This window comes from Podarcis pityusensis (genome assembly GCF_964106645.2).
Source record: "Podarcis pityusensis genome assembly, chromosome: 6".
Lineage (NCBI taxonomy): Eukaryota > Metazoa > Chordata > Lepidosauria > Squamata > Lacertidae > Podarcis > Podarcis pityusensis.
In genome coordinates this window covers 32,332,619-33,441,697 of record NC_138030.1, presented here as the reverse complement: position 1 = coordinate 33,441,697, position 1,109,079 = coordinate 32,332,619, and the positions used below count along the sequence as shown (strand labels likewise).

Below are 1,109,079 nucleotides of genomic sequence, written 5' to 3'. Positions count from 1 at the left end.
GTGCTGAAAATGTATCAGAATCCTTGGAAATTAGGGGTGTAGTATCCAAAATCTAGCAATCCTCTACAGTTATGATTTGGGTAAGCAGGTAGGCAGCAGTTGTGGGGCAGTGAGTTTTATTTTAAACTCCTGCACCTGGAATGCTTGTGTACTATATATGTCATGACTAGAAAGTGCCACCTAGTTCTGCTTTTTATATTCTAATTTTAAACACACATGTAAACTGATTAAATGGTCAACATTCCAGACTTGACTTACATTTTGACTGTATTTTTTCTTTTTCTTTTTACTGTCTATTCACTGGTACAGTGCAAATTTCAGCACATGCATTTCAGTTTCTTTGGAAAAGAGCAAAGCACCTGCCTAACCGCAGTGCTGAAATCAATGGGACTCAAATGTTATATAGAAAGAAATTATTTTGGAAATATGCTTTATGACACACTGGGATCCATTCTAGACCCTGTTATGCTGAACACTCTGTGAAGCAGTAATTCTGATCGCTTTGTGCTCCTGATTATTGTGGTTTATGTTTTAATTGCCTTATTGTTCTTACTGTGAGACAAACAGTGCACGCAATCCACCTGTCTTATCACATAATAATAATAATAATAATAATAATAATAATAACAACAACAATAATTTATTATTTATACCCCGCCCATCTGGCTGGGTTTCCCCAGCCACTCTGGGTGGCTTCCAACAAAACACTAAAATACAATAACCTATTAAACATTAAAAGCTTCCCTAAACAGGGCTGCCTTTAGATGTCTTCTAAAAGTTTGGTAGTTATTTTTCTCTTTGACATCTGGTGGGAGGGCATTCCACAGGGCGAAGAACCACTTAGGAGATGTTTTATATCTTTCACCTCCCATTTCTCCTTCTTGCTCCCAGACCAGGAGGTGTCTGGAGTTGTGGAGGGGGGGAGTAGTACTCTTAGCAAGCCCCAACAGAGCAAGACAGGGACCCAATCTGCACTTTCCTTTCATCTTTTCTTAGTGTGGACTTAGTGCAGTTGAATTGGGTAGGCAATGTGAATAGGCCAGGTCCTGTGGCTAGGCAAAAAACTTAACCAACTCAACAGAGTTCAAATTAAAACAACAAATCAATTATCCAGCATTCATAACTACATCTTGACATTTATTACCATTCACTAGAGTTAATAGGAACTCCACCATGCAGGACTGCTAAGGAGACTTGCAGAGAAATGTAAGAAGGAAGTTTGTTCTAAAAGCCTGATCACTGATTCTTCAAGCACACCCAGCAAGTTCTTCACTTTACATTGATTTCCTCTAATATTATGTTGATTTCCTCTTTGCCTAATTTTGATTTAAGATGGTCTAAAATTCTGATTGGGAAAGTAATTATTTGATGCTTGTGTTTGCTCTTGTTAACTTGACAAATCATCCAAGCCTATATTATGCTCATTCCGAGATGCTCTTTATTCAGCTGCATAAATAGAACTGAATATTAAATGTAAATAACTACATTTTTTTTATTTTATGTGTTGTAGCCCCTCTGTTTTTACTATTTTTGATTACTACTGTTACAGTGTCCAACTGCTGTTGCCATTCTGCTGTGAGTTCACACAATATATCCAATGTTCAACCTACAAGCATGCCTTTTATACTGGGCACCAACTTCTGAGAAGTCTTTACCTCAGGGTCTCTCTGGGGACTGAAAGGAGGGATATAAATATTTCAATATGTAGGTATGCCACTCTTTACTACATCAGCACTTGTCCGCCATTACACTGAAAACCAAGTTTACATTCACAAGCAAAGCCAGGCCTTCCCACACTTCTCCTGTTGTTGTTGTTGCTGCTGTGGCTGGAGGGGGGAGGATGACTTTCTTCCCTTCCCCCCCCCCACTGCTTTGACTGAGAGAAGGAAGCCCGGGGGATGAGTGAGCTGTGAGGGGAAGGGGTTTGGGGGGGGGATCAGTAAAGGGAGGGGGAGGGAGTTTGGCCAGTTGCAAAGGGAGGGCAGTTGGCAACAGAGTTGGGAGTTTGGCAGGGGTTGATTAGCCCTATGTTAAGTAACATTCAGCGCCCCATCATTTCCTATTTTAGGTAAAGGTAAAGGTACCCCCGCCCGTATGGGCCAGTCTTGACAGACTCTAGGGTTATGCGCTCATCTCACTCTAGAGGCCGGGAGCCAGCGCTGTCCGCAGACACTTCCGGGTCACGTGGCCAGAGTGACGAAGCTGCTCTGGCGAACCGGCACCAGAGCAGCACACGGAAACGCCATTTACCTTCCCGCCAGTAAGCGGTCCCTATTTATCTACTTGCACCCGGGGGTGCTTTCGAACTGCTAGGTTGGCAGGCGCTGGGACCGAGCGACGGGAGCGCACCCCGCCGTGGGGATTCGAACCGCCGACCTTTCAATCGGCAAGTCCTAGGCGCTGAGGCTTTTACCCACAGCGCCACCCGCGTCCCTATTTCCTATTTTAGTAGATACCAAATTCAAACATTCATCACATTTAAGAAAAACAAAAACAAAACTTGCAACAGTGATTTATTTCGTTATTAAATTTATATCCCACTTGAATGGGATGGCAGAAAATACACATTGATCACAGGATTGTTAAGGCTGTTGCACACATTGCAAAGCAGAAAACCCAAGTTTGCCACCGTGAGTATACTTGAGACAGAGCTCAAGTCAAAGCTGGCTCTCCAATGTCAGAGTCTGCAGATAATGTGTGTTTCCTTTCCAAACATGTGTTTGCCTCTTCTGCATTCTACATTTTAAGATGGACACTTCCCAAATGTAACAAATTAAATGACCCTACGATAGCGTACCTCAGTGATCTTCTAAGCAATTCAGCTTTAGGTATCTACTAGCTTGTAAATTAATGAGAGCAATGGAGTACCGGTATTTGCCTGTTTTGCCAGCTTTTTGCAGCTGAGCAAGGCTGTACTCAATACCGCTGCTAAGTAGAAAAATGCTAATATAATCTTCTGATTAACATCTTGTATCAATTTGTTCATGGCTGCAATGTACATAACATACTCCCCAATACTGAAATACTACTGAGACTTAACTTTAATCGACCCTGATAATTTACAGCATTGCATCTGCTCGAATAAAAGGGCTGTGTTACATTGACAGTGCAACCCTGTGCACATCTACTTAGGAGTAAGCAATGCTTTTTCTCTGACATTTGTCACTAGTACAAAGTACTGTCACATATTTTTTGTTGCCCATTGCAGCCATTCTGTGCTGGTACCCATGGTGTACACACACACACACACACACACACACACGAAAGCATGGGAGTAAATACTGGGAGTTCAATGAGAGGTTTTCCAAGGTAAGTGTATATAGAGTTGCAGCCTTAATTTGTTTATTATGCATTGAATTTGTTTCCATTTGTTCTGTTCCATGGTTAAGACGGATAACTGAACAGCTGAGTGAAAAACAGGCTATAAAATAGTCTATATAAATTTGCTCCAGTGAGCATGTGTTTGGTGAAACACACCAAGAGGAATGTAAATTTAAAATGTACTTAAAAGAAGTGACAAATGGTGAAAAGTTGCAAATATTCATTTTTTAAATTAATCAGTAGATGATATAGAAGTGATAAAACAGTAAATTATATTTAAAAGATTGCATTGATAAATGAAACAATTGCAACCAGACTACTGTATTATTAAGGCATTCTAAAACAATACAAGAAAAGTCATTTCACATTTTCAAAGAAGAGGTAGACAGGGGCTTTCTGGAATGACGAGTCAAAGGCTCATATGTACCAGACTTGCTATGGTGAGGTTTCCAGTGGAAGACTCCTGAGTGAAAATAATTCATGAAGATTGGGACAAAAAAAAAAAAAAAATAGAATGGAAAAGGAAAAGCTCTCCTCCACAAAAAACAAAACAAAACAGTTTTAGTTCCTTGTGTTTCCCTAATATAAAACCCTTTCATTTATTATCTTTTCCCACACTATGATTGATTCTTTTTGGTAACACCTCTGAATAAATTTACTCCCTATTAAAATTAAGCTTTCTTTAATTTATGGCTTGCACCAAGATTCTGTGCCTTCGTTGTTCTCCTTTTCATTGCAACTCAGTTTTCCTTATCAAATGTAAGCCATAAATTCCTAAACCTGGAAGAACTTTGAAATCACCTGGTTTCTAGCTGAGATCATACATCACTTTCACAAATAATTATCTCATCCACGAATCCCTTTGGTGAACTGTCAACCATCCAAGCACTCATCTTCAAAGGACTCATCACTGTGTTTATCTCAAAATTTGTATGGTGGGGAAAAATGATCTGTGTATTCAGGGATGATTAGCTGCTATCTTTTCTGCTCCTCCAGCCTTGGCGTATAATCATCATGACTTCCAAAAGCAAACTATGGTTCATACAATCCATGGATCTGCTCCTTCTGTGCAACCCTCCACACCAAGAACCCAGAAAATAAGTCCAAAGAGGACCTAGTTAACAGTGAGTATTAACTTTCACATTGCAGATAAATGGGTCATAGAGTCCACCTAATTAGATTGCTATATAATGCAGTCTCCTGTTTCTGCCATATGAATCTACACTGTAATCAGTATGTGCATGTTGATCTGGGGCACAATCAGAAAATCGATTCCCCACTTGATTTCCTCTATAATAGATTGTAATCCAGACATAGCCATGGTGGGAATACCCAAAGGTCATTGTAGGAATACCCAGTATGGATGAACCAGACACCTCGATTTGGACTGTAATGAAGTGTAGAGTACAGATGTACCAGTTGTTATTGCCCATAGGGTAATATATCTCCCATAAAGGACTTCAATTGAATCAATGTTATAACGGGTGTCATTTGTATTTATGGGGATCATAAAGAAAAGCAACAGATATTAATAGTATTCAAGATGAATTGTGTCAGGGGTGGGCTTGGCTGCTCTTAATTGGAATGTCTCGAAATAATTAGCGGGCAAAGTATCCACTGACCCGGAGGTAAGGTAATTGTACTTCCGAAACATACAAAAGGCCTGGAGTCCTATAGGTCCTTTTCAGCAACAATAGTTTATCACTCAGCTGCTGGCTATTAGCAAGTTGTTGCCAGCTCAGAGTAGAGTACATAATCTATTTAAAACATGAGCCCTGCTGTGAAACTGGAAACAAAGCAGCGTGATGCTGGCAAGGAGAGACAGATGACCCTGTGATTTCACTGTTTGATTATATTTCAAAGTGGCTGTTACATCCCAGGGGCAGTCAAGGTGTTTAAATACAGGGCATGTAACCATCTGAAGATAGGATCATCTGAGCTAAAAATTGAGCATTTTAAAACTTCCTGTTCATGATTTAGACCACTATTCATCTCCTGTCCCATAACCTATTTTCTCACTTCAGGCATTGGTGTAGGTTGTAGGGGTCCCGGGCCCTGAATGATGATTATTTGAAAGCAAAATAGCTACAGTGACCAATTTAACAAGGCAGAATTGGTAATAAGACATTGGCCAGCTAATTAACACAAATACTTTTTTGAAATGTTAATAATGTTCCTTATTTTGAGGCTGGCCACCTTAAGGACAGTTCTCTACCTGATTTTAAGGTGGCCATACCTGATCAAAGGGATGTCAAAGGGCAACTGCAGCAGAAAACCTCTGAATTACAGTTTATCAGGCAACTCCATTCTGTTACCTGTGCCTTCAATAGAGATTACAGCTTAAAAAAACATACTTTACCAATGTGAGGATGTTTGTGCTATCACCAGTGTTGCCTTGTTGATTGGTCACTGTAGTTATTTTGTTTCAGGTAATAATCATTATCCTTTCTGCATTTTGTTTCCCTCTGAACTCACTTCTCTGCAGTGCTCTGCCCATTTTCCAGTTCAGGAATATTCTTCATGCATCTGATGAAATGGACTATGGTTCATGAAAGCTTATATGCTATAATAAATGTGCTAGTCACAAGACTTTGTTGTTTTTGCTACAACAGACTAATACAGCTACCCTTCTGGAAATTGTACCAAGAGTTTAGTTCATCTGATTAGCATTCCATTATGCAAGCCTCTGGCAGGCTAATCATGACAGCTGTTGTTCAGCTGTTTATTCTCAGTGCACAGCAATTTCATTATCAACTTGTTATTTTAATTAAAGTAGGAAATCCACAAGAAGGAGGAGTGAGGACTATTCTTCCAAGCCAGGGAGGTGGGCTCAGCTCAGAGATTAAATTCATAGGAAAGTAGGTTCACCGTTCCTGCTACAGTACATTAAAGATGCTAAATAATTTTCTTTATGACAACTCTTAGTGAGTTTGTTATCACAATGTTACAAGTGGGACCTGCAACAAAATGTTGCAACATGTCATCACCCCTAACAGGAAGTTCAAGGTTCAGGATTCCAGACAGCCAGTCAGTCTTGTCTTCTTCCAGATATCCCCTATCATTGGCCATGCTAGGTTGATGAGACCTGGAATTCAACAAACCTATGGAAGGCAATGGGATTACCCTCCCTGCTAGAATGATACAGGAACACGGCATTACATTTCCACTCCCTCCATCTTCTGTTTTTCTTTTCCTACTACACTCAACATGCAGTATCTAGTGAGTTTGTTCAGTCTCACTTTGGCTGCCTCTGGCATGTTCCCTCCCACAAAAAACCCCTCTAGCTTTCTTTCTAAATGTGTTTTTCGTACTTTTGCGAACACTGAGGTTTGCTCAGTCATGCTGATGCCATCCTCAGATTGCTCTGTGGTCACACTTTGGCTTCAACCCTGTCAGCCCTCATCAGTTGAGCTTGGTACAAGAGGGAGCGACTGAATGTGCCTGATTCCCACAGGTCAACAATAGGTATGTGGATGTATGAAATGCAACCATGGGGAGGCTGCCCCCAATATCAAGCTGTTCATCTAAAGCAGTTCCAACACATTTGGGCAATTATGTGATTTCAGAGAACCTCTGTGTAAGCTTTGTGCAGGCAAATCAGAATGAAAGTTCAATAGGTCACCTGAAGGAGTTTTTGTATTATTAGTTCAAAGATGCTCTATTGGTTAACATATTGTCATTACTGTATGTTCAGTAACTTGTTCCACACTTTCATTATTATGTTACTATCTACGTCCAAAAGAGTATTGTTGAAGTCTGATATCTAGAACACTACCCATATCCCATCATTAGTAATTTATAGTTCCCGGCTGATTTTGCAGCTGGACTCTGGCATAGTGAGCCTAATGATTTAACACCATCAGGAAACAACAACTTAAAGAACCCAGTGCCAAACATAAATTGACTTTTATATTTAATCCAAGATCTCAAACAGTTTCTGATTACTGTATTTATAGGAATAGGTAGATATATGTTTGGCGTAAGCAACACATATGTATTTAAAACTTAGAAGTTCAGGCGAGAGGAATAGTTGTGGCCAATGAAATCGAGGATTTTCTTTAATATGACAGTGGAAGAATATGTTTCAGCTCAGACTTAATGCTGGCCAGCAGGGATTTGGTGGTTGTGAAAATTTAAGGCAATTCAACTCTAGCTTCCAATCCAATCCAACCCAATCTCATGCAACACTCTCCAATCACAGTACTTAGTAAATCGGGTGGTGGGTGGTAAAAAAACTAAAACTAGCTCCTTACCTCCATTGCCTTTTACTCTTTTGTAAGTTCTCTGAACATTAGAAAGCATTTCATGAGTTGCGTGACATTTTTTTCAGCTTGTCGTTTGTTTAACCTTCAGTTTTGTTTAACCTAACCATTCTTCTCTCTCTCTCTCTCTCTCTCTCACACACCCCCACACCCACACCCACACCCCCACACCCCTGTTTGTTTTCCATCATTTCACAACCAATTCCAGTCCAAACCTCATTCTCAGTCCCATCTTCATTCCCAGTCCCATCCTAATTCATTTGTTCAGCTTGTATTTTGGAATAAGCTTTCATGGAGAGTCCATGAAAGCTTATGTCATAACAAAAATGGGACTCTAAGTCACCACAGCATAGGACTTGTGTGTTGTTGTTTTCACTTCAGTTTTTGTAACAGACTAAGATGGCTACTCTTCTAGAAGTTGTCAGTTGTAGTGTACTCATATGAACACAGTAAGCTGCCTTACACTGAGTCAAACCATTGGTCCATCTTGTGCAGTATTGTCTGCCCTGCCTTTCCATTACTATGCATAATACTGGAGGCGTCAAGAGTGTGTTTGATAGAGGAGCAAATTGGCAGAAACAGGCTGTGGTAAACATTCCATGTACACTGTGCCATACCTACTAGGTGGTCGTAAGGCAGACATTTAAAGAACAATACAAATAAAAGCCTAGGTTAACTGCACGTAGCTGTAGTAATCTTTCCAAAATGTTCTCTGCATGCTCTGGACAAATACAAACCAATTTGGTTTCGTGGGGAGCAGGGTTTACTCCAGGACATGTTTTGCAGGGCTTGCAAATCATTGGGCACTGCTGTGTAATACAGATCATGCCTTTTTATGGGGACATTCATATTCCAAAGAAAACAAATTCCTTTGAAACACATTGTCTTAGTTAAAGGTTTTAACGTGCTTTGAGATTTCTAGAAGGCACAACTTTACATAATACAGCCATGTCATGGGAAGCCAGCAGTAATGAATTCTCTATGCATCTGTGCTCTGTATGGATAACTAGGCATGGCACTATATTTCTAAGGTTAATCAAGGTAGATTGAATTAAAAGATTATTTGATTCATAAAAGATGGAGCTATACATGTCTGCTGCTGCTGCGGTTTGCTTACTAGAACATACTGTGAGTTCTTTCAAGCACGGCTGCCTTGGCTGGTTTATGAAAGCACTGAGTGGACACAATTTAATAAATAATGTTCATAACCAGGGAAATAAATTCAAACGTCTGAATAATGCCTTTTCAATGTATATCTCATTGTATCTTCTTACAAAAATCTGGGGCTGTCTGAGGCTTCCTTTGTACACTTAGTTAAGGAGAAATCACTTTGTTGTGGTATTATCCATTTATTTATTTATCTATCTCAAAGCATTTTTTAAACTGCTTGATAGTGTAGAAATCTCTAAGTGGTGTACACTATGTACAGTACAAAAACAATATTCAGTAAAACAAAATTATAGCCTAAATAAAAGAAACCATATAAATGTATCTAGAAGCAAATAGAACAAATTCAGGGAGTTCATTCTAATAAATCAGAGTCTAATCTTATGGGTCAAGGAAAGCCTCAGGAAAAAGACACAGAGAGCACTACAGTAGTCCAGTTGTGAGGCTTTGCGGCTGTGTTGTGCAAAATTCAATGGGCTGAATCCAGGCTTAGATGTTTTTAGTGCAGACACACTGAAATCTATTGAACTTTAATGAGTCATGACTAAGTCAAGGGGACTAACAAGTCCCATTGATTTCAATAGGATCTACTCTAAGGATGGTGAGTTCTGGATTCAACCCAACCACAATTTCATGTCAATCTGCCCTCTCCTGGATAGCTGAATACTTATACAGCTAGGGTGTTCAAAGCTCTTTGCTCTTATTTAGGCTCAGAACAGGTTCATATAGTACAAACATGTACTCTATTATGTGGGGGGGGCATGAAAGAAAGGAGATATATAAATATGGCACACACATAGCTGAAATCAAATGGGCCTGATGTTCTGAGGAGAGCTGCATCATGGAGCCCTTTCCACAGAGTCTTGTGTGGTATCACAATCCTAGTAAGCTTGGCCCAGCTTGTGACTGGACCATGGAAACTCCCTCAATATTTTAAGTATGGCTTGCTAATGTAAACACCAGAACCACTGCAAACCAATAAATAAAAATTAATATTAACACCAAGGTACATTGATTTGGGCTCTCCATTAGGTTCATTCTGCTAACCTCTCATTCATTTAAATCCTTCGTTCATTTAGACCCTTTGGTTTGTCTTCTGCCTTACCAGGCTTGGTGACAATCTTGAAGCCCCCCCCCCCCCACCCCGACTAGAACTGCAAAGTTCATTTCACTACCTAGAGGTGGACAGGGAAAACTTCCTCACATTCCTCTCCTCCATGTGTGTGGCTGGCTTTGGCTAAACTCCATTGAAAATAGAGGAGTGGTTCAGAAGGTGAAGAAAAGATGGCTGTTCCAGTCAGGTTGCTATTGAATTTAGGAGCAGTGGGAAAGAAAAGGTCATGGAACATAAGCATGACCTTAGAAGGAGCAGTACCATAATTAATATTATTATTATTGCTTTATTACTCTGGGGCAGCTGAAGGAATGCGCTGTCAAGCCCACAGCAAGGATGGAGGTAGAAGCAAACACAGATCAGGATGCTGAACTTAAAAAGAATCTTGTAAGTGATAAGCTGCTCTTATTGCTAAAGGAGCTTACTTGCCTTTCAGACTTTTTCTATGTTGTTCTTTCAGGCTGCAGAAATTAAGGCAGAAATTAAGTAGCAGAGAAAAGAATCCGCTGAGAACAACATTGTTTCCTATAGAGGAGAGTGAAGACCGTCAAGGGGATAGTCCATTGTTGGGAAGGCTGTCCCATCCAAGTTCTGATTGAAGATCAATAAGTCTATGAAGGGGAAGCAGGAAGCTTGAAGTTGCCCAACAACAACTAGCACCTAAACAGCAGACTGATCAGGCATATAGGTTACCGGGCCATGCTATTCCCCACTATGGTGAGATGTATTGTATTTCTATTTAAATTGCTGCAATTATTTTTAAATGTGCATCTATAGATAAATGATCATGTGCAAATTTTATGCAACCTTCCCCCTTTTTGATGATGCATAAGTGACCACCGTCAATCATCAGAAGGCATAGAATGGGCGGTATGCAACTAAGTTTTACTCAAGAGTAGAAACATTGCAATGAATAGACTTCACTTAGTCATGAAGTCATAGTTGGAAGTGACTCAAAGGGTCATCTACAACCCCCTGCAATGCAGGAATCATTCCTGACAGAATGGTCATTCAACCTCTGCTTAAAAACCTCCGATTAAGGACAGCCCACCTCCTTCTGCAGTAGTCCATTACACTGTGGAACAGCTCTCACCACCAGAAAGTTCTTCCTACTGTTTTGTCAGAATCTCCTTTCTTATAATTTGAATCCATTGGTTCAGGTCCTACCCTTTGAAGCAGCAGAAAACAAGCTTGCTCCATCTTCCATTTTTATTCATTTCAATCAGTCTACTCTGAGTAACTGTCACTGCAGGCAAATGAATTCTGAGACACCATCTTTTTTTTACCACAAATCCAGATACAGTTTTGTTTTTTAAATGCTTTTCAATGTTTTCAGTTCTTCTTTGTTATGAGTAAGATAATTCAGTTATATGAATATTTCACAGACTATTTTTGCAAGTACATTTGTACTTTCCTTTCTAGAATATGTGAACGGGATCTCTGGGCAATAGGGTTCAATTTCTGCTCTTTTTTCCATAGACAAACAACTCAAGAGCTAAAACTGCGTCATAACATTGCAACTCCAACTTGAGGTTAGACCCTCCGCAGTGAAATGTCCTCTCTTAATTTATTTACAGCTTTTGCCAAAAGCCAGCTGGAAGTGGAAGCCCTGCAAATTCACACTCAATGGTGGCAAACTGTGGTTTAAGAGTACGAAGCGGTCAATCAGATATCTTTGGATGAAATTTCTGCTGCTGAAAATTGAGAGGAGAATGCTAGAGGCAACCTAGAAGCAACTTGCTGATGGCCATGCAATTCCACCTTTCAACAAGAGCATCAATGGGACAAGCTGTCAGTCCCATCCCCAGGGAAATCTGTAATCCAATTGGGTTTGTGAATGAGTAATATATGATATTTAATGTGTGGCTTGCAGCCTATCTGGCCAGTTATTTTCTGGGCTATGTCCTTTCTTGTCATAAGAGATGGTCTATCAAGCTAGACCTGACAAATTGACTTCATCATGTATATTGAAGCTACAGTAAGTTTGGGAGGCATCAGAATCAACAGAATCTTCAAGATTAACTTAAGCTATTTCTATCAAAGTGGTTTTCAGACACAAACAGGAACTCCAGGTTGCCCCCAGTGTTTTAGTGTTAGGAAGGTATATTCCATGAAAGATAAACAGGGACCCTACAACAGGCTCATGCTTCATTACAAGTTGTTTAAGAACTGTGCAAACCAAAATTTATTAAATATATGTATCTTGTAATTTCCCAGCCCAAATGGCAGATGCTGGGAATTGAACCTGTGTCTCATCACATCTCAGGTGCTCCCCCCTGCATTTTATTGCATCTTCCAATGCCTACTTCTTGCAAACTTCATGCCAATTATGCTGATCTCCATGCTCATTGTTGCTAACCTGCAGAGTATGCCTGGGCAATTTGGGGTTCACTAAGGTACCACTGTTCTCATGGAAGTATATTGTACAAACAGTCTAGTACCTCCTATTTATGGTACTGTTTCCCAAAATTAGAGTTTAGCAAAGAATTGCCTCTCAGTAAGCTCCCAAGTGGGCAGAGCCCTAGATGGAGCTAGCTTAGATCAGAAACTGTACTAGACAGTTTGTTTAAATTGGCAAGGAGATATCTGGGAAATTAATCCAAGCAGAGCACTTGTTTTATACTGTGACCTCGTTTATGGCATTTGCTGTCAGGAGAGCAAAGGAAGCTGGGCAGAGGGAATAAGAAATAGACATAAATGTGTGAACATCTGTGTCCTTCATTGATAAGCTAGAATCAGAGCAACAGGGGGCACATAATATTCTGCACAGGTCAGCCACAGAGCACAGGATGCACTTAGTGTGGTGACAATAAGTCAAGCATTGGGCTTAATGAAATCTGATACTGCACATATTCCAGCCAAATGGAGTCGCTTGCAGATTGGAAGTCTGGACCTTGTGTAGTGCCCTTTTGAATTGAATCAAAATGTGTTGTGCTTGGACAGAATGACTGAAAATATCTTTTCCAACTCTCTGATCTATTATTGAGACATCACTTTGGCTTGTGAAGTGAAATAACTTTGTTACCAAAGAATCAGTTCATAATTGTTTCTGTCTTAGTAAATTGAATATCAGCCTGATCCACTATTCCGTGGTGTTTGTGGAAAAAAATGACCCATCCATGGTGCTTCTACATCAGCATTGCCTCCAAGGAGCTATGTGGCTAAAGTCTGATTTGCACATGGGGCAAACTTGGTGACCACTTGCAGTGTGGTCATGTGGTTCAATGGGTACTTGTGGGCATTGATGGAAGGAGGGGTGTGTGGTGGGTGCAGCCCGCCCCGGGTGTCATCGGGGGGGGGGGGTTTGACATCACTGCCCTACCCCCCGGGACACTTGCCTGAGCTGCATGCATGTGCACCACTCCAGGTGCCAGAGCAGCTAGCTCCACCTCTGCCTGTGTGGTTCAAATAATTGCAACAGGCCATGGGATGGGGAGAAATTCTCCAGAAAAACAAGGTCTGGAATGTCTGTATTGAAATGCCTACTTCTGCGCAGACATGAATGCTCCATACACTATTCACACAGCTGTTTTGCTAGCAAGCAGTAAAACAATTTGGGTAGTCATCAGAACCCTTTGAGCTTCTCTTGAGATTCCTTCGCATTTCACTTTAGATGAAGTTTCAGCTGCAACCTTGGAAGGGATAAATTATTTAATTTATTATTGTTGTATTTTTACTGCCAAGGAGGGAGAGAGGAAGAGGTCCTTGTGAGATCTCCTGCCTTGGGACTACATAAAATTAAACTCCAATCCAATCCCCTGGCTAACAGCAGCAAGGTTCCATGGAGTGGCTTAGCCACTACAGCATCTACAACCCTGATGCTCACAGCAGCCAGCTGGAGGGTATGGGGTACATTTCAGCTATGTTGCCTCCCAGGGTGCAGTAGTGAAGATGCCTGGATTGGGGGCTGTCATGTGACAGTAGCAGGGCTGTCTCAGTATCCAGCTGATCCTTTGCTCATGTACCTCTAACCCACCCCATCCCTTGACCACCCCATATTGGGGGTTCATACAGTCTACTGCCAGTATGGATACCATTGGCTTGCAGCCTGCACCTGGCCACAGTCTAGGCAAGGACACCGAATCACTCCTTGGTGGTCTCCACTATCAGGAGAGGCTGGCAAAGACAAACAGTGCTGGCAGAGAAACCCTCTCCAGCACAGAATTTGGAAGTTTGGATTGCTCCAGCCAAGGCCCTAAGATCACAAAAGCAACACAAAAACCAGCAAGTTTAACACTGTGGACTCAGCTACTTTAGTAAAGAAAAACCACTTTATATGTGTTATAAAACCAGATGGTGTTGTGCAGTCCCATCTTTCGCCAAGTTGATTTCCCTTGATGAAGTTTTCCTGAAACACTTTTTTTTAAAATATGTCTAGATCCAGCCTGCATCTAAAAATCATGAGGTGAGGGTAACATTAAGGCCACTGGTTCCCAGAAGACAAAGATGCCTGGTGAATCTTTTTGGGGAGGTCATTCCCCAATTGTGGGACCACTCTTGACACACCCCTCTCTGGTAACAACCCACCTCACCTCCGGTGGTAGCTGCAGCGACTGGGTGCATGGGAAAATACACATGGAACAAGAGATCCTTCATGTACTCCAAAACTAAACCATGAAGGGCTGTAAAAGCCAAGTCTCAGTTAACAGTCTTATTCTGCAGTTTCAAATCAGTCTTCAAGGCAGCGCCTTGTGTCACACCTAACAGAATTCTACCCTGGAGGTACCCAGAGCATGGGCAATGCATGCTTCTCTGCACTGTCCAGCTCCCCTACTGGGTGTCCTCAAGCATGCAGTAAGGATATGTGACTACTCTGTGCTCAGTTAGTACATCAGGCCTCTCCAAGTAGTGATATCTCCTTCATGTACTTCTTTTTCTTTTCATACACACAAAACTTTATGAGGATATTTTCATTGCATTTTTGGTGTTATAATTTAGTCTGGACTCCGCATTCAAGCTGTCAGATGGGTAGCCATCCGGCATGGCACTTAACCTGAGAATAACGATAGTGGCTATATTAAGAGAAGAGTTCAGGCTTATAAATCGCACATCCTGTAAACAGGCTTCAGTTTTCCCTATAAAGGGCACACACAAGACTTTTGGTTCTGCTATAAATGTGGCAACAGTTGTCTACGTTTTTTTAAAAAACACAATTAAATCAGCTATAGTTTGTTTCACAAAACAGAGTTATGAAGTTTTAGTGTGCTTAGATTTCTGAGAAATGTACTATTATCTCTTTTAATAGGAAAAGGGAAAGTCCCCCCCCCCCCATAGTCTGTGACTTTGAAGTAAACCAGGAATGGATAGCATACTGAGACTCCCACTCTACATAGCACAGGGTGACGTTGCCATATTACTAGTTTGGGGTGGGGTGGAAATGCCTTACTAGAATGCCGCCTCTACACACATAAAACATTAGGCTCTTGTTCTGATCTATGGGACACGTTGTTGTGATGTGACAGCCACACATGTAGCTTTGATAATTTGTACAGTGCGAATGGTTTCTAGGAGGACGGAGGATGCCGCCAGAAGCAAGACTTTTACAGGGTGCAATAAAGTGTGGAAGGAAGGCCAGGCTCGCCTGCCTGCTGGACAGAATCATCCTTCTGAAAGTCTTCTTTAAAAGAAAAGAGCCATGGATGTGCAACCACTCCAGCCAAATTGGGCTGATCTGGGCCAATCTGAGATGCAGCCCCGAATCGCCCAAATTCAGGTCCACCCGGAGATATCTGGGGCTGTCAAAAGGGGGGCTTTCAGGCAATAAACCTAACTGGGAGCCTTGAATGGTGTTTTAAACCATGGGTAGACAAACTAAGGCCCAGGGGCTGGATCCGGCCCAATTGCCTTCTAAATGTGGCCCGTGGATGGTCCAAGAATCAGCATGTTTTTACATGAGTAGAATGTGTCCTTTTATTTAAAATGCATCTCTGGGTTATTTGTGGGGCATAGGAATTTGTTCATCCCCCTCCAAAAAATATAGTCCAGTCCCCCACAAGGTCTGAGGGACAGTGGACCGCCCCCTGCTGAAAAAGTTTGCTGTCCCCTGTTTTAAACCCTAACTGAACATGCAGCCTGCAGCTCCCCACCTCCCAGGACATGCTCAGTTATGTTTTAAAATCATGGGACCTTGCAGTGTTTAACTAATATTTTAGTTTAATGAGTAATTTAATTTAATTAAACACTGCAAGGTCCCATGATTGGGTTCAGGGCCCAGATCCAGGTCAAATCGGGACCATTCCAGATTCCCAGATTAGGCCCCCGCCCCAAGAAATATATATCAGGGCGTGCGTGCAGAGCCCCAGTGTATACTATTTAAATGGGCCCTGGGATTCCACAAGCCAACATGTTCTGTTGAAGTGAATGTTGAAAATATGGTTAGTGTCAGCACTCACGCTTTGAAAATCCCAAGCAGCTTTTTGTGAGTGTCAATCATGCCATACCTTGCTGTAAAGACACTTTTCTCACTGTGGTACTTTGCATTTTTGATTGTCAGAATTATCTTATGCATGATTAGATATAGATATAAACCTAGGGAATGGCATTCACAAAATTCATCTTGGATTGTTAACATTTGTGCATGAATGTTGACATTCAAACGCATTTCAGACACCACCAAAATCATTATCCATGTTGTGTATATACACATGGTATAGTGCATCCATTACAGCTACTGATCAGGAGTATGTTCTGGGTCTTATGCTTTCCAGAAGTGAGAAAAGTCTACTTTTGACCTATATGCTAATTTTCATCTCACCAGCCATCCATGATTGTTCTGTCTGTGAACTAGTATGTGCGTTTCACTGTAATACGCATATATGCTTCCAAAGCACCCACAGCTAAAAGTGTGTACCTACAACAACTCACCTGGTGCCCCAGATACACATACTTCTAGCCTCTGGGCAGCTGTTCCCAGGTCTGTGCCATATGGAGAATGTGATGGGACGATGAGCTGCTTGTGTGTAAAATCCAAGTCCCTCAGAGTTTGGTCAAGTTTGCAAACCTCTGTCTGTAACGGAGCCCCTTAAACATGGCTCCGTCAGTCGCTGGCAGATTCCGACAGTGGTTGCTTTCGGAATCGCTTCCAACATAAAAGCTCCTTAACGGAAACACGTCTTCTGGACTCTCTGCGTGACAGTTTCCGGCGAGGAGTGGGTGTCCCTACAGGAGGTCCTGAAACCTCCCCACTGTTTTCGCTGGAAGTGTCTCTGAGCCATCCCTCCAGCTCACTTTCCCTCAGCTCACCTCCTCTCCCCCTACTGGTTCCCTCTTCAGCTGCTGAGTCTCTCCCAACCTGTGCGAGCCCTTTCACCTCCCTTCCTTCCGATGGCAGTTCCCTGACATCCACCTCCCCTCCAGGGCCCCCTTCACCCCCTCCCGCCCCCTCCTCTACGGGCGGTGAGGAGGCAAAACCCCGGAATGAACTTCCTTCATCTTCCGATGTCTCGAACACTTCTCTCCACCTGTTGCGGTTCCTGGTCTCGAAGTACTCCTCTGACTCCGGTTCTCCTTCCCACGCTACCAAATACTCCACCTGATCCCCCTTCCACCTGGCGTCGAGGATTTCTGCCACATGGCTGCTGCATTCCCTTTCTTCTATGACCGGTCCCCGAGTGTCCCCCCTCATACGGTGACAGTAACGACCTGTGAAATACTGGGTGCAGTTTCATGTGGTTGGGTAACCGGAGCCTGAAAGCCACTGGGTTGACCTGTTGAATGACCTCAAAGGGACCCAATCTCCTGGGTCTTAATTTCTTACAACCTCCTTTGAACGGCAACCCTTGGGTTGACAGCCACACCCTATCTCCCACCCTTATGGTTTCACCTTCCCTTCGGTTCTTGTCTGCCTGCCTCTTGTATTCTTCCTTCGCCCTTTCTAAGTTGAGTTGGAGCTGACGATGGATTGCTTCCATTTCTTCTACAAAATGCTCGGCTGCCGGGACGCTCCATCTCTCCCCTTCTCCCCCTGGGAAAGCCCTGGGATGACACCCATAATTAGCCAAGAAGGGGCTCATCCCTGTGGACACATTCTCGGCATTGTTGTAGGCAAATTCCGCCAGCGCCAACTTTTCTACCCAGTCATTCTCTCTGTCATTGACATAACACCTCAGGTATTGCTGGAGGACACCGTTTGCTCTTTCCGCCTGCCCGTTGGTTTCAGGGTGCCGGGCAGTCGAAAAGTTGACCTCCACCTGCAGTAAGCTCATGAGCTTCCTCCAGAACCTGGAAGTAAATTGTTTTCCTCGGTCTGAGACCACCCTCAATGGCACTCCGTGCAACCTAAAAATGTGTTCTACAAATAACTTCGCTGTCTCTTCCGCCGTGACTGCATGCGAGCAGGCTACAAAGTGGCACATCTTTGTTAGTAGGTCTACCACCACCATGATGGCTGTTTTCCCCTTGGACTTCGGCAGATCAGTCATAAAATCTATCGACACTGCCTCCCAAGGTCGTTCTGGGGTTGGTAAGGGTTCTAATAGCCCCGCCGGCGCCCGCCTCTCCCCTTTGGCTCGCTGGCATTGCTCGCACCCTCTTACATACTCCCGTACATCTTCCCTCACCTTAGGCCACCAAAATTCCCTGGTGACCAACCACATGGTTTTGTGTTGTCCAAAATGCCCCGCCGTGGGGCTGTCGTGCAACTGCTTGAGTACCCTCCCCCTTAAGTCTCCTTCAGGGATATACAGTGCCCCTTTGTAATACAAAGCTCCATTTCTTTCCTCGAAACCCCCTGGTTCCTCTCCCTCACCCCTAAGACCTCTGAGCTTATTCTGGGCGTATTCATCATTCTCTGTTTCCTCTACCAGTTCTCTTTGCCCCACCAATGCCGCCCCACACACCCAGCGGTCCTCTGGGATGACATGTCTCTCTTCGGGTGCCCCCTCCCCTTCCAAATATTCAGGTTTGCGTGAGAGAGCGTCCGCCCTAACATTTTCTGGACCTGGCACATAACAAATTTCAAAGTGGAATTTGGAGAACTCCTGGGCCCATCTCACTTGCCGTTGGTTGAGCACTCGTGCCGTTCTCCAATACTCTAAGTTCTTGTGGTCCGTGCACACTTGCACCTTATGTTGTGCCCCAATTAATAAATGCCTCCATCTCCTGAACGCTTCATGAATGGCTAGTAGTTCTCGGTCATACACCGTGTAGTTCCTCTCAGATTTGTTCAGCTTTCGCGAAAAAAGGCACACGGTCTCCACTCCGACTCCTCCTTGCCAGGCTGCAGAAGCACCGCCCCCACAGCCCGGTCTGATGCGTCCGTTTCCACTCGCATCGGTTTTTGTAAATCCACATGCAGGAGCTGTTCTTCCGAAGCGAACGCCCTTTTCAGCTCCTCAAAAGCTCGCTCCGCCTCCGCCGTCCAAACGAATTTCCTCTTACTGCTGAGACAGTCCGTAATGGGCGCCGTCAAGTGGGCAAAATTTCTGATGAACTTCCGATAGAAGTTTCCAAATCCAAGGAATCTTTGCACATCCTTCCTTGTTTTCGGTGTTTTCCATTCCAGTACCGCTTGGACCTTGCCAGGATCCATGGCCAATCCCTTGTCCGACAAGCGGTACCCCAGGAATTCCACCTCCTTGGCATGAAACTGACACTTCTCTAGCTTCACCCACAGCTGATTGGCTTGCAGTCTGCCCAACACTTCCCTGACGTCTTTTACATGCTGCTCCTCATTCTCTGAATATACTAACACGTCATCTAAGAAGGCCACACAATTCTTGTAAAGCAAAGGCCCCAGGACGTGGTTCATAAACGATTGAAAGCACGCGGAGCCTGCTTGTAAGCCGAAGGGCGTAACTAAATATTCAAATGCCCCCAAAGGGGTGAACATGGTGGTTTTCCATTCATCCCCCTTCCTTATTCGTATCAGGTTGTACGCCCCCCTCAGGTCCAGTTTAGTAAAAATCTTTCCCTTCCTGACCCTTGTCAAAATGTCATCAATTCTGGGCATCGGGAAAGTCACTGGTTCTGACACTGCATTTAAGGCCCTGAAGTCCACTACAAGTCTAGGTTTGTCCGTGTTTTTTTTATCCACAAAAAACACTGGGCTGCCCCCCACCGCCCTGAACTCTCTGATGAACCCTCTCTTCAGGTTCTTGTCAATGAACTCCCTTAGCTCCTGCATCTCTCTGTCTGACATGGCGTACAGCTTGCCTACAGGGAGCTGTGCCCCAGGGAGTAAATTGATTTGACAGTCAAAGGGTCTATGTGGGGGTAGTTTGTCTGCCTCCCTCTCACTGAAGACGTTGCTCAGGTCGGCGTATTGTTGGGGAACCTTCCCCTTCTCCGTTACTTCCGTCCCTGCTAGAGTGGCTCTGGCCCCTCCTTGAGCCTCCCGCTCTTTGCAGTGTTCTAGACAATGTGCTGACCCAAAGGAGACCACTCTCTGATGCCAGCCCACTAGCGGATCATGTAACGCTAGCCAGCTCATCCCCAAAATAATGGGAGCTCCTCCCAAGGTAGCCACATTAAACGCTATTAGCTCAGTGTGTCTTGCTACCCTCATTATCATTGGGACGGTCTGCTGGCTGACTTCTCCTCCCAGCAGCTCCCTTCCATCGATCGTGGTCACCTGCAAAGGGTTACTTAAAGGGATAGTCTGTATCTGGTGCTCAGCAGCAAACTCCTTACTCATGAAATTGCAGGAGCTGCCTGAGTCCAATAGCGCCTTTATCTTTAGTGGGTGTCCGTTAGGCAGCTCTAGTAACACCTCTATCACTAGGGCGGGTTTAGGAGGTTCCGGCGTGGGCACTTTCACTGCTCTTTGGCCTGGCTGCTGTGCCCTGACGGTGGCAGCCAGGCGTTGGCTTTTACTTGCTGCGGTACCTTTTCCTCCCTCTCCCCAACAGTTCCCGCCATTCCTTGCCATTCCTTTCTTTGGGGGCAGACTCTGGCAAAATGACCTGGCTGTTGGCAGAGATAACATTTCTTGGCGCCCTTCCCCTCCTTCTTCCGCTCTTCACTGGGCTTTGAAACTGCGCGCGCGCGCGCTGTTCCAATTTCCATCGGCTCTCCCGGCGGGAACGGTGGCTCTGGAATCTCTGGAATGCGAAGCTCCCTCCAACGTTCCCCCTTCCCTTCCCGCCTCTCCAAGGCTCTCGCCTCTTGGCGCGCTCCTATGGTCAGCGCTGATTTGGTCAGCTGGTCCATAGACTCCGCCCTGGGCGCCCGGGAAAGTTCGTCTTTCACAGCCGAAGAAAGCCCTTCTTCAAAGAGCATTTGAATGGGTTCCACCGATAGATCCCACCCCAATTTATGGATCAACATGGTAAACTCAGTCCAGTACTCACGAACAGATCGGCTCCCCTGTTTGCACGCCATTAACTGTCTGCGTACCACTCCCTGCTCAATATCGCTGGAAAACATCAGATCCATGGCACGAAAAAACTTCCTCGTGTCCTTCAGGATGTCATTATTCGTTGCCATCAGGGGCCTCACCCAGTCTTTCGCCCCCTTTTCGAGATGCCCAATCACAAAAGCCACCCGCGATTCCTCGTCGGGAAAGTCATCAAACTGCAGATTAAGGGCATATTGCATCTCTGTCCTAAAGGCATGATAGTCCTTGGGCTCCCCCCCAAACTTCTGTACCAATCCTGGCAACTTTCTGGCGAGCGGGGTGGTTTTCCCCTTCTCTGCATCTTGAGCCCTCCTCTCCTCGAGCCTCGCCGTCTGCAGCGCTAGCTGGACCTCCAACGCCCGGTACCTTTCTTCCAGGCTTGGACCCGCTCCAGCTCCTGCTTCTCCGGTTCCGGCTGGGTTGCTCATGATGCCTTCTCCTGCACAAGCTGCTCACGGAGACTGTCGGAATGCTGTGATGGGACGATGAGCTGCTTGTGTGTAAAATCCAAGTCCCTCAGAGTTTGGTCAAGTTTGCAAACCTCTGTCTGTAACGGAGCCCCTTAAACATGGCTCCGTCAGTCGCTGGCAGATTCCGACAGTGGTTGCTTTCGGAATCGCTTCCAACATAAAAGCTCCTTAACGGAAACACGTCTTCTGGACTCTCTGCGTGACAGTTTCCGGCGAGGAGTGGGTGTCCCTACAGGAGGTCCTGAAACCTCCCCACTGTTTTCGCTGGAAGTGTCTCTGAGCCATCCCTCCAGCTCACTTTCCCTCAGCTCACCTCCTCTCCCCCTACTGGTTCCCTCTTCAGCTGCTGAGTCTCTCCCAACCTGTGTGAGCCCTTTCACCTCCCTTCCTTCCGATGGCAGTTCCCTGACAGAGAAGTTGCAGCAACACTGGCATCATGCCCCTCCAGTTTATGCCCTTTCATTTGACAAGGTACACACACACTACCTGACCACAAATGGATCTTATACATTCAAGTAATGAAAGAAGGTTGGAAGATGTTACATGACATTTAGATAATTGCCCTTATCCTTAAACAGAAGCATAGAACAAAGTTATGTGTAGATTTTATCATATCCCAAAGATTTGTTAGCAAGATTATATATATATAATGTGTATACAGACACACACACACACACACACACACACACACACGTATATTTGATTCAGTGGTGGAAATACCATCTTAATTATGTCTTGGGTTTGCCCTTATGTTAGGAATTTTTGAAGAAATTTCATAGCAGGGGCTGTTGAACTGGAACCCTCTTACAACATTGCTCCAGTGATTTAAGTGTATAATCAAAAACAAATTGGCTGCATATCTATTAGTTGTGGTTAAGATTATAATTGTACTAATCAGGAAATCTAGAGATCCTTTGTGTACGCTGGATTATTTGTCACTGAAACAGATAACAACAGAACTGATAGATTTATATAATGGAATTGGCAATGGGAAGAACTTATTGAGTATCTCTTGTGGTATACTGGATGTTTTGTAATAAGTGCTTTTGTAGTACTGAATAATGTTGTTTCTTAAATTGCATGGGAATATCTTCTGGGAATCATACATATACATTAAGCGATGAAAATCAATTCCAGGTGAAGAGTCAAAGACTAAGGTGTATGATTGCTTAATGGGTTGGTTTTTTTTTAAATCTTATCACCAGTTCTGGATGAAGTCCAACAATGCTGAGGACTGGATTATGAAAAATGGCTAGCATCAGTATAGAGACAAGCACAAGACGACAAGCTGCACCACACCTTGTTCTTTGATCCTTATCTTGGTGTCACAGTTTCACTACATTCATGGGTCCTGGTTGCTCTCATTTTCAGGTGCTTGGCTTTCAAAGTGAAAGCAGGTTTTGTCACCTTGTAAAATACATTTGTGGTGGTCTGTTCTTGGGGTTGAGGATGATTCCCACAGGCATTTGGGGAAATTTTTCAATGCACAGGGTTTTTTTTTTTTGGGTTTTTTTTGTCTTCAAGAAATAAGAAAAGCAAAGTTATCATATAAATTAGGGCTGAGCTAAAATGGACTTCCAAAATTCTCCATTCTATTTGTGGGCAACAAAATTGGTGGCGTGTGTGTGTGTGTGTGTGTGTGTGAGGGGGATTTGTTTGAAGTCAGAAAATTTTAATCAGCCCTAATTTAAATATTACACCACAAGGTCTGTTGTTAATTAGGCACAACACAGCAACCTATGGATTTGTGGCATTTATAGGAGTTAGTAAAGTAGGAGCTAATTCTCTAGAGAACTTTCAGATTTTACCACCTTAGTTTTCAATCGGGGTGATAAAAAGATCTCCCCCTGCATTTTCTCAGCCCCTGAGCTACAGTAAACAAAGGATCCTCAAGGTAAAATAAAAATGATATAGAAGATTCCCAAAGAAGCTGAACACATCCACACAGAGATTAAAGACTAATATTAATTGCTGATTATTTGGAGTGAACAATATTGGTGCCTTTCTAAATATTTGAACTGTGATGTCCTGGCTGTTCTCAGAGACTGGATACTGGGAGTTACCATTATCAGAAGCTGGATACCAGTAATATACTGAGATCTGGTAACAAGTCCTTGATTGACAGGAAGTTATTGGTTTTTTGATTGATAGCTTGATGGATATTGTTGATGGCAATTTGACCCATCCTGCCAAGTTATTATGGGGTTCTGTCAAGAGTCAACTGCTGTGTGTTGTTCTATACCAACCACTCACTTTTAGGCCCTAACCTCATGGCTGGGAACAAGAAAATCTCTCTTTCCCAGTAGTTACTCTTCCACATCCCCCTTTCTACTGAGAGGACTTTAGTGAAGACATGAAAAAACAAGTCCTTCATTCCAGTGGCAAATTTGCAGTGAGAATCTTTCTGTCTATTTTTGTCCAATTCCAGCTGGACACTACTCAAGAATCTGATATTTCCCACTACTTTAACTTTTTTTTTTGTTCTTCGTACTTTAGCTGACTCTGTGAGAGCAAAGATTCTAAAAGGTAGAGCCACAAATTCAATTAAAGCAGGAGGAATAGAGGATATAGTTTTGCCTAGGGGTTATATTCTATCAATGCCCTGTTCTCCGCAAGTTCCCACCCCTGCCCCCTCACAAGCCATATTTGGTAGCATCAGGCAGATACAAATGACCAAGGCATGGATGCTTTAAACCAGGAACAGGGCAAATGCACAGTTTCATTCATCTTGTCATCTTCCCCCACCATCTCAAAAAATGGTCCTACTGTAGCTACTTTTCATTTATTGGTAATTGTGGAACTAGCCATATCTTGCTGTAAATACACCTTTCTCACTAGAATCTGTATAATTGTCGTACTTTGCATTTTTGCCTCTGAATGCCTGTTGCTGGGAATCGCAGGAGGGTAAAGTGCTGTTAAACTCATGTATTGCTTGCAGGCTTTTCCCACAGGTATTTGATCAGCAATGGTCAGAACAGGATGCTGGACAAGATGGGTCATGGGCCTGATAAAGCAGGCTCGTCTTAAGTTCTTAATTTTAATATTATTGTTTGTTTATTGGTTGCCTATTACCACAAAGGTCTCAGGGCAACATACAACAAATACAAAGAAGATAGAAAAATTACATAAATAAATGTAATAAAAAGTGATCATGTGCTAATTTCCAATGATTAACTCCTGCTTCCCTAACTACATCTGTATAACAATTAAAACAGCAAACCAACAATACAATGGTGGTTTGTTGTTTAGTCATTTAGTCATCTCAGACTCTTTGTGACCCCATGGACCAGAGCACGCCAGGCACTGCTGTCTTCCACTGCCTCCCGCAGCTTGGTCAAACTCATGTTCATAGCTTCGAGAACACTGTCCAACCATCTCGTTGTCTGTCATCCCCTTCTCCTTTTGCCCTCAATCTTTCCCAGCATCAGGGTCTTTTCCAGGGAGTCTTCTCTACTCATGAGGTGGCCAAAGTATTGGAGCCTCAGCTTCAAAATCTGTCCTTCCAGTGAGCACTCAGGGCTGATTTCCTTCAAAATGGAGAGGTTTGATCTTCTTGCAGTGCATGGGACTCTCAAGAGTCTCCTCCAGCACCATAATTCAAAAGCATCAATTCTTTGGCAATCAGCCTTTATGGTCCATCTCTCACTTCCATACATTACTACTGGGAAAACCATAGCTTTAACTGTACGTACCTTTGTCGGCAAGTTCATGTCTCTGCTTTTTAAGTGGTATTAAGTTAACGTTATATGTGTAACCTCCTTCCTACAAGGAAAGTGTCTTTGAATTTGTCTTTAAATTTGGAGTGCACATGTGTGTGCATGTGTTTGGCACAATTAATTGCATGTATTTCTAATGCTCTTGCATGACCTTTCATATGTCTGAGCACACAACACAGATCCTGGCAACTGTGGGCTCAGAGCAGGTGCCAGTGCCCAGGGAGGAATGTGTTGGGTGGTGGGGAGCAAGTTCCCATCTGTACGCATGCCCTGTAAGACTCCTGAAATGGGGAGTAACCCATGCAGCATTGCAAAGGAGCGCCTCATTCATTTTTGTGAAGCATTCGCCTCAAATTAGTGCCATGCCAATTCTGCCCTCAACATTTCTAGATAATTTTCTTCCCATGCAAAAGAGGCTGTCCCCACCCACCTACTCTACCTCTTTTGCAGGTAGGAATATAGCTAGATATAGAGTTTTATAATGTTGTTTTATCAGAGCTTGCACCATGAGCAGCCAGAAAGGGGGGGGGGGAGTGCACCCCTGGCAGTTGCATAACTACAGCTTACTGAGGAGGGCAAGGTGGCAGGAAGATCAGTGCTGTGGAGATGCACCAATGGAGCCAATCTAGCACTCTGGTGCCAACCTCCCTGCTGCCTGACCCCTCTTCCTCTTGGTCAGCAGTGGTGACACTGTTGCCTGGAAGGCAGGTGCATACCACCACCTCCCACCAGCCATTCCTGGTCTGCACTTACCTTACTTACAAAGTGGCTGAGGGGTATGTGCGAGTGAGTACAACAATCTGTTGTCAGCCTGCAGCCTTCCCATCCTGCATGTTCTCACAAACTCATGACATCCATGGTTGGGCTTCCCTCTAAGCATGAGCACCCAGGAAGGCTGCAGAACACAGACCTTCAGAGAGATGATTTGTAGAATGAAAGAAAGGACACACACACAAACACCTCTCAGTTCCCTCAAAATGAAGGGAAGCACAAGAAAAAGCCCCACAAATTACTGATGGGCAATGCCTTCCCCCATGTTAATTTCCAAATGCATTTTTCCCTCATTGACTGAAGGACAGTGGTTGGGAAAATGCAGGAGAACATTTTAGCATCATGCAAAATTTCAAAGCAGGTAGAGAGAAGTTAATCCAGTGGCTCATCTGCCCATCCATAGACCCATCTTTTGGTCCAAACACTGGGCACTCACTGCTTTCTTGCTTGCTTTTTACTATATATTTACATGGAGGTTGCTGTTGTGACCCACCTTAGGTCATGTCCCAACCCACCAGCTGAAGACCAATGCCACAGAGGACCAGCACATGCGATAGGCATAATAAACAAGGCAGCAAGCCTTCTAGAACCTTGCTCTGAACATGGCACATTTACTTCTTCACTCATTATGGCAGAGCAAATGACAAGTATAGGAAAGCCTGGACAGGGAGGCATCAAGTAAATTTGACACGTCAAGTAATCTGTCTTTTTTCCCTGAGATTTCTGAGAATAAATCTTGCCTGTGGCTGTCATCCAGAATTGCTCATAAACACATCTCCCTCTCTTTACGTCTTGGGGTAAGTTTGTTTTTGTACAAGAGGAAGGGAATGCAGAAAATCTTCCGAGCTGTCACCACAGAAGCTGATCCACCACCGAGCAGGCAGAAGTCCAAGAAAGCACATGGGCACAAGTGCAGGCAGCCAAGAGGACAGATGTATCAAGTCAGGTTTATGAGGGCAGCTTTCCCAGCCAATGAAATCCAGATTGCTGTCTGTGCTGTCACAACCCCAGTATGGTAAATGGATGTGAAAACGGATAATCCACACTTTGGCAGGAGCAACACAGATAAAACCCCAAAACATAACTTCTAGGCCACATCAGATGAATTTTCCAATTCAGCAGAAAGTTTTGGCTTATGGAGAGCTACAGAGGCCACATTATTCATAAATTGGTCGTACGTGAATAAATGATTATCCAGTCCCAGAACAGGGAGGAACATTTTTGAGGATGGCAGACTGCAAATCTATAGTTTGATTTCAAGTGATAGAATTTCAGTTACATTGCTTGTGAGTAAATGCTGTTACAAGTGTCTTTTACTCCACTGTTCCAGTTTAATTGCAGGTTGACATATTTGTAATTCTTCACAGTGATCCCTCTAAAGAAACAATGATGTAGTGTACTTTAAAGTATGTTGGGCACTGAGGTCCAGTGCTGAGGGCCTTCTGGCAGTTCCCTCACTGAAAGCAGCAAAGTTGCAGAGGGCCTTCTCGGTAGTGGCGCCCGCCCTGTGGATCGCCCTCCCATCAGAACTCAAAGGAAAAAACAACTATCAGACTTTTAGAAGACATCTGAAGGTAGTCCTGTTTAGGGAAGCTTTTAATATCTGAAGGACTATTGTATTTTAATATTTTGTTGGAAGCTGCCCAGAGTGGCTGGGGAAACCCAGCCAGATGGGTGGGGTATAAATAATAAATTATTATCATTATTTATTATTATAGTGGACTGTACAATTTGTGTTTAGTTTTACTGCTGTAGCTATTGTGTATATGTTTATTTCTTAATGGTTGTTTTTGTGAGTTGCTGAGCAATAGTTATAACGATCCCATAGTTGAGGAACCACCACTTTATAAAGGGAAAAAGTTGAGTCAGCATGGAGGTTGGTGCTGTGTAGTTGTATGCCGCTTAATACTAGTCGTTGTAAAATCATAGTTGGGGAGAGTGCTGTTGCACTCAGGGGCTGCTTGTGGGCTCCTCACGAGCATCTGGCTGGCTATTGTGAGAACAGGATGCAGGACTAGATGGGCCTTTGGTCTGATCCAGCATGGCTCTTGTGTTCTTGGCCTCTACTGCCAGTGATAAACTGCCGGTGGTACCAATAACTCATCTGGGGGAGTAAGTGCTGATCTACCAGAACAGCTCCTCCCTGTCATTGAAGTGGCACTGATGCCACATCAAGCTCCCATCAGTCAGCCTTCGGGTGGCTTTAGAATGATAGCATTCTTCATCGTGTTAGCCATTTTGCATGTCTTTGAATAGAAAAGTGGGAAGGGAAGGAGAAATGTGATCCACACTATGAAAAAAAACAAAACCCACCTGATCTTCAGGTAGGAACTTTTTGGGTCTTTAACAAAGCCACATATGCTGGGAGTATTTTGCAATAACTTGGTTAGTGTTATATAACATAGGGGGAGCGCAAAAAGGATATAGCAGCTGGGATGCATGAATGGGAAGATATGGAAACGGACAGGTAGTTAATGCAGGAGATGCAAATCTTCTGCCTTTTGAGCACCTGATGCCATACTCAGCCCCTTCACTGGCTTTATTTCTAACCCTTCATATTGTCCAGAAGGTCTGATTTCTTGCTAGGATTGGATCCTTTGCTGTGGCAGCCCCTATTATCTGGATCTTCTTGATTATTAAGTTTAGGCAGGTACCTTGGTTGTACAGTTACTGATGAATGCAAAAATGTAGGAGGCTGTACAAGGTGGGGATAGAGAGTGGGGAAACTGCAGATGGTGGAAGGTTGAAGCACTCTCACTTTTCATGACATCTCTGCCCCCAAATTCTGCTGAGTGTTGCATTTCTCTGTTAGAGTGTTATCCCCCTAAATCAGTTGTAATGAAGTTGGCAGGAGGCTGTTGGATGAATCCGAGACTCAGCAGCAACAAAGTACATATTTCTGCTAGCTTTCAAATCTATAGGGCTAGTTCAGTAAATAAAATTGCTCTGAGAAATTCTGAGCTTTTTTGGTGTGCTCCAGGATGATTTGTCATGCCCCAATGTCCAGGCTTCCCTATGCCATCCTGAGGATACATCAAAGAAATGACATAGAGAGAGGATAATGAGGCACAAGCGTTTCATTTCCTGCCTTTTGTTTCTTTGTTTAACATGAAAGTTTCCCATGTGACACTTCATCCTTCACTCAACACACCCTTTCAGTTTGCCACAACACCATTCTTAAAAGAGGCAGGAGATAGTACGCTACAGGGCTAAGGTGGATATTGATGAATAGCACGCTTATTTGATTGCATTAGGAACACGGGACGCTGTCTTATACTGGGCAAGATCATTGGTTCATCTAGTCCAGATTGTCAACATTGATTGGTAGCAGCTCTCCAGGGTTTGGGGCAGGTGTCTCTCTCAGCCCTACATGGAAATGCTGGGGATTGAACCTGGGTCCTTCTGCCTTCAGAGCAGATGATCGGCCCCTGAGCTATGGCCCTTCCCCCAAACATTGTACCAGGACATCTCCTGCTTTCTATTAACAGGATTTCCTACCTTACAGCCTGGACACTGGAAAGAGCCCTTTAAGTATCCTGTCATGTAGAAGAGAAGGCAGCCAAGGTTCCTTCTGCTCATTTTGTCTATAGTCCTGTCATGATTTTAAATGAGGTCCCCCCCCTCAACCCATCATCATGTTAAAGCCTACGCTGATAGACTACACAGTGGAAATCACAGATCCGGTGCTTGTCAGTGCCACAGAAAGAATTAATTCAAGGCAGAGTTCCTCATGGAACTTCACGGTTTTTAGACAGGATAAAAAAACGACAACCAACAATCACAGAACATGTCAGTGGATATAGAGGTAAGTGGTGGTTTTGAAGGGATCGCTTATAAAATTTATGAGGATCCATACAAATCTCAGATCCATGGTTTGCACCATGGTAGCACTGGAAAGCACTGACTTTTTTGTTTTTTGTTTTACTCAGGCAATGGAGGCAGATGTGATCTGAGATTTGATGCTAGCTATAAGCTTTTTTGCGGGGGGGGGGGGAGTGGTTTCAGCTCTATGATTTACCAATAGGCCTCAGCTTCTTTATTTGTTATACAAATATCTGTCAAAGAGAATTAAAGGTGAAAGCTTCCCAGTCTCAAGGAAATGTTTATGCCATGAAAATATATTGTCATTTTTTGGGGGGGGGGGACTCTTCCCTAACCCCCAAATAGTAGGCTTGCTTATAGGATTTATTTAGTTCATTTAAAAAATCTAAGGAATACAGAATACTAGGGTGCAGGTGTTCTGACATTTCTGAACAGCAATTTTATCACAAGGATTTAAAAATACTTCATTAAGTCTTGTGGTAACAAGCTAAACTATGTGAAGCTTGCTCAGAGCTGTTGATGCCGTCACTAAGACAAGAGGCTCGTCTTCACAACCTACCCCCCACCCCTGAAATTGTCATGCTTCCCAGAGTCTCACAGTGACCCTTTATGGGTCACACAACCTGTGAGATTCCTTCTGGTTTGCAAATAAGAAATCCTATTCAGACCCTTTATTTTAGGACTGATGACATACGTTGATTTATTAATGGAATTTTCTGATGCGTTCATTACTTGTACAGGTGAAATGTGATTTTAGAAGTTATCTTCAAACCTGCAGTGCCTCCTGTGATAGAGTGTTAGTGGTAATGGGACTCTCATAGAATTAAGTTGGTGTGTGTGTGTCTCTTGGCCACACAATACATTCATGATGATATTATATGCGTTGCTTGTGTTATTTAATAAGGCAGATGATTGTCTTCATTAAATGGTGTCAAAACATCACCTGCGGTGAGATACTCTATTATTTATTTTAATTAGTTAATTATACACTTGGTTAAAGTAAGACAGGGTGTATCTGTGCTACAATTTCACCACTGTATGTATAATATAATTATCAGTATTATGTCCTCATTTCCCCACAGTAATTACTTCTCAGTTTATGTTTAGTCACTGTCAGATTACCCATCACTGTTTAATTTATATCCCCCAGTATGAGCACAGAGTAGCACTTGAAGGTCCTTAACTTTTCCTTCCATTTTTATCCATCTGTCACTCAAGCAAAGGATTGTGGGATAATCATTAGACTGCTGACTCGAAATGATGAATACGGACTATGTATGTAGCAGTTGCTATAGCACAGCTAGGTGAAAAAGCGAACATGGCTTGTGCACCTTTAAAAGTTGTGTAAAAGAGGGGATTTCAGCAGGTGACATACAAACCTCTCCCACAAACAACTTGGGTCGGTCAGAGACTGACTAATAAGTCCACAGACACAAAGCAAAATCACAATGTTTTGTTGCAGACCTTACAGATGTATCAATGTGGCATTACAGGCCCCTTGATGCAGAGAATCTGAATTCCTTTACCCACCAGTTCCTTATTTTTACAATGCTCCTTATGGAGAAATGCAAATCACTATGTGAATTTTGTATGCAAGAAGAAACAGAAAGAAACAATAAAAATAGTATGCTGATGGGAATACACTACCCATAAAGGTTGGCAGGCAATGTCAGTTGCTGCCAGCTGCAAAAACATGTGGAACTGGGATGGGAAACATTCATAGACAAGGCACTTGGGAGAACAGATTAGCAAGGCGTCACCATTTTGTTTTGAAAGGATAGCCAATGAAAAGTGTTTGAGAAGCGCAGCTCATCATTGGAGAACCTACCTTCTGTCATGATGGTCCCAGGTTCTTAAGCACAGCTGTGAAAGGCTTCTGCTTGGCACAGAGAGAGCTGCTGTCAGTCACAGTAGAGTCTGCTTTTCTTGGCCATGTCTACCACTGACATGTGGCCCCCCCAGAGGGTCAGCCAAGAGGGAATGTGGCCGCAGGCCTAAAAAGATTCCTTACCCCTGCAACAGACAGTACTGGGCTAGACAGACAAATGATCTTATACTTATCTGAAGTATGAGTGTCACAATAATGAGAGCTACATTCAGTATGTGGCTCTGGGGCCCAACTAGAAGAATGAATGGGCAGGAGGCTGGGTTATGGGGTGGGAGAGGACTCTGCAGTGGCTTCTGGACTTCATTCCAATTGGATATAAAAGAAATTTTAATGCTTTTTTAAAAAAGAAGTTTGTTTTTCGTTAATAAGACAATTGGTAAATACTGATTTTAACAACAACAAAAAGGAGGACCAACATTCTGCCTGAAGTATGGAGGAAAGAGCTTGAATTCACCGATGTGCAGTTGGCACTGGTAGGGTTGGGTTGGGTTACAAAACAAAAAAACTTGTTTTGATTAATAGGAAGAGCCGCAAAAAGATTCCATTGAGCACATGGATTGATAACATGGACAGATTAGCTACATATGAACGAATTGCATGTTGATGCAAATTAAGAATGGATAAATATGAAGAAATCTGGAATGAATATTTAAGCGATAAGGCAGATAGTGGTGGGAAGTGGGGGGAGGAGAGAGAGGTGGGGAAATATTGTTAAAAAGGTGCAGTCATAGGTATATCAGTGTATTTAAATATGAATTGTCAAATTGTGTTATTATTGTTATTATGGTTTTTGTTGTAGTGTCTTTTGCGGTTGTTGTTTGTATCGAAAAAATGATTAATTTTTTTTTTTTTAAAAAAAACACACTAGGTGCAGGTCTGGGACCTTGGGCACCTCAGATGTTCCCCAGGTGACCCCAGTGATGGCCTAGCAGTGCCCTGACAACAGTGTGAAATGAAGAAAAAGCTGTATCAGCAACAGGATGCTGGACTAGATGGGTCATTGGCCTGATCCAGCAGACTGCTTTTTTGTTTTACCCTATACATCAGTGCAAGATAATCAGAAGCCCTTAAACACTTCAGCATAAGCATCACCTCTCAGCAGCAGCTTAGCAAAATCAGCATTAAAAAGCCATGCCTTGACCTGGTGTTTAAATGTCAAAAGCATATGCACTAGAAAAATTAATAATAATAATAATAATAATAATAATAATAATAATGTGACAAGGAGTGTTAAAGCTGTGGTAGTAGTGCAGAGAAGACTTTTCTGTTCATTTATGGGTTTTTGTTTTTTACTTTTTTCAGAAGCTAGCTTTCTAATTGCTTCTAAAGCCATGTAAACATTCTCCTCACATGCTCATTTTGGTTTTAATCCAAGCTGGTTCTGCAGGCAGGATTAACTGTTACTTTTTTTTCCCTTTTAAGCCAGAGGTAGGAGTTTCTGTCTAATGATTCTAAAACAATTACTGCATCTTTCTGAGCGGGTGTGTGTGTGTATGTGTGGAAATCAAGAGAAGTTATGGTAATCCAACACTTGCATAATCTACCAAGAATTACCGTATTTTTTGCTATATAAGACTCACTTTTTCCATCCTAAAAAGTAAGGGGAAATGTGTGTGTGTCTTATGGAGCGAATGCAGGCTGCGCAGCTATCCCAGAAGCCAAAACAGCAAGAGGGATCGCTGCTTTCGCTGTGCAGTGATCCCACTTGTTGTTCTGGCTTCTGAGATTCAGAATATTTTTTTTTCTTGCTTTCCTCCTCCAAAAACTAGGTGCGTCTTATGGTCTGGTGCGTCTTATAGAGCGAAAAATACGGTAGATGCACATATGAAAATCTCTGTTAGAAATCTGGTAGGAATTAGCCTACTCACCAATAAGGAACCAGTCTGAACAGCCCTGGCAAGATGATAGAGCATTTTGCCCTATGTGAATGAAGACATAAGTAGCCTCAGCAATTGCTGTGCCCCATTAAGACAGGGAAGAGTCCACGATCATCAATTTAGGAGTAAGGTAGGGAAAAATAACAGGTGAACAATGGCAAATTCATGAAGGTTAAAGCTTCCCAAGACTGCTAACCATGATGGTTATGTTCTACATCCACTGTCTGAGGCTATGGACCTCTAAAACCAGTGGAATGGAAACCTCAGAATGGGAGATTGCTGTTGCCCGCATGTCCTGCTTCCCTCGGGCATCTGGCTGGCCACTGCGACAACAGGACGCTGGACCAGATGGGGCACTGGCTTGATGCAGCAGGATTGTCTTATGTTGTTCTGAAATGTTTTAAATTAAAATAGGGGGCAGCTAGAGCCTCAGAGGAACTGGCCCGTGCATCACTTCATTTTGCCGTGGAAGTTGGCTAGCAGTCTTGCCTTTGCCAACTAGCCAGAAAGGAAAAGATAGCAGGAGAAGATAACTGTCATCCATGAGACTCCAAAAGGTAAGAGAAGAAAGGAAGAAGCAGGCAGTGGTGGCAGAGAGGGAGAAGGGTGGTGGTCTCAAAGCTAGCAGCAGATCTGCTGATTTGATTAATTTGTAACCCAAGTTTCCAAGACAGGAATAAACTCTGGGGTTGATCGATCCACTGTGCATGTTCTGTTAATATGACTGTCATCAACCCCCAACTTTTCAAAATGGAACCCATAATCAGACTTAAAACACCCTGAAGGAGATAGCTCATGGGGAATGGTATGTTCAAATGATAAGTACATTCTGCCTGTGTCATCTTCATTGCGTAAGTATCTGACAGATCCAGAAAGTATTTAGAAGGATGCAGTTATTTTAAAATCTCAGTACTGAGCCCTTAAAAACCAGGAAATTGGAGGCAAGAGTCCAGTCTTGCCCTTACATGTGCATGATGCATTGCACAAGATTTCTTCATCGCATAATTCTAGACTATATATTGCAGTTCTAGACATGAACTTCTGAATAAAAGATTGTGCTGATACCTAACATGCATAGTAAGGTGGAGTTAAGCTTGATGTGGGATTCATAAAGTTCCCTGACTTTGGTGCAATTAGCTATCAGTTTTGTTTTTTACTAGTGTTCCTAGATTAATACAAAACAAAACACAACCCACAATTCACAGCTTCTATCTCCTCTGCCCAGCAGCTGCAGAGTGATCTTCCCCTGGAGGACAGTGTATTTTATTGTAAATACTGTCCTATTGAAATACTCAGTTTTACAGCAAGCTTTAAGCATGCACAGTTGCCCTGAAACTTCACAGGAAGACTGAATAACAGTGTTGAACTTCTCCACATTTTCTAAGCAACAATCTCTGTGTTTCAAGGTCTCTTTGTCTGCTCTTCAGCTTGACATTACTTTTTAACTCAGCTTGGACGTATGGCGTAGTTTTCCTGAACTGTTGTGAGATGTTTATGTTGGACTCCATAAATCCACTGGCTCTTACATCTTGTTGATAGAAATGTTAACTCTGACAGAGGAAGGGCTGTGTCCAATAAAAGCATCCCCCCCCCCATGGAACCCCTGCCTTTAGCAGTTCCTCTGGATAGCTTTTCGTGTTACAGTGCTGTAAAACAACAATGCTAACGGTTCCAAAATGGCAATGGTGCCACTATGTGCCAAGGGGCACTCACAATTTGGGGGAGAATGCACTAGTTGACTTCTGGCTCTGCCACAGGCTCAAAGAGTTTGAGCTGCAGGTTTTTCACATGGCTCCACCGAGCAAACAAAGACCAGTATTTTTTTAAATAAAAAAACAGCAAATAAACGCATTCAAGGGCTAAATAAATGCAACCACAAACAGTCCACTTCTTCCACAAAAATGTCTGCCTTGCTATTTTCAAAGCCTTGTTACCCTACAGAGCAAATTTAGCAGCAACATATGTGACAAATTATAACAGACGAGACATTAAACACTATGCCTCTTTAGCCACTGAAACTCCAGGTGGAAATAGCCCTTCCTCTTGTTGCCCACCATCCAAAAGAAGGTCACAAATTCATCCAAGTTCACCCATGCAGGTTGTTTGCAGAGAAAAAAGCGCATGCAGCACACTCACATACAAGATATGCTGGCACATAGCACTCTCTCTCTCTCTCTCTCTCTCTCTCACACACACACCCACACACACACACCCATACATACATTTCCACACACATGGCCAGCATTTCTGGCCCTCCCCACCCCAGTGTCTGTAAATGCTATCTTTTCCTTCTCAGTTAGAGCAAGCAGAGGGCTTTATTTCCCATCTTGTCATTGTAGCACTTAGAATTAAGATGGGAGATAGAAGATCCCTTTGCCGGATCTACCAGTGGTAGCCAATCAAGAAGTCATCAAACAATGAAGTCAGGATATGGGGTAATTTGAAGGAGATATTGCAGAGTAGATGGACATACGATATGCATTGTCAACTAAATATACAGCTTCTTTAAGAGTAACAGCTAGGACCCAGGAAACCAGTTCCTAGGGGGCTGACTCAGAGGTGGTTGGGAGAGTTAGTTAATAGTCTGTGCAGGCTCCCAGGCCTGATTCAGAATAAAGTTTGGTTTGTCCTTAACTCAGTTCGTAGTGAGTTTGTAAGGTAAAAGTAAAGTAAACAGCAGAAGACAATACATGGGGGAGGAAGAAACACAGGACTCTTGCCTCTAATTTCCTGGTTTCCTAATTTTCCTAATTTTCTTCCTCAGCATTTGTAATGGAACAGGATTCAGTATTGAATTAAATGTATTTGCAGGCGCTGTTGAGAATTTAGATACAAATTAGACCCTTGATAAAATAGAAATCATGGTGGATTGGTGTGGGTTGCTGTCACTGCCATTTTATTTTTATGGCACTTCAGTATATATATTGGCATAAGCCAGTTTTGTAGCAACAGCTACTATGGAAATGACTTTGCTCAATGGCAGATGTGGATTATATGGTCCCCTCACACACAGATGTCAGAAAGGGCACAGCTTTAGCAAGAGTTTGTTGGAATTCCCGCTATGTTCATCTGTTGCATGTTAAGATTAGTAGTCAATCAGCTAGTGGTTTCATACGGCAAAGAGCTTATATAAATGGTAATGATTTTGCAAGAGGGTGGCCAGATGCAAACGAGGGTAGCAGGACTCCTGCATCTGTAAAATTTGAGCAGAAGGAATTTCAGCAGGTGTAGCTGGCACAACCAACAAAACAGAAGCCCTCTTTTGCATCTGGCTACTCTGTTTTACAGAAGTGCCAGGAACTTGTGTGCTACCTAGATCTTACAAGCTGGGAGGTACAAAATGTGGTCTGTAAGTGTAGGATGCTGCAACAGTTTAGAATGCTGCAATGTCAGGCCCTAAGGGGCTATTTGTACTCTTAGCTGTACCGACCGTTTCACATCCATTGACTTCACAACCATTAGTATCTATCAAGAAGACAAGCTAACTGTGCAGTTATAAGATGTGAAGTGCAATCCTATACATGTCTATTCAAAAGCAAGCCCTATTTGGTTCTGTTGGACTTGCCCCCAGGTAAATGAATGTCAAATTGAAGCCTTAATAATGTGTGAAGTGGTACCTGATGGTGCATTTCCCTTGATGTGCCAAAGAAGTGTCGCAAATGCTTCTACTTCAGAGGTGCAGAGCTTGTGGCCCTCCAAATGCTGTTGTACTCAAAATTCCATCAGCCTCAGCCAGCATAGCCAATGGTCAGGAATGATGGGAGTTGTAGTCCAGCAACATCTGGATGGCCACAGATCCCCAAGTTTTGTTCTACTTTCTACAGGGCAGGGCCAGCCCACTCATGAGACAAGGTGAAGCAACTGCCTCAGCTGGCAAGATCTACACAGGCAGCAATGTAGTTCTTTATCCTACAGGGATCCACAGGGATCTCAATGTAGATCTTTATCCCACCCCCACTCCCGTTCCTGATTTAGATAGTTACTCATCCACTTTTCCCCAGTGGGAAGGGGGTGCCATTTTGTGGTTTGCCTCAGGTGACAAAATGTCTTGGGCTGGCCCTGCTACAGGGGCTGTGAACTCCACCTGGAGATGGGTCACTTGCTCTTGTTAACGATTCTGTTAAAATTATAGTGCAAGCTATAGCCTGGAAGAGTAAGAATGATAGCATAATTTGGATGCTTCTACTGAGTCTCTGACTCAGGCAGCAGAGGTTGCACATGTAAACCATCTGGGCATTGCCAGTGTGCCAAATCCACTTGAGCTTTTTGCTCTTTTGCTGCCCCAGCTATTTTGGCTGGTGTGAGTAGCATGAGGATCACTGCAACACAACTGCGTAAAAGAAAAAAAATTAAAATCTGTGAGGTGATGCTGAGAAGCACAGATCCTGGACTTGGAGAAGCATGAGATTGGTAGGGTCTACCTGACCAAAGGTGTTTGCAAAACACCCTAAGAGTTTTTCCTCCAGTGTGTTTTGCTACAGAGCTAATCCGCTCACATCCTAACCTAAATGTTAAGCACATGCTGAGGATTGTTTCAAAGATCTGACCTTTTAGCAGAGTGGGGATGGCCATTAATGAAAGTGCCAAAAATAATAATCCCCTGAACTAGAAGATAACATAATGAGGTGATAACATAGAGATGTGGGCTTTCAACAAATTCATGCTGGAACAATCACCCAGATGTGTTTATACCAAATAAATCTAAACACCAAAATAACATTTTAATCTGCATAATAGTGCATGAGTAACAAATGCCAGATACTTGACCCCTCTTTCCCCAGAGTTTTAAAGTCGCAGAATCAGCCTTTATTGAAAACTGAACAATAATAGAAAACATACACCATGAAAGACTTAGCTATTTCTATCAGTGCACTGTGGTCAGTCCTGAATGGGAGAGAGAGAGAGAGAAGGAAAGAACACATAAGCTTTAAAATTTGGCATGTGAAATACAATAGTGGAGAGAGTGGTGGTGTGTTTTGAACCCCCAGCCTACCTGGCAGCATGTCAAGTCCCCAGTCTGGAGTCATTCCAAGTGTCCAAAGTCAAAATCAAAGGACAGTCACATAGAGATCCTGGTGCATCCAAACTGAGGTCCATCAGCATGGGCAGTTGAGTAGACACAGCACCTTGGCTCTGCTGCCTTTTGCATGCGGATTGCAGCATCTGGGCTTGATGAGGCAGGTGACCTTCACCTGTTCCAAGCCTACTCCAGCTGAGGAATCACACACCTCCTCCTAAAGCTAGTGAACCTCACTTGCCAACTACTGAGCTGGGCTGTGGGCCTGCCTCAGCCTCCTAGAGTGTACCTCCTGCTGTTCTCTACACCTCAGAGCCTACCATGATTGTGGATACAGAGGCCCTTCTGGCTCGGGTGATGGGTCCGGTTGCTCTGGTTCCTGTACATTGACCCCCTATCCCCTTGCCATCCTCCATCATCCTGTGAGTACTTCCTACATCAACCTCTTCTTTTCCATTCCCAGCTTGCCCCGATGTGTCCCATTCCCAACTGCATCCCTTGACAGGATCCTCTTCCTTCTCCCCATTGTCCTGTCAGTTCATGGCAGTATCTGACTTTTAATCCTAAAATCAGGAACGAATAAGAGCAGAATAGTTTGCACTCACTCTCTTAATCACTATTGGTTGTGTTCCCAGCAAAGTAATGAATTACAATAGGCATAAACGTAGCTGATTTATGTTATAGACATGCATGCTACGTTGCTCCTAATTTTTTTTCTGTGACATAAATGTAAACAGTACATAGAGAGTCAAAAGGTAAGTGTTTCCTACCGTAAACAAAATATAAAATATATTGGAGAATACAGTTTGATCCTCAGTTGAGTTAAAATATTTTTCTCCACCAATGACATTGAATCTATTTCCCTTTCAGTTTGATGTGTTCAGCAGTGGGACTGTGAAAATGTGGGGAAGAGTCAATTACCATAGAATACTCTATTTATTGCCTGTTTATAGGAAATGATTGAATCGCTACTCTTTGCTCATCTAGAAACAAGCCAGTCTTTTTGAAACCATACTGATAATAGCAAGGTTACTTTTCACAATGTAGTGGTCCATGTGGTAGAGGACAGCATCCAAGCTGCCCTGAAACCGACTCCACCACAACTTACTTGGACAGAGCAGGAGCAGATCTACTATGAAACTGATGAAGCTTAAGCTTTTTTGCCCCTAATCCTGGAGGGGCCCCTGAAGTAAATTTAGTCCACATTACTTTAAATTTTGGGGTCTAGTAGACCCAATTTGAGTTGCACCACTCAAATTGATTAATTTTTTGTTGTGTATATTTCAACAGTCCTATAGTTTGAGAGTCAGTAGAACAGATGTTGTAAAGGTGTGGCGATTTGCCATGGAAGAATGCCATGGAAGAAGATAACAGTGGTTGCCCAGACCTCATTAACAGCAAAGAAAGCATCAAAACACCGTAAACAAGCCATTAATTACATATCGTTTTCAGACTTTGAAAGCAACAACAAGGATGTGAACAAATACCAGTTTTATTTGCTTGAATGATTTCTGTTCCCAACCACAGAGGAACATGCAAACAGCAGCAATTTCCATTGTGAAAAAGGAAATGAGGGGTGTTTCTTGTCATTGTTTCAAATCTGCTTCATGTATGTGTGCTATCCTTACTAGAGATAAGTAAAACTGGCCTTAGGGATGCTGAGCTGGAAAACACACCTTCTGGGGTAGAGTCAGGTATGCTTTACAGCTGCCCTGGCTTGGCTGTTTTGGCATTCAGCTTATCACAGATTTCTCTCTCTCCCCTTTAGCCTATGACAACTCCCTGTTAAAAACAAACAGATCATAAGATTTGTTTGCTTGAGTTAAATTTCCCAGTTGTGGGTACCCATGCAATGCAAGTCAAGCTAAACACACACACAAATTGGCATCCACCATCCCAGGATTTCTCCCTTGAGAAAACCCTCTGGTGAATGTATTGTGAATGAATTTATTATTTGAATGAAGCTCCAGTTATCATACCCATTCCCCCCTCACTTTTCATTACTCCCTGAGCAGGCATTTGAATGGAGAATGTCTGTTGTGAATGAACCAGCATCTCTACTGGTACATCTTTCACAACTCAGGGGAAATCTCTGTGACTTCATTGGCTGAAAAATGTGCTGCTCTATTTCATGGGAATCAACTCTGTGAAGTGTTGGCTGTGTCCATGGAGACCCTGGCTCATTCCTGATGTTCAGAGATACTTGAGGAACATCATGTTGGGATTAAATTGAGCATATGATCTGGCACTAAGTTGTACTTTGAGTGAATGGACAATGAATTCGATTAGCAGACAATTGACTTGCTAGTGCTTTGAAGTTACGCCAAACTTATTTGTAATGCCATTCTGCCATGTTTGCCTTTCTGTTAAGTCAAGCCAGGTTCTCTCTACATAGACATGTGATTTAACAGCTTCTGTAGTTTTGTTTTTTTACATGAAAACAAGTTGCCATGGAAAAATTAAATCTTCTAATTAAAATACAATGAGGTCGCAAGTTTCCCAGAACCACTCATGCACAGATCCTTAAGAGGCAAGAATCACAAACAGAAACAGCTCCCCTACGTCATATTGTAGTTTTCCAGGTCTAAATGAAGCATTTTGGGGGAAATTATCAACCAAAAGCTTTGATCTAGGGTGAATCATTCTGGCATATACAGATTCTGGAAACCAAGCAGCCACAAAAGCAGATGGGAGACCATTCATTGATGATTACAGAAATTCACTATGGAAAATGCTGATTAGATTAAACTATTTTCCCATTCAAAAAGGCAGTTGCTATATCTGGAAAATTCTTTGTCAAATACTTTGCCTAGAAGGTTCCCCATTTCCATTTGTTTGAGAATTATTGTAAAACCAGGCAGACCGTACTTATAAATTGACTTAGCTGAATCTGTCTCCTAACCCCAGCATCTTTTCCTCTCACGAAACAGTACTTTTCCCTGTGCTCCCTCTCCTCTTAGAGAAATCCCAGTGCTGGATCTTCATAGTATCGGGTCACCAGGTTTGCCTTTCAACAGTATTATTGCTTAGCTATCAAGGCCAATATACTCTATAAGCCTAATTAGTGCATTTGACTGCATCCCTTTCAAAAACCTGCACATGAAAATGAGAGCAAGCTTTTTCTTACAAAAAGAAACAAAGTACTGGCTGCAATCAACAATAATCTTATGTCGTCTCAACCCACCACTAGTTGCCTGCACCCAGTAGCCTCAGAGAATGATGCAAACCCCCATATACATCAAAAGACCACCTGGGCTTGGATGACCACTGATGTGGATGGAGATGGGCCTCGAGATCAACATCTAAATCAGCATTGACCATGAATGTGGAAAGCTGCTTCCACTACTGCTGACTGGGGAAATTGACCAGAGCATATATATCCTTTAAAAAAATGCTAGTTTCACGTTTGCTGACTTACAAGTATTCTAACAGGTTTGTGACAGTGTGCCCCCCACTCCCAGATTACAACCAGATGTCCCTTTGTCATACCCTCCTTCTCTCCAAGTGGGGAGGGGGATATTGTGCGCTGGATATCGCTGGATACGAAGAAAAATGAAGTGACGTTTTGTTAGCGAGCTCTTCAGCCAACAAGTACATATACATAAGAATATGAAGCCAACAGCCAAAACTCAAAGTAGATGATGATTTGTTTCATTTATGAATCACTTCCCCCGAGGCATCCTGCTGTGATTTACAATATAATAAAAACATATCTAAAATAGTTACATATATATAAACTATTGGCAACAAAATGGACATAAAAACAGCTTCAAGTAACAGCAACATAGACATGAAACCAATTCAAATCCAATATGCATTGCAACTGGGATAAAAATATCCATTTAGAGGGCTTTTTGAACGAGGAGCATGGGGCAGAACTAATCTCCTGCAGGATACCCTCTCATGCAGAATGCTATGTTTTGGGCATGTGTGTAGGGGGGTGAGGCAGTGAGATGAGATTTTTATACAGCAGTAGCTATACCTTGAGCAGAGCCTGGTAGGTAATTGGCAGCCAGTGCAATTTTTTCAGCAGTGGCTTGATGTGATGGTGGTATTCCATCCCAGTGAGCAGTGGGTAGGGTTGCCAGGTTGCCATACATCCAGTATTCCCGGATATACCTGGAATACTGCAGTTGGAAGCAGTGTCAGGGCAGAAAAAGTCTGGGAAAATCTGGCCATATGGCAACCTGTGTCGGCAGTGTCAATTTTGCCATTTTTCCTGAAAAATAGCTCAAAACATCTGATTTTGCAAAAAAAAAAAAAAGAAAGAAAAGAAAAACACGAAAAGAAAAAAGAAAAGCTCCAGAACTTTGCAAAAAGCTCTACAAGCACATTTGCAACCCGCAGCAGCCGCAACCTGCAGCGCCGCATCTGTGCACGCGCAGGTTGCGTTTTGGCGCATGCGCAAGTGCCAAAACCTGGAAGTAACCCATTCCAGTACTTCCGGGTTTGGCGTGGTGCGCAACCCGAAATCGTGCAGCCCGAAGCGTCTGTAACCCGAGGAATGACTGTATGGCAACCCTAGCAGTTGCATTAGCTGCTTTTCCAGGACAGTCTCAAGGGCAGCCCCACACAGAATGCATTGCACTAACCTGCCTGGAGGTTACTAGTGCAGAGACATCAGTGGTCATCTTATGTCTCCAAGATGTTGGCTGTACTAAATGTGCCATTATGTACGTCTCATGCACTATTCTGAATAAGGCAATTGCAAAACTCCCAGCTACTCAAAGAGAGTATGTTAACACTCCAGATCTTAACATTTGGAAGAGGATCTATAGAAAGCTTCAGGCAGCAAGTGTTCTAAGTGAATCAAACAGAATGAATTGAACTGGTATAAATATTGTTTTTCTATATGCAATTGTTTCAGTTTTCTTACACGTGCAATTATTTTACATATGTTTTTCTTATATTGCGGAATTGCTGTGAGTTGCTTCATAGGAAATGATTCATACATGAATCAACAACAACAAAAATATAGTAAGGGGCAATTAAGGAGAAAACCAATGAGCAAATCTAGAAGATTTGCTCCATATTTTCAAAAAAATAATTATACCCAATTTATCAAAATAATGGTCAACTGTAATAAGATGCTAGTTAAGATGTCAGTCTTGATTATGTCATTACCAGCCCAGCATTTTATAAGGCTTATGCTCAAAACGATGAATTTGCCAGTGATTTAAGTGACAAGTTATTTCCAGTTACCTGTAGGTAGCTGTGTTGGTCTGCCATAGTCGAAACAAAATAAAAAAATTCCTTCCAGTAGCACCTTAGAGACCAACTAAGTTTGTTATTGGAAGGAATTTTTTAAAAGTTATTTCCACACTCCCTCTCCCCACCCCCAAACCATGGAGTTATGGAGAAATCTAATAGGAAGAACAAAGAAATAAATTAATCAAATTACATCTGGAATGGTTTATATTTAACTTCAGATGCACTTACTAGTTTCAAAGTTGTAATAAATGTCCGCAGAAGATTAACAAGTGGGGCCTGCAACAAAATGTTGCAGTGTGGAATACAGTGAATTCCAGTACGCCATCTCATTATATTCCTTACCATCTCCCATCTTCCTCTTGTTTTCCAGCCCCCCCCCCCAGTCAGCATTCCATGAGCACACTCATTCCTCATTGCACAGTATTTGAGGTCCCTGTTGCTCCCTTAGGGATTTTCCTAAAGAGGGAGGGAGGGAGGGAGGGAGGAAAAAATAGAGAGAGATGCAATCTGAGTTAGCTGTGTGTAGCGGATACCATTTTGGCTTCATAAGCAATGACACTTATACCTGAACATCAGAAGTGGCATGTGCAACACAATATGCTCCTTTTCAGGATTGCAGCCAACCAGCTATGCCCTTTTCTAGAACACTCCATTACATTGCACCTTTCTCCCCACCAACTGGTGCCTTGATTCCCCTCCTCCATCCAACAGTCAGTCAGCACTCTGTGCCCACTGAGATACTTTGGAGGGAGGTTACCTCATGAGGGTCCCCACTCCAAAATAGTTTTTGTACTTCTGCAAAGCTTGAGGGTCTCCTAAGCCTGCTCATACTCCCCTGTTGTGAATGGATGATGCCATTTTGACTACATAAAGATCCACATGGAGAATGAGTTCACTATTAGTATATAGGATGATAGCATAAAAGTCCACAATGGATTCTTGTTTGTTATACTTGTTTGAAAGTACCGTGGCTAATTAGCTGCGTCTGACTGAAATCTCACAGAATGCTGACCTGTGTTAAATATGAATGTAGAAAATCCCATTCATCCTTGGTTAATAAATGTCCTCTTTTTTATGTCTAAGTACGGCATGCTGTCATAAAGAAAAATCTAGCCTTCAAACATCAACCCTGATTATTTTCTTACATCACTTTGCTTTTTGAGAAGTCAAAAGATGTCTCAAGAGTAATTAGAAATTGTCCCGGAATTAAGCTTCAGGGCTCTGAAGATGTTATATTTCTTTTGTGGAGTGAAAATATCTCAGTTTGAAATTTCATCCAGTTGTGAGTTCAAACATTATTCCCTTCTGTCAGGTATTTGATGCTGGACTGCTCATCACAGTTCAAATTAATTAGGTTAGGTCAAGGTTGAGCCATCATTAATTGGTTTTGGTTCTATCTCTATTTTCAATAAGTTATTTTGTACAATTGTAATACTTGTGGTTTCAAAAACAGTAATTTAGAAGTATGTTTTCTTCATATGGGAATCTCAGCGGATTTATAAAGGTTTAATGCATGTGTTAGGAGAATCAGCTAGATGTTTAGTGTTTTCCCAGGGTCTTACTAATAGTCTCCAGGGAAAACGCAGGGAAAGAGACAGGATACCTATGGTGAACAGTCAACAAGGCTAATGGTCTCTCTTCAGCAAGAAAGCAGATTTTGGCTAAACACTAGGAGACACCTAATGGTCAGAGCTTTTTGACAGTGGCCGCGGGAAGTAGTGGGCTCCTCTACCGGGCTCCTCTACTCGGGAAGTAGTGGGCTTCACTGGAGGTATTTAAGCAGAGGGACAGTGAAGTTGCATTCTGAATGGCAGGTACTGCATTGAACAGGGGGCTTGAAGATCCCTTTCATCTCTAAAATTCTGATATTCTATCTCTTCATGATCACCTTGCCTGTGTCCATGTTATCTCCTAATACTTTTTCAGTCATGCCAAGGTCACCACTGCCATGGTGGCAGCTCGTTTGCACTCAGAAGGTCAGTGTGACGGACCCTTTGGCTAGCTTTCCCTGCAGACAGTACCTCAAACTGCATTGCAATTTACCATGCTATTACCATCTCCGGAGCAGGTGCAGATTGTTGTGCTTTTACATGCATTTTCCACCTGATCCATCCCCCGCCCCCGCCCCTCGCATCATTAAGTGTGAATAATATTCACTTGTATTGTACTTCACAGCCAGCCGTTCGTTGTGTAATAAATCGTCTGGGATGAATGCCTTCCTTGTCATAGTAAATGGAGTGAAAAGGAACACAATAGTTTCTCTCTCAACAGTCATTTCTTTTTGATTGCTCAGCTTAGGTCATCTCTGTAAAGATTTCCTGATGACAAAACATTCTTTCCTTCCAACATTAGCCAAACAGATGAATGAACCTCCACTGTTTTCTCCTGTGAATCTGAAGGTGTCTCTTCCATGTCTACAACAGCCACAGTTCTTCCTAAGCATGTGAGGAGACAATTTCCATCCCCAACTACACAAGAAGTGTATGCCTGGTTGTATAACACATCAACAGTAACAAAGCAGTGGGAAGGACCTTTTCAGTGGTGTGCGATCGCTAATGTGTTACACAACCAAACATTCCTGCAATAGGCAAAGGACAGAGTTGGGGGTCCTGCTGTTTGCTTGTGGGTTTCCCATAGGCATTGGGTTGGGCACTGTGAGAAGAAGATGCTGGACTAGATGACCAGGCCTGATCCAGCAGGCGCTTCCTAAGTTCTTACATTGGACCACAACTCCCACTATTCCTGACCATTTGCCAAGCTGCCTGAGGCTGATGTATGACTTCCTATAAGAAGAGCCCTGTTGGATCAGACCAATGGCCCATCTAGTCCAGCAGTGGCCAACCAGAAGGCCAGAAGCAGGACAAAAACAACTGGAGAACCTCAGGTTCCCCATCACTGGCAGAGAGCAAAATGTCAGTATCGTAATGCACCTGTGTCAATGGTCTCAATGGTTTCAAGCAAAAATGAGTCAGATCAGAAGAGAGCACTTCAGATAGGGTTACAATATGTCCTCTTTTTCCAGGACATGTCCTCTTTTTCAGGTGTAAAGTTGTCATCTTGAAAGTTGTATAATTTCAGAGAATATCCATGTGAACAGCATGCCTGCAATATTCCTCCAGAACAGCTAAACTCGGTCAATTAAAGAGATTACATGAAATACAATGACATGTTATGTCAGTGAAGAATACAAGAAACCTACAAGACCAGTTATAATGAACACCCCAGTTTAGAACTGCTGAGCAAGTTGTGTGTGGTGTGCAGAGAAATGCAGTCTACAAGGCCTTTTTATTAAGACAACTACATGTTCAATAACCAAGTTTGACTAGAAAATCTTTCTGGGGACTGTTAGATCTTAATTTGGGGGACTTTATATTTTAAGTATGCAGTTATTTATAAATATTATCTGCCCTGGACCCTCAGCAACAGAGGAGTTTTTTTAAAAAAAAAACCACACAAACAAACAAACAAACAAACAAACCATAAAGATAAGTCAATTGCCAAATACGCACATGCTTTGCAATTTCGACACCTGAAAAGACCTCTCTCATCCTGTCAGTGCAAGGATTTTTGCTTGCACAACAGTAGTCCCCACCTCTAATGATAGACATGGAAGTCAATCTTCAGTGGGACTGCAGTGCTCATAGATAGGGTTTTATCAGTGTTCTATCAGAAGTAATCCTGATAAGAATCCCTACACACCTCCCCAAAGGGTGCCAAAGGGATCCCCCACCCACCCCACCCTAAGGCTAATAGAAGTGTGGGAAGAGGAATCCTGTTTTATCACATTTGTTTCCCTTGTCTGCTGGCTTGATGCCATTTTATTCCAGCTTCTTTCTCCAATCAGGGTTTATGAAATGAACCCAACGACATTGCACAGCCAAATGTCACTGATGGCAAACAATGCCCATTCCGCGTGAAGGCAATGGTTCTTGGATTAAATTGGTCAATACCAGCCAATTAGAAAACAATTAGACTGTGTGATGACACTGCAGCATAAAACAGCCAATCAAATTACTTACATCACTGAGGGCAGTGATTATTCAGAGGGATAATGAGACTTTATTTACTAGATTTCTAAAGGGACCCACCCATGTCTTCTTGGATTCAATTCCTAGGAAGGGAGGAACTGTTTAAACATGCTTTAGAGGACATGATAAGTACTTCATAAGTACTTGTAGCTCCCAAAGCTATAAGTGCTTCTCAAATGAAGGGTATGGACACACTTTTATTACCATATGATTTCCATATGAAAAAAACAACAACATACTGGTGAGAATAAAGCTCATTTTAAGTGATGGGCTGGAAGGAACAACCTGAAGAAATACATTACAGGGAGTGGGAAGGGGAAAATAGGATGGTTAACTAAGAACAAGCACAACAGTTTAACAATGGCACCGGCAAGCTGGTGCTTGTTCAAGAGGCTGCATCCTATGGGAAAGGGCCATAGCTCAGTGGCAAAGAATCTGCTTTGCAAGCAGAAAGTACCAGGTTCAATACCTGGCATCTCCAGGTAGGGCCAGGAAGCATTCCATCTCTGAAACCCTGGAGAACCACTGCTGGTCATTGCTGGTAATAGTGCTGAACTAGATGGTCCAGCTTAGTATAAGGCAGCTTTCTGAGTTCCTATGAAAATAGGATGAAGGTGCTGGATATTAGGGCTGTACAACCAATCCAACTAAATCCTGACTCTCTAACTGAATTGGGGCTCTTCTGGATTGGGTCAAGGCAGCCCTGAACTGGGTCAGGTCCCCCCAGAGTGATCTGGAGCTATTAAAATGAGGAACAGGGCATACCATGACGCCAAGGAGAGAGAGAGAGTTGCCTGCATAATCCCTTTCTCCCCACTGCCCTTGCCCCTTTATCTCATACTTTAAAAGATGCTGATTTTAATTTATTACCTCCTCCTTCACCCTTAGGCCCCTGGTAGGTCACTTCATATAAGAATAGAACACTAAAAGCTGTTGAAAAGAAATTATAATTAGAGGAATAGGGTGGATCCTGAAAACGTATAAGAAGTTCTTTGTTCTGGGATGTAGGATCTGAACTAACAGGTTCAAATTACAAGAAAGTGGATTTCAACTCAACATCAGTAAGAGCTTGCGGTCAGTATCAGGTGTTTGAACAGACTGCTTTGGAAGGAGGCAAGTTCTCCTTCATTAGAGCTTTGCAAGCAAAGGCTCGAGAGCCACTTATCAAGGATCCTGTAGCAGTGGGTTTTATGCATCAGCAGCGGATTGGGCTAGATGCCCTTTAAAATCACTTACAGCCCTAAGATTATATGAATAAAGCATTTGTTGTTATCATACAACAGTGTCCAGTATGGCTTCATTATTTTAATGTAAAAGCAATTCGTAATAATTTAGAAATCTCTAAGTGGCATGCAATCCAAAAAACAAAACAAAAAACATACATACATAGAACAACACTGTTGTTATTGACTAACTTGTACAGTGGTACCTTGGTTCTCGAATGGCTTAGTTGTCAAACAAATTGGCTCCTGAATGCTTCAAACCCGGAAGTAAGTGTTCCGCTTTGAGAATGTTTTTTGGAAGCCAAACGTCCAACGTGGCTTCTGCTTCAGTGCAGGAAGCTCCTGCAGCCAACTGGAAGCCACACATTGGTTTTTGAACGGTTTTGGGAGTGGAACGGACTCCAGGAATGGATTAAGTTTGAAAACCAAGGTACCACTGTACTTCAAGTAGACCCACTAAAATTAATGGCCACTTATTTCAATGGTCTCCTCTGAGTAAAAATTAGTTGAATGGAACCCAATATATGCTGAATATCTATATTTCATTATGGTTGTTGTTGTTTAGTCATTTAGTCGTGTCTGACTCTTCGTGACCCCATGGACCAGAGCACGCCAGGCACTCCTGTCTTCCACTGCCTCCCGCAGTTTGGTCAAACTCATGCTGGTAGCTTCAAGAACACTATCCAACCATCTCGTCCTCTGTCGTCCCCTTCTCCTTGTGCCCTCAATGTTTCCCAGCAACAGGGTCTTTTCCAGGGAGTCTTCTCTTCTCATGAGGTGGCCAAAGTATTGGAGCCTCAGTTTCACGATCTGTCCTTCCAGTGAGCACTCAGGGCTGATTTCCTTCAGAATGGAGAGGTTTGATCTTCTTGCAGTCCACAGGACTCTCACGCTGTGCTTGTCTTCTGACAGTTCTCTCCAACACCATAATTCAAAAGCATCAATTCTTCGGTGATCAGCCTTCTTTATGGTCCAGCTCTCACTTCCATACATCACTATTCATTATGGTAGTGATCCATTAATCCATTTCTTGACACATTTGTGAAAAAGTGAGTATGTACCCCTCACCCCTTGGAAACTACCCAGTCAAATGTAGCTTGTAATCTGTAAGGAGTTTGACCTGGGCAAAGAAATAGAGCAGAATGGCTTGGCTCACGCTGTGCCCCACACGCTGCTGCTACCTGTCAGTTTGCCTCATAGACTTTGGTCAAGAAATATATCTGTTTGCATGCTTCATTGGAAGGCAATAAATCACATATAAAATAGCAAAACATCACATCACATTTGGAACAATATAAATAGCAAAAATACAGAAGTGTATAAAACTGAATAATCAGCCTGAGAAAACAAATCAGCACGGATGTCCGCTGTGCTTGTCTTCTGACAGTTCTCTTTCGGATGCATCTGACTCTTGCCACAACAAACACAGAACTCTGTGGGTGACATACTTACTTGAGTCTCCCACTAGATAACAAATTTTGTTCAGGTCATTCCCAAGGCCAGTGGAATCTGAAAAGTGAGCCAATTTGTTATTTACTTCCTTTTTGTTGAATGCCTAAATATCCCACTGCTACAGATAACTGAGGCTGTTACATTTTAGAAGGGGAAAAGGAGGCATTTATCCTATAACATGCAGTGCTGCTAAAGAACAAAAATCACTTCCTTTGTCTTCACTTCCTTTGTTCAAAGTAGATGAGTTATTTGGATCGGGTGCTGCAATGCATCTGCCTCGAGCAACTGGGGGACTATCCTGTTCTCCTGCACAAAGTGGCCTTTTGTCCTTGTTTTATTTCCTAAACTAAGTGCAAGAATGACACCTCCCCTCTGATGGTACCATGCAATGAAGCTCAAGTGGCTGAGTGGCAAATTCAGAAGAGGCAAAATTAGAGCTGTATTGGGGTCAGGAATATGCTTTCTATAAATAAAGGGTGCAGGATGCACCTTCCTCTGAAAAGATCATCACTATGCTGTGTTTCGAAAACGAGAGGTGACAGGGTGTTAGCCTGTTGAAAAGTCATTGCCTTTGCCCCAGAAACCGTCGCTCCTAATATTTGTGTGGGCTGGTTTTGGTTAGTCAATGAGGAAGGTAAACAATAAGATGCATGTGCCTGGAACACTATTTTTCAGCCATACGTTCCAGGCTTCAGGCCTGTGACTGATGATTGGTTTCAAGAATCCGCCCTGGTGAATGCCGATTCAAATTCAGCCCTGGTTCATTGCCAGGGCTAAATGGCCTAGCCCCAGGATGACTTAGGGTAGGGACAGACAAACCTGTCATTTCTCATTTGTTTTCAGTCGTACGTTCAGCTTCCCCCTTTTCACATCCGTTTTTAAAATATTCATTGCATTTCACCTCATATACTCATTTCGTACACAATTTTGCTGAAAATACAAATTTGTGAGCAGTTTCCCTCAAAAAATACAATGCAATGTAATGCATTTTTGTTCTTATTCTTTTCACCAAAATATAATTTTTGATGCATAATTTGATGCACGGAATTTGAAAAAACACAAATTTTGAAGGACCTCTCTGCGTTGGGGTTGGCAATGGTTCAGGAAGTGCAGATTTGGTAAGTTCAGGGTCGATGTTACCATTAGCCCAGTTAGTCAGCAGAGGGGTGCAGAACTGATCTTTGAGGGGCACGGTTTTATACAGATTAGTTTTTGATCTATTTTATAATTTTCTGGTAATATTTTACTATTATTTTCTATTTTGATAGCGTTGCCATTATTTCACAAAGTGAAAATCCAGTCACAAAAGTTGTTGAGCTTTTTTTAGTTTTGCCCACTTCCAACATGGGTTGCTATATATATTTATAAATGAAATAAATAGAACATAGAGTTTGTTTCAGGTTAGGTGATACTCACACACACAAACATAAAAAGTGAAAATGACATTTTAAAGGGGGGGGGGGGGAAATGGCGTGCAAAAAGTCCTGGATGTAAACCCACACGCCCTTTTTGTGCCCTGCAATACACACTCTTTAAACTTGGTAGTTAATGATGCCACTAAGTGTTGTCTGGAAGCAACAATTCTTCCCCCTCCCCAGTTTTGTTCAACAGATCTATAATTCTCTGCATAGACTTAACATTGGCAAATTTTAACTAGCCATGTATCAGACTTAGGCATAACTGTTAAGCCACTGAGCAAAACAAGATGGGTTAGTTGGATTGATGCTTTGAAACCACTGAGATATCACCTTGGTAGTATATACTATACCTTAATAGAGATATTTGATGACACAAGCCTAAAAGGTTTATCTGGAAACACTTCTTGAATTGAAGCTAAGACCCTTGCTGGTACAATTTGTAAGTTCAGGTTTGCAGCATCCCTTGTTACAGCATCCTTTTTTGAATTCAATCTTACAAGCAAGCTACTACAAAATAAGGAAGCTAATTTAAATTAAGCCACCAGCCAATTGCAAGTGACCAAGAATTACCTTGCGGACTGCAGGCGTGATGAGGATTTGCAACATCTTTTGATAGATGCTACTGAGATTGCAAAGGACATAGAAATATTACCAAACTTTGAGACAGAACAAGTTCGTAAATGGAGAAAGAACAGCAGTTTGAAGTATGAAGACCAAGAAGAGGCACCCCAGGATCCAAAGCAGAAATTCAAAGTAGGTTTCTTCTGTGCTCTTCTGTTGAAGAGAGATCCCAACAGCTATAACAACATAATTCCCTATTTGGCTTCCTGTATATCATATGTACTGTACCATACAGGTCTTCCAGAATTCATCCTTAGTTAGGAAGCCCCTTCATCCAAATAGCTCCCCACATAGAACTCCTATATGGTTGCATTTCAACTGTGACAACCAAACATCTATGTGTATGCATGAACTGGGCAGAGATATCCCAGATACCACTGTATTCACACCACAAGTTAAGCTGACCTTGGAATCTAATCCTAAAACAGTTTTCTGGTGCAGCAGTTCATGCTGCTAGATTGTAAACTGATTTGCAAAACATTGTAAACACATTAAAAATATTGGAAAGTACGAGGTTAGTGAAAAGCTAGGGGCTTGTAACTGAAACAAGTCACTAGATAGAACAAGTTCGGGCATTTCTCATTTTATTAGCACTGATAAAATGAAACCTAGCAATTACAAAGCCTATTGCTAAGGAAGGATTCTTTGATGAGTTTTCTTTAAACCTGGCCCAACCATTTACTACAACTGCAAGTTAGAGGGGGAAATGGAAGATCGGCATCTATAAACAGCTGAAACGTTCATGGACACAGTGAATCCTTCCAAAATGGGAGCTGCTGTTTAATGTCTTGTGTGTTTCTTTATAACTGAAGCCCTGCCAATAATTCCTCACCATATCTCAGTATTTTAAAAACATTTTAAAAGAGGCACTGGTCTTTCACTTGTGAAAAATGTATCATGCATTATCAGAGTCTTAATATAAAATCGACTGAAAAATAATGTCTAAAGCCATAAATCAACCATAGTTCTAGGACTTGTGGCTGGTTCTTTTATTTAAGGAACTCTTAAGACAGAAGCCATCTGCCTGGTGCTTAAACTCCCTCCACATTCGCATATGTAACCAGGCAAAATTTTCTCCTCACTTTCAACCGTTCAATGAAGACCTATGGGATCTTATTCTGCAAAACTTTAAAAAAGATTTTTGTTATTCTTATGTTTATTGTGTTTATATCCTACCCTTCCTCCAAGACAGATTCAGGAGCACATAGAGCTTACAGTCATGGACTTGAGGGACCAAGTGAGGGAGAACAGTATCTACAATTGTTGTTTCTGTTCTTCACTTTCCTGTCACCCAGCAGCCATTGTTGTCTCAACTTTGCCTGGAATGGGTTCAGCTTCAGTTGGCTCACCATGTTCAATCTCCAGTCATGGTGAGAAACTGGACTGGTTTGTGCAACATCGTGAGACAAACAATACCTTACTGGAACCACAAGAACATGCAGATTCCCAAAGAGGAGTCCACAGCTGCTGTGATCCTCTCCAGTCCTTTGTGTATTGAGCTAAGCCAAGGTTTAGCTTAGCGTGTCATCTGAACCTGGACTCTCTCCTCACTAACCAGCTGTAGCCAAAGTTTGCCTGATCCTAATAAGCTATTGTTTGGCTTAGTGTGCTGTGTGAACTAGTGAGTAAGCATCAATCCCTCAGGGTCTGAGGTAAATGAGAGGTACAGGGTGATACGTTTCTTTCCTTCCTATTTTTTCTTTTGCTTAGCATAGCAACTGATGGAACAGGACATATTTTTTGCTGTGTCTTATATAGACTGGTATATATGAGTATTAACCTATTATGTTTTGTTCATTATGCTATGTTATGGGACTCTCACAGTGTCAACTAATCCACTATTACTGGGAAGTAGGCCCCATTGAATCCTGTCAGATTCACTTGCATGAGTAAACATGCATAGGTTTGCACTACCAGACACTTTCTAGGTTCCTGCGTTATAGGGGATCAGTGAAACTTCCCCTTTGTGCTTCATTCTCTAAGTATTTATGTGCATGCTGTTTTCCCTTTTCACAAAACCAAAACAAAATCCCAACCCTGGGAGAATTCAAGAGTTCATTTGGACTCGGCCAACGGCCGTTTGGAAGGTAGCCATGGAACCCACTTGACAGTGCGCAGCGAAGCATTTCCCGTGTTCCTTCCCTTGAGAATTTCTGTGCTGATATTTATCAAAATACAGTTTTTCGACCATTTCTTTTTTAGAAATAACTGACACTTTTAAACGTTTTGCATAGTATATCATCAACAATCTCTCCCATTTTGTTGTTAGAAAGCAAGACCGTGGCTGGGAGTGGACCTCTGCCCATCCCAAGGGGCTTTCTCAACAAATTCTCATGGCATGTTGGAAATAACTTCTTGATAGTAAATTTCCCTTCTTTCATAAACATCATGAAAAATGAAAGGATCAAGCATGATTTTTTCTTTCTTTATGAAACAGTGTATAATTTGAGAATCTAAGCCTCCTCTTAACCCATTCATATCCCCACTCCAGCCAGTCCTTGGGATTCTGGCTTCCCAGGAAATAAGGTTCCAGTGATGATCTCAACCTGTAAAACATAGTTTGGGGAAAATGTTTTGCTGGCACACATCAAAACAATATTAGATCATTATAGAATAGTTAAAAGGTGCAGGCTGTTCCACTTCAGAAGCATTTTCATTACAAGGATAGGGGAGGAATTTTGTTTGTGTTTTAATGTGAACCTACCTAATCAACACTTCTTAGTGAACTGCCCTGTATATATATATAGGGCCGTGTATAAATTCAACAAATAATATTACTACTAATAATAAAATAGCATAAGAGACAAAACAAAGCTATCCTTTGAAATTCACACATCTCTGGATTTTGTGATGCAGTTCTCCCTCTAAAAATGCATGCAACCATGCATATAAGAAGGGAAAGTGTGCATAAAATGCATACGTATTAGTGAAAACAACATACAAAAATATGTTAGGCAAAATTGCATACAAAAAGGTGTACATTAGGAGAAACACGTAGTAGAATGCTGATGAATTTTCATGAAGGTCTTCTAAAAAGAAAATTCACAAACTGATACAAAAAAGTGGTGAATTGAAATTAATGCTGGAAAAAAGAAACCGAGATAAACTGAAATCTACAGATTTGTTCTTTCAGTAATCCCTGCACATAGAATACAAGCATGTCATCGAGAAAGCTGGGCAAAAACTCACCTCCCAAGATTTAGTTTCCATGTGGAAGGGATTTTGGGGCACGGAAGTGGGTATGGACTGTGTTCTCAGACAGACGTTTTTCTCAGCTTTATTCCAAGAGATCATTTAACTGGCGATAAGAAGGGTCAAGCCTCAGACCTCATACATATAAAACATATCAGTAAGTGCTCCCTGCTTAGTGCAGAGCAAATATCATGGTATCAGGCCACTGCTGTCTTTAACCTGTACTAGGATAAAGCAGTTTACATCCCATCAGTGGGGTTATAGTTCTGTCTGAAGCCATGATCAGCAGCCCATGTTATGAAGCTCTTTGTAGGTCCATCCCATTTCACTCCAAGAGGAGAGAATCAAGAAACCAATAGTCTTGCTATTTCTAAAAGGCTTGCAACAACTGTTTTCATAGCACCCTTATAAGAACTGACATGCCGGATTAGACCAGCATGGACCTTGTAGTCTTGTTAACCACACTCCTTTAAATCTTGCTGTTTAAAATGGCAGGTGTTTGGATTATATGTGGTATCAAAATGCAGTCTTTACCCTATTTGCAAAGACGTGGCCAGGGAATAGCGGAAAGCACAGAAGTCAGTTGAAATAAATCTTATCCACTTTACAGTAATATCGCTGGCATATTAACTACTATTACTACTCTTCCCTGTGGGCTCTTTTCCTGTTGGAAAATTTATTGCAAAAAACCAAAACAAAAACTTTTTCCTGTTCAGAGTCTGACATCTAATTGCAAGGTGTTGACAGATAACGTGACTTAATCCGCTATTGGTCTGGCACATAAGTGGTCATGTTCCTCTATATCTACTGAGCTTAGTTTGAGCATAGGTTTCACTCTATCTCACTAAAAGATCACACCTCTGCAATAACTGCTTTGATTTTATTCAGCTCTTTTAAAATGCATAATATTGAAAAATCTCCAAGCAGTGTACAAAAACACCACACAAAGCAACACAATAAAATCAGAGGTACAAACATAAAGAACTCTAAAACAGAAACTCTGCAATAACAGGGTCCAATCTGTGGGTCAGAGAAAGCCTACACAAAAATATGCCTTTACAAAATGCTTGAAACATGTATGGCTGAAATGAATGTTAGAATGATGTTGGATAGAAATTAAGTGGTTTCCAGCTGTAATGCTTTAAGGGTATATGAAAAATGCGTTGTTAATAGGTAAAAATCTAACGTTACTAATTTAAGACCAAAGATTAGGATAAACAAAGAGGGTAAGGATTTGCTGAACCAACAAATTGAACTGGAATACAAAAAAGGGAGGTATGAGGAGGTCCGGGAAACAAGCTAAGGAAAAGCAAGTAATGGAAAAATTGAGTGGTTTTTAATCATTTTTATTTTGTATTTTTTCTTTTTTTCTTTTTTTCCCCATTTTTATATTGTAACATTTGGAAAATCTCAATAAATATCTTATAAAAAAAAGAAAGAAACATGTATGGCTGAGAGAAGGTCATTTCTAGAGTGCATGGGCAATGGCAGAAAATGCCAGTTATTGGGTCACCATTGGGTGCAATTCCAGAAACTGTACGTATTTTATATGCCAATTTAATGGTTTTGTTTTCTATGTTTTAATTGCCATCTTTTGTTATAATTGTTCTCTCTGTTTTATATGCATTATAAAACAAAATCAAAAAATATCAACAACAAAATAAAACAAAACATAGCAAGAAAAATGCATAAAATTTCATTCCAAACAAAATATCAGAAGGTTGTTAAGAAATATTCTTACAAGTCACATTCTTCTCTCTAAAGAAAGGTCTTATGACAAGGGGCATTGGAGAGGGAGTGAGGCACCCCCTCCCCAGGCCAGGAGCTGCAGAGCTGCAATGAAAGCTGTCTCCCTGGTCTCCAACAAATGTGCCTATTTTATGGTTTTGTTTTCTATGTTTTAATTGTCACCTTTTGTTATAATGCACTGCAGACATTGGTGAGACACATAAGAGAGCCTCCAGTGAGCATCTTAATAAATGGGCAGATTCAAATGGGAGAAGCTGGCCCATCAGGTGTCCCAGGTCCCCAATTGGCTTTAACCAGGACTTTGAATTGGGCTTGGAAGCAAACTGAAGTTTTCCCCCGGATTGACATGTTTCCACTGTCCAGCTCTCATTGATAACCTGGACCTGATGAAGGGTCCATCTTGCCCACTTTGCTCAGTTCCTAGAGCAGCAGCAACGATAAATAAATAAAATAAAGGTGTGTATTCATTTTGTAATAAATTTAAAAATGTAATGAATGTGGCCCGTTATTATTTAAGAAACAAATGCTAGAATTCTGAAATGACTCCAAATGCCACATATTAATTCACTGCTCATTCAGAACAGCATTCGAAAACATTTTAGCTTTCATTTCTCCCTTGTAGCCAAAAGGGGTCAAATGGAGGTTATGGGACGTGGGGAGGAAGGGGAAAGAGAAATTGGCACAGTAAACTGTCCGATCTATTTTACTGAAAGGACCTAACATTATACTAGGTCCCATTTTCACACAAAACTGGCCACAGTGGCAAGGGAAATGTCTTGCAGAAGTCTATAGAAGAAGGAGACAAAGACTTGGATTTTGCCTCTGAGAGTTCTTTCTCCTAAGAAACTATTTTCAACTTCCTCAGCTGATCTGTCCTCTGTGAAAAGCAGTCCTCACTCTGTCACCTCACCGTTTAAGCCTTTTCAAGACATTTCACGCTGCTTTTTCCACCTGCCTTTCCTATTATCTAATGCTTCCTTACTTGTGGTTTGTTGTGGGGCCTGTGGGACAACAGTAGCAATAACAGCAATAGTGACATCCTTTTTGAAACCATCTCATTGCTGTCCCAGTCCCAGTGTCACACTCCCAGTGGCTATAGCTAAGGTGTAATAAACAAACTCAAGCAGACAACATTTGGGGTTAGAAATGGCCACAACTTTATTGTTTCCAGATGTACTGTAGGTGGATTTTGGCTCAGGCATTGAGTGTGTATCTGTTTTAGCCTCCTGCTGGAGGGCTGAAACTTTTTACAGAGGGCCCATCTGCCCCATGCTTGGCTTCTGGACAGTGGCTTCCACCTAGACCCCTCTAACTGGGTACCCTGCTTATGCTGCTGGTCCAGGTCCTGGTGATGCACCAATTAACTCAAAATCTTGATGATGAGGATTCCACCCAATGCCTTAACTGCCAAAAGTTGCGATGTTTTGCTATGGGGGACTGGCCAATCTGTCTGCAGGCAAATTCCTTTAAGGCTCTGAATACAGCAACCACTGGCAACCATAGCCAAGGTCAGATCATATAAGGAAGCAAAACATGGTTAAACAAGCAACCTAGGGAAGAAATTGGTTAAAACTCATGATGAAACAAGTGACCTAGAATGCGAAGGCAAGATTAAATAAAACAAATTATAAGAGCATGAAATGGAAGTAGGGAGGGCCTGCTCTTTGGCTGACTGCACTGAAGGTGACCAGGCAGTAGGCTTTTAAGCATCGCTGTTGGACCGGAGTGGAAGTATTCAATCCACATCCACTAGTGAGGCTCTGCCCCCCTAGAGGGCCCCTGATTGGCCAGTTTGAATTAGTGTTTATGGCCGTGAATTCAGCCCTGCAATGTGGCCTGCCAGATAGAGTCTCAATGGCTGGCTGTATCTTGGCTGCTGGGGATTGTGGCCATTCTGTGAGGGGCTGTAACTGCTACTCACCTGGAATAAAGTAAGCAGCCATTTTGCTTCAGTTGCTTCTGGGGCATTTGCTTGTTTGCTTGCTTTGAGCATTTGTACCCTGCTCTTCAGCCAAAAGGGTTCTCAGAATGGCTTACATATACGAACAAAACAAGACAGTCCCTACCTGCAGGCTTACAGTCTAAAACAACAAAACAAAACACACAAGAGAGAAAGAGAGAAAAGAGGATTGCTTTCTTTGATAAGCAAAACTTTGTTTGCATTTCCTTGATTTCATAATGATGTTGAACTCTGACATTTTTTAAAGAGGAATTGGATGAAATTTGCAGGGGTGCCAAATTATAGACAAGTAGATGCAAGTGTTATCAGAGATGCTAAATTTCAGGCAAACGTGCCTGGGGCATACATGTTAGGACATATAAGTATCTCAGACATTATTCCACCTATGAGTTACAGCACTGACTCCCCCTTCATTTTATCCCTCCATCAGCTCACCTCCCTCCTTTCATTTTCCAGTTCCTCTGCTGCCAACAACTTTGGTTCCCTCTTGCTGAACCACTCCTGCTGAGTTTCAGATCCATACTGGACCTGAAATTATTGCCCAACCCTCATTTGTATTGTATGCTTAGTCTGATATCTCTGGGACTGTGTGCTATTTAAGAATTCCCCTTATCATATCTGCCTAACATTTGGCAAGTGCTTCCTTCGAGAGAGTGGTAGAATGCCTGGAAAAATCGCGCCAGTTGCTCAGAAGACAAAAATTAAAGGCAGCAGAACGGCTGGGTATCCTAATGAAAACAATGCGAAACAAATATGAAACGGGATAACAAAAACAAATGAAATAATAATTGACTGAGGTTTTAATGAAGGAATAAATAAGTTTATAACAACAAAAATAACGTGTGTTTTTCTTGAACACTTTAAACATCAAACTATCTGAAGAAGTGTGCATGCACACGAAAGCTGATACCAATAGCAAACTTAGTTGGTCTCTAAGGTGCTACTGGAAGTTCAATCAAACTATCAGTGACTACTAGTCATGATCACCTTTAGCATTAGAAGCAATATGACTCACAATATCAGTTGCTGAGAATTGCAAGTGAGAAGAGTGATGTTGCACTCCTTCCGCTCCTGCATGTGGACTTCCATAGATATCTGAGTGGGCATTGTGAAAACAGTATGCTGGACTAGATAGTATTTGGAATGATCCAGCATAGCTCTTATATTTTCAAGAAAGACAAAAAACTCTCCATTAGAAGAAGAAGAAGAAGAAGAAGAAGAAGAAGAAGAAGAAGAAATCAGCTTTAGTGGAGTTGATTCACATGAGCGTTCTGTACGCTACCATCAGTCTTTTTGTAAGTACTGTCTCTTCTGAGAACAGTAAAGTGCGTCTTAAAGATCAGGATGTTTTGACCAACTGTTCTGAAATCTGTGCTCATAGCCAAAAATGAATTCAAGCCTGACAAGACTGTTGGCCTTTCTAACCTGTGCAATGATAAATCTCATTCTCTATCATTAATTATCACTAGGGAAGATATAGTAAAGGAACACTAAATTTCACAATTAGAGCATCTGGAGTATTCAAATGGGGAGAGTTTCCATGTTGCGTTTCCATGACTAAGGTTCTTTGTTTCCAAGTCGACTATGTCACATGTTGTCTCGCTACCAGTATTTATTCTGGCCATTTTCAGAGATTTTAGATAATTCCATGTCCCATGAATCAAAATGTTACCCAACTCCCTTTTAATGATTACTCGCAGTATTGGACAGTGAAGAAGGCCTAGCTCATGTGGAACTGGCTAGATCATCTCTGCTGCTAATGATCTGCATGTATATGGCTCTAGGGTCAATCTCTGGTATTGACCGTTTGCTGGATCATATGGAGTAAAGATGGGATGGTTTCCATAGCATCAATAACTCTGGCTTCAAGTTCAGAGACAGAAGAGAATGAGACAGCTGAGTTTGGGACTGGCGTACCATTGGGCTGGTCAGCTAGACTGAGCTCCTGATACCAAGCTTGTGGCTAGTGGTCAGGAGCTTTGCAGAACCCAAATCAAAACCTTAGTAGATGCCTTCTCCCAAGGTCCATTGGCCTGAGAAATCACTCCACTACATTTGCCCAGCATGGTAGAGAATATGTCAGGTGGGAGGCCAGAGGAAAGACTCACCTTCAGGCCATGAGGTGGCTTTTTAAAGATTCACACTCTTCAGGTTGAAAATGAAGCTTGGGTGGGGTAGAATGGATGAAGGGCACTCACAATACCTCAGTTCACCTCAAGCCTTCACTTGGAGCTTTCCATGGTGCTGCCCTATCTTGCGGGTTCCAGCTATAGATGGATCATTACACTCCTGAGACCTTGAAGAGCTGTTGCCATTCGGAGTAGACTGTATTGGGCAAGATGGACTCCATATGAGGAATGGTCAGGTGGATATCTCAAATTTACCATGCTTCTATTTCTAGAACATAGAGGTCATACTGCAGATACAGTGGTGAACCTTGACTCCCAGTTTTAGCTTTATGTGGATATTTAGTCCCAGCTTTTGGAAGACAATAAGGAATGCTAGCTTTAGATTTGCCAGATTCCAGCCATTATGGGTCACAGAGTGGCATAAATCCAGGCATGACAACTCTGAAAGGCAAGTGGTGGGGATGTCACTGTTGGGAGTGGGTGGCCCATCACTGCATACAGCAGCAGATACTCACATTGGAACTATCTCTTGTTTACAGGGCAGAAGCCATGCTTTCAGCCACATGAAGCAGAGATGCTACAGATAGTTGTGCCTGCCACCTTCAACTCCAAGAGTGTCTCTCAGGGTTGAAACGCCCCCTAGAGGCAGAGCACTTTGAGAAATGAAGGTAGTGGATGTGGCTGTTTGGAATCCCATCGCTCCGCAACAGCATCCATTGTGTAAAAGTAAAGAAAAGGTCACATAGAATAGAATCATAGAATCATAGAGTTGGAAGAGACCACAAGGGCCATCGAGTCCAACCCCCTGCCAAGCAGGAAACACCATGTCCTTCATTAATCATCTTTGTCATATCCAGTGGCACCAACCTTCCCTAAAACATCTGCTGAACATTTCCTCAGTGTTGTAGCTTTTCTGTGAATTTTTTCATGATTGTAGATTAGATCTACAGCAGTTTCAAAATGTTGTTCCAATAAGACATAGAAAGCTGCCATACCCTAGTCCAGATTATACTGTGTCCCTCTAGTTCAGTGTTCTTCCATTGTGCACTACCCATCTATCCACCTCCCCACAAACACATACACATTCAGGGTAAAGGGAATAAAAATCATACTTGCCGTTAAATATTACTGAAGCAAATGCGAATAATCATGTCACAAGCTTACTATAGTTTATAGTAGAGCTATTTTTGCAAAGCAATTTTAGGGCAGCTATATAACACGCTTTGAACTGTAGACAAATCAAAGGGCTTAAAGAACATTTCTACATGAACTTAGGAACTTTTTATTATTATAATGTCTCATACATTATTTTATTGCATTTATTCCTTTAGTTATTTCTTTTTGCATGGAGCACAGCCCAATTTGAACACAAGAGATGCAAGCTGCAATGGAATAAGACTCCATTAGAAATGGGCTTTTGAATTCAATTTCTATACATTACATTAAATGCTCCCAGGAGACTTGGGCACACTTTGGCAAGACATCAAAGAAATGTTGCTCTGACTTCCACAAATGCAAGTAGGATTTCCCCTGTATTTATATGACTGTAAGTTGTTCCAAATTTATGAGGTCTGACTTGTGGTAGATTCACTGAACAACACAATCCTATATTTACCATTTCAACTGTAATCATTTAATAAACTTAATGGCTTCCTGTTCCAATAAATATTAGAATAATTGTTTTCTCTCATCCGTACCTGCATGCAAAAGGAAAATGCTAGAAAAAAATGTTCATTTTATAAAATAAGCCAAACACAATAAGCTTGAATTCAAATATTAGATCTGCCTCGAATGGTCCAAATAGACATTATCAATAGAACTAAGATTATCTGGAAATTAAATTATATGTAAGAAACATTGACAGATAACTGAGAATGTAATCTGATTAATCTTCTGAACAAATAATAATTGAAGGCTCACAAACTATAACCAAGGACATATTTGCACATTCATCCTGATTCATGTGGTGTTATAAGCTTGCCAAATCATCATACAGAATCAAATGATAGAACTATGCTTACTGGTGCTATTACATTATTGTGCCATTTTCTTTATTTTGTCATTTATTTAAATATGGCTTAAATATGGTTTGCCCAGGCTCAAATCCTGGGTGTCCATCAAGATAACCAGGTGGACAAATTGCTGGCTCTCGGTGTGTAGTCTCATTGAATGGAGGGAAGGAGAAGAATATATAGTCTAATCCTTGGGGTAGGGTAGGATAGAAAAGAAACCCAAAGAAAGGGGAGGTGGTTATAGCTTGTTGGTGGTGTAGCACACAGTACTTCCTGTTTAGAAGTTCCAATGCCAATATTTGCTTAACAGATCTCTGGTATCTGGAATAGGGAAGGTATCTACAGAGACCTTGAAGAGTTGCTGTCAATCAAAACACTTGGCCGAAGTATGTTGATGAAGGAATACATATACATATAAACACACCCACACACAGCAAGCGGATGAATAGATGGGAAGAAACTAGCTAATCCACAAATGAACTGTAGGTTGACAGTATAATCCACTTTATGAAATGGTATGCCAACAGCAAGCAAACTTTGACAATTCTTAAAGCAACAAGCTGCACGCTACATTTAGGGAATCAACCCATCTCATCTTCTTTAGCAACAGCAGCAATGGCGTGACTCTGTGAAAGTTTTGTACAGGAACTAGCATCTTTGGTGTTGAACAATATAGCAGAAACAAATATTCCTCAGACAATCTATTGAGAATAAGACATGACACGTTAAGGCCAAATAAAACTTTTCCACTTGCCATCTTATATTCAAGTTTGTTGTTTTATAGTGTGAAATTCTTGGTTAAGCGTAAAATGAATACATTTGGAATACATGTGCAAGTAATGTCTCTGCTGTACCAAATGATCATTTGTGCTTAGTAACTGAATGGAGGATGTTCCTTAATGGCAGCTATATTTTCAATGCATAAACTATCATACTAGCCTAGCTGGTTTAAACACATAGAAAAAGGATTTTGCTTTTTCTTATTAGATAAAGAAGCAAAACATTTGCACCTTGAACAGTCCCTTAAAGTTGGACTGCTGTATTGTCTTTGTTGCCCCACATATATGTACAAATTCTAAGCCAGTATCTTATTTCTCTAGGTTGCTGCGGATGAGGAATTAGATTTCATTTTCCTTGGAGGGGATAATGAATGATTCCCTATACAACTATTTCCCATGTGGTTTAACATTACAAGCGAACATAGACATTGTGGTGATTAGCTTCAACCACATGATTTCCGGAGCTTTGATATCATTTAGTTTTCTGCATTTACCTATTTTGCAAATGTTAGGGTTATCCAGTCATCAAAATATTTCCTCAGTTATTCATGCTTTGTATCTTGAACATAATCCCTTCCCTGCCAAATATGTTCATGTCATAAAATCTTCCTAAGAAATGGCCTGACCACACAGCTACCAGGGCTTATTTCTGTGATATGTAAAAGCTGTGAGGATTGAAGACAAAGAAAGAAGATGATCAGTTTGTAGAGAGATGAGGAATGCAGTCAATTGCTTTTGCAGAAAAGTCGCCTTATTAAAACTTCACATGCAAAACATTATAGGACCCTGATTATGGCCAGTTGTTTTTTCATTATACAGCAGCAACTCAGGTATGTAATGGTAGCTTGGTGCACATCAACTTCCTGTCTGTGACCAGGAGGTCACATACAGGCACTGTCACACATGAGGAAGAGTGAGGTTTTCCATACTTGATTTAGAAATTTGTGAGCAGCTGACTGCAGGTAAGAAGCTGGCATGTAACATAGGAAATGTGTCCTTTCAAACTGCTTTAGAGACCTTTAAGGAAAATGCAGGTACAAAACACTGTAGTCTTCTAATACTCTTGCTCAGCACACTCAATGGTGTAACAGCTATTGTGATATTGTACCTTTGGTTTTAAACCTCTTCACATTCTTAAACAATGGATTTTGGGCTTGAAGTTTGGCCTTGAAGTTTCCAGTTTCTGAGCTTTGGTTTTTCCCCAAAAGCAAGAATTTTGGTCTTCTGATAGAAAGAAAAAGGTAGGCCAAGCAGCTTCTGTTTTAATTGCAGAGATGCTGCTAGAGATGTTGCTAAAGGCTCAGATGATGATGTTGGTGGTGGTGGTGGTGGTGATGATGATGACCTTAAATTATCCTGTCGTTCCACCCAAAGGAGCCCAGGGTGGCAAACACAAAACTGCAAAAACAATACCATTATTTTTTTAAAAGGGGATTTAAAAAAAAGAAACGTAAACACTGGTTCCTTGTGTAGTCATTCATTGTAGGAAACTGGCATCTTCACTTGTCAGAAACATTTTTTAAAAAATTCTATTGGGTTAAACAGTTCATTGACTTTTGCAGGATTGCACAGCAAATTGAGAGACGCAATGTTTGTTCAAATTCTTTGAATTGAGGATTATTATGTAGCAACAGAGCATGGGAGTCAGTCCCAGATGTGTCAAAGGTTCAAACTTTACTTAATTAAGCATGAGTGGAATGTGTTGTGGAGAAAAATTGCTGTGGGTTGATCCTTAATGTTGTAACAAGCGCCAGTTCTTTGTATTCACATTTTGCCTTTCTTTCATGTCAAATTGAATCACCAGATTGGTTGTTAATGCTGTCTTATGTACAGGGAAAGCCTGGTGCATATAAAAGCTGAAATGTCTGTAGCAGAGCAATAGTAAAGTATATGAATCCTTTGGACTTTTATGCTCTTACATTTGTGTTTTTGGTTCAACAGCAAATTAACTGCTCCAATTTCTCATTCCATTCTCACTTCTCATTCCATTCTCACCTCTCATTCCATTCTCACCTCCCTCACCAGTTTGTTGCTTATGCTGCATTGGGAAATCAAATATAGATGCATGCATTTCTGTTGTGGCAAAATAAACTTCTATTTATACTACCATTGTTGTTTAATTCTTCTGAACAACTACAAATGCATTCATGTCACACACAAAAAAGAGCGTAATGCATTCATGTCTATTCAGAAGTACAGTAAGTCCCATTGAATTCAATGGAGCTCACACCCAAGTAGGTGAATATAGGGTTGCCATCTCAATTTTTAAGAAATAATTTCTTAAATTTTACAATTTTATATTCATCACAATGATATTATCTCAAAAAGAAAAAAAATGCAATTCCCCAACCCCTCCCCCCAACTTCCCTCAATTACCCCTTCTGGTTCTTTATATATTTATTTTTCCTGCTTATTTAGTTATACCTTAATATTGCATTCTTATACCATTTTTTTTTCCAAATTACCTCTTACACTTTGTTATTTTCCCATTCTTACATCTTAATTTCTATGTTTATTTTGTTGGTTGTGTTTACTCAAACCCTGCTAGTGAGTCCATTTCTTTACAATATTTTTGTAAATACAACATGAATGGTTCCCAGTCTTTTTTTAAGTCTCTCTTGTCCTTGTCTCTATGTTTTCCAGTTAGCTTCGCCATTTTAGCATATTCCATCAGTTTTTCTTGCCTTTCTTCTTTAGTTGGTATCCAGCTGTCTCTCCATTTTGGGGCTAGTAATATCCTAGCCACTGTTGTAGCATACATAAATAGTTTCTTCTGCTCTTTTGGCAAGTCTTGACCTGTAATGCCTAGCAAAAAGGCTTCTGGTCTTTTAACAAAGGCTATCTTAAACATTCTTTTCATTTCATTGGAAATCATTTCCCCAAAACTTTTGATTATTTTACAATCCCACCACGTATGAAAAAATGTGCCTTCACCATTTCAATTCTTAAAACAGTTATCAGATACAATACTTTCTGATCCATGACTATGCTGCAGGAGTGGGTGGGGAAAGTACGGTAACTGGAAGGCCTTACCAAGTAAGGTAACTGGAAAGCCTTACCAAAACTGGTTTGCATCAGTTTGCTAGTATGGGATGGTAAATGTTGGCCCTGCAAATAAGACCAGTGTCTGATGCTCATGAGATGTACAATGCCTGTATCTTTTGGTGTGTTTATTCATTTCAATTTTTGCCTACAAAATATTCTGCTGGAACCAGCCCCTTCCATTTTGATGGCTCCTTTTCTAGCAGAACTCTTTGAGCATATTTCTAAGCTATCATCACTAGTTTAATAGGCATTCTCTTTTTCCAGAGAAAGATGGGGAGGTTGGTGTTCTCTGGTGGGGATCTCTAAGCCTCCATTTTCACATTGCACTTGCATTGATGGGGAGACTCGCCTGGCACCTTCATTACGCTTATTTAGAGGCTGGGCAAAAGCACTCCTCTTCTCCCAGACCTTTAGCCAATTAAACAATCTATGGCCTTTTATGCAGAATTCATCATGCGAAAGGCTGGGCTGGATGAATCCCTAGCCGGAATTAAGATTGCCAGAAGAAATATCAACAACCTCAGATATGCAGATGACACAACCTTGATGGCAGAAAGTGAGGAGGAATTAAAGAACCTTTTAATGAGGGTGAAAGAGGAGAGCGCAAAATATGGCCTGAAGCTCAACATCAAAAAAACGAAGATCATGGCCACTGGTCCCATCACCTCCTGGCAAATAGAAGGGGAAGAAATGGAGGCAGTGAGAGATTTAACTTTCTTGGGCTCCATGATCACTGAAGATGGCCACAAAATTAAAAGACGCCTGCTTCTTGGGAGAAAAGCAATGACAAACCTAGACAGCATCTTAAAAAGCAGAGACATCACCTTGCCAACAAAGGTCCGTAGAGTAAAAGCTATGGTTTTCCCAGTAGTGATGTACGGAAGTGAGAGCTGGACCATAAAGAAGGCTGATCGCCGAAGAATGGATGCTTTTGAATTATGGTGTTGGAGGAGACTCTTGAGAGTCCCATGGACTGCAAGAAGATCAAACGTGTCCATTCTTAAGGAAACCAGCCCTGAGTGGTGATATAGAAATTTAACAAATAATAAAAGCAATTGTACTAGTAATTCAGTACAATTGGGAATTTTAGTAGGGTGAGGTGGTGAGAACTCCTGTCTTTCATATAGTGCTACTGGTAATGAAGGTCTGGGAATGGGAGGGAAAACCTCATAGAATGACTCTGTTGAAATACAGTTCCTTTTCCTGCTGCAGAGGTGAGAAGCAAAGGTAGGGTGATCAGAAGCAAAAAAATAATAACCCAGCAACAACGAATAAAGAAAATAAAGGCAAATTCAAATAGCATTAACCATAAAAATTGGGGAAAAAAATCTAAAATAAACAAAAAGTCTTCACTAAGCATCTGGCTCCCTACCAGAGTCATTCTATGAGGTTTTTCCTCCCATTCCCAGACCTTCATTACCAGTAGCACTATATGAAAGACAGGAGTTCTCACCACCTCACCCTACTAAAATTCCCAAGGTTTTCTTGGGAGAAAAAACAACAGCAAATGTTATAAGAAACTGACACAAGTTTGTGGTCTAGCCTTGACCTTTAAGGATCAGGCTAGCAGCCCATTCCATAGTGAACCACTAATGTGATCCAAGCTGCAGTTCATATACCAGTGACATTTGACAGGAGGATAATCATTTGCGGAGGGAAAACACCCACCCACCGTGATTTCTTCATTAGAAAGTTGGAACCGGTAATCTCATCTGAAGAATTTATTTGTGGGCTGCATTAAAAGAACTGTTAAATTTTTTAAAAAGCATTTTCTGTGTTTTTACCCTTTAGCTAGGTTTCCCTACTGCCAGATTAAACTCTTCCTCGCTCCAAGTTCTTAATTATAGAGTAAACACATTTCGTTTTATTACTTGACATAATTGAAAAAAGGAAAGGAAAGAAGTCTAGTGAAGAAATACTTTGGAAAGGATACAGCAGACAGGAACATATCGAGCTAAGAGAGAGCACATGTAGGAAATAAAAAGGCAAGTACAATGTGTTGCCAACTAACCCAAAATTAAAAGGCCAGGCCTGCTCTTATGCTCTTAACAGTAGCTTGATCCGCAGACATCTGTAGGCGAAGCTTTTCACAGCATGCAATAAACATTTTTTAATGCCTGCACTTGTAACCAAGCTTCTGCTAAATACGCAGCTACAATTGCAGTCAAAAATGCTGGTAATGCTATTTCAAATAATTTGGGAGAAAAAAACCTTTTATTTGCAAGTTGGTAAACCTATTTTGCTTCCTTCCCCGTTAAATATCTTTCAAAATGTAAAATTTGCAAGAAAAAGAACAAAAGAAGAAGAGAAGAGAAGAGAGACAAGCCTAAATTAGTCCTCAATGCTTGGGTCACATTTACATGTCTTCTTCTAGGTGATTTTGTTTCTATAGGTATACTTATTGCTTTCATTCTTATTTATTTATTAAATGTTTATCTACTGCTGTATCATGGAACTATATCACAGTGCTTTACCATAATATAAGAACATAAAGTCATACACAAAAGCATAAGAAAGTAAAACAAGTTAAAAGCAAAAGAATTACAAAAAACAGCAGTAGACCATTCTGAGTAATGCACTCTTAATTTCCTGCATAGGCCTGGCATAATAAAAAAAGTTTTCAGAAGTTGGCACAGAAGGTTAAACTTGGATCTGACCCAGGACACAGATATGAGAAAATGGGTGTGAGATTTGAATTCAAAGAATAACTAGGAAACAATGGAACTGGATTTGGGACAACTTCTATTCTAATATAATTTCTGCAGACCTGAAAAAAACTATTTTAAATGGTATTTAACACCTTATAAATTGAAGTTGATGAATAAGTTAGGATTGACTAAATGTTGGAGATGTGGATTAAATAAAACAGATTGCATACATATCTTCTGGCATTGTCCTCAAATAGAAATATTCTGGATATCCATTCAGGATAATATCTCTGCTATGTTAGGATATCAAATACCCTTGGAACCTAAAACATTTCTGCTTGGTTATCTAGAGGATGTTATTCTGGAAAACGATCAAGTGTTATAGCTGCTGCTAAGATTATAATAGCTAAAAACTGAGACGAAAGCATATCTCCTACTATATCTAAATGGACTGAGAAATTTATTCCATAGTAATTATGATTAAACTAATGTATTATAAAATAATACATGTAACCCAGCACAACAGGTTTATGGGGGAAATGGGTGGAGTTTTTTGTAATGTTTTGGAACAGATTCAGTGATAATGTCCACTGAATGCTTTCAATCTGTATTTTTTTGCTCTTTATCTTTGGTTTATTTTGCTTGTTAATATATATCTTTTTTAAAAATTAAGTTGGCACAGAAGGCGTCTGCTGAATCTCTGTTGACAGGGTGTTCCACAGGATTGGGCCAAAGGCACTAAAGGGTTAGTCACTTGTAAACAAACAAATTATTTCGTATTAAAGCCATCTCTTTATTTGTGGACAGATAGCCTTTAAGTTTAATTTGTTAGATGGATCAAATCCAGCGCAGTCTGTAAACAATTTTTCCATTTTTGTGGTAGACCACAATGATGGCTTGCTGTGACAATGTAACCACATAAGAAAGTAACTCATTTTGACTTGTTCTTTTTTGGGGGGGGGGGGTGAAGTGTTAGATCAGTGCATACTGTACATCTGTCTCTGGAACTTGGAGATTTGTAATTTGGCAATTGATAATTTGGCACCTTTTCATTGGCTTCTTTCCACCAAGATATGTAGATGAAGAAAATAATAAGAAACGAAGATTAAGAGAAACTGAGGAACTCAATGAGTAGCAAATTGCCACAATCCCTTGAATTGCCTACATATCTTGAAACATATATAGAAACACACACACAGTTTGACAAACTTCCAATTGGATTGTGTCACAAAGTTTGGGTTTTTTGGTGTCTCTTTTAGAGCAGAAAGCGTTGAGGTTCTCTTCAAAGGTTTTGCACAAAACATTCTAATCAGAGACAGACTATGTACTCATGTTTTTATATATAAAATACACTCATTTAATTGCTAATGGAGGTGGGAGACCATCTTATGGCAAAGTCTGCAAAAGGGGAAACGAAAGCAGCTCCATAAAACGCAAATGCCTGAATTTAAAAGAGTAACCAACTGGGTTGCATTCAATTGATTGCAAACATGACTGAAGACTGCACAAGTTTCCAAACCCAAATGCTTAAAAAAATGTAACCTCACTTAAATGGAAAGCCTTCATCAGCCTGTTTTGGAATATTTGCCTGCACTCAACATTAATTTAAAAAGCTTCCAGAGGTCCCAAAGGTTATTCTCTCTAATTATTTTTATCCTGTCTGTGAGAAAGATGGTGAGCACTCTCTGATGTGATATTTATTCACTACACTCGAAAAACTTTGTTTGCTGTGCAGGATTGCTAAAGTTTGAAGTCACAGGAAATACATTTGGGGGGGGGGGTGATGGGGATTTACCACATTCTGCCCACAGGGATTATAGTCCACACAGGGTTTGGCTATCCTTTCCTGGCATTTTCTATTCCCAGGCTTCCATAAGAGCAGGCACTTTGCTTGATTTCAACTTTAAAATGATTGTAGTTAAGCTATGGAACTTGTTCCAACAGGAGACAGCGATGGCCACCAACTTGGATGGGTTTAAAAGATGATTGTCTAGATTGGACAAATTCCTGGAGCATAAGGGCTACTAGCCACGACGGCTATGCTCTTTCCTCATAGTTGGAGGCTGTAGGTCAGGCATAGGCAAACTTGGCCCTCCAGATGTTTTGGGACTACAACTCCCACCACCCCTAGCTAACAGGACCAGTGGTCAGGGATGATGGGAATTGTAGTCTCAAAACATCTGGAGGGCCAAGTTTGCCTATGCCTGCTGTAGGTTTCTGAATACCAGTTGCTGGAAACCACAGGAGAGCAGATTCTTGTGCTTGGGTCTTGCTTGCAGATTTCCCACAGGCACTTGACTGACCACCGTGAAAACAAGATGGTGGACTAAATGGGACTTTGGCCTCATCCAACAAGCTCTTCTTAGGTTCTTGTTGTGAGTAATAATAATAATATATTATTTATACCCCACCCATCTGGTTGGGTTTCCCCAGCCACTCTAGGCAGCTCCCAATGAAATATTAAAAACAGGATAAAACATCAAACGTTAAAAACTTCCCTAAAAAGGGCTGCCTTCAGATGTCTTCTAAACGTCAGATAGTTGTTTATTTCTTTGACATCTGATGGGAGGGCATTCCACAGGGTGGAAGTCCCTCTGCCTGGTTCCCTGTAGCCTCACTTCTTGCAGTGAGGGAACCACCAGAAGGCCCTCAGCGCCGGACCTCAGTGTCTGGGCTGAATGATGGTGGTGGAGACACTCCTGCAGGTATACTGGGCCAAGGCTGTTTAGGGCTTTAAAGGTCAGCACCAACACTTTGAATTGTGCTTGGAAATGTACTGGGAGCCAATGCAGGTCTTTCAGGACTGGTGCTATATGGTCTCAGCAGCCACTCCTAGTCACCAGTCTAGCTGCCACATTCTGGATTAGTTGTAGTTTCTGGGTCACCTTCAAAGGTAGCCCCACATAGATTGCAGTAGTCCAAGCGAGAGATAACTAGAGCACACACCACTCTGGCAAGACAGTCTGTAGGAGCCAGGGAGAGGTTAGTGGCAGGAGCCCTTTGCAGAGGTCACCCTGGTGGGAGCTTCTTGGTCACATCACCCCTCATTGCATATGATCGAAGGAAGCTTCTCATATTACCAACAGGCTCAAAGAATATACGAACAACTTGGAGACCGTTCAGTTTAAACACGATGCTTGAGAACAGCCTCAGATACAACAATGCTTATATTTATGTATGTTTATGTACACTGGCAAAGAAATCTTTATGTCCTTTGCACAGTTCATAGGAAGCATATACGCCACAGACTAAGCAGCTAACGGTGAGAAACAACGTGGGTTAAATATACTGCCTGAAACAGGATGCTAAAATCACAGACCCATGTAAACTTTTGAAAAAGATGTCAGGAACTATTTGCAATTTTTCCCCCTCTAAATTTCTGGCTGCAGAGCACCATCTAGAGGCAAGGGAGGATTTAGCAATTTTATAACATCTGCAGATACTCAATTTATGGGGAGGGAGGAGAGAGAGCGAGCGAGGGAGAGAGCTCATCCCCACTTTGCTTGTCCCGTGCCTAGAAAGCATGGGTCTGAGTGGTTTTTCATTCCTATCACTGCTTTTCCCAGGAAAAACCACTGTTTACCAATGAATCCGAGCAAACTACAATCTGTTTTTTCCAATGCAGCGCTAAACCTCAGGTTTTCCCAGGGGTGCGTGGGGAGACAAGCAGAAGTGTGGATAAGCCCCCCCCCCCGTTAATATTATTTATGTTATTATCCTATTTATGGGCTCTGGAAATGCGCGTTACTGAAATAATAGCACTTGAAGCAAACAGACAGAAGACTCCCATGCAAGTCTGTTTTTATTCAGGCTGTTTGCTTTAGTCCCTCAGCCCTTCTGGTTTATATCTATTCATCTATTGATATCCATTCTTACTGTATAAACAAAAGCCTCACTACAAAAGAGGTGTATCAGCAACTTCCTTTCACCTGCGCTCTCAGTGTACACCTGTAGTTTGCTTAGCAATAGAAGGGGGCTGAAGTGTAGGAGATGCTCTCAGAATTGTACAAAACGTATTTGCCCTTGACAAGTTTGAATATGTCTTTGACAGGCAGCTCAGGTCCTATTTTCCTGTGAAGATGGATTTATCATGCCTGCATGATAAATCGATAGGCAGAGTGAGGCAGCTGCCCAGGCAGCCTGTGTTAAGTGGCCAATAATAAAAGTGAAGTGTTGGAAAACAGACCTATGTGCTTATTGCGTGGCCTGCACTATGCCTCCAAAGCAAGCTTCCATTGCATGGTGCTATCCCACTGCCAGTTTCGAATCATAGAACTGTGGAGTTGGAAAAGACCCCAAAGGCCGTCTAGTCTAATGCAGGAATCTCAGCTAAAGCATCCATGACAGATAAGCATCCAACCTCTGCTTAAAAACTTCCATAGAGCAGAGTCCACAACCTCCTGAGAGAGTCCATTCCAATGTCGAACAACTCCTACCATCAGAAAGTTCTTCCTAATGTTTAGTTGGAATCTCCTTTCTTGTAACTTGATTGGTTCAGGTCCGACCCTCTGGAGAAAGAAAAAACCAAGCTTGCTCCATCTTCCATGTGACAGCCCTTGAGATACTTGAACATGGCTATCAAATCTCCTTTCAATTGCCTCTTTTCCAGGCTAAACATACCCAATTCCCTCCGCTGTTCCTCCTTAGGCTTGGTTTCCAGACCCTTGTTTGTCTTGGTTGCCTTCCTCTGCACATGTTCCAGCTTGTCAACATCTTTCTTAAATTGTGGTGCCCAGAACTTGACACAGTACTCCTGGTGTGGTCTGACCAAGGCAGAATAGAGTGGGACTATTACTTTCCTTGATTGGGACACTATACTTCTTTTGATGCAGCCTAGAATAGCATTAGCTTTTTTGGTGCTACATCACACTGTTGATTCATGTTAAGCTTTTGGTCCACCAAGAGCCCTAGATTCTTTTCCCATGTACTGCTGGCAATACAGGTGTCTCATCTTATATATGTGCAGCTGGTTCTTCCTGCCTAAGTGTAAAACCTTACATTTGTCCCTGTTCAAATTCATTTTGTTTAGTTCTGGCCCAGTTCTCCAGTCCGTTAAAGTTCTCTTGAATACTGTTTCTGTCTTCTGTGGCATTGGTTTGGTGTCATTTGCTGCAGTTTGGTGTCATTTGCTGCAAACTTGATGAGCATTCCTTCATCCAAATTGTTTATAAAAACATTGAACAACAATGTGCCCAGGACAGAACCCTGCAGCACCTCACTTGTCACCCCCCCCCCCCCAGATGATGATCCATTACCCATTATTTGGGTTCAGTCAGCCAACCAGCTACAAATCCACCTAACAGATACCTCTTCCAGCCTAGATTTTACCAGTGTCTTGGGCCTACATGCACTGAGAAAGCCAGATTGTGAAGCATGATTTAAATATGATTATGTTAGCTATGATCAAAATGTGAGACACATATTTTAAATAAATAATATTTGGCTGGTATCCATGGAGACCAAAAGCGGCTTCAGGGAGACAATTTTTGGGACTGTGGCTGAGACAGTTTTAATTGTCTTCTCACCCACCTCCCCAATCTCCCCTGAGATTGCTGAGGTATCCCCTTGGCTGTTATATATACACACAAACACTTAACATCATGTCTAGTTTAGCTCTTATCTTCTGTCCACAGCAAGTTTCTTGACGTACCGCCCATTCCTGTGCACAATTTCTTAGAAGTAAGTTCCACTGAGTTCAATGGTATATTTTGCAATTACGCCCAGGATTTCAACCCTAGAAGTTTGACACTAATGTTCCAACCTGTGCTGTCAGTTACAAGACAGAAGCAGTTGCTTCAGGGGGGCAATATTACCTGTCATATAGGAATTTTTGGAATGTAATGTCTAAATATAGTTTGGGGCTTGTTATTTCAATGGTTGTGTGTTAAACTTCATGGATTTCAAAGAAAGCTTGATTTTGCAAGGAATGTCAGAGTAGTACATCTTCTGCCCAGATATCAGTTTACCCTGACTATTGTTAAAAAGTTAACACATCTGCATGGCAATGTGATACTCTTTTTTATGAGGTTGCATTGAAGCCAACTCCAAACCTGAAGCACACAAATACCAAGGTCTTTTTACTGCACTAGACCAATCCTTTTTTCTAAAAAAGAAGAAGAAGCAAAAAGCAGCAAACTCAAGGAATCAGTTTCTTGCATCTGTGTTTTTCACTTGACAATGGAAGTCCATTTAATTAGGCCCTTCCCCTACCCACCCAAAGTTATACTTGCTTCCTGAGCAGTATCACAGGAGTTGTAAATGCTGCAGGGTATTATAATCTATGCAGAAATGCTTAAGACATTGGCAGGCTCCAATTTGGGGGATCAGGCCCACTGATGTCTGAAGTCCAGAGCCCAGACCTGGCTACCCATTGGTCAAGCAGGGCCAGCTGGAACACCTGACATGCCTAGGCAGTTGCCAAAGACCCACCAGGGCTCAGATTGGACCATCTGCCCATTAGGAGACCTTGCAGCTTGGGTGAATTAGTTTGGAATAATCACTTATAGCTACTGAAGTTTAAAGGCTTTATTCATTCAGGAACTATTTACAGTGTGTGTGGAGATGAGAGAGAGAGAGAATAACAGACATACTGCCTGGAGAGAACAACAAACAAAATGGCTCATGTTTTAGTGGTGGAGTTAACTTGGACAAAGCAAAGACTACAAGCAAGGGCTGGCTAGATTGCTAGACAAACAGTGTCCTTGTGTCATTTAACTAGAAGTTCGGGTGAAGGACATGTATTTGCTTTTCTCCAACATTCCTTGGCTCAGATTATAAAGCAGCAGCAGTGGGAGAGCAGGAGGCCACCATTTTGATTATCCCACAGTGCCCCTGAACGTCACTGTCAATAAATTGTGGGGACATAAAAATGGCAGGTGGCTTGCAGATGCCCACCCAAGATGGCAACACAATGGTAATTCCACTAGTGGAGGGCCCAAGGCTGGAAGGGGGTTTGTCAGGGAGGTAGAGCTAATCAATAACACTTTGCCAGGGCTCCCTTAACAAATAGCGCCAGCCTTGGCATCAAAGAAGGGGAGGACTCATGTGGAGTGGGCGGTGTGAATGGCAGACTTCCTGCTATGTCTGCCTGGAGGCTTGGGTGGAAAATATAATTTCCCTTTTCTCTTTTCACAGGCACTACTGATCTCTTGCCTAAGGTATGAGGAGCCAATGATGACTTGAGTGCTAAACTTGGATGTGAAAGCCAGCTTCAAATCCTGTGACACCTCCTGCTGGCCTTTGGTACCCGCCCCCTCTTCCTGCAACGTCAGGAAGAGAAAGACCTTGTTATATATTATCACTGTGAAATGTACACTTTGAGATGTCTCTGCTAAAGCCCTGGTTGTTGTCTCCCATCAACAGCTATCCTGCCTGATCATGACATACTGCAATAGTAACACCCTGCCATCTGGCAGCAATAGGAACCATCTATTAATAGATTTACAAAGTGCAAAAATGCATTTTAAAAGCTCTTTGTTTTAATTTAAAATGGCCTGAGAGAATCCTGTGAAATCATTGCCACAGAGAAAGTTCTGGTTTGCATTCAGCATTTTTGATGACATGGTTCTTATGGTTCTATCTAGACATTAAAATTTTTGTTAGTCTACATCACTAGCATTCTTCTGAAATACAATGTATGGAGTGAATGGAAGCTGGAGCTATTCAAAGCTGCTCTTTGATTAAAAGGTTCCTGAGAACAGGAAATGGAGGCTCTTTTAAAAAATTGTGATTTAATTGATACATGTTATATGAGTTTGTGTTTTTCTATTATAAACCACCCTGTGATCCTTAGTTGAAGGGTGGCATAGAAATTTAGTAAACAGTAACAATAAATGATTTAAATAAATACTTTTTTTTGCATAGGATAAGTTAGAGCTGGAAATTCCAAGGACAACATTTTACTGTAACCATCATCGTATTAAGTTAGGTTAAGCAAACCACTATTATTTTTTCTATAGAGGTGATTTCATTGACCTAAGTACCTTATAGGCCAATTGTAATACTTACTAAGATAATGTACATGATGCACTTTGAACTCTCAAAATGTGCTATTTAGGTGCTAAGGGTAATTTATTACTACTTTTTCTATTATACTTTGGTAAATGCATCAATGCACATGTTTTGCATATTGCTAATTTTATTATTTTTAATATTAGATTCTAAGTTGGAATCCACTCATTTTTTATTTATCTATTTCTTTTAAAACCAACATTGTTAAATAAAATTAGAAACTGAATTTTCAATGTTTTCATGATGTTTTGACTTAATTGTTGAATCTTCAGAGATATATAGGTTATGTGCATATGTGTTTGTCCGTATGTGCCCCATTGCCTAAATGATATTTTCTTTTAGAGGCATGAGCCCCAATAAATTACCTTTCTACAACTTAGCCAAAGGTATGCTGTTGTTTTGGCATTGTATCATCAAAGCAAGCAGCTCTAGGTCCAAGGTGTTCACATAACACTGCGTCAAGGATTTTGAAGTGTAAGGTCCTGAAAAGAATATCTTGAGGGACATCCATCTTACAGCCCATTTCTATCAAACTGTTCCTGAAAGAAAGAAAAAAACCCGACCAATGTAGATGTAGAACAGAACAAATATTCCTAAGAACAAGTTAGCACCATAGCAGTTACCTAGCTGGTTGCCTGTTGATAGATTGATACATAACACTAAGTCATAGTTTAGCACTGCATGGACTTGAATGAGTCTGAGTGAAGCAGTGAGGAGTTCAGAAGTATTTAATTTCACTCATATTAAACATTGGCCTAGCAGTTATGTTTGAACCCTAGATCAAACTCGGGTTAGTTTAACAAGCTACCTTTATAGCCAGGGCCGTCTTAAGCATATCCGGCGCCATGGTGCAAAGATCCCTCCAGCGTTCCCCCCCCCCCGGCAACTCCAAAACAAGGGAGGGGGCGGTGAAAATGTCCTCTGCCTCCCCTACCACCCTGATCCCCGACATGGTAGCAGCGATCAAGCAGGAAAATGTGCTGGTGGACATGCTCTCTGGTGTCAGGGCGCCCAAGAAGGCAGCCCGGGAAGGCTGCGTGCTGCCTTTCACCAGGAAGCAGGAGGAGAACAACAACCGGGAGCAGGGCCGGGAGCATGGCTGGCGGGCATGCAGATCTCTGGGGATCGCTCTCCTCCTGCGGAGACTTGGGAAGGAAGCTGCATGCCCGCCAGCCATATAGTTGCCGGGGTGCAGCTGGCGGGCGTGCAGGGAAAGGGGAGGCTGCTGGCAAAACCGTGCAGCTCCCCCACTCACTAGGGCGCCCAAGAGGCCAGCACCCTGGTGCAACAAACCGCTAAGACCAATGGGAAAGACGGCTCCATTTATAGCCATAGTTTAAAGCTGGCTCGATATGAAACAGAATGTTTTTTTAAACCAAGATCCCTTGTTCAAATGTAACACTAAACTGGGCTACAATAAAACTCTGCTTAGGTCCTGCTCCTGGATGGATAGGAGGAGGAGAACACACCTAGCAGGAAAGAAGCAGGGGGCGACAGAAGTCCAACACTTTGTGCAGGTTCATTCAAGGTCACTCAAATAGTTCTAAGACATGGTTTTAGGGTTACATGTGAATGTGGCCAATGCAGCATATTACAGTGGTACCTTGGGTTAAGAACTTAGTTCATTCTGGAGAACCGTTCTTAACCTGAAACTGTTCTTAACCTGAAGAACCACTTTAGCTAATGGGGCCTTTCGCTGCTGCCGCACCGCCGGAGCACGATTTCTGTTCTCATCCTGAAGCAAAGTTCTTAACCAGAGGTACTATTTCTGGGTTAGCGGAGTGTGTAACCTGAAGCGTATGTAACCTGAAGCTTATGTAACCCGAGAAACCACTGTACTGGGAAAAGAACCCAAAGAGTTTTGTTGCAACTTAATGGCTAACATTTAGGATGGCATCAGCTTTTGTGGATTAGAGTCCATTGCAGAGCAACAATACCAAGTTACTGTTCCCTATTACAGTTTCTATCAAAGGATCTGTCCCCTATCAAAACTCAAAAGAGTCAAATTTCAGTGGTAAAATGTTATTTGGTCATGTTTAGACTGCTTTAGGTTACATAGTGCTTTAAAATTAGTTTTCAGTTGCGGGGCACGGTAACTAATTTTGGTTTTTATAGGGAGTGAGTCTTGCGAGTTTTAAATCAATTGTTTGAATCACCCTTGGCTCTGTGATCAGGAACCAAATGAAAACTGTATGCTTTATTACCTAGATAGGAGAAGGAAATGCTTTCTATTATTTATATCATATTACATTATTGTGGAGTGACCTATTAAATGGTAAGTCCATTTGTTTAAACTAAGAACAATGCATGCTGTGCTTATTTCTGACCTTTTCTGGACATGTTGCACTAACACAGAGGTTTTATACATTTAATGTTATTATATTACAGGTCACTGTGGTTGTGTTGTTTTTGTCTACAGAAACAGTATTTAAATCTTGAAAGTAAAATAAACCTGACTATCCCAAAGGTAATAATGGCACTTTTGTTCATTATTCTCATTTATCAAGCTGAGCTGTGTTGCTGATGTCTGGTAATAACTACTAAAAGCAAAAGCAAAACAGTATCAAACTCTTTCAAAGAAACCCAAAACGTCCCCAAACAAATATATAAAGAGTTCATTAAAATAAGAAAAGAAACTGGGTCCCCCCTCCATCACTTTCTACTAATTTCCAGGGAGCTAACAATAAACACGGCATTGTGCCTAAACATGAAATTCTCACCTCGTAAATTTCCTATGGCAGCTATTGGGAAATAGCACCCAAAATTTTTATTTCTTTGACTTTCGCAGTATTTAATTGCCTTGGGGGCACACAAAATGCCTTTATAAGAGCATTAACCTCCACATGAATTACATCGGCTTTGCTCAAGCATGTTTGGACCTAACTCTTCAGTGCAGCAAGAGGCATTTCAATGGAGAAAATAAGTGGTTAGTGCAATGGTATACCAATTACTCAGAAGTAATCCTACTGGGACACAATGGGACTTACTTCTAAGTAGGCATGTATTGCGCTGTTAATTGACTGTGGCTGCTGCCTGATGGATTAGTCGGTTTGTTAACTTGAAATACATTCACGTTATCAGAATCGCTGGACAAGACTCTACTAACAGACTCCACTAGTGGAAGCCCACATGACGGCTTCTGTTAGTACAGTGGGGTGGGGTTCCCCCTCTTCTCCCCGTGCCCCCTCACTCCCACCCCAATTGGCCCTGGGAGTGGGTAGGATAACTCTCAGAGAATTATATAGGGGAAAGAGAGGGAAGAGTGTTCCCCCAGGCAAGCAAAAATGTTTGCTCAGATGGAGCAATATCCTCATTGCTACCTTGAATTCCTTCCACAGAGTTTCCTCATTGTCAACCTATTAATCAGGAGCCAAATTTTAATCTACAAACCATTACTCAAAATTATTATAATTATTAATTGCTTTCCCCCAAAAAAGGTGAACTCAAAGGTAAACCTTTTTGAGTCCTCTGGGGTCTCATCTAACAACCACTTCATTGGCTACTGCATCAGGTCTTTTGATTACCACCCCACCCCCCAGATTTGAGAGAATTTCAAGGAAGCTGCTATAAAGTTTAGCATTTTTGAGGGAGAGGAGGGATAGAGGGAGAGGGGGAGAAGGGGTAGGGAGAATCTGTTTATTTGCAAATTGGATAGGAGAGTCTATTGGAAGCAAGCAGACTCCTCAAAACAGGCTTCAAAAGTACTGATCCTGAATAAGTTGCCCAAAGCAACTACTCCTGTAGTTCTACAAGCTGCTTCCTGTTAGCTCGATTCACAGTACTGTCTGTTTCCAAATTCAGAAACTGCCAACTCTTTTATTTTCCACTGCCCTGAAGATCTCTGGTATCAGATCCCACTGTTACAGATGCTGCTGCTTCTCATTTGGAAGAAGATATCCAACTTGACTATTGGCAAGCAACCAGCTAGACAAAAAGTAGTTTCACCTGGCCTATCTGAAACAATTTGCTCTGAACAGCAAGCTGGCTTAATCTAAATAGCTGAACAAGTACCGAATATACAAATTTAATAACTAATAAATAAAAATACCTATACCACACAATATAGTTGCCATTAATTAAATATGATCCTCATTAAGAGTAAGTCTCTGAAAGTTGGAACGTTCCGTTTCATAGCAACAATGAGCGTTGTCTAATATTCAAACTCAGAATACATGCATCTATGGGACATTATCTCAGTCTTATAAAAATATGCTGATTGCTAAAATTTTGAATGAAGTGATTTACTAAAATCTAAAATGTCAGATTAAGCTTGGAGTCAGCCAGGTTTTCCCCACCCTGAAATTAACAAGGCCAAATATTTTGGACATAAGTTTCATGCATACTCCCAAAGTCTATCCAAGCCAAGATATGAGTGTCTGTTTTTGCAATATTTTAAGTATGCTTTATTATAAATATGTTCTTTGTTGGACTGAATCCATCATGCCTCAAATTAGTTGTACACACAGAACTTTTTGAGAATTTCCATGGTGCCAAAGGACAATGGGTCACATTAAATGAAACTTGCTCCTTCAATATCTCTTAAATATATCCACCCTTTTTCCAAACTTGGCAGGTGTCAAGAATTTGGGATTTGAAATAACCACATTTGTAATTGTTCAGAAGGCAGATTATATTTTTTTTTAAGGTCCATAATGTTCAGCTACATTATGAGTCAAGCTGTATCTCCTCTCCAAAGTTCTCCTCTAGCTTGAAATGTAAAACAGGATATTGGGGGAAGGAGTTGAGGGGGGGGGGGAGCAACCACAGCTGAATTATAGAGCATAAGCAAAAGGTTCCAAGTTCAACCCCCAGGAATTTCAGGTAAGGCCAGCCTGAAACCTTGAAGAGTCACTGCCAGTCAGTGTAAACAACACTGAAGCAGATGGACTATTAGTCTGACCCAGTATATGGCAGCCTTCCGAGTTTCATGACATTCTGCCCATATTGTGCATTTGCCAGAAGTGTTTCAAACTGATAGATTGCCTCCTCTTGCAGCAAAACTCTCAACAGTCTCTGTGTGACAGACCACCTTAACCAAGCATTTTTATTCGGTAAATATCTTCTGTTTGGGTCAATGATTTAAATTTAATTTTGTTTCTTGCAAACTTTCTGTGTGGCTGTTGTCTCTCATCCTTCTTTTGTTTCCAGGTGTCTTTGTTTTTTTGGGGGGGTGTGGGGTTGATTTTCCCATCACAATTTGAATCCTTTTCTCTTCTGTGTCTATTTTTATATTGCCTAGCCTGCTCTGTTTATTGGACACCAAATAAAATCACTTGTCTTAATTTCTTTTATACCTACCCTGATAATCCAATAAGAAGTCATTGCAAATTAAACTCTTTTTATGATAAAAAAATTCCTTCCTGTAGCACCTTAAAGACCAACTAAGTTAGTTCTTGGTATAAGCTTTCGTGTGCATGCACACTTCTTCAGATACACAGGACCCATATGCATAGCATATTATGATATACAGGATATTTTATGATATACAGGACCCATATGCATAGCTTTTCAATTACTTTTCACTGACTTTCTACATATTGGCTCATGACTATGTCCCCCCCCCCCCAAAAAAAAAAAATATATTCAATAGTGTGGCACTTTCCACCTCAGTATACAGCCTCTTATAAACATACACAGTCACACTCAGTTCACCCATTTATTATTTTCACTCATTCTCTGACCATTTTCATGCCACAGACACTTTGTCCTAGAACTTTTTTGAGAAAGAGAAAATCAAAGGTGGTATATAAAAATAGCAGAACTATATTGGAGTAAAGACCTTCTCTCTCCCTCTTCAAGGTCTCTCTGAGTAAGAAGTGGTTTGGCAGGCAAATTGTTGATTCTGTATTGTAGCCTTTTTCCATTGTACGGAGCAGGTGTTTTTCTTACTCTAATCAAGCCTCTTTACTTTCTCCATTAGAGCAATTTCCTGTTTGTTTTCTGCAACTCAGCCATCAAAGCTTGTGGTACTTTATGTAACCCTCACAATGCAACAAAATAAAATAAAAACCATTTTATTGCCATTTGTTTAAGATTTGCCTTTCCTAAGCTTCTCAAAATGTTCCTGAAACATCAGGAATGTATCTTCCTACTAAAAAAAATCCCTGGTTCTCATGTGTCTCCTCCTTTTGATTTAAAATATGCCATTGATGGTGGATCTAAACCTTCTGACAAAACATTTAATTCCAATTCCTTCATCGTAATATGGCTGATTCTGTGTAGTTTAGCACTATTTGCAGCAAAACAGATCTACAAAAACAGCAACATTTTAACACAAGGCTAGGAATCAAGTGTATGATGATGACCACTAGTTTAGCTTGAATCATAATGATAGAGTGGTCTAGGCATTGCTGCATCCAACACCCTGTTGCTTACACTATCTGAGGTGGATGACAAGGTGGCGGCCAAACCCTTCTTTGTGTTGCACTAGTCATAGAATCATAGAATCATAGAGTTGGAATCATAGAATCATAGAGTTGGAAGAGACCACAAGGGCCATCGAGTCCAACCCCCTATTGGCTGTCTGGATGACAGCCAATGCCATCAAGTGATCTAGTGGGTCCTGAGCTAGCTCATACCCTCTCCATCACTGGAATGCCCCATTTTGCAGCTTTTTGCGGGCTACTGCTGCCAAGAATCCAGCTGTGGTTCCATGCCAGTGGATGTTGCTCAAAGGCAGCCTCCAGCTGATCTATTTTGGGATGGTTGGAGGGGAGACCCTAGTAAGGTGAAACAGAGGTTTGGATTGCAGTGATAGACAAATAATGAAGGATTGAGCTAACATTCTCTATTAGCCATGATTGCATCTACTGGAATCCCATGCTCAGAGGCAGACACCATACACCTAAATTGTTTTTTAACACAAAATTCATGTAAATAACCAATTGGTTTCTTTTGATTCTGGCCCTCTGTTGATCACAGACCTTAGGCATATTGCCCATCACCAATCCATCTGAGGCAGCAAAGTGCTTAGAACATTCTTGGGGATTTAAAGCCAGTTAAATCCCTGTACTCTGGACTAAGTTTACAACATACAATTGATCTCAAATCAGCTTAACTATCTTAAATCCAATTGTTTCACGTTGAAGTTGCAAGGCGTGCCACTGTTCAACCCTAAAGTGAGAATCAAGACGTATTTGTAAATGAAAGTTCGACTCTGAACTCATTTCTAAATCAAACTGATTCCAACCTTGAGTTTGAAAAACCCAGAGTAAACTACTCCTCAGCTATTTAAATTAAAAGTGAAATGTTTTTCATCTTGTAACTTAAGTTGCTGTCTGGATCTGAAGCAATATCTCTACAAATGGGGACCAGATGCTCTCCAGTGGTGGGTCAATTTCTATGAGAGGGATCCAGGAGCTTAACTGGTACATGGCTTGGGACAATTTGGCACATGTAGCAGATGGGGAATGATATGGCCGTTTCCCGCAAGAGATGCCCACTAAATGAGGCTTTGGTAGAAAAATAATTCCTTTCAAGCCCAAAGGTTTACAGTTTACACCAACATTCCATTCTGTAGCCGTTTCCCAGAAATGGGTTTAAATACTCTTTTTCATTTGAGCTCTTATTCCCCTGTTTGGAATTCCATTTGGAAAGTACACACATGCCGCTGGTAGTAGCTCTCATGACAACATTCTTATCAATTCATCTTATGTAGCTCATCATTCTTCAAATACTTTGTCTCTTAACTTAATAAAGACAGGAAGCAAATCGTTCCAACTCTCTACTTGGAGTCACGCATTTTGGTATTTGTTTATGCACCCACGGAGATAAAAAATATAGCATGGTTTTGTTTTTTTAAAATAAAAATGAAGAAGAATATGTCCTTAAACTTCCCAAGTATCCTGATTGTCCCTTGTCAGTGTCTTTTTTAAAGAAAAAACTATGATCCAGAGCAGACACCAGGCATCAACATTGGGGGGCATTTGCTGAGACACATAGCCCAGTAGAAAGCAGCAGTACTTAGGACAGAGGTAGTCAACACTGGGCCCTCCATATTTTTTGAACTACAGATCTCATCATCCTTGACCATTGGCCATCCTGATGGGAGTCGGTGTTGCCCAACAATATCCAGAGAGCATTCCAGTCTGCTGGCCTTGCACTTTCTCCTTCCTGCTGTTGCTGCCTGCTGTTCACCTGCTTCTGTAAGTGAGTGAGCAGTGAAAAGAATGAAGATGTGCAGTTGTCTCCACACACCTTGTCCAGTCCTTCTGGGAAGTGGTGTGGAGCTGGCTTAGAAAGAGAAAGAATCAAATGGGCACTGATAACACAAGCAAGGAGGGTAAGATAGACACACTCAGGAGCGGGGGGGACACATTGAGAGCATCTTGTCTGAGCATCCCCCATGGAACTGGCAGTACTGTAGCTATTGTTGTTTAGTCATTTAGTCATGTCCGACTCTTCGTGACCCCATGGATCAGAGCACGCCAGGCACTCCTGTCTTCCACTGCCTCCCACAGTTCGGTCAAACTCATGTTAGTAGCTTTGAGAACACTGTCCAACCATCTCATCTTCTGTCATCCCCTTCTCCTTGTACTGTAGCTATTTTGTACCATTTTAAATTTTTTTAAGTGTATCGTCCCAACTCTAAGCTGCCAAGGCTAAATAGAACTGAATTCTGTCCTGTGTGCCTTCTCTTGCCAATGATTCTCCCCGCCTTACTCTTGAATGCTCCAAATTCTTTCTGTTCACCTTGCTTGTGGAAAATTATTTATTTACATTGAAACAGTATTATTGTTCTGCTGCAGTGAAATTTCCTGACAAGGTTACCAACCATGAAGATGTTCAAGATTATCTAGATCAATGTACAGCTGCTTACCAGTGCTCCTGTGCATTTAATTATGATCTTTGTTTATGTTAAAAATCTATGGCATGGAGATTTCTGATCCCAGCCCCCTTATACCAACTCTACAGTCTCTAATTATTCACAGCCAAGTTTAATGTGAAAAACAAATGTGCAATTCTAACTAGAATTTGTACTTCATGTTACCTAGCATTCTTATGGCTGTTTTTTAAATATAAATCGCAAGCTATATTGTATTCTGAATTTGGGGTGTATCAGAAATATCCTCTAACAAAAGTTGGTTTTGTCATCTTTTGGTGGTGGAATATCCCTGGAAATCTGGAGAACAGGATGAATTTATGCAATGCTGAATATTTTGATGTACGTGTTAACAATTAATAACTCCTAAATGGATGTTATTTGAAGCATCTTGGTCTGATTATCAGTGATGAGTGGCTGTTTGTTTCAAAACACGTCTCAAAGAGTTGTGGACTCCAGCAGGGCTGACACCTATAGCCGTGCAAAGAGCACCAGCTGATTTGTGGGGAAACGCTGTGAAGGCATTTCTGTTTGGGGGCTGATCTCAAACAAATTCTTCCACCAGCTATTAAATGGGAGCTGCATGCTTGTTAAAGGTCATGAAAGCTTCCTGCCTCCTTCCTTCATGAATGGAAACCTCTCTCTCACTTTCACTTCAATGTACGCATTGTTTGGACTGTGATAGCTCAGCCCAAACAACTTTTTAGTGGAAGTGGGATATTGTTTGCCCAAGACATTTGTCTTGAATACGTCTATCTGCCTGGTATAATCCTAGAATTTTCAAACAGTTCCTTTTTGCTCTTTTCCAGATGTAAAGTGGCATGCAACCTGGATCTACTGAAGCTTGAAATTTAAACCCAAAGTCTTTCCTGCTATTTCGTCTTATGTACGGAGAAACCAACTGAACCCTGTGACTGAATGTGCTTGTATCATCAATTTGCCATTTTTGTATAGAGGAGCATCCAAATTCTTACTCTTAAGCTTTTAAAAGTCTTGTTTTCAAACCTTTCTAGAAACTGACAAATTAAAAAGAGACAAATTACACATCTAGATGGCATCCACAATATTAAAAGTTATCAAAGGCAGCAAATGTGAAACTGCTGATCAAGAAAAATGTGTAATTTGTCTCTGAGATCAGCCCTTCTACCTTACTTTCTATCTTTTTATCTTACATATACACCCTATTTCCACACCTCTCCTCCACCTCCTTAATCCTTCCCTCCATTGCCCCAGTACCCCTTGATGAGATGCTATCCTTATCTAATGCCTCCACATGCCCCCCTTTAATCTAATCTCACATATTTTCCAGTCTTAAATTTTAGATGTTCTCGCAACTTTAAAGTGAGGTCACCGTGGCATTCGCATTCGCCACATCCAATCTGCTAGAATTATAGGCAGAGTAATGGGATGGACAAACAGTAATTCTCCTACTGCTGACAGGATTGCAGAGTCAATGATTCAGAAAGAAGGGACCTGATAGGATGATAAATAGGTGATGAAAGCTTCTACCATCTGGGATTCATTTATGCACCATATCGTCATACAAAGTGCAGAACTGCATAATAGCGGCTATGTTAGACAGTGTTTTTTAAGAGGACCAACTAAACAAGAGTTTTGCAAACACCCAGTTATTCTATCTTTTTAAAGAAAACCAGAGCAACAATCCCATTTCATTCAGTGATCTCTCTTATGAAAGGCATAAATGTTCACATCAAAGTTACTTGTTATTGTCATCTCTAGTGTATGAAAGTAGTGGTATAGAAGACACTTTGGACATAATACACAGGGGACATCTCCTGTTCTTACCCAACAATTTCAATGTGATGAGTTGAGTGGCCAAACATCAGTTAGTAGCACATCTGTCTTTGCATCCAGAAGATCTCTGGCATCTGGGAAGATGGATTGACTATTAAACCACTCTGAGAATTGTAACTCTGAGGAAAAAGCAGGTCTCCTAACCCTTAACATCATCATCATCATCATCTTATTATTATTATTATTATTTATACCCCACCCATCTGGCTGGGTTTCCCCAGCCACTCGGGGCAGCTTCCAACAAACATCAAATATTAAAAACTTCCCTAAACAGGGCTGCCTTCAGATGCCTTCTAAAAGTCAGTTGTTTATTTCCTTGACATCTGATGGGAGGACGTTCCACAGGGCGGGCGCCACTACCGAGAAGGCCCTCTGCCTGGTTCTCTGTAACTTCACTTCTCGCAGTGAGGGAACCGCCAGAAGGCCCTCAGAGCTGGACCTCAGTGTCCAGGCTGAACAATGGGGGTGGAGACGCTCCTTCAAGTATACTGGGTTTAGGGCTTTAAAGGTCAGCACCAATACTATGAATTGTGCTTGGAAATGTACTGGGAGGCAATGTCTTTCAGGACTGGTGTTATGTGGTTTCGGCGGCCACTCCCAAACTGCACACTTAACAAACTACAGCTCCCAGAATTTTTTGAGGAAACCATGACTGTTAAAAGTAGTATCATAATGCTTTAAATGTAAGGTGTGATTATGGCCAGTGATTGTGTGGAGGAGTCTTCCCGGTTGTTGTTGTTTTTTTTTAATATAAGATATTTATTAAAGTTTAAACATTCCAAAGAAAAGAAAAGAGAAACAAAAGAAAAATACAAGCAATAAACAATTACAAAACCTCAAAAACAAAAATAAATACAGTAATACAAAACATCAACAATACAAAAAAGGCAAAAAAGAAAAAAAAAAGCATTTAAAACCCCCAAAAAAGAACAAACAAAAATAAAAAGGACCCCGTATTTTCATATCCTTATCTTTCATTTGCTTATTTCCTCGACTTCCTCACACCTCCTTTTTTGTATTCTAGTTCAATTAATTATTCCAGCAAGTTCTTTCCCTCTTTCTCAAATTTAGTTCCATAATTTATCTTAACGCAATTTAGCTTTAAATTTACACCTTTACCCAATGTCAATCTATTCATACTTAATTCTTTATAGTATTTCTACTAAAGTCATGTAGCTTCTTTCCAGCATCCTTCTAACATTCATTAATTTTAGAATATTTCTGTAAATATACTTTAAATTTTTTCCAATCTTCTTCCACCGACTCTTCTCCCTGGTCTCGGATTCTGCCAGTCATTTCCGCCAATTCCATGTAATCCATCAGGTTCATCTGCCATTCTTCTCTGGTAGGTAGGTCTTGTGTCTTCCAGTGCTTAGCAATGAGTATTCTTGCTGCTGTTGTGGCATACATGAAAAAAACTCTGTCCTTCTTTGGCACCAATTGGCCCACCATGCCCAGGAGAAAGGCCTCTGGTTTCTTTAAGAAGGTATATTTAAATACCTTTTTCATTTCATTATAGATCATCTCCCAGAATGCCTTAATCTTTGGGCATGTCCACCAAAGGTTCAATTCAATGCTTCAATTTCATTACATTTCCAGCATTTATTATCGGGCAAATGATAAATTTTTGCAAGCTTGACTGGTGTTATGTACCACCTGTAGATCATTTTCATTAAATTCTCTTTTAAGGCATTGCATGCCATAAACTTCATACCAGTGGTCCATAACTGTTCCCAGTCAGCCATCATAATATTATGTCCAACATCCTGTGCCCATTTAAGCATAGCAGATTTCACCATTTCATCCTGAGTATTCCATTTCAACAGCAAGTTATACATTCTTGACAAATTCTTAACTTTAGGGTCTAACAATTCTGTTTCCAGCTTTGATTTTTCCACCTGAAAACCTAGTTTTTTATCCTGATTATATGCCTCCATTATTTGATAATAATGGAGCCAATCTCGCACTCTGTTTTTTAATTTTTCAAAGCTCTGTAATTTTAATCTGTCACCCTCTTGTTCCAAAATTTCCCAATACTTCGGCCATTTGGCCTCCATACTGAGTTTTTTCTGGGCCTTTGCCTCCATAGGTGACAGCCATCTTGGGGTTTTATTTTCTAACAAATCCTTATATCTTATCCAGACATTAAACAGTGCTTTTCTTACAATATGGTTTTTGAACGCTTTGTGTGCTTTGACCTTATCATACCACAAATATGCATGCCAACCAAATACATTATTGAAACCTTCCAAATCCAAAACATCCATATTTTCAAGAAGCATCCATTCTCTCAGCCAACAAAAAGTGGCTGATTCATAGTAAAGTTTTAAGTCTGGCAGGGCAAATCCACCTCTTTCTTTAGCATCAGTTAAAATCTTAAATTTTATATGAGGCTTCTTGCCCTGCCAGACAAATCTGGAAATATCTCTCTGCCACTTCTTCAAACAGTTCATTTTGTCCAAAATTTGCAGTGATTGAAACAGAAACAACATTCTTGGCAATACATTCATTTTTATCACAGCAATTCGGCCTAGCAACGATAGCTTCAAATTTGACCATATTTCTAAGTCTTTTTTCACTTCAGTCCAACATTTTTCATAGTTATCCTTAAATAAATTCACATTCTTAGCAGTCATATTGACCCCTAAATATTTCACTTTCTTAACCAATGTCAGACCTGTCTCCTTCTGAAACTTCTCTCTCTCAATCACATTTAGATTTTTCTCCATAACTTTAGTTTTCGTCTTATTCAGCTTAAAACCTGCTACCTGACCAAATTCTTGAATCAGTTCTAATACACTTTTCGTACTTGATTCTGGCTCCTGTAAAGTCAATACTAAGTCATCTGCAAATGCTTTCAGTTTGTACTGTTTAGCTCCCACTTGTATACCTTTAACCAATTGGTCCCTTCTAATCATATTTAACAGAACCTCCAGGACTGAAATAAAAAGCAATGGAGAGATTGGGCAGCCCTGTCGTGTTCCTTTCTCAATCTTGAATTCTTCTGTCACTACATTATTCACAATTAATTTAGCCTTTTGTTCTGAGTAAATTGCACCTATGCCATTTCCAAAACCTTTACCAACCCCCATCCCCAATAAATTCTTCTTCATAAAACTCCAAGAAATATTGTCAAAGGCTTTCTCCGCGTCCACAAAAATCAGAACTGCTTTAGTGTTAATCTTCACTTGTAGCTTTTCTAGAATATTAATTATATTCCTCGTATTATCAGACAAATGCCTGCCCGGGAGAAAGCCCGCTTGGTCTTTATGAATTTCTTCTGCTAGCACCTTTTTTAATCTTCTAGCCAAAATGTCTGCAAAAATTTTATAATCCACATTAAGCAGTGATATGGGACGGTAGTTTTTAAGTTGCGTCTTTTCAGACTCTGATTTTGGTATAAGTGTAATGTATGCTTCTTTCCACGACTCAGGTGCCCTTTTCCCTTCCAGTATTTCATTACAGACTTCCTTTAATGGTTGTATTAACCATTCTTTCAAAGTTCTGCAGTATCTAGAAGTCAGTCCATCCGGTCCTGGAGATTTACCTAATTGCATATTCTGAATGGCCCCTTCTACTTCCTGATCCGTTATTTTGTAATCAAGCATTAATTTATTTTCTTGGGAAATTTTTTGTAGTCCATTTGTTTCCAGAAATTTATCAATGTCCATTTCATTCTGCTTTTCTTGTGTATATAATTGTTTGAAATACCTCTGGAAGCACCTTCTAATTTCAACTGAATTCTGTATATTCTTTCCTTCCACTTCCAGATTCGTGATAGTATTTAATTTTTGTCTTTTTTTCAATTGCCAAGCCAGCAGTTTCCCACACTTGTTTGCCGATTCAAATGTCTTTTGTCTCATCTGTTTAATCTTCCATTCTATTTCCTGGTTCATCATTTTCATATATTGTACTTGGTAAAGCTTTATTTCTTTTAAAATTTCCTGGGACTTTGGTTTCGCCCTCAGTTTCTTCTCTCCTTCCTTTATTTTTTCCAAAATTTTATCTTTTGTCTCATTTTGCATTCTCTTCTTAATTGCATTCCGTTTTGATATACCCACAATGCTGCCCCTAGAACACTCTTCCCTATGTCCTTCCTACAGAGGTTTCTGTCATATTTTTGCATTTAAAATCAAGCACTCTAGCTCTCCCATCTCAGCTCAGCTCAGAGGCTTCAAGCATTGGCACATAAATGTCTCTGGCAAATGTGTTTTCCCATATACCCACTACAACCCTTTAGTAGGGATCTAGAAATATATAACATATATAACATATTGCCATATTGACATCTAAGGGCGCACATATACCATCTGTATCTGCCCTTTTGGCAGGGAGATGTGAGCGGCGATGAGTTTTGGATACACATTTGCACTGTGTCCTCTCACTGGCTAACCACATTTGAGGTATAAAATGTGCTTTGCTTGGCCTGTGTAACTGAGAAGTATCTTCTCCAAAAATGGGAGTTAGTCTGATTGTACATGCCTGCTATCTATTACAAATGTAACCGTTTCCTGCTCCTTGTGCTGAAAGACGACAGCCAAGAGGCCTGAAATTAACAATAAAAGGCTTTTTGGACTGGCTGCATATTGAGATTTTTTCGTAATCTCCTCTGTTGTTAACCAGTTGAGTGTTTAATCAATTCTACAAGGCTCAGCCTTTTTGCTTTCTTTCTCATTTCAGAAAGGATTTACAGTGTTTAGTGTCTTAGCTATAGATATGTTAATGTGATTGCCAAGTATTCCCTTTAATTCTTACTTATTCTATGCCTCTTATATGAAACTTTGCGGACTAACCAACTGTTAATAGTATGTTGCTTCCAATAAAATCTGAAGACATTTGGCTGCAACGCTTTGCCAAGCTGGTACATATACAGCTCCATTTTACCATATTAGGTCACAGATAAAAGAATGATAACTACAGAACTGCATGGCCTAGTTTTTTTCTACTCGTAGGTCATGCATCGTGTAGAATATTCCCTGTGGGGATAAATGTTCTTACTTCAATTTATGGGATTTTGATCATGCTTTTCAAAGTATATTTTCATTCAGCTCAGCCTTGTTCAGTGAACAACCTTAGTGGCTCACTAAGAGAGCACAGAACAGGATGGTAGACATAAGCTTTCACTTCCTATTTGGGGCATGCATATGATGCAGAGAAATATATTTGATGTATGCTATTCTAAACATCCATTTTAAAAGTTACCAGAAATGCTCTGACAGTGCATTTTCAGACTTTTATTCACCAATGGAGAAAATACAAGTTTTTAGAATGAACCATATTTTTAAGACGATGGTGTGTATAGTCTTGACAGCTTCTGAGAGACAAAACAGAACTGATATATCTGCTTTTACTATAACAGATGGGGACATTTTTCTATGTTGCTGATGTCATATTGAACGGGAGGGGGAGCAAAGGGAAGGACGGAATTATTTCACTGCCTTTGTAGATTTGGCCCCTTTGACAGACACAGATAAAACAAATAATCCCTGTTTTTTAATTTCACATTTTATTTCCTTAGCACTTAGATAATGTCTCATTTACTTTGAGCCAGAAGTGCATTAGCATCCTTGTTCGTGGATTTGCTAAGGCAGGGCTAGACTTGAAGTCACCCATGCCTTGATAAAATAAGCAACACACCAACACCTTGCATCTGGGGAAAAGAAGGGAGGCACTGCAAGGCTGAAAGGAAAACCCCTTTGGAAAAATTAGCACTAAATTGAAATGGAGGGCACTGCTTGATGAATGCTTTCATCTCCTGCTTAATTAGCTCCCTCTTTTTCAGTCCTGGCTGCACTACTTTGAAAAAGGTATAAATCTGCTCATGGTGGGGCAGGTGTTGGGAGGATGTGACAATGTAAGTAAATTTTTATTTATACCCCGCCCAAGACCGGGCTCAGGGCAGCTAACATCAAATATCAAATACATTAAAACACAATGAAACAATTAATTAAAATACAGGTTAAAAATTAGAATCAGGATAAAATTAAATGATTGACCACGAATTACAACCATACGGGTTGGGAACCTCAAGTATTCATCAGGGCCAGCTATCCATGTTGGTCCCACATGAGCTGAGAAAAAGGCCAAAGAGGTAACTTACAGGGTCCCATAGAGGGGGGTCAAACTGGGCCTGGACTGAAGGCCAGGCGGAACAGCTCCGTCTTGCAGGCCCTGCAGAAGGATGTCAAGTCCCGCAGGGCCCTGGTCTCCTGTGATAGAGCGTTCCACCAGGCTTGGGCCAAAGCCAAAAAGGCCAAGGCAACTAGGCCATTACACTTTCATGTTGGAATGTGCATACAGAAATGCATCTCCTGAAATTCATGCAGTTCTGAGAATGATTGTTCATCTATACCCAGAGAACCTACAACAGCAGAACTACTGCAAACCATGCCCCCAACTTCAATTCTGCACAGCTGGTCCAGTAAGCTACCATGGTCAATGGTGTTTTTTAAAAAAAACATCCACTGAGAGATCCAACAGAACTAGCAGGTTCACACATTTTCATTACCATCCTAATCTGTCTCATGGAACAGGTCAACCAACCATTAAGGTACCCAAAACTGCTTCAGTCCCAAACCCTGGCCTAAACCCAGAGTTCAGAATCACTCTAGATAATCTGTTTCCTCTAAGAATACACAAAGCTTGCCCAAGAAGATATTAGTAACTGTTGTGGTAGCTCTAATATTCTTCCAGATCTGGGAAGGTTCTCTTCCAACAAAACAGGGTATTCAGCACCCTCTGGATAGGCCTAATCAAGAGTAAAGGCTACATGTGGTTAGATAGATTGATTCAAGCATCTTCTTGTCCACTTCCTCAGACAGTGACAACTGAAAATAATCCCACAAAATCTAACTAGGTGGTGCTCTAGGTGCCTCAATTGTGGCATCAGGCTCAGAGCCGATACTTGCAAATTCCCCTTCAAAATGCTTTGTGAATTCACCACAGCAGGTGACCAAGGGTTCTATTCCACTTCTCCCCAGGCCAGACCCCACAACAAGCTCTTCACTCAGGCCGGCCTATTTCAGTGACTACAAATCTTCTGGAAACAGTTCTATGGCTTTCATGGCAGCCATGAGGTTCAAGCAGGTCTACTTAAGGTGTTCCGCACATGGATATCGAAACCCTCCAAGTGACATGCAGATTCCATTGATCACCACAATTGGACTCAGTTTGTGTGGGATGGTTTTGAACTGTTTGACTTATTTACACTATTTCTATACATATTAGGGGACGTGGGTGGGGCTGTGGGTTAAACCACAGAGCCTAGGACTTGCCGATCAGAAGGTCAGCGGTTTGAATCCCCATGACAGGGTGAGCTCCCGTTGCTCAGTCCCTGTTCCTGCCAATCTAGCAGTTCGAAAGCACGTCAAAGTACAAGTAGATAAGTAGGTACCGCTCTGGCGGGAAGGTAAACGGCGTTTCCATGCGCTGCTCTGGTTCACCAGAAGCGGCTTAGTCATGCTGGGCACATGACCAGGAAGCTGTACGCCAGCTCCCTCGGCCAGTAAAGCGAGATGAGCGCCACAACCCCAGTGTCAGACATGACTGGACCTAATGGTCAGGGGTCACCTTTACTATACATAGTGTGTGTGTGTGTGTGTGTGTGTGTGTACACACACATCTATAGAAAACTAAAGCAACAACAGACAACTTAAACAACAAATTTAAAAATATGCAGTTAACATATGAAAATAGTATTAACACAAAATTACTAATGAATATGAACCAGCCTAAATGATCTCAACTTTGGACACACCCTCCCTCTCAGCCTCCTGGCTCTCACCAAGGGTTGAAACAAACTCCCAGCACACCTGCAAAAGCCTCACAAAGAGAAGGGTTGATGCTGACATCATTCTGGTCTCCCACTTTAGGCTTGCTTTTTATGGACAGGCACTAAGGTGGATGGAGCTTCCTCAGGCTGCCTCCAGCTGTGTCCCATTAAGCAGTCAGCTGCATTCTCTGCATGCACTTCCAGGTACAGCAGGTTTGGTGAGTTTCCCAGGGAGTCCCAAGGGAAAGGCATCCCTCCATTCTCAGTTCTTTCTCCACCCTCTTCCCCTTTCTTCTCCAGCTGCTTTAATTTATTTAATTTCTCTTTTTATAGAATGGTGCGTTTTTTTGTTTGTCTTTTTACTATTACAGATAAATATGCCATGGCCAAGTTTTAAATCCTAATTTTACTTTTTCAGGGGTTCCTGTATTCCTCCCATCTCTTAATGCAAAACAAAAGCCAAGAAAGAATGTGAGTGTGTGTGTGTGTTGCTATTTTGAATAGTTCATGTCTTGACACATCTTCCAATTGTGTCATTTGGCAGAAACCTGGACTGGTTTAAAAAAAGAATTTTTATTAAAGGAAGGGACGGAAGGAATAGACTGAACATCTTTAAAAGTGTTCTTTTTCAAAGTTGTTGAAAAACTCTATAAAAGGCTGTTGAATGAGAGGTGCATCTGTTTCTATAGCACCTAAGAGTTACAGAGGGTTGTACTCAACAATGTCTTCGTGCAAGCAGAACAACTTCTGCTATTTCCTGCCATCTCTTTCCCTCTCCAGAAAAAACCTGTTGTCCAAAGTATTATATAATCTAAGCAAGAAATATGGGAAAAAAACTGCAGGGCGGGGGGGGGGGGGACACACACACACAAGAATATTCAATTAAATGGTAGACTCCAAGTTAGTATAGCGAAATTAATACTAACGGTTGATTGCATGTACTATACTGCATATATTTTACAATCATGGTTAATCTGCAGGTAGTTATGCTTTACGGGGTTAAGAGACTGGGCCAGGTCGTTATCTCCCCCAGTTTCCATGGGGGCACATTTAACCTGATGTCACCTGATGTCATCATTATGTCAAGTGACCTGATTTTGCCTGCATTGTTTGAAATCCAACCTTGTATAGCACTCTGCAAGCACTCTGGATCTTCTGGAATGCTATGCATGGGGCTTCTCAAAACCCAGCCAGATCAGCTGATTTCTGGAGCTTATGCAGCCAGGTACACTGGGCTTTGCAGATGCTGATTGATGGTTCCTGCACACCTCCTTTGGACTCAGCTGTGTCCTTACCTGCTCAGCACATGACATCAGGTGCTCGTGGCTTGGCCAAAATGGTAAGGCCTGCTTAGGCTAAAAGACCTGCTTAGGCTCGCAGCCTGGAGGTTCCTCACTTCTGCCACGGTAGTGTTGCTGTGTCTCTGAAAGCACTGCTGAATATTTTGGTAGTGGGAGCAAAAGGGTGGTGTGGTGGGTGGGTGGGGGGAGTACTTTCAGGCCCTAATGAAATACTTGCCTATGTAGCATATTCCTCCATCAGATTACAACACATTGAATAGATTCTGCATTGTTAGTTATAAACCAGCAGGTGGCATTAAAAATTGGTCCTGAATCCAGTTCTGCAACTCCTCTGTGCTGGACGGTGGACATTTTGTTGTTGCAGCTGCTATCCAATGGATTTGAGGATGGCAGTGCATGGAATATGAAAAGGAAGCCTTTTTAAGCACATGAATCTCATAGCTAGAGTGAAATCGGAATTAAACTATAGATGCTGTTTTCATTATTCTGGCAGCTTCATAAAGGCAGAGGTGATCCTTAAGATAATTTGGCCCTGGGTTTTTTTCTCTCATTTTAACCCTATTCAGAAATTATTTTCTCTCTGGAATTCAGTTCGCAATCAGAAAGAAGCCCTGGACTTCTTGATTTTTGGGAAATCCAGATGCCAGGCTGCACTCCTAGGGACCTGAAACCTTCTGACTGGCCCTTCTGGGCCATGGCAATTCTTGACGGAATCTTCATACATTACATTGCTTAGGTGATTGCATTAAGTTTTTAAGCATTTCTTAACTACGTTACAAACAGGTGTTTGAAAATATGTACAGTGGTACCTCGTGTTAAGTACTTAATTTGTTCCGGAGGTCTGTTCTTAACCTGAAACTGTTCTTAACCTGAGCTACCACTTTAGCTAATGGGGTCTCCTGCTGGTGCCGTGCCGCCGGAGCACGATTTCTGTTCTCATCCTGAAGCAAAGTTCTTAACCTGAAGTACTATTTCTGGGTTAGTGGAGTCTGTAAACTGAAGCGTATGTAACCTGAAGCGTATGTAACCCGAGGTACCACTGTACATCATATACAGATACTAATCAGAGAGCCAAGATTGGCCACACTTCTTTTTTGAGGGTACAGTTGGTGGCAAGCTTAGCTTTCTTACTGGGCAATGTGTGAAACTGTCCGTGCTTTGCAACAAACAGCTATCATCAAGGCTGCAACAGGACCCTTTCCAGACTGATTTTATTCTGCTCAGGCTTGCCATCCAGATAGCAACCACTGAATGATATCATTCTACTCATTGTCTTCTAATTGTTGGAACTAATTTCTTCAAATTAAATTGCAGTGCATGGATCGAACAGTGAGCATTAATCTCCTAACACTGCGAGCTTTATCAACATCCATGAAATAGCCCCCTAAAAGCCCTAACAGGCAAAAAAACAAAAATTTTTCAAAAAAATACTTGTCAAGTCTTGCTATTAGGGATTGATGTCAGGGCTTGATAAAAATGAAGTAATTGTATTTGCGGTGAGGGGAGGGGGTCCTTTAGAAAATTACTGGTTCTGTCTTTATTCTTTGTCTTTCATTAGACACATTAGCCAGTCATAATTTGGCTTTTACTTTCACGTCTATCACAATGTCCTTTTTGTGTTGTTAGCAAAGTGGAAGATAAAAAAATAGAGAGCAGAAATTTCCCTATATTTTTGTTGTTGTTCAAGTTACTTTAGCAAGCCAGGGCTTTGCTGGGGTTCATGTACAGTGTTAATCACCAGTGCATAAATTTGTGTGTTATGACTTGTAGAAGTAGATCTTCCCATGCACATTCTTAGCACACACCCCAATGTTTCAAATTAATAACAAATTAAGGATGTTGTAAGTGGATTAATCCTATGATATGCATTCCAATGCCTCTTTATTTTTTTCAGGAATCATCATGTCCTTTTAGTGCTTTTGCATTCCATCTCTTCAGATGTAAGGCCACTGAAGGATATCCACATTTATGGAGCATAGTTAGTGGGACGTGGGTGGCGCTGTAGTCTAAACCACTGAGCCTCTGGGGCTTGCTGATCCGAAGGCCGGTGGTTTGAATCCCCGCGACAGGGTGGGCTCCCGTTGTTCTGTCCCAGCTCCTGCCAACCTAGCACTTTGAAAGCATGCCAGTGCAAGTAGATAAATAGGTAGTGCTGCGGCAGGAAGGTAAACGGTGTTTCCGTGCGCTCTGGTTTCCGTCACAGTGATCTGTTGTGCCAGAAGCGGCTTAGTCATGCTGGCCACATGACCCGGAAAGCTGTCAATGGACAAACGTTAGCTCCCTCAGCCTGAAAGCGAGATGAACGCCACAATCCCAGTCAGCTTTGACTGGACTTAACTGTCAAGGGGTCCTTTACCTCTACCTTGACCTTTGCATGCGTTCCTGGTGGAGAGAATGAGGAACTTAGAATTCCTCAATTGTAGACTTGGAAGGGATCCCAAGGGAACTAGTTTATTTTATTTTATTTTAGCATTTTTTTATTGAAAGTTTTCCTCATACGAGATAATTAAAAAAAACACTAATCTAAGTAAAAGGGGGGAAAAGGAAAAGGAAAAGAGGAGGAGAGGATAAAAATACAAAGCCCTCTCTCAAAGGTAAATCTTAACTCTTGTCTGACACAAAAGGGGGTGGACGCTCCCAGCTCTCACCTGGGAGCTTCCCATTCTTTCCCTAGCCTTCCACCCTAGGAGAGCTTCCTTTCCCTGGGAGAATGAGGAGCATGTTCACATGGCCAGTTACATTGATCAAGGATAATAATTCTGTGGCTGACCTTGTTGTTGCTCTTGTTTTGCTTGTTCAAAGTGAGCTTGACAGAAGCTGACAAAGAGCCATGTAACACCTGCCAGTAAAAATCCAGGGTTCTTGACTTATATTAGACTTTTTGGTCCTAGAATAAGGGTAAATCAGACCATCACTCAATCAGTGTGGAGATCGACATGTCTGTAAGACCTGGATGTGAGGAAAGGAAAGCATTGCCAGACATGGAAGCATCCTTTTAAGATCTGGAGATTAAGTTGCAGGTTCATCCCAAGCCCGCAGATGGGGGCTTTTCCATGCTTTGAGATCAACCAGACACAAACATTTTAAGCATGAGTGTGCTGGATAATGATATACTTCAAAAGAAGCATATTCATTGCCGCTAAACAAATTGCCACTGGAAGGTGGAGGGAGCCCTTTAGCAGTCATTTGTATTCTTTGTGGTGCAGCCCATGGAGTAGGATAGAGATGTAGAGTTGCTGGAGCTCATTTCAGTGGGGCTGGGGTGGTAAGGGTGGGGCTGCAAAATCCAGTGCTCTTGCCAATGCACTCATGAAACCCCATCTCGCTCCCACCTACCCCTGCCCCGTCCCCATCCAGGTAAGCTGCATTTACCCTGACATCAGGACAAAGGCTCTGCTCAGCACACAGTGAGTATTCTTCTGCTAGTTATACTACGACATACTTATGGGTGCACATGGATGTCGGGAGATGGCACATAGATGCTGTGAGTCAAGAGCATGCTGAGAGCATTCTGGAGCTGGTGGGTGCTTTGAGGTACCTTTGGAGTCATTACTTTTGCTTGATACACAAATTGCCTTGGTGACATGGAGATTCGGCTGCTGGCCTCTGCATGGAAAGGGGTAGCTTAACTCCTATAGCCTATGCTCTGGCTATATCTAGGTTAGAATACTGCCTTTGAAGATGCTTTGGAAACTGCATAGAGAAATGGGAAGAATTGAGTAAATAGGAAGGAAACTGGCAGAAGCAGTAAATCAGGGATTCTGTTCCACCAGTCAGATCCTTATCAGGACTGGCCTCAGAGGCCAAATTTGGCTGGTGGGCGAGGCTGTGCAGCTGTCAATCACAAGACATCACAATGACATCATGAGCAGGTGATCATTTTTTTTACAGATGGAATACAAACAAAGCAAGTTATTTAATCTGAGTTTTAGTTTTAAGCAGCCATGTTGCAATAAATTGTCATCTGATTCCACCCTAATGATCATATTGGCAATAGCTAAGTTTGCCAAGGAGAATGAAATTCAAAATTCCACTGAGATGCACAGTGACCTGGGAGTAACAGTGATCCAAGATAGTCAGCAAGATGATGCAGCCAGCATTTCTTGATGTATAGAAAGAGTTGTCTCCAGATAATACTTATCTGCGAAGTTTTTTCTCCTGAACATGTTCTCACTGAGATGGCTTGTTGTACACATCATCATCATTTACAAATGGCATTTTTTCACATTTCCAGATGTGCTTATTGACTCGCAGAAATATGCATTTGCCTTTAAATTTTTAGGTGAAATGTGACCTTTTTGTTTTTGGAGGAAGCTGGCACCTTTTAGGACCTTCCATGAAGAAACTCAAAGCAATAATGAACAGTAGCTGTAAAGTAAGTATTTCCATTTAGGAGAGCAAATTTAATAATGTGCTGGCAATTTACTCTTGCCCTATAGAGACCTGATTATGGACCTCCTCTATGTTCTTTGGACTGCATTATCCTGGATATGCCAAATAAATTTACTTGACCTACATGGAATCTAAGGCATTTGAGGATGTGATTGAGTGCATTCAGTGAGAGCCTGTGGGAAGTGGGTGGATTACTACATATTTAATTGAATGTAAAGTCTTGCCAGCTTCCTCACTGGGGTGAACAATGGCCAAAAGTTGTTATATATTAGCTGAATCCATTAATGAAATTTTAGGTCAAAATCGACAATATATTTTGAAAAGCTGTTTGTCCGTTCACTATGTTTACATTATGCCTGTGTTTACTATTTGAAGAGCAATTGCATTTTCATGTGTCTTAATCACATTGGCTAGTGGAAAATAAGAGGAGTACAAGGATAATAGAACTGTAGAGTTGGAAGGGACCACATGGGTAATCTAGCCCAACCCTCTGCAATGCAGGAATTGTTGGCCCAAGGTGGGGCTCAAACGCACAACCCTTAGATTAAGAGTCTCATGCTCTACCATCTGAGCTATTGCTTATGAGATAGTCTGATCAAGATCTACTAGTCTGATGAATAGACTAGTCTGTACTAGATCTACTAGTCTGATCAATGCCAATCTATTGAGTTACTGATGTTCTCATCTTGACAATGACATGTTTTTTTATAATCACTTGTAGCTGAGTAAGATTGTCTTCCATGAGTCCCTAAGTGACTGTGGAGGCCAATTCTGAATCCACATGTCCTTCCACAGTGGGGATATGGTTTCTGGGCAGGAGTTGATCAAGGTGAGGGTTTGCCAAGCGTGCCTTCCTCTTAGCACATTTCTCCCTTTCATCCTGAGTTTGAGCGTCTTCAAAGTCCATGACACCTTTGGTAACGGCTGTTCTCCAATTGGAGCGCTTGCAGGCCTGTGTTTCCCAATTGTTGGTGTTTATACTACATTTTTTTTAGATTTGCCCTGAGAGGGTCTTTAAACCTCTTTCGTTGACCACCAGCATTATGCTTTCCATTTTTAAGTTCAGAATAGAGTATTTGCTTAGGAAGATGATAATCAGGCATCCAAACAACATGACCAGTCCAACGAAGTCGATGTTGAAGAATCATTGCTTCGACACTGGGGATCTTTGCTTCTTCCAGTACACTGGCATTAGTTCACCTGTCTTCCCAAGTGATGTGTAAAATTTTCAAGAGACACCGTTGATGGAATCTTTTGAGGAGTTGAAGATGGCATTTATAAGTGGCTCATGTTTCACAAGCATACAGAAAGGTTGGTAGTACAATAGCTTTGTAAACAAGCATTTTGGTTTCCCTGAGAATGTCCCAGTCCTCAAACACTCTGCACTTCAAATGGGAGAAAGATGCACTCACAGAGCTCAGGCAATGCTGGATTTTGGCATCAACGTCAGCCTGATTGCCATGTTATATACAATTAGTGGTACCTAAATCAAAGCAAAGGGCACTGCATCTGTTGCAACTTTTTTAGTGGCAAATGACATGAGACTGAAGCTTGACGGGACAGCTATGAAAAACAGGTTTCGAGGCTGAGGTTGAGGAAACCTCTCTTATAATGACAATGGCTCCCACCTATGAGGTGTCAGAACTGAGTTCCAGTGAGTTCCAGCTGGGAAAAAAGACCTAAATAGAGCTAATGCTTTAAATGTAAAGGTCAGTGCCTGTAGTCCATCCCATAATTCCACCACCTTGGATTCACACAGATTTCATTTGGGCCTCATGCATAACTGTGGTCTGGACTTCAGCCACTGACTTCCACTTTGTGCACATAAACATGTTTACTTGTAAGGGACAACATCTCTATTGTTCCTATTTAATTGCTACTGGCTTATATGAAATTTTCCATTTTTGAAAGATTCAGGAACATGCTACTCTAGGGCATTCTTATGCCAGTATTTTTTAGAAAATGTACCGTATTTTTCGCACCATTGGACGCACCAGACCATAGGACGCACCGGATCATAGGAGGGGGAGAACAGGGAAAATTTTTTTTTTCTTGTTCTCTCCCTCTAAAACAAGGTGCGTTCAAGGTACCTATTTTTTTTGGGGGGGGGGGAGTAAAGAAAAAAAAATTCCCTCCCCAGGCACGGGGCAGGCGCGGGGGAAGCCCGAGCTTCCCCCGACCCCAGCCCCCAGAACAGCCTGCTATCCGCAAGCCTAGGGAACCGAGCCGGTCTCCCCAGGCTTGTGGAGAGGTGCGCGAAGCCCGGGCGCGCTCTTCAGTGCGCACCAGGCTTCGGAATGCAGGCAGCTCCGCGCCACCCTCCCGAGCCCCGCGCGGCTTCACGCCGGGATCGGGAGGGTGGCGCGGAGCTGCAAGAAGCCCTGGAGCGCAGGCAGCTCCGCGCCACCCTCCGGAGCCCCGCGCAGCTTCGCGCCGGGATCGGGAAGGTGGCGCGGAGCTGCAGGAAGCCCTGGGGCGCAGGCAGCTCCGCGCCACCCTCCGGATCCCCGCGCAGCTTCGCGCCGGGATCGGGAGGGTGGCGCGGAGCTGCAGGAAGCCCTGGGGCGCAGGCAGCTCCGCGCCACCCTCCGGAGCCCCGCGCGGCTTCGCGCCGGGATCGGGAGGGTGGCGCGGAGCTGCAGGAAGCCCTGGGGCGCAGGCAGCTCCGCGCCACCCTCCGGATCCCCGCGCGGCTTCGCGCCGGGATCGGGAGGGTGGCGCGGAGCTGCAGGAAGCCCTGGGGCGCAGGCAGCTCCGCGCCACCCTCCGGATCCCCGCGCGGCTTCGCGCCGGGATCGGGAGGGTGGCGCGGAGCTGCAGGAAGCCCTGGGGCGCAGGCAGCTCCGCGCCACCCTCCGGATCCCCGCGCGGCTTCGCGCCGGGATCGGGAGGGTGGCGCGGAGCTGCAGGAAGCCCTGGGGCGCAGGCAGCTCCGCGCCACCCTCCGGAGCCCCGCGCGGCTTCGCGCCGGGATCGGGAGGGTGGCGCGGAGCTGCAGGAAGCCCTGGGGCGCAGGCAGCTCCGCGCCACCCTCCGGAGCCCCGCGCGGCTTCGCGCCGGGATCGGGAGGGTGGCGCGGAGCTGCAGGAAGCCCTGGGGCGCAGGCAGCTCCGTGCCACCCTCCGGAGCCCCGCGCGGCTTCGCGCAGGGGTCTGGAGGGTGGCGCGGAGCTGCAAGAAGCCCTGGAGCGCAGGCAGCTCCGTGCCACCCTCCGGAGCCCCGCGCGGCTTCGCGCCGGGATCGGGAGGGTGGCGCGGAGCTGCAAGAAGCCCTGGAGCTCAGGCAGCTCCGCGCTACCCTCCGGAGCCCCGCGCGGCTTCGCGCCGGGATCCGGAGGGTGGCGCGGAGCTGCAGGAAGCCCGGGAAAGCCTGCATTCGCTCCATAGGACGCACACACATTTCCCCTTCATTTTTGGAGGGGAAAAAGTGCGTCCTATAGAGCGAAAAATACGGTATTCTGGCTACCATAGTACTTTTAAAATATAATGGTGGCCATAATATATTATCTTGAGCGATTGGGATCGGAACCAACTGCAGAAACAATATTTTTCAAGAAGCTACCCTTAAAAAAGCATCTGGCCTATATATCTTATGGGAATCTGCTAATATGCATTAATAATAATAATGACAACGTTGATGATGTTTGAAAGCTTTTAGGAGAAAGATGGGAACCAAATGATACCACCTCTAGGAGAGATCTCTTTCCTGATGGAAGAACCTTGTCCCCCAGCAGATCCCGATGGTAATCTTGTCTCGTAATTTATAATGTGCATCCTGGTATGGAGTCGATCCCAAGGAGACAAAACAGCACAATGAGCAAACCAATAGTTAAAACGGTAGATGGATGCTTATAGACCTCTTCACATTGTCTCATTCTGTGTAATAAGGCTATGCCCTTGCTGAGGCCCTGAGATTGACTTCCCAAGTTGGATATCTTGACATTTAACAGGGGGGAAATATACAAGAGAAAGCAGAACTCGCAGTGCAGTACCATGCACATCTGTTCAGAAGTCCCACTGAGTTTGGCTGCGCTTACCCTCAGACAGAGTCTGTGTATGATTGTAACCTAGATGATTTCTTCCCCTCATCTATATATATCACAGTTTCAACACTGAACTCTGTTCCCAGTTTATCACTTAAAATTTATTTTCGTTTATGTGCATTGAAGTATTTAATGGGTTTATTTTAGATGTAGAGAGAAAAAAACATAATAAATCATAAGCAACATTGTAGGAAATAATCTTGAACTCTGAGACACCGCCCCCCCCCGCCTCCACTGGATCTTGGCAGGATCCTTTGACAGCTGCAATAATAAATGCATGGTTTCCTTTGCATAAAACGAAATTGGATGGATTCAAAATATCTTGTGCCCTGAAGCAGTTTTGGACAGTTAGCATCTGCCCACACCTTTCAATATTTCAATAGTTGCTAGCAAAACGTGAAGGTGTCAATCTGGGCATTCTTTCTCTTTCCTCCCTGGCAAATTCTAGAAAGTTCCCCCAAACACTAGGAAATGAGCCAGAAACATCAGGAAGTGAGAGGAATGTGGGAAGTAGGATCCTAGATGGTGGCCTTTCCAAACCTCCTACATATTTAGTTATATGCTTCCTGTTTGGCCAATGAATAAGCGGTGGAGGCTGGTTCATATGGGCAAATGGGGCACTGCTCAACCATCCTTAGTCTGTCCTCAGTGTGCTTCCACAGGCCTGTCTTCTTACAACCAGTTCAGAGAGTGGCATTTCCTGTCAGCTTCCTCCTCTTAGTCTCAGTTTTGTGCCTTGTATGATTCAGCAGGGAGGAGGAGGTTGGAAACAAAACTAGAATTAGTTGACTCTGCCAGCCATTGACTCTGGCTCCACCTTCTGTTGAACTCCTTGTCTTCTTCCCCATCAGTTATTGTTGTTTAGTCGTTTAGTTGCGTCTGACACTTTGTGACCCCATGGACCAGAGCATGCCAGGCACTCCTGTCTTCCACTGCCTCCCGCAGTTTGGTCAAACTCATGCTAGTAGCTTCAAGAACACTGTCCAACCATCTCGTCCTCTGTCGTCCCCTTCTCCTTGTGCCCTCAATCTTTCCCAGCATCAGGGTCTTTTCCAGGGAGTCTTCTCTTCTCATGAGGTGGCCAAAGCACTGGAGCCTCAGCTTCAGGATCCCATCAGTAGCAATGGCCATAAGACAGGATGCATGCATGACACAAACTCAAGCCGCATGGGAAGGGACAGCTCCAGTAGCTACCAGTCTGTTTCTAGGCACAATTCAAAGGGATGGCTATGACCTATAAAGACGTATAAAGCCCTTCTGTCATGGAATGGTGGGATGCAGAGGAATGGTGGGAAGAACCAGTTGGGGAACTCCCAGAGGAAGATGCCTCAGAGCCAGGGGACTAGTGGTGGGATTACAATAAGTGGTCAGAGGCAGAAGAGGGAGAAGACTGGGAGGAGGTGTCAGAGGCTGAAAAGTTAACAGACTTATTCTGACAGGTTTCTGTTATATGTGGCGGATAAACGCTTTCATGCTTGGACCTGTTCCTGTCTCCATGGTTGGTTGTTGTATATATTACTGGTGTGTTTGTTTTTTATTCATTTTTTGAATGTAGTAAGCTGCCCTGAGTGGTGCTTTTACCCCTGAAGGGTGGAATATGAAAGTATTATTAATATAAAACAAAACAATGCCAAATATAGACCAACAAAATAAAAAATGTCTTCAAAAATGGCTACCCACACTCCCCCCCCCCCATTTCCCCAGCCATAGGAAGCTGCCTTATACCAATTCACACCACTGGTCCATGCAGCTCAGTGCTGCCAACACAGACTGGCAGCGGCTGTCCAGGGTTTCAGGCAAGAGTCTCTCTCAGTCCTGCCTGGAGATGCTGGGGATCAAAGCTGGGATCTTCTGCCGGCAAAATCTCTCTCCACTTCTTGAAGAATGATAAGAATTTCAGCATGGCCTCTCTCTCCAGAGGCAGCCTCAGGACACCTTTGTTCACAGTTACACACAGGTGCCTGACAGATGCTCCCCTACAGTCAATAGCAGATGGTGCGGTGGGGCGGCAGTGTTCACCTGACCTCCTGACAGCTGAGTCACTGCTGCTTACTGGGAAGGAGAGGGGCAAGGTGGTGGGGAGGCCAGCACAGTGCAAACACAGCGACAGAGCCAATATGGTATTCCTGGTGGTGTGTTTGCACCACGCTAAGCTCCCTGCCACTTTGGCCCTCTCCATCCTTGGAAAGCAGCGGTGACTCAGCTGTCAGGAGACCAAGTAAGTGCCACCATGACATTCACTACTGCCTGTTGCCCTATACCATTTAGTTACAGTGTATGAGTCCTTCTCACAAGATTGTCACTCTCTCTTCCAGTGTGGTGGCAGATGGTTGAAGTTTACCACTGAAGAACCATTCCATTTCTCTCTGTGTGTTTATGTGTGTGTGCCTAGGACCTCACAATGAAAGCATCTTAAAATTGATGCGGCCATTATCTAATCGAAATGCAATAGATATCTGGCATCCACATGGGAATTTTATTTCTCAAGCTTTTAAAAAATCATTTTAAACAAAACAATGCCAAGCTTGTCTTATAAACATCTGTGGTAATTTTCGGGTGTGTGCAAAAAGGTCTTTCTACATAACTTTTTTTAGGAGCTTAAGGACTGAATTACTAGGGTTGTGTGAAACATTAGGACAGAATCCAGCTATGCCTCAAAGAGAAACTTTAGGAGCACATGCCAAGACACGCTTGAAGAGCAACATCTGGAAACTTTTCCGAAGGAGAGGTGAGCCTGCTAGGATCTCCCTACTCTCTTGCAATTTCCATTCCCCTTTATCCCTTCTGCATCTCAAGATGTCTGATTAACATCTTTACCACCCATTAGGACAATAAAGGCTTATTGTGAAACAGAGGGAGGAGGTTTAATTATCTGGGTATTTACAAACCACCAACTCACAAGAAAAATATTGTGGCAGTGCACAGCAAAAAGGCAATAGAAACTTAAAACGCAAGCCCAAATTAACAGCAATGAATGCTATAAAAAGGCTTGACAAAACAAAATTTTTTTCAGCAGATGAAACATCAGAATTGAAGGTACCTGTCTGGTTTCAATAGGAACAGCGTTCCAAAATACTGGTGCCGCTATGCTGAAAGCCATGGTTCTAATAGAAACTAAATGAATCTGATGAATGAAACTAGGTGTGTGATTTTGCTTTGGATGAAGTCCAGATCCAGAACTGAAGTGATTTGGGCTATGTCCAAGGTGAAGCAAGGTGTCTCAGGAGTGGCTTAAAATGAACTGGCCCCTTCCTGAAGCCTTGCGTACACCTTGGAGGCTTGGAGAGTACAGTCTTAGAATGTCTGTTAAAATGGGTCAGATTTGGCAGCCACAATGCTCTGAAATCTTATGTGACAGTAAGTGCAATGGAAGTCTGAGGGATCTTCTTTGATGTAGCCATGCGTAGGATCAAAGCTCATATATTCTTTGAATGCATTGTTTCTCAGTTTAATTACTCAGAGGACTCATAGAATCAGCAGCTAAAATAACTTTGCCTTGCACTGCCACATTTTCTATTGGAAAAGTGTTGCATTTTCAGGGACAAAAAATAAAGGGGTGCTCTCTAAATATCACTTTGATTTGTTAAATATTTGTCTGAGAAAATGGGCTGGCCTAAAATGACAAAAGGCCTTCAAGATTTCAAGAGATCTGAACAGAATCCACACGAGGGAGCACTTGAGTCAGATCAGTGCAGTATAGTTGCAGAAAGGTACTATACAGAGGCCATCATTGAGAAAATACAAGAGGATAGACTATAGGCAGATCCTATTGCTTAGCAGAAGTGCAATGGGTACATGGATCACAAAAGACACAGGTTACACACCAGTTTCTTTGTTTAATGAAAAGATGCTGCATAGTAACAAGGATTTCCCAATCTGCCAGAGATTCCTTAAGGGGAATGAACAGAACAGGTCACTTAATACATAAACATCTCTTTCATGCAGCAGGAAAAAGGTCATCCTTAAACACCTTTTGCTGTTGACTTTTTCATTGGAGAAACCATTATTACTACATGACATTACAGGAATGCACTAGGTTTAAACTACGCCCCCTTCACCAGTGGTACCATGCTGACAGGACAACCTGCTGTGGGTACCATGAAAACGGAAGTGTATCTCAATCTCCTCCAGCCTCCAGACGCTTGTACTACCAGCTCATGTGAACTGAAGTCCAAAACAATGGGAGACCACCAATTTGGGGAAGGCTGGTATATGTGATATTACATATGCAGCAGCCATATTGCACATAGCTAGGCTGTCAACTGTGGACCAAGTAAAACAAAACTGATTACTGAGGACTGGAACGTCACTATGAACAACTGCCCATATTTGAATTGGCACCTTGTAAAGCCAAATTGAAATCCAAAGGGTAGTATTCAACTAAATCTTACTTAGAGTAGACCCAATGAAATTAATGGACTTGACTAAGGCAGGCCTATTAATTTCAGTGGGTGTACTCAGAGTAAAACTTGACTGACTACACCCAATATTTTTATAAGCAACATTTCACACTGGGATCGAGAGTCCAGTTTCTACGTACTGAAACAGACTCCCACAAGCCGAATGACAATTCTCCTTGCACAAGACACACATGAAAGCAAATGCAAAGATATTGTTTTATTATGAAAATTGTTATATTTTTGAACTACCTCAAGGGGACTTTTTCATCACGGTATAAAATAAATAAACAGATAAATAAAAGCAGGGTCCATTTTGTATGCAGATGCACAATTCTTGGAGGGTATACATCAAATCAAGCTCGTTAACGTGCGGAAAACTGTGTGTTTGCAACTAGAAATGTGTATTTCTAGTTTGTGTATTTCTAAAAGTATTTATTCTCCCCACTCATGCTTCCATGGAACCCAGTTTAAAATCTTAGACCTACTCCAACAAGCAATACAGACAACTCTCAACTTATGCAGGAGTTTTGGGAAGAGCACATGAAGCCAAAATTGTGTATAGTCAAAACACATTGGCTGCAATGACAGGTGGCATTGCCAAAGTCTCTCCCCCCCCCCCCAGATGTGTGCCCCCTTTTCATTTTTTTAATTCAAAATTTGCCAAGTGCATAAAGCTAAATGTGCACAAGTTAAATACACGTAAGTTGCAAGTTACCTGCATCTTGTACCTCTGGATCAAATGAAGAGTTTACAAGCATCTCCTTCCTGGCTTAGATTAACCACAGTTTCTTTTGACCAGGAACTTGGGTTATCTTTAACAATGGTTTATTGTAACAAACCCTACTTTAAACAAAGTTTGTTACTGTTGACATAACAAAACTTTTATTACTTGCTTGGTGCAAAGTTAAGCAGTCTTAAAGTCTCCAAAGGAAGTGCTTCTGAGAGTTCATGATGTAATAGCTAAATGCATTTCATTTATGATCTCTTTTAATGATCAGAGCCAGAGCCTTCTCTTTGAAAGATTAGAATACTTCTCTGTCAGCTGCTTCTTCCTCTTTTGCAATAGTGAAAGTTCAACAACAATATAATGCCTCGTTCTTCAGTTAAAACTAGACGTTTGCCTGGCAGATTACAAGACACAGCACAATTTGCTGCTATTTTTAGCTTCTCGAAAGATACAAAGAAGCTAAAGGTTGTTGTTTTCTGGACTTCCCACAGCTCACATTTAAATTAAGGGGCAATGCTCACTGCTTGGTGAGTGAAATATAGTTTGAGACTGAGGGTGGAGAACCTGTCTGTGGCTGTCCAGGTATCACTGGACTCCAACTCCCATCAGCTCCAACCAACATGGCCAATGCCCAAGGATGATGGGAGACCGAGCCAAGCAGCATCTTGGGGGTCACAAGTTCACACCTGTTTCAGATGATGGGGAAGACAAAGGGCTTCCACCTTATGGGCTAGAATAAGATTGGGATGCACAGCCAGTGGCTTCTTTCAACTGAGCTTGCTTTCTAAGAGGGGAAAACAAGCAAAACAAACTAGAAAGGGCAAGTGCAACAAATTTTAAGCTACAGGTCTCGGGGTTTGCACTGGCTAACAGAAATTACCTGCCCAGCTAACCAGCAGCTGCTGCTCCCTCCCGGACTGCAAACCTTCCATGAGATCTAGCTGAGCATCTTGTGTCGATCAAACACCGTCTTCCGCTGCTCCTGCACCTGACGCTTCCACCGTTGCTGGGCTCCCTCCACTCTCTCCAACACTGTGTTTGCCCGGGTGGCGGCCGAAGGGCGTATTGCTGCCAGTGAATGGGCATCCTGCAACACCGAAAGAATGAACGCCTCAAGGATCTACAAAGGGGCAATGCATCTCAGAAGCATAGCAACAATGCTCAACAGTGACACATCAAAGGAAACCTGAAACAGGCTCCCCCAACTTCCAGTCCCCAGCTGTTGTTGGACTACAGCTCCCATCATTGCTGACTGTGCTAGCTGGGGCCACCAGGGCTTGTAGTTCAATAACATCTGGAGGCCCAAAATTGGGGAAGTCTGATTGGATTCCTTTTAAGTGTTGACACCTTTTGGCAAGCCTTCATGGAGAAAAACCACCTGGAGGATCTCTGCGGCCAGAAAGATAAAATTTCAATGAAACTTTTCCAGTTTTGCACAGTTGGGATTGTACGGACCGTGTGCCTGCAGTTTCAGCATTCATCATGCGAAGCAGTTATCTGGCACATCATGGAAGTTAAAAAGGTCTGGCCAATGTCTGGGAAAGGATTGCAAGCCACAGTAAGGTGAAGAAGGCCTCTGAGTGTCAGGGAGCAAAGCACTTTTATCTTTGGGGTTTTCAAAGGATTGGATAGAATATTGTCTGTCCTTTGGCGGGTGAGTCATAAATGTGATGGAATATTCCCCTCTATTCTGTTGCCCCTTTAGAATGCTGATTAAGTTAGCAGATGCTGAGGTTAGGACTCACGCCTCATGCAGTCTACTTTCGCCCCAGTCTGCTCATTATCAAGAGGAAGGCATCATGCTCACCTCGCTTTCCTCTTCATTGTGCAGGGGCTGGGTGTAGGCATCAGGCTTGCGGATGAGGGGGTCGACCACCATCAGAAAGACCATGTAGAGCAGAAGGGCTCCAATCACTGAGAGGTAAATGATGATGATGACCTGCCAAAGTTCAGCAAGGAAACTGGATGAAGCAATTCTTAAGCCATCGGGTTCTGCAAGTCACACAGCCTATATTGCAACATACGTCTCTTCAGAATGATTTAGGAAGCATGATGTGACAGTTCCAAGTTAACCTTCAAGTTAGCAGGAATTAAACAATCCAGAAGCAAACTCCCAACTAGTGGAAAAAAACCCCAGCTCATTTCGCTGCAACCCCCTTAATGTCAACAGGGTTCATCTAAGCTACAATTTCCAGAGAACCAGGGACTTTTGATGTGGCCACTGAGGCACAAGCTTGCCCCATGGACTTGTGCAGGACACACTACTCCTGCTTTAAACCCATGCATGTACCTCCAGCTATAAATTATTCAAGTTGTGGAGAAAGTGGATAGAGTTTTTTCCCTCTCTCATAATACAAGAACTCAGGGACATCCAATGATGCTGGAAGATTGGGGGCAAAGTATTAACCTTGCAGTTAAACTATGGAATTTGCTGCCACCAGAGCCAGTGATGGCCACCAACTTGGACGGCTTCAAAAGAGGATAAGATATATTTGTGGAGGATAAGGCTAGCAATGCAGCCATGATGGTTATGTTCTACTTCCACTGTCAGAGGCTGTGTAACTCGAAATACCAATTGCTGGGAATCACAGATAGGGAGTTGCACTCCGGTCCTGCTTACAGGCTTCCCATGGGCATCTGGTGGGCTGCTGCCTGATTCGAGTGCTGGAGAAAAAGGGGCGCTTGGCCTCATCCAGCCGGGATCCTCCTATGTTTGTAAAAGCCACATGAGAACCAGTGGACTAAATCTTCAGAAATTCAGAAATGGTTGGGACAACCATTAGCGCTATGTCCTTCATGGGTAGACCCTCAACCCTACTCATCCAAAATTCCCAATGGCCACAATTCTGTTCTATACAGTGAGAAGGAGAGGCAGTGCAAAGGCTCGTCTTGTCTTGTACCTTGATGGTGGTGGTGCTTCGCTCTTCATACTTGCACTCACACAGCAGGCAATATGCCTCGACATCGTTCCCCGGCACAGGCATCGGCTCCACCACATGCAGGCAGTTGCTGCAATGATGGCAAGAAATGAGCATCAACAGTGGGAATCGAAGCTCTCCTCTGTCACGGAATGCAGCAGGAATGGCTGTCACCTGTGACTCTTCCATTCCCATCAGCCCCAGCTGATTATCAGGGTTAGTTTATTATTTATTTTATTTAGCAAGCGTTATATATGTCGCCGAATGACAGGCCAACCAGCTCTAAAGCATAAAGTAACGTAACATATTCCTTAGAAAATACTGATAAAACCGACAGACTTTAAAAGGAAGTAAACGTTAACGGGTCGCATCCCGTGCTAGTCATGCACAAAACAGATCCACTGAAATGGATGGACCGGAGTAATTTAGGTAATTCCAGTAGATCTACTCGGAATACAACTTGGTTGGATGCAACCTAATACAATGAGCAAAATACCGATAAAACGATCAGTTTTAAAAACAAATATACATAATAAAATTGCATGTCTGTAGGTTTGCCAAAACAACAACAACAAAAGTTTTTGCACGCATTGGGGGGGGGGATACTATGAAGGCACTGTCCTAGTATGAATAGGTGGGGAGTTCCAGAGAATAGACTGATTGCCACAGTAAAAGACTGATTTCTCACAAATGCACAGCAAACGTCATGTGATACTAGTGCTGCAGTTGAAAGTGGGTGCCTATGGGGTAAGGCGATGGGAGTTCAGGTGGACTTGGACAGTGCCGCAGGTGGCCATTGGGGATCCTTGTTCACGGCAGTGGGGAACCAAGGTAGTGTTTTCTGAGGCGGCACAGGACATTCTGAACTTGAGCTCACTGCTTCCAACAAACCTTCCCATCAACATCAGGAAGGGATTGGAAAATGGTTGCAGATGTAAGATAACAGCCATTTCTTCATTGCTTCCCTACCTTATGACTTTAAAAGATGAATGGGGAATTGTAGCACTTTGGGAGGCCCTGATTCACAGTAAGAAGCAGCTATTTACAAATCCTGACTATTTGCAGTAGCTGGTTTTGAGCCAGAGAATCTTCTGGAACAGTCCCCTGAGGAACTATGTTGTAAAGTTTTTGCAAAGGTCATTTGCTATGCCGTTAGAGGATGTAAAATTTCAGTTGAAGATTGACTCACCAGTCCTTCTGTGACACATTCTTCTTGTAAATCTGTCCACTGATATTCCTATATGGGGGGCAGACACACTTGCAGCGGATGTCCTCAAAGCTCTAAAGAAGCAAAGTAAGATAGGAATGGAATAAAGAGTATTTGGCAAAACATCCCACCACACCAGAGAATGAGATTTTCAGCAGGGTCAACACTTGACTTCACTAGTGAGCTTTCTCTCCTATCTAGTAACTGCAATATCCATTTGCATTGATATCCTGCCGGATCTTGAAGACATGCCTGTTTCATTCCCCTGAATTTGAACTTCTTAATCCAATTGTTTTAATTGTTTTTTATAGTTCAGTGTTTAACTCTCATACTATTTAATGGGCTTGTTTTATTGTATATTTTTAATATGAGTGTTTTTAATATTTTGATGGAATAGTTTTATTGTGCATTTTAATTATGTATGAATTTTATAATTGATTTTATGCTTATAAACCACTTAGAAGCAATTATGGAATATAAGCAGTATTCAAATCCAATAATAATCATAATTAATGCAAATTACCTTTTTGTAAAAAAACCTGGATGGAAGTGGTTTGCAATCCATGTGTCAAAAATTCTGATAGGAAGCAGTTCTTAGTTAACTTAGTTAACCAAAATACAACTAGACAGCAGCCAACAAAAATCCAAGTATTACTGCATGGTTATATGGATGTTTGTTCAAAAGTACCGTTGAGCTCAAAAGTACTGTTGAGCTTTATTTACTCCCAAATAAAAATGTCCTGAACCTCAGCCTCACATATAATATTATCAGCAATCAAGTTAACCTAACCTTGCACATACAAAATAAGTAAGACAACATTTTTGGGAGGATGAACTCAGTGTAAGAGATGCACATGCAAAGTCTCTACTACCAAAGCCAATGGGAATCTCAACTTAGCCTGGAAGGCTTTCCAATTACTTCCCTGTACAATGTCTCTTTCATTTCTCACTTGCATTGAGTGCTTTCACCACTGCCACCCCCTTTACCTTGCTGGTCTCTGATGGTGGTATTACAATACACCAAACCACAGCTGCAAGTAACACGAATTTCATGATTTCCTCAGAAATGCCACATAAGCATTGCAGGAACCTGAAACAAAAAAGAAGAAATTCAGTCAGCAAACTCTTTCTGAAGTTCCACATGTAACTCCTAGAAGAGGCTGCGTCTCATTGACACAGAGTGCCAGAAGGTAGAATGTCAGAGATGGGAGAGTCCCCTTCCTCGAACCCTAGAGAGACACTGCCTGTCAGTGTAGAAAGTACTGGGCAAGATGGACCAGTGGTTTGATTCAGTACAAGGCCTCTTCCTTTGTCCCTGCTTTTCTGCTTAATTGTCAGTGTACCATGGACCATAGAGATGCCTCCTCCTTATATTTTGGCTCCAACCACCTCAGGCTAGGTGCATATGTGGGGACCAGGCCTATAAACACAAAGTAGCATAAAACGCAGCAATAGGAAAGTCAACTTGGGTTTGCTCCCAGGTGAGAGACTGGGGCAGCTACAGGCAGGGGAGGGAAATGTCAGTTAAATTGACATCAAAATGACAGGTGGACAGCCTGGGAGCATCTCCAGTGAAAGCACGAATGAATTTAAAAACACAGATCCATTTTGTGACTTTGCTCATTCATATTGTTTTGCTGATTTATATTGTTTTCCTTGTATTTATTGTACAATGGGAGTCGTAGTTCAAAACATTTGGAGGGCACAAGGTTGGTAAAGCATGGATTAAAGTATATGAAGCTCATTTGTTTAGCAAAAAAACAATCTTAAGTAATTTTTTTGAAGTACAGCAAGCCCACAACTTATGTGGGGGTTACGTTGTGGAGATCAGGCCTAAAACCAAAACTGGATATAGTCAGAACATATTGTATTCAATAGCAGGTGGGATTGCCAAAGTCATTTTTCCCAGAACCTTTGCACCCCTTTTAAATTATGTTTTGGTTTGGTTTTGCCATGCATGTAAAGCTGAATGTGCACGATTTTGTAAAAAAAAATTGCATAACCTGCAGGCTTACTGTATATGAAACTATGAATGCAGAAAGTGAGAAATTCTTATGCCACTCATAACAGTATAAAAATGAGTCATCTGGGGCAGTTCTTTACCTGTAATGCCAAACCATGGTTGAGATGAGTCCTAGGCTTCTAGGAACCCAGTTTGCAGGGCAAATGTAAATGACAGGTTGCAGGTTTAGCATATTCTGTGGCAAACGGGTTTGTTACAAATCAGATTTCCCACTATTTAAACTGGTTTAGGGAAAGTTATGTGTAAGGCCAAGGTTCACTCAAATCACATTGAAACATAGAGTCACAGAATTGTAGCGTCGGAAGGGACCCTGAAGATAATCTAGTTCAACGTCTGCAATGCAGGGAATTGTTTGCCAAAATGGGGTTCGAACCCATGACCCTCAGATTAAGAGTCTCATGCTCCTGAATTGGACCCTGCTTGAAAATTCATCAGTACAGTATGTGATGATCGCTACCACTGACTCAGGTGGCTTAAAAAAAGCTTCGCAGAGGATTGTGCTGTCAAGGGCTATTGCAGATGACAGCTGAATAGAACCTCCACCTTCAGACATCGTTTACCTCTGGTGCGGAGGTCAAACAAAAGGAAACGTATGTCCAAGCAGGGATACATTTCCATATGCCCTCCCGAAGGAATGCAATGAAAAGCGATCAATCGGCAGCATCCTGCGTGCAGATAATATTCTCTCCGGCAATTAAAACCCCTTCATTGAGCATGTCCGCACATTCATTCTCAGCATAGAGAAAGCCGACCAGTTTGCAGAAATTTGGCGGCCCCCAAATTTAGCGACTGGAGGATGCAAACGAAGCCACGAAGCTCTCCCCCCATCCCGCTTGCCCCCCATAACTGGGGCGAGGAATTATTCGCTATGCAATATAATACCCACCGAAGCTGCAGCAGCTCCTAGAAGCAGAAGAATCCACGCTAATCTCCACTGGTATTTTTCCCCCTGCTGACATCATCAAAACAGACACTGCTCGCAACCAACCAAAAGCCTTGTCCCAGAGGACGCGTTGAGGGATCGTTCATAATTTCCTACCCTTGGATTCACAAGAAAAAGAAAAGAAAAAAAAGCGGCGCTCTTGTGGATTAAAAGATTCGACAGCTAACATACACGCAAGGCGACTGCACGTTTGTATGCATTTGCCTACGAATTCCAAAGGCAGGGGAAGGTGGTCAGGCTCGCTCCTGTTTCAACTTTGCAGATTGCAGATTGACCCTGCAGTTTTGGAAAACCATGTCAGTCTACTCCGCCTCAGTTGCTGTTAACAACGACACAGTATCAATATGCATGGTAATTGACAGAGTAGTTTTAGCATTCCAAAAAAGCCCCAGGTCCTGGCAATTTATAGTCTAGGTTTCGACTGAAGGGGAAAACAGGAGGGCAGAAGAAGGAAAGAGAGTCACAGCACAAAGAGATTAAGTAGCCTACGCAAACACAGTTCCATAATTCAGTTCCATAATTTCCCGCAGCCTAAGGAAACAGTGCCTTTGAACATGTACAGAGCTCACTGCACTTGTGTAACGGGAATCACCACCCCCTCTGCTTTTAACGATATGAAGGAATCGCCGTCTAGCCGAGGATATACGGAGAGTAGAAAAACGGGCTATTTACGGGCTATTTTCTACAAATTAGAAAAGTCTAATGCGATGGTATTTTTTCAAAGTGCTGGGTTCCTTTCGCCCCACGGGAATCGAAACTTTGCTCTGCTTTTATCAAGCCCCGTTCCTCCTACTTTTGAAGCAGCCTCTTAGACCTGTGGTTAGCCCAGTTTGGTAAGAGCGCACAAGACTCTTTAATTTCAGCGTTGTTGGTTCGAGCCTCACGCTGGGCAAAAGATTTCTGCATTACATGGAGATCGACTAGATGACACTCGTGCTCCCTTCCGACTCTGCAATTCTATGGTTCTAGTCTAGAACGCGACAGGGAACCTGTGGTCCTCCATGTGTTGCTGGATACCAACGCTCCCATCAGCACCGGCCAGCATAGCCAGTGGTCCGGGATGATGGGAGTCCCACAGGTCAAAGTGGCGCATTGAAGGCAACGCACCACACCAGGGGGCGCAAACTTACGCACCCTTCCATGGACTGGTAGGTCTTCCTTCTGAGTACAGTAAGCAGCGGCACTTGGCTCCGCGAGTTCTGCAGCGGGCCAGGGAGCTCACCTTGCTCGAGGAGCAAAGTGTTAAGGAAATAAATAGGAAGTGGCGTAGCCGAAGAAGGCGGGCTCCAGGGGTGGGAAGTGTGCCCTGCTGGTGGGCATGAGGTTGTGCCAGCGCAATGGCTGCGGTGGACTGTGTCCTGAAGCTAGGAGGCAGCGCACTGACGCACAAAAGCCAGCTGGAGACCCTGAGAGCGGAGTCCTTGCGCGGGGCGGCTGCTCTTGTGCACAAGCTCCGCGAGGCGGGACAGAGGCGGTGCATAATCGTGCACGGCGCAGGGTAGGAACATAGCAGCGCAGAACTGGCGGGGGTGTGTGTGTGTGTGACTGGGCAGGGCTTCTCCCGCGGTTGCGTGGCGAGGAGACCCTCCCCTCCAAAGCCGCGCGCCGCCACCAGGGAAGCGCAGCGCTGCAGTGCCCCCACGTGCTGAGCCGAAAGCAAGCGCCGCCTAAACCGGGCAAATCTGTGCACGATTATCAATGGCATTTCCTAGGAAGCTTCACATCTAATACGGTCTTCATGCCTAGAGACGATGAAACCGATCGCAAACTGCAAAGGAACTTGATTTCAATAAGATAAATATTTCCGCATTTCCCCCTTCCGCTGTCAACAATTGCCCCGCCTCTCTCTCCATTGCCCACTATTTTATTTACAGTTGATGAATGGCAGATTTTCGAGCAGTGGAAACAGGAGAGAACACCCGTCATCTCACTTTGTCTACTGACAAGACCAGCCCTGCTTGCTATTGTATTTATTGATGCTAGGATTAAATCATGGGTTGCCCATGGGTGCTCCAGTCATTTCGAGTTACATTAAAGCATGTCATATGTTTGTTGCTTCTTGTGTTTCATCCCAATGGAAATTTCTTCTAGTATGTATTGCATAATGTAGGGTGAAGTTCGGAGAACCTGACTGTTCTGTTATGCTGTACATTGCTGTATAGAATAGATGACCCGTAGAGATCCTATAACAAAAGAAAAACAGTTTTATGATATATTTTTTACTATAAACAGTCATTTACTGCACTCTGTCTTGCATGGAACATGAAAATAAAAACTCTGGTGGCAGCAGCACAACCAGTAATTTCTAGGCTTTGAGCCCACTGGGATTATCGCAATGGTATTCTTATAGGGCTAAAGAATTTTCTAAATCTGTGGCCCTCTTAAGTGTGAACAGCGAGTTCTGAGCAGGAGCCCATGGAACAAGCCCTGTACATTCTCCATTCCTCTCTTAGAAATGTTTTGCTCCTTGGAGTTGTCAACTCATGGAACTGAAAACATAAATGCTCCTGACTTTCTCCATCTCTTTTTCTTTTAATCTGCCTATTATGTCTACCCAGGGATGCAGGAAAGATTTGCCGGCTGACTCACCCTTTGTATTTTGTCTTGTGTTCAGGGGATCTGTATTCTTTTCTCGAATAGAGGAAGATTACGAAGTCTGTGTGTGGAAATTTCTGTTTTAAAGCGTTCTCTGTGGTGATCTTGCTCTCTACCTACTCAGGTTTACTGGAAAAAAAGTATCTATAAGTGTGCATTTAAAATTTCCAGCAGGTGGCAGTAGTTCTCATTTGCAAAATATATTGATCTTATTTGTTCAGTTCATTCCATTGGTTCCAAACAAGCGAGAAAGAGATCTGACTTACAACTTCAGTTGCGGGGTAAGAATCTGTGGCATATACATGAAATGTTGAAAGGTCAAGACCAAGGTGGATCTGTTAAGTTGGAATGGCAGTATTTGAGCTCAGGGAGGGAAATTAAACTTGATGAAAGTGTTGTTGTGTAGGATTGGCTTCAATAGGCTGTGTTTGCTCTCTTTCCGGATATTAATGCAGTAGCATTAATAAAGTTTTAATTCAAAATCCTAATATATCAGGTATTTTCTGCAGACAGCCAAGATCCAAGGGCAGTGTTTGCATATCACAGTAAACCATAGTTAATGGTCTACTGTGAATGTGCAGTTGGGTCCCACTTCGCTCCTTCCCTAAAATTAAGCAGTTCGCACATTGCAGTAAACTTAGTGGGAATGGGAGCAACAAGCCATCAATGTGCTCTTCATAATTGTTGCTGTAACAGTCTGGGGTGAAGAGGTATATATAAATGTGCAAAATAAATAATGTTTTGTAATTACATTTACAAAATTGGACCTAGTTTTATCTTTAAAATGTTGCATTAGATGATAGGTGTGATTGGGGATGGAGAAGCACCCAACCCGTATGCAGTGCCCACAGTCCCCACCTGCCTGTGACTCCATCGCTGTGCCAGTCTTTCGCTTATATCAATTCATAGTGTCCGCAGCGTCAGGAGTAGGTAGACAGCAATGGTGGATGAGCTCAGAATTGCCTGCTTTATTCACCTCACGTGATTCTCGTTTAGTAAACATGCACACAGATTGCTAGTAGGACTGGCACTAATACTATAAAGCAGGAGTGGCTAATCTGTGGCTCCCCAGGAGCTGTTTGACTGACCCAGGATGACTGTGGATGATGGGAGTTGTAGTCCAATAACATCTAGAGGACCATAGCTTAGCCACCGTAGTTTTACAGGTTGGGGTATCAGCTAAGACTGTGTGTGATATCATTAAAGCAGGAACTTGTAGCTCTCCGGATTTTGTTGGTCTCCTCCTCCCATCAGTCCCAGCCAAAGTGGTCAGTGATCAGAGATGATGGAAAGCCATAGATGCCTTGTCCCAGCATTAAAGGGCATCGAGTTGTCAATTAGCTGATTTTCATGTTTACATCCCAGAACAGTGGCATTTGGCTTTTCTTCCCTTGGCGCCGTCTCAAATGTTTGGTAACACAGGACGTGCTGAAGCTGACTAAACTCCCTTTCCCAGCGAGTCTCCCATGCCAATCTTATTTTTACACCCTCTCTCCAGCTTTTCGTCCTCAGCTTGCCATTTCTCATTTGCTGCTGATAAGTGTGGATTAGCTCTAGAAAGAGCCTAGCCAGACTCCAAGGCCTGCAATGACTGGCATGCTGTTGGTATGGGGACCAGCGGGGCATTGTCTGGTGCGATTGGATTACTCTGAGGGTTAGTATGCAGAGGGTGGATCTGCATAGGAATAGAAGCATCTGTGGCATTATTGGAGCCAGCTAGAGGATCTGTAACATGCAGTGCTTGAGAGAAATGTGCTTTGATGCTCAGGGGCTTAGCCCAAATCTTTGAACATGTCTCATGAACAGGTGTGAAGATCTTTCAATTACCACCCGCCCTGTAAAACCTTTCAAAGGTTTTGAGAGCCAAAAAGGGCTCTCTAACTGCGACTCACACAGGCATAGTGTGCATCTGCCACAAGTGAGGCTTTGCCTATTTTGACTATCCAGCGTATCTCTGCCAGCAGTATGGTGTGATCTGTTGGCAAGAAACCACTCAGGCTAGATCAGCCTTCACCAGCCTGGTAGAGATGTTTTTGACTCCAGACACTTCGGACTCCAACTCCCATCAGCCCCAAACAGCACTGCGTCTACGATGACAGGAGCTGTAGTAGAAAATATTTTGGGGGCACCAGGTTGCTGAAGGCTGGGATAGACAGCAAGCTTACCTTATTCATTACAGCACTAGGAAGGATGCTCTTTTCTTCCTGCCATCTTCCAGTAATAGGCTTACACCAAGGTAACGGCTGGATTTAAGTGGAGTTACTGGCAATGCTCAGTAAGGCTAGTGAAGGAGAACAATGGCTGACTGGTCTTATTTCAAGGATACAGTCTGCTGTCAGTGACTGGCTTTGCATCGGTTGTTGTTGTTGTTTAGTCGTTTAGTCGTGTCCGACTTTTCGTGACCCCCTGGACCAGAGCACGCCAGGCACTCCTGTCTTCCACTGCCTCCCGCAGTTTGGTCAAACTCATGCTAGTAGCTTCGAGAACACTGTCCAACCATCTCGTCCTCTGTCGTCCCCTTCTCCTTGTGCCCTCCATCTTTCCCTAGGAGTCCATCTTTTCCAGGGAGTCTTCTCTTCTCATGAGGTGGCCAAAGTATTGGAGCCTCAGCTTCAGGATCTGTCCTTCCAGTGAGCACTCAGGGCTGATTTCCTTAAGAATGGATAGGTTTGATCTTCTTGCAGTCCACGGGACTCTCAAGAGCCTCCTCCAGCACCATAATTCAAAAGCATCAATTCTTTGGCGATCAGCCTTCTTTATGGTCCAGCTCTCACTTCCATACATCACTACTGGGAAAACCATAGCTTTAACTTTCATTGGTATGCAATGTTAAAATGCCATTGAAAACATGATGATTGTGGGACTGGAAAGTGGGACTGGAAATATAGGATCTAGCAATTGCTAGCAATAGCTCCCTCCCCAATTTTTGTGAAGAAGCGGGGATTGTGCAGTACTCCAACAGCTGGGATTCTGCTCTAGGTTATTTCCTCCACTTACTGCTAGGGAAGCACCCTGCCTTGATTTTAACATTTCCCTTCAATGTCGTCTTCAGGATTGAACAGAGATTATGTGTAGGAACTGCTGAATTCACTTTTTTGCATCATGCAAGTTATTGAAGGATCTTTTCCCTCTCCCGCTTAGTCATTAAAAGAATACTTTTCAAGAAGTGTGACGGGGCCCATCAGTGGTCCATAGGTAATCTTGTTGCCCATCACCAGCCCAACTGGGTGCTAAAAAACAACATGGTACCAAGATACCTTCTGGAATGGGTGTATCGGATCAACATCTAAGTCAGGTGTGGGAAGGAGTTACTGAACTACAACTCCCATCTTGCCTGGCCTTTGGCCATGCTTGCTGGGACTGATGGGAGCTGTAGTTCAGCAGCATCTAGAGGGTCAAAGGTTCCCCACTCCTGAGCAAAGTCCTGAGCAAAGATGAGTCTATTTGCTCTAAATTTGAGACCAACCATCTTTACAACCAAGTGAAAGTCCCATTGTAAGTAAAGGTAAAGGACCCCTGACAGTTAAATTCAGTTGTGAACAACTCTGGGGTTAAGGCTCTCTTCTTGCTTTACTGACCGAGGGAGCCGACGTTCATCCGCAGACAGTTTTTCCAGGTCATGTGGCCAACATGACTAAGCCTCTTCTGGCAAAGCCAGAGCAGCGCACGGAAACGCCGTTTACCTTCCCGCCGGAGCGGTACCTATTTATCTACTTGCACTTTGATGTGCTTTCGAACTGCTAGGTTGGCAGGAGCTGGGACCGAGCAACAGGAGCTCAACCCGTCGCAGGGATTCAAACCGCCGACCTTCCGACCGGCAAGCCCAAGGCTCAGTGGTTTACACCACAGTGCCACCCGCGTCCCAAATAAATCTCATGCCCACTGTAGAGCCGTGGTCAACTCACTGGAATTTTTCCATAGAATTGCCTCCAGCTGAACATTGTTTTTAGGGCTACCAAGAGGCTTACTTACTTAATAGCTGCTTGTTAAGGCATTTTGTGTTTCTGTGGCACAAGGCCCTGGAGATATTCAAAGCCCATTATTCTGTCAGAGGCTGCCTGGAAACTCTTAACGCTTAATTGCCATTAATCAAGGTCAGGAGCAGGTGGTTTGCTCATGAAGTGGGAGGGGGAAAGTGGCTTTCCCAGTATGCAGCATAGAGGGCAGCTATGGTATCCGTGACTGGCCTTTAGTTACATGCAGACAGACAGGCGATGTGAAGGGCCCTGTGTCGGGAGACAGCTCCCACAGGAGCAGCACTAGGCTGTGAACAGCCATTAACTTAATTGCCATGACCAAATAAATCTTAAGCACTGGAACTCAGCATTGACTCTCAAGAATTGCAGCTGCAGCGCTTGCCAGTTCTTTAAAGCTTTTTGGAGCAGAGGGGAGGGGCAAAGATGGCACAGATGAGTAATGTTCTCAGGGCTGGGGAGAAAGATCTGAGGCAAGGTGAAGACCTTCTTGTCCACCTGCGACTCCTTCTAGGGATTGATTCTTCTCTCGCGTCCACTTCACCACCTCTGGGCCTAACTAGCCGTTACAGGGACACGTGACTACTGCCAACCCACACCTCCCTGGCTCCATCCAATAAGAGAAACGTGTGCAGTGTTATTCCTTGCTCTCACTCCACTTAATGGCTGCCACTTGTAGGGGGAAAGGAACAGCTGAGTAGGATGTCATGTCGCTGGAGAATAGAGAGCAGTGTGAGAGTTTGCCTAGAAAGTAAGTTGGTGGGAGACTGAAAGCCAAGATGGTGATGTGAGGAACAGCCTCTATTTTTCACTTTCTTGGATTTATTTTTTTTAAAAAAAAAACTTGGGCTGCTGGCCCACATTACTTGCTTTTGGTGTAGAAACTAGCCTATTGCACAAAGCTAAAAATTGCATTAATTACTCTCTATCCATTTTTGCTTCTTCTCTGCTCAGCAGTAACATGTGGCTCTCAGAAGGGGGAATGTGAACTTCTGGCTGAAAGAAAGTTCCCCACTCTCTTTGTCTTTGTTTCTCACTCACACACACACCCTCTTTCTGGCTGATAGTGTTGTATAAAAAGGGATTGGACAGGAGATCCATTACCTCTGACCAAGCTAAAGCTTACGAAGAAGAAATTGAGCTGTGAGCAAAATGTGGTTGTTTCATGCGTTGATTGTCTCGAGTGGCCCTTAGGCATGGTATTCCTGGAACACTTCTTTGCTGTCAGCACCGCCTTCTAGACATGCTCCCCATCTTCGAGTTCTTGTGGTTATCAGAAGGCATTTTGCAGGAGAAGGGGGAATTAGCTAGCTCATGCGATCTGGCTGAATTCCAGCTCGGCCAGTTGCATTTGGCACCTCTGAAATCCCCACTTGTTCTTCGGTGGGTTATGGGACACATTTAGGCAGAGCTGTCGCACACTGCAAAACAGCTGCCCCTTTTCAGTTGAGAAGGGAAGCAAATTATGCAAGCTCCTGCCATGCATTATGGGAAGTAAATATTGGCAGCATTTTAACAGGAGGCTTCAGCAGTTTTTGTAAAAAAAATAATTTAAAATCCCTTGAGCCACTGTAAACTCCCAAGATTAGAGATGGTGTGAGAATGTGAGTAATTTCATTTATTTTCCTATTTAAGCAGACAGTTTCCCAAGGGAGAGGCTGCCAGTTGCCAAATTGTTTGGAATAAGTTACTCCTGTGGAGGGGGGGAAAGAACGCTAAAATGCTCGCATTTCACCTTAGTCCTAAAAACACCCGTGCCATGATGTTGCTCATGGTCACTCTCCTGCAGCTGTGGGGGCAGCTGAAAACACCCCTCCCATCATAAGACACATTGTGCAAACCTGTGATAGGGAACCTGTGGCCACTGTCAGATGTTGCTGGACTACAACCCCATCATCCCTGGCCATTGGTCGTAATAGCTGGGGCTGATGGGACTTGCAATCCAAAAAAACATCTGGAAGGCCACAGGTTCTATTATTATAAAGGTAAAGGGACCCCTGACCATTAGGTCCAGTCGTGACCAACTCTGGGGTTGCGACGCTCATCTCACTTTATTGGCCGAGGGAGCCAGCGTACAGCTTCCGGGTCATGTGGCCAGCATGACTAAGCTGCTTCTGGCGAACCGTTTGCCTTCCCGCTGGAGCGGTACCTATTTATCTACTTGCACTTTGTGTCAGCATCGCCCTTGAGCCAGTGTCACGGACTGGACTCATCCACTTCAGCCCTGACTGGGCTAGGCGAGCTGGGTAGCACTTCCAGAGACCACCTTCTGCACAGGAACAGGTCAAAGTGCTGTGGACTCACAGCTTAGAGTTGTGAGCACTGGATTCACTCCAACAAGAAGACAGTCATTGCACAGCAGAGTATAGCAGAGTATAGCAGAGCATAAACGACTCGGAGAGCAGCTCTGTAGAATATCTTCTTTATTCTATCTACAGCTATAGTACACAACTATATACAGAGCTAAATGAAAATGCTGAACTGCACTGAGTGTCTGCAGCTGCTCTTAGCAGCAACCTTATCTATACACATGATCTCTCTCTAACACTCAGTCTCTCTCTCTCTCCTTGATGTGAGGCTGGAGCGGAATAAGTAGAGAGCAGAAACCGCCCCTCCTCTCTGGAGAATCAGCAGAGAACATCAGCAGATTCTTGGATATGGGAGGGGTGAAATCTACTACTTGCACTTTGACGTGCTTTTGAACTGCTAGGTTGGTAGGAGCAGGGACTGAGCAACGGGAGCTCACCCCATCGTGGGGATTCAAACCGCCAACCTTCTGATCAGCAAGCCCAAGGCTCTGTGGTTTAACCCACAGCGCCACCTATTATATTATTATATTTATGGCTTTTTTCCAGAAAGGTGAACTGAAAGCAACTTACAAACATTTAAAAAATAAATGTATGTGTTATATTTCATGTTAGTTTTGGGGGTGTGGGGACTGTTAGCAATGGAAAACGGTCTTAAGGTTGCTTTCCTGAATCATATTATGAATTAGATAGGCAAGGATGCTTCCTGTTGCAAAGTACAAACAGGTTCCGCCCCCCCTGCCCCCCCCAAATTTACGGTCTCAACTAGTTTGAATGTTTCTGACTTTATGGCAAAACGAGAAGGTCATACTGAACATTAGGAGTTGCCAGCATGAAACTCACTCTCTGGAAAAGCAAGAGAACCAAATGCAGATCATAATGTGCAATTAATGTGTGGGGAAGATGCCACCAATGGCTCTCCTGCGCATGTGCACAGAGGGAAATAGACACCTGTGCGTTGGCCGCTCATGTTCTACACTCAATGCATGTTCATGCGCACAAGGAAAAGTCATGACATCTGAAGCTGTCCTTCGTGCACTGATGCTTAACCAATTTGTAGATTAGGTTGATGACTAAACTTGCAAAACATGGATATGATGTTTCATATATACTATATATGCTATAAACGGACACGCATTCAGGTTCTTGTCAAGTGTTCCTACATTTGTCAAAATTATGTGACCAGAAATGTGGGAGAAGAGCATAGCAGCTTCTAGAGACAAGAGAAAATTTTAAAGTGATAATTCCAAGGTTGTAATCCTACGTGGGTTTAACTGGAAGAAAGCACCACTGAATGCAAGAGATCTTCTTTCTGAGTAAACACATATTACAGTTGTACCTTGGGTTACATACGCTTCAGGTTACATACACTTCAGGTTATAGACTCCGCTAATCCAGAAATAGTACCTTGGGTTAAGAACTTTACTTCAGGATAAGAACAGAAATCGGGCTCTGGCAGCAGCGGGAGGCCCCATTAGCTAAAGTGGTGCTTCAGGTTAAGAACAGTTTCAGGTTAAGAACGGACCTCCAGAACGAATTAAGTACTTAACCCGAGGTACCACTGTACAGTCTTTTATTTGTGCAGCTCAAAGAGGCCAGTGTACCTCGTGCTTCTGATTCCTTGCAATTAACATAACATTTGAACTAGGTCTCATAAATCTCACGCATACTAAGACCTGTGACCTTGCTGCCAGTGAGATACATATGTTCCACTTCGAATGATAACTTATTTCAGGAAATCAGAGGCATAATTTGCACTTAACAAATGTGTAAACTGACGCTCTTACTTTTTTGCTAGGTTGAGGGGGAGGAATGGAATTTTATTATGTGACCATAGGCCATAACAACATAAAAAAGCAAAATAGTTATATTAAACAAGTCACAGATATCTGGTAAAATAGATCAAATTTCAAATTGGATCAAATTGTTAAAACTCGCCATTCAAATAATATCAACCAAGAAATTTTATTTAAAGACAATTTTAAGGTAAAAATTAAAGGTTAAAATTGATGAGTATTTGTAATGGTTAACATTAATCTGCATTAATATAAATTACCATGGCAAATTTGCATTGACTTGGCAATCCAAAATCCACGATCCTTTAAAATCTTTTTTGTACAAAGTGCATCTATAAAAGCTGCCATGTTGTAAATTTTCAAGCTTCAATCAGAACTTAATAACAAATAAATGAGCTTCTGAGAACCTGACGACTGAGGTTTTTTTTCATCTTAGACAGGGAGTCAAGTATCTGTCAGAAATTTCTTTAGTTGATTGTTGCTTTACCCAGACAACCGGACATTACCCAGAGAGGGCTTTATCCATGATGAAAGGTTAAAAGAGCTAAATATTTGTAGCTTGCTTAAGTGATGAGACAGGGAGATATGAGAGCAGTCTAGGAATACTTGGAGGGTGCTAATTATTTTTCCTTCCTGATAGTTATTTAGCAAGGTTCACAGCGTTAGCGTATGTGAGATAAAATTAAGAGGTAATATATTAAGATGTAATATCAAGGTGCTACCATCTTTGCAGTATCCATGGGATATAGTATTCAGGATGAAAGCAAGAGTTTCCAGTGTGAGACAGCTAACCCTAAACATTTAGGAAAGTCAAGTAAAGGCTTCTGGCCCAGAGGATTGGAGGAAACCACAGCTCTCAGGCTTCCCTATAGCACCATATAATGCACCTTGCTTAGGAGAATGAGTGGCTCTACCAGTTGCAGCATTCAGGAGATACATCAGGTGCATCTGTAATATTGTTCCGAAGACAGATTTTCAGCACAGTCTCATCAAAGCAAACTGGTTTGAGGTATTGCAAAGCTAGATTTATTCCTAGAGATATGCTTTCAGTTTCTTTCCTGTATCAACAAAAGCACCTTCGGGCTCCCACCATCCTCATTTTGGAAAGGGGAGAGCCCTCTTCATGTGTGCAGCATAATCATGTAGATCAGGAGCAGCAACCGCAAGCCTGGGGACCAAATGCATCCCTCTGAGCCTTACCGTCTTGCCTTTGAGACCCTTCCCAGGCTGCTCCATACCCTCCTTGAGTGCATTTGCCAGGCTGAAATCCTTGGATTCTGATTTGCTTGCCTGGGTGGAGGATAGAGAAGATTGTGTGTGGACTTACTGTACAAAGGTAACATTTACATCCGTTCTGTCCACCTCTGGCATGGAACCTTCAGAAGGTGGCCACTCTATGTGAGCAGGGCTGAAGCCCATGGATTGTTTCTGAGGCTCCAAACCATGGTCATGACTTCAGCAATGAAAGACTTTATCTACAAATGTGAGGCAAACAACATTTGTACACTAGCTGAGACAGTATTTTAAATAAGCAATGAGTTGTCAGAAATTGAAGGCACTGGCACAATCTCATTGTGTGCCATAACCTTTCCTCGGCCAGTTGGAACATCTGGGGTGCCATGTTTTCGTTTGGGAATAACAGCTTTGGAGGCCCTTTTCACACTGAGGCAGATACCGATTGCCATTCATTTTCCTGCTCCATAAGAAATATGAGCCTGTTATTTAGTAAATCTTTCAGAGTCTCTCCACTGGGTTCCACTCTAATAGAGTCGCCTTTCTGAAAAGCTTCTCAGTATGGTGCCCCAGCTGAGAAGCATCTTTCTGTGGCAAGTGTCTTCACTTACATGCCAGCGGGCAATGCCAGAGAGGGTTTGTGAGTCTGGAAACACTTCGGTCTCTGTCCTTGTCTCACGTGTGTCCTCTCTGCTCTGGTTGCTAATGTATCTTGTTGCTGGTGGGGATGCCATCTGGATTATGCTCTGTGCTTTGATTCTCCCCACCCTGCCAAAGTGTTTTGCCACCCGGTGATGTTAGTAGTAAATAGTGATATGGAGAAGCTTGATGAGAAAGACTGATGTTTGCAAGAAAACAATAAGAGAGAGAGAGAGAGAAATCCCAATTGGGAGCCACCCCTAAACCAAACATAATGTTGGCTTGATCCTCTGATCAGAAGAAGAAGAGTTTGGATTTGATATCCCACCTTTCACTCCCCTTCAGGAGTCTCAAAGCGGCTAACATTCTCCTTTCCCTTCCTCCCCCACAACAAACACTCTGTGAGGTGAGTGGGGCTGAGAGACTTCAAAGAAGTGTGACCGGCCCAAGGTCACCCAGCAGCTGCATGTGGAGGAGCGGAGACGCGAACCCGGTTCCCCAGATTACAAGACTACCGCTCTTAACCACTACACCACACTGGCTCTCCAATGTGGTGTAGCATCTCCAGAAGGAGATGCTAGGGCATGTGGCTTGACGACAGATGCTCCATGGAGAGCATTATGGGGCTTCTAAACTAGTATGATATATGAAGTTCTCACTCCTGCAGGGCTCAGGAGCAAGGGACCCTCAGCCCTGTCATTGATAGCCATCGTGCAGTCACTGACTCCACGGTGCAATAAAAATAGACTAACCACTTGACTAAGGTTGCTGACTTCATGGAATAGTTGACAATAGCAAATAACATTTGTTCAATTGATCTACCAGTTAGACTAGTCAGTTGACCCAAACCTGGCTCCTGGATATGAACTTAATCCCAAATAAATTCTGGTGCTGATCTGCTGAGTAGCATCATGGAAGTCAGCCTTCCTGCCTCCCCCACCCCCCTATATTGCAAACTGGACAGAATGACCTAGTAGTGGAATGTTGTGCTTAGGAATAGCTAGACGGAATGCACTCCGAGAGATGATATATAGGATGCTGCTTATTGCCGACTTGGTGTCAGGGTCGCAATGTTGTCACTGGACATGCCTGTATATGGTTGCACAAGCCTATGGAGCAGGCTACAAATATCCCCTCCTCTTGGTTTCAGCTCTTTGTGCCTTTCCTATGCTAACCTTTCAGGAGAGAATGCAACAGCCGCTCTGCCAGTCTTTGGGGAGATTGTGGCGATCTCATCCCATCTCTATGCTACATTAAAAATAGTTTTCAAACAAACATCTCCACCCTTTTCAAAATGATCCCCAAGCCATGGATGTGAAATCGCTGCTTCATCCCCCTTGCAGCCACCCAGACTTTTCCACCGTTGCATATACATTCCTCTCTCTCTCCCTTTTTGGCATCTACCTTGCGTTCGGCCTCATTTTCTAAAGGCCTCTGCCGGGCATTTTTGTCCCACTTTGAAAATGTTTAATTACCTGTCCTGCTTTATGTTAAATGCAAACTTTTCCTGGCTGGGAATGTGCCTTGAACACACACTTGTTCCTTCGTTCACCAAACAACTTTCAGACCAGTTGTCAACCTGGTCTCTCCCATGAAAATGCTGGGCTCTTATAAGTTGCTCATTACAATCTTCCTTCATTAGGATCATCGGAGGGATGTTGTGTGTCTTTAAATCAAATCTCTAACAGTGAGACTTTGTACCTTGGAAAAATGTCTTTCACCCTGAAGATTACCCCTTGCTTTTGTGATTGTGATGGGGTTCCACAAGAGTTGTAGGCATCTGTTTGGGATTGCAAGCTCACAACCCAGTCATGTTGCAAGTCTCCTGATGAAGATGGAGGGCCCTTGGAGGAGGGTCTTGGATAACTGATGCTGATGTGGAGGCAGGTGTGTCTTTTAAGTATCCTGACCTTGTTGGCAGTTCTGGAATGGGAAATATTGAATCCCCATACCCATACAGTATTCATTTTAACTAACTAACAGAACAATCTTGTACAGTGGTACCTCAGGTTACATACGCTTCAGGTTACATACGCTTCAGGTTACAGACTCCGTTAACCCAGAAATAGTGCTTCAGGTTAAGAACTTTGCTTCAGGATGAGAACAGAAATCGTGCTCCAGTGGCATGGTAGCAGCAGAAGGCCCCATTAGCCAAAGTGGTGCTCCAGGTTAAGAACAGTTTCAGGTTAAGTACGGACCTCGGGAACGAATTAAGTACTTAACCCGAGGTACCACTGTATTCAAGTTATACTGGCTGAGCAGCTGTAGAGTTTGGCAGAAGCCTTACTATGTTGACAGAACTCAAAAAACATATTAGGCTGGAACAGGATTGAACCAGGAATGAGGAGGGGACAGAGCACACTCCATGAAGATATGAAGCAGGGGTGGGCTTTGGTAATCTTTCATAATATGGTGCCCTGCATGAGGACAAAATCTGACGTCCCCAAATAGATCTTCATAATTATCGATTTTCTCAATATTGTGCCCCCTTGGCTCAGCACCCTGTGATGGGGAACCACCCCTGTGATGGGGAACCACCCCTGTGATGGGGAACCATCCAGTGCTGTATCCAGGGGTGAAATGGAAAAACGGAGCTGCTGTGTTGTTTTCCCCAATTTTCCCAGCTTTAAAAAAATTGTTTCTGGAAAATAGGGCGAAAAGAGAAAAAACGGGTGAAATTTTTCTAGGTTTCCCCTCCACCCCCGGCCTTCATGTCTTTACTCAAGACCATGCTCCTGTTGAGGGGTCAACTTTCCACCAGCCCTGGACCCTGGTGCAAAGAGTTCCTATCCTAGGGGATGGGGATTTTAAATAGCACCTTAATACTGATGAGCAATCTGCTGACGTCGCCACAACAAAGCGTAGAATGTGGTGTAACCCAGCAGCCAATCACAGCACACCACAACTAGTCTATATAATCCCACAGAGGAAGGCCACAACCCAGATTATATGGTACATGGAATAGGAATATATTTCTCTGGCCTGATATTGAGGCTCACAGGGGGAACTTTGGTGACGTGAATGATGAAGAAAGATAGCTTGCAAAAAAGGAAGCACTTAGCACAAACAGCCTGTCCCCAACACACTCCTAGCAACTTCAGCATATTCTCTTCCTAGAACTGTAATAGGTCCCTCACCCTGGGACTCTGCCATTGCCATTCACCCCACTCCAACAGCTGGGTATGTCAGAACAGAGCAGCCCACCGCAACTCAGCAAGGGAAGAGGATTACCATGCTGCAAAGTATTCACCACCATCACTACTTTTTCTATACAGTGGTACCTCAGGTTATAGACGCTTCAGGTTACAGACGCTTCAGGTTACAGACTCCACTAACCCAGAAATAGTGCTTCAGGTTAAAAACTTTGCTTCAGGATGAGAACAGAAATCGTGCTCCAGCGGCGTGGCAGCAGCGGGAGGCCCCATTAGCTAAAGTGGTGCTTCAGGTTAAGAACAGTTTCAGGTTAAGAACGGACCTCCGGAACGAATTAAGTTCTTAACCCGAGATACCACTGTATGTGAATGCTGTGTCTTCCCAGAACTGTATTGCTGGAACACTCTTCCCCCTCAATAGTGGGAAGAAATGTTCCCTACACAGGGAAGACCCTCATCCCCACATGCAGGTAAGTTTGCAGCAGTTTCTGTTCTGACCAGTCTTCCTCACAATCAGCACTGATTCTGTTCCTCTGCAGTTCAGTTTCCTCTAAATGATACCGTATTCATCTTTTCTTCTGTTTAATGCAAATTACAAAATTATTTATGTAATTTACGGATTTAACATAATTAATGACATAATTTCCACACTATTCGTTTCAACGTAAAGGAAACGGCAAAACAGGTCATAATCACGTATCAGTTGTTTAATTAAATCAGAAAGTTGGGACCAAATACCAGTCATATTCACTGGATGGAGACTTTTCATATTGACTAGATTGATTTCCATTCCAAACCATTCCAAACACAAACACTGGCAATTTGCACAACAACACACGTTGTTTCCACACACATAGGGTTATACAGTAACCCTCCATGGGGAAATGTTAGGTATAACTATAGTCACAGTCACTTCAGTCATTCCCTTCCCTGCCCCCAGGGGTGGGGAGGCTGAGGCACAAGCACTAGCTGTCACTCAAGTGGCACCACTCACCCTTCTTTCTTGCTCTCTATCATGCTTTCAGGCTGCTTTGCTCTCCACAGGCTGCTGTTCCACAGACTAGGGACCCCCACCCTCACACATTCTGTGTAGACCAAGTGGGAAACCTCCCCCATGACCATCCACAGGGACCAGGATGCTCTCAGTTATTCCTCCAGGCTGTTGACAACCTACCTGTTCCAGGCAAGCTTCTACATGACAAACAGTTATGCAGCAGGTGAAAGTGCTCCTACAATGGTGCTGGACCCATAAAGGACTCCACTAACTTCACTGCTGTCTGACAAGGCCCTGCCCGACATGCGTCTTTCCCTTTCAGGATGGCCTTCATCCCAGATGCTATTCAATATGGAATGATGAGTTTGCTACATGCATTGTTTCTTTGTCACTAAAGAGTGGTAGATCAGGACCATGTTCTCATCAACCTGGTATGATCTGGTTTGAGCTGGCCTCAGGATGAGGTTCTGAGGAGGGCAGGCAAAGTGTTGGGCTCAAAGGCTAGTGGCTCCTCCACTCTGCTCTCTCAGATCCCCTGGATCTTACAGGGTTGTTGGAAGGATTTCAAGATAATTCTGTGAAGTCCTTTGAACATTCCAAAGCACTCCATATAGAACTGAAGAACTGTAGAGATGGAAGAAACCCTCAGGATCATCTAGTCCAACCCCCTGCAAGGCAGGAATATGCAGCTGTCCCTTACAGGAATCAAACCTGCAACCTTGGCATTATCAGCACCCCATTCTAACCAACTGAACTATGTGCTAGGTATTACTACTGCTGCAAGTAATAATTATCAGTGCTCCCAAATCATCAAGACAGTCTCCTGCTCTCAATTACTGCTCAGTCATCCTAAGAACTTTAAATTGAATTTTTACTTACTTGATTTTTTTTACTGTAAGGAACATTTACTTGATGGGGTGGAAATCCTTAGGAGAAAAAAGAAGTTGGAAATAACAGTGTGGCTGTCCTTGCCCCCTGCACCCCCACCAAGGGGGGTGGTGGAATGGGGAATCCCACTTCTGGCACAGGGTCATTGTGGCTAGTGCTACGGTTAAAATTCAGATTGTCTGATTGTGTGGAAGACCAATCAGGGCAGGGGTGTGGTTGGGGAGAATGGGGAACGTGCACCTTTTCAGCAACCTCCTCCCCTAGCAAAGGTGTTTATCCCATTGACAAGCAGTCAAGCAAGCCCCCATGGTCCTTTTGTAATTGCTGCATTAGCAGAGGATCAAGTAGCACTTAATGGTTGCACGCTGTCATAAAACATGCTTGAAAAGGTCAGGCCCCTCGTGAAGGGAGAATATTTGTGGCACTCTGACATAAGCCTTGGCCGCTCACTCGCAACAGGTGCATTCTTGTAGCCCCTCGTCCAAGAACCAACGTCTGCCATGAACCTCCTCTCCTTACCACACGTCAGGCTGGTTTGCATGACTCCTGCTTGCTGAAGCTCTCACAAATCATTGCTGAGATTAGCAGGGAAGAATGTGGAAAAGGCATTCAAACGCAGAAATGGTGGGCAAAGGCAGAAGGCAAACAGGAGCATCCATTCCATCCAGCATAGGCTTTATAGCATAGAATCTTAGAATTGTAGAGTGGGGAGGGACCCCAAGAGTCATCTATTCCTACCCCCTGCAATGCAGGAATCCCAGCTAAAGCATCCATGACAGATGACCAGCCAACCTCTGCTTAAAAAGCTCCAATGAATGAGAGTCCACAGCCACCCAAGGGAGTTTGTTCCACTGTCAAACAGCTCCTACTGTCATTAAAAAAAAAAGTTATATCCTTCCTTCTCCCCCCCCCCAAGAAATTCAACATTGCTTGCAACAATAAAACAGGCATTGTCAAAGACCGAAACAACCAAAGTTCAAATCCACAAAAAACAATAACCATCGAAAAAGCCCACTCATTAAAACACACACAACACACATACACCTCAGAATCAACAGAAACAGCAGTTCATAAAACCAAAGTAGAGAAACAGAAATGAAAACAGCATTGACAGTGAGAAGGCAAAAGGGTCTTGGCTGAAGGCCTTCCTAAACAACAACACCTAAAACCATAACATATTGTGGCTTGGTGAATCTCAGTCAGGAGGACATTCCACAGGATGGGCATCTCTACTGGAAATGTCCTTCACATTGATGCCTCAGATAGCCAAGGAATCTGAAGCAAGGTCTCAGATGATTACTGGAGCATGAGGGGAGGAATATATGGAAGAAACGGGAGAATTACAGCTTCCCATTGCTGAGTGGCCCACAGGAAACGCCTCTTGGTCACTTTGAATGGTTCTAGTAGCTACTCAAGCTGTTATGGCTTTCCTTGTATTTCTATGAAATGAAAATACAGAAAGGACAAAGGCTCCCTAAAGGCCTATGCACCAGAGTATACTGCAAAGAAGGTTTCTGAATTGGGACTTTCAGAACTTCATGGGATTGCACACAAGAAACTAAAAAGCGACTAGCTTGGGATTGGTTCGCAGATAATTGTGTTGCTGATGTGAGGAAATCAGGAGGCAACAAAAGCTAAAGGTGAATATGTACAGTAATGCTAATGTATGTGCTAAGCACAATATTATGTACAACCACCATTAGGAGCATAGGACTCTGACTTATACCTGGTCAGAGTATTTCTCCATCTAGCCCAGTACTGACTCTGTTCTGGTTCTCATAAGCTCTCTGGGGTCTTGGGAACAGATGGTTCCCATTACCTGCTACCTGAGATCTTTTTAAATGTAGATGCCAGGGGTGGAACCAGCCTGCGACTTCCTGAAGCATGAGCTCAGCCACTGAGATGTGATCTCTCCCCATAACTTCATAATGATGCGCCATCAGTATTGCCAGACATAATGAAAATTAACCACCTGAAGGCTCATCATCTCTGGTTTTTGCCATCTGTTTTTCTCTCTCCTTCCCTTCCTGTGATTTGGGAAAACTTGAAGGCCGCAGTGGAAATAGAATCCTCCCTTAATGACCGAGGCTGAAAAGAGTGGTCAGTGCAGGAACACTTGAAGTTTCCCCCGACACTGTCAGTGTGGGACTTTTTTATGGGGGACATTCACTGTCCTGCAGCATAAATCACTGCCACAGCTGAACCTTGAGATGGCACAGTCTGTGTGGTCCCAGGAAGGGAAAAGATTATCTGCATTTGAATAGCTACGTTGTCTTAGTAATTGATTGAAAAGAAAATCCCTGGCAACGTGAGAATCAGTTGTCTGGAGCTATCTGAAGGCCTCTTTGTGGAAGCCTTCTCAAGGGAAAGAGTTGGCACAGATGTACTCTTGGATTGGCTGCAGTTGGTTGGATAGAGGGGTCTGGAGATTAGCAGCTGAATTGGAGATGTCCTTGCAGGATGAAGCAATCAGTTCTTCTGTGACTGTTTATTCGGAAAGAAACTATTAAGCTGAATGTTGGTTTGTTACAGTCAATAGAATCTGCACAGGGTCCCCCCCCCCCCAGTCAAGTAGACAAAAACAGTAGGACATCAGCCACAAGAGTTGAGACTCTCTAGTCCAGGGGTAGGCAACCTAACGCCCATGGGCTGGATGCGGCCCAATCGCCTTCTCAATCTGGCCCGCAGACAGTCCAGGAATCAGCATGTTTTTACATGAGTAGAATGTGTCCTTTTATTTAAAATGCACCTCTGGGTTATTTGTGGGGGCTGCCTGGTGTTTTTACATGAGTAGAATGTGTGCTTTTATTTAAAATGCATCTTTGGGTTATTTGTGGGGCATAGGAATTTGTTGTTTATTATTATTATTATTATTATTATTATTATTATTATTATTATTTTCAAAATATAGTCCAGCTCACCACATGGTCTGAGGGACGGTGGACCAGCCCACAGCAGAAAAAGGTTGTTGACCCCTGCTCTAGTCCTTATCTTAGATTGGTCAAAAATTTCCTTACCAGCAATCCAGTGAAACTGCAGGCATTCCAGATATAACTTCCCTACTTGCATAGAACTCTATGTTTTCTGTGGAATGGGAGTCTTGCGTTCATAATTGAATAAACTCTATGTGTAGGGCAGTGTGCACATGAATTTTTGCATGCGGTGAAGGGGATGTGGAGCTCTGGAGTGGTGGCACTATTTTTCTCCTTGCTGAAGCCACCAAATTCTGGATCTTTTCCAACTTCAGGTGAATTCAAGTGTTTGGTTCAACACATGAACTCTGTATCCAGAGCTCCCCTCCGTGTCTTGGTGCAGATTACACACTCACCCACAGTACCTTCCCTTCCCCACACTGTACAGGGAAGATTTGCAAGGGGGTTTCTACTCATGTGGCTTGAGCTTATCCGGATCCCTCATCCAGTAGGTTCTACTTGTGTTCACGCAAACATGAGTAGAAATCCCCTGCAGACATTTCCAACTCAATGTAGAGAAGATTGGGGACTAAGTGCACAGGGTGATGTGCATAGGCATGGTGGGGGTGGAATTTGTGTGCACACTCCTGCTCCCAACCACGAGTACTGCATTTGCATGTTCAGGCAAACATAGGAACGCAACTTCAATATTAGTGCTTAAGGATCAATTATCCTGTGCAGCAGGGAGCAGATGTGTTGTCTCTGTTGTCTTTACGGTGGCTACTGAAGTCCTTCCTGTTTCAATAAGCCTTTTAAGATGAGATCTTTCTCAGTCTGTATCTGCACTGGAATGGTTTTTAATACGCTTTTATCATTTTATCACTTGTTATTTTATATCCTGGGCTTCTTTGAGAGGAAGGGAGGGGGTGTACATTTAATTAATAAATGCAATAAACTTGTGGCCCTCCAGATGTTGCCAACATGGCCAATGGTTAGAGATTATGTAAATTGTGTTTTACATAAGTGGTTTGACTCCAGATATGGTTCATCTAGATATTTATCTATGTTATAATATTTTCAGTATATGCACTCACATCACCTGAGCACCAGAATTCAGACCTTTTATGCTGTTCTGATGCATGATTGTAAAACAGAGGACTGTGGGGACAAACATGCTACTAGCTCCATGCCTTGTCACTATTCTGGTTGCCCTACACAAGTTGGAGTCTGGCCCTGTACCTGTGGAGGCTCCTTGTACGTTTTGAACTCTGGAAAATCAGGGCTCTGAGACGTGCCTTCACACTCATGGAAAGTAACTGGAATGGCAGTGGGGGTGGAGATAGCATTTGCTTCATGTATTTACTCAACCCAGATAGTGAATGCCTGAAGAGGACTAGTGTACCCAATAATGATGCTATTACATCAGTTCAACTGCCTGGGGAAAAAATACGCTGTCTCTAATCACTCATGTAATTTAGGTTTGCAGATTTCCATGGTAATACTGTGAAGGGGAGAGGAAAATACAAAAGGTGCTGGTAAAATTCTTCATTTTTATCCCATATATCAGACAACAAGACATTTTGAGAAATAGCTCAGTGATGCTTGACAATGTACTGCTATAGAAATAGTAAAATCCCGGTTACTGCTATAGAAATAATAGAAGCAGGAGTTCAGTTTGGAGATGTACCCTTATCATTTTTCCTCAGTGTTGTTTGGAGGTCTGTCAGTGACATCCTCTAACCCATTTTGTTACCTTCTCTCTGAAGAATGAGAGAACATATCTGAGTCTGAATGACAAATTCCAGATATATTATTATTCCTGACGTTTCCTTTCTAGGAAAGGAAGCCTCCCAAGACTATGTACCAAGCAGTTATTAACCAGAAGCTACAGGGCCTGAAGACTCTTTTATAAATAACTATGTAAAGAGGTGAGAAACATTCATTGGGGTAATTTACACTGTTCACCCAATTCACCCTTCAAAAGTGCCATTGCACAGAAACTAGCACCTCCGATGTTGGCAATGTCAAACACACGCACCCTTGGCTTCTCCACTTCTGTTTATGTACGGTGGGTCGTGGGCCTGATCTCACAGGTCACGGTATGTTTCCCAATAAAAATTGTTCATATACCCAAAGCCTGAAGTGAAAGAATTTTTACTAGAGCTGGCACCATGGAAAGGGTATGGATGTTGACGGTAAACAAATACTACTGCTGGCAGTGTGAAAGGGCAGCTTCTGTGGGATTGCTCCCTCAGGAATGCCAAGTGCTGTGTGGATTATCTATACCAGCAGGGGTTAGGAATTGAGTTGAGCATTTTGCTGACGAATTGCTTCAGCGCCTCCCCTATTCTGAGCTCACTTTTCCCTTTGCAGCCTTTACACTATGGGACTTCTGTCTCTTAAGTTGATGTGGCTCCATGTTATCATCAAGTCTAAACCAAATTTGAGAATCTGTTTTACAGAGGGTTTAAAAAAACAACAACACAAAAAAAGCAAAAACAAGCAGGACCTTATTTTGTCCCCTTTCTGCCGTAGTGTGGTTTGGAATCTACAATTGTCTAATCTTGCATTAAAAAACTATGGCCTTGTTGGCAGCTCTGCAGAGCTGGAGTCTGCTTCGTTAGCTGTATGTAGGAGTTGTGTGACAGATGGGAAAGGGCTAGGACAGCCTACTTGCTTTTATTATTATCATTATTTATTAAATTTGTATACTGCCCTATACCCTCAGTGGCCATCACAGCATCCCTAGGAGTGACCTGAAAGCTGTGTAGGAAAGCCTGATCTATTACAATTGCAGTCTCTTCTTGCTATGTTCTACCTTTGTTGTTGTTTAGTCATTTAGTCGTGTCCGACTCTTCGTGACCCCATGGACCAGAGCACGCCAGGCACTCGTGTCTTCCACTGCCTCCTGCAGTTTGGTCAAACTCATGCTGGTAGCTTCGAAAACACTATCCAACCATCTCGTCGTCTGTCGTCCCCTTCTCCTTGTGCCCTCCATCTTTCCCATCAGGTTCTTTTCCAGGGAGTCTTCTCTTCTCATGAGGTGGCCAAAGTATTGGAGCCTTAGCCTCAGGACCTGTCCTTCCAGTGAGCACTCAGGACTGATTTCCTTAAGAGTGGAGAGGTTTGAGCTTCTTGCAGTCCATGGGACTCTCAAGAGTCTCCTCCAGCACCATAATTAAAAAGCATCAATTCTCTGGCGATCAGCCTTCTTTATGGTCCAGCTCTCACTTCCATACATCACTACTGAGAAAACCATAGCTTTAACTATACGGACCTTTGTCGGCAAGGTGATGTCTCTGCTTTTTAAGATGCTGTCTAGGTTTGTCTAGGTTTGTTCTACCTTAAGAACACCTTAAAAACCAGTGCAAAATTTATGGTTTTAAAAGAAAACCATAAACAGCTGAGGAAAAAAGCCCTGGGGATACATCTGGCTATTTTAGGTATGCCCATGATTTAGGCTTCCCTTAGTGTTGCCTCAGTTTCAAAAGCATAAGCACAAAATCCTGTTGAGGGTGAGGAGCTAAGTTGGTAGGGATGGAGACAAAATTTGATTGCACTTAAAGGTGAACTTATCTAATTCCCACTTTCTGAAACAATGTGCAAATTGAAATACACTCATTTTTTTGAAATTTGCACTTCTCCGAATTTTGCAATGCAGTTCTCTAGCCAAGTGTACAAAAATGCATTCACCAAACTGTGCATATAAGTGCATATATTAATGAGAGTAACAAACAATATGCTTTATATTTTGGAAAATTGCTTTGCAAAATTGTGTGCATTAAGCAAAACTACATACCCAAAAGTGTCTGTTAGAAGAAATCCACACTAAAATGCTGCTGAGTTCTCATGAGGACTTTTTTTAAAGTGCACACTGATATGGAAATGTGGAGGACTGAGTTTAAAACTGGGAGTGGGGGAATGAGAATTGCTGCCTCTTGTCAATTTTTATCTCTTCCTGTAGCTAATGACATCATCCAAATGAAGCACCTTTTTAATGTGGCAGGGGATTCATTTCATGAAGAGCGAGCTGAACCTTTTTTTTTGAGACCCCTCAGGGACTGAAGGGCGCTGTCCAAGATTTCCATGGACTCTCTGGATACAGGATAGGCCTCGCTTGAACATAAATGTGTCATCAGCCGTACCTCCTTCTGCAATTCTTGCACCGTTTCCTTTCCTGGTCCCATCAGGAATAGGCGACTGGGCTGCAAATTGGGCATGTTCCCCTCAAAGTAGAAAACAGTTGCTAGATGGAAAGATGGAAGTTCAAGGTTGCAGAGTGTAAAATGAGATATGCCTGGGAAAAATTATGCTGAATGAATCTAAAAAGCACATGACTTGGCCTAAGGAATGGGAGATTATCCATTCACTGTCATGAAGATAAACATGTCACAGACGGTCCTTTGGACCATCTGGGGACACCTGATCTGCCAATAAAAGAGATTGACAGGAGCCTGCTGGGGTTCATTAATGCCCAAGGCGGAAAACTGTTTGCTGCCCATTATCTTCGCTTCAAAGGCGTGGATTTGCACCAGTCAAAAATGGACAACAAAAAGGAGACCAACATTATTCCCCTGTTTTGTCTTTCTCATGGGTTGATTTATACCTCCTGGCCTATTAATCAACTTCGACATCTTAAGCATCCACCACAGCCTCCACACATTTACTGAAGCCACCTGTACTTTGTAGCCTGCCAAACAAATAATTACTTTTATAGTACCTGTTCCATCCTAATTTCTACTCTGCTTCATATCTATACTGCTGTCAGATCCCTGCACACTACTTAATTTTCTGTCTTTTTCTGTGTCCCTAGGGATTAATCTTGCGGTCAGGATGTTGTTCAGGCCAACAGAGTAGGTTGCAAATTAGTTCATCCAGGTTGTGTTTAAGATTGGTTTTCTTTATTTTATTATTATTAAATTGGACAGGCCTGAGTCAATTGCTTCCACTGGCAAAAGGCCAAGCTACATGTACATACCAGATAGCCTTTACTCTTAATCGCTGTCTCCTGGCAAGCTCCAAAAGGTGAAGCAGCTTCTCTTCCTATCAGTCTAAGATTTCTTAGACCACAGTAGTAGGGAAAGTGTTTCTTTACATTCACACATGGGAGCGGATTCTGCAGTCAGGTTTGGGCTAGATTAGAATAAAATGCTTCCTGGAAGAATCCCAGTAGACAATCATTTCCTGTTACGTTGTGGTCTTTCTTTCTCCCTCCCAGATATAAACAGCCATACATAACATGTTGTGTAAGGAATACTGCATTTTTTATTTTTGACAACCGGAGCAGTTAAGAAATCATTTGTTTATTTATTACTTGGGGGGGAGGAGAAGAGAATAAATATGAAATAGAATGTAATACTGTGTTGCCTGAACGTAGTTTTCTAAGGACTTCAGCTCATACTTGATCTACATATAGAGAAGAATGAAAGTGGTCCAGTAATTAAAAGGTGGCAGACTGGACTGAACTATTCTAGGTTGCAAGAGGAGTCACAATTTTTATAATGTTTTCCCATGTTGTTGTTGTTTTAAAATCCTTACAAATAAAATACAACAGGGAGATACTAGCCCATTTTACTTCTTTTTTTAAAAAAATAATATTGCTTTTTATACCTTACAAAAAGAAAAAAAGAAAAGAAAAAAGAAAAGAAGAAGAAAAGCAAAAGAGAAAACAATACAATACAATATATAAACAATACAGAACGCAACATTAACATTAACACATTAAACAAAACAAAAGCAAAAACAATTCAAAAAACACACATCATACCATCTCAATATCCTCTCTTTCATTCCCTTGTTTCATCGACCTCCTCTCACCTCCCTTTTTGTATTCCATTTCTATTAATTGTTTCAGCAAATACTTTCCATCTTTCTCTATTTTCTGTCATGTAATTATCTTAACATATTTTAACCTTATTTTCCATTAATACTATAATACTTATTTATACTTAATTCCTTAAAATATTTCTACTAAAGCCGTATAATTCCCTTCCAACATTTTTCTAACACTCATTAATTTTACATTATTTCATTTCCATATATAGATTTTAAACTTTTTCCAATATTCTTCCACCGTCTCTTCTCCCTGGTCTCGGGTTCTGCCAGTCATTTCCGTCAATTCCATGTAGCCCATCAACCTGGTGATCTTCTGTCCGAGGCTCTTAACTCTTTTCCAGGTCCCTTCTGCAAGTCTTCTTCATGTTTATACATGCACTTTACTTTGTCTTCTCCTGATCTTGTTCTTATTTTCCTTCCTTTGATGCTGAAAAGTAGATCTCCGGGAAATTCCCATCTAGCAATGTTTTTATTCCTTCTCGACAAATCAGCCAAATCTCCATAGTTAGAACTGAAATTCAAAAGATATTTCCAGTCGTGTTTCAAAGTTCCTCCAAGTCTGGCAGTCCCCACAACTCCAGTCTCCTTCTGACCCAAGTCCAGGTCCCAAAGGTCAATCTCCAGTCCAAGCGGGGCTCCAATCCTAAAAGTCTGACTTTCTCTAAATTCAGTCTTGGAAGGCATCAACTTATAATCATCAAATTGCAACTGTAAGGCTGGAGCTCTCTCCCTCACCACTTGTGCCACTTTAGGTTCCACAGCAAAAACTTTCTCCCCCGCCTTCTCCTCAATTTGCCATGTCAAAATTGATCCCTGTATCGATTCCTGAATAATTTCTGTATTAATATTGACTTTTTGTGCCAAATTAGTCACTTTTTGTTCCAAGTTATCAATTTTTATAGTCCTCGCATCCGTCTTCTTATAAAGCTGTTCCAGTGACTCATTAATCTTACAAAATGCAACCACTAAGGCTTCTTTTGTCAACATTCTTAACGATTCAAGGTCAATCCCCGATTCTCACAGTTTTATCTTGCCGGTGGAAAATTTCCCCAGCTCAGCTCTTGTAACAATTTCAAAGGCTTCCTCTAGGGGGAAACAATTTCTATTTGTATCAATCCTTTTAAGCACAGTTCAAACAATAAAGTTAGTTTCAATTTTCAGTTACTTTTACTCCTTTTTAAACGCAGAAGAAGACAATGGAAACAATGTATTTCTCTTCTTTAACTTACTGTCAGCAGACGATCTATTCACAGTCAATGAGCATATCCGAAACTTCAATCTTTACTAGCAGCCCGTTTCCAGGTTCAGAGCAGTGGTAATTTGACTTTCTTCACTCTCTCCTGCAGGCTTACGCGATCTTAAATTTCCCCCCTCTTCTCCTGCTTCCAAGGGGGGTTTGATGGTTTAACTGATGGAAGTTTAATCCTTTATGTGAGACTTTCCAAGGCTTTAGCTTGCAGCCTCTTTGCTTCAATCTATTTACAAAAGGGGGAGGCGGACTTCCTGTTTGAAACCTCCCCTTTTCAGTGCCAAATTAAGACGTTTAAAAATTCAATTTTCCGTTCTACTCACGGGTAGTTGTTTTAAGATCAAATTGTCTACAGGAAAAAGTCAGCGCTCTCCTGCAACAGCAATGAGGCTTCACTCCATGAAAGAGGCAGTCGATTCGAAGCACCGCGCCATTCACCCCACGTCGCTCCGGATCCCCGAAACCGGGTTTCCCCGCGAGTAGGGGAGGCGCAAAAGGTGCCAGCCGAATCCCACGTCCACAAGCTTCTCCCGCCTGTGGTTTTTAGTGGGGCCAGACCCTGATTTCCACGGAGCGGATTCCTCCCGATCAGAGGAATTCCTCCATTGCCGGAGGCGCTAACCCAGAAGTCTAGCCCATTTTACTTCTTGCTCTGCTAGTTTATTCGTTGTGGGGAGGCTTTTATATTTAAAAGGTTGAATTCACCAGCAGTCTGAAATGATATATCAGCTCAGGATTCTTAGACCACTGGTTGTCTTCCAGTGGTCAGTTCAGAGTACCTGTTTAGCTATACAGGTGACTCCCCACTTACCGCATTTTTCGCTCCATAAGATGCACTTGACCATAAGACGCACCTAATTTTTAGAGGGGGAATGCAAGAAAAAAATATTCTTTAAAGGGAGCGCTGAACAGAGCCTGTATGCATCCCAGGCTCTGCTCAGCGCTCCCTTTCACGAGCTGCGTGGAACGTGTGTGCGGTGCTTGCAGGCTTTTCCCCGAGGAGGGAGAAGAGCAGCCCGTCACTGACAGGCTGCCCTTTTCCCTCCTGGGGAAAAGCCCCCAAGAGCCGCACACACACTCCGCGCGGCTCTTTAAAAGAAGTACGGCTCTTGGGGGCTTTTCCAGGAGGTGGGGGAAGGGACAGAGGGGCTAAGCCAGAAGCTAGAACAGCAAGAAGGAGCGCTGCGCAGCGATCCCTCTCACTGTTCTGGCTTCTGGGATAGCCGCGCAGCCAGCATTCACTCCATAAGACGCACACACATTTCCCCTGACTTTTTAGGAGGGAAAAAGTGCATCTTATAGAGCGAAAAATACGTTCCAGGCCCCCATGCACTTAAGTAAAATGTGGAAGTGGGGAGCCCGCTGCAGTACATTCAGCTTCCCGCCCAACAGCTGTTGAGCAGGGTAGCATGGCAGCAGCGAGAGCTCTCATGCCCTTTAAATGTGAACTAAATCGTATTTCTCACCCATCCCTAGTCATGGCCGCCTTTCTCTCTCTCTGGAATTTGTATTGTTGTACTGTGATGACTGCTTACATAGTTATGACAATGCCTGTTGGGACAAATAATAGTAAACTATGCCAAGTGTAAAAGATTAAGAGCCAATTCATACAGCCATTAGACATGAGATTACAAAATACTGGTTTTGCCTGTGGCTCAGATGCTGCCTGGTATACATGATTAAGCTTTCACATCACCATTTTAGATATCTTTTGAGGGTTTGCTGTGGTGTTCAAGACATTTAAGTGGGATGTGGGTGGCACTGTGGTCTAAACCACTGAGCCCCTTGGGCTTGCTGATCATAAGGTTGGCGGTTCGAATCCCCGCCACGGGGTGAGCTCCCATTGTTCTGTCCCAGCTTCTGCCAACCTAGCAGTTCGAAAGCATGCCAGTGCAAGTAGATAAATAGGTACCGCTGCAACTGGAAGGTAAACGGTGTTTCCGTGTGCTCTGGTTTCCGTCACGGTGTTCCGAAAGCTGTTTGCAGACAAACACCGGCTCCCTCAGCCTGAAAGCAAGATGAGCGCCACAACCCCATAGTCACTTTTGACTGGACTTAACTATCCAGGGGTCCTTTACCTTTACCTATCTTTCAAGACATTTAATCCTACATATAGATGGGTCACACACTTCAGCTACATTTCATAGTTTCTGACAGAAGCGGATGAGAAAGAGATTGCAGATGCCTCAGATCAGTAGAGACTTGTCATAAACAACGAGTGTGAGCATGCCTTTCATTAATTCAGTTTCTTCCCTCATGGGGCAAGACCTTTCCTTATTCTCTGAGTGCCTTAGAGGAGCAGATTATACATTTAGCTTTCCAGTAGCCTCATAGATGAAAAGAGACAACATCGTTCTCCAACTTTTTCTTTTTTATTCCAGCTCCTTTGGCCATTTCCAAGCAAAGGAACACGGCATTGCCTCGGGGACATCAGCAAGATCAGCTGATGATGACAATTTGAGATGTGGGCTGTGTCTGACCAGGCTTTCTGTCACCAAGGTAATCTGCAACCGGTATCCAACGGCTTCATTCAGCAGCCTTGTAAATGTTCTCAGATCGCCTGTCCACCCCTGTGCTATGCTGCAGCTCCTGCTGGGGCCCTGAGGCAAATGGACGAGACGAGAGATCGTGTGGTAGTCAAGTTGTAAAACAAGATAAGATTTCACAAAGCAAATGAAATCAGTTACTGTCAAATGTGCTGCTAGGAGTATGTTTCAACATTCGGTGCACATAGCTGAGTGCGATCTGAAGAGAAACCAGAGTATCATGCACATGGCTGATAGCTAGTTTCTTTAATGCAGAACAGATCTTCTCATTCATGGTGGTTTATAGAGATAAACAGCTCTTGCTCTCTTCTCCCAAACTTTTCTGCTAATCTCTTACAAGGAACAACAGAGGGTGAAATCTGCCTGTTCTCCCACTGTTCCGTTAATAGCCCAGTGCTCTCTGGATCAACATGTACTTGAACTAAGAGAGAGAAATCTGAATCTGAAGCTCTGTGCTAATGGGGAGTCTATGACTTTACAGCAAAGTTGATCTGTTGTTCCCTTCTTGGGCCAATTTGAGCTCAGCTCTATGACCTGTGGATTGCAAATTCAAGCCAGCCTCTTATTCAGAAGTAATTCCTACCCTACTACGCCTTTGTGGTGCAAGTCCATCCCTTCCAGTATGTTTCTGCCTTTCAAATGCATGGAGAGTAATAATGATACCAAGCCACTTCTCTGAGGGTGCCTCCTGTATTTTTCAGGTGGGATTCACACACATCTTGGTACTTTAGGTTTGTGCAGTTAAAGGAGATTAATGTTCAATAAACCAATAGTAGTGTTGTACAACTCACTGTCCAGGACTTACAAAGATCACTTTAATAATACATACGAATGATGATGGGGATTCAGTTTACATTTAACAGTGAACCTATCCAATTCACACTTTCCAAATCAATATGAAAATAAAAACACAGCCATCCTTCAAAATTTGCACTTTTTCAAATTTTGCACTACAATTCTGGAATGAAAAGATGCTTACAAAATTGCATCTGTTAGGGTAAAATGTGCATAAAATGCATTCATTAGTGAAAATGGCATACAAAAATGCATTATATTAGCGGAAATTGCTCTGCAAAAAATGTGTTTGGGGCAAAACTGCATACAAAAATGTGTATATTGTGAGAAATTTATACCACAATGCTAATGAATTTTCATGAAGACTTAAAAAAATAATAATCACAAATTGATGTGAAAATGTGGGGAACTGAACTTAAGACCGAAAAACTGAGAAATGGAAAGAAACTAAAATGGATAGAATTCCCCTTGCCTGCTTGCCAAGTACTTTGTCCCTTACCCTCAAATAATAGAGAAGGATCACTGAAATTTAACAGATTCCAGAAATCCTGGTTCTGTGCAGAGTTTCAGCATTGTCCTTTTTTGGACTGCAAAAACAAACACATTTCCAGCTCCAACAAGCAGGAAAAGATGTCAAGGGTGGTGCTGAATGATAACTCCATTCGGAACCATTGCATCATATCATAGCAGTGATGCTACTTTGACTGGAGTCCAAGGTGTCTGCAGCCTGGAGCAATTGCTCACTGTCCAGCCTCAGACAAACATTCCAGGGGAATCTAATGCCTGTACCTGGCATGGCTCCTCCCGTGCCATAAATGGTTACATTACATTCAAGCTGGCATTAAAGAGCAGGGCTGAAACCTCATCCATCCAAGACCCAAATTGGCTTAGCATGTGTGCAGGATATCAGAGATCGCTAAGCCATCTTGAAGTCTATTTACTTTCAGACAAAGGCTAGAGAACAAGCTCCCTGCTTCCTTGAAACTTGCCTGTAGGCATTCTGTGGTTTCTTTGATATGTAATGTAACAAAAGGCAATTCTAATTGTGTTGGAAACGAGAGCATCCAAACATAGGTCCTGAAGCATGGGTCATTCTGGCACTAACTGTGGTTGTTGGTGCCACTTCTGGACAGGGGCAGGGGATCCCATAGACCTGGCATAGAATCAGATCAATGCTGTGGTGCGCCCCTCCAGCTCAGAAATTTAGAGGCAACCCCCTCTCCCCAGTGCATTGTGAATGTGTGCCTAAGTACTGTAGTGTTTTTGCCTTTTGGCACACTTAGAAAAAGCATGTGATGTCATTGGTGCCAAAAAACATCCTTTGTGCTCAAAGAAAAGAAAATGCTAAATTAAAACCAGGATATCCGCAGTTATTGGATATCCCTGCTATTGGCTATTAGAACAATCTCCTGCATGTCCAGGTGTGAGAACAGTTTAAGAACAGCACTGCATACCAGGTAAGGTGATATGCTGTTCTGTGTGAAGGATCTGAAGCAAGACCTAAGAAACATACTTTTTGCTTTCCTGCTTCCCACCGCTGCCACCACCTCTTTAGCCGGCCCAGCCTTTGTTATCCAAGAATACTGTTACAGAACTCATTTTGTAAACTGAGTACAGGAAACTGAGATAGGAAAGCTTTTGGGGTTTCAAAGTCACTCTTTTGCTTCTCACAGTTAAACCATCTGGTGACGGAAGAACTGGTAAGCCATGGAATTCCAGCTGTGGGCATTTCGGTAAGGGCACCTGTTGTTTCTCCTTTCTTAGGTTATTCTGTTTTTCTAGGGCAAGAGTGGGCAAAAAATAATAATAAAATGGTCCAGAGGGGAATTCTCCCAGTCTAACCTGTTGAGAGGTGCATCTCCTTTTGGAGCCAGAGATAAAAGTGTTTGAAATTAATTAATCTGGAATAAACACTGCCCTGCTTCAGTTTTAACAATAGCTACCTCCTATTAGAATTCCCAACCCTATGCATGTCTACATTTTTGTGTTTGGTGAGGTTTCTCTTGAGTAGGTATGCAGATATATTTAGTACAATAGACAAATGCAGCTACTATTCTGAAAAAGAAGCGGAAGCAATTCCTTTCTGACTTTCGTGTGCCACACACACGACAGAAGTCTACCAATTTGTTCTTGAACAACAGGGCAAAGAACATACTGGGTGCTATCCAACGAACTCATTCTGTCAGTGTAAGTATTTCCATTTGTGCAATGGAACTTCCTGCCTCACCCCCTCCCCTGGTACTCCCTGACTCTTTTCCAGAGGGTTCCCCAAACCTCTGGAGCTGATTTGGTGGGGGTGCACAAGGGGGGGGGGAGAGGGGAAAGTTGTGTTGTGCAAGTGGAAACCCTTGTGCAGACGGAACAAGTTCATTGGATACAGCCCAGCTTCCCCAAGCCATACAGTCAAGAAAAAAGTAACAAAAATCAAATCATTTTTATCCAATAAAATACTGTTACTTAGAACCTGGGAGGGAATATTTCTAAAAGACGAGAGAGAGAGAGAGAGAGAGAGAGAGAGAGAGAGAGAGAGGGGAAATGATTAAAAAGGGATTGAACTCCAATGAGATGGCAGCTTTAGGCGGCTCCAGTTCCCGGGACCTCATAAAATGAGGTTGAGGTTGAGTAGAAGAAAAGAATGGCAAGGACATTTGAGTGGATGGGAGGAATTGGGAAGTTGTCCTAGACTGAGGAGTGTTTATGGTCATGTACAGGTCTGCTGTACATCAACTGTTGACTTTTCACAATGCATGTTGAACCTATTAAAGAACTTAATTGAATGTAATCATTTTTAACTCATTAATTAATTAAATTTAAATATATTTGTATCTTACTGATATCTATATACTTGTCTTTTGAGATATCCATGTGTTAAGACAATTTACAATTTAATAAACAAGTGGTACCAGTCAGGAACGTGGCCCCCCAGAGCACAGCTCTGGTCAGCCTCAGTAATTGAGCTAAGCAAGCAAGGGGCCGACTCTGCAGAGGAAAGCTGTTTTTCAGAGTTTAGAGAGGACAGCCCAGCTCCCCTCATTCCCAGGGAAGAAGCTGTTAGCTCCCAAGGAGAGGAAGAGTTGGAAGTTGGCCCGAGCATTGCCAGGCAACTAGCAGATAAACCAGAGTCTGAGGCTGTGTCTTCTGGGAGTGGGGAGGAGACGGGCCAGTCGTTCAGTCCCCGTACTAGGAGGCTGGAGCAGCTCAGAGAAGAAAGGAGAGGAAAGGCGGGATTTTGGCATTCTTCCTGTTGTGGGAGGGACAATGAGTCAGACTGAGCAACTACTGTTAATGAGAGCACACGGGAGGCTGTGCTCTGGATGTGTTTTTTCTTGTAAATAAACTTGCATAAAACTGACAGAGAGTTGTTACTGCTTATCAGACTGCTTGCCTGCCAGAGATCATTACAGCATCATTCAGTGTTAGAAAGTAAGGGAATTTATTTTAAAAAATCCCTTTTCATGCCCTGTTATGGAAACATACAGGAATCAAAGCAGCCCCAAAAGCAAAGAGTAAGATATAACGTACCATGAGCTGGTGTCAGTTAATGCCTGCAGCCAGCTGCCCCCCTACCCTCCATTCCAAATTCTCTGGAAAGTTGAAGAACCTATGGAGCAAATTTCAAGGACTTGGGGACAGGAGGAGAAAAGAGAAACCAGAATTTCTGTGGCATAAGCCAATGTCTGTTACACAAGCCATTGCGTACCACCCCAAAAGTGCATGTAGCCTTAATTAGCAACTTTTCATATTCCTTGATTCATTAGTAGTCAGCAGTATTGGCATTGCAAAATGACTTTTCCATTACATTTGTAACAGTTTGATGGAAGTCTTATTGTTAGATGCAGTTAATCTAATTGTTGTATTATATATTGATTGGCACCTGAAGTGCTGGATCATAGGAAACAGCTTGGGGGAAAATGGCTGTCTTGAATGACAGAGACAAGCAGCATTGTTTGCCTTTGTTGTCTTTCTCCCACAGCCTTTTGGAACCTGGAAAACATCATGCAAGAATGTCATCCAGGCTGGTTTCGATACAGTGAAGGATGTTTTAGACTCGGGCTATGTCCCCGTTTTACATGGTGATTGTGCTCTGGACTCGGAGCAGCACTGCTGCATCTTATCTGGAGATAAAATCATTGAGGTGAGAGATGAGTTCAATTTCATGCATACCAATATGTAAATAGCACTGTGTTTATCCTTAATAGGTCATTCCCATCTTTGTCAGGTAGTTCAGCTGGCAGCTAGGGATGGGGAAGACATTTGATTCAATGTGCTTCTAATGGTGAACCTATCACTTTCCAAAACCATATGCAAACTGAAACACAGCCATCCTCTGAAATTTGTACTTCTCTGAATTTTGCAATGCAGTTCTCCAGCCAAGGAATGTGTACAAAAATGCATTGCTAAGGCAACATATGCCCAAAAGCCCATATTTGTGAAAATAACATACAAATGCATTGCCTTGGGGGAATAAAAATGTGCATAGTATGCAAAATTACTGTCAGGGAACTGCCATCGGAAGGAAGGGAAGTGAAAGGGCTCACACAGGTTGGGAGAGACTCAGCAGCTGAAGAGGGAACCAGTAGGGGGAGAGGAGCTGAGCTGAGGGAAAGTGAGCTGGAGGGATGGCTCAGAGACACTTCCAGCGAAAACAGTGGGGAGGTTTCAGGACCTCCTGTAGGGACACCCACTCCTCGCCGGAAACTGTCACGCAGAGAGTCCAGAAGACGTGTTTCCGTTAAGGAGCTTTTATGTTGGAAGCGATTTCGAAAGCAACCACTGTCGGAATCTGCCAGCGACTGACGGAGCCATGTTTAAGGGGCTCCGTTACAGACAGAGGTTTGCAAACTTGACCAAACTCTGAGGGACTTGGATTTTACACACAAGCAGCTCATCGTCCCATCACAGCATTCCGACAGTCTCCGTGAGCAGCTTGTGCAGGAGAAGGCATCATGAGCAACCCAGCCGGAACCGGAGAAGCAGGAGCTGGAGCGGGTCCAAGCCTGGAAGAAAGGTACCGGGTGTTGGAGGTCCAGCTAGCGCTGCAGACGGCGAGGCTTGAGGAGAGGAGGGCTCAGGATGCAGACAAAAAGGGGAAAGACACCCAGCTCGTCAGAAAGGTACCAGGATTGGTGCAGAAGTTTGGGGGGGAGCCCAAAGACTATCATGGCTTTCGGACAGAGATGCAATATGCCCTCAATCTGCAGTTTGATGAATTCCCTGACGAGGAATCACGAGTGGCTTTCGTGATTGGGCATCTTGAAAAGGGGGCGAGAGACTGGGTTAGACCCCTGATGGCAGCGAATAGTGACGTCCTAAAGGACACGATGAAGTTCTTTCGCGCCATGGATCTGATGTTTTCCAGCGATATTGAACAGGGAGTGGTGCGCAGACAGTTAATGGCTTGCAAACAGGGGAGCCGATCTGTCCGTGAGTACTGGACTGAGTTCACCATGTTGATCCATAAATTGGGGTGGGATCTATCGGCGGAACCCATTCAAATGCTCTTTGAAGAAGGGCTTTCTTCGGCTGTGAAAGACGAACTTTCCCGGGCGCCCAGGGCGGAGTCTATGGACCAGCTGACCAAATCAGCGCTGACCATAGGAGCGCGCCAGGAGGCGAGAGCATTGGAGAGGCGGGAAGGGAAGGGGGAACGTTGGAAGGAGTTCCGCATTCCAGACATTCCAGAGCCAACTTTCCCGCCGGCAGAGCCGATGGAAATCGGAACAGCGCGCGCGCGCGCAGTTTCAAAGCCCAGTGAGGGGGGAAAGAAGGAGGGAAAAGGCGCCCGGAAATGCTATCTCTGCCAACAGCCAGGTCACTTTGCCAGAGTCTGCCCCCAGAGGAAGGAATGGCAAGGGATGGTAGGAGCTGTGGAGGGAAGAGAGGAAGAAATACCGGAGCAAGTAAAAGCCAACGCCTGGCTGCCACCGTCGGGGCACAGCAGCCAGGCCAAAGAGCAGTGAAAGTGCCCACGCCAGAACCTCCTAAACCCGCCCTAGTGATAGAAGTGGCGCTAGAGCTGCCAAACGGACACCCTCTAAAGATAAAGGCGCTGTTGGACTCAGGCAGCTCCTGCAATTTCATGAGCAAAGAGTTTGCAGCTGAACACCAGATACAGACGATCCCTTTAAGCAACCCCCTGCAGGTGACCACGATCGATGGCAGGGAGCTGTTGGGAGGAGAAGTCAGCTTGCAGACCGTCCCAATGATAATGAAGGTGGCAAGGCACACCGAACTGATAGCGTTTAATGTGGCCACCTTGGGAGGAGCTCCCATTATATTGGGGATGAGCTGGCTAGCGTTACATGATCTGCTGGTGGGCTGGCATCAGAGAGTGGTTTCTTTTGGTTCAGCACATTGCTTAGAACACTGCAAAGAGGGAAAGGGTTTGGCAGGGGCCCAAGCCACCCTAGCAGGGACTGAAGTAACGGAGAACGTGAAGGTACCACGACAATACGCAGATCTCCGCGACGTCTTCAGCGAAAGGGAAGCTGACCAACTACCTCCGCATAGACCCTTTGACTGTCAAATCAATTTACTCCCTGGGGCACAGCTCCCTGTAGGCAAGCTGTACGCCATGTCAGACAGAGAGATGCAGGAGCTAAGAGAGTTCATTGACAAGAACCTGAAGAGAGGGTTCATCAGAGAGTCCAGGGCGGTGGGGGGCAGCCCAGTGTTTTTTGTGGATAAAAAAAACACGAACAAGCCGAGGCTGGTGTGTGACTTCAGGGCCTTAAATGCAGTGTCAGAACCAGTGGCTTTCCCTATGCCCAGGATTGACGACATTTTGACAAGGGTGCGGAAGGGAAAGATTTTCACAAAGCTGGACCTAAGGGGGGCGTACAACCTGATACGAATAAGGAAGGGGGATGAATGGAAAACCACCATGTTCACCCCTTTAGGGGCATTTGAATATTTAGTTATGCCCTTCGGCCTACAAGCAGGCTCCGCATGCTTTCAATCGTTTATGAACCACGTCCTGGGGCCTTTGCTTTACAAGAATTGTGTGGCCTTCTTAGACGACGTGTTGGTGTATTCTGAGAATGAGGAGCAGCATGTGAGAGACGTCAGAGAAGTGTTGAGCAGGCTGCAAGCCAACCAGCTGTGGGTGAAACTGGAGAAGTGTCAGTTTCATACCAAGGAGGTGGAATTCCTGGGGTATCGCCTGTCAGACAAGGGATTGGCCATGGATCCCGGCAAGGTCCAGGCGGTGCTGGAATGGAAAACACCCAAAACAAGGAAGGATGTGCAGAGGTTCCTAGGATTTGGGAACTTCTATCGTAAGTTCATCCGAAACTTTGCCCACCTGACGGCGCCCATTACGGACTGTCTCAGCAGTAAGAAGAAGTTCGTTTGGACTGAGGAGGCGGAGCGAGCATTTGAGGAACTAAAAAGGGCCTTCGCCTCGGAACAACAACTCCTGCATGTGGATTTACAAAAACCGATGAGAGTGGAAACTGACGCATCAGACAGAGCGATTGGGGCGGTGCTTCTGCAGCCAGGGAAGGAGGAGTCAGAGTGGAGACCGTGTGCCTTTTTTTCGCGAAAGCTGAACAAATCCGAGAGGAACTACACGGTGTATGACCGAGAACTACTAGCCATTCATGAGGCGTTCCGGAGATGGAGGCACCTGCTAATTGGCGCACAACATAAGGTGCAAGTGTGCACTGACCACAAGAACCTAGAGTATTGGAGGACGGCACGAGTGCTCAACCAACGGCAAGTGAGATGGGCCCAGGAGTTCTCCAAATTTAACTTTGAGATTTGTTACGTGCCAGGCCCAGAGAACATTAGGGCGGACGCTCTCTCACGCAAACCTGAATATTTGGAGGGGGAGGGAGCACCCGAAGAGAGACATGTCATTCCAGAGGACCGCTGGGTGTGTGGGGCGGCATTGGTGGGACAAAGAGAACTGGTAGAGGAAACAGAGAATGATGAATACGCCCAGAATAAGCTCAGAGGTCTTAGGGGTGAGGGAGAGGAACCAGGGGGTTTCGAGGAAAGAAATGGAGCTTTGTATTACAAAGGGGCACTGTATATCCCTGAAGGAGACTTAAGGGGGAGGGTACTCAAGCAGTTGCACGACAGCCCCACGGCGGGGCATTTTGGACAACACAAAACCATGTGGTTGGTCACCAGGGAATTTTGGTGGCCTAAGGTGAGGGAAGATGTACGGGAGTATGTAAGAGGGTGTGAGCAATGCCAGCGAGCCAAAGGGGAGAGGCGGGCACCGGCGGGGCTATTAGAACCCTTACCAACCCCAGAACGACCTTGGGAGGCAGTGTCGATAGATTTTATGACTGATCTGCCGAAGTCCAAGGGGAAAACAGCCATCATGGTGGTGGTAGACCTACTAACAAAGATGTGCCACTTTGTAGCCTGCTCGCATGCAGTCACGGCGGAAGAAACAGCGAAGTTATTTGTAGAACACATTTTTAGGTTGCACGGGGTGCCATTGAGGGTGGTCTCAGACCGAGGAAAACAATTTACTTCCAGGTTCTGGAGGAAGCTCATGAGCTTACTGCAGGTGGAGGTCAACTTTTCGACTGCCCGGCACCCTGAAACCAACGGGCAGGCGGAAAGAGCAAATGGTGTCCTCCAGCAATACCTGAGGTGTTATGTCAATGACAGAGAGAATGACTGGGTAGAAAAGTTGGCGCTGGCGGAATTTGCCTACAACAATGCCGAGAATGTGTCCACAGGGATGAGCCCCTTCTTGGCTAATTATTGGTGTCATCCCAGGGGTTTCCCAGGGGGAGAAGGGGAGAGATGGAGCGTCCCGGCAGCCGAGCATTTTGTAGAAGAAATGGAAGCAATCCATCGTCAGCTCCAACTCAACTTAGAAAGGGCGAAGGAAGAATACAAGAGGCAGGCAGACAAGAACCGAAGGGAAGGTGAAACCATAAGGGTGGGAGATAGGGTGTGGCTGTCAACCCAAGGGTTGCCGTTCAAAGGAGGTTGTAAGAAATTAAGACCCAGGAGATTGGGTCCCTTTGAGGTCATTCAACAGGTCAACCCAGTGGCTTTCAGGCTCCGGTTACCCAACCACATGAAACTGCACCCAGTATTTCACAGGTCGTTACTGTCACCGTATGAGGGGGGACGAGAAGGGATGGCCACTCGGGGACCGGTCATAGAAGAAAGGGAATGCAGCAGCCATGTGGCAGAAATCCTCGACGCCAGGTGGAAGGGGGATCAGGTGGAGTATTTGGTAGCGTGGGAAGGAGAACCGGAGTCAGAAAACACTTGGGTAATGGCAGAAGATATCAATGACGAGGTATTGATAGAAACGTTCCATCAAAGGTTCCCAAGGAAACCTCAGCCTGTGGAGAGGTTCCGGAGGGAATACTTTGGGACCACCGATGAGGAGGAGGAGTTGGAAGGATTCTCGGACTCGGAAGGGGAAGGGGAGATGGACTCTGAGGAGGAGGAGTACTTCGAGACCAGGAACCGCAACAGGTGGAGAGAAGTGTTCGAGACATCGGAAGATGAAGGAAGTTCATTCCGGGGTTTTGCCTCCTCACCGCCCGTAGAGGAGGGGGCGAGAGGGGATGAAGGGGGCCCTGGAGGGGAGGTGGATGTCAGGGAACTGCCATCGGAAGGAAGGGAAGTGAAAGGGCTCACACAGGTTGGGAGAGACTCAGCAGCTGAAGAGGGAACCAGTAGGGGGAGAGGAGCTGAGCTGAGGGAAAGTGAGCTGGAGGGATGGCTCAGAGACACTTCCAGCGAAAACAGTGGGGAGGTTTCAGGACCTCCTGTAGGGACACCCACTCCTCGCCGGAAACTGTCACGCAGAGAGTCCAGAAGACGTGTTTCCGTTAAGGAGCTTTTATGTTGGAAGCGATTTCGAAAGCAACCACTGTCGGAATCTGCCAGCGACTGACGGAGCCATGTTTAAGGGGCTCCGTTACAGACAGAGGTTTGCAAACTTGACCAAACTCTGAGGGACTTGGATTTTACACACAAGCAGCTCATCGTCCCATCACAATTACATATAAATTTATTATGGCATAAGCTTCTGTGGACTATGGTCCACTGCACTAAATGCAGCAAACTGTGGTCCTCCAAAACCTATGCCACAATACATTTGTTAGTCTTTAATGTGCTATAAGTCTCTTTCTTGTTTTCATTAACAAGCACCCCTAAACTGATCATTTACATTCTACAAGTTGTATATAATTTTCCATGTCACTTTTGTAACTGTGCATAAATATTTTGTATGAACATCAGGAAATAGTTTTAAAGAAATTATTGCCTAAGCTGCAGGGAGGTTTTGCTGTTATTATTCTCTCTCTTCCTCTGAAGTAAACAAATTCTCATAGTACGTTTTCTGCATTTTCAGATACAAGGTTAATATAAGAGGTGGCCCTCAGATTTTAAGTTGCACAATTAGAACAGAACCATAGTTCCATGGTAGATCACATGCTTTGAATACAGAAGGTCCCTGGTTTCCTTTCTGTCATCTGAGGACTGAGAAAGGCTACTTTTTGAGTTACTGAGAGATGCTGCCCAGTGAGAGCAGAATCCAACTCAGCTAGATAGACCTGACTCAACATAAGGCAGATTTACATGGTCCTGTTCAATTTTTCCTCTTGCAGGTTCTCGCTAAGAAATTCTCTCCTAGGCGAGTTGTGTTTCTCACAGATGTCAGTGGAATTTACAGCTGTCCACCTGATACCCCAGGTACAGAATATACATGTATAAAATAGGACAATTTATTTTGCACAGGTGTGAAGTATTGGCAGGAGGGGTAAATCTAGCCAGTATCCAGACCAGCATGAAGAACTAGTGATTGAACTATGCAATTTGTAATAAGCATAACCATAATTATTCATGCCATCTTGTCTTGAAGTATTTATGTTCTACATATATCTTTCAGCAGATTTGACATGCTCTTTCTGAGCATAGGCATCTAGAAGGGTTGTGAGAAAGAGAGTATTTTCTGTGGTGTTTTGAAAGGGCAGTGGGAGTATTAAAGAGAATCCAGGAAACATATATAATAGGCACCATATTTGCACATGTCTTTAGACAGATGTGTGACTTGAGAGAGTACAATCATGCCCTTATAGAGTAACAAGATGGTACCTTAAGTGATTTGCAGAGTCATTAAAGAAAGCGGGGGGCAGTTTGGACCTCCAAATTTCTGTGTGATCTTCCTAACCATTATGTCATCCAGGCTTCCTCCTTTGGCACAGGGAAATGACACATGGATTAAACTAACTGTTTCCATGTTGCAGTGTCTTTATGCTTTGGGGTCGACTTTTTCATGTTGTGTTTTGAAACATATATCCTTCTGGTAGCAATTTTGAACCATGTGTTTATTTTGGAAAAGGTGCTAGGCTTCTGGATTCCATTGTCGTCGGCCCTGATGGAAATATGCAGCCACCTGTGATCAGTTCTGTGCTGCCACATGATACTACTGGAGGTGTGTCCTTGAAGCTGCAAACTGCTGTAAATATCGTTTCCCAGAGTCACGGAACCATTCCAGTTCTGATCTGCAAACTGGACAGTGAAGCAGCTGAAAGGGCTTGTTTGACTGGGGAGCTGAAGCAAGGCGAAGGCACAACATTTTCCTTCGCAAAATCATGAAGACATCTCTGCATGAGCCTTAAATGAGGTGGAAGCAGAATTTAACAGAGGTGTTACCATTGGACTTCAGGATCTATTTGTTGTACTTGTCATAGTCGATGTCAGATATCTCAAATTAAATCTGTGATCCACTGATAATGTATTAGCATTGAATGATGGCACATCTTCTACTGTGGCTAAATATTGTTTTCCGTGTCAGTGACCTCAGTGTTCAAAATGGTTTACAATTATGTGACTGCACAAGCCTCGGTGGACTTAGGTTGCACTCAGAAATTGTATTCACTGTTTTAGTTTTAGCCATTTCTGACATTCCTTTCACACTTCAGTACCTATATACTGCTGGGTTGCACTCACTCTTGTTCATAGCAGAAGGTACTACAGTGTGAAAGGAATGTTAGAAATTGGGATTGCTGCCTCCCCTCAACAGCTGTTGAGGGGAGGGGGCAATCCTGAGGGGTGTGATGCTCCACAAGCGACTTTCCGAAAGGATCCAATGCACAGCCCTACACAAAACTCCCACGATTTTCTGGATTTCCGGGACAGCAAGCGGATTTTTTTAAATAGCAAATATCACAGAAACAAGTGCTGAACTTGCTCTAGATTTTCCTGGATTTCTGGAAGTGGCTTTTACATCATGCGAAAGTTCAGATATAATGTGGAAAGTAACAGGGGGATGTCAGGTGAACAGAATGAACTGGCCTGTGAATGCAGCCTTAGAGATGGAGATCCCTTGTTGATTTGTTATCCCATATCCAAATAAACTCTCCTTTCTACTCTCCATTCTGGATTGATATATATATAGCATACTATAATAAAGCATACTATAATAAAGATAAAAATTGGCAGCATAATAACAGTTCCAGATAGCCAAAATAGGAATAAAAAGCATATTAACATTGAAAACAGATTAAGATAATGATGGTGTTTAGTCACAACAATAATAATTAGTAGTCACATTTATATTCCACCCTTCCTTCAAGGATGCAAGATAGCATTCACGGCAATTATCCTGTTTTCACCTCATGAGTATCGTGTGAAGTAGTTTAGGCTGAGAAGGAAAGGAAGAATGTCTTTGTCTTGGCCAGGATCACCCAGTGAGGTTCCTGGCCATGCAAGGATTCAAGCACAAGTTTCTCTGGTCCGTGTCCAACACTCTTGTTTCCACTACACCATACTGCCTCTCCATTTAGTACTGGAAGGACCTTAGCTGTGTGAAGAGCCTGAACTCAGATTACGGTTTCTACCAAAAGCATTAATGCTCTAATCAGCACAATACATAAGCAAAGCAAGAGTCAAAGGCACAACAGGGGCAAGGCTGAGACATTGATCTAACAGTTGATATGCCCCTGGAACCCTGTTATATAAATTATTATTATTAGGGAAGTTTTTAATGTCTGATGCTGTATTGTTTTTAATATTTGGTTGGAAGCCACCCAGAGTGGCTGGGGAAACCCAGCCAGATGGGCGGGGTATAAATAAATTATTATTATAAATTATTATTATCATTATTATTATTATGGAATGGAGCAGGTATAGCATTAGCACAGCCAGCAGGGTGCATATTCGGTCTGAGGAAGCAAACAGGAACTCCTTCTTATGTGTCTGTGTTGTCTGTTCATGCCAGCAGTGGTTTCTCCCATGTCCTAGATGGCAGAGGAGGAGAGAGGACCAGCTTGGAATTGGCCTTGATAGCTGATGTTTCCTTTAGAGTTGGAGGCTTACCTGTGGGAGCTGAATGGAACGAGATTCCAGCTACACAGGAGGCAGTGTTGTGGCTAGGGGTTGGACTGGTATGGGTTGATGAAATAACAGCCCACTAGGTTCCACCCTGGGGTCAGAGTCCTCACCTGCCTCATTCTCCCCGGTTCCTGAGATCAAGAAGCAGTTTTTCATCTAAGTTTGAATAAAAATGGTTCAAGACAGCAGACTGCATCTATCAAAATTATACTGATTTTTAACCCCCCCCCCCAATTCACGATGGTGCCTGAGATCAAGCAGCAGATTTTCATGTACTTTTGGATAAACCTGGACAGTCTTTTGCATCAAGATGGTGGATTGTAACTTTCAGGACTGCATTGATTAACCACTGGTTTCAAAATTGCACTGACCCATTTGTTTCTTAGAATTCCTGAGCAATGCGGTCAAGGCTGCTAATACAATATATGTATATAGGGTTCTGCTTTAATAAATAAAATAAAAAATACTGTAAACCTTTTGGTTCAAAAATGTGGGATATCAATATTTTAACAGACAAATAGAATAATAAGTTGTAAGTGAAGTTGGGCATATTTTCAGTCTGAAAGGTGGGACTTGGGTTTGCAACCAGAAAGTATGGGCTGGTGAACAGCCCTGAGATATTTAATGAAGGGCAGTATATAAATCTTATATCTATATCTATATCTACACACACACACACACACACACACACACACACACACACTTTGAGGAAGTGCTACAGTTTAGCAGGGATTTATACTGTTCTGTACCTCAGGCAAAATGCCATTTCTACATAGTGCTGCTTCTGCCGCAGTCCCACTGGCAGTAGAATGCAGAGAAGCTGAGACAGTCAGGACAGATCAGCTGAAGGAACTACAGGCCTCAGAACAGAATCTCTGAGAAGTGGATGAGGAAGGAGGGATTGAGTGACTGACCTGCCAAGTTGCTTTTCCGTGTACTCTTATTGCAGCACCCTGTTGACATTTGATATGTGTTGACCCGCCCTAAGCCAGAATCAAATCTCTGTGTGGTTCCTTTTCCTAGATATTGCAGGCTAGCACAGAATTTCCCCCACGCCTGAATAAATACTGAATTCACTTTTGAAATATAAACATAGAAAAGGATTCTAAGAAAGAAAGAAGAACAAGGCAAGGCTAAGGGGAGGGACAGTAGAAAACAACTCTATAGATTAGGTTTGTATCTCTAAATGGGGGGTGCTAAATGGGGGCAGACCTGACCATGTGGTGAGACCTGCATTGCCCCCGTCATACAATTTCACACACCAGATTGTGTGAAATGCTGTTGGCCTAGACACACCCTAGGAGAGCTTGCACAAGATCTGGATTTGGTTGTGTGAGAATTGCGGGTGTCTTGGCCAGTCAGCAGCCAAGAGGATGCTGGTGCAAGCAAGAGTTATCTCAGACAGCTCTGGCTCTACTATTTATAGCTGATCACAGAAGGTGACAAAATTAAACTTAAGTGCTAGCAGGTTTTGCATTTAAAGATCACACAAGTACTTTCTTGTGGGAAATGGTATTTGATGGTGAAATCCTACTTTCCGGTCAATAACATTCTCTTTGGATACATTTCTGGCAAAATTAATTTCTGTGCAAAGAAATGCTCTGTGGCCATTCTGAGAGATGCCAACTCTAGATTGAGACAGATTTGCATTGTACTATACCAATAAGGCAAAACGGCACAGGAAAAGTAAAGGATATGGTTTCAAATTGCTTTTATGAAGCATGTTACTACTTCCAGATGTTGTCATGTTTCCTTTTGAAACCGGTAGTGCCACTGTTTCCCCAAATCCAGAACAAACAGAAATAGCCATGTACAATTAGTTCTTCAAAACACGTGTGATGTCAAGCACCACGTGCACTATAGTACAGTTACTGTGGAGTCATCAGCCCATTAAGATGCACAACCCAGAGAGGGGCAATTTCAAGTTAGTTGGGCAATAAGGCTTGTGTTGGTTAGATTGAAGATGTGGTGTTAAACCACTGTGCAGAAGCAGTGTAGAAGAAGAAGAAGAGTTTGGATTTGATATCCCGCTTTATCACTACCCAAAGGAGTCTCAAAGCGGCTAACATTCTCCTTTCCCTTCCTCCCCCACAACAAACACTCTGTGAGGTGAGTGAGGCTGAGAGACTTTAGAGAAGTGTGACTAGCCCAAGGTCACCCAGCAGCTGCATGTGGAGGAGCGGGGAAGCGAACCCGGTTCACCAGATTACGAGTCCACCGCTCTTAGCCACTACACCACACTGGTGTAGCCCCTCCAAGGAGCCCAAAATGAACCACTGTACCATTTTTAGTCAACAGTTAGATCATTCACACTTGTGTGCTTTGAACATTCTGATTTTTGGAGAGGTTTGTAGATTTATGATATAGAAACATGATAAGATGCCATCAGGTTCCAGTTGCTTGGTATGCTTCTAACATGACAGAGGCTATGGACACATTGATGTAAATTGTGCCACATGGAGAAATTTGATGTTCTAAGCTGAAGGACCAAATTACCCATCTAAATAGTGGACTTTCAACTTCACACAATTAAGGGTTTTTGTGTCCTCTTCAACTATTACTGCTAGCAACACATTTCAAAGAGAAGAAAGACAGGACCCAAACCAAGGATGAGTGGGTCTTCCCCACTCCTTGCTCAGTGGTGAGAGCCAAGCAGCAGATACACTGAGTAACTTGTGGCATTGCTATTTGGGAAACAGCCAAGTGCAGCTCTGGGGGTGTTTTAGTCTCACGGGAAACCCACCACTAGGTAAGCCCCTAGAGGAGAGGGGGGAGATTGGTGAAGTTTTGTTTCGCAGTGCTAATGTGGGAGTAGTGGGCAGAGTATGCCTCAGCATTGATGGCTCCTGCCAAGGCACTTGGGCCCCAGCTGCTGCAGGGTTGCCAGGTGCTGATTGTGGCCCCAAAGAAAGGCTATGGAACTAGCCAAGGGCTGCCAACGTCTGGGATTCCCTGGACATATCTGGGATTTGTCCATCAGAAATGGCATCTGAGCGGAATTTCCAAAAGTCAATAAAAAAATATCTGGGGAAACCCATGTTGGAAGTGTTGCTTTTTTTGGCGAATTTCCTTAAAAATAGCTCAACAACTTTTGTGTCCGGATTTTCACTTTTTGAAATATGGCAACCCTAAACTAGCCTGGAGTTCGGGTAGTGGAGTAGGCAATTTGATTTGCCTTCATTTACACAGTTGCTAATGCTTAAAGAAAGAAAAGCAATAAGTAGTGTTTATATGGGGTAATGGGGAGTAATTGCTATACCTTTGAGGCAGATGTTTCGATAACAGAAATTCTATGGTAGTTAGCTAAATGTTCATAAAAGTTGTATGTGTATTCTATAACAACCTGGCTGCTATGAACCAGTAAGGAGTACATATATGCCTGCTTTGCTGTGTATTGTCCTTTCCCTAGTGATTTGTTACAAGGGATGTTTGAAATTTTGTAACAGCGTTTCACAGATAACAATCTCAGCAAAGTTTTATGAATGTCTGAAAACTCAGAGATGTGGTGAATAATGCCAACAGTCACCTGCATGTGATTACCTGCACTTACTTGTTTATGTTTTTGGAAAGCAGGGAGACAGATAATCTATTTTAAGGTGTTCGCAAAACTTTTTTGGGATTGTCAACATTTGTGTGTTAATGTTGGCAATCAGCAGGGGTTTTGTTGTTGTTTCGTTTACACTCACTATAACATTTATAGAGAACATCTTGGAGCAAACACATTTTATTTCCAGTTAATATCACATCCTTATCCTATAGATCCAGGGCAGATGATATCTGAAAGACTAAAAATAAACTTTGGCACTTCGGTGTTGAGATGCACATACAGAGAGATCTACTGCAAATACAGGCTGCTCCATTCATGTCAGTTGCCTTTTGCATATGCTAATACAGTCACTTTATTCAAGTGACCGGGAAAGCCATAAGAGAGTTCTATGTTATTGTTTTTTGTATTATATTCCACCTTATCCTTCCAGGAACTTAAGATGGCATCTATGGCTCTCCCCATCCTCATTCAACCCTCACAACAACCCTGTGAGGTGGGTTAGGCTGAGAGACAGTGACTGGCCCAAGGTCACCCAGTGAACTTCATGTCTGAGTGGGGATATGAACCCTGGTCTCCCAGGTCCTATTCTGAGACTCTAACCACTATACCACCCTGGCACAGAAGGATCGAGGCAAAGCATAGAATTATACAAATCACAAGAAGCTGCTTTTCTCTTGATTTCAGTGGGTCTACTAACACTGGATTTCAACAATTGGCTTTTAAAAGTGCCCCCTCTAATGTATGTAATAAGAACATTAATTGCTCTAACTAATCTTCGAAGATTAGTTAGAACAATTAAGGTTTTAAAAAAGAAAAAAATCGGAAAGTGCTTAGCTATTGGTTCAGAAAAAATTGTGAGTGCTCACCACTTCTGAAAATGTGGAAGTCTCGCCGCTGTATACAAACATTGTTGTGCCCCTCATGGAAATATTTAAAGGTTTTACCAGAAGGGGGGAGCGTTGAAGGTTTCAGTTTGAAGAGGAAATCAGATCTGCAGAAAATTAACACTTCAGAATTGATTTATGAAATGCCAAAGAATTAGAGTTAATCTCAAATTTGTGCAGCGCCGTCTCTGGCATGTACTGGAATAGTATAGTGGCTACAAGGCAGATGCCATAAGTTTCCAATAAAAAAAATCATTTGGATTTATTACAGGCTAACAGCTCTCTGACAAGCTTTCACCTTATGAAAGGGAGAGGGCAAGAGAGAGATTAAGAGAGCGAGAGGGGGAAAGCGAGACGGACTGAGGGAGAGGAGCAGAGGGCTCTCAATGACCTAATTCTAAGTTAGCTGTTCAGTTGCAAGAGTATTGACTACAACGTAGACCCTTGTGGGAAGCAGCAAAGAGGAAGCCGTGACAAGGGCAGAGAACGCAGGGAGTATCCTCACGGACAGGTGAGTCACAAATTCATGAAGCTCAGGAGCATCTCGTGTTAGATTGTACTTGCATGACAAAGGCGTCCTTTAGCCGATACTCTTCATTTGACAGCTGGGTAGGCAGCCTGTGTGATACTTCTCGAAGGACTAGAAAGGGGAAATGCATGAGTTCCAAAATAGCCTCTTTAAAGCTACCGAAACCACCACATGGTTATGAAGTGTTATGGGGTAACAGAGGTGTGCAGAGAGGGATGAGGGAGCTCCCTTCTGGCTGGTTTCTTGGTATAATTTTTAATGTATTAGAAGCATTTAGGGCAGCTCTATGGGTTCACCTAGGGTTCCCTCCTCCCCCACCCCCTCAGGACTGCTGATTAAAGAGAAGTTTATCTGAGAAAGTACAAACCAAGACGTGGATTCTAATCGGCTGTATTCTTTTGATATGCAATTGTTCTTATCAGATATTGGCTCTTCATAGCTGAGGCTATAAAACTGGCCAATGCAGCTACTTGAATTAAATTGAAAATAACATTTGGTCAGACATCGTAGCATACCCAACATTAACCCAAAACGCAAGATAAATTATAGGAGATATTCTCTATTTATATGGAATTCTAGAATATGGGTGGAATTCAACACTCGGCCTACTCAGAGTAGACCCATTGAAATTAATGAACATGAGTAACTTAGCTCAATTAATTCCAACAGGCATACTCTGAGTAATGTTTAGTTGACTTCTACCCATTATTTCAAGTGCAGAAGGCTAACAAGTTAAGGACAAGAAGCTGTAAACTGGAGATTTCTCTCCTTCAAAAAAATAAAATAAATGAACCAGACTGCGAACATGGCGATAATCTTGCATGCAATTATGTGCCTTTAAATTCCATTGAACTGAAGCACATAAAAACAGAGTACGCTTACAACTTTCTCAATAGTATTGATAAGACCACCACTACCCTCAGATTCCAGGGAATATGAAAAATATTAGTCTTCAAACCCGAATATTTTCTGCTATATTTACATTTTTTAAAACAATGTGATTATTTGATTAACCCCTTATGTGCCAGACGGCACCACACACGAAACTTTTGGAACACCCGCTGTTAATTTTAGCCGGAGCGAGAAACCATCTGATGAGACGCGCCAGCCATATAAGGCTATATGGAGCTGTAGCGCAGAGCATACTTTCTGCGCCTGTTAATATTCAGGCACAGAAAAGCATTTTGGCACATTCTAGCAAAGGAAGATAGGATGATGCGTCTAGCAGGCCTTCTGACTTCCTGCCTAGGTAGCAGGGCCAAACAGCACTTCTACCTCTGTTGTTTTCTCCGGAACAGGAGTGCCGGGAGACTGGAAGCTATAAGAGCAGGACGGTCAGGGAAGAAGTGTGAGTGTCAGATTTAAAAGCAAGCAATGCCTCATCTAAATCAGACGTCAAGTTGACAAACAGCACTGGACAGTCATTTAAATCAGTTTTAAGTGAGGGAATAGCAAAGATTCTGTACGTCAGGGGGAAGGAAGGGTCTAATTTATAGCTTGGAGGCTGCATGTTGACGCATTCTACATTTGTGAGGTTAGATTTTAATCCTTACCTCCCGCTGACCGGCACACAGGCACACTTATATACCACTTAAGTGTGCAAAGACATCAGAATGACAGCCATTGCTTGCTGGAGGAAAGGTCTCGCCGTGTAAGAGGCATGCTACAGTTTTAGAACTCTTCAGATATGCAGCCCATGTCTGACATAGAAGCTGCAAGTTGGCCACCTGTTTGTTTATTCAGAAGCGCTTCTGAAAGCCTGCGAACTGCAGTGTCAAATGCATTTAAACTGTTATTTAGAAGACCCAACATGGACCATCTAAATATGAAGGTCTAATTTAAAGCTATTACATTTGACAGATGTCCACCTGTGAACTTGTTCTCTTTGTGCAAACAATGTACAGAATGAATGCCGGTTTGTTATTCACAGCTCATTTTGGCCAATGGGTTTGGGGTCAGACCTATGAGGACATTTCATCTCAAAAGCTTATGCTTTAGAGAGTTATACATTAATTGGTAGCTTCCTTTACCACCAAACTGGAAGTGGCTGGGGGTGGGGAAGCCTACCAAGTATTCTTACTTCAGTCAAAATGTGGCCACAAATTTGGTCAGGGCTTTCTGTTGCTGCCAGGAGTTGATTAACATGTACATTTCGGCAGTGGTAAAACCTGTGCAACAGGGCTGCACCATACGGTTTTCTTAACCGAATGATTCCTGTAAGAAAACTGAAAACATGCCCTGTCAGAAGAAAAGCTAGCTGTCCTCATATAAACAGCTCCCCGTATAAAAATTAAAGGGAGCATGGGAACACAGGAAGCTGCCTAACACTGAGTCAGACCGTTGGTCTATTTGGCTCAGAGCTGTTTACACTGAGTGGCTGTGATTCTCCTGGGTTTCAGGCAGGGGCCCTTCCCAGGCTTTCCTTGAGAAACCCAGCACTGAACCTGGGACCTTCTTCATGCAAAGCAGAAGCTCTACCACTGAGCTACGTCCTTCTCGCCGACTCCAGAACTAAAAGCACTGTAGTATCGTGTTACCGTATTTTTTGCTCTATAAGACTCACCTTTTCCCTCCTAAAAAGTAAGGGGAAATGTGTGTGCATCTTATGGAGTGAATGCAGGCTGCGCAGCTATCCCAGAAGCCAGAACAGCAAGAGGGATGGCTGCTTTCGCTGCGCAGCGATCCCTCTTGTTGTTCTGGCTTCTGAGATTCAGAATATTTTTTTTCTTGTTTTCCTCCTCCAAAAATTAGGTGCGTCTTATGGTCTGGTGCATCTTATAGAGCGAAAAATACGGTAATTCATTGCTTATATTAATAAACTAAAAACTTTTGATCCATTATATGTTACACCTATGTAGGTGTAAGGAATCAGATGTAATTGCTCAATTAAAAACTAGTATACAGTGGTACCTCGGGTTACATACGCTTCAGGTTACAGACGCTTCAGGTTACAGACTCCGTTAACCCAGAAATATTACCTCAGGTTAAGAACTTTGCTTCAGGATGAGAACAGAAATCGTGCTCTGGCGGCGCGGCAGCAGCGGGAGGCCCCATTAGCTAAAGTGGTGCTTCGGGTTAAGAACAGTTTCAGGTTAAGAACGGACCTCCGGAACGAATTAAGTACTTAACCTGAGGTACCACTGTAATTAATTGACTATGGCTATAGCCCTATGCATGCATGCTTGGGAATAGGGCATGCTGAAGAAAATGGGGCTCGCTTTCAAGTAAGTGTGCATTGGAATGTGTTACAGGATGTCTGTAATCATATGGTGGCCATAGTGTGACTTAAAGGGCAGGATATAACAATCCTTCTTGGATAATCACTACTCATGCTACTTGTAAAAGACAAATGTGCATTTTTCAGTGACATCTCTTAAAGTACATGAACTGGTACGATGCTGGTAGGCTATCACATAAATCTGTTTCATAGGAAGATATGCAACCTACAGATCTATTTTAGGTGTTTTCTGTCTAAGAGGTGGGGAATAATAATTAATCTATAGGCCTTCAGTTATTGTTTTGTTGCAACTCTGACCACTGATCATCCTCACAGGAATTGATGGGAATCCAGCAACGTTTGGAGGTCCACAAGTTCTGCAACCTTGGTCTATCTGAAATCCACTCAGTGCCATGCACAGAAAACCATGAATCTTAAGGAACAATGCATGAGACAACACTTCTGTGTTTTAAAAGTAACTTGAGTAATAGTCATCAAACCGTACAGCCAAAGACCTTCACTAAAATTGAAGGATTTATATTTCTCAATCCCTTAGGGTTGATTCTCAGAAAAACTCACAGTTCAGAAACTGTTGCAACAAAGGTAATTACATCCAAGCACATCCAAGCACATACATGCAGAATTTTGAGTTCATCCACCAAGTCAATATATATAGAACTCTGAGGGTCTTGCTGGCTCCCAGACATAACTGCATCTGTTCACAGCACTAATGATTGCAAGTCATAGTGAGCTGCCACTCCCACCCCCACAGAGAATCAATTTTAAGTGGCAATGTACTCTCAGGAAAATACCCATCTGCCCCTAAAAATGTCTAATATAAATCCTGTGCTCGTTCAAATGATGTGTGTATTGCTGCAGTAAAAATGTAATGTATAGAATTCGCCAGAAGACTTTGTAAAGCTGGTTGTGGTTTCAGAACCCTTTTAAGTCCCATTGATGGCCTCGTGAATGTTTTTAATGATCCTTTTTCCGTTCTGAATAGTTTATGCTGAAATGTTCCAAGCTGTCATTTCCCACTAGAGCTCTATCGGGCATGGAGTTTGGTCATATCTGACACTTTTGCCAAAGCACATGCCTATGAGGCAGTTGACTGAAAAAAGTTTAGACTTTGACCCTGAATTTATATTCTTCAGACTAAGAGGGGACAAAGACCCTTTGAGATGCATCATTAATTATAATATAATATAATATAATATAATATAATATAATATAATATAATATAAATCAGTTTCTAAACAACCATCTCAAGACAATTTACATGTAAGATAATTAAAAAACATTAAAAATACAAAAACAGCAAATACCTTTTTAAAAAAAGACTAAAACCCTAATGCAGTAAACACTTAATGTAAATACCTATTTATCCAGCTAGGAAAGCCTATTGGAACAAAAATGACTCCAGATGTTTCCATAAGTTGCAGATAGTTGTTGCCTGTTGCATCTTAGCAGGAATGCTATTCCACAGAACAGGGGAAGCCACACTAAAAGCCTTCTCTGTGTTATAGTGGAGAGGGCTTCTGAGGCCTTTGAAACATGTAGGAGAAACTCTTCTACAAACCGCAGCAATTTAGGGGGTGTATAAGAAATAACAGTAGCCTGAGTTGCTTCAGGCCAGCGGTACTTGAACAACCTGGGAAGATTCCTACCCATTTCTTGCCACAGAGATGTTTTGAGCACACAATGAAGGACTGTGTTTATTACTCTCAAAGTCTGTGAGTCAGAGAAAATGGAGGATGCGGAGAAGCTTACCTCCTCACCAAGAGCGCAGTTAAATTTAATCCTGAGATGATGGAGGACGATAGGACCGCTCTTTGCGGCAGTTGTTTCCCCCGATCCTTTTACACTGACTCTGGCAGAGTACGTTTGGTCACATGAAAGAAACGCGCTGAAATCCATGACCGCTGCTAAATGTGTACAACACCATCCAGATATTCCATTGCTTTTCGGGTTTCAGTGGCGCACGAGTTAATGGCACTTGGTTGGGAGGAGCAAGACAGACAAGCAGTGAAATGGAAGAAGGTCAGTCTCTCAGAGAGTTTGGCTTCCTCACAGATGGTTTTAATTTATCAGACCATTTGTAGGAGATGCTAGTTCCATTTTGTGTCTCAGGGCTGAAATGGGATGGACCTGTTTTCTGGTGCCTAATGTGAATCACTGTAAAAAGAAAAGAAAAATTTAAGCGTTCCCAACTGGTTGCGACTTTCACGACAGTAACGCTACCAATGCCATGGGCAACAATATCCCCCTCCCAACTTCGTGAAAATGGGCAAGGCTAAGCCTTGCTGCCCAATGATAGTATTGTTAGGGTGGGAAGGGTTTTGTTTTGTTTTTTTGAAAAATTGGTTTTATTGCAACTTTTCATTATTGTATTTTCTGTATGGCTCAATTTTACGTACACCACTCAGCTAAGGATCAAAGGGCACATAAATGTCCTTAAAAACAAACAAACAAAGCAAACAAATAACTCTAGGAGTGATGTACCCCATCGTTGTCAGTGGCTGAGTGTGTGTGGCTTCTGCAGAGGCAAAAATACAGGAAAAGTAAGCAAGAATAATAATAAAAAACCCCGTAGTTACACTATGGGAATGGGAAATGTTAAAAGACATGATAAGGGACTTGTCACATCATGCGTGACATGTTATGGCATCATGAACTAAGTGCAGCAATGCTGCTTGCTGGGGATAATAATAATTGTTTTCCAGGAACTTCTGTCAAGGGTTTCACGACTGTTTAACAGTGTTTAATGTCACATGTGTGACTTAAATCAGGGAAACCGTGATAGAATTAACCCATCCTCCTCTAGCGCCACTACTCTGATAAAAATCGGAGCCCTCTGCCCTGTCCTCCATAGCTGCTTAAAGTAAAAATGAAATCACTGGGAGAAGTGTGGTCAGATTTCCTGCATCAGACATAACTTGGCTCTTGCTTAGGAGTACACAAGTTCTGCTGCTTGTGTAAACCAGTCGTGGTTTCAATAGGATATTTGTATGTCACTGAGAGGCAGTATAATATTCTGCTTGTAAAGAAAGATCCAAACAACATTGTCGTTAGGCTGCCTATGTTCCTACGGCCAAGGGAATTGCCAGAAGAGTATATTTCATTGTTTTCCCCCCAAAGGGTTATCTGATTTATTAAATTTATATTTATTTGTTGAATACAGTATATACAAAATGGCCATAGGATTAGCATCTGGAACACAATACTCAAGAATTTATGGTAGAGCATTAGTAAGGATGTCTAGTCTAGCTTTTCACATGGACCAGCTGAGCTCCATTAATTCAGGTGGACTGACTATTGATTTAAACAGTCTGGTCCTGAAAGATCAGAAAACTGAGAGATTTCCCCTTTGACAACTATTCCAATAGGCTTCTTGTTAATTCCTGTTCTCCGTACCCCCTACCTCTTTTTATAAACAAGGGGATGTAACCGGACTCCGGTCTTCTACAAATGTTTATGCCACAATAAATTTGTTAGTATTTAAGGCACCATAAGAATCTTCATTGTTTTTGGACCTAGAGGAAGGCTTACTGGCTGATGCATAGAAAAAGAATATTATACAGTATCTGGATTTTAGCACCATGCGCGCACACCCCAAACACACATTTTGTTGTTTAACATATTAAAGCTATTTGGTAGTCGAAATTGGAAGGTATGGTGAGCTCATAGTCCCAGACAATTATTCCGTCTCTGCATTCTCAAATATGTATACAAATCAGGCAAATGTAAGAACAAAAAGTATGAGGCTGAGATGATATGATGTGATGATAGTAATTAGCTTTCTTGATATCAGGTGTTGTGTCTATTAGGCTTTTATTTGAGTCAGGAACCAAAGATTACCTGTTTTGATAACCCTGCTCTGTTTGTTTTTATGTGATTTTAGACTGAGTCTTGCCGTTGCACATTTCTCCTAATATACCTATTTTTGCATACAATTTTGCCTGATACTGTACCGCATTTTTGCAAAGCAAATTCCCATAATAGAAAACATTTTTGCATGTTTACTGATTTCTACTATTTTTATTCACACTTTCCCCTAATACACCCCCTCCCCCATTATTTGGTTGAAGAACTGCATCACAAAATTTGGAGAAGTGCGAATTTCAAAGGATAGCCTCATTTTGGCTTGCATATTGTTTCGGGAAGTGCGAGTTAGGTCAGCTCACACTTAAGAGAAAAGCAAACCGAACCAAATGTAGTTATGTGGTCCTTCGCTAGACCATTCAGCATCTATTCGTGGATTCAGGTCACCACAGATAATCAGTAAACCAAAGGAAGCAGAAAAGCTGGACCCAGGATTCTTCTGATAACGACGAAAACTCAGATCTGTATTGCATGAGAGCCTGGATTACTAATGCTCATCACTTCATAGTTCTTAGTGGCAGTTGTGAGGCACAATATTTTCTAATACTATTATGGCTCTGGATCTGTGTGAGGATCAGCTCAGATCTGCATGCAGAGCTCACATTCATGCAAGCAGATCATGGAAATGACAAGTTTTAAGGCATGGGTAGGCAAACTAAGGCCCAGGGGCCGGATGCGGCCCAATCGCCTTCTCAATCCGGCCCGTGGACAGACTGGGAATCAGCATGTTTTTATATGAGCAGAATGTGTCCTTTTATTTAAAATGCATCTCTGGGTTATTTGTGGGGCCTGCCTGGTGTTTTTACATGTGTAAAATGTGTGCTTTTATTTAAAATGCATCTCTGGGTTATTTGTGGGGCATTTGTGGGCCCCCCCAAAAAAGTCTGAGGGACAGTTGACCGGCCCCCTGCTGAAAAAGTTTGCTGACCCCTGTTTTAAGGGTTGCCGAATAGTAAATCCTCTCTGGGTGAAGGATAAAGAGCAAGTCTAAAGTGAGAGACTAGGGTGATGCCTGCCGTTTCTCTTCTCGTTGTGAGACTTTTGTGGATGAGAGTTTGTTTAGACCCTGGGTGAGAACCCAGAGGCTGAGAAGGAGGGTTTGTCAGAAGGAAAATGAATTGATATTGATTTATAGATATTAGTAACTTTGCATTAATGTAACATTTTGTATGTGACTATTTTATAACACATGTTATAAAATACAAAGTATCATTAAGAACAAATCATACATGAGCTAGTTATAGTCAGCTTTTACTATAGCAATAAAGATTTGCTCTTTCAAACCAAGCCTCATATTTGGCTAAGCTATCCAGGCTGTGAGAAAGCTGTAGATATTCGTGTTCATATGGTGACAGCAAAATATCAGTGTTTAGGAGGTATTGGAATCCCAGAGCTGTATTTCCTATATGGCAAATGGAAACTGGGTGTGAGAGAGAAAGAGAACGTTTAACAAGCAAAAGGGGATTTATGATTTGAATTAAAGTATCTTCTTGCTCCTAAGTGGTGGGCTTGGGCAGGTGAGGGTACAACAAAGTCCTCTTGTGAACCAGGATTTGTTTAAGTAGCAGGAAACAGAGAATAGGAAGAAATTGATGGTTCTCCAAATGGAGGGATGTAGAAAGTGGAATCACCCAAAGATTGGTATTGGGAACTGTGCTTTTTTAACTTGAAAAGTAATGCTGTAGAGTTAGGAGTGAGCAGTGAGGTGACCAATTTTGCTGATTATACTAACGAAAAGAGATTGTGAAGAGCTCTAAAAGGACCTATCCAAACTGAGTGAATGGGTGGTAAAATGCCAAATGCAATTTAGTGTAAACAAGTGCAAAGTAATGCATAGTGGGTAGGGGGGGTAGAATCTTAATTTCACCTATACTAAATAATCTCTCCTCCTCATCCATTAGCAGAGGTGTCCGCTGTATGAAAAGTCCTTCCACAAATATAATTCAACCCAAATGGCTCACTTAAAAGCAGTAGATTCTAGATAAAGTTTAATAATAATAATAATAATAATAATAATAATAATAATAAACAACTATTCACAACTACACACACCCCTGAAAAACAAAATGATGGTGAGTTTCATAATGCAGGGGGAAGGAGTTTTTATCTACTAATTGCTACAAATTCACAAATTATTTCCACTCTTTAATGAGTAATTCCAATTTCCTTAAAAAAATTACTGGTTGTTATTTCCTGTTGGCACACTCACACCAAATGATTTAGCTTTGTAATTTTATTCGCATTTTTTTTTTTTTTTGCAACAACCTTGAGCGTTTATGTATTTGGTGAATTTTCCATATTGTTACCAAGACCACGAAGGTCATGAAAGGCACCCCACTCCTCTACTGTTAGCTCCCACAACCTCTGAGATTGGAGGGTCCATTTAACTCTCTGGGCTAATACCTTGTGAAAGACTTGTTGAAATAGTCATCATCAAATCCAGGATTCTATCTTTCAGTAAGTCGTTCTACCAGCTAATAGAGAGATAAGGACAGATAAGGACAAGGAATAGGACATAGCAGGAATATCATCTGCTCTGTTTGGCCAATTGGTTCATGTTATCTTGGCAGGTGTTGGCACTGACCAGTTTAGATGGAACTATAGAAATATACAGGCAGCTATCTTTGTCTATCATATTATTCAATAGGCATAGTCATATGGGTCTAAAATGCATGTGTAACCCTGTGAACATATTCCTGGGTGTTAGACAAAATGGAAATCATAGAAAGTACTTCAGGAATGGGGAGATAGTGGCCCTCCAGTGTGGTGTAGTGGTTAAGAGTGGTAGCCTCGTAATCTGGGGATCCAGGTTCGCGTCTCCGCTCCTCCACATGCAGCTGCTGGGTGACCTTGGGCTAGTCACACTTCTTTGAAGTCTCTCAGCCCCACTCACCTCACAGAGTGTTTGTTGTGGGGGAGGAAAGGAAAGGAGAATGTTAGCTGCTTTGAGACTCCTTTGGGTAGTGATAAAGCGGGATATCAAATCCAAACTCTTCTTCTTCTTCTTCTTCTTCTTCTTCTTCTTCTTCTTCTTCTTCTTCTATGGTCAGGGATGTTGGGCGTTGCAGTCCAGCACGTCTGCAGGAGACATAGGTTCCCCATCCCTGACTTAGGGCCATTCACACCATTTAAAGCAGTATCATAGCTTCCCCAAAGAATCCTGGGAACTCTAATTTGTTAAGCATCCTCAGAGTTGTTAGGAGAGCTCTATTCCCCTCACAGAGCAATAATTTCCAGAGTGGTTTAACAATCAATCCCTCTTCCTACTGAACTCGGGGAACCCTAGTTCTGCAGGGGGAATGTGGTCTCCTAACACCTCTCAAAACACCCTTATACCAAGCTTTACTTTCCAAGATTCTTTGGGGAAGCCATGAGTGTTTGTAGCACAAATGGGGCATTGGTTCTTCTGACTAAAAATAAAACTGGGCTTCATTTCAAGTTGCTGATTTTATTTTATTTTTAATTTTTTTTTATTAATTTATTTATTTGTTACAAAGAAAAAAGAAAAGAAAACATAACACTGCAGACAAACTTATAGACATATTTTCCACAATAAAAGCCAGAAAAGAAAGGAAAAAAAGAAGAGAGAAAAAGGGAAGAGAGAGGAATATAAAAGGGGGGGGAAAGAAGGACGAAGAAGAAAAGAAAGAAAGAAAAAAGTTATTTTTCATAACAAAAGATTTTACCAAATTCATACTTCAAACACTTCAATATATGGATCTTATTTAAAATATTAATAAAAGATTTCCACCGCATTCACCACACATCCCTTAATTATCATGATCGAAATTACATCTGTCATTCAATAATTTTCCTTCCTTAAGTTCTTTCAAATTTCAAATCAAATCTTTAGGTTCTCTGTACTCTTCACCAGGTTAATCTAAACACAACCAAACATTTGCACCATTTACATAGATAATCATTTAGACATTCCCATTGTTTTTGGATTATAATCTTTGGTTTTTGCCTTATTAAATCAGTCAGTTTTGCTAACTCCATGTACTCACATAGTTTACTCAACCATTCCCCCTTTGTTGGGATATGATTTCCTTTCCAATGACTGACTACTAACATTCTCACTGCCATTGTTGCATACAGAAAGATGTTGATTTTGTCTCTGGGGATATCATTATTCAAAATTCCTAATATATATGCTTCTGCCCTTTTAATATATTATATTTTTGTCAATTTTTTAATCTCTTCATGAATCATGTCCCAGAATTTTTTAATCTCTGGGTATGTCCACCACATATGATATAGGGTACCAATCATTCTATTACATCTCCAGCATTTATTGCTACTTGATTTATTCATTTTTGCCAATCTGTCTGGTGCCAGGTACTACCTGTGATGCATCTTCATATAGTTCTCTCTTAATGAGTAGCAGGCCGTGAAATTTATATTTTTTGTCCACCCCCCCCAATCTTTATATTCAATTGTATAGCCTAAATCTCGTTCCCACTTTTGCATATTCTTTTCTTTGGTTTCTTGATCTGGATGAACGTTGTCTAACCTATACATTTTGGCGAGTATTTTTTGGTTATTCTGTAAATTCCCAAATCCTCTGGTCTTTATATCTTTCTCATATGTAGCCTTAAATTGGAAATATTCCAGCCAATTTATTCTCAATTTTTTAAGTTCTCCATATTCCTTTAATTTGGTATTTTCATTCGTTCCTTCTACCAGATCTTTATAAGTTGGCCAAGCATTTTTTGTATTTTTTTTAACGTAGAGGTTTCCTCTATTGGAGAGGTCCACCATGGGGTTCTTTCTATAATTCTCTCTTTTGTTCTCTCCCATACCTCGAATAGGGCCTTTCTCACTAAAGGATTCGTGAATCCTTTATGCATTTGTATTTTCCTGTAGATTAAATAGCCATGCCAACCATAAATTTTATCCCAGCCCTCTAGTTCCAAGATTTCAGTATTTTTTAATAGCATCTACTCTTTCAACCAGCTCCAGCACACAGCTTCAAAGTATCTTCTTAAATCTGGAACTGCAAATCCCCCAAATTCTTTTGGTCCCGTCATTGATTTTATTCTGTCTTTTTTCCCCTTGCCTCAAGTTGCTGATTTTATGATGCTGGTCAGTTGGGGTACATGAAACATTTCCAGCAATGTGTCTTTCTAATAATCAATTAGTGTAACATAAAAAAGGACAAAGCACACTTGTTCTTTCAGTGACTTTCATTTGATTTCTTCCCCCTTAACTCCATTATCATTGAATTTCATAGGAATTAAATCTGGGCTGGATCTAGACACATCAAAGAAACATTTCAGTTAAATGTGTTGTGAACTTTGTATGTGAAATCGGGTTGGCAAAAAACGGAACTCCACAGTGCCATCTGGTGTCACAGTGTTATAATGCATAAACAATGCATATAAACAGCTTTTTCTTTGACAATGTAGCAATGTAGCTAAGTCCCAAGTTTACAGTTGAAATGACATTAGAGAATCAAGGGTTTTTTTGCAAGATCTGCTCTCTGAAACCCATTTACAGAGCGGTATATGGTGTGACCAAAGCAGTTATTTCAAACTAGCAAGATGCCCATCCAGTGACGGATGGCATGTAAAGAACCCTGTGGAGGTATAGTGGATTTTGGCTTATAGAGTCTGAGAGTACACCCTATGGCTTCAATGTCCAATAAGGGCTGGGCCACCTGGAATAAAGAGGAATGCAGTCAGATACACTGTTAGGAGAGAGGCTATACTTGCTGCTTGCTGCTAGTGATCTTAGCAATTAAGAAGCAGTCATACTGGTAACTGTGCCCCTGAAGGACCAGGTGTGCAGCCTAGGAGTCATTTTGGACTCTCAGCTGTTCATGGAGGCGCAGGTCAATTCTGTGTCCAGGGCAGCTGTTTATCAGCTCCATCTGGTACACAGGCTGAGACCCTATCCGCAGACTGTCTCATCAGAGTGGTGCATGCTCTAGTTATCTCCTGCTTGGACTACTGCAATGCGCTCTATGTGGGGCTACCTTTGAAGGTGACCTGGAAACTGCAATTAATCCAGAATGCAGCAGCTAGACTGGTGACTGGGAGTGGCTGCCGGGACCACATAACACCAGTCTCGAAAAACCTATATTGGCTCCCAGTATGTTTCCGGGCAGAATTCAAAGTGTTGGTGCTGACCTTTAAAGCTCTAAACGGCCTTGGCCCAGTATACCTGAAGGAGCATCTCCATCCCCATCGTTCCGCCCGGACACTGAGGTCCAGTGCCCTTACTGTGAAAAGCAAAGTTACAGGGAACCAGGCAGAGGGCCTTCTCAGTAGTGGCACCCACCCTGTGAAACGCCCTCCCACCAGATGTCAAAGAGAATAACAACTACCAGACTTTTAGAAGGCATCTGAAGGCAGCCCTGTTTACAGAAGCTTTTAATGTTTTACGGACTATTGTATTTTAACATTTTGTTGGAAGTTGCCCAGAGTGGCTGGGGAAACCCAGTCAGATGGGAGGGGTATAAATAATAAATTATTATTATTATTATTATTATTATTATTACTACTACTACTACTACTATTGGTCCCGCAATAAGTGGCATTTTGGGTACACTTTTCCATAGAGAGTCAGCAAGATACTCTCTTTCTTAGGATATGCAAGTTATTGCTTAGAAGTCCCTCAATTTCTGATTGAGTACATTACTTTCTAAAAACTTTTTGAAAAAGTGGCGTGATGACTTTGGAATGTCAGCAGATTGGTGAAATATAAATATTTTGATGATTTCCTCTGAAATGTCAGCATCTGTCTCTCTTTTTTCTCAGATAGAAATTTGTAAATCTATTTCTGTGATCCTTAATTTGTAAGGCAAACTATGTGAACAACATCGGAAGGATACGCAAACATGTGCCATGCACCCTCATTTTGAGATGGTGTTGGCACAACAAACAACTTTCCGTCATTTTCTGATTCTGAACGATCTCTCTAGCACCACCTAGTGCTGTTATTTCCAAGCAGCGATAAGCATTTCTTCAGTTAATAATCTGCCTGGAACAGCAGGCAGCCAACAGCAGGCAGCCCTAGGCAGCCAAAGCCAAACATTCAAAGAGCCTATTCCTTTGTTCCTGGTTTATTTTATTGTGTTTCATCCAAAGGAGTAAAATGATCCTCATTTGTCCATTTGGGAGCTATATGAGTTTCTCTGAGACCAGCCTACTAGTCTCAAATAGCACAGTACTAATTTCTCCTGTGGTTCCTACGGCCCCAGCAATTATTCTCCATCTAGGGAGAAACAAAATTGGATCTAAAAACTATCATAGAGGAGAATTTGTATGTGTGTGAAATTCTCATGCGTGGGGTGCAGAGGTTTTGAGGCACTAGACCCACGTTATCACAAGTGCCCTTTTATTACATGAATGGTCTGCATTCTGCAGCCTTCCTGGGTGCACACACTTCGAGAACAACATCATATAAATAATAAAATTATTGCTGTTATTGTTATTGCTAGTGTGTCCCCCAGCCATCTATACTAATAGGTGATTGCCATTTATCTGCAGGAGGAATTCATCAGGTTTTCCTGCTGAGCTCCAGTTGCTGCCAGAAGAGGAATGGCAGGCCGGAGGGGAGGTGAGAGAGGCAAGCAACATGGCAGACCAGAGCCTCAACTACACAGACATTCTACAACGTAGCTGTCAACGTTTCCCTTTTTTAAAGGGAAATTCCCTTATTCCGAATAGGATTCCTCACAAGAAAAGGGAGAAGTTGACAGCTATGTTCTAGAATGGGAGTAATGTTTGTAATTTACGATACCCAAAATTACTTCCAAGGGATCTCTTTTTGGCCTTGGAATGGAAGATACAAAGTGTGTTTCCAGAATGGGACTTAATTTGCAAATGGGTCACAGGCAGCATTTTTTTTCTTTTCTTAATGGATTTCTCCTCAAAAGAATAAATCTGGATTAAAGGGTGAGAAGATGATGGGTTGGCATGTTGAAGCCAACAATATTGTGTAAACAGTGCAGCAACAATCAACAGCAACATCTTGCATGGAAGAGGAGCAGCAGTCTCATAATAAACAGGCATCTGGAAACACCTAAAGTTGGCTAGATTTTTATTTCTCTCAGGTGCTCAGTAAATGTTTTCTCAAAAAGGGTTCAGAACAAAAAACCCACATTTTTTGGTGGGGGGACATTTACAGTCTAATTATATTTCAAGCTTGCTGCCTTGTGGTAATTAGCATAATGGGATTTGAGCTATTAGAGAAGTTTCAGTTAATAAATGTCCTCTTGCCCCACCTCCAGTCAATATTTATTACTTTGCAGTTAAAACTCTGAAGAGATCGGCCGTCCCTGGAGTGACTATCACACAGTTTGTGGAGGACATTCCGAAAGGGTGCAGCACACCTGACTTTGAGCGGAAGCCAATTACCTTAACATTACAGGAAGGTGAGGCATTGCCTAAGAACTGATTATTACAATTCTTGAATAGCTGAGCAAATTCCTCCTCTTTCAGAGGAAGAGAGGAGAACTAGCCCCGTTGTATATCGGGGGGGGGGGGGACTGTGTGGAGAGAGTCTCTTCCTTTAAATTCCTGGGATTTTTATGTGAGCAAATGCAAATGAAAGTACAATGCAAGCAAAGTAAACAGTTTGTTGTTGTTTAGTCATTTAGTCGTGTCCGACTCTTCGTGACGCCATGGACCAGAGCACACCAGGCACTCCTGTCTTCCACTGCCTCCCGCAGTTTGGTCAAACTCATGCTGGTAGCTTCGAGAACACTATCCAACCATCTCGTCCTCTGTCGTCCCCTTCTCCTTGTGCCCTCAATCTTTCCCAACATCAGGGTCTTTCCCAGGGAGTCTTCTCTTCTCATGAGGTGGCCAAAGTATTGGAGCCTCAGCTTAATTACCAACTATTTTTGGCGTTTCTAAGGCATCTGCTGGAACACTTTATTTCTTATTAGGAGGGAACTAGAAAACACATGGCAAATATTTCAAAGGGGAATTCCTTTACATCATCCGTTTTTATTGTGGATTTCCGCTTCCAACTGAAACATTTCCCTTCTTTTTTCCTCCAAGGTAAAAATGCCATTTTCAGAGCTGTGGTCAAGGGTGAACCAAAACCAGAGGTGTTCTGGAAACGCAATAATGAGGCAGTGGATGATCCTCAGAAATACCAGATATCATTCAGTCCAGCCACAAATGAGTTTATCCTGCAGGTGAGGATTAACTGCTATCTAATGGCTATGTACACACTATACATTTAGACTGCATCAACAGAAGTATAGTGTCCAGGTCAAGGGAAGTAATAGTCCCACTCTATTCTGCCTTGGTGAGACCTCACCTGGAATACTGTGTCCAATTCTGGGCACCACAATTTAAGAAGGATGTTGACAAGCTGGAACGTGTGCAGAGAAGGGTGACCAAGAGCCACAAGAGTCTGGAAACTAAGCCTTATAAGGAACAGCTGAGGAAGTTGGGTATGTTTAGGCTGGATAAGAGGAGACTGAGAGGAGATATGATAGCCATCTTCAAATAACTTAAGGGCTGTCACATGAAAGAGGGAGCAAGCTTGTTTTCTCCTGTTCTGGAGGGTAGGACTCAAACCAATGGCTTCGAATTGCAAGAAAAATCAGGAAGAACTTTCTGACAGTAAGAGCTGTTTGACAGTGGAATGGACTCCCACGAGAGGTGGTGGGCTCTCCTTCTTTGGAGGTTTTTAAGCAGAGGTTGGATGGCTGTCTCTCATGGATGCTTCAGTTGAGATTCCTGCATTGCAGGGGGTTGGACTAGATGACCCTTTGGCCCCATTCCAACTCAATGATTCTATGATTTAAATGATTTAAATCAAAGAATTCTGGGAACTGCAGTTTGTTGAGCATGCTGGGAATTTTAGCTCTGCGATGGGTAAACTGAAGTTCCCAGGATGCTTTGGTGGAGGGGGGGAGTCGTGTGCTTTAATGTATGGTATATACATAGCTTCCTGTGAATATACTGTTTAATCTTTAACGCAGTAAAATGTCAAGGACTGGTGAATCTTCTCCCTAAAAAATGGAGCATCTTAGAAGAAGAAGAAGAGCCTGCTGGATCAAACCAATAGCCCACCTCATCCAGCATCCTGTTCTTATAGTGGCCAACCAGACACCTGTGGGAAACCAGCAAGCAGGACCTGAGCGCACACAACAATAATAAATTTTCTGCACTGATTTCCATTTCTCTTTTCTCTTTAAAGGTAAACAAAATCACTGCGGATGATGCTGACTTGTACCGTTGCACCGCTGTGAATGAGTATGGGGAAGCCACCTGCACTGCTGGTCTCAAGATCATACAGGGTAGGCTAGTCAAGGTAGCATGCTGCATTCAGCCTAAACAATAATGCTTTGGCACTGAGGACCAACTATTACTTAAGTTGCAGTCCTAAACATGCTTACCAGGGGTGAAAGCACTGCTGAGTACAGTGAGACTTACTTCTGAGTATGTATGCATAAAAAGGTAAAAGGACCCCTGACCATTAGGTCCAGTCGCGGACGACTCTGGGGTTGCGGCGCTCATCTTGCTTTACTGGCCAAGGGAGCCGGTGTACAGCTTCCGGGTCATGTGGCCAGCATGACTAAGCCGCTTCTGGCAAACCAGAGCAGCGCATGGAAACACCGTTTACCTTCCCGCCGGAGCAGTACCTATTTATCTACTTGCCCTTTTGATGTGCTTTCAGACTGCTAGGTTGGCAGGAGCAGGGACCAAGCAACAGGAGCTCACCCCGTCACGGGGATTCAAACCGCCGACCTTCTGATCGGCAAGCCCTAGGCTCTGTGGTATGCATAGGATGGCATTATTAATGCAAATAATAAGTACGGGAGGGACAGTAACTTAGTGGTAGAGCACATAACTTTGCATGGAGAAGTTTCCCGGTTCAACCTCTGGCATCTCTAGTTTAAAGCATCAGGAAGCAAATGATGTGAGTGACCTGAGACCCTGGAGAACTGCTGTCATTCAGAAAGAAAAAAAATATCCAGTATGATATGTATAATGCAACTATAGGTATTCTTATTCATGAAAGATACCCATTAAAATCTACAGGCCAACAAAGGGCTTTCTCTATGACTGTAATTGCCATTAGGCATTTGAATGTCATGTTTTAATAGAATATTTAAATGAGAAACATAGATGATGCATTTCCCAGTTTGACTAATACAAAGCGAACCATGCTTGTCTCACTGAATTCGGTATAAGTATGGACTGTACACTTAAGCCCTAAGAATTCTGTGAGGCTTGAGTGTGCTTAACTTCTAAATTGTAACAACTGTCAATGCTTAGAGGAGGCATTCCTGCAACTACATTGCTAATTAAGGAATTCTCCTTCCCTCTTGATTTCTCTCCCTCCTCACCTTTCTTCTCTTGCCGTAACTGATCAGTTGGCTTCAAGAAGAAAGCGAAGCAGACTTCTTCTGCACCACAGACAGGTAAGCTGCATTGGTCTGGAGGCTCACAAGCCAAGACTTTGCCACTTGATAATACATCGACCACATCAACACTCTTATTAAGCTCTGGGTTAAGGAAGCCCCATTTTCATTGCATGCCAATTCTTTTTTTTAAAAATCTTGCAGACCTGAAAAAGGAGCTCCAGGACTTCAGAAAAACATTAAAGAAACGGTGAGTGTTTCCAAGAACAGGTTGTTTTATAAAGTAGGGGGAAGGGGGTCCCTGTCTTCCAAAAAATATGATATGGCTGACAAAGTCCCAATTCCCACTTGCAAAGGGCATTATATAAATGGTTATTCAGCAGAAAATGTTCATGAACATCAGTATATAATAAGCAGATATCTTGCTTCTGACAGTAATAGGGATCAGTCCCCAGTAAATGTTGCTGTCAGTAGTGTATGATTCCTTATACAATTGGGTCTTGCTTTGCAGTTTTTTTGTATCTCTTTCTCCTGAAGTTATAACCTTTTTGCTTAAGTAAATTCGGGGTGGGAGGGTGGGACATCAATGTGGTCTTCTGGTTTTACCATTTGTTTAAGATTGTAAAATTAATATTAAGGGGAGAGCCAGTGGGGTACATTGGTTAGTGTGCTGGACTAGGACCTAGGAGACCAGAGATTGAATCTCCAGTCAGCCATGGAGCTCATGGGGTGACCTTCGGCCAGTGGCAATCTCTCATCTTAACCTACCTCACAGGGTTGTGTGAGGATAAAATGAGGAAGGGGTAAACTGTGTATACCACGGTGAGCTCCATGGAAGAAAAGGAAACTATAAATGTAATAAGTGAATAATAAATACTGTGTGTACAGATAGGCTTAAAACATCTTCTTGATAAATTACTGTTTCATGATTCCAAATGGTGGGAGGCCCAACATCTCCCCAGGTAAGATGTTCCAATGCAGAGGTATTTTAGCTTGCAGAAATAATGTAGTGTACTTAATAATGCCACCCGCTGAGTGCAATTCTTGTTGGGTTTGGAACTTAACTGGTTAAGAAGTTCCCATGATGCCTCAACATTCTGACGTCAGCTTTAGAAGCTGGGAGGAGTCTGGGAGGAGTTTCGTTTCTCTTCCTCTCTGGTTCTCTGAGGGAAGAGGTCGCAGTTGGTCATGGCTGCGGTGAGCCCAGGGATTTCCTGGGGAATGTCGGAATAAAGAACTGTAAATAGACAAACCGGGCTCTGTGTGTTTGTCGGAAGCTAAGTGGAAGCTACGTGACAGCTTTGACGCTGTGCTAACTCTGCTGAGGCGTGACTGGAGCTACTGGAGACGGAGCAGAGTCTTCGCAGGGAAGTGTGCCGGACCGGCCATAAAGAGCTAATTGGGGACCGTAAATCAATTAGCGGGGTCACGCAAAATCAACAATTCCACAATTCTGCCATTAGCTGCAAACATCCCCATCATAAACAGAGGAGGCTATATATGGTGTCATTAAAGAAAACAAATGGAGTCCTACTAGTATGTTCCTAGTGGATTTGCCTCAGATTCTGAAGAGGGTTTGGAATGAAAAGCAACCCCTCCACCCCAAAAAACACCCCACCACATATACATATTGAGAAAGATGTCTCCTGCTATTCACATATAATCAGGGTTTCTCTTCCTGGTACTTAACTCTCTCAGAACGCCTTCAAGTGCTCCAAAGAAGGAAATTGATATGGAACAGATCTGGCAGTTATTGCTGAATGCAGATAAGAAAGATTATGAAAGGATCTGCCTAAAGTATGGCATTGTTGACTTCCGTGGGATGCTGAGGAAGCTTCAAGAGATGAAGAAGGAGAGAGAGGACAAGCAGGCACAAGTAAGGCTATCTCTTTAACGCCAGAATCTAGGGAGGCAAATCCTCATCTTGTTGCATTTCATAGAAAGAAGAAGAAGAAGCTGTCTTATACTGAGTCAGGCCATTGGTTCACCAGGCTCAGTATTTTCTACCCTGGCTGCCAGCAGCTCCTCAAGATTGAAGGCAGGGATCTCTCACAGTCCTATCTAGAGATGCCTGAGGACTGTTGTTGGGAAATTCTGCCTGCAAAGTAGATGCTTTACGCTGAATTATGACGTTATCTGTGTCACAAATTCAGAATTGAGTAAGTTTTTCTGAAGGTCCCATACAGATTAAATGATCCAATCACAGATCTCCAGGTGAAATTTAAAACTTTATTGCCAAGGCTCTGAGTATTATAGTGAACTTGCCACAAGGCTTGGGCTTGTTTTCCACAGCACATTCTCCTTAGAAAGGAGAGCACCCAGATTTATCTAAAAAGCATTGAAACGGTAATCTTGCTTACTGCTGTTGAAATAATTGCCTTGGTTGTCCCCAGAACAGGCAGTACCCCGTTTAAGCAGTGTTAATAGTCCTTGAAATCCCCTATTATATCTCGTCTTTGCTCTTTACAGTATCTGCTCAACCTCAGGAACCTGAGGCATGTCAGAGTCAATGAGGTGCAAGGAAATGCTTCATTTGACCTAGAGATGGAACTGAAAAATCCAGAAAGTAGAATTTACCTATACAAGGTAAGGAAGGTTAAGTCAAGTCACGAAGTTGTACCATATCAGACATCTGGGCTGAACTGGAGCTAAGTAGCTCAGGAGAGAAACCGAGAAATGCATAGCAGCACTGCTTGACTCCATGGTATACTATACATGTTTACAGTGGTACCTCGGGTTAAGTACTTAATTCGTTCCAGAGGTCCGTACTTAACCTGAAACTGTTCTTAACCTGAAGCACCACTTTAGCTAATGGGGCCTCCTGCTGCCGCCGTGCCACCGGAGCTCGATTTCTGCTCTCATCCTGAAGCAAAGTTCTTAACCTGAAGCACTATTTCTGGGTTAGCGGAGTCTGTAACCTGAAGCGTAGGTAACCTGAAGCGTAGGTAACCTGAAGCGTAGGTAACCTGAGGTACCACTGGAAACAAATTTCAGAAGGGAATGTGTTAAAGTGAAAGCACGGCTTCTACACCTCTTTAGGAGGAGTAACAATGACACAATAATCTTCCAAAAGGATACTGTAGAGTTGGAAAAGGTTCAGAAAGGGGCAGTCAAAAGGAACAGGGGATGGAACAACTCTCCTATGGTGACAGGTAGTGTTTGGGCCTTTTAGTTTAGAGCAAAGTTAAGAGGTGACATGACAGAAGTTACTCCTGGTATGTTGAAACTGGATAGTGAAAAGTTTTTCTCCCCCTCTCATAATACCAGTCCTCATTGGACATCCAGTGAACTTGAATATTGGAAGATTCAGGACAGATAAAAGAAAGTACTTTTTCATGTAGCACATAGCCACCCAGAGTGGCTGGGGCAACTCAGTCAGATGGATGGGGTACAAATAGTTAAACAATGAGACTCTCAGTGATGGCACCCAACTGGGGTGGTTTTAAAAGAGGATTAGATAAATTGATGGAGGATCTATCAATGGGCTTGCTCTACTTCCATGGTCAGAGGCAATAATAGCAGTTCTCAAAACTCAATATTTACGAATATTTACATATCCGTGTTCATTTTAAATCCCTGGTTAGCTTGTTTTTTTGGTGGGGCCACCAATGTTTCCCAATTATAGAGGCTTCATGGAATCTTTGTCACCTGTCAATTTGTTGCAAATGGACATTTGCAAGGATCATTTTGCTTGGACTTTGGTTTATATCGTTTCCAAGATGATTCTGACCTTCCTGTGAATTTATTCTCTTTCCTTCCTCCCTTCAGGATGGCCAGATGATAAATTTTGGATTTGACAGTGAAAACACAAAGCACTGCCTGCGACAGGTTGGCAAAAAGTACAATTTTATCATCAACGATCTGCAGCCAGAAGATGCTGGCGTGTACCAGATCAAAGTAGAAGATGTAGATGTTTTCTCAACTGAGCTGGAAGCAGAATGTAAGGCTTCGTGACCATGGGGTTGTGCACAGAACCTAGAGGGGGTGTGCATTTGTTTCATAACATATGGAAAAAAATTGAAATGAATGGGGGCCACTCATTTCATTTGATATTACTGGTAAAGAAACAAATGCCAGAGTTCTGGATGAATTCCAAATGTCATATATTCGTTCATTGCTCATTTATGACTTGTTTGGAACCATTCATCTCCTACTAACAGCAGGTATAGATCAGATGAAGATTACTGGTTGAGCTGCGGTAGTTTTCCTAACTTCCACATTTCCAAAGGGCTCATCCAGACTTGCTTTCCCCTGGAAAAACACATCTTTATTGCTAAATTGGAGCAAATGCCAATCATGTTTTCTCCGATTTATCGCTAAAGAATGGACAAGGGCAAAACCGCTCAGACCCATGCTTAGAAAGTGCAAGAGAAGCAGAAAACCACCCAGACCCATGGTTTCCGGGCATGGGAGAAGTAAACGTGAGGATGAGTTAATGATTTGTACAGTGATACCTTGGTTCCTGAATGGCTTAGCTGTTGAACAAATGAGCTCCCAAACACCGCAAACCCAGAAGTAAGTGTTCTGGTTTGCAAACGTTTTTCAGAAGCTGAATGTCTGATGTGGCTTCCGATTAAGTGCAAGAAGCTCCTGCATCCAACTGGAAGCCGTGCCTTAGTTTTCAAATGGTTTTCAAATGGAGTTTTCAAATGGTTTTCAAATGGAGTTGAATGGACTACCGGAATGGATTAAGTTCAAGAACCAAGCTACCACTGTAGTTTGAAAGAGAGATTAGTTGATACATAGTCTGATCATGAAACAGGGGCCCTTTTCCCTATCTGTCTGAATTGTAGCAGGTCTGATTCTAAGGTCTGATTCCTTAGAAAGGGAATGAAATCCTTGATATTTTCATACCAACTGGAAAACACAGAGTAACAAGGAGAAGAAGTGCCACTGGATGTCCCATAGAAGGCAGGGGGAAACCAAGAACAAATGAGAATAATGACAATGAATTAAATAGTAATGAAAATGAATGTGAATATCAATTAATGAATCACTAAATGAGTGAGGGTTTAATAACAAAAACAAAATAACTACTGGGGGGATTCTTGCACACCCCTAGTCTCAGCTGTAATTAAATATCAAAGTTACAGCTCAATCCTATGCATGGTCTCTCAGAAGCAAGTCCTGTGTTTACCAGCAGGGTTGCAGGATGCATAGGATTGCCACCTGACTAGTGTCAAAAATTAACAACAAAAATTAACAATGAAAACAAATGTTCAAACTAAGGCCTCAGGGCTTCTTCATGCGTTATTCTTTTTAAGGCTGTAACTGTAACCTCATGCATCAGTTGTGTCTTTTTGATGCACATAGTACATAAACACACACGCCAGGGATTTATACCCATGTTGGATCAAATGTCTCATAAGATGTGAAGCAGCTCTCACTTTTGTGACTGAGCTCAGCTTTAATAGAAAGATGCTGTGTAGGCTGAGAACTTGATTAGAAGGCAGAAGGGGCTGGTTTCTAATTGCATAATGGTGCATATTTTACCAAACATGAGGTTTTAAGACCTCATTTTACCAAAAAACAAAAACATGATAGCACCTAGCTACAGTCTAGATATGGAGCCCCAGCTGACATTAGAGCATCTCACAAGCTTTAATGTATAATCTGAGAGTTAAAAATTGCTGCATAAAATAAGGGCAGATAAATTTCTTGGAGGTTTTCACATGCAGTCCATATCAGGCTATCAGGGTGCTTTGTTGCCAAATCGGGGCTGGAAGTTCTGTTCAGGTTTTAGCATTTGTTTGGGTAATTTTGGAAGGCAGATACTAAGCCCTCACTCGCTGCTGAATGGAACTGGGTTTCCCCACGTTCCATCCATCTCACTGCTCTTCCAAAGCTGCCCTGCGGTCAGAATCTGTTGCATGTCTGTTTAACATCAATTTGGTATTGCAGCCATCCCAGTAAGTTTTCGCTATCCTCTTGGTGAGGTGAGATGCCACGAGCAAGGAAATGCTGTCTTTCAGTGCACTCTCTATGAACCCTGCTCCAACGCTACGTGGCTGCACAGAGACCGTATTCTAGAGTCCAATGACAAGTATGAAATTTCGGTCTCGGAAGATGGCCTCACTCATCGCCTAATCATCAAAAACACCCAGGCCTCTGACAAGGGGACTTACACCATTGATGTTGGAGACCGCTCTTCAAGTGCCTGGCTTGAGGTTGAATGTGAGTGGTGATCTAATCTCGATTTCTCACACTATAATCTATTGTGAAGTGGGGTGCCCCATTCCCTCATAGCAGCACTTCAGGGTTCTACATCCAAGGACTGATTATTAAGCGCCCAATTATGGAGTACAGGCTGATTTAAACGGGATAGATATTGGAAGAAACCTTAGGGCCTATTGTCATTATTTCTTACACCAGTAACTTTAAATAGCAATCCTTTAATTGTGCTTGTGCTTTCCTGTCTGGCATGTTTAACATGTATTAGAAATGTCATTGATTTAAAGGAAAGGAGTTCTATAGAAAACTTTGTTAAATTGTAAAAACACCAACAATTCATCTATACCAGCACACTGTTTCCAACACTAGCAGAAAGAGATATAAAGGACCCATTTTAGTTGCCATAGCCAATATTTGTTGACAGTCCCTAACCTTTATTCACTTGTCCATACCATTGTTAAAGATATGAGTCAATCTAGTGGGCGTGACTTTAATTTGTGGCCTATAATGCCATTTTGGTTGTTTTTGTTAATGCCAGTAACTACGGTATTTGGAAATAAGAGGTGATTTCCTTCACTAAAAACTAACTAACTAAATTCATGTATAATATTGATCATGATGTAGAATAAAATGCCACACACACAGTGGGTGGCATCACATCTATTTCCTTAATATGGTTCTGATTAAAACAGAATTATTTTGCACTACATTAGTTTCCCCCTTGTTTTCCCATTTATTTCTTGTACATGGCTGTGAACTAGTTTAAGCTGACTAGCAATATGTTTACAATGCAGCTAAAGGAAAGAGAAAACAGACTGAAGGAGATAGTGATGATATAACTGGATGGCGGAAGAAACAGCCAGATGAAGACCGTGCAAAGAAACTTCGTCAAGGACAAGGCCGTGATGAGCAGGATGACCAGTATAAGAATGGCCAAGCTGGCGAAGGAGAATCTTATGGTTCCTTAGGAAAAGATGGATCTTTGGGAAGAGGAGGAGCCAACAGAGATGGGAAGATGGGACAGTTTTCTGGGGTGGGGACAGACATGGGAGAAGGGCATGAGTTCTCTGGATTTGCTGGTGGTAGTAGTGAACATATGGGACATACTGGATATGGTGTTAGTGGAGGAATGGGTGGTTTGGGTGGCATGGGTTCACTGCATGGTAAAGATGCTATGTTAGGTGGCACAGGAACTGGATCTGGAGGTGCAGGTGGATGGCAAACTTCAGATGGTTCCACATTTAATGGAGCAGGTGGGCCAGGAGCTGGGTTTGGTGGTGCTGGTGGAGTAGGTGGACTCTATGGCAAGGATGGTAAGGTAGGTGGAGCTGGTGCTGGTGGAGTAGGTGGACTCTACGGCAAGGATGGGATGGTAGGTGGAGCTGGTGCTGGTGGAGTAGGTGGACTCTATGGCAAGGATGGGATGTTAGGTGGAGCTGGTGCTGGGGGAGCTGGCAGTGCTGGCAGAGAAGGTGGACTTTATGGTAAGGATGGCATGCTTGGTGGAGGTGGTGGTGCTGGTGGAGCAGGTGGACTCTACGGCAAGGATGGGATGCTAGGTGGAGCTGGAGCTGGAGGAGCTGGTGGTGCTGGTGTAGGTGGACTTTATGGTAAGGATGGGATGCTAGGTGGAGCTGGTGCTGGGGGAGCTGGTGGTGCTGGTGGAGTAGGTGGAGTTTATGGGAAGGATGGTATGTTAGGTGGAGCTGGTGGTGCTGGTGGAGCAGGTGGACTCTACGGCAAGGATGGGATGCTAGGTGGAGCTGGAGCTGGGGGAGCTGGTGGTGCTGGTGTAGGTGGACTTTATGGTAAGGATGGGATGCTAGGTGGAGCTGGTGCTGGGGGAGCTGGTGGTGCTGGTGGAGTAGGTGGACTTTATGGGAAGGATGGTATGTTAGGTGGAGCTGGTGGTGCTGGTGGAGCAGGTGGACTCTATGGCAAGGATGGGATGCTAGGTGGAGCTGGAGCTGGGGGAGCTGGTGGTGCTGGTGTAGGTGGACTTTATGGTAAGGATGGGATGCTAGGTGGAGCTGGTATTGGCGGACCTGGTGGTACTGGTGGACTTCATGGCAAGGATGGGATGCTAGGTGGAGCTGGGGCTGGTGGAGCTGGTGGTCCTGGTGGATTTGGGGGACTTTATGGCCAGGATGGTATGTTAGGTGGTGCTGGTGGACCTGGCAGTGCTGGTGGAGTAGGTGGACTTTATGGTAAGGATGGTATGTTAGGTGGAGCTGGTGGTGCTGGTGGATTTGGGGGACTTTATGGCAAGGATGGTATGTTAGGTGGAGCTGGTGCTGGTGGAGCCGCCGGTGCTGGTGGAGTAGGGGGACTTTATGGCAAGGATGGGATGCTAGGTGGAGCTGGCACTGAGGGTGCTGGTGGAGTGGGTGGACTTTATGGCAAAGATGGTTTTCTAGGTGGAGCTGGTGGACTTGATGGTGCTGGTGGAGTAGGTGGACTTTGTGGCAAAGACGGTCTGCCAATTGGAGCTGGTCAACTTGGTGGTGCTGGTGGATTTGGGGGACTTTATGGCAAGGATGGTATGTTAGGTGGAGCTGGTGATGCTGGTGGTGTAGGAGGACCTTATGGTAAGGATGGTATGCTAGGCGGAGTTGGTGCTGGTGGACCTGGCATTGGTGATGGAGTGGGTGGGCCTTATGGCAAGGATGGCAAGCTAGGCAGAACTGGACCTGACGGACCTGGTGGTGCTGGTGGAGTAGGTGGACTCTACAGCAAGGATGGGATGCTAGGTGGAGCTGGAGCTGGCGGACCTGGTGGTGTTGGTGGAGGAGGTGGAGTAGGTGGTGCTGGTGGAGTAGGTGGACTTTATGGCAAGGATGGTATGTTAGCTGGAGCTGGTGCTGGTGGACCTGGTGGTGCTGGTGGAGTAGGAGGACTTTATGGGAAGGATGGAATGCTAGGTGGAGCTGGTGCTGGCGGGCCTGGTGGTGCTGGCGGAGTAGGTGGTGCTGGTGGAGTAGGAGGACTTTATGGCAAGGATGGGATGCTAGGTGGAGTTGGTATTGGCGGACCTGGTGGTACTGGTGGAGTAGGTGGACTTTATGGCAAGGATGGAATGCTAGGTGGAGCTGGTGCTGGTGGACCTGGTGGTGCTGGTGGAGTAGGGGGACTTTATGGCAAGGATGGTGTGTTAGGTGGAGCTGGTGCTGGTGGACCTGGTGGTGCTGGTGGAGTAGGGGGACTTTATGGTCAGGATGGTATGTTAGCCGGAGCTGGAGCTGGTGCTGGTGGACTTGGCGGTGCTGGTGGAGTAGGTGGACTTTATGGCAAGGATGAAATGCTAGGTGGAGCTGGTGCTGGTGGACCTGGTGGTGCTGGTGGAGTAGGGGGACTTTATGGCAAGGATGGTGTATTAGGTGGAGCTGGTGCTGGTGGAGCTGGCGGTGCTGGTGGAGTAAGTGGACTTTATGGTCAGGATGGTATGTTAGCTGGAGCTGGAGCTGGAGCTGGTGCTGGCGGACTTGGCGGTGCTGGTGGAGTAGGTGGTGCTGGTGGAGTAGGGGGACTTTATGGCAAGGATGGGATGCTAGGTGGAGCTGGTGCTGGTGCTGGTGCTGGTGCTGGCGGACCTGGTGGTACTGGTGGAGTAGGTGGACTTTATGGTAAGGATGGTGTTTTAGGTGGAGCTGGTGCTGGTGGACCTGGTGGTGCTGGTGGAGTAGGTGGACTTTATGGCAAGGATGGTATGTTAGCTGGAACTGGTGCTGGCGGACCTGGTGGTGCTGGTGGAGCTGGCGGTGCTGGTGGAGTAGGTGGACTCTATGGCAAGGATGGGATGCTAGGTGGAGCTGGTGCTGGGGGAGCTGGCGGTGCTGGGGGAGTAGGTGGATTTTATGGTCAGGATGGTGTGTTAGGTGGAGCTGGTGGTGCTGGTGGAGTAGGTGGACTCTATGGCCAGGATGGGATGCTAGGTGGAGCTGGTGCTGGGGGAGCTGGCAGTGCTGGGGGAGTAGGTGGACTTTATGGTAAGGATGGTATGTTAGCTGGAGCTGGAGCAGGTGCTGGCGGACCTGGCGGTGCTGGTGGAGTAGGTGGTGCTGGTGGAGTAGGGGGACTTTATGGGAAGGATGGGATGCTAGGTGGAGCTGGTGCTGGCGGACTTGGTGGTGCTGGTGGAGTAGGTGGAGTAGGTGGTGCTGGTGGAGTAGGTGGACTTTATGGCAAGGATGGTATGTTAGGTGGAGCTGGTGCTGGCGGACCTGGTGGTGTTGGCGGCATTGGTGGGCTCTATGGTAAGGATGGCATGCCAAGTAGACCAGGCATTGGTGGACTTGGTGGTGCTGGTGGCACAGACAGTCTGCTTGACAGTACTGGTGTTTCTGGTGCAGAAGGTATGAGAGGTCATCATGGTAAGGATGGTGTGCTTCCTGGGGTTGGTGGTGTTGGGTTAAGAGGTGTAGGGAGCACCGGTGACCTTTATGGTCAGGCAGGTACTTTACATGGAACTGAGGCTGGTGGTGCTGGCACTGGATTAGGAGGCATGGGTAGCATGATGGATCGAACTGGAGGAGCTGGCACCAAGTATGGTGTATCAGGTGAGGGTTATGGTGAAGGAGGGATAGGTAAGGATGGCAGGGTTAGTGGAACTGGTGCTGGTGGTCTTAGTGGTGAGGGATGGTTGGATGGTAGGGATGGTAGGCTAGGTGGATTTGGTGTTGGTCCAGGAGTTAGAGGTGCTGATGGATCCCTGTATGAGAATATGTCAGGCATTCCTGGTGAAGAGTTCCTAGGCTATGGACAGTCTTCTGGCCTTTCTGACGCTGGAACCCATGCTGGTGACAGAAGAAGACAGCTGTCTGACTTAGATGCCAGTCAACTTACTTCATCTGATATTTCAAGAACCAGGGACAGGAAAGGGAGAGGAGGAAGTCTTCTTGAAGAGGATGTGAGAGGTATTTATATATTTATGAACATAGTAAGCCCACAACTTATGCTCACTGTTTTTTTTAATGCGACCACAACCTTATGCAGGAGATCAAAAATATATATGTAAATTGGAAAAATGTGGGGGAAATTCAAATACGCTTTTAAAAAAATGTCAGAAAGAAAGCAGGGGAGCAGGAAACAATAGTTGGCAATCCCATCAGCCTTTGTACTCACCCTGGGAGAGTGTTCAAGCGTCTTTAGAGAGTTGGAGTCAGAGAACCAGATAATGAGATAGGGCCTAGCAAGGGCACAGAGAGCAAGCAAAGGTGGTCTGAGAGTTAGGGACAGGTCATCTGAGAATTCCTGGCTTTACATGTTTTTGCATTTGCATTCGGTTCCCGGTAACCGAACCCTCATGTAAGTTGCGGGCTTACTGTAATTTATTGTCTCCCTGTTTCATTTATTTGTGTTTATAACATCTCTCATGTTTTTAAAGATGTTTTCTAAAAATAGTCCCTTCTATCTCTTTTGTTTGCACAGAATCACATCCCCGTTTCAACCAAGGTTTATTTGACCTCCATGCACCAAAAGGAAAACCAGCTGTGTTAACTTGCAGCCTCAACAATGACCAGCTTGAGGGAACTTGGTTTAAAGATGGGTTCAAGGTAACTTGAAAGCAGTAAACATCTCAAGAATGTCTTTTTAGTCTTATACTCATCTTTTTCACTTTAATTTTTTATCTTGAAATAAAGCTTCCATAATGCAGACAACAAGCAGGAGGAACACAATGCCTAACTTTGCCTCTTGTTGTTATCAACCAAAGATGGGACATGTCTAAAACCGGTTTAGAGAAAATAGATGACTTTTTGACTCTCTCTATCTGTTTGCTGTAATGTTCCATGTAATTTCTGAGAGAGAATATTTCTTTACCTTCTGTCTACCTCCCCACAAGATAACAGGTCAGGATGGAATCTCCATTGAGAAGGAGGGCCCAGTCCACAAACTATTAATAGATGAAGTACAAGATAGTCATGCTGGAAAATACAAATTCGAAGCTGGAGGAGTCCGAACAGAGGCATCTATTTTTGTTGAAGGCAAGTCTAGTCCAGCCTAGTAGAGAAAATGGTGCTAAAATTGCTACTGGTTGAATTATGCTCTTAGTATTATATGATTTTGTGGGACACATAGTGCTGGAAAGCATGATGAAGTCACTGAATAATCCACATAAACCAGATCTCATTCTCTCAAAAGCAGAGAGTAGGGATCACCTGGGAGACATTTCATCATGAGAACCTTGGCCATTTCAGAACGGCTCTGCCAAACTAATCTTCCTCCCCAGTTGCTTTGATTATGAATTACCCTTCCTCCTTACTTCTCTACAGTGGCTCTCTATCACATCTAGTTCTTGCCCTTAAAGTTTTCTCCCATGACTTTGCCATCATTTCTATGGCACCTCTTCCCATGCCACCTGCTGTCCAAATGTTTACTTTCCCTTCCTTTTTTATTTCTCTTTCCCTCATTGACCTCTGTCCCTTCTTCCACATTGTTGTACAGCGCTTGTAGCAGCTCTGTAATCTTGACTCACTTAGATACCTTCTGAGAATTCGCATTTTTAACACTTAAAAATAATCATCATACTAGGCTCATTGCTTGCTATCAGTGGCGTAGCGTGGGGGGTGCAGGGGGGCCGGCCGCACCGGGCGCAACATCTGGGGGGGGTGCTCGCACTCGCAGCTCTCTGCCCCTACCTGGCTCACTCACTCTCTCTCACTGCAGTGCTGGCTGTGCGAATCCGATCCGAGCCGCTGGGTCGCCGCCCACTGTGGAGGGGGTGGGTGCCAGGCGTGCGGTGCGGAGAGAGAGCGAGGGACTATCTGGGGGAGGGACAGTGCAGCGGCCGCCCAGCGCAGCGCTGAGCGCGGGAGAGAACCACACCAGACCAGCCCAGGCAGCAGCAAGAAGAAGCTGGCAGCGGCGGCAGGTTAGGGGTTGGGGGCGCAAATTACTTGCCTTGCCCCGGGTGCTGACAACCCACGCTACGCCGCTGCTTGCTATTCCTCTGTTTCTTTACTCCCTACATTACAGTTGCAGTGCTTCCTGCTACCTTAGCTACCACTTAGCTTCTGACCCTGTTCCCCATCCCTGGGATCTATTACAGTTTGTTTGTATGTCCTCTGAGTGAAGACTGCATCACTTGTACTAAGCACACTATCAGCAGTAAAAAAACATCAAATACTTGGATTAGTGACAAAGGACTTTCGTTGTCAGTGGGTTTTCAGTGAGGTGCACTTTGAAAGAGTTTAAGAATTCTGTGAATTCTGAGGTTCTGGCAACCATTGGCAAAATATTAGGCGTCACTATTTCCTGTGGGCTCGTGGGTTATTTAAAAGAATAATAAGCGTAGAGCATCCATATATTAGGGCTAATTCATGTACCTCTTATTTCTATGTGCAGACCCTCCAAATGTTGACTCTGCTCTTCTGGAAAAACTGAAGAAGGAACCTATAGTAGTAAAGGCAGGAAAGAATGCCATAGTGAAGATCCCATTTGAAGGCCGGAAGCCAGTCAGATCAACTTGGCTAAAGGATGAAGGGGAACTTCTGGATGATGCCAGGATCAGCACTGACTATTCAGACAACTTCACCCGGCTCTCCATATCCAGTGCTAATCGGAAGGACTGTGGTGATTATAAAGTGAAACTGAAGAATGAGAGTGGAAGCACTGAAGCTACTCTCAAACTGGTAGTTATAGGTGAGAGACCCCAAGTATTTTAGCGATAAGGCATAAGACAACTTTATGGGGGCCTTTAAGGCCTGCATGTGGTGTCACACATTTGGAAGCTGAAGCATAGAGAGCATATTTATTGGTACATGGTGCCTATAAGCAGGTAGTTGCAGCGTAGAGCATGCACCAATTCTGATTAATGTTGAAGACAGGCAGGCAGGCAGGCAGGCAGACACACACACACACACACACACAGAGAGAGAGAGAGAGAGAGAGAGAGAGAGAGGTTGTTCATAGCACAGAAAGTGCTTTTTGATTATAATGCCTGTCTCTAGCATATCAGAAAATAAAACATTTTTGCCCCTCCCTGCTTGCTCTCTTGCTTGATCATTACTGCTGCCTCCTCCTGTTGGAAATCACAGTGCCTACTGCAGGATCGTTAAGATGGAAGCAGCCCAGCATCCTCCCATTCAAGCACCTTGGCTGCAGAGCACTCCATTTCCCATGTGAAACCAGAAGCAGTAGCAGCAGTAGTGTGTGGACAGGGACAAGAACGATATATTAACATTAGTATGCTACTGATAAATAGTCTAAGAAAAAGTGCTGACAGATCATTTTTCCAGCACTGGATAAGAAGAGCCTTGCTGGATCCGATTTGTTATCCCACTTCCCACAGTGGCCAACTAGCTTCAGGTACCTCTGGGAAGCTCAAAAGATATCGCAACCATTCCAATACCAAGCAGACACAAAAGACCTTTTTCCATCAGCTCTGTTTTGCTCCTCCATGCAGATAAGCCTCAACCACCAATGGGACCCATCGAAGTTGTGGACTGCTCCACAAACAGTATAACTATCCAGTGGAAGCCCCCCAAAGACGATGGTGGCAAACCAATCCAGAGTTATATTATCGAGAGGCAGCAGGTTGGCAGAAAGACCTGGGTGACCTTGGGGAAGAGCGATGGAAGCAGCACTGTCTTCACCACCAACAAAGTGGAACATGACAAAAGTTACTACTTCAAAGTGAGAGCAGTGAATGCCGAAGGTACCAGTGAGGCACTGGAGTCTGATGAAGTGATGGCTGCTACCAAAGGTAACAGGGACCCTTCTGCATGTTTGTTTGTCAGCTTGCCATGCCAACATTCAACATCCCATCAGACCCCCAATGATGTGTGTCAGGGAACTGCCATCGGAAGGAAGGGAGGTGGAAGGGCTCACACAGGTTGGGAGAGACTCAGCAGCTGAAGAGGGAACCAGTAGGGGGAGAAGAGCTGAGCTGAGGGAAAGTGAGCAGGAGGGATGGCTCCGAGACACTTCCAGCGAAAACAGTGGGGAGGTTTCAGGACCTCCTGTAGGGACACCCACTCCTCGCCGGAAACTGTCACTCAGAGAGTCCAGAAGACGTGTTTCCGTTAAGGAGCTTTTATGTTGGAAGCGATTCCGAAAGCAACCACTGTCGGAATCTGCAAGCGACTGACAGAGCCATGTTTAAGGGGCTCCGTTACAGACAGAGATTTGCAAACTTGACCAAACTCTGAGGGACTTGGATTTTACGCACAAGCAGCTCATCGTCCCATCACAATGTGTAACTAAATTGCATGGACGTCTGCTAGTGGTACTTGTTAGCTGAATTAGAAATTATGATTAGAAATTATTCTTGTTTTAACAGGCAGTATAGATGTTTAAATAATGAGCAACTGCATTCCCCCCCCCCCCAGCATTTCCTGGTCCTCCTGCTCCTCCCAAAATTGTCAGTACCAGCAAGGGTGCCGTCACACTCTCATGGGCAGCACCACATAAGACCGGCAACTCCCGCATCTTGGGCTACAGGATTGAGAAGTGCAAGAAGGGCAGCAACAGCTGGACACCTGTCACTGATGTGCCCATTACAGGTAAGCAGTCATAGAGCAAAGTGGCTAAAGGGCATTACAATAGGAACTGGAATATTGAGAGGTATTCTTAGGTTGCCAATTTAGCTCTGGTAAAGTATAATGACGACTTATAAAAGTGATGAATAAGTAAAAATGAGTTATGGAAAATATGGCACTGGTCTTCATGCTTTTAGGATGATGCGGTAGAAACTATTTAAAAATATATTTGCAGGGTTATAATAAGCCCTTTTCTGCTGACAATTTATGGTGTCTCAAATAGCTGCTTGGTTTTATTCTAATTTTATGAACTGTTTTGCATTTTAAATGTTTTGTTTACTGCCTTGTGAAGGCTTTTAACCTCCTGCCTAAAATACGTTACTAAATTAAGTAACCTTGCTCACCGGATAGTTTTGTTGATTAGACTTCCCTTCTGAACTTAACCACAAATGTTCTCATCAATCCCTATACCTATTTTCTTTTTCTATAGTAGGGGAAATAATTAGGTAAATTAGTTAGAAGAATGTACTATAGGTTAAAGTCTCTTTATTATCCTTGCTCTCAGTAATGCAAACACGAAGCCAAGGTTGACTGACTCCATATTGTGGCATCACCATGCTCACTATATGATTTCCTGAATGGATTTGGGATCATTATTTATTTTTTTAAATTTCTATGTCTCCATCCAAGGATCACAGGGCAGTTTACAATATAAAAACACAAGAATGCATACCATAGTAACAAACAAAAACAATCCCACCCTCTCAACACACAGTTAAAAAAAAAACCCATAGATGACTGTTGTTGGCAGCTTCATTGTCCCCTAAGTGCAGGACAGCTCAGTCAGTACATAATGCGACTTTATTTCAGGATTGTGGGTTCGAGCCCCACATAGGGGGAAAGATCCCTGCATCCTAGGCAGTTGGACTAGATGACCTTTGTAGTTCCTTCCAATTCTATGACCTCTCTTCTTTATCTTAAGTGGGACTTAGAGCAGACAGCCCTTTAAACAGAAGTCTCTTTCTAATAGAGGACTACATTCTGTAAAAAAAGAAAAAGAAGAGTGCATGACAACGCTCATTGGGATATAGTCAACTTTGTTTTTCTCACACGCTGAAATTAATGGCTTGAAGTTAGTCGTGGCCATTAATTTCAGTGGGACCACTTTGAGTAGGAATAACATTCAGTTTCATTTTTCTCCTGTATCTGTTGACTACAAAACTCAAAGCAGGATAATTATTTCTCATTATGTTATTAAATTCCACAGACAGGAAGTACACAGTGACTGACCTGAAGGAGGGTCTGCTGTATGAATTCCGTGTGGCTGCCATTAATGCTGCAGGGGCGGGTGACGTTAGTGCACCATCGGAAGCTGCTTTTGCTTGGGATCCCATGAGTAAGTGATTCAGTCTATCCTACTGGGCATGGCACAGGAAAACCAGAGGTGGGGAAGGTGGGGAGAGAGAGAGAAGTTGCACAAAATGTTTCAATGCATTCATCCACTCAACAAATCATTTGCCGAGTGCCATCATTCATGTTTAAATTGGGATATGGGTTTCAGGCAGCGGTACTCAATTACCCCTCTCAGTAATGGAAAATGTGCCCCTTTGCTTGAGAAAAGCCCAAATGACAGCAGTAATCACTAGCTCCACATTCACTAGGGAATGGCCATGAGTAAATGCACAACAGGCCAAATAATGACATTTCTAATTGTTATTCTATAAAAACTGTATGGGTTCCAATCAGGCATGGCCAGCAGGGTGAGGTAGTCGCCTGACAGTGATGTCACTGTTTCTCCCTATGATGGGGCCAGGACAGCAACAATGCAGCCAAGACCTAGCATTTCTGCTGGTGCACTTGCCCCAATCTTGCCACCACCCTGCCCCTTCACTGTACTCTCAAGATAAGCAGCAGTACCGCTGCAGAGAGAACAAGCCACTCTTGATGCCGGTATATAAATATATATTTGATACACAAATTCTACTGTCTGTTACAGAGTGCATGGTATAGAATTTCCAGTGAACTGGGTACAGGGTAGGGAATGATTGCCAGAGTTACCAGAAAGAGGGCTGGGGTTTGTCATGACATTATGCTTCTGCACTAACACATTACAAAAAGTAAGGGAGCAAAGATAAACCAAGGGAGGCTGAACTGAACAACAAGGAAAAAATAAACTGATTGGAATTTTGAATCATCCCCTGTCCAGAACCACCAGGTGCAGTGAGAGATCTTAAAGTGATCAGTACTGACTACTGCAGCATCTCTTTGTCATGGACGAAGCCAGAAGCAGAGGAAGAAAGTCATGCCAAAGGCTACATTATAGAGATGCGGCACACTGACACTCTGAAGTGGACCCAGTGTAATTCCCTCCCAATCCCAATGACTACATACACAGTTAGAGGGCTAAAAGCCAGGGAGATGTACTTCCTACGAGTGAGAGCAGTCAATGATGGTGGTTTTGGTGAGCCCGTCGAACTGGACACTTGTGTCCAAGCTGTACCTCCCACAGGTGAGTCATAATGTGCAGCTTTTGCTTTGGTAATTGATGGTATACAGAGACTAAAATCTGTGGGACTTCCCCAAGGAGTAGAAGACTAGGAACAGGGAAAAGGAGTAGAGAATGAACCATAGGGAATAGATGGCAGATCGAGAAAGAGTTGCATGGTGAAATACTAGGGGGATGGCCAGGGAAGCGATAAAAGGCGATGAATGGAATTCAGAAACAAACAAAAATGAAAGGGTGAGGGGAGAGAAATACATAATTGAATTGTGCTATTCACTATTGTGATTGCTGGTTGATTTGTGTTTGTAATCTCTCAGGGAGTGTGAATTTGAAGAAATGACCCTAGCAGCAACTTGAGAGGGTATACAGTGGTACCTCAGTTTTCGAATGTCTCGGAAGTCGAACATTTCGGCTTTTGAATGCCAAAAACCTAGAAGTAACTGCTTTGGTTTTTGAACCATTATCAGAAGCCAAACGTGCCACATGGCTTCCATATTGAGTTTTCTGGATGTAAATGCTTCTGGAAATGCATGCTTCAGTTTCTGAACGTTTCGGAAGCCGAATGGTCTTCCGGAATGGATTATGTTCAAAAACCGAGGTACCACTGTACTTTAAACAGAAACCAAAAGCTGGGGACATGCTGAGGAACTGCTGAGATTATAAGAATGAACACGAAGCCCAAAGAAAAAAGAAAGCCAAGTACCAGAAGATGTTATTGCATCCAACCTGATGTGGTGAGGACTGGGGAGTGACAGTTCATAGGGACACAGGAAGCTACTTTATACTGTCTCAGACCATGGATCTATCTAGCTCAGTATTGTCTCCATTGATTGGCAGTTTGGGACGGGTTTCTCTCCCTGCACTATCTGGAGATGCTGGGGACTGAACCTGGGACCTTCTGTATGCAAAGCAGAAGCTCTGCTCCTGAACTGCAGCTCTTCCTGCATTTCATGAAAAGAGAAACTGAAGGAGACTCCCTGAGAAAGCCTGGATCGAGCTTCGTGCCTAAGGAGGCCATTGCAGATGGCTGAATCAAATTGTGGCGAAAAGACACAACCCTCCAATAATTGGCAGGTGCAAAAGTGCCATCTATTTAGTTGCAGTTCTTCCACAATAAATCATACCTTTAAAGTAACTCAAGAATCAGTTATTAAATCACTTGTAGAAGCTGATCCTGCTGTCACAGAAACAAAATTCTCAGGCTGAGTAGGGCTTCTCGAAAGTACTTGCAGTGGATGGTGTTATTAGGCATTCAATATTTTTGCAAAGTGCCAAACATATTTCATAATCCAAGGTGAAGTCTTTAACTTATGTATTTTCCCCCCATTTTAGTTCCTCCCAAACTCTTGGTAAAGGACACCACCAAAAGCTTCATGATTGTAAAAGCAGGGGATGCCATTCGTGTGCGCATTCCCTTTGAAGTAAGTATAGCCTTTCTGAGAAGTGCAGCATTCACAAAATCCATTCCCATGCTTTTTTCTTTTTTTTTTTTGGTCAAAAACCTAAGAGCACAAGATGCATTCTAGATTTTGCTAAACAAACGTGGACCATTGTGTGTGTTTGTGTGTCACTTTACATTCATCTTTTCATAAATATATAGCTTACAGATTCATTCAAGGGGGTAGTGTTCAAGTTGTAAGAAACAAGAGATACAGTTTAATATTGCATCTTTATTTTTTATTTTTTTGTGCCAGAAATATGTAATATAGCACTGTATAATATATTCTATGTCTATGTGTTGTCCACTGCTTTGAGATTCTTACTACTGGATGGACAGTAGCTTCATTATGAAATGATGAGTTTGTGTAGCCCTCAGATCTTTGTATGGCAAATAAAGTAGTCTCTGGAAATACAGAAGTTGTCCATCGCTGTCCTATGTATACAGTATTTTGTTACTCAGTGCTTCTTTTTTCAGCTGGAGCGCAGTTCCGGCACTTTTCATTTCCCCCACCCAAGCGCTTCTTTCCTTTACATACTTCTGAGAAGCCCAAAATGAATATTTCAAGTCAAAACAAAAGCTGAAAAATAGGGATAATGGCTCAGGCTGTTTCTCATCTATGTCATGTTTGCATGTGTTTGTTCATAAATCTGTTTCCTGCCATTCTTCCATTGATTTGTTGTTTTTTTAATCTACATGAAAATTCACACCTTAAATACATATTTAAATTTGTATATTCGAATGCATTTTCTAACACAATACACATTTCTAGATGTATTTTATCTCAAAATATCCATTTCAAATGGATCTTGATACATTTTTGAGTCAAAAAGTGCATTGCAAAATTCAGTTTAGCACAAAATCTGAAAAAGAACTATGTTCTGACCTGCACATTAGTCCAGAAGGTTTGTGTCTGGCCAGTTTATACCAGAATTTACAGAAACTGAATTCTTCCACAGCCCAGTTATAAAAGGTTTACTGTCTCTTTTCTATTCACCAGGCCTCCCCACCTCTTGAAGTGGTTTGGCTAAAGGATGGTCTTACTCTGCCTGCAAAAGCCACAACAGCTACAAGAGATGGCCTGAGCCAACTCATCATCCCAGGAGCTGACTTTTCTGACAGTGGCCATTATAGCATCACCCTCCAAAATGAGCGTGGAAATAAAGAGACTTTCAGCTTCCTAGTCCAAGTTCTAGGTAAAGACCATGAAAGGCGTTTCCAACTGCGCAATCTGCATTCGAATTCCCTTTTTTTGGAAAATTTGTTCAATACCATACTCTCTATAATCCTTCAGCTAGACAGGTGTCTATTGTCCATGAGGGGAAATACAGCCCATGGGGGCATTGAAAGGTCACAAGTCAGCATATTTAGCAATGCCAAAAAAGGACCATGGATCACATGTCATATGAGTCCTTTATGGGCAACTGTCAGCAATGGAATAAGACACCGGCTGCAAGCATCACAGTCTGTCAGCCCCTCCATTTACAGTTTACAAAAATGGCTGTACCAACTGTCAACGGGCATTTCTGTCTGGGAGACAAAGCGGGCGAAAGCTGGCTTCCTTCCACAAGCAAGCTCCAGGCTAGTGTTGCCTGGCTTTTATTCCTTTTAAATGAAATGCTGAGCCCTCCTTACCTCTGCAGCTCAAGGTGGGCAGTATATTAAGACTAACAATAGCATTGTGAAAACTTTGAGGTAATTGGTTCCAGTTACAGATAGGTAGCCGTGTTGGTCTGCCATAGTCAAAATAAAAAAAAATCCTTCCAGTAGCACCTTTAAGACCAACTAAGTTAGTTCTTGGTATGAGCTTTCGTGTGCAAGCACACTTCTTCAGATACACTGAAACAGAAGTTGCCAGATCCTTCTATATAGTGAGAAGGTGGGGAGGGGTATTACTCAGAAGGGTGGTGGGAATGGGAGATTGGCAGAGTCGTCAGCAGGCTCATCTCAGCTATCTGCCAATCTCCCATTCCCACCACCCTTCTGAGTAATACCCCTCCCCACCTTCTCACTATATAGAAGGATCTGGCAACTTCTGTTTCAGTGTATCTGAAGAAGTGTGCTTGCACACGAAAGCTCATACCAAGAACTAACTTAGTTGGTCTTAAAGGTGCTACTGGAAGGATTTTTTTACTTTGAGGTAATTATATGCCTCACTTTTAACAAGGCTGACCATTAACTAACTAACTAACAACAACAACAAGATGACAGTAGCTGGTTGTAGCCAATAGTTTAGGTCATCTGAAAGTAGTTTGTCAGCTAGACTACATAGGCAAACTGGCCTGGAAAAAACTAGGGTAGATTTGGACAGACTTCAGGATTGCGGGATCTCCTTTCGGTTTTCTTACTAGAATCCAAACTAGAGTCTGGTGTAAAAGACATGCAATACTTCAAGGAAAGAATTTTAAGCTCAGGAATTTGTTTTGAGCACCAGAACTGAATGGACTTTATAGTCCATCTATACAAAAATGAGCTCTTGGTTACCCACCTCAGTCCACTTTATCCATTTCAGCAGTATAATTGCAGCAGACATCAAGCCTTAAAATGAGGTTTGCAATACACATTTTTCTTCACTTAACTGTATCAGGGACAGCCATCAGCATGAGTGACTAAATTCTATGGACATAATTTCCTATTTTCAATACTCTCGTACCTTATTATATCGCACCATCTTAAAATTCTGGCTCTGCCTTCTGATTTTATTTATTTTCACTTTGCAGATGTCCCAGAATCTCCTGGTCCTATACAGCTAATTGAGAAGGTCCCTGACACGGTGACTCTGATTTGGGAGCCCTCACCAACAGAGAAGAGAGAGGGCACCCTGAATTATATGGTCATGAGACGTGACTCCTACAAAGGATCTTGGCAATTGGTGTCTGACCTGATTTACACCAACAAGTGCACTGTCTCAAATTTTGTTCCAGGCCGGGAATACTACTTCAGAGTTCAGGCAAAGAATTGCATGGGAATCAGTGAGCCCTCTGAAACAGTGCAGCCCTGGATCATTCACAGGGAAAAGGGTAAACAGGCTTTGAAAGTAAATCAGTACTTGTTGGTTCACTCTCTGTGTATTCACTGTATCATATAAATAAATAAAATGATGCTTTGAAGCATTTGAAGCTTTTTCTAGAAAAAGAGGGGCCAGAACTCACCTTGTTCTCTTATAATGGCAATGGCACTCACCTGAGAGGTGCCAGAAATTGGTTCCAGTGAGTTTCCGATGAAAAAAAAAGCCCTGCTTTGAAGGCAGATGCTCTCAGCTTCAATCTCTGACATATTAGGGCTGGTAAAGACTCTTGCCTGAAACTCTAGAACCCATTAGCCAGCATTTTTCACTCCAGATGTTTCAGACTCTCAGTCCCATCAGCCCCATCCAGCATGTCCATTGGCCAGGAATAATGGCAGTTGTAGACCACAATATCTGGAGGGCACCAAGTTGGCTATTCCTGTCCTAGAGAGCTATTGAAAGGCAATGGAGACAATATGGAACTAGATGGAACAATGACCTGTCTCAGTATTAGGCAGCTTTCTAAGTTGCTATACACTAAAGCCAAATGGAAACGTGAAGACCTGAACTGTAGGCATGGTCAAATAATGGCATCTCCATGTGTCTGAGGTCATTTGGGGGAGTTCCTGGTCATTGTGTTCTGCGTACCATGCAGAAAGTGTCAACAAACCTATTGACTTTTTATTGGTAGAACCTCAGAACTTTGCCAAAGAAACTACTGCATCCTCACCGTTTTTAGCCAATATTGCCAGTTGCATATGAGACATGAATGTTAAGTATACTGTGTGATGGTCATTCCCTTAACTCTACATTTTGTGCATCTTACAGGTAAATTTGCAGTCAGAAGCCCAAAATACAAGGGGATCAACCAAAGTCAGCCTCCAAGATTCCTTGTCCCATTGAAACCTCATGTGGTAACTCTAGGATTTGACTGTCACATGAGTTGTGCTGTGACTGGATATCCAGTCCCTCAAGTAATGTGGTATAAAGATGGCAAGAATATCTCTCAGGATCCTACCTTCTTCAGCAAAAATGACTTTGGGGTCTGCTCTCTTGTGATCCTAGGAGTCACAGCATCAGATGGAGGCCAGTACAAGGTGGTGGCCATCAATGAACTAGGCCAAGCAGTCAGCAAAGCTGAAGTCACCATAAAAGGTAAAGACTAAAGAGTGGGTGGGGTGTGGCACGGTTAGCCCATATCCCAGTCACTCGGTATACCTCCATGAAGCAAATAAGCATTTAATGTCTGGCCTTAGGGCATTTTGCCACCCTATATATTGGTACTGTATATTATTGGTCCAAACTAAAGCCCTTCCCTGATTTCAGCTATTAATTCTATGGTGGCAATACTTTTTAAGGTGTGGACAGGGTGTTTAAAAGCACCCTGGTAAATCCTGACCCAACAACAGGAAACTATCCAGCTTCAGCAATTAGTTTTGTTCAATTGCTGTTCTGTCTCTGCTTGGTTGATTGCCTCACAGTGAAACTTCCCATGAGACAAAAGGTCCTTTGATGACAGCCTGTGACCTTCCCTCATCATGAGTCTTTCTGAGAATTGTGCCACAGTCCTGCAGAAATTAGATTTCACCCAATAATAGCAGAAGACGGGGAGTGGATGACAGCTGAGACTAGAACATAAGTAGGAAATTGGAAGATTTTTCAAACCAAGACATGAAGGTCACAATGGGCACCATTCCAATGAAGCCATTGTGTGAGCAGAACAACCTCCACTTAGGCAACAGCACTTCCCCTCCCTCTCCTCCCCCATATGCCCCCATTACCCCCTAAATTTGCTCAAGGGCTACCCCAACTCTCCAAAGCATTTAAGGTGAGGTTGCATTCAGGAAGGGGAAGTGACTTCATTGGATTCAATGCAGTGTTTTCTTTCTTCATTCTGTGCCTTCGTAGTTCCTTTTGACTTCCCCCAATAATGCAGACTGTTCTTTTGGTTGCTTACAGCTGCAAAATACAAGTTAAATTTCCTGCACCTGCTAGTCCATAATGCATGGAATAGTCTTTGTATACGTGTGCCCCTCCCCTACCCCATACATACCAAACATATTTGCTTGTGTATGTGTCCTAATTCCTAGGATGATCAGTGTACATGTCTTATGTTAAGGCAATTTATAGGCTACTTCCAATTTTTTAAAAAACAAATCAGTGAACTTTAACTAATCTATGCAATTCTTTTCTGTGCACTTTCCACTTTTAATCATATAAAATCTAGAAATGTCAAGTGATATGTCTCTTTCTCTCTCCTCTTTTTTCCTGTGGAAGAACCTGCTTTTTAGAATGGCCTGCATGGAACCAGCTTTGCACAGTCTGTGGCGTGACAACGTTTTCCTGTAAGACAGACACCGTTACTGAAAAATACGTATTTACTGTTCTGTTAAGCAGCCTGAAGATTCTATCTGGTGAGGCAAGTGAGGTCAAATCAGCAACTGTTCTTATCTTTACAGTTTTCCGTAACAGGAAAGCCCTTTGAAAACATGTATGCAATTCTGTCCAATGGTCCTTCAAAGAGCAGAATCCCAGTATACTTATCTGAGACTTTAATGGAAATATGATAACTTTAATGGAAGTAAAGTTGTTGTGAGCCACCACAGTCATCATCCTCACAACGAATTTATTGGTCTTTAAGGTACCACAGGACTTTCTGTTTTGTTTCTGCTGCATCTGGCTAACATTGCTACCCCTCTGAAAGTCATGACAAGGAAAGATAGTCCTGCAACAATAATGGATTTTATATTCATATCCACTGGACTGTAACTGAGATTGTTTATTTGTAGGATTAAGATATTGTGAGAGAAAATACTTGGAACCAGCCCCTTGGCAAATGAATTTCAAATAGCTTGGCTGTGCCCACAATGGCTGTATTAGAACATGAGCTTTATTAATGTATTGGGAGTAGAAGAGTTTATAACTAGTTGGGATCCTTCTGTCAAGAACACCAAATTTTATGTATGAGATGTCTTACTAATTTCAAGCATCATTTGGGCTTTAACCAACTCTAATTTTAGAAAGCTTAACAAAGAATTGAAGTGGGACAATGCCACCTATTCAGTATTCCTAGGATTGAAGATGGATGCTTGAACAAGATTAGTTTAACCTTGAAACAGAAAAGTTTGTTTTAAGATAAGTTTTTTTTCTGGGCCTACAGCAATTGCCTCATCAACAAGAATCAAAGCAAGACTATACTTTTGTGTTTGCTCAACACTGAGTTTCAGCCTCATACTTTTCAAAATGTCTCAATGAAATGAGGCCCTCTGCCAAAGATATCTGCCCTCTGTGTTTTTCACTTACACTATGAAAAATAGCTTGCTATTATTATTTTTTAAAAAGTATTCAGTTAGCAGTTTCCTAATCGATAACAGCAAAAGATGTTTAGTAAGGCAATATAAGAAAAGTCCAGAAAAAGTCAAATGCAAATATAAGTCAAATGCAAATTCAGTAGCAGATGGACGCTTTAGCAAAAGTATTGTAGTGACAGATTTAACTGACATGTCACAAGGCATCTCTAGGGAATAATATCCAAATCTTTGTCTGCACTCAGAATTAACCAAGGACATATCTGTTGCTGAATTTCTCCAAGACAGAATTTCCATTATTTTAGTGGATTTTCTATGAGATGTCAGAATCCACCAAAGTCTAGTGAAAGCACACTAAATGATTGATGTTTGAGAAGCAGATATGAGGTGATGAATATACACAGGTATCACATTGGATCCTTAACGCTAATTGTATTGCTAAGTGATAATATTGGATCGCCTGGGTGGGGGCAGGGAGAAGGCGGGGGGGGGGGCTATTGTGGCCTTAGACTATTGCCGTCTTGTGTGCAAGAGTCTGTGTGCAAGGTTTTCATTTGTTTCAGCATTTTCCCTACCAAGGAATTGCACTTTATGGGCCAAAGGCAAGTGAAAACTTAATATTGAACCTAAATAAACACGACCTAAATAAACGACCAGCATCTTCAGGAACCTTTGAAGCTGAATCAAACTGCTGGATCATCTTTTCTAGCCCTGTGCTTGGACTGGCAGCAGCCCTCATGGAGGGAGGGATCTTTCCCAACACAACTACCTAAAGCCCTTTAACTGGAGATCTCAAGGAGTGAACTTGGGACCCTATAAACCTCTGAGCTATGGTCCTTCTTAATAATAGTTACCATATTGATGCAAATATAAGCTGCACACATATTTCATACAAGCCAGGTTTTTTTTGGGGGGGGGGGAGCAGTGTGGGCTATATATGGGTCAATATGGTATTGCACAAAGCCTGAGTGTCTCAGTGCTGCTTCTCTGCCCACTATACCCATTCAGGGTATTAGTACATTAGTTTATCAACTCATCGTTGTTGTACCTGAGCACTTCAGTTTCACTAACAGAACAAAAACATGCAGACTCCCAAGTGTTTTTTTAGAAAAGGTAGGACTGATTATAAATCTTCCTGCTTCAAAACGTAACCCAGGCTGTGTTATTATTTTGACTCCTTACACCACAAGGGTCTCAAGGTGTCACATCAGTACCACAAAAGTATGCAAAATACATACAGTAAATTCAAACTGACTAAAAGGCAGTCATGTATCTGAAAAGTTAAAACATCCAACCTTTGGCATCCCTAGCAGAGATGTAACCAGGAAGGAAAAGAATCCAAATTTCCCCACTAGGGGGACTCATTCAGTGCAGTAATACTGGCTATATGCAGCAGCCAGAAACTGGCGTTTCTGATGTTAGTTGTTTCTCTCACTGAAAAAATGAGTAAGGCATGACAGTGGTTTGCTTCTCCTGTTCATTTTTTTTTAAGTGGGAAGGGAAAGCCTGTTCCTGGATGCATAATCAGATGAAAAACTTCAGCTAAGGCACCAATTTATTTATTTTTTAAAAATCAGATGTGCACTGTAACCAACTTTAGATGGTCATAATAAAGTTTTTGTAAGACTGGAATCAACATGAAATGTCAAAACTGACTTCAATAAACTTGGTGTGGGGAAGAAAAAGTATATGGTTGAGATCATAAGCAAATGTCTTTTCTCGTGGAGGCTTTCTTGTCTTTAAATTATTAACCAGTGGATGTGAACGAGAAAAATGCAAGGACGCTGGTGCGGGTGTTAGCAAAAACAGGAAGGGATGAACTCAGGCTACATCTGCACATCTACTACATTAAAGCCTGTGGTTTTTCATGTTCAGTGTTTCTACAACATAACACAGGCACACACGTGTAGAAGTCATTTCCACCCATTTTGTTTCATAAAAATACCACAATTATGCTTCTGGAGCAGCTGCAGGTGTTCTTTTTGTTGTGATAGTATTGGTGAGCATGCTATCAGAAATTAATACCCCTTAACAAGCAAATTTGCATTATATCATGTCTGTCTTGGTGGGTTTGGTGTAGCAGAAGTACATGCAAATTGGTCACATTGCTGGCAGCAGTATCCACACAGTTCCACAGGGAGCGGTCATTTTTGCTAAAAGTGTGGTGGCTATGTACTAGGACTACTGTCTTTCTCAGAGATGAAAAATTAAAATTCCTTAGCTGTTGATTATACACTGGCTAACTTGTTGCCTGTTGTTTGCATGTCAATTCATTTAATTAAATGACAATTTACCCATTTTAACTTGACCAGCAATGAGCCACAGCAATAAAAATCAACCAAATGTGTTTGTGCTTATTACTTACCCTGCTCTGACAGAACTTGGTACTTCTCATCTTTCAAGGAGGAAGGGAAAAGCTCCCTTTTTATCACTCATCCAAACTGGCCAGTGCAGTAGTGTTAAATTCTAAAGTGCAGGAGCTGCTCCCATAGCCAAAAAAGGAGTCCAAAATGCAGATACCTTTGTGGATTCCACACATAGAGTGGAGGGGGAGTACAGAGCATAATACCCAATTTAAAAGGGTCAGTAAAACTATAACCCTGTGCAAAGTTTCCCGAGAGAGTAAGCTCCGTTAAACTCAGTGGTGCTTACTTCTGACTGCATAGGCTCAATTTGCAAAATACACTGAATATATCCAGCCAATTAAACTGCAACTTTTAACATTTAGTTAGAAAGGCAAATAGTTTTGTAAAAATAGCCTTGCTGGAGTGAAGTAGGAACCCTGACTAAGAAATCCATGTATTTTATGCATTCTCCCTTATGCATGCAGTTGGGTTTCACCACAGATTCCCAATAACTGAGCCTTTAGGAGGCAAAGACAGGTTTGCCACCATGGAATATGCAAAATGGTTCTTTACACCAGCTTCAGTCTATATAAGCTGGATCAAATGTAACATTTGCTATGTTGTACAAAATTTTCAGTAAATGATCTTAATATTCCCATTTACAAATCTGTAAAGTTATGGTTTAAAGAGAGAACATACCTGCTCCAGATCTATGTCAGGTCATTTCCCTTTATACTGGAGAGCCTCCACACAACCATATGACCATTTCAGCTTCTTAAAAGCCATGAAAGGTAGCAGCTGCTTTGGTCTGGGGTTGCCTGCATATTCAAGTTAATCTTTCCAAAAGTCTTAATTCAGGATATACTACTAGATCTCCCGCAAGCGAGTCATGCAGTCAGCTTGCTTTCTGTTCTACTTTTACTCTCGTTTGTATAACATGAAACCAGTGCACTAATTTTTCATCTCTGTGATGTTGATGGGCAAGTGAGGACTGCGAGGAAATGATGTGCTAAACCCAGTGTTTGGACTACGGCAGCTATCCCCATCCTGGTGCCCTCCAGATGGTGTGGACTACTACAACACCCATCATCCTTGATCATTAGCCATGCTGCCCCATGCAGGTGGGAACCATAGTACAAAACACCTAAAAGGCACCAGGTTGGGGTTAGTGCTTTTATTTGAGAAAAGAGAGGGTTTTCAAGAAATCTAGAGATAGAACTAGGCAGTTGCTAGCTAGTTATCCAGCATAGCCACCTTGGACTGCTTAATTTCCTCATTCTTCCTAATTAATTCTCCACCCAAGATGCATCTATGAGTCCTCTTGTTTCTTCCATCCATGCAACACTTCAAGACAAAAGCCTGCTTCAGGAGCAACTCCCTTCTGACACCACTTTCCTTCTCATCTTTGATCTCATCAGCCAAAATGCTCTGCTTGATGGATACAGAACACTGCCTTTTCATCTGGCCATTCCCAAGCACTTTGCAAACAGCTAATTAAAGTTCTAATGCCAATCCTATAAAATCGGCAAGAGGTTGTGTCACAAGGCAGCCACGTGAGTTCTGTTTCACCCTGAATCAGGACATGCTCAGCCAGGCAAGAGGAAGCCAGCAGAGGAGAAAAGCAAGGAGAGAAGCAGCAGAACTCTTCCCTACAAACACTTTGGTTTGGGCGGAGAGGAAAACAATCGTTGCAGCAGTTCTCGGAACAATTCTCGCACTCAGCTTCCACCCTAAACGGTTGGGTCTCTGAGGCTAGTTACAGAAAGCAGATGAACACATTCTGGGAATTTCCCCAGTTCCTTTTGAAAAGGAGCACATCCCGAAAGCGAGACCAATATGTTATTCCTATGGGAGAGGGGAAAATATTGCTCTGGGCATTCATGCCAACATTCCAGCTCAGAAGCTGGGCGTTGGCTCTCATTATTGCAAACCCAGCCTTGTTTCTCTGCCCCTCCCCACACCTTTCAGCCTGTCACTACCTTGACTTGGAAGACTAGTGTGGAGAAAAGCCTGGGAATAAAGCACCTTCTTCTTCATAATCTTCTTCAAAAAAATAAAATTAAAAAATTAAAAAACTCAATTTCCTACCTGCCACATATTCTTCATGCTCCCAGACAGAACACACCCCCTTCTCTCTACCAGGAGTAGATTGGAAACCTCTCCCAGTTCTGACCTTTTGCTTACAACATCTTGGATTGTTGAAAGGAGCCGGTAGCCTTCTGCTCACGTACTGACCTGCCATGGGGCTGGGGTCAAAACTCTTCCTCTAGAAGTGTGCCCAGCCCCAGGTGGCCATGCCTGATTGGAGGATCCAGCTCCCCTGTTTCCACCAATGTGAGACTCAAGATGCTGCTTTAGAATACTAAGGACCAAAGCTATACATGAAGGGTCCACCCTGCCTGCTTGTTTTTCATTCAAATATTTTCAACACTCAGTGATATTATATGCCATAAGAATATATGGTGTGATATATTATCAAGTTAGCATAATGTTAAAGTCTGATAGTCTTCCTGCAAGATACGAGTGGTGATTATATAAAAGCATGGGGTGGGGCATCTCATGCATTCCTTGCTGCAATGGGAGTTGCCTCGTTTGGTTGCTTTCTACTGGGAACATTTGCAGATGCCACTCTAAACCAAGGAGCCTAGGCTGGTAAAATGTCTTCCTGGCATCTGCTTAAAATATTTGCTGACATCAGAAAAGACTCTTCCAAACCTCTGGCTTTGACTTAGGCCTTGTTATAGAGAAATGTGTGCCGTGCTTAATCGCAGGTTGTCTCAAAGCTCCCCCAAAGTCATTCTTCTCTTGGTGCTCTTGGTCATTAGTTCCCGAGAAAGGGTTCTGAATTGCAAATAAGGTGATACATTCCAGACATGGTGTAATATCTTGCAGCACCAGCTTAAAAAGAAACATCACTGTCAGTAACAGTAACTGTCAGTGCAAGGATTGCTACCTAAATCAAGAGCAAAAGCCAGTCCAGCTCCTAGTCCTTTCTTTAGCCCTATATGTGTGGCTCTTGGTTTCCTACTTTAAAATGACACATTTTGGGGGGGGGGGGGAGCCTAACTTGCCCAACTGCAAGTCATTTCACAGTTCCAGTTTGGAATAAGCACTGTGTATGCAATTTAGGCAAAATGATTGTGCTGTCCCCTACTTGGGTAGTTCATGTAAACAACCATCACAACCACCAGAATACTGATATTGCTCTGCGTAATAATTAATATTGGTTTGTTGTCTTCCACAAGCTAGAAGAAAGGGGTATACATTTTTGAATTTACTGATTTTTTAAGGAATTAAATACATCCTACAACTGAGTCCTCAAAGTTGTGCGGGTTTTGGACAATAAAGATAGGGCCCTAATGTTGCCAGCTCCAAGGTATCACCTGTCTTGCACAGTGGTATGAAGTCAGAGTGCCATAAAAGTGTGAGCTGGTGTGGAACCAACTTGAACCGAAGCAGCATGGCCTCATCTGGACTGTGCATTTAAAGCAGTATCATACCGCTTTAAATAGCCATGATTTCCACCAAACAAATCCTGGACACCATAGTTTACTAATGGGGTTGAGAGTTGTTAGGAAGCCCCCTATTCCCCTTACAGAGCCACAATTCCCAGAGTTCCCTGGGAAGAGGGATTGGCTGTTAACCACTCTGACAACTGAAGCTCTGTGAGGGGGATAGGGGTCTCCTAACAACTCTTAGTACCCTTTACAAATTATAAACTGTTAAAAGTGGTGTGATATTGCTTTAAATGTATGGTGCAGATGGGGCCCATATTGGCCTTCTACCAAAATCCTATTTCCTTGCTCTCTCTGCTCCTACCAAGCTCATGACAAATTGGGTGGATGTCACAGCCACTCCTAAGTCTGACGAAAGTTTTCCTCTCATGTTGCTTAGTGTGGCATTGAGTGGCTTTCGCTGTCATTGACTGCCTGCACGGCAAAGAGAACAAAGCCATTAGCAAAGCCTAATTTACAGGCAGCTGAGCTCAGAACATGGATGGGGCAGAATATAACATGCCAGCACAGATGTGGCAATTCCCGAGGAGCTGCTTTCACATGACTCGTCTAATAAATACCTGAAAGCCACAGAGATTTCCCAGGAGGACTGTATTGCTCAATTGCAGCGAGCAGAGGACAAGCTGCCTTTAATTTGAGAGCAGAATGCTGTGGGCAAGGAAGTGAGGAGATTCCCCATAAATGTAACATAAAACAATCAAGTAACAGACCTGAACGCCTTGGTTCCAGTAGAATAAAGGAAGTGACTGAGCAAGGCCTTAGATTCCCTGGGGAATGTATCAAGTAGTCTCACTGCAAGAATTCCAGCGTAGGGTATCTTTCATGGCAATGACTGCTGCTCACATTGTTGCAAGATTATGCAAGGCAGAACCAGACATGCAGGCACTTGCTTGGCAGCAAGCAGAGAAACTGGGTTATAACCAAACGAGAAAACAGTAACATAGGGTTGTAGTCTACTAACTTTTACTTAGAGTAAAAAGGTAAAGGTACCCCTGCCCATACGGGCCAGTCTTGACAGACTCTAGGGTTGTGCGCTCATCTCACTCTATAGGCCGGGAGCCAGCGCTGTCTGGAGACACTTCCGGGTCACGTGGCCAGTGTGACAAGCTGCATCTGGCGAGCCAGCGCAGCACACGGAACACCGTTTACCTTTCCGCTGGTAAGCGGTCCCTATTTATCTACTTGCACCCGGGGGTGCTTTCGAACTGCTAGGTTGGCAGGCGCTGGGACCGAATGATGGGAGCGCACCCCGCCGTGGGGATTCGAACCACCGACCATGCGATCGGCAGGTCCTAGGTGCTGAGGTTTTACCCACAGCGCCACCCGCGTCCCTTTTACTTAGAGTAGACACATTGAAATGATTAACTTAGGTCCATTCATTTCAATGGGTCCTCTCTGAATAGAGCTTAGCTCAATACAATTCATAATATTGCGGTTCATAGCTATTATCAAGGGGGAAATGTGGTTCTAGAATGTCAATACTATAACTTTCAGGGACCCCTAGATGTGGATCAAACACTTCCAGAATCAATGACAAGAGATTATTATGAATGTCATTAGTTAAATAAGCCTCTCAGCTAGAATGTTTTATTATAAACATTTAAGAGGAGGGTTTTGAGTTCCCAAACATCACCTGGTATTATCATGTACCAGTGAAATTGGATTTTCTTTATGATTGGCATAAAGCTGACCAAACAGTAGAAGAAGAACAAGAATACAGTATATTGGTAAGGTATTGTTTGGCCTGCTACAGAGCGAGATTTAAACATTCGTTTGTCAAATAAATATCTATTATTGTTATCATTGGAAAATTTCACAAATCATTCCGATTTCTAATGACTTTAAAAATAAGGGTGATAGCTTACTGACAATATTATGCAAGGAGTTACTGAAAGTCTCAGGTAAGTTTACAGGAAAATGTTTTTTGTTGATAAACTTCTGAAATAATATCCTGATGCTATGAACCATGTTGTTTTCTGTGTTGCTGTTGCTGTTGTTGTTGTGCCTTTTCTCATTTATATTTTAAGTATTAATTGTATTAAGTGAATATAGATTATTGTTATTTCTTTTCTGTTCATGTTACATTACCTTTATTCTGTATAGCAGACTATCAGTCTATTCATCTATCCATCCATTTCCCCCCAGATTATTCCCAGATTCAGCATATTTGGGTAGCTGAAAAAGAAAATCTGTGTAGTTCCCCCTGCTCCTCAGAAAGAACCTGATAAATTCTCCAGAAAATTCAAAATTTCATCAAAATGAACTGAAACTTGTGCAAAATCCCATTAATTGCAGTAGGGGGCATGCATAAGAGATATTTCCTGTAAATTGGTCCTTTAGGTCAAAATTATTGTCTCCTAATGTGCCTTCCTTAAATGGACCAAATTCTCTCCCTACATAACACTTGTTTCATGGCATAGTGCCATATGCCCACCATCTCTTGCTTGGGGACATTGGGCTACCCCATTCACCAAACTGGCAACCACATTCTGCACTAGCGGCAGTTTCTGGACCATTTTCAAGAGAAGCCTCACACAGAGCACACTGCAGCCATCCAGATGGGAAGTCACTAGACTACTGAAGCCAGGCAATTCTGACCCAGGAATGGTAGTAGCTGGTGAAGCAGTCTAAGCTGAGCATAAGCCACGGAGGCCATTTCTGACTGCAATTTCTGATTCGAATCTAGGAGTACTCCCATATGTCAACCTTTTCATTCAGGGATAGTGGAACCCCTCCCAGAGAAGGTTGTCTGAGAACTGGCCACCCATGGCACCTTCTTTTTATGAGGATTCAGTTTAAATTTATTGGCCACCATCACTGCTTCCATTCAGATGCAATGGAGAGATAGAGCTGTTTGTCATCAGCATAGTAATGACATCATGCTCCGTGTCCTCTAATTACAGCCCCCAACAGTTTCATGTAGATGTTGGATAGCAAGGAAGACAGAATAGACTCCTAAGGGACCTCATAGCTCAAAAAGCCATGGGACTGAACAGCGGTTTGCAAGTGCTACCCTGCAGGTAATAATACAGTGCTTTCAGCTCCCAAACCCAAGATTCTGTGGCCAATTGTGAAAGCCACTAAGAAATTAAGAAGAACCAGCTGAGCTGCATTACCCCTGTCTCCCTCCTGATAAAGGTTATTGGTCAGGGTGACCAAAGCTGTTTCAGTGCCCAAAACTAGCCAGAAACCAAACTGGAATGGGGCTAGATGCACCTGCAGCAGCTTGGCCACCACCCTCTCAATCACATTATCCATTTATAGAGATTTATAGAAATTGGATGATAGTTTTCTAAAACCTTTGAGTCCAGGGAGGGCTGCCTCAGGAGGGCTTGTACCACTGCCTATTTCAAGGTGATGGGCATAACTTGCTCATTTAGTGAGGCGTTAACCACTCCCTGGACTCGTGATGCTATCTAAGCCAGGCTTCCTCAACCTCGGCCCTCCAGATGTTTTGAGACTACAATTCCCATCATCCCCGACCACTGGTCCTGCTAGTTGGGATCATGGGAGTTGTAGGCCAAAAACACCTGGAGGGCCAAGGTTGAGGAAGCCTGATATGAGCCTTAGACACTTGCTGAAGCTGCTAGTGCCATGGAAACTCGGTTCTTGTGCATTCTATCCCTTACTGATCCATAATTAGAAAGGAAGATACAATTTCCATCATGTGCTAAATGTTTGTGCTGAATGGACACCTTGAGGGCAAATGTGCTGTGACAGATGTGGAGCAAAAACAAAGAGCTTTACAAATACTTGTTTATCTTTCAAGACACTTTAAATGCTGGCTGACAATGGGAAGAATGAAGATGATTAAGGATTGGAGCTATATAATTTGGGGCATGTTTTATGCAAGGGGATGGGGGAATCTTACCATATATAATGCACTGGTGCATGAAAGCTGCCCAGCATGGCTGGGGCAACCCAGCCAGATGGGTGGCATATAGACAATAAAATTATTATTATTATTATTATTATTATTATTATTATTATTAAAGTATACATAAGCATATACAAGTGCATGACTACATAAACTGAACAGTGAATGGCACTGTGGTGTGGTTTATAATCTTTTCAAGGAGGGGCTTGAATGACAAAGGGATGCATGTTCTTAGGATGGAAAGAAGTGAGCCGGTTTCTTCTCAGAGAGGCAGGGCACACTAGCAATAAAAACAGTGGACCTTTTTTGTTCTTATGTACTTTGCAATGTTGTTTTGGTTGGCAGAAAGCAAGTCCTAGTTGAAATGGTTTTTTTCTGTTAATGGTCTAAGAAAAACAAAAACAAAGGCAGATCAGTGATGTGCTCCACAGGCTGCAGCAGGCGGACCACACACAAGACTTGTACATTCGTGGATTAGCCTGGACAAAATAAATAGGGAATGGATCAGAGTGAGGATATGCTAAGATTGCTGGAGCTGAAGAACACAAGAACAGAAGAAGAGTTTTGCTGGGTCAGACCAGTGGCTCATCTAGTCCAGCATCTTGTTCTCACTGTGATCAACCAGAGACCTATGGGAAGCCCCCAGCAGGACAGGAACACAGGAGCACTCTCCTGCCTTGTGTCTCCAGCAACTTGTATTCAGAGAAATACTATTTCTGATAATAATTGGAGAACACAGCCCTAATGGTTAGTGGCTAGTAGTTATTGTTCCCTTATTCTCCAGGAATTTATCAAATCCACTTTTAAAGCAGTCCAAGTTGGTGGCCATCACTACATCTTGCAGAAGAAAATTCAATGGTTCAACTACATACTATGTAAAGAAGTACTCTTTTTTGTCCCTGATTGTCCAACATTCAGCATCACTGGCTGGCTCCTAATATTATGTAAGGTGGGGGGGGGGGGAGAGAGAAATGTCTCTCCATCCACTTTCTCAATACTGTGAATAATCTTAATCACCTCTGCCATGTCCTGCTCCCTTAATCACCTTTTAAAAACCCCAAATAAATCTTTTCTCATAGGGGAGTTGCTCCAGCCCCATAATCATTTTTGTTTCCCTATTCTGAACCTTTTCCATCTCTACAAAGTTGTTTTTGAAGTGTAGAAACCAGAAATTCACACAATATTCCAACTGTAGCTGTAGATTTGTATAACACCACGATGGTGGCAATTTGGTTTTCAATTCCTGTCCTAACGATCCCTTAATATGGAAGCTGATTTTTCCCCACAGTTGCTGCACACTTGAACTAACCAACATGGCTCATAAAATCCCTTTCCTTGTATATACACTATACAGTGGTACCTCGGGTTACAAACACTTCAGGTTACAACCTGAAGTAGTACCTCGGGTTACAAACTTTGCCCCAGGATGAGAATGGAAATTGCATGCTGGCGGTGCAGCGGTAGCGGGAGGCCCCATCAGCGAAAGGGCACCTCAGGTTAAGAATGGTTTCAGGTTAAGAACAGACCTCGGGAACGAATTAAGTTCATAACCTGAGGTAACACTGTATTAGCCATGCACAGAAGGCATAGTTAATACATGGTGATAGTTGATGAAGGAAGCTAACGAAATCCACCCTGCCTACACATTGAGATATGCCTTAGATCATGGTGCCTCCCATTTCACCAGATCCCAGGCACAAGGTAGAGGAGGGCAGCAATAAATACCTGCAGCCACAAGGTCCGGCCCTCCCTGGACAGAAATTTGATATGCCAGGCAGCCCAGTCCAAGGACTAGCAGCCTTTTGCTAGACAAACAGGCAGAGCTAGGCAGTGTTCCTGGAAAAACTGATGTTTCCAAAAGGCAGTTCTGACTGCGCTTTGTTTGAACAGTTGATCCCTGGAAAATTGTTCAGATTGCTCCTTTGGGGTGTCAAAGTGCCCTTTGCGTTACTGTAGTTCCCATCTAAGGTTTTTATTTTATATATCACATTTATATCCCTCCTTTTCTCCAAGTAGCTCAAGGTGGGGTACATGACTCCTTCCCATTTTATCGCCACATCAACTGTGTGATCTAGGTAAAGCTGAGATACAGTGACTTGCCCAAAGTAACTTTAATGGATTGAGCAGGGATTCAAACTCTGGTCTCCCAGGTCCTAGTCCAACAGTCTAACCATGGTGTGTTTGCTAGCTGGAACTTTTATACTTCTAGGGATAGCATCATGGTCGGTTCGGCCACAAAGTTAATTGGACTATCCTTTGCTGCTGCTCTGGGGGGCAGGATGGGAAAGGATGAGGAGAGGAGGGGTTGTATGGAGCTCTCCCTTTATTTCATTGTGAGTTGAAGTTAAAGGTAAAGGTAAAGGTACCCCTGCCCATACGGGCCAGTCTTGACAGACTCTAGGGTTGTGCGCTCATCTCACTCTAGAGGCCGGGGGCCAGCGCTGTCTGGAGACACTTCCGGGTCACGTGGCCAGCGTGACGAAGCTGCTCTGGCGAACCGGCACCAGAGCAGCACACGGAAACGCCGTTTACCTTCCCGCTATAAAGCGGTACCTATTTATCTACTTGCACTTAAGGGTGCTTTCGAACTGCTAGGTGGGCAGGAGCTGGGACCAAACGATGGGAGCTCACCCCGCCGCGGGGATTTGAACCGCCAACCATACGATCGGCAAGTCCTAGGCGCTGAGGTTTTACCCACAGCGCCACCCGCGTCCCATGAGTTGAAGTTACACCACTCCTTTTGCAAACCTTCCTTGCATCTTAACTAGATATTAGCAGCTCATAATAATAATTAACTTTGGTGTTTTGCCTTCTTATAGGGTACAATTTCAGTATTCTGGCCACAATCTCCAATTTATTATTTGGTTGGTAGGAATTGGTTGGTAGGTGTGTTTATTTCATGTTTTGTGGGTGCATCTGAATTGCCACTTGGTTTCCTGGGTTTCTAAAGTTTATTTATTTTCTTCATTTGTATGCCACCCTTTTACATAAAGTTCCCTTTTACATAAAGTTCTCTGGGCAGCTTACAATAAATAATAATAATAATAGATTTAAAAAAACCAACACTATTGACAGGACCAAATAACGAGATAAAGCACCCGGATAAGCACAAAAGTAAATTGGGTAGATCTGGCACTGAAAAGATCACAAAGATGATGTTTGCATTTAGAAAAGGCGGTAACCGGAATGATATTGGGGGGGAAAGATGCATGCTCATTTTACAACCAGGGCTGAGTTGAGATCCAGAACAGACCCATAGAATGTAAAATAGTAAGGCTAGATTGACTAATGAAAGATTGCTTATTTATTGAACACCTACACCATAGTTTGTTGTTAAAGTCACAATAGGCAAACACTTCTCTAAATTTTGTGCTGCAGTTCTCCAAAGTTGCCTAACATTCATGAAAATTCACGCATTAAGGAACATAACATAAACATCTGCACTGGTTGCCAACTTGTTACCAAGCCAAGTTCAGTGTTTTCCTTTTGGTATATAAGATTGTAAATGGTTTACTTGCAGGTTTGCTTGACCCATATGTGCCCCTTCAACCACTGTGGAACACTCATCTATGCAGTTGTAAGAAAACAGGTCTTTTAGCACCTAAACTTTGGAACTCCTTGCCAATGGACATCAGGCAGGCCACTTCACTGTATTTTTTTTTGGGGGGGGGTGCCTGCTAAAAACATGCAAGCACATAGATGCTGATGTGTTTTGATGTTTTTTCCTTTAATTTTAATAATCTTCAAATAATTCTAATAGTTTTTAACTGGTTTATTGACAATTTAAATATTCTTTTGTATACTGCTAAGAGGTTTGCTGACAATCAAGTGGTATATAAATTATGTTGAATAGAATAAATAAATAAATTTGGCCTTCATAAGAACAATAGCAGGCTGATTATATGCCTTGGGTGACTAACAGTGCAATCCTAAACATTTTTGCCTGGAAGTAAGTCTCATTGTGATTTACACCCTTGTAAGTGTGTTTAGGATTGGAGTGTAAACAGGGTATGGACTCAGAAAAGGGGAAGTGCTTAAGAGCGGTGGACTCATAATCTGGTGAACCGGGTTCGCGTCTCCGCTCCTCCACATGCAGCTGCTGGGTGACCTTGGGCCAGTCACACTTCTCTGAAGTCTCTCAGCCCCACTCACCTCACAGAGTGTTTGTTGTGGGGGAAGAAGGGAAAGGAGAATGTTAGCCGCTTTGAGACTCCTTCGGGTAGTGATAAAGCGGGATATCAAATCCAAACTCTTCTTCTTCTTCTTCTTCTTCTTCTTCTTCTTCTTCTTCTTCTTCTTCTTCTTCTTCACCACAAGTCTCCATATATGAAGCAGCCTCCTCCTCTCCTTTGCCAGATCTACTTGTCCAAATTGACTCACAATAACGCAGCCCATAATAACACAGGGAAAAATCAAGGCTCTCCTGAGATCTCACTAGCTGCTGAACCAATTTATGGCGGCATAACCTTCCGTAGGCCAGAACTAATTTGCATGAAGTGTTGTTGTCAGTTGTCTGTAGCACACACGCAAACACTGATACCGATAATTAGCGAAGGGAGAGGGATGTTATTACAAAATGAGGCTAGAAGGCCTAACATTGCAAGAGATAGGAGTGTCACATTACTATGCAGAGCACATAGGAGTACATTGCTCTGCATAGTAATGTGACACACCCGCCTCTTGCATTCCTAGGCCTCTGGCCTCACTTTGTAACAACATTCTCCCTTCTCTCTGTATGTGGTGTGATCTGCCAAAGGACGAGACGCTTTGTGCATGTGACAAAGGGAGCTCTGGTCCATGAAAAGGTTCTGCCACACTCACAAGCGTCACTGTGTAGAGTGTTCCCATTGAGGGTACCAGTTAGCCAGTCATGCCCACTTCCATGATATTCCACTCCATTCCATTCCATTCCTCTCTCCTGTTTTTAGCTCCCTCTTCCCTCCAACAGCCAGCCTGTATCCCATGCTGGCTCAGCATAATCATTCCTCATTGGATAGTTTTTGGGCTCCTTTAGACATGCCCTTCAACACAACATGGGAGAAAACCAGGATACCATCTTCTGGGGCTGCACTCCCACATGGGTCACATGACCCATACAAGATCCTAGCCCTGAAAAAAACGCTCTTTGGGGGCATGATTGAGACACCAAGATGTCCCATGCTTTCATGGGGGGGGGGGAACAGAACGCCCCCGTTTTTCCGAGACAGTTGCAGGGTATACTTTAGAGTATTTCTTCTTCTTCTTCTTGGTGGTAGGTGGGTCCCCAGCATGTTATTTTAGTTACATAAACATCCACGCACAGAGAGAATGTATTCACTGTTAGTTTAAATGATTTACTCTCCATCTTAGAATCTCACCTCCAACTTTTTTACTTGCAGGAAACATTTACTTCCCCCCTCCTAGGTAATCACTGCAGATCAAACGTAGTATGGCATGTGGCCCTATATATCTTGATGGACCCCAATTCCCATAATCCCTGATGGGGATTATGGCCATGCTGGTTGGGGCTGATTGGATTCCAACACATCTGGAGGGCCTCAGATTCTCCACCCCTGCTGCATAGTGTTATGGTTACCTAGTAGTGTGAAAGTGCCCATGAAGCAGCAACCCACTTTCCTCACACCCACCCACAATCCTCCATGTCCCCCCTCACCCATGTATGTGGTGGCTGCTCCCACCGCTTAGATGGCAGCATGCATGGAAGAGGAAACAAAACCTTGCTCTTTCTGGTGTCTACCATAGCAGGGTACTAGGGACAGGTAGACCTGTCCAAAGGTGGTGAGAGGGGAGTAATGGGGTGGCAGAGAGAGGGAGAAGAGGACAGAAAGAGAGTGAGGGAGAGATAGCGATAAAGGAAAGAAGATGGCAGAAACATAAAAATGGTGCCCCACCTACTTTTGGCTACAGCCCCACCCACCACTGGCATGCAGTCCCTGACAGATTTCTCCTGAGGGAATATGGCCTTCAGCAGAAAAAGAAAAAGAGAGTCCCTGCCCTTGGCTTCCTTAATCATCCTGCCTACCAAGGCATATAACTAGCCAACTATCCCTGTTATCTATAGCAACATCAAATTTGTATTCAGACTTAATCTTTCTATTATTACATGATATTTTTCCTTTAATCAGGTGACAATTGTGCCTTGTGTGGGTGTGCTTGCATCAGGCACAAGTCCCTCTGGGGAAAATGGAGTACTTGCTTGCTCATCGTTAACCACATTGCCATTTCAGGAGCCTATATCTGTTAAAATTCTTGCTTGATGCACCCTCACCATTTATGCAAAAGCAGTTGAATCATTTGTGTAAGGCCACCGTTTACCAAACTATAGTGCATTCCTAAGCATATTGCTCTCTTTCTTTGAGGAGAACATCCATTAACTTTTTTCTCTAACCCATCTCTTCTCCATTTTCCTCCTCCTATTTCCCTTGTAAAAGAACTGAGATGGTATTCAGTTACCCTGCCTTGGATCTTTTTCAAAGGCGGAAACTGGCTGGCTTCCTGCTTGCTTGCTACTTTAGAGACCTATTTGATTTGAACTCCCATTTTGTAATTCTCTGATTTATTACATTTAACTTCTTAATTAGCAATATACCTGTGTTTATTTTGAGATGTATCTCCACCTAGTGGAACACACCTTTGCCCAACATGTCTCCCACTGAATAGCCAATCCATTTCCCTCAATTAGGTAAAATTGTGGTAGATTAGGATGTGATTGCAGCACAGCAGCCTTCCTTAAAATGTTGCCCTAACGTAAACGATGGTTTTCCCGGAAGACAAAGATTTATAGTTTCCACCACTCTGAGAGGTTTTGACAAGTTCCAGCTTAAGATCTCAAGCATTTTGGCAGGAAAATAGGACCAGTAAGACCTTTGATTGCAATCAATAGCTTGGCAGAGCCCCAGAAACGCAGAACAAAAATGCTTTGAACAGGCCTGGTGCTCAGGGTGTGTCCCTAGTTTTCAGGGCGTGCAGGATGACTCACAGCATTATCCTGTTGTACCGAGTGCACAACATGCTGCATGTGCGAGACTGAGCACCTGAGCTGTGGCTTCTTCAAATTCCTCCTGGTGTTGACTTCCACCATCCAAGTTTCCTTCGAAAAGCTGCAGCAACTCTCCTTTTAAAGCTCCATCTAGTCTCTTAATTAGCACCTTTTTAGACTCAGGCAACCAACCCACCTCCACAAACTCCTGCTGCCTGAGGGACGGATTCACTGTGAAGCATTTAACACTAATCATGATCAGAGGCTTACCGTAGACCTTGAGAATGAACAAGTCTAACAGTTGCCAGGTGAAACTGATTTTGTGCAATTTTGTTGCTGGGCAACATGAAGAGGTCCATCACCGGAAGCCCCCTGAACAGAAAAAGTTGCATCTGCTGAGGCTGTCCCTGCCATGCAGCTGGTGAAGTTTGAAAACACATACATAAAACCATCTTGAATTAAAAATTGGCAACCCTCCTCTTGAGGTGGTTCTTGACCTTAGTTTTATTTGCTGTTTTGCTCTTGCAGGTTTTTCTTATCTTCTGAAGGTGGTAACTTTTGCCCATATCTACATTAGTCACTATCTTGAGGGTCTTTCCCCCAAATTGTAACCTCTTCATGGATGCAAATGAAGCAAAATAATTTCATCTGTGATCTGTCTGCTCATCTTCTGAAACCTTTCCTCATTACTTGTTTGCAATAGTTTTATTGTGGTCATTAAATAAAAGAAAGCTTCCTATATCTCATGTTTTGTTACACTTCAGCAAATAACTGGTTGAAATGAGTCGTTCTGCTTTTCTGTTCCAGGTTCAGGGTGTTCTGTGCTGAAGGGGAGTTGATATGTGTGTAAGGATAACATGCATGGGTTATAAAAAGAAGGTGACACATACTTGTCATTATAATAGCTCCTTAATTGTTTGGCACTGACTATTACTGTTGACATGAGAAAACAAGCAAAGCATAACCACCAACCATCATCATTGCCTAGTTCTCCAAGATCAAAGCAAGGAGATATGTCGGCTGTATTATAATAGCTCCAGATGACTGGAGCAGGTATTCTAAGGCATGTGTCCAACAGTCAGGTCATGTATCCATAGCAGTGACCAGGGGAGGAATGACCTCTGGGAGAAGGAATGCCATGGTGCATCTGCAGCAGCACAACTGGACACCTTCACCTGCCCCAGCTGCCACAAAACATGTCTCTCCTGTATCAGTCTCTACAGCCTCAGCAGGTGCTGCAACCTTCCAACGGTTTGGCTTCACCTCCAAAGGATGTCAACAACAAATGCTACAATGGAAAGCAAGAAAGCCCAAGATCAATTTGTAGAATAAGGGTTGCTTTATTTTGAGGAGCAAAAAGGAGGACGCTATGATGACTCTCATTTTAAATACCACTACTATATGTAGGGTATAGAAGCTGTGATATATTGCTGAGGGGAACAGGAGCAGAGAATAGGAAAGCAAGTCTTCAACCACCAGTTATGTCTATGTCTCATCCAGAAAGTATAACCAGAGACATTTTGGCAGATTTAAAAAATCCACCCAGACAGACATTTTATCCGTGAAAAAGAGGTTGTGTCCTGGAAAAAGAGGACACTGGCAGCCCTAGAATAGTGTTGCCAGATCAAGAGCAAATTTCCACAGTAAATTAAGATGAACAAGGTAAACTTGGCAAGAACTTAGGTTCTAGCTTAACATAGTAGTTAATGGAAGAACATTTCTCTTTCAGTGTGAATTTATTGGCTCAGTTCACACGTCACCATAAACTGTAGTTAATGGATTACCATGAAAATGTTGGGATGTTTTGTTCCTTTCTGCTCATGCTGTGGATAAACAAGCCATGATTTTTTGTCTGAACATTATGCCTGAAATAAGGATCATGACTATGGTGTCTGACCACAATCTGACCTGGTTTGGACATAATGCATCGACAGGGATCATGACTTGTATTTTCCAAGTGCGACTTGGGAGAAGTGGGGCAGAGTGAAGTAGAAGTCATTTGCTTGAGCTCAGCATGCTATGATTTATGGCTTACCATGACATGCAAACAAGGTCACTGAAATATACCATTCCTCATCACTAACAGTACCTTCAGCAAAAGTATTTTCTTGTATTCACTTACTTGCAAGCAACTCTGAGAGCAATTTTGGCAGGTATAGAGATAAAAAAAAGGCAAAGGTGAGGAATTGAGCCTTCAAATCCACCTTTTTTGCTTTCTAAAAGATTATGTATAGATTTAATACAATGTATATTAAAAATATAATACATATAATGACATACTACATTTTGATGCTAACATATTAATGCCTAGTTCATGATTTGTTTGTTTGTTTCATAGAATTTATGCATCGCTTGAAAAAACCCCTCAAACCTATTTACAAAAAACAATAAAATCAGGGGAAAGTTATAATACTTTTAAAAAACAATATGCACATAATTCTTCATCTGATTTTGTTTTATGACCCTTTTCTCTAGATACACAAGCATATTTTTGCTGAATCTATTTAGTGAACAAACAATGTTAATTCCTAAGCAGTAGGGATCTTATTTTTATTCATAGAAGGAATGGGATGAAAAAACAGAAACAAAATTAGCTTTCCCACTAGAGACAAAGTGTTTTGATGTTTTTGGGAAGAGATTACAGAGCATTGTTGGACCAAGGTATATATAGCTGAGTTTTTCAACCCATAGTTTTATAAACATTGGGGTGCTGGAATCTGTATAAAAATTATGGAAACGGAGTGCTCTGACACTAGAAGCATCCATTGTGTTCCACAGAGCAGTCTGGATTAAAAGAGGGACCAGACTGTAATAAATAGAATGCATTGATGGATAACTGCCTGGTCATTCTTTGGTCATGCTTTTCAACATCTACATGCAGCCGCTGGGAGAGATCATCAGGGGGTTTGGGCTGGGTGTTCATCAGTATGCGGATGATACCCAGCTCTACCTCTCTTTCAAATCAGAACCAGTGAAGGCGGTGAAGGTCCTGTGTGAGTGTCTGGAGGCGGTTGGAGGATGGATGGCGGCTAACAGATTGAGGTTGAATCCTGACAAGACAGAAGTACTGTTTTTGGCGGACAGGAGGCGGGCAGCTGTGGAGGACTCCCTGGTCCTGAATGGGGTAACTGTGCCCCTGAAGGACCAGGTGTGCAGCCTGGGAGTCATTTTGGACTCACAGCTGTCCATGGAGGCACAGGTCAAATCTGTGTCCAGGGCAGCTGTTTGCCAGCTCCATCTGGTACGCAGGCTGAGACCCTATCTGCCTGCGGACTGCCTCGCCAGAGTGGTGCATGCTCTGGTTATCTCCCACTTGGACTACTGCAATGTGCTCTATGTGGGGCTACCTTTGAAGGTGACCCAGAAACTACAACTAATCCAGAAAACGGCAGCTAGACTGGTGACTGGGAGCGGCTGCTGAGACCACATAACACTGGTCTTGAAAGACCTACATTGGCTCCCAGTATGTTTCCGGGCACAATTCAAAGTGTTGGTGCTGACCTTTAAAGCCCTAAATGGCCTCGGTCCAGTATATCTGAAGGAACATCTCCACCCCCATCATTCTACCCAGACACTGAGGTCCAGTACTGAGGGCCTTCTGGCGGTTCCCTCACTGCGAGAAGCTAAGTTACAGGGAACCAGGCAGAGGGCCTTCTCGGTAGTGGCGCCCTCCCACCAGATGTCAAAGAGAACAACCACTACCAGACTTTTAGAAGACATGTGAAGGCAGCCCTGTTTAGGGAAGCTTTTAATATTTGATGCATTACAGTATTTTAATATTTTGTTGGAAGCCGCCCAGAGTGGCTGGGGAAGCCCAGCCAGATGGGCGGGGTATAAATAAATTATTATTATTATTATTATTATTATTATTATTATTATTATTATTCCACCCCTTATCCTCTAACTTCCATGGCCAGAGCCCTACATGCCCTACCAACTCTGGGCATTGCAGTTTACCCCATCCCAGAGCTATAGTTCCCAGTCACCCTTAGCTCAGCAAACCTCAGAATTCTTGGGGGGGGGGATACACTTTGGATATGCTCTTAAATATGCAGTGTGTATGTAACCTTACTTTCAGTTCATACAATGTGGTTCCACACCCCCTCACTGGCATATCACCTAAAAAGCTACCTCATCACTTTTCTTACTCTAATGCTACTAAGCATGTTCAGTAGAAGCAACTGAAGCCCCACTTCGGCCCTACAGTGAGAATAAGATATCTGCTGTTGCCGCCACATCCTGCTCCTTCAGCTGGTAGTCTGGTGGAGGGTTGCGGCCTCCTGCTCATTCAGTGCACATCCCAGCAGGACACAGCATAATTTTTCCTTGCTATACCAGACCTCTTAGTGATCTTTTGGACCCCAAATCCACAGGAGTGGCAAAAGCCTAAGCAGGTGAAAGCATAGTGGGGCGGACAACAAGATTCAGAGACACCCACAGAAACCTTAAAGTAGGCTGATAACTCTTTTTCAAGACCATTTTGCAGCAGCTGTTTTAGAGCATTTATGGCACAGCCCATGTGGAATTCAGGCACTGTTCCTCTTTACTGCCACCATTTCTCTCTGCGATCAATATGTCTGGAATTGTTTTGTGGATTAGCAAGAAACACCTGATTGCTAATTAGTGACCTAATTTGGAGCATGGGAAAGAAAATAAAGATTCATTCAAAGATAGGGACGGGGTGAAATTCAATTCGGTTTGCATTGATAAATGAAGCAATACACAGAACAATACACAAACCAAAACACAACCATTATTCAAAATGTAGGCTTCTCCAAATTTTGCAGCAGTTTTCCAGCCAATCAATGGATGTGTACACAAAATGCATACACTTGCATAAAGAGAAGATAAAAATGCATATATTCTTGAAAACAGCACACAAAAATGCATTATATTAGGGGAAATGGCTTTGCAGAAATATATGTATTAGGCCGAATTTCATGCAAAGACGTGCATATTAGGAGAAACCTGCAGTAAAATGCAGCTGAATGTTCACAAGGACTGAAATATTCACAAACTGATACGGAAATGTGGAGAACAAGAGTGGAAAAAGGAAAAACTGCAATTGACAGATTTGCCCATCCCTATTCAGTGTAGGAGGTATTAACCAGGTGCAATGAGGGAAACATGCCAAAATTAAAATTATTCAGAGCAATCATTTTTGTCAGCGATAGAAAGGTGAAGATAAAATTATGTAGGACGCAACCTTGATGTTACATTTTACCCCACACTGCCCACCTGCCATGGTTGCTAATCCTCTGCTACATTTATGTTAACTTTTCAAAGCACAGTCGTTTAAATAGCAGCAACAACGCAGTCGCCAGCTCTCTTGCACCTGGATGAGTGTCTTGTGTTGCCTTAGATCTGCAAGCAGAGTACAGAAGTGGGTGTGTGCAGACATAGTCTTCAGGCTGTATATCCAGTCTAGCAGAGGGCGTGCCTGCTCACTCACACACAGGAGAGCAGAGTGTGGGGAAAGAGAAGCTGTCAGCAGACGGACGTATGGCAAGGAGGGCTCCCTGACATTCTACACCCGAACAAGATCTTTCTTTTTTTTTTTGGTACTGCTGTTTCTGTTTTGTTTTTTAAGTCGCAAAAGAGAGACAGGTGACATCCCACCCACTGCCACCCCATCTGCAACCATGCTTCACTCTCCTTCTCCACTGAAAACAGCACTGGCTTATGAGTGCTTCCAGGACCAGGCCAATTCTACTCTAGCGTTGCCCTCGGATCACAAGCTGAAAACTAGGGGGACAGGAAAACAAAGGGTCCAGGAGCAGGTGATGATGACGGTGAAACGGCAAAAGCAAAAGACCTCCCTTTCATCAGCATCGAATGCAGCAGGCCACTCCAACCGAGGTAAATACCTATCACTGCTATGATTAACAAGGGATGACCGCTGAGTGTGAGAAATTTGACAGTACAGCGCTTGCCCTATCTGATGCCTCTTTGAGCTTAAGAATGTGTGGTATTGGGCATTGTCCATTGGAGTCAATACAGCTGGTGTCATTTGGTTCTCTGGGCAGGTTGTGTTCTGGTGATACCAAGGAAGTTTTGCAATGTCTCGAGGGATAACTAGGGATTTGGGGATCCCAGTATTAGTAGTTTTGCAGCTTAGTCCCGAAATGGTTTCAAGATAGGCCATGGGAATCTAGTTAAGCTGAAGGACTTTGATTTGGATTGTGTAGGTTGATTTGGAATTGCAAGGTGGTGCTAAGAGCAAATGCTTCTGCTTTGAGATGAAGTAGGTTGGAGTTGAACATCTTCTAGCCAGTTTCATCCTCAAGATTCCCATAATTCTATCGTGAATGACTGGTACAATTTTGCGAAAGTTAACCACAGATAAATTCCACGGACTTCAGCAAGAGAGGAAACCATTCCAATTTAGAGTCATGGAATCATAGAAGTCAAGCAATTCCCACTAAAACCAATGAGATTTGTAATGCACAATTTAACTTAGATCCAAGGGTTTGATATTATCTGGAGTCTTGACAGCATTTCAAGTCTATTTATCTACAAACTGGAAATGGTATGCACCCCAGCAGGAAAGTTGTCCAGTTGAAATTAAGGCATGTCCATAGATCTGCTGTGACTGTCAAACAGAGAATGTTGTTACTACTTATTTGCACCACTGATCTAAGTACTCTGTAACTTTCCAGACAGTGAAAGAATATTCAACATTAGTCATTCACAGAGCAGACGCACTGAAACCAATAGATTTACATAACCCAAGTCCATTGATTTCAATGGTACCTCCTGAAGTATAACTTAGTTGGATTAAACCACCCCTGGTTTTTATTTTACAGCTCGTGTGTCAACTTCTGCACACCTTAAACTGCAAATGATCTTGAAAAACACACATACACACATATATCAATTAAGCAAAGTGTGTGGCTTTGTGCTTTTTACATCACTGTTCTTAATTAGTGCTCTAAGATTATTGAGCAAACCCCAAAGCCTGGCCTCTGTCTCCCCAGTTCATGACATTGTTATTCAAAGAATGAGGTTTTTAAAAATCTAATTTGGGAGCACTTTAACACACACCTTCTTTTTGTATGAGACAGTGAAGTTTCATGATTTCAAGCTGCTGCTTCTTTTGAAAATCTTTGGGAGTGAATCATTCAGGCTAAAACCACATTTATAGCTGTACTTTGTATTTTCATGACTCACATCTTGAGGAATTTATACTTAAAACTACTCCAGCAGATTGTATGCATTGTAGGGAGATTGTGAGAAGTAACTAACTATGTGAATTAAAAACCTTAAAATGAAGCAGAATGCTAGGTAGTTGTGCATTATGTCCCTGGTGGTCCTTAGGGATAGCCAACAAGACATGCTACTCTTGTCTGCATGGCAGGACACTTGGCTGACGAACACTGTGGAGTTGTGTCTTAACATCTTATCCGTGTGTGAGATAATTTGTCCTTCATATCTCAGACTTGAGAGTCAGACCCATGGCCCTGTAAATTTCAGCTCATTTTGGAAAGGATAAGACTCCATTAAAAGCAAAGAGTGAAGTAATGTGCGACAGGAAGCATTTGTCTCTGACAATTCTTTCATTGATAGCCATATATTCCATGGTCAAAATAGCAAAGGATTCTACCAGGAAAGGTTATCCTCTGTGTATCCTCTATGCATAGCAAGGCAAAAGGATTTGCCTATGGTCACTCAGCAAAGCTATGCGCAACTGAGTGTGGATATAAACCCCTTGATGTTCTGTTACATGAAGGATTTCAGGTTACGTGACGGATTGCCTGTTGCTGCATAGACCAGTAAGATCACTTGGATCATCTGAGGAAATTTTACTTGGGGCTCTGACTCTATCAAATATCACAGGGTGGTGACCCCAAAGCAGGCTTTTTCTGTCATTGACCTTGCACTGCGGAATGCCCTTCTGTCCATCATACACAAAGCATCATCTGTTAGCAGCTTCAGACTTCCTGTGATGATATACCTTTTTACCCAAACGTTCCCTGACCCACAAGATTTGGACTGTCATTTTTGGATTCCTGTTTTCATCTATTTTTATTTAATAGGGTTTTATGGGTTTTTAATGTTTTGTCTCTGTTTTTATTGTACTGTTTTATTGGTTTAATGCTATTTTGTATAACACTTAGAGGGTTTTTCCGGTTAATATTAGGCAGTTTAAAGACGCTTATAAACAAATAATTGTACCCCAAACAATCCTCCTGGGATTAAATAGGTCACCTGTCTATTCACAATTGGGTTTGATAAAACAGTGTGCTCCTTGTAACTCATATCTTTTGCACCAAGGCTATCATTTGTAAGCAACTTCTGTTATAGTTAAGACTTCAGTTGGTTGGTTAAGTGTTATGGGAAAGTGGCTTAGCTAGTTTTTAGAAATGTGACAATTTTTATTCAAGAGATAAATAACAGTTACTTAGATCAAGGCCCCTTGGATGTTCTGGGCTGCTATTGCTGTCATCCTTGTTGCGCTGGCTTGGACTGATCAGTGTTGAAGTTCAACAGCGAACCTCTGGAAAGACACTTTGCGTATGACTTTTTCACGTTTGAGAGACTGGGTGAAAAAATTATTTGCTCTTGATGTACGTGCTGAGGAGAAGATATTTATCATGACCCAGCACATTTGTTGGGTGTTAAAATCCCACTTGACCATTCACAATTTTTCCAGCGAATAGATTGATTTCTAAGTTGGAAAATAATAATATATGAATTGCCTTTCATAAACTTGGGATACTTGGTTCGCTCTGAAAAGCTTGTACCAGCAACCTTAGTCTACGAGACGAGGAGTGGTTAGTTGCAGCACAGATTGAATCAAACATCAGATGTTCTCAGCTTTGGTTTTGGGTATCAGGGAGAACTCTGAAAGACATGGCTCACACTTTCTTTCTTTTTGATCACATATGCATCTGAGGCCGAATTTTGTCTTTTTAAAATAAAAAGCAGTCTAATGTGGCTTTATTTGAGAGCTGCAGAATGTGAAAGTGAAGTATTCATTTCCCCATTCCACCCCTTTATTTTATTTTATTTTATCTACCAAAAATTGCCCCCTCCCGACAAGCTATTTTCTGATCTCATGGGATATGCTAAGGATCATTCCTTTGAGTTGCTCATCTCCTTGTGACTGACTCCTCATTTGTTTTCCAATATGAGTGGGAAAGGAACTTGGGGTTGAAGCACAAATGGCAGGGAGGGAAGGGTTAAAGCAGTCCCTCTCTCATTATTCATCAGCTTCCAACCACAGCTTTCCAAGGCTGCTTTTCAGTTTTAGGAAAAGCACTGGGAAAAGAGACACAGAACTCTGCGTTGTGAAGAAGAAGGGTGTCAGTGCTTCCAGATGAGAGCTTAATATTTTAAACAGCCATTGAGATATAATTGAAACTCCCATCGGAAAGAAAAAAACTCCACAAGTTTTTGGTTTTTAAAAGAATTTATTGGATTGTCCACAGGGTAGAGTAAATCTGGATTAAATGAGGAAAAGTACTTGCTGGCATTTTGATGTCAACAATGTTGCATGGATGCAGCAAAAAATAAAATGAAATAAAATAATTCAACGTGTGAAGAGCATGCCATCCCACAATAAATACCCACCTAGAAGCACCCTGCATGTTTAAAGTGGCATTTCAGGATACCAATACAGCAACAACTGGAATTTGTGTTTATTATGTTATGTCTACTTTTTATGTAAGAATGACGGCTTAGTGGGATCAGCTAGGTGGATGATATCTAGTAAAAACAGAAAACACAGTATCTTAAATCCATCAACTGTGTTATTTACACATTTATTTTGAGCAGTAACCCAAAATATTTATTTCTATAATTTACATTAAATTGAATAAAATTATTGCATGTTTTCTAAAAGAATCAATATTTCTATTTTGACACAATGCTAGTCCTATGCAGCGTAGGCTCATTGAAATTAATGAACACAGCGAACTTGGGTCCATTAATTTCAGTAGATCTACTCGTGAGTAAACCTTTAGTGAAAATATGTCATCTGCTTTCTAACATAATCTCCTTTAGTAGTTGTAGATGAACCCCACAGACTTTCTGTTCCTGAGAAACAAAATGGTTTCATGCATTGGTCTTCTATTAGATGTTGTCCAGAAAATACCAACACCGCAAAAGAATTCTTTTTTAGGCTGGATAAGGGATACACACCCTTTTCAAATTAATTGTACATTGCAAACTTATGATTTATGGCAGGATAGTATTTGTTGGATGTAAAGTTCATAAAGTGGTTGTGTAACTAACATCTGAGCAACAGTAAGTTGCTAAAATTGGATGGCAATCTCTCTAGAATGCTGATGGAACACAGATAAGAAATTGCAGAGAAATAGCTGTTGCTGGCAGCCTGCCTGCCTGAAAGGTTGCTAACATAAAGTGCAAAAGAAGTGGAATCCAAAATTAAGCCTAAATTGAGCATCTATCATAGAAGTAAAAATAATAATTAAGAACAGAATTATTACATTGGAGTAGACATAGGTGACTGACGTCATTGTAGAAAAGGAAATAACACAGTTTTTCTCAATAGATAGATTCATAAGGGTAATAAAGTCCATTAATTTTCAGAAAGCTGTCACAAACTCAGTTTTTATAGACACTTTAACAGTCCCTGGATAAAAGGAAACATTTGTGTGTGTCATGATGTCATGATGATTGGTTTTAGATTAACTGTTATCATTGTAGATAGCTTGTTGAAAAATGTAGATAATGTTGAATAAGACAGATAAATGGAAATTCTGCAAATGGAAAGCATGGTAGCAAGATAGCATCTTTGGTGAGCAACGGCAGTTTGCATAATGTACAAGGAGAGAGGGAAGGAGGATTTTGCCTTGGTCAATCAATAAACGTGAGCTTCCGATGATGTAAATGGCTATTAAACAGAATAAAATCAAGATTTGTGAATTTAAGGAATACGTATTTTGGGTTTTTTCTTAGCTTTTCTTTTAAGGAGTTGCTTGTCATTGATCAGTGGCATCTTAAGTTCATTTTACATATTAAAGGTAAAAAAGTATTATACTTTGTATATGTATAATATTATATATATTATACTCTGGTAAAATGAGTATTTGGCCAGTAGTCAATCTTGTCTTCCTGAAGTGTGAATCTGTATGCTACCTGTTTTAAGCATATATATTATACTTTATATTTTTACATCTATCAGGCCAAATGTAAGCACTTGCAATGCTTCTTTGGCTTCCATGGGAAAATTTCAACCACTGAATTTGAACCATTGAAATAAATGGAAATTGAGTGCATATGTCTTGCTGAATCTTACCCATAATGCAACAAGAATGGTAGTGGCTCTGTAGGACTAACCTGGCCCCACCCATCTCCACCTCTCCTTTGTGCAATTGTTCCACATTAATATAATGTATTTGCATTCATTGCAACACACACTAGGTTTTGTCGGTTTGCTCAGTTGTCAATTGGTTGTATATACATATGAAGCGTAACATTTTTAAAGCAGGGATTCCCCCCCCCCCATTGTGCAGATTAGTATAATTTTTAGATGCTGAACAATAATAATATTGGTGATACTTGCAACCCCTCATATTAATGAAAGGAATCCATAAAGCATTTGTTTGTTTTTCTGGAAAGTGTTACTAATGACAAAGGCAAAAAGAAAAGAAGTAAGTGAAGTACAGTGGTACCTCTGGTTATGAACTTAATTTGTTCTGGAGGTCCATTCTTAACCTGAAACTGTTCTTAAACTGAGGTACCACTTTAGCTAAAGGGGCCTCTCACTGCCGCTGCGCCGCCGGCACACAATTTCTGTTCTCATCCTGGGGAAAAGTTATTAACCTGAGGTACTGCTTCCGGGTTGGCAGAGTCCATAACCCGAAGTGTTTGTAACCTGAGGTGTTTCTAACCCGAGGTACCACTGTAGACAGAAAGTATCATCGTACTTCTTCGATTGGTATCTTCTAGATTTACAGCTAGAGAGGAGTAGGAGAGGTCAGATCTTTACTAATGCTTGGGAATGTAGATGTACTGCCTATCATGGCTGCAAGGGATGAAACTGCAGCACATAAACTCAAACTCTCTGCACATTTGGAGACAATATGGCCCACCTTGGTCAATGCTATATGGTTCATGTGCAGAGTAGGAATGTATGAAGCTGTCTTATATTGAGTCATGCCACCCGTCTGCCTAGTTCAGTAATGGCTACACTAACTGGAAGCGACTCTCCGGGATTTTAGACAGGGTTCTCTCCCAGTCCTACCTGGAGATGTTGGGAATTGAGCCCTTCCCCAAATTATGAGGGGGATCCTTAGATAGTAATGCCATTTCATGGCTCTGCAACAACAACAACAACAACAACAACAACAACACAGGCAAGTAGCATGAGGTGAAAATTGTGTAGAACATCCACAACACCATATAATTTAAGCTGAAAATCCATATAGAAGGACTCAAACTAGATATTTTTTTTGATATGTTAAGAATTTAAATAGTGTCAAAGTCTCTTAGGGTGTGTCACATGCTTCAAAGATCAACATCTTTCGAGTGCTCATTGCCTCAGAACATTTGTGCATAGTTTAGGACTTTTAAATAGAAATAACATTTGTTTCCCCAAATGCTGGCCATTTACATATTTTACAACCCTCTTTAAGAGTTTTGCTTTCACATTGCATTTTAGTCCCTTTTGCTTTTAGTTATTGCAATCTTTCTTTTACACAGAAATGCATTGGGAGAATAAATCACTCCCTCTCTTCATTTTTCATGTTAAATGCACTAATAGCACACTATAGCACTGTGTTGCTACTTTTAAATGTTTGATTTTTTTAACCAGGGTTTTAAAAATGCAGGGCCGCTGGGGCTCTCATGAGAGCCTTGCAGTGCAATATTATACATGTGTACTCAGAAGTAAGCCCAATTGGCTTCAGTGGGACCCATGTAAATGAGTAGAGGATTGCACCATGCAAAGTACTGGGCGCTCACAACACCAATTACTGTCAGCTGATAACAAAAATGAATTCTAGTAATGTGCAGAAAGGTGTGGAGAATGCCCACATGGGAGATTCCAGATGTGTGTCCCTTCCTTCAGTACCATCAAGATTCCTGGACAGCTGATATCTTTCTAAACATGAACTGTGGCTTAACCTTTGTCTATCACTTTCCATTTCAAAGATAAGGTTAACCAGCTGGATAGACACATGTCTTTATAAAACACACACACAGCAATCCAGAGCTATAGGGATGCTGCAAAGTACAAACACAAGTCGACATGCCAATATTTGTTTTCAGAAATTCTGGCAATTCAGGCTAATCGCCTCTTTCTTCAACAAGTAGCAATGTTGTTGAAAAAGGGATCAAGTTGTTTGTCTGTTTTAGTTTCTGGTTTTGTTGTTACGCTTTGTGGTTGCTCATTTCTGATGATGAATGCCATCTTAGTTCACAGATAAAGCAGAAAGCGATAATAATAGTGATGAGAATAGTAATCATCATCATCATTTATCCAGATTGCGCATGCCAGCATGCAAAAGATTTGTCTAGATTTGCACATCTTATTCTCGGTCCACCCCTCCAATGGGATTCCACACTGAGAGGTTAAGTGGGAGAAAAGATAAGACTCAACTTAGTGGAAGGGGGTTGAGTTCTCCTCTGGACTGGCTTTCTCAGCTGAATGGTGACGGCGCGGAACAGTGCACATATGTGCAGACTTAACACATGCAACCTGCAAAATGGCACCAGCCACCTCCACACACTTCTTATTAAGGGGCAGATCCCTACACAGTGCTGCAAACTTGACATATGTTTACATTCACAGCACACTGCTTTATTACACTGCTCTATGAAATTGAACAGCAGAAATTACTCTGCTGAAGTTTTCTTTTTTAGGTTTGTCTGGCATCCTTCAGTTCTGGCAGGGCCTGTAAAATCTGGCTGATCAACAACCCTCGTCTCCTGCACTCCAGAACCTTGTGAGCATCTGTCTGTATATCAAAGACCTTGCTTCTACAAGGGATTAAGCATTACAGTATCTAAGTGAGTGGGCTGAGTTGTGCCATATATTTTTCTCTCTATTGGCATTATGGTGCACACAGGAAAGATGATTATGAATGAACCAGTGCAGTTCTCACTGACGGTGTCTGAGTGGGAACTTTGTTGCATGTTGGAACCATACATGGTTCACTAGGTGTCAATTAGGATAAAATGATAACATCGTTTCTCCCATCAGAACCCAAATGCTTTCATGTATGTGTGACACCTGGTGGATTACTTGTGGGGACCTGATGAAATGAACACAAAGTCCTGTATGTGATTATAGCACCACATACATATCAGAAGAGTTTTGCCTTATAAAATTATTCCCAGAGGACTAGGGCAAAGAAATGTGTGAGTGTGGTTTATAAGGCCAATCTACTTCTATAAATTCTCAATAATAATAATAATAATAATAATAATAGTTTGGGGCAGCTCCCAACAGAACACTACAAACAGAATAACACTTCAAACATTAAAAACTTCCCTAAACAGGGCTGCCTTCAGATTTCTTTTAGAAGTCAGATAGTTGTTTATTTCCTTGACATCTGATGGGAGGGTGTTCCATAGGGCAGGTGCCACTACCGAGAAGGCCCTCTGCCTGGTTCCCTGTAACCTCATTTATTGCAGTGAGGGCCCTTGGCACTGGATCTCAGTGTCCAGGCTGAACGATGGGGGTGGAGACGCTCCTTCAGGTATACTACCTAAGAGAGCAAGAGAAGGAGAAAATGCTGTTTTATATACAGGTCCTGTGTCGCTATTCCCATCCCACAGAGGCAATGTGCTTTAACATTGAATTTATATCGGGTTTAAGATATTTGTGAATGGGGATCATGTTCAGAAAATACACAGCACTACAAATTAAACTGCAATATTGGTAACCCACCAGAGTTCCACGTGCAGGAAAAATGCAGAGTGGGTTCCGTGCCCATTAACATAACTGCAGACTAGAAAATGGTTACCGAAACAGCATTTTTGCCTTACAGCAGCAACCAGTGAAGGAGGTTAGGGCAAGAGACAGTGATTTGCTCAAAGACAACTAGCTAGTTTCCTGGTTTACAGCATAATCCTAAGGACGACTGCGCAGAAGTAAGATCTGTTGAATCCAGTGTGGCTTACTCCCATGTAAGGGGGGCTGGGATTGCAGCCTTATAGTTATTTCATTGTTTATGTAGCAATAGTGTTTCCTATAGTTATACTAGGGCTTGCTCTGTGGGTATGTGAAATGTGAAAGTCAGATGCATTCCTTGAAGCACTTGGAGACTTCTGCCAGGCAAATGCAATGAGTCGGGAATCCCTGGATGTGTCCACTTTGTATTTGTAGGAAATGGAGACATCTGTCAATTTCAGTTTCTCTCAGTTTCTTATTTTTCTTACATTAAGTTTGATTTCAACACATCTGCATGCTTTCTTTTTTAAGGCCTCACCAAAATTCATCATCATTTAAGTGCATATTTTTGTGTGCAATTTTGCTGAATATGCACATATTTCCATGCAGTTTTCCCTGTAATAAAGCATTTTTGTGGGTAGTTTTCACTAACAGGTGCATTTTTGTGCACCTTTCCCCACTGTACACATTTGTGTACCCATTTCTAGACTGAAGAACTACCGTACATCACAAAATCTTGAGAATGAATTTCGAAGAATAGCTGTGTTTCAGTTTGCATATACTTTTCAGAAGTATGAATTTCTCCTTTCTCTAATTTGGAGGCCCAATTCCTCCTTTATATATTTTCTGTAGCAAAAGCATCAACAAACATGAATGCCACAGAAAACTGTGAAGCTGCTCCGTTGTTTTATTTTACTACATTCCATCCATTTCTATTCCACTTTTCTTCCATCCTTTCAAGGCAGCTTACACAGAACGCCCAGGCAGTCTCCCTTGCAGGCAGTGACCCAGCCCAAACCTGCTTAGTATTAGCAGTTAGTATCAGTAGCCCATACTTAGCCCTTGCCCTGGGAGCATTATACTACAAGTAATCAACGTTCCACGCAGCCTTTCTCAGCATAGTACATCCAGGCACTTTGAGAATGGAATTAACCCAGCCTCCTTCCTCCTTCTAGCATGTCTAATTTCAAATGGGTTTCCCCGTTCTCGTAGAGCTAAATAATACACTTGCAAAAAGCTGGTGCAAAAGTGCTCTGGGCTGAAGAAACTTGCTAAGCCTGTAATGAAACTCCACCTTCTCTTCCCCTTCTATGGAGCTCCTCTGCTGTTGGCCAGAAGGTTGCCCTCAGCCAAAGAACAACCTCCAAGAACAAAAGATGGCTGAAGGTTTAATTAAATTTTATATATATATATATATATATATATATATATATATATGGAAGTTGTGTGGCAACATCATCAGCTTCTCTCATATATATATATATATATATATATATATATATATATAACAACAAAGCAGTAAACATTATATTGCTTTACTAAGCTCTTTATGGATGTCCCATTAACTTCTTACATACTGGCATTATAAGATATGTTTTCCCCCTCAATGGACATTTGAATAACTGTTCAACATTTATTTGTGTTTCCACTCACAACTGACATAATTGTGCATCATGTTGTGTTTCTTGTTCAAAAACCTAAACTTGTATGAGAAGTATAATGCAGGTCTAAATAATTGCTGTGTATTGTATGCACAATTAGCTTAATTGCAGAAAGGCTTGGGCATCCAATGATTATTCCCATCCTATTGATCCAATGATATTTGTTCCAGTTCAGGAACAATGATCTGCAACAGCCAACAGAAAATACACAATTTCTGCATCAGGAGTGTTAAATTATAGGACAAGGTCCAATTAAGTCATATTCAGGGTAGAGCCATTGAAATCAATTGATGTAAATTACTTTAATTATTTCAGTGGGTCTATTTTGAGCATGACTAATGCTGAACATCACCCACAGTTATTTGCAGCATCACTGGGGCTCTTGCATATGTATGCACCAGGAAGACTTCATTCCTTTGCTCATGATTTGACCTTAGAGGCCACAAATAGGACATGTTTCTCTTTTAGAATTTTATATTTAGTTTGGCCACATATGAAGTAGTCATTAGTGGTGCCCCAACCCTATGTGCAGCATGGGTTGTATCCAATTCTCATCCTACTCAGAGGAGAGTCATTGAAACAAATGAGTATTACTTAGTTCTATTAATTTTAATTGGTCTATTCTGAGTTGGACTTTGTTGCTAATTTGTTGTTGATTACTAATAACTGAAACTCAGTGGGTAGTAGTCAACAACATTTTACTCAGAGTAGACTCATTGAAATTAATGGACCTAACTTAACATTTCATTGGAGTTAAATGTCATTGCATACAATGGACTTTGATTAACTGTTGACTTCATGTGCGCTTCCTCTGAAGCAGTTGTTGCATGCCCCATTTCTCATAATTTTGGACATTAGTTTACATTATGCTGCCTTAACAGTTAAATATTACCATTTTGACAACTTCCCATTTTTGTGGATGAAGAAGGTAAAGAAGGCATTGGTCAGTAATTGTACACTGTGCAAAAAATTCAAACAGAAGCAAAGTGAAAGTTGTGTAAATGAGCACAGTTGGTAAGGATTCATTGGCAGGCATTTCTCCACTCCAGACTTCTGTGAGAGAACAATATGTGCTAGCAAGCAGATCTATTTTTACAAACTAAGGAATAAATCCTATCAACCTTACTAGTATTGAGCTTTTAGGTCTCTAGGGGCTGTTTGATAACTGGGGCACAGATTCGAGGGGGTATAATTTAAACTGTTGTGTGGGGCGGGCAGAGGGGGAGCAGAGGGGCTGTCATATCATCAGGAATCACATTTCCTAGCCTAAATACAGTGTTCTGGGGCCAGAATATCATGTCAACAACCTAGTTTGTAAGTGGGGGTTTTATATGATAGAAGTGATGTGAGAAATCTCACTTGGAAATATACTATGGCATTTACCAGTCACCATTTACTATGCGATACATTATTTGGGAGGAATCTTATCATGTACTTAACACCAAGTTTGATGAGTTGTCTAATATCTCATCTGATCGGCTTTACAGCTAAAACAAAATTCTTTACAAATTCAAAACATGGAAAATTTCAGAATTTAACTTTTTGTTTTTAAAAAATTTCTTCATAAGGTAGGAGACATGTGAACTGGCTCTTATTGTGGATGGAGGATAATTTCATTCATTTTTAAGTGAACCAGCCAAATTCATATCTCCAGGACAAACACAGAGATTGGAACATAATTATTCCTCAGATTTTGTACTTAATTGAATTTTATGACATAATTTTTGGCTCAGTAAATGTACCAGATGTGTAAAGAAAAGATATATTTTAGGACAATGTGCATTTAGAAATGTGTACATTGAGACAAAATACATGCATTTTGTAATAAAATAAAACACATATTTAAATACATGTTTAAATACAATTTAAATATGAAATTTGCATATGTATTCTTTTAAAAACTGGCGATTAATGTGTGATGGAACAGACGTGTGAACAAACACCTGCAAAACCGGCATGGACCGATCCATCACTAGTTCTCACTTGATGTAGGTTAATGGGCAGACATTGTGCCTAGTACAACCATATCCATTGGAGAGGCAGCTTTCTTCTTCTTGATTACTGTTGAGTCCATTGTGCTTTACCTACTGGGTGGAGGGAGAGAGATTTAATTTCCTGAGAGACTAAACTTCAGTCACTGAAATATTCAATCAAATCAGGATTCATAGTTTTCACACCTAATTCTTTTGCTCTGCTTCCAGGTTCCATGTACGATGGTCTGACTGATGGTCACAGCTATGGAACAGCCCGTGGTTCCTACTATGCCAAAGCTCACACAGGGAGCAACAACTGGGGACATGGGGTAAGGTTTTCTCTAAGAACCATGGGATGCTGATGGTGGGCAAGGGAAGAAACAGTGGTGGGGCTCTTCTGTCACAAAGCAAAAATAGCTTTCTTCCTTGGAAAGGCAATAACTCATTTGAAACAAGAATGATATGTCACTGTTATGCTATATGATGTGTTGTTGAATATATTGACTCAGAACCCAATCATCTGCTTAGATGTGGGGGCCTTTATCAATTTTTTCCCATTTCCCATTAATTCTTCCATGATCTCATTTTTTCCCCCTTTTCTTTTTTCTTCTCTTACTTTTTTCCTGTAAGCACTCTGCTGTATGAAGAAGCCCCTCATCACAGCTTTGCTAGCGTCCCAAGTCGCATTTATATCTGTATCTTGATTTAAATTTATTTCAAAATAGTCCTTCAAAAAAAATTCTGCCTTTTCCAGGGTCGATTGGCTGTCCAATAAGCTTTCATTTAGTCTCCATCTGAATGTTGAGTTCTGCTGTCCTTTTAATTCCAGATATACTGGATTATGGTCCGAGAGAGTCCTAGGTTGTATTTCTGCCCTTCTTGTTCTTATCACTATTTCTTCTGAGATCCATATTGAGTCAGTTCTTCCAGCTGATTAGGCTCTGAGAAATGTGTAAATTGTCTTTCAAACGAGTTTTTATATCTCCATACATCATTCAATTTAAAATTCTCAACCAGATTGAAAAAACCTATAAGTAGTCTCCCTTCTTTAGAATCTGATTTTCTTATTGTTCTGTCCATATCTAGGGAGACTACCCCATTCAAGTCACCTATTAATATTATTTTCTGGTCCATAAATTCAAACATTTTCCCGTCTAATTCTTTGTAAAAGTTTTTTTTTTTTTAAATTGCTGCATAAATCCCCACAATTACTATTCCCCCCCCCTTGTGACGATACCTGTACCACTATCACTCGTCCCTTTTTGTCCTTATATTTTTTTTCGTTTCAAGTTTTTCTTTTATATACATTATCATGCCTCTTTCTTTGCTTTCATCCAAAGAAACAAAGTCCAAACCTGATCTTTTATTTATTAACACTCTTTTATGTCTTCTAGCAGCATGTGTTTTCTGTAAACAAATTATATCCAGATGAATAACTCAGCTTCTCTGAGTTATTCAAGCCCCTTCACCACGGCAAGGCAGTGAACCATGAAGGGGATGTGTTTTCTGTAAACAAATTATATCCAGATTTTGTTTTTGTAAAATATATTCTATTTTGTTTCGTTTCTTTTTATTATTCAGTCCATTAACGTTCCAAGCCAAATCCATTTCTCTGCTTTATTTAGAGTCCTTAAGATTATCTTTATCCTGTTCTCTTCGTCCTCCCACCGCTCCTTTTTCTTCCTCATCTGGTTCAGGTCTCTTTGCTTTCAGCTTTTTCTTATTTCTTTCCCAGAATGTTTCTGCCTCACTTGGGTGTCTACATCTTTGTTTCTTTCCATTAAATGTAAATGAGATGCATTATGGGTATTCCCATCTATAACAGATCTTGTGTGTTTTTAGTGCTTCCGTCAAAAATTTATAATTATTTTTTTCTCTCAAAATTCGAGCTGGAATTTCTTTAAGTATGATTATTCTTTGGTTGCCTATGTGCAGCTTCTTCTCAAAATTGGTCTGTAGGATTCTGTCTTTAATTATCCGTGAATTTAATGTCACCAGACAGTCAGCTGGCAGTTTTTGAGCTTTAGCATAACTCAATTTTACTCTAAAAACTATATATTGACTCAGATCCCAATCATCTGCTTAGATTTGGGGTGGGGGCAGTCATGTAAAGCAGGGACTTGGCCTAGGCTACAAGTCCATTACCATGGGGGGCAAATTGAGGCTCAGTTGTTGGTCATGCTTGAAGACGTTTATGGAACTATATTTTTGCTGTATTTGTGCATTTATGTTATATAGTATGTCAAGATTTCATGAATTTTGCCAGAGCCAGGAAGAAGTAATGTTTCAACAGAGCAAGCAGCATTATGGGTTAATAAAGGAGGGACTCCAGAACTTGACTAGAAACAAACCACAACTTTATTTTTATCTCTATCAAAGATTACAACGGCAATGAAACTAGGAGCAGTGTGGAGGCAAGTGTGCTTAACTTCTAATCAGGCACCCAAGGATACTGTACTGAGATGGCTGTCCTGCCACTCAAAATCAACCCCTGCCTTTCTGGCTCAATCCTGAGCCAGTCCCTATTTGCAATCCTACATGCACAAGCATTCTCCGCCCAGCAGCTTCCCAGTATTGCTGTGTGCAGTCCACCTCGTGCCTCCCACTGAGAGATTGTTGCAGAACTCCTGCTCTCTTCTTCCTTGTGTAAGTCACATTTAAGGATGGTTTTCACTGCCTTCCCAAGCTGCTTCTCATACACTCCTCCTCCTGTCACAGGAAATAGCCAGCTCAGCTTGGTTTCCTTGGCACTCTCACTAACCTCAAAACAAAAACAGTAGCCTTCGTAAACAAACAAGGAAGATGGAGAGCACACACCCCTCCAAAGATGAATCTCATTGCCCTAATGGAGAAGAACCACATCTTTCACTAACCTGGGTTGCCTAAATAATCACCAGCTGTGGGGGAACTTCCTATCCTGGAGAGCATGATGATGGGACAATAGGACATCCCACTGCATACCATGTTTCTCCCTTAGGCTGCCTTTTCTTCTGAGCAATTCTTTGATCATTCTCATTAATGAAACTTTTTATGTTGGCTTTGTCTCTTTGGGATATTGAAGTCTACAACATAACATAAGATCTTCCCTTCCCAGCAATAACAGCATGTGCTCAGCAATAAGTCTCAGGACAGAGTGCATATCTGTCCTGCACCTGCAATGAACAAAAACTTTTGCACTACATCTCTTGCTTGGTTTGACCATCAAATTTCTTAGCCTGATAAAGGGTAGAATTTGTGCAATATCTTCCCTTCCAGTTTTATTTTTGTATGCCTTCTTCCCCTGATCTATTCTACAAAATGAAACACACATAACTGACATTTTCTTCACACACACAGCCACAAAGTGTATGCAGATCATAGTGTAAGCATGCACACTCTCTTGTCTCCCAAATTCAATGTGAAAACTGGCTTCAAGCTGTTTCTCTGCCTCCTATAAAGCTAACTGAATGGGCATCATTGCTTTCCAAAACTCTGCTGTGTATTACATTCCGTAACCTAGGGAGAGATTCTCAGGAGAACATCTTCTCTCATTGCACACACGTGTCACTCGGCTTCTGTATTTCTTAGTTTCATTAGAAATATTTCTTTAATTAGTCATGGAAATGACTACTGCTGAAGCATGTTAAATCTTTTGTAAACGAGGGAATTTACAGGCTGGGGAGAACGAAGGCTACTCATTGCAGAGGGCACGCCTAACAATGTACTGTATAAATTCAAAGTCGGTAATGCTGCAGTCAGACAGATTCAGGCAAACATGAGAGAAGAATCATGCTGTGCAAGTAATAAAGGAGGTGGGAGAGAGAAAGAATAATGGAAGCTGTTGGGTGTTGGTTAAATCCACGGCTGTCTGGGTTTCCCATGACCGGGCCATGTTACAAAGTTGCTGTTTTTCATGGCTCTGCAAATTGGATCCTGTTAAAACATTCAAATAGCCATCATCTAAATGTATTGTACTATGATAACGCTGTCCCTGGTAATCCTGTTTCACCAGCATTATAAGTCTGAGAGATGGAAAGGGAAATCTTTGTAATCTTCTGCCCATACTGCTTGCATCGGGGAATCCTCTGAAACTGGTTGGCTGAGCTGCAATAGTGACGTGGGACGCCACTGAGAGCTAAACTCTTTGCAGCCCAGCTGAAAAGGAAGGAGAATCATCTGTTTATCTGGGGATTAAAGCATCATACCACCCAGACAGATAAATGAGGATCTGTACTGAGCATGAAACGTTTTCCCCCAGTCACCTTGCAGTGAGATTTATGCAGAACTGGATAATTTCAGAGTCAAATGCATTCTCATAACACCAGCCAGTTGAACAAAAATTGGGTTTTTTTTAAACTTGCCTGTGATTGAGGCTAGTGTCAGACAATATGTCAGACATAGGTGTGTTTATTTATTTGTTTTGTATATTAAACAATTCTGCCATGTGGATACCAGGGCAGTATGCAATTCATTGCACTATAAGATGACCCCAAAAATTATGTGTGAGTGTGAGAAGAAACGTTGTCTGAATTCATTTTCACATCCTGCTCAAATTATGACAAAGCTGTCTTTGGATCAATTGATTAACGAGAGCATACAAAATAACAAATTTTATGCATGCACGAATGAATAAATAAATAAATACATAGACACTTGGACATCTGTGCCTTCTGAAAGAGATGGGAAAGTGTCAAAGAAAAATATGAAACAGTGAAGGGAAGAAATATTTCAAATCCAGAGGAAATTGTATTTTATTTTATTTTATTTTTACTGGTTATCCAAGTTTTTCTCTTCCAGTTGTGTGTAACAGACTGGAATGAGTGCATTTCGCAAGCAGGATCTAGGGTGTGCACAATACATCATTCAGAGTGGCACTCCATCATATTTCATTGCCTTGGCTTTCCCCTCTGGCCTGAGAGACACCTCCTCCCATTGTTTGTGCAATTTTATTTTTTTACCTCCACACCATCTGCTGCTCTAGAAGTAACTAAACCACCTGTAGGTTTTTTTTGTTCGGTTCCTATCTTTCTACGAATCGCTTTGCCAGCTATAAAAATTGGAACCACCTAATAAGTAGGCTTAGGGACGCGGGTGGTGCTGTGGGTAAAACCTCAGTGCCTAGGACTTGCCGATCGTCAGGTCAGCGGTTCGAATCCCCGCGGCGGGGTGCGCTCCCGTTGCTCGGTCCCAGCGCCTGCCAACCTAGCAGTTCGAAAGCACCCCCGGATCCAAGTAGATAAATAGGGACCGCTTACTAGCAGGAAGGTAAACGGCGTTTCTGTGCGCTGCTCTGGTTCGCCAGATGCAGCTTCGTCACGCTGGCCACGTGACCCGGAAGTGTCTGCGGACAGCGCTGGCCCCCAGCCTCTTAAGTGAGATGGGCGCACAACCCTAGAGTCGGACACGACTGGCCCGTACGGGCAGGGGTACCTTTACCTTTACTAATAAGTAGGCTCATGAGTGGGTTCAATTCCTGTCTCTCCCATTGACCTATTCAGTTTCCAATTGTCTCTGTGTGTCTGTGTGCGGGTTGTGGTTCACTTTCCCCAGTTAGACAGGGTGGAGAATGATAGGGATCCACTTCTGAAAAGTTCTTGGTGACCACAGCCTCGCACAATAAAAATTATAAACGTGTTATCATGTCACTTAAGTGCTTTGTGAATCATTTTGGTGATATGAACATTTACAATAATTGCTACTTACTTAACTTATGGGGGTGTTAATATATTTAATTAACCATGTTTTAAAAGGAAGATAGACTGCATTTGACTTGGCAAGTGGCAAATTGTGCAGGCCTAGATTACTGAGATAATCCAACACTAAAGTACTGTACAAATTATTATTACTAAGCGGATGATGATTAATAAGGAATTAATATATTTTCCATCTACGTCACCTAGATTGCTATGGGATCCTAAGATACACTTAATGTTATGCTGACATTAACAAGCTGCTGATATACATTAGCAGAATCATTGGATTGCTTGGCCCCAGTCATAGTTTAGAGCAAAATTTTAAAATCCCCATAAACTTCTGCCATCAGAGAGGAGTGCCATTGGTAGGGAGAAGCTAGTATCAATGGTAGCCAGTAAAAGGTAAAGGTAAAGGACCCCTGACAGTTAAGTCCAGTCATGGACGACTCTGGGGTTGCGGTGCTCATCTCACTTTACAGTGAGGGAGCCAGCGTTTGTCCGCAGACAGTTTTTCCGGGTCATGACTAAGCCACTTCTGGCAAAACCAGAGCAGCACACAGAAACACCATTTACCTTCCCACCAGAGCAGTATCTATTGATCTACTTGCACTTTGACAGGCTTTCCAACTGCTAGGTTGGCAGGAGCTGGGACCAAGCAACTGGAGCTCACCAGTTCGCAGGGATTCGAACCACCGACCTTCTGATCGGCAAGCCCAAGAGGCTCAGTGGTTTACACCACAGGACCGCCCACGCTAAAACTGAATCTATGGATCTACTGGGTTCAAAGCATGATGGATCCCCCAAGGAACCTGATTCTAATGCTTTTCAGCTGCTCTAGACTGAAACAAAACAAATGTGAAAAACTTGCCCCTGCCAGCTGCCCTTGTTAGCCACGTGTTAGTGGATCTGACATTGACTGCTTCCATAGCAGTACTCAATAATTCAAGCGGTGAGAGATATTTGCTTAAAGCAGCCACCTTCTGTTGGAAATGGACAGTGGTGCTGGGGTCCGTTGGGACTGGTGGGGCAGGCAGGTCAACAGTGGGTGTAGCCAGAGTCATTGACAGGCAGAGCCAACTAATTCTGTCTTTGTCTGCATCCTCGTCCCTGCTAAGTTCTGCAAGGGACAACAATGGGACTCAGGAGAAAGAAGGTTATAGCCATTGCCATTACCTAGAGTTGTTGTAGTAGAAACAGGCAGCTGGAGGGCTGGCTGAAGGCAAGCTTAGGTTAGTGAGGCAATGCCCCTTCACCTAACAGGCCAACCTCAATTGCAAATGGACTTGGCAGAAGAATGCAGAGAGTCTCTTCACCGAATCACTAGTTCCTTGTTTTTGGTGATCTTGCCATGCACACAAAGTTGGGAGCCAGAACCTGAGCCTATTCAAAAGGTTTGTTGAAAAGAGTGGATTGGCATTTAACCAATCTGGAAGGTATACAGTATATGCCCAAACATATTTGTTTCATGTCAAGCTGCAAGGGTTCAACATGTTCAAGCATTCAAGCTGCCTTTGCATAAAGGGTTTTGTTTTGTGTGGAGGTGGGTTGGGATGGTGTCAGATGTGTTGATTTAGTGCTTTTGATACCCCACCATTTATTTATGGGATCAAATACAATTTATGACCCACTTTTCAAGGAAATTCCCTCACCAGGTGCTTTACAATATGGACATAAAATAAAATATAATTTGTACCATTTGAAGTTATCTATTTCATAACATCAGTAAGAGCCATCACAAAAGCAACAAGTAACCCAACAAATACCTAGACAAACAGGAACCATTTCCACAGCTTGATGTGCAGTAGCCAGTAAAGGCTATGGAAAAAAGATGGCTCTTCAATACTGGTTTAAGAAAATCAAATGATGGTAGGGCTACTATGCTGATCCTCAGGGCCAGCCCACCCAGGAGGAAAGGTGAGGTAACTGCCTCAGGTGGCAAGATTTATAGAGGCGGCAGATCCCACTATCAACCTTACTCTTTGTTCCTGCTGTATATCTCCTCTCACACTTTCTTCCCTGGCAGGATAAGGAACACCATTTTGGGGTCCACGTTGGATGCCAAAATGTCTTGGTTCAGCTGTGCTAATCCTACTGCTGATTCCTCATCCCAGAACCAAACACAGACTGGGAAACTACCAGGACCAGTCTTGGTGGTACGGGCTAAATGAGAGATACCCAAAGGCCGTTATACTAAATTCCACATGGCATTGTGGTCCCCTTCTCCATCATTCTACTTCTTGCACTTCAAGTTGAGTGCTAGCTTGATCAGCTATTTGCTGCTCCAGTGTTGACATTTGCTGCATTCAAACTATGTGGGCTATGTTCAAGGCTGTCTGATCTAGCTTGAATGGCTGGAGACTTACCTTGGCTACACTCTTTTTTTTTTTTTAGTAAGTCATACGCCTTTATAGCAGCAAAAGAGAGAATAATAGAGAGATAGCGACTTGGCACAGATGTTGAGTCCCTGGGGCATTTGCAGCTAACAAAAGCTAGCTATTATGTTTCCATTAAAGACTTAACATATTATTTATGTAAGGCTTCTGTTTTCTTTTGCATTTATTCACATCAAGTGTCTGGAAGGAGAACAAACGAAAAAGACGTTTGTGCACAAGTGTGTTTGTACACTGTTCATTTCGATGTGTTTATGAGAAGGAATTATCAAGGGGGGTATCCTGAATTTTGGAATGGCAGGCTCCTTTTCTGTGCTATTGAGTTGTTAGCATGTTCTTCTTCCCAGTGAAGCTTGGGAGCTGTGGATGCCAAGTTATTAGCTCTGGGAAGACACCTTTCTGCTAAACAAGTTCTTAGAAACAAGTCAATGCAAGCACAGCTTGGGTGGAGTGAGATGCACAAGATTTATCCTGCAGAGATGTGGAAAAACAGCTTCTATGGTGTTAAAATAAGCTCATTATCAAAACCAATGTTTGAATTTTGCTATAAGCTGAACCCTGATATCACAGGCTCCAAGGTTCTGCATCTCATTCTTTCCCAGGATTCTAGCTGGTGGTTTGTTTTTTAATAGACAGCATTGCAGTTGCTCTTTTATACTGAAAGCATAGATCTACTTTTGCTCTTCAGCTTTCTTTTCTTTTTCCTGCCATGTCAGATAGCAGATGGTCTCTCAGTAAGATGGACAGGAGAGGGCCATAGCTTCTCACGTTTAACAGGAAAGGAAAATGTTCTGTCTCCAACAAGGACACATTCCTCTCAGGGAAAGCTTTGTGTCAGCGAAACACTTCCCTGAGTTTGGAAGACTAAGGCATAAATTTGGGTGCATTTTAACTGGAATAGTACTCTACACAAGGAAGAAGGTCTCAGAGAACCCACTGAATCCCAGTGATGCAGTAGAGCAGGCTTCCTCAACCTTGACCCGCCAGATGTTTTGAGACTACAATTCCCATCATTCCTGACCACTGGTCCTGCTAGCTGGGGATCATGGGATTTGTAGGCCCAAAACATCTGGAGGGCCAAGGCTGAGGAAGCCTGCAGTAGAGCAAAACTGGTGTGCATGCTTAAAAAACAAACTCAGAAGTTACGACATTAACACTTTGGTTGAATGCATCATGTTAGGGACATAATTAGCAGCTGTCTCACAGACACTTAGGACTCAGCTAGATTGGCAAAGAAAAAACGTTGTATATGCGATATAAAACTGTGACACCAGATGGCACTGTGGAGTCCTGTCTTTCCCTACTGGATTTCCCTGTATGAGTTTACAATGCATTTAACTGAAACACTTCTTTGATGTGTCTAGATCTAGCCTTAATATGTGTGCTAACTGAAAGCAAAACTCCTAGTGAATACAGTGGGATTTATTTATCCTGAGTAAACACTATGGGATGCTGCTGCACATTCTGGTTTCACTATTTATTTATTGCATTTCTAAAACCTACCCTTTAGGCAGAATGCCTCATGGAGCAGCTTACAAATATCTTAGTAGGTCCCTGCCCTCAGGCTCACCATCTAAAAGGACATGATACATGAAGAAAAGGGGGGTGGGAGAAAGGAGGGAAAAGCAAGCTCAAGCATAAATTACTGAAGTTGTTATTGTTACATGGATACATGTATGTACCATATTTTTCGCTCTATAAGCCGCACCAGACCACAAGACGCACCTAGTTTTTGGAGGAGGAAAACAAGAAAAAAAATATTCTGAATCTCAGAAGCCAGAACAGCAAGAGGGATCACTGCGCAGTGAAAGCAGCAATCCCTCTTGCTGTTCTGGCTTCTGTGATAGCTGCACAGCCTACATTTGCTCCATAAGACGCACACACATTTCCACTTACTTTTTAGGAGGGAAAAAGTGAGTCTTATAGAGCAAAAAATACAGTATATTCTGCTTGAAATGTGTGGTAAAAGAGTAACCTTCAAATGAGCACACAAATAGCCTTGAACTGAATGAATCCATACTATGGTGTTTCACAGTCTGTCTCCTTCTCTTAAGAGAGTTACTTTGCCAGAGAGGGTTAGAGATACTCTAATTTTGAAGATGGTTCAACATGTTTACACTGTAGGCCAGGACATACTTGAGATTCTTCACAAATCCAAATTTCTGAACATATGTTCATTAAGTAGATGCAAAAAGCCTCAGTGAGGTGGGGGGGAAATGAGAATTTATTAGGAAGTTCTTAAATTGCTGCACTGAACTTCAGTGAATTGTTGAGACAGCTCTGGCCTGTGGTTGCAATTCTCTATTTTATTTGCACTTTTTGTCATTTCCCCTCTACTTTGTTGTTGAGAGCGGAGGGGTAAAAATACACTCGGTTCATATTAATGTGTAACGCTGTGATGAGAAAAATCCCAAGGGGTGCTGAGTAGAGTGAAATTCACCAGCAATGTGAAATGACTTGCTTTAGGCAGAGCCATTATGAGACTAGATGAAGGCAGGAATTGGTTTCGTCCAGAGCAACCTAAACTGTCCTTCTACCAGATGTGTGTTTGTGTGTTGGATTAGGAGGTGCTCCATCCAATTCTGGCAGCCTCCCACTGGCCACCAGTCTCATGGAAGGCTTTGCAGTATCCTTAAAGGGGTGTTTCACATGTGGGGATGACCCAGGCCAGGATCTGTGGCACAGCTGTTTGGGGATCCAGGCCCCATTGCTGCACCAGCCTGATTCAGGCCTGATCATCCTGCTCCCTGCCCCTTTCGCTATAGCTTCCATGAGTAAGAGGACGGTAGATCTGGCTATGGCTCCATAAAGCAGCATTGGTGGGGTGTGGCAGAAAAAGAGTGCCTCCTATATGGTGCAGAAAGCCTTAAAAAAAATCTTGGCCCAAATATTGGTGATGGGTGTGCCATGTGGACTTTGCTTCAGGTAGCAAAATGTCTTGGGCTGTCACTGCTTCTACTGAACATGGCTCATTCATTCTTCCTCTCAAAGGTAATGATTGGAATGCTACTTTCGATTAGGGTGGTTACTTATGCATCCCCCAGATAGAGGAAATACATAAAATTTGCATAGGATATTTTTTGTATAGAGATGCATTTTTTTTAAATAAAAAAAAGATATTCTAATTTAAATAGAAACACATAGAGGGGAATACTGATCAGTGTGCTGACAAGTAGTAACTATTGATGGGCAGTGTCAAGGCCCCTGCTTTGCCTTCTTAGGGTACTTCATCTTTAAGCTGGGCTTGGACTGGACAGCCCTTCGAATGGAAGGTTGTCCAGTATAAGAGCACATGGCCACTCTACTTTCATTGGACATGGTGCTCAGTACCTCTCAGGGATCTAAGTGGTCTTTGTAAAGCAAGTGAAATTCTAACTTTGACCCTTGTATTTCCTATTCTTCCCCTTCTCCCTCTCCCTAATCTCCCCCAGCTGTACAATGGAACCCTCAAAAGAGAAGCTGAGAACAAACGCTACAGCTCCTACAGCCAAATGGACGGCTGGGGCAGCCGGAACTACAACAAGGTCTGTAGCCCAACTGTTCCTGGCAGTGATTACTGCCTTGTGCAGACTATGAAGAGTAGCCGGAGTGAGCCAGACCTCTACTATGACCCTCCAAGAGGCACGCTGAGGAGAAACCAGAGTGGAAGCCGTGTGAGTCACAAGACCAGTATGCATCGTCATAGCCTCTACAACAGCACAAGCAACAACCAGCATGGAATTACAACTGCAACAAGGCCAAACAAAGTAGTTCCAGTCCGCAGCCCCTCTTGCACCTCTGCCAGCATGGTCTATGTACAACCTGTTGCTAGCAGCAAGCAGGATGCAGTCTATGGACAGGTTAACTCAAAGTAAGTTCTCATGTGTGTCCTTTCTGCTTGTGATTTCTTCTTCATGGTATGCAGGGCAATTTACTTGGTTTTCATCACCATGCAGAAAGAAAAGGTTTGCCAATTCTGAATCCCATCAGAACCTTATTCTGGTGTTTTGCCTCCTGATTTTTTGATGTGGCTTGTATGAATCAAGACTTGAGCCATTTAGTTTGCAATCCTAAACAAGCTGGACTAGACACAATGGAGCTTCTAAGTAACCATTCATAGGATTGCACTGTTTGGATCTCAGTTGGAAAGGAAGAATTCTATGTTAAAGAATCTAACTTGACACCACATTTAACAGATCATTCATCTGTGACACTAATAATGGCAGTCAGATATTCAGCACCAATAACATATGCCTCTTCTCTATCTGTTCTTCCCAAGTAAAGAGTTATGAACTAAAGGTTTAAGTGAGGTTCAAGTAATTAGTTTAGCCTACTAGTGGTAACTTTAAAATGTCTTAAGCTTTGGAGTAAAGAAAATTCCAGTGAAAACTGATGTATTGACCCTTCAGTTAGATTTATTCTGTGAACAGCCCTGAGACTTGCAGGTATAGGGCAGTTTTTTATTATTATTATTATTATTATTATTATTAATAATAATAACAACAACAACAACAATTTTGAGGTATGTGACATGGAAACCAGAAAAATTGTTTGGAACTCTATGGAACTTTAGCTTAAAAGTCTTGTTACACCTTTAAAGAACAGAAAATGGCACAAGCTTTTATGAACCAGAGTCTACTTCTTCAGAGGCCTGAAGTGTTATCCTAAGCAGACAAGTATGGGCTGCTGCATACCTGCTAACTCAGGATAACACTTCAGACCTATGGCAAAGTGGATATTAGTCCACAAAAGTCTATGTCATAATAAATGTGTTAGTCTCTATAGCACCACTCATGACTTTTTTGGGTGTGTGAGGAGGAGATTCTGCCACTCTGGAGTGTCAAATTAGTTGCCCTGCCCAAACTTCTCCCTAAGAAAAGGCTAGTTACCATTGAAAATATTATTACAGATCTGGTTTATTATAGAGCTTTTAAAAAATGAGAGAGCCATTTCAGCTCATGAAGATTCATCAGCAGCATAACTGTTGAGTGAGAAACACTGTCCTCTGCCAAATGTCTCTCAGGAGTGGTCTCTTTGTAGCACCTTTCCTGATAGGGTGTGGTTCACCTTGTAGAACTGGTTCAGATTTGGGAGTTGTCTGTCTTGAAGCACTGGGCCTGGTTGCTGAATCTTCTTGCCAGTTGAACTTGTTCTTGTTGGGGAGTTGTCTCCTTTCTAGAATTGAGACTATCTGCATGGTTCTGAAGCACTGTAGAACTTGAAAATTCAGTCCAGTATCTAATTTGGAGAGGATCGGATGCCACTGGTAATGCCAATTTTTTTTTCCAAGGGAAACAGCTTCTATAACCTATAGGCATCTGGAAACAGAATCTTCAAAGAAACAATCTTCAAATTGAAAACTGTTTTTAAATAATCTGGTGGGCAGGACAAGTGGGGGAGATGGGCCAGCTGCTCTTGGTTCTGCAGAGACGTCTCTCATTCCATTATAAATAATAGTTGTGGTGTCTTTGGTGACATCCCCAAAGCTCCATGCCCATTGTAACTGAACTGGTCAAACTCCCCTAAATCTGCCTCTACTTCTAATCTCAGAGTGGGTAATTCACAGGTCTACATGGTCTTGAAAAACCTCTGACCCCATCCTTCTTTCTTGAGATCCCACAGGAGGATCCCTCCAAGATTGTGCAAGAACCCTGGTGTGGGTTCACTGCTCTCCAGGCCATGCACTGCTGGGCAAAGTCACTTCACATGGAGTGTGTCCGGAACAAAGCTTGTCGGTCCCTGGTCATCCTGCAACCGCATTCCCCCCCTCCCTGTTTATGACCACAGAAGGAGGAGAGGTGCAGAGATGGATAGCTATGAAAGAACATGTCTAAACTGAGAGGCTACCCTATTTGTTATATTTACTAAACATTTTTGTAATTGCTGTATTCACAATAGAGGAAGCAAAGTGGTTCTAGGATATGAATGTGTAGTGGCTTGTAGAAGAAAATTCTTTCGGAAAGTAACTTTCTTACTTGGTGGGAAAGCCCTTAGCTTTTGCTTTCAAATAAAATATGTTAATTTGCCTAAACTACAGAAATGGTAAGGGATTGTGCTTTTTTATGAAACAATGCCCCCGGGGCTTGGTGCAATGATCACTAGGGTTTTTGGTTTGGTTTGGTTTTTGCAAAATGTTCCGGTGCATGTTCATAGTTATTCCTGGTGTCCTGAAAACCTACTAAGTGGCACATTGCATAATAGAGCACCGTGTACCTACAAATTTGGGACAGGCTGAGGACTGAGAATGGTTATCAGTTGAGACTTGAGAATTGATTTATCTCTGGGTGTAAAACATTCCAGGATGGATTGCTACACCTAAGTATGCCAAACATTTGCTCTGATATTCCAGCTCCATCAGTTAAACAACATGCTTATAGAATTATTTCTACTTTGGATATTTTATCAGGATCAAGCAGAAAAGCACTTTGTTTTTTCTCTCATTAGCTATTTTAAGACTTGCCTAAGACTGAATAGATGGTTGTGGGCCCCAGGCACAGTGAAGCTGTGGGTGGTCAGCCCCAAGCCTTGTAGAATTGCAATAAATGCAGGGAAACCACTTGAGATTTATACAGGACACAACTTTATTGATTACAGATGTCAACAGGTTTTGGGTGCAGGCACTGGGTGTGTAACCTGGTTCAACCAGCCCAGTTGCTGGTTGATTATTTTGGCAGGGTTAACCAAGGTTACGAACCACCCTATGACACACACCAAATCAAGGTGACCCCACCTGTGATCACCTGACCTGTCAGCACCCATCTGGGGGCCTGGACAGAAGCACCTCCACCCTGAATCCCTTTGATGGGATACCAATGTTTCTAGTCCAACACAGATTATTAAAAAAGGAATCACAACTGGTAATTTGAGATTCACCTGAAGAAAAAAAAGATTCGCCCGTGATCTTCCATATGCACTTGTAGTGCAGAACTTGGCAGCTGCTTTTGCATGTGGCAGATGTAAATAGGTTTTGTATGAGTACACCGTGCTATCTGTGGCGCCATGCTGCAGCTCCTAGTCAAAACTCCAAGACAAAATAACTTAAGCATGTAGCTATGTACATTCACATTTCCAAGGTCTACAGGCATACAACCATGGCTTTTTTTCTTGGGGTACTCAAGGGTATGCAGTACGGGCATATTCTTCACCCCCCCCACACACAAGTGTTAAAAGTGTGACACTTATTGTAACAACTTCATGGTGAGTACCAGCACCTTTTTTCCTATAAGCACTGCTTATAAATGATTGTGTTGGTACAGAATTATCCTATGCTACCCAACTCTTGGGTGGTAGCAAGTACTTTGGGACCATAACACTTGATTGGGAGCCGCCCAGAGTGGCTGGGGAAATTCAGCCAGATGGGTGGGGTATAAATAATTATTATTATTATTATTATTATTATTATTATTATTTAGAATGAGGTAAAATTGCATTGCTACCATGCAAGCCAGATGTCTTAGAAGATTGTTCACTTGGTCCTTTCCCTGACTTAGTTTTCTATCCAGTTGGATAACTTCTATACTGGGGTCTAGTTAGGTGGGTAGGTAGAAAAGAATGACAGGACAATTTTATGCTAAAATAGGAACTGAAGAGGAAATGAGGCTGGATTATTGCTAAAAGGGATGAGGATGGGATAAAGGTTTTGACCCTTTAATTTAGGTGAATCATTTACATCAGGCATAGGCAAACTCCGGCCCTCCAGGTGTTTGGGAGTACGATTCCCATCATGCCTAGCTAACAGGACCAGTGGTCAGGGATGATGGGAATTGTAGTCCCAAACATCTGGAGGGCCGGAGTTTGCCTATGCCTGATTTTACATTATGGGAAGTGGTGTCCATTCAATATGGTATAGAAGAGATGGTGGGATGGTTTTATTGAGCAAGGAGGTAGCTAGAATCTTAACTTTAGTGTAATCTTGTTATTTTAATCTTAATGTTGTATATTTACAACTTTTTGGTTGATATATAGTGTTTACATAGCTCAAATGGTGGGATTTATGCACTGTTCAGAGTTCCTGTACTTCCCTGTTGATACTTGTCACCTAGATAAGAAGAGGATGTAACTTCTTCCACTATTTTGCTATTAAACTGCTAGGAATCTGCCTCACAGTGAATGACATTTCCTTCCCCTTTTTATGTTTAGAATAGTCAATGATGAGATGGATTATGGAGCAATGACTATTCAGAAAGCCATCCAGTTCCTGTGTTCTTCAGATGAGAAGTACCATGCCATGGGGGCTTATTACCTGCAGCACACCTGTTTTCAAGATGAATCTGCCAAGCAAGAGGTAAAGTTATTCCTCACTACTTCAGCTGTGTGTGGCTTTGTAGGAGATGCTTTAATGTGTGGAATTATGTCAGGACTCAAGTTTCCTGTAGCTCCACCAGAAAGAAGAGGAAGTCAGATTGGGAAGAGGTATCTTGTCCATTCAACACTAAGAGGTAATACTAGGGATATAAAAGGGGCTTCACCATTAGTGCATTGGGTGCACTTTTTGGATAGTTATTAGGCACACACAAAGCTCTACTTCTCTGCAAATAGTTTATGTTTAAACTTCCAAACATACAACTGTTCAGAGCATCAGCAAATGACTTCAAAATTCTTGGCATAGGTTCAGATGTGGTTATTTGAATTGATGCAGATGCATATGAGTGATTATGTTTTTTTGGGTTATTTCCCGGTAATGATAATTGAAATATAGTTGTTTTAAATTTATGTTTTCAAGAAGTGTGTCAGAATTGCAAATTCAACTGAGAAAACTTTCATTCTGAGTATTTGAATTCTAAAACAGCACCAACGTTAGCATGCATCAGTCAAATCCCACAAATGTATCAAAATTCAGCTTCGAAACAGTTAGGATATCCACTTTTGTTCCTTCAGAACAAATTGGTTATCCAATTCTGAAATTCTCACTGATCACACTTGGAATACTGTGTCCAATTCTGGGCATCACAATTTAAGAAGGATGTTGACAAGCTGGAACGTGTGCAGAGGAGGGTGACCAAGTTGATCAAGGGTCTGGAAACTAAGCCTCATGAGGAGTGTTTGAAGGAGCTGGGTATGTTTAGCCTGGAAAAGAGGATGCTGAGAGGAGATATGACAGCTAACTTCAAATATCTTAAGGGCTGTCACGTGGAGGAGGGAGTATGCTTGTTGTCCCCTGCTCTGGAGGGTAGGACTCGAACCAATGGCTTCATGTTTCAAGAAAGGAGATTCTGGCTAGACATTCGGAAAAACTTTCTGAAAGTAAGAGCTGTTCAGCAATGAACAGACTTTCACAAGAGGTGGTGGACTCTCCTTCCTTGGAGGTTTTTAAACAGAGGTTGAATGGCCATCTGTCATGGATGCTTTAGTTGAGATTTCTGCATTGCAAGGGCTTGGACTAGATGACCCTTGGGGTCCCTTCCAACTCTAAGGTTCTATGTGTTATGTACTGAAGTTCTCACCCTGGGCCAGCAGGGGGATACTGTAGATAGTTTTCACTCAGGTCCACACATGCAAATAAGGGATTGAAAGTGACGTTCAGTGATTGGATAGTTACAGAAAGTGGTTACAGTTGTGTTGTAGTGGAGCTTTATATAAGCAGGCTGGCTGAACCCTTCAGTTCAGTTCTGTTCTGACCTGTGAATCAACAAGAGCTGTTTGAAGAATCGCTTTGTTGTCTGATATGTTCACCCACAACTTAACACTATGATTCTATGAAAGTAAGCTGTCAAACAAATATTTGACTTGCAGAACCAGGCATTGGGTTCCCCCACCCCAACCCATGCAAATAAGAGACCAATGAGGCTGGTTTTGGGGTCAAAACACACCACAACTTTATTGAATACAGTGGTACCTCGGGTTACAGAGACTTCAGGTTACAGACTCCGCTAACCCAGAGATAGTACCTCGGGTTAAGAACTTTGCTTCAGGATGAGAACAGAAATTGCGCGGTGGTGCAGAGGCAGGGGGAGGCCCCATTAGCTAAAGTGGTACCTCAGGTTAAGAACAGTTTCAGGTTAAGTATGGACCTCCAGAATGAATTAAGTTCTTAAGTTTGGCTTGGGCATGGGGCAATCAAAATACTTCCAGCCCAACTACTGGAAGTGATGCGTGGCCAATCCAGATGGGGGGTTCCTAAGATTTACATTAAATAGGATGACCCCTGCAGGGACCGCCATCTGGGAGAGTGCCTTCGGGCCTGGCCCCCACCTGGGCATGCAGACATGGCCACTCCCCCTGGATCCCTTTAACGGGATACCCCAGCGTTTGGAGGGGCAGATGGAGACTACAACCTCCACTCCATCCAAAACAAAGGATTGGCCCAATGCCCAACCAGTTGTGATGATTGCTATGAGGTAGGCAAAACCACTGGGTCAGTACCAATTAGCCTGGTGGGCAAATTCCTACCCGGCTCCCTTAAAGAACAGCATCCACCATAACCATAGCAAAGTCATTGACTATAAGCTTTAATAATAATAATAATAATAATAATAATAATAATAATAATAATTTATTATTTATACCCCGCCCATCTGGCTGAGTTTCCTCAGCCATTCTGGGCTGCTCCCAATCAAGTGTTAAAAACAGTACAGTGTTACATATTAAAAACTTCCCTGAACAGGGCTGCCGAGGGTGGGTGGGCAGGGGGGAAAAGCTGGCGAAGGAACAAACAGGTATTGCCCCAGGTGTGAGTTGCTTAAATGGGCAAGGGGTGGATCCAAAGGAAGCCTACCTGCTACATTGGCTCTGCCCCCTGGCACAGCCCAAGTAGCCTGCATCCCTGTTAGCCAAAGCTGGGTGGAGGCCAGGATCCAGCTAACATTGTTGTTCATATTATCATGCCATTAACAAAAATGATACTTTACTGAATAACATAACCATGCTGTCTTCATGGGTATATCCTTTTCCAAAATTTACTCAGAACAAACTTGCAATGAGGGCAAATAAATCTTGCACACTTTTGGAAAAAGTACCTGTTTGGGACATATAATTTGCTCTAATATCAAACAATAATGCCTATCCACTAGGCAATGGAAGGAGCGAGATAAAAAGTATTTTGAGGAATAAATATGACCAGTAGGAAAGCACTTATTCTGAATTATTTTTTATTTATAAAAAGTATTTCTATAGTGCCATGTCATAAAATATCAGGGCAGTGATCCTGATTAATTGCCTGTCCAACAACTTAAACAATTTGCAATAAACAGTTCGTTTATATTTACTTTCTACATCATGACTAGTCTGGCTTTCCTAGAGCAGCACCCATTTCCTCTTTAACACATAAGCTTTCCAGTCTCACTTCCACCTTTTCAAATAATATTGTACAAGGGTCATTGAACCAAGTGAGGTCTAGACCAGAGCTTTCAGCAGTCAACAAACAAGAGCACACCCTTTTCCCTACGGTACATGGCATGTTGGAACCTAGACTGCTATCACCTGAACTGCTGAATTGCAGAAACTGCCCTGACTCATCAGCAAAGCTTTCCTTCCTTCACGTATAGTGAGTGACCTCTGCACCAAGGTGGCTTTTGAACCAATCAAAAGCATTCATTCATTATTTTAAAGGAAGAAGAGATTTTGGGCCTCAAGGAGCACTCTATAAACTCTTAATGCTATCATGTGCAATAGGAAGCAGCAGTTTATGCATGCAATAAAACTTACTATATGGGGTACATATACATATATAGGGGGAGGGTGTTATTGTATGGTTTTTCTTTTTATTATGTACTTTATCATGTGATTATTATGTTTATATTATTATGTATTTTTATTTTGTATTTTTATGCTGTGAACTTCCCTGAGTTCTACAGATGAAGGGAAGCATACAGATTTAATAAATAAATTAAATGAATGAATATTCACAGTAAAGCCAGTAGTAGTTCAACACTGTTAAAACTGCCACTGCAGTGAGTATACTTCATATGTTAACCTTCAGCACGGATGCTTTCTATCTGCAGAAAAAACAAGAGAGGTTTCTAAACAGTTTTGATCAACAAACATTTAAATCCCTTCTTTGTTAGGTCTATCGGCTTGGTGGCATTTCCAAGCTTATTGAGCTTCTCCGCAGCCCAGATGAGAACGTGCAACAGGCTGCAGCTGGGGCCCTCCGAAACTTAGTTTTCAGAAATCCAACCAACAAGCTAGAAACCCGCCGTCAGAATGGAATTCGAGAATGTGTCAGCCTCCTGAGAAGGACTGGGAGCACAGAGATACAGAAGCAGCTGACAGGTACCTCCACCCTTTCATAACAATGTTGGAGCAACTGGAACAGTAAATCACTAATACGAATTAGTGCATAAATATTGGGTTGTGTCCAACAAAGGTGTCCCATTAGAGCAAAGATTAATACCTTCACAATGGAACTTCCTCCATCTCTTCACTCTGTGTGCTCCCTGTGCTCCCCGCCAAACCCTGAACAGATTGGGGACAGAAGAGGAAGTCTTGTTGTGTGGGTGGAAGCCCTCAATATAGGAAACCTAAAATTGACTAAACTTCAATATATTTGTATACAGTGTTACCTCGGTTTACAAACTTAATCCATTCCAGAAGTCCATTCTTAAACTGAGGCATGCTTTCCCTAATGAGGCCTCCCACCGCCGGTGCCCTTCCACTGTTTGGATTCTGTTCTTAGACCGAGGTAAAGTTCGCAAACTGGAACACTACTTCCGGTTTTGCGGAGTTCATAAACCGAATAGTTCATAAACAGGACTGTTCGTAAACTGAGGTACCACTGTATTGGAAAACCTCAGTATTGGTGCTTTTTCATTTAATGCAGCAAGTGGAAGAGAAGTTGGAATTTAATAAAGAAACACTACCAGTTTGTTAAAAGGAAAGACAAACTTCTAGATTGATATTTTGGTTCCCTGTTTTTTTTCTTCCCTATCCCAGTAACACACCAGAACAGAAATAAAGCTACAGTGGTGCCTCGCAAGGCGAAATTAATTCGTTCTGCGAGTTTTGTCGCCTTGCGATTTTTTTCGTCTTGCGAAGCACGGTGTCGGGAAAGTTTTGGAAAAGCTTCAAAAATCACCAAAGTCTTTAAAAACCTCAAAAAAGGCTACCACACCGCGTTCTATGAGTTGCTCCTCGAAGTCAAGTCGCAACTGTATTAACGGTGTTAAGAAAAAGGAAACAAACTTGCAAGACATTTCCGTCTTGCGAAGCAAGCCCATAGCGAAAATCGTCTTGCGAAGCAGCTCAAAAAACAAAAAACCCTTTCTTCTAGCGAGTTTTTTGTCTTGCGAGGCATTCGTCTTGCGAGGTACCACTGTATGTGGGATCAGAGATTTCAGGCCCAGTAGACATAGATTCCCAGTATCATTCATAAGCAGGCAGTGAGGCAGGTAGAATTTATTTTAACATGACTGTAGCTTGAATGCCTTCCATGAACATTTGGAGACTCACTTTCAGAATACCTATTAGTTTTACAGTTTCCTCTTGAATCCCTATTTAGGGAAATTTTTAATGTCTGAAATTTTATTCTGTTTTTAATGTTCTGCTGGGAGCCACCCAGAGTGGCTGGGGAATCCCAGCCAGATGGGCGGGTATAAATAATAAAATTATTATTATTATGAATCCAAATGAGAATGACAGGAAGCTATAGCAATGTGTCTCATGTATTTGCTTTCCAGGATTGCTCTGGAACTTATCGTCCACAGATGAACTGAAAGAAGATTTAATACATGAAGCTCTTCCTGTTCTGACTGATCGTGTTATTATTCCTTTTTCTGGCTGGTCTGATGGTGTTAGTACTAGATCAAGAGAAATTATTGACCCAGAGGTATTCTTCAATGCCACTGGCTGTCTGAGGTAGGTCAGCAGACATATTAATATTTTGATCATATTGAAAAAACTGAGGTGCATTCTGCTTGTCTGGCAAATATTCTCAAAAAGGCCCTTTTGCATTTTTGTTATGTATGTAATTTAGAATGTTGATATACTGTCTTTTATCAATGATTTCAAGTCAGTATACAAAATTTAAAGCAACAAAACAAATGATGCATGAAAGTGCAATTAAGAGTCCAATTTTAAGAAACAAAGAATAGCCATATTGATCAACAATAAACTCTCAGAAATTGTCTACAATTGGGACAACCCCAAAAGTCGCTAGAATGTTGCAAGCATTTCACATTTCAGCAGTGGAATTTGAAGTTTAAAAATTTAAGATAAAAGAATTTTTTTAACGCTTGGGTGAATTGAAAGGTTTTTGCTTGTCACTTAAAATTCAATATATACCATGCTGAGTAGAGCAATCCATTGTAGAGCTCCATGTCTGAAAAAAACTTGGAATTGTAAGCTAAAATTCCAATGAAAGTGGTATTTCGAGAAGGTCATTGATTCACTGCTTTTGGTTCCCTATTCTAGTAACAAACCAGAATGTAAATAGAGCTATAGAGGGACTGGACTCAGAGATTTCAGGCCCAGTAGATGCAGATTCCCAGTATCATTGATAAGCATGTGAGGTGTGGTAGTTTGAGCATAAAGCTATTTTGGGTTGTAAAGGTTAAAAGGTTAAGTGCCAGCCTTTAAATTGACAGACAGTGAAGTTCCTTTAAGTTTGCATCAAGCACTGTCCGATTCGGCACCAAATGAAGCTTCTCAACCATTCTCATTGCAGTCATCTAGATGTATTTTTGTTGTATGCATAAAGACTGGAGGCGCAGGTGCCAGGTGTGTGCTGGCACTCTGACCAAACGTTCTTCACCTGCATGTTAAAAAACACACAAACCTTCTGCTTGCTCCTCATCAAATTTTAATGACTGCTTCTGGCAATGAATTGCCCTCCATATTGGTTTTCTTCATTAGATTCCCTAGTCCTCTACAACCACCCCTTTTAAACTGTAGGAAGTCTCTTAGTTGGCATGCAATAGTTTTATTCATGCTTAGGAAAAGCTATCAAACTCCTTGGCATGAATGTATTAGTCCAGACTTGCAGTTTCTCTTACTGATCTCCTGCAATGCTCGGCTTATGAGAATCACTGAATGAGCCAGTGGAACAGCTACACAATTAGAAGTTCACCCTAAGGGGATTGAGCAGCAGCAGTTCACGCCTCAAGCACACACATGAACTAAAAGTACCATTGTTTGCTGAAATGAAAAAGATGAACTGCATCAGCGACTGCAGCTTTCTTGGTCCAGGGGTCTAACAAGCTGATATAAGCAGCTTGTAAACTCACTGTACAATAGTAAATTATTTCCATTCTTGCTTAGGTAGATAAAATGACTCAGTGCAAAATGGAAGCATTCCAAGCTCCATATCTTCAAACCTTTGGGAGTCTGAAGGGAAAACAGTAAAAATAGCTCCATAGTGATCTTAAAACTAGTTAGAGCTTGTTTGTGTATCAGAAATGGTCTCTATTAAAAAAAAATCTCAGCATCTTGACACAGTATTGTGAAGTAAGCCTCATGTGAGAAAAACCAGTGTCTTGAAGACGTTAGCTGTAACCATCCAAACAGCACTATTTCCTTTGATCAAACAAAATATTTGCATTTGCCCTCAAACATTTTGAAATATTGTTTCATCTTAATAGTTGTGTTATGAAACTTGGCAGGCATCAGACTTTTTTTAAAAAAAATAATTTTTATTAACCAGCCAATCAAATCAAATTAAATCACATCACATAAATTCCGAATTACAAAGCCGAATTTTAAATTTTGTTGGGGGGACGCATATTTCAAGATCCGAAGGGGGATTCTGATCATCTTCTTGCTACTGCGTTAATGTCCAAATCAGTCCAAATCAGTCCAAACAAAGTTCATAATTCTATCCAATCTTATCTTGCTGTTTCCACATCTCATCTTGTTTATATATTTTCTCTTTTTTCTTTATGATCTCTTCTGATAGTCTCCTTAAGCCGATAAACACCAATAATAATAATAATCCTGTGTGAATTTTCCGTTCTTCCATTCCTCAAATCGAGATGGTTTCCATATATCATCTCCTTCATAGATAACATCGCTCTTTCCATCTCACAAAGCTGTCGCTCTTAAGTCCCTCTGAGGAGTTTCACCCACAATATATAAACAGCTCTATTTCTCTCTTTCTCCTCCCAGACTCAAGACCTCCGACAGAACTTCCCAATATGGGGACGGCATTTTTAACTGCGTCATTCCCAAGCTCTTATACATTCCTCGCTCTTCTTAAAACATGCTTTGGTTCAAAAGTTTATCTCCACACAGCCTTAAATCCACAGCTTAAGTCCTTAAAACGACATTTCTGACTCGTGACTCGTGAGGGGAGGGGATTCTTGTTAATCACATAAGAAAAGAAAGGAAAGTTTTTTTCCCCTCCCCCATCAGTCATTTGCCATACCGTGTCTTGGTGTATCTTCTCATGTTTATTATTGTCTTGTTTTATCAGAGATCTCTTCTATAGCAGTCTTTACTCCCCTCCTTCCTTGAAATATGTGCATTCCTTCATCCAAATTGTTTTCTTTTGAAGTTCTAGCAGCTAGTGGCGCGAATCAGGGACAGCGTCCAGGAGTGCCGGAATCCCACAGGAGGGCTTTGTGCCTAGTGCCCCCATCCCTACAAGTTTGGGGGTGGTATAGGGCACAGCAGGCAAAGGCAGTCCCCCCCCACCATCCTGGGGGGGTTAGGGAGGCTAATTACTCCCATCATAGCCTCCAAATTACCTCGTGTGGGTCAGAGACATGTTATTGTCAGCCATCTTCCGATGCGCCGGCAGGCATCAGACTTAATGGTAGAGTAACTGAGCAAAAGGAGATGAGTTTGAGCTATTGAAAGGGGAAAGTTCTCAGACTCCCTTGCAACCCCTGGAAAACCAATCAGAATTGTTAAATTAAGTACAGTGGTACCTTGGTTCTCAAACTTAATCCGTTCCGAAAGTCCGTTTCAAAACCAAAGCATTCCAAAACCAAGGCTCGCTTTCCCATAGAAAGTAATGCAAAATGGATTAATCTGTTCCAGACTTTTAAAAACGACCCCTAAAACAGCAGTTATAACATGGATTTTACTATATAATGAGACCATTGATCGATAAAATGAAAGCAATAATCAATGTACTGTACTATAAAATAAATAAGACAGTATTGTAGATGATAAAAAAAAAAAATTAAAATTCTTACCTGCACTGATGATAGTCATTGTTTGGATGGAGGGCTTTTATCCATTTCCTTAGTCACACAATCAATCAGTAGCTGAACTGGGTTCCACACAGTCACAAATACAACTTAACTGAAAAAGCCTCAAAAACAAAAACGCAAAATAAATAGCAAAAACAAAAGTGCCAAACTTAATCCATTCCAGAAATCTGTTTGACTTTCAAAATGTTCGAAAACCAAGGTGCCGCTTCTGATTGGTGCAGGTGCCCCAAAAACAATAGCCAACAGCCGCATCGGATGTTTGGCTTCCGAAAAACATTCGAAAACCAGAACAGTTACTTCTGGGTTTTTGGCATTTGAGAACCAAGGTGTTTGAGTACCAAGGCATTTAAGAACCAAGGTACCACTGTACTTGGATTAATGAGCTTTCAGACATTATATTCACCCCTTAAAAACATTATTTTTGAATAGTTATTTAAATGATTAGAATCAGCTAATATTAAATCACCCTGTTTCTCTCAGCATATGCAACTTTTGGGACCAAGCTAGACCCAATGCTAAATGCATTATTAGAAACCCTGGCTGTGTACACTCTCCCTTTTACTTTGCACCCAGTGTGCTCCCACCACTGGTTTTGGAAGCAGCATACATTCCACATTAGCCATAATCCATATCTATCCTGTATCTATCCTGCCATTCTTTATGAAATACAGCATTTTGATGTGTCGTCCCCCCCAAATCATATTTAATCCAAATTGAGCAAAAGAAAGACTGAGATGTGTTTTAAGCCAGTAATATGTACACAGCCGATATTGGGCTTAAAAAGAAAAAGAAAAATTAATAGTAGATATTGCAGATGATTTTCATTGAGGACTACAGCATGTGGGGAGGGGAGGTTTAACCATTTATTCCCCAGCTGTGATCCCAGCTATTAGCTTTAGAAAGAAAGCTGCCATGAAGCTAATAGTTGTGCTTAGGAGCAGATCTATTTTGTGGAATAGGTCTGCGATATATTCCACATGCTCTCTGTATAGGAGAATTTCACCCTCATTGAATCAAAGAGAACTAGAGAGAGATTGGTGAGCACAGGACAAGAGTAACTGAGGTGCCTGACTGATCTGATTACTTCTCCCTTTGATTTATAAAATGTCTCTTCCCTGTAGGAACCTGAGTTCTGCAGATGTTGGACGTCAAACCATGAGGAACCACCCTGGACTGATTGACTCTGTAATGGCTTATTCTCAGAACTGTGTGGCTGCCAACCGTCCAGATGACAAGGTACAAGTCAGACGTAGAGTAATGTTTGTTTATCAGCTGATATAACTCTTGTTAACATTGCCAGAATTGTAAACCCAGAATTATTTTTACAGCAATGTCTTTTTTTAAAGAATCCTGCCCTGTGTAAAGTATTTATGCACTGACAACTGAGAGAAGTGACTGGTTATCTCGTTTTCTTTGTTTTAGTCTGTGGAGAACTGCATCTGTATCCTTCACAATCTGTCCTACCGCCTTGATGCTGAGGTGCCTAATAAATACACGCAGCTCAACCACATGGCCAGGAACAGTTACACAGACAAGACCCTGACTGGCTGCTTCAACAACAGAGGTGGAAAACTGGAGGTGAGATTTGGTGCATAGAACTACATCATTGCCTTGTGTTAAAGGCAACTTTGGATGATGATTATTTCAATTTCTTGCCCGCCTTTCACCATAAAGTCCCAGGGTGGGTTTCAGCAATTCAAAAATGCAATATTCAAAAACAGTTTAATATTAGTTTTGTGTAATAAATAAGTAAACTGGGGTTCTTTTGCAAAACATGGGTTAAAAAGGGGGTTCTGTTATAAAACTTCAGCTTCTTAGATATTTTAAATATTCTTATTTACCCTTAGTATGATGACTATGACCTACCTCTTCCTGAAGAGGACTATAAACCCAGAGGGTCCAGCTGGTTGTACCATTCAGATGCCATCCGCACATATCTGTCTCTGATGGACCAGAGCAAGAAAGATGCTACCCTGGAGGCTTGTGCTGGAGCCCTGCAAAATCTGACTGCAAGCAGAGGACTGGTAAATGCATTATTTTGCCCTCCACATCTGGTTAGACATCTGGAAAAGCACTTTGTTAACTGATGATAGTAGACACTCTGTGTGTGGTGTATGCTGGCTACGACCCCAAAACTCTAGAAATAAGCAATGCCTAATTATTTACTTTTCTAGATGTCAAATGCAATGAGCCAGTTGATTGGTCTAAAGGAGAAAGGTTTGCCCCGTATAGCACGCCTTCTGCAGTCCAATAATGCTGAAGTAGTTCGCTCTGGAACATCCTTGCTGAGCAATATGTCTCGACACCCTATTCTACACAAAACAATGGGTAGGCACCATTTTGTATTCTACCTATTTTCCTTTCTTTACATTCACACGCTTTTCTTCATATATGTCGTTTCTTTTCCAAAGTCCCACTCTGCTAAATGATCAGAGTGTTTAAATCTCTTCTATCACAATACAGTGGTACCTCGGGTTAAGTACTTAATTTGTTCCGGAGGTCCGTTCTTAACCTGAAACTGTTCTTAACCTGAAGCACCACTTTAGCTAATGGGGCCTCCTGCTGCCGCCGCAGCGCTGGAGCACGATTTCTGTTCTCATCCTGAAGCAAAGTTCTTAACCTAAGGTACTATTTCTTGGTTAGCGGAGTCTGCAACCTGAAGCGTATGTAACCAGAGGTACCGCTGTAAAGTGTTCATCGGTGAGAAGCTGGTTCAACATTTTTCTGTTCTCATCCAGTTTTGTGCTTTCATGTTTGTTCAAGATCAGCAGGTCTATCTAATGATCTAAAAAGCAACTGAGAATAAGCAAAGAATTATTTACCCTCCGGATGATGCTATCTCTCTCATGTAAAATGCTGTTGGTTGGGGTTTGGAGGGGGGCAGGTGTGTTAGGTTAGGGTTGGTACCCACAGTCACAGCTACATGAACTTCATCACTACCTGAAGCTGATCTGCTGTGGCTCTTCCCACCTGATAATTTTGCTTTTTAGCAAAAGTGGGATCTGTTGCTACAACTCCCAAGGGTGACTAATATTCCCCTTATGCCCAATTGTAGACCTTATTGAGTAATGCTTATTTAGTTTCAGTAACCCTTTTGAGTTTTAGACAACTCAATAGCTTTTTTGAGTTGTATTTAATGGTAATCTGATTCTGCCCTTCAGCTAATCAGGTGCTCCCAGATGTGACCCGTCTCCTGGCCCTCCAGGCTCCAGGTTCCAGCAACTATGGGGACATTATGACATCTGCTTGCTACACACTGAGGAACCTAATCATGTCCAACCCACAAATGGCCAAGCCCTACCTGACAGGCAGCTTGATAAATAATGTTGTAGGCCTATGCCGTAATGGGTGAGTAATGGTGACGAAAAGTGGGCATATGAGAGATTTGAACCATGATTTGAATATATCCCTTTCTTTGCATACCATATATATGTGCAGCTTAGAACTTTTCCATTTCTAATTTATTTATTGCAGAACACTGACACCTCACCATAAGCATTTTTAAAAGCTGTGGTTAGTGTGAGTCTCAGATACTGAGTTTGTTTTCCTAAACCACTGATGGGAAACCTGTGGTCCTCTTGTTGTTATTTGATCCCAGTTTACATCAGGCCCAGCCAGCATGGCCATTAGTCAGGGCTTTGTAAAGCTCCTCAGCGCTGCCCTTAACTTTGAACCTGGCATACCTAGAGACTCATTAATACCATGGAATGGGGTTGGTGGTGGCTGCTGTCTACTGAATGGCATTTTAAACTTTGGCTATTGTAGTTTATTTTGTAAACTACATTCTGAAGATTTGCATGTAACACTAAACCAAGATTTAGCACTGCATGGATGAGCCAGAGGGAGGAGTACAGAAAGAAGAAATGCCATAGTACACCTGCAACAGCACATCAAACATGTCTTTCCCATATCGGTCTCTACAACCTCAGCAGATGCTGTAACTCTCCAGTGGTTTGAATTCATCCCCAAAGGCCCACTAAATCACATATTATTATTAATAATAATAATAATAATAATAATAATAATAATAATAATATATTTATATACCCATCTGGCTGTGTTTCCCCAGCCGCTCTGGGTGGCTTCCAACAAAATATTAAAATACAGTAGTCCATCAAATATTAAAAGCTTCCATAAACAGGGCTGCCTTCAGATGTCTTCTAAATGTGTGGTAGTTGTTTTTCTCTTTGACATCTGGTGGGAGGGCGTTCCACAGGGCGGGTGCCACTACTGAGAAGGCCCTCTGCCTGGTTCCCTGTAACTTGGCTTCTCACAGCGAGGGAACCGCCAGAAGGCACTTGGGGCTGGACCTCAGTGTCCGGCCGGAACAACAAGGGTGGAGACACTCCTTCAGGGATACAGGACCGAGGCCGTTTATATATATATTGTATATATAATACTACATAAATATACATATATTATATACCTATATATTTTATATTTTAGATATGTGTTTAAATCTGTTTAAAACATAACAATAATTACAAAAAAAACCCTAGTCAATTTCCAAAGGCCTGTTGGAACAAGAAAGTCTTTACCTGCCAGCGGAAGAACAGCAAGAAAGTTGTTGTCATCCATCCTTTTCTGGAAAGCTCATTTGCCTTCTTTTCTTTCTGTAGATCTTATCCAAAAGCAGCTGAAGCTGCTCGGATGCTGTTGTCTGACCTATGGTCAAACAGGGAGCTCCAAACTATACTAAAACAGGTAAGAGAATAATGTGGTCTTTTTCCCTATTTCTCATAAACAGCATGGCACTTGGACAGCCCCACTCACATAATAAAAGGTGTGGCTAGCCCTGTGGTGAATGTCTCCTAAGATCATAGAAACAGTGTATTTTTAACAAAAGGTTGTGATGGTAAACTGTTTTGGAAAGTAGAGCTGTCATTTTGTTTCATTTTTTGTATACAGAATTGTTTTAGAGGCGTCTCTTCTGGATGAAAAGGAATTACCTTTTCAGATCTTCAATATAAATAATATATACTGTGACATATCTTTTAAAAAAATGCAATGCATTTTCTAGTGCTTTGTTAGTTTTGCTCCTCTGGTCTGCTGATGGATGACAATTAAAAAGAAAAGAACAGAAAGATACACGTCGACTAATTGTGGACACAGAAGCAGAATATTCAGAAGCTTTGCAAAATGTTTTTGCATTTATATATGAGTTATTAAGTGAGGTTGCTAGAAATCTTCTGTTGAAACCACTCTCATGCCTTAGAGAGTTTTACATGTGCAACATATATAGTTTGTGAGTGCATCCAGACATTTGCCTGAATTTGACTTCTCTCATGCTTATATCAAAACATCTGACTCCTCATAACATAATGGTTCTTCATCCAATTTATCCTTATGTGATCTACAACCTTACATTCTGCAGCAAGGATATGATAGAAATATGATGGGATCCTTAACAGGAAGCACTCTCAGGACCCTTTCTTCAAGGTTCTAAGAAGATACCTTTCCTGCATGTTTGGCTTACAGGTAAACAACTGAATCAGACTTTCAAAGCTGGGGGAAGAAACCTTAGTCACATCTAGATTAGCCTCAGTATGCAGGGCTGGTCAATCATATCACTGCTGGGAGGCAGAGGGAGAGATGTGAGTTGATGGCCAGGTCGGCGTGGCGCAAATAAACTGGTAGAAGGACTGAATTGTCTCCGCTGGTTTGTTTGCACCATGCCAACTTCACCATTGCCCTCACCCACAGCAGGTAAGCAGCAGCAATACAACCAACTGGATGACAGGGGAATACTCTCAGGCCACCACATCATCCACTGCTGGGTACAGGACTCAAGGGAAACCTCTTATCTCCCAATCCCAAAAAAGGTTGTACTTCCACGGGGTTATCAGTGGGTTAAGTTGCTGCCTTAAGAACTGGGACGAAGAGGGAGAAGTGAAGGATTATTTAGGGAGCATATAGCACCCTCCCATTCTGAGCGCGCTGTGATCTGTGTGCAGCTATGAACTCATGGCTCAACAGAGGAGCAGCAGGAAGAAGACTTGGTTGAGTCGTGTCCTATCAGGGGTGCCAAGTTGAATAAAATATTGTGGGGCCCCAGAGATAAGCCTCGCCCTGCATAATTGATCACATGCAGTGGCGTAGCGTGGGGGGTGCAGGGGGGGCCGGCCGCACCGGGCGCAACATCTGGGGGGGGCGCACTCGCACTCGCAGCTCTCTGCCCCTACCTGACTCACTCTCTCTCTCTCACTGCAGTGCTGGCTGTGCGAATCCGATCCGAGCCGCTGGGTCGCCGCCCACTGTGGAGGGGGTGGGTGCCAGGCGTGCGGTGTGGAGAGAGAGCGAGGGACTATCTGGGGGAGGGACAGTGCAGCGGCCGCCCAGCGCAGCGCTGAGCGCAGGAGAGAACCACACCATCCCAGCCCAGGCAGCAGCAAGAAGAAGCTGGCAGCGGCGGCAGGTTAGGGGTTAGGGGGCGCAAATTACTTGCCTTGCCCCGGGTTAGGGGGCGCAAATTACTTGCCTTGCCCCGGGTGCTGACAACCCACGCTACGCCGCTGATCACATGACACAGTGCACACACACCATTTGAATGGGAATGCCCATCAACTTTGTGGGGGCACTGTCCCCTCAAATACTTTATGGTGGGGCTGAAGCCCCTAGGATTTGACTCCTATGTGTGTTATGTATTCCACAGGTACAACTGCGCATTAAAGGCGCACAGGGGCATTTCTCAATATGTACATAGGGGACACTTGGAAATGACTAATTCTGCAGTCTTTTTCTTTTTCTTTCAGACTTTGTGACTCTTTTCTGCCTAGAGGCCTCTGCCGTCAAGAAATTGTTTGGACATTAACATACACACAGAGAGAATGTTGCCAGATTTCAAGACACTTGTAAAACTAGGTACAAAAGCTGTATTGCCTGGCATATCTTAAAATGTTCTAATGGCTGTTTTAAATATTTCTTTCATTTTTTCTGGGGATAGGCTGGGAGGCTGGAGGTTAATGGTACTTGATGTCAATTGTTAGTATTTTTAAAAACAAACAAACGGGGGCTTACAATTTCGAGAGGTACAATGAATAAGTTAGACACCTACCTACCAACTGATGCTATGTTAGGAAACTTTTAAGGAGGTAGCACCTATGTATGTATATATTTAGTGGGTGTACGTATATAGAGTGGGAGAAGTGGAATTCCAGTGTCACCAAAGGCATTTGGGTGCCATTCAGTGCATAACAGTGCAATTCAATGTTTGTTTATTTGGAAAACTGAGTTCACTGGGGATTACTCCCATGAAAATGTGCACAGGATTGCACAACCTAAAGGGTTGGGAGTCAGCCCCACTGAACATAGTGTGGCTTCCTTCTTAATAACCATGCACAGGATAGTGCTTCAAGTCCTTTTTATTCCTCATTTTCAACAAATTATGTAAAATTACTAATACCTTATGTGTTTCTTTCTTTGTCAGTGGTCATTCTACATAGATAATTAGTATAGAGCTCCTGTTTTAGATTGCTGAAATTATTTCTCCCTAAACTTTACTGACATCACAGAGTTTCTTCTGCATTCATTTTTTTTGGGGGGGGGGGGGTGAGGGTGTGGGCACCAGTTCTGCTTTCGTATTCCATTTTATGGCTAAGCATTTTTCTCCCTATAGGTCACTTAGTTTCCAAATCCCAAGAAGCAAATTCATGTCAGATAAATTTCTCCTGAATTGATTCTTGATAGTTTTTGAAAACTTTATTTTTATACTATATATAAGTAATGGATTGTGTGGAAGACCCCCAAGGTCTTACTAAGGATATAATCTACCACAAGCTTCTATGTGGCTTTTCAAAAATATTTGCTTTACCAAAGTCGGATTCTTGTTATTTCATAAATCCGTCAGCTGAACAAGTCTGCCAATATATACTCAGAAAAAAGAAAAATAGACGTGATCTACTCTTTGGGAATTCCTGTCATGTTCACTCAGTAGCACAAACAATTTCCTCTCACCCAATGGAACTTTCCTCTCCTCTCCTCTCCTCTGCCCTGTGGGCCCCCAAGCCCCCTTCACAGGGTCTTCCAACCCTCTGAAGTAGATTCTGAAGATGCGGGGGGAGGACATAGAATTGGATTGGGGGTGAAAAGAAAAGGAAAGGGAAACGCTCCATTGTGAGAGCAGAAGTCTTCTGACTTCACTTTGTACCCAGAGCCTTCTCCCAAGGCTCATGAGTAGGAACCAAAATGAAATTACAGTGTTTAACAAGTAGCTATGAAATTGAACTGTTTCTTGTCAGACCATTTTAGAAGCTTGGGAGGAAAGGGGTGGTGGTTTTCATTATTTTTTAAAAAAGAAATATGTTCAAGCAGTTTCTGCTGGATCTAAAATGGATTTGCCCTATGCTTTTCAACTACCATTTCAGTCTTCACACCTCAGAGGCATCCTGTCATAGGTTTTTGTACATTTTTCAGTGGTGTGTTGTAATACTCCTGGGGTGGTTATGGCATTTTGTAGAGGAGCTTTAGCTTGGGCAAATGGTGCGTCGTTATTCAGTGATAAAAGTACATTTATGAAAGCAAGTTGCTGTGTCATTCCAAATAAACGACAAAGATAAGTTAATTCAAAGACGTTGAGGGTGGGAAAGTTTCCTGTTCTCTCCTTCTCCCTGCAGATATTTGCAGTCTCCAGGTGGGGAACTCTCCAGAGGATGGGGGACTCTCCTGCCTATTGTAGAATGACGCGCAGGGGGAAAGGAGCCATCAGGCAGCTGAGAGAGCACAGACCTAGGGAAGAAGTGAAGTCTTGGAAAGGAGGACTGGGACAAGGAGTGGTACAGAATAATGGAGAGGAGTTGAGAGGAGTGGAGCTGAGAGGAGAGGGAGGAATCTAAGAGGAGAAAGAAACTAGGAAAGAGAATGGGCAGACAGGAAGGTTGCACATGGCCAGGAACTGTAGAAATGAACAGTGTTGCAATTTACCTTTGAATGTACCAATCAAATGTATCGGCAGTAGGTTTCTGGATTACATGTGCTTTATCTCATCTTCATCAGTTTGATTGGTTCCAAGTTTTCAGAGGATCCTCAGCAAAATCAACTCCCTCCTAACTTACAGGGACAAGATGCTGATGTTTAATTTCCCACAATGCCTATGTTGCATCACTTCATGGTATTGTGGGAAATGTAAAAGTGATGCCCAGTGTTGATTTAGAGTCCTGGCTGCTGGGGGGGGGGTAGATGAGGGGGCAGGCACAGGTCACATGTCATTAGTAGGCCCTACCAGAGTCAGGTCCCAAGAATTGCTGTGTGGTGATGCCAGACCTGGTCATGAACTACATTTTTAACATTTGATATTTCATAACGACAAGCTACTAGTAGTCTTAATAGTGTTCATATATGTAAGCGTAAAGTGTGTGTCTACACATACACCAGATTTGTTAACAGAATGATTAGCAGAATGATTATCACTGAGTTAATAGAAGGCTTTGGCACAACTAGTCAGTTATCAGATAATCAAGAACTACCTGTCATCTGCACTTGCCCTCCATAAACCAGTTTTGTCAATGTTTGGCATGTAGTAAGAGAACCCTTACTACTGGTATTGTTATGCTGTTTAGCAAGGCAAATTGATCTTGAAGAGATCTACATGAGCAGTAATGTCAAATGCCCTACAATGGCTCCTGATCCCTGATCAGCCCTCTTCTCCTAACTTATTATCCAGAGAGAAATGGCTCCAGTGTATATATCATTTGCTAGCATGGAATGGATGGATAGAATATTATCTGCGAGGATGGGCTGAACATTTCTTTTGGCCCTGCCACATGAGAAGCAAGATGCAACAGGCTGGTGTTTGCATAGGATGTGAGTCACGTAAATAAATGCTAGAACCTGTTATGACCTCAAGATAGCAAAAAGTGCTTTCCTTATTAGGGCTTGCTTTGTTTTATGCATTCTAAAATGCTAGTCAAATGATGTCTTGGATGTCCAATGCATCATTTCAGAAGGCTCATGGGCACAACTAGAAGAAATGAACTTTTGCAAGCTTACTCCTCGGTTGTATTAATTTACTACCTTTTATTACCACCCATATCACTAACCCAGCTATACAAAGTATTCTGTAATATATATGTACAAGAATCCCATGTCAACTTTGTTTTTTCCTGTACTGTATGTGTATTTGCTTCATTGGAACATCTGAAATCAATAAAGAGTTGGGAGATCTTTTAACTTTTCACCTTGGCTATTGTGCTTACTTTGCTTCTTTCTGCCACCAAATATATTGATAAATAAAGCAACTTATGAATAATTCAGTTTTCTTCATTCTGCAGTTAGTGGAAGACTGCCCTTTCTTCTAAAGATCTCAAAACATATTTCCTATTATGCGCCATCAGCTTTGTGCAGCTTTAATGAAAGACAGAAGCAGGAGGACTATGGTGGTAGGTGAGGACATGCCTCAGTCTCACTATAGATCACAGCACTGCGTTTCTAGGAGCTGCTATCTATCCTGCTTCTCCATCAGGACATAAATACATTCTCACAAGCCAGTGGTGTATTTCAGCAACATGAACTCCTTAAGGAGGATGGTTATTCTTGGACTCCCAGCCTTGTGGATCAGCTCAAAAAAAAGACTGTTTTCTTAAGGACAGTGGATATTCTTAGAGTTGGACTAATTCAAAAACATGGAAGAACGTGGGCATGTAAAAAGGTAAAAGAGTATTGGGAAATGATTTATAATGAACTGGGGAAAATGTTTAAAATTACTTTCCCCCTGCCCAAACCAGAGTCCTTTCTCCTGAAAGGAGAAATCCCCAAATGTCAGAAAAGGTTTTTTATGTATGCAGCAAGTGCAGCCCATGTTTTGTTAGTCCCAAAATGGAAAGTGAGTGAGGTCTCAACTAAAGAAGACTGGCAACTTAAGTTGACAGAATATGCACAACTTGCACATTTAACATATAGAATAAGAGAGCAAGAAAATACTTTTAAAGAAGATTGGAAAAAGTTTATTGAGTATATGGAAAATAACTGTGTACAGCTGAAAACGCAGGCGGCATTAAGATAAGTTCAACAGAGTAAATAATTTTTGAAGGATGGAATAGTGGAGAACCCATTGGAATAGTTATTGTAAAATATGCAGGGAGGTAAGATATGCAAAATGAACCATGGAAAGAGAAGAAGGGAAGTCATTGGATATTTTAAAGTATGTAAACTGTTTATTTGAAATTATATAACAGAAAATTTAATAAAAAGTACATATAAAAACTAAAACTAAAACACGGAGGAATAGTTCTACACTCTCTTGGAGCAGTGAAGAGAAATCTAAATGATGAGCTGGAGGAGGGAGTCTGGAAGTAGCTGGCACCTCACCTAGCAATTTATTTTTGTCTGGTCAAAATGCTTGTCTTAGGGTTGCCCAATTGCTATCTAGAGAATGAGGATTTTCCATTTCAATGCACCAGTTAAGTGAGAAAGGAGATAGCTCCTGCCCATCCCTCTGCTTGTCATGGTCTCCACCCTCCTCCTCTGCCTGCAGTAAAGCAAACCCTCACTGCAGGCAGAAGGGTGGTCAGACAAATGGGCGAGAGCAGCCACAGTGATCTCATCTCACTCTGGATTGTGCACGTTTAAAGCAAAACACTTGCTCTTCAAGTTGCAATGTTGCGCTTTGGGCCTGACTTACATTTGGAGAACCCAAGGCCTGTGATATGGTATATCTGGTGATGATGGGCGACTGTTGGTTTCTTCCCAGGGCTGCCATTTAAATACAGCTTTACCAACATTGACTGGTGCTACCAGTAGCATCAGTTGAAGATCTGCAGTAGCTGCTCAGAGAAAAAAGCTCCATATAGACACTTGCAAATGTTAACCACACTCCTTCATCTGAGCAGGGAGTGGTGGAAGGAATTAGATACACCATGATAAGAAACTGTAGCATTGGCATCTTTTGAGAAGGTGGTTTTATTTTTCCCTTACCAAACTGGCTTGCAGACAGGAGCAGCTTGTAGAGACATGACCAGATGAAACAACTGCATATGAAAACATAAATTAATGTAAGAAATGAATAGTCCTCTGCTCCTATTGGCTGCCCTGCTTTCCCGATTGCATCTGGTTTCACTCCAAGGATAGGAGGGGATAATAGGCCTGACGCTACTCCAAAGCTTGGAACCTGCAGCTGCATGCCTCTTGCGGTGAAGCAGATGCCATGAGGATCTCACAATTTCAAAGGGAGATGCAAGTGTGTTGACACAGCACAGTGTTAGAAATCCCACCCCCCTTAAAAAAGAAACAACGTAGTTGCCACAGAAGCACTAGAGCCCAAGAGAAATTGGCTGGAATTTCAGACCAACCATAGGTCCCATACCTATGTAATGCAAAATGAAGTAATACAAAATGGCCAGGTATGCTTGCATCGTTTTCTAAGCTAGGCCCTTCTTGTGTCTTCTCTGTAAATTATACATCATCCCCAGGCTAAAACCATCTAATTGTCTGTCTTTCTTTCTTTCTTTCTTTCTTTCTTTCTTTCTTTCTTTCTTAGCAAAGGCATATGTTAGGTATTTTGTTTCATTTCTAAGTTGTTTCATTTTATACTTATATGCTGTTACAGAATTCCTTTGAACACCACCAAATTGCACCGGTTAATCCTTTGCCATATGATACAAAATGAAGCTTTGTGATTAAAAGTTTAGATCTAGAGTTTTTGAAGCATGCAGGTGCCTGGATTATATCATTGGAGGTTATTTTGCTTAACATCTAGTTCATATTCATATCAGATCTTCTCTTCCATGACAGCTTGAGTCTGACGCTTAATAATCAGATATCATTGCTTTGTTGGTGAGCTTTAGCACTGAAGCATGAAACTTTTAAATCCTTTCTAAGTGTCTGTATACAGCAAGTATGCTAGCCCTGACTGATATGGAGAAACATAGTTCATATTCACTTCTTGAACTAAATATTCAGCATAGGTCTCACTTTGTGTCAATGAATGTATCCATTTCATATTTTAAAAATATGGCTTGTATTATTGTGAATGTATTAGGAATTTGCAGAACAGATACCCTATAAAGATTTAGGCTACATTCCCATTACAGCTTTCTCTACATCCACTGCACTCCCACTGCTAGTTTCTGAAGCTGCATTCACATGGCATTAGCCAGAATGATCCTGGTAGCTCATTGACAAAGACTGCAGTTTGATGTGTTTTTCCCCTCAAACTCGCTTCAGTCCAACTACAAATCTGGATGTAGAGAAAGTGATAACACGAATATACCCTAACAGCCGTCACACACCCACAGGTGAATTTACGTGGACAGATGACAGCTTAATGAATAAGAGTTTGGTGGGGGGAATTGCAGCAGGGGGACCAAAAACATCATGCTCAATGGGTGACATCATCATCACTTTCTCTCAGATGTGGGCAATGCTGCAAATACATCTTGAAATGCAATTGGGGGTGGGGGTGGGGAATGGCCTTGCTGTGTTCCAAGCTGCTAATAAGTACATACCCCTAGTGGCGTTTTTGCGAGTCACAACATGAATGGAGATTTCTCGACACTAGATAACTGCTCAAAGGTGATATGGCAGGATCTGTCATGTAGCATATCAAAGAAGCTGACACATCACATCAGTTGGCTGAGGGGAGTGGTTAAACAAGATTCCTTAATTGAAATCTGCTATCTGGGACAGAGAAAAGCCATGCAGGCCCACCAGATGAACACAAGATATGACAGAAGAACATGTTTGAGGGACACCATCTGGTACTTTACAGGAAGTCATGGAGTGTGGAGATGTGCACAGAAAGGTATTGATAATAAAAGAAAATGGAAGTTTCCATGTACATATGTAATATTTCAGTCTGCTGTGCTGTTCTTTTGTTGTAATATGAACAGTTTAATAAAGATCATGTATTTTTTTAAAAAAGGAATAAATTACTGTAATAGACCCTCTGAACCTTGAAATCCATTTTTTTTAGTCTCTGTCCCAAAGAAATTCAACATGGGGGCTAAATACTAAATCTGCAATTTCCCATAGAAATAAATACTGGCTGCTCTTCTGTGTGCTGTGTTGATGTTATCCAGCATATCTATTAGACATGGGCTGTCAAAAACAGCAATAAAGATGCCTAATCTTTTAATGTTTGCTTATGCCATCGGCTGCAGCAGAATGCACGTCACTCTGCCTCATTTTCCCTTTGTAAGCACAGGCAGGTACAAAGCTCTGCTGTTGTATGAAATTAAGTCACTTCATCATTTGAAATAAAGTCAAGATAGCCAAAGGCAAACCTTTTATAGCTCGCAGCAGATTCTCAGGAAAGTTTAAGCAGAGTGACATTTTTATACTTTGGAATGAAGTAATTGCCCACATAAATCATGGCCACAAAACTTTAAAAAGCTACTGTAAAACTGGAATAGTAGTACCCAAGTAGAAAAGAATATGCCAACCAGATAGAAATCAGCACAATTGTGCCTAGCAGTTTCCTAAGAGGAGCTATCTATGGAGAATTCCATCTAATTCCCTGTCATTCTTAGGCCACATTCACACCATATATTTAAAGCACCATGATACCACTTTAAATGGTCATGGCTTCCCCCAAATAATTCTGGGAGCTGTAGTTTGTTATGTGGCTTAACAGTCAATCTCTCTTCACAGGGAGCTCTGAGATTGTAGTTCAGAGTGGGCAATAGGGGTCTCCTGACAACTCTCAGCACCCTTAACAATCTACAGTTCCCAGAATGCTTTGGGGGAAGCCATAACTGTTTCAAGTTGTATCACAGTGCTTTAAATGTATGATGTAATTATAGCCTTAATCCTGTTGATGTTTTTATCCAGAAATAATAAAGAGCTGGAAGATGACCCCTTGAGCTTTGTTTCACACCACAGTTGCAGCTGAGGCCCTTTTATGGAGTAAAGACTTGCAGCCAGGTTGAAGCATTACACAACATCAAAGAGGCCAGAGATATGGAACATTTTACCATATTAAAAGTAAAGCCTAGAGGGCAGCAATGCAAATAAGGCTACCCTGGGATTTTGGTAAGATGCTGACATCTAGATTACAACTGCCAATCATCAGCTATAAAACTTATCAGCAGATATTGCTGACATTGTTGGAAGATACTAAATGCTGCAAGGTGTATCATATTATTCAGTGAATAAGTCAGTAGGGTGGTCTTCTCAACCTTCAAGCACACCTGGCAAAGCAATTCCCTGCTAATATTTATGGTTTACTCTGAATGGAGGGTAGATCAAAGCGAGATGATATGTGAAGTTGGATGTGTTCCCTTCCCTGGTCAGCTGCAATGGCCCACACAAACTTTACCTGCAGCCAGTAGCGGGGGGGGGGGGGACCTCCTGCTTACACACATGAGATCACAGGGGATTTAACCTGAATGACGGTTCAGCAATATAAACAATAAACAGAAATGTGTTGTGCATTTTCCTTGGATGCACATAGCAGTTAATACTGATGCACACATGTGGACAGGGTCATAAGGCATATGTAAGCTCACACAAAAGTATTGAACTCATGTTTATAGTTACACTCACCTTATGAAGGGAAATTTTTAAATACAAGGCAAAGCTTCAGACTTTCAGAACTAGGAAACTGTTAAAAAGTTATGATTATGATTTTTGGCCACAACCCACTGGGGCATTTAATCAATACATATGCTGACATAGTCTACTGGGGCACATATAGACTATTCCTTTAGACCAGCCTTCCCCAACCTGGTGATCTCCAGATGTTTTGGACTACAACTTTCATCAACCCCAGCCAAGTTAGGGAAGGCTGCTTTAGACTGCATCAAAATTGGCCACTTACAGCAGAGCTCGCTCCTCCTTCTCCATCCTTCTCTTTTGAAGTTCACCTGGACTAATGTTCACTCCCATCCTGAGACAATGGGTTCTAGTATCAGCTTCAGACTTTGGAGGATCATTCGGCAAGACCTTCTCATGGACCCCCACTCCCTACATCTACCAGCTCACTGCTATTATCACCAACTGCTGCTGCTCCTCTTCTTCATTGCTATCACTCACTTCCTTTCCAGGCAGAGAGCCAAATAGCAAGCAGGCAGTAGCATTTACTGTGTCTCCTTTACCACCAAAGATGACTGAGCAGTGAGAAGCAGGTGAACAATCAAGCTTATTACAATGGTGAAGAGGACCCAGGCAGTAGTGGACAACAGGGTGGAGGGTGTTGCTTACCTGACCTCCTGACAGAAGAGTCACCGTTGCTTACCATGAGGGAGAGCAAGAGGGGCAAGGCAGTAGGGAGGTTGCCCCCACTGTCCATTATTGGGTCCAGGGGTCTTTTGTCAGATGGTCCCTAGCTGAGTCCTCAACATATATCTATCTACAGAGACCCCATCTACCTTTAATTTCTAAATTGGTTGAACTGAGTGTTTTCAAGGTTTGATATATACAATAGGCAGTATTCAGCCAGCCAATCCCATCAGCACAAATATGTCCACTTGCACAAGAACAGGACTTCCCCCTCTCCTGCCCCCTTCCCTGTGCCCTGTACCCTACCCAGATCTGCTCTAGGGAACTGGGGAAACCCCTAGAACAGATTTAGGGGTGCAAGGAGAAGAAGGGTGAATTCTCCATGGTGCAAGCAAATCCTTTATTCCATCATCCCTGACCACTGGTCCTGTTAGCTAGGGATGATGGGAGTTGTAGTCCCAAAACATCTGGAGGCCCATGTTTGCCTATGCCTGTCTTAGTGCTAGTCACTTCTCACTTACATCAAGAGTCTCCTTCACAAAAGCAGGATGTGTGCTCTAGAACTGATAACATTGTTGAATGGTTTCTACCATTCTAGCCAAAGCACCAGAAAAGCAACTGTGCATGGCTGATTTTACCAGCATGGCTTCTTACAGCAAAACTGCCAGCATGATTGACAGTGGGTACCACTTCTCCAATAAATACTGTAGTCTCAGGGACAGCAATTGCTTATCATGCTCTAGGGTAGAAACCCCTCTCTTCTCCTGCAACAGGAAAGTATATTGCAATGTTGCAGCTACTACTAGTTACTGTTTTGGTGCTGGTAGTCATCTAATCATGTCTGATATTTTTAAAGGGAGTTAATAGCACTTAAATCTGTGTGATTGGAGAATGACTCAATATTATCAGAAAGAAGGAGGAACCAGCAGTTACAAGGGTTAAAGGACTGTCCTGGGTGGAGCAGATGATTGTTATTACACTCCCTAAAGCCATGACATCATGGGGCGGGGTGATGCAGAACAAAAGACACACCCATGTGGGTTTTATGTCCCTGAAACCTGTCCTGTAGGAGCTCTGTGGAGGCACTTTAATATTCTGGCTGTGGTTAACTGGCATGGGAACAGGAGGGAGAAAGAGGACTCAGCTCAGCTCAGCTCTTGGCACAGAGGCAACTCCGAGGTGAATCACAGCTCCACTTCAATCAAAGAGAATGTGGGAAAGCAAGGCTCAGAGATAGAGTGATGGCTTCAGCATTTGCGAAGTCAGCACTTGTTCATTTCACTGGGACTGGGCTTGTTCGCACAGAATTAGCCAAAAGAGGCAGACTGGCAATGTGAGGATCTCTTTTTCGTGACGACGGATAGCACAATCAGGGTCACTCCTCTGGTATCCAAGCTGCTATTGGGGTGCCCAACCACGTTTTATGTTTAAAGTGCTCTGACATCTTTGGATGAAGGGTGGGATATAAATTTAATAAATAATATAATATAAAAATCATGTCCAGATGTCACAAGGACCTGAGGTGAAAGCACAAAGAGTTCCCTCCTCCCCACAAACACAGATACGCACGCATAATTTTTTTATCAGTACTGAAAAATGCCAGGAGGGTTCTGAAACCACTTTCCTTTGTCCTCTGCATATTCTAAACTGTCAAGCAGGTGGTGTAGCATGGGTTGCCAGTGCCCGGAGCGGTGCAGGGCAGGGGGAGTGGAAGGGAGACAAACAGAGTACACATGCACATTCAACTGCATAATGGTGTCCATGTCACCCAGGAGATTGCAGCTGCAGTGATTTTTTTTTAAAGAGAGTCATTCCAGTGTCTGGAGAGGTCACTTCCTGGTTTGCCGTTTTTCAACAGAACGCAGCAATGGAAGTACACCACTGTATTGAGGCAGCACCTGGTGTTGAAATTTTGCACGGCTACCTAACAATTTTGTACCTGGGGCAACTGCCCATATTTCCCCCTCCCCCACGCTATGCCACCCATCACTCTACAAAGCCCTGCCAGGCTGTGGGGATTGTAAAGAATGGATCTAAAAGAACAAGGGCATATGATTTAGTTTAAACCAAACTGAAACAGCAGGGGCCTGCCACTGGTTTCAAAAACCCAAGTTTAAAAGACCTGGGCAAATACAAAAGACTGCATCTGGCATTGAAACTGCTGTCAGATTAGCCTCTCTTGGGAGGTTATTTGATAACAGGGGTGCCACTACTGAGAAGACCCTCTCCTATGTAGTTACCTGCCTGGTTTTACTTGCCACAGGTACACAGAGCAAAGCTTCTGAAGAAGATCTTAAGGTAACCTTGACTGGGAGCAACTAAAATACTATAAAATAGTACAGTGGTACCTCAGGTTACATATGCTTCAGGTTACATACGCTTCAGGTTACAGACTCCGCTAACCCAGAAATAGTGCTTCAGGTTAATAACTTTGCTTCAGGATAAGTACAGAAATCGGGCTCCGGCGGCGCGGTGGCAGCAGGAGGCCCCATTAGCTAAAGTGGTCCTTCAGGTTAAGAACAGTTTGAGGTTAAGAACGGACCTCCGGAGCGAATTAAGTACTTAACCCGAGGTACCACTGTAAAAGCTCTAGAGTGCAGGAAGGTGATGATGTATGCAAATAAGCTTTGGTGAAGAGATATATGAGTGTCTGGGACACAGTTCTGAGAATTGCTTGAGTCACAAACTTTACAAGGCAATCCTATGCAACTGTACTCAGAAGTCCCACCTTAGGTGATTCATTCATGTGTAGTCAAATTTATTGGAGAGATTGGCATTTGTGTTTGAGGCTGTTGACTCTAGTGTATTGCTGTAATAGGGACTGGAAAATAAAATATAAAAAAAGAAAAAAGATTGCTCCTTCTACCAATATGTAGTGAGTTGTATTATTAATTGAAAATTATTTTGCACTTCCTTTAGCATCAACAGACCAATTACCCATAATTGAAGTTCCGGTGAAATAGCCATTTAAATGTCACTGTTTAGCCAATTCATTTCAAAGGCTGGTAATCACTCTGGTAAAAAGTTCTGAGTTTGCTGACGACCTTATTTGAAACCACATTTTTATTTGATGATTGGTGAACCTCAAAAGAAGAGCACCCATTTTCTGAATGCTTTATGGGATTGTCTATAACATGCCTTACCATAACAGGTGCCAAAGCTATAAACAGCAGGCTTAAAAATACAAGAGCTTTCGAATTGCAGCAGTATCAGTCTGCAGCAATCTTTGGGATGGGCGCTTTAGTGCCTTGCATTGCATGGGCTACAGACGTCGCACTGTCTTCAGCAAGAGCCCTTTGGCAAAGGAAAGCTTTAACATCATCTCATTTCATCAGGCCTGGAAGAAAATGTTACTTTCTCATGATAAGCGGAACTGGCTTTGCAATGGAGCTGGCTTTCTCCAGGGCCATGTGTTCACTGCCTGAACACTGGTTCCCCCCAGCTGCGACACTAATAAGGGATGCCAGCTAAGTGGTTTTGGCGCTGTAGCAGCTTTGAAGCTGAGAAAAGTCTTCAATTTGTTACATACCTGTCCAAGCAGTGACCATGCCTTCAATACACCATCTAGTTTATATATCTATTTTTATTAGACTCTTCAAAGGGCTGTTGCAGGCAGTTTGAATAGTGTGCCACTTTGTTCAGCGCTTAGTCATCCGCTTCTGCTGTGCCTCCTTTAATAGCTTTGGTTTTCCAAAGTGCTTTGAAGATGAAAAGTGCTAGGTGAGTGAGAAGGGATGATTGCCTCATAAGCATATCTATAATCTCTGGCAGAAATGCATTTAAACAGAGCAAAATTAAATCCAACCATCTTGATGTATTGTGCAGTTTTCCTTTGCCATGGACACCAGATTTTATTTTATTTTTTGCTCTGCTCTACTTAGCATCAATTACACTCAGAGCCAGGATGTGGGGCTAAACAGATCATTAGCAACTCTTATAGGGCAATCTTACATCAATGAATACGTAAGTAGAGCCCGCTGGATCAGGCCAATGACCCATCTAGTCCAGCATCCTGTTCTCACCATGGACAACCAGATGCCTGTGGGAAACCAGCGAGCAGGATCAAAGCACAAGAGCATTCTCCCTTCCTGTGGTTTCCAGCAACTTGTATTCAGAAACATTACTGCGTGCAGACTGATTCACAAATTTGTCATAGGCTGAAAAGCAGGTCTAATTTGTGGCTGCGTGAATCAGCCCAAATGAGGCCACTGAATGCGCTGCACTTACAAAAGAGAAGAGGTTAATAATTAGAAATAAACAACTTTTAAAAAGACCTTGATGCATTAGACGATAATCCAGTTTATATTATATGTTGCTCGATGTGCCTGCTATGATGAAATGCATTATAAAAGAATAAAGAATAAGTGTACAGTCTTTCATTTTTATCTCTCCTCCTATTGAGGTGCTGAGCCTTGGTTTAAGCACACAGAAAGGCTCGCAGTTGTAACCGAACACATGAAATTTCATGTTAGGGCAGCTTTATACAGACAATTAGAAGTTGCTGTGAAATGCAGATTCCCCACCCTCCCATACACCACAAGTGCCATCCTGGCCTTCATGTGTATCAGGATTGTGTACTTGCCATTAGCATATGTTTTATAGCGCCAATGATACAACTGATGAAATGAGACATAGTCATCAGCTGCATGTCTGCTCTGAATGCTATACCTTTGATGTATTATATTGTCAAGTCATATCATTTTATTCAAAAAGTACACGTGCATTTGCTGTGGGTCAAAGTAGATGCTGCCCATGCCTCTGCCTCTGTGTGCATGCAGCTATATGTTTGCATCTGGATCTGGGCAAGTGTGCCTATGTTTGACTTGCTAGGAGTGCATTGTGTGCCCATATTCATGCGCAAAGAAAGTTCCCCTCAAAATCTGAACAAGAGGCAAAAAAATGACGGCAAGTGACATTGCGGGGCCTTAAAGGGTTACTATAATTTCAAAGAACAAGGGTAGCAAAGTCAGAAGACTTAGGAGGAGTTTGCAGTGGGCTGGCCCTGCTGTCTATTCCCAGGCGTCTCCTCAAATCTGTGCCTGGAGTTCACACCACACCTTTTACTGAAACAAAAGATCAGTGCAGACCAATCTTTTGGTATCTCTGTCATCAGCCAACAAGCCTTATGGGAAGGCAGACGTGACTCAGATGCAGCCTAGAAAAACAAGTTGCACTCTCAGGGCTTCTCTTGAGAGGGAGAAGTTTTATTTGCTTTGTGAAGCTCAGAAGCAGACAAAACTTGCCTCCCATCCAGTCTAAAGAAACCACCAGACTTGGCGGCTTCATATTGTTCCTTCTCTTCTGCTTGTGGCATTTCTTTGACTGAACCTGGGCACACCTTGCCAGCCAACCATTTAGCTTCTGTAGTAAACTATTAGAGCATATAGTCCCATTCCTTTAGCAGGTGTAGGAAGTGGCATTGAATGAGGCAGCAATGACCAGTAGGGCAGGTGGCTGCATTGCTCTCGTGGCTTTCAAACATTGTGTGTTGCGGCCACGTACCAGGAGGAGGAGGGGCAAAAGGAGCAGGGAGCTTGGCACAGTACAGGTGCATCGGCATGAGGTCAGACTGGCTCAGAACCATAGAATCATAGAATTGGAAGGGTCCATGAGGGTAATATAGTCCAACTCCCTGCAAAGCATCCATCCAACCTCTGCTTAAAATACTCTCAAGGGAGTCCGTTCCACTGTTGAACAGCTCTTCCTGTCAGAAGGATTTCCTGATGTTTAGTTAGACTCTCCTTTCCTGTAACTTGAAGCCATTGGTCCAGATGCTACCCTTTGAAGCTGGAGACAACAAAATTGCTCCATTTTCCATACAACAGCCCTTGAGATATTTGAAGAAAGCTATCATATCTCCTCTCTGTCTCCCCTTATCCAGGCTAAACATACCCAACTCCCTCAACCATTCCTCATATGGATTGGTTTCCAGACCCTTGACAATCTTGGCTGCCTGCATCTGCACACATTCCAGCTTGTTAAACACCTTTCTTAAATAATGGTACCCATAACTGGACACAGTACTACAGGTGTGGTCTGACCAAGGTAGAATAGAGCAATACTATGACTTCCCTTCATTGGGACACTATACTTCTGTTGGTGCAGCCTAAAATAATATTAGCTGCTGTATCACACTCTTGACGCAGGTTAAGCTTGTGGTCTATTAAGACTCCAAGATCCTTTTCACATGTACTACTTGCAAGCCAGGTGTCCTCCATCTTTGTGCAGCTGGCTCTTCCTGCCAAAGTGTAGAAACTTACATTTGTCCCTATAAAAATTCATTTTGTTAGTTTTGGCCCAGTTCTCCAAACTGTTAAGCTAATCTGGAATCCTGATTCTGTCTTCTGCAGCATCTGCAAATCTGATGAGCATCCCCTCAATTCCTTCTTCCAAGTCGTTTATAAAGATGTTGAACAACAAGAAGCCCAGGACAGTACCCTGTGGCACCCCACTTATTACTTTTTCCCAGGATGATGAGGAACCATTACTAAGCCTGAACCATTGTTTGCAGGGACCTCACCTGTTCTCCAAGAATTCACTCAGATAGTAGACAGAGGCTCCAAGATTACATCTGCAAGCTCTTTTAGTACCCTTGGGTACAGCTGATCAAGCTCTGGAGATTTTAACAGCTAGGTGTTCCCCTACTACCTCTTTTCCTATCTTGGGCTGCAGCTCCCTCCTTGCATAATTTTTATGTACACTTTTACTCAGCGCTTTTTTTCTAGAAAAATAGGTACCAGTAATCACCATGAAGTCACACTGCTTTTACTTTATATATGCATTTTTGTAAGCATTGGTTAGCTGGAGAACTACAAAATACAGCTAAGGGCAAATTTCAAAGGATAACTAGATTTCAGTTATTATATTGTTTTGGAAAACGCATATGTGATAAATTTGGCTTTAAATGCAAACTGAATCTGACTTCTTCCCCACTTATACTGAGAGCTAAATCTTTTTTTTTCCAGCATGGAGATAAAGTGACCAGTATAGTTTCACTTGCTGTTTTTTTTGTCTATTGTGGAAATATTAAAGGAACAAAGATCCTAACTGTGGCAAATAGGAGAATGTTTTCATGACCAAAAGTGTGCATATAACACTTAACACAAGAAAATGGAATTTGCATTGAATGTGCCAGCAGTTACCACTGCCATTGTATTAGCTGGCATTATATTATCTGTGGTATTAGTTGAAAAGAATGCATTCCTCAACCAATGTCTCTGTAACCAACATAATCCAGATGTAGTTATACTGCTGCACTTCCTATAGACTTGCAGTTCCCTGGATCTACTCAACTAAAAATATATGCAGTGCTAAAACTATAACCAGCATTATTCTGATGGTAATCAAGAGTACTGGGGTATCTATACTTGCTTATCTCACCAAGGTACCTGGGAAATAGTATGCTTTGCTTTTCTAGCTGATAAGGAGGAAGACCTCAGTATAGGAAATCTTCTCATTACTTTTGTATATATTTCTCACTGCTTGTTGAGTTGAAGCTACCACTTCGCTGATGTGTAAAAGTGGAGCCAGGTACCATCTCCTCTCCTTAGGTATCACCTCCTGAATTTTCAGTTCAGCCATTCGTGGGATTTGTGCCAATCAAAACTCACACGCCCAGGCTCTTCAAGTTCAGGCCTGATCCTAAGAGAGTGCAAAGATCCAGCAATTCTCATGGGTTCTAGGTGAAGGTATGCGGCTTGACACTTAGCAAGAGACACCAGGGTTTTGTTTGTGCCACTAATTAAGCTGTTGTTTTTTAAAAGACCTGATAAGACATTTGTGAAATTGACAAGACTTTTTAATCTCAAGGCCAATTGGGTCAACATTTGGGATAGGCAAGTGGGGAAGTGGCTTCTTGTGTGCAGGTTGGAGGGACTGTGGCAACATTCTAAGCAGAAAAGGGTAAATTTTAACAGTGATGATTTGCACTGACTGAAATAGCAGAAGATTCCCAAATACTTGGAAATATATGTGTGATTTTGACCATGAGCACAGACTACATCTAAGGCCAGAAAGGGTGGTGGTGTCATGGACCCAATCTGAGTTAATGACTGTTTCTGGTTTACTCCATTTGGGGTATGTGAATGTGGGTGTGCATTTGTGCAGATACAGACTGATGCAGTGTTGTTTCTCCAGATGAAACCTTCCAGACTGACAGTAAATCCTGGCACCTCTTCGAGGGACTCCTGAGCTAGGCACAAAAAGTGCACTTCTTGCATTTAATACATTTACACAAAACAGTAGCAAGAGACAACATGCAAAGCACATGACTCAGGAGCTGTGCTCTTCTGAGAAACTAATAGCTCCCCCCCCCCTTTAGAATGGGTTCCAGTGGAGCTGTTTCCTTTACATGCCAATTGGCAACAACTAAGCAAAGTTAAACACTATATTTGCATTGTTGTGCTGTAGGTCACAGTGACTAATGCCTGATTTCTGCTAAAATGTGCCTCCTTACATTGAACATTACTTATGTTTATTATTGGCTTTGAGATGATTGCCTAATTAATAAAACACATTGATATTACTATTGTTTGCATGCTAGAATGGCTACTGTCTTGCACAGCCCACAAACTCTGCAAATGATTCTGTACCTTGAGGACCAACCGGGAGCTCAGAAAGCAAAAATGCGTTCTTGGCAGGAGATGATTACCTCCAGAGCCCAATTTAAAGAGAGTTGTTGCTTCCCTGTGACCAACACTTACTAAAGCCCTGATTAAGTAGTTGTGTCTTGTCCTTTTGCACACATATACACATGCAGCTGAACACTTTCCAGACATTGGGCCAAGACATTTTGCTGCCTGAGGTCAACCTTCCCTTGCTCCATGTGCAGATGTCAAATGGATTTGCAGTCACGTAAGAAGATAGAAGACCCTGCTAGAGCAGCTCAATGGCCCATCTAGTCCAGCATCCTGTGGGAAGACTGCAAGAAGGACCTGAGTACAACAGTACACTCCCCATCTGTGATTCCCAGTAACTGACATTCAGAGACATACCAGCCTCCAGGCTCCAAGAGTTGAGGTAGAACACAGCTGGTAGTCAATGACAGCCTTATCCTCCATGAATTAACAGTGGCGATGGAGCAGCAGCCTCCACCACATCTGAGGGCAGCAGGCTAACTTAGAGGGTGCCAGACAGGCCATGTGACACCCACAGCTTTGCCTTTTGACACTTTGTCACCTCCCTCATCACCTGCCACCTGGGGCAACAACTTTGCCTCACAGTAGGGCTGACCCTATTTCTATGCGATGCAATAGGCTTCTGACGCGTGACACCAGCACCTCTCTTTCGTGATCCCCAGCTCCTATCAGCTGAGATGAAGAAAGATGGGTGGCAAACGGCACCCATTCACATTTGTGGGATAGCTGCCAGATGTGATTTTCAATTTGTAGGTTCTCTACCAGGATGTATTTTGTTAGATTCAGGAAGGTGCCTTGTGAGTTATATTTTTATTTTTGTACCCTTTCTCCCTAGATGCCAGAAATGGCTACATATTTTGGCATATCTACCCAATTTGCCAGGAAACCATGGGGTGCATTGTTGAAAAGCATAATTAAGGAACATATTCAGATGTTCACACTACTGATGTTTATAGCAGGACACAGAAATCATGGGAGATACTTTCTTTAGATCTCAAAACATTATTCTAGGTCAGTAGTTCCCAAACCCCACCACTACGGACCACTTGAAAATTGCTGGGGTTCTTCACAAACCACTTATTTACTTCTTTCTGCCTGTCATAGCAATTGTAATGTGCTGTATATGATATAACTATCTTTTGGTTGCTCCTTATATTTCTTATATTGTATTTTACTGTATTACATTTGAATTCCATAGAATCCTATAGAATTCAAATTGTAAATGTTTTCACAGATGCCCTTTAGATTATCCAAATGAAGCTCATGGACCATGTACTACAACTTGGGGAATCCTATGGTATCTCCAGATCCTCTCCTGTTTTTCCTTTTTATGTTTTCTCATGCTCTCCATCTATTTAGCTTCTGCAAGCAAACTGCCTACCTATGGCCAAAATCGACCATGGACGGGCCTCCAGTTTGGCTAAATAATCCACCCCTTTCTTCTCTGCAAGTGGTTCCACCGTTAATCTAGCTAGTTTAGTCAGGAAGGTAGAATAGAAGCCTTTGGGGGTGATGGGTGTTGAACAAGCTCTTGAGGCTTGTGCTCTCCGCTTCACCACTTGCTGACTCAGGTGCCTGATTCAGCTACGCTAGTGGTGGACAGAGTGAGGAAACAAAAACTGGCAGGCGTGTCTCTGGCTCAAACAATACCATGAGCTTGGCGTGGCTGTTAAAAAGCAGGGTGTGATCACTGGCAAGGTGAAGTCAGAGACAGAGGCCAGGGTGCCACCTTGTGTCAATCAAAGGGAAATATACTGCAGTGGACTTTTCAATAGTTTTGGTTTGGCTAGGGAGGCAATAGCGGGAGAACAGCTGCTGGTATCTATGCTAATCTTTGCCTGCTTCATTCAGAATGACTAGTGCCTGACAGCAGAGCTTCTGCCTGACAAATCTGCTTCCTGCAAATTCCCTTGGTATTTCACTCACAAATCTTCAGTAATTCCTCCCGCTGCATTAGAACCACATGCTTCTTTGAAACCAAGGGAGAGCCAGTGTGGTGTAGTGGTTAAGAGCGGTAGACTCGTAATCTGGTGAACCGGGTTTGCGTCCCTGCTCCTCCACATGCAGCTGCTAGGTGACCTTGGGCTAGTCACACTTTTCTGAAGTCTCTCAGCCCCACTCACCTCACGGAGTGTTTGTTGTGGGGGAGGAAGGGAAAAGGAGATTGTTAGCCGCTTTGAGACTCCTTAGGGTAGTGATAAAAGTGGGATATCAAATCCAAACTCTTCCTTCTATGTCGGACTGCATCTCTTGGATGCCGCTACAAGTGTGGGCAATGGTTAGGGAAGATGGCAGCTGAACTCCAAGACCAGCTGGAAGACACCATGTTGACTAGGCCTGCTTCAGAGTATGTTTCGGCAGAGATAAATCTCTCTCTATCACCCCACCCCTCAAAACCTCTCACACTAAACTGTCTATAGGGTTGCAAAACGAGGGCATTTGCATAGAGTATTGCAGGACTTGTGCTGGCTTGCCAGCAGTATATGTGAAAATGTCATGAGCCTGTCCCAGATAACTAAGGCACACGTCTGATCGTTAACTCTTTACTGGCAAGAGAAACACAACAGCTTCCATGGTGTTTCTGATACACAAATGCTTCCAGCCTCTAGGCAGCAGTTCACTGGTCTGGGCCCTACGAAGCAGCAGTGACAATAGGAGACCCCACCCCCCTGCTGGTTTATATACCTTCCCTTGATGGGTTGTAAGCAATCAGGGAAATAAAGTGGGTATTGCTGCATTATTTGCTTTATTTACAGACACAGTATGCTTAACTTTGGTGACACAGTCATTTTTTCACACAGCAGCATGTTTGTTCCATGCCATGACAGTGCTGCACACACACCTACAGTCATTCTACAGAGTGAAGCCATTGGAAGGTGGCTTGTTCTGAATAATCTGGACAAGTTGGTGCTTTCCTTTGGACCACATGGGTTGGGATGTTGGATCAAAGGCTGACCCACGCAGAAGTATCCTGCTCTGCTGTCTCTGCAGGCTGGACACAAACCATGTCTCACTTCCACCGGCCACCAACCACAGGCTTCCCACGGGCGGCCTTTGAGCTGTTGGAGAAGCAGAGAAGCAAATGAGGTATTTCAGGCATCAGTGAGGTCAAAGCAAAAGGCAGAGGCGAGGGAGAAGGGAAGTGTCCACTTTTACAGTCAAACAGCACTGTGGGGTACTTATTGCGCAGGGATATTTGTGGGTCACTCATTCAGTGGCATCCACACAGATCCCAACTTGGTGTCCACATGGCATGTGCAGTCCACATGAAGAAAACGCAATGTGAGCATAACTCATGCAAAGTTGCTGTTTATACACACTAAGCAGTGAGCTGGGAGCCCAAGTTGTGGAATCCTGAACGAACTTTACAGGTACCTTGTGCCTTTACAAGTATATCTGTTTCTCAGACTTAAAGCTTGGGCAGAACTGGTTCTTTGTCTCCAAGCAACCCTGAGAATTGTATTCTGGAAGCAGGTAAGGGCTTGAGAATTCTTCTACAGTAAGGATGGGGAACCTGTGGCCAGCACAAGACTACATCCTACAGGCCACAGAATGTTTTGGATCTTCCTCCCTCTGGGTGGAAAGAGTGGCCTTGGAGAGGAAGTTCTGGCCTCATAAGTCCCCTACTTCTGTTGTGGAAGCCTCTGTGCCATTTGCCTTCCTGACATCAGAACCCCAACATCAGTAGAGGTATTCACCTTAAGATATAAGCTTGGCATGTGCCCTAAGAGATAAGGTGCAGAGGGATGTTTCTCACTATATAGAAGGGATAGCCAGCGAGATGCTCTTCAGATGTGATTGGCCTATACACCTCCCATCTTCCCTGTTGGCCCTGCTGGTCTGTAAATTGGACACTCAATCTTATGTGCACACTGAAAAGGGCAAGGTGTAAAGATAATCCGAGACCTGGATTTCAAAAATATTGAGGGGTATACATACAGACACTCTCTCTCTCTACATATGTGTGTGTGTGTGTGTGTGTGTGTGCGCGCGCGCGCGCATACAGTGGTACCTTGGGTTACAGATGCTTCAGGTTACAGATGCTTCAGGTTACAGACTCCGCTAACCCAGAAATAGTACCTCTGATTAAGAACTTTGCTTCAGCTTGAGAACAGAAATCATGCGGCCACACGGCGGCAGCAGGAAGCCCCATTAGCTAAAGTGGTACCTCAGGTTAAGAACAGTTTCAGGTTAAGAACAGGCCTCCGGAACGAATTAAGTTCTTAACCCAAGGTACCACTGTAATTGCTAACATTTAGCATAACATTTAGCATGACTGCACTTTGATATATCTAACTCCCAGGTACTGAAGCAAGTGTCCCTATCCAGCTGCTTAAAGTAACACATATCCAACTACCGGTAAACTATCCCTGATACAGAAATCCAGGGCCTAATTTGGAACATAAAGTTATTTGCCTTCATTACATGCACTGCAAGCCACCACAGCACACCATAAAGGACGCAGCATGCTACTCACCCTTTCCTGAAGCAGGTTAGGAGGGAATAAAAGAAGAAATATGGTGTGAGAAGCAGGTAACATTCTTGACTAACCAGTTTGGTGCACCTAAAAGGTTGCTAGAGAAGGAGGCATTCCTAATGCAGGCTGCCATTTGTTTCTGGACAAGTGGATTAGAAAGATGAATCTTCTGACAATTTTGCCTGCACAGCCACTCTGAAAGATGGCTACGTTCATGTAAAGTGGAAGAAGACTGCTCCATGTTGATCAGCATTGCTGTCAAGACTGCAGGTGATGATTCATTTCCTACTCTGCCATCAGCTATGCACAGGACACCAAGCCTCTCCTGGCCTCTGCTCTCCATCTGTGAACCATGGAGTCATGGAGACATGAAGCATGGAGGGAAATGGGTGACTGCACCGAACAATCCAATAGAGGTCCCCAATAATTTTTACAGACAGAGAAGTCAGATTCATACATGCTGAAAGGAGATGAGCTGATGTAAGGAAAGAGGATGAATGCCCCAGCTCTCAATAAGCGGATGATGGTAAATGGACAGCTCAGCTACTGCACTATGACAAACTATTTCCTAAACGGTGTTCATGGACATATCCTTAGAAGGGGAAATGCTGTGAAGGAGTGAATAAAATGATGACCCAAAGTGGTGAGTAAGTGATGGAGTTCAGAGATCAGAACAAAATAACGAAGCAGGTGTGCAAAAGGCATGCAAGGGAATAAATAAATTGGAGGTGCCTGGTGAGAAATGTGGCTGAAACAGAAAACCAGGAAATAACTTTAGGTGAAAGAAGCAAATGGAGAAAAGCACATATGCAACACACCGTACATCTAAGGCACAGCTACAATTCCCAGCACCCTTAAGCAACTACAGGTCCCAGGATCCTTTGGGGGAAGTCATGTGCTGGATGTAATTTAAATGTATGGTATGAATCTGCCCTGACAAAGTATGGCACAGTTAGCAAAGCGTGCTAAGCTCCCTGAACACCAATGAGGGTCTCTTTCTATAGACATCCAAGTGCCTGGTGGCCAATGAAGACCCTGTGCATGTTGGTTCCAAGCCTGAAGTGAGCCTGACATGGTCTAGATCAGCCTCACCCAACCTGGTGCCCTCTTGATATTTTGGTCTTTTGTTTTAAATGTATGATGTGGATGTGACTCTGGTCTGAAAGGTGGATTGGAAGGGAAAGGGGTAAAAAGTGGTGAGAATGAAATGACAGAATCAAGCAACAAGGAGGGTGTTGGGTGTAGTGAAGGGTTAACCTTCTATGCCTCGAGCCTGAGAGGTGGGGCTTACAAGGGAAGTAAGCCAGGATGTGACGAAAGCAGCTTGGAATGCTGTGTGCTGAGTGGAAATCGAAAGCATTCTGTTAAGACGCTGCAAGCAGAGAGAGAAGATGCAGCTTAACACGGATGGCTGTTGGAGATTGTAAATACGCTATTTTGTTCCAATAAAGAGACATTAGGACTGAAGAGCCGTCTGGGACTGATTTACTGCTCTTTCGACACACGACCGCTGTGTAACTTTGCTAATTTGCTAATTGCTTTACGGCCGCTCTAAAGCCACACTGCGTAAACAGAAGTTGCAGAGACGCCCAGAGGAAGCGTGGCAGGACGCTAACAATAAAGCAATAAAACTATCCAAGAGGTTATGGCTGGTCAACGCGAAGCGTGTGAGAAAGGGCTTTGAAGCTTTAGTTACTGGACGTCAGTTTGATCGACTGCCAAGACTTCAAAGGGCAGATCGGAGTAGGCTGACGGAGCAAGGGAGCTGCGATGCCAGGTCTTTCCGGAACACCCAGTTGGCAGAAATGAGTGAGTACTGTGAACGCCACAGAAGGGAGGGGGAAAGAATGGCTCAGCCCCAAGGACATGGCTTTGAGTTTAAACTGCCATGTCAGAAACTGAATAACCAAAATTGGTTACAGTGGAGCTTTGAAGTGGAACTCTTGCTGGTGGGGGAGCAGCTCTGGGACGTAGTCCAGCCCCCACAGCATGCAGCTGGGAAAGCAGAGGCTGAAAAGGCTGCAGAGCAAAGTGAAGTGGAAAAGCGTGTGCTTGCTTTTTTGGCAGAAAATGTGGGTGCTCATCTAGTGCCAGTTGTCCTGGGTGCAAGAAGGCCAGAGGCCGCTTGGCAATCACTCCGAAAGGCTTGTGAAGCTGGGGTGGGAAGCAAGGGCCGAGACATGGCTGCATCTGAAATGGAGAGGCAAGATGGCGCCTGCCACATTCTTGAGAGCCAATACACAGCTGGGAGGAGCTGGGAGCCCCCATGGGGGGGGCGAAGGGACTGTTGCTGTTGCAGTTGCTGGCAATGCTGCTGGTGCTTTTGCTGAGCCTGGGAGCTGTATGGATGCTGCAACGTTTCTGTGTGAGGAGCCTGGAGAGAGGCCAAGAGTTGGGAGCCCCTTACCCATCAGAGGGGGTGCAGGAAAACGTCCTGGAGGCCCCGTGAGTAGTGGGGGGGCAGTGAGCAGTGAAAGCTCAGAGACACCTCTTTCTCCAAAAGCTGCCAAGAGTTGTTTACATCGTGAACTGGAGCCTAGCCGTGCGAAGCTGAATTCAGCTGGAGGCTTCAAGGTCGCGCAGCTGGGAACTTTGCTGATAGCAGGCGGCTATCAGGAGGAGCTGCGTGAGAACGCTGGGAGAAGTTCGATTTCCAAGGCAACTGAGAGAGTTGCATCTACGGAAGCTGTGAAGGTCGTGGGCAAGTCTCCCTGCCGGGGGGAGTCTGTTGCCGTGACAACCAGAGAGGACATCTGCAGAGGCCCCAAGGAGGGGGTTAGCGAGGAGATTGTTGCCTTGGCGACCCAGGAATGTCAACAACAAGACTTTCTTACTGTCATCATCGACTCTGGAGCGACAAACACGCTAGTGCCATCTAGTGGTCTTTTAAGAAACTGCAGGACAGTAAAAACTGATAGGTTTGTGACGATCGCGGATGGAAGTAGAAGAAGACTAACAGAGACAGGCTTTTTCTTCTGTCCTTTTCTTAAGCATGAAGTCAAAGCTTATGCAGTGCCCGGTTTAACTAACTGTTTGTTAAGTGTGCATGATTTACTTGCTGATGGTTTTCATGTGTCTTTTGCAGGTACCAAATGTGAGTTTTCCAAGGATGGGAAACACGTGTACACAGTGCAGTCTAAAGGCAATTTGTTTGTTGTAAATGTGCCTTTTTCTACAGAAGAGGATGACACCGAAGATGCAAAGGGGCAATGTGTGAATGTGGCGCCCCACCATGGTTGTTCGCATATTTGGCACAGACGCTTCGCCCATCTGAATTGGGGGTATCTTAAGAAAGCAGCAGAACTGACACAAGGGTGCAAATTTAATACTTGTGACAAATTTTTAGATTGCAATGCATGTAAAAAGGCGAAAATTGTGACATGCTCCTATCCAAAGTCAGAGAGACAGACCACACAACCCTTTGAATTAATTCATGCAGATTTGTGTGGCCCCATGTCAGTTGAGTCACTGGGGGGAATCAGTATTCTCTGCTTCTGGTTGATGATTTTTCGAGGTCTGCTTGGACCTTTTCTCTTAGAAAGAAAGGGGAGGCGGCTAAAATGATCAGGGATTGGATCACCGCAGTTGAGGTAACCTTTTCCACCAAAGTGTGTGGCTTTCAAAGTGACAGAGGTGCTGAGTTCACTGGTTCTGCTTTACAGGATTTCTTCAGGGAGAAGGGGATTAGCCACAGACTGTCCGCTCCTTACTCTCCGCAACAGAATGGGCTAGCAGAGAGAAAGACCAGGACGGTGGAGGAAGCTGTGTCTGCGATCCTGTGGGACGCAGGGCTACCCCAGAAATATTGGTCTGAGGCCTGGAGATTTGTGGTTCATACGCAGAATAGAGTGTACAACTAGTGTAGGAAATACACCTTATTTCTTACTGCATGGAAAGAAGCCTAAGGTACACTACCTTCGTGTGTTTGGTTGTGAGGCCTGGGTGCTTATTCCAAAGGCTCTACGCAAGAAAGGTGAGCCAAGATCTAAAAGAATGATCTTTGTAGGGTATGAGCCTGGCTCAAAGGCATGGCGGTTTGCGTACCCAAGTGGAAACCAGTCAAGGTTGGTTATCAGCAATAGTGCTGAGTTCTGTGAGCAAGCCGGGTGGAAACGTCTGCACGCTAATCCAGACGTGATTCCACAGTTGTTCTATGACTCAGACGTTGAGGAGGAAGAGGAACTCGTTGCTGGGGACCATGGTCCAGAGCAACAAGGTCCACCACAGGGACAGAGTCCAAGGCAGGGACAGCTCAGGATCCCTCAGAGGGAGAAACCTAGAACACCTCCTCAGGCAAGTGTCAAGTTTGAGCCAAAGAGTGAGCCTTCCTCACCTGCTGGACCAGCTGTAAGGCCCAAGAGGCGCAGCAGGTCAGAGGGGGAAGACACTGAAGTTGAGGATGATTTAGCTGGACCCAGTGAAGCAGCAGGGTCACCAGGATTCACACTGAGGAGATCAGCGAGGACAAGGAGACCTCCTGATCGGTACGACGCTTCAGGCGTCTGGGTAGGGTCTGCCAGATGTGAACCTGAATCCTTCGAGGATATTCAGAGTTTACCTGAGGAAGAAGCAGGTAAGTGGCACAGGGCAATGGACAAAGAGATGAAGTCCATGAAAGATCTAGGTGTGTTCTCACTCACAGAGTTGCCACCGGGAAAGCAGGCAGTAAGTTGCAGGTGGGTTTACTGTTTGAAACCCACTGACACTGGAGAGCCACAGTATAAAGCCAGATTAGTTGCTCGAGGATTCACTCAGAGAAAGGGAATACACTTCACGGAGGTGTATTCACCAACGTCACGGGTGGAGACTCTGAGAACGCTTTTAGCTTGTGCAGCACAGAGAAGCTGGAAGGTAAACCACTTTGATGTGGATGTTGCCTACCTAAACTCAGATCTCCAGGAGGAGCTGTACATGATTCCTCCTCCGGGGTTTGGGAACTTGAGACAGGGTGTTGTGTGGAGATTGCACAAATCCATCTATGGATTATGTCAATCTGCCAGAAACTGGGACATGTGCCTGAATGAAGCCTTAGAAGAGCTAGGTTTCAGAAGAAGTGTTGCTGATAGTTGCCTTTATTTGAGATGATCAGGTGCAAAACAAGAATTCCTTCAACTTTGGGTTGATGATTTGTTATACTTCTCAGAGACAGGTGAACAGGCAGAGAGGTTTGCCAGAGAGCTAGGTAAACGGTTCAAGCTTAAGCAGCTTGGTGCTGTCAAAACTTATCTAGGTGTAAGTGTAGACCGAGCACAGGATGGAAGCTTCTTGTTCAGCCAGAGAGGCAAAATTGAGCAACTGCTTCAAAAGTTCAGGGTGAGTGATTGTGCAGGAGTGAGAAGTCCTATGGAGACTAGTTTTGTGAAGGACAGTCAGCAAGCAGAACGTTCTGCGTTCGAAAATGCTGAAGTGTTTCAGTCAGCCCTAGGGAGTTTGTTGTACTTGTCCCAGTGGAGCAGACCCGATATAGCGTTTGCTGTCAATCTACTCAGCAGGGAAGCTTCAAACCCTAGTGTGCAAGCCTGGAATGGCATCAAGAGAGTTCTGAGGTATTTGCAGGAAACCAAAGACTTTTGTCTTAGGTTACCAGCACAAGGAGAAGTCAAACTGAATTGTTATGTGGACTCGGATTGGGCTAATCTTGAAGATCACAAGTCTGTGTCTGGCCTAGTGGTGAAGTTTGGAAACTCAGTAGTTGGATGGAGGTCCAAGAAGCAAAGTCTTATAACACTCTCATCCACTGAGGCTGAGTTCAGTGCTCTTTCAGAGGTATGCAGAGAAGTAGAGTTCTATGCTTGCTTAGTGCAGGAACTCTGCGAAGTGGATTGTCTGCTGATACGTGTTTTCGAGGACAATCAACCATGCCTTCGTTTGGCCGAATCAGGTCAGTTCAAGGCCAGAACTAAACACCTAGACATTCGCTTCCAGAATATGTGCCAGAGTGTTCAGGAGGGATTAGTTGCGCTGAAGTACTGTCCCTCTGCCAAGAACCTAGCTGATGGGTTCACAAAGCCACTCTCCTTCCAAAGACATGGAGAGTTTTGCGAAGGTCTGGGTTTGGGACGACCAAGGGTCGATTCTCCCCTCAGGCGCGAGACAAGAGGGGGTGTTGGGTGTAGTGAAGGGTTAACCTTCTATGCCTCGAGCCTGAGAGGTGGGGCTTACAAGGGAAGTAAGCCAGGATGTGACGAAAGCAGCTTGGAATGCTGTGTGCTGAGTGGAAATCGAAAGCATTCTGTTAAGACGCTGCAAGCAGAGAGAGAAGATGCAGCTTAACACGGATGGCTGTTGGAGATTGTAAATACGCTATTTTGTTCCAATAAAGAGACATTAGGACTGAAGAGCCGTCTGGGACTGATTTACCGCTCTTTCGACACACGACCACTGTGTAACTTTGCTAATTTGCTAATTGCTTTACGGCCGCTCTAAAGCCACACTGCGTAAACAGAAGTTGCAGAGGAAGCCCAGAGGAAGCATGGCAGGACGCCAACAATAAAGCAATAAAACTATCCAAGAGAGGGGTGAAATAAAGGGTGTGAAATGGGAGGCGGGAGGCAGAAAAAGCAGCAACTAGCTGAAATGAGGACTATAAGAAAAGGTGGTGATAAAGCAAGGTTGTTGTTGTTTCTTAAATGGAATCTAACAGTATCAATCCTGTGAATAACCTGAAGTGCTCAATCCTAGATTCTTGAACACAAAGGCATAGCCTATTATTACAGCAGCAGGCTTTCTAGAGCAAAAAGAAGCCAAGAACTGAAATAAGAAAGGCTGACAAATACTAATGACAATGAAAGTGAAATGAGGAACAGCAGGAAGTTAAGAATGGAAGCAAAACACAAACAAAATCCTGAAAGCTCCAAACAAGTATTTTACAGAAGGGAAGGGTGAAAGTGGTGCACCTGTAAAAGAAAAAATAAAAGTGGGGGGTTGTGAAAGATCTAGTGGGAATGCTGGATACTATGAAACTAGATGGCCTGAGTACTTACACCTTTTGATGATCACTAATGCGATTCCGTAGAACATTAATCTGCAAGAGAAATAGACAGGAGGTGAAGCTACATGGCAATACTTCACCATGCGGGGATCGGGAGGGCCACTGTGTGAAGACAGCAAGAAAAGAAGTCTAAGAATGGGCTGGTTTTATCACACACGGTAGTCATCAGGGCTGTGTGGTGGGTAAAGAATCCCTCTAATTGTTGGAATTTCCATAGGTAAAGACGAGTCAGAAAGGACAGTGGATCTGTTTGTCCATACTATCCAATGTGATACTTAGAAGTTTTTCTCTGCCGTGAAATATTATTTCCACACTAAATGGAAGTGTTACAAATCCAGGCAGCTGAGATAAAATTTGGCATGGTTGGTGGAAGGAACAGCGCCTTTTCAGTTGAAACTCACTGGAACCCAGTTCCAGCACCTCTCAGATGGGTGCAATTGCCATTACAAGAGAATGGAGGCATTCGTGGTGAGTTCTGGCACCTCTTTTTCTAGAACAATAGCCTTGGGAGGGACTAAGAACAAAGGCTGCTCTCCAGCATCCTTGAAGGCTTCAGGTGAGTTTTTCAGGATGCTTCTTCAAAGTTTTCCCATCATGATCTTGACCAGTTACAGAATCTTCTAGAAATATCCACTTTTCTACAGTTAGTAGGTGCTTGGGAGCAACGCTGTGCCATTTGTAGCGATTCCTGGACTCGGTGCTTCTTTCAAAGCATCTCTAAAGTTTGCTATACGTTGAGCAATACGTGTTGTTCTCTGCACAAATGTACTCTGCTCATGAAGTTCACAAAGCAGGATAAATGCAATAAAAATAATGCCAGAGGGATACCATGTCAAAGAGCAAATCCATGTGGATAACTAGTAATGGAGTTTTTGTTCAGTTAAGGTGCCAAGAAGCTCCAGCTTCTGGTGTAAGGATCCAAAGCAGAGGAGAAAGGTTCCTAAGGTGCCTTCAAGTACTTACCCCTTTCAGAGGATCTGACTGAAAAGACAAATGGCTGATCCCAGAAATCTTTGCAAGCTAAGCAAACATGCAAGACAATGAAATATGATCTTGAGAAGATGCTGACATGGACCGAACTTCACTGGGCCACACTTAGCTCCACACGTTTTATCATTCATCACAGCACTGCCATTAGCAAAGTGGGGTGGGGACAGGCCATACTTACTACTTGCTTAACTCATCGCAGCGTGCAGTGAGTATGGAAATCTAGTTAGGGTTAGAGAAAGAAGATTATTATAGATGTGAAAGCCCCTGCAAAGGGAAAATTAACAAAAAGAAGGCAATGATCCTAAGAAAGCAGTGCTCAGTACGATAAGCCAAACTATAGGTGAGGTCGAGTGCATCCTATATACTAATAGCAAACTTGTCCTTTGGTTGCTGATCGTCTGTTGCCAAAACGACACCATCCATGCACAAAATGGAGATATCAGCAGGCCTGGGGGATGCCAAGGCTTGCAGAAATCCACACAACCCCATCACTGAAACTCTGAAAGGAGAATGCCCTAGATGAAGCATTCTTCTGGCCCCCCTCAAAGAAATGACAGCTGTTGGAGGGGAAGTAGTAAAAAGAGGGGATATTCAGAAATACTCCAGAACTAAGTCTGAGGCATTTTGGTAAAAGAAAGCAGCCAAATGGCAACTACCAGGAAAAAGCCTCACTAATGAGACACCCACTCCCCAAGAGAAAAATGTCACTGCTGCCACCTCCCCCTGCCATTCAGGAAGCCCCCACCACTGGTGAATGTTTCAGACAATTTCCCTTTCCAGTATGTTCCCCGATTTCATTCCCCTATCTTACCCTCAGAATTTCAAGTCAAAAGTTTGAAAATTTGCATTTTAGGCTTGACCCTAGCTTAAATGTGATGTTAGTGAAAGAGACAGGTAGTATGAGCTGTGGTGTATTTAAGCCAGTTCTAGTGCAGATTAATTAAGCGGCTGCACCACTATTTATCTAGACTCAATAAGCTACTAGGCAGGTGAGTGATCACAAGGCACTTACAAATGTGGTCTTCAGGGTAGAAATATTTGTTGGTCAAATTGAAATGGGCCAGGTTGGCTTTGACACAGTCTATTGCAGCTTATGGTGTGGTTTGGGGTGTCCTTCAATGTCTGGCGAAACTAGGCAGGACCTTCACAGACCTAGACTGATGCTACTTCATCCATAAAGCTACATCCATTTGAAGCAGAAAAGTGCCAGACTCCAGTCATTTAATGAGCCACTTGGCTCTGATTTCTGAAGTAGGTTTCAAAGGGAAATGAAGTTCAGTGAGACAAGTATGATCAAATGACATACCTGTGGTTTTCCTAAGCAAGAAGGAAAAGAGGAGGCAAAGCATGACAAGTATCAACTAAAACTGCGTTGAATGTTTGCCCATTTCAATTTTCAAGGTGAAAGTAACACTTTCAAAGAAGGGGAAACATTTCCTGAAAAGCTCCCATGATGAAAATGTTCATATTCCCCTTCCCCTTCAATCTGCTGCTGCTTCAGAGCCATTTTCTCCTTATAATCACTGAGTCATCTTACTGATAACAGAAATGTGGGAAATCCCAGCCAATCAGGAATTGTGTACTGAATGGGATGGTATCATGATGGAATGTCAACATGACGTCCCACAGAGCAAATGAAGATAATTGACCATGAGGACAATACTTGTTGCATCAGTGGCAGGAGTGATGCTAGCTAATTGGGATTGAATAGTCAAAAGGATGATGATGTGACAATATGTAGCCAATCAAATTTAGCCACAAAATGAGGGCAAATGAAGCAGCTGTCAGAAAGCATTGCTCTCCCTCTCAATGAATGGGTATTTTTTGTCCTCTTTTGATACAATGTCTCATAAATTACTCAGAGAGCAATCTTTGGATGCTGCAAAAAGCGCCCTTCCTTTCAGAAAGCAGGGCTGTAAAAGGTGAGATATTTCAAGAGATGTGCAGACTCACCTCATATTTCTGCCTCTTGAACTTTTCCTGCAAGTCAAATTTCTCAGCTTCCAGGTCATGGATATTCTGCCACAGTTCCTTTGCCTTTTCCCTGTTGTAAGAACATGCAGCATCAATCAATGTGGTAGCCAGTGCTTATATGTGCACATAGGAACATGCAATGTGAGCGTGTTCTTCCAGAGTAGGAAAGTGAGCTGAACATAAGAATGAGAATCTTAGGTATGCAACATTGTGCATGTGAACATGCACAGGCATAAAAATTGTGTGCATATTCTTTATTATGTGCTCCATGAGTGTGAACATATGGTATATGTATGATATATGTGTGTGTGAGAGAGAAACATAATATGAATATAAATGTCTGTGTGTTTTAGCCTGTGAATATGAGTATACATAACATTTATAGCTTCAGCCAGAATGTTTCCTCAATTATTGAAAGTCCCAGTTGTCAACCTTTCAACCCATTTATGTCTTTATCTTTAACTTGTGCTTAAATTTAAATCACACAATTTAGTATATTCCTACTTAACAAGTACCTATGCTGATGCTTTTGCCACAACTGGGTCTTCTGCCAAGTGTGAATCAATCTGGGCACAAGTGAAGCAGTGGCCCTTTTCAAACATTACCACATCAAGGAAGCATATGAGTAGAGAGATTGCAGGAATACACCATTAGCCCCACTCCCCACACAACTCCTCTGCCTCTTCATGTGCTTACAATGGACATCTGCTGTGGGTAATCTTATGTACCAGTGAAGGCTCTCTCTGCCTATGTTCCCTCTTTAGGTGGTAATGCCTGAATAGGACTAACGTACATCACTGAACCACATAAGCAGATTTTTTTCCCATTGATTATTGCAGCATGAGAATTAGGGCATTTTTGACTGGGGATGCACATACCATGGTTCTGATTGAAATCATGCTCAACCTGTAGGGTTTTTTTTAATCCCTGGATGTGGCTGCAAGTCACACAGCTGATGTAATATGTAGTTAAGCCCTTGATCTACCTGAGGTTTCATACTGCATCACCTCCAATATGCTTCCACGTGCTTATTGCACCCTCTAGTGTTCTGGCTCCCTCCTTTTCATTTGACTCTGTCTGCTTAAACTCAAATGCAGGTAGCATTTGGAAACAGTGCACGATAATTGGATGAGCAAGCATTAGTACGATTTAACAGCCCCTTATGGCTTCCTGACTTGTAACCATGTGGGATATAATACCTTCTGCTACCATTTAATGCATGTTGTGGGCAGTTAACATTTCCAAGGAGTGATGGACTAAGAAGCAAGAGGAACATTGCCACATGCACCCTAACTGTACCCTATAGTACCATAGCAATAGCCAAGCCAGCATTGCATTGTGTTCACTTAACCCCAAATATGGATAACAGCATAGCACACAATGCATGCTATAACTGTAGGATTGTGGCAATCTTACAATGCTTTAGGAGCTGTCTTATGTTACGGTCACTGTGCCTCCAGTGTACTTTAGCCTAGAAAAGCTTGTTCTGATCCCAATAATTATCAGTCCCCTCAGTAGATGTTATTTTTATTTAAAAACAAAAAGTCTGTATGTTAAAGGCAAAGAACGCATTTAAAGTCATGTCTAGTTTGGCCCTGAGAGACCACAAACCACAACTATGGGGAAAGTGGCAGGTAGAAGACTGTTTTCATCTAATTTCTTCATCTTGAAGGAAATAGGTCCCTACTGGTCCCTGAGCCTCTGGCTGCTGCCCCAGAACCAGCTTCCCTTCTTACTTCAATTTGTCTTCATTCAGGTGATCAATGGTCAAAGGTTTTCGACGCTCGCTGAGGATCTTTTTCTTCTTCTCCCGCTCTGTCTGTTTTTTCCCACTTTTCTTCTCTGTCTAAAAAAAAAACAGTTCTTGAGTGGCATCAGAGTTCATCAGCCCAGTTCATCAGACAGGTACATGGACTATGAATGCGGAGGATATAAGTACACCTAGATTAAAACGAAGACTAAAAAGCTCCTGATACACTCTCATTGAACCTTTACCAGTCTCTATTTGAGCTATTTTGGCATACAACACGTAGGTGAGTAGACACCCAGACAGAAAATTCTGTCCCCAGATGTGGGCTTCAGTTTCTGGAAGAACATTCAGGCTAGATAGGTATCATACCTTCTGTAGATAGCCTCCAAAATGGAGCATATTGGAGAAAGCCTTCTTCTTCCTGGCATCCTCTTCAGCCCTCTTTCTATTTTCTTCTTCCTCTTTCCGGGCTCTCTCTTCCTGCCACAGGCAGAAGGGCAGAGAGGTTTCAGAATGGCAGATAGTTAAAGAGAATCTGTCTACAGCAGGAGTGACTAACCAGTGGGCCTCCAAATGCCACCATCATCCCAGCCAGGGATGATAGGAGTTTGAGTCAAACGACAGCATCTGGAGGTCCACAGGCTCCACATCCCTGATCTACAGGGACATCAAATAGAAACTTGTTTAGGAGACTGAATGGACACAAATCAGACAGAACGAGTTCTGTTCCCCAATCCCGGTTAGTAAGCAAGCTCATTAGCCAATTCCAGATCAGTTCCTCCTTGTTTTTCTGCACTTGGGGAAAGGGAACACTTAGGAAAATAAGTAACAGTGGTGCTTTCATTATAAACTGAGCAATTCTAGTCTGGTTTTGGTCTGTTATGTGTAAGGCCTATGTCAGTGATTCCCTGAATTCCAAAGCTTTGGGTCCCCTGGTTGACCAGGGATGATGGGCTCATATTACTGTTTGAGTATAACTCTTACATGAGCAGCTAAGTGGAAAATTTGCCACATGCATAAATGAGGGTTTGTCAGAACAACAAAAACAAAAAAACTCATAAAGGCATTGAAGTGACTTTTTGCTGTGGACTTCATGTCTTGAGTATACTCACAGCGAAGCGGGCCTGACGTTCCTTCTCTCTCTCACTGCGGATCCGTTGCTGTTCAGCTCGTTCTGCTCGCCGCTGCTCCTATAGGAGGAAATCAGCCCAGCACCTGTTCAGGGAGGGGGCCTGGTATACTCTCCTGAATGCCCCCCTCCTTAACTCAGCATGGCCTGAGGCAGTCACAGTTGAGGCTGAAACTATAACACTATTGAAAATGCTGGACACCTGACATTTTGCCACCTGAGCATCTAAATGATACCTCCCATGGTAAAAAATATAATATTATAGCTACCTATTGCACCCATGTTAGCTCATACTTCTAGATCAGCCTCTAAAACTGGGGCTTTAAAATAGTCCAGAATATAGTTTTGGGGTCTAGACAATAAATATCCTGCCATTTCATTAATTATATTGTGAATGTGCATTTTTAAGCATTCCCAGAATATGTGTGGGATGTCTATCTTTGGGGCTCTGCATCACTGACAAGTGGCTTTAGGATCTGAATGAAACATTAACACTCTTAAGTCCTGTCTTCTTTTTGGAAGAGACATACTATTCTGTCCTTGAGGAATATCAGCTCTTCCTCCTCTTTCTTCCGGTTCTCAAAGTGGGCCTCAATCAGGGTTTGCAGCTCATTCAGATCCTTCTCCATTCTCTTGCGGTGAATGTCCTGCAAAGCAGAAAAGACAATATGAGGGTTTGGTATGTTTTACACACACACACACACACAGAGAGAGAGAGAGAGAGAGAGAGAGAGAGAGAGAGAGAGAGAGAGAGAGAGACAGCTTTATGAGATGATGATGGCTAATACTCACATCAAAGTCCACTCTCTCCCCATCAGGGATCTTTGGAGGCACCAAATTTGGCATAAAGAGCCTGAAATTGGAGGGGAAATAAAGAGGTAAGCCAGTAGTACAGCAACACCTGATGTTTCATCTCTTTATCAGGGCTGGCTGACATTATTGATCTCCTACATGAATCCATGCTTAATCCCATTGATTTCAAAGAGGTCTGTCTCTGGGTTCCAAGATATTACAAATTACATATTACAGGTTTCCCTCCCTTTATAGGGGAAAAGCAGAACTACTATCAGTAAAGAGTGCCAGATGCTTTGTTTCCCTTTCCACAGTGGAAAGATATTGTCTGGCCAAGACAATATAGACAAACACAGAATCATATAATTGTAGCATTGGAAGGGGCTACAGGGATCATCTAGTCCAACCCTCTGCAATGCAGGAATCTTCTGCCCAATATGGGGCTCAAACCATGGCCCTGAGATTAAGAATCTCATTCTCTATCGACTGAACTATCGCCGTATCCTGCTAGCACCCATGCATTACAAATCATAGATATATGCCAAGAAACCAGTGACAAATGGAAGTGGTCCATAGATGGCATAAATGGAAGATATAATCATTTTAAAAACAACAACCTGACACTAAATGCAAGGTAAAGGGGGGGGACCCTAAGCATCTTATATCCATATATGTGTCCAGTAGTCTAATAACTAGATAGCCCCATCAAATCAGAAAAGACCCTCTACAGAATGATAAATGGTGAAACTTCAATTCCTAACAATGAAAATCTGGGAAGGAGCAGATAACCTTACACTAACCTGTCTTAGAACTCACTCTGCACATTTTATTTAAACTGGATGTCAAACTGAACGTAGTTCCAAGCTGAGGGAACAATTTATAGCTTCTTGGAGGGCGCCGTATGGAATGCCATACTGGTTGCTGAGCTTTTTACAATGGCCGCAGCTGTCACAGTAGTCTTAAGTTTCCTTGACTTGACTTATACGAGTCACTGAACAGCTGTAATAACTTCATCACTGGGCAAGCTGGGATGGGAATGTTGTTCTTGAGATACTGTCCCATCACTTTGCCTGCTGCATTTAGCAGTGTCTCTGCATTTGTGGGCAACTTTTTTAAAAAAAAAATCTAGATAATTTTGTACCACCCAAAGAGACCATGCATTTGCTTTTTTGAAATTTCAGTGTTGCTGTTGTTTAAAAAGATTTTTTTAACAGTGCAATCCTGTGCATGTTTATTTGGAAGTACAGTTTACCATGCTCAGCAGGACTCACTTCCAGGTAAATGTGCACCATGTTACAAATCTGCCATCAACTGCATTTTTAGGAAGCCAATAATATATGTCAAACATTGACATCTCTCTATTTTTCTTCAGTCGTGCTTGTACTCACCATCTCCTTTCCTCCTTCCATACAACTGCTCCTGCCTCAATAACTGCCTGCTAACCATAACATCAAAATCCACTTTACTTATACTTACTTGGGCCTAGGCTTTGATTCTCCTGCAAGAAACCAAATGAAGATTTAAAGAGTTGCCAAACAAAAATATTAACCTGCTCCCTTTGTAGATAAATTGAAGAGACAGGCCTACTGACTCCCTTAAGGCTTATATGGGTTGTTTCTGCTCCCCAACCCTCCCACCGCTCATCTCTCATCTCCCCCTGTACTTTTTCATGTGACTAAAGGCTTGGGCAGAATTTTTTTAGTATGTCTCTGTGTGTTTCAGAGTTAAGGGCACATTCTTAACTCTTGAACTGCAGGGGAATGCGGATCTCTCCTTTCTAGTTCCTGCCTCAGTTTCTCAGGCTGATTGATATGGATTTTGTGAACTTGTCCAACAAACCTGCTTCCAAAAAAAATTAAAAATTGATTTATTTAAGTAAAGAAAATGATGGGGAAATGCTCTCAAAATTGTAACGGTTGCTTGATGGGACATTGTATGACTTCTGTCCCATTTTAACATACACTTGTGAATTGGTTTTTTTATATATCAGCATTAAGATCTGTATATTTACATTTTATCACAATATATGCATTTCCTTCTGGTAATTTCTTTGAGCTGAGAGCACTACTGCAAATTTGGTAGAGATGCAAAATCCAAAGGATAACTGCTTCCCCATCTGCACGTTCATCCAGGAAGTGCAGATCAGATCAGTTTACGTTGAATTTTATAGAAACTGAACTCAAGCATCCCAGCACATATACTGGACCACGGTGCACACTTTTCATTTACCTTCTGGTTCTTTAGCTTGCTCTTCTTGTTCTATTTTAAAAGGAGAGCAAAGAATTTTGATTAGAGATGTACCAGGCCAGCGCAGTTGTGTCTAGAATCCCCACACTCCCTGATACATTTATTTCCTCTAAGCTGTGATTACGGCATTCCCAGCATGCTTCATAGTTCATTCACCCATTGCTGGGAGTGTTTACATTGCTGGCATTCTGGTATTTGGTGATCAGAGACAGGGGCGTCCCCTCTTTTGCATTTTTCACAACACCAGAAGCTACAGGACAGATGGTGATGTGATGTCAGTGTTATGAACACCAGAGCAGTTGGACTCACCAAAGAAGGTGGCTTTAATCAGTAAAATTCTGGGAATAGGTTGGGGGGGGTACCAATTTTGGAAAACTTTTCCCAATACATTATTTCCCCTGAAAATGTTACAGGTTTCCCTCCCTTTATAGTCAGAGGGGGAAAGCAGAACTACTATCGGTAAAGAGTGTCAGATGCTTTGTTTCCCTTTCCACAGTGGAAAAAATAATAATATTTGTTTATAGGATGTAATGATTGCTGATGTCACCAAAGCATGGGGGGCATTCGCTAAAGCTGTGATGTTCCTCCACACAGTTTTTGTTTTTTTAAGGGGAGCGTATCTGGGGGTGGGGGCGTCTCTGCAAGTGCAAGGCTGGCCATTTGCCAAACACAGATGATCTTCCTGTGCCATCAACTTTCCTTTACTGCCCATGCTGGTAAAGCATTAAGGAGAATGCAGAGAAACAGGCAGACTCATAGAGGGATGGAACATTGTTATAGAAGATTTATTACTCAAGAAACATACACCACGTACAAGGGGCCAACCACTAGGCATGCAGCGGATTTGTCAATTTGCATTCTCTCAATTTTTCATTTTCCCATCCAGTTCTCCACATTTCTGCAGCAATTTGCAGATTTCTTTAAAAACTGCCAGTACCTTTTTCCTAATAAGCACATGCTTGTACATTTTTGCATGCAATTTCCCCCAAGGTAATGAACCAAATTCAATGAGTGCCAAGAGGCTTTCACCCCACTCTTCCAAAACTGCTCTGGGGAGTCAGAACTCCCCAAATAGTGTACAGCTTGTGCTGACAGAAAGATCTCCTTAGTGCTATGTTGAGTACATTTTTTTGTATGTTAATTTCATGAATATATTCATTTTTATGCACACTTTCTTCTAATATATAGATTTCTGTAAGCACTGTTTGGTTGGAGAAACACAGTGAAAAATTTGGTTAAGTGTGAATTTTGAAGGCCTGTGTTGTTTTGGTTCTCATAGCATTTCAAACAGTGGGGATTGTGTAAATTCACCTTTGCTTGCAAACTGAATTAATTTTATCCCCCATTCTTACTATAATTTTTCTACTTTTGCTTTTTTACACTCCCCCCCCCCATGACAAGTGTGCTCTGAGATCACAGCTTAACCAAAACAATGCTGTTGAATTTTTATTCATTGAAGGGTTCTACCTGAAAAGGACCCTCCATCACAATGCTTGTATTGGCCAGAGATGTTTCACCAGAACATCATACCTTCTGCCCTAGGTTCATCTTCATCTTCCTTCACTTCTTCAGCTTGTTCTTGTTCTTGTTCTTCTTGTTCTAAGGAAGAAAACAGCAGGATGACATCAACAGATCTGAGAATTTTCATTGTTGGCCTACACAACATTCTGCTTGAGGTAATGAATTCCAGCCATTGGGACGTTGGTCAGAGAAGAGGGGTTGGGAAAGAAAGATAGCATATTTCTAGAACATGGCTAAATGACAAGTGATAACTTGGGACTGCCATCTTAAACTGAACACATTGTGGTTCAATTTAATGATGTTCAATGATGTTTCTGGTGTGGGAGGTAGGGTTTGAGATGAGTTTCATCGGTCCTCAACATGATACACACCTCAAATGTAGAGGCAGGTTATTAGTCAAGGTCCACATTCCTGGTCCATCGCAATATTATTAAATGCAGAGCAACAAAGAAGAAAGGGCAACCAAAATGGTCAGAGGTTTACAGCACGTTCCCCTGCAGAGAAAAGCTGAGCATCTGGGGATTTTTAGTTTATAAAACAGATAACTAAAGAGGTGAGATGTGATAGAAGCTTATGAGGTGATGTCTGGTGTGAAGAAAGTGGATTGATGGAAGGGTTCTTCCATCATACCAGAACTCAGGGTCACCTTGTAAAATTGGAGAAATGAAACATGTCTTCACACACCCCACACAATTTACTTATGGATTTTGATGCCACAGGATATGATGGAATCTCATTTAGATTTTTTGTGACCAGGGTTAAAAGACAGTGGCTCTCAGAAACGTCTCACTTTAAATATCAGATATGGAAATAAATGGTGCAAAAGGAGTCAATCAGAAATTGTACTGCCACCCACAGAGGCTTCCTTCTGGTACCCAAATCTGAATGATGCTATTATATAAGCACTAGGCATTTGTTTTTTGTATTAAACCAACACATTGAGGAGGGGAGTAGGAATGAGCCCACTTGCCACATGTGATTTTAAACATAAGCCATAAACCTGCATAGGCTACATAATATCAATACTACAAATATATATAGATTTTAGACTGCTTTATAATCCTGGCTTCCCCCAAAGAATCCTGGAAACTGTATTTTGGGGAGATGCTGATAATTCTCTGGGAGAGATCTCTAGCCCCTCCTTCCAAAACTACAATTTCCAGGGCTCTTTTGTAGCTCTCCAGACAGGTATGGCCTTTGACTGATGCACACAGTACATAAATGCTTATGATTTCCATGCACGATAGGTCAGTAAGTATTCTGCCTGCGTGTCACTGGCAAGCAGCAGCAAAGTGAAATGTAAAGAAATGTTCTACTACCGTCTTCCACCTCTATCCATTCTTCCTCTTCTTAACCAGGGCAAGCAGGGGTGGTGAAAGGGAATAAGTAGAAAAGGTTAGCAAGGGATCACAGAAAGCTGTGGCTTCAAGCTGGAGCATCTATAGACAAAACGGCTCTCTCTCATTCTGATCTTTGCTTTGCATTTATGTGCACGCCTAGTTTTCAGGTGCCAAGCACTTGTGAAGTCAAGCATTTGCCAAGTTCAATAGGATATTAAGGCCTGGAACATTCAGAACACCCACATATCCATGCACACACAGAGGCAGTAATTATGCCCTCATACAAAAGCATAGAAGAGGAGGTGTGCTTGTAAAAAATAAACGCAAAGACACATTGATCAGCTTCAGGTGATACTATGCAAGCAGCAGAAAGCTCATTCCAGACTGAGTTTATCAGTGTCAGTCCCGTTGGCAATGAAATACTCTACCCAGGTTCCTAAAATAGTAGATTAAGTTAGCCTGCACCAAATGGGTGCCCTCCAGATCTGTTGGACTAAAATTCCCATCAGCCACAGCCAATGGGTGAAAGTTGTAGTTCAAAACACCAAGTGGGCACCAAGTTGATGAAGGCTGGATTAAATGTTCATAACACACAATATTAGGCAAATACTCAGCTGTATTCAACCTACAATTTTCTGCGCTTTTTGGTATATCTGAGAAATCCACAAGGCTATTTGGACAAATCTGCACTTTTACTTGTCCACATATTATTTGCTTTTTTAAATTATTAAAAATTTATTATTATTATTATAATTGTTTACACAGATTTCAATAGATTTTATTAGTGGTTCAATAGATTTTTTATTAAAGTTTGAAAGAAAATACAAAGATTAGTATCAAATATATTTTTTATGAAAGATAAAATTCTAATCTAAATAAAAACAAAAAACAAAAGGAAGGAAGAAAATAAAATAATATAAAATAAAAGGGATTTTTTGTCTGTCAGCTATAAATAGAAAATTGTTCAAAACATCCTCTCCAAGATAACACCCAACAATTCTGCTTTCTATGCATCAATATGTTCTTCAATCCTCAAACCCAGATATCATACGTTCATTTTCTTCTTCACACAAAAACTCTATAAGGAGCTTCCAGTTGAAACAGAACAGTTTTATGATAGAACACTACCAAAGAAGCAGAACCTCGTGTGACCAGGAGGTCCCCATAGTGGGACCCACTTCTAAGCCACTACAGAAAACAAGCTCTCCCCCATATAACCACCAGCCCCATTTTGGATGATGGTGACATGAGCAAAAGTGCCTTTTCAGACAATGTAGCTACACATCAGTAGCTACACTCGCTACACTGAGACACCTAATACTTTTTCATATACAGTATATGTAAATAACAAATTTATGATACATATTAAGGTCTCCAATCCCATAATAGTTTTTTTTAATGGCATGGTGTTATGACCCAATAGAACACATCACCTCATCTAACCCTGACTCTTATAGTAACAATGAAAGCCTACCTTCTTCGACGCATTCTTCTGCATCATGTCGGAAGAGAGGAAAAGAGAGAGCGTTATTAGAGCAGCAATAGTGGATTTGGAAAACATGCTTAATCTGATAGTTTTCATTCCCTTACCTTCCTGTTCCCTGTAAAGTAGAAGGGAAAACAGCTAGATTAGAATAATGGCTGGTTTGCAATAATAATAATAATAATAATAATAATAATAATAATACAGTGGTACCTCGGGTTACATACGCTTCAGGTTACATACGCTTCAGGTTACAGACTCCACTAACCCAGAAATAATACCTCGGGATAAGAACTTTGCTTCAGGATGAGAACAGAAATCGTGCTCCGGCGGCGTGGCGGCCCCAGGAGGCCCCATTAGCTAAAGTGGTGCTTCAGGTTAAGAACTGTTTCAGGTTATGTACGGACATCCGGAATAAATTAATTACTTAACCCGAGTTACCACTGTAAGTGATTTTAGAACAACATGATCCATGTTCTCTGACACATATTCTTCTTGGAAGAATGCAGTACAGTTAAGTTACAACTTACAATTTATGCCAACCTGTTACAGCAGAAACAGCGGAGAAGAATCATGTTGCACAAAATTTCATGCCGGAATAAATCTGCTAGCTTTAAGATGCCGCAACAAGACACTTCTGTTTGTTCCACAATCAGGGTTTTTGTTTTTTGTTTGCTGAGTGGATTCTGCCCATATGGTGGCAGGAGTTCACATATATTTCCAACCCCCTGGAATAGATAAGCAGATACCTGGGGCCATCTCACACCCCACCTCATGCAATTAAAAGCTTGCTGTGTTAAGGGACAGTTGGCTACATTTAAGTGAAGTGACATGCAGATCTAGGGCCAGCTTAGTTTTCGGGGAGACGACTGGAAGGAGCAGGTTGCCTATACGACATGCTTAGGCATGACTTCATGTTGTGCATCAGCTGGAGATGCAGCTCAAGTAACTGGAACAGGTGTTGATAAAAATGCCAGAGCAGGAATGTGGCAGGCTGTGAAAGAGCATTTTTCAGTGCTCTCTCTTGGGTTAGTCCTTGCAGTTGGAAAACAAGAAGCTGATGAGTGAGCTGTGGGAGCGTAGAAAACTGAGAAAGTCTGTGGGAGTGGGAGTAACGGAATCAAAAAAGGTAGGAAGAATTTCCAAAATTGCAGACATAACCAAGTCACAAGCCATCTATACCTCCCAGGCATTTATAGCTGTATGGCTCTTACTGGTTCCTAATTAAGTACTGTACATTTCTTCCGGTATCTAAAATCTTTAAATCCCAATAGCCTGTCATTCTATGCTTGGGTCAGGTTTCCTACGTGAAGGTCCCGAGAATCCTCAGAGACCCAGATTCTCTTTTAGATTCAGAAGAAGCCCATTGAGACCCTCACCTCTGGGGTTTGGAATCCCTTCTCAACACTTCGTTTTCTGATAAAATTTATATACCACTTACTTGTAACAAAACCTCTAAGTGCTTTATGAGAAATACTAAAATTATCAAGAGCGCTGGCCCTAGACATTTGTGGTGCCTGAAGTGAATTAGAAATTGGTACTCCCGCAGCTCTACTTTGTTAAGTGTGTGTTATTATATCCAGTATACCTGAAGGAGCATCTCCACCCCCATCGTTCAGCCCGGACATTGAGGTCCAGCTCCGAAGCCTTCTGGCGGTTCCCTCACTGTGACAAATGAGGTTACAGGGAACCAGGCAGAGAGCCTTCTTAGTGGTGGTGCCTGCCCTGTGGAACGCCCTCCCATCAGATGTCAAGGAAATAAACAACTATCTGACTTTTAGAAGACTGAAGACAGCCCTGTTTAGGGAAGTTTTTAATGTTTGATGTATTTATCGTGTTTTTAACATTCTATTGGGAGCTGCCCAGAGTGGCTGGGGAAACCCAGCCAGATGGGCAGGATATTATTATTATTATTATTATTATTATTATTATTATTATCCCATGCTGATCTTCACTAACCCCCCCAAAAAATTCTGATGCTGATCTTCACTCCCTCCTATTATTATTATTATTATTATTATTATTATTATTATTATTATATCTTTTGAATTTCTATACCACCCTTCATCCAAAGATCATAGGCTAAAGGAGTGGGGCCAGTTCACTAGCACTTAAAAAAAAAAAAGGTGTTACACAAATGCTTAATGTTAGGTTTATCAATTGCTATTCTCTAATGACCTGGAACAAAATATTCCAGTATGCAGTCCTGGTGTTCAACATTCCAGCCTCTCCATTCCATTCTCCCGCCCCATTTTCCAGTTCTCCTCCCAAGAGTCAGTCAGCATTCCAAAAACACTGAGCATGCTCAGTTCTTATTGGCCTCTTTCCCCTTCAGAGCTATTTCCTAAAAAATGGTTTCCCCAAGTGCAAACTCCTTCTTGTATGTAGATAGTAGCATTTTAGCTCTTTACATAGCAGCACTCACTACCTAAACATCAGAGGGACAGATAAATAAAATATTTGCTATGGATCAGCACCCTAATCATTCAGAATGATTTCATGTTGTGATTTCTCTCCTCTCTGGACCAGATTGTAGAAATATAGGAATGGCATATCTGAATGACCACACAGCCACAGAAATCAATGTGAGTGACAGAAAAGAAAGACACATTTCTGCATATAGATGGGAAAGGAAAACACTGGAGAACCTAGTACTTACTCTTCATATTCCTCAATGATCTCTTCGGTGTCTGACATTTTCAGTCACCTGTAATTTAATAAAGAAAAAGAAGCAGTGATACTTAAATAGGAATCACAGACAGCTATTTTAAATAGCTATGATGCTCTTGGAGAACTAGCTGAAGGTGTGTCTTTTTACAATACTGATACTATCCAAGTGAGTTCCATTGCAATTTGCACCAGGATTGCTGTCTAGGGTTGCCATATTTTTTTTTTTTTAAAAAAACAACAACTAGGACGCCCTCAACTTTTTCTTTTTTCTTTTTCTTTTTTTCTTTAGAAAATCCCATAATTGTTAAACTCCCCCCCCCCCCATCTTGGAAATTCCCCCCAGATGTCAATTCCGCCTTGGAAATCCCATGGAAAATCCAGACATTACGTATGGTATTTCACCCACATTCCCATGGTGCACACATGCACACACACATATATATATTGCAGTGTTTGCTGAAATTAACAACACAGATTTAGTACAGATCTAGAGGTCTGAGGAACGCAGGGAACTCTCTTCTGCTGAGCCATAGCATTGGTCCATCTAGCACATCAAATTCAGCATTACCTACACAGACTGGCAGTGGCTCACCAGGGTTTCGGGCAGGACTCTTTCCCAGCCATATCTGGAGATGCCAGGGCTTGAAGCTGGGGCCTTCTGCATGCAAAACATGTCCTTCTGCATGCAAAAACACTGAACTATGGCCCTTCCCTTCACTGCAGTGTGGTAATACATACCCTTCCACATTTGGCAGATAAAAATTGCTGCACACAAGGCAATACCTTATTGTACCACATTATGCTCCTATGTGGTCTATTTACATCAGGGTTTCCCACAGAAGTCAGTACTGACCCCCTGGGGTTGAGGGGACTGTCCAGGGGGTAAATAAAGATCTAAGGGTTGGAAAGAACCATTGGGTGGGAAAGAAGTTTACAAATTTAATTAGGACTTAGGGATTTCAAAAATCAAGGGGAACGGCATGGAGATGGACAGTGTGCCTCCCTTGTCAATGAAGAGCCTCTGTATTTATTACAATGATTCCATGATGCAACAGTATTCTCAGACCATGTAGTTTTATTGTTTGTCATTATTGTTTTCAGTTGCTTTACCTCCTTATTTTTTACATTTCATTACTCCTTTTAATGGTCATCATTATTTGTATGCCGCCTTTCCACAGTTAAAAACAAGGATCAAGGCAGCTTACAACATGACAAGATTTACATAATTACAGAAGTCATAAACAATGAATAAACCCCATAATAAAATACACAAGCAAATGGAAAACAATTTTCACATAAATCTAAAATCTAAAACTAAGAATGCAGTATTAATATCACACTTTAAAATGACATAGGTAAAAAATAACAGCATTTTTTTAAAAAACAACAACACACCATCATCATGGTGATGGGTGATTAATCAATGTTTACTATATATTGATATTTCTTTACTTTATTTCATTTAATAAACAGGGTGTTGTCTTGGGGCCTTAGGGGGTTGATGTTGCTGTTGAATTTTTGTATCTTTATTTTAGATCTTGTGATTTATGTGGAAAATGTTCAGTTTTGGTTGTGTATTTTTTATTTTTCCTTTATTGTTTATGATTCCTTTTGATATGCTGTAGTTATGTGTTTTTTTAATGTTGTAAGCCACCTTAAACATTGTTTGGACTTTGGAAAGGCAGCATGCAAATCCAGTTATGTATGTATGTATGTATGTATGTATGTATGTACATTTCTCAGAATTCAGGTTGAGGGTTGATGACAGCTTTATAAGCTCATCAAGGGATCAATGAACTTAGAAGTTTGGGAAACCCTGAATTGCAGACACACCTCTTTAAGAATTTCTAGGAACCACCTTCATTTAAAGAGCAAGAATGAAAAGACTTAAACCTTGCAGGACATTCTTTTATTTTATTTTAGTAGAACCCCAACATCTGCCAGCTGGAGCCTGGTGCAAAAAACATGCACTTCAAATTTAAAAACTCTGAGCCCAGGAATTTGTTTTGAGTATCAGAAATGAATAGAGTGCATAGCTTATCTACACAAAATTCTACTCCTGGCTACCCCAAAACTACTGCTAAACAACTGAGAGTCAGAAATCCGTGCAATTCCACTGCAGAACACATAGAGGTCTGGGAGTAGTTGCCAAACTACCCTCTGTCCGCCCTTGTCTTGTGGGACACACTTTAATATCGAGATATCAGAAGTGTGTATATTTTCAGCATGTCCTGGGGCTGCTTCACATGACAAAAATTAAAATACCTTTATGTCACATGCATAGCTGACATGATGTAATAATGTGTGACCAGCCCATCCATGGATACAGCAACAGTGATTTGACCGTGATTCATGCAGCCTCAGGAACTTGGAAGAGTGCCACCAGGACCACATACATTGCTACCAGAACAAGGCTTCAGACTTCTGCAAAGCATGTCCAAAACGTGTTTCAGGCTGAGCCATCCCAAACTACTGGGCACTTTTTGATTGTAAAATATGCACAGTTTTTTAAAAAAAATCAAAATCTAATTACTCCACAAAATAAAGGCAAAAACAAATGACCCAGTCTTAATTATTTCCATTTTGTATGCCTTTCCTCATCATCTATCCCCAGACTCCTTGCACACTATCTTTGTGCAGCAATAAGGACTGGGAGTCTTTCAATTCACTGTTAGTTAGAAAAAGAAAGGCCAGAGATGAGAGAGGAGTGGTGAGTGGTGAATGGTGAGTGACATGAGCTAGAAGAAAGGAAGCAGTCTGAGGGGGAGGGGAGAGAGAGAGATGCCTGATTGATTTTTGGTTGAATCCAAGGCTGTGGCTATAGGGGAAGAAACACTATGGGATGTTAATGCTGTGAACCCCTCCGCCGTAGGCTCAGGTTGTATATTTGTGTAAATAAAACATTTGCATGTCAAGACCCTCAAGCCAACCCCCCATTAGAATAAAGAAATTCACACAGACACAGATTTTTTGTTTAAGGTTAGTGGGCAAATTTTGGCCACAGCTTTATTGAGTTCAGGAAATGTGAGCAGTATTGGCTTAGGCACTGGCAAAAGACTATATCAGACTCCTGCCCCCTTTGCAGGAAGTCTGTAAGGGTAAACCACCCAAAGGGGAGCTGCTTTGGGGGAACCCACCTGTTTCTCCCCCAGTGTTCCCAGAGGCTTGGCATGGCCCTAGCCCCTCAAGCGGACTTCGGACAGGATCCAGGCCCTGGATTCCTTTAACGGAATACCCTTGGACAATGGAGGGGCAGGCGATGGCCAACCTCTCCTCCCCCACTCAACAATAAGCCAATGCCTAACCGCCAAACCTTACAAAGTTGTGACGATTGCTAAGAGGTAGGTGAAAACCAAGTGGCCAGTGCCAATTTGCCAAATGGAAAAATTCCTACCCAGTCCCCATCCCAAGATGGGCAATCAACCGAAGTCCAAAGCAAGGCTAGAGGACACCTAAATTAAAGGAAGGGTGGGCGGGTGCTTGGCAGCGCAAAGCAGGTGCTTGGCGCACGTCACACTGCCGCTTTTATACCCCGCCCCCGATCACCCCACTCAAATTGATTGGGCAATAGCCCTGGGTAACCGTGATGCCACCCTGGCGTGAGGGTAATGGCTCCACCCACGCCAGGGTGGGGGGACCGGGTTGAGGGCCTGCCAGCAGCCAGGACCATCTATTAAGATGATCCCACATATCATAAGGGCACCACACTTTCCACTGTATCTCATTTCAAAGGAAACACAAACTCTGGGTAAGCACCTGGAACCAATGGAATCTTGCATTGCTCAGAGTTTGAGTGGTGTGCAGCAATATTTAACACCTTTCATTGAGTGACTGATGCAATGTCTATATAAGGAATCCAGAAACCAGGAAAAAAAGACTTAATTTTGTCTTAGGTGACCATTTATGAAATGCTTCTGTTGACAGGAAGGAAGGAAGGAAGGAAGGAAGGAAGGAAGGAAGGAAATTTTCAGCATTCTCACATGAGCTTGAAGGCTCTAAAAGCTTCTTGGACCTCAAGTAATATATAGTTGAACTAGAACAGTGGTTGGTTTTTGCTCACTTCTAGTGTACTCTGTACATAGTCATTACATCATGACTTGTCTTTGGAGATGAAAAGTTACTGACAAGAAGTGGAATGATTAAGCTTTCAGGAAAACAGCAGTGCCATCTATGCCTACAAGACACAATTTCTTGCTGGAAGCTGTTCCATCTTGGCTCAGATTTGGAAATGTTAACTTGCTGATATACTACAACAGTGGAGCCTCCATTCTCTTCCATGGCTCTGTTGCTTAGCAACAAAATTCTCCTAAAATAGGTGGCAAGAGATTAGCGACAGCATCACCCAACACTGATAACCAAGAGCAAGCCTGATGTGAGATAGAGCAGGGTACACAGTGTTGAGAATTAGGCCTGTTTCAAAGGAAGTAAGAGATATGTGGAGAGTGTCACAAAGATAAGGAAATAAAAAAAATATCTGGAGTGGAAGGTTCTGAGGTTATCCCCTTTTCTGCTGTTCCCTTTTATGAAGGGCAAATTCATTTGCTCTTTTCTTCCTTAAACATCTTCAAAGGGGAAAGTGATAGGGATAATTTCGTAGCTATATAGCTTAGCAGAATCCATTTATCTGTCTGTTTTTGGTCTTTTGTTTTTCTCCATATCAAGAAACCCAAACGAGTTACAGGTTGGTGTTTGTTTTTTAAAAAGCAAGGACCTTAAACTAAAAGTGATAACCTCAGTTGCTGACCTAACAGATATTCTTTAGGCAATCTTCAAGGGTGCTATTAAGGCTTCCAACCACATCTGCTGGACTCCACCTTTAGAAAATGGCAACTACAGAAAGCAGAGGGTGGGGAGAGGGTTTAAATATCTAAAAGCCAAATCAGCTAGGTAAGGACATTGGTCACATCCTAACCCAAGTTAAGCACTTTTTAGCCTCACTGGTTTCAGTGGGAGAGATTTAAGCTTGTACTTAACTGTCAAGCCCAGAGAGCACATATCTTTGAATGGGCCATGTCCTTTGGGTTTACTTTTGATAGATCTGAGAAGCAAGGTCATAACTGGGGTGGGGGACTTGTTCAGCTCTCCATTTAATATCTGTTTTAAAATAATGTTTCTAGTCCTGTTGAATGCAGAGTAAAGGCATTAAACAGTGTAGCCATCCTTAGTATTTTTTTCTCATATGTGTTTCATATTACATTAGCAATCTGGAGAGCAGCAACGGCTGGGAAACAATTAAGGACAGGAAGGAACACCACAGACAGAATAATTGTCACACACAGGAGGAATAAAGATATAGTTTGAATGGTTCACCTATACATTTATAAATCATTTAATGTATCAAGACAAATGGATGTTGTTAATATTGCAGTCGTTGTATAAGGGATTGTTATTTTGAATGGAATGCCGTTGAGATGAATAAGATTTTGGAACGCAGAAACAAAGTAAATCATCAAACCATCAATTCTAGCACGCAGGAGGCCACCTAAATTATATAAATTGGCATCTGAATGATTGGGATTAGTAATTGTATTATGATTTGTCATTGTTATAATAAGGCTACCATTGGATTATTGTAATTGAAAACTAATAAAAATTATTGTCAACATATTACCTTAGCAATCATTACAATAACCTTGTAAGGTAGACAACTTTACATTGATGCTGAGGGCCAGAGCAGACATTGCTGTTTATATGTAGGGCATGGGTGGAGAGTGGGACCACATCTACCTCTTCAGCCCCCATTGCTGCTGCTGTCCACCCTGCTTCCTGGACATCCACATGTTCAACACAATGTTTACAAAAGAGATGTCTGTGCAAGACTGTCATGTGATCAGGAATCCTGATCACCCAGGGCTATGGAGTGCATGGAAACCTACACTTATTTCAGCCGTCTGTGCATATATAGGTATCCCCTTAGCAGATATCACACCTGCACAAATGTCGAGGGGGTGGGGGTGTATGATGGGTGGGGTTTGGAAGCACAGACCTGGTCCCCATTTGTACATTTAGCCCAAGACATGAACAGCAACATCCCCAAAAGTGTGGGGAGAGAATGGCTTGTTTATAAGGGCTGGCTCATACATGCTGAGATACGAATGTGAGGACACTTATCTCTTAGCTAACCACGGACAGTACTAACATGGGGTGAGGGTGGCAATTATCTGCCTTTGACACCAGCGGCGGAGCAAGGCAATCAGGTGCCTGGGGCGGCGCACATGCCCTGTGCCGCATGCCCTGCGAGTGCCCTGCATGGGGGCGGGGCCAGCCACCTGTGGGGCGGGGCCAGGCAGGGCAGGATGCTCCACAGGGCCTCTGAGGAGTCTGCCTGCCTTCTCCCATTCAGCCACTCTACAGTTGGGGGGAGGCAGTGGGCAGACCTTTGGGCAGCGAGGAGCCTGCGGGTGCCCAAGCCACCACGTCACTCACAGGAGAGACGCGTGGCTCAGGCGTGCTTCAGGACCCGAGGTGAGTGCCGCCCGGCAGTTTGTCACCCCCCTCAGTGGTGACACCCAGGGCGGACCGCCCCCACCGCACCCCCTTCCTCTGCCCCTGCTTGACACAGCTTGACCCCACCCAACCCCCATTCCTGTACTTCAAGGAAAGGTGTTTTTCAAATAGTCAGAGTGCCTTTCCTTTCTGATCTTCAATCAATTATACTGGAGTAGAAATATATAAAGATAAGTGTTTGCACTGTGAACTTTGGCCCGAAGAACACATTTGGAGATTCATGGAATTTGTGGCATAAATGTGGCTTTAAACCTGTCCTGGACACTAAATTCATGCACAATGACAAGAGAGGATGAGGGATGAGTGAATCCTAATTTCATTCTGCAGCTTAGGCTTTGTGGATTTAAGGGTGCCTTTACAGTTTGGCATTCTCATCTATGCATTGTTCCACTTGCAAGACTAAAGATGGCTTGAGGATTGCCTCCCTGTAGCAATCTAATTTCCCCCTTTTGTGCCCACCACAATGTTTTCTGTTCTGGTGCCATCACTGTAACCTTTGCTTGTAACCTCCTCTATAAGTGCTGTTATGTTTACAAAAGACTGAGATATCAAAGGGTGATGGGCATGGAAACTTGCCTTTAAGGAATCTCTTGGTTCCCTTCCCTTCCAAGAACAATTCATTAAGCCTGGATTCCAAGCTTTGTATCCATCACTAAAATAGAGGCCTCCATAATCCTCAGTAGATTCCCAAGCCATTTCCCCCCTGAGTTTCATATTTAAAGCCAGGTTCTTCCTGGGCTGCATGTTTCCACCTGACACTGTACATCAGTGTGAGCCTTGCCCGGACCTTGCCCAGTAGTCTTGGCTGCTCAAAACATTCCTGAGTCTCGGCAAAAGCTCTCAGCAAATCCAGCCTGCCCATTTCAAGTTTGAAGCAAATCCCCAAACTAAGTGAAACTGGAGGGGTTTGGTAGGGAGGTTCTGCACAGTGCTACAAATAACTCCCATGTGTCAGGCCATCTGTTCCCTGCCATACCTCCATGTTTCTCTTTTCTGCCTAGGGACAGAGCATCAAAGCATGTATTATTTGAGCCATGTACAACAGCTGTATGATAGCAGAATCAAGGATCCCACTGCCTCCGTTCACAAAATGATTTTGCGAAAGATAAAGGGAGAAAATTTGCAATAACATCTAAATCACAGCTTGTCTTGGGAGTCTTGCACATGTTTGAATCTTACATGTATATTCAGATATCCTGTATATTACATGAGAGACTACTGCAAACAAAGATCCTTATTCCTCCAATAGAGTGGTGATAACATTGGCTTCACAGCAAATGCTGGCTTGTCTACAACATTATTGAGGAAAGAATACACACACACACACACACACACACACAGTATTGCAAAATGTAGATTGATCCAGAATGTGCAAATCAGGCTAGTGTGCTTATAAATGCAGACCCAATGAAATTCTCAAACATCCCTACTCCAAAACCGAGCTAACTTTAACAATGATGAACCAGGATCTACAGATAAAAAATTGGACACCTCATTGTCTAGATCAGGGATGGAGAACTAGAAGCACTCCAGATGTTGTTGTTGTTGGACTCCAACTCCCATCAGCCCCAGCCATAATGGCCAATGGTTAGGAATGATGGGAGCTGTAGTCTGGCAACATCTGGAGGATTGCTGGTTCCCCACCCATGCTCTAGATGGAGGGGTGAATTCAAGAGAGTCATGCAGTCAAGATTATAAAAGGAGCCTGTGACAAGGCTATTAACAAAGCTGGCTCATACTGATGAGAATTGGAATCTAATAACATCTGGAGAGAGCCACATCTTCCCCATCCCTGACTTATTAGATGCTAACATGGGTTTTGAAGGTGAGTTATTTGTTGTTAGCTTCTATAGTCTTGGGTGGTTTGACTCTATTCCCTCTCTTTGAGCTGCCACAAGCAGATTCCCCCTCATTATCTTTCTAGGCATTTCAGTCTCTCAGATACCCTATCCTCTCACCAGGTGCTAAGAAATGCATCCAGCATCTATTAAGCAGTGCAATCTTATAAGTGTTTACTCTGCAGTAAGTCCCTCTGTGTTCATTGAGGCTGACTCCCTTGTAAATGTGTGTAGGATTGTAGCCCTAAAGCATGTAGGAATTCTTTCCACATGTTCAGATTCTAGACAGGAGGACCAGGTGAATCCATATTGTATAATGTTTTGATAAAACTTCAGATCTCACTTTAGACCCAACTATTTTAATAAAGCAAAACTCCTAGAAGCCGACATATGTTTACACTCAGCTGGAAATTTTACCCACAAAGAATTAAACAGACAAGTTATCAGCTGTGAACCACAATGAACAAAATATGCATTTGCAAAAAACTGAAACCACAATAAGATTTAATGAAAAGAACAGTAACTTTTCATTTATCTAATGCAGCTCCAATTAAAAATGCCAAGCTGTTTAGTTAAAAATGAAGCCTAATTTAGTGAGGTTACAAACTGCATTCATGACATAGTTTTGTACTATGCAAAGGACTTTAAGGAAACCTGAGGATGATTCAGAATACATATACATTTCTGCTACAACTATGAGCTCCCCCTGCTCACACTGTGTGCTGAGTGGTCTACAAAATTCCACCAGAGTTGCTTTTTACAGTCTGCTTTGCAAAACAAAACCCAAAACACAGATCTAGTCATTGTCTAGATGCTACACTGATACCCACCATGCTTTAGATCTTCTTTTTGTAAATGTGGCATTAGGCAAAACAGTTTTGCCCTGAATAACTCTATTATGCTTCTAGTTCTATCTCCTGAATTCTGTCCCCTGCTCATCCCTGTGCTTTCCATATGTATTTTATGCATGAACTGATGCATGTCTTGTTTTGCATTCCATCACCTCCCACCCTCCCACCTTCCAGTGGCATATTTGCATGTGGGGCTTAATTCTTTCTTTCTCCATCCTGATGTAGAGCAGAGGGTGGCTTCTCTACAAGGAATTATTTGCTATGGGTGTTTGAAACCAGTAAGGATGTGGGGGCACAGTTTCTGAGCCCCCACTGAGAATGGGAGGGGGGAGGAAAGGATTTTGTCCAATATCAATTAATATCCTCTCTCCCACAAGGTTTCATACAGACAATTCCCAGGTATATCCTGTGCCCCGGCTAACTTCAGAATGAGAAATGTTATCTAAGCTTGAATCCCTTACCTCTTGTGCAGAGAACAGGTGAGAGTCCTTCCAGTGGAGACAAGGGCAGTGTCTGAGAAATGCAACTAAAAAGAGTGAGGCTTTAACAAGGCCACTCCACCCCAGGCTGCCACCCCCGGGCCGGGTGCCTGATTGGAGGAATGCCAGCAGGGAACAGCTTGGAATGCTAAGCTTTGCTGCTATTTTGGCAGTGTCAGCTGAAGCCTCTTGTGCAACTCTTTTCTTCCCCTCCCCAGAGCCCATATAAGCCCTTGCTATTGTATGGCCTCAGAGAACTGCTATTTTAAACCCCAGATACCCAAGTGCCCAAGAGTCTGACACAAGCCAGCCAGCTGTCACTCTCGAGTGGACTGGAACTCTGATATGGAATGCTTCTGCCCTGCAAGGGCTCATGGTGGAAATCTAGAAGGCTAGCAAGTGAAGCTCGGCACATGGCTTTGTTCTCCCTATCCCACCCACCAGGTCCCTTTAATTGGAACGCCACTGACCCCCTACTGCCTGCACAGCTGCTTTGGCAAATGAGCAGAGATGACAGGGTAGAGCTAAATGACAAGCTACATTTAAAAAAAAAAAAAGTATGCACAGAAGCAACCATTAAACTGGAGGCTTAAATCAACTCAACTGAGCTGGTCACTAGAACTTGCTTGCTCTGCTCCCAAGAGATTTGTGGTACTTAAGAGTCTTTTAAATCTCTCTCTCTTTGACCCTACTTATGCCAGGGACTTAACTACATATACATGGACTCATGCCTAGAATGGCCTTCAAGTTAAAGTGAGATTAGGCAAATTCACTGAGATTAATAGCTATTTTTCATGACAGCTACACACCAGAATCAGAGGCAACTTGTCTCTCAATACTGATTACTGGGCAACAACTGCAGAAGAGGGGTGTTGTGAGCTACCCATAGGTCCCTGGTTGACTATTGTGAAAATAGGGTGCTGGGATAGTTACACTTTTATTCTGATCCAGAAGAGCTCTTCCTATGTTCCATTAAAAGAAAACATGGAGGGGAATCATCCGAGTGAGTTTATCTTTAAGCCCTACACAGAAAATTTACATGCCTCCCACAACCCACCCAATAGGAATTCTAATACAGATTTTCCTTCTAATACCCATCTTGTTATTTGACTTTACGTTTTCAAAACTTCTCTATTTCAGTGAATGTTTTTCACAAAAAGTTGCCTGTCAGTAAACCACATAGCATTTCTAAGGTCTTCTGGAGCTTGTTTTAGGCCACATAGACAGTTCAGACCAAGTGGAAGCCAGACTTGAGGGGCCTCCTTGGTGCCACATCAAGGATGGGGAACTTGTGGTCCTCCGGATGTTGTTGGACTACAGCTCCCATAATCCATGACTTTTCACTATGCTGGCTGTGACTGATGGCTACCAACATCTGAAGGACCACAGGCTTCCCATCCCTGCCCTGTGTAAATGCCCCCAGCACGCTCCTGCTGCTGTGTATTCATGTGGGACATTGGTAGTAGTTAGTAAACTGTCTCTGAAGGAAGCTTATCAACCATGCATTGATCTTCTCATTGAGGGGTTCTGGGTAAACTTTCAAGGCATCTCAGGGTTCAGAATACAGTTTGAAAGCCACTGACTTCTACAGAGGGTATTACTGACTGCTGGTCCTGTTGAATTCCTTCATGGCCATCTGTCATCTTCTCCTACTGGAGTTAGTCACAGTTATGGACTGCTACTACCTCTGAGCATGCAACGCCTCCAGGTTTAACTATGGTGTCAAAATACCTTCTTGGTTATGTTGCCCACTTACATCTATCTCTTGCTGGCCCCTTGAAGCACCTTCTCCAAATGCCTATTCCCGTGATGACTCAGCATGTGGACAGATGCAGCAAGAAATATCAGCTTGTCATATAAACTTTCAGTGCATAGTGTGAGCTTCGCATGATTGATTTGCCACAGACTCTATTCTGCTGAGGGTTTGGGGTTTTTTTGTTTTTGCTGCAGCTGCTGTATACCGATCATCACCAACTGTGATGATCCTTAGGGGAGACACCATCGCTTAGTAGTAAAGCACATGCTCAGCATGCAGATGGTCCCAAGTTCAGTCCCCAACATCCACCGTAAAATAGATCCACTAGCTCTAGCAGGGGATGCTGCAGAACAGGAAATGGTAGTAGACTAAATAGGCAAATTGTTTCACTTGGCTAAGACACTTCTATTTGGTCCTTATGTCCATAGACCGTGAAACCCGTGAAATCGAGAAAATGTCATGATTGTTTGGCTTGTATAAAAGTTCTCTTTCATGTACAAGATCCTCTTGGACATGAGAAATTTCTCCAAATTACAGCATGAAAAAGTATCCAGAGCAACACAGTCACTGCTTTTAGTTTGAAGAGCAATACCTAAGCAATCATACCAACTATATACAAAGGTACTCAATAGCTGCACACAGAAGAAAGTACGTACATTTGCATCCCCAAACTTTGTTCTATTAGCAGTATGTGAGTTTTCCAAGATCTTGGACTGATACAACAATTTCCTCTGCACTAAGAACTACAGGGTGGGATGTAGGCCCAGAGTAGGCTTAGAGTGGTTTAAAAACAGGCTTCGAAAATAGATTGATGTGGGTAGTCTGTCAAGGCTATTAAGGGCTCATACACACTTCCATCTGTGCCACAATTTCTAGGCACAAGTCTGAGCAGGTTTTTTCTTTGCCCCACTGCTTTCCTCAGGAAAATATCCTGTTTGCCGCTGCATCAGAACAAGTGTCAATCAGTTTTCTGTGGATTGATGTTTGTTCCAATTCAGTGGTCAACAGTGGGTTTTCCTGGGGAACATGGTGAAACAGGGACCCTTCCCCAAAAGGCACAGACCTGTGCCCACAAGTCATAGATCTGTGCTTAAAAACTGTGGCAGAAACAGAAGCATGGATTTAGCTATGGTAGCTAAATGGAAGCTTTGTTTTTAGAAACAGGATAGATCTGAATGCACTAGATTCTAGGGGTACAGAAGTGGGGAGGTGCTATTGCCTTTGGTTCCAGTTTGTGGCTGTCTTAGAGACATCTGGACAGCCACTGTTGGAAACAGGCAAAATGGATCTTCAGGCCAGCTCAGTTCTTCACAACCAAGAATCAATTTAAGAAGAGCCAAAGACAAGAAGTACTGGAACCAAAGTGAAATTTATTATGAAATATAGCAAGAGCCAAAATCACCAGTGAATCTAGAGTTAGGTGTTCATAAGTCAAATATACTAAAAAAAAAACAAAAAAAAAACCTTTCTGCTCAAACTGGTTTGATTTTTAAGTCAATGGCATAAACTGTTATGGGCAGGGTTCACACAAAAACCTATGGCCCCGATCCAGCTAAAGTTTGCCATGACTTAGGCTCCAGTCCTAAGCACACCTACTTAGGTGTAAATCCCACCAAAATCAGTGGAGCTTGCTTCCAAGTAGCAATGCACAAGATTTCACCCTAAGTCCAACTGGAAACATTGAGCCTTGAGATACAACAGATTTGTTCCATTGGTTTTAAGAACATATCCATACTGCACTGGGTTTCCGAGAAGCTTCTGGATGGCCAGTGTGAGAACAGAATGATGGGCCAGACAGGCTTTCGGTCTAATCCAGCAGAGCTCCTCTTATGTTCTTAAGATCCAGCCATGTGGTGGTGTAACTGGTGGCAAGTAGATATACTAACTGTATGCAGTCACTGCAGGGTACATGAGTTACACGGTGAACCCTATTGTTATGGCAGATACAAAACTGAAGGAAAATCCAGAGAATGCGCCACATGTATTTCATACCTTCAAGGTTGCTAGTAGAACTTAAGGCTTTGCTATTTGGGGGCTAGAAGATACAGGAGTGGAAAGGAACAGAAGTGGATCATGGGTAATATAGTTTCCATGTCATAATCGCCATCTTTCCCGTCCACCAATTAGAAGCATTTTTTAAGTCACCAAGAAACCCCATCCATGAAAAGGCACCATAGGCAGCTTGACTGATAGATACTCTTTGGCAGGCAAATGGCCTTGTGGAACAGTCTGAAACCAAGGAATGCAGGGTAATTTCAAGTGGTCCAGGCCCTTGATTTAAATGGAGATAATGTTGTCCCCAGAGCAGCTTGTACAGTGACACCTGCAAGATAAAAGGAAGCATTAGGCTAGTGCAGAGCTTGCTGCAAGGGAGAAAGAAGGGTGAACTGGACTTTGAATCCAAGCCTTGGGCATCTATGAGCACCAGTTTGCATATATCCTACAATATTAGCATGTAGACTTCTTCAATAAATATCCGGGGAGAAATACAATTTCTTAAATACTACCTCCAAATTATTATTAATTAAATGTATATCTCAGCTCCAAGGAGCCAAGTAGACCACTGGGCTCCCCCAGTATTCTATCTTCACAAGAATACTCTAAGGTAGGTTAGGTTGTAAGACAGTGGTAAGTCAAAGGTCATCCAGTGAGCTTCATGGCTGAGGGGGGATTTGAACCTGGGTTTCCCAGGTCCTAGTGTGACATTCTAACCACTACATATTGTGCAAATTTTAACTCATTTGGGCCACCTATCACCAAAGATCATGAGAACACATTTCTGGTTTCTCTCTTTGGGGTTACAAATTTGCCTTAGTTATAACTCTGAGAAACCCATGTTCTGATCCATTGGCCTGATGCTCTTTCAGCTCATCCTATTCCATGCCTGTTTTGGACCTTTAACATTATGGCCCCAGTCTTAACCTTCCAAATGGGCAAAGTGGGCTTTGTAGTGGATCCATATACAATCATTTCATAAAGCATCCAGACTAAATCTTACTCTTGCTATTTCCATTATCAGCAAGATGGCAGTAGCACACTGAAGATGAGGGGGATTTTGTGGTGGTGCACCTGGAAGCAGTGGGTTGTATTCAATTAACTTTTACTCAAAACAGACCCACTGAAGTGAATGAATCTACGTTAGTCATGGCCATTCATTTAAATGGGTTCACTCTGAGTAAAGGTTAGTTGAATATAGCCCTAAGGGCAGCATTCCACCAAACATTCCACCAAACAGCATTCCATCTGCAAGTGCAAGGACAATTAGCTGCACATCTAGGATCTGGCATAGATGTGGAGAGGGTTCAAGGGTATGCAGGGGGAGGGAGGAAAATTCCATTGTTCAAGAGGAAATGATTGTGTTAGTGGATCTATTGAGCTTGCTACTTGCATTATCATTTGCCCACATGATGGAGGCTACCCAGTTCAACTGAATTTGCTTTGCAATCAAAGTGGATTTGACACCCATTAGGATCAGATCAAGTCATTTTGTGTCCTCAGGACTGACCTCCGTTTGCCCTTGCACTGGTTTTCCTTCAGGAATTATTAGGCCGTTTCTCCAACTGACTCCACTCCGCACTGTTCTCAATTTTCTGAATGTCCTGCAGGAAGACAAGTCACAGGCTCTTCAAAGGACTCCCCACAGAGACATGTGGCTACCTAAGATTTGGTGGGCTAAGCTAGATACAGCGTTTGGAAAGGGAGAGTAGCTCCAAGCAGATGCACATGGTTCCAAAAAAAAATGGATCCACCACGCATGCCTTTTCCTGTTTAGGTGCACTTCTAACATTATCACAAATACACCTGTTTCCAGGAGTAGATTCATGGTCATTGTGCTGTTTCTAGAATGATGTGATTATGGCAGCCCTTTGAACAACTTTCCATCTCCTACAGCAGATAACAAAATGCAGACGAAAGCAGGGTTTGGACTGGAATGGCACAAGAAACTAGTGAATTGACCGATCCTAAGGAAGCAGCCCTTGACAATCCCAAAAGTGAAATTAAAGGAGGCAACTCAAGTTCCTGAACCAAATAAGCACCAAGAGGGTCCCCCTTCCTTGCTTATAGGTTGGTGGCTGTAGCAGAGCAGGACTATACACAAGCAATTTGCCTCTTCTCGATTGTTAAACCCAAGTGTTTTCATGAAACAGATCATGCCTTGGTTCCTTCATCCTTGCTGGGCTCTTGAGTTCGACTGATCCAGAGATTGATGCGAGATGTGACGCCTCCAGGGATCTTCAAACTCTCCTAAATAACAAAAGAATAGAGAGTGCAGAACTGCCAAGTGGGGGAAAACAAGTCACTTATCACTGCCTTTCCTATGTTGGAACATCCTCACTGTGACAGGAAGAGCAGACAAGAGTTTCCAGCATGGGCAAGCAGAGCAAAAAGAGCATGTGGCCCTGCTACAGAGGTGAATGGTACAGAGACTTGCATGGCATATCCCAGAGTATGGCCTGAAAGCACATGAGGCCACACCTTGCAAATGCTAAGCAGGTCTGGGTCATGTTGCACCCAGATGGGGACTGTCTAAGAACCATGTCTATCCTGCCTTGGATTCCATGGCAGAAAAAAAGGCAGGAGAAATGTGAGAACATGAATGAATGAATGAATGAATGAATGAATGAATGAATGAAGATGGGGCCCTAATTAATTAGGATCATAGGGAAATAGGCAGCTGCCTTATACTTAGTCAAATTGCCGGTCCTTCTACCGGTCGGATCACAGGATTGTCTACACTGACTGGCAACTTTCATCATGGCTACATTCACATCATGCATTTAAAACAGTCTTAGTTGACTTTAGGAGTCATGGCATTCCCCAAAGGATCCAGGAACTGCAGTTTTTCAAGGGTCTCCTAACAAGCCTCAGCTCCCTAAACAGACTACAGTTCCCACTGGATTCTTTAGGAGAAGCTATGACTCAAAGTGATATAATAGTGCTTTGAAGGTATGGTGCAGATGTGGCTGTGGGCTTGGTGGTGCCATCTTCCTCCTGTTAAACACTCCCCACCACCTTTATCTGGGTATCCCTTTTAGGTTTATGATCCTGACTGCACTTAGACCTTACCTTCCGCACAGGGGTGGTTGTCTCAGCCCGGATGGGGACAGTTGCTTCAAAGATGCTGCGCTTGCTGGCCACACCCTCTGAAGGCGGATGGAAGTTTCTCCGAGTAGATGGAGGTAATTTAATTGACCCTGCTCTCTAGGGTCAAGAAGACAGACAGGCAAAATGAGAAGTTCAAATTTCAAGAAAGAACCTCTTCTTCTACTTAATCAATGCCTTGCAGAGAAGCATCTTTCTCTCTTTCACTGGCTATTCTTTTGCTTCCCCCCCCAAAAAAGTTTGGTTTGGTTTGGTTTGGTTTGGTTTGTATTAACTTTATTCATGATCCTCTCTTCCTCAGAGATACATTTTGGATACCTGTGTGATTATCCCTTATTACTGGGCCTTTTGATTCAGATGTAAATCAAGTCAAAGCTTCTTGAATGTCCATACCAGAGTCCCTTTCACATCATTCAAGGGCTTAGTAATTACTCATGCCCATGACCCATCCAGAGGATGGGCACATAGTACAAAGAAGTCATAGGCCAGGGTTCCTAAGCCACAGCCATATGGATTTCTGATGGCCTTCCATGTCCCCCAACAACTTGGCTATTGTACTGTATTTTTCTCAGCATCTGGATTCTCCTTCATTGGAGATTTTTAAACAGAGGTTGGATGGCCATCTGCCATGGATGCTTTAGCTGAGATTCCAGCATTGCAGAGGTTGGACTAGATCAGCCTTTCTCAACCTGTGGGTCCCCAGATGTTGTTGAACTACAACTCCCATCACCCCTAGCTAGCAAGGCCAGAGCTCAGGGATGATGGGAGTTGTAGTCCAACAACATCTGGGGAGCCACAGGTTGAGAACCGCTGGACTAGATAGTTTGCCTATCCATGCCTGAGTGCTAAGGCCCGGGGCTGGATCCGGCCCAATCGCCTTCTAAATCCGGCCCATGGACGGTCTGCGATCAGTGTGTTTTTATATGAGTAGAATGTGTCCTTTTATTTAAAATGCATCTCTGGGTTATTTGTGGGGCCCGCCTGGTGTTTTTACATGAGTAGAATGTGTCATTTTATTTAAAATGCACCTCTGGGTTATTTGTGGGGCATAGGAATTTGTTCTTTTTTTCCCCCTTCAAAATATAGTCCGGCCCCCCACAAGGTCTGAGGGACAGTGGACCAGCCCCCTGCTGAAAAAGTTTGCTGACCCCTGCTCTCAGGGTCCCTTCCAACTCTACAATTCTATGATTCTATTTTATATCTCTTGCTGAACAGCAGGTGGTGCTGTTGAGGACTCCAGAACACCCATTAGTGATGGTCAGGGCTGTCCCAAGACATTTTGGCACCTTCCTAACCGCCATGCAAGCTGACTAGGACATTTTCCATGCTTGTACTGTATGAAGCACTCACCAGCAATAATCAGAATGATTTTTACACCTCTACAGTACTGAGCATCTGGTATAAATATTAATAAAGATGAATATTTCCACATTTGAACAGCACCAATCACTCACTAGTCCCCCCAACCAGCATGGCAAATGGTCAGGGATGACATTGCACTGAAGACCCAGTGTTATGTCGTGGTTAGAGTGTTGTACTAGGGCCCGAGACACCAGAATCCAAACCCCTACTCAGCCATGGAGCACACTGGATGACCTCGAGCCAGTCTCTTTCTCCCCCCCCCCCCCATTTCCCATGCTGCCTCCTTCCTTTGCAGCCAAGGAGTCCCTGTCTCTCCCCCTTCACTCAACCTGTCCTTGGTCCCTTCATAGATTTTTCCTGTTTCAGGGAACTTCTGTGAGTGCAGCATATTGTGCTCATCATTGAATGTACTTCCAAGATGTGCAAGTGGGATGTATTTATTGAGGCAGATTAAATAAAGAATTTGTGAGCTGGCTAAATTGACATACAAATTGCGGGACAAGGACAACAGTGATTTTAAGGAAGAATGGGAGCTTTTTACAAATTATCTAAAAAGAAAGACAACAAAATGAACTGGACTCCTTGGCAGGTTTTGAATAAACATACACCAATTTATTGGTTGATAACAGGGTAGATAGATAATATAAGGATATGTATAATTTCATAACATGCAGAGAATAATATGTGCTGAGAAATCAGAGAGAGGAGCTGAGGGAAGTCTCTGGGGGGGGTTCGAAGGGGGGGAAGGGAAAAAAATAATGAATATGATATGTCTTGATAATTTGTTATGTTGAAATTGTTAATAAAAATATTTTTAAAAAAAAGATTAAATAAAGAATTTGTGAATAAAGAAATCATAAGGAATAAGAAAACAGTAAGCGATGATGGTGGAAATTAATAAGGAATGTGAGAGTGAAAGCGGGGCAGGGCATATTTATTGAGTCAAATAAAATCAATCATGAATTAATTAATGGGAAATTAATAAAGAAGAGGTGTTAAGAGGCTCTTTTATAACTTTGGTCACAGCCACATTGACATGTTGAGTCAATGCAACCCATGGCCTGAAAATGTTTAGCCTCCCTTGCCATAGGTCATGACCACTGCTTGTTCCAATATTTACCTGCACAGCAGAAGTATATTTCTCCAGCTTCTCCTCCAGCTTAGCAGTGCTTGCTGGGAGCCTCATGCTGGCACTAGTGGAAAAGAGCAAATAACACAGGGTATGAACAAAAACCTTCCAAGATCCTGTAAGGAACAGTGATATTTCATTCCCCAAGTGAAAGGTCACTGGAGCCTAATAAGTTGGGATCAATGCTCTGGAGTCCATTGTAAAGCTAAAATTAAATTTAATGCAAATTTGAAACATCTGAAAACTAAGTCTTGAACATTTTTTCATTTGAAATGTAAGTTGGGGTGGGGGAAATTGGGTATTTAAAAAAAAAAATGAGGGCAATAAATTAACACTCCCTAAATTAATACCACGGCATCTTCCCCCCCCCCCCCCTTTTTAAATTCCATAACACAGCCTCCATAGCTAGCACATTACCTACTGCTCATACTAAAAACAAAATCTTTTCAAAAGCTCCCTTATTCTAGAAAGCAGAAACAACTATTTTTGCCCTTCCCGGCTCCTGTTTTTAAACATCCAGTTGGAATTGTAAATAGCAATGTACCTTAAACATTTTCATACTGTGAATTCTAACCACTGCTGATCAGAATCAAAGATTTCGTTCCCATCAAGACCATGTCTGGGATACAACTGTTTTTACAGTGAGAAATGCAGCTTTTAAAAATAGATCTTCCTGCACTTAGCAGTGGATTTATGCAACTGAAAGAATGTGCAGCAAAGAATTCGCTTGGTAGGTCCACAAATCAAGAAGCCACAGAAGGGTGAGATATTTGAATCTTCTCCAACATACAAAAATATGACAAGCTTTCTGCTACCAATGGAATTTGATGGCTCACTCATCTCTCTTTAAAAAATAAAAATGCTGCAATATTTATTTTAATTCTTTTCTTTTTACTTTTTTATAGCAAGAAACACTTATGGATACAGGAAGTGCAATGACTTTGTACTCAAGGATTTGAGCTGTGTACACACTGTGAATGGTCTTTAAGTAAGTTATATTCAGAGTAGACCTATCAAAATGAGTGAACATGACTAAGTCGAGTCCATTGCTTTCAATGGGTCTACTCTGTGTACAGCTTAGTTGAATACCACCCCAGATATTCAAAGCACATGACCTCCCCAAAGGCTCATGGGAACTGTAGCTTACCCACCACAGTTACAATACCCAGCACCCTTAACAAACTACGGCTCCCAATATTTTTTTGAGGAAATCATGTGCTTTAAATTTGCTCCAGGTGAATCGTGTGCATGCAGCCTTTTACAGCTAGAAAAGCATTCTACTCTCCAGCCCCCCGGTCTAATGTTTTCTATGCAGAACTCAAACAAATTCAATAAATATTTCAAAGGTCCACAAGAAAGAAATCTAACAAAAGCTCGCAAGCCCTAAGTGTCCTGAGCATCTTGACAAATCTAAAGAATTAGCTGAGCCTGATACCCACTTACCTTCTGCTTAATGTATCATCTTGTTTCTCTTTCCTGGGGACAACCTAGAGACACAAGAATTGGTGGTGAGAAATGGTGGTCTTTGCCACAAGGGAAGAAATTGAACTGCTAGACTAAACCTGCCAAGAAGATACCCTTCCAACATGGATGGTTAAGGCTGGGCATGATAAGCCAAGCAGGCCGACTCTGGGCAATTGAATTAGCCAAGGAGCATAGGGAGTGGGCTGCCATATATCCCCTGCTGTCCCTTCTGTAGCCCAAACTTTTTTCAAGGAGGGCCAGATTTGATGAAGTAAACATGCGTGAGGGCCGACCAAAGTTGCTGAGCTTTTTTTAGGATTTTACCCCAGGCCATATACTGCCACGGGGGCCAGATTAAATTGACCAGTGGCCCCCGAAATGGACTTTGGACATGCCTGGTATATAGAGTCCCAGTTATCTGAATAATGCACAAAGTGGTCTTTGTCCTTTTCAAAGGAGGGGTATTTTCCTGCCTTGATCATGAATGCTTACCCGGAATGAGATTGTCCTTGGGGTGACTCGTTTGAATGAACTACTGTAGGTAATCAGAGGTTGAGAGGTTAGTAAGGGAGCCTCAGATCCATCTTGAGCAGAGGGAGAGATTATAGCTTCTTCTATTTTGAGCCTACTTCTTTCTGCTGCCTGGAAAACAAATATGAGTCAAGAAACCATCGGGTGGATTGAGAGAAAAGTCTGGGCTGATACGATAATCACAGGGACACTTCTCTGAAGTGGCCTCTCAATTATGGAATTCATTTAGGAGTGAGATCCATCCTTCCATTTTCATAACAAGCCTTGAAGACTTATCGGTTGACTGTGGCATTTGGGAGCTGGTGAAATAGATGTTTCTGTGTTTGATGGTGTTTGCTGGGCTACTGGGAAGCAGTTTATGCTGGCTTTTAAGACAGGCTTGGGGGAAGTTGATGCTAAATTTTAAAATAGCTTTAATGTTTTATTTTATATGGATATTTTAAAGTTAATCAGTGTTTTGGGAGGCATTTTTTTGGCCTGAATGTTGGTCTACACATTTATGTGTATATATGAACAAATAAAATAATGTGATATAGACTTTATTTATAGCACAGATGAACAACCTGAAGTCCCATCCTCAATTTACCTAGCCCACAACAGCTGATGATGTCCCATTCTTCCACTCCATCAGAGTTCCTTCCTTTCAGTTTATTTACTCCTTATTTTTCATAGAATCATAGAGTTGGAAGGGACCCTGAGGATCATCTAGCCCAACCCCCTGCAATGCAGGAATATGCAGCCATCCCATACGATAATCAAACCTGAAGCCTGGTGTTACCAGCACTGTGCTCTCACCCACTGGCTTCTCAATCCCTGTGCTGAATGAAGCTGACAACTGTGGAGACTCCAGTTCACTCTACCTCTGACTTGCACTGATACCCAATGAACATCTACTGCCTTTCCCTTCCAGCCCTTTGGCTTCCATTTCCTCCCTCTAAAATTCCAAGACTGAATACCTGTGGCCCAGAGGCAGCTGGAGCCGCTTCTGTGAAGCTCCTGACCCTGGGGTTAATCTTCACCTCAAGCCGGCTGATGCTCCTACGCTCCCAAGAAGCTCGCAGAGGCTGCTGTGTGGCCACCACATTCTGGACTGAGGCCGGTCGCTGAGACTTGTGCTCCTTCAGTGCCTTCTGCTCCTCACTGAAGACTGAATCCTCATCAACTTTGAGGTCCTTCTTGGGGTCCTGATCTAAGTTTTCCTGTTTCTCTGAGCTTCTCACCTTCTTTTCCTCACTCAGGTTTTGATGGTTTTCTTTGTCAGGCTCCTTTTGCTGAGCCAGGCTTTCACATTTTTCCACCGTGGGTTCCTTCTTCTCCTGGGGTGGTTCTGAAGAAGACTTAGCTTTCTTTTCAGCAGCTTCCTCTTTCCATTTCCTGGCAGGCACTGTCTCCTTTTTCTCCTGTTTCACATTATTGAACATCTCCACTCTCCTCCTTACTCTGTCATCTGGCTTATTTATTACCTCTTCCAGTGTCCTCTCCTTTGCCGGCTTTGAGTTCTCCTGCCTGGAGGGCTTTACTTCCAAGGAGCCCCGGAACCTACAATGAAGAAAGAGAAAGGAAGCTCTCAAAAGTTCCCTTTAGAGCACAGGAGCTGACATAGGTGCCCAATGGCGCCCACAAGACTTCCCTGATCCTGTTCTTCCTCGCCTTCCCCAAACCCAAACTAAAGCAAACCAAAAGATTTCACCAAACTTGGAAATCAGTGGAATTTGGTTCAGGCCCCACAGTCAGAAGTTGTTTCAACCTCTGCATAACCGTGCAGAGTCATATACAAGGTGTGACCTGAAAGTTCGGTGAATGGTCACAGAAATCGGACAGCAAGAAATATTCGAACACACAATCGGCATTGGAAAGCTACAAAATGGTCACAGTTGTGTATGGAGATGAAGCTGTATCTCGAAAGACAGTGGTTTAAGCATTTCCGTGAAGGGCGGCAAACCATTGAAGACAACCCTCAGTCTGGCAGACTGTTGAAGAGCAGAACAGCGGCAAATGTCAACAGAGTTATTGAGTTATTGATGCGGGATTGGCGTTTGTCCGTCCGAAAGATGACAAAAGAATTGCATATTCCGTGTGAAATCATTACTGAGGTTACTGAGTTGTCCCACCCTCCATAGTCTGCCGATCTGGCCCCACTGGATTTCTTTCTTTTTCCAAAACTGAAATCCGCACTGAAAGGGCACAGATTTCCCGACATTTCACGCATCCAAGCTGCTGTGACGGGGGAACTGAGAGCAGTATGAAAAGAGGACTTCTCCAGAAGTTTCCAACAGTTCTATGAACGTTGTCAATGGTGCATTTTATCAAAGGGGACCTACTTTGAAGGCCTGTAAGGCATGTATGTTCGAATATTTCTCGCTGGCCGGTTTCTGTGACCATTAACCAGACTTTCTGTTCACACCTTGTCCCTTGCAGTACCAAGCAACAAGCTCCAGAGCCTTGAGAGCTCTGTTTTTCCCTTCCCAGCAAACATATACCTATTTGGTGTTCGGCTGGTCACATTCTGCACTGTGTTGGGGGTCTCCTCCTTCACTTCGGTGGTGGAGCTCAGCTGCCTGTGCCTCCGCCTGCGCTCCCTCTCCTGCTCTTCCTCATCCTCAGTACTCCATTGTTGGGCCAGGCTGGAAGGGAAAGGAGGGAGGAGAGAGAAACAAGCATTATTCAGCTGCTGCTGACTCAGAAATCCTTGCACTGATGGAATGAGCTAGATGGATAATGCCCATAGTCTCCAGAGCTACTGTAGCTGTGCGTACAGGGAAGAGCTTTCTTGGCTATGGCATCACAGTTCTACAATGTCCTCCTTGGAGAGGACCACCTGGCTCATCCTAAGCCTTCTCTTAAGACTAAGTTTTGTAGTGCAGCATTTGACCAATGGCACTCTGACAGTGACTTTGTTATTTTTCTGGCTTCTGAGAATTTTGCTTTTATTCTGCCTTTGCAGAACTGTCTTCTAGGTCTCTTTCAGACAAGCTTTTCATTGCACATTCATCCTGATCCATTTGCACAGTGCATCTCTGGGCCCAGTTTAAACTGCTGGTTGTTGCATTGGAAGCCTTAAATGGTACAGAACCAGGTTATTGGAAAAGCCACTTTACACCTTTATGGACCTGCCAAGACTGGCAATAGAGGCCTGAATTAAGGATCTGCCAAAAAGTTCCATCAGTTTGTTGTGCATGAGATACAGGGACTTTTCTGGGGTGACTCTAGCCCTAGAAGTGTATTTAGCTCCCTCCCTTATCAGGCCTAAAGGCCTGGATTCTCCAATCTACATTTAACTATCCTGTGAACTGCCCTGAGAGGGTGGGATACAAATTTAATAAATAATAATAATTACCGTATTTTTTGCTCTATAAGACTCACTTTTTCCCTCCTAAAAAGTAAGGGGAAATGTGTGTGCGTCTTATGGAGCGAATGCAGGCTGCGCAGCTATCCCAGAAGCCAGAACAGCAAGAGGGATTGCTGCTTTCACTGCGCAGCAATCCCTCTTGCTGTTTTGGCTTCTGAGATTCAGAATATTTTTTTTCTTGTTTTCCTTCTCCCAAAACTAGGTGCGTCTTGTGGTCTGGTGCGTCTTATAGAGCGAAAAATACGGTAAATAAATGCACCTGTTACTGAATTTTTAATTGTATTTTCTGAACCTTTTTAATGCTGCTGTTTTAATTAGTTGTGCTCAATGTCTTCTAATTGTTTTATTTTTTTGAGATGGCCTTTTACCCTTAAAGGCAGTTTTAAATACAGTATATATTAAATATATGTAGCTAAGGACAATAATTATATATATAAACCTCTCTTTTCTTACTCAAGATTGGTTTTAAAAATTTCACATGACACACAAACACACATGAAATGTATACACATGTATGTTGCTGTACCACATACTTTATATGTATTCTGAGATGGTGTGGTTACATGGAGACAGGACCCAGACCTGCTATGAGGCAGAGGGAGGCAGCTGCCTCAGACGGCAAATTCTGAGGAGTGGAAAGGGGCTAGAAAGGTGTGACAAGGGGGGGAGGGAAAGGAAAAAATTGTATGGGAAATTTAAAAATTGGAAGAAGATAATATAAGGTATGTAAAAATCCTGAACTCAAATAAATAAATAAATAAATAAATAAATAAATAAATAAATAAATAAATAATCAAAACTTGGGGGGGGGGGAATCAATAGAAAAGTCATTTTCAGAGAAGTGTTTTTATCTATTAGTGTAACAATACATGACAATGATTAGCTGGAGAAATCCTACCCTGCTTTCTTCTCCAAATCAATTAAACAAACATGTCATCCTCCTGCTCATCATTTTTAGAGAGTCTCATATTGGAACTAGGAGTTTATCAACATTTGGCAGAACCTTCTTCATTGTATTTATTTTTGTCTAATACAATTTTATTTTGTCTGGAAAAAAGAAAAAAGAAAGGTGTGCCAAGTGGTCTGCCCTGCATTCCCTAAAATAGCTTGCTGCCCTAGCAGTGAGGCAACCTGAGGCAACCCACCTTGGGCAGCATGCTCCAAGGGGCAGGAGATCCTAATCCAGCCTTGTCAACAGAATGCCCCCTTTTCACCAAGACTCTCTGCAAAAATGGGGTGTTCCTACAGAGCTGCTGTGTTGCTGCTGGTCTCCTTCCATCCTGCTGGGATGTGGGCACAGATCAGGGGGCGGGGGGGTGCATCAGTGAACATTTCTTGCTCTCCTTCTTTGTGCCTTAGCACACAACTGGGTGGGGGTGGGAAACCAGTTCCAGGGAAACTGTGAAAGATGTGGCACTAGATTTCTCATGTCTACATTATATCTCCAGAGTTCCACATCTCCTGGGCACAGCTCTGTTCTCCAGACAGCTGTGGAGAGGCAGATGCATCAGAACAGGTTGTGTACAGGCTTTCATGAGCACAGATCTCTGTGCGGAAGCACCCAAGATTTCAACTTGTTTTGGTGGGCATTGCTGAAACTCCTGCGACTGAAAAGGCTCCAGCTATCGACTGTGGCACTGGCGTGCCCAGCCCCCTGGCATTCAAGAAAGCTGCCACTCCTGCTATCACAGGATGCTGGTTAATCATTATTGTGCCATGGATTCCACTGCATTTTTTTTACTTTCAATAAAAAGTTACGCTGTGTTGTTTTCCACTCTTGTGAGAGGGCCATGCAAATGGGGAAGTGGGGAATAAGCGGGGGGAGGGGGGAGGGGACAAAGAGGAATGAAAAAGAAGTGTGTTTAAACCTTTGCACTGAATTTTTAAAATCCTTTTGGAGCAGCAAGCTGCCTGCCTGCAGCCAGTAATGAAACCAGAAATGGCAGCAATCTGCTTGGAGTACACATCAACTTCTGTTCCATTCATGACTCATAGACCCTTCCCTTCTGTTGTTCTTAGATCATAACAAGAGAGCCCCACCCTCTTCTACAATCTGAGTTTTTTTCTCTCTTTTTTAAAGGAAGAATAAGAAGAGGAGGAGGAAGAAGTGAATTAACTGTGTGCAGTCGTACCTTAGTTGTCAAACTTCATCCATTCCGGGAGTCCCTTCGATTCCCAGAAGCGTTCAAAAACCAAGGTGCAGCTTCCAACTGGCTGCAGGAGCTTCCCGCACTCAATCAGAAGCTGTAGAGCCGCATCAGATGTTCAGCTTCCAAAAAACATTTGAAAACAGGAACACTCACTTCCGGGTTTTCGACGTTTGGGAGCCAAAATGTTCAGCAACTAAGCTGTTCGACAACCAAGGTACAACTGTACTGTTCCTTTAAGCTAAGTGTTGCTGGACTGCTTCTAGCATCATCCCTGGTCATGCTGGGGTGGCCTTAGGAGAGTCATAGACCATACTTTCTGGAGGCACCTGCCTTAAGGACAGTCCAGCACTCAGTCAGAAATCCTGCCATAGGCCCATGTATGAAAGCTTTGCCAGATCGCTGTATGCAGTAAATGTTTTATGTTACCAACACCTGCATCGATTCTGAATGCGGAATACATGCTGAAACAGATAGCGCATTAGTACTACATCCATTCCATACACTGACAGTCCAGCAACAGCTTCTGCTCACGTGAAGCAGGATCGATCATCCTGCACTGAAGCATTCCTGTTGGGACCATGGGGGAACCCAGCCAGAGGAGGGTTTTTGTCTGCAGTCTGCTCTGCTGCAGTTCTGCCATAGGCAAGCCTGAAAGTTGGCTGGCAGACACATTCCACTATAACAATGCGGTTCATCAGCATCCTCCATCAAAGGCTTCTGAGCCCCATCCACAAGAATGACAACATGGGAAAACGTTGTTCTTTTGCAATGAAAATGAAGCCAACTTCAGGTGTTTAGCCCGGAGATGTGAAGGCAAAGGTGTGTAGAGAGATGGGGTGCACGCATCCGCCACACCCTCAGCTTTATTGACATGCCCCCTCCACTCTCAAACTTCATAAGGTCAGAAGATAGTTTGCAATAAATATTATTATTATTATTATTATTATTATTATTAGCTTTTTTCTTTTGCCATGACAAGACGGATGAGGTGTCTTCTCCACTAGGATGAGATCTATTTCATAGTTTGTAAGCCATTGTTTCTATGTTCCCATCCACACTTGCAAATCAGCATGCATATTTTTGTGTCCTCTTCTACAAGTATGCTTTTCTGCCCAGCCACTCTGCCTGGCAAGGCAACATGGCACAGCTCGGACAAGGCCAGACTGGCTTGGAGGGCTGCAAACTCAGTCCAGGCAGGCTGCTTCTGGGCCACCACCAACAGTCACCTAGAGCAGCACATCACAGAGGGCAGCAGCAGACTTCTCTTCTCCACAAGGTATAATGGCTGAAATAACAAAAACTGTGCACACTATGATACCTGCACTGGCTTTCAGTCACTGCAGACTGGGCACCCACCTCGCACCCTCCCTACAACATGGCAACCAAGGGTTGTTGTTGTTTTTTTAAAATGAATAAACGTTTCACCTTCAAAAGAGAGAGAGAGAGAAGGTGGTTTGCAAGCATGTTTCCCTGAAAGAGCTTGCAAGCTTCCTCGCCATCAGGAAATTTAGCTTATCTGGGCTCATTAGGAGACTTGTCAGGTTCATCAGGTAACAACAGCAAGAAAACTGTTCAAAACTTGGTGCTAAACACACTAAGGTCAGTGACTGGGGGTGGGGGGAGAGATGCCCAGTGAGGTTGGGAGCAGAGCTGATCCATGTACTCCTGTCCTTTTGCATACTTTTGCCCTCACATGTCCAAACTCAACTGCCAAAGAGCAATTTTGTTTCATGTTCACCACAGGCGCACTTTGGGAAAGTGAAAATGTTCCATAAAACCTCACTTTTTATCAAATCCAGCAGAGGTTTTCCTATTTCTCTTTGCACAACTGCCTGGTGATTAGGAAATCCTTGCTAATGATTTTAAAAACATTGCAAAACCACTCCACAAGTGTTTTTGCAGCATATTCACTCTCCAGAGGTTTATATCTGTATATCTGATCATGACCTCAGCAACGCACAAGTCTTTGCAACTTCAGTCCCAATCCGCCAATAATAATTCATTTCAATGAGGTTTGTGCAGGACAGGTTCCTAGCAGATTCTGATCTTGCTGCCTTAATATTCAAGTCAATTGCTCACTAAGAGAACGATTCACAGCTCTCCCGATATTATTACAAATCGTACAGGTATTTGTTTACCAAGGAAAAGAAGTATTGGAATGAAACTATGAGAATGTCTAGCCCATATTGCTGCCAAGGCAAATTTGCCAAATTAAACTGCATATGGGGAATCTGTAATATCGTAAACAAACAGTTACATCATTATGAGTTAATATATCATAATCCTGTGTGGTCCAAAGATCAAAGACTTATTAAGCCTTGGTCTCACTTGTGGCCTCAGGCAAATATTCACCTCTCATCCTTAATTCCCAGCCTACAGTTCTGCAGAAGTGCTGCTGTGAAGATGCAATGGATAGTGATGGAACATTTGGGGCAGAAGTGGGGGAGAAACAGATTAAAAGCAAATGCAAGGAAGGGAGCTCCACTTGGGAAGAGCTGCCACAATGATGGCATTTTGCCAATCTTACCTCTTCCAAAGTTTTTCCTAACATTTTGCCAAAAGCTGTATCCTTGCAATTTTCACCCATTGCTTCTAGGCTTCTCTCTAGAGCAACAGTCCCAGCCAGTGGACGCACCTGCCACACCAGGCACCCGAGCGGCTAGCTACACCGCTAGTCCCAGCCAGCAGATTTTGGAACTCTTGAGGCAGATGAGCTTAATAATAGGAACCTCTAACAGAAGTATTGCCCAGTCCACATTTCACTATCACATCAACAAGGATACCATGGTAGTCCTTGCCAAATGCTTTGCTGAAATCAAGATATACTATATCACAGTGATTGACTAAACTATAAAAACAAAAAGTGGTTGGTCTGGATAACCTAGATAACTAGGCCTGAATAACCTGGTTCTCTTTGCAGTGTGTATTCAGTGATAGTGCATCTAAATCTAATGGGGGGGGGGATGGGAACTCTAAGCCACAATTTCCTAGCCTTAGCTACCTAAGAAAGTTATTGGTCAGATATATAAATGGATAGTTATATCAATGAAGGCTCTTATTTAATTTCATATTTTTAAAAGTGAAGAAAATGACTTTGTATACTGAAAAGTGATATACAATTAATATAATATTAAAAAAATAAAAGATTGAAATATTGCCACTTATCATAATACACTTCAAAATAGCAAATTCCCTTTGCTATCTTTATTGTGCTCGCTCAGGCAACAATCTAGAGACAATAGACCAGTTTCAGCTAAGTTGTTGAATGAGCCTTGACTCATGCAATTGAAACTTCTCACCTTGGGTCCCTCTGGGCACCCTAAATCTGCTCTGCAGGGTTAGAGGAAACCCAGAACATGTTTAGGGACGGAGAAGAAATGCAGGGGGGAGTCCTGTTATATGGGTGACCTCATTCTGGTCATGCACATCCTACCTGATGCTACACTGAATTCCACCTGACAGCCATTGGAAGGAATGCAACATAGCACTAAAGGGGCATTGAATGAAATGGGAGAAAGCCCCATGGTGCTAGTACTTCCACTTGTAGGGCTCATTAGCTGAATCCTTCCTCCTAGAATTCCCATTTTTGTCCCAAGGGGAACTACAGCTTGAGACAAGTGACTTGGCCAAGGTAGAGTGACAGTCTGGCAAGAGTAGAATCTTAAATCAAATTCAGTTCCCTACTTCATGACACTAACTCTCACTTAGGTAGGACTTTGGGGGAGAAATCCTTGGCCCCACTCAGCAGGAATGACAGTGGCAGTGGTGTGGATGGGGTAGGGAAGGGCTCACCACATTTTAAAATAGGTGAAGTAGTAGACATTACCATCTAAAGAGAAGGGACCCTGTAAAACCTTTCATTCCAGAGCCTAGAATAGGGAGAACCAATATGAAGTATTCCAGTTGCTGCTGGACTACAACTCCCATAATTCCTTGCCATTGTGCATACTGGCTTGGGTTGATGGGAGTCCAACAAATATGTGGAGAGCACCACATTGGCTACCCCTAGTCTCAAATCACCTAACCAACCACATCACTGACTCTCAGCACAAGCTCCTGCCAATATCTGAATGAAACCCACTCACATATCGAAATATACTTGGAGTCCTGCAGTTATTTCATGCTCTTTATCGCAGCTTGTAAAACAGTGATTGAATTTCCCCCCAAACCTCAGGCCTTTATATACATTATTTGCACAATGAGTCCCATCTGATTGGCTGATTCTGCTTCCCTGCTGGAGCCTGATTGGTCTTTTCCTGCAGGCCAATGAGTTGTTGCATTCTACGATCCTACCAGCCTAATAGGCTGATTAACTTCCTCCTGGAGCCTGATTGGCCTTCTCCTGCAAGCCAATCAATCGGTTGTTGCATTCTAGGATCCCACCTGCCTGTTGTTCTAGGATCCAAGCTTAGTACATAACACATATAAATCATACATGTGTACAATCTCAGCTCAGTCAGAACTCTGCAATAGTACAGCTGACACATGTATAGAGGTTCTTCTCAGACCTTCAGATGAACAGGCACATTTTGGAATGGGACAGACACCATACCTATTTCCTGCATGACAGAATTCAAGGAATGTCTAAAAATGTTTTACCTTTCGAAAACATAAATTAAAACTCTGCATTATATTGAGCAGGAAAATATGTGTTAAGGGACATGGGAAACCCCTAGATTTATATTAAGCATTTGACTGGTTCACAGATGTGTTTGTTAATAAATCAGAAGATGTAACCAATGCTGGACAGGAAACTCATAATTGGCTGTGTGAGTTTGAGCAATTGGAATGCATTACCAAGAGCTGAAGAGGCTTTCCTGTAGAAAATGTGTTTGCAGCAATTGTCAAAACAAGATACCAAAAGAAAGCAAGATGCAACAGGAAATCAGGCACATATTAACCGCTCCAGGAACAAGACTTAGTCTTCCAAAGTATCTTTTCTCCTTCCTGTTTTGAAGCCAGACAATGCACGGCTCTTCCTTTCCTTTATCACAAATATAAAAGGAAGGAAGCTGAGAAGACACTGCTCCTGCCTCCCCCCACCCGGTTACATACAGACCACCTAGTGCCCAAGGTGTCCTTTATATACCACAGCAGCAGGATTTGAGATTTCTCCTGTCTTCCCTCAAACTCCCTGTCTTTCAAGTTGCTCTTGTTGCGATTACTGCGCATGTCCCACTGAAGCTACTTTTGTGCTCAGGTTCCATCATTGTCAATTTTGTCATTTTTCTTTTGTCAGTTCAAGTTTGAGGTCACGCAATCTTCTGGAATCCCCGGTTTTCATTTTATAGGAGTTCAGCCAGGATCATTACATAGACACTTATTTGACATCTGAACAGCACACGCCAAAAGAGTTGCATACACATGTAGCTGCCCTCCTTAAACACTCATCATCTTGACAGCACTTAAATTCCCCTTCTCCATTTTTTCTTTGTGAGCTATAACCTGTTCTCCTCGTACCTACCCCCTTTGCCCTTGTTATGTTTGCATTATTCAAAACAAAACTAACACTTAAACAACACAAATAATTTTGATCACTGCACAGGAAAATTTATTTCTATTCCTGCATTGCAGGGAGTTGGACTAGGATGGCCTTACAACTCTATAATTCTATGATTTATTTAATACATTTATATCCCACCTTTCCTCCAAGGAGCTCAAGGGGGCATACATGGTTCTCCCCTCTCCCCAGATATCTTAACAACAACCCTGTGAGGTAGGTTAGGCTGAGAGGCAGTGACTGGCCCAAGGTCACCTGTGAGCTTCATGGCTGAATGGGGACTAGGACCCCGGCCTCCCAGGTCTTAGTCCAACACACTGCTTCTCTTTCTGTGTTATTTCTATCCCATCCTCAGCTCATGTCGTTGTTAGCATCTAGTCTACTCACTTGGGCAATATACACGGGGTTCTAACTCATCCCACCCATCAGGTTGCCCTGCCCTATGTGTAGATAATACAAACGTTGTGATTACATGTGAAACTCCCAAAAGATGGGGGTAGTCTAGGTCATCACTTAATTGAAATTCCGCCAGGCTTGACGTTACATCACTCCTTGGCATCTCACCAGCAACAAGAAACAAGAAGGTGTGGAACTCTGGGGAAGCTAGAATTTTGGGGCAGACAGATGAGCAGATAACATCCTTAAGATTGTCACATGAATCCCGACTCTTAATTTAGGTTGTCGTATTGTGCCATAATCAGAGATGTGATGGATGAATAGCAAGGACATGACAAATGCTCTCACTTCCATCAGACTAGAATTAGGGAGAAATCATCACTGGACCTCCCTCCAACTCACTTCATCATGCATAGGTATGCTCAAGACCTGTGATTATCACCTGTAAACTTAGTGTGCACAAAGACTTAAAGGGGGGAATTTTGAATATATTTTAATATCACTGGGCAGAATTCAGTCAAAATTAAACACTGCAAGTCCATCCACTTCAATGACAAAGTGCCCAAATCCTTGCCATTGAACAGAACTAGAAACTTCAGGTGTATTCTGCCAGTTCTTATTAAATTCCTGCTGCGCTCCACAGGCTTCAGGTTCCTTTTGCTGAAGCCAGGAGAGCAAGACTCTCCTGGCTTCAGCAGAGAGGGAGAGCTGCGCAGGGCCCCTTCAGCCAAGTGGGAGGAGAAATGGAAGGGGCTCCGTTTCTCCTGCTGCTTCGCTGAAGGGGCGCTGAGCAGAGAGGGGGATAATTTTTTTTCTTGTTCTCTCCCTCTAAAACAAGGTGCGTCCTATGGGCCGGTGCGTCCTATAGAGCGAAAATTACGGTAACTCTAACCGACTACAACTCTCATCAGCCCTGATGATTAGTCCTGCTGGCTAGGGCTGATGGGACTTGGGATCCAGCAACATGTCCAGGCTCCAGGCAGGACAAGACTGAACTAAACTAGAGATTTTCAAATGGTTGAATTTTGCACACGTAAGAGCTACACAATTTCAATTATATAATCCATACAAAACCAATTTCTCAGTTAGAGGAAATGAACTTTTGGGATGCAGCTGTATTCTTTGATGCTCATAAACCACATGCCTGTGAGAGGAAAAGTCACAAACACAAGTATCAAAGCTTCAGATTCAGAGGAAATATCCTGTTCACAAGTTATGCATTTGCTCCAACATTTCTGTCTTAAGTGAAACATCCACCAAATGGGAATCCTGCCTCCTTTGTAGTCACTGAGGAATGGCCAGCTCATTACTTTCTGGTGGGTCTATGGCAGGCATAGGCAAACTTGGCCCTCCAGATGTTTTGGGACTACAACTCCCATCATCCCTAGTTAACAGGACCAGTGGTCAGGGATGATGGGAGTTGTAGTCCCAAAACATCTGGAGGGCCGAGATTGCCTATGCCTGGTCTATGGAGACCATGTAAATTTGGCTATTTGGGAATCTTATGTACAGTTTGTGCCAACACACATCAATTTACACTTGACCTCTTCCCACCCTTTTTATAAAAAGCCAAATGTGTGAACAACTGCAGGCTACCTCTTTCTCACCAAGGCTACTGTATCCTAAAAATTTCTCCCTACCATTCAGAAGCACCCTGGCTCCATGCTAGAAACCAGAGCTAAGGGTTGCACATCAGTGCCAGCCTCAGGGATCTGCCGGAGTCACGTGATTATCAAGTAGTTGCTACAATACACTCAGACCTCCAAGATGAGGATAACTCTGTAGCAGGTACAATGTCCTCCAGGACTTCATATCTCTAGGCTTTCTCTCCACCACCAGTATATATAGACACATCTCTGTGAGGTGCAAATGCCATATTCCTAAGATATCAGAGCAAAACAGGTTCTACTGTATTCATAATCTGGTATCGTACATAAGATCCCACACCAAATATATCACGTGGTTGTTTTCACATCCTTCCTTAAGTTTCCTTCCCTACCTGCAGCACTTCTGGAATGAGGATTATAACACAGGAAGAGGGGAAAATACACCATGCAAACTGCTTGGGGAGATCCGTGATCCATGCAGCTATGACAGCATCATCCATTTTCATGACACACCAATGAATGCATGCTCAATAGGGCTGGGAAACATTAATCACTCTAATTATTGGGAGAATAACAATGACTTCCTTAACTACCAATTTAAAAACATGGATTTTTAATTAGATCTTAACCATAGGTGTTCCGTTTAGACCAGGGCGTTCAGTTCCGCTGACATTGTCGTGGACAATTTGTATCTGGGATGAGCAATCATTGTCAAGTGCCAAAAAAATATTAAAGAGCAGGTGGAAGACTCTGAAATTTTCTTGTCTTGCAGTATATGTGAACCTGAAGCACCAGCAAGTTGGTAGCAACAACAGGGGAGGGCTATTGCCTTAATTCTCGGTTTGGAGGCATCTTAGAGGCATCTGGCTTGATGTTCTGGGGAAAAGGATGTTAGACCAGATCAGAGATAGCCAACATGGTGCTTTCCAGATGTTATCGTATATCATATCATATAATTGCAGAGTTGGAAGGGACCAGGAGCGTCATCTAGTCCAACCCCCCTGCAATGTAGGAATCTCCTGCCCAACATGGGTCTCAAACTTGTGATCATGAGATTAATAGTCTCATGCTCTGGTGACCATTGGACTACAGCTCCCTTCATTCCTGACCATGCTGGTTGACTGGGACTGATGGGAGCTGGAGTCCAGCAACCTTTGGATGGCACCACATTAGCTAGACTTGGACAAGTTGGACCTTTGGTCCGATTCAGAGGGCTCTTGTGGCAGTCCCCAAAAGAAAGGCTGGAGGTTCAAAACGGGACCATGGTCTAATCATGGCCCAACTCTAGCCCATATCAGTTTGCCTGTCTATATGTATTTGTAATATTTCTGTGCCACCTTGTGGGGCAAAGCCCTTCCAAGACAAAAAGCCAGTTCAGAGATGGAGCCAAATGTGTGTGTGATAGCAAAATGATTTTCCAAAGAGTGCAGGAAGCCTTGTAGTTGGGAATGGATGAATCTGTCAATTTCAGTTTCTTTTCATTTCTCATTTTCCCAGCTTTACACACAGTTCTCCAATTTCCACATCAGTTTGTGAAGTCCTCATGAAAACTCAACAGCATCTTAGCGTGAATTTCTCCTGATATACACATTTTTGTATGCAGTTTTGCCTAATAAACTCACTTTTGCAAAGCAACTTTACCTAAAATAAAGCATTTTTTTTACACTTTCAAGAATATTTGCACTTTTATACATACTTTACCCTACTAATTTTTGTACATATTACTTGGCCAGAAAACTACATTGCAAAATTCAGAGATGTGTGAATTTTGAAAGATCACTATGTTCAGTTCACACATTGTTTTGGAAAGCGAAAATTAGGTAAGCTCGTTTTTAATTACAAACTGAAGCAAATTTCTCCCCCTTGTAGTATTCAGTTGGGGAAAATCATTAACCTTCCCCAAATAATCTCCAGCTGCCACTGAACTATTATGATCAATTGACCAGTTAGATCAGGTTGCCAACTGACTTAAAAACTTGCAGTCAATGGGCCTGCAGCTTTCAAAAACAGCTTTGTTTGTTTGGTTTGGTTGTACTTTTCTCTGAGGGTGGTTCTTGGGAGTTCCTCTGCCCCAGTGCAAAAGCCAACGAAGCCAATTGCTGGACTTAGCCCAGGAATCAAATCTTACTTTGATTATTGGCTCACTAGGCGTGTGCTGCAAGGTACTTTCCTTGGGAACTAGATCTGCTCATTTGATCATCACCACAGAGAAAAGGCAAAAGCTCAGCTCAAATGTGATGTGTTGCCTGAATGATCCACAATGTGATGTTTGCCAAAGGACTGCCCATGATGCCACATTATATTTTATTGGAGTAGAGCAGGGGAGGGGAGGGTCTTCACTCAAACTTCCAGCTTGGCAGTTAAACGCTGAAGACAAGAGACAGGAAGAAATTCCCTTGTGGTCCTGCCTTAAGTGGCCCTGGGCAGGTTGCTATCCCATAGTCTCAGCTGTAAAATGGGAGAAAGAGTGGAGCTGGCCCATATTATTTTGCCACCCCAAAGAACAGCATCAATAAATCTAAGAGGTTCATCCTCTGCATTGCAAGTAATGCTTGGACATACCGGTTGGGTTGCATCCTGCTTCCTTTGGCCAACTTGTGATGAAAGTTGAATTGTGACCCTGAATAATGTGTCATGGCTTGGAATGGCTGTGCAGCTCTACATAAAATCTGGTTCTGGTTCACACAACTATGATTATCACTTGACCACTCTAATATGAAGTCATGGGGTGAATGTGTGAATGAACTATTCCAGCTATTAGACAGAACCACTATAGCGCATCAAATCAATACAATTGTGGTTTTTTAGTGGAGTCAATTCACACATTCAAGCCACCACTGAGGACTGGGGTGACATATGCATGCTCGCTACTGATAGCTGCAACATCAAGTTCAGAGATATAACACCACAGATACAGCTTTCATACTCTCCTCATTTCAAACTGGCACACTCACCCAAACAATGTAACATTAGTCCATTCATTGCATGAGTTTTAGGCAATCAACCATTTAAATCTCTATACTATAGCATGTGATGGAAGGGTGGTGAAAAGTTCTAAAGGGAGAAAGGCACACTTTCATAGAATCATAGAACTGTAGAGTTGGAAGGGACCCTGAGGATATCTAGTCCAACCCAATATGCAGGTATCCCTTATCAGGATCAAACCTGCAACCTTGGCATTATCAGCACCATGCTCTAAACAGCTGAGCTATTCTGTCTTTCTCAGCAGGCATCAACCTAGAAAGGGTAACCTCACTTTCTCACGCACAGGAGAGAATATTTGGTTAAAATGCTACTCGCTATCTGGAGAATAATAATAATAATAATAATAATAATAGTCATCATCATCATAATCTTGCAGGGAACATCTTTTTAGTCAACCAACATGTTTAAAATCCCTTCACCTAATGGTTGGATTCTAAGCGATTAACCAACTCCGAATGTGCAACCCCGCTTCCACCCTAACCCATCTTCGCCGTGGAGTCAGTTCCCACAATCCGTGGGCCAATCCAGCAATCGCCTGTAGCGAAACCACCCAGCCCTGTGCGCTCGGGCAGAGATGCGAGTCCGCCTCAAGAAGCATAAGTTTCCACCCCACACTGGCCTCCGGCGAAGAGAAAATGTGAAGCTCCGTTTGTATATTAAAGGGGCTACTAATCAACTAATTCTAACCTGCGCCAAGGGACCATCCGCCTCTAAGGACATCCATGCGCAAGTTTTGCTCTCTTCCCTTACAGTCCAGAGGATTTCCCCGCTGCCCTCTCCCTGGCAGGATCCCAAAGAAACTCTGCCTGCCCCCTGCCCCTCCTCCTCCTCCTCCTCCTCCTCCTCTCTGGCTGTCCAAGACCCCTCCTTCCTTCCTTCCTTCCTTCCCAACCCGGGGGGATTCCGGCTCAGGGAGAAAGCAGCACCCACCTGGAAAGCGCAGACCAGTTCTTTCTACCGAAAGCCATGCTGATCTCCTCCGCTGGGCTTGGCCAGTGGCGGTGGCTGCTCGCTTCTTATTCTTTCCAAGGCGCTTACAAAACTTCCCGGGGCATCAAGGCAGGAGCGAGATCCTCGGGGAAGAAGAGCACCCCGGTTCTCACGAGGCGGAGAGTCCCGCTGCGCTCGCCCGTCCCCTTCCTGCCTCCTCCGGGCTGCGCTGCGCTGCGCTGCGCACCTTTCCCCTGCGGTGCCACCCGTCGACTGCCGGGCCGCCTGCATCACATGGTGCTGTTATCTACCTTGACAGGCTGGGAGCTGTAATTTGTCTATTAGCAGCACCTTGCAAAAGGCACCCTGCGAGGGTGGGACGTGACCCAGCCTGCGCACAAAGGCAGCCATTCTTTGGTTGCCCGGGCTGGGGAAGAGTTTGAATTCAGCTCCACGCTAGGGCCAAGGCGCCCTGGGTTTTCGGGGGCAACTCCCTGCTCAGAACCAGTTTTTCCTGCCTCTCCGACTCTGCCTCCGGTTTCTCCACGGCTGTGCAGGCAGAGGAGGTGGAAAAGGGAGAGAGAGAGGGTGGAGAAAAACACTCCATCAAGTCATCCGTGTCCCACTGAATCAGAGGATCAGAGGCACCCAGATGCTTAGAGGGCCAACTTGCAACTTGGTCACTTTCATGGCCATAGCGGGGGGAGGGACGGGGCCAGCTCCCCCTCCCTAAATCAATACAAATCCATACAAATCTGAAGTTTTGCCCCCCTAACAAAAGCCTGCCCCCCCCCAAAAAAAAATCGTGGTTACACCCATGGTCACCATGTCAAATTTTTTTTTTTTTTTTTAAAAGAGAGAAGCGGACTTTCCCAAGGCTTGTTTCCAAAGGAAGTCCCTGTCTATGAGACCTAATGCTGGTGGCAAATGGGTGGTGATCATTTTGTTTTTGAACCATCATTGCGATTGCCTGTGATTTGCTGGGCTGTGGCAGGTTCCCAAGGAGTGAGTCACAGGGCCCATGAAGGAGTTGGAGTTGTGCTCTATCCAGCCTTGTGAAGTTAGGAGGCTGGATGAGGCGGGTGCCTCCCTGTACAACACCCACCGACACCTGAGCCCCTTATCCAAGACAGGTGCAGCAAGGTGCGCTGATCTGAAGCTGCTTGCGGAACAAGTTCGAGAGCAAAGTCAATAGCACAGATCTGAAACTCATTTCAGTCGAAAGATGACATCGTTTGGGATTATCTTTAAAAGCACAGACTTCTAATCCTCTTTGGCCTAACCCTGACGGCATTCGTGCATGCAGAGTCGCCATCATTTCTAAATGCATCATTAAATGAGGGCTTGCATGTGGGAAACTGTTATCCCAGGGTTTTCTGGACACACAGATCCCTCTTTCAAATGTCCTCTTACTAGAATTTTTTTCACCCTCTGACTAATGGGAACAGTTTTGCTGTCCTAACCATTATTTATGTTTGTGTCTTAATAACATGTAGCCACAGATGGGCAGGGAGAAGGGATACTTATTTTGTTTTATTATATAGTAAAGTTTTGTTCATTTTAAAATGTACTGTGGCTTTACATTACATAAATGATCTCAAAGCAGTTTGCCAGATCAAAAATATTAAAATACAGTAAAATAAATCAATTGGGGGGGGGTCAAAATGACCCACACTCCAAATACCTTTCCTGAATGTTCAGCTTACATTTAAAAAGAAAACACCAGGTGCTACAGTCCTATGCACACTTAATAGACATTGGGTGATATTCAACTAAGTTTTAGGAAGAATAGCCCCATTGAAAATAATGGACCCAATTGAGTCATGTTCATTAATTTTAGTGGGTCCCTAAGATGGCTGGCACTGTGGGTTAAACCACAGAGCCTAGGACTTGCTGATCAGAAGGTCGGCGGTTCAAATCCCCATGACAGGGTGAGCTCCCGTTGCTTAGTCCCTGCTCCTGCCCAACTAGCAGTTCGAAAGCACCTCAAAGTGCAAGTAGATAAATAGGTACTGCTCCGGCGGGAAGGTAAACAGTGTTTCCGTGTGCTGCTCTGGTTCACCAGAAGTGGCTTAGTCATGCTGGCCATATGACCCGGAAGCTGTACATCAGCTTCCTCGGCCAATAGAGCAAGAGGAGCGCCGCAACCCCAGAGTCATCCGCAACTGGACCTAACAGTCAGGGGTCCCTTTACCTTTTAAGATGGCTGCGTGGTGCCTCATATACCTCCTTCTGGCAACTCATGTAGCCAAGCTGGAGCCAAAGGTATTGCTCTGCTTTCCTTTGGACCACATCAGTGAGGCCAATAGGGAGGTATTGTCGTCTGGGCAGCCCAGGACCTCCATACACACTGCCCAGGCTTGCACCCTGGGGTGGTCACTTCAGTGCTACTAATGCAGCAATTTGATTTCGCCTCTAGAGACTCACTCCTTTGTCTCTTAAGACAGACAGATGCCAACAACTCTGATTGAAATTTAGCTGACTACCACCATATCTATCTGTCTGTCTGTCTATCTATCATCCATCATCTATCATCTATCATCTCCAAGGGTCAGTAACAAGCAACAGATGGAAACTGGAGTAAATGGAAATGCAATGGAGTATATATTAGAGCTGGGGGGGGGGGGGATAAAACTATTTCAGAGAATCAAAGACTGAGCTGAGTGGGACTTCTGAGTACAGCCTCTATAACTGAGCTGATTAAAAGAAACCCTCTTGTCTAGATTCTTGCTTAGAAAACCACTGCTTTTGAAAGCCATTGTGGTACCATGGACAGTGTGCTTTTTCTCTTTGTACAACTTTGAGGCAATCCATGGTTCAGTCCCTACTAATGCTCCAAGCTTGTTAGTGAAAGAAGATAAATACATTCTCTCTATGTGTGTGTGTGCAGATAAATATATGGTGAATTTATATATTTGGTTCTGAAGCATTTTTTCTTAAAAAAAATACATAAGATATTGACAAAAACTGTCAGGCAGAGAGCGAAAAGAAGGAAATCTCCCCATCTGTAAAATGCAAATAATATGAATTTGCTTCCATCATTCATTAAACAAGTAATGTCCTTTTAAAAAATGACATTCATGAGATGTGCAGGAATTCATGCTTGTTGTGAAAGGGTGTCAAATTATGGTGATGTCAACAGAATGTTTCCTTCATGTGTGCAGAGGGGAGTGGGGGGGTTAACTCATATTACCATTGCAACTCCACAAAATAAAATTGTACTAATCCATGAGGAAAAATGAGCCTGGTTACATCTCCCTTATGATGTTCCATGTGCAGGAGGTTTTAGACCAGGGATGGGGAACTGGGGAACCTCTGGTAGTTGCCGGAATACAGTTCCCATAATCTCTGGCCATTGGCCATTCTGGCTGGGACTGATGGGAGTCAAAGTCCAAACAACATCTGGAAGGCTACAGGCTCCCATCTGTTTTAGATGCTAAAAACTTAGACAATGCATATCTGGGTATCATGCACATCTGCACATCCAGATAAATACTATAGTTAAACACTTAAACATTGTAGCATTTCAAGAATCCTGCTCAAAATCCAAGGTGGTTTTTTTAAAGCAGCTTTTTAGTTCATGTGATTACGTGAAGGAGAGAGAAACATGCCGGAAAAGAGATGATAGATAGACGAGAGAGAGAGAGAGAGAGAGAGAGAGAGAGAGAGAGAGAGAGATGATGATGATAGATGATAGAAGATAGATAGATAGATGATAGATAGATATAGATAGATAGATAGATAGATAGATAGATAGGTAGATAGATAGATAGATAGATGATAGATAGATAGATAGATGATAGATAGATAGATGATAGATGATAGATAGATAGATAGATAGATAGATAGATAGATAGATAGATAGGAAGATAGATAGATAGATAGATAGATAGATAGATAGATAGATAGATAGAAGATAGATAGATAGATAGATAGATAGATAGATAGATAGAGATAGATATAGATATGTAACACCACAATAGCCCATTCAATGTTGGAGGCAAACAAAATTAAAGGGATGACCCGTTTATCCAGTGCACTGACTAGTGATGTTAAATTCTCAAGAATAATCTTTTGGAGAATATTCCTGAAAACATTCTCAAGAATATTCTCAATTAATGAGGTGTGTACATTTAAAGCAGCTGTGTAGACGACAAAGAATTTACAGTTTGTGGAGAATATTCTCCGGAGAATTTTCTTGCAGAGAATATTCTCAAGAATGTTCTCTGGTGAATATTCTCACCTCCCGTCACTAGCACTGACATTGTACTACATTAACTAGGGGCCTCCTCTGCCCTATCTTTATAAGGCTGCTGGGGAAGGCATGATTTGACTAAAATTGGGCAGTCAGGAAACAGGGCTTGTGGATTTTATTAAGGAATCCCTCAAATCTCCCACCCCAGTAACTGAAGCACTGGGGTACCTTTCACAGCGAATGTCCTAAGGAGGTCTGCCTTATCAGTTAAGACCCATGGCTCTCCTGGGTTAAGGCATTGCCAGGCGTTCTGCTCAGCTCTCTGCATTATCCAGTGTAAGCATTCAACAAAGTACTTAATTCAACAAAGGCACAGCTGAAGGGGTCTGGTTCAGGTGCTTTTGTGAACCAGGCAGATTCCCCTTTCGCAATCCCTTCCTCGCTGTCCCCTCCCTTATTTTTATTCCCTACATTTAATCTTCTCATCCAATAAACCTGAGCAACTGGTTGGTTTGCCAGCAATCTCCCGTCCCGCAGGCAGAATGGGAGGGGAATTTTCTTGTTTATTTTTTTTTTAACAGTTGACTGCAGACGGTTAACATAGCATTATTTTAATGAAAGGTTCCTGACTGCAATTACCCTCTGAAATGATAAATCTGTCAAAAGTCTTTCTCCTCCATTTTTAGCAAACTTTCCTCTCCAATGTGCTCTTCTTAAGCAATTTTTCATGCATGCAGAAAACTCCGTCCGTTGGAAGGAATCCTTCAGTACTGTCACCCTGCCACTAACAAAGGACATAATAATAATAATAAAAATAACAACTTCATAACTCTCCATTAGCATTGATGAAGCAACAGACCTTTTGGTTATACACCCAATGCAAAATTAAGCTTCAGAAGTCATTGCCATGGGTTATTGTTGAGGCTAAGAGCTTAGCAGGCCTTTCAAAAGGATTAGGCTTTTATAGGGACAGAAAGGAACACCTACAGTTAGCACAGACATTTCTAAAGGACTGAAAGCCGTAATGGGATTAACTGTAACAACAGTAATTCAGAATTTAAACAAATAAATAAAAAAGTCACCTCAATCAACAGGCAGCTTTACTTTGGCTTGTGGTGCATTGCTGATAAATGTATATTAAGAGCATTTTAAACTGGTATAAAATGGGCAATAATAATAATAATAATAATAAATCTGCCATTATATTACACTAGACCAATTAAAATCAGACTGAGAAGAAGATTCAGGTTCAAATCCTTGTTGGGCAACCAAACTCACAATGTCATCCTGGGCCAACCTACTCTACCACTTAGGGTTACTTTGAGGGTAAAAGGATGGGGAAGGGATAATAATATAAGACAATCCTGCTGGATGAAGCCAATGGCTCATCTAGTCTAGCTTCCTGTTCTCACTGTGGCCAACCAGATGCCTGGGAGAAACCTGAAAGCAGGACGTGAGTGCAAAAGCACTTGCACACCTGTGATTTCCAGCAACGGATATTCAGAGCCCTGCTGCTTCTGACAGTGGAGAACGAACATAGCCAACATGGCTACTAGCCATGGGCCAGCCCCATCCTCCACAAATTTGTCCAATCTTCTTTTAAAGCCATCTAGGTTTGTAGCTATCCCTGCCTCCTGTGGGAGAGAGTTCCACGGTTCAACCAGGTACAGAGTGAAGTATTACTTTCTTTTCTCTGTCCTGAATCTTCCAGTGCTCAGCTCCACTGACTATCCAGAAGTTCTAGAGTAAAGAGAGAAGGAGAAAAACTTTTCTCTTAGCCACTTTCTCCATGCCAAGGATAATTTTGCAAACTTCTACCATGTCAGAAGTCCGACATTTCCAAATGTGTTAGATTTCCAAACATTGGAGCAGAGTGTGTGGTGAGCGTCTCTTTTCTGGCTTCGATCCAGACTTTGCTCCCACTGCTCCCCACCTCCCCCATAGTGCCTTGAACCCTTTGAAATTTTGCTCCAGAGAATTGAGACTCTCTGGAACAGTGTATCTGAGTGTCGCAGTGGGAAGAAGAGTGTGCAGAATCATCTCATCTCCTTCCTCCAGCAGGATCCCACCAATGGATTGAAAACCTTCCTTTGACAGAAGAAACATAACACAGAGCCACAATTCTCAGAGTTCCCAGAGAAGGGAGGTTAATTGTTAGACCACTCTGGAAGTTGTACCTCTTTGAGTGGAATAGGGTTCTCCTAAGAACTCTCAGCACCCATAAAAACTACAATTCCCAGCATTCTTTGGGCAAAAGCATAGCTGTTTAAGTGATACAATAGTGCTTTTAGTGTATGGTGCAATTACGGCCTTAGTTAAGGTGTGTGGCGTGTTGATAGCTGCCTTCCAACAAATGCAAACCATAAAGCTTTGATGGCCTTGTACTTGTATCACAGAGAGACAATAAAATTATTATCTTTCACCAGCAAGTGGGTTTTATTACACTGCTTTAAAAGATTTATTTCCCAGTCTAGTCTTCTGCAGACCTATCAGCACCCAATATTTCCCAACCAGCAATTATGCTAATCTCAGGTTAATCTGAGGAGGGTGAGTGGAGTGTATGGCTTGGTTTTATCATTCTTACTTTCAGCACTTTTGCTTTTCTTTTGTGATCAGCAGTTGGAGCTAAGATGCTATTTGTACATCATCATAGCAAATCTTTTGTGCATTCTGTGGGGAAAGCATTAAACTCACAGTTTATATAAAGACATAACAACCATTTTCCACTATGGAGACTTTGTTGAGATACTCAGATGAAAACTTTGAATCATCCAATGTGAAGAAAAAGTCTGCTAAAATGAAATTATCACAATGATTATGAGAGATAACTATGGTAGTACTGTGGTGTGGTTTACATCCTGTTTTGCAAAAGTGTTCTGATGCAATTGCATAAATGTCATGCTATTTTAGAGGAGAAATCTTGGTGGCACCTCCAGCAAGAAAAAGAACAAATATATGGGAAAGAGATGCAACCACATTGTGGCATAGGACTGTGAAGCACAAAAGGGAAATTCAGTGCAATGAGAGAGCTGCTTTGGGTGCATTTTTATGGCAGATTCTCTGGCTGAATGCACAGTCCTTTTGCAGAATGAAAATATAGAATACGTCTGGATCTATAGTGTGTGCATGAGAACAACTGAGTCCAAAATCTGTACTCAAATCTTTTTTTCTCCTGAACTCTCCGAGAACTGCCTTGTTTGTTTGTGTGTGACAAGGTTTAATCAGCAATTCTCTTACCTGCTCCAGTGAGGGCATCCACTGGCTCCCTGGGGGGCAGGCACAAGGTAATGTTTAACTTTATCTCTACCCTGTTTCTGGTACTTTAGCTGGGCAATAAGCAATGTAAAAGAGCCTGGTGTTGTTGTTTTTAAGACAAGCTGTACTTCTGACCGAAGCAAAACTGGAGGTCATTTAACCATTACAGTGGTATCTCGGGTTACAGACACTTCAGGTTACAGACTCCGCTAACCCGGAAGTAGTACCTCGGGTTAAGAACTTTGCTTCAGGATGAGAACAGAAATCGTGCTCCGGCGGCGCAGCAGCAGTGGGAAGCCCCATTAGCTAAAGTGGTGCTTCAGGTTAAGAACAGTTTCAGGTTAAGAATGGACCTCCAGAACGAATTAAGTTCTTAACCCGAGGTACCACTGTACTCCTACCTTCATTGTGATTTGCCCATTTCCCAGAGCTGTAGAGGCGGCTACTGACCCACTTGAAAGGAATAAAAAATAAGGCATCTCCACCCAGCAGATCTCAAAGCATGATTGACTGCGGGAGGAAGCATCTGAGAAGACAGACACCTAAAGATATCCCAGAAGCAGGTTATTGCTTCAGTTTCAACAAAGGAAAAGAGAGTCCCACCCCACCTCATTTTTAAAAGCTTAGTGGAAGGGACATGCCAACCGTCTGGACATCTTCATAGCTTCCATTCGGTTACAAACCTCTCACTTTGCTCATGGACATTGGAATCTTGATTTCTGGACCTTGTGCTTGCAGTTGAGCCAGTACTGCTATTAGCCAGGATAAAGAGCTTTTTCATACTTTCAAGTGAGAGTTGCTGTCATCAAGTTTTGGAATAAGAGCCTCACGTGAACTCGGTGTAGGATCATTGAGTAGATGAACATTTTTAACTGTAACTGCTCTTAGAATGCTACTAATTGTTTTACAACATTTTTGCAAGTCACCCTCTGCCACTGTCCAATACAGTGGTGCCTTGGTTTAAGAACAGCTTAGTTTATGAACAACTTGGATTAAGAACGCTGCAAACCCGGAAGTAGGTGTTTTGGTTTGTGAACTTTGCCTTGGAAGCAGAACATGTTCTGCTTCCTGTTGAGTGTGTTCCATTTGTAAATTGAGTCCCCCGCTGCTATGGGAAAGCACACTTTGGTTTACGAATGCTTTGGTTTAAGAACAGACTTCCAGAACGGATTAAGTTCGTAAACCAAGGTACCACTGTATACACACACACGGGCATACAAACTATTTTTGCACTATTGCACCTGTAAGCCCACTACACTTCTTTTCACAGTAACTATGCTGGAATTCTTCATGACCACATAACTGCCTTAATTCACAATCTTGTATTGAGGTTCCTTTTCCACCTCCGTGCACAGACAGACAGACAGACACCTTCTTTTCCTTGGACACTGCCTCAAATGCAACAGAGAGCATAACTAACAGGAAATCTTGATGGTGGACCAATCCTGGTCTAGAATTATGTAGGTGAAAGATCAACAACAAAAACTGCACCTGTGACACTTGAGAATTCACAAAAGACGATGAAATTAAATCCATGTCATCACTTATAAGGCTGCATGACTGACTAGGGAATGAGGCATGCCACACTCTGCCTTAAGTGTCCTAGGGATTTATAGCAACTTGTAAAGTTTACAGCATGGGTAAGCAAACTAAGGCCCAGGGGCCGGATCTGGCCCAATCGCCTTCTAAATCCAGCCCGCGGACGGTCCAGGAATCAGCGTGTTTTTACATGAGTAGAATGTGTCCTTTTATTAAGAATGCATCTCTGGGTTATTTGTGGGGCATAGGAATTCGTTCATCCCACCCCCAAAAAAATAAATATAGTCCGGCCTCCCACAAGGTCTGAGGGACAGTGGACCGGCCCCCTGCTGAAAAAGTTTGCTGACCCCTGCTTTACAGGGAACACTAAAATGATGGGGAAGTAACTATGCTCTTTTATGTGCACATATGGGACAAAGAGGAATACATGGGGCCTGCAGGTCAAACCACAGATTTCCTTTTATTTTACTAATTACTAAATAGAGGTTCCATTGTTAGAGATACTTGCAGACCTCAAAGTGTGTAAACTAAAGGATTTGCACCTTAAATACTTTGTTTTTGCAAGTCCTTCTCAAACCCTTCTTTTCATTATCTGCTGCATAACCAGTAAATCACACATAATCAGTACATAAACAGTGAATCGTATTTCTCTTTCTCCTGAAGACTTGTGCTATAAATGTGAGAATTTCCACATTTGATAGAAATGTAAATTTCTAGGCTTGTGGTTGCAGAGAAATCCAGCATAATCCTGCATTATAAAATCTCACTGGTAAAAACAGACAGTTGCTTAGATAAATAATTGCTTTGTTGTTGTTGTTGTTGTTGTTGTTTATGTGATATCATTGAATGAAACCCAGAAAAAAAGTAGAGCAAGTATGAAGTCACTTGAAATCAATGGAACCAATGTACCCAGTCTAATAAATTCAATGTATAAAGTACCTCAGTTAATCTGTACAACAGCCATGTAAAGTAGGTCAGTATTATTACCCTCACACAGCAGATGGAGACTGGAGACTGAGAGATCAGTAGGTCACTCAGAGTTGGTTATCCCTACGCCAGCCCCAAACCCAAACCCATCGATGGCTGGTGGGGATTTTGTTTTTCTTCCATGGAGAATAAACACATCTTCCTGGTTCAGTTGTAGGGTGGGCCAATAAAGCCAGTCATTCTGCCTTGCCATCAGTTTTCCTGCTTTGGGGTTTGGCCAGCAGCAGCTTGCAGACAACGTGTTCCAAGGGAAAGATTGTTCCATTCCATGGGATCCTTCCCTCTCCTGTGCTTGCAGTGAGGCAGTAATGCATAGTTTTGTGCCTACTATGGGCCTTCCCTCAGAGAAGGTTTGCTCATATTTGATCCTCAGCACTTTGTACTATGACTGGGCACATTATTACCCAGCTGGGCACATTGCCACCGACAAACCACAGCAGATCAGCACACTGCCTGCTGGGATGCGCTTTACCGGTAACTAAGTTCACAGAGTTCTTTGTGCATCGTAGAAAAATGCTTCCACCTCATGCAGCAGGAATGCGGTCCCTACATGTGCCAGTAGTCAGTAGCCATTCCAGTCTACAGCTGGAGAGACAGGTTAGCGCTCAGGCTTATCTAAACCTGAATTCCTAACTAAACTTACAAACCAGCTGGATTATATTTTGAGATAGCCAATGTAGTCTGCGTGGATCTCCACTTATGCAGTAGAGCTTCTCCTTTCTGTCCTCCCCACACAGGTAAAAGGTAAAGGTAAAGGACCCCTAGATGGTTAAGTCCTGTCAAAGGTGATTATGGGGTGTGACACTCATCTTGCTTCAGGCCAAGGGAGCCAGCGTTTGTCCACAGACAGCTTTCCAGGTCATGTGACCATCATGTGACTTCTGGCCCAACAAGACACCGTGACGGAGCCAGAGCGCACGGAAATGCCTTTTACCTTCCTGCCGCAGTGGTACCTATTTATCTACTCACACTGGTGTGCTTTTGAACTGCTAGGTTGGCAGGAGCTGGGACCAAGCAATGGGAGCTCACCCCATTGTGTGGATTCGAACCACCAACCTTCTGACCGGCAAGCCCAAGAGGCTCAGTGGTTTAGTCCACAGTGCCACCCGCTCCTTTTACCTTTCCCCACACAACCCTACATGCCCTCCACACCCTTTACCACTGCATCATAACCTGTGAAAAGCCACTCTGGAAAGGGGAAAGGCCTTAGAAAGGGGAAAGGCTGGTTTTTCAATCCCTGCATTCTCCTGTCTGAAACCCCAAAGGACTGCTGCCAGTCAGTGCAGACTCAGCAGAGTCGTCTTCTTATGTTAAAGTCTGGAGAGCTTCCAGAGCAGCCTCTGGCACAGTGCATGGCTCCAGGGTGCATCTGGGAGTGCAAGAAAATGTAATGCAGAAGGCTCAAAAAGTCACGAGACCTTCAGCAAAAAATCATTAGCAACCCTCAATGAAAGACCTGCTGGTTTTTGTCTGGGATTGTCAAGAGTTATCAAGCCATCCTCACATCCTCTTTTTCATGAGCAGGTAAAATGAGAGTCATCATAGCAATCCATAGCTAAAAGCAGAAGTTGGCAAATGTGTCCTCCTTTTTGCTCTTCAAAATATGGCAAGCCTATAATCTGTGCCCATATGATATAGAGGGTGTTGCCACCTGCTGGTAATGAATGAACTTATATTTCGCCTCTTTCATCTATGGCTTTCCAATTCAAAAACAACCTTTTCAGAATGGCAAATCAGGCAGATGGTGCCAAAGGCCAGAACTCTAATGTATCTGCCAGAGATGGATCAAATGATCAGGACAGGGAAAACTCTTTCCTCCCGCAAGGGAGATGGCTTGGCAGTAGGAGATGGCAAGGATGCAGCAACTGTGTGCAACTGGCCTCCAGTCACTGGTGTCGGGAGGGTGAAGGAGGAGCCGATGGTGAGTGGCAGACACAGGATTGACTCCTCCAGTGTGTTGACACGGCACTGACCTTGCCATGGCCTCGCTCCTACCCTTCTCTGCCCCAGTATGCAGCAACAATGTGGGGGACACCTGGCCAGCTGAGCACTGCTGCCCCACCCCTGCTGCTCTCTGCTATAGTGACTTGTGTTGCAGTAATACTTATGATGATTATCATCTTCATCATCATCATCTATTCAACTTATACACCACCCTATACCCAGAGGTCTCAGGGTATTTCACAACAAAACCACAACATATAAAATCAAACCAAAAGCAGTAACCCAATAACCCCATCCCCCAAAAAGCCACATTCTAAAAGGGTGTTGGATGTCAATAAGACCAGCCAAAGGCCTGGTTAAAAAAGGAATGTTTTTGCCTGGTGCCTAAAAGTGTATAATGAAGGCGCCAGGCAAGCTTCCCTGGGGAGAGCATTCCACTGCAGAGAAGGCCCGTTCTCGTGTTTCCACCCTCTGGACCTCTCGAGGAGGTGGCACATGAAGGAGGGTCTCAGAAGATGATCTCAGGGACCAGGTAGGTTCATATGGGAAGAGGCGATCCTTGAGGTATTGCAGTCCTGAGCCGTTTAAGGCCTTATAGGTCAAAACCAGCACTCTGACACTTACGAAAGGTGAAGTGGTCAGAATGCTGTACCTAAACTTGTTTTCTAAAATACAGGCCTAATTCTCACCATCCTGTAGTAGCAAAGCTGTCTGGACTTTGCTTCTTCATTCGTTGGATAGGAGTGCATATTCAAAGCTCCCCCACTCAAAGTAATTCTTCCACAAAGAAATGTGATGTCGGGAAGTGGGTGGTCATATGTGATCTGAGCAGCAATTAATGCAGCAATATTGGGGAAGCATCACAGTACAAACCATGAAGCAGAATAAATCCATCACTAAGACACTATTATTGTGTCTAGAACATGTTGCGAGATACACCCACAATTAAACACCTGCCTGTAGGGCCCAGAGACAGGAGACAAAACAAAGCAAGCTGGTGCCCTATTCGTAGGGAAGCAAGAAGATGTGGAATGGGCAATATAGAAACAGTGAAATGGCTCAAGCACTTCCCACCTCCGTTAAACCTCATGATCAACAACTCAATCCACCCACCATCATGTACGGCATTCAAGGAAACTAGAAAGAAACACATTCTGTGTATTCGTCCTCAGTGCTGCTGTGCTGTTGTTTTTAATGTACAGAGAGAAACAATGTTTGCATCGCCCCAAACTGCATGTATCAGAAGAATCAGCATGGAGAGGTCAGGGGGACTTTTTGATTGAGAAAGACAGAGCACCAAAGCTTCCCTAGCAATGACATTAACAGCATTCAGTCAGTAAGTTATAGCATCAATAGAGCCCTCTCTATGGTCAAAAGATTTGTGCAGGATGGTCATCTATGATACAGGATCCTCTTTCCTTTTGCACTTTACAGATTCATAATCTTAGACCTGGCATGCCTCTCCCTCAGCCCGTAAGAGAATGCAAAGTGCCAATGATATGGCCTTGGAGGGAAGACTGCAGTGCAAGATCATTGCAATAGTCATCATCAGGACTCCTGCTAGCAAGATGCTGGGTGCTTCCACAGGAAGCTCGATGGGCTCATGAAGGGCTGAGAGGGCATGAAGTGCAAAGTCATAGTGATCTTTTAATAATGTCTGTACATGCAGCGACTCTACAGCTAATGCAGGAAGATGAGGCAAGACGAGGGAGCACGGGGCGGGGGGGGGAGGAAAGAAAGAAAGAGGTGCAGGCACTGTGGGACAGGATCTTCATTTTTCCATGCAGGCCCTGGAAAAGAATGGAAAGCAATTGTTCAATTAAACTGGAGTTGGCCTCGCTTACAGTGATCACACAGGCACTGTCACGATCCTTGAAGCCTTTCCTTTGCACAAACAGCAGTGTTTAATAACAAACATTCCAAGCAAAATAAAATACTGTAACTTAAGTAACAATAAAATAGAATGCCCATCATAGTTGGACTAAGTAGCCAACACTAGGTGACAGCTGAGCGAGGATCAAAGACGAAGGAATAACGATCATTACACCCACGCTTTCTATGGCCACTGCTTTCTGCACTGCTGTACCACCCAAGTGCAAACTATGCTATGTTATTGTCAACTCTGACAGCAGAATTTCTGCTCTTCTTGTGCCAAATTTTTAATGACTGAGCGCATTTATACAGGCAATGTGTCACTGGATCCCATCACTTGGCAGTGTATTACATGTCTGTCTGCACCAAGAGCATCATGTGATGACTCCAACTGTGAGGAACTAAAACAACAACAACAACAACAACAACTAGTGCCCATTCTATCAGGCTACCTTAACTGTTTCAATCCCAGCTGGTCCTAAGTGTTGCCCCTTCCTGCCCATCCTTTTTTTCCTTTTGTGCCATGTCTTTTAGCTTGTAAGCCTGTAGGAAAGAACTGTCTTGCTACTGATCTTTGGGATGCTTTTTGGATGAAGAGTGGGGTAAAATACTTTAAATAAAAGGAAAGACAAATCTGGACCAACAGGAACCTACTGGAAGGGGCAGCAGCAGGAAGTGGATAGGAGGAATGATAGTTGGGTTACACACAGTCATCTCACCAGTCAGGTTTTAGTTGCATGAGAAGGGAATATTTTTTCCCCTTAAGTATGAGCTGGTTGGCTATATATCCCTTCTCACAAAAGTCAGAATTCAACATAAAGGCTTTGAAAGATGGAGGGACATGAGGAGAATGTGGTCAGATTAAGTATTCAGGCTTCTTTTTGCAGTCCACACTTTCTTCATTTGCCAGCCTTAGTCCTGTTTACTCTTCCACATCTTTAGTATAGGAACGAGAGCTGAGCATGTGGTGCAGTGATAGCTCTCTACATGGTATAAAGAGAAGTGACTGCTGGACTGGTGATACAGATGATTTTCAGGACTTGATCCTGAATCGTACAACAACCTCCAGTACAGTCTCTAAGGTGGGGTAGCCAATGTGGTGCCCTCCAGCTCTCATCATCACTGACCTTTGGCCATACTAGCCAGGGATGATGGAAGTCGGAGCCCAACAACATATGTAGGAAAAGAGGATATAGCAGTGAGCACTAGTTAGGAAGCCAGCTGACTCCGACTGGTTCCAACGCAGTCAGTAAGATTTGGATCACTGTTTCTGACACTGAATGGCATGCAGAAAATATGAAATAATTAAAAGCTTTGTGTCTGGACAGATATATTCAGAGATTCAAAAGTTGTTTCCTGTCATTATCTCAGAGACAACGATTCAGTGCCCTGATTGGTATGTCCATAAGTCTATCAGCAAGTCAACTTTCTGAGTCCCAGTTGGCATCTTAATAGGGCACTTTCATGTTCAGGCTTGTAAACATTGTGGCAGGTATCATACCTCCTGTTTCCAAAGCTGTGAGGCTTCCACTATATTTTTTATGATTGTTGTGAGATGCAAAGCACCTTGTAGATTTGCAGTGGGGAATCTGTGATGAACACCCTCAAGAAGTTGTTGGACTCCCAACTCCCATAATCTGTAGTCAACATGGCCAATAGTCAGAGATAGGGATGGGGAAGAAATTTGATTCAGTTCACCCTGAAAGCCAAATTTATCAATTCACACTCTCTGAAACAGTTTTGAGAATGGAAACACAGCCATCCTCCAAAATCCGCACTTATTTGGCTTTTGCAGTGCAGTTCTCCAACCAAACAAAAATGTATATGTTAGGGGGAAATGTGTATGAAAACGAACAGTGAAATTAAACTTACAAAAATATAGTATATTAGGAGAAACTGCTTGCAAAATGTGTACATTAATCAAAACTGCAAAATGTGTACATTAATCAAAACTGCATGCAAAAATGTTTTTATTGGAATTTTATAAAAATTCTCACTAAAATGCGGAAACGGTTTCTGGAGGATTTTTTTTTTTTAATGCAATTTTCTGCAGAAATGTGGAGGAACCCAAAAGAAACAAAATTTACAGATCCTTCCAACCCTATTCAGGGATTATGGGAGTTGTAATCGAGCCCTACCTGGCAGGCTACAGGTACCCTATCCCTGACATATATTATCTAGTGTGTGCCCCCAAATAAGTTTGAACCTGTTTTACATAAACAGGCAGTAGTTATTAAAAAGGAAAGAAGGAAGGAAAGAAAGAAAGAAAGAAAGAAAGAAAGAAAGAAGACACAGCCTAAACTTCCACTATTGAACTGAACTCAACGGAGCCAGGAAAATGGTGCTGCTTGTATCTCTATGATACAATGGTTCAATTGCCCAACATTGCATGGAGTGGCTTCTGCATTCAAGGAAGTATCAGTCAGGATTCGTGATGATGCTGAGACTGGAACCCTTTACCAATGATAGCAAAATGTGGTACAGGAAACTAAATATATAGGAGTAAATTAAGACTGTCATACTTCTCACTGTCCTGTTGGAGCTTTGGCAGCATCAAACATTTTCTTCCTGCCTTCCATTCCTGACATGGCCTCCACATTCTTACGCCAGTCACCCACTTCTACAGGACGCTCCTGTAAAGAAACCAGGAACCTTACCTTAGTACCATGAGAACAGAATAGTAAAGGCAAATTCATAGCACCAGAGCTGTATGTGTATTGTGTGATCCCACCTTAACCACCAATTAAGTGTAATATGGTGCACGGACTTTGGCATCTTGAGAACTCTACTTTCATTTCAAAGTTTCTAGTCCTCATGGCTGTGAAGGTGAAGGTGAAGGTGAAGGTGAAAGTGGGTGGGCAGTGCCCATGGCATCTCAGAATTCAGAGGAAAAAGATTAGGCAGAATTTTCAAAGGCCGTGAGTTGGGACTTTGCATTCTGCATTATAACATCTTGCCTTTCTCCAACAACTGGAAGAGGAAGTTGTCCAAATTGGCTTGGGTGTGTGTAAACATATCACAGAATCCAGTGCAAATGAACTTTTGAATGAATGAAATTCACACATACTCAACTCTATGAGGACTATGCCTCCTCCTTGCTCACTGGCAACCCATCATGAGCAGACATTGCCATGCCCAAGATTAAAGGTTTGCATGTTGAGTAAAATGTGTTTGTGCAGACGTTCAGAAAGTCTAATCCTGAGTTTTGCCCTCTTAAGGTGGAAGCCAGTAATATCAAGCTGGCCAAATATAATCACAGCTAAACATGGAGTTTTAAGTTGATGTTTCAATCATTGTTTTGCTAAGGTTTTCAGTGTTTTAAGTTGGTTGTTGTTTCATTGTGCATTATATATCTTATGGTTATCTGTAATCTGCCTTATGAGGGCCACACCCGATGAGGTAGCCTAATAATATCCACATAAAACAAAGAGGCCAGGCTCATCACAAACATGCACTGACCACCACATTTCCCCAGCATGCCCCACTGCATGCAGAAAACATTATCTAAACCAGCTTTTCCAAGCCTGATAGCCTCCAGATGTATTGGACTACAACTCCCATCAGCCCCAGCCAGCATGGCCAATGGTCAGAAGAGATGGGAGCTATAGGCCAGAATATCTGAAGGCTACCAAGTTGGGTGAAGCTGATATCAGGCTCCCTTCAGGCTGGGAAGCAACACACACAGGGTCCTTGTATGGCTACCACACCCTTAGATGTTTGGAAAGAGAGACCCACACTGGTGTTCAGGGAGCTTAGCATGCTCTGTTAACCATGGGATACTTTGAGTATCAGGTTCAAGGCATCTTCTGAGCCTAAATGGCATTGTGCCAGAGTTTGGGCCAGTGTTTGGCAGGCACACCAGAGTCTGGGCCAGCTCCTTATCAGGAATTTACCCCATGCTGACATTTTTTCAGATCTGAATGACTTTATGAGTAATAAAGACAAAGAGTCAGAACATTAAAATTTGCTTCCTCCATATGCAAGCTTGCAAAACACACTGTAAGTGTAGTGAGCTCCTCTACTTATTATGAAATAGTTTCTGTTAACTACTGATATTGGGAAAGCTAATATTCAAAACAGATCCCCATATGCTGGCCCAAGCAGTGATTTTTCCGCCTAAGAAAAGCAAGGTGTGAAGACTTTCAGCTCACATGAAGGCTACTTACAAATGTTACCATCGTGATAGGGATCACTTGGTGTGGGAAGACCTGGGTTCAGCAGCCTTCATCCACGATTTCAGCCATTCAATATGTGTGCAGCTGCCACAAATGAACTATTTCAAAAGTGCTTAGCACAACTCTTCAAACAGCTAAATCAATCATGAACTGTCTTGACCGTGAGTCAAAACAAGACATAGTAGAAAGGTCAGCATGAGTAGATGTACAGACCACAGATAATGAGCAGCTCAAATAAACCATTTCCCACAGAGGTGTCTGGCCATGTGTCAAGATTGAGAAAGCCTGGCCTCAGTTTTCCATGCTGTGGTGTCCTCCAATTTGGACTATTTGAATGTGCTCCATGTGGGACTTCTTTAGCAACTGCTCCCTTCAATTTAGATGGTTGGGAATATCCAAAGGATAGCATTATCATGCTATCATGCAGCCAGTTGAAAGAAGGTCAGCACACAGGTAAACCTTTCCTCCATAATCACTTTAAGAAGCAACCACTGACCTTCTCGGTGTCCTCCTTTTTGACAGACTTGAGGTTGGCTCTCAAGTCCATGGATACTTTGTGCTTAGAGCCAAGCAGAGCCCTAAGCATAGCGTCAGCAGAGACACGGACCCTCCGCAAGGGAGGGCGTTTGAATTTCCCCCGAAGGTCAAGCACCTTCAGTTTCAGGTCTTTAATCTGCAGAACAGGAGATCAGAAAAGAAGCCTCATAAAGTCATCAATGGGCATGCAAGACCTAAGGTTAAGTTGGTCAAGCCTTGTTTTCTAAACAGGAAGGAGTTCATGTGATCTGACTATCTTTCTCTGCTGCAGGTATGGATGCTCTGGGAATCCCCTAGTGCTAACAGTGAGCGCTCACACCTTCCTTTGTGGGTGCCCTTTGCGGGACTGCGCGCAGCACCCTGGGTCACATGGGACGCACCAGCTGGTTGGGCTGGCCTGCCTCCCGCCAAACCTCAGTTAACCAATCAGCTCTGCTGGGAGGCGGGGCCAGTTGCATAAATAGGAGGCGGAGCCGGCAGCAAACATGCAGTCGGCTCCAGAGAGGCATTCCTGGCGGCAGTTTCACACCTGAATCTTTTGCCATGATCAAACAAAATAGAAAAAGCACACTGGGTCTCCTTTTCCCACTTTCTTTGTGCACTTTATTAAGCAGCTCCTGCACCAGGAACATCAAACCTGAGAATGTCAGGAGAGCTTCTGCGTGGTGAAAAACTAGAACACATGATCAGCCTAAGGGCTTCATTAAAAAAATATATTCCAGAATGATTATAGATGTTCCAGGAGGTGAATTTTCCTATTTTCAGTTCAAACCAGAGATCTCCACCTTCATTCTCTCCGGCCTAAATGCCCTAAGAACCAGGTCCTGAGCCCAAGAGTACAACAATGCACATTGACTGTTATATTGTGAAGATTGCAGCAGATGTCATTTTGTTTTCTTACCTCCCGCATGTTGTGGTTACATTTTGCTTCAATGTCATATCGCTCCTCATCCACAACATCCACTTTCTCATGTAGCTCTCTGCACAGATCCTAGAGAGAAAGGTTAAAAGGAAAAGTGGTGAGCCGGCATTTTTCTCCAGGACTAGTTTTGATAGAACTACTACACAAGAAAGCATTTCCTTTTCCTTCTTATCTGGAAGACATGATGTATTTTTGTCGGGGGGGGGGAGTCTCTGAACAGCAAATTTGACAAAGAAAGAAAAAGAAACCAGATGAAAATAAAAATAAAACATCAGCTGACATTAATAGTACAACAACCGTCAATACAAACCATCTAAGTTTAAACATATAAATTGAAATATTCCCCTTGAGACAGTTCATTTAAGCACTTCAAAGCTCTAGTCTAAATAAGAACATCTCCAGTGTGAAGGAAGAGATTTCTTATCCACCTCTGGCTGCATCTACACAGGTATTTTAAAAACTCTCTATAAATGCTGGGGGGGGGGGACACTTCAAAGCTCACAATGGAAAATTTCATAGAGTTCCAATTTCAGCTCTGCAACACCATCTGGTGTCGCAGTGTTATAATGCATTTTTAACGTTTTATTTTTACTAATGTAGCTGAGTCCAAAGGCAAAAAAATACAGCACAAGCTGGAGACCTAACTCCTAGTATGGCTCATCAGAGCTCTATAATGCTCAACAACATCAGCAAGTCTTCAGAAGCCATCTTTACTTCCGCACAGCTCCCTCAACCAAGAGAGTACCTGGAGTTGGGCAAACGAAAGTCCGCTGGTCCTCAGAGGTGTAACCCTCTCTGCCAAATACCTCTCCTTTTCTCCTTGTTTGTCCACTTGCTCTTGTTCCCACTGTTCTTTAGCTTTAGCCAGCATCAAACTCTGGGACAAAGAAGTCAAAGCATTTGAAATTTGCAAGCTTTGAGGTTTTGTTTCTCTGTCCCCACCAATGCCCCCCTCCCCTGCTCTGTTGGCCGCCTGTTTATTTTGGAAGGCATGGAGTCTGCAGCAGTTGGTGTGATGGTCGGTAGGGCATTGAACGTTTACAGCTCAGGGTGAGAGCCTGTGCAGTCGGAATACTGATGAGATGAAGTTCCTCACTGCTGTTCAGAGTCTTATTGGCACACAGCTCCCCCACCCTATGTGTGCAGTCCCCATGAGGGAGGTGGAGTAGGAGATTCATCTTATTATGATTCCAGGAGGTCTGCCCAGCTGCCTTTGTCATACAAAGTGACTGGATGGGATTTTATACTGAGGGATAAGGATGACTGTGTGTTTGTTTACAGGGAATCAGGCAGAGGGCCTTCTCGGTAGTGGCACCCACCCTGTAGAATGCCCTCCCATCAGATGTCAAGGAAATAAACAACTGACTTTTATAAGACATCTGAAGGCAGCCCTGTTTAGGGAAGTTTTTAATGTTTGATGTTTTATCCCTTTATTTTTATTATTATTAATATTCTGTTGGGAGCCGCCCAGTGTGGCTGGGGAACCCCAGCCAGATGGGCGGGGTATAAATAAATTAGTAGTAGTAGTAGTATTTGTGAGTGTTACTAATTAATAGTATAATGTTTATTTTAATAGGTTGTACATTGCTTTGAGATTCTTTTGTCTTGTATTTAATTTCTAGCATTTACATCACTTTGAGATTTTTTAAAATTAAGACAAGTTCTAAATAAGAGAAAAGGACAAGGAGAGGGATCCTTCAAAACATCATATTTTTTTTAAAATCAGTGCTACCATATTTTCTGAGATGTGAGTTCTATCATAGGTCAATGCAAAAGTCTCACAGGCTTCCCCTACAATGCGCAAGGTGGAATTCCTACACAATCCCCAACATTTGCTTAGGATAGCTTCTCTTCTGTGCAGCTCACTTTAACAAAAGCACTGCAGCTGGTTTGCGACCTCTGTGAGGATCTAGGATCGCATCCCGACTCACCTTCAAAAGGAGTTTGCGCGAGGCTGTGATTTTGGATTTCCTCTGAGGGAGAAAGACGAATACGTAAATAAAGGGAAACCACTTTAAAGCAAATATATTATGCAATCAGTTGCAGAGTTGCACAGAAAAATAAAAAAGAATCCAGGAGCAACACTTACCTCCCTGCAGAAGTTCATTTGGGTGGAGGAATAAAGACAGGAGAAAGCAGAATGAATATGAGGAATATAAACTTCTGCTCAAGAGAAGAATAGAATTGCTACTATATGGAAAAGTAAACCCATCACACCTCTACTCCCCACTAATCCAGAGATTTCCAGAAGAAGTTGGGATTTTCCTACCCTCCCTATGCTGTATTTTGGGTCACAAATTGTTTTGGGAAGTGCAGATTTGGAAGGTTCACCTCAAAATGTGAATCAAACTGAATTCCCACCCCCATCACTAGTGTGAAGACCTTACCTGGAATATGGCTGTTTTGCTTTCATTTAGACAAGTGATTTAGATGGTATACAGTATTCCTCTACAGTTCAGCTGTTCTTGGACCCAAATTAAACATCACACATTCTCCTGGGGTTTTCCATAAAAGAGAAGCATCCTCTTTTATACGTTGACATAGATGTCCACAACTGTTCTCAAACCTAGAGATCCCCACTTTATGGTCACATCTACTAATGGGATCATGGATTAGTTGTCGGTGGGTGAGCTGTGCCACTCTTCCAGTAGTGGGCAATGACATCCCTGAAACAAAAGGGCTAAATGGACTGGCTAGCTCCAGCCTAAGGGGAGGAGAAAAGGCACAATTCCTTTGGCAAATCCCATTTTAGAACCTTGTCTCTAAGCCTGGGAAGTGTAGGTTCTTCTCTACCATCTAGTGGCTGATTTGTAGAAGTGGTTTGTGAGTCTTACTAATGCTCTCAAAACTCAAAATTCTCTTTTATAAGTAAACTCGCTAGGCAGCCTCTGAATATTTGTTATTCAATGATCACTGAGTTCAAAATTTCATATCTTACCCTTGATATCTGACTGTATTTGACATGCAATGGCATTTCGAATTTGGCAGTATTGGAAACTAATGCCTGATAGCTATAATTTCAGACTTTCTACCTTTGGGGAATACTTTCCTCTTTATATTCTCTGTGGTTAGACTTGACACTAAACCTTTAAAGCACTCTTATACCACTTCAGCAATGATGGCTGCCCCCAAAGAACCCTGGGAACTGTAATTCGTCAAGGGTCCTGACGAATCCCCAGCATCCTTAACTAACTCTATTTCCCATGATCCTTTGTGACGAATATATGGCTGTTGAAGTGGTATATGTGAGCTTTAAATGTAGGATGTGACCTACAATGGAACCTTTGAACATCGCAGAGAAATTAGAGGCATGCTCAGTTCACACTAGGCAGTGTTTGAGGACACTATTGCCCACTGCAACATGATAGTGCGCTCTGGCTTATGTCTGAGCTGGAATGCATAGGATTGCACTAGAGCAAATCTTGATATGGCACTGGTCATAGGATTGCCATTGAAAGCAGCAACCCTGTTTTCCTCGCATTGGTCACCTCTCCTTGTTTCCCCACTATGATACAGGTGAACCTATGATACAGGTTCATGTTTCTCTTGGGTTATCAGCTTTGCGGGTCCTTGGTCACATGTGCAAACTGGAGAAACTGTGATGTACACACACCACACTGATGCACATCCCTCAGACATGTATGCAACCATATACCACAACCGCACACATATGCAACCCCACACACATATGCATGCATGCGCGCGCGCACACACACACACACACACACCCTGCTAGCAATTAGGCTTGGGAAAATAATTTCTGCATTTTTCAAACCAAATTTGGGGCACTGGGCATCTTCTTGGAGTGCACAGCTGGGTAGCCAACAGCAAATCTTCCTTCCTTAGCTCTCCAAGAAGATCACTGCCCAACCCCACAACCAGGGGGTGCCAAATTGAATAAAATATTGTGGGGGGGGCGAAGTAAACCCCACCCTGCATAATCGATCACATGACACAGTGCAGACACACCATTTGAATGGGAATGCCCATCAACTTTGTGGGGTCCCAGCCCCCTCAAATATTTTATTGTGGGGGCCGAAGCCCCCATGGCCCCTAGGAGTTGGCTCCTATGCCCACAACTATTAGGCTTGAAAAATGCCTCCTATGGAAGCCAGTGGAAGATTTCATTCACCCTAATTGCATCAGGGAAGGAGCAATTGGAGGCTGCTGTTGGGGTGGGAAGTATTAACCATTGCTTCACCAGTTTGGTTGCCCAAAACTGCCCTTCCCTTGTGGCAATTAGGCTTGAAAAAAGCCTTCTATTTGGCTAAAATAGAAGGCTTCTTTCAAGCCTACTGACATCTTTTTCAGCAGCATTCCTCAGGACAAGTCTCCCAAATCTAGTTCCGCTCTAAGTGCCAGGTGTCATGCATGAGTTAATTTAGGCCAAAGTCAGAAGAGGAATCCAGGAAACGAGATCCAAACTAGATGTAAATAGAGGACACCTCAAGTGGCAGCAGGCAGATGTGATTGTTGTTTATCTTACTTACTGTTCAGGCATCGTGCAATTGAATTGTGTGCCTACAATTTGAAAGATAAAGAATCAGCAATAAAGAATGAAACTGAAACCTAACCTTTGAACACCAGCACAAGTTCAGGGTCAGCCCTACATTCATACGAACATAATTTTATTTGCATGCTGCCATTCCATAGTTCAAACCATGCTCAACGTGGCTTATAACATGAAAAAATACATAGTGACTATATAACAAAAGTAGTCATAAACAATAAATAAAACATCAAAATACCAAAAGCAAGTTGAACAATTTGCGCATGTATTATAATAAGATCTACAATAAAGATACAGAAAATTAATGGCAATAACAGCAACAACTGTTGGAATCTCAACTAGATCTGTACCTTGTTTGTAGTATTTCTACAAAACTTTATAGAGCTAAGCCGATGATAAAACTACAGAGTGCCAGTGGGTCCAGACCTCATTATTCTATGTTCTAGATCAGGCATCCCCAACCTGCGGCCCTCCATATGTTTTGGCCTACAACTCCCATGATCCCTAGCTAACAGGACCAGTGGTCAGGGATGCTGGGAATTGTAGTCCAAAACATCTGGAGGGCCGAAGGTTGGGGGTGCCTGTTCTAGATGGCTAGAGATGATGAGGATACTCCGCCTGGTGCTGCTACCCTAAATCCAAAGAGTAGTCACAGACTCACATAACCTAGTTGTACCTATTTGGTCCTACCTTTTAAATATCAGGTTGGGCACACTCTGTATATTGTGTATCCATGGAACAGCATTTAGACTATATGGATGGCTTGTTCCAATTAACTCCTGGTAAAATCATCCCACCAGTTCTTAGAGGCCCACTAACTGAAGATGCATTAAAAAAAAAAAAATACAATTGCCCCACACAAGGTGCTAAGAAAAATGAGGTCCTAGGCAACCCAGATGACCTTTTTCTACCTCTGCTTAGGCATTTGCCATGCTATTCCAAGCTGAATCATCTAAATGTGTAAGAGGCAGGGAGAAGCAGTAGACACAAGGCAGCCTAGCATCTGATCAAATTAGAGACTTCTGCTCAAGATGGTGCATTACTCTCCCAGAATGTCTCTGATAGCCAGCACACCTCTATTGTTTACTTTTTTGGACCTTCTGCTGCCATGGAGAGAGATACTAGCAAAGCTGTGATGTACAGGAGGTCAGCCTCAAATTAAGGGAGCAAGAAATGCCATAGACAGGAGGGTGTGCCATGTCAAGCATATCTACAATTCAGCAACTTGGCTTCAAGGGTTTAGCTACTTCTCGAATGCTAATTACCCACAACCCCTCTCAGTCCCTCAATTTTTACAAAATTATTTCTGTTGACTGATACTTTGGAGGGTAAGATAAGGAACTTCCCCGAGAGGGATCAAGTATGTGAAAATCCAAGTCTTAAAATACATGAGTCTTAGATAAATGCCCACATTCAAATTTCAAATGTCTTTTTTTTAAATAAAAATTCAATTCAAATTCATAATGCATTTTTTTGGTCTCACTTTTGCATTCCCTTAAGAAGCTGGTTTACACTCAGATTATTTGATGCTTTCCTGCATCTGAGCAACTTTATAGATAGCACAATAGATTTAAGAGCTCCGAAATTCCCTGCAGTGTGCTAGCTTTGGGCAAAATGACTGCCTATCCGAAACCATTCTAAATAAATGTAAAGTAAATGAATGTAAATATAAAATGGGGAATTTGATTGTAATGAAACCCATGGTTCTCAGGATTCCTTTGACTATAGGGCTGAAGGTAACTTTGAATATTGTAATATTTCTATTATTGCTGCATACTTGGCAATATCACAATTTTGCATCTATAATTTGACCATAGAATTTCTTTTGTTCAGCTGCAAAAGCCTCATTTTCATTCCTACTCTCTAAACGGCTTGACACCGCTTTGACGGCTCATATATATGCCTGCTTTTTGCTCAGCGGCTTCTACCTTTAAGTCATTCAGCGCATCTGTGCAGCCCATGCCTTCCACAAATAAGATATCCATTTGTAAGAACATACGAAAGGTCCTCCCGTCTCAGACCCAATGCTCATCTAGTCTAGCATCCTATTCTCACAGTGGCCAACCAGATGTCTGTGAGAAACCCACTGGCAGGATTTGAGCATGGCAGCATTCTTCCCACTTGTGATTCGTAGCTATTGATAGCCTCATGCTCCATAAATGTCACTTGGAAAAAGGTATGGAACTTGTGGAATACACATCTGTGACTGGATCATTTTGCCCTTTCAAATGAATTGTCCCAGTGGTCTCCGTATCACTACGGATGGCATTCAGAAGCAGTTCCTCCAGTTTAGTTTCTGGTAGATAAATTACCCTGGCATAAGCAAAGTTCTCTCAAAGTTCTGTTAGGTGTCAGCAAATTTGTTTGACACCACCATGGTGTTAACAAAATGTAAGTATCCGCAATAAAGTAGAACAGAGAAGGCAACTTGAGCATAGACTTTTATAGATGCACTCACCATAAACGGAGACATAAAAATAATTAGCATCGTTTCTGCACCTGCCATCTACAAGAGAGCTGGAATTTGATGTGGGAGAAAGTCAATTTGTTTTTTCAGAGTTCCCATTTCCCCAAGAGCCTATTGGATCCTGTTAGACACCCAGTCCCCTCGTGCAATGCCTTTTCCATCAGGGAATCTGATCACTGCCATCTGCTCTGGGGAATTTTCATAAGCATTTCTCTTCAGATCTAACGCTTCACCAACCGAAACCTGCCCTTAAGCTTCTGGCTAATCTATCTGCCTAGTATTTGCAAAGTGCTCCGAGATTGAAAAGGGGAGGAAAAAAACCCATCTCCACCAGCCTGTGTCTGCATTAGTGCCTACATGCCATTGGCACTGCAAGTGTAATTGGTTTTAATGGCAGTTGCCTGGGTGCATCCCCTACAAAGCTCCTGCTCAACCAGCTGGTGTTCTCATTGCCTTGAGCAAAATAAGGTGGTGATTTCTTTCTCTGTGCTCCAACCTATAAATCAGCACATGACTACCTCCCGCCCCAAGGCTAACCCTTTGATGAAAACACCTTACCTAGAGCAGTCCAGGCGGGAGGGAGGTGCTGGCTGAAGGATGGAAGATTTCAGACTGTGAGGAGATGAGGAAAGGATGGGGGTATTAAGCTGCAGCCAGACCGCAACTGGTCAGTAAAAATAGAACAGATACAGATACCCTTCTGGGACGCCTGCATTCACAGAGCAAGAGGCGATGTCTAGAGATGCAGCAGACCACACACCCACATATTGTGTATACATTACGTGCGCACACTTTGCGCTGCGTACATGTTATAATGAGAGTGGGGAAGCTTTTCCAGCCTGAGGGCCTCATTCTCTCATGAGCAATGTTGCAGGGGCCACATGCCAGCAGTGGATGGGTCAGGGATATGACTCTTGCCTCCATACAGTAGGTTGCATTCTGGCCATGCAAAAGTTAAGGTAAAGTTAAGGTAAAGGTAAAGGGACCCCTGACCATGAGGTCCAGTCGTGGACGACTCTGGGGTTGCGGTGCTCATCTTGCTTTACTGGCCAAGGGAGCTGGCGTACAGCTTCCGGGTCATGTGGCCAGCATGACTAAGCCGCTTCTGGCGAACCAGAGCAGCGCACGGAAACGCCGTTTACCTTCCCGCTGGAGTGGTACCTATTTATCTACTTGCACTTTGACGTGCTTTCGAACTGCTAGGTGGGCAGGAGCAGGGACTGAGCAACGGGAGCTCACCCTGTCACAGGGATTCGAACCGCCGACCTTCTGATCGGCAAGTCCTAGGCTCTGTGGTTTAACTCACAGCGCCACCCACGTCCTTATGCAAAAGTTAGAGGCTTCTAAATGTCATCCCTCTATCTTCCAAGCAGACAAGCAGGAGGCATGATTGCTGCTCAAGGCACTGAAAGTCCAGGAAAGGTTATGGCCTGGAAAGATGTGCAGGAGATTTCAGGAAGCCAGAGAGACTGGAGGGCTTTTGGCCCCTGGTGTTGAGGTTCCTCACCCCCCATTTTACACCTTTACATTGCATCCCCTGTGTACTCTGACTAGTGTACACACATAACTTCTGCTCACATACTAAAAACTCTGGACACACTGAGAACAGGACACTGCAAGACACGGTTGATAAGAACAGTCAGTGAGCGGAAAATGAGGAGAATGGATTACTCAGGATTGGATTAGTCCCCCAACTTCTAGTTTGTTCTTTTTCTCAATTTGGATCAAAGCTAAAAAAAATGGGGTGAGGGAGTGGACACATCAAAACACAGCATTTCATGAGGATAAATATGGATTATACGGCTAATGCCCTGTGTGTACTGCCTCCCAAGCCAGCAAGGTGAATGTTCCAGATGCAGAGGGGAACAAGGTTTCGATCAACAATCAAGAGGCCATAATTGATTGCTAGAAGCAGCCTTTGTTAAGGAGACCCTTAGTCCCTTCCTGTGGGGGAGCTCACTCTTTTGTCTCTAAAGCGGGTAGACTAGGGGCCCCTCAGGGTGGGGAGGAGGCCCAGAGAGCTGCCTTTGCACCTGTTTCCCTGGGTATTTTTGGAGCACATATGAGGAGAACACAACTCTATAGTCCAAGGAGGACAATGCTTGGCATTTTAATCCATGTTGCTATTATGGTGCGGGCAGAGAATACAGGAAAGATATTCAAAGGCAGTGACAGGAGTGGTGAGCCCAGGGCCCTTCCCTGCAACACCAACACCCCCCTGTTTTCTGTGGGAATGAGCAGCAATGAGCAGCAGTGAACCATCCTTATTCGAACCCAGCCTTCCCCAATTGAGTGCCATCCAGATGCTTTGGACTACAGTTCCCATCATCCCCAGCCAGCAGAGCCATGTTGGCTGGGACTGATGGAAGTTGTAGTCTAAAGCATCTGGACAGCACTAGGTTTGGGAACACTATTCTAATTTATTGTCTATGTATTACATTTGTATACAATTTGTCCATATATATATATATATATATATATATATATATATATATATATATTTGCCCGCCACCCCAATCTCTGTGCAGTGCAAGACTCCAGGGGTTCCCAGAGCTCATCCAGGGTTTATATTTCCTTTTGGAATGAGGGACAGCGGAGACTGTGGTGTCTTTATGATATATGGTTTATTTACACATATATACAAGCTGATGGAGGACACGGGTGGCACTGTGGGTTAAACCACAGAGCCTAGGACTTGCCGATCAGAAGGTCAGCGGTTTGAATCCCCGCGATGGGGTGAGCTCCCGTTGCTCGGTCCCTGCTCCTGCCAACCTAGCAGTTCGAAAGCATGTCAAGTGCAAGTAGATAAATAGGTACCGCTGCAGCGGGAAGGTAAACGGCGTTTCCGTGCACTGCTCTGGTTCGCCAGAAGTGGCTTAGTCATGCTGGCCACATGATCCGGAAGCTGTATGCCGGCTCCCTCGGCCAATAAAGCAAGATGAGCGCCGCAACCCCAGAGTCGGTCACGACTGGACCTAATGGTCAGGGGTCCCTTTACCTTTACCTTTACAAGCTGATGGAGGGGTTCACAGCATTAACGCCACAAGTGGGTCTTCCTTCCCCTATAGCCACAGCCTTGGATTCAAACAGAAATCCAATGTTCCTCTGACTCTCTCTGCTACTTTTCTTCTGGCTCACACCACTTAACCCTCAATTCTCACCTTTGTCTTTTTCTAACTACCAGCCGGTTGATGCTCACACAGACTCACTTCCTTTATTCTCCTGAATGGCCCATCACCCAGGAGATCACCTCAACAGGGAGCTAGCCTGGCTTAGATTTTAACACTTACTGGATCCAGGGGTTGGGGGGTCTCTGTGTACAGATTTATGCCCCAAACTCATAACAATATATAAAATGGTGTGCATGGCTCTTCCCTGCCCTCTTAATTCTCACAGCAGCTCTGTGAAAGGGCTGCGAAAAAGTGCCTGGCCAATACCACCCCTTGAGCAACATAGCAGGGCTGTATACACTCAATACATTTAAAGTGCATTCTCCCACCCCATAGGACTCCTGGAAGCTGTGGTTTGTTAAGGCTGCTGGGAACTGTAGCTCTGTGAGGGGTTAAACCTACAGTTCCCAGGATTCTCAGGGCCAGGGGGAATGTGCTTTAAATGTATGGTGTGTACACAGCTGAAGTCTCTTTGGTCCTGACACTAGAACTACTCACCACTAGGTGCAAATGTCTGATGATGGAGATTGGGCTCAACCCATCACTAATTCTGAAACTTCCTGGCCAGTCCTTACTGTATTTGGCACCAAAGCAGAATCCTCCAATAAGATACATGCTCCTCATTAACATGCTGGGACGAATAGAAGAGCTCATTTCTTCGCTGAATTCCACCCCTACGTTTGGTTGCTAACCAATCACAATGCAGGAGGGACAATGGCATAGTTAGATTTTAGCATGGATCTAAGCCACCACCAGCTGTGACTTCCTGTTTTCTGATCCTTCCCACCACTTCCCACCAGGCTGTATATCTGGTGGTAATAGGCAGCTTTTTCTAACAAATACTGGACCTGATAATAAAGACTGAGCAACAGAAGTACGTCCAATAGAGTTCCAGGGGGCTTACTCCAGGTAAATGGGTATAAAATTGCAATCAAATATAGCTGTCCTTTGTTCCTGTTGACATAAGGAGGACTTCCATTATAACTCAGCTGTTCCATTTATACTATCAAAATGTGACTGTTTATAGTTACCTTACATAGATGCCCACTAGAATTGACCTTTTCTTTTAAAAAAGAAAGTGGGCCTTGCATATATCTTTTTTATTCTGGGTTTTACAGCATCCATATTTAAACACACACACACGTTACACCTTTTGCAACAGGTCAGGGCAAGACGAAGACAGTGCATACAGAGTGCATGGAAAACAGAGAAAGGATCTGCCTAGACAGATGAAAATTAGCCCTGGCACCTTTGCCAAGACAGAGAATCCATTATATGAACCTCCCAGACTGTTACTCAGAACATAACACAATAAAGATCTGTTTTACAGGATAAATACAGAGCTCAGTTTGGATTATTTCATGCAGGGAGATTTGGTAGAGTTAACAAGTTTAATAGTGGAAGCCGTTTCTCTGAGAAATTTCATTAAAACACGGGATCTGTCTGAATGCCAGTTGCTGGTGATCAAGAGTACCTTCTTCTTAAGAGCACCTTCTTGCAAATCCTCGCCACTGGGCAGGAAGGGAGATTTGGAAAGAGCGTTTCCTGTGGTTTGAACAAAGTGCCAAACCATGGTTTCTCATAATGTGAACAAAATGTGAGCTCACACACTCCCACCTCCACTCATGTCCTCCTTCACTGGTTCACCAGGGGTGAGCCAGAGCTTGTCATTACATCAGAACTGGCAAATCATGGGTTGTGTGTATCCTCCTTCAAAGTGAGGCATCATTGGGTGAGATGCTGGAGAGCATCTTTGCAAAAGAACAAGGGGTGGGGGGAGAGACAAGGGGATCAGGAGGACAGAGGAGGTTGATGTGTGTGTTGGGGGGTGCCTTTGGGTGCTGAATTTCCTGTGAATTTCCTCATCACCTGCATACTTTTAATTAGTCTATTGCAAAAGGCATAGGAGGAGAGCCAGGGAGAATGTGCCAAGACTGTGCTAAAGGAGTCAGCCAACAATCAGAAACCAAGAAAGGTTGTAATCTCAGACTCATTTCCCTGGGCGCCAGTGTCGTGTAGTGGTTAGGATAGGGAAGCCCCAGGTTCAAATTCCCCACTCCTCCGTGAACCTCACTGAGGTTTGCACCTTGGGCCAGCCTAACCTGCTACACAGGATAAAATTGGGAGATGGACTACCTTAAGCTCCTTTGAGGAAAGCTGACATATAAATGATACAAATGAAGTAATAAATAGACAAACAAGCCCCATTTTAATGAATGGGACTTACCACTGTGTAGGCCTGTGTGGGATTCTGCTGTGAAATGCTGGCCCAAAGTAATAATGGTGGATCCAATGAAAACACTTTGAAAAATCTGTGTCTGTGGTAAACATGTGTAGTGTGCACCTAATTCTCCTAGAACCCGGGTTTTTTCAGCTGCAACTCAATGGAAACCAGTTCCAGCACCTCTCAGGTGGACGCCATTGCCATTCTAAGAGAATAAGGGAGGCGCTCATGGTGAGTTCCGGCACCTCTTTTTCTAGAAAAATAGTACTGCCTAGAACCAATTTGTTCAAGTACAAACAAAGCATACAGCTTTGCAGCCGCCTTCAAAATGATAATAATAATAATGTTCCTCATTAACATGCCGGGACGAGTAGAAGAACTCGTTTCTTTGCTGAATTCCACCCCAGTCTTTGCACAGGGGATATTAAGCTTTAATCGGTTCTGCTGAATATAATAATAATAATAATAATAATAATAATAATAATAATAATTTATTATTTATACCCCGCCCATCTGGCTGGGTTTCCCCAGCCACTCTGGGCGGCTTCCAACTGAATATTAAAAACAGTACAGCATCAGACATTAAAAACTTCCCTAAAGAGGGCTGCCTTCAGTTGTCTTTTAAAAGTAAAATAGTTGTTTATTGCTTTGACATCTGCTGGGAGGGCGTTCCACAGGGCAGGCGCCACTACCGAGAAGGCCCTCTGTCTGGTTCCCTGTAACCTTACTTCTCGCAATGAGGGAACTGCCAGAAGGCCCTCGGCGCTGGATCTCAGTGTCCGGGCTGAATGATGGGGGTGGAGACGCTCCTTCAGGTATACAGGACCGAGGCTGTTTAGGGCTTTAAAGGTCAGCACCAACACTTTGAATTGTGCTCGGAAACGTACTGGGAGCCAATGCAGATCTCTCAGAACCGGTGTTATGTGGTCCCAGCGGCCACTCCCAGTCACCAGTCTAGCTGCCGCATTCTGGATTAATTGCAGTTTCCGGGTCGCCTTCAAAACCTTTATAAGGCAAGGGTCTGAGTGACTCTCTGTGTTCAGCTTTTGGCCTGGTGTCAAGATTGTGGTGACGAAGCCTGCCGAGAGGTTGTCTTCAGTGCTTGGGGGAGCTGGCATCAGCAAAGATGAAATGGGCTGCCCTTGGTCGGTTGGGCCCCTCAGTTACTGGCAAGGGGACAGGCAGTCAAACAAAGGGGCTTTGCTCATCTCATTGACATCTCCTGTTCCAGAGCCAAGTTCAAGCGTTTGTTGGGTGAGAGTGGAAAGGAGGACTGAATGACAGGAGAGTCTCGTGGAGGAAACAGAGACCAAATCAGGTAAAAGGGGGCAGAGAAATTAGAACAGTGCTTTCCCAAACTTTTGAACTTCAGTACGCCTCTGAAGACTAGTTGCTGGGAAATACAGGTGGGCAGAGTACTGCTTCACTCATGTCCTGCTTTCGGCTTTTCTCACAGGCATCTGGTTGGCTACTGTGTGAACAGGCTGCTGGACTAGATGGGCCATTGGCCTGATTCCTCAGACTCCTCATCCGTTCTTAACTTCAAGGAGGCGTAAGAACCCCTCCTTCCCCATCTCCTAAGCCCACCAAATGCCAAACTTGCTTTTCTGCTGCATGTAAAGACCTGTGGATTAAAATTAAGTGGGGAAATAAATGAGTGGTTGATTGCAAAACTCTTACTAAAAGCGTTTTTTCTCCTGCCCTTTTATGGAAGAGATAAAAAAAATAGACAACACTGAAATGTACAAAGCTTGGGGTGCCATCTTGGCAGGACTCCTGTGTCTTTAAAGGCTTGTCTGACAACTGTAAGACTTCAGTGAGTGTTCCCCCCCCCCCATCACTGCAGTCCCAAGCTGAAGAAAGCTATTACTATCACATGTTTATGCCTGTTATGCAGTTGCTTAAAGGTACCATGCCCCTGCAGGAGGAGGGGGCAGGCAGGAGAAGAGACTTGACTCTTCTTTGCTCTATATGGACACATTCCAGCTTTTCTCAACTGCTTGATCCAGATCTCATAGATAAAGGTATGAGAACAGATGTTTGCTAAAAAAATTCAGCCCTGTACCTCTTGGCAGGTTAGTTTCTGGGAGAGTAGCTAAGGTCACAAGTTTTTACGTCCCAAAGGTCAGGGGAGCAGATGCATACCGAATAATGCAGTCCTCTGTATGTCTACTCAGAAGTAAATCTTAGTACAGTGGAATTTTCCCCCAGGTAAGTGTGTATGTCATTGCAGTCTAAATAAATTTGTATCCCACCCTTCTTCTATAAAGCTCTGAGTTCTTTCCGCTCTTCGATTTCATCCTCACAACAAAATTGCAAGGTAGGTTAGCCTGAGAGATGGAGACTGGCCCAGAGACTAAAATCCTCCCTCTGGGGGATCTTCCTGACTCTTGCTATTTTGTGGGTGAGACTCAATTGCAAAGGGTTGCCATTTTGCAAAAAGTAAAAACCAGGACACCGCGAAAGTTGTTGACTTGCCTAAGATCCAGGACAAAGCGCCGCCTTTCGTCAATTCCTCCCAGATGTCAATTTCACTTTTGAAATCCTGGCAATGTCTGGGGAAATCCAGACGTATGGCAGCCCTACAATTGCATACCAGCACAATTAAAGTTAGTTTTGCCACTCTTGAGCAAGAAACCCACTTTAAAAAAAAGTGGGGGAAAGAGATGGGGAAATGCAGTGGTAAAATCTTTTTATCAAAAGGGGAAACTCCCTGCTCCGTGGGAATATTCATTCCTACAGCTTGTTCTAAAGGCCTGCGTGGTGTCTGAATCCTCAGTTATGGTTGAACAAACATTAATGCTAACTGAAGCATACCCACTTGGGTGATAAGAACATTTTCTGATCAATGATTAATTTCTTCCCTATGTCTGCAGCCCTGACATGGGAATCATTTTTCCCCCCGCAAGCGTGGTGTGCCAATGCTGTGTCATGGAAACTGATTTTAATTCCTGGAAGTCATTTACACTATCTTAATTCACATTCTCCTTCCACTTCCCCCCCCCAAAAAAAACACACATCAAAACACCACCTTGCCTAACAAGTTGGTTGATGAGTAGACTATAATGATGCCCTCTTTTCACAGCACAAACTGGTGTATGTTTACTTAGAAGTAAATCTCATTGTTTTGAATTTCACTGATCATAACTGCTCCCTCTCCTTTTATTATCTCTGCCTTCTTCTTTTCCACTTTCTCCCATCTCATAGTTTTCTCAGTTCTGATCCTGCTCCTAACCTTGTAAGTGTGGGAATCATATTGCCAGAATCCTTGGTACATGCACCATTGTTTTGTGATGTCTAATGAATAGGCTTTCATAACCACCTCTGCTTGTCAGTGGGCAAAACTGTGATCCTTCAGTACACTTTCCAGTTACAGTAATTGGTGCTGCTTTATCTGATTTTAAACTGGGCCAAGTTTCCTTTGGGTCTTCCAGATTTATTTATTTGTTGCAAAAACTGCTCTTAGGCAAGCACGGAGGTGTCTCAGATTTTCCCTAGCATAATGAAATGGGTGCTAAATATGAGGCTAAAAAACTCCAAGGAGAAATACAACACAGAGAGAGAGAACAGTGTTTTATAACACTGCTAAAAACCTTGGAACGCATGGGATTTTAGGGCATTAAATACTGTATTTTTCGCCCTATAGGACGCACTTTTTCCCCTCCAAAAATGAAGGGGAAATCTGGGTGCTTCCTATGGGGCGAATGCAGGCTTTCGCTGAAGCTTGGAGAGCGAGAGGGGTCGGTGCGCACCGACCCCTCTCGCTCTCCAGGCTTCAGGAAGACATCCGCAGCCTAGGGAGCCCTGCGGGAGTTCCCGCAGGGATGTCTAGGCTGCGGATAGCAGCCTGCTTCCCGGAGCGTCGGGCGCCCTGAAAGCAGAGTGCCCGGCGCTTCGGGAACACCTCCGCAGCCTAGGCAGCCCTGCGGGAGTTCCCCGCAGGGCTTCCCACGCTGCGGATAGCAGCCTGCCACCCGGCGGGCGGGACGCCCTGAAGCAGAGCGCCCCTCGCGCCGGGCATACATCCACAGCCTGGGGAGCCCTGCAGGAGTTCCCCGCAGGGCTCCCCATGCTGCAGATAGCAGCCTGCCGCCCGGCAGGCAGGGCGCCCTGAAGCAGAGCGCCCCTCGCGCCTGGCAGACATCGGCCAGCCCCACAAGCTCGGGGGACAACAGGGAGGCACAGCGCCGCCATCCCTTTGTTCATCGACCTGGTTCGGTTTCCCCGACCTGCTTTTGGGGGGGAAATAAAGGGGGGGAAATTTCCTTTATTTCCCCCCCAAAAAACTAGGTGCGTTCTATGGGACGGAGCGTCCTATGGGACGAAAAATACGGTACGTCGCGATCCTAAACATGTTACAAAAAGATAATGCACTGGAGTAGAAAACCACCACAAATGTTATCAGAATAGTCCCATCACTGATGCCTCTGGTTTTCCAGACTACAAGAGCATGTAATGTTGTTGGCATCCATCTATCTCAGAGACAATGGAAGAATGCACCTTCGGGGGTGAAGTCACCTGTTGGAGACTTACAGCACCTGCTGTGGCTGTGGAGACCAATACAGGAGAGACATGTTTTGTTGCAGCTGGGGCAGATGAAGGTGTCTGGTTGTGCTAATGCAGATGTACCATGGGGTTTCTTTTTTCTGCGCTCCTCTCAGCAGCCATTCCTTCTCTGGTCACCGCTATGGATGCACAACCTGTCTTTCTCTAGGCACTGTAGGCTAGGCACGGTGGTCATCTGCAAGTGATTCCCAATTGGCAGAACTGATGTTGCCAGCCTTCCTGTCATGCTCGCAGATATCTTTGTCTGCCTGAATCCAGCTCCATGCAGAGGACATCCTTGGAGATCCTGCCTTTACGTTCTGTTTAGAGTTGATTAAGGATATTTCTTCCTTTTGTTTAATCATCAATTTTCTTTTGAAAGGTTTGTGCACTTATTATGTATATTTGACAAATGTTTAAATAAACAAATTGTAAGCAGGAAGGGGGGGGAGAGAAAAGGGGGACCTGCTTGAATTCACCGGTGAACAAAATTCAGCTACTGTATTTTTCCAAACTTGTTTAACAGAAAATAAAATCCACCATGTGACAGGTGAAAAAAATCAGACATGTAGAAAATTCTGCCTTTGCATTCATCTTATCAAGGGTTATTTTTTCAGATCATCAGTTTCACACATGTTCATTCTAACTCCGTCCCATCTCGTTTCTGCATCACCTTGATTTATTTTTAAACCTCACAAATATTTGCATTATTTTTGTACACACTTATCCTAATTTTGTGTGCATCATGTCCTAAAATATTCATTCGAGGTCATTTTAACTGCAGCTTTATATGGACTTTTGGTACTTCTTTTGTCTGACAACAGTATTGCAAAATACATGAAAAAATATGGTTCTGGAATTGAAATATTAATAGAGAATGTGTAAAACATGCAGGGGTAAGCAAGAAAATAATAATTGAATCAATTGAATAATTATTAAATTATAACAACACAACAAGATGGAAGAAGTAAATATTGAGATCACACATGGGTGAAGGGGAGTGGGGGGTATATGGGAACCTATAATATTATTTATAATATAATTTGTTAATTGCATTGTACTTACATATAGCAAAGGGAAGCCTAGAGCCTATTTTAATTTAGGTAAGCTATGTAATAGGCTTATGTTAGAAAATGAATATGGATTTTGAATTTGATGTTTGTAAATTTTTTGGTTTTGAAATAAAAACTAAAAAAAAAAAAAAAGACAGTATTGCAAAATTCAGAGAAAAACTGAAAGTGGGTGCTACCTCATCCTATCCATACATTTGTCTAGGAATTGCAAATCAGGACGGTTCATTTAAGCATGGGGATTGAATGAAATCCTTGAACATCCCTAGGCTACATGGGCCAGTCTTAAGAGATATGTCTTTAAAAAGCAATGTCCCAAACCAGTCCCATGCCCCGTCCAATGTGTGTGCCCTCTCTGTTTGCAGCTCTCTTTGAACAAAGGAATCATTCAGTCATCCCTCCCAGTTGACCTTTAAAGAGGTAATAGCTACCAAAGTGAATACTGTGTGGGACATCTTTAGAAACAACAGCTGAGCTTTTGTTGCCTTTAAAGATAGCTTTCTGGAGATAATTCCTCAAATATGTCTGTCCCCCTCAACCCTTGGTTGCCCCCCACCGTTATTTTACATTGCCAGCTCCAAAATGTCAAGAGAGACTGGAATGCAGCCCAGACTACAGCAGCTGCTGCCAGAAAAGTCTGTTGTGTTGCAGAAGAGATATTTCCTAGGGATGCTTCTAAAACAAAATGAGGGTATTGCCAGGTTTGTAGCTGGAGCAAATGTCTCGTTACCTGTCTACATAGAAACTGAGTTATTGGTTTATGTATTTGAACGATGCCCCACAGGGAGCTGGCTTCGGGAACCAAGCTGGTTAGCAGACCAACTCTGCTTTACAAAGATGTCTGCAAACATGGCATGAAGGCTGGCAACATCAGCACCGCCCTGTGGGAATCCCTTGCAGATGACCGCAGTGCCTGGAGACAGACAGTCAGGTCGTGTATCCACAGCAGTGATCGGAGGAGGAATTACCACTGGGAGGAGCACAGAGAGAATAAATGCCAAGGTGCACCTGTAGCAGCACAACCAGACACCTTCATCAGCTGCAACAAAACATACCTGTCTCATATCACAGCCACAGCAGGCACTGTAACTCTCTGATGGTTTAACTCCACCCCCAAAGGCACACTCCTCAAATTTCAAATTTCTCAAATTTCAGCCACACCCTGTGTGATGCCAAAATTCAGCACTCCTGACACCTCTCACCTTTCATTCTACATCATAGTTGCATTGCCCCCTGTGGCACCCCCAAGACTGAACTGGTTGCGCTTCTCTAAAGCTACCACTGGTGCCATCTCTCAGGGAACTTAGGCATCCAGACTTTGGCACAGATTGTTGGAGGCTGGGATTGTGAGGGCAGAAGGCAAGGAGGCTGATAGCAGTGCCCAAGTGCGCCACCTCGCCCCCGCAATTAAGGGCATGCTGATGTCATGCGCACACATCACACAATGTGCTGACATGTTGCGCAGACACCACAGGGCATGCTCGAGTGACGCAGGCATGCCACGCGAGCTGCGCAATTAAGGTGAGCATGTCATGTAGTGTACGAGCATGGCCAGTGTGGATTTTTGAGGAGGTCTGGCCGCCTCCTCGAAAATTTGGTTGGCCCTTGGCTCCCCAGACCTCTCCCTGCCAGATGCTGCCTATGGTAGTGCCAATGACAGACAGATTCAGAGTCAGTAATAGACAGAGCCAACTAATTCCAGTTCTGCCCTATCCTCCTTCCTGCTGAATTCTAAAAAGGTGACCTTCAGACCTCTCACCTCAAGGTCGGGCGAATATTTGAGGAGGAGCGGAAAGGGGAAGATATAAACAGGATGCAAGCTAAGGTTATCATTCTAAACATCAGAGAGATGGAGAGAAGCCTGCATAAAGATAAAGGTATAGGAATAGTCTGGGAAGCTGGGGGTTCATCACTCTTATCTGCCTTAACCCATGCAAACCCTTCACAGCAAGCCGAGTTGCATGCAAAATTCCAACACTGTCAACCCCCAGCAACTCCAGGTAGGACTAGGAAAGACTCACCTGTCTGGAACCCTGGAGACCTGCTGCCTGTCAGTGTGTGGCCAGTATTGAGTTCAGAAGACCAATGATCTTACCAGGTATAAATCAGATTCCTATGTTTCTTATTCCATCTTCCTTTCCCCCTAGGTTATCCTAGATCTTGCCTTCCCAGATCTCAGCCCCGGTGTCACCCTCATAAAAATGCAGGGGGAGGGACGATTAGTGGAAATGTAGGAGTCAGTGTCCCGTGCATTTTGTCTACCTGGCATTCTTGAATCAATGGCCCCAGTGAGGCCACAGGCTATTTGCCAAGCTCCTAACAATATGAAAGCAGAAAAACCAAGATCCCAACACAGGACTTATGAATAACGAAGAGAAGTCATTAGGGTGCCTCTAGAGGGCATTGCAGAGCAGCTGATGGAGCATCTGGACTGTGAGCCAATTGGGATGCTGCCCAGGGAATGTCCCTCTTTGTGGGGTGGGGGTACATAGTGTTCTGATCCAAGAGGAACAGAGACAGCTGCAGTGTTCTTGACCAGAAGCCAAGGAAAGTAAACAGGCTTTGTTTTCTTATATCGCAGTTCTAGCCAGCTTTATCCATGCCCACAAGGGATAGGTCTGGGAGCTGAATCACCTTGCAAAATCTATAGAAGACCCTCTGCCCTCTGGATTGAATCAGCATGCTGATTTCAGGATAGTTTGTTTTCCTTGCAGTTGTGTAGAATGGAGCCATGGGGAATATCGGCAGCCGTGCAGGTCAGCTTCTTGGGAAAATGCAATTAACCCACGCACAATCAAGCACAGATGCCACTAAGGGACACCACTGCTTTTCTCCATGAAAACCCACAATCTACCATTGAGTCAGGCCAAATGGCAATTAGTTTTTTCGTGGATTGCCGTTTGTTCAGATTCAGCAGCAAAGAGCGTGTTTTCCAGCAGAAAGCTGCGGGACAAACACAAAACAGCTTACACCTGTGCCCAGAAAGCATGGGGAAAGCAGAAAAACCACTTGGACCTGTCCTTTCTAGGCACAGGACAAGCAGATGTGTGCACAAAACACACACACACACACAATCAATTGTTGCTGCTGCTGTTATTTTTACCCCACCCATCTGACTGGGTTGCCACACACACCAGGACAGCACACATGGTTCTCCTCTTCTCTTTTGTGATCACAACATCCCTGTGAGGTAGGTTAGGCTCAGAATTTTATTTTATTTTATTCGTAAGATTTATAGCCCTCCCTTCATCAGACAGTGACTGATCCAAGGTCAGATGGGTGGAGATTTAAATTTGGCTGTCCACTAGCCACTGCACCACAGGGGGTGTCATAATCAGCCGTTCAGGTAAATAATACCAATGTTCTAGTTTAGTATAACTGTGGGATTTAGCTATTTACTATTTTACAATTGGGTAAAAAAAATACAGAAGCATGCCTAATCATGAGGCTAAGGATCTCCATAAGGTGGCATATTTGGTCTATGATATAGGGGCAGCAACATTTTGAAAACACACACACACACCAGTCCCACTCTTTCCTGGTTCAAGCATTGCTTAGGAGTGGAAGAAAAGAAGACATCTGAGTGGCTACTGGGCACACTCAGTTTGCACAGGATTTCTGAAAGAAGCTGCTCCCAGAAGGCTGAGGAGCAGAGCATTTCTTCCACGGTAATGCCAGTAATGGAGAATAATAATAATAATTTTATTATTTATATGTTGCCCATCTGGCCACGTTGCCCCAGCCACTCTGGGAGGCTGATAAGGGTAACTGAGGACAGACAAGCGATGCTGGTTTTTCACCAGTGGCATGAAAATGGCTAAGGGTAGCCATGCACATGGGCAGTGCTCAGAAGATTAGCTGTTTGAGGTTCTGGTCCTAAACACAGTTGGAGAACCTCAGCCCCACTGCTTTTGGTCACAGAACTTAATTTCCAGATCAGTATGCTTAGGGCTGTTGCTTAGTGATATTTTTGCATGTATGTTGTCCAATGGAGGATTCATTAGTGCTGAATCTAGTCTGATGATAGCTTGTTGTTGTTTAGTCATTTAGTCATGTCTGACTCTTCGTGACCCCATGGACCAGAGCACACCAAGCACTCCTGTCTTCCACTGCCTCCCGCAGTTTGGTCAGACTCATGTTTGTAGCTTCGAGAACACTGTCCAACCATCTCGTCCTCTGTCATCCCCTTCTCCTTGTGCCCTCCATCTTTCCCAGCATCAGGGTCTTTTCCAGGGAGTCTTCTCTTCTCATGAGGTGGCCAAAGTAATGGAGCCTCAGCTTCACGATCTGTCCTTCCAGTGAGCACTCAGGGCTGATTTCCTTAAGAATGGATACGTTAGATCTTCTTGCAGTCCATGGGACTCTCAAGAGTCTCCTCCAGCACCATAATTCAAAAGCATCAATTCTTCGGCGATCAGCCTTCTTTATGGTCCAGCTCTCACTTCTCACTTCCATACATCACTACTGGGAAAGATGATAGATTATGTATTAATAAGATCATGCCTATACGTGAGCTGCTTCTCTACATAAGGAATGCCGCCATTTTATCTACATCCAACCTCCACCCCAATCCACACAGCCTTCTGTTCACTTCCTTTAAAGGCTATGGATAGTAGAAGCAAAAGGCAGGCTCATTCCTTGGTTTTGCCTCACCCCATCCTAGTTCACTGACCTTAGTGGCTAACTCCCTTGACTCAGGCAAATCACTGTCAAAGTCCAAAGATGCAGTCATCTTACTGATTGTCAAAGTCTGTCAGGGTCTGGACAGGATCTAGATGGGGGGACTGTCCAGAAATCCAGTATCCCTCACCTTAAGCTGTATGAAAGGAAAGTGGGAGATAAATGTAATAAGTCATAACCAGTAATTAGTAATTTCTGCAAAAGCAGCCATAACAGTCACTTCTTCATGTTACTTATGAGTACTTGTGCATTTGATAAAGTACATTAGGCTCTTAACTGGGTAGGTGGGATAGACTATGCTGGCTGCTGGAATCCCTACAAGCCGGAGTTGAAATGTGGCTATATTTTAATATTTTAATATTTTAATATTTTAATGTTTTAATGTTGTATTTTAATCTTGTTTTTAAGTGGTATTTCAGTCAATTTGTTTTTATTTTTGTTAGCTGCCCTGAGCCCTGTCTTGGTTGGGGAGGGTGGGGTATAAATAAATTTTATTATTATTATTATTATTATTTCCCCCATCACCTCTATTAAGGCTGCAATCCTATGCGCTCTTACCTGGGAGAAAGCCCCACTGAATACAGTGGGACTTACTTGCAGGTAAGCATGTTTCACATTGCACACTAGTAGCATGGAAAACTGCTATACCAAGTTAGAGCATTGGTCCATCTAGCTCATCATTGTCGGCACTGACTGGCAGCTGCTCTCCAGGGTTGCAGGCAGGGACCTCTCCCAGCTCTCCCTGGAGATGCCGGGGAATGAACCTGGGACCTTCTGCATGCAAAGCAGCTGCTCTCCTGCTAAACTACGGCTCTTCCCTGAATGATCAAAGGCTTCCAACCTCTCTCAGTTGCTAGAATGGAGTGGAGATGGGGAACGAAGCAATCACCTCTTCCTGGAAGAATGTTTTTAGTCATCATTTAGAATGGAACCTGTGCAAACTTGCCAAGACTAGGAGCATTTAAGCTCCAAATATAGCTGTAAAACACACAGATGTACAGCCCAGAAGCTGAGTGCAAAGCTGTGAATGCATGCCACTGAAACAGACAGGAAGCAGAAGAAAGGGCTTGCTAAAGACCAGGGATAGTGATGGCTTGTAGAAGAGGGAACATAAGAGACGGTGCCAAGGCCGGCCCGCTGATAAGGCAAGGTGAGGCAACTGCCTCAGGCAGCAGAATTCACAGGGACAGCAGATCCAGCTGCAAATCTTTATTCCCCTCTTGTTCCTCATGTAGATCTTCACTCAGCCCTTCTTCCCTGTCGGGGGAAGGGGACACCATTTTGTGGTTCACCTCAGGTACCAAAATGTCTTGGGCTGGCCCTGGGCAGTGCTATGGAGAGGACCAGAAATGCTTTGTGGAAGACAGTGCTTAGAAGAGGGACTTAAAGGGAGTGGTCTTGATGGATAGAAAGAAGGCTAGTGCATACAAATGAACTGCCCCACAGAAGTCCCTTTAAATTAGGATTGCCATATTTCGAAAGGCGAACATTTGGACACAAAAAAAGCCAGAGCCCAGATTGCCCCATGCCAGAGCCTGAGCCTCAGCCAGACCTGCCTGTGCACATTTTTTATTTTAAAACCAAAATCCAGGACATTCGCTTTGAAATGCAAAATTCCCCGAGATGGACATGTAGGACAAAATTCCCCCAGATGGACATGTAGGACAAAGAGGACATGTCTGGGAATTCCCTGACATATGGCAACCCTACTTTAGATGGCTCCCTGGGGCAGTTGCCTCCACGAAGCAATCTGCTCATATGCAGCTCATATGCCACTGCATTCCTTGGTTTGCTTTGTGCCACTTAAAGGTTTGAAAAAGGCTGGCAAAACTACCCAATCAGTGCAGCAGGCCTCTGCATCTCCTCAAAACAAACCTGTGCAGGGATGGAAATATTTAGTTCCTTGTGGCCAACTGAAGCAAAGGCCACTTCCAGATGACCTCCTAAAGGTGCAGTCATCCTGATCTGTTTGCAGGGAGGTTTAGATGACACCGGCTATTTACAGAGCACCCCTGTTGTTGCTTTGTGGAGAAGTGAGATGATGTGCCAATCAAGTGTTATCCCAGAGTTGATCTACACACGGGGGGAAACACTATAAATAAGTCAGAAATTAAATCATTATAACAAAAGGGGGGGGGGGAAACGCTATATAAAATCCATAGAAAAGTTTTCTGCTCTACAGCACCATCTGGTGTTGCATGTTTATAACGCATTCAAAATGCTGGGGTTTTTTACTAATGTAGCTGAGTCCCCACACTTTCCAATGTACTTTCCTATCACTGTCCTTATTGCAGAACAACCTGATGGGGGGGGAGAGCAGATTTATAGGGCAGGGCTTCCAAATTGACTTTAACTGTGCAACCTGACTTTGCTGGTATATGATTGAATCCCACCCCAAAATAGTGAAACGGTCCTTAGTCATAGCAGTACTATATATGCTATGAGGTATATGTCTTTTATGAGGTCAAGTCAATAGTCCATCTAGCTAAGCATCACCTGTACTGACTGGCAGTGGCTATTCAGGGTTTCAAAGGTGAGTCCTTTGCAATTCTACCTGGAGATGCTGGGACCACCTGTGTTTACCACTAAATGACTGTATCCTCCTTGCAACTGCACATGCTCACCTTCAAGTTTCCCGCCCTCTGTTGCAACCCAAGTTGGCCAGACATAGATTTGAGCACCTGCCCTTTTTTGCTTATGTGATTCTGTAAAGTTCCATTTACATTGATGGTGCTGTGATACCAATACTAGTAGCAGTGGCGGCACCATTGCAATTTATCTTTTTGCTCAAAAGCAAAAAGGTCATTGCTCTCCAGACAGGCTACCGTACGAAGCAATTTCCTGAACACCTGTGGTTACTGAAAATAAAAAGCAGGCAAACTGATATCATTATGGCTGGAGAAATGTATTCCCACTATATCCCATCAATACAGAACTGTACATTCTGAGAAAACAGGATCTTAATCAGAATCATTAACTAATAATATCTATTGAGCAAATTGTGTAGTGTTCAAACGGACCACAAGAGGTCACCATTGGTATTCATCCCAGACACTTTGGGATTATCTTGACAAGATGAAAAAGAAGATATGGACTGTATTGCCATGGACAAACAAGATAACCTAAAAAAGGAAGTTGCCATCATTCTCTAGCAACATTATGAGGCATGCAAAACACAGCACTTTCTGCTAACATCTCACTGGTGATGGGAGACAACCATATTGTACACCTGTGAATGGTTAATAAATAGCTTCCCTGTGCATTTCTACTTAGAATTCCTGTTGAGTTCAATGGGACTTACTCTTGGGTAACTTAAACTCTTGTGCGGTTCCCAGCAGGATTTGCCCAAGAGAATTTCTCAGTAATTTCATCTTTGAACTTCAAATGCCATGTCATGTTTTGTTGTCTATATTTACTCTATTGATATCTTGCTGTTGCAGTGAGGAAGCAAAGCAAATTTCTTATGTTTGCAGCCAGAGTTGGTAATCATTTATTCATTTTAACAACAACAACAGCACTTGTCTTAACTGCATTTTAGGAATTTAGAAGTGCATCAACTACTTGATAAAAAGCAGACCCCCAAGGAGTGGGCCAGAAACATAAACTGAACAGAGGATTTGTTGTTACTATTATTCAATCATTCATTAAATTTATATCCCACCCTTCCTCTCAAGGGAAACCTAGGCAGTGCTGCTGATGGATGGGTATAGAGTGTTTTAATCAGTGGCACAGTAACATCCAAAAATAGAAAAATAAGTTTATTTAGAGAATCATTTCCTTGCAATTTGCCAAAAAAATGAAAAGAAAACTCCTATGTTAAAATCTTAAAATCTAGCAATGAAGCAAACTTTCACCCTAAATGTTAAAGTCCAAAAGTTCATACTTAGGTAAATATTTGGTTCTAGTTATGAAATTTCCATTTTTCAAAGCTTTGGAGTCAGTTGCACATGCTGTTCAGGACAAAAGTGCATAAGAAGGAATTTGAGCCCATGAGAGGAGAACTCCAGCGTTTCTGAAACTGATGCCATTTTCCTTGCTCCAGCAAGTTCCAAAAACCAAAAAGAAAATTGGTTTTCTAGCCAAGAGAGATTGTCTCTGATTCCTTTCCACACAAAAAACTTGTGCCAAACACCTGGACTTTTCATGACTTCTTTGCCTTTATGTCTGATCCAGAGCATGCACGGATGTTTAGGTAACCTTGTTCTCTTGCTTCCACAACTAGCTCTGTATGCCAGCAAACAGATCTATGCACTTGTTTCATTTTAACCACTGAATACAGGAAATAAAAATTAAAGACAGGCAAAATACAATCAGAAACAAACACTTGACAAATGCCTGGAAAAAAATCCATTCCCAGCCAGCTTGACCTCTTGACCGCTAAAAGTCATCCCAAGGGGGAAAGGAAAAGTCTCAGGAGGACTGGATTTTGGTTTACATGGTTGCAAACCTCATAGAAGCTGCTTTTTGAACAGCTTGCTATGTGTAGCTGAGTAGTGCATTGGCACTGATGTATACAAATACACCATGACTATTTACTGAAAATGAGGAGTGTGAGAGAGCCTTAGCACATGGCATGTGCTGTCAAAGTAGCGGGGAGAGGGCACGTCATATGGATTTTCCTTTGAGGATAAACAATTGTCCTGCTCGCGGGTGGCGCTGTGGGTTAAACCACAGAGCCTAGGACTTGCCGATCAGAAGGTCGGCGGTTCGAATCCCCGCGATGGGGTGAGTTCCTGTTGCTCGATCCCTGCTCCTGCCAACCTAGCAGTTTGAAAGCACATCAAAGTACAAGTAGATAAATAGGTATCGCTCCAGCGGGAAGGTAAACGGTGTTTCCGTGCGCTGCTCTGGTTTGCCAGAAGTGGCTTAGTCATGCTGGCCACATGACCCCGAAGCTGTACACCGGCTCCCTCGGCCAATAAAGCGAGATGAGTGCCGCAATCCCAGAGTCGGCCACGACTGGACCTAATGGTCAGGGGTCCCTTTACCTTTAATTGTCCTGCTAGTCTGTGGTTTGGTATATTGCCAAAAGCACATGAAATGTAATAACACTGAATTTGTGATAACATACATTTTGCTAGTGTGGTGGGACAGAGAACAATGCTCTTCAGCATGATGGGCCCACAGCCTTCTATAGCTTTGATACATTAGGTGACACCTTAACTCCACTGCTTTCAGTCATTACAATTGCTGTTTTTGTTGGACCACATGCAAAATATGCTCCAAAATGAATCATTATGCTGGGTTGTTAAATGTTTTCATAAAGACTGTAAAATTTATAAAGGATGGTTATTGCAGTTCAGCCGTCTCCTTGATGGCGGTTGTTCCAAAGATGACAATCCAGGTATTATAAGCCCTTTCAGAAGAAAACCAAGCTTTCGTCTCATCCTCCCTTGCAGATTAGCTGCTTCCTCTGCTCTGTGTTATGATAACACAGAAAGATTTAAGGAGTGGAACACCTTGCCAATTGCCGGTGAATCCTCCTCTCCCTTCTTTGGCATTCCCAGAATCACATTGTGTCCTTTGTTGTGGCAGCTTTTTTATAGGTCCCAAATGTTATTAAAGAGAATGTGTCTTTGGTTAATTTATTGATGGTTTCATAACCACAGGCAAGTTTTAACATTTCCCTGCTGGTTTTGTTCTTTGACATTTGCTTGCAGACATTTACAGGAGATGTTCACCTTCTGTAAGCCCCAGTGGCTGAGATCAAGGAGGAGATTCTTGGAACTTGGGGTCACCCCTAGAAGTTGATTGGCAGTCCTTTCCCAGGCAGTGCAAAAAAGAAGACGGTCTTCGCACGATAACATTTGTGGGATGTGGTACAAAGAAATGTGGTGGTGATGATCACCAATTCAGATTTTTAGGCTTATTCGGGCTTATGGAAAGTTGCTCTACCATGATAGTTTTATGAACCACACATTTGGAGAAAATGGACCCTGGAGTTCTGGATGGTAAAGACGGACAGCCTGGGTGTTAGGAAAATAGGAAGCTGCCTTATACTGAATCAGACCATTGGCCCATCTAACTCAGTCTTGTCTACCCTGGCTGGCAGCAGAGGTTTAGACAAGGAGCATTCTCAGCCGGAGGTTGAACATGGGACCTTCTGCATGCAATGTAGATGCCGCCGCCCCCCACTAAGCAACTGCCCACTTAAAGCATCAGGTTGTCCACTCTGTGAACAGTGGGGTGCCATAGGGTTCTGTCTTGGGCCCGGTCTTATTCAACATCTTTATCAACGACTTGGATGATGGACTCAAGGGCATCCTGATCAAATTTGCAGATGACACCAAACTGGGAGGGGTGGCTAACACCCCAGAGGACAGGATCACACTTCAAAACAACCTTGACAGATTAGAGAACTGGGCCAAAACAAACAAGATGAATTTTAACAGGGAGAAATGTAAAGTATTGCACTTGGGCAAAAAAAATGAGAGGCACAAATACAAGATGGGTGACACCTGGCTTGAGAACAGTACATGTGAAAAGGATCTAGGAGTCTTGGTTGACCACAAACTTGACATGAGCCAACAGTGTGACGCGGCAGCTAAAAAAGCCAATGCAATTCTGGGCCTCATCAATAGGAGTATAGCATCTAGATCAAGGGAAGTAATAGTGCCACTGTATTCTGCTCTGGTCAGACCTCACCTGGAGTACTGTGTCCAGTTCTAGGCACCACAGTTCAAGAAGGACACTGACAAACTGGAACGTGTCCAGAGGAGGGCAACCAAAATGGTCAAAGGCCTGGAAACGATGCCTTATGAGGAACGGCTAAGGGAGCTGGGCATGTTTAGCCTGGAGAAGAGGAGGTTAAGGGGTGATATGATAGCCATGTTCGAATATATTAAAGGATGTCACATAGAGGAGGGAGAAAGGTTGTTTTCTGCTGCTCCAGAGAAGCGGACACGGAGCAATGGATCCAAACTACAAGAAAGATTCCACCTAAACATTAGGAAGAACTTCCTGACAGTAAGAGCTGTTCGACAGTGGAATTTGCTGCCAAGGAGTGCGGTGGAGTCTCCTTCTTTGGAGGTCTTTAAGCAGAGGCTTGACAACCATATGTCAGGAGTGCTCTGATGGTGTTTCCTGCTTGGCAGGGGGTTGGACTCGATGGCCCTTGTGGTCTCTTCCAACTCTATGATTCTATGATTCTATGATTCTAACAGTATGCTGGACTGGATAGGCCACTGGCCTAATCCAGGAGAGCGATTCTTCTCTTCTTCTGTTCCCAGCTCAGTTCAGAACTTTGTGGGAGACCTTCCTCCATATTCCACCACTCACTGAAGTGCTATAATGGGGGTCTCAAGAGCATGAGCTTCTCGCCATAGTGCCTAAGCTCTGAAATGCCCTGACTCAAGAGGCCCAACTGCCCACCCTCCTTGATGATGCTTCATTGTTTGTTTAAAAAAGGCATTGCTTCCTAGGGTTCTTGGTCCACAGAGCTGGTATCATCCTTGGGGTTAGCCAGGGCACCTGTCACACCCCAGAAAGGGTCCACTGCTGACCCCTGGTCTCGCTCTTCCTCTTTGCTGTTGCTATCTGGTTCACCTGCCCTCCCTGAGACAGGAGCAAGGAGGAGGAGGAACAGCTTTCACATGCCCTGCCTTTTTCTTCTGTGCAGTGGTGTGGATTGGGCCCAAAGGAAGAGGACATGCCAATAGGCCGTGGAGAAAATTGCCAAGAAGTGGGCCCATTCAGGGAGGTGGGGTCCACTGAGTCCATCTTGCTCAAGGCTCTGAAATAAATGTGGACCCAACACTGGGTCTGGAACTACAACTGAGTGCTTTCTCACCCCATAACTTATAACAGAAACACTGCATAGTGATTATTGTTTTCTTATCTAATTGTTCCTTGCACTTTTTTAATGATTATTTTGATTGAATTGTTGTTAGCTGCCTTGAATGCTTCCTCATTACCCATAATTTAAGCAAACCACCGTTCCTGATTTTCAGATGTCACAGGGAACTGTGATGGGTTTAAAACTGGCTTCTCATCTCCCCTTCTCACTGTTGCATGAAAGAGAAAGATGGGAGTCCAAAGCTTGCCATGACTTGCTCTCATGGTGGAAAACCTCAGTTTGAATAAGTAAAACTTTTCAGCTATGTAAGAGTGAACCGTGTGTTGGATTTTAAGTGAAAGTGTGTGCCTCAGCTCGGATATCCCTCCCCTCAAATGCTGCCTTAGCCAAACACTACTTTTTCCACCTGGTCAGATCGTTGCTGTGCCCCTTTGGCAAATCTTACACAAGCTCTGCCCACTCAATTTAGGTGCTTGGTGCAACAGTTTTAAAGGTCAATATGAGAAGGATTTAACCTTCACAATACAAAAGCACAATGACTCAGAAGTTTGTTTGTTTTTTCCCCTGGCAAAACAGAACAGTCTTTATCTCCTGAACAATTTGCCATTCCAGCAAGTATGGTTCCTTATGGCTGCAGGAGTTTCCTGCTTTCTGGTTGCATACAACTCAATGTTGCACAGTCCTCCTGCTGCACCATGGGTGCCCATTCCTCCTGCAGGAAGCTGACACCAGCTCAAACCTCACCCCTGGAGTGCCTCCAATGCAGAGATTCTTCTGTTCTGTGTTTCCATGTGGCCCTTGTATAGCTTGCATGCAGCGAGAACACCATCTCCTTCCAAGAGAAGAGAGGGTGTGGTCAGTTTTTGCTTCTGAAAGAGTGTTTAGTACAAAACTCAGGGCCTGGCAGCAAGGGACTTGGTGCATCTGTCTGTGTAGGTGAGATTTACGGACTAACAGCTGAGTCAGGCACTGATTCCCCCAGTAAGGGGAAAGCAGAAAAGGGAGTGTGTATTTAGATGTGTGCATGTGAATGTTGTGGAGAGAGGGAGAGAAAAAATTCCTTCAGGAAGGCAAAAGTTTATCCTTGTTTTCCTTGGGCAGAATCCCAGAAGTCCTACAGCAAGCACATTAGAATGATAAATACCACTTGTATAGCTTTTTTTTTTTCTTCATATCCAGGACAAAGGCAGTTGTTTCCATTCAACTAAGTGTGTTATGCACTCAAGCCCACTTCAGTACATTGCAAGGAAGCATCTCATGGTGCCTGAAAGACTTAACACATTTCAACTCTGGTGAGTTAGAACCTGCTTCCTTAAATGCATCTGATCATGCAGACTCTTCACCATAAAAGTACTGCATATGTCACAATAAAAACCACAAATAATTGAAGTGCATGTGATGGAAGGTGGGACAATTGAGGGACCATTGAGAGCTGGGTTTCATAAATTAACAAACAAATAAAGGAAATAATATTATGGTAGATCATGGGTAGAAGCTGTCTCATATGGATAGCCTTTATGCCACCGATATATTGAAGTGCAAGAGTATACAATCTTTAAAATTACACAATATTCATCATCCTTGGGTGAGCTTTCCTTCCCGATATTTCACATCAATGCAGCTACTGCAAAATGTGGTGGCTAAGATGTTTGTGGGGTTACAGGCTTATTTTAACTTGACCACATTTCCCTATAAGCTACTTCTGGCTCCTGGGGTCTTATCATTCTTTTGTCTTTTTTGCTGAGTTCATATCTTACTTAAGTTCCTACAAGTCACTCTGACTACTTTATGGAAAGGTGACACCATACTAACTAGCACTATCATCCTTGAGCATCTGCATCCCTTCTTTAAGTCCTTCCATGCTCTTTAGCCTCAGTTTAGGACAGGAGTCAGCAACCTAAGGCCCATGGGCCAGAAGCAGCCCGTGGAGGTCATTTGACTGGCCCACAAGCCACCCCCGAACTGAGCTGCCCGCTCATGCACTGCGTTAAACTGGCACGGGGACTTCCTTCTGTGGCTCCAAAAATCGCATCTGCGTGCGCGATCCAGCCCATAGCGAGATCTCTGCAGGACTGATCTGGCCCAGGCAAGATAAACCTGGCTGACCCCTAGTTTAGGAAACAGGGAACATATGGCTATCCAGGCATTCAACAACTATAATTCCCATCTATATTTTCCCCATCATCCCTAAGCATTGGCCATGCTGGCTTGGAACTGGTAGGAGCTTGTCAACAGAGGAAGGCCTGCAGAACACTCGCTCACTCTTCACACACAAATGTCAGACCTGGGGAATGCTGGGGAGCTTCAGATGTTGTTGGACTACAATTCCCATTATCCTTGACCATTGGTCCATGAATCCAGTAGCATCTGAAGGGTCACATGTCCCCCATCCCTGTGAAAGTTTAGGCCTGGTTCTGTAAACCTGGGGTAACTCAGAAACTTGTGATTCCTCAATGAGAACAACAGAAATGATTGTTAGCCATCCTAACAATCTTTCCCTGCATTGCACAGCCCAAGGAAACTATTTAGTATGTTCCAGGGCACAGAGGACAACAATGAAACGTACTAGGCTTGGCCAGTGATCCATGCAGATTATGTATCCCAGAATACAACTACCCAAAAATTATTGCCAATATATAAGAGGTTCTGAGGCAGAGATGCAGAAATTTATTGGCAATTTGGAAAGCTTTCCCTGCAAGTAGAAATATTCAAAACCACTGCTTTAGACCATTTTATAAAATTCAAGATTAAAGCCATGTTAGTTGTGGTTGTTTATTAAAAAGAAAACACCTCCAGCACCTTGAAGATTAACTAACTGTATTTTAAGAACCTGAGCTTTCATAAGACCACTACTGTTCATTTCGTTAATGCTGAAAAATGATTTAGACAACAGCAGTTGCTCTACCCTCTCAAAAAGTGGCCTTGTTATTTCAACAATCCATTGAATTTTTCACTGCAGTCCCTTCTTTAACATATTCAGTGTTACACAGTGATTGGGAAACAGAGCCCAAGTTATCTGTTGCAGTAGTCAACCTTTTCCAATTCAGCAACCCCAACATGGGGTTACCACAGGAGCAGTGTTTTTTAAAAAATATGGTATCTTCCCATCTTTCTTCTTGATTTTATGAGCCAGGATGACCAGGGAGAATGGTCAGCTTTAGCTTGTCAGGCAGGAGTTCACACCATCAAATATCAAAGGAGGCCAGTCCTCTATGCATTCAGTTTCTCTCTCTCTCTCAACAAAAATTAGAAAGCATGTGGCACCACAACCTACTTTGCTTCATTCCTACTTGAGGATCTCAATGGTCCAGTTAAAGGCCCATGGTCTAAGGCAGCAGGAGGAAACTTGCGGACCTCCAGATGTTACTGAACCACAACTCCCATCATCCCCGAGCATTGCCCATACATGCATCAGGCACAATCCTTTAAGCAATGGTGTGATGAGCCCAACTTTAAAAAAAGAACCATAAAGGCACACTTCTAAAGAATGACACATGTGCATTGTTGATTTTCTTGAAATTTTATTAATAAAAGGTTATACATAATGACCAGTAGTTAGGAGTAAATGAGCACCCATTGTTTGGCCCTCAGACAGCCATCGCCCTGGTAAAAACGAATAGCATCCTTTTCCAGCTGGGGATTCTCAGACTGGCAGTTCCATTCCCAATGGATAAAGATGCTCCACCAGGGCCCTAAAACCTTCCTGCGCCTGCCTCCTTGCCATGGCCCATAGTAAGTAAATGGGCCTTGAATCAGGAAAAAGAAAGGGTGACAATGGCATTCACAGCCTCAGGGTGAGCAGGACAATCTTCCTTGTGCGCGGTCAAATAGGATGCTCATTTTTGTGAGTAGTCCTCTTCAAAAGTTCATGATGTTCCTCCCTGTAATAGGCTCTGTTTAGTTGTTACCCACATGAAGGGGGGATGTGACTAAAGAGGTGGCCTTTAGCTTTATCCCACTTGTGCTGCTCCATCCAGTTTCCCACACTTTCAGGGCAACCCTCTGCAGTGGGGAGACTGCTACTCTCATGTAAACATCTCAAGCAATCTAGAACCCGGTGCCATTAGGCCTCTCAGTCACATGGGGAGCCTACATGAGTGCAACAAGCTCCCCACTGCAGACATGTGCCCTGAACATATGGAAAGCTGAAAGGAGCTGCATGACGGTTTGGTTAAAGGTGGATTGCCCCGTCACACATGCAATGGTCAACAGTATGTAAGGGACCTAATGAAATGGATGTAGTGGGACACGAGAGTGATTCACAGAGCTGGAGCTATTGGTCGTAAGGATGAGACACTGGCCCAGTCAGTGCTCTTCCTGTCCTTTAGTTCTGAGCAGAAGGCCTCAAGTGAGCAATACTACAGAGAAAACTCATTTAAGAGAGTCTCAGAAGTCCACACAGGCTCCTCCTTAAGGTGCTTAAATTTATATCCTGTCTCTCTGTTAAGTCCTGCAGGCATCTTCCTGGCAACATGTGACTTCTCAGATCAGAATAGCCGGTTCACCATTGCTCCTTCCAGGTCAGTCACTCAGTTCTCTGAGGAGGGATGCTCCCTTTCAACCATGAAATCATCAGATGGCTCCTCGCATGCTCAGGAGTTCCTTCCCAAAGCTCCTCATGATCCAGTGAATTCCTACATTGCCCATCCAGCACTAGGCTGGTGGCAGACAATGGAATGGAATGATTCTCTTTTGTCACTCTTGCTGTGTCTGTGTCTTCAACCTAACCTACAAAGTCCTATGGTGTGGACCACCGTAGGTAAGAGTGTAGAGAAGCAACCTTTCAGTCCACAGCAGTTTGGAGGGGGCTTTGTCTATGTCTTAAGTATCATAGCAAAGACACAGCCAGAAAACCAATGCCCATTCTAGCTATATTTGTGACCCAAGTCTTGCTGTACGCTTTGGGCATCACTTCATTTTTCAGTAGTAATACCATGGAAGAAAAAAAATGGATCTAAGTTCAGTTGCAGCTGGAGATTGCCTTCTGTCCATTGGCAGGTGAATTCACAGCCATCAGTTCCTCTGTATTCTCCATGTTCAGCTTAGGGTCTGGCTCCTTGGACCCATTCACCAGAATCTGGCCAGCTGGGGCTGCCTCATGTTGAAATGCTGCAACAGAAAAGGAAAGGAGGTGAATCTTTGGTTAGACTGGAGACAAGTTGGACAAAGGGCCAGACTATTGCAGATGCTGATGTGTGAGAATATTCAAACTTGGAAGACCTGGGAGCAGGCATTTCCTGTGGCAGCTCCTAAGCTTTGGAGTTCCTCCCCACAGAGATACATTTGGCACATTCATTATACAGCTCTTGTTATATGGCTTTACCCTGGCTTTTGACACCTATCCTATTCTTCTGACTGTAAATTGTTTCAACAGCTTTTGTTATTGTAGTTTTACATTGTTGTAACCTGCCCTGACACTTTAGGGTGAAATGCAGGTCAGAAATTAATAATAATAATAATAATAATAATAATATGGAGTAAAGCACCCAATTCTTACAGGGCTGTTACAATATATTGTAAAGAACTTTGTATACTAAAAGGTCTTACTGAAATAATATTAATAATATAACAATAAAATTGATAGTATTTCCTTGGACTTTGTTATTTTAACTCATGAGCAACTACTTATTCTACAAGCCTATTTTATAGTTTTGTTTTTCATCTTTTAATTTTTGTCTGTTTTTATAATTATATCTATTTTATATGCATTATAAAATGAAATAATAAAAAACTTTACTACTACTACTACTACTACTAATAATAATAATAATAATATAACAGTAATAATAAATCCAAAACCCCATAATGTCAAAAACATGACTTGCAAACTAAAAATAGTGCTCTTCATTTGAGCAATACCTATCACTAGAGTAAGAGTGAAAGTTTAATAAGGATTGAAGTAATTTTGTTACATCTGAAATTGTGGAGCAGCTACTGTTATATCTGAAATTGCAAAGAGCCACTTGAGTCCTAGAAACTTTCTGTCAAAAAGCCATTCTTATATGAGAGGCTAGTTGGATGGAGCAAATTATCCACAACTTGCTGGCCTGAGCAGGCACTGAACAATAGTCTCATGTTCACTTGCTGACTGATAGGGATTTGCAGTATGACAAGTTAGAGAAGGACAAGAGAAACAGAAACTGGGCAAGAATATATGCAAGGTATGGGAGAAATCACACAGCCTTGGCTGAAAAGACCAGTAATATTTTCTTCCTGCATAATACAGTTAACACTGGAGACCGGCCATACCTGCCATGTTCAGGGATAGACTAGATGCAATGGCAGCAGGTCCTGGTGCTTAAACATGGACCTGCCCCAATGTCACAGAAATATGGTTTCCAAAGCAGTAGGTGTGCAGGTGAGGAATCCAGACCCAAACTTTCCACCCCTCTTCATGCAACTTTCCCCCCATGTGCTTTTCTCCTGGTCATGATAACTTTGGGTATCAGGGTTTAGTTGCTGTGGGTGAGGGCTTGAAACACCCTTAAAAATACCCTGAGCCTTTGATATAAGGTAAAGGGACCCCTGACCATTAGGTCCAGTCGTGGCCGCCTCTGGGGTTGCGGCGCTCAGCTCGCTTTATTGGGACCCCTGACCATTAGGTCCAGTCATGGCCGACTCTGGGGTTGCGGCGCTCATCTCACTTTATTGGCCAAGGGAGCCTGCGTACAGCTTCCAGGTCATGTGGCCAGCATGACTAAGCCACTTCTGGCGAACCAGAGCAGCACACGGAAACGCCGTTTACCTTATCTACTTGCACTTTGACGTGCTTTCGAACTGCTAGGTTGGCAGGAGCAGGGACCAAGCAATGGGAGCTCACCCTGTCATGGGGATTCAAACCTCCGACCTTATGATCAGCAAGTCCTAGGCTCTGTGGTTTAACGCACAGCGCCACCCGCATCCCTTTGATATACCATACTATTAAAATAAGCATGATACCTCAGGAGTGAAGAAACCATGAAGAATTATACTGTTTTCCCTTCCATTGCTTAGGCTTCTCTGGCTGGCTGCAGCTCTAGTAACATGAGAACAGGGTGTATCACATGCACGATCCAACTATCTGCTAGCAGTGAAGGGCATTTGTCAGTCTACCTCTTACTAGTTAAAAGAGCAAGCAGGTGTAAAGGAAAACAAATCTTCTGCTGATGGACAGAACACAAGAAGAGCTCTTGCTGGATCCAACCATCTGGTCCAGCATCCTGTTCTTGAGGGAACCACAGAAGCAGGACCTGAGTGCGACAGACCTCTCCTCACTGGCCATTCCGAGTATTTGGCATATGTAAGCATACTGCCTCCCAGCAATGAAGGGAGAACATAGCCATCAATAGCTCTGGCCCCCATGAATTAATCAGATTTCCTTTGACTGCCATCCAAGTTGGTGGCCTTCATCACATCTTCTGGGAGCAACTTCCACAGATTAAGTAAGCACTGCATGAAGAAGTGCTTTCTTTTCTCTTCATCATACCTTTAGTTTCATTGGATTCCCCACCCCCCGCCCCCCCACAGTTCTACTATTATGAGAAAAGGCGTGGAAAGCCTCTCCCTATCCACTTTCTCTACAACATGCATGTTAGGCACACAGTCTGTTCCTACATGCTTCTTCATGCTCAGGCTGAGTGGAGATCACCAGAGACAGAGGACTTCTATATATGCAATGGCTATTTGGTCAGCACCTAGCAAGTGTCAGTGAAAGGATCAGGGCATGCAAAAATTTAGCATACGTCAAGACTGCCTCGCACCTTGCCCATATTATGGCAGATTTCAGGGCACCATTAGGGGGCAACAAATATGTTTACAGTGGAACCTCGGTTTTTGAACATAATCCATTCCAGAAGACCATTTGAGTTCGGAAACGTTCGGAAACAAAAAACTCTATACAGAAGCCTCAAAACGGAGAAATTAATACAAAAAATCTCAATACGGAAGCCATCTCAGAAGTTCGACTTCTGAGGTGCATTCGAAAACGGAAGCATTTACTTCTGGGTTTATGGCATTCGAGTTCCGAAACATTTGTCAACGGAGACGTTCAAAAACCAAGGTTCCACTGTATCGCCATGCAGATGCTATTTGGGAGAGTAGGGATAGAGGTTCAAAAGAAGAAGATTCACATGGATTCCTGAACTGAGACTGCTTTTTTCTCCTTCCCTCCCACCTCTCCATGTATTGTACTTAAACCTTGTGCCTGGCAAGGTTTTTTGTCCTGTGGTTCTCAGTCAGAGCATGAGATATTGCCCAACAACATGTCAATAGAGCATGAGATAGAGCAGGCCAAATCACTGATGGAAAAGCAGGGTGTAGCCACTGGTTGGGCTTTAGGGCCACCTTGATTGTGAACTTCATGCTCACGTTTGCTACCAAGCTGATTAGTTATTTGTCAGGAGCTCAGGCTGTAGAGCACAATGCATGCTTGTGAGTGGATAGAAATAGTTTTATATAACCTGCCTCCTGGGTGAGAGGCTGCTCTGGTATAGAACTGGGCCTTCTCAGATGGGAGAGGAGTATTAGATGGTCCAGTGCATATCCACATGATACATTTAAAGCACAATGAACACATATTTGAAGCACATGACGTCCCCTTGCTTCCAACAATCCTGGAAACCGTAGTTTCCCTCTAACAGAGCTACAGTTACCAGCACCCATAACAAACTGCAACTCCTAGGATTTGGGGAGGGGGGTCACGTGCATTGGATATGCTTTAAATGTACGGAGTGGTCATGAGCCCATTAGTGCTTCAGAACTGGGGACAGCATCCTTTGTATGTGTACAGTAATACTGTCAGGTATGAGTGGCTGGGGGATAGAGATAATATTTAAGGTAGTGAATGATCATAGTGGTTGTGTGCAATGGTTGGTGAGTAAAATTCAGGGGGTAGTTCTATAATAATGTAATGCAAATTTTCAACCAACATAACATACATTATACTGCCTAGTAATGCTCTCTGACTTTACTTATATTAATATTGTTTGTGGATATTAGTAGTGGTAGCAGTAGTAGTAGTAGTAGTAGTAGTAGTAGTAGAGTGGTACCTCAGGTTAAGTTCTTAATTCGTTCCAGAGGTCCGTACTTAACCTGAAACTGTTCTTAACCTGAAGCACCACTTTAGCTAATGAGGCCTCCTGCTGCCGCCGCACCCCGATTTCTGTTCTCATCCTGAAGCAAAGTTCTTAACCTGAAGCACTATTTCTGGGTTAGCAGAGTCTGTAACCTGAAGCGTATGTAACCTGAGGTACCACTGTATCTGATTTTATATACCTGGGGTATCTCAGGGCGGTTCACAAAATAAAATCAAGATATAAAACCACAATATACCTAATAAAAATAATGGATATGGATATTGCTTGTGTATCTACTGTGTATCTACTATTTTTATCTACTATAAACCACTCTGTGAGCATCAGGTAGTAGGCGGTCTATAAATGGAAATACTATTAATAATATTCATGCCTGGTGCCTCCTCCTCAAAGCCCAGGAAGCTTCTGCCTGGCTTAGGGAGGTGCTCACAACATCACGAAGTCACACACACAAGGGCATCGCTCTCATAAACTGGCGCCTCTAGCCCTAACTGTTCCCCTACAAAAATTCTCACTGCACACCACTGGTGCCCACAACTTGGTCTAAGCTCCCCCAGAATCTCCAAGAAGCACAAGAGTGGGGAAGAGTGCTCTCTAAGAGGCTACCTGGTCACATCCCGAGTTGTAAAATGAAAAGGAAAGGTGCCAATCTTTCGATGCACGTTTCTGGATGAATTAAGGCATAAATGGAACCAGCGTGATAATGACACATATTGTATGAACGCCTGAAGCTACCTTGTGCTGAGTCAGATCACTGCTACTCTGATTGGCGGCCGAATCTCGCCACCGTCTCTTGGCTAATGCCTTCTTCCACTCTTCTACCGGAGATATTTTAAACTGGAAGTGCCCGCGGAGCCCCAGTGCGCGCAAAGCACGTGCTCCGTCTGCCCTTCGGCTCTGGCCATCGTTTCCTGGGCAGAAGGGGCGCGATCTCCTTGCCCCATGCCGTGCACCATCCCCCGCGCGCCATCCCCGACGTGCTGGCCTTACCGGCTCTGCAGCTGTGCCTGGCGCGCACGATCTGCACCGCCTGCTGGTTCTTGAAGCGCACCAGCGCCATGGTGATGTCGGCGTTCCAGCTGGGCTCCTCCTGGGGGCAGCGGAAGTCGATCTCGGCGCCGCCGTCCGTCACCAGCGTGAAATAGATGTGCCGCTGCTTCCACTCCACGCACTCGAGGGCTTTGACGCGCGCGAAGGGGATCTCCTTGCAACGCGTCGAGCCCCGGCTGCTGGCCTCGAACAGCCGCAGCCCCTTCTCGCCCAGCAGGCAGCGCTTCCTCTTCCAGAGCTGCAGCAGGCCGCCGCTGCGTTTCTCCAGCACCCCTTCTCGAAGCACCTTCTCCGACGCCATGGGGCTCGGGCTGCCCAGGATGCTAGGAAGCGCCGCCGCCGCGTGGTCTGCCAGGAGCGCTTTCCTCTTCCTCCCCCTCCTGCTGCTCCTGGCCGTCCGGCTTCCGAGGGAGAGACCGAGGGAGCCAGAGAGAGCCCGCCCTCTGCCGCGTGAGCTCCGACGGAGGTTGCCCCGGCCTCTGGGCTCCGGGATCTGCCGCTACATGCCCGCTCGCTTGTGCCTCGCTCTTCCCACTCGCATTCCTTTCCTGCTTCGCCAGGGCCTCGCCCCAGCTCTGCCTGCCGGGGAGAGGCAGCGCTCACGCCCAGGCGCGGGGCCGGCTGCGCTGAGAGAGCCCGCGGGGCTGCTGGCGTGCCCAGCTTGGGCGGCTGGCGCACGGAAAGGAAGGTGGCTGGGGCTCGCCGGCATCGTGGGCGGCAGCGATGGCTATCTATATGCTGCTGGTGGGGCGGGCATTGGCAGGTAGATTGAGAAAGGGGCTGCGGCTCGGAGGAGCCACGTCGGACAAGGCACCGCAGACGCGGCCAGATTCCCACGCGGAAGTGCTTGCCATGGACAGAGGGGGTCGTGGGTAACAGTCGCGCGCGGTCGTGTTTTCTTGTGGACAGAAAGCATAGGAACCAGCTCCTAGGAGGCAAGGTCCTTTCGCGCGCCCCCCCCCCGCATATTTGAGGGGCCCCCTCCAATTGATGAACATTGTCATTCAAATGGTGCGCGTGTGCCACGTCCTGTGATTGATTCTGCGGAGCTGAGTTTACCTGGTCGCACCCCTGATCAGAAGTATAATAAAAGCCAAATGGGCATCTAGACAAATAAGTTACTTCAAGGCCAGTGGGGATTTGAACCCTAGTCTTCCAGGTCTTGACTCTAACCACTACACCACAGGGCTCTTGCATGGGGAAAGACCCATAGCCTGGTGGTAGAGCATCTGTTTTGCATGCAGAAGGTCTCAGGTTCAATCCCCAATGACATCTCCAGGTAGGGCAGGGAGTGAATCTTGTCTGAAATCCTGGAAACCCACAGCCAGACAGTGTAGACCAGGGGTCAGCAACCTTTTTCAGCCGTGGGCCGGTCCAGACCATGTGGTGGGCCAGACTATTTTTTTGAGGGGGGGGATGAACGAATTCCTATGCCCCACAAATAACCCAGAGATTCATTTTAAATAAAAGAACACATTCTACTCATGTAAAAACATGCTGATTCCCGAACAGTCCACGGGCCAGATTGAGAAGGCAATTGTGCCGCCTCTGGCCTCCGGGCCTTAGGTTGCCTTCCCCTGGTGTAGACAATACTAAGCTAGATGGCGGCCTGCTCAGCCCACAAGAGTAAGGACCCCTCCCTCCACCAGTGGGAACAACTGTTAGCTGCAAGCTGGGTGACAGTGTTCCCTTCTGCAGAATAAACGAAGGAAAAAATCTTTGAAAAAATTCTCCTGCCTCTTTCAGAACTCTCCTTGTACCCACCTGGATATCAGCTGAAGCATAGCTCCTGAGCGAACTACAAATGGCACAGAGCCCCATGCAGCTTTCCCTGTTCTGTTTATGTTTTGCTAGTGACTAGCAAGCAGTAGCTGGAGGCCATGAATTGAGAGCAGAGGGAGAATTGGGGTGGTGGTGGGGTTGCATAATCCTTTTCTTCCAAGCCAATTTCTTCTCTCTCTCTTTCATCCTGCTGCCTTTCTCCTTGCGAGGGAAGCTGCACCTTTTCTTCTTGGGGATTTTGGAAAAAGAAGAAAGCTGTCAGAAAAACAATTATCCAAGCATCCATTGTGTTTGTGGTGGAAGTTTTATTTTATTATGATGATGATGGCATTTCTATCCCACCTTTCCTCCAGGAATCTCAAGGTGTTTACATACTTCTCCCTCTCTCCATTTTATCCTCATAACAACCTGGCAAAGTAGATCAGGCTGCAAGACAGTGACTGGACCAAGGCCACCTAGTGGTCTCCCAGGTCCCAGTCTAACACTCTAACCACTACACAACCCTGCTTTTTACATGGGAAAGGGCCATAGCATGGAGAAGGTCCCAGGTTCAATCCCAAGCATCTACAGGTAAGACCAGGAGAGACTTCCTGTCTGAAACTTTGGAGAGCTACTAGTGGCAGACCTTCAAGTCTCAAATTTCAGTGGCGCCCTGTGTGATGCCAAAATTCACCCCTGCCAACTACCTTTCACGCTCCGTTCTAAATAATAGTAGTGGCGTCCCCATCACCACCACCCCTAGGTTTTTGTGCCCAGTGTGAATGAACAAATCGTGCTCCCCTAAATCTGTCTCTGGAGCCACTGGGAGTCAGTGCAGACGTTATTAAGCTAAATGAATCAATGTTCTGACCCAATAGAAGGCAGCTTCTCACTCCCACCCATGTGCAACTGGGACCATAAATGCAACATGGCATCGTGTTGATATCAGATTGTCTTTGCAATGCACAGGTACTTTGTAACCCAGGAGGGAAAGTGTCTCCCGAACGATGGATAGCAACTGTAGTAAACCTGTCTCCAAGTTTACAGAGACATCATGTGCAAGATATTTTACAAGCATTCCACAACATGACTGAAAAAGAAAGGCTGAAACTGGGATACAAAGTTAGGAAACATGGGCAAGGAAGGCACGTCACCCTGAAAAGCACCTTCTGAACCTTTGTGGTGTGTTAATGTTGGATAGACTGTAGAAGAGAAACATACGTTCAAGCCCTGTTGGCCTATGGCAGAGGTTTTCAACCTTTTTGAGTCCATGGCTCCCTTGACCAACTACATTCTTTCTGTGGCACCCCTGTGGAACTCAGGAGCCCAGTTATGTCACCCCTTGCCCTTTTTCAAACACCCTCCCTTGTGGAGTGTTCCCTCAGCCTCCTCTCCTCTCCCCTCTCCTTGGGAGTCCCCTGGGCAGCCGCCGCTGACACCGCTGGTCTCTGAGCTGCCCCCCAAAGATGTGTCTCCTCACACTGCCCCACAGGGGTCTGGGACTTGTCTGTCCATTCCCAACAGCAAGAGCTGACTGGCTGGCTGGCTGGGCTTCCTCGCCTGCTTGCTTACTACGAGGCTGCCTCAGCTTCCTGGCAACCAGCACCCCCTGACCACCCCAGAGGCACCATTCACCTGTGGAGCTTGTAGCCAGGGCTGCTGCAACAAACAGCTGTACAAGCCTTTGGGAAGCAGAGATGCAAGAGGGCATCAGAGGAGGGAGGAAAGGAAGGAAAGAGGGACAGAGGGCAGTGTTGCCCATGGCACCCCTGACCACCATTCAAGGCACTGGCCTATGGATGCCTGGAAAAGGCTGTATGCAGCACAGGGCTGTCCCTGGATGGCCAATCCCCATCTAATGTAGCACCCACACATGACCATTGGCATCAATATGCCAGCCGGACTCTCCCTTCTTTTATCTGAATCTACATTTTGGGGAAAATTCAGTAAGTAAAAAACACTTCAGCCCTGATGTCAGTGACCCATGTGTGAACCATTTGTAAATTAAGCCCAGCCATGTCTGGAAGCACTCAAAGCCCTCCCATGCGCTAGAAGCTTAAAGGGAAATGATTCCTACCTTCTGGTGGTACCTTGCAGAATGCCTGGATGAGCCACCCCCCCACCCCAAGTAATTCAGAACTGGGCTATTCCCTTTGCCCCTCATATCAAGCTGCCCAGTCTGTATCTGGCCAATGTAGTCATTACATTTAAGTTAAATTTATTTTAAATGTAAAATCAATCAGAGTACTCTTCATGCCCTTTGGCATGGTACCAACACTTCCTGGAGCACTGAAACCTGGTCTCTGCCAGAGACAGGATACAGGGCTAAACTGATTGGACCCAAGAAATTTGTTCTCATATAAGACTTCTCTCACAATAGAATGGAATGTCCCATGCATTCTTTATGAAATAATCATTGTGGGAGAGGTAGAGGAAACAGAAGATCTCCATACTATCTGAGAAAGGCTATCGGTTTTCCCATCTGGCTTCCTCTCCACATCTTTTAAGAGCATTTTTCTTGCTCACAAAGTAATAAAGCACAAAGTAATAAAGCACAGGTTGCTGCTAAATATGCTGACACAGAGACTAGATTGAGTTGTGTGCAGTGCAAGAGTCCCTCTGTGTTAGATCCTGAGCATTGCTCTTTAGTTATTCTGCTGTTGAGCCACATCTCAATAAATATGTATTTCACATAAGCAGTATGCAGAAGCTCCTTGGGTGGCTGAGTTATTCGACTACAAAAATGGTTTGCTGTTTCAATGGTAGAGCTTTGTAGGCTCCCGTGGCCTAGCATGAAAGCTGACTCACATAAGCAGTATTCCATGCTGTCAGAGTTGCTTCCAGATCCTAGCTCACAGAGGATCACGCTAGCCAGCGATCATTAAATAAAAGTCTTTATTGAGTTACAGTTTCCATTCTCAAGCTGCTGCGTGCAACCCTACGTCTAATGGTTAGATCGGCGAAGCTCCATCTGAGTCTCCGCCCCTTGTACACCAACTTAATATCCTAGCCTTGCTCCACCTTTTCCGCCTCACTGTTCTTCTCTGGGTCCCTCTGCCCCCCGGGGTCTCTTCCTTCCGGGATTCCTCTGACGCTGACGCTGACCCCCCTGACTCTTCTCCCTCCTTTCGGCGGGCTTTAGGACCTGGCTCCCTTTCCTGGCTGCCTACTGCGCCACCTTCCTGTGCATTTGAACTTGTCGCGCGCGCCCAACCTTCCACCTTCCGTCTGACCGTTTCTTCGCTCCCCGATGGAGGTGTGGCCACTCCTGACTCGTGCCCTCCCCCCTGTTGTGAGCTGCCAGCGCTTGATCCCTGGCGCCCTTCCTCTTCCCTGCTCTCTGGCGGTGACGCTGGTCCTGATTTCCAACTGCTCCCCTCTGAGTCCCCTCTGGCTCTATCTTCCTGGGGTGTCCCCCTAGGCTCCCCCCTTGCCCTGGCCACTGGTGCTCCTTTCTGTGAATCTTCTGATTCACTGGAAAGACTCGGAGATCTCGGGTCGTCGTCATCACTCATCTTTTCTTCTGCTTCCTCCCCCTCGCTCTCTGTTTCCTCCCTTGCCCTTGCCTCTGCTCCTGAACCCCTGACATCCATCCCCCCCTCGAAGCCCCCTCTTCCCCCCTCCCCTCCTTCCGGTGCGGGATCTGGGTGCTGCTGTGTCAGGGGGACGAATGTCGGATACAGTTCGCTTCCCGTGGCGGGCCGCCATCCGAAGTCTTCCGGTTCTTCCTCCCTGCTCTCGTTGACGACGGTCACCTCCGCTTCCATCTCTGTGCCGCCGTGCTCGAAACCCGGGTCGTCCCCGAAAACGTCCATGTCCATCTCTCCCTCGTTGCCTTCTGGAGACGTTGCTCGTCCTGGACCCTCCAGCCACCTTCTGCGGAACTGCTCCTCTGGTCGATCATCCCACCAATACGAGGGTTCTGAAGCAGATCCCGAGGGTGACCCCTCCGGGGAACGGGCGTCTCGTGTCGGTTCCTCGTCCGAGTCGAACCCCCGGAACGTGCTGGCTGAAAGCGTGGGCGTGAAAAGCCAGTCGTCGAAAAAGTCTGCTGGCATTGGCCTGTGTGGGAAGAGGGCATGAAACTCTTCTTTGAGCAGAGGTTCGTCTAAAGCGTAGCCCGGCACCCAGCTGTTGGCACTGGCCGGGGTGCCCTCCTTGGCGAGAAGGTATTCTACCCCCTCTTCCCCCCATCTGGAGTCCAAAATCTCCGTGACTTCGTTGATGTGCTCCTCCTGTGCCACTCCCCCTTGCCCGGTTCTCTCTCGGAGCGGACCCGGTGCCGTTCCTGGTTCCTGAAACCTGTGAGGTGCCTTGTAGGGAGTGAGCACCGATCTGTGGAACACCGGATGCATTCTGGAACCCTCCGGAAGAGCCAGCCTGAAAGCCACCGGGTTGACCTGTTCTTCGACTTGGTAGGGCCCCAGTTGTTTATGCCCTAGTTTCTTCTTCGCCAACGACCTGGCCGGCACTGCGTGGGCTGCTAACCAGACCCAGTCTCCCACATGGATCTCTTCGCCAACCCTTCTGTGTTTGTCCGCTTGTACCTTGTATGCGTGTTTAGCCAGCTCCAGGTGCCGCCGCAGCTGATCGTGGACCTCCTGCAACTCCGACGCGAACGCATCTGCTGTCTGCGGCTCCCCCTCCCCCATTCTTTCCAGTCCCGGGAAGGTTCTGGGGTGCCTCCCGTTGTTGGCGAAGAACGGCGTGACCCCCGTGGACACGTGCTTCGTGTTGTTGTAGGCGAACTCGGCGAGAGGCAGGTAATCCACCCACGTCGCAGGCTGTTGATTCGCATAACATCTCAGGTACTGCTGCATGATGGCATTGACCCGCTCCGCTTGCCCGTTGGTCTGCGGGTGTCTAGCCGACGCCAGGTTGATCTTGACGTTCAGGAAGCCCATCAGCCTCTGCCAGAAGTTCGAGATGAACTGTCGCCCTCGGTCGGACAGAATAGACCGCGGCAGACCGTGAACCTTGAACACGTGGTCTATGAACAGTTTGGCGGTTTGTTCCGCCGTGGCCACCTTCGCACACGGAATGAAATGTGCCATCTTGGAGAACAAGTCCACCACCACCAGCACAGCCGTCTTGCCCCTCGAGCTGGGCAGATCCGTGACAAAGTCCAGGGCCACTCTCTCCCATGGTTCGAACGGAGTTTGCAGCGGTTCCAGCAGTCCGGCCGGCGGTCTGTGCACTGGTTTGGCCCTCTGGCAGGTGTCACACCTCGCCACGTAGTCCGCGACTTCCCCTCTCATTCCGGGCCACCAGAAGTCTCTGGCTACTAATTCCACCGTCTTCTCCTTGCCAAAGTGCCCGGCAGTGGGCGCGTCGTGCAGCTGCTGCAGTACCTTGGCGCGAAGTTCGTCTCCCGGCACGTAGATGGCCCCTTTACGGATGAGCAAACCATCTCGCAGCTGGAACTCGTCGGTCGCTGCCGTGCCCCTGTGCACCTCTGCCATCTTTGCTTGCGCGAAGGAGTCATCCTGCAACGCTCGTCGCACCGCATCCAGGTCAACTGTTGCCGCCGCGCACGCCCACACTGTCGGTGCGAAGATGTGCATGGCGGCCGCTGGCGTTGCCTCCTCCAGATACTGTGGCTTACGGGAGAGAGCATCCGCCATGATGTTGGTGTCCCCCGGGACATATTCTATTCGGAAGTCGAAATTCGCAAAGAACTCAGCCCAACGTATCTGCCTCTGGTTCAGGAACTGTGCCGTGCGCCAGTGCTCTAGATTCTTGTGGTCCGTGCAGACCTGCACCGTGTGCTTGGCGCCGATCAGGAAGTGCCTCCACGCTTTGAACGCTGCATGAATGGCCAGCAACTCCCTGTCCCAGATGGTGTAGTTCTGTTCGGACTTGCTGAGCTTCCTTGAGTAAAACGCTCCCGGCCTCCAAACCCCCTGCGGGTCTTTCTGCAGCAGGACTGCTCCCACGGCTCTGTCTGAAGCGTCTGTCTCCACCCTCATCGGCCTGCTGGGGTTGACATGAAGCAGCTGCTCTTCCGACGCGAAGAGACGCTTGAGTGCCTGAAAGGACTGCTCCGCCTGCTCTGTCCAGATGAACTTCTTTTTCTTGGAGCTGAGCGTGTCCGTGATGGCCGCTGTCTGCATCGCAAAGCCTTTGATAAACTTGCGATAGAAGTTCGCGAAGCCGACAAACCGTTGGACCTCCTTCCGGTTGCGTGGGCTTTTCCAATCCAACACTGCTCGGACCTTGGCGCTGTCCATGGCGAGCCCTTTATCAGACAACTTGTAGCCCAGGAAATCCACCTCCGTCACGTCGAATTGGCACTTCTCCAGCTTGGCGTAAAGCCTATGTTGCTGTAGCCTGCTCAGCACTTCCTTGACGTGTCTGTCATGCTCCTGCTGCGATTCCGAAAAGATCAGGATGTCATCCAAGAAACAGACGCACGTCTTGTAGAGGAGCCCCGCCAACACGTGATGCATGAAAGCTTGAAAAACGTGGGAGCCATTTTGCAATCCAAAAGGCATAACTCTATATTCGTAGGTGCCCAGGGGCGTGAACATGGCTGTCTTCCACTCATCTCCTTCCCGCATGCGAATGAGGTTGTATGCCCCTCGCAGGTCCAACTTGGTGAACACTCTGCCCTTCCGTACCTTTGCGAGGAGGTCGTCGATTCGGGGCATGGGGAAGTCCGATGGCTTGGTCACACTGTTCAAGATGCGAAAGTCCACTACAAGTCTTTTTTGGGGCGTGTCCCTCTTCTTAACAAAGAATACCGGACTGCCCCCCGCTGCCTTGGACTCTCGGATGAAACCGCGCTCCAAATTATGATCTATGAACTCTTTGAGTTCCTGCAGTTCGTCCTCAGACATGGAATACAGCTTCCCTTTGGGCAGCGCCGCCCCCGGCAGCAGGTCAATTTTGCAGTCATATGGTCTGTGGGGGGGTAGCCTGTCTGCCTCCTTCTCGCAGAAAACCTCCAAAAATTCTGCGTACTTGTGGGGAACCGCTTGCAGCGTGCCTAGCTGCAGCTGTGACTCCTCTTCCTCTCCTTCCTGCCTGGGCACGATGCAGTGTTCAGCGCAAAAGGAAGAGCCGAAGGTCAGCTGCCTCTGGTACCAAGCCAGCGTCGGGCTGTGCTTGTCCAGCCAACTCATGCCCAATACAATGGGCGTGTCCGATAGTTGAGTGACATTGAAGCTGATGATTTCCCTGTGATTCCCAAGTCGCATCACCATTGGTGGCGTCTGCTTCACCACTTGCCCCCCTAGCAGCTCCCTGCCATCCACCGTGACAACCTGCAGGGGCAGCGTGGCAGGCAGCAACTGTATAGCGTGCCGGTCGACAAAGTCCTGCCCTATAAAGTCCGCATTGCTTCCGGAGTCAATGGTGATTGGCACGTCCATGGTGATTCCATTGGGCAGCTGGAGCGACGCGGTGAGCCTCAGTACCGGTTTGGGCGGGAGGGGGTCCATGGGCTGTAAAATCTCTGGGGACTGCTTCACTGACACGTCTGGCTGGGCCCCAGTGCCTCTTCCAACCAGACTCCGTCGTTTCCCTGCTGTGGTTGTCCTTGCTGCGTTGCTGCAGTTACCATTGCTGAGGCTGCAGTGTGCTTGTGGAGCCTCTGGGGACACTCTTTCGCCATATGCTGTGGATCATCGCAGATGTAACACTTCCTGTTCCCTCTAGGAGGCTTCGCTTTCACTGCTGCCGGTGCTAGGGCTCTGGCTGCTGACTGAGCCCTTGCACCTCCAACCTCCATAGGTTCCGCTCCTCCTCCTGGCGGAGGCGTGGATTGCGCACGCGCTGCTTCTCTGGGAAGGAAGGAGGAGCCCCTGGCTGGTTCGCGCCCTCCACGCCCTTCGCCACTGCTCCACGGACGTCCTTCCAGCCGCACCCCCACCGCCAGCGCCCTCTGAACGATCTCCTGCGTGGTCCGGGGTCTCTCCCCCCTCGCAATTTCATCTTTAACCGAGCCGTGCAATCCCTCCCAAAACAGGTCTCTTACAGGAGCCGAATCTCTGTCCCATTCCAGAGCACTGACCAAAGCGAAAAAGCGGGCATGGTACTGCCTTACGCTGGCCCTCCCTTGCTTCAGTCCATGTATCTGCTGCCGAGCAAGATCCACGTCAATGCTTGACAAAAAGCACCCATCCATCGCTTTAATAAAGGCATCCGCGTTTTGGAGCGCCGGATCCTTATCTCTCCACAAATTGCGCAGCCATGCTTTAGCATCTCCATGCAAATGGGACATGATGAATCCCACCTTCTCTTGCTCATCTCTAAAGTCTTTGTTCAGCAGTTGCAGTGCACACATTACATCTGCTCTAAAGTTGGGGTACTGTTGCAAATTCCCATCGAAGTGAGAGACCAAACCGCCTGTTCGTCTCCCCAACCCAATCCCCTCCGGTTTGGGTGTCAGTTGCCCTTGCTTCGTAAGCACTTCCAACCTGACCTGGAGATCCCTGTAGGCGGCAGCTGCGTCCTCCTCTCTCTTCCTGGATGCAAGAGCCTCGGCATTCAGGCGCGACACTGCTTCTCTGAGTTCCACTATCTGCTGTTCGGCCGTCATGTTGTCTGCCGTTCGTGAGCTCGCTAGTAGGCACCCGCTTTCTCTCCTCTCCGCGAGGCTGTAGATGCCCACAATTCATGAGATGGAGCTTACTGTCAGAGTTGCTTCCAGATCCTAGCTCACAGAGGATCACGCTAGCCAGCGATCATTAAATAAAAGTCTTTATTGAGTTACAGTTTCCATTCTCAAGCTGCTGCGTGCAACCCTACGTCTAATGGTTAGATCGGCGAAGCTCCATCTGAGTCTCCGCCCCTTGTACACCAACTTAATATCCTAGCCTTGCTCCACCTTTTCCGCCTCACTGTTCTTCTCTGGGTCCCTCTGCCCCCCGGGGTCTCTTCCTTCCGGGATTCCTCTGACGCTGACCCCCCTGACTCTTCTCCCTCCTTTCGGCGGGCTTTAGGACCTGGCTCCCTTTCCTGGCTGCCTACTGCGCCACCTTCCTGTGCATTTGAACTTGTCGCGCGCGCCCAACCTTCCACCTTCCGTCTGACCGTTTCTTCGCTCCCCGATGGAGGTGTGGCCACTCCTGACTCGTGCCCTCCCCCCTGTTGTGAGCTGCCAGCGCTTGATCCCTGGCGCCCTTCCTCTTCCCTGCTCTCTGGCGGTGACGCTGGTCCTGATTTCCAACTGCTCCCCTCTGAGTCCCCTCTGGCTCTATCTTCCTGGGGTGTCCCCCTAGGCTCCCCCCTTGCCCTGGCCACTGGTGCTCCTTTCTGTGAATCTTCTGATTCACTGGAAAGACTCGGAGATCTCGGGTCGTCGTCATCACTCATCTTTTCTTCTGCTTCCTCCCCCTCGCTCTCTGTTTCCTCCCTTGCCCTTGCCTCTGCTCCTGAACCCCTGACACATGCGCATACAAATGAATCCTTTTCTAGTAAATTTCCCATTAGGAAACAGGTCCGCACAATGCTAAAAGTGTCTGGAAAGTAATTTAAACAAAGGGGAGAAGCCAAATCATTACAAGGTAGTCCTTGGAGGAGAAGAGTGATGTGGGCACCCCCACATTATGTGGATCAAATAAGAAATTACTGAGGGCATTGAAGCTATTGTGTAGCTAAGGACAAGATTGTGGCATCATATGCTCAGAAATGCAGCTTTCCTAGTCATGGTGGCACGATAGTGGTACCTCGGGTTACAGACACTTTAGGTTACAGACTCCGCTAACCCAGAAATAGTACCTCAGGTTAAGAACTTTGGTTCAGGATGAGAACAGAAATTGCGCTGCGGCGGCAGGGGGAGACCCCATTAGCTAAAGTGGTACCTCAGGTTAAGAACAGTTTCAGGTTAAGAATGGACCTCCAGAATGAATTAAGTTCTTAACCCGAGGTACCACTGTATAGTGAGGGAAAACCCTTCAGATTGAATTCTCTCCTTTTATACACATTTGAGAGTTTTAGTTTTACTTAATAGAATCTGTAATGGGAAACTCTAAAGGGCAGTGATGCCCAAGATGCCGAAGGGTCAGTTTGACAAATTGACAACGTGCAACTGGAACTCGCCACCCTGAGACAGCCTTTTATATTTTTCTTAGCTCAAGAGGGCCTCATTGCTAAGCTGATCAGAGAAAATATTTTTGTTGCTTCTAACTCCGTTTTTAACCATTCTTGAGGAATGGTTTTCTCTTTCCCTTTTCTCTCTGCACAGTACACTAACTTTTCTCTGCACCGTGACAGTTCTCTCTGAGCTCCTTTCTGTTAACCCCCTCCTTTTCTTTCTCTATTACATACAGCTTCCTTTTCTCTCTCAAATCACACACATCTATCTTCTGCTTCACCACAAATCTGCAAATCCTATCTATCTCCACCTTTTCCCATTTCCCCATCTCTGCTCCCCTTTTCTTCCTCTAATCTTCATTCTCTTTTCTCCCCACCTTCCCACCCCATTCTGCCATTCCCTACCACCTTATCTGAAGTCCCCACGAGTTTTCATTATGCTTTCATTATCCCAGCAGCTCACACTAGTGAAGACTTCATGGGCACAGGTGAGCTCAAGCAACTTGATTTGCTGGATGAAAAAGCTGTCACTAGCTCTTTCATGTGCTTTTGGAATCTGGGCGATACTGGGAGGAACAGTACAGGCGCAGGCACTCTCTTCGCTCCAAATATTGCTGGGGTTGGATAGGCTTTAGCTACTTCCACAAGAGACAGAAATGGGCTGCAACACCATGGGTGTTTGGAATTTCCACAGAAGCCCACAAATAGGGACGGAGCTGCAGTTGACCTGTGGACTTTATGTAGCGCAGACCTGGCCTAGAGAAATAAATAAACCTCTTTTTTCTAAGAAAACTGTTATTTGTAAGTTAGTGCATTTGAAAGAAGTACATGTCACGGCTTGAAATACATGTCACATATCATTCTGAGATGGGGGTTGTTTAAATTATCTATGTAACTGCATTACAGCAGATTTTTAAAAACAAATATCCAAAATGTAAATGTTCATAGCAGACCTGGTACTGTATATTTGTGAAAACTAGGAGTCCTGCATGCCATGCTATAATATTCAGAGCACTGCCAGTAGAGGTCGCCAGGCCACTTGAGTAAGACAAGGCAGGCTCAAAGCATGATTTGTTTGCTCACAATGAACCCTCACAGGAGGTGTCTCCTATTTCTGCTTCAACGCTCTAGCACCAAATCCAGATGTTCAAGAGAAATCTCTGAAACGCCAGGCTCTGTCCACAGAAATGACAAGCCCCCAAAACGTAGATGTGGGAACTGTCCCTCCAAGTGAGAAATGAAGGTCTGTGAGGAATAAAAGGTATTAAATCACAGCCCAGTGACAGAAGGCATTCTGACGCGGGTGGCACTGTGGGTTAAACCACAGAGCCTAGGGCTTGCTGATCAGAAGGTTGGCGGTTTGAATCCCCATGATGGGGTGAGCTCCCGTTGCTCGGTCCCTGCTCCTGCCAACCTAGCAGTTCGAAAGCACGGCAAAGTGCAAGTAGATAAATAGGTACCACTCCAGCAGGAAGGTAAACGGCGTTTCCGTGCGCTGCTCTGGTTCGCCAGAAGCAGCTTAGTCATGCTGGCCACGTAACCTAGAAGCTGTATGCCAGCTCCCTCAGCCAATAAAGCGAGATGAACACCGCAACCCCAGAGTCGGTCACGACTGGACCTAATGGTCAGGGGTCCCTTTACCTTTACCTTTAACTGGAGAAGGGGTTCCACTGCATGAGAGGCAAACATTAGTACAATGTGGAGGAAAGAGGGAAACTCTGGAATCTCCTTAAGCATGACAAAAAAAAAATAGTTATCTACCTTGAAGTGCCAGGATTGATAAAGCTGTAGATCCAAAGTAAATGAGGTTGTATGACAGTCCTGTCAAAGAATCACAGAATCAATGAATTGTAGAGTTGGAAGGGCCCACGAGAATAATCTAGTCCAACTGCCTGCAACACAGGAATCTTTCACCCAATGTGGGGCTTCAACCCTGAGATTGAGGCTCATGCTATACTGACTGTCCTGACATCACATTTGGGGTTATGTGTATGAAACTTACAGTGGTCCCAACTGCCCCACAGGCTGATGTATCCCTGATGTGCTCTCCAAATGCTGTTGGACTCCAGCTTGACCACCCTTGCCCTAAAGGAAGGCTCATGCAGGTTCACTTTCCAATTGATTTGAGGTCGAGGACTGCCACAGACCCAGAGTTCCAGCATTCAGACTGGTCTCCTCCTCTTGTGACAAATCACCTTTGAAACCATGCCTAACATTCCTGGGTGGCCCACCCCAATTTTGCTAGAGTTGCTAGCTACAAATGCCCTCATCAGCTCAAAATGCAGATTCAAATGCTTTTCAACAGTGAGAGGCGGGGGGAGGGTGAGAGAATATCTCTCACCCAATTTCCCTCATCCGCATGCATTATTTCTGCCTTCATCTCTAGAAATTGCAAACATGCAGGCTTTCCCACACAGACAGATTCATGGCAGGTTTCCTCTTCCTTAAATACAGGAGAGCCAGACACACAAACTCCTTTTAACCGCTTTATTGAATACATGGAATTTTATTTGCTCTAGTATGTAACAGAACATTGTAAAAATGTTATTACTACAGGTTTTCTGGCAAGTTTGTAACAAATGTGCATGGACCCACAGAAATGTAATCTAATTTCATGCAAATCCCCTAAAGCGGAGAGATTAAAACATTATTCAGGCTGCATCCTAAAGGAAAGGATATGAACTGTGCATTTAGATCACACTGAAAACTAATATGGACCCATATTGTGCTAAATAAATTGGGGGACACGTGACCTAGATTATCTGTTAAAAAGCTCCAAACCCTTTGAAGGCTTATACCTTGAAAGCAAGACTTCCCCTGAGCTTCATAAAAGGAAGAAGTAAGACTGCAAACATTAGACCCCATATATAGATGCTTATAAGATCTACAGCTTCTGTGGTTTGGAATCTTCCTTAATCTCTTCTTAAACCCTATAAAATGATACACTACAGGTCCAGTTAATCACTGGCTTCAATCTTCTATTACATTAAGAGCTTTGCAGGAAGTGAATTGAATCTGACAGCTCCTGTTTTTAGTGCTTGTTTGGACAGGATACTCAGGTGCCTGTAGTTCCATGACAATGCAATAGGCAGGTCCTCTCCTGCCCAGGGAACCTCCCCAAGCAGAGACAAGAACGAACAGGGGCTACCCTCAAGGCAAAGAAGTGAAGCTGACCCATTAAGCACTTCCTTTGTTCAAGGGGGAAGTGACACAGAAAGGACTGATGATAACCTGAAGCAGTAGCAAATTGGACTTCTAGACCCTCTACTTCTCAGTGGTCCCAGTCGCCGTAAGTAACAAATATTGAAACTTTGGTTGTACACCTTCAAACTTGTACACCTTCTAGGAGTGACAGGAATGGTGGGCCACTGGGGAAAGCACCTGTGTATCAGTCTCTGAAACCTTATTTCGATATGATATAAATTCTCCCAAATATGAAAAAGCGCCTTAATACTATAGTAGTAATTTTTCTGAAATGAAATGTTCAAAGTTACAACAGTTTAGGATTTGCCTGCATAGTTCCTCCAAACTCTAGAAAAGTGCTTTATTTACACTTTTGTGCATGTTTACACACTTTCCCTTTCCTTCTCTGTATCACTTGTACACAACTAAGTAGTTTTAGTTTTCAGCTCTTTATCCTTGTGGTCCACAATCATCTTTGATCAGCTTCATATTTTGCACTTGACTTTTCAATAAGACTTAATATCACAATATATAATATGTTCTCACAAAAATAACCTTTGCTGGGGTAGGAGGAAGAGGTGTTTTGAAGAAGCTATCACAGTGTTTTATATACGGAAATGGCTATGCTCTCTGCTGTATATAGTTTCAGCTGTGGCTGAAAGCGTGAAACTGTATTTAAGAAGGCCACTGTATTAATGTGAGCCATGGTAGGTTAGAGCCCACTGCAGATCATTGGAAACTTTAGTGTCTTCTAGGGCATATGGGTCAGGACTATATGGTTGGCTGCTGAGCTAGTAAACAGGAGGTGGGCCAGTGATACACTGGAAAGCAGCAGATTCTGTTACTGTTAATACATTTGCAAGAACTGGTGAAATTGCCTTGAGGGTCAGTCTGGATGAGTTCAGCATTCGCAAAGCATTCAGTGCTGGAGAGGAGACTTCTAAGTCTCTCATGGGCCAGCTCTTCACTGGGAGTGGACAAGTGCTCCAGCTCCCTGCCCAAAGCCAAAGCCCTTGGGTCCGAAGTTCTTGGCATAGCAGCCTGCAGGAGAAAAGGTGAAGAGAGACACAGTCAGAGTGTTGGCTATGCGGCAAACCAACAGTTCATACGGCATAAATCGCTGAGCAAAAGCAGGAAAATTACACTTCCCTTTTCAGGGGCAAACTACACACATGTAACTTCTCCCACTCCATTTCAAACACTTTCATTATTATTATTATTTTTTACAAAACACAGCTGTAGAGGCTGCCATCTGCAGCCATTGCATTTAAAAGTTTTAGTGGAAAACCCACTAGAGGCATAGAGATAAGAAGCCTCTTCCCACCCACTGTGATTAATAATTTTGTAAAACAACAATGAGCATCAGCAATAAGTTACACAAGACAGGGGCATTGTGAGTTGATTAGGCCTTAAGACACACTGTGCTGATATGAAAAACGTGTTTATATATATACCTGTAGGTATCATTAGATATTATCAAGGTGGGCAAACTGATGAAGGGTAGGGAGAATTTATCAGTCTCACTATTACACTGCAAGTCAAAGAACAGTTATAAATAGTAGAGGTTTGCCACCAACGGTTCTATGAAAGCTCTAAATAGCAACTTTTTGCAATTTTGCATCTTGGTCCTCCAAGACCATCTGGAGGGGGACAGAACACCCTTTGCATTAGCATCACATTTGACACATTGACCCGTGACTAACCATCACATCTCACTAGAAATCTAACACAAGCAAGACATCCTGAAATATAAATTCTTACCTTTGCAGTAGATTTCACCGTCTTTATCAGCCAAAGTAGTGGACTCTAAACTTTTACCACACTTTGCACATCTGAAACATGCTTTGTGCCATGACTGAGGAAAACATAGAAGACAAGATATTAGGGTGCAAGTAAAAGGATTCACCACAACACTTTTGGCCTCCTACATTAGGTATTGTCAGGTTCTTATTTTTTTTAAGACAGTAGTTCTCACTGGCAATGCATGAGGCCAGCAGCTCAGTCACCCATCTTCCCATCCCAAGTACTGTTTTGTACTGAAATATTCCAAATTCCTAGTGATCACTCCTAGATTCTAGCATTTGAAGGCTTGCATGCAACCCAAGGAAGAGAATGTACACACCCCAACTAACTTCATTAATATTCGTATGTAATCGCTTAGCTCCATTTATGCTGCTAGCCTTAATCATAATTTAGGGCAAGGAGTTTCCAAGATCAGTGTAGGTAAAGGTAAAGGGACCCCTGACCATTAGGTCCAGTCGTGACCAACTCTGGGGTTGCAGCGCTCATCTTGCTTTATTGGCCGAGGGAGCCGGTGTTTGTCCGCAGACATGTGGCCAGCATGACTAAGCCGCTTCTGGCGAACCAGAGCAGCACACAGAAACGCTGTTTACCTTCCCGCTGAAGCGGTACCTATTTATCTGCTTGCACTTTGACGTGCTTTCGAACTGCTAGGTTGGCAGGAGCAGGGACAAAGCAACGGGAGCTCACGCCATCACGGGGATTCGAACCACCGACCCTCTGATCGGCAAGTCCTAGGCTCTGTGGTTTAACCCACAGCGCCACCCGCATCCTTAAAGATCAATGTACACTGCAACAAAAAGATGCCACATTTCTGTCTTGATTCTGCAATAGATTACAAAAATATCCATGCTAATCTGACAGAGGATAAGTTTTGAAGGCTGTTTTGAGCACCTTCACAAAAAGTTGTTGAGCACTCAAGAGCTGCTTCTTATAACATGAAGTTCTTACACAGACATAGTTTCCATGGGCAGGATATGCCTAAGGAGCCTGTGAGTGGAAACCCTGTGCAAGGATTCTGCTTGTGCAGTGGGCATTCTCCCCCCCCCTTCCCCATGCCCCCTGCAGTTGGCTCAGGGGGCAATGGAAGAAACCCAAGAGGAGAGGGGAGGAGAGTTTGCTCTGTCTGGCAAGTTGAAATGCTTCCGAAAACGGAACATTCATAATACTGCAACATTAAATTCCACCCCATGCAACAAGTTTTGTGTAAATTGCAATGTGGGAAAATTACACACGCGCGTGTTTCACTATGTATGCCCCAAATCAGGAAACCCCAACTGGAAGCGGTTTCCCCATTGCCTCCAATGTTTTTGATTTACTCTCACACCAGTGTGTGATTTATGCTCTGAGGTTCAGCTCTTAACAGCAGGCTCTTACCTTTCCAGCTCCAACCACCTTCTCGGCAGCATACACAGCCTGTCCGCAGCGGGGACAGCCGTCAGCACCACCCACCTTCTGCGCCATCTTGGATGCATTGGGATTGTTGGTAGGCTGGTGGGGCTGGGGCCTGTAGAGTCCAGACAGGGAAACAATCATTATATGTCTGCAGGTTTGTACACTGTAGAGTCTGCAGGGAAGGAGGATATTGGTGACAGCCAATTCCGTTTGTGGCTATGGAAGGAGTGGGGAACAAAAACAGTGTGCCATCAGTATTCTAGGGACTGGTAAGTTATAGGATAGTGTTGTTCCCAAACTTCCATTTTTGCTGGTGAATGCCAGATCAGTGTGCTGCGTACCATGGGGCATTGGGGACAAGACCACATAGTTTGTTTACATCACAGAAATCTGGCGGGATGAGAATCTGGTCTGGTACTCATCCAGATAATTTCAGTCATATACTCAATACAGCAGTAGTCAAGGACTACAGCTTAGGAGAGGGGGCAGAAATTGCGTCATTCCAAAAGATAGAGTGCCCAAGTTTGCTTTTTCACTTTCTAAAATATCCATATTTGGCACAGTTATCGCTAGACAGGGCCTTATTCAAGCTGGCACTTGTAATCAAGGTTAACCTGGGAAAAAGAGGATTTGGGGCTTGTTTTGTTGGCTTTTGTCTAGATTATAGATAATGCCAATACGTTATGGTGTTTAAGAGGGGGCAGGCCACACATTTAAATAACCAGAGTGCTGCATTTTTTCTGCACCCAGAAGCACTTGGGAATTGATCAAGTCCCCAATTAAAATTGTTACCAGTCATGGGGATTTTCCCCATATATGAGAGAGCATTGTGGTATTTTAATCAAAAGCAGCATTGGGTCAGAATTATCTCTGAATTATAGGGACTTCTCCAGAAGTAACTCCTCTTTCTGCATGAGCAAAAATAAAATCTTCACCTAAGACAGACAATATGATCACACTTGTTACCAAGATGCAGAAAGATTTACAACTTACTGCTCAGGTTTGATCCCAAGTCCTTCCCCCCTGTCCATGCTCAGAGTCCCTGCTCCCTGTCCAAATCCATAGCCTTTTGGTCCATACTTCTTCCCATAGCATGACTTGCAGTAGATTTCTTCTCCATGCACAGCTACTGTGGTGCTGTCCAAGTTCTTTTTGCAAACCACTGCAAGGAAGGGAGAAGGAAGAGACAAAACTCAGAAGGCCTTCAGAAGCTTTAAGTATCAGACCTGCTTTCTCCAAGGAGATACCTGAGGAGATTTGTGGGTAGCCATTCAATACCTGCAGTGCCACAGAGAATTAGGGTCAAAGTACAGATGACACTGAAGAGCTACTGTCAAGATGATGATGATGATGATAATTTATTTATACCCTGCCGTTCCCGGTTTAAAAACCGGGCTCAGGGCAGCTAACAGCAAATATAAAACATTAAAATGTGACTTAAAAATGGCATAAAACAGCATAAAATAAAACATCAATAAAATTCAAAAATTCAGGGGTCATTTTTGGGGGGGGCGGAACCCCGTCAGTAGACATCAAATGATCACCAGGGCTAACTGGCCAAGTTGGTCCTACTAGGGCCAGCAAGGAGACCAGGGAAGAATTTAAATGTGGGGTCCCAGAAATGGTTTCTTCATAGAAGAGGAAAGGGAATAGAGGATCAGGGTAATTCAAACTGAAGGCCAGGCAGAATGGCTCTGTCTTACAGGCCCTGCGGAAGGAGATCAAGTCCCATGTGTGTTCGCGGGGGGTGGGGTGGAAATCCTCATCTCCCAGATGAAAAGGTGAGGGTGCTGGGCTCAATGGCTCCTCCAAGGACAGCCCCAGCAAGTTACCATGGTGAGCTGTGGAATACCATTTAATTTGGACATAATTGACAAGCGAAGAGGCACCCCCCTGAAAAGATCCTGATTTATGCTGCAGGAAAAAACCAAGTTGGTCCTACTAGGGTTTGGAAAGAATGAAAGACGCTTATTTCTGCTTTGCTTGAGAGGTGGAAGGAGGGGAGGGGAGGCAATATTTTAAGTCATTTTGGGAGGGTCTGCATTATCTACTCTCCCCTAAAGCAATGGAATGTAAAGTTTTGGGGAAGAGTGACTTTAAAAATACATCTTTGGGTACTTCTATAACTAAGGACTTTGCCTGAAAGAAGATGGAGAGGAACAACCTTAAGGGACTTTGAGGGACTTTGACCACTCCTTTGAACTTCGTATTATGAAATTAAAATAATAAAGAAGAAAAGTTTGGGAACAACTGGATTGATTGTCTGATAAGCACTCGGAAGAGAATAAACTGTGGAGTTGGATGTAATGGAACTGAGGATTGGCAGGATGGACTGCAGAAAGAATTATTAGTTTAGGGGGGAGAATGGAGAGAAGATATGGATTTTCTTGAGATTATATCAACCCCACCTCCTTGAAGCTGGAAATAAGAACAGTGAAAGAGACAGGGTGGACCACAGTGCATACCATCTTGATGGCATCTGAGACTTTCAGACAGAAAAGAAGAGATATGGATTATGTTTATTAATGATTTATTAATTAACTGTTTGTATGTAAAATGCAGGATTAAATTTTGGCAAAATGTGAGGGGTGGGTGACACTGGGAGATTGGTAGTGTGAGGGGGTGATGTATATTATATATTTATACCCCCCAAAAATTCTAGGGGTTTCATTTTCACCCTCTGCATGCAGCACCAGTGAGGCTGAGTTGTTGATTACTGGGGCAAGATGTCAGACAGCAATGCTCAAGGCCATGTTAGGGAAGAATGTGTGCGTGTTGTCTGGGAGGAAGCAAGATCTGTTTTTCTCAGGCAAAGTGTTACCGTATTTTTCGTCCCATAGGACGCACCTAGTTTTTTGGGGGGGGAAATAAAGGAAAAAAATTTTTCCTTTATTTCCCCCCCCCCCCAAAACCAGGTCGGGTAAACTGAACCAGGTTGAGGAATAGCGGGATTGCGGCGCTGCGCCTTCCTGCTGTCCCCGAGCTTGTGGGGCTGGCCGATGTCTGCCTAGCATGCGTGGTGCTCTGCTTCAGGGTGCCCTGCGCGCCAGGCTGCTATCCGCACCGTGGGGAGCCCTGAGGAGAACTCCTGCAGGGCTCCCCACACTGCGGATGTCTGCCCGGTGCGAGGGGCACTCTGCTTCAGGGAGCCCCTCACACCGGGCGGCAGGCTGCTATCCGCAGCCTAGACAGCCCTGCGGGACCTCCCGCAGGGTTGCCTAGGCTGCGGATGCGTTCCCGAAGCGCCGGGTACTCTGCTTTCAGCGCGCCCACCCTGCGGGAAGCAGGCTGCTATCCGCAGCCTAGACAGCCCTGCGGGAACTCCCGCAGGGCTGCCTAGGCTGCGGATGTCTTCCTGAAGCCTGGAGAGCAAGAGGGGTTGGTGCGCACCGACCCCTCTCGCTCTCCAAGCTTCAGCGAAAGCCTGCATTCGCCCCATAGGACGCACCCAGATTTCCCCTTCATTTTTGGAGGGGAAAAAGTGCGTCCTACAGGGCGAAAAATACGGTACTCAAGAGGTATCAGAAGGAAATGTTTCAAAATTGATGAATGATTATTACAGATAGATAAAAGAGGATTTACTCTACTCAACTATTTTGAGGACAGTTTATAACAATGTATAAAAGCCACAGCAAAAACTGGTAATTGAACAGGCGGTGTGTAGGGAGAAGGGATGACTGTATCATGAAATGATAGTTGGAAAAGTTATTTTATTGGGAGCAGGAAAGGAGGGAGGAAAACATCTGGGGTGTGTGGGAAATCAGCTTTTAAATTTGTATTGAATTTGTAGTAATTTGTATTAATTTTGTGAAAATTTTGTTAAATATTATTGAAAATCAATAAAAAATTATTGAAAAAGAAAATTGACAGAGCTTTCCAACTGCAGACAAGGATGCTTCTGCCTGGGCTATCCAGTATCTGACAGCTTCACTGTTGCACACAAACACATTTCCCTCTCTCAAATGCACATTCAGACCTCAGCATCACTCATACTGGTGTCCTCTCTTAACCCTTGCCTTGATTCTAGGGTCAGAACTGCAGAGGGTGAGGAGAGGAGAAGAACGATGGCCACAAGGATAAGGGGGATCAGAACTGAGGCCAAGAGCTAATGTTATGTTTCTCCCAGCTGCAAAGGAATTAGAGCCTTGAGTTCTATATTGTCCTTAAAGAGAGAGAGATGTTGAGAATGCCAACAGCAGTCAAGTTTTAAAACCTCAGGAGGCTGGAGTTTGCCTCTTAGCCCAAAATAAAATTGTCTTACTCTTAAAGAATGCGAAAACAAAACAGAGCACTCCCCTAGGAATGCCACAGTAGCAACAGTAGCAACAGCCTATACCTTGCAACTAAATATGGGTCTCCGAGACTGAATATCCCATCCTCATCACCAAATATGGTACTATTTTCCTCTGACTGGTCTAGCCCTCCAGCAGAGAGAATTAATAGGAGGAGGAGTGTCAAGATGTGCTGCCATCAAAAACAGCTTACATTTCTTGGAGTGGAGTTCCAAAACTTGCCTGGCCTGGATGTCTTGTACAATCACTACAAGTTAGGCTCAGCTATTTTGAACAGTGTGTCATATTGGGCTGCTGGGTCATTATAGCAATCTTAAGGGGAATCAGCTTTGATCAAAGATACTTGGTTCTATGTTTCTGGTGAAGGGGATTGAAGTGTGTCTTCTTTCCATTCAGAGTTTTGCCCTCTCCATATCAAAGGCCCCTTTTGCTCAGCCCTATATACACATCTTTGAGAAGCCACTGCCAAATGCCTCGCTAAGATGCCATTCTCAATTATTTGAAATCAGGATGTTAGCCGAAGTTCTGAAGCAGATTCCATACCAATGAGCTCAGAAAAGCTAAAAAGGACTAGGTTTGGGGTTGTTTGCAGATGACAGCTGTTTAGCGTATCCACACACTTCAAGAAGAATCTGGTGTTTGTTTTGATGTAACCCAAGCCCACCACTTACCGTATTTTTCGCTGTATAAGACGCACCAGACCACAAGATGCAACTAGTTTTTGGAGGAGGAAAACAAGAAAAAAAATATTCTGAATCTCAGAAGCCAGAACAGCAAGAGGGATTGCTGCTCAGTGAAAGCAGCAATCCCTCTTGCTGTTCTGGCTTCTGGGATAGCTGCGCAGCCTGCATTTGCTCCATAAGACGCACACACATTTCCCCTTACTTTTTAGGAGGGAAAAAGTGAGTCTTATAGAGCAAAAAATACGGTACTTACACTTACATGCTCTACAATGCGTCACTGATTAACTATGTTGCTCTCTGTTGTAATCAGTCGAACAGGAACTGATTCACTGCTGGTGTGTTCCCTTTACTCTCATTCAGAGCAAATGAGGCCCCTTCTCAGTAACTGTCCAGGAAGCCGATATGTTTAGGAACTTCTCCTCCCACCCCCCCACAAACAATGGAGCTTGGGTCTTATTTGGAACTGGTAAAGGCTAATGGGTTTGATGAGCTACATCCTTTTTTATCTTAAGGGTTTTGATTTATCAAGTTCTCTTGACAGTTTACTGATTAAGACTCTGCTTAGTTTATATTCAGAGGAATGTTAATGGTGATTTCCTGCCATGCAGTATTCTTCACTGTTTGTTCCAAACAATGCACTGCTCTGTTTATTTTTAACAGAAAAGTGGTATAAAAGTTTCATAAATAAATGACTTGGCAATGTTATTCTGTCTCATCTCTCTTCACATTTGTAACATGGCTGGTAATGCAGTTCATTGTTTGTGGGTTGGCAACCCTCCAACGTAGACTTTGGCTCTCTGGTGAACAAATGGTGTGATCTTTGGGTCTCCCGGTTCCCCAAGCCTGGAAGTGTTCTTATTTGAGGCCATAATATCTGCAAGTCCACAACTGTTCAGTTACTTGCACAGACCATTGGTACATCTAGTTTTGTACTGTCTGTAAACTGTCTGGCATGGCTCTTCAGGGTTTCAGGCAAGGTTCTCTCCCCAGCCCTACCTGGAGATGTTGGGGAATGAACCTGACACCTTCTGCATGCAAAGCAGATGCTCTATGACTGAGCTATGGCCCTTCCCCAGGAGCTGCAGCTCTTCCCCTACTTCAGACATTTCCCCCCTGTAGCTTTGCTCAAGGTTGATGTAAAAATTAGATCTCCACACCCACATTATACATGAACAGGCAAGTCACTTGAACAACAGATGAGACTGCTCCTATTAAGTCTCCTTTGTTAGGGTCAAAGTGAGTTTATGTGGTCACAGGGACCAGAGGTTGGTACACATTGTGCAGTAAGAGAGCAGCACAACTTTTGTTTTAAGATGTCCATAGCTGCAGTAAAAATCACATTTTCCAGCTGCTAAACTAGAGAACAGCTGTTGCCCCAGGTCAACACAGTCCCATCACAGAGGGCATTTCCCTTCAGTGCTTTGAGATTAGCAGATTAGCCGCATTTCCTTTCACCAGCTATTGTTTAGTTTATTCACAACCACAGCAAGCTGAAGCATATACAAGATTCTCAGAGGCGGAACACACAAACATAGGAGGTCATCAGACACACAGCGCATAAGAAAAGACAAACACAGCATTAGTGTGAAGATAAGCCTAACATTGGATGCAGTAGAGAGCAGAGCACAAGAACAGAAAGCTTTTTATTTTATTTAAAAAACAACAACCAAGTCAACACCAGCTGGCTAAAGAGGCTCTACATTTGACATTCAGCTTCAATAGGCAGGGCCTATCAGGTTTAAAATTCTGGCTATGAATTCACTGTCAATTAGAATGGAGTTACAGAGAGAGCGAGATCCATTGCCATTATGAAACAATTTAATATAGAACCTTTTAACATCTATGACTAGCACTACAGTGCATGGAAATTTAATGGTTGTGCTTGCAGAGTACAGGGACTGTAGGGCAGAGTAGGACAGAAAGCTTTTGAATTACATGGAACACTTACTCCTGCCTGATTAAGAGTTCCATGCAACTTGAAAGCAGGCTCCCATATCTGTTAACACAGATGACTCAATAAAAAGGACCGTCAGAAACCTTCTTGTATGAAATAATAGAGCAGGAAAAATTTCATGACATTTCTGGCCATCAGTAGCACTTTACAAGTCTGATTTCAGGATTCAAAAAACTTTCACTAGTTGAACTTGCAAAATAACTTGAAACACGAGCTAATAATTTGAACACTGGCATATGTAATGTACATGAAGAGATCAACAATGTTCCAGCTTTCAAACTCATCTGATAAAAGATTGGTAAATATGCAGGAAGTTTAAAAAGTGCTTTTAAGAACATTTTTTTCCCTCCAATTTTTGAACAGTCATATTACATGTTCCTTTGCAATCTGGGGGGAAATGACTGGCGTGCTTTACTCAGGGTTACGAGAGAAGGCAATCCTTCACTGTTTAGGGGGACATTCTGAGCAGCAGATTTGTACTGCCAAAACGTGGTTGTGCATGCACAGTTCAAAATCTGAAGCAAGAATTCTCAGGGTACTGCAGAGATTCTGGTGGGAGCCACAGTGAATGCTACAAGCAAGGCTTATCCCTTTAGACAAGGTAGATACTTCCTGGGTTGCTGGGACTACTGGACAGGTGTACAAAGTGGAAAGCAGTTTGGTTAGAACAGGGGTGTTGCTAACCTCTTTTTGAGCAGAGGGCCACATTGATTCTTCAGGCCCTATGTGGTAGGCATGGACAGTTTTCAAGATTGCCTTTCAAAGAATTTTCCATCAGCTACCTACACTATTTTAAGACAATCTTTAATCATTTTTTAAACTTTTTTTTTTATTAAATTCAGTAAACAAAGAGATTTGGAGGGGCTTGGGAAGCACACACAAAAACCCCTATGGCATCACAGCAAGACAGCCAGTAGAGAAGTGGATGGATTTTTTAATGACGAATTGGGGACACAAAAATCTTTTGGGGGCTGGATACAGCCTATGGGTTATTAGTCCCCCCCCCCATTGGAATGTTGCTGCCCAGGAGCTCTTGGCCATGTACACGATTCTCTTTCATGTACATAATTTATATTCACAGCACCCCTGTGTGAGCCAGATCATGTGGCAAAATACATGACATGTGTTTAAGCAGCTCAGCAGTCAAAATACCAGGCCCTACTACCTGCCGACCTTCCACTGTAGCTCTACAGTACTCCTGTCCAAAGAGCAGAGGCAGTGTTGTATAGTAGTTAGACTGCAGGACTTCCTTACAGAGAGCTAGTTTGCATTGGCAAACCATTGGCAGCAAAACAGCAAAGCCAAATTGCAACATATTCCCTACTAGCTGCTGAAGAAATCCCAGAATTTATTTACCATGTTGGCAAGAGTATTGTGCATGTCTGCATGAAAAGAAAATCAGAGACATCCCTGGGGTTGCCATACTCACTGCATAAGAAGCAGGATTTGTGGAAACTGTTGCCTTCACATTGCACCTCCTCAGCAAAGTACACTGTTTTCTGGCACACGCCACACTTTTTTCCTCCACCCCAATTCGGCATCCTGTAAAGGGAACAAATGGGGGGGGGGATGTAATTGACTGAAGACAGGGGAACTGGGGTAGCACAATGAACTTACCACAGGACTGGCCCACCCATGAGGCAAGGTGAGGCAACCGCCTCAGGTGACAGGATCCACAGGGGCAGCAGATCCTGATGTGGATCTTTATTACCTCTTTGTTCCTTATATAGATCTTCACCCATCCCTTATTCCATGGCAAAGAGGGCGGCATCACTTTGTCATTTGCATCGGTGCCCAAATGTATTGGGCTGGCCCTGACTTACCAGTTACCAAGAATGCATTCAAATAACCCATTAAAACCCAATAATCAACCTGCATGAAGCTGTGAAAAGAATGGTTTGCAGACTTTATTGATGTGGCAGAAATTACCTTTACTGCAGGCCATAGTGTGTGGACCCAGATAAACAGCTCGCATATTTCTATAACTAAGGGTGTTGCCACATCATTAGCCCCATTCCTGCCACCCTTATTTGGCTTGCTCTTTGTATTTCCTGCACACACTGGTTTTTATGCATTCACAGCACACTCATTTTATGATGGAGGTGGGTGTTTATGTCAGGCATAGGCAAACTCGGCCCTCCAGATGTTTTGGGACTACAACTCCCATTATCCCTATCTAACAGGACCAGTGGTCAGGGATGATGGGAGTTGTAGTTCCAAAACATCTGGAGGGCTGAGTTTGCCTATGCCTGTTTTATGTTGCTGACTTTAGTACATTGCAGACATGCACTAAAGAGATCTAGAGCTGCACTAGCCTCTGATGTCAGTAGCTTCCTTCACTTGGCTCCCTGTCTTCCACATCAAGCTTCTATTCCAAGAATGTTGAGGGAGGAAATTAACAGTGGGATAATGAGAAATACCACATGCCTGTAATACCCCTCCCTTGCCTGCAAGAGTCACTCACTGGAATTAATGGCACAGATTCAGAAGGCTTCTGCCAGTTTGTATATTGTGTACAGTCTTGCTGCATAAGTTACACAAATTTCCAACTATGTTTTAAATAGTAGATTTCTACAGATACCCAAGTCTCATTGCTTTCACATTTCTGAAATAAAGAGTGGGGATGAGGGAAGTTCTAGTAGGATTACCACATTACAGTTTAAGAGATTCACATTATGTCTTTAGACACCACGGTAGTGCCAGGAACAAGGAACCCAATCATTCCACCCACCCATCCGTCTGTCTTTCACCCTAAGGCCCTTGTGTAGGTTACAACATTAAAACAACTTACAATGACATAAATAGGATGGATCCTAAAAAATATACATCTCAAGTGTCAAAAGCCAGGGTAAAGAGATATATCTACATTTGTCAGAAGCTGTATAATGAAGGTGCCAGATACACCTTGGTGGGGAGGGAGGTCCACAATTTAGGGGCTCCCACGGAAAATGCCCTCTCCTGGACCTCCACCACCCCAAGCTTATGAAGGTGGAGACCTCTGCTGATTTTAGCACCTGAGGTGAAGCAGAAGGAGAATGTACAAAAGGAATGGGGGCCTGGAAGAAGCAGAAGAAACGGCCTCAGTTTCATTAGGCATTTTAAGGGCAGACTGTTGCAACTCTGTTCTTGCTGCTTTGAAGATCTGGAAAGCAAAGCTCAAGGTAAAGCATTTCCTGTGAATTTGCTTCCTGCAGAATAAATGGCCTTTACCTTAATTTTGCGTGACGCAAGGAGGATGCTACCTTAAGATATAGCACCAAGTGGCTCAGAAATGATAAGCCATCCATGTGCCAAATCTGTCCAAGGTAGCTTTTAACCTAGAAAGAAAGAAGTCTTATGATCCAGGCACAAGGCCAATACTCCAGTGATACATTCTCTTCCAGGATGTGCATAAACCCACCAACTCCTCATAAAAGGACGGAAAAAATAAAACAGAAAGGTGTGGTTAGAAATATGGAGCCAAGGCCAAAAATAAACAGATAAGGAACACGGAATAGAGCAGTGCATGGCTGAAGAGTGCAGGAAGTCTCATTTTCTGAATTAGTGATATACAGTATCAATCTGATGTTAGCAGTATTTCTTAAGCTTCTCTGGCTGAACTTAGAGAACTAAGAACTGAAGAGGAAGTCCACCTTGATCATGTCCACATGGTTCAAGAAGGGACACCCCCTCTCTTATCACATAACTACTGTGCCATCAAGTCAGCTGTCTTAAGAACTGTGTGGCAAGAGCTGACTGGTCCTCCCAGCCTCAATCCGATCTGGGAGGAATGGCAAGACACCCAGAACTGCCACTTACATTGGTGAGGGCAGAGGGCACCTCCATCAAGCAACTCCATCAAGCCCTCTCTTACAAGGGTTGTGATTACAATGAAAGCAGCTTTACAAAGAAAGAACTGTGTGGCAGGAGCTGCCTTGTCCTACTGGCCTGGACATTGTCACCAGCTCTGCTCCTGGATCTGGCCTGAGAAGAAGACTATTTCTGGGGATGGACAGCCAGAATTGCCACTGACATCAGCTGTAACTTTATGAACTTGTGCTTGAACTTGCCTTTTCCTCTTCCCTCCCATTCCCTTTTCTTTGTGTGCCATGTTATTTTGGATTGCAAGCCTGTGGGCAGGGACTGTCATAGAACTGGTGTTTGGAAGTCACTCTAAGAAGTTTGGAAGTCACTTTCCAACGAAAAGGTGTAGTATAAATTCTGTAAATAATTAATAAATGCCTAAAAACAAATACGCGAAGTGGATTCTCCATGCAGAGGCCCAATTGGTACAATTTATTCTTCTGATGAAAAGGGGAAGAGGTCCTGAACTTGATATACATCTAGAGTGCCCAGATCACACTTTTAAGTGAGACAGCTTATACTATACAGAATATTATGTTTTTGCAAAGCAAAGCTGAACATCTCTCTCTCTCTCTCTCTCTCTCTCTCCTATCATCCATTGGAATGAGAAAGCAGCTTGGTGTAAGCACCTTCTTTTTACTGACAATGCAAAATAACCCAATATATATTTGCAGTTCTGCCTTTTGTGAGTTGGATAACTCCTTGTTCAACAATATAACACCTCTTCCAAACCAGAAGCATAAAAAACAGCAGTGGCAGCACTAGGCACAAACAAGGCAAATCAGGTCATGTCACATGTGGAGGCCAGGTGCTCAGGAGGACAGGGAGCTTGCAGCTTGGATAGTTGCATAAACAAGTGGAGTTCAGCAGGTGTACCTGTGTAAACAAGGGGATTTCAGCTGGTGTAGCATTTTCCATCCCAGCACAAGTCACACCTGTTGAGATTTCCGCTTTTGCACAATTGTTAAAAGTACAGTAGCCCTTTCTCCATTCAACTTGCCTAATTTAAAGGCTGTTTTTAGGCATCTGTATCTATCTGCCTATCTCCCCAAGTACAATTGCTCATACTCATAGTCTGCCCTCTTGAGCAAAGGGCTGCAGACCCTGGCTTAAGTGTACTGGCTGATCTGCAAGTTGCTGCTGCCTGAGAAGCTCACCCAGTTCTGAAGAGTTCCTTTCCAAAAAAAACAACAACAAACACTGGACTAAGGTTGGGAGATTTTGCAGCAACTGAGGAAAAAGGAAAAAAGCAGTTTTATCAAAGCACCTTTTTAAAATATTTCCCTCAGTTGTCTGTCTCAGCCTTCCCACCTCAATATCCTGCAAACTAGCTTTTCACGTTCTGTATCCCTCCCTCGCTGCCAAGTACGGTAATTCCAGCTAGGAGCCTTGGATTGCCTTAAAAGGAAATGTGGCTCAGACTCTCTCTCATTTCTTTCTGCTGGGGCATAGCCCAGCAAGCTGAGCAGGAAGGAGGCCAGCCCTGGCTTTCAATAAAATGGAGTGACCCTGCAGAACAGCACCTTTCAGTGCTACACAGTGTACGATGGGAGCATAATTAGATTGTCTATGCTATCTTCAGCAGCTGGGGGTAAAGCCCTGATCTCTGCATGCTCCAAATGCAGGGCTGTTCAGATGGTGCAAAGGAGGGCAAGCCCTTCTATAGCTGTGTCAAGGAAGAAGCTTCTGCACGTGTGGTTTTTCTCATGACAAGTTTCACCTGCAAAACTTCCTTTTTTGGGGTTCAAGACTGGTTAGGAATACATAATGCTACTTGACTGACAACCACTCACTCATTGCACATTATCATTGGGTGTATTGGGTTTAGTTCAAGACGTTTGTCCAGCCACTGAATATTATTGACCAGATACTAAATCCAGGCTATCAATAATATGCAGACCAACAGTATCAGTGAACAAAAGTGCAAAGAGAAAATATGTGGGATTGTGCCTTGCCAGTGAGAAGTCCTCAATTTGCAAGATTCTTCAGGAGTTATCTTTAACCTGGCCAGGATACCACACACAGTTTTATTTGGATCTGATCTATGCATCTCCAAATTGCCATCATTTTATTTGTAGTGATTTAATCAATAGCTAGATTAAAGTAGCTAGGATTACCACCAAATTACAGCACTAATTTACCAGGGGGAAGGGAGAGGCTATGAAGTCAAAAACAGAAGAGGCTTAAACTTGACCTGATTAACTAGATGCAGCTAGACATATCCTGAAATAAATTGAATTCAGCAGCACATTCTAGAGGTCACAATCTTATTACTGCTATTGCTATTGCTATTACTACTACTACCACTACAACTCAAGTTCCAAATTATTAACTAGAATAACTCAAAAGAGATGCATTTATACCGAGTGAGATATAGGACCATGTCTCCTGACCCAAGATCCTTTAACTCAGGAATGAATAAGTAACCTGTGGCCCTTGCTTGACTACAGCTTCCATCGTTCCTGACCATTTGCCATGCTGTCTGCAGCTTATGGGAGTTGATGTCCAGCAACATCTAAAGGCCCATAGGATTTCCTGTTCTAACTGGGATTGCCAAGTACCAAACCTGGGCCCTGCTCTATACAAAGCATGCGCTCCCCGACTCAGCTGTGACTCCCAACAGCTTCAGGTTCCAGGAAGAAATATAAGGCTGTGAACAAGGATAAAGCTTAAGTGAAATAGAAGATTAATTAGTTAGATGATTCTGCATGTGAAGCATTCTCAGCAGCGCTGCTTTAAAATAGTCACAGCATATAATATTTCAACAACCAAAGCTTTATTCTATGCTTCCCACAAATCTTAAGTATCTGTTCCATCCAAACAACACTGCCAATGCCAAACAAGTAAAAGATTGGAAGATGTGGGGAAAAGCAGCTCTTAAGTTAACCTATCTTAAAATGCAATGAGAAAAAGGGGTATGTATCGAGAAGCTTAGGTGTGTCAAACAACTCCACTAATAAAAGAGGATTCAATAAGGTTTGCTAAGGTAAAAAAAAAACCCTGCTCCAATCCAGAAATACATATATAGCAGTACATGGCCTATGAGCAGCTGTATGAACTTAGCTGCTCAATGGTTATCAGCTTAAAATGCACCAATTTTGGGTTGAGTTATGGCCTGAGTTTGCACTATCCTCTCTCCTCAAGGGGACAGCTAAATTTGCTCCCTCCGCCAAGTAGAAGATTGAGGCTGTCAGCTTTGAATGGCCCTAACATTTTTTTGCACTCTCCACAGGGTTCCTATTCACATGCACACTGCTCTCACTGGACTGGGGTTGCTTGTGTGTAAAGAGTACTGGAACTAAACACAAACTCAGATAAAGCAAAGTATTGTGATCCATCGCTGTAATACTTAAAACTATTAAATAACTAACTTTAACAAATATTTCACATTGAAAACAGAATTAATATGACATATACTGGGTGTCATAAAACTGAAGAACCAGATAGGTACCAATCTGCCACTGGACTCACTGGTTAGCTTTTTAGGCCAAGTCTGATCTGGGGATTTGGAGACAGTGACTCATATTTTAAGAACGGCATAAATGGAAGAAGATAAACCAACTTTCCATAGATGAATAGAGTTGTGGGATATGCCTCTTTCAATTAAAACTCACAAATATGATAAGTGGTAGAAAGGGGAGGTATAACACAAGGTGGCCCTACTCTATTTTGGGATGGGTCTGAGTACCTCTATTCTATTAGGAAATAACTATGTTTTTTACAATAAACACCATATGGTCAGCAGTAACATACTTAATTTAAGTTAACACTAAGTAAACTATTTGTAAATTATTTATTGTCTTCTCTTACTCCACTCATTAGTTATTGCTTCTTCTAACTCTTGTTTCCCTTATATTATCTTTCAAAAGTAGATGATATATTAGTGTGCAAACTGCTGTTGTGTTTCTTTTGTTATTTCTGAAATTAAAAAAACCTGATTAAGGATTTGTCAGGATTGCTATTGATATAGTTTACTCACAGTGGTTTGCTTACAGTGAAAACACCATACAAGGATATATATGACGGCAGGATATTCCTTTAAGTAATGATTTTTAAAATTGCTCCTTTTAAATGATAAGAAAGTTGAGATAAGAGTGTTATGAAACATTTGAAAATATATTTGGCAATAATATCTGATAACCAGATTTCCTAGTTACATGGAGTGGGATGCACCTAACTAGGCTTCTGTTTGCACAATGGGGTTCACCACCCCATTCGCCCTCTGAAATTGGCCCTATGGGGTTGGGAGAATCCCCAGAACAGTGCACAGGGGGGAAGGGGATCATTCTGTCTGCCAAGCCAAAATGCTTGCAGATATGGCATTTCTCATGGCATTATGTTGAATTGCACACATTTTTAATATGCATAGGGTGTAGATATATTGTATTTTGTAAACAATCTACACCAACATCGTTCCATATGGTATGAAGGCTTATATGTAGTCCTCAGCACTTTGCAAATAGAGATCAGCAGTTCAGGGACAGCCATCAAGACACCCAATATATGTAATCTAAACCTAAATACTTTCCCAGAAAGATGGGAAGCACCTGATTACATTGTTATGGTCCCACTGCAATAATAAAGAAGTACAAGGGTGACAACAGAAGCAGGTCAAACGCAGTCGGAACTTTCCACTCAATCAAAATGACACACTAAACATTTTGCGCCAGGCAGGAACCAGCTATGTTTAAACAGAAATTGTTGGTTCATTTCTAAAAATAATGTGTCAATAAGCATACAGATATGGGTGATCCAGTATACACTGTGCACAATATACAGACTTTAAAAAAGTTTTTGACAAAGTTCTTACTGGAGACTTCTGAAGAAGCTTAGCAGTCATGGACTAAGAACACCTGTCCTCTTATAGATAAGTAAAGAACAGGAAGCAGAGAGAAGGAATAAATGGACAGTTCTGACATGGAAGAGTGTAAAAAGTGTGATTTCCTGAGGAACAGTATTGGAACATTATATATATAAATATATACACACATACACATACATACAGTTGGGGGAAGGGGCAGCCGGTCACTGGGACAGCAGGAAGTTAAGAATCATGGTTATGCCGCAGCTGCTGCTTATCTAGTTAGATCAAAATCATTGTTTACAGTTTTTAAATTAATTCTTTGTTCTATTCAAATGGTGGCCTTCCCTTCTTGCCTGTCAAATCCTATTGCACCCAACTACAGAAATTATGTGGTTCGACGCTGAACGGTTGATGAATTGAAACAGGAAATTTATCTTTCCACCCTCAGTAAGATTATGACTGTTTATAGTCTCCCACACTACATAAGGAAGTAGGCTTTATCTAAACTTTGCATTCACAAGTATCAATTGCATATCAGTATTTCTATTTCCCATGGCTGTATGTCTAATCTAAGAGACAATTGCCAGAACGTATAATTTTAAAATGGATTATCCGATGCTTTCCGGATGTTTACATTATCATTTGGAAGGGATTCCTTCTGAGCTATGAGTCACCACCTGCAAAAGCACAATAGGAGTAGAACACTCAGAGGCTGAGCCCACTGGAAATATATCCAATACTAATATGGGAGAATCATCCATCTATCAAGGGACCAGAAAATATAGCTGCAGCAAATTTGGTTTAGGTTCTCCCCCCTCCCCCTGTATGCTTGGACACAACATGTCATGAGACTGAAGGCAGAGGGAGAGAACTGTAGAGGGGAAATTTCACAAAACAACAATGTGATTATGAGATCAGCCCTCATCCATAATGCTCAGGAAGAAGCTGCAGGAGTTGCTTGTACCACAAGCTACTTGATTATAGCAGGTAATGGAAGTTCAAGCTGAGCAAGACACAGGGCAGATTGTGACTTCCTTTGCAGCTCAACAATTTTTTTCAAAAGAAGAAGAAAGTATTCTCAGGTGGGGGAAGTTTGCTCCTCTTCAAATCATGTATATTTGCATTATGACACCACTAAACCAGTCACAAGATTCTCATATGTTTGTTGTTGGATGCACTACAGGGCATACACTGCAGGTCAGCTGCTGGAGTTTCAGAATAGCACTGATCTGTGCTAAACTGGCAGAATAAAAAAAAAGCATTGAAAGGAAATATTTAATGAAGCATGAGATCGCAACCACTAAGTTTAACAGCAGCAGAGGGTGGCCTGATAAATGGCACTATAGAAAAACAAAGAGATTAACTGTACACCCCTATCCATAACAAAATTAAAGTAATTGGATTTAACCCACTTTAGACCCATTAACGTTAATCGGATTCATCACAGTTTATAAGTAAGTTAAGTTAGAGCTGGTAAGTGAGAACCAAATAATCTGTACAAATGTGGGGGAAAGCTGGAATGACATCCACTGCCTGGGGTTGGGAGCCTGTGGCTGTTTTGAAGACCACAACTCTCATCATCCCTGACCATTGGCCATGCTGTCTGGGGGTGATGGTAAAAAGGTAAAGGTAAAGGACCCCTGACAGTTAAGTCCAGTCACAGACAACTCTGGGGTTGCGGCACTCATCTTGCTTTACAGGCCGAGGGAGCCGGCATTTGTCCATAGACAGTTTTTTCGGGTCGTGTGGCCAGCATGACTAAGCCGCTTCTGGTGCAACGGAACACCGAAACCAGAGCAGCTCACAGAAATGCCATTTACCTTCCCGCCGGAGTGGTACCTATTTATCTACTTGCACTTTTTTGGCATGCTTTCGAACTGATAGGTTGGCAGGAGCAGGGACCGAGCAACGGGAGCTCACCCCATGGCGGGGATTCAAACAGCCGACCTTATGATTGGCAAGCCCAAGAGGCTCAGTGGTTTAGACCACTAAATGTTCCTGTTCCTGTTCTAGTCTGTCAACTGCAGCTTCTGAAGAAAATCCCCATGCTTCCTTAAATGTAAATTACAACAGCTTCGTTCTAAGGCTCAGTCACATTCATGACTTGGGGGCAAATAAAAAAAAAGAAAAGGCAGTAAGTAGTTGCGGGACATACTTTTCAGGGCCCAGAATTAGAAGTTCCAATGACGAGGGGATATGGGGGAAATTGGGAGACTGCCTCGTCCTTAAGGGAGACAATCCTCATAAGTCTGCATTATGAAAGTGTGGCTGGGGTACAGGGACATACCCACGTGTTGGCCAGGTTGGTCTCCACCTTGGGAGTAAACCCAAAGGGGAGCAAAATCGTGCCTCTCCACTCTGGCTCAGAGTGGCCAGGAGCCTGCCAGCCCTTCGGCACGCTCTATGGTCCGCTCCTCTGCTGATCTGGGGGGCAGGCAAGTGTGTAGGCTCCTCTAGGCACCTTGGTAGAGGAATCCAGTTGTTGGTGTGGGCCATCAGAGCAGCCCTGTGGGCCCCCCCTGCCCAATTGGCCAGCGGCTTTATTTGAAATGTGAGGTTAGCACCCACTGGAGCTTGGAGGGAAGAAAGAGTGGGCAAGAGATGCTGGAGGAGGAAAAATGAAGGAGGAGAGGAGCAGAGTAGACCCCACCCACATGGCCACAGAGGAAGTCACTGATGGGTGCATGAAAAGCAATGAAAAGCAAACATTTTGAGTTTCTGGTCCATGGTGTCTCTCAACTTCAGAGCTGCTGATACAAGCCAAGGGAGCAACAGAGCCTAGGTACACCACTGCTAGTGTGCCTAGCATCCCATTTCCCTCTACAATTTCTACAAGTAATTATCATTTAAGCACTTGAATCCCCTGTGTGACAATCTTATTGTGATCATGATTCTAAGGCAAATCACTAATATTATCATGTTACAGATGAGAAACTGAGGCTGGCCAAATGGCTAAAGAACTGAATCTGAACCCAGGAGGCCTGGAGTAGCCTCACCATACAATCCAGCTAATTATTTCACGAGCAAAAAAACCTGATTTATGCAAACTCACAAAGTTTTCTGTGGTTGTTTTGCCACATTCTTGAAGCTAATAGTCACTTGTGGTCAGGAAGGTTCCAAGTCTGCTTGGGAAGGAACACAGACACTCATGCAATTATCAGATCATTGAGTAATAGCATGCTTTACCATAAATGGACATTCTTTAGTACTAAACAACAGTCAAATTCTTAAGTAAAGAGGTACTGCAACTAGACAAAGCAAGATTATAGTAATTCCATTCAGCACAATGCACTCTACTATCGGCCCAGTACCTTTCCATAACAGGCTTCAATACTGACTTTTCAATGTTCAGGGTAGATAAGGATTCCCAGCACAAACTCTGGCAATCTAAAGTACTTGCTTCAATTTTAAAAAAAGCCAAACATTCTTTTAGGTGCACAGAGCTAGGCCTAACAATCTCTTAACTTCATTTCCAGTCTTAAAATGTGAATATTTACAGGATGTATACTGAGAATCAGTAATACTAATGAAACCTAAACTGAAGTTCCATAAACCCTTACAATGTCTTCTAAGTCAGCCAGGCCCAGGGTGTTTATTTTTGTTTTTTTTGCAAAGAAGTCAAGTGTTCAACAGGTACTCAGCATGCTCAATACTTTTGAAATTGTGGTACCAAATAGCTCTGAAGTTTTTAGTCAACCATACAAATTCAGAATGCAACTGCTGTTGAAGATAATTGCCAGTGTATAATTACAACAATAGAAATAATAGCCTTGGGGTATTTATCAAGGAGTAGAACTGTTCCTTCTGTTATTCAAATTAAGAATTTACCTAATACACCACCCTAAATACTAATGCCAGCAAGATTTCAACAGACTGTATTTGTACAGCAAATGTACTGTAGTTGAAAACTGTAATGCTGGTGGTCAACAAAAGAGGTTTAAAGACTGTCTCAAGGCAACTCTTAAAAAATGTAGTATAAACACTGACAACTAGGAAATACTGGCCTGCGAGCGCTCCAGTTGTAGAACAGCCTTTACCAAAGGTGTCATGGACTTTGTAGACACTCGAACTCAGGACACAAGGGAGAAACGTGCTAAGAAGAAGGCATGCTTGGCAAATCCACACCGTGATCAACTCCTGCCCAGGAACCAATGTCCCCACTGTGGAAGGACATGTGGATCCAGAATTGGCCTCCACAGTCACTTACGGACTCATTGTTAAAACCGTGTTTATGGAAGACAATCTTACTCGGCTACGAGTGATCGCCAAAGAAGAAGAAGAAGGTGTGTCACACAGTATGTTCCATCATGCTACTCAGGGCACCACACTTTAAAGAGGAACCTGTGGGAACCTGTGGGTGGGGAACCTGTGGATCTCGAGATATTGCTGGATTTCCAAGTCCCATCCAGTTAGCATGGCCCATGATCAGGATGGCAGGAGATGCAGTTCAGCAGCATCTGGACAACCACTGGTTCCACATCCCTTTACATTGTAGGCAATTCAGAGGAGGTCAGTGAAGATGCACAGGGGTATAGAAAGTTGTTTTAGGAATGGTTGAGGAAACTGGATATGATTAAGCTGGAGACTTGAAGACTGAGAGGAAATGCAAAGACACTCTTCAAAACCTGAACAGCTGTCCCACAGGAGAGGGCAAATACTTGTTCTTTGCTGCTGCAGAGGGCAGGACTAGGTTTAATGGGTTGATTTACAGGGGTAGATTTGGGTTGAACATTAGGAAGAGACTTCAAGAGGAGAGCAGTTCAACAACAGAGAAGAGCTCTTTCTCCTGGAGTTTCTCAGGCAGGGACTGGACAGCCATCTGATGGGGATGCTCAAACTCTGGATTTCGTGCACTGGTCTAGACAGTCTACAGGACACCCACCATGTACTTTTTAGAAGAAATATACCACTCATCAGCTAAGAATGAAATGTAGTCACACGCCTTTTGGACATCATATCACAATGAAGGCTCTGGAGGGGTCAGAGCAGAATTTTCTTCAGTATGCCCCCCCAAACTCCAAAAAAGGAGGTCCCATTCAAACGTTTAAGATGCATTCACAAAGGCAAAACCTGGTTCTGAACTGAAAAGCCAAGAATCAGGTAGTAAGGCTGAGTGTGTTGCAATGCTTTTTAAAATTGCATATTGACCCCAAATAATTACCATTTCCCTGCAGGGGGAGAAAAGATGCGAATCATGTCTCACAGTCGAGGAGGCACAGTTTGGTTTAGGGCTCGTCAGCTCTACGGGATTCAGCGTGGCTTACTCTCGCGTAACCTCCCCCCCCCCCGCGCGCGCGCGCGCGCGCGTTTTCAGGGCGCAAACAGGGCTTGTGCGTCTTGAGGGGTTTGATTAGTTCATTTTACGCACACTCCTGTCGCGGAGACGGCTGCTTCTGAGGGGGAACCAACGGGGCTCAGAACCCCGAAAGTTAGCTCTGTGACATAAGGGGAAAAGGCGCGGCAAGACATGGCGCCCCTGCCGCCACAAGGGAACTTTCTTCAGGCGCGCTGCAGCCGGAACAGCAGCAGCAGCAGCAGGGCGTTTGCCACCAACCCTTCCAAGGCAGAGCCGCGGCGGCCCAAGTGCCCCGCCCGTGGAACGGCGGGAAAAGGAGGGAAAAGGCCGGGCCTGGCGCTTGCTTACCTGGCGAATGCTGGCGCGCGTCCGGCTGCTGACTGCTGTCCCTCTACGCTCTGGCTCTTTCTCCCTCAGGCTGGCCGGGCTCAAGCCTCCCGAGAGCGGGGCTTGTTTTGTTCTGCTCGGCGGAAGGCGTGTCCCTGAGCACCCCGCAGCCCGCGCGCCCGCCCAAAGAAAGTCGCCGGGGAAGAGCGAGCGAGGCAAGGAGGGAGGGACCGAGGGCTGGCTGCTGAGGGCGCCTTTTTCGTCTGTTTTTTGCACTCAGCACCACAAAAGGCCTGAGGTCACGTTTCCTGAAGAAACAAACAAACAAGGCAGGCAGGCAGGCAGCGAGCGGGGCAGGGTCGCCCACCCAAGTGGATGAGCGAAGCAGCTGATGCTGAGGAGAACAGGGACAGGGGAAAAAAGCATGGGGTAGCAAAATAATCATAACCATATCTCTTTTTATAAAAAAAAAAGCACTTTCCCAAACCACTTTGAGATTTTATTAGCATCAAGCGGCATATACATCTTGTGAAATAAAAGCAAACAATAAAACAGAAGATTTTGGCGTCACACAGGGCGCTGCTGAAATTTGAAAGTCCAAAGCGGGCCACTGCATACCATTTCGAAAATGCAAACAAGAATTCAAGTGATTAAGGAGCCCCCAACGGCACAAAGCGTCAGTACCTCTGGCTGTTAACCAGAAGGTTGGTGGTTTGAGCCCACCCAGAAACAGCTTGAAGGGACGTGGGTGGTGCTGTGTGTTAAACCACAGAGCCTAGGACTGGCCGATCAGAAGGTCGGCGGTTCGAATCCCCGCGACGGGGTGAGCTCCCATTGCTCGGTCCCTGCTCCTGCCAACCTAGCAGTTCGAAAGCACGTCAAAGTGCAAGTAGATAAATAGGTACCACTCCGGTGGGAAGGGAAACGGCATTTCCATGCACTGCTCTGGTTCGCCAGAAGCGGCTTAGTCATGCTGGCCACATGACCCGGAAGCTGCACGCCGGCTCCCTTGGCCAATAAAGCGAGATGAGCGCCCCAACCCCAGAGTCGGTCACGACCAGACCTAATGGTCAGGGGCCATTTACCTTTACTTCACCTAGGGACAGCTTGGGGCAGGATTCCCGCAGTGCAGGGGTTTGGACTGGATGACCCTTGGGGTCCCTTCTAACTCTACAATTCTATGATTATCACGTAAGCTTAAAAAAAGACATAATTCTTGGTGTGGTGCTTTCAGTAACCATTCATTTTTGGTATTCAGTGTGGTGTAGTGGTTAAGAGTGGTAGTGTTGTAATTTGGTGAACCAGGTTCGCTTCCCCGCTCCTCCACATGCAGCTGCTGGGTGACCTTGGGCAAGTCACACTTCTTTGAAGTCTCTCAGCCTCACTCACCTCACAGAGTGTTTGTTGTGGGGGAGGAAGGGAAAGGAGATTGTTAGCCACTTTGAGACTCCTTTGGGTAGTGATAAAGCAGGATATCAAATCCAAACTCCTCCTCCTCCTCCTCTTCTTCTCTATTTGGAATGAATGTCCCACAACTAAGTCTGAAAAGGAGGACCTCTCTTGGCAAAGGGGATGCTACCTCTCCCAGAGCTTGTGGTAATGCTCAAGTAATAACAGGCCTCTGCACCCCCAGCAAAGCTCCCATGCCTTTAGCAGCTGCATGACAACCAGAAATGCAACAGGTACATACGGTAATATGTATTGTGGCTGCTTGAATGCCATGCATCTGACAAAAGGCACAGATAATTGTGCCAGATCTGTTGTCTTTCTTCTTATCCCCCAGCCAGCCAGCCCACCTTTGGAGCTCTCCTGATACATGTGAAAGATATGAAGGACTGTCTTACAGTGCAATCCTATGCGTATTTCCTCCAGAGTAAGACCCGTTGTGTTCAATGGAATCAGCATAGGCTTGTAGTCTTAGTGCTTTCCTTTCTGATAACACATGAGAGAGAGAGAAATACTTCAAACAAAATGTGGAAGCTTCAAAGGGAATATTCGGAAATACTTCCTGGTTCGGTGTTGTTACTGATGGGTGACTATTTTTATTGATTAGTGAACATATCATAACATACCAGAAAGAAAGAAGAGGTACCAAGTAGGGATGTATATACTGTATATTTAAAGGTTGCAATACTACAACCAGCCACTTAGATGTGCTCACAAGTGCAGCATGTCAATGATCCCCAGTAGCTTATTCCTAGCCATCTATAACCCTGGGTGAAAACTGCTTCTGAACATGGTGGTTCTATTTAACTGTCATTAATTTGCTGGACCTTTTTAGAAAGCTACCAATCATCAGCACATCTTGCACTAGTTAAATTTGTGTGTTAATTAAACATTGTGTTGACAATGTTCTCTATCCACATCTCTTTCCCATGCTGTTCTTATTTTATTTTATTGCCTTTGTCTTGTGTTTTGAAAAGTATTGAGCCCTAACCTCTTTGGCTTTTCTTCATGGGAAAGATCCTCCAACACTTTGAGCATTGGCTTGCTTTTTTCTGAACCTCTTCCACTTCTATGATCATTCCACTGAAATGAGGTTTTCTTGAGAAATGCCAGCAGGGCTAATTGAAAAAAAAAAGTGCCAATGGTTTGCCGAAGCCCTTTATGCATCTTTTATTTGAGTTTTCTTTGAAACATCCATCAAGGAACCTTGTGTACTTCTACCACTGCGAGATGCATGAGTTACGCAATGTATCACCATGAACAGTGAACATTGCCTAAGAAGTGCCAACAGAGAATCTGTGAGTCATTCACACATTTGCTTCTGTGGCTTATTTGCTCACTCAATTCATTGATTATAGATATTAATATGAGTGAGGCTACTTAATGGTAATTTTTAATGCAAGATGGTAAATGTAATAAGTGAAAAATATTGCAGTTTTTAAAGAAATAGCAGCAACTATCATATGACTAAATGCCACCAGTTTCTTGCCACCTCTGACAAAGGCTTCCATTGAATGCTAGTCTCAGAGGTTCTGTAAGGCTGTGGAATGCTCAGAGCGTCTTTGTGTAACCATAAATAGAACAGGAAATATATACAATAGTGGCAAAGAAAGGAAGTCTAATTTCCACACTGCATTTCTGTATATATCAGCAGCCTAAGGCAAAAACATGGGATGGAACACTGATTGCGTTCCTTCTTTTTATGCAAGTTCATTATATTAACTACAGCAGCATATCCAGTAGTAATGAAATATGAGATGGTTATTCATTGAAACCCCCCCCCCCAAAAAAAAACTAGCACTGGAAAAATCTAGATCTGATTTAGTGTGTGTGTGGTACATGGGCTAAATGTTTTATCAAAATGTTGACTTCTGATGTGTATACATTTATTTGGAAATAAACCCCATTGAATGCAATGTGGGACTTACTTCTGAGTAAATATGCAGGTAGGTATCAAACTAAATAACTGTGCAAGTGAAACAACTTCCACTTGCACAGTGGGAGGTGTATGATATGATATTATTGTTATATAATTTATGTTATATTGACTGTTTCTCTTTGTACTTCGTTGGAGAGAAGAAAAAGAAAGGAGGGATACAAAATAAATATATTCAACAAAGAAACAATGTGTTTCAAATCTCAAGTGTTGGAGAAGGTAACATTTAACATTTCCCTCCTAAAGAGTCACTGAAGAAGAATGTTGCATTGTAATATAGCTGTGGGATTTCTTCTTCGCAAATTGATGAAGTCTCAAGGGTGCAGCTGCCCCCTGGTGTTAAAGTGGTACTGTTACACACAGTACTTAAATGCTAATTGAGTGCCACCAAGGTATTTTTTAATTCTATCCGATAATTACCAAATAACACATCACGAAAAGAAGTTTAGAGGAGAATAGTTCATTTATTTTTCCAGCTGGATAAGGTGTATGTTTTCATTATGTTCTTTATGTTTCAATGTTTTATTATTTTTAATCAATTACACTTCTTTGTGTAATCATGGACAGAAATGAAAGGTAAAGATAATAAATCCAATCGTTCCAAAAATCAAATCAGCCAAGACTCAGACAAAGGTCATGAAACTATTTACATGCAATGTCTGCAGTTAGCTATATGGAACAATGTTGGAAAAGAGACAAAGATGAAGCTGGTTGATCAAAGATTGAAATAACAAAATATATTTGGAGCTGTTCTGAAATAAACTCAGTTCCTTTAAAATCAGGGACAGATGTATAGTTGTGGAGCATATTTCTATACTAAATTGTGACAAAGAGAGCCAGTTCAGTTGCTGATATGGTATTCATCTTCCACTATATAACTTAGAAAGTCGCTAGTTTGAAAGTAATCCTGTGTCTTGTGTTGTGTTATGGGGTTGACCAATATAGTGTCAGAAAAAGATCCTCAAGGACCCACTTTGAACAATGTGCAGTTGGGTGCATATACCAAGTAGCAGGCAACAAAGAGCTGGAGTCAGGTAGCTTGAAGGGAGGCTATAGCAGATGGGAAAACGGTAGGTGGGATCAGCAGCACCAGGGACAGCACCAAAGTTTGCTCCAGCAATGGACAACAGGGAAGTGAGTCCTCTTATCCTGCCAGGGGCCTGATGAGTGCTTGAATTTTTACCCTTTAGCTAAGGAGTTTGCAGCCTTTCCCCATGGCAGAATTATGTGGCCTCTAGCTATCCTTTCTGTGATCTCAGTTGGGAGCTTGCAGGTGGCTCAGTGCAGTTGGGGCTTGGAATATCACACTCCAATGTTATTTTGTTCCTCTTCCATTAGAATATCACCTTCTTCCTTTAGAATATCACCTTCACAGCCTTCAGCTCAGACCTATAGTTCCTTCTGTCCCCAGGACCTGTGGGAATTCTTAATCACAGACTGGTTACCTTCCCTTCATTCACAGAACATGTTTGTAAAAACTCCATGATACCATACTGTAATTAGTAGACAGATCAATTGTCCTGCCCCATGCCCAACACACACAAACGGGGGCTCTTATGCATAAGTAAGAAAATGATCTTTATGAAGGCAAGAAATGGTGCAGGTTAGACAGCAGACTAAGGCATGACATTATCAGTTACAAGACTTCCTTGCTTTATGGGAAAGTCGAGAGTGCATGTGCATGTTCCTCCATAGGGAGTGGGTCTGCTCCCATCTGCAGACGTGGAATCTCATTCTAGGTGATAATACAACACCCTCCTATTCAAGCCCCCAGTTCCACTCTGTCAGCTCCTGGCTGGTGTAGCTGAGGGCTTCAAAGACTGGGCCCCTTGGGAATATGCAGGACTTTGGATCCTTGTTCCACCCCCCAAATGCCCCATTAGAGGGCTTTATACTTGCTATCCCAGGTGATAGGGCACAGCTGGAACTTCCACCATGGTGGATCCCCCCCCCATCCATTTGAGATGTCCCTCCTTCCTGTCATCAAAATTAGGATGTGAGTGTGTGTTGGGATCACACTCCTTGCACAGTTAGTATCAGAGGCTGCTCTGCCATAAGCACACAGATATATTATCCGCCTTTTAAAATGGCTGCCATGTTGTGAATGCGCTATTTATAGTGATTCTAGGACTCCCCCACCAAACAAATGGTGACAGGTAATTAAAATAATGTCCAATGATAGCTATAATGTGTGATACTCATTTGGCCAATTATTAAATTCTCAAATGCCAGGAATGCTAAGAGCTAAACCACCCACAAGATGGAGCTAATGAGGCAAAGTATCAAAGCAACACCTTAAGCTGCTTTACAAATCCCAATACCCTCCAAGACCATGTTGCAGAAGCATGTATTATCTCATGGGCTTAGCCAAGGGGGGCGGGCAGGGGGGTTGCCCTCTAGATCAAGTAAAACAATATAAATGCTTAATTAACTGGCCAATCACGTCGGTTCCCCCCTCCCCCCAAAAAAGTCCTGTCCGCCCTAACAAAAATCCCGGCTACGCCCATACATTATACTACTCTTAACCCCACGGAAGGAAGATCTCTTTACTCCACTGAATCATTTATATTATTCCTGTTTATGATTTATACAAGATAATCAGTTTTATCTGCTTTGCATTCTGTGTTTGCAAAAGCAATTTACTCTTTCTTCGTTTTGCTGTAGCTAAGAAAAGGTGACTTACTCAGCGCTATGCCACGGAAGAAGCGAGCTTTTAACGCAAAGCCCCCAGTCTAATTCCATTCCTCACATCCTTAGGTAGTCCTTCCTTATCCTGGTGTATACATGCAACGAGCAGAGGAAAATGCTGCCTAAATATGCTCATGTGGCAGCACTATTTGCTACAGGTAGTAAGAATAATAACAATTCAGCATTTCCCCTTTGTTCAAGGCACTCAATATCTCGGGGATAATGCCACAATATCTCGGGGATAATGCCACCCACCTTTCATTCCTTCTCTCATTTTTTATCTCCCTCTTTTCCTACTCTCCCGGACAAAAAAAAAAAGCAACCTGGCGGACCTGGCGACGCAGAGGATCCTGGGAGGTGTAGTCCCCCCAAGGATCCCCACCGGGGCAGCCCCCTCTCAGAACTACCTTTCCCATGATGCTCGGAGGCGCCGTCTGCGCCCGCGCCGCACTCAACTCCGGCGCTGCGGGCGAGGGGGGAGGGACGGGCAGGGGGAAGTTGTAAAGATGGCGGCAGAGCCCGTTCGCTCTTCCCCGGGCTGAGGCGTTCGGCGAGGGTCCCTAGTGCGCCGAGAGCGGCGAGGCGGTGTCGGTGGCCCAGCAGCGAGCGGCGGCGGCGGCGCTTCCGCCATGTCTGAGCCGGGGCACTTGGGGGTGAAGCGGGCCGAGTCGGCGCGTCTGCGGCGGGCGGAGCAGCTGAAGCGCTGGAAGGGCTCCTTGACCGAGCTGGAGCCGGCGGCTCCCGTCCGGAGCCGGCGCCGCGGCGGGCCCCGCGTCCGCTTCGAGGACGGCGCCGTCTTCCTGGCTGCCTGCTCCAGCGGCGACACCGAGGAGGTGAAGCGCTTGCTGGCCCGCGGAGCCCGCCTCAACACGGCCAACGTGGACGGACTGACGGCGCTGCACCAGGTATCCCGGGGAGGCGAACCTCCCTCCCTCCCTCCCTCGACCTGTCAGCCCCTCGGCAGGGATTGGGGGGCGGGGGGGGGCGAGAGGGAGGGGTGGGCGCATAGGCCGACCCTTCCACCCACCTCCTGTTCCCCCGCACCTTACGGATGACAGCATTGCCTCAGCCATTTCCCATTGCTTTTAGGGTAATGACCTATAGATAGGATGAATGGGGGAGAGAAGAAGACTTGAAGGGCAGGTCAGCAGAGCCTGCCCGCTGCCTTCTAGAGAACTGGGATCAAAGTTTTCTCCATCATTCTTTCTCCTTTTTCCTCTTCCACCACCACCACCACTCCAGTTTTTATTTTCCTGCCTCTTCACCTGGGATGACCCTTTCGCAGGTGGAGCAATGCTATTATTCCGTGTGGGAATAGTCAGCGGTGCACATAGCCTTGTGCCAAGGATCCATGGCATGACCCATACCCTGCAGGATCTGCCTCTCTCCCTTTCCCCCCTCCAATTTTCTGGAAGGGCTGCACTATCTTTACTGGAAGTAGTCTTAGGTGAGAGCTGGCTTCACTTTACAGACACATCCCTGGCCCTCGCTGGGCACTGTAGGGTGGAGAACAAGTAGTGCCTTGTTTTGCTTGTGGATGGCAAGGTGCATGGTGATGGCATTGCAGCAGATGCTGGGCATCAGTGGAACTTGAAATCAGCTAGTTTCTCCTCTGTTCTCCTTGAGTGCAGCCTTTAAAGTCCTTGTGCCAGTGAACATAGCTAACCTTTCTGTGGCTATGCCAGTTGAATCACACTTCTCTCAGCCGTATCTCTTGTAACTTACTGTTTTCTGTCAGCAACATGCTCTTCTCATTTATTCGCTCTGGCAGGGGTTTTGCTATCTGGATAGCAATATCCACCCAAATTGTGTTTTCTTTCTCCTGTTGCAGCACAAATGCAATGTTCTGCCATTTACTGTGAACACACATTCTCTTACCAGAAATCCTCTGGGGGAAGATAAGACCATACAAATAAATTCAGTTAGTCTTAACCTACATTGTCTCCTCTTTCCTCCAAAAAGAGAGAGGATTGAATATATGGGCAAACCAGACTTGGCTGGAAGTCTCCCCCCCCCCCCAAAAAAAAAGATCAGGGCAAGGTCAAACTAGTTTGGTAAGTGTGGACTAAAGTTTCATGTTTACAGTTTAAATTGTGAATTGCCTGAGGAATTTGTTTAATACTAAGCTACCTTTTTCGGTCTTGACCTACAGGAGAGTTCATAACTTGATAGAATATGCTTCAGTAAAAACATTATCTGTCACAGCTATTTATAAGAGGGACTTCCCTTCCTTACATTCTGCCCTTTCACTTACACGACTCTCCAGAGTTCTAAACCAGGGCCCTAGATTGGAAGATACCATTACAAACTAAGAAGCTCCTAGAAAAGTTATATTTGGCCTGGCCATGGTTTCAGCTTAATGTGCTTCTAAAGCATTGAAAGCTACTGAAATTATTATTGTTCTTTGTTAATTTATGAAGCATTGTCAGTAACCTCAAGATTATGATTTGGTTACTGCTTTCCATATAAGAGTGCTGTGATACTTTTGACTTTCAAAACCTTTTCTCTTGGCAACCTTTACAGAGACCACAAGGTGCCAGGGTCTGAGATAAGCAACATAGAATTCTATTAATAGAATCCCTAATGTACTGCAAGTACCAAAAGTATCCTGGGAGGATACTCTTAAAATGACAAAAGCATCTTCATAGTGCAGTAGATAAAACATTTAAGACATTTAGAAATATCTAAATAACACATGCATGATTCACTTGTCATGCAAACTGAATTTATATGTAATCATATTTAAGTGTTTGATACTGTGAGTGACTAGAACATGTTGCCTTGATATTCTTCTGCTATTTACCCTAAAATGATAGGTAAAAGTTTCATTCAGTGCCCAAAGAAGACTGGTGTGATCTTTTTAATCTATCCTGATAAGTACAGAAGAGCATAAACAAAGTTTCAGTAATGTGAAAAAGCATAAATTATGCATAATAAGCACATTTGTACTTATTTTGGCATAATTTCGGGCACGGAATGGTCAAGGAATCATGCAGGGAATGCATCCCTGATTCTTTTTCTTCTTCTTTGGCGATCATTCGTAGCTGAGTAAGATTGTCTTCCATAAACACGGTTTTAACAATGAGTCCGTAAGTGACTGTGGAGGCCAATTCTGGATCCACACGTCCTTCCACAGTGGGGACATTGGTTTCCGGACGGGAGTTGATCACGGTGTGGATTTGCCAAGCATGCCTTCTTCTTAGCACGTTTCTCCCTTGTGTTCTGAGTTCGAGTGCCTTCAAAATCCATGTCACCTTTGGTAAAGGATGTTCTCCAACTGGAGCGCTCGCAGGCCAGTGTTTCCCAGTTGTCAGGGTTTCCCTGATTGGTGGAAATATGACTACTTATTCACCTTTGAGTTTCATTGCCCAAGAAGCATATATTTACATACTTACATAAAAGTTTTAAAAATGAAGAGCTGCTGATTTCTAGTGTGGAAGTAAATGTTCTGTTTGCCAGTAACTGCAGAATTCAATGAATCCTTAATATAGGTAAGAAATCTTAATCTGAAGAGTAGTACAGCTTGCCAAATAGTCAAATCCTTTTAAGGCCTTACATGTGATGTTCTCTTGGTACACCAAATTTGGTAGTACTTTGATAATTCTTAGACTAAAAGTATTGTGATCTCCAAATGTATTTAAAACATAACTGAGAAAAATGGAGCTATGCCTGCTCTTGGGGAAGTGTCTGATTTTGCTGCTGGTCGCATCAGGTTTGAAAGGATATGACATGTGAACAAGATCTGTGTTTTGTTGCACATAGCCAACTGTTATGTTTTGCCAAGCAAACACTTCCTTAATATTAGAAAGCTCTAGAAATTACTTTCAGCCTTACATGTGGGCTGAAAATAAAGTTTGTACCCAGTTGGGGGAAGTGACTGATATAATGGTGACATCCCTCTTCTTGGCTTGGATTTTTGTGTGATCCCACAGAGGTAGGCGTAAATCCCGTGCAATCTTGAGTAAACTGGAAATCATTCCATTCTATTTCAGGGAAGCGATCCCTGGGCTATGTATTGCCTTCTGCTCAGCTATTGGCGTGGAACATACTCTGTTCTGTGGACTTAGCAGTTTTGCTGAATTGCTTTATGGTTGAGATCCCTCAGAAGGTCAGAATCATATGGGAACATCATCTGGAAAATATTCCCACCCCCAAATATTGTGCTGATCATTGTTCTCCTCACTGTGTCTTCTAGTCTCAGCTACAGGCTGAGCACAAGAACTTCATGCCATGGGCTCTGCTGCTAGCTGCTCTCCATTACTGGCTTTAATACTTGGCAAGCCCACACCTCACATTCTGTGACATTGAAGCTGGGATTAGAGCTCACCATGTCATCTTCTATTTGGTGTGAATTCTTTGCTGCCATACCTAGTGTATTTTCTTCTGCCTGCCCCCCCTCTCCTTCCTGCCCCTGTCAGAAATGGTGTGTGATGAGCGTTCCAAGTGTTTTCTATAGTCACATGGAAGCACTTTATAAAAACAAGCAGAGAATATCTTTTTAAAAAAGCTATCAGAATCTAATAGATTCTAGTTATTTTACAGGCGCAATTCAAAGTTCTGGTTTTGACCACTAAAGCCCTTTAGGGCTTTGTGGCTGGGATACTTGAAGGACTTATTGTCTCCATGTTTTCTTGCCCATATACTAACATTCTCAGCAGAGTCTATTTTTTTGGATGTCCCCTCCATTTTATGTGTGGTAGATGGCCTCATGGAGGTTGACCTACTCAGTGGTGGTAACCTGAGTTTGGAAAGCTCTTTTCATGGAGGCTTGCTTGGAATCTGCCTTGATGTCATTTCAGTACCAGACAAGACCTTGCCCAGGGGTAGGCAACCTAAGGCCCGTGGGCCGGATGCGGCCCAATCACCTTCTCAATCCGGCCTACGGACGGTCCGGGAATCAGCGTGTTTTTACATGAGTAGAATGTGTCCTTTTATTTAAAATGCATCTCGGGGTTATTTGTGGGACCTGCCTGGTGTTTTTACATGAGTAGAATGTGTGCTTTTATTTAAAATGCAACTCTGGGTTATTTGCGGGGCCTGCCTGGTGTTTTTACATGAGTAGAATGTTTGCTTTTATTTAAAATGCATCTCTGGGTTATTTGTGGGGAACAGGAATTCATTCATTCCCCCCCCCAAAAAAAAATAGTCCGGCCCACCACATAGTCTGCAGGATGGTGGACTGGCCCATGGCTGAAAAAGGTTACTGACCCCTGCCCTTGCCCCTCTCCAGCTTTCAAATCCTGTGTACATTGTTTTTATGGTGTGGATTTAAAGAGATCATTATTTTGTACTCTATGGAATACTAGATAGGGGGTGCCCTTTTCAGTTTAGTAAGTAATTCTCAGTTTTTCTTGCAACTTCATTTTCTGTTATATAACTGGAATCAGCTGCTGTTGAAGACAAGCTTGTGTCTATTTCTGAATCTCAGTTAATAGATTTATCAATCTTCCATTATTATCTCCTGGTTGATTTATGTTGACTAGTTGAGTTAGGAAATTTTAAACGTTTTGTAGTTTGCCTGCATTGGATTGGATCTTGGTGTTTTAGAGGTCATTCCTTAATCTCAAATTGAGGTGTACTGCCCAGTTGTAATATTTAATTTCAAACATTCGCTTTGGCTGCAATACTAGACCCAATTACTGGATAATAAATCCCATTATGACCTTAATGGGATTAACTTCTGAATCAACATGCCTAGGATTGTGCTGTTAATAGCTGTAGGGCGACAACTTCTAGATTTATAAGATAGAAATTGGGCTCTTTTGCACCACAGTTTGCCCTATAGTTTCTGCTCTTGTGAATTCTTTTACCTGCACTTAGGTCAACCTGCCTTGCCCCTATACCTTATTTGTAAGTGGCAGCTATACCAGGGTTGGGACACTGGCTTTGTGGCACTGCCTCAATGTACTAACCAGCCCTTCATGTTGCTGACACAAGGAAGTAGATAGGAGCTGTATTTTTGGAATTCTGAAGAAAGGAGGGTGTTCCTTTCTTTCAGTAAACATTCCAGAAAGCAGGCTTCATTGGCAGTGTCCACCACTTTTGAAGGGAGAAAAGAACAGGAGACAGTACCATGGCTGCCTCATATCAACCAATAGCAGCTATATTTTTACAGCAGTAGTTCCTCAGCAGTAGTTCCTCAATTGCTCTGGTACCCACTATCAAAAGATATGGGAATCTGTGGCTAGCGATTGGTGCCACACCAACTGCTGATGGAAACAATCCCCTTTTCTTCCTTAGTATTCAAAAGATACAGTGTGTAGATATTTTTTAGAAGGTTGATATGGACTCAGCTATTGTTTAAATGAAAATGTTTGTTACTTACATGGATGTCATAGTTCTGTTTAGTGGTACAATGTGACATCTGGGGCATGGTAACTTATAAAGGATTTAAGATTCAGAAAACTTAAATTGAAAAACAACCAGCATTTACAAATTTGCTTCCTAAGGACAGTAAATAAAAATATGCAGTGGTCCAATTACAGTTAACCTCCACGTTTTACCAGGATTTGTCATCAAAATTAGTGAAATCTTTGACTGAAGAATGATCACCTGCTGTTAATCTTCTGTGTGTCAGTGGCCTTTCAGGTCCTCACTGAACTTGGCTCTTGGATATTCTGAAGTACTGAATTGATCTGACACAGCAACTGCTCACCATCCATTTCCGGACTATATGAAAAACAGGCTTCTATTTTTAACTTGTTCACTTTAGGCTTCAAAGCTACTGTTGTTTCTTTGCAGTGTCTTGACTTTAATTTGATCTACAAAGGTCTCACGAGTATCTTACCAGCCCTGTTTGCATGCAACAGTGAGCCATGTTTAGAAACAAACCATATCTTACCACAAACAAGTAGCATGATTAAGCACCGTGTGTTTCTACGCTCACCTCACTCTTCCTTTTGCCTAGTCAAGAAACAAAACCCTGAAGCAGCTGGCTTAGCATTGTGTTACTTTATGTGTTTTGTTTGGAGAGAAACCATGAGCACTGATTTGCACAAAAAGCCAAGCCAGCCACTCCAGTGTTTGTATTACTAGCTAAGCAAAAGGATCAGTGAAGCTTTGCAATTGAGTAGCATGTGCTGCCATATTGAATCTTCAACCTGAATGTGTTTAGGATTGGAGTACAAGCTCTTTGAAGCAGCAGATGCTCTAGTTTCTTAGAAGAAAGAGTCTGCTCAGAATCTTGCTTGTGCCACCGTATGCCATGGATAGGGCATCTGTAACCCCCCCCAGATGTTTGGCTCCCAATTCCCATTCATTGTAGCCAGCATGGCCAGTTGGCTGGGATGATGGGAGTGGCAGTACAACAACACTTGAAGGGCACCAGATTGGAGAAGGTTACTGTAATGTCAGCATAACACTTTATTTCTTTGTGTGTGATGTGGCATTGATATGTGTCTTGGGGTTTCCCCTCAAAACCTTTTGTGCTGGGAGGGGGAAAAAATCAATCTGAATGGCTGCTGTCTGCTCTTAATTGTGTTATTGAGCAGAAGACAGAAATGTGAAAGCCCTGGGGATGAGGTTTGCTCCCTTTCCCTTTTGAGGTCTGCAAAAGAAAAAAATGGAAATTAGGTGTGTGAGAGAAAAATAACTGCTCTCATGAAGTATTTTCTATTTCAGAATATGAAACACTTCTCAATGTTTCACACTCCTGCAAATATTTGACACAATTTAATAACTTAACGAATGACTTCATTACTATGACATTTTACTGAATTACTAAAAAGAAAAAGAGAAAGCATACTTAGGATTGTGTGTTGGCACTGTACTTTCCAGTGCTGCAGAATACAGAACACCTTCAGGTATTTGGTTCAGGAGTGCAATCTGGGTGTCTGCCAAAGATGTTGCTGATTCTGGCAAAGCCATTATACAGCATAGTCTTTGCTTTCTACTCACTTTGGATTCCTGTTCTACATTAAGGAAATAGCTAAGGACACTTGTGTGAGGTCAACATGCCCTCTTGATCCCTGCCCATCATGGTCAGTGAAATCGAGTAAGAGGGGATTGATTGAATGAGTGCAGGGGGTGGTTAACTACATGAGGAAGTTATGCCAACCACCTTGAAAGTAGTGGTAGTGTCACCTCTCCTGAAGGTCAGGTAGTGGTAGTGTCACCTACTGGACCAAGAAAAATGCCACCTAGTCTTTAATATTCCCTTTCTGGGTAATGTGATTGAGAGGGTGGTGGACAGTCTTTTTGCAGGTATGCCTAGAGGAAGCAGATTGTCTAGACACATTTCAACACTTCATTCTGGCTTCAGGCCTAGAAACAGCCTTGGTCATCCTGATTAATTAATTGGAGAGGGTGAATGTAGCCATGTTGGTTCTCCTTGGACCGCCTAGCAGATTTCAACACCATAGACCACAGGGTCCTTGTGGAAGAACTTTGAGGACTGGAAACCCTGTACTACAGCAGTTTCTCTGCTGCCTCTAGGCACAGAAAGTAGCATCAGTGACTGTTGCTGAGTTGCTCAGGGGCTATCTACTGTGCTATTTAGCATCTATATGAAACATTGTGAGCCATCATCCTGGAATTTGGAGCATGGTACCATCGTTAGGTACCTGTCCATAGCTTACCCAGTTAGGCTGTCTTGTGAATCTCGTTATGTAAATAGGGAGAGCAGGAGGGATTATACACAATGAGCTTCCTGTCATTCCTTATTTATTACATTGATTCAATTCAGATGTCATGTTCTTAGTCATATGAGCCGGGGTGGGGGACCTTCTTGGCCTGGTAGGCTGGAACTTTTTCTCCCATGCCTACGGGCCAACATTGACAGGTGGATGGAATCACCCACCTGCCAATTATCTGCTATCATAATGATGTCAGGTGATGGACAGGTGGGTGGTCCCCTCCCATTTGTCAAAGTGGGAGTGTTACTGCCCATCCAGGATTGAACTTGACACACGTCAGCTTGAGTGAAACTTTGGGCTCACATGCTTTACCATTCTCTCTCCTGCAAGTGTGGAACAGTACTTTTGCAACACTTACTTCTGCTTTCTGAGAATCCTGTCTTGTTATGTATGAACCACAGGTTGTGATTTAAAACACTGATCAGTTTCAAAACAAGCCGTGTTTAAGTTATGTGCGACAGAGCTGGCTTGTTTAGTTAGAGTTTATTTTAAACCACAATGACTGGGTTGTAACAACAAGTCAAGATTGTCTGAAAGCAAAGCTAAACACTGCACAGATCCTTCTCCCAGGTGCATGGGAGAGGGGAGAGGTCAAGGCTACATCAAGCCTTGCTTGGGCTCCTACCAGTTTGTGAACATAGTATGAATCATGGTTTTTTGTGAATATGAAAACCAGTTCACTGCCTTTGTGCTAACTTATATTTCTTTTGGCATTGTGCATAATTTGATTCTTGTTAAAATATAAGCATTAGCCTATTGTTGGTTGCAAAGGGTAGCTTCCACACATGAGAGGTGATAGGTGCAGTGAGTAGAAGTGAGTCAGCAGAGAGTGACAAAATAACCTATGTGGACTCTTACTTGAATGTCAGTTCTAAAGTTCACTAATGACACAGCTTTAAAATTGTTTCATTGCTCTTTTAAGGAGTTATACAAGAGTAGAAATTCAGTTAAAGAATGTTCAGGATCAAGCAGCACTTAATGTAATATGGATTTCTTTATGCTAATTCTAGAAGACATTAAGTAGCCCATTAGAAATTGCCCAGTGGCCCACTACTGGCCCACTGTCTACCTGCTCCTTCAAATAGAAGAAAATAGAAGAAAAATAACTGCATATATTTGCTTATAGGGTTGACAAAAAATGTCTAGCTCTTAGCTGCTATCTCTGGACTTATTACATATATTTTTATTTTATATGCTGTCCTGATATCTGAATACTCTCAGGGCACCTTATACAATAAAGCCAATAAAAACATTAAGGCAGCAATAAAGAGCTTAACAGGCAAACAGAACAATGACTGGTATATGCTTCTGGAGTGGGTTAGGCTGCTGGAAGACTACTGGTAGTGGTGTTTCCTCCAGCAGTATTCTTATTCTTATTACTGTTAGCTATTATTGCCATAGGCAACTCAAAATGACTTTTAAAAAGCACTGCTGAAATGAAATGGATGAGTGAAAGTGGGGGTGGCCAAAGATCCACTGGATCCTAAGTGACATTCCAGCAAGAGAAGTCAAATACAGGCCTTTCTTCTTCCCCCACTTTCTCCCTGAGCTGCAGGGTTGCAGAGGTGTCAGTGGTTCTGCACCCTAGTCAGAAGTTAGGATTGTTTCCTAACATAAATAAAGCTAGTGGCAGTAAAAATCAGTACAATTTAAACATATTTATTCATGGGCTATTCCCTCACTTTCCGTTAGCTTTACAGCTTTGCTTCCCAGCCACACGTGATCACCATGCACGTGTACTCTATTCCCCAAGTTTCCCTTGCAGCTTGTTCTTGCCGCTGCTGCCGCCACCAAATCTTCAACTGAACACCTGTTGTATGAGCCTAGAAATAAAATGTTTCGGGTTCTGCAGTGTTCATTTCATTCTATTGCAACTATCGCAGCATGCTGCTAATAACTCTAAGGCTCACTGTCAGTTGGGAAGAATGTTATGTTGTGGCATTGGCATGGCTCAGCGGCAGAGCTAGAAGATTAAAGGATACAGAAGTGGCAAATAGAAATGATTTCACAGTACACGTTTGGGAAAATATTTAATGAGGAGCTCACTGCAGAAATAAAGCAGTCATTTAAGCTGCTTATAAGATATTAGATGGTCAAGATTATATTTTTCCATCCTTGCAATCAATAGAAAATGTTCCTTGAGGGCCTTATCAAATACTGTAGCTCCACTGGTGCAAGAGACTTATTTAGAGCGTGTATACCCTGCTCTTCTGCCAAAAGCCTTCCCGGAGTGGCTTACATACAGTCAGTTAAAACAAGACTTCCATGCATGCAACAGAACTTCCTCTTCCTTTATCCTTCAGCCCCCTGTGTGCCTGTAAAATTAGCTTTGGAGAGTTAGTGGAGCCTGTAGAGCACATTTTGGGGGCACGTGGTGGAGAGGTTTGGATACAACCCTTTGTGTTGGCATGTGGAAGTGCTGTTAAATTGGCACCTGCTAAACGAACTCTCCAAAATATTTCTGCCATCTCTAAGACTAATAACAATTTTGCCTCCTTTATCTTGTCAGGTACTTTGTGTTTGAAAACGATACCTTTTTTTTTACTTAGGGAACTGTGCACCCTCATGGGCTTCTAGCAATATTCTGAATATGTTTGTTTGCTTTCGGTTATACATGAAGTTCATAGACATTTCTGTCATAGGATTTTTGAGTAAGTTACAGGAAGATGTCATTCAGTTTTACATGCATTAATATATACCAGAAGCATCAAACCAATGAATGGACTGAAAATACGTAGTCACTGAGATTAGGTGGCCTGGCTTCCAATGATAGGGAACTCTCTAGAGCACATGGACTGCTCAGAATGCTACAGAAATGTGTTACATCACCTAAGTGCTAATGAGCACACGGTTCATCACTTGGCAAAAAAAAGTTACTTTTTTTAAAATGGGGGTTGGCGTCTGGGAAAAAAGATGGTGGCAAACCTGCCCCCCATTGCACGCAATGTCTTTTGACTATACAGGATTTTGTTTTCAGGTGCGATCTCTGAAACATAACCCCTGTGTAAGTTGAGGGCTTACTGTATTGCAGTCTGGGACCCAGTTTGGAGGAGGCAACAAGCTGACCACCCCCCCATCTCAGGTGCTGAGCACATTGAGGCATGCTACACCCTATTGGTGTCTCCATTGCTTTTGCTCATAAGTTTAATGAAACAAGCTCCAAAGTAGCTGGCATTAAAATAGCTATATTTCAGAAAACAAAATTGTACCACATATTTTTATCTTACTAAAGTAAGTTTGGAGTGGGTCCAAGCCTTGGACCAGATTTCAAGTTTCTGAGAAAATCCTAGGTTTCATTTTATATGTGGTGTATGATTTGGGTGAAGTTTGAACATGCAAATGCAAACATATAGAAAGAATTTCCCACAATAGTCCTCCCTGTACTCATACAGCTGAAAATAATTGTAAGCGCAAGGTAAATGTTTTGTTGGGCACAGTGCCATTAAATTCTTGACTGATTTTACTTTAACAATAGCATTTTAATCCAGTGTTACAAGGCTTGTGATATATCCATAAGCCATCTGTATGTCAATGAAGTATGTGATTACCATTTTAAGGGGAGAGTGAACTTCAATTTGAGTGGTGTAATAAATGACCTGTCATTGGCAGAGGGAGGTAATATGAAGGATGACTAGTAGGAATCATTTTGAAAGAATGGGTGTGAGATGGCTAAGACTATTGTGTCAATAGTGATATAACCATTGACTGTGTACTGACGTTCAGCAGGGGTGCCTGGGAAATGTTTGAGGCAAGTTCTGACTATCTCCTGAAAAAACATTGAGAGCTGCCTAGACTGAAAAAATATTTGACAACTGTATTCCTTTCTGTTGTTGTTCGGAGATTTACCTGACTACTTTCTGGCATTGCTACTTCTGATGAATGTTCTGAGTGGTGAGCTCTGTGGGGCATGAAGGCAAGGGCATACCTTCCAATGCTGACAATTGCTAGTGGTGACAGTTGCAAGGCTATTTTGGGAGTTTTATTCCTTCGTTCTTTGAACTCATGTGTCTGCTCCCAGACACTGTTAACCCTGACACTGTTCAGCTGTCGGGAGGCTTGCTTTATGTGAAAGATGCTTGCCTATTCACCATTCAAATTAAAATAAAGAAGTTGCTTCTTTGAGTGAAACAGAAATAATCACAAGCCCCATTCTATCACACTTTCAGTGGCTTTATTATGGTGTGTGTGTGTGTGAGAGAGAGAGAGAGAGAGAGAGAGAGAGAGAGAGAGAGATAGAATTAAATCCAGATGAGTGGGTCCAGTTGTATGGATGTTCCCAACTTAAATCAGAAATTAGATTTTTGCAGATATAGACATTTAGAGAGTCAAAGCATTACACTTGGACCATGGGGTCTGAATCTGCATCTAGGCCATGAAGTTCACGGAGTGACCCTGGGTCAGTGTCTCACTCTACCCTAATTCAAGGAATTGAGATGTATGGATAAAATGGGGTAACTCCTCCCATTTTATCCTGAGAGTGTGTGGGATATGAATGTAAAGAAGAAATAGAACCTAATGGCACTGCTTCCCAAATCACTTGAATTGTATTTATTGCATAAAGTTATATAGTCTTTAGGTTGGGTGCAGAGTAGAACTCTAGCAACTGGACACCATGGCTGGCCCAGGTGAGTCGGCAAGGTGAGTCGACCACCTCAGGCAGCAGGATCCACAGGGGCAGGTGGAAGGGACTTTCCTGCCCCTAAAAAACCCTCCCTGAGGTTTGGATAATCCTGCTGAATGGGGTTGTCTGTTGTGTGGGTGTGTGCTGAAGATGAAGTAGAACTCCAAAACTGGGCCAAGGAATCTTCAGTGAGCGGCTGTTTATCTGGATCCAATTCTTATAATTAAAATGTACAAGGTTTGATAATCAAATGAAACATTTATTACACACTTTTAGTGTAGTTGTTTGTCAGCAATAGTGTGGTAGCCATTTGTGGTAGCTGTGATCAGGATGCAAAAGGTAGAAGCAATAGAGTTGTCTCCATAATTTTGACCTGATGCTAAAGAGACAACCCATTGTTGTTGTTCTCTACATATTAATATTTAAACTGAAATGCTTTTTCTCTCCAACAGTGCAAGCTGATGTGTTGGAGACTTCAAATAATTGCCAACTATGTGGCCAGTTCTCTTTTTGTTCACACATCTTCACTGAATCATGGTGATGAAGGGCAAATGTAGCAAGTTCTAATTCAGAGGGCTTTTAAGCATCTTACCCACAGAGGTTATGAAGTGCTAATTTAGTGATCCATAAAGAATTCACCAAAGTAGTTTCCAAACATCTGTGTTGTAGCTAAGTGGTATGAGTAGTTGATTTTTCTATTTCTTCTGAATACCTTTGCATCTCACTATTTTAAATGTGGAAAAACAGTAGCCAATGTTTTCTAAAATTAATAACACTTTTATGCCCAAGATTCCAGGAAAGTGTTTAGTGTCCTCTCTTCATGTATTTGTTGTTGTTTAGTCGTGTCCGACTCTTCGTGACCCCATGAACCAGAGTACGCCAGGCACTCCTGTCTTCATGTATAGTGTACATCAATCCCTGAAGTGCTCAAACATGACCATTAAAAATAAATACCTCTAAAGCATAGGACTACAGTTTTGTTTAATGTTTGGAATCTACTATATCCACAAATCAAGTTATTGTATTGTATATTCATTACAGGAACAGGTGGGGACTTAATTTTGTTTGTCTTCACTCCAGTTTCCATTCCTTAGGAATCAAGTGGGATATTGACTACTTATGACCAAGGCAGTAAGCGATCCAAAGGAATCTAGGCTTTTATTTTCTTGGATCTCATAAGCTTTCTTAGAACCCAGTTAATCCAGTAATTTGTGGGGAGGGGGGGACATTTGCAGTTCCTTTGGCTGATGACCAATCTGAGCAGCTATAGTTAGCCACAGATGTTTTGTAGTGTGGACGGAAGACACTGGATTGGATAAAAAGAATTGGGTAGAATTACTTCACTAATTAGCAGTGTTCTACAGACTTGTGAATATTACTAGCAACAAAATCTCTGCAGAATTGTGACATGGTGTATGATCCAGGTTGCAGCACATATGTGATGCATTGAGACACGGGAATTAGTTTGTTTATTTAATTCAAGATATTTGTTACTCCCATCATTGTACACATACAATTCCATTGCTAGAAGCAGTTGTGGTGGGGAGATGAAGGGGGCAAAAGTTTTTAGATATGTTCCTGTTGCAAAGCAAGCCCTAGCAGGTAGAGTGAATGCAGGTATTCATTGAAAAGGTCTGCAGTGAGGGAATTCCATGTGCCCCAACCATAGTGGTTCTTTTGCAGTCTAGTAACTTATTATGCCTTGGCTGTTAGTGTTTACTTTGTAAATGCATGATCTGGCAACCTAAATGAAAGGCTTGTAAATGCATGAGGCATTTTTGCATTACAGTTCACTTTTCTTGTGTAACAAGCTTCCACTTTCCTTTCTTGATAGGGTATGTTTGGGTCCAGCCCACTGTTTTTCTTTCAATCCATCCATCCATCCATCCATCCATAACCTCCTAGTGGTTTTGTAGCTAGCTAAAGGAAGTAGTGGTGGGCTGCTTGGTCCTGAATTCTTAGTCCTGCTAACTGTCCTGAATTCTTAGTCCTGCTAATTGTTGTTGAAAACATTGAAATGTGGCTGGATCAGACGTTACATAAATGGAGCATGGTGCTTTCACCTGAATTTGGGCAATGTCCATATGCCCACACTACAGTTATTTGTACCACACCCTGCTCTATTCAGGAGGGTTCCTGAAAGGCTGCACATCTTCCAGTGAGAAAGAGTCTGATAGCTCACTCTCTTCCCTTTCTTCTTCTTGCTGTTCACCTCCCAGTTCTTCCCAACTATTGTCCTCCAAACTGTGCCCCTCAGCAAACCATTGTTCCAAATCAACACTACTCCACTGCTGTGGAATTTCAGGATGCTGGCCATGAGCAGGGGGAGGGGTGGTCTCCCACCATTCCTCATCAGTGTTGTACTCCTCAGCCTGGTCTCTGACCTTTGGGGAGAGGTTGGGATGAGAAAGGTATTTGGATCTAATGCTTGATATGTTTTACTTAAATTGCTTTTTCATGGTTAAGAAAAAGCAGTTATAGCATTTTTTAAAAATTCAATTAAAGTATGTTACAGCTTACTCACATTTTCTGAATAATTACCAGATATTTGTAAATTGTTAAAGTCTGATTTTCTATGTATAAAAACACCTGGTTTTATAGGGTGAGCATATTCACAGTGCATAGGTCCATGTATTATGTTTGTTGTTGTGGACTTTCTGCTGGAGCCAAGGATTAGTAAAATTGTCACAGGGTGCTAGGATCAAGGAAGTGGCAACTTATAACTCCCCAGGATCATTTCTGGGGCCATATATGTGATCATTCGTTTTTATTTTATAGTCTCTGATTATTTGAGCACAATAACTTTTCAAATAAAAAATGTGTGACTTCACCAACCAAACAACACAAGTATTTACTTTCCGTTGACTTTTATTTTCTGAACCGCATGGTAATGAAGCGTTTCTAGCCCTGGGATGAGGAGGTAGAGCGAGGTGAAATGGTTGTAATGTGAGTCACACGCACCCTTCACTTCTAATATGAAGAAACCTCATGCTGAATGCCTTGGAGCTGTAGTGCAGGTTCTGAAGGCTGAATTTCTTCTTTAGGCCACTGTGTTCTTATATTGAGTTCAGAGTAAACTTAGCTTCACCAAGTAAATTTGGCTTATTGTAAAGTACACTTTTCCCTCCAGAGTGTGCATTGTTTAATTTCCTTTACAGTCTTTGCCTTTTATAATTAACGTGTTACCCACTCAGATTCAAAATAATGTTGATCTGCTCACTACAAAATATTTCTCTGTGTTCAGCATGGTAGAGCAAAGGCAACTGATAAAAATTAAGCGATGCTTTATTTTTAATTATGAAAGGGTTGCATGGTAAGCTATTAGTACAATATTCTTTTACTTCTTCTGTGGCTTGATATACAAGGAGGACAAGTGTCCAGTCTGCAATTGTTCTGATTTGTTTGACTGAGAATTTATCTGAATTCATGCTTGGGATTCACTGCCTTAATTCTCGCCACATTTCATTCCATTGAGTGTGCTGACACATTCTCTTTCATTGAAGCTTTCCTGGAACAGCATGTTCCAAACCTTTCCCTGCTCCATGGAATTTCATGCCATTCCTAAAGCAAATACCGAAAGATCACTTTACGGTGGGTTCAGCCTTCAGCTCTGTGGAGGTGGGGAAGTGACGGCAAAATCTTATGGAGATGTCAGAGGGGGGCTGAAAGATAGGCAGGCTCAGTGTGGTGGAGATGCCCCTGGTATCATTTACAGTTGTTAAAACGGTAGTAGATTTCTAATTTTAACACCTTGACCTCTCTCTTTCCTTTCCTCTCCCCTTCCCTCCCCTTCCCTTCTTTCCCCTAAGGCATGTATAGATGAGAACCTGGACATGGTAAAGTTTCTGATAGAATACGGAGCCAATGTAAATCAGCAAGATAACGAGGGCTGGACCCCACTTCATGCGGTTGCATCTTGTGGCTATCTGAACATAGCAGAGTGAGTGAGTTTCAGTGTGACCTGGATACTGGAAATAATAAATGACTTATCTCCTTTTCAGAGAAGTCGGTGTGAGGGGGGGAATGTATGAATGGTTGATGTATCCTTCTGGTTACGTATCCTTCGGGATGGCACGTGGCAAACCCGGAAGTATTTTTCTGGGTTTTGTGCGCGTGCATTCGCAGAAGCACTCTACCATGCTGCACGCATGCGCAGAACAGGCACCTCCGGTTGTGAAAACCTTGGGATCCGACCGGAGCTCCAGAACGGATCCCGTCCGCAACCGGAGGTACCACTGTACTAATTTAAAATGACAGATCCAATCATGTGTCTAAGCAAACTATAACCACCGTAGCTCAAAAAGGATGCATATTTCCTTTGGATATATAAACCACATGAAATGTTAGCTACTGCCACAAAACTAATAGTTTATTAGATAATAATCTGGCTCACACTGAAGCAAGAGGAGGAATTCTGAACAAGAATGTAGGATAAATAGCGAAATTGTAGGATTATCAGGCCAGCTCTATGGATGACGATCTGTTTCTGTACAAAAAGTCTATACAGTCATACCTCGGGTTGAAGTAGCTTCGGGTTGAGCGTTTTCAGGTTACGCTCCACAGCGACCCGGAAGTAATGGAACGCGTTACTTCTGGGTTTCGCCACTCGAACATGCTCAAAATGACGTCACGCGCATGCGCGGAAGCAGCGAATCGCGACCCGTGCACATGCAGACGCGGGTTGCTTCAGGATGCGAACGGGGCTCCGGAACGGATCCCGTTCGCATCCAGAGGTACCACTGTATAAGCCAGACATGCATACTGAGGGGGGAAAGTCCTTTTAAAATAAACTTAAGCAAAAACAGATCAAGATTTTTTTTTTAAAAAAATTGAATTATCTGGTTGTTTCCAAAATTTGAAAGTTGTAATAGCTATTTGCAGGGCTGGTCTTGTGTTAAGGGAGGTCACTATCACTAGCTGCAAAAAATCTGAATTCAGTGTTTTGCTTTTTACTGGCAAAGTATAAACACAAAGCCAGATATTGAACTCATGCTGTGAAGTCCAGTCTCAATCTGGCTCTCATTCATGTAGGTATCTGATAAGTCATGGGGCCAACGTAGCTGCTGTGAACAGTGAAGGTGAAGTCCCATCTGACCTTGCAGAGGAAGCAGCCATGAAGGATCTGCTCTTGGAACAAGTAAAGAAACAAGGTAAGGAAATTGTATGTCTTACTAACCACTCTTCAGTCTTGTGGGATTTTAATAAGAAAAGCATATATACTTTGGTTATAAATGGGGCCTGGAATTTCACTTTAGTAAGTAAAACATTAGGAACAGTGACACCACGCAAAAGTACATTTCTAAAGTAAAGCATTTTGTTTGTTATCTTAAGTTAGGCTGTACACAAAGGAAAATAAATATTCTGAAAACGTGGATCATCCATCCCCTCTGTATGTTGTTGGCCCAAACCAACTGCTGTTGCTTTTGTCTTGGGTTTTTATTTGTGCTAAATGTAAACACCCATTTTATTGTTTCTGCTGGCAATTGCTAAAGGCCTCAACATCGGAGTTGTCATTTTTGCAGAGTGTGTGCATATCAATGTGTTGATCCTTGTTTGAAACAAACTTGAGGTATGTTTTGTATTGAGGCAATGTTGCTTTCCTTTTCTTGGAGTATTTACAAAGCTTAAAGTTGTCTTACTGTCATCACCCTCCCTCCCTTCCCACACTAGTTATTTTTGGCGCTTGCAACTATACCAGCTTAGTCATTCTATGCAGCTCAGTCTTTCTGTGCAGGCATTCTAAAATGCTACCCTATGAGGAGATGTGGACTTTCTTGATTGACATGTGTAGAAGGATTGATGTGCTGCTTCAGTTTTTCTTTGTAACAGCAAGGTTAACATTGCACAAACAGCTGGTCCACAGCACAGTACCTAGGTAATTTTATTTATTTGATTTGACAGTTTGGTGATAGCCCATTTAACATTAGAGAAATGTGGGAGATTGCCTGGAGGGCACACAGGGTGCTGCTGTGGAAAGTGCAATCCTTTCTGAATATGTTAGCATGTTCCCTTGGAAATGAAACTGTTTCAATTCTACTTCCTTTTAGCAAAGCTTAGTAACTGTTTTTATTGTTGGAGTTCACATATTAAGATTTAACTTCTAAGTACTTGTGCTGTTCAGCTACACTGCGTGTACTTCCAGTTATGGAAAGTTACATAGAACTTTAATTCTATGTAACTTTTTTTTTTCATAATCCTAAATGACTTGAAAAAAATTTGATGGGCAAAAATACATGGCTGAGATTTTATTCAACTGTATTCTCAGCATCTTTAATGTTTTTGTGGTGTTCCTTCAAGTTTTAGATAAAATGAGCCATATTAATTGTTCAATCTTAGTTTTAAATATCCTGCCCCCTTCAACCCTTTGTGCAATTAAATTGATTGGCAGTACATTAAGGATGACAAAATTATGAACTTGTTATAAAACTTGTATCTTCTCCTCTGCGTTATTTTTGTTCTACTTCAGGCTTTTTACACCTGTTGTCTGTTTCTCCAGGATTGGATCTTGATCAAGCAAGAAAAGCAGAAGAGCAACAAATGCTTCAGGATGCACGGCAATGGCTGAACAGGAGGAAAATTGAAGATAGGAAGCAGCCCCGAACTGGTGCTACAGCTCTTCACGTAGCTTCAGCTAAAGGCTACTCTGAGGTGATGAGGTACTGATCTGTTTCCATTGTTAGCTGTAATAAACCATGGCCTAATGGTACTCTTGTAAAAAATGACTCTGTGAAGAGAGATTTCTACGTGTTTCTGGTATTGGAATATGAGACTATTGGATTGGATTGGATTGGATTATGATACTATTTATTCCAATAGTACTAGATGTGTTTTAATACGCAGTGATTTAGTGCATCTGCCCTTTCTTCTTCTGTTTGGGATTTTCAGGGATTAAAGTTCAGTGCAAGTGGGCTTTCAACTTTTATCTTAAACCTAAGTGTAAAATTACTGTGTATTCTCTTGCTAGCTCTTACCACCACCAGCTAAGGATGAAGTCCCAGCTGCAACATATTAGTTGTAGAGCTAGCTGTTATTTGTGAGCCCCTTAACCTGAAAGAGGCTGTTGGTACACACTAAGAATTAACTGGTTGCTATGGTTTCTCCAAAGAAAATAGGAATAATAGTACTTTTCGTATGATGGACCTTTGATTAGTCTTGAGTCCTTTCAAATACCTGATTTCTCCATCCTCTGGAGCTAGCCTTGTAAGGATGGGACATATGCTGTATTTCAGTTGTTTGTTTCTATACTTGTTCACTTGTTTGTAAATGAAGGTCTCCAGCATTTTCTGATAGTTGGCTTTGGTGGGATTTCTTTTGTTATAATTTATTGTCTGCAGGAAAGTGTAAGGTTTTGTAGGGTTTTTACAGCTGGCTAATGGCTAGGATAGGTTTTTCAAGGATAGCTATTGCAGAGTAGGACTATAATTGCAACGTAGAGGCTTGGCTGCTAGATCTTGAGCTGTGTAAGTATGAAATGTATTCATATTATCAACATGAGGAAAAAGTACCAGTTAACTTGTTTTTAGCTGATTGAGAGATTTAAATTTGCCTGCTTTATGTTACTTTTCCAGGGCATATATTCAGTTTGCTGACCCCGAACAGCAGTGTAGAAAAGCTTTATTGAACATTACATTCCTGTGCTTACTTAAGTGTTTAGTTTCTTGGTAAGGAGAACATTTGCTAGCCAACACTTTTCAGTTTGTGTTGGTATGCTTGCTTTTTTTGTTGAGGTAGCTTCTGGTAAACATTTTTACAAATGTTAGTTCTGTCAGTTTACTTACACAGCACCAGTTTTTAGCTGCAGTGTTTGGATGGTATCATGGGCCTTTGCAGGTTTTCTGCACCTGGTTTCACCAGGTTTTTAGTGACGTTAATACTAAGAAATATCAGAATTCTTGGAATCTTTTCTGATGTGCTCCTTATTAAGTGATTGCACTGTGCCAATTGAAGGTGTCTGTTTTAAAAGCCAATCTCTAAATATTTAGTAATTATTTTAAAGAATAGTTTAGATCCAGACTCAGCTGAATTAGATCCCATTGAAATAAATGTGACAAGTTGGTTGCGACTTGACACCAATGAGACTTAGGTTTTTGTAGCTTGCAGTGCAATCCTATACCTGTCTGCTTGGAGGTAAGTCCTATTGAGTTCAGTAAAACTTACTCCCATGTAAATTTGTATAGGATTACAGGCTAAGTCTGGACGTAGCCTAAAGAGGTGAAAGCAAAGTGGGAGCAACAAGCACATATCTGCTGCATAATTTTTGACAATTCTTTTGAATACTTCCTTGTTCATTGTTTCCCTGCTTTGAAATCTGTCCAACGCATCCTCTGAAAGTTCATTTATTTTCTGAGCTGTGCATTGCGGGAGTGATCAACAGTGGGATTTTTAAAAATGTAACCATAGCAACATGCAGATATAAAAGACACTGAAATGACAGCCGCCTAGTTGGATGGCAGTAGGGAAACAACCTTCACTGCCATTCACAACACAGCCTTATATTCACTTGTCTAGCCCTTCTCTCCAGCCAGGAATGTTGTGTAGGATTAACACCCCCCTCATATTCCAATATATGAAAAACATTGTGGAGTAAAATAAATGGGTGTCATTGTTTCACACTAACAGCAGTTCATCAGAGAGGAAGTGAGGAGGAATTTGGAAAAGTAAACAACATGCAGGTAATTTTCCAGTTGTTATGCTAAGAAGGAATTCATTGTTGAAGGGGTGAAAGTTCAGTGGCAAAATAGATACAGAAGATCTCCTATTTAATATGGAATCTTCAGAAGAATCTCGGTTAGGAAGGTTAGGAAATACTTCTGCCTGAGACACTACTGCACAGTAGTTAAGGAGTACCATAGTTTCTCAAACTCCATTCACGTAGTCTATAAAAAGGTTGCAGAACAGTTAGGAATATTGGCTTTGCACTTTATTTATTTATTGGACAACACAAAAACAGGCACATCATCAAAGCCGACACTGTGGTTATTAATAAAATGAGTTATGTAAGCGGTTAGATTTATACAACAACAAAAGTTATGTGTCCCACCAAGGCCCCATGGAGTTTTAAATGCTATATGGGCCTATAGTATAAAACTATATTGTACATTCCAGGCATAGGCAAACTTGGCCCTCCAGGTGTTTTGGGACTACAACTCCCATCATCCCTGACCACTGGTCCTGTTAGCTAGGGATGATGGGGGTTATAGTCCCAAAACATCTGGATGGCCGAGTTTGCCTATGCCTGGTATATTGGGTAATGGTGCATTTGCCCATACTGGAGGATGCTGTTCCTGAAACTTCTTGCTTTTCTTTCCAGGTTTGCTTCCACCCATCACTGGAACACTTTGAGCTGTCTGCTTTACCACACTTGTCTTTCTCACAGAGTATAAACCTATTTCATAAAGCCCACTGCACGTTCATAAGCTGCATGATTGAACTGCTGCCATTCTTGCTCACTTGTTTTTCTTAGGCTCTTGATCCAAGCTGGGTATGATGTGAATGTCCAGGACAATGATGGCTGGACTCCACTCCATGCTGCTGCACATTGGGGAGTAAAGGAAGCTTGCTCTATCTTGGCTGAAGCACTGTGTGACATGGACATCAGGAACAAGCTGGTTAGTGAGCTGTAGACTAGTAAATTAATACAAGAGCCCCCAGTAGCAAAATGTTCCTTGACAAGCCAAACATGCACTTAAATTGCACATATATAATTATTGCCTGTTACTTGGCTTTAGTCAATTGAGTAGGTTGTATTATGCGCACATTTTATTCTCCCTGTCAGCGGAAATGTATTTTAAAAGGTGTTGTTGAAAATACATTTTTGGTGTGTGTGTTCTTTGACTACTGTGTCTATTTCTATTTTCAATGTGATAGGCCATTTGAAATCTTTCGGGCCAAAAGTCCAAATGGCTACTTTCTACCTTGTGTAATGTCTATGCATATGATTGGACTCTTATCTGGTATTCTTTTTAGCTAAAACTGATGGAGAAAGGCCTTCCCACACTGCATCATATTTTGGCAGTGTGCTAATTGTAGATGTGTCAATTGACTTCTGTGCTAGAACAAATGGTGCTTCCTGAAAATTTATAGACTATATAAATTATACACACTATACACACACACACCAAAAAGTGTATCGCCATCCTGCAGCAACTTAGAAAATTAGGCTTCCTCAACCTTGCCCCTCCAGAAGTTCTGAAGCTACAATTCCCATCATTCCTGACCACTGGTTCTGCTAGCTAGGGATCATAGGAGTTGTAGGCCAAAAACGTCTGGAGGGCTGAGGTTGAGGAAGCCTGATTTTAAGTTTCTTTCAAACTCAATCAGACCTGTGATGTCTTGCCTTCTTGCCGTGGCTGCTGCCACAACTGCTATACTTTCCCTTGCCCTATGATGTCTACATTTACAGTGCCTTCTAGGAGTTAAAAGAGTAGGATAAAGAACCAAATCCCTTCACAGACCCCTGGGATAGTAGACTGGGTTCTGCACTTACTCTACAGTCCTTAGAGAGGGTTAAAAAAAGGTTAGGCTTCGAGAATGAGACCAGTTACAAAGTGCTTTGGGGTATTTTGGTGGTGTTGTCAGTGCTGATAAAGATGGGAACAGTAGGAGGAAACCTTAGTTTATTTAACTGTCCTTGGTACTGATTTTTAAAATGCAACAGGGGATGGGGTTACAGAGTGGGAATGATAATTCCCCCCCCCCCCCACTGAAGGAGAGAAGTATAAGTGTAAAGTTTTGGAAGGCTGAAAATATTATTCTGCATGAGGGACCATGGCATTGTTTCCCCCAGCTATATGTAAGCTGAAATTGTTTCTATGGTGAGTTGGGGTTTTTTTAATGGCTTCCATTAAAACCTCACTCCCAGTCTTGGATGTTCCTGGGGATTTGCCAGTCTTTTGAAGCGTTTTAGTTTGCTGCCTGGAGTGAGGATGGAGACTGACAGCATGAGATGATAAACCAGTTAGTGTGTATGGGATAATGTGGTAAACAAGAAAACCCTTGGTGAAATCAGGCCAGACAAGCGGTACCTGCCATGAGCTTTGTAGAAATGTGCAGGGCTTTGTGCCAATAGTAGTTCTTGTCTTTGCTTTTAGTGAATGGTACATGAAACATCATTTATGATATCATTTGCAAAGAAGGTCCTATGCCTCACAAGTCATATATTTCCATGCCTGATGAAATAAGGCATCTGAATTAACACTTGCCCTAATAATTCAAAGTGGATCATTTCTGCAGCATTAAAACGGTTGGTGGAGGTGGAAAGAGGTAGAAGCAGTAGTAATATTTAGAGGCACCTTTAGCTTGTATGGAACATATGGCCTTGATGTTGTGTCTTAAAAATATTCAAGAGTCGTTTATTGGTTTACTACTGTATAATGTAAGAAAGCAGGTGGTCACTGTCATCATTATAAGTTTCCATTTTTGGGACTGTTTATGGAGCAAGACTCAAATTTGCTTTAACTGCTATGTTTCTTGGATCTTCATTAGTCTGCATTATGACTTGGGTGTTGCTCTAAGACTGTGATTATGATTTGGCTGACAAACTCACATAGAGTTTGGTAGAAAAGCTGCTTGAAGAAGGGCAGATGGTACCTCGTCCTCCTCTGATGAAGCATTAATAACCCACCTAGTCAGTCCCCTTCAGTGAGCTCTAAGAAGACAAGATGGGCCAATGGTCAGTTGCACTTCTTCAAGCAGGGGACATCCTTTTGCTAGCTTCACAATCCTCAGAAGTTCAGGGTGGGAGAGGGTATTCTCTGTGGCAGCTGCTTAGCTGTGGAATTTCCCCCCATTGAGGTGCACTTGCTTAGTCGTCGTCCCCCCCAATCTTTTTTATTGAGCTTTCCATTGCAAATTTAAATTCAAACATTAAACATCAACATCATCATATAGGATTCCTTGACTCCTTTGACTCCGCTCTGCCGTTCCACGGTTACCATTTTCAATCTTTCTCAACTGCTTCACTTATTTTCACTATTTTTCTTAAGTCATCCATTCTTACCTTAATTTTTAGTACATTGCAAGCATTACTCAAATCCTGCCAAAGTTTTTAGTTACCTTCATTGCTTAGTTTCTGCCATAAATTGAAGGCACTTTTTTTTTACCCTAGCCTTTGACACTTAAGATATATATATTGGGCTCACCCTATTCTCTTGACCGTAATTTATTTTAGTATTGTATTTTTAAATGGTTGTAACCTGCTCTGGAACTTCATAGTGAAAGGGGGTAAGAACTCTAATTTATTCAGTTACCACCAACAACTCTATTATTATCATTATGTCCCATTGATCCTGTTGCCTTTGCTATAATGTTTGATAGAGATGCTCATAAAATCCTGCCCATAACTGAAAAAATAGGAGAAAACTACAAGATCATGCATTTCCTTCCCCCAATCCCTTTACTCTCAAGGACAAGCTTTCCTCTGACTGCCCCCCGCCCCAAAACATATTACATGGTTCAGGATTCTGTATGCACCAATTCTAACCATGGTTAATACTAACCAGGGTTTTAAAATGTGTTTGCAACCCTTGTTATGAGGGATTTTAGCTAGTGGTTGTCTGGAAGTGGTAATATTGAAAATGTTATATCTGTACTGGCTCAGCCTAACCCAACTTTTTTTTGACTGATATCAAAAGCTACAAGTGTAAGAATAGTACTCTAATTTTATTGCAAGATACTTCCCGATATTTTTGACAAATTCCATCATTTATATCCTGTTCCATGCCTCTGGCTGCTCTATCCTACGATAATCAATTTGTATAACAAAATGCATGCTTAACTTGGGAGCTAATATATAATTAAAAGATATGGCCAGTCCTTTCCCAAGGAAAAGTAAGTAAATTCTAAAGTTGCTTTCAAAGCCTTGCCAATTACTGGAATAAGAAATGTACTTTATAAACTTTGCTTAATAAACATAAAGAATCTCCTTTCCAAACTAATGAAATGCCATCCTAAAGTGCCTTTGTTTGCTAATTGCACATGCCATCAGGGTCAGACACCATTTGATGTTGCCGATGAAGGATTGGTTGAACATTTAGAGATGCTCCAGAAGAAACAGAATATGGTGAGTTTCTGGCTATTCCTTTTAACTAGTCCAGTATTCATGGACTTGTATGTCAACAACCTGAAAGTTGCTTGTGAGATGTTAAATTGAAATGGGTCAGAGTTAAAAGTACCAACATGATGCAAATACAGTGGTATCTCGGTTTACAAACTTAATCCGTTCCAGAAGTCTGTTCTTAAACTGAAACTGTTCTTAAACCAAGGCACGCTTTCCCTAATGAGGCCTCCCACTGCCAGTGCCCTTCCACCGTTCGGATTCTGTTCTTAGACCGAGGTAAAGTTCACAAACCGGGACACTACTTCCGGTTTTGCAGAGTTCATATACTGAATAGTTCTTAAACAAAGTTGTTCTTAAACCAAAATACTACTGTAATGTCGAAATCCCTTAACTGTAGAAAATGTCTGGGTAGCTTAATAATAATGGAATTTGAGAAGGGGGATAGTGAAAATGATCTACCGGAGCCATTAGTAGTTCTTTAAAACAGCTTTCTTATTATGCTTTTGACAGCTGCGCAGTGAAGAGACAAGAAACAAGCTAATAGAAGCAGATATGAATGGGAAACTTCAAAGTGGGCTCTTCAAAAAGTAAGATCTCAAAGTACATGGTATGGGTGTCTTGCAGCATTTGATGTGAGCATTTCTGTGGGGATGGGGTAGGAAATGGGTTTGGAGATTGTTGCATTCGTTTTATTGTTTTTAGAGCATGTGTTTCAGTGTCTTCTTCCATTTTTACTGTGTATATTGCTTCAAAGACTTTATGCTATCAAGTGGCCAATAAATTTGTGAAAGAAAGTAACCCATTTTGAGCTTCTATAAGTCAAGTCACTAGCATGATCTGTAACATGGTGAGGCACCAGTGAATTTTGCAACTGATGGGGCAGTCATGTGGAAGCTATTACGTATTTGTTTTTAAATTACCTTTTATTGAAGAATGTGTGCTCCTCCCTCAGATCAGGAGCTCATCTAGTCAGTTTCACCACTCCACTGACAAAAGAGCCACTGTGGAGTAGTGCTTAGTGACTTGCTACGACCTGGAGACTAGAGGTCAAATCCTGACTCAGTCGTGAAGCTCACTGGGTGGCCTTGAGTCATCAGCCTAACCTACCTCACAGGGATGTTATGAAGGGAGAACCATGCACAGCACCTTGAGCTCCTTGGAGGAAAGATGTCATATAATAAAACATAAAATAAAAATGATTAAAAGAAGATGGCTGAAATTAAAAACTGTGGGGGAAACATGAACATATGTACAGATAGAAGCTTTGGACCTAAGCTAGTGCATTGTTATATTAAGGGTAGAAGTTGCTCACATTGCTCTTTAGAAATGATTCCGTAGAAAGCTTTATCTGTGTTCTGATATCGTCAGCTTCTTAAAAGCACAACATTTTGTTAACTTATACCATTGTGGTGAATACCTCTCTCAACCACTTGTACTTCAGCAAAGAGAAGATTCTTTATGAGGCAGACACTCTGAAATGCCTAGAAAGGGAAGAAGAAAACAAAGAGTCCAGTAGCTCCAGCTCTGAGGAAGAAGAAGAAGCCGAGGAAGATGAAGCTTCAGAGTCTGATACTGAAAAAGAGGCAGGTAATATATAGAACTGGGTTTTGTTTTTGTTTTCTTGCCTAGTTAAGTACTGATGGGCCAGGGAATTAATGGGAACATAATTTTCTCCCAGGTATCTTTAAAAACTTTATTCATTCTCTAAATATAAGAATCCATAAAGATAATGTGAGATTTAGGAATAAGGCATACATATAGAACTATAGAATTGTAGAGTTGGAAGGGAACCCTCAGGGTCCCCTAGTCCAACCCTCTGCAATGCGGGAATCTCATCTGAAGCATCCATGACAGATGACCATCCAACCTCTGCTTAGAAACCTCCAAGAAAAAAGAGTCCGCCATCTCTTGTGGGAGTCTATTCTGCAGTCGGACAACGCTTAGTGTCAGAAGGTTGTTCCTGATGTTTAGTCAGATTTCACCTTCCAGAGGAGATTTTTGGGGGGCTTGTGAGAAGCTGTAGTGGGGATGAGAGGAAGGTCCTGTTATGTGAGTAGAAGTATACTGTAGTCAGTACTTGTTCCAGACATACAGATTCTTGAAGTCTAATGTTTATAAGCAAAAATAATAATTAATGGAAAGAAATGCTTCTGCATAGCAATTAAAAAATGAATATTTGAAACGTGAATTATTTGCAGATTTTGGATTTTCTGACTTGACTATCATCTTCCAAAAAGTTTTTAACCATTTGTCTTAGGGGTTTTCCAGATTTATATTGCTACAGATGCCCAGCTGTTGCTCTTTATTTAGATGGGATGAAAATATCTTAGCGCTGTTACTTCGCAATATTGTAGCAGTATAATAGCCATTTAGGCGTGGTGTCTGGAATGGTTCTGAAAATGTTGTGTGGCTTGTCCTTTAAAACAAAGACAAGTCATTAGCAATATATCTAAGATGAGTAAAGGATCACCAAGTGGGTAGAGCTCAATCACAGAATGTGAAGCTTTATTGCAAGATTACATGTAGCAAATACACTTAAATGTGTATGAGTGGGGTTTACATCAGAAAAGTTACTAAGGGTAGAAAAGTTGAAGTTCAGCTTTTTTAGCTTTGTCTGACGATCAGCTTCTGCTTTAGCACCATAAATGAGGAGGGGAGTTAAATGAGGGGGAAAGCCATGTATACCACCTTGATCTCCTTGGAGAAAAAGTTGTGATATAATTGCAATAAGTCAATGAAGAAAGGGTGTAGGAAACTGCTGTAGGACTAGGTAGTTACAAATGTAAAGAAATACAAAGGGTTTTTTTTAGCTCTATCTTTGCCAAAGAGGCATAGTCTAGCACATCCCTTTACATAAGTGATTGTGTGCAGCAATGCCTATATCTATTTATTTATCTGTCTATCTGTCTGTCTGTCTGTCTGTCTATCTATCTTCTATTCCTTCAGATTCAGATACAGAAACACTGCTTTTTAAAAAAATAGAAAACTCATATATATGGATCTACCCTGCATTTTTTTAGCTGTGGTCACCAACTGGAATATATTGCTGTCTAAAAACTGAATGTGTTTCTCAGCATATATTGCTGTAGTACAGAAATAGACAAGTACTTGGCCAGTTCTTTATGCTATTAATAGCTCTCTCAGAAGCAGAAATTACTCATCAAAGCAGATACAGTAATGTAGTCTTATTTTGCTTAAAATAATTATTGTCCACTGTCATGGACAGAAAGGAAAAAGGGAGTTCTGGGATGAAAAGTCTTTAAATGGTGGCTGGGGGTGGTGGAGGGAGACATGTTGCTGCTAAACATGTGTTTGGCCTGTTACTACAGCTGTTTGTGATTCTCTTTAGCTGCTTGGGTTTTGCTGCCACCAGTCACTTGAGGGGCTGCATAGACACCAAGTAAGGAGACACAGCTAGACAAAGTTGTCAAAGGGTAATTATTCTAGTTAGATAAATATTTGTTTCATTTGTGCCTTAAGCCTTGGAACGATCCAGTTTTTCTTTCTACTCTTCAGTTAATATATTTCACACAGTAGTATATGACTAGCCAGTAAACAAATGTGTTTGATTACTATCTGGAGGCCTAATCCAGATTCATTTTGGAAGCAAGAGTCTAATCCAAAATGGATCCAAGTGTTGGGTAACCCCAGGTAAATCGCTATCAAATTATGTCCCGTCCCCCCCCGATTCATCAGTAACTCTCATAAGCAATTCAAAAACATACTTTTAAAGTGAGCTCTTGATTTAAACATAAGCAGAAGTATTGTTTGAAAAATCATTTGGAGAAAGAAGAGAGTTTTGTAGGGATGTGCTTAAAATTGGATTAACAGTTCTTACTAGTTCAATGAATGAATTTATTAACTGCCATGGATAAGCTTTTTCAGCCATTACTGAAAAGCTATTAAGAGAAAATATTGCTAGTCAGTAGATCTCATATAGATTTTTGCATTTTAAGCTAAAGTGTCTTTTTTGCTCAGGTTGTGGGGAAATGGCTTTTGAGGTTTGTAGTTTTCTTTCTTGCTTAAACTAGTCATACAGATGAAAGGAACTGTGACTTGAGTATCAGGGACACATCACCCTTTTAACTGTAGAATTATGGTATTCTATTTTGTCACTTGTTTTTTCTTGGTCTTTCATTATAGAGAGAAAGGAAGAGTCTATTGCTAATCATTCCAATCATGAACCCAGAACTCTAATCACAGAACAAGTGCCACCACCAGAGCATAACTCTTTCACTATGGCTCCTGCCAGAAAAGTAAGTGGAGGTTGACTTCAGTCTTAAAAGTAACAACTTGCTTTGAATCCTAGCTTACAATACTGTGCAAACTTTGTTGTTGTTTAGTCATTTAGTCGTGTCCGACTCTTCATGACCCCATGGACCAGAGCACGCCAGGCCCTCCTGTCTTCCACTGCCTCCCGCAGTCAAACTCATGTGCAAACTTACTTACAAGTAAATTTTATTAAATTCAGCATACTTCCACATAAACATTTAGAGGATTGAGTGACATTGTACATTAATATTCAGCAGAATTTCTTAAATTTACTGCATGGCTGTGATCATACTGCCCAGTATCTATCTAGTGCATAGATCATTTGAGAAGATCATCTTAAGTGTAGCTGGGTGTTGGGAAGAGGATTGCACTCAGTGCCACATCAGCAGCATTCTGCTTATGCAACAGGACTTCTTCCTTCACTCCTTTCCCCGTGTACTCCCAAATTTTGCTCAGAAGGGTCCCCCATCTTCCCAAGACAGCCACAGAGGTGAGGAGAGGGAAGTTCTATTTTGCAAGTGGAGCACCAACATTGGCTGGAACCTACAGTGTTGGATTTGGACCAGAGAGACCTGTCTGAAATCCCCACTCAGTCAACCTTATCCACTTCACTGTGTTGTTAGGATAAAATTAAGTAACCATATTTATGTCATCCTGACAGAATGCAAATGAGGTTGATTTAATCAAGATAGATTTAGGAGGGCTGCATTAATTGTTGGTAAAACATTGAGAAGCAATAGTATTCCACCATTTTTACTTAAAAGGGTACGTGCCCCAAATTGATCTGAGAACCATATTTCTCTTTTGCAGTGAACCTGCAGAATTGTATATTTTTAGGCTGAGGAAATTGGTTTTAACATACTGTAAACAAAGGCCTCTTCTTCATTGTTTATTCCTAGAAAATATGTATATCCCCCTTTCCACCACCTGGCTTGTTTTCATTCTAAAAAATGAGCTGCACACTTCAGTTAATTTTATGTTGGGCATTGCAATAATATATTGTTTAATGCTTCATAAGAATCCTGAATTTCTACCTGTTTAGAAATCGAAGAGAGGTTCTTCCTGTTTTTTGTTTATTCTTGTGTTCTGTTCAACTGGAAATGCTGTCATCAAGCGTTGTGCAATAAAGGTTTTTTTTTACATGTAAGGGAGTTAACAATCTTCTGCATTTTCTTAAGAGCTAAGTTGTTGCCATAGCAGCAGAAATCCCAGGTTATGTAATCTTTTTTCAGATTTGAGAGGACCCTGTGTGCTAAGATATTATATAACTGAAATGGCACATTAAAATATTTAGTACTAGGCTTTTAACCCCTTCATGGATCACTGCCTTGCCGTGGCGAAGGGGCTTGAAGAACTCAGAGAAGCTATGAACTATGCCGAGCAGGGCACCCAAGATGAACAGGTCATAGTGGAGAGTTTTGACCAAACGTGATCCATGTGGAGGAGGAACCGGCAAGCCACTCCAGTATCCCTGCCAAGAAAACTCCATGGACAAAGACAACAGGCATATAAAAGTTATGACGCTGGAAGATGAGCCCCTCAGATCGGAAGGCGTCCAACATGCTACTGGGGAAGAGCGGAGGGCAAGTACAAGTAGATCCAGAGCTGATGAAGTGGCTGGGCCAAAGCCGAAAGGACGCTCAGTTGCGGATATGCCTGGAAGCGAAAGGAAAGTCCAATGCTGTAAAGAAAAATATTGCATAGGAACCTGGAATGTAAGAACCATGAACCTGGGTAAGTTGGAGGTGGTCAAAAATGAGATGGCAAGAATAAATATTGACATCCTGGGCATCAGTGAACTAAAATGGATGGGAATGGGTGAATTCAGTTCGGATGACCATCATATCTACTACTGTGGGCAAGAAACCCGTAAAAGAAATGGAGTGGCCCTCATAGTCAACAAAAGAGTGGCGAAAGCTGTACTGGGATGCAATCTCAAAAATGATAGAATGATCTTGATACGAATCCAAGGCAGACCTTTTAACATCACAGTAATCCAAGTTTATGCACCAACTACTGGTGCTGAAGAAACTGAAATTGACCAATTCTATGAAGACTTACAACACCTTATAGAAGTGACACCAAAGAAGGATGTTCTTCTCATTATAGGGGATTGGAATGCTAAAGTAGGGAATCAAGAGATAAAAGGAACAACTGGCAAGTTTGGCCTTGGAGATCAAAACGAAGCAGGGCAAAGGCTAATAGAGTTCTGTCAAGAGAACAAGCTGGTCATCACAAACACGCTTTTCCAACAACACAAGAGACGACTCTACACATGGACATCACCAGATGGGCAGCATTGAAATCAGATTGATTATATTCTCTGCAGCCAAAGATGGAGAAGCTCTATACAGTCAGCAAAAACAAGACCTGGAGCTGGCTGTTGCTCAGATTATCAGCTTCTTATAGCAAAATTCAAGCTTAAATTGAAGAAAGTAGGAAAAACCACTGGGCCGGTAAGATAAAATCTAAGTCAAATCCCTTATGAATACACAGTGGAAGTGAGGAACAGGTTTAAGGATTTAGATTTGGTGGACAGAGTGCCTGAAGAACTATGGATGGAGGCTCGTAACATTATACAGGAGGCAGCAACGAAAACCATCCCAATGAAAAGGAAATGCAAGAAAGCAAAGTGGCTGTCCAATGAGGCCTTACAAATAGCGGGGGAGAGAAGGCAAGCAAAATGCGAGGGAGATAGTGAAAGATACAGGAAATTGAATGCAGATTTCCAAAGAATAGCAAGGAGAGACAAGAAGACCTTCTTAAACGAGCAATGCAAAGAAATAGAGGAAAGCAATAGAATGGGAAGAACCAGAGATCTGTTCAAGAAAATTGGAGATATGAAAGGAACATTTCGTACAAAGATTTCCATAATAAAGGACAAAAGTGGAAAGGACCTAACAGAAGCAGAAGACATCAAGAAGAGGTGGCAAGAATACACAGAGGAATTATACCAGAAAGAAATGGATGTCTCATATACCCCAGGTAGTGTGGTTGCTGACCTTGAGCCAGACATCCTGGAGAGTGAAGTCAAATGGGCCTTAGAAAGCATTGCAAATAACAAGGCCAGTGGAAGTGATGGTATTCCAGCTGAACTATTTAAAATTTTAAAAGGTGATGCTGTTAAGGTGCTACACTCAATATGCCAGCAAGTTTGGAAAACTCAGCAGTGGCCAGAGGATTGGAGAAGATCAGTCTACATCCCAATCCCAAAGAAGGGCAGTGCCAATGAATGCTCCAACTACCGCACAATTGCACTCATTTCACACGCTAGCAAGGTTATGCTTAAAATTCTACAAGGAAGGCTCAAGCAGTATGTGGACCGAGAACTCCCAGAAGTGCAAGCTGGATTTAGAAGAGGCAGAGAAACCAGAGACCAAATTGCAAACATGCGCTGGATTATGGACAAAGCTAGAGAGTTCCAGAAAGACATCTACTTCTGCTTCATTGACTATGCAAAAGCCTGTGACTGTGTCGACCACGGCAAACTATGGCAAGTTCTTAAAGAAATGGGAGTGCCTGATCACCTCATCTGTCTCCTGAGAAATCTCTATGTGGGGCAAGAAGCTACAGTTAGAACTGGATATGGAACAACTGATTGGTTCAAAATTGGGAAAGGAGTACAACAAGGCTGTATTTTGTCTCCCTGCTTATTTAACTTATATGCAGAATTCATCATGCGAAAGGCTGGGCTGGATGAATCCCTAGCTGGAATTAAGATTGCCGGAAGAAATATCAACAACCTCAGATATGCAGATGACACAACCTTGATGGCAGAAAGTGAGGAGGAATTAAAGAACCTTTTAATGAGAGTGAAAGAGGAGAGCGCAAAATATGGTCTGAAGCTCAACATCAAAAAAAAGAAGATCATGGCCACTGGTCCCATCACCTCCTGGCAAATAGAAGGGGAAGAAATGGAGGCAGTGAGAGATTTTACTTTCTTGGGCTCCATGGTCACTGCAGATGGTGACAGCAGCCACGAAATTAAAAGACGCCTGCTTCTTGGGAGAAGGGCAATGACAGGCCTAGACAGCATCTTGAGAAGTAGAGACATCACCGTGCCAACAAAGGTTCGTATAGTTAAAGCTATGGTTTTCCCAGTAGTGATGTGTGGAAGTGAGAGCTGGACCATAAAGAAGGCTGATCGCCGAAGAATTGATGCTTTTGAATTATGGTGCTGGAGGAGACTCTTGAGAGTCCCATGGACTGCAAGAAGATCAAACCTCTCCATTCTGAAGGAAATCAGCCCTGAGTGCTCACTGGAAGGACAGATCGTGAAGCTGAGGCTCCAGTACTTTGGCCACCTCATGAGAAGAGAAGACTCCCTGGAAAAGACCCTGATGTTGGGAAAGATGGAGGGCACAAGGAGAAGGGGGCGACAGAGGACGAGATGGTTGGATAGTGTTTTCGAGGTTGCCAGCATGAGTTTGACCAAACTGCGGGAGGCAGTGGAGGACAGAGGTGCCTGGCGTTCTCTGGTCCATGGGGTCACGAAGAGTCGGACACGACTAAACGACTAAACAACAACAACAACAACAACAGGCTTTTAAATCCCCAAGTGAAACTCAAAATATTGCTGTCTTAAATTGCTGATTGATGATAAATAAAGCTAACATATATATGCTCATTTAAAATTCTTTGCCTCAGTCTTCTCCGATAAAGAAAACAATGCCCAACCTGAAGAATTTGGAGCAAATGATTCAGCAGAGGAAACACAGCCCAGAATAACAAAGGAGATAGTACAAGAATACTTGGCTAGTTTAGATGTATTCAAGTCTCCAGGGCCAGATGAACTGCATCCAAGAGTATTAAAAGAACTGGCAGATGTGATCTCAGAACCACTGGCAGTCATCTTTGAGAATTCCTGGAGAACAGGCGAAGTCCCGGCAGACTGGAGGAGGGCAAATGTTGTCCCTATTTTCAAAAAGGGGAAAAGAGAGGACCCAAATAATTACCGCCCAGTCAGTCAGTCTGACATCAATACCAGGGAAGATTCTGGAGCAGATCATTAAGCAAACAGTCTGTGAGCACCTAGAAAGGAATGCTGTGATCACCAATAGTCAGCATGGATTTCTGAAAAATAAGTCATGTCAGACTAACCTGATCTCGTTTTTTGACAGAATTACAAGCCTGGTAGATGAAGGGAACGCAGTGGATGTAGCCTACCTTGATTTCAGCAAGGCATTTGACAAGGTGCCCCATGATATTCTTGTAAAGAAGCTGGTAAAATGCGGTCTTGACTATGCTACCACTCAGTGGATTTGTAACTGGCTGACTGACCGAACCCAAAGGGTGCTCATCAATGGTTCCTCTTCATCCTGGAGAAGAGTGACTAGTGGGGTGCCACAGGGTTCTGTCTTGGGCCCGGTCTTATTCAACATCTTTATCAACGACTTGGATGATGGACTCAAGGGCATCCTGATCAAATTTGCAGATGACACCAAACTGGGAGGGGTGGCTAACACTCCAGAGGACAGGATCACACTTCAAAACGACCTTGACAGATTAGAGAACTGGGCCAAAACAAACAAGATGAATTTTAACAGGGAGAAATGTAAAGTATTGCACTTGGGCAAAAAAAATGAGAGGCACAAATACAAGATGGGTGACACCTGGCTTGAGAGCAGTACATGTGAAAAGGATCTAGGAGTCTTGGTTGACCACAAACTTGACATGAGCCAACAGTGTGACGCGGCAGCTAAAAAAGCCAATGCAATTCTGGGCCTCATCAATAGGAGTATAGCATCTAGATCAAGGGAAGTAATAGTGCCACTGTATTCTGCTCTGGTCAGACCTCACCTGGAGTACTGTGTCCAGTTCTGGGCACCACAGTTCAAGAAGGACACTGACAAACTGGAACGTGTCCAGAGGAGGGCAACCAAAATGGTCAAAGGCCTGGAAACGATGCCTTATGAGGAACGGCTAAGGGAGCTGGGCATGTTTAGCCTGGAGAAGAGGAGGTTAAGGGGTGATATGATAGCCATGTTCAAATATATAAAAGGATGTCACATAGAGGAGGGAGAAAGGTTGTTTTCTGCTGCTCCAGAGAAGCGGACACAGAGCAATGGATCCAAACTACAAGAAAGAAGATTCCACCTAAACATTAGGAAGAACTTCCTGACAGTAAGAGCTGTTCGACAGTGGAATTTTCTGCCAAGGAGTGTGGTGGAGTCTCCTTCTTTGGAGGTCTTTAAGCAGAGGCTTGACAACCATATGTCAGGAATGCTCTGATGGTGTTTCCTGCTTGGCAGGGGGTTGGACTCGATGGCCCTTGTGGTCTCTTCCAACTCTATGATTCTGTGATTCTATGAAAAAGTATGGTAATTAATTTGAATCTGTGCTGTTGAACCACTAGGATGAATGATAGAAGCAGAACTATCAGTAATCTCATGCTTTAGCTGGGACAGCCCACTCTATCTTTGGAAAACACTAATGGTTCTGTTGGGAGAAGATTAAAATAGGCCATTTATCCATATACTGGTCATTTGGAAGGACTGCCTGCGGAGGAGCCTGGGCTTTCTTTTCTTACTCTTGTATTCTGTCCTTGCTGCAAGGACTCAGAATAGCATTCATGGACTTTCTTGACTAGCATCAGGCAATGTCATGCTGTTCAGCTTTACTCTTCTTCTTAGCTTAGACGTTAGGATGGGGCTGGAAATGTTTACAATAACCTTGCAGTGGTAGAGTCTAGTGGATCGAAATGGTCCCTCTGCAGTGCAAAGTATATGTATGAACAAATGTCATTTGGCCTTTAAGCATTTGCTAATATCCAACAAGCGGCTCCTCTGAGCTATGAATCATGCAAGAGAGTCCTGTATAAGCCTCTCACATGTGAGATTCCACCAGAAAAAATAAAGAGTTATATCATTTTGAATAATAAAGACACTTGAGTAGTTAGATAATTCCCCACCACCGAGTGACAATGAAGATGGTTTATTCAGGGTGGTCTGAAAAACAGGCACAAAAGAGGTGTAAAAGATGCTTATGCTTCACTATAGTCTCTAAAAATGGCATCTTACCAGTTTGCTGAGCTTTATGATTCAGAAATTAATGCTAGATTAGTTGTTTTTCACAGATGGATGATGTGTATGCCTGGCACTTCAAATACTGCACTACTGGTAAAATTGTATTAATTGGTTTAATGTGTATTGCATGTTCTATAGCTGAAATGATTTTAAACTGGAAGTTAATTATTGGAATAGTAAACTAATCTGGAAGCTTAAAAAGGTAAAGGTAAAGGTACCCCTGACCATTAGGTCCAGTCGCGGACAACTGGGGTTGCGGTGCTCATCTCGCTCTATAGGCCAAGGAAGCCTGCGTTTGTCCACGGACAGCTTCCAGGTCATGTGGCCAGCATGACTAAGCCACTTCTGGCGAACCAGAGCAGCGCACGGAAATGCCGTTTACCTTCCCGCCGGAGTGGTACCTATTTATCTACTTGCACTTGACATGCTTTCGAACCGCTAGGTGGGCAGGAGCTGGAACTGAGCTTAGTTTTTCCTAAATATCCTTCACTCTTCCTTATTGCCCTCTTTCTCTGTTGCAGTTTACTCCATTGCTCAACAAGTCTGAAGAACAAAAGGATGAATCTCCTTCATCGTGGAGGCTAAGTCTACGGAAAACCAGCAGCCAAAACACACTTAGTGAAGGAAGCGTTCCTCGTGACATGCCAAGAGAGAAGGATGGTTCCATATATCGTTCTTCTTCGACCCCTCGGATTTCTGCATTATTAGACAACAAAGAGAAGGTGCTGAATAATCTGGCTTTCCTCACTTTGAAATGCAAGTTTTGTAATCTTATAAAGTGTTAGTTAAAGGCCTTTCCATATAACTATTTTTAAATCAAAGCTTTTTCTTAGGGATGTACACATTAGCCCCAAGGCAATGGCAGTAATACTATATCTTTAGAACAGGAACATAGCAAGAGCTGTGCTGGCTCAGACTGGGGTTTGATTTGGGTATTGGCAGTTTGGTTTCAGCAGTGGCCAGCCAAATGCTTCTGGGTTGCCTGCAAGCATGCCGTGAAGGAAACAGTCTTTGCTGTGGTTAGTTTCCCAGACAACTGGAATTTAGAGGCACATTACCTGGGAGTTACATTTAGCTACCTTGACTTGATGATAGCAATGCAAGGGTGCTGGCAAAGTTGTGCCACTAGTTATCAGATGTATGGGCACTATCTGGTACCTGGGACACTCATGCAATTTCCATGCTGCAGTCACAGTAGGCATACTGGAGAGGAGGAAATCAGAATACAGTGGTACCTCGGTTTACAAACTTAATCTGTTCCAGAAGTCCTTTCTTTAAACCAAAGCGTTCTTAAACCAAGGTGTGCTTTCCCATCGAAAGTAGTGGGAAATGGATTAATCCATTCCAGATGATGAAAAACAACCCCTAAAACAGCAATTTAACATGAATTTTACTATCTAACAAGACCATTGATCCATAAAATGAAGGCAATAATCAATGTACTATACTATAAAATAAATAAGACAGTATTGTAGATGATGGCCACCTCATGAGAAGAGAAGACTCCCTGGAAAAGACCCTGATGTTGGGAAAGATGGAGGGCACAAGGAGAAGGGGACAACAGAGGATGAGATGGTTGGACAGTGTTCTCGAAACTACAAACATGAGTCTGACCAAACGGCGGGAGGCAGTGGAAGACAGGAGTGCCTGGTGTGCTCTGGTCCATGGGGTCACGAAGAGTCGGACACGACTAAACGACTAAACAACAACAACATTGTAGATGATAAAAATTAAAATTAATTTTCTTTCTTATGTGCACTGATGATAGTCATTGTTTGGATGGGGGGCTTTTATCCATTTCTGCAGTCACACAATCAACCAGTAGCTGAACTGGGTTCCACACAAAACAAGTCATAAAAATGAAGTAACAAGCCTCAGTCACAAGTCAGTCCCATAAAACGAAGACCAAGTCACAGTCAAAAAAATGAAAAAGCCACACAAACAAACATGCAAAAAAATAGCAAAAACAAAAGCTCCAAATATCACCCCTGTGTTGTGTGGGTCCTCGGGACTCAACAGCCAACAGACTCAACAGGAAGCCTCTGATTAGCAGCGGGGGACAATTTACAAATGGAACACACTCAACAGGAAGCAGAACATGTTCAGCTTCCACGGCAAAGTTCACAAACCATAACACCTACTTCCAGGTTTGCAGCGTTCTTATTCCAAGTTGTTCATAAACTAAGCTGTTCTGAAACCAAGGTATCACTGTATTGTAATATGTGTAGTAGGAAAGTAAGATCATTTTTGGACCACTGCTGTCACCTTCATTGATCTGGCCAGTTACATTTGTACTGGAGCAAGGAGAACAAAAATCCCGACAGAAGCATTGTGATGATGGTGGAATTGTATATCGGTGTCTCTTTCCTCTAGATTTGTAAACAAAATAAATGATAACCATAGTGGACTATGTTAAACTTGATTGATTGATTGATTGCATTTGCACCCCACACCTCAGCTAGAAAGGCTCCCAGAGTGACTTACATAAAATTAAAACAAGACACTCCCTACCCGCAGGCTTACAATCTAAAAACGACAACTTAGCACACAAGGAGGGAAGAGGAAAATCTGAATCAAAACTCAAGCCCCAATTTCTGAACAGTTTTTCCTATATTGACTAGCTGGCACAGTTTAGAGGCTGTATGTGCCTGATGGAGCTGGGCCTCCCTCTCCCGTTGAGGCAGTCTGATGGAATTTAGAATTAAACACTTAAACAGGGTATTTTGATTCACAAAGTGTTTGACAGCTCTAGAATTTTTGACTGAAAAATTCAGCATAATTAAGGAATTTATTTTTATTTCAACAGGACAAGGACAACAAAATCTATTTTGCTTCAATAGCCCCTCGAAGGTTAAACAGTGCAGGTGACATAGAAGAAAAGGAAAACCGGTAAGTCTCTTTCAATTTGGGGCTCAACTCTTAAAGAGGTGAATATTTACAAGCTGAATCTCTGGAAGATTCTTTCTCTCCCTCCCTCCTTCTGCATCACATACATAAGTTTCACATCATCATTCCACTTACATTTGAAACAAAGAAGAGCCATGTTTTGGCCGTCTCCCAAATGAACTTCTAATATATTTAAGCTAAGTAAAAAACAAGTTAGCAATATACAGTCCTGTTACTTATAAGGCTTTCCTTTTTCCATGTTCCTCTATTTCTCTCTCCCTTTTCAATTACCAGATAAAGTGAATGTACCTGGTATTTCCTTTGTATAACTGGGCTGAATCCAACTAAATCATTGCATGCTCAGAAAGACTTCCATGAGTGCAGTGGAACTGCTTCCCCCACTTCTCCCCACAGTGTCCCTCTGCAAATCTTCTCTCTGTCCCCCCCCCCCCCCCATTCTCTGGAGTAGATTTGGGGACAGTGCAAGGGGAACCTGGAAGGAGGGGAAGTTTCTTTGTGCTTGAAGAAATAGTTCTGCACACACAGTGATTTAGTTGGATAAAACCCACTGTGTTCTGTCTCCTTTCATATGTTTCTTCTCAGTCACTCTTACAAAATCTGGGAAAAACAAAGTCTTATAATTAGAGATCCCCTTTTGGACTTTCTGTGTAAAAAGGAAAATGAATTAATCTATTTTGGTCAGAATATTGGGGAAATACCTCATATTTTGAATAATTTCTTTATGTAACTGATGGACGGAAAATTGGAAGTCCCTTTTATTTTTCTTCTCTTCTCTTTTTTGTTCCCCCTTTTTTGTTTTTTGTTCTTATTCAGGTTAGTTTCTTTGATCTTACTGTATTATGAAAAAACTGTAATAAAATTTTATTTATTTATTTATTTATTAAAAAGGGAACAACCAAGTCTTTTCTGCAGGGAAAGTTGGATAGCAACAAAAAAATTTAACATGGAGAGTAAGAAATGGTTTTCAATAGCTGATAAGCTTAATATCATGTACTATCATGTTCTTACATCAACGGTCTTTGAAATCTATTTATCATTTGTGTATGTGATCTATTACAACTAGTCCTGTTCTTCACATTTGGCTGTAACATTTCTTATTCATATTAATTCTTAGATGTGGTAGGCATTTTATTATTTAGCTGGGGCACGTAATTCTAGTTTGTGAGCATGATACTTGCTTTATATTTTTATAGTGATATGACAATATATTTTGCCATAGGAAAGGTATACTGATCTTTACTTTTGGCCACGCTATCTTTTAGTGGTAGTTTGTTGATAATCTCAGCATTGCGTATGTACTTAGTACCCTCGAAATAGTTCAGAATTTAGAGCTATATTACAATTTGAACCTTCAATTCACTATAGACTGGCATGTTTCTTAACACCCAGTTTGACTAGCAATAGGCTGTCGGTTGGCTTGAGGGTTTATCAGTATAGATTTCAGTTTAAGATCCCCCCACTCCTATTGCATTTGCAGAGAATCTGCTGTAAATTTGGTACGGAGTGGTTCTTATACCCGGCAACAGTGGAGGGATGAACCAAAGGGAAATGAAGCACCTGCAACTGGTGCACCTTCCACTTATGTATCTACTTATATGAAAAGGTGAGTCATGTTAAAACCTCTGCTTTTAAGATGTTGTATTTTGCTTTTCATCTAACATTTACATCTACAAAAATCTGAAAGATATTATGATTACCATGAAAACCAGTGACGGCAGAAGCCTAAATGATTTGCCAATTGCATCAGTCTTACTTCTCTTGTACGTGTGCTGAAAGATGCAGTGTACTCACTGCTTTTCCTATATGGAGAAATCATAAACATTAGGAAAAGTGTCTTGTGTGAAGTAGCAGAAAGTGTCACTTTATCTAGAGACTTAGTAGAGGTTGGATACATTTGTGGAAACTACAATAAGGCAAGATTTACATTTTCCCTTGTAGAGCATCCTGTGTAATGTCAAAATTACTCCTTACAGGCACCTTGTGTCCATAATAATTGCTTGGATCAATTGAAACAATACACAAACACCTTCCTTTCAAATACAAAGAAACATTTATTTGTTTCAAATAATACTAATGTTCTTAAAAAACGCGAATAAATAAAAGCAAAAGGTTATTGAACACATCAGTGTTGTGAGTCTGTTATGAACCAACAACCCAAGTGATTTAGAGTATAGGCATAGAAAATAACAGTTCAAATCAGGAACGGAAATAAGAAATGATACCTCTATTTGCTGGACACATTTCTATCTTATACTAGTCTTCATTTGACAAAAGGTGTGGTAGCTGCTCCTAGGGTTTGATAAGACAGTTTAGATTTGTATAAGAATAGCCTTGCCAGGATCAGGGCATTCGGTCTCCCAGTTGCCAACCAGAGAGAGGCCTGTGGGCATCCCACAAACAGGACATTAGCCCTTACCATACTTGGTACTTCTTGGCAACTAGTATTCAGAGGCATATTATTGATCCTGGAATAGTATGCACCCATCATGGCTAGTAGCCATTGGCAGCTTTATCCTCCTGTGAATTTGCCTAACCCTGCTTTGAAGTTGTGCAAGTTGGTGGCCATCATTGCATCCTTTGGCAGCGAATTCCACAGTCTGTTCTGGATCTTAAAACATTCAGTTTCTTTGGATGATCCTGGGTTTCCCCCCAAACCAACCAATCACAAATGTTATGATCTTTCCTCTTAGAGACATTGTTTTAGTCCCATTATCGTTTTGGCTGCATTTCTCTGCACCTTTTTCAGCTCTACAGAACCCTTTTTGAAGTCCGGTATCCAGAACTCAACACAGTATTCCAAGTGTGGTTGCACCATAGACTTGTATAGCAGCTTTATAACAGCATTATGCCTGTTTTATTTTTGAAGGCCTTTCCTAGCGATCCCTAACGCAGAACATAATATATCAATTTGGCAATCATGGACCTCCATAAATTCCTTAGCGTCTGAGCCTGAGTAGTGAATGTGGCCACTATGAATGTTTTAAACTATCTGTGTTGGGTTCAGTGAGCGTTGTATTGCACTGTGGTAGACTTTAAGGCCCAAAATCATTCCGGAAATGTATTCGTGCTTAAATGAAATAAGCCATTTCAGTTTTAACTGAAGTTACTGATCCTTTTACCTGTGCCTGAACACTTTCATGTTGGCTATTTCATCCTTCCTCAAGCTGTACTTCAGCCATCTCTTTCTTTACTTGAATATTTCTGAGCTTTCCTTCCCACTCTGCTCTTTTTCATTTTGTTATTTTATCCAACAGAATAACTTGACATGTATACAGTATGTTCAACTGAATTTATTTTTCCATTTTCCTGTTTCTTCTCTTTTTTTCCTGTTCCCAACCTATTACTTTATCTCTCATGTTTCTTCAGTCTTGATACAATGCCTTGCTCATTTGACTTCTCCTTAGCCTAGGGAATTACGTATAATCTCCCTTGCCTTAATTTTGCTGATAGATTAAACATTCTCTTGGCAATTAACCAGGGTCCTGTGTTGGTCTGCAACAATATTTTCAATCTTCTCTGAAGCAAGTGATTTTCTGCTGTCTTACAGTGCTTCATTTGGTAGAAGTAGTGACCTCAGCAGTCCCTATATTTCAGCCAATCGCAATGCATCTTCTGCTACCTCACCCACTATTATTGGTTCATCTACCTCATTGGGCAAAGAGTGGCAACTTGCCTCTTGCCCTTCATCTGTCAATTCTAGCACTACAGCATCAGTACGCCAGTTTAACAGGTAAGGGCTCATAGTATGTCCACTGAAGAGGGTTTATCAAAGTGCCCATAATTTTTGTGTCAAAGCAGTGATGCTTTATGGCAGGCATAGGCAAACGTGGCCCTCCAGATGTTTTGGAACTACAACTTCCATCATCCCTAGTTAACAGGACCAGTGGTCAGGGATGATGGGAATTGTAGTCTCAAAACATCTGGAGGACCAAGTTTGCCTATGCCTGCTTTATGGTGTGATATTTCAGTCTGAAAATTCTTTCCAAGAGGTTCTATCTCTAGTTAGTAAAGTATTCAGAATGAATGTTTACAAACTCCATACAAACCAGTTTTCCCCCTAAATACAGTGTTGAACTGTGTGTATGCCTTCCCCTCCCCTTCCCCAGACCAATCAGGTGTATAACTTGTGTCATTTTGGCATTCAATGCTTTAAACTTTTAATAAGCAAGTTACAAAAATATTTTAACTCATATGTATTCTTTTTCAAAAAATGTTTATTTGTATTTTCCAAAGTGGGAAATAATAAAACTAAACATTACAAGACAAAATAAAACAAAGTCTTGCATAACATAGACATTTTCCTCCATTATTTACATTGGGAAGTAGTAGCCTTTCTTGTAAAACTGAATAACAAGGCATTGACACATTGCCATTACAGAAACGAGCATTTTATACCAAGGTGTCCTTCCAAAATGGCTCCTGTCCTGTAGGAGGCTACATTTCCTGCATACCCATGTTTACAAAAGACATAGATAGAAACCAAATAGAGGCAAATGCATCAGGATCTACTAATCTCCTTAACATTATATCATGTGTCAATTGTGTAAGTCAGCACGGTGCACCATACATGTTTCACCATGCTTGCTCTAAGCTTCTAGGCCATCTTCACCACATAAATTGTCAGTATTGCATGATGCACCAAGAGTAAATTGTTTCCCAAATCTTTAGATAATAACTGGTCTTTTAATGGTTTAACTCACTTTGTTTCCTATACCCCCTCCTTTAGGGTGCTCTACCATTGCACATGAACCCCTGTTTCATATTTTTCAGATCCCCTTACAGACAACAAACTGACTCTACAACAGAGAAGAGCACAGAGGGCATCTCTCCTAGCATTCCATTAAGTGTCATAACAAATCTCGCTGTACCCAGTAGTGCCAATGGTGTCACAACTGCCAATTTTAACTCAACGACTGGAACAGAGTCCTCTACTGGTGATGCTAGGGATCGGAGAAGGTGAGTGAGTATTTTGGTGGTATTCTTGTGAAGTGTGTTTTGCCTTCACCTGCTGTAACAATTGATTAGAAACTTTTTCCTGTGTTAGTGATCGGATTGTGCTTGGGTTACACTGAACTATCTGGACTCAGCTGTGTTGCAAATATTTGCGATGGTTTGAAATTGTATTTCCTGAGAGGGTATTCACCCACTGTTGTGTGCAAGATTTCCTAATTTTTGGTATTTACAGTCAAGATGTATTTGTGGTTAAGGTTACTTGGTCACAGCCACTATTTTGAGTTTGGCTAGGATTGTGTGGGTGCGCATGTATGCTTGCAAGTGCATTTTCTTATGTATATTCTATGCAAACATATTTTATGCAAACAGTTCAAAGAAGATCTAGCATTCCTTTTAAGCTTTCCACTATCCATTGTCTTCATTCAAAGCATAGTACCTCCAGATTATAGGTTTTGCATAACGAAGCCACATGATTCTGCTCATTCAGTTTCCTTTACTATGTTTTTAATCATGCTGTTGATTGCATGAATATTTCATTGTGAGCAGTTGCTGGAATTCTCCATGGGACTATGCTGACCTGGCACTACTGAAATGTACATTAGTTTTGCCCACATATCTTTGGAATGGCCATAGCTATCTAAAAGAACATTCTTTTATGGACATCTCATGTTATTTTGTGGGACACGGAGGGAGATGCAGTTGGTTTCAGAATTGCAAATCTATGGGCAGGATTCAACTAAGTTGCTGCATGTGCAGAATGAGATCTACTCATGCATTGAGACTTCTCCCTGTGTTGTGTTCCCTCTGTATCCCCTAAATTTGTCTTGGAGAGTTGTTGGAGGGCACAGGGGTAGGAGAGGGAGGAAAGTCCCAGTGTGTGAGTGGACTTCATTTCCCTCATACATACCCCACTTAGTACTACATTGAATTCACCCTATATTTCTTTTTTATTATTATTACCTAGCGGTTGAGCTCTGTTGAGATGACCTTGGTTTCAGATGAGATTAAAGCAGGTGATATTAAATGGTGACCAATTGTGGGGTTTAAACCATATTCTTAGTAATGTAAATCAGTCAGACATTTTGAGAGGAAGCCTGGTAGCTTAAAATGAAAAATAACAGGCATTTGCTAGATACCACAATATGGGTTTTCAGCACTTAATGGCAGCTGTCACAATAGCACATTCATCTAATTCAGTGTTCTCAAAGCTCCATGTTTCTCTTAGCAACAACAACATAAACTCCCAGACTAATATTAGATCATTAAGATGCCTCCATAACAGGCAGCTCCTACTTGCCTATTTGAAGCCACTGGATTAAAACTGAAATGCATTGCTAGGTTTAGGAGGAGAGAATAAGTCATCTGGAATGTCCTTCCTTTCAGAAGGGTGCTGCTACACTGACTGAAAAGCTGACTGGAGATATGACTTTTGAACAAGTCCCCTTCATAAATTTTGTTCTAAGTGCAAAAATCCAGAGGATCAAATGTCCAAATAGTTTCTATTCAGGTTTCATTCATTATTTTCCCACAATGGTGTGAAAACTTCCATCTGATCTAATTCTACATTGGTCCAGTAACGTCTAGATGGAAGAACCACATGGAAGCCCTGCGCTTGTGAATTGTGTTCACTTAGCCATTGTGGTTTCCCCAAACAAACAATTAGCAAAGCAATTTGAACTGTACTAGGTTGAAGTGACTATTGGGTTGCTGTGGGAAATGAAACCAAGACTACAGTTGACCCATGATTAATAGCAGGTAGATTTGCGGTGTCTAACTGCAGAGTAATAATCCATCATATAAATTAGATTTTGAAATGGAGCCTGCTATTGTACTCTGCTCTTGTTTCAGCATTAACTGGGGAAGCCTGGAAATTTGACTGTAGGCTTAGTAGTTTGCTGATGCATGTTTCTTTACACTGAATTATTCTGCTATATTATATCAATGTTGTGCTGAGTCTGCTGTCTTAAAACCTTGTCTATGCTGCCTTAGCAGTTTGGAATTGGGTGGTGAAACAAGTTCATTTATACACATAAGCACTCTATTTTGATCTTGCTATTATTGTTTGCTCATCATTTATATTAAAAGCAGCAATTAAGACACATGAATGATGGGACTTGCAGTCGTATGATTGAAAATATCTCACATCTAGCAAATTTTAGATTAACCAGGGGAGATCAAATAAACCATCCATTGCCAGAACAAATATGTGACTGGTGTCCATTTGTTTTTTATAATGTAACTATAATTTTGTAATACTTATGGAAAAATCAAACTAAACTGTTTACCTTCCAAAAACGAGACCTTTACCTAGCCAGTTTCTGAATAGATAGTGATTGCTTGGACTTCATTGATGTCAGTGCTGTGCTGTGGACAACTTTCAGTAAGAGAGAACCTTGCTGATTTGTGCCATGTTGACTTTCAAAGTCCTTGAAATTATTAACAATAATTCTGCTTTTGCTGTTGTCATGATTTTCTCTCAGCTGTTTACCTAAGGCTCCCATTTTTTCCAGGAGGAGTTTCCCGCTGTTGTTGCAATCTTGAGCTTTGAGTTAAGCTTGTGGGAAGGAGGGGTATAGACATGATTTAATTTTGCAAATAAGATTAATTAATTTAAAGATTGCATATTATTGTATGAAGGCCAAGAACTGCAAAACAAGTGGTTGGCCATTATATTTGTTTTTGTATTCCCTCCCCCTCGTATATTTTGTGGTTTTTTTTTTGTTTTTGTTGAGAATATTCACATTTTTTATAAAAATGGCTTGGTAGGTTAAACATATCCTTTTAAATAGTGAGTACTACTTTTCAAAGAAGTGTGTACATTAGAGTAACTGACCACAGCCTTGCTAGTGGCAGTAGAGTAGCTGCTATACTAGGTGTTTGCAGAAGTTGATGTACATGGGCTCCAGAAAACAGGGGTTATTGTACCATTTGGTGTCACTGTTTGAATAGTTTCAATTGTTCTGCTAAATTCCACCACTGACTATGTGCAGAATTGCTGCCCGTTTCTAGTGTTTGCACTGATTAGCTATGATTTACTAAGTTATGAATGAAGGGAAAGTGTTTATTTCTAAGGAAGTGCTTGATAAGAGCAATCACTTCCTATTTCAAATGTTCCATAGGTGGGTATTATACTAATTGTCAAAGAGCTGTTTCTGAAATCTCAGCCTAGTTGCTTTCTGTGTTTTGGGGCACCACCTACCGTTTAGAGATTGTACCTGCACTTGGGCCTACTCTGGAAAACATTTATAATATAGCACGTGAACCTCCAGGAGAGAAAAGCCTTAGTTCTGAAGGTCAGACATACATATTTTGTAGATGTTCTTCTGTCTGCCTTTGGCCGTTTGTTTTTTGATTTGTAAAAAGAAATTGCATATTCTCTGTCCATATAACAAAGTAGCACAATAATAAGATTATCATATCTCCCCAAGAGCAGCACATACATTAGCCGTCAAGGAAGAAAGATGGAGATGGGAAATATGAGAGAGAACGGGGAATCACGCAGGCAGTGTGCATGGAAAAGTGGTGGGATTGACACAAGAAGAAATAAAAATAAAAATTGCATGACTCTATAGGTGTGGATGGGGAGAGAGTTAAGGGAAGATTTCCACCAGGCCTGTAGATCCCAATAATGAAGCCAAGGAATCTTCATGAAATTCTTACTGACTGCCCAAATTACTGTATCTGGATTTTGGATGGAGTTATTTGACTAGTAACTATTTCCTGGAATCTAGATTTCTCTGAATCATTCCTATAAGCAGGCTACCTGATAGAGTGAATCTCACTAGAAAAGAATGGAAATTACTATGAAATCAGATTCATATTGGATGGAAAAAAACCACACGTGAGATGCAGATTGATATTGGTTGAAGACACTCCATGTACAGGGTAGAAGTTTCATGTATTTATTTGTTTGTCAGTTTGTATCCTACCCTTCCTCTGACATAACAGAACAAAACATTTATACAAAATAATAATATAATAATAAAAGCCAGAATCACAAGCAAGCTTAACAGAGATAATCAATGATAAGCAATACCACCCCACTAAAATCACTACGATATCAATGTTTCACAAATAAAAATAAATTTGCAGTGTTGCTTCATCTTTTTATTTGACAAAGGTAGCTTGCCTTGGTAGAACTTGGTTGTTTGAAATCATTTTTCTTGTGTAACTATGAATCTGCCATTAGCTCTCCTATACTTCAGAATCTTGCATGAACATCTTTCAAACTGTTCTTGGTTTCATGCTTATTTCTTGATACCAACATGGCACAGTCTGCTTTATCCTCGTGCAATTAAAATATTTGGGACAATAATCAATATTCGATTATTCTAAGCGTGTTGTGCACAATTTATGCAGTTGTTGGTGTTCAATTGTAGTAGAAAATCAGGACAGAGGAAGATAACCTTCTGAAAGTGTTAGGAAAACCTCATCTCAGATACTTACATAACTCCAAAGGGTTTTCAGGAGGCTACTCTATCTGTAAGTCAAAAGGTTGTTCAGAGCCCTTGTTTAAAATAGCATGCAGGCTGTAACATGTATCTCAAGGCTGCTGAGTTCAGTTATCATTGCTGTCAGAACTGTATGCATTGTGTGGTGACTCTTGGTCTTATATGAAATGTTGATTAAGCGGTAGGATAATCTGTTTGGTAGAATTGTAGGTTCATACCACGGTACCCTTCATATCTCTCTCGCACAAGTGTGCACGTATAAACACACACATCACAAGTCTTAAACAGTTGCTGATTCTGTTTTTCTTCAAAATGAGGAATTATTTCATATTGAAGCACTACATTTACCAGAACAGTCTTGTAATTTTGCAAGGCTCTGACAGATTCCTACACGAATCAAGTACTTAAGATACTATTTTCCCTTCCATGCCACATACTTGGCACTGTGTTAGGAAAGGAGGGCAAAGGCTCTCTTAAAGAAGGAACCAGTCAGCCAACACCTGCTACTAAAAGTGCTTATCAGCCATGCTTTTATAGTTTGCGATAAAGTCGTTCTTTTATAAAAAGAGCTACCAGTGCTGGTGTGATGATGTAGGAGGGGCAGGAATTCTGCCTGCTGTTTGATTTTCCTTGTTGGGAAGAGGAAAGGTTGTTGTTGCTTTATCAGGCATCAGACTGCATTTTTATGTGCAAGAGGTCAGGGTGAGGGCTTGCGTCTTACCGGAGAAAGCCTGGCGACCTGTGGAGTAACTGAGCAGGTATACGTGAAAGGGTTTCAGCTCCTGGAGGTACTTCCTGACATAGTACAAGGTGGGAGTTCTTATTGGCTCAGATTGTTGCATATTTGTGCTTAGTGCAAAAACAAAAAGCTGTGCAGATTTAAGTAGACCAACACCTAACGTTACTTACTAAACACTTAAAGGCTTAGCTTGTGCTGGACTTTAAGAGAACTGCCCAAGAGAAGGAGTTTATGTGCTAGGAATGACTTACAGTTTGTACCCAGAAAAATGGCTTTAAAATCAGGTAAAGCTGCCTTTCTCTAGAGTCTGTTTTATTCCACTCTTGCCTCAGAGTACTAACTGAATGTATTTCTGTGTTTGCTAATGTTCGTTTATGATGGGTGTACTTGAATAATTCTGCTCTTAACAGAGAGCATTTATGTATATTTTCACCGAAGACTAATAGAGAATTTGGTTAAAACTGTTGTATCTTCCTTGCCTGCTGTTGGACTATGAGATGTACATACATGCCCCCTCTAAGAATCCTGGGAACTGTAGTTTAAGGGTGCTGGGATTTGTAACTTGTGAGGGGTAAGCCGCAGTTCCCAGGATGGCGGTGGTGGTAAAGGTGCTTAAAATTTATATTGTTTGTGCAGCTTGAGTCATGAAGGGGTGTAGTCAGGGTGGAGTTTTATCACTTTCGCTTTGTTATATTCTTCCACAAAATCAGTTTAGCCATACAGTGTACATTTACAGTTTAAATAATTTTATGCACAGTGCATGTAAGTAAAGTGTGCTAAAATTCAAGATACAAATCTTGAAGCCAGTGTCAGCTCCAGGTTTTGGAGAGCCTTTCGGTAAGGCAACCTCCATGGACCACCCTGCCTCACTGAATCTATTTTTTCATTGTAGCAGGTCCAGTGGCTCCCCAGTGAGGTGTGACCCTTGATTCATGTTGATCCTTGACACCAGCCCTCATCAAATCAGATGTGGCTAATCTTTATGCCTTGCAAATATTAGTTTTTCCCATTTTTTTTTGACCCAAGAGGTGGTTACTTTCCAGTTTTTCTTTTCTTTTTTAAAGTTGTTTTTAAAGTCAGTTCTTTGTAAAAGGTTGGCATATCTCTGGTGAATCAGGAAATCTTTTTCAGATGGCAATGAATTTGTCATGAAACCAGCTGTCTTTTGTGAACAAGAATATGGAAGACTGTTGCTTTGTGGATATGACTGCTTCTTGTTCAGCACATTTCAGTCTCCTCTTATTAAATGTACCTTGGCTAATTAGACCTGGACTGTCTGTTCTCTTTGGAAGAGCTAAACCAGAATTGAGTAAAAGCACCACCATAGTATCTGGGTTTTGCTTTCTGGACTAGGTCAGCTGGGCTGCTCCTGCTAGTCTCTGTTGTGTGGAAACTGGCACATCTGCTCTGTGGCTTATACCTTTCTAGTCTACACATTTCCTTTAAAGGAGGCAAACTTGTGCACACTTACCTGTGCATAAATCCCAATTAACTTGATAGGGATTACTTCAGAGTTAGACACCTATTTATAGTAAATTATTATTATTAAAAATATATACGTATACAATATATACATATAAAACATCACATACAGATTGTTACAGTAAAAACACCACAGCACCAGTCCTTTCCTTTAAAGTAAGTGGTCCTAATAGAGAAGAAAGTTCCAAAGGGGTATGTGACTGTTTATAGTATTTTTACTCTAGCTGGAAAAAAATGGTTCCCAGGGCGACTTGCAAATATGAATGTTAATATAGTAAATAAATAATAACAGCTTTCAGGCTTACACACTAAAAAGATAACACAAAATGAAAAGAGACTGAGAGGGAGGAGGAAGTAAGCAAACCTGTGCACTCAGTTTTAGTTTGAGGTTTTTTTCTGATGACCACCTGGAATGGTTGCATGTATAGCAGCCTTTGCTAAATCCTGGTATCTTCCAGATGTTTTGGACTACAGCTCCAATACTCCCTGGCCATCGTCCATGCTGGCTGAGACGGTTGAGTCTTGTAGTGCAAAACATCTCATGGGCACCAGGTTGGCAAAGACTTGCATGTATGCAGTGGTACCTCAGGGTACATACGCTTCAGGTTACATATGCTTCAGGTTACAGACTCCGCTAACCCATAAATATTACCTCAGGTTAAAAACTTTGCTTCAAGATGAGAACAAAAATCGTGACCCAGCGGCGCAGTGGCAGCGGGAGGCCCCATTAGCTAAAGTGGTGCTTCAGGTTAAGAACAGTTTCAGGTTAAGTACAGACCTCTGGAACGAATTAAGTACTTAACCTGAGGTACCACTGTAGTGCCTTTAGTCAGTATTAACAATTTTCTTCATGCCTAAAATTCTGCACCCTATGCTGTTACACAGACCTGGTTTGCACATTACACTAAACCGTATTAAAAACAAACAAATCATGTTTTAATGTGGAAGGGTAGATCACTTGTGCATTCCGCTGAAAGGTTTTCACTCCATTCATCTCCCATTTCTACAGCTGCCACACCTCAGAGAAAGAAGCCACAGTCTCATTTACTGTGATATCTGAACTTGAGGTTGTGGTTTATTTCTCTCCAAGCAGTAAGTTGAGAGCAAACAATGGCTACTGCTTCTGGTTTGTAGAGAAACAAGCCATAGCCCCTGGTTCAGATGTCATAACCAGACAGACTCTGGTGACTTTCCCATCATAGCACTTCAGTACTGCTTGTTTTTGATGTGTAAAGAGGAGCCATTCTTAGGGATAGAAGAAGGCACACTTTGCTTTTTTCAGGCTTATTTTTTTTGGGGGGGGGGGAGAGAGACCCATGCAAGCAGGGTGCAGATGTAGAGAATCAAGCACTTCTTCATTACTTTTTTGAGTTTCTGCTATCTGAGTTACACAAGAGTATGACAAGAATATCATGGAGGTGCTAATTTTGAAAACAATGGCTTTGGCTTGATTTCCACAGCATACTTAATGGTTTATTGATGAGACCCTTCTGTGCATTTCTAATTCAAATAAATTTTCAATCCAAATGCATATTTGATCTAGTTCTCTTGTACAACTCAATTATAAACTAAAATAATTGATTATGCGCCATATAAGAGCTTACGTGGAATCCTGTCAGTACTGGGACCCATGCTTTTGAACTTGTTCAAAAGTGTTCTGTGCCACTGCTTGTAGCATTAGACTCCCACAGGGATTATTTCTTTTTGAAATTTTAGAACACAGCAGGATTCCTTCTAACCCTAGACATGAATTCTAAATTTTAATTCCGTTTTGGTTATCTCAGTGTAAGACAGAGTTGCATAATTGTGGGTGGCTATGCCCAAATAAAACAGCTGATATAAATCAGGACTTCCGGGGTGGCGCCATCGGTAATGGCGGATTCCCTCTGATCTGGAGGGACTGGCTCCACGGAAAACGGGTCTGTTCCGCTACGGCGAAGCGGGGACCCTTTAAAAAATCACAGGCGGAGGAAGCCTGTGACCATGGGACTCGGTGGGCACCTTTCGCGCCCCCCCAATCCGTAAAGGAACCCAATTACGGGCTCCGGAGCGAAGAGGGGCTAGTGACGCGGTGCTGAGAGTCAATTGCTTCTTCCGTGGAGCGAAGCTTCACAGCCGTTGCTGGAGAGCGCTACCTTTTTCCTGGGACAATTTGGCTACAAAAACAACTGCCCGTGAGCAGATCAAATTTGGACAATTGGACTTTAAACAACGATCTGTGAGTAGAAGGGAAAATTGGATTAAGAAATTCTTCTTAATTTGGCACTGAAGCGGGAAGGTCTAAACAGGAAGTCAGCCTTCCGTTTCTTGTAGATAGATTAAAGCAAAGACATGGCAAACTAGAGTCTAGAAAATCGTTTGTAAAGGATCAACTTTCATCATCTAAAACTACTGAACCCCCTTCGGAAGCAGGAGAAGAGGGGGGATTTTTTCCGGATTGTTTAAATTTTCAGAAGAGTGTGTAAAGAAAAGTAATCTTCCACCGTCTTGAACCTGGGAGCGGGGTGTCAGGACAGACGTCTTTGGGAAGTTCATTGACTATGGACAAATGTTTTTGACAGATAGTTAAAAGAAGAGAAACATAGTGATTCCATTGTTCTCTTTCGCATTTTAAAGGAACAAATATTGACAAAATATCTGAAAAAGGAAACTTTGTTGTTAGATTTGCTGTTAAAAAAAAAAAGAAAAAAGAAAAGAGATGGATACAAATAAAAGTTCTTCCCCTAGAGGGAGCTTGTGAAACTGTTATTAAATTCGAACTGGGGAGCTTCGCAGCTGCAATAGATTAAGATCGTGGGAACAGACTTCTGACCTTGCATAACAATGTATTCAGAGGCTCTGGTGCGTGCTTTCTGCAAGACAAGTGCTCTATTGGAACAGTTACATGAGAAGACGGATTTGATGACTGTTGCGATTAGAAATTTTGGACAGGTAGTGGGTATCTATACAGAACCCACCCAGGAATCAAATCAGGAGTGTGCTCTGACAGATCAGATGAGGGAGGAGGTTGTTGTTGGACCTCGGGTGGCAGAGATGGAGGGAGCTGTGGCCCAGCAGGAACATGAGTTGTTGGATCTGACAAATGAACTTGGAAAAAGCCAGATTTGGAGAGATAAGAGTTTTGCTTGGTTTGGAGATGGGGGGCTGGATAGACCCCCCTATGCAGGGATGTATTGACTTTTCAAGTCTGGCAATGGGCCGTGAGGAGTTTGGGGCTGTGGGGGTCCTCAACTCTGGAGGGACCTTGAAACATGCTTTTAAATACTACATGGAGTTCAGTGTGGACTATGGAAAAGGGGCTGATCTGTCAAGAAGGGACAAAGATACTGTCAAGTTGGAGTTTCAACGAGCGAAAGGACCAGGAGACAAAGTAAAGTACAGGTATAAATATGAAGAAGATCTGCGGAAGGGACATGGAAGAGACTTAAGGGCCTCGGACATAAGATTACCAGGTTAATGAACTAGATGGATGGGATAGAAAGGACTGACAAAACCCGGGACCAGGAGGAAGAGACGTTGGATGAAGATTGGAAGAAAGTTTTAAATTTTTTTATTTAGGATTGTTTTGTAAAATTAATGAGTATTAGAAAAATGTTGGAACGAAATTATTTGGCTTTAGTAGAAATGTTAAAAAGAACTAGGCAAGAATATGTTATGGTTATGAGAAATTGGTATAAATAAGATTTAAGTTTTAAGTTTTAGGATTTTTTATAGTAAGATAAGGTTAAAATAGATTAAGGTAATTTAATGACAGAATATTATGAAAAATGGGAAGGATTTGCTGTGATAATTAATAACTAGAATACAAAAAAGGGAGGTGTGAGGAGGTCGATGAAATAAGGTAATGACAGTTAAGGATTTGGGAATAAAGGATTTGTTTTTAATTTTTTTTTTAAATGTTTTTTAAATTTTTGTGGCTTATGTGTTTTGTTTCTGTTTTTTGATTTTGATTTTTATCGATTTGTACTGTTTGTTTGATTGTTGTTTGTTTTTCCCTTGCTTCTTTTTTTCTTCTTATTCTTTTTGTTTTTTCTGTAACTTTAAAATGCTTAATAAATATCATTTTTAAAAAAAACAGCTGATATAAATCAGTCATCTTGAAATAACTTAGTTATAAGGTGGTATTGTTAGTAGGTTTCTTCTATGCATGTGGGCAACTTGGATACGTGAACAAAATAACCTATATGAAAAAGCATAAAATCTTAATTCGCATATATATATATATATATATATATATATATATATATATATATCCATTCTGTCCCTTTCTTTTAGGTCATATCTGACTCCTGTCCGGGATGAAGAAGCAGAATCTCTAAGAAAGGCACGGTCCAGGCAAGCTCGCCAGACTCGTAGATCTACACAGGTACGGAACAATAACTCTTTATGGCCTGTTAGATGTTGGGCTATTTAAAAAATAATTATATAAGTAGAATTATTTAATGCATGCTGTGAAGATGCCTAACACTTCCCTACTCACACTTCATTCCTGAGTTCTCCTTTTGAATGAAGTTGCATTATTTCTGGAAGACATCCAAGATCACACACCTGTGAATCTCCAAAGAAGGAATTACTTCCATATTATACATTTGAGAGATAAAAAAATTGGTCTGTGAAAGCTCTTGTAAAAGGAGATTATGATTTTTTTCCCCCTTAATGGAAGAATGCTCAAGGAAAGTGTTGTCCATGGGTAGCAATGTTACATTGTAATGTTCTCTCTTAAAAAAATCTCTGTACCTGCTATGCAATGACATTATCAACCACTGATGTTTGTGATTCTGTATTTATCATTTCTTCCTTCTTTTAAGCTGATTGATATATTAAAGTGGTGATTGCTAACTTTCATGCCACTGAGTCTGACCTATAATTAGAAATTGGCTGAGCTTGGGCTTTGTGGAAAAGGTAATGTAATTTGTGTTGAGGTGTGGATTCAGTGTAAGAGGTGTAATGTTAACAAATACAGTCATACATCATGTTGCGTCCGCTTCATGGTTAATTTTCAACTTGCGTCACATGGCAACCCGGAAGTACCGGAACTGTTACTTCTGGGTTTTGCCACTTGCGCGTGCGCAGAAGTGCTAAATCGCGCTGCGTGCGTGCACAGACGTGGCACTTCTAGATGCGAACGCTTCAAGCTGTGGACGTGCCTCTGGGATGGATTACGTCTGCAACTCGAGGTTCCACTGTATAGGTATAATAGACTTGACTTTCTCCCATTTCCCAGGGTGTAACACTTACAGATCTTCAGGAGGCAGAGAAAACCTTTAGCCGATCTCGGACAGAGCGGCCCGAACAGCCAAGTGAAAAATTGGAAAGAACTGAAGCAACTGAGGAAGACCGTGAGAGGCAGGCACAGACTTCAGCAAGGGAATCTGGGGAGACCCGCTCACGATGGAACAGAAACTTGGATGAAGAGGTGAGTAAAACAATTGTAGTAATGCCAAAGTTACAGGTTTGATCTCTGTATGAGACAGCTGCATATTCCTGCATTGCAGTGGGGGACTAGACAATCCTCAGAGTCCCTTCCAACTCTATGATTCTATGTCCAGCTACCTTTTTTCAAAATGTTTTTATGGCTTGAGATGAGCATCAGGTTTTTAATTATTCTGCTTTAAAGGTATTAGGAGAGATTGGATCCACTTTTTGAACATAAGCATCGTAGCTTTCAGTGTTGCTTTGCTTTCCACTTCACCATTCATTTACTGTATTATGCCCAACAGTAAGGAAAACCTATAAGTGAAAAGGAATACAAAGTGTAATGAGAAAAGCATGCTGAGTGTTCAAAATGAATATTTGTTCTTTCCAAATACTTGAACTGTAACTAATCAGAAAGCTGTATTATCAGTGTTGTTGTTTTATTAACACTTGGAGGGCATGTCTAGATGTCAGAACTTAATAAATGGCATTTTAAATAGTTTCCATACAGACTTTCAAGGGTTGTAATATTATTAAATGACAAACGATTTTCATCTTTGTCTACAACTGTGAGATGATACTACCTAATGCAGGTTCTCTGACCATACAGTCATTTTTTTCTTTTTCCCTTAATCCACAAGGCAATTTTTATGATACCTTTGGAGATGTGCTCATACCTGTAGGCTTTCAAATGGTTTCTCTTGCATTTAGATTGTAGGTATGGTTCTTGTTGGGCATGAATCAAACTAGGTTCGCTGAATTTGCTAATCCACGTCTAAACACATGTGGAATCATTCACAAGATTGGGATACATACAGATTTTGACCACAAGGTGACAGTACAAAGTTGTGTTGCAGTGGGGGGGAAGTGTCTTCACCCCTAGACACTAGATGATCTATGTTTTTCTGTCTCTGAAATCGTTATGAACAAAGATAGATTTTAAATCTTCTTTTTCACACTATCATTATTATAAGTAAAATAACCTTTGTCTCCTATCTCAAATGATCATTCTTGTTCTTTATAGCCACCCTAAATCAGAATGGAATGAACCTTTCTATAGTCTAACTCCATTAACAGAGTATGATTAAAGATTGAGGAGAAAACTTGTACTTTGCTAGCTGTTAATTATCTTCTTATTAAGTCATTAATTCTGTTCATTTGTCTTTCAGTCTGTTGGTCAACGATTGAGGGGCTCGGCGCAGCAAGACAAACCCACAAGCCCCATCTCTCCTTCATTAGCTCCTTATCTTTATTCAAGTTCTCACCTTCCCAGGACAAGTAGATCTGTATCTTCTGATTCTGTGAACCCATCAGACTTCCAAAGCACATCTGCTGCTGACATGGAGAAAAATGGTATTTACTATTGTAATTACAATATTGTACAAATCTTTTGAGTTTGTTTTTTCTACCAGATAGTGACTGTGTAATACTATACTTCATACTTGACCAAGAAAATCCAAGAATATCCAAGGAAAGCTTCTCCACTCTTAATATATAGTACAATATATTATAATATATAGTATTTGGACTGCTGAATCTTCTTTATCTGGGTTAACAAAGCCAGTATCAACTGCAGAGCGCCCGTGCTTCGGGCAGACATCCGCTGCCTAGGCTGCGGATAGCAGCCTGCTGCCCAGAGTGCGGGGCGCGTTGAAGCTGTGGCTGGGGGGGGTGTTTCTTTATTCCCCCCCCCCCCAAAAAAAACTAGGTGCGTCCTATGGGCCGGTGTGTCCTATACGGCGAAAAATACGGTACTCTGTGGAGAAGGAAAGTTTACAGTCTCTTTCACCCCCCCCGTCTTCTCCATTATTTTCTTCCCTCTCCCTCCCCCACTTCTCTTACCCCCTCATTGCCTACAACATAAATGTCTCAAATTGACTGTAATTGACGGGTATGAAAATATGATTTGAAAATAGAGACACCGGAATGTACTCTTGTTACTTATGGAAAATCTTTTAATAAAAACATTTTTTAAAAGCAATGAAATAACACCTCTAGGAGTTTGAGCCCCTCCTGAAGAATCACGTTAATCTCAGTTGAATGTTTCTTTGAGCTGATGGCTTCACATCGTATTAAAGTACATCTGCTTTAGGGAGGATCCACTGCTTGGTCTTTGAAATTAAAAAAAATAAATATAAATTATTAGGTGTTTACAATGGAAATCTCTATGTTGGGATTAATTTGCCTTAATTTGATAATGTTTCCATGGTATTGGTAAATCAGTTTACCTGGCTATTTATAGCTAAAACTATATTTCTTTGGACAGAATATGAAGATCAGGATTTGGATGACAGAACTTCAAACAAGCAGTCGGTTAGAGAGAGGAGGCGGCCGAAAGAGAGGCGAAGAGGCACAGGGATCTCTTTCTTTACAAAGGATGTAAGTAATGACATTTAGAAGACTTTTAGAAGACATCTGAAGGCAGCCCTGTTTAGGGAAGCTTTTAATGTTTGATGTATCATAGTATTTTAATATTCTTTTGGAAGCCGCCCAGAGTGGCTGGGGAAACCCAGCCAGATGGGCGGGGTATAAATAATAAATTATTATTATTATTATTATTATTATTATTCCTGGTGGAATTGAAGGAGGATGAAAAATTGACCAAGTTGCACATACCAGTTGCTAGGGAGGCAAAATCTAAACTGGAAGTGCAAGATCCAGCTGTGAAAATGAGAATACTGTTTCAATGCTATTTAAAATGTTAATGAGTCAGCAATCACTGTCCTGGCCCTCAAACTCCCAGCTTCTCTTCTGCTAAATATTTTAATGCTCAGATCAGTTCAGTACATAAGGCGCACAAAATGGCATACATTCTTTAAAAATGAAAGTGACCTTCAACAAATGCCCTCCAGTTGCATGGAGGCTGCTCATGAACCTGAAGTTTTGCTGTAACTCATGCGCTAACCATAGTTTATTGTGGTGTGAAGGCACTGTCAATATCTGAATTGACCCTGCTTGTAATATTTTTCAAATACTTTATTTCTTTCTTTTCTAAAAAACAAGTTACTTTTAGGGAACATGATTGCATCCCATGATGATGAAACTCACTGTTTTTTTGTTCTGTTTGACTGAAGCAGCAATTTATCTGGTGGTGCATGGTTTCAAGGATTAATTATTAGAAGCTTCCAAACTGTATAGTCTACTACTTTCTGTTAAGATATTTTGTATAGATAGATATCTTAAAGTACTGTGTCTTGCTACCTAAACCTTTCTTACTACAAATATATAGGAAACCAGTGCTTCATTTGAAATGTTCATGGTATGATTTCTTTTCCCCTCCTTTTGATTTCCTAGGATGATGAGATGGATGGTACTGAAGAAGTGAAAGAGGACAGGGTAAGTGAACGATCTAAAGCACATATGTGTATTTGTTTGTTCTTGTGAATCTTTGGCCACAGAATAGTTCTCAATTCATTTGCATTTTGAGAATACGTACGTGAAAGTGCACTTTGAAATGTTTTTCTGGAGTTTGTACCTGAATCTAGCAATAGGCCTAGTATTCTCTTCTTGTTGCATTATAATTAAAAGTAATAAAATTCTGTAGCTCTTTTCCTTGTTCATTGGACTGTAGGATATTTTTCAGTGTGTTCAGTGTGTCAAAAGCAAGAGAAAAGGTACTTACCGCATTTTTCACCCTATAGGACACACTTTTTCCCCTCCAAAAATGAAGGGGAAATGTGTGTGCTTCCTATGGGGCGAATGCAGGCTTTCGCTGAAGCCTGGAGAGCAAGAGGGGTCAGTGCGCACCAACCCCTCTCGCTCTCCAGGCTTCGCGCCGCTCTCCGCAAGCCTGGGGAGATTGACGCGACTCCCTATGCTTGCGGATAGCAGGCTGTTCTGGGGGCTGGGGTCGGGGGAAGCTCGGGCTAGCCCCGTGCCTGGGGGGGAAATAATTTTTTTTCCTTTATTTCCCCCCCCCCAAACAAAAACTAGGTGCGTCCTATGGGGTGGTGCGCCCTATGGGGCGAAAAATATGGTAGGTTTTTGCTAAAATTTGAGGTGCGCATTGACCACCAAGTTAGGTTTGAACCACAATTCAGTGCTTCAGAAATATGCAAGACTTGATCTGAAATGCTTTGGAGACTGACTGGTTGTGTCATAATCCAAATTCCAGTTTGGAAAAAGTGAAGCTTTGTGCCTCCCCTACTTACTAATAAGGGGAAATCACAAGATGGCTGTAACTTTCCCCCCTTTGATAGAATTTAGGGGTCCCCAAATTATTGTACAAATTCTGCCTGCCTCTTTTATAGTCTGTCAGTCTCATTATGCTTTCTTTCAGCAGCATTATAGGCAAGCATGTTCTTTTCTACAAAATCACTGGCAGAGGGCCATTCTCCACTTAAGCCAGGCCCATCCACATCAGTGGTAGAGATAACATTCCCTGAGCAACATGTGAGAAAGAAATGCAAACTTTCCCTAGGCAAAAGAGCAGATGACTCATTCTTGATCATACAGCTAAATTTTGCACAGCATTATTTAATGTTACGGTAGATGAAACAATTGCTCACCTAGGTAACAGGTTTAAGCAAATGTTGCAGTTGAAGGAAAAGTATGAATTGATAGTTGATGTTAAATATTTGGCTAAAATGGAAGATGATAACATTGGAAAGGACTCCAAAGAAGTATCTTTGCTCCTTGAGAGAGAGAGAATGATTCAGCAGAGTTGCTGTCTCAGATCATGAATTTTTTTTGTTATATAATCAATCTCTAGAAAAATGCACAGCTTCATAAGTGTAATATTCAAGGTATTTATATCTATTTGTGTGTAGTACTTCACATTACTCTCACTTTACTTGTACCTGCTGTGTTTAGTGAGAGGACAGTTTCAAAGTTGGAATTGATAAAAATTATCTGTGCTCTTTTGTGTCACAAGATCACTTAGTAGTGCTTACGGTTCTTGGCCTCATCTGCCTGGACTGCCATTAATCCATTTGGCTATAGTCACACATGGTTTTGTTCATGAACATCCATGATGGCGTTTCATCAGACCATCACGACATCATTGACAAAAATCTCATAGGCTGCTGCAGCCAACCACATTAAATGGAAGGATGGGCACAATGAGGCCGTCACGGCAAAGGATATGGAAGCTGTTGCAGGGAATAGTATCAAAGCAGTGCAAATGTATTAAGAAGAAGTGCCTGAAATGCAGGGGCACTTTTGGAAAGTTATCCGATGTCATATTTTCATAAGTACTGCTGGCTCTGCCAAAAATGATTTTGATAAGATTTAATGATTTAGGACATCACTGAATGACCAAATCACATAGCAGAATTGCCACTAGAGGGAGCATGTTCTGCGCTATCAAAGTATGAAGTGAGAAACTAATAACTTTATGTAAGAACTTCCAGAAAGAGGAATTGGGATTCTTAATAAATTTGGACTGAAAATTGCTTCTCTTAAAACAAATAATAGTGCAGCATTTCTTCCTTCAAATAGGCTTGTCAAAGATATTTGATGTTAGAAGTGAGATAAATAAACAACAGTTGAGTAGTCTTGCTGAAATTTTTTTTTTTGGTTGGGACTCATTTTGAATTTTTTCCTCTAACTGTAATAATTTGGCCAGATGTTGATCTTGTGTGAACCTCACATGGAATTATATGTACTGTTAGAAGCCTGCCAGATGGACAGAAAGCTAAGTACTAGCACATGCTCAGAAGCTGGCTTGATTTGAGGGTGGTTTGTGTGTGTGTAAAAAAATGCTACTATGAGGCTGTTATGAAAAGTAAATCTAACTTAATCTATTAAAGGTAAACACACTAAAAATGTAAATCTGTAACAGCTTGTTTCAAAAATGTGGAAAAGTTGTACATGTGAACATCTGCTTGTGCAATGCTTGATACAATCCAGTTTATAATTCTGTGGTTGCAACAGGTGACATAAAAATTGTAGAGCATCCATCTGCTAAAGCAGGGATGGGGAACGTTCATCCTCAAAATATTGTTTGTACTCTAGTTCCCAGCATTCCTGACCATTAGCCATGCTAACATGGACTGATGGGAGTGGGAGGCAAGCAGTCTGTGGAGGGTTACACGTTTCCTGTACTTGCAGTAAAGAACATGCTAGGAATACAAACTGAAACTGGATGTGTTTGGAAATTATGTAGTTGGAATTCACCTGTCCTGTGGCGTGAGTTGCTGATCACCTGATTGGTTCAAATTCACGATCTTAAATTTGTTGGTGTTTTTCTAGTTCTTTTTGAGAATTCAGTGAAATATATATGCTAATATTTCAGCTTTAAAGGTGAGTTGCAGGCTTGTGCTGATCTCTTGTATATTTAACACTTGCTTTGTTACAAAAGTGCTACACCTTCTGTTCTCATCATACACTAACAGTTCAGCGGAAAGTTTCCCCACCAAATCACACTGCTACTCCTACAGACCTTCTATAAAATCTTCCATTCATTTCTCTGCTTTACCGTCATGGTGTTCTCCAAGAGCAAAGTCTTTTATGTCTGCCTGCAATAGCTTTTTGTTTTCTGGGATCAGACTGCCTAATATGGTGAGGTATGCCCCAGTCAGACACTGCTACAAGTTCCTTTGAAGCAATGGAGTTTGCTTGGTAGTAATGTTAGGTGAGCCTCTAGCAGACTAATATGGAAGAGCAACAAATAGTGAACAGTAACATGTTGTGCTTTTAACTATTTTTGTAAATAGAACAGTTGTGATGCACAATTCCTTTTTTGGGAATCCAAAGAGCATTGCCAGAAGGGCATTTTTCTTGTTATTTTATTTCCTAGCAGAGAGGCTGTATAGCACTTGGAAAGCTTTCATCCTGGCTTATGTCCATTGCAGTGTGGGAGAAAAGGCAACTTTTAGATTATGATAAAATAAAACATTTAATTATGAAAAATGTTGGGGACATAACTTTGAATTACTAGCTTTCTAATAAAGAACCCTGTGCTCAGAAGTGGATTGTAGACCTGTTTCCCCTGCAGTAAACACAGTTGGCAGGATATCAGACTAGTAAGAAGTGAGGACAAAAATGACAGAAAATTTATTGAAGTTGGGATCTATAGCAGTCCTAAACAGAAAGCCATTTATGTATTTAAGTGTAATTTAGGACTCGTGATCAACCAGAATATGAGGAGCACAATAAATTAGAATTCTGATATACGGGATCTTTTTTTTCCTTTACACTATTATTTCATATGTGTGTACCTAAGTACATTCCCATATTTTGTTCAAGCTTATGCTCACTCATAGGTGTAGGAAGTAAGTCTTCCATGCTATTTTGCAATCATCCTGATGCTGAACTTTAAAGCCAAAAATAAAGCTAAGTGGCACCTGGCTAGTTCTGTTTAAAGGCACCTATCATTTTGGGGCAGAATGTTATTGTAAAAATTGCACACAAGTCTAAAAGTATGTCATATAAAGTAAGGTTGTGTTGGTCTTCATTGCTGCCTGTGAATAAATTATAACTTAAACTTAGAATTGCTGTTGCTGAACCCTTTCCTATCCGGCTTATTACAGTTGGATGGGAATTCAAGTCCAAATGATGGATGGGAAACAGATAAAAGATGGTCCAGTTAATGTTTCCAAACATAATTTGTGGAAGTTGGGCGAGCCTTCTCTACCTCAGACATTCAACCTGATGTACTGTGTCAGACTAATAGCCTCTGTAGCCCAGTCTATGTTCTTGGATGGTGGCCAGTACTGTGCAAAGCATTTCAAAGTGTTCAGTAGCTGCAAGTCTATGGTGGAGTGGTTTGTCTCCTATAAACAAGGCTACTTAAGTCTGTCCTGAGTAGCATTGTATGTCTTGGGGAAAATTAACTGCAAATGAGAGGGAAATCATTTATCCATTTATTTTAATTTTAAGGGGAATAATGAAATTAGGCTAAGCCTACTGATGAAATAGGGACGCGGGTGGTGCTGTGGGCTAAATCACAGAGCCTAGGACTTACCGATCAGAAAGTCGGCGGTTCGAATCCCCGTGACGGGGTGAGGGCCCGTTGTTCAGTCTCTGCTCCTGCCAACCTAGCAGTTCAAAAGCACGTCAAAGTGCAAGTAGATAAATAGGTAGCGGGAAGGTAAACGGCGTTTCCGTGCGCTGCTCTGGTTCACCAGAAGCGGCTTAGTCATGCTGGCCACATGACCGGGAAGCTGTACGCCGGCTCCCTCGGCCAATAAAGCGAGATGAGCACCGCAACCCCAGAGTCGGTCACGACTGGACCTAACGGTCAGGGGTCCCTTTACCTTTACTGATGAAATGTTTCTTTTCATATTATTATTTTTTTTTTAAAGTAGAAATCATGAGACCATAATGTTTTTAGAAACTTCCTGTGAATGAAACCTATGCTTTCTAAATTACAGTATTTCAGAGTTGAATGTTGCCTTGCTTTGAATATAGTCATTCCTCTCTTTTGTGTGGACCAGGCATCCCCAACCTTTGGACCTCCAGATGTTTTGGACTACAATAACCATCATCCCTGACCACTGATCCTGTTAGCTAGGGATCATGGGAGTTGTAAGCCAAAACATCTGGAGGGCCACAGGTTGGGGATGCCTGGTGTAGACTATTGGGCAGCAGGGTGGGCCACACCCCAACAACAGTCCCACTTTGTCCCTAGTGTCCAACACCAGGCACAAACCCTTAAAAGCAGTATCTAACCTGATGGGAAGCCTGAAAAGGGAATGCTTCTAGACCATTGTGATATTTCCCCAGAGCTCAAATGTATGTTGATGTTGTACTAGTTAACCTGGAGGTCAAAGGTGGAAGATACCAACTCCATCTTATTTATCCTCCAAAGGCTCAGTGACACAGACCAGGTATATGCCGTATGTTGAGCATATACCCATAAAATAAAGTATGCAATGAAACAAGTCTATCAGTTGAATGGTATGAAAGTTCACTCCTTTTCATTAGCACTGCAGTGAAGTAGAAGTGTGTGAAGTTTTATAGAATAGCACAGCTCTTCTTGAAAGGACCCCCCCCCCCCCAAAAAGAGTATAATTGTAAAAGAGAAAATGCAGGTGTGGTATGAGCTGCCCTATTGAGAATGGAAATAACTATCAACAGCAGCTGTCTCTCTATTAAGTATGAATCAGTTAATCATTAGGAAGTTGATGGGAGTTTGGCTGCTTTTCAGGATTTTAATACAATAGACATTAATTAGTATTTAGTACAATAGACATTTCATCCCTAACTCATGAGAGTCAAATAATTTACATACATACCTGCCCACACATCCAGCCTGCTGTTCCAGAACTGATGTGTAGGAATTGCAGCCTGTACCAGAGGAAGTTGCAGTACCTTCTCAGTAGTCATGCCTACCCCGTGGAATGCTCAAAGATGTTAAAGAGATAAATAATTATATGACCTTCCGTAGACATCTGAAGGAAGCCCTGTATCAGGACGCTTTTAATGTGTGATGTTCTGTTGTGTTGTTGCTGTTGTTCTGTTTCTAAATATCATTTTGGAAGCCACCCAGAGTTGCTGGGGCAACCCAGTCAGATGGGCTAGGTACAAAAAATAAATTATTGCCATATTATTATTATATACCAGTCCACGTATATAGTTTAGAATAGCTACAAAGTGCCATCATGAATCCGACAATCTTGTACTGATTACTGAATTCAAACTACCATGTGGACATTCTACCAAGACGCCTCTCATTGTCTTTCAGGCCCCAAGAATACAGTGTGGTGATGCAACTACTTTTAGTAAAGACTACAGCATCACAAATGGATTGGCAGGGATTTCAGCCCACTTGGCTTGCAGAGCACCAAATTCATAACATAATCCAATGACTAACCTGTAAAAAAAAGGTTAGTCCACATTGCTGGGTGTCACATCTGGTTTCCTTGCTGCCACACACTTCACACACTGTGCAGAAATGTGTTTAGCTTGAAGTTGTTTGCAATAGTGATGTTCAGATTTGATGCTGACTCCTATTTATCTGGACTACTGTAAATTACACCCAATTCTGTGCATGCTTTTTGGTCCGCAAAGTTCCACTGTATTCACTGTGACATTCTTCCTCATAAGACTGCATAGGATGGCATTCTTAGTTACTTCAGTAGTTTACATGGTTATAAATTAGAACCTTATATTCTGCCTGTGTTTAAGTGATGGCTATTTATCAGAAAGCAATTCTGGAACTAGAGGAAAGCATATCCCTCTTACTAAAACAACATGGTGTGTTCTGGTATTTGACTTATAGGAAGCACCTGCTTTGTATTCTCATTATTTCTGAAGTAATACTGTAAAATTTACTCCTTTTTCTTTACTTTGTTCTTGGTTCTTTTGTTTTAATAGATTTGTTTTTAGATGAATCTCCTCACAGTATACCAATGCTCTATAATCATGGTCTTTAGTCCCTGTCCCCCCATAAAGGGGTCAATTTTTACTATAATTTGCTATATATGTGTATAACTTGGGGTGGGGGTGCAGTAATGTGCTGGCCCTCTGTAGAATCTATTTTTTGACCTCAAACCCAGGAAATTGCTAATCCTTTCTATAAACAGATTACTGTTTTTAGTACATGCACATTCTGTTCCTCTTTAGCCACTCACATTTAAAAGAAATGGCTGTTTCTAAAAGTTGCCGTCTTTAAGTATGATCAAACTTGCACATGCGCCCAAGTAGGGGGTTTTATTGGAGATGAATGAGAATATGTTCTCTGGGTTACCATCTTTTGCTTCTTCTTTCTTACCAGCTTTATAGATGAACTGAGCAAGAACTATGGTCTGAGGCTATCTTTTAGATATGGAAGATTAGCTGGCTTTGTAGCAGGCCATATGAACTTTTGGACCCAGTACTTTGTTCAACAACGATGAAGGAGATTACCTTTAATGATTTATTGTATAGTAGCTGATCAAGAAAGATCTCTGAATTACAGCTGGATTCTTCTGTATTTAATTGCTATGTGGGATCTTCTACTCTAATCCCTTTATTTCCAGGACTTGAGAACCTACTACATGGCAATAAATCAGCACTCAGTACATTGCAGGCAAAGGGCTTTGCTTGTCTTCCTTTTATGGGAAATCACTGCAGTGTTTTTCATCATGTTTATATCTCAGCCTAGTGCCAATTCCCCCCTCCAAAAAATGTTTTACAGTCTCTCTTACAGGACATGAGCTTGCCGTCATACATTAGAATCAAAGACATTATCCCTGTCATAATCAGGCTTGTGCTTATAACAGTAAAGCAGAATGATAGATTACATGTGGGACCTGCCACATAGTGCTGCACTGTGGAGTGATCCTGTTGAGGGTTCCAATCAGCCACGACCTCTTTCAGAATGCAGTACTCCATTCCATTCTCCTGCTTCCTTTATTTCCTGTTTTTTCTTCCCTCCATCAGCCGGCCATCATTTTGTGGCCACTAAGCATGCTCAGCCCTCTTTGGAATTCCCCCACAAGCCTGCTGAAAGCCTCCCTTTTTGAATGCCTAAACATCCACATTCATCCCTGAACTTCTGCCACAAAATGTTTTTAAAATAAGTAGTTGCTTTTTGTGGAAACTACCAAATATTTTGACAGTGTTGTTTGCATTTGTAATCAAAATGCATGTAGCTGACCTTTGTTCTAGCTGAGGCCAAGTATAGGAACAAGTCAGTTCAGTTCATGCGATGTTTCTTGTCATAAGGGTTTTCCTATGACTGAGGCAGTCTGAGATTTGATGAAATATTTGCATAGGGCTATCTAGCACTTTACTATCATTTTATTTAAAAGTAAGAAGCAATGCTAAAAGTACTTTTTCTGTATTGACTTGAAATGTTTGTGGATAGGATAGAGTTCTGAAACTCTTACACAATCTACATAGTGTGGAATACCTTGTAGTACCATGTGATGAACAATAACAGGGTTGCCAACTTTTGGGGGCCAGTGGGCATACTTGGAATTTTGATAAAGTGCCGTAGAATTTTGAAAAAGCTGCTTACCAGAGTGATAGCACATAATGACTGTCCCATCTAAAAGAAAAAGAGAAAGAGAAAGCACCACAAGATGGTGCAGGCAGGCTCCCCATAGCAGTCCCACATCAGTGGAGAAGAGACTACATCAGCTACCATTACACTCACAGAGAGATGCCCTTTTTACCTTTCCTCTGTTCAGAATGGATGGTATCGATCATGGTGTCTAATGAAATGCGAGCATGTTTAAAGGGGCTTGTTCAATGTAGTTGACATCAAGCCAGCGCAAAGGGAAACTGAGCAGGAGTCTGGTGCATTGTGAATTTTTATGGGATATTTCCTGAGACCTTTTGTGAGTACCATAGGAGGTGTTGGCTGGCGCACTGGTGCCTGTAAGTGATGTGTTGGTGACCCCTGTACATAAGCTATTTTAACTTCAATTATCCTGCTTGGATCCCAGAGAAGAACCAGTGTTTCATTTGGGGAATATAAGTAACAGCACTCTCTAAAATTAAGCTATAGCTCTGAACTAAAAGTTCAGATTCAGGGAAAGAGAGTACAAAGAGATGAAAACAACCCCATAGAATTAGAGGGGAAGGGTTATATATTCACAACCCAGAGGCTATAAGGATCTAGCACATAATTAATCTCGATACAGTATGCAAGCATGTAGATTGTTTAGGTAGTGCAGAGAAAAAACAGAATAGAAAGACTTTGTTACTAAATCTACCTCCTTCCATGTTAAATTTTAGTAGAGATGCTGCTGCTAATAATAATAATAATAATAATAATAATAATAATAGTAATAATAATAATATTTATTACTTGCACTCCGCCCTTCCAACTGGATAGATGGGCACTAGAATGAAGGAAATCAGCTATAGAGTTAGAGAGTTATTGCATTGGAAAGACAATGGGGAAAAGGTGGGAGTCCGTGCTTTTTTAGGATGATGTATTTTAAAGCTGTGGGACGCGGGTGGCGCCTTGGGTTAAACCACAGAGTCTAGGACTTGCCGATCAGAAGGTCGGCGGTTCGAATCCCTGCGACGGGGTGAGCTCCTGTTGCATGGTCCCTGCTCCTGCCAACCTAGCAGTTCGAAAGCACATCAAAGTGCAAGTAGATAAATAGGTACCGCTCCGGCGGGAAGGTAAACGGCGCTTCCGTGTGCTGCTCTGGTTCGCCAGAAGTGGCTTAGTCATGCTGGCCACATGACCCGGAAGCTGTACACCGGCTCCCTCGGCCAATAAAGCGAGATGAGCACTGCAACCCCAGAGTCGGTCACGACTGGACCTAATGGTCAGGGGTCCCTTTACCTTTACCTATTTTAAAGCTATGGGAAAGGAAGTTGTGAGTGTGAGGTAGCTCATATCCCATAGTTAGTTTAGCTGACACTTTGGACATCAAGAAGAAAATGATTAAGATTGTCAGGTGGAATAACCAGCATTAACATATCTTATACACATGGTTTAGGTTTCTTGACCTAGCTTAAAAATAGCTTAAAAGCAGAATTATAAGCAGTCTTCCTTGCCCCTTTCTCCCACTGGCAATATAAGACACAACTATTCTGGGGGAGAAAATCATGAGAGGAAGGAGGGGCGGCAAAAATGCTATCACATGCCTGCTCCTGTTATAGTTGTGAGCAGGGATGCTGGTGAAGTTTCTGAGTGCAGCTGTGGGAACTCCTAAAAGCTCACCATAGGTACTTTAATATGACCTCGTCATGATAGAAGAGCCCTGATGAAATTTTTCACTGGCTCAGATTAAAATTTCTAGCTCTACATGCCTATCTGTTCTACCCTCCCCACCATTCTGTGATTCCCAGCACACACCCCTCTCGTCTTTTTAAGCAGCGGCAGAGGTGAGTAACAAGTTATAGAAAAGGAAAGGGATTTTGTTTCCCTCCCTCCCCTCCAGGTTCTGATGCAATTGCAGATGGAATCTTTCTGGAAGTAATCTTTCTGAGCCTCTCAGATATTAGAAAAATATAGTCGTATCTTTCCCCCCAGAAGACATTAAATCAGCTCTAAGTTAATTCAAGGCAAGTTTCAGATAGCTTGCCGTCTTTAGTTGGGCTCCTCTTTGGGGACTCTTGTCAAAAAGTGGGTTATAATAATAATTTAGCAATGCCTCTGATGAATCCACTTTTTAAAAGCTTCATATCTTCTGTCTAACTTATGCCACCCATATTATGTTCTTACAGGACTAATGTGTGGCTATGCAAGTTTACAGGAAGTACCTTCTGTAGGCTTGGGCACTGGACCTGGTAAATGAGACATAACTAGTGTTTGATGCCTTATTAGTAATAAGATTATACGCAGTCACAATGTTTATGTTCCTCCTAGTGATTTGGCATTCCTACTCGGATCACTGAAAGGAAGCACGTGGAATTGTGAGTGTTGTTGGCCCAGTTACTTCAAGTGGTGGTAAAGCTGCTACTGTGGAAGAGTAGCAGTCAACATCACACAGTTCATAACTATGGGTAGGCTGATAGATTGGGGAAAGGTTTAGGTTTGTAGTAGTTGGGTTGTAACCAGTGAAATTAGTGAGAAGGATGGTCTAGTAAGTTTTATGGGTGATACTGATTTCACAAAGTTTAAGAAGCTCTAGATTGATTTCAGTTCCTTTTTGTCTACATTGTTTTCAGTTCCTTTCTGTTTAAAATACCAACTGCTCAAAAGTTTCGGACTTTAATTGACAACATGTAGCAGCCTAAAACTGAACACTGGCATTAAAGGTTCAGTGTGTTCTAAATTATGCTATCTATTAGCTGTACTTCGTCTTTAAACACACAGCTCTCCTCCCTGCTACCCCGCCCCAGCTCTTTCTAGCAGAGTCTAGCCACTGCTGATTATGAATCACTCCATTGTTCTTGGTATATTGACATAATGTTAGAAAAAAGAAGTGGTGTGTGGAATTTGGAGATCCTTAACTCCACTTTGATGTCAAGCTGGGCTACCTTCAAGTTCTTTTGTATTCTGATACGACCTCTCTTGTCATGAGGTAGGCTACTTGAATAATTTTGTTTGGGAACACAAGCAATCATGGAAGAAAAAGCAGAAGTACAAGATATTTAAAGAAATGAATTAAGGTTGTTTTGAGATATGAGCCAATTATGCAAATAGGCATATTGGCAGTAAAGGGTTGCTTCATATGTATAAGAGACTAAAAGTAATGTGTGTGCTTATTCTTATATTCTAACTCATTGCAAGAAGCTTTGCCTAAGAAAATAGGATTTAAAGCATCTGCTGTTCCCTTTTGCATCTTCAGCTGACTTGCTAATTCGTAGAAATTGTACTTGAATATGATAGTTGCTCTACTAGTTTCTTAATCAGGTTTGGCAAAACTAAATCTTATCAGTTATCTGATTACTCTTTTCACACACACCTCCTTCAGCTGCAGTGTAATAAAAGGTTTTGCCTAAACATATTTATTCCTACCTTACTGTGGAACTTGAACTTGAACCTAAATTTCAGTCCCTTAACTAATCACATAAATTAGATTTTACATAATTCTGTAATGCAGAGCCAGGCATTTATACTCGGAAGAATACACAGTAAGTTATCATTGTTAGCCAACATCCCTCTTGCATATTTTCCCAGTTAAGTGCCTGTATGAATATTTGTTAAGCACAGTCATTATAATGCTAAGTGATATTTTCCTGTTCTCAATTGTATTTTGACTTGGAGATTATTCAAGTGTTCTGAGAACTAAATAATTATCCCTGGTATTCTTGAGTGATAATTTGCTAAAGGCAAACTTTATTTTAGGTTTGCTTTTGAATGCTGTTGGAATCCGAAAGAATAGTGCATAGATTGTGTATGAGATACAAAATGTATCACACCCAAACCTATTTAGCATTAGCTTTACAGCTTGTACTAATTAGCTGTTCAGTGTACTTGTTATACATTCAGCACAAGTGAACCCAATGTATGATAGAGTTAAAAGGAAATTAGAGTTTGTTTGGGGACACCTATCTAGCAACATGTTCATTTTTACTTAGAATTCAAACTTTTAAGAGATTTTTAACTTTCTTCTCCACAATTTTTGACTGCCTGGCAGTGGCCTAAAATGTGGAAAAAAAAACAAAAAAACACCTTGCTAAAGAAGAAGCCCTAAATCACCCAAACATGCTAGAAAAACTAGTGGCTGGAACTTAGACCTTGCAAGCAAGCTGACTGAATTGTGCTCTGACCTCATACTTCGAAGCCATCTGGGCTTTAGGAACTTTCAGCTTTCTTTCTCCTACAAGTAGCAGCCCAAATCCCAAGTTGAAAGTGAATCTATGCCTTTGGCCTCCCTCCAGCATTCCTCACTGAGCAAGTAAGGATTTGGAATGTCAGAAAATAGCAAGAGGGGAGGGTAGATAGAAGTGTGTGAAGGCGTTCCTAACTTGGAGCATGGAACAAAACACAGTTTCATCTGGACTGCCCCTTTCTGTAGCAGCATTTGTTCCTTATTTGTACTTTCTCCCTAATGATGCAGCCCTGCTCCAGCAACAGAGATCTGCCTCGACAAGGCTGTGGATTTAAAAACTTTTCTGCTAAGGCGTCTTCCTAGCTGGATAAACTAGTAATCTTTAGACTTTTGCCAATTTTGTTACCGGATTTCGTGCCATCATCTGTTGTTTGGAAATAGTCTGGCTTAGCTGCGTGAAAGCTCTGAATAGCAGAAAATCTTTTGGAAGACCTGAAGGCAGGTTTCAGACCTGACAGTGACATGCTCTAGCACTGTCCTCTGCCAGCAGAAGCTCCTGGGGGTCTGTCTTGTCATGATTAAAGCATTATGGAGAACAGCCCACTGTGACATTTGTTTCTGCAGTCGTCAGCCTGGTGCCTAGAAACTTGTAACTTTGAACACTGGCTAAAATACTATAATTGTCAAACTAGTTTCTTCTTGCTTTAGAAGGCACCACCCAGCTGCACATAGTGAGACAGAGGTGAAGAGTTGGATCTTGTTGCTACTGAGAGGTGACCTGTTGCCTTGCCACCACCCTGAATGGACCATGTCGTCCTTGTATACCAGGAGTAAGGAGTTTACTCGAAACAGAAAGTCTCAGTCTGATTCTCCCCCATCGTCTCCTTCCCCGATTGCAAAGACACTCAGAGTAAGCAAAGAGCTTTTCATTTTTGTGTTATATTGTAACTTGCTAAGGGCTGATTATGTTCACAGATTACTTGTGCCTTTCCCCACTTGAGTCTTTCTGTGTGATTCATTTCACTTCTGAAGGTGTCCCTGTGAAATAAAGCCTTGGCAAAGCTTTTCTGTAGAAGGAGCCTTTAACAGTATAGTTATGTAGGGTCTTCTCATCTTGCTATAGTTACTGATTCAGGGATTATAAGTAAATCACTTGAATTTGCTTCCTATCTCTTCACAGTCAACAGGAACTGCATTTGCTGAATATTTTTACTAGGAGGGCATAGGCTTTGAAATGAAAATGAGGCAAAACCTGAACAGCTTGCTAAACTGCTGTGTGCTTCTTATATTTCACACTATTGCTAGCATTTTGAAGTTTGGACATCTGTCTTATTTGTAAAGGGCTGATAGAATATTATGACATGTAGTACTTTAAAGGTCCAGAAAATAGCCTTTTTGTGAGAGATACTGATGATATCCATAGTTCTAGCTGGCATTATTTTTCAAAGTGTCAAGAGTTCCTGTTTGTAAGAAAGTATTAAAACCTTCTGAACACAAATTCTTTGTGAGTTTTCCTGAATCACTCTTATTTCTTTTCTTTTTTTAATAAAAATGTAGCATGAGTCAATTTGAACATTCTTGCCATTTCTGATTACTTAATGGCACATAGAAACATTTCATACTTGTGTTGCCATGACCAGCAGAGACTTCATACAAATGCAAGTCTGATATTAACACTACTGTATCGTATTGTAGGTGAGAAATAGTAGGAAGATGATATAATAATCTAAAGCAGCTGCAATGAATATGTGCTATCAAAAATTCCAGATGTTTCTTTACATATCAGCGGTCAGCAAAGTGTAGGGAACTGGGTTAGCATTTATGGGAATTCATTTGCTACCTGAATAATGAGCCAGAGAAACTGGTGAATTTCCCCTTGTCTCTATTCCTTGTTTAGATTTCACTTTGATTTTAAAGCAAGCTGACTTTAGGGAGTCTGCATTATTAGTGGCAGACAATTAATTGTGATCTGGTACACTGAAAATTATCTTAGTATTTACCACAACATAAAAGCCTGTTAGATGCTCTTATGATTGTAACTTACTGTGCTTCCAAAGAAGAAAACTGGGAAGTAGCTATATATTTAAATTTAGTAACAGCTCTGCAGTACATCTTAGCTGTAACTAAACATAATGCTGACTACCTATTTTATGATGCATGTCTTAAAACTTGATGTGTAAGTGGGTCATTTTGAGAAAAAATTATAAGTAATTGCATAGCATTTTCATGCATTTGGAGTCACAAAGAACATTTTATGGTAATTTTGGTTAAGGATTAACTTCCTGAGAAACTATGGGGTCAATGGCAACTTTAAAGATTTTGTTTAAAGTTGTAATGCACCTTTCCTAGTGCCATTCCTTATGTCAGGGGCTCATGTATTAATGGCTAAGCAAAGATCTTCTATTTTATTTATCCTCCATGGGGATTCCTCCTTAGCTTTCTCATCTCTTGCACTACTTCTTCACTTGAACCCACTTTTGCTGTGCTTCACATCTCTCATCCAGCTTCCCCACTCTCACTTTTGTTCTCCTTTGTGGCTCTTTAGGTGTCAGGAAGGGATTTGTGACCTCCCTCATCCCTTTTCTGCAATTCCAGTTTGAGAAACACTGGGCGACAGGCATGTAAAAGCGCCATATAGAGAGAGAGGCTCCTTTCTGTACACTTGATTGCTTAATTGGGCAATTTTCCTCATCTGTCAATTAAACTGCTTATTAGGATCTATTGTTAAGCAATTAAATCACTCCTTCATACTCTGGAGAGCTCTTGTTGTACTGAAACAGTAAACAAGTTAATCAGGCTTCCATCACCTACACACCTTTCACTAGTTTTGTCTTATACAAGCACTAGTTCATTTCAAAAAAGTATGCCTCAAAATCCATGAAAGGCTTTTTTTTGTATGTGGGACCGAAGCTTGTTCACTTAGGTAATTAGTATGCCCGTTGAGATAACTTTACATCTTCACAAAATAAACCTGTAATAGAAATCAATTGCATGTATATTCTAAGGTGATTCAGTCTTCGTACAACTTCCAGCATTCTTCTTAGCTCTCTGCATGTGAGTCAGTCTCTCAGACAGTTGGCGTTTGCATGAAGTTATTGCTGTTCATGCAGCAGGGTAAAGTATACAGAAAGGGAAAAACAGGTTTTCCTCATGCTCTGACTGCCGTATTAGGAGATGTGTAGGAAGGTTCTTCTAGAGCTAATTGAGCCGTCACGCTGATTTTCCTTTTGCTGGTCTTTCCCCGTGGTTTGACTTGTTTGCTTCAAATGAATCTTGACACTTTGCTCTGCTAGTGTTTCTTTGCAGTGCACCTGCTTTCTCTGACTATGTAGAGCTGGTGTATGTATAGTATTTTCTTTCAGCAGCATAATGGACTGCAGGGCATTTAGTTCCATTTTCCACTCCATGATTGAAAGACTAGATATTAAATCATGAGCCTTGAAGATCTGAATTGTAGGGAGGTGACAGTTGGCTGGGAAGAGAAGCTAGCAAAAAGGATAGTTTGACCATACAGAGTGGGCATGAATGCTTGAATTAATTATCTCATACGTGTACTCCTATAATACATTATTAGGAAGAGAATAAAACTCTTATTGACAAATTGCGTGAACAGGATTCAAGTTGTTTTCTCACAAATGATATGCCATGGCAGTGGGAGATCAGATTGTTAACTTAGTTAAGTGTCTGTTAGTAGCTACTACCAAGGTGCCAAATTTGTTCTTAGTTGCCTCCCTGCAAAAGTAAAAGTAAAATCTTACTGTACTTTTTAAACCCTATTGTAAGGATGCAGGGGGATGAACAACGACATCCTCTTTTAAGTTTCCCTTGCAGAAGGTTGCCCCACTGCAAAAGCAGAAGTGTGTCTCTAAATATTCCACAATCCAAAAATGCTTCTAAAGGAAAATATTTTAGAGAGGAAATGATACCAATGCATATGCATGTTTTTGCCCCCTCTCTATGTCTACTCTATTTGCGTCTACTGATTCCCATGCCTCCTATTTGAACTTTAAAATTTAAAAAAACAGTTTGAGGGATTGGTTAGAAGGCAGAAATTTGGTGCATGTATAGAGCGCTGAAAATGGCTTATTTGAGCAGCTTATCTTTGTACTAAATAGGTTAATAATTCTAAAATACAACTAATATTAATAATAACAGTAAACCACTATAAGTTCACATTTCAGATACAGTGACCATTGGTAGATGAATCTTACACTGAATTTAAGTTGATATGAGCCTTTCAGATGGTATCCATGTAAGGTTTACATCTATATTAAATATGTTCGGGTATAGCCATAGGAATCCTGTGGCCCTTGGATGTTGTTGGACTTCATCTCCTGTCATCCCTGATCACTGACCGTGCTGTCTGGGTCTGATAGGAACTGGAGTCATCCTGCCTGCCTGAATAGCTCAGTTAGTTAGAACGTGGTACTGATAATGCTAAGGTTGCAGGTTCAATCCCTGTATAGGACAGTTGCATATTCCTGCCTTGCAGGGGGTTGGACTAGATGATCCACAGGATCCCTTTCAACTCTATGGTTGAACTCTATGATTCTGTGATTCTATGAACATTATGAGGGCAACAAGTTTACTCCATCTGGATTATAGGGTTTCAGCTGTTCAAAATATTTGGACAGGACTTTGGTACTAGAATACCCAGATTCAAATCTTAGATGTAGATCTACATGTAGATGTAGAGAGAACTCTCTACTGGGATGAAAAACTCATGTTTTAATACTTATAATGGAAACAACAAGGTATTTTGAAAATCTGACTGTCAGGCTTTTGTAAAAGGACAGCACATTGCACATCTGTATATATTATTCATGACAATATATTAATCTTAAGCATATTAACCTTACCCCATTGTGATGCCCATTGTTTCAAATCACTGAAAACCTCCTTCATAAACCTATTCAGATTCAATATAATCATTTGAGAAATATCCAAAATACCTAAATAAGTTAAAACCCTATTCACCAACAAAATGGCCAGTTAGCAAATAAGGTATTTCAGATTTTGATTAATTAATTGTATACCCTGACATTCTACCAAAACTATTTTTATTAAATAACGTTGCATTGAAGACTTTGTTACCTTTGTTGCTCTCTGCCCTGTGCATCATGGCTCCAAGACAATTCCTTTTCTACTAGTATGGCCCATCCATTCAGTTCTTAGTAATAGATAATGCAGAACTCATTTTTACTTATGGGTTTCCCCCCCTTTAAGTCATTTTAAGGGAACAATTCTACAACTATAATTGACTTGACATAAGCCAGACCTAGACCTTCAGAGACTTAACATCAAAGTTCTGCACTGAGTTACAGAACAACTGTTAACATTCAAGACAGCCACTAAATAAATCTGGCACACATTTCCAGTATCCTACACTGCTGGAGGCCTGAAGCTCAGTAAGAAGCGTTAATGAATAGCCAACTTTTAGGACTGCCAGTTGTAAAGCTGAGTTTTGTTTGAAGTGCTTTTACACATCAGTTATCCCTTTTTTGTTTTTCATTTTTGTGTGTCATAAAGAAGTAATAAAGACTAACCAAATAGGTGCTGAGTGCATAGGGAAACTAGGCTCCATTGACTGACACTTCCTTTTGCTGTGCATCTCATGGCAAATTGAACCAGACTTGAAGGAATGCTTCTCTAGTGTCAATAGCAATCTGCCTTTAGTTCAAGAGGCAGTTTCCAGCTGCAAGCACTGTATAGCAGAGGGCCTGGTTCTCATGATGTACATGGCTCTACCTCAGCTCTGAGCTGTGGGCACTTACTTAAAATGTGGTATACTCATAGTAGACTTATTGAAATCAATGAACCTAGACTCCCAGCCTGGCAGAGAATGGCCTTTGAACTTGTGTCCCCAAAGAACCAACCTGAGAGAGCATACAATGACTAAAATGTTGCACTACAACAGTATAGTGGCCATCCTTATTAGATTTGAACCACCTTCCAGGAAATGTAAGTGTATTTCATTCTTCTGTAATAAAAAGATATATTCCAGTGGGTGGGATAAAAGAAGGTACATCCTTATAACCCTTCTCACGATGAACTGAAGAGAGGCCCTGCATCTTCTGTGAATGCCTGCATTTTATTTCCTCTTGATACTGTCTTTCTGGAGAGCTTTAGATTTTATTGTCGGGTGGAATGTTTGCTCAACAGCATTTTTCTTTAAAGTGGTCAAGTAGGTAGGTTTCTGAATTCTGACCTTTTCTGAAGTTAAATAAAGTTCATCTTGATATTTTGTGTAGCGTTGTCTATCTTTAGGTTTGATGCTAATGAAGTGCAGCTGCACAGACCTTGAAGAGGCAGCTGGGGAAACTGAGGCAAAAGACAGAAATAATAAAGCCTTTTAATACTCTAGTGTTTCGGTCCTACTGGAGTGCTGTATTGGAACCATGTGCTAGTCAGATGTAGATGCCAGTTAGAATTACAGAACTTACTTCAAATTAAACAAGTTCTGTTTCTGTTGTGAATACCATAAGCTCTTCAACTAGATGGTGAAACTGCCATTCATAACAACTAATCCTTTATGTTCTAGCAAAACCAAACCAAAACAACCATGGATTTTTCTGTTAAACCCATTGATTTATAGCTCCTGAAAAATCAGCTTTGTGTTAGACATATTGGGGTTATTCAAAGGTTGCTCAGTTACCCTGGGTTATTAATCACATGGATAGGATTGGAGATTCTTGTGCTAAGAGCTGAGAACACTGACTGGGTTTGAGAAATACATTGGGTGACCTTGGCTGTCCAGTACCTTGGCTTCTAAGTCCTCTGTCAAATCTCCAGTTTTTCACAGCATAGCTAACATAAAATGACTGCTTGTCATGCCCAGTAATCTTTGTCAGAATGGGCATCATTGTGCTCAGACTAGTAAATAGTAGTTAAGTTTTTACCCTTCAAAGATGGAGTTTAAAAGAGAACAGGGAGTGCAGTAATTGTTCATGGAACAAGGTATGCAGTCCTTATTGTACTAATAGTAGAGTACAGTTGCATCCTGTAACCCTTTCCCGTGCAGAGAGACAGAAAAGTTCCACGAAGATTTAATGCTAAGTTATGCCATCTGTTTTTTAACATTGGCATTGAATAAAAATCTTGTCCATTCATGCATATTTAAACTCTTCAGCTTTTGTGAATAAAATTCATGGCCTATAAATCAATCTTAAGTAAAATAGCATTCTTCTTGCCTAAAACAAGACAATACATGGTCTGGGAGATTACTATAATGACATGGCAGTGTCATTCAGGAGACAGTGCTCCTGAAGGTAGGAGTCTATCAATTGATGAAGATGATCATCCAAATGTCATAGACCAAATGGAGCAAACAGCACGCAGACCTAGTGGTGGGAGGAAAAAATCCTTAAATAAGAGACACGGGGGAATGATTAATGGACTTCAGTGTCTGTACACTAATGCGCAAAGCATGGGAAATAAACAAGATGAGCTTGAGCTCTTGGTACAGCAAACTAAATATGACATAATAGGCATCACTGAAACCTGGTGGGATAAGTCCCACGATTGGAATGTAATAATGGAGGGATACAATCTATTTCAGAGAAACAGACCAGACAAGAAAGGAGGAGGAGTGGCGTTATATGTCAGGGATGTTTATACCTGTGAAGAGATCCAAGATTTAGAACCTCAAAGCCAAAGTGAGAGCATTTGGGTCAAAATTAAGGGAGAGAAGAATAACAGTGACCTCATTGTGGGAGTTTACTATAGATCCCCAAGCCAAACGGAGAACATAGATGATGCCTTCCTGGAACAGATGGCCAAGCATGCAAAAGGAAGGGAGATAGTAGTAATGGGGGACTTCAATTACCCGGATATTTGTTGGATGTCAGACTCAGCCAAGAGCATAAGGTCAAACAGATTCCTCACTCGCCTTGCAGACAACTTCATTGTCCAGAAAGTGGGAGAAGCAACAAGAGGAACAGCCATTTTAGATCTGGTCCTAACCAATGTTGATGACCTGGTTAGTGGGGTAGAAGTGGAAGGATCATTAGGCGCGAGTGATCATGCTCTTCTGAAGTTTACTATACAGCGGAAAGGAGCAGCCAAGCATACTAGGACTCAATTTCTTGACTTTAAGAAAGCCGACTTCATAAAACTTAGGGAAGTGCTGGGTGAGATCCCATGGACAGTAATACTAAAAGGAAAGGGAGTTCATGATGGCTGGGAGTTTGTTAAGAGGGAGATAGTAAAAGCACAACTTCAGGCAATACCAATGAGACGGAAACATGGAAAGTGTCTAAAGAAGCCAGGGTGGGTATCTAAAGAACTTTTAACTGAGTTAAGATTAAAAAAGGATGTGTACAAAAAATGGAAAAGGGGGGAAACCACCAAAGAGGAATTCAAACAAATAGCCAGCACGTGTAGACACAAAGTCAGAAAAGCTAAAGCACAGAATGAACTCAGGCTTGCTAGAGAGGTTAAAAGCAACTAAAAAAGGCTTTTATGGGTATGTTCGTAGCAAAAGGAAGAACAAAGAAACAGTGGGGTCACTCAGAGGAGAAGATGGTGAAATGCAAACAGGGGACACAGAAAGGGCTGAACTCCTCAATGCCTTCTTTGCCTCAGTCTTCTCCGATAAAGAAAACAATGCCCGACCTGAAGAATTTGGAGCAAATGATTCAGCAAAGGAAACACAGCCCAGAATAACTAAGGAGATAGTACAAGAATACTTGGCTAGTCTAGATGTATTCAAGTCTCCAGGGCCAGATGAACTGCATCCAAGAGTATTAAAAGAACTGGCAGATGTGATCTCAGAACCACTGGCAGTCATCTTTGAGAATTCCTGGAGAACAGGCGAAGTCCCGGTAGACTGGAGGAGGGCAAATGTTGTCCCTATTTTCAAAAAGGGGGAAAGAGAGGACCCAAATAATTACCGCCCAGTCAGTCTGACATCAATACCAGGGAAGATTCTAGAGCAGATCATTAAGCAAACAGTCTGTGAGCACCTAGAAAGGAATGCTGTGATCACCAATAGTCAGCATGGATTTCTGAAAAATAAGTCATGTCAGACTAACCTGATCTCGTTTTTTGACAGAATTACAAGCCTGGTAGATGAAGGGAACGCAGTGGATGTAGCCTACCTTGATTTCAGCAAGGCATTTGACAAGGTGCCCCATGATATTCTTGTAAAGAAGCTGGTAAAATGCGGTCTTGACTATGCTACCACTCAGTGGATTTGTAACTGGCTGACTGACCGAACCCAAAGGGTGCTCATCAATGGTTCCTCTTCATCCTGGAGAAGAGTGACTAGTGAGGTGCCACAGGGTTCTGTCTTGGGCCCGGTCTTATTCAACATCTTTATCAACGACTTGGATGATGGACTCAAGGGCATCCTGATCAAATTTGCAGATGACACCAAACTGGGAGGGGTGGCTAACACTCCAGAAAACAGGATCACACTTCAAAACAACCTTGACAGATTAGAGAACTGGGCCAAAACAAACAAGATGAATTTTAACAGGGAGAAATGTAAAGTATTGCACTTGGGCAAAAATAATGAGAGGCACAAATACAAGATGGGTGACACCTGGCTTGAGAGCAGTACATGTGAACAGGATCTAGGAGTCTTGGTTGACCACAAACTTGACATGAGCCAACAGTGTGATGCGGCAGCTAAAAAAGCCAATGCAATTCTGGGCTGCATCAATAGGAGTATAGCATCTAGATCAAGGGAAGTAATAGTGCCACTGTATTCTGCTCTGGTCAGACCTCACCTGGAGTACTGTGTCCAGTTCTGGGCACCACAGTTCAAGAAGGACACTGACAAACTGGAACGTGTCCAGAGGAGGGCAACCAAAATGGTCAAAGGCCTGGAAACGATGCCTTATGAGGAACGGCTAAGGGAGCTGGGCATGTTTAGCCTGGAGAAGAGGAGGTTAAGGGGTGATATGATAGCCATGTTCAAATATATAAAAGGCTGTCACATAGAGGAGGGAGAAAGGTTGTTTTCTGCTGCTCCAGAGAAGCGGACATGGAGCAATGGATCCAAACTACAAGAAAGAAGATTCCACCTAAACATTAGGAAGAACTTCCTGACAGTAAGAGCTGTTCGACAGTGGAATTTGCTGTCAAGGAGTGTGGTGGAGTCTCCTCCTTTGGAGGTCTTTAAGCAGAGGCTTGACAACCATATGTCAGGAGTGCTCTGATGGTGTTTCCTGCTTGGCAGGGGGTTGGACTCGATGGCCCTTGTGGTCTCTTCCAACTTTATGATTCTATGATTCTATGGCTTCTATGGACAAAGACCATCCTTTCCTGAAGTTTCCACCTCATCTTAGCTGCAGTTGGTTAAGCTTTGAGCTGGGATGAAAGTCTATTGTAGAAAAACTGCTCTGTTTCAGCCAGTTTTGAACATGATGATTTTATAAAAGGTGGTTCAGCTACTTGGCCAAGAACAAGCTTGTTGGGTTATAGGCACGTGACACATCAGTGGATGTTACACACATAAGCAGGAGGGGAGAACAGGCCTGAAAATACATTTGCTTTTGTTTTGGAGCTTCAGGAAGTTATCTGAAAATAGTTGCTTGAAGTGAGTCACTAAGTTACTTTTCAACATGACTTAAAACTTTTCTGTGAGAAATGGAAGAAGACAGCTCAGTTGAAACCGTGAACCAAGTTGGCAAGTATTTTCACATCTTCAAAAAGACCACCTTTGGTAACTTTTCAGTGAGTCAAAATGGTGTAAAATTGTTCTGAGGGCAGAGAAGAGGGATCATCCTAAGGACCTAAGCCATTAATGAAGCAACAGAGCCAGTGTTCTTTGGGTTGCCAAAGTTCATGGGTAAGCAGTGAAATCTCAGTGCATCAAAATAGATTTTCTGGTCCAGGAGCAGAGAAGCAGGCTTAGTGTTCACCTATTGCTTACTGAATAAAGAGCGGCAGCTTAAATAAGATACTTGTCCAGATGACAGGCTATAAATCCTCACTGGATCGCTTCCAATATAATGTGTATCCCCATTCTCATTCTGTGGCTGTTAACTGGGTGAACAGACTCAGAATATAACAGTGGTTCCTTATTGACTTAAAAATGCATGTATAATGTAAACTACTTCAGTTATGAAACCATTCACCAGAAAAGCTCAAGAAAGTGCAAGAAGCACTAGAATATCTGCTCAGATGCAGAATGTTATCATTCTTCCCAAAGCAGTTGAGAAAATAGCTTAGGTTTTTTTCTGTCCTGTCCATCAGTATGTATTTTTCAACCAGTGTTCCATCTTCTCATTAGTGTTACCTGGGTTTGTTTCACTGGTTATTTTGCTACTGGACATTTAATTTTTTTTATTATTATTTTAAGTTATGTATATGTACATTTTGAGTACAGTATGGTACCACTTATATATGCTGAACTCCCATCATCCCAGACCACTGACCATACTAGCTGGGACTGATAGAAACTGTGGTTCAGCAACATCCGGAGGGCCAGAATTTAGCTACCTGGGCAGTAAGTGATTGGTGCATAGGTGTAGGCTCCAGATCACCTGTCTCCTTAGTCCAATGGGATCGCTTGGTTTACTGCAGTCCACCAATAGTTTCTTTGCTTGCCACCATAGTGGGGCACACAAGAAGCATAATTTCACTTGTTCAGAAGTGTGCCATTGTGTTTTCTCTTGCCTTTCCATTCAGAGCTAAAACAATGTTGCTTTCCCCAGTGACATTGCTACACAGCTTAACCTTGCTGTGTGACACCATGGTGCTGTCATGTTAGCTACATGATCCCTGATATGCTGGAAATATGTAGTTTGCAGGAAATAAACTTTAATGAATGGTGCTGAAGCAGTTTCCAGAAAGGACTGTGAACAGGACAAGATAAGCATGAAAACCTTGGAGGGAAAAAACATTTTTTGGCGGGGGCGGGGAGTTCAGTCAATCATCAATCCATTGTTTGATTTTTTTTTTAAAAAAAAACTTCATTCACTCATATAAGGGCAGTAATTAATACACAAAAATGCAAAATAGATTCTGCTATGCAGTCTAAGTCAGTCTTGTTTTCTGTTAGCTCAGCCAGTTGGAGAGGAGCATAAATGTTGGAAACATTTTTGTTTGCAAAACATGTAAATATCATACTTTCCCTCCTCTTTCCTTCCTTTTGGGGTCAGATGTTGGCCACAGAAGAAAGCATTTGCAGCCAATTAAGCCAGTTTCTCTTTTGGCAGGAGACTTCAGCTGTTCATGCTTCAGCATTGCTGTAAAAGCTTGGAGCATGGTTTTAATTACACTTATGCCATCTGTAGAACCTTTTGAGTTTAAAAGTAGGACTCTAATGTTCCATAATCCTGCATATATCTACAATCAAAATTCTATGCTTTTACTGACTCTTTACAATCCTTTTGTTGTCCAAATTCACAGAATAATTGTCAATACCTAACCCTGTTCTTCTACATTAAAAACAGAAATGAAGTGTGTATGGTAAAAGAAAAAGCTATGCAGCAACTTATTTGCCCCTTTCTGTTTATTTTACTATCTGCTGCTACAGGTTCAGAGTTAGGTCAGCTAAGCCCAATTTTATGAAGTTTTCTCTCAGGGTATTTCCACATGAGAATTAATTCTGGAAACTCACGCATGCACATTGGGGTTTTTTGTTTCTTTGCACCATTCATATGACATCAGTGTCATCAAAATTCCATCTCTTCATTTTTAGTCATTTAATCCAAATTTATCCTTCTGTAAGAAATCTGGCAAGTATTACATATGAAATCATTGCTGGTGTGGAATCCTGTCAGCAGATTCGTTAATGGGTGATTTATCATGTGCGTGGTGGGTGGCTTCTACTGTCACAGGGCTGTGTGCACTTGCTCCTCACCTGAGCACAATCCTTTTCATTTACAGCAACGCCTATAACTACTGATTGCTGCCTGTTTTGAATTACAACACCCCAGCTAGGAGGAGCTCATGTCTCCATTTTGTCCATTGTGAAACATGATAACCCAAGGCTTTGCTTTTTTTACTCTTGCATGCTTCTTGGGATTTCTTTGGGCTTTTTGTTAAATGTGTGCATGCACAAGTGAAGAAAGACTTATGTATGTGCCCAGAATAGGGAAAGGGGGAGGAGTGATGGAGGTGAAGGACAAGAAACAGAAATTGGATGCTCATATTCAATGTATTTCATGGGCATACATGGATTGGGGGGCAGGGATGGAGAGCATCAATAACCTATCTTGCAGGGCAGAAAGAACAGTGGAAGTGCCCCTGCCTCCACTTAAAAAACAAACCCAAGCATATGAGATTATTGTCTTTATCAGGGGTCAGCAAGGCTCACCGGCCATGGGCCGGTCACTCCAGTGGAGATCATCCGTGGGCTGGACCGGCACAGCGTGACACTGGAAATCACTTCTGCGCATTCCCAGATGCTGGAAATTGCGCCTGCGCAGAAGTGATTTTTGGTGTCTGGGCGTGCACAGAAGCGATTTCCAGTATCTGTGCCTGTGCAGATGTGATTTCCGGCGCCGCTCAGTGAGTCCCTGCGCTGCTCTGTGCCAGTTTAGCACAGCACGCGGGGGACTCACTGAGTGGGCAGCTTAGTTTGGAGGTGGTTCGTGGGCCGGTAAAATGGTCTTCATGGGCCACATCCGGCCCATGGGCTGCACGTTGCCGACCCCTGGTCTTTATGATGTAATTCTAATTTCTAAAATTCACATAAAGTGTAGTTTGCACATATGTCTATTTATGTAGTACATTTTACCTAAGTTTATTCAAGGGAGAGAGAGAAATTGAGCTCCATACATGTTGTTTATATAGGGTGGTATTCATATCAGTTGCTCTTGCTGGGATTTGTTAAATGTGAGTTTCTTCAAGAAGTAGGAAATGAGTTTCTTTTCTCATCTCAAGAGGGGAAAAAAACATTTGCCAATTATTTTTTCCTCTCTCCCAAGAAAGCTTGTAGCCGGTTGTGCTGGCCTCATGATGTGAACTGCTTAGGAACCTTGATTAAAATGTAGCCATTACCAACAGCTGCAGTAATGTCAAGAGTTGGCTTTGCTTTCTAAATAAATTCATAACACAGCTGCTCAGAGAAAGTTCGCTTTTGTCCCAACCTTAGTTTTCATAAACTTAATCATGCAATCTTGGTTTATGTGGGATACAAATAGGCCAAGCGTTTCCAAGGATTCCAAGTACTGGAAAAGGTCTAAGCTTTCCAAGGAGCAACATCTGAAATGTCAAATCACTTCCTGTAACTTGTTAAGTTTTTATTCACTTGGGTAACTTGACAATGCATCAGTTACAAGTCCCACTGCTTCAGTGGAACTTGCTTCCAAGAAAGTGTGGTTAGAATTACATCCTTTAGCTTAAAATTTATTATTATTATTATTATTATTACATTCTGTTTCCTGGGTTCAGCCTGGTCTTATTTTACCTTTTGCATACACCATGTCAGAACTGGTAGAATGTCATTTTATGACATAAAATTGTCATTTTATCCCCACAGTGTTTTCACTTAGAATGCTCAGAAATTGGACAAAGGTCCGGTGAGATTCTGTTAGGAGAAAGATTCCATATATTGTCTCAGTTAGACTTCATTGAAATTGCAGTTTATGGTTTTCATTTTGCTAGAAGTGATTCATACATGACACACTTTTATTTGAATTCGTGGTGTACTTCACTAAAACTTGTACGGAACAGTCCTCCCCTTGCCCACAAATCGGCAATGTAACTTTAAAAAAATACACACATGTATGTATTTCTGTCATATACATACATGAGCCCGGCCTTGGCTGGGGAGGGCGGGGTATAAATAAATTATTATTATTATTATTATTATTATTATTATTATTATTAAACATCCCTGTTTCTCCTCTCTCACCTGTTTGGAGAGTTTCTTCATGTTCTAAAACAGAAATATTTAGATTGTAGTACTGCTAATCTTAAAATAAAGTGGATTAGGTCTACAAATTTGACTTCGTATGAAAAGCTGTCATTAAAAGAGATTAGCAGAGGAATATGCAGTGTGCTAAATGAATTTTGACATGAGTGACTTTTCTTGCAGTCTTCAGAGTGGGAAAGTGGCAATAAATGAATACTTTGGACCAATAAGTACACAATAGGGAGCATGCTTCCGTACTACAGTGTGGAATTCTAGGAAGCAAAGTACATCAACACTTGGGGACTTTCATAACAAATTGCTAGTTAAAATAAATACAATCTTTAGAAGTGCCTATAAAACTAGATTTAACTTCTAAATTAGGAGTATTTTATGATGGTCCTAAGAGTTACTATGGCCCAATATGGATGAATGGTGATACTGAACTTAGGATATCTAAGTTTTTTCGGTCAGACAGCTTTTTCAGTCAGACTCGTGAGGAAACCATGAGCAAGTTGTGCCTCGGCTTCAAATTTCCCAGTATGCAAAATAGAAAAAATAATGGCCCGCCTCAGAGAAGAGTATTTATTATTTTTTTGTGATTCCCCAGATGCTATATGGAGTAGAACTCTGGGGATGGAATCAGAAGCTGTTAGAACGGCTTGAAATCTTCCAAAATTTTTACCTCAGAAGAATTCTAGGCCTCCCTCAGAGTACTCCGGCAGCTCTCCTAAGAGTGGAAGTAGGATTACCTTCTGTGTCTGCCAGGGCCCACTTAAGATTCCTGCGTTTTTTCACCAACCTCACAAATGCCCCGAACACCTTATTGGCTAAACAAGCCTTTGTATCATTACAAAATAATACTACTTGGCATAAAAACCTACTAGATATCCTATCCAGATACAATCTACCTGAGTTTAATACCCTCAAATTGTGGAGCCCTGATAAAGTTCGGGAATGGATCTTTGAAAAAGACGCCTTTTTGGACTCCACAAAGATAAAAAACTCTGGGTTTTCCTACTGGTTTCCCCGAGTAAAAGCAGTCAAAATCTGTGCCAACTACTTGGTGGAGATCACTGATCCCACCCTTCGGAGAGCTTTCACTATGGCACGGTTTCAAACACTGCCAACTGCATATCTGACCGGTAGATTCACAAAAACCCCAGTAGAACATCGTTTATGCCCTTGCCTTATGAAAATTAAAGAGGATCTTACACATTACCTCCTCTATTGCCCCATCTACTCGGGCTTTAGAGACGCATTGCTGCAAATTATACCCAACTCTATAACCAATCCTGAAGATAGAGTAAAATTTTTGTTAGTTGATGCAAACCCACGTATTACCCATGTGGTAGCGGTTTTTGTGATGAAGGCCATGAAAGCCAGGGAAAGATTTATGGATGACAATGTAAAGACCCCTTCATCGTCTGTTTAACTCGTTGCTTGTTTTCCCTCTCTTTCTATTTTGTGGGATGAAGGTTTTGTTGGCGTAGTATGTAATGAATTTTAATATTTTTTAACTATTGTTGTGTTGATGTTTGTGTACAGGCATGGTCCTCACAATAAACGGATTTGATTTGATTATTTTTTTGTTTAAATTTGTCTGTTGCTTTTCCATATGAATGTGCTCAAAGCTGCTCACAACAGAACAGCAAAAATGTTACTTAATGTGTCATTATAGCAATCAAATACTAAATTATTTCAAAATGTAACAACACTCTAACAAGTCAAATGAATGCATCAGGACTAGCAACTAGCAAATATGATCTATCACATGTTGCACACCAACATGTGATAGATCATATTTGGGATTAGGATTAAGCTTAGTGCTTTTCATTTAAAAGACCTCTAAATGAACATAGAAAAAGAAGGCTGTGTTCACAAATCTCAGCATTGTGGTTGTGGGAATGTAAACCAAGAAGACAAAACCAAGGCTCACCCTTCCCTTCCTGAGTTCTAATGGAATTATTCAATTAAGATTTGGATCATGCTCTCACATGGAACCTAATCAACCACAAACCTCTATTAACATTACACTAATAAATATGTAAACTCACAGACCTAAGCAAGAAGGGAAACAAGCTATTTATAGGCATTGCTAAGTATTCTGAGTATAGTGCTTCCAGAGTATAATCAATGGGACACTAAAGATGTTAGTTTGACAACTCTAACCTTTTGATCAGATGCAAGTCTGATAGCCGTGATGGATGCTTCTGCACTCACAACAACTCATTTCCGAACAGTATAAATATATTTCCCCATCTGTCAAGTCACAAAACTGCTATTACACAAACATTTCAAACCCTTTCACCAAATCCTTTGGAACCCTGGATGCCATGTGTAGAAGTTGCTGCTTCTGACACAGTTTTGTTTTTCTCATCTTTGGACAGGTTCTGAGGCACACACTTCTTCTGTAAGCTTTGATATTGCAGCCCTGTTTATGGAAGATTGTCAGGATTTATTTTTTTATTATGTTTTTAGATATGTTGCAAGCCAGCCAGATGGGCGGGGTATTATTATTATTATTATTATTATTATTATTATTATTATTATTACAAAAAATAGTGTGTATGTCTAGTTATGAATGTTCCCCTCACCCTTATTGTGTGGATTACTTGGATGAATATGAATCCACTTACTGCATTTATCCATGTAAGGATGATGAGAGCTCATCTTCATGAAATGGCTTTAATTCACAATACATGCAATTCTTCAGAACAGAACTTCACATATATCAGTTTTTATATATCACATATATTAATACACACACACACACTTTAGTGTAGGACAGTAATAAAGGAGATTGTATGTATGTTTACAATTTATGGAGATTGTATGTATGTTTACAACAGGATTTTCCCTTCGCCTTGAATGTTTTTCAGTTTATTTAAGTTGGTTCAAATGAACCTATACACAAGGTGCAGCAATTTCACCCTGTTGGATTTATGGTGCGGTCAGTTGTCAATTGCTTTCACAATTGTCAGGCTTCAGTGGCTGTTAACACTGGTATCTTTGTTTTGTTGCTAATCGTGTTTTCTTTTTTCTCCCTCTTATAGCATGAGAGGCTTTCCAGGTAAGCTATTCAGAATGTCTGCTTTTCTTAAAGCATACATTTCTATATGTTTCTTCCCAGCATTTTTCTCTAAACTGCTTATGAAGCTAGAATCAGGAATCCTGATAACCTGTCAGTGACTTAGTAGGCACCCCTTACATAATATGAACTCGCTTTCCTTTCTCCAAACCAAGTTTGTTTTAATAGTGAGCAGCAAAAGGATATAAATGTTTTTCTATTTACTTGAAGATTCTGCCCCCTTTATCTTTCCCACACATTTGATTTAGAGAAAAGTATTTATTGGGGAACACTTTTTTGTCACATATAATAGGGTATCTCTCTGCAACTCTCCTAATTCCCCCCCCCCCTAAATTACCCAAGCACTGAAACTTTGAAAAATAGTGATTGAGAAAGATACAAGCCTGTAAGTGGTCTTAAAGTGAGTTAAGCTGTTTTTATATCATGTTTGATGCCAGGTTGGACGCAGCAAGTTCAAGTTCTGGCACCAGCGATGCCTACGGGGACCGGCCCTCTGGTCGCAGTGCCTACACCAGAAGAGAGAATCGCCTGGCTGCCCTCAGCAGCAGGACAGAGGATGACAGTAGCAAGGATTATAAAAGAGTGAGTAATTGAAATGGACAGGCCTATAGGCCTTCTTTCTTCCCCACCCCTACCCCTCATTAATCTAATAAGTAGCAATTTCACATAAAGCTAGACTCTGTTGGAAAAGAAAAGAAAAACAATAAAAATATATATGCAGAAATGCCAATACAGCATAGTCCCAACAAAGAGCCTGCTAAAGACAAATAAGTTGAATGAGGAGAATTAAGAGCATTCAACAGGACTTGGCACTGGTAAATTTGTGTTTCTACCCACTGCCTCTTCCATAGGTGTGCTGAGCAGCCTTGGGCACGTCACCAATCTTTCGCATCTGTAAAACGTGGATTTGTTGCACTGTAAAACTCGAGATGGCGTACAGATCTCTGGAAAGTGTCTTAGAAAACATCCAACTTTCTGAATAGGTCACTTGGAAGATCACCATTATTTCAGTTGCTAAAAAATATTCTGCCATTTTGCATGTTACGGAGCAGAAAGTGCACAGTGCCACCTGGTGCAATTGCTTGTTGAGTTGGTGCTGGGCAGGAATGGATTTGCTTCTATTTGTAGCAGTTTCCACACAAGATCTGCTTTAATGTTAGTAGTAATAGTTGAAAGGCAGTAGGAGTGACCTGAACGGAGTGCTATGCATCACTTCAGATTAGGATTCATTGAGTTAACAGAGTAGTGGCATTCACACGTTTAGGGGACGCTTTCCTTGGTGGATTTGCCTACATGGAATCCTTGTGTGTGGCATATTTTCAGGTTCTTCTATGGAGCGCTATTGGTGCTTGCCTTCATTTCACATGAACGGAAAGGATGTACTCTGGAATAATGATTAGATCTCTCTTGAGGCCGGGCAGGATCAGTTGTTCAGCTTCTTTTAGGGAAACCTGTTTGCCATTACCAGTCTTCTAATTCAGGAATAGCTGATAAGTTTCCAAGGAGCACTAGGGTTCCCCTGGAAGAGAGTTGTTGTTTTTAAAGTAAATATATGCAGGAGTTTGCATGAGGATTTTTGTGCATTGTTTTTTTAACTTCCTATTCTACAATAAATGAAGATAATGAGTTACAGTTAATACGGCTGCGGTAAAATCTGGTCTCCGGGGTCTGAAAGCAGCAGGAGGGGCATCTATTTAACTACATTATATGACTGTTGATATTTCAGTAGATGATACTGTAAGTTAACTCCACTTCTCTTTTTTCTATCCAGCTCTATGAAAGTGCCCTGTCTGAAAATCAAAAGCTGAAATCAAAACTGCAAGATGCTCAGTTGGAGCTCGTCGATATCAAGACAAAAATTGACAAAATAGCCCAGGTGAAGAGACCTAGGAAACAAGGGATGTACTGGGATTGCGGCCAGATGGAAACAAATGTTTGGCCCTGGTGATAAGGAGTTAATAGCATTTGAGGAGGGCTATCACTGCTTCTCAAACAAATGATAAAATAGAAGCAGTTGTGCTGTAATGTTATATCACTTGGTTTCTTAAGAATTCTGATTTTATTTGGAAAGGATTTCTTTGTAATACTTTCTACTTTTGTGATAACTTTGGTTTTTCATTTCAATAGCAGAAGCAAGAAAAAACCTCTGACCGTTCGAGTATGCTTGAGATGGAAAAGAGGGTATGTGTTTCTGCTTTTTGGTGTCCACTTACTTAAAACTTAGCATGGTTTTAGAATGCATACTCATTTTAAAAGAGAAATATCACTACAGGAAGCTGATTCTGTTCCTCCTTCAAGAATCCTTGGGTAACCCTGATCTCCTTGGCTTCTCATACTTGTTTACAGCATTTTTGTTAACTATAAAATGTTCATTTCGGCATCCTGGCATAATAAAATACACAGTTTGATAAATCACCACTAATGAAGCCCAGAACTTACTGTTCTAGCATGGCTGTTGATGTCATATAGTTGATTAGAGACGTTCCATTGATTGTGGTTATATTTTGAAAACATGAGATCGAATAGAGTCAATTTGATCATAAGTTATCAAAATACGCTAACTCATTGTGTTACAATTATTTAAAATGTGCAAGTTTCTTACGAAGATGAGTACCAAAAATACTTAAATTCCAGCAAAGTTTAAATCTAAAGATGAACACATAACAAGCTTAGTATGTAAGCATATTAAGTTTGTGCTACTGAATTCCCTTTATCCAGTACAAAGCTCTGTTTCTTCTTGGGCTTATTGGCATGTAAGTTCTTAAAATACCTTCCAAATACGTTCCTTGGAAAACAGTAAATCGTTTGTGGTTTCAGTGCCCCGTTTTGATTTTGTTTATTATTTGCTTGTTTTTTCCTGAAAATATTGCATTTGGGTTGTTGTTTTTTTAACGCAGACACTAAACCGGAGCTTTGTAAGATGTAGGATGAGAGGTACAATTGAAGTTGGAGTTCTTGGTGGCCCACAGTGAAAGCAGCACTCACCTGGCTTCTGGTTGCATGCATTGCTGCTGCAAACTGAGAGGGAGAGAGGGAGGTCTGAGGTGGCAACAAAGCCAAAAGGAGCATTGGGTTGGCTTCATTGGTGTGTTTGCACTGCACCAACCTTACAATCACCTCCCCACTCCCGTTTTTCATCTCGGTACTTAGCAGCAAAGTGGATCAGGTGTGCTACTGCCTTGAAAGCAATTGCCCCTTGTTATTATCCACCAGCAACTGGTATTCAGTGCCTCTTGCCTTGGAACATAGAGGTTTCCTCTAGCCATCCTGGCTCAATGCCATTGATTCTCGCCTTCTTGTCTAACACTTTCCAGTATGGTGTGTGTGTTCTTTTTAAAGAGGTTTTTTCTTTGCACTTGGAACTCTCAGCCAGAGGATAAATAAGAGAGAGTAACTTGGCACACCTTTTATCTGCTATAGTAAGATGACGCTATGCCAGTTTAGTTTGTTTGGGAAATGGTACGTCCAGTACGCAGCTTTCAAACTAGTTAAATTCAAGTATCCTCAGGGTGCAATTCAAACTGTCCACTATCCATAGGCTGGGACTGAAAACTGAGCTCTTTTCAATGACCCCACTGGCTCCTATCAAGCTAATTACAAGACAATTGATTCTCTGTTAGGTGAAAGGAGCTGATAGGTAGTTGTGGCTAGACTAGAGCTGCAGGAGAAAACAGCAAAAGGGCCTGTATAGAGCACAGGTGACCCTTAAGATTCTGGATTACAACTCCTCTCATCCCTGACCATTGGCCATGCTCTCTAGGGCTAAGGGAGTTGAAGTTCAAAATCATCTGTTCTCCTATCCCTGGTGCAGAGGTTGGAGATGAGCTGTGGGAAAACACCAAGAAGAGGTTTTTTGACATTGTTTGTTCTTAGTGTAGGTCTGACAACCTTATTGATGCTATTAATGATACATATTTCTTCACTGAAAGAAATACAGCCATAGCGTACATTTTCATGTAGAAAAATTACACAAAAAATGGTAATTGTGAAAATATTTTTTAAACAGGAGAAACGAGCTCTGGAGCGGAAGCTCTCAGAAATGGAAGAGGAGATGAAGGTATGAACAATTCTTCATTTATTTTCCGCCTTCTGTACATAGTAGCATAATTTTGGATTGTCACATGACTCTGCTGGAGTTTTTTGCTGCAACAGTTTAACAGGTGCCCCTCAGAAAATATTAGAATAGTGTAAGTCATTGTTAAAATGTTGGTATTGGATTAACCATTCGTGCATGCACACTACTACTAGCTATTGGGAATTTATTTATTCATAAAAATAGTTATAAGTTGTCTTTCATCCCTACAGGGCTCTCATGATGGTATTCAAAAACAAAAACAGATTTAGGCTATAAACCAGATTAAGAACAGAAAAGAAAACATATTAAAACCTCTACATACTAAAAATTCAGAGCCATGCAGAATGGAAACCATTTTATTGCCCCCCTGAAAATAAGTAGAGAGAAGCCATTTTTACCTCCCTTGGGTGAGAGGGCCACCATTTTGCTACTGCCACAAAAAAGGCCCTGTCCCCTGTAGCCACCTCTTTAGGCAGTGGAACCATGCCGCAGGGCCTTAGAAGAAGATTGTACACTCCTATGGGAAGAGATGGCTTTTCAGATATCCTGGCCTCAAGCCATCTAAGGCTTTAGAGGTTAGCACCAGCATCTTGATTTGTGTCCAGAAGCATATCAGAAGACAATTCAGTTGGTATAAAACAGAGTGAATGTGGTCTGTGCCGTGCACATCAGAAAGCAATTTGGCTGCAGTATTTTGCACTAACTATACTTTCCAAACCCTGCAGCCCCACACAGTTCATGCTGCAGTAACTAAATGGCAACTGGTTGAAGCATGCATCACTAGAGCTAGATCCATCTTCTGCAGGAAGGGGCACAGCTAGTGCACCAGTCAAAGGCATTCCTAGCCGTAACAGCAACCGGATAATCGAGGACCAATGCCAAATCCATTAAAGCACAAATGTTGTGGGAGAGAGTACATCCCCATCCAAAGCAGACTGTAGTCCAGAGAAGATTGCTGACTACAAGAACCATTGGTCTTGCTTGGATCGAGCCTGTTTGTTGCCCACATCCATCCATCTCTGCATCCAGGCAATGATTCAGGACTTCCACAGCCTTCTTGGGGATTAGTTGATCAGGTAGTGCTTGGGTGATAGGGAGTTGGTGGATATACCAAAATTTAAATTGTGCTAAAAAGTCTCCCCAAAACTTCACCTGCCCAGAAAATAGAAATGTTTCCCAGCTTGCAAGATAAACATTCCAGAGTTTTGTGTTGCATTTTCTCTTGAGTTTTGTATGCAGTGCCTTGCAAATGCCTCCTGAGTTTGTATGCTCCATAACTCTGAGGCTCTTATTCCTTTATGGTGATACCATTTTATTATGAAGCAGGATGAGGGTATCAGTTTATGTAGCAATGTGTGCTCTCAGTCCTCAGCCAACTATTAGAAATACAGTGGCCCCCAAGTATGCAGAAGTTTACCCCTGCTTTAGTGACATCACTTCAGACACTATTTGGAGAGTGGCTTTTCCTGATGAAAGAAGGGATTTTTTTCTTGTTGCTCTTGCCATAGAGGTAAGAGGCAAAAGTGGACACAAGCCCTGACCACACAGTACTGTGCATGTCTACTCAGAAGTTGGTCCCATTGAGCTCAGCTGGGATTACTTGTGTATAATATATGATTGCTGCCTAAGAGAAGCACCCACTGTTTCAGCATGGCCAAAAACCATGTATTTGCCGAATTAGTTCTTACTGTATAAATGCATTCAGTGCTTTAGGTTTCTAAATGGGAAAGCTATTAGTAAATGTTATGAATGGTAAAAGAAAACAGAAACAACAGATTCCGTTATTGCACAGCACCTGCATGTAAAATTGCAATATGGGCATAGAGAAGCCACTGCCTGTACATTGTCTGGGAAAATGCAGTCAGTTATAGTTTTTCCATGTCTCCAAACAAACCACAAGCTGCTGCCAAGGTTCCTCTTGGCTTACCGTGCATGGTTTGTTTGCAGAAGACAACCTGTGAGCCTGCGTTCATATGTAACACTAAGCCAAACAACAGCTTAGTTCCAGGTAGAGTGGCACCAACAGAAGCAGGAGTGGAAAGAAGTGGTGGTGATTTTTGCTCTGTGTCCCTGCCCACTTGCTTATCCACATTTAGCTATGGTTTGGCTTACTGTTACAAGCAGACTGTTCACTCTGTGTGTCTGTACACAGTTTGATTGTAACTAAGGCTTGTATGCTTTGTTTCTGCCAGTAATACATTAAGGTCTCTGGCCTTGAAATATAAAATGCCTAGTGGGTCAGACTTACTTTTGCCTTCCACTGGTTATAGTATCTCGCAGAATCATTCCTGCTAATGTTAAATAAAATTCGCTTTGGTATACCGATTCTATTTTACTCTGAAACACTGTGCAGGTCAAAATGTGCAGCTGACAGTTGTATAAAAAACTCATAAGTGGAGATGTGCATTCACCTCAGACTTGTGCCTATCTATGCTGAGGATCCCCACCTCTGGGATATATGGACCCCCTTGGGATCTGAGGTGGGCACCCAAGTCACTGGAACCACCTCAGAAAGATTCAAATGTGTTTGATATAATTTTGTAACCTTCCTCAATCTCTTTATCAATAGACGATGACAGGCAAGTGGGGAGGCAGGCAGGCAGGCAGAAGAGGAGTTTTACAACTGAGAGCTCTAGCTTCCAATTAGGAAATTTTACCAGGCTCCTCCTTTTACTTCCAATCACAGTACTTTGGGGAGGGATATAGGAAGAATTCCCCACCTGACCACCCCAGCAAGGGAGTGCTGCCCTCACACTGTTGCTGCATTTCTGTAGTGCACTGTCACTAATCTGATCTCTGATCAAGCAACTGTATTTGGTAAAGGCGTTTCAGCTTGTTGATTCTTTCTCTGACAGACTCCGCTCTAGATTTGGGGTGGAGAATACCCTTTTTGCATCTTTCCCCCTCATGTTCACAAGTCAGGATGTATGTGCAGCAACAGCAGCAGCCACAATGTAATGGGCTACTATTCTCCCACCACAATTCACTTGCTGGCTTATCCAGTGACAGCAGCACTGTAGCATGTTGGGAGCCAAACAGCTGCTCTGCTCTGTTTCTCTGCTCTGCTCTGCTCCTTGCCCGTTACAGTGTCACTGCTGGGTTGGCCTGTAAATGAAAACATGGCGGGAAAGGCTGGTGACTTCAGCAGCATCACTGCCAGGAAACCCAAGCAGTGTTAGGTGCTTGGGGCAGGGAGGTAAGTGTTGACTCCAGCACACTCTGCACTGGTGCAGGTCCCAGCATATATGCTCTAGTTGTTGGAATATTTTCTACCTCGTGCAAGAATTGTTTTGTGGGGCTTGGTGACTGGCACACTGAACATGCCAGGTCTTACACACATTGACATTTAGACTCAGTGTTCCCTTTGTCTTCTGCCTCTGCCTGCCGTTCTTTCAGTGCACTATGTCAGCTCCGAACTTGAAGCAGTCACTCTGCTCCAGCATGGTGTCTCCACACTGATTCGAGGAATGTGCCTTGTGAAGGCATGCACCTTGCTCCTTCCTCTGTCTCTTTCTCACTGTCTCCAGAAGTGTCTGCTAGCACCCTTGCCTGCCTTCCTCTTCTCAGGCTTACTGGTAAAGGTGCATGCATTGCTGTTTCTCTTCCTGCCTTCCTCTTATGCCAGGACTGGGGGTGGGGGGTGTTGTGGGCCTTGGTTCTCACTTGGAATGCTAGACATGCAAGTTTTGCCTCATGCTCACATCAGCCCTTTCTTCTTCAGCTTTCCACTTCCTGTGACTTTGGTGCAAGGGCACCTCTACACCCACAAAACCACAGGGACAGGCATGACACCTCTTTTTTTTCTTAAAAAAAAAGAACCACCACCCTCGGTTTGGCAGGCTTCATCCCCTCATAATAGACTACAATGGAAATGTCATCCAATTCTGCCAAAATATAGGTCTTCTTGATTTTCCCCTTGTAGTCAATGGGGAAGACATCGGGTGCTTCGGAAAATGAGGCGAGGCGACCCTCTGCCTTGGATCCGAGGCGAACTGCGATGTTAAGCCAAGCCACCAAGCCGAGGCAACCCCCAGTCCGAGCCAATGAGAGGTGGGTTCCAAGGCCATTTTTTTTCCTGTGCACAGCCCTAGTCATGAGGTATGCATTTTAAATCTCATGGCAGTTTTGGGCAAAACTTTTATAACTGCATTTCTTCCCACTCATTCATACTTCATGGCTCCAGAATATTGCTTGAAGGACGATTGATAGCACAAGTAAGTACTTGAGAGGAGTTGTCAAGCTTCCGGTTTCCTTGCGCCACCATTTGAGCTTTCTATCTAAAGACGTACAGATTGGTGCTGGACTGGGCAGGAATTTGCCTTTTCAGGCAGCTCCTTTGACATGCCATCCCTTTTTTGGACATCTGCTTTAAAGAAGTGCTGTTTTCTGGCAATCATGTTTTTCTGGTAAAGGCAGAGGCAACGTCTTGTGCTTCCCTGGTGACCTGAAAATATTAAGCTGGCTTCACTGTACTATATAGGTTTACACAATATGCAAATACTTCTGCTCCCAAAATGTGTCTGTTCTTTTTTCTGCCCCCTGGTGCTTATTTCCCTAGAACCTAACTTCATTTCTTGGTGGTGGGGAGAAATGTTTCTGCTTCAAGAACAGGAGCTGCTGCACCCCTGAAACCATAGTAGTGATGAAAGCCATTTCCTGCCTTGCTGGAGATGGTTCCAATTTATGTCCTTTATGTTTTTACTGAGTGTGATAATCCTTTGAAGTCAAGATCTGTTTCGACTTGGGGGGGGGGGGTTTCAAAGCGGAAATTGCACTCCATCTTACAGCATGATCCTCAGTTGCGGGGGATGGGTTGCACCATTGGCCTCTCTAGAGGTCTTATTAAAATGTAATTATTTGAAAGCTCTTGAAGAATTAAAATGAGAACGCAGAGGGGCAAACGCAACACCACCTTGAATTCAGCTACACAAAATAGCTATACTGTACCTTGTTCTGAAGGATGGTGTGACTAGCAACAACAACAAAAAACCCTCCTAAAATGTACTTGTAAGAAGAACAATGCTGTTGTGATACATGTAACCAATATGCAGTAGTTACCAGGATTTTATCTCTCGGGTGTGATTGCTGAAGTGTTCGGCTCTGGAAACCCTAAAGCAGCAGTACTGATTTGTGTGAGGTGGTGAAACTATGAAAATCCTCGATAATCTTATTTACTATTTTTCTTCTGAACTACCTTTTCTAAATAAATGTAATGCCCTTGAGTGGTCCGTCAACTTTGGGTGTGCTGCCATAATATTACAGGCCATTTTCAGCATGTCTGCTTCTCTCGAATGACATCCATTTCATGCATTACATGCCTTATCTGTCCACAACTTCTTTTTATAGCCAAAGTCACCTTGAGTTGACAAAGCAAATATGCAGGCATCCTGCCTCAATCCCTCTTGTGCTGTGGTTGCATTTTGGCTTACTCTTTGTCCAGGAACTGCTTTTTCAATTTACATTCTTTCCCTGCTATACAGTCACCTCTTTTCTTGCTGTCAGCAACTCACTTGGAGGAAGGAAGGTAAAAAACTGAGTTTGACACTGAAGCAGTGTCGTTAGGCTCTCTGGGTTGCTTGATCGCTTTGCGACTTGGCTGAACAGAGACACAGCTCAGCGATATCAGCTTAATCAGCTGGAATGTTCAGCAATTAAGCCTTTTAAATTATTGACAGGTTGGGCTTTATCATTTTTAGTAGTGAAACCTTTGATGCAGAATTCAGTTTCTTTTCTGGCTCTGCTGCCCCATTTATGATCTGTCCTCCTATGCAATACAATTATTGTGAGCTTCTGAAGAACTAAATTAATGAAGCATAAACCAGGCACACCAGCATTAGGATTTCCTAATAGTCACAGCATAGATGGGCGGGATAAGGATACTGTGTTGTGTGTCCCTCACAAAAATGTTTGCAGAGTTTGCTAACCTTTTAGTGTTTTTGTCTTATGGGCTTAGTGCCCTGTGCTTTAAAAAAATAAAATAAAATGACTCTCACAGTTGAAAATTAAGTAAATTATATCCAGAGATCTGTTTAGCCAAACGGTTATGAAGAGCTTTTGGTTGGAGCCTGGATTTAGTCAATAAATCTCTATGCTTCAGTCAATGAAGAAGAGAAGAGTAGAATGGAATGCAAGCTAATGGAAGATACTTGCTTCTGCAGAAAATTCTAGGTTGCTGTACCACAATCATCCCAGAAGTAACAAAAGGATGCTGTTCCATTGGATTTGTGTTGTCTTTTCTGCAAATGGTTGTCACATGGATGTTGTACCTCATATTTTGAGATTATGTCAAGATTATTCCCCATCCTACTGGCCCAGTAAAACTTTCTGTAAGGGTGTTTATATCCATAGTTATATCTTCATCATTGTGTTTTCTTCACTGCCTTACAAAGGCATTTACTTCATGTCTCAAGTAGACAGATTCAACGGCTCAGTTATACCTTTGAATGGACACAGCAAAATAATATTCCAACAGAATCCCTACAGCTTTCACAATCTGCCCATGTTGTTTTATTATTACACCATATTGAAAGTGAAATGCATTAGACATTTCCTTCTTTAGAAAATTGGGTCCTTTTAGAGTCTGCATTGGAAACCCTTCTGAAGCAATTGCCTTTGATGCTATAAAAGCAATTTCAAAGCACTTAATTGTCTGTATACTTGGTCTTTAGTTTTCATACAAGATTTTAGTCCTATTTATACTAGAGAAAATTGCCGTGAACACATAAATTAACACTTGTGTTTCATGCCAGTAAGGAATGCTGACCATTTTTTCCATACACATATATGAAAAAGTGTGTGCTTGTATTTAGAGGGGTGTTTTTGAAGATTCTGCATCAATGGTGTTTACTGTAAAGCTACTGTTGGGCTAAATTGTGGAGCACAAATTCAGCCTGGGGACACTTACAGACGGCACAGGCTATAAGAGTTGTGTATTGTGACAGTATTCAGCATTGTACAAACCAGTTTCCCTTTCCACTGCAAATACTACCACATGTTGTAAAGCGAAGGATAGCATTAGACTCATTTTAAAGCAATTTACTTAAGCTGCTACAACTATCCCCTTTTGCCATGCGAAGCCACTTTGGCTGGGATGTGGGTCATATAAAGCTTTTATAAAGATACTTAACTGCCCTTTTGGTTCTCTTCCAACCAGCATTAGTCATCTGTCAGTACCTTGCAAAAGGACTTTAAAAGTGCTGTGCGCAAGGTTTTCCTGATGTGGTTTTCAGCCATGGTGAAGTTTCTCACTCCATTTAAGAGCTATAATTTGTCACCTTTATGGTGTTTCGTTAAATTTGAAACTTGGTTAGGCCCAAGCCTTAAGAGAATGAACAGCATTCTCTGTGGTTTCTTTTTTGGTTGGTCTAGTGCTTTAGTATGTTGTCCAGCTTCTTCTGTGCTTTCACTGCTCTCCACCTCTCGTTGCTGCTCTTCTTTTTTTCTTGCTTGCCAATTGAATTCATGTTTCTGTGCTGTTTTATATTCTCTGTTTTGTCTTTGTCTATCTCCTCCATGTCTCACTTTGCAGAACCTTCACCAGCTCAAACAGATTCACACTTTGAGGCAGATGAATGAGCAGCTGCTGGCCGAAAACAGGGCTTTGACCCGGGTTGTAGCCAGGCTCTCGCAATCCGCTGAGACCCCAGAGTCAGAAGAGCTATAGCATCTCCCCCTCCAGTTGATCTCTCCTCTCCTTCCAATCTTCCAGGCAGGTCTTTGCTCTTATTGTCTGACTGAGCTATTCCCTACCCTTTCTACATTCTTCCTAAATGTGGCAGATAAGGAGCGTGACACGCAAATAGCAGTATGGAAGTCACTGCCTGTTCATATACTAAACTTTGCATTTCTAATGCGTACAAGGTACTTCAGTCACTTCTTTTCAGGTATACATTTCCCCCATATGGGTTCTGCATCTCAGGATGATCACCAGCCTAATAATAGTTTCGTTCAGGCTTTATTTTGCCTTTTTAAAGCGTTGTTGCGTAAGCACTGGATGAATGAAAGAGGCAGAACAAACACACAAAAATCCAGCCACCTGGTTTCCATGACTTTGAAAAAGAATAATGCAGTTCTGAAGGTAAATGTAGGATATCATTAATACTAACAAAGTATATGTAAGTGATCAGAACTGGGACATATGGCTCAGTGTTAAAGATGGGTTTGTATTGAATATTTTTATGAAATGGTGTAGTATCTGGTGTGAGCTAACACCGATGTAATCCAGCAATGTTTAAAAAAAACAGTTTTGTCATTGGGGAGGTAGGTTGTATTCTAGCTGTGGTTTTGTAAGGATCTAAAGCTTTTAGACGGCGGGACAGGGGTGGCGCTGTGGGTTAAACCACAGAGCCTAGGACTTGCCTATCAGAAGGTCGGCGGTTCGAATCCCCGTGACGGGGTGAGCTCCCGTTGTTCGGTCCCTGCTCCTGCCAACCTAGCAGTTCAAAAGCACGTCAAAGTGCAAGTAGATAAATAGGTACCGCTCCGGCGGGAAGGTAAACGGCGCTTCCGTGCGCTGCTCTGGTTCGCCAGAAGCAGCTTAGTCATGCTGGCCACGTGACCCAGAAGCTGTACACCGGCTCCCTTGGCCAATAAAGTGAGATGAGCACCACAACCCCAAAGTCGGTCATGACTGGACCTAAAGGTCCCTTTACCTTTTTAAAGCTTTTCTGCTAATTGTGCATGTAAGTTGTGAGAGAGAAAGTACCGGAAACTGCAAAACAAAGATCCAAGTCCTCATGTTTGTTTATTTATTTCAAAATTTTCATACCACACAGATAACTGCCCCCCCCCCCAAAATACTAAATATGGGGAGGCAACAAATTAAAGAACATGCAGCATTTTTATTTAATGAAAGCCATTTTTGAATAGTAAAGCTTATAAATGATATGTGTTCATCAGAAAAAGTAGGTATAGATGTGTGTTTTTTAAGGACTAGATAGCTTCATGGAAGATATGAGTATTGATGCCTTTGTCAGAGGTCAGGCTTACATGAGTGGGGGAAAAATTGAGTGGCCCCCAGTCAATGCCTCAGGTTTTCTCAACACTATAAAGATTCTGCCCAGTTAGGATGGCTTTTTGCAAAGCACACATGAACAAAATAAAACCAATTGTTTTGTTATAATGTTCTTTACTGATGCTTTGAGCTCTCCTGAAGCTTTTAAGTTGCACAGGGTGTTTGTTTTATGTGCTCGGTGTCTTATAGGTTGGCATGCTACGCTTGCTACATATAGCAGCTCTAATGCAAAAGTGTAAGTCTTTTTCTCTTGAGAACTTGCTTCAGTGAAGCAACAAAGCAAAGATTTGGTCCTTTGATACTTTCTCCCTGTATGTTGCAATTCATCTGACTGAAATGTCACTTCACTATAAGGTACCATGTTTCTTTGCAGATGCTAAACACTACAGGGTCATACCATGCAGGCACTTTGTCTTCTATTTCACAGTTGTATTACTTAATATACCTGGGATCTACATTTGTACTGTACATGCAGAAAAGTGCTTTTCTGGGTATTCATGGAAACACCACTAAAGCTCCTTGATTCCCCCCATACATATATTTTCATAGCTTGTGTTTAGTGTGAATGTTTTTAATGGATATCATGTAGTGAATCCTGCATAATAGTTTTGGGGAACACCAGATGTGTTGTGTAGTAAATTACACATTAATCATTTTGTTCTCCTTACCCTAGTTAGACCAGTCATCTCATGTTTGGGCTAATTTGCTTTGAAGGAACTGCTGAAGGATGCCATTGGACTGATGGTAGAACTTGTTCTGACACTCCATGTTTTGTTAATAATCTCACTTGGGCCTTGCTTTCCTATTATAAAATGAAAACAATGGTTGTACTTGTCAAAGTTGCTTGAGACATTCTAGAAAGTGTATGTCTGACTGTTGTTTGCAGGCTCATCCTATAACTGCCTATATAACATTAACTATTCACACCTTGTGTGAAGCTCAGGATGAAACTATGAAGTTCAGCTATCATTTTTATACCGGAAACCTATTTGCATATTCAGGCCCCACAAAGAGAAAAGTTGAATGCTGATTTTATAAATCCAATACCATTCCAATCTCTGCTTGCAATTTTTGGCGGTTTTCAAGCAAATATTAAAGAACTCTGCTAACCTGGGATGAAATACCTCACAATTAAGGTTTTGTTGCTACTGAATGGTCAAATAAATATGACTACATCTGTTGCAAAATGTCCTAAATTTGCAGCATCTCAGTTACCTGTAGCAAATCATAAAGTTTGTCCCTCCAGTATTGACAGTAAATCTGTGGTGGTTGCCTTTCTAAATATTCAGAATGCCAAGTACTGTATAAAAATTGAAACACTGAACAGGATTTGGGATTGTACCTCTCTACCCTTCTCATTGCTAGGCTAGGTCAAAGGGTCACCACGTTGGCATGGATGGAGGAGAGTGTGTGTACTTCTTATTCTGTCCTGTGTCAAAATAGCAAGGTCAGCAAGCTGTCAGTCATGTATTCCCATTAGCAACAGGCTCCCAATAAGTTTGTGTGCAGAAAGGTGCACATAACATAGCCCACCTCCCCCTTCTGCCATGGTTGGAGTGTCCTTTGTGGCTTTATCTTGACCTAGTCTCTTCTCCCTGGGATAGAGGTTGTGCATCAGTTCAATATCCCTGATCAGGCCAAGCACCTGGTCATTTATTTCAACAGAGGCCAACCTCTAGGAATTCCTGGGAGCTTGAGGGGCTGGCAAAATGCTCAGGAGTCTGGAAAGCAAGCTGTCATAATTAACCATGTGCTGCATACCTCAATTAGTAAAGGCATAAGAATTCCAGACTTAAGCCATGGCCCAAAATAGATCACTCTTGGTTGTCCTTGCCCCAAATCACTTAGCATTTCTAGGCACCCAGTACTAACCCTTAAATATATTGCATTAAAACAAAACTTTTATCTCGTAAATTAGTTGTTAATCAAAGAGATATTTTATTTTATTTAAAGTGTCCAGTTTTGGTCTATGATCTACTGTATATTTTGATTAGTTGTTCCTGAGATCAAGAAGTAGGCTTTCTGGATGCCATTTTGAATCAAGATGCAGACGGAACCTTTCAAAACTGCTCTGTTTTTTTGTTTTTTGTTTCCTGAGCAATGCCGGGTATGATGTTGCTAGTATTTCATAACTTGCCCGAAACATAATTGGGTGCCTACTGTCAGTGGAAAAACTACTGGCTGGAGGTTACCATAACTTTCCAAAAGTGAATCCACCTGCATAAATTGCTGCTTCCTAAGTCACTGGTCTGGGTGGGGTGCAAGGATAGATTTTAATCATAAATGTGCATGATAATACCGAGACCTTGTGAGCAAAGTATCCCTTCTTGACTATTGCTTGCATATTTTGAAAAAGACATTAATAGAGGCACACAGCATGTAACAGAAATCCCACCCAACCCCACTGTTGGGCTGTAATTGTGACTCTGCACATGGAAGTATAATGTGTGAACCAATCCTAAGTTTTCTGAAAGTATGCAACTTTCCCTTCTGAGTTTAAAAGTGAGAGATTTCTTTTGCATGGGATTTATCCAGGTGTGAAGGAACAATGCTACAAGGCAAGTGCATTTCCCAAAGTGAAGTAAAGCGAAAGAGTGCAAGTAGCATTGTCCAGGATGAAATGCCTTTCAAGTTGTGTTAGATTGCAATTGTTCTCCAAAATGTACTTCTTTCTCATAATATTTCTGGGTATAATTTCCTGGGCTTACAAATGTCCATGAGTGTGATGCCTAATCTAATATACTCACTCAAGTAGATGCTGCTCTGTATATGTGAGAATGGAAGAGTCAAATTCATGTTTAATCTTAGAGATATGAATATGAAACGGATACATTTTGTTGGTGTGGCTTAGTTGCTTTTGAGATCAAATCCATTTTCGATTAACACTAGAAATGCTTTCGTTTGAGTGGTCGTGTGTTTCTCCCCTACCAGAGCTACATAGGAATTTCAGGACAACCAATACTGAATTGTTTGGATCTTGTCTTTGAACAGGTTTTGACAGAACTGAAGTCCGACAATCAGCGGCTGAAAGATGAAAATGGAGCCCTCATCCGTGTCATCAGTAAACTCTCGAAGTAGTATATAGAACATAGGATGAGCAGAAAGAGGAGATATTTGTGCACATGCTGCCAACCCTGCCACCTGCTTCTGATCTTCCAGTTGAAAGAGCAGCTGGCATTTCAGACACGGATCAGCTAGCCCCACCCTTCACTGCTCTTTGCACCTTGCTAGGCATTCCCATATTGCACAGTGCTTATCCTTCCCCCCAACACAGCATGCCCCGCCATGTTTTAATATTTTTGGAATGTTGAAGTAACTCATTTGAAGGGACAAAGACTGGGTTGGCACCGTCTGAGCTGCCCAAACGATCTGCTGTAAGCTCCATATCCGTCCACCATAATCTGATGTAAAGAAGAATCTACTGTAATAAGTGATATAGAAGTGACTCCATAGCGTTGACCCAACATGTCTTAAGATACTGTCTTGGAGTAGGAATAATGAGTGAAACTAGGAATTGCCACTGAGGATTTATCAATCTCCATTCTGGAATTTAGAAGTCTGCGGTGCTGGTGAAAGCCATGATGACTTATTTCTCTGGGAGTCTGACAACAGTCACTTGGCTTGGAGATTCGTGTTTTCCATGTGTCTCAGTAGCTAACTGATTTATTTAATGTAAGATTTTTGATAATTTAATTTGGGGATCCAATCACTGGTTCTCCTTTCTGTTTTGCTTCACTTTTGCCTGCTACCCTTTGATGGTTCTTGCTGTTTTTTCCATGGGTGCCTTCTTTGGTACTGTTTAATAATAACGTGATCTTACAGCCTCTGCATTCTTTGGCTAACAGTTTGCCCCTTGATTTTTCAAGACTTCTGGTGGAAAGAGAGCTAACCAGCAAAAAGTGCTTATTGAATGATATCCCATAGACACAATGCCAAAATACTTCTTTATTAGCAAGATGTTTGGTTTTTCTACATGAAAAACCTCACAAAAGACCTGGGCAAACAAATCACATTTATGTTAACTTGCCAATAGATACGCATTCCGTTGAATAGGTGAGTGTTCTCAGTTTTAACAACAGCAAGGTTTGAGAGATGATGGATAGATGTGCATATCCCTGTGGAAAATGATGAGCCTCAATCTTGGTGGAAAGTCTTTGCAGTAGCATTCTATGATGTCTGAGAATTTTGATACCATGATCATTTGCGCAGTTGTAAAGCATGAATTTGCATTTAATGAGGGCATCAACAGCAGGACCTACATTTCTTAAAAAGCCATTTCTCTGCATACTGGAAATGAATGAATTCATGTTTATGGGTTATCATGATGTAACTAATTTGCACGCTCTGTTCTTCTGGATACTACAGATTTCATCTGCAGAACCTGTTAAGGAGTTTCCTGTCAATATGGCAACTTGCCAGTGGACTTGCTCTGTTCTTTCCCTGCATTCTTTTAATTCTCACAATTATTTAAAATAAGGAACTTTGGGATCTGAGAATAACTACTCTTGAAAGCATACAAGTGAGCAGTAGAAATTCAGACATTTCATTCAGCAATTATCAGAGGGGAAAGGTGCTTTTTTGATCAGTTACGGATCAGCTCTGAGATGAAGACAGAATTGTGCAAAGAGACTCAGCAAGACTTCATCTTCCTTTCTTACCCCCATGCACTCTCAGAATCTCCAGAGGGGCCCCTCAACCCTTGAGCAAGTTTGAGGGCATACCAGGGACTTCAGAAGGAAGGAGAGGACGTTGAAGTCCCATTGCATGATTAGAAATCTGTTTCACTCAAATATGGAGACTCCATATGTTTGCACTCCGTTTCTGAGTAGAACTGTATGAATTCAGTTAATAACCAGTGGATATCATCTTTGCATAGAAGCATCTCAAAAGACTAATTCAGGCTTCTACTATGGCGAACATAGCTTGTCCCTTTGAACAGAAACAAGGTAAACTCCGAGTTCCTAGCTAACTAATGCTTAAAAAAAGAAGCACCAGAAATATTTTCTGACATGTTTCATTTTAAGAACAGCAGATAGTCAGGATTCTGGATGGGTCAGATAAATTATCTGGTACAACCTCTTATACTCTACTAATTTTATGTGTTGCTTTTCTTACATCCAGTGCTTTTCTTCAACAGTTACCTTCCTAACAACCTTGTTTCAGAGCTAGATAGGCTTGTGGGGGTTGTTTTATATTGTCCACAACATGCACTGATCTCTGTGAGTGGTATCTTCCAGCTCAAGCATTCTAGCTCACCAGTCTAGCTGATTTTACACCGGTGAGAGTATTTGGCTGAACTTTTTCAGACTCTGCCGTGAATAATCATTTAACAGGACAGAAGGAGCAGGCATCTGGTGCTTATGGTCCATTCTATAATGATCCCTACATTCTCCTGTTGCCAGTTCTCACTAAGCATACAGTAGGTTAAGCATATTTCACAGTTTCAATGTGCGGACTTTAAAAGACACAGACTATGGTGGCTAATGCAGCAAGGATGACTTGCCTGTGGCCCTGCAGAAGTTGGAGGGCTCCAGTTCCCCCCAACCCCACACAACATGACCAGGGATGGTGGGAGTTGGACTCCAGCAGCATCTGAAGGACCACAGATGGCCACATTGATACAGCATGAAGGATGGTGACCTATGAAGTTGAGCCTTTTTAAAGTTGGGATTTGATATTTAAACTTGAATTCTGTCCAGCCTGAAATCACGTGAGCAAATTAATCCTGTTGACAAGCCAAAACACTATGATGTCTAGTGCTACTGAAAGTAACTTAAGCAGATTATTTTTGGGGGTCACCAATATCAGTGTTGTCCTCCAAGTATCCTGTGTCTTGACATTCTGGGCTTCATGTCATGTAACAGATGATCAATTTTTTACTTATTTTAATACATAGCTTTGTCTTCCTTAGTAAGGCTTCCCTAAACCAATCACCTGAGAACCCATTCTTATTCCAGTATTAAAGTTAACACTGGCCTGGATTGGAAAACTATCTCACCTTAAAAAACTGAGGTATGAATGAGAGTTCTGCCCTCCCCCCCCCACATGCTGTTATTTTGTCCAAGCTGTGACTAAACCAGGAATAACTTGGGGGAAAGCCTGGATCTTAAATCTTAGTTTGAATTTGGTTTGACAATCCTGTCTTGTTCCAAAGCTGGTAGCCATAGTTTCACAAACTGGAAAGCACTGGTAAATAGAGGCCCTTGTTGAAGCACAACTCACTCAAAAGGGAGCAGCCGAGGGGCTGTGTACAGGAGCAAAATCATATCTTGATTGATTAAGCTGATATATGATTGTTCAAATGCAGGCTATTGTTTTAATATAATGTTTTAACCAAGGGAGTACACAATTCAGGACAGTCCACTCATAAGCAAATTCGTGCCTGTTTTTAAGAAAACCCAGAGAGAAAATGTTACTGCTACTGAATTATGATTGCTTTGTACTGCTGCGTTTTAGTGTTCCAATGGATTTTATATAATGTTAGTTATAATTGTGAAGTCTGCTAGAATATTCTCTACATAAAGTACAAATTATGCGGAGAAAGCACTGCAGGTTTATTCTGTGAGCTGTGAGAGCTTTTAACTGGAAGGCACTGGGTGGTTTTTCTTTAAACTGTTCCGCCTTACTGCTTTCTTACTCCCAGAAGCTTCTACAGCTCAGTGTACATCCTAAGACGTACTTGCATGTCGAAGGTCTTAGAAACCTCTTCCACATCTGTGTTGAAGTTCCAGTGCAACTTTTTTGGATATAAGAAGCAGAGCTTGGAGTAAGGAAGGAGCGGATTTCATTGCTTGCAAATTGTGAACGCGAGGTTTATGTGCGGTGGCTTGCTGGTCTGAAGCAAAGTTTCAGAAGAAACTAGAGGGATGCAAAAAGGGCCAAGTTGAAGGAAACAAATGCAGAAGTAGTATTGAGAGCTGACATATTGTGGTTGAATGCCTTGCATTAAAGGAGGCTGTGTTGTACTGCTAAAATGTAACATGAATAATATGGATGAACAGCTGTCATATGCAGAGAACTCTTAACTAGTGGAATGGAAATGGAATTTTAAGTGGGGGGTAGATTTAGAGCTGCAAGAGCATGTGTACTTGATTTGATCTGTATTTTGTGACAGCTGATGATGCAGCATCTGCGCACTGTCCATATTGATTTACTGTTAATGGAAGGAATTAAAGAATGACTCTAGAGATCTGACCAGATATAATTCAGTCAGTCATCTTCAGTAAGTCAGGGTTTAAGAGTGCACTGTGTTTTATCAAATCAGCTAATTTCAGATTTATTGGTGGTTTCTAGTCCACATAGGAATAATTATTATCAGAAGCCAGTCTATAGAAATCTGATAGCAAAGTATTTGATGCCATAGGACTGACTTCTTTTAAGGGCTGTGGATACAATCCAGTCAGTGGTTGTTCGTTAGCATTTAAAAGTCTTATTCTCATGGGATAACCAGGAATGATAAGTCTCACCATGATGATATTTGCCAATAGGTCAAATCGTATGCAACTCCCTGATTGTACTTGGGAGACTTAACAGTTGTTTTTCATTAGAGAATAGCTAGTCTGTTCCCAAGGCTGGTGAGTTTAATGTATGCCTGTAGATGATAAAGAGCAGAATGTAGGCCTTTCCCCCACAAAGGATATTGACTGAATATCTCCCACCTGCCCTGCCACTTCTGCCATTACCAGGTGATAGTAGGTCGCCAAGGCCTGGGATTTACTGACAGTGAATAGAAATCATGATTGAAATCAAAATATACTTGAGAGATGATCTCTACTGTATCATGTTTGCTTTCCCCCATAGCCACTATAATTCTTTCTGAATTAAGAGTTGTTTGTGAGCAGGATCTTAGCACGTTTCTGGACAACTTCCAAATTCCCACTTTGATTCAGATGCAGATTCTCCTTAACAAACATGTCTCCAATTTTTTTGAATGGGTGTTCATCTGTATCTGAGAGTGATCATGTTTTGCTGGGACTCCTTGCAAGCGAGTCAGAAGGCAGAAATGTCTCCCCCCGCCCACCCCGAGATAGAAATTTGTCCTTTGCACTCACACTGATGCCCCCTACTTTCATCTTTGTTTTCCTTTATTCTACTTCACTCCTGCCATATTATCCCACCTATCACACAAGGCAGCTTCTCAGCTCAAAGTCCAGCATTTTTGGATGTACTCCTTCCTTCAGCGATGTTAAGGGGCCTGTTTCAAAAGGCAATTTTAAGTTTATTTCAAGCTAGCAGACTCCCCAAGGCCTTTTCCCTGAGTGACTTAGGTTTGGATCATGATCACCTTCATGTTTGGAAATCCTTTTGCATGATTCTCCTAGAAGCAGCATGTTCCATGAAGGGCTTTTTACCAATATTAACACCACAAGCAGCTCACAGGTGAAATTTAACCCAATTCCTAGGGGCAATTCTTGTCTTCCTCTGTTCCTTTCCCCTGACAACTGTTCTCTCTTTTCCTGGGGCAAATTGGACCCTTGGCGTATGTGACTTTCAGGGTGTTCTCAGTAAATACTCTTGAAAAACAGCACAGCCCAAGCTGTTGCCACAGGGCCTCTTGTGTTGTCCTTTCCCCTTGCTTCCATCATGTTGTTGAGGAATCTAGTAACAAGTCCCCTCTGCAAATGCTAACTCGTGGAAAAGAGTGGTGTTATGCACTTGGCTCGCTAACTTCCCAAGCTGCAAGTATTCTGTACTTACCTGTTTTAAGGAGAGTTTTACAGATTGTTGTAAATACACTACTTGGAGAAAAGACTAGCCTGTGAGTGATGAGAAAGAATGTATTTTTATGCAATTTTTTGAGTGGCCTTTCAAACTCTTGAGATGAATGGTTTTTGTTTTCTTGATTGTTATATAGTATTCTAAGTATATGTTTGAAAGTTTGGGGATAATATTCACATCTATGATGCTTGTAAACACAACAGTATTTATAAATGAATAAAGTGCTTTAACACAGCCTGAGTCTATCTTAATAGGGAGAGCATGGTCTCAGGATGCTTTGGTGAGTCACTGGGGGAAGTAGAAGTTTCCCCATCTCCTCATGAATGTTTGCTTTGAACTAAGGTTACATTTGTCTTAGTCAGATGGGAAACTTGATGCAGTGGCCGAAAATAATAGCAACACGTGAAAGTCTCAATGAAACTGCATGAGGAACCAAGTGATGTAGATCCTATCATCTCTCTTAACTTAGCATTTGCTACATTTCCTTGCCATTGGAAATATGGACCAGGACAATATGAAGGGGCTGTTGAACTGTGATAAAGAGACATATGAATGAAACAATGGCAATATGCCATGTTTTTATATATCTAATGGCTAACGCCGCAACCCCAGAGTCAGCCATGACTGGACCTAATGGTCAGGGGTCCCTTTACCTTTACCTTTGCCTTCCATACATGGGAGTTGAAATTGACTAAAAAGTGGAAAGCCTTTGCTTGAGCTGAATGTTTGTCAACACATACTTTTTAGAAATGAATAGAACAGAAGCTACATGTTATGCCCTGTTGTGAGGATTTTCAGTTATTTTGAAACTATTTCGTCATTAGATTAATGAAGTCTTCAGTGCCCCCCCCAGCCCCCCTCCCCATAACAATTAAAAGCTGCCTGCATATAGCAAATTAGCCACTGGGCAAAGGGCAGTCCTTTTCCCCTCATAGTTTGCTCCATGGCCTTTTCAAAAATTGCTAATATGGGAAGTGCATTAATAAGATCTCCCCTGCAGTCTGCATTGGTACAGTGCAGAATTCTGCGACAGTGGATGTAATAGATGGAGAGCAGCCTCGACCAAAGGCATCAAGGATTTTGAAGCACGAACTCGGGATGAAAGGGAGAAATGAGCTAAGAGGAAGGCACGTTTAGCAAATCCCTATCAACTCCTACCCGGAAACCTATGTCCCCACTGTGGAAAGATGTGCAGATCCAGAATTGGCCTCCACAGCCATCTGTGGACACACTGTTAAGCCCATATTCATGGAAGACAATATTCCTTGGCTACAAGTGATTGCCAAAGAAGACGACGACAACACTGGATGTAATATATGAGATGACTCCATGAGAAAGGTATGACGCCTGACACTTGAATCACTGATTTGCCTGTTGGATGTTTCTACTGTGTAAGTTGTTTTGAAAATGCAAACAGGGATGGTTCTCCCCTCACTATCCACCGATTTCTTTTGAACATGGGATCTCTGCCAAAATCCCCTCTTCTGTAAAGGGACTTTGTCCTCCAGCTGAGTCTCTCCTAATTCTGAGATCCAATAAGTATTCCTATTAAGAAAAATGCACTTATGTAAGGAAAACACAGAACGGCTGGGTCTTTCAGCTAGTTTCTTTAATAAGGAGACGCATATCATTACAAAATAACAATTTAACAATAGAGACAGAAACGGTCCACATGAGGACAGGAAAGGGAGCATTAAAAGCAGCTTCCTGCAGAGAGGGGTGGGGGTGGGGGTTGGAGGTCAGTGCTGCAGAGCTCAGGCTGCACCAGAAATGGTGGGAATGAAGTGGGGCCAAGAAATGAGTTGGTTCAGGACGTTTGTATGTGACAGAGGGCCTGGCTGGAAGAGGAGGCAAAGGAAGCAAAAGCCTTGCCTCAGAATATCAAAGGTCTGAAGCCTTTCTCTAGCCTTTTTTGGATATGTGGGTGTGTATCACCTAGGCCACCTCTTGAGTTTACGTTCTGTATATCTGCCACCCCTCAAATGGACTTGCCAACTTTTCAAACTGTTCCTTGAAGTGCTGCCTTTAACAATCCCAATTTGCCACATTGCACTATATACCTGCATGAAGGATAGGAGCAGATTTTAGTAGCCTTCTGTGACCTGGGTCAAATCTGTACTCCATCCATCCATAACGTTCCTGCTACCTGCCACTTTTTTGATGTCATCCTGCAGTTTTATAGCGCTGGTGATAAGCTGAGATAAAGCCCAGTTCGCACTATATTGGGTGGGGTTTTTTTGCCAAGCTCATTCACAACACACACCTCATGGAGTGGTGCTATGACCAGAAAACTTGGATCAACAATCGCTTGGAACAGAGGCTTTTTCAAAAAATAGTCCTATAATTCCTTTCAGAACTGGGTGTTACAGAAGTAGCTTAAAGGGCCCAGCAATCTCATTGCTTGAGGATGCCACCATTTTCCTTTCCCCCCACAGACAGCCCCTTGTTCAGACAAAACCTCACTGGCAGTGAGCACACAATGGGAAATCCTTGACCAGATAAGATTCCTGTGAAGCCCTGCCATGTATCGATGGGCCATGTTCAGACTTTTAACTGCATGTTGGGGGTTCACAGGCAATGCAGGTGTGCCCCTTCCTGCTCTGCTAAACATGCATTCAAAGAAGATGTGAGAGTTTTGCCTCAACTGGGTCACTGTCTGGCCTAGCTTGAAATAAACTATCCCACTTTTCTCCTCCCCAAGGTGAGCACTATTCCCTATGAGTCCTTCCCATCCACTACCCAAAACTTCCTCTGGGCATGGTGTCATCCAGCCATTACTGGACTACAGCTCAAGGTGGCTGAGACTGATGGAGTTGGGAGTCTGAAAACACCCAGAGGGTTCTGCAATAGCTGCTCCTGCTCTAGATGAACACATCATGCTGATACAGGAACTATAGAGCTTCCCCATGCCTGCCCACTGCTCCAATTGTGGTTTTTAAGAAAAAATATTGGCTTATCTGGCAGCAGTTGAGGTGGCTAAGAAGCAGCCTCCCATTGAAATTTCCCATAATGCTATGTTGGGTGTTCCAGGGCATCATGGGAAAGTATTAACAGTGGTCTTCCCAGATCCATCCACAGCCACTGGATAAGCCTTCAACTGGGGAAAATGGGTGGACAAGAGGGTTAAAAGAGACACCAGCACTGACGTGATCTGCCAGGGTGTTTTGATCCCTGAATGGCTGCCTCAAATGCTGAAGCTAATCCTGACTGTTGAGCAAGAAAGAACTTCAGAACAATGTTATTCACAGCCAGTGTTGAAAGGCCTATACTTGACGGCTTTCCTTCAGAGCTCCAACCCAAAGTGAAGTCACAGCCTCCAAGGTGGGTCTCTGTCATGCACAAACGTCCCCAGGAATAACGTAAGACATGGACAGCACGATAGACAAAGACAGAGGCGGGGAAACATTAGCGAGGGAGAGGAGAGACTGGGGATCACCTGTCAGCCAATCCCAGTTTCAGGATCCTGGCAGCCTGTGATCTAATATGGCTTCTAAATTTGCTTCAACAGTGAAATGCTTCAGCACGACACAGAACATTGAAGCGGCAATGTTGCTGCTACTAGGACATGGTAAAAATGCAACAAGTTACAGTTTTGTAAATATAGATTACAACACACTGATGAAATCCACTGCCATATTGTTGGTGTTGTATCCCCCACCCCACCCCATACAACGCTTCGATGAATATTTTTTTAAATGGATCAGGCATGCTTTGTTGCTTTTTTATTAAAAAAATTATTACTTTTTATTGAAAATAAACTTACATTGTTACAACCACTCTCTCTTATTTATTTTTTTACAGTCCCCTCCCCCCATCTTATTAGGTAAAATAAATTCATTCACACCACAGTTTAAAAATAACTCTGTAGCCTGACTGTATTCTAGAAAATGGCCAATGACACACATGGTCTATGGGTTCTGCTCTTTGCATGCTGCTGCTACTTACATACTGGCTAGGCATCATGCATTGCTTACAAGAGGGTTTCGTTTATGTTAATAGATCTCTATATCATTTTATATATAAGTACACACAAATGATGGGATTAGGATGAGGCTCAGATGGCTTGAGTTGGTTCACTTTTTCTCCCCCTTTATAGAAAAAGAAATTAAAACCAAAATACATTTATATTGTGTATTAAAGTTACAGCTCCCCCATTTTAAACTGTAGAAGTTGGAGACACCATTCATTAATGGCTGTGTGTTCTGACCTGGTTCTTAGTGCTAATATTTCCACATCATTGGTTTCAAAGAGGACACCCTGGATCGTTTATCAGCAGGGGAAGATTAACAGAACTGGGTTTGTGTGGCGATGTTGCTGTTTTGCAGTGCAGTCCAATCCTTTTTGCTTGCAAAAATTCAAATTCTTCAAACATATTTGTTCTAATTCAGTAAGATTAATCTATGCCCATAACCACTATTGATATGGAGGCACTATTGATATTCAATGCAATGCTCACCTGAGCCCTCGCAAACTGTCTACATGCCTCTTGAAATATCAATAGATATATGCATCCACATGCACAGTATCTTATTATGGGGCTATAGATTACTTTGTATCTTACTGCCATCTGTTTACGTAGACATCACCTTTATAGCCACATGTGAATTGGCAATATAAATGCTAACTCAAGGTAAATTTAAGCTATGAGCTGGATCCAGACTTCCATTCAAGACTGTAGGAGGCCAGGATGACTTCACCCTGAAAAGCTCTTCCAGAGGACATGGAAGATGGGGAATGGTGAAAGTTGCCCCAACTCCTTTCAGCAAGAGCCTCTGCTGGATTCCATTCACAAAAAGGCAGCTCTCGATCCAACCTTATGAATTTTGCAGCCATTGCATGATTGTCAATGAGGCAATTTGGAGTGCCACATAGATTCTGCCACCCACACCCACACGCACCCCTTTCTTTAGTGTGAATTAAGAACCGGTAAGCCTCAAGTGACACTGTTTAGAAGCATGAATTGCCAATCCAGGGAAGGAAGTGACGTTTGCAAGCTTTACATAACACACCACACAGTTGCAAATCAACAAAATTTATATTATGGCATATATTTGTTTGCACCATAATAAATGTATTGGGCTTTAAAGGTGAAACAAGACTCTTTGCTGCTCTCGTTGCAACAGACTTAAGAGGTCTTCTGCGCTAGAAACAGTTTTAAATTTTAGTATTTTGCAGATCAAAGCAAAGTAATCCCACCAAACGGTGGCAGATCTGGGAGAGAACTGGCGTCAGGTTCTACAGCTGTAGGTAAGAGGAGGCAAAAGAAGCATAACCTGGGAAGATAATCAGCACTGTAATTCACTGTAACAAAATAATACAAATTGGTTTGGCAGCCTTTATCCAAATGTATAGATGCCTGCAGTGACTAGGAACTGTACACAAAGACTGGCACACTGGCACAAATGCATGCGCACCCATAGATTCCAGTGCTCACCCACTATTTAAGAAAGCAGGACATTGCAGAACCTCATGAGAATCTCTGAGGGATGAAGAGCTCATTATTCCACCATGCTTACAACCTGCAAAGGCACCTTTTGATCTTTGTGGACAGAAACATGTGATCCTTCCCTCTGCTATTGGGACTTCCTGGCACTACAGTGGTGCTGTTGCAATGGCATCTGATTAGGGATGATGCCATGCCTAGGTTAAGAAGAAGAATCTCATGGACAGATTCAGAACTCCACAAGGACATCCTTCTGCAAGGATGCCTTAAAACCCTATCTTTGCCAGTGGCAGCATTAAAAGCTAAGAGAGGCACAAATTTTATCTACCCTTAATCGGGAACAAATTTAATGTACCCTTTAGTGGGGATGTACATATTTGTTTGTTTTTTTTTAAAAAAAGAACAAACCAGTACCAAAGCTATCTTTTCAGAGATGCTGCAGTGATTTTTTTTTCTGATTAAGCATAGGCACTATTGCATATGGTCCTGCAGGTCTGATCAATAAATAAACCCAGGTGTCACTTCATGGGGCTTAGGAGCACAACCCACAGGTGGTGATACCATGGTAGCAATGTGCAGAGTGAACAGGGCTGCAATTGTAGCTTTTTAGGTTTGATTAATCCAAGAAGGAAGCTTGCAGGGAAGCATGCTGAAGACCTTTAAAGAGTCCCTCCCACTTCTTTTCTTCACATTTCTAGAGCATTTTTAAGCAGCTGGTGATGGCTCTCCCTTTCCATCTCTGTAGTAAAGTTGGTGAGGAAGGAAAAAGAAGCAGAGCCAAGGCCCAAAGTGCATTAACATCAAGGTATTTACTCACCCCTACGACCAAAGTGGTTTAATTCTGTCTGTACATGAATGATCCTGGGATTACTCTGCTTGCAATGGCCCATTTGGGCAGGAACAACCTATTTCGAAGGCCTAGTTTCTGGGCTGTACCATTTGAGATTGAAAGGGGAAGATCACACAATGGAATGCTCCTCCGTACAAACAAACCAACAAAGGAGATGCCTTCAGTCATGCTAGTTTTCTACACAGCAGAATTCTTGTTTCGTTTTTGTATATGAGGAACATTCAGTTCTCATCTGCAGGCTGGAATGGCACAAAACAGAGAGACAGTTATTGCCGCCCAGCTAGACCTGAGGCCTAATCCTTGCTAGCTGAGAAACGAAGAATTCAAAGAACCCTACAGCCCATGGGAGGTCAGCATACAACACCCAAGAACCCTATGCTTTGTCTGCATTAGCCAAGCTGTTCTTTCAAGCTCAGAATTCCTTACAGGTGGCAAAGGCTGACAGGCAGCTGAGAACCTTAAAGCCAATACTGGTACTTAAGTCTTGCCTTGGTGGCCAGAATAGGAAGGGAGACATTATTGCCACAGAGGCTGCTGAAGCACAGGGACTGCCTTATTCCGCATGCTTGGAACTCCACCAGTGCTCTCTCTCTCTGTCTATTCCTACAAACACAAAAGTATAAATCGCTATTTGGCTATGCAGCCAAAATATTAAAATGATCATGGTAAGCAGGACTGATTCGGTCCAAGCTAAGCCAATGAAGAAACTTGCACAAGAGATCTTCCTTGGCAAAACATTTTGCCCTCACAGGACAGTTTTTTGAGGCCTTTTGCTCCCTGAATCTGCAACTTGTATAAAGCCTGAGCCTTGCTCAACCATCTTCGTGGCTAGAATCTGTTTTCCCCCTATCAGCACCAAAAGGTCCGAGGACCACCATGGTGACTAAATGGAACACAACCAAGGCAAACATAAAAGCGTCAGGCCCGCATTCATTGCTGTATTCTTTAGATGATGAGCTTGAACTGGGAGTTGTGCCAGTGTCTACCTCCTTCCTGCTCCAACAACCTGAACAGGGAGTCAATACGTCCAAGACATTGGTATCTGGTGCAACAAATGAAACAGGCAGGCCCTTCAGGGATCAGTGCAAACACTAGGTAGCAAAGATAATATGGCTTATCCCTCTGGGATCAGCAAAGAAACCATAAATGTTTTTGGCAGCCGGACAATACTATATAGAAGAGGAGATGCTGCTGCCTTTGGTGCATCTTTGGTCCTTAGGTTGGAATGGATTCACTTTCCCTCTAAACTCAAACATGCACAATGCTCCCTCTATTAGCCAAGAGCGACGTTGGGGGGGTGGGGAAGACGGCTCCCAGCCGAAAGCTGCTTCAACTCTCCTAATTGAGAAAGTAGATGAATTAATCTAAGATCAATACAGCATTCTGTAGGCCTTTGGGCAAATCTGCTTGTCCTACCTGCTCTTCCCATCTAGCAGATTATCAGAGCATTAGAAAAACACAGGTACTTCCCATACGCCTTTGGCTGAAAAAAATCCTTAAGATGTTAGGAATGTAGGAAACTGTCTTATACTGAGTCAGGCCACCTATCCCAGTGCTGTCTACTCGGATGGGCAGCGGCTCTCCAGACAGAGGACATTCCCAGTGATACTTGAGGGCACAATGGATGGAACCTGGGATCTTTTTGCATACAATGCTTGTGCCTTACCACTGGCATATGGACACAAATTGACCTTCCTGCTAAATATCTCTACATCTCTTCAGATTTAGGTTGCTGTGTCCACAAAAGAGAGATGGCAGTGCAAGGCAGGACGAGAACTGTATGCAAACCAACCCAGGGCTGCCGTTTTCTTCAGGTCTCAAAGCTGCGTTGAAGTTCTTGCTACAGTTTTCCACCATGAACCCAGTTTAACACCACTGTCTAGAAGTTGACTTACCTGCAGGGCTGGGCCTCCTAATTTCCATATGGTAAGGCTACTAGCATAAATATCCCATGGTGCTGTCCTTCAAAAACAAAGTGTGTTTTATGCTCTGCCCTGCACTTAAGACAGAAGTGTGGCAACTCGCAAGTGTAGTTATTGTACTCCAATAATCTCCTAGTACCACTTCACTGTTCTATCAAGAACTGAAAACTATAAGGGAGCAGAAGACCCACTGCATTACCTAGATAATACAGGGCAATTAGTATTCGGTAATTTGTATGCTCAAAACCACACTCCCCTCACCAAAGAGACTTAAGCCACCAGCTACCCACATAATCAGGGATGTTCCAGTGCCAGAGTTGCTCCTTGTCCTCTCTGCTAGGTGGGCCAATGGCTGAAGGCCACCAATCTCGAAGTGTGAGGATGCTCGTATGGTTCCCAAGAGCACCACTTCGTGCACCTTGCTGTCTTCCAAAGCAAGCACAGTGTATCTGGTCAACTCACATTGTCAGGCTCTGGTATCATCCAAGCACGGTATTCAAAGGTCCAATTTAAGGAAGAAGATCCCAAAGCGAGTAAAAGCAAAGCTTGCTTTGTGCTGCTATTCATGGTGGCCTTGGGGAGAAACCCAAGAACGAAGCTTGCTTTGCGCTCGAAGAGAACGACACAGAGAGACGATGGAACATGCAGCAGACAAAACTACTTTGAAGAATGTGAAAGGAACAGCTGTGTCTTTAAACCTTCCCCCCTCTGGATGCTCTGGAGTTCATCCAGAATCCCTCTACAGCCATCAAAGAAAGGGTATTGCAGCTTAGAAAACAGAACGGAACAGAAACCAAACGTTGCCTAACTGAGGTATTGATAGCTCTGGATCACTTTGAATGTTCAGAAGGTGATGCTGGGGTATGGAGCTGCCTATTTGTTTTTCCCAAGAGCTGCATCCACCTCCTCTTCAGGCTTCAGGGAATGCCACTGGGCAATGGGACGGCGTGGGTTGGCCAGCATGTCAGACCAGTGCCTTAGCTCCGTGCCAGTGGATTTGTTGCCGACAAATACTTTGCCAATGGCTTCGTTCTTCCCCAGCTTGTCATAATCCAGAACAGTAATCACAACTTGCACTTTCTGGATGGGAGGCAAGAAAAGAGAAATTAGTATTACGGTATACTACTTCCGCTTGAAGTTCAGTAGGTCCTCAGTTGGTCTTTTTTTTTAAAGGCTGGAAATGATCGTTGCTGGTTTGTTCCCACATGTCAGGTTTTAGGAGCAATGGGATTGTTCTGGGATTAATGGGCAAGGAGCAGAGGATCACAACAGGGTGACAATCTCATTGGGGAAGAAATCCTGATCAGAAATAGCATGTATTTTTGGTTCAACAAGAGCTTGCTGCAAAGATGAGATGATGCACACAAAATTTGATGCATGTGATTTGTATGTGACTAGGGCTGCAATGTTTAAATCACTGGATTGCTCAGATTGAATTTTTACAGTGCAATCTTATGCTTGCCTTCTCAGAAGGAAGCCCCATTGAGTTCAATGAAACTTGTTCCCAGGCAAGTGCTTATAGGACCGAAGCCTTAATCCACTCAAAAGAATTGTTTGTAACTGGAAATAAAAAAGTTAAAAAACTCTCTTATATGAGGAAAAGCCTCTAAAAAGGTATCTGCTACCACATGTGCCTGCATTATGTAAAAACAAAACAAGAAAGTACACTGTCAGATTTTAACTGATAAATTTGATGGAAGCATGTACAATGCATCAGCTGAGGCTGCAATCCTATATACACTCATGTGGGGCCAACTCCATGAGGCTTACATCCAAGCAGGCATACATAGCATTGCACTGTGAGCTACACCTGCAGTTTGAGGTGACCCAGACCAGGTTAAAAGCTTTAACAATGGATTCTGCAGAACTCTCCCTGGATGCAGCTACAGCGAGCTAGTTACTATGCATCATTTACACAAGTGATTATATGTTAATAGGACTCTACATCGTTTTATGGATAAGTACACAGAAATTATGGGATTTGGACAAGGCTCGGATGGCTTGAGATGGTTCATCCCCCCCCCCCTTTGTAAAATCCCTAAACTCATTACTAGGCATTAACATCAAAGCATGCTATTTTAAATAGTTCACGTGGGTAATGCTATCATAGAATGGCTATGTAATCTAATTCTGCTGTGTGTCTTAATGCTTTACTATCATTAGATTTGAAAGGGGGCCCTATGGATCAGGAATGGCCGACTTCTGTATTCACAAGAGCTATCCTATTCCCCTATCCCTGGTTCAGCCACTGCACTGTCGTCGTCCGTCCCCCCCCCCCCACTACAATCCCTTCCACAAGTGGTTGGGCACCACAAAGCCACAAGAGCTCCACCAAAGCAGTGGTGTACGGGCAACACAGCAAAAGATATTAAATCCAAAATCTCTCAGTGTCAGAACATCTTTAAAATCATATCTTGACTGAAATGTGGCTTGCAGGAAGACACAAAAACAGCTTGTGGGTTCAGTATGGTTCAGATGGCACCAGCTAAACAATCATCACCTAAACTGATGATAGAAGAAACGGAATCGGAATCAGGTAGGGATGTGGCACAGGACTACAAGGACTGCCTGTCTCCATATAAACCCACTCAGACCCTGCAATCACCGTCTGAGGCCCTTCCTCGTGTGCCTCCTCCATGAGAGGTCCAGAGGGTGGCAACACAAGAGCAGGCCTTTTCTGCAGTGGCTCCCCATCTGTGGAATGCTTTTCTCAGAGAGATTCGCCTGGTGCCTTCATTACACACCTTTAGGCACCAGGCAAAAAATGTTCCTTTTTAACCAGGCCTTTAACTGACATCCAATACCCTTTTGAATATGTTGTGGGATTATTGGTTTGCTTTTGTTCTTTTTATTATATGTTTTGTTCTTTTTTAATGTTGTTAACCACCCTGAGATCTATGGAGGACTTAATTTTGACACAACAAAGAGGGCAGCTGTAGCTCATGCTTCCTTCTCCTTTATTCCATATAGTGTCTGGACCGAATGCACAAAATGTGCACAACCTAGCTCTGGTTGGAGACACTGAAACTGCACTCTGGCAGGCTTCTGGTTGTTCTTTACAACATTTGTGTCCTGTGATGGGAAACAATGAACTGAGTGCTGGTGCAGCAATTACGAGTGTTGGATGAGGGTGAGGGAGACTTGGGTTCAAATCCTCATTCATCCATGAAGCTCACACTGTGTCCTTGGGTGGGTTGCTGTATCTCAGCCTCACTTACCACAAAGTGTTGCTGTGGGGATAAAAGAGTAAATAAATAAAATAAATGCAGTACAAAACATGTCCCTCATCAGAGAATGGTTGGACCAGGCAGGCCTGGACTTGTTTAAAAAATGCCTAACTTAAATCAAATCTTTTACAGGATTCACCCTGTACAAAACCCACCAGGCTTTTTAAAGCTTATCCCTTGAGAACATTCCCCTTCCATTGCCAACAGGGAGGAAATGAGGCTAGACTATTCAGAGATTTGGCCCATGCACTTTGAGAGGCCAACATAAGATCCCATGGTACAGGTAAGATGGCAGAGGACTTTATCAGCCCATGGATGAGCTCAGTGACCTGGGAGCCCTTTGCATGGCCCGCCCCCAAACTCCCTCAAGTGAGAAGCAGGTGAACCTGTATCTGCTCAAAGGGGATTTCAAAGCTGAATGACTCGTTGAAATAGGGGTTCAGAGTCTTCTTCTTGACGGTGGTCTTCTTCTTCTTGAGCCTCTTGCCATTCTGCAGCAGGTGGATCTTCACATAGGGATCTGAAAAGCAAGGCTAAGCAGTTCAGACTTTGCAGGCAGCTAACACACACTGAAAGGAAACCTCAAGGGGAAACAGCTAGGATTTAGCCATGGTGCACAGAGGAACAGGACAGAGATGCCATTAACTTTTTGCTCCATAATCTGGAATCGTTGGTCGTTTAGAGCCACTTATGTAGGATGCATTTCTGTGGATCCTCCTCCTCTTCCCAGAGAGTCTTTATCTCTTTGTAAAAGCTCAAGATACCCACCAACTTGGGATAAGAGGATTAGACAAATGCATGGAGCACAAGGCTACTAGTAATGATGGCCGCGCTCTACTTCCACCGTGTGGAATCACAAGTGGGGAAAGTGCTTCCCTCAGCTCAGGGGATGCTTGTGGGCTTCCCATAGCCATCTAGTTTGCCACTGTGAGAACAGGATGTTGGACTAGATGAGCCTTTGGCCTGACCCAGCAGGTTTTCCTCACGTCCTGGGGCAGCATAAGGCTGGTTCACGCTTCTCTAGTGGAATGGCTGACATCTCAAGATTGAAATGGCCACAGTCCCATGCAGGAAGCTGAAGGAAGCAACTTTCCATACAGTTGCAGGTATTTCAACTACACCAGTACAACTCTCCCTTTTGGGGCAGGTGGGTCAAGAAGCCATAGATATAAATGGTCGCAGCCATATGGGAAGCTGCCCAATGCTCACAACACATGTTTCATTTTCAAGTAGCATCCATGCAGCTGGTGTCACTCAGACTTAAGCAATGTGAGGCCAAGGACACCTTCCCCCCCAAAAAAGAACTATGAGACCTTAGGGTGAAGGGCAGGTAAAAAAAACACCAAATCAAAATAAAGTAATTAAGAGGAATAATATAGAGTAAGAGGAAGAAGCAGCATTTTGGCAGGTGTGGGTTATACATTCATATTACAAAGCAATGAAAGTAAGAACTACTTTATGCCTCATTGTGCAAAAATGCCCAGAAAATCCTTCAGTCCTGGCTCTGAGGTGCCATCTGGTGGGCATGAAGTTGTTCTGCACGCACCTGAAAGTCCACCGACATCCATCTTTTTCAAGTTCTTGGCCTCCAGGATGCAGACAGTGAGTTTCCCGGCAGTGGGCACATATCGTAATGAGATACAGATGTCTCCCAGTTTCTCTGGCTGTCGAGGGAAACAGGGAGAGCAATGAAATCTGGAGTTCTACTCAGCGCCAATAAAAGTTCAGAGTCCTAAGTCATGGCATAACACAACTGCCCTGTTCACACTGCCCCTTCTCACCGTCTAGCAGACAAACAATTTGAATGTTGCCCTGTCATTACAACTATGGCCACCATCGCCTCCTCCAGCCAGGAAAGCAAAGGACCTGGTGTCAGGAGCAGGAGAAGCATCTGACACCTTCCTTATGTTGTCTGTCACATGCTGAAGATGCACCTCTTTATCTTGGCCTTTGACATTTGAGATATATACTTTAAGGACCATCCTATTCGCTTGACTGTAATTTGTTTCTAACTTATTTTAATATTGCATTTATAAATTGCTGTAACCCACCCTGGGACTTTATGGTGAAGGGTGGGTGAGAAATTGAATAAATAACAGCGAGATTATTCCATATTTTGGTACGCTTATACACAGGCATTAATACTAAAACCAGAGGAACAGCGGACAATACATTCAAAGTACAATGAGCTGTCTTTATGCATTTTTAGTTATTATTACATTTAGATCTCCCCGTTCCTTCAAGGGGTCAAGGTGACATAAATTTATTACCTTCTCTATGTTATCCTCACAGCAACCCTGTGAGGTAGGTTAGGCTGAGAGATAGCAACTGGCTCAAAATCACCCAGAGGGTTCCTGACTGAGTGAGCCTCCCCTAGTTTTACAGGTCCTAGTCCAACGCACTAACCTCTATACCACACGGGCTGGATGCACAGCTCCAGTCTAAGGCAGGAGGAATAACAAGTTCCTCCACCCCTCGGAAATCATTGAGGTGAGAAACCCCATAATGATGTTAAGATTTATTTCCTGAAAAGTAATAAATAGCCAATTTTGGACTCAACATTGTTTATATGTAGTTAGGGTTTAGGGATTCCCCACCATCACAAACGCACACACCAATATGCATCACTTTTGACTTATGAATGCTACATTTTTTTTAATCCAAGACCTTATTCTTCCAACTAGGCAGTAGAGAACTTGGTTTTTAGACTTGACCAATCAGTTTCCATTCCTTAGATACTGACAAGAGGCAAATGATCTTCCACAAAGACCACTTAGTAGCAGAAGGCTGAGGTGCAGAGATGCTCTGCTGAGAGACTGAGGGTTTCCTTAAAGAAGGCAGCTCAGCCCAGCAAGAAGCTAAGCCTTCTAAATCTGCATTTCTCCAATGCCAACCTCCTACCAAAGACCTCAGGAAACTTAGCAAAATTCACCTTCTGTGTGGGGCTCCTTCATACAGTGCTAAGTATCACTACCCACATTTGCACAGCTGAGGTAAAAAAAAAAGCAGTAACGTAACTGAAAAAAACAGCAGCAAAAGGCAATGAAAGAAAACAAGATGCTTCCAGTTCCATCAGCTCCTTACCTCCTCTTTTTCTGCACTCTCCAGATCCCTCCATTCTTCAATGGGCTGCCCCAGGTCCACCGTGTTCATGGGCACCTTGACTTCTCCAATGATGTCATGTTTGGAGAAACGGTCAAAGTCATAGATAGCCATCACCAACGTCTTGCCACCCAGCTCCTGATATGGAATCTGTTACACAGAACAGAGGACTGTGGTTCAATAACTGCTTTGGCACCCGGAAGAAACTCTCTTAAGAGGCTGTTGGAATAATCTTGCCCAATAATACATTTTGTTTCGATTGCCAGTAATTTCCCCCCATTTTTCTCCGAGCGACATTGGGTATTGCTCCCTGCAGTACTTCTTTCTTTCTCTCTGGGGGCTACCACAAATATGTCCGTGTGCAGTATATCCTCTGCAGAGGATGCCTAGGCCAACAGAAGTCTCACCTTGAAGACAAAGGTCTCATTGTAGGTTGGGTTAAGGGTCTTCTTTTGCACTTTGGTCTCAAACTTCTTTTTCTTGTCAGGAAGCAGGAAGACTTTGACGTAAGGGTCAGATGTGCCCCCCATGTCCAGTGCTGGGAGCTCAGCTGCTTGGAGGATCCCTACTGTGAGCTGTCAGGGAAAAATAGGTCTTAGGAAATGAAATGGCTTTGCAAGGCCACATGCCAAACAGCACAATGCATAGAGAAGGAAATTGGCCTCAGAACTAATATGAACTGTCACCTTCCTTCTGCTCTTGCTAGATGCCCTACGTTGTCCTTCTCTTTTGTGTTACACTCACAGGTGTTATTCTTCAATTCGCCTAGCAATACCATCTTATTTAGTTTAGTTTATTGCTATGATATATAAAATACATAACTGTACAGTGTAAACCGCCCTAGGAAGAAGGGCAGTATAGTAATTTAATAAGTGAAATAATGACGAAGAATGAAAAGCAGCAACTAACCATGTGTTCCTTTTTCATTATGCTTGCAATAAATACGGAGGCTACCCTTCTGTAACATTGAAACAAACCATGATTCAGCCCAAACAAGCAGTCTCTGGGAGAGATTTCGGCCAGTCCTTCTGGTTGCTTTGCTGCTCTACCAAACTGAGCCAAGCCATGATTTCACTTAACATATCATCCAAACTTGTGTTTGTAGCTCAGCCTTGCCTGATAAACCATGAGCTACAAACCACAGGGCAAACTTCGGTTAAAGCTCATTATTTGTTGAGAAACCAAAACTGCAAGCCAGGCTTGGATAAGATGCTAAGCCAAACCACATCTTTGACTAGTGCACCAGCAAAACAACCAGAGGAGCCAAGCAACTTCCATCATTTTTCTGGAGCTTACACATTTTGTCATGCTAAGCCATTATGTTTGGCTTAGCACCATGCACAAACTGGGCCTATAAATCCATTGGCCACTATGTCATGCCCATGAAGCTGATTATCCCATTGACCATCAAGAGATAGCCATTCTCATTACTTCTTACAAATAAAAGTATACTGGGAAAGTACCATTATTCCATCACCTGGTTTGTAAAAGAAAAAGAGCATAAAATTGCATGCCACTGTTTTTAAAGGAAAAGCAGTGTGCGGAGAGAGAATTTGGAATGGGAGAAGGGGATGTTTAATCTTTTCCTAACCTCAACTTCCCTGCTCCAAATAACTCTTCCTTCACACACACACAAGCTCCTTCACCTGGTACATTTGTGAGGGTAAAAATCAGCTTTAGGGGGGCCTGTAGTGGAAAAGGTGTGGGCAGGGAAAGAGCAAAGCTTCTCTTTCACATATACTGCTTCTCAACAATACTGCCATCTCGCTGAAGCTGCTTTCCCTCAAAATCAAAATGGCACTGAGGCTCTCTGACATGTGTGGCTAAATAACACACAGCTACCGACTGTGTTAACTGCTTCTGCTATCATTGCTCTCCCTCTGGGTGACATCTCTCCAACAGCTTTGGGTGCATAGCCTTCCCCCTTCTCTCTCGCCCCACCTATTCATTTGGGTGCCTTACCTGGTTAGCCTGGAAGTCATAGTCTAGGGAGAACTGCAGCTTGCCCAGGTTCTCTGGTTCCTTCTCCTCTTCCTGTTCCCCCTCTCCTTCCCCTTCTTCATCATCATCATCATCATCATCCTGTTTGTCCTGGAAGAGAAGCGATACCATAATGTTTTGCACAGGAACACCACGCACTGAGAACCTAGTTCCCCTTCACACATGCGTATCCTTTCTCCCATACCTTGCCTAAGCACTGAAATGCATGTACATAATCTATAAAGCGTTACTTCAGGAGTAGGAAAAGGAGAGTTGGCGAAAGGGGAGCCTTAAGGTTCCTTATCAGTATTTTGCTCATAATTTTGGGTTTCTCTCTGACTTCAGTCATCACCACACAGGCTGGGCACATGTTTATTCCAGTCACGACAAAGAGTTAAAAATTTCTAGATACCCTAAATGACGGAATCATTGAAAAGTTGGGTAGAGGGGTGACGGTCCTAGACTTAATCTTAAGTGGTGCCCAGAACCTGGTACAAGATATAAGGGTTGTTAGACCAGATAGTAACAGTAACCGTAGTGGTGAAAAAGTCAACACGTATGTCAGTGGGCAAAGCCCAACTTTGAAGGAGGAAATTTCCCCAAAATGAGGGGACTGGTAAAAAGGGAAGTTGAAAGGGAAAGTCAAAAGGCGTCAAAACTATCTAAAATTCTTGGGAGTAGGGATTGTTCAAAACTAGAAGCTCAGCTAGACTGCATACAGATCAGGAAAGATGCCCCCGGAGCAAAGAGGAGGCCAGCAGAGTCAAGGAAGCTATCCAAAAGGCTTCCTTCAGAAAATAGAAGCCTTTGCCAAAGGAAGAGAACAAAAAGGAACATGAATTTTGGCAAAAGAAACGAAGGCAGATGGTGGCCTGGTTCACATGTCACAATAGGCCAAACCATGGCTTGATGTGAAGGTGTGAACATGTCGAGCTCACAACCACTTTCCTTCGCCCTGGTCCTTCTCGCTCCCTGCTGAGGTTTGGCATTATGTGGCACCTGCAGTAGTGCCAATCCAGTAGCACCTGGATTTGATGCATTTAAAATTGCACTTTGTTAGTAATGGTTTTGTTCTGTTTTATGTGGTGTTTTTATTGCATATTTTTATTTAACTGTATATTGCCTTGGAGGGATTAATGAATTAATCATCATAATCTACTACAGAGATTATAGGCCTGAGGCCATCCAAATGTTGATGAACTCACATCAGTCCCAGACAATGGTCAGGGATGAGAGATGAGAGTCCCGCTTTATCTGGAGAGCCACAGGTCTATTGGATAGCAGATTTAGTGAAAGGAAGAGACAGAACCCACCGCTCAGTTACGACTATTGTTAATTGCACTTTAAACTAACCTTGGGCTATTGTGGCCAGTGAAGTTTACTCTGGTTTGTAAACGGTTTCTGTTGTTTCTGTTGCAAATAAAAGTCTATTTTTTGGATGCCTGAAATTTCTTAGTGTTGATTTTTATTATTACATGCTGTATTTAATATTGATTTGCTTGTAAGCTGCCCAGTCTATATATTGATAAGCTGCTACATAAATTTAACACCTCAGTAATCTTCTGCATAAATGCTGAATGCTCTGACTTTCAGAATATAAAGATTAGATTTCTGGCAACTGTGAACTCTGAGAGATTTCAAGGAGAACAGTATAAGCAATGGAACTGTTGTTATCTGGTTTGTGTACAAAGGGGACCAATCTATGGCAAGAGGACTATGGGAAGTGGGGTTGCCATGATGCAGCAGGGGGAGGAGCCTGGCTGTTCAGCAGCTTTAATGAGAGGGTGGCTGGGGTTCACTAAGGGATTGGTGCCTAGGAAATGAAACAGGGGCTTCACCTAAATCCAATGTTCTCCTTTTGTACCTTGCATAAAACAAATGGGACTGGAACACTCACACATTTGTATGCATGCATACATACCCTCAATGTACATGTTATTCGTTCAAGCAATTCACGTATTTAAAACGAAATACATTGATCTAACTTGGTCAAATGTACTGTATATTTTCAAACTAGTTCCTTCCCCACAAAATTCTTGAAAACACAATCAGGTCACCGACACATGCAAATTCATTCAGAGTTTCATTTCGCCTTGTGGAGTTTATCCACACACTTTCTTGTCCCACTGCTTCCCCCCTGACCTTTACTGCTTAATCAGAGCAAACTGCAATTAACACAAAACAGACTTTGCACTCAACCTCATTTACAACTGGGTAGATTTGCAGGAATTTAATGTCCCCTTAACCAAAATTTGTAAGAAAAATTTGTTTACCTTCCCCAGTATAAGTCCCATATCACAATTAACTCCACCATCTTAACAAAGCCTGCGTAGAACTTTGAACTGTGTGTTAGTTAAACCCTCTTCCCTTGTCCCTTTAAGCCTAAAAGGGAAGCGACGTTTGCATCAGGACCTACCGTGAGTTGACATCCAGGTTAGTCAGATAAGATGGAGACAGAACAACACAGAAGGAGAGCAACGAGAGCACAGAGAAGGAAGAGAAGGGCATTATAGAGACAAAAACTGCACACATCATCAACAACACCTAGTGCTCCTGAGAAACCACAGACTCCATACCTTCAAAATGTATGCTGTATGGGGGATTGGGTAATTACAATTTCAAGAAACCATTTTGGGGGTGGGGTGAAGGACTAACCATGCATTACATTAAGCTAGTTGCTTCAGTTTGAAAGAAAAGCATCTGTGTGGGAAGCTGACTCAGATCATGTTCCTGATCCAAATTGGGACCATGCACCAATTTCCCACTGGAAGTCACACCCCTGGTTGTAATTTCCCACTGCAGGTCTTGTTTGCTGAAAATTGCATGGGCCCTCAAACTGGACTGGGAGCTTTTCCTTCAAAACGGAAGTTGCCATTCTGGGGTTGCTTCTTTTTTAAAAAAAAAGTGGTGTGCATTTTGTCCCTTGTAACACAGCTGTATCTGCACTCATGTTCATTTTGCTTAGAAGGGTGCAAACAATGTAATTTGCCACTGTGTGTTTTGAACCAGCCAATTTCTTCTCCCCACTTTATTGTAAATTGTCTCACAAAACTGAATGAAGGTAACTACTGGACCTGGATTTCTCTGGAACCTGAAAAGCACAGAAGTACATAGGGGAAAAGAGAAAGACAGAGAGAAAGAGAAAACATGATTTTCTATGCACATTAGTAACTTAAGGACTGCATATTTGCCTCTGCTTCTAGAACAACAACAAAGAACAAAAAATAAAATGCAAAGAAAAGACACATAGCTGTTGTAATGATCCTGCTAAGAGGGTGCGGTCTAGTGCTTCCAGAGACTTATAGACAGGAAAAGCTCCAATACTGTCTGTTGCTATTGGCATTCATCCTCTGTTTGAAGCAGAAGATATACAGTCACTGGCCTGGTTTGCATAAACTATGGCTTAGCCCAAATGTGGGAACTATTGTAAAGATAGTTACACTCATTGACACTTTGCTCTTCCCCAGGCATTTTGCTGGTGCACCAGGACTCATGGTTTAACTATCTCCAGACTAATCATGAATGGTAACCAAGGCTTGTCCTATGGCTTGTGGCTCATGGTTCATTTGGGGAGCAGCAAAATAACCCAGGGAGGAGTGAAGCACTTGCACTCTCCTCTCCAGAAGACCATGCAATCACACTAACCTATGATTTGCCTTAGTGTGATGTGCAAACCACGCCACTGAGTTCTGCACAACAGAGTTCAGTTCCCCCAGCTACACATTTGTGACTGGTGTAGCTCAGCTAGAAGATATGTAGGAAAATCTTATGTTGTACCCATTTAGTAAATGGCTGTTACTATGACCAGAGACTTGGGGCAGATTTCTGCATCGAACGCATTCCACAGAACTTTTCCTTTTTACGTTATCCTTACACAAGTTATCCTACTTGCTAGGGAAGCATTTTTCCAGAGGTTTTTATGTCTCAATTAACTGATGCATCTAGGCATTCCACATTAACATCTAATCTATCCTTCCTGTCTGAAAATCCTGAATACTGCAATTAATATTTGCTCAAACATTTGCTCAAGTTAATCAGCAATGGGAAACCCCAATTTAATAAAATCAGAGGATTACAGAATAGTTGAATTCCAGTGGTGGTGGTTGTGCTCAGGCGCTGCTTGTGGGTTTCCCACAGGCATCTGGTTGGCCAATGTAAGAACATGATGCTGGACGAGACGGGCCACTGGCGTGATCCAGCAGGCTCTGTTGCAATAGTTTCCCTAACTACCGAGTACAATCCCAGGATGGAGCATGCATGTATTAATAAGGTGGAAAGAACCACGCAAGTCCATCGCCCCACCCCACCCTGGAATACACTTGGCTTTGCATTAGGCAATGTGGTTACACTAATGGCACGCCCATTAGTGGTTACACTGGGAAGTTACACAATAATGAAGCTAGCAGGGAAGGCATAGTTGCCTTGCCATGAGTAAGGAGCCTTAGAGCTGAGACTGACTGCTAGCCTTCCATGGTCAGAGGCAGTAATGCTCAGGAATACCAGTTGCTGGAAACCTCAGAAGAGACCATGCTCTTGCCCCTGGGTGGCCACTGCGAGAACAGGCTGTTGGATCTGATGGACTATTGGCTTAGATCCAATAGGCTCTTCTGGTGTTCTTAACCTAGAAAACATGTCCAGGTCTTGTGGGAAGTGAGAGGGAGGAAGGTGACTGCTCTGTTCCATGTTCAGGATGCGCATCCTCCTTCTGCGTATGATGTCCAAAAGCAAGAGGAGTTGTTCAGCTTCCCATCATTCCTTTCAAATGTCTGAAGTGGGCTAAGTACCAGGCTACAATGATGAATGTCAACCTTTCACTTGGGACTCTAAATGATGCACAAAACCACCAGATCACTTCTATTAGGAAGGCAATTTATACCTGGTCAGATTATTTCCCCATCTATCCTAGTCCCTTGCCTGACAGCAGCTCTCCAATGTCTCAGACAGATATCTTTCTCATTGTCTGCTACCCAATCCTTTTTTTTAAGCGAACATGCTGGGGATCAAACCTGGGATGTTCTACATGCAAAGCATGCACACTCTTTTACTGAGCTATGTCCTTTCCATTATTCCAGACTGCCTAGTTGCAAGGAAGTGGGTGTTGTCTTAGTAATTTGTTATCTTGGTTTTGCATACATTTTCTGGGTCCTGCTACCAACAATGCTGAAATGCCTCAAGGAATTTAACTGTTTAGTCTTGGCCCAGCTTTCCTCATTTTCCAGTGTCTCTGGAAACACAACCAGTTAATGACATCCAAATCTTCCACTGTTGGATTTGGCAAGAGAAGTGACTCAAGGCAGAGAATCATGAGGAAAGCTTTGTGACATCTCTTCTCCATCCTCCCTTCATTACATGCAGAATCTCAGCACACAGCAGAGGGATCTGGATGACTAGGCACCTCTGGGCTGTGCTTCATTAAAGCACCTCATGCAAATAGCCTCATTAACAGAGAGAGAAAGAGTTCCAGCAATATGGGCTATAAAAGTCCCATTTCTGAGCCTGCTACCCAAGTTACCAAATCAAAAGTCTCCAATATGGGAGAAGAATTTAGTGCCCATAAAACCTTCCAGAGTTTCACAGGTTTGTCTATCTTTAACTGCTAATGGGATTTGCTGCTGAGTTAGTTTGATTGCTGCCAGCAAAGCAAACATTATAACCCTGAGCAGTAAGAAGGGGGGGGGGGAGAGAATTGGTGTGATGGTGGCATCAGGTGGGACGCTGCACCAGACACTTTTATGAGCTGGGATTTATTGACTAATTTGTACACAATACTTCCTGGGAGCAACACCCTTTCAGATCCTCTAGTGCTTTTGTGGCCTTTAATATTTTTCATCTGCAGGTACTAGGCAAGAGAAGTCACCATTGCTGGTGGGAGAAAAGGTATGTATTCCTACCTTCCATTGACTTCTAGTGCATTGCAGGCTGTAGATAAGGCTCACAGGAAAATCTACTACAAAATACTGTAATGCTGATAGAACCATAATCTACTTAACTTCCCCCTTTTAAACAGAATATTATCCACTACTCTAAGTCTTGCGTAGCTGCCATTCACGTCCAGTAGGGTTTGCCCAACAGAACTTCCTAGAAAAGCTGGAATATACATTATAACTAAGGGTCTGCCCATCAAAAACATACTCACATGAGAAGCATAATGCTTTTTTCTTTTTTTTACCATCCAGCATATGTATATTTTTTATGCACCAGAAAGGCTGGATATCTTGATCCTGAGAGCTACTGGTCTTCTGTTTGATGCAGGTAAGTCTTCATAGCATTTACTTACCAAAGAGGAACTCTGTGAGCTTTACTTCTACACAGACAGGTTTTAGGGATGGGTTGCAAACTACCCTGACTAATACCAAGGCTTGCATTTTGATGGTCAATCTTTTATCTTAAGGCTTCTGCTGCTACAAGCAATGAATGGACAATTTCAAATCTCACTGCTGGCCCTACCTGGTTGGGGCTCTCATGCACTCCCTGCATAAAAAAGAACTGAACTCTTTGCTTGTACAACTGATTTTCATCCCGCCAAAAGCACAAGCAAGTCCACACCGCATCATGCTAACTGCAGCATCATAACCGATCCTCTCCCAGGAGGTGTCATTTTACCTGGCCTTTCATGTCTTTCATGTTCATTGCGTTTTTCATCCCCTTTTTGTCCTTCTTGTTCTTCTTCTTCTTGCAGCAGCATTTCTTGCAGATGCAAAAGCAACAGGTGAGGATCAGCAGCCCAGCAACTACAGCAATGGCAATCAGGGCCCAAGGCGGCACTGAAAATACAAAACACTCTCATTGCACAGTTATAGCGGAATTTACTGGGATGGCCAAGTGCCTGAAATGCAAGCATAGGTCACACTACTCACAACCCAGGAAATTTATTTAGTTATTCCATGAATAATTAACTTGTACCCTGATTGTTGGGTCCAGGGTTCCAACCAGCACCACTTCTAAAGTCACCTCCATTTTAATTTTTTTTTTTAAAAAGCATAAAACTAAAAGTAATAATTTGCAATGCTTGCTGAAATGCACGACCTTTTGCTGCATGCCGACAGGCATTCCATTATTTAGATGCCATGACTTAAAAGACACCATCCCTACCTGCTGCACTTTTGACCGTGGGTTTTCAGATGTTGACCTGAATACAGGGGCAGCCCTATGCAGCAATGACCATTCCTATCCTATGAAAATGCTATGTATAGAACATTTCCTGTCAACAGTTCTGTCATGAGTCTTCTCCTTCCAGGTGGCTTCTTAAATGCTAAAAATCAATATGCTTTCCATTAAATATAGAGTGTAATTTCTCTCTCTTTCTCTTTTTTAAAAACACAATTATTTTCTTCGTCTCTTTCCTTCTGCAAACCACACATATTTTTCAATAAAGCTCTTTTTTTAAAGCAGAAAACCATTCAGTAATGTTCCTGAATAAGGTTGACTAAGTCAGGGATGAGGAACTTGTGGTTCTCCAGATGCTGTTAAGACTCCAGTTCCCGTCATCCGCAGCCAACATGGTCAATGGTCATGAATGATAGGAATTGCAGTCCAACAATACCTAGAGCAAGCGTGGGGAACTGGATCTGGTCTGAGGGCCAGAACATCATCTCCTCAACCCCCAGTGGGCCAAACTTGACCTCTCCAACACCTGATGTTGCAATGACATCAGGTGCCCATTTTAACCCTTGTGTTCAGCCCACAAAGCACCTACAACATTGCAAAGCCAGAGATTTCCCAATGTTGATTTAGAAGGCCGCATGTTCCCTATCCTTGGCTTAAACATTTTGGCTTGTACCACAATGATGTCCTGAGTATACGTCATTGTCATTTATCCCACAAGTAGTTAATTGCCCACAAGTAGTCTTTTGCCAAGAGGGAATTCAGGCTTGGTGCCAGCCCAGTCCTTTGCATTCTACAAACAGGTTTAGAAACTGCAGTGATGGAGCAAGCAGAACATTTCTGCAAAGTCTCCAAAAAAGGGGCAGCATATGCAAGCTACTTACAGGGAATCTTGTTTATCTCGTTCATGAACTTTTCTTTAATCTTGGCAAAGACATCCTCCTGGCTCTCTACTGGGCCTGAAGGCTGTGTCGTGTTGTCCATTGACACTGCTGGTGCCACTGTTGTGGTAGGGATATGGGGTGCCGCAGTGCCCGGGGTAACAGCTATGATGGGCTCCGGCTGGGGCTTCTTCTTGAAGAGGTTCCAAGTCATCTTGGCTACTCTTGAGGGTCACTGAAAAAATATAGGCACAATGATAGTTGCTCTACACTATTTGACAGAGTACTAAAAACGACACTGAGAAACAGCTTCTTACATATGATGAAGTAGGCATGGAAGCATTTGTTTATTTCAGTTCATTTTTTTTTTAAAATAGATTATTAAAACTGCACTCTTATAACCTTATGAAGGCCCAATGCCCAATGAAGCATGTCAAAACAAGTGCTCCTTAATAATGAAGCAGCCAAACATGTTCCAACTCTGAATCTTCTTCACTAGCCACATATTTATAATTAGATAAAATGAACACAATTAGTTGTGGTTAGTACCTCATGCATCTAGTGGCATAGTCCTAATTCTACCACTTGCACTTAGGTTTTGCAGTCAAAAAGCATCATTAATAGACTGAGAACAAGTCATATCCAAGTGCCTTAAATCCTGCATGAACATGACTACAAATGGAAACCTTAAGGAATGCATGTGAAGATTGGTACATGATCAACAGGGCTTTTGCAGAGTCAAAATAGTACTCACACCTCAATTTCTTATTCTAGTTTTGTCATCAGAAAGCATCATAATAATTTCAAAGAGCATCACTTTTTTCCTGACATGAGATCAGGTCCATCTATCCTTCCCCAAAGGTCTGGGCCAAATGCCAAGAAAAAACAAAAAGCAAGTCACAGAAAATACCCCGTTAATGTTTCTGATCTGAAGAGTTAGCAGTCCATTTGCACATGCAAATTAGGCCACTCTGATTCTGAGCAGGACAGCAGGGAGAGGGAGAAGAATTGGGATACAAAAATCCTATACTGGAATCGTGTGCATGCCGAAGGTGTCCCCAAAGGAAGCTCTAAAGATTAAAAGAATCCACTGCACTGCAGTAGGAGGAACATATTTTCTCTCACCCCACCTCAACCTCCCAGAGGGAATTTATATCCATTTATTGCTCCACTACAAACCTGAAAGAAGCACGGCAGGCTCTGCTAGAGTAGCTGAAGGACTGGAGATCTCATGCAAGGAATTCTTGCCTATTAGAACTCAGGTAACACAGAACCCTAGCAATGGCATTGCAGAAATGTTGTGTATCCTCAATGAACAGAAATGCCAGGTGTATTTTTCATCCTGGACCATGTTCTTCTGTTCTAATTTATCTTCCTCACTTTCTCTGCTTTCATGTGCCATTCTCTTTCATGGCAATGTTGGCACTGCATCAGAACTGATCGCTTGACCATCAGAGTTTCAGCACTTGATTCTGGCTGGCTCACCTCTAAGTGGTATTTAAACAGTGCAACTGTAGGCATGTTTACTCAGAAGAAAGTCCCATTAAGTTCAATGGGGCCTGCTATCCAGAATAGCCTTGCAACCTAAAAAAGTGGCCATTTCCCAACTGTATGTATTCATTCGTTTTAAATTTAAAGGGGAATGTATCTACACACAGCAAGAACTAGGGTGACTATCTGGGCAACGCCCAAAAAGAGGTCAAAGATTTGCATGGGATTTGTACATGCAAATTGATAGTCATAGATGCAAATTTAGAAATAATTACCACAATACACCTCACAATTGTGGGGAAGAGTGATCAGGCACCTTTTCAGTCTACTGTCTAGATGCTAAATGCCGGTGGGCAACTTGAAGGATACTGCAGAGATCATTCTGTCAGGGGAAGCATTTCAGCCTGCCAGAAGGAATGATCCCCTTTCCTCTCCTTGCATGCCATTCTGGGGATTCGCCTGATCTCCCTGCAGAGCCAATTTCAGGAGGTGTATGGGCAGAGGAGAACGGGGAAAGCCCCAAAGCACAAGTGGAAGTTCTTGCACTGGGCATCTCTTGTCAGGACACTTTAGTTGGATCCTACCCCCAATTTTTAATCTGGACTTGGACCAGACAGTTCTTCAGGTGATGGTCCTTTGTGAAGTCAGATACATAGCAACCCTAAGAACAGCAAGACCAGGTCAAAACTGGCAGCAGCAGCAGCAACCCCACTTAGTGATATATAAATGTTGTTAGATAAATATATAATGTGACATGCTTACTCACCTCACAAGACCTGAGTTTTTCTTTTTACATTATTATTATTTTGTTTTAATGTAAGTTGTTTGGGGTCACTTTTGTAAGGAAAACGACATTATTATTATTATTATTATTATTATTATTATTATTCTACCCTTCCTTCCAAAGGAGCCCAGGGCTATGTGGTCATCTTGCCAGTTTCTCAAAGAGTCTCAACAGTCTTTAAAATGAAGTGGATACATTCTGAAGGGCATTTCATGGTGAATGTTAATATGATGCATATTAGAGGTCAAAGCAGATTCTTCCTCTTGATAATCTGAGTTCTCTTTCCCCTGTTCCACTGAAGCATCAGAGAAGGCCACAGTTAGATACAAGATGCTAGAAGGGGTAGGCTATTGCTGAGAAACAAAGAACAAATTGATAATGCAGGGTGCACACAGCTAAATAACAGGTAGGTAGCCGCGTTGGTCTGCCGTAGCCGAAACAAAATAAAAAAAATTCCTTCCAGTAGCACCTTAGAGACCAACTAAGTTTGTTATTGGTATGAACTTTTGTGTGCATGCATACTATGCACCAACTTAGTTGGTCTCTAAGGTGCTACTGGAAGGAATTCTTTTAAATTTTGTTTTGACTGCTAAATAAGTTTCTTTAAAACCCACTGCAAATTGTTTTTTGCTCTCATGTTTGGAGCATAACCAACCACCATGTTTGGCATTGGAAAGATGTCCTCCCAACTAAAACCAGATTTCCCGGTCATTTTTCTTTTTGTTAAAAAAAAAGAGGAGAAAGAAGAAAGAAGCTTCCATGCAATTCATTCCTTGCGCAGGATGAAGCGGCAATTTAATATGTAATATGAGTCAGAGGGAACAAGACGCTATACCCTCCCTTTGCCCAGGCTTCCCTGCATCCCTGATACTATTTTTAATTTCTTGCACAGTGGGGAGAGGGATGTCAGCTTCCTTCTCCTGCCTGGCCATAATTAACTTCAAATCACATCCTTCCACCCTCACATCTAGTTGGTGCCTAAAAGGCTGCACAATCTCGACTCTGTCCCGCTCGCAAATCCCCTCGTCTCCTGAACCTGTCATTTCACTTTTTCACGTAAGAGGAGGCCTGCATATTTATGAGTCAATATTTATGGCTGACTGGTAAACAATGAGAGCGCCTGTGGGCAAGCATCTCATTTTTGCTCTTTGGCGTCTCTTAACTGATTAATGCCAGTACGATAGCCAGCCACTGGTACGTGAGAGCCTCTGTAGACCAAGTGTAATAGATTATTTCCCCCGTGTAATAATTTAACATTTGAGAGCAGAGGGAGTTGGGGAGACAGAAGACGAAGAATGAGGAGATGGAGGGGGGGGTGGAGGCGAAGTTAGAGAGTCATCTCTGAAAAAGCCAATCTGCCACTTTTCATGGCAATGAGTGAGTCAATCTCTCCTTTTTCTGCTTCTTCTCCATTGTTAACATGGTATATTTCAAGCCTCCATCAATCAGGAACGGGGTGGGGGCTATTTAACAATCGTGCTTCAACGTAAATGACAGCTTCTTAGGGCTATAAAAGAAATGGAAGGGGAAGAGGGAAAGGAGGGAGGTGAGCACCTATCCATCAGGCCCAATCTGTTGATGGAGAAAAACAACAACACAAGCTAACAGATGCTCTTCAGCAGCTATTGGACACAATTCGGGAAAGCAATGCCAGGAGGAAAGCTGCCCTTTTAAATTTCTTAAATTACACAAATGTCAACAGCAAAGTACAGATTGTGGAGGTGGCTGAGAGTAGCAAAGGCCTTGATCAGTGGAGTCAAACAGGAAAATGCAAAGCAATACTCATATAAATCCTGCGCAACTGATTTAAATTGTGCAAACAGCCTTATATATATATATACACATATGAAGATGTGTTATTAAAATAAAAGTCATCTAATGTCCTTCTTTGGACGTGGTTGGGGCAGGGAAGGATCAGACCCATACATCTTTCTTACCTTTGCTACTGAAGTGGCTAATGAATTGGAGACAATTGACCCAAACTAGCCCCACCCACCTCAGTTCTACTTTATACACTGAAACATGCAAACACCAATCCAGAGTAAATTGATAATTCACAGAATAGGTTGATATTCTCTTTAGGAGATAGGACTGCAGTGGCAATTCCCTTCCATGAGTGCTCCAACTCCACTTCCTGTGCTTGCTGTTGCATAATCAGTCCCCTGTTCTTTTTAATGTCCAGGAAAAAAACCCCATACAGTTGCCATCTTGGAATCAAATTATACAAGACAATGGAAGACCTGTGGTCAGACTGCCCCCCGCCCATCATGGTTTTCTTCAGTGCTGGACAGCAGGTCAAAGTTGGCTGTAGTCACAAGGCTGGGATTGGAGAGGGTTTAACCTTCCAACATGGCCCCCACTCTTAATCCTGTCTAACCCCTAAAGCTGCTACAGGGTGGAGCTATTAGCCCTTCACTGCTCTGTCCCTTAACAGAGCTCCTTTTTTAAAAAAGTTATCATAGAACTCCTCTATCTCATCTAGTTCAGCACTTATTTTCAGATCCACAAAACTGGATCTAAGGTCTCCCATCTTGGTTCAGAATCAGAGCTGAATTAGCAACTTATTGTTAAAAGAGCAGAAAGAGGCCATTTTAAAAGAACTGGCCAACAAAAAAATAATATGTCCTGCTTTTCAAAGCCTTTAGAATCACTACTCCTGTTGCAAATTTTAAAAGGTGACCTCGAAATTCCTGACAAGAGCTTAAGTTCTTCACCTTTGTCCTACACAGTGCTTTGGAGTGTTTCAAATGCTCAGAGCCCTTCTTCCCACATTCAGGCCTGTGAAACCTCTATGCCAGGGCTGAGGAAAGATTTAGGAAAAGGTAAAAAGGTAACGGACCCCTGGATGGTTAAGTCCAATCAAATTTGCCTGTGGGGTGCAGCACTCATCTCCACTTTCAAGCCTAGGGTGCTGGATTTTTTCCGCAGACAGCTTTTCCGGGTCATGTGGCCAGCATGACTAAACTGCTTCTGGCTCACGAAGCACTGTGAAGAATGCCAGAGCACATAGAAACGCAGATTACCTTCCCGCCACAACGGTACCTATTTATCTACTTGTGCTGGTATGCTTTCGAACTGCTAGGTTGACAGGAGCTGGGACAGAGCAATGGGAGCTCACTCCTTTGCACAGATTCTAATCGTTGACCTTTTGATTAGCAAACCCAAGATGCTCGGTGGTTTAGACCACAGCACCATCCACATCCCCTGTAGCCTTAACAGCATGCCAGTTTGCATTATAAGTGTGTGAGAGTCATTCATTTCCAGAAACTGAGAGAAGATTCTTGAAGATTCTCAAAGCATCACAGTGCAAGATTACAGGCTGCTGTAGACTAAACAAAGCCACTTCAAAATACTATATATCATATACCACATCTCACAAAATATACAAGTAACTGCAACTTGTTATATGTATCAGAGTCAAGCAAAGATTCAAACAAACAATGAATAGCGAGGAACGCTGAAGTGACTTATTAGTATATTTTGAATGACATTATACCGATTACATATTTACTAACAGTTATTAGCCAGCATGTTGTGTTTGCATTTTTGTAGATTGTCACATTTTGCAACACAGGGGTTTGTGGTTGTAGACTAAACAAATAGCTGTGGAGCTCTTAACTATGGACATGCGCAATTCTTATAGGGGAGAGACTGCAAGCTCTGTCTGTGCAGTCAGGCCTGAGCTTTATACAGGAAACATGCAGGGGTGAAGTGTGCCTTGCTATCTGCGTGGTAGTAAAGTTGTAAATAGTCTTCTACCAACATGATTGTTTATTGCCTTTCAAGTAAACAATGCTTGACTGAGTTTCATTGCTTCCATGAGTGATTTATTGCCATCGTCTATGCGCAACTTGATCCTTCGACATGATGCTGTGCGATTGCTACTCTGCTAACTAGCACACACGTAAGGAAACGTGCTGGACCACCCTCATGATTTACGACTGGAGATCGTAAAATCTTCTACGGTTTGTTCCCTACTCCGTGGTTTGCTTAACATCCACCGTGATGGAGAATTTGCTCTTTTGTCACCTTTTGGTTGGTTCTAATAAAGATATTGCTGTGCTTCAGATTCTGGATCCTGTCTCCACCTCCCCAAGGATCACCACAGATGTATGACCTTTTTCAATCATTAAATGGTTGCATTAGCTGCATGTGGCTTTCTACATACCTCTGCAGCCACTGAACTCTGCCTAGAAACAGCAGCAAGTCCAAATTCCTGCAAGTGTTCTCCAAATAGCTAAATTCACAATTGCAAAAATATGTAGGGCACTCAGGAGGAAAGTGCAGTGTCAGTTAGAGAGTTGTAAGGAATAGATAAGGGCAGCAAGCATGGTGAATGAATTAATGGTGCCTGTCGTTGCAGTTAAGGAGAAATGAGAAGGGCTTTTATGTATTTGCCTCAGAATAAAAGGACAGCAAAACCATTAATAACTTGGGGGAGAAATAAAACGGGCCATTTAAAAATTGCCAAGATACTGAACTTCCCCAAATCTCCCTCAATGAAGAAATAAGTAAGTTTGGAAGATGGGATCAGTGGCACCACAGTCTAGGATGTTTATATCCTTGGTTTGTGTTAGGGGGAAGCTTTGGAGAAAAATTAACCTTATTGGCACTGCTGTTGGTTTCATTTAAAAAGCAAATGTCAAGTTCTTCTCCACGTCCCAGAGAATTAAACACAGGTCTGAAACAGAAGATTAAAAATGCTAAACAAACAAATAGAACAAACAATCCTTCACAAGTATTATAGCTTTGGGATGATCCAATCTATGGATTTCTGCAGTGTGCAGGCTTCCCACTTCTTGAGCAGTGAGAATTCCAAGGGCAGCATTCATTAGGGTCTGACTTCCTTTGGAGAAGAGAGATCTGTGGTGTTTTTGTATGATTTGGTTCATTTGCAGACATACAAGTAGAGCACAGGTGGAGGAAAACAGCATGAGCATTCCTAGCATGCAACAGTTCTGCTACCCTACATGTAAAAGGTAAAGGTACCCCTGACCATTAGGTCCAGTCGTGGACGACTCTGGGGTTGCGGCGCTCATCTCGCTCTATAGGCCGAGGGAGCCACAGACAGCTTCTGGGTCATATGGCCAGCATGACTAAGCTGCTTCTGGAGAACCAGAGCAGCGCACGGAAACACCGTTTACCTTCCCACCGGAGTGGTACCTATTTATCTACTTGCACTTGGCGTGCTTTTGAACTGCTAGGTGGGCAGGATCTGGGACCGAACAACGGGAGCTCACCCCGTCACAGGGATCTTCTGATCGGCAAGCCCTAGGCTCTGTGGTTTAGACCGCGGCGCCACCCACGTCCCCTACATGAGACCACCCCAATATCCTTTCAGTCTTCTACTCAAACTTCTCTGGCTGTCACTCTCTGTCTCTCTTTCAAAACCACAGCCTCCCACTAATTTGGGCTCCCATTAAGAATACAGTAACCATTCTGAGCTAGTAATAACTAGTAATCTGCTTAAGAAAAAGAGATGGCCAGCAAGACTTCCTAACAAGATGACTACTGGACCAGACAAGCCTTGATGAACTACCTACCTTAGCTACGCTTCAAGCAGTGTGTCACAGTGCCTAATGGAGAGACCTCCTAAATCCTTCTGAACCCTAGTGAAGGCATTTACACAACCTCACTGGTGCTGCTAATGAGCTGTGACTCTGCAGATCCTAAAAGGCCTAAGTCTTCATCCACACCAGGGCCTTGTAAACAGCAAGGTGTGTCCCCCCTTTCCCCTCTACCTTAGAAGAGGAATTCCTTCCACTCTTGGCAGCAGATTTAAAAGCAGCAGATCTAAAAACAATTCGGGGGGGGGGACCCACGGACATGCTGCAGCCCTTGGTGGTTCAAATAAGCTCTTTGAAAGATGTTGAAATATGGCTGGCACAGAAGGAAGGAAGAAGTGATTCCCACGCAAATGTTATAAATAAGCAGTGATGGGCTGGGTGTGGGCCAATAAACTGAAGCTGAATCCTGAAAAGACAGAGGTGTCATACATCCCAAACTCTCAAGTCTGGGAGGTGGGGAGATGGCCTGTCCTGGAGAGAATAGCACTCCCCTGGAAGGAGCTGGTCCACAGCCTGGGGGTGCTACTGGATTTGACACTGTCAGTTGGAGGCTCAGGTGACTTGGATGGCTTAAAGTACCTTTTTCCAGCTCCAACTGGTTTGCCACTTGTCTTGATGCTTCATAAAGCTGTGAAGGATCCACTGTCATGTGTGAATTATTAGCTTACTTCTTTGACAAATGAAGATTGACAGCAGTCCTAGCCAAATGCCTACAACGGGTTATACTCCATCCCATGCACTCTGCACAAGCACCAAGGCTCAGGCAACAGAAGACTCCTTTTTAAACCTGGTTGCCCCTTTATCAAGAAAATAAAGAACTAGCAGGAAATTTGTCACCAGGGTAAGCAACAGAATTGGAAATTTATGCAAGCCACCCCTTCAAGCCTTGGTTTCCTCCATAACCCACATGACTGTTTCCATGTATAATAAATGGCATGTGCTCATAACACTTGCTACTAACGGGTACTTGACAGTGAGGCCCACTCTCCCTCCTCCTCTTTGATTTATCAGACTGACCTGTGGAATCAGAAATACAGACGTGAGTATGGATTTATGCTCTGGTTGGGCAGAGCACAAACTGGTTTGACGTGCAGATCATGCATATTAAAATGTTGGGGTTCCTTGCAAAGATCTTTTCAAAAATGTGCTGCCTTATGTATGTCGGTTGGGGTTCTGTAGTGAATAATACTGAAAGACAATTTGACTTCAAGAGATTTGACTTCATGCTTCTGTGAGAATGTCTTAAGATATAAGGATGTCATAAGATATAAAGATTATTAAACTGGAAATGTCTAAATGGAAGCAGGGTGTGAATAAGAGCAATACATTTATTAAATATATATTATGTATTTGAGTGATAATTTATTTCTTGAAATGCAAAATTTTTAACTTTCTTTTTTCAGTTATCTATCTATCTATCTATCGAATACATGCTGCATGTGTTTGAATGAGTGGAGCAGAACAGTCATCTCAGTTACCAACCTGAGTCGACTCCAGTAACTTCAGTGCCAGAATACATATCAGAGAGTGAGTGGAAACAAATTGCTAGGTAAAAATCCAAGACACACATGCAAGGAGTGCACAGCCCTTGGCAAGCAAACAAGCAAATTATGTTTGACATACTCCTTCCCTTTGTTACCAAATTGCAGAATGAGCGTCAGGGAAGATATTCTTTTGTGGACTTCCTGCAGAGTATCTGTTTACGATGTCTCACGAGATCACATTTGGAAATACAATTCATGTAGATATGGAAATCTGTATAGCTGGACGAAGCTAGAAACTTAATTGGCAGGCACACTACAAACACTGTCAATTGGGCATAGTGCTAATTCAGTGTATGAAAATAAAATTAGAAGACAACTCTCTTTTTCGATTATGAAAGCTCAACTGTCTCTCATTTTTATGAATAGCATTGTCTTCAAACAAGAATTAGTTCAGTCTCATTCTCCATGCACGGCTCTCCTTTTCCCTTCTTCTTTTAAGTTGTTTTTATCAAGGCACTCTTTATAAGCCCTAGATAAGGTTGAAGGAAAGTGATCATGTCATACGCAGCACCGGGTGCCATTCACTATAAATGAATTCTGAGAGAGCCCCAAAGAAGGAGAGAGGACCCATGAAAAATGCAAATACATTAATTTTAATGGGGCTTGCATAGGAAACCTTCCAAGTATAAATTTATACCCATTCTGAGTGTTCCAAAATGGCCTTACAGACAAGTAAAGTGCAGTGTTCTTATCAGGAACTTCTGTTCCATGAAGCATGTTTGTAATGGCACTCCAGGCCCACAATCTTACAAACTGGTAAGAAATGACAGCAATATAGGGAAATAACTACGGCAATTACCAACACTTATATATTATTTGGTTGGTCTCTTTTATCCTCCTTTACCAAGAGGTCACTTACAATATGATCTTGTTAACAAATTCATTGCAGAATAAAGTTTCATGATCTAGGGCTCATTTTGTCAAATGCATAAACACACACACACGTTCATGCAGACAACACTTCGTGTATCTAAATCAAGCAGGTGCTGGTACATGAAGGCTTATGCCAAAATAAGTCTGTTCATTTTTAAGATATCTAGGATTATTTGGTTTGCTTTATGTTCCTGGTGCAACAAACTATGGATTGTTAGAGCAGGAACAAGCAACAAGCTCAAGCAAGTTTCTGTAGTGTGTGTGGCCTCTCTTTAAGAAACTCCCCTCTCTGGCTTCCTCCACATCTCAGTGGGAACCATAGGCTTGTCCCAGCTGCCATGCTGAGTTGTTGATCTGTTGTTCACAAATAAATACAGTCGCAGAAGTTTTCCTGATTCTTGCTGCTTCATGGTATTAGGGCAGACCCCATTAAAAGGTTTCCTCACACTCTCCCTGAACCGCATGGGATTGTACAGTTTCAGATTGTGGTTTACAAATGTGGCTTGTAAAGTGCACTTAAGTCAGCTGGTGCTGGTTTGTGGAGTGCACTTAAGGAAACTGGTACAGATGTCAAGGGGGAAACTCTGATTTAACAAATGAGGAAGTATTTTCTGAAGATGTGTGTGTGTGAGAGGAGCAGAAACAAAGGAGGGAAATGGGGAACCCTGAAATTTGGTGCTCATTCATGCACCAACAGACCACAGTTTGTTGGACCAGTAATATTATGGCCAAACAAGGTCAAATAAGTGTGTGTGTGTGTGTGTGTGTGTGTGTGTGTGTGTCATTGTGGAATTCTCCCTCCCCCATAGGTTTATCTGGTGCCTTCTAAATCTGTTTACCCTGGTCTTTGACACTGGAGATATATATATATATATATATATATATATATATATATATATATATATATATATATAGGACCCACCCTATACTTGTGACTAATTTATTTTAAACTGTTTTTAATATTGTATTTTAAATTGTTGTGTTCCACCCTGGACTTATGGTGAAGGGTGGGTAATTAATAATATTAATAGTAAGCATGTTAAGTCAAACCACTGGGTCATCATATCCAACTCCAACTGCAAATCGTATCTCCCCACATCTCTCTTCCACCAAAAAGGCACACTGACTACTGCTTGCCCTTGAACTAAGAATTACTGCCTCCCACTTTCTAGATGCTGCCTTCAGAAGATGTAATAATCTACACCAAGATACCCTCTACAGATGCTGTGGAACCACATGGTAGCCACCACTTCTGCAGTAGTTCCTACATCACTCCTAGGAAACTATTTTTAAACAGCACCTGTGTCATTTTGGTCCATCACTTCTGTGTTATGTAAACAAATAAGGAAAAGGAAACCCAAAAGGTCCATTTGTATCAACTGCTTTTAGTGTTTTCCTAATTTATTCCTAATTTATTACACCACCCCGATATGAATATCTAAATAAGTGAATAAATAGATTAGGGCCCAGTATGCATGCAAAGGTAGCATGATCTCTACAGACCACTGTGCCTAGTAAACTCTAATACAGGGAATGCAAGTCAACAGGGCTCCTAAGCAAGCCAAGAATGCCCCAGCTCTTGGCACCTACAAGTTCAGTTTCCCTTATGGGAAAGGAAAAAAGAACCATCACAGCACACACTTAGTGTTGGAATATACACAGTCTAAGACATGTTCAGGTTCTGGGACCATAAAACAGAATCATGGTGGCATAGCCATTTGTTTAATGGAGAGCCTGGGGGGGGGGATGGGGACCAAATTAAGAATAAAGGCTCATGGAGCATCGCAATAAGGTAAACTGGGCAAAGTCATCTCTGTCTAGATTGTGTTGAAGTTCAAAGCAGAGGGTGGGGGAGTGATTTTTGAGGCACGTAGCATGTTTGTTTGGAAAGGAAGTAAAGGTGCATCTACTGCAAATCCAACCCACAATCTTCATGTTCATGTTCCCAAAGTTGCTGTCTTTAAACACACCCATAAGATGCCTATGTCTCCCTACTAAAGTAGCAGCGTTGTCTACTTCTCCCAACTCGGTTCCTGCATGCACGTATCAAACTTGTACGGTCTTTCAGCCCTGCCCCACCTCTCTATCTCCCCCTGACCTGAGACCAGACCACAGATTGTTCTCACCGGAGATCTAAACTGATCACTTGCAGAGGCCAAGGGCTGCCTGCAGGCCTCCATCCAGCCATAAAATGACCACCAGAAAGGCAAGACTGCCCACCTTTAATCCACCAGGCCACTGCACCACAGCCCTGTGGCTTTACTGCATGCCTGGTGCTTGCAGGCCACAAAACATGACTGGTGGATTGCATTTGGCTTGGTAAGCCCTAAAGGTCTCTTAGCCAAATGATAGGAGGTTTTAAATGCCCTTTGCAATAAATGTTTGAATGCTTGGCTGTTGCTCCAGCTCAGTTCTGTTTTTCAATACACATACTTGCTACAGAAATGGGGAATAGTGTTCACTTATTTATGATATTTTTTAGGCTGCCTTTAAGGCCAAATCCTCACAAAGAGCCTTCCAACATTGTTTGAATCTAATCCTAACACACCATAAGGGGCACTAAGAATACTAATGAAAACAGCAGCATTGATGCAAGTACCATAGAGTCCAGAGATCAACTTTCAAATAAATAAAAATAGCTAAGAACTATTTCAGCACCAAAACAAACAAGCAACATGATAATCTCCTAAGAAGAGTTGCTTCTAAACTAATGGGTCTTTAAGGACCACTTTAAGCCCTAACCTGCAGTCCTAACCTTAAAAACAAGACACTTTTGCACCTGAACCAATATCCCATCTGTATGCTGGTCTCTTTATCCACACAAACTCCACTGGCTTTGCATACATTTACCCTGCCTGGAATGGTTGCATATTTATATTCCCAAGTAATGGAGTCACCCACATCTAAATTAGTAGCCCTGTTCCACGGATATCAAGTCAACACGGGAATTCAGACACATTTATTTATTATTTTTTTAAAATATTTTTTATTAGATTTTCTTATACAAAGTCAAGAGTGTAATACAGAAGAGAAAAAATAAACAAAGAAAAGAAAAAAAAGGTATAAAAAGAACCAACTTTCCAAACCATTTTTGCCAGTCTAACCGGACTTCCCCACATCTTCCAGACCCTGCGTTCTTTACAATAAAAACATCAGCAATTTGTTACCTTGTTTCATACCTTACTGTATCTTTCAAAATATTATGTTTCCAAATTCAAAATGCTATTTCCCAATTACTTATACCTTAAAATAAACATAATAAAGTTACTTCACATTTCTGCCTTATCTTTCTTATAACTTAATTTCCAATTCATCAAATCTAGTTGCTGAAGCTATAATTTCCAAATCATGTACATTCTTAACATTCATACAGCTTATAATGTTTTTGCAAATAATCTTTAAATTTTTTCCAGTCCTCTTCCATTGTTTCTTCTCCCAAATCTCGGATTCTGCCAGTCATTTCTGCCAATTCCATATAGTCCATCAATTGCGTCTGCCACTCTTCCAGTGTGGGTAAATCTTGTGTCTCCCAGTACTTTGCGATTAAGATTCTTGCTGCTGTAGTTGCATACATAAAAAAGGTTTTGTCCTTCTTTGACACTTTCTGGTCTACAATGCCCAGGAGGAAGGCCTCTGGTTTCTTGGGAAAGGTATATCTAAATACCTTTTTTAACTCATTGTAAATCACTTCCCAGAAGGTCTTCACTTTTGGGCAGGTCCACCAGAGGTGAAAGAATGTCCCTTCAACCTCCTTACATTTCCAACATTTATTATCAGACAGGTGATATATCTTAGCAAGCTTGACTGGGGTCATGTACCACCTATATATCATTTTCATAATGTTTTCCTTCAAGGCATTACATGCCGTGAATTTCATTCCGGTGGTCCATAACCTTTCCCAGTCCTCAAACATGATGTTATGCCCAATATCCTGAGCCCATTTTATCATGGCTGATTTAACTGTCTCATCCTGTGTGTTCCATTTAAGCAGCAAGTTATACATTCTTGAAAGTACCTTAGTCCTAGGTTCCAACAACTCTGTCTCTAGTTTCGATTTTTCCACCTGGAATCCTGTTTTTTTATCCAATTTAAAAAGCTCTTGAATTTGAGCGTAATGAAACCAGTCTTGCACCCTATTCTTTAATTTTTCAAAGCTCTGCAACTTCCAATTGTCTCCAATTTTTTCAATTATTTCCCAATATTTCGGCCAATTGGCCTCTGTATTGAGTCTTTTTCGAGCCTTGGCCTCCACTGATAGCCACCTCGGGGTCTTACCCTCTAGTAAGTCTTTGTATTTTATCCAGACCATGAATATTGCTCTTCTGACAATATGGTTTTTAAACATTTTATGGATTTTTACCTTGTCGTACCACAAATATGCATGCCAACCAAAAGCATTGTCAAACCCTTCCAGATCTAGGACATCAGTGTTCTCAAGGAGCAACCAATCTTTCATCCAGCAGAAGGCCGCTGCTTCATAATATAACCTCAGGTCTGGCAGGGCAAACCCCCCTCTTTCTTTTGAATCGGTTAGTATTTTAAACTTTATCCGGGGCTTTTTGCCCTGCCAAACAAACTTAGAGATGTCCTTCTGCCACTTTCCAAAACATTCCACTCTGTCCACAATCTGTAGAGTTTGAAACAAAAATAACATTTTCGGCAATACATTCATTTTTATAGCTGCAATTCGACCCAACAAGGAAAGTTTCAGTTTTGACCAAATTTCCAAATCTTTTTTGATTTCCAACCAACATTTTTCATAATTATCTTTGAATAAATTCAAGTTTTTAGCAGACAAATGAACCCCTAAGTATTTCACTTTTTTAACCACATTCAGTTCTATCTCTTTCTGAAACCCATCTATTTCTATAGGTGTCAATTTTTTTGCCAAAACCTTAGTTTTTTGCTTGTTCAACTTAAAACCCGCCACCCGACCAAACTCATGGATCAGTTCTAAAGCTCTTTTTGTACTAGATTCTGGCTCCTGTAATGTTAAAACCAAGTCATCTGCAAAAGCTTTCAGTTTATATTGTTTCACTCCGACCTGTATTCCTTGCACCAACCGGTCCTCCCTAATCATGTTCAAAAGCACCTCCAGGACTGAAATAAATAAAAGAGGGGATAGTGGGCACCCCTGTCGTGTCCCTTTTTCAATTTTGAACTCCTCTGTCACCACATTGTTCACTATCAACTTAGCTTTTTGCTCTGAATAAATTGCTTCTATTCCATTTTCAAACCCCCGTCCCACTCCCATCCCTTCCAAGTTTCTCTTCATAAACATCCAAGAGATATTATCAAAGGCCTTCTCCGCATCAATAAAAATTAGCACAGCTTTCGTATTGATATTAGTTTGTAAAAGTTCCAAAATATCAATAATGTTCCTAGTATTATCAAACAAATGTCTCCCTGGGAGAAAGCCTGCCTGGTCTTTGTGAATTACTTCATTAAGTACTTTTTTAAGTCTACTTGCCAAAATATCAGCAAAAATTTTGTAATCCACATTTAGGAGTGAGATGGGACGGTAGTTCTTAAGTTGAGTCTTTTCAGTTTCTAATTTAGGTATCAATGTGATGAAAGCTTCTTTCCACGTTTCTGGTGCCCTCTTCCCCTCCATAATCTGATTGCAAACCTCCATTAGCGGTAGTATCAAATAGTCTTTTAATGTCTTATAGTATTTGGAGGTAAGTCCATCTGGGCCTGGAGATTTACCTAGTTGCATATTCTGAATGGCACCCTCAATTTCCTGTTGTGTTATTTTACAATTCAGGATTGTTCTTTTTTCCTGTGTTAATTTTGATAGTCCCTTAATTTTTAAAAATTGGTCTATCTCAGTTTCTTTCTGTGGCCCCTGTGTATAAAGTTCTTTAAAACTTTCTAATTTCTTCTGGTTTCTGAACATTTCTCCCTTCAATCTCTAGGTTAGTAACTGTATTCAATTTTTGTCTCTTTTTCAACTGCCATGCTAGCAGTTTCCCACATTTATTTGCTGATTCAAATGATCTTTGCTTCATTTGTTTAATTTTCCATTCAATCTCTTGATTTATCAATTTCGAGTATTGTGCTTGATGGAATTTGATTTCTCTCAGCACCTCTCTCGACTTTGGTTTTGTTCTCAATTTTTTCTCTCCATCTCTTATCTTCTCTAAGATTTTGTCCTTTTTTTCACTCCAGAGTCTTTTCTTAATCGTATTCTGTTGTATCAGAAACCCTCTCATAACTGCCTTACTTGCGTCCCAGACTGTTCTTTTTTCCACCATAGTGTTCAAATTTATTTCAAAATAATCTTTTAAAGTTTTTTGGGCCTTCTTCACAATCTCCTGATCTCTTAATAGGGTGTCATTCATTTTCCATCTAAAGGAACCGATTGGAGTAAGTCTCAATTCCACTTTCAGAGCATTATGGTCGGAGCAGGTTTTTGGGCAGATTTCCACTTATCTAGTCTTCGGTGCCAGCCCTCTAGTTGTCCATATTTGGTCGATTCTTGTCCATGACAAGTGGGCCTCAGAAAAGAAAGTTCCTTCTTTACCTAGGGGATTCTTTGTCCTCCATATGTCAATCAAGTCCATATTGTCAGTTAATTCAAAGAAAGTTTTAGGTAGTCTGCCATCTTTTGTTAAGTTTTGATTTTGTGACTTATCCACGTTTGTAGATACCACCCCATTCATGTCTCCCATCATAATGATGTTAGTATAGCCCATGTAGTCCAGCATCGTCTCATGCAGCTTCTTATAAAATTCTGATTTCCCTTCATTTGGTGCATATATTCCTAATATCAAAAAAATTTTCTCCTTGTGTCTGTATTTCAATCGCCAAAATTCTTCCTTGCTCGTCTTTAAATAAGAATTTTGGTGTCAGGCTCTCCTTTGCGTAGATGACCACTCCTCTTTTCTTAACTCTATCCGAAGAAATAAATTCCTGGCCTAATCTTTTATTAATTAGCACTTTCCTGTGGAGCCTAGTCACATGGGTTTCTTGCAAGCATATAATGTCTAATTGTTCTTTTTTCAAAATATGAAAGATTCTTCTTCTTTTTTCCGGGGAATTCCCACCATGTATATTCCAACTAAGTAGCTGCAGAGACATCCTGGGTTAATTTGATAGGTCTATAGTGGCGTATCTTCTTTTTCCTCTATTCCCGAGGGTCTAGGAGTTGGTCCAACTCCAGGTGGTGGTGGTGGCCAAGGTGCTACTGCCCCTTTTTGAAGGTCTTCTCCGTGGTCGTTCAGGAACTTTTGATGGTCTTCTGGTGTTTTAATTTTAACCTTCTTTCCTTTGAAATTAAAAGATAGTCCTTGAGGAAACTCCCACCTGTAAGGAATTGTGTTGTCTCTCAGTAGTTTTGCTAAATCTTTGTAGATAACTCTAAGATCCAAGAGTTGTTTCGGAATATCTCTGTAAATTTCTGCTCTTTTATCTTGTATAACAAGTGATTTTCCAAAGTGGAGGCCTAATATCTTGTCTCTCTCCTCTTTAGATCTCAGAGTAATCAAACAATCTCTTACTCTGTCCTTCCTTACCACTCTTCCCAATCTAAATGCAGTTGTAATTTTAAAGTCCTTATCTTCTGCTATGCCCCAGAACTTTGAAAATTCTGATGTCAAATAGCCAATCAAGTCTTCTTGTTCAAGTTCTGGAATAGCTCTCAGTCTAAGATTATTTTCCCTATTTTTCAATTCGACCATAGACAGGTAGGCCTGTTGTTCACCAATCTGTTTGTGCAGACACATTTAGAAGAGAGTTATGATTGAAAATGTGCAATGTTGTAATGAAATGTTTCAGACACGTTCCTAGAATTATCACATTGGGCAGTAGACAGCATCTTGCTGGTAGCCTCAGTTGAAAAGCTAAAGAATTACTCTTCTCTGATAACTAAATCACCCTCTTCCAACAGAATCTGCAGCACAAGTTGGAACACAAGTAGCAGGGTTGTTGGGGATCCTATAAAAGTGAAGCTACACTGAACTTTCCAAAGCAGATAGATCAGGGTTGGGAACTGGATCCAGTCAGGCCAGATCCTAATAATAATAATAATAATAATAATAATAATAATAATAATAATAATAATATCTTTATTGTCATTGCCCCCTTCGGGGACAACGAAATTACTTGACTGCTCCATAAAAACACTAATTAATCAATACAGTATAATACAGCAAGGGAGATTAGATGACTTTCAAAGTCCGGGCTTCCCATTCAGGGCCAAGATCGCTCTGGAGAAGAAGCTGTTCTTAAGACGGCTCGTTCTTGTCTTCATCGTCCTGTATCTCCGTCCCGACGGCAAGAGCTCGAAGAGACAGTGACCAGGATGCGATGGATCTTTTACTATGTCCAGTGCCTTCCTATGGCACCTTGTGGCATAAATCTGCTCTAAGGTGGAGAGTGGGCAGCCAACAATGCTCTCTGCTGCCTTAACAACCCTGCACAACCCCATCCTGTCCTGGGTAGTACAGCTTCCGTACCACACACATAAGCCATAAGTGAGCACGCTCTCAATGGCACAGTGATAGAAGGCAAGCAGCAGTTTCTGCGGAAGATGGTTTTTCCTTAGTATTCTCAAAAAGTACAGTCTCTGCTGCGCCTTCTTCACAAGCCCCCTTGTGTTGACACTTCAGGACAGTCTCCTGCCCCCTGCAGGACAAGTTTAGCAGGAGGGTGACACCACATCAGGTGACCTGCTTTCACTCAGCCATGCAGTTTGAAATTAAAACACATAGGCACCACTATGACATGTTTGATGCTTTGAAGTCTTGGCAATCAGCTGATCATCAAGACTTGTATAGACTTCTTCAGGATGCTTTGAAGCCTCAATGATTGTGAGGTTTGCAAAGAGCAGTGCATGAAACTTTGCAGATACAACACCCTATTAGGCCCAACCGCATCTTTACCTGCTCCTCACTCACAGGCCAAACAGGGAGGTCTGGTTGACCTAATAAGACCCATGTAGAGGAGGTTCCCCACCACTGAGATAAGAAAGTTAGACACTCAGAGATAGAAAAATCTGTTAAAATTTTCAGTTAGCCTTAAAATGCTCTCAGGCCAAAAGCGCTTGACAAGAACAGAAGCTGTAAGTTGCACTTGCCAGAACATAAACTTAAAATTTCACCAAACGAAAACTTCAGTGAAGCATAGCACATTCCACCTTGTTTAGCTTTTGACCTGCGTATGATCCCTGTAGCAGACAAGCTTTTAGCTCTTAGTTGCCTCACACTTTATGCTTTGGGTTTCTGACTCAAGCAAGTGTTTCTCCTAGGTCATTCTGGTAATTAAAATTATAGCACACACAAAAAGGATTTTTATGTAAAGAAAGGCAGGAGTGGCGCACCTTTCCCGTGTTCTCAACACACCTTTCTTGAGACCACATACACTTATGTCCCAGTTTCAGTCATGGGACTGATATTCTATTGACTCATACCTCTCTTCAGCTTTCTTGAAAATTCCAGAGATCCTACTTTAAAATGCAACAGTGCAATATTCTGCCTGCATGTATAAAAAATGCCTTGAACCTACTTGGATCACCAAACCACCTATTCCAGTTCCATCATAACAACATGAGAAGTGCCTGCTGGATCAGGCCAATGGCCTAAGTCCAGTCCTGTTCTCATAGTGGCAAACCAGGTGCCTGTGGCAAACCCACAAGCAGAACATAGTACAAGAGCACTCTGCCCTCCGGCAGCTCCCACCAACTGGTATTCAGAAGCATTACTGCCTCCAGCCACTGATTGCCATATCCTCCATGAATTTCTCCAACCCCCTTTTTAAAGCCATTCAATTTGGTGGCCATCTCTGCTTCCTGTGGCAGTGAGTTCCATAGTTTAACTATGCACTGCATGAACGAGTACTTTCTTTTAGCATTCATCTCTCAACAGTCACCTTCATTGGATGCCCACAAGTTCTAGTTTTAAGAGAGAGGGAGAAAAAAAACCTTTTCTCTATCCACTATCTCCATGTCAAAATTTTATAAACTTGTCTCATATCATCTCTTAATCACCTTTTCCCTAAACTAAAAAAACAACAGCCCCAAAATGCAATCCTATGCAATCCTGCTTTTCCCTTGTTCTTATGAGCTTCCAGAACAACCACCTCGTATTTCATCAAGACATGCTGGCTAAGAGATTGTCACAGCACCCATAGGGGCAACTGACCTCCATATAAATCAATGTGCTTCTTTACTACAAGTTGTAATAATTTGGCCCACTGTTTGCCTTCCTTCCCCACCCCACTCTCCCCCATGCCACTTCCAGAACCCTTTCCAGCCCTCCAGCCTGAGCACAATAACCACAACTACATTCCTCCTTTCCCCTCCCAATCCTAGTCTTACTTTTTTTTTTTTTAATGTCACAATTTTTTACTTGTGATATGGGGGCATTCAACAATATCGCTGCATACTTGATGAGTGGTAGATTAACAGTTAAGGGTGACTGGTCCAAAAGCAATGGGTGCAAGCATCTCTCCTGCTGCAAACACAACAAAAACAAAACAAGATTCTGGACATTTTGCTTGCAGTGCAGTTCCCCTGGAAGAAAGGTGTTTGGGCACCCTTTGCATGACGACTTAAGAGGTGCCTGTCTATTCTCTGTGCCACAGCCCTGTGAAAGGCAACAGAGACCCACGAGTGCAAAGGAAGGATGTCCTGATTGCCTCTAGTTCAATGCAACATGAGCTTCCAACAGTATGCAGTCCTGTCCTCTTAAGACTTCATGCCAGTCCAGCAGCTGTCATCTGAGAAATGAGCAGGCAGGTATCCCGCACCATGCAAAGAGAGAGTTAATACTGCAGCAGAGAGAAAACAGAGAGAGCGCAAGAGAGAGAGAGAAAAGTGCTGAGTCACTAAGCCACCTTCCACTGCAGCACTTTCATCCTGCCAGATGCCTACAGCAGTCCCAGAGCAGGAGCAGCTGAGCCAATCCTCTTTGACTTAGGTCATTAGAGCTGCTGTGACTCTCCCAGGACACCACCGCTACTCAGGGCAGGGCAGAGAGGAATACGTAGCTGTACATTTATCTCCTCCCTGCAGTTATTGCAGCCACCTGACTGCAGAGGCTGTGGTGCAGAAAACTCCCACTTCATGCTTTCCCCATGCTTGCAAACCAGCTGCAGCCTCAGACAGACCGAGGCTGCAAGCTCGCTTCAGAGCCGTCGTATTCTGCAGCCCATGGAGAGTTCTACACCAGTCTCCCACTCCATTAAAACTGTTGTTTTAAGCACATGTTTTTGTGAATAACACCTCTGAAATAACTCCTTGCACCATCCATGTGCAAGGGCAGAAGGACACTTTCTGTGCACTTTCATAGATCAGCAAACTATGTTTTCACATGTGAGAGTTTGTAAATCTACATTCCCTGCAATGTGTATTTGGCACCTTTGCATTATATTAATAATACAACAGCAGAAGCAGCAACAACAAGCATCTATATAGGAATTTTGAATGTTCGGGTGTGCTGCACATCCATTATCTTTTTTAAAACTATAGTCTTATAGTCTCCAATATATAACAGTTACAAAAAAGTGGGAGGCAAATGCAAACACAAAATCCCAACTCCCCACCCCCACCCCGGATGGATAAATTTATTTAAGTTTGCCAACGTTGAATCTGTGATTTTCGTAGTTGTCATTCTTCAGGGTTATCAATAAAACATTTTATAAAAGGATGCCATATTTCAACAAAACCATCTACATCACATCTATTATCGTGTTGCAATCCGTACAACTCTTAAAGGTAGGTCAGTCTTATCCTCTCCATATTGCAAATGGAGGCTGAAGCAGAAGAGAGTGACTTGTGAACAGCCAACTAGTGAGATCATGCCAGGGGTGAGGTTTGGTTTTGTCCCCTTACACTTCAGCAGTGATGGCCAAACTTGGCCCTCCAGCTGTTTTTGGACTACAACTCCCATCATCCCTAGTTAACAGGACCAGTGGCCAGGGATGATGGGAATTGTAGCCCCAAAACAGCTGGAGGGCCAAGTTTGGCCACCACTGCACTTCAGTCTCTTTTTGGCAGGAAACTCCACTGAACTCAACTGAACTTACTTCTGGGTAAGTATTGCAGTGCACACCTCTAAGTTTCACAAGCTCTCTATCTTACATTAGCAGAATTCACAGATGACACAAATAATACAACGGTGGATTTAAAGCCATGTGGCTCTTCTCTGCTGCCTGAATTTGACCACATCCATCACAACGTCTTGATTATGTTCTGTTAGGTCTTATAATAAGTTGCCTTTGGCTATATTTTTAGAGAGCCTGACCAGGAACTTTAAATCTGTTGAAATTCTTAGATTGCCACACAATAGATAATTACATCAGTAACAATACCCACACCAATGTGATTAAAAAGAGCAAAAGGAACTTGCCACACAGGGAATTTTTCCCTTTCCTAATACGTGTACACACACACACACACACACACACACACTGCTACAAAGGAGGACAAAGCTATTTTTATCCCCACTTGTTAGTCAGGAAACTGATACCCAGAAAGGACAGAAAATGAAAAGAATTTAGCAGGGGAAGGGGGGGCTTTGTACACATACACCCTTCTTTTAAGCAAGCAGACTGTTTTACTGGATCAACCTTGGCTAAATGGTCCCACAAGGGGTCAACTCAAGGCTGGCATGCTTTCTGCTGCCCAGCACATGAAAGTAATCAGCAGAGGAGTAGGGGCTGAGCATGAACAGAAGCATACCTTTGAAATTACCTTGACTGGTTGGCAAGGAAGGGAAAGTGGAGAACAGCCTTCTCATTTTCACAGACAGATAGTAGTTAAAGAGAAAATTCAGCACCAGCTGCTGTCCAGTCCTACCCACTCCCTGATGCATCTCTCCCTCCTTTGGTCAATGGCCTGGTTGTTGTTGGGTTTTTTTAAATAATAATAATAATAATAATAATAATAATAATAATCTGCACTTTGTACAGCCACCCCATGATAAGAATTCTCTGCGTGGCTCACAAAGCCTAACATTAAAATGCAGTGTGAAATAAAAAACGTAACAAAAGAATAAAAAAACTGAAACGCAATTTAAAACTCAGTTTACGACAGTCTGGAGGGCACCACATTGACTACTCTACATGTTTGGTCAGGCTTCCCCAACCAGGTGCCCTCCAAGGAGTTGTTGGGCTACAACTCCTACCAGCCTCGGTCAGAAATGCTGGGGGTTGAAGCACCTGGAGTTGGGGAAGGCTATGCTATGTTACTTGTTGGCTTTGGGGGGGGGAGTCAATTTCTTTCCACCAGGACTGCAGCATGTGGAGAGGGGAGGTTGGAACCCCTCTCAATAATAGAGGTTCTTTCCTTTCTTCTGTTTTTAGGTGCGGTGCAGAGGGGGAGGGACCCACCATGACTTAAATATATGGACTCATACACTGGTAAGTATTCCTGTGGAGGACCTGAGGGCAAGGATCTGGCCCATTTGCTAATCATCTCTTAATTTATATCCAAAGACAACCCCAACCAGCTTTAAAAGACTGGGCCCACTGGGCTGCCTAGTCAAAGGCAAACCTGCTGTGAGGTATAATGTGCTAAAGTCAGCTCCTGTTCTGAAAAATGGCAATTAAGACAGTGAAAGGAGAGTTATCCATGCCATGCCACCCCTGACTGATAGGCAGCAAGCTGAACTAAGGCACATGAGTCTAAATCACTTGATCAAAGTCGTAAGTGGGAATCAATCAGTCACTGTAAGGTGATTCCTGAAAGTTTACCCCACCCAGTAAACACAGGTTCATCCTTCTTTCTTTTGTAGGATTCACAAATCCTCATTCCTGTGAACACACAACAATTATCTCCACCCCTAACCATTACCCTAGCATGACCCAAGTACAATTTATTAGTGCCAAGGAAGCTGGATCTCTTGTACTCTTTGTTTGCACTGTGACAAATGGAATTCTGTTTGCTTGATGGAGATTTTAATGACGCCAAAAGGATCTAACTTGCTTGCCATCCATACAAAGGATGATTCATTGTGCTGGGTTGGCCCACTGGAATTTGCAGCAATGGGAGGAATTAAAATGCAGCAATGTGCATTCATAATACTTTTGGTCCCACAGTAAGCATGCCATTGCACTGGAATGTGGCGGGCTTTGTAAGGCTGAATCTAGCGGTTAGGAAACAGGAAGACAAATGAGTCCCTTTTCTTGGCACTTATCCCCAGGACAATGTAGGAGAAACCAGAATTGTAGGGGATGAGCCAGCAGGGTTCCCATCTATCTCCAGCAGCTACACCATCCACTTCAAACTATTTGTGTTCCTGGTGCACCTCATATGCAACTCATATGTCCCTAACAAAGGAAATCCAAGGTCACCTGCAATATTGCTTAGTGATTCTTCATCCTACAAGCAACTCACCTATCCTTCCTCACACTCAAATTATTGAAGTATCTGTTCTCTTCCTGTATCTTTAATAAGCAAGTGCTCATTATTATATGCAAACTTTGTAATGTCCTGAGGCTCAGCAAGTCCTGAGGCTCAGCAAGTCCTGAGGCTCAGTACATATCATGTAGCAGGCTGTTAAAAAGAAGACAACGGTGACATTAGTTTCACATTATGGGATCCAGGCAAGATTTTGGTCCTTTTAAGAAGCTGCAAGCAGATTTGAGTAACTAATTCTGCAGTACATTATTTCCTATCTGATTTTTACTGCATCCTGGGAGACCCTGATAACCTACACCAGGGAAAGAAATATTGAGCAGAGGCATCAACAAAGCGGGATCTGGTGGTGTGTGTGAGAGAAGCCCTCTTCAGGCATTCTCAGGGCAGATCACAGATCCTCTGAGCTGCTTCATGGTGGCAAGACTTCCCAGACCCTACCAATGTACAGTGCTCTGAAACATCCCCTGTGTTTTGAGTTTCACTCAGTAGGCAGAGAAGCTGCTTACCAACAAATTGAACAAAGTCCATTCTGCAGCCCTTGAAGGAAGGAACAACCATTCTCCCTAATCACAACAGCCAGCATATAAGGGACTCACTCTGCTACACTACTTTCTCATGCAGAAAACAGGAAGGGTATTCTTTCCCTGCTGTCATTAATAGGAGGATAAAAGTGATAGAACAGGATGGAAGAATCAGTCAATATATTCACCCACATATAAAAGTTTGAGGGTGTAAAGAAAAGGTGTTTCTAAAAAACAACTACACACAGCTCTGATCTGATTTGCCCACTATAACCTCTGTTCCAGGAGCTGCGTTTAATGTTTTTTTTTTAAGTAACAGATGCTCTGATTGTGGTTCTCTGGACATCTGATCAAGTTTGGGACATGGAGAGCCTTTCCCAAAGGTCTTCAGGATCACACTCCATATGTCGAAGCACAAAACGCTTGAAAAATGGTGTATGTGCATGGATGGGATAAGAAGCGTAAAAAAATTAGGCTTGGCCAATTCACCCGAAGAGATACTGTGAGGTCAAGAAAAGTAGTTACGCTCACCAGATAACATATCCATCATGCAAATTGCTGCCCTCAGATGCAGGCTTCATAGATCTTTTCTGCCTCTTTATTTGCAAGATGAAATACATTGTTATTCTGTGTATTCCTCAAAGGCGACAAGGAAGCTTCCTTGGGTAGGTATAAATCAAGACATTCTGGCTAAAAGATTGTCACAGCACCCAAAGAGGCAACTGACCTCCATATAAATCAATGTGTTTCTTTACTACAAGTTGTAATAATTTGGCCCACTGCTGGCCTCGAGGTATGATTTAGCTAACAAATTTCAGTGTTATAACCCAGGTGTCTTTTAAGTGACCATAATGCATGGGCACCTTGCACTTCTCAGCGATTTCACGTTTTATTTTATTATCCATCAGCTTTATGCTGAGACACTGGAAGCCTTCAGTTGGATCTTTCTGTATTAATTCTTTGAATGGGTCTGTAATGCCTGGTGCATATGAAAGAGATTGTGGAGATAACATGCCTCTTTCAGCCGTTTTTCAGTCTTTTAACTTCTTACCTCAAGACCAGGATCCAAGATAGTGGAGTTATACAAGGAAGGAGGATTTTCAGTATCAAAAGAACAGAACAACATTGTGCAGGACTCACCACAATCACTTGTACTGGCAAGCTGTTAGGCACCTTGGAAATCTTGTGACGGTTAAGAAAGATGAGTGACCTGCATAGAATGAAACATCAATAGTCAATATTACTTATCCTTTCTCTTTGCAACCTCCTAGAATTCACATCCAGCTGCATCATTTAAATCTGCATTCCACAACCCATATCACTGAGTAAGAAAATGTATATAAATATAACAGGGTATAGCCAATGTGCTATAGAAGTGTTTCTGCAAGAGCAAAGCAAGGAACCCTATCTTCATTAATCTCCACTATGCCACATCCCAAACCATTCCAGAGGGGCCCCTAAACCACAATAGAGGTTTTGGCACTGGGCTGCAGTGCATAGGGGAGGTTGGCAAAAATCAAGTGATCCATCTTCCTCAAGTAGAAGTGCTTTCAATGGGGCAAAGCCACTGTGGGATTGAACACATCTCTATCCTACAACAGAGCTCGAGTTGGTATACATGAGGTTGCCAAGTGAACTTGCAACCAGCCCCAGAGCTGCTTAGCTTCAGCAAGGTGGAGGCATCAGTTTCCTTCAAAATGTAGCCCTGGTTTCATAGAAATGTTCAGTTTTACTTAGATGAGTTGTTTGTAGAAGCACTACTGTAAAATAGGCAGCAACCCTTTGGAGCAGCCATGAATAAACTGTATTTCTTACTGAATCAGTAGGTGGACAAATTAAATACAGGGCAAGGAAATTTAGTTAAGGTCTAACTAAAACAATGCAAAAGTAATTTTAAATGCAGGCTGGAAGCAATTCTGGCATGCAAAGGTAATTCAGCAGCAACACATTTTCACTTATTTGTAGACTTTTAATCCAGATTGTATTCATGTATTTATCCACCCCACAGTGACACACTTCCACTCCAGGAAGGATGTGGCATTTGTGGGAGGAAAAATGGCATCATGAAACAGAGAGAGATTATTTTTAAAATTTTCAATTGCATTCAACTTGATCCTACATAAATTGCTCAGAAACAGGTGTGGCAAAAAATGTCGGTTTCATTTTCTCATTTTTCTGGTCCTAAGTTCAGTTGACATTTCCACATCAACTTGCATTTAAAAAACAAAACAAAAAACAACATTCCTCGTGAAAATTCATTTAGTGAGCACTTCTCCTGATATAAACCTTGTTGCGAGTAATTTCCCCTAACAGTTTTGTGTGTTATTTTCACTAACGTATATACTTGCCCATAATATATATCCATCCCTGTGCCCATTTTTTGGTTGGAGAACTGCACTGCAACATTCAGGGAAGCGTGAATGCCAAAGGACAGCTGTGTTTCTGTTTGCATATTGTTTCAGGGAGTGCAAATTAGGTAGGTTTATTTGCAAGCATGAGCTGAATTTCTCTCCCATCCATACTCAAAAGTAAACCCTACCGAGTTCTGTGTAGCTTCCTTTCAAGTAAGAGTGCAGAGAGTTTCAACCTTACAATGCAATGCTATACATGTAAGTCTTCTCTGGTGTGACTGCAGTTTGACTGAACCATGGTGTAATATCCTGTTTCTGAACAAACTGTGTTTTGAACAAACTAGTTTACTGTACTCAGATGCCAGAATAAGCTGTAGTTTGTTCCAAACCACAAAATTTAAACTTTCTCCCTTCATATGTGGAGGAAAGGGGAAGGTAGAGAACACAAGCCTAAGGCTCACACCTGCCACCAGTCCTCATAATGCTAAAACATGGTTTAGTGTTACATATGAACAAGGTCTAACAATACAATCCTGTGTCTGTTTGGACACCAAATAATTACAGGGTAGTTCTGCAGAGGTTTGATCCAGGTTCAGTTGGTGTATACAGCCAAGGAAATCAAGAATCCAGTTCTAAAGACTGAGCTACTATTTGTGATTAAAGGCAGCTAACAATTTTAAACATGGACTGCTACATGCAGACTCATTAATACTTCACCTGCTCAGGGACCCAATTTCAATGCCCTTCACTAATCATCATTCAGGAGAGACTATCCACTAACTCAGAGAAGGCAACAAAACACTCCACCTCAGCACACTGAAAAACCTAATTCTGGAAGAAAATATAATCCACTCAAAAATATCATCGCTACTTGGCTTGGTTCAATAGCTTTGGCCTCCTCTGGACAGTGGAACATACAGCAGTGAAAGATAAAAGTAGCAATAAAAGTAGCTCACTTCAGAGACCTGCACAAAATTATTAGTGTACCAAGTCACGCTGTATTGAAGTGTGCAAAAAGAAGAATGTTTACAGTTGTCTTTTGCAGAGATGAAAAGTAATACAATGGAATGGGACAACTGGTCATTAAAGATACTTCCACTGCATGTAAATTGCTACACAATATTCAAGGCCAGAGAGAGGAAATAGAATGTAATGTAAAATATACATTGGCCTGGTTCTCACAAAGCACAAAACCATAGCAAATAAAACTGTGGCTTATTAAATTATGGCTTAGTGTTATGTGTGAATCCTGCCCAGTAGCTTAAATATGTTTTGTTTGCTTACTGCCAACAAACCACATTGTGAAACCATGTTTTGTTGTTGGTTGACGAACTTTGATTTGTTTTAACTATAGCTTTGCATTACATGGGAAGCTAGATCCCTTTCTTAACCATGTTGTTTTTTTACCACTGCATGCCAAGGGGTCACCAAACCACAAAAGGCACAAGGCAAGAATACCTGGAAAAAACGCCCAAAGTTTTGAGAAACAAGGCATGGTTTGTTTGATTATCTGTGGCAAAATTCATGGTTAACTCATAGCTTGTTAAGCAAACGATAGTTTAGCATTAGGTGCAAACCAGGCCAATATCACCCATACAGTACATACTCATTTTCTTCTGCAGTACAAACAAGTTTTTGAAGCAACGCCTACAAATACTACATGCTGAAGGTGGTTATTAAGATATATAATTAAACAAGCCAATGATATTTTCTAGAATATGTTCTGGTTTAAAAAAAAAAAGATTTATTTAAAACATGTATAGGCAACCTTTCTAGGTCAAACCTCTGGGGCAGCTTCCAATATGCAAACTGCCATAAAAATTACCCACAAACCAGCACTAACAAGAAAACATTAAAACCAGCATAACAGCACAAAGACAAATGACTAATAGCTAAAACACAACTCAACCAAGCAGCAGCCCAATTAAAACTTGTGCAAAGGTAATTTTAAACAAGTGGGTCCTTGATGCCCTCTTAAAGTTCTGCAACAAGTGGCAATAATTCAATGAAATCCTTAGGTTGTCATCATTGCAAGACTGCATTCTACCTTCTGCCCAACAGGTGACCACCAATTAGGAGCTTTAGGATTGAATGCCTTGACATACTGCATCCTGCTCTCGGTTACATGTTCTGCTTGTTGGTTTCCCACTGGTCACTGTGACAACAGGATGCTGGACTAGATGAACCACTGGCTTGTTTCAGCAGGCTCTTCTTACCTGATCATGAAACTGGATGCAGTACATCTGATCGTCACCTACACAGTTCATCCCCACTGCTTGATGGGGGGATACTTGTAGGATCGGCGCAGGTTGTGCAGTGTGCACCACTGCCTTCTCACTTTTCCTGTGGAGGTGGTCCAGGAATGAGAACATGCTTTCCAATGAATGTCCCCTACAGGTACAGTCCAAACCCAGAAATGCCCAATTGTGTGGCCAGTTTGACAAAGGAAAAGCAGCAGCAGAATGCAAAGGCAATATTTTCCTCAGATATTTGAAAGCAAGTAGGAGAAGCACTGCCTGACCCTGTAACCTGATGGAAGCTGTCACTGTGTCACAATTGGAAGTGGATGACAGAAAGTCAGAAAGAGGTCACCAGTGGACACAAAGGTCCTTTCATTCAAAGCTTCTCTGCTTTATAAACAGAAGCTTCTTCGGTACTTTTTGTTTTCACTGCACATGATTCTAATTCTTAACAGCCTTGTCTGTGTCTTCATTTCTTAGAGGAGAGGAGCGCTGAGCCCAAGGGCTGAGCTAAACTTTTAGAAAGGAAGGCCCCATCTGCACTATACATATAAAGCAGTATCATGCCATTTTAAACAGCCATGACTTCCCCCTAAGCATCCTGAGAGCAGTAGTTTCCTAAGAGTGTGGAGAGTTGTTAGGAGACCCCTTTCCCCTCACAGAGTTACCATTCCTGGGAATTGTTCGGGAAAACCCAAAAATTGGTTTAGGGGGCACATGGGAGCAGGAGATGGAGAAGGGGGAAGCCCCATTCTGTGAATGGACCATGTTCTCCTCTCACATGCCCCATTCAGCACTACATTGAGTTCCACACACAGGAACACAAGGGCTTTTTCTTTTGGGTTCACATTACAAACTTGTTTAAGCAAAACCCTGCTCTGTGCTGCAGTGAAGAAAAAGAGAAACCAGTATTAGAACCGAGGCCAGTGGTCATGTTAAACCAGCACTTAGCACATGGCTAATATAAATGCACATAAATGTTAACAGTTTTGCCAGTACACCAAGCAGGCTTCCAGGTAGGTGACCTATCAGACTTTTGGGAGGGCATTAATCCTTAAACTGAAACATTTTGTGTTCTGGCATTTGCAGCTGGGATTCAAGCTCATTAGGCTTGTTTTGCATGCCTATAAATAGTCCAGGTTGTCAGTTTTGTAAAGTTTAAACAGCTATTTTAAGTCCAATAGGTTCAAGGTTACTGGTTTCTGAACCTTAGTTCCTATGATTCACTGTGGAAATGTTTTCCTTATCTGCTTTTCATGAAGCAGCTCCAAACAGCACACTAGCTATTGAGCAGGCCTGTCTCCTTCTGCTTTTTAACCAGCGACTTCTACACAGATCTTCTGGTCCCGCCTTAGATGAACAGTGTGGAGACAAAGTGTTCATTGAGAGAGTGAGATGGTTTGCACATAACAAATGCTAAGTCAAACTATGGCTTGGTGCATATGTGCAAACATGAGGGTTCTAGAGATTCACATTGCTGTGCTCCTCTGCCAGTCCTTTTTCTGCTGCACTGCAGCTGAGCATAGCAATGGTTTGATGTTGTATGTTGTCTGAAATCAGATTCATAGTTTGTCTCCTCCAGACAAACCATAAACTGTAAACCCAACACAAACCATGAGCCCAAGTTGCAACCACACACTAAACCAAACCAAAGTCCCAACTTTATAAAGAAAAACACTTTACAAAGTCCAAACTTCTAAGCATTCCTAAACAAACATTTAAAAAACATTTGTATGTCTTAACAAGAAACAAAAGCTGTTTTCTAAAACAAATCAACAAATACTTCTAGCTTTTAATTTATTATTGCTGCCTATAGACCAAGACTAAGAACATTACAAATGCAAACACAATTGTTCTATGCAGAAGCAGAATATAAATACAGCACATCAGTAGTAGGCAGTATGGTGCACTGGTCAGAGGACTTAGGTTCAAAACCTCACTTAACCATGAAGCTATCTGTGTGACCTTGGGCCAGTCACTGTCTCTTAGCCTAACCTACCTTGCAAGAGGAATTAATGAGCCCAAGCTTCACTCCAAATTCATCCCCTTAGCCCCAGTCTAGTGTTGCATCTCAACCAAGTTACCATAGAGCTGTACCTTTCATACTGCAATGGTTTGTTATCCCTGCCTTCCCTCTGCAATGGTTCAACCCCCAGTAAATAAAAGGAAGAAATGAAGTATGCCTGCAGAGGACAACCAAGCTCTGATAATCCTAGGCATGCTCCTGTACAAGGGCAATCTGTTTGAAGAGCTCCCTTGCAGTGCAATTTGCTGCAGCAGCTCTCCAGGCCTAGGCATCTGTGCACCTGTTAAGGTATTTTCCCCTTCCAAACAGCTTTCAGTTGCCAAAGGGGCAGCTTTCCAAATCACATCCATGTTCAGCTCTAATGCAGAGTTAACTTCATTACGCTAGAGGAGAACTATCCTGTACTGCTTACAAGGACAATTACTATGATAGCCTCTAGGGGGCTCCATTTGATAGAAAAAGGAAACTAGAAAATGCTGCATAAAATATTTTTTTTACAATGGTCTGAAACAGACCCGGTTGCCACTAGATTTCAAACAAGAGTTGGCACAGAACTTCTTGGATGTCTCCCTTTGCCCTTCCTTCCCCCAAAATGACAGCCTGGAGGAGCAAAAGAATCTCCCATTACTCTAACTGATTATTAAGTACAACATCAATTTACGTTGGGGTAAGAGTCAGGAGCCCAAATCTTGAACAGGAGACCTATTGGGCTCAGCAGCATGTAAACACAGAAGCCAGCGATGATCTTTTTGCCATTAAGAAGAGCTCAGTCACCAAAGCAGAACAGAAAGACAGCATCTGTTGAATTTTCCAATGGGTTCTTACGCTTCAGCTTGTGTAAATTGAAGGGAAAGAAATCCTTTGTAGACTATTACAGTGACTAGACAAACTGTGCTTGAACCTGTGAAATGGATAGCATTGGATAGTAATGTAAGCCTTACAGAAATGCTGCATGTGAATGTTCAATCTCTCAGTAATCCTTAAAACAAGCCTCTAAGGTAGGTTAGCATCATTATCCCAATTTGGAGAGGGAGATAGTGCTTACTTCTGCCTATCCTCTGTAATCCTGAGCAAATTCATGGTGGAAATGAATCTTACATATAGTAAGATCTTTTAAACCCTTAATATGGGGGAGTGGGTATCCACAGTATGGGGGTAATAAAACTGAACGAACCTATAAAGAAAGCCGAAGTAATATAAGTGAAAAACTTTTATTATTCATAAGCAGTATCTAAACACGAAGCCATTATCAGCCCACACAGTATGACAACTGCACAATGATTCCTAACATTATTTATTTATCCCATTATTTGTCACTCGATAAGGGTTCTCTGGGCAGCATACAAGATGAAAACAAAAATAATCTATTACAACAAAATACTATCAGAATGGAGCAAAAAAGAAGAGTTTGGGTTTGATATCCCGCTTTATCACTACCCGAAGGAGTCTCAAAACAGCTAACATTCTCCTTTCCCTTCCTCCCCCACAACAAACACTCTGTGAGGTGAGTGGGGCTGAGAGACTTCAAAGAAGTGTGACTAGCCCAAGGTCACCCAGCAGCTGCATGTGGAGGAGCGGAGACCCGAACCCGGTTTCCCAGATTACAAGTCTATCGCTCTTAATCACTACACCACACTGGGAAGGGGGGAACCCACACACAACTCTAAAAATAAAAGCAAACCATTTGAAAACACAGGGTAGAAGAATAAGACACCACAATACAAAGCAGATAAAATGGAGAGCAGAGGATAAAACCTATTACAGGACAAAATTAATGGGATACCACAGCACCACAAAGGTTTCAGCAGCCCATGAAAATAACAAAAAAAATTGCCCAGTGCCAAAAAGACTTCAAAGCAGGTGTAAGACTGACCTCTTTTGGATAACCTGCTGCAACCAAAGGGCCACTGTGGAAAAGGCCCTGTTGCTTGTAATTCTTCCACAATACTTTATTTTGGGAGTACTCAAAAGAAGGGCCTCAACCAATGATTTCAAGGCATGGGGAGGTTTATGTGAAAAGAGGTGATCCTACAGACACTAAAGTCTCAAGCTTGTGCTTTAAAAGTTAAATCCTGTACTTTGAATTGGGCCTGGAAAAGAGTCGGTATCCTGTGACGATAATGAAGTATTAGCATAACATGCTCATAAAACCTGGTCCTGTTTATACTCTCCCAGCCTTATTCTACACCAACTGGACTGTTTTCAAAGGCAGCTCCATATACAACACATTACAGTAATCCAATACAGTGCATGGCTCACTGAAGCAAAGTTCTTGCTATTCAGGTAGAATTCTAGCTAAACAGGTAAAAGGTGCTGTGGGCCCCTGATGCTATGGGCCTCTAATGAGGAAGATGGATCAATAAGCACCCCCAGACCATGATCCTTAAGAGGGAATGTGATCTCCTCCAGAACAGGTTCAACACCACATACTTGATTAAAGGAACCACCCACCAACAGTACTTCCATCTTCTCTGGATTACACCTCAGTTTATGTAGCCAGCCTCTGCTCTAGCACCTTCACTTGTGTTCAGTGAAAAAGAGAAACAGAGCTTGGTGTCATTCACATGTTGTTGTTTAGTCATTTAGTCATGTCCGACTCTTCGTGACCCCATGGACCACAGCACGCCAGGCACTCCTGTCTTCCACTGCCTCCCGCAGCTTGGTCAAACTCGTGTTCATAGCTTCGAGAACACTGTTGAACCATCTTGTTCTCTGTCGTCCCCTTCTCCTTGTGCCCTCCATCTTTCCCAACATCTTCTCTTCTCATGAGGTGGCCAAAGTATTGGAGCCTCAGCTTCAGGATCTGTCCTTCCAGTGAACACTCAGGGCTGATTTCCTTAAGAATGGATAGGTTTGATCTTATTGCAGTCCATGGGACTCTCAAGAGTCTCCTCCAGCACCATAATTCAAAAGCATCAATTCTTCGGTGATCAGCCTTCTTTATGGTCCAGCTTCCATACATTAGGTCACATAGTGGTGACCTAACACTCTTAAATCCCTGGATGACCTCAGTCATGCCATGAAGTCAAGCAAACGATATGTTGGGACAACCCCATGGTTGCCTTGGTGGTTTAGGAACCCTAAGCCACCCTGGATATGGTGAGCTCAACATGAACGTTAAGATTCCCACACACAGAGACACAAACTGAGCAATGACCTTGAGAGTCCTCAACACCAAATCAAAAACCACCTATACCAGCTTAGGTAGGGATTCTGATGTACAATAAAAGGTACAAATACTCCAAACTGGCACTCAAAAAATGGACAGAAGTCTGGGGAAATAGAATTCCTGTAGATTGGAAACTGCCCCCCTCAACCCTCAGCTGCTGCTGAACAGAGTACCCAGAGAGGGTTTGGATAAGATATAAGGATTTATTGGAAAATAAAACCCCAGGGTGGCTGTCACCGATGGAAGCGAAAGCTCTGAAAAAGCTCAATATGGAGGTCAAATGGCTGAAATATTGGGAAATTTTGGAACAAGATGGAGATAGATTGAAACTGCAGAGTTTTGAAAAACTAAAAAACAAAGTGCGAGACTGGCTTCATTATTATCAGATAATGGAGGCATACAATTTGGACAAGAAAATCGGCTTCCAGGTGGAAAAATCAAAATTAGAAACAGAATTGTTAGAACCCAAAACTAAGATTTTGTCAAAGATGTATAACTTGCTGTTGAAATGGAATACTCAGGATGAAACGGTGAAATCTGCTATGATTAAATGGGCACAAGACGTTGGACATAATATTATGTTTGCTGACTGGGAACAGTTGTGGACCACAGGTATGAAATTTACGGCATGTAATGCCTTAAGAGAAAATATTATGAAAATGATATACAGGTGGTACATAACCCCAGTCAAGCTTGCAAAAATATATCATGTGCCTGATAATAAATGTTGGAAATGTAAAGAAACTGAAGGTACATTTTTTCACCTTTGGTGGACGTGCCCAAGGATTAAGGCTTTCTGGGAGATGATTTATAATGAACTAAAAAAGGTATTTAAATATACCTTCTTGAAGAAACCAGAGGCCTTTCTCCTGGGCATAGTCGGCCAATCTGTGTTAAAAAATGATAGAACTTTCTTTATGTATGCTACAACAGCAGCAAGAATACTTATTGCAAAGCATTGGAAGACACAAGACTTACCCACACTGGAGGAATGGCAGATGAAATTGATGGACTATATGGAATTGGCGGAAATGACTGGCAGAATCCGTGACCAGGGAGAAGAGTCGGTGGAAGAAGATTGGAAGAAATTTGAAGATTATTTACAGAAATATTGCAAAATTTATGAATCTTAGAATGATGTTGGATTGAAGTTAAGTGGTTTCTAGCTGTATAGGTACAAAAGAATATGGAAAAATTGGTTTTTAATATGTAAAAATTTAATGTTATAATATATCAAGATTAAAGATTAGGATTAAAAAGGAGGGAAAGGAATTGTTGGATTAATAAATTGAACTGGAATACAAAAGAGGGAGGTATGAGGAGGTCCGGGAAACAAGTAAATGTAAAAGAAGTGATGAAAAGATGGAATTGTTTTTAACTGTTTTCTCTTTTTCTTACTTTGTATTTTTCCTTTTTATTGTTAATTTTTCTTTTTTTATTTTATTAATGTGATTTTTCTTCTTTTGAAATTTTAATAAATATTATTTTTTTATAAAAAACAGAGTACCCAGAGAGGGACTAACTCCCCAACCCCACCCTAACCCATCTCAGTTATGGAAGCTAGTCCTAACTCACATTCAAATCAAAGATGAGAGTGATTTTGATATGAACCAACAGATTGGAGGGCATACTGGTAAAGCAACACCAGACATAAGGGAGTCTTCCTTGTGCCTATGTCTAATTGAACTTCTCATTACTCAGCATGTGAAACCCATAGCACCAGAGTTATAATTTCTCTAAGATCTCATTATTAGTAAAGTATTACACCCATATATGATGATGTGCTGTGACAACTCTTTATCCTATGATGCATATTTGAATAAAATAATTTTTAATCAGATTGAGCAACTGAAACAATTCATGGAGCCAGAATACAGATGTCTGTCAGCTGCCAGCAATACCGAATACACATTTGGGAATAGGCAATATATTGTCTAGAGCATAAATCACACTAGATGCCTCTTCTGAGTCATTTGGGTCATTAAATTCAAAGGGTTACAAATCGTTTATAGAAAGGCTCATTCTTCCAAGAGTGGGGTTTTACATCTAATTTTTATGTGTTTGTTTATTTTTAGTCATCGCTGTGGGCAGTACCACTTGCTGGTACAGTCAGGAAGAACTTCCATTTTTAATCTTCCACTGGTAAATGGATCGAAAAATCCTTATACCAAAGGGACATGTGGCCTGATAGAAAACTCCAGGATGGAGTGTTCCATTTTGGTGCCAAATGAACTGAATGACAGGACTGTAACTCCACATTAAAGAAAACACCCGTTTCATTCTTAGAAATGGTAAACAGACATCCAGTGAAATCGATGAGCACTTTGCATAATTAGGCAACCAACCCTTTGAAGTGTGACCAGCACATGTTCAATTTTTAGTTACATTATTTGATGTGAAAACCTGGAATATTCTCAAAGTTCAGACTCATCTTTCCTTTCTTGTCTGAGATGTTCTGATGGTACCACTTTGCATATGGTAGATGTGGGGCATTGTGGCTATGTATCCCACACAATGGAAGGAGTGATATAAACACATAAATCCCCAACTCCACAATTCATATTTTTGTCAGTACTTTTATTTCCTACTACTCATGTGCTAAGGCACTGGACTGGCAACACAGGAAACTCCTGGAAAAGAACGTGCTTATGTGTCTAGGACTGATCTAGGGCAAGATTCTTCTCCCCAGGCTGAGACCCTTATTAGAAGACAACAGAAATAAATGAACTGAGTATCAATCAATGAGAATTTATCTATCACAGCCCCCCCTGTTTTTCAGTAGGTACAACTTTGCTACACAAAGAGATAAATTAGAACAGGAATAAATGCATGCTAGTTTAAAAACTAACAAGCACAGCAGATGCCAAGGCCATATTAAGACATGCTGTTTGAAAAGAGCTACAGCTCCATAGTTAAGTAAGGTTCTGTGGTTCCAGCTTTCAAAAGTCACCAGGCGCATTTTGCACCTGACTATCGGCTACTTGCGACCAAGTGAAGATGCCCAGGTACCAGGATGGCATCTGACGTCTCCACCATCTGGAGGTGCATGCCTAGGGATCCTTGGATCTTGACTGTTTTCACATTCTATCTGTTATATTTTATCTGCACAATTAGAGTGAATTTCAGGAACCAAAAAGTCGTATTGAAAAATATTACTCTCAAGCCATCTGGCCCCAAAATGGCAACAAGGCATTCTATTTTGGTGACTGTAACCCTGGTTTAAGGAGCCATTTGGTGCCTAGCTTATATATCTGAGTTTATAAAACTGATTCTAACTCCAAGCACCCAGCATGCGCAGTCAGTGAGTGACCTTCCAGTCCAAAGATAAGCCAAAGACAAATTTCTTACAAATGAAAAATATTGGTTTTGGTCCATATGAAACAGAAGCTTAAAAGAAGGATAGGTGACATAATTTCTTACCAATCCCCAATTATCTTTCTCAAAGTCCCTCGAGTGAATTAAGATTTTCAGTTTCAAAGCCATTAAGGCAGAAAGAAGCTAATTTCCCACAGACATTCCCCCAAGTTAGGAAAAATTAACCGAGGAGCAGACAGGAATTTACACTGCGCTGTGTCAAGGGCTGTGAACTTGATTGGCTGTTTATTTGGGCAGACTGAGCAATCCTAGCCAGGAAGAACCATTTCCACTGGATAAACACTTTCTCTTGATCAAAGGAGGAAGATTTCATGACCTGCCTTCATGCTTCCCACAGCAAACTGCTGTCTGAATTGAAAAGAATAACACATAGCTGTTAAATAACACTATAACATACCTGACAAATCAGGTTTGTATCTTTCTACACAAACATGAAACTAGGCTTCCTTCATGCCATTTCTGGGCAGTGTCAGAATTCACCCTTCAGCAGTGGCATAGCGTATGCTACTGCTGCCTGGGGCCAGGGTGTGTGCATGTGCCAGGGGGGCAGGGCGCAGTACAGAGGGAGCTCACTTCAGCAGCCTAGCGCTCCCCACCAACACCACTAACTTCAAGACCACACTCACAGTGGTATCAGTGGTGACAGTGGCGTGAGTGCTCCCAACAAGCTTCTGTTTTTGGTTCAAAGTTCATTTTCTAGACTTGTCCTGACAAACTTTCTGCCTGGACCCACAGTCCAGTTCAGATCAGATCCTGATCAGCCTCCCATCCCAGAGAAAAATCCTGCAGAGGCTCCCATACATTTGCCCTCAACTTGGACTTGCTGTTATTCATGGATATGAACAATTTACATTTTTGCTCTGTAACAGTAATAAGTGACAATTAAACCATTTTAATTTAGATAGCAAGGAACTCTTGGGGAGGACCAACAACCACAGCTGTTTAGAGATTCAGCCTGTTCTCTGCAGTGCAGTATTCCAGGTGGGACAATGCCCTTTCAGTCTCTCCAGCAAGTCAATCTCTTTAGTTTGCTTGCAAAAAACAGAAGCAGTTGCTCCATGCAGGCTCTAACTCCCCAGTCAACACATGCTAGGGATACAGCCTTGTACTATGTACTTTCTAAGCACCTACTGATTGGGTGATTTTTGTTTGCTATTACAAGCTACACAGAATCACAAAGAGTCTTGAGGCACTTTGAAGACTAGGTATATTTAATACGGCATAAGCTTTTGTGGACTGCCACTAATGCCATAATAAATATATTTATAGTTGAGAGCAATCCTATGGAAATATCTGCAGCTTAGGATGCAGCAGTTCCCCAGCTCATCCATCTGATTCCCAGCTCAGCCTGTGTTCAGTACCCAACCCCAGCTCAGCCTAAGATACACCAATACACCGTGCGTAACTTGCTCATCCTGGCTCAGCTGGCTGGGCCAAAGCTGCCTGAACTAAGGCTGGCGTAAGCCCCAAAGGATGGCATTCCAGGGGCAAGACCAGAGAAGGAGGACTTAGGCTGGATTCTAAGCCCATTCAGCCTGGTCACATGATCTGGCAACACAGTGCAGAACTCTATTTTAAAGGTTTGGTTTCCCCTCTGCCAGGCTTAGGCAGAGCAGCAGCAGTAGCCTTGTTGCTGAAAGGGGTTTAGATCTGGTGTAACTTTATGCCAGCATAATTTATACCTGCTTGCCTTAGACCATCTTATTGTGCGTAGGAAAATATTCTGTTGTTCTTGATGCAACAAACTAACATGGCTACCACTTTGGGGGGGGGGGAATGCAGAGACTTAGCATTCTCAAATAAAAAAATCAATCAATTAATGGATCATCTTGAAAAGCATGGCATTAAGAACACAACTGAATGGTGTATCTTCAGATTTTAAGATGTGTTTTTGGCTTCTATGGGCATTTGCAGTACGTTTTTTTCCTGAGACAAAGAAGCTACTCCCACAATATGCTTCATTAGGTGCTATGGTCTATACAAGTATGCTGCTTGCACCCTTACAAGAAAGGATGAAAGAATGGTGGTGACTCCACTATGCTTTCATATTAAAAACACTTAATCATACCGGGTTGTTAGAAATTTGCCTAGTAATTTGCACTGAAATAGCAGAAGAGCTGCCCCTTATCCACAGTTTATTCATCCTAGCTATTTTCACATTTATCTGAATGTTAGCCTCATCACCTGTCCAAAATGTCTAAGATAAGCCACAATGTTTGAAAGTGCCAAAAGAATAAAATCAATTGCATGTAGTATAAGCAGGAATATAAAGCCTCGCCAAATCTGCTCAAATTAATGGTCCAGCTCTGTGTACCCTCCTGACTCAGCTTCTCCTAACTCACACAAGAGTCTACAGGACTACAGGAATATGCTTAGACTTGGACCATTTCCAGGGAGAAATGTGTTCTAAAAGAATTGACAGCACTCACACACCACACTTCTCCCACCCCAAATGCATTGAGGGTAGCAGAGCCAAGTGGGGGAGAGGCAAAGAAGTGGGATCAATGGGGACATCCCCTCTCTCTCCTCACCTCAGCCTAATTAAGTGAGACTTTAGACATCTGCACAGAGGTACAGCCATCTACTGTTGTCTTACTATCATGGTAGAATTGGATTTCATAGAAGACTAACAGAAATTAATGCTTGGCTATCAAGCCCAGCCTTAATTTGCCAACCCCTGCTCAATAACTACCCACAACATAAACAATATTCAACATTGTGAGCTCCACTATATAGTGTTGTGGTGGGGTTTAAAGGGCACACTTCATTTCTAACTGGTATAAGAAAGTACACTATATTCTTCCTTACCTGTCATGCTGGATCAATCAACAGCAGTAGCATCCCCAGGTACATTTACTTAGAAGCAAGCTGCACAGACTTCAATAGTACTCACCTTGAGAAAAATATAGTCAGCTTTCCATTCTAATTCAGCTTAAATCCTTTATCAGGGCAGGAGTAGCCAATGCATTAACCTCCACATGTTGTTGGACTACAACTCCCATCAGTCCTGATCATTGACCATGCTGGCTGGGGCTGGTGGCAGTTGTATTACCCTGCCCATGTGGGAGGGAAATTAAATTTGTCCTTGAATTTTCAAAAGGAATGATCTGATTTTATACTGAAATTATTGTAAACAAAGCAAGCATTGACTCTGCCATATTGATAGCATTACTGTACATCTACGATAGAGTTCCCAAATCATAAATCTATGGTTAGTCCTTCAAGCTCTCCAGACAAGGTCCTTTCCTCCCAAGTCAGCAAATCATTTATCTGGGGGAAAGTCATTCAGTTTAGATTACTTTAAAGAAGTGATCTAGTCTGAAAGGAGACACAAACAAAGACAAAATATGGTGGCTAGCAAACATCTTTGTCATGTCCTGTGTAAGAACCACAAAACCTGTATTGCATGTTCAAAAGAACATGGGAGCAAAAAGCAGGTGCACAAATGACTCCTGCTTGTTGCACTGGAAGTGGCAAATGCATGCGCACCTTTCCTTACAATGTAGCGATTCACAGAGCAAGTGTATACATGCTGACTCTGAAGTAAGTCCCATTTAGTTCAATGGGGCCAAGTCCCAAAGGACATTCAGTTTTAATCCAATCTTCTGTAACATCTGCAGTTCTTCCTAATTTTTAATCATCAGATAACTGGACTAGTCAGACTACAGGCACATTTTGCCCGATGCTGCTAACCAACTGTTGTCGTCAGCAGCAGTTGGGATTATTGGCGCTTGGAGCAGCTGCTCTCCAGGGAATAAGGTAAAGGTCAGCTTTTCATCATAAGATCCTTCAATTAGAGATAAGCACGTACAGTTGCCTTAAGCCAGCCTCCTGCAACTTGGTGCCCTCTAGATGTTTTAGACTAGAGCTCCCATTTGCTCCAGCTACCACAGCTGCTGGTGGCCAAAACATCTGGAGGGCACCAGGTTAGAGAAGGCTGCCTTAGACCAAGTCATACCATTTGGTCCTTCCATGACTGTGCTGTCCATTTCAACTGCCAGCTGCTCTCCAGTGGTCCTGTGCCACCCAAAACTCTTTTATGCAGATGTGCCAGGGGTTGAACATGAATTCTTCTGGATGTGCTCGACCACAGAGCTACGCTGGGAATGGATCCATTTGGAATGCTTTTACTCATTTTAGAATTGCAATGGTTTTAGCTGTCCTTATAATTGCATATTATGTGGTTGTAATGCAACCTGGGACCTTGCGGTAAAGGGCAGATAAGAAATCTAGAAAACAAACAAGCGATTTGAAGTTGATGATTTAGATTCCACAAAGCAGGCATTCATCAAGTGAGCTGTGCTCCATGCACACAAGGGAAAGCCTCTGTTATTTGTTTGTTTGTTTGTTTTTGTATTTATATCCCACCTTTTCTCCAAGGAGCTCAAGGTGACATACATAGCTCTCCTCCTCCCTGTCCTATCCTCACAACCTTAAAGGTCAGGCCTCTGCTACAGTGAGCTCATCCTATCAGTGGTGCTCCTCTCTGCCAGAGGAGGCTGGTGGAATGAGGCCCACACTTCCTCCTAGCCAGTCATCAGCACAGGGGAGATTAGGATTGCATCCCTAGTACATAAATGGCTTTAATGCATTCACTACTGTATTATAGTTTCTCATTATAATACGTATGCCAAGGGATGAGGTTTTAGTAGCTAGCACTCTGTTTAAAAATGAGCACCTGGTTTTAAAACTGTAATGCGTATCTGAATATAAATTTTATAAGCCTTGCTTTAAATCTGATTCCATAATACTGTTGATGTTACTTAATAAGATTTAGTCTCACACCATGCTTTTTTCATGTCTCAACTATTTCGAAAACTCAAGCCCTGATGTATTTTGTAGGCTAGGATGATAATGATGAGTTTTACACTGTTTTAGAATGCTGAATACGAGCGCCCTGAGAACTGTTTTTATACAGCTACCAAATCATTTCTGTGCTAATAGCTGCCCTTGAAGTGGAGGCTTCTGACTTGAAGCACTTTGATGTCCACTGTCTTTCAAGTGCACTTCCGAGGTCCCTTTGTGCAGTATCTGTATACAGAGGAGCTGTCCATTCAGCTGGTGCTACTGAAGCCCCTAGTGTCTGATGCTAGCAAATGCATCCTAGTACAATACTTGTAGATCCTACACTGATTTCAGGCGTTTGCAGCTTTACATGGATTGCCAATCAATCAATCAATCAATCAATGCATGCTGGGAGAAAGAGAATGGGAAAGCTGTAAAAAAAAACTGGCAATCTCATCAGCCATTGGGAGAGCATTTGGGTGTGGCTGGAGTCTCAGTAGAATGTGGAGGGTGAAGGAGGTTGCAAAGAGATTAGAGGCTACTGGAGAGATTTGAAGAAGGCCTTGAAGAGCTATAGAGAAGGTTGGAGGGATTTGCTAAGGGTTTTGTAATGGTTTTCTAGGTGGTGTTTTGGCTTTATGCGCTTTTGCTTATATACGCAATAGCCAGGGATGTAACTTCCACATAAGATGCGATCTGCTTGTAAAAACATTTCCACTTGAGTCCAATCACACCCTCTCATGCACTGAAATAACATATGAGTGTCCAAGGGAGTGTACTGCAAAGGCCCTCCTCCCTCCTGCTAGGTGCAGATTCAGAGGTTGTGATTTAAGTTCCTTCACAATAAGGCGTTTCCTGAATGGTCCAGGATCTTGCTTGCATTTATGAGCTCTACCCATAAAAATCTATGTGGAGGGTCCCTCCACACAGCCACCAAACACACAGGTGATGTTGCCCATGTGCACATCGGTAGCAGTGGGTGGGGCTACTCAGTGCAACTCCTCATATACTTTTTCAATGCATGAGGAAGTTTGAAGCCTGTCCCCCAGCATGAGTAAGAAATGCTGGTTTTCTTGTAGCTTCATTCTAGAGTCTCATTTGCTCCTTGTCTTCCTAAGGAAACTGAAAGTTTTCCCAGATGGACAACACTTTATTCTTTTGGTTTCAAAAAGGCTGAAGAGTAGACTAGACAGAACCCTGAACAAACAAGTGTTCTGAGATCCTAGGAACATAGGAAGCTGTCAGGCAATTGCTCCATCAAGCTCAGTACTGGCAGCAGTTCTCCAGGGTTTCAGGCAGAGGATATTCCCATCTCTTAACGGGAGATGGTGGGGATTGAACTTGGAAACTTTTGTTTGCAAAAAAATAATAATGCTCTACCACTGAGCCATGGCCCTCCTCCTGTTCCTGTTACAGAATAAAACTTAGTTCAGATTTATCTCACCTTCATGAATGAGTGCACAGGCCAAGGATGCTTTGGCTAGCTGCACAGCTGGCACTGACAGAGGTTTCCTGAGACCCTACATAGCATTTACATATTTAATATAAAGAGAAGCTGTATCCAGTATTCCTGACCTTCAGCAAGGTTTAATTGCTAGTGATTGCTAACCCCAGAATATCAGAGCACCTCCCAATGAAGGCAGCTCTCAGCCTCCTGGAACTAAAATATCCTATTCATTTTGCATAAGTGACTTGCATAATGCCACTGAGAAAATAATACACAAAGCCAAAGAAATTTTTGATTTTAATTTAACAAATTTACGCCATGCCTTTTGGGGCAAGAAACTCTCCAAAGCTGTCAGGGCTCACAGTGCCTTAACTCTACACGTTAAGTAAGGAATTGCACTAGGATGAACCTGCAGAGACCCAGAGAAACCAGAGGAGGGTTACAAATGGGTACGTGAATCAAGAGAATGGACTAGAACATGGATGGCTTTAAAACCTGGATGATTTTTAAAATGAACCAGAAAAATTCATGGAAGTTTAAGAAGCTACTAGCCACGATGGTTGTGTGCTACCTACACTGTTGAAGTATGCCTCTGAATACCTTATGAACTTCAGAGGCTCCAAAAACAAGCATGAGATTTTGCAGCAAATCTCAACCACAGGTCTCCAGCCCCACTTGCTAAGGCTTCTAATCTGAAAAGGCAGTCCAGGTTTTTCTGTTGTTAGATGGTAAATGGCACTTTAGGAAGTCAGAAAGACATTTGTGAAGTTAGCCAAACCAGGCAACAAGAGTACTGAAATATATTTATTTCCTGCAACACCATCTTATGCATGTTTACCCAAACATAAGTACCACTGGTATTCAATGAGGCTTACGCCCAAGATACTGTTCATAGGATTGTAGCCGCTCTATCCATATGAGCCCAGGCTCTGCATGCAGTGGTGGTTCTGCTGGTCCACAAAGCCCTGCCTGGAGAGAGGGGTGTTAACCTAATCCTAAATATTATTACTATTGTTATTAAGAATTTATATGCCACATGGATTGGATTACTTTTCTTTTTATTTGCAGAGTAAATCTATCAAGCAATATGTAATCTTCACGCCAGTCACTTAGCAAAGCTTGCAGACTAACATTTGCAGACTTCATTTCAAACAGTCATTTCAACGAGATTTAAATCAGAAATGACTGCTACATGCAATGCAAAATTGCAGGTGAGCTATAAAACCCATAGATTCCAAAATACCACTGAACTTTGTACTATTTATCAGTATTTTCTCTTGACCATGGGGAATTAATTGCTTGCAAGGCTCAACTGGTTAACATTTACACAGCATCTTGAGACCCTTGGAGCGAAGAAGCTATTGGCAGAGATTCTAGCGATGCAGAGCACAATGGTGGAATATACTGTATTTCTAAGCAAAGTATGCTCACCAGGGAGGCATAAACTAATTCTAACTTGGGGCATGTTCTCACTAGCACATATTCCTTTAGGGCACTTTATCCCCAAGGGCTTTTTAGTAACAGAAGAGAACACTCAAAGTTTGAGAGTTAGCAGTTTCAGTTCTAACTCACCACTGTCCCAGATGGAGCACTTGGGGAAAATATATATCCCTTCGGTAATCACCATACGCAATAAAGGATGCTTGAACAAAATGTAAATTGGAGATAATCAATGTGATGCCCTCCAGATATTGTGAACTACAGTTCCCATCAGCCCCAGCAAGCATGATCAACACTCAGGATTTATGAGAGCTGGCATTACCCAGCTTTTAAAATACTACAACCCAGTTGTGAGTTAGGATCCACCAGCTGAGGACCAATGATCTAGAAGTAAAAAGGATGGTGTAGATTCAGCTAGTTAGGACCCTGCTGTCACAGTGACCTCTGCTGTGAAATATTCAGGTTAATGTAGGTGTAGAACAAACCATCACCCTGTGCAAAGAGTGTCTGGTAAGGAAGGGCAGCAGGAGAAAGCCTATGGTCCCACAGAGAAGCATCTTTGGACAGCTGTCTTAATACACCTGAATCCATCTTCTCACCATGCATACAAATACATATGTTATCCAAATGTTATGTTCCCCAGATATTTTACCTGTTTTGAGGAAACATCATCCTCCCAGCACTCAAGAGTTATTTTATAGGTCTGACAAAGAAATCCCCACCTAACACCACACATCTGTTGTTGCGTGGAGCATGCTCACATAACTATTTATGAGCACTTATTGGCTATTACCTGTGACATCCCTGGTGGCATGTAATGCCGTCCCTACCCGATGCAAATGATGTTTTGTGAACTTTTTCCAAAAAAAGTTACTTTTTAAACAACCTTTTGGTCCTCACCAGACTGAATACTTCTTCGTGTGCCATTCCTTAAACACTGTTTGTGGAGCCTTTTAAAAGGGAGACGATAAAATCAACCAAGATAACATAGAATCATAGAGTTGGAAGGGACTCTGAGGATCATCTAGTCCAACCCCCTGCAATGCAGGAATATGCAGCTGTCACTTACAGGGATCAAACCTGCAACCTTGGCATTATCAGCACCATGCTCTAACCAACTGATTTGCATACTGTATATCTTCTTCTTTTTTGCATGCCTTCTCCCCACATCATTTGAAATTAGTCCTAGGTTGTACAATCTCCCTCCCCAATATTAGAGTGCACAATTGTGTGTAAATACACACACACACACAGAGAGAGAGAGAGAGAGAGAGAGAGAGAGAGAGTTGATCTGTTTCAGCATAGCTACTACCACCTCCCCTTTGCAGCAAGGCCATTTCCCCATCCCCTACTGTGCTACTCTTACTTAATGAAGGCTAAGACTAGCACAGCAATTAAAAATGTGAGGGGTTTTCCTCTTGCTATCTGTTCCCCACAAGATAAACATAACTCCATATGGTCCAATAGGACAAAAGTCTCCTTATTGAAAGGAAGTTCAAGATCATGAGATTCCGTTTTTCCCCCTTTCTTTTTTTTTTGAAAAATGGATATCCCATCACACAAATTCGCTAACCAGACACACCCTTACCTGAGAGCAAGTTCTACTGAACTGAATGGAATTTGCTTCTAAGTAAGCATACATAGGATTGTACAGTACTGCGAATCTGAAGGGCACCATCCAGCTTTAGTTTAGCACTTCACGAGCAGCGACGCTTCCTCTTATGCACCCCCCCCCCCTCCCCGGTTTATAAATCCGCAGCGGGCTAGTCAGGCTTTGCAGCCCCAGGTGTCTGAGCCAGGACTACATCGGGCAACCTGCGAAATGCATCTGAGCCTGTGCAGAGTGCCAACTCTCCCCCACCCCCAGTGTCAATGGTTTCTGACGGACATATCGAGACGAGGCACACCTCTCTTCTTTTGCAAATGACCCACTGAAGACCGCCCCACATTGATTTTTTTCTGCTGCAGGGTTTACAGCCTCGGCTTCGTTTCTAAATCGGAGTGCTGAGGCGCGGATACGTGGGGCGGGGGCCGGAAAACACTCTGCATATACTCAGCGGCACTATGTGGGGCTGAGCCCCAAACCCTCTCTGGCAGGAGCTCCTGTCTGAAGCCTTCACAGGCTCGGGGTCCTGGCAGGGAGGCGCCAAAAGGCGAGAGGCGCCGGCGCCGCCTTCTGCAGCGCGGGCCGCCCGCCCTCTGCCGCCTCCTGCAAACTTTCGCCGCAGAGCCTGCCGCACTCCCGGGGACGCCACGCCAAGGCCGGCCCCCTCCTTCCCGCCGGATTCCCCGGCCACGCCGCCTAGTCCACCGCCTCGCCTCCGAGTTTGCCAAGGCACTTAGCAGAAGGCGGACGGAGAGAGCGAGTGCGTGCTTGTGTGTGTGGCGCGCTCGCTCGAGGTCTGCTGCACTTTTGCTGGCGAGGAGGAGCCGCACTGCTGGGGGATTCCCTCCTTCCTTCCTTCCCTCCCTCGCGCGGGGTCTCCACAAGCCACGAGGAGCCGCAGCCTTACCGGGTGGGTGCGTGGGTCGGTGGGCGGCCGGCCGGGAGTCCTCTCAGCGCCAGCCTGGACGCCGCAGAACTTGGGCTCCTCGCGAAGCTCCCATCCAGGCGGCGGATGCGGCGGCGGCGGGGCCTCCCTCGCTCCCTCCCTCCTTCGCTCTGCAGTAGTGCAAACACGCACCGCGCGCCCCGCTCCCTCCGCCTCAATTGTCATGCTTCTCACATCCGGCTGCATGCAGCGCTGATGGGACCGGCCCTCCCTCCCTCCCTCCTCGCTGGGTGATCCCGGAGGGAAATCCGGAAGGCGGCCTCCTGGCCCGGGCGAGGGGGTCGGGGGGCGGCCTCGCCTCAGCCCCTCCCCCGGGCGAGGGCCAAGTCGGGACAGGCAGAGCAGGCGCCTGGAGCCTCCCTGGGGGCCACATGCCTTTCCCTGCGGTGGGTGAAGCTCGAGGCAGCAGGGGGCACAGCAGCGAATAGGAACGTTACTTTGGCACTGTAGGGCTAGTTTACACTCCTCCCTTGTCCTCTATCCACCGGACAGAGTTCAAGGACGCTATTGTTTTGTTTGTTTATTGCATTTATGGTAAAGGGACTCCTGATCATTAGGTCCAGTCGTGGCCGACTCTGGGGTTGCGCGCTCATCTTGCTTTATTGGCCGAGGGAGCCAGCTACAGCTGTGGCCAGCATGACTAAGCTGCTTCTGGCGAACCAGGGCAGCGCACGGAAACGCCGTTTACCTTCCCGCCGGAGTGGTACCTATTTATCTACTTGCACTTTGACGTGTTTTCGAACTGCTAGGTTGGCAGGAGCAAGGACCAAGCAACGGGAGCTCACCCGTCGTGGGGATTTGAACCGCCGACCTTCTGATCGGCAAGTCCTAGGCTCTGTGGTTTAACCCACAGCACCACCCGCGTCCCTACGTGACTTTGGTACTGTAGGGCTAGTTTACACTCCTCCCTGTCCTCTGTTCGCCAGACAGAGTTCAAGGACGCTATTGTTTTGTTTTTTTATTGCATTTATATCCCTCTTTTCCTCCAAGGAGCTCAAGGTCGTGGACATGGTTCTCCCCCACCTCATTTGTTGCCCACACTAACCCTGTGAGGTAGGTCAGGCTGGGAGGCTGTGACCGGTCCAAGGTCACTCAGGGAGCTTAGTGGCCAAGTAGGGATTTGAACCCTGCTCTCCCAGGTCCTAGTCCAACACTGTAACCACTACGCCAGCTAATAAAAGCACTCAGAGGGGGCTGGCGGCCCACAGACAGTATTGAGGGCTACATTTTACCCCCTAGACCTGAGGTTCCCTACCCGCAGGGTTAGAGAGACAAGGGCATGACAGCAGTCATTTCCCCTTTCCTCCCTCTAGCTTGACAAAGGGTTATGGTCCAGAGAATTCAATTTCTTTTATTGTGAGATATAAAATATTGATGCAATCACAGTTCTGCTCCAGTGCAATGTGTGATCTGCTATAAGGAACTGGTTTATATTCTGGTGCATATTTCACCAACAGCGTTATGAGCATGTGCAAAATACAATTCTATATAGTTAACTTAAATTAGGGCTATCCTACATATTTGGAACTAGGAACACAGCTGAGAGATCAGACAATGAGATTTACAGCACAATGTGCACTCAGAAGTAACCTTACTTCTAGCTGGCATACTTCCAGGTAAGTGTGCATAGGATTTGAGCCATAAACACTATTTTATTCAAGAATTTATAAACTGCACTTTAAACAGTTTATAACTTTGTTTCAAAAGTTTAAACAAATAAAAATGTCAAATGCTTCAGTATAAACTGGTTTGCAAAATCACACTGCTATATGTTGTCAAGCACTGATTTAATTTAGCATAGAGGGGAGTGATGAAATGTTTGTGTGTCAACTTGCTTCTTAGCACATTATCCACATGTTACATCACAAGAACTGAGCCCATGGCACATGCCTCATATAACTTCAGTTTCTTGCTTTAAAAATTGCCAACAGATTTTTTTAAAAAACAAAACAATGTTTTTACACCCCACTTTTCTGTATAAAGTACACCATACAGGCTATGTAAGTAGAGTAATAATACCATAGGCTGGGGTACTAGTGTGTCATGATGTGTGTATAAAATCAACAGCATGCACATCTATGTTGGGATAGTTGACTATCAGGAAGAAAAAGATATCCTAAAATAGAAACAATTTTACTTGCCTGGGAATAACAGCCTTTCTTTAGCAGTGGGTTTACCTGTTACTGACAATTTTTTAGCCACTTTGCTATTTTACAATTTATTAAAATATTTACAGTCTGCCCAATATCAAATGATAGCAGAGTGAGATTCACAAATAATGAAAACTCCAGATCCTCTTAGGTCAGTTGTCTGAGCTTTAATTTGAACCTTTCTCTTCTGTTTGAACCTAAGCTTCCTCATTACTATAACTTGGGTAGCCAATGTGGTGGCTTTCAGGTGTCATAAATTACAACTCCCACCATCCCTGACCATTAGCCATTAGCTGGGGTTGATGGAAGTTGGAGGCCAAGAAATCTGGAGGGCAGCAAGTGGACTACACAACACATCCACATTATCACCCCTGCTGGAGGTTGTATGTTGCTGTGTGAATGCAGGAAAGGAGCTTGGGTCTGATTTCCAACACTGGTTTCAACTGGATGGCTGCTGTGCCCTCCCACCGCCCAAGGTGGTGAAACATGCTGTGAAGCAAGAGAAATGCCTTCCATCCTTTTTACTAAGCACTGTGGATACATTAGGGATGCAGTCCTGTTCACATCTGAGAGTAGGTCCAATTGAATTCAGGTGTCCATGTTTCCATAAAAACTTTCCTAGGCTTGGTCTACATGGCTGTGATCGTATGCCTCATCAAACGTAACAAACACTTCTGAGTACATGCAAAGGATTGTCCCCTAGGTTCTCTTGTTCACTGCAGTTAGAACATTGGAAACTGATTTATACTGAGTCAGACCACTGCTCTGTCTAGTTTAGTATAGTCTGGCAGCAGTTCTTCAGGATTTCAGGTGGACATTCACAGCCCTACCTGGAGATGTAGGGGATTGCACCTGGGCCGTTCTGCATGCAAAGCAAGTACTCTGCCACTGAACTGAGAAGGTCAACATTTCTGCTCTGAACAATAATTCCCATTTAGGATAAGGTGCTTGAAATTGCAAGCAATTAGGCAGGAATATTTAGAGGTTCTATGTCTGGGTGTCACACAAGTGCCTACTGAAAATGGGACAGTCTGTTCCAACCCTCCTCCACATCCAGAAAAATTGATTTCAATTGATTTCTGAAAATAATTGATAATGCAATAAGGGGAAGAAATGTAGCTAATGCTATAAGGAAGTTGGTCAGGCTATAAAGCTGCCTGGCTCGAGATGTACAGCAGCAGCAGGAGAAGCCATTCCAAACTGCCATTGATTTGATCATAACCAGCTAATTGATTCTAGCCAAGGTCTTTCTCATCTCAGAGACACAAGATTCCCTTATTAAGCCTGGCATTAGTTTTTGCCTCAGCCTACACCACAAATTTAACAAGAAACAAATTACAGGAGTGGAGTCCTGTAGTTCATAAGTCTTCTGAGGTTAATTTCTTTGTACTTCTTGCACAATGGGGAAAAGTTCTCACTTGCCTTAGTGCACAGCCAAAAACGCCAAAGAAAAGAATGGTATTTCAGTTGCAAAGCATGAAAACCAAATATGAGATTACATGTGCAGTTGTGCACGGGGAAGGCAAATATATGAATCCCTGTGGCCTGCGTGTATGGGATGGATAACAAAGAATCAGCTGGCTGTCTGGATTCAAAACATGAACAGACTTTCCAACAGGAGAGAGCTCCAGTAGCAGAGTTTAAACTCACAAAAGTTAAGCAGCAGCATAGTGTTAGGAATATATGTTACTAGACTTACCTTATCCCATTTACAAGGCTCCCCTCTTTCTACTCCTTTTGCAAGGAACAGACCACACACTTCTAAGTTTAAAATTCTTTACTTACAGATTCAAAAGTCTGATACATGTGTTGTTCCATGCATCTGCAAGGAGAACACAGGCAAACTCTTATTGGGAAGAAAATACAGAATATAGTTCCAAACATGTCTTCTAAGTTTGAGAGCAAACTTAACCAGAGAGAAAGTGGTGCAGAGAGAAAGGAAAAGAAAGACGCTCATGGAGGAAAGGGAGTGTGTCTAGGAACAGAACTCTGTGGTCCCAACCCCTTCATACACTAACTAGCTCTCAGGCATAGTTATGTTTGACTGCAATTTCCCACAGTGTGTATAACTTTAATTCTACGCCTACCTTTAGTAACCCTGTGCACTAAAAGAGACATAGAAAAATAACTCATAGACCTCCAATACCACATCATAATGTACATACAAAAGGAATTTTCAGATCTGTATTTTTCCACATACTACATCAAGTTGATTGAGTTATACACATGGATGGCAATGTGCAAATCCATCATTTAAAAAAAATATTAATCTCCATTTATTTCTAGAATAAATAACCATTTTTGCATGCAGAAATATGCAAAGATTTGTACTAGGATGGAGTGTTGGCAAAGATAAAAACTGATAACAACATGGTCTAAAGACAAGTGAAGGGTTTTCTATACAGAAGCATACTGGATTGCTAGCAGACACCAATGCAAATATAATTTGCTTCAGCTGTTTCACTGCAATTGCAGAGATCTGGGTTAATATGGGAGATTTTCAGTGCCTAGAATTCTTAGCTGCAGTCTTTCTGGAACTTCCAAACATGGTGTATTTTTCTTAGCCTGTGCCATTGTGCAGATGTTAGGACCTATAGGCTAAGCAAGATTAATGTCTTCCTGGGGAGGGGCAATAGATTGCTCAGGAAAAATGGTTTGCATACAGAAGATCATAAAGGCATTTTCAGGCATCTCCAGATCTGAGAAAAACCTACGCCTAAGGTCCTGGAGAGCAAATGCATTTTGAGTAAACACCACTTTCCTAGATGGACCAATGCCCGGACTCAGACAGCTTCATATGTTCATTGAGTCTGATAGAGGTCTATACTGATCACAAGTAAGAAGCCCATGCGCTGCCAAAAAGGAGGATTTGCATCACCAGAAAAAGAGGACAAAAGAGAGCATGCAATTTGCATGTGCTGATTTATATGTATATATGCAGATATATACATAATTACTAGAATTTAAATAGAAATTAAATACAACTCACCATATTTGCTTTCCCAGCACACTAGGAATAACTGCTACAAAGTTTTTAAATTAGGCAGTACCATTATTGCAGGTACAAACACAGCAGCGACTTTGTGTCCCATTCTTTGAGCACTTACAATTGGCTCTGTCCTTTGGGATTGTCTGTCTAAGATGCACCCCACTGTATTGAACATTGACAGGGGGTGGTCTACATCTGGGCTGCACCGAGAGTGGCTAAGACATAAAACAAGGGTATCCCATGGCACCTTTAAAAACATACAGATTTATTGCACACATGGCATGACATTTCTCCTTTCCTTTTTATATTCCCATACTTTCTTGGTGCTGTGGGAGACATAAACTCTCGCTGATTCAAACATGGGGGCTTACCTGTAGAATAAGAGAATAGGAAGGGACCTTGGAGATCAATAATTCCAAACGCCTGCACTGTGCAGAATCTACAGTGCAGGATGCAATTACAGGATCCCTGATAAGTGATGGTGGTTTAGCATCCTTTACGCTATTTCAATATCCCTTACAACAGTCCTATAGGGTAGGCTAACATTATCCCCATATTTCATGAGCAAGTTGCTGAAAACGGGTTGAATGGCCAAGATGCAATTTGGACCAAGGTCTTCCTGGAATACAGATCACACCCTCAGCCACAACAGCACACTAACTCCCAACTCCTAACCCCATCTGAGCTCTGCTATGTGATACACATCACAGCATACATTGGAAGCTACCTGCTCCTGCATGGTAATTGATTTTTCTAAGGAAGGTGAATGATGAATGTCAACACAGTACAAAGAGGAAGGGTAGCGAAACATCAAGGGGAGTGCAAGGCATCCAGCAAGCTATGTGACAGGATTTTCCAGACTCATCACACAGCTGATTGCTTGCAGGATGAGGACCTGCAGGGTAGCGCCAGCCTGGGCCTATTCAGCTGTGGAGGTGGTTAACTTCTTAATTAGAAAACACTGGAACCGCCTTTTATTTTCCCCACTGAGCAGATGGATTAAATTGCTTGTGAAGACACTTCATTTCTTGCTCTGATTATGGAGGGGCTGCACTGATGCCCTAACAGCCTCTCAGGGACAGCACTTGAGAAGCAGCAGTTAGGGGTGGTACTTTTCCCCATTTTTAAGTCTCTTTCTGCTAAAGCAAAACAATTCCCATCCATTTCCCTCCATCACTGATTGCTAAATGACTTTTGGGCTTTCTTTTAAAGCTTGTCTACAAGGCAATGTTGTGTCGTGTTAACTAGAAGGATGAATTTAAAGTGTTTTTATTATTAGTGACTTCCGGGGGCGGCGCGAACGGCAATGGCGGTCCTCTTCTGAACGGGAGAGGAGGCTCCGCAGGCAACGGGTCGTCCACTACGGCGAAGCGGAGACCCACTCTGGAAAACCCCAGGCGGCAAGAGCCTGGGGTCTTGAGGCTCGGTGGGCGCCTAGAGCGACCCTCCAAGTGCAGAAGGAACCCCGTAAGGGGCTCCGGAGCACGGAGGGGGGTTGCGGCGCTGTGAGCTGTTTCACAGCCTGAGGAGCGAAGCCGCGCTGCTACTGTCGGTGAGCGCTGATCCCTTTTCCTGCTAAATTACGGATCCGGACGAAAAAGCAACTAACTCGTGAGTAAAAGACTGAATCACTTGAATTTGAGACTTTAAAAGGGAAACTTAAATTGGCTTGAACTTGGCTGAGAGCGGAGAGACGTGGAAGCAGGAAGTCCGTCTTCCGCAGCCATTGAACTTGAAAAAAAAAGCAATCAGCTGGAGGAGTGGAGGCTGAAAGAAAGAGACTCTAAGTTTTACAGATCTAAGCATCTATTTGAACTTGCATCTTAAAGTAAAGACTTTAAGCTAAAGATTTGGGATTTCTATTTGCACTTGACTTTCCTCCTCTTATTGGATTACAAACTAGAAGGTGAAACCCAGAATCAGGAGCTGCCTGAGTACTAAGGGAGCTGTCAGTACTGCAGATTCGGATACTGTATATTGGAACTTGAAACAATCTGAGGGTATTGAGACCTTTTAAATTTGAAACATTCTTTTTGGAGATAAATAAGCACTGTCTGCAACAAAGTGACCATTTATAAACTCTGCTAAACATTTGTATTTGAAGGTTCTTGGACATTAAATTAGACTCTGAAAGACAGATTAAGCTCCCTCTAGAGGATTGGATTATAACAGTGATTTTACATACACTTTTTACTTTCGATTCCCCTTGCTGTTTGCTTGCTCTGGACCTTTCCATTCCCATGGGAACAACTCAGTGTGACCTTGACTGACAGATAACGTTGGAATGAGTGGCACAAGAAAAAGAGGGAGAGCTAAACAAACAACTCTAACAACTCTAACCTCAGCCTCACAGACACGCAGATCATCTGTGCCTACTTTGCCCTCAGAAGTGGAGGGAGAGGGCGAAGCAGAGCAGTTACAACTGGAAGATATGGCCTCAGGAGCATCTGTTTCTGTACTAGACAAAATTTTTGAAAAATTGGAAGCTTTGGACAAGAAAGCAGATGCGCAATCAGCAAAGATTGATAAAAACACAGAATGTCTAAATAAATTAACCACACAAGTGGTACAGAATGCACAAGCAATTGGACAGTTAACGGAGGCCTCAGCAGAAAATCGGAAATTGACTGAGGACACCAGACAAAGATTTGAAAATTTAGAGCAAGAGGTAAGACCACTCACTAAACAAGTCGGGGAACACCAGATTTATCTCTCGATGATAGAACTGCGAAACCGTGAGAACAACTTAAGGATTAGATCACTACAAGAGGCAGAAGAAGGACATCTAACTGAGTTTTTGACCAAAGAATTCTCCAAGTTCTGGAACTTGGAAGAAAAGGACTTTAAAATTGTGTCAGCTTTCAGACTTGGAAGATTTATAAAGAAGGAGAGGCCCAGAGACTGTTTGATAACATTGAGATCAAAGGAGGAAAGGGATAAGATTTTGGGACTACACTTTGTAAAATCACTGGAGGTGTTGGATAGAAGAATTGAAATTTATAAAGATATCCCAAGACTACTGCTTGATCTTAGAGCCGCCTATTCTGAACTTGTTAAACTACTAAGGAGCAACGCAATTCCATTCAGGTGGGAATTTCCCCAAGGATTATCTTTTACCTTTAGAGGGAGAAAGGTCAAAGTGAGAACACTTGAAGAGAGAGACAAATTCCTGTCTACATACGGAGAGGACCTTCAAAAAAGAATTGAACTACCTTCTGGGCCTGAGGCAACGCCAGTACCAACATCAGCATCTGTGGAACCTGAAGACCCTGAGAAGATACCACCCCTTGAAAAATAACCAGATAGTTCAGGATGTCTCTGCAACTGTTGAGCTGGAATATTAATGGTTGTAACATTCCGGAAAAAAGGAAGAAAATATTTCATATATTAAAAAAAGAACAATTGGACATTATTTGTTTACAAGAAACACATGTGACGAGGCTCCACAGAAAAGTGTTAATAAATAAAAGATTGGGCCAGGAATTTGTATCTTCGGACAAAGTTAAGAAGAGAGGCGTGGTGATATATGCAAAAGAGAGCCTGTCACCTAAATTCCTGTTTAAAGATGAACATGGAAGAATTTTGGCTATTGAGATACAATATCAAGGAGAGAAACTGCTGATATTAGGAATTTATGCACCTAATGAAGGGAAATCGGAATTTTACAAGAAGCTGCAGGAGACAATGCTGGACTATCTAGACTACAACAACATCATAATGATGGGAGATATGAATGGGGTCGTATCAACTAACATGGACAAGTCACAAAGTCAAAATGTTATAAAAGACGGCAGACTACCTAAAACCTTTTTCGAAATGATTGACAATATGGATTTGATTGACATTTGGAGGACAAAGAACCCACTAGGAAGAGAGGGAACATTCTTTTCTGAAGCCCAACTGACCTGGACAAGAATCGACCAAATATGGATTTCTAGAGGCCTGGCACCTAAGGTCAGAAAAGTGGAAATCTGCCCAAAGACCTGCTCCGACCATAATGCAGTAAAGATGGATATGACACTATTACCAACTGGATCCTTTAGATGGAAGATGAATGACAATTTGTTTAGAGATCAGGAAATTACCAAGAAGGCCCAAAAAGTTTTGAAGGACTATTTTGAGATAAACATGAATAATATGGTGGAAAAAAGAATAATCTGGGACGCAAGCAAAGCTGTAATGAGGGGATTCTTGATACAACAGAATGCAGTGAAGAAAAGAACACAAAATGAGAAAAAAGATAAGATCTTGGATAAAATAAAAGAATTAGAGAAGAAATTAAGAGTGAATCCGAAGTCACAGCCAACTCTGAGAGAAATTAAACTTTATCAAACACAATATTCTAAATTGATAAATCAGGAAATTGAATGGAAGGTTAAATTAATGAAACAAAAAACGTTTGAGTCGGCGAATAAATGTGGAAAACTGCTAGCTTGGCAGTTGAAGAGAAGACAAAGATTAAATACTGTTACAAACTTAGAGGTTGATGGAAAAAACATCCAGAATCCAGTGGACATTAGAAAGTGTTTCCAGAGATACTTCAAAAAACTATACACCCAAGGGCCGCAAGATGAGGTTGAGATTAAACAATTTTTGGCAAAAAACGGACTATCTAAATTGTCACAAGAAAATAGGACAACCCTGAATTCTAAAATAACACGACAGGAGATCGAACAAGCTATCCAGAACATGCAACTTGGCAAATCTCCAGGACCAGATGGGCTGACCTCCAAGTACTATAAGACATTGAAAGACTATTTGATACAACCTTTGATGGAGGTCAGCAATGAAATTATGGAGGGGAGGAGGGCACCGGAGTCGTGGAAGGAAGCGTTTATCACATTAATACCAAAGTCGGAAGCTGAAAAGACACAACTTAAGAACTACCGTCCCATCTCTCTTTTAAATGTGGATTACAAAATATTTGTAGACATTTTGGCAAATAGATTTAAAAAAGTTTTAAATGAAGTAATTCATAAGGACCAGGCTGGCTTTCTCCCAGGAAGACATCTGTTTGCCAATACAAGGAACATTATTGACATTTTGGAACTTTTGCAAACAGACATAAATACAAAAGCAGTTTTAATTTTTATAGATGCGGAGAAGGCCTTTGACAATATCTCCTGGAAATTTATGATGGGAAATTTGAAAGAGATGGGAGTGGGACGGGGTTTTGAGAATGGGATTGAGGCGATATATTCAGAACAGAAAGCTAAACTGATAGTTAATAATGTGGTTACAGAAGAGTTTAAAATTGAAAAAGGGACACGACAAGGTTGCCCTATCTCCCCTTTGTTATTTATTTCGGTTCTGGAAGTGCTATTGAACATGATTAGAAGGGATCGGTTGGTGGAAGGAATTCAGGTCGGTCAGAAACAATATAAATTAAAAGCTTTCGCAGATGACCTGGTTTTGACCTTGCAGAAGCCAGAGCCCAGTACGAAAAGAGTATTACAATTGATTAATGACTTTGGTCGGGTGGCTGGATTTAAATTAAATAAACAGAAAACTAAGGTTTTGGGGAAAAACTTGACTAATACAGAGTCAGAACGGTTTCAGAATGAGACGGAACTTAATGTGGTTAAAAAAGTAAAATACCTAGGGGTAAACATAACAGCAAAAAATCTAAGTCTATTTAAGGACAATTATGAAAAATGTTGGACAGAAATTAAGAGAGACTTAGATAGTTGGTCAAAATTGAAACTTTCTTTGTTAGGCCGAATTGCTGCTATCAAGATGAATGTATTGCCAAGGATGTTGTTCTTATTTCAAACACTTCAGGTTTTGGACAAAACGGAGTGCTTTCAGAAGTGGCAGAGAGACATTTCTAAGTTTGTCTGGCAGGGCAAAAAGCCCAGAATTAAGTTCAAGATATTAACCGATGCAAAACAAAGAGGGGGCTTTGCCCTGCCAGACTTAAAGTTGTATTATGAAGCCGCAGCGTTCTGCTGGCTAAAAGACTGGCTACTTCTTGAAGACACTGATGTGTTAGATTTGGAAGGGTTCAACAATACCTTTGGATGGCATGCATATTTATGGTATGACAAGGTTAAAGCAAATAAGGCCTTTAAGAACCATATTGTCAGAAAATCATTGTTTAATGTCTGGACAAAATATAAAGACTTGCTGGAAAATAAAACACCAAGGTGGCTTTCACCTTTGGAAGCCAAGGCCCGAAAAAGACCCAATATGGAGGCTAAATGGCCAAAATATTGGGAAATACTAGAAAAGGATGGAGACAATTGGAAATTGCAGAGTCTGGAGAAAATGAAAGACAAAGTGCGAGATTGGTTACATTACGCTCAGATTAAAGAAGTTTTTAAAAATGATAAGAAACTAGGGTTCCAGGTGGAGAAATCGAAATTAGAAACAGAATTGTTAGAACCAAAGATTAAGGTACTTTCAAGGATGTATAACTTGCTGTTGAAATGGAATACACAAGACGAAACGGTTAAATCGGCTATGATAAGGTGGGCACAGGATATTGGGCATAATATCATGTTTGAGGACTGGGAGAGGTTGTGGAGTAATGGATTGAAATTTACTGCATGTAACGCCCTGAAAGAAAATGTAATGAAAATGATTTATAGATGGTATATGACCCCAGTCAAACTTGCTAAAATTTACCACCTGTCTGATAATAAGTGTTGGAAATGCAAAGAGTGTGACGGAACGTTCTTCCACCTCTGGTGGACTTGCCCTAAAGTGAAGGCGTTCTGGGAAATGATTTATAATGAACTGAAAAAGGTATTTAAATATACCTTCACTAAGAAACCAGAGGCTTTCCTTTTGGGTATTGTCGGCCAAGGGGTGGCAAAGAAGGACCAGACATTTTTTATGTATGCAACAACAGCAGCAAGGATACTTCTCGCAAAACACTGGAAAACTCAAGATCTACCCACACTGGAAGAATGGCAGATACAACTGATAGACTACATGGAACTGGCTGAAATGACCGGCAGAATCCGTGACCTGGGAGAAGAGAGGATTGAGGAGGACTGGAAGAAATTTAAGAACTATTTACAAAAGTATTGCAATTTGAGTGAATGTTAAATAAGATGCTAGATCAAAATAACTGAGCACCACTAAATTTAGAAGTTTTTAAGAAAATAAGTAAGACTGTGAAATTTAGCTTTTTCTGAGAATTATAAGATTAGGAAATATAGAAGGGATATAAGAATTTAAATAAGAGGATAAATTGCTGACAAAATGTTTTAACGATGAAAATGGGAGCGGGAGATGTGAGGAAGTCCAAAGAAAATGTGAAAATATGTTAAGATCAATGTTACATTGTTTATCATGTTTATTTTTATTGTAAAATTTAATAAATTGCTTTAAAAAAAAAAATAAAGTGTTTTTATTAAACCAATGTCAACTCCTGTTTGAGCAGTCTGCAGGGCACTTTGAGGGCCCTCCAGTGGGCTCACCTACTACCAGAGGCAGGGATTTAGTAGGAAATTAAAATGGTGGCTAGCGCTGGCCTAGAGATATACTGGACAGAATTCATGGGTGGGTCCTGCTGGGGTGCTGGAACATCTGCAGGTGCCTAAGGATGCTATGTTGCTGGCCCTGGCATTCTAGAACAGACTCCTACGAGAGGTGGTGGACTCTCCTTCCTTGGAAGTTTTTAAGCAGAGGTTGGATGGCCATCTGTCATGGATGCTTTAGCTGAGATTCCTGCATTGCAGAGGATTGGCCTAGGTCCCTTCCAGCTCTAAGATTCTATGATTCTGCTCTAAGAATAAACTCATTGGGTGATACCCAGCTAAGTAATATTCAGACCAGATCCATTGAAATCAATACATTTGTTACTGAAGCCTGTTGATTTCAATGGGTCTCCTCTGAGCATGATTGACTTTAGCTTCAATTGTAAATGCATACTTTTCCAGTTCCTGTTTCAATTCATTTTCTTCCAGTGTAAAAGGACTTTGGTTTTGCAGTAAAATAAAGAGAGGAATGTTCATTAATTTAGCAGAGCCCTGTTGTATTATTAGCACAAGGGGACATCAGCCCATGCATTAAGATCAGCAGAAGAGGCTCTATTTATGATCCCTTCACCAAATGGGATCCACAGGACACAAGTGTGTTGCAGGGCCTTCTCTGTGGTGGCTCCTTGTTTATGGCATTATTCATATTCCCAGGCTTCCGGGAGGTGTGAAGTTTAATGCTGATTGACTGAATTTGCTTTATTCATTCCCCGCTGCCGTGTAGTTTTAAAAAACTGATGTTTTATGTATGACACAATGTTCTATGTAGCCTTCAAAATATTCTTAAGTATGCTTTTCATGTTATATTCATTTGTGCCCTGGGACCATTTGCTGCTAAACATGCTAAATAAATACTGTAAATGTGGCCCAATATCCTGTTGTCAACCAAGAATCTCACAAGAAGAAGAAGAAGAAGAAGAAGAAGAAGAAGAAGAAGAAGAAGAAGAAGAGTTTGGATTTCATATTCTGCTTTATCACTACCCGAAGGAGTCTCAAAGCGGCTAACATTCTCCTTCCCCTTCCTCCCCCACAACAAACACTCTGTGAGGTGAGTGGGGCTGAGAGACTTCAGAGAAGTGTGACTAGCCCAAGGTCACCCAGCACCTGCATGTGGAGGAGCGGGGACACGAACCCGGTTCCCCAGATTACGAGTCTACCGCTCTTAACCACTACACCACACAAGGCAATGACATCCCTCATACGGAGCTCCTGAGCATGGTGAGCTAGGGTGGCTGGGTGGAGAAGAGGGCTGGCCCTCTGCACTTTTAAAAGCTGTGTAGAAGAGGGAATTTTGTAAGGTGTAGCTTAGGGATGAGGAGCCTCAGGTCCAGGAGGCAGGTCACATCCATCACCAAGCATGCTTTGCGCCCTCCTTGAGTTCTTTTTGCGTACCCTCCAATATTTCTCCGATGAAAATAGGGATGTCCTGTTCCATAATAATTATGCTATTTATACCCCACACATCTTACTGGGTTGCCCCAGCCACTCTGGGCAGCTTCCAACATATATAAAAACATTAAACCTTTTTTAAAAAAACAACCTTCCCTATACAGGATTGCCTTTAGACAGCTCAGGAGTAAAATAACTCCATACCCGCCATAATTTTTCCAATGAAAATAGGGATGTCCTAAGGAAAAGCGGGACATTCCAGGATCAAATCAGAAATGGGGACAGCTTTCCCAAATCAGGGATGTCCCTGGAAAATAGGGACACTTGGAGGGTCTGAGAGTGGATGATAAAAGGGAGGGGTGTGTGAGTGTGTAGAAATCAGCCTACAGGTAAAATTCACATTTGTTGCTTTGCCCCTGGCCCCATCCACCAGTGGCAGGTGGCCCCCAGAACGTTGTCCAAAAGGGAATGTGGCCCTCTGGCTGAAAACAAGTACACAACCATGATTTAAAGGTACAGGAGCCCTGTTCTTTTTTTCTCACTTGGCCACGCTAGGGTGAGCCCTGAGACAAACTAAGCTGAGGCTAAGAAAGTCAAGATGATTCCAGGCTGCTCAGTTGCTGAAGGGGGACCTAAGTGGGAGGAGGATAGGTTGCATTATAAAGTGTATTTTGTTTTACTGTGTTTTAGGTAGCCCTGAGATTGCATGTGGAAATAGAAACCTTATAAATAAGTAATTTTAGGGCTTTGGGGTTTGGTACAATCCACTGGAATGCAATGTAAAAGATAGTTTGTTGGTACTGCTTCAAGGCCAGCCATTTGAGATGAATTTATGACAAGATTTGCACCAGCATGAATAAGCATGTGCCCTTCCTGACATACTTTGTCCTCAAAGGTCATATTGCTTTGCAGACATTTGTGGGGAATGCTTTGCTTGCCCCCCCCCCATGAGATAGAGCAGTATTAATAGCCCTAATTATCGCCATTTATGAATCCTCGGAATTGCTGCCATCTGTCACAAGCACTGGGGTTTTCCGAGCTATGCTGCTCATCGACTCAATTTTCATACAAGCCACGTTCATGAAAATCACAAGGCTACCCTGGGATGGTCTGCTGCTGCCTGGTTTTGTGTGATAAAAACCATGCTCACCCCCAAAGTTATCTGGGATTTATTGAAGGCATTTTATCTTGTGCAAAGAAAAGCCTCCCCCGGAATGTTTCCCCTCCTCCAATCCAAACACACACCCAACTAAGCACCCATTATCTGAGTTGTACATGATGGGAAATGAGATCAAATGCCACAAGGCTCCTCATTCTTTCCCCAGGCCACTGATTCTCAAGCGGGGACCACATAGTGTGCCCAATGGCCACAGATGCCTTTCGCCCACCTGACAGGTGCCTCTAGCCTGCCTTTTGTATACCAGAAATCTAGACTGGTGCATTTAAAGCCGATTAAAGGTCTCTGTTGCTCTAGCACAACAAATCCACTTTAAAAATCACAGAGAGAGACTTTTTGTGGTTTGAAAAGTGATGGGGAAATGAACGGAAAAGAACGACTAGCTGGAATACATGTAAAGGACGGGTGCAGGATGAATGCTCCTGCAACTGCCTCGTAAACAGATCAGAAGGAATGCTGAATGAAGACTGGAGACAGTCGGACCACCACGTGAGCTTTGTACAAGCAAACCAGGAAGAATGCTAAATAAACAGGTGATCCATCTGCAGGGGCACAATGCCCCTCCTGAGTGATTGGAGTCTGTTCCTCTTCATCCATAATAAGTCCACGAATGAAGCAAGGCAATGTCTCTGCAATCGGATCAATGAAGGCAAAGAATCATTAAAGCCTCATCCCTGGTGGTGTTTAGGCAGGCAGTGCAAACATTCCTCCTCTGCGTGGCTTTAAAGGTTTCGACTCTGCTCCTTTTGTGTTCATGTTTACAGTTTTCATATCTGCTATTTGGTGGCGTTTTGTTCTGTTTGTGCAATCCATTTTCGGATTATATAAAGTGGTATATAAATATACTTTTATATAAATATAGTAGGAAAGAGACCATGCTTGCATCACCTAAACCCAGACCCTGTTGTACCCAGGATGCAAGGAGAGGTTGAGGGTAGCTTTCCCATCAATGGTGTTACTGCAGCCCTGATGATTGGCTCCTTTTCACTTCTTTTCTCTGATTCTTTTCTCCCCTTTGTCCCTATTTCTACCTTTACATCTTAGGAACTACGTCCCCAGTACTATGCCCTCAGAGACAGCTATCTAGAGAAAGCCAATATCCCAGGAACCTCGCCACATGGTCCCCATAGGTAGCTCATGCCGTCTGGCTGCAACAATGAATGTTATACACAAAGCATGGGAATCAAAGGTGAAAAGGGAAGACTCAGTCCTTTGTGTTGCATTCCGCATAACAAATCCTGTTAGTCCTTATGTATGATGCTGGAGGCATGAATCCATTTAAAAATCTATTTCATACTTTCCTTTATATGATCAAAAGAGCCAAAGGATAGACTTGATCCTATTTTTCAAGCAGCTTTCCCCACCAGCCCACAGGGGTCTCAATATTTTAGTTGAGGAATTACAAATATACAGAGGAACCATGCTCATCCCATGCTGAAATGTAATGGGTCCTAGATGGGGACAGCACTCAGGAGCAGGTACACAGTCTGGGGGTGCTTCTAGATCCAGCTTTGGTACTAGAAGACCAGGTAGCTTCAGTGGCTAGGAGCTGAGCCTGGTACAGCAGCTTTGAATGTTCCTGGAATAAGGGAGCTTGGTAGTTCAGGCATTGCTGACTTCAAACCTGGATTACTGCAACATACCTTATGTGGGGCTTCCCTTGCACTTGACCTGGAAACTGCAGTTAGTACAGAATTTTAATTTTATTAAAGAAATCAGCAAATGATCTCTGCCTCATACAGGTTACAAGGTTCATTGGACACATCAATGGGATCTAGAATACCAGTCTTGAAAGACCTACATTGGCTCCCAGTATGTTTCCGGGCACAATTCAAAGTGCTGGTGCTGACCTTTAAAGCCCTAAATGGCCTCGGTCCAGTATACCTGAAGGAGCGTCTCCACCCCCATCGTTTCGCCCAGACACTGAGGTCCAGCACCGAGGGCCTTCTGGCAATTCCCTCACTGTGAGAAGTAAAGTTACAGGGAACCAGGCAGAGGGCCTTCTCGGTAGTGGCACCCGCTCTGTGGAACGCCCTCTCACCAGATGTCAAAGAGAAAAACAACTACCAGACTTTTAGAAGATATCTGAAGGCAGCCCTGTTCAGGGAAGCTTTTAATGTTTGACGGACTATTGTATTTTAATATTTTGTTAGAAGCCACCCAGAGTGGCTGGGGAAACCCAGCCAGATGGGTGGGGTATAAATAAATTATTATTATTATTATTATTATTATTATTATTATTATGGCAAAAATGTCCTAACACCACACACACACACACACACACACACACACACACACACACTCTGCACTACTTTTAAAGAAGCAAGGTGGGGCCCATCATTTACAAGCGAGCAAGACTGAACTTACTATCATGCGCTCCTAGGGGGGAGGGGTGCTGAGTCTGCTCACACCTGCACTGATCGTGGTGCATCCTTAGGGCGTCCAACTCTCCCTCTGACCTGTTTGGCTCCTCCAATTGACCAACCGGTTCCTTGGCTACCATGGGAACTTCACTCTCAGGAGGTGAGGTGGGGACCGACTCAATTAGCTCCCCCTCCATTTCTGAGACATCTGATATCCATGGGTAGGGTCCTAATCCATATCCCTGACTGAGCTAACTCCACCCCTTACCTCGGGCTCCTCCTCTGACAGATCCTGCCATTCCTGCTTGGCACCATGGATCCCATGCCAGGATCAAGTTCAAGGTGTTACTATTGGTGTATGAAGCCCTTAACGGTTTGGTAGCAGTTTATTGGCCCACCAGACCACTTCAACCAGCAGAACTAGCACCATTACAGCTGCCACACAATACTCACCCCCACACTTATGAATATTCTCTTTGGTAAGAAAGCTGCATTGCAAAATTTGGAGTAGCATGAATTCTGATTGATGGCTGCATTTCATTTTGCGAAAATTCTCAGTAGTGTGACTTTTGATTGATGGCTGCATTTCATTTTGTTTTGGGAAGTGCAAATGTGGTAGGTGAACTGAATTGAAATTTGTTCCCCATAACCCTATCCAGAACTACTGGTTTTGCCCACATGCAAACTGAAGCACTAGTTGAATTGTATGATCACCAGCTCCCAGTGGCAGCACCTCCTTCCCCTAACCGCCACCCAAGGGGCTTCTGAGGAACCATCTTGCCCTGAGGGAAGTGAAAAGAATCAGATTAAACTTGAACTCGTGAAGACAAAGCAGCAGGAGAAGAGGCACAGCAAAATGGAAGAAAGAAAAGAAGAGCAAGCCAGCAAATAAGGAGAGCAGGTCAGTACATAGTATGTATAATTCTAGCCATCTGGGTAACAAAGCCAACCATTATAATACTAAAATAAAAAAATCCTTCCAGTAGCACCTTAAGACCAACTAAGTTAGTTCTTGGTATGAGCTTTCGTGTGCAAGCACACTTCTTCAGATACACTGAAACAGAAGTTGCCAGATCCTTCTATATAGTGAGAAGGTGGGGAGGGGTATTACTCAGAAGGGTGGTGGGAATGGGAGATTGGCAGATAGCTGGGATGAGCCTGCTGACGACTCTTAACGACTGTAATGGGTCTTACAGGAAAAGGCAAGGGGTGAGAAGGTGAGAAATGGCTTAGTCATGTATAATGGGATAAGAATCCAATGTCTTTGTTCAAACCAGGTTTCTCCATGGTTTTAAGTTTGGTAATGAGTTGTAATTCAGCAGCTTCTCTTTCCAGTCTATTTCTGAAATCTTAAAGGTCTTAAAGGTGCTACTGGAAGGATTTTTTTTATTTTGACTATGGCAGACCAACACGGCTACCTATCTGTCATTATAATACTGTTAGGGTCACCCCAATCTCCAGGATTGGTGCGAGATTCCAGGGGTCTTGGCACTTAACTGGGGTTTCCTTTGGAAATTAGGCACAGCGGAGACTGTAGTGTCTTTATGCTACGTGGTTTATTTACACATATTGACAACCTGTGTCTATATGGTGAGAGAGAGAGAGAGAGAGTTCAGAGCATTCACAACTCATTATTATCTTTGCTCCTTTCTTACGAGCAGCAGGCTTAGGTCTACAAACAGAAGAACCAGTCATGCTGCCTGTCCCTTTGTTATACCCTGCTCTAGCCAGGCGGCCAAGAGTTCTGTTGCCCCCAATTCTCCCCCACTTTTCAAACCTTTCGCAAAATGCCACAATTTCCCTTCAGTCTATGTCATCCACGCTGAAACCTTCAACCTTTTCTTTCCCTGCGCAATAACACACACAGCAGGAGGAGGAGCCCCACCCCTCCCTGTCTCACACAGGCTTAACCCTGTCATCGTCATGACTTCCCCAATGAGTGGATGACTGGCCATCATCAGCCTTTGTTCCCCTTGATGGCATATTTCCTGGTGATACCCTGATGCAGAAAAAGGTTGGCAGGCATTTTTACACTATCAAACAGCTGTCAGCTCATCTACATTCTCAAAGCACTGATCAAACACTAGCACCCAGGAATCTAGAGGGGGTCAGGGCACCCACAACATGGGGGAGTCAGGGTACCCACAAAATCCATAGCAGTATTTTTGCTCCTCTCTCCCAATCCCCTTTCCTTGAGTGTTGTGTTTCTTTAGATTAGATTTTTGTTAGCTGCTCCGATAGCCTTTTTTACGTGAAGAGCAGGGTAAAAAAAAATAAATGCTTTCAATAAATAATAATATTTATAAATAAAATGTCTTTTATTGGATTTTTCAATCTTGGTGTTTGGGAGCCTGTTAATATGGAAGACCTTAATTCAGAGCTTTGTTTTCCCATGTTCAGTATTGCCTTGACTCTTCAAGCAAGAGAGTTTCTGAAATTAATGATGCCTTGCCCTGCTCCGTGTGCTACTGTGATGGCATTTACATGGGAAATTAGAGTAAGACTGTTGCAGATGACTGAGTGCCTTTTTCTGAGACAGAATTCAAGCCTCCCTGCTTTTGCTTGGCCTTAAATGGATGAGCCAATAAATATAACTAAATGCTCACTCTGGGAATGTGTTCTGTCTTCTTTGTCATCATTTACGGTTCGTCTCTGTAGGAAAAGATCATCTGCCTACCATATTTTATCACATCACTGCCTACCCAAAAGCTGGGATTTTCAGGAAGCCAAATGGCACACCAGACTGTGTGATGGTAAGATGCAAATGAAAACAAAGAGAAAACAAACAAAGCTGCTTATTGGGCGGGCAGGTGGGGAGGTTAATGGTGGTGATTGTTTTAGTATGGCAAGAACTAGCACCAACAGGTATAGTCAGCTCTACAAACCCTAGAGGCTGCTTTGCATGTCTGACAGAGTATGCTGCTGTTAGTATACTGGAGTTAGGTCCTGAGATGCTGGTGATGTGGAAGTCTTTGGAGCTAAAAGCAGAGAGTTTGCTAACTCTAGGTGGAATCATATTCCACTCCGTCAACCTGCATAGTGGCACCAGATTCCAGGCTTCCCACAGTCATCTGGTTCACTGTGAGAACAGGATTCTGGACCAGATACACCACTGGTCTGATCCGGCAGGATCATCTTATATTCCTATGTAATTCTTAGTACTTCCACCAGTTGTCTTGCCTGTGGCTCTGCAGGGTGGTGTATGATAACCGCATCCCCTCCCCCACTTTACTCTTAGTGCCCTATCTCCTTGGGCTGATTATGGCCTCTAGCCCAAACCTAGCTCCTGGATCCCAATCTGGTGATTTGAAGTTATATGGGTTATTGCAGAAAGAGTTTCTGTTGTACATAGAGGGCCTCAAGATCAAAGGAAAGGAGACAGGCAATCAGGAAATGGAGGGACTCAGCTTCCATTTCTGTGACTGAGCAGCTGTGTCAACGGCAAATATAATGCACTGCATCCCTAACCCTATCACATCCCTAACCAGTTACAGATAGGTAGCCGTGTTGGTCTGCCATAGTCAAAATAAAAAAAATCCTTCCAGTAGCACCTTTAAGACCAACTAAGTTAGTTCTTGGTATGAGCTTTCGTGTATCTGAAGAAGTGTGCTTGCACACGAAAGCTCATACCAAGAACTAACTTAGTTGGTCTTAAAGGTGCTACTGGAAGGATTTTTTTTATTTTAACATCCCTAACCATATGTGTTCCTTTTGATTCCAACCACAGCTTCAGCATCTAAATCACATGCTACCCTGATTCAGATATTCCCACTGACATGTAACTTCAATCTGACATTTGAATTAGTTTATGTACCCCCGAGGACAATCTTGGAAGCTACAGCTGATGAACAGGATCTCCCCAGCCCACCTAAACAGAATGCTTGGGAATACTGCCTTGGCTTCTTATTTGTCTCTGAACCTTGTTCAAGGAAGTACTTGGGATCACCTTTATAGCCTAAACAAAACTGGCTAAAGCCTAAACAAAACAAGCCCTGTTTAGGGAAGTTTTTAATGACTGATGTTTTAATGTGTTTTTGATCTTCTGTTGGAAGCCGCCCAGAGTGGCTGGGGAAACCCAGCCAGATGGGCAGGGTAGAAATAAATTATTATTATTATTATTATTATTATTAGTCCCCCATCTGCAGCCACATATGGCATAAAAAATATTTTCCAACCCCACTCTCAGAAAGGGTTTGCTTTCCTCTCTTCTTCATGTCTATAAATCAGTAGGTTTCACAGCTATTGCCTCTTTTATAGAATCCAGCAGCCGCTCCTCCCAGCAAAAAAAGCTTTCATGTGCTGTTGGAGCCTATAAATCGTTACACAGAAGCAAACCCCAGTGCATTCAAATGGGCTTGCTCCCATATAAGTGTGATTGGAGCTTGAGCTTCCCTCATTTCTCCAAAAGCATTGGCCGAGGCTGCTCTTCCTGCTCCAACAATGATAGGCAGCCTGGCTTCATATCCCAGTTTTGTGACATTACCATAACAAAGCAAGAGTTAAAGAGCTGAGCTGAGCTGTTGTCTAGGATGAAGGAAACGCTTCAGAGAGGAGTTTTGGAATCTAGATCTACCTTTGCTTCAGATAATTAAGTTACAAGGAAAGCCGTGATATGTTATCCGGTACAATGTTAGTACCTGTAAATGGTACCTATTTATCTACTTGCACTTGAAGTGCTTTCAAACTGCTAGGTGGGCAGGAGCTGGGACCGAGCAATGGGAGCTCACCCCGTCGCGGGGATTTGAACTGACAACCTTCAGATCGGCAAGCCCTAGGCTCTGTGGTTTAGACCACAGCACCACCCGCGCCCCTTTGGAAAAAAACAGCTGTCTGCAAATATTCAGCAGGATGACAATACAAATGAAGAGGAAAGGCAGATGACTTGATTTGTGTGTGTGTGTAGTAAAAAAAGCATTGTTTAGGGCAGAAATGGTGAACCTGTGGCCCTCCAGATGTGGTTGGGCAATGGACAGGGTGTTGGGATTTGCAGCCCAACAACATCTGGAGGGTCACAGTTTCCCTATTCTTGATCCAGTGTAATTGCCTGCATAGGGAAATGGTGGAAGCTAAATCACATATTATACCAGTCTACGTAACAACCTGGCAAAGAAATATATTAGTATATTCATATAATCTGTTCATGCCTGGGCATTTGTAAGCTACAGTGTTGGTGGTCTCTCAGAACAAGCTAGTGGGGTTTGTAGCTCTGTGATCATGAATTACAAATCCCATGATTCTTTGGGGGAAGCCGTGTGCACTGAATTGTGTGTTAAATGTGCTTTAACCACCCTTGCCTCCTTTTAGGGGTCTTCTGAAAACTGTATTGTTTAAATAGGCCTTCAAAATACAAACATCACTTTTTCACCAAGTGGGATATACTGATGTTCTTCTACAGTTTCCCTCATTCTTCCCCACTCCTAGTTCTGAGGTCCACTCATTTCCTGCTGCTCTCCAACAAACTCTCCTGAAGAGCCAGCCTGATAAAACTTCTATGTATGGTACCTAAAACCTCCATGAGAAACTGATGAGATGAGAAACTGATCTCAACATAACCTAGCTCAAACAAGTTTTAAAGGAGGTAAGATTTCTTTTTAATTAAATCCAAGAAGTTTGGGAATATGGTAAGGGTGCTGCCTGGAGGTTTAAGGAAAAATATGCTTTCAATCGTGGATGATATTTTAATGAGTATGCACTTTCATAATGAGATACTTATGCTGGGGGCAGAGGAAAATGCCTCTTTCATATGGCTCCTCCACAGGTTCAATAAAACAGCACAGACATGTCAGTGTGCCCTCCTCACAGACACATCCTCCTATTTATTGTGATAGTGCAGCCATGGAACCACGAACACTCAGAATGAGATTCTAGAGTAAGAAGAGTGGGTACTCACCAGCAGGCTGGTCTCAGTGCCTGGAGCACAATTTGAATGGCCTGTAAGTAAGCATAATATATAAATAAAAATAAAGTCAGCTTCAGCTCCCAAGCAAGCAGACAAAAGCAGATATGTGCAATGAAAAAAAAGTTATTTGTGGAAACAAAACCAACCTAATCACTCCATTGAAGGCATGCTTTCCATAGAAGTAATAACCTTGGTTTTACAGGGTCGTGTATGTTCTAAAATGGTGTCACTGTTGCATTCAGGAAAGGTCTTAGTTGGAGGGTGTGGGGGAAATGCCTATTTCTGTGATTCTGGTTAGTTGAAGGAATGTGAGAGAGGGGTAAGCCGGATGTGGGGGACTCTACTGTGCACTGTATTGGCCCTTCCCCAAAACAAGGAAGTTCCCCTGCCTGCCAGCCCTCAGCTGCTGCATGCCAAGTCAGTTTCTTGGTGTTTGGTTGGATGAGGAGGCCGACCTGGCTTGCCCAATTAATATGTGGGTCGGGGAGCAGGGCAGTGCTGGCCTCTTCCAGTTATGCCCACTGCAGCAGAGAAGACTTGCAGTTTGAGGAAGCTGAGTTGCTATAATCTACAGAAATCCATTCTTTCTCTGCAGGCTTCCTGCAGAGCGATGATGAAGAATGTGTCTGGTGTTGGGCCAGTGGAGCAGAGCAAATGGGGGGGGGGCAGGCCCCGTGTGTGTGTGTGTGTGTGTGTGTACACACATACACACACCATATGAGGGTTGAGGTGATCACCTGTTGCACCAAGATACTCTTTCTTAATTCGACCTCTCCCCTCCCCCCTCAAGAATAATCCTTGCGTTCTTCCCCTTTAACTTCATGCCCACACCCATCAGTGGCTGATTTGTACTTGGTTGTTCAGAGATTTTCTGATTGCTGCCCCATGGCTTCATCTGAGCTACATGCTGATGGTTTTGCTCCCAACTTGATGAAACAACCACAGTTTCTGCAGCGTTTTTATTGTGTGGAATCTAAGGGAAATGGCTGTTAGTATTGCAGTTAGTATCACAATGGCATAGCAGGCATACCAAGATGAGATTGGGTGGTCCAACGTCATGGTCATACCTCTTCCTTTAATGCCAAAGCAGAGGTATGTGGGAAAAGGTAAAGGTAAAGGACCCCTGGACGGTTAAGTCTAGTCAAAGGTGACTATGAAGGTGCCAGTGTGTGTGGAGAATGGTACATACATTGTATTGTTGGTCAATATGGTTTCGGCACTGGCACCAGTTTCCTGCCATACATGGGATCAGGATGAATTATTTGGTTTGCAAGCAACCCAAATCAGGTGCATTAATGCATCTGAGGAATTGGATTGCAGTTCATGAAAGCTTAAGCTAAAACCAATCTGTTAGTCTTTCAGCTGACACATAAGTTGTTGTTCTTGTTGTTATTTTAGATCAGGGATGGGGAACTTGTGGCCCTGCAGATATTGGATTATAACTCCCATCATTCCTGACCATTGGTCCCTCACCAGCTGGGGCTGATGGGAGTTAGAGTCCAACAACAACCGTAAGGCCACATCTGGAGGTTCCCTGTTTTTGCTTTGGATGCAGATACTTCAAACAATCCCAAACATGCTGATGTTCCCTAGGCCATGAGACCCATATTTTAAATACCATCTAGATGACAAGCCCTCTGGTATCTAGAAAATACTAAAATGCCGATGCACAATAAGGCAATTAATTTAGAGGGAAACTAGTTCTCTGATGAATCTGCTTATATGTGTCAAACCTTATAATTAATAATAATTTTATTATTTATATCCCGCCCATCTGGCTGAGTTTCCCCAACCATCTGGGCAGCTTACAGCACATATACAAATCTTAACTTTTAGACTTTCAAATAAGCCCCACATATATTGATTCCATCAAGTATGTGTGTTTACAACACTGCTTTGGCGTGGAGACTCTAACAGACCCGCTGCAAAGCTTCAGTAATTGGACTCCACTAGTTTGATGTCCAGCTAGATATCTGTGACAGCTACACAAAATAACTACACCTGCTGCACACTCCATCAATGTAAGTCCCAATGGGCTCTGCCTTGGCTGGAAAGTATGAGGTCAAATCTCCAGGGTGCGCAAATTGGCACACTGAATTTAGCAGAACTGCGCAGAGCTATTGTAGTGTGTGTGAAAGAAAGGCTGAAAAGATTTGGATGAAAATGCACAACAGATTAAGATTCAGGGTGTTTTTAGGGGGGGGGGGCTGAAGGAAGAAGCAAAGCTGCTAACTCATGATTGTTTCCAGGTCAATCAAAGGCAACCTGATTCTTCAACTGCAGGAAGCAATCTGGGTCAGATATAGAAAGAAATGAGGTAATGCAGTAAGGAAGGAGGGGGGGGGAGAGATGTGCTGCTCAGGAGCTTTTGAATAGCTGGACCCAAGTTAATACAGGAACCCTGGAAGCATCCAGAGAATATCTTTGTTAATGAGCTAACTGAATTGGAAGTGACACAAAAATTGAGTAATGTGGAGACCATTTTTCTACATATTTGTTCCCTGACTTTTCTCCAAGGAGCTCATGGTGGCTTATACACAGTTCTCTTATTGTATCCTCACTAGTTTAGTCTGAAAGATACTGCCTTTCCCATGGTCACCCAGTAAGCTTAGTTCCTTAGCAGGAATTCAAACCTGGGTGCCCTAGAGATTTAAACTGGAGCTTTAAAAATGGCTGCAATCTCAAGCACATTGACTTGAAAGTCAGCTAAATCTAAATCAATGGGAATGTTCAGGTGGGACAAAGCTGATTTCCCCATCCCCTCAAAATGTGCTTGCCCCGTCAATGCCCACCCATGCCCCAGTTTTTGTGTCCAGTGCTGCCAGCACTTCCCACCATGAGCTGCAATGTGACCTCGGGCTGGTCAACAGCTGCCTTGGTTTCAGAAATATGCTTGATCAGCATGGCAGCCTCCAATGTACCCAGTCCGCCAAAGAACAGCACACTCAGCATATCCTTGGTGTGTGTGCGCGCTCTGACAATTTCCTTGGTCTGCTAGTCAGTGCGCTACTTTATTTATTATTAATTTCAATGCATAACCCCCCCATCCACCTCAGTTCCTTCCAATCCATCACCTGAATATCTTAAGAAGTAGCACAAACATGAGTGCAGCTGCTCAGGCAGTCCTCTGGAGATATAAAAAAGCATTGTTAAAACACAGAAACTGCCCCAGCCTATCCTCCGTCCTGCGGGAACAAACATGCTATACATTGCTGAGCCTTTGCTAAACGGGGCAGCAAACTTTTAACTGCTTAATGAGTGCAATTAAATTAAATGCTATGCACATTTATGTGGTGATAGACCAGACTGAAGTCAGTGGGACTTATCTATTTCTTTATTGCATTTCTATTCTATCCTTTTCAACAAGCATCTCAAGGTGGCATACATGATTCCACCCCTCTTCGCTGAATCCCCACAACAACCCTGGGAGGTAGGTTAGGCCAAGAGACTCAAGTGAGCTTCATGACTGAGCAGGGATTTGAATCCTGGTCTCCCATAACCATTACACCACACTGGTTCTTTTGAGTAAATGTGTGGAGAGCCAGGGGGCAAAGCAGGGGGAGATAACCAGTGACCGCCCATCTGTTGTTAGGATGCAACTACCATCAAACCCAGCCAGGATGGCCAATGGTCAGGGGTGATGGAAGTTGTTCTCCAACAGCATCTGGAGTGGTGCCACACCATAATTTGTCCCATGATGCTTTAGATTGACAGGATTTTTGCTCTTGAGGACTATTGAAGGAGGTGTAGCTTCCCAGAAGGTTGTGCCTAGTTACCTCAGGGCTCCAACCTTCAACTTCTTTGCAAGACTGAGCAAAGACCTCTTCGTTATCTATCTTTCACATTCATGTGCTGCTCTGTGCACACTGGCCATCCCCATATGCAAGGAAGAACACAGGAACTGCTTACCAGGAAGTGGCAGAATTATGTGGCGTGGGCTTTCCCACACATACAATGTTCCTGCAGCCATGTACCTTGGGCAAACCAACATGAGATTCTCCTTGTTTGTCAGGTTTGGGATCCTTTCAGATTGTGTGCATACCTGCCGCACAGCTTGCCACAAATGGTGTGCAGGGAAGGTGCATGTCTGAGATCCCCAGAGGAAAAATTCAAAGAGGACTCAGCATGAGAAGAATCAGAAGCTGTGCAGCCCGAGAGGTCATCACGTCCTTTGATAAGTGGGTTCCTCCTGGGTTCTCTTGGTCATTTTGACTTGCCTCTCTTTATTCCTTCTTCACTCACTCTTTACAGAGGATGCTAAAACTACTCTGAATAATTGAAGTGTTTCAGACCACTGGAGGTAATTTATGTGCTAATCACAGGGAGAAGATGGATCACCACGGCGGCTGCTGGAGGTTTAGGGAAGCAATTGAGGTAAGGAGTTTGTGCCTCTGCCTCTTCATCTTCATTGAATGGCCTCCCAGTTCCACCATAAGCCCAGATCGGTGGCAGCGGCAGCCCACACCTTGCCGTTAGGCTGATGGTTAATGGGCTTGGCAGAATCAGAGCTAAAGCTCCCTGGGATCCAGGGATGAAAATGCAATTGAGGTATCATTAAGTCACATCCGGCTATGGAACCTCTTGCTGGCAAGGGTTTTATGTGAGCTGAAGTTACCTCCAGCTCAGAGAGAAGAACTCTCAGCTTCTCTGTCTTTTTGTCTGTCGAGTGGAGTCGCATGGCTTTTGTCAGAATCTTATTTTTATTTGTATAAACCAGTCATTCAGCACTTTTGGATATCAAGCAAAGGAAGGGAGAAGTGAAGCCAACTAAAATAACTATATCAGATGGCAATTGAGGGAATATCAAGTGGAGTTACTGCCAGGGCCCATGAGAGGGAGAGTGGAGATGCACTAGTTAGCCCCGCCTTCTCAAGTGGATCCCAGTTGCTTACCATACCATTTCCCACATGTTGGAGAAAAAATGTCTCCAGCAGGGAACCTGCTGCAATGCACCATCAGGGTCCAAAATCATGCTGGGGAGCCTACATCGATGTTATGTTTCTATTGAAAAAAAATGTATGCTCTTCTTTTTGAGGAACTTCCTCCACAGCTTTCAGTCCCTAATTTTTTAAAAAACATCTCCATCTGGCAATAAGATATAAAAGCATGGAATGCAGTCCAGCTAAAGAATAAACCAGCATAAAAGTGAAGAACAGATGCAGGATGTAATACAGAATACAGATCACAAAACAGCTTAAAAAAATAAAAAACAACAATAATTAAAAACTGTGGAAATAAAATAGGGTATTTCCATAAGAAAATGATTTTCAAATGTACATCACAAACTCTACAGCATTGGGGCTTGCTTCAGCTTTAAAGGGAGAGAATTCCAGAGAACTGGTTCCACAATGCGAAGAGGGCATGCTTGAGTCACACATATATGACTACAGCAGATTCTGTTTTGCAAACATTGGCTCTCCAGTGCATGCATGCATGCACCCATTTACCACAATTCACTGCATAATTGTCATCATTGCTTAATAGTTGCACTCTGTTTTGTCACTCAAAAAATTGGACGATTAGTTTCGATTGCATAATCGTCGTGTGGCAACTTCTGAGATTCCGCCAGGCCTTGGGCCCCTTCCTTTCCTCCCCCAGCCACCTTTTTAAAAAAGGTAAACATCCAAGACCCCTTGCACCTCTCCGTCTCAGCCATGAGCTCCCAGGCCGCATTGGGTGCTTCCTGGCACCACATGGGTGTCCAGTGCAGCTGCCTCTCCTAGAGTCAGGTGAGCTGGGAGTTGGCATGGGGGGAGGCTCCTGGTGGCTCCTGAGGAAGTGAGAGCTGGAGTCTGGGCCCTCATTGGCTTGCCAGCCCTGAGCGGAGGCATCGTAGCTGGAGGAGGCAAGGTGGCTGCTGTTGCTGCTGCCATCACCTTGGGCTTGCGCCCCGGGACATCCAAGCCAAGTAGGGGAAGCTGTGGGCAAGCAACCACCTCCACGGCTGGTCCAAGACCCTTTCCTCTGCTTCCACTCCTGTAATTCACTGCATAATGGTCACACCCTCCTTTTGTGAAAATGGCATAAAATCTGCAACAATTATGTGGTGAATTATGGTATCTATCTATACCATATCTATGGTATCTATCTATCTATCTATCATCTATCTATCTATCTATCTATCTATCTATCTATCTATCATCATTATCTATCTATCTATCTATCTATCTATCTATCTATCTATCATCTATCTATCTATCTATCTATCTATCTATCTATCTATTATGCCCCTCCAAGAAGCTCAGTGCTGTGTACATGGTTCCCTCCCTCCTAATTTAAACCCCACAACAACTCTGTGAGGTAGATTAGGCTGAGAGGCAGTTACTGGTCCAACATCACCCACTAAGCTTTATGGCTGAGTGGAGATTTGAAACCTGGTCTCCCACATACATGTACAATACTCTAACCACTGCACCAAGGTAGACCAACGGGGCCTTCTATTGGCTATAGTCCGCACTGTGCTGCCTTATGTTCTCTCCAGCCTGCCTGTCACACAGATGCACAGTACATCTGTTTTATTGACAAACGTATCCTGGTATCTCCCATAAAAGCATGGATGTGGAACCTATGACCCTCCAGACATTGTCTGACTCTGACTGCCATCAGCCCCAGCCAGCATGGCTAATAATCAGTGATAATGGGAGTTTTGCTTCAGCAATATTTGAATTGGGGAGCCACGGGTTCCTTATCTCTGAGTTAAAGGACAGCAGCCAGGTTGGAAAAGGCTTCCACCCAAGACCGGGGAGAACAACTGATCAGTCACAGTAAGACAGCAGTGGGCTAGAATCATACACCTCACTTAGTATACAGCAGCTTCAAAAGTCAGCCAAAAATACCGAGACAGGTAAACAGAAAGCGTACAGACTTTGAAAAGTCTTTTGACAATGGTAACAAAAGGTTTTTTCTCTCACACATAATAAGCGCACTGCCAGCACAGTCAGACCCATAGCTGCCTTTCTCTGGTGCAAAAAGGATGTCCTGAAATAATGGCAAAACGGTTTTTTTACTGTTTTGTTTTTGTTTTGGTTTTTTTTGGCACACCAATAAAGGAGAATGACTTGAAAGTGATGTACAGACTGGGAAGCCATTCAAGTGACCATTTTCATCTCACCATTTATTTACTTACACATGTGGATACCCCAACACCACACTTGGGGGCAGCAGGCTAGGTTCGAGGATACAGAGCAGGCCATGTTGCAGTCACAGCCCTGCCCTCCAACAGAGAAGAATGCCTGGGGGTTCAGAAGGAACACCTGGGGGTTACCATCACTTCCCCACCCAAGCCTTCCTCCTGAGGTGGTTGCCTCACTCTGCCTAATAACAGAGCCGGTCTTATCACTTGTGTCCCACTAAGCATCCTCCAAAGATGGTGGAATGAAGAGATGTTTGCGTGGTTGGGCAGGCAAATTCATGCGGGAGGAGGGAGTCCATGTTGCCAGACTGAAAACTGGCAGCTAGCCCAAGGACAGCCAGTGGGATTTGAAAGCAGAATTGCATACCTTCTTCAGGTCCCCAGGACCCAAGCCGTGTATGGTAAAGATCATCACCAGCATTTTGAATGGAACTCCGAAGGGTCTGGTGAAACATGTCCCCCCAAAGCATCTCCAGTTATTACCCTAGCAGCTGTGTTAGTATACTCACTGCAGCCTTCAAAGGCTGCCTCTCATACAACCACACTGCTGTATTCTCGTACAGCGCATTGCAGTATTTGAGGTTTCCAGTGGATGGATAACTATTGACCAACATATCTCTGTCCAGGAGGAATCTCAGTTGGTGCACCAGCCTCAGTCCATTAGGATCCCTTAGGTGAGTGCAATGCTGTTAGGGGAGACTGAACACAAATCACCCACCAATAGTACTTCCACCTTGTCAGGACCAAGCCTCAGTTTATTGGCCCTTTATCCAGTCCATTTTTTATCCCAAGCACTGATCTAGCACTTCCACCATCTCCCTGAAACAGATGTAAAAGAGAGCTAGGACTGTGTGTCGTCATCATGTCCATGACACCCTTTCCCCAAAATCCTAGATGACTTCAGTCATTTAATGTAGATGTTTAAAAGCATGACAGACAACATGGATAAGGGATTTGGTATTTGGTACAGTGGTACCTCGGGTTACATACACTTCAGGTTACATACGCTTCAGGTTACAGACTCCGATAACCCAGAAATAGTGCTTAAGAACTTTGCTTCAGGATGAGAACAGAAATCATGCTCCGGCGGCACGGCAGCAGTAGGAGGCCCCATTAGCTAAAGTGGTGCTTCAGGTTAAGAACAGTTTCAGATTAAGTACGGACCTCCAGAACGAATTAAGTACTTAACCCGAGGTACCACTGTATTTGGATTTGGTATTCTAGGCAGGAACAGAGGCACAGAAACACTGTAACGCATTATGTTTCATTGCTCGAACCTTTAAAATGTAGACAGCTTGACTTTTAGGACCTGAAACCAAGGTGAAATCCACACCATACATTTAAACACATGGCTTCCCCTAAAGAATCCTGGGAACTGTCATTTTTAAGGATGCTGGGATTTATAGCTCTGTGAGGGGTAAACCACGCTTGCCAAGAAGCTTAATGCCAAAGCATCCAAGGCTGAGCTAAGTTGGGGCCAAAGAGGAATGGGGCTATTTGCTCAAGCGTAAATGAAATGCTGTGGTTTAAGATGCAGCGCAGGCTGCTTGAATCATCCAGTGCCTCTGATGCTTGCATAGCTGCTGTGTGTTTGTTTGATGATACAGTCAGTCATTAATGACTTACTTTGTGTGCCCAAATTGTGAGCTTGTAACTTGTCTTTGGATGTTTACCCATCCGCTGAGAATTTTCGTGTCCTGTCAGAAAAGGGATTTATTTTGTTACATTAGCCACTCAAGATTTGTCGCTCTTGACCATTCTCCTTAAACTGGAATTATCAGGAGCAAATGTTGGAATGAAAAGAGCAAACTGTGAAAATAAAAAGAGAAGAGAAGAATCCCATCGTTCTTCTTCCACTCTGTTTTTTCTCTCTTTCTTTCCCTTGTTCTCTGCCACTTATTCTTCGCCATCTCTCTCCCTGGGTGCTGGTCACTGAAGGCAGATAGTCCTGACACTAAGTGAACAAACTGGTCCACTGGGATTGCTGCTATTACTGAACTGGCACATTTTCTTCCTACTTCTGTTGGCTACTTAAAGACTTTTCTGGGAATGTCCCCACAGAAGGTGGCTGTGCAGCATTACAGTGGTAAACGAGGAGCCACAGATTTCTTTCCCAGTGACAAGGTCTGATTCAGCTTCAGGGCATTAGCACTCCTCATTCTGCTTATTGTGCAACCTATTATTTATTTTTAAAGTGCTTAAAATATTCTAGATGCTGCACCAAAAAACCCAAAACCAACACGTTCACGTCCAAAATCTCTAGTAGACAGGATATGTAAGAAGATTGGACGAAGCAAGAAAAAGAGTAGTCGCCAACATGGTGCCCACTGGTCCCCTGGCACCTTCTGCTTGCCAAAATAATACTTCAAAGGAGCGTCTTAGTGTAGCTGATGGAATCAGTGGCAGTGTATGCTTGGTTGTGTTGTGTGTGTGGTACCCCTGTTCGATTTCTCCAGTTTGTCAATGTGTCCAGAGGCCCAGAAAGGGTAGTGCTAGCTGGATGAGAAACTAAAAGAAGCAAAGACAGAACTGAAATCAGGAGTGTTGAATGATTAACCTCTGAATATTAAAGGAATCTAATAAGTCAAATAGAGCAGAGCAAGTGTAGTGTAGTGGCTTGAGTGTAGGACTAGGATGAAGCCAACTGGGTGACCTTGGGCCAATCACCGCCTCTTAGCCTAACCTGCTTCACAGAATTATGATGGGGATTCAGTTAGGAAAGGGAGCAATGCACACCACCTTGTGATCCTCGTTGAAAAAAATGGGATGTGAATGCAATAAATAATATAATATAATATAATATAATATAATATAATATAATATAATATAATATAGAAGGAAATACACGGGGAACAAAACTCCACAAAGGGTGGCAGTCAACTGTGTTTTACTCAGAGCAAACCCACTGAAATTAATGACTAAGTGAGGCTAACATCAATAGAGTAAATCTTAGCTGAATACCACCCCTTGTGCCAGAGAATTTCAGTGCAAGCCATTCTTCTTGAATTAGAGCACCTATCTGAGAAAGCAATCTTAACTGCAATTAAGCAAATAAGCTCCAGTGAAAGGACATCCACCCTTGTTCTTGGTCAGTTGCTTTGACCCCAGGGATAGGGACCTCACCCCATCACTTCACTAACCTGATAGCTTCCAGATGTTTAAGACTCTACCTCCCAACCTGAAGTTGCCCTGCACCACACACCACCAACTTTCAGTGGTCAGTAAGAGAAAGACAGGTACCGTATTTTTCGCCCTATAGGACGCACCAGACCACAAGATGCACCTAGTTTTTAGAGGGGGAAATCAAGGGGGGGAATTCAGCCCGTCCACTTCTCCCAGAGCTTCTCGGGGCTGCGGGGAAAGCCCGGGTTCCCCCCCCAGCCCCAAAGAGCAAAGAAGCCAAGACAGTGAGCGGGATCCATCCCACTGGCTGTCTTGGCTTCTGCCATAGCTGCGCAACCTCTCCAGTCGGGAGCTAAACCTCTCCAGCCTGGCTAAAGAAGCATGGCTAAAGAACCCAAGGCAGCGAGCGCGATCCATCCCGCTCGCTGCCTTGGCATTCTCTTTAGCCGTGCGCAGCCTCTCCCGGTTGGAGGGTATGGCAATTCCTCCACCTCCCGCAAAAGCCCATAGGAGCTGCGCACCCTTTAAGGAGCACGCGGCTCCTGCGGGCTTTTCTATGAGGAGGGAGAAGGGACTGACTGGCCGCGTCAGTCCCTTCTCCCTCCTGGGGAAAAGCCCGTAAGAGCCGCGCGAAGCTTGTGTGCAGCTCATGGGGGCTTTTCCTGCCTGCCTCCCCCCTGCATTCGCTCCATAGGACGCACAGACTTTCCCCCTTAGTTTCTAAGAGGGAAAAAGTGCGTCCTATGGAGCAAAAAATACGGTATGTGCTTTCCGCTTTGCAGGTTGCAACATACTGTTTCAGCTGCCAGGAAACCATCCTTCGTTAAGCTGATTGCTTTCTAATAGTCAGGTATAAAAGTTGATATTTCCTTGGTGGGCAGTAAGTGACTTGACAAAGGACTGTTAATTGTTCTTGATGACTGGAGATATTTTCCCCAACAGCCTTGAAATTCTAGCTTCAGGATTTGAAAGTTGCATGGAGAAATAGCTGCAAGTTTTGAACAGGCCGAGAGAAAAAGCCCTTTAAGGTGGTCTAATGAGCACCTATGTAGGGATAGACTTCTCTCTCTCTCTCTCTCTCTCTCTCTCTCTCTCACACACACACACACACACACACATTCATTAGTGTCCATAGGGTGCCCTGGTATATTGTGAAGTAGATATGATGTGGGATTAGTTCACATCTATTGGCCCTTTGACTTGTTTACCTTGGGATATCTATCCTTTTTGACCTGATGTCGGTTTGAATCCAAGATGGATGCCTTAGATTCAAAATGGCTTCACCATTGCTATGCATTGCAGTTGCATTTCTATATCTCCATTAGTTAAAAGTTCCTACCGCTCAGTAGTCCTGGTTTAAAGTCCTCCTAAAATCATTTTGTGTTTGTGTGTGTGCGCGCGCGCATGCGTGCGTGCATATGTTACACATTTGATATAATGTTCCCCTCACTTCCTTTGTCAGTAACATAACTTCTTAAACAAATACATAGATCAGACTATACTATGGATAACTTCTAACATTCTATAATTGCAATACTAAATCAAAGAGAATATGTTTCGGCACTTTAATTTTAAGCCATATGCATTATTAAGATCCTTCATAGGGCTATCTGGAATACAGGACTGGGCATTAATCACTAGCCACATTATTAATGTGACTGCTGTTATAGTACGAGAAAGGCTCGTTCTCCCTGATGGGTACATTTTCCACATACAGAGAAATTTTGACACAGGAGGGGATTTTCAAACAAGCAATTCCTCACATGCAGTCTGAGATCACACAGCTGAGCGGAGGAGTGTCCTGTAGCAACAGCTGAAAAACGGAATTCAGTGGTGCCTACAAAATGAGTAATAATATTAGCCATAGTAGTAGTAGTAGTAATAGCCTGCCCTTCACTCAATGATCCTAGAATGGATTACAAGAATTTCACAATTAAAACAAAACACAACCATTAAAATAGTAAAATCACAACCACAAAAAACATGCAATAAAAATTTTAATAGAACGTAAGTTTTAGAAGATGGTTTTTCTTGAGTTTCAATTCATTATGGGGCAGCTGTTGAGATCAGATCTGCTCGTGGCACTGTTGCCAATTTTAAAAGAGTTTATTGGTTTCTCTCCCCCCCCCCTTTTGTTGCAGCCTGAAACTGGTGGTGGTAGACTGAAACTGGAAATGAGTAACAGATAGTTTGATGGGAGAGCGGTACTCTGAGATTTGGTTGCCAGGAGCCTGAGACCGGTGCAAAGTTGCCCTGTCAATGGGGTTGTGGCTGTGGATTGAAGGGGTATAGGACACGGCATACGTGTGCTTCCCCGCGTGCCACCCACGTCCTGCCTGTTACTCTGCTCCCATTTCAGCTGTTCTGCCCATGCATCATTGTCAGCAGAATAGCTCTGCTAGCGGAGTGTTCAGCTGCTGTAAAAGGGCCGTGTTTCTTGTGTGCTTTCCCCCAGCAGTAGTGCATTTTGCATTCTGTTGGCATAGTGGGCCTTCTGTCACATCCAGTATAACCCCTCAGCTGACATAGCTTCAGTACAGAATGGCATCTTAAAATACTCTTCTGCACTCCTTGGAGGACAATGTAACATAGAAAGAGGGGGACTATTACAAAGAGAGATGAAGATCTATGGCCCAGAGGTATATGACTGGGGATGTTTGAACTTCTTTCCTTGCTCCTGATCTATGAGGTTGGTATGCCCTCGGTCCGCTTGTATGGCTTGGAGATGTGGCCGGTCTACAAATACTCCATCTGGATATGGGAAGCACAGCATAGTCTTCATCAGAAACAATGGTTGTCTCTTAAAATGATTCCAACTTTATCCATGCCACAGAGATGGCAGCAAGAACAAAAACTAGAATATGAATATTTTCGTACTCATTATGCACTCCCTTTCAGAAACAAGCTTAGAGAGATCATTTCAGTATTTATAGTTTGCAAAATCAAATTCAACCTGCAAAATAGTGTCCGGTCCATAATGATACACACACACACACACACACACACACACACACACACACACACCCCCCAGTTCACAGATCCGTCTTGTTTAGATAGGATGCAGCTAACAATCTAAGGGCAGCTACTGTCCCTGAATATCTGAAAACATCTACGCCAAAGCCCATGTACTTTTGTTAAACTTATCTGTGGCTTTCCAGCTGCCACTGAGAAAATAAATGATTCCCAGAGCAGCTATGAATTAGCTGTGCTCTTCACCTCCATGTGCTTTATGAAGCTCACAGAGGCTGCTTGAATTACCACCACACTTAGAGCCTTTATTGTCCTGAATCTAATATAAAGACATGGCAACATAACAAGAGGTAAATGAAATAAATCTGAGGGGAAAGTCAGAAATCTGTGGTGTTATAATGGCAGCTCTGCTACTGGGGGCTGTTACAAATAAATGACCTGTTGTTCATGTAATCTTATAGCATGCTCTGCTTTCACCCCAGAGAATTGGAAATTCCCAACCTCTCATTCTCTGTCACAGGGATGGGGAATGTACGGCCACTCCAGAGATTGCTGGACTGCAGTCCCCATAACCCTTACCAGTGGCCATGCTGGCTGGAACTGGTGGGAGTTGGGATTCAGCAGAGTGGCAGTTTTGTAGCATGTTGCAGCATTGCACAAGTGGTGCCAGCCAATATAAACAAATTCAGGTGCGTTTCTCCTTTCCTTTTTTGGCAGGTTAGCTGGGCTGATGCAAAAATTGGCACTAGGCTAGGCTAGGAAGAGCATTATCCTGGGTACTAGGATTATAGGGGCTGCCACATCAGTGTCACAAGTCACTAACTGGGAAAGCTGCTGATGCTGTCAAGTAAGGCAGACTGTACTATCTTCAATGTATGATCCAGTGGTTCTGGAGCTGGTGCAGCCTTCCTAGGACCATACAACTTCACGCTGCAGGAGGGAGAAGAGCGTTTTATACTTCACCCTCAAAAAGCCTGTTTGCACACAGAAATGTAGCATGTCAGGGAGAAGGCCAAGCTAGAACCTTTGATGCTACTGTTACGTTTTTCTGCTTACAGGTGTTTTGTTTTTGTTTTTATATATAAAAAAAATCTAATCTAATCCATCTATCTATCTAGGAGCATTCAATAAAATGAAAATGTTCCTTTTGAGACTTATATTTGCACTATTCTCTTAAAAAATATGCTGTGCTATATTTCAACCCAGTGGGGTTCTGTGCCTCTCAGTAGAACAATAGGGGGCTTCTTATGATAAAACTATGTTTAGGGTAAAATTACATTTAAAATAATAGCTTTCATTAATATCCAAATGCCTGGGGAGAGATTGATAGACTAGGCACTGGCATTTTCCTCTTCTTCTTTGTTGCCCTTCTTCCAGCCAAGAGCATCCCCCACCCCCAGACAAGACTGTTACCTCCGGTTAATGATCAGTTTATAACTGTTGTTGTTGTTGTTGTTGTTATGGTAGAGAGCATGTGGTTTCTCATCAACTCCATTTGGGACTGTGCTAGAATTCCAAGCTGGGCCCAATTAGAAATGAAACTTCAAAGAAGGCAGGTGGTAGAGGAAGCCAGAATGGGATTATACTTGCTCAATTTATTATGTTGTCACAGAGCCCAAAGCTTCAACTTTCCTAATTTTTTCCACCTCCTATAGGAAGCTCTACACACATGACCCTCCGTCCCCCTTGAATCAACGCATGCAGTCTTAGACAGACAGGCATAACCTCTTTTGCACGCATCCACATCGATTAAAGCCCCACATCTGAAGATATCTATCTGAATGTGCAAACAGAATAGATATTTCCGGATGAGAATGAATGGCTCAAAAAATAAACCAAGCTGCTTCCCAAAAAGACTTATTTCCAAGCCAAGCAAATTTCATCCCCCCGAGATGCCCACCAATTCCAACTCCCACCTACCTGAATGACCTACATTGGCTCCCGGTATGTATCCGAGCACCATTCAAAGTGTTGGTGTTGACCTTTAAAGCCCTAAACAGTTTCGGCCCAGTATACCTGAAGGAGCATCTCCACGCCCATCGTTCTGCCCAGACACTGAGGTCCAGCACTGAGGGCCTTCTGGCGGTTTCCTCACTGCACGAAGTGAGGTTACAGGGAACCAGGCAGAGGGCCTTCTCGGTGGTGGCGCTTGCCCTCCCATCAAATGTCAAGGAAATAAACAACTACCAGACTTTTAGAAGATATCTGAAGGCAGCCCTGTTTAGGGAAGTTTTTAATGTTTGATGTTTTATCATGTTTTTAATATTCTGTTGGGAGCCACCCAGAGTGGCTGAGGAAAACCAGCCAGATGGGTGAGGTATAAATATTTTTTATTATATTATTATAATATAATAAAAAATATTATAATATAATAATATTTTTTATTATATTATTATACCTACCTCAACCTCTTCTTTCTTCCCTTTAAACAAGTAACTTTTTAGGACAGCAGCACCCAGGCATGGGGGAAGGAGGGAGGTCTTCATCCCCTTTCTGACACACTAGAAGCATACAGGGATGGATCCAGCCAGTGGCGTAGCGTGGGGGGTGCCAGGGGTGCCGGCCGCACCGGGCGCAACTTCTGGGGGGGGCGCGAGTCCAGAGGGAAGGGGAACGCCCCTCGCTCAGCCCGCGCATCCCTCGCCCGCCGGCAGCTTCTCCTCCTCGCCTCGCTCAGCGCCGCCGCCGCGGATGCCGCCCAGACCCCCCAGCGCCCAGGGCCATTTCCCGGGGAGCCTCCTCTGGCACATGCCCCGCGCAGGAGGAGGAGGGGGAGGCGGCTCCGGGATGCTCCCTCCCGCCCCGGGAGGCAGAACGCAACGCACAACACACACACACCCTGTCGCCCCCGCGGCAGAGCAAGGCAGCCAGACGCGGAGCAGGGAGAAAGGCTCGGGCTCACCTTGGGGCAGCCTCCGGAGAAGCGAGTCCCGAGGAGGAGGAGGAGGAGGAGGAGGAGGAGGAGAAGCCGCCGCTGCCGCTGCCGCTGCCGCCGCCGCCGTGCGCCCCCAGCACCGGGAGAGAGGCCGCTGGCCGCCCGGCGGGCCGTGGTTCCTTCCTCCGTCGGGCGCCCAAGGGGAGGGGGCTTTGGCTGCCTCGGCCCGCGGGGGCTCCACAAATAATAAATTTAATAAATTCCTTTTTTTAAAATAAGATATTTATTAAAGTTTTCAATTTTATACAAAGAGAAAAATGCAAAAAATAGAAAAAATATATATTAAAAACACATAAAATTCACAACTTATTTTTCAATAACATATTTCCCTGACCTCCTCATACCTCCCCTTCTTGTTTTCTAGTTCAAATTATTTGTTCAGCAAATCCTTATCTCATAGCATTACCGCTAAATAACACCTTATTTTCTATCCAAGTTCTTGAAACTTAAACTTTTACTTTAAAAAAACATTTTTTCATAACCTTTTATACCATTACAGCTAGAAACCACTTAACGTAATTTCAATCCAACATCATTCAACATTCCTTAATATTGCAGTATTTCTGTAAATAGTCCTTAAATTTCTTCCAATCTTCTTCTGCCGACTCTTCTCCCTGGTTGCGGATTCTGCCAGTCATTTCTGCCAATCCCATGCAGTCAATCAACTTCATCTGCCATTCTTCCAGAGTGGGTAAATCTTGCGTCTTCCAATACTTTGCAATGAGTATTCTTGCTGCTGTTGTAGCATACATAAAAAAAGTTCTATCTTTTTTAACACCAACTGGCCAACCCAGTGGCATAGCATGGGGGGTGCAGGGGGGGCCGGCCACACCGGGCGCAACATCTGGGGTTAGGGCAAATCCATGGGTTAGGGGGCGCAAATCCACAGGTTAGGGGGCGCAAATCCATGGGTTAGGGGGCGCAAATTACTTGCCTTGCCCCGGGTGCTGACAACCCACGCTACGCCACTGGATCCAGCCTTTAGGAAATGTTTTCCCAAGAGCTATTGCTACATTGTATTATAATTACATTGCGTTAATATGATTTGGAGAAGAATGTTTAGACTCCTAATATTTTTCAAATCTTTGATGCAAGCATTTCAAACACTCCCCCCCAGAAGCTCATATCTTGGCCCAGATATAGTGACTTTTTTCTGGAACCTATAGAATGAACTGTGGGGGGGGGGGAGGGAATAGATTACCCCAAATGAGGTAATTAATAAAAGACTTGGCTGGATTCCTAGATCCAAAACACGGGGCTAAACACACTCTCCAGCAAGAGAGAGCCCCCAGCAAGCAGCTATACGGCATAGGAATATAGGCTGTTAGGCGTTTAACTATTCTGTTCTGAGTTGCTTACTGTGTTCCACCCCTTTCTGCCTCTCTTACAATGAACAGACCACACCATTAGTAAGTTTAAATGCTTTACTTACAAAACTCCAAAGGTCAGGTTCATGTGTTATTCCATGCAGCAGCAAGTAAACGCAGGCATAGATGTAACTTTATGTCTCCATCTCCCACTAGTGACCAGCATACTGTTTTACAAAAGATAGTCACCTATTCTCTGATCCAAGTCCAGTTTCAAAATAAAGGGAGACGATGGTTTTCAAAGGTGCCCACCAACCATTAGCAGCTGAATAGCAAACTGAGCAGAAACACAAGTCAGCTAGTTACCATCTTCTGCATTATGGTGAGATGTGTTGCTTTTCTGTTTAAATGATAGTTATTGCATTTACATTTGCACCTTATACATATAAATCAGCCTATGCTAACTTTTTGCAGAATTGTGTCATCTCCTTTATGTGAGTCTTTCCAGTGGATTCGTGTTCCAAGAAAGGAGACTCTGACTAAACACCGAGAAGAACTTTCTGACACTAAGAGCTGTTTGACAGTGGAACGGACTCCCACCAGAAGTGATGGACTCTTCTTCCTTGGGTGTGTTCTTTTTTTAGCAGAAGTTGGATGGCTATCTGCCATGGATGATCTAATTGAGATTCCTGCATTGCAGGGGGTAGGACTAGATGACCCTCAGGGTCCCTTCTGACTCTGCAATTCTATGATTATTTTTTGGTGATGTATTCATTTTTAGTGACCACCCTTAATATTAGTGTGCTGCAGATTGGAACCCTTTTTGCATTAGTTTGCTGAGAATGACCTGCGAGCCTATATATTATGCAGAGTTTTAACTACAGACCATGCCCACTAAAAGCAGTGCTTTTTTCCTAGAAAAATAGGTGCCAGTACTCACCACGAAGTTAAAGTAAACAGCATACTTTTTAACAACAGCCAAAAAGAGGTGCAGGTACTGCATACCCTTCAGTACCCCATGAAAAAAAGCACTGACTAAGAGTGTAACCTAAAGATCAAACAATTTGGTGTGTGTGTGAGAGAGGGGGGGTTATGGTCAAGTTATCTTCAGGCCAAAGATTCCCCACACCTGCCCTAAAAAAAACCTTGTGTTCCTAGGAGCACAGCTTGAAAACTATTGGTTTTTTGCAGGTAAGATACGGTGTCATCAAACACATTCTTTTAGGTAATATTAAACTAACCATTCCTACAGAGCTACTCATAGGTAAGTTAGCGCATGAAAAATGCCTCTGTAATTTCTAGTGAAATACAGTGAAGGTCTGCCCCAAGATTTTCTCATTAGCATAGTTCCAATTCCTCCCAGTCCCATAAATCAGTGCACTTGATATCAAAGTAGCTATTTGGACTGGCAGGAGCCAAAGGGTCTGGTCCTCTGTGTTTAATTTGATTACTACATTCCAAATTGATAAGTATTATCCTCTTTACATTGCTTGGAATTGATTCTGCTCTAGTTCCTGCAGTTTGGATAATTAAAAGACCAAGCCAATGGTTCCCCAACAGGCTGTGATGTGTTCAGTTTGCTCTAATCACCTGAGAATCTGATAGATGCCTGCTGTGGTTAGGAGATAGAAATTTTGCTTTTAAGAAAATAATTTAATTTATAAAAACATGCCACTCACTCAGGGAAGTACCTACTTCGAGATGCAAAGGATCCAAATTAACTTCGCCAAGGGGCAACCAGGTGAGATCTGGCTCCTGAATGGCCTGTTTAGTCAAGGTCAAGCTTTCCTTCCGTGAGCAAGGCTTTTTTGTGGCAATAGTTTCACAGGGACAGAACATAATCTCTACCCAGAGTGTCATGCAGTGGCAATGTTCAGAAATAAATTGTATTATCAAACTGGATTGTCCATTACCATCCATGTGCCCAGCATAATTCACTTCTCTAAGAACTAGGACCAGCTTCAGCAAGGGACATCCCAGGTATAGCTACTAGGGTCATTGCTGCATCCTGACCCTATCTAGCAAGACAGCTGGGTCTGAGAGCCACCTCCCATTTCTCACAATACTTCCAGCATAGCATTGCTCTGGGGCATTATGGGAAAACTACAATGGTACCTCTAAATGGAATAGCTCATTCATGGAAGTTGCCTGGTGTGAACCACAACACTGCAGCTAGGTAAGGAAGGGGACCCTGCCTAGGCTAGAGGCCCTGCATTGCTTCACACATGTCTTAATCTGATATGCCAGTCTTTTGGACTACAGCTCCCATAATCCCCAGCCAACATTGGTTGATGAAGGCTGTGATAATCTAAACCAGCACAGGACATTCTTCTGTTCTAGCTACCGGTACATCAGAGCTGGCTCAGCCATTAGGCAGGGTAAGGCTGCTGCCTCAGGGGGCTTCTGCCCCCTGAGGCAGCACTCCTGTGGGCACTCTGCCTGCCCTGCTGCCTTCATATCCCTGCTGTGGATGTGGCAGGGTATGCAGCAGTGGCAGAGTGGGTGGTGTAGGAGGCAGCAGCAGGTGTTGTGGTGGCAGCGGCGGCAGCAGTGGCGGGGCAGTGCGGCACTTCAAGCCGTTAAATGGGACACACCACCCTTGAACTATATCAACACAAGGCAATTGGCATCCTTATCTACAAGACATGGATGGGTGCACATCTATAAGATTCTGTGCTGTGGTCCTTTCTACTGGGCTGATGGAAGATACGTAATTCCTTTGGCAAATGAAACTCTGCAGGAGGTTACAGGGCTTATCCTCAAGTGCAATGAACTTGATTGCCTCCTGCCTTCCCTACAGTTGTTGAATAAGAAAGAGTAGGAAACAGACTGTCTGTAATAGATCAAGATTAATGAAGTTCCAACAGCAATTAATTACAACACTCTTTGATAAGCAGTTACAGTAGTCTGCACATGGTCATTAATAATTTTCACATACACCATGTTTGGACAGTTTGTGAAATCGGGTTACACTGCCCTTTTCCTAAAGTCATTTGGAAGGATACGAAGATGGCAATCTACTGGTAACCAAACAGCTGGTGCAGATGGAAAGAGATCCATTATATTTAGTGGAACCATTTGTGAGGGCTTGGCTGGTACCTGGTGGGATGTCCAATGGCAGTTGCTCCATCTCAGTTTTGCTTTTGACCTGCCATGTGACTTTAATTGAGCAATTTTATGTTTTGAGCACTTTCCATCTCTAAATACACCCCAGTGTGGTGAGATGTGAAATGTACTACATATGCCTTGATCTAACAAAGATGTGTGATGTTGTTGTTGGAAAGAACCAACTCAGCCATCAGAGCCACATGGTTCCTGCTTTGTAGATGTTACTGTTTGTGGCATGTCAATGGACCACATGAAAGCAGTTCTCAGGCCTTAATTACCGGGCCTATTGGATGGACTTTGCTTTAAGTTACTAAGGGAGTGCCTAAACTTGTCAGGCTGGAGCATCTCTTCATTTTTACTCACCTATCCAGATCCTTTAAACCAGGGGTTCCTCAACTGTGGTCAGTGACTGGTCCAAGGTCACCCACTAAACTTCATGGCTGAGTGGAAATTTGAACCCTAGTCTCCAAGATCCTCATTAGACACTCTAACCGCTACATGACTCTGGCCCCTCACATGAATGCTGAGGTGTTACAGCCGTATGACAGGACTATACAGTGGTACCTCGGGTTAAGAACTTAATTAGTTCCAGAGGTCCGTTCTTAACCTGAAACTGTTCTTAACCTGAAGCACCACTTTAGCTAATGGGGCCTCCCACTGCCGCCGCGCCGCTGCTGCACGATTTCTGTTCTCATCCTGAAGCAAAGTTCTTAACCCGAGGTAATATTTCTGGGTTAGCTGAGTCTGTAAACTGAAGAGTCTGTAATCTGAAGCGTATGTAACCCAAGGTCCCACTGTACAGCCTCAGACTGTGAACGTTTGAGCTGATCCTTTCTGAGATCTTACCAAGTGATTGGCATTGTTTGTGGGGTGGGGAACAATTTGAAAACTCGATCCAAGGAAAAAGATTCACAATATTATGAACACTTCTTTATTGGTACTGTTCTTGCCTACTGCTGGGGGTGTGAAAGGTTGGGCTGGAAAGAGGCTATATTACAGTAAAGGCTTCTTGGCAAAGTGTGATTAAGATGCTGCAATTTCAATGCCTTTGCTAGTGGAATGAGACTTAAGTGCAAATTGGTCTCTAAAGCAAATTCACTGCCACTGCCTTTTATCTACTCTGCTAGCAGGCATTATCATTGCCCAGCAAAGCAGCATTGTTGACCTGAGCACCACACTCATTATTCAGCAGTATTTTACAGCTGCTCATTCATCTTTTTGCGTAACTCCCTTGCACTTCCAGGCGCCAGCTGAAAATTTATGACAAATCCAGTCAAGTTTGCCTGGCAGTTCTCTTATTGATGTTGGAACGTCCCTTGGTGGTGATGCAGCTCAACATCCTGCACAGTGCAGGATCTGCAATGCAGGATTACACCACCCCTGATGGATGGCTCTCTACTCTCAAGTGAGGTATACCTCAACAGCACTTACTATAAGGAAGTTTCTTCCATTCTTTAGCCAAAAGCTACTTCCCTGCAATTCCTTCCCGAGGTCTCAGCTGATGAGTGGGTTAAAATCTCAACCAGTCTCAGGATCTTCTCCCTGTCTGTTTCATTGGGGGGCTCCAACCCAGGACCCCCAAATGTCTTAAGGGAGACTCTCCCCACAGTTGGAGCCCCACTGTTCAGAATCATTTCCCCCCACTCTTCCCAAGCTGCTTTCAAAAACTGATCAGAAAGTTCAGCTGGCCCAAAGGGCAGCAGTGAGAAGCTCAGGAAATCCTGCGATTCAGCCTTGCTCATTAGCTGTGGGGTGATGCACAAGGTGCACTCTCAGGCCACGGTTTCAAAGCTTATTAGAGGAAACATTCCCTGTTGAGAAAGACAGCCCTTTGATTGCCAGGGTAAAAATAAATTAACAAATCCCTGCAAAAAAATAAATAAAATAAAATCACTTTAGTGTACCAGAAAGGCAAATGACTATGTCGGATACACTACAGAGAACACATTCATCTTCAACAGATAAGTCCTGCATCACTTGAGCATTATACCAGCAGAATCAGATGGGAATACTAATAAGATATAATTAGGGTGATCACTAAACAAGAGATAATGATTTCAATAATATGCTGAAAGCCTGCATGTCATGGGGTTGGGCAGACTTTCTCAGTTTGTAGCATATACAGCACTTTGTTTTGTCTGTAAAACCCTGAAGTGCACCATCTTGAACCACGTGCAAAGGTGGGGCTCAGGAAGGGGAGACACAGAATTGTAGAATGAGCTCTGACTACATGCTCCATCTGAGAATTACAGTATTTTATTACAGTATTTTTCCATGTATAAGACTGTGCTTTTTGCTAAAAAAAAAAAAAAAGGCAAAAATTGGGTGTCGTCTTGCACACAGATAGTGAATGCAGAGGGGGGACGTGTGATTAATGGCAGCAACAAGCAGGAGATTGGTAGCGGTGATTGGCGGCTGCGGCAAAGCCTGCTGGTGATTGGCTGTGGCAATTGGGCAGGTGATTGGTGGCTGTGGCAAGTGGACGGGTGGGCTGTTGGTGGCAGCAAGCAGGCAGGCAGACAATTGGCAGCTGTAGTGAGGTGTGCAATTGGCAGTGGCTGTGGCAAGCGATCGGCAGTGGTGGACAGGCGGGTGAGCAATTGGCGGAAGTGACCTCCCCACCCCCACCCCTAAAAAGCTAAACAACTTAATTTATTAATTTTGGGTCAAAAAAATAGGGGTCGTCTTATACATGGGGGCGTCTTATACACAGAAAAATACAGTAGCTTTTAGGACCCAAACAGGAACTTGCACACAGATACTTTCATATAGGAATCTACTTGTGTTTTCCCCAAGTTTCTTATTTTAGCAGACTAATTTAGTTAGTCCCCACTCTGCATGCAGCTCTCACCTGTGGCTTCTAGAAGCTGTCACCATGCAACAGCAACCACATCCCAAGAACAGCTTCAACTGGCTGGCTAAACCAGGTGAGGGCAGCTGATGAGTCTCAATCCCTTGGTGAGTTAGGGACATGCAAATACAGGGTCTGGCAGATGGAGTGGACAAAACCAATAGTGGGTCCAACGATGTCTGCATGTGCTGTGGAGGGGGCAGATGGGGATTGTCCAGCTAGGAAGGTGGCCCATCTAGGAAAAGGAAAACTCAAATCCTAAACCTCTGCTGCCTTTTCCATTTTCTTTGGGAAAAGGAAAGGGTAAGGGGTAAACCCTACACAAATCCAGAGTGGAGTCCTTAAGATGGTGGGACGGCATCTTGTATGCCTCCTTCCTTTGGACCACATCAGTGAGGCCAAGAGCAGGGTCTTGTCATCTGGGCAGCCCAGGACCTCCATACACACTGACCAAGCTTGTGTCCCAGGGAGGCAGACAGGTGCCAACAACAACAACAATTTAGGAAAGAGAAAGGGCTTTTTGTTGTCACGGAGAGCCAGTAGGGTGATCTGCTGCAAATGACCCAGAGATCTGGTAGTGGATCCTGACCTTTGTGCCCTCCCTTACTGAATAATGCTCCCTGCACAAGAGAAGGAAAAGGTTATGCCTGAGTATTAACTATCATTTGCCTTCCCCTGAGTGATTGCTACCAGTGGATCCCCAAACACAATAATTTGGCTATCATTTGGTTTAATTCACTGGCGCCACAGCATTTAAAGGCTACTCCAATTGCTAGCAAGTAAAGTAGATGGACTCTGAGAAACAGACCCTTTTGGGGCAGAAGGCACCTTCCCCTTAGAGTCATGTCACCACCATGCTGTGATGAGGGCAGGATAGGAAAGCACGGGGGAACCAACACTACTTCTCTACTGGCAGAGGCCGTGGGGACAAGGTATGAGCAGGCCCTTCTGCGCATCATCCCGTGACCTCTCTCTAGCCACGTGAAAATTGGTAGCCACATACAAAATTGCAGCAGCCACTGTCCTGCTTTCATTCACAGCTACATTCAAGGCAATTTCTTTACCTCAGGATGGATTCCATTAGCCATATCCAAAATCAATTAAATTAAATTATTCAGCTCTTGGCATTTTCCAGGTCTCTGCACTAATACGCTGTGTACTTCCAAGACATGTGCGTACGTAGCTTTGCTACTGATCAAGAAGCAAATCTAATTAAGAAGCAGCCTAATTAGTGCAGGTGCTTCGGCCTGCATCAATGTTTCAGCTTCTACTGTCCTGCAATGCTGGCAACGGAAATTGGGCCCCTATTTTGCTCAGACTCACATAGCATATAAACCCAGTTCTTTCTATGGCTCTCGTCCATACCCTTGCTGCTGCTGGTGGCAGTCATTATAATGGCATGGTCTGTTTCAGATTGACAATAGCCGAGTGGGAAAACATGGGCAGGAGGCCTAAGCATCAACCCCCAGGAATCTCTGCTTAAAGAGTCTCAAGCAATATGGCTGAGAAAAAACTGCTGAAGGACATAGACAGCAGCTGCCAGTTGGAATAGATCATACTGCAGGAGGGCAGAACCTCAGATCTGTAGACCAAATGTAGCCATCTGTATCTGGCCCTCAGGACTCCCTGGGCCACATTTCCTCCCAAGCCACACTCCCTCTTCCCAGGCAACACCCCCTCATTGACTCTGGTTTGCATCCTTCTGGAGGGTTTTTCCTGGCTGGATTGTGTCCTTGAACTCTGACGCTGCTTCTTGCTTGCCCAAATGGAGAATGAAGAGGTGTGCATAAGTACATGCAGAAACCAGCCCACTGTACGGAGGTTAACCATTTACATTTTACCTTCACTGCCAATTGGATACCATTCCATCCAGTTTTGCCTCCAGCCCTGCTAACCGCTGGCATGTGGTCTCCAGAACGTTGCCCAGAAGGAACCTCAGCTGAAAAGGGTTTCCTACCCCTGCACAGTACAGATGGCCCAGTCGTCTGATTCAGTACAGAGAACAGTCTTTTAGTCCAACCACCTGCAATGTAAGAATCTTTTGCCCAGTGTGGGGCTCGAACCCACGACCCTGAAATAAAGAGTCTCTCGCTCTCCAGACTGAGCTATCCCAGCAGAATTGTAAATCGTGACATGTCCAAAACGGCAGGACTCATTATAAAGCAGCTTAGGCTTTCAATGCTATAGCAGAAATCCTTCTAATCCCGGAGAGTTTGCGTACGCTCATTTCTTAATGACCGATGAAAGATCTATCAGTAATGAATAGCCCATAAAGTGCTTCCATGTAAAGAAACCATTGTGGCTAATCACACAGGGATGCCAATTCGTTTTTTCATAGATGAAGGGAAAGATTTTGGTGGTGGACAACATGCAAGATGGTGTTGCAGCAAACAGCAGATCTTAAGAGCATTTTATTTATTTATATCCCATCTTTCTTCTAGAATGGAATTGAAGGTGGCACGCATGGACGATTGTGTGTCCCACTCTTGCACTAACCAGACACAGACCAGCTTAGCTTCAGCACATGGGATGCAAGTGGATTGTAAGGAACTGAACTGGTCGCTGCAGATGTTCAGAACTACAGCACTAAAAAGATATGCAAAAACTCACCCTGATCAAATGGCTAGATTAGAGACCCTGTGTGGTGTAGTTTTTAGAATGTCGTATTAGGACCTGGGAGACCAGAATTCAAATCCACACTCAGTCATAAAGCTCAGTAGGTGACCTTGGGCCAGTCACTGCCTCGAACCCTAGCCTGCCTCACAGGGTTGTTGTGGGGATTAAATGAGGAGGGGGAGAACCATGGAGGTCACCTTGAGCTCCTTAGAGAAAAGGTATATTATAAATCCAATAATCAGTAAGAATAAGAGCAGCCTGTCACCAAGTCCCTTCCACAGCCCTGCCTTGGTCACTGTTTGTCCTTGGCACTTTCCTTAGAGCTGTTGACTGGCAGACACCAGCCCTATTTGTCTCTGAGTAGAGCTGAATTTGGGGATGCGGGTGGTGCTGTGGGTTAAACTACAGAGCCTAGGACTTGCTGATCAGAAGGTTGGCGGTTCGAATCCCCGCGACGGGGTGAGTTCCCATTGCTCAGTCCCTGCTCCTGCCAACCTAGCAGTTTGAAAGCACGTCAAAGTGCAAGTAGATAAATAGGTACCGCTCCGGCGGGAAGGTAAACGGCATTTCCATGCACTGCTCTGGTTCACCAGAAGCGGCTTAGTCATGCTGGCCACATGACCTGGAAGCTGTACGCTGGCTTCCTCGGCCAATAAAGTGAGATAAGCGCCACAACCCCAGAGTCGGCCATGACTGGACCTAATGTTCAGGGGTCCCTTTACCTTTACATAGAGCTGAATTTAAATAACATGAAAGCTGAACTGAAGAAACTTAATTCAACTTCAAAGTTCGTTCTCCTCAATCTTGAGTTCTGCAGGATATGTGCAAAAAAATGAAAAGGCTGCCGATATTTAAAAATCAACCCACCCACCCACCAGTGCAAATAAAAAGTTGCTCGTGCAGATGCATTTGCCTGGAGACATCTTTAAAGAGGATCTACAGGTGCACATAAAATGCTGTATGTCTCAGCAGTGTTCCACAATAATTTTGCCTTTGGCCAACCAAAGTTATTCTCTCTCTGCTGCTTCCTTGTGGCATTCTCAAGGTGAAGGTGTCTTTGGCTCGTGAGGGTTTTTTTTGGTTTCCCCCCTCTCCTTCCTTGAAATGCTGCTGCTTTCCTGACAGCTCCTTGATCCAGAATTGTATGCAAAACATCTTGAGCTCCAGCCCAGAATATGTGTTTGGGGGGGTAGGGCTGGAGGGAGAGAATCTGTGTTCTATGTACCCACAATTGTGGGTGGAGAACAGGAGCCAGCAATTCCCCCCCCCCCAAACAGCAGCTGTGTGTGGAGACTAACTCCCATAGGTGTGCAAGTCTGCAAGGTTTCAAGAATCCTCCGTAATTGCAGCAGGTTGACTCCTAAAACGTACATGCAAGATTGAATCCACCTACGGTGACACTTGCCTAATAAACAACAAAATGTTGCGACCTCTAATTATCCATTTGCACTTTATAGGCTTCCGATACAGTATTTCATTTTATATTTTACCATTAATCTCCACCGTGCCTAAACTGAATATTTAATAATGACTAATGGACAAGTTCTCATTTGCTATTAAAAATTTAGTGCAGATATATAAATAACATGAACACCCATAAACTTGAAGGTAGACTTTTGGGGGAAGCAAAGTACAAGCGCCGAAAGCATCACTAAGGAGACATTCAGATTCTGACCCGGATATCAGATTGAATCTGATGAATTCTGCACACATATATCTGAGTGGCAGCCAGAGCTAGCACAGCAATATGTCCCTGAGGGGATGCTGTGTATGTGTGGTGATGGGAGAAACAGACAGATCCATGGCTCTTGTTCAAAAGAGGTGGATTCTTACTGCATTAATAATCATTTATATTTATTACATTAGTTTCCCACTCAAAGGCAACATACATGGACAGTAAGAGCTGTTCCAACAGTGGATGGGTCTCCCTTGGGAAGTTGGAGATGCTCCTTCCTTGGTGGTTTTTAAGCAGTGGTTGGATGGCCAACTGTCAGAGATGCTTTAGTTGAGATTTCTGCACTGCAGGGGGTTGGACTAAATGACCACAGGGCTCCCTTCCAACTCTACAATTCTATGATTCTATGGCGTTATTCCATTTTGTAATCACAACAGCCCTCTGAGGCAGAGAGATAGACTGGACCAAGGTTAATGTCATGACTGGGCCATGGGCAGGTCTGGAGGGAGTCAAGTGACAGCAAACAGAAGCCATGGCTCCAGTGTGTAATCAGGGTTAAGTAATAAGTCAGAACCACTTGGGAACCAGGGACCAGCAACCAGGTCCTAAGAACCAGAAATAGCCAGGAGACAAACCAGAATACGAGGTCAAGCAACAATCCAGAACCTAGGACCAAATAATTTCTAGGAATACACCAGAACTCAGGAAGACCCATATAGTTAAACTGGAGCAGGAAGCCATTTTTACTCCTTCATGTCCCCCAAAAGAGATCCAGGGTCCAGCCTGGGCAGTTGAAGTTAATCAAGGGACTTCGTTGAGAAGCTGATACCTTCAGTTCAATAGTTCACTGCTTGGGTGAGCTGCATACAGATCCTGAAGCTGCTGACAGTTACTCAGAGTATCATGGCTCCGCTCATAGAATCATAGCTTCATAGAATTGTAGACTCAACGGTCATCTAGTCCAACCCTCTTCCAAGAGTAATGTATGATGGCATGCCTCTAAGCAGTGCCATCCCTAGGGAATGGTGAATCAGGACGATTGCCCTGGACTCCACAGTTTGGGAGACCCTACACGGGGCTGGTTCACGGCCCTGTGTCACTCAAGATGGGCTCTCACACCACACACACAGTTTTAAAATTGTGTTGTTGCTGCAAATATGGTGGCAGCACCAACACTTCATCTCCCTCTAATTCTGAAGAAGGGGTCCTTCTGTTTTACCCTTCCTCCAAAAGCTGCCCAAAGTGGCAAGCAACAAAGCAGCAAAACAAAACCAATTAAAAAACAAATGCATATTCAAAATACATAAGAACATCTAAAAGTTGTCACCTCACAGTTAATAAATGAAATTCTGTCTTTGTGCAATGCTGCAGAGGAGTAAGTGGGTTTCTCCCAACCCACCCCTTACTGGCATGAAGTTAATATCAAATCTAAGGCAACGAAGAGGTGCTCAGCTCTAAGCCATGACAATGGTTCTGTTCTGTGTGGTTCAGTGAGTGGGATGTTTGCCTTAGATATGGGTCATTCAGGTTCCATCCGTCCTCAGTTGTGAAGCTCGGTGAATGACCTTGGGGAAGTGACCATCTCTTTCCAGGGTCGTCTATTCAGAGAAAAGATGGGATATAAATGTAGTGTTCAGGGCAGTTCTTCTGCTAATGCTATTTTTAAATTTTGTTTTATGGGAGCTTCTCTCTTACAGAACATAGTTGAAAAGGCATGGGTCCCTTCTTTTCTATGGAATGTGCTTTGCCTCCTCTGGAAGCGATGCTGGTTTGGAAAAGAAGAGACACCGTTTTGATATGCCATGGCCGGTGGCTCGTGTTCTTGGTCGCTGATGGTTCCTCTCTGCTAATTCAGGGCCTTTTCTAGACCTCCCAGGCTAAACGGCATCTGCAGCAACAGATGGGCTGCAATAGGTTTACAAGGAAATAATTGCATCAAGGCATCCAGCTGGAGGTTTATAATGGTGGGAACTCAAAAAGGACATTTGTTATCCCCCTAATCTTCAAACAGGGCACCGCCACGAGCATTAACATATAAGTCAACAATGGTATGAAAAATCTAGAGGCACTGCACCGATTGCACCCAGGGGGGCAGTTAGGTGGGCATTTCCCAAATAACTGGCAGTTTTTTATTATTTGTGTCCACTTATTAATTGCTTCCCATAAAACATCTCAAAGCAACTTCACAGTAAAAAAAATACTAACAATTAAAATGATTTAAAATAATTCTACATATAAAAAAAAGTCAAATCTAATACAGATACAAACTGGGGAAAAGATATTCACTTAAAAGACTTGTTATGTAAAACAACCCTTGATTTGATGGTGGCATTTTTTGGGGAGCTATCATCCAGATGACTGGTACCTAAGGCACTGCTTCTTCCCATATGTTCCTGCCTGGACCTTAAGATCATAAACAGAACCCTTCTCCCTGTATCCCCTCATTCTGAAGTTTACAGGTTTACTAAAAGAGAGAGGGCTTTCTCTGTTGTGGTGCCTCAGTTATGGAGAACTCCCATGGTGCATCTGCAGCAGCAAAACTGGATACCTTCATCTGCCCCACCTACAATAAAACATGTCTCCCCCATATTGGTTACACATCCACAGCAGGCGCTGTTACTCTACAATGGTTGCCCCATTTCGGTTCAACTAATGTTGGCCCACCTGCATTGGCATCATCAGGGCATCATCAGGGTGGTGGGGATGGGAGATCCAGTGTTGCATCTCCCTTACCTATGGTGAAGAGGGAGCTCTGATGCATTCAGTGACCTCTAAGGCTCTCCCAAGGCCCATGACATTGCATCCCAAGATATTGTATAATAATGACCCAAACATCATATTCATCAAGTGCTTTCTTTTCTCATCTGCAAAATATTTAGCCCACATTGATTGCTATGCATAGTGTGAAGCATGTAATTCAGCCTCGACTAAACCTTAACAAACGAAACAAAAATCCATACAATTCAAGATTAACACAAGATAAGATGGCCTAGATGCCTGAAGCAGTGTGTGGAAAGAGCTTTACAGCAATTCTGACATTGCTCGTATCTCTGGAATACAGAAGAGCACCTGCCAGGTACTCTGTGAAAATTAGAATATTAAATGTATGGACAAGGAGAAATATTACATTTGTCTTCTTGTATAATAGTTCTAATAGCAATGACAGCTCATGAACGGAAGGCCTTAATATTGCCAGAATTGATGGCAATCCTAATGGCCATGGAAGCCCTGATGGGGTATCACACAGCAAAGGACATTAGGAAAAGATTTCTTGCTGCGCTTGGAAGGCATATGGCGTCTAGTGGGACCCTGCAAAATTATTAAGCAATTTCCAAACACAGTATGCGGAGTTGCCCATTCGATGAGATGACTGCCATTAACAACAAGGCACAAAGCAGAGGCGGAATTCCAATAGGTTGTCTGAAGGTTTCCCCAAAGAAGTCAGAGCAAATTCATAGGCACACATCTGTGCTGATAATAAAGAACCACAGTATAGCAGGGGTAGGCAACTGAGGGCCTGAAGGCCAAATACAGGCTTCACTTCAGAATTCTCCCCAGGCTATACCCCAAATATTTTTGCCTGTCTGGAATGTGCCCTTGAACTCTTGCTTGAACTCCCTGGAGAACAGAGAAGGATGTGTGTGCTTAAAGTCCATATTGTGATATCGGTTTCATAAATTTTGACCTAGCAATATATTGCGAATCATGATGTGTGTTTTTGCTGTGTTGTGCAAAAATCACAATGCGGGGAAAACCGTGAAGTCAGCCAATGCTTCTCTCAATTCCCACAGCCCCTGTTAACTCTGCTGGCTCAGCTCTCCCCTGCCTCCTGCAAAAATCACAATGCGGGAAAAACAGTGAAGCCAGCTTCTACATAGCTCCATCCTTATTTCAGACATCATGATATATTGGTATATCACGATGTTTAGCCGGTGATATATCACAATGTTGAAAACCAGATATTGCCCAGCCCTAGTGTACAGAAACTATTCTAAAGTGGTACCTCGGGTTAAGAATTTAATTCGTTCTGGAGGTCCATTCTTAACCTGAGACACCACTTTAGCTAATGGGGCCTCCCACTGCTCCTGTGCCGCCGCACAATTTCTGTTCTCATCCTGAAGCAAAGTTCTTAACCCAAGGTACTATTTCTGGGTTAGCGGAGTCTGTAACCTGAAGAGTCTGTAACCTGAAGCGTCTAACCTGAAGCGTCTGTAACCCGAGATACCACTGTACTGTACAAAGGCAAGATTTACATTGGTAAAATTTACTTTTGTCTCTGGCCCTACCCACCAATGGCCTTCAGAAGGTTGCCCAGGAGGCAATGTGACCCTCAGGCTGAAAAAGGTTTTGCACTACAGCAACACTTACATTGGTCAACATTGCTTAACTTAGGCTCTGTCTGCAGCTAGTGTGCTGAATTCTTGTAGAACAAAATGATCATAAAGAGTAGCAAGCTGAAACACCTTCAGTGCTGTGTTTGAAAGATGGCATATCAAGAGCTTGTACTTTATTGTGTTATCTGCTCTAGATATTGCCGGGGCGGGGGGGGGACCTACATGAGCTTCAAGCATTGACAGGACCTGCACCCGGCAATCATTAATATCACTCAAAGCTGCAAACCATGACAACTTCCTTAAAACATACAGGGATTTCAACATCAAAGTGAATCAAAACACAAGGCAATATGGGACTGATAAATCAAGCCAGACTGTTAGTTCTGGGATTTTCAAATAAAAGGCTTTATACCTTTTCCAAAGAAAGAGAGAAAATAAAAACGTCAGCATAATTTTATCAACCAGTCAGACAGAATTGGAAAGCCAGCTACCCAAACCTGTTTCTACTCACACGCCCCTTTCTGACCTCCATCCCCAAAAGCTAGAGGAACCATCAGAGCTCATGGACCCATTTCAGCTGGCAAAAGCAAGGAGGGTGCAGCAGAGGGTGGACCTCCTGGGCTGGAGGTTCTACATCCCAATGTACAATGTATATGAACGGCAGGAGGTTTTCTGGGGAGAGGGGAAGCCAGATTTCACTTCTGTAGCCAGCTTGTATTCACATGCAGCATTCTGGGGGACTAACGTGGCTATGAACACATTGCCGTGAACAGCAAAACCTACTCTGCTGTATGCACATTGCTTCCATCTGGTGGTTGGAATTCCATGTAAAACCTAAAAGCATTGACATCTTAATGCTATGTCGCCCAAGCACATTGCACTATGCTCATTTTAAAAGGTACAGTATCTCTTTCCTTGCTGTCTGTACGAACTGCTCAGTTCACAATGCGTTTCTGTGAAATACTGGAATGTTAGCAACCACCTCTTTCTTGCCTCTCCACTACTGAAAGATTATTACTTGACTTGTGGGATCTTCTAATTTTTCTAGTGTATGCTGGCGTCTGAAAATCGTGAATATGTGGAAAATAAGATGTTGCACAGCCATAAACAAAGTACACATGTTAGTAGCATCTATATATGGAAATGTGGTTCTTGAGAAATGCAAATTCTGAAAACATTCTTTTAAAACCTTTTCAGTAGACGATGCTATGAGGCTGATTACCATGTCACCTATATTACTACATTTATATACCTCCTTTCCTCTGAGGAGCTCAAGGCAGCATATATGAGCCCTCCCCTGCCACCTGAGTCTTATAACAACCCTGTTAGGTAGCTTAGGCTGAGAAAAAGAGAAACTGACAGCCCCAAAGTCATCCACTGAGCTTCATGGAAGATTTGAAGCCAAGTCAGTCAACACTCTGACGCAGGGATGGGGGTGTTGGGATGTGTCCAAGGAAACGGGGGCAATTGGCAGGCCCCCAGCTGGCTCCAGCCCACCGGCCAGCAGCTGGGCGATCTCTGGTCCTTGGATCAGCATGTAACTGCGACTCGAGCTTCAGAAACCTTCAGAAGCTGAGCACGCAAGCCAGCAGAGATAAGAACTCTTTGCAACAGAAGGTCAGAGAGGGGCTGTGTAAAGCATATTTACAAGCATTTTATTCAGCATCAGGACAAAGGAAAAATATGTCTGCTCCTCTTCGTGTCCAAGCAAAAGCATAAGCAAAAGCTATACACACAACGGAAGTTCCCAGCAAGCTGTGCTGGAATGTAAACAGACATGTGACATACAACAATTCCACACATCTGTTAAGGTGGAACGGAATATCATAACAGGGGCTGACCTCAGGCCCGTGCACCCAATGCAGCCCTCTGAGCCTCTCTACCTGGTCCTTCCTGGGCCACATCCCCTACTCATCCACACCTCCTACTGGTTCTGCTTTGCAGGCTCCTTCAGAAGTTTTGGCCTGCATCCTTGAATTTGGATGATGTTATCTTGCTTCCCTGGATGGAGGCTTGCACATGTGTGTAGCCAGTGTCGTACAAAGGTAAAATTTAAATTCATTGCTCCACACACTTTTGCGTATGCCCTGCCCACCAGTGGCATGTGACAGGCCCCCCCCCCCCGGGAAGATTGCCCTGGTAATGAGGACTTCAGATGAAGAAGGCTCCCCACCTTCTCCAATCATCACACCACACCAGCTCTCTTTTGGTTCCCCTAACATGAAAGAAGAATACTCATTCCCACCTAGCCAAAGCTGCACCTTACATCCCCCACCCCATCCTGCCACCCATTTTCATTCCATTGGTGCTTTTAAACTGGAGTCTCTGTAAATTGGAGCAAAACCAATGCATTGTAAGTAACTTTAAAAAAACACACACCAAAACCATCTACCCCCTGCTTGACTAGGCAAAATGTGCAGACTTGAGAGAGGAAGCAATACTCCTAGAGTTATTAATGTTTCTGTGGCAGTTGCTCAGTGAAGCAGATGTCTGCAAATCTGCAATCAGGCACGGTCTTTGCAAAGAGAGGAGAGCGACAGCAGCACTACAGATGCACCACCCACCCCACATTTTACGACGGGTAATAGAATACAGGCAATTTGCAGAGTAAACATTAACAAACAGAATCCAATGGGTTTGTACGTGCATGTGAGATCATCCACTGAAAGTGGAGCAGGACTGAACTGTAGCAGCATCATAAGCTTCTGTTGTTTCTTTTAGATACAGCTATAGGTGCTGTCCCATTCAAAAGCTTATTCCTTTGGGGTACGTATTGACATGCAAGCTTAAAAGCAGGCGTTTCTGAATGGGTAAGGGGAACAGCTTGGCCTGGGCTATGGCCCAATCACATTGCCTGCATCTGTTCCGACAGTTCCACCCACATTGCCAGGCCCCAGAATCCAGGCCCAGCAAAGCAGGCTTATTAGAATCGAGTTATGCAAAAGTGGGGCCTTTGAGACAAGCAGATGGTTACTTTGGGACACAAAAAAACAGGAGCAAGGGCTTCGGCCGTAGGCAGATCCAAGCCCCTGCAACTCAGAAGCTTTTCAAAACACCAGGGAGAAATCTGGTCAATATACCTTTCCAGTATTGTAATAAGAGAAGCTGCTTTTGTATACATTTGCCCTTTTATGATAAAGTTTGGCGGAACTTGTCTTCTATTGAATCTGGCAAACACTGACTCCAACTTTCAGGCCGATTGGGATAAAGTTAACTTCTTCTGACCGTTACAGATTTCCAGATCTGAAGGCCAAATACAACAGTTGCTACAACCAAGCATAAACAGAGAAGTGAGGAACAGAAGAGCCCGCTGGAACAGACCAATGGCTCATCTAGTCCAGCATCGTATTCTCACAGTGGCTAGCCAGATGCCCGTGGGAAACCCGCAAACAGGATCCAAGCACGAGAGCACCCTCCTTGCCTGTGGTGTCCAGCAACTGGAATTCAGAAGCTTCATTACCTCCAGTTGTGGAGGCAGAGCATAGCCATCATGGACAGTTAGCCACCGATGGTCTTCTGTTCCATGAATTTGTCTATACAGTGGTACCTCGGGTTAAGAACTTAATTCGTTCCGGAGGTCCGTTCTTAACCTGAAACTGTTCTTAACCTGAAGCACCACTTTAGCTAATGGGGTATCCCGCTGCCGCCTCACGATTTCTGTTCTTATCCTGAAGCAAAGCTCTTAACCCGAGGTACTATTTCTGGGTTAGCAGAGTCTGTAACCTGAAGCGTCTGTAACCCAAGGTACCACTGTAATCTTTTTTAAAAGCCATCTAAAATCGTGCACCTAAAAATGGTAACCTGTGAAGAACGCTATAGTGTCAATGTTTTGATTGCTCAGGCGGCTCAAATAATCTCTGAGCAAGTGCTCAAGTGATTGCTGAAAACAATTTGTAGGAAGAAGTAAGATGATAACCATAATAAGAGCTTGTATCCAAAGCAGCACTAAGTAACCATCCCACCAGAGCAAGGATTTCCACTTGCGCAATGGAGTGCTCTGCACCCCCTAAATCTTTTCTGAGGGTTCCCCAATCTTCCAGAGTAGTTTTGGGGAGTGTGTGGGACAATTACTTAGCACTGCAATGTCATAACATGGTAATAATAATAATCAGTGCTTTTTTCTAAAAAAATGTTTAGGAGTACTCTCATTTTGGCACAGGAAAATCAGCATTTTATAGTTCAAATCGGGGAAAATACGGGAAATACAGTAAATGGACAAAAGTACAAAGAGTCACAAAATATTTAGGGGTATGTGTACCCCTGCATCCCCCCAGAAAAAAACATGGTAATAATAACAGTAGTAGCAGCAGCAGCAATAAATAATAATAATAATTCATTATTCAATTTTGTTTGAGATACAAGATCTCAAAGTCAGTTTGGGATTTTTGTCATTGTACATCAGACTGCATCCATCCAATGTTCTGCAGTAATATAGCGAAGTCAGGAGGAAAGCTTAACATGAATGGTTGGATAGTGAGGAATGCTGAAGCACATTGAAGAGAAGCACCATTTATTTCCTGGCAGACCACTGAGACCAGAGGTCAAGCTCAGCTAATAATTCCTTTGCAATGGATGGATTAACTTCATGTAAGCATCACATGAGGGACACTGGGAGACATTAGCGGGCTGAGATGCGACCATGTTTCTCAGTCAAAAAAGTCCCCAGGATGCGGAGGCCAGAAGGCTGTTTAAAATAATGACTATGGTATACTTGATTATCTGCATACAACATTTCATTAGCTCACACAAGGTTGAAGGAGATGGGACTTGTCAATGGATGCAAGAGATATTCCACATATAAATGCAATAAATAAATTAGTGCATGTTACAAGCTATAGATTCCAGACCAGGAACATTTTCATGTTCCAAGTTGCTTAGTACTGAAAACCAGAGAGTGCAATGTCATCTTGTACTGGAAACTGTCTGTGTTCCATGCTCTAAAAGATAGGTGTCTGATTGGTTGAGTTCACTGCCATTGTCACTTTGATACTCAATCAAGGCATTCTGGGGAAATGTAGGGGTCGGGCAGCTGTAACTTCACCAACTGCAGCATTTAGTCTTGCAGCAGACACCACACCTTGCTAAGCCTATCATTTGCTGCTTGCTCACTGACATTCATTGGGACCCAACCCAAGAAGACCATTGCTGCTTGCTGACCTGTTGGAAATAGGATGCCCAGCAAGATGGACCTTTGGTCTGATTCAGCAAGACTCTGCTTGACTGCTTTCGCTAAGCAACGTTCATTTTCAGTTGTTCCCAGTAATGCCACACAAAACTAGCAAAGGCGATGCAAATTAGGCCCCAAACCAGACCCTGTCTTGGAGCTAGGCCAAGGAGCTAGTTTCCACAGGACTTTTTCCCTTTGGAGATGTTGAGGCCTCTAAACATGTGAGCCCTGAGCCACATGTCTTTATTGTTGCTGTTGCTGTTAAATTTGTATACCACCGTTCATCCAAAGATCTCAGGGTGGTTCACAATATAAAAATACAATATAAAAGCACAAATAAATAAAACAATAAAAACCCTTCCCACACATTTAAAAGGCTGTAGGATACTAATCAGCCAAAAGCCTGGTTGAAGAGGAACGCTTTTGTCTGAAGAAGAGGACTTTGGATTTGATATCCAGCTTTATCACTACCCGAAGGAGTCTCAAAGTGGCTAACATTCTCCTTTCCCTTCCTCCCCCACAACAAACACTCTGTGAGGTGAGTGGGGCTGAGAGACTTCACATAAGTGTGACTAGCCCAAGGTCACCCAGCAGCTGCAAGTGGAGGAGCGGGGAAGCAAACCCGGTTCCCCAGATTACGAGTCTATCGCTCTTAACCACTACAACACACTGGCTCTCACTGGCCTGACGCCTAAAGATGTATAAGGAAGGTGCCAGATGAACCTCCCTGGTTCTAGACTGCCCCTTGGTAATTCCAAGCTTGCTGATGACTAAATAGTTCCTTCCTTACAGTGGTGGAAAGCATGGTGTGGTGGTGGCTTCACCTGATCTCCCAGCAGCTGTGTTGCTGCTGCTTAGTGAGAAGGAGGGGCAATATGTCAGGGAGGCAAGTGCAGTGCAAACACACATGAAGTAGTACGGGATTGGTTCTGCCAGTGCATGTCCATTGCGCTGACCTCCACACTGTCTCGCCCCCTCCCTCTGCATCCGATAAGCAGCAGTGACTCAGCTGTCAGGATGTCAGGTGAGCATCACTGCCGCCCCATGCCACCTGCTGTTGCTTTTTTCAGTGGATCCAAACAATCTGGAAGGAATCCCAGAAATAGCGTGGCATGAGGAGCATCTCGGACTTCAGTAGCACTGGGAAGGCATCACCATCATCTTAATTGTACCCAACAACAGGCTCTGATTGATAGAGCACAAAAGCACTGAACATTGGCTGAATGGCTATCCATCACCTTAACTACTGCCAGCTGCTCACTCTTCCCCCAGGAACTTCTCCAGCTTCCTCTATGCTTCAGAGACGCAGGGGCTCCCCACAGTTACAGGGAGGCATTTCGTTCAAGGACACCTCAGCACACAAGCAAATAAATTTACGTTTCTTCGTGGCCCTGACTGAAAGGGCAATTACAATTACAGGCTATAATCTTTCAGCCAGCTCAGACATTATGAGAGGAGTGTCACTTCAATAATAAGCCGGTTGTCCTTGCAGTAGAATTGGTCTCCTGCAGTAGTTATAATAAAACCACTTGTATTTTTTAAAAAATCATGTTGTGCGGTTTAATAACAACAAAATAACACTCAATTACAGTTCCACAAAATGGGAAAAGACAAGAGATTCTTCCTCCTAACTGATTTTTTTTTAAAAAAAATTATAGCATTTGTAAAGTGTTTATTTTCTATCTTATTTTTGTTTAATAAAATCAGTGAGTTTCAACATGCAACCTTGTGATATCCCTGGTGTCCTGTCCTGACACCTAGAGGTCACTGGGTAAGCCAAAGAAAGCAGGTGTTTAGATGCCCAGCCTGTTCATTAAGTCCAGATTCTTCATAAACGTATCCAAAGGCCATAGCCACCAAACTAGAGAGCAGCAAGACTCTTCTTTCTCTAACCCTAGGTATGTCTTTGTGATTCCTGGGCAGCTTCTGATATTGTGGACAGTTCATCCTGTGTTAACCAATCTTGAATTCAGTCACAATATAATTAAACTCAGGCTTTTAAAACAATTGCAATGTTCTCTTTAAAGTAGAAATCCACCACTCTTGTACATACAGTGACCACAAGCAACATATGATCCATGTGTGGTTGGCAGGGGAGGGGCTTATTGTGTGGCCTGTTGTGTGTTGGAAAGGGGTAGGACCTTCTCTGTGGTGGCACCCTGACCAGGGAAGATCCTACCACTGCAATGTGGATAGCCACAACTAACAGGATTCCTGATTTAAACATACTTGGTCTCTCTGGCTTTTAGATAAATTTAATTGGTTGCCTAACATTCTGGTGTTTGTTTGTGATTGTTTTACAATCGATTTTGCATTTTATTGTCTTGCTTTATCTGGTATAAAACATCGTTTTATACTTTGCTGAAAACTGCTCTGTGATTACTATGTAATGAAAAGCAGTCTAAATGTTTGATTGATAAATTAATATACAAGGCAACCACACAATCCACAGGGGCAAATACAGATGAATCCTCTGTACAAAAAATGTCACCACCAATGTGTTCTGGACACTAAAAGCAAAGCTTAACCAGTTCAGGCCTTGTATGGCTGGATATTATGGCTTTTGCACAGTTACCTTCATTGATTCTAGACAACAGGATGATGCTCAGTTGTCACAAAACTTAATTAGATTTTCAGCTTCTGCAAATAGCTGCTTCTCTGGGTAAAATTGAATGCAAAGATTTATACTATTCAAAAGCATTGTTCAGCTCACTGCAATGACTTTTTACAGGGAGCAACAAAACTACCAACAAGCTTGAAAGATACCCTAAACATCTATGCTTACGCTGGTGAAATTATTCTCACTGGCAGCTGAAACATACTGTCACGCGGAGAGTTCCATTCCATTGTAATGAAAACAGCATTTTAAGGCATTTTCAAAGCAATCAGCAAATGGATGTTCCACCAATCTCTCTTCTTCCCCTTTTTCTAAATCTCTTTGCTTTAAATTTTTTATTAAGCCTTATTGCAATGTTCCAAAAAATTTCATAGACCCTTCAAGGAGAGTCATTTCTAATTTAACAATAAAGCAAGAAAAGATTGTTTCTTGTTATCAGTTCATCTGGTTACAGAACACTAGGTTCCCATGTGGCAAGTGTCTCCCCCCCTCTTCACTCATCATTTTGTCCTCTAATGAGCTCTAAGAGTACTTGAAAAGAGATGAGAAAGATAGTAAGAGCACAGGGTCTGGGCTGAGATACTTGCTACCTGTGTTCAGAGTTGAAGGACAGAAAACAACATTCCTGAGATCATTCTCTGTCACTTTGGCAATGAATAGCTAAAGGTAAAGGTAAAGGGACCCCTGACCATTAGGTCCAGTCGTGACTGACTCTGGGGTTGCGGCGCTCATCTTGCTTTATTGGCCGAGGGAGCCGGTGTACAACTTCCAGGTCATGTGGCCAGCATGACTAAGCCGCTTCTGGCGAACCAGAGCAGCGCACGGAAACGCTGTTTACCTTCCCGCTGGAGCGGTAGCTATTTATCTACTTGCACTTTGACGTGCTTTCGAACTGCTAGGTTGGCAGGAGCAGGGACCGAGCAACAGGAGCTCAACCTGTCGTGGGGATTCGAACCGCTGACCTTCTGATCAGCAAGTCCTAGGCTCTGTGGTTTAACCCACAGCGCCACCCGCATCCCTTAATGACTAGCTACATGCCTCTAAAAAGATATTCAATCCTGACTTAATACTTTCATGATTAGACCCTCCAGCTTCCAACTAGATGTTTGAAACCTTCCTCTGACCCCTGATCCCAAGAATGTTCTTCTTCCATCTGCACTATAGAGGAACCATGTGTGAGCTTCCACCTTCACATGGGCCAGCTGCCAGTCCCTCTGTTGCATCCCCATCACCCAGCCCTGCTGCCTTCCAGGTGCTGGAATAGGAAGATCTCAACCTGCTCTGTGTATAAAGACTCTCTGCATTATTAGGTTTCCAAACACCCACAGTTGGCAGGGCAGTGTTCCGTTGGCTTCTCAACACCCAAATGGTGTTGGTTACCAGGAGGGGGAAAGAAGAGGTGCTGGGAGTTTGGTGGGGTGCTGGGAGTTTGGTGGGGTGCAGGCATGGTGGCACAGCCAATAGACATGCTTGTTGCCAGGTCTGCACCAAGCCAAGCTTACTGCCGTTTCTCCCTTCCCCATCTATATCTTGGCAACTGACAGCAGTGCTTAGTGTTTGGAAGCCAGGTAAGCAATTTCATCCTGCCCACCTTGCTGACCACCACTGCTTCTAAATTTGAGCAAGAGCTTTCACAGAAAAGGGCAGGTTCCCTGCTTCACACAAGCTACCATGTTGGCCCAGACAGTGAGATCACAATAATCTCAAGTTCAAGACCCCTAATAACTCACAGAAAGATGAAAGAAATGGGAGGTTCTCTCAAGGCATGGTAGCCACATGGAAGGTGATTCCATGGACTGGCTTCTCTCCATGCAGTCATGGGTGTTTGTAGGGATGGTGCAAGCAGGGGGAATCCCACCCCAAACTTCACAGATGAGTCATGTAGCCCAGATTTCATTGTTACCATTTAAAAAGCAAGCCTTAAGCCCTTGTAGAACCTTGCAAAAAGTTCAGGCAGTGGCATAGCGTGGGTTGTCAGCACCCGGGGCAAGGCAAGTAATTTGCGCCCCCTAACCCATGGATTTGCGCACCCTAACCCTAACCCCCAGATGTTGCGCCTGGTGCGGCCGGCCCCCCCTGCACCCCCCACGCTACGCCACTGAGTTCAGGTACAACACTGAGAAACTGGCCTGCTCCCACCTTCCTATGTTTTAGGCAATGAATTAGTAATAGAATTATGGGACTGATGAGTTGGGCTCTTCTTGCAGAGTTAGTGGGCACAAGGGAAAGAGTAACTCCATGATGTTGCATTTCCTTAGCAGCAGCAGCTAAGCTCCTAAAAATGACAACAGTTCATGAATTTCAGTAAAACCTTGAAAACTCACCTATTCCTGGTGGCTCTATCCATGAAATATACTACTTAATGTCACTTTGCCAACTTTTGGGTTGATGGACTGCACTGTGCGTGGGAGGTTTATGTATTATATTGCTGATTTTATTAATGGAGTACTATATTGCTCGTTTTTATTATATTTATGGTATTTTATGGTTTTATTGTTTTATGTTGCACTTATGTTTTATTTTGACTCATAAAGGCTGCTTATAAATGTATTTGAATAAATGAATGTCTTTCACCTTGCAATGTACGATTAAGAAATAGCCCTGTCTTCCACGTTGCAACAGTCATAAAAACATGGAACGGTGCCCCAGATTCATCTAGTCCAACCCCCTGCAATGCAGGAATCTCCTCTAAGGCATCCATGGAAAATGGCCATCCAACCTCTCCTTAAAAACCTCCAAGGAAGTAAAATCCACCACCTTTGAAGGGAGTCAGTTCCAATGTTTAACATCTCTTACAGTCAGAAAATTATTCCTGATGTTTAGTGGGAATCTCCTTTCTTGTGACTTGAATCCATTGGTTTGGGTCCTACCCTCTGGAGCAGGAAAAAACAAGCTTGCTAGCATTGCCATATTTTGAAGAACAAAAAAAAGGACACGATTTCTACTTTTAACTATGGATCACCATGACGACTCTACGCATGAAATAGAGGGCATGTCCTGGAAAAAGAGGACATAAGGCAACCCTGTTTATGTTCCATCTTCCATGCAACAGCTCTTTAGATATTAGAAAAAGGCTATCATATCTCCTCTAAGCCTCCTCCTATCCAGGCTACACATACCCAACTATCACAGCTAGGTTTTGATGCACACTTGGGGAGCCCAAATCAAAACTACATGGGAAGAGGGAGGGAGAGAGAAAATGTGCTTGGTTGCCGTGTGAATGACTGTTTCTTAAAATTCATTACACTTATACTGTAACCAGCTAATGCCCACATTAGCCAACCTATGTGGGCTTAAGGTCTGGACCAAATGTTATCCGAGCCAGGCTAATGAAAGAAGACTTTCATCAGTCCCCCGCTTACCATTCCACCAAGCGCAATTCCTGAACGATGTGTGTAATGTGCACATTACCCAAGCAATGGGTTTTCCTATTAACATTTATGTGGCATTGTGTATGAGGCATTCCTCAGCACTTTTATTTTCAGAGCGAGGGAAGACATAGAGCAGCATGTCTGATCCAGTCCAGTGAATTTACCGGGCACAGTTTTAATTAGAGGCAGTTCAGTTGCTAATTTCCCTGGGACTACGCATCGCTGAGTCATAGCTCCCTGCTCCCTCACATGCACACGCACGCACGCACGCACACACACACACACCTTCCTTTCCCTCTCTCCACCAATGCAAAGGGGAGCTTTTCGCTGACTGAATGACAAACTGCACCGCAGAATTGAGTGAAGAAAGTGAGGAGCTGCAGAGTTGGCAGCTGCAGCCACTGGCCTCCGCTCCATCCTCCCAGCCCTGTGGGGAGCCGGCTGCTGTGAAAGGTCATCGCTCTGACTTGGCAATCAGCTTGGTTCCAGCAACAGGGGCTGAACGCAGCTGGACATCGCCTCTTGCTGTCTGAGAACCAGAAAGCTCAGATCCAAAACTAGACCACCATCTAGCTGAGGTCTATTTTTATTTTGCTACCAGTCTAGTAATAATAGTGACAGTGGTGCCCTCAGGGCAAGACTTTGGGGCAAAAGTCCAGGGACCCGCTCTACAGAAGGTATAGAAGAAGCCCCCCCCCCCAATGCAGTATGACTGGCTTACCACACTGTGAAGTAAGCTGCACCCCCATCTAAAGAAGAGATGGGCTGCAGGTGGATTATGCTACCTGGCTAGGAGGGATCCTTTTAGATATGTCTAAACAGGAGTTGCTTTAGACCAGGCATGTCTAACCAGAAGATTGTGATCTACCGGATGATCGCCAGCTGATCCTGGTAGATCCTTGGATCCTTATCTATCGCAGGCTTCAATAAAGTGTACAAAAAGTTAACTTTAAGAAAAGCTCAAAAACTCTGTGGAATCCTCCCCCAAAAAAAGCTCAACAACTCTGGGCAACCCACCCACCCCACACCCACGCTCCTCCTCCCTCCAATGACAATGGGTAGATCACTGCCAGTTTTTTTATACTGGGAGTAGATCACGGTCTCTTGGGAGTTGGACGTGCCTGCTTTAGACATCTTTGAGTTTCTCACCCACTTGCTAGCTTTCTCCTGGTGATTTGCCCATGTGTAAGCTGGAGATGTATGGAAGTGAGAGCTGGACCATAAAAAAGGCGGATCGCCAAAGAATTGATGCTTTTGAATTATGGTGCTGGAGGAGACTCTTGAGAGTCCCATGGACTGCAAGAAGATCAAACCTCTCCATTCTTAAGGAAATCAGCCCTGAGTGCTCACTGGAAGAACAGATCGTGAAGCTGAGGCTCCAATACTTTGGCCACCTCATGAGAAGAGAAGACTCCCTGGAAAAGACCCTGATGTTGGAGAGATGGAGGGCACAAGGAGAAGGGGACAACAGAGGATGAGATGGTTGGATAGTGTTCTCAAAGCTACCAACATGAGTCTGACCAAACTGCAGGAGGCAGTGGAAGACAGGAGTGCCTCACGTGCTCTGGTCCATGGGGTCACAAAGAGTCGGACACGACTAAACGACTGAATAACAATAACAAAGCTGGAGAGGCCCATAAATGCTTGCTCAACTTCCACACAGGCTCATTCATATCATATAGAAGGCATCAACACTAAGTACAAATATATATTTTTAGGTTTGAATCCAGAGGCAACCTCCACCCACACCAAAGATCCTTCGCTTGCAAGCTGTGGCAGACAGCACTTCCTAAGCACACAAGGTGCTTCCCCATACCTTTGCCAGCAATGGAAGGTTGCTGACTGCACACCTAAGAAATGTCGCCGCTCCTATCACATAGGAACATGCGCCATCTAACTCAGCAGCCTGTCTCCATTGTATGCTGTGTAAGAAATCTGTAATAGCACAAAATGCTAGTAGAATACACTAACCATGTTACCTGCAGCATTTACATTGGAAATGCTTGTTAATTTATTATATCTATATTATGACCTTGATCCAAGGAGCTTAGGGTGGCAAGTGTAGTTCTCTCCCTCCAACATACAGAGAGACACACACTTTTATCCGGAAGTAGCTTCAGCCTCCCCCAAGATTCCTTTAGGATTTCCCTGGGGCAAGATGGATCTGGACTAGGAGAAAGTAGCTTCCACACTTGCACCAATTACAGTATGAATTGAACCTAAGTTCACCTTTTTGTCTTATCCTTCAAAAAAACACAACCACATAGCTAATGTAGAAGGTAATTCAATCATTTTTAGTTCAGAAATGTGAAATTTGGGGCTGTTTAATGTCAATTATCTGATGGATGCACATTAATTTGATTCTACAAACAGATGCTGGTCTTAAAGATGGGCAATATTGGTAGCCAATTGGCATCTGTCCCAAAAAGAAACAAGTCTTCCAGCTCTACTGCTTTTTTCAACTTGAAAATATATTTCCTATGCTAGGTGAAGACTTTCTTCTTCTTCTAGAGATTTGCCTGTTATCCTCTTGGCTGTTCTGGGGACATCACAGTTGGTTGGTTTTTTGATGGTCGTGATCATATATATACTGTTGGGGGTAATTGGGAATTTGACATTTTTAGACTGAGTTTATGATCATCTTCAATGAATGCTGCTGTTTCAGTCTTTTGCATGCCTTGTATTGAATGGATTTTTGTGGTGTGATTTTTTAGCATCAGGCATCAAACAAACTGAAATCATGCTAATGATTTTGTATTTGTAAAAACACTAAAGCATTAATACATACAAACAGTCTTAACCCAGACTTTCAGAATATATGAGACAGGAGTATCCACCACAGTACTCTATGTTTTGGGCTGCAATTCCCGTCATCCTAGGCCATGATGACTAGGACTGATCAGGGCTGTAGTCCACAAAACCTGTTGCCTACTCCTGATATAGGGCAGTGGCTAACATTAGCCGTACCCAGAGCACACCCACAGAAATATCGAAAGATATCACCCACAACAATGAAGGGGGTCTCCAACACCACATCCTGTCATGGTCCCATCCCACTGCCGAGCAAGCAGGGGCTATGAGTCTCTGAGGAACACTTGCCTGAGAGTAGAATCCACATACGGCATGAGACAGTCCAGAGGTCAGGGAATTCAGATAATCGCAGAGCCCAGGGGCCAGATAGGAAGCAGGAAGCAGCAAAGTAGGGCCAGGCATTGTTTCCAGTATCTATCTGAGAGCTCAGTTTAAGAAGGCTGAAGCCAGCTGGTTCTCATCAGTGCCTTCTCCTCCTTACCTTGAAGGCTGATCAGCTGCAGGTGGAGTTATTCTGCCTTCTCCCCCTTCAGGCTGCTGTTCAGCAGGTGAAGCTGACTCCTGGCCCATGACATGTCCAAGTTACCTTCACCAGCTCAGCTGGATAGGTTGTAGTGAAGCAGGATGAAAGATATGCTAACAATATCTCCATTCTCTCTCTGTGACCCAACATGACAAGCATTCCCTTGAACCCATACAGTGTGGGTCATTCTATTGGCAAGGGAGATGGAATTTTTGTGGATGATAGCGATACAATGCCCTGTCCCTCTGACTTGCAGTGGCACTGCATCAAGTACCTGGACGGGCACAGCTGGGTTAGCATATCGCCACCCAGGCCATGCACCCTGTTTCGGTTATACATGCCAGGTTAGTCCCTTCATCCATGATCAAATCACGGATGACTGAGGCTTTATTCCGTACTGAACATGAGCTTCTGCTTCTTTTCAAGGGTTCCTGGACAATGGGAAACTCTCATTTCAGAACAGATGCAATCTTGGAACTTAGAAAAGCATTTATTTGCTTTTCTATGATTATCCACTGTATGCACTACACCAGGTGACATTCAGGGAAAGTTTTCAATGCTATCTCAGTGCCTCTGAAATGCTTTTACTCCTGCCTTCTGCACAACCCAAGATTTTGCTCTTGCAATCAATTTGTGGTACAAACACATTCCGTAAAATGGGACTCAGAAGTGGCAGTTGTTTCTTCCTCTCTCTTTTACATTGCTTTTTAAACTTTTCTGTGTCTTTGCTATCTTGTCTTCAAATTAAGACGTGTGAAGATCAATTCACTGATGCCTGCGAGACCCCTGGATGTTGTGGCACTGAGAAGTACACCATGAATCAAGTCATATTCTCCCCCTCCCTGCTCCAGCATCATGGTGCTGTCACGAAACTGCATCTCAGACAAACAAAAAAAGGCAAAACTGCAAGAAAATGCTTGTTTAAACACTTAGGTGTTTTTGCTCAGCATCACACTTACATTGTTGGTTTTAGAACCCAGCAGAAGAGCACCCTCAGAGCCACATACATTTATAATCCACTTTCCCTGAAAAGAAGGTAATATACATGGTCCCCCCCTCTCATTTTATCCCTGTAACAACCCTGAGAGATGGGTTAGGCTGAGAGATAATGATTAGTCCAAATTACCAAATGAGCTTCATATCTTAAAAGAAATTTGGAACTCAAGTTAAAATACTCTAGCCTAGGGGTAGGGAACCTGAGATCCAAGGGTGTGGCCCTTCATGCTCTCGATCAGGCCCTTGTGGTTCTCTCTATTCCTCACCTCCTTCCTAGCCACCCCCACTCTCCCCAGGATGAGGGATAGAGTGGTGCATGTGCAGAAACTAGCCTACTGTACGAAGGTTGACAGTCCACCCATTGCTCCACTCACTTTTTCCTCTGACAAACTTCTGGCATGTGGAAAGCTGTCCAGAAGGGAATTTGGACTTCAGGCTGAAAAAGCTTTCCCACCCTGCACTAACTGCTACACTGCACCACAAGCCAACACAGATCCAGTGGCCTCAGGTGTGTTTAATTATGCACTGGATTTTGGCCAGTAATTTGCATGGGTCACTCTTGTAGCTTCATGGATATAGAGGACTGAATGTTTTAACTGAATATCGAGCTGCCATCTCTTATTGGGTAGTTTAAAATCAAGCAGATCTTTTGCCAATTTTGTATTTATTTTGATGGCTAAATTTACCCCAACAAAGCAAGCTAGTAATACAATCAGTTTCAAAATAGAATATGGAGGGGGAAGGGGGAGAAACCTTCACTATCTGCTGGGGAGCTTTATACTGAACAATTCTTCCATAGAGACATACGACTTGAGCTCCCACTAATCCTTGTAGCTTAGCTCACCGCTCTGTCAATTCCACAGGGTCTCATTCCTTGACTGCATCGTGCTGTCGCTTTCTAAACATCCCCAAACTATTGTTGCAAGGAGTCGTCATCTTAGAACTGCTCCCCTGTACCTCCCAACTAAGACAATGGGAGCAGACAGATTCAAATTTGTGCCAGGCGAGCACTAAAGAGCACAAATGAACAGGGAGGATTCAGTCTGGCATGGCGTGTACTGCAGCATCCATTGCAGCAAAAGGCTTATTATGGCTGAGTAATGTCAGGCAGTACGTTCCAAGAGTGATTTAAATACAAAGAACATGTTGTTTACTCTCTCCAGGCCACCACTCATAGAAAGGGCCACATCCTTCTTTGATTTGCTCATGCAGGTGGATTTTCAATGATTCACATAAAAAGAAGGGCAGGATTGAACCCTAAGTTTTTGGTGTAGGCAGGGCCAGGCTGCAGGGCTGGATCAGAGAGGGGAAAGATATGCCTACATAATTAGGCCACACAAGAGCAGATGGGGAACTGTAGGGAGGAGAGCAGAGAACTGCAAGTGTAAAATTGCAAGTGTAAAATTGTCGGTGGCTCTTGACACATTCCCTTCATTTGATCTTCCTTTCGGCTCTTAGTTTGAAAGTTGTTCACATAAGCATTGCAGTAAGCTGACTGAAGCACATCATGGTACATTTCCCTCTTGGAGTGGGGAGAATTAAGGGCATGTCTTCAAGCCACTCAGGCAAGACCAGGGAAATTGCTTTGGGAACAAGCCCGGACTAAGTCTTTTGCACACTGCAGCCTTAACATGTTGCGGTGAAAATTGGCTTAGAACATAAGAGAGTCCTGCTGAATCAGGCCAGCAGCAAATCTAGTCCAGCATCCTGTTCTCACAGTGGCTGATTGGATGCCTATGGGAAGCCCACAAGCCGAACCAGAGCTCAGCAGCACTCTCCCTACTTGTGGCTTCCAGCAACTGGTATTCTGAAGCATACAGCCTCCGACTGTGAAGGCACCGCATAAGTATCAGGGTTAGATACCCACACAGGGCTATCAGGTGGTGTTGGAGGTGGGACTCTTCTCTATTCCCCACCATGCAGGCAGGAATTGATCAGCCTGGGATCATCCAAAGGTTGCTAGGACTACAACTCCCATAGTAAGATGTCTGAGAGATGGTCAACCTAAACAGTGACCTGTATCTTTGGCTCCACCCACCCAAACTCCTTCATAAGCAGCTTGTTTGCTGGTATAGGTGTGCGTTTTGTGTTTAATTTCCTTTACAGATCATGTCTGTAAGAGAAGCTTCAGTTTCTCTCTACCCTCTTAAGAGAGAGTTTGGATTTGATATCCCGCCTTTCACTCCCTTTAAGGAGTCTCAAAGCGGCTAACATTCTCCTTTCCCTTCCTCCCCCACAACAAACACTCTGTGAGGTGAGTGAGGCTGAGAGACTTCAGAGAAGTGTGACTAGCCCAAGGTCACCCAGCAGCTGCATGTGGAGGAGCAGAGACGCGAACCCAGTTCACCAGATTACGAGTTTACTGCTCTTAACCACTACACCACACTGGCTCTCTTAGTCACATGCAACTAACTCTGGCCACTTCCAGGCAATGGGTGGTAGTCAGCTAAGTTCCACTCTCCTATTGAGTGTTTAGGCTCCATCTATACTATACATTTAAAGCACTGTTATAACAACTTTAAATAGCTTCCCCTCAAAGAAGTCTGGGAGCTGTCATTTGTTAAGAGTGCTGAGAATTGTTAGGTAACTCCTATTGCCCTTGCAGAGCAACGGTTACCAGAATGGCTGAACAATTAAAAACAACAGCAACAGCAATAATAATAATAACAATTTATTTTTGTACCCTGCCCATCTCACTGGGTTACCCCAGCCACTCTGGGCAGCTTCCAACAGGGTATGCAAAACACAACAACAAGAACAGAACACCACACATCCCTCTTCCCAGGGAACTCTGGGAATTATAGCTCTGAGAGGGGACTAGGGGTATCGTAACAACTCTCAGCATCCTTAGCAAACTACAGTTCCCAGTATTATTTGGGGGAAGCTATGATTGTTTAAATGTATAGTGTAGGCAGGGTCTTAGTCATGGTCATTAATTTCAGCAGGTCTACTCTGTGTAAGACTTTGTTGATTACTACTCAACCTGTTCCTTCTTGATTTGTTTGTGGGAAGGTTTTCCAGCATCAGTTGCTAACTGAGAACTCATCCTGATTTATTTGCACGGAGGTTGTGTGATGTTCTATCAAGCACACCTCCCCATGCATTTTGCCATCATCTTCCTTAAGTCTATTTTTTTGCGGGGGGGAGCAAATTTGTTGTCCAAATCCACTTTAATTTGGCAACCTGAACTTGCTGCATGCAATGAAATCCTGCTGCAAAAAAGCAACAGTCTGGAAGAGACCTCAGGTTTGAGTATCCTGTTAGCACTTTACATGAATTTTGCAATTTCCATCCGACTGCCCTGTGGTTTCTGTGGTGCTGTATCTTTCCTGTCTAATTAATTGCTCAACACATACCTCAGCATTTCCATCCTTTGAAAGAATGGATGAGCTCTCAGAGTGAAATCTGTTTCTCTGTTACGCTAGCAGTATCCAATGAAGTTTGGGCCATTCTAAAACGAGATTGGGTTTGGGCATCTATTCTCTCTCTCAGACCACTCCTATCTACTAAGGGCAGGAGCTGGGAAATTTAAGAAACCATGGAAAAACCTTCCTGGATCATTGCTTTGCGACTAACATGTACCTGAGTGCAATGGTGGTCAATCATCTACCTCCCAACACAAACTCCAGAATTCTTTGCAATCACTTGAAAATAAAAAAATATTGGAAACATGGAGGTTTTGGAGAGCCTGCTGAGAATAACTGGATATTTTTGGGGGGTGAAACTGTCCTGTTAGCACAAGGACTTTCACCTATAGAATGGAATTTCCTCTCTCCCTCCTCTCTCCTGTGCTCCCATACACCACCTATCTGTTCTGGAGGTTTGGGGAAACCCTCAGAAAAGATTGGAGGAGGGGGAGAGGAAGACCTGCTGCGAAAACAGAAATCCTTGTACTAATCATAGAACCATAGAGTTGGAAGGGACCCTGTAGATAATCTAGTCCAACCCCCTGCAATGAAGGAATATTCTAGGATGACTTTGTTGGATGCAAAACCTCTCCTCCTCCCAGAGGGGAGGGGTTGTGATCTGGAGCCATTCCCATGCTTTTCAGGGGGCGTTCTGGCCCCTGCTTGCTGTCATTGCTGCTGCGCCACGCTCACCGGTCAGTCTTCCAATCGGAGGGAAGCTCGGGGGCGGGGTTTAGCTGCTCAAATGCGGCCATGGCAGCTCTTTCCCCTCATTGTGCTGCCAGGTTTCAATGGGTCACCCACCCACCCTTCCCTTTAGTTCATCGCTTCGTGCTTGACCTTGCTATGGACCTCTGGTTGGTCGCCTTGGTTGCCCAAGGGGCCTGGTAGGAGGTTTTACCCAATTGGCAAATTGGCACCAGCCACTTGGTTTTTCGCCTACCTCATAGCAAATCGTCACAACTTTCTGGTATTGGCGGTTAGGCATTGGAATGTGTTGTTGATGTATGAAAGGGCAGGGTGTGGCCATCGCCTACCCCTTCACTTTATGGGTATTCCGTTAAAGGAATCTGGTGGTCGTGGATCCTGTCCGATGCCCTGCTGGTGGCTGGGGGCCATGGCACGACCCCCGGTGACATCAGGGGAGAGCTTACAGTTGCATTTGCATCAACAGGCTCCCCCTACTGGTGGTTAACCCTTGTTAGACTCACCCCTCCCTGAGGGGGTGGAGTCAAGCTCTGCTGTTTATCCAATGCCTAAGCCAATGCCTCTCACATGCTGTAATCAATAAAGTTGTGGCCTTTTCTAGCCCATTAACCTAATATACTGTGTCCTTGTGTCTTTCTTATCCCCAAGCCGGGGGGGGGGGGGGTCCTTGAATCACAACCCTATTGGAGGAGACTATGCTGAAAGGGATCTTTAAAATGTTTATATGCCATGCTATTTCTTATTTCCTTCACAGGAAATGGAGTTTACTTTAAAGCTGCTATACTGTGCCTTGATTCTCCCCTCCATCTACACACATTAACTGCCCACACTAACTGCTATGGGCTGCAAATTCAGAAGGGATTCACGGGAATCATGCAGGGACTGACCCCCATATTTAGTCCAATATAATAAAGGGAACCTTTTTGTAAGCTTGGGAATGAAAATGCCTCCGTTAGCTAGAGAGGGTTCCCGCAGCTAATCCTAAGTCTTTTATGTTCTTGGCCTGGGTAAGGCAGAAAACACTGTTTTCTCCCATTTCTGAGACAATGGTTCCTCTCTAATCAAGTCCGCGCCCCCCGCCCCATTTCTAAAAATGAGCTGAGTTCATTTCTTGTGAACCCTAGCACTTCAAGGCATTATGGGAATAGAAGCTTTGGACAAGAAACTTATAAAAAGGCACTCATATAACAATAATATGCAATCATGTATATAATACATGGAAAATAAAGCTATACCTGTCTATTTTTTGCTCTCTGGAAGATGGGGAGTCTTTACTGGCTGCGTTGGGTTTGCAATGCTGAGTCATAATAGAATGAATAGAGGATTTGCCAAGTTGGCTGGCAGTTCAAAAACACTGGATTTAGGCCAGCTGGCCCTTAATATGCAAAGTCACTTGTTGGTAGGCTGAAAGGAAGGCTACTTCGGCTCCCAGAAGTTGCAGGAAACAAAGTCTTATAAAGAGGATGTTGAAATACAGGTACACTGGTGATCCTTGCTATGGGCAGTCTAGATTATCTGCTGAGATTGAATTAATGAATTGGTAATTGTGCCAGCTTTAGTTTACCCGATAGTTGAGGACGTTTGATGTTATCAAAATCCCATTATAAATGAAAGAAGCCATGAAGAGAAATTAGCCACTGCAACTCAGTCATGGCACTTAGTCACAGTGATAACTCAGTGATGAGGACTAATAAGCAAATGGCATTTGGAGAGCAAGTCTCATGCAAGGGCTGAGAGTGTGAGCTGCCTGAGCTGCAAGTTCCTGGTTTCAAGCTCACCTCAGCTATGAATTCACTAAAGGATCTTTGCCAAAAGCACAGTCAAGGAGGATGTTTCCAAAACAGGTGTATGGCATAAACTATCCATAAGAGAATGAGTAGGAAGGTTTATTAGTGATCATAAAGCAAGTGTTATTCTGACCCTCTGCCCCACCATTGACAATGAGCGCATTCTCATACTGGCCTGTCTGAAAACGCTGCTGTAAGAATTGCTGAGGTAATATATGCCACACACTTTAAGCACTCAAAATGCATTGGGTTGTATCCAATGCACTGCTAAGTAATATGTTCCTTCAGTGTTTCTGTTTGCAATGGAATTCCCCCTCTCTCTTCCCTCCACAAGCCTCCTAAACCTGTTATAGGCATTTCCCCCAACACTCTGGAAGCAGACTGGGGGAGGGCACACAGGTACACACAGGAAAAGGAAAGGAAAGAATTTCTGTTGCACAAGTGGATAACCTTGCACTGGCAGAATGCACCGTTTGGATATTGCCCATGACCATTTTACCCTGCTGTTTATGGGGGGAGAAAAACGTTTTCCAGAATGGTTTAACAAAACCCAATAGTAAGGCAGTCCCTGACTTTAAGCTTACCATCAGATAAAATAAGAATAATTTAAAACTGCACCAAGTAAATGTTAAGCAATACGATTACATTGAGAAGCACAATATGTAGAATAGCCTTCACCAACCTCGTGCCCTCCAGATATTTTGAACTACAGGCAGCTCCCATCAGCCCAAACCAATGAAACATTCACTATGTGAGCAAACCATCCATTCATGTTCCTTCTCTGTCCAGGTAAATTCCTTTTGTTTATTTCGTACTGACATTTGGCTACTTTTCTCCATCTGTCTGTTGTTTCTAAAACCATCACTTGTTTCCAGCACTGATTGTTTGGGGAGGGAAAGTGCTTGAATTTCCAGTTTCCTCTTCCATGGGAACTACAGTTACAAGGGAATTTTACAATGAGGTGCATCCAGCACACATGAACCAACATTATGAGCCACAAGACAAAGAACTCAAAGGAAAAGTATTTTTTCCCCTTTCTCCCAAGAGTTCTCAAGAGAAAGCTTATAATTTCTGAGCCAGTTCTGAATCAAACTGATGGGAGTTCATCCATCACTAGTACTAGTAATTATGTTCATGATATATTGTGGTAACCTTGTAATGAGAGGATGCAAAGCAAGAGGATGAACGTGCTCCGCTTGGCTGACATAGGAGGATTCTGGTGAAGCTCCTTTGGAGCATGATGCTCTTCCATCACAGCCACAACACACAACTGTGGGATTGTGAGACTGCTAGACACCTCCAGATTCTCCACTTTAGCTTCACCCTACTTAAATATTGATACAGACAACCTGGAAGCTTTGTTCCTGGACGACACCACAGGTGCTTAGAGCACTGTTCAAGATGGAAGGAAGATAAAATACCTACAAGAGAAGAATGGCTGATAAAGATGATGGACTATGCCAAAATGGCAAAAAATGACCAGGAAGAGCAGAGATCAAGAGGACATTAAATTTAATAAAGAATGGGGGGGATTTATAAGTTACTTCAAAGAACACTGTAAACAATTAAAAACATTAGCAGGGTTTAAAAAAAAAACCCACTTGCAATGTAACGAGAACTATGGTGAGAACTGAGTTTTAAGAAAACTTGGAGAACATTATATGATGCAGTTGGAAAAGAATAACTATGGAAACTGTGGAGGGATGGAAGGAAGCCCAGGGATTCAGAGAATCTTATATGTATAGGAATATGACTTATTTGTGACGTTCATTGTTAAACTTAAAAATGAATAAAAATATTTTTAAATAGTTCAAGATGATCCGTCCATGAGTGAGTATTAGACAAAAGGATTTCGAGGAAGACCATTTCATTCACTATCGGTTAGAAGATGAAGGCAACAGGAGCTTCCCTTTCTAGCTGTCCCATGTTTGTTTGTTTTTCTTTTTTACTGTGTGACCTTGGGAAAGTGACACTCTATACCTTAGTCATTTCCAACTGTAAAAACAAGTGCTTGAGAATGTGGAGATAAAATGCATGACATACAGTCATTGCAAAACACTACTAGTTCTTATTGCAGTACGAAGACTGCAGAGATCTCAGCAAATGATGTAAACTGGTGAGACATGATGCAGCAGATGGCAGCTGACCCCCTGCCATACACACCGTTTCTGGTGCGGCAGGGAGAGGGGAATCTGCAGCAAGAAAGGAAGAAACAACATCCTGTCTATCCACCCAAAGAGATCATTTGCTTTGGGAACAAAATAGGTGCATATGTCTAATAAAACACTGTTTAACAGGCTCCAGGAGACCCACACATATTGTTGCTGTTGGCATCCATCTGTGTCTAACCTTTGGAATATACTCAGACCACCATGGGGAAATAGTGTGGCTCTTAGGAAGTTTTTGCAAGCAGGCACAGCTATGTAGCCATGAGTGATGCTGTTAGGAAGTGTTGGGCAGTGGTGGCAGGATTTGTGGAATGTAGGAGGAAAGATATATGTCTCCAGAATTCTAGGTCTCCCAAGATGAATGCAGGTACCTGGATCATACAGGTACCAACTGTGCAAAAGCAGGAGGCACTCAGTCATCATACAAAGCTATGTGCTGAACCTTACTATTAGGACAAAATGCCCTTGCGTCAAAACACCAAGCAGAAGAAAGCCATCAGCTACATACAGGCTAAGGTTTGTAGCAGCAAGTATATCAGAACATAAGAATCACAATCAATGGTTCAGCCAGAATTTATTATTCAATCAACATACAGAGCAAAAGGCAGGTTAAAGGAAACTATATAATACACAGAATCAAAAACCATTCTAATTATTAAGTATTAAAAGTCTAGTATTGATGAGAGTAAGGAGTGCTCTGCTGGTTCAGACAAAGGCTTCGATTTGTGAAGCATCCTTTACATCAAAAGGGGCCAGCTAAATATCTCCAGGAAATTCACAAGGATAGTGCAAAGGCAACAGCCCTCCATGGTTGTGTAACCACAGCTTCTGGTATTGGGAGATACACTGCCCAGATCATTATTAGAAGTTTATAATGAGCTGCTAAATTGTAGTTCAGATTCTTCCACTACCATGAATGGTTGTTGTTGTTGTTGAATACTTGAAAGCTCATCTCCATATTGTTCACTACACGACCTTAAATAGTTGGGTCTTGCTGCTTGGTAAAAGCCATTGCGTCCCATTCACACTTCAGCAACATGCCAGAATGTTGTCACATGTGTCAAAGTCCTTCTTCCCATTTTCTCTGAAAGGGATGAGTGAGTTAATGACTTTGAGTTGACAGATGCCTGATAGTGAGCCAAAGACACAAACTGTGCTTCTCCTGCAGCACTAAGGCCTGACCTCTATGCGTTTTAATTTGTTGGAAGCCACCCGGAGTAGCTGGGGTAACCCAGCATAAAAATAATTCATCATCATCATGGCCACAATCCAAAAGTTCACTCCATTCAGTTATGGCCAAGGTGCATGGTATTGCAAAGAGAGGCCTCCAACAGAACCATCTCTTCCTCCCCAGTCTGCTTATTCCAGTTCTTGCCTGGGGCCCGCTCACTCAATAGAAGTTGCTCAGTGTTGCCTGCCTTAGCCTGGAGTATTAGCATATGCTGATCCTTTTCTCCTGCTGCTAATTGCCTGGCTACACAGACATATTTCAAGAACGTGCAGTTGTGGTCTGCAAAGAATGAATGCTTTTCCTCATTCCATGCAGACATTCATCACCCCCCTACCCCATGGCATGACCCTATCATGTATGCCAAGCAGCTAGGTTTCCCCATACTCCCTTCTCTTGACCACTGGAGTCAGCCTGCTGAAGCCTGAGCAAGTTGGGAGAAGGGGTCAGCAGATATCAAAAGGAAATGCCTTTTTAGACAGCTTTGGGGAAATGACCATTGACTCCCACGCTTCATTTCCCCCATTTGCTCTTGCAATATAGCAGTAGCTGTATTTCAAAAGGCTCTGGGATTCTAAAGTGAGTCACTCACACTGCCAGGTGATCTATGTCTGCTACCAACAGGATGGTGATAAAGACATTGTAAACGCTGATTTACTCAGCCAGCTGAACACTGATGGGAAAAGATCCAGGCTGCAGAGGAAGCTTGGAGCACCTTCTGGCCTCCATGCTTGATACACTGCTGTGGAAGAAATACCAGGGTGGAAACAACTAACACAAAACACTGGAGGAAAGTAGTTCAGAATAGCCACAGAGACAGATGTCATTGGATTTCATCTTTAGAGTTAATTTCTTTGCCCTGTTCAAAAATGAACAGTTTCCAGAATGCCACAGTGTAGGCAACCACTTACAACAGCACAGCATCCTCAAGAACCACATTGGACGGAATGGCTTTTATGCATAGGGAACATATAACATGAATGTACTTTCAACCTGGATGTTTACCACGATCCCCAGCATTACAAGCAAGTTATAACTGAGCGGGGGTACCTGCAGTAGAAAGGGATGGTGTATAAATCAGGATGACTCAGTCTTCTTGATGTCTATGCTGCCTCTGCCATGCCAGCTAAGCTTCAGAGAACATTGTGGCTTGAAAGGACTTTCACACAATAGTTGTCCATTTTAGTGATTTTTCATCTGGACTTTATGCCATAGGATCTTCTATAGGGCCAGTTAAACTACAGCATTCATTGATGCTCCCCTGACGGTTACATTCTCATTAAATGCTTTTGCATTCAGTGATCTCTAACAGTGGGATCCTCCAATGACTTCCATTCTCAAATCCCCCACCAAATAGTACATAACACATCCATAAACACATACCCCTTAGCACCCGGCCTTTCCGTGTCCATTAAAAACCTGTAATCACAACAGGACATGGAAAATCCTGGGTATCCTGGCACACACTAGCTTGCATTCCAAGCTTCATTTTTACAGCCACCCGTGTACATTTACTGAGATCAACAAAAATATAGAAAAGCACACAAAAAGATCCCTAACGCAAGGAAAGACATACTCCTCATCCTGTGTCTGAACTACATACAGCGTACACATTCATGCCTCTAGGTCAGCATTGAGCATTAGGGCATTCACATTCCTATGTCACCACCCCACCCATGCAATATCAATAGCTGCAGAGCTTACACTCTAAAAAAGTGCTTCACACATGACAGTTTGTTGATCCGTGTTCTCACGGCAAAATCAAAGCACACTTCAGTCATGATAGATTTATTCTATCACCACCCACACAGAGAGATGCTCTCTATCTAGGGGGAAATCTCATGTATGATGAAGCAGTCCAGAGGGAGCAATCTACAGAGGCAATGGATGGATGCAGCAGCTGCACCAAAGACTTCTAGGGACCTCTCCACAAAGTCTTTTCTTTTCTGCTTTATGTAAAATTGCTGTGGGATTATCTAGTGCTAGAAAAACCCGATCATTTTACAAGGAGCCCCCCCCCCCAGCATTATAGCATCCAAAAAGGGCACACAGAACTATCGCAGACCCATTATAGCTAGCAGTATGATGTATAGCAGTGGAAGGAGACTCACACTGAACCAATGGCAGCATCAGAAAAGTTAACCCAGGAGCACTGCAAGAATCTAATGCTGCTCAGACCTGCACTCTTAAGAGTGCAAAGTAGCCTTGACACCCGTATAACGAGGCCATCTAGGTCTGGAGTAAATGACAGCCAACTGGTTCAGGCTGTGCGTGTGTTCCAAAAGGAGACTGCAGCAAGAAGGGTGAGCAAGGCCTTATCAGGAACAGACGGAGCTAATGACTCAGGAGCTGGAAAATCGTTATCTCCCATCTCATCTTGTAAGCACTCCAGAGCTATAATAGACTGGGAGCTTGGAAAGTGACTTGCCCTTTGCCAGCCAGCCAAGAATCAGCAGACTCATCCCCAGAGCTCTCATCCTGCAGTAGCCCTCAGAGAGTCAGCCAACAGTTACATTTCCTCCCCCCCCAAAAAACACCCCAGAATATATAAACTGTCTGAAATCCCCAAGCTCCCCCTATCCCTTATTCACAGAGCTCATTGCACTAAAATATAGAGGCAGTTCACACTTACTGAGTTTCTCATATGCACAGGCAAACGGCTGGGTGGAGAAAGGTTTGTGTCAACTGGGCAGTGCATGCAGTGCACTGGCAGCTCTCTCCATGATTGCTCATGACCTCTCCTCAGCGATTGCACTCATGGAGTTAGGTGTGGGCTCACCATAGATACCACCCACTTCATGCTAACCTCTCTGCACATGGCTGTGTACCTGTGCACACAATCACATATTACTAACAGCAAGTTCCACCCATGTAGAAAGGCCACTTTAATTTGCATGCCCCAGAATGCCACACGCAGCGGTTCCTTCTTTTCCTTGCAGGTTCTCTCTTTCCCTCTCAATTCCTCTTTCTCACACCTGACCCTATTGGTCAGTGTTTAGACATTGATGCATCTGCCTTTTGGTGCAGTGGATTGTTCTGTTCCCAGTTTGTTTTTCCCTTTTGGGAACCATCTTACCCTGCTGAGCAGGAGCAGAGAGAGCTGAGTCAGCACCTCTTCTAAGCAATGTCAGGGAGAGTGATTCCCTGCCTCAACCATTGCGGACAGGCACAGATTTGAAATACAAAGGCTTCATATCCCAATAGACTGACTTCTTGCAATGAATCACAATGCAATGAATCTAACCCACTCCAAATGTGAGTTCTTGTTACGCTTTAAACCTCGTATTCATTAGATCTGACATCTGGTTTTTGAATTCTGAAACCCTTCCGTTCCTGCATCAGGAAAGTTAGCGATGCACTCTCTCCAGGGAACCCAGCTCTGTATTCAGCACATTGCACCAGTATCTGAGTGCACTAGTGGGATCTACATATGACGTGCTGCAGATCAGGTGCATATAAACCTATTGTGCACATACCATCCAATCCGCAGCATTTTTAGATTGCAGCATGTCCTGAAACAGAACGTGTTGTACAGTATATCTGTACATGTGTGTGCATATGCTAATTGCTCCACTTTGGTGTCTCTGCTTGCGTGACCCTCTTCCTCTGCATCTGTCTGGACTATAACCTTGAAGGCGAGGTGGGGGCATGAACACCAGGTAATGGTATCTTGAGACTTCCCTGGGATCATTAGGAACAAACACGGATGGGGTCTTTTTTGTTGTTGCTGTTTGCTTAGATGCTTATATTCTAAGGCACAGCCCGCTTTCTTCCTTTCCTTCTTTTTTGCTCCAATCAGAAGTAAACCACCGGCCACTTTTATCATGGATCTCCATAGTTCTGTACCCTGAAGGGGAAGATGCCTTGCGCCAAACCGCCGCCAAATCACGGGGAGCTGTCCGTTCAGCACTCCTGGCCAAACAAGATCTGGTTGACCGTCCGGTCAGCACCACGGCCAGCGAATTCTCTGCCCAACTGCAGAAAGCTGACGAGGAGATCCCCACTAGCTTCTCTAAATAACTCCACTTGCTGCAGTAAACTTAAAAGCGAGGAGAGACGTTTTGTTGCCTTAATCTTGTTTCTCTCCCCACCCTTGCGCTCGCCAAACCTTTTTGTCCCAGAGCCCCGCTACTACTTAGGGAACGATCAATCACCAGAAGAGGCGGGAGGAAAGGGGAAGGTCTGGTTTCTGATGCACCCCGAAGTACATCCTCGGACACAGATGCAAGCAAAGAACAAGAAGGAAAGTGAAACTTACTCGCTCGCCGGTGCGGAGAAACACAGATACACACCAGCGTCCGCACACGCACACACAGAGTCCAAGACGGGCAGAAGACTTCGAGCCGGCAGGTCAGTCCCTCAAAATGCTGCAGTTGCTTTTCCCACCCGCCCCTCCAGGGCTCCCGTACGTCGCCGTATTCTGCGGAGCTCCAACCTCATTGGCGGAGAGGCGGCTCGATAGAATAAAGATCCTGCATTAATTGAGAAGGGGCTCTCTCTCTCCTCCGCCTCCGCCTCTGTGGTGCAGTTCATTATCCAACCCCGGAGGGTGGTTTTAGCCCCTCCCCTCTATCCCAACTCCTTTCCAAGCGCCCGCAGTGAGACTTGCTGAGCTTTGCAGTCTGAAGCAGGCGAGGAGGAGACCGGTACGCCTGCTTGATCAATGGGGGCGGCGCGGGGGGAGCCTGCTAAGTCAGCTGCGGTGGCAGCGAGTTGGGGGGCATGGATGGAGGGGAAAGGGTGTGTGTGCGAGAGAGAGGGGTGGTGCTTCATAGCAGGAAGCCGTTACATCAATACCCCAAAGAGGGCAAATAGGATTTCAATGATCATGCATTGATATGCTACGGGTCTTCATACTACACAGGCAGCAGCAGGAAACGTTCTGTGCACTCCCAGGTGTAAATAAAGGGGAAGGAAACTTAACAAGGATTTCACCGGAGCTCCATTCAAGGTCAGACTAGGAGACAGCAATTATTAATAGGCCCATCATATTTCACTGTGAAATAGTCCATCATATTGCACCTAGGAAGAACACGCAGCACTTCTTTCGGCACAAGCGCCCAGAGAACAACCATCGGTAAATCTTCAGCTGAGAGCAGACCGTGAGAATCCGTAGCTTTCCTCTCCCAATCCTCTGTAAATGCCTCACTGCATTGTGCGGAGAAGGAGGAGGGACAACGGTTCCAAACTTTTTTCCTTCCAAAAATTAGACATCCACATAGGTCGTTGCAAGGGACTGGGGAAAAGAGAGAGAGAGAGAATGTGCCATCCTACTGGCAGCCAGGAATCAACGCTGCCCACCCTTATACCATAACAGCCATGAACCAACCTTTTCCCCACTTACCTAAGTGCAATGACTGAAACCTCAGCCACTCTGTACAAGACACTTGCTCCTACTCGCTGCTAGGAATGGAAACTTCAGTTTCTCATTTTGCTGTGTTTCAATGAAGCTTTCCCATTCCATCCCTCATACTGACATGCCAAAACAAGGGGATCAAGGAACACAAAGGAAAAGAAGGGCAGTCTACCCTACGTCTGCCAGGAGAAACCATTATGGTCACCAGAGGAATTTACCTGAACACATTTCTCTTGTTTCATATTACCGTTCTCAGTAATACGGACCTGTTCAAGGACCTGCTCTGCTCAGCCTGAAAAGCACTCCTCCTAAAGGAAAACCACACAGATCGAGATTCCAGCTTGCTGGGTTAGGGCCTAACCCAACAACCATGATTCATAGTTGTTTTTCTGCAGTGACACATTTACTACGTGGTCTGCTGCTGTTCTGGTTTCCATCACTCTCTATTTAATTGTCCTTGATTACCTGGAACTGCAGCCTCTAGCCTTTCCCTTGTTCTTCAGCATGTGGCTGAATTGTCTCATCAGAAACCACCTTTTCCTCCTCTGCATCTCACTGGAATGTCCTTCATGCTTTTATTTTTAACTGCCAGGATCCTGAAACAAAGCACCAGACACCAGAATGGATGGAATGGGGACAGCAAAAGCCCTAGTGGGTTTTGAGGAGATGGATTTCTGGTTTCTAAGTGTTCAAAAACTGGCCTTTGTTTCCTGGGAATTTTCTGCCTTCTGGGAATTATCTTATCCTCTGTAGAATTCTAATAGTTAAATAGTGGCAGAGCTATGGTACTAGAGCAAACTGTTTTCTAAACAACAGCAGTAGGACATGAGTATGTCGCCTGTTGTTTTTCCACTTCCCCTGCCCCCTTTCTCTCTTCATCTTTCCTCTTTTCTTCCTTTTTCTCTTTTTAAAAAATATTTTCCTTAGACTTTTCATAATATGTTACAATAAAAGAACGAACTAATCTAAGAACAAAGAGCCAAGAGAGAAAGAGAAGTGGGGAGAATATAAGTCCTCCTTCACAGGTAAACTTTAGCTTGGCCCACACAGAGAAAGGTAAGCCCTCCCAGCTCTCATCTAGGAGCTTTCCTTTCTTCTCCCAGCCTCCTACCCTGGGAGATCTTCCCTTCAATTCCTTTCACACAGAGCCTTCATCAACTAACCACCACCTTCGTATGCATGTCAACCACTCCTTAATCCTGAGCCGGGGACCACACACACAATACAAAGAATTGAGAAAATGAAGCAAAAGACAAGTTGCCTTGATAAAAGTTTGCTTCAAGTTTGGGGACACATTCCAGGGAATAGAACAGGGACACTCAAGATTTGAATAGGTATGAAGTTGGGGGGGGGTATAAATTCATCTCAGGTGGCTTGCCAAACACTTAAATAGATCTCATGGGGACTAACAATAATAGTAGGAAGAGAAAATACAGCTGAAGTTTGAAATTCTAATTAATATCCCTTAATAACGCACATAGATCTTTTTAATAATTCCCAAAAAAATCCATTCCACAAAGATAGGTTTCTCATTTCTACATTTCCAAGGGCTTATTAGAAATAAGAATAAGGGGGGGGGGGTGGATGCCTTCATGTATGCTACTGTGAAAATCTGTACAGCAATTTTTGTTGAATATCAGATGTGAGACCTCCCTGATATTACATTTTCCAGCAAGTATATGCAGTGCAATTGACTGTCAGAATGAGTGTAACAGTGCTTGTTACTGATTAGCTGAGTAAGAATAATGATCTGTTAGTATTCCCAATACAGAAACTGCACTTTTGGCTTAAGTCACTGGAACCTTTGCCAAGATAACAAAGAGTCCACTTCAGATCTTGTTGTTAACTCACCACTATGAAAACAAAAACTCCGTCATCAAAGTTTGAAGGATTCCACCAAATATTGCCTGTTTGCATTTAATGGATAAGGCATATGTGGATAACAACATAGGAAGAGCCAACTGGATCAGGCCAATGGCCCATCTAGCATCCTGTTCTCACAGTGCTACCCAGATGCCTGTGGGAAACCTGCAAGCAGGATGCATCCACAAGAGCATTCTTCCCTCCTGTGGCTTCCAGAAGCATACTGCTTCTGATGATGGAGGAAGAGCATAGCCATCAGGGCTAGCATCCACTGATGTGGCTTGGATAATCCTATCTGATAAAGTTGCAAAGTATCACTCCCCTTCAAAAAGCAGTAGGTGAAACAGGTGTGGGGAAAACATGTGGCTCTCCAGATGTGGCTGGATTCCAACTCCAATGAGCTCAAGTCAACATGGCCAGTAGTCAAGAATGATGGCAGCTGTAGTCCAGAAACATTTGGAAAGACACTCATTCTCCATCCCTTTGTTGGACAAATGTCTACCTTGGCTGGCTTTTCCCTATTATTATCACCACCATGCCTTTCTGCTAGGATGCTTCCGAGGTTTCCTCAATCTTCAACCCTCCTCCACCAACCCAACTTCCAGCTCCTACTGTGTTGCACTGGAAAGAAGATTCCACAGCAGCCTTTTGGTGGCAAGAGAGAAAATCTACAATTGAAGACAGACTCTTTCCTCCCATGATGATGAATTCAAGGCAATATATAGAGTAGCATCTACTCAAGGAGGCTTGCAGAGCAATCCTATTCAGAGTCAGAGGCAATAAGCCATACTGAATTCAAACAGGCTTATTCTCAGCTAAATGGTTATAGGACTGGAGCCTCGAATTTTAATTGCGATGACAAGAGAGGTGAAGAATGGGAGAAGCAAGGCTAACAAGGGCAAAATGTGAGCCAAGGAAGTAAAACAAACAATAATTACCCTTTGGTTTGAAATTAGGGCCATAGCTGTCAACTTTTCCCTTTTCTTGCGAGGAATCCTATTCGGAATAAGGGAATTTCCAAGTTGACAGCTATGATTAGGGCTAAGGGCTTAGGGCAAGAGCATCATGGTAAGAACAGGTTCTGCAGAATCTGCTGAGGCTAAAAGCAAAACCCCTCATCCTCTCTGCTGCTGCCCCGATGTGGGGGGTGGGTGGGTAATGAAGCTGTAGGATAGAGCAGGCAGCATAAGGTTCCTTGACTCCATAATACATACACACACCCCTTTTGGATCTGCCTGGCCTGGAAAGACTATAATCACCTCTGAGTCAGGTTGGAACTTTTGCCTGGATTAACAGCAGTATTCCCTGCATCTAATGCCCTGGAGCCAAAGTAGATGTGCACTTAAAAACATAGCAAGCAGCTACATATCTTGCTTTTCCTTGGTGAATTAAAGGGATGGGGGGGGCGCTGATTCACACTCCAAAGGCAGCAGCAGGGAAAATGAAGGCTTATCTCTTCACTTCTCCACTGAGATGACAGCCAGGAGCCTTAAAGGAAGGTCCTCACTGGTAATAGTGCCAGCCCTGTGAAGGGGACCTTTGGTACTTGAAAGTGGTATAGTGAAAAAGGAAATAATTTAGGCTAGCATTTCCCATGTATTTCATCAAGGAGAGGGAGCCACAAATGATTTTTGTCCTAGTTTGGGACCCACCAATCAGCTCTCAGAACGGGAGTTGCTGTCATCAATCACTTGTGCCAGACTGCCAGAACAGCCGCTGCCAATCACCTTGCAACAAAAGACTCTCATCACTTATGAGCATACCTTAATCTAGCACATGGGAATTGCTTGACTTAGGTGACCACAGGCAATTCACAAAACACAAAGCGAACCCACTCTGCAGACTTCTTATAGCTCCTTCCCAGTCAGTTGCCAAAAATGATTGAGCCAAATTATAATGGAGTAGATTCATATAAATAATGGTTTCATTTGCAGGAATTGAAATTTTATAGCTGGCAGTTCTCAGAGAGGTGAGGGGGCCAAGTGGTCAGTCATGGTTGGTATTGAGCCATTTTAGCAATGTTGGCATAATACCTAATAAAAATGAACCCCCTAAGAACTGGGAAGCTTCTCCTTTAAGCTTCCCAGATAAAACTGCTTTCACCTACCCTGAGGCCTTGGTGCAAGTTGAGCTATAAAGCAAAAGGTATAGTGTTTCCAGGGGCGAACCTCCTTCAGGAAAAGGAAGCTGGAGTTGTGGTGCTTGGGAACAGATAAAAAATATTTTAAACTCACTTGTCTGTAAATAATTGCACCAGTCAGTTACAGTCACAGAAGCTCAAGCTCAAGTTTAGGTTTTCAGTGGATCAGGGCCTTACTGATTTCAGACAGTGGGTCGTTTCCTCTGCAGACTCTTGATTGATTGATTGATTGATTGATTGATTGACAATCCTTGTGCTGTGCATAATTAATTCCAGTTGAAGGGGACAGTAACCAAAACTGAAAATACAATTTTAAAAACATTTCTAGGCCACCTTTCCAAGCAAAGCTCCCTCAAGGCAGTTTACATGATAAAAATTTCCGAAACACAACAGAAATAGAAAATATAAATACAAGAGACAAGGTTACTTCTAGCAGCACTGCAAGCTAAATGAGCCTGCAGTAATGATATACCTACTCACCCCAGAATATAAAATCTCCAGTTCATCCATTTCTGAGGGCAATAAAGCTATGCACACATACACACCATGCATAGCTCTGCCTGAAACAAACAAGTCTTCAGAGCCTTTCTAAAGTGTGGTGGTCTTCTAGAGGTTGACAGGCAACAAATTACGGAGCTGATTACCATTCTGCCTGACCGTTGTCCAGACTGGGAAGAAGTAAACCTTTCCAGAGGCCCAAATAGATTCTACAATATATAACTTCATTGGTTTTTCACTGGAGAGCTATCCCAAGTCTAGAGACTAATGTAAGGCTGTGCACCATTCACACAAAGACTTCCCTGCTTGCCTTGATGTGCATTGCTGCAGGCATCAGGCAGAATCTGTGCCTGCAAAGTATTCCACTTCAGAGGAGAGGAGAGGAAGCCTTGCCATGCACAGAGGGGGCTCTGAATCACCTGGCGTTGTACTAGGGCTGCAACCCCAATAAAGATGTTTGTATCCATTAATCATATATAAGTTTCAGTAAACATATGCTTTGTAAAACAGTCTTTCTGGAGTATGAAGCATACTTCCTTTGGTTTTAAGTGACACACACACACTTGTCAGAGCAGGCAGGATCTTAGATGAGAAAAGCTTCCTGTGAGTGAGAGAAGGGAGATGGCTTCTCTTAAATTGTGCTTGCCATCTATGGCTCATATCTCTTAGCAAACACACACACACACACACACACACACACACACGTGTACATGCACTGCCTGATGAACTGGGGGTACTGTTTTACAGTACAATACATGTGTACTCTGAGCTCAACGGGACTTACTCCCTGGAAAGTGTATATAAGAATATCCTGCTAGTAATTTTTTTAACTGATCAGCTAACCAACTTACTGATTAAACATCGAACTCCTAATTTGCTTGCATCTCTCACACTGTATTAGTAAAGGAGTTGCTGCCATACTCGGAGCTGTGTGATGTGTTTTTTAAAAATCATTTTGCACCAGCCAGCACAAAGTCAATACTAGGTTTTGTAATCTATATAAATTATGCACATTAAACACAATTTTCTCAACTCCTGTTACTTATGTGGTGGGGCAAAGGCCTTTGCAGGGCACCTCCTAGCCATGGAAAATTTTGCTTATCCTCCCACCAGTTTCTTAACATATGCTCAAAATTGAGAGATATACACACCACCACTTACATGAAACCAAATCAGTGGTCTATCTAGGCTAGGGGCTTGCAGCAGTTTTCCAATGTCACATGCAAACAACTTTCCCAGCTCTGTTGCCAAAGACGTTTCAATTGGAGACAGGAGGCATTGAATCTGGGACCCTATGCACACGTCCAACATGTGCTTCACTCTGAGCTAGAGCCTCTGCCTCCCAATAGATATGCAAAGAGTAGTTTTTAACATAGCTGTCAACTTTTCCCTTTTCTTACGAGGAATCCTATTCGGAATAAGGGAATTTCCCTTTAAAAAAGGAAAACGTTGACAGCTATGGTTTTTAACCCCTTTGTTATTCCTGTAGGTAAGATATGGGTGGAAACACTGGTTATAGCAAGTAATGCTACCTACATCATTAAATTCTATTATCCATTAGAATTTGATAGAATATTTATACGTCTTTTTAAAAATGGCCTAGTGAGTTGGATGCAATTTACTTTGTTTGATTTCTGTAGTGGACTGCTGCAAGCTTCTTAGCTTTCCTCCCAACCCCACCCAGACAGTGAAACGAGCAGCCAACCCAAGATTTGCAATAACCTATTTATTATTTTTATAAGCTAATGGGAAAGATCAGTCCAACAGGGTTTAACAAACAGAGTCAGCACTGCTAATATTAATGAGTCTGGGACTTCACTGTTGGTTTCAATTAACTCAAGCGCACAGCCACCCTCCCTGAAGCCCTTTGTAACCCTGTTCCCTCTAGTGGATACAAGGGAGCCTGGGTCAACTGAAACTGTCATAATTCATAAGATGAACTCAGACAAAAGTTAATCCATTGTAAGATTTTGAAGTGCCTTTGAATTTCTGTGCAAACGCGCTATCTGCCTCCCTCTCAAGAATGTGGTGCGCATGACATCATGTGGGTTTTGCACCCCATGCATCACAAAGTCATGCATCAGAATTGGACTACCTTTTCTGGCTGACTGTTATCACATGTGCTTTGTTTCCAGCAGAAGACCAACAGGAAACAGAAGCCAAGGCTGGAGACAATAGCTGAGGAAGCAACAACAAAAAATGCCTATGATTAAAAGGCTAAAGTTTTCCAAAACAAGAACAAAAACACCTACCTTAAGCTGCCTCTGTGTGGTGCCTGGAATTGGGAGCAACTTCTGCTAAATGGGTATCTCACCTCAGATGCCCAACAGGGAGCAGTGGGAGCATTTATTTATTCTGGATCTGGTAAACTACTTGGTCTCAGCTGCCATATAAGAGATCTGTCCCATAAGCCTATCTGGTGGAGGAGGGTGGTAGGAGGACTGATTCTGAGACAGAATCAGTCTGTATTGGATCGGATTGTTATTATTAATGTTTGACATTTTATTATGTTTTTATGTGTGTTGGAAGCTGCCCAGAGTGGCTGGGACAACCCAGCCATATGGGTGGGGAATTAATAATAATAATAATAATAATAATAATAATAATGCTTGCTGAAATCCTGCCCACCCCCTTCGATTACAACTGTTAAAGGTGCTGCAGTCTCCTTTTGCATCTGACCACCCTGCTTTCCATAGTTAACCATCCAGTAGCTCCAAGCATCTGCCTCTCCATTGCTCAGTGTGCCATATTGGTTTCCACCCCCTGGGAGATGCAGCCATCAACCTCAGCCTTCATTTCACAGTGATTGTCATGGATAATGTAGGCAGAGGGAGGGACCAGCCTGCTGCTCAATCTCATGGTGTCAGTCCTGGGGCCAGAAGAAGAAATGTGGAAAGAGAAGGCCATCCATCATCCAGCCTCCAGGGCTTCAATCAAGGGAAGGTGCAGAGGCAGCACTCGACTCTGTCACGGGGGCAGCAAAAACACTGACAGATGGGGCAGGCCACTGAGGAAGGTCACCTGGAACTGTCACAACTTCTAATCACAATCAAATGCACCACCCCCACCCCCAAGGCACAGAGAAAAAGGCTGCGTGGTAATCTAACAACCAATGCAAATAGCAAAGAGGCTTGTGGCACCTAACAAATCTATTGTGGAAAGTATGCTTTCATGAAGTGTTATCCTGAGTTGTGTGCTTTGCCCAGACCCCACTGAATGGGCTGCAGAAAGCATTTTTTGAGATGGATGGATATGTATTCCTTATCAGGGCCATGGCCACTAATTATAGCATGTAACTAGAGTACAGGTCCGCAACCCTTTTGGTTGCAGAGGCCACATTTGGAGATCTAGAAAACTTTAGGAGGCACCCATTTCACAGAAGAAAAACTGATGATGCTCTGAACCCTTCCCAAGGAGGCAAAATGCCTATCCTCTCCAACAAATAAAACACGGATAAAAAAGCAACCATCATAATAGTCCCCTACCAAACAGAAGAAAAGCTCTCAATTAAAATAAAAATATAAAAATGCAGGGGAGCAAAGGCACCTGAGGGGTGCTAAATAGGATGCCAGAGTGCAACCTGGTGCCCAAATATGCCACATTGGAGACCCTAGAAATAGAGTTGGATTGGTGCCATATGCCCTTGTCATCTTGGTTTATTTTTATTTTTTTAAAACTATGGAAGAAAAGATAACCTAGCTACTACAGTCATAGAAGAGTGTTGTTACAGTTCGCCTGTGTTTGATAGCTTTGCAGGGATCACCTTCGATATAAGAACATCAAAACCACCTGCAACAGTAGGGGCATTTGTTTCAGCATGGGCAAAACCTTTTGACTTTCTTTAGCCAAGGCAGCTATTTTGCTGTCATTCGTTTTGATCAGCTTGGAGCACACACTGGGTTCCTCCGTAGGACTTTGTATGATCTAGCTAACAAGACTTAAAAAATAAAAGGAGCAGCAGCTAACAAGGAACTGTTGCACATAGCTTAGCTGTGATACGGATGTCTCCAAAGACTCCATGGTATGGCGAGACCTATAAATGTGCAGAACAGGTTTTGATACACTGGGACATTTATATTGTACCCCTTGCTGCTAACTGAGACAAGGTACAATTCTGGGTCTCTGATGGCTTTCCTTAGGCCATTTAGACCCTAACTCACTGCTGTTAGAGGCTGGAGCATATGAATTCAGATCCTCTAATTCATAGCAGTGATTGCTTCTTTCCTGCAGGCAGTAGGGATCCAGGAACAATTCTAAAGCTTATAAGAAGGGAGGGCAGTCTGCTGTGAGAGAAGGACAATCCAGAACTTAGCAGGGTTAGGTCATGTAATTTGAACACTGCTCTGTCTCTCTTCCAGATAGATTTATTATTAGAGGTTTTTGCAGTACGAGTTTATCCAAGCAAGGTGCAAGAAGCTGGGTCAGTTCCAAATAGCTATGGTGCCATCTGCTGGCTGCAAGGTGTAAATTCCTAATTCACTTGTATGCAGCCCACTATTTCAGCTTACAGGCCATTCATTGGAAAATTTACTGGACTTTAAATTATTGAATACGTATGCTCACAGCAATGCAACAGCCAACAGCCATGAAATCTGTTAGCAGCACCACTAAGAGCTATGGCTAGGCATGTTAGAGGGTGGATTCAAACTTCATAAAGCACATGCGTTTGCACCTATGCTTGCTGCCCTGAACCCCCTAGAATGTGAGTTTACATGCCAAAGTGTGTAGGCGCCAGGAATACACCACCGAGAGTGTAGCTGACTGTAGCTCATTGGCACATATTTATGGGTTAGGCGAGTCTGCCGCATAAAGTGTGAATTGGTGTTCTGTGAGCAGTTCAGTCAGTGGAAGCCCAGCACAAATAATTCTGCTTGTGCAATGGGAAATTCTCCACATGCCCTGCAGCCTCAAAAATTGGCTCAGGGTGTTGGTGTCAGAAGAAAACCCCAGAACAATGTTTGGGGGATGGGGTACTGCTCCATCTGGGAAGCTGGGATGCTTCCACCGATGCATTGGTTGGAAGAGCACAAAGTTGAATTCCACCCAACGTCAACAAACCCAGATTCTGCATTAAGAAAACCACAAACAGGCTAAATCATATTGTGTGTGTGTGTTGCAACTTCTGTTTATTTATTTGCAGAAATGAAAATGCTCTGACATGAAATGCAGGTGAGTAAGAAGAAAGAAGGAGAGTCGGTTCTAAGGCGCTTAGAACTCCTGAGCCTCAGGATGTGCAAAACAGTCCATTTCAGTTTCTCATTACTCCAGCTTCCACATGGCCACATCAGTTTGCAATTCTTTTTGAAAGAAAAGGTCCTCATGAAAAGTTAGCAGTATTTCAGTATTGTTAGCATTTCTCCCAATAAGTCTTACTTTTATGCAACTTCCTCTAATGCATATACTTTTGCAAAGCAGTTTCCCCTAATATAAGGCATTTAAAATATTAGTTTCACTAATATTTCAATTTTATGCACACAACCTTAAGGTACAGGTTACTCACTGGAGAACTGCTTTGTAGAATTCAGAGGCTGGGGAAGGTTTCAAAAATGCATCCAATAGGCTTCAGAATGTACATACCTTTTCAGTGCTTCAAAGCAGTTCTTTGGAGTCTTCCCCACTTTGGTTCAGATAGTTTGGGGCCTCAGTTGCTGCAGATTCCAAAGTGGCCCAAACATCTCTGAAATGAGCCTCTTTGGTTTGGATTCATGCTTTGCCCAAAGTGAACAAAGAGCCCTAATTATTTTTGCCCTATTGTCAATGTGCTTGGAATGCCAATGTGTATTTTCAGTTAACGGGGGCAGATGAGAAAAGAAAAGTCCCCATCAAAGGGCCCTGACACTCCTCACTAGTTCTTAAAATACTCCCAGTGAGAGCCAGTGTGGTGTAGTGGTTCAGAGCGGTGGACTTGTAATCTGGTGAACCGGGTTCGATTCCCCGCTCCTCCACATGCAGCTGCTGGGTGACCTTGGGCTAGTCACACTTCTTTGAAGTCTCTCAGCCTCACTCACCTCACAGAGTGTTTGTTGTGGGGGAGGAAGGGAAAGGAGAATGTTAGCCGCTTTGAGACTCCTTCGGGTAGTGATAAAGCGGGATATCAAATCCAAACTCTTCTTCTTCTTCTTCCCAAGTAGCTTATCTGGAATTCAGAATGTGGAAAGACTTGTAGCAGTACCATTCCTTTGGTGAACTCTAATAAGCCTAACGTGGCTATGGCTCTCTTCAAACATCACCTGAGATAGCTCAGTTGGTAGAGAAGGTCTTGGGTTCGAGACCCAGGTTGGGTGAAAGATTCCTGCATTTGCAGGGGGTTAGACTAGATGACCCTGGTGGTCCCTTTCAACTCTTTGGTTCTATGATTTTATCACACATATATCTTGCTGGAATAAAATCAGAATGGCTATATTCTGCTGTGTCTGAGGCTGCAATCCTTAACACAGCTCATGGGAGCAAGGTGCATTGCACACAATGAAACTTCCTTCCAAACAAACATGTGTTGGGCTGCAGTGCAGTTTATGATAGAGATGTTGATCTTTCCCCACTTCCAGTTCCCTCTTGCTCTTGTTAATCATCTCATTACTTTCGTTATTCATTTCTTACAGGCATCGTGTCTTTTTTTGTTTCTTTTACATTTTGTTGTCATTGGTGCAGCTGCCTGAAGGAGGCGCTGGAAGCGGCTCTGCTGGCCCTAAACAAAAGAAGCAGCCCCCACCCCCCACCATTGAAAGGATGATGAACAGGTACCAGTGGAGTAACAAGAACCCTATTCATACCCACCGATTATTCCCGCCGCTCCTTCTGTAATTAATGAAATTGCACTAAATGGTTCCATCTGGTTTGGTGTCTCATTTGTTGTGAAATGAATGCACAGCCCTAAATTGCAACTGACCCAGTTTCATAGGAGTTATGACAATTATATTCGTGTGGTGGGTGAGACATATCAGGTGTACATAGCAGAAGAACAACCACAAAACTTTCCCTATAAGAGTTTGGATTTGATATCCCGCTTTATCACTACCCGAAGGAGTCTCAAAGCGGCTAACATTCTCCTTTCCCTTCCTCCCCCACAACAAACACTCTGTGAGGTGAGTGGGGCTGAGAGACTTCAGAGAAGTGTGACTAGCCCAAGGTGGCAGCTGCATGTGGAGGAGTAGGGAAGCGAACCCGGTTCACCAGATTACAAGTCCACCACTCTTAACCACACCACACTGGCTCTCAACCCTAGGTTGTCCAATATGTATATATACCACTTTTAACTTCTCTGGTGATTATCAAAGCGGCTGGCATATAAAACCTAATGCTCATAATAATAATAATTTAAAAATCCAATTTTCAAAACTGATTCAGCTGGGGAATATAAAGGCAATACTGGGGGAGATGAGGAAAAGAAATGGGTAAACAAGTGTATTTTTAACTTCCAGTGGAAGCCATCCAACATTGTTACTTCTGTGGGGAAATCATTCCACAAGGTAGATGCTATCACTCTCAGAGATGTCTACCTGTGCAATGCATTGTATTCAACAGAACTTCCCAATAAGATTGCAGTGGTCTCATCAAAACAGGCCCCCCACCACCCCAAGATAATGGTGATGATACATCTCAACTTTTGTCTGTGGTACCTTAAAATCAGCTCAGTCATCAATGATGTCAACAATCAGTGGAACTGCAATTTTGTTCTACCTCTGCATCTGTACCGACATCCGTTTAAGTGTAGTGACCTTGAGGATCCCTTACTCCCCACTGGTTTTTTGGCAGCCAGCAAGCAATTGTTTGATAAAATATTCTTCTAGCAACCATCACATCCTAAGCTCCAGCCAAATTCTGCTATTGGGTTAGACTCTCCCCACTGGCAAACAGCTTCCCTTGGAATCAATGCTGTCATTGATGAGTCCTGTCAGATGTCATGAGGTTGTGCTAACAAGCAAAGTGACCAATGAGCAGGAAATAAAGAGCTGGTGCGGAGCTGACACACTTTCTTCAGTGAATAGACCCAATCACTCAGAACAATACACACCAAAATGCACTAAATGGTCCGATAATGGAGACTAATCAATCACCCACATCCTAGTCAATGTGAAGAGGCAGGCTATAGTGATGAGAGTCTTTTAACCAACATTCATCTGATAAGTTTGGTGCTGGTCTGGGCAGTGGTTGGTTTCACAGGAAACAGAGTAAGCTTAGAAAGGGTCCACCACCTTCCAAGTGAGTCCATTCCACTTTTGTCAGACGGCTCTGTCAGAAAGTCAGTCAGTATCTTTTTTGTGTGTAACTTGAATCCATTGGTTTAGGTCCTACCCTCTGGAGCAGGAGAAAACAAGTTTGCGCCATCTTCTATGTGACAGCCCTTTAGATTTTTGAAGATGGCTATCATATCTCCTCTAAGCCTTCTCTTATCCAGGTTTAACATCCCAATTCCCTCAAACATTCTTCATATGGCTTTGTTTCCAGACTCTTGGTCACTCTCCTCTGCACATGTTCCAGCTTGTCAATATCCTTCTTAAACTGTGGTGCCCAGAATTCGACACAGGACTCCAGGTGTAGTCTGACCAAGGCAGAATAGAGTGGTATTATGACTTCCCTTGATCAGGACACTATACTTCTGTTGATGCAGCCAGGAAGATCATTGACCTTTTTTTGCTGCTGCATCACACTGTTGACTCATGTTAAGCTTGTGGTCTACTAAGACCCCTAGATCCTTTTCCCATGTACTACTGGCAAGCCAAATGTCCCCCATTGGTGCAAGTGGTTCTTCCTGCCTAAGTGTAGAACCTTACATTCACTCTGTTAGTTTTGGCCCAGCTCTCCAACCTGTTAAGGCCATATTGATTACCAATTCTGTGGCCTTATCTACCCCTCCATGTTTGGTGTCATCTGCAGATATGTTGAGCATCCCTTCATTCCACTATCCAAGTCATTTATAAATATGTTGAACAATGGGTCCAATACATAACCGTGTTGCACCCCACTTGCCACTTTATATTATATATGATAAAAAGGTGTGGTGTAGTGGTTAGCATGTTTGAGTATGATTGGGAAGACCTGTTTATGTTAGTCATGTAGCATGTTTACAATCATAGTTACCTAGGAGTAAGCTCCACTGAACTCAGAGGTGCTTGCTTCTGAGAGCACAGATTCAATTTGTAAACCAACCTATTGAGCTTTAACAAAACAACAACAAAACCTCCAGCCAGCTGAAAAGAAAGCTTTAGGTTTAATTTGAAATGCAAACTTGCAAAAGAAGTGTTGGTGTGAAGTAGGAACTACATCAAACAAAAGACGAAGATGTATCCAGCCTCCTCAATTTTTTCTAATTCTTTCCCTATGCTAGGGGTGGAGGAACCCACCCCTGAATCCAACTGCTGTTGGATTCTACCTCTCATCAGCCCCAACTAGCATGGTCAATGGTCACAGAGAAGAGGAACTGCACTCCAGCAACATCTGAAGGGCTAGTGATTCTGAACCCCAACTCCATGCTAATCTGTTAAAACATAGTAGAAAAAATTAACAGCCTCATTATCACTCGATTCACTTGCCTGAGGCAAGGAGGGTCTGCCGATTATGCTGGTCCTCCAGCAGAAGATGTCGCCATGGTTGTTCTGAAACAAGTCTGAGAACTGCATTTTTCCCTAGTGCCATTTTTGCTTCACTAAAGCACTGAGTTACATAGTTAAACCATTTGGATTACAGGACAGAAGGTAATGGGATGAAGACAGACACAGAGCCACACACAATCAGCCCCTAGGCAACCACAACTAGCAAGGGAACCAGAAATTAGCTCCAGGTTTAAAAGAACCAGGTTGTCCTTGAATTGTACCACTTCCAAATACAAGATGGGAAACTATGGTGCTGAATGCTTTCCATAAATCTCCATGGAAAACTAGTGTCTCAGTTTCTAGTCTTATCTTCTCCTGGGTGTGCTACTTACCTATGTGCATGTAGCTTCTGATGGTAGGGAGCCATTATGCATATACCGCCCCCCGCCCCCCCCATTTTGAAATGGTACAAGCCCAGGTGGGCAGCACCCCGAGATCCCTTGTGCCACATGATTCCATCGTGTTGATCAAAGGGAGAGGACTCTGGTTCTTGTCAGCATTCTTCCAAACAGAGAGGATCAACATTCAGGCAACACAGGAGATCACTTTATTTAAACTTCAAATGGTGTTATGACAGACTGACAGACCCAGAAGGAACATGCTGCATGGAATGAGCAGCTTAGTAGAGACAGATGAGTTGGTGAAGAGGGCTGTTACTTTACTTTGTTGATGATTTTTAATTTATTTATTTTTAATTTTTATTTTGCTTTTAAAGCCTTTTCCTGGCTTCTTTTCTTTTTTTAAAACCACAAGTACAAATGGTCTATGTTGGAAACAGTCCAGATGGCAGTTGTTCCCCGTGATTGTTTCCGCAGCTATGTACAACATCTGGAATTTTTGATTTCAATTTTGTCTACATCAGGTATAAAACAGATTGCAGGTTTACAAAGAACTGTTTCCGCAAAAGAAAGAGACCAAAACAAAAGGCGAGAGACAGAAAGAGAAAGAGAAAGAAGGTAGCATAGAAACTGGGACCAAAAAATCTTCCGAGAAATTTAAAAAGTGCTATAAAACCCCCTGGAAGGAACACCATGCATTTAAGAAACACAGAATCCGTCAAGTACACAGCTCTTCTAAAACAGGAATTCTTTCACTTTTTAATTTTTTTAAAAAATGCATTTTTAATTAGAAAAAAGCTAAAATTGTAAGGTTTGGGCCACCAGTCAGCAGTAGCTTATGAGCCAAGGAGACCCTAGACTTTGGTGCTATCCCAGCTTCACCCCGAGCCAAGACCTTCGAGACTTGGCAAAAGCAGAAGGGTGACACGTCTTTGGCAGGGACGACGGGGAAGGGATGCTACGTTTGCCGATGGATTGATGAATTAGTGCAATTATCAGTGTTCCAGCAACCTCCTTCTAGCTTTCCATGGGACTGAAACCCCCAGCTTCTTAGCACCAACGCCCCTGGGAAGGAGCCACTAGGGACCACCCAGCTTTGCCCTTTGGAGTTTCATGATCAGATGGATGAAATTCCCAATTTCCCCATTTTTATTTCGTTTTTTGCAATATAAGGTTGAAGCTGGAATAGCATTAAGTCTGGCCTCTTCCCTCTCCCTCTTCATTTGCTGCTGAGTAGCATGCAGGACATCCACTCCAACCCTTGGTTTTTGGTATCCATCCCATTGTTCTTTGTGCAATTTACTCTCAGAGCTGCTGCTGGGTCTCCTCTGCTTTTGCCCAGTAAAAGACTTGCTTCTATCTGGATGCTGGACTGCAAAGGGGGGGGGGGGTAGAATGCGGGAAGCTGGGTTTCTTTGCATTTGAAACCACAAGGTCCTGTAGCTGAGAACAAGTGCCACAGCTCAGGTAGCAGAATGTCAGCTTCCATTCTGGGCACAGAGAAAGATCTCCATGCGAAACCTGGAAATCTGCTGACAGTCAGAGTAAAATGCACTAGAGCAGATGGACCAAGGCAACTTCGTATGTTTATGACCAGCTGAAATCCATTAGAGACAACCCCTGGTTTTTGGCAACAGCCACGGGCTCCAGCTCCTGCACGCTTCCTTTTAATCTTTTCAGATTTACCAAGGAATTGTTCTTGCTTTCAGTCATTTACAGTGCTAGCTTCAGGGTTCTTCCAGATGGGTGATTATTGTGGGATGGGTGCTCCTCATGCATGGGTATTTTCTGCAGCATCCATGACTCACTAGCCTCTATATTTCTGTCCTTATTTCACACACACCCTTTAATCCAGATTTACCCTTCCCAGTGGAAAGTAGTAAGTTATAATAACCTGTTGTGAGCAACCCATTTGGAATGTATGTATGACTTGGTCACAATGCCAAATCCCCAGATGGAAGCACTCTCAGTTATAATTTCTAATCAGAATAAAATCATTCCCCAGCTTGTTTTCATTTTGTGGGGCAAGTAGTGTTTAGAGGGCACAAGTTTTTTTGTATGTTGGTTGGCCAGCTCACTCAACTAAGGAACGAATCTAAGGCCTATGCCACCATGTTAATACACTTACCAGAGATAAGTTGATAGGCTGATGCTGATTCTTTCTCCCTATAACCACCGCCACTACCTCCTCCCTGGTTCCATTCTCCTCTCCATTTTGGATATCCACTTAAATGTTTGAGTTCTGTTTGTGCCATATTGTGTTTTCTACTACAAACATACTTGCACTGCAATGACATTTACTCAGAAGTAAATTCCACTAACTGAAAGTGATGTATGTGCACCAGTTGCAGCCTTAGCCATAAGCCAATGATCACAAAGATCACATAATAAACTTGCAGAGAGGAGTCTTACAAGGCCCCCTCCTTTATGGGCTTGTTGTTGCTCAAACACTTTTGAGTTTGGAAGGTGCAGTAAAGGGAATAGTGGATAACAGGTTACAATTGACAAGCCAGAAGCAAGGTGGACAGGGAAGGGAAAATGGCTGTAGGATCTCTATAACCCTATCTGAGCAGGTAAAAGCCTGGAGGGTACTCCTGAAGCCAGAACTGCTTCTTGAGAAGCAGGTCAGAGTTATTCCCCCCCCCCCCCCATCTTTGGCTCAGAATAAACATTTTCATTTTCTGGACATGTTACACCTTGCCGCGCTGATCCATGCTTCTGCAACTTGGTTTATTACAGCAATGCCGCTCTATGTTGGGTTGCCCTTGAAGATGACACAGAAGCTTCAATTGGTGCGGATTCCGGTGGCAGATCTCCTAATGGGTGTTGGGAGGCTGCACTGCTTGCCAATTTGCTTCCAGACCCAATTCAAGGTGCTGGTTTTAAAAGTTAAATGTGAATGCAGTCTCTCGCTCTGTTTAAGCCGGGCGGGTGCTGATTTCTATGCAGCAGACATTACTGTCTGTGCCACCTCTGCATGAGATTTGGACGATGAGTCACAAGCCAGGCCTTCACAGCAGTTTCCCCTCCTCTTATTCTTTGAATTTCATTCCTGAAAGAAAAGGTTTCTGACAGAGTGTAAGACACACCTTTTCTGGCAGGATTTTGGTTGACAATATTGTTTACAATGTTTTTGTAACTATTTCCAGAAGGGTAGCCTTGTTTGTCTGTTTTTGGGGGGGGCGGGGGAGAGAAGCTTGTGGCACCTTAAAGATGAACAATATTTTTGCGGCAGCCTGTTAATATTCTAAAACTGCATCTTTTCAAAAAAGCAGGCACTTTAATAAATTTTTAAAATCTGCTCTCTGGGACTTGCAACCAATGGGCCTGTCTGCATTTGTAATAGCAATGATGGAAATAAGGTCCTATTTACCCCAGTGAAAGCCTACCCTTCTGCCTTCCACATTACAGAGCAGCGTTCATCATGGTGGAAGTCATGAGATGCTCAAAGCTTGGAGATACTTTGTGAGCTGTGTGAATGGAATATGTGTTGCAGAGTCGTGTGCATTTTGCCTAGAACCATCAAAAAGACATTTCAGCATGAAGAGAAACAAAGATTTCTGGCTACAAAAATGCTCCCAATACAACTGGCTTAAAACCTCTTTTTGGATAGAAATGATCTGGTTCAAAAAATTTATGTTTTTGACTTCATTTTGGAATGACAGACTGGTCTTAGGAATTGTTACCAGGTCACAATTTGCCTAATTTGGAAATTTTTCCAGGATACAGCCTCATGTGGAACTGCTCATAAGATTATCCTTAATCCTAAACGTACTTTCTGGGACTCAAGCTCTTCTCCCATGCCCAAATGCAGCAGCAGTTACTTCTGAGTAAATATGCATCAAGTTGCACTGTAACACATCTGATACCTCTGGGAAGAAAAATATAATAATGGGTTGAACTCAATACATAAAAGTGTAGGTTTAATTAATGATTTGGCTCATAGGCAGGGTAGGAGACAGATAAGATGTGAATTTAAGATGGCTGCCTTGCCCTACTAGGAGCAATGACTGGTCATGTTTTAGCCATCTGAAGCATATACAAAGTTATTTTTTTCATTTTAAACAAAAGTTCAAACTCAACAGGGTTATTTCAAATCGTCATATACTTAAAATGTGCAAAGTTGTGGCGTTCCTATCCTCTACCTAACAACATCCTGCAATGTACTTAGTGTTATTAACAATTCAATGTGATAAACTAAACCACCCAGTCTCTGAAGGTTTCACAGAGCATAAGCCAAAACATACAAAAGCAGAAAGCAAGAACTAAATGGGGATGGGAAAGTCCTGGATATTTAGTGTCCATCCCCAATTCATTGTGAATTAACCTGATTCCAGCAGGACCTCCCACTCAATATCCTAGCCTGCTTATAGGGATCAAGACCTACCACTTCACCCTGCTCAACTATAACTGATTAGCAGTGCTCTTCTGCTCTGCAAACACTGTTACGATAGCACCAGTACAAAGAGAGAGAGTGGCTAAGAAGAAAACACTGAGCTGTCTAATCTTATTGTGACAGCCTTACTTGATTGGACTCTGCAACTTTGTGAAAAGTATTGAGCAAATGCAGAGCGAGCAGCAAGAGAGATGAGGGAGGCCAACTCCTATTATTAGAAGGCATTTTGTTCCCACCCTGTCCTACTGGCCCATTGCAACTGCTGGGAGGTGTACATCATACAATCAGAAATGAGTCAGCACAGCACAGTTACTCACACGTAGTACAAAAAAGAAAAAAAAACTCCAGCATGACGCTTCACAGACACAGGGCCCAGCCCCCATGGCTGGTCCCCCAGATTCATTCAGGCCATTCAGTTACAGGTTATTTACAGTATATTCTTATCCTACAAGAGCAAAACAACCAAAGAAAAAAGGCAAATGAGGAACTTTTGTGCCAAAGCCGACACGAGGCCTGGCATTTTGTACATCACTGTGCAAAATAGCCCCAATACAACAGGGTGTTTGAGGGGTTGGGTGCTCAGCGAGAAAATTGCAGTTTCAAGAAAACCCAGCAAGGAGGAAGAGGAACAGCGTGGGAAAGGAGGAGTGAGAGAGAGAGAGAGAGCACCAAAACATGAAGACAAGGCTGATCCTGACTGGACAGAGGGCAGAGAAACCGACCAGGCTGTGCACGTCGTCCTACCTCTGGCTGGCTTAATGCAAATTCTGTTAGCTCTTTATGGCACACTTACTTCAGCGTAAGTCACATTTAACTCAGTGGGACTTGCATCTGAGTAAGCATGCACAAAATCAGGTTGCAAAGGTACCTCTGAATTGCTGAGATTTGGGGGCCAGATTGCTAGTGGCTCGGTCTTAAATGATTTATGAACTTACATTGGCAGGTATCTTTGTAACTTTGGTTAGACCAGAGTGATGTGTTAACTCAATGAGGGCAGGAGTATAAAAGATGGGACATGCAGGAATAGACACTTCAGTGCATGGAAGAAATGGAAACCACTCTTTGCTAGTTACTGTGGTCCTTGACCAAGTGCAGCTGGGTTCTGCTTGGAAACTCTTGTTAACAGCTACAACTGCAATGCATGCCAGGTTATGATGGTCCTTCATGTTTTCCAGAGAAAGTGGCAGCATCTAGGCAGACACCCACAGGCCAAGGTCCTGATCCTTACTACAACTGGTCAGCAACAAATTACCACTATTTAGGGGGGAAAGGTAAACTCTGCAATTAAGTACTAAAATGAAAGAGGTTCATGAATTGAGAATTATTTCAGCTGCAGCTCTTACAGAATTTCTGTGTATTTAGTATTGCATATGAATAGTACTGCAATACAAGAAATCCCCCGTTTATCCTTCTGGGGGCTCCTTTCCCTGCTCCCCTTTTCTGTTCATTAGGTGAACGTCTTTCAAGTTAAGTTTTCTAGTATGACTATAGACATTAATAATGCAAAGGAAATAGCTCTGACTAAAGTGCCTGGAAAAAACTGGGATTATACATAATGCAGAGTTCAGTATTAGCAACTTGCTAAAGGGACTCCAGAGAGAGATTGAGATCAAGTCTCCTCTGTCATTGTTGGCAGAACACAAGTCCAAGGCAAGAAGGACATTTGTAATGGGAACTTCAGCAAGGAGAGGTTTGCAAAGACCTGGTATGGATGAGTCAAATAAAGAAGGCTTGGGAAGTGACACACCAAGGACTTTTTAAACACTGAAAAGAAGTTTGAGAAAGAGGCTAAAGAATGTTGCATTGTCTGCTATATGGCTGAACTAATCAAGCTGAGGCTATTGTTCTTTCTCTAGGCTGCTCTGTGCCTTTTCTACATAAAATTTAAACCTGAATTAAAAACTAATTTATATAATCTGAGGACATACATAGCACCTATGCAATTGACGGTGACAGCTTGTTTATACAGGACTATTCCCATGCAATTGAAATTTTCAGTAGAATTGCTTGCCTTAAACCAGCCAGCATTCACCTTCTCCCATCGTCCAAGCCCATCACACCACCTGCTGGGTTCCAGAGCAAACGGACAGCTCCAAGGTTTCAATTACATTAAACAGGATATGTATGTACATATGTATATAGTTATACAAAGAGAAACAAGCACCTTAGATCTGCACAGGCCAATTGGCTGGAATCTCTTGCAGTATGGTTAACATGGATCTATCCTTGAGAAAATTTATACATACATATTTGAATGGTCGAGTTGCCCTGCAAGCTGGCCATTAAAAGGAAGGCGGGGGGTGGGGGTGGGAGTTGCACCAAGCCATGATCCCTGGATACAATTCCCATAATTTACAGCTGCCATGCGGCTGACAATGGTATCTTTCTCAAGCTTTACATAATGTGATAGCACACTCCTGATATTGATAAAGGCTGAATGGCTGGGTTGTGCTTGGTGCCATCTGCAAAAAGGTTGGGTAGGAAGGTTCTTTTGGAATGCCTGCTAGGGATCACAATGGGACCCAGAGCCTTGTGCACATGGTAATTTTTTTTCATCTGAATGTCCAGAGCAAATGTGGTGAGGACCCAAACCTGGATGCATCTGAAATCCTTGGATCAGTAGTAACTAGTCTGAGTTTCCTGGATTGGGGGTTCCCAATGACTTTTTGCCAAGTGCTGAAGATGGCCAGGTAGATTTAAATCCATGATCTCTGTTGTGGTGGAATGTCTATTTATAACCCTGTGCAATAGGACGGGAGAATGTCCAAACCACATCAAGAGAGAAATGGGAGGTGTGAAACAGGGAGCCTGTAAGGAAGGGACCTGCAAGATGCTAAAGGTAGGGATGAACATCCAAGTGTCAGGGGGAGCCTTTCCATATCCACTGCCCAACTGCAGAGAGGAAATGAAGTGGGGCTGCTTAGCTCTGCAGATGCTCTGCAGATGCAGGAAACTGGGTGCTCACCACTGTGAGCAAGGGGGAGATGCTATTCCCTTTAAGATGAGGAGGGGTGGGCAAATCCCTTGCCAGAGGGTGGAGGAGGGTGCTTGCCCCAGCAAAGGCAATGGGAGCAGGAAGCTGGGATTGAATGCCACTTACTGCTCAGCTACCTCCTCATGTTAGGCAGAAGCTGGTGGATTGAGAGTAGCCAAGCTATCACTCTTACTGCTTCTCTCCCATTGCCTCTCATCCCTCATGGGAGGGAGGGAGAGGAAAAGAAGCCATTTTCTTCCAAATCGGTTTTGGGGGTTAGAAGAGGCTTCTGGTCTAAAACCCAAGATCCTGGAGACTCCTCCTTTGATGGCAAAGCCAGTAACCTTTCTGTTTGGTAATGTAAATTTGGTCGGTTCTGGCCTGATTTGGAAACAAAATAGTCCTTTTCCTGGCTTCTTTCCTATCTCTCAAAGAGAAATTTAGATTCTAACAGAGGTGACTGCCTTGGCCCTGGACCCTGCTAATACGTAAACATGGCTGTGATCTTCTGAAGTCATTTGGCTAGCTAGACCCATTTGACTCTGAAGTGAGTAGAACACTTAGCCCAGTCTTATACCCAACAAACAAAAGTCTCCCTTGGTTGAGGACTAACCATCTGTAGTGGTATGTAAGTAGGCAGGGGCAGAAGGGTGGTTTTCTTCATGTCATCTAGGTGTCTTAGGATGAAAGACGCCTGCCATACTATTTACCGAGCTGATCACCTAAAGGCATTCCAAACAGCAAGCACTGTGACTGATGGGACCAGAAACAAGCTCAGCAAATAAGTGGTTAAGTGTGACCTCCACCTTCTCTCTCTGGGCTTCTTGTGCTGAAGGCAGGAGATATTAAATGTGGTCTGGGTTTAGAAGGCCACAACAGGCTTGGTCTGTGGCAAGATCCGCCAGTTCATGGCTAGGGGCTCCCCTTCCTTGAAATTGTGACAATTAAGGCAGTTTCAGCACCATGGGCAACTCCAGTCTCATCATTCAAGCTGCATTTTTTGCTCAGATCAGCACAGTGTGACAGCAGCACAACTTCAATTCAAAAGCACAAGAGCCTTTCCCCAACAGAGCACCCTGTTTGCCTTGGATGAAAACCCACCCATCCTTGTGATAAGATCATACAGTGCTCTGTACTGCTCATAAGGCTCCCCCACCTTCCCCTGCTTGTGCATAAGGTCACTGAGGAAGATACAACTGGAGAATAAATGCTTGTCTATACTGAACCACTTCTCCTTGCTACTTTTTCCGTTCCCTATTCAGATTGGGGAGGGGAGAGATTTTAGCAGCAAATGGGCAAGCTCCTAGAAGACTCCCTTGGCCACACCAGTAAAATACATTCTGCTTGAAAGAAGAGACAGAGAGACCTCAAAAAGGTCAGGAGACTAGATCAAAGTCTGTTCGCAATAATGGCAGAGACAATTAACACTAACCCCAGAAAAACCCCTGTTAAATTTGTTGTGCAGTCATACAACATTTGAGAACACCACCACTTACTCCCTGTTGTTTTGTTCACCATGAAAACCCAGCTGAAACAACACAATATGAGGCAGCTGCTAGAAGAAGGTGTGTGTGTGTGTGCACATGTGTGTGTGTACATGTGTGTGTGTAAATTTGGGTTGGGTGAGAAGAACAGTGTCTGCAATGAAGAAACAGAAAGCCAGGAATGTCGCTTTTGTATATTACACAGTCCTACCTTATGCCAAGCAATTTGTCATTTAGTTCTTTTGGCGCAAAGAAAAGAGCTGCAAAATCTTCCATTGAGTTCTGCACTTAATTTCGTCACTACTTGTAATTAATTACTACGGTGCTGGCCAATCTTTTTGGCAATTGTGCAACAAACTCAAATGCAAAGTTTGAGAGAGGGAGCACCATTCTAGTCCATTCTCTGTCTCTGTCTGTCTCTCTCCAGTCTTCCTGCAGTCACTGGTTCCTTATGTTTGCTTTTGGCTCTCAGCTGCTGAGCCAAGGAGCAGGCAGTACTGATGAGGCAGGACAACCTGCAAGCCTGATTCAGCCACAGCTAGGCCCAAAGGCATTTTGTCTTGTTTGCCAAGCATGTCAGAGCATATCTGCTGCTTGTGCCACTTGTACCTTCACTGCAGGCTGACTATACATTAATGACATCCTAGATGCAGATAATAAACCCATTCTCCTAGTGTGGATTCTTATGTAGCCAAAATGCCACAATTCAAGCAACAGATAGAGGGATCCACCCATACGATGGAGGGAACCCCAATGTTTGAAGTACAAAAAATATTTTAAGAGAGGGGAAATGTCCACTGAGGAATGAGGATGCTCAGTGGGCACCAAATGCTGACCGTTGTGGGAGAGAAGAATTGAAAACTAAGGGAGAGGGAATGAGCACTCCACACTGCAACATTTTGTTGCAAGATTCCATAATAGTTACACAAGGAAAACAAATGAGCTTTGACTTTAGGAGGCTCATTCTGGCAAAAATTGGGCAGGGGGACTAAAATTATATACATTCTGTACAATGACTCAGCAAGTGCAGGACGTGGCACATAATCTAGAGTCCTAAGAATGTTCATTCTTACTTTTAGAAAGCACAATTTCTAGACCTCAAGATTGCAGTGGAAATACTGAAAATATGGGAAGTCTCACTCAAGCGTCTCCAAGTGACAGCAGCTCCATTAGGCTGCAGGGCAGAGGGAGAGAAGCAAAACAAGACTATCCCATCACCTCTCCTGGGAGACCAGCTGCCTCCGGGCATCCTTTAGCCATCACTCAATCAGGCTGCTGGAACTCTTTCCCATCCTAGCTGGTAGCTATAAAAGAACTGTAACTTTAAGAACTGGTGCTTGAGTTTGCCTACTTTCCTCTTCCACCCCACCCCCTGTTCCTTGTGTGTTACATCTCTTCCAGTTGCAAGCCTGGGGGCAGGGACTGTCTAAGTACTGATTTTTGTAAGTTGCCCTGGAAGCCCCCTTTAAGCTAAGGAGCAGGATAAAAATGCTATTAAATAGATGCTAAGAATCACATGGGACTAAGTAGGACCTTGAGTGATTTCAGATACGATCCTTGAGGTATTTGGCACAGTGTATCTATCCATGAATCCTGTTGTTAATCATTTAGCATAAAATAAACCCTAGTGGCTTTTGCATCATAAGAAGAGTTAGGAGCTGATGGTTAGATCAGCATTATTAGTAAAACTAAACACTAGATAGGAAGTGAATACTGCATAAAGCCTATTAGTTTGTATCAGGAGAGCTGAAATCCTGCTCCCTGCATTGTGCTGTATATATTCTGCTGCACTATGAAACGAACTCCTACAATACTTGAGTTGAAAAAGCCAGGACCTGTGTTATGGAGAAACTAGCAATTATTTGGCTTCTGGCTAAGTGATGTAATATAAACCTTATCTAAAAAAATGCCATGGAAACTAGATTCAGACTTTCCCCCTTATTTTATCCAGGCCACAGGCTTCTAAAACTGGTGTCTGAATTGGTAGCATGGCAACTGCTGCTTATGCTGGCTTTGCACTGCTAACTTTGCTTTTAAACTGGCCCTTCAGGAAAACTAGTTGTTGATCAGGGCCAAGGAGGTTGAGGAGCTCATGAAACATGTTGTGAACTTAGCTCTCATTTGCAGAGAGGGCTTTGTGACTCCCCACCCCAGTAGAAAATGCACGTAAACTCACCTAAGGGAAGTCACATTCTAGAACCAAAAGGCCAAAGGGCGTGGCAGTTGTATACGTCTAATCCAACTATCTCCACCTGTATAGGAAAGTAGATCTAACCTAAATCAGAGCACTACTTTGTACCAATTAAGGCAGCTGATAGCACCAGGGTGGAAGTAGATCTTTGCTTGATTTGGGTCACTTTGTGGATGGTTCCTTGTTTGGAAATCAAGCGACACCCCAAGACTGAACATTTAACAGTGCTATATTTTCACTCTGTTGAAAGTTATCTACCCCCTCCCCTCCTTTCTCTCTGCATGGTGAGCAGAGGAAAGGGGAGTCACAAGCAGGTCAGTATTTGGGCAAAGTTGGGAGACATCTTTAGCTCTGGAGGCATTTGATGGTTTTGCTGCGCAAGTGAGGACCACAGCAGAGCATCCTCTGCCCCACTGCTCTTTCTTTGGTCCCAGTCTGGTAGGCCTCTTGTGCTTTCAGGAATGGAATGATAAAAGAAGGGGACAGGAAGGGGAGCCCATCCAGCAGATTGTGCATCTTTGAGAAGGTTGTGCTGCTGATTCAACCCTGTGTGCATCTGATGCAAGCTGCAAGGACCCACAAGGCGAGTTTGGTTACTGGAAGTCATCCAGTCAGCACCAATTTCAGTTTGGAGGGACCACCGTGATGGAATTTACAGAGTAGTAGAACAGAGAAAAGGTGAACTGAACAAAAACAAAAACAAAAACAAAAACAAAAAAAACCCCTCTAAGAAACCAAGCGGCTCCTCCCTGTGAAACTAGTACCAGGTGATTAAAAACCGAAACAGAATTCCTAGAACCAAAAAAACCAAAGAGAATGGCCCAGCTTAACCAAAATAAAATAAAAGGGGGGAAAACAATGCAGAGTTTATTGGAAGTCTGAATGTAAAAGGACGATCATGCAGATTAAATAAGGAGGGTACAAAGACAGAGTTAACAGTCCTAGGCCTTTGCCTATGTTTGTTGTGGTAGGGAAGCATCCGGAGGGGAAACAGTTACGGCAACAGCTGGATTGCTGCAGCGGCGACTCTTCTACTCAGATACTTCCAGGTTCCTTTCTGGGTTTTTGCTTTTCTTTACTTTTTTTTTTATAAAAAGATCCTCATGTTAGGGAACCACAAACTTGTCTGTTGCCCTGCCTGCTGGCATTGCCCTGCAAACAATGCAGTGGCCAGTTCCACAAGGTCTCGAGTCTTTACCCTATACAGGAACTCCGATGCTGGGAACCCTGGATCCGAGGGATTTAGTAATGTCCCACCACCGCCACCCACCCAGCCATACTGCAAAGCCCAGGAGTTTATGATAGAGGCAAAAAGCCTAAGAATAAAAATCATCATTCTCCTACCACCAAACTCATTGGGGGGTGGGGGAGCAGTATCTTGCAGCGGAGGGTCAAGCGGCCTCCTCCATCGTCCATCTGTGGTGTTCTGTTCCAAACCACAGGTTCCAGATACAAAAGAAAACAAAGAAGAACGAGGAGCGAAGGCAGCCGAGACCAGCTCACTCCAGTCTCCGTCCCATCCTGATCCAGTCACCTTTAGAGTGTCGACTGCACATTGGGGTCCAGGGTTTCTCGATCGGGAGACTCAATATAGTTGGCTGCTTCCTGGAGCTTCAGCAACATCGCCATCTGCATGGGAGAAAAAAGCAAGAAGCTAAAGTATCCCCAAGGCTTTTTAAAAGGAACATAGAAAGCTGTTGTGTATATTTTTAGGACCCACTGTGTTTTAATGATTGCCCGTTGTTTTAAACTGTTTTTAATATTGTGCTTTAATGTTGTAATTTTCCCTGGGACCTTAGGGCGAATGGCAGGTAATGGCACCATAATAAAATATGGTGGTGGTAATAATGATGATGATGATGATAATGATGAATTCAGATCCATTTAGCTCAGTACTATCTACAGAGAGGGGTCCTTCCCAGCCCTACCTCAAGACACCAGGGATTGAGATTGGGACCTTCTGCTCTACTGCTGAGTAATGAACTTTCCCCCTTTTATACACATAGCTCTGCAAAAGCAGTGCAGTCTGCGCCTGAGAACAAGCTACCCCATACCCTGGTTGAGCACTCCAGAGGAATATGGAAAGGATAATTGGGGATCAGGATTCCAAGGTAATAAACCCAGATAAAGACTTATCATCTGTGTTCCAGTTAAGATGAGATGTTCTGCCCAAGGCAGAAGACAATGGTTCAGATGTCCTGCTACATACAGGAGGTCAGACACAACTTGCTATGGTTATTTAAAGGTGCACTGCTTACAGAGAAAAAAGTGTTGTTTACAGTTTCACGCTCTTACCCTATACTCACTCAACCTAGGAGTCAGTCTGATGGGCCAGTATCCAACTGATGAGTTCCATCATTTCAAATGGAACCCACCGTTCCATCCTGGATGCTCCCCAAATCTGCTCCAGAGGATTGAGGAAACTCCTAAAACACATTTAGGAGGCACACAGGCAAAGCTTTCATTGCGCTGATGGAACACATTAGTTGGATACTGCCCATGGAATCTAATGGGCCTTACTTCTGAGTAGATTGTGAGTAGATAACCATGTTCAGGGAGGAGAATAATTCAACTTCATAATGTGAGAAGGCTTTGATGGTTATCCCCAGAGGGTGGGGACTATGCTTAAAAGAAAGAACACATCTAATGAATTAAAGCCAATTAGGGGTGGGTGGGATGAGTCATAGCTGCAACCTCTACAAATCAGTTGCATACTCGCATTTTATTTACTTTGCAAATTTGTATGCTGTCCTTCAATAAGCATTGCCAGGATAGTTAACAAGCTAAGAACAACAAAACCATTAAAACAAATCAATAAGAAAAGAATAGAATAAAATAAAATAACAGCAATAAAGGCAGATACTGGAGGCTCATCAGATGTTAAATGCTTGAGAACATAAAAGGATATTTGCCTAGCACCAAAAAACACATTAACATAGGTGCCTGGCAAGCCTCCCTGGAGAAAGAAGCCCATAAAATTGCATATGCCTTCCAAGACAGAACTTGGCCTTCAGAAGGCCAGACCAGACTGAAGACGAGAGCACGCACTAGCTAACACAGTCCAAACCCAAACTAAGCCTCTCCTCTATTATCAGTCCATTGGAGTAACTAGGCATGGGAATGGGATAATTTTCTTCATGAGTGTAAGTCACCCCATCGATTAACTAATCGCAAGTATAAGGTCAGCCAACCCAGTTGCTATGTTAACGCCCAATGACCCAACTATATCTGTGATTAATGCATATCAACTTAGTAGTGTTTGTTAGTCTGCTGTTAAGACTGTCTTTGAGTCATCAGTCTGTTGAAGTCACTTGTCCTGTTCTGAACTGCTGAAGTTTATTTGGAGCAATGGAGACACTTTATACATGTATGAATCTGTATATATCTGTATCTGCAAAAGCCTACAACCTGTATGTATCTAAGTCCAGAACTGTTTTACTGAGCCTTATCTTCTGCAACAGTAAATTATTTGTACCTTAAGCTGCTTCTGCGTGCAGCAACTTTCACTGCATGGGTATCTCACCTTAGATTCCCAACATAGCCCATCCTAGATTTCCTACACATAGCTGCACCAATATCCCTCAGTACAAATCTGCTAGGAATGTGGTTCCCAAGTGGTAGATTTCAAGACTACTCATATACTACACAGCGGTTTCCCTCATGGCTTACAAAGGAATATATGCTGTCATTGCTGCATTGTGTACGTGCACCGGCAAAGCTAAAAACTATCCCATGTAGCTATTTCATTCAGTATGTAGAGGCAGCTTCTTTCTCTGGTTTACACTTATCATGCCATCCTGTGGCCACTTCCTTGCAGTGCTGCCCAGCACAGTCATTTTAAGGCTCTTCTATCTTGTGGAGGGTGTTTATGCTTGCTAAAGAGGTCACCAATGCTGCATTGGTAACCTACAGAGGTCGCCAATGCACTGCAGAGAAGAGTTTTTATTCCGTTACAATACAATTGTCCCAGTGGATTTTGCTGGACACACAGTGAGACACACTGGACATGCTGGATGCACAGTGAGATGGGAAGACTTGCAGCTGACGAAACCTAGAATGGGCTCTGGTGTTCCCAGTACGTTTGAAGCTTCCAATACACCCACTTCTCTGTGTATATGAGAAATGATATAAGTCAGTGGAGGGGTTAACTCAACACTGCTCGGCCAGACTTCTGAGACTGGAGAAAGAACACCAAGGACTAGTTTCAATGTATGCAACTCATACATATGATAAATCTATCCTGGCTCCCGATGGATCTTATCAAGGGAAGGCCTAGAGATTGCTATGCTTGGTTGAGGGAGGGCGGGGTGAATGCATATTCCTTAGTTGGGCAGAAAACCTGGCTTGTTTATGCCTCAAAAACTGTACTGCAAAAAACACAATGCACTGAATTATTTGAGGGGGTCCTACAAACATGAAAAGCAGGGGAAATCCTTTTGCAAGGCGGGGCAAGGTCCTGATTAGTAGGAACATACAGTTCTACAGAACAGTGTTCAAAAGCTAAGAAGGGGAGATTTCCAAGTGAGAAGGGGAGATTCACTGCTTTTCTACTTCCCCCTAAAGGCAAACTGGCACAGGAGTGTTGTTTCATAGTCATTGGAAAGCTGTCATATGGTACTTGTTTGGCTAAGCCCCTAACCCTCAGGAAACGCAGTCTACTGTAGGATCCAGCAACCTCTGGTGTCAAGGAACTGTACTCCAGTAACCAAGGTGCCTGCTACAACTGTTGTGACAAAGCAATTGTTGGCAAGGTATGCCATGTCACAGAAAGAGTTTAGCCACTCATCCAACAGATGGATTGTGGTCCCAACTTAATTCCCTCGTGCCAAAGAGAGCCAGCCTTCAAAAGCCTCTTGTTTGGCAGCAGTTCCCCTTTGCAGCCTGAAGACATACCAAGGGGTCTGATTCCAGAGAGTTGGGTGTAGTATCCTTGCCACTCCGCTCCTCTGGGGGTGAGACAGTGCTGTGGGGCCCCACACTGGGTGGGGGAAGGTGATAGAGCTTTGACTGGTCTTGTTGGGCCGATGGCCATGGCAACGTGTCTCGCACCCATTCCACAGGATCTTCCCAGGCAGCTTTCTGCCCATGCACCTGCAATGGGGATAGGCACAAAAGAATACTGAGAAACAAGCCACATATACATGCACTTTCCCCCCATCTTTTGGGTGGGTGGAAGCTCAGAGTGCATTCAAGCAGGAGCTGGGTGACATCTGAAGAAACAGCTTTGCTGCAAGATACTTGATGATGGACAATTTTGAGCAGAGCAGCTTCTAACTAAGCAATCCACCCATGCAAATGGGTGCAGGGCACAGTCACCATTACTAGTGAGGATGTGGGTGTGGGTAAATGTACCTTGATCCCATCCTTTGCTCCCTCCTGAAGGTAGGGGATGATGGAATTGTTCCACAGATCAATGAACCAGGTCCGGAAATCCTCAATACCAATGGGGCATGACAGGAAGAAACAGGGACCTGGTAAGGAAAAGGAAAATGGGGAGCATGAGCTAGTAGCCCACAAAAGAACACCAATCCCATGCAATGTTCTTTGCCTCAGAGGATTACTGTTATGCCAGATACAGTAAGTCAGTGAAGTGTATTGGATAGGTTTCTAGACTTGCACCAGTAGGTTTACTGGTCCGGTTCAAGTCACTATATCTTAGTCTAGCAAACTTAATCAGAAGACTGTGAGGACAACCTCATCTCTGCCACACTGAGCTGCGTGTAGGAAAAGCAGGATACCAATTCAATACATCAGTACATTCCCTAATTGCTGTCACTTTCCAGGGGTTAATCAAACAAGGCTCTGAAGCAGACAGAGGAACCAACAACCCAAAAGGAATGACTAAACTATTGAACAATCCATACCTTGGATCTGATCTGCATCTGAAATACTGAAGAGAACTTCTGGTATTTGGCTGTTAAACATGTAGCAGAAAGCAGGGCTTAATTGGAGCCAGAAAATTAAAACCATTAAACTGAAGAGGAAGCTGCCTACTTCCTAAATTTTGACTCCTACCTTTATCAAACGGGTGGAACCACAGTCCAGCCAGTGGTCCTATGCTGACATAAGGAAATCAAGCAATTATTCTGCAATGGCAAAATTGAACTAACAATTGAGAGTGCCTCTGAGTATATACAGACTGATTACTCAATGGTGGGAGAAAAGCAAACACCTAATTTACTAGGAATAAATGGCAAGCACGCCAAAAGACAGGTTGTAGCTTTCATGCAGCCTTGAGCCCTGGAATCCCTCCATTAGTTGACCAACAACAACATTCAACATCCCTCCCCTGTTTCCTGAATGGCAATCCTTGCTCCTGACAGTATCTCCAGCCAGCATAGCTCAATCCACCACTTACCAATGAGGAAGTCAGAGGTGCTGTGCTTCTCCAGGAAGGTGTGCAAATGGTACCAGAGCTTGGGCACCCAGTCCAGCACACGCAGCAACTCCTCCCGGTTGGCATTGACATCGCTGTCGGACTCAAGCAGCTTCCGGCGTAGATAGCGCACCAGGAAGCCATTGGCTGGCTCCACGTTATTAGAGAATGTCAGCATCCTGTAGCATTAAGATGACAGGTTAGTAATGATAGGGATTATATATAGTCCTTCCCATAGCAGAATAACAGCTTCTGGAACTGTCAGGTGAGAACAGAGGAGATGCTATTTCAAAGCACAGCACAATCCTGCCTCCTCCATTGGGATCATCATTGCTGCCTGTCAGGGAACTGACATCGGAGCTAGAGGTGGAGGGAAGGCTCTCTAATGATGCTGGAGAAGGGCCCAGCAGGGAGAGAGGCAGCTCAGCAGATGGGGAAGCAATTCAGTGCAACACCAGGAATAAGGAGGGGCAGATGGGGGAATCGGAGAGAGGGCTCCCAGACTCTTCACCGGACACCAGCGGGGAGAGCACTGGTCCTCCGCTACCCACGCCCTCCCTGTGCAGAAGACTTCCGCACAGAGAAAGTAGGAGGAGACTGGGTGTCAAACAACTTTTATGTTGGAAAAGGTTTAAGAAACGCCCACTGACGGATTCTGCTAGCGACTGAGGCAGCCATGAATTGAAGGGCTGTCCAGACAGAAAGGTTTAACAAGGCAACATAGCCAGGAGAGGCGGCAACTTACGCACGAGCAACCCCATACCATTATACTGCCCTTACCTGAAGCTGAGATGAAGGCCATGATTTGGAGTCATCTTCACAGGCTGGTTGGTTGTCCCGATGATATAGGGGCTGGTGGGAGAGAGAACAGCAGCTCTATCAGAGATGATGTATCCTAACAGGGGGAATGTCTGGAAGCTGTTTACTCTGTCACTCTCCAGCTCTCAACATAGTGCCTGCCTCACATCCAGAAGTGGTTTTGACTATGACTAACAAAATGTCTCTTGCTCATATCAATTCCCCCCCACCCCCCACTCTGTAAGAGACAGTAGAACAGAGCTATGGAGGGGGGGGAGTTAAATGGAGGGAAGTTTTGCTAATAAGAACAAGGGCTGTGCTGAGATTCAGGCATGTGCCAAAAGCTGATATGATGACAGTCCTATATTTAGGATATTAAGAACATAAGAAGAGCTCTGCTGAATCAGCTCATCCTGATTCAGCTCATCCCGAATTCTGCAAGCTTCCTGCAGTACGCACTTTTCCTACAAAGGTGGAATATAAAAATCTGAATGTGTAATAAAACTTGGCTGTGCCCTTAATATCATCTGAAGCTTTTTCCCTGGCCCAGTAATTCTTGGTAATGGGGTACACACTTCTCTCTGGCCAAAGAAAAGATGGGCTCATAGCAGAGTACTGCTCAGCCTTTTCTGGCAAGGCCACTTTCCACCCATGCACAGTACAATGCAGACATGGCCACCTTGGTCTTGTAATGGTTTTGCTCTTAGCTGAGCTGGAGAGCAGCAACACAAGAATGCTGGAAAGGCAGGCTCAGTAACCTGCAGGGATGCTACGGCTAAAATCCATATCACTCAAATGAATTTTGTCTTATTCACTGTGAATTCGCTGCCTTCCAGGGACCAAATCAAGAGCTTGAAGGCATGTAATATTTGAAAGCTAAACAAATAAAATCTAAATGACTCAACTACATGTGGGTAGGTCCAATCCCGTGGAGATCCAAACAATTTGCTTAAGCCATGTTGTTGCATCATTCATGCACAACCTGCTGTCATGTGCTGGTGTGGTTTAATTATTAATATTGATGCTGCTGACATTTCTACATGTTATCTGAATTGTGTCCTGTGACTTGACTTGTGATATGACCTATTTTTAAATGTAAATTGCTTTGAGATCACTTGTGACAAAAAGTGGTATGTAAGCCCATTAAATAACAGTAATATTAATTGTGCCATGGTTTGGCCACTCCATGCCATAGAACAAGGGGTGGAGAAGTTCTCTTCCTTGGTAGGGAAATCAAGAGAAAGTTATGATGCAGGCCTGAGACACTAGTAAAGCCATATCATCATCAACAACTGCCCCACTGAGAGTGGCAGGATAGGCAGAGCCATATACACAGCAGGGCATCACAGCACCGCACCATCTGCCAGACCTTGTGAGCTGTAGAGCATAAATGCCTTTGACCTGATTCAGCAGTGCTCTTATGTTAGAACACAGTATCTGGGACTCCCAAGAAGGATTTTAGTGGCCTCCCCACACTTGCCACTCTTTAACAAAAAAAATTTATAGTTCTTTTTTAAAAAATAAAAAATGACTGCTCCCATGGTTCCTCCAATGCAAATAAGGTTTGTCCCTCTCCTTCCAATTCCGTTTTCATTTTCAATATTCACCCCCCCCATGTAAACAAAATTTTAACTGATTGCTCCCATAGAGCCACCACTGTGATGCCAAAGAGTTTTTGGGGCCATCCCAAGATCCCCCACTCTCCAAACTATATTTTTTTAAAAAAACAAACACCAAAAATAAAAAAAACCTTTATTTTCTTCTCAATTTTATAATAAACTATTGAAAATTGTGTATTAAAGGCTAATGGGATTGTCCTTTGGAAAGCAACTTCACCCACTTTTGCTATACCCACTTCAACATGCAACCCCTGGGTGGCTGACCATGAGATAAAGCAGCCCTTGACCCAGAAAAGATTAGTCACCCCTGTTTCCTTGAGTGTAAGATTGATATTAAGAGGTAGGAGTCAAATGTGATAGTACTGTAAATCAGTCTCTCACCATTTGTGGTACTTGCAGGTGAGTGCTCCATTGACGAGCTCGCTGATAGAGCCAGGTTCACTGAGGTCATCAAGAAGGATGACCAATGGCACATCTATCCCTGTTTCCCGATCAATCTGATTGGCCAGATTGGAGAGGTAAAGCTGTAGGTCCTGGTAAAGAAAGATGCAAAATGGAAGTCACCGCATCAGCATGTAGAATACACACACACACACTACATATTAGTATAAGAAGAAATGCAAGGATATAAGGAATAGTGATTTCCCCAGGCTGAGAACTGGGCTTAGAATTCAGGAGGGCTAGTTTGGATTGGAGGGCCAAATTGGCTAAAGGCTGGTGATGAAGAATATGGGAGGGATAAGCCTTGTCTGTGGAAGACCATGCAAGGACTTCTGCTAGCACAAAGGAGCTCCCCCCCAAAAAAGGCTCTGGGGAGGGGGATTGTGAGAACCAACGGAACAGTGTGTGGGTGGAGCAGAGGGTAGATAATTCCATCAGTCAAGCAGAAATGCTCATGCTGAAGAAGTGCTTAGCACTATGTTTAATTCCTCTTATATCTGCTATCATAATACCTACTTACTAGGGAGCAAGTTCTACTGAACTCACAGGGTTCTGGGTAGATATGTACAGAGTTGTGTTGGGGGATCAAGGATTGCAACTAGTACGCCTAAGGTTCTTCCACCTGAAATTACAAGGAGTCTGTGACTTAGGAATGAAGGTAATCAAGCAGGGCTGTGCTAGGGATCAGAGAGCGCGGAAGTGCAGAAATTCCCGAGTAGACAGTCCCAGGCAAGGAGTTTCACACCTTGCATGACTGCTGGTGCATGTTGAAAGTGTTGACAATGCCATCAGTGACTTCGCGGCCTGAGCGCTCCACCAAATACTCAGCCAGACGATTCGTTAGGTAGGTTTTGCCAGTTCCACTTGGCCCAGAAAGGATAAGGCGGCGGTGCTTGAGCAGAAGGCTTATGTAGTGCTGCATCATGGGCTTGGGGATAAGGGTCTCAAACACCAAGCTGTCCACACACTTCTCTTTCAAACCTGTGTAGAAGAATGCAGCAGTTGAAATGCCTCCCCTCTCACACTCAGGACTTTAATAACATTTGCGGTTCCCTTTTCCGCCATGGTAGGCTCTTTCCTCCAAAAGAAATCCTCCCCAGCCTTTTCATGATGTGGGGACACTGTTTCTTCTTGAGTAAATATATTACTACTTCATGTATAGCAGTCTGATATCTATCTCTCTGGTCTGGGAGATTGGTTCCGACCAAAGTTTGAAAACCAGGAGGTTTGTTTTAACTAAGTTTTGTTAGAACAAACCACAGTTGGTAGAAGAACGGAACTGGGGTGTGCTTTAAGGAGAAAATTATATCTCCTCCTCCTTTTCAATACAGAGATGTAAAGATGGAGAACGTGCAAAGTTCACTGCTGTTTGATCCTAATAATCTAAATTATGGTTTAGATAAAGAGTCTGAAATAGGATACGGCATTCCTATTTCAACTCTGTATCAGAACTACAGGAATAATATTTATAACCATGCTAGTTAAAAGGGACCTAGGAGGTCATGCAGTTCAACCCCTTGCGCTATGCAGGATACAGCTACAGCAGCCCTAACTGATAGCATCCCAGCTTCAGCTTAAAAGCCACCAGTAAAGGGAGAGCCCACTATCTCCCAAGACAGTCTGTTAAGTGTGTGTGGGGGGGGGTGTGGATTACCATTAGGAAGTTTCTCCTAATGTTTAGCTGAAATCTGCTGCCTGCTCTATGGAGCAAGGGAGAAAAAGAATTGCTGCATCTCCTCCTTTGCTTCACTTCAGATACTTGAAAACCACAATCATGTATCCCCTTAATATCTTTTCATGTTCATACCCTACATATATATACCCAGCCCTTTCAACAATTCCTCAAAAGATTGAAGTTTCCAGATCCCTAACCATGCTGTCTGCTCTCTTCCAGAAATGCTCCCCTATTTGTCAATGTGGTGCCCAGAACTGGACAGTATGTACTTAAGATGCAGAACTATTACGTCTTGTGATCTGGACACTATTAATGCAGCCTAAGATCACATTCAATATTTTTAGCAGCCACATTGCAGTATACAGTGGTACCTCGGGTTATATACGCTTCAGGTTACAGATTCCGCTAACCCAGAAATAGTACCTCGGGTTAAGAACTTTGCCTCAGGATGAGAATAGAAATCGTGCTCCGGCGTTGCGGCAGCAGCAGGAGGCCCCATTAGCTAAAGTGGTGCTTCAGGTTAAGAACAGTTTCAGGTTAAGAACAGACCTCCAGAACGAATTAAGTACTTAACCCAGGTACCACTGTATATTCCTTTCAGTAAAGCCAAACATAGGTTTTCACCTACAGCAGATGCGGGGAACCTTTGGCCCACCAGATGTTTGCTGAACTACAACTCCCATCAGCCCCAGCAAACATGGCCAGTGGCCAAGGATGATGGAAGCTGTAGTTCAGTAACTTATGGAAGACCAGGGTTCCAGTGCTGCATTTAGCAGCTCGCCACTGCCTCTTCTGACTTCAGTAGGGCTTTCCAGAGGCTCTCTAATTTAGAGGTCCTTGTTGCTTTCTACCCCGCCCTTTGACCCTGCTTGGAACTGAACCAGATAGAACCAAAGGATCAAGCAGAGGTGGCCTGGCATATCACTGGTAATAAATGCGTGTCAAGATAGCTGTGGTGGTACCTTTCAATGTCACAGCGATGCTGGTCACACCCCGTCGGCAAGGCGGCATTTCTGGTGGCTCTGTGTCCAAGACTCGCTTGATGTGGCTGATGCTATAACCATAGACAGACTCAATGCTGAGCCCCAGTGTGAGAGCAGGGTCCATCTTGGTGACGTAGTCCTGAGTGAAGACAAGGAGTAGCTTGGTTCAGGTCAGGAGTAAGCCTGATGCTAGACTGGTTAGAACCTTTTATTTTGAAGTATCCACTACTAACCACAGTTCTTGGGGTAGCTTGAAATGTGTTGATTTTTTTAACCAAATAAAATAGCAATCAGTGCAAAAATAAAAGAAGAACCACAACCACTAGTAGTAAATTAAAACAGAAACAGGCACTCGCTCACTCACAAACCTCCAGATGTCTGGGCAAGCCAAAAAGTTTTTATCGGGTTGCTGGAAGTCATTAGAAGAGGCTGTGAGAAGGGAGTTGCTCCTGGATGGCTTTGGGCCAGCCACTACATAACCTTACCCTTACCTACCTTGCAGAGTTGCTGCAAGCATAAAATGAGGGGAAAGAGAACCATGTATGCTATGCAGGATAGGGTAAGAGGTGTAGAAGTTGGTTCAGCATCCCAGAAATGTGGAATGAAGTTTCTGAAGATGTTATCACAGCTACAAAGTTGCTGTTAGCATCTCACCTTGAATACCTGACAGACTGCTTCATCCAGCATTTTCCAATCCAGTTTCCCACTCACTTTGCTACTGCCGAGATAGAATTCCTGCTGTTTCAGGTCCTGGAAGCCAAAAGCAAGATATAAAAGCGGCTGAGATTTGGAATCTGCTGCTACCAGTTTACAATGGAAACTGGATCAACTCAGAATTGTCCTCACACCATACATTGCAGCTGGATAATGCCTCTCCCCACTTTTCCATTGATGCTTACCCCTTTGATGATGTGCTGAGGTGGCATGCGCACTACAATTCGTAGTGTCACCTCATCCCTCTGGGTGCCAGCACTGATGCCATCCATTGGCGAAAGCTCTAGAGAAGGGGAAAATAAGTATACACACTGTGCAGAAGTAGAAACCATTGACATAGGATGGTATTGCCACAAATCCCCATGTGTCAAAGTGAAATATTTCCTTCCTCTATAATCCTACAGTTTAGTGTCTTTTGGACTCTGCCATAGTGGTTCCCCTATACAGTCCAGGACATCCTCCTCCAAGTTTGGTTGATACAACTTTTCTCTCTCTCTCCAGCACAAGAACTACCGCCTGTTAGTCTTCAGTCAAGCATCTCTTCTCTTGCCCTGGACCTAGTCTCACCCCTTGTAGGTTCTCCCACTAAGTTGTCAATAAAGCAATGGCATCAACATAGTATTTGTAGTATGTGACCAAATGGCACTGTAACCAAATTCCTTTTTTTGGGGGGGGGGGGTGTGCCATTATTGTTTGTTTTTTAAAAAAATAATTTTTATTGATTTTCTTTTCTCATAACAATTATTCAATGTCTCATTTAGCATCCATTTTCTACTTTTCCCCTTCCCTGTTGACTTCCCCCAACTTCCATTTCTGGTTTGTTACATCAAATGTTACGTTCTGCTGTTTATGCATAATGTTCTGTTCTCACTAAATATATATCTTGTTCTCTGTAAATAAAGTTGTAAATGTATATTTAAATCCTGCCAACGAATCCCACTTTTTTGTTGTTTCTGCAAGTATATTGTAAAGGGTTCCCATTCTCCAAATTCCTGATGCAAGGCACAACTGGGCCACTGCCCCCACAACCCATCCAAAGATGATCTCAAATCTTCCTTCTCACCTCTCTTTCCCATCCCTGTTCCACAAAGAAAATATCTTGAAAAAACAGAAGCAGAGATTTTGCAATAGCAGATGAACTAGTATCAAAAGCTCTTTGGCCTTTTTCTCTGTGCCTCTGTCTCTGCTTCATACCTGTATCAGTCAAACTGGGACTGAAAGGGTGAGTGAGCTGGAGCCCTAGAGAGCGCCTTGGGGAAGAGGCGGCAGATGAGCTCAAGACATGACTTGGGATGGAGCTTGGCACAGACGAGGGCCCAGGGACCACCTTCAGCCGGTCGTTCTCAGCTTTCAATAGATCCACTTCCAGCTACAGGGAATGAAAAGACAGCAGTGGCAGGAATGAGAGTGCTGATAACATTAAGGCTTCCCACAGCCTAAAAAGGAGACTACAGCAGAAAATCCTAACAGACAGAGCATTCCCCAAGGGTTGCACATTGGAAAAAGAGTTTTTCACAGCCAAATTCCACCCAAGGGTCCCTTTCCCGTCATCCCCTGACTATCAACTACACTGGCTGGAGCTAATGGGAGTGGAGAGTCCAACATCTGGAACATCACAGGCTCCCCATCTTTTCTGTAACCTGTCTCATGATGGTGTCTTGCCAGCAGGCACCGGGCCAATTGAAGGGCATTCATGCAGCCTGCTTTGTCTCTTTGCGAAAGAAACAAATTGACCAACAGAAAATGCTTAGAAAATTGCTGTCAAGAGCATGGAGACCCAGCAATAGCCAAAGATCTGCAGCCTCATAGAGGTGCTAGCTTTTCAGGGCACATCATGCCCACCTGCATGTTGTGCATAGTTTCGCGCAGTTGGTCCAGCTGATGGGCAGAGTTTAGGGCCTCCAAACGTATGTCGGTCAGTTTCATTTCCTTCTCCCACAGCTCTGAGCGCAGCTCTGAGACCTCCTTTTTCTCAGGCTCCTCTTCTTCATTGGCCTGGAACAGCCTGTGCAAAGGATGAATAGAAATTTAGACATGGTGCAAGGAAAAGTCTGCAAGCACCAGCAAGGACTATGGTAGCAACCGGATGGGCCAGCCTGGGCTAGCTGAGGAGTGCTGCTTCTGAATCTTTGCTCACTGCTGTCCTCTCCTGCCAGAGCACGAGTTCTTTCCAGTGCATACATATTACTGGAAAAGGTGCTCTACAAATGGTCACTCAGCCACCTGTTTAGTGCCCTCCCCACAAGGTTCTTATTGTTCATATCACAGTTTCAGGAACCTGAGGCCACCTGCAGCATACTGTACAATATGATCAGATACAAGGCATAGCAGACTTAAGTTTTTCCAGGTGTAACTTGTCCATGCAGCCACCCCTAGCTTCACTCCCTGGAGAGTGGACTTACTCAGTGTTATCAATGCCCACAGAAGAGGAGTTGGAAGATTTGATGGAGGGCGAGGCTGTCTCCGTGGATCCATGTTGTAGTTTGGGGGACGATGGCGCAGAAGAATCTGGGGTGGCGATCTCCTCTATGTCGGAATAGGAGGAGGCAGATTTTGGGCCCTTCTTGATGCTGAAAGCCTTGTTGAAAGAGCTCCTCAACTGAAGGGGGAAATGGAGAAGTGAGAAAAGTTTGAAAAAGCCCTCTGAGGCTGACTGCTGGAAAACAGAGGATGCTGCACCATGGGGCAAGGAGGTGGCAGAGGCAGCCTGTGCCATCTAACCTCTGTTACATTGCATGCTGTGAACAGTTCGTAGTTTTCAGGACACTCAGAAACTTGGCTTCCCCTTTGGTCTGCTTCTTACCCAAGCTCTAATACTACCCCATCACCCCAGAGGACACTATTTTTTACAGTAATACTCTCCAAGCACAAAACCTATTTAAAGAAAGTATATACACAGAGCCATCCCCCTGGTTTTAATTAATCACTGATCCATACCCACAACTTTTAAGGCAACTTAGAATTCCTACTCCCTCTATAATCATGCACTGTCAGAATGGAAGATATTTTTAAAATCTACCTTTATTGAGCAGGCTTTCAAGAACTTGAATGCAAGCACATAAAGGTAGCTGAGGTGACACAAGGTATCGAATTTGCGTTAAGTGCATCCTAATTATGCTCCCCAAGAAACCAAGTAGTAGATTCCAGAGTGCTCAGAACAAGGAATCGGCAGCAATACATGCTGTTTCCAAGCATGCCACTTCCACAGCTTGGGCTCTGAGATGCCAAGGAGCAAAATCACTTATGTCACTTATGAAAGACTGCTGGCAAGGAAGCCAAAAGGATTCCATATTATTATTCCTATCAGGAAAAAAACCCAGCAGCTCTCATGGTTGGTAACCAAAAATCTGAGCCCTTGGGGGAAGCAGAACTTTTAAATCACATATATAAGGAGGAACCAAGGAACATACAAAACACAGGCATGGCCTGTGGTTCCTAAAGGATAAGTGATCTGTCAAAGATTGTGAAGGGAGACACAGGCCAGATTCTCTTTCCATATCTTGAGTGAGAATGTAAAATACAATATCCTACGCTACCTAATATGGAAGGAAGCAAGGGCAGTTTAGCAGCCTAAGACATGGACTTGTCCAAACATGCAGAACAATTAATAGCCAGCGCAACATGCCACCGACCAGCTGAGTCCATGCACTGAAGTGCTGCCACTGTCATGCAAAAGGATATATGCTTTCATTCAGAGTGTTCCAGGCTTCTTGCATCTTTCTAAATAGGCAGGAGTGGTGGTGGCCTACTATAGTTGGCAGCTTGACCCATGCACACAAATAGTGGCACTGCATGCCACTATGTAGAGAAGGTTTTGGCTTGGGGAGGGGGTGATTGCTGTGGGCAGCACACCTACTCACAATCTATCACTACTACCTCTCGAAGCAAATCTGCATTTTTAGGGGAGGGTGAGGACTAGGTTAAGAGAGCCCAAAGTTAGCTGCTGTTCTCCTCACACCAGTAACTGTAGCCCTACCTGGAAAGAGCAAAAGCCCATTTATACTTCCCAAGCATCCATCCTTGCTTACTCAATTTGCTTTTTCAGAGCACTATAGCTTAACCTGTGGGCAGGGGTAGATAATGAGAGAAGGTGGACCACCCCAAACCCTTTCATCATCAGCAACTTTGCTGAAGCTATGGAGGTCTGGCCACTGCCTGGATGGAAGCCCTATGTGTGCCTTCGGTTCCATCATAGAAGAAAAGTGGGGTACAATTAATTAATTAATTAATTAATTAATTAAATTGCTACCCAGGGAATGTGACATTCGTACAAGAATGTCACATTCCTTTTGTCTCACATTCCAAGTATCAGCTGCTGTAACTAATAGAGGCATCTGACACCACTGGGGTGAGTGGAATAACTTCATATCTCACAAAGGATTGTACCCACTACCATGGTAGGACTTTTCCTCCAACTTCTAGATGTTTTGGTATCTAACTCCCTGTGCTCAGATGACCCTTGGGGTCCCTTCCATTCTAAGAACTCATAGCAGCAGGGAAGACAACAAGCAATATTGCCTCTGATCATTGGTGCTATAACTAGGAGCTCTCCTGACTCGGGTGGCATTTGTGTATGTGCCCAACCTGACTTGCTTACAGCAGATTCATACAATGAGAGAGCACTTCATAGCTCACCTCTCCTTTGGCATTCCAACCCTCAGAGCCTGCCAAACCTACAAGTAAGAATGGCAGGCTGCTCTCCTTCTCCACCAAATATGCAACTCTTTCCCAATTATTAACAGAATGGAATTAGGCTGGGATGCGTTTATCTTGCAACTCAAGATCCGGCTGAAGAGAGATTACAGAGAAGCAGCCCTTCTTCTTCTAACATGTAATGGTTCAATCAATATTGCAGAAAAGGAAGAAGCCAGAGAAATGAGTCAAGACCAACATAGCTGTGTGCTTTGCTCTTGAGAGGAATAGTCAACTTGTGATCCCAACAATGCTCAGGCGGAGCATGCAACATGCACACAAAACAGGCATCAATCCACACATGTATTGAGACAGTAGCAGGGAGAATAGCCACTGTAATGGGTGGAGGCACTATTGGAACTGGGTTTTTCTATCTCCCTCCCAACCACCCACCTCACAAGCCAGTCTGAGGGCACACAAGAGGCCAGGGGACTGGAGCTGTCTCAGAGCTTGAACCTCTGCTACCCTTACAGGTGGCTTCAAAGAACACTTGTCATGTTGTACATGTGAGAAATCACTTTCTATCTTCCAGCTCTCTGATATGCTCTGACCTGTGGCAGCTATGAGATGGTGTGGCAGAAATTGGTGGGTGGGTGGGTGTCATGCTCCACTGAATCTCATCATCTGGGCCACTTAGGCTGCAGTCCTGTACACACTTACCTGGGAGTTGGACCCACTGAGTTCAGTGAGGCTTACTTTTGAACAAATGTGCATGCAAAGGAGTGTGCTGTTAAGGAGTGCAATTCTAGAACACGGATGGGGAACCTGTATCCCTGACCCCAGAAGTTGGGACTCTCAGCATGCAGGGCCAGTGATCAGGGATGCTGGGAATTTATGGCCCAATGAAACCTTGTCTGCTCTAGACAGACAAAGAAATGCAAACAAAGTTTATACTGGATTTGGAAGCCACAGCCAAACTGCTGAGTGTGGATTCATTAATTCATTAATTCATTTAATTGTAAGGGATTTATACCCCACTCTTCAACAAGTTCTCAGGGTGGAACAGATTGCATTATGGCACAAACGATGTCTGCAAACAACAGTTCCTGAATTTGGAAGGTTCTCTTGACAGAAGCAAAAAGAGAAACTGCTCGATTTGCAAAGGAAACAAAATAGACAATTCCCCAGCATGGGAAATGATGGTACTAAAACACATTCATCAATATTCTTATGATACGTGTCCTCCTCTTGCAACAATTGAGTGTGGAGGATGACGGTACGTACAGCCTGCAGTTACCAAATAAATATTTGAGGGACAGGAATTTTAAAAAAACCCACACCTCTCCCTTAAGTGTTGAGGTACAGGACAGAGCCAAACTGCTGCAGTGGTAGGATACTAACTATGAATTATTATTAAACTGCTCCACTTGAGTACCTCAAAAATCCACTCTTGGAACCCCTTTTCCCAGTGGCTTTCTAGACCTTTAGGAGAGCTGTTAAGACTGAGCAGCATTAGGTATAGATTCAGGGCCATGTCAAAAAGGGGCGTGAAACTCCCCACCCCACCCCTGCCGCAGCACCAGTGCAGTGGCCCCTCCTGTGTGGCTTGGCAGCGCAAGTGCGAGAGCAAATGGGATGGTTAGTTCCACGAGTGCTGTGCTGTCCCCAACACAATGGAGTGACCAGTCAGGAGTAAGACACAGGGAAAGGACTGGTGAAAGGGAGGGGTGGGGGTGGGGAAGGGAGTTCCAAGCTTACCTCATACACCTGGAAAAAAAGGGGTTGGGGGGTCAGCATTGAAGGAAGAAAGGGGGGAAAAAGAACACAGCAAGACTTAATCATGCGTTCAGCTCAGGTTCCCTGCCTGTAACAAGCTGCGGGGATGGGGTGGGGGCTCAAGGCAGTACAGAGAAACTGGGACAATCTTCTACACCAGCCTTCCTAAGAGGACGGCACACCTACTGAGCTGAGAGTTGGGCGCGAGTGGCCTCTCTCCGCTTTAGGGAGCAGTGGGGAAAGGCAGGGCAGCAAGGTTAGCGTAAATGGAAAGGAAGAGTAACATCAGCTGCACAAGTCATAAACTTGCCATGCAAAACCAGCTGTGAGGCAATATTAATTTTAAAAGTCAAAACCTTTATTTAATATGCACCTTAAAATGTTCCTAAAAAGGTTCAGGTCAAATTACTCCCCATCCCACTGCCCAATATTTTTAAGCTTAAAAATTTGGAAGCTTCCTTTGGTCTCATTTCTGAGTCAAAATAGGCAGCTGGAAGGAGAGCACAAAAACACCCAATGCTTTAAGGCTATTCAGACTGGAGGGGTGTTTGAATGTCTGGGAAAGAGGACATTTAACTTAAAGCATGCTAGAAACATTTTAATTCCATGTGGTATTGTTGTAATCATCATCATCATCATCATCATCATCATCATCTCAGCTTTCTTTCTTTTTAGTGATCCCATCACTGCTAGGTTAGCATCCCTGCCTCCCTTTTAGGCTACCACATCCATACCATGATTAAGTCTAATGGGCCTCATGAGTGACGCCTATCACTTACCAGTGGATCTAGCTTGGGAGCTAAAGCATATTCCCACTGGGCCTCAAGAGCAATAAAGATGCAAACTAGTTTCTTTCGCAGAGAAATCTGCTGTAAGTAGTCAATAGTACTTCCATGAGCCAAGTAGCTCTGAAACCCCAGTTGCCATTATACTAGCTACTGTGACAAGACACACAACAGGGTTTCACCCCCACGTAGATCCCAAAATTACTTCCCCTCCTCCTTGACCTACCCAGCTCTTCTTTTTCTTCTTCTTGGCATCTGCATCCTTGCCACTGCCAATGCTAGAATGGCTGGTGATGCTGTTCAGGCTGGATATACTGTCCGACGAGTTCTGCCTCTTGATACGCAGCTCTGGAGAGTCACAGGGAAGGGAAGGAGGGAGAGATGCATTCAAAACCTGTGGACAGACTGGAAGCTCTTGCAGGCACCCAGGTAATCAGCTACCACCTCTCTGTTTTTAGCATCAGTTCCAAACACAGCTAGCAAAAAAAGAGTCTTCTCTGTACTTTGTTCCCAGGCTAGACCTCAAATCAAATCTAACATTTTTATCTAAGGTCAGGCAGGGCCCAAGGAAGTGGGAATAGTAGGGAAAGGAGCACATAGGGGCAGCATCTGGGGACAGGCAAGATCTGGGGACCATAAGAAAAGATGAGGAGCTGCATGTATTCAGATTCGATGATGGCTTGGTCTCTTGTCTTGGGCATGCTCATCCAGTCTTGTCAATAAATACCCAGGAGTTTCTAGTGTTCAGGACCACCATGACTCCATTCCCCCATCCTTCCACTCCTCTGGAATTTCATCCCATCAGTGCAATGCCAGAAGGCAGTGAGAGAAGTGTAACTCTTAGCTGCCTTTACCAATGTACTGTTTTTCCCATTAGCACAATGGTAACGATGGCTGCTCCCATCTATAGAACCAGGAGCTCCAATTTCAGAACAAAGAAGGAGGAAGCCACACACAAGTACAGTCATTGTGACATTATGGAGACTGAAAGCATGAGGCGTCCCCATCTCTCTCCCACTCTCATTACCAAGGGCTCCATGTCTGGGAAGGAGAAAGAGGAAGTTGGGCATAGAACCTACACAGTACAGCCCTACGTCTGGCTGCTGCTTGCTTTACCTCCCTTCAAATATTAAAAGACCAGTAAAAGTGTGTGTGTTCCAACTGGCTCCAGTGAAAGTGCATTTTATCCAAACACCACACCACAATGTCTAACTGCTCCCTCCCTTGCTCCTAGCAGGAAAAGGAATCAATCCTGTCCACCATGTCTCTAATCCACCATTCGGCAGCTGCATAGCCAAAGATCCACCAGGAGAGTGTGTGTTGAAGGCTGCGCTCACCTTTGGGTGTAATGTCTGTTCCATTCAGGGCCCCTTGGATAACAGCTTGGGCTTCCGAGTTCTTTTTCTTCAAGAAATCAATTGTCTCCCTCAAGTCCACCAGCTCAGTGTCCTAGAAGGTGATGCATAACTGATGAATGCCTTGCGTTTTATTATTTTACTAATTGCTCTGCTGCAAACCTATGCTAGGGGGAGGTGGGAGAAAGGAAACAACAGCAAGCCATTTTGTAGGGCAGGCCTCAGCACCTTGGTCAGCCGTGGACCCTGCCAACTGCCTCAAACTCACCTTCTCTTCCGCAGTCTCTGCAAGATGTCGGAGACGGGAAGTCATGTTCACGAGGCTCTGCTCAAAGGCTGCTACTAAGTTCGCCTGGAAAGGAAAATGAAAAGGGGTGATATGCCCACATGCCAGTACAAGGAACAGAATTATATGAAGAAAACAGGAATCAGAGGGACCCACAGGTCAGTGGCAGAGCACATGATCTGCATGAAGCGGGTCATTTGCACGGATTCAGTTGCACTTACAAAAAGACCACACAGCGCATGACGGGAATGATATTTCACTACTTGGAGAGCAACTGCCCTTCAGAACAGACACATAATCTGGCCTCGTATTAATGCAGCTCTGTAGATTCTTAATTGCTTATCAGGCAGCACAAGATACTGGGAGCTCCTAATTAAACCCATTATTCCCATCAGGGATTGCGGTTCTACAGCAGAAGTATATGGCAGAAGGCTGATGCCTCGAAAACTACAACTCTGTACACAGTAGTTCTCAACAAGGTGGAGTGGGTCCCCGTCGGGGAGGTGTGTAAAACTTGAAGTGAAGGGGGCAAAGTTTCAGGTGAGGACAGTGTCTTGAGGCTGGTGGATCCTATAGCCACACACCAACCAAAACACGTGAGTAGTTGGATGTTCCTTAGCAAGAGGATCCTCAGTGATTCAGGTTGGGTTTGTTAAGTCATACTGGGCTGCCCCATTCTGATCTGGGGAAAGCTGTGACTTTGTTCTAATGGTGTTTTCTAATGGTGTTTCTAATTCTCTTCCCCTTTCTAATGGCAGCTTTTTAATTAGTCCCCTGGGCTCTGATCCTGTGACTTCTGGTACACAGGAAGGGGCTGCACTCACACGACTGCATGAAATAATATTTACTCATTATGCAGTGGAATAGGCAGTTGCCGCTGTGATAGATTAAAGATACAATCTATCGTTCTCCTTTATTCTAAGACCCAAGCTCAAGACGTTTTAGAGACACTGAGCTAGCAAAACACTGAATATCCACTAGAGGGTGCTCCTATTCCATGTTGAATACAGAAAGCTGGGTTTAAGTTCCCTGCCTTGCTTGGGTAGAGGGGTTCAGCACTTTGTCTCTGGAAGGCTGGGAATTCTCATGCAGGGCTAGTTCCAAGGGTTTGGGTATACATGTTTCTGTGTATATAGAATCCTAGAATTGCATAGTTGGAAGGGACCCTGGGGATCATCTAGTCCAAGCCCTGCAATGCAAGAATACGCAGCGGGGCTCGAACTTGGAACCTTGGCATTATCAGCGCCATGCTCCAACCCACTGAGCTAGATCATCATCTTATCTGTATGCCACTTTTCCGTACTTAAAAAAAAACATGCTCGAGGTGGCTCACAACTTGACAAGGTTTACATAATTACAAATGTAACAAAAGCCACAAACAATAAATAAAACACATCAGAAAGCACACAACCAAACTGAAACCATTTCCACATAAATCATAATAAGACCTAAAAATAAATATTCAAAAATTAATATAAATAACAAACAAAAAACCCCAAACAAAACACCCTATATGCAGAACCCCTGTGTAAAATGTGATCACACCATATATTTGTATTCACTGTTTATTTGGTCGAAACACCTTGACCCACACCCCCCTTCCCTATTTTAGCCTTCCATTTTCCTTTGGTATTTTTGAATGCTACTTTAATTTACATCATTCAAAATTTTGTTTATGAGAGAGGAGCATTTGCGGCAGATTAACAACACAGGGCAACTCACGTTGGCCGAAAGCTGGGATGTCAACGTGGCCACTTTCTCCTGGGATGACTCCAACTCACGGCGCAGTTTGCGGATTTGCTACAATCAGGGAGAAAGAAAGGGAGGAGTCAGGGAGCAAGATAGACCCTTTTGCTCTCCACCAATGGGTCAAGAGCAAAGCAGCCGTAGGGAGGACAGAGAGAGAGAGAATCTTACTGTACCTCAGACTGCATCCTCTCCTCAGCCTGGCAGCACATGGTGGGGCAGAGGAGAGACAGAGAGAGGCAGGCGGTTAGGGCATAAGTAGCAGAGGCGCACTCACAGGCAAAGGCGAGGAGCCATGCAGAGAAGCCAGCACCTCCGCTGCAATCTTTCCACATGCACCACGCTTCTTGTGGCAACACGACAACAGCTTATTTCTGCCACGCCTTCCCCCCTCCCCACATGGTTACACGCAAAGCCCTGAAAGAGCGGCACAGCACCCCATCACTCGAAAAGACTGCAGCAGGGGAACATCCAGGGTTTGGGGAAGAGAGGGAAGGATGGCCTGCCAGAATTGCAGCACTGAGAAAGCAAAGGGCAGGCCAGGCCCGCTGATGAAGGGAGCACAGCTTACTGAGGAGTAAGTGGAGGAAGCACTTGACGCCAGGGACAGCACAGATCCGTGAACTGCAATAGACAAGAGAGAAGACACGTGTCATGGGGTCATCTCCTCACCGTGGGGCATCAGTGTACATGGGGCAAGGGGAGAACCTAGAGGCACAAAGAAGTGGGGCCACAACACCAAGAGTCGACGTGAGGCTCTCTTTAACAGTTAACACGGAAAATTTGAGGGATCGGGAGAGCGTTCGGTCCTGGAAGAAACGGGCAAGATTCCTTGCCTGCATGGGTGGATCATCCATCCCAGCCAAGGCTCAACATTCCTAGAGAAATGTGAAAACATTTAGCTAGCACAGGCGTTCAATGTTTGTTTTCAGCACAAAGACCTACGTTTTAACGCAGCACATCAGGAACAATAAAAACCCTGAACTTGAAGTAATACAAGGCACGGAATCAGCAATGACCCAGGTGGAGACCCTGGCTGAGGGAGTTCCCTGCCACAATCCAACGGAAATCAGTTCTATCACTACCTGAACTATATTGCAATCTTTCCGCAGGGCCTGCAAGACAGAGCTGTTCCACCAGGCCTTTGGCCAAGGCACAGTCTGACCCCCTCCTTTGGTAATCCTCACAGAACTCTAGCCCAATGGTTGCCATTAATTTGATTTTAAATTGATTTTAGAATGAATTGATTTTAGAATGCATTTCAATTAACTGATTGTGATTTTATGTAAACTGTGTTACTTTTATTGTTGTTAGCTGCTCTGAGCCCGGCTTCGGCTGGGGAGGGCGGGATATAAATAAAATTTATTATTATTATTATTATTATTATTATTATTACTACTACTACTACTACTACTATTATTATTATTATTATTTAGCATAGTGCTTCATTGGCTTTGAGTAATTTTAAAGTCTTATACAGATGCAGTGTGGACACACATCCTAAAAAGAGGTGTGGCTGTCTCTGCCCCATGGCAAGCTAGCACTGGGCGATGGGCAGAGTGCCTGCCTCCCACATCCTGTTTATCGTGGTGCTGGAAGTGCAGGAGGGAGAAAGCAATGCTTGAAAGTTACCGATCTCACCCACTCACACCTCCCGTCCCCAGCTCTGCCATGTCATCTTGCTCCCCTGCAAGCAAGAAGCAGCTCCCACAGCTGCACCAGCCCACCTGCCAGGTACACCTGTGTGCACTTGAGAAGACCTGACAGACAGAATTTGTCGCAACCGTATCCCTCTCACCATTATTACTGTGGAGGAGACTCTTGTCCTCCTGGCTGGCTGCAGGACTCTCACCATCATCCACAGGGTCGCGAAAGGAGCCCGAACGGATCATGCCCTTGGGCCGGTCTGCCAGGGAGAGGGTGCTGCCCATGGGGGACGCATTGTACAGCTCGAAGGTGGAGTCGTGGGTGGGGATGCTGTTGGAGCGGGTGATCCTCGGGGTGTTGGCTGCCGTGGGGGTCACTGCAGGAGAAGGAGGGAGGGGAGGACAAGCTAGTCAGATGGAGCTGCTTGAAGCAGGAATGGGGGTGTAGGAACAGAGGGCTCACTAGACTCAGGGGTGGCAGCCAGGAGGGAGAGAGAGAGAGAGAGAGAGAGAGAGAGAGAGAGAGAAAGAAAGAAGGGTAGAATCTTTGAATGTACACCATTCCTTGCACAAACCAATCTGCACCTGTGTAAAATGTAAACACTTGCACCAGGCCACCCCTTAACATCTCTGATTTCATGCCCCTGACCTTGGAGTCGGTTTTGGGTGAGCTGGCAGTGCCATCTCAGAAGAAAGAAAATTAAGGGAAAGGATCTCAGAAAGTATAGATCAGCATCAGCTTCAACTGGCTTAGAACACCTGTCTCCAAAAGTTCCCCCTGCAGGAAAACAGAAGGCAAGAGAAACTAACCAATATTAGTGAGTGGTGCCTTTCCAACCAATGGCATGGAGAGAGCAGGAGGGGAAGGCAGCTCAGACTGATCATCTGATTCCTGCAATCCTCCAATCGTGTGGGAGTGCCGCCTCTCCTTGGCCTCTTCCTGGGACTGGATTTGATATCTGCCAAAATTAAGGGAGAGAGAAGTAGAACAAGGAAGACTGGAGGAATTTTGTAGCCATAAAACAACTATGGTGGCTTAGGCTTAACATCACTCACGTAGCCAGTTCCTGAAGTCATAGTAAGAGAAATTCTAAATTTTGCTTGGGAGCACCTAATTGTATAGCAATGGTGATGCTAAGAAAGTGTGGATTACTCAGTGCTAACAAGGTAATCAGATCTTTCAAAAGCAGATTGCCATCCAAGGTACTCTTTCCAAAGGACATGAGAGAAAATAGATAAACCAAGGCCACAGCTCTTTGAACATTTAATTTAGGATTAAGTCTCATTAAACCTTGGGCCTTACTTCAGAGTAAACCTGTTCAGGCTTGGACTTCAGTGCATGCATTCACCCCGTAACTATCTGAACACAGCTACAAAAAGTCAATGGAAGCCATTTATATACTGTCCAATTTATTATGCCCTCTAGAACATGGCCAGTTAACAGCAAATGCTACCATACTATAGAGTTCTGCAGAGTATTTCATTCTGGTGAACATCATTTATTAACTGAGGACTTTAAACAGGATTCACCCAATGAGCCCTGCCAGAAGAAGCCCTGTGCAAGGACTTCTGCTTGTTCAACAAGGCTTCCTCTACACTTCTGAAATTGTTTCATTTGGGGGGGGGGGGGCAGAAAAGTGCACAGGCGGAGGAGAGAGGGGATCATTCCATCTGGCAAGTTAAAATGCTTGCACATACAGAACATTCATCATACCGCAATACCAAAGTGCTTAAAAAAAAAAAAAGAACACCACAATGGCCATTATAAACAAAAATAAATAATAACTTCAATATTGTTCACAGCAAACGGCTCCCAGGATAGTTTGTGCTCCACATACAGTAGTTGGGAAAGCTGTGCCTAGCCTTCCTATATACAGTCTTGCAACAGGACCAAGAAGTGAGAGATGTAACCAGATCCCCAGACTGGTTTGCTTTGAACAGAAACAGGGTGGGCTGCTTTTATGAACCACCATGGTTAATTGATTTTCTTTGGGATCTTACTCTGCAGCATGTAGAATATTAAGTACCCTGTTTAAGAGGATGATAAACAGCATGCTCAAAATAACATATAGTGTTGGTTTGCGAGGAACACCGAGATTTCTTCAACTGGTCATCTTGTGTTAGCATGACCACAGTGAAAAGCAGGTTTCGCCTACTGCAACATCATACTGTATGCCATGCCCACTAATTTATTTGACCATCAGTTGATAGCAACAGGAAAATGAGGGGTGGGGTAGAAGGACGATTACCTTAGTCCCTTCTTGGGCAATGTATTCCGATCACGGTTAGAGCTGCAGGAAGGGAAGCAAGCACAACAGTATTTGTTAATCATTTGCTGGAGTCCAGCTGTAGCATCTGACGGGCAATAAACTGGTTTATGAAGTTTTGGGAATGCAGAGCATTATCTGACTTAGTTTAGAAGCATGGAGTTAGAACTCCATGAACATGAAGCTAGAACTCCACCATGGGCAAGAACAGCAAACTGCAACATTATGCTGGAGTTTGAATAAAGCTTTTCAACTGCACTGCAATTCCACCGCTCTACTTCCACTTCCCCAACTTCCTTCCTTGTTGCTCTGCAATACTTTAACTGCAGGGAACAGGAATTGCTTCACAGAGAACCAAGTTTCCAAAAAAGCCCCATCCCCTTTTGCCTGGGGATCATGCCATCAAACAAAAGTTCCCCCACTTTCTTCTACCTGTCCAGGTGTGTGATCCTGGGGCTCCCCGTCCAGGACATCTCACTGGGTTCCTCCTCAGCAGCCACAACGGGAGGGGTGGGAGCAGTGGTGGGGGCAGTTGTATTGCCTGCAGAGAAGGGGCTGTGCAGGCTCATAGGCATCTGCAAGGACTCCATGCTCCTGTGCAACCCTGAGAGCTTGGGGTACATGCGGGATTCCTTGGGGATGCTGAAGCCTCCCATGAGCTCCAGGCCCTGGGAGAAGCTAGCAGAGTTTATGTTAAGGACTGGAGCAGGGCTTGGCGTGAAGCACGACGTGAGGTGGGGGACCACATTTGCTGCAGCTGGATGGGGCTCGTGCAGTTTGCCACCGTGCATCTGGTGTTCGCTGGAGGGAGGGAGGTCCAGACTGTTGGAGTTCACCTTGTCCAGGTTGGCCAGAGAAGGAGCTTTCACGTAGCTTTTGGCAGCTGACCTGAAGGAAAGCAACATGGTGTTAGAAGATGACTGGAGCTTTGCACAGCTCTTATTGTAACATTTATTTATTTGCTTAACATATTTCTCAACCCAGCTATAGGCCTGCCGGGAAACACCCACAATTCGTCATCCCCCTCCAAATTATATTTTATTAAGTTTCAACATTTTCAACATATGTTGTTGTTTCTCCCCCTCTGCTGCACCCTATCTTCTATCTGTTAAATTATAATCACGATATTATAATCAACACCGACAATTCTTCTTACCTGAGTGGAGTTGGTGGCAACTCAGCCACTTTAGCAGAAGTCTGGTGCCCACCTTGAGCCTTCGGGGTGCTTTCAGGGGAGCCGATACTCTTGAGTGAGACGCAGTCAGAGTCCAGGGCCACAGCTTTGGCTTTGGCTTTCTCCTTCTCCCTGTCCGTCTGATTCACTGGCACTGGCGTGCTCCGGCCTGTGCCGATCTTAGAGGGCTCTTTCAGCCGTGAGACGCTGATGCTCCCTTTTGTGCTGAGCAGGCTGGGGTCAATGCTGCTGCTCACTGGCCGTGGCCCACTGCGCCCACCAGTCACGCTCATGGAACTAGATTTGGCTGGGCGTGGCAGGCTCCGGTACTGGATGTTGGTGCGGGCCCCTGGGGCCATGAAGCCAGGCTCCCCAGCATTAGAGACATCCAAGCTCGTCTTCCTTCCATTGACCGGCTTGACTGGGATGCTAGAGGTCTTCTGGATCTTACCAAGGGTGGCCGAGCCACCAGCTTGCATCACCGTGGCAGTGCCAGTTGCAGGAGGTGGCTTCTTGTAGCCAAAAGAGCCGGAAGTCGTGGTCCGGGTCAGCCCAGAAGGGGGCTTCTTGGCATCTGAAATCCGATCTCGGCCAGCGTCAGACGATGAGCGCTGCAGGCTGGCGTTCTTCACAGAAAGCTTGTTCTTGTCTGTTGCTTTTGCTTCAGGTTTACCTGCAGGAGAAATAACTCAGTTTGAAGAAAAGGCATTTGTGCACGCAGCTTCTTAGGTGACCAAAAGAAAGTTATCAAAAAGCTACTTAGTCAGGACAGCCAGTCCCTGCACCAAAATGAGCACAATGTCAGGGCACGTGTCAGTACAACCATCTCCCTAGCTAAATTGTACTGATTTTGTTTCAGGGAACATGATCAAAGACTTTACTGAGATGAGATGCAGCCCTAGGATGTAATGAGCACATTCCAGGCTCCCTTCTTTCTCTGTGGCCTACAGTTAGTCATGCACCTTTGACTGGACTCTCAAGAAGAATGGGAAGCAAACAGGCAGGGAAGTGGAGGCGGCAGCCACAAACCTGCCTATCTAACACTAGGGCTCCACTTCCTGTTCCAGCCTCACCTGCCACTTTGAGGGTCTGGGCTGTGTGGGTGATGGGAGAGGTCACTGCCACAGGGGGAGTCTTGCCCTTCTTCAAGGAGCCTGGTGGGCCCAAACTGACTGGCTTTTTCAGATCTCCGCCTTTGGCAGGAGCCTCGTCACAGCTTTCTGAGCGCTCCCGTCGCCACTTGGAAGAGCTGTGCTCCATTTTCAGACTCCCGCTGTCATAGTCCATCTTCTTCTGAGCCTTCTCTTCTGGCTCTCCGTACCAGTTCAGCCCACTCTCTGCCAGTGAGCGCTTCTCAGAGTCCGTGCGCAGCTGTAAGGCAAGCAGCAGAGAGGATTCTGTTAGCTGGTACCTTAACCTTGCCACCCAAAATACTCCCCCAACCTCCTGTGTGCACATAGGAAGCTGCCTCAAACCAGGCCTGGCTATTTCTCCATCTGGCCCGGAACGGTCTGTTCTGTTTGGTGGAAGTTCTACAGGGTCTCAGGGGAAAGTCCTTTGCATCTTCTACTACCTGGGTATTTTCTTTTTTAGTGGAGTTGCCAGGAACTGAACCAGGGACCTTCTGCATGCATAGAATATGCTCTATCATAGAGTTATAGACCTCCCCTCATCATAGCCCCCCAACTATACCAGCGTAACAAATGGGAGAGAAAAAATAGTCCTTCAGTTCAAAAGGCACTGGTCGCTCCTGCATCTGCAGGCAAAAAAGGGGATAGGCATTCAGTGCTTTGGGGGCTGTGACTCCCCCCCCCCCCACACACAATATAAGGAGAAATTCAATGGCAGAAGTATTCATCTTTCCCCTGAGAACACTTTTAAGGAGAAAGACAGCACAGGGCTTCATGCAATTTCTTTCTCCGGTACCAAAACTGCAGCAGCAACAGCAGCATGAAACCATGGCGGATTCTCTGGGTGCCTGTCCTACCTACCGCTATGGCGGAGTTCCTGCGAGAAGCCGTGGGGGTGGAAGGCAGGGAATTGAGCGAGGAGCTGGCATTGAACTCTTCTGAGCTGAGATTGTCAGAGGCATCGCTGAGGCCGCTGCTGATGGAGCTACTCTCATCCCAGCTGAAACACACAGGAGGCAACAATGGTTAATAATAATCCATTAAAAGTTTAAAATCCAAGTAAATATCCACACAGTAGCAATCAAATCTTAGGCAATATTGCCAGCTCAAAGAAGGTGCTTTGTTTGTTTATTTAAGTATTTATCTACCACACTTTAATAAAAAATACAGCAAGACAGTGTTGATGACTACCCGAGAGTGCACACTTTGATACACAATTTGTCACAGATTTATTGCTCCCTAGCAGCCTAATAATCCTTTCTTACAACCAAGTTGGTCAAAGTGTGGTTAAAGGATGGGTTTTTCCCATATTTTCAGTGCATACTTATAAGTGAAGCAAGGATCTTTTAATTTCCACATCCCTCCCACCCCCCCAGCTACTCTGTGTGTGTGTGTGTGTGTGAGAGAGAGAGAGAGAGAGAGAGAGAGAGAGAGAGAGCTCACACGCATGTGTAGTACAAACTCATTCTTAGCTGCTAGGACTAGGCTTGCTTGTAAACAAAAGCTCAGGCTAGTTTACTCTTGTCATAAGTGGATTGCCACTTCAAAATACTATATTCATATGTGTGATGGGACGATGAGCTGCTTGTGTGTAAAATCCTAGTCCCTCAGAGTTTGGTCAAGTTTGCAAACCTCTGTCTGTAACGGAGCCCCTTAAACATGGCTCCGTCAGTCGCTGGCAGATTCCGACAGTGGTTGCTTTCGGAATCGCTTCCAACATAAAAGCTCCTTAACGGAAACACGTCTTCTGGACTCTCTGCGTGACAGTTTCCGGCGAGGAGTGGGTGTCCCTACAGGAGGTCCTGAAACCTCCCCACTGTTTTCGCTGGAAGTGTCTCTGAGCCATCCCTCCAGCTCCCTTTCCCTCAGCTCAGCTCCTCTCCCCCTACTGGTTCCCTCTTCAGCTGCTGAGTCTCTCCCAACCTGTGTGAGCCCTTTCACTTCCCTTCCTTCCGATGGCAGTTCCCTGACATCCACCTCCCCTCCAGGGCCCCCTTCATCCCCTCTCGCCCCCTCCTCTACGGGCGGTGAGGAGGCAAAACCCCGGAATGAACTTCCTTCATCTTCCGATGTCCCGAACACTTCTCTCCACCTGTTGCGGTTCCTGGTCTCGAAGTACTCCTCCTCCTCAGAGTCCATCTCCCCTTCCCCTTCCGATTCCGAGAATCCTTCCAACTCCTCCTCCTCATCGGTGGTCCCAAAGTATTCCCTCCGGAACCTCTCCACAGGCTGAGGTTTCCTTGGGAACCTTTGATGGAACGTTTCTATCAATACCTCGTCATTGATATCTTCTGCCATTACCCAAGTGTTTTCTGACTCCGGTTCTCCTTCCCACGCTACCAAATACTCCACCTGATCCCCCTTCCATCTGGCGTCGAGGATTTCTGCCACATGGCTGCTGCATTCCCTTTCTTCTATGACCGGTCCCCGAGTGGCCATCCCTTCTCGTCCCCCCCTCATACGGTGACAGTAACGACCTGTGAAATACTGGGTGCAGTTTCATGTGGTTGGGTAACCGGAGCCTGAAAGCCACTGGGTTGACCTGTTGAATGACCTCAAAGGGACCCAATCTCCTGGGTCTTAATTTCTTACAACCTCCTTTGAACGGCAACCCTTGGGTTGACAGCCACACCCTATCTCCCACCCTTATGGTTTCACCTTCCCTTCGGTTCTTGTCTGCCTGCCTCTTGTATTCTTCCTTCGCCCTTTCTAAGTTGAGTTGGAGCTGACGATGGATTGCTTCCAATTCTTCTACAAAATGCTCGGCTGCCGGGACACCCCATCTCTCCCCTTCTCCCCCTGGGAAAGCCCTGGGATGACACCCATAATTAGCCAAGAAGGGGCTCATCCCTGTGGACACATTCTCGGCATTGTTGTAGGCAAATTCCGCCAGCGCCAACTTTTCTACCCAGTCATTCTCTCTGTCATTGACATAACACCTCAGGTATTGCTGGAGGACCCCGTTTGCTCTTTCCGCCTGCCCGTTGGTTTCAGGGTGCCGGGCAGTCGAAAAGTTGACCTCCACCTGCAGTAAGCTCATGAGCTTCCTCCAGAACCTGGAAGTAAATTGTTTTCCTCGGTCTGAGACCACCCTCAATGGCACCCCGTGCAACCTAAAAATGTGTTCTACAAATAACTTCGCTGTCTCTTCCGCCGTGACTGCATGCGAGCAGGCTACAAAGTGGCACATCTTTGTTAGTAGGTCTACCACCACCATGATGGCTGTTTTCCCCTTGGACTTCGGCAGATCAGTCATAAAATCTATCGACACTGCCTCCCAAGGTCGTTCTGGGGTTGGTAAGGGTTCTAATAGCCCCGCCGGTGCCCGCCTCTCCCCTTTGGCTCGCTGGCATTGCTCACACCCTCTTACATACTCCCGTACATCTTCCCTCACCTTAGGCCACCAAAATTCCCTGGTGACCAACCACATGGTTTTGTGTTGTCCAAAATGCCCCGCCGTGGGGCTGTCGTGCAACTGCTTGAGTACCCTCCCCCTTAAGTCTCCTTCAGGGATATACAGTGCCCCTTTGTAATACAAAGCTCCATTTCTTTCCTCGAAACCCCCTGGTTCCTCTCCCTCACCCCTAAGACCTCTGAGCTTATTCTGGGCGTATTCATCATTCTCTGTTTCCTCTACCAGTTCTCTTTGTCCCACCAATGCCGCCCCACACACCCAGCGGTCCTCTGGAATGACATGTCTCTCTTCGGGTGCTCCCTCCCCCTCCAAATATTCAGGTTTGCGTGAGAGAGCGTCCGCCCTAATGTTCTCTGGGCCTGGCACGTAACAAATCTCAAAGTTAAATTTGGAGAACTCCTGGGCCCATCTCACTTGCCGTTGGTTGAGCACTCGTGCCGTCCTCCAATACTCTAGGTTCTTGTGGTCAGTGCACACTTGCACCTTATGTTGTGCGCCAATTAGCAGGTGCCTCCATCTCCGGAACGCCTCATGAATGGCTAGTAGTTCTCGGTCATACACCGTGTAGTTCCTCTCGGATTTGTTCAGCTTTCGCGAAAAAAAGGCACACGGTCTCCACTCTGACTCCTCCTTCCCTGGCTGCAGAAGCACCGCCCCAATAGCTCTGTCTGATGCGTCAGTTTCCACTCTCATCGGTTTTTGTAAATCCACATGCAGGAGTTGTTGTTCCGAGGCGAAGGCCCTTTTTAGTTCCTCAAATGCTCGCTCCGCCTCCTCAGTCCAAACGAACTTCTTCTTACTGCTGAGACAGTCCGTAATGGGCGCCGTCAGGTGGGCAAAGTTTCGGATGAACTTACGATAGAAGTTCCCAAATCCTAGGAACCTCTGCACATCCTTCCTTGTTTTGGGTGTTTTCCATTCCAGCACCGCCTGGACCTTGCCGGGATCCATGGCCAATCCCTTGTCTGACAGGCGATACCCCAGGAATTCCACCTCCTTGGTATGAAACTGACACTTCTCCAGTTTCACCCACAGCTGGTTGGCTTGCAGCCTGCTCAACACTTCTCTGACGTCTCTCACATGCTGCTCCTCATTCTCAGAATACACCAACACGTCGTCTAAGAAGGCCACACAATTCTTGTAAAGCAAAGGCCCCAGGACGTGGTTCATAAACGATTGAAAGCACGCGGAGCCTCCTTGTAGGCCGAAGGGCATAACTAAATATTCAAATGCCCCCAAAGGGGTGAACATGGTGGTTTTCCATTCATCCCCCTTCCTTATTCGTATCAGGTTGTACGCCCCCCTTAGGTCCAGTTTAGTAAAAATCTTTCCCTTCCTGACCCTTGTCAAAATGTCGTCAATCCTGGGCATAGGGAAAGCCACTGGTTCTGACACTGCATTTAAGGCCCTGAAGTCACACACAAGCCTCGGCTTGTTCGTGTTTTTTTTATCCACAAAAAACACTGGGCTGCCCCCCACCGCCCTGGACTCTCTGATGAACCCTCTCTTCAGGTTCTTGTCAATGAACTCTCTTAGCTCCTGCATCTCTCTGTCTGACATGGCGTACAGCTTGCCTACAGGGAGCTGTGCCCCAGGGAGTAAATTGATTTGACAGTCAAAGGGTCTATGCGGGGGTAGTTGGTCAGCTTCCCTTTCGCTGAAGACGTCGCGGAGATCTGCGTATTGTCGTGGTACCTTCACGTTCTCCGTTACTTCAGTCCCTGCTAGGGTGGCTTGGGCCCCTGCCAAACCCTTTCCCTCTTTGCAGTGTTCTAAGCAATGTGCTGAACCAAAAGAAACCACTCTCTGATGCCAGCCCACCAGCGGATCATGTAACGCTAGCCAGCTCATCCCCAATATAATGGGAGCTCCTCCCAAGGTGGCCACATTAAACGCTATCAGTTCGGTGTGCCTTGCCACCTTCATTATCATTGGGACGGTCTGCAAGCTGACTTCTCCTCCCAACAGCTCCCTGCCATCGATCGTGGTCACCTGCAGGGGGTTGCTTAAAGGGATCGTCTGTATCTGGTGTTCAGCTGCAAACTCTTTGCTCATGAAATTGCAGGAGCTGCCTGAGTCCAACAGCGCCTTTATCTTTAGAGGGTGTCCGTTTGGCAGCTCTAGCGCCACTTCTATCACTAGGGCGGGTTTAGGAGGTTCTGGCGTGGGCACTTTCACTGCTCTTTGGCCTGGCTGCTGTGCCCCGACGGTGGCAGCCAGGCGTTGGCTTTTACTTGCTTCGGTATTTCTTCCTCTCTTCCCTCCACAGCTCCTACCATCCCTTGCCATTCCTTCCTCTGGGGGCAGACTCTGGCAAAGTGACCTGGCTGTTGGCAGAGATAGCATTTCCGGGCGCCTTTTCCCTCCTTCTTTCCCCCCTCACTGGGCTTTGAAACTGCGCGCGCGCGCGCTGTTCCGATTTCCATCGGCTCTGCCGGCGGGAAAGTTGGCTCTGGAATGTCTGGAATGCGGAACTCCTTCCAACGTTCCCCCTTCCCTTCCCGCCTCTCCAATGCTCTCGCCTCCTGGCGCGCTCCTATGGTCAGCGCTGATTTGGTCAGCTGGTCCATAGACTCCGCCCTGGGCGCCCGGGAAAGTTCGTCTTTCACAGCCGAAGAAAGCCCTTCTTCAAAGAGCATTTGAATGGGTTCCGCCGATAGATCCCACCCCAATTTATGGATCAACATGGTGAACTCAGTCCAGTACTCACGGACAGATCGGCTCCCCTGTTTGCAAGCCATTAACTGTCTGCGGACCACTCCCTGTTCAATATCGCTGGAAAACATCAGATCCATGGCGCGAAAGAACTTCATCGTGTCCTTTAGGACGTCACTATTCGCTGCCATCAGGGGTCTAACCCAGTCTCTCGCCCCCTTTTCAAGATGCCCAATCACGAAAGCCACTCGTGATTCCTCGTCAGGGAATTCATCAAACTGCAGATTGAGGGCATATTGCATCTCTGTCCGAAAGCCATGATAGTCTTTGGGCTCCCCCCCAAACTTCTGCACCAATCCTGGTACCTTTCTGACGAGCTGGGTGTCTTTCCCCTTTTTGTCTGCATCCTGAGCCCTCCTCTCCTCAAGCCTCGCCGTCTGCAGCGCTAGCTGGACCTCCAACACCCGGTACCTTTCTTCCAGGCTTGGACCCGCTCCAGCTCCTGCTTCTCCGGTTCCGGCTGGGTTGCTCATGATGCCTTCTCCTGCACAAGCTGCTCACGAAGACTGTCGGAATGCTGTGATGGGACGATGAGCTGCTTGTGTGTAAAATCCTAGTCCCTCAGAGTTTGGTCAAGTTTGCAAACCTCTGTCTGTAACGGAGCCCCTTAAACATGGCTCCGTCAGTCGCTGGCAGATTCCGACAGTGGTTGCTTTCGGAATCGCTTCCAACATAAAAGCTCCTTAACGGAAACACGTCTTCTGGACTCTCTGCGTGACAGTTTCCGGCGAGGAGTGGGTGTCCCTACAGGAGGTCCTGAAACCTCCCCACTGTTTTCGCTGGAAGTGTCTCTGAGCCATCCCTCCAGCTCCCTTTCCCTCAGCTCAGCTCCTCTCCCCCTACTGGTTCCCTCTTCAGCTGCTGAGTCTCTCCCAACCTGTGTGAGCCCTTTCACTTCCCTTCCTTCCGATGGCAGTTCCCTGACAATATGCATTAACATACATTGGAAAAACCAATCCAAAAATCAGTGTGTATTTTGCAAAGTGCTCAGATGCAGAAACTGAGGTTTTCAGCTCAGCTGCATCTTGGAACAAGATAGAGCTGGAAAAGAGTGTTGGTCATAAACAGTCAGACCTTGGGGCATCCCAGAAGGAGACTCGGGGTCAAAGTAAGAATGAGGAATGGTTGCCAACCCTCTCACATGGGACAGGGGTCCAGGAACACCATGAACAGGAAGAAGCTTCTTTCCTATGTGGAGGGTCTGTGAGGAGCAGGTGCATGGGGGAAGGAGGAAGAACACTGTATTTTTTTTATCAAAAAAGTAAAATAAAATACTTCTTTCATGTCATCTGGCACTTTGCACTCAAGAATAAATAGTGTAGACCATTTCAAATAATGGTAGAACCATGTCTGATAGGCAGTTCCAGTGTTTAAGAATTTTCTTAGGGGGATCCTTTGTACAAAGGTACCATAAGCAACAATGGTTGCCAAGCAAGGGACCTTATTTAGCATGGCAATTTGGAAGAAATCAAACCATCTGATCACTACAGAAGACTTTGCAGCCCTACTAATCAGTTCTACATGAACAATTGTCACTTTGCCCAAATTTCATAAAATAATCCAGTTTTCCTGCTTTATTCCAGCCTTGCTGCTAGTACGTAGTTGGATGAGTAGCTTGCCAGACAAACCGTATAAGCCACCCAGTATATATAAGTGAGTGGGACTTGTACAAATTCGTTGCAGGCTACTAAATGTTTTGCACATATAGTTGCTTCACTTTGAACCCAGTAGCTGAAGCTTTCTAGAAGATGGACTTTATTTTTATTTTTAGCAAGGAGTAATCTGGTAGAAATTGAAAGGTGGGGTTAAGTGACAGACAGTAACAGAACCAGAATGTGCTATAACTGGAACCATTGGCAGGGAGAAGGAGCAACATAGGGCACAAAAGTTCAGTGCCTTCATCAACATGGAACATTTTTGTAGATCTTGCTTGGATGCATTCTAACACATGACAATCATGAGGACTAGAACACTGTTTATAATGAAAGTATTTTTGAAAATACTTGCCACATATGAGATTTTGCATCAGATGCAGAAACCCCAAAATGTGAATAGTCCAGGTTATCTACTAAGTGACCCCTAGGCTGTTGTCAGTCCTCTTACAAATGCCCAAATGAGCTCTCATTAACACAGGATCTGTGTTAGCTGCAGCTAATTCAGCAGCCAGCGGAAAAGGGTCTAGTTAAAAATGTCCAAAATGCCTTCCTTTGTACTGCAGAGGGTGCTATTGAGAGCAGAACAACATCTCAGAGCAAGTTAGCAGCCCTGTGTATATTGCACCTGATTACTTTACATGTCTAGCACCAGCCAAGGAAATAGGAAAAAGAGAGAGCAAAGTCTTTCCCCAAGATAGGTGTTGAAGCAGGAGACTGGCAGATGCTAATCCAGGCATTACCGAATGTCTACACTGTGACATTTATTGTGAGCTGCTGCCAATGTCAGCCAACAGCCAGGCTGTAAAGTGCACCACAGGGAGATCATTTAAGAAAGCAGAAGAGATTGGCTTGGTTTTGAATGGCACACTTACTATCAGTCCTTAGCACCTGCTGGTATGGAGAACTTCTAGAGAGAAGGTGGACTTGTTGTTCTGTTTGTTACTGGCTCTGAGATGGTTCAGTTGGTAGAGCATGAGACTCTTAATCTCAGGTTTGAGCCCCACGTTGGGCAAAATATTCCTGCATTGCTGGAGGTTTGGACTAGATGATCCTCATGGTCCATTCTATGTTATGTATTTTTCTGTTTTTATTTTGTAACCCACCCTGTGATCGTTGGATGAAGGACGGCAGAGAAAAGAAAAAAAGTAAGATCTGAGAACCCAAGAGTGTTTGTGGAATGTCTGGATGTTAAGGCAAGAGAGTGTGAGCCAGAACCGAGGGAGCACTGTTATCTCCTCACCCTTGCCCCTCCATCTTAGCTCTGCTGAGCTTGCCCAAATAGAGCAACCTTCATTCTCCAGGCAAGAGGGCAGGATTTCCACCCTTCATGTAATGGCACCAGCCCCAGCCTGCATCATTCCCTTGCTCGCTTCAGCCTCATACATCAAGCCCCCGATGCAGGCTGCTCACATTCACCTATTTCATGACTCGATTTACCCAGAACAATCAAACAATAGTCACTCATTGGAAGAAGCCAAGGGACATAAGGCAGATTCCAAGGACCAGAACTGGACAGGGGCACTGAACTCTTTTATGAAATCCAGCGCTAGGCAAGAAAGCAGCTCCAAGGACAACAAGAGAAGGAGGGTGCAAAGAAGGAGCTTGGGAGGCCACTCATCCAAAAAGCATCTCTCATATGCCTTAACGCCATCCACAGATCCTTGGTAGCAGCTGCAGGTTGTACTCACCCAGCGAAATACCATCTTTAAGTACTCAACCATTAAACAGATGGTTTGTGCTGGGCTGGGGTTGGGGGAGAGGAGAGTATTTATAGAACTGTGGGGAAGGGGGAGAGTTTAAAATGTTTGAGAAACACCTGGTCTGGAACAGACAGAAGGAAAGGAGCAGCAGCCAAAATAGCCAAACCTCAAGCTGATGCTCAGAAAGTGAGGGGCTAGATAAGTTGGTTGGTTGTAGTGTTATGTTGCATATTTTAAAACTATCTATCCATCTATTCAGCTGTTATTTCTATTCAGTTATTGCTATTCAGCAGTTATTTCTCATTACTGAATCTAAATAACAGGGAAAGGCATGCCTGCTACTTGTAACAAGCCTTTGTTGCTGCTGTGAAGATTTGCTGCTGTGCTTCAAAGCTTAAAATCATGAACATAGCCTGTCAAAAAGTGAGTGGCAACAAAAACTACGTGGATGATGTAGCTAAATGAGCCACGTTTCCTTGGCCTCCCTTTGCTAACATTTGCCACCTAAGGTTTCCATGAAGAGTCCCAGGCAAGTTCAGTCTGAACGAGAGCAAACCCTCCTTCGTCGGCAACAGCTGCCCGCTCTTGCGGATCCCAGTCCCTCTCACGTTTGTTTCCAAGAATGAAAGCAGAATGAACACAGGAGCAACTGGGGAGCCGTTTGCAGAGATTTTGCAACAGCACCACGACGCCTTCCAGAAACGTGGGTGGGCAAAGGGGCAAGCTAAGAGAAAGCCATCTGCCTCCCACCCAGCTCCTTAAAGTGACACTTCCAGCCTGCACAGAAACAGAGGGTGGAATGTTCTAACAGACCAAGCATTTCAACTTGTCAGATGAAATGTTCCCTCCGCTCCTTACCCCATGCAATGTTCTGGGGTTCTCCTGACTCTCTCAGAGCCAATTTCCAGAGGAGGAAGGGAACCCCATTGAGCAGGGCTTCCATTGACAGAGCTCCTTAGGTGAATCCCACCCAGTGTCTTAATAATAAAAGCTTTGTTTCTCTCCAAAACTTCCTGTTGTTCTGCTATGTCTCTCCCCTGCCCCCTTCACAGCTCTGCCTGTTGCTCTCCAGCCGTTTTTTTCTTGTTCCACTGCTCTTTTCAACTCCTATTCTCTTAACTAACACCCATTCCTCACACACACACCCGCCCCTGCTCACTAGGAAATCACAATGGTGTGTAGAAGATGTGAAACAACACACACACAAACCCCTAAGTTATTATTCACAGCCCATGATCAGGGTGGAGAACCTCAGGCCCCTCCAGATGTTGATTGTCTCCAATTGAGACAGACAGATGCCAACAACTTCCTCAGCCCTAGTCAGCAGAGCCAGTGGTCAGCGATGATGGGAGTTGTAAGAAAAAAATGGAGGGCTAAAAGTTCCCCACCCTGCCTGAGGAGGAGGAGGAGGTAGAACCACTATCTCTAAAGAGGAGACTCAGCTCTTCATCTTTGACTGTAGGAAATAAAACATCCATGCTGATCAACAATTACTTCACCCCTCCGCAAATGCTAGGTTGCCCACCCCCTATGGAACAAAATGAGTCTTGTTGGCACACATACTGCAGCTTTGGGTTGTGGAGCAGGACTGAAGAGGGTGGATACAGCAGCGGATCACATTTTACTTGCTCTCCAGGGCTCTTTAACACTCTGCAGCCAAACAAAGTCAGTATGTTAACAAAGACTCAGTACTCAAGTCAAGGCCAAATTGTGAGCAACTAAACAAGAACATGGAGACATCTTGACTCTCTGAAACGCTACCAAAGTTCTGCCGTCACTGGATGCAAACTCCTGAGGCAAATCCTCTCCAAAACAAAACAAAAAAACATAACTCCCTCTGCTCCCCCACCCCATCGATCAGCATAATGACACAGTCTGACAGTTGTAAGACTCCTATGGGCTATTCTGCTTCTTCCCAAGTTTCAGTTTGGCTCCATGAAAAGTCCTAATAGGCCCTAGCAAAGGCAAGGCTTAACTCTCTCTCTCTCTCTCTCTCTCTCTCTCTCTCTCTCTCTCTCACACACACACACACACACACACACACACACCTACCTCTAAAAAAATTCCAGACTTGTAGGTCATAGCATGAGATTGGTAAATTAAGCTGTATATACAGGGAGGATTAATAGAGGATGATAAGTATTTATTGCTTTTGCAGCCTCCCCATCCACCAACTACCATAACCCTTATAGCTTGCAAGGCCTTACTGTCGCAGCCAGATACATTTATATTTACTTTACAAAAAAATGCAGCTTGGGTATCTACAAAAACAAAAATAAATACTTTCTGTTAGCAAGTTTAATTTTGAGCATGAGCTCCTCAGGCTACTTCCTTCTTTATCATTAGTTCACACTTATGTGGGATAAGCCCCACCACTGAAACAATAAGGAAAGGAGCTTCCAGAGAAGGGTGCTGCTGCGTAAATACATGTGTGTTTACGCTTGTGGTTTTCTTTGGGATAACCAGGAAGGGAGACCAGAGACAGCTAATGGCATCCTCCAGTCTCAGCAATGGAAGCAAATCTTGCTAGCAATGCCCCAGCAGGCCATGTGGAAAAGCTCATCTTTTCAGCTGTCAATCAAGCCATCTCAAGTGAAGAATGCTACTGGGTCACTGCATTACTCTGGTGCTTTAGGCTGGAGTGGCATCTGCCATTTCTCCCTAAGGCCCATCTTCCCAGCAATTGAGGGACCCAGAGGGCTTCCCAGAACAAACTGGAATGTAGCTCCTTCCATCAGGATAAGCAAAGGCCCCTTTCAGGTCATTGCTTGAGTGGGTCAGTAGTAGCCCCTTAGGCCAATTTAACAAGTCTAGACAAGGTCTGGGGTGGAGGAACAACAAAGGGGACAAATGTCTGCTTTGTGAATGAAAAAGGGGAGACCAGGAGAGGGGAAGAAATATACCCCCCCTCCACCAGTGTCAATTCCAGCTGTCATAGGCCACAATGTATGCACTCCTCTGCGATGCTTTAGTCAACAAACAACTCATCAGTTGCTTGTTTCCAGAGATGCAATGGGATGAAGGAATTCATACGCTTGCATTCATATTGTTAGGTTTTCTAGGGGTGGGGGTGGGGGTAGGCTGTATTCCTGAGTCCCTTCCATTTCCTGGATCCGGCAGGGATTTAATTGCTGAATAAGCCAGGCAAGGGCCATAATGGCCCCCAAAGTATGGATCGTTAAGGTAGCAAAGGAAGTGGCACTGTGCCAGAGAGCAATTGGGTGGGGCTCCCTCCTTCACTCATCAGTTAGAAAGACAAGGCCAGAGTTGAGGTGTGTGATCTAGAAGCTAGAGTCAGAGACATGCTTGATTTCTGCATGAGTCCAAGGCTGTGGCTATGGGAGAAGAAAGACCCTCTTAGGGTGTTAATGCTGTGCCCCTTAATTGTAGGCTCAAGTTGTATATTTGTGTAAATAAACCATATATCATAACGACACCCCAGTCTCCACTGTCCCTCACTCCAAGGAAACTGAACCCTGGGTAAAATGCCTGGAACCCGTTGTGTCTTGCACCGGTTTCAGAGATTAGGGCTGTGTGCAACAATATCTAATCTAATCACATCTCACAAGAAGAAGAGTGAAGGTGTGGAATGTGTGACATGCTTTAAACTGAGCGAATACACACAAGTGAGGAAAATATAAATGATCAAGAGCTGCTGATGGCTTGGAGATAACAGTCAAGTGAGGAAAATATAAATGATCAAGAGCTGCTGATGGCTTGGAGATAACAGTCAAGGAAACATCAGTGGGTGGCAGCCCTGTTGCGATAATGGTTTTTACACTTCAGTAACGTCTGCACGAACACGGGTGGCACTGTGGTCTAAACCACTGAGCCTTGGGCTTGCCGATCAAAAGGTCAGCGGTTCGAAACCCCGGGATGGAGTGAGCTCCAGTTGTTCGGTCTCAGCTCCTACCAACCTAGCAGTTTGAAAGTGCAAGTAGATAAATAGGTACCGCTCCGACGGGAAGGTAAACGGCGTTTCCGTGCGCTGCTCTGGTTCTCCAGAAGCAGCTTAGTCATGCTGGCCACATGACCTGGAAGTTGTCTGCGGACAAACGCCAGCTCCCTCGGCCAGTAAAGCGAGATGAATGCTGCAACCCCAGAGTTGTTTGCAACTGGACTTAACTGTCAGGGGCCCTTTACCTTTTTATTGTCTGCACAGAGTTACAATGCACAGAGGAGCCAGTGAATGGCATGCAGAGGAGCCAATGGCTGCTCACCAAAGTTCCGTAAAGCAAATGGAAAGTCTACAGAAAGCTGATAGGGTGGCACAGAAGAGTTATGAATTTGGTGTCCAGATGTTAAAAGAGAGATGGAAATGATGTGTAAGGAAGAAGGAACAGAGATTCCATAGGATATGTTCTCTATTAGTTAGACAGATATCAGATTTTGTTCACCCCCACCGAGAGTTCATGGTCAGGAAAATTCAAAAATTCCCTTTTTATATTTATGGTGCATCTGTTTTTAGAATATTGTGTGCAGTTCTGGCCACCCTATCTCAAAAGATTATCAAACAGAAAAGGCTATCAGGGTAATGGAAAATCTTGCTTATGAAGAAATGCTTTTTATTTGGGAGGTGGAAGAAGACTATGCAACATGATACAGGTTTATGAAATATAACTAGTAAGTTCACATCTGCAACAAATGACAGAAAGGAGCTTTGCTGGCTGAAATATCACGTCTTCCATTTGCTGTTGACTTAGTTGTCCTGCTGTCACAAAGTGGTGAGGTAGACTTGGGGCTAGGCAGGTTTATTTATTATTTATTATTATGTACTGATTGCATTCAATATATCCTGCCCTTCCTGGTGGAGAGCCAGTGTGGTGTAGTGGTTAAGAGCGGTAGACTCGTAATCTGGGGAACCGGGTTCGCGCCTCCGCTCCTCCACATGCAGCTGCTGGGTGACCTTGGGCTGGTCACACTTCTCTGAAGTCTCTCAGCCCCACTCACCTCACAGAGTGTTTGTTGTGGGGGAGGAAGGGAAAGGAGAATGTTAGCCACTTTGAGACTCCTGAAGGGTAGTGATAAAGCGGGATATCAAATTCAAACTCTTCTTCTTCCTCCCAAAGGAGCCCAGAGTGGCAAATCCAGGATGCAGGGTAGCATCAGTGTTAGACAAATTCATGGTAATTAGTGTACTTGGCTATTAGTCATAGTTACTCATGTTCAATGGCAGCATACCTTTTGGCCACCAGATATTGTGTTCGAACAACAGTGGACAGGTATCACGTCCTGTTTGGAAGCTTCCCAGTGGCACTGGTTAGTGGCATCATTATGGGAAGACATGCTAAACTAGATGTGCTTTCAGCTAATTATAGGTGCTAGTTTTCTATATCTCCATGGCATGTGTAGCTTTTCTCTGCATGGCACTGTAAAAGGAGCAGCAACTCTACCGGGGAAGAGGGAAAACAGTAAAGCAATATTTCTTTTAATACAGAATGTGAACAGTAAAGGCTCATCCAGGCTTTGTTTTACACTGCATTTTCCAGGCACAGGTCCGTGCCGAAGAGTGGGTTATATTTTTCTTCCTTTCCGAATTATTTTTATTAATTTTCCAAATTATTACAAATTAAATTAATTCCATACAATTTCTTAAAATCAGTTTCCTGCTCCTGTTCCAAACATATCATCACCATCATTTCCTCACATTGCTGCATCATTTCTTAAGAGTCCAGCTGACATCCTTCACTTGCTGTTAAACCATTCTTCCAGCTGGCCACTTTTTTTCACCTTACAAACAGCACCTCCATTAAATCTTATAAATAAGTAATCCATTTCACGTGTGAAGTCCTTCATATCCATTCTCAGCTGAATCAGAGCAAACATCAATCTGCGGAATATCTGGTTTTTGTTTGCTCCAATTCAGCCATAAGATGTGAGCTTTCCTGGAGAAAGCATTAGGACAAAAAAAGAAAACTGCTTGGACATGGAGCTTTAAAGCCCAATCCCGTGCCAAGAAAAGTGGCGCAAACAAAAACTTGGATAAACCCTTAGACTAGACAGAGTGCAACTATGGGCATACCTGAAACAATAGAGAGAGAAAATAGATGGACATTGTGCCATAACTAGAAGTGATAGACCAGAATTCTGTAGAGATCAATACAAAAAAATGTGAAGCAGTACCATAGGATCCACATTTAGTATGTGAAATGGAAGCCTCAGTTCCATGTTAACACTGAAGCAGACCTGACAGCACCATGGAAACAGCATCTAGGAGCCAACCTTGTCTGGCCAAAGGGGCGGATTAAATGTAGTCAAATCCCACCTCCCCCCCCCCCATCTGTGACTCCCACAGGAAGAAATTATGCAAGAAAACAGTGGATGCTAGAGCTTCTCTTTCCCATTGCATCTCTCTGTCTAGGACATGCTCTTTAATTGAGTGAAGAATATTACAATGATAATAGTAATTATTCAGTGGCCTTGGATCTCCTCCAATGAAATGTCTTTACCCTCCTGCTTGCAGTGACACACATCACTGCTGAACGCTTTCATGTTTAGTGGTGACTAATCTTGTCTTAAAAATCCATTCCATTACTAGTAGCTAGAGCAGTGATTGCCAAACGTGGCCCTCCAGTTGTATTGGGACTACAGCTCCCATCATCCCTAGCTAACAGGACTAGTGGTGAGGTATGATGGGAATTGTAGTCCCAAAGTTTGGCAATCACTGAGCTAAAGCTTCCTCACTCACAATATTTCCACGGCTGCATGGGCACTACCTGGCACTTGCTTAAGATTATTATATAAAATAGGCAGCTTTGCTCTGAGGTCAGTTTCTTAATGACACATGTTTGTCCAAGCAAAGGGACAGCCCAGCTAGATTACAGGGCTTGCAAGGAGGAAAACCAGACATACAGATGGCAAACTGAGTCTCAGATGTACTTACATGTAGTATGAATGCACAGTGGCAGGGAGAAAATTACTAGCCTAAGCTGTTCTTCCAGAACAGAGCAGTAGCAAAAGCATCTGCTAGCCATAAAGTCTAAATTTCAACTTAGCCTTGGAATGGGAAAGTATTGATGCTCTATTAGCATGAATGCTAGGGGTGTGTAACTGAAAAATTACACTTTTGGTGCATCAGAAACCCAAGTTAGTTCTAACTTAGATCAAGCTGAACAATAATTTGTCCCTTTAAAATAACAATAATAACAAGTGTCCAAGAATACATTGAGGTCATACTGCCTTTACTTTGGCTGCAATGCAGCATGTCCTGCTTCCTAGAGGGAGAGAAGTCTTCTTCTTTGATGATCTGTCTTCTAATGCATCTTCCCCCCCCCCTCGCCCTGGGCAAATGAAAAGCGGGACTGTCAGGCAGCCAGCTTGGACAGTCCGTTGAACACTGCACTGTTTGTATCTGCACCAACAACTGCAAGAACATATGGAGGGGGCGGCCCTCTTCCCACTGGGAAAAACACCAAGACTAACAAGTCTTCCGGCTTCTGAGGGTCCTTGTTTGCAAACTCAGCTTGTTTGGAGCAAAGAAAGACAGGATGAGGGATGAGGGTGGGGGAAGCAAAAGATGAAGAAGTGAGGAATAGGGATAGAACAAGGAGTGCAGTGTCCTGTTGTTCAAAAGCCCAGCTAGCCACCACTTAAAACAGGAAGACTTAAGAAACCCTGGGCCCAAACCTGCCAGGTGTTGCATTCCCAGTGAACTGTATAGAGGCGGGGATTAGTCAGGTCTCTGGAATATCACAACTCACTTTTATAAGCCACACTTGCACTAGTGGAACTCATTAGCACACCAGCACGTGAGTCAATATCCTGCACTTTTAAGCTCCTACTGCACACGGTTTTAACATGGCGTCCATACCTATTAAGGCCAGTAAGGCAAGTCTATAGGGGTACTTTTTATGACATGCCATGTTCTCAACCACCATTCATTCTACTACTTGTCTCTGCTCTGCTCTTTCCTATTAAGACACCCTCAAGCTGAAAACCTTAAAACTGAGAAGCAGGTAAGAAGGAAGCAACAGGACTTCAGCAGTCTCTTTGTGATGCAACTCCCTCCCTCCCTTCCATCCACCCATCAATTCATTCATTTGTTAATTAATTAATTAATTAATTATACTGTCTTTCATCCAAAGAACACAGAGTTTTTTGCAACACAAAAATACAAAATGAAAACACAAAATACATCATAAAACAAAGCAGTAAGAATAAAGTAGTTTGAATTGGGCATTCGGGCACCATTGCACTTTCTGGTGGTTTAGAATGCTATTTACAGCCACCAGACTGGTTCTTGATGTAGGGGTATGGGGTGGAGGGCATCATAAAAGCACTTAAAGCACAAACACTGCTGTAATACAAACATGTTACAGGCTAGTTGATTGCTTTGACACAGAGTATCACTAAGACAGCATGCTAAGTGAAAGTTCTGTTGCCCCTCGTTATGCCTCTGATTCTAGGTTCAGGTTCTGATTCAATAGGAAGCGGCATCAATTTCCAGGTCTAGGAACTGAGAAGTATGATGCTTTGTTTTCTATTTACAAAGAGGCCAAAGGTTAACAGGCCATCTCAACAGTGCAAAGTGAACCTTCTGCTGTCATTTTCTCACGCTGATAAGCCCACACAATTTAAACACTAACTGAAAAAAGAATAGACATGAGCAAACAAAGGTGGACAAGCTTCTCTAGGAAACTCTTTTTGTGCCAGGATGCAATCCTCCCTATTGGATTCAACAGCCATGCCATCTCTGACTTAAATGGAACAAGATTGCAGTCCTTACCAGCTTTTCCAAAAGGCTAGAATTTCCAACAGCTCATCTGGTCTTTTACTTTCATAACAAGAATACTTTTTGCTGTCTAATTTGGCATTTCACTGTAATTATTATACTTGCCTTGCGAGGAGCATTTGTGGTCAGCTGGCTTTCGATACAAGCCAGAGAGTTACCATATTTCCTCCTGAGGGAGAAAGGGTTGAACTGAGCAAGGTCATTGTTTCGAATAGCAAAGCGAAGCCACTAATTTCTAGGTGTAAAGATCATTTTCTCTATGACACCTGGATGACCACATTGGAACATTATTCACTCTGCTGCTGACTACCTCAGTAGCAAGCAGATGGTAGTAACTGGCTAGAGAATGTCTGAGAGAAGAAAAATGATGATCAGAAAGGATGATCTAGTCAGCATCCAAGAGCAAAGAAGGAAAGCATGCCAGAGCACACTGCAGACAATTATAGGTTGTTAATGACACGAAAATAAAGGACTGTTCATGATGGGGGAAAGGATGTGTATTTATTGTTGGATGCAAAAGAACACCACTAGCAGTCTTTGGGCATTCAGCCTAAGCTAGATCAAAAACTCATGCACAACTGAAAGAAACAATTGTGATTGCAGGAACAGTTCTATTCAGAAATGCTTTTTTTTAAATGTTAGGATGAGTTCCAATCTTCAACCGGCTCCTGCTACAGAGGATACATATAAACTTCTGAGTCTTATAATTGCTCTAAGGAGCCATGTGCATAACCATATGAACCATATTGGGAGCGTTTTCCTGCTGGGTTCTTCTTCCAGAATGAGGTAATTTTGCTATGATATAAAACAGGGGTGGGGAACCTTTTTACTCCACAGGCCAGGCCCTTATCACGATCTGCCTCACAGGCCAAACTGGGCAGAACTGTCCACCTGTCAAAATCCTGTTCACTCCTGTTCACTCCACCTGTCAAAATCCTGTTCAGGCGGCTCACAAAATCCTTTACAAGTGTCCCCCTTTTTAAGATCAGAGTGAAATGGGAGCATAAAGGTGAATTGGGGGGGGGGGGACACACACACGCCAAAACCTTTCAAATCACTGAGACCAGGAACTTAGAAGGGAAGAGGGAGAAGAAAAAGCTTTTGCATGTCTCCTTCCTCTTCCCTTTTAAACCCCCAATCTTGAATCTACTCTCAACAGCTGATGAATGGAGATTATATCCTGCTGCCTAGGCTTTGAGATCCTGTTCTCTACTGGGAACAGGATGGCGCGGCCAATACAGGATTAAACCTAGTCCTCCCACCCCTCAGCTGATGTTACAGTAGCATCAGCTGTTAGGTGTGGTTTGGGGGGGAAGCAACCTGGTGGACCAAATCAGACCCCCTGTCAACATGCAGGGCCAGTGGTACCCCACCCCTAATAAAAACTTTCAGCTCAGCTTCAGTGCTTCCACTGGCTAAAGGAAAGGAAAGCCATACATCATCCACAGCAGCTGAAAGCATTCAGAGTGGGGTGACATCTCATCTCTTTAAGGGGCTGAAATTCATTAGGGCTTGCAGTAGTTACGTCTGGCCCTAGGCCACGAATAGCTGTGGTTTGCGCTTAAAACTCCATCTAAATCATCTCTTTGATGCTCCTGAACACTGCAACATTGAGGGAATTTTGTTTTAAGCACCACATCAAATTCGGGAGGGTTGCTTATGAGACACTGAAACAAGGAGCAACAAGAGGTTTGGCAGAGCGCAAGAGAGAAGTCCTCCCAAAAAAAGATCCCAAAGACAGAGGGGCCACGAGCACAAAATTATTTTGGCAGCTCAGGGTAGAGCATAAACTCCTCCCCCTCTTTCCCTCCCTCCCACCCACTCTCTCCATTTCCCTGCTTGCATCCTTCCCTTGACCTCACAATCACTCGGAGTGAGGGGGAGTCAGCCGTCTGCCTCATTACATGTCTGTGGTTTGAAGCCATTCTGAGTAAGCCAAGCTAATCTAGCCAGCAAATCCCAAGGCGGCAAGGGGAAAGGGAACCCTATGGAAAGAAGCGTTTGTGGGTGAGAGCAAGAAAGGGGAGGCTGCAGTTCTCAGGGAAAAAAAGAGAATTAATTTGGCAGGAGCCCAGAGAGATCAGGCTCCTTACAGCAGAAAGAGGTTGGTGCAGACAGAGCAAACTGTTAGGGTCCTTCCCCAAGCCTTTCCAACTGCTGGAATATTTTATCAATGTTTGACATAAACATATTGGATTAGATACGATAGTTTTCGCTTTTAAAAAATGAAAAAAAAGTTTAGACTTAGATTTAATTAACAGAAAAGGACAAAACAGACATTACTAAATAAAAAACTGCTGTGGTTGGGAAGAGGCGCATGCACACAAACTCACAAGGCATTGATTTCTGGGTGGTTGGATACATTTTATCAATATGACCATCTATTGGACTTTTGCATAACTCCCATGTTCTTAGCCATCAGGCCAAGTGGGTGGGAAAGGGATAGTCAGAGGCATCACATTTTATTTAATATGACCAGAAGGATAATTTTTTTCTTGCTTTGAGTGAATCCAGATGGCTCAAGAATTAGAAAAGGCAAGACCTTATATGCGGCCCTGAATGTCTCCTGTGATGGGACGATGAGCTGCTTGTGTGTAAAATCCTAGTCCCTCAGAGTTTGGTCAAGTTTGCAAACCTCTGTCTGTAACGGAGCCCCTTAAACATGGCTCCGTCAGTCGCTGGCAGATTCCGACAGTGGTTGCTTTCGGAATCGCTTCCAACATAAAAGCTCCTTAACGGAAACACGTCTTCTGGACTCTCTGCGTGACAGTTTCCGGCGAGGAGTGGGTGTCCCTACAGGAGGTCCTGAAACCTCCCCACTGTTTTCGCTGGAAGTGTCTCTGAGCCATCCCTCCAGCTCCCTTTCCCTCAGCCCAGCTCCTCTCCCCCTACTGGTTCCCTCTTCAGCTGCTGAGTCTCTCCCAACCTGTGTGAGCCCTTTCACTTCCCTTCCTTCCGATGGCAGTTCCCTGACATCCACCTCCCCTCCAGGGCCCCCTTCATCCCCTCTCGCCCCCTCCTCTACGGGCGGTGAGGAGGCAAAACCCCGGAATGAACTTCCTTCATCTTCCGATGTCCCGAACACTTCTCTCCACCTGTTGCGGTTCCTGGTCTCGAAGTACTCCTCCTCCTCAGAGTCCATCTCCCCTTCCCCTTCCGATTCCGAGAATCCTTCCAACTCCTCCTCCTCATCGGTGGTCCCAAAGTATTCCCTCCGGAACCTCTCCACAGGCTGAGGTTTCCTTGGGAACCTTTGATGGAACGTTTCTATCAATACCTCGTCATTGATATCTTCTGCCATTACCCAAGTGTTTTCTGACTCCGGTTCTCCTTCCCACGCTACCAAATACTCCACCTGATCCCCCTTCCATCTGGCGTCGAGGATTTCTGCCACATGGCTGCTGCATTCCCTTTCTTCTATGACCGGTCCCCGAGTGGCCATCCCTTCTCGTCCCCCCTCATACGGTGACAGTAACGACCTGTGAAATACTGGGTGCAGTTTCATGTGGTTGGGTAACCGGAGCCTGAAAGCCACTGGGTTGACCTGTTGAATGACCTCAAAGGGACCCAATCTCCTGGGTCTTAATTTCTTACAACCTCCTTTGAACGGCAACCCTTGGGTTGACAGCCACACCCTATCTCCCACCCTTATGGTTTCACCTTCCCTTCGGTTCTTGTCTGCCTGCCTCTTGTATTCTTCCTTCGCCCTTTCTAAGTTGAGTTGGAGCTGACGATGGATTGCTTCCATTTCTTCTACAAAATGCTCGGCTGCCGGGACACCCCATCTCTCCCCTTCTCCCCCTGGGAAAGCCCTGGGATGACACCCATAATTAGCCAAGAAGGGGCTCATCCCTGTGGACACATTCTCGGCATTGTTGTAGGCAAATTCCGCCAGCGCCAACTTTTCTACCCAGTCATTCTCTCTGTCATTGACATAACACCTCAGGTATTGCTGGAGGACCCCGTTTGCTCTTTCCGCCTGCCCGTTGGTTTCAGGGTGCCGGGCAGTCGAAAAGTTGACCTCCACCTGCAGTAAGCTCATGAGCTTCCTCCAGAACCTGGACGTAAATTGTTTTCCTCGGTCTGAGACCACCCTCAATGGCACCCCGTGCAACCTAAAAATGTGTTCTACAAATAACTTCGCTGTCTCTTCCGCCGTGACTGCATGCGAGCAGGCTACAAAGTGGCACATCTTTGTTAGTAGGTCTACCACCACCATGATGGCTGTTTTCCCCTTGGACTTCGGCAGATCAGTCATAAAATCTATCGACACTGCCTCCCAAGGTCGTTCTGGGGTTGGTAAGGGTTCTAATAGCCCCGCCGGTGCCCGCCTCTCCCCTTTGGCTCGCTGGCATTGCTCACACCCTCTTACATACTCCCGTACATCTTCCCTCACCTTAGGCCACCAAAATTCCCTGGTGACCAACCACATGGTTTTGTGTTGTCCAAAATGCCCCGCCGTGGGGCTGTCGTGCAACTGCTTGAGTACCCTCCCCCTTAAGTCTCCTTCAGGGATATACAGTGCCCCTTTGTAATACAAAGCTCCATTTCTTTCCTCGAAACCCCCTGGTTCCTCTCCCTCACCCCTAAGACCTCTGAGCTTATTCTGGGCGTATTCATCATTCTCTGTTTCCTCTACCAGTTCTCTTTGTCCCACCAATGCCGCCCCACACACCCAGCGGTCCTCTGGAATGACATGTCTCTCTTCGGGTGCTCCCTCCTCCTCCAAATATTCAGGTTTGCGTGAGAGAGCGTCCGCCCTAATGTTCTCTGGGCCTGGCACGTAACAAATCTCAAAGTTAAATTTGGAGAACTCCTGGGCCCATCTCACTTGCCGTTGGTTGAGCACTCGTGCCGTCCTCCAATACTCTAGGTTCTTGTGGTCAGTGCACACTTGCACCTTATGTTGTGCGCCAATTAGCAGGTGCCTCCATCTCCGGAACGCCTCATGAATGGCTAGTAGTTCTCGGTCATACACCGTGTAGTTCCTCTCGGATTTGTTCAGCTTTCGCGAAAAAAAGGCACACGGTCTCCACTCTGACTCCTCCTTCCCTGGCTGCAGAAGCACCGCCCCAATCGCTCTGTCTGATGCGTCAGTTTCCACTCTCATCGGTTTTTGTAAATCCACATGCAGGAGTTGTTGTTCCGAGGCGAAGGCCCTTTTTAGTTCCTCAAATGCTCGCTCCGCCTCCTCAGTCCAAACGAACTTCTTCTTACTGCTGAGACAGTCCGTAATGGGCGCCGTCAGGTGGGCAAAGTTTCGGATGAACTTACGATAGAAGTTCCCAAATCCTAGGAACCTCTGCACATCCTTCCTTGTTTTGGGTGTTTTCCATTCCAGCACCGCCTGGACCTTGCCGGGATCCATGGCCAATCCCTTGTCTGACAGGCGATACCCCAGGAATTCCACCTCCTTGGTATGAAACTGACACTTCTCCAGTTTCACCCACAGCTGGTTGGCTTGCAGCCTGCTCAACACTTCTCTGACGTCTCTCACATGCTGCTCCTCATTCTCAGAATACACCAACACGTCGTCTAAGAAGGCCACACAATTCTTGTAAAGCAAAGGCCCCAGGACGTGGTTCATAAACGATTGAAAGCACGCGGAGCCTCCTTGTAGGCCGAAGGGCATAACTAAATATTCAAATGCCCCCAAAGGGGTGAACATGGTGGTTTTCCATTCATCCCCCTTCCTTATTCGTATCAGGTTGTACGCCCCCCTTAGGTCCAGTTTAGTAAAAATCTTTCCCTTCCTGACCCTTGTCAAAATGTCGTCAATCCTGGGCATAGGGAAAGCCACTGGTTCTGACACTGCATTTAAGGCCCTGAAGTCACACACAAGCCTCGGCTTGTTCGTGTTTTTTTTATCCACAAAAAACACTGGGCTGCCCCCCACCGCCCTGGACTCTCTGATGAACCCTCTCTTCAGGTTCTTGTCAATGAACTCTCTTAGCTCCTGCATCTCTCTGTCTGACATGGCGTACAGCTTGCCTACAGGGAGCTGTGCCCCAGGGAGTAAATTGATTTGACAGTCAAAGGGTCTATGCGGTGGTAATTGGTCAGCTTCCCTTTCGCTGAAGACGTCGCGGAGATCTGCGTATTGTCGTGGTACCTTCACGTTCTCCGTTACTTCAGTCCCTGCTAGGGTGGCTTGGGCCCCTGCCAAACCCTTTCCCTCTTTGCAGTGTTCTAAGCAATGTGCTGAACCAAAAGAAACCACTCTCTGATGCCAGCCCACCAGCGGATCATGTAACGCTAGCCAGCTCATCCCCAATATAATGGGAGCTCCTCCCAAGGTGGCCACATTAAACGCTATCAGTTCGGTGTGCCTTGCCACCTTCATTATCATTGGGACGGTCTGCAAGCTGACTTCTCCTCCCAACAGCTCCCTGCCATCGATCGTGGTCACCTGCAGGGGGTTGCTTAAAGGGATCGTCTGTATCTGGTGTTCAGCTGCAAACTCTTTGCTCATGAAATTGCAGGAGCTGCCTGAGTCCAACAGCGCCTTTATCTTTAGAGGGTGTCCGTTTGGCAGCTCTAGCGCCACTTCTATCACTAGGGCGGGTTTAGGAGGTTCTGGCGTGGGCACTTTCACTGCTCTTTGGCCTGACTGCTGTGCCCCGACGGTGGCAGCCAGGCGTTGGCTTTTACTTGCTTCGGTATTTCTTCCTCTCTTCCCTCCACAGCTCCTACCATCCCTTGCCATTCCTTCCTCTGGGGGCAGACTCTGGCAAAGTGACCTGGCTGTTGGCAGAGATAGCATTTCCGGGCGCCTTTTCCCTCCTTCTTTCCCCCCTCACTGGGCTTTGAAACTGCGCGCGCGCGCGCTGTTCCGATTTCCATCGGCTCTGCCGGCGGGAAAGTTGGCTCTGGAATGTCTGGAATGCGGAACTCCTTCCAACGTTCCCCCTTCCCTTCCCGCCTCTCCAATGCTCTCGCCTCCTGGCGCGCTCCTATGGTCAGCGCTGATTTGGTCAGCTGGTCCATAGACTCCGCCCTGGGCGCCCGGGAAAGTTCGTCTTTCACAGCCGAAGAAAGCCCTTCTTCAAAAAGCATTTGAATGGGTTCCGCCGATAGATCCCACCCCAATTTATGGATCAACATGGTGAATTCAGTCCAGTACTCACGGACAGATCGGCTCCCCTGTTTGCAAGCCATTAACTGTCTGCGGACCACTCCCTGTTCAATATCGCTGGAAAACATCAGATCCATGGCGCGAAAGAACTTCATCGTGTCCTTTAGGACGTCACTATTCGCTGCCATCAGGGGTCTAACCCAGTCTCTCGCCCCCTTTTCAAGATGCCCAATCACGAAAGCCACTCTTGATTCCTCGTCAGGGAATTCATCAAACTGCAGATTGAGGGCATATTGCATCTCTGTCCGAAAGCCATGATAGTCTTTGGGCTCCCCCCCAAACTTCTGCACCAATCCTGGTACCTTTCTGACGAGCTGGGTGTCTTTCCCCTTTTTGTCTGCATCCTGAGCCCTCCTCTCCTCAAGCCTCGCCGTCTGCAGCGCTAGCTGGACCTCCAACACCCGGTACCTTTCTTCCAGGCTTGGACCCGCTCCAGCTCCTGCTTCTCCGGTTCCGGCTGGGTTGCTCATGATGCCTTCTCCTGCACAAGCTGCTCACGATGACTGTCGGAATGCTGTGATGGGACGATGAGCTGCTTGTGTGTAAAATCCTAGTCCCTCAGAGTTTGGTCAAGTTTGCAAACCTCTGTCTGTAACGGAGCCCCTTAAACATGGCTCCGTCAGTCGCTGGCAGATTCCGACAGTGGTTGCTTTCGGAATCGCTTCCAACATAAAAGCTCCTTAACGGAAACACGTCTTCTGGACTCTCTGCGTGACAGTTTCCGGCGAGGAGTGGGTGTCCCTACAGGAGGTCCTGAAACCTCCCCACTGTTTTCGCTGGAAGTGTCTCTGAGCCATCCCTCCAGCTCCCTTTCCCTCAGCCCAGCTCCTCTCCCCCTACTGGTTCCCTCTTCAGCTGCTGAGTCTCTCCCAACCTGTGTGAGCCCTTTCACTTCCCTTCCTTCCGATGGCAGTTCCCTGACATCTCCCTATGCTGATTCTGTTATGCTATTCTCATGGCGGGACACATTATCATAGAAACTTATCTGTTTAAAACAGATCAAATTTGGTTTTGATTTAATTTTCAAAAGCAAAAACCCTATAGCTTACCGTTCAGCATTTCTAGTACTCCAAGGCCAGCTAACAATTAATAACAACTAGTTAAAAGCAATAAACAAAACTTACCAAAACAACAAATGAAATGTATCAGACAAGCAGAGTCAATAAAAGAAAGGCAACAACAGACTAAATCTACTCAAATTATACATATATTTAATGCCTGGAGAAATTAAAATTCAGCACGAGGTGAAGGACAAGACAAGTATGCATCAGGCAAGTCTTCCTGGGGAAAGAAGCCCCAAAGTTGGGGTGCCACAACATAGAAGGCCCCTTCTGCAGATGCCATGCACATTACCTCATAAGTCAGTGCCACCCACACACCTATTCAAAGGTGATGTCAGTCAGTGTTAGAAATGGAGGTATGAAAGCCAGGAGCTAAACGGCACCTTAAACCCAGGTTATGGGAGCAACAACGGAATGTCTAGACTCCCTTTTTTTATAACAAGAATACAAAGCAGAAAATGAATGAACTGCAGTTAAAATATTATGCTCTTTTTTTTACATGGCCTACTCCTTCCCCTGCCCACCTTCTTAATATTTTTTAGAGGGTCTCTTATCCAATCTTCAGAGAGTAGCTGGAAGTGGGGAGGCAGAAAAAGGTCCTTTCCTTCCACTCTGCAGTTTTAATCTGAAATCTTAGGTGCAGCACTGCACCCAGAGCTCAGAAATTGCTCGCGCTGATGAAATTCCCCGTCACAAAAAGCGCCTAGAACAATGGGAGTTTCAAACACTGATGTTAGTATATTGGCAGGTCTGTAGTACTTCAGGTATCTGGACACCACGCCATATAAACTCTGAATTGTGTTCAGGAAGAAGCCACCAGCCCATGCAGGTGTTTCATAAATGACAAGGTGTCTTGCCTTTTGCTGGTCCCCAATCTTTCCATACTCCTGGAATGCTTTCCCTGTTCACCTACCCAAGTCCCACCCACCCCACAAATGCAACCTAGCTTTTCCTCAGCCTGTTCCAAGCAAAAGCATTTTGGTGGGGCAGAATCCAGCAGCACCCTTCCCTTCTTGAGCCTCGTAGAGTAATGGCAGCAACCATCAATCTCAGAAACTGAAATCCTCTATTTGGTGAGGTGGGGTATTATGATCAATGCTATAAAGGTAGATGCCAAGGGTTCAAAGAGTATTCCTTACATTAACTCAGTAAAAGTACAGCAGCCACATAAAGTGAGCCAGTATTAGCCTTGTATGGCAGCCATTGCGAATGGGTAGCTCAAGACTGAATAGTGAGCTTGCCTAAGGCTACCAGATGAGCTTGTGGCTTAGGCTCAACCCCTTAGCCACTAGACTTACAGCTGCAGGTTAGCATGGGAGGGTAGCTCTGCAACAGGGATAAAGGGGCCATCTGTTGCTTCTGCAGACTGGAGAGAGTGGGGAGGTCTCATGAACTCAGGGGAATTCCCCACAACAGTGAACTGGCTCCCTCACACTATTGCATGCAGCCACCAGCGCACTCTCTTATGGTGAATATGACCCTGAGCAACGGGAAGGCAGCATTCCCAGCTGCGACCCCTTTGCTGTCTGGCACAAACTGAAGCCAAAACCACACGGGCAGCCTGTATATGGAGAAAGGGATAAGACTAACGTTTCCTTAAAGAGCATAAATTATCAAGGGGTGGGTGGGCATATAGGAAGGACGGGGACAAAAAGCTCATTTACAAGCTCTTGTTTCTAGGCTCCAGATTATTTCCCTTCAGTGTATTTGCCTTTTTCATTTCAAAATAAAAGGGCAGAACCCACAGCACTGCCTGGCTTAACAGGCTGCTCCTTAATGAGGACCAACTGTGGGGGAAGTGTTGACTCAGCCTTTTGTCGCCCAGCCACGTTTTGCTAAACGTTACAGCCGCCCACTCACTGCCCCCACCCAGGTAGACTGTGGAAGCACAACCAAAGTTGGGGACAAATCCAGCTATATGCACGGCAGAGAGGTGGTGATTCTGAGAGCTGCAAATGGGCTCCCCAAGTTATCTCCCCCAGCTCCTTGCTCAGAATAAACAGGGCCTTTTAAAGTCACAAACCTTTTACCCCTTTATTCCTTTACTCAAGAGGAGTTCTAGTCTCCATTCATTGAAAAGAAAACGACAGCATATTCCTTTCCAGGTTTTCTCATGTCCTCACTACAGGAAGAAATGTAAAATTCTGTGTCGGAGAGTCCCTGTCTTAAGAAAATGCTGCTTATTAAGTTTCTTTCTAGGAATGTCTGCTTCAGCGTTAGCAACCAGCTTACTCAGCCTCTATTCTAGCAGTTAACCAGAGTAGCCTGTCATTACGGTAACCAAATATAATAGAGGACAGGGTTCCCACACCTTTAGTATTTGTCAGCTGAAGAGGAGAATTCTTCTACCATTACATAGTTACATTATCACACAGAAAGGAACATAGGAAACTGCCTTGCAACATCACAGTATTTCCATCTAGACTAAAACTGTCTAGTCTCCAGGATCATGGCAGAGGTCTTTTCCATCACCTGCTACCTGATCCTTTTAAATGGAGGTGGCAGGGACTGAACCCAGAACCCTTTGCATTCAAAGGATGTGATCTCTCCCACTGAGTTGTGGTTCCTCCCAACTTCTACCCATTGGACATTAGCAAAGGCAAGCAAAAGTTTGAGAGAGAAAGCCACCAATAACACTGAGCACTCCGGAAAACAAAACCAGGGTAGCTCAGTTGGTTAGAGCATGGTGCTGAAAATGCCAAGGTTGCAAGTTCGATCCCCATATTGGGACAGCTGCATATTTCTGCATTGCAGGGGGTTGGACTAGATGATCCTCAGGGTCCCTTCCAACTCTACAATTCTATGATATAAAAGACAAAAGATTGCACTACCAGAAAGGGATGTTACTGCAGGCCCTTTTAGAGATAATTTTATTGATTAACATGTTATCCTTTAGTTCCCTTGCTTACAAAACACTCATAGACTTTATTAAACAAAAGTGTCTGTCTGGTTCTTGGGCCTGGTCTATTTATGCAGCACAGAGCAGTAGATGAGTCCTGTATGACCTAATACAACTGTCAGTGCAATTCTACATATGACTGTTCAGAAGCAAGCCCTGCTGAGTTCAGTGTGACTTACCCCCTGAGAAGTGTGTACATGATTGTGGTCTAAGTTTGCTGTCTCTTCCAACACTCCCATTTTACGACTGTGACCAAATGCAGACTTTGTGGCTTTAACATCAAGCTAGATGATTTTCCCCCTCCTTCCACCCTCTTTTTGCTTAGTATCCTGTCTGATTAAGAGTTCTGGAGAACTCAAAAGCTTGCTAACTATTTTGTGGCATTTTATTGGTTCCAATAAAGGTATTGGCCAGCTGTGGATTTTGGAACACAGATTTCTTTACTTTTTTGTACATTTGCTTTTGTGAAAGTAGATGTACACACAGAGAACAAATAAATTATATCTGCCTTCTTTGGAGCAGCTAACTGGTCAATACTGAATCAGCAATGTAGTCCCAATACTAAATTGTAGTCCAACTGTAGATGTCCCACAGATACATTTCATTTAGCACTTTGGCCCTTTACTGACTGATAACCAGGCCTAACTAAATATTGCATTAACAGTTGTGTTCAAATGCAGAGCTGCTTCAATCATGGGGGTAGGTGCAAGTTGTCTGGGTGCAAGTTGTCTGATTTTAACAGCAAAGGCAGGCGCGCAGGTAAAGAAGGTGTAACTTTACCCTCATTAACACCTTGAGTTGCCTGCAGTAAGAGAAGGCATTTAATAAATTTAATTAATAAAAACCAATAAAAACAATTCATTCCTTCTTTTTCTCTGCAAGTGCACCTCCTCAGCTCCAACAAGGGAAGTGACCCTGACTGAGTGAAAAGTATTTGGGGCTGTGGGGAATAAATTGCAGGTGTAGTGTAAAGTTCAGTGCCCCTCACCTGCATACTCCATTTGCTGTTAAATTCAGACCAGCACCCCAATTTCTATGCAGCTGAAGCAGTTTTATGTTATCAAACACATGGAACTGACATCATCACTCCTTTGAGCTCATACATGTATGGAAGAGGGTGCATCAAGAAAGCAGCAGTCAGGAGCTCAGCCATATCTAAGGACTTAGGGTGCTGGACACACAAGGTCTCCAATGACAGGGATGACAAGGTGAAAATGTGTTAAGGGCAACCTGAGGATACTCAGTGGCAGACCTACTTTTTTGTGCCCCTGATATAGCAGCCTCTTTGCAACCAGCAACGAGGTCTGAGTAACCACTGTTATCTTCTTCAGTGGGGTTCTTCCACAACAGACCATCACAGTTTTGTTTTGTTTTTAATACCACTACATCTCATTATTTGATTAAACTTGTACTAGATTATCTCCCATTTCAAAGACACTGGTATGAATAAAAAAATCCCTATGCCTTATAGTTTTCAAGTTATTGGGAGGAGGCGTGAAAATTAGGGAAATTGTTATATACAGGCACAATGCACTTTTTAAAGCAAAATTCATTAGTTTCATAGCAGATCCACCCCTGGGGACTGCACGGGGAACTGTCATGCTCGGCCTCTCTGCCCGCTTTAATGTTTACTCAATACCAGTGTTATGAATTTCCCCCCCTTTCCAATCAGCGACAGCAAATGATGTAAAGCAGGGTCAGGGAAATGAATGATACAGTGGTGTCACACCAGGGGCATGGGTTTCATTGTAGTATTGAGGAAATGAGAGACCCTGGGCGCAGTAATCCGGTTTCCAACATGATATGCATTCCTGCCCAAAGCACATTAGAAACTATAGTAACTTAGTGCAAGCTGCGGCACTGTACAAACTAGCATAATTTCATGGACTAGAGCAGGGGTCCCCAAACTAAGGCCTGCGGGCTGGATAAGGCCCGAGGGACTCGTTTATCTGGCCCGTGACAACTCCCACCGCCCGCTCTTACCGGCACTGTGCTGCGCGACTGCCCACTTCTGGGTTGGAGGAGCACCGGAAATAGCTTGTGCACATGTTTCAGAGTTATTTGCACATGTGCAAGCATTATTTCCGGTGCACATCCGGGTCGGAGGAGGCCCGTGCACATGCATACAAGCTATTTCTGGTGCTCCAACCCGGAAGTGCACCGGAAATAGCGTGTGCACACATGTATGGGCACACGCTCCCCCGCCCTCTGCGCTATCGGCACTGGAGACACTGGCCCGAGGCGTGGTAAGTTTGCTGGCCCCTGGACTAGAGTCCATTTAATCAGATTCGAGTTAACCTCGGTTAGCAATTGTTTTAGCTAGACAGACAGACAGACATCTCACACAGGTAAAGGGAGGAATACAGAATTGTCACAGGCTGAGAGAATCAATGTGTTTATATGGCTGCTTTTTTAGAGACTGAACACAATATAAACATGGCTGCCTAAATTCAGTCAAACCACCAAGAAAAATACTACGCTGCCTATTTTGACCTCATGTGACAATAATTAGTTGAACAGAAGCCTTCAGTAAATACCACAACATATGCACAATCCCACATTCTAATGGTAGCAAAAATGAGAGTCACAAGCATAATCTAAAATGCTCAATGTCCTTCTGGCACTCAAACAGAAGTGTATCTGACTTCCTAACAAAAGGGATGCAGGGTAATTTTAAATCACTGATTTTAAAAGGGGTGACTAGAGTAAATTACTTAAATGATTTTTCCAGCTTTCTAATTCCTATATGTCCTAAACAAGCATGCATGTTAGTTAGTTGCTATAATAAATACAGCTTACTTGTTTTCAACTAAATAGTGCCTTTATACTATCCAGGAGTGTGACACAAAACCTCTAACCATGCAGCTCACATGCATTTTGTACATTACTGAATTTATACTGTATCTGTTTAAGCAAGCAATTATGAATTAGAGATTTGTTTGATTTTTTTCTACATAAGGCCACTAAGCAAGATTACTTACTTGAAGTCTAAGTGCCCAGAACATTCCAGAAGCAAGTGTCACTAACAACATTGATTCTCCATGGCATGCAAAATAAATATTTGAGAACGTCTAAATAGTCATATGTTGAATAAGCATAGTACATGGCCTGTTATGTCATATTTATAATACTTAACCTCAAGCTACTTTTTTCTTGTTGTTGCTTGCCGGTTTGTTCTTTTACAAAGGAAACAAGCTTTGAAACTCAATAGTTATGTTGGCCAAGGTTTTTTTTCTTGGTTTATCAAACACAGCTTCATATCTGAAGCCTGCAAAACAACCCTAATTCCTGGTTTGGACTTGTTGCTCCTACTCAGATTTGTTGTTCCTGCTCAGGGAATAGCAGTGCAGGAACTATCTCTATGGTTTAGCGTTACATGTGAATTAGACCAAGATGTTTTCATAGGGTGTCATTTTATCTGATTTAATAAACCAGGAGTGCAGGTTTTAATGTTTTATCCACTTTAAACCAGGTTATTTTAGAGAGATACTTAATATCACCACTTTTTTAAAAAGATGCAAGTAAACAAAACTTGGTCTAAATTTTAAAAATCTGGTTTTAATTTTTTTTAATGGTTTTTCTTTTTTAAAGATTGTTCTGGAGGAAAGGACAAGCTCATGTCAACTCTTCTAAAATGCAAGACTGTGGTGCCTTGCATGCGGTTACCCTACTATGTTGTCATTTGAATAGGACAGAATAACAGCACTGGAGAATTGGGTGGCTCTAGACCTGTTATTAATATGGCAAGAACTGGTTGAAATTAGTGATTGGGGGTGGGGGGAGTTTGCTTTGCCTTGGTATTTCCAACACTTATTAGAGAAATCTAGAAGCTTCCTCAAGTATCATCTTCCAGTTTGTTAACTGTGCATACTGTATTGAGCCAGGAAGAGCCTCCTTACTGGCCATACTCACTTGTCCTTTCCCTTTCCCAAAACTTTTGTTTGTGAAGGAGGAGGTCTCACTGATTGGCAGGGTTGGGAGCAATGGCCTTATCACACTCACAGTGTGAATAGGGAGCATGGGAAATTTCACTCCTAGCTCACCTACCTCGGCTAGAAATTAGTTGCAACTACTTTCTGCAGTTCCATATGAGCACCCAGACTTTACAGACAAAGTCTCCTGTTTACAAGAATAAGTATGGGGAAAGGGGAGCAGCCGTGGGGAGAACTGGCAAAGGGCAAGTTAATTTTGAACCAAGACTGGACTTTAGAGAGGTTTTAGGTTCAAAGGTTTTTAAACCTATGGTATCATGGCTTGATTTAATCCCTGGCATCTGGTCTCCATAGACATTGATACTTCTGCCTAGGGATTTTAAAAAAATATTTTAACCGCATGCACATTTTACAATCATATATTGACTCCCAAAAGTTTAAGGCTCTTGAAATAAGTTTGTGGATGGACCGATTAAGCATTAATTATGCTCCAAACACATATTTTGCAAATTTATCTTGGCTCTGTAAAACACTTCTAATCCTTATTAAAATGTCTGCTTGGGGGATTAAAATTTAAGCACAAGCTAATTAATCCCGAGGAAAAACATCCTATCCTATTCAGTCCTGTGAATGAACATTTCTTAAAACCAAATCCTTCAAATGGCTGTGCACTAGAAGAGCAACATTCGGATTTGCCTAGTGTTGCCAAGAACAAGCCTTACTCTCTGATCCTCCATTGTTTGCCTTCTTGCATGTGGGGCCCAAGGAAGAAGATGGTATAAAATTATTGAGATGCTAGTCTGGAATTCTCTTTATGGAGCAACAGAAAGACCACAATCTGGAGAAGACACCACTAATATCTCCTTCTCTTAAAAGGTGGACCACCTGAGTGTTGTGAAAGCTCTTCCTAGGGCAAAGAGAGAACAAGTAATAATCCTGACACAAAGCAGGCAAAAAATTCTCTCTGATGAGGTCCTCTTGCTCAATATCAAATTACAGTGGTACCTCGGTTTAAGAACAGCCCTGTTTGTGAACTATTTGGTTTACGAACTCTGCAAAACCGGAAGTAGTGTCCTGGTTTGCAAACTTTACCTTGATCTAAGAATGGAATCTGAACAGTGGAAGGGCACCAGTGGTGGGAGGCCTCATTAGGGAAAGCGCACCTCAGTTTAAGAACAGTTTCAGTTTCCAATGGAAGCGAAGGCTCAGAAAAAGCTCAATATGGAGGCCACTTGGCCGAAATATTGGGAAATTTTGGAACAAGAGGGAGACAGATTAAAACTGCAGAGTTTTGAAAAACTAAAAAATAGAGTGCGAGACTGGCTCCATTATTACCAAATAATGGAGGCGTATAATTTGGATAAAAAAATTGGCTTCCAGGTGGAAAAATCAAAATTGGAAACAGAACTGTTAGATCCCAAAACTAAGAACTTGTCAAGAATGTACAACTTGCTGTTGAAATGGAATACTCAGGATGAAACGGTGAAATCAACTATGATTAAATGGGCACAAGATGTAGGACATAATATTATGATGGCTGACTGGGAACAGTTATGGACCTCAGGTATGAAGTTTACGGCATGTAATGCCTTAAGAGAGAATATAATGAAAATGATTTACAGGTGGTACATGACACCAGTCAAGCTCGCAAAAATATATCACTTGCCCAATAATAAATGTTGGAAATGTAATGAGACTGAAGGTACATTTTTTCACCTTTGGTGGACGTGCCCAAGGATTAAGACATTCTGGGAGATGATTTATAATGAAATGAAAAAGGTATTTAAATATACCTTCCTGAAGAAACCAGAGGCCTTTCTCCTGGGCATGGTCGGCCAATTGGTGCCAAAGAAGGATAGAACTTTCTTTATGTATGCCATAACAGCAGCAAGAATACTCATCGCGAAGTATTGGAAGACACAAGATTTACCCACCCGGGAAGAATGGCAGATGAAGGTGATGGACTACATGGAACTGGCGGAAATGACTGGCAGAATCAGAGACCAGGGAGAAGAGTCGGTGGAAGAAGATTGGAAGAAATTTAAAGTTTATTTACAGAAACATTGTAAAATTAAGGAATGTTAGAAGGATGTTGGAATGAAGTAATGTGGTTTTAGAAGAAATGCTATAAAGGATTAAGAAAAAACAGATTGTTAAATGGTGAAAGGAGGGAAAGTAAAGTTACATTATATTAAGATAAAATATAGGACAAAAACTGGAAAAGATGGAAAGGACTTGCTGAAATAGCTAACTGAACTAGAATACAAAAAAGGGAGGTGTGAGGAGGTCAAGGAAACAAGCAAATGAAAGATAAGTTAGGGGAAGGTTCATTGTATTTTATTTTTTCCTAACTGTTTTTATTTTTCTAGTTGTTTTTTTCTCCTTATTGTGATGTGATGTTTTGTTTTTGCTTAATATGCTGTTTTCTATTTTCTCTTTTTGTAACCTTTTAAATCTTAATAAATATTATTATTTTTTTAAAAAGGAAATGCTGGAACAATTAACAGAAGTGGAATACAAAAAGGGAGGTGTGAGGAGGTCGTGGAAATAAGTGAATGAAAGATGGGATATTGAAATTGTTTGATTTATTTTACTTTTTGTTTTGTTTTGCTAGTTTAATGTGTTTAATGTGTCAATGTTATGTAGTGTTTTTGTATTGTATTGTATTGTTTTTGTAGTGTTTAAATTGTTGGAAAAGTAATAAATATTTTTTTTTTAAAAAAAAAAAAAAGAACGGTTTCAGTTTAAGAACAGACTTCTGGAACAGATTAAGTTCACAAACCGAGGTACCACTGTACTTGTTGGTAAATTACTTGGGATATACAGTAAGTACCTCCATGGTCTCTGTCAGTTCTTTCCTTCTGTTTCTTCCTCTGCAACTGATCTGCATCCAGCTTGCTCTTCCCCATGCTTGGGGAAGCCAGTGAATTAAAAGGGGTTGCCTTTCTCAGGAAACTAGTGTTTTCCCCATGAGTAGATAGGGGGACTCCAGGCGGCTTGTGTCTAGAAGAGCTTTTAACTGAAGTGGCTGGAATAGGCCTATTGAGGGCTTTTGTAGAGAACAAGAGGCCCTTGACGGTACAATGGACACTCCTACTAATCAGTGGGCATGCCAAGCTTAGAAGGATCTAGCCAATGAAGCCTGAAGTGAACTTGAGTGTAAAAAAACAACAAATGGTTCAAGAAGGGAAGGAATGATTCGGGCTAAAGGGCAAGTATATATTCCTGGGCAATACCCACAGCATAGGGATTGCCCCTGCATAGCACTTCTGATGCCCATCGGCCATTACTTGCAATCTTCCAGTTTTCTCTGCTCTGCCTGATCCTCTTACCTCCCAACTCCTTTGATGCCCCAGAAATAATGTGAGCCATGTGCTCCTGCAGTCTTATCCTCCCCACTGTGATCCTTCATCATCACATTTCAGTGCCATTTCTGATTTCAGTGCCAATTCACATTGATTATGCTTAGCACCACAGACTCTTTCCCAAGTTTTGCCAATTCTCTCAACCCGCTAATTGTTTTCTGAGTATGTATCACTGATCAGCGAATACAGGGCAGTGAGGAATCTTAAGATGTTTTGTTACAAACTGCTTCCCTTCGCAACAAATCCAGTGTCAAAAAAGAGTCTGTTCAAACCAAGTCACTCCAGAGGGCACTGGAGCACCAAGCCAACAGCACGTATTGTTGCTGCAATTCCCCACACATTGGAGAGGAAATTACTTAACATCTTTCCAACTGTGTTCCCGCCCCCCTTCTCTTCAGGAGCCATGGGGATAGGCTGAGTAACGACATTAAGGAGGAGGTCAGGCAGATACAGAATAGCCTTCGGAAACTGGGTAATGTGGGGGGCCCTGTTTTGGGACAGCCACAGGGAAAGGCCACAGGATTAATCCCCATATGGAAGTTTTAGTGAGCAACTTGGAACAGAAGCCTTCTAGAGAGGCTCCCCCCCCCCCAAGATGCTTGAAAAGAGCCAGAGGTCTCAGGATGTTTTGTTATTTTTCTGGAAATGAAAGAAAGGAAGTGAGAAATTCAACGCTTGTGCTAGCAAATTAATATGTTGTGTTACATGAAATGCCATGCATACACAGCATTCGTGTCAGCCCACTGGATTATCCAAAGCACCACAATGGGGGCAGTGGTTGCTGACCCCCCCCCCTTTGGTCCAATCAAGTATTAGGCATAAAAGACTTTTGCAGTTGCTTAGAATAGCCATACACACCCACCTCACAGATCATGCAGCTAGGGATGCCATCATTTGCTAGGCTTGCCAACTCTTTTTCTGAAAGAACACCTGTGTTTTGTTATACAAGCAATAAAACCAATTCAGCAAATAACCATCATCCTACCCATCGCTGCAGCTCCTTGTTGGATAAAAGGCACAGCTGTTGAATTTCTGGCTATCATGCATCTAATAATACTTTTCAGGGAAGGGTGGAGCTGGAACTCCTATCAGCTTTTCCAGAGACAAGGTGCTTCTCTGGGTTCTATGTAGCTAAAGCACCACATGCCAGTTGGAGGGCTATTGTTTATGTTTGTTATTATGGGATGTATTTTTGTGTTTTTATATTGTAAAGCACCCTGTTATCTTCAGGTGAAGAGTGGTATAGAAATTTAATAAACAACAAAGAAAGACAGCAGATGTTTCAAGACCCATCTAAAATGAAAACCTCCATATTCAGAAGCAGTATATCTGTGACTAACAATTACTGGGAATAAACCACAGAGGATAGCTATCTCCACTATGCCCTGGTTGTGAGCTTCTTAGTGGCATTTGGTTTACTGCAGCTGATGCAATGGACCTTAAGTTTGATCCAATAAGAAGATGTTTATGTTCTTATTAGATCAAAATTTATGATGCTGGATAAAACTTCCTGGCAACTGTCATATTTGCTTATTACTGTGTGTGTGAGTATCTCACAGCTAAGAATAGTGCTGAGCTCTGAAATTCAGCCACCCTTTCCAAGTACCAGCTGATGAATCATTCTAAGTGAGAGGTTCTCATTGTTTGTTTTCAAAGCTTACTATAAGGTGGTCCAATGCTGAGCCAAGATCCTCAGACTACACTGGATGAATGTCAGTCTCCTCCTGACTTCCTTCTCAGTTGTCAAATGTACTTATGTGTTAACTTATACCAGGGAGAATCTACCTTTGCCCACCCAGCCTGCTCCCAAATAGCCATACCTATCTCTGAGAAACAAGGCAGAATGTAACTGGTGGAAATGACTGGCAGAATCAGAGACCAGGGAGAAGTGTCAGTGGAAGAAGATTGGAAGAAATTTAAAGTTTATTTACAGAAACATTGTAAAATTAAGGAATGTTAGAAGGATGTTGGAATGAAGTAATGTGGTTTTAGCAGAAATGCTATAAAGGATTAAGAAAAAACAGATTGTTAAATGGTGAAAGGAGGGAAAGTAAAGTTACATTATATTAAGATAAAATATAGGACAAAAACTGGAAAAGATGGAAAGGACTTGCTGAAATAGCTAACTGAACTAGAATACAAAAAAGGGAGGTGTGAGGAGGTCAAGGAAATAAGTAAATGAAAGATAAGTTATGGGAAGATTTATTGTATTATTATTATTATTATTATTATTATTATTATTATTATTATTTTCTTTTTCTTCTTTTCCGTATTGGGATGTGATGTTCTCTTTTTGCTTAATATGCTGTTTTCTATTTTTCCTTTTTGTAACCTTTCAAATTTTAATAAATATTATTTTATTTTATTTTTTTTAAAAAAGGCAGAATGTAACACGCCCAGTAGGTTAATCCAGTGGTTTTCAACCAATGTGCCGTGACACCCTGGGGTGCCTTGAATGATGGTTAAGGGTGCCACAGGCAACACTGGCCTCTGCCTCTCTTTCCTTCCCTCCCTCCTCTGATGCCCTCTCACATTTCTGCCTCCCAAAGGCTTGCACAGCTGTTTATTGCAGCAGCCCTGGCTATAAGCTCTACAGGCAAATGGTGCCTCTGGGAGGCACCTCTCTTTTTTGGGGGGGAGGACTCCCAAGGAGAGGAGAGGAGGCTGAAGGAACACTCCGCAAGGGTGTTTGGAAAAGGGCGAGAGGCTACCAGCTCTGCAGGCAAGGGGTGACATAACTGGGCTCCTGAGCTCCATAAGGGTGCCACAGAAAGGATGTAGTTGGTTAAGGGAGCTATGGGCTCAAAAAGGTTGAAAACCTCTGGGTTAATCTGTTGCAATCAAAATTTGAAACTCCTGGATAAGACTGGCAAGTGTTTGGAGAAAGGCACTATATGTATAGGTTTATTATTCTTTGCTAAATTTGTATGTTGTCTTTTCACAAAATGGTGCTCAACATAAAAACAAGTAAGTAAGACATCAATGCAAACAATAAAAACAACCAGTTAACCAAGCTGCTAACATTTTACAGTGACAGCTTATGAAGCCAAATATTTGCATGTTTGCATCTCAGTGGATGGTTATCACAGAAGGAGCTCTTTACCCTTGGTAAAGAGTTACTGAGCTTGGATACAGCTACCAAGCAGGGCCCCTCTCAAGTTCCCACCAAACATGCTTCAGATGTTGGGGGGACAAAAAAGAGTGGCCTCTTCTGGAGATCTCAAAGCACAGTCAGGCTTGTATGGGGAAAGCACAGTCTGTCAGATAACCCGGTCCCAGGTTGTGTAAACAACTGTGCTTGGAAATAAGCCAGTAAAGCTGTTTTAACTGGCTGTAGCATTCTGAATCAGCTGGTATCTGAACACTCTTTGCATGCAGTCTCACACAAAGTTTGTTTCAGTAGTCCAAACAAGATATAACTAAGGCATGTGTCACCACAGCTAGATCTGATATCTTCAAGGAGAAGTGTCCTTTCTGCACCAGCCTCAGAAAAGGTGCCCTTTTGAACTTTTATTTATTTCCCCCCTTTCCTACTGTATTTGCTGTTTGGTTGTTCTAGAATGTATGAAGTTATTGGTCTTACAGGTGGGTGAGAACCTGAGCAGTTGCAACACTGATGAAATGATTTTGTGCTTAATGGTGTCCAGAGTGAAAGTCATATTAGCACAAAACTGAGTGTGGCGCAAAGACGGAGTTACTGTAGTACCCCACATGGGAGGTTAGATAGATTGTTTTATTTTTATTCTGAGGCTGTATGAGTTTTAAATCTGGTCAGCTATCTTTATTGTGCAAAGTGACCAGCTAGGATTTTGTACTGAGGGATATGGATGGGTATGTGATTGTGGGTAGTATTGGTTGAATAGTATTGAATGGATCTACAGATATCAGGGGCGGAATTAGCATTATGAATACATGAAGCTGCCATATTGGATCTGGCCATTAGACCATTCTAGCCCATTGCTGTCTACTCAGATTGACAGCAGTTTTCCAGAATCTCAGGCATAAGTCTAAGTCCCACCTATTCTTTCCCTCCTGGCCTCCGCCCCTTCCTACCAACCCTCTCCAAAAGATTGCATTTCGCAGGAGGGGATGGTGGGATTCGGGTGTGTGTGTGGGTGTGTGTGTGTAAGAGAGAGCGCAAGCGAGGGAGGTGCATTTCAAATCTAAATACTGTGCCCGGCCAGAGTGTTGGGCTGGATTGTCAGAAACTCAGGTTCAAATTACTGCTCAGCTAAGGACCTTGGGTGCAGAGTTGTTGTGTGGCTAAAAACAAAAACTGTTCCAAGGTTTTAAAAAGAGCATTTTAAGATGCAGCCCCCAAACTTCAAAAACCCAATTGTGCCAATTCTCTTCTAAACCCTTGAGGAAGTTAGACTAGCTTGCTAAAATGCACCAGGTCAAAAATGCAGGAGAAGCCCCGTCTGCCTGAGAGCATCGGTTCTCTTTCTTAGAGGAAACCTGGGTCAAAGATTTCCCCTTTGTATCGAGTTTCGACTTCCTCCTGCAGACTCCCATTTCCTCATGGAAAGAACATGATTTTAGCTATTCAGCAGTCAGAGGATGGATACAATCAGAGTACAGAGTATAGTTTCATTAGTTCTCAGATGGGAATGCAGCTTCACATACATTCAGCACAACTGTGGACATCTGGCTGTAAGGTTTTCACGGCTATTTCAAGGCAGAAATTCACTACCTGCACAGCCATTGTCCAAAAGAGAGACATTTTATGCTTAACATCAACATAATTTGCATCTTGGGTGCTTTTATCAGGAAATATAAGATGACCAGGAACTATGCTCAGTGCCCAGTCCAGCTAGACCCATCCCATGAGGACCAATCCTGCAGACTAGGTATATTTGCAAAGTTAGGGGGAGAGGGGTGTGCAAAATAAATTATAAAAAATGAAAGCAAATACAGGATGCCCCTGCCACTGTAGGTAGTTCTTCTCCAGAAACAGTGCAGTGCCCATACAATATTACAATGCACCCTTGGAGTGCCCATTGCAAACGGATGGAAATGGGACATTCAAGACTTATATGTGTGCGGGATGTGTTGTATGTGTGTGTTTTTGATTTTCAGCTAATTCCTATTAGGTTTGCAAGATCAAAAGTGGCAAAGGATCAAAGGACGTCACATACTCTGAGCTGTTCACTCCCCATAAAAAAAGACAGAAGAGGAAAAAACGTTTCCAGCAAAGTCTTGCCCCGCCCCCTAAGCACAGGAGAAATTGCGGCTTGGGGGTGGGGAGGAACACGCCCCCCCTGCACCGCGAACAAACGCCTAGAAGTCGTAGCCTTCCGACCTAGCTGCAGAGCTTTCCGTCTTTCCGGGGCAGCTTACTCCCCCCAATTTGAGCCCTACGGCTGCCCATCCATGCCTGCCTTTTGCAAAGCAAACAATGCTGCGTTGCGCTTGGGTCTTGGCTTTTGCTCCTTGCAAAGCCGGTCTCCACGCCAGCATGTGCTTCATCGAACGCCAGAAACTGCTCCCTACAAATTCAAACCGTCTAAGTCCCACCTATTCTTTCCCTCGTGGCCTCCGCCCCTTCCTTCCAACCCTCTCGGAAAGATCGCATTTCGCAGGAGGGGATGGTGGGATTCGGGGTGTGTGTGTGTAAGAGGGAGCGCAAGCGAGGGAGACGCTCACCGTCCCTAACGCCGGCTGCATTTCAAATCTAAACACGCACGGAGGGGGGAAGGCGGGACGCAAGCCAGGTAGCCCACGAGGGCAGAGGGGCCACCAAACGGTTCGCTAGTACTGTAGTTCCCCGGCGAGAGGATGGAAGGCCGCAGATTACAATGGGGGGAAGAGAACTGGCCAAGGATTGCAGCTTTAACAGCACGCAAGGCATCGTTACATCGCATCGTGCCAATGAAATGCCATACAAGACGACCGCCTCTCTCTCCCCGGTCTCCCCAGAGCTTTATCGATATCGGCGCGCAGCGTGCAGTGATTAAATACATTTTTTTTTATATTAAAAAAAACCCCACAGTCGTTCGGAACAATTCCTTTTCCTTTCCTCTGCTGCTTTGACTGCAACGTTTAGACGACGCTAAAATGAGCGCCTTTCTCCACCGCCAAGGAGGCTTTCCGTTAAGTAAAACCCATTCCCTTTGTAGCGCGAGAGAGGGGCGAATGGCATTTGCAGTTTAAATCCCACCACCCACGCCCCGCTTTAGCCGAGGCTCCCGAAGCTGCAGCAGGGTTTGTCTTGAGTTCGCGCGAGCCCGTGGGGGTCTCCCCACACCTGGCGCCCCACGGACATTGCCGAAGGGCTGCTCCTCCCACCTGCCCCCACTTCTGTCATTGTTTCTGCTTAGACGTGACCCCCCGGAGTCCGCATCGCTCCAGATCCCACTGACCGTGTGGAGCGCAGGGGCGGATTCCGCGGCGCAGAGAACTGTCAAGAGACCACGCGGCGGGCGCTGCCCGAGGCACTTTTGACCCTTTTGCGCGGAGCGAGCCGGCAAGCAGCGAGCCGGGCCAGCTCTGCCTTGCAGCCCCGGATCGTTTCCTTGGCGAGGCACCTCTGAACCCCCGAGCCCCCAATGCGCCCCTCTGCCTTACCTGCTGGGCCTGGCAAAATGTACCGTCCGGAGCGTCCTCCCCGACCTCTGCAACGGGGCATGCAGCATTTTCTCAGATCGTCCCTATAAACTCATAGCCAGCTTTCCAGCAGAAGCTCCCCGCTAGTCGCTCAGCCTCCCAGAAAGCGGCCACATGAAGCGAGGAGGGAGGGGAAGAAATTAGACCCTTCCCTCTGTCCCTCCTTCGCCCTCCCCTTGCGCTCGCTCTCCCCCTCCGACGGCTCCTGTCAAGCTAAGCTTAAAGCTGCAGCGCACTATTTCCCCTCCGCGCTGACTCTTGTCCCCTCGGCTTCTGGAAGCTGCCTCTTTAACACCCACTGCAGGTACGGCAGACAAAGGGCTGCCTGGTAGCAGATTCCTCCTTGCAGCAGAGACTGCAGCGCAAAGATGCATGCCACCCTGGGGAAAGGAAGGGGCTCCCCTTAGCCAACCAGCCCTGGGCAGTGGGCGCTGCAGAACCCGAAGTGCATCAACCTTTCCCCCCATGCCACGTACCCTTTGCCCTGCATATTCCGTGCTCCCACAACAACCTTCATCCTGGCAACAGGCAAGCAAATTGTCTTTGTTCTTCACCAGACTCTCTGCTCCCTGGCTGCTTTAAGGTGTATCTCTGTAACTGTACAGTTATCGCAGCTATACAATCGACCATGCACCTCGCTGCGAGGGTGGGGAAGACACTGGAAAAGGATGCTAGCAAGACCAGAAACAGGTCGACGGGTCCATATGCTTTGAATTCGGCAAAAGGATCCTCTTGCTTTCAAATACAGGCAATTGTTTCACATTATCGTCCACGTTAAGCAGCAATTCAGCTTTGATTCCAGAGGACAGCTATTTATGACCCATTCTGAGGACTCTGATAGCAGCATGGGTCCCCCACCCCACCTTCGCCTTTGCCACAGCCTGATTAAGCTTGGTGAGAAAATTTCCCAACATCCACCAGAGGGGCTTCTTCTAGGGGCAACCACTTCTGATAGTGACACTGGTGGCATTTGTATATTAGTGTTAATTCCTGATAGTCAGGCACAATAGGCTGTGGCTATGGCAGTAATCACAACTCGTGATTCCCATACATATCCAATGTCATACCCAAGGGTTGGTGGAGTAGATTAAGCTGGGAAGGCTCCAGTTTAAGTCTCACCCTAGTCATGAATTTGTGATAGCCATAAGCCAGGGGTCTCCCAAGAGACTGAGATCTACTCATAGAGTTAAAACCTGGCAGTGATCAGTTTGTGACCCCAGGTCAAAGTTGTTGAGCTTTTTTTAGGGGGGCGTTTTTAGGGGTTATTGGGCTTTCTTAGAAACCCTGTTCAGCTTCTTTGGGGGGAGCCACTGATATTCCAGTGGTCTACCACAGACGTCCAGTGATCTACCTGTTGCACGTGCCTGCCATAAGCAATCCAGGTGCAGCCAGTGGTGGAGGAAGGGGATGTGGGTCACCCTGGGTGTCATCACTGAGGGGGGTGTGACAAAACGACAAAAATAATACTTTTAAAGATAATAGATAGAAAATGGGCTCATGAAACTTTTTAGTTTAGTTTAGGTTAGTCAAAAAACATAACAAAACATGGCTGGCACTGGGTGCCACACCGCAGGGGCATGGTGGCTTGAAATGGCAGCATGGGGCTTGCGTCTGCCCTCCACCTCTCAATCAGCCGCCCTACAGCTGAGGGGGAGGTGGCAGAGAGGCTCCATGCAGCGTCCCCTGCCCCCATGGCTGGCTCGCCCCGCCCCCTAGCTACACCGCTGGGTGCAGCATTTGTTTCAGGAGCACCCAAAATCTGTGAGTTGTGTGAGAAGATCAAGGGAAAGCCCACCATTTGTGGGAGTCACTACCCAGCCTTCTGACCATAGGGCCTGCTGTGACATTGCAATGAAATGAAAGTCCTGAGTTAGAATTAAGATCCTATATTTGCCGCTACAATTTCTTTTTGAGTTGACATGCTATTCCCCAATTACAGTTATACTAAAATCGTAGCTACCTGAATTGTGTGTGTGTTTAGGGGACAGCAAGGGTCTAATAATGGGTCTTTCACTCTAACCTTTTATGTCTAATTGGCTAGATCTCCTCTCCCAAATAAATGTCAGTCATTGCTATGACTTCACTCATTGGCTAAGACACAGAAAGGTGGGAGCAGGCTGGTTTCTCACAAAACAAATTAGAATACTGCCTGCACATTTTGTCTCATAGCTAAGGTTCTACAAATGCTGGAAACTTCTTTAAAAAATGAAATCTAATCTGGGGGTTGTGGTTGCCCCCCCCCCAGCCCCTCTCTGCAGACCCCCATATTATAAGAAATACTCTTCACCTTGACCACTTCTGCCGGAAATACATGTGATAGGGACCAGGAAAGAAGGATAACCCACCTATCAGAAGAATCAAATTTATTTAACTGGTCCTCCTACTACAATAGCTTATACCCATGGCACTGAACGCCTGTCAGGCATATGTCTGCAAAACCCGATATACAGGCATTGGTAGCACCACCTCCCAAGGTCAAGTAAAGAGTGTCTGTCAATGGCAGCCTGGCCATCTCTCCTTGACATGCCCTTAATGACTGTTCAAGTGGGATGCCAAAGCTCTAAATTCAGGGCACTCTGCTGAGTCAGAAGAGCGTGGTAAAATTAAGTGCTGCCTGTATTACACCATTTGGGCTGCCTTAACCAGGTCATCCTGACTCAGGTACAAATAAGACGGCAGGGAGACAGTTTCAAGCTGAAACATGTTCAAAAGAGACCTAGAAAGGAAGAGTCACACACAAAAAGCAACAGAGATATCAAAGCTGCTGTCGTCACTGGCTTGAAGGTATCTGAGGTCAGCAGACCTGATTCATGTTTTCCTCTACCCTCTACAAGACTCTCTTTCCTTTTGGCCAGTGCACTAACTGTGTAGTAAGGATATTTGCAATGGTCCTTTAAACTTCACCTTTTCTCAAGGACAGGGTGCAGACTTGAAATGAGACTGGTGGATTTGCAATGTGCAAAATGGATGTGAGATGTAAAGAGACATCACCAGTAAGGGCAGCTCCACTGAATAAGACTGATTCCCCAATTACATCTCTTAATACTCCCTGATAGACAATGAATAATAACAACCACCGGGGTAATTGATGGACAAAGCCCATTGCACTGCAATTCAAATCACACAAATGCTTCCTATCAATGTTAACATGAGCAGAATCAGGCTTGCCTTCCAGTGTGCTAAACAGGGTGGTTTTAAAAACAAAAATACATTACAATTAAGAGTCTTGTGAATAAGCTATCATGGTCAAATTCCTCATGCTATTTCATCCAGCAAAATTTATGGACTTTTCCATAGACTGCTGCTCATGGCATCAATTTAGAACAGTGATTCTTAACCTTTCTAGAATGCTGGCACCAGCACATTTAAAGCTGTACAAACCAGCCTCACTGGCATAAACCAAACCTGACTTAGCAGGACCATGTGAATGTGCAAGTTCCCGGATGGGAGTTTGCAGCTTCTTTGCTCCTCCTGTCCTTTTGCTGCTGCGCCAAACTCAGCTTAGATCGCCATCCAATCGAGGGCTCGTGGTTAAACTCTCTTTTCACTAACCACAAGCTGTAACCAAGGTTTGTTCTTTGTTATAGCTTTTGGCCAGCGAGGAAGGAGTTTAACCAGGAGGCTCACTTCAGATGACACTCCAAACCAAATCTCGGCTGAACTCAGTGCAGCATGGCAGCAAAATGGACCACGGAGGAGCAAAGAAGCTATGAGCCCATTTCTTTGTTTGTGCATGCAAATCAGGCTACTGACAGTCACCATGGTTTGATTACATTCTTTCACTCATATATACTCCAAAACAAAATGCTTTAAAACATCTTACTGTTTGTTTCCATTTTCTGTTAGAATTCATGGATTACAGTGTTAAATCTGAAATATATGTATATTTTGTATTTATTTCAAATATGCCCCTATCTTTTCTTTTCATGACAGATGGGCACAGCACAGTCCAGGGCTGTAGTGCCATGGCTGATAAACAAGTGTTGCAGAGCCTCCTGTCTTCCCTCTTTCTGGTTGAGATAATGAAACTCCACACATATGCAGGAGGCTTTCACCACCATAGCTGACAATGAGCCCGCCTCACTTTCATGCAGACGGCTGCACAAGTCATAATCCATGTGCTTAGCTGTGTCAGCCAGTCAAGCTAAACCATTTATGTTACAAGATATTAACAGACACATTTAAAAACATAGCACACTATCATACTTTAACCTCCAGCAAGTAAATAAATTACAACATTATTTCCCAGCAGAACAATCTCCGTATCTCTGCTATTTAAGGAAGGAGCAGAAAGGCTTGCAGATTCAATCTGAAAGTTGGTTGTTCCTTGTCTTTTACCAGTAATCTATATTTACAGAGCTTTTTGAACTCAGGCGACAGAGGGTTAAACATGTGAGCAAGGCTGAAAGAACAGGTCCCTATGGACTCAGAAATAAGTAATTCCTTCCTCAAGCTTTCCTTTGCCTTGGCAAGGCCTTCTTCTCTACTCCCTTGTCAGTGGGCCCTCAAACTACACCTTGTTTATTCCTGTGCCCAGAGAAACTATAAAACAGCAAGCAATGGGTCTGATTCCCTAGTTTTAATTAACTCCATGTGTGATTGAGTAGATGTAGTATGAATGCAACTGTACACAGATGTGTGAGAGGAAGGATGTGCATTTTTAAATGTGCAGGCATGCATGTGTGTCTGATCTGTCTGCTGGGACTGGCTACGCAGAGGCTAATTAGATATCAGGTGATTTGGTAAATTTGGAATTCAACCAACCTCTTTCAAAGAAATGAAAACAAAAGAAACCTCACAGCACCATAAAGACTAACAAATGTTTTTATGGCATAAGCTTTCATGGACTACAGTCAACTTTATCATATGCAAGAACTGCTGCACAGAATTGCTAGGGAGCAACTTGAGTCCACGATACTAAGCAACACAATTAGGCAGCAATGGAAGCCAGCCATACGGACCCACGGGTAAGGCATTGCAGAAAGCAGGCCACTGCTCACTCCAAAGGAATCCCCATGCATGGTGTGATTAAAAGGGCCATCCATTATTTACTCCTCCTGTGCACTGCTCCATGCTGCTTCTCCCCTGAGCCCACTGCCTGCCTTGTAAATCAGCTAGCTTGAAGAAGCTCATCTTCCCCACCCCCTTTCTTGAGCACGAGGCTTGCCTAGTAAATCAGCTAGTTTGAGGCTCATGCTTTCTCTCCTTTCTTCAGTTCTCTGGCCAGCATTTTGGGAGAGTTATAGGAAGAGTCTTTTAAATCATATCAGACCGAGGACTGACCTCATCCAGACTTCTGAAGCTGCTACTCCCCGGCACCCCTCATTTTGCAAGGATAAAGAGGATGACTCAGTTAAACATGTCCCTCTGTTTCTCGCGTGAGAATCTCAGGCCACTGACTTGGTCTCCCTGCTGACTTCAAGGTTTCAGAAGCATCACAATCCTGTGTATGTCTACTCAAGATACATATTATTTTAATCTTAAGTGATTTAGATATAAATAATAAATAAAAGGAAGCCATCTTGATTTCCAAGGGACTTACTCCCAAAGTAAATGTGGATGAGACTGCAGCCTAAGCCTAACTGCTATATAGAACCATGTATTCCAAATTCCCTGTTAGCGTAATAGAGAATGTACATATGAAACAAATTGTACCGGGAGAAATGCAATGAGACACTCTAGCAGGTCCCCTCAAGTGTGAATTGTCTATCAGTTGACAAAAGCCAGTACCAAATGCCACAGGCTCACAACCCCTTTCTGTTATTCTGTTCAAGGGGACTGGAAAAGTAAGGGGAGGGGGAAGAAATTACCATATATCCAAAAAAAACCCTGAAAGTTAAGTATTGAAGGCAGAACCTGTAATATTTCCTTTTAATGCAGATGTGAGTCAACGTACTTCCATGCTCTTCCTTTCCTCCCATTTCAGCAACTTCCTTTCTATTGATGCCTTAAAAACTTAGCTATCCATGAAGGGTACTGTCAAGCAACAATAGATTCTCCATGAAATCTCACCTTTTGATTGCCCCATTTCTCCTTTGCCTTCGAGATCCATTAATCCAGAACAAGTACCAACGCTATGTTCCAGATCCATACCCACAATCACTAAAGCAGATGAAACGCCTCCCCACGTGTAAGTGTGCACTGGGTACTAAAGGTATTACACCAGTTGTATAGAAGTAGGCCAGAATAGCTTCCATGTCGGGGCTACAGTACACCATATAGACTCCTAGATCATGCTGTAGATTCTTGCAGGGAGTTTCTGTATCCACATCACCACCAGCAGGTACCATGCATGATAACCAATGGCATGGAAATTTCTCCATGTGGCCATACCAGCATCAAAAACTTTAGAACCAAAGACAGAATTATAGGGCCAATCTAAGCAGAAGGAGAAAGGAGCCTTGGAGAGCCACTGTTTGCCCCATTATAAATTGGCATGGAAAAGTTAGCATCTGCTTTTATGGCAGAAGGAAGGCAGGGCAGATGTATACAGCTCTAATGCTGCTAGGCAAGTGGGGTGACAGCTGCTAGAAGAATGTGGCATGCTTGGAGCAAGCACCTGTTCCCTTTGGGGTTCACAACACATCACCACTATGTGGCCTCTGGAATGCAGCTCCAATGAAAAGTTATTCCTCTCCTTTCATAAATCATATCTGAATATCCTCTCCCTTTGGCTATTTTAGAGTTCCTTAAATCTAGAACATAGATTTCCAAAGGGGAGCAGGAAAGGAAGGGCACACAGTTTTCCAGTGACAGGTGACAGCTTGCACTACTGTCCAGGTAGGTGAAGCATAAAAGGAGTGTATGGTCGACTTACAAGGTAATCTTGTGCTTTTCACCTGCCCTAAGAAATTGGTGAAAGGACACTTTCCTTAAACAGCCCTCCATGTCAGAAATGGAGGGACACATAAATGTACAGTTATCATTTATCCTTCTTCTCTTCTATCTCATTTCAGCTACTGTTGCATCTTTCCTTATTTTTCATTTTTATTTCCACGCTACCCCCAACTTTTCTCCCCTACCCAAATCCCAGAGCTTTTGTCCTGGTTTCCTGCTCCCCTTTGGAAATCTATGTTCTATGAATGATAGGGCAGGAGTTAGTCAAAGTCTTTCTTAGTTTTGTGGGATGGGAAATCAGCCCCTGCTCTAGACCCACATAATGTGGTATGGAACCCCTGAGGGTCACCTAATCCAATTCCCTGCAGTGCAGGGATCTCAGCTAAAACATCCATGACAGATGGACATCCAACCTCTGCTTAAAAACCTCAATGGAAGGAGAATACACCACCTTCTGAAAGGGTCTGTTCCACTGTCAAACAGCTCTTACTGTCAGGAAGTTCTTCTTGATGTTTAGTCAGAATCTCCTTTCTTGTAACATGAATCCATTGGTTCAGGTCTTAACCTCCAGAGCAAGAGAAAACCAGCCTGCTCCATCTTCCATGTGAAAGCTGTTTAGATATTTAAAGATGGCTATAATATTTCCCCTCAGTCTTCTCTTTTCCAGGCTAAACACACCCAGCTAAGTCTATGTTTGGTGAGGGCACCAACAGGATTTCTTCATTCCAACAACCTCTACAGTAAGCAACTGTATGAGGGTCTGCCCATGCATGGTTAAGAAAAACTGATCCCACCCAACAAGGTGGGTTGTTTCCATTGGAAAAGATGAATGAAGACTATGAAGTCAATTAAGGGAGAGAGATCATTAGACAGGAAGAGGGGGAAAGTATTCATTTGTTGTAATCCATGGTCCAGAAATGATGGAAGACATATATTGAACAGAGGGTACCCAAAACCACTTCCCTGTTTTACTCTCATTGGTCTTCTGTTCTCCATTTCTTTGCAAAATGTTGGAATGTGAAAGTGAAAAGCCATTATTACCATTTTCTCAAAAGGCTTTGGCTCGAATGAGCTGACAAACCCTCAAAATCTGACCGATCTTCAGAGGTCCAGGCTGAAAAGCATGGTCTTTTAATGCACAGGAAACTGTGGAAAGGATGTTTTAAGTCCAGTAGAGCTGTGTGTTGCTCATAAGACCTAGGATTAACTTTTCTAATATGCAAATGAAGAGCAAGTCTGCACAGACAGATTTTGCAAGTGTTCCTTGAGTTCCAGAATCTGAAGAAAGAGGTTGCCAAGTGGCCTAAAAACACCTTTTGACCTGGTCCTGTCTTTGTGAAGTGGTCTTGCAGCATAATTATATGCAGTGCTACACAGAAGTAACAGTTCAGTGGGATTTCCTTTTCGTTAAGTGTGTATATGATTGCAGCCTTGCTGTGCAAAAAAGAAGAGGTGAAGATTTTGGGGGTACTAGCATTTTTACCTGCTACAGGCTGCACATCAAGTTGATGTTAAATACAGGCAGGTGCGGGGGGAATTGGCCACCTTACCTGAAGCACATCTGTTTTTAATCAGTGCATTTCCCTCATCCTAGAGGCATTATGTGTCCTCTAAACCTTTGATCACATATTTATAATCACAAATAGTAGCATTCTCTCCACATCATCGAAGTAAACAAACAAACAAGATGTAGAAAGCCTTTCCTTAAAACTGAAAGCACTAGGAGTCAGGCAAACAAAAGGGTTAATGGCATTTCGTTTTCATTCAAAAAACTGCAGTGGACTGGGGAGAATAGAGTTGGAAAGGGAGACAAGGGGAGGGGCAGTCTTCTCAGTATGCGTCTGCCTGTGGTTAGAATTAGGGGGAGGGGGAAGGAAGCATATGGGATCATGCTGCTAGAACCAATGTATTTATTTTTCTCCTGCAGTTGGCTGAGGAAATACCCAATCACATTTATAAAATTACAACAACATAGAAGTAGCTGACTCAGGCTGTTTATAGGTGTGTGCAGGTTAGAGGTGGTTGCCAGGTTTGATTTGATGCAAAGCCGGTTACAATTAACCCCACCCCCCACCCCTCCCGCATGTTCTCCTGCTTCCTCCTTCCCTCTGAGCTCTGTTGCAAATTATTTTGCATTCAGGCTGCACGATGCAAAACAAGCAAAAAACAACCTTCAGGAGCAGCCCTGCTTAGAATCACATTAGGAAAGCTGTTAAGTCTCCTAGATCTTTCTATAAGTCCACCAGAATATAACAAATTCTGAAACATACAGGTCAACAGTACAGCTGCTACAAAACATTACGAAGTAGGGCAATGAATCATGCATTTAGCACTCAAAACACTGAAACTGAATCAGAGAAGTGGGGATCAAGGTGAATCCTCTTTCCCTCTTGAAAGTGCATTCTTCATAACACACAGCTGAAGGTGTGCATCTCTCTCACGTACACACATCCTTCTCATTCATACCATGTTTGGAATTGAGCACACTACTAAAAACACTGTGCTGTGCTATGGGCAAGTCATTTGTGGAGTAACTTTAGCACCACACCAGATTTTTTTATTTTTTGACACCAGCAAAGCTCCCAAATTCATGGGCAACCAACCTTTCCCATGTGTTTGAGGGCTCTGCTGCTATCAGGCAGGACTGGCATGAGAAGTACCCACTGTTGGAAGTCTGCCAAGGCCCATACCCCAAGCAGGGGGGCCCACTCCAAATGGAGAACACCCCCCAAGCAGAATGAACTCTGCCTCCTGACAAGAAGGAGTTGGCAAGATCCATCAGATGAGTGAACAAAGAGAATAAAGAAAAAGAGGTGCTGGACATGGACTTGGGTCCTAGCATCATAATTGAGTCCATTGGATCTGGGGCTCTTAAGCCGGGGTCCCCTAAACTGGGATCTCCAGAGCCTGTTTCCTTTGAGCCTGCACCCCCTGGATAAATCCTGTACACATGTACACACAAACAAGAAGGGCCTTACATATGCCCATCTCAGGCCACCTGTACAGGCAATGAGCCTGGAGGGAATTGTCTGGGAGATGGAGAAGAGCTTAGCTCCCAACAGAAGGTCGTCTCTTTACTGTCTTCTAGTCCTCTAGGAGAAAGGAGCACGACAAGGCTTTATATTGTCTCCCTGCATATTTAATTTATATGCAGAATTTATCATGTGAAAGGCTGGACTGGATGAATCCCAAACTGGAATTAAGATTGCCGGAAAGAACAACCTCAGATATGCAGATGACACAACCTTGATGGCAGAAAGTGAGGAGGAATTAAAGAACCTTTTAGTGAGGGTGAAAGAGGAGAGCACAAAATATGGTCTGAAGCTCAACATCAAAAAAACGAAGATCATGGCCACTGGTCCCATCACCTCCTGGCAAATAGAAGGGGAAGAAATGGAGGTAGTGAGAGATTTTACTTTCTTGGAGTCCATGATCACTGCAGATGGTGACAGCAGTCACGAAATCAAAAGACGCCTGCTTCTTGGGAGAAAAGAAATGACAAACCTAGACAGCATCTTAAAAAGCAGAGACATCACCTTGCCGACAAAGGTCTGTATAGTTAAAGCTATGGTTTTCCCAGTAGTGATGTATGGAAGTGAAAGCTGGACCATAAAGAAGGCTGATCACCGAAGAATTGATGCTTTTGAATTATGGTGCTGGAGGAGACTCTTGAGAGTCCCATGGACTGCAAGAAGATCAAACGCATCCATTCTTAAGGAAATCAGCCCTGAGTGCTCACTGTAAGGACAGATCCTGAAGCTGAGGCTCCAATACTTTGGCCACCTCATGAGGAGAGAAGACTCACTGGAGAAGACCCTGATGTTGGGTAAGATTGAGGGCACAAGGAGAAGGGGACGACAGAGGATGAGATGGTTGGACAGTGTTCTCGAAGCTACTAACATGAGTTTGACCAAACTGCGGGAGGCAATGGAAGACAGGAGTGCCTGGTGTGCTCTGGTCCACGGGGTCACGAAGAGTCAGACATGACTAAACGACTAAACAACATTCCTCTAGGAAAGTGAAGATACTGGAAGAGGTGATCTGGCCCTTGGGAAAAGAAGCCTTCTGTCCACCACTTTGAGCTATCCATAGTGCTGTAACTACTGGCCTGCCTTGCTCTTTTGTGCCCCGCGGGTTTGTTGGCAAGGCCAGGATAGAAAGCCCATGGCCCTGTTGCTTAACCTCAGTGTTGTTGCTGCCCATTCCCCTGTCCCTGCTAGCAGTGAGAACCCTCACCTTGCCTTCTCCTTCTAGGCAGCTGTTTGGAACATATCCAAAGAGAGACAGCAAGGGCCTGGGCAGTGGTGAAAGCAGTGAGATGAGTCCACTTGGAGAGTGTAGCCGCAAAACATGTAACCAGCATTGTTGTCAGGGTGTATAATAGCTGGCATAACACTAAAGCTGTCTATCATGGCCTGCCAATAGCACAGCACAGTGATCCAAACAATGGTCTCAATTTCAATCCTGGTATGCCTAAAAAGGATGAGCGTACGTGAGAGAGAGACAGAACGTATGCCTTCGTTTGCAAGTTATGAATCTTTGTATGCAGCAGCGCCAGCACAGAATGTTCCCACACATCCTGTGTTAGTTTCTAATATATTAAGATGTGTATATCCTTTTATATGCTGCTCAAGACCAAGCAGAATCTTGGATTCTGGAATATTCTTAGACACTGCCATGTCAGCATTTGCAAGCTTTGTGATCTAATCCAGAAATTTTGTAATAACCCGTTTCTGCTTTGAATTGATTTGTATTAAGTAAATAAAATCAGAACGTAGTAAAATAATAATACTAACAATGAATTATTTAAATTCCACATACAGCATCAGCAGAGAAGAAAGACCCACGTGGAAGAAAAGAGAAATGACCCTATGCTCGTAAAAGCAGCTGGACAGAGGGAAGCCACCTAGTATTTGGTTATCCTCTACTCCAGCCTTTGCCAACGAGGCACCCTCTAGATGTTTTGGACTATAGCTTCCCTCTTCCTCAGCTGGTGCAGCTGTGCTGGCCAGGGCTGGTGGCAGTTGTAGGGTGCTTCCAGATGGTATTTATTGTAGGATAGTGCTGTGTATACATGCAAACAGACATCAGAATGTTGGCGCATATTTTCTCCCATTTAATTCAGTTTTGCCCTTTCTGAAAATCTTTGCAATATCTCAATGACCTGTTCCTAAAAGTTGTTGAGCAACTTCTCTTCTTTGCCCCCACCGCCACTTTCATCACGTCACACAGCTCCAGGCGATGTGCCTGCCTGCCCACCTGTCAAAATGGTAGGTGATCCAGTTCTGTATGTCTGGCCCTCTCACCAGATCCCGTTGCCCAACCCTGCTTTAAGCCCAAATTTGAACGGGATATAATGAAGGAATCACTCTCTGCATGATCAAAGGTATTATTTTACTCCAGCCTGCATCCCCAAAATTATAGATAAGCAGGGGCACAAAGGACAGTCTATATAATATCCTTCCTAGTTGACAGAAACAAAGCTGGAGTGAACAGTGTTTTGCTCTCTAGCATCTGTAATTGATCTGGACTCCTTTCCTCACTTCTGTTTAATTGGATAGAAAATAATTAACTCCATAAGCCAATATTTCCATTTGCAGAGTGGGAGGGTGTTCCTAGCCTGTCTGCCATACAGAAGGAAAGAGATGCTGGCTCCATCTTTGCAGAACCACCATTTTATTTCTTTCAAGCTCTGAACTCCAATTAGGAGTAATTCTGAGGAACTGCTCTGCCAAAACTCTGTATTTCTTTTCCTTTTTGAGGAGATAAACCATTCTGGGATATGCTCTTGGCTTCAAGAGACAGCCTTGTTTCCAGACTTGGGAAGGCAATTCCCTATTGGAACTCAGCCTAGCCAACAATAATGATTAGGTGGTTTCTAAGTATTTAATTGATTAAAGACGCCATCTTTGCCATATAACCTCAAGCAGCTGACGCAGAACACACTGCCATATTCTTGGCCCTGAATCAGTTATTTTTGCTCTAGCCTTGGGGTGCCCAAAACACTGGGCCATAAGGGCCATAGCTCAGTAGTACAACACATGCAATGCAGGCAGAAAGGCACAGGTTCCATTCCTAGCATCTCCAGATAATAGCAATGTAGGGAAATCTTTTCCTGAGACCCTGAAGAGCTGTTGCCGGTCAGAGCAGTCAATACTGGGTAGTCTGGCACAGTATAAAACAGCTTCACATATATGTTCTGGTACAGGTCTTAAGGCCTGCAATAGCAACACTAATCAGAACAGGCAGATTCCCAAGCCTTTGTGGTTGCTCAGCTACTCTACTCTACAGACATGTGGAGCTCCCCTCTAAAAAGTGAATGAAGTTATGTTGCTTACAGTGGGAAGTTATGTTGCTTAATAGTGGGAGAACAATGGGGTGGGCAGTGCTGAAAACCCTCAGTTTGGAAGAACTCTTGGTATCAGTGGAAAGCTCCCATTTGATTTATGGTTATTTAGTTATTTAGTTATTTAGTTAGTTAGTTAGTTAGTTAGTTAGTTAGTTGTTGTTTACTTCAAGGAGCTCAGGAATGTGTGCCTCCATTTTCATTTCCACAACTACCCTATGAAGCACATTAGGCTCAGCTACAATGATCAGCCCAAGATTTCTTGCTGGTCTCCATGACTTAGTGGATACCTGAATCGCAGTCTAAGACCAAAACCTGATTTATTTCACCCACCTCAATCAACGTTGCACTGTAGATGTTTGGAAAATAAATTAGTTGTATGCATTTTCCATTGCAGATGAGGTTTAGCTCATCCATTCAGGGGAAAGGCTAATAGTTGCCTATAGGAAATTGCTTGGCATATAAAGTTGCTGAGATCATCAATATCTTGTGCAAACAGGGGAAACCTAGATTCATATGCCACAGGATTGGAACAGCAAGGTCATCCACTATTATGAAGACCAGAGAAGGCATTCTAATGAGGGTGGTTTTTTGCAGGAATTATATCTGCCTCCCCTTCTCTCACAACTTGTGGCAAAAGTCTGCAGCTCAGGGAGTCACAGCAGAAAGGGCTCCAAAATCCAGCTCCCAAACTGCACACACTGCTTTCCCATAAGCATTCCCTATTCCAGGTGGTACCATCACCCAAACTTTCCTAACTGCTGCATCTGGGGGCTAGCACTATGCATCTTTCTGTGTTGAGCAGCTGGAGCTCATCTGCGGTCAGAAACATGCAACATCCAGGACACTCAGCAAAGTTCTCTACACACGCATACCATTCCATTAATTTACCAAGGAGTCTGGTAATAGTGGGGTCCAGTTTCCTGGTATGATGCTCAAGCAAGAAAGGGGAGGCGTGAACAATCCCATAATGGTTCTTTCAAACAGTTACCCAATTGTACAAATGACATTAGCATCAAATCACAACCATGTGCCCTGGCTCTGAAACCATCTGGACTGAGCCACAGAGGTCCGCTTGAATCCACTGTCCATAGAGTAATACTTTGTGGGGTGGGGGGTGGAACACTGCATACAGAGATGATAGATGCCATAACTGGTAACTATTCATCAACATCAGCAAGTTGCAAGTCTAGCCTTAGTTAAGGGAGGGAAACTGAGACACCAAAGAGGAAAGATTCAGGTAGGTAGCCGTGTGGGTCTGACGCAGTCGAAATAAATAAATAAAAATAAAAAATTGTCAATATATCCATCACAGTGATCATGCTGCAAGCCCTGCACATTGACGTATAACGCTTCCAAAAAGAAACCCAGGACTCTCCTTTTCATGTTTTTACTCCTTGTCTGTTGCAGGACTTTCCAGTCCTAAAGTGTGGGCATATGGCTGGGGCCAGTTTCTGACTCTGGACTGATCTGTGTTAGATGGATGGCTCCCAGCAGAGTCTCTAGGTTGGTATTTTCCATTTGAACTTCAAAGCCCTCTGGCTTTGGTGGAGCCTTTCCTGAACAGCTAAGGTTTGGGGTGTCAGAGCCAATGAACAGGCCCAAATCAGTCTCTCCAAATCATTTCCATCTACTGCATGGTGCTGAAACATGACACCATGCACACACATATTTGCTGTTTTCACTCAAATAAGGTTCTTTATAAAGCCAGTTTTGAGACTCAGAATAGGGGGTCTACTTGAGCCTATGCCATTCCTGTACCTCAGCCATGTATCCAGCTAGCAGCAGTAGTTTTAGGGACTAGATGGAGCCAGAATCCTAGCACTACCACCACATTTGGAATGCAGGCATATAAGAAACAGCCCATATGTCTCCAGAGAAACAGGAGGCAGGAATGCCTCAAAGACAAATGGGCAAACATCTGGGCTACCCTGTTGTATTATTGTTTTCTATTGTTACTAAGACGCTCTACCTGGCTGTCATTTTAACTTGAAATCTTCAAGTTTCCCAGAAACCTATGCAAAGCTGAAATTTTATGAGTATAGGGCAAGGAAGTCACAGTGTGTGCCTGATGACCTCTGCACATATTGATCCACATGCACAATAATATGTGATCTACAGAATATGCAAATGTCTTCCTCTCTGCCCAAGCTCTAACTTTAGGTCTCCCTTTATTGCTGTTTTTATATTATATAGTGGTACCTTGGGTTACAGACGCTTCAGGTTACATACGCTTCAGGTTACAGACTCCGCTAACCCAGAAATAGTACCTCGGGTTTAGAACTTTCCTTCAGGATGAGAACAGAAATTGTGTGGCGGCGGCAGCGGGAGGCCCCTTTAGCTAAAGTGGTGCTTCAGGTTAAGAACAGCTTCAGGTTAAGAACAGACCTCTGGAACTAATTAAGTTCTTAACCCGAGGTACCACTGTACAGCCTTAACCAAGACTTAAAATTTTGAGTGCATCTTTGTTTTAAGAGGAGCAAAAATCTGATTTACTGCAATCCATTTTTGAGGAGAACTCTCCACTCCCCCACTTCTTACCTGCCCTTCTCTCCTGCTTTTTTCAGCACCAACCAGGTATCTGTGCTGCTTTGCAGCAACCTGCATTTGCATCCCAACTTCCCTTTCTGACACTTGCCTGTCTAGAGTCTACTGCCTTTCCCTTCCCTCTTCTCTACTGCCTCTAAGCTTTAACCAAAGAGTTGCCAGTCCAGTTTGAATACTGCCACTATAATCTTTTTTTTTCATTTCTGTAACAACCTGCATATTAATCCATCTGTATATTCTTTAAATCTAAGCTTTGTTGTCTGATTGTTAGTTTCTCCTTTGTAAAAGTGTAATTTACCCATGCCGCACCATGACTCTGAGCTAAATATCTGAAAAAACACATTCCTCCTATGCCCATGAACTCTAACACATGTAAGGCAAGGGCATGCAGTGACAGTAGAGATAACACTGCACCTTTAAATGTCCTAAAGCCCTGAAAGAGGACTGGACTGATGGACAGTCACTGATCCCCTTGAACACTCTCTTCCCTACTATGGGGCAAAATGAGAGTCCTATAGGTCATCCAGGCAAGAAGAAGAGTGGGTGGGGAATCAGTAGAGGAACAGGAGAGAAGACACAATGTCTGTATTTTTTTTCTCTAAAGGGAGACACACTTTCCAGACAAAAACCCAACAACCTTAACTGTCTTCCATCTACACTTTCATGTAAACCACTTAACATGGTTTCTGGCTGATCCAGACTTATTGAAAAAAAATAAATGGAACACAGGAAGGTTCCCCTTCCTTTCCAAACACAATGAGCAGCAACCACAGCCAGCCTGAAACACCCAGATTGCCATTCAGTCTTGATTTCTCCCCAGCAAAGTTGGCCCGTGTGACAAGGAAGTAGGGGTTGATGCACATAGCAGACTTGGCAGCCAAATCGCTTTGTTAGTGCCAGCAGCAAAACCCCAAAACCTGGATGCCCAGAAGTGAAACTATACTGGAGTCTAACAAACAAAAGGAGAGAAATGTCTCACACAGTTCACCACGAAACATCTCCATTTCAAATACATACTATCTGAGAACTGCATGCACAATACACATTTCCCTCTCCATTACATTACACAGCCAGATTCCTGTGTGTGCATTGCACTTTCTTTTTCATACTGACACAGAGCTTTATTTACAGCATACACTACATATGTAGACTGGTAACTAACACTTGTCTCACCCAGTCACGTACAGTATTTGCCTTCTAGCTGTACACATGCATTACATCTCCTAAGACACCCACATGCAAACACATATCCAACCCCAGAGCTACATACTGCTAAACAACTGCCAACAGCTGTGTATTAAATATTACACCCGTTCACAAGTGTATACACAAACACCCACCTCTTCCTGTAGGACAAGCTGCAGCTATGGAGCCTAGTTGTGGCTCCTGATGATTGCTTTCATTAAGCCTGAGCTTTGCAAAGTGGAGGAACACACACTAATAAAAAGCACACATTATATTTCACCTCCTTCTGCAAAAGTGCAGCAGCCACAATTGCAGGGTAACCAGAGAGGAGCTTGCTGTCACATCACCCAATTAAGGCACCCCATTCTGGGGAAAGCAATGCCAGAAACATGACTGGGGAGTGTTGCTCCCAACATCCTACATTCCGTCCGTCTGACCTATACAGCTTTCTCCAGGTTGTGGAGGGGATGCCAGCTGGCTGAGAGCCAGTATAGTTGGCCATAGCTTTTCTCCCAGGGCCAAGTTCGCTGAAAGAATACTATATTTCTCTCAGGGAGGGTTGGTGGGTGAGTGCCTTGATCTCACTGCAGTGAATTATCAGGGAGGGAGGAGTCAGAAGCTGCTAGCAAAGACCTTAGGCCCCATGTAATACTGACTAAATACATCTCTCTCTCTCTCTCTCTCTCTCTCTCTCTCTCTCTCTCTCTCTCTCTCCCCCTCTTGTGATAAAGAAAGATCACAGTTTTTAATTAACTGGTTGACAGTACATTCAGGACACTACTTCTGCCAAGATAATGAATAATTGGTGTGTGGGATCCACTGCCACATGTGATGCCACAGGCTTCCTCCAAAGAATTCTGGGAACTGTGGTTTACGCCCCCCCCCCAAAGAGCTACAATTCCAATTCATTAACAAACTACAGTTCCCAGGGTACTTTGTGGGAGGAGTCATGTGCTTTAAATGTATGGTGCATATGCAGCCTCATTTAGATGGCTTGGAAAGAGGATTTGACAAAATCATGGAGGATAGACCTAAAAGTCAGGAAAATAGCTATGTTCCATAGAACTAGGGAACAAACAACAAGGAAAAGCTGTTGTCCCCATGAGCTGATTCCCAAGGACTTTCCAAGAGCATCTGCTTGGCCAATGTTGAAAATTGAATAGTGGGCTACTTGCTTTCCTAGTGTTATCCATCAGGGATGCTCTGCTCCAGCAATAGGAGTGAGCAATAGAGATGTCTTCTTGTTTACTTGTTTTCCAGGTTATCAGGTCAATGTCCCCTACTGTGAATTCTGCAAGTTAAGGTTAGTTTTATTCAGCTTCAACTATAACTCTTCAAAAAGTCTAAAGACAATTCACCATGCAACTAGTCATAAGACCCCCCACAAAACACCATATGTATTCTCATATTGAAGCATTACAATAAAGGTGATTAACCCCTGGGTTAAAGACCTGGGTTAAAGACATAGCCTTGGTGTTCAGGCCCCTCCACAGTAAGATCAAACATCTGATGATCAGGGAGGAGTCAATACCTCCCCTTAATCTGTACAGATCAACAAAGGAATTGACTCTTCTATATGTCTGTGTTTTTCTGCATGGAACATGTGCATAGACATACCCACTTTTTGCAGCACCCCAAGGAGGCTGCCTTATAATGAATCAGACCATTGGTCCATTTAGCTCAGTATTGTCTACTCTGCACTGACTAGCAGTGACTCTCCAGGGTTTCAGACTCTCCCAGCCTTACCTGGAGACACTGGGGGTTGAACTTGGCAGTTTCTGCATGCAATGCTGATGCTCTGCCACTGAGCTATGGACTTTCACCACAGCTAGCATGCAGCGTCTGGATGGTAGCCCAAAGGTATAGAAAGAAAAAGTTTGCCAGCCCTGCCTTGAAACTGTACAACAGCCAGACCGTCAATGCCAGTATGAGGTTCTAGTGTTTTGGTATAGAAAGAGCTAACATCTTCCGTTCTAGGCTACCTGATCTAACACAGCAGTTGTTCCTTTTATTCCCACGAAGTCATTACCTCCATGTGATGAAGTTGAGAGACCAAGATTTACTAGAGAGGGGATAATATTAACTGGCTGTTTATTAAACTTCAGCAAATGTTTAAAAAGCAGCCAAACATGCAGAAATAAGCAAGGATCTCTAGAGCGGAGAGCAGGACTGGCCCAAGGCATACATTTGAAGTAATAATGACCTCGTGGAGACTTCCTACAGTATCTTATTGGTTGTTCATCAGCTCTCTTGAGCTATTCTCTGTCCTGAAATAGTTTTGGAGTCTCATGACTGATGCTGGGGAGAGAATGTCCAGCCAACAAACATGTGAGAAGGTGATGCTATAGACTCCAGTGAGGTTTCTGGTTAACAATGTGTGATGCTGGGAAATGGAAGGGATAGCCAAGCAGCTGCTTTTGCCTCCAAATGATGTGAAGGAAAACAGAAGTCCACTGGGAAAAGCAGAAAAGACTGGTGGGATATAGATGTTGTGCACCTGCAAGGAGATAAATGGAAACTGAGTGTTTTCCAGATCCGGCTCGCGCGCCTGAGGTTTGCCATCTTTGCTCCTTACTGCTGTGATGTTCCTTGCTTAAATGGAAGCCTGTGTTTCAATGAGCCATAGTCATACATCCAGTTGAGCATAGAGATTTTCAGAGTAACCAACAAACCCCACTCTGCTGTTAAACACATGAATGCAATCTAAGGCACTACCCAGCCTTGTTTATTTCTGTTACATTTAATTAGAGAATACCAGCAATTTGAATCTGGCCGAGAAACAAATTGGCAGCCAATAAGAATACATGGAGAATTGGTCAAAACAAAAAAATTCCTTCCAGTAGCACCTTAAAGACCAACTAAGTTAGTTCTTGGTATGAGCTTTCGTGTGCAAGCACACTTCTTCAGATACACACATGGAGAATTGGTGTTATATGTTCTCTACAACCAACAATGACTGGTGCACTCTGTACTAGTCAATGTTTCCTAATCATTCCCAAGGGCAACTCCATGTAGATTACATTGCATTAATCTAAACAATATAAAACTTAGAATTTCACAATTGGGACTTCTGAGCTCTGACTTCCCCAAGCAGTAACAACTTTCAGAGCAGGCAGAGTCAGTTTCCATCTAAAGTGAGCACACTGGAGCATTGTGGTGCTTTTGTAATATCTATTTATTAGCAAATATGTAAGTTGCTGGGGGCGGGGGAGCAGGCAGGCATGACGACCAGTGGTATAGCATCAGCCCTGCTCCCCACTCCTGAAAGCAACAACATAATCTTAACTTTTAAATGTTTTAAAGTATTGTAAATTTTGATTTTACTGTTTTAAGAATCTTTCTGTAAACTGCTTTGAGGGCTCCTTTTTTTAAACAACAACGACAATAATAAGCGGTGTATAAATTTTAAGAAACAAATAAATAAATAATCTTGCAGCTCCCTCAAGAACTCCTTTATCCAGCCAGTGGCAAAGTACTAGAGGCTTCTTCTTTTCTATATTGAACTGCAAAACAGTGGTTCTGCTTCAGGCAAAAGGGATCTCTCATCAACACTGGAGGGAAACTTCTGTTTCATTCTGTCAAGCCTGCGTGGTAAGAATGCTCAATCCTTTTCCTGGGTGGGCAAGGGCATGCATGTAAGGAGGGTTCTATAGACTGGATGTTTCATGCATAGATGAGCCCTGGAAAAGCTTTCTCCTTCCAACTGAGAATATTGGGACAGAAGGCAAAGCAACAGGGATCAAACAAAAACAGAAACTTCTCTGCGTTTACAAAAAAAAAAAAAAGAAGTAGGTTAGACAAAGCCTCGAAACTTAAGCTGAAGTTCTAAAGTTCTGCCCCTTCTGCTTAGAAGGCAGAGAACTCCTAGAAATGGGAGATAACTATTCTGACAGTGATCATTGAAGTTGGCTGGCCCTGCCTTCTGAGTAAGAAGAGAAACTCCTGCTGCCTCTTGTACTACTTTATGTGAAAGCTGAGTGTGGCATTGCCACTCGTGGAGATCTAGGAGAAAGGCTGTGTTAAAAACGTGGCATGCCGTAGCTAAAGTTTATAAGTCCCAAGGTAACTCTAATAAAATATATGTCAATAAAAACTGGAACTGTTTATTGCTGCAGCAGTGTGTACTACTGCCTGCCACTGAGCACACTATCCCCTGTCCCCATGCTTCCATCAGGAGGGAGATTCGCAGCCTTCATGGATCAGTGGTGACCTGTCTTTCCAGGGGCAGCCTTCTCATATAGAATTACTTCATCTGTAGCAGTACGTCCACCCCCTCCATTGATACCTTCAAAGCTGCTGGTAGTAATGATAGCAGCCCACACAGGTCTGCCCTCTTGCACTCCCCTTCTTGCAAGCTGCAGCTCTGCTGGAGACTGAACTACAGGTAGCTGATACATAGCTGTATCCATCATTGAAGAAGAAAGCAAAGGAGAAAAAGATAAAAGAAGAACACAGCTAAAGAGATGCTTGATCGGGAGTAAGAACACCTGGATAATAAATCATTTGCCCTCTCCCTCCAGCACCACCCTAAGTAAATAAAGAATTGGCTGGCCCCGTCCTGTTCATCTCAGTATCAAAAGGACAAAACAAGCACATAACAGCTCTTACAAATGCAAGAGAGGAGAGAAAGGGGAGGGTGCACTACATTTCCTTTTGATAAAAACAGATCCTTATGTGCAGTCAAACCTCAGCTGCACCAGCATTAGCGCCAAGCTCTCATGGCCTTTCCAGGCACTGAAACAATGATAATATTTTGCATTCATCAGACACACACCTCAAAGCACCATGCAGGAGGCAGAGCAGCCACACAGCTCCTTTCATCACAGGCTGAATGATTATTTGACCTAGTAATTAGATTTTTTAAATTTGTCCATCACTTCCCACACAGAGATTTACAGCAAGTAAACGTACAATAATAAAATTACCAAAATATTAAATACATATTTAACAATAAAACATGTTATCACTGGTGCTGTCCAAATGTCTGGGAAAGCAAAAATGCCCTTTCCTGGTGCCAAAATGATAACAAGATTGGATCCAGACAGGCCTCCCTTGGGAGAGCATTCCAGATTTGTTACCATCTTCCCAAAATTTAGGTTTTACACAGAAACGACCTCCAGGTTACACATGGCGGGGGGGGGGGCATCCTCCAATAAATCCACTCTGGAGGCTTTGATCAGCAAGATATTTTTGAGAATTGCCCTTTGGTAAGGAGTCCCTATCTTGATGTGAGTTTTGGTTTTGCTTGTCTTTCTGTGGAAAGCCCAGAAGCAACAAATCGACACTCTTGTGAGCCAATGACACAAGCAAAGAAAACATAGTGCCTCTTTCTTTTTGCAGACATTCACTGGTGGTGTATTTGAGCTGTAAGCTTCAGGTCATCAATTTTCAGACATATCCAACTAAGTCAGTGTGGTACTTCAGAGTTACAGCATAAAACTGAAGGGGGCAGAGGGTGCTTCCAGACAGTATTGTGGGATGGGTGCTCTTTATACAAGAAAATATTGTTTGCTGCAGTCACATAATGCAGTTGAGCATCAAAATGCCAGCCCATATCCTGCCCCATTTAATCCAGATTTACCTTTCCAAAAATCATCCAGTAATTTTTTTTAAAAAAACCTGTTGCCAACAACTCATTTGATGTATCTGAACAACCCATTTATACTATTAAGCCCCCATCTGAAAACACCCAGAGGGTAAGATGCACCAGCTGTGAGGGAAAAAATAACCAAAGAAACCAGGATGAGTAGCTGCATGTCTCAAAGCTCCATACTTTCCTACCACTTGGAAATATGCCTTTCTTTTTCAGAGTTCAAATTCATTCCTAATCTTGTGCTACCCCAAGATTTTCCAAGACAAAAGGGTGAACTTTCAGCTCCCAGAGCTTTGCATCCCAACTAGGGCAGGAAATGATGTTGTTTTTCAAACTTGCATATCAAATCAATGATTTGTTTTCATGGTGACATTTACATTTGCATTCTGTGTGAATCTGCCAAACTCTATTTGCAGCAGATATTAATTCTGGCTCTGTTTCAGAACATGGTATCATACCAGACCATACATATTTATGTTCAGCTTGAAGGGAACTGCCCCACCCTGGCCTCTTCTTTTCACTGTGTATGGCTAGACCAGGATCTGGCTTACGGACATGAACCATAATCCAACCAGTGTCTTCTCTCAGTTTGCATAACTGTTTATCTGCTCACCAGACGATACAAAGGCAAGGGGGCAAACCACTTGGAGGGGCAAGGCTGCAGAGTGCAGGAAAAGTCCTGGCTTCTTGGCTTGACATTGCCAAAGACAAACCCAAGATGGGGAAGTCAGAGGAGTCTGTGTAAACACTGCACAGTGCAGAGACAGGGTCAAGGCATGCTGGAATGACTCACTGTTTAAGCAAACATGGCCCAGGCACTGCAAGGGAGAGATCAGCGTGGGGGTGGGAGAAGCTGCTTTTCATCCAGGAGAGAAAGAGAATTCCAAATTTGGAGCAGTTCAATGAGATATTTTGGGAAGACAAACCCATCACCATAATTCACAAGACTGCTTGCACTGCATGCATTAACAGCTAGTTAATATGGATTTAATACACAACTGAGCTGTACAAAGCACTTCGGGAATGGGTGTGGTTACTTAGTTTCTGTTCGAAAAGCAGTCCAAGTCTGAGAGGAGAAGACTGAACAGCTTCAGTTTACATTGTATAATAAATTGCATGGACAAAAATATTATATCAGTGCTGGGACTTGGGTATCACTTATAAGCAGGGATGGTTTTGCCCTTCTACCTCTGCCTGGCCATCTCTTTACTGCCTTTGTACTTTGCCTGCAACACAAGGTGATGTCTTAGATGTGAGAAATTTTAATTAACTCAAAAGTGTTTTTTTTAAGGTGGGAGGAGTCCCACACTTCTCAAAGGAACAGATTTGGGACCGTTTTTGGGGGGATGCTTGGCACAATAGAAAGCGGGGGGGGGGGGCACACATTAATGGCTTTTGTAATCTTTCCCTGGACAAGCTTCGTTTGCTGGTTTGCTTTTCTTAAAGATATCTGAGAATCTCCCCAGCAGAATAATAATAATGTCAAAAATGCATTTAATTAAAAGATCTGATGCATGAAATTGTAAGGAACATTTAGTATGTGGAAATACAACAAGATCTGTGTTATCTACAAAGAAATTCACACAACCAAGGTGCAAACCTTAACAGTAACACTTTGCAAGCAAAAACAAACTTAAGGGAGAATGTGTAAATAAAAATAACAATTCTTTATTACAACAAATTATCCTATATGCAAACATGCCAATAATAATTCTGTATTAGGCCAAATCTCATACAGTATATTTTAACATGAGCTAAATTCAATTTGATACGAAGGTTTTCACCATTTTTTATTAAAAACCCTAACTATAAACAGCTCTGTGTTGCTTTAAAAAAATAAAATAAAGCTAAGAATGTCTAGAATAAATACATGAATAAATAACCCAGCCACGCTTTACACCACTGACATAGATATTTGTCTCAAAAGACATTTGGTTCACATACATATATGCTATATATAATTATTACTTTATTGTAATAATGAATTTTATTTTTCTTTATGCATTCCTCACCCATACCCAGTTAACTCTGCTTTAAGTTGCATATCTAGGAAGGAACCCAGGAACAATTAAACCCTATTAGCAAACTCTCTCAACTTATCCAACCCTTTGTTACCAGGAAATGTCAGAGACTTGTGTAGTCATAAATAGCACACCTAATCATTTTACGCACGTAGAGACATGTAAGACAAGAACCTGTTAGAATTCTCATTTATGACTCTTTCAGGAGGAGAGGGTAGCTCAAAAGAATGAATAATTTAATCGTAGTAGTAGTAGTACTAGTACTGATATTTTAATACACCCTTCACCATTAGGTCTTCAAATGCAGCCCAATGAAAGCATGTTGCAACAATCCAGTCAGAAAGTTAACCAGAGTGGAGTACGATAGCCAAATCATATCTGTCCAAAAAGACCCATAGGTGGCTAAGAGCTGGAAACAGACACTCATAGCAGCCAAGGCCACCTGAGCCCTCCCTCCAATCACAATGTTGGATCCAGGAGTATCCTAAGTTGTGGGTCTGCTCTTTCCAGAGGGTGGATCCCACCGAGATCAGACCATCTCCCCAACTTCTGCACTCAAGAAGTTGGAGACATATCACACCTCTGTCTTTTCAGAATTCAGCTCCAATGAATTGTCCCACATCCAGCCCATCACAACCTCCAATCATCTTTATCCCGATGTATTGCAGTCAAGATACTCACCACACCCCCTTCCAGCTGCTTTTTTTTTATTTTTTTTTATTTTTTTAGTAAAAGGAAGTCCTAACCACTGGCTTCCCAAATTCAAGGATCTCTCTGCCAGTTGAGTTATTTATTTAATAAATGTATATCCCACGCTTCCTCCCGAAGGAGCCCAGGGCAGCAAACACATCAAGAATGGAACACAATTAAAACTTTCTTTTTAGAAGTTAAGAACAGTTAAAAAGCTTCTACCTCTTACTTGAGGCAAGGGCTCTGTGGCAATCTCTACATTTAAGGCACTCTAGAGTTTTTATGAGACGAAAAATGCACCGGGGGCATTTTATAGGGGTGAGGAGGATTTCATACAGGAATGCAGAAGTTTCTTTCTGCATGCATATGCCGAACCTTTTATGAGTTGGAAAGAAAGGCTGGATGCCATGACAGTTCTTTGCTATTCCCTTCCTATAGTTCTTCTGATAAGAGTGCATTACACTCTAGCGTCACGCTGCAAATTTTACTAAGATCTTGCCATGACTGGGTAATTCCGGGTCTCTGGCTCCCTTTGAAGTGCAGATTACCCTAGGCTTTGCTGAGAGAAGCCAGACTATTGATTCTTATGCCGTGTGTGTGTGTGTGTGTGTGCATGTTTCCTGGTTATAAAAAGACTACAGACTTAATTGGCCTTGCATTTAATCCATCTCCTTAGGCTGCCCAGAAGATCTTGTAAATTCATCACCACGATCCCTTCGGGATTCATCTTAGGGGAAAGGATGTTCTTGAAACCCTATGACAGTGAACTTGAAAAGCCAGGGAATGGCATTCAGATGATTGATCTCCTTGGTTAAGTCCCTCAGAGCATATAACAACAACAAATACAAGTGCAATCTCATTTTCTCTCTCAAAACAATTCACAGTGCAAGCCATTACATGGACACAGTCAAAAGTAAGTCCCATTGTTGTTAATAAGGCTTACTCCCAGGTCAGTGTGTATAGGCTCACAGACTTAATCACCCAGTATTTTAAGAGCAATAACTTCACCCCCCCACCCCTTTTCCAGAAAGGACTACAGAAAAGAAAACTTAGAGTACCAGTCACACAAGATGCTGCTATGTAGAATTGGCACGATCTCCAAAATAGTCCATACACCAATAACCCTGTCATCACAGTGTCAGTGCTGAAGCATCAGAAAAAAAATGTTTTTAAATGTGTTTTTAAAGTATTCCTTCCCTCAGCCAGCGCTGCTGCTGCTGCTGCTATTACGACTGCTTTTCCCACAGCCCTTTCAGAAATTTCACTCACAACATCCACACAGGGAGGCAGCTTGAGTAGCTGTTCATATGATCTGGAGAATGTTAATGAATAAAATGACACTGATGCTGAGTTGCCTGGAAATAACTGCTGAATCGGAGCGAGCCTATCAAAGACCACACAAATGGTTTGTTTCTTAGTTTATTCAGAAAAGAATTAAGGCTCCCCCCCTTGAATATCTGGGTAGGAGTTGGCAAACATCAAACTTCTAACCGCAAGAGGAGCTATGCATCTAATGTGATTATTCTGAGTTTAAGCAGAGAAAACACACACACACACACACACACACGTAGTGAGGAAAATCTGCAAGCAGGAAGAAAGAGTTTTCTGTTAACAGGATATCTCCCACATGGATGCAAAAGGAGTGCTCTGAAGGAGGCAAAAGAAACCAATACCTGCATTCAGCACCGGGATTGCTCATGTACCAGCTAATAATATTGAACCACATGGATGTGATGGACAAATACAAGGATTTCACAAACAGAGCAGGCCTTTGGACTTTTGCTGCACTCATGAGTCCCTGAGGCAGTTGTCTTCAGATTGCAGACTGAAGCACAAGCTGGTGGCCATTCCTTGCACTGATTTTCACATCTATAAACCACAAGGTGCATATCAAGGAAAAATGACTTCTCCCTTCTCTCTGTTCCTCCCCGTGCCTTTTAATGTTAAAACAGGACTCTGGACTTCACATGCCACCAGAGATAAGATAAATAGCACTGGAGGCATTAAAAAAAAGTTGGCTTTATATAAAATTGAAAATTATTTTGAGGCCTGCCACTCCCTTGCACAAACACTATGCCTCTCCCCCCTGCTGCAGATCTGGTTTTCCTGCCTCAAAGACTTGCAGAACATTTGCAGAAATGTGTGCATAGCCCCAGGTTGTCATTACAGGCTTTGTACTTGTCATGGAACAGTGATGAAGAGCAGCACATGGTGACAATAGTAGCAAGGAGGACTTGGCCCGCTAAGGGATTGGAACCCACAGAGAAAAAGAGAGGTGGAAAGCCCACTGAGAGTGCCTTGGTCAAGACCCCACCCAAATTGGAGCCAGCACTGACTTGCCACAGTGTTAAGTCTGTCCTCTACAACCTTGCCCTACATCTCCTATGCACAGCCTCTCCACTCTCAAGCATCACCTTCACTGGCACCACATATCCCATGAAGTTCCTCTCTTCCCTTCTGCAAATGGAAGCATTGAGCTGAACCCAGTGATATGATAGCAGTGAGCCAAAGAGAGACCAACTACAGTGGTACCTCGGGTTACAGACGCTTCAGGTTACAGACACTTCAGGTTACAGACTCCGCTAACCCAGAAATAGTACCTTGGGTGAAGAACTTTGCTTCAGGATGAGAACAGAAATAGCGCAGCAGCGGCGCGGTGGCAGCAGGAGGCCCCATTAGCTAAAGTGGTGCTTCAGGTTAAGAACAGTTTCAGGTTAAGAACGGACCTCCAGAACGAATTAAGTTCTTAACCTGACGTACCACTGTATCACGCTACATCATCTGTATCTGAAAGCAGGAATTTTAGAATTTGCCCAGAGCTACTTTGCCGACCAGCAAGTTGCCAACCAAGCTGTACGGAGTAACTGCGTGGACACAACATGTTCAGCATTGTTCTGATAATGCAAGGCATTTGGCGCAGATGCCCATGGCAATTTGGGCTCAGGGGGAGATGGTGGCTGAAAAGTCTGGCAGCTTGGGCGATGGGGTTTATTCGCCCCTCCCTTATTATGATTCTGCTTGGCAATCAATGTTGCTGGAGTTCCTTTTCAATTTGTTTTTCATTTTTTGAGAAGAAGAAACCCACTGTGTTCAACAGGAACTCCAGCAACAACAGCTGCAGAGCAGAGCTGGATCTGTTCCCCCTAGATTCAGGGAAGAACATTCAGCATCATGAGTCACTGCAACTGAAGCAGTACGTTCCCTCTCCCCTTGAAACACATTATTAGCATTTCACATCTTAAATCTAAAGACATAATCCACCACTGTACATCATCACCCCCCTGGATTAACATCCCCACAACCAGCAGAACAATAAAAACCAGAAGGTCTTTAGTTTGTTGCTGGGTCAGCAGCTTAAAAACAGCAACATGAAAACCACCAGGAAGAAGAAATGAAAAGGCGGCAGCCTGTTGACGTCATGGGTCTGCTTAGTCAATTTTTACTGTTTTCTTCTAGCAGGGGAGGCACTTTAGGAGGATCTCACCAACATGCAATCAACGGCCATAAACTGCAGATGCTTAAATCAAAGTCAGGTATGGTTGTAGCTCAGTGGTACAGCACATGATTTGCATGGAGAGAGTCGCAGGTTCAATATCTGACATCTCCGGGCTGGGCTGGGCATGTCCCCAGTCTGAAACCTTGGAGAGCTGCAGCCAATCAGCATCAACAATGCTGAGCTAGATGGACCAATGGTCTAACTTGGTATAAGGCAGCTTCCTATGTACCCCATGCTATATTTTCATGCTGTATTTTTAATTGTTGTGAATTGTCCTTATGGTGAAGGGTTGATAATAGATTGAATACACAATAATATTATTAATAAGAATTCTGTGATTTTTTCCCTTCTGGACCAACATGACCTCCTTTGCTTTTTAATAATAAAACATCAACCTGCATGAACTAAGAGAGATAAAGGCTTGTGTTTTATATTATACACAACGTTCTCAGTGCATATAAATATAGACTGCATTTAAAGCACGTGTACAGTATGTTCTGCTACTGTGCAGCATCCTAGAATTAAACTTTAAGCACAGTGTGACTCAGCAAGCCCACATTACTGTAGCTTTTCACAAAATAGCAGGGCAGCTGGACTCTTTTCAAGAGGGAGGGCCTTTTCCCCTGGGAAAATTCTTTGAAATCACCCTGATGCTTGACACATTTTCGGCACTCCCAGAGTAACATGTTGCAAACATGCCAGAAGAACCCGTGCAGCCACCAAAGAGGAAAAGGAATCTCTTTAGCATAAAGTCTCTGTCTCCTGGATTACACAAAGGTTGCACTTTATGCACACTGCCCTTACTCATTTATGTTCAAACCCTTATTATTCCCTGAAGCCATACTAATGCCATTTTAGAGCAGAAAGGAGAAAAGGAAGAAAAGCAATGGAAAGGGAAGACTGTTGGAACAAATCTGAACGCATGCAAGCTGGATGTGAAATCTGACTGCATTCTCCAAAGCTCGTTTCCTATGGCAAGGCAAACTGATCACAATGAAACCAAGAGTTCTAAAAACAGAGCAAGCGCAGAGCACACGATAAACCACTCGCCACATAATGCCAACTGCAGATTCCTGGAGCATCCTTAGCATGTCTGCTGAGAAACAACTATGCTTTGCTGCCATGGAAACGTGCCTTTGCTCATGCCTCCCTCTCTGAGCATCTGCAAAGCAATCACAGCTTCTTCTTCTTTTGCAACTCATGCAAATAGTGCAATCAGGCTGGGCAATTCGCCAGTCAGCTTTCCCCAGAATAGCTGAAATGATCCTGCACAAGGTTGGCACAATCTCATCCTACACTTTTAGTATCAAAAACACAAATCTAAGAGGGATGGTGTTGAAAGTATTTGTCAGGTCTCAACTGGACAAAAGACTGCCCACCTCCAAAGATGCAGTGGTAAGAATCTTTGAGATATGGTCCCAGTTTCTAAGCTATGGGGCAGAGTGTACAGATCAAAATATATTTCAAGGGGCTTATCCCTGTAAAAAGAAACAATGGAGTATCTGCCTATGTGGCAAGTGCCCCAAATGTCAGGACAGCACTGTGTGTCAGGTAACCCATCCCTGCCAGGAGCTTTTTCTACTTCAAGATCTGCAACAAGAAAAAGGTTGCAGCTAGCAAATAACTCACCTGCTCGCTCTACAGCAAGTGCAAATGTCTTTTAAAGTCCCCAATGGCCCTTCTGCCTTGCAGCTCATTCAATTATGAACTCACAGGAAATTGCTGCCTGTAAATTGTCCTGGAAAAAAAAAGTGTCAGGCTCAGCTATTAACTGCAGGGCAGGCCCATTAAATCTGCCACTCACTGAATTGCCTCCTGTATCTACCCTCTCATTCTGGCACCTGCCAAGGAACTGCAGTCTGTCCAAGCAGCTCAGTGCCTATCTTATATGAGGTTGTTCAATTAATGCTATCGGAATGTGTGTGTGTGTGTGTGTGTGTGTGTGTGTGTGTATGCGTGTGTGCACACACTGGGACCCCTAGTCCATATGGCACAGAAAATCATACATATTAAACCAAAACCTTTCTATCAGTCCTAAAGTCTTTACCGGATTCTTCTGGACCAGCATCTACAACCACTGCAGCAATTAGGCAATGTCCACTGGATCTCAAAATATGGTGTTGGAAATATGGAGTTGAGGCTACAGTCTCAAAGTTAGATCATACCTCCAGAATCAGGGAACAGGAGACGACAAAAACTATCATTCCCAAAAAACGAGTACGACAGTAGAAGTATGAAGTGTACAGTCAATATTCAACTTGGGGCATCAAAAGGACCAGGGAGAGCAAGGTTGAAATCTTGGCTCAGACCTTTGGTCAGTCACCAACCCTCAGATAGGGTTGGGGTCAGGACCATGCACATGCCCTCCTTGAATTCCATGGAGAAAAGATGGGACCAAAATGGGAAACTTAAGAAACAACATTTTGCAACTGTTGTCAGCCATCTGAATCATTTGGGGATAAATATTAGAACTCATATTGAGCAAAATAAATAAGCCTTATTAAACAACTGTACACTGCCAATATGCTACCCTAAAGCACTGGTTCTAACTAGGGACGCAGGAAGAATTGGGGGGGTGTCTTTTGAGACAAATTCACCTGTGGTGGGTCATGGAAACATAGGAGGCTACCTTATGCCAAGTCAGACCATGGGTCCATCAAGTGGACTCTCCAGGGCTTCAGTCACGGGTGTCCCCCAGTCGTACCTAGAGGGGCTGAGGATTGAACCTGGGACCTTCTCCATGCATGGCAAAAGCTATGTCCCCTTCGTTATGGATCAGATGAGTACCTCCTTGGAATTCACTTTCCCCCATCCCAACTACGATCTGCATGTTGGTCTAAAAGTAGGCTGCCTTTTACATTTTTCTTTTTAAAAGCTGTCATTAGCTGCTTAGTACAGATTGAAAACAGAGCATGAAAACAGCATGCCATCACTATCAGGGGCATGGTTATGGAAGGGCAGCAATTTCCTGGCGAGGCATGGAGCGGGAATTATGGTTTAACGGTGTGGTTGTTGTTTTTTAAAAAATGCACATTTATGTGAAAATGGGACGGAATGGGGACTGATGCAAGAAGGAAACATTATGGAGCTAGACTGGCCTATCCATTCCATTATTCAACCAGTGGGTTGTAACCCTTTGCAGGGGAGCGGGGTCAGAACAAAAGCCATTTGCACGCCAGGCCAAAGTTTATATTTACACGGAAACACATTTTAATAGCAAAGCAAAGTTCATTTTTACAGGGTTCGTTAATGAGACACTTGTGCTTGCTTGGCATCAGATCATTTCTTTATGTTGGTTTGAATTAAAGGAACACTCAGCAGCTTGTAGTTCCCTGCATTCTTTCTCCTTTCATTCTGTTTGCAATATCTGGTTTGGATCATTTTAATCCATTACAGTTGCACAATAAATAAAAGCACCAAAAAGAGGGATGGGGTGGAGGTGAGGAGGCAATTGCCACACATAAGAAATAAGGAGGAAAAGCTTTACACAGCCCCTTCCTTTGTTTAACCATCTCCTTCCTACTATCCACAAGAGTTCTATCCAGGAAGTGGCCAAAAGCATCTTTATCTTCTTACTCAGCAGAACTTACTGGCTTCCCAGGAAAACAGTGCAACCAGCACATGGAACAGTAGTTCACTAGTATTCCCAACAGCTCCCTTTTCTGGCTTCAGTAGTATTGTGTTTTTTCTGCCATTAGTTGCTAAGGGCAGATAGTGAACACTGTGCTTAGTAAAGATTGCAGTTTCTTAACAGAAAGGGATGTATTCTGCTTGGCTCAACTGGAGGGGGGGGTGACAGGGGAGCAAGTTTGATTATTTGCTGTGCGTCTTTATGAGCATCTGCAGCAGAGGCTCTGCTAAGGATTTTATTTATTTATTTAATTATTTCATTAAATTTCTATACTGCTTGTTTTAAAAAACAATACAATACACACACCCTGAAAGCGGCTGGGAGAGATTGGGGACTTTCCCTCTGAGTGTATTATTGTCCAAGATTTGCCTGCTGCTACAGGAGTGATTGCAGTGATTAATGATGAAAACGTGGGAATATGAAATCATTCTGTCAGCATAAAGAATTTATGAGAATTGTCCAAAATACCTGCACAGCTTTGAAAACTTAGGCTATTAAGGTAAAGGTAAAGGTAAAGGTAAAGGGACCCCTGACCGTTAGGTCCAGTCGCGGACAACTCTGGGGTTGTGGCGCTCATCTCGCTTTATTGGCTGAGGGAGCTCGCGTTTGTCCGCAGACAGTTTCCGGGTCATGTGGCCAGCATGACTTAAGTCGTTTCTGGCGAACCAGGGCAGCGCACGGAAACAGCGTTTACCTTCCTGCCGGAGCGGTACCTATTTATCTTCTTGCACTTTGACATGCTTTCGAACTGCTAGGTGGGCAAGAGCTGGGACCGAGCAATGGGAGCTCACCCCATCGTGGGGATTCGAACTGCTGACCTTCTGATTGGCAAGCCCTAGGCTCTGTGGTTTAGACAACAGCGCCACCCTTGGCTATTAAGGTAGATAGGTATTATTCTTAAATTGCTTATTTATATTTTATGGTATAAAAAACACTATGTTTCTATAATCTTTTTTCCTTTCTTAAAAAAAAATCTGAGAAATACGTCACTTCAAAAAGGAAACATTACTTTAAAGAAATACATTTCAGTGTTGAGAGCCAGGATGGGATATTCGTATTTCCTAAAGGTTTACCAAAAACAGTATGGACTCCCACACACTTTTCCCAACATAGTTTCATATGCAAAGTCATGATGTTCAAAAATATGTAAAAAGTTGCCTATTATTATTATTATTATTATTATTATTAATAATATACCACCCTATACCTGGAGGTCTCAGGGCGGTTCACAGAAAAGAAAAAATCACTTGTCCATGCAAGAAACTTGCCCAGAAGAAACTGCTCTTTGCCCCATATATGGACATACAAATACCCTCCTGGTTAAGAAGGTGTTAATTAGAGAGATGTCACACAGCTATGTGGGGATGTCATCAGACTAATTCAAAGCCAGATCAGCTGCTAAAGAGAGTTATCAGATAAATAATGCTAACTTTACATCCTACAATGAGATCCCTGTGAGAAGCCATCCAACATTTGCACTGCATACTTGATGGTAAACTATTCATGGGAAGAAATGGGTAAAATATTCCCAAAAGCAGTACCTGTCATGTTACACATACACAGAATCCAAAGAAGTAGCCTGTGTGTTAAGGGGAGGATTATACATGCAGGAAGGCTTGGATTCAAATCTCTGCTCAGACATGAATTAAGTTCACTTGGCAATTTGGGGCCAGTTACAATCAACCAACTCTACAGACAAGGGGTGGAATTCAACATCATGCTGTTCCAATTGTTTGTCTGCACTACAGCTTGCCAGATGGAACTATTCTCCATGCACTGTTCTGTGGGGTTCTCTCTCTCTCTCTCTCTCTCTCACACACACACACACACACACTTCTGGGGTACAGGATGCAGTGGGAGAAGAAAACCTTGTTGCAGGGCTTCTGCAGGGCTCCCTCTGATATGGCTAGTTAGGTGAATCCCACCCAAGATTGTTGGGAAATTAAAATGGGATACAAACCACTCTTCAGTTTTAAAGTGAGTTGTTTTTATAGCAGTAGGTATAGCCAGGGTAAAAAGAACAAGCAATATTCTGACTGTGCATCCAGTTTTGTGCGTGTACATTTGTGGATTCTAGCCAGTCTGCACAGCTAGCTCCTTGGTGCTGATGAAACTGGGGTTTTTAGAGGTGGAGGGGAGGAACAAGCCTGCTTTTTCAAGGATACTTCCCCACTCCACATGTAAACTGGGAACATAAAGCCAAGAGTAGAGGAAACCGCCATTTGGATGTGGTCATCAGCATTAATGTTTTAAAAAACAACAACAAACAATGATTTTATAGGCTTGTCCGATGCTTATGGCTGCTGAGGACCAAGAGTAAGACTCTCAAGTACAGGAACCGTCAGGTGATCAGGACCTGGAAACCTTAGAATTCATAGTCTCATAGAATCATAGAATTGAAAGGGACCCCCAAGGTTATCTAGCCCAACCCCCTGAAATACAGGAATCTAGGTCATACATGACAAATGACTATCCAATCTCTGCTTTAAAACATCCAAGGAAGGAGAGTCCACCACCTCTCATGGGAGTCTGTTCCACTGCCGAACAGCTCCTTCTGGGCTCTCCTGTGACTTGGAAACAGGCCTGTAGGACTGCTTCCCACCCCACAATCACAGCTCATGTTCATTATCAGAAAATGAGCAGGTGGGGGGGGGTGGCAGTGGAGAGCTTTCTCGCCTGCACTTTCCCACAGGGCAATGAGACAGCTCCCTTGCAAGCGATTAAGCAATCAGGCTGTGACAGACCCACAGGCAAGACAGAAGCAGAGCCATTATGCCAGTGCTATTCTCCAGCATCTCTCTGAGACGGCAAGGCCCACAATTGGGGTTACCAATGTCCTTTATTTGAAGGGAGTCCCCCTTAATTCAGAACACAGCAAAGCCACAGACCATACCAGCAGTGCCCTTGGTTTATAAGATCACACCCCCATAGAAGTATTATACATATTGATAAAGAAATACGATGAATTTATTTTTTTTAAAAGGTAGCCCTTATAGTTTTGAAGTGTTGATTTGGCAGGCTGTATCATATAAAACTCCCAGTGGATGCCTCCCTGCAGCACTCCCACCCACACGGAGTATGGGCTGTGCATTATAATAGCAGGGCTTCCTTATCTGGCCACTTGGGAGAGGGGGAGAGAAAAGGAGAGAGACGCCCCCACACAGCAAAGACTGACACTGCCCGCTAGGCTGGCTCCCACGTCACCTGCTAAGCTTTGCGGTTTTGTCACCAGAGCCCTCAAACAGCTGGGGTTTCGCTTGCTTCAAGCTGTCGTTCAACAAGCCAAACACCCTCCTTTATATTGGGACAAAATCAAACACCAGGAGTTATTTATTTTCTCTTGCACTGAAACAGGAAACCTCCAATATGCTAGGATTCTGGCACTTGGCCAAGCTTGGGAGGTGAAAGACAAGGAGGAGGAAGGAAAGAGAGAGGGGGATAGATTTTTTACGGGACAGAATATAGGGAGAAGCAGAGGGAAAACATGCCAGAACAGTTTGTGTAAGGTTGATTTTGAGAGGGGGGAAACACATTCACGGAAGCCTGAAATCCAAATGCCTCCACCTGCGCATAACGTAGCCTGGCAGTGGCACCGGTTCTAACATTTGCACAGCTCTAACACTGGCCCACCCATCTATGTTTATCACTGGATCATTTCAGTGTCAAGCAGTGACTTGCATGTATCACCACAAATCTATCACACAGTATTTCCCTTGGACACAATGCTTTTTCAACACAGCCTGTCCACATATTCATCCACCTGTCATCAAGTGCTGAGAAGTCAAATAGTATACCTGTGTGAGCAAACCACCAAGCCTAATGTAAGCTCAAATTCTTATATTATAGGGCCTGATTAATCAGGATTACTAGTGCCCTCATTTTCTATCAGGAATCCTTTGGAAAAGAAATGGGTCCAGCATTTTAACCAGCTCGCCAACAGTACTTCACTTGAAGCCAAAATTAAATGACACTATGGTTTAAATCTGAGTGCACAGAGTTCTGGTGCAGGTTGCTGAAATCTCAGGTGCCTTCCTGGATGCTAAGCCATGGTCTGGACTCTAGAGCTTAGTATTACATGAAACCCAGGCTCATGGTCCCGTCCCCCCTGCCGCCCACCAACAAACCACAAGCAGTAAGCCATTAACAAATCTTGGTTACTTATTGTTCATGGTTTGATTGAAGAAAAACAAATCACGAGCCTGGGTCGAGATGCATGCTACACCAGACCATGGCTTATTTCCCAGCATGCAATAGGCAACAACAGGAGCAGAGAAGGAACTAAGTGCTCACATGCATGTGCTGCATTTAAACCAGAGTTTAATTTAACTAAGGGTTAAAGTGATGTGAGAATCAGGTCAATGTGTAAAGGATATGTCTTCAACACCTAACATGCATGAGGCTTTTCCTAGCATGGATGGGGGAAACTTCACTTGCTTAAACTTGCATATATCTGGTTGTTGTTGCGGGACCAAAATTAGGACCAAAAAAAAAGTTGGCAATCCTAAACTGAGGCTACTTTTTACCTGATAAGAAACAGTCTTTTTATTTACTCATATGGATTCTGCTACCCCAGCCCCACAGTATCTTGCTCCGCTCAGATGCATCCTGTTAGCAGTAAGCTCCATTATTTTAATACTCCAGTAATAGCAATGTTAAGAGGCCTCACAGATGGACTTGGGGCTTGTCACGATTACACATCTGCAGACCAGAGCTGTGGAATTAACAAGGACTCTGTAGCGTAGCTTTCCATGACAAGCGAGTATTTTTAGGCCCAGGTCTACACCCCTTCCCCTCAATGGAGCTCTGGGACTTTTAAAATCCTTCCAATGATAAATGGAAAACGCATGACATAATATCTCACTCTGTGAATTTCCATCTCTCTCAAGCAGCAGGGGGTGAGAAGCCAAGAGAAAACAAGGCAAAACGCCCTTCATTTCCAAACAACCTAACAATTGAGGGTATAATATTCAAACTAACAAGAATACAACAATGGGGCAACCAATGTCACATTTACAAATTCACAGAAAACAAGGGGTGCAATGACTCTTTTGTGGTATTGTACACATCCAGACTTAGCATAACTTCACTTATCAGTGCTCCCAAGCTGCAATCAACATGTCAAACACCCAGGAGGTCTCTGGTGACCTTGGGCATGTTTTAGAAATAACCACTTAAGCATGTAACTATAGATTTCTAAAAGAAGTTAATTTTCCAGATCCATTCTGGATTGGACAGGTAGCCATGGTATTATTATTAGTTTCTGAGCTATCCAACAAGCCACTTCAGCTTGGAACCCAACTCAGTTTCTGTCATTATACTGGGTGAAAAAGGACACATCCCTCCTTTGTGTTTGCTTATTTCAGACCCTAGTGTGGGCCAGTTTTACCCAGGTTAAAAAGGTAAAGGGACACCGACACCTGAGCAGCAAACGGAAACAGCATTTACCTTCTCACCGGAGCGGTACCTATTAATCTACTTGCACTTTTTGGGGCGTGCTTTCTTAAAAAGATATGTAAATTAAAGTGTCCTTGGTGGGATGCCAGGCGCAACTCACCAAAAAATATGAGAGATAAATAAATGACAGGCTCAGATTTTTGAGGTTCTCTCCATAAAAAAATAATGAGAGCGGCATACTGATAAGCCATGGTGTAGAAAAACATTATTAAAGAGCTTAGCTTTGCATTGTTGGCAAAGGATTTCTATAAGGTTCTGGGTTGTTATTGTTGCTGCTGCTTTTCAGATGTAGCTTGTGTCCTATTAACATGGGGCAAGTTGCATGGAAAAGTTACAATCGGTGTGTGCGTATACAGTACTTCCTTACAGCAAGCTCTATGTGGATGCAGCTGCCAGATCACAACCTGGAGATCCTACCTTCAAAAGTTATGAGGCAGCATGAGAGGATGCAACTGTATCACCTCCCTTCTCATTCTTTCACCCTGCTCCATTGTACATTCTCCTCCATAATACTCTTAAGAAGTAGGAATAGGTAGGTTGGCGGTGCAGGGGGAAGAACTGATAAAACAGTGGGCTGGAGTTGCAGTGTCTGCTCTTCTTCCATCTCAGAATTTTGAAGGTAAAGGCAAGACCACCAACTTATGATTTAGCAGCCCTACATGTTCGTGCTGCACTGGCTGGTTTCACGTCAGTAGAAAATACATGACTTTCAGTTAAAAAGAAGAAGTTGCTGCTGCTTGATCAGTTCTACGCTTTAGAACAAAGTGAAGAAATATTCCCAAGAAAGCCGAGCAACCCATTCGGCGCTGCTTATCAAGGGCAGCTCTGTGTGCAGCAACAGAGCTAGCTAGTGGGAAATCAAGTCTTAAAACACTGTACAGAAGTCAATCTCATTTCAAGTAAAGTGTTTAGGGTCGGAATAGGGTGGTGGTGACTGGAAACATTCTATCAGTTCAATGGACTCCGCGCAGCTGGATGAATTGGCAGAAACACAACAAGCAAGATCATCATATTGAGCAAGACCTTTCCCATCAAGAGGTAGTTATTAGTCAAATTCTATGTTCTTTCCTTATCTGATTCCCTGTCTGGAAAATATGCTTTAAAGAGGTATATCCAGAGTTATTGTGTATACCAGACATCTGTTAGTGACTTGCATGTGAAACAGCTGCGTTGAAACGAGAGGTAACAAATCCAGGACAGAAGAGATCATTTCTGTAATCTACCTTGGATGCCACTACAAACAGAACTTCCAGCTATTCATTCCTCCCCATTAACTAGCTATCTATTCATCCTTGAGCACATCCTCTGCCATTAGCCCTACCAGCCAACCAACCTGCTCTCTGTCTCTCTCTTCCCCCCACTACAGAATTCCTTCACAGCAAGCAAAGATTGAAAATTCTGGCCAGAGCCTGCTTATATTAAATGTAAGTATCTAGTTTAAGCCAGATACCCATCCCATTTCATCCCTCTGTAAAACAGAATTAGCTCGCCTCAAGGCAGCAACAAATATTTGTTTTGTAGAAGCAGGTTTTGTCACAAGCAAGGAGTGGGTATTTGCTTTGCAGAAGTGCTGTATGTCATGCCTCCAGCCAACAAATAATACGTTTTCTCCAGTGACTTAGTGGGATACACTGTCTTGTCAGTTTTTAAACTTGCTATCTGCCACAAGTGGTTTGCTAAGTTATGACTATTTATCATAATGGCAACCGTTATGAATATTCAGGAAGCTGGGGGAGGGGGGAATCACAGAAGCGGTTTTGCTAAGGCAGAGGAATACTTAAGGTAAGATCAGTTGGGCAAACAAGCAAATTCTTAGCTTGATACAGATGCTTCAGTTGAGGCTGGTCATGGAACCTCCTACAGTCTACGTCTGATGTTAAGCAATCAACTCTTGAGTTGAATGTTTGATGCACCCAGCGGTACTCACCCTGTGGTGATATCATCATCCTCAGTCATGGTCTTGCCCATTAAGTCACTGTCACTCATGTACCCAGATTTGAGATCGACGTCATCAGCATCAAGCGACTCCACAAGCTCCAGGCGGGAAATGTGGCTGAGCTTGCTGGGGCTGCGCATGGGCATGGTGTGGGAATAATGAGCTCGCTCCCCGTGCATGTACCAGCTGGGAGTGCCTTCCGAGCGGCATCCCCCACCCACTGAAGGGGCATCTCCAGCCTGCAGGCGGGGGCTGGACTGACCATAGCGCCAAGAGAGGGGAGAGGAGCGGTTGGACAGGCTGGACACGCTGCGGGGGTTGGCTTCGTCGCTGTCATAACATGTCATCTCCAGCGAGCTGCAGGAATAGAGCAGAGAGAAATGTCTGAGGGCTAGAAGTGGAAGAAGGTGGGCAGATTCTGTCAGGGCACTCCTGAAAATCAGAACACCTGTAACAAAGATGCACTCAAAATTTTAAGTCTTGGTTAAGACTGTATAGTCAGGCAGGAGCACAGACTGAGCACTGCACTAGGCTGAATGTGGGTGCTGAGAAAGTACAGTAGTACTTCAGGTTACATACGCTTCAGGTAACATACACTTCAGGTTACAGACTACGCTAACCCAGAAATAGTACTTCGGGTTAAGAACTTTGCTTCAGGATGAGAACAGAAATTGTGCTCCGACGGCGTGGCAGCAGCAGGAGGCCCCATTAGCTAAAGTGGTGCTTCAGGTTAAGAACAGTTTCAGGTTAAGAACGGACCTCCAGAACGAATTAAGTACTTAACCTGAGGTACCACTGTACAGGCAACCATCATCATCATCATTTTATTTGTATGCCGCCTTTCCATAGTTAAAACAATGCTCAAGGCGGCTTACAACATAACAAGATTTACATAATTACCAGTGTAACAAAAGTCATAAGCAATAAATAAAACACATCAAAAAGTACACAACCAAATGGAAAACAATTTCCACATAAATCATAAAATCTAAAACTAAGAATACAGCATTAATATCAATTACAATTTAAAATGACAAAGATAAAAAATAAAAGCAATTTAAAAAACAAAAACGGAGCCCTCTCTGCCCAGATGGAAGGAGGCAGACAAGGCCCTTCAGGCCCTCAGCAGCAGGTGAGTCCCTCGCTCCACATTATTGGTCTTACTTGCCCTCTTTCTCTAACAGGTTGCCAGCTACAGCACAGGACTGAGCTCAAGTACTTTTAGTTAGCTGCATAGGAAGGAAGAATTCCAGATAAGCATAGCTTCTCTCACCACTGTAGGATTGCAATGGAAGTGCGGTGTGAAATTTGGCCGTGTGAGCTCCTGGATAGTACCACCTGAATGGTGCCAGTTCTCCACTCAAGTTTCCCTACTAGCCAATAACTTTTTGATTCAAATCCATTGTGTGTGAACTGAGTGTCACACTATTGTCTTTCAATGCGCACTTGTGTGACTATCAAGCAAAGGTTAAAATACAGTTGGGAGGGCACATGTTCACCTGATCCAGCTGGATAACAGCACTTCTACGCTTTGCATTACAGAACTTGGAAACACAGGTAGGTGATTTATATCAGACCATTGGTCCATCCACCTTGGTATTATTCTGTACTATACTAACTGGCAGCTGCTCTCCAGGTTTTCACACAGGCGACATCCCCATCTGGAGATGCCGGGGAATGAACTTAGTTCCTTCTGCATGCAAAGCAGATAGTCTGCCACTGAGTTATGGTCCTTCCCCGAAAGAAGTACCCAGCAAGTTCAGAATTCAAGTTTCCCTCCCTCCCTCACTCCACCCTACCCACTGTGATCTGAAAGGCAGACCTGGAAACCAGTGTGTAAGGAACGTGAAGGGGTTTTTTCAACACAGCAGTGAAGGGTGTTGTGTTTCCATTACAAATAAAGGCAAGCATGAGAGTTAATGGCCCTTGCTGATGCCCCAGCTCCAGGCATGCCTTTCATTTAGATTCAATAAAAGCAGTTACTGGACATCAAATACAAAGCGATGATTAAAACCATCTCTGGAATGGATTCACAGCTCCGGGAGAGATGGAGCTCAGCCTACAAAGCCCTGCAGACATGGTTTCAATAATTACACTGATGCACAAACGTTGTATTAAACTGAAATTAAATGTGGGGTGTGGGTGTTTTAAAGAAAAAAAATTTATTGCCTTCTTAATTTGGTGGGGAAACCTGCCAATATTATGCTCAGAACACCTTCCAGGCCATCCCAAGAGGGAAATGCCCCTACACTTTGATCTGGAACATGGGGAATGGTAGAGTGTTTTGCAGAATACCAAACGTAGGTGCCCAGGAAAGAGATTCTAAAACTGGATGAAGCTGACTTCCTACCACGCAAAGGTGGGCTCCACTTTTGGAGCATACATCCCCTCCAGCCACCAGGCAATCCAATCCAATTTGACCTCTACTGCTTCTTCATCTAGTGAATCACCTAAAATTAATCTCCAGCTTTGTTAAAATAAAATGTGCTACGTTTCTTCAGACTTGTATTCTCTGCCTCCAAAGGGACACTTGTGATTTGCTTATTCCCAGGGGCTGATCTGAGTAGCTGCTGCCTTAAAAGGGGGGGGGGGGGGCAGCCAGCCATTGCAGTTTCTTAGCCCAAATAGTCCTTGGTGCAGCCAAAAACTTGTTTCCTACCTATGGTAATTTATTAATAAATATTGCACACTCCAATCTAATTAAGCCTGCAAAATGCTTTCTGCACTCATCTTGAGACTGTTGCAAACTGAAAGCCTTTTGGCTTCCTCTCTCCTCGATTCCTTTGCTTCTCTTTTGCTTAAAATTCAGCCTATAGAAGGGTTCCGGAGAATTCAAAAGCTTGCTAGCTACTTTGCCACATTTTATTTGGTCTGAATAAAAGTATTACATTACTGTGGCTGGTAGATCTGAATAACTTCCCTCATCACCGAGTGCCTCCTGCTGGCAGAGGTGCACACAGCAACACAGTATGCAACACTCCTCCCAGCCTGAAGATTTACATTAACATGAAACGTTGCTTTTCAAGAACTCCAGACCTGATGATCAGGCAGCAAGCTCCAACTCTCAGTAACAGAATCCCACCACTGCAACCTGGAGTGGCTACTTTTAGCAGTGCGGCATAAAGAGGAGTGTATGGGACCCACAGCATTAATAAGAAGTGGGTTAAATTTGGCTCCTGTTGCACTAGTGCTGATTGCAGATCCTCAAATAGCAGCTGCTTTGAAGAACAAGGCTCTGAAAGAGGAAGTTAATTCTAGTAACAGAGATTTGATATGCAACAAGGTGCCATTGTTTAAGAAGTCTAATCAAGGAAGCTACCAGATCCACCATCATTTGCTACTTCCAAAATAAAATTGTGTTCACCAAATGGCTGGCAGTTCTTACTATGACTTAAAATGATAATAACAAAAAAAAAAAAGCTATTAATACACTAAGAAAACAAAATATCAACCTATTTATACTATGAGTCAAATTAGGAATGAAGAAAGTTTCCTTATACTACTAGTCCATCCCAGAATTGTCTGTTTCAGGGTTAGCCAACAAGCTGCCCGTCAGATGTTGTTAGACTCCAACTCCCAACAGAACCAGTCAGCAATGTCTGGAGGGTATGCAACTGGCAGAGGTTCTCTGGGTTCTCAGGTAGAAATGTTGGCAGGAAATGCTAGTTTTCAACATGTATCGAGTTATTTACAGAAGGAAATATCTAAAACATGACCCCTGCCACAATCTGCAGTATGAACTGGTGCAATCCAGGAAGAACTCTACCATCTAGTTTTGCTGAATGCGTTGCTCTAACCCAGGCTTTGAGTGGACGGGATCTAGCCCTGCAAGCATGTCAATACTAGAGAGGTGGAGGACAGGTCAAGACTGAATCATCTGTTTGTTATCTTGCCAAATATAATCCTTGCTCTATAAGTCCCTGTGATCTTTGCTCACTTTGGCACCCTATGATTTAGTTCTGATCGCAGGCTATATTCTTCTATTTTATGGTTAATCTTTTGGTGAAAGCATGGGTGTGGCAGATCATGGCTCAATGCAATAGGCTATTTTATGCATTGTACACACACATTTGTCTTGTTTTGCTTTGTTTAATTTGCTTCCCCAATGATTCCAACCTAGAAATAATGCTGTATTGTATTCTTACTTTAGGACTGGCTTACACTAACAACAAGTTTTTAGGCAGAGAGCTCTGCCAAGAGAAATACTGAACGAGAAGTGATTAAACCTGGGTTTATCTGAGATTTAGCTGAAGTAGTCCTCAGTTCTTTTTAAAAAACCTACAGCCTTCTACAGGTATACCACCTCAGTGAGAACAAAGACGAAATTGTAGGGAAGGGCAGTATACAAATTTAATAAAGAAATAAATATTGTTTTCTGTAGGTACCACATTCAACATTGATTCACACCAGGTGTGTGTGTGTACGTTATTCCATAATCCATAATCCAAGTTCATTTCAAAAATGAGCAAAGAACCAAAACTAAATAACAAAACAAACCATTCCAGCAACCAATACAATAATACTCAAGTCCTAACAGTTCATTATGCTAGAAAAAACAGCAACATTATAGTGGCTGCATTAAACAGCAAGCCACAAAACAGTCAAACTAAGAGAAGATGCATGGGCCCTTTTCAGTCACTATAGCAAACATAGAGGAGAAGGTGGCATCAAACAGCAGGTTCCACCCAACCTACAGGAACTACATTAGAACTCCTGAAAAGAGACCCCATTAATAGAGCAATATGCATGGGGTTCTGTTCAGGCATTCTAATGACCATGCGTCTATGGACCTGCCTCTCCTGCATGTGTTCATTATATTCACGTAACAATGTCAAGATAGGCTAAAGTGGTATAGGACCACTCCTCCTGACAGTCTGTGCTTGCTCATGGTCACTGAGGTTAAGTCACCAAGTGATGGCCCACCACTTGCTCCTGATATGGTCCAAGAGAGACACAGTGGGGCTTACTTGTGGGTGCAGCATGTTGGTTTCAGGCTCGACAAAATCTATTAATTAAAATGAAAAACAACAAGGAAGAAACAGGCAGGACTGATTTTGATCTCACATTGACAAATTTGCTGGGGAGTTAGGCGGCAAAGATTCCACTTAAGCAGAGACAGATGGGCACAGCCCAGTACATTAATATACCTGAATGCTGAGATTGGGAGTCTGAGGCTTTTTTGATGTTGTTGGACTCCAGTTCCCATAACCTATGACCATAGGCCATGCTGGCCAGGACTGGTAAGAGTTGGAGTCCAGCAACATCGGACTAGGACCGAGGGAGACCAAAAATATCTGGAGCATCAAATGTCCCTGGTCTGAGACAAGAGAGCTCAAAGTAGTGAAATCAGCTGGGGAAGGCATAAAAGGTATACATGGAACCTGGGGCAACGGGTGGTCACTGGATGTTCAGAACTAGTCTTCTGGTCACTGGCTAGAATTTAAGGCCACAAAACCAAGGTTCAAATCCTCAGTCAACCATAACGCTCATTGTGATCAGCCTAACCTAACTCTCAGAGTTGCTGTATGCTCTGAGCACCTTGGATAAAGTGCAGGTAAAAGATAATGAATAAAAGAGCAGGTGCCTGGTGGGCATGGGCTCAAATGCACCCTCTTAACCTTCTTTTGCAGAAACATGTGGTCATATGTATGCACAGACACCTCCCATGATGTGGGTTGTGTTCCTATGTTCCCTGTGCATTCTGAGCTCCCATTCTCCCCCCCCCCCCCACCGTTTCGCAGGGAGCTTATGCTTTTTTACCTTGCTTTGTGTCTTGGCTAGCCCAGCTCTCCCAAGTCCAGCCTTCCTCTATGAATAACTAATGCCTTGGATTCCTTCCATGAAGCAATCTCCCCTGATCCAACATCTCCACATTTAGCAAAGCAAATCAACTGGAAGCAAACCAGCATTCCTCCCTTGCTGGATCCCCATGCTGCAGTGACTCATCTGGGTGGGGTTCATCTGGCATCTCCCAGCCTGAATTGAGTGAGGCAGGCAGCAGGAGACTCTTGTTCTGCAGTGTGCATCATCAACCAAAATCTTTGTGGGGAGGGTGATAAAAGACGGGGAGAGAAAGATGAGCAGCAGTGCGGGGGGTGGGGTGGTTGTTTCAAGAACAGCAACCTTCCCTTGCATTCAGCTGGTAGTACAATATTTATAAACAGCTGATAAGCAGCATTAATATTTGGATTTAAGCATAAAGCAGCAAGTGTTTCCAAATGGCTTTCAGTAAGTTCAAGCACAGGCTATTGGAAACCAGGAAGTTACAGCCACGTGGTGATTCTGTAGGAAAGGAGCTGAAGTGTCAGCGTCTGAAGCACCTTCCCACACCTTTCCGTATTAACTATTCTTATGAGCAATCCTCTCCAGTCTCCTTGTTAGCTTCCCTAGGCAAAACTCAGGGATGTAGTTTTAGGATCCCAGCAAAAGTTAGAACCTCAGAGACCAAAAGCAGAAGGGGAGTGTCCCTGTTTCCCTTGTGCTGAGTGACAGCCTGATCACAAATTCCATGTGCTCAGCTTGAGGAATGAGCTCACCTTGCCAGCCAACTTCTCTCTCTCTCTCCTGCCAAATTACAATGATATAGATACACACAAAAACATTGCTGTGGTTTGCTCACTGGAGGTCTGAAAAGCTGCTGTCACTGCATTAGCTCACTTGGACAGTGGAAAGCCAAGGGAAAGTTTTATTACAGAGAGGCCACTGCCAGTGCCCTGGTCTGAGGAAAGGGAAGTCCAGGACTGAGGCTTTGCTGGGACAATTCCACCACGTGGCATTAATGCAATTGCTGCCCTTAAAGGGACAGGCGTACTTTGTGAAATAAGATGCTACACCTCTCTCTGGATATGTGCACCACCCCATTCAAATCTCTCAGGAAGTGTAAGCAGGACTAATCTAACTAATGCTAAACAGGTGTTTAAAAGCAACCTTTGAAGCAAGGAGCACACACATGATGCTGAATCCCACAATGCAAATTCATTCTTCCCTGAATACCCACACTAAGTTCAATAAGCAGATAGGGGCACAGTTACCCCATTCAGGACCAGGGAATCCCTCACACCTGCCCACCCCCTGTACCCCAGAAACAGTACTTCAGTCTTGTTGGTATTCACCCTCAATCTGTTGACCACTATCTACCCACACTTGAGGGGAAAATGCTGTAACTGGGTTGCCAAGTCTCCCATTGGAATTAGTATGGAAGGATCCAAGCTTCAGCAAATAAATGTGGAGGCCAAATCAATAGAAACACAGCCCTTTCCCCTTCAAGATCCAAAATGAGTACCTGTATGGAAGGGGCACCCTTGGGGCCTAACCTCCCTCTAGGCATGGTCACATCACAGCATATAACAAAGATGTTCAAGGTTAGACAGCAGAACCAAGCTATTTAAAATGACTGCACAACAGCATCTCATTTTGGCCAAATGTCCACAAGCAAGGGTAGTCTGTGGGCAAAATGTGGCAGTGAACCACAGCAACCTTAAAAAAAACAAAACCCCAAAGCTTCCTAGTCCAACATTATGAAACACCTCATACTTGTTATGAGATGAGCAATGCTCTATCTTCTGACTTTAAATGCAGATTTCCTAGCAGGAATTGGTTGATATGGAATGTGGCCAGATGAACTGTTGCGATGCATCCAAGGAACTATCAACCTGGTGGTCAAGAGTAAAGGGAATCTAGGAGCAGAGGTCTCACCTGTGAGTTACTTGGGAGCCCCTCAAGCTGGACATAGTCTCCTCCAGGTTCTGCCGCAAGTCAAGCACATTCTGTACTGTCCTCTTTCTCTGGGATTCAGGATCTGTTGGAAGAAAAGGATGGAAGTTCCATAGTGAATAACAGAAAATACAATATGACCATCACAACAGACTTGCTGCAAGCATGGGCTCCATGCAGTCCCCACCATATCTTGTAAAGCTTCCGTCCCTCAGTTTGCTTGTTACCACCTCAACCTCTACACTCCTATTAACCTTGGTATGTGTGCCCTATTTGCCCACCCTACTTGTACATTTTTCTCTTTCCCTCTGAGTTGACGGCATGTGCATGTGTCTGTGCCCTGCGTAGGAAATTAAATTTAACGAAGGGCCACAAACTTGCAGAAAATAATTGTAGTAAACCCAGCTGCATCTAATGTTAAAGCTGTTTATAAAACATAGACTGGCAGCTGGGAACCAGCCCCCCAGTACACCAATAGCTTGTTCCTAAACTATGCCAAGCTGCTCATCTTTTGTCCATTTCTCCATGTTTTTTATTTCCCTGCAGCTGCCTTAAATCCCCTTCTACACTATGTTTCTCTAAGGATTTTAAACTGTGATGAACTTCTCTGGAAGGTTCCAGAGAGCAGGACTAGAACTAATGGGTGGAAATGTCAAAGAAGCATATTTCAACTAAATATTAGCAGAAACTTCATAAAAGCTGTTACACAGTAGTCACAGCCTGTGGCTAGCATAATACTTATTGTATGGAACTAGCAGTCACTAATAACCTTGTCCTCAATGCATTTGTCTAACCTTCTTTTAACGCCATCCAGGCTGGTGGCTACCACTGCCTTCTGCAGGAGCACATTCCACAGTGTACAGCGGTACCTTGGTTCTCAAACCCCTTGGTACTTGAACAACTTGGAACCCAAACACTGCAAACCTGGAAGTTAGTGTTATGGTTTGCGAACCTTTTTCGGAAGCCGAACGTGCTCTGTTTTGAGTGTTACACTTCCGATCTGAGTGCCACACTTCCGTTTTCAGTATCACACTTCCGTTTTGAGTGTTATGCTTTTGTTTTCAGTGGCACACTTCTGTTTTGAGTATTACACTGAGGTCTGTCTGTTTTTGCTATCTATTTTGTGTTTTTGTGCCTTTTTTTTTTTTTTTTTTTTTTTTTTTTTTTGCTTTTGTGACTGTGTGGAACTCAGTTCAGCTACTGATTGACTGATTGTGTGGCTGCAGTTCATTGCTTATTGCTTTCATTTTATGGATCAATGGTCTCGTTAGATAGTAAAATTTATGTTAAATTGCTGTTTTAGGGTTTGTTTTTAAAAGTCTGGAACAGATTAATCCATTTTGCATTACTTTCTATGGGAAAGCGTGCCTTGGTTTTGGAATGCTTTGGTTTCGGAATGGATTTCCGGAACGGATTATGTTTGAGAACCAAAGTACCACTGTATTCCATTCTATGCGCTATGTGGCATATATTTGTATATTGTTTTTCCACCCAGGAGCTCAAGGCTGTGTATGTTTTCCTTCCCTCCCTTGTCTTATATCTGCAACAGCCCTGTGAGGTAGACCAGGTTAAGTTAACGTATAAACAGCAGTTCTTGCCAACAGATTGCGGGAGGTCCAACCCACATTCAGTGTACCAGGCCCAGGAAATTCTGTTGTCCTCCCAAGTCAAACCAGCCATCTTTGCTTGCCAAGGTGCAGGCCGAAATGCTTAGTGTCACCTAATCTGTCTCTCTCACATACATAGCACCCTTCAGCAGAGCTTCTAGGGTAATATGCAGAAACAATTTTCCTGTGCCATAACACTGGTCCAGACAAAGCATTCATGAATGCTAAAGAGTATTGCATTATTGTTGTTATTATAATCATTATAATCATCTCCTCATTTATAACTGCTTTTTTTTTAAGCACAGCCCACACAAGGTGATATACATATCACTAAACACAATACACTACAAAACCAACAGTTAAACAAATTATAAAACAACAATGCAAAATAAAGGCCATAAAACATATGCAGGTCAATTAAATAAACAGTGCAGCAACATCACTCCTGTCAGATAAGAAAGTGATGCACTGTAAAACAACTCTCAAAATAAAAATCATATCATAAGAGCTAAATTAAGGGGGGGAAACAGCCTGATATAAATAGATTTGTAAAGCTCAAAGCTTCGTAGTGTTGAGGTTATCTACAGTTCCATGGGGAGAGAAATATCCTATTTTCTCAACAGCATAACACACCTGGGACATCTGACACATCTGCCATTAGGAGAGCCTGTCTGACAAAGAGTTCTGTTCTCAAAGGACTAAACTCATACGTCAATAATACTGGCCTCCTGCTGAGCCATCATAAGCAGACCTTATTTTGAACTTAGAATATTCTGCTTCAGAGGATAAGCATCAAACAGTGGACCCACATTCAGCCACAGTCACTGTAGCCTATTATTCTCTATAGCAGTGGTTGTCAAACTATATTATCAGGGGTCCCTCAATGAGAAAATCATTAATAATAGACCCGAAAGGCAGTTTCCCTACCTATTTTTGCCCTGCAACATGCAGTAACACAGTAACACAGAAGGGTTTGAAGTTTTCCAGGGTTCACTCTCAGTCCTAGAGGATGAGGACCAAGAGGCCTGGCCAGCACCCTGGTTGAACTGACTGTGCATTACAGAATGGGGGTGGGGGAGTAGTAGCCCTCCAGATGTTCTTAAGATGCCAACGCCCAACATTCTCAGACAGCATGGCCAATAGTCAGAGATGATGAGATTTGTAGTCCAACAACACTCTTAACTTCACAGCTGAAGTTTCCCTATAGCTGCTTTAGAACATGCCCCATGATCTTCTGTAAGGGCCAAACTAGATTCAATGGCAGCACTTCAGGGAATGTACAGTCAGATCAGCCACAATCACATAGAAAGCAGCAGGTGGGAGCCTGATGTAAGATGCAAAGAGGGCGCAAGAGTGACAAGTTCACCTGCTACTATTGCCTCCCTTCAGCCTCTCTCTCCAAGGACTTGAGTTTTCTCCCAGCTGGGCTCATTTCCAGTGTTGGAGCCCAGCTGAGGGAGAGACTGTGATGATATAAGCTACAGAGAAAAGGAGGGTTCTGCAAACCTCTTCCATGAGGGTTCTGCACACCTCATCCTTTGCACTTTCAACCAGAACCCTCACCTCCTGCTTTTGGTACTATTACGGCATACTCGAGCTTGAAACACTCAGATCCATTCATTGTCATGCCTAGTTGGGTCCTAACAGACAGAGGTGCTACAGGAATTATTCAACCAATAAATCAATATGGAAAGGGCTCCCCAAAGGTAGAAAGTCTGAAAGCTACTTCTCTGTATACCAGCCTTTCTCAGCCTGGTGGCCTCTAGATGTTGTGGACTAAAACTTCCATGATTCCAGCCATGTTGGCTGGGAAGGGTGGGAGTTGTGGTCCAAAACATCTTGCAGGCACCAGAGGTTGGTAGACTGCTGTAGATTATCCAGCATGGTACTTACAGACTATATAGCAGTTTTAGTGAGAGAGAAGGGGGAAAGAACCAACAGGAAGTCATACGTCCTGGACAGCATGTTGAACCATTAAGAAAAGAGAAGGAACCACAAGTTCATAGAGTGCAAAGATAGCTGCAAAAATTCAGAGCAGATTAGGAAGCAAGCAAAGGAAATATATGAATCCACCCTGAATTAGGTCCCATTCTGGAATACAACTGTGCTGGTGTGGGATGTGCATAACTGAAGTTTCCAGTGCCATGTGAACTCAGGAAGACAGGAAGCAGGATGCAGCCCAATGCTTGCCTGCTGTGGCCCTGGCAGTGCTGCTTATCCAAAGCTAATTCTCCAAAGCACTGGACTTCTGCCTAGTGCTAGGCAGTAGCTGTGGTGGGTCGTAGGGTAGCCTGAACCACAGAAAGCTGTCTGCTGAGTGGCTTTGAGTATTATTTCTGGAAAATTATAGTAGACACTTTCTTCTCATGTTTTATAAGGCCGGAGGCATGGGTGCAGCACAGCCAGACTGCTGCACTGCTGCTTCCCTAACCCTTTGCTCTGTCCTACTTTCTTCTGGCACAACCCACCTGGCAATCAGGTGTGAAGCCCAAATCTCAGTTTGTATCCTTCCCATAACCAAGCTGGCAGAAGTGGAATCGTATGCCGTAAGACATTTTAAAGCAGTTTTCAACCCAGCCAGGGTATCTGTGGTGGTAACTCTGGAGGAAAAGAGGTGGTGTGGATGGGTGAGAGACTTTTCTTTTCTTTTTAGTAACAAAACAGGAGCCATAACGGAAACTCTGGGAAAGCAGCCAGTTGACTGAAGCTGGAATGAATGACAGCAGCTGATACACTCAGCAGCAGGTATGCTCATTCCCTGGGATATGAGCTGCTGCTGTTGCCGCTGCTGCTCTCAGGGATTCCAGTCTAACCTCTCATGCAGGAATTTGGAGTTGGCTGCTCAGTCTGAAGGCTGCACACACTTGTTGAGGGAAGCGAAGAAGAGTAGAGCTCCCCAGCTATGGAATGTGAATGGGCCAGGATACAAGAGCAACCCTCCAGCCTATGAAGAAGGAACAGTTTCTGTTATCTTTTACTTTGTACAAAGCTGGCTTTTCTCAACCCAGTTGTTGTTGGGATTACAACTCCAATTATTCCTACCTAGAAGTTCCAATGATCAGGGATGATGGGAGTTGTAGTCCAACCACATCCAGGAACCCAAGGTCAAGAAAGGCTGGTATAAGCAGTACAATCTAAATAAGCAAGTAAGAAAAGTCTGAAAAGCATGGCTCGGTAAGAGATATGAAGGAGGAGGAGGAGGAGGGGGAGGAGGAGGAGGAGGAGGAGGAGAAGGGGAGAAGGAGAAGGGGTTTGGACTTGATATCCCACCTTTCACTCCCCTTATGGAGTCTCAAAGCAGCTAACAATCTCCTTTCCCTTCCTCCCCCACAACAAATACTCTGAGGTGAGTGAGGCTGAGAGACTTCAAGGAAGTGTGACTAGCCCAAGGTCACCCAGCAGTTGCATGTGGAGGAGCGGGGAAGCGAACCCAGTTCACCAGATTACGAGTCCACTGCTCTTAACCACTACACTACACTGAGAGGTTCCAAATGGGATAGGAAAGGGTTAGCTAGGTGGCGGCAGCAGGCAAGGAAGGTGGTTGATGTGCTCTATATAGCACAGCATTCCAGCCCCTGGATTAGCAACAGGCAAATGGAGACCCTGAGCTCAAGGACCTTCCCTGTTACCCTTGTAATACAGCCTTCACCTGCTTTTGCTCATATTGGCCAAAAAAGCAGTTCCTGGGTTTGGTAATACTTCCAAAAGCTTAATTATTAGAACACATTCTCAAACACAGCTGCTGCTTCCTGATGACATAATCAGCTGGGCAGAAACTCAGTTCTTTCTACAATACATACATGCATGCATATACACACACACACACACACACACACACACACGAACACAAGTATACACACACACACATTCCCTGGTGTACACAGCTGAAGTTCAAAAGAAAATAACTCTCAAAATCTCTATTACTGTTCATATGGGATTACAGAGTCCTTTGCCCCATCACCACCACCATCATACTTCTCTGGGATAAATTACAACATCCAACTCTTTCAATGGAGTGACTCAAGAATGAATAGATATGGAAAACAACAGTTCCAGTCCATAAATCTAAACATACACCCTGTCTGGAGAAAGAGTATGAAACTTTATTTTGTCCTGCTTCACAACTAGAAATCCCATCCCAGTTCCACACACACAGCACATTCCCACCCACACTGTGAGATATGCTGGTTGCATTGTGAAATATGGGGGGCAAGCTGATTAAAGGATTCTCTGGCAACAAATGCTGCTAGGAACCTTTTCTGACCAGCTTCTCGTGCACCCGCTTCCCATCCATGCAGTCACCCCCCCCCCACCCCACAAACAAGGAAGCAATTGGATCAAACCATGCGATTCAGACCCCGTTCCAGATGTTACAGCCTGAATCAGCCAAGAGGGTGGCTCAAGACAGTTATTATACATACAGTAGCAGCAGGGTAGGAACTCGAGGTGAGAGTTCAAACCACACACAGAGCTCGTAGGGTACTGTACGCCCAAAAGGACTACAGTAGGCCCACTTCCAATCTGGATCTGCATTCTTAAAAATAATAAACCCCAGCTGCATACAGAAACATTCCACTAAGCAAACATTCTACCTCCAATAAGTTCTTACAATGAAAGCTAAAACAAAGAGGTTGCCAATGGATAGTAGACTTGATCAGTGCTTGGGTGGGATCTCCGCTCTGTGTTTTCTCAAGGAACAACAAGGTATATGGATAGGTAGCTATGCATACATATTATACAGCATACAGCATACATATACAGAGGGAGAGGGAAAGGAACACATGCTCACATTATGTGAATTATGAGATGTGAAAACCTGAATTTTAAAAAAAACTATTTTTAAATAAAAAGTAGAAGTGAAATTGTATATTGTTGCTTTCTGATGAGCAAAGTAACATTAAGACATGGCTAATTCACACTATTGCAGATCACTTATAATCTAGCCTAAGATACACTATCTGACGTTAATAATGCCTGTGAAGATAACATCGCTAATGTATTTGAATGGTTTACTAAACAAGCAGTGCTCTCAAGACGAGACTGATGCTGGAAAAGTACTTTCGAATGTTGCAGAATTCACAATACAGATACAACACCATAGTACCTTCACATGTGAACAAACTGAGGCTGGCAGAAATTCATCTTTTTCCCCTAAGCAAATATAATTTTTGTAGTGTATGTGATCTCCATGGCCAGGATTCATCCCAGGACGATTTCAAAAATCTGTTTTAATTGTTATAGCAACAATGTAGCATGCTTAATCAGGAAGTAGATTGCTCCAAATTGGAAACTTGATTTAAATCAATGCTTTAAATTGGCCTTTTTTTCTTGGTAATTTAAACCACCTTTATTTAAATCAATGCATCCTGTTACGAAGCACTACCAGTAAATGCCCCTGGCCTATTTCGCTTGACAACGCTGATTCTTCCACAGAAATTGGCCTTTTTGAGAATATCTGTTGGTAAGATCCATCACGTGAATAATTATTATATTTGATCCAGGTCTGCTATTAAAAATCAATACTGTGTGAAAGGAGAGGAAGCCCAAATGAAAGGTACACTGTTGAAGTAATTAAAACTGACACATTATTTCATCAGTGCCATATACAGAAGAGGACTGGACATTAGGGGGTTGGTGCAAGCTATATGTGGCCAAGGCAGGACACCTCAAAGACTTTCCTCGCCCTTGTTCTCAACAGCTGCTCAAATGGATTCTCAAAAAGGCTACACCCCCTGCAGTGTTCCAATGTCTAGCAGCAGAACTGCTGGTGGGACACAATCTCTTTGTAGCAAGGTAGCTACCCATAAAGTACCAATAGATTAGATTTTCATCCTCTCTGCCAATCCATCCTCTCCTTATTTCATTCTAAAAGGATCAGTCTCCAAGAGTATTACTGAGCCGAGCCATTCCAAATGGGCTTCTCTTTCATCTTCTGAGAAAAGTTAATGCCATCAGAGAAAGATTGAGCCAGAGTTCACCATAATTCTGTAAAAGCATAACAGCTTCAGAAAAAAGCCCCACTTAATACTTGCAAGTTTCAAATACTTGTCTTGCATTTCCCTCTTTTAGTAACTTAGCATGACTGCACTTACACTCAGCAAATCACAATCCACTCCCCCTCTTCCATTTAGAAAACGTGGCTCTTGAGAAGCATGCATATAACTTGAAAAGGGCAGCACAGGTATTCATTTCAGAAAGATCAGTACTCTGTAGACTGGTGTAAATGAATTTTGTATCCATATCATGCATTTAAAGCTCATTTAAAGCATATTGCCTCCCCCCAAATAATCCTGGGAACTGGAGTGTACCCCCCTCAGAGAGCTACAATTCCTAGCAACCTTAACAAACTACAGCTCCCAGGATTCCTCTAGGAAAGCCACATGTTTTAAATGCATGATATGGCTGTGGCCAGTCTACTCTCACACTATTCCCTCACTACATTCTACTTTATTTGCATATTCAAGAAACAAGGGAGCACATCTGCATCATTAAAAAATGGGTTGTAGCCAATGGCTGAACAAGCTGAAGGCCACTTGTGAAGCCAATATGTCTCCCCCAACCCCCCCCCCACAAAGCTCATCTGAGTCCCTCTCTATTGGGTCAGAGCCCCATTCCTGAACAGACTGGTATGTGTTATGTTGATCTACAGTGGTCAAGAATTATAGTGATCAACCAGGGAGATGCAGAACTGATGAGATGCGACTGAACAGAAGGGCGCTTGTCGTGTCACCTACAATCAGGTGCCACATTCACAGATGGGAGCAGACTCACCCAGTAGAGCGCACACTTGCAATCTCAATATTTCCACAAGGCAAGAGACTCTTGCGAGTGAGCACATCACACCTTGCATTCAAAGGTTTGGCAAGAGAGGCAGGGAAACTTGTTAGGACATCTTCCATCACTTCTGTCCAGTTCTCCTTTTCCTGCTCCCAAGAACTGTGTCTGCTACTGAGCCTGCACCATTACTTGCCTGAATAAATAATCTCTTTCATACTTCCAAGTAAGAGCCCGTGTTTGGAAGAACCAGGACAGAATCAGCACCTAAAGAGGAGATTCTCAAATTCCAGCAAGCCTCTCCAATTGAGAAAAGTTTGATCTTCCATGAAGGTCATCACTGAAAAGTTGTAGTGAAAAGCAGTGCAAAAAAACAATGAGTTGACCCATTCAGATATCAAAGTGGAAGCCTGGAAGAATCAAATGCTATGCTTAGCGACCTCTCTAGGAAACACTATTCCATGTTGAGGGAACTACAGCTTTAAGCAGATCTCCCTTCCTCCCTCCACAATTGACCATAAGAGTCTTTGCCAATAGCTGGCTTGGATTTTGTTCTGAAGCACAAGGGATGCCATGGGCTCCCTGCAGACCCCTCTCAACCAAGTGCCTCCTCTCCCTGTACTTTTTCTATTCAGCCTGTGTTTGCAGGTGTCAAGGGACTTTTAGTTCTCGGTGGGGAAGCACTGGATGTTCAGGATTGTAGCTGCAGTCAGCCAGAGACCAGAAGCTGTTGAGACTGCATGGTGCGGTTTGTTGTGGACAGTGCCTGTCTGTGTACAGGCCAGCAAAAAATGTACAGAGGATAAGCAGCACCCAAAACAGTGGACTCCCTGCAAAGATTCCTGTGGGTAGTTGATACAAAACAGCTCACTGTTTGAGGAAATCAGAATGAAACGGAGTCTCTGTTTGCTTGTTCTATGCTGGCTTATTAGGAGGGTGAGTGGGTGTATTTATCAGTGTTTGTGTGTATCTATGTGTGTCTGTGTTTATATGCCTAGTAAAATTAGTCTGGATTCAGAAAGGACCTACTTAGATGACTCAAAGGTCTGCAAAGGCTGCCTTATACAGAAAGGCTTCATGTATGCAGGCTCTTGTTATCCATGGTGTAAGGGGGCTGCAATCACAGTTTGTAAATGCCTGTATGGGCATTTCCAAGGGCAGGCAGTTTTGTGAATGATATACGATGCTCAGGAAGATAAACCAAGGAGCATTCAGTCTAGAAATAAGACCCACATTCTTAAGGCTTAGAAGAGTTACTGGACACTGGCACAATTTGAAAAATGACAAGTTATACGGTATTACCTGAAGAAATGAAACATTTTCTAAAATGTTTTCCAGAAGCAAGCAGAGGGAAATTTGGGTGATAAAGGTGCATGCACCACAGGTCCTTCTCCCTTTATTTAAGTGCCACATAGGTAGTGTCTGGTAAAACTGATGCTCGCAGTTTCATAAAGAAGACACACAGAGATTTGTTAAGCATGCATATATGTGCCAATTAGTTAAAGAATTTAAATTATTTTTGCAAAAAGCCCAAAGTCAAAACATTCCACATGAGAAAAAGATGTCAAAGACAATCGGGATCATAAATAGACTCTGTGGCCCCATCCCACAGAAACCAGCCTAGAACTGACTGGTTCTTTGAGGATATGGCAGGAAAGAAGAGAAAGACTAAGTACTTTTCTTGCAAATGGACCATACGAAAGACACAAAGTTCAAATCCTTCCAAAGCTACTCTCAGCATCTATGTGAGGCGATGGCCTTGTGTGGTGAAATTCTGTATTTGAATTGTTTTTAATAGCTTTTCATGTTTTGTTACTTACACATTGTTGTAAATTGCCCTGATACTTTATGAGATGACCAAATGTAAGTATAAATAAATAAATACAAACTGTAATCGTGCATGTCCTCACTAAGGCAACCTTCACTAAAGTGGCCTGTGTTCAGCACTTCAGGACAGAGCACCACCAAGTTCCAAGATTCATTTCTATTTAGCTTTATTTCCATCAGCTCAGTTTGAAGCTATTGGCCCAATCATACAGTTTCAGTGGAACTTTCTCATAAGAGCTTTTGGGATAGCAGCCAGTGCACAACTGATGGAAAAATTCAATGCATTGCACACCACACATGTTATTAGCTCCCATTAGTAGACAACATTCCACGTACACCAGGGGGGAAAACATGCCATTACCATCTAGTGTGGCACATATTAACTTAATATTGAATAAGTAGCCATCAGTTAAGTTGCCATGATACATGGCAATGATTAATAACTAAGTGCAGACATACTACCCATGCTCTGCACCTCTCAGAGAGTAGATACATTCATATTTCTGGTATAAGAGCACTGCATTTGTACTACAATTCATTGCACCTCTGCTTTTCTTCTTCCTTTCTCCCTAAAACTATACACACAGTCCCATTTATAAATAGTCACATAGTTTTCAGAATAACTACATATGAAGAGCCTTGCTGGATCAGATCGAAGGTCCATCTGGTTTCACGGTAGCCAACCACCCGCCTATGAGAAGCCCACTATGGCACAAATGCAATAGTCTGAGAGAAGTAAGATATGAGTGCAATGGCCCTCTCTCTGTTGCTCCTCTTCAGAGGCAAGGGAACGGGTGGCGCTGTGGTCTAAGCCACTGAGCCTCTTGGGCTTGCTGATCAGAAGGTCAGCAGTTCGAATCCGTGCGACGGCATAAGCTCGCGCTGCTCTGTCCCAGCTTCTGCCAACCTTGCAGTTTGAAAGCACACCAGCACTAGTAGATAAATAGGTACTGCTGCAGCAGGAAGGTAAACAGCGTTTCTGTGTGCTCTGGTTTCCGTCAAGATCCTCCATCGCGCCAGAAACAGTTTAGTCACACTGGCCACACACCCCGGAAAGCTGTCTGTGGACAAACACCAGCTCCCTCGGCCTGAAAGCGAGATGAGCATTGCAACCCCATAGTCACCTTTGACTGGACTTAACTGTTCAGGGGTCCTTTACCTTTACCTTTACCTTTACCTTTACCTTTACCTACTCTGATACTGGAGGTTATACACAGCCATTATAACTAGTAGCCACAGGTGTTCACCAACAGGTTACTGGAGCTAAAGAGACTGATGCACAGATCAGGAGTGAAATGCCCTGGTAAAAATGCAAGCAAGTGGAATAGTAGGTGGCTATTGGATAGAAAAGAGAGGTATTTCGGAAATCACAGCTACAATTTTGAAGACATGGGAAGCATTGTAAAGTATGCATTTACAGTGCATTTATCTGTGCTGTCCCTGACTCAAAGTAAAAGCATTTAGAGGGATGGGGATGAAGAGGCCCCTAGAAGGAGTTTTGTAGGACTAGTTAGTAGCAGGATGGTAAAGCAATTAAGGGGAGAGGAGCTCAGAGCTGGGCTTGCACATTATACCACAAGCTGCCAAATCAAGTCTCCTTCTGCAACACTTAACATTTCTGTGTTGCCTCCCTGTATAAGCAGCACGCCACCTGCAATATCCAGCCACAAGATGGCAGCAAAAGGCCTTGGATGGTGAAGAAGGGTTCAGTGAGAGTTCTCAGAACCAGTGCTTCCAATCAGTCTAGCAAAGCACAGAAAGATTGAGAAGAACATTCAGAGTTGCAATCATGTCTGTCTCCTCCGCAGCAACCCACAGCCTCGGCATAGCCTCTAAAACTCATTACAGATGGATCCCATACTATATGACTATAGGTAAAGCTGGAGGGAACTACATGACTAATTAACAAAAGATAAATACATTTTTCTTCCTATTAGGAGGGACTTACACATATCTTGCCCTGCCAAGTAGTGTTGGTGATGCTAAAGTAAACAGTAGACAGGAGCTGACCTCCTTAGAAGAGCTGAAAGGGACCTTTTTTTAACACTGTGGGTCCAAGTTTAAGCCTCAAAATACATAAATGGCTTATCACAAAGCTTTCCCCATCAAAACCTACCAGTTGAAGTGTAACATGTTAAAGAGAGGGCTCAGCTAGAAAGTCTTCCCCTAACCAATTCTCCATATGCAGAGAGACATTGGTGAAATGGACCATTCAAGAAAGCCACCTGAATTCTGAAATGACACCAAGCCACGCAGACCATAGTAGCCCCTGGCCTGTTCCAAGTTTTGAATCGGCTTCAAACTAAAGGAAATGTGAATACCTTACTTCCACCTTCACAGAGTTTCCTATGAAGTTGCTAAACCTAACTGCACTTTGGAGGTGATATTCAGCTGCAAACAAACCAGTGGCTCTGAAAGAATCGTGGTGCCATGCCCACACTGAATCAAACAACCATGCTGCCCTATGCACACCATGCGAGGAAGAAAGGAAGGTTTGGTCCAGCTTCTTCTCTCTCCACCCCCTGCCCCCAATAGGAGCTCTTGGCAATATTAGCTGCTTTGTTCTAGCTTTCTCCCCGATCATCATGGTCTTTGTGGACCCAATGATGCTGCTGTTCCACTGCACATGTCCTCATGAGAAATACTGGACCATAAAGATGAGAACTGAATAGTAGCATGTGTCTAAGGACATGACTCGACTGCAATGTGCAGCACACTGTTGACCCCAGAATGATGTATAGCACTTAGAGCCACCATTTCTTTAGACCAACTTCCAGCAAAAACCTGATCCACTGAAAAGGAGAGCAGTTTTGTGCAGCACTCTTGACCTGAGGACAAGCCACAAATAGCAGTATATCCTTAATGGTGTTTCACCCCTATGAGACCACACTGCCAATATTTCACTTCCGCAGAAGGCCCCACCATTAATTTAAAGTTTCCATTAAGGACATGCTTAAGTGTTTCCTGCCAACACCTTGCTTCACTACAAAGTTCCTTTCAGCAAGATGGAAAGGGAGGGTTGTTACAGGAACACAGGGGCACCACTGGCATGAGCAGGTTTCACATCTCCCAAGATGCCCAGAGCCAAGAGCATGCAGCCAATTATCGGCGAATAGCGAGAAACTGTTTAGAGAACCCTCTATATCTTGTTGCTACACAAATCAAAAAATTGTGCCGAGATCAAATAGCATTTTAACTCTTAGTGTGAGCAGAGAGAATAGCTCTCCTAAAGTGGCAATTCTAAAAGTGAGGAACTTCAGTCCAGCACTGATAGTCTGCAGGATGTTTCAGCAAATAGTATCTTCCTCCAGCCCCATCCTTTACCATTAATTATTGAGAACTAAAAGACAAAGGATTGCAACCCCAAAGACACTGAAACAATGGTAAGGGGGAAAGTAGCCCAGTCATCATACCATGTGTGACCTGACTTTGAGAAGTAATGAGTAATCCACACACATTAAAAGATAACACATATTCAATTACATAATTAAGAATACAACCTTAAATATGAGTTCATAACTGGTATCAATTAATGATCTGAAGTCAGAGCTATGGCAAGCTATTTATTCCTGATGAACAAATCTGGATGAAAAAGCTAAGTGTTTACGACTATCCCTTATATCTGTAGAATGCATCTGTCCCTGCCATTAACTCCCAATTGCCAAATCAAGGGCATTTCTCTTTAAGGCACAAAGTCCCCAAATCAGCACTGACTTTTGCTGACACTGGGGTTAATAGGGAAGAGAGGATGTAGCACAGGAAAAGAAAGCCTGGGCATTGCACAACAAGGAAGACAGCTGATGATTTGGGCAGGAAACGTTGCACCAAGCAATGAAAAGGAGCCATAGATATATTTTTATTTCCTTGCATCAGCAATCCCCAATCACTTATCCCCACTACCACACTTCAGCCATCAAATGTAGCAGCCCAGCAGTTTAGTACAACTGATTGCTTTTAGGCAGAGATAATGTCAGATGCGTACACAAAAAGAAAGAAAGCACTGCATTCATGGCAATATTCATCTTCCAAACAGGTACAAACTAGCACAAGTATGAATGCGGGATTCCTAAAGGCAACTGGTTCACTTGTGCAGTTGGCACTAGCTTAATGAACTTGGTGGCAAATGAAGGAGCACTGTACTGTGCGCAGATGTGAACTAGATTTCACAGCTGCAATGAAACTGGCATACAGCAGCACACTGCCAAAATCATGAACAACTGTGGCTGTTAGTTTTCTCCTTATGGCCTCTGCTCATCTTCTGAAAGTGAACGAGAGTACCAGCCACAGCATCTTTGCGGATCTTAGAACAGGCAGTTGTGTTGTTTCTTTCCACCACACTAATTACCCTGTCTGATACCATTGGCACTGACAGTGTTTGGAACTCAAATAAAATAACAAGACTCAAACCATTCCCCAAACCCATAACTGAGCGTGAGTTTTGCTAACAGGCCTCAGTGTTGTACACCATTTGCAGAGCCACGTTCATTCAAGGCATGGCAGCAATCCCAACTTGATCTCTGCTTCCACAGTCTGCTTTCAGAGAGGCCCCTGCCCTTCCTATTGTAGAATTTTGAACTCCATTTGCAACGACAGTTTGCAACAAGCTTCATCATGTTCACTAGGATGTCCGACCAGGTGCTGCTAGGTTGGCAAAAGAAACTTGGCTCCTTAATGAAGTGTATTCCAGATAGCACTGGCTTTGGCATTATCCTCAGAACACAACTTTTCGACTCACCACAGCCATTGCTATCATTCAGCCCACTCTACTTTACAGCTGTGCTGCTATGAGCCAAATTGGTTGTATGCATGTGACACCACATGCTGAAATTAATCTGAATTGATTTTTGGCATTCCAACCGGCATGAACACAAGTGACTTTCTCCATGTCTGCATGAGCTGAAACCCATGGCAGACATTGCGGAGAATCATGGGTTAAAAGAAGCAGACCTAACTGACCCATATTTTGGTCATATTCCTCTGTATCCCTGAAGCACTATACCTAGCTTACAGAAAGACTCACGAAGAGCATATATATAAAATATGGCACATCAGTTATTTCTCAAAGACCTTGCCTTGCATAGTATACCATGTAATGAAAGACAGCTGGAGCTATCAGTTGAGGATATTACCCTTAATAGCCAAAGCTAAGGCCATCTGTAGTGCAAGCAGCAATCCCCAGCTGGCATTCAGAAATACTTAAAACGCACAAGAAATGGCCAGGATCATTTTAGAATACATTTTCCCCAAAGGCAAAAGAGCAGGGTTTGGTCATTTTAGCATCTTAAGCAAAATATCAGAATCACTATATATCCATAGCCAGTCCCTGCGCTGCTGGGTCTGATTGTCTCCCTTCAGCTGTTCCTGCCTGGACTTGTGTATTGCTTAAATCTGAAGTCCTTTTCAGATGTTATATGAGTTTTTGAAAGAATTCAGAGAGAGAGGCACTGTCTAAGTGTAAGTTCAGTTTAATGTGCATACAGAGCCCCATCAGGTACACAATGCCCCTCCCCTCCCCCAGGCACCTTTAAGTACCAATAACATTTGAGAAGGGCTTGAGCATGAAGGTACAAGCCAGCATACTTCCACCTCCTCTCCCAAACATTTTTTATTCTCCATAAATATTTGCTGGCACTCAGGGATGGAAACAGAATTAATTAAATCCATCTCACATTAGCGTGCCACTCAGAGATTGATTCATATCTGAAATCCTTCATGCTTATAAGTAGCCAAATGTATTGAATATGGCAGTCGGGGGACAGGGAAACATTTATATTGCAGGCTTTACACAGAAAATACAGTCTTACTTACGCCTTGCAAGTCTAACGTTTTGGCTCCCGAATGTCGCAAACACGGAAGTGAGTATTCCGGTTTGCGAACGTTCTTTGGAACCCAAAAGTCCAACGCGGGTTCCACAGCTTTCGGTTGGCTGCAGGAGTTTCCTGCAGCCAATCGGAAGCCGTGCCCTGGTTTCCGAACGTTTTGGAAGTCGAACAGACTTCCAGAATGGATTCCGTTTGACTTCCGAGGTATGGCTGTACTTGCATTTGTGAATATTCTATTTACAGTGTTTTTCATTCTCTTTCCCATAAGTTACAAATCCATCTAGGGTATGAACAGCACCCTAGTTCAGTTCTACACTTATTCTTATTTTTGACATCTTAAACGTCCATTAGTTTGGAGACTCAGAGAGCCCATGAAACAACAATTACGACAGCTGCCTGAGGCTTTTTACTCCCCTATGTCTGCCCTCATTTAGGTAACATTCATACTCAGCAGCCCAGATGACCCCATCCGCCACAGACTAGGTCTGTGTGAGTACAACATGCACATGATCCTTGGGTTGTAAATTACTGCCTCCAATAAAGTGTTATAAAGAGAAGATCATCTGATAGCCCAACTCTGCCGAGCTCCCTTCTCTGTAGCATCAAATGCAAATGTATTTGTAAATATAGTCTATTCACATTTGTCTCTATGATCACCATGGAATTGGCTTACCAGAAACCAGGCCTTTTGCCGAACACCCTCATTCTCTCTCTCTCTCTCTCTCTCCCCCCCCCCCCCAATAACTTTATTCATTATAATAACGCTATGAAATTCAAGGCCAGGTCTTCCATGAAATTGCATAAAGGAAAGCCTATGTTAGCTATGCTTCTGTCTAATTCTGGAGGTTTGAAAGAGCTCCAGGCAGAGGGTCTTGTTCCTGTAGAGAAGATGGGGAAACAAGTTGCTCTCCACATGCTGTTTGACTCCAACACCCATCAGCCCCACCAGCATGGTCAATAGCCTGGGATGATGGGAGATGCAGTCCAGCAATATCTGCAGTGCCACAAGTTCTCAATTTCTGCTCTAAAGGGAGATGCCCCAAGTATAAACCCCAGGTATGGAGAAGCTCTTAATTCTGAAAGACATTGGCCAGTAGATCAGTATTAATATTTGTGGTCCTGAATTTTGTATAAAAATGAAAACATGATGCCACCCAAGGGTTTGTGAGTGAGTTCTGAAGATCTTATATACTTGAAAGTGTGGGTAGTGGTTAGACTGTCAAAGTAGTACTTGGGAGACCAGGGTTCAAGCCCCCACTCAAGACACAAAGCTCACTGGGTGACCTTGGGCCAATCACCATCTCTCAGCCTAACCTATCACACAGGGTTGTGCTGTGAGGATAAAATGGGCACAGGGAGAACCAGGTACAGTATCTTGAGCTCCTTGGAGGAAAGGTGAGATGCAAATGTGATATTTTTAATTTTTCACTTTCTACAGCTATACATCCAATATGTGGGTGACCACATACAGCTCTATGGACAAGACTCCGCCATCCTTACAAAATCCAATGGGGGTACAGTGGTACCTCGGGTTACAGACGCTTCAGGTTACAGATGCTTCAGGTTACAGACTCCGCTAACCCAGAAACAGTACCTCAGGTTAAGAACTTTACCTCAGGATGAGAACAGGAATCATGTGGCAGCGGCTCAGCGGCAGCAGGAGGCCCCATTAGCTAAAGTGGTACCTCAGGTTAAGAACGGACCTCCAGAACGAATTAAGTTCTTAACCCAAGGTACCACTGTATTTATGTGCAGGCTATCTGTGGTTATTGTGCCTCTCCTTTGTGAGAAGCGGCAACATCACTCAAAGCCCTACAATGGCCAGCCGATCCCCGTATCTCCTTCTGAGCACCCTGCGTTGCTATGGAGATGTTGGCGGTGCCTTTACTAAACAGAGGTCACGAAAGCACCAGAGAGAGGGAGAATTGCAGGGAAAGATGACTGATGCTTGAAAAGAGATGGAAACTATCTGACTGGAGATAGAAACAAAAGCAAGTGGATGGAGAGCAGTCTAGCTACCAGCAAAGCAGATGACCTGAGGGGTGTTATTTAGGGATTCAGCCTGTGTGTGATCACCCAGCTCCGTTCAAAGGTGGGAACTGTAGCAGAAAAGCAAGGCACTGAAGGGCCAGAGTGAGATACATGATACTCATTGACCCCTATTAAAAGCTTCTGCAAAGTATGTATGGAAGATAGGTAAGGGGTGAGGCAAGGAAGTGGTCAACAGCAGCACAGTCTCTCCTTTCTCCTGGTGCCCCTGCTGAGGCTCCAGCCTCTGACACACTTTTACAACAGTCTTATACCTCTATTCAGATACGTTCATGCTGTTTGGGGAGCTTTTATTCATTGGCTTCATGGTCTTCTCTGTGGCTGCACCTTCCTAAGGAAGCCTGTCCAGCCCGTCCACCTGCTGGCTTTTCATCACTAGGTGAATACCTTCCTTTTTAGGAAGAATTTCTACCTGTTGAGGTGCTTTGGTTTTTGGCTGGGGTTTTTTGCTTTCAGTTGGCTGCTGTGCTTATTTTTATCCACTTCTGGGTTGATTTTGTTTTTTTAATTGCTGCTGCTTTTGCTTTTTGCTTTTGCCTTTTATTTGTTTGTGGCACTTGCTTTCATTTTGAACTTGTAAATTACTGTCATTAGCCACCTAAAGGTTTACCCACATTTGCTTACAACCGTGTGTGGATGCGCATGCTGATATGAAACTCTGTTTCTAATGCAACTCTAATAATCTGTGAATGATCTGTACTCAAACATTTTATATTTGTGTGCAAGTGTGACCATATTACAAAACAAGCAGGCACAAGAATAGTTTCTGTTTCGGGGTGCTTGTTTGTTCATGTGTGTGCAACTGCCTGTTGTTTTATTCGGTACAATGCATTCAAACAAGCCCCTAGTTCAGATACAAATCAAAGCTGGAAATGGCTCCCTCTGACACTATAAAGACTTTAACAGTGAACAGGAATTTGCTATAAAATGCTTTGCTATAATTCTGAGTCATTATGTTGGGGTCCCATTATATAGTAGCAGCAGCAATGAATCTTCTCAGCCAGGGAAATATTTTAAGTGACTGCAAGATTCCTCTCAAACGATAAGATAGGGGCTGAAACCCTGCAGTAAAAGGCAGTATTCCACAGCAATAAAGATTCTTCTGCCTTAAAAGAATATCCCTGGATCTATAAATCCTTGCACTGATTTGTGTGTCCCCATAAACTGAACCACAGACGTACTGTGATATTGCAGCTCCATCCAAAGCTTGGCTACACATTACTCAGCTGTTCAGATGAGAAGCTGCTGGCGCTGCCTGTTTAAGGGCCCACTACCACAATAGTCCCCCATAGGCAGAGAAGGCGAGGAAGGAAGGAATCATAATCCTAACCATTGCTAGGAAGGAGAAAGCATAGCTCCTGGCAGAGGAAAATTGTTAATTCTTCAGCTACCAATTAACCTAGTGATTAGAAGGGAGAAGAGCAGAGAAGCCCAAAGCCCTGTTCATACAGGTAGTTCCTATGTGTCAGAAGCTGCTGCAGCAAAGATAAAAATAAAAAACCTCTGGATCTCTCTTCTAATATTTTAACTGCAGTTCATTCATTTTCAGCTTTGTATTCTTGTTATAAAAAGTGCCTAGACATTCCATTGTTGCACCCATAACCTAGGTTTAAGGTGCCATTTAACTCCTAGCTTTCATATCTCTGTTTCTAACACTGTCCACAGCCATTCACAACAGTCTAATTGTCAACCTCAGGCATTCATATATTATGACCAAAGCCCACAAAATAATGAGACATGGTCTAAAGTAATAAATGTCGGCCTTTGTTTGCCTTTTGCAGTCACTCGCTTCATATTTCTTTGCACAATTCTCTTCTGCAGCTCCAAAGGGTAAAATATTCACTTTGTTATTAACTGGAAGCTGACCAGCTCCACACAATAACATAACTCTAAGGAGCTGCTGGGCTTTCAGAGAAATACATACCATGTGATTTTTTATTTTTTTGCAAAAGAGAAAGTAAAAAGAGAAAGAGGAAAGGTCGAATAGACAAACAGCTCTAAAATCCATCCCCTGTACCAACATTTACTGACCAGCTGACAGTGTAAGGGGACTTATCAATAATAACCTACACTGTTTTCAGGTGATGATGATGATGAGACTTAATATTTATATTGCAGTTTCAAATGTTCAAAGTACTTCACAATGCATTATCTAGCTGTAAATTTTACAACCCTGTTTCACAAGACAGTATCTCCTATGTTGCAGATGAGACGGAGGGGAGACTGAGTCTGAGAGAGAGTGGCTAAGGCCACCTAAAGGTATGGCAGAGACCTCTTGGAGCTGGCAGGGACATTTAAGTTGTCACAATATAACTGGGCTTGGGGACAAGTGGGCACAACTGACATCCCAGAGAGCATTAATGAGGGCAGATAATACAGCTGCCCAAGTCTTTACAAATCCACTGCAATAAGTGAAGTTCATTGCTTTGAGCTGGGGTGAGAACCATCTCTGTCCAGAAGGTGTACATTGACTAGTGAAGTACAATTTGAAGGGCTCATTGTACTTCAAATGGATTTAGATCTTACATTAGTTTTGAACCATCTCATACTTCGCCTGACTCTTTTCCTGTTCTAACTGTTCTTGAAGAATGGCAGAAGAAAGATAAACCATCAGATTTGGAAGGTTTTTTTGTATGGAAATCTCTCTCTATGGGATCTACCTGGTGTCTGCAGCCGAGTGTAACTCACTAGCCAACACATTATGCGCTCCTGCCCCATGAGAAGGACACAAAATGCTGAAATAGATAATACAAAGATTAAGACACTTACATCAGAGACTGAGCGTCCCATTAATTCGGATCTGCATAGTAAGGTTGCTAAATTTACATCTGCCAAAGGGCATCAGGCCACTGGGCCATTTCATCTTAGCATTTCTGGTGATTCTGCAGTGGCAACCCTAGGCAATGATGAAAGTATTAATTCCTTGTGTCCTCTACCATGCTTTCAGGGGCAGGAGGAAAAATCCCCCTGACCCCTGAGGACTATCATCTTTCACACATAGCATGATTACCATTTAGAAAGCCTTTACAAATAGAATTAGATGGTTTTGGAATCACTAACACGGAATCTATCTCTGAGCCATTTTCATGCACGGCTGGTCCTGGAGGCATAAGCAAGTTGTTAAAATCGCCTTCACTGTTAAGTTAATTCTCCTTCACTCCCAAATCTCAACAGCTATTTAAGGAACTAAGTTATCAACCAAGAGCTATTTTTGTTTCCCTGACAATCACTGAGCATTTAAAAAAATATTCTGGGTCATTCATACCAAAAAATAAAATAAATACTCATTAAAGGTTCTTTCTCAATTCTATGTATTACAGCTGGTTGTAAACCTTTTGCAAATGCCAGTTCATCCCTTAATACTTTGGTAGCAGACAGGATTTTATCAGTTATGAGATGCTCATCAACTTAACAGCTGGGAGGAATGCCCCTATCACCTGGTGCCTAATCCTGCATGTGTTTCCCTTCTCTAGACATTTTAACCTGGAAGCAAGTGAGACATGCTATCAAAACGAAACATTTACATCCACTTGGTACAGTTGAAAAGGGCATCTAGAAGCACTAACAAATTTGATGGAATTTTGTTGGTTGGTTGACTGGTTAGTTTTAGCACACTGTAAATTTGGTAATCTGTTTATAAAATATAGTATATAATATAATAATCTGTTTAATTCTGTGCCATCCCAAATTGTTTGGACAGTAATGGACTTAACAAGAAATAATTATGTATACTACACTGCTTCTGAGTTACCTGTTGCCCCCTCCAACTTTTCACGTGGGATGAGTCACATCATGGTATAATAATAATAGCAGAGTGCAGGCTATGGGGCATACTGTAGGTACTGCGTATGCCTAACATTGCCTAACCTTGCCTAATTAGAGATTGTTCTAATGCAGAGGTGGCAAATCTTTTCCAGTTTGAAGATTGCAGGGATCTAAAACAATTTAGGAAACAAGTCTACAAATGTTAACTATTTTTAAACAGGCTGTTTGCTCACATATACCATTGTCTTGAAGGAGAGAAAACTCCCAATTTATACACATGTACAGAGAGAGAGAGAGAGAGAGAGAGAGAGAGAGAGAGAGAGAAAGCTTCCCAGTCACCTGGGATCAGTTCTTGCTTTTCACAGGTGGCCAGCTGAGTGGCTATTTACAAGCCTGTTTTGAAGGTATCATGAATTTCATCTCAATCCCAAATCTAAACTGAGAGAGACAAAAGGTGAACTTTGTGGTCCTTTAAGTTGCATGTGTTTTGTTCATCCAAGGCTTGGCTCTGGACCGATATTGGCTGGGATGGTGGAGCCTTCAGTTGCTTAAAAAGGTCTCCTTAAGAGCCATAAAAATGGCAGCTGCAAGAATGAAATCATCACTCCCACTCCGAAACACAAAACTCCGCTCAGCCATAGGAACCAGCAAGGGGTTTCCCACTTCAAAAACTCTGCTCATACCTATTCAGAACATTGTGCTGACACAGATGCTTTAACTCATGATTTAGAGGGACTGGAAGGCAGAGGGCACAGAACAGTGGCTTCAGTGGCTTCAGTAGAGAAAAGAACTTTCATTTCAGCCCAATCAGCATTTTGCGGCCAGCTTCTGCTGCTAAGTCATGTGAATCTCTCTTAATAAATTGAAGGGAGCTAAGAGACCCAAAACTTGAACATAATCAGGCTTAAGGAAGCCAAGCTTTTAAAAGGGATTCAAAGTTTCTCAGGAAAGAAAGTCTATAAATCTAGTTAATTAGGCTTTCACACACACATGCAGAATCCCAAATGGGTTCTCCATCTACCAGACAATATTGCCATTCCGTCTTCTCTGCAATGGGAAACTCTTTAGGCATGTCCAGCTCCTATACAACCACCCCAACACCATTTGTTAGACAAATGGGACATTTGTCCCATTCTCCCAACAAGCCATAGATCCAGAGATCACTGAACCATCTAAAGTGGAGGGAAGTGATACAGACTCGGTATGATTGCTACACACACACACACACACACACTTTGGAGACAATTGCAAAAGTAACAGATAATATGCAGGTAACATGGTAAGCTAGGCAGAACCCAAAAAAGGAATGACTCCAGGGAAGAATCTATCAGATTCTTAAAAAATAAATGATCTTCTACTATTTTCAAATAAATGCATATATCAGTGAGTGCTTTGGGAACACACACTCACACATCTCTCTACCTAAATATTATTTTTAAAAACACCTACAGTTGGAAAATAAAGGTTAAAAATAGAAGGAGGGGAGCAGTGGCACAATACTGTGTTCCATTAGCCAAATCTCTCAGAAGTTTCTAAGATGCTTTGTTCACACAGATGGGGTTGTATCCTAGAACAGCAGACAAGTATCATTTCCTTTCCTCTCTCTTGTAAAAAAAATTAGTTTGAACAGGCATATGGAAATTCAAAATTACAGATGGGTCTTTTCTTGGATTTTTGCCTTGTTTCCAAGGTAACAAGACTCACTGTCATCTGCCAGTTGCCATAGCAATTTCACCTGATTTCTGGTTGAGCAATGTATTGGGAGATAAAGCCAGACAGCTCCCTTTGCTGTCATATAGAGTTCCTGTGAAAGTTACTGTGGAGTGTGATAAGAAATAGGGCTCTACACAGTTATCTGGCTTATTCAACAGGACCAAAAGAAAGGACTGCAGTTATCCGCAGTCCCTGAAGTAACTATTTCAGCACCATTCAGATGTACAACAGATGACAACAGTCATCTTACTCCCTACTCTAAAGGGCAAGCCACATTATCAGCAAGTTGATGATAAAGTACCCTCTTACGCTCTCTCTTTCTATGCACTTCCTTTAAATGAGCCCATATGGAGATCAAATTGTTCACGTATTTACTCTGAATTGGCAAAATAGGGTACAGTTGGCGACTATTTTGCATGGATGTTCCATGCTCGGCTCCTGCATGCTTTGCCACAACGTGCATAAGCATGCCCCACCCACATTCCTCCTCATTGCACCCCCAGTTCTGCTTCTGTTCCGCCCTCTTCCAGGTCCAAAAGGATCTGTGCATCGGCAATCATGCATCAACTGGACAGGCCTAAAACGGTCACCGTCTGTACTGAGTTTCAGGATTGCCCAAGACACTTCTAAGACAAGAAAAGGGCATACTGCTATCCCAACATGTGCAAATGGTTTATACACACAATGTGTATATATTTTAAAGGACTCTAAAAGACACGCAGCTAATATCAGGGGCTAGGAAATCAAACTGTTGATCCAGGGTTGTTGAAAAGCAGGTTCCCAAAGCTTTTTTATTTGGCCTCTGGGAGCATCGTAAAATGTTTCTCCACAGTTTCGCTTTTAAGGTAAAAGAAAAAATACATATTCAAATTGCACAAGATAAACTAATCAATGGTGGGGAACCTGCAGCCCAAGGACATAATTAGGCCCAGCACATCCCAATTGGGCCCACAAGGCTGTTCTCCACAAACCACCCAGACATGTTCCACACCTGATATCATATGTCACATCAGAAGTGGCTACAAATGAACAATTGGGAGTTTAAAGCAAGTTCCTGATTGTCCTTTGCAAGCAGGGCTCCCTGTCAGTGAGATTTCAAATGTGGTTTATTTTCCTCTGCAGAGGAAGTGGTTTGAATTCCCATCCCACATCTACAGCGCTGAAAGCGAAATCAGCATTGGAATTGGAAACAAAAATATCTGTCACTTGCAGTGTGAAGGCAAGGCAGGGCAAGTCTCGCATTACAGGGGGGTAAACAAAACCATGAACCATGCTGACTACTGTTTTGAGGTTACATGTACACATATATGTCCTAATAGCACAGTACTGTACTTCCACAGGAAAGACTAGAACTCAGATCCAAAGTTCAGCTACTTAACCACTAGAACTGTGTGGGCAAATGTATTGCTATGAAATGAGTGCTAGATAGCATTAAATTTCTGGGTCCAGTGGGTTATGATTTAATTAGGAGGTTTTAAAACATAGCTAGACCCTGTGTATTAGATCATGTGCATTGGGCCAGCCCCGTGAATATTTAAGCAGTGTACTAGATGCTTCTAAATCCTGTAATCAACATATGCCAAAAGCTAATTAGCCCAAACTAGTGCTTCCCACAATGTGTCAAAAGCTAATTAAGCCAGGCCAAACCTCCTGCATGACATGTTAGCCTGGGTGTGATGACCCACTAGGACAACAAAGCATCAAAGGATGGCAAAGGGCTGAGGCCCCTTTCACTTTGCGGATAAAGCAGTGGGTTAGAAACTGGGAGTAGGAGTTATGTTCTGTGATAAGCAGAAAGCAGGTGGCAGAGCAATGGCTGGTATCTGCTTGAATCCCATGCTGCATTTATGGAGGAGGCAAGACCCTATTTGGGTGTAATGCTGTGAAACCCTCCATCGTAGGCTCAAATTGTATATAAACCATATACCATAAAGACACCACAGTCTCCGCCGTGCCTTGTTTTTCAAAAGGAAACACGGACTCTGGGTAAGCATGCCTGGAACCCCTGAAATCTTGCACCACTCAGAGACTGGGGTGGCGTGTAGCAGTATTGACTGGTGTGAAGTGGAATATGAATACCCAACTAATTGCAAACCTGCTGCAAACCCATTCACCCAGCTATCTTTCAGTTTATCAAGCCCATCAAATGGACAAGACCCAATCCAAGCCTATCTTAAATCACTTTTGCCTTGTTTATAATCAAAATCAGTCTCAAGTAGAGCAATTTAAGACATTCGGCCTGATTCAAGAGTGTCTCCACAGCAGGCAACCGGGAATTAAAATCAATGCAAAACATACACAGTAGTCCATTTTGAACTTGATGTCTCTAAGTTGGAAGAGGAAAGATAGCTCCCCCCACCCACAAAGCTTACAGGGTTGAACTAGACAAGGTCTCCTGATGGCCCTGTTCTTACATACGCTCTGTGAGCCTAAACCAAAGCACAACTGAGTAAAAAAGCATAGAAATGAAGTGTTCCCACTGAGAAAGGGGAAGTAGCCAAAGGGAACTCTCTGATTAGCATCTGCCAAGCTGTGAGTGGGTGAGTAATTCACAATGAGCCAGCAAGGCTCTCCAGGGCCTTCATTTCCATAGCTTTAGTCAAATACTTTCTATAAATTTTAAAGGAGTAGCCTCCTTATCCTGTTATAGTAAAAACAACTGCCTTGTGGCACTTTTGAATACTCCGGAGCTTAAACAAATAAGACCAACTTAGGTAGCTAGGATTAGCCCCTCTTCTGCCTGGCTTATATAATCACAGGCTCCAAAAGCAAACATTTATTTATCCAGCTGATTTGCCCTTGCACTTGGGTGGGTGTGGTACTACTTGCAGGCAACAGTGTCAAATGCTCTCTTAAGTTCTACGTACAAACATAAAACTGAACCTTTAAAAAAATAACTTCTTAAAGCCAAAAATTCTGAAGATGGAAGTCTGGCACAGGAGTGTAAGGATTGAGATTGTATGTGAGAGTGGGAAGGAGAGGGAGAGGGAGAGAGAAGCCCTGTGAACACTAAAAGGATACCTATATAAATGTGTAGTAATGGCAGCAGCAGCAGTAGTTGTTGTATTGGCTTTAATGGATATCGTTCAGAAGGCCTTGGTGAGTGAATTATCCAATGCTTTTCAATACAGTAACTATGATATACTGGGGTCTGAACTAGAGGTCCTGGGAAAATGGGAGTCTAGCACTGCACAACCCTGCATTACCAAGACACCTAGAGAGCTATTAAAGGCCCTGCCAATGTAACTAGTCAGGAAGAGATATTTTATTCATTTATTACATGTATACCCTTTCTTCCACAGCAGGAATTGCTAACCTGGCTGTGGTCTTCCAGTCGTTAGACTCAAACTCCCATCAGCCCTAGCGAACATGACAAAGGGTCAGGATGACAGGAGCTAAAGTTCAGCAACACCTGTAGGGTGCTTTACATGTTAGAGTACAAATTTATTCCAACGATACTGTGAAGTAGATTAAGCCAAGAGATAGTAGAGATATTTGCAAAGCCTCTTCTGTGATGACATCTGGGGGAAAGCCAACATATGCTGATGATAAAATAAATATTCATTTAAGGGATTTAAACCACACCCTTGATCCTAAGACAATTTACTAAGTCTTTGTGTTGGCAGGATTTATCGCCTAAGGACTGCTGCAGCATGGGGATAAATAAGCTAACACAAACTAGTGCAAGTGTATGCAATAATATTAATATGGACCACGGGAAGCTGGCTTATACCAACTTGGACAATTGGTCCATGTAGTTCGGTACTGTCTACATTGACTGGCAGCAGCTCTGCAGGGTTTCAGACAGGAGTCTCTCCCAGCCCTCCCTAGACACACCAGCTATTGAACCTGGGACCTTCTGAATTCAATTGTCTTTGGGCTGATTTCCTCCCCTCCTTTCTCCCCTCAGTCATCTTCATTATGACTGCTGCTTTACTTAGCTTAGCATATTCATATAACTTTGGGACAGACATCAATGGACACAGTGTTTGAGGACCATAAGATCTATGCAGCCTTTAGTTCATCTACTTCCATTAATGATATACTTGTATGACATGCACATTCCCCATATAAGCTGGTTCAGATGTTTTGCTATTAGGGTTATACCCAAATTGTGAGGTTTTAATTCAAACTGCAATTGATATCTATTAGGATTCACTGAATAGTCTGGGGACCAACCATTAGACACAGACACACCCCACAATTACTGTTCTCCAGCAGATCAAATAAATGATAAAATGAATCCAACAAGAAATACACACACGCAGCTCACTAGAAGCTTTCCAGTCTGAATTTCCCTGCAAGGAACTAATTGCTGGTGCCAGAACTTCCCGAGTTGTTGGAATCTGCAAATGTTTCCTTCAGGCAGCTGCCCAAATACACACAAGTAATAATGAATAACGTGACACAAGGAATCATTATGAACCAAAATGAATGCTTTCATTTGCACCAATCAAGGCTTGTTGGGGTTTTTTGTCTCTCTACTGAGCCAGCTCTGTTAACAATGCTGACTCTAGCTTTCTGTTGCCTTCTGCTTGGTGTACTGTACTGTACTTCAGGCTCCTTTAACTGCCTGAGGTTAATGAATTCCTTTTCACTGGCTATTTCTTGCCACACAGGCGGGGTTTATAGCTGATCTTTAGCAGAGTTTTATTCCCAGGCAGAGTGGAGTCTCTTTTTTACTGCAACCCTGATTGCATGGCATGTGGGAATGAAACATAACTGTACAGACAATGACAGCTTTGTGTCAGATTCACCAAGCCAGAGCAATGCAGGTCCAAGGGGGGATGCTACACCCAAAACAATTTTCTCTACAAATTACTCAGTGGTTGGCACGTACGTTGCCTTCTGTGTTTTGTCCCCAAGGGCAAACCCAGACACGGACAAGTGATGTGGAGGAGAGCTAATGTTTTCAAACCAGGGGAGCAAGAATGCAAGAGAGCTCTAAGAATCATATTCATGTACTAGCACCAGTATTGCCATGATGCTGGTGTGCCACACATAAGAAGGGTCTGCTGGATCAGGCCAGTGGTCCATCTAGCCCAGTATTTCTCAGACTTGGCTCTCCAGCTGGTTTTGGACTACAGTTCACATCATCCCTGACCACTGGTCATAACTGCTAGGGATGATGGGGGTTGTAGTCCAGCAACAGATGTAAACTGGGAAACATTGATCTAATTAACTTCCTGTTCTCACAGTGGGCATGGGAAGCCTACATGCAGGAGCTATGTAAAACAGCACTCTACCCTCCTGTGGTTTCAAGCAACTGATATCCAGAAGCATTGCTGCCTCTGACAACGGAAGTAGAACACAGCCATCACACTTTTAAATGGGAAGGCAAACCCATGTATGTTTCATGAAATAGCAACACACCAGATCTGGGGTAGGAAGAAGGGAATCAGAGTGGTCATACTAAACTGCCTGCATGTTCTCAAAGTCCAGCCCTAGATATCCCCTGACAGTTCTGACTTAACATCCACAGCCTGTTTACTTGTAATCTGTATTGTTTTCCTGTTGCGCCAGAGACACCATTACCCAATGTGAAGGCTCATTCTTAATAACCTTTCTGCAAGAATTGCTACAGTGCCATTTCTTCTTGTGCTGCTACACTCATGTAAGATCCCTGAGACTGCATGGAAGGAGCAGTATTGGCTACTTCCAGTACCACCTCAGACCCAGTCCTCTGGGGGAGTGGAGAAGCAAGGCAATCCACCTGAGAGATGCAAGGATCTTGTTGCCCCTCCCAGGTGAGTTCAGGGACCTTCTACTTAATGGCATGGCATGGCTGCTATGTCACACAGCTGGGTTTCCACTGGGCATTGTTGGACATTGTTGGACACAGAAACCAAAATATGTGGTTTCTGTTATCTGCAGCAGGGGTGATGCCCTCGAGATGTTGTTGGATTATAACTCCCATAATCCCTGGCCTTTAGTCATACTAGTTGAAGTTGATGGTAGTTGCGGATCCAACGAAATCTGGACAGCACTACATTGCCTACCTTCAATGTATAGCATGTAAACTGGCTTTCTCCATAAACCCAGAGTTACAGTTTAGGTAAGGCGTGAGGAAGTAGACCAGTAGACCAGGTTTATACCTTCCCAACAGGAGATAAATCAAACAGGGAAAGTGGGACACACAGACAAATGATGCAAGATATAGCCCCACACTCATCTGCTGATAAGCGGGGAGTTAAATCCTGCTAGTTTGTCTGCATATGCCAGTTGCAACAAAGAAATGAACCCAGCCACCCAGCCCATCACCATTGGTCAGATAATTGGCAGGTGTGTGTTATTTTGGAACTATGGCGTCACAGGGTGGAAGTTTCCCATGCCTGGTTTAGAATGACCTCTGGATGGGAGAAGGCAAGCTGCTCAGCTATTGAAACGTAGGAAGCCCCTGGCCTCCCAGATATAGACCCTGAGTTAATGATGCAATCCTAATCAGTTATTTGGAAAGGAATATTTATGTTATGAGGTTTACTCCCCAGTGGGAGTAAAAATCAGCTACAGCTGTCCTTAAATAAAGCGTTAACATGTGCTTGAGTTGATTCACTCTGCAACAGCATCATCACCACTATCAAGTACTATCATAATGCCTTTCCAGTCTTGGTTCTTTCCTAGATGCTCTAATGCTTTCAATCTGCACCATATCCAATAAGCTAATCATAAGAGGAAGGGCAGTCAAGCTGCTGCAGTATTGTATGTGGGATAGTTGTGGTATCTGCCTAGGTGTTTCAACCCACCAAAGAAAGATACCAGAAAAAAATCTTTTATTTATTTAAAGCATATATCTAACCTGCCTTTCAACACCAAGGCTCTCAAGTGAGCTTATAACATTTTTTTAAAAAAATGCACAATAAAGTGATGATGATAATAAAAAAAATTCATGACAGAGAGCTAAAGGAAACAGAAGCTGCAACAAAATAAAATAAACTACAGCAGAAGGAGAATAAATAAAACAAACCAAGTGCCTGGTGAAATAGGAGTGTCTTCACTGCTTGCCAAATATGGCACTTTATAAATAAAACTGTTATGGCAACTCAAGTGTCAAACCCAGCAAAGTTAGTCTGTAGCCAACTGAAGAAACTTCCTAGTTGCTCAGATCAGCAAGCAAGATGGACTTTGAAGTTTTTATACAAGGCACCAAAGTTTGGCAGATTCAGATCTGGAAATGTAGGACAAGATCTTGGTAATGCTTGTCTCAAAGGATACACAGGCATAACAAGCCCTGAAATTGAAACCTGAGCTGGAAAGTGTACCCATTTAAGACTAAACAGCTGAGATAGAATATCTGAGGCAATCCAAGGATAGCTTGACTATAACAAAGAGCCATTGTTTTTAATTATATTATTATATTATTATTATTATACCGCCCTTCATCCGAAGATCACAGGGCGGTTCACTACATAAAAATACAAAATAAAAGAACAAATGCATAATAAAGCTAAAGCAAAAACAAACCAATAGCCCCTTCCCACAAAGGCCATAGAATGTTAATTTGGCAAATGCCTGGCTGAAAAGAAATATTTTTGCTTAGTGCCTAAAGATATGCAATGAAAGGACCTGGGGCAAGCATCCACAAATGGGGAGCCACCACAGAAATGGCCCGTTCCCATGTTGTCATCCTCTCGACCTCTCATGGGAGAGGCACCCAAGTAAGGGCCTCATTTGGCAGTTACTCTATCTCTATACTACCTTCTTTTGGCAAGAGCTGAGTGGTGTTAACTTCCTGCCTGAGCTTCCTTTGATCTCAACAGCAAGCTGAATTCTTAACAGCCAGCTGCGTGTTAGCATGTGGCACTCTCTGACAACCTGCGGGAACCTAGTTACTTCACACAGGGGCAACCATTGACACCTACACCCTAGATTCCCTTGGAAGCATAGTTTGGAATCTGCCAATTCCAACAATGCCCCTGATGTAGCATCACTCTGAAGCATTGTGGGAAATTAAAATGGTGGCTCCAATCCACTTGGCAGTGATTGCTGTTGCTACCACCCCCCATTGCTAGGTAAGCTCACCAGGGATCACCTTGGGAGGGGACTGACGACATTCGAAGTGGCTCTTCCTGAGTGCGGTCTCCCAATGGGACCTTCAAACCTGCCTGACAGTCAGTCACATCAAGCTAAATTTTGCAATAGGCCAGTAAACATCAATAAGAGGGAGATATTGATGGGAGCACAGAGGCTGTGCTAATGGTTAGAAAATCTAGGCAGTCTGGATTCAAATGTGTGATTTTAAGAGAGTTTTCTACATCTGTGTCATCACTATAGCAGACTCATGTGCAGGGCAAGGACAGGCCACAGACATTGAGTGATTTGTAGGACATAGAAACAAGGCAGGCTGTTCAAGCGCTCCAAAGCAGACCTGATCAGAATCAAATTCTTCAGGATCCTCCCCTCCTCTACCCTCCACTCAAGGATCTGCAGAGCACAAATAGCAGGCTTAACCATCGTTCTGTTTTGGCACACATGCCTTTGATTTTACAAGAAAGGTTTCTGCAGCTCAAAGCCAGGTCTGTATCACTACCAGAGCCAAGCTCTGCACTCTGAGGCAGAATAAAGAGAAGCAGGAAAAGTTTTATTCAGAGAGAAGAGTGATTCACATTTGCTTTCTGACTGTTGGAATTATACATCCTATGGGACTAAATGAACAAGGGACCTTTTGTCCCTTGCTCCCGGAGACTAAGATCCTTGTTTAGAGAAATGCGTTGCAAATACAATTCTCCACAGCCTGAGCTGGACTCTATGGCAAAAAAGAAAGAAAGGAAAAGTGAGTGAGATGCACACTATCTGCCCAGCACAATAACTAACAAGCAAGATTTTCCCATAGCCAGCAGCAATTCTGTAACCCTTCCTTTCCCAATAACACACACACACACACACACACACACACACACATATAATTTGTAGAAAGCCTTTCATCCCAAAGCAATTTTAAAACATGATGGGAAGGGAATCCCTGAAATGCAACCACCTCTGAGGCAGAATGCAACAGCTGTTAAATAACCAACAGCGACATCACCAAGCAATTTAGGACAGGATATTAAATTGTGGGTAAAACAGACTCAGGAAAAATCGAATTATTTAGTTTGGACTTTAGCCAGAAAAAAATAGGCTTAATAGATTCACTTTTGCTAGAAGACGTGAAGCACTTTTGGAAAGCGCAGGGAGTCCTGGGTTTTATGGGACAGTAAGAAAGACAGCAATGCAGAGAGAGACAGTTCTCACATGCACCACAGGGGGGCTAATTTGAAGGGGAGGAACAGACATTATATTCAAGTCATTACCCCATCATTAAGAAGATTTCTTGGACGTCTCTTGTTCAGCCCTGCTTAGCTTGCAAACAGAGCCAGAGGTCTCCTCTAAACCAAAGACACATCCAAAAAGAAAAAGTGTTAATTATAAAAAGAGACCGCAAGATTGAAACAGGTGTTCTTTTTTAAGAATTGCAATTAGGAACCAGCCAGGGATCTCACTAGCTCATTACATTCAGCCCACCAACTGTACGCCTGCTAAGTTGAACACTCTGAGCATGTAGCCCCTTTCCTGCTACTGTTTATTCTTCAGGTTTATTAACAAAGCAATCCATACCACCCAATGTTTCCACACCATAATGGAAAATTTGCTCTCAAAAGCCCTGATCCTGAATTTTTTTCCTTTGATTTTTATTCAGGTATGTCAAACAAAACAATACAACAGAAATAACAGAAGTACAAATACAAAAAGCAGCACAGTTTATCTGGGAAATGCTTAAATCAGGTAGCTAGAATACTTGAAACCATCAAGGAAGCCAAATTTCACATTCTAGCATGGAGAAGGAGTCTTGTGTATCTGTATTTGTTGTACATATGATAAAATCCCACAAAGCAGCATGGTATTTTTGGGATCCTCTGAAATGAAATGAAAACACTACTGTCTACCTCCTGTAACAGGTGTGGTGAAACTTTGGCTCCCAGATGTTGCTAAAGCACAATGCCCATCATCCTAGCCCATTGGCTATGCTGGGGCTGATGGGAGTTGTTGTTCATCCTCTCTCTCTCTCTTTGTCAATGCTAGAATTCATGCCAGTCATATGGAATAATAGACCTGTTTTCTTTCCTATTTTAAATGGAGAGCTGTGGATCAGGGTTTAAATGGCTTGCACAGGGCAGGAGTAAGGGTGTCTATACAGAATAGACAACTCTATGCAGATCGCCTGAGTGCTGAATTGTCACCTCAGCACAGTAATTCCAACATTGTGGACCAGGGCCCCATAGTAAGGTGAGTGAACTGCAAGTGCACCATGATAAATATAACAACTAGTGTTCTGATGAATCCCCCTATACCAGAGGATGCCAACGGTTGTATTTGCTCTGGTTGTCATTCTTTCTTTTCCAAGTAGCTTCGAGTGTGGATAATTCTGCCACATCTCTACCCTGAGCCGAATTACCTGCCCTCAGAGCAGCTCACTTCCTTGTGTTTCTTTGGGGGAACTGCCTCTTCCCACTGAGGAATCACTCCTAGATTATAATATAAAGGATGGGCTTCTTTGAGGACGGGATCTTCTTATTCTTCAGCACTCTAAATGCAAACCCTTAGGTGAAGAAATGAAACATGCCTTGAATCTTAATAGAGATTCATCTTCCTGAGTTATGAAAAACACTGTATAAGAAATACTGTCACAGCAAGCAAGATACCTTTAGAACCTAAAAGACAGGTCTGTGGTTGCAGATTTCATTGCAGGAAACTGTAGGGTATAATACGCCTTTGTAGGTTATATAGCACTTATTTCCTCTGGGGACAAAGAGCAATCAAGATAGAAGATATTTCACATTTCACATCTGGGAAATTCCTTATATTTAAGCTGTGTTAACCATGCTAATGCTTGGGCAGTGTGATTAAGTGATGACAGCCTTGTTACTGCATTGACGACTCTGCCAAATCCAGGAGTGCTAAGGACTGAGGGAATGTGTTTTGACACATGTAGTCAAATCTGCATGCACTTGACGTTTTAAAAATGCTAGGCTAATAGGAATTATTTATGATGAAGGCTCTAGAAGCAGGTGGTGATGTTGGAAAAGTACTGACCTCTGAGAAACAATTGCACCTTATCAACCAAGCTCTTTATACATTTCATACAGCTTATTGACATAGTTACATCAAGGGTTATCCTTTTCTTTTTTTATGTAGATTTAGAAAGAGAATAAATTGAGCCTTATGCTTCAGGGTGTAAGAGAAATTTCAGGTGGCGTTCTGGTAGACACCCTCTGCAGCATTTGCCTTAGGAAGAATGGGAAGTTCTGTTAAAGTCAGCCAGCTAATTTAATCAATTTCTCTCCAGCCAAAAGAGAATTCTGCTTTCTCTAGTTTGAATCAAAATGATATATAAAATATATCTTTTTGACCACACTAAATGATAATGCCCAAAATACTACATTTGGGGTGAGGGTGTGTATATCGTGCTACAGAAACTATAGACCCCAAATGTCTCTCATTCATTCTTCTATAGAGGTTTGTCTACCTGGCAAATTGTATTTTCACATACAAGTGGGCTGTGTATTTGTGTTTGTTTGTTTGTTTGTTTGTTTGTGTGCATGCACGCACACACACACAAACTTGCACACATTCTGCATTTGTCTTTCTCCTTAAGACTAAGCTTCAATCAAGCACTGCAGTAACACAATCACTAGGAGTCAGTTGTTGCCTTCAACATTTCCTCCTCATTCCCCCCCCCCCCACACACAGTTTGGGTATTCCCTTTCTCTGCAGCAAAACCAGTATCAGCTGCAACAGAGAATGAGGCATATGGAACTAAACAAATCCAATCTTCAAATGCAAGAGGTGTAAAACCTTCATACTGGGTTTCCTCATCACACACTCTCTTGATCCATTTGCAGTGATAAATGTTAGAATGTTGATTTATTTGCAGGAAGAATGGGGCCAGTTGTAGGAATACTACAGCACCCAACTCCAGGACTGACAAATCAATAGCTATCTCATCAATAGAATTCATATCCTGGCTGAAGCCTAATGTCCCAAAGTCCCAAAGAACTATAAAACTTCAGAACTAAACTTGAAGGAAACTCTATTTTTCTGTCCCCGCGCCACCCTACCTTAGTTCCTTATCATCACTATTTAGGGCTAATCCACACTTCCATTTGTCCCATGATTTGCCACCTTAATTCTAGGAATGGGTCCTAGAGGTTTTTCTTTTATCCTGCTGCTTTTCCTGGGAAAACCCACTGTTTACTGCTGAAATGGAACAAATGTCAGTCTGCAGAAAACCCAATAGGTATTTGTGCAATTTTCACTCAAGAAAGTGTACATGATTATATATGAGGTATCCTACAAAGTTATTATCCCCATGTGGAAAATGTCACATGTGAATTGGGCCTCAGTAAATAATCTGCATTTTACTCACTCCCTATTATTGCAGGATCAGACTGCAAAGGCTGGGACCTACACACCATAATCAAATAAACATTTATATTGCTTGCATAAATTGATAAAAGATTTGTTCTTTCAAAGTCTTTTACTATCAATGATGCTTTCTAGACCACACAATTATTCTCGCAATTCATTTCTGGAAATGTTTCCAAAATAATAATAAAAAGGCATTTGATGGAGCAAACCTGCAGTGACAGTGGAGCTAATGGCTCAGCCACATTTCAGCAGGCTGATTAAAATGACAGATATAGTCACATTTCCTTTTGCACATGCATCTCAGCAGAGATTACTTTATTACTCAGCAGAATCTGTGTTCACCTGATGAAAAGTCATATTAAGGACTGAAAAAACAAAAACCTAATTCATGCGACACTTTTTAAAAATTTGCTGTCAAAAGATTTGGCAATGATCATTAGGTTAGATTACTTTAAAAGGTAATTAGACAAATTCATATAGGATAATCAGTCTCAGGAATGCCTAACAAATGACCTTACACCTGTATACATATATACATTTCTTTTAATTTGGTAATATTGGGAAGATGGATTTATTGGGTGTCTATTATTTTTGTTTTTTGTTTTTATTTAACAAAATTTATATACCACTTGATTATAACAATACATTAATATTATCAATAAAAGACTGTTAAAAACGGCTATTAAAACATTCACAAGATAGTTTTAATCAACAATAGGCTAAAAAGACATGTGCCTCAATCTCTGAATGTCTGGATAGGCTTGCCTACACAAAACTGTTTTAAGCAGGTGCTGAACAGAGGGCACGACGGGCACCTGCCTGGTGTCAATAAATAGGATATATAGACTGGCTTCTTACCAGTGCAGTATGTGGCACCTGTAACAGAGCCAGTTCCACAGATCAAAGCAGTCAAGTGGGCCCAAATGAGGAAATTTACTGAAATAAAGCAATTAAAAAGAGAAAACAGCTATTGGGCAACATGTACAGCTAAATTAAACAGAGTCAGTGTGCTAACAAAAGGCAGTTCCTTGGGAGCAATAGTAAAGGTCTTTCCTTGCCGCCTTTTTAGGCTTCCTGGAGGGCATCAGGTTGGGGAAAAGGAACTAGATGTTCTTTGTGTGATCCAGCTGGATTCTTACGTTCTTATCATTTTCTAGACTTGATGCAGTAGCCTATGAAGTGAGAATGGCTAGCTTGTATCTGTGTTATATGGGGCTGGGCAGCAATGCTCCTTATCACAGTATGCTTTCATCACAATGGAGGCATTATAAAAGACAGTGTACTGATCAATTAACCTAAGAGTGGACTTACTTTTTCCATCCTGGAATCTAAAGAGCTAAGTATATCATCCCTCGCACATTATAGAAGAGGAGATACAGATACAAAGAAGGGAAGTGACTCAGCCCAAGGTCAAACAGGGCAGATCTGAGAACATAAACCAGCTTTTGAGACCAGTTCCTGATCATGGAGCTGAGCCAGTCAATAAATAGAAAACCCATTGTGAATATTTTGTCATTTTCAGCTGGAATTGCATCAGAAAGTCTGCTAGAAAAATTTAGAAAATTGAGCAGCAAACCACTACACCCAATGCCTTGCATAATTAGATATAGAATACTTCTTTCGAAAGAAAGGAAATTGCTTGCTTGAATCGTGCATGTACATTGGATCTCCTACTCTGGATGGACTTAATTGTTCATTTGAATTCATTTGAGACTGGCATCAAGGTTGTGAATTCTGTTCTCAGTTGTGTGCTTTGAACTGAGAGCAGCAATCCTTGCTGCCCTTCATAGCTGTAGAACTTTTCGGGAATGGAGCGCCACACAAACATTCTAACTGGGCCACACGAGTTGTTTCAGAATCAAACTTTTCCAAGCGCACTGTCTTCATTCTGCCAAAGACAGTCAACCACATGAGCCCCTACCCCGAATGCAGGGCCCAGCATACACTAGCAGCGCTTTCAACGGGCTGTTGTATTGATGCATTGTGACAGACCAGTGACTGTACAGCCCCAGGGCACTTTAGCTGCGGGTAGGGAAAGTCACGATTCCCAAAGCACTCAGAAGGCAGCACATCCCTTCACTCCTGCAGAGAAGCAATTACTCCCCATGGATAGGCCTTGCAGGCCTCAGGGAATTTCATGTGCCATGTAAGCGTGGAAACCTGGATGAGCTGCAACACCATCATTTGAGCATCTCAGGACCCCTGGGCTTGGTTGGAATCCCTGCTGCTTCACCCACTGTTTTTCATTTGCTAAGAGAATGAATCAGCGAGGGTCCTCCTGCCGAGTCTTGGAGAAGGCACAGACAAGCCCTTTTGCATTCTTTCTCCTGCTGGAAGAGTACCTCACAGGCACAGCCTAAGTGAGATACTAAATAGCTCTGTGAGGAACATGTTGCCTCTCAGGAAAAAAATGTTTTTCCTTCAGGGTTCTTCGTAGAAGGACACAGGAGACCCTCATTTGCCTTGGAGTGGTGGGGTCAATTTGCCTGTACCCTTTGCAGGCAAATTGAGGTTGGGATTGAAATGCTTTCGTGATCTATTTAGTTTGCAGCTATATATAATCACTGATCACATACCCACAAAAGTTTATTATCCTAGGGCCATTAGTTAATATAAGTAAGCCTTTTCTGAGAGATAAAGTTAGAGCACACTCAGTTTGCCAATATTTATATGGTTAAATTCACATAGCTTTAAACTATCTGATAGAATAGCTAGGAAAATTACAGCTGTCATGGGAATTGGGAGGAAAATTTGCTCAAAAGGATCATGGGTGGGAAAACTCTGTTATGATGTTCCCAGCTCATGCCATGAGTTGTAACAACCAACACCATCAAGGGATGGAGAAATTCACATACATTCAGTAATCATATAGCATGTGAAGTGCCCACATTTAGGAGAAAGCACACACAAATAACATTAAAAAGTTAAGTTTCATTCAAGACAGAAATCACAAGTGGAGGCTCACCAGTGCCTACTCCCTTCTGATCTCATGTAAATTCATTCTAAGTTTACAGCAGTCCTAATAACATCAATAGACGTTTTGTAGATCTGCATTGGCTCTAATATGATTTGACCTCAGTTTCTAGAATGCCCTTCTCCTCATTCCCACCTATACTGTAAAGCTGACCTCCCCATCAGAGCCTTATACTGCCCAGGCGACATGACATGAAATCAATGCACTGGGCCAGTTGTTACTTGGAGCTTTATAGGACAGGTCAGAAATTACTGCCATTGCATATAATAAAATGGGGTTGCACCTTAATTAATTCCTTGCATTGTATAGTATAATTTATCTGAGTTCAACAATCGTGACGGGTGTTCTTTTGTGCCTCCCATGGCCATTGTTTCCTAATTATACTTTATCTACTTAGATAATAATCCCTCTCTAACAAGGGCATTCCACATGATTTTGCAAATAACCAGGAAAAAAGCACTGATGTGTAAGTTTTTCTCACTACAGAAGAGGGACGCTCTACCTGGAGCTTTGTACAAGATTCTCTATACCTTTTTTTTGAAATTGTATGATAACTACTACACCACTAGCTCTGGCTTTACTGAGATATTCTAATGTTTTGTTGTTTTAAAAGTCCCAAGTCATAAAAACCAATGGAAATTCTTGGTAGCCTTTCTCAGCTTCTATAAATTATCCAATATAGGCTCCAGAACTGGGGGCAAGGGGATTAGCTCTTAAAAGATGGTACATAGGGCAAATTACATTTTCTTATGAACCAGTGATTGTGAAACTGATCTAATCCCTTTTAAGGATATGGCCCAGATGCTAGGGCATTTAGGTTGCAATCTTAAAACACACTTAGAGCAGTGTTTCCGACCATGGCCCCCTTCAAACCTTGTTTCCTTCCTGTGGCCCCCCCATGGGCGTATCCAAGGGGGGCAGGGGGTAGCTGCCCCCCAAATAAGTAAAATCAATAAAATAAGTAAAAAATCAATACAAATCTGAGGTTCTGCCCCCCCCCAACAAAAGCCTGCCCCCTAACAAAAATCCTAGCTAGGCCCATGCCTGCCCGCCTCCATCCTTCTGGTAGAAAGGTGGCTATTCAGATGTTTTGTTTGTAAATAGAACATATTTTATTTATATTTTTTATAATCTATACAAAATGCAGTTACATAAAATGATAGGAACATAATGAAATATTGTTAAAGCAGAAAAACATAGAATCATGGAGCTAGAAGGGACCCCAACGGTCATCTTTCTAGTGCAACTCCCTACAATGTAGAAAACTCAGCTAAAGCATCCATGAGAGATGGCCATCCAACCACTGCTTAGAAACCTCCAAGGAAGGAGAGTCCGGAACCTCTCAAGGGAGATCCATCTTCCATGTATTGTAAAAAGTAAACAACACTTATTTGACCCAAGTTATTTGTCACAGAGAGGGAAACCTACAGATACAGTCCAAAAGGTGCACAGGGAGTTCTGTATAAATGGGAGAATTTTGAAAAGCAAGTGGACCTCACTGACCAGGTGCAAAAAGATATTGTTATCCAGAGGAGCGCTGGCTGCCTAGATAAAATACAATAGCCCCACACACCCTTACCTTAGAGTAAAGCCCACTGAACTCAATGCGGCTTCTGAGTAGACACTTGTTTACTAGGTGCAAGTCAGCAGCACCAGACGACCCTGCTCGGTCAGGGCCCTGTGCCCCTTGGCAACATCCAAAGGCCCTGATCCACTAGGCGCTGGGGCGGATTGCACCCTGTGGGCCCAGCACTGGCGGCAGCAATAAACAGCTCTGGCTCACCCCGCCCTATCCATTGCCTCACCACCACCACACTTACCTGATCAGGGGGTTCTGGATCAGGGGCTCTACTGGTCAAAACAGGAGCTCAGCAATCACCCTCTCCCACTGGAAACAAAGCCAGGACTGCTCCAAGAAAACACTCATGGCAAAAAGGAGTGCTAGACCCCGGTGGGCCACCCCCTTACCCACTTCTAATTAGCCAAGTGGATAGCCAGCCAATCAGGATTTTTTTTATTTAAAAAAAGATTTATATTTTTCATTTCTCACTTCCCTCTGTGGTCTCCTAGCCTCATGCTGTGGCCCCCATTTACACAATTTTCATCTGTGGCCCCCTTGGACTATCCTGCCCCACCCCAGGGGGCTATATTAGGAAACACTGGACTAGAGAATAAGCCTCTCTGAATTCAGTGGGACTTATATCTGAGCAAACAGGCTTAGAACTGCACTGTTAAGAGCTAGCAAAATGCTGTTGGCTGTTCTTCACATGCCCAGCTTTGGGGAAGTTTCAAAATTCAGCCTCCTATGTAATTTGCAATGACAAGCCTAGAACTTGAATAAAGTCGCACTAGATAGTTGCCATATTGCTGTCTGCTGTGTTGTTTCCAACACTGTCTTTCAACCAGTTTCTACAGACAGACTAAGAACATGGCTGGCCAGAAGGTGTCCTATTCTCTAACCTTATACACATCGGCATCAGTCAAACTTTTCCCCAACCTGCCATCCGAGGGGCTGTCAACTGTTTGATGCTCCTACTGCTTAAGCTGGCTTCCAGCATTCCAGTTCTGACTGCCACGTTTACTTAGGAAACTGGGTATGTGGACATGAACACATCATCATAAAAAAACATGACAGCTAGGACTGGACTGGGTTACTGGCTGCCACAGCAACCAGGAGAGAGAAGGAAAAAGAGAAAGGAAGAATCAATGGCGTGATTATTCTTAGGTGGCCAATAGGCCATCTATGAACAAAATATGATATCTGTAGCATTCATTATGATAATCTGCAGCTGCCAAATATGCTATACCAAGAAAGGGGCATAAAAGTGCCTTTGACTGCTACATATTTGGCAATTTAAAAGCACACTATTTTCGAAAGAGGGCATGATCCCTCTGCCCCCTTTGTTATATCAGAACAATATCAGCACTAGAAAACCCCTTAGCTCCTTACATCAAATTCTGATATGTATGGTGGCTTGTTTTATAGTTTTATTTTATTTTATAATCCAATTTGTTCTAGCAGGACTGTGTAAAAGGTCTTGAGAGTGTTAGTGAAAAAGCAGATTATAAAATTTTAACAAAGCAGTTGTGAACTGCCCTCGATATAGCTGCATTACAAGTGCAGGCATATCCATGTTTATTCATAATTAATGCAACTACTTGTCTCTTTGCAAATGGCATAGGTTAGGATGAGTGACTTTGCATGGAAACTAGCCATCACTGTTTCTCAAACATCACATCAGACTGTGGTTATTTTTCTTCCTTGAAAATGTACACATTCTGGCACAAGATTCAATGCTTCTTGGCTTTTCCCAGCAGCACTGATCGAAGATGAAGGTATCTGTTTTCTAAAGCCATCATGTGGGAAGCATTACAAAGCTGCAAACACAGATTTAGGATGCAGAACTTCCATCTCTTGAATCCCAAGTTGAAGTTGGCAACTGTCCTGATTTGTCTTGGAAAAGTTTGAAAGGGTGAAAACCAAAGTATATCCCAAGATAGCCTGATCTAAAGTTAGCATACGATCCAACACTCCCTTGTGTTGTTTCATGGGAGGGCTGGATATTCTCCCCCTTTGTGAAAGTCATATCAGTTGCTAACACTTCTGCCACGTTTTACCATCACATTTTGAAACCAATTAGTACTTAGGCAATATTAAGATCTGAAATTCACTATTTTTGTCTTTCTTGATCCTCTCAAGGGCTTGTTCTCACATGACTCTACTGTATTTTTGTACAAATACCAGGCAAAAGATAGAATCATGGAATTGGAAGGAATCCTGAGGATAATCTAGTCTAACCCTCTGAAATGCAGGAATATGCAACTGTTCCTTTCAGGGATCGAACTTGCAACCTTGGTGTTATCAACACCACACTATATCCAATCATTCACATTCCTTTAAGTCCCTGTCTCTCTCAGTGAAACACAAAGAAACAGCAGCTATAAAAGAACAGGGGTGACACTTCTACATGTTTCAGTAGGAAAAGCAACAATTTGAACATGTATGCACAATTCTCCATTCACATAAGATTTTCTTTACTATATATATGAAAATAAGGAGAAATGACCATAGTTTGCTAAAGTCAAGACACTGATGCTCCTACAAGACTAAAAGCTTCTCATCCCTTTAGGGAACAACAGTCTTACTGGCTTCTCCAGTGCCCAAGAAAACCATAATGCACTTCTGTTCACTCATGACTGCCCAATGAACAACCCTTGCCTTTCTTAATTGGCCTCTGGGTAACATCAGGGACTTGGGCTTCTGAAGCAAAGAAGGAGAGGTGATGTTGGTTCATCCACATCATCAAGTGGTAGTTAAACTACTATTCTTGCCTATGTTTGATGAAAGCTGATATTGGAACAGAAGCTAAACATGACATGAACAGGAAATGCCACAATGGCTGTCACTGCTGCCAGTCTGAGGAGCTTAGTTGATTACACTGTTGTGTGTGCTCTTTAGTAATAAACCGTGGGATCCTTCACCTTGATCCACTCAGCTGGGGACGAGGAAGAGGGGGATTGGTCTGCTGCTAATCAACTGCTTGTGAAGTGACCGAAAACCCTAGACCAGGTGTGGGGCACTTAATCCAAAGATGTGGCCTGAGCTTTGCAGGTGAGAAGTGGAGGGCAAAGGATGTATGCTTAATCTCACCACTGCCAAGCATTTTGCTTCTCCTGGCCCCCTCCCTATTCCTCTTGCAAACATGTCTCCTGCCATATTGAATTTAAGCCCACTAAACTCTATTAACTAAGGCCTAGACAGTCCAGGAGCTGAATTTTGTACAGAGCCCATACATTTTAATAAGGCAAGTCCATGTGTGTGCAGGAAAAGAAAGTACCTACTGGTGAGTACTAAATTCCTTAATTCTTAGATGCTGTGGTCTGAATCAGCTGGGGGGACACCAGGAGCTCCTTCAAAATTAAACCTAAGCAAAGGTAACACCTGTATCCATGCATGTCTTGCAAGTACATGACAATACTCTTTCTTTAGCTGTGTGTATAAAAGGCGCACCGGAAGCCCTTAAAGTATATGGATGCTGAACGATTATGCATCTCTACTCACTCTCTGGTGGACAACACTGAACTTTTCAGAGCTCCCCCTTGCCCCAAGGAAAAGAGCTGTTTTATGAGCTGCACTACTCCAGCAAAAGATCCCATCTCCTGACAGTGCTAGGATCAACTTCTTTCAACAGAAGAGGCACTCTCTTCTAGGAACAGAAGAGTCTGAACACGGGCTGTGAGAGCCATGCGACAGGATAAGAAGCAAAAGTTGCCGTGTGAATGTCACCATGCACCACAGGGAATCTCCAAAGAGAACTCCATTAGCTATGTGGTTAGGAAGACAATGATGCTAGCAGGGCTGAAGTCAAAGAACATGAACCATGACCAATCCCATCTTCAGCTGTCTTTGTGTTGTCACAGACAACTAGTTAAATTACATCACACTTGTCTTATACCGAGCCAGTTCACCACCACCCCATTTCTGCTTTTAAGTTAAAATAAAAGCATCAAGGACATGCAACTTTCCCTTAAGGAGGAAGAAGCACAATAATTTGAAATTTTCATGTGGAAATCAAGGAGAATTAGAAGCTGGAAACAGTACAGTAGAGCTAAAATCGGAGAAATGAAACTGAGCATGGGAAGATGTCACATTTCTTTAGAGCCAGAATTACTCCTGTGATCAACACAAGGATGCATTGTCACAAATGGTTGGCATCATTAACAAGGTTATGTAGCACACCTTAAAAGAAGAGATAATCACCAGTTCTGCAGTGACCTGAAACAAATCCCTCAAGGTAATGCAGCCTCCATCTCCACCTGGGTGCTTCCATGGGTGCTTCTAATGAGTTCTGAGATGAATATTCCTCAAATCACTGAGCATGAAGCTGATTGGGAAGAAAATAATTCAAGGGAACACTTATCCAAGACATGGTGGAGTTGGAGGAAGGGTGGGGTGAGGGCCAGAGTAGTACACTGGATAGAGTGGCAGACTAAAACAGATAAGAGACTGAGGTTCTTGGCCCCACCCAATCAGGAAGTTCACTGGGTGACCCTAAGCAAATCATTATCACTCACATCAGCCCACAGCCCACAGGACTGTACAGATACAAATGAGTGGGAAACCATGTGTGCCATTCCAAATCCCATTTCAGTTAAGATCATTCACATTTTGCTCAAAGTGGGGTCTTTATCCCATATCAACATTTTACATGGTTTGAAGGTATTATCAAAGGTGTCCAAAATGCCTTTGACAAGAAATTAAACATGTGCAAGAGATCTTGACTTTGCTCAAAGGAACATTCTTAGAAGTGGTTTCCTGCAATCTAGTGACAAAATAAGTGGTTAGCCATAGAATCATAGGTCTAAAAATGACTCAAAGAACATCTCTGTTCAAGCCACTGTGTTTTTATATAATTATAGGGCCTTTCATATCACTATACTCAACTGATTATAAAAAAGTAGAGGCCAAAGCACAAACAAAACTGAACAAGGTCCCAGTGCACCAAGAACTATAAACCCCAAGCCAGGGTAAAATAAATCAGTATCTTCCTCTGATCATTGTCCATACCAGATGCTTTGCAAAACAGGAAGCAATTAACAAGTTATTTATAGCTAGCGTGTCCTAGCTTTTGCTAACTTATATGGCCCCACCTTCTTTACATGAGCGCTTATTTTATGTGGACCACGCCTGCCTTAGTTTTCTCCATATCAGGAATGACCTGATTCCCCAAAGCTTTCTGGGTTTTATTAGAAATACTCTGGTGTCAATGGTTCTGTGGAGTTAACACTAAAAAGAGTAAAGCTCTCAGAGCCCAGTTGAAAGCAGAGGAAATGAGGAAATAATTGACAAAGTAAGAGGGGCAAAGGGAATGAGATACCATAGAAGCAATACTGCTTACAAAGAAAACAAAATTCTGAAACATAAAGAGAAGCTAACATTTTATAATTCACATTCTGTGGCTGAAGACTATAGCATATCAGTATTAATAATGCCATACTTTGGATTCTAATTACACAGATCTGTAATCTACTGTAGAGATGCACATACGCTTCTGAACCCCAAGCTCAAGTACTGCCGGGGGGGGGTGTACCACTCTAATCAATTCCTGTGCTGGCGGGAGGGGGGGAGTGCCATCTCTTAAGATTAAAGGTTTCCCAGAGTGATCATTCATTCATTCATAAATCAATTAATTAGCAATGGTCAGTCTTGCAAACGGACTCTCAGTCCCTCAACTCTCAGTTGGCTGGCTGCAATCCATATCCAATCTTGACAAAAATCTGAACAGACAGTGGTATAGGTCCCCTGAATTGCTGTACCTCCACAGAGGACTGGTGGAGTACTCCAAGTAGAAAACAATGCCACAGTTGTACATCATCTACTGCTTGCACTCAAACTTTAGAGTCACCCTCTTCTTCACACCAAGCAGCATCAGCATGACAAACCAGAGGTCAGGAGAATAGCACCCGTGCTGCCGTGTTTTCCATATAAGAACACAGTAAGAGTAATAGAATCAGAGTATCGGAGAGATGGAAAGGGGCCTGAGGGTCATATAGTCCAACCCCTACAACGCAGGAATCTTTCGGTTAATATGGGGCCCAAACCCACAACCCAGAGATTAAGAGTATGGTGCTCTACCAACTGTTGACGTTGATCAAAGAGCTATCAAGTCCTCGATTCTGTTTCCAACAGTGGCCAACCAAAGCTTCTGAGAAGCTCACACGCAGGCCTTTAAAGCAACAGCCCTCCTGTTTGTCCAAACACCTGCTGTTGGATGTATGCTACACCTGAACAAGATGAGCAGGACTCACATGATGAGTCCCATCAATGGAAGCTAGTGCAAAGATTTCTGCTTATGCAATGGGGCTCCCCCCCAAAAAAAAAATGGCTGGGGGGGGTGAAGAGAAGCCCCAGAACAGCATGTGAGAGAGGAGAGAGGGATCGTTCCCATCTGGCAAGCTGTAATGCTTCCGCTGATGGAATGATCAGCATCGCGCAACACTGAATTCCTCCTGGAGGTTCCATTTAGTTTTCCTGGTGAATAACTGTTGATGGAATTATCTTGACAGAGGTTGTTGTGACAGGTAAAGTGCTCAACAAGATGTGCTCAAGTCCCTGAAATGCATGCGTGTGCATGCATGTGTGAGTTAAAGTAAGCCTGTTTTGCCCTTGGAACAGTCAGTTAGCTAGATTAGATACCAGTATGTAATGCAATCAGTTCAGTCTGGTTTGTTTTTTTAAGAAATAAATAGCTAAAGAATTGTGTTTGATTTCAAAGTCTGCACAAAAACTGAAAATTGTCTCACAACCACCCTGGGAGGTCAGTCAGCCTGAAAAAGTGTAGCATGCCCAAAGCCACTCAAGTGATATATTCATGGCTGAGGGGTGATTTGAACCCAGGACCTCCCAGGCCTGGTTCACCATGTAAACCATTAAACTACATTGGTTCTTGTACAAAAGATGCTGGATTGAAAGCATAATTGTTACCTATTTTGCATTCACATAAATATGTGTACTTGTGGCCCTACTTGAGGGTACAGGAACACAGAGGTTTTCCTTTTATGCAGTTCCTTTACAGCTCTGACCTTCCTTCACCAATCTGTTGTCTATGTAACTACCAAACCCATATACCACAAGCTTTTACAACTCAGCCTTTAGCAGACATGCAATATATAATTTGTATGTTGAAAATAGTCACTACAAAAACAGATGTTTCTGCTGCAAGAACCTCTAGAGATCCCTACCAAAATATGAAGACAGATTCCTACAGCAAAGCTTGCACATGTTCTTTACAAAGTCTTGACTATTATTGAGTGATAGCAATAATTATGCAAGCATAGATACTTGCAGCCCTCCTTCTCCTAATCTCAGGATGGTTAAAATATGTGGAGGAGTGGCCAAGCCCCCTCTAACCAAGCCACAGCCATGTTTATATTTACAGCTCCCTGCTCTGATAGTTTTGAACATCTGCTCCTCTTAGAATATATTTTCTCTTAAAGTAATTGGCACACGTTCCTCAGCATCTGAACACAACATAATACATGTTCCAGGTTTTGGTCAATTGACCTATCAATGTCTCATTTTCAGATGTTTATAACAACAAGGTGTCTTAGTTTCCTGCTATGGATGTACCATCTTTTGACAGCTCCATGAGCCAACAAGGTCCAAACTTTACAGCCCAATCCAGAAACCATTACACTGGTGCAAATTCCACTGAAATCAAATAGCAAGAGCTTTATTTCAAGTACAATCAAGATGCAAAATAATGAGCTCTTTGGGCAAGGCATGTGCTACCTCTAATGGTCTGTAGAGTCCCAAACACAATGCAACAGCAAAACTATGAACCCATTTAACTTCTGAGAAAGCAAGCTTAGGATCCAGTTGGGGCGGAAAATACTAAGAGTTGGATCAGTCCCATGTCACAGCAAAGAATGACATAAGGAGAAACCTAATAGTTAAGAGAGAAATTAAAGACAAAGAAAAGCAAACAGACTGGGAGAAAATCTTCTGAGAGTTGGGAAGTCAGTGAGTTAAATGGTGTGGAAATCTCAGGTTACTAGAGAACGGATGAAGAACTTGCAAACAAAGCCCCAACAGGCCATATCCAACAAGGTCAATATAGAATGGAATTTGATACCCAATAGAATTGACATGAGCAAGGAATGGGAGGTCTTAAGGAGATAATGCATGGGTAGGCAAACTAAGGCCCGGGGGCCAGATCCGGCCCAATTGCCTTCTAAATCCGGCCCATGGACGGTCCAGGAATCAGCGTGTTTTTACATGAGTAGAATGTGCCCTTTTATTTAAAATGCATCTCTGGGTTATTTGTGGGGCATAGGAATTCGTTCACCCCCCCAAAAAAAATATAGTCCAGCCCCCACAAGGTCTGAGGGACAGTGGACCAGCTCCCTGCTGAAAAGGTTTGCTGACACCTGAGAAAATGGAATGGATGTAATTTATGCACTGCTAGCCTCAGATGAACATTCTTGCCTCTGATTTCATTACAGGGGGTGCAGCTGTCCTAAAAGTGTGTATATATGTATTTAATATCCTAACCTTCCTTCCAAAGTAATGGCTTTCACAGTTTTACTGTCCAAACCAAAGACAAAGCAACTCCTCTCCCTGCCAGTATCTCCACCCAGCAGATAATTGTTGGCCACAATCTCCTCCTGGAGTATCCATGTCTGTGAACTTTCACAGGGATACTCTCTCCATACAACACACACACTGAAGCAGATAGCAAAAAATACTTAGGAACACAGCATGACTGAAATTGTGGGTTCTTTATTGACATTGACCAGTTTTTCATTTGCTTTTGACTTTTTGAATTACTGGAATCCCTATAATTCACCAGTGGGTCTTAAATTAACAAAGAGAAAGTGCATACCCAGGTTCTCTTAACAGTTAAAACATTTACTAACCATTGTTAAGTAATCCTGGGCACAAACACCTGCTTAGAAAAATAAGAAGTGCCTTGCAGAATCAGACTGTAGTACACTTACTGTTGCATTCTTTGCAAGAATCCCAGCCACATGCAGACCCCTAGGTGGCTGTGAGTCCTGGAAGACCTGCTCCCTGCCTTGCAAGCCTTTTTTCACAGGGACTGGGAGGGTGGGGCCCTGACTGGCTCCAGCTGCAAAAGTCAGGACTGCTGAATAGACTCTTGGGCTGGGGTATCGGGAGGGTTGTTGCTGTTACTGATATTATTTTTTAATCTTTATTTTAGATCTTATTGTGATTTACATGGAAATTGTTTGACTTGGTTTTGTACATTGTGATGTTTTATTTATTGTTTATGACTACTTTTGGTTGTTTGTAATTTTTTAATTGTTGCAAGCCACCTTGAGCATGGTTTCAACTTTGGAAACACAGCATACAAATAAAATGATTGGTTGGTTAGTTTGTTCCCCGCCAGTTTCCAGAAACTGGTATTCAGAAGCATACATGGTGGCAGAGCATAGTGTCCATCATGACTGATAGTGTGTTAACGATTTTGCTGCAAGGTGGAAAGCATTCTTAACTGCATCCCTGGTGACCAAGCTTCCTATGAAGTATAGAAATTTCTTCAATTTCCAGACTTTATATTGCTAACATATTTGAAAACTCACTGGGATTGCTCAAATGGCATGTGCTTGACTGGCATGTGGTGCCATTAACATGCTGAAAGACTAGGGAAAGAATGAGGCCCACAAGTCAAAATCCATAGTTGTATTCATGCTGATATTTCAGTGTATAATGTGCTTCTTCACTTTCAAAGGGAAATGTAGTCCATTGATAGCAGCAGCTTGACCATGGTTATATACAAAATGAGTCACTGGCTAATTGATGCCAAGGATACACCTGCAACAGCTATTTTTAACCCAATAAGTACCCGGATATACCAGAAACAGATGATGCAATCTGCACTTCATTCTGAGTTCTCACTGGAGTCCTATGTCTAGATTTCTTTGAACTGACATTAAAACCTCATTGAAGAGGCATTTAACTTCCTGGATATCTTTTGTGTTAGTCCAGGCAAACATCCCAGGGTGTCCCTCATTATGATTTCCTCTGCTCCTATGAGGGAATTTCACTCCCTTTTTTATGCTGACATAGCACATATCATGTATGCAGTGATCTGCACCAAGAGACATGCTATTTCTTCCTTTATTTTAAGGGGAAAGGAGGGGATTGTCTAACTTTTCATGTTCCAAGCTACTAGCCATTCCCAAAGAGAAACTACCGTATGTGGTAGGACACATACCTAGAACCCAAGTGCACAATCAGTACTGAGCACAGCTTGCGAGCTGCTCAGAGTACTAGGAGGAGGAAGTGCTAAAATGAAGGAAGAATAATACTGAAACACGGATGGGCAAGGAAATGAAGCACTGAGAATTATGAAAAGGAGTGAAGGTGCAAAATAACCTGCGAGCAATAACAATCTACATCAGAACATTGATTGCAACAGAGAAATTGAGAAAAAGCCTAGAACCTGTGGTCCTCCAGATGTTGTCTGACTCCAGTTCCCATCAGCACCAGCAAGCAAGGCTCATGGGTGTGACCAGGATTTATTTTAGGGGAGCAGGCTTTATATTGGGGGGACAGAACCAAGTTAACTGCAATGCAATTAGTCAATTAGTTAAGTATTTTTATTTATTTACTTGATTTAGGGGGGCAGCTGTCCCCTGCACCCCCCTGGTTATGCCCATGGCAAGACTAATGGTCAGACATGGTGGGAACTATAATTCCCCAATCCTGCTCTGTAATTATCTCTTATCTTCTTCCACCCCAAGCATCCATGGAAAACCAGGTTGTTATTTTTCTTACAAAGGGAATCTCTAGCTGCTGGCATGAGATGTGTTACACTGAATCAGACCTCATTAACCAAATAGAAATTGAGGTCATCTTGCAAAAAAAAATGTAGATAAGGTTAACCCTTCTTTGATTTCCAAAAAAGCCTTTGATGGGGTCCCCTCACAAAAGTTTCCCAAAAACCTTAACAGTCACAGGATAAAGTGGAGTGTCTTTTTCTGGATCATTCAGCTGGATAAATAAAGGAATGAGAATGAATTTATGGGCTGTTATCTCAGTGAAAAGAGGTGTACAATGAGGTGTCTCCAAGGATCTGCATGGGAACTTGCTCTTGCTAAGTATTCATTAACAACCTGGAAAAAGGTGTGAACAGATCTGCATATAATGACAAATAATTAAAAGTAGCTTAATCATAAGCACACTGTGAAGAGTTTCAGCAGGTTCCCCTAGCACTACAGGGATGCACAACAAAATGGCAAATAAATTTCAGTGATGGTAGATGCTGAGTTACACATACATTAAGGAAAAGTAACACCCAACAAGGTTGCGCACAGGATCAATTTAGCTATTGCTATTCATTTAAGCGATCCTTAAACTGCTACAGAGAGCTTTCTGAAAATGGCAGCACTGATGTGCTACAGTCACCAAAAAGACAAACAGAATGTGATGAATTATTTTTTTTAAAGATTTTTTAAAAAATATGGTACTGCACTTTTTAAGCAGTCCTGGCTATATTACATAGAGAAAGCTAGAAAAGACAAACAGGAGCAACAAAGGTTACCAGGAACAGGATTCCTTTTATGCAAAGTAAAGCAATAAAAAATATAAAAAAATAAAGCTTCAACCTAAAAAAATGGGATCCCAAATAAGGGATAAATAATATATGCAAAATAACAAGAGGACAGACAGAGGTTTTCTGCTCTTTCAACAAGACACAGCAAAAACAAGAGTAAATATTTTTCTCACGGCTCACATTGGACTCTCTGCCAGCAGTATAACTTAATCCAAGAACTAGGTAATTTGATGGAAGACAGATATAGGAAGTTCAAATTCAGGGTGTCCCTAGCATTATGCTTCCAAGATTACAAGCAAAAGGAATTCACTACTCTGTTGTAACCCCATGCAATTATAACTTAACTGAAGCATTCAAATCTGGCAGGGGCAGGCATTGGGTTAAACATACATCTCATCTGATAGAGTACAGCTCTTTATATATTCTTAGGACTTTCCTGTAACCTTCCCCTCTCTTCATCCAGCTCAAGAATGGAAGGTAATTCAACATGTGCTCAGGATGCTCCAGGTGTTGGTGGTGGTGGTGGTGGGTGGGTGGCTGTTGGGGGGGGGGTAAACAGAATGAAGAATCTGAAGATCAAGGTAAGCTCCAAATTCTTCATTTTACAAAATGGGAACTAAGTGCACATGTTTCTATATGATACAATAATGAGACAATAGGAGGAGGTGCAAGGAAGGGGCAGAAAGCAGGTTTCATTATTCAATTGTCTTTTTTTCCTAGTCCAACTAGTTCTTACACACTGTTCAGCTTTTACAAGCTACGTCTTCCTTGGAATAGAGGGGAGAGGAGCAGGTCAATTATCAGCCAAGACTGCAGTGTGATTTCCTTTCTGGAGGGAGCTTTGGAGAAATGGAAGCCCAAGTGTTTCCACTAGAAACACAAACCAGCTGCTGAGCAACCTGCTTCTTCTATACCCCACTGGACAAGCAAAACCAAGCCTCTAATTCCTATATCACATTTTGTTGTGATTTTTAAAAAAACATATTCATTTGCAAACCAAAAAACTTGGTCTTTGCTACAGCCAAGTGCGGGATGGGGGATACACTACACAGAAGTTTCACTCTATGGATTTACAGACTTGTAATTCCCAAATGGCAGTCCTCCCCGTCATTCCCTTCCATGAATTTGCCAATCCTACCCATTCTAATGCCCAGTTATATTTGCTACACCAGCCTTGCATGGTACTCTCCCCAGTTCTGTCAATGCCCAGTAACTCCTATACAAATCTTTACATTCTATGCTGGCTCTGCATTCCCTTTCCACCCTCGCTCCAGCATTACCTGGTAAATCATAGTTTTCCCTGCACAAAGATAGCACACTGTCATTTTTCAAAATGGCACAAATATTATTTTGCCATGAATATTGTCACACCATCTTCAAATGTGATGGGGTACACACCCAAGCATAAACTGTTTTCCTACAGAGATATTGTCTCCATTTAGGAAAAACAGGAAGCTGCCTTCTTACAGAAAGGGCAGTCATCCATCTAGCTCAGTATTGTCAATATTCAGTGGCAGCAATTCTCTGGGGCTTTCAGGTGGAGTTTTTCCCCCAGCTCTATTTGGAGATGCAAAGGGTTGAACCCGAGACCTTTCACATACGAAGTGTGTGCTCTTTCGCTAAGGTACTGCCCTTTCTTCGCTATCATGTGTAACAGTGCCCTAATTACACATATTCCATTTACCACCCTCAATCAGCAGCAGGCCCTACAGTGCTGTTGGGACTCCAGTTGAGTCCTACCCACATTCTAGACCCATGTTCTACCTGTCATAAAGTCCTTCAGCCCCAACCCCATAGCTCCTTATTCCAGCACTGAGTTCCCTATCTCCCATTCCACAGCTTCTAATTACCAGTCTCCTCCTCCATAACCACTCCCCTGCTTATGCTCCTGCAACCTCAAATTACAGCTCTGGTCTGCCATCCCACATAGATAGTGCTGTTGGCACCTGAATCTATGCCTTGTGCTTAGTTCAGCCAGTAGCATCAATTGCAGTCAATGCAAAGGGTGAGGCAAGATATAGGCAGCATTTGAAGGCAATTCAAACCATCCTAAGTTTCTAAAAGCGCCAACCTAGTGCCCATCATTCCCGACTTTCTGTTCCTAAATGCAGAAGCTTCTGTTTGAATTATCTTCCTGCTGTTCAGTTACAGAAGCATTTACAAGGCAGGAGAGGAACAGGGAATTTTGTATTCCGTAGTGATTGATCATTATGAGCTGAGCCGTTGCATGGAAACCAAATTGTTGGTGCTTAGGAGGTGCTGCTATGTATTCCCTTACGCTTAAGCCTATGACATCTGCAAAGCAGCCATTCCTGGGCGGGTGTCTCGAATAGAGAGATTCCAGGTGGAGTAGAGCAAGAGCAGAACTGAAGCGCTAGCAACTGCTGCTCCTATGCAGATCTCCCTAGTAACCAAACAGGGTCTACTCCTCTCTGTCTGTTCTGGAGGCACTGACACAACCTTCCTTCCTCACTGCCATGTACCCCACTGTCATGTTGCAGGTTTTCATTTCAGCTGCAGCTGGCACGGGAGCTGTGTTAGCGACCACTCCCCTCTTTCACCAACAGCAACCAGAAGGCAATGACGGCTCATTCTGTGCCCTGTGTGCACACCCCCTTATGGGAAATGCAGACACAGCCTGCAATCCAGCTGTCTTGCAGCATCTCACAGTCCTTGCTGCCTCAGCTCCATGGATGACAGCCCATGTTGCAGTCACAATTTCTGCTTCTCTCTCTCATGCACACATACCTCCTTCACAGGTTTGCCATAAGGATGCTCGCATGGCATAGCTGCATATGCAGCAATAGACCTTTTAATTATTATAATATATTATAATAATAATGCTTCTCTTTCCCTTGCTTTCCCTTAACCTGGATGTCTTGAGCAAAAGAAAAAGAAAAAAAGAACCAGAATCAAATTTATCTTCCCTCCTGCCCACTTCTGCTACCTGTTTCACCTTTGCACAGAAAACTGGGGGATTTTAACAAACATTTATTAGTATGCTGGCTCAATTAGGTTTGAGATGCCTCTTTTGGAGGGAGCCTGGAGGGTTTTTCTGGGTGGAGGGCAGGGATGATGTGAAAGACAGCCTATTTGCTATACTCAAGGGATAAACCAAAAATAAATGAATGAATTAAGAAGGTGATAGGAAAGCCTCCCGGAGTGCTTACAGTTATAAAATAAGCAGGCTGAAGTGGTCTACTTTGGAGCCGAACTTGATTACTCCTCACACTTAAAAATCCCCTTGCACCCTACAAGGCAAGGCAGTCAAACGCTACACCGCATCCCTCTGCAAAGAGAGCAGGAAAGCCTGCGGAGGGTCACCCTCCAATCCGTGCAGGCACCCCAAAACCAAGAGCGCCGGCTGACACCTGTCCTCTGGGGAAGGGACGCTCATTCCTCCTCCCACTCAAGTCTCCCCAATAACCTTCACCGAGCAAGGCAGCTATCCATCCATCCATCCATCCATGGGAAGGGAGGGAGGGAGGGACGGCAGAGACGGACTCACCGAGCATCTGGCTGAAGAGCAGCTGCTCCAGATCGCCCAGCACGGTGACCACCAGCTCGGGATCCACCTTCAGGAAAGCCTTCTCCTCCGCCGGCGCCCCTTTCCCGGCAGGCTGGGGGGCCGCTTGCTGCTGCTGCTTCTGTTGCTGCGCCGCCTTGCCTTTGCTGGAGAGGATCTCGTCGTCCGACTTGAGGTCGTCGCTGCCGCTGCCGGCCTCGGGCGCCTTGCTGAGGGGCTTGACCTCGGCGTAGGGCCCTCGCGGGATGCGGCTGGGCTTGCCCAGGTTGGAGGGCAGCGGCGCCAGCGGCGGCGGAGGCTTGTTGCCGGCGGCCGGGGGCGCCAGCTTGGCCTGGAAGAGCGAGTGCTCGGAGCGCGAGAGGTTCTTGGACATGAGCGGCGGCGCCTCCTTGCCGCCTTTGAGGCTCCGGCCGCCGAAGCCCTTGGCCGCCTTGGCCATGTCGTCGCTCCACTTGGGCTCGTACAGCTGCATCTTCTTCTCGCTGTCCGTCAGGAAGGACAGGTTGGTGAGCGACTTCTGCTTGCGCAGGTTCGAGGCCAGCGGCCCTCGGCCCTCCACGCTGCCGGCCTTGAAGACCTTCAGCTCGGCCGGCGCCTTGGGCGCCGCCACGCCGCCGGGGCCCTTGGCGCTGCCGCGCTTCTGCATCATGGCCTTGTTGCTGCCGTCGCCCGACGACGACGACGACGCCTGCTTCTTGTAGCCCCTCAGCGCCTCCTCGGGCCCTTCGTCGCCGCTCAGCTCCGCGTCGCGCTGCAGCCTCCTGACGTCGTTGCTGTTGCCGCCGCCGCCGCTGCCAAGCATCTTCTTCCCGCCCGCCGCGAGGAAACCATTTAAAAGCCCAGCCTCTGAAGCAACGGAGGGAGAAGAAAGAATGAAAGGAGGAGGAGAGGAGGAAAACAGGAAGGTCGGAGGAGGGGAGGGAGGGAGGGGAGAAAGAGAGAGAGAGGGAAAAAAAGGGGTGGGGGGAGAAGGGAGGAGGAGGAGGTGGGATAAAACAGGAAAAAAAGAGAGACACACGCTATCAAAGCAGCCGGTGCCACCTTCCCCGCCCCGGCGCGCGCGCGCTCACAGAAGCGCAGAGCGCCCGGCCCCTCCTATCTCCTCCAGCGCCGCTGGGGAAACTGAGGGGGGAAGCGAAGCGAGAGGCAAGGCGAACAAAAAACAGGCCCTCCCTGCCCGCCTGCGAGATGCTGCCGGCTCGGCAGAGAAAGGGAGTGGAGTGGGGGCGCGAGACGCGCGCGAGGCTATTTCTGGCTCGGGAGGAGGCGTGTGTAATTGTGCGTGAGGGTGTGTGTGCGCGTGTGGACATCGGCGAATAAGTACGCGTGCGCGCGCACTCGCGGAGCCTTGCCTGCCTCCGCGCTTGAGAGGCGCCGAGGGAGAGCAGGGCGCTTTCGACAGCGGAAGGCAGGCATAGGCGGGGAAGGGGGAGACGTCGTGGCAAGGCGCTCCAGCAGCCAGTCCCCACAGGGGGGAGAGTCATCTGACAGACCCCCCTGGGCACAGGAGCCAACTCCTTGGGGCTGAGATCCCTTTGCCCCGCCCCATAAAATATTGGGGGGACCGCCCCCCAAAAGTCGATAGGCATTGCCATTCAAATTGTGTGCGTACACCGCATCATGTGATTATGTGGGGTGGGGCTTATCGTCTCAATATTTTATTCGAGTTGGCACCCCTGACGCTGGGGCCATTTTTGGCCCACCAGAGATCCATGCCTGGAAATCTCCTGCCCTGTCCTCCTCCCCAAGAGCCCCAGAACCAGAGCTAGGGCAAGCTCTGCCATTAGGCGGAGTGAAGCAGTTGCCTCAGGCTGAGGATGCTGAGAAAGTAGGAGTTGGGCCAGCCCCCCTCCTGCTCCCCTTGAGACTCCTAATCTAGCCCATCTTAGTCCTCGGGTCCTGCGATGGAAGCTCCCTTTGTTGCCAGAATTGAGGAACAAAATTAGTTGCCAGTTCAGTTGTATGTGGAATGGGGGCAACAGCTTGTCCATCAAAACGTATCTGGCATAAGAGGGTAATTAAAAGGTTCCCATTTTCAAGACTGCAGCCCCTTCTGTTCTGGAACCCGTTCTCCCGAAAACTCACCACCTGGGAGTGACTAGTGCTGAAGACAAAGCAATCTACACATGCTTAAGTGCACTGCTTGGTCATGCAAGAACAAACCTTGGCATTGAAAGTAGGAAAGCCCTGTTGAGCCTTGACTTAGGTTTACTCAGGCTTTTTTGCATGCAAATCAGTTCTTTCCTTCCCTTGCAATTACACAGGAATCACTTCCTATTACAAAATGCACCATATACTGGACAAGACCCAAGACATGGTGTGAATGTGTTGGATATACCACAGCCAATTAGTTTCCCAGCATGCATACACATAGCAATATACACACATATTCATCACTTGACACGATGACACCACAAAAGAGAACCTTGCCATTTCTTATTCTGAAGGAGCTTCCATGTATGAATTCAGCAGAGCATGAAACAGCCTTCCTTGTCCCATGTCACCATGGAAAAGGTTCAACAGCTACTCAGAAAGGGTCAGTGGCAAGCCCAGAAAAAGAATTCAGGAATCTGAGCTCCCACTGCTTAGCACTGACAGAAGAACAGTCCTTGCCTGTGCAGAAAGATTATCAGCTTTCACATATAGAACAGATAGTGGTATCAGACTGCTGTCTCTGTGCAGTGATCCAAACCAAACCCATTTCCACAAGAGGCTGATATTAAAAATAATTCCTGCTACCACATCTATGTGTGGCACTAGCCAAGGCAGCACATAATAAGCCTGCCGCTTTCAGTTCCATGCTCCAATATGAAACACAAACTATAACACACACAAGAAAAAAGAGGGCGCAACACTGCAAACACATGAAAACATGGAAGTATGCTAGCTACACTGAACTTGCAGTTTGCAGGGATCTCTTGTGCCGAAACTAGCTTATTTATTATACAGTTTGTATCCCACTCTTCCACTGCCTAAGAGGGGGTACGGAACTTGTGGTACTTCAGAGGCTGTTTAACTACAACTTCCATAATCCCTGAATGCTGGTCAGGACTTAATGAGACTGGCCTGAAGGATGCTCCAGGCACCTAACCTTAATTTTAAAACAATTCATAAAACAGGTCTGAAAAAGTGCAAACCAAGCAGCACATATTTAAAATACAATAAAGAAGGAGCAGGAACCTGCCAAAACAAAACAAAAACTTTAGCTAGCAACAAAAGACCAAGTAAGTAGGGCTAGAATCTCTCATAGCAGAGAGTTGGTATATGCCCTGGTGCGACAACAGAAAAGGCTCTCTCTCACATTCTCATCAGCCATACTAGAGGCTGGGAAGAAAGCATTATTTAGGCACCCTGCTCCCAAACTGTCTAGGCTGTTAAAGATAATGGACACTTTGAGCTATGCTCAGAAATGAACCTGTAGTCAGTGAACGTGCTCCAAATATCCAGCAATAATCAAAAGGTTTTTTTAGGTCTCGTGGACATTCCCCAGCCTCCTCCAACTTACAGTGAGAACTAGTGTAGCCTAGTGCCAAAGAGAATTAACCATGAGCCATGAAATCCCCAGTTCAAATATTGCCTATGTCATTGGTTCTAGGCAATGTATTTTCTTTCCAATGGGATAATAATGCTGTTGACCTCCCTTTTGTTGTTAAGGATTACTGAGATAATGTGTGTGAAGTACTTTGACTGCCATAGCACTGTTAGTAGTGCTATAGTATTACTAGCAACTGATGTTAGGTGCTTCAGCATTATTTAGTATTCTGAGCCCTCAGACCACAGAGCTCTTTGCTTTCTTCACTGCTTCTACTAACATTCTACTCCAAAGATACTTAAGACAACAAAGAACATGGTAGCACCCATAAATGTATTATGGCATAAATGCTTGTGGACTAACATCTACTTTGTCAGATTCAACTTGTCACTTGAACCTGACGATTGCAGTGGAATGTCTTTACAAATCAAAATTCAAAGGATTGCAGCTTCATTGTAAATTATAGTACTACTGAGCTGAGAGCACAAAGATCCCTGAGTAGCAGGATTAAGACCATACATTTGTGGGCCAGTCTCTAAGAATACTGTAGTTCTGTGTGTCCAACCATAACTAGCCCAGCCTGGTGGAAAAAGAAGTTCTAGTGCAGAGAGCAATCTATTCTGAGAAAATCACCAGTATGTTTTAATGAATATTTTCAATTTTTATTTTAAGCCACTTAGAGGTGTTGGGTGGTTTTTTTAATTAAATGATATAGAAATCTGTTAAATAAATACTTTCAGGGATCCTAAAGTGAAGAAATAGTGTGTATCTTGTGGCCTAAAGCCAGGCAAGACTCAGCCAGTCTACTCATGGTGAGTGCCACAGACATCCATAAAGCAAACTGCTCTGAGAGGAAGTAGCCACTCAGTCCTGAGTCACTACAGCATTGCTGGTCAGCCGAAACCAGTCCTCAAATTCCCAACCAATTAAGATAAAATAGGGCAGGCCCTGTTATCTCAGCAGGGAATAGACAGTGACTTGGAGATGTTAATGTCTCATCCATGTTATTCAGACTATGTGGGCTGGTGCTGGGGTTTGACTTGAGCCATAGCTATTCAGAAAGAGAACTTTGCCTTTAGGACATGTGCAATATGAGGAGGAGAGATGGCTTATCATAGGGTGAGCAGGAACCTAAAGAATCTGTGAAGATACTGTTCGGTAGAGCTGCAGCATGAATCTCCTTTCCCACACGTAAGATCAGATGACCATGTATATAACTTAGTTGTGAAGCACATAATTAACATTTCTCTTTGTTTCTCTGTCCCATGCTTTGCAAGTGCTTCTACATTCCTGATATGTTAAAGCAAAAAAAGAAACCCCACAAAACCCCTATTTTTTGCCAACTCTGATTGAAGAAAATGCTCCAGCAGGTATAATTTTGCATTGTGAATTATAGTACTATAATGACTACAGGAAATAAACAACATTTTGTTGTAGGAAAAAGGTAGTGTATTCTGAAAGTAATAATAAAACAAGCATCTGTAACTATGTACAGGCCTGGATGGACACCCAACAAATATAAAATGTCTCAAAAATAAGGAGCTGATGCCAACATCAGTCCTGTAGGTCCTTTTGTGCCCATGCCAACCCAGGTACTAAACCTTCCCTATTTGTTGATACCCCTATCATCTGCCATGTTCTGTGTGGTCATTTGTGGCTCCCTAAACTGTTGTCCCCAGCACAGTGTCCGCACCACTAAATAATGGAAACATTTAATCAGCTGACATCAATGTGTCTAAGGTGGTCCGTGGGGGTGGAGAGGTAAAGATCTAGCCAAAAAAATTCCCCACGTTTGCCTTATAAACCATTGTCACAAGTTCCCACCACCTACTTATTCTACTGACTAATGCAAGATAGAAACAGAGTCCCACCTACAAAAGTTCCAGAAGTGGTGCAGGATATCTGTGAACAGCAACTCCTGCATGTTTCCTCACCCAACACTAAAAGCAGCAATCGGGTGGGAGTGGATCAGGGCCACAGTAACAGCAGAAGAGCTAACCTTTGTCCTCCGCTCAGTTTTCTTGATTTAAATTACATCCCTCATAAGCTTGCATAGGCGGGGAGGGGGGAGGAACTGGTGCAGTAAGAAATAGTTAAGCACCCTGCCCATGGGGTAGCTGATATAAGCTTAAGACAACAAACAAACAAACAAAGCAGATCTCTCAGATCACAACTAGTTGGTTCGAAAGTAGACCAATCTTTGTCCTTTTGCTGCCAAAAATACAGCTGTTTTTCTCAAATTAGTTTCTTTGTGCTTAGGACCACAGACTAATGGCCCAGTCCTATACGCTGATACTGAGGGAGATGCTATCATGAATAAGGAAGATTCTATCCTTGCACGCTGGTACAAATCCCAGTTCCAACACTGAGGCATCCATTCCTCCCAGAAACTGGAGCAGGATTGGGAGGCCTGGCTGAATTAAAGCCAAATGCCTGTGGCTTTTGTCTAAGGGTACAGACAGAAGCTCATCTCCATAGTAATGATTCCACATCATCCCTGCAGCTCCCTTCTTAGACAGCTGGACTCAGCTGCTGCTTCTGTGTGCCTCTGTCGCCTTTGTCTACAGCTATCATGTTAAGGCTGCAAGCTTATGCCTGCTTTCCTGAAAGTGAGTCCTATGGAGATTTACTTTATTCACTGAGCAATCTTTAAGGTGGTGGTGGTCGATTCTGTGGAGGAGAAACCACCACTCCCTAATCCCTGCAGCTCAAGCCAGCCAGGACTGAAATTGGGGAAAGATTTTCCAGTGACTCCCCACAATTTTTCAAATTTACCCCTCCAACTGACATTAATGGCATGCTTTTTTGCCGTTTCCGGGGCCATGCTAAGGAAGTGAGGGGGCCCTGGTTTAGCACATCCAAGCTTTCCCATGGCACATCCCTAGACTTCTCTGTCTCTAGTCTTGCTGGTCTCAGAGCATCACAACTGGTAAAGCAATGGCTGTATGAATTTTCACCAATGCACCATGACGGCCTTGACCTGCAGATCATATACAGTGTCCAACATCCTCTCACTTGTCTTCCTAGGGAAATGCTCATGCCCAGAGTGCCCCCATGAGCACCCGCTGATTAGCTGCAAACTTTGGGTGTGATTCACCTAACCAGTCTCATACTGGAAAGACAAAAATTGCAAAATGGGGCTTTCCACGCTCTCGTCCCCCCACTGTGTTCCCCAAATTGTCTTGGTACGGTTTAGGAGAACCCTCAGAACAGGGTGCAGGGGGAAGAGAAGGGGGATTATTCCACCTGGCAAACTGAAATGCCTGTACGATTGCAAGAGTGCAACTTTGAAATCTACTCATTGCACCTGTCGTCCACTGAGCAGAGGTACTGGATCACTCAGTGGTTTGTTGTGCTACCTTCTGCTTGCATTTGAAAAGCTGAGAAATCGTCACCTCCCTCAGATGAAATGATTGCTTGCCTGGGTGGAGAATGTGGGGTGAAACGGCTGTTTCAGCAGCTTGGCACTTCATTTTGAGAGCCCTTCAGAGGCAAGAAATGCAGAGAGCAAATCAGGTGGTTTCCCACTCAGCAAGTGAAGTGTGAAATGCCACATCTATCCTGCAGATTGGAAGTTACTCAGTTTCCTTTTGGAAACAAAACTAGCCACTCCGGTGCAGAATAAAGTCCCAAGGCCAAATACTACCTGCGTTTGGAAGAATTAAGCTTGAGATGCTAACAGGAGTGTTCATTTCTAAGTTCCCAAAAGCAGAGTGGCCACACTTGCACATCATCCCCAAAAGGACAATGCAGATTCGCATATAATTTGCATGTGCTAATTTATATGTGTAGGTGTAAATTTAGAAATAACTACTGTAATTTAAATAAAAATGCAGTGCAATCAAACAGTTCAGCTAGCACAAAGACTGTGCAATGGAACTTCCTCACCCTCTCCCTGCACGCCCCCTGTGCACCCTGTAATTTTGCTCTGAAGGGTTGGGGAAACACCCAGAGCAGATGGGGGGGAGGGTTGGCAGGAATGCAGGGAGAGGCAGGTAAAACCTCTTGCCCTAGTGGAACTGCTTCATTGGATACTACTCAATATATCTCACCATGGTTGGGAAAACTGAGCAAGTAACCTGTATGCTATCCTGTCGGTGGGCAATTTCAGAGCTCTTTCTCTCCTTTCTTATGGTTAAATAGCTATTAACTGAAGTTAATAACAAGACAACCATTCCAATAGAGGAGTCCTTCAAGCAGAGGACTGTCCTTTGTATTAGAGGACACATTTCCACTCTATGTAAAACTGATCTCAACCTCTTAGAGCAGCAGATTCCATAGAAGGCTCAACAACCAGTCTGTGGATCTTTTCTCTTTTCAGAAGCCCATAGCAGAGAGCTTTGGCTCCAGTTACCCCTACTCCCGAGTCCTACAATAGCATTAAATGCCAGCAAACGCCAGGAGTATTAAATGCCAGCAAATCCATATTATGCACTCATATAATACATGACACAAAGCAAACATTTCATAAATTAATTTCTATGCTTAATAATTACTGCCATATATCTCTTTTTGCAAAAGCTGCAGTTTTCTTGGCAGGCACTGAGATCTGAGAAAGCAAAGAGAGAGGAGAGCCATAATTCATCAGTTAGCAGGAAGAGGGTGATGTTCAGGGCAGAACTACACATTCGAAGAACTTCCAGAAGGGTGGCTGTGTTAGTCTGTTACAGCAAAGACTCTTGCAAAAGATAAGCACATTTATAACGGCATATAAGCTTTCATTGACCCTTCTCCCCACTACACACACAGCACTACATGTTATAGAAATTCAAATGGCAGCACTGTGTTAGGTTTCTCTTGTTGCCTTCATAACATGTCATATGCCTTACATTGTTTTGGGATGTCATTACACTATTTCCTTGCCTCCACCAGCAGCATCCTGTGAAATGAATCAGGAGGCAGTGAAACACATAGCTCAATGACCCCTGAGTATTAGGAGTGTAGAGGGGAATGTGATGCTAGTTTGCTGGTTTTGATAGCAGACCTGTGTCTGAGTCCCTTGCTTCAATGACCTTCTGAAACAAGATGTAACTTTGCCATCTCTGCGTGCAGACCACATTTTACATTTGTGCCCAGGAGCAGGTAGAAGGCACAATGCTCAGGTTAGGGGATAAAATAAAAATATGTAGCTCATTGCCATTTCTGAAAGAAGACCTACACCGGTATTCCCTGATCTGAAAGTAAAAACAAAAGATTTTGCAATGTTCCTACGTAAGTAGCTCCTGCTATGTTCTTTCTCATACAGGGGAAATTAAAACATAACATCTCAGGCATCCTGGCTGATGAGAGAATGCTGCTTATGTGTAGCAGTGCCTGAGTAGTAGCGGAGGAGGAAGGGGACATGCCTTGATCAACTAGCAGACAGGTAACAGGGGCAAAGGTAACTCAGTAACCAGAATAACCATTTCTACTTTTGGTTTTAAACAAGCCATTGGCAACTGGGTAACTGGAATTTTGCACTTCTGGTGTCTACACAATGTGAATCAATGACTCTGTCTTGGTAAAAAGCATCTGCTTTCTTAAAAAACTATTGATTTATTTGGCTTAAGCTTACCATATGCTACTAGAGGAACTGGGAACTGAACTCAGAGAGTCCTACTTTACTTTCATGAAACCTTATCCAAGGTTCTTTGATCAGCAGTGATGGGCAATGTCCTGAAAGCCTGCTCACTGCTGCAGTGTACCCCTCTTCAGTGTACAGGGACAGGTTGCCTTCTAGTCACCCTGAGTTCACTGAGAGTGATGAGCTTGGCCAGGACCCTGCATCCTAACATAGAACATGCTGCACAACCTCTGCAATGCACAGGGGTCCCTTAGCAGGCAAGATTAGATGGGAAAAGTTTCCTGTTCCTAGAACTTTTAAAACTTTTTTAAAAGGACCTAAGGACCTCCAGATGATGTTGGACTCCAGTTCCCATGAGCCCCAGCCTGAGTGGCCCATGGTCAGGGATTATTTGAGTTGTGGAACAGAGGAAGCTGCATTATACTGATCCAGCCTTCTATGGAACCTAGTTCAATGTTAACTACATTGACACAAGATCTACCCACTCTGGAAGAATGGCAGATGAAGGTGATTGACTACATGGAATTGGCAGAAATGACTGGCAGAATCCGAGACCAGGGAGAAGAGTCGGTGAAAGAAGACTGGAAGAAATTTAAAGACTATTTACAGAAATATTGTAAAATTAATGAATGTTAGAATGATGTTGGATAGAAACTAAGTGGTTTCCAGCTGTAATGCTTTAAGAGATATGAAAAATGGTTCACAAATGGGTAAAAGCTTAATGGTAAGGATTTGCTGAACTAACAAACTGAACTGGAATACAAAAAAGGGAGGTACGAGGAGGTCCGGGGAAATAAGTGTATGGAAGATATGCTATGGAAAATTAATGTGTTTTTAACTGTTTTTATTTTGTATGTTTCTTTTTATTTTTCATTTCTTTGTTATACCTTAATAAGGGTTTTGTTATTCTTTTTTCTGTATTTTGTATTTTCTTGTATTTTTATTTTTTGTTTTTGTGTAATTCTTGTATTCTTTGAAATTTTAATAAATATCATTTAAAAAAACAAACAAAAAAAAACAATGTTAACTACATTGACTGGCAGGAGCTCTCCAGGGTTTCTTGTATGGTGTCTCTCCCAACCCTCCCTGGAGATGTCATGAATTGAGCCTGAGACCTTCTGCATGCAGTGCAGATACTCTACCACTGAGCTATGGCCCTTCCTTAAAATCCAACAAGATCTGGCCACAAGCTCCCTATCTCTGGTCTAAGTAGCAGACCTTGAAGTTTTGTCATTTTGATCCAGCAATTTCTGCTTTCAAAATAATCTGCTCTTCAGTTGTAAAAATGACCACCCCCAATGAGAGGAGATCAAAGATAATGCATCTGTTTTCTAGAAAGGGTTTTTCTTAGCATTGGAGCTCTTTCATAGACTGTGGAGTGACTGGGTTTCAGGCACACGAAACTCAGCTCCCTGTTTCAGGGAACACTAGGCTGCGATCCTAGCATATTTGTTTGGGAGTTGTTTCAGAGTAAGATCCATTGAACACAGTGGGATTCTTCCAAGAAAACATGTTGTTCACCTGTGCAACACAATCAGAATTGAAGTCTGGCCGTAACAATGTCTGGTTTAAAGCCAAGCAGTGATAAAACAGGCACACCACCCACCCAGAAGATAATAGCCTGAATTGCCCTTCTCCACCCCATCCCCAGTCATGCCCTAGGGACTGGAGCCCGCCTGAATGCTGTTCCATCATCCACAGAATTCCAACAAAATAAAGTAAAAGGAAGTGGGCTCTGATTATAGTCTCTCTTTTTTGGCTAATTATCCTTCCTGTGGGAGGGGGCAATTAGCTCTATCTGGTGACCTCACAGGATCCCATGGCAACAGACAGGATATATCGCATTAGAGGACATTATCATGTTGGGGCAGGGTGGGAGAGAGACAAAAATTGCTTCAAGCCGAGAACTCAAGACTCAACTTTTCTGTGGCTTTTAGAACACTCCACTGGGGATCACAGGAACTAGGATTTGGAAAACGGGAAGGAACTAATCAGAGTGCCTATTTCTTAAAGCTTCAGCTAGCAATTGATAAAACACCAAACACCCCAGTGACCAAAATGTAGAGATCCAAAAGGGGAAAAGTTTTAACAGTCCTGCCTCGGTGTCAGTCCAAAGAATCTCTTTAGCTATCTACCACTAGTGAAAGTAGGTGTTTAATTATATTTAATTTAAAGCTAATTAAATATTTTAATATTTACTGTTGTTTTTCAGTTTTAATTAACCAGATGTTCTTACAACAAAGATCAGTAAATAGTTGTTGATCTGATTGAGCACCTCAGGTTTTGCACGTGTTTGGCATGCATTTTAATTGCCAATAGCATCGGTTAAGAAAATTAAGCAATAAATACATGTGGCACTTTAAATTGACTGGAAGCAAAATCAATTTCCATTGCAAACAATCAAGATTTAAATGTAGTAAATGAAGAAGAAGAGGTCTAACATTAATCTACAATTCTGATTCCATGATTCTAATTTCTGTTCAAGAGATAGAGACCCATTTTGCACATAACACTGACCATAGTTTAGCACTGTGGGGGGAAAGCCTAGGTGAACCTTGGGCTCACCCACTTCCTCCTTGCTGGTGTGGCTGTGAAGCTTCCACTTTTAAACTCACTTCCCATTATGTTATAAAACCACTTCTGGCTGGTTTAAAAAATATGTTAACAAGCAGTATTGCAGAAGCACTGCAACGTTTAACAATACTGTGATTACTTTGTGAAAGGTAATAGAAGAAGGAGGAGGAGGAGGAGGCAAGAGCAGTGCTCACTGCAACTTGCAGCAAAATGGCTCTCTTGCATCAGTTCCTTGGGGGAACACAATTGGTGGATTCACTTGTAAGTTTGAGAAGGCACTGGTTGATGTCACCTTGCCCTGACCTCCTTTCCTGACCTCATGTGCCTGTCTGCATGGCTGCTGAAGAGCAAGGCTATGCAAAGTGGGGGAGGGTGCCAAGATCTTGCAACTGAATGAATAAGTTGTGTCTAACTTAAAGTTTCACTGGCTGGGAAGACGTGGATGCACACGCAGTTCTCAGCTGCAAGCATGTGACTGTGGTGTGATGAACCAGCACCCGACCAGATAAGGAGATGGGTTGCTTAATGCTGAAAAGCACTTGTATACTTGATTCTCTTTGTGCCTTAAGAAGTTTCCTCCCTTGAAGAAATCAAAGTATTGATTCAGGGTCACAAACAAACAAACAAACAAACCCCCCACCATCATTTAGAGGGGTCCTCTTCTGATGTTTGGGTTTTAGAGAATCCCTTAAGATCACCTAAGTTTTTCTCATAATTGGTGCCATGGACAGGGAATGACCCAGTTGAGCCAATATGCTTCTGATAATCAGGCGTACTCATGCTGTGTTCACACTCCCATTTAGTGTGCACTCATTGCATTCCCAGTGCCATGAAATTATCCAAAATGAATATGCATCCTGTACTTCATTATAAAATGCTACTGTTTGAAGCGTTGTTTCTCAAGCCAGCTTCACACCAGCTGGAGTCCTTAAACTGTTCCTAATTCATCTCTAGCCTAAGTGGGAACACATCCCTAGTCACTGCCCTCTGGTATGTATAACAGAAATGAATCTGACACTAATGAAGCTCTGCTGATGTGAACAGCTAGTGGGGAAAGAGCTGTGAAACACATCAGGGGGAAACAGCTTCACTGTGTACTAACACAGTAATGTGAACAGATCCAATCCAGGGTGACTTTTAATACAAAAAAAAAAAAAAAAGTGAACCAGCCAATATTGGCAAGAGTGCCTCACTCAGCACAGATCTCACTCACCTAACTCCTAAGAAAGGATATCTGGATAATACAAACACAGGCACACTTAAAACTGGTGTAAGATTTTGTGTGTGTGTGTGTGTGTTCCTATCTGTCTTCATAACAAATAATGTCTAAGTAATATAGTAATCAAATTAGCAGAGACTTCCTGGCCAGCCTTTAACCATATCTACTTGGGAGTTAGGTCACAGTGAGTTCAATGGGACTTGCTCCCAAATAATAATATACAAAATTGTTGTCTTGTATGTTTTTAGGCCACTGTTTCCAAATCCTCAAAGCAAAACACACAACTTCCAGAGGGGCAGCAATGTTAGTCTGCTGGAGCAAACTTGTTGCCATTCATTCAAACACTGAAAAAGTCTATTTAAGAACTTAAAAACTGCCCTGGGACCATTAGGGTTGAAGGGTGGCTTTAAAAATGTAATAAATATTTTTTTAAATGGGTATATAAGAAGATATATAGTACATTACATTGTCCTATCTTAAATGTGGAATAAAGGTAAAGGTAAAGGACCGTTGACAGTTAAAAGTCCAGTCGCGAATGACTCTGGGGTTGCAGAGCTCATCTTGCTTTACTGGTCGAGGGAGCTGGTGCTTACCTTCCCGCCAGAGCGGTACCTCTTTATCTACTTGCACTTTGATGTGCACTTTCGAACTGCCTTCGTGGGGATTCAAACTGCCAACCTTCCAATCAGCAAGCTCTAGGCTCAGTGGTTTAGACCACAGCACCACCCTTGTCCTCAAAAAAATGTGGAATAGGCCAAAGCAATTACTGAAGCATTTCAAGCCAGCTTTGTTATTCAAAGCCTAGACAGCTAACCAGCTCTCCATCACAGCATAGCACAACTGGAATCCATAAGACATGCCAGACTAAGGAAGAGGAACAAAAGTAGCCAGGGGCACATCCTTTTTATGGATAAAGGACTCCAGGACTAAGGGGTAGTGTTATGACAAACCCACATGGTTAATCAGGGTGTTCCAGTTACTATTTCACATTGTGTGGGGGGGGGGGGAAATTAAGGCATCAATGCTGGTCCATTAGGGGGGAAATGCCAAAATCTGTATTATGCCAACCAAACTGTCACAAAATATTGTGCAGGCTTTCAAGTTCTCTGAAAGTCTTCATCAGGTCAGATGGTAAATGAAGCAAGGAAACTAGGTGGGAGGTGGCAGGGGTGAAATGTAGCTAATGCCAATGGCATGAGTCTGCATTTGGTCAGAGTCTTAGAAGGCTTGCCCATATGTGGACATGTATCTTGCTGCTAAGGATCTGTCAGTTTTGGTTCTCTCATTTTTCCAAACTTATGTAAATTCAGTTCTCCACATTTTTCAACAATTTGCCATTAAAAAAAAGCTTCATGAAAATTAATCAGCATTTTAGTGTGAATTTCATCTTATAACCTCTTTTTTATATGCTGGTTTTTTTACTAGTGTATACATTTTTGCAAGCCACATCCCCCAGTATACTGCATACTTGTCTATTTATTTATTCTTTGAAAGTGCAATCCACAGCTTTAAATACATACTGAATCAAATTTCTCCTCCATCCCTACTTACTACAAATACATTCCTTTTACCTTCAAATTTGATAAGAGTGGTCCACACTGTCCCAGCTATATGACTGGGCATTCCAGTATGCTGGATCCATCTTTTAAAAAGATTTGTGACACTTTAGAAGCCCTGAAGGATTTGGAATGTCCAGAGCTCCCATTTTTTATTCAGGAACAGGATATAAAAACCTACAGCTTGGCTACTTGAACCAAGGAGATCTAATCATCTTTAACGACATTATAAATTTCACTTCCTCAAGGGGAAAAAACCCCACATCTCAAGTAGCATCCAGAATGTAGCCTTCTGCCAGATAAGACAGGAGAAAGACAATAGTTTTTAAAATAGAGCAAAATGGTTGAGAGAGGCTTCTATTGTGTGCACAGTGCTTTTGTTCCACTGTGGTCAAACATGTTTTGCAGGATTTTTTGAAAGACACCCAAACCTAGAGATGTCTAGGTTTTGCCAGGAGGTAGGAAATGGAGAAATGGAGGCAGTGAGAGATTTTACTTTCTTGGGCTCCATGATCACTGCAGATGGTGACAGCAGTCACGAAATTAAAAGACGACTGCTCCTTGGGAGAAAGGCGATGGCAAACCTAGACAACATCTTAAAAAGCAGAGACATCACCTTGCCAAAAAAGGTCCGTATAGTTAAAGCCATGGTTTTCCCAGTAGTGATGTATGGAAGTGAGAGCCGGACTATAAAGAAGGCTGATCGCCAAAGAATTGATGCTTTTGAATTATGGTGCTGGAGGAGACTCTTGAGAGTCCCATGGACTGCAAGAAGATCAAACGTATCCATTCTTAAGGAAATCAGCCCTGAGTGCTCACTGGAAGGACAGATCGTGAAGCTGAGGCTCCAATACTTTGGCCACCTCATGAGAAGAGAAGACTCTCTGGAAAAGACCCTGATGTTGGGAAAGATGGAGGGCACAAGGAGAAGGGGACGACAGAGGACGAGATGGTTGGACAGTGTTCTCGAAGCTACAAACATGAGTCTGACCAAACTGCGGGAGGCAGTGGAAGACAGAAGTGCCTGGCGTGCTCTGGTCCATGGGGTCACGAAGAGTCGGACACGACTAAACGACTAAACAACAACAACAAAAAGAGAGATGATTGTGCACTCTCCAAATAGTATTCAGCCTCCTTTTCAAACTGTCTTCGGGACCATTACCTATCTCTAGCTTATGAAGCCACAGAGAAATCCGTACAGAGAAACCATAATGCCATTTCTCACTTCCCTTATGAGTGCTGCAAATTAATAAGGGAATCCCAAAGTTTGTACAGTGCATCACTTTGTGCACGGTATGATGGAATGACTCATAATTCACAAGTCTAAACTAGCCATTTTCTCCCTAGTTATCAGTAGGAATTTTAACCGAGTGCAACACTCTAGTTTGCTTCAATAAAGGCTTCTCGTTCCACCTCTACCCCAATATACACTGTGGAGTCCGTGGTATTGACATACTCCCCGAAATCATACCAGCCTTAGGAGGTTTGGGTTTTACTTATGTTCACTTGCTTACCTGCAGAAATTCAGCAATCAGCAGTATATCTCAAATCCTAACAAGCAGGGGAACAGAAGGGAGCAATTTACAGGAAATCTTGGAAAGCTGAAAATGATCCATAAACTAACCTCTCCTCTTTCTCTCTCACTGTTTTTATATTCTTTGCACATCCCTAGAGCATCCCACCATTCTCTTCTTCAGAGCCAGCTCCTTTGCTACCTTGGCAACAGCCACCCCAGTATCATTCAATTTCAAAAAAGAAGACGAACTGAGAGGTCTGATGAATTTACAAAATCAATTTGCACTGGGAAATTTATCCCCTCCCTTCACATCATTCCTATAAGGAATAATGTAACTTAATTTTCCCTCTTCCCTCCTCTCTCTGCAAAACCTCCCAGTGTATCAGTGGCTGCAGCAAGCTGCATACAGCCTACAAAATACAACTGATCTGCAAGAAATGTCTGTGAATGGTTCATTGAAAAATGACTTTGTAAACCACGGATTCAACCATTGGCCTGATGGGGGCTGCGGGTAAAACACTTCGGTAGACAGCATACAGCACGCAGCAGCTTCTATTAAGTGCAGAGGCTTTATTTCCTAATTATCTTTGCCAAAAACTCCCCTGTGGTTATAACATTACTAGATGTCAGAGTGCACCTACCATGGAGCTCAACTGCTGCATTTTGATTTTATTTTTAATGCAGCCTCCTGTCTCATTTCTAACTGTCCTTTGGAATAGATTCTCCCTGCATGTCAGAATTAGGAAAACTAGAGTAAAAAAAAACAAAAAAAAAAAAAACTGTGGAAAGAAGGGTTGCACACAATGCACAGTCGCTGAGCAAGGATAATGGAGCAATTAAACAATTAGAGATATGGAACAATGCTGCTGTATTCCTCTTGCCATGTGTAACGGAGGGTTCATTTCAGCTCCAGCCTCCTGATGGGATGCAAACTGGGCAAAGGGCTTGGCCTTCTCTCAAGAGAGCAGCAGAATCAATTTGTCCCATATACTGTCCATTCTCTCCTCAGCTTGGGCAATGATTCATGAGAAACATCCTCATAAAGGTGGGAATTATATGCCCAGAAAATTCTGTTTACAGGAATAACGGTGTTTGTTCTGGCCAAAAGGAATTGGAAGGAAGCTACCAATCAGCTGCAGGAAAGCAGTTGCCATTCCACATGGAATTACCATTCTGTATGTGCCACCACATAATGTATAACAGGGCTTTAAAACCAGAAAGGCCAATTCTAAATGGATAAGTCAACTCAGAGCAGCACTAGTTTCTAGGTGTGGTTTCTTTTTATTTCTGTGCAAAAGATGAATCCAACCCCACAGAGGGGAAGCATTTGCCATGCAGTATGGGAGTATACCACAACCCCTTTGCCCTGCAACATATAATTAATTATATGAGACTATTCAGATCAGTACACAGAATTACCTTGGACATGTGGGTTCTTGTTTTGTTTTCTCTCTCCACATTCTAATGTGGGTAACAGCGCCCTCATTCTGATTTTAAACAGCAAGTTAGGTGGGGTGGGGTGACCTTTCCTCCCGCAGGCTGTTCTTCAAATTCCCCTCACCTGATTTCTCCTGCCATGTTTTTAACTTCCATATATTTGGACTCAGCACAGAAATGCGAGAGCTACCTCTAGCCTTGCCCACAAAAGCTTATGACACTTTAAACCTGATTATTTTTAAGGTGCCATAGAATCCTTGTGTCGTTTAGACTGCCATGGAATTCTAAACATGGATATGTGAGTTCTTTTGTATGGGGAAATGCGAAAAGTCTATTGTTTTGTTTTTGGCCTTGGGAGAGGTGGCAACCCTATTTATCTTGTATTTCCTTTGTTCCTCGCCATGGTGTGGTCTTGTGATGAAAGAGAAGCTCTTTGGAGAAGAGCTGGCAGCATGTCTGAAAACTCGCTGCTTCAAGTGCCTTTGTTGAACACAGTTGCAATAATGTCAGTTTGGGTCACATCCCCGTTGCAAAGGCTGGGAGGGAATTTCATGTCATATGATGCACACAGGAGAGAAAGCCCTATCCACTTGGAAACTAGACTGAATTGCTGCTGCTGGAGAGCCATAGGGCTATTTGCCCACTGGACCAGGAGGCAACTGCGACAATCCTCACCAATTCAATTCAGCCTTACCCAACCGTAGATGTGCAGGGGAGTGCAGATCCTGCACCCCCTCTCTCCCATCCCCCACCATGCAGCTGCAGCTCCAATGAGTGGGAACCAGTTCCCATGCCAGATCTGCACTCACCCATCCTTCTAGCCTGGTCACGCCAGATAATGTTTCACCCACAGGGCCAAGCACACAGGCTATTTCCTAGCCAAGCACTACAGTTTCCAGCCACAGTAAATTAAACAGCAGGAACTTGCGGAAGAGCCGCAGTAGAAATGTGGCAGTGACCCCCTGCTTTCTATTCTCCCAGGCAGGTCAGGGTCCAGGACAGCTGGTCCCGGCTGGCCCTGGACTCACAGGGATCGGATGTCTTAATGAGAGTGGGAAAGCAGAGACAAGCCCCACACAGCTCTGGTGAGCTTCTGGGTGAGATTACATTGCAGCTGGGAAGCATGTGGGTTTCTTCCTCTCCACCATAGTCTCTCATTCCCTTAGAGTAAAGACAGTGCCTAAACCGCCCTTGAGGAGGAAACATTACCCACCCAAAAATGCAGAGTCCATGCCTAGCAGCATCACCTTAACATTAATGAAGCCTGTGGCTGTGTACACATTGCCGTTTACTCGGACACTGCAGCTGGTGCTCTGAAGCTGAGTATTCATGATGTCAGCCACAATCCATACGTTTTCTGTAGTTTCTTGAAAAACAATTTTGCTTGATGCACCTTCCCTCAAACCAGCTTCCATCTGATTTGAAAACATAAGCCACGGTTAAGCTGAGGTGTGTGCATTTGAGACAGCCATTGCACATGCACAGATGACACTTTCTAGGACTATGAGTTGGGGGGGAGGTGGCAGGTACAGAGAAACAAATCAGGTAATGCACATCGGGTGAAGGCACCCTTGACCCCTCTTTGGCGTGTACAGCAACCAGTAAAAATGTGACTTGAAACACAGCAGGAGGAAACGACCTTGCTACATTTTAAGCCACCAATGTGTACCTTGCCCGAATTTTACACAGAGTGGCAATTTGCAAGCTACTTCATGGAAGCTTATCAGGGCTTCAGCAAAGAGAACATCAGTACTAACTGATAAGCTTTCTGGAATTTCTTTGTATTCTGAGGTGCACTCTCAGTCCATGGGAAACAATGCTCAAGAGGCCTAAGGAATGGGTAGACTATGGAAGACAAGGCAAGCAGCCCTCCAGGCCTCTCAATCAGCCCTTGGGACTCTCCCCAGGCCACGTCCATCATTGCACGTTTTTGGAAAACCTCTGGCTGCAATGTGTCTCTGAACTGTGATCATGCCTCTCATTTCTCTGCATGGAGGAGAAATGGGGTGGTGGTAGTGTCGAATCCTCCGGCTTATGCATGGCTGGAATGTTGCTTACCATACAAAGGTAAGAGCCACATCCATTGCTCTGCCCACTGTCGCCTCTGGCCATCTCTACTGCTGGCATGTGGTGCCTGGAGGGTTTCCAAGGAGACCTTCCTCTGCCCCAGCCTAAGGTGGATGGTGACAATTGCTTATCTTGCCCTCAGCACTGCCCATCAGTGTGGACAATACTGCAGGGGCTGCCAACCATGCATCCACAGGCACACATATACTTGCAAAGGCTCTTTTGGTGCCTGCAGGGTGTGGTCCCCCAGTGCAATTAGGTTTGAGAGAAGCAACTCTGCTTCAGCCAGTAAAAAAGCTGGCTGCCATTCCGGTGTTGGTCATGTAGACACAACAGTTTCTCAAGCTTTCAGGTGTGCCCATAGATCCAGAAAGGCTGGCGCCCCCTGCAGTACTGTGCTATGTGAGCCAGTAGGCCTAGCTTAACGTAATGCATTTTCCTGTGTTTCCACGTTCAGATCTTACTTATTTGTTATTTGTGTTATTTATTTATGTTGCCTTCAATAAAATATTCAAGGGGGCTTGAAATAAAAAAGAAAGCCCAATGCTATAATAAAAACCACGCTATCCATAAAAACCAACAACAGTTTAAAGCTGATTGTTTACCCAGCTCTTCCTGCCTGGAGGGCCTGTGTGGAAAAGCAGGAGAGAGAACAATAGGCGACGGATCACAAGACGCCACCCGCACTACCTACTTCTGCAATTGCTAATGGCAAATGATGAGCTGTGTGGCTGCCCCTCCGCCTCGCTGTCACACAGCCATTCCTTCCTAGCTTGTCACTGAGATCACAGGAGACCTGGAATATTGTGCAGTGTGCCTTTGAGCTGAATGCTTATAAGGCATCACTTGTGGAAAGCACCATCTGCCCTCTCTTTCACCTCTAGTGCATTTCATGCCATTAGGCACGTTGCGGCCCTTTCTCCCCTCCCGCCCACCCAGCCGGCTCCTCCGATAATGATTTGGCGCTCCCGCCCCTCCAGTGCATTGGTCGTGACATGACCCGCCATCTCAGGAACTGACTCCAGAGCTCCCATCTGTCAAAGCAGTCAGGTTACTAGCAGCACGGGATAAGTGCCTGGCAATCCATCTGCCTTGGTCCTCGTACTGGAGCACAAGGTATCCCTATTTGCTGCGGAGCTAGTCACGGGAAAAGAAAAGGCTAGGCACTAGCAAAGCAGGTGAGCACTACACTTCCACTCTGCACCTTCAGTTTGTAGGACACCACACCCTCCGAAGGCAGTGGGTCAGAACCTGATAACCCAAGACGGGGACAGTTTTGTGTGCTGACCATCTATAGCAAGGATGGGCATCTCGTGTGGCCTTCAGCCTAATTTCGTACAGATGTGGGAGGCTGGATGGGGTAGGGGTGAGCCAAAATGGGTGAAGTGATGAAACGAGGATAAAAGCATCTGGCAAGGATGATGCCTCTTTCCCAGCAGCCTTCTGAGCAAGGAGGAAGAAGGAGTAGAGGTGTCAGAAAGAGAGAGAAAGAAGAAGTGGGGGTTGCATAAAGAGAGAAAAGGAGAGGCCCCCATTCACCACCCTGCTTATTGCCAACATGCAGCCCCTGACTGATTATCTCCCAAGGGAATGGAATCCTCAACTATGACTTATAGCTAAGGATCCCTTTCCAAGTCTAAAGGTATATAATGAAGGCACCAGCCAAACCTCCCTGGGGGAGAGCATTTCACAAATGGGGAACCACTGCAGAAAAGGTCTGTTCTCGTGTTGCCACTCTCCAGACCTCTTGTGGAGGAGGCGCACAAAGAAGTAAGCAGTTTCATAACTTGGGGACTGCTCCAGAGAATGCCCTCTCCTGGACCACCCCTGCCACCACCCTGAGCTTTTGAGGGTGACAGAGCCGCTAAAAGGGCCCCCGCTGCCAATTTTAGCACCCAAGAGGCTCTGTAGGGAGGGAGACAGCCTCTCAGATATTTGGAAACAGGGGGAGAAATGAGAGGTTGGGGTTTTGTTATGAACCCCTCATAATTCAAGTACTGAGCATATCTGGCTGAATCAACTTCTCTCTTTCCATTTCTTCCCACCAGGGAGTCCTTTCCCGCAAAGCTCCTGAATGGACCCATAATCCTGTTAACAGCACACGTGCTGCCCATTCTTTTCCTGAGAGGCCCTAAGAGGGATTTGCATCCTGCGCCCTAGTGGGACTAATTCCATTGCAGCCCAGTAACGCCACTTGCTATAATGACCCCCCTCTGGAGCTGCTGAACTGGGCTTACAAGAAGTTTTCATGCAAATGCAGAAGGAGGCAGATCCCAGCAATCAGCCTCCCAAATCCTAGGAAAAGCAGTCACTCAATTTTGCCCGGCCACTGACATCCGTGCCGGTTCCCCACCAACACCATGAAAGATATCCACACCAAAGATTTAGGCAGTTGGTTAACATTTGAAAATGTGAAATGCCATGGCTCAGACCTATCCCATGAAACTATCCCGTTAAAAAAGAAAACAAAAATTTTAAAGGATCTTGCAGTCTCTACAGAGGGCAAGCAGTGCACAGCATGTGCAGTGTTTGCTACTTTAAAGGGGTGGGGAGCAAGATGAGTGTTGCATCCAAGAACATGTATCATACCCTCCAACATATTGAGTCTCAAAAACCAGGACACACAACTTCTTGTCTGTGCTTTCACACGAGTCATGTGACCCGTGTGAGATCACAGCGCCCAAAATCATGCATTTTGGGGCACTGTGCAAGATCACGGCTCTGTGTTTTTTCAGGGGGGAACACTTTTGGGGGCGAGATCTCAGTGCAAAATCGTGCAAGATCTCAGCCCACAAAACTGTGTGTCCCTTTTTTCCGGAATACTTGCGGGGTATGGAATATGTGGAATACCAAAACAATATCCTGCAACAGTAAAGTTTTTCTTGAGCAAAGATGTCTGGGCACAGCACAACAAAATGCACATTTATTGCACAGAAACTACCTAGAATTTCCCTTGCAGAAGGGATGTCAACCCAGTTGTCTATCAAGATCTAAAATAACTGAATAGGTAGATGAAAGAGACTGGAGTGCACTGCACACCAAAATTTTGCAAAACATTTTGGGGAGTAAACTAGGAAAATGGACATTGATTATCCTGCTACATTGCAAATTCATGTTCTCTGTAACTTTGGTTCTTCATCCTCTTTTGCTCTGTATCTTGCTATCAGTCTTGAGATATAAAGCATTCTTTGTCAACATAAAAAGGAATTTTTGATGGAGCCTTCACTGTAACTGCTGTTTCATTCAGCTATAAGGATCAAAATTGATATAAATTATCCTTCATCAACCAATCTAACATGTCACTATAACGCCAGGATATTTACAGCACGATCCTATGTCTGTCTACTCAGAGTTAAGAACCACTAAGTTCAACAGACCTCACTTCCAGGTAAGGTGTATAGTTGCTTTTGCCAGTACTTGGTTGGCAAAATGGTATGGGCCAGCCCTGGCAGTCATGCATAAAATGAAAATGAGGAGGAAGATCCAACCTTACACTGGTGTGACTGACAACAGTATGGTGTCCTGGAATATTTTATCGACAATACTGAACTGTGAGTTTGAAAGAGCCGCTTAGTAATAATTGAGCCCAATTCTAAGGAGAGAATGAATTTAGGGGAATTCTTTTCTTAAAATTAAATCCTTTCACTGATCCACATCCTCAGCTCCTTAATACATTGCTTCTCCGCTTAACAATGCAAGACTAGAACTTGAGGCTATTCCTGGAAGCACTTAATAATATTCAATCACAGGCAATGACTTTCACCAATATATTTCGCTTCTGAAATGGCAATCATGATAATGATGAACCACAAACCTTACACTAATATTTTAATGCTGCTAGAGTGGTCTTCGCTTTAACTGAGATTGATATATGTGACTTTCACCACCACTGCATCATCATCGCTGCATCTGACTTTCACCGTCATAGCAATCACAGGTGCTGCTGTTAAATATTATGCAATATTTCAGCTCCATATTAAGCTGTGTCATAACTTTGATGCTGGATATCCTATAGGCTGGGTGCTTCCTGTTCCCTCCAAATGTTACAGCAAACTTGAAAACACCTTACATTGACCCATGTGATAAGAATATTCCCAGTATATCTTTAATATGTAAGCCTTCACTTAACAGGACAATGGAAGTACTCCCTACAGTACAAAGCTATACAAGTTTATTTAGAAGTAAATCCCGTTGTGTTCAGCGGAACTTGCCCACCACGTCTGTTTAGGATTGTAGTCATAATTAAACCCCACAACCTCACAGTAGTGTCCATTCATTGTCCCCCTTTGTGCTTTGAATAAAAGGTTTTATTAATTACCAGCACAGGGTTTTTATCACAGCTGATTGTTACACCGCTCTCTAAATCAGGAAGTTTTATGGCTGGACCGCCATCCCTGACCATTGGCCATACTAGCTGGGACTGTTGGGAACTGGAATCTAGCAACATCTGGAGGGTCACAGATACCCTCTCCCTGCATTAAACGGGATGTCCCAAGATGGGACAGCAACCGATGAGAACATCTAGGAGTATGTGAGAGAAGAACCATATTGTCCATATACATAAGAATGACCACTAACCGCCTACCAAATTAGGATAAAATTAAGCAATCCTTTCTTTAATAACATTACATAAAACAGATTGTATATGTAAGAAACCAATAAACATCTCCATCACATTATCCTGGTCAACACAGAGGAGATTTGTATTTCCCATGGTTTGAAGCAAACTATAGCAGTATTATCCTCAGACAAGAATATATTCAAAGCCTGATTCAAACCATATACCAGTCTGAATGCAGACATAGGGTTACCCTCATTCATACTAAGTATATGAATGATTTGGTCTACCCATTGCATTTGAGATGTTTGTGGTTTTACATTGTGATCATAGTAACTTTTCCCCACAGACATCACCATCGCAATGTTGGGTGGGGGATTCTTTAGGTTTACAGGCATCTCAAACTCACTCGATAGACATTTTAAACTGGACTGTATATTTACATAATACCAGTGCTGTGTCCTCCATAATCCTTATCATCTGCCCTGAGTCATCCATCTTAAGGTGAAACTACAGATGCCATGCAGTTGACATTCACAAGTCAAAATTTTAAAAAGCAGCTGTGGGGAGACTGCAGTCTTGTGTGGAAGCCTTGGAAGGGGAAAGAATTGCTTGTGCTGATGGAACCATCTCCTTAATACCGTGTTGAATTCTTCCCTTAAAGAAGAATGGTTTGCTCATTCAGAGGACATGATGAATACTCTTCTCAAGATAAGCAAAGAGAAAGAGACCAAAACTTTTGGTGGTTCCCCCCCTAAATCCAAAACCTTGGATTTAAGTCTAGAAAGCATGGGATTTCCATTGTGTTTATTCCCCACCCTGCAAATCAACTGATATGTGGTTGTTCAACAATGTCTACATCGGTGGCTACCAACACCTACAACCTGATACATAAAAGCAGACCCACCTCCCTCTGCAGCCAACCGTATGTCATGCACTCTGATCCACTGGCTGCCTTTCCTTCCTCATGAGGAAGGGATATCTCCAGTTTTTCCACTTACCCATGTTTCTCAATCCATGTTCAGGCCCTTCAGTAAGGTTGGGCTGCTGCTCTTCACATGCAGACTCCTCTTTAGATGAGCTGCTCCTCTCTTTCTCACCCTGTCGCCTAGTAGGCAGACGAAGCGCATCAAATCAGTCACTCTACATACTCACTTGTATGTTCGGCTACATGAGCAAATTGCATGGACGGTTCCTTATAGTTCAATCCATTGTTCAGTCCCTCATTCACAAAGAAACAGCTGCCATAACAGCTCCTGCACACCCCATCTAGGCAACTGGGTGAGGCCAGCCTTCACCAATGTCTGGGTACAAGACTACTTGGTAAACCTGGGTGCAGTAATTGTGCAAGAAGCTTGACTTTGGACAGCTGGGACATTCAGACTGGGCTGCTCCATCTCAGGAGTGAAGCGTAGCTGGAAGTGAACATGTGATTCACCCACAGTGAACAACATGATGGTGGGAAACCTGTGCTAAATAATTTGTCAATGATCATACTTAGGATGAACTAAGCAGAGCAGCTCTATTTCATGTCAGCCCACAACACAAAGGAACATGAGACAATTTAGTTCTACACTTCTCATGAAGTGTTGCTGTGATGGCAATCCTGATCTGTACAACAGCAACCACAACTGCATGTGCTTGGCTGAGGGAACAATAGCATTCTCATCCCTCAGTCCCTACCTGAGTTATCCCACAAATTGTCTATGTACATTATAATCCTCACCTTGATCTAGCTGCCACTAGATTGCAATTATTCTCCTGAGTCCTGTCCTTCCATATTAGTATACCCAGAGCACCAACAGTACAGGACTGTTGAGTGGCTTCTCCATGAGGCACCAACCTCCTTGACCTAAGGTAGCTTTCTCCAAGCTGGTGATCTCCTGACGTTATGGACCACAACTCCTATCACCTTTGACCATTGGCCATGCTATCTGAGAGTGATGGGACCTGTAGTCCAAAACATCTGGTGGATGCCAGGTGGTTCAATCCACATGATTCAACTGGCATACTTAAGATTTTAGCTGAATGAAGCTGTACTAAGCTTGGCATGTGGTAAAGCAGTCATACAACTGTTGCACTATGTACCTTGAGCTAAAAAACTCAATACACTTTTACTATAACTCATCTAAGTCAACACGAGATGGTTGAGCAGTAATAAGATAAATGTTGGGTGACTTGGGTGCACAGGGAAGCAATCATGCAAACATTTTACTACATTCAAATCTCTTTGGTCTTACACATTTGGCCCTATATCTATCAACTTAGATCTAGGCTCCAAAAGGGAGCTGGGTCTCTTGTTACTAAACTTTTGTGGCCACCTTTGGTTTGTACATCCTGCATATCTGATGAAATGCTAACCTTTATCCTAACAATCAGGATGTGTAAGGAGATTGCTTTCTCCTATGACACCTTCATTAGCACTGTGGTGGAAAGGAAGCAAGCCAGGACCTCCATCATCCTTTAAGCTGGTGCTGTAGACATGCAACTCCAGGAACATTTGCCTATAATTTTACAGACTGATACTTACCGATAATGGAACGGGGCTACCGTGGCCATGATGGGATGGTTGTGCTGAGGCACAGAGGAAAAACTGATAGGCCCAGTGTGCAGCACAGGGCCCTTATTGAGATTGCTTGTGTCCAGTGAGATCACCTGAGGTTTTTCCTCTGACTTAGACATTCCACTTCCTTTCCCATTGGCTTCTGAGGCCCACTGACCTTTTACAGGACAACTCTGAGGCCTCTTTGTGGTGGATCCCTCTGAAGACCTGGACAACAAAGTCTCACTATACAAGCTGAGATAGGAAGGGCTCTTTCCTGGGAGGTGAGAGGTTTTTGCAGGTTCAGGAATTGTACTGGGCTTCCCAAGACCCTTCTTGGCACTGCGGCTGCTACTGTCTTCCCCATGTTTTGTGGTGTCCTTGCTTCTCTCGGTTGCTTGAACAGCAGCTTTCTTGGTTGCCCCAGTAGTTCTAGAGCTGGACCTCTGCATCCCCCGGGGACTGCTACAGCCAGACACCATGCTCAGGCTGAGGCTGGAATCTATCCCATCTGATGCACACGCAGCTTCCGATTTCTCCTGCCCAGGGCTTGCAGCTGCAGGAGTCTTTGGGACCAGCTTTTGCTTGGATCCTTTTGGAGCTCCATTGCTCGAGCTAACCAGCCCCTTCCCTGTCCTGGGTGATGATGCCCTCTGCGAGGGAACAGCTCCCACACTGTTCTGCCTTGGGGGCAATTTGGGCGATGCTGCCAGGGTGTGTATCTTGCTGTGGGATGCAGCTCTGGGAACAGGTATAGAAGAGGCATAATGGCTTCGTCCGGCTGCGTTCACATTGGCTGTTCCATTCATCATCAGCAAGGCCTGGTTGAAGGAGGATCAATCTGAGGGAGAGAAAAGCAGAGGAAGTTAAGCAGAGGCTAGAGCTTCCACAGCCAAGGCTCTCTCTATTCCAGTACTCTATTCCCTGAGTCTTGCTTTACAGGACTAAGCATCAGATTTGCCAAGTGAAAGCCTCTCCCCAGCTCCCTTTTCACTGAGCATTAATTCAACTTGAAACCATTGTTTTGATGTACTAAAATTAGCATGTTGGCACTCTTTGGTGCTTTCATTTTCTTCTTTATGCTTAAACAATGTAAGGGAAATGTGTGCTGTCGAGCTGCGTCGTGTCTTAAAACATCTACACATATTTCAGTAAGGAAGATTTCCAAGTAAAGATTTGAATTTGGTTGAATTTAAACTGCATTAAAGGGGCTTTATTGATTCCCAACTCCCCTTTAGTTGGCAAGGTGTATTATTTCACTTCAAAATGTGCTAAGTCGGCTTTGTTGCAATTGGGAGCCCTCCTGTTCATTCTGTTGAATGGGGACCTTGGACATCTGCCCTAAAGTTCTCCTTTGAGAGCATCACTGCCAGAAAACCCGCATCACTGTACAACATAACGTGGGTTTTTTTCAGTGCCCTCCTCTACATAGACACCCAGTGTTGTTATCTTCCATTTATTCCTCTGATGTTGTAAATAACCGGGGGAAATCAGAAGCAATTTCAAGTAACAAAGTAATGAAATGAACTATTTCTTAACCTTCCTGGTTCAGATTGCTGGTTGCAGTACTACCGGCAGATCTGGCTGAAACTCAGGACAGATGTGACGCAGAGACCCGTCATGCCTCTAGGAACTCTTTTGCATTACAAGCCTCTGGCTGAAGCCGGGAATCCTGCCAACCACAGCTGGCTCATAATACTATTTCACTCCACTGGAAATCCTGCTGCTGGGAGCACCCGGCAGACGCTCTGATAGACACTGTGGAGCTTAGCCTGGTGTGGAGGGGTGGGGGTTGTGCAAGCAACGTGCTCTTTTATCCCAGGCCAGTGCTTTGAGCCCCTATAATACAGAGAACTCAGCCTCTGCAGCTTTAATACTGTTATGGAGACACCGCAATGCTTTTGCAAACACGGCTGAAAACATGCATCCATTGATAAGCTTGGCTTGATAGGCACATTTTGTTTATCCTCGTTTACAGATCAAGTGACATGGTTTTGAAAAATGGCATCAATGTCCCCAAATTCAAAACTGTGAACAAGATATGTAGGGAAAGTGCCTTAAACTGAGCTGGAGCATTGGCCCATCTCGGAGTGAATCTCTGCATAACATCGTCTCACTTATATGTTGTCAGACCACCAGCCTTTCTTTACCACTAGGTGACTCCTGGGTCCCAGTAAATTTGCATCAAGTGCGATACAGCTGAACCAAGGGATAACATCCTTGTCAGTCTAGCATCTTCAGAGTGATGCAGAGCATGAAGCCAAGTAATTCTAAGCTCGGGTCACACTGACTGTTCCTCAATGGTGGGCTCATATGCTGTTTCTGTAAACAGGAACCATGCTGGCAGGGCCAACGGCAGAGGCCCTTTTGACTTGCTAACTGCATGGCTGGGAGGGATTGCAACTGTGCATATCCTGGACCTGCATCCTCAGGCAGCTGCCAAATGGCCACTACTGTTGATACTTCTGCTTTGTACGCTTTACCCAGTATAACAGTGAGTACCAAGTGGCAGATTACCCATAATGTCTGGAGTGAGGCTACAGCACTCCAGGGGATGTGGGATATTACAGTGGTAAAAACCTACCGCTTATCAGAGAAGCACCACTATCACTTTTGCCACTATCCTTTCTCCTCCACCACCACCCACTTCTGCTTGTAATTCACCCCTACTCCTAACAACAATATACAGCAGAGAAAGTGCTGCAATGCCTGCTATCTGCCACAACAGAGCCACCAACATGGGGGGTGGCGGGGGTGGCGGTGCTGCTGCAAAAAACAGCAACAACCTGCACATAACTTGACATGTCCTCTAGCTGGTTCTGATTTGCTGCTACTCAGAAGGAGCCTCACATCCTTATAAAGAATAACTGCAAATATCATTATGATTTATTTTGTGTCTATATTGCTCTTTGTTTTAAAAATAAAATGGCTTTTTACATAACAAAAATTAAAACATAACATCTAAACAACATAAGCAATGTAGCAATATAAACATATACATTAAAACCTAAGTAAACCAATCGTGTATTCCTCTTCCTTAGAGAATTTTTTTTAAGTTGCATGATCTTGATTGAATATCGATGCTGCTATCAAAACTGAGTGAGGGCTAATTCCATTAGGGAAGGATTAGAAGAGAAAACCCCTAAAATAACTGAGTACTGGGAATGAAATATTTGACACTGAAAAAGACAGACAACCAGCCCCAGCCCCTCCCTGGATGTAAGATTCCAGTTACAGGAAGGAATCTTACAGGCTAAAGGAAGGAAATATAATGTCAATCAGAGCAGCACCAACACAATTGTTTGCAACATATTCTGGGAACAGAGATGAGGACGGGATGTGAAAGTGAAGTGTCTTTATAGGTGGCAAATGTAACAAAGAAGATTCTGGATTTTACAGGATACAAAATACACCAAACACAACCAGTTCATTGTTGGGCCGGTGAGGAACACCCCTCAAACAATGTTTTAAGGAAAGTGCTCTCTGTCCAAAATTCTAAGACAAATTGTGATACATATTTTGTGCTTTTTGTGGGTCTCTGTTTCCAATCTGTAAAATGGGAGTAACTTTACATCATTAAGTGTAAGAGGCAAATAAGGTGCACCAAGGAGCTCACAATCTAAAGTTAACCAATAACCTCTTTCACCAACATTGATAAATTCCACAGAAGATTTTGAGCTGGAGTGAGAGTCATTTAATAATCCCATTATCAAACGCAAAGTGGTGGATAACACGTCATAGAAAGCTATCACTTTCCAGAGAGATGTACACCATCTGGTTCCAGGGGATGCTCTGTCCAAAGGTATATGGGGAGATCCCTTTGCTGAGGCTAAGCAGATCTAGGTCTGGCCAGTGCATGGATGAGTGGATGCCTGGGAACCACAAGCACACCACCTTTGTTTCCATGACAAAAGAAAAGTGGGATATAAATTTATGGGTGCATGCAGGTGTGGGGATTATTTATTTTCCAGGTTATAACACTAGCATGCTGCCTCTGTTTCTAATGTCCCTTTTACCCTGCATTATCTGTTGCGATGTGGAACTGTGCCGTTTTCCCAGAAATGCCATCATTTACACCAGTAGGCAGGGTGTGACACAACAGTGCATGACGTTGGATAAGTCGCTACCCTTTATGCTCCTGCGATCTTCCCTTCCATCATGATTCACCCATGAAAATGGAGGGGAAGAATATGCCAGGACACAGCCCCAATTTCGTCCCATGGTGTAATCCACGAAAACCGTGGGAAAATTACAACGCAAGACTCCCATGAATTTCTAAGTCAATGGGGTTGCAACCAGATTCCCCCACCTGGAAGCAATTGACATGGAAATGAAAGAAATTATCACGTAAGGAAATGTCAGGGAAATGGGATAAAGTGCTATTTGAATGCATCCTAAGAACACAAACTGCTGCAATCTGTTGCAACAGGGCATCCACCTCTTGCCCATAATCAGTATTCTGTCATTCTCAGCTTTCTTAGTGCTGTTTCAGGCCGCTTTCTTGTCACAAGAGTCCCCCCCCCAAAAAAAGGTCCATTTCAATAGCCCCGCCTCTCCACCCCTTGCCTCTGGAGGGAAGCAGAGGTCTCTGTGTTGCTTGGAGCCTAACCCAACTGCAGGGGGCTGCTTATGCTGCTGTCAACAGAAGGGCTCTCCATATTGCAGGACTTCCTGCACTGCAGCAGCCTGCTGCTCTTCAGCTCCTTCTCATCAAACTTCCTGCATTGCAGCCCCAGCGTGGATTACCCTGGGAAGGGAGAGCATGGAAGAAGAAGGTACAGGGGGAGGGTGGGGGAAGGCAGAGACTCACCCAAAGCTGGGGCTACACACAGCCACTGCTCACATGCTGCAGCTCCTTACGTGCAGGAATGCAAAATCAAATCCCATTTCTTACCAGATGTTTGCTGACCTAAACATCTCTCTCTCTCTCTCTCTCTCTCTCTCTCTCTCTCTCCCTCTCGCTCTGTATCCTGTACTGCCTGCCAAGCCGTTATTCCAGAGCGAAGGGAGGCAGCCTCTCCAATGCTAAGCTAATTTACAGCACTAAGCCTTTCTGATGCAAGCGTGGGCTGCCCTTGTGACACTTCTCAGACCATCAGTTGCTCCCTAACAACCAAGCTCTTCTGCTTTATTTAAAATTTTCAAACATAAATTTCCTTCCCTGCTTATTTCCCCTCCATCTCCAAACCCTCCCGTCAGCCTATTCTTCCAGCTGCTGACTTGGCTCCAAGCTTGCTCCATCTGGAAGGGCAGGAAAGAGGGTTAGTTCCTTAGAGGAAGTTTGCTCTTGTTCTTTTATTTTTTTAACAAAAATAATATGACACTTCAAGGACGCCCTATTTCTCCCTGGATCATTTCCTCACGTGCTGCCACTCTGCAAGAATAATTATAGAAGAGCAATATCATTTAGATCAGGCTTCCACAACCTGGTGCCCTCCAGGTGTTTTGGACTACAACCCAGTCAGTGGTGGAGAGCCAGTGTGGTGTAGTGGTTAAGAGCGGTAGTCTCATAATCTGGGGAACCGGGTTCGCGTCTCCGCTCCTCCACATGCAGCTGCTGGGTGACCTTAGGCCAGTCACACTTCTTTGAAGTCTCTCAGCCCCACTCACCTCACAGAGTGTTTGTTGTGGGGGAGGAAGGGAAAGGAGAATGTTAGCCGCTTTGAGACTCCTTAAAGGGAGTGAAAGGTGGGATATGAAATCCAAACTCTTCTTCTTCTTCTTCTTCTTCCTCATTCCTTCTTTAGAGGAAGACACGTATTTCCCTGATGGATACACACAGTTTTCTCCTTTATAGACAAGAGCCCCCAATGAGATCAGAATTTTGACAGCATGCTTTGCTTTGCTTTTGTTTTGAACAATGTATTAAATTCATCCAAGCCTTTCTCTATTTCAAAGAAAATTCATACTGGCTCTTATTGGCCTTCTAAAATGCTTTTGACAATTTTTTTGCCATGCTTCATCCACACCATCCAGTTTTCACTTCAAAATCTTCCATTACAATACTGGCAAAACTTGAATAGTCTTCTAGCCTTGCCTGGCCAACAAAGCAATTCCTTCTGTTTGCTGTATTTAAGGTTCCACCTGAAGGCAGCTCCAGCCAGATGAGATCTCTTGATTGTTCTCAGTCCCTAATAGTGACTGCTTAATTATACTGGACTTCCATCCACCAGCTCTCTCCCACCTGGGAGCCAAAGCATCCCTGCCTAGGTGAGCTCGACTGCAGTCACTGTCCATGCAGTGCACAGAATTAGAACTGCAAAAAGCTGGGGGGGGGGGGTTGGACACATCCAGTGATCAATGTTGCCAAGACACTGTGTCCAGGAAGTTCAGTACTGTAGCTCCTTCCCAGGGGAGCTGTGAAGATTCTGACAGCAAAATATGAAAGGGGGAGGGAAGAGCAAGGGAGAGGAGAAAGGGATTTCTGGTGATGTAACAGAGACTCCCACACACACAGCCTGCCAGCTACAACTAAGCTGCCAACTCAGATGCCAAACACTGTTGGGTTATATGGTGCCGGGCCTAGTTTGGAATGTCTCCCGACTACGCGAGAAGGGAAATATAGGTCAGGCTTTCAGAGTGCATCAGAGGATACAGCACAATGAATGCAAAAATGCAGACAAACAAAAGACCTCCAGGTTGATAGAATCACTGTAATCTCAGAGCAGAATCAGACTGGCAGTGTATTTAATCTTTAAAAAGCACAGCAGTCTCAGAGACCCAGGCTGCATTCTCTGCAAAGGTCACGGGGTTGCAGTGCACCAACATTCAGCTAAATTAACAGAAGCCCTCCTGCTCTCGATCATCTGACTGGTAGCCAAATGATGGAAAGAAAAGCTTTATTTGTCACACAAGATCCAAATCATTACAGATAAGAGCAATAACAGCACAAACTTGATTATGCTGGAAGCCAGGAGACACAGTGCTCCCTTCAAGTTATTTTAATTAGGTGAAGAGGACAAGCTGATGCCCAGAGGGAGAGAGAGGAGATATTCCGGATGCCAGGAGAGACCACAAGGAGTACCCCGCAGAAGAAGCAATCACCCTTTAGCCCTGAGCACTACTAATGCTGAGCCACTAAGGTAAAAGGACACATCCAGAAGGTCATTTTGAAGGTCAGATGTGCATCCAGGTCACAGCCACCCTTTGCAGCCCAGATGTCCTGTTAGCACTGATATCTCCATTCTGCACTATACCCTTCCTGTCCTTCTCCATTCATCCTACAGACTTTGGTAGGCATAGGATTAGCACAGACCATGCGGGCACTATAATCAAACAAAAATGTGCCCGCATTTTGCTCATTTCTTCTACTTCTAATTTAAATGCAAAAGTGCTGAACTGGGAAGCTGCTGTTCAGATGCAGTCCCAATGGTTCCATGGCACAGAACATAATCCTATATAAACTACCGTAGACTCCTGAATTAGTGGCGCCAAGTGTAATCACGATAGGGACCAGGGCCTACAATTTCCCCTTTGCTAACGAAGGAATTGAAATCCTTCTTGGGTTAGGTCTTGGGATAGCAATAGAAGGCTATGATGCAATATGGCAGAGTGTGTTAAGTTTAAAGCAGCTTTTATTGACAAAAGTAAACATCCACATGTTCCTCCATTACTATAGCTGTAGAAACATCTGTTGTGGTCCCTAAGGAAAGAATGCCACCAGTCTAGAAGCATCTTTCCGCTCTGACTTTTCCAAGGCTTTACCACCATGGACTATTTGTCCTTTTCTCACAATTTCTATCAATTTTCCTAAAATGATTTATTATTATTATTATTAAGCACAATTTATAATAGCTCAGTCAGTAGAGCATTAGACTTTTAATCTCAGGGTCCAACGCTGGGCAAAAGATTCCTGCATTGCATGGGGTTGGACCAAATTATCCTTGTGTTCCCATCCAACTCTACAGTTCTATGATTCTGCAATTCTATATACCGCTTAATCATCAAACCTCTAAGAATGAAGTACCTTATCTAGGCTAAGCTGTTGTTTGTAACCAGTGCTCATCAAGAGACATAGCTCTGTAGGTGTGCATGCATGCCCCAGTCCTCCTCCTCCTCCTCCTATGGCATAGTAATTGGTGTCTGTCTCAGCTGTATCCCTGGCCTCAGAGTCCCACCTACTTCATCCAGCCTTGATACCTTCATCCAGTGCTTTTTTCTGGGGGAACACAAGGGTGTCCATGCCCCTAAACATTTTGTGAATCTTTGTACTTTTGCCCATTTACTGTCTTTATTTTCCCCGATTTTATGAAGAAAAAAAGCACTGCCTTCATCCAAAGATCTCGAGGTGTTTCACAGCATAAAAACTCAAAATACATAATAAAAACAAGAACAAGAACAAAACAAAACAAAATAATCCCCCCAAAACACAAAGAAAAGGACACAGAATGTTAATCAGCCATAGGCCTGGCTGAAGAGGAATTCCCACCTAGCTCAACCTCCAGTCTTATTGATTATATTTCTGCTTGCCAGGAAAGCTTCTCTTCCTGAAGGTGATGGTAATTTTGATTTATTACCTGCCCTTCACCGTAATGTCAGGGCAGGCCACAGAAATTTAAAAATACAATATTAAAAACAGCTTAAAATAAATGATAGCCACAAGAATAGCGCGAGTCCTAAGAATACATATCTCAGGTGGTTTCATCTAGGTGCTGTGGGTGGGCCATCACTGACCTCTTGGTCATCCGTTTTTGGCATTTCTTCCATGCAAGGAGTTACCTGGTCTCTAATATCATGGGCTGGGAACTCACCTCTTTGTAAGGAATCAAGAGCCTATACCAGGAGAATTCTACCACTGAGAAAGGGATACTAGAGTGTTCCAGGATGACTGGCCTTGGTCCAAGAGGAGGGAAACACGAGAAACTCCCAAGAGACATCCAATACGACCAGTATGAAAGTAAAATAGTGAGCGCTCCATGTATGGCAATGGACAAGGAGCAGGCAACTGTTCTTGGGTAGCAGGAGCCAAATTACATTTTTTACTGAAGGAAGAATGTTCCTCCGAGCCTGGTTCCCATGAAGCTCAAAGCCACCTTCAAAACATTCCTCAATGAACACCCATTCACTAACAATCCTCGTCACTGCAAAAAAGTAGAGCATACAAGCTCTTCCATCACTTTGCATCTGATCAGCAGCTGGCAGTTCTGGAGCAACCGTCTCTCTTTTCATTTAACATGCGAAGAAAGAAGCCTGTTCCATCTATGTCAACATTGCCACAGAAACAGCATTAGCAGAATTCCTAATTTCACCTTGAACATTAACATGAACCTTGATCATCTTGGCAGGAGTCCATGATCCTTCCTATATTTTTTTCATTTCAATATCATGCAAGGGTGAAGAGACCTCTCACACCATAATAACCAGCCAAGATGAAGTGACTGGAAGCAGGGGCAGCCCATTCTATTTTGTTGCCTTAGGTGAAATGGGAAGGTGCTGCTCTATGTGTACATCACAAACACACCCCTGCTGTTCCTGCCGAAGTCTCGCTTGCCAGGGTTGCACAGCTGTGGCTTCCAGGTTCTGGCAAGATTTCACAAAAGCAGCACAAGATTGTGCAAGGCCTCTGCACAATCTCACAAGGCTCTCGTAAGATTTTGTAGAGCTCTCATGAGCTCTTGCCAGAACCTGGAAGCCACTGCAGCCACGGCTCGGGGGGGGGGTGCACCCACAGAGGTGCCCCTTGGATTTTGCCACCTGAGGCAGGTGCATCAGTCTGCCTCATGGATGGGCCAGCACTGACGTGAAGGGAGGCCAGACTTGGTGCAGACAATGCATTTCCACAATGGCGTACTGACTAACTTGCCTTTCTCAGGTGTTCACTCCTTATTAAGACAAAACTCACTGGCTGGCTCTCACTCTTTGGAGAACATGAACAGGAGATGATTATTGCTCTTATGTCCTTCTTGTGGACATCTGGTTGGTCATTGTGAGAATAGAATGCTGGACCAGATGGGCCTCTCATATGACCCAGCGGGGCTCTTCTTAGAATTCTCTTTTGAGAATTCCTGGAGAACAGGCGAAGTCCCAGCAGACTGGAGGAGGGCAAATGTTGTCCCTATTTTCAAAAAGGGGAAAAGAGAGGACCCAAATAATTACCGCCCAGTCAGTCTGACATCAATACCAGGGAAGATTCTGGAGCAGATCATTAAGCAAACAGTCTGTGAGCACCTAGAAAGGAATGCTGTGATCACCAATAGTCAGCATGGATTTCTGAAAAATAAGTCATGTCAGACTAACCTGATCTCATTTTTTGACAGAATTACAAGCCTGGTAGATGAAGGGAACGCAGTGGATGTAGCCTACCTTGATTTCAGCAAGGCATTTGACAAGGTGCCCCATGATATTCTTGTAAAGAAGCTGGTAAAATGCGGTCTTGACTATGCTACCACTCAGTGGATTTGTAACTGGCTGACTGACCGAACCCAAAGGGTGCTCATCAATGGTTCCTCTTCATCCTGGAGAAGAGTGACTAGTGGGGTGCCACAGGGTTCTGTCTTGGGCCCGGTCTTATTCAACATCTTTATCAATGACTTGGATGATGGACTCAAGGGCATCCTGATCAAATTTGCAGATGACACCAAACTGGGAGGGGTGGCTAACACCCCAGAGGACAGGATCACACTTCAAAACGACCTTGACAGATTAGAGAACTGGGCCAAAACAAACAAGATGAATTTTAACAGGGAGAAATGTAAAGTATTGCACTTGGGCAAAAAAAATGAGAGGCACAAATACAAGATGGGTGACACCTGGCCTGGGCTGCATCAATAGGAGTATAGAAGAAGAAGAAGAAGAGTTTGGATTTGATATCCCGCCTTTCACTCCCTTTAAGGAGTCTCAAAGCGGCTAACATTCTCCTTTCCCTTCCTCCCCCACAACAAACACTCTGTGAGGTGAGTGGGGCTGAGAGACTTCAAAGAAGTGTGACTGGCCCAAGGTCACCCAGCAGCTGCATGTGGAGGAGCAGGGAATCAAACCCGGTTCCCCAGATTACGAGTCCACCACTCTCAACCACTACACCACACTGGCTCTCGCCAGTATAGCATCTAGATCAAGGGAAGTAATAGTGCCACTGTATTCTGCTCTGGTCAGACCTCACCTGGAGTACTGTGTCCAGTTCTGGGCACCACAGTTCAAGAAGGACACTGACAAACTGGAACGTGTCCAGAGGAGGGCAACCAAAATGGTCAAAGGCCTGGAAACGATGCCTTAGGAGGAACGGCTAAGGGAGCTGGGCATGTTTAGCCTGGAGAAGAGGAGGTTAAGGGGTGATATGATAGCCATGTTCAAATATATAAAAGGATGTCACATAGAGGAGGGAGAAAGGTTGTTTTCTGCTGCTCCAGAGAAGCGGACACGGAGCAATGGATCCAAACTACAAGAAAGAAGATTCCACCTAAACATTAGGAAGAACTTCCTGACAGTAAGAGCTGTTCGACAGTGGAATTTGCTGCCAAGGAGTGTGGTGGAGTCTCCTTCTTTGGAGGTCTTTAAGCAGAGGCTTGACAACCATATGTCAGGAGTGCTCTTATGGTGTTTCCTGCTTGGCAGGGGGTTGGACTCGATGGCCCTTGTGGTCTATTCCAACTCTATGATTCTATGATTCTAGATGAACATGGCTTTTTATTTGAAGGCACTGGCTGCCCTTCATACGTTGGGAAGCATTTTGTCTCTCTGTGTGTGACTGTCTCTAAAAGAGTGGCTAAATCTAAACAAACAGGAGTGTTCCCACACTGGCAAGCAGCAGGGACCACATCTTCAGCCAACATTCCCAGAGTGAGCCAGGGAAAATGTTGGAAGGAGGGAGAAGGCAAGTGAAGGGAAAGTGTCTTTTGCGACATTCTGCTGGCATGAGACAGGGCGCATGTATGCTAGTGTGGACCACACAATTATGGCTGTAATTTTCCCAGCAGCTACTAGCTTAGAAAGGGCTAACACACCACACCAGACTATCCTTCTTCCACACATTTGTAAACTTGTGTACACAGAATTTAGAAGCTTGAATTATCCTAGATTTGCTGCTGAATCCATTTTCATTTGGTCAGTCTGACCTGTTACCCCAGGAACCTTCTGCTCCATAAATGGCAGTTTCTGCAGCTTGAGTTTCTAAGAATTGGGAATGAACCCCTTATTTACTTTTCAGCACCCTTAAAAAAATAAGCAGGACAATTCCAGGGTGCGTGATCACAGAGAGGAGCCTATAATAGGAGTTCCTCTATGAGCGTTCAGCAATAAAGATCTTATGAGTCTTTGAGAGTGGCAGGAGCATAGCCAGGATTTATGTTGGAAGGGGCAAGCATTTTTTTTTATTTACTTGATTTGGGGGGGCAGCTGCCCATGGACAGTGGTGACCAACCTGTGGTCCTCCAGACATTGCTGGACTTGAACCTCCATTATCCTTGACCAATGGCCATGCTGGCTGATGCTGATGGGAGCCAGAGTCCAACAATGGCTGCAGGGGAGGGAGGCATAGGTTGCCTATCCCTGCATAGTGGGAGATTTATATTAAGCATAGCTTGGAGCTGATATGAGCACAAGAGTCAACGAGCTAATATTCGTATTTACATTTCACTGTTTTCTATATCAAACAAAGTTTCTGCCACCTTACAGAGTGCGGATTTTCCAGCAAAAGGACAAAATAATAAATCATAGCAGTAGGAGAGATATTAGGAATGCAAGGGCCGGGAACGAGAACAAGAGAGAGACAGAGATTTTAGCTGAGATTTGGGAAATGATGGAGAGTCGATGAGGCAGAAAGAAACACAGCCTAGGATGAAGGGCCTCAAAGGAGCTCGTTAACAACTACATGCTTGCTGCCTCTTCTCAGGGACCACTCAGGAAACTGGTCCAATTTCATCCACAGCATTTCTGCCTCATTTCAGAACCAAACAAGAGGTTTTAGAAAACTGGACCCCACCTTGCAATTCTCTCTCGCAAGGCACTGCAGAAATTGAAAATGTTCAGTGACTCAAGAGCAGGGTTTTAGTTACAGATCATGTTGAATGTCCTTCCCCACAAGTAGAAATCCAGTAGGTGGATTTCCCTTTTTTGCAGCTGATAGAGGCACACAACTTTATTTCACAGGATTTTTTTTAAAGAAGCCAAGGAATCTGTTTGCTGTATATTTTGACAGCTCTTTTCAATGTTGTATGGTGGTTCCTGAGATGAAGGAGCATGTTTCATCTATGTTTAGATACAATTGAACAACATTTTGAATCAAAACGGCAGAAAGCCTTTCAAACTTCACTGATGTTAACCACTGATTTCACAACTGCATCTTGGCTTCTTAGAATTACCAAGAAATGCCAGATAAAAGGCTGCTAGTATATCATATGCTTTTAAAACAGCAACAACAAAAACTTGATTAACAATTGGGAGGGGGCACCGTTTGGGATTTCCAGCAACTGGCATATATTACTATTTATCTGCCACACATATATTCCACCCTTCCCTGAGGATTTCGGGGCAGCATAGAGGGCGCCCCTGAACCCCATTTTTTCCTTACAACAACCAACCCTGAAAATCAACTTTAAAAGTGCCACAAACTTTCAGCTACTCCTAATCTGTTTCCCAGTAAAGGCAGGTTTAAGCAAACATCTTCCAATGCAAGGCAGCTTTTAGCAGGCTTTGCTCATGTATACTTTTGTAACCATAAGGACTAGTAACCTGTATGAAAGAAAATAGAAACAAAGAAAGCCGAGATACTCAGGAAGCTGAGTTCTATGTTCTATGCTATAATCTTCACTTCTCTGTTTCCCCACAAAACTGCAGGACACCAGCAGCTCTTGTGTTGCTTTGTCCTTGCCTTTCTGCCCTGTCCCCCAACATTTAAACAGGCAACTCTCACAACAGCAAGTGGAAAATGAATCCCCAGAGCCACCTGGATGCTAATAACACATGACACTGGACAACATTCTCTCCAAAGAAACAGCAAGCTTAAGCTTGTTAAGCACTTTCCCCCATCGATCTACTGAAAAGGAACTGGCATGGGGCATACTTAAGTACTTTTTATAGCACAACTATTTATATAATGCATTGTGAAAGGAGGTGATGGCTAATTTAGTTTGCTGGCTTATTTTAAATGTGTTGCCTCCAGCTCCTTGTATTGCTGAGTGTTCTGTACTGCAGTTTACAAATACTGAAAATAATCACATATATAAAGTGGTCATTAAAAAAAAGAACACATAGCAGGGGTGATGCAGAAACAGAAGGTACATTTCCACCAGTATCTTAAAGCAGTTAGGTTCACACCAGCCATTTTTACATGGAAAAGCCTTTCAATAAATTGTCATATTCAGAAACTATCCAGGCAGTACGATGTGTCTTTGGGACGCAAATGGTTAAGAGCTGCTTTGTTTTGACTGCAGGAAAAAAGCATGAAATGAGGCTGAAATTGAGGAACACACAGGCCACTAAAGTGTAGGTGTTTTGAATATTTCAAAAGTGACATCCAGCTGCTAAATGATAGAAGGGAAAGGATTCTGAAAAGTGAGAGCCTGTGGATGCATGTGTTGCCTGCAATAAGTATCTCAGCATTTTCTAAGGGTTCACAAACAACAGTAACAGCAGCCCTTCTCTCTTCTTCCCAGCTGGTGAAAGAAACAGATGGATAGCATGCAAGTGCGTGCAAACATGTAATACAGGCTCTGCGATGGGGAAGCTAAACTCAAACAGCGAGCTTTTCCTTTTCAATAGCCCTGACTCCACGATCACCTTCATCTGTGGTGCTGAAAGGACAGCTCCTGTGGGGTAACTTCAAGGCTACAGCCCAACTGCGGCTGAGGTTTATCAAGCCACCTAACGGATTTGCAGGCAAAGCACCTACTAATATGAAGAGGATAGCCAGATCTTCTAAGCTCTGTAGATTTCCAGGTTTTGAATGCCTGATTGTTCCTTGCATGATCTGCAATACTAAAATCAAAGTGATGAAATGAATGTCTCAGGATGGCAAACATTTCTAAGGGCATCTCCACTCTTTACACAGCAAAAATGAGTGCTGGGTGTACACCGGTGTTAAATCAGCACTCCCTCCAGCAAACACATAAAGTGTGAACTGTCCATAACCTTGAAGAGTTATTGCCAGTCAGTAGACAATCATGCTGAGCAAGGATTGTTGGTCTGACTCACTATAAGGCTACTTCCTTTGCTCCTGTATGTTTGCCAGGAAAAAGCTGAAAAACTGAATACTGCATAAACATCATTGCTGCTGCTTTCCACTAACCAGTCCATCTTCCCTATCGCTGTTTCTCAATCTTACCAATGCAGCTCTTTGTATTATTTGCTCCTTGGCCAATGGCACCAAATTTGTACAAAGGGTGGTAGAAACAAGGAGGGATTGCAAAAGGTTTTTTTGTTTTGTTTTTACTGAGTGAAAGGGAATTAAAAGGGCAGATGTGGTTCAGTGTAAGTACTGTAAGTGTAGGGTGATTCATACTGGGGCAAAAAAATCCTAACTTTGTGTGTTCTGTTGGCAGTGGCCGACCAAGAAAGAGATCTTGCTCTCATGCAGGATAACTCAATTAAAATATTGTCCCAGTGTGTGGCAGATGTGAAAAAGAAGAATCCCATATGGAATTGAAAATAAAATGGTCAGTATCTTAATTCCTTTGTATAAATCTGTGGTGCTACTGCACTTGGAAAACATTTCAAAAAGGACATTGTAGAGCTGGAAAAGGGACCCAAAGGGGCAACCAAAATTATTGGGGGAGTTGAACAACTCCCCATGAAAAAAGGCTGATATCTTGCATGATGAACAAGTACCTTACAATAGGCTGCACAGCTAGAAGTCTAGGCGGGTCAGTTCCCCAGCCCCTGTACAGTGGTACCTCGGGTTAAGTACTTAATTCGTTCTGGAGGTCCGTTCTTAACCTGAAACTGTTCTTAACCTGAAACACCACTTTAGCTAATGGGGCCTCCTGCTGCTACTGCGCCGTTGGAGCACGATTTCTGTTCTCATCCTGAAGCAAAGTTCTTAACCCGAGGTAATATTTCTGCGTTAGCGGAGTCTGTAACCTGAAGCGTATGTAACCCGAGGTACCACTGTACTTGCCAAAACTAAGAGGGCAATGAGCATTTCCATCTCTCTCACTCTCCCTTCAACTGCCCAGACAAAGAGTTTGGATTTGAAGAGTTTGGATTTGATATCCCGCTTTATCACTACCCGAAGGAGTCTCAAAGTGGAAACATTCTCCTTTCCCTTCCTCCCCCACAACAAACACTCTGTGAGGTGAGTGGGGCTGAGAGACTTCAGAGAAGTGTGACTGGCCCAAGGTCACCCAGCAGCTGCATGTGGAGGAGCGGAGACGCGAACCCGGTTTACCAGATTATGAGGCTACCGCTCTTAACCACTACACCACACTGGCTCTCAGAAGTCATTCTTGGCCAGTCCAAACATGATACATGTTTCCTACATCATCATTTGGTGGTCCAACATATGCTAATATTACTATGGGATAATTAAGCAACAAAGTGACTAACTGCCTAAAGGAAAACACAACTTACACACTTTTGGCAATGCATAAATCTGAAATTTTAAACTGTCAAGTTTAAATAAATTTCAAGTGAAAATTAACTTGCATTTTTCAAATAGCAGCAGCTATTAATCTGAATGTCTACCCAATGAAACACAATAGCCAAGTACTGTCTGCAAATTTATAAAGAACCCGTGACTGTGAGCCAAGAAATAAATATGTGAAACTCACTGAGCAAAACTGAAACTGTATCTGTGAAAGCTTTCCCTGAGGCTCCCTCATTTTGGTCCCACTAGCATGAAATCTAATAACATGAATCCAAGCAGCACAGGATAATGCATTGGATCTGGTCCATGAGCTAGTGAATCCCAATGAACTTGGAGAAACCTGGGCTCACAGTATACATGGAGCATGTCCTATTTTGCAATCTGCAGGCACCATCTGCTGTCCTTCAGGGCCACTTTCAGCACTGCTTTTCAAAGACACAGGTGCACATGCCTCTGTATTAAAATGAGTGCAATTGTCCTCTGGGATAGGTAACACACTCTGTTCCTAGGGAGGAAGTGAGTTCTCTGGGCCAACTTCCAGGGTTTTGCTGACTGTTTGTCTTTTCAATAGAGAATATGCATGATGCTGCCTTTACTAAATTATGTTAAGCCCCCACCCCCTTACACCACATTTACACATGCAGCTTCAAATAACAATTTTGAAAGAAGACTTTAGAGAATCAGAGCAGGATGGACTTTGCAGGCTTTAACAGATACAATTGGCCAGCTTTTCTACTCAATATTATCATATGGAGGACATACTGGGCTCCATTATAAAAACTGGTCTGCTGAAATTGATACATCAGAAAGTGGTGGCATAGAATTAAATGCCATAAAGACAACCAGTGGTAAGCCTCTGGGCTATTTGTTATCTACAATCATGTGCCAACTCTCTACCTTTTGATCATTCAGCGCCCCTAGCATTTAAAGCAGGCACCCACCCAGGAATTAGGAGCCTCTTCTTCTAAGATTGGCAGGTCTTTGCTGAGAAAAGCTCCTTTGTTTTTAATAGCTGCAAAAACCAAGAATGTGGATCGTCCTGTAATAGGGCTTTAAAAGGCAAAGAAATTGCCTAAGGGAAAGATGCTGGCAACCCTAGTTTCTTATGCTTTTAATGTTCAATGGGCTGATCATCTATGTTAATAGCAAGGTCTTTTTTTATAGGTTCAGTCCCATTTGCAGAAGAGGGTGCTCTGGGGTCACCTGGTCTTGGAAAACAAGGAGAGAAAGCCTCTCTTCTTCCAGGTTCAGTAAGTGCCATGGTGGCCTTTGGGGGCCAGAATCGTCCCACAGCAGCTTTGATGGAGAGCCGGGTTCAGACTTTAAGAGGCCCTAAGCACTGAAAAGGTTTTGCTGCCCTCCATATGCAATTCAAAATAAAAACAATATTAAACCATAACATCATTTTAAACAACAAAAAAGCATAGATGTATTACAACACATGAGTGGAATCTGATTTTCTCCCATTATGTTGATCTCTATTAGTAGAATGCCTCCTGGTTTAGGGTGGATAAGATTTTTTTTTAAGAACAGAAAAATGGGGGCAGAGTGTGTAGTGGCATGTAAGGAAGTCTAAGAAACACCTGGTTTCCTCCCATGATGCCTAATGTCAAATTCTTTCCAAATACTTTTTTTCCTTTGTCTGGTGCCCCTGTTTTGCTGGTGCCCTAAGCATATGCTTAGCTTGCCTATTGGGTAATCCAGCAGGGATCCCAACTGGCTCCAGTTATAGCTCTTTATTAGCTCAGTGGTATTGGATGGATATAGCAAGCTTCTGAGCCACACAGAACTCCTCCTTGGGCAAGAAAGATGTCCCTTGAAATATTGCTGTTTATCATTCCAAGGCAGCCACTCTGTTGAAATCCTATCATTTGGACAGTTCAGCATCCCATCTGGATCAACAGAGCTGGGCAGGGAGAAGGAACTATTTTCATCCATGCCCATTCTCTGGGGCACTGAAGCATAAGCAGGAAAAGAAGCAGTTTCTGCTATCTTAGCATATTGAAAGAAACAAAATAAATGGCTATTTTTACATGATCTGATATGCTATGAAGCTGGACTGCATTCAACAGAGTAATAATAAGAAAGATGGATTTCCGCAAGCTGCCTCACTAACTTTACATTGTTCTGAGCTATGCTTTTCTATGATTCACAGCAGGCTTTAGTGTGGCCTGGCCATTGATGGGGGACAATGAGCAGCGGAGGGCAGTTGGATGCTCCAAGCACCTGGGATATGAGTCACATCGCATCCCCAAGAGGCATCTAAAAATGCTTCACCTTGGGTGACTATAGCAGAGTATGTGCAAGGAGAGCTCTTAATGAGCTGCTTAGCATTGAAGGAAGGAGGGCAGGGAGGAATAGAACTAACTTCATGAGTTTTCCCAGGGTGCTTGCTTCTGCATCCCTTCAATATCTCTCCACCTTATATATGTATCAATGCATATATTATGAGGAAACCACTATAAACATCTCCTGTCCTCCCTATCTAAAGGAAACTAATCCCATAAAGACGTCCCTGAATAATGGGGTTATTCAATAGTAGGATGTTATTTAGAAGTAGGATGAAAATAGGACCAGAGGGCTCTCTCACCAGCACCTGCCACCCTCAGTCTGGTGTATATAAGTAAGAAATATTTCCCTTACTTTCACACCCTGCTGGATTCAGGACTAAAGGCAGAGTGAAATTGTGAAGCCATCTCCTTGTTGCACAACCCAGTTATTTCATCCCTCTTTAGCTCCCTGGTTGCCTCAGAAGGGGAAGGAAAGAACAGCATGCCTTATTTGAGTTTTGAAGTCACTTCAAGTTCACTCAGAGATCCAGCCAAGCTGCTTCCACCTTCACTGGTTCTCCTGGCCTGCTGTTCTTGCTCTCCAGAAAGTTAGCCAGGTAGCTCCATTCTGACCAGACTCAGTCAATGTGATAACCCTCCGACCTCAATGAAGTTTGATCATACCTTGAGAGGTCAGTTTCTCATGGCATCTCTCCTCCAGCATCCTCAGCTGGAGCTGGCATGGTCCTGTCACCCTGTCATCTCCTCCACCCTGTGGTTTGTGGGACAGCTGCGATCAATTTATTTTCATTAGCACTCTGAAATCACTTCCTTTTTAAAAAGCTAATTGGAAGGGGACCGAGTGAGAGCAAAGGATGGAGCCAATTATCTAGGTCAAGCCTGCGTCCTGGTAGGCTCCATGAACTAGCTTTCACTCTCTTAGAAAAGGTGTGACACAGCACTAATAGGGACTCTTGCACAGCAAGCCTGGGCTTGGCTCACCTGCTGGAAAAATGTCAATCCACTAATTGCATGGCCCACATTGTCAGAAAACAGTTCGCGATAAATGAACCAGAGCTAGCCTGTGAAGAGGCAGAGCTTGAGGGCGTTTCATAGCAAACATGCATACCCAAATCAACCATTTAAATTAAGTTTATTGTTTTGCTGAAACTGGAAATTTGCTAAACACCTTGGGGGCATTTTAAACTTCTGCCTAATAATAATGTAATGACGAGTCGGTCCTTATGTGAATGATACTGGATACAAACCAGAGGGGGCATCTTTTATAATGAATCATATTAACAAAACAGAAAATAGGAGATTTGTTTTGTAGCGGGCCTCACCAAGCAATGATAACCTGCTGTGACAGCAGCTTATCTTAGTTAACAGTTATTTGTAATGCAGGTTAACTGTACTGATTGAAGGTTATTTATAATGAGGAGATATTCAACAGTTTTACCTCAGACTAGGGAGAAGCACTGTCTTGATGTGGAAGCACTTTCCAAGAAAAGAGTTCTATTTTCAAAAGCTAACATTGCCCTAGAGATAGGATTTGTATTCCATTTGTCTAATGAATGATACTGTGAGGGCAATGGGGGGGGGCGTCATACACATGGCGTCCTGACATCATGTGCTGAGCATCACACCTCCCACCCTAAGCTGGGCAGAAGCTTCCCAGGCTTTGGGAAGGAGGCACCAGATTTTAATACTTTAACACTCTGATTTACTAGGAACATTTAGGGGACTAGACTAGCCTAGTCCCTCTAGTCCACTGATAGCACGCCACTGGTCCAGGGTACAGCAAGCAGTTTGGGGGGTTCAAAGTAATAGGCAGATATTTTGTTCTATTCCTGTCCAATGCTGGATCCTGCATAAAAGGTTGGAGTACAGGACCACTGATAGTTTTGTAAGCAACCCGCTCCAACAAAGGCTGAGAGTTTTTTAAAGCTCTGGCTCTCTCCGACTCCACCCCTTTGTGACTAAGGGCTATGTCCACTTTTCCACTTGTCCTGTGCTTTTTAGGCACAGGCCCGAGTAGCTGTGCTTTCCCCCCTCAGTTTTCCCCTGGAAAACACAATCTTTGTCACTGAATCGGACCAAATGTCAATCCATGGAAAACCCAATGGCCATTTGGTTTGATTCAGCAGTAAACCATAGGTTTCCCTGGAGGAAAGCAGTGGGGCAGACAAAGGTGTGGACAAATCCTAACTCTAGATTCTTGAAGTACAACCCTGCTGGCCTGTAGACAGGCACTCATCCTTCATCCCCTAGCTTGCTATCTGGTGTGTTACCTGTGTCACCAGATTGGCAAAGTGCAAAATCCAAAGAACACAGAGTCCCTGCAGACACTTTGCAATGTTTGGCTAGCAGGAACAGGTGACCCCCTGGGCCAATGGAAAAGGTGCCTTAGACTGCAAGCATATCATACTTTTAAAGCACATTTCCTCCCAAATAATCCTAGGGAACTGTTGCTTGTTAAGGGTGCCGGAAACTAACTCTGTGAAGGGTAAGCTACAGTTCCCATGATTCAGGGTGGGAAGGGTATGCTCTAAATGTATGGTGTGTGCATAGCCTAAATATCAACGGAGGGAATGTCTGTTATCTTTACTGAGCAGTGGCTCAGTACAGAGCGAAGGACTGACCCCATGAAATAATTTTGTGACATTGTAGAAGGAAATAAGGTGCCTTCCAAGTTCAACAGCACTATCACCAAATACCCTCAGTCATCTATGCCTGTGATATTATCTACCCTGAATCCCCAGAATACAGCAATTTGTCAATCTAAATACAATTAAACAAACGTCAGAAGGAAGTGGTTTCTGTGCTGTCTTCTGTGGCTGTGCTCAGAAAAGGCTTAGGGCTGCTAAGTCAGCAATAACCTTCCTCTCTTCCTCTCTCTCTTTCTCTCTGCAGCTGACAAATGTGTTGTGCTTCTCTGGCCCACTTAGCTACTCTGCCAATTATTAGGAGCTGGTCCGGCTTCAGGCCTTGCCAGATGGACAGATGCCAAGGAGCTTGTGCTGCTTCTAATCCCTTTCCCAAGGGGACTGCAAACCTTAGAATGAGATTCAGCTGCCATTACCACAGCAACCGCTAATTCTGTGAATGGAGTTCGGAGCTTTTGTATCCTGTCACAGACCAGCGAATGCAACAGAGCATCCAGGACTTAGGAGTGCAAGGAGAGGGATAAAAGTCCAAGATGGAGCATGGCAGGCCCAGAAGGAAAGTCCATGGAAGGAATGTGCCAAAACAAAAAATAAAATAAAATAAAATAATTATAATTAATTTTTTTAAATGCCCAGGGTCTAGGGGATGGTTTCTTGAAGGCTAGGTGAAAACTCTAAAACATTCATAGAACCCAGTTCAAGGAGGGGAAAGGGGATTAGGAAGCTAATCCAGAACTGAAAGGATCTGGGGAAAGGATCAGATACTGATGGAGTGTCTAAGCAGAAGCTCAGCCATGAAATGTGCTTACAGCATTCCATATACACTAACACAATGTGTACATCCACTACATTAAAGGCTGGCCACACAAAGGATTTGTTTCAGCTGACAAAGTCAGTTAATTAAAAAAAAATCCTGTAACCCTCCTGACTGAAGTTGTCCATTTGTGTTATACTTATCTTGCTATCAAAATGTTAAAGTGGTGGATGAACCTGAATTAGTTGTATGCAAACAGTGATAAGGAAACTTCTCTGTTCTAATTTTAGATCATGTTCTTCTCATTTAAGATCATATTATCTCACAGAGAGGAAGCATGAAGGCAAACCAGTGGTGATAAGATGTGTGAAAATATAGCTCAAAAATAGGAAGGACTGATTCCAGGATTGGAAGAACAAGCCCTTTAAAAAAACAAAAAAACTGAGTGTGGGTGGGTGGGTTGTAGTGCAGAGTTAGGTGGACTTGGCTTGCTGTATCTTTTCCCCCTAGAACCTCAAGATATCCACTAATAGGAAACTTGTACAAAAGACATAGACTTAATGTTAAGGAATTCTGAAGCCAGCCAGTGGTTTTCATTTCCAGAACTGAATGGAGCTCCCAGTCCTTCGGCACCCAAATCCAAGCTTCCTTCATTTCTGCAATATAACTTAGGGTAGGGAGAGGGGATCATGTAGTTGCTGCTTTGTAAAACAATTGCGAGTCAGAAGTCCTTGCTAATCTATTACAAACAACCCAGGTATTTGTCTGATCCAGCAGGGTTCTTCTTATACCTGTAGATCTAGATCTGCACATTGCCTCCACTTGGGTTACAGTATATCGCAGTCTTCTCCCCTGTGGGGCATGTTAGGGTGGGAGTGCTTTCGCCAAGGCCACCCAGGAAGTTTCATGACTGAGTGAGCTTTAAACTCGGTTCTCATGCCATCAAACCCAACACTCTCATAGTGCTGGCTCACAGAGACTTGCATTTAAAAATCTGTTTGGCCTACATCTTTTTGGTGCAAAAGAGTAGGAATGGCTGGCTCTCTCCTGTTAACTCCTTCCACCATCACCTTTTAAGAAGAGGGCAGAAGAGGCACTCAGGCATTGAGAAACAGTCTTCGGAGTGACCCTAATCCCAAGCAAGTCTTCCAGCTTTTCCAGGATTTCTGCCTGGCTTTTAGGGGGAGAAAAACACCTCTCTGAGGTTAGGAGCAAACAAATAGCATTTATGAAAGCCACACACATGCAGAGGAGAAATGATGTGTCAAAACTCTCCTCTGCCTTTCAGCCCCCAGCACATTAATATTAGCTTCACATTCAGGCCAAGAGCCCAAACCTTGGCAGGGGATCAAGTCCCGCTCTGATCCAACTCTTGGATAAAGCAACTAACAGGCTGGAGTAATGCCATGAGTACTGATGCAATTTCCCTGGTGTAACCAGATGAGGATCTGGCTTGGACTAGAGTCACTGAACGTGAGCCATGTGTGCAAAGCAGTCACCTCCCTCTCTAGTCTGCTCACACCAGGAAGAATGAATAACCAAGAGGGAGTTGCTGTTACACAACTGACACAAAACTTTTTCTACAAACATGGGTATGATCAACAGAGAAAGGTACTTTGGGAGGAAAACAATCTTCCAATTGAACCAGAGCTTGGGCAGCAACTTTAATAGCCAAGTTAACAACCCACAGACTCATCACTCTTCAAGGCAGCACCCCAGGGACCAAACTGAGTTCAGGATTTATAAGCCTGAACTCCCCCCCCCCCAATTACTGCAGTACAATCAAGCTGCTGGTCATATGTACATTAACTCTGGTTCTGGATTTCACAAGATCATGACTCTCACAAATTCCATGTTCATGAGATGCCTAAGGGAGGCGGGGAAGGAGCACAGGCAAATCCTACAAACAGAAAATGGTCTGGTCTCCTTGCTCATTTCCTCGTGCAACAATGACAATCCATGGAAAGGGATGAGCTGAAACCAATATATTTGGAAATTGGAAGTGAGAGGGAAAGGAATGTTATTCACCAGCTGGCTTCTGAGTCATGCCTCACTTACAAAAGTCGTTCTTAGACCCATCATAATTGTGCAATTTACCCCATCCATCAGCTCAAGTCAGAATGAACAGGACAGACTTCACATGGCAACTGAAAGATCACACTGAGGTCAACATGGTGTATGCGTTTAGAGAAAGAAAACTCCATTATTTCACCATCGCTGAGAAGGCCTCAGGAGGCAGAGGTACCTAGAAATGGACCTTCAGTTAAGTTTTCTGTCAGGCACATTCCTGCAGAGAAAAGCCACTCTTTAGAAAAAAAATTAATTGAAAAGACCACCCTTCAAGTATCCTAGTCCAGGAATGGGGAACATGTGACTCTTCAGATCAGGGGAGTTATAGTCCAACAACACTTGGAGGGACACAAGGTCCCAGTCCCTGCCCTGGTCCCAAGTTGTTTAAGGTTTTAACAACAAAACTGAGCCCAGAAACAAACTGGTAGCCAGTGCAAACTCTTTCATTATATTCAGGGGTTCTGCTGCTTCATCCCCTCTCAACTACAGAGGAAGGTTGCAGCTGAGTGGTAGAGCATCTGCCTTGCACACAGAAGGTCATGGGCTCAATTCCTGGTAGGGCTGGAAAAGACAACTGTCATTGTAAATGACACTGTGCTAGGTGGACAGGTGCAAGGTTCTGAGTCACATTCCCATGTACCTAACTTCCAGACTACATGCTTTCTAGTGTTTTTACAGCCTGCCTTGCTGTGGGGGTGTCAGGTAACAACTCCCCCCTTATTGAGCCTAACTGAAAACACTGCAGGCTGGGTCTACTGGGATCATCCTGGCAACAGCTCCCTCCCACAGCTAAGAACCCCGCCCTCTGAATTGAAGGACTAGGATGCTGGTGACAATGATCCAGTTTGTTTTTAAAGATCTTCTGCACAGGAGGGAATGGGCAATTGTGTGATCAGTGTGCAGAGAAAGGCAGAGCTCAGTGGGAGTGCATACTGGCCTAAAACAAAGAAGGTGCTGTTCTCCCAGTAATGCTGATGCTTAAAATTGAAGCTAGCTTTGTCATAGTGTGTCATCAGAAGCTTTGAGAATCCTCCGCAGAGGCTGTTGAAGCAGCCAGAGCTTTATATTAAAAAGGTGAAAGACTCAGAGGTGACCTGCTAGAAAAGCACTCCTCAATTCTAAGCAAAAAATCCAGCTGCTTTATTTTTAAAGAAGCTCTGGATTCATCACTGAAAGGACCAAATGCCTGAAAGGATCGAATGCGCGTATGATGATCTTCACACAATGGGGCAGGAAGCAAACCTGTTGCTTGGCAACGCAGCTCTGAAGGCTTCCAATGGACCAGAAGCTGATATTAGGCAATGTTCTCTGAGCAAAAGAGAAATAACCAGATTGGAAGAGAGGATGGCTTTAAAAGATGCTTAGATAAATCCAAGGAGGATGAGTCTATCAGTGGTCACTTGCCACATGGTGATGCTCTGCCTCTGCTGCTGGAGACAGAACGCCTCTGAATGCTTGCTGAGAATTGCAAGTGGGAAAGTGATGTTGCACCCAGGTCCTGCTTGCAGACTTCCATAGGCATCTTGTTGGCAATTGTGAGGAGAACAGGATGCTGGACTAGAGGGGCATTGGGCCTGATCCAACAGGGCTCTTCTTACGTTTAAAGGAACCTGTCCTCAAGAATGAGGAATGGGAAAGGGACGTCAACATATTCTGCATGGAGTCTAATAAGGTTTACATAGGAAAAGTAAAAAAAAAGCACCCCAACACCAGCCCCATCCTTGTTAACCCAGGGCAGGCAATTCCAAATTCTGGGGTAAACTAGAGATAAGGAGTATTAGAAGAACAGGAGTCCCTCGAAGACTTAATGTTCTAGGAGAATGGTGTGGCAGCATCCCAGAGATGCACTTTGGCATGGTGAGATCAAATATGCAGACCCTCCAATGGGCGAACAACTCTCAGCAATCCTTTTGCGGAAACGGCAGGCCAAGTATAGACTTCAGGGCAAATTTCCTATGTCAACACCACTTTGCAAGTGACTATTCCTTAACTGAGAGAGATCTGCAGTTGGAAGTGTGGTTGAGAACACACTGACTTTCTTGAAGTTCCTTCAATTCAAGGACAGGGGTCCCCTGCAGGTGGGCAGGTGCAGTTGTGCTTATATCCAATGCACAGGCCTCCACATGCATCTAGTCGGCCAATGTGAGAACAGGGTGCAGGATAAAGTGGGTCATTGGCCTGATCCAGCTAGCTCCTCTTGCGTTTTTATGTTCTCAGGCCTGGTGGCCAAATGCCGCCCTCCAGGCTTTTCTGCTGCCCCTTGAACATGGCCACAGTGAAGGCAAAATGCTTGGGGACGTGAGAATGTGGTGGGTGGCAGGGGTTAAGCGGTGCAAGTGAGGGACTGTACAGCTCATGACTCTATATATAGGAGCTTGGCATCATCACATTTATATGGGAGCTTAGCTTGATCTCATTTGTTGCCTCCACCATCACTGCCCTTACAATAAAACACAATATAATAATTAAAAGCTAGAGGTTTGTTCAAACTAGGAATTAAACAATTATGTGAAGTAGTTAGTAAACATATGCACATTTATTTGCTTTGTATAATTTAATCAGAATACTAATTATGCTTTGCCTCAGTGATTAAAAAAACAAACGGCACAGGAAGCACAAAGATATAATGGCACAACTAGGCAAGAGCTCAGATGGAAAAGGTGGAATCATCTTTCAACGGGTACCCCTGTATAAATCAAGTGAAACCCTGTTCAGCACAATGGAGTAACTGCATGCATGTCACCTGGGTGTCCAGAGGAGAGGCATTAGCCCTAGTGCCATCACCTCTCAATAGTATCAATGTAAGTACTGTTTTCATCCTTCTTAACATCAGATCCCTCCTAATCCCCACTCTGTGATTCAGCTCAACACTATCCAAATCCATCTGTACAGAAGCTACCAGAGGGTATAACCACACAGACTCACACAGCCTTTCTCCCTTGGCTGCACTATTAAAAGGAGAAAGAAGGAAGATGGGACCAGGAAAGGCCTGGCAGGGCTATTATTATCACAACTCAGCAAACAAACATGGGATCTCCCCTTGATAGCTCAGCTCTCCTCTCTTATTGGTCTTAGCTACTCATCAGTGATCCCATTACACACTTAACCCTCTTGACTAAAGCCTGGCCTTGTATCTATTTATTGAGATTACACCTTCAGATTCTCCGTCTCAGTTACCAGTGGAGGCCCTAGGTAAATCGGAGATTAAACAGAGGAAATTGATGGCTGAATGGAAGGGCAGAAGCAAGATGCCATGACTGTGAGGGGTGGATGTGGACTGAATCTAAGAAAACCGAAGTTTTGCCGGAGAGAAATATGTAGGTTTCAGTTAAGGCAGGGGTGGTAAACCTGTGATCCTCCAGATATTGTTGGGTTTCATCAGCCCCAGGCAGCCAAATCAATGCTCAGGGATGATGGGAGCAGCAAGGTCCAGAAGGAACACAGGTCCCTCACCTCTTAGTTATGGCGATCCAGCAGATGTGTTCAGTATAAGCTGTGCATGCCTTAGGAATACAGGGACTGGCAGAAGTGAATGCGGAACAAAGTACTGAAACACCAGGTGGAGCCTCAGCTCAAGAGTTAAGAACAGACCGAGCCCATTATGTTAATAAATGGTGCTTCCTGACGGGTGTTTATTATGGGATGAGTGCTCCTCCTGCATGGACTTTTTTCACAGTGTCCACACAACATCAGTGCTATCAATTTTTTGCCCTGATTTTCCCTTTCTGGTAAAAAAAAACAAAAAACAAAACAAAAAAACAAAAACCCTTGCTGCGCCTCTTGCCACCACCGGCAAAAAACACAAAACACACCAAGAACACCAAGCCGTAATAGCCTCGCTCATCCTCCCACTGTGAGCCGAAAAAGGGGTGCTGTAGCTGCCTGCCCAGATCAGAAGATCCGACTTTCCAGATTCAGAAGAGCAGGAAAGGACTCGCCTCCTGTCTCTCCTGACCCACCGTTCAGTTGAACTTTGAAACACCAACGGGAGGTGGGGTGGGCGGTGAGCAACCCTTTCCCCGTCCCTCCAGCGCCACGTGACTCTGGCGCCTAGATTCCACCCCACGTCCCTTCTCTCCTTTCCCGATGCCGGATCCCGGATCCCTCTCTAAGGAAGCTGGCGGCGCTGGGAAAAGGAAGAAATTAGAAGGAAAGCAGAGGTCGCGTGGAAAACCTGGATTGAGGTTGTAGGAATGGGCGCGCCAGCCAGCCTCACCTCGGTGCGCTCGGTGCCCGCGCCGCAGCATCCCTACGTGCGTTCGGCGTCACTCCAGGCAGCCTGGCTGACTCTGTGTGTGAGGAAGGGAAGAAACCCGCGAGAGCGCCCGGAGGCTGCACCTATTGAGCTGCTGCTGGTGGTTTCACAGCCGCGCTGTGGTTTCCCCCTGCGTTACGCGGAAGCAAAGCACGGTGCTTTTTATCTGGGGGATTTCTTAAGGCAAAAAAACTCCCAAATCCATTGTTAGCCAATGCCTTTATTAGGAGCGAACCAAAGGACCACAAAATGGCACAGAGTAGTGAACAAGCTTTCGAGTTCTCCGGAGTGCTTCAGCTGGCAAGGTGTTCCACGAAAAGCAGAAGAGACATTTATAGATCCAAGGCGTTTCGGATTCGGACCCCTACCGGTGCTTCGTAGGGAAAATTCGGAGGAACTGAGATTCAGCACTTAGATGGGCTAATGCTTCTTTTCTTATGCGTTGGGACAATAAATATTCCATTGCTTTTCACTTGTCCTCCCAGTTTTTGTTGCAGCTAAAAATGTTGCTATTAAATGTTGGGCGGTGAGAGGTTGGGGAAAGGCTTCTATTTTAAAATAGGCAAGTTATTAAAATGTGTATGCGTGGCCCATTCACTCTATTTTAGGACTGCCCTGGAAGAACGTCTGGAAGCTGCTACTAGTGCAAAATTATTTATTATTATTATTATTATTATTTCCATTTCCATACCGCTTTATATTTTTAAGGGGGGAAATCTCAAAGCGGTTTGCAACCTACATTAAAACATCAATTAAAACAATCCAGAACAAAACATCACAGCAGAAAGTCAAATATGAAGTATACATTCAAAGCAACATAATTAACAGGAAACTAAAATATTATCTAAGAGATTTCAAAATAAAACAATACAAATGAGGTCAAGGACAGAATGCACATTTTAATGCAGAAAAGTAATCAAAAAATTATCGGGCTCCGCTTTCCTTTGAACCATATCAGTGAGGCTGAGAGGGGGATCTTGTCATCTGGGCCACCCAGGACCTCCATGCACACTGCCCTAGCTTGCTAACACAGAAGTTTGGCTTCTTCCCTGAAGGCACACTCCATTATTTTGAGACAAACAGGTGCCAACAGAACTCTGATCTCTTTACAGAGGAAGAACGGAATATAATGGAAAGTTTGTTTGCCTCCTTAAGGTCTGGGCACTTATTTTTAAAGAAGCTCTTGAATTCTGAGCCCTGAGGAAGCCTCCAGGAAGCCAAACAAAAGGAACAAACTTGGTGAGACTACGGGAGGCCCTTTATGGCAAGTATCCCTGCTGGAAAACTTCCCCAAAATCCACTCTTGGGTTCCCATTGGCCCAAACCTGTACAGAAGCAGAAGCCAATGAAGTGATTCTTGGTCGGGTTGCAAGTAGTGGCAAGTTGCATTCAGATTATGCCAGCAATGCCCAGCAGGAGTAAGTAATCGCCTGTACTAATCCCCTGTACTACAGGCTCCTAGCATGATGACAGGACACCAACTACTCTCCCTCTGTGAACCCACAGTGCTTTTGGTGTGATATGCCAAAAAATGCATTTATCCACCAACTTCTGTTTCTCTGGCTCTGCATGTAAATCAACACAGCTCTTTGCAGCAAAGTGTGTCTGTGGCACAGACGTGGATTTCAATAGGAATGCACTATGGGGGAAGGATTAATCCTCCCCTTTCCCTGTGCTGCTGCATTTCTGATCCAGATTGCAGGCCCTCTGTGGCTGCTGTCAGTTTTAGAAAGAGGTTGGGAATCCCAAGCATGAAATTCAAAGACATGTTTAACATCAAGTCTAGTTTCACCTGAGTAACATATCCACTACACATGTAACCACACATGAAAGAAAGGAGGGGATTCTACCTTTCTGTAGGTTAAAGTGTGTTAGCAACAACTCTAGCAATGACAACAGCAGCCAGTTATATCATACTTCTGGCTTTCCAACTGATTTATTTTTAAATGTCTGGCCTCTCTTACAAGGACACACATTTTCAGTTCCTTGTTTGCAGCCTCTACTTCCCAATTTGCAGCAGACTTGCCGTTATAAACATGCCAATAGATGACCAAGGTCATGTGCGATGAAATTAAAGGATGAAAACAAGGCTGAAGTCACACGTATTGTTATCGCTCTAAGGGAGAAATGGAGAAAGCAGTCTGTGTAAGGGGCTGAGGCCACAGAAGAAGCATGGTAGCATGTGAAAACAGAGTTTGCTAAAGACAGAAGAATAGATAGAGTGATGGAACTAAGAATGAAGAATCCTATCTGCAGCAAGCCTCAGCTGGGATGCATAGACCTATCTGCATATCCCAGGAATGGCAAAGGAGGCTTTCTAAGTGCTATCAGCTGGCTGTTAAGTAGGATGTCAAGTCAAAAGAATGCAGTTGTCACCAAAGTCCATCCCTACAGTAAGAGCAGCACCTCTTTCCCTAGGGTTGTTCCCTGCCTTTCAGGAGGCTCTGGTGTTGGACAGCTCTCCAGTGCCGAGGCTCACTGCCAACAAACCTTGCAGTGTATTTTTCAACCAGTTTTTATAAGCACCTCCAGTGGCATTTGGGATCACAAAAGCCAAAAGAATACCCTTTGGGCTTCTAGTGCCTTAGACGACTGCATCCAGATGAGTGTGATGCAGAAGATATGCTGAATATACAGCTGTGGCAATGTAAGGGTCACATTCTCAATACTTGAGAATACTTCCCTAAGCCCTGATCCAATGCCAGTAGAATGATGTGCTGCTATAGTATGGCAACTGTCCACCTGCAGCCATTCCTTCAGGCTACATCAGCCAGAGAAGTGAAACAGCGACCCCCACCCACTGCCATCAGGCTGGGTAGGACCAATTGCCTTTTGACTCCTCCTCTCTCAGAATCGTCTCCCATACTGACCATGCCAATTCATCTTTAAGTGGGTTTTATGTAGCATTATGTCAGAGTTGGTGTCTTATTCTGTATATTTGCCTCTTCTCCCCTTTTTGAATTGTATCTGTTAGATTGTAAACCACTGTTTTGAGTGCACTGGATGGAAGATAATAGAGAAATACAGCTAATTAACAAACGAATGTTTTGCCCCTATATATAGCAGATGGGGTGGATTGCTTTCCTGCTGTTCACAATTTTTTATTTTGAAAGCAGGATTCGGTGAGCTGGCTTTGCACAGCAGGGACAGTGTATGGTCAGGAAAGACATTATAATAATAAACTCTAAAGGTTCTTGGAATGACAGAGAAGTGCGGGAGGAGCAGATTGCTTTGTTGCTCATCAAACCAGTGCACATGTGTCTGTGTTTAAAGGTAGCATTGGCTGAGCAGAAGGAAGAATAGTATTTTGTCATGTAAAAAGTGTAGCAGACACGGTGCTAGAAATGCCATGCCCCTTTATCAAAAACACACCCTTAAAGGAAGACCTCAGAGCAGTTCATGGCAAATAGCTGAGAAGTTCCATAGTGGGGAGGGAGAGGCAAACACACTCCACAATTGTGCAGAAAAGTCTTAAGTCAGTACCTGCGACAGACATTTGCTGTTGCCCTGCCCTTGAGGCTATGTTCTAAGGCTTGCATCAGTAGATCTATGGCATTGCTACAGGCTGCCCACGTCAAATACCTGTACTGAATGGACTGTGCACAAAAATGAAGCATTTGAAGCCTTGTTTGTGGAGCCACTGCTTTTCTCTCTCTCTCTTTTTGAAACTAATTTGTATTTGTTTTTACAAGCGTAGAGTTATAACAATACCAAATGAATATCCACATTTAGAGATTTCTCTGAATCTCTGGACTTCCCCACATCCCCTCCATGGGTCTTATTGTCAATGTTTTCAACTGCATATTATTTCATAATCAATATTTTGTATCTGTACATAGTATCTGTAGTGGTTGCTACATTACAAGTGTTATTAAAATCCTGCCAATGTTTTCATCTGCTTACAGTGGTCTCCTACATAAACGATAAAACTTTCCCATTCTTTCTTAAAGTTTTTGTCTTCTTGGTTCTAAGAAGTCAGGAGCCACTGCTTTTTAGATCCTTGGTTCTGCTTCCAACTCAGCAGCCCACCTCTGGCTAGTCATACTCAACCATTATGCTGTCACAGGAAAACTGGTCCCTTTCATTGGTAAGAAGTGGAAATAGATTGGATCATCTTCTTGTTTTCAATAAATAGGAACTGAAGATTCTCATTTCCTAGGGCAGGTCCAGGGGCTGCTAGCTAGTTTTGTTCTCAGTTGTGCCAGCATGACGCGTTCAAGAATGCTGAGGTAGGGCTGCCATAAATCTGGGATTTTCTGGACATTGCCGGGATTTCAAAGGCGCAGGTAGTGACATCTGGGGGTAATTTTCAGAAGGTGGCAGTTTGTTCTGGATCTTTGGCAAGTAAACCTAAGAATCACATATTTTTGAGGTTAAAAAAAGCTCAACAACTTTTGGGGTGCCCTGGTTTTTACTTTTTGAAACATGGCAACCCTAGCTGAGGCCCCACAAGCAGAAGAGAAGCCAATCTGGACAAAGTAACAGGAAGGAGGACAGCAGATAACCATTTGTTAACTCTCAGGCTGAACAGCCACTGAGTCATTTGCTTATGTCTCCACAGCTGCCATAAGGCTTAACCACAGCATCCGGCCCACAAGAATTTTCTCAAAGCCTGTAAAGGGAACATAAGCAGTGTATGTTTCCTCTGTTTGAACATATAGCAGGTGCCTTCTTAATGTGCTTGGATTAGGCTCTGTAGGCTCCACAATGAGATAATGGAAAGAGACCTCCCTGCTTCACCGTTTCAGACCTTGGAAATGGGAAAGGCTCAGCAGAGTCTTTGGCAAACATGCAGCATGAAGAGATTAATATGGTTTGGAGAGCTGTTAAAGGCATTAGCTCATGGTGTCTGCTCTTGTGTGCAGGTATACATATGTGCAGTGGGAAAGCCATAAACTAGGCTACGTGGCTACATTTCATTGTATCATACATTATGCTCTTTCAATGACCATCCACCTGCACAGGAATCTGCATCTACCAGAACCTTCTCTGGTGATTGAAATGCAAAGTGCCGGCTTCAGCAGAAAATTATGAAGTGACTAAGCCGGCAATGCTGTGTGCCTTCTTCAGGAACAACAATACTGTAAGAGGTTCTGGTTAAACAAAACAAATAACTCCTCCAAGGCCCATACAGCTGGATTTGCAGTTCTCTAAAAGTCATTTTTACAGGGAGTTACATACATATTAACAGAAATATATAAAAAAAGTTTTAAACCCCCCATCTGTTATTCTGAAAAATAAGCATACATAGCTGCACACCTGCTGCTGCAATGGTTTTACTGGCATATTTGGAAAGAATTGGTCGCTGTAGCTGTGGGCATTGCATCAAGATAAACAGGCAAAACCACTGGTGTAGGAGTAAGCACAATGAGCAGGAAATGCCATTCATGCATTCTCAAACACAGACCCATTAACATGCTTGCCACATGCCACAATCTACAAGGACTATCCTTGCCAAGAAGAGTACAGAGTTGTAGATGAGGCCCACATCCTTTCAGAAAGCCAGCCCCCATGTACAACCAGACTAGATAAGTATATCCGTGCTCTCTGTGTGAGGCAGCTTTTAAAGACAGTTCAGAAGCTTCAACCATTACAAAATGAGGCCAGCAGGATGCTAGTAGGGGCTAGATGGCTCCAACATTACACCAATCCTACATTGGTTACCAGTTCATTTTGGAGCTCATAACTTCAGTGCTGGTCTAGATTTTAAAAACCCTAAACACTTTTGGGACCAGGGTATTGGAAGGACTACAGTGTGAATCTGCCTGGGCTTCCACATCAGCCTGAGGGACCCTGACCTCTGGTCCTTGATAAACCAGACATCCCCAAACTCTACCTTCCAGCTATTTTGGGGACTACAATTCCCATCACCTCTGACCACTGGTCCTATTAGCTAGGGATGATGGGAGTTGTAGTCCCAAAACAGCTGGAGGGCTGAGTTTGGGGATGCATGTGATAGACTGTTAGTACAAACACAATTTTTTTTGGGTGGTGTCAATGCCTTGGGTGGTGTCAATGTGTTGTTCCTCTGTTGTTATTTTGTGCCTGCTGTTTAAATCGATTAAAAAAAAAAAGTTGCAGGTTGTCTTGTGAGGACTTTGTCCTGAAAGAACAAATGATGCTTTCAATAAACAAACAGCAGACTGCTCGTGGAGACTGAGAAATAATGAAATGACTAGCCAGTACAGTAAAGTGGATTAATTGTTAGGTTTAAATGAGTGACAGTCAGGAACAAAGCAACATGAGACTTACTAGGTGGCCTTGGGAAAGTCATTATCTCTCATCATGATCTAACCCAGAAAATGAGGTTTAATGAAATAATGCCAAAGAGTTCTAGAGACTCAAAGGCAGTATGGGAAATGGTGAGCTGGAGACTAAAGATTATCTAGGCCCCAAAGTTGACAGAGGGGCAGGATGCAAGAAGGAAATCACATGTCTTCCCTGTGACCAAATGTGCATGTTGTATCTGCACCAAGAACTCTTCTCCTTTTGCTGCTGGGACAGTTTTCTTTCCTCTATGGTAATGTGTAGAGCTGTCCCCAGCCTACAATTAACCCCTTTAAAATTACATCAACAATACTAAGAGCCATCCAGAAAACATACTTGAATGCCAAATCCATGCTGAACATGACAGTCATGCAGGGTAATTGCATGTACAAATTACCACTTTGAAATATACCTAAGGACTGGGCCCCATATGCCCATCTATTTTGAAGAGAAAGACTACAATTTGCAAATGTACAACCCACCACTTATCTATATGTAGGAACCAGCCCTATATGTAGGGGAAAGGCTGTCACAGAAATATGCCCTGGCTCATCCCAGCTATCTGCCAATCTCCCATTCCCACCACCCTTCTGAGTAATACCCCTCCCCACCTTCTCACTATATAGAAGGATCTGGCAACTTCTGTTTCAGTGTATCTGAAGAAGTGTGCTTGCACACGAAAGCTCATACCAAGAACTAACTTAGTTGGTCTTAAAGGTGCTACTGGAAGGATCCAGTGACATGTGTGAGGTTAAATATAGGGGTGTGCATTGGATTTGGACTAATCCTGAGTCCTGAGCTAAACTGGGGTGTCTCAGAAGAATTCTGGGTTTGTCAGAGATGAAGTGGAATCTGTATGCGGTGGTCAATGGGGCTCTTTGTGGCTGCATGGCAACCCAGACCTTTTAAGAAATGCTGCAGACAAGTGTCTACTAAAGGCTCCTAATCTTGCTATAAATGGAATAATGCCAGGGTGGGGTGACGGCGTGGGGAGAGGGTGGAGGGAAAGCTCTGTTGTGACTGACAGGTCAGGCTTGTAATCAGAGTGAATTATTTTACCCAGAAAGCAAATCCATTTTAGTTCTCCCCACAATCAACTTAGCATAAGGTGCTTAGCACAAAAGCTCCTGGACCTATTTGTCTGCAATTTGGCAGATTTCTTACCCAGAGGCACCTCTCTCGTGTCTACAATTTCAGACCAATTGCTCACAAAATGCTTGGGGTGATTAAGTGATTCCTTTTATACACACCCCCTAACTGTAGCAGCTGCTCTTATGAGAAAATCACTTAATCTGTCCTTCTGAAATTTGGTAGGATGCACGCCCACAGAAGGGCTGATTTTGCCTGTAAATTTCATCCAATTCTGCATCAAAATAAAGAACGTGTAGATATTTACTTTTCCAAACAAGAATTTGAAGTTGCCTAGCACAAAGCCACCTGGGGTTATTTGTCTGTAATTTGGCAGGCTTTATTCTCTCTGGAGCAGCTACTATGCCTGAAAATTGTATCCACTTCTTTCAAAGGGAGAAAAATGATAGCTGATTTTTGATTTCCCAATTGTGAATGGGGGGAGAACAAAGACTTGAATGGACCATAAGCTAAATTAGGCAGGCTATGGAGCACCTCGGACTGGGGCAGGCTATTTTCTGAAGCACCAAATCAGAGTCTGAACCCAATCTTGCAGTTGGTGCAAACCGGTCTAGTTGAATGATACTGGGGCAGAAGCAGCAAGATCCAAGTCTGTTTAGCTCAGGGGGTTGCAGCATGAGATTGAAGGTCCTGATTTCAAAACTGAAGTCAGCTATAAATTCATGGGGTGGTTTTAGACAAGCTACTATGTCTTAGCTACAACAACATCTGGAAGGCTCTAGGATCCTCTAGGACCCACTCGTGAGTCATGGCCTGATCCAAGGTGGGTCATGACAGGAGCACTACCACCATGCAAAAATATGGTAAAGGATTAAGAAATGGGTCCCAAATGCATGTTTGGATTAAAAGTGGGTCCTGGGTCTGAAAAGGTTGAAGTTTCCTGGTCTAGAGGATAGGTTTATAAGGAGTACTGTGATAAGGTATGTGAAGTATTTTGGGCTATTTGGGGAAAGCATGATAAAAATATTTTAAAAGAATTGGATGCATGATACCATTTTTCCACTGGCCCATCTTTCATATTTATATTACGGTGCCCTCCACCCGGTGCCTTTATGGTGTAAAGCACCATAAAGAGTGATGGTGCTACATAAACAACCACAACCACCTTCCAGTCAGTCATGAACTACACTCATAGAACTACAGATTTGTATTTCCCCCACCTGCCCCTGATTATTCTACCTGAGGCCTGATTTGCACATGCAAATACTGTGTTTTAATCCTTTGTTGGAAGCAGCCCAGACTGGCTGGGGCAACCCAGTCAGGTGGACAGCATATAAAGAAAATTATTATTATTATTATTATTATTATTATTATTATTAAACTTCCTGTGGGTGTAACTACTTAAACCTTGAATTTATGTATGGAGGTTGTATTGTATGGCAGGAGTTTTGCGTGAGCAGCTCCCTGTGATTCCAGTGATTTATTAAAAAAACAACCTATCATATCACAACGCCTTCTTTTTCTGATTTATGGTCACATTGCTGAATTTGCCACACATGACACAGTTACTCACACAAAATAGCCATCATTTGATCCTGGTTTTAAGAGGCCACCCGTGCAGCATGTCATGTGAATCAACACAGAGAGGAAAGCCTCTGAGGTTGTTGCCTTAGTTGAGATTAGAGCTGAAACAAATACTTGTGATGAATTTGCCATCTCTTGCATTTGAACCCCAGGCTCAAATGTGTGATCCACCTGCCGCCTCTGCTGAATCAGGCACTTTGGCATTTTTGCTGCTCTTCAGCCCAGCATTTGCCAGTTCAGCTAGTGATTTGTTACTCGGCATTCATCAAGGGTTACCGGCTAACCAATCAATGACTTATCTAAAATCAAAGAGAGCCACTCACAGAATGAACAAAGAAGTGAATGGATAATGAATAACAAAGGAGAAGCCTGTGCAGATGAATCAGCAACATACAACTGAATGCTCAACATCTGTTTTTGCAAAGCTGAGTGGGTATTATGAACTGGACCACAAATGCTTTTTATCTGCTTGTTCAAACTCTGAAAGTCTGATGAATGCAAAGCTTTCTCTGAATAGTCATTTCGTTCCCCCTATGCTCAAACAGAATGCAACCTCATTAACCCAGACAGCCTGTGGGGGCATCCAAAACTATTCAGGTGATCACAGCACAGATAAGCCAGTGTGGTACATAAATTAAATTCTCATAACAAAGAGGGTGGGGAGGATTATAAGGTAGACTTCTTGAAACATAGGATGTCTAACAGTCATCAGTATTTTACCATGTATGCCTGTCTCACTCTCTGTTTCCTCCTTTTCCCTCTTTCCTCCTCCTCCTTGCTCTCTCCCAGGCTCTTACCTTCACTTAAAGGAATACAAAATTATGGAAATGTCACAGGGATGACCCATTTTAAATCTCTGAATGACCCAGTTGAAGGTCAGTGCTGTGCATCCTGCAAAACTATTTCTGTATCATGCATCCAAATATGTATGCATGGTTTGAATTTGTATTTGCAAGAGACTGAAAAATGACCTCTCTCACTTTCACAACCCGGCCAGCTCAAGAAACCTTCTCCTTAAACCTCAGGAGCCTTCTTAATAGGTAACAACGCTGTGGTTTTGTTGCAATCCCAAGGTTAAGGTTTGCACATTTCAGCGCTGGCTCCTTTGCTCCAAAGATGTCTCTAGGTAGATTTATGCTAATACTCCCCCAAATGTGCAGTATTCATTTATCACAACATGGAAGCTTTTCCCAGTGGCTGACTTAATAAACACAGCTGCAACATTGTGTCTACAAAGCCACACATGTCTGGTTACATCCAGATGTATCTTTGAAACTGAATAAAAGTGCTTGATTAGTGTTTGCCAATTGCAATACAGGTGGGTTACGGCCAGCAGGATGCACAGAGTTCTCAAAACTGCCCTATTTACTAGTTAGTCATACTTTTTATAATATTGCCTACCAGGCTGCATCCTCTACATGGTTCACAGCATGTTGAAAGCAATAGAACCATAAAACCTTTAACAATTATAGATAGGAGATAGATAGATAGATAGATAGATAGATAGATAGATAGATAGATAGATGATAGATAGATAGCCCACAGGGACAATGTTCATACAAAATCCAACACAATGAAATGACACTTAAAAGGCAATTAAAAAGCCAAGGAGAACAGAAATGTCTTCGCAATAGCATAGGCTCTGGGGAGAGCATTATTCCAACCTAAAGCATTCCCTTCTTCCTGCACTAGGTAGGGCATCCTGGAGAAAAGTCTAGATGGGAATAAATGGGTGAAGGTGTTTCTTGAACTGCACTGGTTCTATGCCATTCAGGGCTCTAATGGTTAAAACCAGTATTTTGAATAGACTCAGAACATACAGTAGATGCGGACTATTTCAGCATTCTCGGTGCAGGAATAATATTGGTGATGAGTGCAAGTGCTCATCAAACAACCCCCATAGCTGCGACCCCACTATGACTATAGAAACAAGGCTTGTTGGAGTAGCAAGGAAATACAGAATGGTGTACACAGAGAATATGGCGGCATGTACTTCTGACTTTGAATAAGCCCCAAGAAACAAAACAGAATAAAACACACATGCGCACACGCGCACACGCTCACACACATACAGGGGTGGTAGTTAATGGGTAGCAGCCTCTATTTCTAGGCCTTTAATGCTTTATTCTGGCTCTTATGAGGTTATTGTATAGTAACATTTTATATGAGGGACGCGGGTGGCGCTGTGGGTAAAATCTCAGTGCCTAGGACTTGCTGATCGCATGGTCGGCAGTTCGAATCCCCGTGGCGGGGTGAGCTCCCATCGTTCGGTCCCAGCTCCTGCCCACCTAGCAGTTCGAAAGCACCCTTAAGTGCAAGTAGATAAATAGGTACCACTTTATAGCGGGAAGGTAAACGGCGTTTCCGTGTGCTGCGCTGGTGCAGGCTCGCCAGAGCAGCTTCGTCACGCTGGCCACGTGACCCAGAAGTGTCTTTGGACGGTGCCGGCTCACGGCCTCTTGAGGGAGATGAGCACGCAACCCTAGAGTCGGACACGACTGGCCCGTACGGGCAGGGGTACCTTTACCTTTAACATTTTATACAGTTTTTCCAATGGTTGTTAAACAATTAATAAAATAAGTATTTATTTAGGCTTGTAGGTTATCCCTCATTTTATCCTCCCTTCTAAAAAGACAACAACCCCTGTTTCAGGGTTTATGGGGAGGTGTTGGAGACATCATGGACGCTCTGCAGTATGGATTATTGTAATATACTCTATGTGGATCTGTTCTTGAAGACAGCCTGGAAATTACAGCTGGTGCAAAATTCTGCAGCTCATCTCCTACCTGGAGGAAGTCACAGAGAGCAAATTTATGCAGAAGGGGGGGTATGCACCAGTTTTGTTTGTACCCCAAATCACAAGGCAATTTTGTCTGCAGATTGTCAGGCTCAATCGGCCCTGGAAGGGATCCAGTGCCCCTAAATTTCATCCACTTTGGCCACAAAGGGGGAAGCTTTTAGTCCTTTTTTAGATTTCCCATTATAATGAATGAGGAACAAAGATCTTCATTTTATACAGAGCAGCTTGAAACCCAAAGCACAGTTTGAAGCAGAAAGAGCACAGAAATATTTGAGGCACTGCAGATCCCTAGACCATGGGTAGGCAAACTAAGGCCCATGGGCCGGATCCGGCCCAATCGCCTTCTAAATCTGGCCCACAGACGGTCCGGGAATCAGCGTGTTTTTACATGAGTAGAATGTGTGCTTTTATTTAAAATGCATCTCTAGGTTATTTGTGGGGCATAGAAATTCGTTCATTCCCCCCCCCCAAAAAAATATAGTCTGCCCCCCCACAAGGTCTGAGGGACAGTGGACTGGCCCCCTGCTGAAAATGTTTGCTGACCCCTGCCCTAGACTAATTGCCTCTCTGGTGATAGATTTTGCAATATTTTAATACTGATTATTACTGCTATTTTATTAGCCCTTTAAAGTCACTTGCTTGCTTTTGTTTTTACTGTGTGTATTGTTGCAGTTACTTTGGGGCTCGTTTTTGTAAGTCACCCTGGAGTAATCTGTTTTAGAAAAGCAACTAATAAGCAAGGAAGGCTGCAATCCTATGCACACTTTCCTTCAAGTAAGCTCCAGTGACCACAGTGGGACTTAGTTCTGGGTAAGCATGCATAGGACTATTTCATATGCAAGTAAATAAAGCAAGCACCCATCCCATCAACAGTGAATGAGGAATTGGCTTTTCTTTTGCTCAATCTGAGTGCATCATGAAAACCCACAGAATCAGTTTTTAGAGTCTGAAGACTTAGGGGTGAGGGCAGTGTTTGTGCATTTTAAGGGCAACAAAAGGCACCATTAAATCATCTCTGCCTCTCTTAAAATCTTACATCTATTGTCGACCCACCTGCTTTCAGGTTTCTGATATATAAGGCCTTGTGTGCAAAGTCTTGCTGAAAGTCTGGTCTACTTTTAAAGTAGCATAAAATAACTGCTGTGGTCAAACTCAAACACTGACAAACAAGTGATAGGGACACAAAGTGCAGGCAACAGATCATCTCTGAAGAGTAACGGAAACAGACAGCAGAAGTTGCTGAATCAGATTAGAACAGTGTGGTTAACACGTAAGTGCAGCAAACTACCATTATGTAAAAGAGAAACTAACAGGCTATTATAGGCCCTATTTGATAGATAACATGTAATGGAAATATAATGGAACATTGCTGAAAGGATGTTTTTAAGAATCCCATATTCATAAAAACAAAGAAAATATCTAGGGACCCAGAAATCTGGATCTATTGCTGTAAAACGATGGATATATACTATGCAGACACCTTTTATCTCACCACTAATGGCAAGCAGCCTACACACTATGAGGAATGGCCTCCAGGTCGAAGAAGTGGAGTTAGCTGGTGGGCAGATCTAAGTGTCCTTTTATTTTAGAAATTGAGCACTAAATACATTAAGTCCTTCGGAGCCACTTCAGGAATTATTTTTAGAAGTTAAGGGTGTGTAACAAGGCCAGCATTAAGGCATGACAAGGAAAGCATCCATCTGCAGTCTCACATTTCAAAGTTCAAATTAACCCAGATGAATCAATAATACTCCCCTCCTTTTCTTTTGGTAGGATATCCTACCAGATCAGCCCTTCTCCAAAGTGAAGGAAAGTTTGCAACAGAGAAGAGGGAAGGTTGGCCAATATCACAGCTCTAAGCTCTACTGTAGGGAGAGCCAATGTGGTGAACTGGACTACAACTCCCATCATCCATGATCATTGACCACGCCAGCTGAAGCTATGGGAGTTGTATTTCAAAATGTCTGGATGGCATCACATTGGCTACCATTGCTCTAAGGATAGCTTCTCACAACTTAGGTACATCACCTAGAGGAGTCTGCAAGCCTAGCCTAACTGCCCAGAGCAGTGAAGGAGCAGACCAGGAGGGCATGCTCCTAGCTATTCCAAGCCAGAGTGGAGAGGCACAGTTTTTGCACCAGCCTGCATGCTAGGATGACCAGACAAAAAAACAGGAGAGGGCTTTGGTACCTGCAATAGCTGTGTCATATTAAGCTACGCTATTGAAGGCGCAAACACCCTGTCTTCTTTTTCACCTGGCAACTCTGCCTCCATCATAGTTGGGGTATGGTGAGCATTTAAAGCAGCCCTGTTCATACAGCTCTTGCCTATCTGAATCCATGCAAATCCTGCTCAGAGGGTTATTCCAGCTAGAGCTATTGGTATCCATGGAGGTAATGATATCAAGCCAAGCAGCAAGTCCACAATGGAACCAGCAATAAAGCAGAGAAGGGACAGAGCAAGGACACAGGGCTTGCCTAGGAGCCTGCCCAGTGAAAAGCTTTGCTCAGAAGGCAGCCCTGGAAAACCTGATGCCCTCCAGACACTGGGCACTGCCTCTCTCACTAGCCCCAGGCAACAGTATTGTGCTGGCTGAGGCTGATGGGAATTGTGATCCACAACATCTGGGATCCACCAGGTTGATGAAGATAAATGTACTTTTCTTTAGATCTCACATGTTGAGGCACATGCAGGAAGCCAGTCACAAGCAACTTCCGAAGGTCCATCATGGCGCTTCTATGTCAGGCTTGTTTCCAGTCTTCTGGTAATACTTGCATCTTTCCCCTGGACAGTTTTCAATTTTTCTGTGTTCTTTTAATAATGCAGGCACTAAGAGTGGAAAGGAGGCACAACAGCAGCTGCGATTCTTAAACCACGTAAATCAGAATTCTTGGACTGGAGCCAGTTTCATCCCATGGAATACACTTAAGACTTGTCCAGTGCTGCTGTGCAAATGGGCTCTTGCACTGTCATTGCAGGAAGAAGAAGAGCAGCAGCAGCCTAGGCAAAGCCGTAAGATCTTGGCCCCACCAGCCACTGACATTTCTGCAAAGTCTTTCTGTTCCTTGTTAACTAGAAACATTGTGCAATGCTGCCTGACTGCTGGGTAGGAATAGCAACTAGCAACAGTGATCCTGATTGATTGATTGATTGATTGATTTTGCATACCCTCCAACGTAGCATGGGGGGAAACCGGGATGCCATCTTCCAGGGATGCACTCCCACGTGAGTCACGTGAGCCTCACAAGATTGCAGCCTTGAGAAAAGCACTTTTTAGGGCATTTTTGGTTGCAAACTAAAACAAAAGGCCTGGTTAGCCAGTGATGCTGAAGTCCCTCTGCCTGAGGCCCTGGAGATATACTGTCATCCAGAGAAGATGATCCTAGACCAGGTGGACAAATAGTCTGGCCTGGTATATTCGGCTTCCTGTGTTCCTCTCCGAAATCCCTGAGGTCCCGCAAGGTGTGGATCTGCTTTGAAGACCCTCATTTTACCAAGGGTAGAAAGAAGAGTATATACAAATTGGTCTCTCCCGCCCCTGCTCTGCAGCATCCATGCCAATAGAGCGCAACTCCTCCTCCTGTTTCCTCTCCCTTCCTACATTTCCAAAGTGGTGATCCATCATTTCAAAGCCATTAATGCCAGCCCCTCGTTGCTCCCTCTGGCTGAAATGCAGCGTTCCCTGCTCAAATTAACTTTGTGGCCTTCAGCTTGGGTTGGTGCTGTGCATGCATGCATGCCTGAAGGATAAAGGCTTCAATGAGCTGTGGACAGATTGTAAGGCACGGGGGGGGGGGATGTGCAGAAAGGGAACCTTTGGGCGTTGAAGACCAAGGCCAGAAGAAAAGCAACAGCAAATGGAAATCAGACTTTCCAGTGGGCTGCTGAATACTTTGATAAGAAAAGCTCAGAGATTCAGAGTGTCATAGGTTTTACCAAGCAAGGAATGAAGGCTTCTCAAAGTGTCTCTTGAGGAAGCAGAGACCCTGGGGACAGTGGAGGGGGAGAGGAAGAAATGTTCTAAATTACTGCTTCTTCCTGAGCACAGAGAGAGACCTTAGCCATGCACCAGAATCCCTTTTAATCCAAGATGACACATCTTGGCAGTCTTGATAAAGGTCTCACCAAGGCCTGAAGAAGACCAATTATGGAAGAGTCAGGCACAGGGTGCCTTTGTCCTCAGCGGCTAGAGAAGGAAGTCAAAAGGAGGTCAACATGGACACTGAAAGGGGAGTCGAAAAGCTCTGGGGTAGATAAAAAATTCCCCAAACCACAGTGATACGGGTTAGAATAACGTTGCCCCATATTCTGCAGGCTCTCATCTACCCGATGTGCATGCCCTGCACTTAACACAGCCAGAGGGAGAGAGAGTCATAAGCAGAAACTGATATGCCAGGCAAATCAAATACATTTGCACAATGCTGCTTTTCATAGAGAGACATAATAATAACAAACCTTTATTGTCACTACACCACCTGTGTACAGTGAAATTAAACGAGTCCTCCCCCCCCTCCACATACACTCAGTCTTGTTTGCACTCTGTGTGCTTGTCGGAAGTCAGTTACACCACTATTTTTTTCCCATTCAGCAGCCCAAAAGCCCACAGATAAAAACAAGCACACAGAGTTCTTTAACCTGTTGGTGCGGCTGACTATACTTCTGTATCTCCTGCCTGAAGGTAGGAAATTAAAGAAGTGCAGGCCAGGATGTGAGTCATCCCTAAGAATTTTCCTGAGGCAGCGGTCTCCTGCGATGCCATCTAGCAAACTCCGAGGACAGCCCATGATGTCATGTGCTGTATTCCCCACCCTCTGTAGAGACTTCCTGTATGTGGCTGAAGTGATGCACTGCCTTCACCCATATGGTAAAGTCTATATTTTGAGACTTTACCAGGCGACAGCCACACAGCTTTGATGAGCATCTTCAAACAACTGGAACTTTGCTTTGGGTTTGGTTTTTGGGTGGTTGGTGGGATTGATTCTCAAGATGTTGAGCTCTGCCACCAGTGTAAGTTATCCGTCATTGCGGACTGCAGCGCTGGTAATAAGAACAGACACTAAGGCAACAACCCTCCCAATGTTACTGAACTCTAACAAAACCAGCTAACGTGGCCAATGATCAGCGATGATGGTGTTCAACCGTGTTCAACACTGAAATTAATCAATGTGCCTATTTTAGGCTCATTTATTTCAATGGGTGTACTCTGAGTAGAAGTTTGTGGGATACAACCCTTAACCTTTCAAAACTGCACCGATTTTAACCAAATCCTGTACTATGATTCCTGACATCAAGGAGCAGGTTTTCATCTATGTTTGGATACAACTGGACACCATTTTGAAATAAGATGGCGGACTGAACCTTTTAAAATTGAATTGATTTTTTAAAATATTTTTGTTCTTAGAATTCCTGAGCAAAGCCAGGTACAAGGTTGCTAGTGATTACATGATTTGCCTGGTATACAGATCCTGTTCATAGTTAGCAAGTGGGGTGCATAATTTTGAGCAAGATGTGAGCAAGAGCATGTGGGATCAGGACTAACTACTTCTTTCTGAACCGCCAGTAAGATCACTATTCCAATGTCATTTTCCAGTTCTGGAATCTATGCATTATAAAGCAGTTGCTGAGCCAGGAGAGGCATTTCAGAGAAAATCCAAACAATCAATTCAGGTGCCAAAAAAAACCCCACCCTCAACCTGTTGCAAAGTGCTGAATGTGCTTAATCTGCTTTACTTTATGGAGCAGGAAATCAAAAGGTGATTTAATGAGGAGCTGTACAAATTTGCTGGGTAGAGACAGTCATAGGTATCAGTGCTACAATAAGGGTCATTGTGCTCCTAGGCAACCCAAGATACAGCTGATGCATCACGGTGTTTTGACCTTGCAGACAGAGACTAAGCAAGAGGCAATAGGAGGGAGTCAACATCAGCAACATTCAGACAGGAAGGAAACTCACTTTTCAATTGATGTAGACATTTGAAAGTTGAAATGACCTACCAGATGACCGAGGAATTTGCTAGCAGCGTTGAAGAGGCGGCTTACTCTAGCACTTTGATTTGGGTTTTGGTAGAATTAGTCCTGTTGAATTGAGCAGATTAATTAATAAAGGCTGCTCAAGGCATTCAAGGGCAAAGTTGCTCCATGCTTTGGGATACATATGGTGAAGAGGGTTAAGGATCAGCAAGAGAAAGGAACCTCCTACTGGGTTTGCTTTAGAAGGGTTATCACAACAAGGAAGGCACACTGCCTGCTAGCTCCTGTCCTGCAAGTAACAGTGACCATCTCCCTCTGAGATTAACACGTTTTCTGGGATGCCTTGGAAAAATTGCATAATGGGCAAGGGACCACAGTTCAGTGACAAGAGTAAATTATTTCACGCTTGTATGCAGAAAGTCCTGAGTTCAGTTCCTGGCATCTCCAGGGAAAGGGGATCAGGTGCAGTGGTGCAGCCAAGGCTGGACCTGTGGGTCAAAGCCCCATAGCCCAGCCATCAAAATGAACACCCAGATGTATAAAAATCTTCCCTACTACTTGGCAGGAGTAAGTTACAAGCTAAGCCTCAGAGAATTAATTCAGGATTGGTTTGACTGTGTTCATATATGCGCAGAGCGAGACTGCAATGTAAGATGGCTCTAAGTCTCTTTTCCTGAGGAAATCTGAAAGCATAGCAGGCCATGTTCTCGGGAAAACACAGTGGGCATTTTATGAGGACATGTGAATTATTAAAGGATCAGAAGTAGATCAAGCATAACTGACCTGGTGTGTGCATGCTTGGTGACATTTACAAGCCCTTCGGTCAATATTTTGTTTTCTATATTGCATGCAACAAACAAGTAGGGTTTGTTTGTTTGTTTGTTTGTTTGTTTGTTTGTTTAAAAAATCAGAATAGCCAAGCAGCTTAAATATATTTTTCATAAAGAAAAAAGAAACGAAACTGAAAAAGCAACCTCCAGACTGTTTCAGAACCACTCTGCCTCCAAATTGGTTACATCCTAAGTGTCAGGCAATGCTGAGCTTCCCTGAACCTTAAAATAGATATATTTGGAAATTGAGATGCAACTAAGGGCCCCTCCAGACTGGTGCTTTGTTCGGCAATGTTTATTTGACACAATAATAACGCATTTTGTAGTGTGATGCTATCACAACTATTGCTGTCCAGAGGGGCTGTAGCAGAATAAAAGCAGGACACACACAAAAAGCCCAGAACATCTGTGGTCTGAAACATTACGGGATTTCAGCAGTCACATGATAAGCACTGATTGGAAATAAAGCAGTATGACCAGCTGAAAACTTGCAGGTGCAAAAAGTGTTTAAATGTAGAATCACGTGGGACCACCCAAACAGCAACGGGAGCACAAATAATCATGAGTGGACAACTAAAAGGAAGTCTGGAGAAGCCAGGAATATTATCCAATTTATTTAGTCATTTGTTTAACAAGATTATATACCACTGGATTGGAACAAAAACTCTAAGAGGTTTATAAGAAATATCCAAATCCATTTAAAAAAACCATTTAAAAACAAGTAATTAGAAGTATTAAAAAATAATTAAAATGAGCAGCAAACTAAAACGAGAGTAAAACATGTCAACACCTACATGTTCCGATAGGCTTGCCTAAGCTAAAAAATTTTAAGCCGATGCTGAAAGAATTCAGCAAAGGCACCTGCCTTATTTCATTAGACAGGGAGTTCCAAAGTATAATTGCTGCCCCACTGAAAGAATGGTTTATTACAAGCGTAGAGCAAGTATCGTGTTGCACCTGCCCTTCTGCAGATCAAAGTGGCTGAGTGGGCACTTTTGGGGTAAGGGGATCCCGCAAGCAAACTGGTCCCAAGCTGTTAAGGGATTTATATACCAACAGCAAAACCTTGGCCTGTTAAACCAATTGGCAAGCTGTGCACTTCTCTGAGCAGAGGTGTTATATGCTGTCAGGTCTCATTTCTGTCAGCAACCATGCTGCAGACATCTGCACTAGCTACAGATTCTGGATCAACTGCAAGGAAAGCCCCACAAAGAGCGCTTTGCAGGAATCCAGTCTGGAAGTCACCAGTGCCTGAACTACTGTGCTCAGTCTCTCCCAGTCCAGGAACAATTGTAGCTCTCATACCAGGCATAGATGGCAAAAGGCGCTTTCACACCAGTGACAGAACTGAGGGTCCAGAAGTCTCCTCAGACTGCCTGCCTCTTCAGGGGAGTGCAGCCCCTTTCAGGGCACACAGCTCACCTGACCAATTTCTCAGAGACAGGAACCACTCGCTCACAGTGCCTCTGTCTCGCCCAGATTCAAGCTCAGCTAATTATGTTGGCAATGCAGTTAAAGGGTGTTTGCATTCCTGACTTTTTGGAGAGCTTTTGCTTAGTGCATAAACGACCACCAGAAGAATCGAAAGCTCACAAGTCCTGGCGTTTGAAAACAGAAGGCTCCCTCACACAGATGCTTCGTTACTGCAGTTCAGAGAGAGATTTGTCCTGAAGGGGATTTATTCTAAAATGGTGCTGCCATCTGCTGGGGACAGCGCTGGCTTCCTTTAAAATAAAATAAAAAATATGTAAAGCCCCACATTTTGCTGGCCTGATATCTACAAACAAGTATTTTCTGTATACTTATGGGACATAGGTGGGTCCACCTGGGGCCCCCCAACCCCATTTTATGCAACCCCACTGCCCCATTCTTCCATCTCATCAGAGTTCCTTCCTTCCTGCTTGTGCCTCCGCATTTCACATGCACACTAAAGTCAGAAAGGAATTAATTTCACTTGCTTTTCAGCAGGGGCGTACGAAGGTGGGGCAGGTCGCCCCGGGTACCACTTGGGGGGGGGACAAGATGGCCCACTGCCTCCCCCCAGCTGTAGAGTGGCAGAGGGCGCACGCGCAGTCAGTATGGGCTGCCACTCACGCACACTGTCCATACAGGCGTCTGTACAGGCTGCCACTTGCACGGTGACCATACAGGCTGACATGCGTGTGCAGTCTGTACCGGATGCCGCGTGTGTGCTGCTGGGCGGTTCGCCTCACCCCTCGGCGTCCCGTCCTGGGTGCTGGAGAGGGTTCCTCCACCACTGCGTTTTAGAACAGCAGCTGTTTGGGTCTGTTGTAATTTTTAAAAGTATCTATGCTTATTTGAGAGTAGCCCTATCATGCTGAAATTCTCTCTTCTGGACAACAGCAAAGGTTTGGGAGCCCTTTCCTCAGTCTCATCTGATCACCCCAATTTTGGAAGGTCTTCCAGTGGTCAGGACCTAGGAGTTAGTTGATGAGCCTGTCCACCTCCCTAGTCATAGTTCCATGGCTACAGTCCCTCAGCTTACTCAATTCTGGTGGGCATTTATTCTCCACATAAATTTCACTACCTCCTTGAGCAGGTATGTGCAAATATAATGCATTTACATTATTTTCAATGCACCATATAGTATTTATTATTTCCTTGCTGTTTCCTTCTGCAAATAATACCTGCATATCAGCCCTTGACGAAACAGTTCACTGCAGGTTCCTATGACTTGAATAGGGGAAGCAAGGAGAACCATTACTTGACACATCCAGGCCCTGTCTGACATCTTCAGAAAACAACCAGCTCCCCTCTCACTCCCCAGACTTCAAACACAAATGCTGGCTTTCATTGAAAATGAGCTATAGAGCTGTCTCATCTCATGTCAAAGCACCCAGAGCTATATATTATTTACATGTTTCTGAGTTTATTGTTCATGTTAATGAGATATGTTGTTTTTTTAAATTGGAATACGAAAGAAAGAAAGAAAGAAAGAAAGAAAGAAAGAGCACCTAGAGCTTTAAGAGAGCTGTAGGGTGACCAGCTGAAAAAGAGGAAATGACTTGTGCCCCTTTCAGAGTTGTGTAGAAGAGGGAAATCCAAAAGGTGCAGTTTGTCTTGTGAAAATGAAAAGCGCAAGATCCCCATTTCCTTTTTCATCTGGTCAAGCTAGTGAACTAGCCAAGTGCTGCCTGAAAAGATGGGTGTGTTGCATTGCTGTTGGAAGGGCACTCCTGTTCTTGTCATACCATGTTAAGGCTGCATTTCCAAATGCACTTATTAGGGAACAGGCTTCATTAAACACAGCAAGATTTATTTTTGAAGCAATGCACACTATCAGTCGCTAATGGAGACCTGTAGTCAAAGATGCCCAGCTCTTTCCAACCAAATATATAGGCTCCAGCTTTCCTCACCCTTCTAGCTCTAGGAAACTGCAGCCCTCCAAATTCCCACTTGCGTCATCCCTACTGTCTGGGGCTCAGAGAGGTTGGAGTCCATCCACATCTGGAGGGTCATAGGTCCCCCCGTCCCTGCTTTAGGCCATACCCAGCTCTCCTTCCTTCAGCCCTCACTCCTTCTCTCTTAGGCTCAAACCACGTGTGCAGCAGAACAAGATGGCCAAAACAGGCAACTTCACGGCAGGTAGAAGATCGCCTTTAAAATGCTCTTCCCTATGTTAATAATTCCCTGAAAACAGAAAACTACCATGACAGGCAAAGGGGCTGGCTTACAACATGCTAGCTTTCTCTTTGCATAGAAACTTAGAAAGGATATTCTTCCACTTCCATGGTGGCTCATCTATTAGGGCAAATGGGGCACTGCCTCACCATCTTCCCCTGCCTATTTTCTTGCTTATATCCAGCCTTGGCTGTCAGCTTCCTCCTCTTTAGTCTCTGTGTTATCCTTCTATAGCTTGACATGGAGGAGGATGGGGGCAAAACTAGCCTGAGTTGGCTCTGCCAGTCCTTGGCTCTGCCTCCACCTACTGTTGGGCTTTCCACCCTGCTAGTCCCCCTGGGCACCTGCCACCAACGCTACACTTGTTGTCTCAAGGAATTCCATCTATTTTGCCCCCTCATTCAGCTACAGTCCCAGTCCCAGTCTCAGATCCTTCCCTAGGGCTTTCTTCAGTTGTGGGGCAACAGTGGGTAGGGTGTGGATTGAAAGGACAGAGTCAAACGTGAAGTGGAAGCAGCAGGTGCTGACTCTCCGGTTTCACTGAGGAATGCAAAGAGCATCCATCTCTAGACTGCAGCTATCAACCCTACTTGACAGTTCATCCCATGCAATCCAGCCGGTCCAGGCAAAGCCGTTTCAAACATTTCTGCACTGCAGCTGCATGCATTCCTCCAAGGAGGGAAGACGTTTTCTGAAGCAACCAATCACATTGCTTAGGACAGCCTCCCTCAAATCTAATGCCTGTCATAATTTTTTTGGGGGGGGGGGGACTACAACTCCCATCAGCCCCAACTAACGTGACTAATGTTCAGGGATGATGGGAGTTGTAGTCCTGCAATATCTGGAGAACCACAGGTTCCCCATCCCTGGTTTTACAGAAACTGAGTTGTACCTGAGCCATTTGATTTCACTGCAAGGGGGGTTTAACAGGCATTCTGCAATGTATTGTATACTGTGATGATGGTACTACCACGAATTTAGCAAAAGTGAAGAGAGGACAGAGTTATTTAAACTGTTGGAAGCTGCCCAGAGTGGCTGGGGCAACCTAGTCAGATGGGTGACATATAAATAAATTTATTATTATTACCATTGTTGTTGTGGTTGTTGTTGTTACCCCCACCACAGTCCCTGAAGCCTGTCTCTCATTTTATGCATTGTGTTGGGGGAAAGCTCATCGTTACTTTAGGGGAATTGGCTTTTAAGCATCATCTACCTCCAGACAAGCCAGCCTGGATCATGCTCAGTATGCAACTCTCCTGCCTCTGGATGAAGAAAAGAATGTTTCAATTTCCTGGTTGCCTGCCTGTCTGCCTACCGTTCCTTTTTAAAATGCCGCTCTCAAACTACGTTTGCTTAAACACAGCTTGCAAGACTGCTCCTAAGAAGGAGAGCTGTTTTTACATTGTGCAGTGCCATGAAATCGTAGCCATGAAATCATCATTCATTTAACACAGATATAACTTAGCCTATCCTATCAGTTTACACGAAAAATCCTTCTAGATGAACTGAACTTGAACCCTGGACATGCACTGAACTGCAAAATCAATTGCGAGTATTTCTTACAGTTGTCCCTAGGAGGATTTGAAAGATACTTCCCCAAAGAGTTACACAGGTGTTTTCTGAAAAGCTCACCGGGAACAATTCAGGGGATTTGCTTAAATCCCCTTGAAATTAGATTTACAGCCTGGCTGCGTGCAACATACATGTTTACTCAGACATATGTCGAGCCTGGATAGCTCAGTTGGTTAGACCATGGTGCTGATAACGCCAAGGTTGCAGGTTCGATTCCTGTATGGACCAGCTGCATATTCCTGCATTGCAGGGGGTTGGACTAGATGATCCTCAGGGTCCCTTCCAACTCTACAGTACAGTGCTATGTCCCAGTAATTGAGAATAGGGTTGTAGCCTTCTAACTATGCAGGGCTGGGGTTGGAGGTGCTCAAACCAGTTGAAATCCGTGGACATAAGTATGCCTAATTCTGCCTAGGACTTTCTTTCCATGGTTAGCAATGGAGCCCAACCATTCAATGTCAGAAACATGCAATGGGATCCTTATTTGGAAGTTCGTCCCAGTGAATTTAATGGGATTCACTCAAAGGAAAAAAATATGTAGAATTGTAGGGTGAACCAACATCTGCTTTCTGGCGGGATGAGCCATGAAAAACTAGCGTACAGTGGTACCTCGGGTTAAGTACTTAATTCGTTCCGGAGGTCCGTTCTTAACCTGAAACTGTTCTTAACCTGAAGCACCATTTTAGCTAATGGGGCCTCCCGCTGCTGCTGCACTGCCGGAGCACGATTTCTGTTCTCAACCTGAAGCAAAGTTCTTAACCTGAAGCACTATTTCTGGGTTAGTGGAGTCTGTAACCTGAAGCATATGTAACCTGAAGCGTATGTAACCTGAGGTACCACTGTACTCTGTGAGCAATATCTATGGAGTCTATTTCTCAAAATACTCATTCGACAACCTAGCGCCAGGTATTTCCACCAGCCACTTGCTAGCTGCCAGTCAACGCTTTGGGCAAAAACACGTCTGTCTGAATCTAGTCTTAGATACGTAAGACGTTGCCTTATGCTGAGAGCAGTCAATTGGCCCATTTAGCTCAGTCCTGCCCAGAAGCAACTCAGACAGGAATCTTTCCAAGCCCTATCTAGAGATGCCACCAATTGAACCAGGGTGGCGTAATGGTTAGAGTGTCGGACTAGGACCTGGGAGAGCAGGGTTCAAATCCCCATTTGGCCATGAAGCTCACTAGGTGACCTTGGGCGCTAGTCATTGCCTCTCTGCCTGACCTACTTCACAGGGTTGTGGTGGGGATTAAATGTGGAGGGAGGAAGCCATGGACACTATCTTGAGATCCCTGGAGAAAAAGGTAGGATATACCGTATTTTTCGCTCTATAACACGCACCTGACCATAACACGCATGTAGTTTTTAGAGGAGGAAAACAAGAAAAAAAATATTCTAAACGAAACAGTGGATTATGATTTTTGTGGTTCATGCTGTGGCCACAGACATGTGATCTGACGGTGAGTTTGGGGAGCCCAATGCAAAAATCCTGAGGATCCATGTGGATCCATGGTTTGTAACCACGTTTTTGCACCACTGCAGCCCCAGGCAACAGTGGATCTGTGATATTTTTGGTGCAGGCTGTAAACATGGACATGTTATGTGATCTGATGGTGAATTTGGGGTGACCCAGTGCAAAAATCCTGAGGATCCATGTGGATCCGTGCTTTGTAACCACGTTTTAAGTGGGGAGGGAAGGAAAAGCACTCAAGGGACAAGGAGAATGTGTGGGGTGTATGGAGAAGGATGCTGCTAATAATGCAGGAGAGGGGTATAAGGGGAGAAGGCTCCTCTCCTCTCCCACTTTGCTCCTTTAAAACAAGCAGGCTCTGCTTCTCTCCCTCCTTCCCGGCTTAGAGAGCTGAAAAGCTTTGCTGCTATTTAGTGAGCTGAGTAGGGAGGAGAGAGGGACAGAGAGCACAGTTGCTTTAAAGCAGCCAACCAGACAGGAGCCGCTTACACCTGTGTAAGCAGCTCCTCTCCTGCTTTGCTGTTTTAAAGCAAGCCACGGAGGAGGGGGGAAGGAAGGGGATCCATGGATCCTCTCTCACGACTGCAGCAGATCCCCCCCGCCACCCATAGGCATTCGCTCCATAACACGCCCAGACATTTCCCCTTACTTTCTAGGAGGAAAAAAGTGAGTGTTATGGTGCAAAAAATACGGTAAATGCAAAAAGAATGTAAATAAAACCAGGCCACCTGTGTGCTCAGCATGTGATGAACCAGTGAGCTACTATGCCCTCCACTGGGTTAAACTGGTGACCAGTGGGTGATCCAGCTTTATGTTGATGACTGGCAGGCCCTAGAGAAAGGGCCCACATCGTAAGACTTCCTCATCCTCTCAGAAATTTGGGCTCAGACAGCATACTTTGTGAAAATGGTCAGCGCAGGGTCTCTGTTGCTAAGCTACCCAGCTGCTCCCTGCCTTGTCTGGCTCACCCAGAGTATTTCCATCGCTTTTCAAAGAATATGCATGATTACGCTAGCTCCAGTGTATCAGCCATTGATCCAGCTCACTTGCCCAGTCCCGGGAGATTCTGCTGATCTTGGAGCCATCTCTCAACCGGCTGCATTTAATTCACTAACTGCTGAGGAGGACGACTGGCTGAAAGAGATGCTCAGCTGAATTGTAAACTTAGGGAGGAAAGGGAAGGGCTGGGCTTGGATTTAAAGTGAGTTACTTGCTCCTCCTGCTGGCTCCTCTGAGGAACTGCAGGGAAGCTACAGACAAAGGGTTTGGGTATACAGTACTGTACAATGCTGTAGCCTACATTCTCACTTTCAAATTAGCCTGGTTTAATTAATGTAAATACATCAAAGAAGCCGCCATGTCATAGTAATCATCCTGTGACATAATGCCCTGTCAGTGAAATGAGATAGGCTTTCTCCTGCCATTCAGCCAGCTCTTGCGACTCTCCGGCAAGAGAAGCAAAGTCAAAAGGAAATATTGCAGTGGATCTCCAAAGAGCAGGAGTTGCTTGTGTTTGAAACATGGAAATTCTGCATTTGCCTCAGTGGATGGATAGCTGATGCGTAAGTACTATATATATATATATATATATATATATATATAGAGTCCTATATCTATCTATCTATCTATCTATCTATCTATCTATCTATCTATCTACATACACACACCATAGCTGTCAAGTGTCCCTTATTTGAAGGGACAGTCCCTTATTCCAGTGCCATGTCCCGCTGCTGTGCCTTATTGATGGATGTCCCTTAAATGATGTCCCTTAAATTTCAAAGGAAGCAGCTCCTCTCCCTTCCTCCCTGCCGGCCAGGGAGGAGGGAGGCTCCAACTGTGTTGCTTGGCTGTGTTGCTCACCCAATAAGAAGTCTAAGAACGACTGGGGGGTGGAGCTTGCATGCCTTGTGTGTGGCTAGTTAATGCAAGCTGAGGGGTTTTTTGAATGCTGGACGCCATTTTGTTGCACGTGCTGCTGCAAACTTTGCAGTGCAAAGCCAGGCCGGGGAGCCATCTTAAGTTGAGGCTGCATAGGCCTTATGGTGCATGTGATTCAGATTCTATTCAGTTGAACCTCTGGTTACAAAGTTGGTTGGACAGTGTTCTCGAAGCTACCAGCATGAGTTTGATCAAACTGCAGGAGGACAGGAAGACTGGAATGCCTGGAACAGGTGAGGCTGCAGGTCCCTTATTTTGGCTGCTGGTCCCTTATTTTCAAGGCTGCTGGTCCCTTATTTTCAAATCTGTAAGTTGACAGCTATGACACACACATACATACATATGGTTAATTATAGGGAATAGAATGTGAACTATAGGGAATAGAATGTTGAAAACAATGCAGCAACAAGAGGAAATTATGGACACATTGAGAAAAGAGTGTGAGAAGCCAATGGGGGGGATGTATTAAATTTGTTTTAATTGTGGCTGATTAATTAAAATTTGGAAAATCAATAAAAATGATTTGGCAAAAAAAAAGAAGCAAAAGAAATTCTGCCTTTGACCATCAGACTTAGCCAGGATTCCTCAGGCAATAGCTTCAGATTCCCATCTCAACCCAACAACCATATAATCCACAGGTGTTGCTTGCCTGAACACCCCTCATTCATGCCCACTGACCATTCTGGCTGGAGCTGGTGGTAGTTGTGGTCCTAGAGGGCATCAGCTTAGAGAAGGCTGATGCACATAACAACATATGCCAAACACTGTTTTAGAATATACTGGCATTGAAATGTTTTAAATTAGCTTTATGCATTGTGTAGTGTGTCCAACAAATTAGATTCCCTTACATGGAACCATTCCTTGTAATAAGGAACAGACAGCAAGTCTGCGTAGAGTACATACTTTTCTCTACATTTAAGTAAAATCCATTTAGGAAAATGGCTGTGGGTGGCATGATGCCTTAGTTTGCATTCCTAACTCCACTTACCTGGGAGTAAGTCCCACTGAACTCAGTAGGAATTGCTCCTTTTCAAGCAGATGTTGTTATCAGGATTGCAACCTACGCACACAGCAAAGCTAAATAAGATAACAGAAACTTAAACAAAGGTGTCCTTTAATTTCCAGTGCTGAAAACTTATTTGAATCCTAATTTGTCATGTTTCCTTTTTCATGACTGTTACAGGATCAGCCACTTAATTTCATTCATCACAGCTACTGTGTGTGTGTGTGTGTGTGTGTGTGTGTGTGTGTATAATAAGGTGGAGAAGGTGAAGAAGTGTTGGGGGGAGGTGGGAGGGAGAGATTTCTCCAGTTACTGTATTGGCCTAAAAATAAGCCTCACTTTTTCCCGCAAATTCCGATGGTGAAAAGTTAAAAGGTAAAGATAGTTTAGTTCAGTCGCGAACGACTCTGGGGTTAAAGTGCGACTTAAATTCGTGACCTTACAAAAATAGGCTTTTACAATATTGCTGCTGAAACAGACATACGGTAAAATGGAACGGGTGTGAGTGCCTGCAGAATTTTAAGGGAGCGGCTTGTATTCAGGTATTGTCTCCCCCCCCCCCCAATGAATTTTAAAGGCACGGCTTATATTCGGTATTTATTGCATCTGACAAGGTGAGGCTTGGATCCACAAAATCCCCTGCAACAACAACAACAAAAGTGCTGCCTCCTGATACCACAGGACTCTGACAGCAATTCCTTCAACACGTGTGCCTCTTTTAAGGCATTGTCATAATTAAAAGCAGGCTTACCAAGCAGAGATAACCATGCAGGGGAGCCCCCAGCAACTACCCACATCCAACCCCTCCTGGTGTGCCTCTTTCCTACCTTAAAAAGGTAAAGGAGCCCCTGACCATTAGGTCCAGTTGCGGACGACTCTGGGGTTGCGGCGCTCATCTCCCTTTACTGGCCGAGTGAGCCGGTGTACAAGTTCCAGGTCATGTGGCCAGCATGACTAAGCCGCTTCTGGTGAACGAAAGCAGCAGAAGGAAACGCCGTTTACCTTCCTGCCGGAGCGGTACCTATTTATCTACTTGCACTTTGACGTGCTTTCGAACTGCAAGGTTGGCAGAAGCAGGGACCGAGCAATTGGAGCTCACCCCGTCATGGGGATTCGAACCGCCGACCTTCACAGTTGCTAAAATAAAGTGACAGGGTTTCCCCCACCCTGCAAAGCACAACATCAACTCCATGAAGAAACAACAACTAAATCTGCATTGAGCAAATATTGGGAATGATTTATTAAATTTGTTTTTTATATATAATTTTTTAAAAAGAAACACTCATCTCTCATGGAAGGATTCTTCCCCACAGAGGAACAAGGAGGATGACTTTTAAAAGCTGCCTTTATTCAGCGCTCATGGATATTCTCAGAACTCTGGCTCAGGGGTGAGCGAAGAAATACATGAGACCCCCTGTTTGCCTTGCATGCAAAGGGTCCCAGTTTCACTCTCCAGATAGGGCTGGGAACGTTCTTTTCCCGAAGAGCCACTGCTCATTCATCTCTAAACGATCCTAGATGGACCAAACCATCTTGACTCTGTATATAAGGAAGCTGCCTCCTGCCTATGAATAAAAAAATGCCAGCAGCAGTTGCAAGCAGATGACAAAGCAAAGAGGAGGCAGGGCGAGCAGCTGTGTGTCTTACCAAGTTGCTTACCGGGAGTCGGCTGCAGTGCTCTTCTTCCCGGCAGCCTGTAGGCCAATAAGCAACAGCGTATGGATACAGCAGGCAGATGCTGGGGCCATCTGGGATGGGAAGTCTTGTTTGGCCCAAGGGCAGACAGGAGGTATCTGGTCTCAGGCACTTGCTTCTTGGGGAAGCAGAGGCTCTGGCTGTCCCACAGGACTCGGTGACAAAGTGCTGAAGCCCCAAGCAGATGCTGGGGTGTTCGTGGTTGAAACCTCATCTCCCTGCTGCTCTTATCTTGCCCCATCTGGCACCCAGAGAGAGGCCCCATCAGGTCCCACAGCAGACCTTGCCATGAGGAAACACCTTTTTCCTGCCTTGCTGGCCACAGCAGGGGTGGCTGTTGTTCAACAGGAAAAATACGGGATCTCTGCAGTCTATTTATAAGCCTATCTCCTGCAGCCAGGGCCTGCTGCTCAGACAAGAGGGCAAGGGCTCCGGTAGCTATTAGAGCAACACTCTGGGTCGGCCTGGTGCTGTTTTTGTTGCAGGCCAACCCCAGGATATCCTGAATCGGTTCCATGGCAGAGATTCCTGCCACACACCAGGCTTTGATGTCAGCTGTAAACAAAGATCCCACCCAGGCACCTGGTTTCTCCTATGGGACACCTTCAAAGAGGAACAATCTCAACTGGAGTAGGTTTGGGTTCAGTCTTTTCCCCAGCTCTTTACACAGGAATCTGCCTTATACTGAGTTAGACCAAAAGTCCATCTAGCTCATTATCTACAGCAAAGAAGTCCCAAGCCCTAAGGAAGTTAGATTAGCCTCAACCAGAGCCAGGGCCTTCTCAACACTGGCTCCAGCCTGGTGGAACTCTCTGTTTCATGAGACCAGGGCCCGGCGGGATCTGATTTCTTTCCACAGAGCCTGTAAGACAGAGTTGTTCCACCTGGCCTTTGGCTTGGAATCAGTTTGATTCCCTCCTCCTCTTTCTTTTTCCTTTCTCCTCCTGTGAAGTGGCTGCATCCTAATGTTTTAATGTTGTATCTTAATCTTTTAAATTGTATTTTAATCAACTTGTTTTTATTATTGGTTGTTAGCCGCCCTGAGCCCAGTCTTGGCTGGGGAGGGCAGGGTATAAATAAAATTTTATTGTTATTATTATTATTATTATTATTATTATTATTACAGCAGTGTTTCTCAACCTTTTTAAACCAACACCACCTTTTTAGCTAACCTAATAATCCCCTTTAAAACCTGACCCCCCAAAAAATAATTTTATTTAACTTTTCATATGGATTGAAATTTCATTACTTTTATTTTTTTATTTATACTGTATGTGATTTTGGAAACACCCACACACCCCTGAGATCTGTGGGGATAACCAGCTTCATAGGACCAACAGGCTTAAGTTCATTTGATGCAATAAGGGGTTAATGCCATAAAGTCACTCTACATCACCTTGGGAGGAAGGTAATCAAGTCTACCTGAGAAACTCAGTGTGTGAAGAGGTCTGAGCTGGTTGATCCAAGCTCAGACCACATGGCTCTAACAAGCCTCTCTTGAGTTTCTATACTAATTTAGGAACTTTTGCCACTGTAACTAAGCCAAGTTTTACTGCCTGCATTTTCTGAATGCTGTATGAATCTGACCTTTGGAGAGTTTGTAAGTAAACCGTTTTTAACTTACCAAACATGCTGTCTTTTTCAATGCCTGGGGAAGAGGGAAACTTTGGAAGGAACTTACAAGAGCATATTTTATGGTCTAACAGCCTATATTTTCGCACTTTACTTTGCTGCATGTTTTGTGATTTTAAATCTCTGCTGGTGTTCTCTCACTAGAGAGTACTTGCCCTAAACCTGGATGTTGGCATCCAGGAGTTCTCTGTTTATACCTGTTTTATGTCTTTATGTTAGCTTCAGACAGCAGAACCAACTTCTGCCTACATTGTAGCAGCTAACATGATGACATACGATCGGACTGCCATTCCCTCCCCCTGGGTCTGGTCTTGGAAGTGGGCAGTAGAAAGCAAGACAACACCAGCTTGAAGGTCTTCTAAACAGCAGAGATTCTTCAACCCTACGGATTCCATACAACAAATTTTCCATTGCTACTAAAATGTTTAACTGTACTGAGGACTCCACCTGTTCAACATTTCCTTCTTGCCAATACATCACTTCCCTCCTCATTTAGCCTATTATCCTCCATCATTTCAGGCACTCATTGCTGACAGTCTCCCATGATTGCCTGATGGGGCCAGACTCCCCATTTGGGAATCAATGCCCCAGGCTAAAATAAGAGCTAGAAAGTCTTGGCTGATGAGCTGGTCCAATATGGAACATCATTTAGCTTTCTCAGGGTCCTCTTCCAGGAATCTGCCTCTGGTTTTTGCCAACTTAAAACAGACAGCCTCTTTCTGTGTTGCTTAGGCAGGCCTAATGAGCTTGCTTACCTTCTGAGGCCTCCAGTGCAGGATAATCAATAGCGCAGAAAGCAGCTCTTGGGGCAGCAAATGCTGATCTTTCCTCAGAGCTGAATCAGCCAATTTCCCCACTCTGGCTACATCTCCCCCACCAGAGTGGGGAAAGATTCCTGCAACATTCTTCATCATCTATGCCTTAATCTCAGCAGATTTGGGTAGGTTTCTACTTGCCTTATACTGAGTTTGACCATTTTTGTCATCTCTGACTGGCACTGGTTTTCCAGGGACATTCCAGGGACAGGGGACATTCCTGGCCCAGCCTGAAGATGCCAGTGATTGAACCTGCGACTTTCTGCCTGAGAATTAGGCGCTCTATCGCTCAGGTTCAAAACATCTAGAGATCCTTTCTCAAACGTTTGTTTGCACCATTTAGACCTTTTCCTGTTTACTATTGCACAAATTCACGACTAAGCCAAAAAGCCCAGATGTGAGTTAAATGGAAGAGCACTGCATTTCTCCCAGAAGCTCAGCTCATTCTGCCCCACAGGAGAGGCATGGCAGCCCTGACCCCGTGCAGTGCAAGCCAAGCTGGGAGCTGGGGATACAGCAAAGCTGCTCTGACACAATGGCCAGCTCCAACTCCAGCCTACTCACTTAACATTTCACATGCCAATTTGGCCATGTGACTTAACCCCCTTGATCTCTTGATGTCTGTAAGCATCACTCCTGCAGTGCCACCAATGGCTTGGTCTTCCTCATTCTGGTTCTAACCTGAGATGGCCGTTCTCAACATTCCCATCAATAGAACAGGTGCACCCAAAGGATCTAAAGAGCAGCGTTGCCAAAGTTTCCTACTGGCAGCGATATGATGGAAAGGCCAGCTTGATTCCAAGCCTCTGTTTGCCCAGCTGAGAAATGAAAATGCTGAGCCTGAATTCAGCTTCCTGCTGCAACCGACATAGAACCAGCCTATTCAATATGCATCTGAACTTCCCATAAACTAACCTCCCAAGATTCTCCTTTCTCCCCAAGCGAATGTTCCAAAAGAAGCCCAGGTGACCACCGGGATGAAACTGTGGCAGGCCGATCTGCTCAGAAACAAGCTAAAAGCCAAGCACTGCAGGAGTGATATTCGCCAAAGAGCCATGGCAGCAGGAAGGGGGCACTCCCTTTAGGGAGCTGTGCCAAGCTGTTGCCACCTCCAGCCTGCCACTCAACAAACAAGGGTTATTGTGTTGCATCTGCTGTGCTTTTCAAGGCTTCACCCGGCTAGGCAAATGTGAGCAAATAAACCTCGCGGCCCTTTTTCATAAAAGGAGAGCCGTGTCATCATTTATATATTGCCAACCCTATCCCGGCAGGCTCCGGACGAATTACAGCAACAATGTCACCAGCAATCCAAATAATTAATACAGCAGGCTTGGAGAAACAAGAGAGATCATTTTAATAACAATGAATTCAAATGTCTCACTGCTAAGAATGATCAAGGCTTGGAAGATTAAGCTTCGGGTCTTCCTAGTCCAGGTGGGGTGTGTGTAGGGGTGCGTGCCAGCTTGGCTGTAAGAGGCAAAAAAAAGCCTGGTCCTCTGCTGGGTGGTCCTTGGACACACATTGCTCCCCTCCTCCCTGCTGTTTTACTTCTCTTTGTCTGTGCTTCCTAGATGCGGATCCTTGAATTTTCTGAAGACCAGACTGCCTCTTGCTTAGTGTGTCTGTACAGCAGCCTGTTATCAGAGGCATGGTGTGTATCTGTTATGTATGTAACAACAGCAACAAAACCCACATTTTTTTGCTAAAGCCGCTTAACCCAGCTCAGAGCAAACTAGCAGTAAAACACGCACACGCACATACCATAACAAAACCGAAACAAAACACAGGGAGCCTGATTTCCAAAGGAAGAATGAGCCGCGTTCATTGTTAGCCATGCTTGTTCCTTATGATTTATCAGCTTCCTCAGGAATTGGAATACCGTTTGATGATTACACAGACTCTCCTTCCTCCCCTTTAGCGCCCACAGCCCAGCCCAATGACCATTTGGCCTATTTCCTGGCAGACTATTACCAGAAATGACTTCTCCCCTGTGTCATGCTCAGGAGCCTCTGACAATACACACAGAGAGAGAGAGCATCAGCCAAGCCAGCTTTAAGCTCATATCCTCTTGGCCTGTAGAGCTGATGATGAAAAAGGGAGGCTGTAAACTGAGCTCATTCTGTGTTTAGGACTGGGGATGCCACACTGGCACACGAGACTCATTGTCTGGAGGGGTTTTGGATGCTACAAATAAACAGCGACAGATCTTTGTTGTGCATGCATTGTGAAAACAGCAGGGATTTCTGCACAAAGTGAGGTGGGGCAAAGTCTGAAACCTCCTTGTGGGGCAGAACTACATGATCCTGCTGTTCACATTGCAGGAGACTAAATGCCATAATAATGTGAGAGCCTGCCTCCAACAGCAGACGGAGATCATTGTGGCTAGTGGTCACATATCCTCCACGTGTTTCTCTAATCCCCTTTCACCAAGTTGGTGCACATCACTGCCTCTTACAAGAGCCAGTAGTTTAACTATGTGCTGCGGGAAGAGGAACTTTCTTAATAGCACAGCTCACAATATGTGACAATCTGTACAGTCAGTCTCAGATCCCTGGCTATGAGTTCATCTTTCCGACACATGCATTCACTGCAGACATATTGGACTTTCCTGTCCTTGGATCTAAAAACTTTATGTACAGAGCTGCAGCAGAGCCAATGTGGTGCAGTGTATGGAGTAGAGTGGAGTGACTAGACGCCAACTTGGACCAAGAGACTAGGGTTCAAATCCACAGCTCAGCTAGGAAGCTGATTGGGGTGACCTGTGGCCAGTCGCCATCTTCCAACCCAACCAACCTCACAGGGGTGTTGTGAAGATAAAATTGGGAAGGGAAAAATTATGTACTCCACCTTGAGCATCTTGGTGCCACTTGCTCTAATGTGATGTCCCAAGTTACCTTTGCCGGAAAAGCAGCTATAACTGGTAAAATCCTATCCTGTCTTGATTTACCCCAAGTTAGTAAATCCCAGCACACCCTCCCCCCCCCTTGGCATGAGAGGTGGGTGGGGAATCATCAAAGACAGAAGCAGAAGTATGTCTCCCATGCTGAACCAGGGGGCTTCTCTCTGCTCAGCCTCCCCTCCTGCACATCCACGTGGCTTTTCCTGTGTGGCAGCCCAAGCCCAAAATAAAATTGTTGAGTGACACAACTGGGTAGCCAGAATTGGGGAAAGTGTCAAATACACACAGGAGAGAAGGGGCGGAGGCAAGGAGGATTCGCAGGTGATGGAAAGCACTCAGAGTTTTGGGGGGGCAGCCCATACAGGCAGCTTGTCTGCGTCTGATCATAATAAGGCGGCCAGCCTAACGAAGCCTACTCAGGAGGAAGTCCTCCTGAATTCAGTGGGGCTTGTGCCCACGTCAGCGGGGTTCGCTGTGATTCCTGCATTGCAGGGCGTTGGGTTAAAGGACCCTTGGGGTCCTTCCAGCTCAACAGTTCTATGATGCTATGACAGCAGCTTGCGTATATTTTAGGATTGCATGCTCAGCAGTGATCTGGGCGGCTGTTGTACTGCTCCATTAGCTATCCCTCGCTTGCCCGTCTTCTAACCTGCAGGCTGTCCGGGGGTTGCCAGCCTGTCAGCTGCTGCTTCCTCCTCCTCCTCCTCCTCGGTCTCCGTCCCCTTGTCGGACCCAGCAGGGGGTAGGACAAAGCGAGGATTAGTTGGCTCGACCTGTCATTGGCTCCAGCTCCGCTGTTAGTTAGTCTCCCTCCCTCCCTCCAGCCCCGACGGGCACCAGCCACCGCTCAGCCTGAGTTTGCAAGTCTCCTAATCTTCCAGAAGTTAGCCGGGCTCGTCCTCGTGCTCTCAAGTTCTGCCAGCCTGGACGGGACAGAGCAAGGGGGCCGCCCTCCCAGCCCAATTCCCACCCATCGCTGACCTTAGGCTGAGTCACCGTCTCGCGGAGCAGACACGCTGCCCTCGGAGGCGCAGCTGGGATGCAGCAGCCCCGCCAAGCAGCCCGCCTGGACCTCCGTCCGCTTGGCAAGCGCCGCCGAACAGAATGTACCAGGATCCGGCGCAGCCCCTCCTTGCCAGGCTCTCCGCGGAGCTGCCGTGGGCTGGGCTGGATGCCTCGGCTGGAGAGCATCCTGCTGGCCCTTCGAGGGACACAGCAGCAGAGGGGTTCCCTCGCGGGGCCACCCCCAACCCGGCATGTGGCCCCTGGAGGACCACACGCGCAGACACCCACCCACCCAAAACAAGCATCCACGCGGGGCTGGGCGCACGCGTCCAAGTCAGCCACTTACCCTACTAGGCGGTCCGCGCTTCGCCCATCGCCTCGGCTCCCTCCTTTGCCTTGGGGAGACGATCCGCCGCCAGTCCTCACCCAGCACCCCCCTCCGGCGCCTCCCCCCCCCCGTTTCCCTGTCCCCCTTTTAGTCCAGCGAGCGCCCCGTCGGGACGGCGAAGGGTGCCCCCCCCTCCAGCAGCCAGCCGGCCTTTCTCGCCCAGCCCCCTCCGCGTCGGCGATGCTCAAGATCTTCAGTCCACAATGGGGGCGGCGAGCGGCAGCATCCTGAACAAAGTGCCGATCCCCGGGGATGCCGACTGGGAGGGGCGGTCACGTGGGCCCTCGGTGCCCCTCCGGCACACGCCAGCCAGCTCTTTATGCGGTGTCTGAGAAGGAGGGAGGGAGGGAGAGAGGGAGGGAGGGTGCCAGGAGGCCGTGACGTGACACACCAGCGCGCACACACGCGCTGCCTTTTCTCTTTCCTTTTCCCCGTCCCCTGATGCTTTCTCCAGAAACTCAAAGGCTCTGGCGAGCTGCTTAGTCCAGCGCCAGGCTTCCTCATCCAGAAAAAGAGCCTGAGAAAACCCTCTAGTCTTGGGGCGAGGGGGGGTGGGTCCTCCTGATGACAGCTGCCTGCCCCTCGTAGGCCTGCGTGGGTGGGTGGGTCGGGGGATCCCCCTGCCAAGGTCTTTGGACCAGCCCCTCGCCTGCGTTTTTATTCCTTTTCTCCCTGATACGTTTTGTGGCGGGGGGGGGGGGGCAGAGGGGAGACAGGAAATCTCTCCTCCAGCTGTTGGCTTCCTTCACTAAATGACAACAATGGTTTGGAGAGGGACGGGCGTGGTGCGCCGTGGCGAGCTTAGATTCTCAGTTTATCCAGAAGATCTCGTTAAAAAAAATGTGACTGACACGCGCACATACTCTCGCTCCCTTAGATCAGGAAGGAAGGAAGGAGGGCTTATCCATAGGATCTTGCGAATGGTGACACAAACACCTCCCCCCCCCCCGCGCAAGAACCACATCATTTCCTTTGCCCGACCCTCGCCAAGTCCCTCACTAAACCTCCAGAAAGGGGGGGGTATCTAGTTTGCTCCAAGGAAACGATCGTAAAGCACCGTTTAATAAATAAATAAAAACAGAGCGGGGAGGGGACTTAAATGCGCCCCGTTTTTCCTTTCCTGTCCTAAAGGAAGCATTGCTAAGTTTCCTTCTGTTGTCAAAAGCTAGGGCGTGAGATTGACAGGCTCTCTTCTCGGGGCTTCCGCACTTCCGAAGTCTGCAGAAGCGCCTTTAGCAGGAACTCGCTGCCTGAAAGTGACAAGGGGGCGGGCTCCCCACAGTGGCCTTGCCAGAGGAGGGGAAGCCGCGAAGAAAGAGACGCGTCGTTCCCCATTTCCCAGCTAGGCTTACTGCACAAAAGCAGACGGAAGACCTGGTTTTGCCAAAAGGTGGGTTAGAAATTATTAATATATCAGTCAGCCAATGAATGCACCAACAAATTCTCAAGGCAAGGTCAGGCAAAGCTCCTTGTCAGTGTCCCAGCCTTCCCAAGAGCCAGTGGGGCCGACCCTGGGTGACCTTGGGCCAGTCACTGCCCCTCTGCTTCACCTTCTTCCCAGAGTTTGTTAAGTTGTGGGTGAACATATGAGATGACACAGCGATTCTTCAAACAGCTCTTGTTTATTCACAGACACTGAACTGAACTGAACTGAAGGGTTCAGCCAGCCTGCTTATATAGAGCTCCACTACAACACAACAGTAACAACTTTCTGTAACTATCCAATCACTGAACGTCACTTTCAATTCCTTGTTTGCATATGTGGACCTGAGTGAAAACTATCTATAGTATCCCCCTGCTGGCTCAGGGTGAGAACTTCAGTACGTAACAGGGTTCTTGCAGGGATTAAATGAGGAGGGGAAGAATCATGTATGCCACCTTGAGCTTCTTTGAGGAAAAAGGTGGGATATAAATGCAATAGACAACAACAACAACAACAACTTCAGCCTGGTGCCCTCTTGGGCTACAGCTCCTATCATCCCTGACCACATACCATGCCAGTAGTCCAAGGCATCTCAGGGCACCAAGTTGGGAGAGCCCAGTGTAGGAGCCCATAATGGGCATAGCTAGGGAGGTAGGGGGCAGCTGCCCCACCTAAATCAAGTAGATAAATAAAAAGTATAAATAATCAAAATATTTGAAATTGAATTGCTCGCTGGGATCACTTGGATGAGGTTGTGGTGCATTCTAGCAACGCAACTGGCAAACCGGCTAAGCCAGACATAGGGTGATGACAGGTGGGTGTCCTTCATAAATCTGACTATGCCTATGGAACCCACCACCTTTCACCCTATTCTTAAGTCACCTACAAAAATAACCGGACTTCAGCTCTAGTTGGATCATGCCTCTGTTTTTATTCATGTAAAAGAAAGGGCCACAGTGTTTCATTTCAGGGTGGGGGGGGTGCAATTTTGCCCTCCATAATTATTCACAGCATAGGCACCCTCCCAAAGGTCCCGGGGACAGTTACACGGCCACATTGCACACAATAATTGCAATCACAATGAATGCACTCTATCTGGAGAAAAAACCAGCATTTCCCCAGCAACAAAATATTGACAGTCCCGAGTGCTGGCGAAATGGGTCTATTCCATAATCTCAAGCAAAGTTGAAGAAAGGCATTTGGATACCTTACCATAAAAGAGCACAGATGATGCTCTTGTTTTGCAAGCAACTGGTTGTCTGGAAAAGTCCTTAGGAAAACAGCAGAGAAGGGAGCAGTATCACCCCAAGATGTAGAAGAAGAAAAATTCCAAGTGACACCACTCCCTCCCTCCCTCCCTTATCAAGGAATATAGTCTGGCAAGGATTTCTCCTGTGAAAACATCTCTCGAATGAACAGAGCCTGCACAAGACCACAATCCTGCTCTTGTGCAATGCCCACCCATTTGAATGGGCCTGGATGCTGCTCTCCAGACTTCCTACGTTCAGATAATCAGTTGCTTGCAAAACAAGGACATGGTGTTTACTCTTTAGGTGTATTCCAGATGTCATCATTTGAGGTTGTGCTTCTGTTGAAGGATACAACATTCCCCCCCAGCACTCACTACAAGAGTCTATAGGAAAGGCTTCCTCAACCTCGGCCCTCCAGATGTTTTGAGACTACAATTCCCAGCATCCCTGACCACTGGTCCTGCTAGCTAGGGATCATGGGAATTGTAAGCCAAAAACATCTGGAGGGCTGAGGTTGAGGAAGCCTGCTGTAGGGGACTTTCTGCCTAAGACTCTGGAAAACAGCTGCCCAAATGGGCCAGTAAGCTTGATCCTGTACAACAGTGTTCCCCAACCTTGGGCCTCCAGCTGTTTTTGGACTACAATTCCCATCATCCTTGACCACTGGTCTTGCTAGCGAGGGATGATGGGAGTTGTAGTCCAAAAACAGCTGGAGGCCCAAGGTTGGGGAACACTGCTGTACAACACAGCTTCCAATGTTTTGGGGGAAAGGCCATTGTTCCCACCACATTCTAGCTACCCTACTCCATTGTATTCCTTGCCTCTGAATTCCTGACAACTAGGACAACACTATATGGAACATACTCTCATCAGTATGTGTTCAAGATACAGTGTGTACCACTGTTTGTCTCTCATGGTTAGCTCCACAGTTAAGGTCCTCCAGCCCAAATCTTTTCACCATTAATAGCCACGATCCACACTTTCCTTGATCAGGATGAAGCTACTGGCACTTTGCATGCAACAGCAAGAGTTCTGGACCAGATGATCATCCACCTGGGCCCTTGTTGTCACTATGCTGTCAGAATTTCAACAAGGTCACTAGCAAGGCTAGTTTTAGAGATAAGAAGCACCAAATAAAGAACCTGGCAGGTTATCTGAATATAGCATTTGGAAATTAGTTTTAAGTTTGAATCTAAGTTTGGCCTAATTGAGGGGCAATATTTCAATATGAGTAGGAAAACGACAGTACCCTTAAACATTTTTTTAGAAAAAAGCAGTGGGTGCTTATATAGGTGCATGTTAGGCGGCTGGTTCGTACATCCATGTACTTTTGAACTAAGAATGACCCTAATTCAATAAGCAAAGAGACAAACTGCAAGGGAGTTGGTGCCTTACCTTGCTGAGTCACAGAAGAATGAGAAGAATAGTGGAATCAAGGTGCATTGTGAGAGGAGTGCTGAAGGCAAGGTGTTTTGTGGCAGCAGTCCTTGGCATAATGAGAATTATTATTACTATGCTTATGTAGTAGAAAATGTGGAAGGAAAAGGTGGTGTAGGTTTGGCCTTACGCAGCCAACCCTTCCTGTGAGTCCTTGCAGAAGCACTGCTGCCTTCAGGGGTGGTCCAGCTGGGGCTTCATTGGCCTGATTAGGATCCACAGGTGGTGGCTGTGAAGATATCCAGCCCCACCTGGTTGAGGCAGGTATAAATAGTACAGGGCAATGTCGTCAGGGGGAAGAGGGTGATAGACCAAATTCTGTTGAGGCTTCTCAGGGTTGGAGCTTGTGTTGTACGAGGGTGAAGGTCTGGTGGGGGGAACAGTTCCTTTCGGGTTATTTCTCATTGTAAGAAGGTTTACTGTTTGAGGGCTTTTGGTTGTTGCTGTTGGAGGAGGTTTTCCTATCCTGTTCAAATAAAAATATATTTCCCCTCATATATTGACTAAAGATCCTTTAAAAGCCAGCAGAGTTAATTGGCAAAACAGCTTATTACTGTATTTGTTGGCCCCATTTTCTGCAAGGTAAACCAAGGTGACTTGCACTAAAAACCATAAAAACCTTAAAATCACAACAGTTCAAATCAAAGGCTTTAAAACACAGTTAAACAAGCAGGCAGGCCTGCAGATGGTGTTTGAGAACCTCCATTCAGTTTCATTTTAGCCATATGATTGCTCCCTTGGCGTTGGCCATGCCTGGGATCTGATTCAGAAGCAACAGTCTGATGCCCATCTTTATACATTTCTCCTGGGAGGAAGCTAGTTCAGTAACAACTTGTCCCAAATTCCCTTTATAATTTGGGGATTTAGGGTGCAATCCTATATAGTACTAGAATTACAGTGGCCGAGAAAGCGGTCTTCTGGTGCTTCGCTGGAGGAGATGGAAGTTATGCCAACAGAATGGCATGCCAGCAGAACTCCCCTGGTACACTGCTGGAAAAATCTGCATGCTGCAACCTGGTGTAAAAAAAAAAGGATTTGTCTATTAATTAACTGAGGGATGTATGATGCTAGCAGCTTCTCAGCTGATGATATTGTTCCCAGATGTGTATCCTCCAGATATCTAATCAGAATTAATTCCTACTGTGTACTTTACTCACAAGTAAGCACACATAGGATTCTAGATTTAGTCTCCTCAGGCACACTGCATCCTTGCTGGATTGTAGTGGACAGCTGCTCAGCCAACCGTGATCATTTCTCTGCATCTTCCCAACCCATATTCTATAATCCCCAAGTTGTCTTCACATACCAAGCAATTTAGCCAATGGCATTCAAGCCCTAGCCAAGCAATCTGACATTTCCAGAAGAGGGTCCACACACTCATACTGAAGTCTGACTTGTTTAAAAGTCGTTTAGCACAGGTACTGCCAAAACAGAGGCAAAATGAGTTCAGAAAAAGAAAGCTCCATACAGTGCTTGGTGACCCCTTGAGTCAACTGTGCCATCTCAGTATAATAACCAACATCACTGCTAGTCTAGCGCAAAGTTGAGAGAAAGGAACTTCAACTTACGAGAAAGGAGATTCCCACTAAACTTTCTGACAGCAAGAGCTGTCTGACAGTGGAATGGACTCCCTTGGGAGGTGGTGAGATCTCCTTTCTTGGAGGTTTTCAAGCAGAGGTTGGATAGCCATCCCTCATGGATGACTTAGTTGAGATTCCTGCATTGCTTCTCTTTAAGGAGCCCATCCCCTATTTGGTGACAGATGCAAGACTCTCACTGCTCTCAGAGAAACTCTGTTCCCATCTCTGCATCAGAATTCAGCATCAACCTTTCACCCACCACACGAGGAGCACAAGGGTCCCATTGTGTCATAGCATGCAGCCCACATGCTCCCTGATCTGCCTGACAGGGAGCCCTTAAAGCTGTTCCAAAGCTGAGAGTCCCATGTCTTAGCTGTGGATCCTGCAACTGAACCAAACAGGACTGGCTACATGGGTGCTGGTGGTTAGAGCAGGGGTCGGCAACCTAAGGCCTATGGGCCGGAAGCAGCCCGCAGAGGCCATTTAACCGGCCCCCAAGCCGCCGCCGAACTGAGCTGCCCACTTGGTGAGTCCCTAAACCGTCGCAGCACAGTGTGGGGACTCTCTTCCGCGGCTCCGGAAATTGCTTCTGCGCAGGCACAATTTTGGGCTTCTGGGCATGTGCAGAAGTGATTTCCGGCACCGCAGACATGCGCAGACACGATTTCTGGCATCATGCTGTGCCAGTCCGGAGGAGGATCTCCTCAGGAGTGATCTGGCCCATGCCCGGTAAACCTTGCCGACCCCTGGGTTAGAGAGTCAAATCTTCCATCCACTAAAGCCATAATGTCTGGCTAAAATATGGCCAGCCTATCATGCTCAGGAGGACATATGGTAATCCATGGTGAATGCTTTAGTTTAGGATGAATGGGGTGCTGCCTTGCCAGTCTGCCTTCAGCTAGCTCCCACCTACCTGCCTTCATACTCACAACCAGCCATGGGGCGGCCCCAGCTGTCAGCATCTTCTTCCCTAGTCTAAGTGTTGCCCTTGTAAAACTCAGAAGGTCAGAGGATGAGGGCAAATCTAGAAATAGTTGTCTCATCTGTCTTTATCTCTGGCTCCCCCTACTGTTGGTCTCCCTGCATTCCACCCTACCAGTCCCAAAGAACACCAGCCAACACTGCCTGTTTCTGAATGTCAGACCTGACATTTCCTGACCAGGGAAGCAGTTGTTGTGCCGCGCTGCAGGCTCACCCACCAGGTTAAGCATTCCGGGTACCACGTGACCGTAAATGATTTATTCATTTATTTTAAGGAGACACAAATGTCTGGGGTTGCTCAGTCGGCAGAGCATTATTTATTTTATTATTTGTTTATTCAATTTATATACCGCCCTTCCTCACAAGCTATCAGGATGATACACATGATAAAAATACAGGGTAAGTATGAGGTTCTTAATCTCAGGGTTGTGAGTTCAAGGTCCAAAGTGGGCAAAAGATTTATGCATTGCAGGGGGTTGGACCAGATGACCCTCAGGGTCCCTTCCCAACCCTACAATTCTATGATTCTCTGTCTTCCTGAATACCATACCCTTTGACCCAGTAGTCCTTCCCCTGAATTTAAGATGAAGATGCACTCACTCAGTGGGAAAGGAAGTGCACTCTGCACATGCTCAGGGGCACTGTGTGACATATTTCGAGCTGAGCTCTGGCTTTAAAAGTAGGCACAGGGACTTGGCCCAGGCTCTGATTAAACTGTGACTACAATGGCATGAGAGCTGGCTAATCTCAGCCCACAGGCAAAGTTGGTTTCCTCTGCAATTGAGCTTCAATGATTTTATCAGATTGAACTATTGGTTTCCTGTTCTCTGACTGTGTGCACGCGATCAGCTTAAAATAAGTGAGGTTGCTTTTTATGTGCTACATTTCAAACCACAGTTGCATGTAGCTATGCACATCAGCACGGTTTGATGTGTATCTAAGTTGCCCACTGTTTGGGAGAGAGGACACAGCAACACGTATTAATTCATAGTAGGATAAATGTGGATTGTGGCTCATGTTCCAAGTACATGACTTCCCAAGTACATGACATCAGTGGGAGAGCACTGGGCACAGAGTAAACGGGAGCCTCTGACTCCTGATGCTCAAATCTTGCCTTTCCTGACTCTTTGGGCACTTGCAGGCTGTCTCCATTTCCAAGTGGGATTCAGTCCCATTCCACATTCAGGCTGCGCAATGTAAGTTTATTTGTCACAATTGCACAACACGCCCGCTTCCCCTCAGAAGTGAAATGGAAAGCGTTCAGGTCATGCTTGTGAGTTTCCCGCAGGCATCCGATTGGCCACTGTGGGAACAGGATGCTCGACTAGATAGGCCCATGGCCTTGATCCCTGTTGCTACAGACAGAGTGTATATACAGTTAAATCACTTCCGTCTAGATCATGATGCCTCACTTTTGTTACACATGGTGGCTAACCTATAGCCCTCCAGATATGGTTAGATCCTCACCAGCCCCACCTTGCCTCCAGGGGCGATCAGCACTTAAGCCCAGCAATATCTTCAAGGCCACACTTTTGCCATCCCTGGTTTGACCACTAGGCAATACCGCCTTTTCAAATCCAAAGGCAGGAAGCAGGAGTGTGGACTTCCTGCTTTGTTAGACCTTCAGCTTCATATTCTTCTACCTTTGATAGAGAAAATATAAACCAACAGTTTAATAATAAAAGCAAGAGAAAGACCACAAATGAGATGGGGAGGGGGGATGAGCCTTGATATCTAAACCAGATGCGCCTCATTCATCACCATAATGTGGTCTCTGCTGACTCCAGCAAATAAGAGAGAGGCGGAATGATCCCTTCCCTAGAACAACTCAAGGTGTGGTTACAGTGACATCTGCTGGCAGCCTATGCTAAATGCAGTAGTCAAAACTTGGGGGAGAGGATGCAAACTGGCAGCATAAACTTTTAAGGGTGGCACAGGCTGAAATCCTGATGCAGCGTCTCTACCCCCATCATCCAGTCCGGACACTGAGGTCCAGCGCTGAGGGCCTTCTGGCGGTTCCCTCACTGTGAGAAGCCAGGTTACAGGGAACCAGGCAGAGGGCCTTCTCGGTAGTGGCACCTACCCAGTGGAAGGCCCTCCCAGCAGATGTCAAGGCAATAAACAACTATTTTACTTTTAAAAGACAACTGAAGGCGGCCCTGTTTAGGGAAGTTTTTAATGTCTGATGCTGTATTGTTTTTAAGATTTGGTTAGAAGCTGCCCAGAGTGGCTGGGGAAACCCAGCCAGATGGGTGGGGTATGAATGAATGAATGAATGAATGAATGAATGAATGAATCTCAGCTTCCCTTTGAATAAACCCCTTTGAATTCAGTGGGGGTTACTTGGGAGTAGAAATGGTTAGGATTTCAGCCATATATATTTCCACCCCCTTCTTTCGAAGATTAGAACCTACTCTGTGGCAAACTAATCCTAACTTCACCTAAAGACTGATGGGATCTCAGCTGGTGGTGACTGGCCGGGAAAGAGATCTTGGGGTTTGTGGTGGAGAGCTCAGTTAAATTTAGGAAAACGTCCTCTGTGCGCAGTTGCAGTGAAAAGGACCTGCTAGGGATCAAAGCAAAAAAACCTGCCAAGATCATAATGCAAATCTATGAAGAGATCACACTTAGAAGACTGTGCATTCACTTCTGGTTACCACACTTTAAAAAACAACAACAACCCACAAGACCAAGATATTTCAGAGCTGGAAAAGGTGCAGAAAAAGACCACCAAAATGATCAAAGGGCTGGAAGCATTATATGCTTCTACTACACGAGGAAATATTATAATGTTTGAGGCCATCTGGTTTAGAAAAAATGCAAGTAAGTGAGGGAACATAAGGGAGATGTATAAAATTATGCAGTGTGGAGAAAGTAGGCAGAAAAGCATTTACCTCTCTCATACAAATAATACAGTGGTACCTTGGGTTACATATGCTTCAGGTTACAGACTCCGCTAACCCAGAAATAGTACCTCAGGTTAAGAACTTTGCTTCAGGATGAGAACAGAAATCGTGCTCCGGCGGTGCGGCGGCAGCAGAAGGCCCCATTAGCTAAAGTGGTGCTTCAGGTTAAGAACAGTTTCAGGTTAAGAACGCACCTCTGGAATGAATTAAGTTCTTAACCCGAGGTACCATTGTACTAGGTATTGGAATCAACCACCAAAGTTGAATGGTGGGATATTCAGGACAGACAAAAGAAAACATTTTGTCACACAGCAGATAGTTCAGGTATGGAATTTGCTACAAAAGACGCAATCATGTTGTCCGTCCCCGTCCCCCGTCCCCCCCGCCCCGCAATCATTAGTTTTTTTTAAAAGGGGATTAGATAAATTCATGGTGGATAAGGCTATTGCCACTATTAAAATACATCTTTTATTGTTATGGTTTTAGTAAGTTGGCAACCCTGATCTACGGCCAACTTGTGTATTTGGCAACCTGGCAAGTTAATGTTTGTTGGAAACATTTATTGTTGGCATCCATCTGTCTTGGGAGACAATGGAAGTGTTTGTCTTCAGGGGTGAAGTTGAACCACTGGAACTTTGCAGCGTCTGCTGTGGCTGTAGAGACCGATGCAGGACAGACATGTTTTGTTGCAGCTGGGGCAGATGAAGGTGCCCATTTGTGCTGCTGCAGATGGACCATGGCATTTATTCCCTCTGCACTTGTCCCAGCTGTCATTAATCCTCTGGTCACTGCTATGGATACACAACCTGACTGTCTGTCTCCAGGTACAGTGGGCTTAACATTGCCATTTATGCTTATGATATATTCATTTATGATGCTTTAAAAAGAAACATCAAACCTCTTTATTCTACTCTAGCCTTTTAAAAGTCAAGTAGTGTAGTTGGAACATTTAGCTTTCAATAGATATTCAGCCTTGAAGCCATAGTTACTTGTTGGAAACAAAAGATAATAGTTGAAGCTCTGCGAGTTGCTTGGCAACCAGAACAGAATACTTACATTTGTGTGTGTGTATGTGTGTGAGAGTAACTTTCTTTACAGGAGTTCAGGGCTGAAGTAGGTGAGGTATGAGATGTAAGCATTGAGCTGGAACTTGCAACCCATGATCGCCTTCAGACGAAGATTAGGCATGGACAAATTTAATGATATTTGGAAGGTATTTGTCAAAACCATAAAGACACATGGATTGACATATATTCATGGGAAACAATAAGTTTATCCATCTACATATATACCATATAGTTCTGTTTAATTTTATTTTATGGTTATTTTGTTATTGCTGCTTTCCTCTGTTTTTTAAAATGTTTTAATGCGTTTTCTCCCCCCTTTCTATTCTTTCTTTTTTCTTCTTTCTTTAATTTACGATGATAATCTCAATAAAAGCATAAATATATAAAAAGAATCAAGTTTTAAAGCTTGCAGAAACTTGATTTAAACGTTGCAAAAAAATAAACAATACAATTTTCTCAGTTATATGTTTTTCTTCTTACATATACTGATCCCAGTATAATGCTCTAGAACATATCTTTGCCCAAAACCAGCGCTTTTCACCTTAAAATCAAAATGAACTCTGTCCTCCTCTGTTTCTGGCTTGCTTGCATGTTGGGCAATGCCCAGAGGAGATCTGTGTCTGCTTGCAAAACAACTCATGACTCTGAGTGGAGAGGTCTACTTTATTAACATAAGTAAACACTCTGAAATTCTATCCAAAAACCCATGACTCAGTCATGAAACCTAGCCCACCCCATCTTTGCAATGGAAAAATACAAGACTTCATCATACATGTTTCACAGTAACTTAAAATACAACACAATTACAATTATGCACCATTTTGTGTAACATTAAATAACTTCAACACCAGCTGGTGCATGGGCAGGCAAACTAAGGCCTAGGGGCTGAGTCCGGCCCAATCGCCTTCTAAATCTGGCCCACAGACGGTCCAGGAATCAGAGTGTTTTTACATGAGTAGAATGTGTCCTTTTATTTAAAATGCATCTCTGGGTTACTTGTGGGGCACAGGAATTCATTCATCCCCCCCCCCCGAAAATATAGTCCGGCCCCCCACAAGGTCTGAGGGACAGTGGACTGGCCCCTTGCTGAAAAAGTTTGCTGACCCCTGTGTGGCCAGTGGTCAGGGATGGTAGGATCTCTAAAAGCATCTCTTAGGTGTTTCTAAGTAGTTGCAATATCCCTCTTTTAGCAATGAAAGCACCTCCCAAATAAATCATTCTGAATGCTTCTGTGTACTGGAAATTGGATAAGCATGATCTCACCTGCTGCATGTTAAAGAGGAATGTGTGACGGATGAGGATTTCTTACTGTAGGTTTTGGAGAAAAAATTCCTAGCCTGCTTTGTAGGAAGTTGCTGGGCGCTGCAGGCAGCTGAACACTACTTTGGTGATGAGTCATTCTGTGCATGATATCAAGGAAAGCAGAAATGGACCCTGCCCAGGGTGAGAGCCTCAGAGACATACCAGGCGCTGGCTGTGGAGACATTTTCTGCCACGGCTCCACAGCTCCATGTTAATGTCCAGAACTATGTCAAGAAGATATTGGGGATTAAGGATACTAAGAGGAAAATCGTAATTCTAAAGCTGTCCATTGTTTATCAACTCTATTTCCAGGTTTCATGGGTTAGGGGCAAGGCCCCGCCATCTTCAGAGTCCTAAAGGACTTTGTTCAGATGCTGGTAATTTGGGGGGCTTCCCAGAAGTGCAGCCCCCTCACAGATACTCTGCTGGATTAAACCTTTTCAGGTTTTTATGAGTTGTAAATGAAAGAATGAAATCTTGTCTATCTAATTTTATCTCCAAGTATCCAAAATGTGACAAATAAAAAAAAAAATTAAAATAAATGAGTAACATTTAATCTCCAAGGCTGGGTAAATTAATCTGTAACTAGTTCAAGGTACCGCTTTATAGCGGGAAGGTAAACGGCGTTTCCGTGCACTGCGCTGGTGCTGGCTCACCAGTGCAGCTTCGTCACGCTGACCACGTGACCCGGAAGTGTCTTCGGATGGTGCCGGCTCCCGACCTCTTGAGTGAGATGAACGCACAACCCTAGAGTCGGTCACGACTGGCCCTGACGGGCAGGGGTACCTTCACCTTTACCTTAGTTCAAGGTCACCCAGTGAGCTTCAAGACTAAGTGGGGATTAGAACCCTGATCTCCCAGATCCTGCTCTAACACTCTAACCAGAACACCTTCCTGGCTCTGTTGTATCTCAGTTGCTTTCCAATACTTCACATAAATTATCCTTGGAACAGTTACCATATAGCAAATGTGGAGAACCTTAGAGCGGCCAGCTGTTACTTGACTACATCTCCCATTATCCTTGGTCATTTGCTATGCTCGCTGGGGCTGATGGGAGTTGTAGTTCAGCAATATCTGGAGGGCCAAAGGTTCCCCATGTAAGGTTAGTAATTTATGAAATGTAATTATTTTTCATATAGGTAAAAACATGAAATCATGCATTATATTGATAAAGCACCTTGAATCAATAGGTGCTGTACACACACACACACACACACACACACAGTGCTTTTTTCTGGGGGACACAGGGGTACGCATACCCCTAAACATTTTGTGAATCTTTGTACTTTTGTCCATTTACTGTATTTATTTTTCCCGATTTGAACTATAAAATGGTGGTTTTCTTCAGTCAGAATGAGAGTACCCCTAAACATTTTTTTAAGGAAAAAAAGCACTCTGTGTGTGTGTGTGTGTGTGTGTGTGTGTCTGTGTATGTTTCAGTGTGTATACCTAGGTCAGCGATAAGGAACATCAGGCTTGAACCCAAATATGTCATTTCAGGCCCCGCTTCTATCCCTGCAGCAGTGGCGTAGCGTGGGTTGTCAGCACCCAGGGCAAGGCAAGTAATTTGCGCCCCCTAACCCGTGGATTTTAGCACTCGAGTCTCTTCCGCGCCCCCCCCCCATGTTGCGCCCGGTGCGGCCAGCCCCCCCCTGCACCCCCCACGCTACGCCACTGCCCTGCAGGCCACACCTCCTCAAACACACCTTCTTTCACCAGGCCAAGCACCTGCAGTATTGGCTTGGCTTTGCGTCCTCCTGTCTGTTTATTTTTCCACATAAGATAGAAGCTTGAGCGTACATGTAAATTACATCTTTGCTTTTACTACTTGGAAAGAGGGGCTACGCTTCTGCCCACTACTCTCTAATTATTAGTAGTACTGCAATAGTTGGGCTTTCTTCAAAGCAACAGCTGTCACTGTCACTACTTTTTTGAAATGTTTATTGATTTTGAATTTAGCTGGGAAAAGTCAGTAGGATATACAGATCAATGAAAAGGAAATAAAAACCCATAATAATTTATTCTTTGTATCCCGTCCATCTGACGTGGCTGCCCCAGCCATTCTAAAACACAGCAGAACGTGACCCATTGAAAGCTTCCCGCTGCCTGTTTTCAACAAGAGAGAAGGGCAGCGCCCCCAAAAGAGCCGAGAAATCCGGTCTGCGGGCAACAGATCCGACGCGAGCGCGGCCCGCCGGGCGCTTTGAAAGCGCTCTGCTCGCTCCGCCCCGTGGGCTGAGCCTCGTCCGCCTTTCCGCCGCTTGGGCTGGCCTCTTTCTCGGCGATGGCGGCGGCCCGGGACGCGGCGTCGGCTTGCAGCGCGGACTCCTTCCAGCTCCGGCACCTGCACCTGGCGCTGAGCGCGCACTTCGGGTCGGCCGGCTCGGGGCACTTGCAAGGCTGCGTCCGCCTGGAGCTGACATGCCTGCGGGACCGCGCCAGCGAAGTGGTGCTGGACTCGCACCCCAGCGTCAAGGTGGAAGGCGCCGGGCTGGCGCCGCCGGGGAGCCGCTGCGGCGAAGGGCAGGGCCCGCAGCCAGGCGCGCTGAGGCCGCTCGCCTTCCAGAGCCGCCCGTTCGCCAGCTACGGCTCGGCGCTGCACGTCACCCTGCCGGAGCCTCTGACGTGCGGGGACACGGTGGTGCTGGAGATCGCCTACCGAGCCGGAGCGGGGCCCGGGGTGAGTCGGGGAGAGAGGCGGGAGGAGCCGGGAGGAGCCGGAGGGCGCGCGGATCTGCCCCGGTCCCTTCCCCCAGCCGAGGGCGGGAAGCGTGCAAGGTTCAAGTTGCGCCTTTGGACCCGAAAGCCCTTCCTCTTAATGGGGAGGGAGGTTTGCTGGCAGCAGTAGCTCAAGACTTGGGAAATATACACTCTGCACATGCTCAGGCGTGCTGCCCTCAGTATCATAAGTTTTTCCTTCCTTAGATCTTCATGGGCTGCGTTCCAAAGCTAAAGGCATTCCTAGGTGTGCCTGGGCTGCAGTGATGCCATTGCTCTGCTATTGCACCACCGATCCTGATTTTCATAATTGTCCCTTTCCCTCATTATTCAGGAGCTTTGGCAAGGGAAAGGAAGTGAACTTGCCTTTCTTGCTCTTGCCCTTCCGTGTGGGATGTTTGTTACTGCCTATGGACATCTTTCCTTATGGGACGTAGCTCAGCCTTGCAAGCAGAAGGGTCCAGGTTCAATCCCAGCCATCTCCAAGCTTGTTAAATTTAGCCTGGTGTTTGGCATCCCCCAGACAGTAAAATTTAGTGAAAGTCTCCACTTGCGCAGGAAAATCAGCTCACATTAATGGAAGGGAGGACTCTCAGTGTAATAGCTACAGTTCCATGCAGCCAGTAGTACTGAACAAGAGTATTGTATGATGCGAATGCTAAACCCTCCCCATGGTGAGTGAATTGGTAGGCCTGTTCTTACATCTAAATGCATGTTAAACAGCCTTTTGTACTGGTAGTAACAGTGAAGCCCCCTCTCCCCTGCTTTCTAATGTATCTTCAGTGAAGTGAATATTCCAATCTATATTTCAATCACAAAACCGGAAGAGGGATGTGGTTTTACTCTGGATGGATTTTGTGAACTGCAAAGCTGTCAGTGAGCATGTTCTCCTAATTTGCAGGGATACTGGGTTGAACTGAACGTGATGTGGGAGACCAATAATATGAATCTCGGATGTTGGAGCCATCAGGATGGTGGGGGTAGGAATCAGGCCTGAGGTTTAGTGCAGGTGAAGGGGGTTTAACCCTCTTTGCTAATCCATCTCCTCAATCTGAATCAACCTCTCTACCTCCTGTTTGTTTTATACCCATTATGGTCCTTGTATGCTTGCTCCACAGAGAAAAATAGGAGCCTGGGAGGCATTTAGATCAGGAAAGCTACATGGAGGAAAGAGTTAGGACTTCCACCTACAGCCATGATCTGATTCCCCTCTCCCACACACCTATAATTGCACTGATACATTTCCTTGGATAATTTTTGGATTTAGCATTTCACAAACCACGTAATCGGTTTTCCTCACCGCTTTGTAAAACCTAATAACTGCATTAAGGCTGTTTGTAAGAAGAAGAAAATGCCTTTGTTTCTTTGGACCTCTGCCCAGTCCTGATTACATTAATGTACACCTTGAAGAAGTCCAAGAGCTGCACATTGGTGAGTGCTGACTGTGCACATCTTAGAAATAGTTCATAGGTGCTCTCTTGAAAACCTGAAGACCTGGAACATCCCACGCTGGGAAATCCCAGGGAACTCTGTGTTAGAGTATTTGGGTCGTGTGCAGATTCTAGTGCTTGTTGGCTAATAGCAACTGAAGGCAGAACAGAAATGACAGCTTGATCCTGTACCTCCTCTTATAGATCTCCTTTCTGGATTCTTATCAAACTGCCCAGAAGGAGAAGCCGTTTCTTTACACCTCTGGCTTTCCTGTGCTCAACAGGTCCCTTTTCCCTGGCTTTCACACCCCGGCTGTCAAGATCACGTACTCTGCACACATCCAGGTAAAGTATCCCACTGCTCACAGAAGACCTGTCTTTTTTCTCTTGCTAGGTGTGTTGGCTTACTCCTGAGCAGACAGCAGGGAAGCAGAAGCCCTATATGTACACCCAAGGCCAAGCTGTTCTGAATAGGAGCTTTTTCCCTTGCTTTGACACCCCTGCCGTTAAAAGTACATACTCTGCTCTTATAAAGGTAAGCCAGGGCCGGCACTATCGTTTGGCAGGGTGAGGCAGCGGCCTCAATCAGCAGAATCCGTGCCACTGCTTCCACAGCCCAAGCCTCACAAGAGCCGTTACCCATTCCACTGCTGCCTTCTCCCCCACCCCCCGCCACTCCTAGGGAGGTAGACCCTCTGCTAGACTTGGGGCCCTAACAAAGGCCCCGTCTTGCCATCCTCTGGTCAGGCCTGTCTCCCAGCAGCTTCTCCATCTGTGGTGATGTATTCCGTATTGCACTGGGTGAATTTGAGCCAGTTGGTTCATAGAATTGAAAGGGACCATGAGGGTCATCTAAGTCCAGCACTCTGCAATGCAGGAATCTCTTGCCCAATGTGGAACTCAAACCCACGACCCTGAGATTGAGTCTCATCTTCTACCGACTGAGCTATCCCAGCTGTCTCTCAGTCTAACCTTCCTCACCAAACCTAACCCAGGACTGTTGTGAAGGTGAAACACGGGGTGGGGGAGGAGGACCATGCATGCCGCCTCAAGCTCATTGGAGAAAAAGTATGATATACTTGAAATAAATAATCAGCAAGTGCTCCTTTTCATGCGCAACAAGCCTGCCTTTGTTTGTCTGTTAGGTCCCTGAGGGTTTCACAGCAGTGATGAGTGCAGTTACCCGGGAGAAGCAGAAGGACAACACTTTCTACTTCAAGATGCCTCTGCCCATCCCATCCTATCTGGTTGCCCTGGTTGTTGGGGACATAGTTTCTGCTGAAGTTGGACCCAGGTAAGAGCGTGGCTGGCTGCAGGGATACAGATGAGCCACCACATTGCTTTATGTCTGCCTTACTGTTTGTTCAGCCGTATTGTTAGCTTTAAAAGAAATCTTCAAAATGACTAACAGTAAGGCTACCAAAAGAATTAAGGCAGTAATTAGAAGTTAAATGACAGAACAATTAAACAAACTAATTATATTCCTCCAGTGTAAGACAACAGGCTCTTGCTGCAAGCTGGAATTTCTGGAGTCCCTGCCTATCTTTGTGTAGAGAGGCTGATAAGCAGCATCTAGGGAAACCCATGGCCTTCCAGGCATTGCTGGACTCCAACTTCCATTATTGTAACTTTTATATTTTGATGTGGAAGAAAGCCCTTTGACTACTAGAATGGCTTCTTCATATGCAGTACAGAATGCCTTCTTATCTCCCACAAGCAACCATGGGAGTGACTCCTTAACAAACTGACATTAATGAATGTGTTGCTGTTTATGTGACTTAGGGTGTTTTCTTCCAATTTCCAATTTCTTACATTTCCACCCATTTGTTTTCATCCCATGCTAGGAGCCATGTATGGGCCGAGCCCTGCCTGATTGAGGCTGCTAAGAAAGAGTATGATGGTGTGATTGAAGAATTTCTTAGCACGGGAGAGAAGCTTTTTGGACCATATGTATGGGAAAGGTATGTCTTGCTGCTTCAGGGAAAACTTCCCTTGAAGTCTTTGCAAACATGCACCCATTGATCCCAGATTGGGCATAGAGATGTCATACATTTTATCCTTTCCTTAAGTCAGCTTACCTGAACCAGGAAAAGCTATAGCTCAATGGTAAGAGCACCTGCCTTGCATACAGAAGTCCAGTCTCTGGCATTTCCAGGTACAGCTAGGAAGGATGCTTCATCTAAACCCTGGGAACCACTCATAACTCACTAAAGTAGGCAGTACTGACCTGGGTGGATCAATGGTGTGACTTGGCTAAGACAGATCATTCATGTTCTTAAATCCCTTGAGTCATACTTCAGTCTTTGGGCTGAGACTAAATTGGTGGTGGGACACATGCATTGCATGCGGAAGGTCCCAAGTTTAATCCCTGGCATCTCCAGATAAAAGGATGCAATAACAAGTGATGTGAAAGACCTCTGCCAGGGAGCTTCTGCGAGTCTCGAGTAATAATGCTGGTCAGTTTCTAGAGGGGAAGTCATGTTAGTCTGCTGCAGCAGCAGATTCCTCCAGGAGACTTGTAGCACCTGAGGGACTAGCACATTATTGTTGCATAAGCTTTCATGACCCACAGTCCACTTGCACAGTGCAGTCTTGATGGATATGTGGTCTGGCCTGCTCTAAGGTGGTTTCCTATCTTCTGTGAACTTTTGCTGAAGATGAGCAAGCAGCAATTCCCCACTCTTGAGCAAATGTGAATTCTGGTTGATGGCATCCGCCAGTCAAACTGCACTGTGCTTCAATACCCTGAGTATTGCTGAGCCTTTTTGGCAAATTTGTATTCTGGTACCTGTGACCTGGGGGCAAACCACTGCCACACTCACACACAAAAGTGGAGTGGGCAGTAACAGCACAATATTATTACTCCTTAAATCAGGGACTCTCTGGGTGTTGTTGGGCTACAGCTTCCAACGTCCTTTACCAATGGCTATGTTGGCCAGTGCTTTTGGGTGTTGAGAGTCCACAAACGAGGGCTACTGGATTCCCCCATCCCTTCCTTAAAGAAAAACCACTGGAATACTGTCTGGGGAGGCACAGAGCCTCTTGACAGATGTTGTCTCCTTGATCACAAGCTTTGCTTTTGGCAGGTACGATGTTCTGTTTATGCCTCCCTCGTTCCCTTTCGGGGGGATGGAGAACCCCTGTATCACCTTTGTGACTCCATGCCTGTTGGCCGGCGATCGCTCCCTAGCAGATGTGATCATCCACGAGATCTCGCATAGCTGGTTTGGCAATCTGGTCACCAATGCCCATTGGGGGGAGTTTTGGCTGAATGAAGGCTTCACTATGTATGCACAGAGGAGGATCACTAAAGAAATTTATGGTGAGTTACCTGTTGGGCAATGTCCATGCTGTTTAGTGCCTTGATATATTCTGCTCTTCTACAATTAGCATCCATAGCAGTTAAATAGAAACATCAATATGTAAATTCATGAACCAGATCAAGAGCTTCTTTTTGAAGAAAGCCCCAAACATAACACAAACACATTCTCATAATAAGGATAAGGGTGATGATGGTAGATAGATAGATAATTTACTTGGAATAACACAATAAAAACAGCGTTCATAAAGATAAAATATACAATCAGAGCAGATTGTAGCAATAGCTCATGAGTTAAAATTGAGGTGATGGTGGTATACATGTGGGACATGTATTAAAAAAAAAAGTGTGGAATGCTCCTGTTCAATGTGCCAGCCAAGCCCTTTTCTGAGCTACTCCATTCCAGGAGTCATTTCCTCTTGAATGCTTAGTAGAGGAGGAATGAATTCAGTATGGGTGATGCTACTCAGTGCAATTTTGAATCCGGCTGTCTCCCTGGGTAGTGAGAATTCTTAGCATGAGATTGACTGTGAGGATGAGTTGATCATCCTCATCTGTATTAAAGAAGAGTTAGTTACGTTAGTTCAGAATGCCAAAAAGACCAAACAGGTTTACTGTGGTCGGAATTCGCATAGGCAGCAGGCTGCGTTGTCACACTGAGAACACATATAAAGTATGCTGGTGGGATAAAGCTGAAAACTAAAGTTATCTGTAGCACTAACTTCATATGAATATACTATTAAAATATTTTTAAGTTCTCCTTTTGTCTTGGTGCCTATTGTACTATACACTCTGCAGTCTTCACAGTATTGTACAACTTCAACTAAGGCATTGTTTTGTGTAGGCTAGGCTGAAGAAACTTTCCACCTGGCATTCACTTTCTGTGTGCAGAGAGAGCTTGATGCTAGGAATGCTGTCAGATGCTCCCATCTGTGTTCCTGAGGGGTGTAGCTTCCTGACGGGAGGGTTCCATGTATCACCCTGAATAATTTGAATTTCCTTTACAGAATTCCATTTGGAAGAAAGACAACACACACTTGCTAATGGTTAACAGAAAGGGCTGCTTCTGTTGTGTTTCTAGTGGGATCTGCCTGCAGGTCTCAACTGTGTTCTTCTTTTTTCTCCAGTAACAGTGATGCCGTGCTCCAAATAATCTTTACCACATATTCATGACTGATCCCAGACTATCAAGCAGGCATTTTGGTTTGATGGCCAGGAGCTTAGAAACACTAGCTCAGCTTCTTCCTTTGCATGTCCCCTAAACTCAGGTGCTGCTTATACTTGCTTAGAAGCTGCCACAGGGAGGGCTTTGCTTCGCCAACATATGGACAACACTGGAGAAGACCATCCCCTCAACAAGCTCAGAGTGAAAATAGAGCCAGGTCTGTATTGGTCCAGTGCCTATGGATTCAATCACATCATTGTTTCCTTGTGTTCAAGAAAATAAATCTGAATAATCAGTTACATACAGAAATTTGGGTTGTGGCTGAATCATTTCTAATAAGGCTTTTCCTTTTGTAATACTGGCAACTGGGTGTTGTAAATCTTATGCTAGTTGTTTCTTCTGCCCAGGTGTTGATCCTGAGGACACCTATAATGAAACCCCTTATGAAAAGGGCTACTGTTTTGTCTCCTACCTTGCTCACCTTGTCGGGGACCAGAAGAAGTTTGATGCTTTCCTCCAGGTACAAGCCTGGGACTTGTCTGTGCTTCATGGGAGTCTTGGGAAATTGGCTTCCTCTAGGCTAGGAATGTGCAACATCTGGTCCACAAGCTGCATTGGGACCATGAGGATGTTTTCTGCAAATCATGCTCACCTCTCCTATATGACATCAGATATGAGGCAGGTAGAAACATGGCCGGATTGGGTGTGCAGCTACTTTCCCAATGGGCAATGGCGCCAAATTGGGCCCTACACTGTGGGTGCCCAGCACGACCCACCCACGCCGTGACATCATCATGCACACACCTTGACATCATGACACACACGGTGGCATCATGACGTCATACCATGGGGCGGGGTGCAAACTCCAGCAGTGCAGCAGCGGCTGGACCCTTCCCGCCCAAGCTCCACGCTCTCTCTTCCACCACCCCCTGCCTGAACTTCATGCTCTTTCCACTGTGTGTGGTGCTTGCATGGCTGCCCCTGCATTTTCTGGGTGCCTGGCCCCTATATGGGAAAGGAAGCAGTTTTTCCAGCCCTTTTCTCAGCACTTTGTACTGCAGTTTTGCAGAAAGCAGTTTTTCCAGCCCTTTTCTCAGCACTTTGCACTGCACAAGGGACTTTGACAGTGAGCAGAAGAACCCATCTTTCAATCATCTGACATCATGATGATGTTAAGTGTGCTGCCCCGCACACTTCTCAAAGCTGGCCAATGGGGTGGGCCCAAATAATGATCAAGTCCACTGGGCCAAAAAGGATTCCCTGTATGTTTGCAAGGGATGTTCCTGGGCAAGCACTGATGATAACATCAGAAAGTAAGCTATAGCACCCCACATTGCTTGGAACTGAAACATGAAGTCTGGGAAGCTGAATAACTTGTCACAGGGAAGCTGTTTCTGAGAGATTTATCTTAAGCTGTAGCATTCCTTAAGTGGGAAGCAAAGATATCAGCCATGCATGTTGCACTTAAGAGATTCTCCAAAGATACCTGCAAGCTGTGTGAGCAAACAGAGGGAGTATGGACAAATGAAATCTTACTGAATCAGGAATATATGAAGCTGGCATAAAACCTGGGAGGGGGGGATCAGGTATTGAAGGGGGATATTTGTTCTTTTTTTAAGCAGACAGGTATCTCAGCCTCTAAAACCTGGGGTGCTACGACCCAGGCTAGTTGGAGCAGGTAATTGCAGGCTGAACATGAGCTGATGTTCTTTGCTGAAAGAGTTACTCATGAGTTGTTGCTTAAGTAAAGGTGAAATGTTACAGGTGCACCATTCAGACCACAGTTTAATTTAGGGCAATCTCTCTCTCTGGCAGGCGTATGTCAACCAATTCAAGTTTCAGAGCATCACAGCAGATGAAGCACTAGAGTTCTACTTGAATTATTTCCCAGAGCTGAAGAAGAAAGGGGTAGATACCATTCCAGGTCAGCAACACTTCCTACTTTTTAGATATTTGTCCATAATTTCAGGACCAAGCACGTAACGTTTATGTAAATCTTGGCGGTAGCAAGTGTCTCTCTTTCCCAGTTCTCCAAAGACACTTTTTAAGATGGCGAAAACATCCATCCTTTGCATACTCTCCTTACTCTGCAGTTGCAAAAAACATCTCCAGAATATTAGCCAAGTATAACTGCTAGAGAAGCATCATTCTGAATTGGCACAAAGCTTTGGGCAGCAGTTCTTCCTTACAGTCATTAGGTGATTAGGAGTGAACATCCCTCCCAGTGTTCCCCATGCTTTCATGCTGCCTTTTTTCTAGATTCAGCTCACCATGTTGACTATCTCCACCCATGATTCATTGCCTTTATTCCTTAGGTTGCATTTCCAAAGTACACATCTTGTCTGTTAGTTTTGAAGGGCCAAAGTCTGGCAGAGCTCCTGCTACCTTTAAGAGATATTACATCTGGTTACTAGCCAACAGCATTGAGGATGGTAATAAGAGAACCAGTTGCAAAACATCTGAGCTGGGCTTCTAGCTGGAATTCTGCTACCTGGGGGATAGAAGTCATATGAAGCTGATTGTCAATAACTGTCTTCAGTTTTCTGGCAAAGAGCTGATGCTAAGGATCAACTTAATATATTATGCCTGTAAGACTGGGGTGAGGGATCTGCAGACCTGCAGATTTTATTGAACTCCAACTCCCATCAGCCCCTGCCAGCAGGGCCAGTTGTCAGTGATGATGGGAATGAAAGTACAGCAACACCTGGAGGGCCATACATTAGCCATCACTGCTATAAACCATGCACACTCCCACTGATCCATGGTTCCTCTGGTCATCTTTCCTCTGTCCAAAAGTGAATAATGTTTTGCAATCCAGAGGGGGGTTCTGCCAGACATTTAGGTAACTGCTGGCAGGAGCATGGAGACTCTAGATGCAGTGAAAGTAACGTGTGCCCTGGCTCAATGACGTGAATGCTGTTGAATGCCTACAGTGGTACAACCACTCCGTAAACAATTCAGAACAAATGCTCAGTAAAGAGTAGACCTAGTCTAACCACCATGTAAGCTTTGTGCAAGCAAACCAGGATGAATAAACAGGTTGTTAGTAGCTTAAGAACTTCCAGTATTGAGTCCAACAAGCTTCTCTCTTCTTGTTTCCATGGCAGGCTTTGAGTTTGATAGGTGGCTGAACACACCTGGTTGGCCCCCCTACCTTCCAGACCTTTCACCTGGGGAGGAGCTGATGAAGCCAGCTGAGAACCTGGCAGAGCTCTGGGCATCTCCTGACTGCGACATGCAGGCAATTAGAGCAGTAGATATCTCGACTTGGAAAACCTTCCAGGTGGTCTATTTCCTGGATAAGATCTTGGCGAAATCTCCACTGCCAGATGGTAAGATTACTCTTTGAGCGTGGCAGAGGGAATCGTTGCACTCTGAATAAATATTGTTGACATTGAGATGCAAGCCAGGTGACTCCCAAGAACTAGAGATTAGAGCATGGGATGGAATAACTTGGAGCGTTTGGGGGTGAGGGTAGAGAGTACCGTATTTTTCCGTCTATAAGACGCCCCCATGTATAAGACGACCCCTATTTTTTGAACCCAATTAAGAAATAAATATTTTAAACATTCCATGTATAAGATGACCCCCAATTTTAAACTTTAAAATTTTGGGGGGAAATATAGTCTTATACATGGAAAAATATGGTATTTATACATGGACGGACACCGCAGCAATGAGATGGCTTGTCCACCCTCAAGCAAACATTCATGCCTTTTATTATACACAAAGCAGCATACGTCACTTTGGCTAGGGCTCCCTATTGCTTCCCTTGACTGCATGAGGGCATAGGTGGCAAATACCCATATCTTCAGTTAGTTCCCCTTTCGGGCTCAGAGCCCAGCACCTCAGGCCCACAGATGAGGATAGCAAACCAATTATATATGGATTCACGGGTACAAAACTACCTATTAATTGTGGGGTTATCTTGACTACCCAGATGGTGCTTGCAGAGCTTCCAGAAGTGTTCATCTTTGGTTCAAGACACTTTCTGTGGGCATAAAAGCATGTGATCATGCCTTCCCTCTGCCTGTGGCTAGAAAAAAATACAATACAATAGCTTCCAGAGGGGTACCTTAAAAAGACAGTGAAGGAAATTTCATGCCTGAGACATTTTAATGCAAAGCTCATGTATACAATTGCCTTTGCATACTTTGTACCCTCCAGATGTTGTTGTCTGAGGCTGATGGGAATTGTAGTGTAAAACAGCTGGATGGCACTGGCAAAGGCTGGTGAACAAGATGAGCACAGTGACCATTCAGAAAAAGAGTAATTGGAATATAGGGCTGTTGCCTACTTTTGCTATGCTAATTTCCCTTCTGTTGTGGGAGTGAATGACCCTCCACTCTCATTTCATGCGAAGGGAACATTGAGAAGATGAGTGCCATGTACAGCAAGATCTCCAAAGCACGGAATGCAGAGCTGCGCCTCCGTTGGTGCCAGATTCTCCTCAAGAACAACCATGAGGCGGAGTTTGGCAAAGTGAAAGACTTCCTTCACAGCCAGGTTTGTAGTTGATCTGTCTGTGTGATGTTGGTTCGGAGGCATGTGGATCCTGTAGCTTTTACAAACATACATAATTGTATTTCTATGCCCCCTTTCCATAGTTCAAACCATGCTCAAGGCAGCTAGCAACATGAATAAAATACAAAATTATAGACATAACAAAAGTAGTCATAAACAATGAATAAAACATCAAAAGTATGCAACCAAATTAAACAATTTCCGCCTAAATCATAATAAGGTCTAAAATAAAGATACAAACATTAATATTGATAACAGCAGTAAACCCTCTGCCTCCAAACTATACCACAGCCCAAGAGTCTGTTCAGCAGCTTCAGCTTTTGTAGCTGGAGTCAGTCCGTGCCCTACCCTCTCAGACCTGGTGGGAAAAGGCCTGCAAGACGGGGAGCAGGTCTTCTGGGACTCACAGCCAAGATAGTATTTTACCCACTGAATAGTAGATTGATCCCTTGTCTTGGTTGGAAGCTGCAGGACAGGCTTGGCGCGGTGTCAGCCAGCCCTTTCCCCGCCATCTCCTTGGTCCTGCCCATCCCAGAACTAACAGTTCCTCTTTGTCAGAAACCAGTGGTAAAAGCTGCCTCTTGCCACAAAACAGGGAGTGATACTTTTAGCACAGGGTTGGGGAAACATAGGCTGCCCATATGCTGTTGGACTCCGACTCCCATCAGCTCAGCTATTGTGGCCCAGTGGTCAGGAATGACAGGATCTGTAGTCCACCAGCGTTTGGAAGGCCACATATATTGTCATCATTAATATACTACTAAACTGTCAAAGCGCTTCTAAGCAGCAGCAGCCCTGGTTTAGCCACAAACGCCTCTCCCAAACAACAGCCATTCTGAATGCTTCTGTGTACTGGAAAGTAGATAAGCATGACCTTGCCTGTTGCATATAAAAAAGGAACGTGTTGCTGATGAGGATTTCTTTCGCAAGTTTTGGAGAGAGAGAAAAATCCTAACCTTCATAGGAAGTTGTGGGGTGCCGCAGGCCACTGAGCAGATAGATTATATCCACTATAGACTACAAGTAACATGGGTTATCTATTTGGTAAAGATAAAGGGACCCCTGACCGTTAGGTCCAGTTGCGGATGACTCTGGGGTTGCAGCGCTCATCTCGCTTTATTGGCCGAGGAAGCCAGCGTACAGCTTCCAGGTCATGTGGCCAGCATGACTAAGCCGCTTCTGGTGAACCAGAGCAGCTCACGGAAACACCGTTTACCTTCCTGCCGGAGCAGTACCTATTTATCTACTTGCACTTTGTGCTTTCGAACTGCTAGGTTGGCAGAAGCAGGGACCGAGCAACAGGAGCTCACCCCGTCGTGGGGATTCGAACCGCCAACCTTCCGATCAGCAAGCCCTAGGCTCTGTGGTTTAACCCACAGCGCCACCTGCATCCCTTATCTATTTGGAAAAGCACTCAAAATTCAGCATATATCTTTCAGCACACATGATTTGTTTCAGTTTCATCTTTGCATCAAAACCAGAAGGAACTCGGGCATTACAGAATGTTGCGGTGTGAAACCTAAGTGAAACTGAATGGCTATTGAGTAAGCACTGCTTTGGTGGTGAGTCGTTCTAATGCATTGTCGTTCTGTGCTTGATTTCAGGGAAAGCAGAAGTACACCCTGCCCATCTATCGTGGCATGGTGAGCGGCTCAGAGGCTGCACAGGCGCTGGCTGTGGAGACATTTTCTGCCACGGCTCCACAGCTGCATGTTAACGTCCAGAACTACGTCAAAAAGATCTTGGGGGCGAAGAGTTAAGGAAACTGAGAAGGAAATCACAATTCCAAAGTAGTCCATTGCTCAAACTTCAGCAGATGTCTGTATGCCATGCTGGGGGGTGGGAGTGCTCCCATCTTTGGAGTCCTAAAGGACTTTGTTCAAATGCTGGTAATTTCTGAGGCTTCCCAGAAGGCGTAGTTTCCTCATGGATAGCCTGCTGATTTAAACTTTTTTTCCACTTTTTTTTAAAAAAAGGTTTGTAAATGTAAACATAAAATTATATACACAAAATTTCTATCTCAAAGTTTCCAAAATGTGATATAGAAAATGTAATTAAAATAAATAAATATGTTTTTTTTTTTTGTTTCTGTAAATAATAGTTGCCAGTTTTCATTATATCAGTTACATTTTTATCTGCCGTCTTTAGTTCTTTAAAAAGGGTATGAGTTTATCTACTGTTATTATTCATGCAACCTACTTTCTCGTGTTCCTGTTTTGAGTATCTCTGTTCCCTTCCAGTACTTGGAACAAATTATCCTTGCAACCCATTACTATATAGCAGGTGTAGGGGGAACTTTTGACCCTCCTGATGTTGCTGGACCACAGTTCCCATCATCCCTGTCCATTGGCCATGCCAGCTGGGGCAGATGGGAATTGTAGTTCAGCATATATCTGCATATATACACCTACCATATAAGATTGGTAATTTATGAAACACAATTATTTTATCATGTAACTAAAAAGATGAAATCAACCCATTATATGCCGCCTTTAAAAAAAATGAAAACTTGGGGGGGGTTAGATATTTGAGAATGTAATAAAGCTGGGAGAAGAAGAAGGAAGGAATTTCAGTTTAAACATTGATTCCCTTTTTTAAAAATCCAGCCCCGATTCCCTAATTCACATCCAGCAACCCTGCATAAAAATGTTTTTTCTTAAGGTACATGAGCCCTGCAAGTTTCCAAGGAAGGCAGCAACACGAAGAGAAGGCCAGGGATGTGCAGCCACACCTTCTCTACCCTTTCCTATTCCCACAAACGTGTGTGTGTAATTTTTAAACAGAAAAGGGCACAGGCAAGGCATGAGCAAGCGGCCAACCACAGAGCCACCATACTCCCACCCTTGCAAGCCGATGTGTGTGTTTTTTACATCATGATGATACCTTGTCATCTGAGGCTCCGACCACAGACCACATTCTCTGTCACGCTCCTTGTTGATAATTATACTTCTCAAAAACAAGCAAGATGCAAAAGCATCCCTGCAGGCAGCTCAGGCGGCAACAGAAGTGGATTCCTGTCCTGTCCCTAAAACTTGCAGCTCAGAAAGAAGCAACACTGCACACGCCTTGTGACTGGGCTGCAGGCTGCCATAGTCCTACCCTACCTCTGTTAATTTAATGTGCTGTGCTCCTCTTCCATGTAAAATTTTGTTGCCTCAGTTCAGAAAGGGGGAAGCCAGACTATTGCTGCTGCTTCTGAGGCGCCAGGCACTCAAGTGAAATGCTAATACAACCGTATGTTGTGCTCATGTGCTTACTCTGTTTCTACCCTGGCGACGTCGGATCATGGGGCCCTCACCATAGCAATGGTTTGCTGCTGGAGTTCAAAAGTGTGGTTTGGCTCTTTTGAGAAGATGGCTAGAAACCAGTAGAGGAATGAGGTTTCCATTCTGTATCCATTATTCTGTTCTGCTGTTATCAGTTGATACAGAGGGCGGTGGGGGCACAGAATTATAGGTCAGCGCTACAGTCGGCCTGAGTGAAATCTCCACAGCAGTGGCCTAAAAGTGCCCCTCCTCTTCCACAGCTCTTTATACCTCCCTCAACCACTTACCCCCTCACATATTCCCCTTCTTTCCTCTCAATGTACCCTCTTGCTCCTCAGCAGCACAGTTAATACTTCCTTTAGCCTCAGCTACTTCCACCTGCCCCTTCCCCGATTCCCCCTCCTCTCCAGCATTTCTCCCCTCCCCCTTCCCTCACTCGAGGCCTAAAATTGCCTCGCACACAATCTCTCTGCCCTTCCTCCCATATGCCCTCTCATTCCTCCCTATTTCTCTCTTGCAGTAAGCGATTGTGCCTTCCCGTTATGCAGGTTATTGTTGAGCTTTGCAGCACAGCACTGTCTCTCTCTCCTCTCCCCTGCCGCTGCCTCCGCCCCTGTTCCTAACCATTAGCCGGTGACCACATGTTGGGTGGGCCACTTGCCTCTTGTGGTTTTCCTCTTCTGTCTGCAGCTCTCGGTTGCTATCGCAGCCAGCTAGCACCAGACAGGAAGGTTACTTCCTTGTGCAACGGAGCAAGGCTGCTTCAGCTCTTTCCCTGTGAGCGGCTTCTTGTGTCTACGCAGCTTAGTTTCTTGGGGCTTCTGCTTTTGCTATGGGAGGACGGAGCTGCTAGAAGAAGCTGTCGGCAGCCAAAATGGATCCAGAGAGAGACAGCGGTAGTGAAGAAGCAGGCAAACAATTGGGTAAGGAAAGGGAAACTAGACTCAGTCTGGCCCATAACCTTTGAATGTAAATGTGAGCAACGGGTCAGCGTTTCTAAAGGGTTTCTTACACTACTGCTATGCACAGTTATGGGGAAGTGTCATAGCTCAGTGGCAGAGCCTCTGCTTTGCATGCAGAAGGTCTCAAGTTCAATCCTCAACATTTCCAGGTTCGGCTAGGAAAGACCCCTTGTTTGAAATCCTGGAGAAATGCTGATGGTCCTGTGTAGACCATGCTGAGCTAGATGGACCAAAGGTGTGATTCAGTATATGGCAGCTTCCTATGACAGGTCAATTATTACTCTGAGATTAAAATGCAAGAGACCTGGAGGTTTACTTGTTGGTCGGTGCAATGTTTGACTAGACAAAGCTTGTGTTCTGTCACTTTAAGGCAGTGGTTCTCAACCTATGGGTCCCCAGATGTTGTTGGACTACAACTCCCATCATCCCTGACCACCGGTCCTGCTAGCTAGGGGTGATGGGAGTTGTAGTTCAACAACATCTGGGGACCCACAGGTTGAGAAAGGCTGCTTTAAGCTGCTGTTAGATATATAGTCCGTTACTGGACTACTTCTGCCTAGACTAGCAGTGGCTAAAATGGGGACTGAGCAACAAGTGGTATGGCTCATAAGTGAGTTGGTTTAGCACAGGCATCCCCAGACTTGGCTCTCCAGATGTTTTGGGACCACAACTCCCATCATCCCTAGCTAGCAGGACCAGTGGTCAGGGATGGTGGGAATTGTAGTCCCAAAACATCTGGTTTAGCACATAGTGGCTAATTTCCTGGCTATTTCCATTCGGTGCAGCAGGTGGCGATACATTGCTTAAGAGAGGCAGAGACTTTTTCTCTAGCTGGGGGAGGGCAGAAGGTAGATCTGAATCTCCTGGTGCTTCTGTGGGTGATTTGTAGCAGAGAGAACTTGGGAGAAAGCCAACAGTGGCTTTCTGTGTGAAAGCTGGTACTCAAAAGACAAATTCTTAGGCCAAGAATGTGTTGAGATGTGCTCAGTCACTGAATATTGGGTTTTCCTCCCTTCCGAGTTGCTCTTTCGTACCTGATTGGGGATCTCAGGGTTCTGTTTTTAAAACAAAGCAAAAATTGCTTCAAACCCGAAGTCTAACGTAACTCAAGACTGAGGTTTCCTTCCTCTGTGTGTCGCTTATTCCTGATGAGCGATCAGTTGGCATATGTAGAAACTGAAATGGCAAAGGCCTAATACCACTGCAGATGTTTTGGGGAAGGGGGCTTGGCACTGCTTGCTTCTCCTAGTAATCTGCAGTTCCAGAAATCACAAATGATAAACCTCACCCTCTGTCCCAGAATGCACCTTGCCCCTTCTGTGTGCAGGCCTGGCCCCCGCTCCATATTTTTTTATGGTGCGTTTATTGCATTCCAGCAATTGCTTTCAATATTTTACAGCCTTTTTTGGCCTGAGAAAGTGGAGATGCCAGAGATTCCCATATTATTAAAACTCGCAGTTCCATGTCATTGGCAAGTCAACATCAGAAATCCAGCATAATGCAGACACCAAGACCACACAAGCATGTCCCTAGACACAGTTTCTTTCTTTTCTTTTCTTTTCTTTTCTTTTCTTTTCTTTTCTTTTCTTTTCTTTTCTTTTCTTTTCTTTTCTTTCTTTTCGAATATTTTTTGAATATTATAACAAATATTGGTACAAATCTCATTCATCATGTTATTTACAATTATTCTCCCTCCCTTCCTCTGGACTTCCCTCAACTTCCCCTGGGCTGAGTTATTTAGTTTTATTTATCGTCTCCTGCTTTTGCTACACGAAAATAAACCCCCCCCCAAGAAAAAAATGATTTCTCTGAAATATCTGTTACTCAAATGAAATTGTGAAAATTTATTCAAATCCTGCCAGTGAATCCGGTCCATTCTGTTGTTTCGGCAAATAAACTGTAAATGGTTCCCAGACTCTTTTGAAGTCCTTTTTCTCCTTCTCTCGTAGTTTATCTGTTAGCTTAGCCAATTATGCATAGTTCATCAGCTTTTCTTTTTAATTTTTTTTTAAATTCAAAATTAAAACAAGACATATTATCCAAAAACATATCATCCTTGTCCCCCCCCCCCCCCATTTTTCCTCCTTCCCTTCCTCCCACACAAAACCCACCCACCCCCGACTTCCCTCAGTTCCAGTCTTTGGTTTCTCTGAGACTGCTGTTTTCTGCATGTTACAAAGTTGTATAGATCCCCAAACTATTTAGCTGATTATTATCAATAAAAAGTTTGTGAATGTTTATTCAAAACCTGCCAAGGAGTCCAGTTCTCTTTGTTGCATCTTCAGATACTTTGTAAAGGGTTCCCATTCATCCTTAAAGTCACATTTATCCTTGTCCCGTAGCTTACCGGTATATGTCAGTTTTGCCAGTTCTGCATAGTCCATCAATTTTTCTTGCCATGTTCATCAGCTTTTCTTGCCGTTGGTCCTTTGATGGTATTTCTTCCATCTTCCAATATTGTGCAATCAAAATTCTTGCCGCTGTTGTAGCATACATAAAAAATGTCCATTTTTCTTTTGGTAGCTCTTGATTTCAGATACATAAAAAAAGGCTTAAGGGTGTTTAACAAAATTCATTTTAAATATTTTTTTTCAATTCATTGTATATCATTTCCCAATATTTTTTAAATGCATTTGCATTCCCACCACATATGATAAAATGTTCCTTCCTTTTCCTTACATCTCCAACATCTTTTATTTTCTTTCCTAAACATCTTGGCCATTTTCACTGGTGTGATACACCATCTATACATCATTTTCATGTAATTCTCTCTTAATAGTATGCAATCTGTGAATTTTATATCAATTTTCCCCAACCACAGTTTGATTCTAAGTCAAGGTAAAACTTTTGCAAGTTATGACGGCTGCTTTTGGAGGGTACAGATCAGATCAGCAGGACGGCAATTCTGATTTAGAGCCATGTGTCACCTGTGGCAAATGCATGGCAAGAAAATGAGCATATGGGCCCACCAACCAATTGTTTCTTTGGCTACTAAACATACCGTATGTGGCATAGAAAAGTCTCAGGGGAGGCTAACATGGGGCAGATTTTTGGCAGTGTGGCAGCAGAACTAAGAGCCTGTGAAGCTCAGGCCAAATGAATGTAAGCAGTTGCAAGTCTGAAAGATTGTGTCAATCTGTTTGGATGCTTAAGTGGTTAGAAGATTATGAATATTTAGATTATGAGGTAAATGTCTATATACACAAACAGCTAAAGCTTATGAGTGACTGGGGCCAAAACCAAACTCTGCTGTAAGGAATCGCTGCATATGGAAGCAATGACCAGTCTCTTGCCCTGGTTTTGCTCTGTATACTCCCTTTTTCCTCAAACAAATCTTTGCACAAATGACCCAAATCTGCACTGGCATATCAGGTGCCTTCTGAGCTGGCCGTTCAGGTTCTACCTGCAGAGACAGTTTGTTTTGACTGCAATCTGACTGATGTAATTGAACAAAATGCTTTGATGTAATTGAACAAAATGCTTTGGGAGTCACTGAGCCATAGGATCTGTTGGAGCCACCCTGCAGAGCAGCCTTGTTGTCAGGCTTGTCAACAATACTTTAGTGCCACAAATAAGAGCCCAAGGCCACAGTGGAGCATGAAGGGGTCTATGATGACTGCTGGATAATTTGTGCCACAAGGGTTGCTCCATAGATCCCACCATACAACAAATAATACCAAATGACTCGGAAGCAATCGTGCCCTCAAGTTATCATTGGACTACAACTCCCATCATCCCCTCACCATTGTTCATGCTGGCTGGGGCTGATGGGAGATGGGGTCCAACAACAACCAAAGGGCACCTCGTCGGCAATCCCTGCAAAAGTAGAACGTGGTTGCTAGGCAACTGCAACATTTCTCCCCCCCATAGAATAGGCCACATAGCCATTGGGTGGCAGTAGATGGGCTGTGAGCCTCCTGGGGTGCATAGAAGGAGCAAAGTGAAATTCAGGATGTGTTGCCAGCATTGTCCCACATGTTAGACTTCTGAAAGAGAACTAATGATTTGTTTCATTTTAACACTCCCATCTTAAAACATTTTCTCTGAAGTTAGACCTATTGATTTGGATGGAGTTAACCTTCAAGTAAGCATGCATAGGATTGGAACCTTATTTTAATTCCCAGATTATGACTATGTTATGATTTGCATGTGAAAAGTGCCTTCCCTTCAGGTAAGCCCAGGGGCATAAAGATGATGGGGGATAACTACTTCGGGGGGGTATGCACACCCCCCCTGATGCACCCCTGCAGCTACGATTAGTTGCAGTGAGAGTAGAGGGGGAGCCCCGTAGACACATGCTTTATTGGATAAAAATGCAAGTTACAGAGGCCCTTCCAGCTTCTGCGTGTTACAGATCTCCCCTTGTTCTACATGTTGGTGCCATCTGGTCACCCAGGTGAAAGGAGTATCCTTCGTGCCCCTGGATAGCTAGTATAGTCAGTAGCGCATGGGACTCTTAATCTCAGGGTTGTGGGTTCAAGCCCCACGTTGGGCAAAAGATTCCTGCATTGCAGGGGGTTGGACTAGATGACCCTCGTGGGCCCTTCCAACACTACAATTCTATGGTTCTGTGCCATCCACAGCAGAGAAGAGCTGTCACGTTGTAAGGGGAGGACCTTCAGCTTAGGTTTCCTATCTAGTGTTGCTATCCATAGTTCCAAAATAATGGAAATGTAAAGTCTGCAGTCTTATGGAGTTGAAATACACCACTGAAAGCAGTAATTCCCTCCAGGTTTCTTTGGGGGGCCTGGCTCTCCACATGTTATTTCTTACTCAAAGGCACAGTGAGAAGTGCCCTATCTCTCTCCCTCCCAGTAGTGATTTTGCAGAATGTCAAGGAAACAGGGCCACAGAGCTCCTGCCCACAGATGTGGCCAGGACTGATGTGTGTTGAAGCTCTTTAAGCATTGGGTAGAGATGCAGGAGTGGGGAACTTTTTTCTGTCTACATCCCCTCATAGGATACCTTGCCAGTGGTGGGCAAAAGAAAGCAGAGCAGTGGATGTAATACGATAATGAAATAATTACTTACAGTGGATGTAATGCAATAAGCAATAGGCATAGCTAGAGTTTCCAGGGAGTAAATTTGTGCATGCTGCTGGTATTTCTTCCCTGTTCCTCACTACTCTTATTCTCAATAGAAATATCAGTATCTGTTACAGTGGCAATCTGATCACCATCACCAAGTACAGGACAGTTGTCATTTGCAATTTATTTTCACTCTCTCTCTCTCTTTTTTACAAGTTTAGTTTGTGCATAAAGGGAACATGGTCTCTTGCAATCTATACTGGCCACTAGAGGACAGTCATGTCTAAGTTTGCTTTGAATGGAGCACCTGTTTCCTCAGCAAACTGGGTTCTCAAGAGGGAGGGCATTTCTTCTTTGGGTAAGTAATTGACGAAGCTCAGACTGTGGTCAACCCCCTGGATGTTTATGGTTCCATTAAGTCCTTCACACCTGGAAGGAACCAGAAGTGGCTGGTGGGTTTTTGTTGTTGTTGTTTAGTTGTGTCCGACTCTTTGTGACCCCATGGACCAGAGCACGCCAGGCACTCCTGTCTTCCATTGCCTCCTGCAGTTTGGTCAAACTCATGCTGGTAGCTTCAAGAACACTGTCCAACCATCTCGTCCTCCATCGTCCCCTTCTCTTTGTGCCCTCCATCTTAGGACATACATGCACAGAGGCACATGCAGCTGCTGCCCCAGCTGCCCCTTGCAGATCACCTCAGGAAGAGGGCTATTGCTCCCTCCCTGCTCATCAAAAGATAGATCTGATCCATCACTGGAGAATCACTGGTTGCATTTCTTCAGGGTCCTGGAGTTGTCCAGCTGGAATTTTTGGATCATGTGCTCAGCCACCGAGGTATGGAAAGCACTCTCGCAGGGACTGTTAAATTCACATCCAGCAACCCTGCATAAAAATGTTTTTTCTTAAGGTACATGAGTCCTGTCAAAACTATGTCCTGTAAAAAATAGTCTATTGTACAAGTAGATACTTCATAATTAAGTTTACATTATCAATGTAATTCCTGTTGTGCAAAACTTAAAAGATTAAGTTAAAATGATTAATATTGATTATTCATTATTTTCTGCCTCATTTCAAAAATCATGTGAATCTAAAACCCGAACTAGTCCTGCCATTTGAAAATCATGGGTTAATTCTTTCAAGGAAACCTTGGTCCTGGGTGTCGTAGACCCAGGCCCCATTCGCACCATACATTTAAGGTGCTATGATACCACTATAAATAGTCATGGCTTCCCCCAGAGAATTCTGGGAACTGTGGTGCTGAGTGTTCTTAGAAGCACCCTATGCCTCTCCTAGAACTACAATTCCCAGAGCTCCCTGTGAAGAGGAATTGACTGTCAAACCACTTTGGGAATTGTAGCTCTGGGAGGGAAATGGGAATCTCCCAACAACTCACAGTGTCACCCTTCACAACTGTGACCTGGACCCCTTAAAAATGGGGCTTTCCTCCTCCCTGTGACTAGATCACAGTCGTTTGGGAGTTGGCCACCCCTGATTTAGGGGAAGCCGTGATTGCTTAAAGTGGTGTCCCAGCACCTTAAGCTGACAGCCACACACACCCTTCTTTTCTGAGCCTGCCTGATTAGCTGCAATTGTTCAGGAATAATTTCCCCATGGTAAAACCATTGGGATAAGCCTGACTAAGCCATGAGAAAACCTCTGAGATAAGCCTTAATAGGACTATGATCCTAAGCATATTTACTTAGTGATTGGCTACAGTGAAAACAAGTGGAATTTGGAAATAATAGTGCCATCCTCTAGTCAAAAGTAAGTCCCATTGACTTCAGTGGGTTGGGCTCTCAGGCAGGCATTTGTGTGTAGGATTGTAGACTCAGTTGGGAGTAAGCTCTATTGAACTCCAAGGCACAGTTAATGTGTTTAGGAATGGAGCCTGTGCCTTCTTTCAGCTTCTTTGTCCTCCTTTCTCTCACCACACCAAGGTCAATGTTTGGTCTTTGGGACATTTGCAAATTACAGGAACAAACAAGAAATTACAGAGAAAAGATATTACAAAGACTCTAGGCTGGGCTGCTGAGAGGGACCCACCCCCAATGGCTCCTGTGACTTAATAGCAACCACATGACCCACAGAAAATCAGTAGGTGAAGCTTTCTCCATTCTGCCATCAGCATCCCTTGAGAAGCTGGACCTGCTGAATTTCTGCCTTCTGTGCAGCTGCCAAAGAGGTTCAGGAGCTCCACTAGGGGGAAATGGGTGTGTGCATGGGACTTATGTATTAATTCTTTGCCCTTGTTGTTGTCGTTTATTTACTCACCCTTCACTCTAAGGTCCTAGGTGTAATAATGCTGTCTTGGCACAGACAGAAGAAATATTGCCAGTCCCAAAGAACTGCGTCTTAGTCATAAAAGCACAGAGCAGGTCCTGCACAAAGAGCTATTTTGTCAGGGGAAATGCTGGAGTCAGGTGGGAGAGTGAGCCATCCTGAACTGGTGCCTCCTAAGCAATGGTGGCATCTGACCAGGACTTTGGGGGCAGATGTCCAGAGCCCAGCAGAATGACCTGGAGCCCCTCACAAATGCAGCAGGGCTGGCTCACCCCCTTTCGAAGTTGGTGAAGTAATACCAATTGCCATCTAAAGGGCCACTACAGGACCAGTCCAGAGTCCCAAATTGCCCAACTCCCCCCGTCCCGAAGTGGCGTGAGAGTACTGGGGCAAACCCTGTGCCTGGCAACCTTCTCAGAAATGCCTTTGTACTAGAGGTTGACGTCAATGAGGCATGACGCGCCCGTTGCCTGTGGCTGAGCCAGCTAGGCAGGTTGGTGGCCCGCTTAAGGTTTCCACGAAGCTGCTAGCTGCTGTGAATAAGCAGCTCACCCACCTGGAAGCACCAGCAACCATCCTGCAATTAGAAAAGGGGAGAAAGAGAGATCTGCCTAGCTCATTACAATCTCTGCACAGTAATCCCACCTCGATACACACCTGCAAGGCAGGGCTGTGTACAGAAAGGAGGAGGCCCCTTGAATTTGGTGAGACAATGAATGGTTTTTTGCGAGCGATGCTGAAGTTTTTGGGGGGGCTGGGTGAGCAGCGTTGTTGCAAAATGAAAAACCCACTTGGACTAGGATGTATGTTCCTTTGCTTTCCATACAGCTCTCTTCCAGTTTCTCGCTTCTGCTGAAGACATCGGCATGTAAGGCAGTACGCCCCTACTGCAGTTTGTGTAAACTCCCTCAGGTCTTGCTTCCAGTAACAGAAGGGGGCAGTGGCAGAGCAGAGGACAGTGCAGTGCTCTCCCAACGCTGGTATTTCTGCGCTGACATCATAATAACAGCCTTGCTCAATCAGAACAAAGGTCCATGCAAACCAGCGTCCTGTTCCCAACAGTGGGAAGCCTCTGGGAAGCCCACGAGTGCCCCGGGACCCTGTATCCAGGGGGCATCTTGGGCTCTAGGTCACAAAAGCCTATGCCACAATAAATCTGCCTGTCTTTAAGGTGCCGCAAGACTCTTTTGTTTGTGATCAAGCAAAAGCTTAAAACGCAGTCACTCTTTTTCTCTGCTCGGATCAAAGCTGGTTTGGGGAAAAGTGGCATAATGGTCAGAGCTTTGGACAGGGACCTGGGAGAGCAGGGTTCGAATCTCCACTCAGCCATGAAGCATGCTAGGCGACCTCAGGCCAGTCACCATCTCTTAGCCTAACCTACCTCACCGGGTTGCTGTGAGGATGAAATGAAATGGGGAGGAGGAGAACCATGTACACCACCTCGAGGTCCTTGGAAGAAAAAGGGGGTATATAAATGTAATAAAGAAATATATATTTTATAAGAAATGACAGGTTGTGGCTAATGTTGTTTGTGTGCCGGTTCTCAAATCGGTAGGAGAGCACTGGATGCAAAGATACCTCTCTGTATTTTGCCTCTAAATCTACGTATTTCTACGTATCTAAATCTGAGAATTTCTACGTATCTCAAAGTCTTCCTCTATGGAGCTCTACCCGTTTTCTCTTTCTTTCTTTCTTTCTTTCTTTCTTTCTTTCTTTCTTTCTTTCTTTTTGTATTAGTTTCAGAGGAGAAAGCCCATACTATGTCTTTAGTAAGCAGCCTTAATAATGAATTCTACGTATGTTTATTTGTGAGTAAGTCATTTTGACTTCAGTGGCACTTGCTTCTGCGTAAACATGGACAGGATTGGGGGTCGTGTGCCACCCAAAACAATGGAATAGGGTGAATATAAGCTAACTTCAGTTGCCTTGCAGTGCAAACCTACCCAGGTTTGCTCACAAGTAAGCTCCGCTAAGTTCAAAGGGGTCTGTCGCCAGGTAGGTGGAAATAGGATGACAGCCTTCCTAGTGACCTAACTTTGAAAGGGTTGCAGTTGGTTTCTTGTAGGCAGCCAACAAAGAAATCCCATGGCACCTTCAGGAGAGATTTGTTGTGATGGAAGCTTTCGTGGACTAAAGTCCACCGAAGCAAAAGCATGAACTGTTGCTTTGATGATGTTGCATCAAAAGCCCTAGCCAAATCCTGGCCTCAGCCCTGAAGGGGGTCACAGAGAGGAGTGTGGAGTCTGCCGGCCATATGAAAACGTTTTCCGTTTCTGACCGACGGATGACACTTGCTTCACCTTCACCCAATGGAACAACAGGGGGCAACTGCCCCCATCAGACTCATTTATATGGGCCTATTCTTGGCAGGGGAGGGAGAAGCAGGCTGGTTTATCTGCTTTGATGAGCAAACAAACACTAGTGATATGAAAAGGGAGAAAAACAGCGTCCTGGGTGAAACTGGCACAAGCTCTGCCAGCTCTCTGGTAATAATTAAACTGTCAGCCCAGATTTCCCGTCAAGGTAGGCTGGCAGAGTCCCAGGTGGCACATATTATGCAAATTTCCTGGGGCGGGAGCTGAGTACCTGTTCTAGGAATTCCCCTAGAGGTGGAGATCAGGTTACTGAAGAACGCCCTATAAAAGGGACAGCCATGGGGAGGGGCTGAGCCATACAGGGAGTGGAGTCACAAATACCTGGGCACAGGTGAGCGGGAGCTGAAGCGTCCAGGACTCTGCCTTAGGAGCTTACTACTGTGTGGATTGATTAACTGCTGTCAGAGTTACCTGCCTGGTAGGTAAAATGGTGGGGGCGTGAAAGGGGGAGAGGATGGATGTGGAGTTGCTGCGCCTGATCTGTGTTGAGCTCAGTTCTCCTTAAGGATGCTGCTGTGGTGCACTTTCTTAGCTGATCAAGTTGCTGCCAAAAAAACAAGCAGCCCCTACCGCCAAGTTACTGATGGAGACTAAAAAATAGGATGCCAGTCACCTTCACTCTCTGCTTATGAGCTTCCAAACGCACCTGACCGACCATCACTGGAAACAGAATGTGGACCAGATGGATTTCTTGGTCAGGACCAGCCAAGGAATTATTATGCTTTTTGAAGCCTTGGAAAAGCGAAAAACGTTTGCCTCCAGTGCCCGTCCTTTGGGCAGTTTGTAGTTATCTGGCAAAAGAAAAGGAAAAACATGCTGAGTCTGGGCTGACTTGCCCGGTTTTCTACTGTAATTTACTAGTTGCATACCTCCAACTTTGCTGTGTGGCTCGCAGATCTGATGGGATCCCTATCCTGCTCAGAGGACTTACAATCTATGGCCATGATGAGGAGGGGAGGGAGAGACATTAGGGATTGGCAGGGATGAGTGATAAATGGATGAGCGTGTAAGGTGAGGCTCTCATGATTCAGAACAGGCTGTTTTCACAGAGCCAACAGAGCTTTCTCTCCAATAGCCTGGAGCATCGAGTGGGGGCTGGTGAAGGGCAGAGGGACTTCTTGGACACACAATGCAATAGCAGGAGCTGGAAGCTTCAGAAGTAGCCTGAGAGTCAACATTGACTTTATGGCTCCAGCCTGAGCCTGGAAAGAGAAGGCAAAAAACAAATTTAAAAAATGGGCTTCTTGGAGGTGTTAGTGAGTCCCAGAGCTGATTAAAGGTTGATGGGCAGGGGACCTTTGTGAAAGTAATAAGCATGAAATCTCTGTTTCTTGTCTCTTTGTCCGTTGCTGTATCGGCCAAGTTTGGGGGAGATGTAATTTCCCTGCCAAAGCAAAGTTGTTGGGACTGTTCCTTTTTATTTCAAGCCAAAATCTTAACAGTGGGCAGTGGGAAAATGATATTTAAACGTAAATAAATAAAATGAACGATAAAATGAACTAGAAGCGTACCTTGATTTGTTGTGGGAATTCTTCCGCTGCGGTCCATGGACCTACACAATAAATGCTATTCTATTGTGGGAATTCCTTGGTTAGAAATCAGTGGCTTTGTACTTTGGGATCCTGGCTCAGATATTCATGAATCTTGGACAGATCCCAATCACAAGGGGCTTGAAGGACAGGTTGAGAATATGAAGGAGCAGCAGTATGCTGGGAACTAGGTGTACTGGAGGGGTGGAGGGAAAGGCCGTGTTTGATCAAAGCAAGCTCATGGGGGAATGGGGCTGGTGGAGCCGGCTGGATCCATTCCCAAGTCTAACAACTCCAATCTTCTGGCAGAAAATCCCATGGCAGGATCCTGTGAAATCAGCAATCTCATCTCAAACTACTTCAGCGCCATGTACCAGCCAGAAGAAGCACCACCCGACCCAGACCTACTGACCCACCTTGGAGATGATGATAACCTTTCTCTCACTTTGTCTAACACCCAGATGGCCACAGAGACAACAGGTAGGTGTCCACAGCTTATTGCTGCAAGATGCGGGTACAAAATATATAGAGGGAACAATGGAGACATCAGGAATAACTTTCTGACAGTAAGAGCTTCTTTGACAGTGGAGCAATCTCCCACAAGAGGTGGTGGACTCTCCTTCCTTGGAGGTTTTTAAGCAGATGTTGGATGACCACCTGTCATGTGTGCTGTAGTTGAGATCCCAGCATTGCAAGGGGTTGGACTAGATGGCCATTGGAGTCCTTTCCAGTTCTACAGTTCTGTGATCTCTGAGGGCTCTGCTTCCTACAGCAGCAGGACAAGTATTGTCTATCAGCAAGCCTACTGGCGTAGAGGTTGGAGACTCCTTCCAGTGTGATCTCACCCCCACTTATATAGGTTGAACCCCTGATATCTATGGGGCGATGGGGGGTGCCCCCATAAGATGTCTCCAGTATTAGTTAAACTTAAAGTAGACTCGTTGAAATTAACAGGTATGACTAACCTAGGTCCATTCATTTCAGTGGGTTTACTCCCATAAAACATAGTTGGACAAAACCCCAACTCCCATCAACCCTGGCCATTGGCCATGCTGGCTGGGGCTGATGGGAATTGTAGTCCAACAACACTTGGAGGGCATCATGTTGTCTACCCCTGCCCTTCACCAATGCTGGGTGGATGCACATGGCAGTGGGGGCTCTGTGGCCCTCCTGCTGTTGCTGGACTCCCATCATCCCTGGCCATTGGGCATACTGGCTGAAACTGATAAGAGCTGGAGTCCCAACAGCATCTGGGGGGGGGGGTATCAGGGTCCTTACCTCTGATTTACATGAAGTGCTTTGAGCAATTGAACTGTGCCATATAACACTGCCACTCACCTTATTTAAAGATTAGACCCTGCAGAAGATAAGAGGCTGAGTTAAATCCTTGTAGAGAAGTAGAGCTGAGTAGTTTTATACAAGGTGCACTACGTGAAACTCAGGGGACTGTGAAAAGCTACAAAGGGTGGCCATTTTGCAAGGGAATGGCCGCTGGGGCATAAAATAGCTCTGCATGCATTGCTGTTCTTGGCTACATACAGTACGATATTCTAATGAAGTTGTGGCTGCTTGAGCTGGGAGCGGAGAACTGGTGTCCTAAATGACCTCACCCCAGTGGGGAGGGGCCTGCCCAGAGATAAGGGAACAGGTGACAGGTGTGCATGTTAACCCAACCACAGTGACTAAGCGAGATAAACGCTGTGCGTAAGTGAACTGGCCACACCCTGTGCAGCTCAGCCAGCAAGAGTGTTCCAGAGGCTGACTTGGCCGAGCAGAATCCCATGTGGTGCCTGCCCCACTGAGCCCCTTCTCTCCTTCCCTCCCCACCTCTCTGCAGGCAAGCCGACATGGTATGGCGAGATGCCACACTGCTGGAGCAGGGCTCAAGTGCTGGAGTGGATCAGCTACCATGTGGAGAAAAACAAGTACGATGCCAGTGCCATTGACTTCTCCTGCTGCAATATGGATGGCTACACACTTTGCCAATATACGCGGGACCAGCTGGGACTCATCTTCGGGCCCCTTGGCGATGAGCTCTACGACCGCCTGCACGAAATCAGTAAGTGCAGGGTGCCCTTCCTTTGATGCAGAAGGACTTGAGGGAATTGCATTTGGGCCCCAAGGCTAGAACCATATCAGCTCACAGTGGTTGGCTCAAGCGGAGAGGCTTTCAGAAAAACAGGCGCTGGTGCAAAGTCATGATGCACAGCAAAAGGGTTGCAATCTCGTGTTACTGGCCCCACGCTTGGGCCTTTTCACACCAGCCACACCATGTTTACAAATGGCAAGCTTTTGCAATGGCTTTATCCTCATGCCAGCAAAATCTCTGCTTGCTAAGTTACTGTGTGTCCAGCTGTTTCTCAAACCGAAAGAGCAGGACCTGTGAAAAAGAGTGGCAGCTCTATCTAGGCAGCATCCCATGACCCAATGGTCCCTCTTGACCAGGAGGGGCACTCCCATATTTCTGGTCCCAGTCGTCTGTAAATCAGTGCCACCATTTAGCCCCCAATACCAAGGGCTGAGAATCTTTTAGCTTGTTCCTGAATCAAGGAAGAAAGCAGGGGCAGTACAGAGTAGCGCTTGGTCTTGTTATTCACAAAGAATGTACTTTTCTCCCTCACTTGTAGCATCTGTCCCGGATGAACTTGGCTGGATCATGTCTGTGCTAAGGAGCGAAGATGTCTCTCAAGAGGCCCTTCTGGACTCTAGCCCATTAGGTGAGGGAAAAAATGTATTTGCTTGCTCTGCTTTGTGGTTAATTGCCTATGGTCTCTCTCCCTGTATGTGTGTGTACACATTTAACCCTCAACTTCTCCCTTTATTTGTTCCTAGAACTGGGAAATTCCTACAATCAGGATTACCTGGAAGAGATGAAGTTAGCAAACATCTTCTCCCAGTCCGACCTTGGCTACATCTCTGGGGCCATGTCACCAGACAGCTCAGCTTCTCTAGCAGGTATGGATCCTCCCTCCCCCAATTCTGTCTTGGCACCTGTAACAAACTACAGCTCCCATAATTCTTTGTGGGAAGCCAGGGCTGCTTAAAGTGGTATTATAATACTTTAAATGGAATGGCATGAAAGTGGCCTAATATTTTCTCAGATTCCAATGGGTGCTCATAGAGGGTACTTGCTGAATCCCACAATTACAGTTAGAACATTGGTGACTTCAGGGCTCTTAGAAGAAGCTGACCTTCCATTCTTCTCCTTTCTCAGGGACGATGTCTCAGAGCCCTCAGTCTCAGGACTCCGGTGGAAGTGACCTAGATCTCGACCCCATAGACATGAAGCACTGCCACTTTTCTGATGGTAAGATATAGAGGGGATTATCAATGGATAATTGATCTGGATTTTAGGAAAATACAAGTTTGTTTGTGTTTGTGCACACATTTGCCTTAGTATCTGCACCAACAGAGCAGCTTGCATTGTCAAAGGCAAACTAGTTAGATGGAAGACAAAGATTACTGACTCACCATAAACAACAGTGGAGAGATGTAGGGCACAGTTCGTGTTGAAAGGGGAAATGAGAGTGTGTAGCATACTGAGCTTGGCAAGGATAGTATTGGGTTTAAAAAAAAAAAAAATCCTGACTGCAAAAGAAGGGACAAATTTGGAGATTAATCAGAGTAGATCTGACACAGCTTAACTGCAAAAAAAATGTATTTATCTGAAGCATTTATACATTGCCGTTCAGCCAAAAAGGCCCCCCCCCAAGTGGCTTTTTAATGCTAAAGCCGGGTAAACTGAAATCAATCACTACAACAGAACTGGGATATAAACACTTCTGTAGGCAGAAATGGTTAGAGCCCAGTTTTGAACTGCAGGTTTGTATCATTCAGAGAGAGAGCTGATTTTATCCATTGTTAGAAATTCTGCCTCTCAAGTGCTACACCCCCTTTTAAGGTGGGTGCTGAGAGATCCCAGTTTAAGGATTGTGGTCTTTCAATCTAGAAGAAGCTTAGTGGTAGAACAACTGCTTTGAAGGAAGAAGGTTCCAGGTCCGTCCCTGGCTATCTAGGTAGAGCTTGGAAAAATGTCCTGTCTGAATATCTGGAGAGCTGGTGCCAGGCAGTGTAGATACTGAACCAGATGGACCAACATACTGACTCAGTATAAGGCAGTTTCCTGTCTTCCTGTTTAATCTCACTTCAGGCCCTCTGGGGGATAAGGCTAAGCATGTCCTCCTCCTCCCCTTTTCTACAGGTGACTACGCAGAATATAAGAAAGAAGATCTCAAGAAGCGGAAAAGGGGACGGCCCAGGAAGGTCAGCAAGGACAGCAGAGACTGCCTGGAGACCAAGAAAAGCAAACACTGTAAGTGAATCTCTCACACTTGGGCAGGGACAGTTCAGGGATATTTTGCTATTGCATGCAATCCAAGTGTTTTGCCCCCAACACCTTCTGCACCACCACACAGATTAAGGGCACTGAAGGAGCATACAAATGTCTTGCTGTGCTGTGTAACCACTTGACAAGACAGCTCCATGGCAAGGATCCTCGCACCTAATCCATTAGAACAGTCAGAGAGGCTGCTTGCAAACCAATGGCCTTTATTCCTCCTGAGTAGGGACAGGGGTCATACAGCTTATCAACTTCATGCATACTGAAATGTCCCCCTTCATAACAGTTCCTCAGATGCAGGGCTGAGTGACTCCAGCTCTGCTATTGGCCAAATATTCTGCCTCCTTGGGAGGTGTGCAGCCTTCTCAAAGGGACAGCCAAGTTTCTGGTGCCATGACGTTGCCACGTAAACTGATTTATGCCCTGGTTTGGCAATCAGTTGGCCTCAAAGGCTAGGGACTGTTCTGTTCCTCCAGATAGTTTGAATAATATGACCTCCCTGCTCTCTTTTTTCATGACCAGCTCCAAGAGGGATCCACCTATGGGAATTCATCCGGGACATCCTAATTCACCCAGAGATGAATGAGGGGTTGTTGAAGTGGGAAGACCGACGAGAAGGCATCTTCAAGTTCCTGCGCTCTGAGGCGGTGGCTCAGCTCTGGGGGCAAAAGAAAAAGAACAGCAGCATGACCTATGAGAAGCTGAGCAGAGCCATGAGGTATGTACTTGTGCATTTCAGTCTGGAGTGGAGAACCTGAAGCTTTTCTGATATGGTTGCCAGCTCTCAACAGCCCCAGCCAGCATGGCCAATGGACAAGGGCTGATGGGAGATGGGCCTATCCTTGATTTGTGGGTATTTTAAAACCACCCTTCAATCAACCTCCTCCTCCTCATCCCATGGCAGTTTTTCATGGAAATACAAAAACAATTAAAATCAAATTAAAACAGATAGCGGGGCTGAAACGATGTCTAAAGAGGTCTGGAGGAATACTATGATCTCTGGCTGACATTGAAAGGACAGCAAAGAAGGTAGCACTATAGTCTCCAGAAGCAATTCTGGTGTTGAGGAAAATCAGAGCTAGAGAGATCAAGGGGAGCAAATGGACACAGGGGTAGCAAGGGGTGGAAACATGAGCAAATGCAGTTGCTGGAGGCCGGCCTTGGCCAGCCTGATGACCTCCAGATGTTTTGGACTACAACTCTCATCAATTCCATCACTGGCTGCAGAAAGGTTCCTTGGTAGCAGGAAACAAGTTTAACCCCAAACTGCTTCACACAAAGTGGGCTCTGAGGATGGGTTTGAAGAAGAGAGAAGTGGGACCATGAAGAAGATTTGGGAGGGAGCCCCAGGCACTACGGGGCAGGGAGCACAAGAGAGCACAAAAAGAGTGTTTTGATTTGGATGACAGAAACCTTGCGTCTAACTCCTCACTCTGCTCCAAAGCTTTGTTGGTCAGCTATGAATAAGTCACAACCTCCTATGTCACTGGGCTGTGATGGGAGTCAGCTTGGAGCTCTGTGTTCAAGGCAATCTCATATTTGATTGTGTACTATGTTATTCCACCCTTCTTGTAGCAACTACTGTACCATAATGCGTTCCTAGTCCTCTTTGTTTCTCCTAGGACTGCTTTTTTATTTTTACTTTTTTTTTAAATGTAGCCCTAACACTGTCCTTCCTTCCTTCCTTCAGGTATTACTACAAGCGGGAGATCCTCGAACGAGTGGATGGCCGGCGACTGGTGTACAAATTTGGGAAGAACTCCAGTGGGTGGAAGGAGGAAGAGGTTCAAGACAGGAGCTAAGAGCTGCAAGAGCCACACACGGACTTGGACATGGCCCATCCTTGCTCAGAGGAGCATCTCTGAGCACAGTATGCACTGACGTGGGCTCTGAGCCCCTTAAACTGCTATCTCCAGCAGTGTGTGTTAGACTCCAGCCCTTCTATGGGGCAAAGTGTGTGTTCTGGCTCCTAGCTGGGAGCTCAGGTAATTACAGCTGATATTTTGGCTCAAGTAGGTTATTGTGAACCATTATTACTTTGTTGCAATTGGACTCTGGCTGACATCTTGGCTCTGGATAGGATTACAACGCCTTTGGCTGTCTGCTGCACCGCACAGGGCTCATCAAGGCAGAAGGAACTGGGTGTTCTCGGCAATTTGCTTTGTCCCAGGAGGCCATTCACAGGACATTCAACGGTCTGCTGATTCACAGAGAATGCCATGGCCAACTGTGCATAGGGAAGGAAGATTTGCCACCGTGCCTTCAGAATATGGGAATGCTGATACCCAGTTTGGAGTAGTAATTGGAAGTGAAGCTTCCCACCCAGATGCAGACTAGTTGGTGGCTAATGTTCCTATTTAACAGGCAGAACTTAGCTGGTCAGTCTTTGAATGTAGGACTCCAATAATTATGGATTTCACATTGCTTTGGAAGGCAGAGTTCAGGAGCCTCTTCATTGGCTCTTCCCCAGTCAAAACATTATTGGGGGGGGGGTCTTCTTCCCAGAAAGCACAGCAGCCTTCCCTATGAATTGCATCTTTTCACTCTTAATTTATGTGATATATGTAAGTGTGTTTATATAATGTACATAGATATCTATTTTTTTCATAACTAAAGTTGTGTGATTGTATCAGGAAGCACTGGGCATTTTCAGAACTGATGATTGTTGTTGCTAATATTCAGCTGGGCTGAACGAAAAAGGAAATCTTTTATTTTGAAATCAAAGTGTTCGTAGGGTGTTGTACTCGCTCAGTGACTCCAGGAGAGCCCTGCGTGATGTACAGGCCTCCTGCTTTTTAATAATAATTAACCAATAAATCATTGTTTGTTGGTTTTTAATCTCTGTGTGCTGCATATTGACAAATGTTCTTAAGGGAAGAGAATAGATGTTCATCAGGCTTGGATAGAGAGGGATACCCTTTTCTTCTATCCAGCATGTGTCTCTCATGTTCACATCATAGAAACATGTCCCTCATTGAAAGACGTTCCTAGCTCTCTGATCAAAGATGGGGAAACCTGGAGCCCTCTAGATGTTTCTGGACTAAAATCCCCACCATTCCTGACCTTTGGCCATGCTGGCTGGGGCTAATGGAAGTTGAAGTCTCACAAAATCTGGCAGGCCACAGTTTTCCCATCCATTTTCAAGAGGTGCAAGAGAATGTTAACTTTAATCCATTCCTATCCTACTTTGTTCAGTAAGGAAATAATACACATGAAAAGTCCTGTTAATCAGACCAAAGGACCATAAATTCCAGCAGTAAGACATGAAGGCAACAGATGTCCTTCCTCTGCTACCACAATCCACAGTTGCTCTCTGGTCTCTAGAAAACACAGCACAGCAGTGAGCACTCAAAGATCCTTTTATGTAAGGTAAATCACTGAATGGAGGGAGACACAGGTCAATTATATTGCACATACATTGCATGCTGAAAATCCCTGTTGCAATAATATTCCTCTCTCAAAAGCCGTTCAACCTACCATATTTTGGCTGTTGGGTAGAGGAAGGTTCTGTCTGCTTTATCATCTCATCTCTCCTTGCAAGTTTGTGCCATCCTCTAGGCATCCAGTCTTCCACTGCCACACACACATTTGTGCTCTTTGAACACCCAAATTCTCTGAGAGAGGTTAGAGGGACTGAGTTTCCCATGTCTAAACAAACAGCAGTTTTCTATTTGCCTCATCAGTCTTCAAAGTTCTCTACACAGATGTTATTTACACCACACACACACACACACACACACACACACCGTCCCGATATGCAAATACCACCTCAGAAACTGCACAATACCATGTCCACTGCTAAGCATTCAGAAAACATCCCTCGTGACTCAGAAACACACAACCACCCAATTTATTTTATGACTCAGGCGCACACAATTACCACTATTTGTGTTTTAGGGACTTAAGATATGAAGAGTCATTATTCCAGTTTCATGGGTTTCTCCAGACAAACAACTGTAGGGCCCATTTTGTTCATAATCGAGGGAGGAGGTAAAGAGTTGAATCAATGAGGCATGAATAGATACTACCCGGTTTATCCTCCCCTCCCCCCATGAGTAAGTAGCCTTGTCAATGCCAGCCATGAATTCAAAACACTTAAGGCTTTCTTTGTAATGTAAAGGTTGGGGGGGGGACACTTCTCCCACTCCCCACTCCAAATAGGGGCTGTGCAAAAACTCTCAAACTTCCCAAAACAGTGTTTAAACTAGAGCACACGTTTGAAGCATGGAGAGAGGGTGTCTTGGTGTGAGAGTGTCAACATGCTAGCACCAAGCAATTTTTTAATAAAATTACATCAGCAAAACAAACATTAACACCCAATATGAACTTTTAAATCCAATGACAAATGAAACTTTCTGAGTTATTTGCCTAGTGCCAATTGAAACTTTCTGAGTTCTTGCTATAGCAGCTACTTTTCATACCCTGTTTAGCTGTGGCTGAAGGAGGATTTAAGACTCTGGTCAGCAACTAGCTGTACTTGCTGCACGATAGCTTTGAGAAATGGGTGGGCTGAAACCCCTGTTCTCCCTCACCAAGTGGGTGATTGGGGAATATGTAGGAATATGTGATACAACTATAAATGGTCATGGCTTTCCCCAAATGATTATCGGAGCTGTAGTGTGTTAAGGGTACAGTGAGTTGTTAGGGAGACCCCTATTCACCTCACAAAGCTACAATTACTTGAGTTTCCTGTTAAGAGGGAATCATTGTTAAACCAGTCTGGAAACTGTACCTCTGGGACGGAAATAGGAATCTCCTCACAACTCTCAGCATCCTTAACAAACCACATCTCCCATAATTCTTCGGGGGATTGTTTAAATTGATATCATAGCACTTTAAATGTATGGTATGGATGTGGCCCTAGTTTCATTGCTTCAGCTGCCTCTCCTTCCAAACTTCTCTTTTTTCTTGATTAATCAACTGAAGGAATCAGGCATCACTCTTCAAAGGGACAGATTTGGCACAGGAGGCCTGTTGCTGACTTTAATCTGATTTCAGAGAATGGGTTTGGGAAATACCAACACAGTGCATTAAAATTCGACTGTATCGCTTTGCCAGGGGATAGTTGCCAATCACCTGAAAACACGTAACCAGGTTTTCCAGTCAATGATGGAGATTTTGTTTCCCATCCTTCCTCCAAGAAGCTCAAGGTGGATTACAAGGTCCAGAGTCCACAGACACACCCTTTGTTATCCTTTTATGACTCCGAGAGATAGGTTGAGCCGAGAGAAAGAAAGAAAGAAAGAGAGAGTAACTGGCCCAAGGTCATCCAGAGAGCTTCAAGGCTCAGCAATGATCTTAACTGGGCTATTTCTACACTCAGTCCAGTTCTCTGCCCACTGGACTAAACAGACATTTTCACCAGGTAAATCAATCCCATATACATGTCACAGAGGTACCAACTATGGTTTAAAAGGTAGATCCTTTTATTTTCTTAGCAGAAAACTGTTTTCAGGCTTCCCAGAGGCAGGAGGCTGGGCACCATAGCTTTTGGCCTGACCCAGTTCTTGTGTACGGTACTAAATTATAATAATGTTTCATATTTCCCAACATCCAAAGCTTTTCGCCAGAAGTAAGCATCTGCCCTTCCCCAATATTTATGTTTGAAATCACATCTTAAATGACACTCCTCGCCAGCAAAGTTCAAGGCCAAAGCTTATATGACAAATGGGAGGTTTGGGGTTTAATCAACTCTTTGGACCTGGAAGCTCTGTTGCCAACTCTGAACATGCTCAAAAACACTCTCCTTTAGCCAGCGGGCAAATGCAGGAAAAATAAAAGTCCTGGTTAATCCATAGTCTGTGTCACTGTCAGTTGCCAAGGTGGGAGGGGGAAGACAGCGGGGAGCCTCGCATGGTTCAGGCACAGCAGTGGGAGCCGCCGATTGACTCTGCCACTGTGTCTGCTCCAGGTTGATGTCTCTGCCACCTTGTCCCTCTCCCTGTTGATAAACAGCAGCAACACCTGCCATTGGGAAGCCAGGTGAGCAGCACCGCTTTGGCCGCACCGCCAGCCACGGACATTTTGAACAGCAGCTTGGCTACACGTCTCGTCTTCACTATCTCGTTTACAAAAAAGTAACCAGACATAGCAGTGGTGAGGTGATGCTCTGAAGGAGGGAAGCAACAAATCTACTACATGGCACAAAACCTGGAAGAACAAACGTAATCAAAACGCAGCCCATATTAACATCACAGTTATGTCGTGCACACGGCATAGTTGTGACAAAGACAAATGTGCTCAGAATATTTCTAGACTATTTTCATGTGAGATTCAATCCCATATAGGCAAATTGGGTTGATTCAGAGGCATTAAGCAACAAATACACTCACTCTTTCTTTCTTTCTTTCTTTCTTTCTTTCTTTCTTTCTTTCTTTCTTTCTTTCATGCTCCCAGGCTTTGGAGTTCTCATTTTACTTCTCCCTCAGGTGCCCAGCATTGTATTATTTATTTGGTGCTCCCCATATCCCTGTCTAGTATCTTCCCTAACTAGTATCTTCAGGGTTAAACAGAGAAAGGGGGGGGGAGTTCTGGGTAATGGAAGAGCATGTGACCTTTTATATGTTGTTGGACTACAACTCCCATCATCCTTGGCTCTGCTAGCTGGGGTTTGTGGGAGCTGGAGCCCAACAACATCTGGAGGGCCACAGGTTCCCCCTCCTTGCTCAATAATGTCTGCGTGACTTTAGGGTTTCCCATTTGTCTGCACTTAAAAGTGGGTTACTTATATAGGCATTATGGTCATCACAGATGAGCTGTGACTAGGGCTGCCTATGGATTTGGAGCCAACATACGTCAAAGGCTGCCTCCTCCCATATGTCTCATCTTAAATTCTATAGCTGACTGGCTAGCACATCACTATCTATGGTGATCTAGTCTGGGGAACAAAGGAACAACAGGGCAGCCTAATGATGGATGTTCCACAGTTAGGGCATTCCTCCCCCTTGAAAACCTGCCAAAAGTCAAGTGTGAACATTGTTTAGCAGTGCCAGCCCTACCATTAGGCAAAATGAGGCAGCCAGGAAGCAAATGCTCATTCAAACCCCACAACAACCATGTGAGGTAGGCTGATTGGGGATTTGAAGCCTGGTCTCCCAGATCCTAGTCCAACCCTCTAACCACTACACCACCCTAGCTGGAGTTCAACCTGCCTGCAGAAAGCAAGGCACTCAGTTGCTGGTCGATTATTCCTCTGCTATTAAAAAGTGAAAATCTGAATCAACTGTTGTTTGAACATCTTGGTACCTGTCCAAAGACCTCACAACAGGGTGTGCTTATACCCTTAAATAAACAGCCTAAAGCTTCAGGCACTGGTTTCTTTGGAACAGGCAGCATCCTTGCCCTCTATGCCACTTGAGCTGGGATAGGTTGGAAGCGAGGGAGAAGGAAACATAGTTGTAGCATGAAGTAATGACGCTCAGGCGAGAACAGGTTGAGGGGGGAGAGAAGGGCACAGTTGGGGTGGGTGAGGTATTTATTTTCAGTCAATAGGTAACGCGGTAGGATTGGCAGGCGGGCAAGAGAAGCTTGTCACGCATCCTGCACTCTGGCAAGCTCATCATGTTTGCCGAGGCTCCGGCTTGGTGGATCTTGTTACCCAACAGGGCTGGGAGAATGTTTAACCAACTCGGGTTGCTGCAGAGCAACTCCTGCCTCCGTTCCAGCCGTGATCCACACTGCAGCAGTAGCAGCACCCTGGTCTGCAGAGCAACAAGGGAAGCAGGGGGATGAGACTGAGAGTGGACTCTTGTGCAATTTTGGGGTGGGTGGGTGGGATGGGACTGGAAAGGCCTGTGGCGTCAAGGCTGGGGGCAGGCGATCAAGAGTATTCAGGGATCCTTAACACACGTCCAAGGAAAGAGGTTGCCTTCAGCCTGATTTGCCTTATTAAGCAGGGTTGTCCCAGGGCGATCTTCCTATGAGCAAATCCTAGACAGTTCACGCTCCTAGAAGCAGCTGTTCCTGGAAAGATTTCCTCTGGGGGCTGGGAGGGGAGAGGTTGCTCAGAGAGGGTGTGTCCTTCTCTGCCACAGAGATGCTGCTGAGGTGCAAGATCAACTGGTAATTCTAGGGCCTCATTTTCCTCCAGTTTGCATCCTGCCTCTTTCCTCTCACAGAGCCTGGAGCTAATAAATCCACCATTCCAGTTCTGGCTTACAGTGGCCTATCTATAGCAATGAGTCCCCAATGATGTGTAGGGCACGTGCTACAAGCCACGATGGCTTCCCTCTTCCAAAGTACGTCCACTGACCTGGGAAGCCCCCAGGCAACACTGACCCCTCTTGTCTCTGTTGGTGCCTGAAGCAGTGACATCCTATAAAAGGAGGTGGTGTGGACAAAAGGGGGGGGGTCCCTCTGCAGCCCACACAACAGTTGACTGGCATAAGGGCATCTCAGGGGAAGTGCCACAGTTGCCTTGAAATGCATGGTCCTATGAGCCTAGATTAAGACAGGAGTGCCAGGCGTGCTCTGGTCCATGGGGTTATGAAGAGTCAGACAGGACTTAACGTCTAAACAACAACAGTGAGCCTGGATTGATGCTGGGTGTGGGAGGCAATGAGAAAGCAGCCATCCTGCAGCTGCAAGGAGAACAAAGCTCATTGTCTTGGGATCTGACTTAGAAAATGTATATGGAGCACCTGAGTGTAAGAGGAAAGTGTGCTACCAGTTTTAATGGGATGGGGCAGCGAGGGGATCATGCCCCAGGTATCCAAAGATTGGAGAATATTTATGTTTAGCATCACAGATTCACCCCCCCAAAAAATCCCTTTCAGGGAACAGTTTTTGTTTTCGCATACATTGGATCTGAGTCCCATGTTTGGGACGTTCCCTGAAGGGAGAGGGGGCGGTGACTCCCTGGACTCCCTGGCTGCTGAAGCAAAAGAGATTATTATTACTTGTTCAAGCCAGCTGGATTTACTCCTAAGTTTTCTTGCCTAACAGACACCTCTGGCGCTGTATCATTTGCTCTCTGCTTGTGGGACATGTTATCATTTGGAAGATGCAGTGTGTTAATGTATTAGGCGTGTTTGCAGATAGTGCTAGCTGCCTTGGTGCAGGAGACAGACCAGATGACTTTTAGATCACCTGCTAGGGAGCCCTGTTCTTAAAGGACTTTGAGGCCGCCAGGAGATCCACAGGTGTAGCTGTTCCTGTCATGTTCCTATACTGATGAGAAGGAAAAGCTGAAGCTGCCAGAACTCTCCCTGTCCCAATGATTGAGAGCAAAGCAGCCCCATCCTGAAGACAATCTAAGGTTGGTCCCATTAACTAAGAAACCCAAGATTTGGGATCCTCTCCAAATCTGTGCCAAAGGTTCCCCACTGTGATGTTTCAATTGCTCAGTTTGTGGGGTGCTGCAAAACATGAGGGGTTTGCTGGGGGAAAAAAACCTTGCAAAACTTTTTCAGGTTTATTGTTAATTTTCCTTCTAAGGATGAGAACCCCTCAATCCTGCCCAATGGCAGGACCATCTATACTTCCAGATGCAGGCAGAGCTTAGCCTAGACCTGCCAAGCTGAGTGTAATCCACCAACTGGGCATTTTATTTGCTATGTTTTCATCCTACCTCTCCCACCAAACACTTCACCTCAGCAGCCTATTTCAGATTACCTTCTTGAGATGACTTGTTTATTGAGCAATCATCGTGCGGGTATAGGACGGTATACAAAACTAATAATTAATAATAATTTGCTGGCACAAAACCTGTGCAGAGGTTAGACGGTACCCAGTCTTTATTAAGCATTCAATTTGATTGTGCGGAGGTTGTTATTCCTCCTGCATTCATTCTCATTTGCTTGTGAGATGTTTATATGTCTTCCCCTTATTGGTTCATTCCACATTAGTCAATTCATTTCTCCATTGATTTCCTATCTGCAAAAGCTCTGCTTCTTTTCCAAGTAGATTTGTTGTGCTAGGGAAACAAAACACTTTAATTGTGCAGACCTGAACTTCACAGTACCTGCTTCAAAGCCCTCCTGCAAAATGCTGACTGTCTGGAGGCACTTTTAGAAGGAAAACATCCCTTTTGTTGTTGTTGTTACAGCAAAAACCAGGGAGTCAAAATCCTTGCTAATCTACTGCAAATCACTCAGAGATTTACAAGTAGATCCCAGGCTGTTTACTTCAGCTCCAGAGCACTCCCATGGCTGGCGTTCAAGCCAAGTACACATGACATTAGCCACAATCCATGTGTATCCTGTCACCTCTTGAGAAATATGGTTGTTTGATGTGTTTCCCCTCAAACCAGATTCCATCTGATTTCAAAAAATCAGCCCGATTAAGCTGATGTTAAGCTGCCCATGCACAGATGATATCTTCATTGAATTGGAGATGGGGAGGGGCAGGCACAGGGAACAAATCCGATACAGTGCATTGGGTAAAGACATCTCCATTCCCTCTCAGCTATGTACAGTAACATGAAAATGCAACATGAAACAGGGGTAGGGGGGAACAACCTCACAACATTTCAAGTCACTATAATGTACATGGTCCCAATCTACCTTTTCCCCACTGCATTGTGGCTAAGAGGCTGAGATCAGGAAGGTGACCCTTAAGCAAACCACTCTCATTCAGTTCCAGTCTTCCAATTGGCGATATGGGGGGTGATGACTTGCCTTGTGGGATTGCTGTCAAGGGTTACAACTCGATAATAAAGGTGAAGTGTTTGGAGATTTGAAAGAGCTAAGCTATTGCTAAGTATTATTATCACAGCCCTATAACTTCTAGATGCTGCAAACGTGATGGTATTATGTAGTTTCTGCCTACTCCAGGAATGGTATGCAGCAATAGCCAAGGAAGGGGTGTGTGGGGGGCATATACAATGGAAGAAAATAGGTGGGAGAATCTGAAGAGCCATCTCTTCCCAGCAAGTGAACCTTAACCAGATCACCTTCCTCCTCTTGGCACTAGGCGATGCTTAAAGGTAAAGAGACCCCTGACCATTAGGTCAGTCGCGGACAACTCTAGGGTTGTGGCGCTCATCTTGCTTTACTGGCCGAGGGAGCCAGCGTTCAGCTTCCGGGTCATGTGGCCAGCATGACTAAGGCGCTTCTGGAGAACCAGAGCAGCGCACGGAAATGCCGTTTACTTTCCCGCCAGAGTGGTACCTATTTATCTACTTGCACTTTGACGTGCTTTCGAACTGCTAGGCTGGCAGGAGGCGAAGCTTACAGACATCTAAATTACTAAACAGATCTGAAGAAAATGAAGGGGAACATGGGGCTCCTTCATATTTGGGGTGGTCTGCAGAGACTGTGTAGAGATCTGCCTCTTGGTCCAATCAAAATATTGCACACTCTCCTTGGGTGTGCCTTTTCTTACACTGAAGCTCAAATTTTCTGTTTTGGGGGCTCCTTGGGTCCAATTTTGCCCTCTTTCTGTTTCACTAGCATGCCACATACAGGAGTGCCACCTTTATTTCAGTTTAATCCATGCTGCTCTTCACCCTTGCCCCCATACTTCACCCACACAGAGACATTGAAAGAAAGCAAACAATCCACATTTTTAATGACTCCTTAACCACCCTGCGTGCCCATTAAGTGATTGCGAGTCTGTGCACTCTAAAAGCCATCTCCGAGGCCTTTTCTCTTTTTCATCACCTTGTGTTCTTGTTGACAGCCTTGTTTGTTAAGCCATGCCAGGTTCTGCCCCCACTCACTAGCAACACCCTTGCTAATTATATGGGTAACATAATCAACTAGAGCGGGTGGCAGTTGGCACGTCTCTATTCACCAGGAGCTACCACTGCTGGGAACTCCTCTAGTATAGCCACGCATTGTTTGATCATTAAACAAATTCGCAGCCATGGCCTCCATGCAGGGGAGACACCATGGAGATTGTCATCTGGATCCCAGAGCAAAGGGCAAGCTGAAGGACAAAACAAGCTAGGCTAAAATATAAAGACACTGCAAATCCTGCCAGCTTGTGTCGCCCGCTGACTCCATTACGCCTGGTGCCATTGGTTGCTGTGGGGCAAGCCTGTACATGCAGCCTTCTCTGTCTCTCAACAGTCCCCCAAGTTAGGGACACTTTCCCTGACACCATCCAACAGAAAAATCTCTCTCATTTCTACCAGCTGTACTTCTCCTTACCTTTAGCTCAGGGCTTGGAAAGCCGGAGAGAGAGCTCTCCGCTCTGACCTATGACAATGGAATTTCCCCAACCGATCTTTTGCTAAGGCATGTCTTTTGGGATGGCGCCAAGACCCCGTTCCAAAATCTGTAGACACATGTGCAAGATCCTACTGGATGGATGCAATGAGACTTGTTCATGAATGCATGTCTTTGGGATTGCGGCCTGTGTCTCAGTTTGAGGGAAACCACTGGCAGCTGCCCTCCCAAAGTTGAGTGATACTCTCTGGCTCAGCTCGGCTCAATCAGCAATTAATGATACACGAGTTAGAGACGCCCTCTCATTCCACAGGAAGCCCTGGCGCCATGCTTTGGAACCCTGAGGGCCAAATGCAATGCAACGGTAGCAGTTCAGGGTGTTTACATGGAACCTGCTTTTAATAACAAGACACACGTGCCGGTGAGGAACATAGGAAGCTTTCTCATTTCACACGAGAATGGGCTATTTAGATACCCAAGTGTCCCAGAAAATAAACAGGACATTCCATTTTCTACAGCGGCCATTTTATAAACTTGTGTGATTTCACAGCATGATTCCTCTCCCCCCAAAAACCCACTTTTTCCAGGGCTATGATGTTGCGTGGCACCCCAAAATGTGCATTGTTGGGCACCATGCCTGAAAAAGCACTAGGGGAGACCATGGTGCAAAATCAGGCAAGATCATGGTAACCCAAATGGCTCTTGCAATAAAAAACAGGAAGATGGTGTCCTGGATTTGGGCTTCAAAGAGTTGGAAGGTATGTATTTGCCCACTTAGTTTAATATTGTGTACTCTGGCAGTGGCTCTCTATGGTTCCCAGGCAGAGAGATGTCTTTCCCATCACCTTATGGAATCCTTTTCACTAGAGATGCCAGAGCCTGGACTTGATGGCTTCTGTATGCAAAGCAGCTGCTCTACCACTGACCTATGACCCCTGCCCATAGGAAGCAGAACCTTCCTTCCATCCTGTAATGGACCTCTCTGAAGCTTCTCTCTCTCTCTCTCTGAAGCTTCTCTCATCAGTCAAGTTCTCATACCAGAAGCACCCAACTCTGGGTGAAACACACAAGGGCAGGCGTCCCCATCCTGGTGCTTTCCAGATATTTTGGACTCCAACTCCCACCAGCCACACCCAGTACGGTCAATGGTGCATCTGGAGGATAACAGGTTGGGGAAGGCTTGCAATGCAAGAGAGGCTGCAGGGAAGCAAATGGGGAGCCCAGAGAAGGCTCAGTGCTCTGAAAGCAGAGGCCTCATTGGGAACCACACACCCTTCTTTCTACATGTTGGAGCAGTCAGGACACTTTGTCCTGAGACACCCATACAATTACCTGCATGGGCTAGGAGATGAAGAAGGATGGCTCCATTCCAGTGCATGATTGCTCAGTGTGGACTGTGTGGGGCAGCTCCTCCCTGCAGGCACCAATTAGAGTTCAGACAGTGTTTCAGCCTATAGCCTTATACCAATTCAACCTCCAGTCTTCTGCACCATGGCCACTGTCAGTTAAGTAGACAGGTTTCCTTTACTGCTGTTGCATCCTCCTGTCAAGGCACCTGTGATACTTTAAGGAAAGCTCATTGCATGTTGGATTCATAATGCCATAAAGGCCTGAAGCCCCAACATAGGGGTTTGTCCATGCTGGGCTTTACCATGAGTTTGAGGCTGTTCAAGTCCAGAATTTGGGGGCATCATTCATACAACATTGCAATGAAAATTCAGATTTCCCCAATCCTGAAAAAATTCCCAAAGCAAAGCAAAACCCAACCCCAACTGCTGCTGCCTGGCTACCAGTCAGGTGCCTGATGTTTGATCTGAGGGAAAGCTGCAGGGGAGGGAGGGGTGACAGGAGGGCATGGAATCCAGAATTTGTGTTTCTTTGCAGACCAGAAGGAAAAAGAGGACCTTCTTTTTGCTTCCTCACTTCCAGCCACTAACCGAAGACTGGAGAAGAGACTCACATAATATTAGGTGGAATGGCATGGCTTTTACTTTGATGGAGGATGGAGATTTGTTTGTGGAGCCACCTTAAACTCAGGGTGGCTAACCTAAAATGCACACAAGTTTAAAAACAAACTCAAAGCCACAATACAAAAATAATATACAGTATGTGATGCAATCTGACAGGCAGTGATAAAACATGCAAATGGTGCAACTTGCATTATGTTGCAAAGTCCTGCCAAAACAGATACCGGTAAGTCTTAAGTTGCCTCCTAAATAGAAGTAATGTGGTGAGACAGCCTGATCTCAGTGGGGAGGGAATTCCACAACTGCATACAGTGGTACCTCTGGTTAAGAACTTAATTCGTTCCGGAGGTCCGTTCTTAACCTGAAACTGTTCTTAACCCGAGGTACTACTTCTGGGTTAGCGTACGCTGTAACCTGAAGCGTTTGTAACCCGAAGTGTTTGTAACCAGAGGTACCACTGTATGCATATTCACACCATGCTGAAACAATCAATTGCTGAAACAATCAATATAGCTAGGCAGAAGGCTACACAGCCTGAGGATTTGGTAAAAAATTAATGGTGCCATTGACCACGATTCTCCATGGGTCCAGAGGCATCTCTCTATGCAGTGGCAGTGAAAACTGTATATATTTTGCACTAGGAATTAAGAGTGGGAAACCAGCCAAATTTGGGACAGGAAGTGTTAATAAACTGCAATGATGTGTGACCCTAATCTTTTCTTTCTCTTAAAAAATATCTGTGGAGTTAAGCAATGAGCCTTTGTAGCACCCTCCCATGTAGACGGGGCACTGAATGCTTGAGTGCTGCCCATTAAACTTCTCTGCACATTCAAAACAAACGTTTCCAAGAAATAAGACTTCCAGAGGTTAACAATGAACTTGGTTTCCAGAAGAAAATCTCCATTTTCCATGGGTATAAAATAATGCAGTATTCACACAACAGAAGGTGCTACCTTGAGAAAAATATGCCCCGGTCATTTGCAAGAAATGAGTAGCCCAACAAATGTATCCTGAATACAGTGGTACCTCGGGTTACAGACGCTTCAGGTTACAGACTCCGCTAACCCAGAAATAGTACCTTGGGTTAAGAACTTTGCTTCAGGATGAGAACAGAAATCGTGCTCCGGCAGCGCGGCAGCAGCAGGAGGCCCCATTAGTTAAAGTGGTGCTTCAGGTTAAGAACAGTTTCAGGTTAAGAACGGACCTCCGGAACGAATTAAGTCCTTAACCCAAGGTACCACTGTATACATAAAGAATAATAACAAAATGCTGCTTGTTCCTGGAGCACAAGTAATCTCTGTCCATTGGCTTTCTAACATTTGCAGAGCCATGGGCCAGCTAAGGAGGGGACAGAGGAGCAGCTGCCTCCCCCCCAAAAAATCAATAAAAATCAATAAATATCTTTAACTAACTGAGGTTCTGCCCTCCCCCACAAAAGCCTGCCTCCCTAAAAAAAATCCTAGCTACACATATGGGCAGAGGTGGGAACTGGGAGCTGTCCAGAGAAGGTTTGGCTCAGGTTTATGTTGCCATGGGAACTGCTAACTCTCCCTCCCACCCCCACCCCCCAAATCCCTTTCGATTCTGCTTTGTCATCCGTGATTCCTGGGGAGCTAAATGGAATTTTACAAGACTCTCTAAAGTACAGCTCAGCCTCTTCCGAGCCCCCAGGCAGACAAGTCTGCCGCACGGTGTGCCACACCTGACCCTGGGAAGGGTGTGTTCGAGAAAGGATTTTGTATTGCTCCATCTCTCTCTCTCTCTCTCTCTCTCACACACACACACACACAGAGATGAGTAAGATTTGTAAACACACAGCAGAGCAACCTCTTTGGCTGCTGAGGTTACATAATGAACAGTTCGCGTATTTCCAACTAAAACCATTTCCCCAGGGACAGCGACAGATAGTTTTAGCGGCTGCTGCGCCAGATCAAAGCTCAAATTACTCAGATTGGAAGGTGAGCATAGGAGTCCTGAGCCCATTTGGGTGATCACTCTCTCACAGTTTTTAGAAGGCAATGGTGGACGTGATTTGGTTAAAATGGCTGCGAGTCAACGGTCAACCCACCTGCCAGTCTCCAGGTGAAATCATGTTGTCAGCTGATTGACAGGTGGGTTGCCCTGCCCACCTGCCAAAGTCCTTTGTGGAGCACTTTCCAAGGATTCAGTAGATAGCTGACAACCATAGGGTAAAGGATGTTGCTAGTACGAGAGCCAGTGTGGTGTAGTGGTTAAGAGCGGTAGTCTTGTAATCTGGGGAACTGGGTTCGCATTTCCGCTCCTCCACCTGCAGCTGCTGGGTGACCTTGGGCTAGTCACACTTCTCTGAAGTCTCTCAGCCCCACTCACCTCACAGAGTGTTTGTTGTGGGGGAGGAAGGGGAAGGAGAATGTTAGCCGCTTTGAGACTCCTGAAGGGTAGTGATAAAGCGGGATATCAAATCCAAACTCCTCTTCTTCTTCTACTATGCTCAGTGAAGTTCTGAGTATAGGGCTGCCAAAGCTGCTTTCTGCAGGGATTGGCTGCATGGTGAAGCTCCACTGGAAATTGAGTTGCACAGCTGATCTAACCCCTGTGTGGGGCCAGTGAAGACAGTAAATGGCTTCATGAACCAAACTGTGGCTCTTGCTAGCACAAATTTGACCCATGAGCTGCAGGTTCCCTCCCGCGATCTAAAACTTGCTTATAGGGTGTGTGTCTATTTCTTCCTACTTCTGTGATGAGAAATCCTCCCAACTGGATTTAAATTACATCTTTTGAACTGATTGTTGGAAGGGCCCAGGTTCAAGTGTGGACTAGGTAGGGAATACAGAGTGACACCTTTCCTCTCTTTTTTAAGGTTAGTTAGCTCATGCAGAGAGAAATCCATATTTAGTACATACTTGCAACGTAAATGATAACAGCTAGCCAAAGCTTTTATAGAAACACATAATTGTAACACAAATGCAGAGCTTTTATGGGGCAAACTTGCAGGCTGATGGAAATAGAGTGCTGTCCCAGTGGCGATGCTTGAGAGACAAAGTGGCTGATTTGGGGGCATTGAGTTGGTGTCACTGCTGAGAGCTGGTGTGATCAAGTTGTGTGTGTGTATGTGTGTGTGTGTGTGTGTGTGTGAGAGAGAGAGAGAGAGAGAGAGAGAGAGAGAGAGAATCACAGATGGATAGAAGTTCCAGAGTTGTTCCTGTGAGACAGTTTCATGATCTGCTCCCAAACTGTTATTCCAGTGCAGGACTCTGGATAGTTGAGTCTCCTATATGTAGGTTTTGACCATTTGCCCAATACAGTGGTACCTTGGGTTACATACGCTTCAGTTTATAGATGCTTCAGGTTACAGACTCCGCTAACCCAGAAATAGTACCTCAGGTTAAGAACTTTGCTTCAGGATGAGAACAGAAATCGTGCTCTGGCGGCGCAGTGGCAGCAGGAGGCCCCATTAGCTAAAGTGGTGCTTCAGGTTAAGAACAGTTTCAGGTTAAGAACGGACCTCCGGAACAAATTAAGTACTTAACCTGAAGTATCACTGTATTTGCATTGCTAGCCATGGGCGTGGCCAGGATTTATGTTGAGGGGCAGGATTTGTGTAGTGGGGGAGAACTGAGCTATCTGCATCGTGACTGGTCAGTTACTTAAGTACTGTATTTTTATTTCTTTACTTGATGGGGGGGCAGCTGCTTCACCTGCTCCTCCTTGGCCACGCCCATGTTGCCAGTAACAGAATGCTCCCCTTCACACTGGCTTTTACAGATGGGGCAGGACACCAGTCTTCTGAATTAAAATTTACTGACATCCAGAAGAAGTAGGACACAAATTCTGGTTGCATCCTGGTTCTGGTTGCCCCCAATGAGAACACGAGATATCCAGCCAGATCTTCTTCTCTTCTTAAAGTAGCTGAGTGTCTGTGGTTCCAAAGAACCATCGTTGCTAGTGAGTCCCAGTACTACCTTCCTCCTTAATCCACTCTAAGTAAGGTCTTTCTTGTTGTGAGGCAACCAGGGATCGGGAGAACCTCTCAGACCAATGTGGTTTCCCCAGACCTGCCTCTGCAAGCTGCTCAGCTTTGGCTTGTCAACAAAGCTACTGACATCATAATGGTCAGGAGATCACCTAGGAGAGCCAAGATAGCTCTAAGAAGGCATTTGAGATTATAGCAATTAACATTAAAAAGAATTACTAATGGTATTAGCAATGTTTTGAATAAACCCTATGCTATCAATTGACTGTCCTTACGCTTTGTTTACATTTCTTTGACAACCAAGATGCCACTATTACTTTAGGCTGAATGGGGGGGGGGGGGGATGGGAATAGGTAAGAGCATTGATAAGACCCAGAGTATGCTTTGTTCATTCTGTTAAATGAATTATATATGAAATGCAATAGCAGTGCATGCAGTGGGCCAGAGCTATGGAGTTGCCCTCCCAACACTGGTGTCACTCCTGAGCTGGAGTAAGACCAGGCTGGGCCATGCAAATGTACTAACCGGGGCACCGGATTGGCTGGGAGCAGTCCTGTGTAGACCCAGCCTCACTACTGCCCTGCCCCAGCTCTGCCAAGTTAAAATGCAGCAACCCCTGTGCCCCTCAACCACAAGAACAGACACTGTGCCATTTGACAATGACCTTTTCCTCTCTCAGTTTCGGAGAGGAAATGTAACTCAGCTGCTTGAATTCTTCTGCATTCTTTTTGATGGGAGCATAGGGAGTTTCCCCCCAACCCTTCATGCAGATGCAAACTACAGTGGTACCTCAGGTTAAGAACTTAATTCGTCCCAGAGGTCCATTCTTAACCTGAAACTGTTCTTAACCTGAGGTACCACTTTAGCTAATGGGGCCTCCTGCTGCCGCCACACCACTGGAGCACGATTTCTGTTCTCATCCTGAAGCAAAGTTCTTAACCCGAGGTACTATTTCTGGGCTAGCAGAGTCTGTAACCTGAAGCGTATGTAACCTGCGGTACCACTGTAGATGCTGAGCTATGGCCATACCCTGTTAGACAAAAGCCTGGAGTGTATGCTCATTTACTTTAAAGAGTTCTATTAAACACATACCATATAGACTGACAAATCTGCAACAACAACCACAGCCAAATGAAACATCCAGAAACAACCTCGAATCAACCGACTGGTGACACCCCTCCCTTTCACCTCTCCCCCCATGCCATTAATATTGGTAGCACAACCACTATGCCCCCTACTCTGCCCCTCCATAGAGACCCACCCCAATCCCACCCCACCCCAATCTCAACCCAGATGACAACAATTCACCCTCTCCACTCCCCAATCCCTCCAACAACACACTCTCTCAGCCCCTGGCCCCAAGGAATCTACCCACAGCGCAAAAGGATCCACCACACAAACAAAAATATAGACACTCACACATACCCCCCCCCACAAACCTCTCAGTCTCTTCCTTCACCACACAAAGGCAACAAACAAAGTTAGTAGGTAAAAGAAAAGAAAATAGAAGAAGATGCCTTCAGCCCGGTATGGTTCTACTTTATCACCTACATAGCCCAACAAAACAACAAGAATCTACCAAGAGCATACAAATCAATATGGCTAACCTGACACCCAAACTCACCCTCTCACACACTCACACACATAAATCTCACTACAGCCAACCAACTACACCCTAGGCCACCGCCAACCTCTGTCAGCACCAAGGAAATACAACAAGCGAATAGTAAGAGAACCCATACAAGTGACGCTGACACAAAACCCCACTAAGTAGAAAAATAGAAGCATTCTCACTCCACCCCTCCCCTTCTTTCACCCTCTTTTCTTCCCAGCCTAATACTGCATGCAACACTAACGTCTCACAACAAATGAAACTGATCTGTAGAAATCACTACTTGAAAAAGAGACAATGCACGTATTTTTGTAAACTAAGAAATCTTTAATAAAAATTTTTTTTTAAAAAAAGGGTTTGATTAAACAAAGTGGGACTTAATTCTCTGCAAATCTACATAGGATTGGTTTACTGTAACTCCAGCAGATCTGATCACTGATCTGGTACGTGTGTTTCTTTCTGGTGTGTGTTTTTTTTCTAGTTGCAGGAAGAGTAGAAATTCATCAGGTGATGCTTTACTTGGCACAAAGATGCACCACTGGCTAGTATTTCACCAGTTGAACTTCTAGCTGTACCAAAAAGCAGATAATGTGTTTCCAGGAAAAGGTGGCAAAGCTGTGAACAGTTTGGTTACACACGTGCATACCCACCCACCTACCCACCCAGAGAATGGCAAAGTTGTTTGGTCTTTTTAAGAACCCAACCTCATAGATACCGTACTTTTTTCATCCATTTCCTGGGCTTTTCTATGTTTGCAGAAGCTTTTGACTTTGTTTTCAGGATGGGAAAGGAGCTGGGAAAGTGAAAGCAAAGCTCTGTCCTGGGTGTTAAGTTCTCATTCAGCTCTGACCCTCCACAACAATCTTTCAGGATGAGTCACTGGGATCCTTAAGTGTCGGAGGTGGAGTTAGGCTACTTCAGTTTATATGACCAGATTATTTGGAGGAAGGAGATTGGTGGCAGGGAAGGGCTGCTGATGAGTGGGTGGTTATATATTTGCCCAAGTCTTTTCCAGCAGAAGAATAACTAAGCCTGTGGTGTCTTCAACAGCCATTGTATTGTCTTGGCTTTGTATTGTGGTTGACTCTGCATGATCTGAAAGAAAAATAACATTTGGCAGGTGCCACACACTAATCAGGTCCTCCTACCTTTCTCCACAGGTAGGCATTTAGCTTGATTGCCAGGTGCATCCCTCTTTTCCATTTACCATCACTACTACATCCTGCAAATTTCTTAGACTGCATGTAAATAAAGATAAAAGGACCCCTGACCGTGAGGTCCAGTCATGGATGACTCTGGGGTTGTGGCGCTCATCTCGCTTTACTGGCTGAGGGAGCCAAAGTACAGCTTCCAGGTCATGTGGCCAGCATGACTAAGCTGCTTCTGGAGAACTAGAGCAGCACATGGAAACGCCGTTTACCTTCCCGCCAGAGGGTAACATGTTTCCCCATCCCTGTTCTAACTCCTGTTTGTGTTTCTCTACATGCAGTCTGGGAGGTGGGTGGCGCTGTGGGTTAAACCACAGAGCCTAGGGCTTGCCGATCAGACGGTCGGCGGTTCGAATCCCTGCGACGGGGTGAGCTCCCATTGCTCGTTCCCTGCTCCTGCCAACCTAGCAGTTCGAAAGCACGGAGTGCAAGTAGATAAATAGGTACCGCTCTGGCGGGAAGGTAAATAGCATTTCCATGCGCTGTTCTGGTTTCGCCAGAAGTGGCTTAGTCATGCTGGCCACACGACCCAGAAGCTGTCTGCGGACAAACGCCAGCTCCCTCGGCCAGTAAAGCGAGATGAGCGCCGCAACCCCAGAGTCGTCTGCGACTGGACCTAATGGTCAGGGGTCCCTTTACCTTTACATTTACCATTTCAGATATTAGTTTCCCTAGTGATAGCAGCTGTAAACATGGAATCAAAATAAGAGAGATAGGAACACCAGAAGCAGATTTATATTAAGTCAGACCACTGAGCCATCTATCTGACTGGCAGCAGCTCTCAAATGGTTCTGGAGATGCTGGTGACTATGACCTTCCAGTTGTAAATCATGTGCTCTACTGCCAAGCTATGGCCCTTCCCTGGAAATATTTTATAAGAGCAACTATAGCACTCTGTGCGCAGTAATTGTGGTCCTGCCTCACCCTGTGCTGATCCGGACTAGCTGAGATACACGCATGAGCATGGGTGCATTTGATATCTGGCTGGAGAGAAACTGAAAATCTGGCACCCCAGTGTGCCAATCGCCCTCCAAAGTTCTCGAGCTGCTGGAGAAAAGTGGCGTCTGCAAGAGGCTGCATAAATTGCAAATTTAAAATCAAATCACAGCATGGAAAGGACTAAAAGGGCATTTAGTCAAACCCAAAGACAAGGTGACACATAAACCTATGGAATGCAGACTTCCAGAGAGGCAGTAGGCCACACTAAGGTGCATGATGCACAAATTAGCTATGTATGACTGATGCAGTTGTGCCAAGATATGTGCAATAGGGAAAGACCCACCAGAAAGAATCAGAAGCTAAGCTGGTTAACTCAGCCATGTTAAATGTGCATTCTGTAGTTAACTTCTTTTGTAACGTTTTATTTTGAAATCTTTAAGATAGTACTTTAGTTTCCTGTTAATTATGTTAAATTGAATGCATAGTTGACTTTCTTCAGTAATGTTTTATCCTGAATTGTTTTATCTGATGTTTTAATGTAGGTTGTAAACTGTTTTTAGATTTTTTCTTCTTTAAAATATAAAGAGGTATAAAAATGCACTGAATAATGGTAGTAGTAACCTGATGAGAGGGAAAATCCTTGCTGATTCTAAATATAGCAGACTCTGAGCATGAACAAAACCGACCCAGAAAGTCTTCTGTGAGTCATGCACCTGAAAATCCTGTTTCTAGTCCTGGATGTTCCTAATGCCTCAGAGGAATGGAAAGTCCCATTCTCTTAAACTGGAAGGGGAAACTGCTTCTGAGCAACTACTGAAATATTTTAAGAAAACATTAGAAGTAGCCATTCATAACTTGTCCATGTCACCAGGCACCTGTTGAAGGGCTTCTGCTATGCTGCAGTAAGAGCATAATCTCATGGATTTTCACTCAGGAAGAAGTCCCACTCTGCTCAGTGGTGCTTCTTCCTGAATAAATGTGCACAGGATTGCAGCCTAAACTTTCATTAACCTTCAAGGTGAAGAGATACGTCCTATCTACCTTGCCACAACAAAACAACAGGACAACTCCTGCGAAGTTCACCTTTCAAAGCATTTGCGACCATAACTGTTTCAGGGAATCTGGTTTAAAATTGTACAGGTTTACTAAGCCTTCTGCTTTCAACATTTGCTTATGGTCAGCTTGTAGGTCTGGTAGTCACAGTCATCTTTAACCTCAACAGTCAAGCTATCGTATACAGTAAGTGTCTTGGAAGGAACAAGACACCAGATAGGGAGAGGTCATTGACCAGCACCTATTTCCTTTCTGTTTGATGAAGAATTAAGGTTTGGACAGTAGAGCTTCTCTTTCTCACAGGGCATGAAGATCGTAAAGCTCCGTAGCAGCTCAACCCTTTTCCACAACCCTGTTTCCTGGCACAAGGCCTGACCTTTCCTCCCCTCTGTTTACATCCTTCCTTCCTGTAAATGACTTGAAGGCGGAGCTGGCGAGTAGCCAGATACACCTGTCGGACAGGTAGAGTGGAGGCACAACCTGGGTGCCGGCAAAAAGAAAAAGTTAACCAGAGCTTCAAGGACTTGGGTCATTAATAGGTAGGGCACCTGGAAGGTGTGGGGAGAAAGACAAGGACAGTATCTATTAATTAGTAGGTTATATCAGAACCTCAGTTTTCTTATGTCTCAATGTGAGATGAAAAGGAAAGACTAAATACTATCAGTGGAGACTTAGGGCTTTAAAATTTCAGAGGCACCCCTACCCCCACCTCTCACCTTCTATTGTTCATCATAGTTGTGGTGTCCCCTGCAGTGCCCTCTCAGCTCGGAGCCCAGTACAGGTGAACTGGTTGCACTCCCTTAAACCCATCTCTGAATACCAGCATCAGTCCAGTGCAGCATATACAGGGTAAGTCCTTTAAAAGAGGCCCCATGGATACAGAGTACACATGTTCCACGGGGCCTCTTTTAAAAGACTTACCCTGTACATTGAAGTTTGAAGTGTGTGTGTGTGTGTGTGTGTGTGTGTGTGTAGCAGATGCCTGCACTAGCCAATTTCCAAAGACCACTGATCTTTGACCTCCAAAAAGTAATGCCACTTTGTTAAGTAAGACACTTTCTAACAGAAAGGTGCCATATGATAAGTTAGAAGTTAATTAGGTAATACTCCTGGCGTACACAACTTCAGCTAGAAATGTTCTTTTCTAAAATTAGTGAAACAACTAGAGAGGCACAAGTCTGTACCCAGAACCACATTCTGTGCATTTTCTTGAGTTCACAAGCCTGGGGTTGGTCTATAAAGAAATATCGCAAGGAATATAGGAAGTTGCTTCTATTGAGCTAGACCACTGCTCCATCTCCAGTGGCCCTCCTGGGTTATAGATTGGGGAAATTCCCATATCTACCTGTAGATGCCAGAGATTGAACCTGGGATCTTCTGCATGCAAAGCAGATGCGCTACCACTGAGTTGGGGACCTTTTGCCAGTCAGATCTGGAGATGATCCCCAACTTCAGACTTGTGGGTCTTTGGGTGTGGGTGTCTACTATTGATTGATTGATTGATTGCATTTATATCTCAAAGAGCTCAAGGGGGCCTGCATCGTTCTCCCCATTTCCCCTCACAACAACCTATGAGGTAGTTTAGGCTGAGAGACTGTGAAATTTGGGGCTGAGTGAGGATTCAAACCCTGCTGTCCAAGGTCCCAGTCCAGCACTCTACAACACTCTACTACACCAAACCAGCTACAGTGGTACCTTGGGTTACATATGCTTCAGGTTACAGACTCCGCTAACCCAGAAATAGTGGCTGGGTTAAGAACTTTGCTTCCGAAAATCACGCGGCGGTGGCGTGGCAGCAGCAGGAGGCCCCAATAGCTAAAGTGGTGCTTCAGGTTAAGAACAGTTTCAGGTTAAGAACGGACCTCCGGAACGAATTAAGTATGTAACCCAAGGTACCACTGTACTTAGAAACTTCCCAATATATGCATTTTCCCCTGAAGTTCTCTGTCCTCTTTAACACAGGCTGTTCAGCATCTCATTTCCAACCTCAGGGCTTGTGCATCAAGATTGCTAAAGACTTCAGCCCCCCAGACAAGGCACCTGCTATTGCTTTTGTGTTTCTTCTTTAGTGAATCTTGCTTGTTCCCAAGGAATCAGATACTACCAAAACTGAGCAGAGCTACAGAAAACAGTAGCATGCAGGGGGGGAAGTAACCCAATTAATTTCCTTCCTGCTCTGTTTCTCTAGTTTCCAAAAGCATTTCGGGAAAAGAAAGTCACGTAGAGCCCCCATTAGATGATTGGATTGGGTTGGGGAGGGGAAAAAAATCTTCTTTTGGTGATAGAGCCACAATGTGAGAATGGGCTCTGCCTCTCTCTCTGCCCTCCACTCCCCAGCTTGTGCCCTCTCCTCTAGAGGACAAGTGCCAAAGCCTTCTGGGCTTGATAACCAGCCAAATGGCCTGCCGCAGCCAGAAATTGCTTGATTCCCTGCTGTTTTGCTAGTGTGGTGCGTTGGGTGGGTGCTGCGAACAGGGTGAGCCTACCTGGTAATTTGGCATGAGCTCAGTTCCCGCTGGGCATTTCAATACATAATCCCCCTTCCAGTAAAATGAGCTAGCTGAAAACCTGCCTGATTAATTTGGTTCCCATCCATCTTCCTGTAACCTCCCACAATTACATACAGTCTACAAACTCAGAAGAAGGTCCCTTTGTAATCTAGCTGACCGGTCGCATGCTGCCAACTCCTCACACAACTGAGTATGTAAACAATCGAACGCCTGGGTAGCATATTGAATAATATCTCCTTGAACCTGCTCAACAGAAACAGAAACAGGGCCATGAGGAGTTTGCAGAGCTGCGCCTCTGCCCTTACGTGAGACAGAACAATGCAGAGCTTCAGATCACAAGCCCTACCAAAGTATTTGCATGTTTGAGGAGCAGAAGCTTGGCAGAGAAGGAACTTTAAGCAATTGCCATGACTGGCTTGTGTACAGTGGTGTTGAGATGAGCAATGAATTCTGGGGAGAGCCAGGCAACTCCTGGTTCGTAGATAATGCACACCTTTTGCATTGTAAAATTTGCAAGTTTAACCATTAAATTGGAGAGGGAAAGGAGAGGGAGAAAGTAGAACCCATGCAACCCCCTCTCTTTCTCAATGAGTTTGAAAGTATGGACAGCAGTGAGACAAAATATGGCAACAGTGCTCCCCGATGAGTACCTGAACATGGCAGTAAGAAGGAAGAGTCTTGTAGCTTAGTGGAAGATCATCTGCTTTGCATGCACAAGGTCACATGTTTGATCCTGCATATCTTCAGGTAGGGCTAAGAGAGACTTCTGTCTCAAATCCTGGAGGGCCACTGCCAACGTCAACAATACTGAGCTATTGTCGTCCGACTTGGTATAAGACAACTTTCTTTATGTCAATTAATTACCACTAGGGCATGGATGTAAATTCATGCCTCAAAATTGTGGGAAAGCACAGAGTCAGTCAATTGTAAATTTGCTTGTGCAGTTTTCTGTTTTTGCACAAACTTGAGAAATCAAAATTTTGACACACACCCTAAGCAGCTCCTGACATACCCTCACTAGGAAGCTGGAAAACAAATGAAAGCAAGCATATACTTTTCAGATTGCTGCCCCAAATACCTGGTTTAGATTTTTTTATGTGGTTTGCGTGTGCTGTTTTCTGGTTTTGTGCAAATCTGAGGAATCAAAAGAAAAAAAATAGTTCTCCATTCAAGAGCACACCCGAAATAGTTACCAACACAGCTGAAAAAGAAATGAAACTTTTGAAGAAGTATCAGGCATGAAAAAGCGAACAGCAGAAAGTGAAATACAGTAATGTGCAACCTCCAAGTCGAGTAATGTGGAGCCTCATTTTCCCCAGTTTATCGGATTATCTTTGTATTGAGGTAAACCTGAACGTACAGGAGGAAAGCATCGAGACTGGCGTTGTTTCAGGATGATGTCATGTGAGCTGTGAAAATAAAATGGGAACACAAGTGACTGCAAACACAATAAACTCCAGCATGCACAAGTCCATAGTCCAGTGGTTTTCAACCAGTGTGCTGTGGCACCCTAGGGTGCCTTGATTGATGGTGAAGCGTGTTGCAGGCAATACTGGCCTCTGTCCCTTTTTCCTTCCCTCCCTCCTCTGATACTTTCTTGTGGCTCTGTCTCCCAAAGACTTGTACAGCTGTTTGTTGCAGCAGCCCTGGCTACAAGCTCCACAGGCGAATGGTACCTCTGGAGCTGGCCAGGGGGTGCTGGTTGCCAGGAGCTGAGGCGGCCTCGGAGTAAACAAGCAAGCGGGCGAGGAAGTCCAGCCAGCCAGTCTGTCAGCTTTTGCTGTTGGGAATGGACAGACAAGTCCCAGGCCCCTGGGGGCAGTGTGAGGAGGCACCCCTCTCTAGGGCAGGGAAGGCATAGTTCAGAGACCAGGGGTGGCAGAGGCGGCTGTCCAGAGGACTCCCAGGAAAGGGGAGAGGAGAGGAGAGGAGGCTGAGGGAACACTCCATAAGGGAGGGTGTTTGAAAAGGGGTGAGGGGCTGCCAGCTCTGCAGGCAAGGGGTGACATAACTGGGCTCCTGAGCCCCACAGGGGTGCCGCAGAAAGAATGTAATTGGTCAGTGGAAGCCATGGACTCAAAAAGGTTGAGTCTGCCATAGTCCCAACAAATCATGTCCCCTTCTAAGGCTTAAGCTTAATGAAGCACCAATCCACCTTTGGAGTGGAGCTCAAAAGAAGTAATCGGCCTTTCGTTTCAATATTTATGTTTATATAAAATAAAGGTCTGTATAGTTAAAGCTATGGTTTTCCCAGTAGTGATGTATGGAAGTGAGAGCTGGACCATAAAGAAGGCTGATCGCCAAAGAATTGATGCTTTTGAATTATGGTGCTGGAGGAGACTCTTGAGAGTCCCATGGACTGCAAGAAGATCAAACCTATCCATTCTTAAGAAAATCAGCCCTGAGTGCTCACTGGAAGGACAGATCGTGAAGCTGAGGCTCCAATACTTTGGCCACCTCATGAGAAGAGAAGACTCCCTGGAAAAGACCCTGATCTTGGGAAAGATGGAGGGCACAAAGAGAAGGGGACAGAGGACGAGATGGTTGGACAGTGTTCTCGAAGCTACCAGCATGAGTTTGGCCAAACTGCGGGAGGCAGTGGAAGACAGAAGTGCCTGGCGTGCTCTGGTCCATGGGGTCACGAAGAGTCGGACACGACTAAACGACTAAACAACAACAACAAATGATTTGACCAAATAGTATGGGAAACAGCCCTACTAGAAAAATTAACTAATAAACTGAAACTGACACGGGGACAAACAGAAGAAGACACCTTCACCCCGGTATGGCTCCCCTTTATCACATATACAGCCCAACAGGACAATGACAATAATCCGCCAACAGCATACAAATCAATATGGCTAACCTGATCCAAAACACCCACCCACCTCACTCACACACGAAAACAAAGATCACCACAGCCAATCACAAACAAACAATCACACCCTAGGCCAACCCCAACCTCTCTCACCACCAAAGGAACACAAGTGAACAACACAAGCAACGCTGACACCAAACTCTACATACATTAAGCATAATAGAAACATCGCCACCCAGCCCCAGCCCCATCCATCTTCCCTCCCTCCACCCCCTTTCTTTTTTTCCTTTTTTTCTTTTCTTCTCCCCCTAATGCCTCAACAAATGAAACGGATTTGTAAAAATGTTACATGGAAAAAAAACATACGAGGCATTAAACTTACACTGTAAACAAGAAAACCCTTAATAAAATATTTTAAAACAACAACAACAACAACAACAAATGATTTGGGGATAGCAAATCCTGCTTTATTATGCTTAAAAAGAGGTCCCCTTAATGTCCCTTCCAGGTCTATGTCAAAGGTCCATGAAGGACTGAGCATGTGCAGAGTTCCCTGAGCTGTTGTGACAGATGCAGAATGCTCCATCTTAAGTGGCACTTGTAGGGCCTAGCGCAGGAATAGGGAACAATTTTGAGCCTGAGGGCCGCATTCCCTTCTAGGCCAGTGTCTGGGGAAAGAAGCTGGCCCACATTCCAGCCCTCTATCTCTGCTTCTCCTCCTCCTAGTTGCTGCTGTCTGGTTCACCAGCCATCTCTGAGTGTGCAAGCAGCAGCAGAAGCAAGGAGAAGGAGCAGCAGGGGTACAGATTGCACCCAGAGAAAGAGTGCATGGAAACAGGCTGTAGTGACAGTGCCAAAGAGGTGGCTCACTCAGGGAGGGTCTCGTTCTAGGGTCTAGCGAGCATCTCATCCAAGTCCCCCTCCTCAAACTCTGAAGCCAGCATCCTTAAAGATGACCCCTGTTTCCTCCTCACATCTTAACCCTCCTCCCAATGATAAATGGAGTTCAGAAGCATGAAGAGTCCATTAAGCTGAAGGAACTCAGTGAACCCCAGTCTCAGAGTACTGTGAGTTCCACCTCCAGGCAGAGGCTGGGCTTAAAATGGTGGCTTGGTTGATATGGAGGCAGGCAATTGCTTTTGTGGGTGGCAGTTTTCCTTGTCTCCATCTCTGTTCCCCAGTGACTCGGTGTCCCTGTTGTTCTGCACCGCCCCATTGCACCAATGACCTCAGGTTGCCCAGGTAACCATCCCAGTCAGTTAGTCATTAGCAGAAAAGAAGGAACAGGTTGGTCCACATCTATTCAGCCTAGGGCAAAGCAGTCAAAGCATCCAGAGCTGGGGAAAACTTGCAAGGCGCATCTAGAAGAGTATGAGGAGATGGAGTGAGGATTAACAAACAACCCCAATACTAGGGGAGAGATTAGGGTTGTCAAACTAAATAGGTGAGAAGACCCCTGTGTCTTAAATAGTGGACCAGAAAGGAGAATATTGGAAGGCAGAGCTTTCCCCATAAATAATTTAAATGTGTGAGCTCAAAGGGGCAGCAGGACAGGCTGGAATCAGCCATTAGTTAATTGCCCCACAAGTATCCTGCTCTATGTCTGGGGAGCTCAGGACAACATGTATGAGGTTCATTATATGCAAGTATTTTTGAATACTTGTGTGAATGTAGGACACCTGGACACTAAACACTAAGCTGATGTGGCTGAGGGAGCAACATGGCAGATGAAGGACTAGAGGAGGAGTCATGGATCTCTGGGAAGAAAAAAGGCAAAGGCGATGACATAGCCCTTCTCAGATCTTACAGTTAAGAGAAATCAAACACATGAGGAAGGGCAGCAGGAGAAGCACAACAACTCCATCCTTTCTGTAGCTGTTTTTGGACCTTCCAACTCAATAGAAAACAAGTATCTGAAGTGAGGCTCCTTCCACATCTGTGGACACTCCATGCACATTTTAGAAAGCTGTAAAATCAGAGCGAGCTTTACAGGAGTCAGAGCACCTTCTGTAAACCTTTTGGAACATCTTTCTCCATGCTACTGCACAAGATCCCACATAATCTGTTGAAACACCTTGATTAAAAGTTCCATCTGCATACCAGTTGAGATTATTGAAGGCAGCCCTGTTTAGGGAAGTTTTTAATGTTTGAAGTTTTATTCTGTTTTTAATGTTCTGTTGAAAGCTGCCCAGAGTGGCTGGGGAAACCCAGCCAGATGGGCAGGGTAGAAATAAATTATTATTATTATTATTATTATTATTATTATTATTATTATTATTAAAGCTAAGCAATTCAATCCTTTGACAGCATATAGATACCCAGTCAGAGCACTGTAAACCAAAGTTCAACAACCAGCTTTGGAGCCAGTTCTTGGGAAACACAATTGGGGAGAGTGTGGTGGGAGTCATGTCCTCCCCATGGACTTGTTGGGGCATCTGGTTGGTCACTGAGAAAAGAGGGTGCAGGCCTAGATCATTGGACTTTGACCTGACCCAGCAGGCTCAAGTTATTACATTATATTTGTGGATCAACAACATCTTCACATGTGCAAACACACAAAATTATATTTACACTTATTTGTTAAAACCACACAGATATCACACAAAGTTATTCACGAGTTATTTTATTTATTTAACAAAATTTACATGCCGCTTGATTATAGTAAAACCTCTAAGTCAGGTGTAGAAAAACTTTGGCCCTCCAGATGTTGCTGAACGACAACTCCCATCAGCCTCAGCAAGCATGGCCAATGGCCAAGGATCATGGGAGCTGTAAGCCTGGGCTAGAGTTTCCAAAGTTCTGATATTCCAGGGTTTTGCCAGGGTTACCCACAAACATTGCTGCCCTTCATTCCACTGAACTCCATTCATTGCAGCCATTGTGTACAAAGCATCCTGGACATTTAGCAAGACAGAACCAGACTTGGCACGAAGCAACGTGAAGTACTGGGGAAGAAGTCCCAGTTACAATTCCCAGCATAGAATCGTAGAGTTGGAAGAGACTGTGAGGGTCTTCTGGTCCAGAAGCCCCCAGCCCAAAACCCTGGAGAGCCACTTCTAGTTCATGAGGACAATACTGAGCTAAGTGGACAATGGCCTGACGCAGTAATGGGCAGCTTCCTATGTTCCCATAGTTCACTTTGGGTGGAAGATGCAAAATTGGGTGCCCTTTTTCTGCTTCTGGTCTCTACAGCGGGGTGTCGTTTAAAAAACAAAGGGTGTAGGTGTATATTGCTATTGCTTTCTTCTTCAGGTG

At 43.5% G+C, this 1,109,079-nt stretch overlaps 14 protein-coding genes and 3 long non-coding RNA genes across 91 annotated transcripts; 7 read left to right on the top strand and 10 right to left on the bottom strand.

Moving 5' to 3' along the window:
- Positions 1-110,195: 110,195 nt before the first annotated feature.
- Positions 110,196-119,849, bottom strand: TMEM9 (transmembrane protein 9). Of its 4 annotated transcripts, none has more exons than XM_081009937.1 (7): positions 119,732-119,849; positions 118,541-118,694; positions 116,619-116,721; positions 115,614-115,705; positions 114,407-114,515; positions 113,314-113,445; positions 110,196-112,593 (listed from the first exon to the last, which is right to left on the bottom strand). In XM_081009937.1, exons 3-7 carry the CDS (start codon positions 116,682-116,684, stop codon positions 112,444-112,446), a joined length of 549 nt encoding a protein of 182 aa, XP_080866063.1. In that variant the 5' UTR covers positions 116,685-116,721; positions 118,541-118,694; positions 119,732-119,849; the 3' UTR covers positions 110,196-112,443. The 4 variants fall into 4 exon arrangements, with proteins under 4 accessions (XP_080866063.1, XP_080866065.1, XP_080866062.1 ...); XM_081009939.1 differs by having other exon boundaries at positions 119,728-119,818; XM_081009936.1 differs by lacking the exon at positions 118,541-118,694 and having other exon boundaries at positions 119,732-119,824.
- Positions 119,850-119,852: 3 nt separating this feature from the next.
- Positions 119,853-161,235, top strand: LOC308479311 (uncharacterized protein). Of its 2 annotated transcripts, XM_081009905.1 has the most exons (6): positions 119,853-120,095; positions 148,552-148,669; positions 151,185-151,244; positions 153,485-153,646; positions 160,107-160,191; positions 160,841-161,235. In XM_081009905.1, the coding sequence occupies exons 1-6, from the start codon at positions 119,935-119,937 to the stop codon at positions 161,095-161,097; spliced, it is 843 nt and encodes a 280-aa protein (XP_080866031.1). In that variant the 5' UTR covers positions 119,853-119,934; the 3' UTR covers positions 161,098-161,235. The 2 variants fall into 2 exon arrangements, with proteins under 2 accessions (XP_080866031.1, XP_080866032.1); XM_081009906.1 differs by lacking the exon at positions 148,552-148,669 and having other exon boundaries at positions 119,893-120,095.
- A 6,205-nt stretch (positions 161,236-167,440) lies between these two features.
- Positions 167,441-214,475, top strand: IGFN1 (immunoglobulin like and fibronectin type III domain containing 1). Of its 50 annotated transcripts, none has more exons than XM_081009744.1 (27): positions 167,442-167,776; positions 182,387-182,456; positions 183,151-183,273; positions 183,905-184,044; positions 185,058-185,157; positions 186,238-186,285; positions 186,430-186,475; positions 187,924-188,101; positions 188,695-188,811; positions 189,994-190,165; positions 192,127-192,399; positions 193,191-194,412; positions 194,548-194,576; positions 194,622-194,639; positions 195,360-197,309; positions 197,824-197,948; positions 198,236-198,377; positions 199,738-200,034; positions 200,798-201,097; positions 201,723-201,896; positions 203,140-203,268; positions 204,079-204,381; positions 205,708-205,796; positions 206,814-207,009; positions 208,534-208,833; positions 209,649-209,975; positions 211,098-214,475. In XM_081009744.1, exons 2-27 carry the CDS (start codon positions 182,438-182,440, stop codon positions 211,109-211,111), a joined length of 6,831 nt encoding a protein of 2,276 aa, XP_080865870.1. In that variant the 5' UTR covers positions 167,442-167,776; positions 182,387-182,437; the 3' UTR covers positions 211,112-214,475. The 50 variants fall into 50 exon arrangements, with proteins under 50 accessions (XP_080865847.1, XP_080865854.1, XP_080865841.1 ...); XM_081009755.1 differs by lacking the exon at positions 194,548-194,576 and having other exon boundaries at positions 167,443-167,776; positions 193,191-194,390; positions 194,592-194,633; positions 195,780-195,806; positions 195,900-197,309; XM_081009753.1 differs by lacking the exon at positions 194,548-194,576 and having other exon boundaries at positions 167,443-167,776; positions 193,191-194,390; positions 194,592-194,633; positions 195,780-195,815; positions 195,900-197,309.
- LOC308479356 lies at positions 203,219-218,821 on the bottom strand. The gene is made up of 3 exons (XR_013987638.1): positions 218,699-218,821; positions 215,173-215,291; positions 203,219-203,287 (listed from the first exon to the last, which is right to left on the bottom strand). It is a non-coding gene; the product is annotated as an uncharacterized lncRNA (long non-coding RNA).
- Positions 218,822-234,267: 15,446 nt separating this feature from the next.
- Positions 234,268-282,640, top strand: PKP1 (plakophilin 1). Its single transcript, XM_081009817.1, has 14 exons — positions 234,268-234,703; positions 247,570-247,670; positions 258,835-259,253; positions 263,522-263,666; positions 267,385-267,592; positions 268,996-269,173; positions 273,591-273,705; positions 273,892-274,047; positions 274,317-274,493; positions 274,644-274,797; positions 275,631-275,817; positions 277,089-277,173; positions 277,844-277,947; positions 279,222-282,640. Exons 1-13 carry the CDS (start codon positions 234,487-234,489, stop codon positions 277,913-277,915), a joined length of 2,214 nt encoding a protein of 737 aa, XP_080865943.1. The 5' UTR covers positions 234,268-234,486; the 3' UTR covers positions 277,916-277,947; positions 279,222-282,640.
- LOC308479353 lies at positions 248,877-253,528 on the top strand. Its single transcript, XR_013987635.1, has 3 exons — positions 248,877-250,474; positions 250,597-252,397; positions 252,773-253,528. It is a non-coding gene; the product is annotated as an uncharacterized lncRNA (long non-coding RNA).
- A 17,343-nt stretch (positions 282,641-299,983) lies between the features above and the next one.
- TNNT2 (troponin T2, cardiac type) lies at positions 299,984-319,203 on the bottom strand. The gene is made up of 11 exons (XM_081009929.1): positions 319,135-319,203; positions 317,587-317,616; positions 316,834-316,855; positions 315,358-315,418; positions 315,096-315,212; positions 314,549-314,626; positions 313,806-313,916; positions 313,423-313,532; positions 311,666-311,756; positions 308,715-308,755; positions 299,984-300,313 (listed from the first exon to the last, which is right to left on the bottom strand). The coding sequence occupies exons 4-11, from the start codon at positions 315,409-315,411 to the stop codon at positions 300,265-300,267; spliced, it is 651 nt and encodes a 216-aa protein (XP_080866055.1). The 5' UTR covers positions 315,412-315,418; positions 316,834-316,855; positions 317,587-317,616; positions 319,135-319,203; the 3' UTR covers positions 299,984-300,264.
- Positions 319,204-320,444: 1,241 nt separating this feature from the next.
- On the bottom strand, positions 320,445-332,388 carry LOC308479342. The gene is made up of 4 exons (XR_013987620.1): positions 332,305-332,388; positions 324,597-324,655; positions 321,940-321,957; positions 320,445-320,474 (listed from the first exon to the last, which is right to left on the bottom strand). It is a non-coding gene; the product is annotated as an uncharacterized lncRNA (long non-coding RNA).
- A 5,011-nt stretch (positions 332,389-337,399) lies between these two features.
- LAD1 (ladinin 1) lies at positions 337,400-362,816 on the bottom strand. Its single transcript, XM_081009870.1, has 10 exons — positions 362,556-362,816; positions 348,119-348,262; positions 346,595-347,177; positions 345,600-345,749; positions 345,087-345,130; positions 343,635-343,707; positions 341,117-341,251; positions 340,205-340,294; positions 339,555-339,648; positions 337,400-338,372 (listed from the first exon to the last, which is right to left on the bottom strand). The coding sequence occupies exons 1-9, from the start codon at positions 362,591-362,593 to the stop codon at positions 339,583-339,585; spliced, it is 1,323 nt and encodes a 440-aa protein (XP_080865996.1). The 5' UTR covers positions 362,594-362,816; the 3' UTR covers positions 337,400-338,372; positions 339,555-339,582.
- A 12,811-nt stretch (positions 362,817-375,627) lies between these two features.
- On the bottom strand, positions 375,628-389,658 carry TNNI1 (troponin I1, slow skeletal type). Of its 2 annotated transcripts, none has more exons than XM_081009943.1 (8): positions 389,517-389,658; positions 386,468-386,502; positions 383,913-383,954; positions 382,727-382,858; positions 381,961-382,050; positions 381,019-381,195; positions 378,870-378,980; positions 375,628-376,265 (listed from the first exon to the last, which is right to left on the bottom strand). In XM_081009943.1, the coding sequence occupies exons 4-7, from the start codon at positions 382,850-382,852 to the stop codon at positions 378,873-378,875; spliced, it is 501 nt and encodes a 166-aa protein (XP_080866069.1). In that variant the 5' UTR covers positions 382,853-382,858; positions 383,913-383,954; positions 386,468-386,502; positions 389,517-389,658; the 3' UTR covers positions 375,628-376,265; positions 378,870-378,872. The 2 variants fall into 2 exon arrangements, with proteins under 2 accessions (XP_080866069.1, XP_080866070.1); XM_081009944.1 differs by lacking the exon at positions 389,517-389,658 and adding an exon at positions 388,950-388,974.
- A 26,285-nt stretch (positions 389,659-415,943) lies between these two features.
- Positions 415,944-423,861, bottom strand: PHLDA3 (pleckstrin homology like domain family A member 3). The gene is made up of 2 exons (XM_081009942.1): positions 422,504-423,861; positions 415,944-417,551 (listed from the first exon to the last, which is right to left on the bottom strand). The coding sequence occupies exons 1-2, from the start codon at positions 422,862-422,864 to the stop codon at positions 417,403-417,405; spliced, it is 510 nt and encodes a 169-aa protein (XP_080866068.1). The 5' UTR covers positions 422,865-423,861; the 3' UTR covers positions 415,944-417,402.
- A 12,974-nt stretch (positions 423,862-436,835) lies between these two features.
- Positions 436,836-462,119, bottom strand: CSRP1 (cysteine and glycine rich protein 1). Its single transcript, XM_081011913.1, has 6 exons — positions 461,961-462,119; positions 449,099-449,211; positions 441,734-441,902; positions 440,723-440,852; positions 439,307-439,400; positions 436,836-438,586 (listed from the first exon to the last, which is right to left on the bottom strand). The coding sequence occupies exons 2-6, from the start codon at positions 449,208-449,210 to the stop codon at positions 438,510-438,512; spliced, it is 582 nt and encodes a 193-aa protein (XP_080868039.1). The 5' UTR covers position 449,211; positions 461,961-462,119; the 3' UTR covers positions 436,836-438,509.
- Positions 462,120-468,477: 6,358 nt separating this feature from the next.
- Positions 468,478-581,556, top strand: PPP1R12B (protein phosphatase 1 regulatory subunit 12B). Of its 6 annotated transcripts, none has more exons than XM_081009803.1 (26): positions 468,478-468,914; positions 485,073-485,203; positions 486,295-486,413; positions 487,760-487,919; positions 490,727-490,871; positions 494,249-494,323; positions 494,831-494,907; positions 495,762-495,907; positions 498,464-498,576; positions 506,139-506,339; positions 508,424-508,506; positions 510,002-510,127; positions 512,072-512,254; positions 513,295-513,480; positions 524,425-524,515; positions 525,374-525,565; positions 526,734-526,917; positions 527,831-527,943; positions 528,859-528,900; positions 559,482-559,498; positions 559,954-560,098; positions 561,288-561,392; positions 561,644-561,697; positions 563,523-563,573; positions 571,120-571,299; positions 575,596-581,556. In XM_081009803.1, exons 1-25 carry the CDS (start codon positions 468,639-468,641, stop codon positions 571,252-571,254), a joined length of 3,150 nt encoding a protein of 1,049 aa, XP_080865929.1. In that variant the 5' UTR covers positions 468,478-468,638; the 3' UTR covers positions 571,255-571,299; positions 575,596-581,556. The 6 variants fall into 6 exon arrangements, with proteins under 6 accessions (XP_080865929.1, XP_080865933.1, XP_080865928.1 ...); XM_081009802.1 differs by lacking the exon at positions 571,120-571,299 and adding an exon at positions 567,514-567,641 and having other exon boundaries at positions 468,479-468,914; XM_081009805.1 differs by lacking the exons at positions 512,072-512,254; positions 571,120-571,299 and adding an exon at positions 567,514-567,641 and having other exon boundaries at positions 468,479-468,914.
- A 2,194-nt stretch (positions 581,557-583,750) lies between these two features.
- SYT2 (synaptotagmin 2) lies at positions 583,751-739,121 on the bottom strand. Of its 3 annotated transcripts, none has more exons than XM_081009871.1 (11): positions 738,905-739,121; positions 677,804-677,844; positions 632,114-632,183; positions 605,835-606,066; positions 604,450-604,610; positions 597,829-597,957; positions 596,274-596,441; positions 595,849-596,016; positions 594,311-594,428; positions 593,151-593,284; positions 583,751-590,617 (listed from the first exon to the last, which is right to left on the bottom strand). In XM_081009871.1, exons 4-11 carry the CDS (start codon positions 606,043-606,045, stop codon positions 590,411-590,413), a joined length of 1,296 nt encoding a protein of 431 aa, XP_080865997.1. In that variant the 5' UTR covers positions 606,046-606,066; positions 632,114-632,183; positions 677,804-677,844; positions 738,905-739,121; the 3' UTR covers positions 583,751-590,410. The 3 variants fall into 3 exon arrangements, with proteins under 3 accessions (XP_080865997.1, XP_080865999.1, XP_080865998.1); XM_081009873.1 differs by having other exon boundaries at positions 597,829-597,948; XM_081009872.1 differs by lacking the exon at positions 677,804-677,844.
- Positions 739,122-754,617: 15,496 nt separating this feature from the next.
- On the bottom strand, positions 754,618-1,032,849 carry NAV1 (neuron navigator 1). Of its 12 annotated transcripts, none has more exons than XM_081009762.1 (32): positions 1,032,734-1,032,849; positions 967,636-968,488; positions 966,107-966,213; positions 941,066-941,929; positions 885,525-885,627; positions 877,821-878,186; positions 795,741-795,879; positions 794,823-795,120; positions 793,732-794,422; positions 793,008-793,463; positions 792,558-792,599; positions 791,119-791,267; positions 790,461-790,685; positions 789,234-789,286; positions 788,839-788,862; positions 788,639-788,716; positions 786,899-786,982; positions 786,613-786,724; positions 785,502-785,623; positions 780,485-780,681; positions 779,925-780,087; positions 779,277-779,451; positions 778,268-778,365; positions 778,023-778,118; positions 777,348-777,507; positions 775,456-775,691; positions 774,651-774,802; positions 772,633-772,704; positions 771,835-772,031; positions 770,829-770,947; positions 770,370-770,567; positions 754,618-767,105 (listed from the first exon to the last, which is right to left on the bottom strand). In XM_081009762.1, the coding sequence occupies exons 2-32, from the start codon at positions 968,457-968,459 to the stop codon at positions 767,013-767,015; spliced, it is 6,693 nt and encodes a 2,230-aa protein (XP_080865888.1). In that variant the 5' UTR covers positions 968,460-968,488; positions 1,032,734-1,032,849; the 3' UTR covers positions 754,618-767,012. The 12 variants fall into 12 exon arrangements, with proteins under 12 accessions (XP_080865888.1, XP_080865896.1, XP_080865894.1 ...); XM_081009770.1 differs by having other exon boundaries at positions 790,515-790,685; XM_081009768.1 differs by lacking the exon at positions 1,032,734-1,032,849 and adding an exon at positions 1,032,032-1,032,256.
- Positions 1,032,850-1,046,990: 14,141 nt separating this feature from the next.
- RNPEP (arginyl aminopeptidase) lies at positions 1,046,991-1,059,949 on the top strand. 2 transcript variants are annotated; one of them, XM_081009844.1, is made up of 11 exons: positions 1,046,991-1,047,401; positions 1,049,264-1,049,404; positions 1,050,015-1,050,163; positions 1,050,714-1,050,830; positions 1,051,956-1,052,191; positions 1,053,457-1,053,570; positions 1,053,761-1,053,873; positions 1,055,169-1,055,277; positions 1,056,461-1,056,685; positions 1,057,717-1,057,859; positions 1,059,482-1,059,949. In XM_081009844.1, the coding sequence occupies exons 1-11, from the start codon at positions 1,047,006-1,047,008 to the stop codon at positions 1,059,635-1,059,637; spliced, it is 1,899 nt and encodes a 632-aa protein (XP_080865970.1). In that variant the 5' UTR covers positions 1,046,991-1,047,005; the 3' UTR covers positions 1,059,638-1,059,949. The 2 variants fall into 2 exon arrangements, with proteins under 2 accessions (XP_080865970.1, XP_080865971.1); XM_081009845.1 differs by lacking the exon at positions 1,049,264-1,049,404 and adding an exon at positions 1,049,074-1,049,214.
- A 149-nt stretch (positions 1,059,950-1,060,098) lies between these two features.
- ELF3 (E74 like ETS transcription factor 3) lies at positions 1,060,099-1,080,493 on the top strand. 2 transcript variants are annotated; one of them, XM_081009882.1, is made up of 9 exons: positions 1,060,099-1,062,066; positions 1,073,626-1,073,796; positions 1,075,154-1,075,375; positions 1,075,944-1,076,033; positions 1,076,149-1,076,271; positions 1,076,531-1,076,623; positions 1,077,518-1,077,628; positions 1,078,178-1,078,373; positions 1,079,346-1,080,493. In XM_081009882.1, exons 1-9 carry the CDS (start codon positions 1,062,018-1,062,020, stop codon positions 1,079,455-1,079,457), a joined length of 1,167 nt encoding a protein of 388 aa, XP_080866008.1. In that variant the 5' UTR covers positions 1,060,099-1,062,017; the 3' UTR covers positions 1,079,458-1,080,493. The 2 variants fall into 2 exon arrangements, with proteins under 2 accessions (XP_080866008.1, XP_080866009.1); XM_081009883.1 differs by lacking the exon at positions 1,060,099-1,062,066 and adding an exon at positions 1,072,067-1,072,205.
- Positions 1,080,494-1,109,079: the final 28,586 nt, after the last annotated feature.

Excerpts from the sequence above, each read along its gene's own strand:
- SYT2 (XM_081009871.1), bottom strand. The coding sequence starts at position 606,045 with ATGACTTGGAACCTCTTCAAGAAGAAGCCCCAGCCGGAGCCCATCATA. Across the intron at positions 597,958-604,449 it reads TGAAAGACATGAAAGGCCAG|GACAAACAGGATGATGATGA; the intron begins GTAAAATGACAC and ends CTTCTCTTCCAG. Across the intron at positions 593,285-594,310 it reads GGATGTCGGTGGACTTTCAG|ATCCCTATGTGAAGATCCAC; the intron begins GTGCGTGCAGAA and ends CTTGCTTTTCAG.
- NAV1 (XM_081009762.1), bottom strand. The coding sequence starts at position 968,459 with ATGATGAATGGAACAGCCAATGTGAACGCAGCCGGACGAAGCCATTAT. Across the intron at positions 788,717-788,838 it reads AGGAGAGGATGCAGTCTGAG|CAAATCCGCAAACTGCGCCG; the intron begins GTACAGTAAGAT and ends CCCTGATTGTAG. Across the intron at positions 767,106-770,369 it reads CTCTGGAATCAGACCCCTTG|ATGGCGATGTTGCTGAAGCT; the intron begins GTATGTCTTCAG and ends TCTCCCATGCAG.
- PPP1R12B (XM_081009803.1), top strand. The coding sequence starts at position 468,639 with ATGTCTGAGCCGGGGCACTTGGGGGTGAAGCGGGCCGAGTCGGCGCGT. Across the intron at positions 487,920-490,726 it reads GGCTACTCTGAGGTGATGAG|GCTCTTGATCCAAGCTGGGT; the intron begins GTACTGATCTGT and ends TGTTTTTCTTAG. Across the intron at positions 526,918-527,830 it reads TGCTGACATGGAGAAAAATG|AATATGAAGATCAGGATTTG; the intron begins GTATTTACTATT and ends TTCTTTGGACAG.
- LAD1 (XM_081009870.1), bottom strand. The coding sequence starts at position 362,593 with ATGGCTTTCGGTAGAAAGAACTGGTCTGCGCTTTCCAG. Across the intron at positions 347,178-348,118 it reads ACCAGCCGAACACCAAATAG|GTTCCGGGGCTCCTTGGAAG; the intron begins GTATATGTTTGC and ends TCTTCATTGTAG. Across the intron at positions 345,750-346,594 it reads CAGCTGCCTCTGGGCCACAG|GCAGCAGAAAGAAGTAGGCT; the intron begins GTATTCAGTCTT and ends TTTGTTTTCCAG.
- IGFN1 (XM_081009712.1), top strand. Across the intron at positions 186,476-187,923 it reads AGAAAAACATTAAAGAAACG|AACGCCTTCAAGTGCTCCAA; the intron begins GTGAGTGTTTCC and ends TAACTCTCTCAG. Across the intron at positions 208,834-209,648 it reads GATCATTCACAGGGAAAAGG|GTAAATTTGCAGTCAGAAGC; the intron begins GTAAACAGGCTT and ends TGCATCTTACAG.
- TMEM9 (XM_081009936.1), bottom strand. Across the intron at positions 115,706-116,618 it reads CACCATCAGAGACCAGCAAG|AGCTTTGAGGACATCCGCTG; the intron begins GTAAAGGGGGTG and ends TTGCTTCTTTAG. Across the intron at positions 114,516-115,613 it reads AATGTGTCACAGAAGGACTG|CAACTGCCTGCATGTGGTGG; the intron begins GTGAGTCAATCT and ends CCATCATTGCAG.
- TNNT2 (XM_081009929.1), bottom strand. The coding sequence starts at position 315,411 with ATGCCAAATTTGGTGCCTCCAAAGATCCCTGATGGGGAGAGAGTGGAC. Across the intron at positions 311,757-313,422 it reads CTGAATGAAGACAAATTGAA|GGAAAAGGCAAAGGAACTGT; the intron begins GTAAGAAGGGAA and ends TTCTTACAACAG. Across the intron at positions 308,756-311,665 it reads TCAAGAGGCAGAAATATGAG|ATTAATGTTCTACGGAATCG; the intron begins GTGAGTCTGCAC and ends TTTCTCTTGCAG.
- RNPEP (XM_081009844.1), top strand. The coding sequence starts at position 1,047,006 with ATGGCGGCGGCCCGGGACGCGGCGTCGGCTTGCAGCGCGGACTCCTTC. Across the intron at positions 1,047,402-1,049,263 it reads GAGCCGGAGCGGGGCCCGGG|GTGTGTTGGCTTACTCCTGA; the intron begins GTGAGTCGGGGA and ends TTCTCTTGCTAG. Across the intron at positions 1,057,860-1,059,481 it reads AAGACTTCCTTCACAGCCAG|GGAAAGCAGAAGTACACCCT; the intron begins GTTTGTAGTTGA and ends GCTTGATTTCAG.
- PKP1 (XM_081009817.1), top strand. The coding sequence starts at position 234,487 with ATGCTTCACTCTCCTTCTCCACTGAAAACAGCACTGGCTTATGAGTGC. Across the intron at positions 273,706-273,891 it reads CCAACCGTCCAGATGACAAG|TCTGTGGAGAACTGCATCTG; the intron begins GTACAAGTCAGA and ends TCTTTGTTTTAG. Across the intron at positions 274,798-275,630 it reads TATTCTACACAAAACAATGG|CTAATCAGGTGCTCCCAGAT; the intron begins GTAGGCACCATT and ends TCTGCCCTTCAG.
- ELF3 (XM_081009882.1), top strand. The coding sequence starts at position 1,062,018 with ATGGATCCAGAGAGAGACAGCGGTAGTGAAGAAGCAGGCAAACAATTG. Across the intron at positions 1,075,376-1,075,943 it reads CGACCGCCTGCACGAAATCA|CATCTGTCCCGGATGAACTT; the intron begins GTAAGTGCAGGG and ends CCTCACTTGTAG. Across the intron at positions 1,077,629-1,078,177 it reads GACCAAGAAAAGCAAACACT|CTCCAAGAGGGATCCACCTA; the intron begins GTAAGTGAATCT and ends TTTCATGACCAG.
- CSRP1 (XM_081011913.1), bottom strand. The coding sequence starts at position 449,210 with ATGCCGAATTGGGGTGGAGGAAAAAAGTGTGGCGTGTGCCAGAAAACA. Across the intron at positions 440,853-441,733 it reads CTTGGGATCAAACCTGAGCA|GCCCCAGCCCCACCAGCCTA; the intron begins GTAAGTTGTAAA and ends TGGACTCTACAG. Across the intron at positions 439,401-440,722 it reads AGGTGGTTGGAGCTGGAAAG|TCATGGCACAAAGCATGTTT; the intron begins GTAAGAGCCTGC and ends TGTTTTCCTCAG.
- PHLDA3 (XM_081009942.1), bottom strand. The coding sequence starts at position 422,864 with ATGGCGTCGGAGAAGGTGCTTCGAGAAGGGGTGCTGGAGAAACGCAGC. Across the intron at positions 417,552-422,503 it reads CAGGCACAGCTGCAGAGCCG|CATTTCAACATGAGGCAGCC; the intron begins GTAAGGCCAGCA and ends TTTCTGTTGCAG.
- LOC308479311 (XM_081009905.1), top strand. The coding sequence starts at position 119,935 with ATGGCTGCGGTGGACTGTGTCCTGAAGCTAGGAGGCAGCGCACTGACG. Across the intron at positions 148,670-151,184 it reads CCAGGCTTTCTGTCACCAAG|TTAAACCATCTGGTGACGGA; the intron begins GTAATCTGCAAC and ends TGCTTCTCACAG. Across the intron at positions 160,192-160,840 it reads CTGTCCACCTGATACCCCAG|GTGCTAGGCTTCTGGATTCC; the intron begins GTACAGAATATA and ends ATTTTGGAAAAG.
- TNNI1 (XM_081009943.1), bottom strand. The coding sequence starts at position 382,852 with ATGCTGGCTAAAGCTAAAGAACAGTGGGAACAAGAGCAAGTGGACAAA. Across the intron at positions 382,051-382,726 it reads TTTCGTTTGCCCAACTCCAG|GATCTGTGCAGAGAGCTACA; the intron begins GTACTCTCTTGG and ends CTTTCTCTCTAG. Across the intron at positions 378,981-381,018 it reads AAAAGGAGGACACCGAGAAG|GAGCGTCCTGTAGAAGTGGG; the intron begins GTCAGTGGTTGC and ends GTTTCTTTACAG.